This window comes from Podarcis liolepis (genome assembly GCF_965112155.1).
Source record: "Podarcis liolepis genome assembly, chromosome: 8".
In the NCBI taxonomy this organism is placed as follows: Eukaryota; Metazoa; Chordata; class Lepidosauria; order Squamata; family Lacertidae; genus Podarcis; species Podarcis liolepis.
The window spans coordinates 57,337,622-58,491,054 of record NC_139560.1 but is presented as its reverse complement, the minus strand read 5'-3'; the positions used below and the strand labels follow the sequence as shown (position 1 = coordinate 58,491,054).

Genomic DNA, 1,153,433 nt, shown 5'->3' with positions numbered 1-1,153,433 from the left:
AAGTGAAAGCCAGCAAAACAATTATTCCATCCAAAAATCTGTCAGAATGCTACTTTCTGAAGCCTTTTATTTAATCATTCTCCCCTTTTAAATCTGCATTATTAAACAGGCAGAGCACTAACCTTCACAACAGAAGCAGGGGAGGGGAAAAGTTGGAAGGAAAACGATTCTCTATAGTATTCACTTTGATAAGTCTTTTGTCCCTTTAAGCCCTGACCTTACATTTGTAAGATAAAAGTGTATTGGGTGCCATGTGTCTCACCGCATTATTAGAAGCCTACTCATTTGATCTTGTTTCCTCTCATTACTAGCCTTTTAAGATCTTTTCTGATGAGTAATGTGGATATGCCGAGCATGATTGGGGCGCCTTTAAATGGTGTGCACCATCATTTTTGCCTTTCCTGTATAATTTACAGTCATTCTCCAACTGCACATTTCGAATTCTAATATCCATTTATGATTTATCTTCCACTGCTCTGGTACAAAGAGGCACATCTTCTGTGGCTAGAGTAGAACAGAGATTTTCAGTTGCATTCCAAAAACAAAATTATTGCTAATGCAACTATTTCTCTCCCAATTTACTTTCAGCTGCCCCAAAGCCATTATGTTGGCACCATATTTTTGGCAGACACCTGCCACCCGCACTGTCAGTTATACAACCGTGGCAATTATGTTTCTGGGCTTTGCTTTGTGTAGCCTGACAGAAAGCCAGCGCTATGACTGAGGGTATGGACTGGTTGCCAAAAACTTTCCTTCTTCACTGTGCTTTCTGAAGTGGAACCAGACACAAAGCGCAATAGACAAAGAAGTCGTGGGTTTAGTCCGTGGAGCAGAATTCATACCAGAGACTCCAGGGCACTGCCGAGACAAAATAAATAAGTACATATGTAAATAAATAACATCTTCCTTAAAAAGAAGATAAAATTCCATGTGGAAAAAAATTACGAGTAGAATCCAGACAAGTTAAGCATAGTTAAGTCCCTTTGATTTCCTTAGGATAGCTGAGCTGGGCACATACTTAATTTTCTCCCATGGAAATCAGTGCATCTGAAGGGAGTCTAATTTTTCTGAATTGTGCCCACTCTTAAGAGTCTGCTTTTAGGAGGTCTGTATAAAAAGCGGTACACTATTTTCACCCATTACAACAAACAAAACATTGAATCTGGCAGATGAATGTATCTCAAATCCACAACTTATCGCCAAACTACTATTGGGGTGTGATATTGCTACATAGGGGGACGCGGGTGGCGCTGTGGGTTAAACCACAGAGCCTAGGACTTGCCGATCAGAAGGTCGGTGGTTCGAATCCCCGCGATGGGGTGAGCTCCCGTTGCTCAGTCCCAGCTCCTGCCAACCTAGCAGTTCAAAAGCACGTCAAAGTGCAAGTAGATAAATAGATACCGCTCCAGTGGGAAGGTAAACAGCATTTCCGTGCACTGCTCTGGTTCGCCAGAAGTGGCTTAGTCATGCTGGCCACATGACCTGGAAGCTGTACGCTGGCTCCCTCAGCCAATAAAGCGAGATGAGTGCCGCAACCCCAGAGTCAGCCACAACTGGACCTAATGGGCAGGGGTCCCTTTACCTTTACCTTTATTGCTACAGAAAGCAAGGATGGAGAATGTGCCACCCTCCAAATGTTGACTCCAACTTCCACCAGCCCTGATCAGTATGTCCAGGATGATGAACATTGTAGTCTAACAACGTCTAGTGAACCACAGGTTCCCCAACCCCAGGCATAAGGCACACAGAAATGTGCTGATGTGATATCCCTTCCTATATAGTTGCTGCAACATTCCCACAACACCTTATAGGTAGCAATTTGCTAGTTATAAATGGTACTCCCAGACACGTTTTCCCCAAGCAGTAAACCCTACAATATTGCTTGACCTTTCCTATTCTGAGTCAAGATCATCCTTACCTGAATAGTAACCTGTTATATATGGAGTATTCTGATAGGCTGTTTTCACACCTCAGCTAAAGAGGAAAACACTTGACACATCGGCTACCAGCTAGGGTGCTTTTTCTTTGGTGGCGCCCTAGTTGTGGGACTCCTCCCCAAGGCATATTCACTTGGAATCATCATTACTCTCTGTTAGGTGTCATGTTAAGTTGGCCTTGTTTGCCAGAGCTTTCAGCTGCAATTACAATTTCTGCTTTAACTGCTGTTTGTCTCTGCTTTTTAAAATATGTTGCTGGTGGTATTTTATTTTATTTTAAAAAGATGGTTCTATGCTTGGTTTGCTCCCACAAGAGGCAACGATGGCCATCAACTTGGAAGGCTTCATCAGAGGAATAGACAAATTCATGGAGGACAATGCCAGCTGATGGCTGTGTTCTACTTCCACTATCTGGGACAGTTTGCCTCTGAAAGCCAGTCACTAGAAACCACAGGAGGGGGAGTGCTGTTGCATCCATGTTATTCTTGCAGGCTTCCTGCAGGCATCTAGTTGGCCACTGTGAGAACAGGATACTGAATGGGCCCCTGGCCTGCTGCAGCAGGCTCTTCTTGCCCTCTTACATTTGCATTATGTATTGATTTTAACTGTGTTTTGTTATGCCACTTTGAAGGCCGGTGTGGTGAGGAAGATCGGGTAATGATCCCATCAATAAAAGTGAAACTGTTTCTCTGGTGCCTGCTGCCTTAGCTGCAGCATGAGTGTCGTAACGTTCGATAGGGATACACTAAACACAAACATGTGCAGCAGGAAGCCACAACTGGCCCAGCTTCCTGTCACATGGCTACAAATGCAATGGCTAGATCTGCATTTCCCAAACATGGGTCTCCAGCTGTTTTGGGACTACAACTCCCATCATCCTTAGCTAGCAGGAGTAGTTGGTAATGGATTATGGGAACTGTAGTCCAAAAACAGCCAGAGACCCGAGTTTGGGAAGCACTGGGCTAGAGAAGAACATCTTTAGATCCCACTGGGATGACTGGCACAAGGGGCTAAAGAGCCAGTGGTGCAGTTAGGTAATTTTAGACTTTGGACTTGCCTTATGGGAGCTGTCATTTTATGGTGTGTTTAGGGACTCTTTTTGCTCATTCTGCTGTGCAGGGCCCTGGACATCTGCCTCCAAGTCCTGTGCTGATAGCAATAGCATGCATACCTGCCAAGAGCCCCATTTTAAGCAGGATGGTAGTGCTTTTTTCTTTTTTTTAAGGCTCTGCTTTCATTCCAGGGTGCCCTAATTCCACATGAAAGGCAGGTGGTGATGTGGGGGGGGCAGTTTTCCAGATCTTGGTTAGAAAAAGTTGGAGGGTATGCAGCATGTAGAATGGAGGCAAAAGTCATGAGAACTCCAGGGTGTGGGGAATTATTCTTTCTTCTCTCTCTACCTCCTTGCATCAAGCTAAGGCCTTCTTTGGAGCTGAGGCTGCAGTCCTAATTCCATTTACCAGGGCAAAAGCTAAATGAATTCAATAGGACTTACTTCTGAGTAGTCCTGATTAGGATTGCACTGCTAGCCTATGATGCATCCCCCACAAACCATTAATGCATCATTATCACCAGCCATTTGACAAGTCAACCACCAGAGTGTCAATAAACTCCTGCCGGTGCTCTCTGCATGGTTGACAAATACCTGGTAAGCTGATGGGCTGTGTTCACTTTGGTTATTCACATTTCTGTGCAGACTTCCTGCATGCCAGTGTCTATCAGGAAAAAAGAGGGTTTAATTGTACGAATTCTAAACAGAATGACTTAATATTGTGTCTAATGTTGATGGTCGAAAGATCTGCCGTAGCTTATGAAGGTGAACTGTTGAGCAGGAAGCAGACTGATTTCTGAGAACCTGTTACAAAGAGAGGGGGGAAATTCCTTGTTTGCTCTATAAATTGAATCAACTCATTGAATTAAGTAGAAAACTAATTAAAGCTTTTCAAACCAAATGCAGTTTGAATATGCATTCCATATTCATCTAAAACCCAGAATATCTCCATGGCAGATCAAGAGATAACAAGAGATTGCTGATTAGACCACTAAAAATAATTTTAAAGGGGGGAAATAAAAATATTGAAAGCTCCCACTCAGCAGTAAGTGTTCTGTTTTAATCTCTGTGTATTGTTCCACTCCATTTTCTAAAAAAATGATTGTGTTAAGTCAAACTATTGTCAAGTCAATGAGCAACTCTCAAATGTCTTTGAGAAGAGCATATCTTCCCACTATTCAGTTGGGGGTTGATATTATTCCCAACTGGAGACACCACTGTTTACCTCTTTCGGGCTGATATATGCAACAAAAATGAGGTAGTAGAACCTTGAAGTGGTTATATGCAGACTGTGCTAAGTAGATCTGTGGCCAATCTACCCTGTGATGCCATAGGGATCATCTGCCCTGGATCCATTCCTGAAGAAACTTTGGGTTTTAAACCCCAATTTTAACATAGCCTGGATAGTTCAGTTGCTTGGAACATAGTGCTGATAACTCCAAGGTTGCAGGTTCAATCCCTGTATAGAACAGTTGCATGTTCCTGCATTGCAGAGGGCCGGACAAAATGGTCCCCAGGGTCCCTTCCAGGTCTACAAGTCTTTGATTCTATGATTCCATGTATATTGAACTGACAGAAAGCTTTCATTTTTTATGGTCTTAATATTTTTATCATATATATATATATATATATATATATATATATATATATATATATATGCTTTCGTAGATTTTCACGGGTACAGGAATGCAGGTTTTGGTGTCTTCGGGTGTCTTCCCGTGTAAGAGTTGGGGTGTCTAGGCGACGTTTCGACGAGGTCTCACTCGTCATCTTCAGGCTGGTACTTTCGGCTTCTTGTTACTGGAACAGAGCAGGATCTCAGTGTTTGAGTTCCTATAAATACTGTTGAGGGGGTGTGGTGTATAGCCTCCAACGTTCTGGGCAGAGAGGAAGTTCCCAGGTTAGTGTGCCTTTTGTTCTTTTGTTCATTAATTACTTGAGGGATATCTTGAGTGATTTCTTGAGTGATATTCTGAGTACCACTTAGGAGGGTCATTAGGTGTGGATTAGTTGCTAAAGCTTTCGTGTCTTGACCTCTTGAGCTTGTGAAGAGTTTTTCTGAGAAGATGGCTGTACTGCACTTAGTTGTGCTCTGGCTTGGCTTCGTGTATAGGGGCGAGCTGTGGTTTTGTGCCCTGTGCCAGCCAGATCTGTGTAGGGATTGCAGGGGGGTGCAGCATCCGGAGGTGCCACTATGGTTTGGCTACTGGATGGTGTCTGTAATTTATCTGTGGAGAGGGTCTGGGTTTGGGTCTGGTGTGGTTGATTGGAGATGGCGTTCTGTGTGCCTCTGGTTGATTGGAGATGGCGTTCTGTGTGCCTCTGGTTCTGGTGTCGGTTTTTGTGGGGAGGGCTAATTTCCAGATGTCTGGCAGGCGGGACGTGTCGTCACGCTTGTTCATGTTGTGAGGGTGTTTCTCTATCTCGATGGCTTCCATGATTATTCTCTTGTGGTGATGTTCCATGTTAAAGAGCAATTTGGAATCTGCAAAATTAATTTCGTGTCCTGTTTCTTTCATGTGTTGGTAAAGAGAGGAAGTTTTTTCTTCTTTTTTGACGGCATTCTTGTGTTCTGCGATACGTGCATTTATTCGTCTGTTTGTTTGTCTGTTTGTCACCTCTACAAAATCTCGCTAAATTTCTCGCTAAGCAACTTCAGCCCTATGCAGAATCTATCGCTTCACACGTTACAAACTCCTTCCAGTTCATAGAAACAATAAAGAAGCAAAACCTACATCCCGATGACCTACTTGTGAGCTTCGATGTTGTATCTCTCTTCACACAAGTGCCCATTAATGAAGCCTTGACAGCCATTCAAAACAAATACAATCCCCCCGAATACATCCTGGACCTGACCAACCACTGCCTAACCAACACGTACTTCATCCACAATGGACAAAGATACAAACAGATAGAAGGAGCACCTATGGGATCACCCCTCTCACCGGTCATCGCAAATCTGTACATGGAACACTTTGAAACCAATGCTTTAGACAAGTCAGAACACAAACCCAAACTTTGGCTCAGATATGTTGACGACACCTTTGTAATTTGGCCACACGGGAAGGAAAAACTAGATAGCTTCCTCACACATCTCAACAGCCTACACCCCAAAATACAATTCACTATGGAAATAGAAGCCAACAACCAACTTCCCTTCCTTGACGTCCTAATCTACAAAAAACCTGATGGCTCCCTAGGACACACTATCTACCGAAAAAAACACACACCAACCGCTACTTACATGCACAATCACACCACCACCCTGCACAAATAAACTCCGTAGCCAAGACTCTCATCTCCAGAACCAAACGCCTGGCTGACAAAGACCACTTGACAACTGAGTTACAGAATCTCTCAAATGTGTTAATCGCCAACGGATACCAGCAAAACAGGGTTACGAAGCTAATCCAAAAAGAAACACCCCCCAAAAACCAAGACACAGAAGAAAACAATGGCATGGCCCTCCTTCCTTATATCAAGGGCACTACAGATAAAATTAGCAAAATCCTCCATAAACACAATATCAAAACAGCCTTTTGCACCAACCAAAAAATAGCCAATATCCTCAGAAACCCCAAAGATAAAATCCAGTTAGAAAACCAAGGGGTCTATGAAATACCCTGCAAAGTCTGCCCAGCCACGTATATTGGACAAACAAACAGACGAATAAATGCACGTATCGCAGAACACAAGAATGCCGTCAAAAAAGAAGAAAAAACTTCCTCTCTTTACCAACACATGAAAGAAACAGGACACGAAATTAATTTTGCAGATTCCAAATTGCTCTTTAACATGGAACATCACCACAAGAGAATAATCATGGAAGCCATCGAGATAGAGAAACACCCTCACAACATGAACAAGCGTGACGACACGTCCCGCCTGCCAGACATCTGGAAATTAGCCCTCCCCACAAAAACCGACACCAGAACCAGAGGCACACAGAACGCCATCTCCAATCAACCACACCAGACCCAAACCCAGACCCTCTCCACAGATAAATTACAGACACCATCCAGTAGCCAAACCATAGTGGCACCTCCGGATGCTGCACCCCCCTGCAATCCCTACACAGATCTGGCTGACAAAGGGCACAAAACCACAGCTCGCCCCTATACACGAAGCCAAGCCAGAGCACAACTAAGTGCAGTACAGCCATCTTCTCAGAAAAACTCTTCACAAGCTCAAGAGGTCAAGACACGAAAGCTTTAGCAACTAATCCACACCTAATGACCCTCCTAAGTGGTACTCAGAATATCACTCAAGAAATCACTCAAGATATCCCTCAAGTAATTAATGAACAAAAGAACAAAAGGCACACTAACCTGGGAACTTCCTCTCTGCCCAGAACGTTGGAGGCTATACACCACACCCCCTCAACAGTATTTATAGGAACTCAAACACTGAGATCCTGCTCTGTTCCAGTAACAAGAAGCCGAAAGTACCAGCCTGAAGATGACGAGTGAGACCTCGTCGAAACGTCGCCTAGACACCCCAACTCTTACACGGGAAGACACCCGAAGACACCAAAACCTGCATATATATATATATATACACACATATCATTTTCGACAATCATTTAACACAATTTCATATTTTATACAATTTTTTTGACTTCCATCAATCACATCTGAAAAATTTCCAATCTTTTTCACTTAATTTACATTTCTTAATTTCACTATTGCTTTTAATTATCTTAACTAATAACTCTCTTTACAAACTTCCTTGCAATATTTCATATATTCCTCCTTACAAAACTTCTTGAAATCCTACTAGCATAATCTGTTGATTAGAATTGCTTTTCAAATAATTCACATATTTATTGCAGTCCTCTGAGAATATTTTTCATCTCACTCAGAGCCAGGAAGAGGTGTTTTTGTTTTAAGCTTTTGCATTTCAAATATTATTTCAAAGGTATTTTGAGTCTGCAAACACACACACACCCAAAACCCCACCAAATGAAATAGTTGGGCAAATCTACATACGCATTGAAGTTCCTAACTCTTTTAAGTATGTATGGCTTCCCCCAAAGAATCCTAGGAATTGTAGCTTGGTACCTCCTTCCCAGAACACCAACATTTCCAAAGGATTTCCCCAGGAAGTAGGAACGTGTTATAAGCATATTTAAATCTGCAATGTAGATAAATGCCCAGGATTCCGAAACACTTTGTTTTCCTGCCAGATTCCATGCTTTCTTTGTTTTCCAAGCATTTTTGGAAATATTTGCTTAATGGAGGAATTAAGCGCTTCTCTTTTCAACAAAACTTACAATGAACTAGGAGCATTTTACCTTTTAAAGAACTTGTGCAGGGAGAGTTTCCAGAGGATGTGGAAAATTGGTAGAGGTTGGAGGCTTTATTTCGGAGGGGAAAACAAAATCTTGTCAACACCTTCTTAAAAAAAAGGATCAAGAAACAATTAAAGCCTGTATGTGATGAAACAGGGAGAGAACCAGCCAAGGCTGTTTGCTAATGTACTCACTGGGGTTCTTCCTTTTGTGAGGCTTGAAAACGCTCCAGTCGATCCACTCTTCCTGCTAGTCTTACTCCTCTCCCCCTGCCAGAACTGTGTGCAATCTTTTATGTACTCGCCTTGCACTGGACTTGCAACTCAATGGGACATAACAGATTGTGTATTTATTATGTTTAAATGAACATTATGTCAGGCATGGGTGGGTAGAGGCACTTAACCCTTCCTCTGCTAGCCGATTCTCCCTTTCCTGGCTCAGTTTTGCCTGCTCACCTGCCAGAACTGGGTTCCCAGGTAAAGCCTGCGAGTATTAGCTAGGGTGAGTGAGATTCGCAGGACAAAACTGGTGGGTGTAGGAAGGGTTATTGTGTGGCTTCAATTTATTTTTGTTGGGTTCTGCATTGGGGAAGTACGGCAGAACAGCTAAGAAAGTGAGAAGATGTATGGACAGTCCGGACTAATGAACTATGAGCGCATCACTGACATGTTGCAGAATACACCTGAAGAAAAAGGCCCACAGTCAGTCTAGAGGGGCCTGAGGAAAAAAACAGGAGCACAGCTGCCCCTCACCCAAATACTGATAGCCCCTCAGGTATCAGCGGTTAGAAGCAGAATGCTCATTCCTCACCCACCCACCCCCAGAGAACCAAATTTCTCAGTTCAACGTTACCTGAGATCATCTTCTGAGGCCCTTCTTCGTGGGCTTCCTCCTCGAGAGCTCCAGAGGGTGGTAACATAATGGGCCTTCTCTGCAGTGGCTCCCTGTCTGTGGAATGCTCTCCCTAAGGAAGTTTGCCTGTCTTCATTATACACCTTTAGGTGCCAGGCAAAAACCTTCCTTTTTAACCAGGCCTGTGGTTGATCTGGTTGACATCCTATGCCCTTTTAAAATTCGGCTCATTTCAGGGGGGGGGGGGGTTGTGTGTGTGTTATTGGATTGTTGTTCTTATTTTGATTATATATACAGTGGTACTTCGGGTTAAGAACTTAATTCGTTCTGGAGGTCCGTTCTTAACCTTAAACTGTTTTTAACTTGAGGTACCACTTTAGCTAATGGAGCCTCCTGCTGCTGCTGCGCTGTCGCTGCATGATTTCTGTTCTCATCCTGAAGCAAAGTTCTTAACCTGATGTACTATTTCTGGGTTAGCAGAGTCTGTAACCTGAAGTATCTGTAACCCGAGGTACCATTGTATTGTGATTTTTATGTTGATCTTTTCTGTGAACTCGCTCCCATTCCAGAATATGCAGCTGTTCTTTCCTTACATAAGAGTTAACAGAGCTTCCTTCTGTTGACATGGCTGACCTGTCCTTGCATTGCAGTGGTCAAAGATTTGGGAGGCAACAATGCAATGAATGAACAAATACTCCATGCCCATAAATGCATGGTCTCCGCCATCTGTTTTGTAACTGTAGATCCTTTCTACAGGTGGGTCAATGTGATTCTGAGGTAAACATGTGAAGGGGGCTTGTATATAAATGACAGTATGATGGGCATCATGGGAATAAGGAAGAGCTATAGTGCACTTTCAGCTACAATCTGGGTCTTGAATGTTAAGTGAAAGTGAGACATACTGAGGAGGGGTCCAGTGGTGGGGTAGCCAGATAGTGTATTCCATTCCCCAAAGGGTTTGGAATACCTGCTTTGAGATCTTATATGCAATAAATTAGCTTGGGTACAGGTGTAGGCAACTATCTTTAAATGTCACCCTCCAATATCCCAAAGATTTCATCAGGACTTGTGGCCAGAAAGTATTCTTAAGATTTAACTGCACCTGTTTATTTGGCATTCAGGCAAAGCAGGTTACCAGCCTCTGGGCAAAGTCACCAGCTTCTGTCTGTTTTATTTTTTTACTTTTTACTTTTTATATAACCACTGGCAGAAACTTCTCCGCTGATCTTGCTTTTGTGGTACTCCTGAATGGAAAGACAAATTAAGTTGAGTTTTTCTTCATTCCTGCTTCTAATGTATTTTTCAGCCTTGTTATTTCTGGCTCGCCATCCTTCCCCTTTCCGCACTTTGGGAGAGTTCAAAGTTTGCAGTCCATTGTCCCTCCCACTCTTGATGTCACAAAGAATTAAACCCAACACATGTTCTTTAGAATGCAAGGAAATGCTCCAAAAGCGATTGTAGGCTGTTGTCTGTCTGACAATGCTGAGTCTCACATCAGTGCCACAGAGACTATGAAATGCCACAGGAAGACCTAAAACAGGAGCTCAATTCCCACTTTGTTATGTTATACAGTATATAAGTGTTAAAATCTATGCAGTCTTTTCTCCAAGGAGTTCAAAGACTAGAAACACATAAAGTAAACAATGAGCCCTCAAAGCAGAAAAGCATCACAACAGCATTTAGATCCTATTTGCTTGCCTTGCACTTGCCTTGTTACTCTCTCTCCCTCTTTTCGGCAATATCAGTTGAACATCTAATCAGCTACTATTTTCTCTTCAAAACTCACCTGGGAACTCTTACGAGATGGCTTTTGGCTATGAACCTGCAAAGTCTTTGCATTTGCCTGTTAAAATGATTAGTGCTTAAATGAATGTGATCATCTACTGAATTAAAGCACCACCAAACCCCGCTCTCATTACATGATCTCATGCAGGCCTGGCTTCCAAAACATCCCCGGAGAGTTTTATAAAAATTGTTCATCCCATTGTTTAAAAGCAACCTCTGTTCGAGGGAGGAAATGTGGCTGACATTATCACTTAAAGGGGACTACCAGTGCCAAGACAATAAAAGTAAAGAGTATACTTCAATCATAATATTTTTTAAAGCTGTTTTGTAGCAAACCATGCACTGCTCCTTAAGTTTATTTATTTATTACATTTTTATCCCACCCTTCCTCCAATGAGCTCAGGGCAGCCTATGCCGCACCATCAGCTATTTTATCCTCCTAACAACTCTTCTATGTGGTGTGTAGATATTACCATTATAAGTTTTAGTCACCAGATGGAGCTAGACTTAGTTGTGTCTGGATAGAATCAGGAATTTCCTGTGTCTGCCCTGTTCTTGTTGGGGACTCTGAGATAATAAAGTTCTTGTCTGACTTACTGACTGGCATGTTCTTTAAGTCTTCCGTGACAAGTGTTTAGGATGAGAGATTGTGCCTGTCACTGGATCAGCCAGTGAGCTTCATAGTTGAGGGCACACTTGAACTCAGATATCACCAGTGCTAGTCAAACTGATCCACTGGTTCTTACATGCATTCGTATAATGCAGGCTTGAACCTGGGGAGATTCTGCTGAAGTGCAAAAAGCCACAAAATGACTGTGAGCTTATAGTGATCTCAGTTTCTAGCTGCTATGGTATTCAAAAATATGCATGGAAACATGTGTGGAGTGCCTGGTGATGTCTCACATCTGCTGCATTAGACTTGCAGAGGTGAGGACAGAACTACAGATTATGAGAAGGGTTCCCAACTCTGTGTTTGTCTTGCAGTGCTAATATTGTCAGGAAGCAGGAAGGATGTTTAATCCATTTCCCACTAAGCATTCCTGCCTCTGCATTTTCTACCTAGAGGCTGTTTCTAAGTTGGTTTTACCTATAAAGAAGGAAGGCCAAAGAATATAAGCAATTTAGGAGATGGGACAGTCCACAAGCAAAAACCTGCAAGCTGAGGTGTTGCTGCTGCTAGTATGCAAAGTATTTTAATCTGTAATGGATTCGCAGCAAGCCCATTCAGAGCTCTTTCACTGCTGCAGCAGATCAGATCTATAAACTGCAATGTAAATGGGCCCTATGCAAACTGTGCAAACTTCAGTTCAACTGAAAGGAGCAAACGAATTTTGGTTTTTCACAATGGTCTCAACAGAATTACTTGAACCCACTACAAATTTATTTGTGATAGATTTTGAGGACAGGTACATTTTCTCAAAGTCTCTATCTATCATGCCCCTCACCTGCAGGTTAATCTTTTATTATATATTCCCCTGGAGTTCCAGTTTAAGATGAAGGACTTCCTGAGCATTTACACATTTTAAAAATTGATCTTCATGTTTAACTCCCATATTAATGGCTTACTTACCAGTTTTAGCTATTTCATCTACTACGGAAGTTAATGCTGTAATATTCTTCTCCAGATGTTTAAAAGCTTTATCAAACTTCTCTGTGAGCTCTGTTGTAAATGACTGAAAATGCTGCAACTCCATTTTCCTTATCAAGTGTTATAGGGGATTCTGCAAGAGACACAGATATGTTAGAACTACAAAACTGTCCCTTCTTGTTTGTGTCCAGTACCATTGTTATTAGCAGATTTTGCGGCTTGTGTGAATTAGATTGGAAAAAATCACTTCCAGTTTCTGGAGTTCAAAGGCATTATTCATGCAGGAACTATTTACAAGATGAGTAGAGTGGAGATGAGGGAGAGAGAGAGAGAGAGAGAGAGAGAGAGAGAGAGAGAGAGAGAGCGCAGACATCTTAGCATGTTGGGAGAGAACAACAAATGACTGAGCTTTTAAAAGTGGAGTTAACTTAGACAAAGAGGCTTATACACAAGTGATGGCTGTAATGCTAAACAAGCAGTGCCCTCAAGCGGTTTAAACACCTGCATTAACTAGAAGCTTAGGAAAAAGAAATGTATTTTCTTTCCTCCAACAGTTCTAACCTTGAAATAGCTCATTAGCTGCCATCTCTTGTTTGATACACATCCAGGAATCATTTCCCCTAACTCCTACCTTAAAAAACTTTGCCTCTCTCACCACTTTTTCTAGTTCCAGACTTCTTCTTTTCTGTCAGCATCGGAGCTCCCAGATCTCATAGCCATTTTGGATCCCAGCATAACCAGACACACACACATACACACCTATGACAGTGGCCACTAGCGTGAATGGGATTAGTCAGATTCATGGTAGACAAAGCTACCAGTGATTATTAGATTATTAACCACGATAGCTAAATGTTCCTTCCACTATTAGAGGCAGTATGCTTCTGAATACCAGTTGCTGGGGAAAATAAGTAGCAGTAGAAGGTTATTGTGTATGCATCTTCCTTGTGGATTTCCCATAGCTACCTAGTTGACCTTTGTGAGAAACAGGATGCTGGACTAGATAGGCATCCAGCAGAGAAAGTCTTAGAAGGTCAGGAAACTTTCTGCCTCCATTCCTACTTAACCATGGTCCTGGGTTGCACACATAGTGTTGTGCATATTTATATATGGATCAGGATCCAAAGGCCAATAATCAACAATACCAAAAACCAAGTGAAGGATGCCAGAGTGAGAACCAGATTGTGGTCTGAGAATCCTGAGGTGAGGTTTTGGGGTTGAACTCGAGTCTGCAAATTGATTTCACCTCCTCAGGTGTAACATTTAGCTCCTAATGAGTGATAAATAACCTCACTGCGCTCTTGGCGGGTTTCTTTTACTGTGCAATTGTACCACAGAGCCATCCTGTTACAGCGGATTCACACATTCACAGAACAGGTGGTGGAAGACAGAACCTGTAGTGATCCACAGAGGAAGGTGTGTTATCAACAGGACTGAACTGGGCTTTGATTATTTTCTTTCTATTCCAGATGGTAGGAGAAGAAATTTTAGGTTCTGTAGTTTGTGCAGAAACTTTGTGGGCGGGAGTTTATATTTATCTTTTTAAACAGACTTAAACCTGTGTTCAGTGTAATCCTTCCTTTTACTTTGTGCAGCGATAGTTGCTAAATAATTCCTCATAGTTTCATTTGCTTTAACATAGTCCCATCAAACCTGGAAAGAAAACTGAATAGGTTCCTCCCTTTTTATCACCACATAAATTACGCCGTTTCTCCCAGCAGTAGGTTCCTAGACATTTAACAGAGGATTATTTTTTTTAAAAAAATTAAAAATGGACAGTTGGCTCCCAAATGCTAGTGTAGGAAATATCACAGTATGTTGAGGTATTTCATTTGGTAAACATCCTTATTAAGAATGGCAGATGAGATCACAAATTTCCCCTGAATGGTCTGAATGGTTGCAATTTGAACACAGAGATTAAAAATCCCGGGAGATCCATAGACCTTTGCTAAGGCTGTATAGAAAGGGGCAGCACATACCCTATGTCCAAAGTCAACAGGCTGTACTTAAGAGTGGGGGAAAGATGAAATCCCCCAAACATGAATAGCAGAACCTGTTGTCAGTTAGAACAGTGGTGGCTGGTATCTATTGGGATGGACTGGTTAGGCAGAAAACAGGGAAGCCAATAGAGGATGGAGTCAGAGCCAATGAGAGGTAGAACCAATTCAATATAGGCCATCACCCCCAATCTTCCTCCTCCCTGCTGTGTTCTACAACAGCAACACTGAGGCTAAGGACAAGCCACCCAATCGACAGCTTGTAAGTAAGAAGACAGGCAGGTGGAGCTACCTGATGGGAGACTAAAGTCAACGGGGCAGGGCCCTCTTCTCCCTAATGGACCAGTCTATGCTAAGTTGGAGATATTTAAATATATCTTCTAACTAAAGGTTTTTTGTTTTTTTTTAAAAAAGCAGTTGCTTTTTTTTTACAAGACCTCTCATATCTTGCATATCTTGCAGGGAAAGGATTAAACACTTTTCTCTGGCCGCCAGCAGATTCCCTGCAAGTTGGCTGGCTCCTGTGCCACTTTGCTGCAGTGGAAGGGCAATGACTTTGGCTTAAAAGCCTCAGTTGGCTTTAAAAAAATAGGGCTAGTCCAAGACATCTTGCCTGAGGTGGATGAACAAATCCCCTCTCACAATGTCAACCCAAGGCCAGTCGCGTTATTTTGGCATCTGAGGCAGCAAATCCCGTAAACTCCTCTCCTCTTCCCCAGCAGTGAAAATGTGATGCTAAATAGTTAAAGTAACTGACCATTTACTGACCTGTCATGACACTCAAAATTAGCAGCCTGAGGTGACCCCTCTCTTTGGCAACTGATAGGGCTGGCTCTGCTAAACAGCATGTAGTTGTTGCCTGAGTTTACGCCTCTGGGCTTTGTTACCATGTATACAGAAAGAATGCACATTTTAAAATATGTAACGCCATGGTTAGCGGAAACATTTACTTCAGGGCAGTACAGAAATGGAAGCTAACACTGACAATGAGGATATTAGAAGAGCTCAAAGCCTTGTGAATGTAATTGCCAGCTCGGTTTCTGTACCATGTCAGTCTCTGTCATATCAGTTAACTGAATGCCAGTGCCATGCTTGTCTTTCTCAACTTACTTGCTTGCCTTCCTGCCAGGCCACCACTGTTGTCACCACTGTCACTAATACTCCTCTCCTCCGACTGTGAAATAAAACAGTCTTCAAGCAGGTGTCCTAAGGTGGTTACAGTGCAAGCTCCTCTTGTCTCAGGCACCCAGCTGCAGCATACTTTTAGTTCACAGCTGGAGGAGGAAGAGGAGAAGGTGGCAGAAGCAGCAGTTGAGATGGAACAGAGAGCCAACGGGAGGAGAGTAAGATGTAGGGTTGTGCATTTGCTCTGGACAAATCCCAAATTGGGCTGATCAGGACAGCCCTGGATCAAGTCAGGTCCACCTGTGGTGAACTAGGGCTGTCGTAAGGGGAGGCAGTTGGGGGGCAAGGAGCGGGGAGTAAGAAAGAGATGAAGAAGAAGAAGAAGAAGAAGAAGAGGAGGAGGAGGAGGAGGAGGAGGAGAAGAAGAAGAAGAAGAAGAAGAAGAAGAAGAAGAAGAAGAAGAAGAAGAATAGTAGTAGTAGTAGTAGTAGTAGTGGTAGTAGTTTGGATTAAATATCCCGCTTTATCACTACCCAAAGGAGTCTCAAAGCGGCTAACATTCTCCTTTCCCTTCCTCCCCCACAACAAACACTCTGTGAGGTGAGTGACGCTGAGAGACTTCAGAGAAGTGTGACTAGCCCAAGGTCACCCAGCAGCTGCATGTGGAGGAGCGGAGACGCGAACCCGGTTCCCCAGATTACGAGTCTACCGCTCTTAACCACTACACCACACTGCAAGTTATCCCCCCCACACACACCTTTTGCAGCATCCACACAACATTATTGGCATCTAAATGCCAGCCCATATTTTCTTCTCATTTAATCACAGTTTACCATTGGGGAAAGTGGCTTGAAAAAGTAATGCACACCTGTTGCCAATGCCTGGTTTGCAGTATCTCAACAACCCATTGCAAATTAAACCCCCCTCTGGAAGGACCCCCAAAGTCTTATTGAAATTAATGGAACAAGCTAACCCTATACCCACTTTCCTATGGAAATCAAGCCCTATGGAACTCGGTGGGTTTTCCTTCTGAGTAGATATGTAGAGAATTGCGCTGTTAATCCCATTGCTTTCCACTGCACTTAGTTGTGTGACTAACTTTAGATGAACTGGAGCCAACATATGTTTCTCACAGAGAAAGTTTAAGAGTCATACACATAGGCTAAAGACTCTAGACTGAATCAAACTTTTTTAAAAACACACAATTTCCTCCCCTATGTAATGCAGAGATTTTAATCTCCCTTTCCTTAAGTAATGCAGAAGTTTTCCTACAAATATCGTTGATTTTTTTCTCACCAACATTATGGGGTCCCAAAGTACATCTTTTAAAATAATGCCTAATGGGTCTCCAGATAAGTATCAACTTTTACCGGCTGTGGAAAGCTTTATGTAATTTTCTTAAAGATTACTGCATCTACGGATAGGCTGTCTGAGGGGGTGGAAAAGTCACCAAAGTCTGTTGTACATCCTGATGTGATGCGAGTTATCACACACCTCTTCCCTTTTTTATTTGGAGACTTAACTGGAGGTGTCAGAAATGCTGCAGGTTTGCTTGTGGCTTGTGTAAATTGGCCTCCAAGTTGCTGATGTGACTTGACTTGACTTGGCAACAAGGATACTGAAGGGGAAGTGAAGGCAGAGGCGAGGAAATGCCTCTCTCCTCAGCAAAGTCTTCTTTCTTCAAAAGGATACCAGACAGATTTTTTTTTTATGAAAGGTAAAACTAGACAGCCAGATTAATTCAGAAAGAAAGAGTTGGAGTTTTTTTGTGTTTTTGTTTTTAAAAAAGCAAGTTGTCATCATTCTGGGACATATTTTTCTACTACATATTATAATTGCATCTCATTAATACACATCCTGTTGTCGTGAACATGCCAGATGCCAGGCATATGGACGATAGGTTGCGTTTCTTCCAGAATACTTTTATTTAGAAATTGTTGTTATCCAATGAGAAAAACATGAGTCTGCTTCTGAGAAATCTTGATAAGTCGTAAGAATTGATGAGCACTATGGTTTGAGGGCTCTTGACCTCCTTTTCCTAATCTTTTTAAAGTACTTTTGCCATCCCATTTTCTGACTTTTCTCTGCATTTGTAGGGATTAGAAACATACACTAAACCACTAAAAGCTGTGCTGGTCAAGACTGTATAAGGGCAGCAGACTGTATATGATAGCACCAGACTCAGGAGTGTGCTCAATTTACCCTCTCAATACATACCTAACCTCAGCAGTGTGTCATCCTAAGGTCACTTTTCTTCTTGGCTGAGATCTAGTTCACTTAGGGAGGATCATTTCTAGAACAAGATCCAATGGGATCTCTGATTAAGGTTGATGAAGGTATATTTTTATTGGGAGAGGTGCTCCAACAGATAGAGGGTTTTATAGGTCAACACCAGCACTCTGGACTTGGAAATATATAGGCAGCCAGCACTTCTGTGCCAGGCAGGATCAGTGCTATATCATCATCTCACCTGTCAGTGATTAGGCAGCTGCAGTTTCCATTCTGCACTAGCTGCAGGTTCCAAACAGGCAGCCCTGCATAAAGGACATGCGGTAATGCAATCCTGGGGATACCAGACCATAGATTACTACAAACCAGGTTATCTTTGCCCATATAGGGTCATAGTTGGGCCACCAGCCAGGCACTCCACACCACCGAGACCACATGAACCTCAAGTGACAGCAGCTGATCCAGGATGACCCCCCAAACACTCTGGACCTGTTCTTCCAGAGGAAGTGTTACCCCATTTAAAGTAGGCTGCAAAGCCTGACAGGAGAGCCACCCACCAGCAGCATCTTAGGCTTGGTTTCTTCGCCCTCATGTAGTCCATTATCACGACCAGGTCCCAATTCAGCCCATCCACCACTTCACTTGCAGGAGATGAAACAGAGCAACAGAACTGTGTGAATTGAAGTGTAAGATGCCAGGCACATGAGATGGCTGCAAATGCTAATTCCATTTTAAGGGAAACATGTCCTTTTTTTGAAAGGTAAAAGGATGGGTCCCCTATCTCTCTTTTTAAAAAAAATATTTTTATTAGGTTTTTTAACATATCATTTTCAATAATTATTAAACATACTTTTATATCTTATACAATTTTTTTTTACTTCCATCAATCACATCTGAAAATTTCCCAATCTTTTCACTTAATATACATTTCTTACTTTCACTATTACATTTAAATCTCATAACTAATGTCTCTCTTCTTTCTCTTCTTTGCAATATTTCATATATTTCTCCTTACAAAACTTCTTGTAATCCTACTAGCGTAATTTGTTGATTACAGTTGCTCTTCAGATAGTTCGTATATTTCTTCCAGTCTTCTGTAAATCTCTGGTCCCGCAGGTTTCGAATCCTTCCTGTCATTTTATCCAGTTCTGCATAGTCTGTTAATTTTGTCTGCCATTCTTCTTTCGCCGGGATGGGTCCCCTCTCAATCAGAATCAGCAGCTGCAACCCTCTCAGACACTCCATGTTGTTGCTGTTTTTAAGAGAACACACAAACATTTCCACACTGATTTATTTAAATGTATAAAGACTTAGCTTTTAAACATTGCAGTCAACAGCTGTCAGGCACGTGGTAGGCATATTCCTCACCTGTCCATGCTTACATGGAAGTCCAGCCAAAGGTGACATAGTGCTTTCAGAATGCATTATAGTCTCCAGCAAAGGCTGCAAAATACAGACCACAAGAAAGATAAGAAAGATAACTGATGGAACCCCCTCAGTCATCTTAGCACAAGAAAGCCCCTGAAATCCACCCATGAGTTTGTCACTGAAAATTTCCCTTCCCTTTGAAAATTCTCTCTCTCTCTCTCTCTCTCTCTCTCTCTCTCTCTCTCTCTCTCTCACACACACACACACACACACACACACACACACACCAGGGACTGCAATACAATATAGCAAAGGGAAAAATCACTCCAAGGCTTGAGATAGCATATATATAATATGTGAACATAGTGCAATCTAAAGTGGCATTGCTTCATACATTGGACTTAACTTGCAGCACACTTGCCAAAAAACGGTTGGCAGTCACTGTAGGATAACCACAGGAAAATGACTGAACCTGCTTCAGAGTTTGCTCCTCATGACAAAGAGTTATAAAATTGCAGATTGTTAAAACAACATCATTCTGAGTAGAACAGAGAAGCCAGGTAGCAATCATCTTGTGAAAGAGTAGTAGAATGAAGATAAATAGGGAAGAAAGACTGCCACATTGTGATGTGATGCATTCTTTGATTTATTCCATCCCCCTTCTGCAAATGCAGAGTTCTAAATCAATTATAATGATTTGTGGGTTGTTTTGTTTTTTTAAAAAAAATCAAAAATAAAAGCATTGACTCCATTTTAACCACCTGCACCATGGATCTCTGCCCAACTAATTTCCTTTCTGAAATATCAACGTTTACTGCTTGTTCTTCTCAGCATGGTTAAGCTGCTGTTACAAAGGCAACATTTCCATGGCAGCAAAGAAAATGGCAATGCTCCTGGGGCAGAAAAGGAGAGTGAAGGGTCTTCTTTAGCCAGATGCATTTGAAAGTGACTGGCCAATATCCATCTAATATAATATTATAGGGGTGTGCAACTGCTCAGTGCTGGAGCCAGATAATGAGGCAAATCTGGTTGTTTTACGCTTCCCCAAGTCCAACCATGATGTCAACAAAGCATCCTAAGTCACATCAGGTCTCCTACCAAGCCTCATGTCACTCTATTTTTCCATGCAATATATCTCTGTAACAGAGAATATATTTCTGCACAATATGAAGGTAAAGGGACCCCTGACCATTAGGTCCAGTCATGGCCGACTCTGGGGTTGCAGCGTTCATCTCGCTTTATTGGCCAAGGGAGCCAGCGTACAGCTTCCGGGTCATGTGGCCAGCATGACTAAGCCGCTTCTGGCGAACCAGAGCAGCGCACGGAAATGCCGTTTACCTTCCTGCTGGAGTGGTACCTATTTATCTACTTGCACTTTGATGTCCTTTCAAACTGCTAGGTTGGCAGGAGCAGGGACCGAGCAACAGGAGCTCACCCCATCGCAGGGATTGAACCACCGACCTTCTGATCGGCAAGTCCTAGGCTCTGTTGTTTAACCCATAGTGCCACCCACGTCCCTCTGCACAATATACCTCTATGTTTTTCTATGTCCCCATGCTTGTCTCCTTCTAGGCCCATGGACTATGGAAGAAGTGAGGGTTGCTAAATGCTGCCTGCAGAGCACTAAAGAGCTCTGGGGAGCAGCAGAGAGTTTTTAACAAGATAAAAGCTTCATTTACTCCTTTTTTGAAAAATTGCTCACTGCTCTGCTTGGGGAAGAAGTAGGAACATAACCCTCCAGAGCTCCAGACTCCTCAGGCAGCATTCAGAAGAGGCTTATCTTGCAACACCAACTGCAAGATGCTGCCTCCCAACACAAGCAAGTCCGGGAAGAGCTAAGCCAGCTGAGCGAAGCTGCCGAAGTGTCGTTTTTTTAAAGAAAAAACATACAAGCCAGAATACACCCCACTTGACCACCTCTTAATAATTAAATTAAAAAGCAAGAGACATCACTACCAAATTAAACTGATGTGGATTTTGGAATTTTAGTTGGCCCAATAAAGTTGCTGCCCTAATATGGATTATGGGGGGGGATCTATTCCCTTTTAGTTCCCCCACAAAAGCCTCTGCACCTACAATTTGGCTGGCTAAATGCACCCTGGAGAAGTTCCTATGCCTACAAATTTCATCTGCTTCTGCCAAACAGTTATAGCTGTTTTAGATTCCCTATAGGAGTGAATGTGGAAAAGAGAGCTTTGTTTGTCCTCACCTTAGCATGACAGAGTATACAAACAACCATGAAACTGGCATTCTCAAAATGAGTACTATTTTGTGTATTCCATTGAAAAGGGGTTACACTCCACGATCAGTACTCCAGTGCCTTTCCAGAGCCCACTTTTGTTGAAATGAAATCACTGCCCCATTGACTTCAGTAGCTAGTGCAACCAATTCAAAAGGAATGTGTGCCTGGATCTGCTATCTTTCTTCATGTAAATCCTTGTGGATGATAGAGCTCCATATGAACTTTAGACCCCTTGTGACTTATTTCTGGCATAGGATGCAGAGTGCAGGAGCATCAGATTATATAACTGAGATATGTTAAAAACTTCCATCTGGTTGGAAAACCTGGGGATTTCACAAAATTTGGGCATTTTGTCAGGGATTGAATGGTTTCATAATTTAGGAAAGATAATGGGTGACTGTTTAAATTGGAATGCTCTTCCTCCGGAGTTGGAGATGAAGCATGAAGCTGTATGACTCATGAAAATGATTCAAGAGTTTTTGTCCAATAGTGCAAGAAAGGCTTCCAGGTGACTGAATATATTTCAAGTGTGAGAACAGCCTGAGCCACTCATCGATCCCCAATCCCAGCCACACATTGTAATAGGTAAAGGATGTGCAGGATAGATGATAGATAGATGATAGATAGATAGATAGATAGATAGATAGATAGATGATAGATAGATAGATAGATAGATAGATAGATAGATAGATAGATAGATAGATAGATAATAGGTAGATAGATAGATCTTAGAAATTGGATTTTTTATCAGGATGCCAACCAAGCCAGAGCACCATCGTTGCTGCCCGTTATTCTACTTGGTACCCGCAAATTAAGACCAATCGCTCAAGGCCCCATTACCTTGAGACTCCGGCATTCCTACAACTATGCAGGGCCTTTGTAGAACTAAGATTCAAACAATTGTCCTCTGCATACTTAGAGGGGAGATATCAGGGAATTCCCTGAGATATCAGGGAATGGATCTCAAATGGATTGGCTGCAATCAGGTAGAGGACACACTATCTGCTGATTTCCTCCCTGTATACCACATCCAGAAGAAAATTTATATTGCCAATTCTTCATTGGCTTCCAGGTCGATCCACACAGGCAGTGACAGTTGAACTCCTAGCAGATAAATATCTGTACATAAGATATCTGTACATAATGCCAGGTAGCCAAATTTGCACTGGCAGCCAAGAAGCTGCATTCCAGCTATGTAGATGCACTCCAATCTTAAATTTCAATGTTGTAAATTTCTTTTATGTTGCAAACCACAGCAGGTTGTGTTGTACGATTTTAGATGAAAGTTTTCCTTTTATTCTCTGCTATCCATTGTAAAGGCCTTTGGGTATATACATTAAAATTGACTGACTGACACATTATATAGATAGATGATAGAGAGAGAGAGAGAGATGATAGATAATAACATATATTAGCATCAAAGAAAAACACTGTAGTGTCCTCCATTCCTATGATTTCTGCTGAATTTATTGATGCTGATGCACATCATTATTTGATTATGTCTGACTAATGTGTCTACTCTGAGTATGACTTAGCTGGATATCACCCAACCTTTTTTCTTTTTTAAAAAAACTTTCCAGCCTTGTCAAATGTGCTTGTCCTCCTCGCAAGCTGATTGACTTGTACCCTGCATATTATTCATTCTCTTTCCGCTTTGTTCTGACTAATTATGGAGCTGCCAGTCTCAAAACATGCAAAAGAGGTAAATTTGAAAACATTCTCCGTTTTTATATTATACTATTGTGAGAATTGTTATTTCTCTCTCTCTCTCTCGAGTGTGTGAGAGAGACAGAGGCAGCTCCAAATTAACTTTTTGCAGACAGAAAAAAAAGGGCGGCTCTTTAGTAGGAAAGAAAAGAAGTGACAGGTATATAATTATTTGAGCATTCCTACTTTTGTTACTTTCCCCACCCTCCTGCCAGTCTTTCTACCCTCCCCAGCCTTATTTTAACAAAGTTCAGGACCCTTTTTACATGAGAACAGGCTGAGTAGCATTAACAGAGCTTTAGTGACATTTCTTGGCAAGCAGTTTCTACCAGGTAATGCAGATCCTATCCGCGTGTTACCTTTAAGGACCACCTCTATATGATTTGTACGCAGAACACAGGAAGTCAGACTATTGCCCCATTTAGCTCACTACTTTCAACACTGACTGGCAATGGCTCGCAAGGGTTCCAGGCAGGAGTCTTGCCCCAGCAAACCTGGTAATGCCAGGAACTGAACCTGGAAACACACACTTTGCCACTGCGCTACAGTCCTTCCGCCTATGCTGCTTTGGTAGTGTATGTACACAAGTAGCATGTGGGTAGGTAAGATGATAGACATAGAGAAAGGGAAAGTGTGGGTTAGAATTGACCGTACCCTCTCAGCCACATGGAGACCCCCCCTCCCTATTCCCCTCACAGAGCTACAATTCCAACAAGTGGTTTGACAATAAATCTCTCTTCCCAGAGAACTATGGGAATTGTAGCTCTGTGAGGGGGATGGATGTCTCCTAGCAGCTCGCAGCATGCTTACCAAACTACATTACCCAGGAGTCTTTGGGGGGAAGACATGACTGTTTACAATGGTATCATACTGCTTTAAATGTATAGTGAAGATGGGAGCTCGGTCTCAGTCTGGTCATTACCTGGATCAAAGTATTCTTTGGAGCCCTTTGTAAACTGCTTTTAGCAGGTGGGATATAACAAAATACAGTGGTACCTCGGGTTACATACGCTTCAGGTTACATATGCTTCAGGTTACAGACTCTGCTGACCCAGATATAGTACCTCAGGTTAAGAACTTTGCTTCAGGATGAGAACAGAAATCGTGCTCTGGTGGCGCGGTAGCAGCAGGAGGCCTCATTAGCTAAAGTGGAGCTTCAGGTTAAGAACAGTTTCTGGTTAAGAACGGACCTCCAGAACGAATTAAGTACTTAACCCGAGGTACCACTGTATAGAAATGTCCTTAAATCATAGGCTCCACTGAAGTCAGGGGAAGTTCTGCTGTCACCTAATGAAGCCATTTACTTTCTGGTTGTTTAGGATTGTGTTGCCTTTTGCCTACTCTGGATACAAATACAATGAACTCAGATGCTCTGGACTCTCCTTTGAGCTGCTTTTTTAAAAAATTGCTGAACATATCATTGGCTGTGCTGCTAAGGTTGCAGTCCTTTGAATACTTATTTGGGAGTAAGTCTCATTTCAGTCAGTGGGAGTTACTGTTGAGAATACAGGCATAGGTCTGTGTGCGCCTCACATGTGTGTGTGCAAACAAGGACAAATGCATTCTTCTGCAGAGGCTGTGAGGCATGACTATTAATCTGCATTTTGTTTTTGGGTTTTTTCCGATACATGCTTGACAATAGCTCGTATTGACTTTGTAAGGAAATTAATTGTTCTAAATCAATAAAATCCCAGATTAAATTGCATTCAGACTGTCAACTAAGGGCTTAAGCTTGATAACTTGGAATTCATACAACAGCCTAGCATGAATTATGCAAAAGGCAGAATTTGTAACAGAGAAGGTTACTTTGGCAATTAAAAACATTGCATAGAATTAGTTTGTCCATTACTACAGTGCTTTTACAGTAAGCTATGTTATCTTTCCCGTAGGTAGAATTAGGTCGTTCAAAGGATCTCATGGAATTTAATGTCAACCTTCTCAATTAAAGGTAAAGGTAAAGGGACCCCTGACCATTAGGTCCAGTCGTGACCGACTCTGGGGTTGCGGCGCTCATCTCACTTTGTTGGCCGAGGGAGCCGGCGTACAGTTTCCGGGTCATGTGGCCAGCATGACAAAGCCGCTTCTGGCAAACCAGAGCAGCACACAAAAACGCCGTTTACCTTCCTGCCCGAGCGGTACCTATTTATCTACTTGCACTTTGACGTGCTTTCGAACTGCTAGGTTGGCAGGAGCAGGGACCGAGCAATGGGAGCTCACCCCATCATGGGGATTCGAACTGCCAAGCTTCTGATCGGTAAGTCCTAGGCTCTGTGGTTTAACCCACAGCGCCACCCGCGTCCCATAACCTTCTCAGTTACTCTACTTTTATTTCAAAAGGTGTTCCTTAGACCATGGGGAAAGACTTTAAAATATGGAAACTGTATGGTGCAGAAAACAAGTAGAACCCAGGAGAGTCTTGAGGTAGTTACAAGCAGGTTTTTACCCAAGAAGGGTCTAACATATAGGTCACAGGCTTCATGGAGCTCTGAGTGATTTGAGTATGGCTCACATTGCTTTGTTAAAATCCAAAGAATGGCTCAACAAGGCTGTTGTAGAACATAAGCAGCTTGTCCATCAAATGCCATTTGACACTTGCCAGTTACATCAGCTACATTAGAGCTATTTTTCTAGAAAAAGAGGGGCCAGAATTGAGTTCCTGGGTTCCCCTGGGGGGAAAAAGCCCTGAGCTACATACTACACAATGTACTGATCTGCCAGCATTTTCCTCTGGATGGTAGATCTTTTTTGACCAGAGTCTTGGTGTCAGTGAAAATGCTTCTATAGCTAAAAAGTGAATTGTTGCTTTAGGCTGCAGTACAAAAGCTGTTGGAGTGGGAGCTGGGCTGTTGCTGGCAGGGCAGAAATGAGGGTGAAGAATTCTTGCGCTCTTCTGTTTTCTGTCCTCCTCCCTCTGTCTTCCTCATCCTCCCTAATTTCAGAGGGAAACTTCTTGTAGCCCTACAACTGCAATACCTGGGACTTAAAAACATAAACATGATCCAGAGCTTCTTACAGGAAAATGTTGCTTTGGGATTTCAGTGTTTGTCTCATAGCAATTCTTGGTCCCCTCAATTGTGTCTAAAATGAGGGATTCCGGGGCAGCAGATGGTTGTGGTCACCAGTGTGTTTCTGTAGAAGCCTGCTCACTACTCAAGCCTACCATTTACATTATCACTTATAGCAGGATGAGAGAGAGGTGGGACTCAGTATCACCTCTTCTCATTGATATTTTAGCTCAGTTCAATCTGTGATTTCCCCTTTTAACATGAAAACAAACCAGTGCTTGAAAGGAGTTCAGGTCTTATTATCGTCCCAGGAAAATGACTTTATGTAAAGAAGTCTTTACTTTCAATTCTCCCTCTCCCTCAATCTGTTCCCTGATGCAAATCTTGTGGCAAGAGACACTTTTTGTCCTTGCATTTTAGGTGTGTGTGCTGGCACCTCTTTCAAGCTCTCTGCAATTCAGTCATACCATACTGGTGCTTGCTTGTGATGCAGAGTGGCAAATGTTGCAACAACAACTATGCTGTGGACATGGAACTGTCATCACCTTTCTCATAAGAAAAACTTTACAAGCCCAGGCAGGGCAGAACTGTGGCAGTTTACCAAAGCCTAGCTTCAGTTATGAAGTTCTCCTTTTCTCTTTGTATGGACAGGCGGAGTCCCCCCAACCCCAGGTGACCCCCGAGCAGAATAATGACTCAAGACAACGTGCTATGGGTTTAAAATTGACCACAACTTTATTAAGTTTCAGATGCAGGGAGACCTTGGCTCAGGCATTGGGCATTTATACTTCCCAGTCCCCAGCCAGGGATCTGGGGGACATCAGGGTTATCCAGAATGTGAGGGGACTGGGCTGACTTTGGAGAACATATGTTCAAGCAGAGAGCCCGCCCCCCGATTCACCACCATTGCAGGGGAGAGCAATGACAACCTCTCAGCATACGGTCAATGCCTCCCCTCAACACCTTTTTCATAAGTAAAACTTTACAAGCCCAGGCAGGGCAGAGCTGTGGCAGTTTACCAAAGCCTAGCTTCAGTTATGAGGTTCTCCTTTTCTCTTTCCAAGAGGGTTTCTGTTTTAATACTTTCTTCCATATCTGATAGCTCAGTAGGTCTTGTAGCACAGAGACAACAGTGACTGATGAGGTGCAACTTCACTTTGCGATGATTCATAATCCATTCTATCCTTGCAATAACATTTGAATGCAAAGTAGAGCTAGTCAGCCCATGGCCCAAACTTCTGTGTGTCCCCCATTCTCACAAAACCATCCTGTACCTGGCATTGCAAGCTGGGACACATCACCCCAGTTTTTGCTGGAGAGTATGCTCCGTTTTGACTGTCTCTGGTGCCCCAAAGAAAATTCTAGAATTATTTCTGAGAGTAAAGGAAACCTTCCTAATTCCACAGATGAGATGTCCTGAATAAAAATAAAATCTTCCTCAATACTGAGCTCCTTCTGGTAATTGCTTTTGCTAATATAGCAGTGATTCTGTAACATCATGTACCAGTGTGGTTTCATACCACATGGAGAACAGGGTAATAACTTTGCAGTGACACAACAGCCATCGTAAACCCTCCTAAGCATTCATTTATGACCACCATGGAACACCCTGCCATATATTATAATGTGGGTTTTAGCTGATCAAGTCCACATTATGTGGATTTCCTTGGCCCATGGGCCTTACTACTTCATTTTTTACCCTAAAGCAATCGCTCCCTGCACCCCCACAAAATGGGAGAAGCCCCGACTCTTGATTATGTGAAATATCAAAAAACCTTCAATGGCAGTATCCTAAAAATGCCTCCTGGATTAATAAAAGGCTGTTTTTTTAAATTGCCATTTGAGTTTCCTATATATTTTTAGTCTATTTTTAGTTAGGGTAGTTGAGGGATAGACAGCTTAATGAGGAGTCTCATTAACGTCTGCAGGGGAGATCTCTGCTGATTGAGTATATGTAAAGAAAAAGGCACATTGCTATAATCCTTTGCACATTTATGTGGGAGTATGTGCCATTCAGCTCAGATTTACTTCCGACATACAGCACAATCCTACGCTTGTTTACTAAGTAAGGCCCACACAGTTCAATAGGGCTTACTCCCAGGACAGTGTGCATAGTATTGCAGCCTAAACATGAAAAGTAGGATCAGGCTGTACATTTGAGACAGCTTGTACCACTATTTTCATTTTCTGTTATAATCAATAGCATGGTGGGCCGTTAGCACTGCGGAGTTGCTGTTCGCCAAATCCCATCATTTCTCATCAGATAAGCCTGCAAATTAGTAAAAACTGACTGCTCGCTGACACTGTCTGAAGTCTTGCTTTTATCTTGGAAATGCAGATATTGCTGCCCTGAAGGCAACTCACCTTCCGCCAAATGGGGTTGAGCAGATCATGGCGGCTGCTCAATAACCAATCCCTTTTGCTACCGGTGTCTATCTGTTATCAGAAAGGAGGAAGTGAATGCTGGAAAGCATTTACTATGCCTTAATGGCAATTGTTATTTATGAGACTGTCACTGCTCTGCCAGCGCAGATTACATTGTGACAACAATACAAGAAGTGAGCAGAACTCTGCAATGGATGTTTTCCAAAAAGGAAAAACAAAACCCGTGCAACATGCAATCTATAAACTCTTTGGATTTCTCACTCGCTTTAAACCAACTGGAAACCACCAGCTGTCAGTTCCTATAAAGCTGCTTTCTATCTCTCAGTGCAAACAGTGTTGAATTTGCTGCCACAGCATGCAGGTAAAGCAGCATACCGAAGCTGACAAGTGCTCCCCAGCTCCCCAAGCTGACCCCACTTGCATTTGCCCTGAAAAACACGTTCCTAATCAAAAACAGAGGGGAAAAGGCTTTGGGCCATCTCTTTCTGGTTGTGTTTTCTCCCTCTCTCCATAGATGTCCAAAGATGGATGGTGTTTACAGTCTCACTGCCATCCCCTAAGGCCATGCTGCGAAATCTTTTTCAAGCTGAGGGCCATATTCTTCAATGGAGCACCTTCTGGACCACCACTGGCTACATGCCAGTGATGAAGCTAAAGCAGCAGAGCAGCAGATGTGACTCTCACCTTTATACAGCAGGCTATATTCCAAAAGTCACGTGTTGTCTCTCTCTCTCTCTCTTATATCTATATCTATATCTATATCTATATCTATATCTATATCTATATCTATATCTATATCTATATCTATATCTATATCTATATCTATATCTATCTATCTGTCTATCTGCACACACACACAAAGCGGACGCTCCAAGTGTCCCTATTTTCCAACGACAGTCCCAGATTTACTGAAGCCAGCATGGTTTCTGATTTGATTCCAGAATGTCCCGCTTTCCCTTAGGACATCCCTATTTTCATTGGAGAAATGTCAGAGGATATGGAGTTATGCAACCCCTGAGTCAAGGAGATAAGTAGCTATACAACCTTTAGAAGATATCTGTATAGGGAAGTTTTTTAAAATTTTCAATGTTTTGTCATGTTTTTATATATGTTGGAAGCTGACCAGAGTGGCTGGGACAACCCAGTCAGATGGGTGGGGTATAAATGATAAAATCATTGCCATCATCATCATCATTGACTAGGACGTCCCTATTTTCATTGGAGAAATGTTAGAGGGTATGAAAAAGGCATAGAGCAGGGCCAGAAAGGAGGAGGACCTGGTGGTATGTGGCTAAGGGAGAGGTCTGGATGGCTGCATTTGGCCACCAGGCCTAATGTTCCCCAGCCCTTCCCTAAGATAACAGGGGTTTTCTGAGCCACCTTGCTCACAATGCCTCCCTCTGAAGAAGGTCCCTTGCCCAGATCAAGTCACTAGTGGTCTTCTAGAGAGCCAGCCTTTATGGCAAATGTGTTCTCTGGATCACCTTGTCCACAATGCCTTGTTCTGAAGGACTTTGCCTCAGATTGAGGCATAGGCAGCATTCCAGAGAGATCTTTGGTAGCATCACCACCACATTGCTGCAAGGGCGAAGTGGTGGCAGTGGAGACCTCACCACAATAGACATTGGGGAGGGCAGTTGGACAGTCATGCCAGTCTACCACCTGCTAGCCCTTGTTGTATATCCAGCAGTTGCACCAGATCTTGAGGATTCTCACACCCCCGGCATTTTCAGAGTTTGTTTGATTATATTTCCAGCAGAAACTTGGCATATAATTTTCACATTTCTCTGAAGTTCAATGGAATTCACAACCACGGCTGTTTCCTACGTCATGTTCCACTTTTTGATACCTGCTAATTTGTGCAACTTAAAAGATGACAAATTTCCTTTGTGGTACATTACTCATTAGAGCACTGACAGATCCTGCCATCGTTAACAAAAGGTTTAATTTAAAGCAATATAAACAGCATTGTACGGCAGAAGTGGAAGAAGTGGCAATTAAAATGCATCTGCTATGATGGAATGAACTTTAACAAAGATCCTAATGATCATATTAGAAGTCATGCATGAAGTTCTATTTTTGATGAATGGCATAATCATAAAAAAGAAAAAAGAGGAAAAAACCCTCCACTTTAACATAAATATGAACCGTGGCATTTGTGAACCTGATAGAATCGTGACACTGCAGACATTTTGCCATAATGAGAAGGGAGAAAAAGAGAGGGGAAATATTCTCTCGCTGCCTATGCATCATTTGAATCAATTTAGCTTAAATTTGCTTGCTTTCTTCCATAGAAGGTCACTCTGTTGTAAAGTGATTTTTGTAATTGTTGTCATTCTATATCACTTATGTCACATTTAGGCTAGATTAATTTTGAGAGTATCATTCTAATAGATGATTAGCTAGCTGCTTTGTTCAATGCTGTAGACAAACACACACACACACACACAGAGAAGCCAAAATACTATCTATTGTAAAACAGACAAATTAAGGAGAAGCTCTGAGGTGGGTTTGCTTCACAACAAACAACAATATGCTGGTTCAGGGATCAAAGTCTAGGGATCAAAGTCTCTCTCTCTCTCTCTCTCTCTCTCACACACACACACACACAAACAAACAAACACACACACACACACACACTTTCTCTTTCTTTATCTGTTTAGCCATAACATAGTATGGGACAAAAGTCCCCTTCTCGCTTATGGTGAACTCCAAGCAATGCATGTTAAAAGTACTACCTTCCAGGAGCTCCTCTCAAGTGCTGGTGAAAAATGCATGACCACTGGGATTGCCTCACCTTGGGGTGACCAGGGCCCCTAGCTCCAATCTGAGGGAAGCCAGCAAGCCCTGCTTGGTCTCCAAAGAGTGGCACTGGCACCTTTCTCTGCCAACAACCCTAGTCTTTGGCACAATGGGAGCAGCCAACTTACTGCCAAGAAAGCCTGAGGGCACAAGGGCGCCACTGTAACTGTTTCTGACAGGCCCTTGCCACATGTGTTTGGGAGTAAATAGGAGTCTGCCCAGGGAGGGATGTGGGCTGGAAGGGATGTGTCTCTGCTGGCACCAATGAGCATCCTTGGAATGCCCCACCCAGTTTGCAGACCCTCCAGCAGCTGTACTATTGAGGCAGGAGATGAGGAGGCAGAATGTGGAGGTGAGGCTGGGCAGGTAATGAGGCAGCGTGCCTGCAGTAGAGAGGGTAGCCTTTGCCAGGATCTCACTGGCCTCTTTTATCCTCCTCCCCAGGATCCCTGGCCTGCCTTCCCTGTGGCTGTGGGGAGGGGTAAAATGGTCCCTGCAAAGCTCACCTGCTCACTTTACTTGAAGAGTGTGGAAGGGATGCCTCCCACCGTGTGTGTGTGTGTGTGTGTGTGTGTGTGTGTGTGTTTTAAAGATTTTCTTGGGTTGTGATAGAACATACAGAGTTTCTGCTTCCAAGTCATAGAGTCATTTGAACAAATCAGTCATATTCAGAGTGAGACATTCCTGTTACAGGCAATACTTTGAGGGGTATGGTGGGCCCACAAAGGGATTTCCTTCAAAGCAAGCAAGTAATTTTGACACACACACACACACACACACACACCCAACCTAACCGCCTCAGGTTACATACGCTTCAGGTTACAGACTCCGCTGACCCAGAAATATTACCTCAGGTTAAGTACTTTGCTTCAGGATGAGATCAGAAATCATGTTCCGGCGGCACGGTAGCAGCAGGAGGCCCCATTTGCTAAAGTGGTGCTTCAGGTTAAAAACAGTTTCAGGTTAAGAATGGACCTCCGGAACGAATTAAGTACTTAACCTGAAGTACCACTGTATGTCCATTAGCCATTCAGCTAGAATTTAATTGCGAATCTTCTTGGGTTGTAGAGATTGCACCCATTTCCCCCCTTTTGGGAAATGGGGCTCGACAACGTTAGAATGCTGCCACCTTCTGCCTGTCTCTCTGTCTCTCTGTCCGGCTCACAGACAGTAGCAGCTGGCTCTGCCTACATCCCAGAGACTTGTAAGCTGATTTATACTGATCCTGAACTGCCGTTCTGCAATATATAACATGACAAGTTAAACACAAAGCCTGCCAAAAATTCTTGATAGGCTCGGCTCTCATGCAGCAGCACTTGAAAAGACCATTACAACTGCCATCTAACTACAGTTTGCTCAATATTTTTGACAGTGAATTATCTGAACAGCAGTTTATCTCGGTGCTCACTGGTGTTAAAGCAGTGGTGTTAGAGCAATTTAAGGATTCGGAAGATGAAGATTTTGCAGGGAGGTGGGAGAGAAGCCTAAATACATAAAGTTGGTGTCAGTTTCAGTTTCGAATTGATTTGTACTATCTCATCTCCAAACTCCACAATGGAGCCAAGAAGCAATTTGTTACCTGCTTAGGTTTTTCCCCTTATGTAGATCACAAAAGAGCTCAATGAATTCTAGCTACTGCCATTGCCTGCAGCCTTGGGTGAATGTAATAAGCACATTCCAGCAGGGATAGACTAAGAACAGCACTAATTATGCTACAGATTAGGGGTCCAGCCACACAAGAGGTTCTTGATGCACCCGATGTTATTTCAGACCATCGAGCAGCATTTATATTCACAGTTGCAAAGTATTCTAAAGCATATGGGGGGGGGGACAGCAACATTTGCAGAAGACTAACATTGCCTTCTACACCGCAGGTCAGGAGTGCCCATTTTAGCTTTTAGGGTAGAAGGGTAGGGCATTGTGAATCCCTCTTCTGAAGCTTAATTACAAGTGGTCTGCCCTGTTTAAGTGGCACTGCTGTTGTAGGCTATTATTGCTGGGAGAAGCCTATAACTGCTTCATTGCACTTGTGTGAGGAAAGGAGAGACATTCTGTAGCGCATGGATGTAGTACAGCATAGTGCAGTGCATGGGAGCTGCAGGGCCTCATGAGCAGAGTGATGTGGTAGCTCACGAACGGGGATCTATGACCCTGCAGGAGTTACTGGACTATAACTCCTATCATTCTGCCCACGACTCCCAAGCCTACCCTGAGCTGTTGGGTTAAGGGTGGAGCTGTGCTGCTTTGCCAGCGGCACTGACAGCTTGGGTGAGGCTTGGAAGTTACAGGCGGGCGGCACGCCGAATGTCCACCATGGGTGGCTTGCTCCGCCCCCGTGAGCGGTTCGCTCCGCCCCTGGCTGCAGGGCGTGCACTCCTCTCCGTGCACCCAAGTATCCTGTGCCTGGGAGGGCACCCTCCACGCCACGCCCCCCTTGGGAGCGGGTCCATCCTGGTCAGCACAGGCATAGGATCCTCCGTTGGGTAGAGGGTGTGTGGTTGAGAAGGTGCGAGAAAGGAGAAACCCAGGGACCAAACAGAGAGGCATTTAGCCCCTGGACCTGGGTCTTGTGTTATGACTCTTGACTCCGAAAGGTAAAGGTAAAAGGACCCCTGACCATTAGGTCCAGTCGTGGCTGACTCTGGGGTTGCGGCGCTCATCTCGCTTTACTGGCTGAGGGAGCCGGCGTACAGCTTCCGGGTCATGTGGCCAGCATGACTAAGCCGCTTCTGGTGAACCAGAGCAGTGCACGGAAACACTGTTTACCTTCCCGCCGGAGCGGTACCTATTTATCTACTTGCACTGCATGCTTTTGAACTGCTAGGTGGGCAGGAGCAGGGACCGAGCAATGGGAGCTCACCCCATCACGGGGATTCGAACCGCCGACCTTCTGATCGGCAAGTCCTAGGCCCACAGCGCCACCCACGTCCCTTTCTTGACTCCTATTTTTCTTTGTTGCTCATGTGGGAGTGAACAAAGGCTAGAACTTCTGAAAATGTGAGATTGCACTGCGTGGCTTTAACCTGCCCAATGTGGGAGACTATAACTGCAAATGGAACCATGAATGTGCAGGCTGCAGGATCCATGCACACACTTGCTAGGCTCATTGAACACAACAAGCCTTATTCTTGGCACATATAGGACTCTTCTGGCAGTCATGTTGTTAAGCAGTGAAAGAAAAGTACCCATATGCTTGCATCTCACAGAGTACATCCATTTATTTTAGCAACTTTGTGATTTTTGAAAGGTGACAAAATATAAGTTGAAAGAGCTGCCTGTGCAGCCTCACCTTATGCTGGTATGCAAATGTACAGCACTGAAAAGATGTGCATGTTTTGCACAATGTAACAATCCTTTTCTTTAGGATCCTGTTTTTGAATCCAGCAACAGTAGCTTGGCTTCCATGCTAGGCTTAGGCATTTTTACATCTGCATATATTTAAACATATATAAAGGAGCAATGACTCAGTGCTGACAAATGTACAAGAATTTTCACTTATGTGTGGTTTTTTTTATAAGATTTGGGAACTTTCATACTCTCAGACAGAAGCATACAAGAATTTACGGTTATGCAGCAAAGTACTAACATGGATATCATAGTAGCAGTACAAAGGAAACAATGGAGGCTTAACCATCTCTAGGTCAACTGAGGTGACTTGCTGTCAGTCCATTTGCAGGGAAAGTTTGACATCAAACAGCATCTGCAAATGGACTTCAAAGGGGCACACTGTTGGTCAACTGATTCAGATCCTTTGAACTTTGGCAGGTAGGCAGCCCAGCTTAAACCTGGAAATGATGACTTGTGAATCTTGTGGATATTCTGAGACTTTGTGGGTCCAATTCCAGAGGCAACCTTCCAGTTTGTGGTTTAGAAGCAGCCACTGTAAAGCACTGTGGCCTGTGTACACTGTGAATATTGTATCCAGTGAGTAGGCTCAGTAAGTTCTGAGAGCCTCCACAAAAGCCAAACGTTGCAGATCTGTTACTCAATATTTGGTTTCTCTCTCATTTAACTTCTGACTGCTGGAAGCTACTGGTGTGCTTCTTCCCTGCTCACCCGTTTGTTCTAACGCAAGTCCCAAGGCAACCTTTGAGGTATCACAGGTTACAATAAATGGGTAGGAAGGATATGGGAATTTAAGAGCTGCAGAATTAAGCAGACTCACCACCAGCACCTCAAACATTCCTTGGTGCTCTCCTTCCCACACAAGGCTGTTCATACAATGGGGCAGCCCTCCGTAAGAAACCTTCTACAAATCTTCTGTAAAAACCGCAGTGACCAAGGAATCCCTGGATTTCTCCCTTTTTAAAAAACAACAACAACAAATTTTATTGGTTTTAAACAAATACAATAACCATTAAACACTTATCCAACAGTGCATCTAATGGTATTGGTTTTATCCATTGTCTCTTGACATGCACTTAGAAAATTCACCATTCAAACATATAACTTCTCCCACAGTTGAAGGCACTTTATGGGTTTAAATCACATCTAGTTTGTGGGGATGGGGCACAAAGCAAACTCAACAATCTTGAGACTGTGCCCATATTCTGCTTACCTCATCACCCATTCTCCCTCTCCATTGCAACCTCTGCACTGTGAAGTCAGGAAAACATCTCCAACCCACCCTACTTTGTTCTGCCCTGCCCCACCAGCCACAGCTGCCTGGATAGCTCTTCACATGGACTGTTCTTATGGTTGCCAGTGATGGCCTTTCTCCATCAGCGACTTCTCATTTCCTTGATGCACCATATCTCTGTCCAGACAATCCCGTCTCCAGTTAGCATTTTCTCCACAGTTTACAAATGTCATTTGGCCAGGGACTCTCTTTTGGAACTGTCCCCCTTCACCTCCGCAAATACTACTTATTGTTTGTAACTAAGTTCTCCAAACGCTGAGCCACCGTTGTTCCTTGCAAAGGCTGCAGAAGCTCTGGAGCTGGGAATTAAAAGCAGGCATCATTAAGGAAACATCCGCCACAGCTTCCACATTATGCACTTTTCATACAATGGTTTATCTGAGATGGCTTCTCCTTTCACCCAAAGGCTATGAAGCTCCAAGGGTAATCCATAGATAAATTGGCTTTTAATATGTGATTCTGTCATTGTTTGCCACTAGGCACAAGCCCCTCTCTGCACTGTCAGCTTGATATTTGGTCAAGCAGGTTCTGCCTCACTTAAATTATCAGTTGGCCAGGGAGGAGGATGGTAAGTTATTTTACACAGCCTTCTCAGACTGCATATGTAAGCATGCAGAGGTCTCCTCTCTTGTCTTTCCTTCCTGAGTTTCAAAAAGGCCAAGCATCCATCACAATGTCTTTAAGTGCTTTCAGAGATGCTTCTCAGGAACCACAATCTGCACTGGGAAGCTGGAGGATGGCATCACCCTCTGGAAACACTGTCAAGGGCTGTGCTGCTTTCTGATCAGTCCAGACATTCATGAAGGCCAAAAGATCAAGATTAGCCAGGCATTCACTGATTTTGGGTCCATCCAAGTGGCTAGAAAGATTCTTCTCTGGCATTAAGCCTTTTGCCACTTTGAAGCTGCTAACACCAGTTGTAAGACTGGTGTAGAATTTTTAAAAATTTGTTTAGTAATACACACACACACACCGCTTATTCAAACAGATCTATATAAGTGGTTTACATAAAATGGTATAAGAAAGTCATTAAAGGAGCAATAAAACATATTCTAAGAACAGTACTGTAGACATAATAAAAATATCCAAATGTAGATAAAATCAACTGTTTAAAAACTTCACAAATGTATATAATAATGTTACATGGCTAGGTAGGCTCTCCTATTTTTAAAAAAGTGTTTAGTAGGCAACAAAAACAGTACAACAAAGGCGGCAGCCTAATATGAGCAGGCAGGGTGTTATAGAGAATCCACATTGAAAAACTGGCATCTTGCAAATGTGGGACAAGCATGATGTGGTGCTTGTAAAAGTGCCAGTTCTGCAGATCGAAGCAGTTGCGTGGGCACATATGGAGCAAGGTCATCCTTCAAGAGAACTGGTCCCAAGCTGTTGAGGGCTTAATATATGTATTAGAGTCCTGGCAGTTAAACTGACAGCAAAGGCCTCCAACCCAGAACTGCTCTTTACAGGAAGGTTTCCAAGACAACGCAACAGCCGACAAGATGGAATAGCAGCAAAGCAAGATACAGAACCTTAGCTAAGTACTAAGGACATGGGACAGCACCACCTGGTGGCTGGAAGGGTTGTAGGCATGTATATTTCTCTCTCTCTCTCTCTCTCTCTGTGTGTGTGTGTGTGTGTGTGTGTGTGTGTGTTGCTAACTGTGTTTTACAGAAGGTGGCTATTTTACAGATGATTTGTAATCGCTGTACAGATTTGATAATTATTTTATATGGTTCGTGTTGCAGTTGCAATGTTCTACTTTCTTCTTATTTATCCTATGTGAGCCGCTTTGTGACTCGTGCGGTGAAAAGCGGCTTAGAAATATAAGAAATGAAATGAAAATGGGCATGTGGAGCCGACCCCCTCCTAACAACCTCTAGGAGAGGGAGAGGGGGGCGGCGGTGCCTTGGGGAGGGGGGAGGGCGAGGAGGGTGGGCATCAGAAGGGGGTGGCCTTCTCTTTCTGCGAGCAGCTGAAAGGGAGCTGCAGGCAGCCTTTGCACAAGAGGCTGTGCAGAGGAAGGGGAGGCGGGGAGAAGGTGAGCTCATCTTATTTGATTAGGGCTGTCACCATCAGACAGTGTTTGCAATTAGTCCATGCCAGCCTTATTCAGTCCTTGGATTCCTTTCAGCAGTGGGGCAGGGAGGGAAGGGAGCACTTGAGCTCCATTGAACTGGAGCGTGGCATCTGCTGCACACGGAGGGGAGAGGTTGGGGGGTCAGCGCTTGATTTTGATAAAGTGTGCCAGATTAATTGTCTCCAGTAATCCTGTTTGTCATGGTAGATGTGCAGAGAAGTCTTTGTGGCACAGCCTGACATATGGGCTGGCCTGCTGCTTTGCCTAGCACATGCTCTTCACAGTTGGCCTAGTTCCCAGAGCCTTGTTTTTCCAGGGGAGTGGAGCCTCCTGCTCCTATTCATCTGGCCCCCAGCTTCACAAACAGGCTCCCTAATCTTCAGGCCTGTCTGGGCTACTCAAAGCAACTGCATTATTCAAAAAGATGGGGGGGGGAGGGAGAGAGCTGGGGTGGGGGGGGGGGAGGAGGGAGAAAGAGAAAGGGCTGAAAGGGAAAGGGAGCCAGATATGAACTTCTCCCCCCTCCACCCCACATTTGGGGGAAATGAAAGCACCCATATAATACTTCAGGCAAACTTCAGGTGCCTGATTTTAGAAATCATTTCCAAACTCAAAACTAGCAGCCAGTTAGCTTTTATTTTTATCCAATGCTTCCTCACCAAAGCAAATTCTTGTAATGCTAAACGTTGTTTTTGCCTTGTGCCTGGGTGAAATCTATGTCGGTAATTGGCATTTGTAAACAAGTGTGTTGCCCAGGGATTTAAACTTTTAATACAGTCGGTCAGGAAAGACCCTCTCCCCCCCCCCCACACACACAGTGGGCGCATAGGGAAATGTAGGCTCGGTTTATTATTTTGTAAAGGGCCTAGGGTGAGGTTGCGGGATGGGGGTTGGGGAGAGAATGCTGTTTCTTACAAATAGTTCAGGATAGGAGCACTATGTTTTAAATTCATCTATGGAGATCTTGAAAGAAGACCTTTCTGAATTTGGCGAGAAGGCTGCAAAATGGCGGATGAGATTCAGTTTAAATAAGTGAAGTACGCTGTGACAGCAACAACAAATCCCAACTTCGCTTTATATGCTGATGGTGTCAGAAGAACTGGCTGTGGCTACCCAGGAAAGAGATCTCCCACTGGGACGGCAGCTCATCAGTGTGCTAATGCAATGAAAAGGAGAGAGGGAAAAATCTATGCTAGGAATGATTAGGAAAGGGACTGTAAACAGAAAATATCACAACATTATTATGTAACTCTATGGTGATGCAGCCCCGCTTAGAATACTGTATATAATTCTGGTCACCTTCAAAAGTAATATCTTAGCAGAATCATCTTCATAGGAGAGGCAAAAGAGGTGGGGGGCCTTTAGGTAACAACTGAAGGTACATGGTGAAGTTGTATAACAACTAGAGATACAGTATGTGGAGAGAGTAAACAAACATGTTTTCTAGAACTGAGGCTCCTTCTCATGATGGCTATGCTCTGCTTCCCTGGTTGAAGGCAGTAATGCTTCTAAGCAGGACAGGATCATGCTCTTGTGCTGAGATCCTGCTTGAAGGTTCTCTGCAGGCATCTGGTTGGTCATAGTCAAAGGAAATGTTGGTTGGCTCCAACTGTCTGTTGGAGCTGATCAAGGGTCTCTGCCTCCAACCCCAAGTAACACCTGCTGAAAGGAGCTTAAGCTATTTATCCAATTAAGCAGTGGTTCCCAGTGCTGCATCCATCCATTCAAAACCTTTACATTTGTAACACTGCTGTTCTCAATCTCAGCAGACATCAGCGTATCAATGTATTATGAGTTTCAGTAAGGCTTCAATCCTCATCACATTTACAAGAGAGAAAGTCCCATTGAGCAAAGCACCATCCATTCAAAACCTTCACATTTGTAACACTGCTGCTGTCAATCTCAGCAGACATCAGCACCATCTTCTTTCATCCAACTTAAAATTTAAGCTTTTTGTCCTGTATTATGAGTTGCAGTAAGGCTCCAAGCAAGGGTTACTTCTGAGGAAACAGGCATGAGGTTGCCTTTATGAAGACTCCTCTAAAACTGTAGGTTTCCCAAAAAATTAATTGACACTTTCAATATACCAATAATTATAAACTATAATGTGGCAATGTTTTGCCTTGTTGAGTCACAGCCACTTTAAGGAGTTGCAGCCAAAGATTACATTATAAATTCAGCAGTCTAGTGTTTAAGATGTTTGACTGACAGGCCAAGGTTTTGGGTATTGCTTATTCTCTCACTGAACAGATGCCTTTTGGCCACTGGTGTCTACAGAGGTCAGCTGGAAGACTTACCCCAATGCTTATTTGTGTACCATTGGTGCCATAATTGATGTGCATTAATCACCCTGGGTCAATAAGTCACAGCCTTTGGTGTGGACTATGTCTAAGTTGTCTGACTTAGCAATGAACTTCAATAAAGGCTTTAGTCATCATCAAACGTGTGTCCCTTAGCAGTATCTCTCTGACAAATGCCACATGCATTGTGGTACACTGGCCACCTGCTGCTATTTCTGCTGAATTCCCTTTCTTTTCTCCCCACAGGTGCACCAAACAGGGATGGGCCTATCCTTGAAATACTAATAGACACTTTAAGATAATCTCTGGTTCGTCTGAAAATGCATATACTATACAGTGGTACCTCGGGTTACATATGCTTCAGGTTACATACACTTCAGGTTACACACTCCGCTAACCCAGAAATATTGCTTCAGGTTAAGAACTTTGCTTCAGGATGAGAACAGAAATTGTGCTCCAGTGGCATGGCAGCAGCAGGAGGCCCCATTAGCTAAAGTGGTGCTTCAGGTTAAGAACAGTTTCAGGTTAAGTACGGACCTCCGGAACAAATTAAGTACTTAACCCGAGGTACCACTGTAGTATATAGTATAAACAGGGGTGAAGGAAGACGCCGTGACACCTGAGGCTGGTATCACGACGTAGGGCGCATGTGCGATGTCGCTACGTACACCACATGTGCCATATATAGCAACGCTGCACATGCACTATAGTGGTTTGCGCCGGTGCCAGGATCCCTCTGGCACCGCTGCAGCCGTGAACGTAAGATCCTCTGTTCATGGCTGCAGCTGCAAGCAGAGGATCCCAGCACTGTCCGTACGGCACTGGAGCATCGCTGGCAGCAATCCGCTAAGTACAGTGCATGTGTGGCGTCGCACACATGCACTGTACATAGCGACGCTGCACATACGCTGTATAGCGGTTTGCCGCTGGCGCCGGGATCCTCTGCTTGCAGCCGTGAATAGAGGATCCTTCAAAGGTGGCTGTGGCGGCGAGATGGCTGCTCGCACCGCCACGAGCCCCTGTGGGGTGACTTCTTGTCACCCCCGCAGACATGGAACCCGGGGCGTACTGCCCTCCATGCCCCCCCATTGCGACGCCACTGAGTATAAGAATATACCCTACCTACACAAACACTATGCCATAGAACAAAACAACATTACATTCCCACCTTTCTCCCTCCCTCTTCCTCTCCCCTCTGTTTCCCCCAACCAGAGCCGTAGCTAGGTGATCTTGCGCCCCTGGCAGAACCATCCAAATTGCAGACAAATTAGATCTTCTTTCTACCTCTCTTCCACCCCCATTCCACCCACTCAGTTCACTTTCTATTTAAAACTATTTCTTATGAGGCAATAATCAGTATTTATATTTATGGACATATTTTTAAGCTGATTTTGTGCCCCCCGCATTGCCTGCACCCCTGGTGGGGGCCCACGTCACCACCCCCTAACTATGACCCTGCACCCAACTGAATGATATCTAGAATGATAGTGTCTCACACAAAATGTAAACAAACTGTGGGAAAGACCCTATAAATAAAAAATGGAGATGATATGTGTACTTCTCCCTGTTTGTTTGTTTTGTAACACAAGAAAATCTCTAATAAAAACTAATTTTAAAAAAGAATATGCACACATACAGCCTATACAAAAATGTAGGTACCAAGGCTTCTCTTAGAAATAATTTCTCTTATTCTTTTAGAAGGAAATGGTGAATATGCATTGGGAGAGGGAAAGGGCACGTCCTTAGATTCAGAAAAGTAGCTAGTTAGGGAGCACTGATCTTATCATGCACCCATCCCTAAGCACTATGACAGCAGCTCTTATCTGAGAACAGGGATGGGAGAGTTATTCAAGCTAATAATGGCTCGGGCTCAGCAGCAAGAACTGGGTCCGGAAGTCAAGATTCCAAGGTACACAAACAAGGCAACAGATGCAGAATAGAATGGAAGTGACAAAGATATCCCTTCCGTCACCCTCTCCCTGCCCCGCCCCGGGAGGCCAAGCTCACTCTCTCACCTTAGGAGATTGCTGCATGAGTAAACATGCACTCCGTCTGAGCTAGCATGTCTGATCCCACCTACAGAGATAGTACTTGGTTGTTGGTGATAACTCTATGTACTCCAGCTCTACTGCCACCTCCTCCTGCCCAGCCCTTCCCACTGTGGTTCAGAGTCCCCCCCCCCCCTCAATGAAGCTCTAACCTCTACAAGAGAGGTGGTGGGCAGAGCTGGCAGAGAGCCAGTGTGGTGTAGTGGTTAAGAGCGGTAGACTCGTAATCTGGTGAACCGGGTTCGCGTCTCCGATCCTCCACATGCAGCTGCTGGGTGACTTTGGGCCAATCACACTTCTTTGAAGTCTCTCAGCCCCACTCACCTCACAAAGAGTTTGTTGTGGGGTAGGAAGGGAAAGGAGAATGTTAGCTCCTTTGAGACTCCTTTGGGTAGTGATAAAGCGGGGTATCAAATCCAAACTCCTCCTCCTCCTCCTCCTCCTCCTCCTCCTCTTCTTCTTCTTCTTCTTCTTCCCTTTCCATCTCTGACATCTAGAGTCACAAGTGTAGGACCTCCATCCTCCATCCCTAAGTAGCACCTTTAACCCCACCATTGCTGCTTCTCCTACCTCTTCCTTTTCTATCTGGGGCTGCCAAACAATGCCAAATCCTTATGAAACTGAGAGGTCTGTGGCAGGTTGGATTCTGACCTGTTTTGTGTGTAAGAAGTTTTTAACCTAGGGCTGCATTCAGATAGGCCACTCCACCTCATCTTTAGCACAGGAAGGCTCCACCTTGGGATCTATCTGTATGTGATGTCGTTGTAATATCAGGTGATTGACATGTGGGTAGCACCAACCACCAGGCAAATTTGGTCGGTGGGGTGGGTGTGGAGATAATTCCCTATGCCTGCTCTTAATTTTTTTTTTTTTTAATCAGTTGGCAAATTTTATTAGTCTGAATCAGGGAGTATTGTTCACTGCATCTTTCAATTACATATCTAGTCATTAACTTTAAGAAAAGCTGTAATGCCTTCATTTTCTTTCCAAGGGTGTGACTTGCATTTAAAAATGGCACACAAGGCAAACCAGAGTAATGAATTGGTAGGAAAAGGAATGATGGTGACTGGACACCTACATTTTTTTAAAAAAAACAACAACCCTCAATGAACTATTTCACATCACTATTAAAATTGAATTATATCCCTCATATCTTCATTGAAGAATAATGAGTATACACCTACAGTTACACATGTGTAAAGAAGGGTACACATTAGATTGGCCTGATGCCACCTCTCCTGTTTTCTGTTTTCATTATCATGAACCTATTTCAAATTCAGTACACCTAAGAGATATTCTAAATGGATGCCAATTTACCAAAAATTGTCACAAGACTAAAAAAGTATTGGCCAAACACACACGTGCAGCCTCCTCTCCGACTGTTGCTACTAGTCTGTACTTGAGAAAAATCAAAAGATGCACTGATTGCTGGGAACTGGGGAGAAAATGTAATGTGAAGGGCAAGTGAACAGGGAAAGGATAGATACTTTATACTTGCAGCAAAGGGGAAAATGAACCTTTTTGCCTTTAAAACCAAATTGCAGATCTTGAGATAAGAGCCTTCATTATGTCATTTTCCATTTTTGTCCCTACTTGAATTATATTATGAGAACAGAGTATTAGGCGCCCTAGTTTTTATTCCTAATTCAGTGGAAATAGCTTTTGCCTCTTCACTGAATGAAGAAGAGCAATGTTGTCATAGTTCTCTTCCGTGGCCCAGTGCAGCACCTTAGTCTTCATCCCATCCTTCGTGCATAGCCAGATTTGAGCAAGCAGCATTCCTGACACAGCCTGAGAGAAAGATACAAAAATAATTTACACAAAATGTATACAGCAGTCTGCTTCTGTTTTCCCCCACAGCTGTGTCATGTCTGCAGAGGTGCTGTTTGTGTGTGTAGAAATTCAGCAGGGACTCAGATTCACAGCAAACTTCAAAGATTTGACGTAGAGACAGTCAAGATGGCAAAAAGCAGTGTGTTTTAAGATCTTATGTTGCAGTTATTTCATATGCCTCCTAAAATAACAAGAGATATAGATGTGCTTGAGGAATAATTCATGTGGTCTGGAAAATTGGGAGGTAATGTCCCACTCCCCTCCTAAATGAAGCCCACAAGTGTTTGAAACAGCCCAGAGAAATGAAGACTGGTGTCAATGGCCATTTTGACTACATATCCCCTGTTGGAGAAGTGCATAGCAAAATTCAGATGAGTGCAAATTTTGAAGGATGACTGTGTTTCAGTTCTCATAAAGTTTTGGAAAGGGCCAATTTGATACATTCATCAGACTGAATCAAATTCTCCCCTCATCCCTCAATGTGAGTCTGGAGGGCCCTGTCATGCTCAGCAATGCAGTGTGCAGGGCTTTCAAGAGAAGTCAAAGAAAGTTCTGCAAAATTAGCAAAAGTTCTCAGACATGTGGGCTTTCTCAGTGATAAGTGGCCACCCAATTTTGCTTGAAGTGAAATTTGAGCTGAATCCTACTTAAGTAAAACATCTGTAAAAATGTCAGTGAAAGTTAAAAGACTGGTGAAATTTCTCAGGGGAGCTTCACACTTCTAAATAGAAAGGAGTCTTGATTAAAAACAGAAAAACAAAAAGGTCTATGTATTATCAAGTCATGCTAATTAAGAGACATGGGTTGTGTCTCTGTAAGTTTCTGCCTCCCCCTCTCCATATTTGAGAAGATGGTATTTACCATAAATCAACACAATAACAAATCCAAGTTTACACTGAATATATTCCCCCAAAATTGAGCCGCAACAAATCCTGGACCCTATTTTTCTTCAATGCATGCTTTTTGCCATATTTTAAAGTGTACATTTATGAGAAGGAGCCCTTATTTCAGGGATTTTAAATGAAAAAGGGAATTAGACCCTAATCTTTAAGTCCAATACTGCCATTTCCAAGAATTTGCTGCACTGCCTGCAGACCTTTTGGTTGCTCTGAAAATTACATGCAAGCCATTGAATATATAATACATCCCTCCTCTTCTTGTGGAAACTGTTTTCTCTAATTCTGGGTGCCTCATCCCCAAAGCAGTGGAGGTTTTTTGTAAAAAAAAATTTTAAAAAATCTTAAAATGTACTGTATGAAAATGAAAACTCTGGCTCTGAAAGCACTGAGGCAGACTGGTACAATGAGTCAGAACAAAAAGCATTCAGTGCACAGAAAGCCAAACCCAAATGGAAAGAGCTTCTGCCAGCATCAGCATCGGGATTCCTATTCCACAGATGGCCACTGATCTGCACTGAAAGTGATGTGTCTTTTAGCAGTGCCTGCCTGCCTGCCTGCCCACCCATTCCTTTCAACACACCCCAAAGCAAGGTTCACTGACCAGCCTTAAGTCATGAGACTCAGAATGTCACAGACATGATAGATGTCTGACATTCAAAGAATAGTAATGAGGGAGTTGTGGCTTTAAGTTCAGAGGGGGGAGCAAACTCCTCACTGTAGGAATGAAAAGGGAGCTGGGCTTTTTGCAATCTCCGTGTTTCCTGCAAAATGAAATCAGGTAGAATCCAAAAGTGATTTCTAAAGTCTCCTTCCTGGATTCCATTTGTCTCCTCTGCCTCCTGTATGATGATCCAAAATGGGTCTGGGAAGTAGGTCCCAAAATCTGGGACCTAAATCCTCATTAATGTAGTCCTGCCCAGCAGACTGAAAAGGCACACAAATCACCTGGCGTCTTCCGCTCTTCATATGCTCCTCTTGGTTTGTGACACAAATCTTTAGACAATTTTCCTTGCTGAAAGCAAGACATACTTAATACTACGGGAGAAACCTGCAGAGTGCATGTTTTGCCCACAAAAGATGTGAAGCAATCTCTGTATCATTCAATTTACTCTAGGCACTTAATATTCCATCATCATATAGAGGATGCTTCAGCTCAAGCTGATGCTGTATCACTGCTTATTTCTGTGTACTCAGTCTCAGATTGGCATCTTGGTCATCCACTTGAACAATATGGATTAACATTCCAGAAGGGCAACTTTGACTGTCCAAAGTCATATCACTAACTGGAGGTACCATAGTGTCTTTAATGACTGACCAGTGAACTTCCAAGAGAGGATCACACAATCACAACTTTGCCTTGTAACTATGTACCTTTTGACAATCAAAGCAAGGCCTGTAGATGTTTTCTGCTTTATGTTCATTTCTTGCCTTTCATGGTAACGGTGATGGTGATGTACTGTCTCTGTGAACTTCAGGTGCTAAAGCAAAGAAGGGGCAAAGGCTGCTGCCTTCTTGCTCTGACTGCAGACTTTCCAGAAGCATCAGATGGCTACTACTAACAAGAATCCTGGTCTAGATGGGCTTTGGATCCAATAGAACATCACTCTTCTTCTGTTATAAGCCAGATCCAAAGTGTTAAGTCCTCACCATGTTGGACACTGTATACAAAATGTTTATTTGTTCTTGTTTGTTTGTTTGAAAAAACAGCTTTCTCCCAACAGCTCAAATAATATTTGCTACATAAATCGAACCCTACAGAATCAGTGACTGACCCTACCATCACCCCAGATTTGAAACTTATCTGTGATGATGCAGTATTCATCATTCTAAAAACTCTTTTAGAACATGTATTCGCTAATGTTGTGCGACTTGAGAAGGGCTTGAAACCAGCATGTCAGAATTCGGCAAATATCACTTGTTTGGTAATTATGCAGCATGTTAATGAGATGCATGAATATGTTCCACTTTAACTATATTTGACATTTGCCAAGTGCCTGGGGGATACAGATGAGGAAAGGAGGCATAAGGAGAGGGTCACTGCTTGAGGGCAGCTCACATGTATATGTTATTACTTTGATCACATATTTATGAACTGGGAGAGCATTAAGGGAGATACTCACCACATGGTGCACACATGGAGGCTGGAAGGTCCAGCTCCACTTATTTTCATTCCAATTCTACTTTCTCTTATGATGATTAGCTCATAGGTTAAACCATGTTTACTGCTCATTCTGTGTTAAGATCCTGCCTTGTCTGCAACCTTTATAGGGAGGGAGACTGATGCTGCAATTGTAAGCCCACTTACCTGGGAGTAAGCCCCATTAACTCAGTAGGGCTTACTTCTGAGTAGACATGGCTAGGTTTGCAGCTTGTGTTTGTTTCTTGAGAGGATGCTCTGTAGTTCTTGTGGTATCTGGATGTTATCAGATTTTTAGACCCTGGTTCCTAACTAAGTTATGGGTTTGAACCTGCCATTTTTAGAAGTGATTGACAATGAGGAAATAGCAGACTGCTAGTCCTGTTTCATCTTTCAGTTGACTTGAGGACCTTGGCTCATCAAGATGCCTTCCCACTTCAGATTCTATCAAAAGAATCTCATTATACTTTATCTGCCTCCAGTGTTTACGCATTTCAGATATCAAATGCCTCAATGTTCTACTTGATTAAAATCTTCTGAATTCTCCCTCCAAGTAAAGGTTTGCTATTCTCATTTCCCCTCTTTTGAACTAATGGTGGGCAACAGAATGAAATGCATTTGTTCTAGTAACAGGCTTATGAGTGATCAGTTTGATACAATCAAACTTCAGTTTTCCTGCTAAGGAGTCCCCTGGTTAAGCAGGTAATAACTTCAATAGTCCTCATAAAGTATTTTCACATTACTTAAATTACACCCTGCATACTCATATGAAGGGAATGAAATTTTCTTACCCCCAAACTTAGAGTGAACTTCATTAGCCACTACACTGTCATCTTGTTATATGTCTATTGAATGTTTATGGTAGCGCATAAATGAAAAAGTTCACTTGGAGACTACCAAAGGTCTTTCAAACGATGTAAAATGATGTGCTGGTATTTTGAATGTCTCACCTGATAAAACTAGAACCTTCTCCATTTCCCATGGGCCAGTTCTGGTGACACCTTCCTGGTTTCATATGCAGATTAAGAACCTGCATAGAAGAGCCTTGCTGAATCAGGCTAAAAAGTCTGTTTAGTCCAACATCCTGATTTCTGCACTTGCCAATGCTTGCCTGCCCATGATGCAGAGTGAAGCGCACACCTCAGGGGCCTGAAGTGCAAGAGGGAGTGCTCTACCCACCCACTCCACTGCTTCCACCACCAAGAGGGAGGCGTTCTTGCCACTCATCTTCCCAACCCCCTGGATGGAGAAGCCAAGTCAGTGGCAACTCTTTGAGGACTGACCTGCCTCCTGCCACGTTTGGTGAGAGCGCAGCACAGCAATGACAAGACTGGGGTGCGGCGGAGGCCAGGAGGCATCAATTCCCATTTTGCCTCAGGTGGGGAAACAGAACAGGCCGCTCCTAACAATGGTCCACCTCCATAGCCCTTTTGACATCTATTGAAGACTTTCTTCTTCCAACAAGCCTTTTAAGTTGAGAATTTTCTCAGCTTGCATCTGTATTGGAATTGTTTTTAAGATCTTTTAAAAATTGTTTTAATACTTGTTGTTTGCTTGTGAGGAAGGACAGATTATAAATTTAACAACAACAACAACTTTATTCCCCTCCCATCTGGGTGGCTCCCAACATATTATTATTAATAATAATAATAATAATAATAATAAAGCAATAAAACATCAAACATCTAAAACTTCCCTAAACAGGGCTGCCTTCAGATGTCTTCTAAAAGTCAGATAGTTGTTTATTTCTTTGACTTCTGATGGGAGGGCATTCCACAGGGCGGTCATCACTACCGAGAAGGCCCTCTGCCTGGTTCCCTGTAACTTCACTTCTCACAGTGAAGGAACCACCAGAAGGCCCTCAGCGCTGGACCTGTGTCCGGGCTGAATGATGGGGGTGGAAATGCTCCTTCAGGTATACTGGGCTGAGACCATTAGGGCTTTAAACATCAGCACCAACACTTTGAATTGTGCTTGGAAACATAGTGGGATTCTATGATTTGGCAAGCTCCAGCAAATATACCCTGGGAACTACATTTCGGAGCAATGGAAGTATCTGATTCCTCTTCAAAGAAAGCCCCATTTAGCAATTATTGCAGAGGTCTGCCCCCCCCATGTATTGCCAGGGAATGGATGACTGTGGCCAGGTCCACTTCCTCCAGCAAAGGGCACAGCTGGCAAACGAGCTTCAGCTGGAAAACAAAAGACCCTGCTGCCTTGGCCACCACCACTTGGAGACCCAACAGAGACTGGGCAGGACAAGTCCTGCCTGCATCAATGTTTGCTTCTTATATGCTCAACCCATACATTTGTATAAATGGTTTATTTTTTTAAGACATCTGGTGCACACTCTTCACAAGTAAACTGTCCTACTTAAGTTTTTCCCTGGAACTTCCTATTCATCAGGGAAATTTCTAAAGTGGAAATAGAGAAATATATGCACGCCACAGTTGTAGGAGGCTCATCTTTTCCTGGTTTTTTTTTATTACTATTTCTTTTGACAAGCTTCAGCCCCATTTCCTTCTCCCTTGATCCCTCCCCTCTGTGCTGTTCCTGGGCTCTGCTCAATTAAGAGACAAATCCATTCCACAGTGTATCCTAAAGGCTATAATGAAGTCAACTGTCAAAATCCCATCATGCTGCTGCCCTGCAGCTGAATCTGAAGGCCACTTGTCAGCTGTTTCACCCAGTCAAATGGAGACAAAGGGCCCTTTGATGGCCTGCCTTTCCCCAATCAATCTACACTGAAGCAGATGTTGAAATCTAACAGGAAAAGGTGTAATTTGATTTTGCATCCAATGCAGACAGCCTCTGTGTAAAAAATTAAATCTATCAGAACCTGATACCCTCCTGTCAACATGTGGTAAATAAAACAACCAATTCTTAAATTAGGCATTTGCAAAAAAAGGAGGGGAAAGAATGCATTTTCCTTCCTGCTTTCCACACTTGGGCTCTGATAGTTTAGGAAATCCTGTTTGGCAACACACAAAAGCAGGTATCAGAAAAATGCTCAAAAGATATCTTCCATCAACAAATAGTAGGTATTTTGATTATCAGACTACTGTTATTAAAAAGAAAGAAAGACACCAGCTAGATCGGTTTTGCTCATGCTTACAGAGAGTAGAAAGACTTCATCAATAGTTCCTAAGGGAACATGTGAAACTCCTGTATGGAAAATTTGCTAGTCATAGCAAACTGTCTCTCAAAAGTCATTTGCCAAGCTTTAAGCAAAATTTGATGACAACTTTAGGCCTGTATTAAATGATACACCAAGAAAGGCCCTGTCACCATAAGTATTCCCGCTTGCACAATGGGACCCTCCCCGTCTTCTCTCCTACCATGTACCCCATAAATATGTTATGGGGTTTTTCCAAACCCTCTGGAGGAGATCTGAGGAGAACATGCACTGGGGGAGGAAAAGAAGAAGTCCCACTGTGCAAGTAGAACTTCTTGAATTGATAATATACTTACTTAGCACTGCACTAGGTACAAGCCTTAGCATTTAGCATGAGAAGAACTAGAGTGGACTTCAGGCCAGGGAAAATGTAAGCAATGAATAAGAATTACTTTTCTGGGTCTTTCCGTAATAACCTACCGAAACCAAGGCAGGAACTTCAACTATGGTTATGGATAGGGGAGAAACTTAGCTTGGTTCACATTTTAATATACACCTTCCTATTTGCACATTGCAAAATGACACATGGATTGAAACAGAACCATCATTCGAAATTTGCACTTCTCCGAATTTTGCAATGCAATTGTACAACCAAATAATATACACAAAAATGTTTACATTAGAGGAAAGAGTGCATTAAAGCGCATTTATTACTGAAAATAACTTACAAAAGTGCATTGTATTAGGGAAATTGCTTGAAAAATGTGTTTATTGAGAGAAATATACATGATAATGTTAATAAATTTTCATGATACATGTGGAAATTGAGAGAAATGAGAAGGCATCAGTATTTTACAGTCAGATCCAAATTTCATGTTACCTTTTGAAATTATGACATCACCTGTTATTATTTTCACCACATCAATTTCCATGGGTCTGAAGGTATCCTCACAGGGTTATTGACCATATCAGGACAAATAGCATTTCAGTTCACCCTGTAAAAACTAAAAATATTCTTCAAAACTAAATATTCTCCACATCTGAGTAATATAGTGAAGTCACCCTGTGGTTTCGGTCTTAAATGACTTATTTATAAAGAAAACTATCAGGAAGTATCTGAGGGCCAACTTTGACTTTATGTTCACATCAAATAAAAGTATTAAGCTTGAAAAAGACTTACCTATTTTTGTACATATATGTAACAAAGTACAAAAATTAAATGAAAATTAGCCCTTTGTTTCTGCTACAGAAAATATTGGATCATGGAGAAGGGGGAGAACAGGAGAGACTACTGACATTGTTAGAAAACAGCTAATATATACTATCTTTTGGGACCTTTCTGCTTAAAAGAAACAATGCTATTGAAAAGTAATGGAGTGTCAAAGATTGCTTAAGCAATGTGAGCCAAATTTAGCTCTTGTTTACAACAGAAGATAACCAGAGCAATCCCACTAAGCTTTGTGATATTACCTCAGACTACCTTCAAGCAAAACTTGACCGTATGTCTTTCCCAGTCCTGCCACTGTGGTCTCTGCTTATAACATTAACTTATGTGGTCTCTCAAGAGAGGCTTGTCATAGGATTGAAGCAAAGATCAGCATCAGGTTATAAACTAGCTAAATATATCACCAGCTGCGTTCAGATTTCATATATTGGTGTTTGCCTTCATGTTGATATAGTTGAGAATATACATTCTCCTTATGTTAATTAAAACAAAAAACAAACAAAAAACCCACAGAGCTTTCATAAGCAACCTTCACTTTTTGTATTTTTAACAGGCTGAAGAACATTTATTTACTTACAACATTTGTATCCTGCATTTCCAAGAGGGAGCTTGGGGTTGCTTATATGTGGCCATCTCATTTTATACGCACAATAAATAACCCTGGGAGGGAGATTGTGGCTTAGCTCAAAGCTGGTCGGTGAGTGTCACGACAGGTATGGGGCATGAACCCAGATCGTACTGATCAGGGGAAAATGCTCTACCACCTAAAGAAAATAAAGTGAATTCTGAAACTCTGAACTTTTATTTACACTAACTACACTAACATCACATTGTACTTCACTGGCAAGGCTAAAAGGAGGGGGAGGTTAAAAGTGCTTGTAACTGAGAGGTCCAGAGAGCTCTCCAAAGCACTTAGTATAACTACGAGACAGGCCCCCAGTGTTCTATTCTGCCCTAAGCGCTTTCATAGAAATCCAGTTGTACCATATCAAGGACAGATGTATGTGTGGATCAAAGGCACATTGTGCTCCTTAATATCAGAACATGTGATTTTACAATCCCAAGCATTTTACCTTTCTGCCCCTCTCCAGATGCATTTTTAAAGTTGTTCAAAAACAGAATAAAACACAGCAACAGCTGTGGTCTGATATAGAAGTACACAGCTTCTTTTTTCCCCCATTTGGGTAACTGATGGAAGATATCACTTCAGGAGAGTGCTAGCAAGTGTACCAGCAGTTCCTCTGAACTGTTTGCTTCTGTTCTTTTTCACACTAAGCAAGATTTCTCTTTTCCAAGTGAAAATGCACATTTAAGGAGGAATTACTGAATATCTTGTTACACCTATAGTCTCTATAAAACTGGTTGTCTGGCATACAGCAGAGTTATGTTCCTAGAGGTATGACAATATCACAGTTGCCCAGTATCTGCATATCGTAGTATAGGAATGGGGCTGTTTCTTTTCTCTGGTGACCCCATTTGAAGATCTACCAACTACAAAATGATCCAGAAGTGATCATAGAAATTCTAGTCCAGCACAAACCCAATTCGTGCACCAAAACAATTTGGTAAGGATTGAAGTTAAGAGCAAAAGCAGAGATATACAGAATATTTTAACTTGGCTTTCATCAAGAGAAATCCAGTTTCCCTCTATAGTTTCAATGAAGTTGGTTTAGGCTCTTAATCATTTGTTTGAATTTCAGAAACATGACTTTTGGCAGCAGCACAAGTTCTTAAATGAAACGATGGTCATTGTGAAACAATGATGGCAATATAATTTCATCTAATGTCAGCTTCTTAAAAGACAAGAAGAGATGGAAGAACTAAAAGTCCTCTCTTCACCGTAGTGAGAGATAAACAGTGGCTACTCCAAACACCTATGTAATATGCATTGAAACCTTTGGCATCTGTTGACCTGAAGTAAATCAGGATGTCTAACCAGGATGGCTATTTATGCCTCCTTATGCCTCCTAGGATTTAAGGAGAATTATTGCTGACTACTCTATGATTTGCCATCTTGTGCTCTAAATGAACACAGACATCTATATTTTTAGTGTGTCTAAGAAAAGCTAGTAAAAAGTCTATAGATTATTTTATTTTCTCACTTGGGCATACATTAGGATGTTTCTTCACAATGAACAAGTGCTGGAAGAGTAATTCACTCTATTTTCCCAATAAACAACTATGTTGGATCTCCTCCATCAACATTTTTTTTTCCCAGGGAGTAAAGTGTTTTTTATGGGTCTCCCCTGCCTCCCCCTAATTTACGTTTTCTATAGTCAAACCCAGGTTGGCACAGTAGAGGTTAATTAGATCAAGAAAAGCATGCAGAGCTGGAATTTATTGCGCTCTCATTTATCAATGGCATGCAAGGGGAAAGTGTTCAAGGCTGTTATAAAACATGCTGCAAACTGGTGATTAACTCCAGAGCTGTCAACATTCTGACAGATGCTTGTTGAGCACCTGATCCTTTGTTGCGCTGTTAATTGGTTGCCCCTTCTATTCCCTCCCCCAAGCCAGTAAAACTACCCAACAAAGACCTAATTTCTCAAGTACATACTGCATTATTATTTTGCTATTACAATCCCATAAATGTAAAGGTTACACGCTAGGTCACCAGCATTGTTTGTATGAAATATTTTGCAGGTCTTTGCAGTCTTCATTAAATGTTCTGAATAGATACCGTTATAAATCTGATTACTTGCATGGAAATGCTTAATGGATACACAGAAGTAATTTGCTATTGTGCCCTTTCCCCCTGGGAGACTCATATTCATTACACTTGGGAAATTTTGTGCACTCAAAGGGGAAAGGGTAGTATATAACGGTGGTGACTTATTAGGTGCCATGCCTATGGGGTCTTCTCGAGAGGAGAGACGCAAAATCTTGCTGAGTAAGAATGTAAGTTTTCCAAAAGAGTTACAGGCTTTGTTTAGTTACTTGGTTTTGCTTTCCTAGCTCTGGGATGACTTCTCAGAAATGGCTTCCAACTATTCATGCTGAATATGTATTCAGGAAAAGAAAAGAGCCCTTCAGAAAATAAATCATTATAGTATATAGACATGGGATCAGATAGCATAAAAGCAGGGCATTAAAAGTTTAAAGACAAAATAGCTGCCTAAAAATACCATGTAGTGTCTCCTTGTGATATCAGATCGTGAAGAAACCAGTTAAAAAAATTAAACACAGGGCAAATCCACACCATATTTTCAATGCACATTTGAAGTGCATGACTTCTGCTAAAGAACTCTGAGGCCTGTAGTTTTCACCTCACTTAGCTACAATTCCCAACACCTTTAAAAAAAAACTACAGTTCCTGTTATTCTTTGGGGAAAGTCATGCGTCCTGGCCACACCTGTGTCCTGGCCTATCTAGAAATGGAGGCATGCAAACAATTGTGGAATATGGATATAAGATTTACAGCATGCTATGGTAGAAGAAAAGATTATATGAAAATGTTTAATAGATGGTGCCTAACACTAGTAGAATGGTAAAAATGAATAAATCCAAATCAAATATGTGTTGGAAATGGAAAGAGAAAAAAAGTACCTTTTTCCATGTTTTGTGGTCTTGCAATAAGGTTAAAACTTACTGGGAAATTATATATAATGAACAGAAAAATATGTATAAGATAACATTTGTAAAAAACAAACAAACAACAACAACCAAAACAACAACAACAACTCCAGAAGCTTTTCTTTTGGGGATAATGGGATCAGAGCTGCCTGCATCCTGGCCAGGCATGAGTCCTGGGAGACAAAAGACGAACAAGTGAAATCTTCCATGATACACTGGGCAATAGATATTGGTCACAGTATAGAAATGGAGGCTTACGAACAATTGTGGAATATGGATATATGATTCATAGCGTGCTATGGTAGATGAGAAAATTATATGAAAATGTTGCATAGATGGTGCCTAACACCTACTAGAATGAAATCCCACCCAACAATAAACCCTATTGAATTCAATACTTTCAGATAAATGGGTATAGTATTGCAGCCTTAGGCTTACAAGCAAGGAAGAAACTCCATAGAACTTGTGGGATCTTAGATTGCAATCTAAAATCTTCTGACTTCAGAGAACACACATCAATATAAGGCTGCTTAGAATTACTGTGTTAAGTCATGCATGAGTTGACTTCTTAATAACCTTCATAATCCCTTTGAATATTTCCAGGACGCATCAGATTTGAAAGTTCTTAGCTGACATTATATGTTTCCACAGTGCGTCCAGGCAGATAGAACATCATGTGTGAGCTTTTCACATGTTGGTTTTTCATCATGGGCTGGTTCATGCATACATATGCATTGATCAATAAATGGGAGCTAAATGTGCACACTGTTTCATTGATAAACCTCACGGCACATTTGAGCGACCTAGTTTGGTTGTGACATATGAATTATCAAGGCCAGGTCTTGTTCTTTGGGAAAGGGCACAGCAGGCAGGGCTATTTTTCTAGAAAACTCTGGAACTCACCATGAGCACCTCCCTCTTTCTTTTAGAATGGCAATAGCACCCACCTGAGAAGTGCCGAAATTGGGTTCCGGTGAGTCCCCCCTGAACAAAAGCCCCGACAACAGGTAAATAATAATAATAATAATAATAATAATAATAATAATAATAATAATAAATTTTATTTATATCCTGCCCTCCCCAGCCAAAGCCGGGCTCAGAGCGGCTAACAACAGTAAAATAATACAGCGTTCTAAAATCAATTCATTATAAAATACCATGACTCCAGGATCTTGCTTCAGTGCTTAGATGGAACAACAGCTGCCATTTTGATTCCCATTCAGCCTGTTTGGAGAGATCCTTCTGGAACAACTCACAATCCCTTTTTGTTTTATCACCCTGGATAACTTTGAGCCATCATGTTCTATGCCAGTCCTCATTCCTGCTGTGTGCACTTATGGATCCAAAAAAACCACTTCAAAGCAGGTGTATTTTGGGAAGGTTTTCTAGAGTTGCAGGGCAATCACCAAGAATGCGATACTTTGCACAGCCCTGGGGAGCATCTAACCAGATGGCTTTTACTGTAGCACAATTCCCTACAGGGTCACAGTGTTCCTGAAAATTAGCACCCCAGCCAGCCACCTGAAATGACTTTGCCTGGCAGAAAAAGCTTAATTTGATTTGTTTTTTTTCCAGAACAGCTTGTAGAACAAATAGCTTTCAGAATATACAATTTGCTAGCTTGCCAGCTTATCGTGAATAAACCTGTTAGTAGTCTAGTCATATCATGCAATCTCCCAGGAAACACAAAGAAGCTGCTCACTTTTCACTTATGGCGGTTTTAAATTAATTTGAACGAAGCTCGCCTCATGAGTATGGTTTATGCTACTATGAAACAACTGATGATGATAAATTACAGCAGCTTCACTTGAGAGCAGCCTGGAACAACATACAGTAAACGGGTTGAGCTGGCTTAGAAGCTGTGCAGAGATTATATATCCTGAGTCTGGATTTGTTGACTTGAGGTGAAATAGCTTTCATGGGCAGGTCAAACAGTCCAGTTTTTTCAGCAGTCAGCTGAAAATCTATTATAAATTATAAGAAATAAATTAGCAAAAAACAAATCATGAGTATGAGAATTTCCTCCTCCACTCTCAGCCACATTGGTTGCCTGTTTGTTTCTGGGTTCAATTTACATTGTTGCTGTAGACCTTTAAAGACCCATATAGCTTGGGACCAGTTTTTTATTATTATTATTATTATTATTATTATTATTATTATTATTGGAATTTATATACCACACTATACTCAGAGGTCTCAGGGAGGTTCACAGAAAAGATCAACATAAAAACCACAATATATACCGTATTTTTCGGCCCATAGGGCGCACCAGCCCATAGGGCGCACCTAGTTTTTTTTGGGGGGGGGAAATAAAGGGTGGAAGCCCAAGCTTCCCCCGACCCCAGCCCCCAGAACAGGCAGCTCTCCACAAGCCGCGGGGGAGCTGCAAAGACCAGCACAGAGGGTGAGGTGACTTCTTTCTTTCTTTCTTTCTTTCTTTCTTTCTTTCTTTCTTCCTTCCTTCCTTCCTTCCTTCCTTCCTTCCTTCCTTTCTTCCTTTCTTCCTTTCTCCCGCTCTCTCTCTCTCCCTCCCTCCCTCCCTTCCTTCTTTCCTTCCCTCATCAGGCTACCTTTTTTAAATTTCCCAAACAACTATGCTGTAGTTTCACCACTGTTCTGAGGGCATGTCCCACAACCTGTCCCTGATACAACACCCAGAATGCCCCCTATTTGCCCTTACTGCCCTGGGAGGTGTCCAGCCACTGACCTCCACCCTCCCTGGACGCAGTCTACAATATCCAATGTCTCCCAGCTGTGCTTCCTGGAAACTTAGGACTGCTTAATAAGCAAACAATCTCTTTAAGCCATGCATATTAACTACATTTTAATCACCCATATCTATATTGTATTGCCTTATTTCACATTAGTCTGCCATGCATTCTTCAGTCATTCAGGAAGGGCATTATGAGCAAGGTGTCAAAAAATCACAGACCTATTATTTCTCCCTTTGCTTTTCCTGTCAAGTCGGAACGGATAATATGCAGCACAGTGGTAATTTTAGCACATTTTGAGATATAGCTTTGAAATTTTCCAGCATTTTCAAAGAATGAATTTGCAAATGGTGATGTGTTGGCTTATTATTTATATTGATTTTTGATTGACTGATAGGCTTTTCTTTTAAGCCAATGCAACATGTGCTTGTTTTAATTTCTTGGGGAACCATTTGCTCTCACAGCAAGCAAAGTTATTTTCTAAATATTCATCCCTCTGGCAAGAAATTTTCATATGCCAGTAATTAATCTGGGTGATTTGAATTGTTCCTGAAAATCTGTTCTGTATAAGATGATTCCATGCTCATACACATACATTTTTACAGGGGACAAAATTCTGCAATGGAATGCATTTTGAATTCTGATTTCAGCCTAGCTAGCTATGACCTAGGAATGGTGGTGTTCCCCATTACTTTTTAATGCTGACAAAATGCCTTGTTGTACAGCTGATTGTTAAATTAAATTATCTTTCAAAAGGGCTAGCCTTTTTGGCAGTTTATGGTTCAACTAGTTATGCTCCAAAGATGTGGTCAAGTCTGGGTCAGTTTGAACTCTCAATAAAGAGAGGCTTTTCACAAAGGGCAGGAAGATAATGTAGCCCACCTTTGAACTGAGCTGTCTTTCAGAGTGCCAAGAGATGTAACTTAATAACAGAATCCTGGAAAGCTGCAGTTATCAGTCCAACATATGAAGGAGGGAGGACTCACTCCATTATTTCTGGATTGTAAAGGATAGACAGCAGATAAGTTGCAAACTGTCCTGTTTCCAAGCAGAGAGATTCAGGATGAATTCCTGAAGATCGCTAACCTGGGATAGATGGTTTCTTGAGATTAATTTGGCAACATAAAAGGATGGGATAAAAGGTAGATGCTGGGATGTTCTCCCCATGCACAGGAGAGATTCACAGTACCCAGCACTGCGCTTTAGGAATGTGAGTTGAGAAGCCTATTGCTTTTAGGGTATAATAATTAATGTGACAGAATGCTTGGGGTGTTCTAAAGCGGGGGGTCATTAAGCTTTCTGAGCCAGTGGACACAGTTGCAAACCAGAGGCACTTTCCATGACACCACACACAGATCACAACCAAGCACACCCCACAACTTACTGTATTGGCTACAACAAAATACTTTTCTTATGCCTAATTAAGTGAGGAAGAGGAAGAGGATCCTGTGAGCACTATGGAAGATCTCTGCAGATACATATGCACCCACATGCACCACGGTGATGACCCCTGTTCTAAAGCAATATACAAGAAACACATAAAAGCAAATCTGAGTGTACAAGAAATTGCCAACTGGGGAAAGCAGTGGAGTTAAAAGCTCTGATTTCAAGGTGGTTTCCAACAGCAGGTGCCATGGCTGCCAATGAGCATCTGAACACTGACAGGATGGGGATGGAGCAGTAGGAAATTGTTGCTGCCTGGCATGTTTGATGCACCAAAACCTAGTAGGATATCAACCAACCAACCAACCAACCAATTATATGTAGCCTGCTCTTCATTAAAATAATATCTCCCCCAAACCATTATAGATGTACCATCATCACCCTCGTTTTATCCTCTCTTAAGAGTCCAGGGTGACTAACAATAAAAATACAACAGGTTTTCTACAAATTTCACAGAGTGGCGGTCCTCAATTTATGCTCCGAAGCCTTGCTGGAAGAAGTCTGAAGCTGACTCCATAATACAAATTTTGTGTTTGTGTGTGTGTGTTGTGGTGGGAAGTTCAATTCTGTTAGAAAATGTATAAACTACTTTATCAAAAAGTTCTCTAAGCAGTGTACAAATAACTTGGGTGCCACCACAGAAAAGGGCCTACTCAGTGAGATCACCCCATCATATTCTGTTTGCTAGGAGGCACCTGGGAAATAAATGAAGAAAGAAACAGAAGAACACTGTACAACTTAGATTTAAAAAGGTGCCTTAGATCCAGATTTGTAGGGCAAACAAGGATCAGCAGTAAGGAATCACCACACTTGGGGGGGGGGCAGGGTTCCTGAATTCTCTTACTGTAACATCAGACTGCAATATGGAGTTACATCTGAACTGCCCCTGTGTGCAAGGAGAGATTTGAACAGCTGTGACTAACTTGTGTGGAAGTGAGAAATTCCATTATTGAACAATTAGGCACTGGGGAGGGCATTCTAACAACTCCATCCTATGCATGTTCTTTTGGGAGTACACCCTGCTGTGTTCAATGAGGTTTGTAGGTAAACATATGATTGCAGCTTTAACATTATACAACAGCCTGGTGGGATTCAGACATCTTATTCTCCTGCTATTATCAAGAATGCAGTGCTAGTATATTTATAAGTACCTAGGGGTCCTTTACCTTTACTTTTTTTAATCACGGATGGGATATTTGAAGGCAGCATACAATGTTGCTTATCAATGGATCCATGCATGCTTTTGAAATGAATTTTCTTTCTAATTGGACACAAATCATTTGCACCATTATAGGTGGATTAAATGTCATTAAGTTATTTTATTGTAAGTGTTGGGTGCACCAGGAATTGTCTTCTAACCAAGATCCAATGTAGATGAATACTAAGTAATATTAATTTTAAATATTTATATTTATATTAACATGGCATTATAATATGGACGTTCTAAATTAATACAACAGCATTCTAAATTAATACAGCAACCCTGTTATCCCAAATGCAGTTCACATATTGAGAATCTGTCAGTTTCTACTATGCAATGTGATGAAGTAGGGCATTTTCTAAATATAATTAAACAGTCAGATTTATCAACTTCAAAATAAGTTTAAAAAATAGGCTGCTAATCTTCATGTGTGTAATATATTGTTGACAGCTCTGTGGGAAGGCATATGCTTTTTGGGGGTTAAACATTAATGTAAATATTTCCTATGGTTACCTTGCATACAGTTATAGACCACATCCATGCATATGTCAAACTGCCTGACTCACTTCCACTCCTAAGCAGATGGCAAACTAGGTTCATGGTGACTGAAACCATTTGAAGACTTAGGGCAGGTATGGGGAACCTGAAGCCTTCCAAAGCTCTTCATCTGGCCTTGGGACTCTTCTGTCATGGCGCTGTCAGGCCACAAATGTCCAGAGTGAGGAATTAGCAATTTATTGTCAAAGGTACACTTACAAGTTAGGAAAAGGCATGTCCACCAGTCTTACATCTCTCAGCTACTCCTAGGTGGACACCCAATGCAGCAACAGTAGCCTCCAACATCACTTTATGTTTCTCTGCCATCTTAGCTACATGCAAGCAGGCAAAGACTATGCCTGTGTGTAACCTGCTCCCTGCTCCTCTCGCTTCAATCCTCTCCTGGTCCTTTGAGAAAGTGGAGAAAGAGAGGTGGGAGGAGGAGGAGGAGGAGGAGGAGGAGGAGGAGGAGGAGGTGTGGAAGCCCTTGGCTCTGCACCAGCTTGACCTGTCACTCCTTCCTGCACCTGTTCATGACTCTCCAGTCCTGCAGCTTCTCCTGCCTCTGACTCTCTTCTCCTGGCTGTTACAGCCTCCCCCAGATCTCTGATTCCTTCTTCCAAGTCAGTCTGCACCCCCCCTTCTCCCAGTACCCACTCATCTGTATCCAGCCACCTCTCAGCCAGTCCCTGACATCTCCCCGCATCACACACTCTCTGCTTGCACCCTCTTTGGATGTTTTCCCCTCCCCTGGTTGGAATCCACCCTTGAACTCTTGATTCTGCTTCTTGGTTGGGAAGTGGGGACACAAAGGGAGCTGTTCCATTTTATTTAGTGCTGTGCTCTTACAGGAAATGTGGAACTGACAGCTGAGGAGAGAGTTTCTGTTCTCCTCTGTTCTTTTCTAGCCATTTCCTCTCTCACACACACACACCCAAAAAACCTATGTCCCCATTGTGAACAGTGGGCAGGGCATAAAAGGGATGGATTTATACCAGTTTCCAGATTCTGGGGGGCTGGCGGTGCTGAGGTTGTTTTGGGAAAGGAATAGATCCTATGGAGCCAATGCCCTCCCCTGCTTCTCCCTCAGTGTGTCCTCAGCATGTTAAGTGCAAAGAAATGATATATAAGAATTAAATTAAAAATTGCCCAAAGTTGTACTGGAAAAGGAATTTAATTAGCTGGTCTAAATTAGTTCATTCCAAGCGGTAGTGGTGACTTTGGCAGCAATATTTGCCAACACTGTCCTGGAAGCAAGAACTGGGGTTTTAATCTACTACTGCTCTTTCTTAAAGAACAGCAAAGCTAGCTTCCAACCAGATAACTGGTGCATAGGCAGAGTGACGAAGCCAGAATTCAAAGCAAGAGGGACAGAGTTCTAAAAATGTGTCCCGTGTCCTGAAATCAGGAGAGAGAGAGATGAAGAGCAGGTTTTTACAGGAATGTTTTGATCGTACACTGCAGCAAAGCGTTAAAAGCTTTGGTTTTTAATTATCAACTTGCTTGATCACCTCTCCACAAACGTTTTATCACCCTTCTTGCTCATTCTACATAAAAGCTCTTCTAGTCCTTGTAATTATATATAATTGCTCCCATGCATCAACCCTGTGTTGAGAATGTTTCCGTTTATGTACATGTTTATAGTGTAGGAAATAAATTATGTCTCAGGGAAAGAAAACTCATACACCCAGCCTGAACTTCAAAACAATATAGAATGAAGCATGCCTTTGGTTTTCTTTCTTATCTACAAGGTCAACATCAGCCTAGTGGTCCATGACGGAAAGGTAGATGGCAGGATGCATGCTAAACGATGCTGCTGCATTCGATACGAAAATAATTGACAACAACAGAGGCTTGCATTATATACCCCATAATTAACGCTGGAGACAGAATCATATAGTACAACTCTTTTACAATCATTAGTCCTGGTTATTTCACCCATTCGCTCTCATTCGTAATGTGAAACAATGCTTCGATCTACATGTTTATGCAAAGCAGGGGAGTTTGTGGAAGGTGTTGCCATATTGTAAACAGCACATCTAATAGGCTGAATACTTTCTAGCAAGAGAAAGAGTCTGTTGGCTCTCTCTTTTCCTGTTCTTCTTCAGTTTGCTATTCACCCCCACAGTTCTCCCCAACTTTTGTCTTCAGACCTATGTCCCTCTACAAACCACTGTTCCAAATCTATACTGCTCCACTGCTCCTGGGCAGCTTCAGGATCCTGGTCAGGAGCAGGCGGAGGTGGAGGCTCCCACCATTCCTTATCAGAGCAGTACCTCTCAGCCTGGTCTACATCATTTTATTTGTATGTTGCCTTTCTGTATTTAAAACCATTTTCAAGGTTGCTTACAACGGGCTATATGTGAGTTATGGGGTACCTTAATGAAAAGCACAAATAGCACCCTGAATGCCTTCCCACAGGACAGTAGCTATGGGGTTCCATCACAGAATGTAAGGCACCAGACCCACTTTCTCCCTCTGTTATTCAAGTAGGGGCTATGCTAGAGCCCACAGACCTCTCTAAGAGATATTATACAGTGGTACCTTGGGTTACATACGCTTCCGGTTACAGATGCTTCAGGATACAGACTCCACTAACCCAGAAATAGTACCTCGGGTTAAGAACTTTGCTTCAGGATGAGAACAGAAATCGCGTGGTGGCAGCGGGAGGCCCCATTAGCTAAAGTGGTGCTTCAGGTTAAGAACAGTTTCAGGTTAAGAAAGGACCTCCGGAACGAATTAAGTTCTTAACCCGAGGTACTACTGTATATTCATTCTATGTCGTTTGTTGGCAATTTTAGTTAAGAGGCTCTTGGGACACCAGACACTGCTTCAGACAGGAAAGGAAAAAAAGGTGGTGTGGCATACACCTGAATATCATTTGGCCTTGAAAGCTTTCTGCGAATGGTTTTTGGTCAGACTCTTAGTCTGATCTGTTGGAAGTTCTCCTAGCTGTCTGGGTAGTGCCTCTAGGGTCTTTCATTGTGTTTTGCCTTCAGCATGCGGTTTGAGACATCTGCCTTTGCTCCGCAGGCACCTCACTACAGAACTCTGACTCTGTGCTGGTGGCTCACTGTGGTTTTGATAGTGTGTGTTGATCTGTTCAGGGCTGCTGTGTCGGTGTGTGGTCTCCCTGCCCCCAGATGCATTGGTTGGGCTTGGGCTTGGGAGATGTGGAGGACCTTTCATACTTTGTCATGCCATGAGGAGGAGGTCTCAGATGGGAATGCAGCAAATATGTGGTTTAAATTAAATGCACATCAAATAAGGGCCATAAAATGGACAAAACAGGCAACTCGGTAAATGTTACTATGGGGATACATGTTTAAAAAAGTAATTGGACAGGGTCAAATGGTTGACAACCATTGAATATTGACTTGGAGTTAATAACTTTTGATAATAATTTTAAAAACTTGATCTGATTTCTTTTTTAAAAAAATAAAAATCCAGACATAGTCATTTTATATCTTTTCAGATGTCATTACAATACCCAAACAGACCAGCTGTAACATCTCTTCAGTACAGGAGATAGTATTGTACATTAATATGGCACTGTGATGAAATATTAACTCTGCCTGCATTCCAGTATGACTTCATTTGGTTTTCCTTCTCAACTGATTTTGATTTGAAACCAAAATCCAAAGGTTTGATTTAACTCAAGTCAAACTTCTCTCCCCCCCCCCCAATTCCTCCTGCTGCTTGCTCCATCTGTTCTCTCCCTATTCTTTTATAGTAAACCATTTGGTTATGTCTTTCCACTTCTTTCCAGTACTTTTTTAAAAAAAAAATTATGCTACAATATGCCAGAATAAACAAAGTCCCTTTATTTTAAAGAGGGCTTTGGGGAAAGTGACCATTCTTTCTAGCCCATTCAAATTCTAGCTGAAGAAGAGGCTGCTGGGTGGTCAGGGTCTCCAAAGCATGGGTCCACCCCAAATCATAATGCCCTCTGGTCATATGTGGGCAGGATAAGAAGAAGGCTTAGTGCAAATTAACACAACTGGTGTTTTGTTTTTTTAAATATGGAATAACTGCAGTTAGCTTGGATTTTGTGAAACAGCTACTGAATTACTTTAACTGTGTTCATGGATAGGCTTTATTATCCAGTTGAGACTAGGTGAGAATGGGGCACTGCCCCGCCAACCTCATTTGGCCTTCAGCCAACCTCCACCTCTTTGCCTTCTTACTTACAACTAGCCCAGGGGCTGGTTCTAGTTGTCAACTTCCTCCTCCTTAGTCTTAATTTTGTCCTCAACAGGGAAGAGGGTAAGAACAAAACAAAGCCTATCTCCACCTAATATAGTCCTCTTTTCCTTCCATCACAATGGACTACAACTGATCTTATGTGACCAAAGGAACCTTTTAATGGAGATGAGGGTGGGATGAGAAAGTTGATCAGCTAGCAAAACCATTGGTTGTGGACACCAGTTCATTAGAGCAGGCATAGGAAAACCCAGCCCTCCAGATGTTTTGGGACTACAACTCCCATCATCCCTAGCTAACAGGACCAGTGGTCAGGGATGATGGGAGTTGTAGTCACAAAACATCTGGAGGGCCGGGTTTGCCTATGCTTGCGTTAGGGCAAATACCTCTGACCATCATGGCTGTGTAATTCTGTTGTCTTGCTTACTGAATGCCAGATGTGCATATATATCTATATCTATATAGGATACCACGCAACTGTTCCACTTAAAGCAGGATATCCCAGATTTACAGAAGCTGCCCTGGCTTCTGATCCCAACCCAGGAGGGCCCGTTTTGGCTCCCATGCTCTGGCTGTGCCAGAGTGCAGGACCCAAAGACACGTGTTCTTTGTTCTCATGCTGTGACACGAGTCAAGTTAACTCACATCAAAGTGTGGGACCAAAAAATGGAACCAAAAGATGTGCCAACTTAACATGTTCCCACACATCGCCCACTCTTCTTCTGCCAATGCTTTTCAGCTGATGGACTTCTGGAAGCCAGTACTACACTTCCAGAAGCAATGGTGGCCACAGCAGAAGCAGTGGTGGTAGCGGAGGAGGTAGAGGTGGCAGGTGATAGTGGGAGGGAGCTGAGAGAAGGGGCAGGGTTGAAGTGAAAGGTGTGTAGCCTACGTTGAGGTCATGTTTTGATTATCCTCACTCTGGTATTGGAGGGTATACATACAGGCTCAGTCTTCAAAGTGGTGTGCAACGCATGTTCATTATTAAATCACAATACTGTTTTCATAGGTACCACAGAGCAAGGCCCTGTTTCATCATGTGACACCTTTGGGCATCTTCTTGTCCTGCAGTGTCCATTGCTGACATCTTTTGGAGGCTTTTGTTAAAAATGTTTTCCAGGCAACTGGGTCTGGGGAGCACCATTTTAATTCCCCTGTATTGTTTTGAGGCATTGTGGGAGATCTAAGTAATGCAGAGCCAGATTTAGGTTTGATGAGGCCCTAAGCTACTGAAAGTAGTGGGGCCCTTTATAGGTCCAGCTGTCCTTTGTCAACAAGAAGTTGCCACTGGTTGAATATATGCTGTATGGTAATTTATGGACCTAATAGGTCCATACACAACACAAAACACTGTTGCTGTATGTAGGTTTTATTTTATTTATTTTTTAGCTTATATTTTGGAAATGTACATCCAGGTGGTTTTTTCCTTTAAATTTTTTTGGGGGGCCCAAGAGAGTGGGGCCCTAAGCTATAGCTTGTTTAGCTTATATGTAAATCCGGCACTGAAGTAATGGCTCCCAGCCATTCAACCTTTGGCTGCTCTTTGCTGTTCCACCATTAGGCAAACCCAGAGGGGATCCCCCATACTGGCAGGACCCCACTCAAGGGCATTTTGCTGCAGACCCCTTTCATCCCTGGAGTGGGCCCTGCCCAAAGCAGTATTGACTATGGTAAGGATAAGAAAGGCTGCAGTGACTTCAGTAACTGAAGTAATCGTGTCTGGCATTCCATCACATCAGGGTCTCAAGGTGGCTTCCAAAAATAAAATAAAAATATATCGTATACGAAAACATTAAAACATCAGCGCATATGCTAATCATACCCTCAGTCAGTTACCAAAACAGTGGGAGAAGAATTGCGACTGATCATTCCTTGTGTTGCTGCTTCCACGACATTTTCCTAGGACATGGAACATGCATCTCCATGTGGAGAATATGCCAATTTCTCCACTTTGCACATCAATAACTGGACACCATAATATGGAAACACGGGTTGATGGTGTTTCTTCCCTTGCCACTTCAGTTGGAATAACAGAAGTCACTTTTAGGGCTTCCAAGTGAATGTGCTTCAAGATCAGTATGGACACTATAATCAAAAACGTATACGAATTAGTAAGACTCAAATCGGCTCCAGGAACGTCAAGATAACCGAGCAGAGGCACTTTGGGGAATGAGTCATTTTTCACCATAGTGCTGTCTGAGAGGAGAGAATCTGATCCATTACTCATAGAGAATTTGATAACCCCCATAGGGCTGCAATCTTTCTGACTGACTGTGGCATTAAGGAACAAAAAAATATTGCAGTGCAGTTAAGCAATCAAATCAGCAATTATGTTCAGCATCACAGGTAACATTTCCAGACTAAATTATATTTAGGGATATTTATACTAATAACAAGTATGTTTAATTTTCAATTTCACAGATTATTTTGCCTATCTCAATACTCCCCTTCATCCTGGCAATTTGCATGCAAATTAGAGCTCTTTAAGTGTATTTTAATTGCCATGCTATTTTCACAAATACAGAGAGAATGTAAAATATATATTTATTGCTGTGTATAGGGGGGAAATGTTAATATTCACCAAATAATTACCTAATTTGCATAGTGATTAGGCGCAATTGGAATAAAATCCCTTATAAACATAAGAAACTGAAAACTGAGATAGTTGACAAGCAAAATAATAGAGTAAAATGTCATAAAGAAAAGGTACACTTGCAGGTGAAAGACTTTCAGTACATTATTTTTAACCCCATCTACCAGGATTGCTAGAGTAATAAGTCAGGCCTATAAAATATTCAGTATGTGCCTTGTTTGCCAAGAAAGATGAAATAAAAGCATAGAGTCAAATACCTGCAAAACACACAAACCTGGTGATTTCCTCGGGGATCTTGTGCAATTACATAATTTAGAATAGTCTCTGAACCAATTTTTTTATATTCATCAAAACATTGCTTCTTGTATGTGACCTTGAATGTTAAGTTTCAGCCCAGGGGGAATATTTACAACTTGCAGGTATGGAAAGATAATGGAAAAGCTGACATGAATTTCACACTTGCAATGCCATTCCCTGTTATCTTGCTGCTCTGACTCTCCCCCCCCCCCCCAATGAAAGCTAAGGATCTGAATAGACTTAAAATTGACAGAATATCTGTAAACAATGGTGAACAGAATATTTCACTCCTATAACTATGCCCAAGATGTATAAAATGGCCTTAAAATTATTTCTTTCAGCTGCACATTTAAGCACATTTAAAGCACATCAAAGAATCCTGTGAGCCGTAGTTTACACCTCTCAGAGCTACAATTCCCAGAACCCTTTACAAACCAGAGTTCTCAGGATTCTTGGGGCAGAGAATGGGATTTAAAATTATGGTATGTACGCAACCTTAACACGAACATTCATCCATTCATTTGTTCAGCGAGAGAGAAGACTTTGAATTGCAACACATACAGTGGTACCTCTGTTTAAGAACAGTCCTGTTTATGAATGATTTGGTTTACGAATGCCACAAAACCAGAAGTAGTGTCCCTATTATGAACTTTACCTCAGTCTAAGAACAGAATCTGAATGGTGGAAGGGCACCGGCAGCGGGAGGCCTCATTAGGGAATGCGCGCCTCGGTTTAAGAACGGTTTTGGTTTAAGAACAGACTTCCAGAACGGACTAAGTTCGTAAACTGAGGTACCACTGTATTGTATTTTTGTATTGTAAGTTTGGCAAATTTGCCTGAGAATTCTCACCTAGCCCCACCTCAACTCTGGCTGAAGTGAACCTGAATTAAGAATGGGGGCGGGGGAGAGAAACTGAATTGCAATGAATAAATATATAAGTTGTGGGTCGGCCATTCATATAAAAATATATAGGATGTGGAAATGGAACAAGCTGCAGCCAGACTTATGGAACAGCACATAAGTTTTTCCATAGCCCTAAGGAAGAACTTGATGCAAAGGAAATTTCCAAAGGTGTCAGAGTAGCCATACAGACATTAAAAAGCAGATAATTAGAAGGGTTTATTTGGGTGACTTTTTTCTTTTGGTGGGGGGAAGGTTTACCAGATGGTTATACAGTTATAATTCAGCAACACTGTGTAAAGAGGGAGTGCATTTTGTGTGCAAAAGCAATTCAGCTGTGTTTTTGGATCATATTGTTAATTGCGCAGTTGTTAGTGACAGTGGCGTAGCGTAGGGGTGCAGGGGGGGCCGGCCGCACCGGGCGCAACATCTGGGGGTTAGGGTTAGGGGGCGCAAATCCACGGGTTAGGGGGCACAAATTACTTGCCTTGCCCCAGGTGCTGACAACCCACGCTACGCCACTGGTTAGTGACACTGTTGATCACAGTTACACCACTGTAAGTGCTTTAAGTATGGATAACATTCTCACTTACGCCAGGGGGGTAAGCAGTGTCCAGCAGTTATACTACATTTAGCCAGGGCCAACCCAAGACACTTTGGCACCTGAGACAAAATAGCGCCTCCTTCCTACCAGTGAAGAAGAGGTGAGTGAAGATCTGCATTGGGAACAAGGCGGGGAATCAAATCAATCTTACCCAATGGTTGAAGTGGGAATCAGTATGCGGAAGAGAGCCTAGGTCATTTGACCTTTCAATTAGTTCCCTTTCCCCTCCTTTAAAAACTGAGCAAGACATTCTCTTGTAAAGTTTAAATAGCAAATAACTTTCCCTCAGTTTTACTTGCACTTGCAGATTAGAATGTGCAATGCAGGTAGGTGTTACTTATGTTGCCAATACGTTTTATGTAGATTTGTATAAATACTGTTACAGACTGACTAACTCTGAGGCAGACAACAGCATAACAGAACAGACCTGCTGCTTTGTTAAGATGGTTCATAACTGCGATAACTGTACCAGCTGACATAACTGCCTTAGGCATATGACACAACAGAGTTCTATAGCCCTTGTGAGCATTAACCATTTATTTAGCATCAGTATATTATTATTATTATTAGTAGTAGTAGTAGTAGTAGTATTATCATTATTATTATTATTATTATAATTCCTACCTCGCCCATCTGACTGGTTTGCCCCAGTCACTCTGGGCGGCTTGCAACATATATAAAAACATAATAAAACATTACACGTTAAAATGCTTCCCTATAGAGGGCTGCCTTCAGATGTTGGATGCTTTCATTCCACATCAAGCACATACCTCCATCTACATTTCTGCTCTGTTCTCTGCCTCTCTCTCTCTCTCTCTCTCACACACACACACACACACACACCCATCTACCAACCTGTTAACTGATAAGGGCCAAACTAAAAGGGGCATTAAATGCATGATTGCTTTTTAACATGGCAAGTCCCCCCCATAAATAAGAGTGTGTGTGTGTGTGTGTGTGTGTGTGTGTGTGTGTAGGAGAGAGAAATCAGGATTGAAACCATAGTGTGTGGGAAGGGAAGTAAACTTTTCCCTACCACCTGTGGTCCTGATGAAAGCCGTCACCCCCGCCAAGCTGCTGTCAGCACCAGATTGGAAAATTCCCTTTAATGCAATGGAAATGTGCATGTGTAGGTCAGGCATAAGCAGGAGCCCCTTATATATACACAATGTTATTCCACTTAACAAAAAGAAGCCCGAGAGAAAGGTGGAAAAGCCCCAACCAAGGGCCAATCAAACTGAGAGAAGAAAATCGTTTCTGACTCCGTCAACTGGTGACTCCGATGCTCAGTGGAGGCTCTATACTGTGGGAAGCCTAGGAAGCAAAATTCTGTAGCATAGCTGTCAACGTTTTCCTTTTTTAAAGGGAGATTTCCTTATTCCGAATAGGATTCCTTGCAAGAAAAGGGAAAAGTTGACAGCTATGTTCTGGAGGGGGAAGCCTCCTAAAGGCTTCTCTCCCCTCCTTCTCCCATGAGGGCCCACAGGAGAATTCTGTCTTGTGGGTCCCCACAGAAACAACAAGGCAAGAGTAAAACTTGCTCCATTTGCTGCTTCACTGTGCTTGTGCAACCAGTCAAAGCTAATCCCCAATCTCCACCATCCTTAATTTATTCAGCGTAATTCCACACAGATCCACAGACACACTAATACGTACAAAGGCAATTGCAATATCTCTTCTCCTTGGCTTTTCCATAGCTGGTGTCAATCTTCATCCAGGATGATGATCACTATTCCAGAGGAGAGAAGTAAACATCTGCCCTCCTTCTCATCATGCTCATGTACCACATTCATTGCTAGATGATATATTTTAGCCTCATTCCATCTGCATGGCAATGCAGCAACCAGAATCTGTGCAAACATTTTGAGAACTGGTGCACTAAGAAAGGTCAGCTGTACAAAATTAAAAAGATTAATTGACCTACAGGAAGGAGATGGATTATCATTGATTATCAAGTGCATGTATTTCAGATGATGGATGAACGTGCACAGAATATTGATCTTTGCAAATTAGCTTGACTTTGGTCCTATACGATTTGCCTTTGGCCTTACTGCCACTAGGAAAATGATAAGAACTACATGGGCATGTTACAGGGAAGTTTATCGTGGTACAAGGTTGACTCCAACTGCAAAGCAGGAAAGAAAGGTTCTTCAGTTATCAGAAGCCCGAGAAACACAAATGTAAGGTCTCAAGGCAAACTAAAGATCCACTGGATATGGACAAGACCGTGAGTGTCTATATACCGTGCCTTTAGTGTTTATCAGATATTATTTGACTTGGGGAGGATGAAAGTCTCTGTGTGTTCATTATGAGGTCCAAAAGAGCCTGGGGAGGGGGGTGCCAGCCCAGCCCTCACCACCGACACAACCCCATCCCCACTGGAGCAAAACAGGTCTGCACTGAGCCACCTGCCAGCCATGCAGGGGGGAGCCTGGCTGGCCAACGCAACCCTTGGTGGGCCAGGCCATGCTGTAGTCACCTGCATGGGGGTGCACCCCTGGCACCCCCACACAACACCCCTGCACAAAAGTAGAGAGGGCATAGTCTCCCAATTTCAGGTTGCTTGTTGGATAGACTGGCACCTTACTGCAATTCCTTTCTACTGTAGCCCTGAAAATATACTAGGAAGATACGACTTTTTGTTGTATGGAGGGGTAGCTAGCCTGTGGCCCTCCAGATGCTGTTGGAATACAACCCCCATCGCCCCAAGCCATTGGTCAGGCTTGCTCAGGCTGATGGGAGAAGGAGTCCAGCAACAGATTAGTCAACCCCTGCTTTATAGAATGGAATGGAATTAAGGAGGATGCTTTTAAAGAGGAACCTTAGAGACAGCTAAAATGTGACAGCTAAAACACCTGAAAGTACAAGCCTTTTTTAAAAAAAAAAATAATGGTGAGTTTCTCTGGTCATTTTTAATATATGTTTTATAAGGAGCTAAATGGTTAAGACCAACTCTTTCTCCTTTCATTGCACCTGAAAAATCGCAAGCAGAGTAGAATGGAGCTTGATTGTACAAAGTGCTGTGCAATCACAAAAGAAAATACAGGTCCTCATTGAAGTCTAATGTGATTTCTTCTAATGTCAACATTAAAACACCTGGCTTTAAATTAATGTAGAGTTTCCTGTGCGGCTAAATGGCTTGCTAATGTTAGTTTTCTAGCAGTCACTAAGGGAATTTCCTTCCCATCAACCCCTGCAGTCAAGGCTGAATTTTAACAAATGTACAATCTATGACCCATGCACAGCATTTAAGAGCCTCTGAAGTGGCCATGGTTATAAGTTAATGAGACCTGAGTGGAGGAAATGCCACCATTTATAAATGGAGAATGGAACCACATGCGCCGGCACCCTGATCTTAGGCATCACTGCTAAGTGGCTTGTGATAATAGTTGCAGTGGCATCTTTTGCAAAGCGAAGGAGGAATAATTAAGGCTTCCGTGAAGCTTGTCGGTGGCAATTAAATTATATTCATCTGAACATGGAGCCTTGTATTGCACCCAAGTTGCTGCCTCAATGGCTTATTGGTTTTAAATGCCCTTAGGGGGAGGACTCTCTCAAGGCAGCTTACAAGAAAACACTGGCTGTGTACACATTCAGGTTTACTCTGCAACCAGTGTACATCCCCATCCTTGGTTTGCGAAGTGGTATACACATGTGGTATACACATCGTGAAGCTGAGGCTCCAATACTTTGGCCACCTCATGAGAAGAGAAGACTCCCTGGAAAAGACCCTGATGTTGGGAAAGATGGAGGGCACAAGGAGAAGGGGAAGACAGAGGACGAGATGGTTGGACAGTGTTGTTGAAGCTACCAGCATGAGTTTGACCAAACTGCGGGAGGCAGTGGAAGACAGAAGTGCCTGTCGTGCTCTGGTCCATGGGGTCACGAAGAGTTGGACGCGACTAAATGATTAAACAACAACAACATACACATGTTAGCCACAATCCATGGCTATCCTTTTTTTTATGAACTGCTGCCTTTTAATGCATTTCCCCCCGAAACCAGCTTCAGTCCAAAGTGAGAAAAAACACAACCAAACTGCATTTTGAGCTGGTAATGTGTACGCATTGGCATTTAAAGCTATAAAACAATGAAACAACAGTCAGTCCCCAAAATTAAAAAGCTAATAGCAAGATGCAAGTACAGGCATCCATCCAACAAGGACACCTCAAGAGAAAGTCCAGAAGAAGAGATGATGGCTGAGGTGCATTTTGGGCACCATAACAGCTCTAGCTCTATGCAGCAAAGCAGTGTCACCCAATGCCATTGCAGTTTTCTGCAGAGTTCTGTGCTTTGAAGAGTTTCCCTCCCCCTCTTTTGCTCTACCAGCATTACTAGCCAAAATACTTAATACACAAGATGAATGCACTGTCAAATGTACAGCTGAGACAGGAATGGCAGCAAGAAGACAAACATTTGTTTATGGAGAAATAAAAATAACATGGAAAGAGGTGGTGGCTAGCCATTGCCCTAACCTGCATTTGGAAGCATGAAATATTTATCCTTGTCCTATAGTCTCATGTGACCCTCTGCTGTGGTTAATTGGGAGCATTTAGTCCTTTGGCTGGCTGCTCATATGATGAATATTTAATCACAAAGGAAAGTTCTCCTTTGCAAGAGGAGACATCAGAGATGGGCTCCTGAAAATGAAACAAAGAGCTCCGTTACCTGGAAGGAGACTTTCACACACCGTTCCAGAAGTCAAGAAAGGTCCAGCTAATTATCTCTGTGGTAAAGCAGCAAGCAAGTTTACCCTCTTGGTGACTTTGACATTTATCCCTTCCTGTCGGAATAAAAAAAATAAACCGAACAACAAAAGGCATTAGATCCTTCTGCTCCAATTGGTCTGGATTAAGCTTAAGTGACCGGTGACATGGTAGCTCATGTAGAAGGTTGAACTCTCTTTGGTTCCCTCTGGCTTCCCCAGCAAGTCACAATGACAGTAAAGAAGCGGAGCTAATCACAAAAGCTGTATACCTTTCATGCTGTTTTAAAAACCCGTGCTAGGAGAATAATACAGGGTGAAGCAACATTTCCTGTAAATCCAAAAGTCGTAACAGCACAGGCCCATTCAGATCTACTTATATGGAAGTTCCATTGAGTTCAGTGGGCTTCATCCGTAAAGGTGGGTATAGGACACAACAGAAGTTTTCCAAATTCAGATTGGAATTTTGACAATTAAAAAAATAAATGCAGGAAATTGAGCACTGAAAAGAGGTTACCTTAAGGAAAGTGTGTCTTACTATTAAAGAGTTGTGTCATAATCAGTGTAGACTCACTGAAATCAAGTTAGTCCAGCTAATTAAGTGGGTCTATTTCAAATATGATTTAGGAGGCAATCCTATGCCAAGATCAGGTGAGATGAGCAGTTTAGGATGCAAGCAGATCTCTTGTTCAGCCGGCTGATTCCCAGCTCATCTGGCATTGCGTTCTCAACCAAGGCTCTGCTGAAGACACACTAGTATAACTTGCCCATCCTGTCTCAGCTGGGTCTCATTCAGCTGAACTGAAGCTGGCTGAGCCAAGGCTGGTGAAAGTCCGAACAAGAGGTTGTTCTGGGGGCATGGTAAATTGAAATTCGCCTTAAGGTTTCTTAACCTTCAACATGACGATAAAGATAAAGTGAAAAAGTTTTGAATGGAAATAAATTTTCTGCCTCTTGCATGCTGAGGGAAAGCACATTGACATGGATATGTTTGGTTTAGGAATGGGGGGGGGGTTGCCAATGCACAGAGCCCTCAGCATTTACTAATAGAAAGACACAACTAATACTTAGCGCGTCATGTGGTTCTGTGTATCCCAGGAACGCTGCTACAGTCTATGATTCAAACCTCCATCTGGCCACTCAAATTAGAGCCCAATGTGGCAACTGTTTCACTCACAAAGCACAAAGGATTCAATTGTGATGTCTCTCAACAAGCCGATTTGATTATGGTGAAATATCTTTCTCTCCCCCTTCCCGCTTTCCATTTTATGGCTTGTTTATTTTGTTGTTATCTAGTTTGCTACTAGAAGTATATGGATTGACAGTTGCTGCTGCCAAGAGGAAGCTGTGCCATGTTGGTCTCTGAAAGGCTGTTGTCTGTTTCGCTAATATTACTGCCAAGACCCAGCCATTTTACTCACTGCTCAGAAACTTGTTTTGCAGTCTCTCTGCTGCCTGCATTTCCAATTCTGCTTGAACATCAGCCCTCAAAACAGAAAGTTAACCTGGCACTCGGTCTTCTTTTCTGTCCATACCAAAGCGTTCTGTGGGCACTTCACACGTCACCAAAAATTAGGAGAAAAAAGGGAACACTTGGGGGGCACCATGTTTCGATTATTTATCTGGAATATTTCTAATCCAACTTTCAATGCAACTGATCCTATGGGATGGTGGTGACAACACAATGGAAACTTTTCCAAGTTAAGCTATCACAATTAAAAACCACTTATTCACAAAACAAGTGAGACAAATATGGTTAAAACCCAAAGCCTTAAAATACAAATCTTTAAAACACAGAGCAAACTACAACCTCTAGAAATAACAGACTAAAACTAATATCCTGCAAATGCCTGGGCAAGTAGGTTTTCACTTGGCACCTATATGGGAAAAGGAGGCAGCAAGCATAGCTCCTTAGGGAGGACTTCCTACAACCAGGGCAGCAACACCAAGAAAATCATTTCCTGTGTTGCCAGAAAGTATATAGCTCCCAATGGCAAGACAGCAAGAAGGTCCTCCTCTGAATGGTGGGGTGGGGAGCAGGAGTTCCTCAAGGTTGGTCAGATAAGCTCAATACATTGCACAGCTCTTTCGTTTCCAGATTTGGGATTTTCCTTGAGCAGGAACCCTAATCTGGGGCAGTGCCTAGTTTCTTGAAGTCTTAAAAGCCAACCTTTCCATTTGCACATTTCCTTATAGAATGCTATAATTTCCATGGATAAAAAGGAAAATGACAGAATTTTAAGGAAGCACAGTGAAAAGCACAGCGAATGACCACTCCCCACATCAAATGCCTTTTGTGTGGTCGTGCACAGACCCCCCAGATCCCATGCAGCTCCAAGCAGTATGGGCTGGCTTCGCCCTCCCCAGGCTGGATACCTGGAGGTCTCCGCCAACCTCAGTCAATTGCCCAATCCCACCTGGGGACACATTGCCAGGGGGAGGGACCACCCTGCCCACACAACAGAGGGTGGATCTTACCTGGGAATCATCAGTTGGCTCCAGAGCTTCTCCCACCCTACCCACCCACAGTTAAGCCTTCTTTTGCAGGTTAACTTCTTCTCCACAGGTACGCTGGCGCTGCTACATCATGGTCACTGCTGAAGGGCCGGAAATGAATTTTCCTGCATTGGCAGGTTTTGCCTTCCCCGTAGCAAAACGTCACAACTTTGACGGTTTCAGGCCTTGGGTGGAATACTTTAGTCTATCTTCCCTAAATGGGGGAGGGGCGTGAAGCGGTGATCCACACCCCCCTCATGGCGGCGATCCCAGAGTTCCCTGTTAAAGGGGTCTTGAGCAAAGGCATTGGCCATACTCCGAGAGGTTGTCATTGCTCTCGCCTGCGACAAAACGGGGGGCGGCTCTCTGCTTGAGCATATGTTCTCCAGAGCCAGCCCAATCCCCACACATTCTGGATAACCCTGATGTCCCCCAGATCTCCGGCTGGGGACTGGGAAGTATAAATGCCCAATGCCTGAGCCAAGGTCTCCGTACATCTGAAACTTAATAAAGTTGTGGCCAATTTTAATCTCATAGCATTATTCCACTCGGGAGTTACCTGGGGTTGGGGGGACTCCCCTGCCCATGCAATATGCTCCAGAAGTCCGTTTGACTTCCAAAACATTCAGAAACTAAGGTATGGCTTCCAATTGGCTGCAGGAGCGTCCTGCAGCCGATCAGAAGCCGTGCTGGACGTTCAGCTTCTGAGGCAAAATTCGCAAACCAGAACACCTACTTCCGGGTTTGCGATGTTCGAGTTCCAAGTTGTTCATGAACTAAGCTGTTCGAAAACCAAGGTACAACTGTATATAGATTGGATTTGGAGAGAAAAATAGCTTGGCTTTTCAAATGATGTTTGCAGGTTGTAAAAATGCTAGTATGGGATTAGAATAATCAGTTCTACAGGCCTCATATTGCATCCCTACAATAGATAGTATTCATTTGTACGTATGAAAAGTGTATTGTCCATTTTGAATTGTCTTTGATAGCTGAGAGTATGCAAGAGAGGATCCATAACTGGGAATGCAGAAACAAAAACAAGAAAACCACTATGCGAATGTTTGTCATCTAATTCAGGTGAGGACAAATTTCAGAAATGGGGAGCATGCTGACATTTGCCTATATGTGTTAAGATGTGAAAAAAGGCCAGAGAAAAATACCACCAGCAACTGAGTGCCTTTTGTAAATGTTCCAGTTGTTTCACATCACTTACAGGTAAAGGACATTTACTAGTCCACCAGTGTAAAGGGGGGGAAGCAGGTTCATGATGCAAACATAGCTGCTATTTCCCATGGGGGTCTCATAAATTTAAAACATTGATGTATTTGTCAGCCTTTATTAAGTTCCTGACACTTACGGTAACACATTTGTACACACTCTCATACGTTCACTATTCATCAACACAATTTTATACATATTTGACACAAAAGCAGGTACGTTCTTCTTGCACACATTTGCAATGCTATTGTTCAGATTTGGAGGCATTTTACCTGCTACTATGAGGTTCTGTTATAGTTTTAGCCATCTTTTAATTAGAGAATCAGTAGCTGGTGTTGCTTTATTGCAATTTTATTTTTAATTAGCTGTGGGGTTTTTTTGTTATTGATTGCTCTTTTGTAAGCCATCCCACTCGGCCATGTGGTGGGATTTAAATACAAAACATTTCTCCTTAATTTCAGCAATTTAATAAAGATGTACTTTTTGGCACTCACAGGAAAAATCCTTGAAGGAAAAAAACAATGCCTTCTTCTGTCTTGTTTCCTTTTATAGAAAGGCCATTCCCTGCCCACAGTGTATCACTTTCCTACCTCAGACTTGGCACTTCCATGGTTCTTGAAGAGATTTGGCCTACAGTTCAGGCTGCACTTGAACCTTAGTCTCTGCTGATAAGTCTAATGAATTTTTCAACTCGTCGTGTTTTGGCTCCAATACAAAACTGTAAAGCAAAATCCATATTTGGGTCACAGTTCATCATGAAAGCAGTACTTAGAAGCACTCTTGCTCTGTTCCAACTAGTTCATGTTTCTGTATTTTCCTCCCTTCGCTTTTATCTACTAAGAGCACAAATTTAATTACTCAGAATACTTCAGTTTTGCTCCCACGCACCAGCTCTACTGTGCTCATAGTGCTGTAACAAGCAGAGGTGGAAAATCTATGTCTATCTTCATTTCAACCAGATTAAGTCCCTCAGAATCAATCCTTCCTCCTCAGAATGTCGCGTAAACAACACCCTGTCAGCTTCCCCTCCTTTTTCTTTTCCTTGTTGTTTGTTTTGTTTTTCATGAGCAATTTTAGGGTGGGTGGTTTCTAAATTTCTTCCGAGAACTCATTGTATGTCTTGATGTTGGATTCACTTAAACATATACTAAATGTTTGTTTATTTTCTTGCACAATGTATTTCTCCTTAAATTGAGGGATTTAAATGTAAATGAGTTTCGAAGAACACAATTGAGCCTTATCAAAACATGGTTTAGTCTAATTTATTTTAGGTTCTTAATTCCCCCCCAAAACACACACACACACACACACACACAATGATATTCATGGAGTTGTAGCCCAAAACATCTGGAGGGTACCAGGTTGGCAAAGGGAATTGTAGGGTCTTTGAGTTAGCCTACGAGCCACAGGTCAGGGCCATTTTTAAGCCTTGAGAGCACCATAAGAATGCAAAAAGAGCCCTGCTGGATAAGGCCAGAATTTCAGTTAGCACAGCATCCTTTTTCCAATCTGATATCTGTGTGAAGTGCACAAGCAGGACATGGGAGCAATAGCTCTCTCCCATTGCTTCCAAGCAACTACTACATTGCATCTAAACATAAAAGGTAAAAGGTAAAGGTACCCCTGCCCGTACGGGCCAGTCTTGCCAGACTCTAGGGTTGTGCGCTCTATAGGCCGGGAGCCAGCGCTGTCCACAGACACTTCCGGGTCATGTGGCCAGCGTGACAAGCTGCATCTGGCGTGCCAGCGCAGCACACGGAACGGCGTTTGCCTTCCCGCTGGTAAGCGGTCCCTATTTATCTATTTGCACCCGGAGGTGCTTTCGAACTGCTAGGTTGGCAGGCGCTGGGACCGAACGATGGGAGCACACCCTGCCGCGGGGATTCGAACCGCTGACCATGCGATTGGCAAGTCCTAGGCGCTTGCAAGCAGTATTCAATGACACTCGGACTTGGTCTGTGTTTGGTTAGACAAGCTCAGAGATCTCTTGCAACCAAGACTTGGAATTCTCCCTAGACCCTGCAGGGGCTAGCCATAAGGGGCTCCACACTTTCTGTAAAAGTCAGAGACATTGGATTATTTCAATGTGTTCTATGTGGGGCTGTCCTTATGTTTGGTCTGGGAGCTGCATCTAGCATAGAATGGGGTGGCCCAGCTTGTGGCAGGGGTGGCCACAGGGGTGCTGAGGAAACTGCACTGGCTATCAGTATGCTGCCAGACTCAACTCCAAAATTCACCTGTTGGGATATATACAAAATTCACCTGTGGTATCACATACACTGGAGGGAGGTTCATTCCATGGTTTCAGGCTAGGCCCCTTAGCACTGGACTTGTAGAGCAATTGGCTTGTTGCGCTTAAATTAGCATTGGCCCCACTGCTTCATCAGATATTAAAATCCTCTCTCCCCCCCCACCCCTTTCTCTTGGCTTTCCTAGAAGAAAGAGCTTACTTGTGGGCACTGCTTGATGTTTTGCTGATAACTTTTCTATCCGTTTTTATCTTGCATTTTTGCTGTTGTATCCCCACTATGGTATTACTTTAAGGTTTACAAATAACTCAAATAAATAAATCAGCTTTGGGGGCTTTTGCCTAGTTCCCTGTGATTCTGAGCCAAAACGAAAGGTACTGTTCTGATGTGATTTTATTAGCTGTCCCATGAAAGATTTCCCCTTGGTGGAAAATCCAAATATACAGATATAAACATGAAGATTTGGCTGATCTGTAGACCCAATCTGTTCCACACTGCGACCCTACACATATTGACTCACCGAGTCTAGGATGTGTGTTTAGCATTAGGGCTGTGGCCTGAATTGCCTGTTTCATATGCCATATGTGCATGGGGAAATTAGCATGGGTCAACTCTTCAGTTCATGCAAAATTGACATTCCGAACACATGCAGCCCTTTTTGATACATGGGCAGTGGCTTGTTCTGGAGGAAGAAGTGATATAACCTCCAGTATCTATAAAAGGAATGTGTTATAGCAGCTGGCAACTGTTCGATTTGTTTAGCTCTGAGCTCAGAGAAGAGCAGACCTCAAGTTGTGTGACTGAAAGTGGTTATTACAAGATTATATATGACGGCAGTAAACACAAGCAGGGCTCTTTAATGAACAGCTTGGGCAGAATACTGCCTTCCTTAGTTCTTAGGATTTTACCAGGTGCTCATTTGAATAAAGTAGGAGAAAACAAATGGATTAATATGACATGTTTACTTCCTGGAGCAGATCTACTAATTGCAGCTGTGAACACTTAGAAAAACCTACCATCAGTTTGTATATATTCTTGTTACCAATTGGCATATATTAAAGAGGAGACTCAGATGAATATCTATGCATTTTATAAGTTGCACAGATGCTGCTTCCATGTTCCATTGTCACTCATAACATGCAGGAACATTTACCACACCATGGCACGACAATATCACGCTGAACTGCTGTAGTCTTATCACATGTGTCTTCAGGCATCTTGATATCAGCCAAGAACTCTAGTCAGCAAGTCCACCACTCGGAGACAAGTAAAAGATGATTGCTAAGTTAGTTGTTTATTGAGGCGATGTTTTTTCTCCTGCAGAGTTTTGCTGCTCCTGCTAGGTCAGTTTTACAGTTTTGGAGTGAATTTATTGTAGCGTGTTGTCTGTAGTAATCTATACATTGCCTCTTATCCCGCCCCCGCCCCAAGTCATCTAGATATTTTTCTTTTACATTAAAAGACTTACATGCAACAACAACAACAACTCCCTGCTACCAGGCCTTGCATGGAATTCCTCTTGTGGATTCTACTAAATCACGCTACCACATCTATTCCCCTCATATTCCACATTGTCTCTTTTCTCAAAGTGAAACTAATTGGTTGGAGAACAAGGGTGGAGAACCTCAGGGCAGGAGCCAAATGTGGCCCTCCAGGCCTTTCTATGTGGCCCTGGGACACTCTCATGTGACATCTCCTCAGCCACACACCCTTGGGAGGTTTCCCCCCTGGCTGGAATGTGATCCTAAGCTCTTGACTGGTTGCCTGGATAGAGAGGGGTGTCTGAGTGTGTAGAAACTGTTCAAAGGCAAATTTTACATCAATTGCTTCACCCACTTTTACATCTGGCCCCACCACCAGTGGCATGTAGCCTTTGAAAGGTCACCCAGAAAAAAACGTGGCCCGTGGACTAAGCAGGTTCCCCAACCCGTTGCAAAAGCTCTAACCAGTCCTACTTTCTTTTCTGCATTGTGTTTGCCTCTGTCTTGGCATCAGTAGCAGAGGATGTGCTGTGAACTGTGGGCAGCAGGAGAACACAGAGATTGAATCCCTGTGGGTGGCGTCCATTGCTCTTGCTAGAAAGAAGTGCCATTCATAATCATCCGTAGCCTGTATTCTCTGGCTCGGGCTGTTATATACCATAAAATTAAGCGTAATATTCCTTGTGTTGGTCTCATCTGGAGGTCTTTTTCAGACATCTAAAATACTCTTTTTGGTATCAGAGAGAATCCTTTAACTTGTTCTTTTGTCTAAGAAGAGACTGAGTCAATTTGACCACTCTTGCTTTTGTATCATGCTGGGGCAAGGCCCTGCGGAAACCAAACTTTCCTGACTGTTCAACTTCATACCATATTCTCTTTCACGGAAGATCTATCACCCTTCCTCTATTCTCTGAAACTTTCAGTTTTGTTTGGGAGCCTTTCAACGTCAGCCGACGCTGTCAAAGGGAAGAGAGAGCCACCTTTGATGAATCACGTGATTCCTTGATTCACATCAAATGAATTAATGCCTTCCCCTTCCGCTTCTTGCAAGTATGTTTGGTATTAACTGTTTAAGGAATTCATCGCAAAGAGCTATATTTAGCCTTCGCCATTTGGGAATCAGACAGTTCGTACTGTGGCACCAGCAAATGAATTAATAATCTCCTTATAATAAAGTAACCCATGCAGGCTCCATATATCACTGGTTGATCCCATCATTCCCTTCCACTTCACAACACACCCTCACCCATTGTGTGATAAATATTTTATACGGCCTCTATCCGACCAGATCTTTCCCCCGCCCTTCTAGACAGAGTGTATTAAACAACAAATAAAATCCCAGATGAAATATATGCTATGAAAACCCAGGGCAGAAACAGATTTATGTAGCGAGAATAAATCTTAAACAAACAAGAGATTGAGGATCACGGCAAACACCTACAACTCTTGCAAGAGGTTATTCTCCCTTGGTTGATTTCATCCAGTGCCTCTCCCATCTCCTCACTGCTGTGGGCAGACTCAAGTGAGCTGGCTTTGGAACCTCATAAACTAAAATGCAGCCTGTATTAAAGCACCCTTGGCAATCACATCTTGTGTGTTATGTGAACGCTCAGCAAAGTTGCATCTCACAGGCAGAAGATTTAGATGTCCCTGGAGAACAATGTGGGACCCTACACAAAGGAAAGTGTCAGCCACACATTGTTCCAAATATACATAAAGTTCTACTTTGTACATTAACTAGAGTTGCATTCAGATGTGAGGATTCTTGTTTTCCTGATTATAGGGGCTAGCACTTCTATCCCAGATTCCAGGGTTGTGTTTATACTGCATTTTCCTGTTTCCATTGCGGTGTTGTGGCTTTTTTGATCGACATGCCACCAGGTTGCACTAAATTTTAAATGGTGGGAAAGTTTGTTGTTGTTGTTTAGTCATTTAGTTGTGTCCGACAGGGTCTTTTCCCGGGAGTCTTCTCTTCTCATGAGGTGGCCAAAGTATTGGAGCCTCAGCTTCAGGATCTGTCCTTCCAGTGAGCACTCAGTGAGCACTATCCATTTCCTTCAGAATGGATAGGTTTGATCTTTTTGCAGTCCATGGGACTCTCAAGAGTCTCCTCCAGCACCATAAAGTACTGTATGCCAAAAAACAGTCCCAAGTTACAATGCACAATTCCTGGGATTTTTCAGGTTATTTGGAAGCAAATAACATGGAAATGAACACTAAACTTCCACTAAATTCTGCTACTTTTCCAGAAGTGGTTTTTATGATGTGAAAGATCACATAAAATGTGGAAATTATCAGGTAAGGAAACACTGGGGAAATTGGACAAAGTGCTGTCTGAATGCAGCCTCTCTGCATTTTAAATGTGAGCTTCTTTTCTAGCTCTCCTGGGACCTTTAAAGGCCCACAATCACATCGGCCTGGTCAATTGCATTGGAGGGGAATCAGCACACTGTCAAGAGAAGTGATGGGTGTCAATTCTATGAAAAGGGTTGATGCACAGAATTATGAGGAGAGATGTTAAGGTACGGGGGGGGGGGATAGAAAATGGATAAAGTGTTTGTGTGTGTGTCTTATTTTTGTGCTCTGCTGCCTAAAATGGAAAAACAAAAAAATTGGCAAAGACGGGAGAGAGAGAGAGAGCGCGCGTAATGGTGAAATATTTTCTCTTTCATAATGAGGAATGAAATGCTTTTTCATGTCATGCCTTAAAATAATATTGTTGCAGCCAAGTGACACAGTTGCAAATCTCTCAGATCAAAGCTTGAAATTTGGTGACGAGAGCATTGCTAATGCCTTTGAATGGATTGCAAAACAAGCATCTCCCTTTGGACTAGATATTGCAAGAAGTACTTTCAACAAACGTTGCCTGTCAACAATTTATTAACATGAGAAAGTATTGACAAACTTACTGTCATTTATAGCACATGCAGCGAAGGTTGCAATTCCATAGATCTTTAAATTTGCAATTATGTACCCACTATGCTCTGGTAGCTTTTTAATAGCTACATATGGGATTCCAACACTATTAGTCGCTGGAAGCACAATCCCAGGCATGGCTAGGATTCAGTGCAATCAGATTCAGTGTGACTTACTCCTAGGAAAGTTGATATAGGTTAGCAGCCTGATTCTGATTAGAAAAATGATATGATAGTATTCTGTAGGATATATTATACGTATACTAGTGTATAAATAATACAAATATGGCTTGAGGGAACTAGTTTTGTCTTTTATCTCCTCCCACGTGGTGGAATATAGTAGGGGTGGATGGATCAATATCTGTTTTGCATCTGGTTATTCATAAGTCTATTCCATCCAGTTGCTGCATTAATCTGCATATTTTTTGCAAAAAAGAAAAAGAAAGAAAAGTATTTAAATACAGAATTACATTTTCAAATGCATTTTTTATCACAAAACATGTATTTGAATTTATATTCCCAGCATATGCATTTTGAAATATGCTTTTTTCTGAAATATATCATTTTTTTACACATTTTGCCACATTATTTGAGCCAAGAATTTTGCTGAAAATTTAGGAAAGCATGAAATCTGATCAGATTCCAATCTATGCATTAGTCCTGGAGGCATGAATTAGATCACTTCACTTAAAAATGCAGAGCAAACTCAGTTCCCCTACATCTCTCAAATATGGTCACACTCATCTTTTGAATGAGCTCTGGAGAGTAGCCTCCAAATACTTGTTGCCCCAACGAAAGGATTCTTACAACACGCCTCATAATTGTGAATGTGATGTGCTACTGCGAGCCATTATCCCTCTATTGAACTGCATACCACACACTCTGGCTAAGGCAGGCATAGGCAAACTTGGCCCCCCAGATTTTTGGGACTACAACTCCCATCATCCTGAGCTAACAGGACCAGTGGTCAGGGATGATGGGAGTTGTAGTCCCAAAACATCTGGAGGGCTGAGTTTGCCTATGGCTGGGCTAAGGCCTCCTACAAATCAGTACTTGTTACTGTATCAGGATACCATGCCTCCCTGACTGTGGCCTTCATTTTCCACCCAGCTGCCTGACATTCTACACACACACACACACACACACACACACACACAGGGAGATGCCATTTCTTTTAACTCATAGCTGACCGCCTATCCTTCATTCTAGGTAGCTCTCCCGCTTTGCCCATGCTTGGCAGGAGAACAGGAAGACCAAAGTGGAAGGACAAAAGTCACCGTGCACTTAACCAGGCAAGACTAGTCTATTTGCTAAGTGTCACTTCAGATGAATGGCGTGTTGTCATACCTTACATAGCTGGGTGAGAGCCGCAGCCCAAGAAAATGATGGAAAGAAGCCATCAGCTCCCCAATGAAATATAACTTGTCCTCTTTTTTCCCCCTCACGGAAAATATTAAGTCTAGTAGCTCTGTTGCATTTGGTCTTAGAAGAGAATCATGCTTTAGATGATGCCTTAACTATGTTGTATTTTTACATAAGTATTAATGATCAGTTATCACCCAAACTACAGCTTGGGTTGTTTATGCAGCCAGGCCAGCAATGCAGTGCTTTTTTCTGGGGAGAAGCAGAGGTACACATACCCCTAAACATTTTGTGAATCTAAGTTTGGCCTCATTGAGGGACATTCTTTCAATTTGAGAAGGAAAATGAGAGTACTCCTAAACATTTTTTTAGAAAAAAGCACTGCAGCAATGTATGTAAGATGAAGGTAGTTGCAGTTTCCAACACAGGCAGTCATTCATGGCTCTTGGCAATTTAACTACATGCATCAGAATTTAAATAAAATGAAATATTTTGCTGTTCTGTAGACAATTGAGCAATGGACAGCCACTATGCGAAAATTGCAGTGCATGGAGCTTAGAATGGAAACAATACATTTTAATAAATGTATTTGTTTATTCTTGCACATTTTTTAAAGCATAGTTGCTTCTGTGTTGACAGCAGGTATCAATGCTATTTCTTTTCTTTTCTTTGCGGGTTAAAAGTCAATATGTTTACATGAAGGAGGTTTCCCAGCTCAGTCAATTTGATTGAAACCTAAAATGCTGACCTATTTGAGAATTTCAGGACTCAAAATCAGCCTGACAGCTAATCAGGAGAGCCACATTAGTAAAGACAATGATCATATGTTCTATGAACTGCCCTGATATCTTTTGATGAAGGGTAGTATATTAATTTAATAAATAATAGTAATAATAAATAATATGTTGGCTTTCCAGTTAAAGAAGTCAAACCAAAGTCCCATCTGCATTATACATTTAAAATGGTATCATACCACTGTAAGTAGTCCTGTGCTCCCCCAAAGAATCCTGGGAACTGCAGTTTGCTAAGGGTGCTGAAAGTTGTTAGGAGACCCCTATTTCATCTCACAGAGCTGCAATTCCCAGAATTCCCTCCTTCAGAATGAGTATGAGGAACATTTCCACACAGACCTTGGTTTTGCATGGATCCAGTATCATGTCTGAAATAATGAAAGGATGATCCGGTTTATTATTTATTTACTAAATTTATACCCAACCCTTCCTCCTAGAGGAGCCCAGTGTGGAAAACACATAAGCAACAGAACACTGAAATGTGTCACACACACACACACACACACAGAGAGAGAGAGAGAGAGAGAGAGAGAGAGAGAGAGAGAGAGAGATGGCATATATCTAATATTTAACAGGAGGGAATTCCAAAAGAAAGTGCCACCACACTATTCCAAGCATTGTGTGGAATAGACCTCCTGATAAGATGATATCTGCAGGAAGCCCTCTTCTCCAAAATGCAGTGTTCAATCAGCTATATAAGGGATGAAATTATCTTTTTGGCATCCTGGTCAAAGTTGTTCAGGACTGCATACACCAGAACCAGAACCTCGAACTTAGCCTCATAGCTAAAAGGTTTGTTTGGGTAAAGAGGCAAGGGATGGTTTAGGGCAACCAAGATGTTAATTTCTCACTGATATACTTGTTTTCTATGATTTAGTATTTGAAAAATCATTATTGGAGGTAGGTTAGGGGTGGAATGTATCATTGTGAGTCAAGTTTCTGTTCCTATTTTACTGGGCTCTAAAAACACAATCCTTATCCAAAGCGACAAACGAAATATATTACATATTGCATTTTATTGTTGAAAAGGCTGAAGTGGAAGCATTTTACAATATCTCATAGTGAATTTTGTCTGTCAGTACATTTCTCCATGTAGTATATAAATTATGTATAATATGACTGTGTTTTATAAATATTTATAATACATTCACTTAACCTCAATCCATCAAAGAAATTCGGTTATATGTGTAGAACTTGCAGAGGAAAGAAATGGCTTTGACACAATTGATAAAACTTCTAAATTCATTGAAACCATCATACATCTTTCTTTTTTTAAAAAAAAAAAAAGTTTATTCTCTTCATGAATACATTGTTACTCTCACCCTACTTTTCTGAGTGGTGAAAAGTTTCAGGGGCACAGAACTTACCCAGCTCTGGTTTCCTCTGGAAGGCCACTTCAGACTTATTTGCATGCCCCAGTATTTGTATTGGGAGTTTCTGGGGCAATCCAGACAGATGGGTGTTGTTGTTGTTGTTTAGTCGTTTAGTCGTGTCCGACTCCTCGTGAGCCTATGGACCAGAGCACGCCAGGCACTTCTGTCTTCCACTGCCTCCCGCACTTTGGTCAAACTCATGCTGGTAGCTTCGAGAACACTGTCCAACCATCTCGTCCTCGGTCGTCCCCTTCTCCTTGTGCCCTCCATCTTTCCCAAGATTAGGGTCTTTTCCAGGGAGTCTTCTCTTCTCGTGTGGTGGCCAAAGTATTGGAGCCTCAGCTTCACGATATGTCCTTCCAGTGAGCACTCAGGGCTGATTTCCTTCAGAATGGATAGGTTTGATCTTCTTGTAGTCCGTGGGACTCTCAAGAGTCTCCTCCAGCACCATAATTCAAAAGCATCAATTCTTCAGCAATCAGCCTTCTTTATGGTCCAGCTCTCACTTCCAGATGGGTAGGGTACAATTCTTACTTACTTACTTACTTAAGGTAAAGGGACCCCTGACCATTGGTCTAGTTGTGGACGACTGGGGTTGTGACGCTCATCTCGCTTTATTGGCCGAGGGAGCCGGCGTACAGCTTCCGGGTCATGTGGCCAGCATGACTAGGAGGAAGCATAGCTTAAACACTCTACAGCACCACCAGCATACAAATAACTCAGCAAGCCTGGCAGCCTTGTGGTTTAAGGACACCTTCCATGCTGCAGTACCAATGGTCAACTGACCGCATGGGCCAATCCTTGTTCACTAAGCCCTATACAGTTGTACCTCGGCTCCTGAATGCCTTGGGAGTCAAACATTCTGGCTCCCGAACGATCGAAAACCAGAAGTGAGTGTTCCGGTTTTTGAAATTTGTTTTCTTTTTTTGGAAGCTGAACGTCTGGCACAGCTTCTGCTATTGTTTCCAGCACGCCTGTGCAATTGGGAACCAATTGGAAGCCGCGCCTTGGTTTCCGAACTTTTCGGAAGTCAAATCGACTTATGGAACGGATTCTGTTTGACTTCTGATGTCCATCTGTACAGTATATCCTGGCTTCAGAGTAGGGGTGGGTGAATCTGTCAGTGTCCATCTCGGTTTCTTATTTTTTCCCCAGCCTTAATTTCAATTCTCCACATTTCCACAACAGCCTGTACAAGTTGCATGTCTGGAGAATGGCATTGCAAAATTTCAAGAAGTACACATTTTGAAGGATGGCTGGGTTCAGTGGCATAGCATGGGTTGCCAGTGCCTGGGGCTGCGCGGAAAGGGTAGGTGGAAGGGAAGGAAGCGGATGGAGTATGCATGTGCATTCAACTGCCTAACGGTGTCCATGTCACCCAGGAGACTGCAGGTGCAGAGATAAGAAAAGGTGAGTCATTCCATTGTCTGGAGAGGTCCCTTCCTTGTTCACATGGAGAAGCCATTTTCAACAGAGTCCAGTAATGGAAGCCTACAGCTGTATTGAGGTATACATCAGGTGTTGAAATTTTACACCCCCTAACAAATTTGCGCCCAGGGCAACCATCCCTGTGCCCCCCCCCAACTGGCTGTGTCTCAGATATGCATAGTTTTCGAAGGTGTGAATTAAGTAGGTTCACCTTTAAATGTGAACTGAACCAAATTCTCCTCCATCCATACCTCAGAGCTTTCTCCTTATGCTGAGGAATTTGCCTTGCAAATGGAGATTCTGTTTACACACCTGTTCCCTTTCTCCTGACTGCTGCCTGATACTGCTCCTGCCTCTGACCCCTGCTCAGAAATGAAACCTTCCCTCTGGTTCTGATCACATATGTCCCTGCGGCCTGTGAGATACTTTTTTGGAACGCAGCATTTCCTGATTAAAGCCAGGAACCCTTTTATGGACCCACACACCTAGAACAGACCCTTCTGGTATCTGGTAGTCCTTTTACCAGGTTCAGGTATTTTCTAATGACAATTGGGAAATTGTGGCAGGGCTCAGTGTTGTTTCAATCATGGCTTCATTTCAAAGTCATTCATTTCAAAGTGGGCAGGGTGGGAAATGAGAGCTGTCCAGACCAAACTGACAAATAATTAAAAGTTGAAAAACAAATTAGAGCCCAAACTGGAAGGTTATCAGGGATTGTTTTGTTAACAAGAAATACATTGTTTGTGTACCTGTATACAATTAGCTGCTCCTTCTGCTGAATCAGAGGCAGTGTAGTTTTAGCATAGTTTTCCAAGTGTGGCCATTCTCTCCCCTAGCTGACTTCTCTGCACCAATAATTCCTTAACTGGGATCCCTTTTCCTTGTTTTAATTCTGCCTTTAGTTCTATCCTTCTGGAGCCCAGATTTCCACGATGAAACCACTCCTAAACAATTCATTGCTGTTAGATTTTGGTTAAGAAGTACAACCCTGTTTATTCAATGAAAGTAATATGGAGGTTTGCTTTTCCAGCATTTAAGCAAGGGCTTAGGAGAAAGAAATCTGGGAGAGCTCCCTACATGCATTTCGAATCAATGCTGATTGAGAGATTAGGTTCACAACATTTATAGAAGAAATGTTCCCCAGCATTCTGCAACTTGACAATCTCTTGCGTGTGTGTGTATATATACTATATATATATATATATATATATATATATATATATATATATAGTAAACTGATGCTGTGTAATCCTGATCTCCGTGTTATTTTACAGTCTCTGAACAGCAGAATTGCATGACATTTTGAAAATGACACCTGGCAGGTGTCAGCTGCTGCTCAAGCCCGGTCAAGGGTGTTTTGTAATCCCAGGGGATTCATGGTAGCTGTTGCTTCAGAATTATGCAGAGGAGAAAGGAGAGCATCAGTGGCAAAGACAGCTTGAACAGATGGAGAGATGCTCTCTCACCAAGGTTGCATTAGAAGACACAGGCACCCATGTGCCGAACTCTATTCTCTCTGGGCTCCACTGTTCCAAGCCTTCAGGCATGGCTTTCTTATCTGCCACAACTCACAGGCAAAGGTAAACACAGAGGATTGCAAACAGGCATTTTCATCACACTCTCCTAATCTCAGGCTTCTCTCAGGAAATATGGTTGGCAACAGACCAGCAAAATGATTGGGCAGGCTCCTTTAACTAGGGCTGTGCATCAGATTTGGTGGAAACCAAAACTAAATTGGACTGATTCAGGAGACTCTGGGCATCAGTCCAGATGGGTTGAAATAGCCCTGGATGACTATGGGTTGAATTGCATGGTCCAGAGCAATTCAGGGGAAGTCAAGGGACTGGACAGAAGTGGATGAGATGGAGGAGGAATGGTGGAGATTCACCCCCTTCTCCTGACGCTTCCAGAAAAGAGGGAAGCAGTATTGATTTACAGCAGGGGTTTGAGGAAGGTCGCAGCGCAAGGACAAGCGAACAGAAGAGTTGGAAGGTGTTAGGAGAAGGGGGACAGGAGGCAGCGACAGAGGAGCAGAGACAGAGCAGCCAGCTGACATGTTGTCAGTGGAGAGTATTTCTGGCCCCCCTTCTCCCAGAACTCAGCATTCGTTAAGAGTGCAGGAACAGAGGACTCAGAGACAGTGGGCCACAGTAAGGAGAAATGCTGTTGCTAGGAAAGGAGGGAGGAGCTCAGTTGGAGCAACACCATTATTGGAGCAGACTGCATTCTTTTGTCTCTCGCTATTATGAATGAATAAACTCATTAGAAAGGACTCTACCTTGTTTTTCTCTGTTTCTCGCTGCCACCAGGGGAGGAATAGAATTCCCGAGCCTGGCAGGGATGGAGCATCAGAAGGAGAGACAGGCATGGATGGAAAGAAGGAGAAACTGCAAAAAGGAGGACTCTAACAGGTAGCTGCATCTTTGTGGGAGAAGTTAGGGGATGCCTTTGCTACCCAACTTCACCTTCTTCCTAACAGCCTCTCCTTTTTCTCAGCCCCCTGAAGCAACACTTCACAAGATTCAGTCCTCCCACTTACCAGCTGATAAGCAAAGGGTTTGATCCTGTGCGGTACTGGTTGCTGCTCCTTCACAAGCAGCCACAATCTTCACAATTCTTAACGCAGTACTAATCACTAATTATCCACCCACTAAAACATTACAAAATGTTTTCTGCTGAAACACCAGCATTGTGACTAGACTGATTCAGAGGCGAGACCGATACCTCTTCTCCAAAGAGGACATGCCATGGAGACTGCTGTATGAAAGGGAATTAAATTGGTATTAACCTTGACAGGAACAAATGTTGCTTTAGAAAAGTAAGTGTACTTTTCTGACATGTACAAAAATGAAATGATAAACTGAAGCTCAAAAGACTAGAATGCGGACGGGGCTTTCTAATGAGCAATTACCTGTGTGCAGCAATATTGATTAAGTTTTCAGACTGTCAAATGACCCAGGAGTGGATGGATTTAGTAAAATCAATCTTCTGACAAGCCAGATCTCACCCTACTGCTGAAACACACACTGGAAACAAACTGCACCAGGTCCACATCAATTCAAGAATGTATCTATAGACCTAAGTCAGAAAATGTTGCCTGCAGACATAAAGATTATACTCATCATTGGCTATGGAAGGAATAGGATGGAAGGAATTTCTATGGATGGAAATGGTTTGCATCGTTCTCTGTTCTGACTGTTACCCCAAGTCCAATAAGAAACTTTTTTGTATCATAGATCACCGTACCTCTTTATTATTTTCAGTGACATGTAATTATTTGTTTATGTACCGTATTTTTCGCTGTATAACATGCACCCGACCATAACACGCACGTAGTTTTTAGAGGAGGAAAATCCGTAGGCATGCCACCCGTAGGCATTCCCTCCATAACACGCACAGACATTTCCCCTTACTTTCTAGGAGGAAAAAAGTGAGTGTTATGGTGCAAAAAATACGGTAATTATTACACTGAAACTCCACCTTTCCTCCAAGGTACTCAAAATGGTGCACACAACTCTCCCCCTCCCTATTTTATCCTCACAACAACCCTGAAGGAGGCTAGGCTGGGAATGGCCCAAGGTCACCCTGTGAACTTCATAGCTGAATGGGGATTTGAACCCTGCTCTCTCAGGTCCTAGTCCAACACCCTAACTACTAAACTACAAGAATCTGCTTTGAAGGTGCTTTAAAGGTATATTGTGTATGCAGCCTAAGTATATGCATTGGGAGTGGGCAGGAAGTCAGGTTCAGAGCATGAACTGAACCTTACTGCAATAAACATGGTTTGAAAGGAATACAGTTCCAATGCTAGATAAGCTTTGGTACATGTCCTGAGGCTATCTGTGTGTGTGCGCACACGCAAAAACACACAGAAAGAATTGGATCTAGCTCTGTGAAGAAATCATGGCATGATGCTGCATTGGCCTCCTGCCTGAAGCTCTTGTATTTGTCTAATCTGACCTTTCTGTTCACTTTGACAACCAAATCTCCTTAAGGCCTCATCTGTGGTCTCCAAGTCCAGCAGCTAAAGTGGGTTGGGGAGAGAAAAACCTTACATTGCGCATACACTACAATCTCTTCCAGACAAATGACTGGGGTTTTTAGTCATTTTGACTAACCATTAACCGTGCTGGCAGTTTTTATTTTTGCAAACCATGAGCTTCAGAGAGCAGATGTTTGACACATCTGTGGCAATTGTCAGATAAGACTGAAAAGGAGAAGGAAGTGAAGAAGCACCAGACGTAATAGTAGGGCATCAAAGAGCTTTCCGTTTTAAAAACAGAAACAGAAACAGAATGGCCAGCAGCATTTTCAGGAATTTCATTTGGCTTCATCCAATGCATTCAGCAAGAAATGACTAGACATTCTCTCTCTCCCTCCATCCCCAATACTGATAGGAGTTGTCAAGACCCCTCACTGTGTTTCCTTTCCAGTACCTTTTTCAATCCAGTTGTTTTGTGACCAAGAAAATTTATACGTAATTTAAGCTCTAGCTATATTCACTGTGGGTATTTTTTATTCTCTTCACACCTGATACTCATTTCACCACCGACCTCTGGCCTCAGTGACCATTTGCAGAGATTTGCTGTTTTCAGAAGGTAATGAGTTCCCCTCCTTTTTCCTCCTCCTAAGCTCTCCTTCCTCCCAAACATTTCCCAGAAGCATCTTCAGTTCTTCAGAACAGACAACTACATAATTAAGAACCGTAAAACCAACAAGCAAATATAATTGAACCTTCTAGATGAAGAAAGGGGGAAGAAAGCTTGATAAGTATGGGACATATTCTTTCAAATAATGGAGCTGGGATTTCTCTCCCTCTATCTTTCACACTTAATTTTTGCTTATGAACAAAAGATTTTCTCAGCGCTGGAAAACGGTGATGAGCTCTATCAAATTTGCATTTTCTGTTCATTAATGGGTTGCGTTTTCTTGAATATAAAAAGATCGCCTGACTTTCAAATGGGGAAAAAAAAACTTGGGGGGAAATTCAAGCTTTTAAAAGTAAATTTAATTAATTTCCTGAAGCCTGACTGTGATATCCAGGGGTTAGTGGAAAAAATGCTAAGTCCTCATTTAAAGGTGTTCTTTCCGATCTATGAAGCCTACTTTTAAGCTATGGGCAAGAAAACACATTGAAGTATTTCCATTTGAAATAAAAACATTTTGGATCTGCCTCCCTTTTTTGTAGGTTACAGAAGCTTTCTAGCTGTCTCAGTGTGTCTCTTCATGTGACAATCTTACTTGTCTTGGGTATATCAATGTTTCCTGCAGTGCATAGATGTAAAGAAAAAGTGAATGAAAAGATATATACACCCTTAAATACTCAGGCACAGGTGTCAGGGAGCCACCAGGGGTGCACTTAGATAATTATAGATTTTGGGCTTTACTTTATTGAAACCTTTCTATCCCACCCTTCTTGTGCAAAAACACTGCCAAGGGTGGCTTACAACATACAACATTACAAGTTCATAAAACATTTACTGTGGGGAAGAAATGTGCTTTTCATTTTAATGAGGAACTACCTTATTCACACTTCTCAAATCAATTCTGCTGCTTCTGCTGCTGCTGCTACTACTACTACTACTATTATTATTATTATTATTATTATTATTATTATTATTATTATTATTATTATTATTATTATCTGCCCATCTGAGTTGCTCCAGCCACGTTGGGCAGCTTTTACATATATAAGAACTCATTATATAGCTTTGGGTGAATGCTGAAGACACACCTCTTCACCCTGGCTTCTGAAACCTGATATGCAGTGCTATTTTTTATTTTTTATTTTGAAAAATAGGTGCCAAGACTCACAATGAACACCTCCCTTGTTCTCTTATAATGGCAACGGCACCCACCTGAGAGGTGCCGGAACTGAGTTCTGGTGAGTTCCAGCTTCAAAAAAAAGCCCTGATGAGATGTTTATTTTTAATGGCATATCGTTCATTTTTCAAACTGCCCACTGCTTAGAGATTTTTGGAACTTTAAGTGCTTAAAAATAAAGAAAATGGGGGGGGGGTTATCCTGCTCTATACTATAATGAAGCACATCCAGGTGGCAGCAAGGGAAGGCAGGACAAGGGTTAGTCTGTGCTCCAGGACCACAGAACTCTGATGTTGTTCCAGTAAGAAACAGAGATGGGGAGGTGCAGAGCAACAGCAGGAGCAGCAACTGCATCCTAATCGTTAGCTCTGCCCATACTGGAAAGTGCTGCTTTAATTAAACGGGTCCAGCCCTCTCCAGTGGTCTAATACTGTGAAGAAGCAGAGGAGGAGTCTCTGATCTACCTCAGCCTTCTGCAGTGGAGTCCTCGAAGACCAAGGATGGCAGTGCCATATTCTTAGGCTGGAGGGGTTTTGACCCATAGGCTTGTCGGGTAGCAGCACTTCTGGGGTTGGTCTTTTGGTCCATCACCTGAAAAACGTGAGCCTATGACTCCTGGTCCCTGACATTTCCCTGTCTACATTCTGGTCCATCTGCAGCTTCTGGTGGGAGCAGGGAAAGGAAATTCAGAGTGTGGTGATGACATTGTGTCCTACATTTTAGAGCTCTGCTCACAGGGATTCTGGATCCAAGTCAGTGTGCTTCAACATGAGAAGGAATTTACCTTGGTAGCTTTAGTTCAAAATTGGTTTTTAAGTGGCCGTTCCAATTTCTCCTCTCCTCCCCGCTTTAATTACTAGAAGTGGTTTCTAAGTATCTGGAAGAACTTTTGATACAACCTGATTTTGAATGCATTCCAAGTCCCAGATAGACACCTATTTTAAAAGGCACAGCATGCTTGGTGCGGCATCTTGCCAGTCAAACAGTTGCCATTTACTAGACAGCTCTAAACTATGTCTGCTACCTTCCTTTTGCTGTCAGTTTGACTGATGGGACTAGCTGGGCTGTTTTTTCTTAATTCCACTGCCCAGCACCACCATGGCCAAAAAGACAAGAGAAAATTTAGCAATGGATGCTAAGACGATGCTAGAATAACAGGAATTGAATGAAGCTACTCAAGATGGATTAGAGTAGATTAGATAGCATAATACCTAGAATCATCTGCTTTACATTCCTAAAGACAGAGAAAGCCTCTTTTGTGTGCTCTGTTTTACTGCAAGCAGGTCGAAAGATGCACGCAATTGCCAAAATAGAAATATGGTTCGGATCTCTGCTACTGTGGAGTTTGTACAAAATAATGCAGTCTGCCAGGGCAGACTTGGGTAATATGGCACTCTGAGTGAGGACAAAATCTGCCCACTGCCACCAGTATTTCTTATTTGCTTAGTAATTCCATTTGGTATAGGACAACAAATAGCTGGTCCAGGCAGTCTGACTCAGATCAGAAGCATGGCCTAGGAGGAGGAGCATTTGTTGTTTTGCCTCCACCATAGTCCCAATCCAAATCCAGGTCTCCCCACACCTGCTCTCTGCAATAGGGGGAAGCACCCATTGGTCCTGGGTTCAGCTCTGGGTTGTGCTGGGGGCAGGGGGTTAAAATTCTGCCCTCAGCACCATGGCCCAGATCCAGTTCAGAAGACCAGTGCTAGTTAACTGCTTTTAAAAATTCACACAAGGCCAAACAATAAGAACCATGGGTTGTAGCCAATGGCAGTCTTACTCACAGTTGACCCATTAAAGCTAATAAACAGGACTACCCACTTCTATGCTGAGTAGGACTAGCACTGCATGCAAAACCTTATCTTTTCTGGTTTGGCCCTAAGCTGAAACAAGCACCGTGAACTAATAACCAAACCAAAAAACTTTCAGCTCAAATTTGGGAGGCAGGTAAAAATCACCAAACTGTGTGGTGGATTTTTAATAAGGAACCTGTTGGTCTCGCCATTAAAAGAAGCAGAGCTGATTGTTCCTTTATTTTGTAAAGCCTATTTTCCCCCTGAAGACGGCGGCAAAGCAGCACCTGCCATTAACCCTGTAGGCTTTTTCTCTCCTGGACATGGTGTTGTTCCAGAACATTATGAGGAATGAAAATGGCAGCCAACACAAAAAAGGCTCCCTCAAGTGAGGTGGCAAATGTGAGGTGGATTTCCCAGCAGCTCTAAATAACGTTATTTGGGGGAGCAAAAGTATTGTCATCCTGAGTCCTATCAAAGGTCTTTCAAGATCACCATTCCAGATAGGCAGGTAGTTCAGAGCTTAACATTTAACTAGTTTGGAACATTTCCCATTTAACTGAAATGCATGAGTGATGACTACTTTAGATGAATGAGAACATAATAACATTAATAAAGAAATAAAGAAAAGCTTTACTAAAGAGGCAGATGGCTTAATTACTTGCAGTTTTCAGTAATACTTCCTATTGGCATTCTTAAAAACCCAGCACAAGGGAATTGTATCTAAATTCTATCATCATAATGTTTCCCCTCTGAATAAAGCAAGAACGAACTACAGAGGAGAGGTCGGTGGTACATTGCTATGAAGTAAACTTGTTTCCCATTCAATTGCCTGGTCAACATCTCAATGGCTCAGTTCAGAGGAAACTGGAAACCATGGTTTTAACCTTACAAGAACATGCCACTGGCAGAGTCTCTTAATCCTACATGCATGCAGTGGCAGTAGCTGTTAGAAAAACTACAACTCCCAAGAGCCATTGGGAGAGCTTACTAGAGAGGAAGGGGACCAAGAGATCCAATCTGTTTTCATCTCTTATCATGGCTAGAATAGTTGCTGCTATTCCCACTACACTGCCCAGTAACAATGATTTAAAAAGAAGGCAAAGAGTTTTGAGGGGAATAGGGTGTTTCTGTTAGTATTCTTCTCCAGCACAATTTTAATCTGAATTTGAGAAGAATTTGAGGGTTTTATAAAGCTCATCTCTCATTTGAGAGGTTCATAAAGCTTTCCCCCTCCCTTATATCCCAGCTGAAGATCAGAGATCTTCACCAGGATCTGTAATTGAAAATGTTATTAACACCCTGTCTTTCACAACGCTTTTTGAGATATATGTGTATTTTCATAACTTCCATAACCACCCCTCCTTGAAATTCATTTCTTGGGGTTATTTACACATGTTTTTCCAAGGAACTTGGTTGTAGCAGAGCCAAAACATTTGCCTGTAGTTCTTTAAATCCCTCCTCACAAGTAAAGCACTTCAAAAACTCTTGATAATTCTTTGTCATTTCTCTGAACTCCCTCCAGCCATTCAATATCTTTCTGGTAATGAGGTGTTTAGAAAGAAATGAAATATACCAAGTCTGGACTTATCGCAGTCTTTGAAAAGAATTTTGAGCATTTCATATCGAGTAGTAATGTGTTTGCGCAGTGATAAGATACAATATGACTTGCCGCACAAAGTCGTTTTTGGAAGTGGGTGGTGGCGATGGTGGAATTGCTATTTCAAAGTAATCAAGAAGCTCATATAAAATTGTTATTTTCCAATTCCAGGATTAGTGGTGCTTTGGGATAAGACTAATCTCCTGACCCCTTGGTTTACATGGCAAAGCAAGTTAAAGTGGGAGGTAAGGGCCATGTCACCAACACACAGCAATGAGTCAAGATATCACTCTGGTTTGGCCATGTGAGATGGTGCACAGCAGCAGGGATCTCTTGAGCTTCTCATGAAGCAGGAAGCTAGGGCAGTTTCATTCATCCTTGGGTCCCCAGGTGTTGCTGAACTACAACTCCCATCCTCCCTGACCATCAGCTAGGCTGCTTGGGGCTGCTGGGCATTGTGGTCCAGCAACATCTGGGAACCCAAGGGTGAAAAACATCAGAGTACTAGAATCCCATTAATATGCTGATGACACCCAGATCTTTTTTCCCTTTAACACAGAATGAAGGTGAAAATGTGGACAGTCCAAACAGAAGTCTGGAGTCCATCACAGGCTGGAAACGGAGCAATAATCTCAGTCTCATTTCAAATAAGACAAAGGCACTATCCAACTGGTTATAGGATTGATTGGGACAGTGTTCTTCAACATTTGTTGCTCTGCTTCTTGTCCTGCCCACCATTGCCACCACCCAATAGAAGATTGCAAAGAAGGGAATGCGGCCCTTGGCATTCCCCACCTCAGTCTGAAGTGTCAGTGGCAATGGAATAGATTTTTATTAAAAGCTCGCTACAGCCCACAGAGCTACCATGGAGCACAGAGGCCATGTCGTGAGGAAGCAGCCCCCACATAGCAAACTGACTTAAGGAGATGCTGCCAGAAGCATGTCTATAAAAGGAAACAAATACAAGGACAGCAAATGGGTTGAAATGAAAGACTCACACAGCCAACATATGCTGCTCCTGATCAATGGCACCCTCAGCTTCTGCACACATTGCCACTGTGTTAGAGCACTAGCTCCCCTGAGTAAATGGTTTGCCCATTATAGGCATAACAGTTCTCACCCATGACATTTATGCACCTTTGAACCTAGTTATGCATACATGTGAATGTTGTAGAGTAGAATGCAAGAGGGGGCAACTACTACATCCCAAGCAGATTTCTGTTAGGGTTGATTTTACATTCCAATTTCATAAATGTGAAATGCAAAGCAAATTCAGTTTCATGTATGAAAACTGCACATCATATTTTGCGTATGGGAGAGGTTGCTCAGATCTCTCAAAGTCAACCTTAGTTCAGACAGTGGTGTGTTTTCCTTAATCCTGGTAAAGATTAAGCTTTCTGCCCTAGTTTGACTACCTGTACACAAACCTTCCTTTTGGATGACTGATCAGTGCCCAGTAATGACCAGACATATTCTAACCCCTATGCAGTGGTGGCACCAGAACAAAATTTCAAAAGGGAATGTGCAGAAAGAGCAAAGTATATTTCCAGGTGGGTGAGTTGTAAGATATTGAGGGGAGGGGGGAATAACAGTGTACGTTAATGGCAGGAGTCCAGCAATGGGGGACAGGCAACCAGAAATCCCTTGTGGAGGAGCAACAGTTAGTTGCCTCCTCTTTCACCCCCAAAATCTGAAGGTGCACAGAACAAGTCAACATCCAGAAAAGAAAGTGATGAATGCTCATGTGTTTATCTTGGTGGGGTTTTTTGTGTGTTTTCAGACCCTCCTTTTAGAAAAAAAAGCCACACAAAGCACAACACACAGGATCCAGAAGCCAGCATCAACTTGAACTGAGCAAGGAAGGGAAAGAAGCCAAACATTTACTACTAAACATTCTGGTGCCAGGAGCCATGGGCATCAAGATGTCTGTCTGCTTCAATCACAGTTTACAATTCACTGTCATCCACACCAGCCTAAGAAAAAGGAGCGGAGCTTTGGGAGTGTAAGTGCTGGAAAATATCACAGGAGGAGGGGTTGGTGGGGGCGACAAGTGGGGAGGAATCATGGCCTCAGGAAGAAAGAATGCCTGAGATTGCATGTGAAACGTCCATCACGCACATTGGCTTGGCTGAGTTGCAGGACTGATGCAGGGAGAAGGAGAGATAGGAGCTTACACCAACCCCAGCACTGCGGCTGGCCGTAATTAATGAGCTGCGATTGGGGTAGCAGACATGAGCAGATCCATGGCAAACAGATTTTCGTTGTTCATTAAAAGTTTGAAAAGGCTCTGCTTAGAAACCGGCTAGTTGTGTCCAAGAAACTGTCAGCTGGCCTTATCAGTATTGCCTCTCAAGTCTTGACCCGTTGCCCAGAAGTCCACAGGGTGACCTTGATCTCAGTGGCTTGCACTGGTGCAATAATATCTATAAATAATGCATTAAAAATGGCTTTAATATGCTGGCACAATCCCATTTGACAAACTGTTTCCAGTCTCCTAAATTATTTTATTTTATTTTGCAGTCTCCGCCTGGTTTGGTGCACTTTTTAAAATTCGAAACAACGTCTTTGACAAAGGTTCCTTTCTTCCACTAAACATATTCGATTTTTACTATTAGATGTTATTTCAGTCATTTAATTGGTAAAAACAGCTGAGGACTGAAATCCCAAATATGGTGAAGATTATTGCTCACCAACAGAAGCATCTTTAGCTACATTTGCTTTAAACGTTGTTTACTGCATATTGTGTCTTAATGGTACTTTTAATGTAACCCAGTGTTCAAAGTACTTTACAAAGCATTTAATTACATACACAAGAATACAGTTGTATACAATTATGTGCAAGGGGTGTGATGTCTAGCTGGTAAACCAAGCAACCATTATATTTTTAGATTGTTTTTCCTCATTCCACTTCAAGATTAATGTTACTTTAGGTGCATTCCTCATTTTGCTTTTATTCCAAAGTCTGAGTTGCCACTTCTGTACGCATTCCCTATATTAATCAGTCTAGTCAATGATAGCATTTTTTTCAACAATAGCACTCACTAATTTAAAGTGCCTCGACTTACGATATATTAGAGCTCAGCTGATTTGTGTGTGAGAGTATGTGAATTTTGATTTCCGTGTCAAAATTTACATGTTCAGTGAGGGAGAACATTTCATCCGACAGCTCAGCAAATCTCAAGAAATTGAATGTGTTGAAGCCCTGAACAGAAATCACATCTCAGACAGAACTGTGCAAACACTCCCAAAGGCTGCTTACAGGGCAGAACCCAGAAAAATCCCCAAACCTTGAAGAAAAGGGAGTTGTGAAAACTCAGCTTGTCTTGCCAAGCTTGCAGAAACATCCTGTTTCAAATGACCTAAAGCTTAGGAGATGCCCTTTATAAACTCTTTGAAAGCATACCTCAGTCCATGTGACTCTACTTAGGGGGTATAGCTAGTGTGGGGCTCTTACCAGTCAGATAGGGGGAGGCATACTAACAGTATATAAAAGGGACTCTGCGTAAGTTTTGGTTCAGATGTGGGGAACCTTCAGCCCTTTAGGTGTTAGAATCATAGAACTGGAAGTGTCCCTGAGGATCATCTAGCCCAACCCTCAGCAATGCAAGAATATGCAGCTGTCTCTTATGGGGATCGAACCTGCAACCTTGGCATTATCAGCACCACACTCTAATCAGCTGGACTATCCAGGTCTCTAACTCCCATAAGCCCCAACAAGAATGGCCAGTGGTCAGCAATGAACTGCTAGGTTGGCAGAAGCTGGGACCGAGCAATGGGAGTTCACCCTGCCGCAGGGATTCAAATCTCCGACCTTCTGATCAGCAAGCCCTAGGCTCTGTGGTTTAACCCACAGCGCCACCCGCGTCCGCGTCTATTAGTATACTATTAGTATGCTAGTCTACTAATGTGCTAATATGGTCACAAGCAATATGCTTTCAAATACCAGATGCTGGAGGCAGTGCTCTTGCACTTGGGTCATACTTGTGGACTTCCCACAAGCATCTAGTTGGCCACTGCGAGAACAGGATGGCAGACTGCATGGGCCATTGGCCTGTTCCAGCAGTGCTCTTGTTATGTTCCCTCCTCTAGAGAAAATGGACTTTGTAAAGGCTGCCAGGAAGTTCCTATCAGTTCAGTTCAAATTTATTTAAATTCCACAGACCTTCCACCATTCCTATCATTTAAAGAAGAGGAGCGCAAAACAAAATATAACAATTTAATTGTTTACCATTGTTTTATTCTCCTTTATTTGTCCTTATTCTGTTCGTTTGGGTATTAAAGTTGGCAAATTCAGATTATTATGTTCATGCTTTTACAAATGTCCAAAAGAGATTAAGCAGTCTGCCCAAGGTCAACCAGAACTACTCCTGCAGAGGTCGTAGATATCCAGAGGAGAGCCTGAATTGTACAGTAGAAAAATACCCCCTTCTGCCAATGTTTTTCAAAAGAAACTGCCAAACTCTGATGGCAGCTCTTCATGCCACAGTAAATTTGGCTGGGCAGTCCACAATCTCATTTATCCTAATGACCTGGGAGACCTGCAAAACAGTGCATCTATCAATTTGAATAAATTGACTAGCTATTTCCATCAGGTTGCATTGACCCAGCAACCCGTTTTGAAGTTGAACCGCAGAATTTGGGAAACTGACACTGGAGGCAGGCAATGGCTCTTAAGAGAGTAGAAAATAGTATGATAAGAGGCATTTTCTCCCCAAGGTTATTTCCCCACTTATTTCATTTCAAATGAATCCCTAAAGGCCAAGGAAGGCTTTTTGGACATTATTATTATTATTATTATTATTATTATTATTATTATTATTATTATTATCATTATCATTATTATCATTATTTAAATTTGTATACTACCCTTCATCTAAAGATCCCAGGGCAGTTCACAACAGAAAAAAACGCAACTTGTCTAAGCTGAAGTAAAATCTCTCTGAATCGTGCACTGGGTTATTTGAATGCTTAAAAAATTAAGCAGTGTTTCTGCAAAAAAGTAAAATACAGTATTTCCTAAAATTCAGGTGGAAAGAGCCACACACTTCTATGAGCAAATGTGGGACTTCTCTAACTTTTTAAGAAAATAAGATTCCCTCAAAGAAAAACCCTGCAATTGCCTCATTCAGCTAAAAAGGTAAATTGCTGAGCTAAATGGACAAATGTGACCCCCTTCAGCTGGTTCCTTTTAAATTGAATTTTCTAACTGAGAAATTTCGCCCACAACTTGCCCTTTCTGAGGAGATCTTCACTTCTCTCCAGCTCCATATGTCCAGCACTCCCTCAAATGGCTGAAAAAAAATGTTGTGCAAAAGTGTGGCACAGTGAGGGGTTTTTTGGGGGGAAGGGGTTAGCAAGTAGAAAGTGAGAAGAGGAGGTGTTATTCCTTTTACCAGATATAACTGCACAGCTCGACACTCACAGATGATCTATCAAACTGATATTTGCCATCAGGTAAGTTTTCAGAAGTCTTCTGAGCAATTTCATCATATGGGTGGGTTTCCCTTCCAATTCCTTGCCATTTGCCTCTTCTGCCAAACAAGAAGCTGGCAAGAGACATGTCACCCAGATGACGTCAACACAAAGTAGCATCAATAGGCCCCACTCCATTTCTGTCCTGAGCCTTCCCTTGACAGAGCAACCAACCAATTGGCTTCTTAGGGAAAATAAAAACCTAGTTGACATTGGTCAGTCAGAGAATCCCCACTTGTGCACACACCACATGAAGCCTGTAAAAATCTGCAATGGTGCATATAGGGGTTTGTGACTCAGTTTGCAGAGGAGGACATATGGAACTACATTGCTGACCTTCCATGGCACTGCATCTTAATTTTTTTAGATATATAAAAAAAATCCTTCATAAAAGGAAGAATATTTGGCTTTAAAAAAATATCATTTGCAAAATGAAGCAGCTTATTCAGCTTTTCTGAATAAGCCACATGCAGCAACATACAAAGCCATTTGTATTTCCTCCGTGTGTTTATAGCAAAGGAAATTGGGGGAAGGGAGGCCGCTGAACAAGCAGGCTCACAAGCTGAGCTGTTACTGCCATCTAGTGAAGCATCTATTGGCCAGAAGACATGGATCTCTACATGTGTTCCAGGAAATCAGATCCAGAGCTGGCGGGGGTGGGGGGAATATCCAGCTTCAGAATACCAGAGGGAAGCTAGGACTTTTGAGGAGCATGCATCTGCTGTCTGGGATGTAAATACTGTATTTAATGAACATGATTATCGAGCACACAATTCCAGGATAAAGAAGTACAGATGTAAGGGACCAATGTGAAGAAAATATTGCTGTGGTGGCCACTCCATAGTCTCAGGTTTGGGCCCAGAAATCTCAAGGAATGGCTGTTCCTAACCTGGCAACCTCCTTCTGAATTTCCTTCAGAGAAGAGCCTCAGGTGAAGACTGGATTAAGGTCTGGATAGGCTCGTCTGCACAGGACTGTGTGGCGAATGTGAGAATAGTGCATAATTCTATGCACATTTACCTGGCAGTCAATATGCCCATTTGATTTCATGGAACTTAACTTCTAAATAAATATGCAGAGGCTTCAGCTCCACAGTTATGTTGGTTGGAAAGAAAGAACAAAAGCAGAACGCTCTGTCCTTATCTCTCTCCCCTACACGTGTACACTGAATTCCTCCATGTCACCACTAAAAGTATAGCACAACATACAGAGCCAGTGTAGAAAACAGTATTTTCCACATATAGAGCTAATGTAGAATAGCAGCTAGACACCTTTTCAAATCTTGTCTGCCAATGAACTCAGTTTATAACCCTAACTGAGCAAATATCTATCATCCCACCTAATTCGACTTGCAGGGAATTCAAAAGGTTTACTGAGATAGAAATATATAGATATTTAGAAATGTGGCTACTCTGGTAAGGAATAATGGTTGGCAAATGAAATAAGTAGTCTTGGGACCAAGATTGTGTTGGCCTTTGGGGGTGCCTTCAGATGGTCACTGTTTTGCAGAAGGGATTCAAAGTGCATACCAAAGACTTAGGTTTGCACCATTAAAGTGCTCTGTTACTCTAGTGCAACAAATCTACTGTAAAAAAAAAACCCTGGACTATCTGCAGTTAGGAAAGTGACAGTGGAATGCACAGAAAAGTGTAGGATGAAAGAATGATTAATGAGAGAGAAATGTCTGCAAGCAAATCAGGATAAATGCTCATTATTCTATAACCACCCCACAAACAACTCCAAACAAACTTTCAGTAAAGACCAAACAAGTTTTCAATGTAAGTTTTGTTCATGTAAATCAGGATGAATGCTCAAGAAGTAGTACTTGGTTTGAAGAATGCAATCTTAACCTGTAAAAGTTTATAAGAAGTGGAGACATTCAAGTAGCAGGCTTAATATGTGAGGAGAATTTATTTATATTCCAGGAAAACTATCCTTGCAGCTTAGCTATTGCCGTCACCCCTGTGGGGATCCTTTGCAAGATCAATATTTTTTAGGTTTCTTTTGCTTCCTAGGAAGAAATATGAAAATCTATATCACAGAAAAGCACAAGGGCTAACTGTGGAAGGCAGGAAATTGAGAATAATAAACACTAGTAGAAGAAACGAAAGCTTCCTGCTGCTATTAAAAGACAATTTGTATCCTACCTATTTCAGTTTTCTTTTATGTGCAACTCTGAAACGTGTGTGTGTGTGTGTGTGTGTGTGTGTAGACCGGGGCTATTTATTACCTTGGGTGCTGTGAATATTGGATTCCTCAGACCTCAAATTATCATCCTGTGGAAAGTGGAAATATATCTGTTCCTCCAAATACAACAAAAAATCATCTCCATGTCCCACTCACTCCTGGGTTCTTTCTGAGGGAAATCTCTTTCTGGCCCAGAGTGACTGAGGAGAGCTGATCTTCCCCACATGGCTGCCAGTTTGATACTTTTTGACATTTCCAAACAACTCATCCCCTCTCTGCCAACTCCCTGCTGTTTCTTTAAAGCTTTTCAAATCTAGGAGTAGGCAAACCAATCTACAGAGAGCGGGTGGGTGGGGGACAAGGCATGGCCTGTCAGCCAAGCTGGAAATGTCACAGCAGTGGAAATGATAAATATATATGCTGCAGAGAAGGATGAGTTGAGGAAGAAGAAAGGGACACACACACACACACACACACACACACACACACACACACAAGCAAATATGCCTTCAACAGAAGGAGGCGCTGTGAAAAGAAAGCCAAGCACTGTCACTCATTAAGGTTATCTGTTGTACAGACAGATTCAGCATATCGGCCGGGAGCATTATGTAATGTCTACAGAGGGGAGGAGGGGCTTGATGGCAGTCACTGTGGAGATGGTTTCCTATGCAATGCAAAGCTTACAGTGTTTGGGGATTATATATACAGTGGTACCTCTGGTTACGTACTTAATCATTCCGGAGGTCCATTCTTAACCTGAAACTGTTCTTACCCTGAAGCACCACTTTAGCTAATGGGGCCTCCTGCTGCCGCCACCACGCAATATCTGTTCTCATCCTGAAGCAAAGTTCTTAACCCGAGGTACTATTTCTGGGTTAGCGGAGTCTGTAACCTGAAGCGTATGTAACCCGAGGTATCACTGTGTGTGTGTGTGTATTCTAATAGTTGTTTTGAGTAGCTTACCGAAGACTAGGTTGTACCCAAATAAGGCCCCATCTGCACTTTACATTCAAAGCAGTATCATACCACTTTCATTAGCCATGGTTTTTCAACAAAGAATCTTGGGAACCGTAGTTTGTTAAGAGTGCTGCAAGTTTTGAGGAGAGCACCAATTCCTCTCAGGGCAGCTACCGTTCTCAGAGAAGTTTAACAACTGATCCATTTTCCGAGGCAGTTCTGTGAGGGAAACAGGTGCACCTGCGTTACTGAGCAACAGGCAAGGGTTCAAATGTGTGTCTTTATTATTGCTCCTTCATCTGTACCACAGCTGAGCTGAAAAATTAAGTGCTGTGCCTATCCCAGTACTTAATATGTAAACATTCTTGATTAAGCAGAATTTTTTAACCCAATTCCTCATATTACGAATTGGATGAACTCTCGGGAAGGTCAAGCTATCAACCATTTATATAAGAGCCCAGTCGTGGTAGTTCTCATTCAGCTTCTCTTTCATTAGTCCTTGATGATGCTCATATACGTAAAAGGTAAAGGTAAAGGACACCTGGATGGCTAAGTCCAGTCAAAGGCAACTATGGGGTTACGGCGCTCATCTCGCTTTCAGGCTGAGGGAGCCAGCGTTTGTCCACAGACAGCTTTCCAGGTCATGTGGCCAGCAGGACTAAACTGCTTCTGGCACAATGGAACACTGTGACGGAAACCAGAGTGCACAGAAACACTGTTTACCTTCCCAGCGCAGTGGTACCTATTTATCTACTTGCACTGGCATGCTTTCAAACTGCTATGTTGGCAGGAGCAGGGACAGAGCAATGGGAGCTCACCCTGTCACGGGGATTTGAACCACAGACCTTCTGAGTGGCAGGCCCAAGAGGCTCAGTGGTTTAAACCACAGCGCCACCAGTGTCACATGCTTTGGGCTACTGAACTGCTGTCCCACTGTATCTTCTGTTAAATGCTTGAACAAATAGTTGTGTACCCCAATGTATGCCACATACTCTGAGGAAGTGAGCAAAAAGGAGCTGCAAAACCTGAGGACATGTATGAAATGGATTCATGCAAGATCAGAAACAGCCTCCCTCCAAACAAGAACATAACTCAGTTGGTTAGAGCATGGTGTGGATAACACCAAGGTCACAGGTTTGATCCCCATATGGGACAGCTGCATATTCCTGTGTCGCCAGTGGTTGGATAGATGATCCTCACAGTGATGTGAGTGTCAAACACCTGGCATCATTATGTCCCACCCACCTTAAACTTGGTCCATGGTGGTGGTGGGGAGATAAGGGTCTGGTCCACCAGGTAGACTCAGTTCCTCACCCTTCTGCTAAATGTTCATCATTCACATCTCTCCACCATTAACTCCATCACGGTATGGATGATCAATCTGAATTTTCCCACATCTTATTTGTTTAACAACCAGATGGCTGATAAATTGAAAAGCTGCCAAGAAATACAAATGTTATATTGTTAATTCGGTTGGATAACATCCTAGACTACACTCTTGAAAACTGTTTCATGCTTATCTTCGAGAACCAGACAGGACAATTTCTCGCAAAGCAAAAATTTCCTGGCTTGCATGGTCTCTATAAATGAGCAGGGATGTCTCCAAGCCTAGGAGAAAATTAATAAAGGAACAAGGAACAAGGAAATCATTACGAGCATCATGTTTTCCTTTCAAATAAAGCCCCTAACTTCCATTATGCTTTTCTATTGGAGGGAGGGGGTAAATCACAATTTTATTGCAAGCTTTGGGAATTCATATTGCAAGCTACTTTAAAGCTTGTAATAAAAGCTTTGCAGAAGCAGATTCCATGTTAAAGGCTGCTGTGATAAACCTTCTTGAATGTTATCCAAAGAAAAACTTGTGGCTTTGATCAAGATCCTTGCTTTGCAGCATTCCACCTTTTACCTGCTCCAAGCAGAAAGAGTCTGTAGATTTGACTCATTGCATAAACTGTTGTAGCAATCTCTGCAATCCAAGCAGACCAAGTGGTACGTGTATACACTGTATGTTCAGAATTGTACTAGTAATTTCTACTACTTCCACCCAAAAGATATATATAATAATGCTCCTTCCCATTGCCCATGTTTTTAAATGTGTTTCTTTTTATTTCCATAGTACTTACATGGCAGCACAATCATGACACTCAAATGACAGCCCGAGTCAACAGTGCCACAAGCTAGCCTGGTACCTAGGGATCCCATTCTTCCAGAGGTCTCTCTCTCCACGGCTACTGCTGCCCCATCATCATTGGCATCAGCTGGTCCACTTATTTACTATGATCAGAATTGAGAGGATGCGCAGGGGGGTGGGATCTCATGAACATAATAGGGACCCTGTTTGATCCTACCATCTAGTGCAGCAACCTGTTATCACAGTGGCCAACCAGACCCCCAGGCGTAAGCAGAACCCGAGTGCAAGAGGTGGTTTCCAGCAACGGGTGTGCAGAAGCACTACTGTCTCTGACAGTGGCGGGGGAACATAACCATCCATGTTAGTAGTCACTTATACTCAATGAATTTATCTAGTCCTCTTTCAAAGCCACCTGGGTTGGAGAATGCCATAGTTATAACTATGTGCTGTTTGAATGAGTACTTTCTTTTGCAGAGCAAAATTGTGAAGTATTTGTACCATGGTTCCTAGCAGACATGTTTCTGAATTGAAATACCCATTTATGACCCTGGTCTAGTCAGTGCAGATCAGATAATGATTTGTGACCCACGGGGATGTGGTGCTTTTTCGTTTATTAAATTATATGTTATTATGTGATTTTATCAATCTCTCAAAAACCATCCCTACTGAGGTTTTGTTAATATGCAAATCTATTTAAACAAAATTGGTAACAGGCAGATTATAAATCATCATCATAAAAATCCTTAATCAGTGACAGCCCAAAATACAATATGTAAATATGAAAATGTGTGTTGTGAGTTTTGGGGAAATGTATGTATTTTTTTAGAAATTCTAAAAGTACTTTTTGTGTGAACAGTACCATTAAATTCTATGTTAGAGGTCTTGGCTCCAATTTGGCCATGAATGCACTGATTCATTTTAAAATAGGGTACCTATTTTTCCTCTGATCAGTACATAATATTTATGTTTGCATACATACACACAATAGAAACTACCTAATGACTATGTATGATGCTGTAACATGTTGTAAGAATATCATCATCATCATTGTAAAGAAACTACCTACTGACACCATATGGGTGGAACTGTATATTATCCAGAACAATGGGGACATTGCGGAAAAATGTACATCACAATCATGTGGAGTCATGTGAGATCAGATTTATAGCAGAAGAGAATGTGTGGTTGCTGTTTTGGTGCATAATGCTTAATTCGCCCCTTGCAAAGGACATGCCAGGTCACGCTTTAAACTGTATCTCCTTCCCCAAGTGCCCAAAGTGTTTTGCCAAAGAAATAGAGCTACAGAGAAGACACGATCAAATTATTTGACAAAAGCTGAAACGTTTAGGTAGTTAATGCCTCTTTACAGATAACCGTCTTGAAAGACAGCCAAAATAGCACGGAACCATTATTTGAATTCCTGGATGTTATAATGCTACAAATACAATAATATAATCCAAACCAATTAGTCATTTCAGAAAGAGATAGATATTAACGCACCCCCTTATCTTAGAATGTGCCATTTTCATTATTCAGTTTAATGAAACACAAATTCATCAGGGCAGTAACATTCATGGGGGGGGGGGGGAATACATATTTACAAGGGGAAATGGAAATTGCTAATGTGATGATTAAGTTATTTGAGCAGTAATTATCTAGCTAAAGGGACCTGATTTCCATAATGTGCTTCCAATGCACCAATGGTCCCCACAGGTCTTTATATTGCACCCATTAAGGTAGTATTTAACACACACACACCCAAAGAGATGTGTGTGATGTTAAAGCTTATGGGATTTTCTTTGTCTCTTCCAGTATTGCTGACATTGCCCCCTCCCCAGCAAAAACAAAAACATTGGAAATATAGAATAAAAGCTATCTGTAAGGCACCATATTTGCAAAGGCTGGTCCAGTGTTTATGTGTCCTCATGGGCAATAGAAGTTGGCTTCTGGTCATGACTCCCCAAATGTCATGAGCTGGTTGGATACAGATGAATGATGGGAAGCAGTAGCTGGGGAACCACCACCAAGGGAAGAAGACTCTGAGCGGTGGTGGGACACTGATGAGTGGTCAGAGGGAGGAGGAGGAAGAAGACTGGGAAGAGAAGGTATCAGAAGTGGAAGAGCTAACAAGGCTTAGTGAGTTGGGAGAGTTGGTGGCAGAGATAAGTCCAGAATCAGAGGCTGAAGCAGGAGATTGGGAGGAGGAAGAGATGAGTCAGGCTGGTGAAGAGTCATGGGTGACTTCACCTCCTGCTGCAACAAGCTCTCTCCCCCCCCCCCCCCGCCTTTGTCTCCCAGAACCAGGAGAAGCAGGAATAGGGTGGAGGAGAGGTTGGCTGCACAGCAGGTATAATCTCTAGTTGCTTGTAAAAAGCCCTGGAGAGGAGGGGCTTAGACAGCTGTGGGAAATCAGAGACTTTCAGTCTTGGAAACTGATTTTCATGGAGTAAGGACACCGGGAATGAGTTGTTCTGCTCATTAGGCCTAACACTCAACCAAGTTTGTGGGGATCATGTCTTTATCAATAAATAGTTAACTGCAACTTGGTATTGTGTGATTGCTGACCAACCCGCTCCTGTGGCACCTGACTTTTGGTAGGTTGTGTCACTGATGCTTACCAGCAGGTAGAAGGAAAGGTGGTGGGAGTGCAAATATCATTTGCGCCAACCTCCCCAGCACCTCACTCCTCCCCTTCTACCTCCTGGCAAGCTGCAACCAACCAACTGGAGGTCAGGTGAGCGGTGGCACCCCACTGCACCTTCCACTGCTGTTGGCTGCTCAGGAGGAGGCGGATCTTGCAGTGCCAGCAACAACTAGAAAGGCAGAGAATGTGCACAGAGGGAGTGAGAAGATTAGAACCACACTTTTTGCTGCTCATTTCTTATATCTGTGCAAGAAACAAAAGAGAAGGGCTGCATCAATTTCCAGGAAACCAAAAGAAATTGCAACCTTCCTATAGTGAGAATTAATTTTTGTATTATTTCACTTCTAGAAAAAAATATCACCAGACAACATCCTTAAGAGAATCATATTTCTAAAGCACAGGAGTCACTTCCATGTGCATAGTGAGCCATCATCATAATTTGTTTGTAGAAAATGTGTGGGGAGATCAGACGATGCCCACTTTTCACTGAACATTAATTCTGATTTGTTTGCAGGGAGGTTATACACTGGTATGTCAGACAATTATTATCCCACTCTTTCCAGTGCACACTTTCTGTCTTCACTTTCCTTATTACAAAATGTTCAGTTGGAGTGGAGAGCGGATTTGTTGCACAAGAGCACCAGATCAGTTTTAATTGCTCAACCTGAATTTGTCAGTATATGACTGAATCCAATCCAAAAATAGCAATAATCTGGAAGCACCCAAGATCTAGAGAGAAATACTTTCTGAAAAAATTGCACACAACACATTATTTAGACCATTGGGAATAAATGATCTCTTTCATTTCTTCAAAGAAAACAGCTATATCCCACCTTTCTGCCTGATGCAACAGGCCCCCAAGATGGCTTATTATGAAAGGAAATGAACACACAGCAAGCATAAGACCATGGAATAAGTAAGCAGCACATCCTCTGAGGCAATTTAGCAGTTTGCAGTTCTGGCTCTTCCCAACAGCAGGAGTGAGAGAAGCATGTGAACAGGGGGAGCAAGGATACTATTAACTGTCTCAGCCTTTACTACCACCTTGCCCTTCATATTTTCTTCCTTCTTAATCACAAGTGCTATTTTTTCTAGAAAAAGAGGTACACCTCCCTCATTTTCTTAGAATGGCAATGGCGTCCACCTGAGAGGTGCCAGAACTGAGCTCTGGTAAGTTCCAGCTGGGCGGGGGGGTAAGTTCCGGCTGGGGTTAACCTCTATCGTCATCTCTGAGAATCATAGGAATCTCTATTTTTTCCAAAATGGAGGTCTCATTTGTTTAATTGTTGCTACAATATTTGCATATACAGTGGTACCTCAGTTTTCGAACGTCTCTGTTGATGAACAGTTTTCGAATGCCATAAACCCGGAAGGAAATGCTTCGGTTTTCGAACGTGTCTCAGAAGTTGAAAATGCCACGCACCTTCCGCTGAGTGCAAGATCCTGAGGCCTACCTGGCGGCTATTGAGTTTTCGGTTTTCAAATGTTTCAGAATTCGAACGGTCTTCCAGAATGGATTACATTTGAAAACCGAGGTACCACTGTATCTAGCAAGAGACCAAAGTACAAGAAGTTACTGGAGACATTTATCATTATTATTAATATGATGCATTATGCATGTACATTCTGTTTTACTGAATGATGGAAGCAAGTCTGTATAGCTCAGTTGGTTAGAGCATGGTGCTGATGATGGCAAGCTTACAGGTTTGATCTCTGTATGGGACAGCTGCATATTCCTGCATTAGATGGTCCTCAGGGTCCCTTACAATTCTACAATTGTGATCTATGAACCTCATAGATCTATGAACCTCAAATTCCTGGGACTCTACCCAGACTGCCTATGCAGTGCTGCAACCTCCTTCCCCTTCCAAATCTAGCTTCAAACCACATTGGCTTGGGCTTAACACCTCAGTCCTTGTCCCAACTGCAGGATGGAAAAGCTGGTGCAACATTTGTTCACACTGACCCACCGTGGAGTTTTCCTTCTCCAGACAAAATTGAAATTGTAATCTTCTAAGGTGAGCAGGGATGTCAGAGAATCTGGAGAGGGGGAAAACAGAATTGGAAGCAGAAAATGCTACACAGATAGAATCATAGAATCATAGAATCATAGAGTTGGAAGAGACCACAAGGGCCATCGAGTCCAACCCCCTGCCAAGCAGGAAACACCATCAGAGCACTCCTGACATATGGTTGTCAAGCCTCTGCTTAAAGACCTCCAAAGTAGGAGACTCCACCACATTCCTTGGCAGCAAATTCCACTGTCGAACAGCTCTTACTGTCAGGAAGTTCTTCCTAATGTTTAGGTGGAATCTTCTTTCTTGTAGTTTGGATCCATTGCTCCGTGTCCGCTTCTCTGGAGCAGCAGAAAACAACCTTTCTCCCTCCTCTATGTGACATCCTTTTATATATTTGAACATGGCTATCATATCACCCCTTAACCTCCTCTTCTCCAGGCTAAACATGCCCAGCTCCCTTAGCCGTTCCTCATAAGGCATCGTTTCCAGGCCTTTGACCATTTTGGTTGCCCTCCTCTGGACACGTTCCAGTTTGTCAGTGTCCTTCTTGAATTGTGGTGCCCAGAACTGGACACAGTACTCCAGGTGTGGTCTGACCAGAGCAGAATACAGTGGCACTATTACTTCCCTTGATCTAGATGCTATACTCCTATTGATGCAGCCCAGAATTGCATTGGCTTTTTTAGCTGCCGCGTCACACTGTTGGCTCATGTCAAGTTTGTGGTCAACCAAGACTCCTAGATCCTTTTCACATGTACTGCTCTCAAGCCAGGTGGTACTGTATAACCCATAACAATTGCAGCAGAAACAAAAGAGACGTCCCTGCCCCAAGGAATTTGCACACTACATTTGATAATCGGGGGGGGGGGGGGTTGATAATAAAAGGGGTGGAGCAATGGGGAGAAAGGAAGATGCAAGGATTTTAAGTGAGGACTTGCCTGTTGCTTTACTTATTGTATTGGATCTAACAGACTTGTCATCAAACAGAAAATATTTTGTTCGGCAAGATTTGTGAGGAAAGGCAGCAGTGGTGAAAGGCTGCTTCTAGCCTATAGCTGCTGCTATGATAGATTGTCTTTGGTTGGGAAAGGACGGAGGGGGATATGTGAAACAGAAGATACACTATCAGACACTGGAGGGTGTTAAGCATACAAGGCATGTCAACCGTATCTTGGAAACTGTCTAGAGTTATATATCAAATTCTATATAATCTTTAAGACTAACAGCAGTAAACTTTACTACACAGTGTTGAAGGAATGCTCAACTCATGAATTTTTAAGGTCCTGATTTAAATGCAAGTCGTTCAATAAAAATGCCACCATAAATAAACCTTTGCATTTTTATACTTCTGTCTGAAAAGCAGGGTGTTCCCCAGGCAGGCCCCGTGGTCTCTGAAGCCCTCAATGGTGCTTTCTCTCCTCATTCCGTTTTTGAATCCTGATAAAGAGGGAGAAGAAATTTTGCACCTTTAACAATTAAAAACAGCATAATCCATGACTTCGTTGGGTCAGGTAGGCCATGGTGGCTGATGGGAAGCATGAACCAGTGGCTTCTCCAGGGGATGGGGATGCAATGGCCGAGGTGGGAATGGGCACAGTGGTGGTGACGAGGTTGGGGGGTCTTTGGGGAGACCAGTGGTACTGCAAGTGCACTCACCTTGGGAGGTTTTGCCACAACCCCAGAGCTCTCTTCACCCCATACCTATCCCCATGAACTGTCACAGGGAAGACACCACTGCCTCTGCCCCCCACCACTGACTAATTTAATCCCATTGATTTCCTAGTCTAACTGCAAGCATCTCTAACAGACCCTCCAAGTGTCCCTATTTTCCAGGGACAGTCCTAGATTTACAGAAGCAGTCCTGGTTTCTGATTTGATCCTGGAATGTCACACTTTTCCTTAAGATGGCCCCATTTTTATTGGAAAATTTTGGAGGGTGTGGAGTTACCGTATTTTTCACTCTATAGGACGCATTTTCCCCCCTCCAAAAATTAAGGGGAAATGTGTGTGCGTCCTATGGAGCGAATGCAGGCTCCTTGGCTTCAGCAATAGCAACGCGAAGCTTCCGAAGCGCAGAGGGAGCGCTCCTTCCGCGCTCCTTCCACGCTCTGGAGGCTTTGCACTGCTTTTGCTGAAGCCTGGAGAGTGAAAGGAGTCGGTACGCACCGACCCCTCTTGCTCTCCAGGCTTCAGGGATAGCCACCTGAAGCCTTTGGAGTGCAGCAGGAACTCGCACTGCACTCCGAAGGATTTGGGTTCCTTTTGCTGAAGCCAGGAGAGCAAGACTCTCCTGGCTTCAGCAGAGAGGGAGAGCTGTGCAGCGCCCCTTCAGCTAAGCGGGAGGAGAAATGGAAGGGGCTCCGTTTCTCCTGCCGCTTCGCTGAAGGGGCACTGAGCAGAGAGGGGGAGAATTTCTTTTTCTTGTTCTCCCCTTCTAAAACAAGGTGTGCCCTATGGTCGGGTGCATCCTATAGAGCAAAAAATAAGGTATGCATCCCCCCAAGCCAAGGAGATATACGAAGACATCTGAAGGCATCCCTGTAACTTTTTTTAAACCTTAATGTTTTATTCTGTTTTTATATGCATTGGAAGCCACAGAGTGGCTGGGTAACCCAGACAGATGGGCAGGGTATAAAATAATAATAATTATTATTATTGAATAGGACATCCCTATTTTCATCGGAGAAATATTGCAAGGTATGGTCTAAGGTTGGATCCACCCCCAGATTGCTGCTAATCTGCAGCTTAACAGATGCATTGGCCAAAACCTTTCAGGTACCCTTTCGAATCCAGACCCAAACTTCAAATTGGTGTGCATAAGCATCTGACTTAGAGCAGGGATGGGGAACCTGTGACTGTCCAGTCATCTCTACCCTTGACCTTGCTAACTGGGGTTGACAGAGTTAAATGGCATCGGGAGGGCCACAGATTTTCCCAAACGAGTATCATGCAACTAAGTAACAGCCAGCTGTTAGAGTGGAGTTCAAATTCAGCACTAATGCGATCATTCCATCAGCACAAGCATTTCGGCTTGCCTGATGGAATGATCTCTCCTTTCCTTCCCACCCTGCTATATACTGTTCTGGGGGATCTCCCAACCCTCCAGAGTGGATTGGGGGCAGCATGGATTGAGGGAGGTGAGAGGGCAAAGTCCTGCTGTGCTAGCAGAAGTCCTTGCACTGGCTTCTGCTACTGAAACAGGGTATTTGAAGCCAGTCCTTAGTTTTCAAACTTAATCCTTCACATAAACCCACATACACTCTAATACACTGTATATAAAACAAACCCTGTCTCAGTAAGCACACTTTAAAAGGGGGTTTCTCCACGCAGATCTTAGAGGTGAAATGAAAGGGATGACAAATGAATAACACACACACAAAAATAATGAACAAATTCTTTTTTCTCAAAGTGACTTAAGTGCAAGCATCTTAAACATTACCATAATTACAAACTCAAGAATTATCATTTGTTTTTCACCATCATCTAACATGTTTGATTTTTCTACAATAGTGTCGCCAAGGACTTATATTCTGTTCATGCCAAGTTTTATCTAGTCAAGTTCCAAGTGCGATCTGTAAAATTAACCTGTTTTCAATGTAGGTTAATTATTTCTGTCCGTACATGATTAATTACAGAACTCACCCAAATATCTCACCCAAAATCAATTCACTGTGTATTATGTGAGTTCAGGTTAAAAAAAAAATTAAAAAATTCTATACTGTGAGGATACTAAGTCCAAATACATTTTTCCCGAGGAAGAAAATCAATAAGCTAAAGTCTGCTTTATGTAATTAAGAGGGTACTGCTACCCTCCAATAACTGCTACATGAATGGGGGGTGGGAAACATGCTTTAGACTGCAATCCTAACATCACTTACCTGGGAGTAAGCTGCACTGAACTTCACAGGACTTACTTCTGACTTGACATGGTTAGAATACACTGTAAATCTTCTTGTACTGGCACAACTGAAAGCATGGGGCACAAAAGTGGGAAGCAATGGAGATGTTTCCTTTCCACCATCCCAGCATCAGAAATGCTCTTGTATGTACAGTGGTACCTTGGTTCTCAAACTTAATCCATTCTGGAAGTTCGTTCCAAAACCAAAGCGTTCCAAAACCAAGGCACGCTTTCCCATAGAAAGTAATGCAAAATGGATTAATCCATTCCAGACTTTTAAAAACAACCCCTAAAACAGCCATTTAGCATGGATTTTACTATCTAACGAGACCATTGATCCATAAAATGAAAGCAATAATCAATGTACTGCAGTCACACAGTCAATCAATCAGTAGCTGAACTGCGTTCCACACAGTCACAAAAACAAAACAAAAAGAGCTGCAAAAACAAAAACGTAAAATAAATAGCAAAAACAGACAGACCTCAGTGTAACACTCAAAATGGAAGTGTGGCACTCAAATTGGAAATGCAACACTCAAAACAGAGCACATTCGGCTTCCGAAAAATATTCGCAAACCGGAACACTCACTTCCCGGTTTGCAGTGTTTGGGTTCCAAGTTGTTTGAGTACCAAGGCGTTTGAGAACCAAGGTACCACTGTACACAGTATCATGCATAGAAAACATGACTATTAAGCCAACAGTTATAACACCTCCACATTTGGAGGCATCGGGGCTTCTGAATACCAGCAGCTGGAAAGCACAAGAGAGGAGGTTGCTCCTGTTCTCACAGGTTTCCCACAAGCATCTGGTTGGCCACTGTGAGAAAAGAATGCTGGACTAATGAGCCATTTGGCTTTTCTTCTTAATTCAAGGCAAACTGGGTTTTAGAGCATCTCTCTCTCTCTCTCTCTCTCTCTCTCTCTCTCTCTCTCTCTCTCTCTCGCTTATGCTCACAAAGCTGTTCAGGTTGGGGAAATGGAATGGTGACTAACTCAGTAGCCAAATAAAACACAGCCACACCGGGCACATACAAATTGTAGCAAGGGAAGACATCTCACACTGGAGTATGGCTGAACTGCCAAGCAGATGGAAACACACAGTAATAATCCCAAAAGGAAAGCTTGGGAAACTTTCCTGACCCATTTAGCCCTGTTTCTTTAATGTATTGCACAGAAAAGGTTATGGTAAGAGTGTTTCATGATAGTTTGTTTGGCAGCTTCTCCGGAGAAACGTGTATGGTTGGATGCAACCCAAAATGGCTTTCTAAAAAAGAAGAAGTCACTTGCATTATATTATACTGTTATGAGTTTTCAGGGGGTTAGGCTGAATGCCTGGGCCTCCTTCTAATTCCTGGAACAGCCATGCTAGCTTCCTGGTGAGGTGATAGAACATTAAGGGGAACAAAGGAAGTGGATCTGTGCGAGGTGGAAAATAGGTGGGGGTCGCTCCCCAACTCTCTGATACTTGGAAGGACAAAGCCAGAACTGAGAGCAGAGAGTCTGGAGTGGTGTGAGCTAAAAGAAAAGTAGCAAACTGGGAACCGAAATAGGCAGAGCGATGCTTGGTTTCTGTTTTAATCCAAATCTGCAGCTATGGGGGAAGCAAGGCCCTCTTGGGGTGTTAATGCTGTGAACCCCTCCATCATAGGCTCAGGTTGTATATCTGTGTAAATAAACCATAAAAATACCATAGTCTCCGCTGTTCCTTATTCCAAAGGAAACACAAGCCCTTGGAATCTTTCAGTGTTTGGAGATTGGGTTGGTGTGCAACAATACATTTGGAAACTGATATTCCTTGCAGGCGTTCCAATTTGAATAAAATATGGGGGGTCCAGGTAGGCCCTGCCCCATATAATCAATCACACAACTTGATGTGCACCCACCATTTGAATGGCAATACCCTTCAACTTGGAGGGGGGAATCCCCCTCAAGTATTTTATGGGGGAGCCCAAAGCCCCCTCGGCCCCTAGGAGTTGGCTCCTATGATTCCTTGTTACACTTTCCCATATATTTAGTAGCAGAGAAGGGAAGGTGGACTCTGGGGGGTTGTTTTGTATATTAAAACTGTGTATAATCCATTGTGAAAGGATGTGTATTTATATGCTGACAGGGTTAGGGAGGGGAAGGTTCCTGATTTTTTTAAATAAAGGACAAGAGCATGAAGCTTTGACCAGATAATAATTTCTCCTATGTCCACTCTCATGCCATTAATACTGTTCCACATGGCTATTTTGTGCCAGGGGACTCTAGGAACTGTTATTTTTCCAAGACAACCAAGTCCTTTTTCTGGACATCAGTTGCCCTGGAAACCGCATGTTCCGGGACTCCTGGCACCAGTTCATGTTAGAGTTCCCAAGATCCCTGCTGTTTGGAACACTGCTGTGGCAGTATTTTAGAAGGTGCCAGGGAGAAAGGGAGTCTGGAACGCCTCTGCTCAGACCTCCCTGCTACCACTTTACTCATGCTGCCAGTGGCTCCATTCACCAAGCCAAGTAAGCGAGGAAAGGCTGGCAGGGCAGGATAGAGATTCAGATTTACTTCTAACTAGGACACGATTTTAGGGGACCATTGGCATGTGGGTTTTGTCAGCATCTGAACTTCAGATGCTCCACAGCGACAGTGCTGGTCTCTACACACAGGGATATGGGGAGGAGGGGAGAACTAGACTTGGTGCCTGTTTAAAGGCAAATCTACAGAATTCTCATTTCCTGATACAAAATGCAGTGTAATGCAGTTCTCCAACCAAGCAATGGGTACAAAAATGCATATACTAGGGATGCATATACAGCGATGAGGAAGCCCATCAGTTTTTCCCATTTGGCCCACAACACCGTTTCCCCCAAACCACAGCCTGGCCCATGGGGTGTGAAGTGGGGAGACTCATCAGGCCGAAAAAGGTTCCCTAACCTCTGAGATAAAATGTGCATTTAAAATGCACATACGAGTGAAAATAACATACAAAAATTCATTACATTGGGGGGAATGGAATATAGAAAGTATATTGTTAGGATAAATTTGCCTTGAAATTCTGACAGATTTTCAGGAGAACTTTTTTTTTAAAAAAAAAAAGGATTCACAAACTGATGTGGAAATGTGAAGAATTAAACTTAAGACTGGGAAAATGAGAAACTGGAGAGGAGCAAAATTAACAGATTTGCCCATCCCTATCTCCAATTCCTACTAGCCCATAACATAGACTGGGCTGTTGCATGTGTGATGCAGAAATGTTGCACAGTTAAGAACTGCAGGAGGAAATTTCACATAGGGCATTACTCAAGTATCTGTTTCCCCTGTTCCAAGGAAACAAAACAAAACAAAAAACAGGTACAGGTTTTTTGGGGGGGAGGCAAACTGCTGCTGACTGCGGTATTCCAGATATATATGGGAAATCCCGGACATATGGCAACCCTAGGTATGACCACATGCTTAGTTGAAGCCAGCATATAAAAGTTCATGCTTTTAAATCACTGCTCAAGTTCTATTTTGCCCTTAGCAAAGTCAATGGTGGTAATATAATCTTCAGCAACAGGGGGAAGGCTAATTCCTTGAATCAGAAGGCTTGTTCATCCATAACAGGAGTTGTTATTAAATGGACTGTATGCACCCAGCTGAAAAATCTCTGCATATATTGTTTAAACTCTTAATGCCCGAATTCTTTTTAAATCTAACTATGTTGCCCATCTCCTCCTCCCTGGACAGTTGCAGATTTGGTCAGACCCATCACTCGGCTAAGTACACGGAAAAGCTTTCTTTGCTTGGCAAGTCGGAAAGCTGGAAAGCTGGTTTTGAAGTGCAAAGCTTGTATACCTCCTTAAGTGTTGACGCCTGAAGGGGTGGGCTGGAGGAAACTGTGCAAGACATGATAATTAGAAAGTACTTAGCATAGTAAGCACAACAACATTGTAATCGTCCAAGGGTTTCAACAATTTGGACTGATTTTCTATAGTATATAATTTACAGCAAAGACTGAATGGGGGGAATGTGCTTTCCTTGCCTTGCGATCTCTTTTATCCTCGTAGCTGCGGATCACCAAGCTAAAAAGACAAGTATTCAGATTCTAATTTGATCTAATGGAAGGGCAGCATCTGCAAAAAAGAAAAAGAAAAAAATTTAGAGACATTTTCACATTGTTATCTGGATATGGTTTTGCTCTTTGGAATAGTTAATGCAGTATAAACACAACAGGAGCTTCATGGGATCAATCGGGTAAAGCAAAAGCATACAAGATATTTATGATGGGGAGAGTGGCAGTGGGATCTGCAGTCAGAGTGGCTCGCCACTGTTCAGTCTGCTCTATCTGGCAGGAGGGTGAGAGATGACCGAAAATGGGCATCATCTGCCATTGTCTCTCTCTTGTGGACCACCCACAAGGGAACACAAGAGATGCAACTGTGAAGGCAGGTCTTGTGCAACATCTGCCCTATATAAAGGGTGGGCCTTGGGAGATGGATACATAGTTAGCTCAGAGTGCTACATATCGCAGGTGAGCCAGAGAAAACTAAGAAAAGGTGAAGAATATTTGGGCACCAGGGAAAGGGGGGGAGGCAACAGATAACCGATTCTGAAATTTCACTGATGCAACCCAGACATTATACTTTCTCTCAACAGCTTCAAGGATTCCAAAAATGCTTTATTTTTTAAGTATAAGAGAAGGCGACATTCTCACATTACTGCCTGCCCAATTATGGTGCTCCATATATAGTCCCGGCCTGGAATCCTGGAGAGAGATGCTGCCATTCAGAATAGATGGACCAATGGCCTGTCCTGGTGCAAGGCGTGTCCCTATCATGTGATCAAATTCTTCTTCCCCTGTCCAACACTGTGATTGCCGGAACTAGTCTCTAGGCCAGTTCTGCTCTTCGAGTGCTACAAGAGAGTCCTGTTCAGAAGAAAAAACCCAAAACAAAAGAATTGGTAAGTGGCCGAATGTAGCGAGAACTCGAGAAATGCTCTGTGCAATTTTAACCAGAAAATAATAATAATTAAAATGCATTCTTTCTACAAACACATATGAGAAATCGCTCCGTGATGAAGGCTAAGTACAAAAGGTCTCGGCAGTTGCTGCTCCTAATAGGTTCTCATTTCCAATGGCCATTAAAAGCAACCATTACAGATACAAGTGCTCCTAGCTTAGTTAGGAAGGCTTTCATTTCAAAGATCTATTGTACATTGTATTATTCACTGGAGTGTTGGGAAAGAGGAAGGCCACAATGCAATGCAGTGTCAGCACAATTGACCTGAAAGCAATAAAAAGCTCAATCTTTCCTTTTAAGCTTTTGTTCCACTGCTACCACCTTGCTGTTGGAAATGATTGATCAAAAATAAATCAAAAGGCCAAGCAGGTTGGGCGCTGAAGCTAACAAACACCGGTTCGCAGCTTGGCGCCACACTAAATGGAGATCATGATTTGCATGCATATTTATATTTGTCACCGGGAGTTGTCGTGACTATAGATCAGCGGTGCCACAGCAAGCTCAGATTGCTCTGAAGCTCTAGAGTGAATAGCAGAGCAATGCATTTGCCTTGCATTGCTCACAGCGCACTCCGATTCATGTCTAGCAGCCAGCGGTAAGCCGCACTGAGTTCAATCAGACCTGCTCCCAGATAGTCTCAGTAGGAGTGGCAGAGAAAATGTGACTGCTCCACTGAAAACTCAAAAAAAAGGGGGGGTCATGACAACTGCCAAGGCATCATCTCCAGCAAGGTCTAAGGCATGGATTCAAGTCATGCATATTCAAAGCAAATACCCAATTCTAAATCAGGCAGGTAGCTCTCCCACAACAATGACAAAACCACCCAACAACATCACCAACTCCTACCCAAAACGTTTCCTTCTCCGTAAATGAAACACCTTGTGGGTTGTTCTATGATACATCTCATTTTCTAGGGCAAAGTTAGTGTCCCACAAGCCTCTATTTCTTTTTTAGCATTTTACTGTTGTAAATTGTAGCTACCTTTTTAAAGGGTTTCTATTATCTTGACAACTAGAGCCTCTGTTTTAAAACAACTTGATTGTTACATGTCAGCCTCAAAAGGGTAAAGCGGAGAACAATCCCTGTGCGAGGCAGATTGTGTGAAAAGAAATGTTTTATGGGATACACTTTTTCTGCATAATTTCCACAGACCCAGCTCTCTTGTTTAATACTTAATTTCAAGTCTTCTTGAGGCAGAGACTATTTTAAGCGTACTTTTATAACAAATACATAGCACACATCGGGGATCCTGAAAATAATTTATTTGAATGACACATTTGCAGCTCTTGGAGAGCTGGCAAAAATGCACTTCCGGTGGTAGATCTAGATCTAGTAGTATCGCTTGGAGATATAAATAATGCAGCTCTACCAGCTATTTTCAAGTTGAAAGCGGAGGTTCAAATAAATTATTTCTAAGCAGTGTATATTGATACATATCCCAGCCAGAGTTTTGGCTCTCTAATCTTCAGTTGCTGAACTAGGCATGGGAGGAGAAGGAAGGAGCAAGATGCTGGCTGGGGTTGATGAGTGCTTCGGCCCAAAATACTGGGAGTGGGCTACGTTGGAAGAAGCTTTGTTAGATATATAAACTGCTGAAGGAGAAGAACACATACCTAAGGAATTCAGCAAGATATTTCCTTGGTGAAGAACACATACCTAAGGAATTCACCAAGCCTAGTCTGGCTCCTGAAGTGGCCCGGTTGGACCAGTAGTGGTTGAACTGGGGCTCTGTGAGCTGTTAACCAACCAGGATGTTAGTCAGCAAGTCGGTCTGTTAACCAACCATAAACAGCCATCAATATGCATGGGGCACTTAGGAAGTCAGAACCAGCACAAGTTTCTCCTGCATTGCCCTAGCCTTTCCTATTACCTAGCACTAGCGCCAAGTGACCAGGGCCATGCAATGGATGGCGGAGAAATGATGGAGCCATGAGTCATGCACTTCACCCCATCTACCATGCACTGTCAGGCATCTCTTGCCCAAGGCGCTCTTTTCAACTGAAGAGCTGAATCTACACCTCCTTACTGAGACTGAGACTCAGAACCAGTCCTACCATTAGGCAAAGCAAAGTTGACACCTTAGGTAGCAAATGCTGGGTTGTGGCAATAGCAACATCCAATCCCTTGCGCCCAAGTAGAGCTATGCAAGTAATTCCTCATGCAGCAAAATAGTGAGCATGCATAAAATCATAGGTTGTACATTATTTATTTATTGCACTTATAGCCCACCCTTTTCTCCAAGAAGCTCAAGGTTCTTCCTCTCTTCCTTTAATCTGCACAACAACACAGTGTGAGGTAGGTTAGGCAAAGGAGCAGTGACTGGCCCAAGGCCACCCAGTGAGTTTCATGGCCAAGTGATTATTTGAATGTTGGTCTCCCATGTTATAGTTCAACACTCTAACCACTACACCAGATTGGCTTTATCGCTGGTCCTATGTCAGGTTTTGTTTTTGTTTAGTTTTGGGAGGCCAGGACGCGGGTGGCACTGTGGTCTAAACCACAGAGCCTAGGTCTTGCCGATCAGAAGGTTGGTGGTTCGAATCCCCGCAACAGGGTGAGTTCCTGTTGCTCAGTCCCAGCTCCTGCAAAACCTAGTAGTTCAAAAACATGTCACAGTGCAAGTAGATAAATAAGTACCGCTCCAGCAGGAAGGTAAATGGCGTTTCCATGCACTACTCTGGTTCGCCAGAAGCAGCTTAGTCATGCTGGCCACATGACCCAGAAGCTGTACACCGGCTCCTTCGGCCAATAAAGCGAGATGAGCGCCGCAACCCCAGAGTCATCCGCGACTGGACTAAATGGTCAGGGGTCCCTTTACCTTTACCTATCTTCAGCAATATAGAAAAAGTAGGCAAGCTGGTAACAGAGTAGTGTGGGTTATGGCTGCCCTATCTACTGATCTGAAATTAAATGCCCCTTTAAAATAAATTCCGTGCATGTTCAGAGGTACTATGCACCTTCGCTTCATGGCAGGGCATTTTCTCCTCAGGCAACAAAATAGCTTGTATTGACCTTGTTGCTGATGGATGGTGGGCTGTTGCTTTTAGGTAAAATCCATCCTTTGAATATGAGGTACATTAGCACGTTGGTTCAGTGCTAGTGTGCTCCTTTGGAAGTACTCTCGGAAACAGTAGGGCTTAGACTTTATCAGCAGAGCTGTGGCTTTAAATCCAATTCTGGAAATCTGGAAGTAAGGGTTAGGCCACACTTTGATGGTCAGAACATAAATACCTCTGGGATTCACAGAAACTATTTCTGAACGGCAAAACAGAAACGGTTGGCTAGAAAATCCCTCCTAATTGCAGCTTCTCCTATAATTCCCTTAATTGCTGCTAAGAATATAAGATTACTTCCCAGTGAGGAGAATGGAAAGGGGAGACTCCATGGCCTATAGGGGTTAATTTTATGATGAGAGATTCCAAGAGGTGGAGCACACAACAGACAGGCGTTACTGCTGGGCAAGAGCCCAGGGACATGACCCAGCAACAGGTACATGGGAACTGTAGAGTTGGAAGGGACTACGGGGGTCATCTATTCTAGTCCAACACCCTGCAATGCAATAATCTTTTGCCCAAAGTGGGGTTTGAACCCACAACCTTGAGATTAAGTGCCATGCTCTACCACCTGAGCCATCGCTAATGGTCAGAGCATTGATCCCTCTAGCTCAAAGTTGGCACCAGCTCTTCAGGATTTCAGACAGGAGTCTTTTCCAGCCCTTCCTGGATACACCAGGGACTGAACGTGAAAAGCAGGTGCTCTACCTCTGTATACTTTTTTGTAGCCAACTAAAGCACAGCCTCACTTGCATTTAACCTCACAGACATCTGAACCCCATCCCACCCTCAGTGCAGTGACTGTTTCTAGCAAGACTTTAAAGCAAGGTTAGGAGAAGGGAGGTGATCTGGTAGTTTAAGGTATGCTGCCCATGCTCTCTCCATCACAGTCACAGGCCAAAAACACTGCTCCAATCCCTGGAGCAAGAGCACCAATGGTTGCCATTGCCCCCTGCTCTCAACAGTAAACCACAGCTCTCAAAACCTGCCCTAGGGGCTTGCTGCATGCACCTGATTGGCCACTGGGCATGGGCATTTGGCCTGGTCCAGGAAGCTGCTTTATACCGGTTAGCTCATTGGTCCACCTAGCTCAGTATTGTCTAATTAATTAGCGGTGGTAATGTCTGCTTTATAAACTGCCTGATGCCAAAATGGGCTTCTGGGTTGCCTACAGAGCATAAAAACCAGTTACATAAACATATAAATATCCATAATCAAAACATACAATAAAACAATCCCATCGTAAGAGCATAAGAAGAATTTGCTGGATCAAGCCATTGGCCCATCTAGTGCAGAAACCTGTTCTCACAATGGCCACCCAGATGCTTGAGGGAAACCTGCTGTCATAGCTCCATCCAAGTCCCATTGTTGAGCAAGCAGGGGCCAGGAGTCTCTGGGGAACACTTGCCTGAAAGCAGAATCCACATAGAGTCAGACAGTCCAGAGGGAACCCAGATGAACCCAGAGCCAATGGTCCGGATAGAGAGCAGGAAGCAGCAGGGTAGCGCCAGGACCCACAGGTGTTGTTTTCAGCATCTGACTGCTGCTGAGAGCTCTGCTTAAGAAGGCCAGAGCCAGCTGGTTCTCTTCAGTGCCTTCTCCTCTGATGAGCTGCAGATGGAGTCACTCCCCCTTCAGGCTGCTGTTCATCTGGCAAAGCGGACTCCTGGCCCATGTCACCTGCCACTGGAGCCAACTCCAGGGGGGCGTGGGTGCTTTGGCACCCACAATGATATATTTGTGGGGGCTAGGCCCCCACAAAGTCAGTGGGCAAAGTTGAAGCCCTCCGTTGAAGGAAACCCACAATCTTGGGCATGAGATGGTACCTATGGCACCTGCAAGCAGAAGTTGAGTCCCTCCTGCAATTTCTGGCCAATGGTTTTCAGAAGTATGATCATGGAGGCTGAGCCTAATAACCATCATAGCTAAGATCAAATGGTGAAGTAGAAACATCCATAATTAAAACAATCCCATTAAAGCAGTGCAGCAATTAAAATAGGAGGCTCAGGTTGAGAGATCAAGGGAATGCCTGTGTGAACAGGTGCATCTTCAAAAGCCTACAGAACGCCAGTGTAGATGGGTCCTCTTGTATTTCAGCAGTGAGTGCATTTCATAACACCGGTGCTACCAGGGGAAAAGTATGTACAGTGGTACCTCGGGTTACAGACACTTCAGGTTACAGATGCTTCAGGTTACAGACTCTGCTAACCCAGAAATAGTACCTCGAGTTAAGAACTTTTGCTTCAGGATGAGAACAGAAATTGTGTTGCGGCGGCGCGGCGGCAGTGGGAGGCCCCATTAGCTAAAGTGGTACCTCAGGTTAAGAACAGTTTCAGGTTGAGAATGGACCTCCAGAACAAATTAAGTTCTTAACCCGAGGTACCACTGTATCCATGTCACCAGAGTGTCTACACTTACTGGAAGCAATTCTCCAGGGTTTGAAACCATAGTCCGTCCGTCCCCCAGGGTTGTTGGAGATGCCAGGAATTCAACCTAGGACCTTTTGCATGGAGACCACCAATGAGCCACAGCTCTGACAGACTTCTTGTTGACATTGGAGGCCCAGTAATTGCTACAATGCTGCTGCTGCTGCTGCTGTAAATCATCAGAACATATAAACGGCTGTTAGTTTAGCAAAGAGCAGACTTTTCCTCAAAGATCAGACTGGTCACCAGGCTAATTTCATTTCATTTCATTTATTGAATTTATATACCGCCCTATACCCAGAAGTCTCAGGGAGGTTCACCCCCCCCAAAAAATTGCAATATATAAAATAAAAACAAAAACAAAAATCTAATAACACCCCCCCCAAAAAAAGAGCCACATTTTAACGGCTGGTGAACCAGAAGGATCATTTTCCTGACAAGAAATGGAAAGGAAAACGAACTTCAAATTATGTCATGCTTTCTAGTCAATAATAGAGAGGTGTAGATTTTTCTTTCCTATTTTAAACCTGATTTTTCCTGTTTTGAAACGAGATTCTGGTATAATGAGTTGCATCAAGTGCATATCAGCACTGGGAATATAACAACTCAGTAGATAGTTCACATCTCTATTCAATACCTTTCAGCTCCTTATTTCTTTCTGAAGGTATATAAAGGCACCAGGTAATTTTGCTCATAACACTTGAAATGAATGAAAAGTATAGTTGGTGGGGAAAATGACTGTCTAGTCCCTATTACATCTACTGTCCTCTGATGCAAACCAATCTGAAGAGTTTTAAATTCTTCATTTATTTTATTTGTTACAGCACAAATCAGTTCCATCTGAATTGTCACAGAATCGCCCTCTCCCTATTGCAACAATATGGGTCCCTGAATCGGGTCCACGGTCTTGATGGTCTCTGTAAACTTTACAGTGTAAAGGGATATTTTGAAATTAAGAGCTTTTTATAGGGGAAAGAAAGAAAGAAAGAAAGAAAGAAAGAAAGAAAGAAAGAAAGAAAGAACTGTCTACTTCAAGCTGAACTGTTCTGAAATAATCTGGGCATTTGAAAATTTTCCTTACTGAATAAGGAAAGCAATTTCTGCTGCTGCTTCTTTTTTTACTTCCACTTCATAACTAATTTCCTGAAGGTGAAGGCTACATACCATATAGCTTTCATGATATGCTGAAGCATCAGCCTGACGGTTGCCACCTGAGATATAGATATTTTAGAACCCACCCTATTCTTTGTTTTAAACCATTTTTAACATTGGAACAGGAACGCAACATTCAGATGTACTGAACTGTGCAGGGATTTTTACATGTAGAATCTGATTGCTTCCTGGAGATCAACTTGCTGTGTTAACACACCCCTTTATCAAGAAAGGCTATCAGTGCCCTTGCACTTGATTCAGTTAACATGTTTTTAGCAATTCACCATATGTCAGGGTCCCTTCCAACTCTACAAGTCTATGTTTCTATGTCATGTGATGCAATGCAATGGATACACTAAGGTTTTAAGAAGAGATAGACCCTCTTGGTGGTTCCACTGCCCTTGGAAGCTTAGGGATAGCAGTTGAAAATGAGCTGTGGAAGCTCCTAGGTTGTGGAATTTCTTCCCCACCAAGGTGGGTCTGATACTTTTATATGACATGGCTTTTATCATATGCTCAAGACACACCTCTTTACTCCGGTCATTGACACCTGAGACACATATATTTTAGAATGCAGCCTACTCCTGTGACTATAATTTTAAAAAACAAAAAAACCCCTGTTTTTAAAGCTGTCTGTCTACATTTTTATAACCCACTCTGGGACCTTATAGTAGAGGCAAGGAGCAACCTCTCAGGCATCAGATGATGGGCAGACTGATACAGGAAAAGGCAGCTCAACATAAATCATGTTCCTAAGCTATGTAGGGCATTGAAAACCAGCACTCTGAATTGAGCCCTTCCATTCTGTGGGCTTCTGTACTAGTAAATGCAATATGATTTCTAATCCTGGAAACACCTTCCATGTTGAAAAGGCTCAAAGTAACAGAGGAAAGTCAAGAAAGTGATGGCTGAATATGGCATGAAGGACCAGTGTTATGTTTTAGGCAGGTGGAAGACATTATAAATTGCATGAATTCTGGAAGTAAGTAAATAGGATATTTCTTGCTCTCATACACAGACACAAGCTAGTATAAGCCTATACATGTCTACTCGGAAAGTAAGTCTTCCTGAATTCAATGGGTATTACTCCCAAGTCAGCAGGAAGAGGATGTCCTAAGTGCAGTGGCGTAGCGTGGGGGGTGCAGGGGGGGCCGGCCGCACCGGGCACAACATCTGGGGGGCGCGCACTCGCACTCGCAGCTCTCTGCCCCTACCTGGCTCACTCACTCTCTCTCACTGCAGTGCTGGCTGTGCGAATCCGATCCGAGCCGCTGGGTGGCCGCCCACTGTGGAGGGGGTGGGTGCCAGGCGTGCAGTGCGGAGAGAGAGCGAGGGACTATCTGGGGGAGGGACAGTGCAGCGGCTGCCCAGCGCAACGCAGCGCTGAGCGCGGGAGAGAACCACACCAGACCAGACCAGGCAGCAGCAAGAAGCTGGCAGCGGCGGCAGGTTAGGGGTTAGGGGGCGCAAATTACTTGCCTTGCCCTGAGTTAGGGGGCGTAAATTACTTGCCTTGCCCCGGGTTAGGGGGCGCAAATTACTTGCCTTGCCCCGGGTGCTGACAACCCACGCTACGCCGCTGCCTAAGTGTTAGACATGAAAGGGTTTTATAATTCTCTGTGTGTGGCCAAGGGTGTAAAGGAAGTACCAGATGTAGCAAATTAGAATAAAATTTCCCCCACCCCTTCTCCTTATGTGAATCCATGCTGCAGAAGCCAGCTGAAATGGTTGAAAATCTGTTTGCTAGCAATTACAACACCGTGGCAGCCTGCATCAAACTGGGGAAATGGATATATGTTCATTCTTCCATGTCAATCTGGCTTGACTATATTCTGCTGTGCAATTTGGTTGAAAACCGAGAAGAACATGTAGCACATTGTATTTGCTTGTCATTGTTGCATTTACTTGTATTATATGAGAAAACGTGTACCTCTGGTTTTCAGGCTTTGGATTGTGTGTGTGTTCCAAGTGACTTTTCAGGTGGCAGTTACAGTAATTCAGTCTGGCAAAGACATGTGTAATAACTACAGCAGCTACCAGAAGTAGGTCACGGAGCCAAAGAATGCTGCCGTTGGAGACCGTTGGGAATTGTTCTTGAGCATAGAGTCACGCTGTGTTTGGGGGCTTCAGGAGCTTCAAAAGTTCACCCATGCCATACTCCTGCATCACAGCATCTGCCAGAATCTATTTTTAACCACCCCAAGACCTTGCAAAACTAACTGGGATGAAAACTTGATGAATGGTAAGCACAAAAGCACCTGACATTAGTTTTAAAAAACTGTAGTTCTGGAGCTGGCAGTCCAGGCAAATATCAACAGTTGGGGCTGCTCTCACACCATGGGAAAATAAAGATTTTTTTCCCCACCCCAAAATATACCCCTTTGAGAAATGTTTTGACACTGGAAGTGGAGATAAATGTCCGCAAACATACATGTCCGCAAGCTGAAATTATCCACAGTTTATGGGTACGTGTTTTCCACATATTTGCATGCATGCATCTAACGTCACATTTTGGTGCAGGTGGCCACAGGCAATTGCCAAAGCTTGTGGGTTTGAAGGGCACCAGGCTTAGGGGATGCTTGTCATAGATGCTGTACTCAGTTATAACTTCATAGCTGAAACAAAAAGGTATACACTTCTATGCACATATAACAAGGATGGCACACAAGGACTACCAAGTTGTCCATTAAAAACAAATGGAGATGCCACGAATATTCATTTCTTGAGATGTCATTTATTTTATTTTATTCTTTTTATTATTATTAAAATATGTATAAAGCTCCCTTTCTTATATAAAAAACTATCAGACTACAGGATCCTGGACTCAACCCCAAAGTCTGCAGCTAATGGAGCCACTAGTTCCCTCCTCTATTAAAACAATTTATAATCTAGAGACCTCCCCTTAGTATTATGAATCTGGTAACTCAAGGAGCTAAAAATCACATGACCCAGGCAGCTCCAAATAGCTGAAGTATGACTTAGAGGCCCCAGAGAATAAAAGTATTTCAAGTCATTCCTCATTCTTCTAATCCGTTTGTGGGTCCAGACAAATGTCACTGCTCTGCCCAATGTATGGTGAGGAATGTCAAATCACCCACATTCTTCCAGAGCTGGCTCACAATAGTCTCAGAGCTATTGTACTCATAATTTCTGAGCCTGGCAGGTATAACTTCATTTGGCACTGATACGAAAACATGCAATTATTCCAGTGTTTCTCAAATGTCTACTACTATGTTTCAACACTTCTCACTGTTCATTTTTCCCTTGGAAAAAGAAACAGAATTTATTTCATATTTTAAATATCTGCCCATTGAAATCTTACACTTCTATCCGAGATACAAACCAATCAGACAAGGAGAACGAGTGAAACACTTGTGTGCTTCCTATTTGCCCATGCCATTTCCATAGAAATATTGATTTCTTCTGCTCTCCTCCTTGTCCCCATCCACCTTTGCTTGTCATTTCTGATGGACTATGGAACCTAACTGGAAGACGGAAAGGCGGTGGATCCTGTACAAAGAAGTCCATTGTATATTACAGCACATTGCACTACTTGCAAAAGAGAAAGAAAGAAAGCAGTTAATCTGCAAGGCTCAAGAGAAGCAAGTGTGCAGAAGATTCTGTTCCACATGTGTGAGATGTTTTAGCAGAATGATTGATCTCCCTGGTATAATGGGTGACCCTTTGCACCAGCAATTCTATATGTGTTGCTGAAGAAAGATTGCTTTTCTTCCCCCTAGCACACACATTATTCTGCGCTTGTCTCTAGAGTTTAACTGTTTCCTAATGTAGGACAAGCCATGAAGGACAAAAAAAAAAAAAGACTGAACCTCCCCCTCCGCTTTTGCAAACAGCCATCTCCAGAACTAATGACAGCAATGGTACCATCTACTTGGTAACAGTTTGGAGTATGAGATTTCCCACTGAATCAGCACCACAAGGTAACCATTTCTCCTTTTTCTGTCTACACCAACCAGCAGAAAACATGCCATTTCAATATGCATATTGTCACTGCCAGCTGGAGGAAAAGAGAGAAGAGAAATCTGCATTAATTTCAATGTAGCGGGACACAGAAAGGCCTGCACATAGAATTGCACATAAAGGCCTGAACATAGATTAGTGGAACTGAATGCATCTGTTTGCTTTTCATTCCTAAGCAGTGAAAATGCCCATCATTATGACAGGCAGGGGGTTATGGAGGAAATGACTCTCGACTGCAGAGGCTCTTGAGAGGGCTGTAATGAGTCTTCGTGTGTTGTTTGCAAAGACACTCATCCCACGCCTCCATCTCAGTGAAGTGAAGGTACCCAGTGTCACAGGCTGAGTGGCAGGTTTTGCCTCTAATGCAGTGTTTTCTCTAAATGCAGTGGCTGTCCTTTCCTGTATGAATTGAATAACGGATGCCATCCCCTTGTAAGGGAGAAAGTCAAAGGGCACTATCAATTGGACTAAACTTTGGTATGTGTGTGCTGTGAGCTGTGGGTAAGAGTTTATTTCCTCTTAATGGTGTTCCCAACTGCAACCTGTTAATGTTTTCTCATAGAAAACCGCCCCGCCCCCCCAGCATTGTCATGGAACAAGTTGGCTGACCTCAGATGTGGGACATGCATGCTGTACACACACCATACTGATAAAGCACGTTGCCCCCAAAGAATCCTGGGAACTGTAGTTTATTCCTTACTAAACTATAATTTCCAGCACCCTTAACAAACTATGGACCCCCAGGATGATTGGGGGTATGCCCTTTAAATGCATGGTGTGTACACAGTCCCACTGTCACTGGTGAACACCTGAAGACATTATGATGCTGAAATGGGGATTCCTTACATTTGCCTTGAGGGCTCTGGGGTTAATGGATGGGGAAATGAACCCCTTGGGGGCTTGAGAGGTTCACACATCCAGAATCCAAAAAGACCTTCTGTCATTCCTTCCACAAGGAACCGCTGACAAAGTGAAGATAAGGACTAGAGTTGCCACCAAATTTTCCCCTAAAGTGAAATTTCAAGGGGAATTTCAGAAAGACTTTTCAGAAAGATGACTAAAAAAATTCCCCTTGGGAGTTATGCGTATCTTTAACAGCTCTCCTATGTCAAAGATCTGACTGCACGACACTGCTTCACATACCCTGTAAGTACAAAACAGAAAACCTGTCTTCTCAAATGACAAGCAGAATGAATACAAAGCAAAGTATGCAACCCTGGAGACATGTTACAGCAGTGCAGAAGAACAAGACGTGTGCATGTCTAATTCCACAAAATCAGCATACCTGCCCTTAGGCTCTAGGTCAGTTCTGTTGTGGAAACCAAGAGGAAATCCCTGTTTTTAGCTGTAGTTTGGTAGCCAATGAAGCAACACTATATCTAGTCCTTTTAGGGTATGCCCTTGTGCTTTTCCTCCTTTTCCACAGAGCATATAATTGGTTAGATCCAGGGCTTTTTTCCAGTCGGAACTTGCTGGAACTCACTTCTGGCACCTCTCAGGAGGGTGCCACTGCCATTATAAGAGAACAAGGGAGGTGTTCATGAGGAGTTCGGGCATCTCTTTTTCTAGAAAAATAACACTGGTTGGATCAATAGATATAGAGAGGTATATGGACATAGATATGGTAGGCATCAATAAACTTGTAGATCTGTGCCAAATGATTTTATTACTTAGGTCAAGAGAAGAGGATTCATCAAACGGCAACCCTAATCAATCACATATCAGTCTTTGAGTGGGATGATATCACAGTGCTGGACACTCAGTCTAATTTAGTTATGTTGTGGTGTTCCAGCCAAGAAACCAAGTGTACTGAGTGGGAGAATGATACCTGAATGATGACACTGAGCTAGGGCCGCCAGTGAACAGGGTGGCTTAAAATTGCGATCTCTTCATTTCTTTCTTTTGAATTATTTTTAATTCTGTATGTCAACCTGACAACCTGAGCTAACTTTGGCTTGATCTGAACTGAGCCCAAATCAGCTCATTTTTAGAAGAGCACATCAAAGCAACGGTCCCTTGCCCAACATTCATCCTCGCTCTCAGGGCCACAGCCTGTGCAATCCTGCAACGAGGGAGAAGGCAACTCACCTGCCCTCTCTGACACAGGTGGGGTGGATTGGGCCAAAGGGAGAGGGAATTAGTGGTGACAAAGACTAAAAGGAACACAAGCAGCATCAGGAATGTTCTGAATGCAAGTGAAAACTCTGTCAAGTTCCTGACCAAACCAACCCCTGACCCTGGCCTGCCTGTCCTAATAATATGACAGGCATTATGTTTATAATGTCAGCATTCTGTTCTCTGGTCCAACAGAGAAAATCAAGAAGTATGGAAGGACACCTCACAGCTTTCTATAAATAGACAACATAGTATACATTTATTTCATTTCTTTCTAGTGGTAATAAACCCCACTTTTATCCTTCCCTCCACCACAGTAAAATTGCTACCTTTCGTCTCTAGCCTGAGGAGGATGTATTAAAAAGAGACCTGATGAGAATGGCAGCCGGAAGCAAGGGCATATATAAAAGATAATTGCTGCTTAGATTATGACTATCAGCTTTCTATTGACATGAACAACAACAACAACAACAACAACAACATCTCTTAGAGATATTATATAAGTATTGTCTTTCACAATGAAGCATGACAGGACCAAATTTAACTCTCAGTGGCTTGTGGAATCAAATTATATGGGCTGTTCTTTCAGCAGAGAAAATTGTGAATCTGGAAATTAGAAGATATGCAAATCTTATTCACATGAGGCAAATGAGGGCTGCATTATTTCCCTTTCTAGGGAGGATGGAACACAACCCTAAGGCTAAAAGCAAACGAACACAGCACAGCAGAGAGCAACGAGAGAGTGCCATCATTTGTCACAGATGCCCTTGTTGACGCAGAGCCACACGGACTACTTGCCTGTGATGATTCTGAGTGTTAACCCTTTCATGAAAAATTGGATGGGCACAATGGACTCACGCATCTTTTTCAGCACCTCTTCGGTGACATCCAAAATGGTGGCATGTGCATCTCCCCATGTTGGTCTCCCACTATGGGGCACCTTCCTAGGGAGAGAGGTTTGTGAGCCCTCGTTCCTAACAGTATCCACACAGGACATGTGCATCACATTCAAGAACACAATGGTAACCGCACTGCCCTATGGGAAACAAATTAACTCTTTAAAACCTTGGCTCAAACAGTAACTATACCACTCTAAACAGTAAGTGTCCCTAGCATAGACCAGACCAGTCTAATATACCAACACAGGCAAACTTTAAGTGACAGAATTATTAAAGTGAACAAATTTCATATTTGCCCACTTATTAAAAAGTAGATATTCTGTAAAGAGTCAGTTAAAGGCAGTATGTACATGCAAAGTTATAATTATTTTGTAACTTCAATACTTCTGAAATAAGGGCAAACTGTCCCATCTCTCTGGAGTTTTCTGGTTTCACAATTATTGCTGACTGTATTGAATGTCTGAGTTTAAGTCATAATTTTTCAAGAGCTCTCTCCTTCTGTATAGGTCTATTCACTCACCCGTCAGCATCAGCAGATACAATGGAACAAGTATGCCAATCAAATAGCATTCAGCAGCATTATCTGTTACCATGCCACGAGGAATGTAGCCCCAGACAAGGTACTTCAAATTGTTTGCTACATAATGCTTACCTGATTTTGAATTTTGATGGAGCGGATGTGGAAGCATTAAGTGACAGATACACAAGTACCCAATTACATTGTGTTTTATCACTACCAGGAGGGAAGATTAAAAAAATAATTTACCGTGCTCAACCATTTCAATAGAGGCTTGATTTCATAGCCCTTATATGGGTATAAACCCCTCTATAACAATACAGTTATTGCTTGAGAACGGAAGAGTAACTGTACCCACATCTAGGTATCCAAAAACACTTGATAATGACCTGTGAAATTACTGAATGGAACGTACATCTTGATTTTACTAACCTAAAAGGATGTTCCATTTGAATTCAAATGGAGCATACAAAGCATGCTTTTAAAAGAATGTATGTATTCTGTTCTTCAGTTAACAAAATGTGTTTGATATACGCGACTGAAGAAATATTAGATTAGGCACACGAGGGAAACAGACTGTAAAATTGACTATAATCACCTGTAATAAAATTAGAAATAAGAAGTCCAAATCATGAACTGATATTATACAGGGAACTTGGGTTTATTAATGAAGTTTAAGATTGATGATGTTTAAATCATTTGAAGGCACAATGTAAAGACTAGTATGGCCAGGGAGTCCTACTTGCCAAGAAACCATTGGGAGTCCTGGTTGCTCCTGTTATAAGCCACTTAGAGGTTTTACTACAATCAAGTGGTATAGCTATTATGCTACATAAATAAATGGGTGGCATTTGGAGGGGGAAGTGGTCATCGTTTGGAGCAAGCAGCCTCATGGGCCAAATTGCTGGGCCTTGTCCTTAATGTGTTTGGATGTCCTTTGAGAGGAACGGTGTGATAGAAATGATCTAATGTGGCCTACCAACCAGACCACTGTAAGCTTTACAGAGAGCAACTGAAATTTTCAGGTGTACCCTTTTGTTAACTGATCCAAAATGACCAATATTTTCACTTTTTTATAAATCAACCAGATTTTACAGTGCTAATGTTTTGTCTCCTTGTTATTGATTCTTAAAGTATTCACTGGTGAACAGCTGTGGGGAAATACAATTGTTTGGTCCATATGGATATATCCTGGAAATGCAACTTCTTCTGCTGTAACAAGAGAATCCTACACTTTAAAACACACACCCACACACACACCTTTCACATATGGGAGGTTAACTTTAGAACATAATTCATCATTCTTAAACACCAAACTGAATTTAGAGGTTATTAAGGGACTGAGCGCTCACTGGAAGGACAGATCCTGAAGCTGAGACTCCAATACTTTGGCCACCTCATGAGAAGAGAAGGCTCCCTGGAAATGAACCTGATGTTGGGAAAGATGGAGGGCACAAGGAGAAGGGGACGACAGGGGATGAGATGGTTGGACAGTGTTCTTGAAGCTACCAGCATGAGTTTGACCAAACTGCAGGAGGCAGTGGAAGACAGGAGTGCCTGGCGTGCTCTGCTCCATGGGGTCACGAAGAGTCGGACATGACTAAATGACTAAACAACAACAAAGGGACTGAGCATATCAGCCTCAATCACAATGGGACTTACTGTAACAGGGCTATTCATTCACTGTGCACCTCTAGCTTATTAAGAAGAGTCACTCAACCTAAAGAAAACAGCAGACCTGAAAGGGGGAAACATTGACAATAAAAGTATGGAAAATTAACTTGCTTGAGCTCAGTAGAAAGAAGCAAGATGCCACACAAAAAAGTCAAAGCTCCCTTAATGACTTGCCAATAGTGTGACAACAGAGACCTGACCTGAACAAAAATAACCAACAGAGGTGAGAAGATCAGAGGGTCTCCATGGTCATTCTTCCTTTGTCTCCTTTTATCAAGCTTAGGTGCCAATTATTGTCAAGTATGAAAGCATCATCTGCCAATCTGTTCCTGGGGAATGGTCTAGGGCCACTGCTCTCATTCAGTAGCCAGCAGATGATAATGGCCTTGGTTGTTCACTACCAACCTAGGCTAGATTTAGACAACTGACCTAAAGGTGAAGGGTTCCTTATCACATTCAGTCCTCCTCAAATTGTGCCATTGATTAGAGAAGTTCATGCTGGTCCTATCAGATAGATAGATAGATAGATAGATAGATAGATAGATAGACAGACAGATAGAGGCCTTCTGTGCTGGAGTCCTTTAAATTAATAAAGCTTAGTTGAGTCCTGTCAGGAAGAAATAAAAAAGTTGTCCAAGTTTTCACTTTATACTAATTGTACAGAGCAGTGCACTTAAGGGCTTTCCCTATTCATATGTCTCATATACTCTTTCATATACCCCACAGCAAAATATATAATGTGTGGAAATGAGATAGTATAAGTTCTCTCTTGACAAGTCAAATAAAGAGCCGTTCTCAAGGTCACCAGTCACTCAATCTAATGGCAGATAGGTAGCCGTGTTGGTCTGCCATGGTCAAAATAATAATAAAAAAATTTAAAAAATAAAAAAAAACACACCCACACCTTCCAGTGTATCTGAAGAAGTGTGCATGCACACGAAAGCTCATACCAAGAACTAACTTAGTTGGTCTTTAAGGTGCTACTGGAAGGAATTTTTTTATTTCAATCTAATGGGAAACACAGGTGGTGAGCGTCACAGATTACAGCCAAAACAGAGCCACTGGGAAATAAGAATTTGTCAGTTTTGGTTTCTCTCAGTTTCCCATTATTCCTGTCTTAAGTTCTCCACATTTCCACATCAGTTCGTTAATTATTATTTTTTTAAGTCCTTACAAAAAAAAAATTAGCATTTTAGTGTGAATTTCTCCTCATATATAAGTTTTGGCAATCAGTTTTTCCTAATAGTATGCATTTTCACCCACCAATATATGCATTTATATGCACCCTTCAGCCTAGTATATGCATCCTTGTACTTAGCTGGAGAACTATATCGCAAAATTCAGAGAACTGTGAATTTCCAATGGACAGATGTGTTTTGGTTCACAGATATTTTTTGGAAAGTGCAAAATAGGTATGTTCACTTTTAAATGTGGCCTGAACTTATTTTCTTCCCCATCTCTAGATGTATCCATGTGCTTGGGGGAATTCTGAGGTTTGCAGCAATACTTAAAAAAAAAACAAAACTATAGGGACAATGAGAACTGAGCATGCTTAGTCACTACTAAAAAGGGGGGGGGTGAAGCATGAGGTGGAGAAGGGAAGAAAATATCTGCCTGGACCCATAAACAGGAATACTATTTTTTTAGGAAGGAGGATACACTGCAACATTTAGATGCAGTTGCCACTTAATTATATTTTTCAGTCATAATAATTCTTCTCGTAAATAATAACTGCCTATTTCTCTCAGCCTTGTAGTGTGAAATGAAAACATACTGTGGTAAGGTATGTCCATTACTTGCCATGTTCTTTCCCCAGACCAAAATTAAACAAATGGAAACAGTGCTGATTTACGTTCATCGTAATGCATTTGTTTATTTTTTTGAAAAAATGTTCTTAAGAGGTGGACATAATGGGACGAATCCAGACTAAGGCTTCAGTCCTCTACACGTTTTGCCTTGAGGTAAGCCCCCTGCATTCAACATGATGTTTGGAAAAGTGAGCCCCCAGTTGCACAGGTGGATTTGCTTAGGCATTCCATGCAATCAAGACCCTTGCATGGTCAGGGTGTGAGACATACAGGTAAATGCAAGCGGGTGTCCTTCTGCAGTCATCATGCTGAATGTGCATTCAACAAGGTGGGGACAGTGGAACACTGGATGTATGGGTGGGTCTATTGTATTATTTTTATTTTTATTATTATTCATTTTCACTTTTAACAATTATCATCATACATAAATCATAATCATTTTACAAATAGGCTTCTCAGAATCCCAGAACTTCCCTCCATCCCTCCATAGTTTCCCTAGATATTCTTTTCAAACTGCATTGTATCATATTCTCCGTATTTTCTTAAAACTTACCATAGTTCTCGCTTCATTGCAGGTGTTGTTTTTTAAATCCTGCCAATGTTTTTAATTGTTTACAGTGTTCTTTCAAGTAACTTATAACATTTTCCCATTCTTTATTAAATTTATTGACTTCCTAATCTCTGATTTTTCCGGTCATTTTCACCATTTTGAAATAGTTCATCATCTTTATCAACCATTCTTCTTTTGTAGGTAGTTTGTCCTCCTTCCATCTTTGGGCAAGTAGCATCCGCACAGCTGTTGTAGGGATGGGACCATTGTAGCTGAGGAGAAGGTTGAAATACAGGTAACTATGTGTAACATTGCACCACTTCCAATTGGACTTAGGTATGCATAATCTTGCTCAACTGTGAGTCTTATTTTGTTGCCTCTATCTTCCCTTCCATATTACTATGTTTCTTAACCATTCATGAAGGGTCACGTCAGAGAATCCTTTTTCACAAGTTGAAGACAACATGACAAGTTTATTTCCGCTGTTGCCGCCCCACCCCAGTGTGCTACATTTTGGTGGTTATGAACACAGGTTTGTGAAAGCTCTAATCGAATGCCAGATTGCAACTTGCAACATCTTGGTTCAACCAACTTTGCATGCCTTGCTGTTTCATCTTTGTTTTCACATATAGGTTACACTGACTACTTTTACAAAGCAAAATGGATTTTCCTCATTAAAGTTTGCTTCAACGTGGCATTTAAAACAGACATAGCCAATTTAAAACACACAGTAGAATCTCACACATGCAGGACTATAAAAATTAATTTAATAGTGATAAGAGAAAAAGCAATCTCCATCCACAGGAATCAAAGGCAGGATTTGAGGCCAGATTAAAGGTATGGTTGCCATATGTCCTCTTTTTCCAGGGCACTTCCTCTTTTTCATGGGTATGTAAAATGAGAGTTGTCATAGCGAACCATAGTTAGATCCATAGATCCTATGCCAGGTAGAATTCGGCAAATGTGTCCTCTTTTTTTGCTCTTCAAAATATGGCAACCCTAGTTGCACACACACCTGGTAAACTTAAGCTATAAAGAAGTTGATACAATATGATACAGCACAATACAAGGGTTTCTATTTCTATGAAAGCCCTCCACAAACCTTTATTGATTTAGGTTAAACATTTTGGTTTCTAGCTTACTGTCAAATGTAATGCATTTTGACACACATTGATTTTTACAGTACAAAAGAAATGGACCAGGCCATTGTGAAAAGTAGAATTTCACTCAGTAGGGAAGAACAGTCTTTAGCAGTAGCACTACTGCAAAAGTATGGAAACAATCTTTAGGAGCTGAAGTAACTCATCTCTTTATAGGGATTTTAAAAAGAAATAACAAGACTGCATGACCTGCACTGATATACAGCCTACACATCTGTTATAGAAGCTGCCTCCTGCTCTGGGTCTCTGTCAATGAGACCAGGGTGTAGGATCATTTTAAGGGGGAGTAAAGAAGAAATAGCACAGTTCTCTCCCATGACTGTATCACTACCAATGATTTGGTGACAGCCAGTTGTGTCGTGGCAAATTGCGAAGTAGTGAAATTCATCATGGCAGACCCTTACCTGAATCCCCAAGAAGAATTCAAAAGGTCAGGCAGCAATCCTCAATTTACTAGGATTTGCCTGATTGCGCTCCTATGCACACTCAACTGCCAAGCATTCTAAGCAAACCTATGCACAAGAACCTGGGGTAAACTGAATGGGCTTAAGATCCAGGCTAAGTCTTCCTCCTCTAGTCCTGCCTTCACCAAGCCCCCAGAATGCCTCTATCTATCTATCTATCTATCTATCTATCTATCTATCTATCTATCATCTATCTATCTCTATCTATCCCCTTTAGAACTTGTGTTATGTAGAAAAAGATTAAACAGCCAATTTGGTAGCCATTTCCTTTACTAGTCCCGTCCCCCCCCCCCCCCCGCGCGCGAGAGTGAGCAAATTGGCTTATATATACAAACGCTGCTGGCATGGGGAGGGAAATTACTGCAAAACACCACTACTGTGCTGATTTGAGTACCAGTAAAAAATGTAAATGTTGCATGAGAAAATGACGACTGTTTTCCATAAAAATTATCGGCGCTATTCATAGCTTTAAGCCACATACCTCATCTACAGGAGACAATGGATAATACGGTCAATTTAGCAGATGGCATGCATTTTAATAAAGCAAATATATATCTAGTCCTCCTAATGCCACCCCAGCTGAGGATTTGCTAACTGTCAATAAAGCAAAAGTTAAAAGGGGGCATTCAATATTTAAATAAAAGCCTAACAACTGTAATATAACTTACTAACTTCTGCTACTTGCACTGTGATTACGTGATTTCTCGCTATTTGTGTCGGTGCAGCTGCTACAGCCTAGTGTGCACACACTCACACTTTTATTGTCTGCCAGATGTCTAGGTTTGTAATACTTGGTAGTATATTTTAAGGTCACTCAAAGTTCAGATGTATTTACAAAGCATTGGGGGGGGTAGTGCATCAGATAGGAATACTGTACAAGATGTTGGCATTGTACCGAAGTTTTGTTATGCCAAAGGTTTTTAATGATGACTTGGGAGTTTTTTGGGTGAGTGGGGGTCTAAATCATGAGGATAATTTCTTATTCAGTAGTCAGAAGGGGCAAAGAATTCCAAGCTCATATGACTTGAGAGTATTTGCTGTGGTTATTTTATGTATTTTAATAACTCATAATAACTCCAGCAAGAACCCAGTGAAGAAAGTAGTCAGGACTGGAGAGGAACACTGCAGGAAAAAAGTGGAGTTGCAGAAAAACATTGATCCCATATTCATTACTAAGCAAATTGGCCTCTGAATGGACCATCCGTCAGCCTGAGAAAACAGTTTGGGTAGAAGCACACACCTATCCAGACTTTCCTGTGGTTGTTTGAAGCCTATATGCCCAAAAAGAAGGCAGAAATGAATTAGAACATTCCCATTATTCTCTGAAGGTAACACCAACTGATCTGACAGAACTCTGTTTCTTCTAGTTTCCAACCATTTCTTTGTTTCAGTATTTTAAAATGGTAACATGTGCTGTATAGCTTGGAAGAAAGGAGGTGTCAGGGAGATGAGTAACTATATACCCTTTATTTTTATTTTTTTATAATATATTTTTATTAGTTTTCACATATATAACAAACTTATACACTCCATACATCTTAATAACATCTTATTTCTCTTTTTTGACTTCCCCCAATTTGCCTGAAAATCCTTCATATTTTAACCTTTTACACAATTCTTCCCATTATTTCTATTATTATTGTATTTCTCACTTCATTTTTACATAATTATTTTAACATTTTCCCTCACAGAGCTTCGTTAAAACTTACAAATGTAATTTGGTTATCACTCCAATTTTGAATATAATGAATAACTTTTTCCCAATCTTCTGTAAATCTTTGATCTCGTCGATTCTGGATCCTTCCTGTCATTCTATCCAATTCTGCATAGTCCAGCATTTTAGTTCTCCATTCTTCTATCATGGGTAGTTCCTCCTGTTTCCATTTCTGGGCCATCAATATTCTTGCTGCTGTCACTGCATATAAAAATAACTTTTTTTCTTTCTTGTTTATCTCATTAACTGTAATGCCTGGTAAGAATGCTTCTGGTTTTTTAACAAATGTATATTTCAACATCTTTTTCAGTTCATTGTAAATCATTTCCCAGAAGCACTTTACCTTTTTACATTCCCACCACATGTGAAAAAAGTACCTTCCTTTTCTTTACATTTCCAACATTTGTTACTTATTTTATACATTTTTGCTAATTTTACCGGAGTTACATACCATCGGTACATCATTTTCATAACATTTTCTTTTATAGTTGTGCATGCAGTGAATCTTAAACCCTCTTTCCAAAACTTTTCCCAATCCTCCAATTGTATATTATGTCCTATATCTTTGGCCCAATAACTATATACCCTTTAGAAGACATCTGAATCATTAATGTGTAATGCTTCATTATGTTTTTATATATGATGGAAGCCACCCAGACTGGCTGGGACAACCCAAAAACAGCAGCAGCAGCATTAGACTCTTAATCTCAGTCATGGGTTCAAGACCCAAAATAGGCAAAAAGATTCCTGCATTACAGGGGGTTAGTTTAGATGACCCTCGTCCTCCCTTCCAACTTTACAATTCTATGATTCTATGAATTTTGAAGATCAGGAAAATTGTGCCCTGGGAGAGGGCACTTAACCATTTTCTTCCACATCAGTTTGTGGATTTTTTATTTTGTTAGCTCTCAGGTGGGGAAGGGAGTGAAAAGTGCCAATATATGTTGTTCTGGTCCTTTTTTTTCCCCACCACAGAACTAAATGCAGCTTTGGGGGAGCAGGAGGTATATCCATCAATGAAATGCTCTCAAGTTATTGAGCAAAAACATGGGACAGCCTTGCCACAGGATCAAATTATTCCCTATCTGTTCCACTTTAGATTGGGTGATTGAACACCCCCATATATATATTTTTTTAAAAAACAGACACATGATGCCAGGGGGGATGTACTTTGTTTGAAAACACCAAGCACCACTACACAGAAATCCAGACTGCCCCTTATTTTTTTAGCTGGCTGGTTAATAAGAAATAAAAGTTAAAGGACGCAAACCAGATTGTGATTTACATCTCAGATTGTAAATTTCAGAGGAGTTACATGGGGTCAGAATATTGGCTAGATCCTGCAGATACTGTGCTTTATACTTTCAGGCACAGATATCTGTATCCTAAACAGGGAGTCAAACTGGACAGTGTACCCACACAGAGAATCAAACACCTGTCTGTAATACATCTACTCTTTCCTGTTTAATTAGTGAAGGCCTGTTGTATCTTTTGTTAGGTTTGTTTGTTTTTTCCATCCACACAGAAAGAGGTCTTTTCATTTCCCTTTATCAGTGTTTCCCAAAAGCCAAGACAGGTGCCTGGGGATTAAATCTCTCTCTCTCTCTCTCTCTCCCTCTCTCTCCCTCTCCCTCTCTCTCTCCCTCCCTCCCTCAAAGAAAGAAAGCTGGGGAAATATCAGTCCACAGCAAAGAAGCTAAAATCTGAGAGCTGAGAGCAGGTGCAGCGGCATTCCATGCATCAAGCTCATTGATCCCACCACATCCCAAAGAGGTCCAAATATTAGTCTTTGTACCTCACAGTTACATTGGCAGCACACCCAGCTCCCATTAAACACAAAGGCGAGCCCAATCTGTTTAATGCCGGGATGGCAGCCTTCAAGATTATGGCTACCGTGGTAACCGGCCTGCACTTCTGGATGGATGTCAACAACATGAAAGGAAGAGCCACTTTCTTGCCCTTCCAGTGATTCACACAAGAGGAAAATCCTGCCTGAGCTTATCTTAATGAATTAATCGTTGCTCCACTAGAGGAGAGAAAACTGCAGCTGACACAAGGTGCCAGCTTCCCCCTCAGTTTTCACTGTTCACTTCCTCCCTCGACATGCTACCCACTGCCTTAACAAAAAGCACCTCCCAGTTACGGATAGGGTTTCCAGCATTGTCAGAATGGGATTTGCAGATAATGTAGCCCAATAACAACAACAACAACAACAACAACAACAACAACAACAATTTATTTATACCCCGCACATCTGGCTGGGTTTCCCCAGACACTCTGGGCAGCTTCCAACAAAACACTAAAATACAATAACCTATTAAACATTAAAAGCTTCCCTAAACAGGGCTGCCTTCAGATCTCTTCTAAAAGTTTGGTAGTCATTTTTCTCTTTGATATCTGGTGGGAGGGCGTTCCACAGGGTGGGTGCCACTACCAGGAAGGCCCTCTGTCTGGTTCTAAGTGGATACAATCAGGGCTGCATTAATGGGCTGGACTTATTTTTCATTTCTTCATTTGTAATGTTTGCATGCCACATTTTCCCTCCAAAAGCTGAAGGCAATGCACATTTCACACACCCCTCCTGCCCTACCTCCAATAGTGAAAAAATGAACAGTGACTGCCCCGGTGCAACATTCAGACGCTGGGGCCATTAGAATACTTAAACCCTACAAAAATCTGCTTCAGGACACTACTGAAACAATTTGTGGTGCTGAAACCCACACCTACGTAGGTCCCTCTCCAAGGTACTGATCCTGCCTTGCCTTCCCATCTGTCTGTAACCCTGAGACTACTAGACTCCTCCTTGCTTTGGTCATCACATATCTGTGGGCATCCCTGTGGTTCAGGGAGGTGAGACTTAGCTTAGAGAGTTACTGGGGAGACCTCTTCAGAGACCTCTTCTTCCAACTACTATAGCTCCCAGATTAACTCCCAGACCTGTAGCCTCCAGATTAACACAGAGATTAACTCAGGACTCTGTTCTTTGATATTTGGGTATGGCCACCCATAGCTCCCATCTGGCCCTGGCATTCTTTATGTAAGAACAGGCACCGCATTCTGTCATGAATCTTCAAGGGAGTAGGGCGAATACGTGCTCTGTATTGAGAAGTTCTCAGAAAATGTCAATAGCGTAGAAGCCCCAGCACGACTAGGTCCCTACAGTATTGTATATAGACCATAATGGCTTTTACCAACTGTGGCTTTTTTAAAAACATCTGAGCCCACAAAATATTGTGTTGGTTGTACTGGAGCACTGTATATGTAATTCAATGCTTGCTCATTATAGTTTCACAGAGCATCCCCCATAAAACATCTTTATTTTCCCTTGTGTGCACTTAGAATACCGCAATTCCAAGGCTTTAATAGACTTTATGATTATTCCCTAATGCACCACTACGCTACCATCCACAATATACTAGAGCTGCTTCCCATCGTTACCCATGTAACAGGAGAGCAATACATTTTTCAAATGTCTCCATTGGTGAGATTATGGTCTTGCTAAAACCGGTATAATCAAAACTCAATGCAGACAAACTGATATGTACCCAAAATCAAGCAACCATCAGACCAGTCTTCATCAATAAATCATCTTAGATCCGCTGATTTTCATATATGAGGACCATTTTTCCCACTTAGGAGCTGGCCAGTTATAATTTAGGTGAGATCACCACAAGCCAAGTTCTTAACACTAATACATTAGTAAAGTAATGTATGGGGTGGCTATCAGCTGAACCATGATCCATCAGTCTTGGTGATGCATTTCTTGTAGGCCATCATATTTCAGGTGAATAGCAGTATAGTTTCCAGTAACTGCAGGTTTTGTGAAAAATATATGTTGCCATGGAACATATATTCACATTTTTCAACCTAGTTACTCAAGCTGGCTGAAGGTAACATTTTCTCCATTTCAACAAGCAATAAAATAGTTTCATGAAATTAAAATTCCCAGAAGGCAGAAGGTCTGATACAAAGTTGTCTTCCTTGTGAGTGCTTCTTCATGGATTCCAGTCAAGAGAAATAATGTTACATTCGAAATGGCCATTTGTGTGATAGATGGGAAAATCATCTTTCCAAAAGACTACATGATTCTACTATCTTATCCAGGAATTATTCCCTGCTAAATCCATAGGGATGACTATTTCCACTTCTGACACATATGGTTTTCATATTGTGGCTCTGTAGGAAAGGATCCTAAACTCATATCATGATAGCAAATGGCATGCCACAAGGCCTCCTTTGTCCTCACATCTTATTAGCATTTTGCTCACAGGACACATATTCAACCATGTTCAAGTTAGCATTCATATAGGAATCAGGAAGGGCACAATTGCTCATACACCTTTTTGCCTTTCAAAAATCAACTCTCAACATTTACTCCCAAACCCTTTTTAAAGCAACAGTGAATCACTCTGCAAAATTCAACTGACAAAATTCTCCTTTTTGGTGCTAATTCAGCAGCAGAGCCTCCAATGGAGAACACAATCAAGGTTTTGCAACCTGTTACACTTTAATCCCTGGACAGGTTCTACTTGTTTCGTGAACTTTGTTACTGCATTTTAATGTTTTGGTCTGACAGTTGTTTTATTGCATACTGCTGTCTTTATTATTATGCATCACCTGTATTTTGTTGTATGCTTTTATCTTGTAAGCTGCCTTCAGGGGGCTTCTGTTATTAAATGCAGCCTTAAAACATTTAAAATAAAAGCATAAGAATAACCTATTTCTGAGGAGGGGGAATCACAGGGTGCTCAGTCTCCTTCATTTGCAATACATAAAAACTACGCTGACACAGCAGTATCTCATTTTGCATTTCCCCAGAAGAGTTCATTTTTGTTTTTCCTTAGAGCCCAATTATAGGCCTTGTGGCCATGACCTTAGACCTACCAAGAGGTTTCTGTTCATAGAGCGATGACTGGTTGTGGACTTAGCCTTTGCTCATGCCTGCTTTTTCTTAGGGCATGTATTTGATTTGTGGGCTTTATATTTAGGGACTTTTTGCTACGGTCCTAGAGATTATTTCCTTTTGCTGCAGGGTTTGGAATGATGCTTGCATTGTTCAGTATCATTCTCCCTTTACTACATCCCCAAACACTGCAAATAGATGGGGAAATATTCATTCATTCATTCTGGACGGAAAGGATGAGAATGAATGAGAAGTGGCAAAGACCCTCAGAGATTCCCAGATCTTTGAATGGACCAAGCCAAGCCAGCCTGCTTCCCCCACCTCCTCCCACCTCTTGTTTTAAGATAGGAGCAGAAGGCTACTCACAGCTCTAATAATTTTCTTGACGTCTATGGGCAAACCAAAATTTTACTTTCATCTGTAATACATGCCCTAGCTGGACTAAATGCATTGCTAAAAGTCACCGGCCTTTAGCAACACACTTGTCTTTCAGCAGTACCAGGTGTCTGGGGTGATAATAGTGTGCTTGCTTATTTGATTTTCTAACTAGGAAAGTTTGAAGTCCTCGCCCACTTTGGTGCATTTTAGCTAGTCATGTGCTTGCTCATATATGCCTCTAAACACTTTCACTAAAAACGTTGTCTCTATTTCAGCCGCTGAGCGTGGCATCCACAATGGAGCAACACATTTTTCTGCTGCTGCTGCTGCTGCTGCTGCTGCTGCTACTGCTGCAGTCCAAGCACAGCTGGGCAGTTGAGACCAATCATTTCATAATTTTGATAGATGACTTCATAAAGCAGCTATCAGATATTGATGATTAGCTGAAAACACCTGCTTTACTGGCACCACAATAATCTCCTCAGCCCAGGACATCACTCACCACTCCTCATTAGCAAGTATTTAAACTTAGCTAATGGTTAACTTTTAACTCATCCTTCCATGTGCTTACTGAGTAGGGAAAGATGACAGGTGGTACTTTATTTAAACCACCTGCCTGCAAGCAAAAGCCAATATTTGCTCAAAGGAGGTATCACCTCCCCACAAGGCTCCCAAACAAGCCCTAAAAATGCATGGGAGCTATGCAGGAACAAAGTAGGACTCTTTGTTGCTGGTCTCATGCATTTCAATTAGGCTTGTGAGGGACAGCATGCAGATTTCTCTGGGTATTTACTGAACCTACCATGGCCATCTGCTGCTCCCATTCATTTCAATGGGGGTTGTGCAGGGATATACCTTTATACAGAGTCAGGCCATGAATCCATTAGCTCTGTCTTCTCTCCAGTGATGGGCAAGTAGATGGTGTTGAGGGTTTCAGACAGGGTTCTCTAGCCTTCGTTGAATATGCCAGGGATTGAATTGGGAATCTTTTGCATGCAAAGCTTGACTTAAGAACATACAAAGATCACTGCTAAATCAGCTCAAAGGCTCATCTAGTCCAACATCCTGTCCTCACCATGCCCAGCCTGGTGCCAATGGGAAGCTCAAAAGCAAGGCATGAGAGCCACAGTGCTTGCTCCTACTTGGGGTTCTCAGCAGTTGGCATGGAGAGGCCTACCACCTCCAACAATTACGGGGGTCACGTCTAACAAAAATGAAAATGAAAGCGGAAATTGTTCATGTTCGCTTATTTGTTCCATGTTTGGAAGGGAAATCAAATCCAGCAAATGGGTTCGGTGTTTGCTGCTGCTGCTGCTGCTTTTATTCCACAAACAATATGTAATTGATTGCATTCCCACCCCCGCAATATTTGCATTGAAATGAATGTGGTGAAATAACATAATGACAGTGTAATTTACACAACTTACCTAAGGAATGTAATTAATTATGTAAATTACATGATTACACCACAGTGGACAGGGAGACAATATAGTTTGGGGTAGAATATGAACTGCGGTGGGACAAAAACAGTGCTGCAAGCAACAAACATAGAACAGAATGGAAAACAACGTCTGCTTACATCCCTGTTGACAGTGGAACAAGAGCATAGTTTTATTGTTGATGATGTTTTTGTGTTTTATTTTTTCCAAATGTTTTCAGCAATTTTAAAACGCTTTTTTAAAATACATATTTATTTTAATAGTGTTTTTATGACAGAAGGGTTGCTGCCTTTGGCTCTTTTGGAAGGAAGGGTGTGATATAAATTTGATAAATAAATAAATTTGTCTGATGCTCAGCATTTTGTCACTGAGCTATAAGCCATCCTGATCAGATTGTACCAAGGGATACAGAAAGTCCCGTGAGATACAGAAAGTTCAATTGCAGGATTTTCAAGGGGTATCTATCATGCCATTTGATTGCTTGCTTGTTTGACTAATTGACTGTTGTTGTTTAGTTGTTTAGTTGTGTCCGACTCTTTGTGAGCCCAGGGACCACCAGGCACGCCTGTCTTCCACTGCCTCCCGCAGTTTGGTCAGACTCATGCTGGTCGCTTCGAGAACACTGTCCCACCATCTCGTCCTCTGCCATCCCCTCCTCCTTGAGCCCTCAATCTTTCCCAACATCAGGGTCTTTTCCAGGGAGTTGATTGCTTGATAGGATAGGTATTTACTTCTGCCATCTTCTGTTAGTAGACACAATCTCCAAGAAATCTCTATTTATTACCCAAGAGCACAGATGAGTAAAAAGGCTTCTCTGTGTGTGAAATGATTGTACTTGAGAGTAACAAAAGATGCCCTTGCCACGATCCCATGTGCTATCCATATGTTGCCTGGCAAAGGTTGAGAGGATAATTAAGGGTTTGGAAGGGGTTACTGGGCAGCAAGTTACAGTCAGCTAGGCACAAGCCATACTAAAAGAAGAAGAAGAAAAGATGCATTCCATTTGGCAACCATCAGAGTTTCTAATGACTAAATGGCTCAATGGAATACAGTTTGGGTTTTGTTTTTGATTTCTCTGTCGCAAATAACGGAATTACAGCCAGATTATATAAGCCATGACCTGGGTAGCTTCAAACAGAGCAGCAAGATTCAATAAATGTCTCTTCACAGATTGCTCTTTCCTAGAAATGCTAAATGAATTAAAGGGAGGGGGCAGGTGCTGGATGTCAAAAGTCTACCAGCATCAGACCACTTGCTTTTGTCTTTGACCCAGCAACTGGTCTTGCATAGATGACTGCTGTGATCTCTGGTAGTAGTTTTCCTCCCTGCTACTGGCTGTGCCTGCCAACCAGATATCATCATCAACATCTTGCATTGGGTAATTCATCACTGCTCCATGGATGGTTTTTAAAGTTGTGACAAGCAATATATTGATTGTGACTAGCTCCCCCCCATCCTTTTTTTGGAAACTGTCTCAACCTTCTTCTTTTTTTAAAGCTTTCAAGTGGGGGAAATTTAGTGAGAGCAGAGGAGCATGGAAAGCTGCCTCACAGCAAGTCAGACCATTGGTCAATCTAGCGCAGTGCTGTCTTCTCTGACCGACAACAGCTCTCTGGAGTTTCAGGAAAGAAGCCCTTCCCAGCTCTACCTAGAGATGTTGGGGATTGAACCTGAGCTACTGACTTTCTTGGACACGGGTGGCGCTGTGGGTTAAACCATAGAGCCTAGGACTTGCCGATCAGAAGGTCGGCGGTTTGAATCCCCGCAACGGGGTGAGCTCCCGTTTCTCAATCCCTGCTCCTGCCAACCTAGCAGTTCAAAAGCATGTCAAAGTACAAGTAGATAAATAGGTACCACTCCAGCGGGAAGGTAAACGGCGTTTCCGTGCGCTGCTCTGGTTCACCAGAAGCGGCTTAGTCATGCTGGCCACATGACCCGGAAGCTGTACGCCAGCTCCCTCGGCCAGTAAAGCGAGATGAGCGCCGCAACCCCAGAGTAGGCCACGACTGGACCTAATGGTCAGGGGTCCCCTTACCTTTACCTTTACTGACTTTCTTATAATGTTAGAAGACTGTTGTCTTTGCTGCTGCAGTTGATATTCACATCATGCTCAGAAAATGAGGAAATTGCTGCAAATCTTTTACTCATTAAGAGACCCCTGAGCTTCAGTAGTTCTGCTCTGAACCATTAAACCATCACTGCATTGACTGCAGCAAGGTTCATTTTTCCAATTCGAATCAATAAACAGCTATTTGGAGCACTCCCCCACTAGAAGCATGGGGGGAACTGGAAGAAGGAAATAAGGGGCTTTTATCCCATGGTACACCGGCTGCCAAAATGCTACTGGGCCATGTTTAAAATTCTGCTGTTAGCATATAAAATCATTTAACAACTTGCAGCCAGGTGCATCTTGTTGGACCATCTTATCTTATGTAATCTTGCTCGGTCATTCGAACTTTAGGAGAGAGATGTTCTAAAAAAGGGTTGCATGCTGCCAAGAGTCATCTCATGTCCACAAAAAAAGGCTTTTCCTGCTATTTAGGTAGAGACAGACCATTGCCAAGTGTCATGAAAGAGCAGCAAATTAATGAACCAACATTATTATTTAATAGTATGTATTTACTTCCAGGGAAGGGGCAAGCCACTTGTGGAATCTTCTGCCTCAGATACCAAAATAACTCCAGCAGCTTTGGGTACTATGAGTATCTTACTCAGAGTAGACCCACTGCAGTTAATAGCCATAACTTAGTCTTCTTAATTGATTTCAGTGTGTCTACTCTGAGCAAAACTTAGTTGAATACCACCTTATATGACCCTTTACTTGCTGGGAGAGTGAACATCACTGGCTGCTCTGCCTCAGGTAACAAAATGGCTTGGACTGGATTTGTGTATGGAATACACAAATTAAAAACCCGGTCCCACTTTTCAGTTTGAGTTAAAGGCAGGTCACAAATCCAGAAAGATTGAAGACTGAAGCTGCAGTCCAGGAATGGGAAGACCCTTCTAGGTGTCATTGGACGGCCGACTCCAGTCCATCCCAGGCAGCTTGGCCAATGACAGGGATTATGGGGGGGTGCTGTCTAGCAGTATCTAGAGGCCCACAAGCTCTCCATCCCTTAATCCACATACTCTGACTGACCTAGTTCTCTGTCATGAAGGAGCTGGAGTTTACGGCTCTCATTTTGCCCTACTAGCCTCAAAAGCATTCCCAGTGAGCCTTTCAGGCTGTGTCATCATGGGCCTGATAGACTTGGGTTGCTAGGAGACCATCCATTAGAGCCCAATAGCACACAAGTCTATAGCATCACCCAAGGTTTCATTTTGAAGAATGCATGGCTATGGCATCCAAACATTTATGTTTCAATGCTATATATAAAAACAACCTCTCCACAGGGTTCTCTCCACAGACCTAGTGCAGCCGTCCATTTCCTAATGAATTCTGCTTAGCTCTGTTGGATTGCGCTGAAATGCTTGGGGGACATTTGTTGCTGAGTTGAAAATCCGAAATGCTCCTTCCTTGTGTGTGATGTATCGGCTTGTTTGCACACATGCCAGTGTCTATCTTCCTAGAAAGAGTGTCAAACCTTTTCAATTATTTACACATTAAACCCCTCTAGGTTTTAACTGGCTGGAATTGTGCATCTGCTTCATCATATCATTTAGAAGAGGGTTGTTTTGTTTCGCTTTCTTTTGTTTTGTAGCCAAAGGTTATAAATTCTGTTTTTCCGACTAAGAAAGAGAGCGGGTGGCAATGGTATCTCTCTATATGTTATGTGTAGATTGCAAAAAACAAAACAAAACATAAAAATAATAAAAAATCTTCTCATCTGAGCTTCTGAGGTTTCCAGCTGAGCTTTCATTTTTGCTGATGAGGGAGGGAAACTGCATTAAAATTTATTTTTCCATTCCAACTTCACTATTGAAGAGCTCATGTTGCCTGTGCTAGTCAGCATAGATCTTAGGAGAGTGGACTAAAAGGTCACCTGGTTGAAAAGGCAGGCTCTTCCTTCCACATGCAAGTCAGGACATAACACAACAAAACAAAAAAACTCTGGAGCACAAGCCCCTTGTGTAAATGGAGAGCCCTGCGTCAGGCCAGCCATATTGCCAGGATGCAAGTACCTGAGGCCCTCAGCTCTTCCCATTATGATACACTTCTTAGAGTGGTAACAGAAATCTTGGAATCCAGTGCTACTGAGGTTCTTGGAACAGTTGGCACTCTGCATATGCCCTGGAGCTACTGTACATGGCTCCTTTAGCTTTGCTCTGTGGTGTGATACATTGAAATGGTACACAGGATGCAAATATGGATGTGGACCAGGGGTAGGCAACCTAAGGCCCGGGGACCAGATGCGGCCCAATCACCACCTCAATCAGGCCTGTGGATGGTCTGGGAATCAGCATGTTTTTACATGAGTAGAATGTGTGCTTTTATTTAAAATGCATCTCTGGGTTACTTGTGGGGCATAGGAATTTGTTCATTTATTTTATTTTTCAAAATATAGTCCCACCCACCATATGGTCTGATGGACGATAGACTGGACCACGGCTGAAAAAGGTTGCTGACCCCTGATGTAGACTAGCTGGTCTCATGGACAGCACACGACTTGTCCTCATTGGAACTGAGAGGGGCAAGAATGCTGGCTGTATGCCAATGGCTATTTATGCCCCTGAGCTATTTGCCAAGACAAGCTTCTGTTTGGTTTCTGTTAGCCCTGGTGAAAACAAAAGCATCCTTTCAACTGGCACTGCCCCACTGGTAGCCGTTTGGATCCCCTAAAACCAATCCCCTATTAACTCTTTTTCCCACGTGGCAACATACCTATCACCCAAGTCCAAATCTGATATAAACTTGAGACACTTCTAATTGGCTCTTGTCCCTCACCTTTGCCTGTTGGACAGCCCAAACAGTCTGTAGCAGGAAATGTGTATTTGGGGCCATATTCAAAACGGTGCAGTTGGAGCAACCGCATGCCCTTCCGACATCCTGCTGATCAAAATCGCAGTGCTCATTTTTGGGTCCCAAGTTTTCACAAGAGCCAGCTGATTCATGCAAGAGCATGAGACAAAAAGAAAAACAAAAGAAAAAAAGGTTCTTTTGGTCCGGCTCTCTGCCACGAACCAGTTGATTCATGCAAGAGCGCAATACCCCAAAACAGGATATTCTATGATACACTCCAGAAGGCCCAGACTCTGAACTTCATTTTTAAAAAAAACTCTTTAGCCCTTCTAGAAATAAAGCTATGAATGATAAATGTGCAGGCAACCTTCCTACCTTTCAGTGTTTTTAGCCAATGAGTGAAGTCATAGAAGAAGAAGAAGAAGAAGAAGAAGAAGAAGAAGAAGAAGAGGAGGAGGAGGAGGAGGAGGAGGAGGAGGAGGAGTTTGGATTAGATATCCCACTTTATCACTACCCGAAGGAGTCTCAAAGCGGCTAATAATCTCCTTTCCCTTCCTCTCCCACAACAAACACTCTATGAGGTGAGTGGGGCTGAGAGACTTCAAAGAAGTGTGACTAGCCCAAGGTCACCCAGCAGCTGCGTGTGAAGGAGCGGAGACGCGAACCCGGTTCCCCAGATTACGAGTCTACTGCTCTTAACCACTACACCACACTGGCACCACATAGCTGCGATTGAAGACTGAATTGTTTGGACACCAGGCTATAGGAATCCTTGGAGTCCTCAAGAGCTGTGGTTCTCTCAACCCCTTTGTGGACTTTTGTTTGCTGCTTCTGTATCAGGTCTCAGCTGCACTGTACATTTAAAGAAGTACCATGCTACTATCCCCCACAGAATCCAGGGAGCTACAGTTTGTTAAGGGTGCTGAGATTTGCTAGGAGACTCCTATTCCCTTCACAATCATTGGGAAGACGAGTTTAGTTGTCACACCATTCTGAGAATTGTAGCTTGTTGCTAGGCTTTTCACAACATCTTTTCACACAGTGCCATAACCTCAGATTTGAGTTAGCATCTTGGGTGACAGATGGGCTGGATTCCTGAAGGCCAAGAGCACCGTGGGAAGATCTAGTGGCCTCCATCAAAGATAGGTTGCCCAGATTGGAGAGTGATACTGGATTGGCTCCCTTGTACCACCTGACTTTCCAGGCCAGGAAGATTACAGGTTATTAGTGCAGGGAACCAGGACTGAAATTCTAGTTCAAACCCTTCAGAGTCTGATGCACAGAAACATTAGATATATCAGGTAGCCCAATGAACTGATATAATTAATATATATAGAGTAGGTTTTTGGGATGGTTTCCTGGCTTCCTGGGTGCATTTTCAAGCACACTATGGCCGGCGGCTGATTCCATTCCTCCTTAAAAAAAATTTAAAAACATATTATGCATTTGTTTGAGTTATTTCTCCACAGCTCTTCAAGCCAAAGCCTCTCAGAGCAGTTTACATAAATTAACATCGACTGCCGAAGGAGAAGAATTAGGTTAATGCCCATTATTACTCAAAATCCCAGCTGGCATCTCTAAAAAGGTTTCTTCCCACCCCTCTGCAATTTCCCCCCTGTATGGAATTAAAGAGAGTAAGCAGGCAAATATTCTTCTCCATACCAGCCACTTCAGCTATCTGAATTTCTAAGACAGGGAAGGGGGAAGAGGCAGGGCACAGGTTGCTCGAAGCAATACTTCTCAGTTCCATTGTGTTAAAATGTCAAAATAAGATTTTTGCCGCTGACATAAACATTCTCAGGAAGCTCCAGGGGACATGCATAGGGTGGTATGTGTCTTTGTTGTGCATGAGTGTATGTGTGTGCGCACGCACAGAGATTTTTTCATTGCAACATAGAGGGGTACTATCATAAATGATTATGAAGCTGAGTGGGCTGTCAAGCCTTCCAAGATTCTCAGCGTTATCTTTTCTCTTTCCCCTCCCCCCCCCCTCGCACCCATCCCCAATAAGAAGCAAAGCTCAAGCTCAGCACTCAGCTTTTATATCTGTGTGACTCACAAAGGGGCTGACGCCCGTCCCTTCCTCTTCCCCTCCTCCTCCTCCTCCTCTCCCCAGCCCCCATCCTCTATAGCATTTGTAATCTCGTGAACAGAGCTCCCGAGTGACAAAAGACAGTTGCACACAAAGAAACGTGATAGATCACAGCAATACTGGGAAGAATTCAAGGTCTGATCCATTTTAATAAAAAGATGTCATTGGGGACTTGTGTGTGCTGTGTGAACTTACATGAGTGAAATGGTGGCAATTACGTTATATAGGATATTAAATCAAGGAGACACCAAATGCCTGCAAGACTCTGAGGCTGCCCTCCTCTTGATCCTCACTTGTATCTTTACTAGTCTAGAAAATGCCTAGTGTTAAAGGACAATGATATATCCAGAGAGGAAGACTTAGAGGGGTGAAGAACACCAAGGGCATTTTCACTCAAATATCCTGCATTTGTGAGTTGTCTGGTAATGCACCACAGATCAGGCCATAAATTCAGGTTGCTTTAATTAAAAAAAAATCTATTCTCTGTGATGGTTTAAAAGCATACAGAAATTATGCAACCATTTTTACACTGTTTAAAATAAAATCAGACTACTTTTTTGTCTTCATACTTGGCTCTGTTCTCCGAGCTATACCTACTAAAGTGTCTTTTTACATTTGACTTCTTTGTCGCCAATTGCATATGAGGGTAAGATTTTGTGCATCTGATGTAGTAGGTTGCAGCCCATGAACTTGTTGGCCGATCTGATAAATCTGTTGGTATTTAAGGCTCCACTTCCACAGGACACTTGGCTGCTGTTGTTTTGCTGAAATGAACTTATGAAGCTAACCCTACGGAATGCGAAAGCAAGTTATTCTTTTTCATTCCTTCACTGAATGTCAGCCTTTTAGCTCAACATCAGATCCCACCAGGATCACGCCTAAACAAAATGCACAGAAGGAGCTATTTGGTAGGCAACTCCAGCTTCTTTACAGCAAGATGACATTTAAAGATATTGAAATCCAGCTCTCATGGACTAAATGGCTCATGTCATATTGTTTTGATGGAACTGAGCCTTTCCAATGGTCTATTGGCTCAGCATACATAGCAGAGCAATGTAAAAAAAACAAAAAAAAGCCTCAGGTCATACCATGAGATTCCACAATTTGCCTGTGGCATACTTTTGTGTGAGATGAGCCCTGAGCCACCTCCTGGCTAAAAATGGAAAAGCTCTGGCTAGATATTACAGTACTTCAAGTCAAGATCCTGGTATAAAGCTGGAGCAGCTATATAGGAATATGACAAGAACTATTCTAGAAAAGCATCTACAAGTTCAAGGGGGGGGGTGGGAATCACACAGAGGGCCAGTATTCAACTAACTCATCCCATCAGCGCAAATAATTTCAGCTTGTGCAAAAGAACTTTCTCCTTCTCTCCTCTCACACACATTGCACCTTCCCCAAATCTGCTCCAGAGGGAACCTCCAGAACAGATTTAGGTTGGCACATAAGAGTAGGAGAGGGGGATAATTTCAATGTACAAGTGGAAACACACTGAAGGATTGAGTTAGCCACCCCTCCCAGTTTGGTGTCATCTGCAAATTTGATCAGGATGCCCTTGAGTCCATCATCCAAGTCGTTGATAAAGATGTTGAATAAGACTGGGCCCAAGACAGAACCCTGTGGCACCCCACTAGTCACTCTTCTCCAGGATGAAGAGGAACCATTGATGAGCACCCTTTGGGTTCGGTCAGTCAGCCAGTTACAAATCCACTGAGTGGTAGCATAGTCAAGACCGCATTTTACCAGCTTCTTTACAAGAATATCATGGGGCACCTTGTTGAATGCCTTGCTGAAATCAAGGTAAGCTACATCCACTGCGTTCCCTTCATCTACCAGGCTTGTAATTCTGTCAAAAAACGAGATCAGGTTAGTCTGACATGACTTATTTTTCAGAAATCCATGCTGACTATTGGTGATCACAGCATTCCTTTCTAGGTGCTCACAGACTGCCTCCAGCTCCCTTCTAAACAAGGGCTTTGTTCCCTCACTTTTACCTCAATTCCATGACCACACCCATATTTCTGAGGGAAGCAGCACATCCAAGGGCCTAAGCCCTCAGCTGAGCCACCAGGCTCCGACGGACACCATGGCATGCTCCTTTATATTTACATTGTGTTTCTCTGTAGTTAACATACAGTAATTGATTTTGTTGTCGTTAAAAATGCAGCCCTTATCTAAACAACCTGAATGTTACATTTTTTTTCCATTTTGTTTATTATTATTATTATTGAAAAGAAAAGCATTTTCCCTCTCAGTGCAACAGTTTGGTGAGAGACCGTCGCAAGCTGAAAAGCAAATACAGCTATCTGATTAATTGACTCTGACCTCATAAATATTATACTTCAGGGGCTCTAATGGAAGTTCCTCAGGGTAAATTGCACAGCTCACCTCATTCATTTATATCTCTGGCTGACAGATGTACCTTATGAAATGTCACTGAATATGCTTGGTAATAAATGAGGTATAACATTAGCATCTTGATTCTGTTTTCCTGAAGGAACACTTTTTGCTAAATGACTCCAACACACTAAAAGCAGTATTCACCACCATATACTCTTGCTTTCTGTTTCAATCAGTCTCAAAGAAATGCACAGTAGCCTTCCCAAAGGAGGGGGGAACTTGGCAAATTAATAAAATAGGCTGCTCTTTTCTTATATGTGCTTCCATTGTAGAATGACCATATTGTTGCCAAATATTAGTCAATGCCAGGCATTTGATAGTGCGGCCGCTATGCTGCTGCTATGCTTATTATCTCTATGACCAGGCCATTAAATGAAGTTAATTAAATCAGAGTGGAAAAGCATTGCCCTACACCACAAAATAAAGAAGGAGAGAAGCTATAAATTGTTGGCTATAGTCAACACTCAGTATCTCTGTGACTCTTTGCCTTTCTTTAGATAGAAAATATATACATATTGCCTTCTTGAGAAAGATAGTATTTTTCATTCAGGCTCGGATAAGAGTCCCAAATAAATGCACATATTGTGTTTGAATGAACTATGCTGTTGTGTGCTGTACAAAGCCCTTGATTCTAATCGTGAACAGGGAAGACAGAATTGCAAACATGTTTTTCTTTCTTTCTAGTAGGTAACTCAGGTACTTACATGAAGACCTATGAGACTGCTCAGTGATAAGCCCCACCCTTCTTGTTTGTTGACCCTGGCACCATGAAGTTACGCTAAATGTAAAACTGAAAAGGCTCAAGATAAGGAGTGAATTGTCCCTAAATATTGACACAAGGTGTGTGGATGAGCACTTCAAAATTGTAAGGTTTTGGAAGCAGATGCAACCTTACCTACAAGCTGGGGCTAGCAAACATCTATATCAGCATCCCCAAACTCGGCCCTCCAGGTGTTTTGGGACTACAACTCCCATCATCCCTAGATAACAGGACCAGTAGTCTGGGATGGTGGGAGTTGTAGTCCCAAAGCATCTGGAGGTCCAAGTTTGGGGGTGCCTGATCTATATCTTAGGCAAACTCTGAAACGGGTTGTAGAAAAGTTTAGATGAAAACCTTAGCAGAGAATGTATTAATGTATTGAGCTGAAACACATCCACTATTCAGCAAACAGTAAATCCCTTTGCTTTTAATGTGATTTATTCAAATACAGCTTAGGACAGGGCTGCAGCCCAAGCTATTCGGCCTGTTTTAAGTTTAGAGTGATTCAGCTATAGGTTCACATTTCATCAAGATTCTGTACCCTCAGTCCACTTCCCACAAAGCACAAAAAAAGAAATGCAGAACGACTCTCGATCAAATTGATGCCCACCTACCTTATTCCTTCAGCTGTATCAAATTGCTACAACAACTGGTACGTCAAGAAGAGAGGAAGAACTATGACTGCATTGCAGAACTATGACTGCTTGAGGTGTCAGTCTTGCACATATCTGCTTGTACATGTGTGGTGTAGTTACTAGACTGTTGCACTTGAGCATGGAAGACACGACTGCAAGTCCTCATTCAGCCACAAAGCTTGCTGTGTTTCCTTTCACAATGTCTTCTCGGTCTAGCCAACCTCCCAGGGAGGTCGTAAAGGTAATATACCTCCCTGGACATTTTGGAGGAAGAGTAGGATACCAATAGAATTCATTATTTTCTTCACACCTTTAAAATACAATTCCATCCAAATAAAATGTATTCAGTGTCCATCAATGTATTTTCATGCAAAACAAATGAGAGGGAATTTCAAGCCCATCTTGTGTTGTAAAATACAGCAAATGTTTGTCAGGGATGTTAGAATACGCAGGCCAGCATATTACTGATTTTTCTGTGGCACATAATACAAGCCTAGTTTGGAAGGCGATGGATACTAACCAATGCATATTTGCACTTTATGCTTTAGGGCTTGTTTTGTTTTGTTGTTTTTTTAAAAAAAGTATTCCTAGTTTATTTTTATATAGCTTTTTTTAAAAAATAAAAGTATCTGTGTGGGTTTTATTTTAAAATGTAATGATTTGCTCACCCACTGTAGCATAGCTTGGGATAAGGCTGCCCTCCTGTGGAATTCTGAACTGCAACTGGATATTATTCATGCAATACTGGCATAATTATTCCTTCAGAACTAAACCACAGAGAGGCAGCAGAGAGGAAAATATATATTTCACTGCCTTCAGTGTCACCGTGCTATGTATTAACTGATCTCAAAATTTAATATGACGCCCAACATAGTAAAAATAATAATAATGTCCAAGCATACTAGCATTATTTAGGATGCTATCAAATGCATCAGCACGGGTCTTCCTAGGATGCTGTACTGTACCTCGTCAAACAGATATGATTGTGTGGACATGCAGTTGTATCAATGCAACATCACAGGCCACACCGCCATGCGCAGGATTCATCTTCCTTAGGATTAGTGTCCAGGCACATGTTCTGCATGCTGAAGGTGGCAGGTTCAATCCCTTACTTCTCCGGGTGGTGCTGGAAAGGGCACCTACTTGAAATCCTGCCAGTCAATATCAAACTAGATAGACCAATGGTCTGACTCAATATAAGGCAACTGTGGTCAGTTGGAAATGGAAGCAAATGCTTCTGATCTCTTTGTAGCTACACCCGAGGAGAGGAAGAGGCATAGCAGTTTCATGCATGAAACACCAAACACTGGTTTAATGTTACAGTGGTACCTTGGGTTACATATGCTTCAGGTTACATACGCTTCAGGTTACAGACTCCACTAACCCAGAAATAGTGCTTCAGGTTAAGAACTTTGCTTCAGGATAAGAACAGAAATTGTGCTCCAGCAGCGTGGCAGCAGCAGGAGGCTCCATTAGCTAAAGTGGTGCTTCAGGTTAAGAACAGTTTCAGGTTAAGAACGGACCTCTGGAACAAATTAAGAACTTAACCCGAGGTACCACTGTACATCACAACCAGACTGTTCTCATCACGATAAAGCATGGTCTCTTTTTTTTTTTTTTACATCTGACTGCAACATCTCTGGATGCTTTAGAAAAATACGCAACCTCTTCACGGAGCCTCTGGAGAACACAAACCCTCCACCTGCACAGTTTAGCCTACAACTGATAAAAAAATCAATCAATCAATCAATAGTAAAGTTTCTAAGTTTCAAAACACAAAGTTTTGTTTGTGGAATTAATGTGATAGATCTTAAGAGGTACATTTCACAGTTGACTAAAAGCCTGGAAAGAGAACATAAAAGGGCAAGATCATTGAAATGCCTCTGGCTAAGTATGTTAGCATCTTATGTCAGTGAGGCTTGTTTGTCAATATCTATGTCTAGACAGTAAAGACTGCAAGTGCAGGTCTCACCCTCAGACATAAGACACTTGGAATCATCAGTCAAAAGCCCCTGATTATATGGCACATCATGTCACGAACTCACAAAATAACTGCCACATACTTCTCAGCCTGCCAAAGATGATGTTTTGAGTACAGTGTGGCGCTAAAGCTCCAAAAACGAGAAGAATGATCAGTCATTCACATTGACCCTGAAAATGCTGTTAAGCTTACATACCTTTTAGTGCAAGTAATTACTACTACAGTTTCAAATACTTGATTGCTGGTTACCAAAGCAGTTATTATTGCTGCCGTTTTTACAGCAACTTTAATACCTGCCAGTGTCGTTGCTATATGCAGTGTGTGTGTGTGTGTGTGTGTGTGTGTGTGTGTTCCTTCCAAAAATGCAATTACATGTCAATCTGACTTGCTCACAGGACACGGGTTTGTGAACAGGATACATTTACCATCATTCGCAAATGCATATACCACAGAATATTCAGCTGCATAGAATTAACAAGGCAACCTGTATTTTCAGGAGTAACACTTTTTAAGGACTACCAATAAATGGGCAAGATGATTCGGTACTTTAAAAAAAAAAACAGGTATAGCTTTCTACATTTAAAAATAGATTTTTTAATAGTTTTTTTTTTTACTTTTTTAAATGTGTTCTGCTAATGTGGTATGGGAAGGGGCCACAGTTAGAGAACATCCTTTGCACACCAAAGGTTGCAGCCTTAATCTCAGGCATCTCTAGTTGAAAGGATTAGGCAGGCAATTGGAAAGACCTCTTTGTGCCTGAGATCCCAAGGAAGCTACTGGCATGACAGTGCAAACAACAGAGGGCAAGATGGGCAAATACGGTAATCTGACCTCATATAAGGCAGCACCTTATACAGTGGTACCTCAGGTTAAGTACTTAATTCGTTCCGGAGGTCTGTTCTTAACCTGAAACTGTTCTTAACATGAAGCACCACTTTAGCTAATGGGGCCTCCTGCTGCCGCTGTGCCACCGCTGCACAATTTCTGTTCTCATCCTGAAGCAAAGTTCTTAACCCAAGGTAATATTTCTGGGTTAGCGGAGTCTGTAACCTGGAGCGTATGTAACCTGAAGCGTATGTAACCTGAGGTACCACTGTATTCCAGTCCTGCAGACATTCACAAGTCATTCCTGGCACCTCAGATTCAGCTAATTCTTTTGTACTAAGCAATTGATTAACCTTATGATTCTCCAGATTTCCTCTGAGTTCATGTTAGGATACTAAAACTGAGAACAGAAGGCTTGTGTCTCCTGCCATGAAAAGCAGTCAATTTTGTGCTAAATACAATTGTGTGGGATTGTGTGTGCTCTGTGTTCGTCTGTCCGGTATTCCTGATGACTGATTTCATATGCTAGCGTGGATTCTAGCAACTAATGGATATATATATCCATATCCTTCAATGCCTGCTGCTTGGGGAAAATGTATGTGCATGCATGTACTTATAGCTGCTTATTTCCATTTAATAAAATAAAATGTTGCCTGATGAAACACCTCTCTGTTATTTTGAGGACACTTTTAGGAAATGTCTTTCTGCAGTAATGTCCTATCAACCATGTTTAATTAGTGTGAAAATAAGCACATAGTGTTGCTACAAAAATATGACTGCATCATATCCTATGAAAAGTTGGCCTTTTCTTTAGGCTTTTGCATTACTTGCTTACCCACTTCATAACTGGTGGCTACTGGAAGCATCTCTCTGCTTAAAGAGTAGTAAAGATAATACTGTATGTACCTGACTGAAAAAGAAGGAAGTTTGGGTTTTTGCAGTTTGCTATACCAATGGGTTGCTAGTGGGGAGCAGACATCTTCCAAAGCAATTAAAGCTATTGGCTTGCACTTAACGTCTTTAGGATGTTGGTCCTGACTTTATGGTACCAAAGGAATCCCAGTTCCCTTTGCTTTCCAACCCAGGGTGCAGCTCTATTAATTTCAGCAAGACAAGAGCAACTGTTTGAAGATTAGGATGCTCATGGTTATCACTAACGGACCACAATGCCAATTCATTGCCACTTTCTCCCTGCCCCAGACTGGCCAATGTTAGTTGTGCCACTTTATTTAATGGGCTGAAGTGTGTGCACAAGTAATTTCCGTTCTCCTCCAGGAGGTTATTTTAATGCACCACAAAAATCTCATTCCATGTAAAAAATAATAATATGGAGGCAGGATAGAATTGAATAGAATTCAGATCCCATTAGTTTTCCCTGGAGAACTAATTTGCAGAAAGTACCAAAGATAAATGTTAAAGGCCACTGCATCTCAGTTGCTGTCTAATTGCTGTCTAATGCAGGGCTCAGTAGCATTAGCAATGCAGTGTCCTTATTTTTCTTCGAGGGACACAAATAAACATGGATGTCTCTCCTAGATACAAAGACGTACGACATTCACCTTTGCTGCTACGATAGAAGGGTATATTGCAAACACGATGTTGGAACCAGACCTGGCCATTTTAATCCAGCCTAAAGAGTAGACAGTGTTGGTGTGGAGAAACTAAAAGTATGTATGACTAAATTTATTCAAAAAGAAGCCACAATAACCAGCAGTCTGAAGAGAGAGGGCCATGGCGGTGATACTTCATTAGGATTGTAATGGTTTTGTGGGAATAGGAGGACCCCCTAATCTTAATGGAGAAGGGCTGCCATAAGGTAAAGGTAATAGACCACTGGATGGTTAAGTCCAGTCGAATTTGACTATGGGGTATGGCACTCATCTCCGCTTTCAGGCAAAGGGAGCCTACGTTGTCCATTGACAGCTTTTCCAGGTCGTGTGGCCAGCATGACTAAACCACTTCTGGAACAGCAGGATACCATGACGAGTGCCAGAGCTCACAGAAACGCCGTTTACTTTCCTGCTGCAGCAGTACCTATTTATCTACCCATACTGGCATGCTTTTGGCTGTGCAGTGCATGTTCCATAGCTGGAGGATGGCTAACAGAGTCCAGTGTGAACCAACAATGTTATTAACTAGCAATGGATGCTGCTCGCTACTCTTACAGAGATTACACCATGCAATACTTGCCTGTCCTTTTCCTCTGCTGCTGGCAAGCAGCTTCCTCCAGTGATATCAGGGGGCCCATCATGATTCACCATACAGCTGATGAATAGTGCTTCTCTCAGCACGCGCACACGCGCGCGCGCACACACACACACACACACACACACACACGAGACTGTCTTCAGAGCAGCTCTCAGTTGCATTGGATTCCAATGTAGCTTTGCCCTTCATTGGGGAGGCAGGGAATCCTTGCACGTTTCATGGCACATACACCTTTTTCCTCTCACATTTGTATGTTAGGAGCATTGGAGTGTTGGGCAATGGCCCAGGAAAGCCAAGCTGACATCTCCAATCAGCCGCCATCTTACAGGGAGTCACTGATTCTCAAGCTAACTTCCTCACGGCAAGGATAAAATGGAGGGGAGAGGAAGCGTCTAAGAGCAGTCCTGAGCTTCATGAAGAAAGAATGAGAGAGAAACGTAAGAAATATAAACAAGTACTGAAATGCCTGGGAGGGAGTGAAAAACAAACTGCAAGAGATAGCAGGATGCTGTGCCATTTTATTTCACAAATAAAAAAATATGAGAGTCACCGGTTTTGGTTTTATTTGAGTTTCCACCATCTGGGAATCTGATTTGTAGTAGCATAGGCACCCTTTAGTTTTTTTAAACCTTTTATGAAATATTACCTAGTACTTGTTTATTTTGAATAACAAGGATAAGGAAACTGTAAGAAGAATACTGTTACACGCCACCCCAGAGGTTCTAGACGCACTTTACCCAGGGTCCCTGTTTCCTTTTGTAAAATGAGGCACAGCGGAAACTGTGGTGTATTTAGGAAATGTGGTTTATTTACACATATACACAACCTGAACCTACCATGGAGGGGTTCACAGCATTCACACCCTAAGAGGTTCTGGCTTCTCTCCTTGGACTTTAGCAGACCCCAATCATTGCTCTCAGACGTTGCTCTCTCCAACCTGCTGCATACTATCTCCATTGAACTCCTAAACCTAAAGCACTTTCCTTGTATTTTAAACTAACTCTCAGCAGAGGAAAGGAGGGAGCTCATTCATTTGCAAATGAGATTTGACCTTCATCCTTAATGGCTCATCCCCTGGCTATCCCCTCAAAAGAAAATTAGCCTGACTTAATTAGCTTTTAACGCATGTTGATTCCCAGGGATTAAAAAGCTGTTGGACACACAGTTTAATACACACGGGTCTTGATTAGATTCTAACACGTGAGGGTCTGATATACAGTTTTAACACACAAGCCTTAATTAGATTCTAACACTAGCTCGATCCGGAATATCGGGGGTCTTGTACCCACCAACTCAAAACAATACAAATAGTGGCAATCATCATCCAGAAATTTGGGCAGCCATGGAATTGTTTGGGGGGTGGGGAACTGCTGACACTCTAAATAGAGAGGCTGAAGGCTTGAGCAGTCAGATCAAGTGCAGAGCAGGAATGAGACTCTTTGTGGAGGTAAATCTCTCCATGATCCTATATAGAAATGCTGGTAACCATGAAATGGGGATATGCTCTTCTGCTGGGGGTCTGCTTGCAGGTTTCCTACAAGCATCTGAAAACAGGATGCTGGACTAGACGGGCCATTGGCCTGATCCAGCAAATTCTTCTTTTGTTTATTTGCTTATTTATTTCATAAAATTTATATGCCACTTGATTGTAAAAAACAAAACAAAGCCCCGGGGTCAGTACGGGAATAGTGACCATGCTGAGTGGATAAATGGACTTTGCACTTTTGGTAGGCTTGAGATTTAAGTACCAAGCCCAATTTACGAGCACACAGCCTTCAGTTTTAAGAGACCTGGCATGCTCCATACCGGGTATAAGATACCAGCCCCAAGAACTAAGCACCTTTCACTTCCCCCTGGTTCACCCCCATAAACCCACCTTTCCCCTATAAATCTATTTCCCCAAGTGTTGCTCTTGATTTCCTCCGTTGGCACAGGCTCTCCCTGGCAGTTAATCATACCTAATGCCTTTGTATATCTCTTTCCTTGCTAGTTCCAGGCATATTTATCACAGCCAATAATGTATTCTTGTCAGGCTACAGCCCAGCAGCAGATAGTTTGTCTCCTTGAAATGTTATTTTGCTTCCAAGGAACTGGCATCGTTCCCTGCCTAGTTTTAATCCTGACTCTGTTGAAGCCCTTATGTGAACCTTTCAATGCATCCTTGTTTGTGCCATTCTTCCCCCCCCCCAACCCAACCCCCCAAAAAGAAGCCAACTATGTACACATCAGCATATGCCCATAAACTAACTATTGTCTGTTCCCAAATTCTAAGAAAAAAGACTTAAGAGGTTCTGAGTGGCCAATTTGGTATGATAATTTCACAAGCTAAAAGGCACTGGAGGTAAATGGTTTCCTCATTATCAGGGTTTAGCAATCAGAATTGCTGAAAGCAGCTACCTCCAAAAGCTAAGAAACAGCTGACATTTCCATTGTTCGCTTTTCTTAATAAATACTAATCTGTGCCCCCTAGCTAGAGCCGGTCCCACCAGAAGGCAAAATGAAGCGGTCACCTCGGGCAGCTGATTTTCAGTGTCATACGAGGGCAGCAAAGTAAGCTATTAAACTTATTCTGATTGTATTTTACTGATATGGAGATGTGATTTTTCTGCTTCAAGCAGTGCCATGGGGTAGGGGAAGACAAAAGTCTGCATTGCCACCAGCCCAGTCCCTGATTGTGAACTCCAAACTGTAAACTGCACCCTCAAAGTAAATAGAGGAAGGAAGCCACACACCCTGAAAAATTCCTACAGAAAGCCTTTTACAATACTTTCCGATCAAATGCACCTTACAAGTTTCAAAGTACAATAAAGATCAGGTTGGATTTTTAAAATCAGATCCTTTCACTTTTGAAATTCAACTTTGAGGGATACTTATAAAAGAAAACATTTAAATAATAAAAAGAAATGTTTAAGACGTGTTAAGCGTCAAGTCTCTAAATCCAAGAGGGGGAAACTTGCAAATCCAATCATTGTCTGTGATGGATTGCATGCAGGGATGGGGCACTTTCTAACTCAAATAATGTGGTTTTTTAAATCACATTTGTATACCACCTATCAGCCGAAGAGCTCAGGGCGGTTTGAATATTTGTGAACAAGTCTTGAAGATTTTTGTCTGCAAATTCCAATTTGGATGAGCCCTGCACAGGGTGAGCACGGCACTGGAATATAGCTGACTGCAAGAGTGAAAAGTATTATTCAATTGCCTCCACTAAGTCAGGTACAGCAAGTGGATCTGAGGGACAGGTCCTTCTTAGAAGTGGCCCCCAATGACAGAATGCACTCCTGCCTGGGGGCACCTACTCTAATGCCAGGCAAGTTTTAGCTTTTATCTTTATTATATTGCTGCTGAGTTTGATTCCCAGCTCTCTTTTCTCCAGTTTGTTCCTTACTTTTATCAGGTGCCATATTTTAGTGCCGTGTTTAATCTTATACAACCAAATGTATTAAAATTGAAAATGACTAGGTTGTGGGTAATGTTGGTTCTATGCAGAGCACGTCTGTTGAGATTAATGGACATGACTTAACTTAAGCCCATAGTCTTTAATGGCTCCGCTTTGTGCAGAACTTTGTATGTTGTGAGCTACCCATGTTTATGTGGCAGCCTGTAAATCATGTAGGCAAAATAAATAAATAAATGGCAATTTGGAACAAAGGGGGGTGGGGAGATATACTTGAGTAACTATTATGTGTTTGCAAAACATTGCGGCAGCGTTTCCCAGACTTCTTCCTTCAGGAAACTTTTTTCATGTCAATTTCCGTGTCAATATATACTATAAACACAGACACGTTTATATCTATAAATCAGATATATTGCTAGGCCAAGAAGTATTTTGGGATTAGCTGCCTGTCCATGCAAACAAACTGCTTATTCCATTCCATTCCTTCATCTTTCTCCTGTGGGATTAATACACACGGCAAATTTAAAACCAAATGGGAAATGCAATAGCAGCACTTAACCTCCTTGTTACGAGTTCTCAAGTTTAACACAGGATTCTTTGAAAAACACTGGAACGAGCGACACTTTCCAAATGCTAAACTCAAATGTCTCAACAAGGGTGAGAAAAACAGGCCTAATGCAGCTTTTAAAAACAAAACAAAAGGCGGTGAAACACGCACGTTATAAGCAGAAAAGGAGCAAGCCAGAAACCATTCCAGATCTGGCTTTGTGATCCTTTAACCTCTTTTCCCTCCTCACAGCAGTATGTTTTAGTTTCAGGGGCAAATTCTCCCTGAACAGGAATAACATTTCAACAACATAATGATGTGTGAATGTCATTTATGTATCCGATATAGCGACATACATACACATAATTAGCCCCACAAGACATATGCGCCTATTCAAACCAGGCCAAACACCTCAGAGCCGCTGCTCAACAAAGCCATCTCTTACACATGATTTTTCCAGAAACCAAGTAAGAGTCTGTCAAGTTGTCACGAAGTTACCAGGGTGAATTATCTCTGCCTGAGCTTTATAGAATGGGTGATCTTCACAGTAATCAACTCCTAACACTTTTTCAGCCATGACTGAACAAATTGACTGTATCAATACACTTGAAATGGACTCTGTCTTTTTTTTTGTGCAACAGGTATTGCATTAATATTAGAGTCCACATAACATATATTATTGAGGATGTTTTTAACCCCAGGACACCTCTGGATCAGTATCCCTAAATTCTTCTTTAGATTCACTGAACTCTTGATTCTGGAAAGTGAGTGAGTTGAGCTGTATATCTCTTTCAGTGAGGTGCACAAAGATAAACAGGTACATACATCCCGCTGACTCAGAGAACAATCTGTTCAGCAGGTCGACTGAGCATTTTCCATTTATTTCAAAGAGGTTTGGATGTGTACTAAACACCAGTAGTGCTGATGTGAGCAGAGGTTCTGAAACACAGCAGGTATTGGTAGATTAGACTTTTTGTTGCAAATTTCACCTTATATTTATCTCCCCAGTTATGCCACAGGTTTTCTGTTTACAGGTCCCTGAGAATATGGATTTTTGAAAATAGATATGCTAAGAAAATTTAAAAAGGAACAATGGTTTCTATAAGAGGCTGTACACAGAGAGAATGTTTATATATTGTTGCAAACCACTGTGATGCGTTTTTATGAATCAGCAGTATATAAATATTTTAATTGATAAATAAGGGCCATCTAGTCCAGCATCCCGTGGCCAACTAGATGCCTGTAGGAAACCTGAGTGCAGCACATTTGCAAAACATACCCAGGTTATTCCTTGGCATTCCTTGGGGCGTGGCATTTACCATCACCACCTCTTTGGAACAGAGCCTAGAAGTAAAATTGGGATGGGGGAAAGATTCGATTCAATTTGCATTTAAAGGCAAACTTACATCCTTTGCACTTTCTGAAATAACATACAAATGGAAGTGTAGCCATTTTTCAAAATGTGCACATTTATTAATTTTGCAGTGCCGTTCTCCTGCCAAGCAATGTGCACACGCAAAATGCATACAATAAAGTCTGCGTATAAATGCACATACTAGTGTAAACAGCATACAAATATGAGTTGTATCAGGGAAACTGCTTTTCAAAAAAATTCATGTATTAGGCAAAAATGGCATATAGAGGCGGGTATATTAGGAGAAATTTGCCCCCAAATGCACATGAGCTTCCATGGTGATTGTGAGGGTTTGATTAGCTGCTTGTGCGTGAAAACGTGCTCCCTCAGAGTTTGTGCGGCTCCACAAACCTCTGTGTGTGACAGAGCTCCTCAAACATGTCTGCTCTAGTCACTCGTAGAGTCCGACAGTGGCTGTCTGCGGAAGCGTTTCCAGCAAAGAAGTTCCTTAACGGAAACGCGTCTCCTGGACTCACGGCGTGACAGTTTCCTGCGAGGTGTGGGTCTCCCTATGGGAGACTCCGATACCTCCCCACTGTTCTCGCTGGAAGCCTCCCTGAGCCCTCCCTCCTGCTCGCATTCCCTCAGAGACCCACTCCTCCCCCTGCTGGTTCCTGCTTCAGCAGTTGAGTCTCTTTCATCCTGCCTGAGTCCCTCCACCACCTGATGCTCTGATGGCAGTTCCCTGACATCCACCTCCCCTCCAGGGCCCCCCTCACCCCCTCCCAATTCCTCCCCCCTGGGAGGTGAAGGGCTAAAACCCCGAAACGAATCTTCCTCATCTTCTGACGTCTCGAACAATTCTCTCCATCGATCGTCGTCCTGGCCAGCTGAATCCTCCTCCTCTTCAGAATCTGGGAACCCCTCCAACTCCTCTTCCTCGTCGGTGGTGGCAAAGTATTCCCTTCGGAACCTCGCTACAGGCTGAGGTTTACGTGGGAACCTCTGATGAAAAGTCTCTATTAAAACCTCGTCATTGACATCCTCTGCCCTAACCCAGGTGTTTTCCGACTCCGGTTCCCCTTCCCACATTACCAAGTACTCTACTTGATCTCCCTTCCACCTGGAATCGAGGATCTCCGCTACATGGTAGCTGTGTTCCTTCTCCTCCATTGCTGGTCCCCTAGTGACCCTCCCCTCACTGTCTCCTCTATACGGTGACAGCAACGACCTGTGAAAAACTGGGTGCAGCTTCATGTGGTTCGGTAACCGGAGCCTGAAAGCCACTGGATTGACCTGCTGTATGACTTCAAACGGACCCAGCCTTTTGGGTCTTAATTTCTTACAACCTCCTTTGAATGGCAACCCTTGGGTTGACAGCCACACCTGGTCCCCCACCCTGATGCTTTCACCTTCCCTTCTGTTTTTGTCTGCCTGCCTCTTATATTCCTCCTTAGCCCTGTTTAAGTTGAGTTGAAGCTGGCGATGGATCGCTTCCATTTCTTCCACGAACTGTTCTGCAGCTGGAACGCTCCAGTTCTCCCCCTCCCCCCCTGGGAAGGCTCTGGGATGGCACCCGTGATTAGCCAAAAAGGGGCTCATCCCCGTGGACACGTTCTCTGCATTGTTGTAGGCAAATTCTGCCAACGCCAACTTCTCCACCCAATCATTCTCTCTGTCATTAACATAACACCTCAAATATTGTTGGAGAACCCCATTTGCTCTTTCCGCCTGCCCGTTGGTTTCAGGATGACGGGCCGTCGAGAAATTAACCTCTACATGCAGTAAGCTCATGAGCTTCCTCCAGAACCTGGAAGTAAATTGTTTCCCTCGGTCTGAAACCACCCTCAAGGGGGCGCCATGCAACCTAAACACATTCTCTACAAACAATTTGGCGGTTTCTTCTGCTGTAACCGCATGTGAGCAGGCTATGAAGTGGGCCATTTTAGTTAACAGGTCTACTACAACCATGATGGCTGTTTTCCCTCTAGACCTTGGCAGATCAGTCATGAAATCTATTGCCACTGCTTCCCACGGTCTCTCAGGTGTGGGCAGTGGTTCTAATAAACCAGCCGGCGCCTGCCTCTCCCCCTTGGCTCTTTGGCATTGTTCACACCCTCTCACATACTCCCGCACATCTTCCCTGACCTTGGGCCACCAAAATTCCCTGGTAACCAGCCACATGGTTTTGTGTTGCCCAAAGTGCCCTGCTGTGGGGCTATCGTGCAGCTGCTTGAGTACCTTCTCCCTCAATTCCCCTTCAGGTATATATAACGCTCCCTTATAATACAATGCCCCATTTCTCTCCTCAAAACCACCGGATTTGTCTTCCTCCCCTCTGAGATCCCTGAGTTTCCCCTGGGCGTATGCATCCTGCACCGTACCCTCTACCAATTCCCTTTGCCCCACCAAAGTCGCCCCACACACCCAGCGGTCCTCTGGAATGATATGGGTTTCTTCGGGTGCTCCCTCCCCCTCCAAATATTCAGGTTTGCGTGAGAGAGCGTCCGCCCTAACATTCTCTGGGCCTGGCACATAACAAATCTCAAAGTTAAATTTGGAGAACTCTTGGGCCCATCTCAACTGCCTTTGGTTGAGCACTCGCGCCGTTCTCCAGTACTCTAGATTTTTATGGTCCGTGCACACTTGCACTTTATGTTGTGCACCAACTAGCAGATGCCTCCATCTCCGGAACGCCTCATGAATAGCAAGCAGTTCTCGGTCGTACACCGTGTAGTTCCTCTCGGATTTGTTCAGCTTCCGTGAGAAGAAGGCACACGGACGCCACTCTGACTCCTCCTTCCCCGGCTGCAGAAGAAGCACCGCCCCTATGGCTCTGTCAGATGCGTCTGTTTCAACCCTTAGCTTCTTTCGTAAATCCACATGCAGAAGTTGTTCTTCAGAGGCGAAGGCCCTTTTCAGTTCCTCAAACGCTCGCTCCGCCTCCGCCGTCCATACAAACTTCTTTTTACTGCTGAGACAGTCAGTGATGGGCGCCGTCAGATGGGCGAAGTTGCGGATGAACTTACGATAAAAGTTTCCAAACCCTAGGAACCTCTGCACATCCTTCTTGGTTTTGGGTGTTTTCCATTCCAGCACTGCCTGTACCTTGCCGGGATCCATGGCCAATCCCTTGTCTGACAGGCGGTACCCCAGGAATTCCACCTCCTTGGTATGGAACCGACACTTCTCCAGTTTGACCCACAGCCTGTTGGCTTGCAGTCTGCTCAACACTTCTCTGACGTCTCTCACATGTTGCTCCTCATTCTCAGAATACACCAACACATCATCTAGAAATGCAACGCAATTCTTGTAGAGCAAAGGGCCCAGCACGTGGTTCATAAAAGATTGAAAACACGCGGAGCCTGCTTGTAATCCAAATGGCATAACGAGGTATTCAAACGCCCCCAAAGGGGTAAACATGGTGGTTTTCCATTCATCCCCTTTCCTTATGCGTATCAGGTTGTACGCCCCCCTTAGATCCAGCTTTGTGAAAATCTTTCCCTTCCTCACCCTGGTCAAAATATCATCAATTCTGGGCATAGGGAACGCCACCGGTTCAGTCACTGCATTCAGCCGCCTAAAATCACATACAAGTCTCGGCTTGTCCGCATTTTTTTTGTCCACAAAGAACACTGGGCTCCCCCCTGCTGCTTTGGACTCTCTGATGAAGCCTCTCTTCAGGTTCTTGTCAATGAACCCTCGCAACTCCTGCATTTCCCTGTCTGACATGGCATACAACTTGCCCACGGGAAGCTGTGCTCCTGGGAGTAAATTGATCTGACAATCAAAGGGTCTATGAGGTGGTAGTTGGTCAGCTTCCTTCTCGCTGAACACGTCGCTGAGATCTGCATACTGTGGTGGTACCTTCACCTTCCCCATTACTTCAGTCCCTGCTAGGGTGGCTTGGGCCCCTGCTGAACCCTTCTCCCCTTTGCAGTGTTCTAGGCAATGTGCTGAACCAAAGGACACCACTCTTTGATGCCAGCCAACCAGCGGATCATGTAGAGCTAGCCAGCTCATTCCCAAAATAATGGGAGCGCCTCCCAGGGTGGCCACATTAAACGCTATCAGTTCTGTGTGCCTTGCCACCCTCATTATCATTGGGACAGTCTGCAAGCGGACTCCTCCTCCCAACAACTCCCTGCCATCAATCGTGGTCACCTGCAGGGGGTTGCTTAAAGGGATGGTCTGTATCTGGTGTTCAGCAGCAAACTCCTTGCTCATAAAATTGCAGGAGCTGCCTGAGTCCAATAGCGCCTTTATTTTTAGGGGGTGCCCATTCTGCAGCTCTAGCGACACTTCAATCACTAGAGCAGGTCGAGGAGCTTCTGGCACGGGCACTTTCACTGCTCTTTGGCCTGGCTGCAGTGCCCCAATTGTGGCAACCAGGCGTTGGCTTTTACCTGCTCCGCTCCCCCTTCTTCTCCCCCCTCAACAGCTCCCACCATCCCTTGCCATTCCTTCCTCTGGGGGCAGACTCTGGCAAAGTGGCCTGGCTGTTGGCAGAGATAGCATTTCCGGGGGCCCTTTCCCTCCTTCTTAGCTCCCTCGCTGGTTTTTGAAAATGCGCGCGCGCGCGCTGTTCCGATTTCCATCGGCTCTGCCGGCGGGAAAGCTGGCTCAGGAATGTCTGGAATGCGGAATTCCTTCCAACGTTCCCCTCTCCCTTCCCGCCTCTCCAAGGCTCTTGCCTCCTGCCGCGCTCCTATGGTCAGCGCAGATTTGGTCAGCTGATCCATAGACTCCGCCCTGGGGCTCCGTGCCAGCTCGTCTTTCACCCCCGAAGAAAGACCTTCTTCAAATAGCATTTGAACGGGTGCCGCCGATAAATCCCAACTCAGTCTGTGAATCAGCATGGTAAACTCAGTCCAATATTCACGGACAGATCGACTTCCCTGCTTACAAGCCATTAGCTGTCTGCGCACCACCCCTTCCTCAATATCGCTGGAAAACATGAGATCCATTGCACGAAAGAACTTCATTGTGTCCTTTAGTATGTCATTGTGCGTTGCCATTAGGGGTCGAACCCAGTCTCTAGCCCCTTTCTCAAGATGCCCAATTACAAAAGCAACTCGCGATTCCTCATCAGGGAACTCATCGAACTGCACATTAAGGGCATATTGCATCTCTGTCCTAAAAGCATGGTAGTCCTTGGGGTCCCCCCCAAATTTCTGCACCAATCCTGGTACCTTTCTGGGGAATTGCGTGGCTCTCCCCTTCTTGTCTGCATCCTGAGCTCTTCTCTCCTCCAACCTCGCCGTCTGCAGGGCCAGTTGAACCTCCAACGCTCGGTATCTATCTTCCAAGCTTGGATCAGCTCCAGCCCCTGCTCCTCCGGTTCCGGTTGGTTCGCTCATGATGCCTTCTCTTGCACAGGCAGCGTACAAAGACTGTCGGACTGCTGTGAGGGTTTGATTAGCTGCTTGTGCGTGAAAACGTGCTCCCTCAGAGTTTGTGCGGCTCCACAAACCTCTGTGTGTGACAGAGCTCCTCAAACATGTCTGCTCTAGTCACTCGTAGAGTCCGACAGTGGCTGTCTGCGGAAGCGTTTCCAGCAAAGAAGTTCCTTAACGGAAACGCGTCTCCTGGACTCACGGCGTGACAGTTTCCTGCGAGGTGTGGGTCTCCCTATGGGAGACTCCGATACCTCCCCACTGTTCTCGCTGGAAGCCTCCCTGAGCCCTCCCTCCTGCTCGCATTCCCTCAGAGACCCACTCCTCCCCCTGCTGGTTCCTGCTTCAGCAGTTGAGTCTCTTTCATCCTGCCTGAGTCCCTCCACCACCTGATGCTCTGATGGCAGTTCCCTGACAGTGATGTTTTTTTCAATGAAACAAAAACATCAAAAACTGATGTGGAAAGTGGAGGTCTGAACTTAAGGTTTGAAGAATGAGAAACCAAGAGAATGCAAAACTGACGTATTTGTACATCCCCTAAGGCAAGGTATGCACAGGTACAGTCATACTCCAGAAGTCAAATGGAATCTGTTCCGGAAGTCCTTTTGACTTCCAAAACATTCGACTTCCAAAGCACGGCTTCTGATTGGCTGCAGGAAGCTCCTGCAACCAATCAGAAGTTGCAGAAGCCCCGTTGGAAGTTCAGCTTCCAAAAGAACATTCAAAAACTGGAACACTCACTTCCGGTTTTCGATCGTTTGGGAGCCAAAACGTATGAGTTCCAGGGCATTTGAGAACCAAGGTACGACTGTATATGCTTATGTTTGCATTATGCTAAGGCTTAGCAGTTGATGGTCATTCCACTAATATGTTGGGAGATGGATCTGGGTAAAGACACTTGAGGGAAAGCTGAAGGGAACTGCATCTACTCTTTCACTCCTCATTTCAAGCTGTCATCCTGATTGTCATACTAAGTACGGCACTTAGCACACGCGCTTCTGGGCTTTCCACTGAAGGCCACCCAAAAACAGCTGACCCAGATGCACGGAGACTCTGGCTCTCCTACTGATGTGGCAGTAAAACACAGGCATATATATATATATGAGGCAGATTACAAGAAGCCACCAAGATAGTTATCATTCTGTATAATGCAGGCCGTTCTTTAACCTTCCTACAGGAAGTTTCATCCTGGTGCTACTCTGCCTACAGAAGGAATTTCCTGAAGATGACCTTTTTATAGGCGGTAGTCATGGGAACCGGTTTCTCACTGCTAAGGGTGCGAGACAGCTTGTGCAGGGGGGGGGGGAATGTTACAGGGATGCTGAGTCTTGATGCTCGTTCACTAAACACAGCAGCAGCATGAATACTCAGCCATTCCAGAGCAGAGCAATCAAAACAGGGGTGCCCAAACTTTTTTCAAAGAGGGCCAGATTTGATGAAGTGAACATGTGTGAGGGCCGACCAAAGTTGTTCAGCTTTTTTTACGTTTGACGTTGCTGAGCTTTTTAAAGGATTTTACCCCAGGACGTATACTGCCACGAATTGGCCAGAATTGGACATGCCTGAATTAAAATATCCTCCTCCCACATTCCCATCCACAAATCTCCACTTCTCCATACATTGGCCATAACTATGAATATAATAATAATAATTTATTATTTGTACCCCGCCCATCTGGCTGGGTTTCCCCAGCCACTCTGGGCGGCTTCCACAGAGACCAAAAATACACTAAAATGTCACACGTTAAAAACTTCCCTGAACAGGGAAAAACCATCCCCTCCCAATAGCTAGCCCCAAAGACTGTATGGCCCAGTCACACATGTGAGCACTGCATCTCCCTCCCTAAGCCAGGAAGAAGCTTCCTGGGCATTGGGAAGGAAGCCCCCCCCCCTTATGTTCTTATTGGAGCTTGAACTCAGCATCAGGCAGGTGAAGGACAACCTGCCTAAGAACGCTGTGAGCCCACAAGGTAGGTCTGGCTGCAAGATTTAATAAAATGCTTTACCCTTTAGGAATAAAACACAAAAAGCCTGCTTTGATGCATAGGCAGCAACCCAACCAAAGCGATAGTGAGCTCCAAAAAGCGAATCCCCAAGGGAACTGTGGGAAAGAGAAAGAGTTCAGAAGAAAGAAAGCTTGAGAACTGGGCCAGCACGACCAAAGCTCTCCTGAGGAGATGGAGGAGGAGAAATGTGACGATGAAAATGATTAGATCACCACCTGTTGGGAGACTGGCTGTCCCTTGTTGCACATTTTCATTTCATTTTCTTCACAAATGGTGAGAGTTAGAAGAGCGGGGTAGGAGAGAGCGAAATAATGAGGAAGCTTTCTCCTATTGTGGTATGATTATGTCCGGAGGGAAAGCGTATGAATGTGCGAGGGAGCCTTGCGAGAAGAGAGAAGAAAACATGCAAAGGATGAGCAAGGAAAAAAATCCCCCTGGTTCCATTGCGGACCTCTCCAAAGCTCCCTTTCCCCTCCTCCCTCCGGCTCATACACAAGCTGCCATTGCCAACCCAGCAGGAGACCATAAAATGGAAAGCAGAAGCTACAGAATCAGGTTGATTGTATCCCCTGGCAGGAACGGCACACACACCCCAACACACACACCCAGGAATCCTGTCTTCTCTAGCCACAAGTGACAAAAAGCATGGGGAAGGCATCTTGACATCGAAATCCTCTACAATTCCTCACTTCTTATTCTCTCCCTGCCTTTTAAAGTCACTTCCAGTGTTGTAAGGAAACACTGTTAACAGCCACACAAAGATCGCCCCACTGAAAAACTCCTTTTCGTTATTATCGCCTGCTCACCGTTTCCATGATTTTGTTAGGCACAACTCAACCAGATACGTAGAATGTTGACAGGTGTTTTAATATGGTTGTTAGCTTATCATTGATTTCAATTTTTTCCTGAATGTTTCAAATAGTTGTTTTTACAGGTAATTTCATGGTTTTATTATTTTGCGAACCAACCCTAGGAATGCTTTCTCAGAAGGAAGCCCCACTGTGACCAGTGGAAAGTGTGCAGAACATGAATTTGCAGCCTGGAAATCAAGCCAATATAGACCCTGGAGGAGTCTTTTCAACCAGGCTATGCTGGGGGGTTCTTTCTCAGAAGGGCAAAGGTGGGGGTAATGGAATAATCCAAACCTTTCAATGCCAAATTCCACAGTGCCTGGTTATTCTCTATTACAGGTGTATGAGTCTGTGCCCTGAATCTTTCTGAGTACCTGGGAACATCCCTGACTTTGAAATTACCCAAGGCAAAACATTAGTGGGTTTTTTTGAAAGGCAGTGGTAATGCCATTTGAAAATGAATAGCCCATTTTAAAATGAACACTCAAGGTGCCACTATAAAAGAGAAATGTTTTGAAACCCTTTCCAACAATGATCCAAGCCCATAAAAGCCTGGACTAATAGCACCATTCCCCACACCGTATAATCTGCTCAATAGGTTTTAAGTTCCATTTCAACGAGTTGCATGGAGTCATATGAAATCTCTGAACTTTCGTCAAGGACACGGAGTCCTCTGCAAAACTCATCAGCTGTACTATTATGCAACCGTTCCTGGAATCAAAAGAGATGTCTTGAGTGCAATGCCAAATAAACAAGAGACTGCACTTGAATTAACAGTGTGAGTCTCCCTTTTGAGTTACATCTACCAGGCAACATAGGATTGTTACTAAACTCCCTTCTGCAAGTAGAGCATAATGCTATTGGGGGGGGGGGAGAGAGAAGGTCAGCATTGAATATGTTGGCATTACTTGCCGTGTAAGACTTTCACTGGCAGGATTCCACCAGCCCAAGAAAGAAAACTGGGCAGAGCTGCATGGAGGAGGGAGAGGAGAAAGCAATTGTTTAACCAGTGCTCACACAGGTCAGTCCTGGCCCAATAAGGGCATAACACGATACCTATAAAAGTAGTGCCCTATATTAAACCCCTTCTATTGAAGTCACGGGAGAACCCCAGAGAACCAGCAGTGCAGACTTCCAGGCAAAAGTCCAGGATCCAAGAGGACTGCTGGGCAGGTGGTTGTGGATGAGTGTCAGTGCTAAAATAGAATGTGCTGTGTCTAGTACCCAAAGCTGGCCACCCCATAATTTTACTTTACAGGGAACGCTCCAGAGGGAAAATAAAAAAGGAGCTCTGACAAGGAGCTTTAAAGAGTGGAGCAAAGTGTTGATAAGCCCTCAGGTGCCATATCTGGCACTGGGGAGCCAATGAGGCTGGCCACCCCACTGCTCTTGCACCCTCATTGATTCTTAAACACCAAAGGTGGCGTCTGATTGGCTGCGCTTCCTGCCACTCTGGGGCCTGGAAATGCAGCGGCAGTGGCAGGAGCGAGCCAGCAGTAAATCGCAGGAAGTAAGTGAAGTTAACTCTTTCTGAGCAAACACAGGACCTGCATTAGAAAGATGTAGCTCTTTACACATTGCAGTGTGGGCAAAGGTGAAGAAATTAGAGGAGACAAGAGAGAAGAAAAAGTCAGGAGAGGAAACAAAGGAGAAGGTAGGGGGAAAGCACAGACTACAATGGAAAGCAGGGTTGGAAGTGGGGGAAAGGGCAGAGAAGGAGAAAATGGGTTCTCAGGCCCCCTGAGGTTATGGATACAAGCAGACACTGGGGAGGAAGTAGCATGTGAAGCTAAACTGGCGAGAGATACTAAGTACAGTGGTACCTCGGATTACAGACGCTTCAGGTTATAGGCTCCGCTAACCCAGAAATAGTACCTCGGGTTAATAACTTTGCTTCAGTATGAGAACAGAAATCGTGTGGTGGCAGTGGGAGGCCCCATTAGCTAAAGTGGTACCTCAGGTTAAGAGCAGTTTCAGGTTAAGAACGGACCTCCGGAACGAATTAAGTTCTTAACCCGAGGTACCACTATAAAAACAAACAATTAAACCATGAGCCTTCATTCTTTTGCATACAGCAGAGTTGAGGAACTTGCATTCCTCTGGATATTGTTGGAATCCGAGTCCTGTCAACCCCAGCCAGCATGGCCAATGGTCAGAGCTGATGGGAGTTTTTAATCCTGACAACAACTGTACACCTGGCACAGAAACGGACCTCTCTGTCCTGCGTAGATGACAGAAAGCCAGTAGTGGCTGGTGATGCCATATCTCACCCTGGAGGGCAAGCAAATGAGTGAGAGACTGCTGGTAGGAATTTTTACAGGATGTACCTCTTGCTTTTTGTGGATGTTTGGCCCCGGTGTTTGCAACCCCGCCCCCCTTTTTAATAGCCATACAGATATTTCAAAAAGCTGCCAGCTGAGATTAAACACTTCATGCATTTGAGGAAGCTTATGCTCTGATAAATCCATTAAGCTTTATGACCACATGACTCCTGTTGGTTTTGTCGCAGTAGAGTAAACACAACTACCTTCCCAGACGGTATTCTGTGGTTTATAATGTCAACTGCTTCTTGGTCATGCTCCAGCATGACTCAGAGATGCACATGCACAGAAAGTAAGACAGGATACTTGATATATTATGCATGATACATGACTTATTATACCATAAGATAGGCAAACAATGGGTTTCTCCAGATTAGCTGTTTGGAAGCTAATTGAAAATGGGTCCTTTCCCAGGATAATCTCAACGGAAGTCTATAAGATCCTCTCAAAAGGGAAGACAAAGTGTCGATGTGCTCAGCTTTCCATCTGGCCAAAAAACTAATTACATACCGGCGTGCATGCGTGTGCGCGCACACACACATCCGAACAATGAATGATGAACTCATTCCTCCTGCTGTTACAAAGACAGAAACTGACATAAGGTGTTTACACCCTTGTATGCAGTGAATGCCAAGATCTAATCACCAGCTTTTGTGCTTGGCTGTGATCAAACTAGCCAGCTGCTACCAACTAGGGATGGACAGCTCTGTCTCTTTCCAGTCCGCATCTAGTTTGCACGTGCTTTTTCCAAAATCTGTACTGTCCCATTTGCACATAAATTTGTCATTTCTTATATGAAAGATCTGAATGAAAATTCATATTTAAATGCACAATATTCAATATATCAATGGACAATATCAATATTTTATATTATTTATTCTTAACATATGTATTTATTAATAATAATACTCTTACCGTATTTACACAAATCTAATGCTCCACTGAATCTAATGAGCACCCTAATTTTCATGATGTAATTTGGCCCAAAAAAGTGCACATTACCCTTGAGTAAATATGTAATATATAAATATAATTATTGAAATCTGTCTTTTATCTTAACATACATATTTCTAATTTTATTCTACCCCTTTTATCCTGCTTTCATGCATCTGGGTACTTCTTTTTAATCTGAGAACTGTATTGCAAAATACAGAAACGTGTAAAATCTGAAGAACAAAAATATATTCCAAATTATGTAGAAATACACAGGTCAGCAAGCCGATGCCCTCCGCCTCATGAGACACCCTGATGCAATTTACAATGTAACAAAAATACATAATTAACACCCCAGAACTGACCCTACTAAACATCTTCCAAGACAGCAATGCCTACTTACACCACAAAGAACTCATAACCCACCTACTTTCAGCAGCCAGAAACACCATAACCAGACACTGGAGAGACCTGTCAGGAGTAAGCATGGACCAATGGTACCAAATAGTATGGGAAACAGCCCTGCTAGAAAAATTAACCAATAAACTGAAACTGACACAGGGACAAACAGAAGAAGATGCCTTTACCCCGATATGGCTCCCCTTTATCACGTACACAGCCCAACAAGACAATGACAAGAATCCACCAACAGCTTACAAATCAATATGGCTAACCTGATCCAAAACACCCACCCACCCCACTCACACACGAAAACAAAGATCACCACAGCCAATCACAAACAAACAACCACACCCTAGGCCAACCCCAGCCTCTCTCACTCAAAATAACAGCAGCACATACATGAAATCAGTTCAAATCCAATACAAGGACCAACTGGGATAAAGATCTCCATTCAGAAGTTTTGTTGAAAAAGGAGCGTCTTCTGCTGGTATCGAAAAGAGAAAAGGCACCTGTCTGATATATAATGAATGGCATTCCAAAGGGCAGGTGCCGCCACACTAAAGGCCCAATTCCCACATGGATGGTATCTGCAGAATGTTCTCTCTTGCAAAACACAGTGATTGGTTGGGTATGTAGGCAATGAGATGGCCTTCTGAGATTAAAACCGATACAAAATAAATATATTCCTACTTTCCTGAGCCCAGTAAGCCAAGCTCTTATCTTAAGCACAGCAGGTCACACTGTTATCTTAATTTAAAGTTGATTCTCCCTTCTCAGCGTTCCCAACTCGCTACTCTATTACCCCGAGCCACTGAAATCCAAAATAAGTAATACTGTAATGGAGTTTGACAGATCCAGCTTTAAAAAAAGAAGAAGACTGCATCTCAACTCAGTGTGTCATAAACTACTTCTAACAAGCTCCTGTGTGCAATACTATTTCCATATAAATGTGGAATTTTACCTTCTACTGCAGTCGGTGGCAAAACCTTTCCATTAAAACTTCAAGAAAGGAGTAATCTTCTGCTGAATATCTGTCTACTTATCTATCTCTAAGTGAAGAGAGATTCTTCTGGATGCAATTAAACCTTAAATGTTTAGGGTTCTCTAGATACAGGTAACCATAAACATTTAGCATTCCCTGTCTTCATTTATTTAAAATTGCTGTGGGGGGAGAAGCAATTGCTTCATCTAACTTACAGTGGTGCCCCGCAAGACGAATGCCTCGCAAGACGGAAAACCCGCTAGACGAAAGGGTTTTCCGTTTTGGAGGTGCTTCGCAAAACGAATTTCCTATGGGCTTGCTTCGCAAGATGAAAATGTCTTGCGAGTTCCTGCGGGTTTTTTTCCCTCCCCCCCTTTTTCCCAAGCCGCTAAGCCGCCTATCAGCTGATCCTAAGCCGCTAAGCCGCTTAACAGCTGATCCGCTAAGCTGCTTATCAGCTGATCCGCTAAGCCGCTTATCAGCTGATCCGCTAAGCCGCTAAACCGCTTATCAGCTGATCCGCTAAGCCCGCTAAGCCGCTAATAGCGCTAATCCGCTAAGCCGCTAATGGGCTTGCTTCGCAAGACGAAAAAACCGCAAGACGAAGAGACTCGCGGAACGGATTCTTTTCGTCTTGCGAGGCACCACTGTACTCAGGATTCCCCCCTCGCCGTTTTGATACCTACACAAGGCCTTTGAGTCTTTGTGCAAATTCAGAGAACCCAAAAATGGATTAGGGTTCTTCCCCAATCTTATTTTCATGCATGCATGCATGAAAATACCCTTCGCTTTGAAATTGGGGGGGGGGGTCAGTGATGCCCTCTAATTAATGAAAGGCCCAGTAAGGCCTCTTCTGTCTCCCTATCCCTTTCATCAAGGATGGAGTTTTGTTTGTTAAGGTATTAAATGTTCGCTAACAGGAGAAATGAACGTTGTGTCAAACCCAGGTCTGATTTTTTTTAAAAAAAATGCCTTGAACTTTTCTGAAATCCAAACTCTCTTGATTTGAACTTTGCCCCCATCACTAGCTGCAGATTTTGATAGCCCAAAATGCTAGTGTTATGTATAATCATGTTGGCATACTCTAGCATGGTTTCTTATGCCTTGGCATTACATGGACACAGGCAGTTCATAAGGTCACATGGGGTCTTGGCTTGCAGTACAGAACACAGCTTTTGTACTCTGGCCTAAGAGAATTTCAGCAGATCAGTTCTGCATCCAGGACAGGACTTTGGGGCAGATGTCCAGAGCTCAAACTACAGAATGTGTTATGTACTGAAGTTCTCCCCCTGGGCCAGCAGGGGGATACTGTAGATAGTTATGCAAATAAGGGATCGAAAGTGACGTTCAGTGATTGGATAGTTTTAGAAAATTGTTACAGTTACATTGTACTGGAGCTCTATATAAGCAGGCTGACTGAACCCTTCAGTTCAGTTCAGTTCAGTTCTGTTTTGGCCTGTGAATAAACAAGAGCTGTTTGAAGAATCACTGTGTCGTCTGATATGTTCACCCACAACTTAACAGAATGTGCAGGGTACTCCCTAAACACTGCTGGATTTTGATGTTATGCATGTTTGAAGAGGCCCAACCCCCACCCCAGTAAGGCCATTTAAGGTAAGTGAAGGAATATTGCAATCTTTATAAGTAGGGGAGTGTAAGAACATGAAGTCCAGAGTCTAAGAGTACCTAAAGGCACTCACCGGGACAGAAAGTTAAATTTGAGGATCACTGTGACCTTTACCAATCCCGCTATTTTACAAGAATTTAATTTCTTTGTGCCAGACGATTGCTCCCATTTAGATGTCATCTATTATGTGCATCCAGAAACAAACAACTTGTCATTTTTTATAATTAAAAAACCACATTTGATTATATAATAATCTTTGCAATTTTATTTGAATTGAGTTATGGAAAAATGTGGCTTGCAATGTTATTCCTGGTTACTAGATGGCGCTAATACAGTGGCTAGAAAGTAAGGCCGCCTGCTGCTGCCTTTGCTGCCGAGATGAGAAAACTTCCATGAGAAAAGTGCACATTATAGTGCTATATATAGCAGCTGACCCTAATGCAGTTATAGAGACCTTGATTTGGTTTGACTGGCAGTATAGATGACTCTCCTTACAACAGTGTTATTGCATAGCAATATATATCATTAGTTCTGGGGTAGATGAGGGCAAACAAAGTAAAACTTATTCCAGACACCACAGAGGTGCTGTTAGTAGGTTTGCACTTCAACAGAAGAACTAGATATGCAGCCTGCAAGGCCTCCTGGATACTGTGCTATCTATTGATGTCTTGGAATGCCTTTTACCAGCTTAGACAGGGTGCCAATTGCAACCTTATCTGGAGAAAACAAAACACCTTCAGTTATGCATCTGGTTGCATCCAGATTAGACTACTGCAATGCTCTCTGCAAATGGCTTCCTTTAAAGTCACCATCAAGATGCTTGTGAGGACTGTGGAGAAATAAATCACCTTTAAAAAATGTGTTTACTGAGACAGGGTTTGTTGATACAAGTTTGCTCTATATGTGGGGTTATATGAAGGGTTAAGTTTAAAACACTAAGTAGTCATTCAGCTAAATCTTTTGTGCTGGTGTTAACCATTAAAAGCCTAAAGATCTGGGGCCAGATTATTTAAACAGCAATTTACAAACCTACCTCAGTCCTGAGCTTGGCCTCAGAGGGCCTGTTCTTGTCGTTGAGATCCATCAAATTGGCAGGTATCAGGGACAGGGTCTTTTTCAGTGGCACCCCCACATTTTTGGAATTCCCTCCACAGAGAAGTATGTATGACCTCTTCAGCAATTACTTTCAGCAATTAACAGCAGAGTTTAGACATTTTTGTCGTGACCCTGGAGTCAGGCTCCCATTTTACAGGAGGTCAACCCAAGATGTACAATACCAACCAGAAACATTTGTGTAAGAAGACTCCATTGTGGCAGTATCTCTTCAGCCCAAGGCTGTGGCATTACTCTCCTCTGACTCAGACAACTCCAGCTCAGATGTCCTAATACTGGAGCTGACCTGTGCTAAAGCAGGTCACCCTCCCCGCTTTTAATGAAGGGGCTCCACTCTGGAAATAACTGCTGCTGAGTCAACACCTGAGCTCTGCTCTTACAGATTCCATCCTGAGCCCTGTGTGGAGCTGTCCAGGGTACCACTGGAGTTTCATCTCAGTCCTGATGAGGCAACTGTTTAAAACTGAGCACATTTCTTTTTCAACATTTTATTGGCTTTGCAAGTTGCTATGCTGATGCAGAAGCTGAGCAAAATGAGGAGTTGGAAAATGAGAAACAAATAAATCCAAATTTACTGATTCATCCATCCCTAGCGTAGGCTATTTGACCTTCAGGCTAATATCCATAATCCACTCTTGAAATACTGTGAAACATGTATTTCACAAACCTCCAGAGAATCTACTTTGCATGTTTAAACCTGCGATCCTTCATAAGAGCTTCACTGGGTGGTCTGAAACAAAAAGCTGGAATCCTTATCAACTTTTGATATACATTTTATCAGCAGGTTAGAGAAACCTCTTGTGACTGGCAAAGTGAAAACAGAATCTACCGTCAATGTAACTTCAGCATAAGCACACAATATGCAGGGAGATACATGGCCAAAATTCAGAGATAACCACAAAGTGTTTTGATATGCCTCAGAAGTGTGCAACGTGACAGCAATGCCCTTCTGTTTGCTGAGCCAGGCCTTACCTTATTAACACTGGAGCCATGTGTTAAAAGCAGAGATAGGAAACATAATTGCGGCATAGCTTTCCATGAATACTTGTTGCTGAAGGACTGTGTTGTTTTTGGAAAGGCTTGTTTTTCACAGACATTCAGGGGAGCGGAGGAGTAAATGAACATTAAACAGTTCCAGGAATAAGAACAACATGTATACAGACTTTTCTCCCCAAATGCAGATAGTGCCAGATGAGTTGGGAAATGCTGAAAATTTGATTGAAACAGAAGTAGGGTGTAAGTGGCGCAATAAAAATGGGGGGTGGGAGTCTAAAGAGGAGAAAGGAAAGGAAAGGGTGCAAAATAGTCACCCCGGGCCAAGGTGTTACTTCATCTTCCACTTACACTAATAAAACTTTTTTTTCTTATAATAAATTGGGGGGAAATGTTGAAATATACATTTATTAAGAAACCAGAAGCCTTTCTACTTGGAATAATAGGTTTGGAATTGCCCAAGAAAGATGTCAGATTGCTTTTGTATGCCACAACTGCAGCTAGAATTTTGTTGGTCAAGAACTGGAAACTACAAGAAGTACCAACAGTAGAAGAATGGCAGATGAAGATGATGGACTTTTCGGAGCTACCCGACCTGACTGGAAGAGTCCGCGACCAGAAGGAGGAGAAGTATCAAGAGGAATGGAAGAAATTTAAAGATTTTAGGGACCCTGACCATTAGGTCCAGTCATGACCGACTCTGGGGTTGCAGTGCTCATCTCACTTTATTGGCCAAGGGAGCCGGCGTACAGCTTCCGGGTCATGTGGCCAGCATGACTAAGCCACTTCTGGCGAACCAAAGCAGTGCACGGAAATGCCATTTACCTTCCCGCCGGAGCGGTACCTATTTATCTACTTGCACTTTGACGTGCTTTCGAACTGCTGGGTTGACAGGAGCAGGGACTGAGCAACAGGAGCTCACCCCATTGCAGGGATTCAAACCACTGACCTTCTGACCAGCAAGTCCTAGGCTCTGTGGTTTAACCCACAGTGCCACCCCCATCCCTTAATTTAAATATTATTTAGTTAAATATGTTAAGATAACCTAAATAGAAATACTTGTGATTAACAGATTGGCCTAGGATTTAAATATGTGAAAGTGTATAATATTAAGGATAGAAGTCAATATGAAAAGAAAGATGTTAATTGACTAAGTAAATTTTATGTGAAAATGGTTTTGGAAAACTGCTGCAATGATTGATATGGAAACTCAGTCGGGGGGATTCAAGGAAGTAATTTAACAATGTTAACAAAAGTGGAATTATTATAGTTAAGATAAATGTATGTTTGTTTGTTTGTATTTGATGTTTTTGTTTTATTTGTCATAAATTTGGAAAACCAATAAAAAACATTGGGGGGAGCTTTTTTTTCTTTTGCAGGGAGATGTGTATAAACCAGAGAATGAGAATGCACAGAGAACCAGGGTATACATTAAAACTAGAGGGGGGCAGAGGCATAGGAAGGGGGAGGTGGGGTGGTTTGCCCCGGGTGTCATCCCAGAGGGGGTGACAAAATCCCCCCCTGGGTGGAACACCCCACCCCCAGGTGCATGGCATGTGCGCCACTCCAGGTGCCCACGCAGCTAGCTCTGCTGCTGGAGGGGGGCAAGTATCCAAAGCATTAACGTAAGGTTAAGGTAGCTCAGTGGTTTCAGCTAGGCATTGCCCATGTTGGCCGAGGCTGATGGGAGCTGGAGTCCAACAACATCTGGACCACAGGTTCCCCATCCCTGAGCTGGAGGTCAAACAGCCTCAGGTGGTTCGTGAGCAGGGCATGGTGGAGGTAGCAATCCTTGAGTGTGAGTATTGCCATAGACAACTTAATCATAATGATGATTCATCTTTTTTCCCTTTGGTTTGATCCACCTTTTTGTTAAGTTTAACTTTACCCAAGCAAATTCCTCTTCTCTTCACCTTTAGTTACTTTATCCCCTTTTGCTGTTGCTGATGCAACGGATTAAGGAACCTCTTTAACAGGATTAAGCTAAGCCAGTGCTTTGATAAAGATGGAGACAGATGGAAATGATCTTTTGAAAAGAAAGGAAGGAAAGGAAGGCTGTGAATGATTCGTTCCAAGGTGGATGCTCTCTACTCCAGGTGGCTTTCTGCCAAAGGTTAGGGCTGCACAACCTTTTTGATATTAATTGCCAGCAGCATAGTTCATTTTGGTTCAAATGGAGCCCATTCCTTTTGTAAAGGTTTGGTTTGTCCCCATGATGTTCTTCAGCGACTAACAAATCTCATCACATTTTATTGGACCCAATGCTGAGATGTGTGTTGAGAGAACAATAACATGGTCTGAAAGAACTTTCTTATGGCCAATTTAAAAAGATATAAGGGAATGAGATCAAGGATGTATGAAGAACTGGTAGAGACATTGGCAGGCTCATTGACGGGGCTTAAATGTATATGGGGAAATGATTTGTGTGGTGTTGGACAAAAGAATGGGGAAATGGTAAATCTGTTAAATTAACTTGTATGAATGGGAGGATGATTGAATCTTTGGGAAGGTGGCTCTGTAATGTCTGCCAAAGACAAAAACGGGTTGCTGTTGGCTAAGAGCAGGAAACCAACATTTCTTGGGAGATGAAACCAATATCAGCTGTAGCTTATTAAGGGCAAAGATTATGACCTTTGCATCTCATAGCCAGAAAAGGTGCTACTTACATTCAGATTTGGATTCATAAGATGAGAGGATCTTGCAATCCCCCCAAACTTTCCAACTTGATCTTGCAGTCCACAGAATATCTTCAGTCAAGACTGTGCCTCATAATCAAAAGAAAGACTGAGCAATCTTTGGGCAAAGATCTCTGCAGCGCCCCAAGGAGCTTCACCATCATCCCACTCCACCATCTCTGCCTCTGCTACTAGGCTGGCCACCTATTAGTCAGAGCAAAAATATCTGCTAAGTGCATCTCTACGGACCATGTGTGACTGTGTCGTTTGACTGAGAGCTCTTGAATAAATGAAAGGAATAAATCATTCTTGAAAGCCTTGGTCTCTGTGATACCTTAGTTTTTCTCCAGTCCCAAGTTGCAGGTTACGTTCATGAAAATGCAAGGTCAACTAAATTTACAAGAATGGTAACAATATATTGTTGGGAATGTTGTGGGCAGGAGGCAGAATTTTTATATAGCTGGTGATCCTAGTCTATGTATTGGAAAAGAATAAAATACACCTTGGATGTTAAACATGGAGTCTGTGCCCAGCATGACAGCCTCAGACACCCATTTGGTACCCACTGAGGCCCTCTGCCCTCTTCAAAAAAATTAATTAGGGAGGGGACTTTTGCATGGGGGGCAGAGCTGCTTAATTTTCCCACGTGCTTTATTTGCTTTCAGGCGTAGGTTTCCCCCCCCCCTCCCCATTGAAGGTAGTGGTTCCAAACGCTACCAGTTTTTCTTCTATGAAAACAATATTTTTGTGGGGTCCACGACATTTTCTTAGACTCTTAAATCTGCCCATGGGCCCAAAAAGATTGGGGATCCCTGGTATATACAGTCAAAAGAATAACACTAGCATTCCTTTCAATGCAATTAATATTCTGTCTGGATATATAGCTAGTAGTATATGACAATTGCATCGTACAATTGTTTGGAGTGTGATACCGGCAGCAAAAGATCTTAATTGCCTCTAAACGGTACAAGCGGCTGAACCATCTGCTAAGCTGTGGTTGCCTAAAAAAAGGGGGGGGGGAATTACTGAAATGGCAAAATGTACTGAGATTGTCCAATTAAGGGAAGGAATCAAAACACACACACACGTGTCTGAAGCAGCTTCGTTACCATTTATTAACTTTTGGGAACATCTATGTAAGCAAAGCAAAGCAGAATTCAATATTTTAGCTTATAATCGTCAACACTGCTTTCCTTGTAGACTGGAAACTAGAAGTTCTTTTTCTCGTCTTATTGTACTTGGTTGTAGTTGTTTATATGTTAAGGAGACAATTGCATTTTGTGCTAAGAATGATTATATATGAATAAGGAAAAGCTGAATAAACAAACAAACAAACAAAATGCTTCCAGTTAGAAGCCAGTCTTATTGAAATCCTGACTGTACGGTGGTACCTCGGGATGTGAACGGGATCCGTTCCAGAGCCCCGTTCGCATCTTGAATAGAACGTAAGACGCGTCTGCGCGTGCGTGGGTCATGTTTCGCCACTTCCGCGCATGCGCGTGATGTCATTTTAACCATCTGCACATGCGCAAGCAGCAAAACCCAGAAGTAACGCGCTCCATTACTTCTGGGTCGCCGAGGAGCGCAACCCGAAAATTCCTATCCTGAAGCATATTTATCCCGAGGTATGACTGTATTCTATTTTAAAACCATAGGACTCAGGCTATTGGTCATCTAGCTCAATATTGTCCACCCTGGCTAGAAACAGCTTTCCAGGGTTTCAGACAGGATACATTTCCAGCTCTCCCTGAAGATGGTTAGGATGGAAACTTTAACTTTCTACATGCAAAGCAGAAGTCCTACTTCTGAGCTACAGCTCTTCCCTTCACCCTTTCACGTAACAATAGATTTTCACTTCTGTGTGTACATACAAGTCTCATTCTGAACTTATAATGTACACAAGTTTTTCTTACACAGGAATGTTATCCATTGTTCCATGAAATTGGGCTGAAAAGTGAAGATCACATCCTGGGCTCCCTGGACCGCTGCATTTATGTAACTGAGCAAATTAACTTCTCGCCAACTTCTCACCAACATGCACAGTAGGTGTTTTGTGGGTCAACTGCCTTCTCCATACAGAAAAAGAACACACATCTACCTCGGTATCTATACCAGGTTTCCCAAACTTGGGTCTCCAGCTGTTTTGGGACTACAACTCCCATCATCCCCAGTTAGCAGGACCAGTGGCCAGGGATGATGGGGGTTGTAGTCCAAAGACAGCTGAAGACCCCCGTTTTGGGAAACCTTGATCTACACTAACTGTAAGCAACTCTCTGGGATTTCAGGCATACATGTCTCCCATCCCTACCTAGAGATCCCGGGCATTGACCCTGGGACCTTCTGCATGCAAAGCAGATGTTCTATCACGGAGTTGTGGCTTCTGCACTTGAGGAATGCCTGGTTAAAACTGTGCTAGGGTCAGTTGCTATAGTGTGGTCTTCAACCAAGATCTAACTCCCTCTCCAGGGTCTCTAGGTGCCAAGCTATATTTGACATTAATCAAGGGGTGGGCCCTTGTCTGATCAATCTCTCTCATCAGTTGCTGGAAACCACAGTGGAGCAGGGAGTGCCCCTGTGCTCAGATCCTGCTTACTGGATCTGGTTGGCAACTGTGAACAGGATGCAGGGCTAGAGGGAACAATGGTCTGATCCATCAGCTTCTTATGTTCTTAGGGACTGAGAGAAGTAGCTCACTTGTGTGCCAAGACCTTGTGACCCTGCAGTTCCCAGGGAGTAAAGAACCAGACAAGGCAACAGCATATAGTTTTGGGGGTCAAAGAGGCCACAACTTTTATCGGTTACAGTTGTGAACAGTTTGGTATAGGCATTGGGTGCAGCCACATTATCCTACCACAGTCCCGCTGCTGGGAGTACATCTAAGGGCAAACCCAACTTGGGAGGGAGGACTATGACCTACATCAAATAGGGGTACCCACCCCAAGGGGTCCCTGTTGGAGGAGTGCTATGGCCCTAGCCCCCACCTGGGTGTCTGACAGAAGCCACTCTTCCCAGATCCCTTTAATAGGATACCCTTAACCAAGGAGGGGCAGGCAGAGGCTACAACCTCGCAAATGTGAGAATAGGACACAGGGCTAGATCTATCAGGCTCTTGTATTCTTAAGAACCGAGAGAAGTAGTTCAATTACTCCACTGCAGAACAAGGAAACTGTAGAGTTAAATTATTGGGGAAAGTTCCAGGGTAGCAAATCATTAATTGAGAACTAGTCAGCAGCGTAAATGCTGCAATGATAGGGACAATTCTTTCTTTCTTTCTTTCTTTCTTTCTTTCTTTCTTTCTTTCTTTCTTTCTTTCTTTCTTGAATTTATATACCACCCTATACCCAGTTCACAAAATAAAATCAAAATATAAAACCACAAAATGCATAATCAAAATAAAAACAGCAACCTAATAACCCTCCCCCCAACCCCCCCCCCCACATTTTTAAAGGGCATAGGATTTAGGTCACAGTCCTAATTGCCTGGGAGTAAACCCCCTTAAATTCAATGCGGCTTCTGGGTAGATATGCATAAACCAGGCTGTTGAATAGTGATAGAAGTTTGGTGCAGGCACCATTCTGACCAAGGCTACCTGATGAGAAATAAGAGAGGATGATCAAAGGGCCTCATTTCATGTTTTTTCTGATGCTGAACGATGTCCAACAGCGCACGTCCGTGCGCGAAATGCTTCCTGCGACTGTCCTGTGCTGCCTGTGAGCAATCACTTCTTCTGTGACATTTCATGGCATTTGATGATTCATTTGAAGTACTTTATTATGCACATTTTTATGAGCTTAGTCATCCGGCATACTTTGGGACGAGGGGAAAGAAAAACTACCTGGTACAATAAATAACTCCACTCATTCTTCAATGTCAATATCATACCGATTCTTCAAAGAGGGTTTTATTCATTTGGGGAATATTAGTTTAGGTGAGTTATTCCTGACGCTTCCAGAGATTGAGTAGTCTTTACTTGAATATATATATATATATATATATATATATATATATATATATATATCCTGAGATGTTGAACAAGACAAAAGAATTTGCGGAGGCTGTTCCATGAGCATGTGGGCATGGAAAAAAAACAACCAGAACTTCCAGGAGGGTAAGATACAGCTATTTTGGGATTATTTATTACATTTCTATCCTACCATTCTTCCATCATGGAACCCTATTATTTATTGTTGTTGCAGTTGTTTAGATTTCTTACTTGCCCTTCACCATGGCAATGTTAAAAACTTATAAAACACAGCTGGCTTGTCACCCATCCAGGCACCAATTTGACCCAAGCCTGCTTAGCTTCAGCGAAGTGGTGACTTAGGGTGCGTTCAGACCAGACCCTATTCTTGGTGGAGGGCCATAATTCAGTGGTGGAGCTCATGCTTTGCAAGCAAAAGGTCAAAGATTCAGTTCCTGGGAGAGAGCTTGGAGAGTTTCTGCTGGTGAATGTTGGCAGTACTGAGCTAGATGGACCAGCCCGGGTAGGGGCAGTGCCATAGTTCTCTGGTTGCATGCAGAAAGTCCCAGATTCAATCTCCAACTTCTCCAGGTAAGATTGAGAAGGGCCCCTGCCAGTTAGGATAGACTGTACTGACCTAGAAGGACCAGTGCTATACAGCACCTTTCCATGTCTGATGGTATAAATAAGGCCATTTCCTATGTTCCTATGAGCCACAAACACCAGTCAAGGAGGAAATCTTAGTTTAAGCCAGAGTCCAGGGATAGTTCCCTGGCAGCTTATTGGTGGGATCCAGACCTTCAACGAACTTCCTATTGGTTGGTTCGTTTTATTATATATTTTGTGTTCTCATTGTGTTTTAATGTTGTGAACTGCCCTGTGATCTTTGAATGAAGGGCAGTATACAAATTTAATAACTAATAATTAATACTAATAATTTGCCGTCCGGTGGCCCTACCCAACGTGGAAATTCACATTTTCTGCTCTTGAGAGCCAGTGTGGTGTAGTGGTTAAGAGCGGTGGACTCGTAATCTGGTGAACCAGGTTCGCTTCCCTGCTCCTCCACATGCAGCTGCTGGGTGACCTTGGGCTAGTCACACTTCTCTGAAGTCTCTCAGCCTCACTCACCTCACAGGGTGTTTGTTGAGGGGGAGGAAGGGAAAGGAGATTGTTAGCCGCTTAGGGTAGTTAGGGTAGACTCCTTAGGGTAGTTATAAAGTGGGGTATCAAATCCAAACTCCTCCTCCTCCTCCTCCTCCTCCTCCTCCTCCTCCTCCTCCTTGTCTGCACTCTGAGCTATTAAAAGCAGGGTTTAGGATGTTGGCTGAAAAGGGGGCATCCTTGCAGTCCGATGCCCTTTCTTCCATACCACCTCACACTGCTGGTGCATGAGACAAAGAGAAGAAAAATCTTGAGCATTTGAAGGCAAGTGTGCCTAATCAGAGTGTGCCAAACAGAGAAATAAATCATCATTCAATTGTTAAATTTTCAGGCAGTGTGTAGGTGCCTTTTTAATTTACATGCTTTTTCCTTCTTTATAATGCACAACGGCAGTCATCCTCTCTCCAAAATGCTTTCCAACCACCTACCATTAATCATTTCTTTTGACAGACAACCCAGTCCCTGGAAATATGTATATCTTATTGATACCTTTGCCATCCGTGCTTGTGAGTCATGATAGCATTTTTTGCATAGACTATTAAACAACACAAACAGTGATCACAAACAGCTGAAAGTACTTAGATTGCACATAGCTGGAAGGGAGACGAATGGAATTACTCTGTTCATTGATGATGAAGCTCAAGGAACAACTTCCCTGCCTATATATATATATATATATATATATATATATATATATATATCAAAGCCATTGCTTTCTTTTGTCATATGTGCTTACTGCATCTCTCTGAATAAGCGCTTGTACATTTGTTTTCCAATACTTTGGCCACCTCATGAGAAGAGAAGACTCCCTGGAAAAGACCCTGATGTTGGGAAACATGGAGGGCACAAAGAGAAGGGGATGACAGAGGACGAGATGGTTGGATAGTGTTCTCGAAGCTACCAGCATGAGTTTGACCAAACAGTGGGAGGCAGTGGAAGACAGGAGTGCCTGGCGTGCTCTGGTCCATGGGGTCACAAAGAGTCGGACACAACTAAACGACTAAACAACAACAACCCATTTGTTTTAGGCAACCTTAAAAGCATAAGCTTCACAAACCAGTTTAAAGTTTATCACACTGAGTAAATCACAGAACACTGTCAAAACTCAATAAAACAATATAATATAAATGCAAACACACACAAAATTACGAAAACCAATACAAGAGAGCCAAAACATCCATGATTCTAGTTAAATCAGAGCAGAGGCTTGGAAGGAATATGTTGAAGAAGGTGCACAGGGCCTAGGCTGTTTAAAAACGGAAGATGAGCCTTCTGGATCAGGCCAATGGCCCTTCCAGCCCTGCATGCTGTTCTCACAGTGGCCACTCAGATGCCTGTGGGAAACCCAGAAGCAGGATTCGGGCACAGGAGCACTCCCCCTTCCTTTGGTTTCCACCAGGGCTTTTTTTCAGCCAGAACTCTGTTCTGGCACCTCTCAGGTGGGTGCCATTGTCATGAAAAGAGGACAAGGGACGTTTTCATGATGAGTTCCTGCACTGTTTCCCCCCAAGAAAAATAGCCCTTGTTTCCACCAAGTGGTATTCAGAAGCATTGTTGCTGCAACTGTAGAAGCAGTGATAGCCGTCTCATGTGCCTCAGACTTAATTCCCTTTCAAAACCAAGTTCTTCACAGTATTTGCCAAGACGTTAAACAACTGAAGATAGATTTCCAAGTATTAACTGACGTATTTTGGGAACCTGTAATTTCCTGGGGTGCCCATTTCTGAAAACACTAATTAAATGCAGCACACGTATCCAGTCGGCAGCAGCATTGCATGGCAAAGATGTATTCATCATAAATAACCGCAGCAGGTAATTTGCAAAGTCATTGCACGGATGTGAAATTATATTAGCCATGATTCTTATGATTATTGCTACTGCTGCAGCCTCACTGTTCAGCAAGCCCTTTCTAAATCGAAAAGCTGGCTAACATGAATGTTACTCATTTAATTGATCGTTTTCATTGGAACTTTTAAACCTATTGCTGCATAACTCCAGTATTTTGGGAATGGTTTGCGCTAGATATCTAAACAGATAAATAAAGCAATGACTGCCTCCTTAGAATGGCAGCAGAAATGCAGTGGGTTTAAAATAGAAATAAACTGTTTTTTTGGGCGGCATGCAACAGTACGCAGTACCACCACCTTTTTGAGGGGAAGGAGACGGGAAGTCTCTCAGACCCCATCAGAGCATCGTGCCTCTTTCCCAAAGCCAAGCAGATGAGGCCTCTGTCACACACTTTGGGGGAGCGGGGGAGGGGATTTAAGCACGTACAGTGGTACCTCTTAATTCGTTCCGGAAGTCTGTTCTTAAGCTGAAACCGTTCTTATCCTGAGGCGCGCTTTCACTAATGGGATCTCCCTCTGGCGCGCTATTCCCATCCGCATCCTGGGGCAAAGTTCGCAACCAGGAGTAACTACTTCCGGGTTACCAGAGCTCGAACCTGAAAAATTCATAACCAGAGGTACCACTGTACAACAGAGTTTCCAAAAAAATAGACCAGAGGCAATTGTACTTCATCCAGCAGAGTTTTTACTGATATTGAAGGCAAATGAGCATAATGGTCACTAATCCAGGACATTCAGGATTAGCACAGTCCATAAAAATCCAGTTGCAGCACTTAAAACTTGCAGTAACTTATAATAAGACTTAACCTTAACACTAAGCATACAGAACAGAACACCAGAACAAAGAGATAGAAAGAGAAAGTGGGTGAGTGAGACCCAGGCTCCTCTTGGCCTTACTATTATAGTCAGCATGACCTTGACAGAAACATAACAGAAACAGTTTAAACCAGCTGTACACAGCTTCCCAGCAGAAATATAACCCAAAGAAAAAACCTTCTTCCTGTTTCTCTCACATAGAAATAAACCTTTCTAGAACACTCCTGAACTAATCAGAATAGGAAAGATCTCTGCACATCAGATCAATACTTTCTGTGCTAAGAAATGAAAACTGGCATCTTCACCTGGACATCAGGGCCCTGGTAGGTGGGTTGGTGGGCAGGGGAGCAACAACTAACCCGCCCTCACTGCCCAGCCTTGGCATCAGGCCATGCCCCTCCCCCTGCACTGGCCCCTCCCCCTGCTGATGGTGAATACCAGCACTTCTTTTCATAGGAAAAAAGTGCTGGAAATAAATAACTGCAATGCTACAGTCACTGTTTCATCAGCTGAGGCACCTTAAGGTAAAGCAGAAGGCTCCCAGCACCACCAGAAATGTCTTCTGCCAAAAAGCAAGATGGCTTCACCAAGTAATTTCCATCGACAGAACCGCCCACAAAAGGGAATGGAATCATGAGTCAATCCAGGAAGGAATGCACCTCTTCTTACCTCAAAGCCCACTCAGTATAAAAACATGCTGATGTAGATAGCAGGGATCTACTAGGAACAGGACCTCATGTAAATAATTTCCCTCGTATCAACAGGTTAAAGTTTCCTCCAAACTTCCCCTCTATCTGCATCCTCCCCTTCCCCAAACTAGGGCCGGTTTGGTTTCTATGGACATTCCACAGTCATAAAGAAAGCTGATCCTAAGACACACTCAGAAATGTGCCTTTAGGATTGCTTGGCCCATTTGGGGAGCAACAGAAGACCTGAAAAATATCAATCGCAGCCCCCTCCTCTAGTACCTAGCAACAAAGCCATTTGTGGTGCAATTCTATGCACGTCTACATTCAGCAAGTCTTCTTTCTCCTGGGTCAGTGTTTTAGGATTGCAGCCAAAGTCTTGTACCCTAATACTTTTGTTTAAATAATGTTTGTAACAAGTAACCACAGTCAGAACACACAAGACAATCAGCATGCTTTGATACATCAGTGAAAACAACCCTGAGTTCCCCACCTGGCCATGAAGCTCACAGGGTGACCTGAGGCCTGTCACTGTCTCTCAGCCTAACCGACCTCACAGGGCTGTGAGGTGAAGGGGGTGAACCATGTACAGTGCACGCTCGGGTTGCAAACGTGATCTGTGTGGGAGGCACGCTCACAACCTGCAGCGCCGCGTCTGCGCACGCGCGGGTTGCAATTTGGCGCTTCTGCACATGCACAAAGTGTGATTTAGCGCGTCTGCTCATGTGCAAGCGCGAAACCCGGAAGTAACCCATTCCGGTACTTCTGGGTTCAGTGCGGTGCACAACCAAAAAATGCACAACCTGAACTGTCTGTAACCTGAAGTATGACTGTACACAAACACCCAAACTCCTTGGAGGAGAAGGTGCTACGTAAATGTTATAATTAAATCAATAAATATTTGTTATTTGATGTAGAATTGGTTGGCGGACTTACTCTATACTTAAATGTAATGGAGGGGAATGGGTTGGGTATCCCCCCCCCCCGAAATATACACAAGGCAATATTGTCATAAAACAAGAACAGGCTTCCACCAAGCAAAGCCCTGCAAAATACAGTACACAAGAATTGTCATGTTATGTCTATGCTGCATCAGGGCAGTATAATCTTGGCAGGTGTGCAGATTTAAAGCCATTTGCAGAATAAAATCCACTAACTCCATTCTACAAGGTACTGACTTTGAAAAAGGATAAAAGCTTCCCACTGCTACTCTTACCTTTCCTTCAAATTTTAGAGAGCAGCATGAGGAATTGCTTACAGGAAAGCTCTCTGCAAGATCATTGCTTTACTAATGGCTGCCTTTTCCCAGCAGGAAACATTTTTACACACACACACATACACACACACACGATGCTGGGAGGAATTGGAGAGAATTCTAAAGTTTTGAAATACATATAGAACTCAAGCTGCGTCTGGATTTGATTGCAAGAAGCTAAATTGCCTCCCAATCTCAGCTGCTCAATTCCAACAATCTCATTTGACAGTCCCGTTAATGGACTCTTCTCTACAAAATTTTATCACTCAAAACCACTTCAGGCAATATTGTCTTAACACAGCCACTATGGCATCCTCTGTTCAAACAGCATTTTACCACCCTGTTTGAAACTGAACACATTTCTTCAGAAGATAATGTTTTGCAAAGGTCAGGAAGGAAAAACAACAAGGCAAAGTGTTGTAGCCAAATCACAGGTTAGGCTAAATGTCTTTCTTTGAATTATGTGATTTTTTTAAATATAAAAAAGCATTACATAGCAGCTGGGAGTGGGGAAAATTGAAATTGTAATTGTGGCATGGGAAGTTAACCCTTTCCTTGCAAAAACGACACATACACATGCATATTTTTATAAGCTTTGGGCATTGTTGGTGTTTGAATTGCTGTGTGAGGCTGTGTTTAACATTGTTCAATTGTCATAAGGACCACACCATGAAAAGAAAAACATGTGCCGTGATCTGGGTTCTGACCCTTCCCACAGGTATTTAATGTCTGTGTCTTATTTAAATCATGCAGTGACACACAACACATTGGAAATGACACGTCATTTGGCCCCTAGAAGTGCAGCATAGCAGAACTGCTCTTGTAACTGCTAAGAAACCTGTTTATGCCTAAGTTGCTGTTCATATCGGAGGTGGTACGGAAGGTTCCAAAACTGGCCCACCTTTCCAGGCCTCTTTGGCAGCTTGGTGGAGCTACTGGCCATGTCAGGAGCAGGAGTCAGGAGCATGTCGGCAACAAATCACATGTCAGGAGGCCAGGCCTTGTGAGCACAGCAATTCACCCCAGTAAATCTATGAGGCAGCTGTGGGGAATGAAAGCCTTCCCACTGTTGCCTAAGTCTCCTCCTCCGGGTCCTTTCCAAGCAATCCGAGACTACACCGATGCACCTATCTCTACTCCTCCTCTTCCCTCATCTCTCTTCTGGTCCTGTGAGACCAGTGAGGAGAGGAGCTGGCCATAGCAGGAGGGGGAGAGGCCCCAACTTCAGCAGCCTGACTCATCTCTGCCTCTTGGCCTCCCTCTACCCGCTCGCCTGCTTCAGCTTCTGCCTCTGGTTCTGGACTTCTCTCTGTCACAGTCTCTTCCTGCTCACGAAGCCCTGTTACCTCTTCAGCTTCTAACACCTCCTCCTCCCTCTTCTCATGCCGCCACCACCAATCCCTTGGCTCTGAGCCTTCTTCCCTTGGGGAAGGCAGATGTCTTTTGGAGGAAATATTGGAAGGAACTAGGAGGAGAAAAGAATCCAACTACAGTGGTACCTCGGGTTAAGTACTTAATTCGTTCCAGAGGTCTGTACTTAACCTGAAACTGTTCTTAACCTAAAGCACCACTTTGGCTAATGGGGCCTCCTGCTGCCGTCGCACTGCCAGAGCCCGATTTCTGTTCTTATCCTGAAGCAATGTTCTTAACCTGAAGCACTATTTCTAGGTTAGTGGAGTGTGTAACCTGAAGCGAATGTAACCTGAGGTACCACTGTAGTAACAACACAAATAATTATAAATCAGCAACCTCAGAGTCTGACGGAGAAGTGAATAGTAACCAGGACAACAAAGACAATTAACTAGATTTGACTAAATAACCTCAAGGGGAAAGAAAGGAAGAACTAGATAATACAGAGCACTCCTACTTGGAACTGTATAATTAAAGTGTTTTAATCAATAAAAATGAAACTGAAAGCCATAACCTGGAATGTAAATGGCTTAAACGACAAAAAAGACACACAAAAAGAGAAACAATGTAGAACAGATACTTGTAAAACAAAAATGGGACTTGATATGTTTACAAGAAACTCATGTAAAGAAAAAGCACAGAAGGGTATTAGTAAACACCAGACTAGGATCAGAATTTATATCCATACACCAATGGTGATTCCATACACCATTACTTTAGAGTAAGTACCAATAAATTCCATGAAAATCTAAGCCAAGAATCTCTACAGTACCTTTTCCCGGGTGCTCTCAGCTTGCATAATGTTTTATTGCTTCAAAAGACCAGGTCACTGATTTGGTAGATTTGTTAACTAGAGCTCCACTTGCAAAGATGCCCTTTACATTTGCTGGGCCTCCCGCCCTCCCGCCCCCCCCCCCAGCCATCTTGCTACGGTATTGCAACAGCCAGACTGGAGTAGGGTGTTAAAACGAGCAAATAAAATTGAGCCAAGCCTGGCCAGAGAAAAGTTGAGGCAACTTAAAGAGAATTATCATATAGGAGTTTGCAGACAACACGGTCCTTTATGATTTGCATAAGATGAAGAGCGATGCTTTGTGTAAGAAACCATGTGGCTGGGCAGAGAATCAGAGCAGACACAACTTAAGCCCAGAGCAATGGGCTCTGGCTGCGAGTGCGTTTCAGCATCTTCAAACCTGTGACTGAACCAGCCGGCATGGGTTGCTATGGAAACCACAAGAAAGATTCTAATGGATGCTACTTAGGACACATGGTGAAAAGCTGCATAAAACCGGTTGACATGAAATCCATTGTGTCAGATGCAATGAAAACTGGTTAACAGCTACATTGAATCTTGATCCTGAAGTAGAAAATGGGAGTGTTTTTCCCCCTCTCTTCCTTCTCTGTCTCCCCTCCCCACCAATTCTTATGTAAGGTGTTTATTTCAGCCACTAACAACTTTGTATGCCAGGCACATATTTCAGTGGTTTTTTCTGGCCTCTGTGAGTTTTTGTTTTGACCCACAGCACTGGATCTTCCAACCTCTAAGAATAATTTTACATCTTTAATGTGCTGTCCAGAATTTCTGTGCAACACATGACATCTTTAGAGACCTATGAGCATTTTCCAGAGTCTTGGTATAATTGTGATGAAGGCACAATTGATCTTGGCTATCTTTCTCTGCTCCAACGTGACACAGAGATTGATAAGATTCAAATGACAACTTGACACAAAGTCCCTCCACTTACTGCTTCACAAGCGCTGGAAAGAGCAGAAGTGATCAAAAGAGGGAAATAATACGACTAAACTAAGTCTTGGCTTTTATGGGTGATGATGATGGTATATTTGGTCATATGGTGATGTAAGTGGGACCGGCAACAAATCTTTCAATCTAGAGTGCTCCTATCCCAGCCAGTCATGTCCAGGATACTCCATTTAATTCTCCTCCTTGGTTTCCCCATTCAATAACTTGGTCCCCTTACAGTTTTCCTTAAATATTTTTCATAATATGAAGCAATATGTTCCAAGAGAGGCAATTTATACAATAATCTGCAAATTAATTAATGTAGAATGACTGAGTGGAGAGATATGGATATTTTAGATCGATGGTTGTGCTCCTTTATAAATCTTTGTTTTCTCCATAATTCCTCCCAGGGCTTGATTGGAGCCACAGCATGGACCTGCTACCTGGCTGCATATCAGACGCACAACCCAGAGCACATAAACATGATAAAGCAATGATTATAGCAAGCATGCCACCAATGCACTAGGGCTTGCACACCCCAGGGAAGTAGCAATAAAGCAGTTTATTAAGCCTTTGGCTTGACAGGCCAGACATAAGGTACAGGACTAAGTTGGAGGCATGAATGACAGTATTTCTGCATATGTAGGTGGGTTATAAAATTGCTCCAAGCCCTGGTGTCCAGGCAGATTTTGTGTGGATAAACCACACCTTGGAGTGCCGAAGGACAGGTCCATGCAATCGTTGCTGGGTTTTTTGTTCACAAAATAGTAAACCTTTTTCAAATATGGCTCATACAATGGGGGACACACATATTCTTCCTTGTCCAACTGTGATTGTTCATACTAATTCAGGAATGGATGCACCAGAATATAGCTGAGGATGTGCATCTGAATTCAGATAAACTGGAAGTAATGGGATGTACAATAGATAGCTACATTTAGGTGCTCATCTCATTTATGTCCACTGTTCAGAGAATGAATTCTGTGCACAGAATATGCTTCCATATGCAGCTCTCATTCAGTGGATTGGGGCAAAAGTGGGAGAGCTGTGCTAGCCAAATCACAAGTCATTCCACTGAGTAATCAGGGCAGCTACCTCCAGATGGTATTGTTTAACCACAACTCACCATGGCCCTTGGCCATGCTGACCACAGCTGATGGGAGCTGGAGTCCAAAAAGATCCGGATGACACTAAGTTGGCTACTCCTGGATTTTAGCATGCGTTGCTTGTAGACAGGCACTGCTTTCAAATAATTAGCAATGTAAGATCAACAATATCATTTTAAAGGTACAATTTGATCCCCACCAACCCAAGCATAAAAAGAAAAATAGGCTTTTCAAATAAAAGACAATCCATAAAGGCACCACTCTAAACGATATCTATTTGTCCCGGTTACTTTTTGCAATTGCCAGAATTGGATATGGAGGGGGCGGGGCTTGGGCAATACAGTATCGGTAGGGGACCCCTCCCCAAGTCAATCTACCCTGTCCCTGTCATGGTTGTCACCTTCTGCTACTCCTGGACTTCATAACCGAGCCAGTGAAAAAGCAGGCAGTGGCAGCTGCTACTCCTCACCATAGCTGCTCACCCACTCTGGGCCAGAGCAAGAAGCAGGTGAACAAGTCAATTGTGATGGTGAAGAGAAGGAGCAGATCCAATCTCATCTTTCCATTTCTAGGCTGTAGAGGGAATCCATCAGAATGTAGGAAGAGCCTCGTTGATTCAGGCTGAAAGGCCCATCTAGTCCAACATTCTGTCCTCACAGTGGCCAAGCAGATGCCTATGGGAAGCCTTGAGGGTCTCAGGGTTCTCCCCATTTGCAGTCCTCAGCAACTGATATTCAGAGGCATCTAATGCACATATTATGAAACTGACTTTTTTATAGCCTGTGACTCTCCTCATATCCTTCCTCTCACTAAAAGTGCCCTTGGTCCAATTATGACTTCAGCTGAAATCATGTTTTCCCTTTGGGGAATACACTGACATTTAAAATTAAAAAACATTCCCGCTAAAGCCTATAAATCTTCCCAATTAACTGGGGAGGATTCTCACTGGGTTAAGAGTTTATATTTAATTTGGCAGTCCTTATCTTGGGAGGTGGGGGAAGAGGCAAGACTGATGTATTTGGAGTCTCACGCCTTATAGCAAGAATGCAAGTTTTGGGCATTAAGCAACACCTGCTCATTTTAGGCAAGTCTGGATGTCAGAGCTGCAACTGGGCAATTAAGAAGTGTAGTGATCCCTGCCTGTCATCCATGCCCCAGGAACAAAAGAAACCTATCCATTTTTTCAATATGAAGATAGAGGTTTGAAATAGTCCAAAAGAGAGGCTGCAATTGATTCCAGTCCAAGGCCAGTCAAATGACTTTTGTAAAGTATTTTGCACGAACTTCCAGAATGAGCACTAAAGACTATGTCCATGCTACCTTTGATTGAAACATTGGGATTGGGAGATAGGCAAGTCTCCCACTTGGATTTCTCCATGTGCCTGGTTTTTAGGCAGAAGGTCCAAGTCAAAAACACTTAATTGCTTAGTCTGAACCATTCATCCTTGGATAAAAATATCCCTGTACTCATTTAGAACAGCAGTGAAGTGTGATGTTTATAAAAGATAAGTTGTGCAACCCCAGGAGCAGGATTGACTAATGTTAGACCAGCTCGGGGAAGGGCTTTTGGTTGAATGCAAACAGAAAGAAACTGGAAGGACTGGTCCCTACCCTGTAAACTTTAGTTTACCTCTAAGAGAGCAGATATGCCGAATGCCAGGATTTTCAAACATGCATAAAAATATAGGGAATATGGGGGGGAAAGTTCAAGCACTGATTTGTATCCAATACACATCCTGCTCAGAGAAGACCCACTGAAATGGGTGGACATGACTAACTTAATTCCAATGGGTCTCCTCTAAATGGGATTTAGCTTACCATTGACTATGTGCAAGTCATTCAACTGTACCTACTGTGTCCTCAGGAATTATTTCTGTACTGGGATCCCAAAGGAGGCAAGTCAAAACATTCAGTCTGTGAAGATAACCCAAGATGCCCACACACTTATGTTCCAGTAGCATCTCTGCTCAAAGAGATTTCAAAGCATAATGGACAGAGATTTTCCAGCAGCTGCCACGTTTTAAGACAGTTTTCAGGTGACACCAACCACTCAACCGGTCTGAGCCCATGCAAATGGATCACCTTTCCTACGTGTCCTAAATGAGCATATGTTAGCCCCAAGGCATAACCTCAATGCACATAGTCAGGCTAAAGCTAAGCAGGTTCTGGCCAGCACCTGAATGAGACTGTCTGAGAACTTCTGTGTATGTTACATTGAGTTCCATCATGGAAGAAAGTCAGGGTATAAAATCACTACATATACCAGTGTGTGTGTATCAGGGGGAACTCACAGGAACTCAGTTCTGGCACCTCTCAGGTGGCCGCCATAGCCATTCTTAGAGGTGTTCATGGCGAGTTCTGGCACCTCTTTCTAGAAAAATAGCACTGATATATAAAATACCTAACTAATATCCAGGTGCTTATCTCTGACTGTTTCAAAACACCAAAAGAAAAGACTGTGATCTCCACAGAGTAATTCATCTGTTAGTGGACAGTTCCTAAAGTTCAAAATCACTTTCTAACGATTTGCCTGGTGTAAGGGCAGATGCACACCATACAATTAAAGCACATGACTTCCTCCAAAGAAACCTGGGAACTGTAGTTTTTATACCTCACAGGGTTACCATTCCCAGCACCCTTAAACTGTGGTTCTCATGATTCTTTGAGGAAAGCTGTGCGCTTTAAATGTACGGCTCTGCCCTGAGTCTGCTTCCCTGTCGTTGAAATCAGTTGGTTTTGATAATGAGTACACTGGGAGCAGAAGATGACTCCCAAGACATTTCATCACGAGAAGCACAGCATATCTAATGTTGATTTAATGCAGCCTTCCCTTCAGAAGCGCAGATTTGCTTATTGAGCTGTAGGAAGAAAAATTACTTGGCATACAAAGGTGCTGTTTTGAGTGTTTAACGGATTCAGTAGGGTTGATTTCAACATCGCTACCCTAAATAAGCCTCCTGAGATATAAACAAATGAACTAGATAGATATAATGAAGGGTGGGTAAGAGATCTTATAAGGCCCCAGGGCAGGTTACAACAATATAATCATACAATTATCAATCGATCATACAATAATAAAAGCAAGTAAAGCAAACATTTATAGGCTGCCTTTCAAGCCAGCTCCCAACAGGTTAAAAAACAAAATAGAACATTTCAAATAATGAAATAGTAATAGCATTATCTAACGCACAGCACCATATTCAAGAATTATCACAGCATTCAACAAAAAAAGTATCGATGGAGAAAAATACCATAAGGTTAAAAGACAACAGAAAAAGTACATTAGGAAGACAAAGGACCAGCATTAATATCAATTAAGAGCAATTTGGAATCTTAACAAAATAAAAAAAAATCCTTCCAGTAGCACCTTAGAGGCCAACTAAGTTAGTTATCGGTATGAGTTTTTGTGTGCACACAAAAGCTCATACCAATAACTAACTTAGTTGGTCTCTAAGGTGCTAGTGGAAGGAATTTTTAAATTTTGTTAATTTTAATTTTGTTTCAACTACAGCAGACCAACACGGCTACTTACCTGTAACCGGAATCTTAACATTCATCATGGTCTATGTTAAAGTCATCAGTGTTGGGGCCAAGCATGCCAGTCTTGGGGCCATCACTGAGAAGGCCCTGTGCCTCCAGCCTAATGATGGTGGGCTCACAAGGAGAGCCTCAAAGATACTCATACAGATTCACATGGTGCTTCAGACCGCCTGGTCCCCAATGGTCTAAAACAGGGGGGGGGAGCTTTTCCAGCCTGAAGGCCATACTCCCTTCCAGACAACATTCTGAGGTGCGCATGGCTACAGGAAAAATGGACAAAGTACTAGATTTACGTAGAGTAGGTTACTTTCTGCACACATTCACAGTCCCCTCTGTATCCTTCATCCAGACAAGCAAGAGGCATTGTCAGAGTTTAAGTTGGGCAAATTCCAGTCAGGATGTAAAGTAAAACCAGTGAGGTGTTGCCTTCATACCAAATGAAACTCATGGAGCTCAGTAGTATCCACACAGATTGGCAGTGGTTGTCAAGGGTCTAGGGCTTTCTCCCAAAAGATGCCACTTGGAGATGCCACATTTGAACCTCGTGGCCTTTCCATGTGCTCTACCACTAAGCTATAGCCTTTACACAAAGCCAAAGCAATTTCTATTGTGCTGGGAAATCGGGCCCTCAGTAATGCAAAACAAGCCCATATTTAAGCACCATAGTGTATGCTTCATCTTCTCTCCCCCCACCACCACCATCACAAAAGACAAATGCAGCGCCTCCCTTTAAATGGGCCACAGGAAGCATTATCAAGAGTATTTGTCTCCTATTTTCAGTGCTTTGATGTTCAGTGTTTCTTTCTCTCCATCAGTGCCCATGGCAACACCCAGACAGAAAGCAACAGGCGCTAGACGGTGACTCCGCAACCCTCTCCTGATGTGAAATCTTGCCAGCAGAGCTGTTGTCCTTTTGAAAATTAGAGTTAATGGCATGGCCCACACAAACAAGGCACGGTGATTTTCCGGTTTTCAATGAACCCCCAGCTGGATGCGCACATGTTCACTAACCACACCGCAGTTCTCCTCAAGAATGCTATCTCCCACCCGCAGGTGTGTGAGGAGGTCTTTGTTTTGAAGAACAAAAGAGGAACAGAGGGTGCAACTGAGATACCAGCCCACCCGTGAGCTAATTGGTGGGATTGCTTCCTTTTGCCAGAAATGATTCTGCTGTATATCTAGAGGAAAACGGCACACGAGAAATAACAAAAATGCAATCTCATTCAGCATTTCTATAGTGGCTGTTAGCATCCAAGGTGCCTTATAAGGTAAAGGTAAAGGGACCCCTGACCATTAGGTCCAGTCGTGGCCGACTCTGGGGTTGTGGCACTCATCTCGCTTTACTGGCCGAGGGAGCTGGCGTACAGCTTCCGGGTCATGTGGCCAGCATGACTAAGCCGCTTCTGGCGAACCAGAGCAGTGCACGGAAACGCCATTTACCTTCCCACTGGAGTGGTACCCATTTATCTACTTGCACTTTGACGTGCTTTCGAACTGCTAGGTAGGCAGGAGCAGGGACTGAGCAATGGGAGCTCACCCTGTTGCAGGGATTCGAACCGCCGACCTTCTGATCGGCAAGTCCTAGGCTCTATGGTTTAACCCACAGCGCCACCTGTGTCCCAAGGTGCCTTATAGTAGGTTTCAAATGTATCCTCCCAACTATCTTTTGCTGGAAGTCATTGATATTCGCCATTATAAAAGATAAGGAAAAAGTAACATCCACATTGTACATTTAAAGCACATTAAATGCACATTTTCTTCCAAAGAATCTTGGGAATGGTTGATTACCCACCACCACTTCCTATGATTCTTTGGGGGGAAGCCATGTGCTTTAAAGGTGCATTAAATGTGCTTTTAAATGTATGGGTGTGGATGCGATCCCAGATGGACAGCCTGGCCCCAATCATGTGCAATTGTAAACAAATCCCACAGAGTCCCAAATGAATATAGCCACAAGGCAGGGCAGGTTTCAGATCAGAATTTTCCTTCTCCTAGATGGGCTACCTTCCCAGACTGATAACCCCCATCTACCCCACAAAAATAAATAAATTAAGATACAGTTAAAGCACATGGCTCCCGCTAAAGAATATGGGGAATTGTAGTTTAAGGGCACTTGGAAATGTGGCCCTGTGCGAAGAAAACTACAGTTCCCATGGTTCTTTGAAGGAAGCTGTGTTTTCAATGCATTTTCCAGGTATGGTGTGGATGTGATTGGGTGGCATGAAGACAAAATAATGCTGATTCTCAGTATACAAGACCAAGCAAACCTGCAGCTACCATAAGAAGACCTAAAGTACAGACTCAGCCCTGCCACTGAAAGATCGCATGAGCAATAGAATGCATTTATGTCAATGGAATTTCAGGGGAGAGAACACCAGAGCTGCAGTTGAGCAGCTGCATGATTATTTTTTAATTCATTATCACTGCAGAATAAATAAGAGATGGTTAGTTGCACATTGCAAGTGCTTCCTTCCAGAAGTGGCAAAAAACTGGAGGACCACAAACTGAGCTGCAGTCCAACTAAATTAGATTAGGAGCAGGAGCAGGTTCACATTAGATGAGTGCAGCCAGCCAAACGTTAGAGGCATTTTCTAGTAGAAAATGTAAGAGCAGGTAGATAATGGAACAGCTAACAAATGTGGAGAGTTGTAGCTAGCTATGGGAGGAGTGTTGAGAAAAGCTAAGCTGCAAATGAGCACCACTATGGGACCAAAGAAAGCAAATTTCAGTTTGTTCCCATGGTTGTCTGAGTAAGTGCATAGGCCAAGAAACAAAACAGAAAGGTTAGGTTTGATACATGAGCAGAAACTGTCAGTATCTCAGCTCGCAGTCAGAGGTAAACTGGCCTCCCCCGGGCAAACTGAGTGAGATACTTGATGACCTTTCCGCTGCGTCTCCCGGCAGGCAAGGTCGTAAATCGGCGATTCTCCCCGTCAGAGAAGAACACACCCTCTGCTACTTCTCTCTCCCTGCTTTCCCCCCCAGGGAGGGGAAATGAGACAGACAGGAGTCCTATTTACATGTCTTTTATTCCTGTCATTCAGCAGTACATAGAAACGTGACTGCACCCTTCAGACTCCAGCAGAAGAGTCAAAGCTCCACCCCTGTACTTCCAGCACAGGTCAGATGACACTCTGAGCTAACATCCGGTGCTCAGTACAGAGACTAGACTCCTCCTTTTTCCCAACAGTACAGTTCGAGACAACAACATCCTGTTTTGCATTCCAGCCACTTGCAGCTGGCTTTTGCATTGGTGCTTTTTCCCAACAGAAACGCCCTGACATTAGGCTAAGAACAAGACAGAAAATCAAAGGAACCACTGAAGAGGTATGATCTGAACTGAAAGTGATTTCTTCCTTCTTAATGGAAGATGATTGTATTAGATACTAGTAGGGCTGATTCCCATACCTTCGTGCACCAGTAAACACGGCCGGCCCACCCATGAGGCCTCAGGTGGCGGGATTCACAGGGACAGCATAACCCAGTGTAGATGTTCACTCACCCCTTCTTCCCTGGCAGGGAGGGAAGCACCATTTTGTGGTTCACCTTAAGTGTCAAAATGTCTTGGACCAGCCCTACCCTGATATTGTGCTAAGCCCCCAAAGGGATCCCTGCATCTACCTGCTTTAAGTGCCCTCAGCTTCTCGTGTACCCAATCTTAAATTCAGCTTTCCACATAAGTTTGTGATTTCCCCCCTTAAGTCCTCATTCGATTTCAACAGCATTTCAGTGCAAATTTCTCCTCTCGTATACACATTCTCATGCACGTTTGCCTAACGTTTTTACAAAGCAATTTCTCTTAATCAAATACATTGCTGTGAGTTATTTTCTCCAACATACGCATTTTAATGCATGAGTTACCTTGGATATATGCTTTTTGGTACACATTGCTTGGCTGAAGAACTACCTTGCAACATTTGGAGAAGTGCAAATTTCAAAGGATAGCTGCATTTTGGTTCATGTAGTGGTTTCGAAGGTGTGAATTGAGTAGATTCACCTTTCGATGAGAAGCGAAATTCCTCTCTCATCCCTTAGGCAAGTGAACACAGTGGGATTTACATCCAGGTAGACATGCAAAGGATCGGACTATGGGAAAAGACTCTGAAACAATAACCAGAGTTTCCCGTGTCAAGCGCTGCATACAGTAAATCTACATCTCAGCTTAGAGTTACTTTAAGCATCCACAACACCTAGAACTTGTATCTTCTCTTCTTCCCCAAAGTCTCATAGGTTAAGACAAAAAGTGTTAAAATGAATTAAATTGAGGGACACAACTTAGGTAAATCAGCCCAGTTCTCTTTCCTGGTGGGAGCAATAATTTATTAGTAGACTGGCACCTTACAAAACTAATCTTTCTGTTGCTGACAAGCAGGAAATTATTCTCACCTTGTGCAGAGAGAAAGAAGTTGAAGGATTAGGTTGCTGAGGCAACCTTAGAGTTGGCCTTCAGCTAAAGCCCAAGGTCACCAAGGGGAAATTTGTACTTCTCTGAATGTTAAGGATGTGCTGAACCTGCTAAACTGGTGTTTAAAATACTGTTAAACCCTATAATTCTGACCTAAGAGCAAGGCCCATTAAACTCAGTGACTCTTACTTCTAAATAAGTTGAGATTCCTGCATTGCATGGAGTTGGGCTAGATGATCTGCGGGGTCCCTTCTAATTCTACAATTCTATGATTCTATGAATAGACAAGTATAGTGGTACCTTGGTTCTCAAACTTAATAGTTCTGGAAGTCTGTTCCAAAACCAAAGCGTTCCAAAACCAAGGCATACTTTCCCATAGAAAGTAATGCAAAATGGATCAATCCATTCCAGACTTTTGAAAATAACCCCTAAAACAGCAATTTAACATGAGTTTTACTATCTAACGATAGCATTGATCCATAAAATGAAAGCAATAATCAATGTTCTGTACTATAAAATAAGACAGTATTGTAGATGATAAAAATGAAAATGTTTTCTTACCTGCACTGATGATAGTCATTGTTTGGAGGGGGGACTTTTATCCATTTCTGCAGTCACACAATCATAAAACGAAAAACAAGCCACAAAAATGAAAAAGCCACACAAACAAAAACACAAAAAATAGCAAAAATACAAGCACCAAATATCACCTCAAAACACTGCAATCAGAAACGGAAGGCTTTAATTACGATAGGGGGAGGGGACTTAAATTAGCTGCTCAAGGGTACAAACGGGATGAAAAAAACCATAATTACGATGGGGGAACTTAAGGGTAAAATGAGAGGGGGAAAGCCTTAATTACTATGTGGGGGACTCAAATGAGCTGTACAACAGTGAAAACGGAAGCTCAGGAGAACGTTCGGCTTCTGGGGCAAAGTTAAAAAACCGGAACACCTACTTCTGGGTTTGCAGCATTCGTGTTCCGAGTTATTCAGGAACTAAGCTGTTCAAAAACTGAGGTACCACTCTATATGACTGAGCAATAAGTGTTTCATTGGGGTCATTGTATTAGTCATGGGCCCCTCCACACATCCTTTCTGTTATGCATTCACAACTATTTGTGCTTGTGATGCTATTGGGGAGGTCGCATGCAATCGCACTTTCAACACCATTTGCACCTGCAAACCTTTCATCTCTTGTAACTTCCTGCTGAAATCCCACCACTTTTTATATCGCAAGCATTCTGGTTTGGTATTTGACCTGCTTTCATTATACTATATCCCCAACGGGCTTAGATAATGTGGTAACATTGGGGAAGGATTAGCAATTAATAAAGCAGAATAAATCTACCACTAGTGCGTGCTCCTTGTGTCAATAACACGTCAATAACACGTTGTGGAATACACCCTCAATAAAACACCAGCCTGGAGGATTTTCTCCAGGGACCTTGAAAAAGACCACACAGTGTAAACAAAGTAAGATCAAATAATTGGAACTTTTTTTGGGGGGTGGGGTCAGGGATCAAACAATGGTGGAAAGCAGCACAAGTTGCATCTTCATCACAAATATGGACAAGGCATGGTAGATGAATATATATTTCAAAGTGATTAAGTCAGTGTTTCCCAAACGTTTTTGGGCAACGGCACACCTGTTTACCGGAAAAAAATCTCGCGGCACACCACCATTAAAGCCCCGCCCCGTGACGTCAGCGCGCAGCGTCACGCCGGGAGGGACGCACAAAAGTTAAAGTTTTTTCCCTCCCCGCGAAGCAACGAAAGAGGGCGCCTCAACACCGGGAGGTGGGCAGGGAGCGGGGGGAGCGGCCAGACGGGCTCCGCTGGGGGACTTTCGGCTGCCGGAGGCGGGGAAGGGGCGGCTGCAGCGGACCCGGAAGTGGTTGCGCCCATCGGGGGCGGTGGGAGCGCGCCGTGCGGGTTGGTGGGTGGGGGAAGGAGAGGAAGAGGAGGGGGCGGCGGCGGCGGCCGGAGGCTGGACGGATCCGCGCAGGGACGGCGCGCGAGCCGGGAGGAGGCGCGAAGAAGGAGGCAAGGCGAGAGCAGCGCGGCTCGGGATGCATTCGGACTGCCGGCTGCTGCGCCCGAGACGCGGGGTATGGTGAGCAGCCCGGAGCGCCCGCTCCCCCGGGGGACCCGGCCGGCGCTGGCCTCCCTCCTCCTCCTCCTGTTGCTGCTCAGGCGGGACGCGGCGGCGCAGAAAGGTGCGTGCGGGAGCCCCGCCGGGAGGGGAGGGACCAGAGCCTTCCCGCCTTTCTTGCTTGGCGCCCACCCAAAAGCCCGCCGGGTTTTCGCGCCTTCCTCCAGTAGGCCGGCCGAAGCGAGCGGCGATGGGATGTGGGAGCTCGCTCGCTCGCCGCCCCGCGTGTGCTCGCCGCCGCCGCCCCGCCTCTCGCCGCCCGACTCGCCCGTCTCCCTCCCACGGAACACAAGGCAATGTTCGGCGGCACACTAGTGTGCCGCGGAACACCGGTTGGGAAACACTGGATTAAGTGGTCCTTTGGGGGGGCAGGGATCTTGCTGCCTAACCACTGCATAAATTGACTGAGGCCATGGGCTACTTTCAGTGGGAACAACCTACAGCCAAGTACCAGTTAGGCAGTACAGATTGTTATTGACATTATGCTGAAATTAAATTATGTAATGCTTTCCTTTCAGTGACTACAGACAGGATAACTGCACGTGACTTCAAGATGGAAGCTGAAAAGCCCACCAGTACCACCAACTTGCCTGTTTATGCACTTAAAGGTGAAAGGGACCCCTAACCATTAGGTCCAGTCGTGACCGACTCTGGGGTTGCAGCGCTCATCTCGCTTTATTGGCCGAGGGAGCCAGCGTACAGCTTCTGGGTCATGTGGCCAGCATGACTAAACCGCTTCTGGCGAACCAGAGCAGCGCACGGAAACACCGTTTACCTTCCCGCTGGAATGGTACCTATTATCTACTTGCACTTTGACGTGCTTTCGAACTGCTAGGTTGGCAGGAGCTGGGACCGAGCAACGGGAGCTCACCCCGTCACAGGATTCGAACCGCCGACTTCTGATCGGCAAGTCCTAGGCTCTGTGGTTTGACCCACAGCACCACCCGCATCCCTTGTTTATCCACTTACTGCATTGATATTATACATACTGCCAAAGCCCTTCAGGTCATTTTGCAATGTCAAAAAAACAGGCAATAACCCCACTATGAAAAGGAAAGGACTGGGAAAAATAAGCAACTGCAAGGAAGACTTGTTTTTAAAAAGCAAATTTGTATTTCTTTGAGAAAACATTAATTAAAATTGAGCTTCATTCTCAACATTTTTTAATGTCTGGTTTAAGGCAGGGGTCAGCAACCTTATTCAGCCATGGGCCGGTCCACCGTCCCTCAGATCATGTGGTGGGCTGGACTATATTTTTTTTGGGGGGGGGAATGGGGGGAGAACGAATTCCTATGCCCCACAAATAACCCAGAGAGGCATTTTAAATAAAAGCACACATTCGACTCATGTAAAAACACGCTGATTCCTGGACCGTCCATGGGCCGGATTGAGAAGGCAATTGGGCCGCATCCGGCCCCTGGGCCTTAGGTTGCCTACCCCTGGTTTAAGGTGTGCTTTTGCAAATCTTCAGATTCCCTCAGGAAAACCCATCAGTTTCTGAGTTTTGCTCCCAGAGCAGCCTTTGGACACCTGATGAGGTTTTAAAAGCCTGCCAGATAATTACCTCCTGTAATCCAATTACCTTGAAGGACTTAATTATCAGATCACAGTAGAAGACTGAGTTCTATCATTAAAGAAATTCAAGGCTTCTTAGACAGTTCTGCCTTCCTCAAGCAGCACTGAAACCTAAATAGGAGGCGCATCAAATAAATATGAAAGGGTTCAACCAGAGGTCCTGGATCTGCACCACCCCATCCCCCATAGCCCATTTTGACAGGAGGTGGGACCACCCATCTGTCAATCACCCGTCTCAAAGCACTAATCTCCTGGTTCTTCCCTTGTAGACTTTACCTGTCCACATCTGATATCACATATGTTGTCAGATGTGGAGTAAATGACTGGTCTGCAGAAAACAGACTTGCAGGAAAATGAAGAAGCCTGCTAAGCCCAGTTAGAATGGGCCAGATGTTCCCCACCATTCACAATCTGCAAACAAGTCAAGGATGCCCTAAAATCTAAAATGTGAGGTGCTTTTTCTGTAAGCTTACATTTTTGGTGTATGAAGGAGGGATAGGACTGCATTATTAGTTTCTAACCATAAGAACATAGGAAGCATACCGAGTCAGACGAATGATTCATCTGTGTCCTGATCCCGTGGCCTACCTGGCTGGCAGGCAGACAGACAGGCTGACGGTGCCAAGACCAAGTCCAAAAGCCGAGGGTTGATCAGCATCCACAAAGTCCACAGTCCAACATCCAAAGCTGAAGGCCAAAAGTCAGGAAACGAGGTTCAGGGTCAAGCCAAGTCCAAAGTCAGGATGCAATCCAGTGTCACACCCAGAGTAGAAACCCGCAAAGGCCCAAGGAATATCCAAGGCAAGTTGAGCAGACACAGCACCTCAGCTCTGCTGCCTTCTTATACTTTGTCTTCTGATTGCAGCATCTGGGCTTGATGAGGCATGTGACCCTCACCTGCTCTCAGCTTGCCCAGCTGAGGAATCACATGCCTCCTTCCCCACCTGGCCAGCTAGTGAACTAGGCTGCAGGCCTGCCTCTGCTTCTTGGTGTGCCCCTCCCGCTGTTCCCTACATCTCAGGACCTGCCATGTTCATGGGGATGGGGGCCTCTCTGGCAAGGGGTCACGCTGCTCATCTTCCTGTGCACTGGCCCCTCATCTTCCCTGTCACCCCATGAATACTACCTATACCAAGCGCAACTTCCTTATCCCCAGCTAGCTCCTGTGTGACCCACTCCCAGCTGCACCCCTCGCCAGGATCCTCTTGCTCCTCTACCTCCTCCCCAAAGTCCTGCCAGTTCATGGCAATCTAGTTCAGTATTGTTGGTGCTGGCTTTGAGTTCCAGTTAGCTTATTGTGGTATTGTCTGTCCATCACTTCTGTGCACCTTATATGAAATGCTTCAAGCAGTTGTTGTTTTTAAATCAAGATCTGGAACAATCCTATGCAATCCTCCTTACACATAACCACCACAAAATTCAATGAAGTTTGTTCTGTTTAGGATTGCACCTTACCTGGAAGCAAGCCGCATTGAACTCAGTGCAACTTTTTTCCCAAATAAGCATATGCAGTATTACACTATAATTCTAGAGCAAGGGTGCTGAATTGCTAGCCCACAGGCTGGGTCCCCCACCACCCTCAAGCATTGTTTTCTTCTGGCTCCCAAGACACCCCCTATCTTTGTGTGGTAGCAGCCAGAAAAACCTTTAGGAAAATCACAACCTGCATCTCCTGGTTGCTGCCCTTTTGATGTGCTTGAAGTAGCACTCTTGCAGGAAGGGGGCAATTTTCTTCCCCATTACTGTGCTGGGCTTTTCTTTTCTATTTTAGCACTGTTTCAAGCAACTGCTCTCAAGCACATTAATGTCTGTAAGTGCCATTATGGGGAGAGAGCATTAATGCTTGATGGGGCTTCACAGCAGGATGTTATTGCTCGGCCTCAGCCGGCTGGTTTGGTGCAACAAGGAAGGAAACACTGGCTGGATCCAGAGAGGGGCTTGAGGACTCTAGAGACCATCCATAAAACAATCCATAGAACCTCTGGACATCCAGATGCTGATGAACTACAACTCCCATCAGCCCTGGCAAGATTGGCCAATGGCAAGGGCTGGTGGGAGTTGTAGTTCAGCAATAGCTGGAAAGCCTCACACCTGCCATAGAGTCTAAGATGGATATCTAAAAAAATAGCTCTCAGAGATCAAATATGGCTAGGAAGTCTTGTTCTCATTTATTTCATCCATTGTATGCTTTTTATGTACACCACTTAGAGACTTCAGCAATTAAGTCATATATAAATACAGTACCTTAAATAAAAATCTCAGTGTATGGATCTAGAAACTCAGTGTGATTTTAAAAAGAAGAGTGTTCCTCTACATATTGCTCAGATGAATTTATCTATTATTACTTAATATATTTCTGTTGCCAGACCAGTCACTGGGAGCAGGCCCTGGCTCAAATTCAATCCTATATGTAATTTATCATAAGGCTGGAGCCTTACCTTGGAGTAAGCCTTATTCAACTAAATAAGACTTACTTCTGAGGAAATGTGCCTAGGATCAGGTTGTAAAACATTAAAACCTAATTGCCAACCGATTCAGAGGATTATGGCTTCAAATGCTTGCTGTATGGATTAGTGTGTCATATTCATGGGTGACAAGACTAATTTAAGGGGTTGAAGGACTGCAGATTATGTGATGCTGTGGTTTGTGAAAACGTATTAATCCTGGTTCTATTTTGGGGGGGGAATCAACTTTTTCAAGGGAGAAAAGTGAGGGCTGATTTTCCATGGCCTAGAAAAAAATGCAACCTTTTATTTTGGACACAGATGAGTCAGCAAGTAGAAAATGGTCCCCAACGGTTCCCAATTATAGCCTCTGGGACGCAGGCAAAAGCCTCCGTCACAAAGGAGTCTGGTGTGTGCATTCCTCAGCACTTTTGAAGGATTAGGAAGAGTGGGAGGAGAGCCAGTTCCTATTAAGGTTCGACTGGCTAACAGGAAACTTTGCAGTTCCATTTATTCATCTGTTTGAATCCCATGGTGCTACAGGCATCACAACCACTTAAACAACGGGGGAAATGGGCTTGGGCTTTTCTTGTCATGCTGGAATTTGAACTGGTTGGTTCAAAGCATCTAATCCGTAAGGGTAAAATGGCAAGTACCTCAGGTGGCAGTACCCCTCACACGCCCGGTGCCATGCATTTTGAGCTGCTCTGCCCCCCTGCTGTCTGCCCATTCAACGCATATGACTTCAAGGAGGGAACCTTCATACATAACCAAAGGTTCCCCCTCCACAGACATTCACACTGAACATCTGGGTGCTAGGGGGCAAGGCTAGGATGTGTGAGCTATTTTTCAGAATGGGGCCTTAAAGAGAGATCTCCCTGTTTCTTCATACTGCACTGAAATGGAAATCCAGTATGACTTGCGATTCGAGGACCCTCCCGCCACGCTTGTGGATAAGAAAGACACAGTGACACAGATTTAAAGGTTAATGGGCTAGAAAAGGCCACAACTTTATTGATTACAGCATGTGAGAGGTATTGGCTTAGGCATTGGAAGAACACCAATGATCGACTCCGCCCCCAGGGAGGGGCAAGTCTAACAGGGGTTAATCACCAGTAGGGGAGCCTGTTGATGCAAATACAACTGTAAGCTCTCCCCTGATGTCACTGGGGGTCGTGCCATGGCCTCCAGCCACAGCAGGGCATCGAACAGGTTCCACGACCGTCGGATTCCTTTAACGGAATAACCATAAGGAAGGGGTAGACGATGGCCACACCTTGCCCTTCCATCCACCAAACACAGATTCCAATGCCTGACCGCCAAATACCGGAAAGTTGTTGTTTGGCAAGTAACGCTAATTAAAGATGCAGGAGTTATTTATTTTCGGTAAATGACACCGTTAAAACAATACTATTTTTAAGAAGTTGTCTCCTCCCTTGAAGTTTTCGCCTCTCTGAATGATTGCATAATGCCCCTTTAAACAGTGTAAACGGCTGCATTTTTAGAGAGCCCTTTGCTTGGCAACAAACTTCCTTTCATAATATTTGCCCTCCGTAGAATTGGCATTCCCTGAGCCATAAAACCCCACAAAGCCTCGGCCTGCTACCAAGGACTTCCTTAATCAATCAAAAACGAGAGGCTGGTATTTCAGGGTTTTCCTGTCTACAAGAACAAACAGTTCTGAAGTATGTCCACAGCCTTCCCATGCCAACTGTCGCAGGACAGCTTTAATTTGGGCTTGATTCCTCCACTGTATTCTCCCCTGGATCATTCGGTACGCCCTTCCTTACGAAGTTTCCTTGAGAAGTCACTGGCCAGGGAACACTGCTATTTATGCACACTCTTGCCATATTGCTTGTCATCCTCTATTGGAACATTTTCCTGAAATCCAGCCAGCTACCTCAAACACAAAGGGGAAAGAGGAGGCGAGGCCGATGAATCTTGGGATATTTAATGTTAAGGTATTTGATGTAAGGTGAATGTTAGGAAAAGGGGATTAGTTAATTTCCTGGTTGGTGATGCCATCAGTGGCCACTAGTCACCAAGACTCCTAGACTAGTTTCAGAAGCTGAGTCAACATGACTCTGGATGCCAGTTGTTGGGGTACAACAATCAGGAAAGACCTTTTGGCGTCTTGTTCTCCTTACATCTGGTTGGCCACTGGTGGAAAATTGGATGCTGGACTAGATAGGCCTTTGTTCTGATCCAGAAGGTTGAATGAGATCCCTTCTTTAAAATAAAATTAAAATTCCAAAAAAAATCTCATTTAGATTCCTAGATGTTGTCAGAGAGGTGGTAGTACTGCAGTACTGTCAAAAGGACTAACAGGGCTATCCTATAATGTTTATTCAGAAGTAAGTCCCCCTGAGGATTCAGCTACACTCAGTCAGTTATATTGTTGTAACTGTTGGAAAGATCCAACACTAGATGGCGCTGCAGAGCACAAAATTTGTCTATGCGATTTTACATAGGTTTTTTCCCCCTTTTTGTTATAATGATTTAATTTATGACTTGTTTTTAGCATTGTCCCCCCCCCCCGCCCTGTGTGTAGATGCAGCCTGAGTTCAAAGAGGCTTACATCCAGGTAAATGTGTCTAGTGGACTGCAGCCTATGAGTCAAGGGGCTGAGAGCATACTGTCTGATAGTCTACTACAGCAAGAATGAGACAGCACAGCACAGGCCTCCAGGGTTTCCAAAATTGCTTCTGAGAAGGTGTAACAAGGAAGAACCAGAAGAACAGGAACGGAACAGGATGTGCAAAATGTGCAGAAGATAATTCCTTAAGCTTCTGCTCTCTGTGGCTAAGAAACCAATATGAATGTAGGCTGAGGGTGCCACTTTTTTCTGGAGTTGCTTCTTAAACCAAAACACTTAGCAGAGTACTTCATTATCTGTAGTGAAATGCACCACAATGGTTTCTTTTTGCAAAATTTTCAAATGCTACTGTGAATGAAATTGGAAATGCAAATAACACACACACACACACACATATGAGGCATTGCAATGCTAAGCATATTTATTAAGAAGTCCAATCTCTCCCAGCTATCTGCCTATCTCCCATTCCCACCACCCTTCTGAGTAACACCCCTCCCCACCTTCTCACTATATAGAAGGATCTGGCAACTTCTGTTTCAGTGTATCTGAAGAAGTGTGCATGCACACGAAAGCTCATACCAAGAACTAACTTAGTTGGTCTTTAAGGTGCTACTGGAAGGAATTTTTTTTATTTTGACTATGGCAGACCAACACGGCTACCTATCTACTTCTAAAAGTTGTGTAATTCTTTATCTCTTTGACATCTGATGGAAGGGCATTCCACGGGGTGGGCACCATTAATGAGAAGGCCCGCTGCCTGGTTCCCTGTAGCTTTATTTCTCGCAGTGTGGGAACCACCAGAAGGCCCTCGGAACTGGATCTCAGTGTCTGGGCTGAACGATGAGGGTGGAGACACTCCTTCAGGCATACAGGACCAAGGCCATTTAGGGCTTTAAAGGTCAGCACCAACACTTTGAGTTATGCTCGAAAATGTACTGGGAGCCTCAAAGTGGCCTGAATTCCTTTTCAGCCTATGAACACTCTGCTACCATCTTACTTGTCACACCTGAGGCTGAAAAGAGGCCTCTGCTTAACCACAAGGTTCCTCTGCAACTCAACAGATTAAGGTAGCAAATGCCCATTAACCAAGTCAAAGCCTACCATCATGTTAATCACCCAACACGAAAAGGGCCTTCAAGCAGCGGGATTTAATTGCATTCTCCGCAGAGCCTACTTCTTTGTGTTCAACATACAGAAATGAGGCAATTAAGGCTTGTTTTTGAAATGCTAATTAATTATTTTGCAAAGGCTTAATTCCTTTGAAGTGGCAATTAGTACCATACATTAGAAAACAGCAACAACAAAATGAAAGTCTCTGGGAAAACCAAGAAAACAAAAGCAGCATTTACCTGTTAGATTGAAGACTGCCTCGGACCTTTGGTCTTCCAGCTGTTTCTGAACTCCAACTCCCATCATTCCAAGCAAGCATAACCATTGGCAGGAATGATGGGAGCTGTAGTTCAGCAACATCTGGAGGGCCAAAGGTTCCCTACACCTGCTCTATAAAAAAAGATCTAAATATTCAGAAAGCTTGGTATGATCAATGGAGACTCTTCTCTAGATATGTGCTAAGGATATGATTACGGTGGTACCTCGGGTTATGAACTTAATTCGTTCCGGAGGTCCATTCTTAACCTGAAACTGTTCTTAACCTGAGGTGTGCTTTCCCTAATGGGGCCTCCCACTGGCGCCACATCACCACCACGCGCTTTCCGTTCTCATCCTGGGGCAAAGTTCGTAACCCGAGGTACTACTACCGGGTTAGCGGAGTTTGTAACTCGAAGTGTTTGTAACCCGAGGTGTTTGTAACCCGAGGTATGACTGTACCAGGAAACCTCAGAGCAACTCCTTGCTCTCCAAATATTTTGGACTATAACTCCCATCAGCACCAGCCATCACAGACCACAGCTGATGGGACTTGTAGTCCAAAGCATCTGCAAGGCACAAGGCTGGGGAAGGTTGCCTTGGAGAATAACTGAAATGCCCTCTGTGCTATTCTGCTCTTCTTGGCATCTCATTGGCATTGCCTGTTTAGGGCCATTGTTTGTTATTCTCAGTGAGCTGCTTCCATACTAAAATGAATGATTCTCAAGCAGCAGGATCCAGATGTGTTCTATACTACAAGGATAAGGAACCTGTGACCCTCCAGATGTTGTCATCCTAACCATTAACCGTGCTGACTGGTGTTGATGGGGAGTCCAACAACATTGGTGGGGTGGCACAGGTTCCCCCCCTGCTCTACAAAGTCCATTTGTTCTGTGTGATGTCCTCTTTTATGATGTTTGTTTTTATCATTTTAATCTTTGATGTGATTTCTATTTCTAAAGTGTCCTGAGTTTATTATTAGCTTAAAGGCAGGATATCAACGCACAAACAAACAATGAGCCAGCCATTAAGAAACCTATTTCTGTATTGAAAGTAACACTGAAAGATACTATCTCTATATTCTCTGATGCTGCAGATCTGGGGCAAAGAAATAACCTTATGTGCTCATACATAACTTGACATTCTCTGCTTATAATGTATTGTATTATTTATTTCTCAGATGACTATATTACTTCCCAGCAGTGTGGGATTTATGTACAGTGGTACCTCGGGTTACATATGCTTCAGGTTACAGACTCCGCTAACCCAGAAATATTACCTCGGGTTAAGAACTTTGCTTCAGGATGAGAACAGAAATCGTGCTCCAGCGGCACAGCAACAGCGGGAGGCCCTATCAGCTAAAGTGGTGCTTCAGGTTAAGAACAGTTTCAGGTTAAGAACGAATTAAGGACTTAACCCGAGGTACCACTGTATAGGCTAAGTAGGCTGAAGCCTAGGGCCTCTAAATCTAGGGGGCCTCGCCAGCCCGTCTGCTCCCCAGCAGGCAACCTCCCCTCTCCCAAAATTGCAAACCCAAGACTTCATGCAAGGGCAGGGCAACTCAGACCCAGCAACTATGAGTCTCAGAGCTAGCCAGTGGGGCCCAATTTGAAGCGGGGCCCAATTTTAGGTTGTTGTTTTTTTGTAGGGCCCCAGTTCACAGCCAAAGTCTGCAAAATCTTACAGATATAAAGAAAATCTATCTAGATTGCCCTGGTGTGGGGGCCCCTTAGGAGCAGCCCGTGGGGCCCAATTGGCCCAATTTGGCCAAATTGCTCCAATTGCCTTCAGGTCAGCCCTGATGAGACTGTGCAGGGGTTGGACTGACAAGCGTTGTACCTCACCAGAGACAAAAGAGAGGCCCTTGCCTGGTGCAGCAATTGCAACATGCTGTGCTCAGTGGTGCATGATTTTAAATCGTATTTTAAAGGGATGTTGTGGGGATTAAACGAGAAGAAGTATACCTGAAGAAGCATCTCCTCCCCCATCGTTCAGCCCAGACACTGAGGTCCAGCTCTGAGGGCCTTCTGGCAGTTCCCTCACTGTGAGAAGTGAGGTTACAGGGAACCAGGCAGAGGGCCTTCTCGGTAGTGGCGCCTGCCCTGTGTTGAGGACCAGATGTCAAGGAAATAAACAACTATCTGACTTTTAGAAGACATCTGAAGGCAGCCCTGTGTAGGGAAGTTTTTAATGTTTGATGTTTTATTGTGTTTTTAATATTATGTTGGGAGCTGCCCAGAGTGGCTGGGGAAACCTAGTCAGATGGGTGGAGTACAAATAAATTATTATTATTATTATTATTATTATTATTATTATTATTATTATTATTATTATTAAGCATGCATGCCACCTTGGAGAAAAGGTGGGCTACTAACACAATTATTGATTAATAATAATAACAACAATAACAATAATAATAATAATGTCGAAGGGCCCCTATAACTCATGACGTCTGTGACTAATGGCTGGACGCCACAGCTGAACCTGTCCATCTGTCATGGCCATTTGTCATAGATGCTTTAGCTGAGATCCCTGCACTGCCGGGGGTTAGGCTAGATGATCCTTGAGGTCCCTCCAAACTACGATTCTATTATTCTTATGCACGCGAAACAGAAGAGCGAACAGCAGGCGGGTCTCCTCCCAGCGCCTTCCTAACCGTGTCTACTCAGAAGTAAGTCCTTTCGAATTCAACGGGGCTTCCTCCCTGCTAAATGGGGTTAGGACTGTCTAGCCGCAGTCCCGTCTTTCAAGCGAGGCCTGCAGACCGAAGGCAGCCGAGAGTCCTACTGAGCCGCTCGAGGAAGTGGCGGCGGCGGCGGCGGCTCCGCCTCCTGCGCAGCACCCGGAGGCTCTCAGTGCGCAGGCACGGGTCGCGCCGAGCTCGCCGGGTGTCCATAATACGTGGCGTCTGAGGCTGGAGCGACGCACAGGCGAGAGATGGGAGCCGCGCGAGAGATCTGCGGCTAACCCAGCTGCATTTGCTCGCCCGGCAAGGAAGGTGGAGGAGAAGGCGGATCAGGTAACCCGGAGCTTTCTTAGTTGCAGACTGCTCCCGCCGCTTTCTCTGGTTTGTTTGTTTTTTTTAACCCTGCGCGTTACTTTCAAATCAGAACACAGAAAAACCGAGCTTCTGGAGCAGATCTGGGTCCGCAAGGAAGGCAGGGAGCGAACCCGTTTTTGCAAAGTATGCGTGTGCGTTTGAGCGGGTGCTCGCTGCATGTTGCATACTCTCTCCTAGCAGTTTTACAGAAGGAGAGAGAAGGGCAGGGGCTCATCTCTGCGTTTAGGAGGAGCTATGTAGACACAGTGTTTGCAACTTGCGCGGCGAGTTTCCGTCCGGGAGAGAAAAGAACCCTCACCTTTCGCTAGAAGGCTTTTTTGTTGCTTTTTAAACTTGCAGACTGCCCTTCCCCTCCCAAGGATTTGCTGATCTGGAGGAAGGCGTTGCGTTATGGTTGGGGCGCGAGGGATAAAAGAGTCCCGAAATGGTTAGAAATGAAGGGTGCGCAGGGGGCATTGGAGGAAAGTGGGGTAAAGTGTCCTCTCCCGTTGTTGTTTACTTGGCAGGTAGAAAGGGGAAGGTTCTTAAAAACGTTTAATAAAAAAACCATAAGAAACGAATGCACGAGTTTGCAGGCTGGAGAGTGCCTGGGACGCTGAAACTGTTGCTTGGCTCGTTTATTGACGTTCAGCACCTTGGAGAGCTCCCGCGCGGAAGCAGCGGGACGGCAGTGAAGGACACGAGCCGGCAAATGCCCCTGCTGGCCGGGCCTAGAGGCAGCTTTTGATTTATCTTGTGCCTTGTCTAAGAAATGTTCTTCAGCGACCTGACTGCACATTTTTAAACATTGTTTTAACTGATTTTCATATTTACTTTTTACATCGTGTGACCCTCCTTGAAACCTTAAGGTGCTATATACATAAAAAATATTAGTATTGGTATTCATTTGATTTCTAATTATTATTAAACCTAACACCCCATGCCCCATTTCCTTCCTTCCTTCCTTCCTTCCTTCCTTCCTTCCTTTCTTCTTCATAGGCAATAGATCATTGGCTCTCATGTTCCATGTATTTTAAGCCTGTAACATTGCATCCCCAGCTCCCCCCCCCCCCATTTTTCAGTCCTGGTTCTGTGGGTCAGACCCCAAAGGAAACTGTTGCCTTCTATAATTAAAGTCTGCCAATCAAAGGTAAATCATTTTATTGACAATGAAGCTTACTGACTTTTTCTTTATTGCATGTGTCTCTCAAAAACATGGCTTGTGTTTATAATTTATTGGTAATCATCTTAGTAACTTGTCAAAGAAGTATTCAACAATGACCTGCCTACCCATGGGGGGGACTTTTAAAGAGGATTGATGGGGCAGAGGCAGAGGCAGAGAAGAGGATATGAAATCCTATAGAGGATTTCCCACCTCCCACAATGGTTTGTTGGGGTGCTACTGTAAACAACAGATTGTTGCATAAGCTGATGGCAAAATGTTTGTGGCAGGTGTTAAGATGCCTTCACACAAAGAGTTAAGCATATGGCTTCTAAAGACCTATGGCCCTCAGGCTAATTTCAGGTGGGCTTCCAGATGCTGCAGGCCCACAGTTGCTCTCTGCACCACCCCTCTGGGAATTGCTTGAGGAAATGGACAGAGCCAAAAAGATGGGGGGAGAATCCCTTTGCAAGTGATCTGCTCCAACATGTGTTAATGGCAAGGGGGGAATGGATAGATAAATGGAGGAAAGGTTAAGAACACAAACACATAGCTATGCAATGCTACAAATGGCATCTCTCAGGTCATGCCCACCACTGGCATACAACTCCCTACAAATTACCTTTGAGCTTAAAGAGAAAAGGGGAGCTTCCTCACCCTTGCCCTAAATGTCTCATTCAAGTGGGTGGGTGACTACTTGACATTCATCAGGTCTTATCCAGATCACTGTTTGGAGAGATGCATGTGGTTCCTCAAGTGTTTCAGGGGATCCAGATGTTCTTCCTTGAAGAAGTGTGGGAGAACTTGTAGGGCATTGCATTTTCCCAGTGTAAAACACAGCATGCTGAGGGAAATGTGATCAGCACTGTTAGCACTTCCTCTGTGATAGTGACTGCTGTAGAGGACGTGGCAGCACAAATAAACATGGGCATCAGAAGCAGTAGTCAGCCTTCAAGGCCTTTCCAAATTCACCTTACTTTGTTAGATGTTGTTCTCTCCCTGTAACAGCAGAGTGCATAAGCACTCAAACTTGTAGAGACCTGCAAGGTTAATGTCGCCGCTGAATCAGCAACAATAATTCCCTGCCATTTTTGAAACCATTTCCTGTGCTCTTAAGGCTGCATCCTCCCCCTCTCCAGTGCAAAAAAGGACAGCCTGCCAATGCTTTCTTTAAAAAAGAAAATCTCAGAAAAATATTCCCTCTCACTTGCTCTACTTGTATATTATCTTTGAAGGTAGCATTCTATGGATTATCTGTTTCATGTCAGTGAAGGTCATCTGAACACCTAGCCATTTGATAAGGGTGAAGGGTGAATATGCCCTGGATTGTGGCATTAGGGTGACTGCTGTCCTCACAGAAGGCATGTGGGTTAACATAATTAAAGTCAATCTTACTTTTTAGCTTAAAAAATGAGAAAGTAACAAGTTATTGCAATTTTCACATTATCTGTAAGTATAACAACAAACAAGAACTAGTATTTTTCTCAAGGACTGCTTGTATAAAATAGATTTTTCTAGTTTTATTATAGCAACAACGTATAGATGAATTGTAATCACTCTGTGTGAGATATATGCTGCATGCAAACTTCTGAACAGTAAAGAGTTCTCACAAAAAGACTCATTAAGTTCAAAAACTAGAAACTTTTAAACAGCTGACTGGTCCACAGTTATCAATTCCCTCTTCTATTTTGTGGGAGTAAAAATTACTATAACAGAATCTTCTGTTTAGAAAGTTGGTCATTGTACACAGATGTGCTCATCCAAAATCTGCTAAATTTTATGTAATTGTGGGCACAGCAATACTATACTTAGGAAGAAGGAGACTCTATGGGAGAGCAACTGCCTCATCCACTTGGTGCAATTTCCGTCTAATTTTGTGGGTGTGTTGTGGTTAATGAGTGGGCTTTGGATCCTGCAGATTCAAGGTCACTCCTGACATGCCCCCTTGGGAAACCACATTTGTGGCCCCTTACTGACCCCAGAACACCATTGGCAGGCAGCTGCACCAGCAGAACCTCTCATGGGCATATTGGGGAAGGTTCCATCAGCATAGACCCTCCACACTTACACAGTTTCCTAAAGCCTGCCAACCAGACCACATTTAGCTGTAGGATTGCAGTCAATATTTTATTTTGAATTGCAGCTCAAGCCACAGTTCCTTTGCATCTGCGTCTGTTCTGTTTGCGGGGCAGGGAGGTGGAAATCATTTTATGAAATACTGATGGGGACCAATAAATGATCTAAAAAGAGCTCTAATGTGTTCATGTTTCCCTGGACTGATTGAGACAAGCATCACTATTTTTCTTCTGTTATGTTACTGGTTCACATTATACTGGTACATACTCTCAAGTTACTCATGAAAATATAATGGAATAGATTAAAGATTCATTCAGTACTTTTTGCAGCCATGTTCTCAACATTTAATCTATCTATTCACAAATCTGATCACACCTGCAATGTGCTGCTGGAGTGTAATAACGCTCAAAATCCACGCAAGGCAGCCTTTGCCATGGCAACAGAAGTTGCTAAGGGATTACCTACCAGGCAGCTGCATGTTCCAAAGATCTGATTGTACATTTTCTTTGTTTCTCGATGATCTCACTCATTAGCTATTCTGCTGTGAAAAGTTTCAGTGTCAGCTACAACTTGCCGGATAAGTTAAATCTTATAACTAAAGGGCCAGTGTAACTTACCATCCTTAGACAACCTTAGAGATTTGTATTTTATCCAACAATCAATTAGATGCAAGCAACTAATACATCATATATCAACATTTATTTTGTAAAAATAGAAGTCTTCCAATGCCTTCTTTCTCCATCGTAAGTGTGGGTTATTTTTGCTCTGCTTCATCCTTTCAGCTAACATACTTTTGTGATGACAGTCTCTGCTGTTTTGTGCCCAGAGCATAAGAGAAACAAGTTTCATAAGTGATGCCATCCATGGGACTAGATGGTCGCTAAGATCCCACATAACTCGATTCTATGGGAAAGCTTGTATAGTTGACATTAAAACTTTGTGGGGGGGGGGCCTTGCTGAAAACAGCCCTCCCCCACTTGGTGCCCTCCTGGTGTTGAACTACAACTCTCATAATCCCTGAACATTGGCCATGCTGGCTGGGGCAGATGAGAATTAGAGTCTAACAACATCTGGAGGGCATCATGTTGGGGAAGGCTGACTTAAGGGATGAGAGAAACCATTCACAGGGATTTTGCTGGTAATTCTGTTTTCCCAGTCCCAGCCAAAGTGTTTTTGGAGAAAATCCTCTTGCAGTTCAAACTTCAGCCAGTCCCTTGGTCCATTGCTTGGTCCATTGCTTGGTCCATTCTACGTTGGCCTGGCCACAAACTGGAGCAGGCAGGTAGCATGTGCTGGAGTTGCAGTACCTCGGATAGCTCCAATTGGAGTTCACCACATCTGGAGTTCAACTGAAGCCTTCTGTCCTCCTTGGGACAGAATACACCTGCAAGGTTCAGTCCCTCCTTGGGACAGACTACACCTGCAAGGTTCAGACTACACCTGCAAGGTTCACCTGCTCACATTCCTGAAGAGCACCGAGTACTAGGGCAAAACTATATATCACAATAAATGCTTCACTGGCAATCAGGCATGTGGTTACAGTGGTTTTTAACAGTAAAGCCAGAGTGTGTGCACAATTCTTCTCAAGATCACAACACACAGGGAAGGAAGGTTTTACCGTTTTCTCCCCACCCATGAATCTGATTAAAAATGCTGTGGTTATTGACAGGTAAGGAAGGTTACCATTGGTGCCAGTGGGAGCCTTTTCCTTGTCATTAATTGTAGCGTGGGAGGTGATTTTCACTGGGATCACAGCTGGGGACAGAAGGCTTGCCTCTAACTTCCCTGTGTGCTGCAGTCCCGATTAATATTGAGATCCCACACACCTGCTATTAAATAAACAAAAACTGCTAATGTGATTGCCAGTGATGAATGTAGTATCACTTAAAGTGGTAGCTTTCTGGCTGGGAGCTCAGTTCTTTCTTGCCTGTCATTCAGCACCTGCCTTATGTGCTGCCTACCTTGGCAAGCAGTCACTTGTCAGCTGCAGTGCCTGATGTAAGTGGTGCTAGTCTTTCAGTGGGTTCTGTCTCTAGAAATCCCGGTTTGGGAGTCTGGGGCTCAAGGGACTCAGTGTAAGGGCCTGGGCCTTTGTTCAACACCTGTGGGGCTTGCGTTCTTGATCAAGCAGCATCCTCCTCAGTCTTGACTGCTGTATAAAGTCAGGATGGTGGCACTTTCTGTTTAATGATGCTGTGCATGTGCTTTTTCTTGAGGCTGCACTGCATCATGGAATTGCAGTGTTAAAGCCATAAACCCTTACAGCCTACAGTGTAGTAAGGGCAATATGTGCAAGCTTTTGGGCACATGACCTGCTGAACTAGGAAATGCACATGCAAAAAGATGTTGACACACATGGATTCCAGCAGTGGGTGCGGATCCCACAACTGGGGCAGCATGCAGTTTCTGACATGCAGTTGAGGCTGGTTAGGCGGAGGCCAGTAATGGACACTACTGCTGACCTAAAAACCAAGAGACTTTCCCACAATTTTTAGTGAGAAGCTATTGGAGGCAGTGAAGGCAAGGTATGGATCGCACAGCTGGCACACTACTGCATGAGCCCTACTGCTCTCCACCTATTCATCTACAGCTGGTGAATGTGTAGGAGTGCCCCATATAGATATGGGCTGATGATGTCATCTGCCTGTGGTTGGTTCTGCTTGTCATTCACAAGCAGAGGGTGTGAGTCACCCCAAGGCTTGGCTGCCTCTAACAAATGCCCACCAGTGAGGATGTGGGCAACTGTTCAGCAGTGATTTTCATCAACTGCTTTCTGACTCATGGCTGCCACTTCAAGCATTAGACTGGGAATACATGCAATGCCAAACAGATGTGTGTTGCTTCTTTCTTTGACAGCATCAGCATCTGTTTGGGAAGAGGGGGAACAGTAAATAGAATAAACTAGCCAAAACAAAACAGAAAGGCAACAAGTAAAGGAAGGACAAGAGAATGGATGGAAGAAAAAAGGAGGGCAATGTGACCTTCTGAATCAATTAGCTGATTGCAAGGATGTTCCAGTTGGCCTTCAGATTGATGAGACACTGGTGGATATCTTTACAATCAGAAGACTTATACAGTGGTACCTCGGGTTACATACGCTTCAGGTTACATACGCTTCAGGTTACAGACTCCGCTAACCCAGAAATATTACTTTGGGTTAAAAACTTTGCTTCAGGATAAGAACAGAAATCGTGCTCCGGTGGTGCAGCGGCAGCAGGAGGCCTCATTAGCTAAAGTGGTGCTTCAGGTTAAGAACAATTTCAGGTTAAGTACGGACCTCTGGAACAAATTAAGTACTTAACCCGAGGTACCACTGTAACTGGTGCAGCTGTGGTCGCATTCTGACTGGGTTGGTTTTTGTTACATTTCCTGTTAGTTGTCATTTACAATTACTATTGTAAATTAGAGCTGTGAGCCAAAGAAGTGATGTACACTTGGGTGAGGAGCATATTGAGCCATTAAGAGCTCCACCAACTGTTTCTGCTGCAGTAGGCCCCATGGTTGAAGAGACAAACGTTGGTTTGGATAACAAGTGGCTTATCTCTTCAGCAGGGAAGACTGCTGTGGCAGAAACCGCCAGCATAGCTGGCAAATTCTACTCACTACAGCTCAACACTTCTTCGGATTGTAGCTAGAGTCAGTTGACACTGACAAAAGTGGCTTCATGTTGCCTGAATAATTATAGTTGCTCATTGTTGTTGCTGTTTTCATCATCAGTTCTTATAGACTGAAACAAATTAAAAAGCCCAAGGAAACAAAGACTTCACCTGGCTACTAGCCATGATGGGGGGCTATGTTCTGCCTACATGAAACATGGAGTCAGTGCCCTGTCTCCACGGCCAGAGGCAGTAATACTTCTGAATAGCAGTTGCTGGAAACTGATGAGAGTTGGACTCCTGCAACATCTGGAAGCCACAGCTTCCCCACTCCTCTCTTAGATGATGCCTATTCCCCATGTTTGCACCTTCTAATGGGAACATCCACAGTGCATCTCCTCACAGTATTGGGCCACAAATGGTGCAACATTGCTACTCATGTCATCTTTAAGTCAGGCATGGAGAAACTTTAGATCCTCCCAAGTGATGCTGAACTGCTATCATACCTATCCATTGTGCACATGAAATTATCATGCTTAAAATAAAAAAATAGCTGTTTGTCTCCCTGGTATACCAACTGCTACATTCTTTTGGGGTTCCAAGGTATTGGAATCCCTTGAGTGCCCATGACAAAGAAATAGCAATGTGTGTTTTACAGCAGGAAAACAAACTTTCATAAAGAATTGACATTCCTCAACCAGTAGGAGAAATACCACATAGCAGGCAGCCAACAGAGTACGTAATGTACTTTAACCTGAAACCTTGAAAGAATTTAATCCGAGGGATTTGAGGATTGTTGTCATAGTGATGGAAATAGCAGCAGCAGTCGGTCTGTGCCCACTTCTGTGACTTCTGTCTGATTTCTATATCATTTAAATAGGAAGGTTGACACTCTTCTCCATCATAGGTAATATATGCAGAGCTGCTGTTCTGCAGCTGGCTGCTAGAATGAATGACTTGACAGGAAAAGGACATGAAACCTTATCCACTATAAGAAATTAAATTTAGAAACAGGAGTTGTGGAGAAGAAATCTTGCTTTAGATCGAAGTGTCTCAATGAGTTTCATAAAAGGAAATCACACGCTATTTTTAGGATGCCAGGTAAATTTATTCAGTGCTGATCTTACTCACACTTTCCGATTCATATAATCCTACTAAATGCATCACAGGGAGAAAAGTCATGCTCTGCAGCAGAAGCTTCTGGCTGGCACTCAGCCATTGCTAATGGTGTAGTATATTATAACAGCTGTATTGCGCTGCAACTACAATAATTTCCGCAGTGTTGCTTCTGAGTTCCGCATGGATTAACGTAAGTAGCTTTTTTAAAAAACAGAATATTTTATTTTAGTTACTGGTAGGCAAGTTAGTTCAACCTTTTAAGGACTATTCAGTGCTACTGATTATTGGCAACAGGTATGTGAAATTGTCTGTTAAGCAAATGCCTATTTCATAGGGCTGGTCATTCTCTTGGGACACCGCTGCTGTAGCATGTGTCCATGATCAAAGGCAGTAAGCTAGCCAACTCAAAATCTTTCTGGGCAGGGGCTGTGAGCACAGCCAGCGAGGGATGTCAAGCTCTTTACAAAGGTGAGAAATTATGAACATTGGTCTGACTCAGACCAAAGCTTAGTAATGTCTCCTCTGCTCACTTCCCAAGACATTAGGCAGAGATCCTTCCCAGTCTTACTATCCGATTAGCCAGAGACCTCCACAAATCATACACACTGCTTCTGAGCTACAGCCTTACCATTTAAGAGTACATTCAAGAAACAGGGTGCTCTTGGTGTTATGTGTAGAAACAAAGAGGGGAATCAACTAGGGTGGGGACTTGCAGACTGAGGGTCTAACAGACATGATGTGGACCTTGGCAAAAGGCGCTTAGCTATAAAAAAATACTCACTGTGTAACATTTAACTACACTTAAATCATGCATTGGCTCATCCATGTATGGCATTAGTGTCATTGGTGTGTCTGTTCGGATTACTGATCACTAGTAGGCTAACTTCACCTGAAAGCTGGCCAATGCACTTGCATGCTTTGAAGGCTTATACAGGCAAGTGTTTACTCATGTTCTACATCACATCCATGTTGAAAGAAAGGCAGGCTACAAATCCTGTCTTCAGATTACAGCTACTGTGGGAAGGGCAGTGTTACCACATGTCTGTTTTCGCATCCTGATTCACTATGGTCTCACTTAGATTTCTCCATACTACTACAAACCTTTTTTTAAAAAAAAATGTTTTGATAGGTGCCATGCTAAGTATCATGGCAACCTATCCCTGTTAAATAAAACCCTTTGTGGCTAGCCAAACTTCTTGGAGATTTACTTTTTTTCTGAGTTGTTGGAGGCAGCAGAATGGGTGGAAATATTAGGATGGTGTATGAACAGATTGCCACTGGTCCTGCTTCCTGTCTGGTCCTCCCAGCATTTCACACTGGCTTTGCAAAGGACTCTGCTGTGCCAGCCCATCATCCAGGTTGTGTCTGGCCCCCAACACAATGCCACCTCTTTTTGAAGTGGGAAGATCCAGTACTGAACATAAGGCCCACCTAATATTGAGTCAGATCATTGTTCTATCTAGCCCAGAATTGTTGCTTGACCCAAGAGTCTCCAGCAATAGCATTATCCAGCTTTCCCACCTGAAATCCTTTCAACTGTAGCTCACAGCAACTAAACCTGATATTTTCTATTGGAGATCTATCATTGATCTGTGAATCTTCTTTGCGGAAGCAATTGTATATATGGCGGACCCATTACCAAACTTTCCAGGGGGGGGGGTAACAGCACCCTTTCAGCCACCTGGCCATTCCTGCTTTCTCTTAATGCATTTCCATGGTATATGAGAGGACACCCCCCCCCTTATCCTTTGAGTCTCTGTGCAGCAATTGGTCAACCTAAACTAATCCCAGCCTTTTCTATGGTTGTGCTCTCCACTGTCAATGCATTTTGAGCATCTCTAAGGGGAGATGGATAGTTTTAACCCGAGGTGCTTGTTTTTGTACTGACGCTTTCATTGTGAAATGTTAAGGGGAAAACTACTATGATCAGGACCCCTGAAGGGTCTGATCGTACAATTGCCTGGAGGGTTTTCTTCGTGGGATATCTTCCCTATCAAAATGTCACCTCTATTTTTACTTTGCTTTCCTGTGAGCTGTACCATGCCTCTGTGGTACTCTATTGTCTGACCTTTTTCATTGCAGGGGAGAAGGATGAGTGCTTATGCTGACATCTGTGCATCCAAGCAGGCGCAGCAGGGTACCCCGGAAGGAGGTTACCAGCGCTATGGAGTTCGCTCTTACCTGCATCAGTTTTATGAGGACTGCACAGCATCCATTTGGGAGTATGATGAAGATTTTCAGATCCAGAGATCACCAAGCAGGTGGAGCTCTGCATTCTGGAAGGTAACAGCTATCCAGTATTTCTCCTGCAGCAGGTCTGCATCAACTATGACCTGAAAAGCCAGGCGGAGCCTCATCAAACATGCATTGTGGCCTTCCAGGTGCCAAATGTTTTTGCAGTTCCAGGCAGGCAGCAAACAAGAACATTTTCTGAGCCCCTGATTGGCTGCATTTGCCCTAGCGGCAGAGCTGCATTGTAGTGTCAGTATATTGTAAGGAGGGAGAGTCCTCTGGAGTGTTAAAATTGTGGAAACAAACAGACCATATTTTCACGGACCAAAAACAGGTCCAGATTTTCAGAATTAATTGATCCAAATTCAGCTTTTTATCTCTTCAGACTATTAAAATAATAATAATAATGAGTGTCATTCTTTTTAAAAAAGGAAGGATGTGCATAGTTAACATATTACTATTAAAGGCAATCAAACCATTCCATCAGGTTCCATTCCCTCCCATATTACATAGCTACATTCAGAATGAGTTCAATTCAGAATCACAGAGCTGGGAGGGACCATGGGGGTCATCTAATCCAGCCCCCTGCAATGCAGGAACCGTTTTGCCCAAGAAGGAGCTCGAACCCAAGACCTTGAGCTTAAGAGTCTCATGCTCTATTAAGACACCCTTTTCCAAGTTCATACACACATATGCCCCGCACCCCAAGAAACTTAATTTGAATTTATTGGCACTCTTCTATTTTAATTTTTAAAAGCTAAGATTATTCTGAGTGTGCCTTGTGCTCAGATACTGTTGATGTTGCCAGAGCTTAGGTATCTGTCACTATGCACTGGGTTGCGGCCTTCATGCATAAATAAATCTTGTATTATTCATCCATGTAACAAGTTATGGCATAGATTATTCCCCATTTTACAGAACTGAGTACTCAACAGATCCACATTTGGAGGAATTTGACTACTGGTGCTCCAAATTCAAAAATTCACTTAGGCTTGCTTCACACTTAAGATGATGAAAATATTAGAAAGATTTATGGGCCTCAGCAAGTCTCCCCTATAATATCTGGGTAGGGGGAAATTAATGCCACAAGAACAAAGATGAGTGGGTCAAATGTCTGCCATTTTGAAGCTTCCCTATTTGGTAAATTCTGGGGTCGCAGGAGACTGGTGACTGCCTTTTCCCTTGAAATGTCCATTTCCTCTCCCAAAATTGTGTTTCAGATCCCATTTCTCAGGAACCCACATATTTATAAGCCTACAGATTTATTTATGGACATGAACACTTCCTATTTCTGCCCACATCCCTGCTGAATTACCATTGTCTGTGTATCCATTGACTGCTTGCGGATGCAGTTAAGGTTGTGAAAATCATCTGTCGACTCAAATTCTACATGACAGAAGCCTCCAGGGGCTCACAGTGGCCCTGCACGTTTCATTGGTGTGATGGCAGATGTCAGTGACATGTCACGTTGATTTAATAGCTAAGACTGAAAACAATAAAGCAAAAAACTGCCGTCGCGGCTTTGCTGATTTCTGAATCTTCTTTGTCTTCTAGGTCGGACTCATCTCAGGGACGGTGTTTATGCTGACAGGGATCATCGTTCTCGTCGTAGGTTTTCTTGTGCCGCCCAAAATTGAAGCCCTGGGAGTAGAAGATTTTGTGGTGGTGGATACACGTGCAGTGCAGTTCAACAGAGCCCTTGACATATGCAAGTTGGCTGGAGCAATATTGTTCTGCATCGGAGGAACCACAATGGCGGCCTGCTTGCTGATGTCTGCGTTCGCTAAAAGCTACTCCAAAGAAGAAAGGTACCTGCAGCAGAAATTTAAAGAGAGAATTGCAGACATCAGAGCCCATGCACACCCCATCACCAAAGCCCCGGCGCATGGAGAATCCAAGATACCCGTCACGTTGTCCAAAGTTCAAAATGTCCAGCCGTTATCTGAAACCTGATGTTTGTTTTCTCTTTCCAAACAAACCCATCTTGTGAATTTGAGAAGGTCAACTTTGACCTGTGTATGAATCTGTGTTTCCCATGCAGTGTAACTGCACTGCAGCCAGTGGGGAAAGGAGCAGATTGGGAAGGAGGTGGAAATGGCTTGAAGGGGATGGTTCAGCCATCAGTGGCTTGAACAAAGCATTAATGTATGAGTTGTTCTCTTATTTTTAATAGTTGCATTGAACCCTTGCAAAGCACCATTTGATTGCCCTTCCCTTTAAATTTGTCACCCATTTTGTGCTGCTTCCAGTTAACTGACATGTTCATACCTGTTTTATTGTGGACGGCTTCAAGTTATGTTCTCTTGGCTCTATAGCCAAAGTCCAACAAAACGATATTCGTGCATGTTGGAGAGAACCATCATGCAGACCATGGGAGCAGCTTTCTCATTTCCACCACATGTGCTTGTACTACTGGGGAAGAAAGTTGTCTTGCAAACCAAAAGACAGCTTTTCTCTTCAGCACCATGAGTTGCTGTGGTGGGAACATAATGGGAACCTGTCAATGCCCTCACCTGATCATTCGTTTGTTTTTAAACAGAAATGACAGATCATTAATGAGATATTCCATATTTTCCCAGTCCTGTTATAGAAGAGTTATAATAAGCCCTTCTTTGTGAAGAGATCCATCCATTACTGTCATCTGAAGAGCAGCCTTTAGAGTCTACCAGTGAAATCCTATGCACGTTTACTAAGATGGAGGTTCCACTGAGTAGAACTTTTTTCCATGTAAGTGTCTACCAAATTGCAGTCACTAGAATTCCATGCATTCTTGTAGCAACCTGCATGGCGGAAGGTATGGTTCCCTAACCATCAGAAGAGGCACTTCTCAGTATTATGATTGAAAAATATCCTGTTGTGAGCTGAGCCCCAAATTTAATGCCTTCTGTTTCTGGGAAGTGCAATTTTGAAAGCTGTCATTTATAAAAAGAAGAAGAAAACTTTTGTGTGGAAGTGTATACCAAGTTAACCCACCTGCAGGTCTGGTCTCAAGTTTTCAGTAGGAAAAGAAATGTAACTGAGGCTGTTTTTCCGTACAGCGTGTGCATTTCACATTGGTACGAGATAAGAACAGTAAAAGCCCAGTTCTGTGCTTCATGCACTGTGCACTGTGTTGTGTACACAGAGCTCTTGAAGTGTACACAGAGCTCCTGGGCACATAAAGAAGGACCTTTTACATCAATGGTAGGAGCAAATGTACACACACAAAGGAATACGTGTGTAGATCTGCTCCCTTTGTTGAAAAGGGCATCAAAGCCCCTATGCCTGCAGCAAATTTCTGGACTGGGGAAGCCACGGGGCAAGTTCCTCCATGTTGTTGCCTAACTTCCATGAATTCCAATAGGATTTGTGCAGGAACATTTCCTGGTGAATCATGCATATTTTTTAAAGCTAAGAGATTCTTCATTCCTTAAATCTGATTGCCTGAAAGAAACTATTAAATGTGATGCTTCTATTTTTCTAGATAATAGAAAGAGCTTATCCTTAATCATAGTACAGTTGTGTTGACGCTTACCTACAGATTTGTCCTTTCCACTAAAGATATAAATCATCTTTGTCTCTCTCTGTCTGTCTCTCTTGCTATAAAATTCTCTTCCTTTTATTCTATGGATCCAAAACAAGACTATGTAAAGAGATGTGACCTTTATATTCTTTGACAATATGTGCCCACCTTATAGTTCTGTCTATTTTTTTCAATGGATTAAATAAAATTATGAAGAACTGGTGCTGTTGATGGAAAATGTTTCCTTTCAAAATATCAAGTGGGCATAAGGAGCTGGATGGCCCAGCACAGAGATGACCTCCCATCAGCCTTGGTCAGCATAGGCAATGGTCAGGGAGAGAGAACTCACAACATAGCACTGGCAGTGTAATCACATTCCTGGAACAAGGGTTCATGGCCCTTTTGCCAACCAGCCAAACAGAGGGGCCAGGAAATGCAACAAAGGCTGGTAGACACAGACACTTTCCTTTAACCCTACCATAGGCCTTACGTTTAAAAAATGTTTTCATTTACAAGTTGCATCTATGGCAAAGTTATGTGAAGTAGTTGTTTGGGCAGCAGATGATGTCAAGGGCATCATGTTCCTACATTCAGTGTAGGTATATATATATCTAAAATCAGCTCCTGTCGGGAGTGGTGTGTGCAATTTCACCCTCTTTCTTTTGCAACAGATGCATGAAGACATCTGGGATTAGAAAGGTTTCTACATCAAATGGAAGCACATCTCTTCCCTCTCTAGTTAGATGCAGCCCCAGAGATCATGGGCAACACCATCCCACGATATCTCCAAGGACTTACTTCTCTCTTCTCTCAGCCTCTTAAGTCATTTAGCAGTTTTACTCACCCTGCTATCATGTAATGTGTGAGGTCCAGAGGGTGGTTACATGAGAACAGGCCTTCTCTGTAGTGGCTCCCCATTAGTGGAATGCTCTCACCAAGGAGGTTTGCCTGGTGCCTTCATTATGTATTTTTTAAGTATCAGGCAAAAGCGTTCCTCTTCAACCAGGCCTTTGGCTCTTATGATGAAGGGAGATATATAAATCAAATCAAATCAATAAACAAAATAATGCAAGGATGAGGAACCTGTGGTCTGCCAAATGTTGACAAACTGCATCATTTATCATCTCTAATCTTGGCCATGGTTTCTGTGGCTGATGAGATGTGAAGCAAGTCCAACAACACGTGGAGGCGCAAAGGTCCCCATACCTGGTTTAAAACATGAACTAGAAGTTCCCTGCTAAAATTTCAATTGTACCATGAATTCCATGGGAGGCCTTGCATATGTCTCGCCATATTAATTCCCCATCCGCGTTAGCAGGCTAATTATGCTTGTCAATCCTTATAGGGCCGTTGCAAGAGTTACTGAAATAATATGAGTGAAGTGCTTAGAGAAAGCATTCTATAAATTCTTGTCATTCTTCTACAGATACAGGTGAAACTCAGAAAATTAGAATATTGTGGAAAAGTTCATTTATTTCAGTAATACAACTTAAAAGGTGAAACTTATATATGAGATAGACTCATGACATGCAAAGTGAGATATGTCAAGCCTTTATTTGTTATAATTGTGATGTTTATGGCGTACAGCTGATGAAAACGCCAAATTAACAATCTCAGAAAATTAGAATATTAAATGAAATCAGCAAAACAAGGACTGCAAATAGAGCAATATTGGACCTCTGAGAAGTAGAAGCATGCACATGTACTCAGTACTTGGTTTGGGCCTCTTTTGCATCAATTACTGCCTCAATGTGGCGTGGCATGGATGCTATCAGCTTGTGGCACTGCTGAGGTGTTATGGAAGACCAGGAAGCTTCAATAGCAGCCTTCAGCTCTTCTGCATTGCTCGGTCTCATGTCTCTCATCTTTCTCTTGGCAATACCCTATAGATTCTCTATGGGGTTCAGGTCAGGTGGGTTTGCTGGCCAATCAAGCACAGTAATCCCATGGGCATTGAACAGGTTTTGATACCTTTGGCAGTGTAGGCAGGTGACAAAGTCCTATTGGAAAATGAAATCAGCATCCCCATAAAGCTCGTCTGCGGAAGGAAGCATGAAGTGCTCCAAAATCTCCTGGTAGACGGCTACGTTGACCCTGGACTTAATGAAGCACAGTGGACCAACACCAGCTGATGACATGGCTCCCCAAATCTCTTTTCTGATGAGAGCAGCTTTTGCATCTCACTTGGAAACGAAAGACCCAGAGTCTGGAGGAAGAATGGGGAGGCACACAATGCCAGGTGCTTGAAGTCCAGTGCGAAGTTTCCAGTCTGTGTTGATTTGGGAAGCCAAGTCTTCCATAACACCTCAGCAGTGCCACAAGCTGATAGCATCCATGCCACGCCACATTGAGGCAGTAATTGATGCAAAAGGGGTCCAAACCAAGTACTGAGTACATGTGCATGCTTCTACTTCTCAGAGGTCCAATATTGCTCTATTTGCAGTCCTTGTTTTGCTGATTTCATTTAATATTCTAATTTTCTGAGATTGTTAATTTGGGGTTTTCATCAGCTGTACACCATAAACATCACAATTGTAACAAATAAAGGCTTGACATATCTCGCTTTGCATGTCTTGAGTCTATCTCATATATTAGTTTCACCTTTTAAGTTGAATTACTGAAATAAATGAACTTTTCCACAATATTCTAATTTTTCGAGTTTCACCTGTACATGCATTTATAGCCACAGTGTCAAATCTTAATGAAAGGACTTTGGTCTTGCTCTTTTCATGTCAGTAGAAACCTTGTTTACTGCAGTTTGCTTTCACTGCCATCAAGCTAGCAGTGTGTGGGCAGCAGCAAGGCAGAGCACAATGACCTTTTCCAATGTGATGTTTAATTAAAGATTGTGAGGAGCAGACTTGTGACATTTTGAGTATTACAGTGTGGCTTGCTGAAGGACATTTAAAATGATGGCTGCAATATCCACTAGTCTCCTTCCATCTTCCCCACTTCCCTTTTGATAACATCATTTCTGAAATCAGATTGAAAATCTAATTTACACCCCTTTCTAGAAAAATAAGGCAACATGATATATCTCAAAAATTATTGCTCAGAAAAAAGAGAGGCCCAGACGTTATCTTGCAGTGACCTTGTTCAGGATGAGAAACACTCTCAAGAATTGGAAACTTGCAGTCACTGGTTAATAGAAATACTAATGCTGAGGCAATATCTCTCTGAAGAGCAGTTGCTGAAAATCACAGGTGAGGAGAGGGTCGTTGCACTTGTGTCCTTTTCATGGGCTTCCCATGGGCATCTGGTCTGCCCCTGTGAGAGAAGGATGCAGGATTAAATGGGTCGTTGGCTTGATCCAGTAGCCTCTTGTTATGTTCTCATGAGGCACGATCAGCTCTTGACATTCAGTGGTATACACACTTGTGTGAAGGCCTGTAGCTCAGTTGTAGAGCAACTGGTTTGCATGCAGAATATCCCCATTTCAATCCCTGGCACCTGCTGGAAAGGATACCTGCCTCTAACCCTGGAGAGCTACTCCTGTAGGTAAGGTAAAGGCTAAAGGACCCCTGGACGGTTAAGTCCAGTCAAAGGCAACTATGGGGTTGCAGCATTCATCTTGTTTCAGGCTGAGGGAGCCGGCGTTTGTTCACAGACAGCTTTCCGGGTCAGGTGGCCAGCATGACTGAACCGCTACTGGCGCAACGGAACACCATGACTGAAGCCAGAGCGCATGGAAATGCCGTTTACCTTCCCGCCACAGCAGTACCTGTTTATCTACTTGCACTTTTTGGTGTGCTTTCGAACTGTGAGGTTGGCAGAAGTTGGGACAGAGCAACAGGAGCTCACCCTGTCACGCGGATTCGAACCGCCAACCTTCCAATCAGCAAGCCCAAGAGGCTCAGTGGTTTAGACCACAGCACTACCGCGTCCCTAGTTACCTTTTTGTTACTCCCATACAGTGTATTGAGTCCCCACAGCAGATGATACCAAGCAGGCTGGACCAATGGTCAGTAAAAGGTCGATTCCTGTGTTCCCCTGAAAGAACCCTGACTCTCTTTGGGAACAGATGGGAAACAGAGGCAACTTTTGATCAGTGGGGTTAACTGATTATGAAGAATGTCTTCAGTTTTTAATCTAAACTTATTTTAGTTTGTTTCAGAGGGATATTTTATATAAGTTTTAATCATATTGTTGCCTATCACATCAAAGCAAGGGAAGCATCTGGTCCTCATCTGACCTTTTGTCAAACATAACACAACTAAAATAGGGTTCATACTATTTTACTTTAAGTGTCACTTAACACTCTAGAATTATTCCCACCTTTCTAATGTCCTGAGCATGCAGACTGCAAGTGATCTCATCACCAGTCTCTAAAGCTGAAAGGTGGATAGAGGGCAAGAAGAAGAAGAAGAAGCTTGGGGGGAAGTAAATATGTTGAACCACAGAAGAGAAGGAAAATGGCCTTGAGAATGGATTGGGAAGTAAGGGGAGGCTGTTACCAAACACTGGTGTGGGAAATCTGATTTCTGTAATATATGTGCAGCATAAGCCATGTTTTTCCAGTAATGGTCTTCACGACCTCTTCTCTGCTTCTGTGTAGATATTAAACAAGTGACACATTTTTTAAAAAGAAGAAGAAGCTACAATTCTCTCTGCTCTTCACTAAACATCAGCCTCTTATGCAAATTCAGAATGCTATCCTTCTTTGCTTCTGGATTAAAAACCCCAAAAGCCATTTTAACAGAAGAGTAATCACTCGTGCAATTTGTGCTGAGATCAAATTTGGCATAGCTTGATTGGCAATCATTGCCTTTTATCTCGTTTGTGTTGATGAACACGCTCTCAGGATGTTTGCGTCTGCCGCTTCCATTCGGATTTGCACAGCCATTTCGCTCCAGCCATCTGGTTGTTCTCTATGGGCTGCCTTGACCCTTCTTTTTTGCTTTTTATTCCCACAGTGCAGTGAGTCACACATGAAAGGCTGGGGAGTACATATGCCCTCTCTTCCTCAGCTGCGTGCGACAGCAGATTCTCCCTTCTGGGTTTTGAGGTAAACCCAATATGACTCTTTTGCAGTACTGAATCCCTTTGCACAGTAAAAGAAGAAAAAGTCTGCATCATTCCTGAAAACAGACGATCAGTAGCTTAGAAGCATCATTAGTGCTGGTAGAGTTATGTTATGATGAACAACTTATTTATACAGTGCTACCAATGCACATGGAACACCACAGCATTTCATAAGCAAGGACATATCTCTGCATGAAGAATATATGTAAGCCTGCTGGATCAGGCCAATGGCCCATCTGGTCCAATATGCTCTTCTCACAGTGGTCAAGCAGATGCCTGTGGGAAGCATGCAAGCAGGACTTGGGTGCAACATCACAAGACACACCTGCGATTCCCAACAACTGGTATGAAAACTGGTATTTGCCTTGGTAGGGCCAAACGAGGCACATTAGCTTGTTCACTTGTCTGCTCCTTTCACACACTTATTATCTGTTGAACAGAATTTTCATCTTGCCTTTCCAAGCTTATTTGAAGCCAAGATGAACAGTTAATTTCTGTCAGGAGTGTGTGCAGGAGCCAGGCCCTGTGACCAGTAGGGCTTCGCAGGACTGCGGCCTTCCTAAGTTTGTTCTGGAGAGGCAAGGTGCGGCCACACAGGTGAGGCCGCTTGGTAACTCACTGCACCTGGTGGTAAGAGCCGGGAAGGGATATAAGGTCAGCATTTCCCTTCGGCTCTTTGCCACAGCAACTCGTTTCCTGCCTTGCTGCGTTGGGCTTCTTGCTTCCTGATCCTCGGACCTTGGCTTCTTGACTCCTTGCTTCTCAACCCTTGGACCCTTGACTTCGTGACTCCCTGCTTCCTGACCCTTGGACCCCTGGTTTCTGGACTCTTGTTCCTGCTCCCATCCCGCCATCTTGCCCCCGGTCCCGACGTCCTCAGCCGGGACTTTGATCGCCCATAGACCAGACCACGACAATTTCCCCCAGTAAAACCCAACACTTGCAGATTTTGGGAGCCCGATAAGGGAAAACAACCAGTACCTATTGCACCAATTAAGCATTGTTAAACCAGTACTGTTCCATCATGAAGTGGCATCTGGTGAAAACTCCATGCTGAAAGATTCAGCGGTGGTCTTGCTTCCAAAACACTCCTCCAAACTCACAAAAACCTTTTTGAGCATTAAGTTACGACGTTAGGCGATTGTTCTATTCCAAAGCAGCAAAAAAATAATATTGTCATCAATCTTTTTCAATTATATTTGAAATTTCTTTGAAAAGCAGAGCCTGCCACAGGACAACAAATAAACACTGATACGTTTAATGGAGTTGGGGGCACGGAATTGTATTAAGATTTTTTCAGCTAACAAATAGATTTGACAGCTTTGACAATAAGTTTTGAACATAGCCTTTTGTTTCCAAAGTTCCTTGAAGAACAACACGGTGAGATATGTTTCATATTGGGCCAGACACAAGTCGCAGCTCCCCCTCACCCATCTTTAGGTACAAAGGCAGTAGAGAAAGACAGCCGAGGCCTGAAAGAGGACGAGAAAGATTTTCAAAGGGCAGCCTGTCTTTGAAATGTCAGCATACAATGAATAAAAGTAGCAGAATATCTGGTGACCAGGAAAGTGGGCATCTGCTGCCTGACATCCTTTTTGTGCTTCTCACTGCTCATCCCCAGTCATGAAAGATGGTGGGTTGATGATGACAGTCATCTGCTTAATGTCACGGTAGTTTATCTCAAATTGTGTTTCTGGGAATTTGGACTGAACTAAACGGGCACATATTGGAGTCAGCTAGATTCCTCCTCCTAAGATAGCATCACCAAGCTACTCTATTTTCCAGAGGTAGAACAGCCTAATTGTGGATGCTATCACATAAGGAGAAGGCTGAATGCCGGGGCTGAAATTTAAAATGCAGGCCAGCCTAGGTATTCGGAGAATTAACACCTGCAAACAAATGCAGGGAAACTTCAAGAGATGGGTTACTCTCTGAACTTGAGGGTCAGATTCGATGGTGGTTGGTTGGTTGTTGGCGGCATTCTCACACAGCATATTCAGATGCACCCTCATGTGTTAACCCTCCCCTCCCGCTGTCCTCTCTGCTGCAATCCTGCTCCCTCTAAGCCTGTTAGACAACTGTTTGTTGAGCTGGATGGGAGGAAGGGCATAATTTCAAATTATTTAGATGGCCTGAACAATGTACCATTGCCACGTGACATTGTCCCATCCCCAGCCTTTCAAAAAACCTGCTTGAATTTACCTGCAAAATCCAGTAGCAGGAGGAATTTGACTTGAGGCAGTTTGACCTGTGGGGGCTGCCCAGATTGTTCTAGAAGATTACCAGTAGGAGGGGGCAAGCCCAGGCACCCATTGCCCACCAATCATTTCTTGGGGAAGGAAAGGGATCGCTAACGCATTCACAGATTTCGATAGCTGTGTATGTATTATGTTTCACCCTTTCTTTTCTTTTCTTTTGATAATTTCTTTTAATTAGTTTTCAATTACAACAATCTAATAGCCTCATTATAACAATGCCAATTTATAATACAATTAGTAATACCAATCATTGAGATGCCAAATTATATAATTTAGGTGCCCCCCCCGCATGCTATAATTGACAGCTTGATGATTTATTTTATTTCTGTGTTCCAAAATCTTATAAATTTCAGTTACGCTCTAGTCAAAATAACAATCCCTTATATCACAAATGCAGTTTTGATGACGTTTCACCCTTTAATTAACATGCACTGTTTTAAAAGTTTCTATAGGAATTTGCATAGAGGACTATGGTTTATATATGTCATCTGGTTTCATTCAAATGGCAGAAATGTACGGGTTCATCATCTCCCTTTGGACACAAGCAGGATACAGTACTGATTAAAAATAAAATTATTTGCATAGCTGGTTTCTTGTAACAATTCGGTCATGATCTGCATGTGTACATGGCTCTTTGTGTTAATGGCGACGGTAGGTCTTCATCCTAATCTCTGCACTATGCTTGCACTGAGGGGTCATCCTTCTTAAACACAGGTCAGTTTAGTGCAAGCGCATTGCAAGTCAAGTTCAAAGAGGAAAAAGAATGTGGAAGTCCCAAGTAGAGAAGTTGTGTGAACCACCATCTGTCACCGTATATATTTTTAGAATGAGACGGGTAGGTTAGTCTTAAAAACCCATAGAATTAGAGGTTACATCCTAGTGATGAAAACCAGAGAAAAGCACACTCCACACACATCATTGTGCTGTTGGTGAGAAGGTTGCCATAGCGTTAGAAATTTTCATCTTAGGAAACAAAAAACTGTTCTATAGGGTCACCCATTCCCTACATCTAAAACCATGTGGCACCTCAAAGACTTGCCAAATTTATCTGGGCATAAGCTTTCGTGCAGATGCATGATGTGTTTTCCTGAGTTACATGTACAAGGTGGGGTGATGGGAATGTTAAAAAAAAAAAGTGAGGTTAGAGGGAAACAAAATGCAGAAAGGAGCAAACAGTGATAATTACATATTTAACAGTGGTGATTCACAAAACGGTTTTTGATCTTTTGTGAATTATTAAGCATGTAATTATCACTGTTGTCGTTTTCTGTATTTCATTTCTCTCTGATCTCACGCTTTCCTTTCAGTTCCCAATGACTGTCTCCCACGCAACTACGCATAAATGTACCCCACCTGCATCTCAGGAAACTGCACCATGCATCTGACGAAGTAGGCTATACCAATGGAAGGCTGACGATGGAGTCTGACTAAATTCCATCTGATAGACTAAGTAAGATGGATGAAGAAAGATGGGGATCTATAGCTCAAGAATTGCAAGGGAACACTTGAGAGTTTAAATCTCAACAGGAAATATCAATTTAGCAATTCGTAGATTGCAGGACAGGGGACGCAGGTGGTGCTGTGGTTTAAACCACTGTGCCACTTGGACTTGCCAATTGGAAGGTCAGCGGTTTGAATCCCTGCAATGGGGTGAGCTCCCGTTGCTCGGTCCCAGCTCCTGCCAACCTAGCAGTTCGCAAGCAGGCCAAAAAGTGCAAGTAGATAAACAGGTACCACTCCAGCAGGAAGGTAAAAAACATTTCTGTGTGCTGCTCTGGCTTCGCCAGAAGCAGCTTAGTCATGCTGGCCACATGACCCAGAAAAACTGTCTATGGAAGTGGACAAACACCGGCTCCCTCAGCCTGTAAAGCAAGATGAGCACCACAACCCCAGAGTTGTTCACAACTGGACTTAACTGTCAGGGGTTCCTTTTCCTTTACCTTGCAGGACAAATGTTTTTAATAAGCCAATTTGTGCCTCACTATCATACCAGATTTTACAATAGGGCAGACCAAAGCTATGATACTATTATAGCGTTGATATAGCAGTCAACTAGTCTTGCACTTTTGAATGTTATCAGCAAATAAATAAATAAATACTTTTAAAGAAGGATTGTCCCTTTAAGATATAAATATCCCTGGTGGGTCGAACTGCCTCAACAACAATTCATATTTACACTTAAATCTTACTGAAGTCAAGTTGGCTTTTAGAATATAATTAAGAACACAGCTTGACCATAGCAAACTAGGGCTCCACTCAAACCTACAAAATCATTATGCATCTTATTACTCAGTGTCTCATTATTACACAGGTAAATTCATGGATCAACCTCCGTTGAAAATGTAGTGCATGAACTGGTTAGGTTGTATTAGAGATCCATCTCTGAAGTCTAGTGTATCATCGCTGTTTTCACATATGCAAGTCACTAAGTTGTAGCCATCAGATGATGAACATGCATGTATGAAGATACCCCTATTGCTAAAAGAGCCCCACACCCTGACTTGTCCAAAGGCCATAAAAGCTCATTTAATGCAAAGAATCAATGAGAATTTAATCAGATTACTTCTTTACAAAAGCTCAAAAATCTGTGGTTGTAGTCAGAGTTATTTTACCACTGATGAAGGGAGGAATGATGTCACAAGTGAGCTGATACTGTGATATATAGATAAAAATATTCTTGGGATGTTGTCACTTCCCTGTATGCTACTTACAAACTGCAACGGGAGGAATCTTCATGTAATGAAACTAGGTAATTTTAATAGCAATTTACTAGCTTTAATATATTCAAAGAAGAAACCCTATAATACACTAACATTTGTTTAATGTGTTAAAATACATTCAGGATAAAATATATAATTACAAAGAATTTGGTATCGCCAAGCCAAACAATGTTGAAGATTTTTTAAATTAATTGTACTATTTATCAACAGCTACAAACCAAACTAAAGATTCAGCCTATTACAAAAAGGAGCAAGAGAGCTACATCAAGGGATGTGGCAAAACTTACCGGTAAATGAACTGCACATGGATTTATAGGCCAAATGTTTTGCAAGAAACCACCAACCTAACTTATGAAACATCAGTTGAGCTATGTCTATTTACCATTAAGATATCTGACCCAATACCGGAACATGCCTGTTTTCTCATGACCTGCAAACTTAAGCCAATGAGATGAGAACACAATTTTCAAGTTGACGATTAATTTTAAGTAATTTTATTTTCTCCTATAAGTGTTATTAAACCGTAACATTGTGATTGGTTAAATGTTTAAAGCAATGCACTTTTAGAATCAAAGATAAATTATTTATAGAAATTTTGCCTGATTGATCCATCTATCCCTCATAGCTAGCCTACTGGAGAGATCTTTGACCGAAGTGAATCTGGCCCGCACATAGCAACAGAATTATGCTGGACACATTTTGAGTGGGATAATTAAGTACATTTACTTAGAAATAAGTGAAGTCAATGGGGTTTTCGGCCATATCAATGCACATTGGGTAGGGCTGTTAACGCATGCTAACACAGTGCAAGGTAACTATTTGTTATTATTGAAAGTATTAAAAGAAGTCCGTCATCTTGTGGTCACATTCTGTCACCCCATCCAGCTATCAGTTCCTGACATGGAAACTCTTGATCAGCACATGGTATTCACCCACCTGCAGTTGTGTTCAAAGAAAGAGAGGACATCTGCACATACATACCTTTGAAATGAGTGTAACTGCTCATACACACAAGAGCCCATCTGCATAGCAGAAATAAATTTCCATCCCGTTGTGATTCCTGCCGCCCCGCTCCCCCACTCTCCATATCACAAAGTGGGACTCCATCTTATACCCCTAAATTAGATCCTGGAAATACACCACAGCTCATGTGCATAAGAGATTTATTCAGCTATAAAAAAATATTACAGGCTCTCCCATTTTAAAGTTGCAAAAAATATTCTTCAACTCTTCTAAACAAACATGGGTACATTAGGCCTAGTTCAATATTCAACATTCTGCAATGGCAGTATTTATTCCATTAACACCTATGTTCCCCCTTAGAATTCACATTGGAGAAAGACCAAATCTGGGGACTATAATTCAATCTTCCTCTTAATTATTCATTTAATTATCTAAGTTCTGGTATACCACATTATCATGCCAGTGTTCAGTGGGTGGAACTCCACCATATTGTCACATTATAAATTAATAAAGCACACAGAGACACACAAAATTGCTTTGCACTCCAAATAGTAAATCCTTCATTTTCTGGTAACCTATGTCCTTCAAAATATGTCTATGCTACTGCCGCATAGTCATTGGTTTGTTCGTTTTTTTCATTCTCCTGTGGGCTGGTGATGGTGACTCTTGGAGCTGAGGTTTTCTCATAATTGGAATCATCCTAGACAGAGAGAAAGGGGGGGGGCGTATTTTAACTTGTCATATGGCAGAGATTATTATTATTTTTTGTACGTGTTGATGTGATCAAGCAGAGCTTGCATGACCAGGACCCATCAAGCCAAGTGCAGGTCCATAGCCATGTGAGATGGTTGGAAACTCTCCTTCTTTTGCTGTTCCAGAAGGCAGAAAAGCTCTGAAGGTTTATCAAACCCCTTGGAGGCCACCACAAAAGGGCTGGCTGGTGAACTATGTTTGGCTTGATGGGCCACAAGGTATTCAGTTGAGCGATAAGGCAACTAGCCTATAATGTGCTTGAATAAAAACAACAACAACAACAACTGAATTCTTCGTGCCATGTATGAAACAAGTAGTTTTAGAAACCATTAAATGATGGCAAATGAATAAGCCAGCATCCTAGAAAAAAAGTGAAGAGGACAACTGGGTAACAAAAAAATAGCAGTGTGATTGTACAAGCTAATTCATCCCAGCCTAACTTTTTATTTAACCAATGGAAGTGGCTTGAGTTTTGTCAGGGAACTGCCATCAGTGCCGGAGGGAGAGAGCAAGCTCCAGAGGGATCCCAGAGAGCGTCCCGGGATTGGGAGAGGCAGCCCATCTTCTGGGGAAGGGAATCAGCTTAGCTCCAGTGGAGAAGGGGGGCAGATGGGGGAATCTGAAAGGGGGTCACATGACTCCTTGCCGGGGACCAGCGGGGGGAGGAAGGGTCCTCTGCTGCCTACGCCCTCCTTGCGCAGAAGGCTTCCGCGCAGGGAAGGTAGGAGGAGACTGGGCGTGAAAGAACTTCTTTGTTGGAAGAAGTTTAAGAAACGCCCACTGACGGATTGCGCCAGCGATTGAGACAGCCACGGGCGAGTGGCTGTCCGGACAGAAAGGGTTCACTTAGGCAACCCAGCCAGGTGTGGGCACCGGCTTACGCACGAGCAACACCTAGAACCATTACAAGTTTTTTCTTGCTTTAGGTACAATTTTTAAAGAGCACAAGTTACTCTCCAATTCTAGGAAATTTCATGGTGGCAGCTTGTGGCGCCTGAAACCAGGTTTTCGAGTGTAGACAAAGCATGTGGTTTCCAGATGCGCAATTCACTGGCTCACATCATTCAAGTGATCGTGAACTTGGCTTGGCACATCAGCTATGATACTGCAAAAACACTGCAGTCAGTTTTCTAAGTAACCTCTGAAAACGAGGTCAGAGTGCACAGAAGACTGGTGACCGGCAAATGTAAGGGTTGCAACATGATCACAGTATTAGTGTCGATGCAACATGTGAACGCTTTACCACTGGGATCACCCAGTATGAGATTATATACCGTCCTCATATAGAAGGTTGCAAAAAGGCAAGAAGAGCTGCCCGAAAGCTGAAAATCCAGCTGTGGAGTATGCTGGCTGCAAACAAACCTATTGTTAGAGCAGAAAAAATGGAAGCAGTAGCACATCGAAAGAGCAAAGACATGTTACCTGTTTTTGATCATCAGTACCTTCTTTTGTTTCTTCTTCATGACGATTGTGATCCATCTGTTCACCATTTTCCTCATTTGTCCCCCCATGCGCATGACTGCTAGGCTCATCTTGGTCAAGGTTCTGCCCTTGCTGCTCATCATCATAATGGCCATTCAGATTCTCTTCTGTTCCATTGATGGCCTCCCCTGTGTCTCCACCCTGATCTGCCTCTCCATTCATAGCTGAATAGTCTTCCTGGTGCCGAGCCTGATGTTCCGGTGCCATGGTCTCTTCCTCATCCACAGTTTCCGCTGGCCGCTAGTAAACCCAAAAACCCAAATTGCGTTATGCTCAGCTCTTTTGATTCATATATAAAGAACACATATGAGGTTCACAGACAAGCCAGGGTAAAGCTACTTTAAAGAGAAGAACCGTGCTCTGAACTGTGATACAGCACAAACATCTCTACAATTACAGCACAATGCTGTTTCAACAATCTCATTCTGGTATAAGGGAGGTAGGCCTCTGAAGCAGATACTGGTGACAAACTACAGGGGAGTCTTGTGAGCTTCCCAGCTGCAACTAACTGTTGGGTCCAAAATGCTGGATTAGGTTGATCTTTGGTCCAATCCAGAAAGTATCTATCTTCTTATACCCTGAAACAACAAATCTGTTCCACAAACCACATGGGAAGCTCCTTTGAAATTAAAGAGAGGCTAAAAAGCATCATATGATAACAGCATGGATAATGCCATAAAAAGCAAGAAGGCCAAATATCCAGCTGAGCAAGCAATTCCTTGGATATTAAGTAGTTTCTTATATCCTGACCAAGATTATTCCAATTTAATAATTTCAGACAGCACAATCATGCCTTGACAAAACACACGGGACCTAGATGAACCTCTTTTATAACCACCCAGTAATTCAACCAAGCAGCCAGCCTGTTTTTGTATTTGTGCTGTTTTCTGGATTTTTGCCTCTACTCTCAATCAACCCAATTTTTCAGATTCCGAAATCAGCTCAGATGAGCCCATCTATAACAGAATTCAGGTAAAATCACAGTATGAAAGTAACTCCACTGCAAAACTTGGGAAGCACTGTTTGAATAAAAAGCACTTTTTAAAAGCATCTTTTCAAAAATAGCTAGGCATTGACTACGGATATTACCTATTGCCGTTCAGACAAAAGAGAAAAAAAAAGATCCTAACAGGCACACAGAGCAAGGCGTAAACACAACTTCAGAGAGCACTTAGGCTTGAAGAAATGAGCAATGCTTAAATAACGCTGCCATTTCCCAGTGAACAGTGATTTGTTATATATCCCAAATGCTTTACAAAGCAAAGCAAAACTCAAAACATTTTGTTCCCTAACCAGCTAGGGTTGCTAAGTGACAATGGAGCACCTGTTTACAAAATTTAAACATTTGAAAAAGGGAAAGAAATCGTTGCTTCTGGGCTGGATTCAGTCTGATTGGTTTTCACTGCAAAGAGACATGTGCATTTCTAATTGTGTACATTTTAACTTTGCCCAACTGTAAATTTGAAATTTTGATTTCAGGAGCTAAATATTATGGTTGTAAGTCACTTTGGGTTACCCTGGGCAACATAAGGCGGCTGGCAATTTTAATAAATAAATTATTTTGAAATGTGGTAATATCTGAGTGCAGGACATGGGTGGCACTGTGGGTTAAACCACAGAGCCTAGGACTTGCCAATCAGAAGGTCAGCGGTTCGAATCCCCACGATGGGTTGAGCTCCCATTGCTCGGTCCCTGCTCTTGCCAACCTAGCAGTTCGAAAGCACATCAAAATGCAAGTAGATTAATAGGTACCGCTCCGGCGGGAAGCGGCTTAGTCATGCTGGCCACATGACCCGGAAGCTGTACGCCGGCTCCCTCAGCCAATAAAGTGAGATGAGTGCCGCAACCCCAGTCGGCCACAACTGGACCTAATGGTCAGGGGTCCCTTTACCTTTTTAATATCTGAGTGCCAACATAAGCATGAATCTTTAAGATACAAGTCAGATTTCAAAGGTCTCAATGGGCTGAGTCCAAAGACATTGCGGCAAAGCAGAACAAATTCCACTAATGCAAGAGAACTTCCCCTCGCTCTCCTACCTTCCCATGTGCCCCCTGCATCCCTTCAATCCTCTGCAAGGAACTACCAGTTAGCAGTAGGGCCAGCTCTTTTGTTCTGCAATTTTGTACCTCTCCTTAAGTGGGCCCACTCTGAATCAGGCCAGCCAAGACCAGCATTATTGGGGTACCATCAGTTCCACTCATCCCTGGGCAGCATCCAGCCCACCTTTCATCTAGACAGTGTTATAAATGAACAGAAAACAAGTCTATTGGTTACTTTACTTTATACCATTTACAGTGGTGCCTTGGTTTTTGAACATCTCCGTTGACAATGCTTCGGTTTTCGAACATGCCTCGGAAATCGAACATGCCACGCGGCTTCCATATTGAATTTTCCGTATTGAGTTTTCGGTTTTCGAACGTTTCAGAACTCAAACGGTCTTACAGAATGGATTACATTCGAAAACCAGGGTACCACTGTAGTTACTATGGAGGACTTCCTAGCATCAGAAAGTACTTTATATGCTTGAGTACTTTCCATCAGAAAGTACTTTATATGCTTGAACAACAAGTGCCTTTCTTATCTGGTGTCACTTGAGAACAAACATTTCTTTCCTGATTGCGAAACTCAATTAGGATTTTGAACCAGAGACCTGCCAAACATGGGTAAGAAAGCCATTAAAAGGCATTAAACATGAATGCTTTACATCTGCACAAGGATCCAGAGGATAGGGTTCACTCGTGATACTGTGACTAAAAACAAAAGCACTTCCATCAAGGGGTATTTCTCAGATGCCAGTTTCAAAACTTGAATCAATGTGGACATCTGTTTTTCATCTAGAAGGAAGACTAGCCTGGTGTCCTTGGAGGCTTTAAGTAGAGGTTGAATGGCCAACTGTCATGTATGATCTAGTTGAGATTCCTGTACTGCAGGGAGATGGACTAGATGCCCCTTCCAGTTCTACAAGTCTATGATTCCTCTGGCCCTGTTGCTGCCACCACACCAATTTCCCTCTGATTTACTGCTACCATTGACACCACCACCACTTTTCCTAGCCTGACAAAGATGATACAGATTCACAGCAGCTGCATGTATTCACACACAAACAAACCAACACACAAACACCAGGTTTGAAACACGTTGATAAACCATAATGAAAAGCTGCCATGAAATTCAAAAGCTCCAAACCTATTAACATCTCCAAGATTCCCATGCTGTCCTCACTGGTCCAATGCAACATCAGTAAAGCAATCATAAAGAGGCCAACAATAATAGCTCTTCTTTTATTACATTCCACGCACTCTAGAGACCTATTCCACAAATGGTGTGGCTGCCCTAATCAAATGACCATGGGATTTAACTAATCATAGTTTCAGGCTCCTATGATTTTCATCATTATATTGCTTCATGCTTGTAATCTGGCCGAGGATTACATCATTCTCCATTACGAAGATTGAAAGATACCCATCCTGAACGTGACAGCATTTATCCTGTTATTCATTCTATTGACTTCACGCACATAGTTCAATTCCTTACAAAATTTGATATTTTGATAGAGGGTGGTTTATTTGAAACTTGAGTGCCATAATACTATTTGTATTCAGAACAGTTCAAATGCAAAACAGGAACATTTTGCATAAATCTAATGCTGGTTTGCACTTTGTGCAGTTTAATTTATACCCATCCATGTAGCCAGTATGAAAGTTCCAGTACTCAATAGCTAAGCTTTTGCTTTAATAGTACATTGCTGCAATATTCAATGACCATTATTGAATAAGGTTCTAAAAAGGTTACAGAAACCAGAAAATGGAACTTAGGTATTCCAATGCCAGCCATTTTCAAAGGTCTGTGTTCCTTCACTGATGGCAGTCTTAGTACATTGGCCAATGAAACAGTTTACCAATAACAGAAAAAGGATGGTTATGACAGCAGTGGAAAACCACAAGAGAAACGAGCCACAACTTTACTGCAAACTTATTTTCATTATGAGTCCCTTGTTCAAAGCTTGCAGCTTACCTGGTCAAGTGGGACCTCAGTTTGAGTGTCTTCATCTTCCTGGACTTCCACAGCCCCCCTCATTTCCGATCGCTTTTTGCCAGCCTTGTAAACTCCTTCCTCCTCTGAAATTGGAAAGAAGCAGAGTCCAACTGTGACACTGTGTGGCAAAATTAGTGAACTGCACTCAAGGACAGCCTGGAAAAGGTTTCCCATTCTTCACAGGTGTTTACTCTTACAGATTTAAGACATGCACCCATCGGTTTTGCTTTGGCTTTATAAGAGCACCAGCATTCTTACATGGAAAGTGAATGAAAATAACCACTGGAAGGAATTCAGTGTTGTGCTCTTCTAATTGTTCCATCAGCACAAGCATTATTGCTTGCTGGATGGAACAATTCTCCACTCTCCCCCCTCCCCCCCCCCGTGCACTGTTCTGAGAGTTCTCCTGACCCTCCGGAGAAGATTTGGGGGTGCCACAGGGGCACACAGAAGAGGAGGAGAGAAAGCCCTGTTGTGCTAGTGGGGGCCTTTACATGAGTTTTCCACGAGCTTTCCACTAGCACGCTGGGTTAGTCGAATCTGGGCTTTAGGCTAATGCTTTGTCAAAAGTTGCACTAGCTCAATTCTGAGCTTTAATAATAATAATAATAATAATAATAATAATAATAATAATAATAATTTATTATTTATACCCCACCCATCTGGCTGAGTTTCCCCAGCCACTCTGGGCGGCTCCCAATCAAGTGTTAAAAACAGTACAGCGTTAAATATTAAAAACTTCCCTGAACAGGGCTGCCTTCAAAGCAACTAAATATCAAACACGCTTATAAAGGAAAACATAGAACACACGTTTCACAAAATAGATGTTAACAAAACCCTCAAGTTGTTTTTTGTCAACAAAGCTTTACTCATTAGATTTCTTTCAGCACGGATAACAACTGGTACTTTGCTACGTCCACCGTGGTTTAAGACAGTTATAAGGAAAATCTGCCAAGAACTACTCAAAAATCAATTTCATTCATTTCAAGTGAAAAGAAATTGTATGTTATTATTACATATTTTTATAGATTCAAATAATTATTAAATCACAGAAATGGGATAACTATAATATATATGAAGGAAGTCTTCAGGCTAAGAAGACAAATATTACATAGCATGGTGGAGAAGAAGAAAGCAATAAGTGTGTCACCAATCCAAACTTGGCTAACCCAAGTATAGCAAGGAGATGTATTCACAAATAGGAAAACTGATACATTTTGTTTCTGGCTTTTGAACACAGTGGAAAAACATGAGAGGGCCTTCTCAGTGGCTGCACACAATCTGCAACTCCTTTCTCAGAGAGTCATACAGTACTAGCGGTTCATGCAACTTTCTGCATTTTTTCAGCTGGTATTTTAAATTGGCTTGCCATGCATTTCTGTCTTTTGAATTAAATATTTCTGAATGTAATGTTTTAAACATGCAGGGGAAGACAACATGCAAATAGAAGAATAACTTTATATACTGCCCCACTCTATCCTGTGGGGAGAAATCAGATGGCTGTATTAATCACCTGCTACAAAACACAAGGCAGTAGCCTAGACAAGGGATAGTCAATGCATAGAAGAGGAGAAAGGTTGGAACTTGGCTGCAGATGTGGAAGCAGCAGCTGGAATTCAGCAAACGGGACTGTCCAGCACCTTTCTGCTAGAGTTGTGTGAGTGTAGAAAGCATGGGAACATGGAAAGAACCATCTGGAAGCTGGAGTGTAGCACTATGCTAATGTCTAGGAGGGGAAATCGGGACTCCTGTGTCTCTGAAACTACTGAAAGACATTTCTCTGCTTTATCCAGCTCAGTATCTGCATTCCAGAACCTCGCTGATACACATTGATAAACACAAAAATTACATGACTAAAATAAATAGCAAATGAGTTATAAATTCCAACAACTAATAAGAAATCAATATACTTTAAATAATAAAACACAGAAAATTAATGTTTCCTGCATACATTCCCCTCCTAGGCAGCCCTAACAATAAAAAAAAATTATTGCAGCACAAATGGTAGTATTATACATAGCCATTTAATACATTTCCAATTTGAAACTGATTGAAGTTCAGCATTAGGGAAAAAATAATCATGGTAATAACAGTCTGCCCTGAATATTTTATGGAAATCAGGGGCATTTACAGAGCTGTAAGCTCTGTATCTAAGTTAATGTAACTACAAAAAAATATTTAATGTCATTTACCAGATGCTGCCTCATAAAACAAAAAAACAAAACAAACCCATAATAAACGCATTGTTCATTACATCCAACAAATACCCAAAAGGGATGAAGAGGATACAGGATTGTTTTCTAATCTTCACTCAAACAAAACACCAAAAAACTGGCATTGTTGCAGGAATCCATTTTAAAATGTCTCAAGAGAATTATAAAACTCTCAAGAGAAGGGAAAAATTTTGTGTACAAAACAGAGGCGTCTGCTATGTTCCCTCATAGAAAACAGGAGGAGACATATTTTAAGGGGCAACATAACAGAAATGAAATAAAAACTGATGACAAGGAAGCAGAACTATTTTCAAAATCCGTTTCCTGATAACAATGAGCTCATTCCGTTCTGCCATAGGCATGGCACTCACACACCGAATCAGTAGCAATCAAGCCCTATGTACATTTACTCAGAAATAAGTTCCATGGAGTTTCATGAGTCTTAACAGCCAAGAGCAGAGACAGGAAGTTATGTTGCTGTTGTTATATAAAAGTGTGAATTATTGCCGAACTGGTAATCTGGAACTTGAGCTGGTATAAAGAGACATGGCATAGCTTAGTTGGCATAGGCAAGCCTGGCATAAATGAGACATGGCCTCTCTGCATATATGTTATGAAGGATTAGAGAAATTGAGTAATCCTAAAGGGACAGGCTGCCCTGAGTGCTCACTGGAAGGACAGATTGTGAAGATGAGGCTCCGATACTTTGGCTACCTCGTGAGAAGAGAAGACTCCCTGGAAAAGAACCTGATGCTGGGAAAGATGGAGGGCACAAGGAGAAGGGGACGACAGAGGACGAGATGGTTGGATAGTGTTCTCGAAGCTACCAGCATGAGTTTGACCAAACTGCGGGAGGCAGTGGAAGACAGGAGTGCCTGGCGTGCTCTGGTCCATGGGGTCACGAAGAGTCAGACACAACTAAACGACTAAACAACAACAAAGGGACAGGCTAGAGGCAAGCCAGAACCGTACCACAGGTATTATTAATTCTTTAATATGCACACCAACAACCGTGGCAGAGTGTTAATTTTCAGTGATTCAATATGTCATGTTTATATGTTGAGTTCACTTTTATAAGAATAGCTGGGGAACACCGCCTTGTGATAATGTTTTCCTGGAAAATAAATTACTATGCACCATAAACCAGAGGGCCCAAAGGTATGGCTGTTTGACTGTGCTGTTACCCTATCGTCATTCTGCTTGTAGCAATGGTAATGATCCCAAACTATTAGGTTGCAAAGAATACATCTTATGAAGCAGAACTCCATTCTCTGTTTCAGAGAGATGGAACAGCGCAGCAAAAATTGTTGAAGACAACAGTAAGATAATGGAAACCAGAGACCGGTGAGATAATGGAAAAGGTCCTCATAACATGAGAAAATAGTTCCAGTAAGGGTCAAAGACTCTAAAACTGTAACATACAGAGGTGGTACCAGAATGTGGTTTTCATAATATACCATCTATGTTCCATAACATTATGGAACTTTATGTATTCACATAATGACTTGAATCAGCCTGTCTATTCTTTTGCTGCCGCCTTCTAGAAAAAGCAGGTCGTTCTGTTTAAAGGCTTCTCAAGCCTCCATTCAGAGGCTGTAATATATATTGCAAGACAGGACCAAATAGGTGGAGGCAATTTTTGTTCTTTCTTGTCACACCTAATGAGAATATCCATTTGCAAGTATTTCTCATTAATGCATGCATGCTCCACATAGATAGATGTCAACTCTTGAAAATTACTGCCAAAATTCCTCTAAATACTAATGCATTGCCATTCGTCTTTCAGAAGAATACCTATCAACTTCTCAGCATGAAGAATACATAGAGACATTAAAACCTCAATTTGTGTAGCAAACCAAGCCAAACTGATATTCCAGGTAACTATTACCTTGCAGGTAGTAAAACCCTCATTTCAAAGAACTTGTGGGAGAGGGGAATAGTTTCAGCCCCAAGCTAGTCACAAATTGTTACACATCCTTCTCAGAAAAATAAAAGGGACATTTTATCACCTGCTGAATAACCTCTCCAATTAAAGTTATTTAATTTTTCCTTTAAAAAAACAAAAGAGACTGCTAGCACACAATATTTAAAAACTGGATGCAGGGATTAACCTGCCCTGCCTAAAACAGTAAGACTCTTTGAAATACAAGAAAGGACTCTATCATATGAGAAATACAACAGTGGGGGTTTTTTCCTCTATAGAAAGTCACAATAACGTTTTAGAACTGCTTATTACAGAACCACAGATGGGCCATTTGGCAGAAAAGTCACAATAAGGCATAGGATGTTAGATAATATTTGATATATTGTCTCCACATTTGCAGAGATATATGAAAGAGAACTGTTTTTCAGTGGCTCTCAATCTTTCCAGAGGATACCTCCCAGAAGATGGTGCTGGGAAACTGCTGTTCCACTAGTGGCTACTGGGGAACAGGGTTCCACAAAGACCAAGCTTAGGTTATCTACCCATATGCATCTGCCTAAGCCTTAAGGTGAATACCGATCTTGATTGGTAGGCATATAGATAGGCAGATCTATATGTAAACACTATGAGAAATTATCTAGAGGCTTGGGATGCTGATGTGTCATTAGTTTGCTTATGATACTGAGATCTACCTTTTGTTTCTATCTTCTGATCTTAGGGAAGTACAGGCCCTCATGTCCTGAATCAATGTTTAGAATCAGTCATGGCTTGGTGAACAAACTGAAACTTAAATCCAGGCATGACTACAGTGCTCTGGTCCTCAGTGGGGTTGCACTGCTGGTGAAAAACAAAATACAGGTAGTGCTCCTGGAGCAGGCATTGTCCCTGGATGACCTGACCATGGCAATGGCCAGGAGTACATTTTACCAGGTATGTGTCACTCTACAACTGCACTGGTACCTAGAGAAATCAGACACACATCCAAACAGTGCTAGGGAAAGAATTAACTAACAGTCTAGTTGACTTCTGCATGTGAAATGTGGGAGGACATCTTGCCCTTGGCCTCAGCAGTAAAACATATGAGGGTTGTTATTTGGTTAATTTTGGCATTCTGGTTCAGTTTAAGCTGCTTAATCATTTGGTTGGTGTAGTCATTTGTTCTGCAATGCTTGAGTAGCAGTCATAACTCAATGGCAGGGCAAATTCCTTACATGAAGAAAACCCCAGGTATCAAACTCCTGGAAGAGGGGTATAATGTTTTCCTTGGAAGTCTACAAAGGAAATTTGGAGGCTCATTCTACCTGCTGATAGGGTTGAACAACAATGGGCCCACAATCCTGGACTGTTCTTGAGAACAAATCAGTACAGGCCTGGATTAGAGGACAAAGTTTGATTTAGTGATCACATTGAGGCATCCCTGGTAGAGGTGAGGGAATACCTTTGGCACAGCCAAGGAAAATTGAAACTGTACCGCTGGCTGGCTCCACATTTTATTCTGGGTCAGGGTTAAGGCAGATGACTTCAAGGAGTAGGGCAGAGATTGACACCTTTCCTTCCTGGAAATTGTGGTCTCACAGGAAGGTTAGGAATAGCTAAGGTTAGTGGATAGCTAAGGTTGACTGTTAATCACTTTTGCATATCTTCAAAAGTCATGGTCAAGCCTACTCCAGTATTTTGTCCCTTGTCTCCATTCTGGATAGCAGGACAAGGGACAAGTTACGTATTAAAAAGAAGTTTTATTTAAAAAGGCTCAGTGGTAAACCAGCGCACATATTTCAACTTCAGAAAAATGGTTCAAAGGAATGCAGGATTCAGTTAATTTAAAACTACTCCACAACATTATACTTAACACTTCCCAGCTAAATTCATCAGGTGCCTACATGATTAATTTTGAAGCACCAATTAATTTATGTTCACTCAAGTTGTTGCTGGCATTTAATTAGAGTTTAGCTTTCATGTTCTTTATCTCTGTTGTTGTTGGCTGATGAATTAGCTTTTGCTTTTTAGCTCAGGGGGTTGGGGGTCATTATTGTAGTAGATTATTTTATTGTTTCATGTGAGCTGCCTTGGAGGCTTAGATGCAGTATAAAGCCAGGGGATTAACATCTTACAATAATTTTTTATTCCTACCATGAAATTGCCAATCTCCCACATTGCTCCTCCCTAGTAATGTGTGGCAAAAACAAACCATGACCTCTGTTTTAGTATTACATCTAAACTAGGGGTTGAGATTTGTTTCACGCAAAAGAAAACACCATCTGTAAGACAAGAACAATCCTTACCTTACTGACCACAGTTTGCTTGAACCAAAACAAAACAATATCCCTGGTTCAGAAGTGACTGTGGTTTGTTTCTTAGTAAACAATTCTTTACTAAGAATTACTTAGTAGGAATTCTTTATGTGCACAGTAGGGATGGGGAATCTGTGGCCCTCCAGGTGTTGCTGGACTACAATTCCCATAATCCCTGAGGCATTGGCCATGCTGGCTGGGGCTGATGGGAGATGGAGTCCAACAACATCTAGATGACCACATGTTCCTCATCCCTGGTATTCAGGACTGCAGGGCCTGTGCTAACTTATGGAATGTTCAGAAGTAGCAGAAACACTCATGGCTCAAGAATATATATAAATGCCTATTAATTCAGCTTCAGGACAATGCTTGTAACATTTTGGCAAAAAACAGTCCCTCAACACTTCTGAACTGCTGCTCTGATGGAGGCCCAATGCACACCATAGTCTCTGCAGCAATTGACTGATTAGGATTCTTCATTGTTCTCTTTCCTCTGTTAAGTGTATAGTAACAGAACTAGGTGACTAGGAAAGTGGTATGTGGTCTTCACAGAAGACAGGATCTTGTCAGCACTAATTAATGTTGGATCCTATGATCTGCATAGAGTATGGATTCAATTTACTCAAGATATAATCCATCTTTCTTTCTTTTTCTGTTTTGGATAAAGTGAACCAAGGCTGGGGATATCCCCTACAGATTCTTAGGCTGTGATAGATAGATAGATGATAGATGATAGATAGATAGATAGATAGATAGATAGATAGATAGATAGATATAGATAGATAGATAGATGATAGATGATAGATGATAGATGATAGATGATAGATAGATAGATAGATAGATAGATAGATAGATAGATAGATAGACGATAGATAGATAGATAGATGATAGATAGATAGATAGATAGATAGATGATAGATAGATAGATAGATAGATAGATGATAGATAGATAGATAGATAGATAGATAGAGAGAGAGAGAGAGAGATAGATAGATAGATAGATAGATAGATAGATAGATAGATAGATGATAGTCTAACTCTATTATGTATTTTTTGCCCCTTAAAAGAGCTTATTGAGAAACTGGTTTCATTCCGAAGATAAAAGCTCACTGAGGATTGATTCTTTCTGCATTACCCTGCTGTATGTCCATTTGAAAACGGATGTAGGCAGCCCCAGGAATGGAGGTGGTACCCACACCTGCGCAATGACATTGCGGTGTGTATATACCAGGACTGCAATCACCGCTTCCTCCTTCATTTACCTGGGGCATGTGCAGGAAGCAAAAGACGTGAACAGCCTAATCAATGGAAGGGATTTAAAATGCAAAGCAACCCTGTCCTTGCCCAGCAGGGTTTATTTCATGGACAGGCTTTCCTAATAGTCTGGGGGGGGGGACATTTAAATATATACATATCTTTAAGTTAAGAGGGCCATGTCTGGAAACAGCAATCTTTAGCAAAATTCATACTCGCTCATGATAAAAGCACAAGAGTCACAAATAGTAAAGGCAGCCAAACTTTAAGATTTGGCCACTGTTCTTGTTACTTCTTAAAATAGTGTCTTCAGGTACTTACCATTATCTGGGGGAACATGAGATCTAGTCACTGCTTTTACGTTTTCTTTTGATTTCGCAGGTTTTTTAATATCTTGATTCTGTACGTGCTTTTCCTTTCTCTTTGGAGGTTGAGGAGAGGACACTGTCTCTGCTGTGTCAGTAGATTTGGACTGGTGGTTCCATCACAAAAAGGAGAAGACCATTTAATTTGTGAAAACTTAAAACAGAACTTTACATAGGCTGCAATCATATATACCAGGAATGTCCAACAGGTTGATCACGATCTACTGGTCCGTGGTCCCCCCCCCCAAAAAAAAAGCTCAACAACCTTAACAACTTTGGTAGATCACTGTCAGTTTTTTATAGAGGGAATAGAACAGAGTCTCTTGAAAGTTGGACATGCCTGATATATACACACCTATGGACCTGGCGCTGTGGGTTAAACCACTGAGCCTATGACTTGCTGATCAGAAGGTCGGCAGTTCGAATCTCCGCGATGGGGTGAGCTCCCGTGGCTCGGTCCCTGCTCCTGCCAACCTAGCAGTTCGAAAGCACGTCAAAGTGCAAGTAGATAAATAGGTACCACTCTGGTGGGAAGGTAAACGGCATTCCCGTGCACTGCTCTGGTTCGCCAGAAGCAGCTTAGTCATGCTGGCCACATGACCTGGAAGCTGTACGCCGGCTCCCTCGGAGATGCGCCGCAACCCCAGAGTCGGTCACGACTGGACCTAATAGTCAGGGGTCCCTTTACCTATAGACCTGAAAGTAAACCCCCATCAATTTCAATGGGGCTTACTTTTAACAAGACATTAACAGGATTGCACTGCAAGCATCCTTTTCAAGTGCACACATACAAAATCAGTTTTATTATCAATATTCCCAAACTGGAATCTTGCCAAGAGCATGCTTTGGATTTAAGGTTGGAAAGTAATATATTTGATGACAGAGGCATTATTTCATACAATTTTGCAGGTGACAAACATGCAAAGGAAATAAGAAGCTCAAGTCTCTTAAACTTCTTCTCTTTGTATCCCAAGAATGCTTGTGTAGACCCACAACAGAAAATAACATCTTATCTGATAGAGTTAAACAAGCTGTTTAACCATGAAACATATATTACTTCTGAATACTTACACTCCCCTTAGACTTTCCAGATCCACCAATAGGAGGTAGTGAAGATGATTTTGAGCTGCAGGAAACAATAATGGTATTTCAGGTTTAAAACACTTGGAATGTTCTCAACATCATGAATTATTATGGTGAAACAGCCTATCTATTGCCAACAAACATAATGTCTTTATAAGGTTGCTTCTAGACGGTCACTATTTCCAAGTGCGATTCAATCATGTGCTGGCAAATCCAGGTTGCACAATCAAAGTCAGTTTGGTGCTCTTGCTTAACAAACCCACTTCTTCCAAAATGGACTTTCTGCAGTAAGGAAAGTGAGTGGCAAATGCACTGCAAAGTGTGGGTAACAAATTGACTGAAGTAATGCTGGATAACATCCACCCAAACAAATCAGAATAGATACTAAATAAACAGAGGACACCATCTCACCGCCGCACAAACTTTCTGCAAATGAATCATGATGAATGCTCAAAAACAGGTCATCTGGAGCAACCCAAGGTATTTAGAAGCAAATGATTTTGTGGTATATTTTGCAATTGTCACACATAGGAAGGACCCTATATAATATAAGAAATTACTGAAAAGCTAGAAACCATTTCAGATATTCACAAGCCATGGTCGTCAACTCAAAGACCAACTGCAGAGGAAGCAGTTACATGCAGTTACATACAATGCCCTTTTATTTGTGGTCTAATAAAACACTTGTGAAGGACAGTAACTTTTGCAACTAGGCCAAAATAAATTTGCTCAAAAGGCTATGAAAAACTAGGAATGGAAAACTCCTCAAGTGAGAACCGTTGACTTTGCCAGTTTATTTAAACAGGAGCTCTGATCTATCACTTTGTGAAGAAGGTTAGAGTGAATTAAGCTAGCTTTAGGGTTTCTTCACTCTGTCAAACGAAGCAAACCCTTCTTTATCCTTCTAACCTGTTGCTTTGGGTCTAATTCACACCATATGTTTTTGTCTGTGCAAGTAATCATAACTTAGATGCTCACCTAAACAAGCAAAACATGTGAACTAGGCAATAAAAGAGACAGATATCAGCAGCAATTGCAGCTGCACTGTGTAACTTCTTTTCACCTATAGAACCCAAAAGTTACAAAAATCCCATCCATGTCAAAAAATGGGCTTAGCTGCAGTACACACCAGGATTCATGGCACTGTCTTATCATAATTCATGTTCATAAATATGGCTAGTACAAAAACCCATTAAACTTACCCATACGATCTCCTCATGGTGGACTTGGTGAACAGCAATTCACTATAGGGCAACTTCTTAAATTTGTCTCTGCCAACCGCTACGTAAAACTGCCCATTTTCCAAATCCATCCCACTCTCGACAGGTTTTCCATCTAAAGTGTAGAGCCTGTAAGATATATGAGCACTTTCCTTTAGCAACTGAAATAAATAATCCACACCCTTCAAAGAGTGAACTAATCACTGAGAAGTTTAGTGGTACAGTGTGAGCCCTCTTCCAGAAGAGAGAAGAATTTGCCCTTGGAGCCCACTTTGCCCCATCATTGGAACAATGTCAACTAAACTGGAAGGAATTGTCTGAAGAACCACTAGCAGGGCTCCCACAAGTTGTGTGTTATGATCACAGAGAGCTGCCTTATACTGCATCAGACCAATGAGTCTGTCGTGCCAACTGGCAGTGGTTTCTCCAGGGTTTCGGACAGGGCTCTTTCTGAGCCCTACCTGAGTTTGGTCCCACGTTGTAGAGGAAACAAGCCTAATACAATATGTCTTTTCCAATGCCTTTCCATGTAAGCTTTATCAGTACTCGCTTTGTCCTTTTTCTTAGAAACAGTGACAACGCTTCTTGTTTTTAACAACAGTTTTTGAAATTGGGGTGAGCTGTTTCTTTAAAAGCATTTCTCAGTTGCTTAATATTTAAATCTCTAAGCTCAGTTGGACTGTTGGCTTTGAGGGGTGCAGGATTGCTAAATGCATATATTGCTGATATAACAATAACAATAACAATAACAATAATAAATAATTTTATTTATATCCCGCCCTCCCCAGCCGAAGCCGGGCTCACCCTCTATAACTCTGAAATTTCAGGTTTCCTAGAATACTTTTTTGGGGAGGGGCATGTTCTATCACTTGCAGAAACCAAACTTAGCATTTTGTAACCACTTACGTTATACCAAACAAAAAGGCAAATCTACCAGCATCTCTTAAATATCCTGGGAAGCTCTGTTCCACACCTGCACCACTAATAAGAGCCACTAGATGGGATGGAAGGCCAGTTCATCTATAGTGTGCTTTAAAATGCTGATGGGAAATCAGTGTAGTTAATTATTCAGCAGTCTACTGGTCAAAACCTTAAAGAATTCAGCAAGTGTAAGGCCCCCTTAAAGGAAACGTCACACTTTTAAGTACTTGAGCTCAGAGTGCAGTAATTCTTCCACATAGCTCCATACTGACCATTGACTGTGTTGTCCACTTAAACTTTGCAATGTGCTCCTCAGATCAGAAAAGCTCTGAGGTTATTAAGAAAAAATACTGACACCAAGACAAATTGCCAACAAAACCCATTTAGAACTGGCCAGATTTTGAGACATTCTAACTGATTTGTTAAAATGTGCACGTCTACTTGAATTTCCCATAGCCTAACTGGGTTATTGTGCATGTAGCTAAACTACTGTTTGACATGCAGTTGCGGAGCATTCACTATGCTAGTAACCCGTATTGAAATGTTAGCTGATGGAAATGAACCCGAATGTCACTTATAAGATTAAAAAAAAACTGTGACATGAAGAAATTTATTTATTTATTTCACAAAATTTCAGGATGACCCTTCAGCACAGACAAGTGATTGCAAGGCACTTTCCAATTAGTATAAAACAACATTAAATAATTCAACAGTAAAATGCAATCATTAAACCCAATCATTGGCAAGACACAACAGTACAGGATAAACTTCTGAAGTTATTAGAAAACCTCACTAATTTCCTCCCTGAATTCGGTAGTGGACATTACTTCCTTCTTTCTTTTTAAGCAGAGAAAAAGGGAATTGACCTTCACCAATTTTGCTACAAGTTTAAAGTGAAGTTTTACACAAGGTAGGTTGTGATGGCAGCCAAATTTTCAGCGAGTCTGCATAGTATAGGAGCGAGTGTTGGACCAAATCGCCAGTTGGCCATGAAGCTTAATGGACAGCCTTAGAGACAGTCCCTAACTCTCAGCCTGATGTACACAGCCATGAGCTCCTTGAAGGAAGGCAGGAAATATACATGTGAATCATTGTGAATGAATGAATGAATGAATGAATGAATGAATGAATGAATGAAGTCTATAGCAAGTGAGACAGAAGACCTGCTTGTCCCAATGAGGTTAGACAAGTAGGTAAGATTTTAGACAAGTATATTGGTGCAGAGGTAATACACCATACACTGGTTATACTGCAAGCAGACGTTTCCATTTTTATTCAGCTTATGCAAAACAAAACAAAACTCTCTCACATGAGCAACCAGTTACCACTAATTCCCAATGTTGCCACAGTCAGGGACCACCCATCACTGGAGCAGTCACCATAAACAGGGCGATGCAGCGCACCAGCCATGACTCAAGCAAACATAAACACACATTTCCCATGCTGTGATTTTTATCACAGATGTGATTGATAGGCATTCTTCCATTAACTAGAATTATAACTGAGGGAACTGCCCTTAGACACTGGAGTTCACATGGTCAAATGGAGCTTGTGTGCATAGGAGGAAGGTTCCTTGAGAATTACAACTTCTGCAGCCCAATCTAAACAGGTCCTCTGCTTCAGGCGGAAGTGGCTGTAGGCATGTGCAAACTAGAGGGATGTGCTCAGAGCTGTCAGGCTGGAATGTCACATCCACTTGTCAAATTTGGCCTGCCAGGGAGCAGGGAAATAAGGATCTGACCCGCCAGCCAGATGCAGTTCACCACCCCTGCTCAGTGCTATTGTGATAGGAATTTTGAGGTCTTAGGTATATGTTAAATGTTCATAAGTGTACCAACCAAGCAAGCACGTACATAGTTTAGCACAGGAAGACCGACCTGAAACCATTTTGATTCCCAAACTGAGCAAATGTTTTCTCTGCAAGGTCAAATCCTGTCTTAAGGGCACATTTAAGATATGAATAGGGTGTGAGCCTGTGACCTGGCCCAGGAACTAAGAATTTATCTTTACAAAAGACTGGCCAGGCTCCCCATGTAATCCAATCAAGTAACCTGCCAGACAGGAGATAAACAAGGACAGGAGAAAAACAACATTCAAATTTCTGTTTTAGACCGCCTTTTCTGTGATGTAGGTATGATGTATCTGGGGGGTGGTCTTAGGTTACACCCCTTCTGTGATGTATTTATGATGTATGGACGGGTGGTCTTGAGCTCCAGGGAAGGGAATTTAAAATGTCTACATAAGGCCTTGCACGCCATTGTTCGGGGTTCCTCCTCCCTCCTGTGTGTGGTGAGTGCGGACCCTGTTGCAACAGATCAATAAAGATCAAGCTTACTAGCTGATTTGCTTCTCAATATTCTCTGGTTGGCCTCTGTTATTTTCTCCTACCAATAGGCAACCTACGTAGGACTCTATATGGGCTCTTGGATACCCCATATGGGTAGAAGGGCAGATTTTGTTTACAACACTATACAGGGTTTGATGTATGCATAATGTTTCTGGGGGTGGTCTTGATCTAGAGGATGGGAATTTCAAAAGTCTTTATAAGCCATTGCACAGCATTTTTGTGTGGTCTTCCTCTCCTGCGTGTGAGGGGAGTACCCTGTTGCAACAGATCAATAAAGATCAAGCTTACTAGCTGCTTTGCTTCTCAATATTCTCTGGTTGGCCTCTGTTATTTTCTCCTACCAATAGGGAACCTATGTAAGGACTCTATATGGGCTCTTGGATACCCCATAAGGGAAAAGGGCATATATTTTTATTTACAACAGTGGCTAACCTGACCGCCTGGCAGGGGAGTCATTGCTGCTTCCTGGAAGGGAAGTGGGAGAAGCAAGGCAAGGGAGGGTAGCAACGTGGGAACACACTAGCAGGGCCAATCCAGCACTCCTACTAGTACATTTGCAATGCCAACTTCCTACCACCTTACCCCTCTCAGTAAACAACAGCAACACAGCTGCCAAGTAAGTGCCCCCATTGTCCGCAACTGAAATGTAATGCACAAGCTGTGCCATTTGTATGGCTACTGATGTGTGTAATTGAGGAAAAAGCCCACACTAATGTTCAGATCGGTCTTGGCTGTACTGAACCCTCTAAACGTTGCATCCATTTCTTTAATGAAGAGTTTTTACGTTTTTCAGAATCAATGGCCTTTACTGGAAGCTAAGCTAATGATAGTTCAGCTACCACAAGTCACAATAGCTAATTTGTTAATTATTAAACAAGCAATGATAAATCGTACTAGCTAGCTCAATGTGTCCTCTAACGTTTTAAGAAATCAAATGCAAAAACTGGATTTACAGGAAACATGGAAAAAACAAAAGGGAAGAAACACAGTGTGCTGTACAAATGCCTCTCAAGGTAACATGCTTTACCTTTTGGGTTTTCCCAAACAAAAGCTCTCTTTTGGACCTGGACCAGTTTGCTTTCAAACCAGAACTGGAAACCCCCAATCCAGATGTTAACAGCAAACTATTGGGACATTCCAACAACATGCAGGGTCATGCAAACCATCCCTGTCTTTCAAGTGCTGCCCCAAGTTTTCCATATTGAGTGGGAAGATCTCTAAAAGGGGTTTCTAAGCATGTTCGTATGAACACAGGGTTCCTGGTCACTTGGAGACTTCTGTGTTCCCTTCAGACCTTCACACTGAATGTAGGAAGTCAAGGTGACCCACATGGGACAGAAATGTTGAGGACAGGACAGCGTGCCTCTGCTGCCCTCTTCACTCTGAATGTCTGAAGGTGGCTTTTGACTTACTGTGAACAACGGAATGAAGAAAGGTATTCAAGCAAAGATGAGAAGGCAGAAGCACAGAAGTCCTAGAATGGTTTGGCCACAGGGAAGATCTAAGCCAATGCAGTTTCCCCCCCAGCACTGTCCTATAGTTACCTGAGCCATTATCATAGTCGTGTACATGGGGTGACCCAGGTGTGCTCAGGCACACAGTAATGTTTATTTTAAAATAGTCTGGAGATTGTGGTGAGGAGAAATTACAGAGCGGAAACCTAAGGATTTCCCAGGCTGCCTATATGGCAAGACACTACCTGCCAGCTGCAGCCGATGCAAGGCAGCCAATACCACTTTCAGGTGCCACTGCAGAGCATCAACTGAGCAAATAGTTCATGCATTTGCTGGCAGCTTCTACCAAGTAGCAAACGGGCTGAAAACCCAGTTTATGATGTATATGTACAACATTAGAGCACTTTCGCCCCTAGAACTTGGTCCTGCTCAGCTGCACCTTGCTAGCAAAAACCTGAAACTGTGGTCACATTGACAACGTGCCATTTCATCTTACCTGTGCACAGCGCCACTTCTGAGTGTAACCTTTTCAGTAACCATTTCAAGAACATGATCCCATTGATTCAGTGCTCTTCTGGGGATGAAAAGACGCACGGCCGGGCTTATGAGGTCACCATTAGCAATCAGGCTAAGAAGAGGACAGGAAAAGTTGCAATCAGTTGGATGTTCTTCAAAATAATGATGCTCAAACTGCCTATCAGAAAACCCAACTTACAAAACAGTGCAAGGCTCCTGAAGAGGCTTTCTAAACCGGGCAGACACATTGATTCTGCTGTGGGAAACTGGCTTCACCTGAAAGATTTAAAAAAATAAATAAATCAGCAACTGATTCTGTCTCAACTTGTCATTATGTCAACTTTTAAAATCTTAACCTTATTCTTCCCAGGACCAATTTTCTAACAGAACCTTAAGCATAGTACATACCACTCTGGTTTGTAGTCATGTTTTATTTGTGCTTTTGTTGACATTGTGCTTTTCACTTTCTCATCAAAATCCTTCGTTTTTCTTCTTCGTCGTAGCTGTGTTATTTCTAGCCACGACTTCCCTGAACTTCAAAAGTTAATTAGTGCCTACCGATTTGCAAGTGGTGTTGCTGAGTCACAGGAAATTTGGCCTCCCAGTGTCAGATCTGCTAATTTCTTGGCTGTTTCTCATAGTCCATGTTCAGCGGCTTGGAAAGAAACCTATCTCCCATTTGATACCAGCCAGGAGGCTATCAAGCTATATCCACCTTAACAGCTCCTCATGTCTAAATGAGGCAAAGTATTGGTTTAGACATAATATTCTGTAAAAGCAGTCCAAACCCAGTTCAGCAGAACATATCTCAGCCTATTAATCCTATACATACATGAGGCTTGTGCCTGTGGGCATTGTCCTCATGCACCCCTTCCCTCCTTTCTGTGCCATGTTTAAAGATTCCCTGTGTTAGGGGACAGTCCAACCCCAAAATCCACAGGGACAAGAGAGTTGGGAAATGGTGGATCTCTGGCATAAGCATCAGATCCTGTCTGAGCTGTAGATACACTACCATAATCCCATCTTCCCGGCAGAGCCAGGCCTCAGCTGGCTGAACCAAAACCCTTACGCCAGCACAAGCCCCCCAAAAATGGCCATCTCAGGGGAGTGGCAGGCAGTGTTGGTAGCAGGCCAGAAGTGCCAACTTGGCCCTACGACCATGGATGCCTGGGGCCATGGGTGCCATGGAGTGTGTATGGCACTGGCACTGAAATTTGTGGGTGCCCAGCCTCCTCATGGGGAATTTTGTGGGTGCTGGGTCACCCAGATCCCCAGGGAGTTGCCACCTATGTAACAGGCTATTTTTGCACCCACCACAAAAAGTAAGCAACTTTAATTCTTGAATTAGAGAGGAACCATGAACTGGAAGCATGATGTCCCAGGGAGAGGGAGAGATTTCCTTAGAAAGTATTCTAAAAACTAGCAATATTTTTCAGCTCCCTAGCTTTTCAGGTACTGCTAGAGCTTTTGCTCTACATAGTGGGTCACAAGGACTAAGTGTAGAAGTATTTATCTAGACAGTAATGGATTCCAATGATGATTTATTAACTATTATTTCCATTTATATCCCACCCTTCAGAAAAGAAAATCACACAGCCCAGTGCTTCTACACATATATTCAAATGCACTTCTGAGCCCTTTCAAAACTTCCAGGATGACACATCCTTGCACTCAATTTTCATACTGACATCCAGTAAGCTACACCTGCAGTTAAAATACACTCAGAACTACCCACTTACGGTACCCCAGTAAAAGTTTCAGGCAAACTATTACAGAATTTGGACTGCTAATGGGGCAGCCTGGCACATCTAACCAGTGGGAAATCAAATCTTTTTCTAGATGGTGTTTTGTATGTGACTTCAGAGGATGTTTGCCTTCTAACATTGCAGAGCTAAAGAAAGACTCACTAATCATAAAGAACAAGCCATTGAAAAGATTCCCAGAAGTGTGCAATTAATTAGTTTCCTGAAGCTGATGAAACCTATCAAAGCTTCTCGACAGGAAACATAGAGTATGTTTCCTTCTTTGAGTCCTTGTGGAAATAATCCACCCTCGCAATGATGTGGGGAGGTCAAAAAATATATCTGAAGGGGTGTATATCTTCCAAATATAGATGTTGCAGGAATCTGATTTTTAAATGAGCCTCTAATCAAAGAGTCATTAGTATTTTTGCACTCCTTTGGTGCGTCTGGAAAACAAAACAGTTCCATTCTAAAATAAGCCAATCATTTGGGAGTGCATGGTGTGACCAAGGCATGTTATTTTCTTTTGAGAATAATTACAAAGTTATGCTGATTTGTTAAGTGTGTTTCAATGGAATGCACATCATTATACAGACAAAAAAAAATACCCCTGAAACACACAACTATCAAACAATAGGAAAAATGAGCACATTACCATTTCAGGACCTACTGAAATCAAGAGACACAAATAAGTCCACTGATTTCAGTTGGTCTACTCAGAGTAGAGCAGAGACATCACCTTGCCAACAAAGGTCCGTATAGTTAAAGCTATGGTTTTCCCAGTAGTGATGTATGGAAGTGAAAGCTGGACCATAAAGAGGGCTGATCGCTGAAGAATTGATGCTTTTGAATTATGGTGCTGGAGGAGACTCTTGAGAGTCCCATGGACTGCAAGAAGATCAAACCTCTCCGTTCTTAAGGAAATCAGCCCTGAGTGCGCACTGGAAGGACAGATCGTGAAGCTGAGGCTCCAATACTTTGGCCACCGCATGAGAAGAGAAGACTCCCTGGAAAAGACCCTGATGTAGAGAAAGATGGAGGGCACAAGGAGAAGGGGACAACAGAAGACGAGATGGTTGGACAGTGTTCTCGAAGCTACCAGCATGAGTTTGACCAAACTGCGGGAGGCAGTGGAAGACAGGAATGCCTGGCGTGCTCTGGTCCATGGGGTCACGAAGAGTTGGACACAACTAAATGACTAAACAACAACAACAACAACTCAGAGTAGGCATTAGTTGGATATGAGATCATTCCATGATTCTGGAGTTTACACTGCAATTAGGTAAAAAAATCCATTTTCTGAGAATTATAGAGATTAAGGGTGAAATATGCCCATACAGTGGTGCCTCGCAAGACGAAATTAATCCGTTCTGCGAGTCTCTTCGTCTAGCGGTTTTTTCGTCTTGCGAAGCAACCCTATTAGCGGCTTAGCGGATTAGCGCTATTAGCGGTTTAGCGACTATTAAAGGCTTAGCGGCTATTAAAGGATTAGCGGATTAGCGGCTAAAAGGCTATTAGCGGCTTAGAAAAAGGGGGGGAAGCGGAAAAAAATCGGAACACTTGCAAGTTGTTTTCGTCTTGCAAAGCAAGCCCATAGGGAAAATCGTCTTGCGAAGCAGCTCAAAAACGGAAAACCCTTTCGTCTAGCGGGTTTTCCGTCTTGCGAGGCATTCGTCTTGCGGGGCACCACTGTACATATTTTCAAGTGTAAGAGTAAAGCAACGAACTTCTCAGAAAAATCTATTTTCTTAAAAACAAAACTTTAAACAAAAGTTCATATACACTATGATTACCACGGGCCAGAACAAAACACGCACATAGTTTTTAGAGGAGGAAAACAAGAAAAAATATATTCTAAATGAAATAGTGGATATATGATTTTTGTGGTTCATGCTGTGGCCACAGACATGTGATCTGACAGTAAGTTTGGAGTAGCCCAATGCAAAAACCCTGAGGATCCATGTGGATCCATGCTTTGTAACCACGGAGGAGGGAAGGAAGGGGAACCATGGATCCTCTGCTCACGACTGCAGCAGATCCCCCCCGCCACCCGTAGGCATTCACTCCATAACACGCACAGACATTTCCCCTTACTTTTTAGGAGGAAAAAAGTGAGTGTTATGGTGCAAAAAATACGGTATCCCTTTTCATACAACCAGTGAACACGTTAGAGGGAAGGAAGAGCTCACAGCAACTGACCCCATTCCCAGTCTCAGTTCATTCATTGGATCTTTTTTATCAAAGCCATACAAGTTATACTCTCATAGGCTTTGTTTAGAAAATCAGATGGATAAATCGGTTCAGGAGCAAGGACAGCATTCATCGGTTTATCTGAAAAGAGCCACTGGTTAGCCCTAATAAAAACAATATTCAGCTAACTCTGCAGCTTTCCTGATTAACATTTGCTTTGACATTTGTCATTTTGGTTACAAATAGAGCTTTGTTTTCACAGATTTGATTACACCAAATACCAAATATATGTTTGCTTATAGCAGATACTGCAGTGAGTTCCCTAAGCCTGCATCTTGTATGCATTTTCTCGTAGAGACAGACAGATTCACATATTTAGGCCTCCTGCACTGTCCATAGTTACATACTGTTTGCATTTTATTGAGGCTGGGAGATCTGATGCCAACTCTGATAAGCACAAGGGGATTTCTCCTGTGCCATTTCAGAGGAGGAAAGGGAGTGCTTTGAGTTCAGTGTGGGGATGCAGAATGTGCTCTTCTGCCCCACTAATGGTGAAATTATTCACAGGCAAAACAATCAACTGAGGGACAGCCTGTAAAATACTTGTGGTTGGATTACTCTTTTCCTGAACATTTTTGTTTTGGGGAAAAGCACAAGCAAAAGACTGCAGACTTGAAGAAGAAGAATAATTTTATTATTTATACCCCTCCCATCTGGCTGGGTTTCCCCAGCAACTCTGGGCGGCTTACAGCACATAAAAAAATGGTAAAACATTAGCCCTTAAAATATCCCGGTACAGGGATGCCTTCAGATGTCTTCTAAAAGTCAAAATAAAAAAATTCCTTCCAGTAGCACCTTAAAGACCAACTAAGTTAGTTCTTGGTATGAGCTTTCGTGTGCATGCACACTTCTTCAGATACACTGAAACAGAAGTTGCCAGATCCTTCTATATAGTGAGAAGGTGGGGAGGGGTGTTACTCAGAAGGGTGGTGGGAATGGGAGATAGGCAGATAGCCGAGAGAGCCTCTTGACGACTCTTAACGACTGTAATAGGTCTTACAGGAAAAGGCAAGGGGTGGGAAGGTGAGAAATGGTTTAGTTATGTATAGTGAGATAAGAATCCAATGTCTTTGTTCAGCCCAGGTCTTTTCATGGTATTAAGTTTGGTAATGAGTTGTAATTCAGCCGCTTCTCTTTCCAGTCTATTTCTGAAATTCCTTTGTAGTAAAACAGCTACTTTGAGATCTTGTATAGAATGTCCTGGGAGATTGAAGTGTTCTCCTACTGGTTTCTCTGTTCTGTGATTCTTGATGTCAGATTTATGTCCGTTTATTCTTTGGCGTAAGGTTTGGCCTGTTTGTCCAATATAGAGAGCTGAAGGACACTGTTGGCATTTGATGGCATACACAATGTTAGACGATGAGCAATTAAATAGTCCCGAGATGGTATGTGTGATGTTGTTGGGGCCAGTAATGGTGTTGTCCGGGTGTATGTGGCAGCAAAGTTGGCATCTGGGTTTATTGCAGGCTCTGGTGCCAGTGTCTGTGTTAAGTCTGGTTGTAGTATTATTGTGGGTTAGGAGTTGTTTAAGATTGGGTGGTTGTCTGTAGGCAATGAAAGGTCTTCCTCCCAGAGCTTGAGAAAGAGAACTGTCATTGTCCAGGAGAGGTTGTAGATCTCTGATGATGCGTTGTACTGTTTTAACTTGGGAGCTGTATGTGATGACTAGAGGTGTTCTGTTATTTTCTTTTTTGGGTCTGTCTTGCAGCAAGTTCTCTCTGGGTATCAGTCTGGCTCTGTTGATCTGTTGTCTAACTTCATCTGCTGGGTATTTTAGTTCTGAGAAGGTTTGCTGTAGATCCCTTAGGTGAGAGTCTCTGTCTGTAGAATTGGAACAGATGCGGCTGTAACGTAGTGCCTGGCTATATACAATGGACTGTTTGGTATGTTTGGGATGGTAGCTAGAGGCATGTAGATATGTTTGTCGGTCAGTTGGTTTGCGGTATAAGGTGGTGTCTATGCGCCCATCCTGTATTTTTATAGTAGTGTCCAAAAAATGTATTTCTTGCATAGATTGATTCATTGTAAGGTTGATTGTGGGGTGAAAATCATTAAATTTCACCAGAAATTTAATGATTTTCACCCCACAATCAACCTTACAATGAATCAATCTATGCAAGAAATACATTTTTTGGACACTACTATAAAAATACAGGATGGGCGCATAGACACCACCTTATACCGCAAACCAACTGACCGACAAACATATCTACATGCCTCTAGCTACCATCCCAAACATACCAAACAGTCCATTGTATATAGCCAGGCACTACGTTACAGCCGCATCTGTTCCAATTCTACAGACAGAGACTCTCACCTAAGGGATCTACAGCAAACCTTCTCAGAACTAAAATACCCAGCAGATGAAGTTAGACAACAGATCAACAGAGCCAGACTGATACCCAGAGAGAACTTGCTGCAAGACAGACCCAAAAAAGAAAATAACAGAACACCTCTAGTCATCACATACAGCTCCCAAGTTAAAACAGTACAACGCATCATCAGAGATCTACAACCTCTCCTGGACAATGACAGTTCTCTTTCTCAAGCTCTGGGAGGAAGACCTTTCATTGCCTACAGACAACCACCCAATCTTAAACAACTCCTAACCCACAATAATACTACAACCAGACTTAACACAGACACTGGCACCAGAGCCTGCAATAAACCCAGATGCCAACTTTGCTGCCACATACACCCGGACAACACCATTACTGGCCCCAACAACATCACACATACCATCTCGGGACTATTTAATTGCTCATCGTCTAACATTGTGTATGCCATCAAATGCCAACAGTGTCCTTCAGCTCTCTATATTGGACAAACAGGCCAAACCTTACGCCAAAGAATAAACGGACATAAATCTGACATCAAGAATCACAGAACAGAGAAACCAGTAGGAGAACACTTCAATCTCCCAGGACATTCTATACAAGATCTCAAAGTAGCTGTTTTACTACAAAGGAATTTCAGAAATAGACTGGAAAGAGAAGCGGCTGAATTACAACTCATTACCAAACTTAATACCATGAAAAGACCTGGGCTGAACAAAGACATTGGATTCTTATCTCACTATACATAACTAAACCATTTCTCACCTTCCCACCCCTTGCCTTTTCCTGTAAGACCTATTACAGTCGTTAAGAGTCGTCAAGAGGCTCTCTCGGCTATCTGCCTATCTCCCATTCCCACCACCCTTCTGAGTAACACCCCTCCCCACCTTCTCACTATATAGAAGGATCTGGCAACTTCTGTTTCAGTGTATCTGAAGAAGTGTGCATGCACACGAAAGCTCATACCAAGAACTAACTTAGTTGGTCTTTAAGGTGCTACTGGAAGGAATTTTTTTATTTTGACTATGGCAGACCAACACGGCTACCTATCTACTTCTAAAAGTCAGATAGTTGTTTATTTTCTTGACATCTGATGGGATGGTGTTCCACAGGGCAGGCACCACTACCAAGAAGGCCCTCTGCCTGGTTCACAGTAACCTCACTTCTTGCAGTGAGGAAACTACCAGAAGCCATTGGAGCTGTACCTCAGTGTCCAGCCTGAACAATGGGGGTGGAGGCTTGGAGGATCAGTTGGGCAGAAGAATAAAGAGGCTTGACCCTGCTAGGATCTTTCCTGTTCCAAATTGCTCACTCTCTGCTCCTTTTTCCCACAGGGTTGGAAAACACTGGAACCAGTTTCTTCTCCCACCCATGAGTGGAATTGCAATGGAGGAGATTTTGAGCAGAAAAACGGATGGCAGGCAAATGGTCAAACAGCCTGTCTTCAAGATCCAGCTTCTTTTGATTGTTTTTCCTTTAAAAAAATGGTATGGGGGGAATGATATAACTGTGTAATGTGATATTTTGGCCATGAGCTATGATAGTTGATCAGTGAATGGTGTTTCTCAGATGAACTATGGCAGCACACTCGTCATATGACCTCCATGCTGATGTCCAATGATCTGCAAACTGCCATTGGTTCAGGTTGCACAGTAAATATAGATTTTTAAAAGGTTTAACACTTGAAGACCATGGTCCAGTGGCATTGCCTCCCACAATTCTACCTGTGTGGTAATATACTGAACTGGAGGCTCCATTGCACACATGCCCTAAGTTCCAGTTTCAGGTTTAGAGTTCAGCTGCTCATATATTTATTTACAAATCACCACAATACAGCATTGTCTGGAATACGATCCCCTCGGGAACCACAAAGTAATATATTAACCAACGTGGAATCTGTAATTATGTTAAGGATCTCACATCACCGCAGCCTTTAATCGCCTGCTTAGTAGACAGATCCTTAGCATGCTTCAAATGATATCAATAATCCAAAGTTACTCAGCTGGATAGACTCAGTTGCACAGGCTCTATTTACCTGAGCTGCACAGGCTCAAACTTCAACACAACAGCTTGCAAATCAATGGGATTTAAATGTATTAATTTAATTTAAGAAACAGGACTCTTGCTTCCTAGATTGCTTTAAGCGGACTGGCTGTGATTAGGAGATCCTCACAGCAGGTGACACACATGTTAAGGATCTGTCAGGAGATCTAAACCAGAAATTATGTAAGAAACGTTGAGTGCCCAACTCAGTATTTCCTTCATAATGCTAATATGGGCAGCATTTGCAGGGAGAAATCAGCAGAATGTTTGACCCCTACACCCTTTAGTCCTATCCATCAATTTTCTATTGCTAATTCCAGGGTCTGAATTTGAAAGCTAGGCCAAGAAGGAATTGTCTCCGGGAGGAAGGATTTTGCTATGGAAAGTTGGTTAGAAGGGGGGAGGGTGTTAAGTATGCTTCCTTCTCATCATTGATCCTCCCCTCTAGGTTGCCAGGTACCTTGATAAGCAAAGGCCTGGAGCCATGTAACTAATGTCAATTCTAATAGTCCAAATAATCTTCCATTGGGAGGAGAGCAGGGAAGTGATTGACTGGGAATCACATACTTATCCGCAAAAGATTATTAGTTGTAAACTGCTATGAGTGCATATATGCAAGAAAGGGGCAAACATTTGACTTGTATCCATTCTACTACAAAAGTATAAGTTAGGTCTAATAGCAAGGAAATTAATTTTAGAAAATAAAACTGTTTGCTTTCCCTACAGCACAAGAAGACTGCACCAGAAACAGTACAGAAACAGTAGCGACAATAAAGAGATGGGAAGCCTACGCTTTGAGTTGACCTTGGTTTGCTGCATTAAGTGCAGTGCAGGCCAAAAGTGATGAGTTACCACCGTCTCCTGAACTTGGTATGTTGGTGGAACAGGAGACGTCAGCAAAAATGGTAAGGGAGCCACTGAGCAAAAGACATAACTTTGCTTGACACGCCACTTTTAGAGCTGCCAACTACTTAAATAACTTTTAGAATTACCTGCCTTTTTACTGATCAGTAAATTAAACAATTAAAAATAAAACACATTTTCAAATTACCAAAGCTTCAGTAAAGGCAACCTTTTGAAATACTGAAGGGCATGCAAAATAATTTACAACTTAGGCGGCAATCGGGAGCAGGGAACCTTTATGCTCCCCCACCCCTTGAGCCAGCAGACAGGTGAGCAGAGTGACCACCTGTCAATCACCTGACCACATGATGACTCAAGGGGAATGCTAGGTGGGGGGGGGTCCTGCCCACCCCCTTCTCCCACCCACCTGTCCTGCGCCATGGGGTGGGAGGAGGGGTTCTGTTCTGCCCATGCATTTCCTATAGGTAATGTGCTGGCAAAGCAGCATGCCACAACTGATCTCTCTGCTCATCAGCTGATGAGAAAAGACTTCAGTCCTGCTCTCTTCAGGGAACCATTTCACCAGCATGTGAAGCAGATCCCAGCAGGATTGAGGAGAGGAAAAACACTGCCCATCAGCTGACATCACTCAGTGATGTTAGCTGACAAGTGGGCATGGTTTTGGAAAAATGGGCTTGTGGACCATACTGGACTCCCCCAACAGGCCAAGATTAACCTGTGAGCTGAAGCTTCTCTGTCTGTCATATCCCTTTACCTGGACAAGTCACAATGAATCAATAGGACTTATTTCTAAGTAGTCAGGATTGTGTTGTTAATGCAGACATTGTCAATACCAGTCAGTGTCTGTAGAGTCATCCTTACTTACTTCTTTTTCATTCTGTATTACAATTGACATGGAGGGTCAGTATATATGTGTGTGCTTTATTTTCAGTATCACAAATTAGAATTTGCCCTTGCCAGTTAAAACAAGTCTCTTCCTATTGGTCACTGAAACACTTGATTAGTATCATTAATATCATGATTAATATCATGATCCTATGCATGTTTTACAAAAGTATGTTCCAACCTAAACTTACTGAAGCTTGCAACTCTAACCATACTTACTAAGGATCACACCCCCACAGAATATTAGTACTGTAAAGTAAATTCCAAGTTCCTAGAGAATGGAGGAATATTTTCTTCAATGTTTTCTAACTAGTAAAAGTAGATTTTTCCTACATCACTCTGGACACTTGGGTATGTAGGAGGGTGGTTCATCACTCCTCCAAATAGCAAGTTCAGTTGGTGAGAATTGCAGCCAAAATGGACCCACTGAGGAACAAGAAGGAGTTATCACCATGCTCATGCTGAACCCTGAAGTTTATTGTAGAAAAAGAACACCCTTTTTAAATAGAAAAGAAAACCTAAGAGAGCAAACAAAACCCCAATGAGATCTAAGCACGCTCACTACCTATGAGAGGGGGAGAATAGGGGTGGAGGGTTTCATCTAGACATCATGTTCCACCTCAAAGTTTTGTTTTTATTTTAGCCTCTGAAGTGTAGGTGGGTTCCCGCATGGCAAGACACAGTGATAACAGCAAGAACCTTTATTGAACTATGGTACTGGACAACAGGGGCAAAGCAACTGCTTATATACATTTCTGGAGGCCTGGGCCACTCCCACTCTCAACATGATTAGCTGCCTAAACTTCCAAGCTGCGAATCATAAGTCATAGTTTAAGGGCCAATGGCAGAGGCCCAAATCCTGAAATGTTCTGTGATTGGATATCATGTATCAAATCAGAACACAGGGACTCAGAATCCTTAGTCCAGACTCAAACTCAGGCAAACACAGACCACTGAATATATAACAGCCTCCTTCTCAGGCTCATCGGAGAAAGAAGTTAGATCTTGAGTTGAGAACTCAGGGCCCACTGGGCAATCTAGTCCCCAGCCTTCCCCTCCAGTCTGATTTTAAACCACCCCTTTCCAATAATATTCTTCTTGCTCTAGTATTTCTCCCTCTATTTCTGTGGAATGGAGCAACTTAGAAACAAACACCATTGCATGTGTATTAAGTATGTTTTGAAAATATGTTGGGAAGATGACAATAAAAGTCCACTAGAGATCACACAAAGAATAAGGCTTGAGATACACCTAAAAGATGCATATAGGCTTCTGTTTTGTGCGCCAAGAGGTACTACTCTTGAGTGCCCAGGCTCCACTCTCTCTGTCTAAGGGTCTGAGCCTCAGAGGCCCTGGAAATCCTAAACAGGTAATCAGATCTACTGCTAAATTCACAACAAAGTGATAACCTACAACAAAATTGCTTCTATAACCATCTGCAGCTGATTAGCCACAATACCACCAGAGATCAATTTTTTCAGAGGATGGGAGGGGAGAAAGCGGGCTGAATTCAGTCCCTCCACCCTTGTCAAACCAGTAATCACTACTTTTACCAACAGCTTTACTGGGGTTGTACATGCAAGGTCTCTGTTGCTGCACAGGAGTAGGAAGTAGACTATAAATGTATACGTGGATCAAAGCTATGATATATTATGACAAGTGTCCTACTATGTAATATTCAGAGTATATGCGCTGAAATCAATGTGTCTGAAGTGAGATACCACCCAATGACATTGTATGTAACATTCATTCTTATACCATGATAAACCTTATTCAAAAACGTTTAGACAATTTAGCAATTTGTCAATAAAAATCCAACATGGGTACTTACATCTTCCAATGCTAACTGTTGGCAAAAAACAAAATAACACATTTAGCATGTTACACTCATTATCATTTGTTTATTTTCAACATATTTTTAAAGCAGGCTGTTTTAATATGAATGGATGCAGTGACCTATCTGATACAGTTAAAATAATATCTGTTTATCAGATATAAAACTGGCCACACTGTTCTTTTATATGCGTGGAAACTGGTCAGTTATCACTATTTATTAACCCAGTAAATATCTTTATTCTCCATCTCTCCTTACTTCCCTGTTCTATTTTGCCATACTTTTTCACAGAATTTATCTATGTTCCAGTCTAAACTAAAATTACAGTATGACTGTTGGGTTGAAAAATACATTCTAGCCCTACTAAAGCTTTTATGTTGACATGATGGAACAATATTGATTTTCATTTTCCAGAATTCCACTCTCCACCTCATGCCTAAAGCAGCGTAAATTCCCACAAGAATCAGCAGCATTCCACCTCAGCTTGGTCCGCTGATCAGATGCAAACTATTTCTAACCTTTTTTTGTATTTTCTCTTTTGCTCATTGTGCATATAAATACACACACACACTCCACTTCATTTCTCCCCCCACTCCACCCTAACAGGTAGCTTTGGCTTTCATTTCTGGTTCCAGAGGCATCAACAAGCTATTAATGCTACACCAAGGCCAATGGGGTAATCTCTTCACCTCAGAGGGCAAGATAATATGAAGCACAACGAGGTGATTTGGCTTATACTTACGTATATGGTTTAAAAAATAAACATGAGAAGGCTGCAAATACTGTGCACCACTACCATACCAATTAGCTTTTGCCACCCTGGGTTCCTTTGGGTGGAAAGATAAGATATGAAATTAACAAATAAACATGCAATCAATAAAATAGACTGAGGCAGATAATTGTCAGGCTTTGAAAAGGTAACAGCCTACTTCATCTGACGTGCTTAATGGTAAGGAGTACTTAAGATTCAAGCAAATTCTATTTTGGATTATCTACCATTACGGCATTTGAGCTCTGCACCCCTAAAATTGTTAGCTCACACTGTTTGTCGTATCATATTTCAGTTCAATCTCTTTACAAAAAGCAAGCTTGGATGTATAGTACGTCTAGAGGCAAATTTGTTCAACATCCTCTTTTTGTTGCAGGATTAAGGATGTATATATCTAAACGGAACCTCAATTTCCAAATCTGATTCTTCATAAACGCATTCTACCTGGACCTCCTTATATTTTGAAGATTTCGTTGCACAGCACATAGTAAGTTGATCAGCTCATGTAATGAACCATGGTTAGCTAGGGCAGTTCAGTACAATGGTCTATTATATTCAGTCCTCCCTGGTAAACTTAGTATAAATATTTGCATTCCCTTAGGACAGACTGAGGTCAAGGGAACCCAAAAGTCTGATTACATGCTCTTGCTATCAGGTTGAAAGGCTATCAGGCAAATGAAAAGAAACCAGAGAGTGTAAAAAAAAAATGTTTTAAAAAATATTTAGAACAAAGGAGAAGCTTATTCAGATTTATGAAATCACTGTTGTTTGCATATGATTAGATTGCCCCTCCCCAAAGCAATAACAGGTTACTCCAAGTATGTGGATGCTTTGCATCACTAACAGAAGAAATCTAGTCTCTCTTATCAAGATTTCACAGACTGATCTGTGAGTTAACCCCTCTTCTCACCCATTTGCATCTTGTTTTTACATATATGCATAAAGAGATGGAGAGAGAGAGCAAGATGTTGGCCTACTCTTTTGTTACAATGACAAGGACAAATTACAGAAAATGAGGAGGTCTAAGCAAGCATATTTCCAAACATAGGAATTAATGACAGATGTCTGCAAAACATGCATATAAACATTCAGTAGACTACACAGAAACACTCGTTCCTTTCCCCAAGCCGCTCACCGGCAGAGCTTCTTCTCCACACCTCCCCTGTCACAACCATAGCCTGTTTCCTTCTGAACATGCTTAGGGAGCTGTATTAGCACAAAGTGCAGGATCATTCTGTCTGCACATGTGTACCTCTGCAACCACTTTGCAGAAATCCTAGGGGTATGCTGGGTAAAAAGGGTTATCTGTGTACACAGACATCCTTGTACCAGCGTTGCCTCTTGCTGGGACTGGGCTGGACTGTATTCATTGGTATAACCACAGATTGGCATGAAGAAACATTTTCAACCCAAAGGCTTTGTTTCCTCATGCGTAGCCCACAGGTCAGTGTTGAGAGGAACGATGAGCAAAAAGTGGGTGGAGCTACATATTTACCTTTGTACAGTAGCCTACATTCCAACAACATAAGCCACATGTTTCTATACTTTCACCATCCGGGAAAGCTAGGGGCATTATTGCAGTTGACGGACATATTCTCACCAGGCAAAAACACCTGAGGCAGGTGTAGAGCAGTGCTATTGTGGGACATGGCCTGGGGAGAGTTCTAAGGGTGAGACAGAGATGCCTGGAGGGCCACATTTAGCCTCCAGGTCCAAGGCTCCCCACTCCTGCTATAAACAGAATTAGAATGTTTGGCCATTATCTTTCTGAAGGACACAGTTGCAATTAGCAAAACATGTGTAAAGCAGAAGCATCATCTTTGTTTTCACAGGCTTTCTGGTCAACGTTGCACTGAATCCTCAAGGTATTCATTTCAGAAGAATAACACTGTGTGGCGTGTTGTGCTAATTAGGTTACCAAGATACTAACTATCAAACAACTTGGAGAGCTAAGCTCTTCCAGAGTTTTAAGATGCTAAATCCAGTGCTTCAGGGGCTGGGTCACTCAACCAGCAAGAAATAAAGCTATTGGTTCTCCTTTTTAAGTATGAGTCGTTTTTATTCTACAACACTACAATCCCATAAAACATAATGGATTGCCCTTTTAATACAACGCAAATGATTCATTAATGCTGTTTTAAACAAATCTTATTTCTGAAATGTTTACTTATCCTAGATAGTAAAGTTGTCAGCACATAATTTACTTCACTATAAATATAGGAGATCCCTGTTCTGGATCTTTACACCAACCTCTTGAAGAAAATATGTTCCCAGGACAATCCTCTACACGCCTACTCTGAAGTCCCACTGAGTTCAACGTGGCTTAAAAGTGGGTTTTGAAATGCTGCCTAAATTAAGACGACTTAAGACACTACTGAAAATGTATTTCACGGAATGTGAACGTACAGTGTGCTTTGCAATGAAAGACGCTGTAAAACAAATAGAATTTTTTACATTTCGTTATCTAACAGCAATGACTGAAATTACTGCATGGGGAAATCTTGATTCAGTGAAGATTCATTTGATATGCTGTCCAGTCCTGTTTCCTCCTCTAGCTACCACTTAATGCAAGAAAAAGAGTTCCAGCTAAACAATTCTACTCCTCTTGCTTCCTCAAAAGGAACAAAACGGTATGGGGGTGAATAGAATTGTGAGTTCTGAGTTGCACAGGATTGCACTTCCATCTAACCACTTTAGTAAATATATGTGAGGCTTAGATAATGCTAGGGTTGTACATATTCAATACAGTTGTTTTGGTGAGCGAACGCCTTGCGAGTCGAACGTTTTGGCTCCCGAACACCGCAAGCTCGGAAGTGAGTGTTCCGGTTTGTGAACGTTCTTTGGAACCCGAATGTCCGACGCAGCTTCCACGGCTTCCGGTTGGCCGCAGGAACTTCCTGCAGCCAATCTGAAGCCACGCCTTGGTTTTTGAACGTTTTGGAAGTCAAACAGACTTCTGGAATGGATTCTGAGGTGCCACTGTACATTCGCCACACAAGTACAAAAACTATTGTACCATTTGGCACATCACATTCTTTTTCTTAAATCACTCCCTTTATACTTTCAGAGAAGACTTGGAAATTTATACCTGAATCCTACATATTTATCCTTGGGGGAGGGGGGTATCATTGATTTCAGTGGAACCTACTTGAAGGAATGTTGAAGACTGTAATGTAACATAAAGGAGAATAGATTGAGAAAAACGTTCAATGAATCAGACAGCTGAAAGTGATCAAAAAGACATTTGAAACAACCTGCTGCAGACAGATTAAGATAAAACAATCCTACCACAGATCAACCCACATTATTTGGATTTCATAAACTCACAAGGTGCCTGCAGGGCTGATACTTCCAGATTACAGTACTAAAAGAAGTCAGCCAAGTCACTCACTACAGAATATGGTTAGTTTTTAAAAACACAAGCCAAAGAGACGTCAATGAAAATTCCTCCCTGCCTTATTTAAAGCCAGTAGGGTTCCCAAATATAAGCAAAATGTAAGAGCTGAACTGCAAAGGCAATCAACTCTACAAATCAAAGACAATGTGCATGTTATTCACAAAAATAAAAATGGTAAGGAAAGAGCACTTAAACTATCCTCACTTTTAACTTGAGCCTCAAATTAGCCTCTTCTCTAAACAAATCTAAGTTAAGGGTGTGTTAACTTGGGCTCTGTGGTCTAAATTACTGAGCCTCTTGGGCTTGCTGATTGGAAGGTTGGCCGTTTGAATCCGCGCAACAAGGTGAGCTCCCGTTGCTCTGTCCCAGCTTCTGCCAACCTAGCAGTTCAAAAGAACACCAGTGCAAGTAGATAATAGGCACCGCTCCGGCGGGAAGGTAAACGGCATTTCCTTGCGCTCTGCCTTCCATCATGGTGTTCCATTGCACCAGGATTGGTTTAGTCATGCTGGCCACATGACCCGGAAAGCTGTCTGTGGACAAATGTCGGCTCCCTCGGCCAAAAGCGAGATGAGCACCACAGCCCATAGTTGCCTTTGACTGTACTTAATCTTCCAGGGTCCTATACCTATTATGGCACGTACAAATGAGTAGTTTAGGTGTTATTATTTCCATTTCTAAATATGCATCTTCATTCTACATTACACACTCCATCAAAAATTGTACTCTCTTTAGCAATGAAACCCATTCAAAGATTTCACTGACGTAAGTTTGGTTCATGTACTAAGCAGAACATGCTGGTGGAATTAGAATTACTGATACTATATAATTAGTCTGTCTCACTTGCAGGAAATAATCACTGTAAAATATTAATTTCCTATTTTATATCTGCGTTAAATGACCATGAACTATAGTAACAATTCTGTAAGAACAGTGCAGCCTGCCTTTCACTCTTCTTTACAGTCTTTTCTCCAGGGAAATTGGTTCCGCGAATAAGACAAGGGATCCACAGCAACAAAGAAAAAACAAATACAAAGAAATAATCCAGAAGACACTGGATTTTAACTTTAAAATAGATGCTGAGTTAGCATAAACTAACTAGAAAGTTCATATATCACACCAAAAAATGGTTGCCACTAATAACAGTTTTGAACTAAAATTATGGTCTGAGCTCCCAAATATTACAGGATTACAAGTTGCAGGGGTTTCCAGAGGCAAAATTCATTTGTTCTGTTTCCTGTAGTTGTGAAACATGATTAGGGTCTGTTAACAATGCTGAATGAAGACAGGTGGTGGGAGGCACCAGCTGGGAACCCCGAAGGGAAACCCCCGAGGAGGAAGGCTCAGAGCCAGGGGATTGGTGGTGGGACACTGAGGAGAGGTCAGAGGGAGAAGATTGAGAAGAGGGGCTGGATGCTGGTGGGGCAACAGGGTTTAGTGAGCAGGAAGAGCTCATGGCAGAGAGCAGTTCAGATTCCGAGACTAAAGTAGGGGGCAGGGAAAGAGGCTGCTGAAGAATCCAAGGAGTCTCCAACTCCTGCTGCAACAAGCTCTGCTCTCCCCAGTCTCCAATATCATGCAGGATAATGAGAGCAGAGGAAACACAGTTTGAGACTGCTTGGGAAACATCTAGGAGATGAGGAGCCTTAGAAAGGGTGGAAGGCAGGGACCTTCAGTCCTGGCAATACTCCTGGAAAGGGTTGCTGAGTTGTATGCCGTTTCCTTGAATAGTTAACTTCCCTGACAACAGAACCCTGAGTCTTTCATGCTGACCTGCGTCTGACTCCAACCCTGACAATCAGCTATCAATACATGCGAATGCAAAGAGTCTTGTGGCACACAACAAATTCATTGCCTGCAATCCACTTCATCAGATCATTAATAAGTTACTGCCTCTTTAAGAGAAACCACGTGGATGTCTGGGGCAAAGCAGATCTAGAGCAGTTGTGTTAAAAGTTTTAAGTGAGTGGAGCTGTCTGTCTAGATCTCTCTCAAGCTGTTAGGGTGGCTCTTACAGTGTCTACTCAAAAGCAAGCACCACTGCGTTTAATGATATACACACCCACCCACCTGGTAAGTGATTTCAGGATTGTAGCTGATTTAATAAAACTTTGCTTGGTTTTCATTTCCCTAGACTCAAGTATAATACAGATTGATCCTAGTTTGTTTTAATGTATAAATTACTTTACCTCATTACTTATTTCCATAGGCCTTTTCTTCAGTTCTCCAATGTCCAAGTAGCTGCAAATCAACAAAAGGAATATAGGTTATGTAGAAGAGCAACCTACAGTGGTGTAGAGCATGCCTTCATGTTCAGGGTTCCAGCCAGAGAGTCATACCCTTTTACAGGAAACTCGGTTCCGTCTCACCTCCCTCCACCCTACGCAGTTAGCATTTCACGTCCACCAAGCATGCACAGTCCTTGTTGGACTGTTTGGTGGTCTCCACCAAATATACAAATACATACAGAGAGAGACAGTGCATTTACAACTGCCAATCTTGGGAATGCCCCAGGCCTGCTGAATATCTCCCTTTTGTGCATGGGTGATGCTACTTCAAAAAGACCCACAATCTGATAGTGGTTAGATGAGTGCAATTTGGGGGGGGGGGGGGGAATGATTCATATGTGAGGCATATTTATTAAACAAAAACATTCAAAGTGCAACCATATACACATCTACTCCAAGTAAGCCCAACTGAGTTTAATGGTGAGATAGTAAGCAAGCTATAAGTTTGCAGCCCAGATAGCAAACACTGCCTTTAAATCCCAATAGTGTTCATCAGCAGACAGGGAGAAAACCCTTTACTTAGAATGCTTTGCTAATAGTAAAGAAAATGAGAAATCAAGAAGCAGAAGAGCCAAGAGACCCTAGCAGGCACTGCTCACAATAACTGAACCATGGTGCAAGTTATACATTATTTTAGCAAAGAGGAACAGGACACAGTAACACAGAGAGATGGGATTACCCATACCCTAAATCAGGCTTCCTCAACCTCGGCCCTCCAGATGTTTTGAGACTACAATTCCCATTATGCCTGACCACTGGTCCTGCTAGCTAGGGATCATGGGAGTTGTAGGCCAAAAACATCTGGAGGGCTGGGGTTGAGGAAGCCTGCCCAAAATTAAGGAAGTCTATAGTCTAAGGCTGCAATGATGGCACAGAATTGATTGGTTGGGATTCTTACGTTTTGATAGGCATGGTTTCATGATAAAAAGGTAAAGGACCCCTGAAAGTTAAGTCCAGTTGCGAACGACTCTGGGGTTGCGGCACTCATCTCGCTTTACTGGCCGAGGGAGCTGGCCATTTACCTTCCCGCAGGAGCGGTAACTATTTATCTACTTGCACTTTGACGTGCTTTCGAACTACTAGGTTGGCAGGAGCTGAGACAGAGCAATGGGAGCTCACCCCGTCGTGGGGATTCGAACTGCCAACCTTCTGATCGGCAAGCCCCAGGCTCAGTGGTTTAGACCACAGCGCCACCCACGTCCCTTTTTGGTTTCATGATAGGACTCTGTATTTAAAAATGGCATTGCCTAGTAACTAATTGATATGCCCTGCCAGCAGCTAAAGACAAATGGAAAATGGATACAATTTTATGCAAAGCTTTTTTTAAACTGTCTCACTGAATTCCTGGAATTTCAAAAGTTGCTAAGGGCTCAGCTACATTAGTAAAGCAACAACCATTTGAATGTGCTATAATCATGCAACACCAGATGGTGCCAGAGAGCAGGAAATTTTTAGACGCGTTTTTCCATAGGGGTTTTTTATTTTGCTATAACGATCTAATTTCTGACTTATTTATAATGTTTTTTCCCTGTGTGTAAATCCACCCAGTGTCTCCTATGACTTCTACTGTGCCTAATAATAATAATAATAATAATAATAATAATAATAATAATAATAATAAAAAATTTTATTTATATCCCGCCCTCCCCAGCCGAAGCCGGGCTCAGGGCAGCTAACAACAATCAAATAATCAAACAGTCAAATAGTCACACAATCTAAAAATATTTCATTATAAAAATTAATTAAATCAAATTGATGGCAACCAATTAAGCAAAATTCTGTTCAGGTTGCCAGAGGAGGGAGTCAGGCTGCGCCCTGACCAAAGGCCTGGCGGAACAACTCTGTCTTGCAGGCCCTGCGGAAAGATGTCAGGTCCCGCAGGGCCCTAGTCTCTTGTGACAGAGCATTCCACCAGATTGGAGCCGCAGCCGAGAAGGCCCTGGCTCTAGTTGAGGCCAGCCTAACCTCTCTGAGGCCTGGGACCTTGAGGATGTTATTATTTGCAGACCGTAGGTTTCTCTGTGGGGCATACCAGGAGAGGCGGTCCCGTAGGTACGAGGGTCCTAGGCCGTATAGGGCTTTAAAGGTTAAAACCAGCACCTTAAACCTGATCCTGTACTCCACCGGGAGCCAGTGCAGCTGGTATAGTACCGGATGAGTGTGATCTCGCAGCGAAGACCCCATAAGGAGTCTCGCCGCGGCATTCTGCACCCGCTGGAGTTTCTGGGTCAGTCTCAAGGGCAGCCCCACGTAGAGCGAGTTACAATAATCCAGTCTGGAGGTTACCGTCGCATGGATCACAGTGGCTAGGTCAGGGCGAGAGAGATAAGGGGCCAACTGCTTAGCTTGGCGGAGATGAAAAAATGCCGCCTTTGTTATAGCTGTAATCTGCACCTCCACAGAAAGGGAGGTATCGAAGATTACACCCAAACTCTTAACGGACGGTGCTGGCACTAATTGTATCCCCGCAAGAGATGGGAGTTGCCCCCTCGATCCCATATCGTCCCGCCCCAGCCAGAGGACCTCTGTCTTCGAAGGATTTAACTTCAACCGGCTCCCACGTTACCATCCAGCCACAGCTTCCAGACATCTGGTCAGTGTGTCTGGGGCCGAGTCAGGATGGCCATCCATCAACAGATAGAGTTGGGTGTCATCAGCATACTGATGGCAACCCAGCCCAAAACTCCGGACAAGCTGGGCGAGCGGGCGCATAAAGATGTTAAAAAGCATCGGGGAGAGAATCGCACCCTGAGGCACTCCACACACCAAGGAGTGGCGCGATGACAATTCCCCCCCAAGCGCCACCCTCTGTCCCCGACCAGAGAGAAACAAGCGCAGCCATTGAAGGACTGTGCCCTGGATCCCCATGTCGGCAAGGCGGTGGTCCAGGAGTTCATGATCGACCATGTCAAAGGCTGCTGACAGATCTAGAAGAATCAGCAGCCCCGACCCGCCTCGATCCAGCTGCCTGCGGAGATCATCTGTTAGGGCGAACAGAGCCGTCTCGGTCCCATGACCAGCGCGGAAGCCGGACTGGAATGGATCCAAAGCAGATGTTTCATCCAGAAACCTACCAAGCTGTTCAGCAACCGCTCTCTCAATCACCTTACCCAGGAATGGAAGATTCGAGACCGGGCGGTAATTGGATAGATCTGAGGGATCTAATGATGTTTTCTTTAAGAGCGGACGCACCACCGCCTCCTTCAGTTCCCCTGGGAATATCCCGGTGCCAAGGAACAAATTGATGATATCCCCCAGGGGGGCCCGCACCTCGTCTGGACACGCTCTAATCAGCCATGACGGGCACGGGTCAAGAGAACAGGTGGTGGGCTTTCCAGCTTGGAGGAATCTGTCCACATCGGCTGGAGATATCCGGTCAAAGTGGTCCAATACTGGACCCGAGGACAGAAAAGGAACAGCTCTGTACATCTGAGGGTGCAGCTCTTTGTACATCTACAAAGCACTGACACACACTCTGCATCCTACATATATTTATCTTCACATAAAAATGACCTTTAAAACAATTATATACAATGTCCTTAATTACAACTTTTAAGAAAGTCTAGTTGACAGATCCCACTTCAGTTTACACTGGCCAGCAAACTCATTCTTCTTTATTGCTGTGTCCCTTCCAACTCTACAATTCTATGATTCTATGGCTAAAATGCTTCATTCTGCCACACAAATTAGTTGTATATTTAGCCATTTGTTCTTAGCTTATGCAGCTGCAAGTGTGGGGCTGGAGGCTAAAAGGCAGAGCATTGTAAAATAATAAATAAATAAATAAATAAATAAATAGCACTGAGTGACAAAAATATCTTCAGTGATTCCTATACCATCATTTACCCAAGAATATCCCCAAGTTTTATTATTTTAATAGAGATTACCAGTGCTTCATTAACATAACCATTAAGGCTGCAATCCTATACACGCTTACCTGGGAGAAGGCCCTATAAAACAAAGCAGGACTTACATCTGAGTATGCCCAGGACTAGGTTATATTTCTCTGCATTCCACATTTACTGGAACAAAGCCAAAGCACACATAGAACCCGAGACACAGAAATGTCAGACACGATTACCAAATACCACAAAATAGCCTCATGTGTCCATTGATGAAGTTAATAATGTTTGAACAATTGAAGCTTTTTCTGTCAATTGTTTTTTTCTCCTCAGGGACAAAGATTTCATGTTGAAATGATAGAAGCACCTTGCAGGAAATGTGCACAGGGGATAAGGGCACTGGGCAGATGAAACAGAAACACCTTTCAAGCTGCAAAAGGTCTCAGTGCTTACGCTGATTCTAATTTTTGAGGCATCTGGATAGTGCCTTTAAAAAGAGCACATAAAGTTAAAGTTTCCAGGCCATTTTGGTTTGCATTTACAATGGTACCTCGGGTTAAGAACTTAATTCATTCCGGAGGTCCATTCTTAACCTGAAACTGTTCTTAAGGACAGGACTGTTCTTGAGGAACCACTTTAGCTAATGGGGCCTCCCGCTGCCGCCACGCCGCCACCGCATGATTTCTGTTCTCAACCTGAAGCAAAGTTCTTAACCCGAGGTACTATTTCTGGGTTAGTGGCGTCTGTAACCTGAAGCATCTGTAACCTGAAGTGTCTGTAACCTGAGGTACCACTGTACTCACTTGAGTTTCTTGAAGGCCTCCCTGCCACCGGCGACATAGTGCTCTCCGCTATGAATCTCATCTAGCTGTCGGACGCGGTGGCCACCGCGGGGAGTGTAGATATTCCGCACGGCCCCAAAGGGAGCATTCACCCCACCGGTCACTTCTTTTAGGAAGACATCGAAGCTGGACACCTTCTTCTCATGGATGATCACTCGGCGCCCTGGGAAGAACGGATCTCCGTTGCGATACACCATCACGCTCTTCACCACCGGCTGCGACAGGCATGTTGGCTTGGCACTGGGACTGCTCATGGCCCTGCGTCTTCCGATTCCTCCTTTGAATGGAGCCTTTGGCCCGCACACCTGTTGGTTCAGCAAGGAACAGGCTTTATTCTCCCTACCGCCTCTCTCTCCTGCAGACCTGTTAAAATCCCTGTTTGCAGTACGCGTACTGCATGTGTACACACACAGTCAGCCAAGACGGGCACACTGGGAGCACCACCAATGGTATCTCTCTGCCTAAAAGTACCAGAGATGCTCTTAGTGCCTCCCTAAGGTGTCAATTTCAATGCAGTTTAAAGAGCAGCTTGTGCTAGGCAACCAGTTCTCGCCACTCTCCGGAGAATGGTAATGCCATCAGGAGTTTCTTATCCTATATACTCAGTCTACAAGCGTAAAGCAGAAACAGTGACTGAGCAGAATAAAGAAAACACACACACACACCCCACTTTTCCCAACTTTGTAGTCCCAACATCCAGCTTCGTAGTCACTGGAACAAGGCAACATGTTGTTGTTTTTCTCCAGGAGTCTTCACTCCCCTCGCTTTTCTCCATTCTTCTATGCCATCTTCTTCCTCCTCAAAATCAGCCATGAGGTGGACCGCAAGTGTCCAAAACTCAGCAACAGGTGGCATGCAAAAATGGAGAGGAGGAGGATATTGTCATCAGGTATTGGGGGGGGGGGGGATAAAAGCTTTCAGCTGGCAGTATTTTATTGGGCCCAGAGATAGCGGGCAGGAACTTGGAATAGCGTGACTTTTCCTGGCTGAATTCCGATAACATCCTAACAGAAATATGTTCAGTAGAGCAAGAGATGGGGTGGCAGGGGGAGAGAGAACACAGAGCTGTGAGACACAAAAGAACTTTATTGCTGAATTGATCTTTTTGTAGTTGCCTGATTTCAGATCTCCCTTCTACCACAGATGCAGCAGAACAGAATGACAGAGCAGCAAGATGTTAGAGTGGACTGTACCATTTCAGACAGCAGGTAAAGCAACCCATGTTGAAAATCCTTGCAAGCAGAAAATAAGCACATCAGGGAAGAAAGGTTTTTGCTTAACTAGTTTTCTACTTGCAGGGAGGCATTTTCCTCTTCCTTTCTTTCTTTCTCTCTTTTACATAGTGAAGCGTTAAAAATTGTCATTCCTCCACATGCAGTCTGAAGAGAAAACAGTTCATTCTTCACTCCCCTCAGGATGCTGTCTCTCACTGCCACATCCTACTGCAGCCCCACCAGTGTCACATTTAATTGATCCACATGCTTACCCCCTAATTTACCAGACACACTCTTACTGCAACCTTGATAGGATATATCCCAGCGATTAATTTCAACAACAAGAGGTCTCAGGGCTCAACCTTGTCAAGAAGCCACATTAGAGGCATTGGGGCGGGGGGGGGGGGCGGTCTGACTGTGGTTGCTCTGTGATGAAGTGAAAGCACTCTGCATATCCTGAGGAGCATGTTGATCATATGACCACTTCATATGATCCTGGAACTTGGATGCTGGCAGGTGAGTTCTGGTTTAAATTCACCTTAAACCATGGGATCAAAGGGCAAGAGAGCCCATCCTCTGAATATTTCCTGATGTCTGTCTCAGCTGCTTTTAGAAGGCATGATTTGGCTCATGGCAGGGAGAGAGATAAGTGTATTAAACCCCTTTGAGGGCCCTTCGTATCAAACACCCCCATTTTCAGCTTCTGCTGAGGAAACAGCAAGCCTTCAAGATGCCTGGACCAGCACAGCACTCTTGCCAGGGTGGAAGTGGACAAGAAATGCCTGTGCTGCTTTTGCAAATGGCTTCGGGCAGATCCAACCCCCCCCCTCCCCGACTTTTTCTTTTTTTCTTGGCATTTCCCTTCAGGAAACCCGGGTGCCCAGTTCCAGCTTTTCTCCACAGAGCAAGAGAAAGTGTCCCCTGCCGCGCGACACTAAAAGCGCTAAAAAACAAAACAAACCTGTGGCTGCTCTTTGGCGTGCACGAGCGTCAGGCTTAACCCACGAAGGGAAAAGAGGCCGATTTAAACAAAAACACTTTAAAAACAAACAAAACAAAAGTAATTCACACGACCGTGTCGGGCGGGGGGGAGCCGCTGTTAGTATCACGTGTGAACACGCAAATCAGGGGGAAGCAGGACAAACGACGCAGCACAAACTAGGGAGCATTTTTGGTTTTGGTCCCCTGTAGAGAAGAACAGAGCAGGAGAAAGGGGAAGAGCACCTGTGCACACAGCAAAGTCCAAATTCTTCTTTTCACTCTGGATATAGGGCAGTCCGTCTCTTTCTTTCTCTCTCTCTCTCTCTCCAACCACCAGCGGTTCAGCTGCCAGCACCATGAGCTTTACCAAAGAACTGTAGGCTGGCGGTGGCGGCGGCTGTCGCTACCGCAGAATACCTGCCTCATTCTCTCTCCGGGCTGGGTCTCCCAAAGGTAAGAGAGAGGAGCAGGGAGGCTATTCTGGCGGTTTGCTGCTGCTGCTGCTGCTGCGGGAACTTCGGCTCCCAGGGGGGGAGGAGGAGGAGGAGGAGTTGGAGGAGAATGCTATTATTATTATTATTTCCCCAACCCTGCAGTTTCCGTAGCAACGCACATAGCTGCACTCAATGCAAGGAAAGGAAACTGCAGAGACTCCGCAGCCTTGAAGCTTTGAGGGGCGCCCGCAAGGGAGAAGGGCGCCTCAGGGACCCCCCCCCCACGTGGGTAGTAGGGAGAGAAACTATAATTCTTCCCCTTTTCAGTGCCGGATTTAAGTATAAGCTAAACAGGCTATAGCTTAGGGCCCCACTCTCTTGAGCCCCCCCCCAAAAAAATTCACTATTAATATACTTCTTAATTGTATTTCAGTTCAACAATTACTTTGATAAAATACATATTTTGTTATGTGCAAATAGCTTTAGATACCTATTAGATCCATAATCATCATCATCATGATCATCATCATCATAAATAAATAAATAAATAAATAAATTATTATTTGTACCCCACCCATCTGGGTTTCTCCAGCCTCTCTAGGTGGCTTCCAACAAAGATTAAAAATACATTAAAATGTCACACATTAAAAACTTCCCTGAACAGGGCTGCCTTCAGATGTCTTCTGAATGTCAGGTAGTTGTTTATCTCTTTGACATCTGATGGGAGGGCGTTCCACAGGGCGGGCGCCACTCCCGAGAAGGCCCTCTGCCTGGTTCCCTGTAGCTTTGCTTCTCGCTATATACCATATAGGATATATTCAACACACAAAAAACAGTGACAATTTGTTGTTGACAAAGGACAGCTGGACATATAAAGGGCCCCGTTACCTTCAGTAGCTTAGGGCCTCATCAAACCTAAATCCAGCCCTGCCCCTTTTCCTTTTACTACTCAAACCGTGGCAGGTGGGAAATGGCTTGAGCAGGACAGAGAGGGGCAAGAGGGCAGCCTGCCTGCCATCGGTGCAGAAATGGCAAGAGAGGGCACATGATGGATTGGCAGGCAAAGTTCCTCTTGGGTACCTGGTGGGCCTGCAGGGGAGATTCCTGAGGGCGTAAGATGGCAGTTGGAGGATCCCTCGCTGCTCTTGGGGTTCCAGAGGCGGCTTGGGTTCCTAACTGTTCACAACTGCCATCCGTGGAAGAACGGGCCTGTGAATTATGACTACTCTTACTCTTGTTACTAAACAGATAGAAACCTCTGAAGATTTCTAAGCACTGGCATGGCGCAGGTATTGAAAAATGTCCGTAGTGCCACCCGACAGCAGGTGTTCCATTAAGCGTTCATGTCTTGATGAGTCTTCAGCACCACCCCACATAAAGGTGCCATGTACCATTTGCTGCAGAATGAACACCAAAGAAGATGGCGAGATCATTGTTTTTTCACTGATCGGTTTGATGGATGATAGCCAATGCACAGGGCCAAGCTAGGCATTGCATGGGAGATACACACAATAGTTTTTTGATGGGTGTATTGTTAATTTCTATTTTATTCAGCGGACCACTCCTGATTACAGCTTTCCACAATTCCTCTTTAAAGAGAGAGAGAGAGAGAGAGAGAGAGAGAGAGAGAGAGAACAGAGACAGTTACATGTGTCTCCTGAGTATCTTTGGTTTAGTAAAAAAATTAATAGGCCACAAGGATAATAGGCTATCATATTCACACTTACCCAGGAATTCCATTCAGGGCTTATTTCCTAGAAGACATGTGTAGGATTGAACTGTAATTCTCATACAAACCTTGGAACAAGATGAATGACCTGCTAATGCTACTAAAAGAAGCAAGCATATTAAGGGGTCTCCCTCACTTCTCGCCTCTCCTTCCCTCTCCTCCTTTTTTCAGTTTATCACTTCTTTAGTTATATGATACTTCTAATCAGTGCTTTCCCCCCCTAAAATAATGTTTAGGGGTACACTCATTTTGACTCACGAAAATCAGCAGGAAAGGAAAGGAAGCCGCCATTGGAGGTGGTAACAACTATCACCGTGCTTGATTCCAGCTCCTACTTCACACATTAAACGCTCACTTCCATCTGAGACTCAGGAAACACTGTGACGGGAAATGAGGCTGCCATTGTGGGTAGCAACGGAACTAACAGTTCACCGTGCTGTTCAACAGAACTGACGATTCACTCTGCTAGAAAATAAAATTATTATTTTTTAGTTTCTTCTCCTGTTAGATTAACAAAATGTTTAGGGGTATGCGTACCCCCCTGCTTCTCCCCAGAAAAAAGCACTGCTTCTTCTAATCATCAATTTGTCCTTCAGGGATCTACAGCAATGATGGCCGGCCTTATTGTCAAGTATGCCACATATCAAATCCAAAAGACCATGGCTGTGCACATGCCATACATTTACAGCATGTGACTTCCCCCAAAAAATCATGGGAACTACAATTTGATAAGGGTGCTGGGAATTATAGTTCTGTGAGGACAGCTCCCAGGATTCTTTGAGTGAAGCAGCGTGCTCTAAATGTACACAGCCAAAAGTACTTCAGTGAACACTATATACATATGTATGCACACTACATATGTATGCCCAGAATATCATCTGAAGGCACATGAGGCCCCCAGCTCACTGAAGCTAAGCAGCTCTAGTTCTGATCAGTGCCTGGATGAGAAACCTCCTAGGAATCTTGTGTAAGCTGCTTCAGAAGAAAGGCCGTGATATAAACTTGAGAAAAGAAATAGTATGTACTTCACCAGGTAGCAAGCAGGAGCAAGGGAGGAATGAGTGCAAGGCATAACACTTTGCTCCTGTGCCACAGTTTGCTTGTCCCTGTATAATTTGTGCCATCAGACTCTTCTAGAGTCTGGAGCAATCAATAATCCAGATGTGAGTTTCACATCATTTGTAAAATTTGATTATTGTGAAAAAGTGCAAGCTTTTTATCCTATTCAGATTGTAATCTCCTGGTAGTTCTGCCATCTTAAAAAACTCAGGGGATGTAAGCACAAGAGAGGGCATTCTCTGTGGCAGCTCTTAAGTTGTGGAACTCTCTTGTCACAGAGGTGCATTCAGAGACTTCGTTATATGGTTTTCAACAAATGCTGAAGATACACCTCTACCCTGGCCTTTTGACACCTGAGATATATATTTTCAGGACCACCCTACTTTTTGTGGTTGCATTTAGTAGTAGTAGTAGTAGTAGTAATGGATTTTAAATTGTTGTAACCCACCCTTATTTGCCCAAGGAGGGCAAATAAGAATAAGAATAATATTAAACCATCATTCATTCATCAATGAAAGTCACAATACCACTCTATTCTGCCTTGATCAAACCACACTTGAAGAACAATGGTGCCTCTGGTTACGAACTTAACTCGTTCTGGAGGTACATTCTTAACCTGAAATCGTTCTTAACCTGAGGTACCACTTTAGCTAATAGGGCCTCCCGCTGCTGCTGCGCTGCCGCTGCACGATTTCTGTTCTCATCCTGAGGTAAAGTTCTTAACTCGAGGTACTACTTCCAGGTTGGCGGAGTCTGTAACCCCAAGTGTTTGTATCCCGAGGTGTTTGTGACCCGAGGTATCACTGTACTGTATCCACTTCTGGGTGCCATGGCTTAAGAAGGATGTTGACAGGCTAGAACATGTGCAGAAGAGGGCAACCAAGATGATCAAGGCTCTGGAAACCAAGCCTTGTGAGGAACGGTTGAGGGAACTGTGTATGCTAAGCCTGGAGAAAATGAGACTGAGAGGGGACAGGATAGTCAGTGCTTTCTTTAGCTGCCCAAATGATTTTTGTTGTATCTCAAAATGCTGTGTACACCAAGTCTTAAATATTAGGTTCCTAATATGGCCAGATTACATTTGCTTCAGTTTAGAGTCCCAAATATCCCTACTACCCTTACCTTAATTAAATTTACTTGAAAATTAAATCTCATTTACTTATATTGTACAAGTGAAGCACTGGACAGGAGCCTTAGAAAAACTTTATAATTGGGGAAGATTTTACAGGAGAAAGCTCAACACCACTCTCTTTATTTGCACTTGGCAACTTTACTAGTCCTCCTTTTCCAGAAGATTAGGTCCGACATATTTTTTTAACCAGACTTTTACAAGACAGCGGCCAAAAGGGCAAACCACAAGAAACCAATGAAAGGAGACCACAAATTGGATTAGATCAGGCTCCCCCCCCCCTTTTTTTTTTGGCAGGGGTGTCTTAACTGAGCCTTGTGTTATTCACAGTATAAACTATACTTGTCTACTCCAAACTTGCCCCAGCACCGGGCCGGGCCAACCATTAGGCAGGCTGAAGCAACCAGTTCAGGCTGCGTATGCTACAAGACAGGCAACGGTAGCTCCCACCTGTTCCTTCTGAGCCTGCCAGCTATTTTCCTCTATTGCCAAAGAGCCACTTCATATCCTCGAAACTGGGTTGTTATGTTTGGTGCAGTGGGAGATGCTATCCTGTTGCTAGTGCTAGAAGTCAGCTTGTGTGTGTGGAATGGGGAGTGGAAGCCATCTTGTCCTTTACTTCAGGCAGCAAAAGGCCTTGCTAAGCCCCACTGAACTCAGTTGGTCTTGCTTCAGAGAGAGAGAGAGATCCGTCTATCTGTCTGATTCCACTATGAAACACTCGGATTAATTCTTGTTTTTCGTTGAGAACTGATTAGTTCTCTTTACATGAACTGTGCCATGCATCTAACGGGAGTTTTATTTCATAGAATCGTAGAGTCGTAAGAGATTCCTAGTCCAACCCACTACAACGCAGGAATCTTTTTGCACAACTTGGGGCTTGAACCCAGAACTGTGAGATTAAGAGTTTCATGCTCTACCGACTGAGCTATCTCAAGCTGACAGTTTGTTTAACAAAATTTATATACCTGTTTGATTGTGGACAAAAAAAACACTCAACGGTTTACAATAATATAAAACAAACGTTACAATTCTCGATGAAAAAACAGTTTAAAGGGTTTAAAAATATTCAGGATTATTAAAATCAACAGAGGCTTTAAAAAGATTAAAACACAGCACCACCTGCGTGTCTCGATTGGCTTGCCTAAAGAAAAATATTTTAAGCGTGTGCCCAAAAAAGTACAGGTTTGCCGTTTCCACTGCAATATATGGAACTACATCTCACGCAAAAAGATGCATGTGTGTTATCAGAGTACATTCAGTTCCTTGATTCACCCAGGCAGGTAATCTTGCGAGCCTCTGTCACCAAGAAAGGTCTCCTGCAACCCCCCAAAAAGAACCCAATATTCAGAAGGCTACAAATCCGTGTAACACTTGACAGGAGAGGTAGCAGGTATACAAAATTGACTAAAGGAAGATGAAAATGTTTTTCCATCAAAGCAGAGAGGTTTGGCTGTGTGAAACTGGCTCACAAACAAGAAGAGGGTGGTATGATAGTGAGAAGACATTATAGCTTCCAGAATCTCTCACTGGCAGTGCTATAACCTGTGTACAAACAAGAGCTTCTCCCAGCTGAGTGTGAGAGAGTTTGTGGAATGTTATCTGCGGAGGGTCAGTAGTAGCCCCAATGAGATCTGATGGTTAAATTTTTACTCAGAGAAGGTCAGGTATGGTTACTTTAGGTGGTTTGTCAGTGAAGGGGGCTTCATAAAATGGAATTCCATTCAGAAATATCAAAAATGTGTTTCTTCATCTTTTGGCAGTCTTTTTGTACGAGTATAATTTGTACTTCACAAGTCCATACACATCATACATTTAGTCATTTTGATGCATGGCACCGACACACCGTGTGAGGAATAAGAGTGAAATTCCCATGAAAGCTCTAGAATGCACCCAATAGCTTTAATTCAAAGTATGAACATAGTAAATAAACTTTAACCAGAAATATCCTTGTTTAAAGATCTGCACTATAAAACACTGCTCATAATCAGCTTAAGACTTTTGCCTCCTTTCTCACACTCGTTTGTAGAAGGGGTAACACTGACCTGGCAGAACATTATTAGCATGTATCAGAATTAAAATCATTTCATTTATTGACTTGCAATGCTCAGTGCCGTTTTGCCAAGCCAAGCGACTATGTTGCTTACCTACCTTTAAAAACAACAACCCGTATTTCAACATACAGGATGATAAAAGCAGACAGGAATTTTCTCCTTTCTTTTTATCTCAGTTTTCAGGAAGGGGGAAAAATCCCCCCTGCTGTGAGCTACAAAGAAGGTGGTTAACCATTACAAAAAAAAGTAATTTAGAGGGGAGCAGTGTTTGATGTTCTACTGTTACTGGTTAACAGTTGGGTTTTTCAATTTTGCCTTAATTAATAAATGTGAAAGGGCAGTACTACCACTTTAGCATACACTCCTTTTTATATATTGCAGTCTTCAAATGCCAGTGTTTCTTAATTTTAAATGATTTATTACCATTAAAGACAGGCAGCCCAGTCACAGCTGCTTGTGCTGCCATACCTAACGACACATTCTAACCCAGACAGGTGGACAGAGATGTCTTTGTCTACTCCTTTCACCTTTCAGACCACATTGCGCAGCAGGGGCCATACTCCAACTCCATTCATGCTTTGCTGCTTCCCCATCTGAAGAAGTATATTGGGTATCGGAGCTCTCCCACGTAAAGACAACGGAAGACTATGAGTTGCCTCGAGCCAAAGGCTGCTACTGTGCTTGACCTTGGATTGGCCTTTACAATGGCACAAGGACCCTAAATGTCCAGGGCTGGAACCTAGGAGGAGCCCAGTCCATGAGCAGCTACTTCAACATAGCAGTTTATGGGATCGGGACAGTCCTCCAAGTTCCAGCAGTTCATATGGGCCTTCGACTGTTGCCCTTGTTGGTGTTTTGGTAGCCAGTCAGCACCTCACTCATATCTGTACAGAAAAATAAACAGTTCAATTACTGTTTCTTCCCTTCTGTATGGTCAGGTGCTATCTGAGCTACCAGATGCACTTAGAAATAATGTGTGGAGGTTGTTGGCTACCAGCCATGATGGGCACATTCTACTTCCACTCTCCAAGGCAGTACATGTCTGAGTGCCAGTAGCCAGAAACTGCAGGAGGAGAGAATGCTGTTGGGCTCAGGTCCTGCTTGCAGGTTTTTCATAGGCATCTAGCTGGCCTCTATGAGAACAGGATGCTAGACTAGATGGGGCACAGGCCTGAAAGGCTCAAACACCAGCCCAGTTTACCAAATGTTCTGTGGTAATAGTCAAAAGGTAAAGGTAAAGAACCCCTGGACGGTTAAGTCCAGTCAAAGGTGTCTATGGGGTTGTGGCACTCATTTCGCTTCCAGGCCGAGGGAGCTGGCATTTGTCCACAGACAGCTTTCCGGGTCATGTGGCCAGCATGACTAAACCACAGAAACCAGAGCACACGGAAATGCCATTTACCTTGCCGCCGCCGCGGTACCTATTTATCTACTTGCACTGGTGTGCTTTTGAACTGCTAGGTTGGCAGGAGCTGGGACAGAGCAACAGGAGCTCACCCTGTCGCGGGGAATCGAACTGCGACCTTCTGATCAGCAAGCCCAAGAGGCTCAGTGGTTTAGACCACAGCCCCACCCGCATCCTAGGTAATAGTCAACACACCTTTAAAGCCCTAAATGGCCTGAGACCAGATTACTTGAAAAAAATGCCCCCCCCCCCACAGGTACCCATTAGAACCTTAAGAATTTTTTTCAAAGGCCCTGCTTTGGAAGAAAGAATGAAAAACAATCCTAACCAGGCAGCAGTCTCCGTGCATTAAGTTACTACGGCACTTCAGTCCTGGCTGCAGCAGCACCTACTATTTAATAATAATAATAATAATAATAATAATAATAATAATAATAATAATAATAATTTATTATTTATACCATCTGGCTAGGTTTCCCCAGCCATCCTGGGCGGCTTCCAACAAAAATATTGTACATTAAATCATCAGTCATTAAAAACTTCCCTAAACGTGGACTCCTACAGAGTGAATTCAGTTGCACCCTCATTTGGGTTGTTGTGTTACACAAAATTCTTTACACGGGACCAGTATAATAAGGGAGTCAGGGTTCTGCATAATTTTGTTTATCCTTCTCCCTGAGCTGCCTTGTCCATTCCCCACCCCTTTTTGCCCTCTTCACTGGCTTAACTTCCGCCAGCAGGGCTGTGATAGATGCTCCTGGCTTAAAGACACCTCATCTGGGAGGGAGATAACACCTAACTCATCCCAGCTGACATATTTTGACATTAGGATTGCACTGTTACTTAGCTAGGCAGACATTCCAATAATGTTATTACAGTATCTCACGGTTCCTGCCAGTGGAATCTACCAAAGAAAAACAACTCTTCTCTGGCCTCATAGATGCACCGATGTGAGGCTTCATTTTGGTATGCATATGAGCATCACTGCCAAGGCTACACTAGCAGGCATAATATTCTCATGATAAGGTGAATTTAAATATCACCGCTCCTGCATGCAATGCCATCAGGAAGAGCTTCCAACCACTGGACCACGGTGACCGTTCTTCACAGGATTATGGAGGTCTAAACAGAAAATTGTCCCGATGCCACATGGACGGAGCTGGAATTTCAATGAACCTGTTTCAGTTTTTAAGTAAACTTTAGCAAAATAAAAAATTACATTTCACTGCACAGGAACAACCTCAATATATCGTTCTCTATTTCTGCCATATCTGGTGTTACACATAATAATGTAATTAAGGAAACGTCCCTGATAGTGTTAATTAAAAGATTCTAGCAGAAGGGTATTTAAATGCTTTCTGTGAAATAGCTTGTCCAGTCATGATTTAGAATTACAACAATCAACGCTGTGCATCTAAGAACAAACAAAACAATAGCATTTGGTTTATACACAGCAATAATTCTAGAATAATTGGACTGCCTTAATCAGCGGTTTGAATTACTCGTTACTGGGCGCTCCGACTCACTAGTGCTAATTGGAGCAAATGAAATACTGATGGCATTTGCACATTATTTTTAAAACCTGGGCCACCGTTATTTCAGGGGCTCATAAAATTCCCTGTCCAAACATTAAATTACAAGGCAACGAAAGCCATTAAAGCATGCCAGCTTCCTTTTCGTTGTAAATGCTGCACCCCTGTGCGAACTCTGTTAATTAGCCGCAGGCTGTTGTTTTATTTTTAAGTGAAGTTTGGTCTCCTGAGGTGTATTGGAGAAGAAGTCAGAAGATAGGTGAGAAGATCCTTATGAAATGCAAGTCTGCCACAGAAAGAAAGTGGCCCTTAAATAGAAAGAAGAAAAACTGAACACACAGAGACTGCTTCTCTCTGCTCAGTAATGTTGAAATAAGAATTCTTTGTTAGCATGCAAGCTACTCCAAGAAGATTTTTCATACAGTACTACCAAAGGGTGGGTCGAAGTGGGGCGGAGGTGAATGTCATCCATAACTAGCAAAGTTTATTCTTAACATTCCCCCTCTGCTCTATTAGCACTCTGTCACCCTCTAGTGTGACTTTACTACTACAACAAAAAATGAACATAGGCGATTGCCTGGGCTCTTAATGACTCCTACTGTATTCTGTAGAATGAAGTCTAGAGAGCAGCACATTCTACTTGACACCGTCTTCTAACATTTGGAAATGCAGGGCCCGGGCCAGGTTTCGAAGCAATGGCTTCAGGAAAAGATGGAACGGTGGGAAATGAGAGACACAAAGAGAATGTGTTTGAGGAAAAGGCTGCAACACACCTCTATCAACTCACGCCCATCAAAACTGACAGGCCTTTATCTAGAATAAATTAAAGGCATCTCCAAGATTCTCATTTCTACTATGGTTTAGAATTCCTTTCCTCAACCAGTACACTAACAAGACAATTTAGTTCCCAAACTAGAACATGAAAAGAATAGTTGTGACTAACCTCATTTTGACAATTAAATATGCTTTACTGTGTAAGGTTATGTAACTGTGCCATACCGCCATTATACCACACATCTGGATTCATTTTTATTACCATTCTGTAATGCCAAAATAATCGCTAAAGATATTATGACAGTTGACATTTCATTTTACCAGTGTAGCTTAATTTATAGGCCTTAATAGGCAACGATAAATATTACCTCTACCCTGCAAAAAGCTCCACCTGATCATTTTGGCACTTGAAGATGCTGTTAAAGGCACAAGTGGGTAACCCTATAACATTTACTGGCTCAATTTCTACTAGAATACAGCTGTACCTTGGTTCTTGAACTTAATCAATTCCGGAAGTCCGTTCGACTCCTGAAACCATTCAGAAACCAAGGGGCGGCTTCCAATTGACTGCAGGAGCTTCCTGCACTCAACCAGAAGCTGCGTTGAATGTTTGTCAATAAAGGGATGTGACTACAATACTCTTGGGAAATCTTCACAATAACAGGCTCTTGATTCTTTCATATTCTGAAATATACATGAGCTTGGTTAAATAAAATAAAATAAGCTCTGCCCACCCCGCAAAAAATCTGCACTTGCATTAACTATCATTCCAATACTTCCTTTTTTTTTTTTATAATAATTTTTATTGCGTCTTTTTTCACATTACAGATATAACAATAAAAGAAAATAAGAAAAAGCACGAAAAAACGAATAGAAAAGAAAGAAAAGAAAGAAGACATAGTAACAATAAAACCAGACCATTTCAACAACTTATTTCAAATTTCTATCGGACTTCCCCACATCTCCCCATAGTGCATTCTCGACAATAAATTTATCAGCAAGTTGTAACCTTGTTTCATGTGTTTTTGTACTTTCAATTACCGTTTAAGTTTAAATCTCTTATTTTCCAATAACTTTAAGAATCTTACATTATTTCCTTTTTACCCATTTAAACTTTGATTCTTTCATAAATAAATCAGTTTTCATAAATAATCCACTTATGTTGCTGGGGCTGACATTCCAAATCATACGACATCTTAAGTTTCATATAATTTATAATATTTTTGCAAATAGTCCTTAAATTTTTTCCAATCCTCCTCCATTGCTTCTTCTCCCAAGTCTCGGATCCTTGCAGTCATCTCGGCTAATTCCATGTAGTTCATCAGTTGCGTCTGCCAATCCTCCAATGTGGGCAAATCTTGAGTCTTCCAATGCTTGGCGATAAGGATTCTTGCTGCTGTTGTAGCATACATAAAAAAGGTTCTATCCTTCTTTAACACCTTCTGGCCGACAATGCCCAGAAGGAAGGCCTCTGGTTTCTTAGGAAAGGTGTATTTAAACACCTTTTTTAACTCATTGTAGATCATTTCCCAGTAGGCCTTCAATCTTGGGCAGGTCCACCAAAGGTGAAAGAATGTCCCTTCAGCTTCCTTACACTTCCAACATTTGTTATCGGACAAATGGTATATCTTAGCCAGCTTGACCGGGGTCATGTACCACCTGTATACCATTTTCATAATGTTTTCTTTCAATGCATTACATGCAGTAAACTTCATACCGGTGGTCCATAACCTCTCCCAGTCGTCAGACATGATATTGTAACCGATGTCCTGAGCCCATTTTATCATAGCTGATTTAACAGTCTCGTCCTGAGTGTTCCATTTAAGCAGCAAGTTATACATTCTCGATAATAACTTGGTCTTTGGTTCTAGCAACTCTGTCTCAAGTTTCGATTTTTCCACCTGGAATCCTATTTTTTTATCTAGCTTAAAAACCTCATTGATTTGGGCATAATGTAACCAACCTTGCACCATACTTTGTAATTTTTCAAGGCTCTGCAACCTCCAATTACCTCCAATATTTTCTATTATTTCCCAATACTTCGGCCAGTAGGCCTCCATATTGGGGTTTTTCCGAGCTTTGGCCTCGATTGGTGATAACCACCTTGGAGTTTTACTTTCCAATAAGTCTTTGTATTTTTTCCAGACCATAAATATTGCTTTTCTGACAATATGGTTTTTGAACATTCCAAATGTTTTTGCCTTGTCATACCACAGATACGCATGCCAACCTAATGAATTGTTAAAGCCTTCCAGATCTAGGACATCAGTATTTTCTAGCAAGAACCAATCTTTCATCCAGCAGAAGGCCGCAGCTTCATAGTATAACCTTAAGTCCGGCAGGGCAAACCCCCCTCTCTCCTTTGCGTCAGTTAGTATTTTAAACTTTATTCGGGGCTTTTTGCCCTGCCAGACAAATTTAGAAATGTCCTTCTGCCACTTTCCAAAACAATCCATTCTGTCCACAATCTGCAAGGCCTGGAACAAAAACAACATTTTTGGCAAAACATTCATTTTTATAGCTGCAATTCGGCCTAACAAGGATAGTTTCAGTCTTGACCAGATTTCTAGATCTTTTTTCACTTCTGTCCAACATTTCTCATAATTATCTTTAAATAAGTTCAAGTTCTTGGAAGAAAGGTTAACCCCCAGGTATTTCACTTTTTTAACAATGTTTAGTTCTGTTTCCTTCTGAAACCCTTCTGTTTCCTCAACTGTCAAGGTTTTCCCTAACACCTTGGTTTTTTGTTTATTCAACTTAAAGCCCGCCACCCGACCAAATTTCTGAATCAGTTCCAGAACTCTTTTGGTACTAGGTTCTGGCTCCTGTAATGTTAAAACCAAGTCATCTGCAAATGCTTTCAGTTTATATTGTTTCGCTCCGACCCTAATTCCTTGCACCTGCTGATCCCTCCTTATCATGTTCAGCAAAACCTCCAGGACCGAAATAAATAACAAAGGGGAGAGGGGGCACCCCTGGCGTGTTCCTTTTTCAATATGAAGTTCTTCTGTCACCACATTGTTCACTATCAACTTAGCTTTTTGTTCTGAATAGATTGCTTCTATTCCATTCTCAAACCCCTTTCCCACTCCCATCCCTTCCAAATTTTTCTTCATAAATTTCCAAGAAATATTGTCAAAGGCCTTCTCCGCATCAATAAAGATTAACACTGCTTTGGTGTTGATATTTGTTTGTAAAAGTTCCAGAATATCAATAATGTTCCTAGTATTATCAAACAAGTGTCTACCTGGGAGAAAGCCCGCTTGGTCCTTATGAATTACTTCGTTTAGCACTTTTTTAAATCTGTTAGCCAAAATGTCTGCAAATATTTTGTAATCCACGTTTAGGAGTGAGATGGGACGATAGTTCTTAAGTTGAGTCTTTTCAGTTTCCACTTTAGGTATCAGTGTGATGAATGCTTCTTTCCACGTATCTGGTGCTCTCCCCCCCTCCATAATCTGATTGCAAACCTCCATTAGTGGTTGTAACAAAAAATCTTTTAACGTCCTATAATATTTGGAGGTAAGTCCATCCGGGCCTGGAGATTTGCCTAGCTGCATATTCTGAATGGCATCCTCAATTTCCTGTTGTGTTATTTTACAATTCAAGATTGACCTCTTCTCTTGAGATAGTTCTGGTAGGCCATTGTCTTTCAGGAATTGTTCAATCTCAATAGCTTCCTCGGGTCCTTGTGTGTAGAGTTTTTTAAAATATTTCTGGAAGCACTTCCTAATTTCCCCCGGTTTCTGAATACTTTTCCCTTCAACTTCTAGATTGGTAACATAGTTTAATTTTTGTCTCTTTTTCAACTGCCAGGCTAGCAGTTTCCCACATTTGTTCGCCGATTCAAAGGATTTTTGTTTCATTTGTTTGATTTTCCATTCCACTTCTTGGTTTATCAATTTCGTATATTGTGATTGATGGAATTTGATTTCTCTTAAAGTCTCTTTTGATTTTGGATTCGATCTTAGTTTTTTCTCTCCTTCTCTTATCTTCTCTAGTATCTTGTCCTTTTTCCCATTCCAGAGTTTTTTCTTGATCGTATTCTGTTGTATCAGAAACCCTCTCATAACCGCTTTACTTGCATCCCAGATTATTCTTTTTTCCACCGAGGTATTCAAATTAATTTCAAAATAGTCCTTTAAAGCTTTTTGTGCCTTCTTTACAGTCTCTTGATCTCTTAATAGGTTGTCATTCATTTTCCATCTGAAGGAATCAGCAGTAGTAAATCTCATTTCCATTTTCAAAGCGTTATGGTCGGAGCAAGTCTTTGGGCAGATTTCTACTCTTGTAGTCTTAGGTGCCAGCCCTCTAGTTGTCCAAATTTGGTCGATTCTTGTCCATGACAGGTGGGCCTCAGAAAAGAAAGTTCCTTCTTTACCTAAGGGGTTTCTTGTCCTCCATAAATCAATCAAATCCATATTGTCAGTTAGTTCAAAAAAAGTTTTTGGTAGTCTTCCATCTTTAGTCAAATTCTGGTTCTGTGACTTGTCCATAAGAGTAGAGACGACCCCATTCATATCTCCCATCATAATGATATTAGAATAGTCCAGATAGTCCAGTAATGTCTCATGTAGCTTCTTATAAAATTCTGATTTCCCCTCATTCGGTGCATAAATCCCTAAAATCAAAACTTTTTCTCCTTGGGTTTGTATTTCAATTGCCAGGATTCTTCCTTGTTCATCTTTAAACAACAATTTTGGTGTTAAATTCTCCTTTGCGTAGATCACCACGCCTCTCTTTTTGACTCTGTCTGATGAAATAAATTCTTGGCCTAATCTTTTGTTTATTAACACCTTCCTGTGAAGCCTGGTCACATGTGTTTCTTGCAGACATATTATGTCCAAGTTTTCTTTCTTTAAAATGTGAAATATCCTTCTGCGTTTTTCCGGGGAATTTGCGCCATTAATATTCCAACTATACAGCTGTAGAGACATCCTGTATCAATCTGTTGTTGCTCTTATGAAGCGTCTTCTTTTTTATCCAAATCCAAGGGTGCTGATTTTTTCCCAGACTCTGGTGGAGGCCAAAGAGTTGCTGTTCCCTTCTGCAGGTCTTCTCCGTGGTCGTGTAGAAACTTCTGGCTGTCCTCTTTTGTTTTGATTTTGATCTTCTTTCCTTTGTAGTTGAATGATATGCCTTGTGGAAACTCCCACCTATACGGTATTCCGTTACCTCTCAAAAGTCCAGCTAGGTCAGTGTAGTTAGATCTGAGATCCAATAATTGTTTAGGGATATCCTTGTAGAATTGTGCTCTTCTGTCCTGGATCTCAAGTGCTTTATTAAAATGTAGATCCAGTAGCTTGTCTCTCTCCTGCTTGGCCCTTAAGATAATCAAACAGTCTCTAGGCCTGTCTTTCCTGGTAACTCTTCCCAGTCTAAATGCAGTTGTTATTTTAAAATCTGTATCTTCCTTTATACCCCAGAATTTAGAAAATTCTGCAGTCAAGAAGCCAATCAAATCCTCTTTCTCAATCTCTGGGATAGAACGTAATCTTAAATTATTTTCCCTGTTTCTCAGTTCCGCTAAAGCCAAGTAGGCCTGCTGGTCACTGATCTGTTTGTGTAGCGGCCTTACCTCTCCTTTCAATTCCTCCACTTTCTGAATTGCTTCACCTGCTTTTTCATTCGCAGCCTTGGCCAGTTTCCGATTTTCAGATGTAGCGTCCTTTAAATTTCCAATATCTTGTGTGTGCTTAGCCACCTGTTCAGAAAGTTTGGTAATTGAAGATATGGCTAAGTCTACTTTTGCCGATTGGTCATCAACCTTTTTATTCAAAATTGCAAATTGTTGTAACATTTCCTCTAGGAGGGTATTAGAACTCCCTGTTGCCATATCCTCAGCTGTTGGCTGTTCAGCTTCTTTAGATGGGGCTGCTGTTGTTAGTGCAGCTCCCTGTAAAACAGTAGGAACTGATGATCTACGAGCCTGAGAAATCAAAGTTGTTTGTACCAGTTGGCCTTTCCCTGCTTTCGATGAAGCTCTTGTTTTTGGTGGGCCACTCATTCCTGTCTTTAGATTCAAGGTCAAGCTGTAAATTCCATGGGAAAGGCAGGCTTCAAAGTAAACAACCAAGCCACAAAGAGTCAAAACAAAGTTGGTTCCCAGAAAGTTGTAAATCCCAAAGCCCACTAGAGGGGGTATTGTTGCAATTCAGGGAAGAAGAAACAAAGTTTCAGTCGCCATTAAAGTTCCTGCAGTTAAATAAGTAAACAGTGGTCCTTAGAGAAGACTTTTTCCCCTCTGGCAGAGCCTTTGTTGCCACAATGTATTATCTGGAGGTGCAAGATACAGTTGTTAAATTGTATCCACCAGTGCTGCCTCTATATATCCATTTCAACTTTATGTTTGTATCCGCAAAAAAGCCTTTTTCCCCCCTACAAGTCCGAGACTGGGGTTTTCAAAGTTTAAAAGTCCAGTAAAGAAGATGGTCCCCACATAAAATAAACGTTTACCAAGAGAATAAAAGTCACTTGCCTTTCCCTTCAAATTGCTAGCTCACCAGACGCATGTATTTCCCAATTTAAAGCCTTTTTCTATTGCTTCCAGCTTGACAGTTCCTTTGCCTTTGATCACTAAGCACCACCGGGAGACGGACTTCCTTTTTCTCGTCTCCCGCTTTCAGCCAAATTCATAAATTTATAATCCAATTTCGAGTAAATCTTACTCACGAGTAGTTGATTTGTAATCCAATATTGAGGAAGAAAGGACGGCGCTCATCAGTAACAGCCGCGCGGCTTCACTCCCGCAGAAAGAGCGATGAATCCACAGCACCGCTTCCCCTCCGCGCTTCCGGAGCCCCTTACGGGGTCCCTTCTTCGGTTTGGGGGTCGCTCTTGGTGCCCGCCGGATCCCACGGCCACGAGCTCGTTCTGCTCGTGGTTTTTCTTAATGGGTCGTCGCTTTGCCGCAGCGAACGACCCTTTCCTGCGGAGCCCCTCTTCGCAGCGCAAAGAGGACTGCCATTACTCGTTTCGCGCCGCCTCCGGAAGTCTATCATTCCAATACTTCCTAAGTAAGGCTGCAGTCCAAAGAACTCTTTTGTCCCAAGTACTGATGAAATGCCAGTTTTAAAATATGCTTAAAACATAACTACAAAGGCAGCTTTATGTGCTTCCTCTTTCAATAGGTTGTTTTATACAATTGTAAGTATTGGAAGGGACCCTGAGGACTATCTGGTCTAACCCCTTGCAATGCAGGAATATGCAGCTGTCCCATTCGGGGATCAAACTTGCAACCTTGCCATTAACAGCACCAGGCCTCTAACCAGCTGAGCTAGGCTAGTGGGGGGAATTTTGATCTGCATAGTCCTGCTGATCTCTATATGCTCCAGGATAGCTGTGTTTGTCTGTTGCAGCAAAAGCAGCTGAGGATTCTTATGGGCTGTGGTCCACGAATATTTTGCCAAGATAAAGTTATTCGTCTATATGGTACCACCAAAAAATATTGTTTTTATAGGCTGAAGAATAACTGCCAGGGTATTTACAGGATCAGGTCTTGGGGGGGAAACAGCCGCTAGTGCTCTCCTGCTCTTGTTTTCCACACGGTATTTTCTTAATGTCTTTTGTTTGGGTTGTATCCTTGACATCCAGCCATCTCAAACACTGTTTCACTATTTCATATACTGCCACCTGCTGCAGGCACACAAAACTCAAACTAATTCCCTAGATCTGAAAGTAATTTTTAATCACCCACTAAAATAGAGGGAGAAATCTGTCATTAAAGCTGCAATCCTAAACACACTTACTAGGGAGTAAGCACCGTTAAACATAGGACTTTCTTCTGAGTAAATCTGAAATTTCAGCAGGGTTTACTGGTTTTGCTACCATCATCATTCCTTCTAACAGCAAATTTGGGTGCTTGAGAGCTGACAGGATTGGAACCAAAGGGGGCACTGAGGAAACGAGAGGAAGACATTAGTATGCTCAGATGAATTTAAAGCTATGCAAGAGTACCCAAAAAAAATTAAGGTGGGAGGAATCTCCCCAGCTCAAAGTAGCCTAATGACTTGAGGGGTCACAGAATGTTGTGTCATTTGAGGGGGGAGGGGGAGGAGAGAATAGTAAATTGACTTGCTTGAGCATCTTGCAATCTACATTATCCTGTAAGAAAGCACAGCTGGCTGGCATCCTGAACAGGGACACTCCTGTTAGTGAGCAAAGACAGTGCAACAGCCAGCCATTTGAATTTACACAAGAAGTTCACAGCTAGCCTGTGAGACTGACCAAGTATAATGTGCTGTCTATGATCTTCCGGTCCTAACCCCAGTAAGATTTGGGCGACTGTGTTCTATACCAGCCGTATCTTCCAATGGATGAGTGTCGGAAGCCTCTTTGGACACAGCTCACTGTGGAAAGGTGATATGTAAATAAACTCAGTCCATCAAATCAAACTGTTTTCAAAGGCTAGAAATGCTGTCCCCACCCACCAGTCTTCCAGCCCCCTTCCCCCTCCCAGCTAGAAAGCTGCTGTGACAGGATGACTTTGATTGCAAAGAAATGAAAGGGGGGAAATAGCATGAGCATTCCAGTCAATCCAGAAAGCCGGGCAGTGTGTCAGGCGTCACAAGACAAAAATGTTGCCACATTAATTAAGATGTGCAAAACTCCTTGACCCCTGGATTTAAAACAAGTTAAAATTTAAATTTAAAAGAGCCCTGGCTTGAACCAGGATCATGAGAACATGGACCAAAGTTGATTACCCTGTTCAATGACATTTTTCTTGTCTTCATATTGCTGTCTTGTGGATGGAAGTGCAGAAAATATTGTAAACAGTTTAATCTTCTCTTTATGCTTTCATGTTGTAAATCTTTCAGAATTCTCCATCTAGAGACCATAGACATTCACATGGAAATCCTTTCCTGTTTGAATAGCAGCCACTTAGCCTACGAACGACCCTGAAATAAATACATTAACCCATGTCTCAGCTTCATGTACAAATCCTACAAATGATTGTTTTCTCCGTTGTTTATGTGTTAAGGAAAAGTACAGTCCAGCTCCTCTGTTAATCACCCTCTTTCTCCTTGAAGACAGAAGGCCTATTTAAAAAACAGCTAGTGAGTGCTCGGAGAAGGGACTTAAGCTCTGCAGGAAAGCAGACTTTGTATGCAAAAGGTCCCAAGGTCAGTCCTCAGCATCTCCAGGTACGGCAGCGAAAGACTCCCGCAGTCAGCGCAAGGACAAAATTTGAAGCCAGAGCGGCAATGATCTGACTCTGTGAAATGTAGAGCAGGCAGGGCTCAAGGTAGGCAGACCATAATGAAGGCAGCCAGGGCTGGATTTAGGTTTGATGAGGCCCTGAGCTACTGAAGATAATGGAGCCCTTTATATATCCAGCTGTCCTTTGTCAACAACAAATTGTTGCTGTTTTTCGTGTTGAATATATGCTATATGGTAATTTATGGACCTAATCGGTAAAGCCATTTGCAGCTGCATGCTACATGTTGCCATGCAACTAGTCCATGCAGAATGTAGGCACCCTATATATAGAAATGAGCAAACCAGTGATATTTTAGGGAGCAGGCTAGCAGATGGGGTCCATTACTTACATCATAGGAGCCTACACAACACAAAGCACTGTTGCTGTATATAGGTTTTATTTTGTTTTTTATCTTATATTTTGGAAATGTACATCATTTCCCCCCCTTTAAATTTCTTGGGGGGGGGGCGAGAGTGGGGCCCTAAGCTATAGCTTGTTTAGCTTATACGTAAATCCAGCACTGAATGTGGCCTGCTTTTCATGCACGTTTTTTCACCTGCATTGTACATTAAATGGAAAACGCCCCCAAGTGTTCAAGTGCGCTTACCGTAAACCCATTTGGAATAAAAGAAAAAACACTGGTAGTTGATCAAAATGAGATATCAGCCTATTTCCCTCCCTGTGGAACGCCCTCCCTTCAGATATCAAGGAAATAAAAAATGACACAACTTGTAGATGACATCTGAAGGCAGCCCCGCATCGGGAAGTTTTTAATGCTTGGATGTTTTTATTATGCTTTTTAGATGTGCTGTAAGCCGTCCAGTGTCTGGGGAAACACAGCCAGATGGGAGGAATATAAATATGATGCTGCTGCAGCATTTTGGGGGCCTGATCCGGAGGCTAGGGGCTTCCCCGCTCCCCCGATTCTGGTGCTCACAATCTCCGCATCACACACCACCCAAAGCCGCCTCCTCTTTGCGACGCAATGGCTCCCTCCCTTCGCCGTCAGTGCAGAAGCTCCGCCTCGGGAGCCCAAACGCGAAGGCCGCGCCTCCCTTCCCACGTGTGCCGCCGGCGGAAGGGAAGCAGCGCCTGCGCGCCCGAGGAACGTGGAAGCGCGGCCGGGGGCCCTTGTCCGAGCGGCGCCGCTTATGGAGTGCGCCCGTTTGTGGAGCCGTCGGCTGCGGCCCGTCGCGCTGCGCGTGTTCGCCTCGGGGATCTGCTGCTGCAGCAGCCGCCGCTTCTTGCAGAGAGGGCGCTCCGCCTGCTGCTTGCCGGATGTCGCGGCGTGGGCTGCCGGCAGGCCCGGGAAATGCCGGCTCGAGCCGGAGGGCAGGCGGACCTTGCTGCGCGCAAGTAAGTCACGCGCTGTCCCAGGCAGGTTCTCCGTCCTGCCCGGGGATGCTGGGGCTTTGCAGCCCGAGTTTGTTCGTGGTCCCGCAGGAGGAAGTTCCGGGGCGACTTGCTCACCGAATGAAGAAGCCCAGCCAGGGCTTTTCCTGTCCGAATGGCTCACGCAGCCTTACCAAGCTCAGCAAAAACCTTTTTACGCACGACTGTAGTAGATAGCGGAGCTGGCATTCAGCTACGTTTTGCTCAAGAGTAGGCCCACTGAAACAAATGGACCTACCTTAGTGAATGGTTATTCATTTCAGTGCAGCTACTGTGAATGAAACGGAGACCACTCTGCGTGAGGAAGCTCGCTTGGAGGAATTAGACCTAGAAATCCCTTTGCCCAGTGAAAACGGTCAGCATGGATGAACATGGGTGTTAACTGGTCTTCGTTTACATCTTTGCACCGTGACACTTGAGCCAGATACAAGTGACAGGAGTTGCAAGTATCCATACTTGAAGCAAGGCCCATTGTGTTTGTGGCGCTGAGCCCCAAGTGTGCTGCAATCCTGTACATGCTTACCTGGCCTTGTGCCCCATTGGAGTTGGTAAGGCTTAATTTCTAAGTAGGCATACAGAGGATTGCACTATAAAAGCACATTTTGCCCCTCCTTTAAAACACACAGTACAGTAAATGTGCGCAAAATGCGGTGCAATACATTACATGGGCCAGCACTCATGGGAAGTGCATTGAAATGTGTATGAAACACTTGTCCGTGCACCACAATTCCTGTATATTTGCCTCCATGTTGCATTAGTAAAAAAGTTTTTAGAAGTTGGGAACTTTGTTCTGGTTGACACTCCTAGCCCCAACTTTTTTAATTAGTTACCCAGTACAAAAATAAAATAACTTTCCTCGAACCTTGAAGTAATAGCCAACCTGGTTTGTTTATGGAGAACTAGTTTGGCATCAAGAACCGCAAACATGTTAATCGGTGGTGGTCTTGCAGTCTAAAGATGCAAACAATATGCAAATCGTTGACCTTGGCAAGAATGATGAGCTGTGACTTATGATCAATGTGGCACTTGTTGCTGAACATATATGAGATCAGCAAATATTTACAACTTTGAACTTCTTTTCACCCCCCCCTTCAGATGATCTGTCTCGACACTTTACTACAGATGTATCTCAAGCCACTTTAGCGAGTGTGGCTCCAGTGTTTTCAGTGGTAAGTACTTCCTCCAGTTGTTACTATGGGATGCAGGGCAGGTCTGAAGAAGGACGTGAAACATGCCCCCGAAGCGCCAGCTTTGGGGGTGCAGAGTTGGTTATTGGCATCCAGAAACTAAGGGGAAGTTAAAGGAGGAAGACCCTGAGGAGAGATCTGAGAGAGGAACAAGAAAGGAAGCATAATGGCGCTGTGGGTTAAACCACAGAGCCTAGGACTTGGTGATCAGAAGGTTGGCGGTTCAAATCCCCACGACAGGGTGAGCTCCCATTGCTCGGTCCCTGCTCCTGCCAACCTAGCAGTTCAAAAGGACGTCAAAGTGCAAGTAGATAAATAGGTACCACTCCAGTGGGAAGGTAAACGGCGTTTCCGTGCGCTGCTCTGGTTCACCAGATGTGGCTTAGTCATGCTGACCACATGACCCGGAAGCTGTACACCGGCTCCCTCGGCCAACAAAGTGAGATGAGCGCTGCAACCCCAGTGTCGGCCACGACTGGACCTAATGGTCAGGGGTCCCTTTACTTTTACCTTTTAAAGACATTGGAGAGAAAAGAAGTAGATGTATGGGTGGACTGGGGCTGTTGCCCCACACCCCAAACACTTACTGGGGACTAAACGTCAATGAACATAGCGCAGTTAGAGCATGGTGCTGATAATGCCAAGGTTGCAAGTTTGATCCCTGTATGGAATAGGCATCTGTCATGTATGATCCAGTTGAGATTCCCTCATCGCAGGGATTGGAGTAGATGGTCCTCAGGGTCCCTTCCAACTCTGCCATTCTATTATTCTGTTATAAGCATGTGTGGGATTGCCGTGTGGGGAAAAATCGTCACAGAAATGACTGTTCTACCAACAAAGTTAATTGATGCCATTGCCCAGGAGTGATTTGGGCCTGGCTCATTTGTGCATTTTGTTGCTGTTTCCAATTCACTCTTATACATTAATTTGTGAAGCATTTTTAACTTGTAAATATCGCCCATCTTCATTAGACTCCACTGTGGTCGCCAGTCTCCCCTCTTTGTTCAAAGTTGAGAAAAGTGTGCTGCCTTGGAGAAGCCCGTGCGCCTTGCAAAAGTGAAAGATGTATTATCATCATTTCTCACCTTAGAACTACTTCACGGATATTCAAAAGGTTGTGTCATGGGGTGGAAACACCACACCCAGGTCTGAGCCTGTGGCCCTGCAGCTGATGAAAGGCTGCAACTCCCATCCTTCCTGATAGTTGGCAATGCTGGCTGCTGAGGCTGATGGGAGCTGGAGCTCAGCAGCAGCTGCAAAGTCACAGTTCTGCATACCTAGACTGCATACATCTTGAGATATATGTAACCAAGGTATGAATTAAGCTGGATATTTAATTCTTTAGAGCAGAAATGCCTCTAGAAATAGCATGACCATCTAAATCATATGAATTCTGTACATTTTACCTAATGTTTTTTTTAAGAATGTGGCAATACTGATTTTTCTCTCTCTTTTTTCTTTCCAGATGAAATTCGATAAAGAAGGTGGTATAAGCTTTTACGGTAGGTGGGATTCTAGTCTTTACTTCTGAACTCAACAAAGCCTAGACGTTTTGAAGACATGCCGATGCAGCAATGTTGATTGTTTTCTATTTGGTTGCTGGATGCTAATCCACAAATACAGTCATACCTTGGGTTGAAGTTGCTTCAGGTTGAGCATTTTTGGGTTTCGCTCCGTGGCGACCCGGAAGTAACAGAGCACGTTACTTCCAGGTTTTGCCACTCGCGCATGTGCAGACGGTCAAAATGACGCCACACGTATGCGCAGAAGCAGTGAATTGCAACACATGCAGACGCGGGTTGCGTTCGCTTCAGGATGTGAATAGGGCTCCAGAACGGATCCCGTTCGTATCCAGAGGTACCACTGTAATTTCATCTATTTAGAGGGCAGTGCTGTGGCAGGATCTGCCAGGCTGAGCAGCTTAAGATGCAATGGATCTCTGGCTCAGCGCAACCCTGGCTCGGCCAAAGATTCACTGTGGTAACTTGCTCATTCTGGCTCAGCCAGCCGAGGCCAGTGTAAGTTCCCCAAAAGAGGTTGGGCCGGGGTGGTGGTGGAGCTAGTCTGGATCCTGATCCCATTCAGCTTACTCAAATGACCTGGCAACCAGGCATAGAACACTATTTTAAATAATTGATTTCCCTCTTCCAGGCTTAAGCAGAGCAACAGCAGCCCCACGGCTGAACATGGTTTGGATCTTACTGGAGTAACTTAACTTACCCCGGCTTGCTTTATGCCAGCTTCTTGTGCATAAGATTGTTCCCTTAACCTTTTTCAATATACTCAACATGGCTGACCTGGGGTTTGCAAGCAGGATCCCATCCTGCTTTATTTCAACAAGGTGTCTGTGTCATGTGGACTCAGCCCATACTCTGGATCCGTTAATTTCTCTGGGTCTTGTGCTTGCTGGAGTGATGCCTTCGAGAAGCTGCTGTGGTCTTTGTTCTCATTTCACATTGTTGTGTTGTTGTTTTTTTAATAAACTCCTCCTTGGCAGAAAGAAAGAAAACAGAGCTATACCAGGAACTAAGTCTCCAAGCGCGAGATCTACGGTTTCAGCATCAAGTCAGTGTATCCCCCAGGAACAACAGGATTATCATGAGAATGGAAGTAAGTGCACCTGAACAATTCAATTTTTTTTAAAGAAGAATTTTTATTAAAGGTTTTCACGAAATACAAAAGAACATGCAATGTCTCTTTTTTGTTGTTCAGATTACAGTGGTACCTCGGGTTACATACGCTTCAGGTTACATACGCTTCAGGTTACATACTCCGCTAATCCAGAAATAGTACCTCGGGTTAAGAACTTTCCTTCAGGATGAGAACAGAAATTGTGCTCCGGCAGCAGCGTGGCAGCAGCAGGAGGCCCCATTAGCTAAAGTGGTGCTTCAGGTTAAGAACAGTTTCAGGTTAAGAATGGACCTCCGGAACGAATTATGTACTTAACCCGAGGTACCACTGTAGAAAGTCTTTTGGTTATGTTCAGTGTAAGACAATATGGTAAACTTGCACACTATTTTTCCATTTTTCCAACCTGCTCTATGTGTGACGTTTTTATGTCAGCGTCATTTGGGCAGATTCTCTTTCTATACATTTGTCTGTTTACATGGGCAGTGAGAGAAGGTTGAGGGGGTGTGAGCAGTTCTGCTTTCAAAAATAGTTTTCATAATTTAACTTCCCAGCTGCAAAAAGTGGTACTATATGTACAGCAGACTACAATAGGAAATTCAGGGCTCATCTTTTTTTTTTTTTAAACAGCATCTAAAATAGAACCAGAAATTATTTAAAAACAAACAAAACAGGTAAAAGCAACAAGGGATAGAAAACCTATAAAATTTAAGCATGCAGAACAGCAGCAATAGGAGGAAACCAGACACTAACCAGATATTTAGCTCTGCATTTATCTGCTCCTATCAGGAAATCAGCAAAAAAACACACCAATCCAACACTATGTAAAGCCTGCACAAAAACCCAGGTTTTAATCCCCGCCCCTCCGGTTTTAACTTAATGATGGAACAAGCTTGCATATGGGTTTAGATTGGTTCCCTGGAGTTCCACAGACTTTGCACCAGTCTTGTGGGGGGCAGAGTGTAGAAAATGTCCTCCCGATGGTGGCGCTGCACTTGGGATGGGGCAGTGCAACAGCAGGGTTTGGGGAGCTCCAGGTTGACAGCAACACCTGTGGGGCTGTCACTTCCAACCTGGAGCACCTCAGTCCTCACTCTGCCCCCTTCTGATGAACTTGCCAGTGGTGGGAGGGTGCCGCTGCCCTCCGCACCAGCCCCTCTCACATGAGCCACTGCTGGTTGGCACCATGTAACCGGAAAGTCTGCAAATATACAAAAGCCCAACTGATTTTATCCTCTGCTTCTTTCAGTTTTTGAAGGCGGTGATTACACCGGAGTATCTCCTAATCCTAGACTATCGCAATTTGAACTTGGAAAAATGGCTCTTCCAGGAACTGGCACCTCAGCTAGCTGGCGACGGTCAACTTGTTACATATTCTTTGCCCTTTGAATTCAGAGCTATCGAAGCAATACTACAGTACTGGGTAAGCACCCGTGCGTTTACTGTACTGAGAGTAATAGCTTGCTGTGATATTGTGCTTGTCAGGAGTTCAGCCTACACTCTGGTAGAACCCTGGTAGAGACACATTCCCAGCTGGCATGTTCTCTTCCTCCTGGTCAGTCGTTCGGGAGCTTCAAAACTTTCTTCAGCCCGAACATCACAGCGACCGAAGCCAACTGACACCAACACACTTAGGGATCTGCAGAGTTTGTGCATCATGCGTAACAGACCTCAGCAACTCAGCATTTTGGCTAATCTACTTTATTTACATATAAACACACACTGCAACATGCCTCCCTCTCTAGCATCAGACAGCAAAGAGAAAAAGAACAAAGGACAACAGTCCCACTTCACAGAACACAGTAACACAAACATCCTGTCTCCGTCACTTCCCACTCGGTGGAGTCAAAACATATACTGTCATGTGAAAGACACCAATCCCATGACTGCAGTCATGGAGCAGGAATTCTAACAGTGCTAAGGAAGGCTGACTAGGAACATAGTCTGCCTCTAAGCTGGCCAGGTGCAGCCCTGATGGGCAGCTTTAAACTGGCAGAGTTTTAAACTGGCAGAAGTCTCCACTCTATACCATTACCCTTACGAGGAGGAGTTTTCACTTCCCTCCAGTTAGCTACTAGGGCTCCCAGGGCACCTATGAAATGGTAGACACAGCACCTTAGCCAGTGAGTGGCTGACACATTACCTGACCACATGCCTCATCTGCAGCCAAGGGATCGAACTGGCTTATTTTATTAAATAATGAAAACGGGTGCATGTGTTCAAGCTGACTTCCATCATACACCATTTAAATATGTTGATACTTTGCGCCAGTATGGTTGGTTTAAAAAATAAAATAAAATAAATTATTCAATTTTGAAAGCTTAAACACATTAACTTCAAATTCAATATATGTTTCTCTTACAAAACTTCCCACGCTTACCTCCATGGTGTTTTTGTTCCCACCCATATTCTGCGTTGTATGTCAAGACTATATCTAATACGTATTTCCTCTAGTTATATTTATTGTCATTCTGAACCGGCTGCTTTTAATTCAAGTCCTGCCCACAATTTCATTTGACTATAGTTCTTTCACAAGTATTTCAAAAAGGTTTTCCATTCTTCAATAAAAGGTTCGTCATTTTGGTCTTGCACTCTTGCTGCCAGCTTTGCCAGTTCTGCATAGTCCATTGGCTTTGCAATCCATTCCTCTTTGTTTGGGACTTTTTATTCCTTTCAGCGTTGCTCATATAGGATTCTGGCAGCTGTTGTTACATACATAAATAGTTTAATCATATTCTTTGGGGCACTTGTCCCCAATAGCCCTAGAAATACTTTGCTACAGTATTTGTGTTTCTGGATTGCTGATTCTGCTGGGAAATGCCTGTCAGCTTCAGGGATTTCAGGAGTGTCTGACTGTGTTGCCTGCTTTGCTGAGCAAGAGGCTTCAATGACCCAAGACATTCTAAAAGGATTGTTTTGATTCTTATGAAGGATCCTGTTGTTATCTAGATCAGCTACCTGCACGGGAGACTTAACAACCTGCAGCCTCAGATTCTTGAGACCCTGGATGCTTTAGTGGACCCTAAGCTTTTATCTGTTGATAGGAGCAAAGTCCATGTCCTATTGCAAAATGGAAAGAGGTAAGAGAGACTTCCTTTCCATTTTTGAATGACCTACTTGGAGATTTCTGTATAAAACCTGAGTTTTGAGCTTTGCAATAGTTGAATCTTGCACAGGCACACTACTGGTCTGGGGTGGAAGCGCTTTAGGGTCAAGTCCCAAATCTGAAATCCTCAGCAGTTGTAAAAGGGGAATCCTAAACTTGTTCTTGCTGCAACATACTAACTTGGCAACCTGTCTGGAAATTACTCCTTCACATGATGGTTGTGAAGATAAAAAAGACTGTATAATACGGATGGAGAAGAGAGCGTGTACTATGCCTAGCTGTAGAAGCAAAACTTAATCTGCATGTAAATCCTTTGTAGAATTGAGGTACCATTTTGTTTGTTTTTGTTTATAATTTGTTTTTATAAATGAAAATGCTTACAAAACCCTCTTCCCCCTAAGCAGGTCCGCAAAGTTACCCATGAAAATGCAAAAGAAATACAAAAAACCCACCCAAATTAACCCAATCCTAAAATATAGAAAATAAAAAAGCAGCAAGCTGGTGTTATTTTTTTTGTATATAAAAAACCCCACTAACAGTTACATTATGAAATGGTCCTTTATTAAAAGACCTGAGGAAGAAAACAGTTTGAACCTGGTGCATCACTGATGCTAATGTAGGTCTGCACCTCGGGAGCCACCACTGAAAAGACTATTCCTGGTCACCAACTGCTCCACCTCTGAAAGTAGGGTCTCTTAGAGAAGGGCCTTCTACAGACTTTAATGAACTTGCAGGGTTCATATGGGGAAAGGTGTTCTAGGTGTTCTTCAAAATACCCAGTTCCCAATCCATATAGGGCTTTAAAGCAGATATAAGGAACCTATAGCCTTCTGGACATAGTTGGACACCTATCAGCCCCAGACATCATAGTCCAAGATTGGGGGTGATGGAAGTTGTATCCCAGCAAGAGCTAAAGGTCCACAGGTGCATGCAGATCTCCTACAAAATGACACTTGACTCTAGTGTCATCTTGGCGGTAGCGGTTGGTTTTTAATTCTTCCTCCTTTGCTTCTAGCTTGTCAGAGTTAGAAACAGATCTTAAAGTTTTCAAAGAGACACTCCTGGAAATCTTAGATGAGGAAGAAGTGCTGGAAGAACTGTGCCTGTCTAAATGGACAGACCCCCAAGTATTGTAAGTATACATTGGGATGCTTACGTTGGGCAAGGCTTTTGGATTCGAGGACTATGTATGGGATTAGCCAAATAAACATTGTGAAAGTTTGGGTATAGGAAGCGGCATTTCCTGCATCTCTCTAAACCATTTAGATGTCTTTTTTCCTAGCCTTTCATTTCGGGAGAGGACTAGCCACACAGAATGCTGCTGCTCTTGTAAGAACAGACATGCCAACAAGTGCTATGGTGGCGCCAAGTTGCAAAAAAAAAGTTTTGTCAGCAGCCTAGGTGGTATGGCAACTATTGCAATTGTGGACTAAATATTTTATTTCTTAAAAGTAACTTTACAGCCAGTTATAGGCTATCAGCTGCTTCAGATTGTTGAACAGATCCTCTATATATTATGAGCTTTGCTTTAAATTGCTTTGTATGGTGCGCCGACACCAAAGGCTAGGAATTAGGGTGGGAGATGAATTTTGGTCTAGGCTTCCACTTCGGAGGGTATTAGCTTGCAGATTTTTGGTATACTGGCATTTTAATTAGATCTATTATTGTTATTGTTATTATTCACAGTGAGGAGAGTCTGTCTGGAATTGACCATGCAGAGGAGATGGAGCTGCTATTGGAGAATTATTACAGGCAGGCAGAAGATCTTCTCAATGATGCTCGTGAGCTTCGGGTATTGATTGATGATTCTGAAAGCATCATCTTTATCAACTTAGACAGGTTAGCTGCACGTAACATTCTGCTCACTACAATTTTAGGTGCACCTTCTGGAGGGCATTTGAAACTTGAGCTCGGTGGTGTTTATGTTTATGAAGCTTCCCTTCTTATCAAGCAGAACAGATGAGTTGAATTCTATGCCGATAAAATGTGTTTTGTTATTTCATTAAATCTGAAGTAACTCCATGTGTTCTAATCTGAATTCCCAGACCTGTCTGGGTTCTGGATGAAAAAGAGGTAGACTCTTCCGAGATCCTCGGATCTGCGAAATACTAACTAGCCTTTCGCTCCTCTTTAGCCACCGCAATGTGATGATGAGGCTGAACTTGCAGCTGACCATGGGTACTTTCTCCATCTCCCTCTTCGGATTGATAGGAGTAGCTTTCGGCATGAACTTGGAATCCTCATTCGAAGAGGTAAGGCACTGTTGAAATAAAAGTTTCATTTTTCTCTTATGAAACCACACACAGTTCCCAATTCTGATTGTATACGAATCGCATGAGATATACCATTCATTCTGGATGTGCAACTTCTCATCTACATCCATATCAAATAGGAAGGTGAAGCCTTGTGCCTAGTAATCAGTGTTTATCTGTAGACTACTCACATCTTTAGGAAACAGTTGGAGAGAGTTCTCTTCAATTGGGCTTAAAAATTGTATTGTTTTATGAGTGCGCAGTATCCTTATGCATTTCATAAAGTGTTTCAACTTTACAAGTGAGTGAACTAGATCAAATGCATAGCAGACTGAAAGGTTTGCCTGGGGTCTGAAAACACAGAAGTTCAGTACAATCTACTGTGACTTATTTTGGGGGCGCTTGTCTAAAGAAAGCAACTTCCCAGCTCCTTTTCGGCACTTGACCATCTCCCCCCCCCCCTTGTTGTTCAGCAAAATCTCTGGCTAGTTTGGGAGCTTCAGCCTAGGGGAGAGGAGAGGAACCCGCCATTGTGGGGGGGACCCCACTGTGAATCAGGGGACAGTACCCATAGCCCGGGATGCGGGTGGCGCTGTGGGTTAAACCACAGAGCCTAGGACTTGCCGATCAGAACGTCGGTGGTTCGAATCCCCGCGATGGGGTGAGCTCCCGTTGCTCGGTCCCAGCTTCTGCCAACCTAACAGTTCGAAAGCACGTCAAAGTGCAAGTAGATAAATAGGTACCACTCCGGCGGGAAGGTAAACGGCGTTTCCGTGTGCTGCTCTGGTTCACCAGAAGCGGCTTAGTCATGCTGGCCACATGACCCGGAAGCTGTACGCCAGCTCCGTCGGCCAAGAAAGTAAGATGAGTGCCGCAACCCCAGAGTCGGTCACAACTGGACCTAATGGTCAGGGATCCCTTTACCTTTACTTTTACCCATACCCCACATTAAGCCTTGAATGCAAATTTGCTTGTAAATCCAGTTGCCAGGCTGTGCATTAAGGTCTCTTCCCAACTGCCCTCAGCTGGAACAAGTGTAATCTTGGGGGATAGCTTGCTTTTTCAAAGTGGTGAAAATAAGATAACGTGATATTTGAAGAGTTGCGATTTCTCTGAAAGAATGATTTGCATCGTTAACTATACATTTCAACTTTACCTAGGACCGCAGAATGTTTTGGCTGGTGACAGGAATTATGTTTCTGGGCAGCGGCCTAATTTGGCGGCGTCTGCTTTCCTTTCTTGGGCGACATCTGGAAACTTCAATGCCTCCACCGGTGAGTAGGACCTTTCTGAAAGTTACACTGTGCCACTACCTTCGTCTCTCCCCAATTTGCCAGTTTCTCAGACTCTTCCCTGTGCATGTCTGCAAAGAAGCAGCCAGAGGCCGAAGTGTGAAACAGTGTTCACCTTGAAGTGACTAGAATAGAGTCTGCAGTAAATAAGGGGTAAAATTCCAAGTCTTGATGCCTGCTCTGCCTGGAGAGCCTTGGGAATTCCCTGTCACTTCACTTCTCGCAGTGAGGGAACTGCGCCAGAAGACCAGCGTCCAGACTGAATGACAGGGGTGGAGGCACTCCTTCAGGTATACAGGACCAAAGTCATTTAGGGCTTTAAAGGTCACTTTGAACTGTGCTCAGAAACATACTAGAAGCCAATGTAGGTGGTATTTTGGGACCGGTGTTATATGGTCCCAGCAGCCGCTCCCAGTCACCAGTCCAGCAGCCTCATTCTGAATTAGTTATAGTTTCCAAGTCACCTTTTAAGGTAACACCACTGAAGATTTCCTTTAGTGGATTTCAGAGTTCTTTTGTGCTGACTACTGGATTGTTTTCCTATCCTACCTCCTCCTCTTCTTCTCCCACAGATCCCAGCTCTGCTGAAAAGAACTCAGCCAGCAAATGGGAAGGTGGAATTCAAAAGCGATATTAAAACAGAACCCCTTGGGTCAAGTAGAAGCACACTGACTAACCACTGACCAGACCTCAGTACTGGTAGACCTGCAATAACTGAACTTTAGACTGTTCTCTTGTAATAATGTAGCAGGGATTTATCCTTTGACTCTTAATGACATGCCAAAGATGTGCAGCTGAGACCACCAAAACCTGAAGCTTTTCCAAGAGAAGAGTCCAGTTGACTTTTGTGCACCGCGGCAGCAAATCAGAATTCCACAAGTCAGCTGGATGAGCTGAAGGTGCTTTTCATCTGATGTCTCCTGCGGGAAATTCCGTTTGGTTTAATCTTTACGGAACACAAGAAAATGGGTAATAATAATTTCCTCCCTCCAAAGAATGCAAAATCCAATCCAGGAATCTTACTGTGTGTTCCGTAAATGGTGGTTTTCACACTTTATCACTTCATAGGTAAAGTTTATAGATTAGGGAAAATGTGGCCATCCATACCGTCCTTAAACAGCGTGCTCCCTGTATGTAGAAAGTTATGTTCTCATAAGAAGATTAGACGAATTCATGCGAGAGAGGGCTACCGGTGGCTGCTAGCCATGATGGCTATGTGAGAGCCAGTGTGGTGTAGTGGTTAAGAGCGGTAGTCTCGTAATCTGGGGAACCGGGTTCGCGTCTCTGCTCCTCCACATGCAGCTGCTGGGTGACCTTGGGCCAGTCACACTTCTTTGAAGTCTCTCAGCCCCACTCACCTCACAGAGTGTTTGTTGTGGGGGAGGAAGGGAAAGGAGATTGTTAGCCACTTTGAGACTCCTGAAGGGTAGTGAAAGGCAGGATATGAAATCCAAACTCCTCCTCCTCTTCTTCTTCTTCTTCTTCTTCTTCTTCTTCTTCTTCTTCTTCTTCTATGCTCTGCCTCCATGCTTCTGAATGCCAGTTGCTGGAAACTACAGGAAGGGAGAGTTGTTCCTGTGCTCACGTTCCGCTTGCTGGTTTCCCACAGGCACCTGATTGGCCACTGTGGGAATAGGACGCTGGACTAGATGGGCCATTGGCCTGATCCAGCAGGCTTTTCTTATACAGTGGTACCTCAGGTTACAGACGCTTCAGGTTACAGACTCCGCTAACCCAGAAATATTACCTCGGGTTAAGAACTTTGCTTCAGGATGAGAACAGAAATCGTGCAGCGGCAGCAGGAGGCCCCATTAGCTAAAGTGGTGCTTCAGGTTAAGAACAGTTTCAGGTTAAGAACAGACCTCCAGAACGAATTAAGTTCTTAACCTGAGGTACCACTGTATTCTTTTAAGAGATTGTGAGGAGAGCGGTAAGAAAACGCCTCTTGAAAAATCAAGCTTATCCTCTTGACTACAATGAAATACAGTGGACGCTTGGGTTGCGAATGTGATCCATGTGGGATGCACGTTTGCAACCCACAGTGTTCGCAACCCGTGTCTGCGCACGTGCGGGTTGCGATTCAGCGCTTATGCGCATGCACAAAGCGCAATTTTGCAATTCAGCGCATGCACAACTGCCGAAACCTAGAAGTAACCTGTTCCGGTTCTTCCGGGTTTCGGCAGTCCACAACCCGAAAAAACGCAACCTGAAGCGTCTGTAACCTGAGGTATGTCTGTACCTTATTTTGGCAAGGGCAATGAGACTTTAAAAACACTGGGTTTTTGTCTGCTTAGTTGTAACTTAAGTAGATGAAATTCTATTCCCTGGGTATCATAAACTATCACTACTTGTAGGCTTTTAAGTTGGTGCTTTAACTCAAAATGGTCCCATTGAAGATGATACAACTTGCTGTATTTTAATTTGTTCAGTTGGCCACCTGTAGAGGGGAAACACGCAGGGAAGCCAACAGGATTTATTGGGCTTGGTATACTGTATTCAGATTGGGCTTCCTGCATCTGCACAACCTGCAATCTATTGGCAAGAACTGCTGCGTTTTGTACTAATGTAGCCTAGCCTACCGCACAGGGCTGTTACTAATTATTTGATAATAAATTATGTCTTACCTACCTTTTACCATAAGGTCCAAGGGTAGGTTACAACTATGTAAAATTCATTTTTAGAACAGTTTAGAAAACAAATCACAGTGGAATAGGGTGGGTCCTATTGCAGAGATTAAAGGTGGGAAGGGGAGGATAATGCACAAAACCTTGAACTCTTGCGTGGGAAAGCAAGGTCCAAATATATAATGTTGTTCATAGCAGCCCTCTTTAATGCCAGCATTTCATAGTTCTGCTATTTTAATAATAATAATAATAATAATAATAATAATAATAATAATAATAATAATAATATATTTGTACTTCACCCTCCCTGGCCGGAGCAGGGCTCAGAGCGGCTAACATCATATAAATAATACAATATGCAAAACCAAAATAAAGCATTTGGCAACCCTGCTAAAAATGCAAATAATAATAATAATACTTCTTAAGTTATGCACAGTTTCACAACTTTGGTATCTGAACTACCAACTCTCAGCCTAGCCTGGAGATAAAAGGGGGAAGACAACAGGCAACAAATGTGTGTAATTTCACACCTCTCAGAAAAACATACACATAACCTTAATAAACAAAAAAGTGTTCCTATTAGAAGTACAGTCTATAGGAATTTTTTACTTGCTGCATGCTGTAAGGTATTTGCTGATTCATTTTGGTACTTTATATTTTTGGTTATGGTTGCTGTATATTAATAAATAACACTCCAGTTATGAAAAGCAAATCAATGGGTGGGGGAACATGGAAAACCAGGGTGGGGAGAGATTGCAATAGCACCATTTTTTTCTCAAAAAGAAGGAACTCTCATTTATTTAAAATGGGATTACTTTTCAGCAAGCCGGGACGCAGGTGGCGCTGTGGGTGAAACCTCAGTGCCTAGGACTTGCCGATCGTATGGTCGGCGGTTCGAATCCCCGCGGCGGGGTGAGCTCCCGTCTTCGGTCCCAGCTCCTGCCCACCTAGCAGTTCGAAAGCACCCCTAAGTGCAAGTAGATAAATAGGTACCGCTTTATAGCGGGAAGGTAAACAGCGTTACCATGCGCTGCGCTGGTGCAGGCTCGCCAGAGCAGCTTCGTCACGCTGGCCACGTGACCCGGAAGTGTCTTCGGACAGCGCTGGCTCCCGGCCTCTTAAGCGAGATGAGCACGCAACCCCAGAGTCGGTCACGACTGGCCCGTACGGGCAGGGGTACCTTTACCTTTACTTTTCAGCAAAATACACCCAAGCCAGCAGCTTGTGTTTTCATCTGTAAAGGCAGCACACTTGGGAAGTGAATGAAATCATGTGGATGGGGAGGGCACTTGAACAAACATACACCTGAGTCCTAGGTGAGAGTGATCAGCATTTCTTCTTCAGATTGCTTACTAACGGGGAATAAGTATTCTTGGCAGTGGTGCAGCCTGCGAAGTACAGAAGCCTTAGAACTGCCTCTGCACTTTGCCTTCTAACTTTCTTCAGACATGGCCAATTGCCCTATGTTTCTTTTTTTAATTAAAAAAAATGTAAGCGGCGGAGGCCTTGTTGGCTCAGGGCCTGTTATGTGTGTACCCGCTGAACCTCATCAGAAGCCCTGATCCTACAAAACCAGGGAGAAGAGCCATCAATCCCAAGACTTCTGTTGAAAGCAATGTAGCAAAACTGGAAGAAACTTCAGTCTGTAGCACAGTTAGTAGTTTACCTTCTAACTTTCTGCTAACATCTAGAATGATGGCAAAGTTCAGAATGAATGTAAAATACCACTCAAAGGGGAATATCTGTTTTTATTACGTTGCACATGGGATAAGGTGGGGGGGGCAATCAAGACAGCACATTCATTAATCATTAGCCTAAATAGCACAGAGAGAATCTGGAGAAATAGTTTGTCATTAGATTACATTTGATTAAATAGGAAGCAGCCTTTGCACCAACCAGCTTGCACTATTCGTTCATCTAGCCCAGTACTGTCTGTGTTCTAACAGGGTCCTACTACAAAATCCTTTTAATTGGAGTTACCAAGAATCACACTTGAGACCTTTTGAGCTACAGAAGCTATTTAAATAGGTGTAGAAGCTGAGTGAATCTCAAGTAGCTAATATTTCTTGTGGGTCAGCTTCTAAATCCTGAATTTATCATGCAATCATGTGCAATTCCATGCATTAAGGTTTTCTTAATACTATCAGGGGGGGAAAGTTTTACATGCTTGTTATTGGCTTTACTTAGGACTTGGAAGTACCATGGCCTGTAGTTTCAGTTGCAGTCCTGTGCACCTAAGAATTAAGTCCAATTGGACTTGACTAGAAGGAAGAGGCATCTTACTGGTTGGTGGACAGAATCCTAACAGGAGAGCACTTTAAATCACCCATTAGCCCATTAGACATCAGTGATATTCAAGGTTGAACAACTGCTCTTGCTGCCATGTAGATGTTAGTAACTCAGCATGGGCGATTTATGTTTTGGCAGAAGAGGAATAAAAATGCAATTCCACTACTTTTCAGACAGATGTATCTGAGTCCAGCCTAATTTGAGACGAAGAGGTCCCACTTCCAAGTACAGGTTAAAGAAGTGATTCATTTCAAATCAAGGTTGGAATCAATAGCGAGGCTTGGGGAAATGTGCTCTTGCCAAACTCTCTTCTGTGCAACTCCACATTTTCATTGGGGCTTTCTTCTTCAATCTACTCCATTGCAGTGTATATTGCAATAAATACTTTAAAAATAGGCCTCTGTGTATGCACAACACATGTAAACAGTTGAAAGCAGCTAATGGTCTGAAGCAATGACATTTTGTTTTTAGAAGGATTTCCATTCATTATTACGCTTAGCAAGGAAATTTAAACACAGTAATAAGTAATTTTAGATCTCTGCTTCCATTCCTTAAAATGTTAGTGCTGTTCAATTGCCAGTTAAATAGTACGCGAGTTATGCTTCTCCATTTTCAAAAGGGGCAGAATTTTACAAAAGTGAAGAGTGATTTGCTGAAAAGAGGCTTGGTGGGGAAGCATGGCAATTAAAAGGTGTAGAGAAAAAGTCTGCCGCTTAGCCGAGCTTCTAGGGAGCTTCTCTCAGCTGCTACTACAACTTCAGTCTGCAAAGACAGAAAGTATCCATTAATCCAGCAGAATTCAGTTCCTTGCTTTTTTCTTCCTTTTTTTAGCGGGTCATTTTGCCAGGGCAAAACAGATCACCCCTGTGTACAACTGGGCACCATGCATAAGGAAGTCAAGTGATGATGCTTCCCACCTTCACCATAGGTGGTCTCAAAGAAGTTGTGGAACCGTCTTGGTTCTAAGCTACTTCCCTATGGTTGTGTTGCAGGAAAAAAGCAGGCAAGGCGTGGCCTCTTACCCAGCTGGCATAGGAGAAACACTCAAGTTATCACAAGTAGCCCATGATTCACCCTGCAGATGGGCTTGTGAAAACCAGCCGTGCTCGTTTGCCTACCTTTTCTCCAGATTTCACTGTGATCACAGCACTCCCAAATCTTGATTTTTCCTGCAACAATAAAACTACGGTTATGCACTCTTTCACAGTGTTAATGCTTTCTTTCTTCACTATAGTTATTTTCATTAACGGATCATCTTTAACACAACTCAATTCCCATAAGCAGGGTCACCACCACCCGCTTCTCTGGCAACAGATCACCAGTGCAATAATCCCAGCTAGTATTTGCTACAACCAGAGAACAAGTGCAATGCTGTGAGCATGCTTGTTCGGGACGCAAAGATACCTACTGAACAAACTGCTCCATGTCATTTGTGTGAATGATGAAAACCATATGCTATATACAGCAAGAGGAAAAATAGCTTAGGTCTGCAGTCAATTGGAAACTTTACAGCTAACCTTATCATGCTCAACCTGATCCTAACCATGTTTGCTTAGCCGCAGATCCTTTGAAATGCAGTGAAATATAAATCTGCTTGGGAATGGACCCTAAGTTTTTTCAAGTGAAATTTGGGGTGATGGTTCAGTTTCCAAACCATTTAGCATCCTGTCCCTAATTGTGACATTGTAATCTTCAGGTGAAAATCCTTCCTGACCCCATTGAGTCAGAAATAGAAATTACAAGATATCCTTCATGAATCACTTCAACTGTGTTTTGAACCCAGCACGGAAGTTTTTTGTTCACATGGTTTCAGTTTTAATGGTTAAAACTGGTTAAAATGCATTAAGGACCCAATTGTTAGCCATTAATTCTACCCACAATTTATTTAGCCCAAGCAGCAATTTATCCTTTCAGAGTTTGGTTGCTCACCTCAGGAGAAATGATGACATACTGCGCCTGGAACAGAAAAAAGAGAGAGACTCACTTTTACATTGGTTTTTAAAGGTGGATAAATCAATTAAATGTATGGTATCTATCATTTGCTCCACTGAGAATTATTTCAATACAGAAACACAGAAGTCAACTACTATGATGCAGATGTTCATAAACTGCTGAGCAGGAGCAACATGAGAGTTTTCAAATGCAAACAGTTATTACAGTGGTACCTCTGGTTACGAATGCTTCAGGTTACGAGTTCCATTAACCCGGAAGTAGCTGCTCCTGGTTGCAAACTTTGCACCAGGATGTGAACGGAAATCGTGTGCCTCCAGCGCGCACGCAGCGGGAGGCCCATTAGCGAAAGCGTGCCTCAGGATAAGAACGGTTTTAGCTTAAGAACCGACATCCAGAACAAATTAAGTTCGTAACCAGAGGTACCTCTGTACTTTTGTTTATCTACCAAAGCAGACACCACCACAAAGACCTATAGCATTTGCTGTAGCATTACCCAGTCTTCAGGACAAGGTGAAGTCCATGATTTGCAGTTGCCTGTCACATGTCCAGAGGTGGTCTGGTTTCCACTAAATATGTAAACACGCGCAGCCTCTCCTCCAAACAGCCCAGATAAGATGTCTTTTGCTCGAAGAGGTGAGGTCACAATGATCTCATCTGCAAAAATTCGCAGCAGCGGGAAATATGTCACATTGTAAAATGATACAAAAACTAACTTGCACTGGATATCCCTGTGCAAAAGCTTTGGCCTTTAAAAACTTCGTTGGACGCAGGCATACACAAACTTGGGAACACAATTACCAGACATATACAAGCCTGCTTTGTGTCTTCTGCTTCCACTATGGCTCTGCCGGATCCAAACCCATGTTGCTCCATGACAAACACCATGGTGACACAAATAATATGCCTGGTTTAAAATAGGCATACCTAGCGCCAATGTGTTTTTGGATTTTCTCTATGTCCAGGCATTTGTAAGTGGTATGGTGTCTGCCACAGACAAATGCAATGAGCAATGGAAACTATCGCTCCATATTGCATGTGAAGCAGGCCTTAGCCTACAGACAATAATACAGCCAACAAGCCACAAGCAGGCGAATATGTGTTTATTTTCCTCTCTCTTAATCCCGCCCTCCTTTACTGTAGGAGTGACTAATGTTTTTTGGTCCATGAGTCATCTTAGTTTTTGGCCACTCCACATACATTTTTGTACACACGTAGAGATCACGGACACAGAACACAGCACCCACTCCCTGTCCCATTTGATCCAAACAGATCAACTGAGGATTGAGGTTGCCACTTTGCTCACACTCATCCGATAGGATGAATACAGAGGAGGCAATTTGCATCCCCATCAGGATGCTGGTCCTGGTAGAGAAATTCAAAGCTCTCAGTCCACCCCAGCATCATTCTAACTCCCCACCCCACCCCAGCCATTTTGCTGCCACCACCAAAATTTGTGGATTTGGGGGTAAAAAAAAATGCTTGGGGGACCTGGTCAGGCTCAAGGGCTGTGAGTTCACTACCCTTGCTAGACTTCTAATCTTCTTTAGAATTTCTGTCTGAGGTCACCCATTTAATGTCCCCCACTAGAGTGCATGGAGCATCTTTTGACCCTAAAATTCTTGGTGCTAGCCCAGGCTTGCAAGTACACTTGTATTTTGGCCTCTTTATTTGGATTTCTCTGCTTCTTTCCTTTTTTCTTTACTTTGTTCTAAATCAAGCTCATTTGTTCGATCTGGCCTTTCTTTCTATATATGCATAAGGCTGTTAAAATTCTTGGTTCAGAATTTATTGTTTCACGCTTCCTCTTTGTCCCCTTATTTCACCCTTCCTGTTCTTTTATATATTTGTGTATATATATATCACATCTCACAACATCTAGTAATTTTAGGTGCTTCACAAATGAAATATGATACTGATTATGAGGATTCCGTTTTTACCAAGTCCATCATTGTTTAGGTCATGCAGGTGCACATCTCCTCCGAAGCGTGAAAATCTCCTGTCCCCGCTGAAAGTGCTCAGCAGAAATGGCTTGGCAGGGTCCGTCAAATCATACATCAAAGCAGTTCCTGCTTGGTGCAGCACTGAGCTTATAAACGCAATCCTAGAGGTGCTGTCTGAAAGAAGCCAAGCAAGATGACGGGGGTCACATTGCTGTTCCTGGGAGATGGCAACAATAATTGGCATTAACAGATGGGCACTGTCTACGGCAGGTTATAACCAGAATTAACAGCAAGGAAACTTTGGCTCCGCCATCTCCATTTTGTGAAATTACACATTAACTTCGCAATGACAACAAAGGGTCCGCCTTCAAAATCATAATGTCAGCAACATTCTCAATCCAACGTAGATGATATTTCTTCATCTGGAAGCAGCAGTGGAGCTATAGCTCAGTGAGAAAGTGAATGTTCTGTATGCCTGAGGTCACCCACATTAAAGGAGTTCAGGAAGCAGGGCTGAACAAGACTCAGGAGAGTTTTAAAACTAAGTCATGGACAAAGTGAACCAATGGTCTGACTCGCTGCAGAGCAGTTTGATGCATACTAAACCCAACCCAATATAGTCTTCACTTTCACATGACATTGGGCATATGTGGCCCTCCCATAGCAATAGGGGATCCCTGTACACCAGGCATAGGCAAACTCTGGCCCGCCAGATATTTGGGACTACAATTCCCATCATCCCTGGCTAACAGAACCAGTGTTCAGGGATGATGGGAATTGTAGTCCCAAACATCTGGAGGGCCAGAGTTTGCCTATGCCTGCCATACACATTCTGAGGACAGTTGACTGGATCACCCTTCATGTTAAGTATGCGACACCACAGAATCCTATTTATCACCTGCTCTAGTGTAATTATCTGAAAACAAATGTGTATAGAAAATTGACTTTCCCTCATATAGGATTTTGTTGATCTAAAAAGAGAGACAGACAGACAGAATAACAGGTGTGGAAAACCTCAGGTTGCAGCTGCTGCAAGAACCCTTGGTTATAATAATAATAATTTATTATTTATACCCCGCCCATCTGGCTGGGTTTCCCCAGCCACTCTGGGCGGCTTCCAACAAAGTATTAAAATACAGTAGTCTGTTAAACATTAGAAGCTTCCCTAAAGAGCTTTTTCCTTTACAGGTTTTTCCTTTACAGGTAGAATTCTGGGTGCTTTTTGAATTTGGCACTTTTTTCTGTCACCCTGAACGACAACCAAATGTTGCCTTTGAAGCCCTGTCAAGTCTAGGCTGCAAGGGAAGATTCTTCCTCTGCAGCCCCAGCTTGAATTCAACACAAGTTCTATGCAACACTGTTGTCCCTCTACATTCTGAAACAGCTGGTGTGAGCAGAAGACTGCAGACTCAGCTGTGAGCTGCTGCTCTGTTAAACCATGATGTTCCTCGGTTTGGAGTTGGATGGTACATGCATGCTGTGTTTCAGAACTGCCAACATCCAGTCCTTAAAGCCTTGAAAACAGGAGAGCAACCAGGATCCCCCCCCCCCCCGTCAAGAGCAGGATTCTCTTAGAGTAATCTTTCAGCAGCAGACTGGCCCAGAAATGGCAGTGGGTAGAATCAGAGGTCTCTTTCTCTCCTAGTCCTCTTTTCCCTGCTGGTTAAAACTTCCCTCCTCTGCAATTCCCATGATGATTGGCTCCAAGCACCTATTTAACTTTTAAACAATTGATCAGTCTTGTTGGTGTATTGCAGAAGTAAAACCACTGCAAAGAAAAAACTGACTCAAGGACACTACTGCATACCTTGTGATGGTGCACCAACTACCAACACTTGCCTAGGGATTCCTTCTACAGAAAGGAAGCCGGTGGCCAAGGATGAACCAAGTCTCCCCATTTCCTGTGTGTCAAAGAAGAAGAAGAAGAGGAAGAGGAAGAGGAAGAGGAAGAGGAAGAAGAAGAAGAAGAAGAAGAAGAAGAAGAAGAAGAAGAAGAAGAAGAAGTTGGCACCATGGCTGGAGTCTTCCTTGTATGTTTTTATATTTGTCATTTCAAGGGGTACCAAAAAGACCTACCTTGTCTCCAGTTAAGGTAAACCAGCTCTGCGTGCTTGGTGGGATATAGCCGTATACCTTTCCAACAGTCATCTTGGTATCTCGTAAGACATAGCAGCTTAGACTACTGCACACGATGGTCAAAATATGCGGAACATTAAAAAAGAAGAAGAAGTAACTGCAAGTGATAGCACCACCACAGCAAAATATTCTTGGTTCAGAATCTAAAGTATCTGGAACATGACGTCTTAATTTAAATAACAAGTTTTAATTGCAAGAGTTTATGCAGGATGGCATTCCCCTTAAATAGCAAATTAATAGTGGACTCCATATTATCTATAGAGATTTAAGTGGCGTTGGGGGCAGTTTAGGCTGGTTTATGGTCTACCACTGTAGCTAAAGAAGGGGTGTTGCTTGAGTTACATATGCCTTAGTTCTATCCAGACTAGATCGCTGTAATTTTCTCTGCTTGGGGCTGCCTTTAAAAACCACTTTGGAAACACCAACTAGCAGACATTGCAGCTGCTAGAAGGCTTGTGGAGGCCAGGCATTCCTAGCATGGCTGTACCAGATGCATTGGCTGTCTATTTGTTTTGGGACCCAGTTTAGAATGCTGATATTGACCTTTAATGCATAAATTGGAAGGAATGCCTGCACCTATATGACCCTGATCAGGCCTTAAGACTGTCCTCTTCCCAAGATTTATCAGACAGGTGAGCATAAGATCAGGGCCTCTCCAGTAGTGGCCCCACATTTTTGGAACTCTCTCCCCAAAGTAGTTGTACATATGACCCAACTTTGTTAGTCTTTAAATGGACCATAAACAAATATCTATTTCTGTGTTTTATTAGATGACACACTTTTCCAAAGAGATACTGGAGAGTTTCCCAAACCAGCAGAATACACTGTATCCAGTCCCCAATTCTCTTTCTTCCCCCACCCCTCGAATATCCAGCTTGCAAACAAATCATAACAAGCCAACAAATGGAGGGCCGTGCAGACTGGGGGAAAGCTATGGCAAAGCAGACATAGCATGCAGGCTTTATGTTGATTATTACTGCTTTACATAGGTTGCATCCAACTAAGTTATACTCAGAGTAGACTCACTGAAATCAATGGACCAAACGTAGTCATTTCTATTAACTGAAATGGGTTTACTCTGAGTACAATTCTAACATTGGACACATAACCAATCATCTTTAATGGTTAGGATATATTGTTGTAAACTGCTGTGAAACCTGTGTTTGAAAAGTGGTTTATAACTCAGTGTCAGGGAGCATTAGGAAAAGAGAGGTATTTGGCTTGTTTGAAACGACCTCTAATAAGCAGAACAAGTATTAAAACAGTACACATTTAGAAATAATACTAACCTACTTAGTTTGCACTTAAAAGTTAAATAAGTAATTAAAAAAGTAATTAAAGTAATTACTTAAAAAGTTAAATAAGTAATTAAAGAAGTAAATAAAGAATTAAAAGAAATAATACTAACCTACTTAGTTTACACTTAAAAGTGCACAATTTTAGGCTGGGTATGATCACATACAAACTTTACAAACTGGGTATGATCACATACAAATCTAAAATTAAGTGCAATATACCTTTTACAGCTTTTCCAAGAAGGACTGCCAATAAGCAGCAAGGTTGTATTTTGAAGTTGGACACTGCTGAGTGATGATCCAAACCATGCATAATCCTTTTCTCCTTTTACTATCCAGTCAGCATCTGTTAGGAAAAGCTGGTCTGATAGACCAAAGAAGAAATAGAGGATAACAGAGGATATGTTTCTGGTACGTATCACATACTTTATGAAAGGATCAAGGTCTTCTGGTTTGTTCAGTCTTACTGCACTACCTGGATCATCATTCTTGCTACTTTTTAAATACATGAAAACTCATGTTGAAACTTCACTCAGATCAAATTGCCTCTGCAATGATGCCAACAGGGCAGGGTCAGTTCAGCTCATCAAGTGATGCAGCTGTCCTATACATGCTTACCAGGGGGTAAATATTCAGTAAGACATACTTCTGAGTTGGAATACATAGGGTTGCACTGTAAAACTCCTTCTAGTCTGTTTTGACTCAGAAGATTATGGAATGGTATACAAAGCCTTCTGCATGAATTCATACTGGATCTTAGGCTGAGAGCCCTTTAGCATTAAAAGCATTGTCCGGTGTTTATTACCAGCAATATAACTTGGAGAAGGATTTAGACTATTACTGTGGTTTTGTCTTACGATGGACTTGAAAGGGAGCTAATAGAAGACGCAAGAAAAAGTAGCATATGAAATAGCAGAAATAAATTCCAGCCAAAAAAATAAATGTCACCTTGGCTGCTTCTATTGAGAAACGAATAAAACGAAGCCACAAATCCTCTTTGTTTCCCACCACCAGCTGCATAAGGAGAACCAACTACGAGATCCTTGTTTCCATCGCCATCAAGGTCAGCTGCCAGCAGTGACCAGCCAAGGTTACAGTATATTTCCTGCAAAAGGAAACGGAGATTTCAGTAGGTCTGGCAATACTGGAGTAGGTGCAGGGCATTAAGTTGCATCTCACTATCCTTCAGTCTGTCTGGAAGCCTTGTATGCCTGAGCCCACCTACTACAGTCTGTCGAGCCTAGTAGTTGCTTGTCCAACTCAAATCAGTTTTCGGAGTCTCCCTGAGCTTGTGCTGCAGCAGCTATAAACTGAGAGGAGGAAGACTGGAGACAGAAGGACAAGGAACCTGCAGGCTCCAGATAAATAGTTTCTCTAAACTTGAGGCAAAACTAACAGTTAAACTATCACTTAGCAGAACCATGGCGGAGCAAGAAGACAACTCAAGGGCAGAGCTGATCTGTAGGAGATGGAGATAGTTTTGGGAGTTCCTTTCTGCCTAGGACAAGCACAAGTCAAGGCCTGTGTCTGACATTGTAAGGGTTTTTTTTTGTCAGGAACCAGGGGTAGAGAGTGGTTTTCTCTCTCTCTCTCTTTCTTTCTTTCTTTCTTTCTTTCTTTCTTGTGTGAACTAACAGCTGTCAATATTGAAAGTCGGTACTATAGACCCTATTGCCTGGAGTATAAAATGGGCCAATTGAGTTGTGTTTCGCCAAGGCAATCTTGGTGAAAATTGGAGAAGAAAGGACGACATCTTGTTTAGCTCCTGAATCAATACGAAATTTCACTAAACCGACCGGAAGTCAATACGAAATTTCACTAAAGCAGCCCTATTACAAATCCTCTCACACCACCCAGTCCATGATGTAAGTAACACAAGATGACTCAAGGAAATGAGATGAGCCACACAGGACAGTGTTTTTGCAACATTCTTTTGGATGTCTGAAAGAAAAAAGCTACACATAAGCCATGTTCGGATGGCAATACGATGGAAATACGAAATTTCACTAAAGCAGCCCTATTACAAATCCTCTCACACCACCCAGTCCATGATGTAAGTAACACAAGATGACTCAAGGAAATGAGACGAGCCACACAGGACAGTGTTTTTGCAACATTCTTTTGGATGTCTGAAAGAAAAAAGCTACACATAAGCCATGTTCGGATGGCAATATCTTAGCTTAAGACAAGATAGGAGCAAGTGTTATCATTGCATCAACAACCCCTTTGATTCTCCTTCCACATAAGCAAATGAGGAAGTCTTCCGTTAACTAAAGTTTCCTGTTTCATCTAAAGCAGGTAAATATGATTAACAGCTTCAGAAAAAGCCAGGATATTGAGCCATAGTTTGAAGTTGGCAATATATGGTGGCTTGTTCTGAAGCCATTAAGCATAATTTCAATTTGGATGAATCAGTAAACTATAATTCACCAAGGAATTCCTTGTTTGTTTACTCATACACCTGCACAAATTTCATTCATGCAAGATTCATTTGTATCATGGTTTATCAAGTTGAAATGTGGCCCTAGTACACACAGAGGAAATATAGAATCCTTTTTCTTCAATTTTACAACATTTTACTTAACAGTGCTTCATAAAAATACAGGAACAGTTATTGGCACACATTGGTACACACAATGACATTGATTTAACCTATTGTGTGCCAATGAAGCAATAATAAATCTATTATGATAATAGAATCCACGTGTATGTTTATTCTGGATAGATCTAGAGAAACCCTAGATTTAATTTCTTATATGTTTGTATTGCATTTCATCAGCAAACTTACTTGACAAGCTATGGTGACATTTGGTAGGCTGTGGAAACCTTGTCCTCTATTGCCAAAAAATACATATACAGAGCCCTGGATCAACAGAAAATAAAATTTTAATAGGGTATGAATCAAATCCAGAATTTTTATTTAAATTTTTTAAAAAATCAATTTCATCTCATCCTTTCATCTTCACATGAACATGTCTGTCCAGGTGTACTGTACAACTGCAATCTAGCCTAGTCTAATAATTCAATTTGTGATTCACTGATATTGGCATTCACAAAACAGGTTGGTCCTAAGATTGTCAGTCAGATGATGCATCTGATATTCTGTCTGCTTTATTTCACTTGGGCCATGCTAACGTCCCCTCTTATGAATCGCCCGTAATTACTAACCTGCACTAACATTTTACACTGTAAAAATGCCACACACACATATTCTTACCCTGTAACTGAGTTCCTGTGATCCTACAGACGGGGCTCCCACTGCTAGATCCAACACGCCATCTTCGTTGAAATCTAGAACTGCTACTGCAGAACCAAACCTTGCTGAAGGCTTAAAAAGAAAGAAGCCTACATCATTATGGCAATCCAACACCCATTTTAAAAGCTTATCTTTCTTTTTAAGGAATACCTGCTCACATAACGTTCAGCACAATTGCTTAACATTTTTGGATTTTTTGTTTGTTATTTAGCTTTTTATTTTAATTGTGACAAAAGACTGTATTTTAAATATGTACTTTAAACCCAGCTCCTAGTTCAACACTCCATTCCACCATGCAAATATAATACTCAGGAGAATGGCCAAACCCTACTACTTCCATTTAGCTCATATAGATCCCCAGTAAAGAGTCCTTAATAGTTTTAAGCAGCAACGCTCTTTATTCACAATGGACTTTTATCTTTAAGTGATTATTTTAGAAATGAAGTTAATAGCATTGCAAGTAGAAAAGAAGATGCCGCCAGTCTTTCAGATGACCGGAAACACAAGCAAAATGTTTTCAATGACCAATGTGTGACTTGTTTTCCTACCTTATTCCCCTCCAGAATGCAATCTGCTTCCTGGTCTAGGTCCAAGTTTGCATGAGTCAAACCTGATTCGTTACCATAAACAATATATACACGGCCTATCTGAATGTGTCCCAGCCGGCTGTATCCTGGCGCTCCTGCTACCAGGTCATCGTAGCCATCCTGGTTTAGGTCAGCAGAAATCAAAGCTCTGCATATTGAGTGAAATAATTCCAATTACTCTTTTGGTTTACATTTGTTTAAAGCTTCCACATTTTCATTTGCAGATTTTCAATTGTCTATATAAAAGAGTAATTGCCGTGGTGGCCCTGAAGAAAGGTGAGATCCAAAACGAAATCTGATTTAATTTTTTTATTATCCCAATCCTGTATCGACCAGGATTGTTGTTGTTGTTGTTTAGTCGTTTAGTCGTGTCCGACTCTTCGTGACCCCATGGACCAGAGCATGCCAGGCACTTCTGTCTTCCACTGCCTCCCGCAGTTTGGTCAGACTCATGTTTGTAGCTTCGAAGACACTATCCAACCATCTCGTCCTCTGTCGTCCCCTTCTCCTTGTGCCCTCCATCTTTCCCAGCATCAGGGTCTTTTCCAGGGAGTCTTCTCTTCTCATGAGGTGGCCAAAGTATTGGAGCCTCAGCTTTACGATCTGTCCTTCCAGTGAGCACTCAGGGCTGATTTCCTTAAGAATGGATAGGTTTGATCTTCTTGCAGTCCATGGGACTCTCAAGAGTCTCCTCCAGCACCATAATTCAAAAGCATCAATTCTTCAGCGATCAGCCTTCTTTATGGTCCAGCTCTCACTTCCATACATCACTACTGGGAAAACCATAGCTTTTACTATATGGACCTTTGTTGGCAAGGTGATGTCACTACTTTTTAAGATGCTGTCTAGGTTTGTCATTGCTTTCCTCCCAAGAAGCAGGCATCTCTTAATTTCGTGGCTGCTGTCACCAATCTGCAGTGATCATGGAGCCCAAGAAAGTAAAATCTCTCACTGCCTCCATTTCTTCCCCTTCTATTTGCCAGGAGGTGATGGGACCAATGGCCATGATCTTCGTTTTTTTGATGTTGAGCTTCAGACCATATTTTGCGCTCTCCTCTTTCACCCTCAATAAAAGGTTCTTTAATTCCTCCTCACTTTCTGCCATCAAGGTTGTGTCATCTGCATATCTGAGGTTGTTGATATTTCTTCCAGCAATCTTAATTCCGGCTTGGGATTCACCCAGCCCAGCCTTTCTGGCTTGGGTCCCCCCCCCAAAAAAAAACAAGATAATTTCCCTGCATAGTTATTACATGCAGGTAGGATAAGCATCCAGGCAATAGTATTGAGTCCATACAAGCTGATCTATCAGACAAAAACAGAATCGAGAAATCAGAACTCAGAACTCACCACCCAAGTCTAGCATATGGAGTTTTCAGAAAATATGAAGCACTGGGTTTGGTGACATGCTTCGGTGACCCTTGTGTCGTCACTGACAACACTCTCCTCAAACCTTTTGCAGTGGCACTATTGCTCAACTGAAGATAATTCTGCGGGGGAAATGCATAAAGGAATATTCAAGCACATTCATAATTATATTTTGGTTGTTGACCCAGCAAGGACCCAATTTATATTTAGTGCAATACACCAGACTCACTGCAATGAACGGGTGCCTCTACACTTGCAAACAGCTAGTGCTGTGCTGAGAATTTATCCTACTTTTTTGTTTTGTTTTTGCTTCATCATTGTCTGTGTCAATGAACGAAAAAGAAATTGCATTCAAAAATTATCAAAAAGGAGAGAACATTTTGGTGAAATTGTCACGGGGGGGTGCAGGGTTTTATTGTCATGCTTACCTCACCTTTGAAGTGGCCGAGGACATTTGTAATCATCCTGAGGATGAGGCAGATAAATGGAAGCCTCTTTCTCAGAGGAAGAAAACTTTTTTTTAAAATGGAGGCTAAATTTTGGCACATCACTACACAGCTACTTTCAATTTCATTAAAGCTTTTTTATTATATGTACTACTACTACTACTACTACTACTACTACTACTACTTACACACAGTGCTTTTTTCTAAAAGAAAATGTTTAGGGGTACTCTCATTTTCCTACTCATATTGAAATACTGCCCCTCAATGAGACCATACTTAGATTCACAAAATGTTCAGGGGTATGCGTCCCCCCAGGAAAAAAAGCACTGTATATATGTACTATGTTATCAGACCCTCCTCTAGCTGTATCTCATGACCTCTTGAAAGAAAGGAGATCGTCTGTTGTCCAGTAGGTTAATTAAACTCCAGTGCAGTGCTGCTAAAATATTGAGCCATTGTTACAATCTCTTGGCTGAGGCCAGTTTACATATTCTACTATACATTTTGACTTGAAGGTTTACTTGGAATCACATGACAGGCACCTACAGAGTTTCCCATAAGCTCCAGTGAACAGAAATATCTCACATATAGTAGCTTCACACTTTCCATGAAATGCACATAACAAAAAACTACTTCGTATTACCTGAACGTAATATATAGCTTTTTTTGGGGGGGAGGGGTGGCAAAGAATATGTAGAAGGCAACTTGCCAACAAACAAGGCACTGGGTGTCCAGTGTATCTCCATATATATTTCTATCCCTTACCATTAATATCTAAATGCCAGAAAGACTTACTGCTGTCCAAGGTGGCACTTCAAAATAAACTCCTCGCTCTGTGTAGCTGATATTTTTTTCAACTGATTTGGCCATTGAAGAAGTCGTTTGTCTGTAGTGTTCAGTTCTGGACTGTTTGATTCTGCTGAAATAAGGCAATAACGATTAGACATTTCTTTTTGGGAACATAAAAATGGAATAAATGTCACGGATAGTCCTTTACAAGAGATTACAATGTAATAAGTGTTTTAGTTAAGTACAAAACTGGAAAAGTCCAATATTTAAAACACAAAATGGACACAAAGGTTTTTTATGGACATTTTGTGGCAATACTCGATAGTTCTGTGCTTTAAGTATTTTAAAATTTTATTAAACATTTGAATGATCCAGTTTAGTATTTCACTCAAAACTTAGCCCATTGTGGTCTCTGGTGTATTTATGGTTGTAATTTTGGCAACACAAACTCTCCGTTTTGTGCTGACAAGTATATGCCAGCCTTTTAGTAAAAAACTAACAAACCATTTCCATTTATTCCATAAGAACAATCTTCTACAAGGCCAGAGGTAAACTTCTGTTTTAAATTTAGTCATTCTAACAATATTTTCAGGACAACCAGCCAAATGGGTGGAGCCCAACCAGGGATGCTATAACAGAGGATTTCCTGCATCAGTAGTGTGTTGAACCAGCTACTTTTGGAGGTTTCTTCCAACTATATAGTATTCATCAAAGGAAAATCATAAATGAAAAGCTTCAAGGATTTGAAAGTTTGGTGATACTGGCTGAGAATGTATCAGCGGGCAAGGTCCAAAGTTCTACAGTATGGCTTCCACTAATGCAGCGAGGCTGTTACATCTTGCTTTTTTCACTTCCTCTCCTACACCCCCCAAATCTGCTCTGGATTTCACTGGAGATGTCCTATAGGAAATGCAAGAATATGGGGTTTTTTTCTGATCTAGATGGTGGGTCAATTGCAACAGAAAGAGACATAGGATGTAGACGGCCTGAATTTTGTTTAATGGAATGAACATAAAAAAGACAAATATTGTTCAGACAACCAATCAAACTAGGCAGACATACGTTACGTCGTTACTTACATGACAGCATTTGTTTGTTCATCTTTACAGCGTATATACAAAGGATTCTCAGGAATAAAGCAGCCACTAAAGAAGAAATTTTCAAATAATTATACTAAATGCATAATTTTAAATGCTGACTACTACTTCATAAGTACCCAGGGCACACAGGGCAATTCTATACCTCCCTGCTGCTCTCAGATACCAATCCTGCTACAACGTAGAATGTTGCTAGATTCTGTACAGCAGCACTCAAAATTTGTTGGAGGATGACCTGTGCCACAAACTATATTTAATGAGCGTATCAGAGCGCTCTGTAAATTAATAGTTAAAGTCTTTTATATATCAACCTTTTATGCTCTTACACACCCGCCCAATGCTCCTATCCCTTCTTTTAGCTTCTTTTAAATTCTTATAGACTTATATATTCACCTTCTGCTTTAACACCTTTTAGCTTTCCAAAACACTTTTCAGATTTTAAATGACTGGATCCTACGCTTTTATGCTGGTTTATGACTGTAATAAAGATTTGTATTGTATTGTATTGACCAAACAGCACAACTATTCCTCTCTCAGAATTAACCAGATGTCCTTAAACTCGTTTTCTATAATTGCAAACATAATCAGCACTTCAAATGAAATGTTAGAAGGCTAATGAGTGGCTATTACATGTGAATTATTATAGCGTCCACAGCTCAATTCACAACTTATCTGAACCACAATTCTTACATGAAAATATTTGCATAATGTTATTATTGGTTTAGAGTAGTATACCCTGGTCTAGAGAGGTTAAACCAGCACCTCACCTTGTTCCATTCTCTAACATTTGACTTGTTTGCTCAAAAATGTTATTTGATGAGAATGCCATATCATCCACACCACCGAGAAAATATTCATGGAATTTGTTCACCAAAAATGAGGACTTCCTGGCATAAATGGGGTAAAGCTATGAAAATGGAAATGCTAATTAATTAGATAGATGAGAATTTCAAGAGTAGCATTCAACAAAGCTCTTTTCAACAAAAATACATTACCTTGGCGACAGTGATCATTTCGCCAAACCTGCAGGAGAAAGTACAGTATTCTCTGTTTACCATCCGTGTAAAACTTTTCAGTGCACAAAACACTTTTTATATACACCTACGTGCTTCCTTTGCTGTTGTTGTTTTTTATATTGCCTTGAGTACCTCTATATAAAGATAGCTGATAGTTTAAATACAGACATAACCCATACAGTTTTTAGCTGATTATTAAAATCACTGCTTAATAGTTCCACTGTTAATGGGAGGGGAATAATTAAAGCAATCCATATAAATAGTGCTTTTCTCGGGGGGGGGACGCATACCCCTAAACATTTTGTGAATCTAAGCTTGGTTAGAGGAGCAATATTTCAATATGAGTAGGAAAATGAGAGTACCCCTTAACATTTTTTTAGAAAAAAGCACTGCATATAAAAGTATTTAGCTGCAACAAACTATGGTTTATCATCACAGCAGCAAGTCAAAGCGAGTCTCAGGCTTGCATACTTCCCTCTAACTTCCAAGGTGATCAAAAGTTAATTTCCTTTTTTGATTAATTTCAGTTTAGCATTACGTCCAAAGCCTAAACTGTGGTTAAGTTTAACTACCTAACATTCGAAGGTGGCTTGTTTCAGTAAACCATGTTTAAGATTAACCTGTTTGCCGGAGTTCTGACATAACAAAACACTTCAGTTAATCAGAATTGAAAATGGAAACTTCTGATTTTTCTCTTCAGGGGCACACTGAGGAAGGAAAGGTTCCCTGCAGCTCATTCCCATGATGCTAAATCATAGTTTATTATTACACCAAACACAGACTTTGTGGGCCACTACAATGTGGAAGCAGTATTCACCATGTAGAAAGATAACAAGGGCATGTGTCAGCTAAACGCATTTATTTCAGTAAAATTCATTAACAAATTGGTTATTCCAGATTTGTTATTCAGCTGAAATCATGAACTGACCAAAACTATATTTATTAAACACACAGCTTGATATGAGTCTGCAGTGCAAAGAAATGTTTAGAATAGGGGCAACAATTGCTGGCCCATCAGCAAATGTTAAAATACACCCACATCCCTCTGGCATCTCCTTCAACTCCACATCATGATTTCCTTTAAAGTGTATATATTGAGACATCTCCTCCTTAATATTTATCTGTTTCCCATTTCAATATGTCAGTCCCTTCCAATCTTTCCTTTAGCACCAAAGCACAGTTTTTTAAAAAAAAAAAAAACAACCAATGGTCCTTCTATCTACTTCGGCCCATCCACTTATGGGAGATCCCTTCCACAAAAAATAAAACACACACCACAACTTTAAACTTTCTTCTTGCGCACCTTTTCTTCTCCAATTCTCATCATTTAACAGCACTTGCTCTCTCCTTATTTGCATGTCTAACCCATCAACAACAAATTTCCTCTGTTTGGGCCCAATGTCCTCCACACTGAGTTGTGCTTTCCCAAAATTATTTATTTTCTCATTCAATTACTATACTGAGAGGATTTTTAGTATGTACTTCATTAAAAAAAAGGATCAAACATATAATCAAATTATAAAACGTGCACTGCTGTAGGAATAAAAATGGAAACATTTAGCTTGACTTACACTTCAAGAAACTGCAGGTACGTGCAGTCAACAATTGTGTCTTCAGTTATTACCTTCAGCCCATAAAGTTCCTGGTAGATTGACAGTAAATCTTTGACTGGCACATACCTAAATATATTGAACAGCAGAGTTTCTTATTTAAACCAACAAAGTTCATTGGCATAAATCAAGTCCTCAACTAAAATTGTGGACCCATCCGCAGCGCCCCCCTCCCCAGCAGGTGAAGCCACAGGCAACAACAGGTGTGAACACACTAGACAAGATAATTTCAACCCCAGAGTCCCTGATGCAAGTAAAGGTAAAGGACCTCTGAACAGTTAAGTCCAGTAAAAGACGACTATGGGGTGTGGCGCTCATCTCGCTTTCAGGCTGAGGGAGCAGTGCTTGTCCACAGACAGCTTTCCAGGTCATGTGGCCAGCATGACTAAACTGCTTCTGGCACAATGAGATGCCGGGACGGAAGCCAGAGCGCACGGAAACGCTGTTTACCTTCCCACTGCAGCAATACCTATTTATCTACTTGCACTAGTGTGCTTTCGAACTGTTAGGTTGGCAGAAGCTGGGACAGAGCAACGGGAGCTCACCCCCTCACATGGATTCGAATTGCCGACCTTCCAATTGCTAAGCCCAAGAGGCTTGCTCAGTGGTTTAGACCACAGCGCCACCTGCTCCCTGATGCAAGGGTAGTGTTATAACATTGGTTGTAGTGGTTATAATGTTATAACATTGGTTCCTCAACACCACATTGGTGATGGTGGTTAAACCATGGATCTTTCGCCGCTGTCTCTGCTTCTGAACCCTCTGCTCCCTGCTCTCTCTCCCTCTCTCTCTGTTTTGAAAACAGCACACTTACCAGCTTGGTTCCAAATAACTAAAATCAAGCTCAAACTGGCTCAGCACATCTCCTCCTAAAATTAGAGGGCGAAAAGAGAGCAAGACATCAACTTACTGAAGCAAAAACCATACAAAGAATTTTGCCTGCCTTTTACTGAAGCAAAAACCATACAAAGAATTTTGCCTTCCTTTTAGATTATTGGAGCATTTGCATTTGAACAAAATCTGGAACACCTCCACAGGCCCAACTAGTTTCTTTCTGCATAGCTTGCTCATTTCCGTTAAGGGCATTTCTTCCTGTCTGCCACATACTTTTGGATTTGTCCTGTCCCTTATGCTCAGAACCTAAGCAAGTTTCACACTGTCTGCTTCAGGGCCTTGTCAAGCATCTCAGCCAGCTGAAATGTCCCATGTGAAACTGAGCAAGCTATGCAGAAAGAAACTAGTGCCATGGTTAAACAAATCACTTATTTCAGGGGTGAAGTCATTGAAACCTTAGTGATATCAGTCTTTTCTGTAAGAACCTTCAGGAATTTAATGGAAATCTAGGGAGAACATTCCAGGATCCATAAGGAAATAAATTACCAAAATCACCAGCAGCGTGAGCATCTGAATATGAGCCATAAAAATCAATCTAGGAAAAATAGAAACAAGTTATTTACATCAAAGAAGTAGGAACATGAACAGAATCAAAATTTCTCATTTCTCCTCTTTGATACAAGGCAACATAGATGATCCAGACCCCTGAAGCTTCTTTTTCACCCTCACCTTTGCATAAAGTTCCACATATAGGATTCTTCCAGCAGGAATTCCTAGCCAATCAGTTGCAAAAACTCAAGACTTTTGTCTCCTTCTCTGGCTACCTCCAAAACTGCCAAGGTGTTTCTTTCATATCTACCTAGCCATAATGGCTACTAGTCAACAACCATCCTTACTTATCAGAATCTTAAGAGTTTGTGCTCTCCCTGTTCTCTTGTACTACAGAGAACATCCAACCAATTAATTTTTTTAAAGGTGAACAGCAATAAGGATCTTTCCTTCCTTCCTTCTCCCTCCCACCCCAGATATTATGTGATTGTCACTTAAGGGGGACAACAAAACCAAATGATAAAATATGCTTCGGTCACAAGGAAAAAATGACCCGAGCCTAATAATAAAATAAGGCACCACTTACAGCTGCCATGGCATGTAAAAATCCTTGTTCAATCCCCAAGCTATGCCAACTCACGTCTGCCACCATATGAGAAGTGATTCCAAAGAGGAAAGCCACCAGTTTCTCTGTGGCCTAAACAAAACAAAACAAAACAAACAAGCAATTCTGCATTAAGTGCATTGAAACCAAACTCTCAAAAGGTATTTGGAGGCATTCAGTTGACATGTTTGCTGATGAAACCTTGCCTCTGCTTTCACCAACACAAGGGAGAAATCTATGTGGTATGTTATTTATTTATATAGCATCTTCAGTGGGCATGCATGCTGCCATTTTTACAGCTAGTCATTACGAAACGTCAAAATTAATTTGACATTTTCTCTTTCAAATGCTTTGGGTACAAATGAGAAAGGGAAAGAACAATAAGATTTATGAAAAGAATGATACCAGGGCCTTCGGCCTCAGCAATTTATGGGGGATTTATTACCTCTCCCCAGGGCTGAGGATAGTTCTTTCTGATGTAATGGACACTGGTACTGAGGAAAGGTGCCCAGTGAGTGTCTTCAGATACTTGACGGAACAGCCCTGAAACACCAGACAAGAACAACATTATTTCATGATAATTTTTTTAATTGATTTTTAATTTTAAGTAACAAAACATACCTATACAAGTAAAACAGAGCTTAGTAGATGTACAGAAAAGAAAGAAAAATAGCATTGGAGGATTGCAGTTTTAGACACTCCAAGAAAGCCAATCAAATGAACATGTCTCTCCATAAGGTTCCATGAGTCAATGGAGGGTGAAAACCAATTTCAATTGTCTTAACAAAGTCAATAAAAGCATACCATGTCATTTAGAAGGCGTGAGCTCCCTCAACTGATATTCCTTTCGAGAAACGGTTAATTTGTCCAAAAGCATAATGTCCCATACTTGCGAAATCCAGGCTTCAAAAAGATTTGCAATTAAAGTTTTCCAATTTTCCACAATCACTAATCTAACTGCAGTTAATAAATGAAAGTTGAGGTCTTTATTGGTTATGATCTTAATGTGAGGAGTAAAACACGACAGTAGGGCTAATTTGGGTCTGGTTTTCTGGTTGCAGCAATTGTCCCATCATTTAATTGTTTGAAAAAACCTTTTCCCAAAAAGGAATAAATTTTAGGTAAAACCACCCCATGTGGATTGGAGAGCCAGTACTTCATTGCATTTCCACTAGCAAAGGTTGAGTGTGTTGTGCTTAATTCTATACAGTCTGGCTGGGTACATATACCAGTGATGTGCTACATTTAAAGAATTTTCTAGGAGTTCTAATTGAGATGGATCCAAATAGTAGTTTATTCCAAATTGGTTGCCAGAGTTGTTCCTCTAATTCTTCTCCAAAATATTTTCCCCATTCACGAAAAGTTGGACCAGTAACCCTTAGTATAAATTATAAAGCGTATCAACCCAAGATGAACTCATACCAAAGGAACGTGGAATTGTAAAGAGAGATTGTCGGTTTAAATGATCAAATGCCTTGACTGATCTCCTCTGCCTGCATCTTTTAAAGTAGCCTTCTTTAACCTTGGGTCCCCAGAAGTTGTTGGCCTGCAACTATAATTATTCTCCTCATTCCTCCTGCAGTGTTCCTTGGCATTCGTTGTTTGAACAGTGGTTTCTTCTCTTCGGACTCTCCACTGGCATAGTTACAATTTATATACAGTAGTACCTCGGGTTACATACGCTTCAGGTTACAGACTCAGCTAACCCAGAAATAGTGCTTCAGGTTAAGAACTTTGCTTCAGGATGAGAACAGAAATCGTGCTCTGGCGGCACAGCAGCAGCAGGAGGCCCCATTAGCTAAAGTGGTGCTACAGGTTAAGAACAGTTTCAGGTTAAGTACAGACCTCCGGAACGAATTAAGTACTTAACCCAAGGTACCACTGTATATGGACCCCTAGCCAGCCAACTAGTAAATTAATCAGGCTACTTGTCAGTAGTATGGTTTTGGGGGGCAAGGGGAAAAAACCTAATTTCTCCAACCATTTATTACCATTCCTGCAGATACCAGAATAAAAGGCATCAGGATACAGGCTTCCAGCCTGATAGGCATCTTGGTGTGTTAGTATCAACTGGACAAGAGGATAGTGAAGAAACAGAAATAAAAGTAAGAGAGAAAAGGGGAGGGGGAAGAGAGAGAGAGAATATTATTAGTTGCATATTACCAATATTTCAAGTACTAAAACAATATAGCACTTAATACTCACATCTAGGTATTGTTAAAGTCACTCAAATACTGTCTCTTAAATACTCATAAAAAATATTAAAGGTAAATATAACAAGGTTTTACATAGTTTGGTAAAGATGAACAAATGTCAATTATTTTACAATGGGGTGGCCAACCCCTAGCCTATGGTCCGACAATTTTTGTAATAGTTACAAAAAGAAAAGGCATGGAAGGAGGCTCAGTGCTGGGGTGGGTGGAGAAGGTAGCAGAAAGAGGAAATATTTATTTAAATGCTTTTTAATGTTAGACTCATAAGCTTCCTACCTTGCGATAGTTAACATTTCCTCCTGGGCTGCTGAAAAATTCCAGAGCTCTGTGAGCTAGAAAAATAACATCACATTAGCTTCCTGGTGGCTTTTGAAAAACAGGGGGTCTGCAGTACTTAACTGGAGATCACTTACCATCCTCGGGGAAATATGCAATTCTCTACAGTGTCCAGATTTTGCTGCATGATCGTATCCCTTAATATCGGGAAATGTCAAACAACCTTCACCTACTGGTTTTCAAAGAATATCAAGAGATATCCTTAACTTACTTACCCACACACAATCTATTAATTTGCCATGACAAAATGTATGGAGAAACAGGTAATGGCAAATTTGTAAATAAACGTAATCCTGTCTGTATATTTTTATCATGGTTATCCTACCCATTCAAGCAGTCTTTCAATTTGACCATATTGCTTAACCCTAATTTCACTTGTTGAATTAACAATGTATTGTTTTAAGATGCCTTATGCAAAAGACTAGAACAAAAGCATGAATAAAAGAAGTTAAATGCCTGAATTGCCTCCTAGCCATAAACTTTGTAGCTGAAAATTCATTACAAAATGAATTGCAACTGAAGCCTCCGCAGTTAAGACACAAATTCCACAATGAAATATATTTCTAATTCTTAAGCTACCCTCTCCCCTTGATTTCTTAAAAATCAGGGAGATAATTTATAAGGTAAGCATATAATTTTTTTAAGGCTTCAAAGCTCAGAAAACATTTAGCATCTAATTTCTGCATATAAAAATCAGTCCTGAAGGCTAAGATACTCAGATTTTTAATATGTTTGATTGAAGATAGCACACATATATGCTGTTTTCTGTTAATAAAATATGCCAAGCTTGCATTATGCTGGTATCATTTCACCTTCTCTAGATACATGCAGCCCTAGCCTTTCTAGCAGTTTAAAACAACATGGTAATTGCAGTATTTTATTCAACAATTGCTGCATATTCCCCACCCCCCTTAAATAACACTTACCTGGTAACTAAAATGGTCAGATTACAGAAATTATCTGTTATGATGCTTCACAACACTCATACCTTTATTATCAAATCTTACCTATTTCAATATGTGTTGACAAGCCGCATGGTGTACCTTTACGGCAAAAACTGCAAAGTACAGCTAGAACAGACCAGATCTTGAAAGCTTCCATGCTGTGGATATTCTGGACTATAAACCATGGTTTTCAAGATGCTTTCAATAGGAGGATTGTGACCTTTGAAATATGGGCTACAGTGCATTTCGTAATCAAATATGTGACCGGCACATAAACTAAAGCCCTCACATGATTTGGAAATGTGTTGCCAGTTTCCCCTGTATCAGCCAACGGATCTGAGACAAGAATCGGTCCCAACGAAACTTAATACGATGTCTCTTTTCCATTGATAGCTGTGAAATGATGCCTAGAACAGAGAAAGGATATTATTGTATGATGTTTGGCAACTGCATCCGTCCTTCCTTCCTTCCTTCTCTCTCAACGCACCATTGTTCATTAAACCGTTCTCTGCTAATGCAGGTGATATCAGTAAAAATAACGTATTTCACTTAAAAACAACAACCTAAAATACTGATGGTTGTGTCTCGTTCCATTAATATCCATAATGCATTAATAGTTCATGAGAAGTTTGCAATACTTATGAATTCTAAAGGAATAAGAAATTTTAGTAGCAGTTAATCCACTGGGGGGAGTTTTACTACATTCACAAGTGTTGCTGCTGATTCACACATTATATGGGAACAAGTACCAAAGTACCAGGACCAAAGACTGTACTCATACAGTCTTTTTTTTTTAATCACCCATCAGGTCCTGTACAGTGGTACCTCAGGTTACATACGCTTCAGGTTACAGACTCCGCTAACCCAGAAATATTATCTCGGGTTAAGAACTTTGCTTCAGGATGAGAACAGAAATTGTGCAGTGGCGGCACAGCGGCAGCAGGAGTCCCCATTAGCCAAAGTGGTGCTTCAGGTTAAGAACAGTTTCAGGTTAAGAACAGACCTCCAGAACGAATTAAGTTCTTAACCTGAGGTACCACTGTACTAGGGGAAAATTCTCCCACTGCTGGAACAGCTGCCCCTGATGACAGCTGAGGGGAGAGGAGGCCTGATGGAGCTAGCCCATGGGTAGGCAAACTAAGGCCCGGGGGCCGAATCCGGCCCAATCGCCTTCTAAATCTGGCCCACGGACGGTCCGGGAACCAGCGTGTTTTTACATGAGTAGAATGTGTGCTTTTATTTAAAAGGCATCTCTGGGTTATTTGTGGGGCATAGGAATTCGTTCTTTCCCCCCAAAAAATATAGTCCTGCCCCCGACAAGGTCTGAGGGACAGGGGACCAGGCCCCTGCTGAAAAAGTTTGCTGACCCCTGAGCTAGCCCGTCCCATATGACGCTGGGGCTGATGGGAGATGTAGTCTGAAACATCTGGAGGGCACCTGGTTGGCAAAGGCTGCTGTATGCATCGCCGCATCTGTGTTTGACTGCACCTATTCCATCAACTGGAAAACCCAGCATGATTACTCTGGCAACCATATTATTATCTGTGAGGAGGCAGGGCAAAATGTTTTTTATTGGTCAGGTCACAAATTTGGGGGAAGAGAAGAGCCTCTTATGATACAGCTGTTGGCCAGCTCCAGGTTAAGAGACCCAAACTGAGGGCTGCCCCAAAGCAAAGGAGAAGGCAGTGCCTTCCCATGACTGGGCAGAAACCAGTTGGAAGGGCAGCTGAATCTGGCTTCCACACAGGTGAAGGGGCAACATCCTCCACTCTCCCTAAGGGGAGCAGGGCTGCAAGACACACACCGCTCTGCTCTCAAGCACTCCCAACTCTGGTTCAACACTGCTTACACTGACTGGCAGTGACTCTCCAGTTTCAGCCAGGGCATCTCCTAGCTATTGCCTACACTGGCTGGTGGCAGTGGCTCTGCAGTGCAAGGTTCCAGGCAGAGGGCATTATTTCCCAGCCCTACCTGGAGTCGCCAGGGGTTGATCCTAGGACTTGCTGCGTGCAAAGAGGATGCTCTGCCACCGAGCATCCTCCGAAGCAGCAGCAGCAGCACTCGCACGGAGACATGATAATGAAACAGACGACGCAAGCTAAAGGCGAATCTCTCCAGCAAGCAAACACGGGAGAGTGACTTAAAGACAGGGGTGCCAACCTGAACAATATATGCGCGGCACATGCTCACTATTTGAATGGCAATGCCGGGGGTAGCCCCCTCAAATATTTTAATGGAGGGGGGAGGCAAAGGCACCTTGGTCGCTAGGAGTTGGCGCCTATGCTTAAAGACCACTAAATCCTTGGATGAGAACGGCCCCAAGTGCATTTGCACGGAGTTGCAGCGCTGTGCAGTTCTCTGCTTGGAAGCAAGTCCCTCCGAGGCTTTGCTCCCGAGTAAGCGCGAGTGGCGCTGCAGCCTTCAGGGACTTCGCTCCCGGGAAACCCGCCTGCCGAGGAGCTCCACGCTCGGCGGGGCCTTCGCCCTCGCCCGCCCCCAGCTCCACCCTCTCCGCTCCCTTCCCCGGCGCCGAGGCCATGGCGACTCGCTGGGCTTCGCTGGGCCTCCGAGCCCCGCTCGCTCGCCCTCCTCCTCCTCCCCGCCGCTCTCGCTTCTGGCTAGCGGCGCCCGGCGGCGTCCGCCTGGGCAGCAGCAGCAGCGCCACCCCGGGCGCAGGGGCGCTGGCCAGTTCCCTGGTGCGCACCGGAGGCTTCGTGGGAGGCCGCTGGGTGCAAGCGGCGGCCGCCTTCCCCGTCCGGGACCCGGCCAGCGGCGCGGAGCTGAGCCGGGTGGCGGACTGCGGGGCGGCGGAGGCGCAGGCCGCGGTGAGGGCCGCCTACGAGGCCGGCGCTGCTTGGAGCGGGGCGTCTGCCAAGGTGAGGAAGGGGGACGGCTTGCGGGACGCGGGGAGAGTTTCCAGGGCAGGGGGAGCCGAGCATGCAAGAGCCCCACTCCAGGCTCCCTCCTGCGCCTGTGCGCAAGAGGGATGGACGCCCGCCGGCGCCTGGTGCACAGCTGTTAAAAGAGAGGAGCCCGGCCTTCCTTGGCATGTGGCCACCCACCGGCATCAGCTGTAGGTCATGGGCAGCCCCACATTGGCGAGGAACGCGCGCGCGCTTCCAGACGCGCCGTGGGGACATCGAGACAGGGTTACTCAGAAGGCGCCTGCCGGTTCTGGAGAAAGGGAATGCTCCTCCTTCAAAGAGACTCCCCCCCCCCCCCCCGGGTTTAAACGCAACCAGAGAAGAACTGGAGAAGCAGCAGATAAAGGAATGGGTCAATGCTGCTTGTTGTTATTTATATGAAGCAGTGCCAGATTTACGTACAGTATAAGCCAAGCAAGCTATAGTTTAGGGCCCAAAAAAAATTTAAAGGAAAAAAAACCTGGATGTACATTTCCAAAATATAAGATGAAAAACAAATATGATGTAAGTACGGTAATGGGCCCCGCCTGCTAGCCTGCTCCCTAAAATATAACTGGTATGCTCATTTCTATACAGTGGTACCTCGGGTTACATACGCTTCAGGTTACAGACTCTGCTAACCCAGAAATAGTACCTCGGGTTAAGAACTTTGCTTCAGGATGAGAACAGAAAGCGTGCTCTGGCGGCGCGGCGGCAGCAGGAGGCCCCATTAGCTAAAGTGGTGCTTCAGGTTAAGAACAGTTTCACGTTAAGAACAGGCCTCCAGAACGAATTAAGTTCTTAACCCGATGTACCACTGTATAGGGTACCTACATTATGCATGTGCAAGTGGCTTTAGATACCTATTAGGTTCATAAATTACCATATAGCATATATTCAACACAAAAAAACCAGCGACAATTTGTTGTTGACAAAGGACAGCTGGACATATAAAGGGCCCCATTACCTTCAGTAGCTTAGGGCCTCATCAAACCTAAATCCGGCCCTGATAGGAAGGGTGGGGGTTGTGTTTTTTTCCCCGTGTTATGTTAAGTGATCAATCAATTTCTTCCCTTTTGGTATTATGTATTTGCTGCAAGTTGCTTGTAGACCTTCTGGTGACAAGCAACTAATCAGTTTAATTTTTCTTTTTTAAAAAAGGAGTGTCAGAGCATAGGGACCTAATGAAATATTTGGGGTACAAAGTTGATGGGCATTGCCATTCAAAAGGTGTGTGGGTGCCAGGTCTTGTGATTGATTAGGTGGGGTGTGGCTTACCTGTCCCCATCCAGATATTTTATTCAAGTTGGCACCCCTGGTACAGAGTGTTTCCCCCTAACCACCAGGGCATCAATGACAGCTAATGATAGCTTTCCATAAAGTATCAATCATATTGGCACAGTACACGTGTATGTTTTTCTTGCAATATAAGTGGTCCAGAGACATATTGCTTGAAGTCGTATAAGGCTATGCATATAGTAAATTCCACTGCATTCAGAAGAGCTTTTTCTCTACTAAATGTGGTTTGCAGGGTGGCCTTAAATATATAGGCTTTATTTTGCCTTTCTAAGCTCCAAATACCTGTTTTTAGGGCAAATTTGAAAAAAAATATCTACTGGGGTAGATAACCAACTGTTGTATATACATTATTATGCCTTGGGGATGTCTCATGGAAAGCAGCTCATAAATGAAGTAAATAATAATAAAAAAAACTTGCACCTTCAGAGTAAAGGAAATCCTTTATTTGTTCATTTGTTTCCCCATTAACTACATTCCCTGGGGTACTTTACGTACAGTATCACTGCCAAGTGCAAAAATTATTGTTACTCCAATATTACTTGCATGCTTTACAGTATTTAAATTTGCTTGTCTCCCAATAATCCTGCAAGTAGATTCAGGTTCAATTCTAACAGGACTACTAACAAAAGTAGATAAAATTAAATTTTATTTAAAGAAGTGCCAAGGGCTTGATTTTGCATTCCGTGGCCCAAATATCAGAAGACACCTTACTTCCTACTTTTCTTACTTAGCAACTGAGCAAGAATCTGTTTGCACTTTTCTATACATTTCTCTATACAGTATAAATGGTTCAAAGCACAATCCTATGCATCTCCACTCAAAGATAGAACTTAAGTATTATAATTACCATATTTTTCGCTCTATAACATGCACCCGACCATAACACGCACGTAGTTTTTAGAGGAGGAAAATCCGTAAGCATGCCACCCGTAGGCATTCCCTCCATAACACGCACAGACATTTCCCCTTACTTTTTAGGAGGAAAAAAGTGAGTGTTATGGTGCAAAAAATACGGTAATACATGTATGATTTCCCCATGTTTCTTACATACTGCTAAAACACTATTTCTTTTTCAGGAAAGAGCTGCTTTACTTCGAAAATGGTTTGATTTGATGATAGAGAATAAAGATGACCTTGCAAGGATCATAACAGCAGAGAACGTAAGTATAAAAAGAAGTGGGGGGGGCATATTCCTCAGGGATTTGGGGCTGAATTTCAGGAAGCTAGTTACAAGAATCTCACCTCGAAGATGAAGCAGTCAATGGGTGCAGTTCAGACATCATTCCATGTTGCAATATGTCACGACAAATGCAGAAACTTTCATGTGTGACTTCTAATAAAGTTTGTGTAGAGTTGCAGCTGCAAGCTTGTTTATTTCTTTTAAAATGTTTTAACCTGCTTTTCCTGAGGTAAAAATGGCCGCAGGACATTTAAACAACCATCTAGTAATCTTAAATTATGGATGTTATGCTTCTAAACATCCCAGAAACTAACTTCACATCTTCTAAAATAATTAGGTTTTACGTACTTTATTGAAGGTTGATGAAGGAGAGCAGTTCCAAATCTCTACATGGATGTTATTCCATAGCCTCGGAGCACTCAGTTGTGAAGACCATGTTTATTGCTGCTGTTCTAACACTGTGAAGGCTCTTGGAAGAAGGCCTGAGTTACTGAACATAAATAGCATGGAAGGCTGAAATACAAAGTAGATGCTACAAGAGAAATATGGAGGTCCAACCTCATAAAAATAGTTCAGGGGTCAACAGGGAAACTTCTAATGAGACCGTGTGAGGGGACTTTACCCTTTCACGCCAGGTAGTTTCTCCCCGGAGGACTCCATCCATCCTCCCATCTTCTGCTTAGCAGTGCTTAACTTTTTTTCTCCAGACAGGTAATAAAAGTAGGCAAGCCCAGCTGAAAAGGAAATTGCCTAGTGGACAGGATTTTTTTGCAGAGGAGAACTAGCAGACGTAGGATGGGTTAAGTACTCTGCCCACTAATTCTTGGTTGTGTGCATCCTACGATGTACATTATCTTAGCAAATATGAGTCTAAATCCACATTTCTAAGACATCTCCTTTATATATGCAAAGACTATCTAAGCCTTTGACTCTTACGGTTTGTATCAGATGGAGGAGGACTTTAAAGGCAAGTGCCAGCACCTGGAAGGCAGTTTAGACATTTTAAAATCACACTTTAGAATGAAAAACAAACATGATCACACAAATCCTTCATTGTAATCATTTTGTTGGGGGAGAGACGTTTTGTAGTTCTCTGAATGTGAATGTCTGCATTTTGAATCATTCACAGGGGAAACCCCTAAAGGAAGCACAGGGTGAAATTCTTTATTCTGCTTCTTTCTTGGAATGGTTTGCTGAAGAAGCTCGGCGCATTTATGGTGACATCATCCCGTCTTCTGCAAAGGACAGAAGAGTTCTAGTTCTTAAGCAGCCTGTGGGAGTTGCTGCCATCATTACGCCTGTGAGTTCAGCTGACTGTTTAAGTCAGACTTTTAATATTCAAAAGAGGCAGGATTAGTGATGCCCCGAGGCCAATGAATTAAAATTCTTACAATGAAATCTCAAATTTTGCACAGAATATATACGTTGTAAATGCGTTGAAATATTTGTGCTATGCTAGGTCAAGGACCCCTGACAGTTAAGTCCAGTTGCAAACGACTCTGGGGTTGCGGCGCACATCTTGCTTTACTGGCCGAGGGAGCCGACGTTTGTCCACAGACAGTTTTTTCCGGGTCATGTGGCCAGCATGACTAAGCTGCTTCTGGTGAAATTAAAGCAGTGCACGGAAACACTGTTTACCTTCCCACTGGAGCTGTACCTATTTATCTACTTGCACTTTGACGTGCTTTTGAACTGCTAGGTAAGCAGGAGCTGGGACCGAGCAAAGGGAGCTCACCCCATCGCGGGGATTCGAACCACTGACCTTCTGATCAGCAAGCCCCAGAGGCTCAGTGGTTTAGACCACAGTGCCACCCGCGTCCCATACCTATGCTAGAACTTGGGGATAAACAACAAAGAAAACCACACTAGCTACAGAAGCATGGAAAACTCACCCAGTCCTCTTTTTGCTTTCTGAGCTTTCAGCAAGTACTGTAGCACTCTCAGGCTTACCTTGTCCCTTAGCATAAGTCTCTCGGGATAAGTATACATATATGTTAATTAAAACAGCCCACAACTGGAAACAATTGTGCAGGAACAACTAAAATTAATAACAGCATAAAATTAACAAAATTTAAAAGCTAGCTGAACAAAATAGAAGGCATTTTAAGGTCACTTTAAAAGTCACCAGCAAAGGAGCTATATCTGCAATTCTATGCACTTCCCAGGGCAGTGAATTTGAGATGTGGGGCTATTGGTAGGCTTGCTGAGTCTTCTTTCTGGTATCTGCTAATCTGATGGTTCTTAGTGGCAAGTCAGAGAGCAGGACCGTGGTGTCCCTACACGGTAACTACACGGTTTCCTGCAGAGACAATGGGATTCCAAACCATTCAATGGAAGTTAAGGTCCCATTTTGTTGGTGGAGAGGAGAGTGGCTTTTATACATGGTTTGATGGTATCTAGAAGTTGCCAGGGTCTCAGGAGCAGATGGATCAAACAACAGCCAAGGATCTTAAAAGCTTTCTATCTTGCTAATTTCCCTCTCAAATTTCAGAACTTGCCAGTTGTTTTATTGTACCAAAGTGCACACAGTATTTAAATGCACCTGTTTCTTCAATTTAGTGGAATTTTCCAAGTGCTATGATTACAAGGAAAGTCGGTGCTGCTTTGGCAGCTGGCTGCACAGTGGTGGTGAAGCCAGCAGAAGATACACCCTTATCTGCTTTAGCACTTGCTGAGGTGAGATTTTTATATTGATGAACAGTGGATTAATTATTACTATTTATTGCACTTACTAGTCATTATTTTCTAAGCCACTCTGAGTTATTTGTAGAATAGTACAAAGACTGAAACCAGTATAAAGCTAAAAATGGAATAAAAATCTAAAAGCATTCATATACACTATATAAAAGGCAGCTTAACTTTTTGGTTATTTTTAAAAATAAGATTATTGAAATTATGTGTGGTTTTTAAATGCTTGTGACACACTTGCAAGAAGACAAAGCTCAGCACCATCTTCAACCTGTTATTTATCACTATTATCTAATTCTAACCTTTTGTGCAAATGAACAGTTTCATGCCACTATTTTTTCGCTGCAGCTTGCAAATCGGGCTGGAATACCTGCAGGAGTGTATAATGTTGTTCCCTGTTCTAGACAACAGGCAGTAGCAGTTGGGGAAGTGATGTGCACTGATCCTTTGGTAGCCAAGATCTCTTTTACAGGCTCAACGGCTACAGGAAAGGTAAGCTTCTCAATGTTGGCTCGTAAACTGCTGCAAATTTGTGGCTAAAATACATTGCTAAAATGCAGTTGCTAATTGGTTAGGTGTTATCTTGTCTAGTTTATTTTGTTTTTTAATAATTTTTTTATTGATTTTCATTATAACAAAAATCACATTAAATAAAATATTTAAAATAAAATAAAAAAGAAATAAAAATTAAAAACTTCACAGTGCTGTTTATACATTCAATAAAACATCCAAATGTGGGATTTCTCAAATGCCTTGACTTCCCTCTACCCCCTCCCGTGGTTCCATTGCTTTATGATTAATTCATGCATTTCCATGTAATATTATTCATCTAATTGTATCCAGTTCTATCTTTTATCATAATAATGCAAATGTTTCTTAAAATCCTGCTAATGTATCAACTTGTATACAATGCTTTGATATATATGCAATAAAGACTTCCCAATCCCATTTTTAAATTTGTTATTGATTTGATTTCTAAGTTTCTCTGTTAATTTAGCCATTTCTGCATATTCCATTAACTTAATTTGCTAATCTTTTTTTGTTGGGATCTTTTCCTCTTTCCAACATTGGGCTATCAATATTCATGATAGCCCAATCTATCATGAATATTGATAGCCCGCTGTAGTCACATACATAAAAAGATATCTATATCTAGTCTTGTCTACTTTGACCCTTACTGCCATCCCTTGAAACTCAGTCTGAAACCAGTAGTCGTTTTCCATTCACTTACAGAATTGGATCTACTCATCTCAGACCAGTGTCTTAATGCATGCATAGTGGTATTAAAAAGAATGGGACTGTTTCAAAGATTCACATCTATTGCTTTAGAGAACATCCCATGTCCAAGGCTGGGCACTGTGTATAATTAGGTAAATTATACTGTGGTTTTAACATTTGTTGGAAGCTGCTCAGAGTGGCTGGGGCATACTACTACTGCTGCTACTACTACTACTACTATTTATTATTATCATCATCATCTAAAATAAGCACTAAAGACTTTGAGATCTACATTTACTCCTTAGATTAGAAAAATGAGTGGGTAATTTAGTAGGGAACTCATGATTTCAACTACAGAGTAATCTCTTGGCATTCAAAAAAAGCTAAGTTTGTATAATTCATCTTCGTAGGTGTACAGCTTTCTGTGTTTCCTGTGTACTTGCAGATATTGCTGCGCCATGCTGCCGGCACTGTGAAGAGGGTCTCCATGGAGCTCGGAGGACACGCTCCATTCATAGTGTTTGATAGTGCTGATGTAGACAAAGCAGTAGCAGGAGCTTTAGCTTCCAAATACAGAAATTCAGGCCAGGTGAGATTAATCTCCGCTCTTTGTTGAATCTGTTTTTCCCCCTACCGCACTTGCAGATAATTTGAGCACTGCTCTTTTACAAATTTGGTTATGCCTTGTACTGGGGGGGGGGGGGCACACACAAGCAAAGACGTTTCACCCCTCATTCTTGATCTATAAAAAGCAGATGTCATAATAATAAGTCTGAATAATAAGTTCAGAATACAACCCAGCTATAATTAAGCAGAGTTCAGTTACAGTGGGACCATTACATTCTGATTTACTTAGAAGTGTTTAGAAGTGTTATTGATTTCAAGGGGAGTTTATTCATGCTTGGGTGGAAGTCCAATTCTGGGACACTTTGAGTCTACACTAGCTGTACAGACTAAACCCTTGGCTTTAATTTGGAGGGCAATACTTAAAACTTTTGCCTTTTCCTTTACTTTTAACCTCTCTTGTGGTTAGCTAGTGTTGCCCTCTGAAGACTTCTGCCCTCAGCATTCTTCACACTGGAACCTAGTTTGAAACCTGACATTGTTGCTCATGAAACTCAGTTGTGTTGCTGATGAAGGTAGAAACCATAGCATTTGAGCGTAAAATGGAATGTTTCCATGCCTCCCATGATACACAGCCAAGTACAAACAGAGCTCAGTAGGATATGTCCACAAATATTAATTGCACATTTCGTAGTTTTATGTCAATCCTACTAATGATTTTAATAGTTTACAATAGATTTTTAAAATACATTATGTATTTTCACCATTCCTTATTAAAATTAGATTCTTCCTGATTCCTACTTCTTCCAGTCAGTTTTGCCATTTCAGCAAAGTCCGTCAATTTTATCTGCCAATCTTCCTTGGTAGGGACTGTATTTTCTTTCCATCTCTGAGCTAGCAGAGTCCAGACAGCTGTAGTTACATACATGAATAATGTCTTCTGGTCATTTGGAATCTCTGCACCTAAAATTCCTAAAAGAAAAGCTTCTGGTTTCTTAAGAGAAAGCTTTCTATAACATTTTTTTCAACTCATTATATATATCATCTCCCAGAATGCTTTTACCACTTTACACATCCGCCACATATGATAAAAGGTTCCCTCTTTCTCTTTACATTTCCAGCATACATTTGGTCTGGATTTATACATTTTGGCTTATTAAATTTCTACCCCACCCTTCCTCCCAAAGGAGCCCATGACATTAAACAACAAAGCACTAGTCTATGCCTAACTGAAAACAAACACAATTTCTTTTGACTTTAGACCTGTGTGTGTACAAACCGCTTCTTGGTGCAAAAAGGGATCCACGATGCATTCGTAGACAAGTTTGCACGAGCCATTAAGTCAGAGCTACGGATTGGCAATGGGTTTGATGAAGGGACAACTCAGGGACCGCTAATTAATGAAAAAGCTGTGGAAAAGGTAAGTGTTTTGTTTTTAATTTTTTGGTGGTACGAAGAGGTATTGCCAAGTTACATTTGTTGGCTATGCCAGTGGAATAATAACGAACTACAAAATTCTACTTGGGATATGAAAACCGCCCTTTTGTGGGAGAGCCTAACACTGCACTTGCTTTCTTTCTCTTAGGTTGAAAAACATATTCACGATGCTGTTTCCCAAGGAGCGTCCATAGTTACAGGAGGAAAAAGGCACAGTTACGGGAAGAATTTCTTTGAACCGACTCTTCTCAGCAATGTCACAACACGCATGTTGTGCACACAAGAGGAGACTTTTGGTCCTTTGGCCCCAGTTATGAAGTAAGAGTTTATTCTGCAGATCACACATTAACAAACTTTGATTATTACATCAAAAATGGCAATTTCTGCCAGGGATACTCTTCTGCATAATGACTCCTGTTAACCTTACCATATTACACACTTGGAGGCAAGATGGATTGTGATAAGCATAGAAGTAGTTCACAAAAGGAAACAGCTGACATTTCTCCTACTTATTACCGTATTTTTCGCTCTATAACACGCACCAGACCATAACACGCACGTAGTTTTTAGAGGAGGAAAACAAGAAAAAAAATATTCTAAATGAAACAGTGGATGTATGATTTTTGTGGTTCATGCTGTGGCCACAGACATGTGATCTGACAGTGAGTTTGGAGTAGCCCAATGCAAAAATCCTGAGGATCCATGTGGATCCATGCTTTGTAACCACGTTTTAAATGGGGAGGGAAGGAAAGCAAAAGTCCCCCCCACCCACCCAAGCCAGGCAGGATATACGAAGTATGATTTCTTTTTTATTTACGGTATTTCTTTTTTGGCCACCTCTGTCACTGCAACCTTTGCTCTGTGCTTGCACACTTTTGGGCAATAGGGCATGTAACACACTTTTTTTCATCTGCCAAGATGTAGAAAATCAATTTTAATGTCCCTATATAAAATGCCTAGTGAAGCAGAAGGGTATTACATCAGCCACTGTATTAAGGCTAAACGTTTGAAGAACAGCTCTCTATGGGGGGGGGGGGAGACTAAATTCCATTTTCAATCAATTGTTATTGTGGCAGCAATTATCAGTGTATAGCTCACAATGAGGAAAAGAACTTTTAAAAATATATATAAAAAACATTCTCACGTTATACTTCTTCAAAGAAGAGTATTAGGCTTTTAATGAAGGGGAGAGATGAGATGCTGTAATCCTCCTGGCTCAGGAGATTCTGATTTACCAGCCGCGTGTAGAAAGTACAGATTAAGATATTTGATATACAGCATATAAATCCAGAGATTTCCATGTCTCACTCTGCAATCCAGCCTGCTGTTACTTACGAGCAGGGAAGCAGGGTTTCTCTTCCAAACAAGCATACTGTCTCCCTCCAGCAGTACATTGCTTGGAGAAGCTGTAATTTGGAGGGGGCCTGGGGGCAGGGCTCTCTGCTTTTGGAAAAGAAATGAGAAACCTACCATTGTAAAGCAAAAGTTCCCCCCTCCCCACCCAAGCCAGCCCCCCCCCCTCTCTCTCTCTCTCCCACTTGCGTGTTTTTCCTGCGAGTCCCTAGAGAACAGAGAGGAGGAAGGGGTGGGCTGGAGCCTGCACGCAGTGTGACTAGGGAAGATTAGAAGGAAGGACGCGATCCTTTCCTTAACCCTCTGCTTGCCAGGAGGGCAGGGGATTCCCTGCTCTTTGTTGAGTTTGAGCAAACGCAGCAACAGAAGCGGGTGGGCAGTAAGACCCTGAGGCAGAATGCAGGAAAGCTTCTGCCTTCCCTCTTCCCTCCGCCCGCCCGCCCGATCTTATTTTTGGCTGATTTTTGCCTATTTTGCCCCTGCGCTCTGGCAAGTCAGCGCCAGGGACCACACATTCGCTCAATAACACGCACAGACATTTCACCTTACTTTTTAAGAGAAAAAATCTGCGTGTTATAGAGCGAAATTTACGGTACATGCGACCCTGCCAGACAATTCCTGGATTAAGGATCACGCTCCCAAGTATAATGTTTGAATTGGCAAGGAACTGTCCCTACACAAATATACTCTGCGATAGCCACAATTGCAGCTGTGTTTTTTGGAACCATCGCAGTCATGGAAGTGCAATACAGTTTACTCATATAGTGATGGCTTCACTGCTAATTCACATTTCTCAAAGTCGGCGACAGTCAGGAGGGATTATGTGGAGTGAAAGTATCTGGCTGGCAGTGGGGAACTTTCCCTTATTTTATATTGCCATGTATAAAGACAACAGCACCCCTTTCCCAACTTCGGGTAGAAAATTTGCACAGACTATGTCAGTCATTTTGTGTTTATATATATATATATGTATATATATATATATATATATATATATATGTGTGTGTGTGTATATATATATATATATATATATATATATATATATGTGTGTGTGTGTGTGTGTGTGTGTGTGTATGTATATAAAATATAAGCATATACATATATATATATATATGCATATACATATGCATATACATACATATATATATATGTATATATATATATATATGTGTGTGTGTATGTGTATATATATATATATATATATATATATATATATATATGTGTGTGTGTGTGTGTGTGTGTGTATGTATATAAAATATAAGCAGGTATCACCATAGATTTCTTTTGAAAACTTTAGTAGTATGCATCCCAGGCATAATCTTGTTACAATTATCTATGGAGAAAGGTACGTATTTCAAAACCATGTCAAAATACAATAAAATGCCTATGCCTTTAATTTCTGATCTGTTAGCGCTTTTCGCAGTCTTTTCATGATCATTTTTCATGTGTCCTGAAGTTTGCACAAGTGTGTAAGAATGAAGCCACTTGCCTCTTTCACAGTGATGCCCACATTCTAGCTTCTCTGGTGCCTCAATTTTATTTTTATTTCTTATATAGCTTGGGTAGGTAGTGCTTGAATAGACTTTTCCCAAGGGATTTCCTGAGGGAAACTGTTCTGGATGTGCTAAAATGTTGCAAATGTTGACTTACTGGGAAGGCTTGTCTCATGGTGTGGGAATATTGTTTGCATTATGTGTGGTGAGGCACACCACCAACCCTCTTCTAATATGTTTCAAACACTATGGAGTGACCTGGATGTCAAAATATATTTACATTAGGTCTCGCATTTGCTTAGCTATATTCCAGCAAATGCTCACTGAAGAAATTACGTGGTGGTTTTGGTAGCCATTCCCAACCTTTTTCTTAGGGCAAAATTTAATGTCACCAATGGACTTCACTTCCCCAGATTCTGGACTGCATGGGCAGAGACTGCATGCAGCAGAGAGGTGTAAAAGTCTCTATTGTGCAAGCAAATAGCCATTGTTGGGTGTCACCTTTAGAAAATTATTCCCCATTTCCCCACCATTTTATTTTAACCTGATGAAACTGCATAGGATTTACTTATCTTCCCAAAATCGGTGTCATTTTTAAACAAGCAAATGTATTGCTGATGTTGGAAAACATCGTGTAACTTTTATACTAGCTTAATTCATGAGAAGTTATGGAAATCTGTGTCAGTCAAGAGAGTGGGGATGCCATCATGAATTTCCCATGGAAGAGACCTCTAATTGCACACCACTTGCAATAAAGCAGCTCTTCCATTATTATTTACATCTCCTATTAATACTTTTGCAGGTTTGATACAGAGGAGGAAGCTCTTGCCATAGCAAATTCAGCCAATGTGGGCTTAGCAGGTATGTGAGTTCTTAATACTGCAAATCTACAATGCTTAAGGAGGCAAGATGGGGTATGGTTCAAGCTACCAGGCCACATCTTGACTTTACTATTTCAAGCTTAGAAAAATGACCTTTCTCCCGCAAAACAACAAATAAAAAACTCCAAACTGTTTTTTATTCAATGCTACAAATTGCAGGTTATTTCTACTCCCGAGACCCAGCCCAGATCTGGAGAGTTGCAGAGAAGCTTGAGGTTGGGATGGTGGGCGTTAATGAAGGCATCGTGTCTGCCGTGGAGTGCCCTTTCGGTGGCGTAAAACAATCTGGGCTGGGAAGAGAAGGTTCAAAATACGGTATTGATGAATATTTGGAAATAAAGTATGTCTGTTTTGGAGGTTTATAGTAGCCATTTGTTAGGAGTCTAACCTATTCAGAATGCCTAGAAAACAACCTTTTGGGGCATTCATAAGCTTTAGCAAGATCATTTGTGATTTTTCATTCCCTCTTAAAATGGAAGTAATAATGTTTTTGTAGAAACGTCATTACTTGTAAACATGACGATACATATAGAACAACTCTGGTATTCTGTGTACACAGGTTGTAGGAATATAGGTTTATTTATATTACCTGTCTTTACCATAACACAGGGACAAATAATGTTTCAATTCCCAATTGTGTTTCAGAGGAATTTGGAAAACTTTACTAATTAAGATGTATGATTTACCTTGAGTGTCTGTTAGGAGGGAAAAAAAGGATAGAAATAAATGTTTTTGGAGAGTAGCAAAGTAGGAAAAAGATACTCATTTACCCTTTCTCATGCACTGAGCCAGGTGTGAAATAACTGAATAATTGTGCCAAATGTTGACTGTTTCTTTTTCTAATGTTTATATTATTTTCTGGTTGCCTGTCTTAGGGCTTCTAGGAAATCTTTTCTAGGGAAAGATGTATCGCACTTTTTCATATCATTCTTCAGCTCTTGGCTGGAGCTGAAAAATGGCCTTGAAGGTATATGCACAGTTCTGACAGAATGCTCCCTATTACTTACAATAGGACTAGAGCATCTCTAAGGAGATACTTGTGATTTGCTCCTAGCAGCTGAGCCTTGTGACCAAATTAACATGCATTAGTACAACAGCACAGAGATACGAACATAAACTGTTTCGTATGGGCGGGGTAACATTGTGTCTTGCAAAAGCTGTAATGCACTGAGACCAACTTGGACCAATAGCTCCACAAGGAAGTAATATTTATTTGAAGCGCCACAGCACACAAGCTTACACCTCCATAGCCCATTACACTGCTCTAGAGTTCTGTTTCCTATGTCTATTCTTGCCAAATAAGATTTTTTCTCTGAAATAATTGTCTGATCCTCCATGGCCCTCCTGCTCATTCTAGAGATTACAGAAAGCAGTTAACTTGGTACAAGAGAAAAAGCTTAAGACCTGGGAAAAGAGGGGGGACTATGTGGGAGGACTTTAAAGCTTCCTCCATGAACCTATTTGAATAACAGTGGCATACAGCTAGAATCCCAAAAGTTGTTTATTTTACCACCACAAGTTAAGACTTTTGATGGCACAAGATAAAAGCACTTTTGTGCTCTTTCCGGTGAGCTTTAATGTTACCTGCACGCGCTCCATCAGGCCTTTTCTGTATGAGCTGCTGTTACGTTCGAAAGATAAAAAGATTTAACAGTTCTGCTTTGCTACTGCTGCATTCAATTGAACATGCACTTTATTTACATTGCAAAACTTCATTTGACATTTTGCAATATGTTTTTAAGTGGACTTAGCTGTGCAATCCCCTTCCCTGTCAACTCTGCTTGCGATCCAAAGGGCTGCTTCAGATGAACCAAAAGGGCTTGGAACAAACATTTGAGGTCTTCCTTAAGTGGGAAGCTTCTGCCATTTCACAGACAGTTCTAAGAGACACCACTTGGCTTGAGAAGTAGTTTTCAGTGTAGCCACAAGCATCTAGCATTCAGGAGAAACATAAATCCAGATCTCATTCGGACACACAGAACTAGTTGCTTGTTTCTCCCTATTTTCATATATGTTCATTAACCTCCAAAATTGATACAGGTCAGCTAAGCTTATTTTGGGTGACTTTGTAGTACAAAACATTGGTTCTGCTGTATTATATTAGGGATAGGTTAAACAGTGGCACTATAGCGACTCCTAAAAAGCACATTATGTAGCACTAATTGCTATTCCTAAAAAAAATATATACAACCAAGATGAACCTTGGTTGTAATGCCAACAAACTGAGTAGTTCCTGAAGAAATCACTGTCAAATGGGACTGAGGAAGAATAATCTATATAATCTTACATACTTTTTTAAAAAAACCCAGCAACAATAATTTTTACATTTGTGGGCATATAGGCTAGTACCACAGACTGATGTACGGTCTTACAGACAAGTCTAGAAATGCTTCCTGTTATATTATTTAAGGCAGTTGCTCTACATGTAACTCAAAATCCGAAAAAAACACACACAAATACAAAACTAAAACAATCTAGGGATTCAATACAGCCCAAGCTTGAGGAAAAAGAAGCAAAACATTTGAGAAGCACAAATTGTTCAAGTGTAACAAGATACTACTAGCCTTATTGGAGAAATTTTCTCTTGGGGCTGGATCAGCTAAGTGTTAATATGCATTTGTATGGTATGTTTACATAAAAAATAACAAGAGTTATTATTTGTTTGTATACAGTAATTACCTAACAGAAGGTGATACTTGAATTCTTACATTTCACTTTTGTGTGTAGATTTGCTTTGGGTGTTGGGAAAACAGCTGTGTGTAATAAATGATTAACTTTAAAATTGGTGGACATTCACATCTACTGTCAGATCTGTGACATTTTGTAAGCGTATTAAAAAAATAAAAAAATCCTACATTGGTATGAGTATTCTTCAACACAGGGCTGGAGAAGTTGTGACCCTTCAGATATTGTTAAGCTCCAGCTCCCAGTGAACACAGGCAAGTGTCAGGTATGATGTGAGTTTGTAGTACCATCACCTGGAGGACCAGGCAGGTGCACTAGTTCTGCCTTGGAGACAAAATGGGAAAGCCACTTATTTCATTGGACCAACTTCTGCTGGTGAAAGGATATGCAAGCCCTCAAGTTGCACAGACAACTTCTAGAAGACACAAAACCAAGGTTCCTAAAGCTGAACTGTATATTGAGAAAAATTGGTTACACAGGTGTAATATATGTTTGCTTTGTGTGACTTCAGGTAAAGAACAGTTGAATCGCTAATTTTTCAGTACTTGAGACACATGACACTTTACTCTCCAGGGGTAAAAATCATCACAGTGCCTTAAAACTTCTGTTTAGCCCATTCTTCTTTGTTTACAGCAACATTTGGGTTAAGCCCCTAGCATGAAATTTAAACCTTTTTTTAAGAAATTTGTGCTTATCTTCATGTTCATCATGAAGGGAGAGTGCTGATGCACACACAGAAACCCAGTGACAATTGGTTCTTGTTCAGTAAACATGTTTTATGAGCATTGTTAGATATTAAGACTAGGTGATTTCTGGCCCACACTTTCACTACACAGAATGCCACAGTCAATGGAGTTGAGCGCATCTGATTTACTCTCAGCACTTCACAAGGCAAATAAAGGGAAGGAGTTAAAACTTCCAGTACCGATTATTAAATCAATGTACCCCACAAAAGCTGCAGTTTTCAAAGAACGTGGAATGATTTTGCAAGCCTTTCTTCAGCAAAATAGATAGAAGAGGGTCAAATTGGTGGCATATGGCATGTGCCACCAATTTCTCCCAAGTATAGAACCTTCTCCCAAGTGTGGTATCCACTTACAAGAAGGAGGTAGCAACAGGCTTGAAATTTTACTCGGATCTTTCCTTTCTTCCAGCAACTTGGGCTTGCCAGACTCCTAGGAAGTCTGCCATCCAAATACGAATGTCCTTTACTGCAGTTAGGTTGCTTCAGACAATGCCTTGAGTCCTTTGAAAAAATGATTTCAACTCCATTGCCTTACCAAAGCAGGTATCACAAAACCCCTTTTCATCAACCCTCTTATTTGTTAAACTAAAAGTGACTGGAAGGAGGTGGACGCTATAGCCGCACACTGCTTTTCTTTTTAATAACTCAAGGTACATTTGCATACTGCTGTGTCTTTGTACAGATGCATAGCCACTGTTTTCTAAAGGAAACTTGGACCAATATAAGGTAGCTTTCATATGTGCTCCTTGTAATGTAACAGTCTTGAGCAATAACCTTTTACATGGAAACCATCTCCAACCATTTTTAGCCTTGAAAACCCTCTCACCTAACTCATGTGGTCAGTTAAAATACGTTATTGGTTAAAGAAATGAAGGGGAAAGTCCACCGCGTCCATTTCCTTTTCTACTATGCTGGAAGTTTATCATCCCATCTCCCACCAGTATAGTTTGGGAGGGGGGTGGTGAAGGAGGAGCAGCATAGCCTTAGCACGTGTCCTTCCACTGCAGCCTCTTCATTTATCTGTTCTTTGAGCTGTAGCTGAAGGAGACACCATTCTTCATGGAACCATTCATGGCATTCCTTGGGTTCTCTCTTTCAACCTTCTCTCTGCTGAAGATGGTGTCCTGGTCACTGTCAAACTCTGACTCTGAAACCATCAGGCTGGAATTGTGTTCTGTGCTTCTGTGCTTTATACCTGAGATAGGGAGGAGATGGGAAGCAGAAGATTCTTTGCAACGTCTGCTTACTATTTGATCTCCGTTATCTCATCCGCAATGTCAAATTGAGGAAGTAATGTTACGTCTTACTACCATAAACCATCACCCAGAGCCACACCACCACAAGCAATCCAACATGAACATGGAGTGCTAACTCTTTCTAAAGAAGAAGAGGAGTTTGGATTTGATATCCCGCTTTATCACTACCCGAAGGAGTCTCAAAGCGGCTAACATTCTCCTTTCCCTTCCTCCCCCACAACAAACACTCTGTGAGGTGAGTGAGAGAAGTGTGACTGGCCCAAGGTCACCCAGCAGCTGCATGTGGAGGAGCGGAGACGCAAACCCGGTTCACCAGATTACGAGTCTACCGCTCTTAACCACTACACCACACTGGCTCTCCTTTCCATGCAATGTTCCAGGTGACATGTAAATAAGCCTATTGACATCTCTGCTAGAGTCTGCTGCTCCTTCTGTTATGATCCAATAGAGGAGTGGCGATGCTACTCAACTAAATAATTGGACGAGCACAAGGGACTTCCTCCCACACGTGCCCTGTACCATTCCCAAATCTACTCCAGAGGGTTGAGGAAACTCTCAGAGCAGTTTTAAAGAGGGGAGTGTTCTGTTGCACAGATAAATCCTTGCACTGATTGAATCAGTGACTTAGTACTACCACACACATGCCCTGCGAGCCCGTCATCAAGGAACACAACTGCCTGTCTTTGGGACACAAGCAGTAGCTGCCATTCACTTCTGATGAGCATGTTGACGGTAATATTTATTGGCCTGAACCACAACCAGTTCAGGTTAACTTCAGTTGCAGCAGAATCCAAACAAAAGGAAACAGCATGCTTTTGTTGCAGAAAGGTGTGTCAGAAATAATTGAAAATAAATACATGGTGATTTTTTTGGTTCCTTGGCAGGGAAATGCAAGTGCTATTGCAACATGGGAGATTTAACATGGCCGGGACTTTTATTGGAGACAGCCTGCTCCATCAGATGTTATCCTGCCTTAAAATGTGAAAGCGCCAGATGCATGCGAAAGAAAAGTCTGTATTAATAGCACAAGAAACAGAAAGTCACATACGAATTGTAGCAAAGGTTGGAAGACATGGAGGGGGAAAGGGGAAAAGAAACATACCGTATTTAGGCCTGAGCTCCATTCTCTCCTGATCATCTATATTATCCAAAATTGTGTATTTTGTTTTCTTTCTTATTTTAGTCCTCTTTCTGCTAAAAGATGAAATATTCCACTTAAAGCTGGGAAACCAAGTGCCCATTCCCCCCCCCCCACAGGTGATATTTTCTTAGGAACCACCCCAACCACAAAGGATATACATTATGTAAACCAAGGATGAAATACTAGGCCTCATGATTCTTCCTAGGCCATACCCACTCCCCAGCCAAACCCCACTCCAGGACACACCCCTCACCATTTTATTTTATTTTTTGGTACCCTGCTTAAGTGTTTATGCCTGACTAGAATATTTCCTTGAACTCTGATCCTGCTTCTTGTTCATCTGGATGGAGAATAGAGAGGGATGAGTGAGTGTGTGGGAATAGAAAACATGGACTTTCGTTGCTCAACCCATTTCTGCCTCTTGCCTACCCGCCTCTGCCATGTTCCCACCTTCCATCAGAAGGTTGACTGGAAGGGAACGTGACTCTTAGTCTGAACGGGTTCCCCACCCCGATGCGTGCCTCCTCATTTCAGCATAATTAGTGCTGTCATACTTGGGGCCCCTTCAACAGTGTAGCCACCCACAGACTCCTTGGTGGAGCTCCCACGTGGAGAAGCCAGCTTACAAGCAACCAAAACCAAAGGCGTTATACAGGCATGGTTGAAAAACTGTTTTCGACCTGTACAGGTGGTTATTCACACAGATAGTTTATTACATGGGAGCTGCGTCTACACCATTGTGCTATGGGCAGCCACATATCTCTTATGGTTGCCTCACCTTAGATTAATTGGACACCCCTTAATTCCCATTAGCCACTTGCCAAACTCACAGGGTGGTTAAAGGGCAAATATTCTCCCAAACCTATCAGTAGATGCTTCTGAGTACAAACGAGGCTTCTAATCTATTTCAGTGACCATAGAACTAAGGGATGTTCATATTGAGCTTCATTAGAAATCATTTACCTTTTGCAACAGCAGATGCAGAGCCAAACGAACCCCGCCATCAGCACAATCAAAATGAAAGCTGATGCCGTTACATAAAGTATACTCCACTCTAGAAGGTGGAAGTAGAATGTTCAAAGTTATTAGAGGAACCATTAATGCACTTATGCATTCAATATGGCAACATCACAGATCTACTCTATTCAGCGTCCCTGCCTGAAACACTTCACCCGTTTCCTCTCAACTCACCGCAATTACTCTCTCCACTGTTAAGATACCTCTGTATCAAATTTTCCATCCACAGCTGATAGCAAATGCAGCGCTTCGTGATAGGGTCGCAATGTCCATGTCCGGAGCACTTTAAGAGGCAACCTATAGCAGCAAAAACCATCAAAATTATTATTATTATTATTATTATTATTATTATTATTATTATTATTGCATTGGGCTTTGGTATTGTTCTGCAGCATAACGTGAATACTACATACCAGCCGTGTCAACGCGAAGCACTTTAAAAAGCAAGAAGTCCGGCTTCTCCTTCAAGAGCTGCAAGCGTAGCATCTGTGCAACATCTGCTGCCTTCATCACTTTAAAAGGATGGCCATTCTGAACATAGAACACAACAGCTGTGCTGAAGAGAGGATGTATATATTGTAAATAACCAGACTATAGCATTCAAATGGGCTGGCTTTTCAATTTAAGAAATATTGTCACAATCAGACTGTTTGATTTGGCCTTTGCACAACCCCTATTCCGGGATTTGGTTCATTCATGCAATGGCAGTCACAAGGACAAATGGTGCTGCCAAGCCCTGCCCACTTCAACCCAGTGCCTTCCCCATTTTTACAGCCTTCTATGTGCTCAAGGGCAAACTTCTGAAGCAAAGAGTCTCCTGCGCGCGCACACACACACACACACACAGGCTCCCCATGCAAGTCAGACCCTGATTGTGCGACAGGGAGAGATGGTGATTTTAATTTTATTTCTCAATTGGAAACGCAGACATCGGCTGCCGACTTAGCTGTTTGAAATTACACGTGATTGAACAGGCCGTAACACAGCATGCATCTGCTACAAAATGGGCAACCTTCTCAAGTTTTAGCCACAGAACAATGGTGTTTACATATCCCAAAGCATTCACGCATGTTAATTTTTTTTAAAAAAATAATAACATAAAAACATCCCTGCTGGATGAGGCCAAAGGCCATCTAGTCCAGCATTCTGTTCTCACCATGACCTATCAACTTATTATCTTGACTTGGTAAACTTTAAGGGCAAATATGGTTTGCTCAGTGTTAGATTAAGGTCACTAGACGCGAGGGATGTCAGAGAATTGAAATGAAAAGAAGGACAAGAGTGGGAATTGCCAATGTTTGCTTAGTCCCATTTCTGGAATAGAAATCAATACAGCAAATCCAGTCAGTATTCACTGTTGTTGCTCTCAGTGTGCAAACAATACATAATTGAGACATCCCTCCACCCTTTGCATTGTGTTTCCTGTGCACGGAAATGAATGGCGAGCCTCGGGAGGAGAGGGTGTTGCGGGCTGGCCCCTCCCACAAGCGCGGGGCTGGAGTTTAGTCCCGCGAGAGCCAGGGAATCCCCGGGGGCGTGCCTCTCCGCCTACCCCCTGCCTGCCAATAGGCAGGCCGGGGGGGGGCGTGGCCTGGGCTATTTAAGGCCAGGCACGCCCCGGGATCTCCCTCTTCACTCCCCGGCAGCCGAGAAGTTTTCTCTCTTTTCCCCTTGCCTGGTTTTCTCCGTCGCCCAGCTGTTGAGCGGCTTTTCCAGCTGACGAGCGGCTTTTCTCCGTCGCGTGTACTTTCTCTCCGCCCAGCGGCTACCGACTCGGCTGACTGACGCTCTTCGTTACACCAGAAAACGAAGAAGGGTAACGTAACTCTGTAGCCGCCGCTTGGGACTTCGTCCCCCTATGCAGCGCTTGCTTGCCTCCTGACGGCGCTTTCGCCCACGTGCTTCGCCGGCGTCCCCCCCCTCTCGTGGCTCCCCCCTTTTCTTCTAGGTGCCAGTGTACCCAAACATCAAAATACTGTGGTCCTCGTTGCTTGAGAGGAGGACATGGAGGGACTGTGCGAGCCCAGTTGGTGTGAATAAAGCAAGGAAAGTTTTAGAGCGGGCAGTGGAACGTAGAGTGGTGGCCTTGGGCGGGTGCATCATCCGACACCCAAACATACAGTTCAGCAACGAGGCCCTCTACAGGCGGGATGGCGTGCATTTGTCCGATGCCGGGAATGATATATGGTTGGGAGATATCATAGTAGGGATTAGGGGTTGGTTACAGGCCTGAAGGTATTGGCGGCGAGCTTTGCTCGAGTGGCGGTTAGGCATTGGCAGGGGTCTATTGTTATGCAAATGGATGGGGGGGAAGGACACGCCATCACCTTCCCCCAAGAAAAGGGTAGTCCGGTACAGGACTCCGGGGGCGTTTGCCTTGTCCGAGACCTAGTAAGGTGAGGGCCGCTGGCACGCCCACGAGCGGTGACACCCGTGGGGGTCCTAGCTGGCGTACTTCAGCAGGACACCCCCACGGTTTGTGTTCAACCCTTCCCGGTTCCCATGCCGGGTAGTCATAGGAACCAATGCCTAAGGCCAATACCTTCAATTCTGTAATCAATAAAGTTGTGGCCATTTACGCCCATTAACCTTAACTAACGTGTCCTGTGTCTTCATTTCATTGGGGGAGGGAACTTGCCACGCAAATCCAGTCAGTATTCACTGTTGTTGCTCTCAGTGTGCAAACAATACATAATTGAGACATCCCTCCACCCTTTGCATTGTGTTTCCTATGCACGGAAATGAATGGGGTGGAATAATTTTATTTCGTAAAATTTATACACCACTTGACTGGGGGCAGGGAGCCCTCAAAGCAGTTTATGAAAAGATAAAACAATAAAATCGAGAGCAACTCGCAACCATACTTAAAAGCAAACAGAAGCTAAAATACTGAAAGAGATTAAAATTACCTTGACTTTCTGGACATCCGAGGAGCCTTGTCTAAACAAGAATGTTTTTAGCAAGTGCCGAAAACAGTTCAGTGAAGGTGCCTGCTTGGTCTCAGTAGGCAGGGAGATCCAAAGTGCAGGTGCTGCCACACTAAAACAATCAAGTTCTTGCAACTTGCTTGTTGCAAGTATTATGTACATCTGCAGTAGTGCATATTCCACCGATCGAAGTGGTCAAGTGGGCACATGTGGGGAAAGGCAGTCTTGTGGGCAAACTGGTCCTAAGTTGTTAAGGTTTTATATGCTAATAGTGGCACCTTGAACTTGGCCCATTAGCAAACCAGGAGCCAGTGCAGGTCTCCGAGCACGCCTGTTAGCAATTGTTCTGCAGCATTCCTATGAAGTTATTTTCATAACGTAACAACAATGTAACTTATGTAACTACAGTGAGTTGGATAGCGTTGTTTTTGGCAGAAGATGAACTGCAATGGGACAGTGCTGCATGTGAAAAATACACAGCGGAATGGAAAATTATACCTTCTCGCATCCCTGCTCATGTCAGCAAGTCAGCCCAAATTTTTTATACCTGCTCTACATATTGCTTGCCATTGAAAAGAAGCTTATTGGTCTGTAGTATTTTGGGTTATACTGTATCTATTTTTGGTATCTCTGTACCTGATATCAGAATAAGCATGTATCTTCTGAACTTTAATATCAGAATCCAAGACGTTCAGGAGCATTGCTAGCTGCCGCACAAGCGTGTCTTTCTGTTGTTCAGTCAGCTGGCCAACTCCAACTTGCAAGATCAGTTCCACAAGTCCATTTTTCTTAGGATCTGTGAATGCAAAAATAATGTTTTTCATTTGGAGCATGGCAAATATTGCCTTGACATGTGGGTGTGAGGTTTCAAAATTAATATTTACTACAAATTCCAGTCGGCAATAACAAACAGGGAACATGCAGGTTCCAAGCAGATATTTATCATGTGCTGAATGCAAAGTTATATTCTCAAATGCAGCACATGAATTTCAGAGGGAACTATGTTATTCCCCATTTCCCTCCGATTTGTCATCCATGCCATCAGAAAATGCAGGTGGATTAATTTATAAAGGTTAGCAAAATTTAGCAGCTAAGCAGAAGAGCAGAAAGGAAATGGAGTATAAAAAACCCAGAAAACAAGGGACCAGCAAGATAATAAAATGAAAGGCATCATGACTATCCAAATCAGTATTTGCAGGTATGTGAGAACACAACATGAGAAGTAATCCATGTAATTGCTTATGGAATCTGAGGCCACTTTTTCAAAGGTTTGCTGAGCAGGCAAAACAAGGAGGGTCTCCATGAGGCCAGGCTTACATTGACACTGTACTTCTCTTTTCTACTTGCACACTATTAGCATGTCAGGATGCAACTTCATTAAAAGCAGCTAACCAACAAATAGAAGCTTTCATCTAGCCACAACATAGGGTAGAATTTGGCTCAAAATGATGGCCACCTCATCAGGGTCCTTTATTGCATGTATGCTCTCATGAGGAAAACATGGTGGTAAGGATCAGAGAGACACCATGGAAGCACTGAGAAGTGTGCTAGCTATGGCAATGAGAGGAGGAAACAAAGTTTTGGCTGCAGAGTGGGACAGGTTTGAAGGCCTTGATTTGATCTATAAGCTGCCTATAGAGCTACCTCTTGCAAAGTGGGTTTCAAGCAATATCGTCACTCCACCCATGACTGGAGAATCCAGGAAATGAATCAAGACTTCTGAAAGGACTGTACTTCATAGAATCATAGAGTTGGAAGAGACCACAAGGGCCATCGAGTCCAACCCCCTGCCAAGCAGGAAACACCATCAGAGCACTCCTGACATATGGTTGTCAAGCCTCTGCTTAAAGACCTCCAAAGTAGGAGACTCCACCACACTCCTTGGCAGCAAATTCCACTGTCAAACAGCTCTTACTGTCAGGAAGTTCTTCCTAATGTTTAGGTGGAATCTTCTTTCTTGTAATTTGGATCCATTGCTCCGTGTCCGCTTCTCTGGAGCAGCAGAAAACAACCTTTCTCCCTCCTCTATGTGACATCCTTTTATATATTTGAACATGGCTATCATATGACCCCTTAACCTCCTCTTCTCCAGGCTAAACGTGCCCAGCTCCCTTAGCCGTTCCTCATAAGGCATCATTTCCAGGCCTTTGACCATTTTGGTTGCCCTCCTCTGGACACGTTCCAGTTTGTCAGTGTCCTTCTTGAACTGTGGTGCCCAGAACTGGATACAGTACTCCAGGTGAGGTCTGACCAGAGCAGAATACAGTGGCACTATTACTTCCCTTGATCTAGATGCTATACTCCTATTGATGCAGCCCAGAATTGCATTGGCTTTTTTAGCTGCCGCGTCACACTGTTGGCTCATGTCAAGTTTGTGGTCAACCAAGACTCCTAGATCCTTTTCACATGTACTGCTCTCAAGCCAGGTGTCCCCCATCTTGTATTTGTGCCTCTCTTTTTTTTTTGCCCAAGTGCAATACTTTACATTTCTCCCTGTTAAAATTCATCTTGTTTGTTTTGGCCCAGTTCTCTAATCTGTCAAGGTCGTTTTGAAGTGTGGTCCTGTCCTCTGGGGTGTTAGCCACCCCTCCCAGTTTGGTGTCAACTGCAAATTTGATCAGGATGCCCTTGAGTCCATCATCCAAGTCGTTGATAAAGATGTTGAATAAGACCGGGCCCAAGACAGAACCCTGTGGCACCCCACTAGTCACTCTTCTCCAGGATGAAGAGGAACCATTGATGAGCACCCTTTGGGTTCGGTCAGTCAGCCAGTTACAAATCCACTGAGTGGTAGCATAGTCAAGACCGCATTTTACCAGCTTCTTTACAAGAATATCATGGGGCACCTTGTCAAATGCCTTGCTGAAATCAAGGTAGGCTACATCCACTGCGTTCCCTTCATCTACTTCATATCTGCTTTAGGCCCCTGCCTTGAACTGCAATGGAATCAAGCCACAACAACTTTTTAGCATCAATGGGAAATCTGCCACTGAGCTACCGAGCCAAGGTTTCGCATGTGAGTGGGTCACCTGGCCTGTCAAGATCTTTGCTGTGTGCTGCTTATAGGAGAAGAGGACAGATCTGGGAGGGACAAGATGCTATAAACGTCCTCCTACCAGGCCGCACTTCTACAGTAGCCATGTCGATGTCTGACTCCCCTTTGCCATCGGTGACTTTCAAGTGAAAAGAATAACTCCCTTCTACGAGGTTGGTCAGCTGCAGGATGGCCTCATGATCTGAGCCGTGTATCACATCCTGCAAAAGGAGAAGTCAGCACTGCTTCAGATTAATATTCACTCAAAGGCAAGATAAAATTTGCCCGAGATTTTACAACTACCCACCACAAATTGGCCTAGAACAGCCATGTTAATAAAGTACAGTGGTACCTCAGGTTACAGATGCTTCAGGTTACAGACACTTCAGGTTACAGACTCCGCTAACCCAGAAATAGTACCTCAGGTTAAGAACTTTGCTTCAGGAAGAGAACAGAAATCGTGTGGCGGCAGCAGGAGGCCCCATTAGCTAAAGTGGTACCTCAGGTTAAGAACAGTTTCAGGTTAAGAATGGACCTACAGAACAAATTAAGTTCTTAACCCGAGGTACAACTGTAAGGTCAGGGGTTGGGAGCCTGTGGCTTTTCACGTGTTGTTAGACTGCAGCTCCTACCATTGACTGCAATGGCTGGGGATGATGGGCGGTGGAGGCTGCCAACATCTCTCCCACCCTTCCTACAGCCAAAGAGTGCATCTTCAAACCCGTGGGTTTGGTTTCTTCTACTCCTATTTTAAGACTGCAAAGCTGAGACTTGGATCAACTTGCCCAAGGCTGCTCCATGCAAGTCCAATTTGGATCCAGTGGACCATACTGTTACATGGCAGCAATGCAAGCAAAGAGTAGGGTGTTTGGATTTGGATTTTTTTCTTTTTTAATAATACATTCAATTTGGCTTCATTAAATTATTAAAATACTTACCCCAGCTGCTGGGCTCTGGCCATCCCGAATCCAGAGGTAAGACACAATCCCTTGGTCATCAGTAGATTGCGAACCATCCAAAGCAATGGAGTTATTGGGCAGAATGAGGATGTGCTTGCCCCCTGCATGAGCCTGGGGTGGGCGGTTGCTTTCTAAACAATAAAATTGTAAGAGAGGAAGAGCTTTGTTTTGAAGAGTTGAGCAGGAAATAAAAGAATAGGAATGGAAATAATAGTAATAATAATAATAATAATAATAATAATAATAATAATAATAATAATAATAATATATTTATACCCCGCTCATCCGACTGGGTTTCCTCAGACACTCTGGGCGGCTCCCAACAGATTAAAAACAGGCGGGGGGAATCAAACATTAAAAACTTCCCTAAGCAGGGCTGCCTTCAGATGTCTTCTAAGTCAGATACCTCAGGTTACAGACGCTACAGATGCTTCAGGTTACAGACTCCGCTAACCCAGAAATAGTACCTCAGGTTAAGAACTTTGCTTCAGGATGAGAACAGAAATCATGCTCCGGCGGCGCAGCGGCAGCCCCCATTAGCTAAAGTGGTACCTCAGGTTAAGAACAGTTTCAGGTTAAGAACGGACCTCTAGAACAAATTAAGTTCCTAACCCGAGGTACCACTGTAGTTGTTTATTTCCTTGACATCTGATGGGAGGGCGTTCCACAGGGCGGGCGCCACCACCGAGAAGGCCCTCTGCCTGGTATAGTATCCTAAATGCCTTGCTCAGATGAAGAAGACTCTCAGAACTTGGCAGGGCTCCACACTGAAATATTTTTCATAGGACTATATTGTGATATTCACGGAACTGCTCTATGTTGTTTTCAAATGCTCTGTTTCTTGTTGTGAGCTCAACTTCCTTGTTGGGAGAGGAGCCTATAAACCTCCAATCAAACGCGAATGGGGCAGTGAGCCTTACCCTCCTTGACAGTCACAGAGATTGTGGCTGTGCTGCTTAGTCCTTGGCTGTCTTTGACGGTCAGTCTGAAATGGTAGGTTCCAACGTGCAGGCCTGTGATGGTTGCGACTGCGCTATCAGTGTCTTCCATTTGCACAGAGGTTGGCCCACTGCAACGGAGCAAAAAGAAAAAGGAAGAGGAAGGCATAACCTAGGAACCAGAGTCAACTCAGTTTAAACAAAAAGTGCTATTTTAGTAAATGGAGCAAGTTCTGGGGGTGGTGGCATGAACATTTTTGAAGCTTCAAGAGAATACTTCTTCATGCTGAATAAGAGTGCCAATAGCAACTTTCCACACTAGCTATTGAAACTGGTGAGAAATGCAAATCATTTGGCTTCTTCAGGTTAGCTCGTCAGAGGGGTTTAAACAGTGTCAACATTCCATCTGTAGCAGGTAGAATTTGGCATTTTACCTCTTTAAACTGATATTCACTTGAGGGCCTGAAATTCACTTGCAAGCCTCCTTGCAAACTTACATAATGGATGGCGGTTTTAAAAAGGCCAAGGCTTGCAGGTTTTTCAGATTCAGCCAGAAACTTTACCTAAGAGGCCTCAAAAGTCAGTTCAGAAATCTGAGTGGCTTTGAGATATCTGTGATATGTACAGGGATGCCTCTGAGATCAAATGGCAATCCCTGAGAAAAGTACACTCATCTTCAACTGAATTATGAAAGTTCTCATTAATCTACCGCATTCTTCCTCTGGCTATGTGAATGCAGCAAAAATAGTGGACAATTATTAGCATTTTACAAAATAAACAAAACAGTATTTGGCATGAACAATATTGATGTATATAAACTTGGGACCTTGTTTGGTTCATGCAGAAACTAGCAGTAAGCCTAAATGGCTCCAGTCCACCCCAAGCTTTTCAAGTTCCTTCTGTGTAACGTGGTAGGAGACACTGTTTGGCCCCACCAGATACGTTCCTCCACTCTTACAAAATACCTGATATTCTCCCAGTGATAGTAAACAATGCCTAAGTCATCAGTGCTCATGCTTCCATCAAGAACGGTGCTCTGGACAGGGAACGTCAACTCCTTATCTGGCCCAGCCACGGCTGTTGGGGGGCTATTCTTTTCTGTAGTGAAACAAAGCAAAAAATGCTCAAAATACAGCCTGTGTTTTCTAGTCTGTAACTGACAAGGGTTATCCTCTCCTCCAAGCATTAAAGGGCTGTTGTATTAACGGTACCAGGAGTGACTTGGAATATCATTTAATCCACCTCTCGCCCTGTGTCCTGGATGAGAAAGCAATGCAAAGAGCATGCCTAAGTATCAAGTGTGCCCTCTCCTAGTAAACAGAGGAGTAAACACACACGGAGCACTGCAACATGGCTCCCTCTCTCTCTAGCATCAGACAGCAAAGAGAAAGAACAAAGGACAATAGTCCCACTTCACAGAACACAATAACACAAACATCCTGTCTCCGTCACTTCCCACTCTGGAGTCAAAACATATACTGTCATGTGATAGACAAAAATCCCATGACTGCAATCATGGAGCAGGAATTCTAACATCCTCACAGTAATCTGCTGTGAACAGTAGTAGAGGGTTCAAGTTCTATTTCACACCAAGGACAGAAATTGACCTGGCGGCCATGTGTTCCAGGAGGGACAAGCAACCTCCTCCTGGTGGCCCAGAAAAAAGTAGTGGCAAGGCTCAATCCTTTCATCTGCCATGCCACTACTTGATGGCAAAGCTGCAGTCTTATGGGTTTTCCATGGGTTACTCAATGAGATATGAATCAGCAACAGCAATACTCGGGCAACATATTGCAGATGTTGAATGCCAGTATGAACTAGGTTTAAGCTAAAAAAAATATCATGCTAACTGGCAAAAGCCCTATGGAGTGGGTGGGGCATTTGTGCGTTCAGCTCCTATTATTGCCTGGCCTCTGTGCTCAGCACATTCCTAAATAACGGAGGCTGCCTGGCAGGCAAGCGGTCTTTCCTCCTCCTCCTTCCACTTACTATGAAAGGTCAGATTTAGATTTGTTGGCTCATGTACATAGAGGTTCAACAGCCAGCCAGCTGAAGGATGTTCTGTTAAGTCAAATATACTATAAATCTGCCTACCGGGCCGGACAATCACCGTGACTTCAGCTGTAGACTGCTGTTCAGCAGAATCAGTAACAGTCAGCTGAAACGTGTATTCGCCTTCTTGCATTGACGATAACTGGAGGTAGGGACTCCTCACCCCCTGGGTAATGAGGTGCGGGAGGAAAATCGGGAAATAATGAGGCAAATGTTAACAGTACAAAGCTTTCTATTATCGTAACAAATCATTATACCAGTGGTTTTCAGCCAGTGTGCCGTGGCACCCTGGGGTGCCTGAATGATGGTCAGGGGTGCTGCAAGAACACTAGCCTCTGTCCCTCTTTCCAAGGAGAGGGGAGAGGAGAGGAGGCTGAGGGAAAACTCAAGGGAGGGTTCAAAAAGGGGTGAGGGGCTGCCAGCTCTGCAGGCAAGGGGTGACATAACTGGGCTCCTGAGCCCCACAGGGGTGACACAGAAAGAATGTAGTTGGTCAAGTGGACCCAAAAAGGGTGCAAACCTCTGCATTATACAGAAATATTTTACAAATATTTCACAACCACCTGAATAGGCTTACAATATTCTGCAGAACTTCGAACGCACTAGTTCAACATCTGTGACATTAAGTGTGGTCACCATGTCCAAAACTCACTATTGCTCCTTTGCAATGGTTTGCCTAAACACAGATGGTCGGATCCAGACTTGGTCGCAGTAGAACCACTGAAATGACTAATTTTTAAAGTCCCATGCAATATTTTACAGGGTCCACTCTAAGTATAGTGTCCAAGTGTCTTCCTAGCCAGGGCAAAAATAGAAGAGACTAAGTGTTTCAAGGTAATGTTCACCATTTCCTGCACAATACAAAGCGCAACCAGGCTTCTTTTGCCTGTTTTCACTAAGCACCACAAAACTCCTGATCTGAAAGCTACTGGATTCGGGGGGCGGGGTGGTGGTGGTGGATATTATTAAATGAGGCAAGACGATCTCCATTTACCTGCATTGCTACCACTTTGCCTCGACTTTTCGGGCTCAGGGACCACTCATAGCTGACTATCTCATAATCATCACTGCTCTGATTTCCATTCACTGTGACGGAGTTGCAAGGCAAACTGATTTCCTGATTTGGCCCTGCATTGGCAACAGGAGGGAAATCCACTTTTTTATGGACCCTCAGTGAGGCTTCTGTAGAGTTAGCTACTCCACTGGAGTCAATCACTGTTAACCTAAAAAGGAAGAGAAAAGATATGTGAATAATTAATGATATTGAATGTGTGCTTTCTCCCATTCTCAAAATTCAGATGCACTGATTCCTTCTACCTCAGGAGTGCAGAATCCAGAGACCATGGACCTAATTCGGTCCATCTAGGGTGGCCATAAGTCTGGAATTTCCCAGACATAGCTGGAATACATCAGTCAAAACCAGTGTCCGGGAGGAAATTGAGGAGATTTCACCCCTCCCATATCCAAGAATCTGCTAATGTTCTCTGCTGATTCTCCAGAGACTGAATTATCCGGGAAAATACAGACGTATGACAACCCATGTAGGAAGTCTAGATTTTGGTGAATTTCCTTAAAAATAGCTCAAGAACTTCTTCGTTTGAGGGGGGGGGGGCTCAACAACTTTGCCAAAAAAAGCCTAACAAGTATTGTGTTCAGATTTTCACTTTTTGAAATATGGCAACCCTAGGTCCATTAGGCCTTCAAGATTGGCCTGCCAGGCTGGAGGCAAACCACACCCACCTTTTCCATGTCTGAGGTAATATACGATGTCAGGCATAGGAAAGGTCCATTGGATCAGGCCAATAGCCCATCTAGTACAGCATCCTGTTCTCACAGTGGCTGAACAGTTGCCTGCAGGAAACCAACAAGCAGGATTCGAGCACAACAAGAACAAGACTCTCCCTTCCTGTGGTTTCCAGCAACTGGTATTCAGAACCAGTCATCATGGCTAGTAGCCATCAATAGCCCTCTCCTCCATGAATTTATCCAATCCTCTCGCTGCCTTCTGTGGAAGCAGGTTCCATAGTTTAAACATGGACTGTGCGATGAAGTACTTTCCTGAAATCTTCCAATATTCAGCTTTGTTGGGTGTCCACAAGTTTTAGGGTCATGAGAGGAGAAGTAACTTCTCTCTTTCTGTTAAGTTGTGGGTGAACATATCAGACGACACAGCGATTCTTCAAACAGCTCTTGTTTATTCACAGGCCAGGACAGAACTGAACTAAAGGGTTCAGTCAGCCTGCTTATATAGAGCTACAGTACCATGTAACTGTAACAATTTACTAAAACTATCCAATCACTGAACATCACTTTCGATCCCTTATTTGCATAACTATCTACAGTATCCCCCTGCTGGCCCAGGGTGAGAACTTCAGTACATAATACTTTCCACTTTCTCCGTATCATGTATAACCTTACCGACTTCTATCTTATTACCTTTTATGTTTTCTCTAAACTAAAAAGTCTCAAATGCTGCAACCTTTCCTCATGGGGGGAAGTCACACCACCCCCTTGATCATTATGGCTCAGGACTGCAATACCTCAAGGACCACCTCTCCCCATAGGAACCAACCCAGACCCTGTGATCATCCTCTGAGGCCCTTCCTCATGTGCCTCCTCCATGAGAGGTCCGGAGGGTGGAAACCCGAGAACAGGCCTTTACTGCGGTGGCTCTCCATTTGCGGAATGCTCTCCCCAGGGAGACCCGCCTGGCACCTTCATTACATATATTTATGGGCCAGACCAAAACTTTTCTCTGTAACCACGCCTTTGGCTGATTAACATTCTATGGCCTTTTAAATGTATTTGTGGGAGGGGGATTATTGGTTTGTTCTTTATTATTGCGTATTTTGTGTTTTTGTTTTCTATTTTTATGTTGTGAACCACCCTGTGATCTTCGGGTGAAGGCATTATACTAACTAACTAACTTAAAAAAAGAACTTTGGTTGCCTTTTCCTCTGACTTGTCCATCCCCGAGTTGTGGTCTGAGGAGCCAAACGCAAAAATGTAGGCCTCTCACCTGAAAGTGTAATTGCCAGGCACGAGGTCAGACAGATGTAAAACTGGTGTATCAGCCGATGCCTTCTTTTCTCTAGGGGGACCTTCAATTTCTTCCCAGTGGTAACTGGCTATTTCAGTATCATCAGTACTTTCTGTGTTGGAAGGGAAATGCCACGGAATCATAAATTAATAAGCTGGTATCCCTGTGAGCAATTCTAATTACACTGCAAACCCACAGTTGCTGCCTGGTACTTACGATTCCCATCAATGGAAGCAGAAGTTGTAGGGAAATAAATTTCCTGGGCTTTTGGAGATACGATAGCAACAGGCGGCTGATTTATTCTGACAGCTGCGGGAAGGGGAGAAACAGAACCCCGTGCTTAATTAAATAAGGCCATCCTGCACAACTCGATCAGCCTGAGATAGCTTTGTGCTTATTCCACAGCCAAAAAGCATTCACTAGTTGCTGAACAAGATTAAACAGTTAATATAAAAGCAGTAGGTTAAAAAAAAGAAAGATTTAAAGTGATAACCAATAGAAAATCCGATCCTTGTAAATTATGATTTAGAAAAGCCACCTTCTGGTACAATCCCAAACTTGATAAATTGTGCCTGGCTTGCGGTTACAGGGGACAACAACAACAAAAAACCCAAATCCCAGGCTTCTTAAGTTCTTAAGCTGGAAAAGACCGAAGTCCAATTCCCCCAATTCAGCCAGGAAGATGACTGGGTGGGCCTTGGGCCAGTCACAGTCCCCTAGCCTAATTCTAACTCGCAAGGTTGTTGTGACTAAAGATCAAATGAAGACATGGATAACCAGGTATGCCACCACAAACTCCTTAGAGGAAATGTCAGATAAACATGGAATAAGAAATATTTCAATATCCCATTCTGTTGGATATCTGAAGTACACCACAACAGAGGTTTACATACATCTGTACCTCACCATATTTTATAATAAATGGGTCCAAAATGAAGGGAGGGAGATGGGTGCATAAACCTAAAGGCCCATGCAAGCGGGCAAGTCATACCCAGCACTCAATACAAAACTATTTACATGGGCAACTTGAGTCCCATTTCCACCTTCTTGCCCCAAAATGCTGTACTGTAGATCCTGAACATGCGGCAAGAAGTGGGGAGGGGGAGACACTAACATGGAATGTGCAAATCAAGTGCTCATCTAGGGTAGCTGCCCCACAAATAAAATCAGAAGAGCAGGAAATTACAAGGCTGGATGCACTTGAATATTTACTATCCTGTGGTTCCCTCTAAAGGCAAAGCAGGAATGTTACATAAATGTGATATAAAAATGTAAAACTTTTACAGCTGTTCACTCTCTGATGAAATTCAGAACTGATTAAAAGTACCATTCATCAAACTGGCATGCAGGTATGGCGAGAGGAGGATATTAGTTTTAACTGTCTGAAAAACTGATTTACCTGGTTGGACAGTGACATTGACAAATCCTTCTCCAAATGCATTTTCAGCAGAAACAGTCACTTTGAAGACATAGGCACCTACTGGCAGCTGTAACAGAGGGTTTTTTAATGTCTCTCCCGTAACACATAGGACTTCACATGGCACAATATAACAAAAAATGCAAGAAGTCTGAGCGTGCATCAAACCCAGAGCTTAATTATCATCATGAAGAAGCATCTCTGCTGCCACCCAGAATGACTTAGGGGTGGTGGGGAGGAACTCAGAACATTGCAGCTGTGCCTCCCAGAAGGCTGAAATAAAGGAAAATGTAATATATATACAGGTAGCACCAGGTATGAGCTGAGTAGAAACAAGAAAATCTTGTAGAGACTGGAAGTGCATCCAGTAAGATAGTCTACCATATTCCTGAACTGCCTACGTATAAGAGTTGCTCAGGCGACAGGGTTTAGTGAGCAGGAAGAGGCTGGGGCAGAGAGCAATCTAGAATCAGAAGAAGGAGAGGAGGCAGGCCGGGAGACAGAGACGAAGCTGGCTGCTGAAGAAGCCAGAGAATCTCCCCCTTCTGCTGTGACCAGCTCCTCTCCCAGAACATGCAGAGAAATGAAGAGGGCAGAGAAAAGAGAGACAAGGGGAAGGAACCAGAGAAGGAGTATTAGCAGTGTGAAGACCTTTGGTGCTTGCAACTGCCACATTGGTGCAAGACCTACTGGGCAGCGTTGACGGGATCACTAGGCCTGCACTGTTTTGGTTTCTTTGAATAAAGAGCTAACTTCACAGTCACCAGGTGTTTTATTACAGACCTACTCCTAACTCTGGGACGCGGGTGGCGCTGTGGGTAAAAGCCTCAGCACCTAGGGCTTGCCGATCGAAAGGTCAGCGGTTCGAATCCCCGCGGCAGGGTGCGCTCCCATTGCTCGGTCCCAGCGCCTGCCAACCTAGCAGTTCGAAAGCACCCCTGGGTGCAAGTAGATAAATAGGGACCGCTTTCTAGCGGGAAGGTAAACGGCGTTTCCGTGTGCGGCTCTGGCTCGCCAGAGCAGCGATGTCACGCTGGCCACGTGACCCGGAAGTGTCTCCGGACAGCGCTGGCCCCCGGCCTCTTGAGTGAGATGGGCGCACAACCCCAGAGTCTGGCAAGACTGGCCCGTACGGGCAGGGGTACCTTTACCTTTACCTTTACTCCTAACTCTGGCTCCTGACACCAGGGCTAGAACAGCACCAAGTTCTTTAGGTGCCAACAGGTATATTTTCAGGAATCTCACTTGGTGCCAGCCACCAGGAACACCACCCTAATCTGGAGAGAAATAGGCCCATTGACAACGGCAACTTGTAACTGACGTGACTGCCTTACAGCAAAGCATCTCTAAAGCCATTACCCACTGTAGCTGAGTGTGCATTTTGCCACACCCTGCGGTAAACACGAGTCAAGTCTCCCTAAGGAGCAGCCCACTTACTTGAGAAAGTTTCAGCGTTGGCGTGTGCTTGCCCTCCATTTCACCACTGTAACCATCGGGGTGACTCATCGAGCTCCACTCATAACTATAGGCCGATTCTGAAAAGGAGGAAGCAGCACAGCAACTGGTTATGGTTCTTCTTTGGAAGAGAGACCTGATCCTGGCTCTGATGTTTGCCGAGCTTTCATGGGGTGGAGAAACGTAAGCCCCCACTGCCTTCCACCGCTTAAGGTATAAGTGGAACATTTTACAGTGGTTGTCTGCTCACATGATTTATTTTCCCTTCTACTAGGAAGGGTAGAAATTGCATGAGCAAGTCCTCCGTACAAATGAACATCAGCATGGGGTGCAGCGAAATGAATAAAACAAATGGGAATCCTACATCATGTGAAGATTGCATTAGTATCTGAACTGGGGCCCAGTTATGGGAGAATTGTGGTGCATGCATGATCACTGTCTACTGTCCCTATTTCCTAAAAATTGAACTAGCCAAATTGATTAACAAGCAAAGTTTTTATACATAATCAGTATGAATGGCCACACCACATAAGCCATCTAATATGTGTGAATTACTCGTAGAATTTCTGACTTTTATACTGTGCAATAATCTAACTGTTCCCATCAGTTTAAAATGACTTTGTCTCTGAAAAATCTTCTATCCTTACTTCCCTCATTTGTTCTCCCTGAGCTTACATGAAGCTATTAAACCTTATTCACCTTTTTCGCATTTAAAACTTGGTGCCAAACACAAAGTTGATACTCAGCATTAGCTGTGCCAGCCAACAACGTTCATGCAGATTTCCCTATTTTGCATACATTTACTGACTTTGCATATTTAATATCTGGATAATTTAGAATCTTACGAGAGAATAATTGGCCCAGATTAAACAAAGCAAGCGAACCATGCTCGAATTCACACGCATGTACCAGCCCTTCATTTGCAAGAGGAAGAAATAAGGGGTTTCACTTTGCAAGAAACTATAGTTTTCCATTTCAAATGAATGTGGAAGGAAACTGGTTTGGGCAAACAATAGTTTATTCAGATTTTTGTCGATAGTCTCTACATGGTTTCTAGCATAAGACAAGCAACTTAGTGCATTTCTCATCCATCCCACTTGCATCAAGAACTCACCTGAAAGGAATGGCGTGACTACAAACGCATGCAATTCAACATCGTTTTCTGGTAAAGTTACTTGTAGATTATCTCCAGCCGACACCAGGAGTTCCTTTACTGCGTATAAATTTTTTAAAAAGTTATTTTAAAACAATGTATTGAGGAAAGCATGAAACAGCTGGGATAGCTCAGTCGGTAAAGCATGCAACTGTAACTCTACAGTTCTATGATTCTAAGAATATTAATAATAATGGTTTGGGACAGTTGTTTTCTCAACAAGACTTGATGAATATTCCCTCTGAAGCTGAAACTTAATAATAAAAGAATAATAATAATAATAATAATAATAATAATAATAATAATGCATTTCATTTGATGAAGCGTTAAGCAGATAGTTTATTCAGCATGAGGATTTCTCCCTGCTTTAAAAGATTCTTCTCTTCCTCACCACATGCAAGCAGCTAAGTAGCTTTTTACAAGCCTGATTCAAGCAGCAGTTTGAGAAGTTAGCACTTCTAATTTCAGTGCAGTCCTAAATACATCCACTCAGAAGTACCGTATTTTTCCATGTATAAGACTATGTTTTTTTCTTGAAAAATTAAGCATAAAAAGTGGGGTCGTCTTATACATGGATAGTGATGAGGTTGGATGGGCGATTGGTGGCTGCCATGAGCCGCAGACTGTCAGTGGTGTTTTGGTGGGTGATTGATTGTTGTGTCAAGTTCTACAGGATATTGGCTGCTGTGACAATTGGGTGGGTGATTGGCGTTTGCTGTCGGTGAGCGATCAGACGATTGGTCGCTTCGTTGATGAGCGTGTGATCGGCTGTGTTGGGTCTGTGTTCTGTGGGTGAGTGATTTTCAGCACCCCCCCCAAAAAAGCTCAACAAGTCTGGGCAATTTCCCCCCATTTTCTCTATTTGGAGTCCTAAAAAGAGGGTGTGTATACATTGGGGCGTGTTATAACACAGAAAAGTACGGTAACTCCTATTGAATTCAGTGGGGTTTACTCCCAGATAAGCGCTGTTAGGATTGCAGCCTTATTCTCAGAAGAATTTACATTACCATCTTTGGAGGCAGAAGTGGGCAACGATACTTGATCTGTGGCAGTAGCTTGGGTGAAAACAGCACCGGTGGGAAGGGGTGTGGCATCATCCTGCATAAGATTTCGCAGGTCTGATGTCTGAGTTCGTGTTGCGGTGGTGGAGAGAAACCCCACGGTGTCTGATGAAGAAGGATTATGGGAAGTTGTTAGAACCTACAAGATGAATTGCAGGGATATATAATTATTGTGTATATTTCCCCTCTCACATTATGACACACATCGTAAACACTGTATTAGAAGTAAAAGTGCAAAATTATGTTACAGCTAAAATCAATCGCATTTACCGGTGACATATGGGATGAGAAACATTGTACATTCCCAAGTCCCAGCATCAAATATTTAAGTACCTGGGAAAGTAGATGACTGGGATTTTTCCAGCTCTGCTATGAAAACTGAACAAAAAAACAGGATGGGACCGCTGGAGATAAACACACACCCATGCAAATTCTGCAAAATAATTCCCTCTACAAGCAGTGAAAGCAGTACATCACCTGGCACCCTCATAGCTATATAGGAGACCAACAGTAATGTGAGATATGACAGCACACAAAGCAAAATGCTTATTAAATCCAGGCAACAGAAATTTCCTGTCCTTCTGTACAACTAGCACAATGAAATCTTATTTGTCTGAGTTGCCCATAAGATATGCAACGCAAGTGGGGGGGGGACGAAGTGTATTTAAATTAATCTAGGCTTTCCTAAATTAATCTAGGACTAATCAGCACTAATCTAGGCTTTTCAGCTTTCACAAACAACAAAAACTACTGCTAATTTTCCGCATTAACTAAGGGCTGTTTCTTAAAATCAACTCCCGGTTACATGAGCAAGAATTTAACTGCCCCAAACAAAGATTAGGCCAAAATTCCACCAGCAGCGCAAGCCTTTTATCAATTTTATTCCATCTTAACAGGCATGGGTTCTCACCAAAGAATCCAGAAAAAAATCTAGTTTGGTGGCAAACCAAACTGTATTTTATTTGCAGATTTCTATGTTGGGAAAGATTGAGGGCACAAGGAGAAGGGGACAACAGAGGACGAGATGGTTGGACAGTGTTCTCGAAGCTACCAGCATGAGTTTGACCAAACTGTGGGAGGCAGTGGAAGACAGGAGTGCCTGCCGTGCTCTGATCCATGGGGTCACGAAGAGTCGGTCACGACTAAATGACTAAACAACAACATGTTACTCCAATGCTATTTCAAAAAATGAAATACTGGTAACATACCTCTTCCTGCCAGGTGATGTTGGTTTCATCAGGCGGTTGAAAACCTAATTCATTTGCAGATTTCTCCATCATGCCCAACATGATCTCTGGCAACTCTCCAGGACGTTCGGTGACATGATTTCCCTTGGATTCATTTGCACCTGTAGGAGTCTCCAAAGGACCTCTCTCCTCTTCACTTCTGACCAGGTCAATATGTTTGTCTCCATCACCGAGCCCTGAAGAATTGAAGCCATTCTCAGTTGCCACCAACAAACTCCAGTCAGCATAGTTCACATCCTCCTTCTCTTCAGGCTTGAGGCTCAACCGAAAGGGGTTCTGCTCCGTATCTCCATATTCATCTGGATAGTCTGGGCTCTCCTCCCGACTGAGGAAGGACAGCTCCTTCAGGCTGCTGACTTCGTCTGAGGGGTCGCCCTGCAGCGCCATTGGGTGGAGGACCTTTGATGGCCCCTGCCCGTACCCCAGCGGTGCAGAGGGCCTCTGGGGAGGCCTTAGCACAAAAGTCAAAGAGGACTTCACCTTCTCCATCTTCTTGGGCTCGCAGTTCCCTTTACGTTGGCAACTGACGATGTAGCAGTGCCGTTCAAACATCCAGGACAAGTCACAGTCGGAAAGATCGCAACAGGCTGCCGTGCAGTCTGACACCGACACAGCATGGGGGACCCGCATAATCTTCATGGTTTCTAAATTAGGAGATATTATTGCGTCCGAATACTTGGCGCCTTCTCTGCACTGTTCGCAGAAACACCCTGAAAGGATAGGTACTCATATCACAGGAGAGCAGGAGCGCTGAAAAGTCCTTCCCCTTACAATGCATTCTCATAAAAATAAAAATAAAAGGCTTCATTAATTTATATTGATTTAATGTAGCCTAGAGAGTGGCACTGTGGGTTAAACCACAGAGCCTAGGACTTGCCAATCAGAAGGTCAGCGGTTCGAAACCCCGTGACAGGGTGAGCTCCCATTGCTCGGTCCCAGCTCCTGCCAACCTAGCAGTTCGAAAGCATGCCTGTGCAAGTAGATCAATAGGTACCGCTCGGGCGGGAAGGTAAACAGCGTTTCTGTGCACTGCTCTGGTTCGCCAGAAGCGGCTTAGTCATGCTGGCCACATGACCCGGAAGCTGTACGTCGGCTCCCTTGGCCAATAAAGCGAGATGAGCACCGCAACCCCAGAGTCGGCCATGACTGGACCTAATGGTGCGGACTTATAAAAAATATTGGGGGGGGGGGCGGGAAAGCTCATGAATAATAAATAAGCTCATGAATATGCAAATAAAGTGGCGCCGCCTCCTCGTGAGCAAATAGGGGAGAGCGTGCTGCGCCTATTAATCAGCTCCGAAGGAAATTGGGTGGAGCTTTTGCTCGGGAGGGAGGGCAGGAGGCATGCAGCCCGACCCTGTGCATTTTGGGCTGGGGGAGGGGCGGCGATGGCGCTATGCTGGAGGGGCGCTGGAGATTATTGGGGGGGCGGAGCCCCCCCAAACGAATTTTTGAGGGGGCTCGGGCCCCCTCAAGCCCCATGGAGTCAGCGCCTATGCCTTTACCCTTTACCTAGAGAGTAGTCACTTTATCAACAAGGGATCACTTGAATTGTCACTCGAATTAAAAACTCAATTAAAAGTAACAAGAATCAGATCCCTTCTTTGACTGCACCTTTCTTCCAAACTAGCCTAAGAAGGGGGGGGGGATAAATCACAGCTCTTGTCCAGCAGAGAGCAAAAGATGGTTTTCCAACTAGAGCCTGAAGACGGGGAATTCTGCTCCTCATATTTTTGACATATCACTGCATCCATCTCACTTATTTTGGAGAGAGGTAAAATGAAAGGTCTTTGGGGTTTTTTAAGCTGCCACTGAAATAGGGGTAGCACACTTACTTTGGCATTGCTTACTAGGCAACGCAGCCTGCTGAGTCACTAAAAAAGAGAGCATCTGGTTTGCAGGGAATCAGAGTTAGGCACTTCTACAAGGCAAAGAGCCATCCTCTGCTTTAAGCAAACTACTGTATTTCTGGGATCCAGATGAAGAACCAATTCAGACAGTACACAAATGACTAATTAATAGTAAATGATGCAACGGTTTTAAGACCTTGATTCCCCCCCCCAGTCTGTCCCCCCCCCCAATTATTCTTTGTCAGTTATTATTTTTGCTGCTGAGCTCTTCCTCAGAATCAAATCACATAAGGCATATCAAGCCCTGCCAATACAGTGGTGCCTCGCAAGACGAAAAGAATCCGTTCTGTGATTCTCTTCGTCTAGCGGTTTTTTCGTCTTGCGAAGCAAGCCCATTGACGGATTAGCGGATTAGCGCTATTAGCGGCTTTTAGCGGCTTATCTGCTTATCGGATCAGCTGATAAGCGTCTTAGCGGCTTAGAGAAAGGGGGGAGGGGAAAAAACCCGCAGGAACTCGCAATACATTTTCGTCTTGCGAAGCAAGCCCATAGGAGATTCGTTTTGCGAAGCACCTCCAAAACAGAAAACTCTTTCGTCCAGCGAGTTTTCCGTCTTGCGAGGCATTCGTCTTGCGGGGCACCACTGTATGCACCTACAGCATTTTATGTTGCAATCCCACGCCACATGGGCATGAAGGAACTCAATGAAAGAACCACACAGATGGGGCCCATTGGAAGGTCCTTTCCAGCCAATCACTGCTAACGTTCCCAGCCAGGTGAGGATTATGAGGGGACAGACTCTCACAGTTGGCCTTGCAGGTATGGCTTGAGATGTGGTTGTTTTCATTCACACACACACAAAAACCCACCGCTGTCACCAGCAAGGAGGTGGATTTCACTCTGTTCATCATGGGCATAGCCAAGGGGGTCAGCGAGGGGCAGCTGCCCCCCTTAGATCAAGTAAAACAACAGAAATACTTAACTAACTGACCAATCACAGAGTGTTTGTTGTGGGGGAGGAAGGGAAAGGAGAATGTTAGCCGCTTTGAGACTCCTTAAAGGGAGTGAAAGGCGGGATATCAAATCCAAACTCTTCTTCTTCTTCTTCTTCTGGCCCCCCTAACAAAAGTCCTGCCCCCTCCAATAAAAATCCTGGCTACGCCCATGCTGCTCATGCATGCATGTAGATGAGACAGTAGTTCAAACCGAAAACAGTGGAAGTCTGAAGTGAGTGGATGGATAATGCAAAGGCTAAAGATGCAAAACTGTATGAATAAGGACTATAAGGAAGCCGGGAGCTGAGCACTGCACAAGACACTTCAGCCTATCATCTCTGACTCCGCTATATTCTTGGGAGGGACAGCATAAGTTTAACTGTATGAACAACATGGTGTAAACTGGCTTGCAGAAGTGGTGGTGTAATCCATATACGACTTATATGTTTGCTGGTCATTTAGAAGCCAAAACTCATGCTGTCAAATTCACTTATCCTATCTATCTATCTATCTATTTATATTATTGTTATAATTTTTATGTATTTTTTTAAAAAAACATTCTACACCTCCTAGCTAAGTTCATCCCATTAGTTTCTTAACGGTGAATGTACAAGAGACCTGTCACATCAGACTAAAGATCCATCAAGCCCTTCATCCTGCCTCCAACAGTGGGTAGCCAAGCAAGGGGGGCATCTCTAATATCCCGGTCTTAAAATAAAAACATAACGGCAAAAGCCATGATTTTTACACAGTCACTTTAATTTCATTGTCAGTGAGTCAGCAGAACATCTGACACAGCCTTCGCCCTTTTCAATACGTGTGCAGATATCTATTAAAAAGTGAACAGATATCTATTAAAAAGTGTCTTCCACCGAATCTTTTTGAGCCACATACAAGTGGCCTCTCTATCCAAAATACGCATTGGGCTTGGCTCTGTTACTATGAACTTAAATGCATCTATCTAGGTCTGTAGCTGTAATTACCTTTAAATGGCAGCTTTCTAGGCCTTGTGGGTGGAGACAGCTGGATGAAAGCAAGATGTCGGAAACAGGACACATGCACCAGTCTATTCCCTTAACAACCATGTGAGTCAAATCGGCTTCAGCTTTACAGATGGTATGGAAAGCATGGACAATCTGTTCAGTATTATTTATCTAAGGTATTTATATCTTGCCCTATCACCAAATGGCCTCAAGGTGTCCTACACTAGAAAAAATAAAAGCCATTTTTAAAAAACAGGGGGGGAAACAGTATAGAAGACACATGACAAACAAAAGTAACAGGGCAAGCCAAACTATGTCTATTCAAAAAGTGAACCCTGAATTCAGTGAGGCTTACTCAGAGGTAAGCATGTAATAGGATTGAAGCTAAAGAGAAGGCGTCAGAAAAATTCTCACAGTGTAATGACAGCGTTCTGTAACTTTGCTGAAATTTTAAATCTATACCTTCCTGTGCCTTTACTTCAGTGGTCAAGGCTGAAATTCTATGCACACTTTATGGGGCAAGCCCCAATAAACTCAGCAGGGTTTACTTCTGACTAGGGGCATATAGAATTGCATTGTCAAGCTACATTATTTGGTCCGTGAAGCTGCAGCAACTATATAAATGCAAAATGACAGCCTTGCTAACACAAGTGTAAGAAACAATTTTCATGGAGCCCAGGGAATGGTCTAGGACTAACTGATGGTGGAAAATTGCTGATGATCACTGACGTAGATGACAGAGTATTAGGAATAAGACACATAAATTTAAAATAAAATAAATGGATTACTAAATGGAAGCAGAAAACTAAGGAACACTTTAACTGAGCATTCACGACATCAACATTGCAAGTCTAATTAACAGCTCCCAGAGTATGAGAGGTGCTGGGATGGTTCACAGGCCCACAATCACAAAGGAAAACGTCAGCAACACACTGAAGATTTCAGTGCACCTCCGGGGGTGAAGTTAAAAGCACCAAAGTGATCTCCTTGCGGGGGAGGGGGCAAGCCTAGGCAGTGTGTGGGGAGGCCCTGAGCTGCCCAGACGACAAGCCCTGCTAAAGTGGTACCTCATAAGAGGTGCTAAAAGGTAAAGGTAAAGGTATCCCTGACCGTTAGGTCTAGTCGCAGACGACTCTGGGGTTGCATGCTTATCTCACTCTATAGGCCAAGGGAGCCGGCATTTGTCCACAGATAGCTTCTGGCAAACCAGAGCAGCGCACGGAAACACCATTTACCTTCCCGCTGGAGTGGTACCTATTTATCTATTTGCACTTTGATGTACTTTTGAACTGCTAGGTGGGCAGGAGCTGGGACTGAACAATGAGAGCTCACCCCATTGCAGGGATTCGAACCGCCGACCTTCTGATCAGCAAGGCCTAGGCTCTGTGGTTTAGACCATTTATACTTCTGGTGTGGACGAGGGAAGAATTTTTTTAACCACATACTGAAAAAGGCTTAACTAACTCTGGCAACATTTGGCAGGGCTTATGAAAATCTTTCACCAAGCAAAAGTCAGAAATTCATCCAAGGCTCCAGTGTTAAGCTATATGTGGTTTTAAGCTCCTGTACATAATAAATAGGATTTAATTCTATCTCTGGGTTACTTTCATGTTACTGATGTGCCCAGCAGCCTCCTCTTCTCTGAAACACGGCAAGCCTTTGGAGGGGAGGGGGAAATCATTTGCTTCAGGAAGAGTAGAGCACTGTTTCTAGATGGAGATTTAGCAGTGGGGGGGGGGGGGCAAAACGAGAGCAAGGAAAATAAAGAGTCAAATAAAAATAAAACTCTGAAAAAAGGAAAACCTCAACAGCAATCTGCACAAATGGTCTGTAAAGGGTTTAAAAGAAATAGAAATTCAGGCAGCTTAGTGTTTACAATGATAGCATGCACACATCATGGTAAACCAAAGTTAATGGTTTCCTGTGAATGCTTCACTCCTCTGCACAAGTGAGAGAGAGCAGAAAACCACAACATTTGACTTAATGCTGTGTCTGAACCAAGAAGTCATGGGTTGTTTGGCCACAAACGAGTAATGATGTGAAGCAAATATTTGTTCATATTAATTTATTCATTTCATAAAATTTAAATAATGCTTGATTGTACAAAAAACCTCTTGGCTTACCAAATGTTTGTTGGGAGCAAAACAAGCAATGACCCTTGGTTCAGACCATGGTTTACTGTGCGGTATGGACTGAACTGCTCAAGCAACTGTGACCTGTCTATGCTGTACGGTGAACATCCATTTAGACTCTCCAGCTGGTGCTAAGACACTAAGATACTTTTATTACTGCTATCACAATCTTCATAAGCCATTTGGGAGTCTTTTGCAATCAGAAATTATTTTGAGGTTCCGTGCACAGTGGAGAACCTAGGTTGTGTGCAGACCTTTATTCTCTCTCCAGGCCTCAAAAGCAAAATAATGGTTTCTTATATTTATACAGCATGAGTGCGAAGAGTCTTGCCCTACCTGTTAGAATTCCCAAGAGTAAGCACAGGGTTCCTAGTTCTAGCGCAAGAGCCATTCTTCCTTAAACAGGCAATATCAACCTCAGTTTCAGGGAGCAATCTGAAGACTTTGCATTAAAAAAAAACCCTTCGTTTCTGCCAATTCTGTCCAATATCCAGCTGGGAGCCTGCAGGGGAGCAAAGGGGGGGGAGAATGTTGTGATGAACATTAATTAGCAAGCAAATAATTGTGTGCAAACATTACCTCATTGCAGTGACAAAAAACAGAAAAAGCGAGGAAAAAATGCTGCCTGACCATGGTTTACTGTGAAACTGACAACTCCCACTCTCTTCTTCCCCTGTTGGGAATGAGACAAAGAAACCAGGGAGCCACAATTAACTTGGCTTGATGTAGCATGCAAATCTGGGATCTTACTTAGTTGCTCCCTACCCAGGGGAAGATGGACAATTTGGGCAAATGGAGCACTGCCACACCAACCTCATTCTGTTCTCAGCCAAACCCCACCCTCCCCCTCACTTCCCTAGCTTCTTAACATTAGTTCAGGAGTAGAACTGTCTGCCATCTTCCTCCTACTCCTTAGTGACACCGTTGCCCTTGCAGAACCCAGCAGGGAGGAGGTTGTGTAGAAGCTGAGTATTAGCTGGCTGCAACTGTCATTTGCTCTGGCGCCACCTACTGCTGGGCTCCCTTCCTTCCGTCCTACCAGCCACCATGTTCCTATCAAGCCAAGATTTGTAAGACTAACAGCAACAACAACAACTCCCTACCATGATTAAGGCTGGCTGACAATGCTGGTTAGTTAAAGAGAAACCCCATGATTTGAGTCGGTGGAAGAAGATTGGAAGAAATTTAAAGACTATTTACAGAAATACTGCAAAATTAATGAATGTTAGAATGATGTCAGAATGAAGTTAAGTGGTTTTAGCAGCAATGTTACAAAGGAGTATGTAAAAATGGTTTGTTAACAGGTGAGAATCCAAAGCTACAATATATTAAGTTAAAGGATTAGGATAAAAACAAAGAGGGAAAGGATTTGCTGAATTAACTAATTGAACTGGAATACAAAAAAGGGAGCTGTGAGGAGGTCAGGGAAACAAGTAAATGAAAGACAAGACATGGAAAGATTGATTTGTTTTTAAGTGTTTTTATTTTTCTGTATTTTGTATTTTTCCCTTTTTTCCCTTTTCTTTCTCTTATTTTTGTAACCTTTTTTGAAACTTTAATAAATATCATTAAAAAAAAAAAAAGAAACCCCATGATTTCAGGTTCAGAACCATGGGAAGCCAACTTAGTTTGTTTCTTTTGAAGAAGCATGCCACTCTTTCAGAATAAATCATGATAAAGCCAGCAACTCTGGTTTATCGTGATGTGCAAGCATGACGACAGAAAGCACAGCTAGCAAATAATCCTGATAGCTTTTATTTTGGGTAGAGGGTAATAACAGCCATCAAGCCACTCAGCTAAATGTTGATAAGATATGCACCAAATTCTCAGTTGCTAAATAACTGGGGGTGGGGAGATGCTTCATTTAAAAGGTCATTTTGCGACTGAATAATTAAGCAGATATGACAGCTGCCTAGTCAAATGCCTGTGTTAACAATTACTGAAGTTGCCTTGAATAGCGAGGGAGCTCTAAAGACGAGAGGTTTTGAAAGGTTATACAGTTTCAAGAACCAATCATGCTAGCAGCCAATGAGCAGTGTAATTGCTGCAGCAAGATATTAAAATGCCATTATTAAAAGGAAATTTATGCTATATTGTGACACACGAGGCCAATAGAAATAGACCTGGTTTGAAATAACCTACGCTTCTGAAGCCATCCAGTTTTATTTTATTTTTTTATAAAATATTTTATTAAGTTTTCAAACATAAAACAGAAAAACACATATTAAACACACAAAATCCCTCCACCAAGAGAAATAACAAACAAAGAAGTACATACAAATACAAATACACCAACAAAATATATAAAAGAGAAAGAATGAGAAAAAACACAACTGTTCGTAACATTTTTTGTATAACTAATTGGACCTCCTCGCATCTCCCTTACCCTGCATTCTCTATAATAAAAATGTCAGCAAATTGTTACCTTGTTTCATTCCTTATTTTGTACTTTTCAGATGTTATATTTCTTAACTTAAAGTAGTTTTAATCAATTGATTTTAACTTAAGTTTAACATAAATATTGCTTTAAGCTTCATCCTTTTCTTACATATCACTTAATTTTCTACATCCCACAGTCAAATTACTGGAACCATACTTTTCTGGATCATGCAATTTCTTAACATTCATACAATTTGTACTGTTTTTGTAAATAGTCTTTAAACTTTTTCCAATCCTCTTCCATTGTTTCTTCTCCCAAATCTCGGATTCTGTCAGTCATTTCGGCCAGTTCCATATAGTCCATCAGTTGCGTCTGCCATTCTTCCAGTGTGGGCAAATCTTGTGTCTTCCAATGTTTTGCAATAAGTATTCTTGCTGCTGTAGTCGCATACATAAAGAAGGTTCTGTCCTTTTTTAACACTTTCTGGCCGACGATGCCCAAGAGGAATGCCTCTGGTTTCTTAGTGAAGGTATATTTAAATACCTTTTTTAACTCATTATAGATCATTTCCCAGAAAGCCTTCACTCTTGGACAGGTCCACCAGAGGTGAAAGAATGTTCCTTCAGCCTCCTTACATTTCCAACATTTATTATTAGACAGGTGATATATTTTTGCAAGCTTGACTGGAGTCATGTACCACCTATATATCATTTTCATAATATTTTCCTTCAAGGCATTACATGCCGTGAATTTCATTCCGGTGGTCCATAACCTTTCCCAGTCCTCAAACATGATGTTATACCCAATATCCTGAGCCCATTTTATCATGGCTGATTTAACTGTCTCATTCCATTTAAGCAGCAAGTTATACATTCTCGAAAGTACCTTAGTCTTTGGTTCCAACAGTTCTGTCTCTAGTTTCGATTTTTCCACCTGGAATCCTATCTTTTTATCCAAATTAAAAACCTCTTTAATTTGAGCGTAATGTAACCAATCTTGCACCTTATGAAGCCATCCAGTTTTAAATGCCTTTCCAAGGGTATCTTAATCTGTGTAGTAACAGACAGCTGATCAAAGGTCAGACACCATTAATAGGAACCCCAAGACACAAAAATTGCCAAAATCCATTGGTAGCACTTTTATTTATTTGAATGTTTATGTTATGCCTGTTTTGGAGGAGTTGACTCCAAATTTGATACACACTTAGCAAGAAGTTCCAAGTGAGGAGAAACAGTAAAATCCCATCTTAACTCATTGTTTCTGAGGACAACAGGAACCAGTCTTTTCCATATTTACAAAAACTACATTACAGTGAAAACCTACGCTGGTTGCTTATTTCCTGATAAAAGTCCATGTATTTTTCTTAAGGGTGTGTGTGTGTGTGTGTGTGTGAAAGCAACTTGAAATTGCCAAGCCATGAAGATAATTCTCTCTTAATGACCGCGCTACGCATGACTCTTCTTGAGAAAAGCACTTAACAGTTGTCGATATAAAATAGCCAGAGCTTATAAAGCTACTCCTGGGGTTTAAAGATCTCTGTATTCAGGGAAAGCTTAATTACCCCTTAACTCCATTGATCTAAAGGAGATTTATGCTTATTTCACCCTAAGCAATGCTGGACCACAACAAAATCTAGACCAAGGGTGTGGTTTGAAGGCACATTGATGCAACAATCTTTGCTGAAGCTAAGCAGGTTTGGGCCTAGTCAGTGCCTGGATGAGAAGGAGCCTCCAAACCACGTCAGGAAGAACATTTGCTGTTCAACAGTAAAACAGACTGCCAAGGAAGGCAACGAAGAACAACGAGGTGAAGAATGAAGGTCAGGTCAGCAGGACATCTTGCTTTTGCGTTCTGGCACACCTAGAAATAGTTCACCTCCAGCCTGGCCTGACACGGCTGCAGGGCCTGCACAGGTACCAGCAATTATGATCATGATCATTGTTAATATAGCCTTCATTAATACAAGTAAAACATTAATGTGTACATAAGAATAAGCTGCCCCCCTATTTTTTGGTATGCTCCTGCCAAATTTGTAGGCTGGCTATTGGGCCTAGATGGACCTAGTGATGTTGGAAGGATGGCACATTCCCCCTCTGTTACCAGATGTCTCGTAGACTGAAAAACATGCAATTTTACCTTTTTAATTTTTAAGTGAAGAAGGAACTGCGAGGCTTTCCATGGTTCCTGCCGGTGCTTAGGGGGCATTGGGAGGCTAACAAGAAGATGTTCCCTGCTTTATAAGCATGACCACCTATATGTACAGACGGCAGGGATAGGAACTCCTGCTTCAGGCAAAATAATGCTTTGTAGTTTCTGGGGGCAACACTTGCGAGAGCTGTTGGGTGTGTTATGGACACTGGAAAAGATCCATTTTAAAATTTAAAACACATTTTCGCCAGGCACGTCTATTTTGTCATTTCAATTTCAAACATGAGCAATGCAAAACAAAATAAAAAATTAAGTATTGCTCGTGGGAACCATTTAGTCCTAGCAATCCATTAAGTGTCACCGGCGCATGCAGCTGTCCCAAGTAAACATGCACATTATGTTTCGCTATATTTGTCTCCCAATCCTATTCCGTTTCATCTTTAAAAGGGATATTACCAGTACTTAATTCTTATCGCCCTGATCTGTGCTTCTCACAAACATTTTGAAGCATTCAGTTTATCCAGTGCAAAATTGGATGAGTACATCCCATACAAGCATACAAAAATCATTTGCCTCTGGTTTCTCTTAGCCAAAAGGTTGTAAGTAACTTGGAACATGCAAGTGATTGTTTTATAGAAGCCACTTTTATACCTTGCAGAAGATATTTTTATGAGATGTCCCCCATCACTTGATGCAACCAGCCATTGCTGCTCTTTCCATCAACTTCGTCTAGTTGCTCAGCAGCAGGCGGGGGAGAGGTTCCCACACGCAGCGATGTGAAAACATAGCCCGGCAGACATGCATCTGACTCCTTGTTGCAAGATGAATGCAAAAGGCAGACAATATCTACCTTCAGGGTTTTTTCCCCAGTGACGGATGCACAAGCGCTCTGTCACGGCGAGGAAGCTGCAGAGAAAGCCTCTTTGCAAAAATTGCTAGGCACTAAAAGGAATAAATGCATTTCCCCTGGAGACGAACATTGTTTTTTGTTTTTGTTGCAGCGGGGGAAAGCGGGGGGGGGGGGAGGAAAGAGAGAGAGAGAGATGAAACATATTTGACTTTCCCCTTTGCGTTTGCAAAATCCTTGCGGGGATCTCACCTTGCTGGGAGCAGAGGCTGGCTGTGTGCAAGACAAAAACCCAGGGCCAGAGCAAAACCGAGAAATCGAAGCAAATGCATCTTCCAGCGATTGCTGGACCTACCCCGCACCCCTTTTCCACCACACCCCACTTACTGGAAGCAGAAACGGCTTGCGAGGGCTTCCCTTTGCATGCGACACAAAGTCGCCAGCACCGACCTACGATGGAAGCGGGCGGGGAGCTCAGATTTTCTTACCTGGCGGTTAGAGACGAGGCGAGGAGGGGGTGGGGCTAGGAAAGAGAGAGAGATCGGGCGGCGCCAGGGACAGCCCCTGATGCTTCGGCAGGGAACGGCTGCATCCTTCAGTGCCCCATCTGCTCCTCCTCGTTGTCTTCCCGAAGATTTACAGGACGGAGCAGGAGCTGTTGGAGGATTTTTTATTATTATTATTTTGTAACCAAGGGCGATAAAAATTGGAAGTGGGTGTGCGTACTATTAGGCCAAGCTAGCAAAGCCTAGGCGATCGATGCCTGCAAGTCTTTTTCATGCTCTTGTCCAAAGCAAAACAAAAAAACAGACACAGCAGCGAACGCTCGGTCTCCCGTCCTCCTTCCCAGCCACTAAAGCGCATCCGCCATCCATGGTCTGGAGCTGGATCGCAACCCCGCCACCAGGGGGCGATGCTTGAGCTCCACCCAACTCGCCTCTCATGTATCCTTAAAAGGGGCTAAAATAATAATAATTTATGATTTACACCCCGCTTATCTGGCTGGGTTTTCCCAGTCACTCTGGGCGGCTCCCCATAGAATATTAAAAACACGATAAAACATCAAACATAAAAAACTTCCCTAAACAGGGCTGTGGCTGCCTTCAGATGTTTTCTAAAAGTCAGGTAGTTGTTCAGTTCCTTGACATCGGGCCAGCTGCAGAAGAGCAAGGTGTTGCTTTTTAAAAAAGCATACTTTAGAGAAAACACTGAAAAGTCTGACACAGCTTTGGAATTTCGTTTTAAGTCAGGAAAATCACCACAAACCATGCAAGGCCAAGCAGGAAGCACTGGAGCAGAGCACTCCCACTGCTGGTGTTTGATGTTAGCCACAAGTCCGATCTATCCTGTAGTTTATTGAGAAATGTTCCTGTTTTGTGCATTTTCCCTCAAGCAAGCTTGTGTCCAATTTGATATAAGCAGTGACTAAGCTGAAGTGTGTAAGACAGCGCCTGAACTATGGAAGTCACTCCCATGGGGGAGGGGGGCAGCAATGGCTACCATCTTGGGTGGGTGGCTTTGAAAGAGGAGAGAAGAAATTCATGGAGCAAATTCAATGACTACTTGCCACCATGGCTGTGCTCTGCCTTCATGGTTGGAGGCAGCAATGCTCCGAATACTAAAGGAGAGAGTGCTCATGTGCTTGGGTCCTGCCTATTGGTTTAACACAATCCACTGGGTGGCCACTGTGAGAACAGGATGCTGGACTCGATGGGCCATTGGCCTGATCCAGCAGGTTATATTATTATTATTATTATTATTATTATTATTATTATTATTATTATTATTATTGAATCATAGAATCATAGAGTTGGAAGAGACCACAAGGGCCATCGAGTCCAACCCCCTGCCAAGCAGGAAACACCATCAGAGCACTCCTGACATATGGTTGTCAAGCCTCTGCTTAAAGACCTCCAAAGTAGGAGACTCCACCACACTCCTTGGCAGCAAATTCCACTGTCGAACAGCTCTTACTGTCAGGAAGTTCTTCCTAATGTTTAGGTGGAATCTTCTTTCTTGTAGTTTGGATCCATTGCTCCGTGTCCGCTTCTCTGGAGCAGCAGGAAACAACCTTTCTCCCTCCTCTATATGACATCCTTTTATATATTTGAACATGGCTATCATATCACCCCTTAACCTCCTCTTCTCCAGGCTAAACATGCCCAGCTCCCTTAGCCGTTCCTCATAAGGCATCGTTTCCAGGCCTTTGACCATTTTGGTTGCCCTCCTCTGGACACGTTCCAGTTTGTCAGTGTCAATAATAATAATTATTATTATTACTACCATTTGAGACAGCCTTCACACTTGCACAGATGACAGCTTCAGGAATAGTTTGGGAAGGACTGCAGGCGTGGGGAAACCAAACAGGTAGCGCACATCAGGTAAAGACATCCCTGGCATGTACATCAGTGCTCAAATGCCACTTGAAGCACAGTGGAGAGTGGGAACAACCTCACTGCGTTTTAAGCTGCAAATGTGTACATGAAATGCAACATCTTGGCAGCAACACTGCCTGAATGTAATAACCAAGTGAATGAATTATGTCAGGCATAGGCAAACTCGGCCCTCCAGATGTTTTGGGACTACCAATTCCCATCATCCCTGACCACTGGTCCTCTTAGCTAGGGATGATTGGAGTTGTAGTCCCAAAACATCTGGAGTTTGCTTATGCCTGAATTATGCCATCTGTAAAGAACAGAGATATTGTGGAAGCAACCTTGGCTGCAGAGAACTCACAGCTAAAAGTAAAAATAAACACTGTATTTATTTAGCACATTAGTTGATGCCCAAAGTCCTCTGGGCAGTTCACACCACTGGCTTAGTTGTCAGATAAATAGAATCCTAGAATGGTGTGTTGGAACTTTGGAGGTTCAGTGCTTTGCTCAGTGCAGGAATCTGCAACTACATCATCCTCAATGGAGGGCTGGCCAGCCTCTGTTTATATACACCCATCAAAGGAGGCTCCACCACAACCTCCTGAGATGGCTAGCTCCACTATCAAACAGCTCCCATAATTAGGAAGTTTCTCCTAGCTCAGTAGCAGAGCATTTGCTTTGCATACAAATCCTAAACACCTTGGAGAAACACTGCCAGTCTGAACTTACAGCTCCCCATCAGCTCCAGCAAGCAAGGCTAATGGCCAGGAATTATGGGAGTTGTAGTTCAGCAATATCCAAAGGCCCAAAGGTTCTGGTGTAGATTATATTGAGCTAGACTGAACAATGGTCTGATTTAGTATAAGGTAGCTTCCGATGTAGTGTATAAGGTAGCTTCCCAGTAGTGATGTATGGAAGTGAGAGCTTCTTGCATGGACTGCAAGAAGATCAAACCTCTCCATTCTTAAGGAAATCAGCCCCGAGTGCTCACTGGAAGGACAGATCCTGAAGCTGAGGCTCCAATACTTTGGCCACCACACGAGAAGAGAAGACTCCCTGGAAAAGACCCTGATGTTGGGAAAGATGGAGGGCACAAGGAGAAGGGGACAGCAGTGGACGAGATGGTTGGACAGTGTTCTCGAAGCTACAAACATGACTTTGACCAAACTGCGGGAGGCAATGGAAGACAGGAGTGCCTGGCGTTCTCTGGTCCATGGGGTCACGAAGAGTCGGACACGACTAAACAACAAGCTTCCGATGTTCCTATGAAATTTGCCTCCTTACCAGGTCCTGCTTCTGCCTCTTGGACAAAGAGACAACAGTCTTCTACATGACAGCCCTGCGGAGAGACTCATCTCTCTTTCATGCTGAGATAAGCAACTCTGCAGTCATCAGATCCAGTAGCAGGACTATTTTCGACATGCAGAAGTGGGAGGAATTCAGAATTCCCTGCAGGCACACAGTGACGTAGGGAAACTGCAAGCGCGTAGAGGGAATACTGCAAATTACCTACCCATGGGCAATCATACCTTGCCGTTGGGGCTTCAAAACAACTGATGATCACTACCTTGTGATTTGTGGGCTCCAGGAGAAAATACGTTGGTAAGGAGGCAATTCCTTTGTTACCTGATTTGATTACATGATCGGATCTATTTTAGGACTGCTGACTTTTAAGAGTCATTACCATCAGTGCCGGTCCTAGCTTTTTTGCCAGTATGTTTCCATTGGACTCCACCTTGTCCTCTTCACCACTGCTGATTCAGTGGTCTCTCTCTTTGGGCCTAAACCATACTGTCTCCCAAAGGGAGAGGATGAGATATGTAGGGGAGATACCTCCTCTCATTGCCTGCTAATTTGGAAAGGTTGACGGGAATCAGCATCAGAAGGCTCTAAGGTTTGGGCACCCCAACTGGTGCATGGGAATTATCGAGTACCCATAATGCCGATCTCTAACTCAAGCCTTGCTCATCCTGAAAAAACATCCCCCTTCTTCACAGACAGGAAATGATATGACACTTCAGCAATGTAACAATTGTTTTAGGATTACCAGCCCATAGATAAAGTTGGTTGCTCCCCGCTCCCCCCCCCCTTAAAACAATTGGCTATTTTTCCAACTTAGCTACCTGAAAACAGTGGTTTAAATTTAAAAAACCCTTCAAGCCTACCTTTATTGAGTTCAATATAAGATTATGGAAAGGTGTGTTGAATTATTCTTTATTCAACTGAAGACTGAAACAGTATTATATGGCTAGCATTTTCATTTATCTAATTTGCACAGGAAATGAAACTTGGGAGGGAAATATATCCTGGAGTACCTATAAACTGGAATGAATTTAAGAGTACACATTTAAAAGTCTTCTCCCCGCCCTTTCACTGGGCAAGGATTCCAGTAACGCATGGATTAGTGTATTACCACTGAAGCGTATAAATTTGAACCAATCCCAGAATTGGTTTAAAATACAGCAGGATGTGGGGCGGACGGGACAGGAAAGGTTATAACAGTGTCTTTCATACACAGCATGGAAGTCATTTCCCCCCCCCCCATTATAGTACCACATCAAAATTGCAAAGCAGACCCCAGTGATCGCTAGGAAATCTGCCGCAGTCCAGTTTTTCCAGCCCAATTAAATCCAAACTCTTAGGAACAATTTGTCCGCCAGCAGAAGCAGCTCGGAGGAAGAGGCGATCAAACCGCAATCTGCACTTGTAACGTGCATCCAAGTTAGTGTTTTGGCTTGTATCCCACGTGTAGCGGCAATGTTCTGGCTTGCCCAAGAATTCCCAAACATCCAGAATGTTGTCAGGCAAACCACCAAGCTTAGCAACCTGATGGGGAGAAAAATAGAAAGCGTTAATAGTGCACTATAAATATACTGCCAATAATCAGCTTTCAAAAATGAGCTATTGATTGATTTTGTCACTTCTTATACGGTTCATTGGGAGAGCCACCAATTTTGTTGTGAAGCACCATCACTGCTCCTTAGCAACACTGTTCTAATTCAGAAATAGCTACCCTGGCTTTGTTTAATCACTTGGTACAAGGGAACTGTGATATCTTGTGTAGTTTTATGCTCCTTACTGCTAGTCAGGTCTACTTTGTTGTCAATATTTTGCAAGACAACTGCTGATTATTGCTGAATGATTTGTTTTCTTCTTTTCTCTATGCATGTTCTTGAAAATCCTTAATAAAACCTGTGTTTAAAAATATATATAGGCAAAGGGGAATTGTGTCACCAGCGGTGGGGAAAGCCCACGTAAGTGATATATGGGGAAAGCAACAGTTATTTTTAGGAGATGAGGAAAGGAGTTACAAATAAACACAACACAACTAAGGAGTTTTGCTCGAGTTCACCTCTTTGTCTCTGAGATTTGTATCTCCTCCAAAAATCACAGTAGTGGACTCTGGAACCTCTGTCATTTTGGCAAGCACCCGTTTCAACTGATTCAAGCGTTCTTCGCTATGCCCCTTAGTGCTCTCCAGATGCGAAGTCATAAGGCAGAGGTCATTGCCAGATATGGTTGCCTATGAGGAAGAGCGAGAGATAAAGCATAAAGCGACATTTTCTGCATGCGATGGTCTGCTACAGCAGTAGGATTTCACCACACTTTACAGCAGTTTCTCGTGAAAGAACAAGATGCATAAAACTACATTTTCTGCACGGGGCTAAGTGCAGCTAGACCTTTCTTTACAATAACAGTTAATTCTCCCGTATATTGTCCTCCATATTTGGACAACATAAAGGTGGAGCTTTTCCTAGATGACAGGGACCCTTGTGTAGATCTTGCCAATTCTGGTTTCTTCTGTACAGTGCCTAGCCTAGGCCACTGTTGTGACTAACGTGATAACAAACAGGTAGGGCTGCGGCTATAACTTCTTTAATCAACAGTTAACAATCAACTAACGTTTTAGTTAATAGCTTTGTCAGGGCCAAATTTTAATCCACAATAGAGGCATTTTAAGATGATGGGCTGAGCGAAGAGTGCACTTCTTTGTTGACTTTAGGCTACTTTGCTTCTGGTGCATTTATGCAGTTGATGGCATCCGTCTGTCTCAAAAGACAATGGACTGCACTTCCAGGAGTGAAGTCAAACCACTGGAGAATCACAGTGCCTGCTGTGGCTGCAGAGAACGGTAACTCGTAACTGCTGCCTCCCATGTTGTTTTTGCTGCATTAGCAGCACCAAAGTGACCTCTCCTGGGCAGTATGTATGGAGGTCCTTTAGAACAACAACAACAACAAAATGCCCATTAACTAGGTGTGCAAGAACTCACATGTACTGCCAATAAATTTCTCATCATGGAGGTGGTAGGGAAAGGTGTTATTTCTTCTTTTAAAACTCTGACTCTTGATTTTTTTAGCATTATGGCCGTAAAATAACCATCAGTATTACCTGAAGAGAGAAACACAGAAAAAGGAATGGTCAACAACGATGTCTCCTTCAGAAATTCCATATAATAAAAGACAGTGACCTTGTTTAGACTACTAAAGTATGGGTTGTATCCATCACGTCATCCTTAGTGCACAGATATCACCTGTGCAACTGGACACCCTCTCCCTGCCCACCTTATCTATTCTCAGGGTTCCCCCAACCCTTCAGAGTAGATTTGATGGGGCATTATGGGGGGGGGGGCGGACGAAATCCTGTTGCATAGGCAGACATCCTGGAAATGATGGAACAACTTTCAGATATACAACTCCGTGGTTTATGTTATGTTTATATTATGTAAATCTAAGGTTGCCATATATCTGGAATTTCCAGGACATATCCAGAATAGTGCAGTCAGAAGCAGTGTCCAGGGGGAAATAGTGGAAAATGTCTGGGAAATTTTGGATGTAGAAGAAGAAGAAGAAGAGTTTGGATTTGATATCCCGCCTTTCACTCCCCTTCAGGAGTCTCAAAGCGGCTAACATTCTCCTTTCCCTTCCTCCCCCACAACAAACACTCTGTGAGGTGAGTGGGGCTGAGAGACTTCACAGAAGTGTGACTGGCCCAAGGTCACCCAGCAGCTGCATGTGGAGGAGCGGAGACACGAACCCGGTTTCCCAGATTACGTGACTACCGCTCTTAACCACTACACCACACTGGCTCTCATGTTTAACAATCCATGTCAGCAATGTTGTTTAGGTGATTCCCTTAAAAATAGCTCAAAAACTACTTTCTTTCTTTTTTTTCAAATTGCCAAAAAAGCTCAACATCTTTGGGCAAAGCTAAAAAAAGCTGTCTGGATTTTCACTGTTTGAAATATGACAAAAAACCATCGAGGTTTTTGCAGTCAAGTGGTCCATGAAGGCTTATACCATAATAAATAGATCTTTAAGGTTCCACAAGACTCCTGATAGTTCTTGCTGCAGCAGACTAACACAGCTACCCCACTAAAAATGTATAGCAATTACTGTAACTTCATTTTACCTGGAATAATTGTGTAACTGACGGCTCTCTTCTGTAGATAGGATAAAACTGGAGGAATAACCTCCTGTAGAAATACAACATCTGGACTGTACCTAAATGAGAAAGCGGAATGTGTAATGGAACATAAAGCAACATACTTTAACAGATAAGCTGTTTACTATACAATGATCCTACAGTGGTCTTCTTAACTTATTTAATTACTGTAAAAAGCAACAACTGGCCTTACTTCATAACATTATGGCTGCAATGCAATGCAATGCAATCACGCATAGGGTTGTGCAAAAATATAGTTATGGAATCAAATGCACAAGCAACACAAGGAAGTGTAATGAACCTGAGATTTGTCTCTTGAGATTTAACTGTTTGTATGCAAAAGGAGTAGCCGTGAAGATTCAGATCCTACTGGGGTTAAAATCAATTATGTATTTCTAGGCTGGCGTACTTAAATCAGCCTTCTCCAACCTGGTGCCCCTAGATGCTTTGGCCTACATATCCCACCATGCTGGCTGCATCTGATGGGATATGTAGTCCAAAAAATCTAGAGGCACAAGACTGGGTAAGGCTGGCTTACATATTCTTGGCAGCTCTACAATTCAGATAAGTGTAAAAGAAAGAAAAAATGGCATAGTAGAAATATTCTGATTTTTTTTTAAGGTGTATCCCAATCTTGTTTACTTTGAAATAAATCCCAATGATTTTAATTAGGCTGACACTCTAATAAGGCACCACAGGACCGCTGTGATAGATACTTACAAAGCGAGATAGGAGCAAACTCCTCGTGCCCTATCTTGCAGGTTTTTTAAATCCAGGCCATCTATATTCCAGGTAATTAAAGAAAATGTGCTGTCATCCTCTTTGGGGCTAAGACCCGCCTCTTTAACAGCAGCAGAAACTTTACCGGCGGTCGAATCGTCTGTTAGGTCAATGCTAGAAAACACAGACACAAGTTACTTATTATATTGATAAGCCACCTTTAAAAGTAAAACTCTGAAGCTGGCTTCCATCATAAAATAATAAACACTGTATAATACAACTGTGTTATCCAAGCCCTAATGAAACCAGTAATAATAAGACAAACACCCAGCTCAAAACTAAGATATCATGCATAACTCTTAACCACTGCACTGCAGCAAGAGAATGCATGCAATAGAAATAACAGCAATGAGTTATTGGACAAAAGGTGAAGAATGGCAAAGGGTGTAATCCTAACCCTAGATCCACCAGAATGAGAGAGTTAGGATATGGCAGGTCCCCACTTCAGCCAGTAGATTCCCAGCTCAGCTGGGCTAAACTGGCATGTCATCAACCCCAGCTCAGTCGGAGATATGCTAGTGTAACTGTCTCATCCCAGCTCAGCTGACAACTAGCCAAAACCAGCAGAACTTACAGCAGCCCTGAAAAATAGGCGTTCTGGGGTGGGGTGGGGGGCAGGGCCTGGCAGGGGGCACATATGCTGGATCCTAACTTGGTTCAGCTCAGTCAAGCAACTTGGCAACCCAAAGGAATGACAAAGTGGCATAAATCAGACCTTATATTAAAGACTTATTTCCCTTCTTCCAGTCTTAAAGGTAAAGGTAAAGGGACCCCTGACCATTAGGTCCAGTCGTGACCGACTCTGGGGTTGCGGCGCTCATCTCGCTTTATTGGCCAAGGGAGCCGGTTTACAGCCATGTGGCCAGCATGACTAAGCCGCTTCAGGCGAACCAGAGCAGCACACGAAAACGCCATTTACCTTTCCGCCAGAGCGGTACCTATTTATCTACTTGCACTGGCATGCTTTCGAACTGCTAGGTTGGCAGGAGCAGGGACCGAGCAATGGGAGCTCACCCCGTCGCGGGGATTTGAACCACCGATGTTCTGATCGGCAAGTCCTAGGCTCTGTGGTTTAAACCACAGCACTACCCGCGTCTCTTTGCCAGTCTTAGGCTTGCTTAAAGTCCTGAGCGGACTTTGGATCTGGCATACTCTACGCCGGCTTCACTTGATTATGTAAATTACTCTGGCTTCCCATACTTGGGATTGCTTCCTCATTCATATTTTCAAGAAAGGTATTTGCAGAGGCTGGCCATCTGTGAAAATGGCTTTAGTTTCAGTCTAACATAGTGGAGCCGGTTTATGAAGGTACAAATCGATACCAGGTAGGTCAGATACAGGTTACTGCCATCTGGATTAGGATCTTAGCAGCAGAGGCCACTCCTGCAGCCTGCCTCTTTCTCCCACTCAGTTTCATTTTTTCCAAGTGCTCAGCAGATATGTAAACACAGCACTAATGTGCCCCAGGGCACCCTTGGTATGGCAGAACTCTGGGGCATGGGAGGGAATTTAAATGGCAGGTCTCAGTGGGAACCAACATGTAAGTTTTCCACAATGACCTGAAACAATGCTACTTTATGGGCATTGTGGAAGCCTTAAAAACTGGAGAATTGCTGGAGCCAGCCCTTATTTGGAGACTTGACTACACTACCGACCAATCCCCTGGGCAGGGCCAGGCAAGCCAAGTGCAAGAGATATTAATGATTATACCACTAGGATGTCTTACAGAGGCATATACAGGGTGAGTCTTTTAAAAGAGTCCCGGTGGAACATGTGTACAGTGGTACCTTGGGTTAAGTACTTAATTCATTCCGGAGGTCCGTTCTTAACCTGAAACTGTTCTTAACCTGAAGCACCACTTAAGCTAATGGGGCCTCCTGCTGCTGCTGTGCCGCCGGAGCACGATTTCCGTTCTCATCCTGAAGCAAAGTTCTTAACCTGAAGCACTATTTCTGGGTTAGCGGAGTCTGTAACCTGAAGCGTATGTAACCTGAAGCGTATATAACCTAAGGTACCACTGTACTCTGTATCCACTGGGCCTCTTTTAAAGGACTCACCCTGTACTATTGTAGAGTAAAGGCAGCAGGCAGGTGATGCTCTTCCAAAGAGAATGAGGTGGGCTAGGCTAGGAGAATAGAGATTAGCCCATGGTCATCCCGGTGAACTGGTGGCTGGGAAGGGATCTTAACCCCTCTGACTCCACTGCCCTGACAGCACCACTGTCCAATTGCACCAATATGGCCCCCATGCATCTGTACACAAGCAGGAATCGATTTTTTAACCCCGAGGTCTTCTTGAGAGGGGTGATTTACAGGCGCAGGAGACTTACAGGGTCCCCTCCACCGGGAGAGGTTCTGGCATCGCGTCCATAGGTTGCTCCTCAAGAGGCGGCTCAAAATAAGAATTCAGCGCTCTCTGCAAAAACAAACAAAAGGCCCAAGAGTGTGATTGTGTGCTAGGATCCTGCGCCGGGATCTATAAAGCACGTGCTTAAAACGAGAAGCGAGGGCATACCTGCATATCCCAGTCATTCTCTGCCAGGTAGCACTGAGCAACGGCTAGATCGCTGCCGCTGATGGAGGCAAATTCCAAACATAGGAGCTTCCTGTGCTTCTCTTCTTCCTTCTCTTCCTCCTCCTTGGAAGGCTGCAGCTCCGGCGTCCTCTGCTCCGGGGTCGCCTGCTCCACCCCCTGAGCAACGCTGCCCACATCCATCTGCCTGTTTGTAAGTTCTTGTTGTTGGGTTGTTGTTTTTTTCAAAGCTCGCGCTCCCTGTTTTCTTTCAGGACCACCACCGGTTTTTCAGCTTCTGCAAATCCACGCCCCTCAAAGCTCAAATGTCGCGCAGGCGCAGCACGGGCAAGACGCTTGAAGCTACTGCGCTCGCCCGCCCGCTTAGCAGCCCGACCCGATTGCTGGGAGGTGAAAGGGTAGGCGCCGTGGGCGGGGATTCGGCGAAGGCGGCGAACGTTCGGCGAATGGAACGCGGAGTAGCAAGTTTTAGAACGCTGGGAGCGAGCGAGGGAGGCGGGGCTTGTCAAGAGAGGTTCCTCCAGTTCTCCAGGGCCGGCGCTGAGCTCCGAAGGGCCAATTTGCTGCTCACGGATCCTGCAGCTTTGCAATTGCCTCGTGTTGTCCGCAACTCTGAGATCTCCCAACTACTTGACTGCATTAGTGAGAAGCCTGGCTATAGCGCCTTGCTCGAGAGAAGGTCGGAACTTTGAATCATGAGTCACCTTAAGATCCAGTCTCTCCGCGAGGTGGTGAAAATGCTTCTGGAGTCTCCCGGATTTGATCGGGTGCTGAATAAGGTAAGAGCAGGAGGGGATTTGCTGAGGTTCCCTACCCTGTGTGTGTAATGTGTTACTGACTTTCCAGGGTCACCTTGAATAGGGCAGCAAAGCTGTGCAGGGAGTGAACACTCTGGGCCTATTGGCGCTTGAAAAAACGTAGGTTTACAATTTTTGAATGTAAGAGTATTTATTTTATTTCTTGTTGTTACAAAAAAGCAATAAAAAGTATTTGGGAAAAAAAGAAAAAACGTAGGTTTACAGTGTTCCTGAGAGAGGTCCTCAGTAATACTTCTTTAGATTGCAAACTACCCTCTCTACCATTCACTTATATACTGGGGGGCGGGGGGGGGGGTTATGTGGTGGCTTCCCAATGATCTTACTTCACTCTGTTCAGAGAAGCTCTGTGACTATTGGGTGTGTCCTAACTAGATTGTTTACATAGAAATTGCCCTGGTTTAAAGGTCACCTGGTCCTAAACAGGGGCGTCTCAAGGGGGGTGCAGAGGGTGTGGTCCACCCCAGGTGTCATGCCTAGGGGGGCTGACAAAATCCCCCTGGGCGGATCGGCGTGATGGCACTTGCACGCCCGGTGGGCAGGCAGATTTCAGCGATTGATGTGATCGTCGCCATGAAAATCCGCCCACTGATTGCGCAAATACACCCGACAATCAGCCTGGCACCCCCCCCCCGGCGGGTGGCACTTGCATCCCCGGCAGTTTAATGCAAATGGCGGTTGGATTTTCACGGTGGTGCCAGTGCCGCCCACTGATCACGGAAATCTGACCACTGATTGCGCAAATACGCCCCGCGGCACTGACACGGTTTTATGTGATCATTGGTTGGATTTGCGCAACTCTGGGCAACCTTCCTAAAATTGCAATGTGGGGGGGGGGGTGACAAAAAAAATTCACACCAGGTACCACCTGACCTTCCTACGCCTCTGGTCCTAAATGCCCCAGCCGGTTTCAGCGTATCAAACTGCTTATTGCAGAAATTAAAAATAAACGCTATTTGTAACATATGCTTACTGAAACTTGAAACTTCCTTTTTGAAAAAGGAAAGAAATAATTGGAAGAGGTTTGAAAACACATTTAATGCATATGACCTCCCCACAGAATCCTGGGCAAAGTAATTTAAGGGAGTTGGGAAGCGTAGTGGTAAACTGCAGCTCCCATGATTCTTTGGGGCAGGTCATGTGCTTTAGGTTTCTGGTGTGTAGGAAGATTGAGCAAGTTCAGTGGGTCCAGAATGCTGGCTGACCTTTGGATTGGGTGAAAAACAGCAGAAAAACATTAAGGAGGGAAATAGAATGGAGTAGTGGCGCCCTCCCTGTGGAACGCCCTCCCACCAGATGTCAAAGAGAACAACAACTACCAGACTTTTAGAAGACATCTGAAGGCAGCCCTGTTTAGGGAAGCGTTTAATGTTTGATGTATCACAATATTTTAATATTCTTTTGGAAGCCGCCCAGAGGGGGAAACCCAGCCAGATGGGCGGGGTATAAATAATAAATTATTATTATTATTATTATTAGTAGTAGTAGTAGTAGTAGTATGCTTGAAAAGGGCACCACTGAATGGTTGGTACCCTGAGGGGGAAAACGGCACACTTCAACCTTATTTTGTTGCTGGTTTCACTTGTTTTCTCCTACTGTTCGCTGTTTTGGAGACCAAAAGGCAACATATGTGCATTTTAGATTTTAAAAAGCAAGCATTTAATTTCAGTTTAGTATCCTGTAGAAAACCTACTGAAGCTTAATGGAATGGGACTTTTCTTCTCTCACCCCCTGTGCTCCCAGATGACGGTTCTTTCTGCCAGTCCTGGAAAAGTTGTCTGTGAAATGAAAGTGGAAGAGGAGCACACAAACCGAGGTGGGATTCTTCATGGAGGATTGACAGCAACTCTGGTAGATTTTGTGTCAACCGCTGCTTTGCTGCACACCGAAAGAGCAGCACCTGGAGTCAGTGTGGATATGAATATTACGTACGTATGACAAAATCCAAGATTTATTTCAGTGCCCGCTTTCGTTTAATTGGGCCTTGACTCTGCAACTTACGTGGCTTGTATTACCGTATTTTTCGCTCCATAGGGCGCACTGGACCATAGGGCGCACCAAGTTTTTAGGGGGGAAATGAAGAAAAAAAAAATCCCCCCCCCAGCCCCAAAGAGCAAAGAAGCCAAGACAGCGAGCGGGATCCATCCCGCTGGCTGTCTTGGCTTCCTCTTTAGCCGCACGCAACCTCTCCTGCTGGGAGAGGCTGCACACGGCTTTGGCAGAAGCCAAGACAGCGAGCGGGATGGATCCCGCTCGCTGTCTTGGCTTCGTTTTTAGCCACGGGGCTAGGGCGGGGGAAGCCCAAGCTTCCCCCGACCCCAGCCCCCAAAGCAGGTCCGGGAGCGGCGGCAAGGTTGCGTGCAGAAGTTTTGAACCTCACAGGGTGGTTGTGAGGATAAAATGAGGGAAGGAAACCCTATATGCTGTCTTGAGCTCCTTGAAGGAGAGATGAACTATAAATGTAAGGATTCTTTTTCTCTCTCTCCCCCCACCCTTTTCCAAATTCAAGCTACATGTCAGCAGCTAAGATCGGAGATGAAATCCAGATCACTGCAGAGATTCTGAAGCAAGGAAGAAGACTGGCCTTTGCCAATGTGGACTTAAGAAGCAAGGCGACAGGGAAATTGATAGCCCAAGGAAGGCATACCAAATACCTGGGATAATCACAGAAGAAAGTAGCCACTTTATTTTAAAAGTTATGAGCCTAGAAGAAAAAGAACGGGGGTAGCATTACTTTATTGAAGTAAGTCAAACAAAGCAATACAGTAAAAACAATAGATGAGAATGGATTACCGTAACTTAACAAAACGCTTTCTTAGGTGCAGCCACTAGGGGTGAAATATCACTACCTGAATCCTCCTTAATGTTCATGTAAACTAAGGTGATGGTTCAAGTTCATGTTTATTATTCCATGTGTATTTTATTGTAAGCCATCTCTTGGGGATTGGAAGGAATGCCGTGTGTGCATGCGCCAGGAAGCAGGATACAAATGTAAATAGCAACAATTTGTCGTTGACAGGAAAAAAATGTGTTGCTGTGATTAATACTAGTTTGATTTCTGAAGCCCTGAAGAGAAAGATACAAAGAAAAGATGGATAAAACTGTCTGAACTCAAGAGTTCCAGCATCTGAAACCTGGGAACCATTTGTGGAAGAGGTTCTGATGCTGGTACCTTTGGGTTGGGATGGGTTCAGAGTCCCCAGGGGTAGGCCTCTGCCTCCAGGATGTTTTCATTGAAAGAAGGAGTGGTGATGGGGTGGATTCTGCTTTCAATGGCAGAGGAAGCCTCCAGAACAGCATGAGAGGTGGTGCCAAGGGCTGCAGGAGGAAAGGAGGAATTGGTGAAAATTGCCTCTTGTGTGCACATGTACACACATGGTTACTCCAGCAAGAAGTCTGTGAAATCTCAGTCCCTTCTGCAAATTGAAGGAGTCCTCCTCTTTGCAGATGGATGGCTATATGTCCAGCTGAGAATGTTTGCAGATGACTTCTGTGTTGCTCTTTTCAGCCAAAGCCTTTGGACTGACCAGTGCATACTTTGAATTCAGTGGTGAATGATTGCCAAACTAAGCATAAACTACTTTCTCCTCTGTTAATTTGTAGGTATTATTGAACAATGTATAAAGTGAATTGATCTTAAAAGGGTACTTTTCCTCCCAAAATAATGAATTTAAAGCATGAACCCTGTGCTAAAAGGAAGTTCAGTATGGTGACAACTCAACAGTTTTCAATAAACTTGGTTTTGTAAACTTGCTTGTGTGTATTCCGCCCCCCCCCCCAGTTGATTTAGAATACAGGATCCTGTGGTATAAACCACTGAGCCTCTTGGGCTTGCTGATCAGAAGGTCGGTGGTTCAAATCCCCGCAATGGGGTAAGCTCCCGTTGCTCTGTCCCAGCTCCTGCCAACCTAGCAGTTTGAAAGCACGCCAGTGCTAGTAGATAAATAGGTACTGCTGCAGATAAACGGTGTTTCCTTGCGCTCTGGCACTTGTCACGGTCCTCCATGCGCCAGTAGCAGTTTAGTCATGCTGGCCACATGACCCAGAAAACTAACTGTGGACAAACGCTGCTCCCTCAACCTGAAAGCAAATACCAGCTCCCTTGGCCTGAAAGCGAGATGAGCCCTGCAACCTCATAGTTGCCTTTGACTGGACTTAACTGTCATGGGGTCCTTTACCTTTACCTTACCTTTACAGTCCTATACTCACCTAGGATTTGGCCCCATTGAACTTGGTGGAACTCAAGCTTGTGTTGTAAGGAAATATACTCTAATTCTCAGAACATTTTCCCCTTTAAAATGGGTTGGGAATGGAAAAAAAATCCCTTTGGTACTTCGTAACATCAGCCTGGCTCCCAATAGCTATTTTAGGCGCACACCTCTGGCCTGGTGAAATGTGACATTCTCCATCCAAATTGTAATCCTTCATGCATTATTATAACCTTGTTATGAAGACTTCTCTCTTTAACTGGGTTTCAAAAGTGAATTGCCATGTTTTATATAGAAGTTTAATGTACTGGTTATAGAAACCTTATGAAAATCTACATTCATACAACGCCCGTGTTATAAGCCAGGCTTTCTGTGAGCATAGTGATAGACCTTGCTCAATATTCCACTTGTGCTATTGCTAGAGCTTTGCTTCCTGTTCTGTCCAAACCAGAGCACAGAGCTTGCTTGTCCCTAGCAAGCAACTACCCCATCCAACCTTATGCCATGGTTTTTTTCTTCCTGATAATCACTTGTTAAAGAGCAGGTAATCCTTGGTTCTAATGTAACAGAAAGGCACAGCTTCCTGGTGTATCCCACTCATGGGAGGAATGTGTACTGCCACTCATCCATAATAAACCAGGAAACTTAATTTATTGTTACATGTGAACACTGCCAACAGATTTTGAATTGGTATCTCCAGATTATTTTGCATATGATACTTTTTGATGTATCTAACTGTTGTCATATGCAAAGACTGTCTACCTAAAGTTAGCTATGACATGTCATAAGCTAGTGTCTACGTGTTTTTAAAATAAATGAACGTAGAAGTCTTTGGTCACCTAATTTGTTTATTTTTAATTTTTTTCCAATTCCAAACAAAAGCTAAATACAGATTTTTTTAAACAGATAAGCACTAGTTTTACCCAAAGGGAGTAGGCTTATACAGATTTACTTCAGTCAAATTACTCAACCCTTTAAGCAAAGCTTTCTTTGCCAAAGCTATACAGTAGTCTTCCTTATGTTCATTGCACAATCTTAAACAAAATATGTTCTGTCAAAACCAACTTTGACACTCCAAACAATATTTTACAATTAAATCCACAACTGCTTTATTTCTCCCCTCCCCCCAAAAAAGAACCTCAGAGGGTTTTCCATAAGAAATGTTTTGGAAACCAGTATTTCCTACAGTTCACAACTCAACTGTCAGGAAAAAAATAATAATCCTCTGCCAACGTGGTTTCTGCAGCTGCTATCTTAAATTTAGCTGCTTTAGGCTACTTCAGACTCCAGGTCTGTAAAAATGTATTCAACTCAACAGAACACTCTACATTTAGTTACACAGCAAACTGGGGAAAGAGATCCAAAAGTGAGAATGCCAGGAAACTCAAACAAGGCCAAGCAAAATAAAAGAGGCAATTAATGCCTACACCAAATGAGATGCTCTTTTTTCCTTAAAAGATTTCTTTCCCACATTTAGCCATCTACTGTAACAAGCCATAGACCTATTCATGAACCTGATACAATCGTGTTAACAGCAAAGCTTATGGCTTTCACACCATTACATTCATTCCTCACCCTATGAATACTGATATTAGGGGACATGACCAGCACAAATGGGAACACCACCATGTATGATCACTTTGTGCTCTCAGATACATTTCTTTCAGTGTATAACAGTCCCTTCGTTTCACATTTTGGTAGGATGCTCATACAATGCAGAAATATGCAGAGCATTCTCTTTCACAAGGTCCATGCAGAAAACATCTAAAAAAAATTTAAAAGTTCTGAGATACAAATGATAAAAGAAAATAATCCAGGATGATCAAGTTCCACGATGGATAGTGTTCTGAACATGTGTCCATATTCTTCTATTCCGAAAGAATAAATGGTGAGAAAAGTGAAAACTGCACTCCTGCATTCTGTGATCTTCCCCATTTTGCTGGCCAGTACCCTATTCTGGCATGTAAGGACGGAGGTGATCCTCTACGGTACCAACCGCCCAGTGGGTGAGCTGCTCTTGTGGCAGATATAGGCAGATGCTGCATAACTTGAAGATTGTAGCTTTGTTTTTTGGAGTCTGGAAAGAGATACACAAATTATTTCAGGAGAGAGTATATTTTATAAACAGCACTGTGTGGAAAAACAAACTTCACATATTGCCTCAACTCATCCTTGCAGAAGCAACAGAAAATGAAACTAATGGTGGTGCAACATAAAAGCATAACAAAGAATTTATGGTGCTTGCTGAATATGTAAATTGATCACCAGATTTCTAAAATTTGCCTTCTCCAGCAGGGGACCTGTACCATCTTTTCTCGCTTAAGGACATATACAAATCCTTATTGTGTTTCAAAAGCGGACGAGCAGAAACAATCTCAATTAATGACAAATGATACTGATGCACACTTGCAAATCCCCACCACCCCAGTTCCTAAATCTAATAGAAATACACCCAATCAGATGGCTTCACTGCACTCAAGGCAGAGTAACTCAATACTTATAAAGTATATCCCACAAACTTACTGTTTGGAACATATTGCACATTATGCCATAGAAAAGGAATGCTGATCATTTAGCATTCTGTCATGACAACTGGTTGTATCTGTACCTCTTGACTGTAGTGAAGCCAAGCAGACAGCTGCTAAATAATAGAAAAGAGGCAAACAAGAGCATAAGGAAAAACAGGTATGCACTGGGAGATGGTGGCTACCTGCAAGTGCTGTCGGTCAATGAAGAGAAACACTGACTGGTTAGGGTTGTTGATAACAATTCCAGTCTTGTCCTTTCGGCTCAGTACATGCAGAAACTGTTTTTCATAGTCACCATGATGAAATTCAAACCTGGCCTGTGGGGTGGGGAATATGTAACAAAAAAGTTTAAATAAAATATGTTCAAGGAGCACCAATCTAAAGTCAAGGTTCACGTATGCAATGCATCCAAGTGCAGAATAGAAAAATCTCAGGAACAACTTGAAATTATAGCTAATGGAGATATAGTTTAAATTAGACTGATTATTACATCAGTATCTCCCCCTTTTCTAATGGCAGTACATTTGAAGAACCCCATATTTAACTTTATGTAAACAAAAATGACGACTATCACAGATGCAGTACCCCATACTTACTGGTAAAAGCTTCTGGCAAGTTATCAATCAAGAGACAAAATAAACTAAGTAACTCAAAACATCTGCTTAGGTACATTCAGTGACAACATTCTGCCTTTGTAATCATGCAAACACCTTAATGATTACAAAAATATACCACAATTCACTATAACCACCATAAAGAAAAAGTGGTATTCATTAAAAGTGCTAATGGCTTATTTGGGTTTTAGTAGCACTCTGCCTGGGACCTGTATCATACCTGAACAGGCCTAAAGGGCTCATCATCCGATCCCTTCCACCTAGAAAACAGAAGACAGACTATCTTCTCAATATCATTCCGAGGCCAAAGTATGAAGTCCATCTCTTGCGTACAGCCAATCACATCCTGTTAAGGACATGAATAAAATTAATAGTGTCCAAACAATCTAGTGGGAGAACACACACACACACACACATACGTTTGAGAAGCAAATATAATTGTAATTCAAATGGTTTGTATACCTTTCATACATCTATAACAATAGGATTTTATTCTTAAGCACTACAACACAGCCTGCCTATCTGCTAACTTTACATTAACATTTATAATGTGGAAATCGGAACCCAGTCCCAGTAATTTAATTCTTATGGGAACAAACTTTATGGATTTGAAAAACTGCCCAAACTAAAATGATGTCCTCAGGATAGTTTTTTAGATGCCCATCGGCAAATACACCCACTTTTATCACATTTACATTTTTATGTTGTCTTGCTGTCTTCATCAAGAATATTTAAATTCAAAAACACAGCTTATAATAATTGTATTTTTAGCTTAAGAGTTTATTCCCTATTTTGTTGCAGTTCAACAGGTATGAATTGAATCCGGAGTTCCTTTCCCACTCATGGGATACTTCTGCCAGAAATGGGAGGAAGCTTTCTACAATCCTCACTTCCCTGTGCAATTCTTGTTCCCACCCTGCAAAAAAGGTTTGAGGGATAGGAAACCCTATAGAACAGTGGGGGAAGGGGCTTTGCAAAAGTTGCTTCCCCTTCCACCAGGATAAGCCTCTGCTGTATTGTGAACAGAAGCAGCCCCTACTCTCTCAGAATAGAATTTAAGACACTATGTTGAATTTCTGCAAGAGATATAAAGCAATCATTCATGTCAGATGTCTCTGCCAATATTCCATTTCCACAATTCTAAATTTCTTTCCATGCCTCTTTCTCACATCTACTTTTACCAAGAGACAAACTTGTTAAAATATTGAGGGCCAGGATAATGAAAACTCTTAGATAAATAATTTATATTCCACTTAATAACAAAGTTTCTAAGTGATGTATACAACACAAGAGGGATAGAACAAAACAGCAACAAAACTATTATTATTTAGCAGTAGTATTAATATTACCCACCTGTCCTAGGGTGGGTTACAATTAAAAATACAACATTAAAATAACTTAAACGACAGTCAAGAGAATAGGGTGGATGGTGTCAAAGGCCCAAGTAAATCAGTGTGTCTTCTAGACAAAGCATACTAAATATTCAAATACAGTGGACCCTCCGGATACGAATTAAATTCGTTCCGGGGGTCCGTACTTAACCTGAAAAGTCCTTAACTGGAGGCGCCGCTTCTGCGCACACGCACGGTCCGTTCCGCAAAGCACTTCTGTACATGTGCACATGACAAAACCCAGAAGTATACACTTCCGGGTTTGCCGCGTTCGCAACCTGAAAGTTACGTATCCAGAGCGGTACGTAACTCGAGGGTCCACTGTACAGATTTACCACCTGATAGGCAGCATCCAAAAAACCCTTATGCAGCGACACACTGAACTTCAAACCACATACCCACACTTCAACCCCCCCTATGCTGCAAAAGTTCCATCAGCAGTTTGGTGCGGAGTCTGTTCAAAGAGGGGGGGATCCCACTAAGACATGTAAGTCATTGGGTACATCTAAAGTAGTCCTTTTAATCCTGCTGATTCTATCTGGATCTTTGATATAGAAATACTACTAGCAGCATTAATAGCCTTTTAAAATGTTGATCTCTGAAACAAAATGACAGAACATTAAATATTTTACCCTGCGCATAGACTGATAGCGGGGTGCATGCAGCTGAACCACATCCTTTTGTAGAAGCTCTATGGAACTTTCCAAGGAATAGCTGGAATCCCGCACGCCTTTCAGGATATTTTCTTCATAATTATTGGTCATGACTGGTATCACTTCAGACACTTCAAAGAGCGCTGACTTTTTCCTCTAATGAGGGAAAACAAAGAACATGTTGCATTTCATTCATTTCGAAGCAGTCTGTCATTACAATGCTTTTAAAACTTAAGAAAAATAAACTTACTGCAAACCTAAGAACTGGGTAACACCCTAAACTTATTGCAAACCTAAATTTAGAGATAAATGGATGCTGAAGCACATGCTTAAGCAAAAATGCATTTCACATTAAAATCCAAAGTGCTGAGTCTCTAAAATTCAATTTTACGTATTCCCCAGATTTGTGTGCAACCATAGCCCATAACGCAGTATTAACTCTCACATGGCACATTTTGAAAGCTGTGCAAGGTTTTGTTAAGATACCCAGCGCATAAGGAATGAACATCATGACTCAAAATTAAACATCAAAGCTACAGCGTAGCCATGATGAAAACACAGTGTAACAGATTTTTACAATGCTCTCCACATTCATTCTCAGATTGCAATTTTGAGAGTGCTAACAGAGGTACGGAGTCACTCAATACAAAAGTCGAACAACCAAAAAGGAAATTACCTTGTCTTTGAATACAAAGGCAATATACATCTTGAAATCAAACTGGTCAGCTAGAGATTCTTTTTTCTTTTTAAGCTGAGCACGAAGTCTGTTCAGAGCTTGTTTCTTCCGGGAGTTTGGGTCCCCCATTTTGTAATACAGGTGGTACTAAAGCCTTTTGAAACCTTCACTAAACTATGGGCCCTTTTTCATAAGACTCGAGTACAACAGAAACAAGTCATTTTATTCCTGCTAATACCACTGAATCAATAGAACACAGGCGTAACCCAAAAATGCACCTTAGGCAAATGTTTTACAAGACTGTCTTATTAGAGGGGTCATAAAACAAAGTAACTATTAGTCCAACCATCATTGGACAAAAAGTTTGCGCAGTATTGTCAAAAGCCCAAAGAAATTTGAAGAAAATACACTGATATACACAGTTTAAACCACAGGAATAAGTGGGCAAGAATGGGAAAAAAATATTATCACAATTTGTGTGTAGAATAAAAAGCAATAACGGGCATGGACCCAATCCATTTGGGCGGGTTTCTTGCCCCACGCTGCCACCCCCCAAAAAAACAAAAAACTGAAATTAAAGACAGTGTTCTATCCCGCCCAGATTCATGACTGCTGATTATTTTCAAGATCTCTGCTATTGCTATGCTGCCTGGCTTTTTCTTTTTTCAAGAATTATTCGACTTGGTAGAAAGCAAAGGAGGGAGTGCAGAACAGGAGTGGATGTCCTGGGAGGTAAGACGTTTCCCTACCAACAACAAAATAATCAACCACAGACAACAGTGTGCTGGTTTGCAGAGGAGCAAGGAGTTTGGAAAACAGCAGAGTCATTTCTAACTTCATCCTGCTCATCATCAGGCACATGGTTGCCCTGAGGCTGCGGCTGTGGGAGAGAAGAGGGATCATGGTGGCCATTGATAAAAAGGTGGAGGGAAGATTTGGGAGATTATCTGGCCTTTTGAATCCCAAGTCGATCTCTCGATCTAGCACTCCCCTAGGAGGGAGAGGCCTCCAACCCACCCCACTAGCCTTCCTTCCCTCAGTCTAAGCCCCGGGCAGGACAAAAAAATCCTCCTCCCCTCTGCCGCTTTAATTGGGGCTGGGCATGGCTGATGCGATTGGCCTCCTTGCGGGGGTTGTTCTCTTCCTTGCTCAAGAGGAAGAGGCGGGCCTGTGCTCAGCGCAGCGGGGGCCACTCAAGTCTACGGCCCGGAATTCACTCTTGCATTCATGGTCAACAACCAACAACTCGGGTTCTTGGGAGGGGGGAAGAAAAAAGGGGGCGGGGGGAAAAGGGAGAGGAAGGGAATTATCACACCAAAAAAATTTCAATTGGAAAAAAAAATAGTTTGCAAAGAGGCTTTTGTCGCAGCGAACTTGAGTAAATTTGGAAAGGGAAAAACGCGTTTTCCCGGAAACAAATAAAAAAAATTTAAAGGAAAAAAGGATTATGAACCCGTCCTTCCCCCTTTTTTATTTGCTGTTTAGTTGTTGTGCTTTTTAAAAACAAAAAAAGCACACACAAGCACACCCTCTTCGTAAAAAATAATAGTAATTAAGCGGTTTCCCTCCCCCTCTCCTTGGAAGCCCCCGCGGCGGGAGGCTCAGGCGGCAAGAGACACCCAACCGGACCGGAGACTGTGGCGTGGCCTGGCTCGCTACCCGCAGCCGGCGGGCGCGGGTGGAGCAGTGGAGGCGGCGGCGGCGGCGCTGCTAGCAGCACGGGCAGGAGCCATGTCAAGAGAAGGCCACCAAGAAGCCGCCCAGCTCCGCCATCCCCGCTGCGCTGTTCACGGTGACCGGGCCGCCCGCTCTGCCGCTGCTCAGTCCCAGCAGCCTGGTCCCCATAGCCTAAGCTCGGCGCCCCGGAGCCGCCGGGGGGTGGCAAATGGTGGCGGCGGAGGCGGCGGGAGGGAGGAAGGAAGGACGAGAGGAGGAGGAGGAGGAAGAGGCGGCGGCGGAGCGAGGCCGGGCCGGGAAAAGTCCCTGCGCTACAGGCTCCTACGGCGGGAAAGAGGCAAAAGAGCGAGAGAAGCCCCCGCTCCTGTCCCCTCTGAGGCGAAGGATGGCGCAGGCGAGTCTCTCGGTCCGGGCGGCGCGGAAGGCGGCGAAGCAGCAGCGGCAGCAGCCCGAGCGGAGAAGCCCTCAAAATGGCAACCGCCGCGTCTCCTCCTCGCCTGACTCACACACACGGGAAGGCTCCGCCCCGCGACCCGCTGCGCAGGCGCCCTGCGGTGGACTGTACCATCTCCGTCTCGGGAGAGGGGTGGGAAGGGGTAAAGCGAACGGGGCAAGTGGGGTAGGGTGGGCAGCTGGTACTCAATGCAACCTGCGTGTTGAGTGTTACCCGCTGTCTCCAATGGGGGCGAAGTGTGTCTATGCCCCGGTCCTTAGCAGACTTCCGACGTGTCCCAGCCATTTGACATAAGTTAAAGTCGCAGTGGGCACGATGGGACTCGTCCCCGAGTAAACAAACGTGCACAGGACTGCGTGGTGTAAAAATCAAGGGGCTTAGGTCCGTCTGGCTCGGCAGAGGGTCGGGCTGATGGCCGCGTGGGGGCTGTTAGTCTGTGTCAGTGTCACCCGCAAGCGGGTACTCGAAAATGGAAGTCCGATTCATTCTACTGGAGTAACAAAGAGCGCACACTAGTAATGGGCTCTTAGGAGCAAACTCGCCGCACACGCAAGATCAAAATTAAAAGGCGTTTAGAGTAACTTTTACGTTCTTCCGATTGCTGACTACTTGTTTATTTTAATATGGAGTCGGAAATATTCGTGTACCCTCCCTTACAGTTTTGCTTTGGGAGGCTTTGAAATCATGTGTCTGTTGCAGCATGTCTATGCCGCACAGCTTGCTCACCAGGAGTGCGTTTCTCCCCATTGTATGCCTCTTAAATTGTGATGATGAAATGCAGAGCAAGATCCCGCTCTTCAGCCCTGTCAGATTCCGGTCCTACACCCATTAGCATGGTGGCTGGGCTTCCGAATTAACAAAAAGCCCCATCGGAGATTACAAAACGGGCGCCTGCCCTAACGGAAGGCCAAGTTCCAAAGAAGTCCCACTGAATTCGCTGGGACTGCATCTTAAACGATGCTATGCAACTGAAAAGGTTTCCGACCGTTCGTTGCCCCCAACCTGTACTGTAGCACGAATGCTACCCCTTGTTTTTCGCCTCCCCTTTTCCTGACAATAATAACAAAGAGTCCTGCGGCAACTTTAAAGCCTGAACAATTTATTTCTGCCGTTATGATGGGACCGCAGCCCATTCCCTTGTTCTTCCTCTAGAAGCTGCACGGCGACACACAGATGCACCTGTTGGATGCCTGCAGCGCAGCTGTTTAGATACACAAAGGGTGTCTGATCAGTGGACTTAGACGGCAGCGCGCTTTCTCCCTCGACGGTCATCATGCAGGCGGCGGCATGTCAAGTTGAGCCACTTCTTCAGCAAATGAAAAGCAGCTGCTAATAGTCTAGAGGCCACCAAAAGCCCCCCCCCCACCTGCGCCCCATCCCCTCCCTCTCCCCATCCAAGAGAACTGCTACGTTTTCCATGACGCACAACGCGCATCTAGTCTCCAGGGGCTGCTCCGCCGTCACCAGCTCCGCGGTCTCGGTCTGTCCCCACATAAAGAACCCACCATTGCAGAACCTGTTTTAAAGCGCGCTCGCGCTCGCGCTCCGCTATTGATTCGAGGGAGGTGGGGCGCGCATCCGCACCTTTTTAAAAAACTTAATGCGAGAACTAGTTTCTGCCCAGAGACAGGCTCCAAGTTCCTTCGCCCCGCCTTCTCCCTCTAGTGAAGTGAACGGCTCCCCCCCGCCCGTCTCAGACGTCACCGCGCCACCTCCCGGGGGCGAAGCACGCGGGTAAAGCGTGTCATGTGTGTATGATGATCACAACAACAGAGGACACGGGGCTTGCGCTTGGTTGTGTAACAGCGCTAGGGGGCTTCCAGACGGGGGCCGCTGTGTCGCCAGCGGGGTGTTTTTAACTCACCCGATTTTTCACGGAAAGGGTAAATCCCGGTTGGAGGCACTTGGCGTTTTAATGCTGACGACAGTGTGTGGACGCAGCAAAATAAGTACTTGCACGCGTGGCGGCACCGATCCCGCATCGAAAGCCCACGCAGAGGCACCTTCCGGGACATGGGCTTAGGCGGGGGGGGGGGGGAGCAACTCCCATCCCCAAATCGAAATAAATAATAATAATAAACTAACTGACCAGTCGCCTGACATATAGCTCAGTTCTGCCCCCCGCCGCCGCAATAAATCCTGGCTACGCCCGTGATCCAGGAAACCTGTTTATTGAGCACTTTTCCACTACTAACACGTTTGCACGAAGTTTGATGGGAGGTTGCATATGAAATTCTCTTCTGTTTTTAATATTCTCTCATAATTTTGCACGCATTTCCCCATCACTTTCTGATTTTCCTCCCAAAGTGGGTTTGTTGCACAATTTTAATTTGCCAATATGCAACTGAACCCGGTAGCAACAGTTTTGAAGTGGCCTTAGGCAGTGTAGCATAAGAAACTGCTTTCTATTGAGTTGGGCCAGTGGGCCATATTGTTCAATATTGTCTGCGCTGACTGGGAGCTGCTTTCCAGGGTTTCAGGCAGGAGTCTCTCCCAGCCGTACCTGAAGATGCCAGTGATTGAATTTCGGTTCTTCTGCCACTAGCGACAGCACTTTCCCCAACACATCCCCTTTGATCCCAAATAATTATGTGATTCAAGCATCCCCAAACTTGGTTCTCCAGATGTTTTGGGACTACAACTCCCATCATCCCTAGCTAATGGCTGCTTTAGCATCTTCATCCTTGACATCCATGAAGGCTTATGCCATAAAATCTGTTAACAATCTACAGTATTCTAAATGTTCTTTAAACAGTGTGAATAATAAAACTACTGTATTTTTCGCTCTATAAGACGCACCAGGAGGAAAACAAGAAAAAAAAAATTCTGAATCTCAGAAGCCAGAACAGCAAGAGGGATCGCTGCACACACATTTCCCCTTACTTTTTAGAAGGGAAAAAGTGAGTCTTATAGAGCAAAAAATACGGTAAATAAAGCCCATCTATAATAGACAATACGTTGAAACAAAACTCCAACATAATTATCATTGCAACATAAATGAAATCAAAAAAATATTTAAAACAAATATAGGGAACTAATATTATCTAATGCATACTCAGCCCAGGAGGGGATAAAAGCAGCTAGAAAATGTAAAATGACAGGAATACAACATACATACAACCTCAGTGTCTCTGGACATACTGCCACAACCCACCAATCAGGGACTATGCTGGTGACAATGCCCACATGACACAAAGACACAGAGGGACTGCCAATGAATTCATGATAAGGAGCTCTTCCAGAGTATTTGGGCAGTTGCACCATAATATCCCTCATGACAGAGGTATGTGGCATTCTGCCAGCATAGTGGGGCTTTAACCAATTCCTGTACAGTGGTACCTCAGTTTAAGAACTTAACTCGTTCTGGAGGTCCGTTCGTAACCTGAAACTGTTCTTAACCTGAGGTACCACTTTAGCTAATGGGGTCTCCCACTGCTGCCGCGCCACCGCTGTGCAATTTCTGTTCTCACCCTGAAGCAAAGTTCTTAACCCGAGGTACTATTTCAAGTCTGTAACTTGAAGCGTCTGTAACCTGAAGCGTCTGTAACCCGAGGTACCACTGTAGCGCCTTAGCTGATGGTTCTGTGCCTTTAATGTTCATGTTATACTGTATTGCCATCTAGTGGAAATTTAAAGGTTGCCAGTAGCTTGTGTGTCTGTTAAATACTGTACAACCTATTCAAGTTTGGGGACAAACTAAACATTTCCCCTTTACATTGCCTCTTGATTTGAGAGCCATGAACCAGAGTGCATAAACAGAGAAGGAACATTTGTATTTCTGTTTTAAGCCTATAAACTGCCGCATCCCAAAAGTTCAGGCTAGACATCGACTAATAAAAACAAACAATTGAAATATATTTGAAATCAAATTCCTCACAATGGACCGTGTGTTTTCTAGTAAGTCAAATATTGTTGGTGTCTTTTCTTATCATTTCTTCACCCTGTTCTTGGAGTTAATCTCCTGGTGGTATTCCATGGACAGACCGACATGCTATGTCATATATGCTTTTTAAAATGTGACTTTTGTTCTGATCATGCTCTGGATCTCAACTTGGACCCTCTACCAGTTTCCTGCTGAAATCCCTTTATTGCAAACAGCACCTTTGGAAACAAATAGCTATGGAAGGGGCAATTTTCAGGAGGTCCACCCAATTTCAAGCGGTTCCACCAGCCCTCTACATGTCACTCAGCATTGTTAAAAAGTATCCCCAGGCCCTCTAGATTGAGCAACTGTTGCACAGGGCAAGGTAGGGGAGACAAGAAACATTATTTCATTGAACTTCCTTCTGCTCCAAACCATTATACGACTGCAGTCACAGAAGCACATTTATTTGTAAGCGTTCCTTATTTGTTTTAATGGGACATCTCTTCCAAGTAAACTGATTAAGGTGCTCACAAGAAGAAGAAGAAGAAGAAGAAGAAGAAGAGGAGGAGGAGGAGGAGGAGGAGTTTGGATTTGATATGCCGCCTTTCACTCTCCTTCAGGAGTCTCAAAGCGGCTAAGATTCTCCTTTCCCTTCCTCCCCCACAACAAACACTCTGTGAGGTGAGTGGGGCTGAGAGACTTCAGAGAAGTGTGACTGGCCCAAGGTCACCCAGCAGCTGCATGTGGAGGAGCGGAGACGCGAACCCGGTTCCCCAGATTACGAGACTACCGCTCTTAACCACTACACCACACTGGCTTTTAAACTAGCGTTTAAAACTAATTGATTTAGGCCACAAATATCAGAAACCTCCATACCTAAAAATATCAGAAACCTCCATACCTAAAAACCTTATTGCATTGTAAGATCTGCAGAGGGGCTGTATGATGGTAGTTCTGTCACCCTCAGAAATGTGGAGAACAGCAGCATAAGATGTTGGAAGTGCAACAGCAGAGATCATTCAGCGTGTAACTTAAGGGTTAATTCTATTCTTCGTGTTCGTCAACTACCCAAGAGGGTAGGTGGCATTATCTTTACAGAAGTAAAGATGCTCAGTAAAGTATCACTTGCTTTGATAGGCTGTCTAGCCGTGAGGGAGTTTTCTTCTGGATATCTAGACAAATGTCTCCCTGCTCTCAAGAAGGCCTATAAAAAAGAAAGCTTAAATTGTATACCATTTTGCTCAGTGTGTTCAATAAACATTTACCAGGATTTTCTTCTTGGTCTCTGCATGTTTCAAGTGCCTCTGCTAACACAGGAGAGGGCTTTCTCTGTGGCAGCCTCTAAACTGGAATTTCCCACAGAGGTGTGTCTAGTATCTTCATTGTACAACTTTTGTCACATGCTGAAGACAGACCAATTCATCCTGGCCTTTGACAACTAAGGTATATTTTGTGGGACTTGCCTCTTTTGCTGAATGTGTACTGTTTTGTTCCATTTGGAACAGCTTCACTACTGTAGTTTTTTTATCATTACAATGGTTTTGTTTTTATAACTGTATATTATTATATACTTGTAACCTGTCCTGGGACATGGTGAAGGCTGGGTAAGAAATCTTACAAAGGGTTGGAGTACTAAGATGCTGAGGGCTAAATGTGCACCATGCTCTGCTTGTGATGGCATGCTGTCCTGTGGCAAGTGGGCACTTTGCCCTGCAACCTAAAGCTGACAACTTTCCATATTATCACACTCAGCTACAGGTTTTGGAGGGTCGGGGCAAGGTGCCCCCCTCAGCACTCAGTGGACCTGGTTTCCCTGATTTGGTTTCAGAGGGGCTACATGCCTGCCCACCCATGGTGGTAGCAATGGCAATGCTGAACAGAACTCCGGGCTGTATTTTTATTTACAGCTACATCAGAGTTGGCATTATGTTGACAGTTACCACCAAGTTCAGGCATGCAACCTGGAGAGCCACTCAGTGAGGCTGCTGTGTCCCTCCAATTTTTGCTGCAGACAGTTTGCCTGGCAGCAGCACTGATCTGGGCCATATGCCCAGATTCACCAGCAGCACTGCCTTATTAATGCTAGATCTTCCCCCTGACATACCCACATTGGGGGCAGGACCACCACAATTAGGAAGACAGCAACAGCGCTAGGGTGTTCAGGTGTGCTGCCCAAAGCGCCATTCAGGGCTTGCTGCCATACCACTCCTAGTCTTCGCTGGCTGCTCCTGCAGCAACAGCAGTTACACTTGAGCCTCAGCAGTTGGCTGCGTGCTGGTGCCAGGCCTGCATATCACCCAAAAAAAAAAAAAAAACACTTATTGCCAGAAACCCCACAGTCAATGGCATATAGTCCACTGCAGTCATGGTACTACTTGAACCAGGGCTTTTTTCAGCCGGAACTTGATGGAACTCAGTACTAGCACCTCTCAGGTGAGCACCATTGCCATTCTAAAAGAATGATGGAGATGTTCGTTGTGAGTTCCGGCACCTCTTTTTCTAGAAAAATAGCACTGACTTGCCTCCTAGGATCAAGCAATACTCTGCCCACTGGATAACATCAATTTTCAAACGATAAAGCCTGGTTGGAAATAGTTTATTTCAACACAACTTCCTATATTCAATTCTGAAACTTTGTCCTAGATATTGGCTATAATCCCAGGATGGGGGAACACTGTATGGTTATGGAAGTGTCACTACTATCTATTACTCTAATCAAGTGATTCTGTTCTTGTGTTCTGGTAAAAGAAAAGAGAGAAGAGGGCATTTTGTTTTCCATAACTCTGCATTTTTTTAAATGTTGCCTTCTCATGCAAAACAAATTGGCTGACCTCAGTGGGAAACCTCACTGTTTGTTCAAGAGCCTATTGAAGTGCAAACGGTCATAACATCAGAAGTATTAATTTGTTTTGAAACAGATAAACTGAACCCATTCTGATACGCAGCAGTAGAGAAAAGAAATATTGAGATTGGCAAAATGTTTAAATGAATGCAGATGTCACAACATGTTTTTATATGTGCCAGACCTTTGTGCTCAGCAGGCTGAAATAAAGTGATGTAACCTGAAACCTTTCTTTTGGATATCTAGGATTAATTATATATGGCAGTTCCCACAAATGAGCCTCTCGTCTAAAATGATTGAAGGGAAATTCTTTCAGTTCTGTAATGAGGGATTCTTTACAAATCCCTCCAAGCTGAGGAAATTAAGAACACTGATTGAATCATAATGGTGCACAATAGGAAACCTTTTCATCAGGTAAAGAAGGAGTGGTTCCATTATTAGGAACACCTGGCCAGCACACATCCACAGCCAGAGGCAAAGTAAAGGGAAAATAAAAAGAAATTCAGGCTTCTAACATTAAAGTTATCATATTGCTTATTTCCAATCTACAAATTTTAACTAAGTGATTGTGGAACTCACACAAGCAATACATCTGTGGTTTCCAAATATTTGTGAAAAGATGTCAGCTGACTTATTGATTGTTTGTCCTGTCCTGATTTGTTTGCAGGGAGGTTTCAGTCACATCGAAACAAGTGTAACCCCACACTTTCCAGTGCATTTCCCAGACACTTTCCTTACTGCTCTTTTTAACCCAAATTATCTACAATTTTTGTTTAACCCACAAGAAAGAAGGGCTTCTTCACTGGCTAGGTTCAATTCTAATCCTTCTAACCTCCTTTGGGGTAGGTTTGCGGGTGTGGCAAAAGGAGATAGGATCTGCCGATGTGATGCCCACCTGGTGTAAACTCTAGCTCACATGGCCCTTATATGTAAAATGTATGATGATCTCCGCCAACAATTTTTGGACCATCTATGTATCCCAATATGGAAACCAGGGAGAGAGGTCATACACTTCCTATTACAGGGGAGAGATCAGGAGCTCACGAAGACAATAGCTAAGTTCCTCTATTTGATTTTTTGCCGCCAAAATACGCTACAGGACCCTGCCCTTGCTGGAGACCCATAGAGGTGAAATAGAGTGCTTGCCACCTTTTCTTCCCTTTGGCAAATGACTTGTCTATCTGGCCATCAGGTCTTTCTCTAGGCTATGCCCTCTCTCCTCCTAAACTATTCTCCAATATTTAGTACATAACTGACTTCCCGTGGTGTGAGGTTGTCAGGGTGGTGGTGATGATTGTGCACTGATTTTGTGTTATGCCAGTCACCCCACAGCAGCCATGTGATGTTATGCCAAGATTCCCTATAACAGCCATTTTGTGAATGACGCCCACATGACTTTCTCAAATTCAAAATGGGCCCACTGGTCCAAAAAGGTTGGGCTTTTAGTTTGGTTTTCGTTTTTATTTTTTTACTCATCTTCCCTGATGAAATGCCTGCTCCCATAGAAAACAATTCAGGGATCCGGGATTTGTGTAGCTGTGATGGGGAAGCAGTGTGTCAACAAGAAAAGAAACGCAGCATAGATATAGGAGCTCATGCTCTTCCTCACTCGGTTCATACAAAAACGTGGTTTTCTTCTGAGTTTGTAAACATTTAAAACAAAAGCTCTATTATTCTGATGCAGGTACGGAACCCATTTACTTGGGAGTAAGCCCTGCTGAAATGACTGAGGACTAACTGCAATCCACTGCCACTTACTTCTGAGCAATTATGCACAGGGTTGCAGTAAGCTCAATGGGGCTTTCAGGTAAGCATGAAAACTCCTTTTACTCAGGAGTAAGCCCCACTGAACTCAGCACTCAGTTTAGGTTTGTGGCTATAAGCGACGCTCTCCTTTGCTCCGCCTTAGACAGCCTCCAACTGCCCCCCCTTTAAAAACAACAACTCCCAACCCCAAAGCTCCTCCCAACAGCTTGTTATGCTGCTAACGCGCGCGGGTGGTGGGGCGGCTCAAAGGAAACGCCGGAAGCAACCATTGGCTACGGCTTTCCCCAACCCCCCGAACGTGATTGGCTAGAAACTGTTCGCCGGAGGACAGGGTACAGGCGGAGAGCCCGCCTGACGCAACGACGCTCGCCCACCCACCCGACGCCGCGATATATTTTTACGGCTGCGCGCGCGCAAGAGAGAAAGGCTTTTCCTTGTTCAAGCGAGCGCGCGGGATTAACGTGCGAGGAAAAAAAAGGCGGGCAGCGGTGGCCGCCGGGAGTCTTGGTCTCGCGGGCAGCTGAGCGAGCATCGAGGCGGGTGAGTTCAGGGGGCGAGAGGGTCGTTATCCTGAGGGGCCACACACGCGCACCCCTCCACAGACGCTGGGCATTGTAGCTCGTGAAGGGTGGTGGGAGTTGTAGCTCGGGGGTTGAACTACAGTTCCCAGGTTGTGGTGACGATGGAGTGAAGGTGCTTTAAGTATATGGTGATGTCAGCCATTTCTAAAGCAGGGAAGGCTCCCCTCTTCTGGCTCCCCCCGCCCCGTTCTTCAAAGAGGGGCTAGTGCTCGTGGTGCTGTGGCTTGTGCTTGGTTATTATCGTTTGAGAACCTCGCCTGCATCTTTGACCCGACTCGACACGTGAAGGAGCTTCCCCACATACTTGTTTGAAAGGAGAAGGGACCCCAAGCTCAGCAATGCAACTTTGGGGGCAGTTTGGAAGTTTGCGCCCTTCCACGTGGAAGACCTTTTCCTTGCTTTTGGTGAGGGAGCACAGCCAGAGGCCCTCAGTATTCATTGACATACACAGAGTGAACATGCACATTTCCTTTTTTGGAGCTACCCTTCAGAACAGGCCGAGCTCCTGCTGAAAGGAATCTGGTGTGGCTGCGAGAGGCACACAGGTTATCTTTTCATGGGTTTGGCAAGGACTACTTGATAATTTTTTAAAAAGATCTACAGCTGCATATGATATTGCAGGCTTTCCATGTCTGAGGGGAAAGCTACAGATGCTTAACTGTATGTGGGCTGCTTTAACTCTTTCCTGAGTTATTTCCTATTATAAGAATAGTGGTCTTGGTACCAAATGCAGCACTTACCTAGCCCTCACTTAAAAAAACCATATTCCAGCTGTTCAAGTGCTCTGGATAGTTTCCACAAACTGACAGCCACATAAACTACTACTGATAAATGTTTAAGAACAGATTCGGTTTAAGAACGGACTTCAGGAATGGATTAAGTTGGTAAACAGAGGTACCACTATATTAGCTTCAGAAGGAAGCAATATGTGCTGTTTGGGTGTGATTAGAAATTGCCTTTATTCTTGCATATAATGCATATAATGCAAGAGGGGTACCTTTTACAGCCTTCAAGGCTCTTCAGGGATTTAACTGCAATATTAAAAGTTGAATTAGGTTGTGGTCAGGTCAGAATTGTCTATTGCCTTCTTTTAGAGGATAAAATAACATTTAAGGTGCACATTTGAGAGCATTTATTGAAGATAAACTATTACTTGCTATGTTTTAACCATCCTTTACTGTTAGTTTGCCTTCTTATTCCTGCAGGTGCAGTGGAGATTGTGCATATGAAACCAGTAGTGGTAAATAAAGTGGAAGAGGATAGCATAGGAATAAAACTCTGTAATCACAATTGCAATTTGTCTTTAGTGCTTTGGAACATTGAAATGCTAAACGAAATGGAGACACGTAAAATCACTGTAGTTAGAACATAAGATCTTTGAATAATGGACCAGCTTTGCTACTTATGGAATGTTTAGAGGTCCTTTCCATAGGACAGTTCTAGCACTTTGCCGATGTTTAACACATTACTTCCATATACAAGTTTGCTATTTTGACATTGTAAAAAAGATGGTCCCAGTTGGTGATAATACAGGCTCAGGGTTATGCTGTAACACAAAAGAGTCTTAATACTCATTGGCTTCCGACTCAGAAATGTGGTCGGCTAAACTGTGAGATTTATGTATGTGCATTTTTCAAAATATAACCAATAAAACCTTTGCCATGTAAAGCTGAGGCATCACAGGGCTATCATAAGGACACATTTCTTAGCTCAGATTAATCATTCTAGCATTATAACAATCAGCTGGAATGGAAATATGGTGTTCCTGCTTTCCTTTTCTCCCATGCCTCAGTTTAGTCATATGGAGTAGCTGCTTGTGATATTGAAATTGCTGGTCCTGCTATTATGACTGGAAGTTATAAGGTATTAAGGTGAACTTCAAAGTTAGGAAAAAATATCTCTTCTGAGATTCGCTTGGTAGATGAAAACTGCTGTTAGTGAACCATAACTCTGAGGGCTATGCAGATGATTGTAAGCTCAGTTTGCTTTATGGCTTTTAAACCCAGAGTTAAACGGAGGTTTGGAATTGCTTTCAGGAATTGGGAGAGAACCATCCAGGCCTAATGTATGAACTCTTTTGATTTGTGGCTGCACTGGACATCCCTGCTTACTTTAATGTGCTGCTTGTACATTTTATGCCCATATAGGACTACTTGAAAGCAGACAATGAATTCTAGGATGAAACAGAAACTGGATGTTGAGAAGCCCCTTGCTACAAAGGTAATATTGATACTTGCCAAGGTGTAATGACAAGAGGTGATGTGTATACAGCGCTATTTTCATAGAGTTCATAGATACGAAGCTTGTACTTCTTTTTATAAATAGACCAAGACTGAAGATCTGTTCAATAGGTTTAGTGCATAACTGGCTTCAAACTAATCACATGATTCCTACAGCATAGGGGCCCTTATCATATGTTACTTGCAATATGTATTCAGAATTGTCTTCAGAACTGTATAGATCAAATATTGCCGAGAACAGGCTTCCCCAACCTCAGCCCTCCAGATGTTTTGAGACTACAATTCCCATCATCCCTGACCATTGGTCCTGCTAGCTAGGGATCATGGGAATTGTAGGCCAAAAACATCTGGAGGGCTGAGGTTGAGGAAGCCTGGCCTAGAACCAACCACAGATACCTCTGCAGCACTACAGTCTATGCTACTGCCTTGCTTATTGTCACCAGGATTTGTGTTTTACATATGAGACTGAACCTAATTGAGTTATAACAAGGAAGTTTGATGTATAGTGTACCTCGGTTTATGAACTTAATCTGTTCCGGAAGTCCATTCTTAAACAGAGGCGTGCTTTCCCTAATGAGGCCTCCCGCCGGTGGTGCCCTTCCACCATTCGGATTCCGTTCTTAGACCGAGGTAAAGTTCTCAAACCGGGACACTATGTCCGGTTTTGCAGAGTTTGTAGACCGAATCATTCTTAAACCGGACTGTTCTTAAACCGATGTACCACTGTACAGTAATGGTGGTAGCCTTGCCAAGGGATTTGAAGGATTCTATGGCAGAAGCTATAAAATGTTGCAGTCATAATACTGTTTTTGTTTAATTGGAGAGTGAAAGGTATGAAAATACGGTAAGAGGAAGCACCTGTTAATAATAATTAGGTGCTATTCAGATGTTTTGGATAATATGTCTTGGCCAGTACTTAAACGTGTACAGACATTATGTGTGTCTTGCCCTAGAGCAGTGATTTTCAATCAATGTGCTGTGGCACCGTTGGTTGCCTTAAATGATGGTCAAGGGTGCCATGAGCAACACTGGCCTCTGTCCCTCTTCCCTTCCCCTCCTTCTCTGATGCCCTCACATCTCTGCCTCCTAAAGGCTTGCACAGCTGTTTGTTGCAGCAGCCCTGGCTACAAGCTCCCCAGGCTAATGGTGCCTCTGGGGCTGGCTAGGAGCAGCGGCAGAAGCTGCCCAGAGGACTCCCAATGTGTTTCCTGCTTGGCAGGGGGTTGGAGTCGATGGCCCTTGTGGTCTCTTCCAACTCTATGATTCTATGATTCTATTCTATGATTCTAAGAGAGGAGAGGAGGCTGAGGGAGCATTCCACAAGGGAGGGTGTTTGAGAAAGCATGAGAGGCTGCCAGTTCTGCAGGCAAGGGATGATGTAACTAGGCTCCTGAGCCCCACAAGGGTGCCGCAGAAAGAATGTATTTGGTCAAGGGAGAAAGAATGAGTTTGGTCAAGGGAGCCGTGGACTCAAAAAGCTTGAAAACCTCTGTCGTAGTGTCTTAAAATGTGATCTGCTCATAGTTGTGTGCAAAGATCCTATGCCCTTTGAGTGATGGATGTTCTGTGCTTTCAGTTCTACAAGGCATATTGCTTGGCAGCCAAGCCAACAAAGAGGACCCATTCCCAATAATAATAATAATAATAATTCTGGGCGGCTTCCCAAAAAATATTAAAATACTATAATATTATATACTATAACATTAAAAGCTTCCTTAAACAGGGCTGCCTTCAGATGTCTTCTAAAGGTCTGGTAGTTGTTGTTCTCTTTGACATCTGGTGGGAGGGCGTTCCACAGGGAAGGCACCACTACCGAGAAGGCCCTCTGCCTGGTTCTCTGTAACTTGGCTTCTCGCAGTGAGGGAACTGCCAGAAGGCCCTCGGTGCTGGACCTCAGTGTCTGGGTAGAACGATGGGGGTGGAGACGCTCCTATGTTCCTTGTAACTAGTACAAAGTTGCAATACACAGGTGGTTGATTTGCTCATCCCCTTCACATGCTTGGAGGGGCTATAGCTGTGTGGTAAATCGTAAGATTTGCATGCAGAAGGTCCCAGACTTGATTCCAGGTAGGGCTGGAAAAGCTTGCTGTTTGAAATGGTGTGGAGGTGCTGCTAGTCAGTCTAGACACGGGGTGTAGCTTGATACAAGACAGATTGGCATGTCAGAGATGAGACCTATTCTCTCATAGGAGGCCAAGGAGGTGCTTGTAGCATCTTTAAAGCACAATGTAGGTGTAAATCGCCTACCTTGCACCCATCTTCTAGCTTGTCCTTGTCACCCTTCACTATAAAGGTGTTTGGATCATATTTTGGCCCAGGGAGGCATGTTCTGCTGCACTTAAGGTCGTAATTGCTAAAGTGGGAGGAATACTCATCATGGTTTCCACAGCAAGCTAATTTGTGGATTCTTACCGAAGAGTGATGCTGCTCATTTTGGTAGAATAAAGGAAACTGAAGAGGGAATCTAAACTGTGTAGCGATAAAGGGGATTGTTGGGATGTTGGCTTCGCACCCATCTGTTCTTGACCCTGCTGCTCACTTCTCTCCCCCTCCCTCCACTTTGCCAACCTCCATAGTTAAATTTGTTTTTGCTGTCTGGTTTTGCTGTTCAGAAGGCACTACCTCGTTAAACATAAAATATTAAAAGTAATAGGTTAATCCAAGCAAGTGATAGGCTGCAGTTGTCAGAAATATTCATTGGCTACTTCAACAGCAGTAAGTATTATTTGAAGTGTAGCACAGTGCTGGTTCCCAGAGTACCTGGCACTTGTCCTTTTAGTTCAATAGTAAAGCTAATTGGCAGTAGAAACTTTACCGTGGGAAAGGTGAGCTCTTGCCATGTGAAGTACAGTGTGAATCGCTAACTTTCTCACGCTAGTATGACATTATGTTCCTGCTATCCTTGTTTGATTATCTACCATTGTTTGCTATCTCATGGTGGCAGTGTAACATATTTTTTTTTAAAAAGAACTAGCAGGAAATGGGTATTTACATATGACAAGGAAGGTGATAGACATTCTGTTCCTCCAAAACAATACCCTGGCTGGATCAGTGTGTTATGTCTCAGGCAAAGCAACTAGGCACCCAGCACAAATCAAAGGAAATGTGCACTCAAGTAATTTTTTTGTCATGTAAAAATGTGTGTGTGTCAGGTGCTCTCAATACTCCTTATTGGTTAAATGAGATTAAGCAGAAATTCAGGCCTGCAGTTAAGACAGAGTTCAAAAGCCAGTATTTAAGATGCAAAACTTGTGTTTAATATCATGTGAGATCCAGTTTCTGTATAAAGATGACCTGATTTACTGCATGTAACTGAAATGTATGTAACCCTTAAATGTCAATACAAGCTTTCTTGAAAATTTTGAATTGACAACCTTCAATCCTAGGTGAAGTAGATTAATTGAATGTGTTCTTTTCAAAGCAGGCTTCTACAAGCAATAGTTCTACAAGCAATAAAAGTTCCACATCACAAAGACAGACCCTTAAGATGATACAGCCATCTATTACAGGTTGTCTTGTTGGAAGGGCAAAGGAGGTATGTACTGCTGCTGGAATGCAATCTTAGCAATATATTTTTGGAAGCTAGAAAGCTTAAGTGAGCTGACAGTTAAGCTGAAATTTGCCTGTTCTGTTAATTTTCATTGATAATACAGTGGTGCCTCGCAAGACGAAAAGAATCCGTTCTGTGATTGATTCTCTTCGTCTAGCGGTTTTTTCGTCTTGCGAAGCAAGCCCATTGACGGATTAGCAGATTAGCGCTATTAGCGACTTTTAGCGGCTTATCGGATCAGCTGATAAGCGGCTTAGCGGCTTAGAAAAAGGGGGGGAAGGGAAAAAAAACCCGCAGGAACTTGCAAGACATTTTCGTCTTGCGAAGCAAGCCCATAGGAGATTCGTTTTGCGAAGCACCTTCAAAACGGAAAACTCTTTCGTCTAGCGAGTTTTCCGTCTTGCGAGGCATTCGTCTTGCGGGGCACCACTGTATACAATTAGATTGCTAGTCTACACAGTATATAGGCTTGCATGTACCAATGGGTTTGAATGCTATGTTGAATGCACCTGAAGATCCATCTTCAGTCATTGAATCCCTAAAACCTTGTTCCAGATGACAAGTGGGAATATAGTTTTACGGTTAACTGAGTAGGTGGGTAGAATGGCTTGTTAAGACATGCCTGCTTGGAATTCTCAACTAATAAAACTCTCAGCAGGCTAAATCTTCAATCAAGAGGAAACTCTGGAGTGATCAGCTTACCTCAAAGGCTTCCAAACCGGAAGTTGCTGTTGAAACAGAATATAGAACTGTAAGAGGAGTTCAGGCTTCCGATCTTACAGTAAAAGGTAAGTTGCTTCTTAAGAAAAAAAGCAGTGACAATCTTCTAATAAGTGCTGAGCTGGAAGGTATATGTAAACATGAATTGTCTTGGTGAAAGAGCTCTGCTGGATATGACTCAAGATCTATCTAGTCTTGCATGAAGGCAATGGCTTTTCCAACTGGTATTTAGAAGTATTCTGTCTCTGAATCTGGAGGGTAACATATATGCAACTTGACTAGTAGCCATTGACAGGTTTTATCCTTTATGAATTTGTCTGGTTTCCTTTTGCGTTGCTGTGCTGAAACTGTGTAACATATGGTAAATATGAACAAAATGGACTAGTTGGGTCAAATAGACTAAAAAGGGGATGAAAATAGGGCAAAACATTTTCTGCTTCTGTTCCTCTCCTCTGCTGCTTTCTTTCCCTCTCGATACTTTACCAGTGATAAGCAAGTGTGAACCTACAGAAAATAGTATGGTACACACTTCTCAGTGTGGTTGCTCAAATGCACATTCTTGCATGCATAGGTTTTTGTTTCTGCTTTGACAAACTTGGGCGAGTTTGGCAGAATATGGAAAGCACTTCACTGCTGCACTGTATTGAAATGAAGGTTCACTTAGTAATAGTGCCACACTGCTTTGCAGATGGCATTTGACTTGACATATCATGTACTGGGGCCCCCCAATACTCTTAGCTAGTTGAGCAGGCTTAGTCTAATCAAAAGGAAGCATGGAGATAAGCAGCTTGATCAGCAGCAATTCTTATGTTTAAGTCATGATTTGCTGTTCCTGTCTGCTTTAATGCTGTATTTTTTTGTGTGTGGATGGTTTTAGTAACTGTAAGCTGCTTGAGTGTTTCTGCAGTGGAAAAGTTGGCTATATATTTTCTTAATAGTAATAAGACTTGAGTCAAAAGTATGGGAAGGGAGTCCCAGAAATCAAATTTTGAATACCATAGTTTGCAGTCCTAGGAACATAGGAAGCTGCCTGAGTCAGGCCATTGGTCCATCATGTTCTATATTGTTCCATCAAGTTCCACTGACTGGCAGCCGTTTCCCTGTGCTTCAAGCCCTACCTGGAGATTCCAAGGATTGAACCTTCAACCATGTCATGCAAAGCATGATCCACCAGCTTTGTTGTTGCACTTGTATGCCACAGTAAGCTATAGCTAATGGCTTGTCATTAATGTACAGATGGCTCCTACTTTGCTCCTCACAGTGGGAGCAATCAGTGATGATCCTTGGCTTATAAGGCATTATGTCTGAACTGGGGGTTGCAATTTTTCATTCCAAACAAACTACATTGTAAAGCTAACATTTGCTCTGGCCATTTGTGGTTGATTTGAGCAAATAACGCATAAACTCTGGTTCAGACAGAATGCAAAAACCAAGGATCATGGCTTATTGCTCACACTAGGAGGAGCAAGCAGAACCTGCCTGCATGTTCACTGTAAACCATTAACAGTGGTTTTCTATGATGTGCACATGGGGACTTTAAAATCCTTAATTTCTTTGCAGGCAATCCTTCATCTCGGTATTGGAAGGAATTGGCTGAGGAGAGGAGGAAAGCTCTGTATGAGGTGTTGCAAGAAAATGAAAAGGTAATTTTATGTAGTATCAGCAAAAGTATCAGCTTTTCACTACCATTGATGCTTAAACTCTGTCTGCTTTCCCCCCTAGCTCCATAAGGAAATTGAATTAAGAGATGGTGAAATTGCTCGTCTAAAAGAAGAAAATGAAGAGCTTGCCGAGCTAGCCAGCCATGTACAATATATGGCAAATATGATTGAGGTAAGCTAGAAGCTACAGCAATAGCTGTATTCTGCATCTTGTCTAATCTTGCACAAGGGATTGTTACCATCTATTATCGGGGCTGCTTTGCAAAAACAGAGTAAATAGTGAACAAATGTGGGTGGTGGAACATATGCTCAAGTGCCCTGTTGATAAACCCAGACAAAATGTGTTATTTTGATCAATCTCACAAAGATCTTGTGCAGGGGTCAGCAACCTTTTTTAGCTGTAGGCCGGTCCACCATCCCTCAGACCATGTGGGGGGCCGGACTATATTTTTTGGGGGGGAAATGAACAAATTCCTATGCCCCACAAATAACCCAGAGATGCATTTTAAATAAAAACACACATTCTACTCATGTAAAAACACGCTGATTCCCAGACCATCTGTGGGTCAGATTAAGCAGGCAATTGGGCCACATCCGGCCCCCAGGCCTAATCTTGTGCATCCTGATCTAAAGTCTAAAAGCAGGATATCTTGGAACATGAATCCTTTTCTTGGCTTGTGCTTTTTTCACCGTTGTTATAACATTATGCTTATAAAATATCTCTTGGAGAATATGCTTCTGATAAACAGTGGTTCAAAGTGCTTTGCCATCTTGTGTAAGAAGTCTAATCTGGTGTTGATATAAAAGCAAAATGTCAAATGTGAATTGTATTGTGTTCTACTTAGCTTTCCCCTTTTTAAATGTAGGCACCAGTTTTTAGGTCATATATTTCAGCTGATAACCTAACAACTGATACTTGTAGCTTGTACACAAGTAACATCAGTGTTGGGGTCTGTGCTTTGCAGAATTCTTGTCTAATCTGAAGTTTGGAGGTCATGTGCTAGGACTCTCCCAGCCTTGCCTCAAAATTATTTTCTGAGGTAGTCTCTAGAGAAAGTGACTATAAAGTCAAAATTGAATATACTGTACACTTCTCTGCAGGTTAAAGTTGTATATCCCAAAAAATAATAATGCAGGATTCTATGACTCTTAGACCTGGTTGAGACAGTGTGAACTTTTTTTACTTCATCTCAACCAGGTCTTAACAGCACAGAATCCTGTATTTTATGTCAGTCATTCGGTGTAGTGGTTAAGAGCGGTAGTCACGTAATCTGGGAAACTGGGTTCGTGTCTCCGCTTCTCCACATGCAGCTGCTGGGTGACCTTGGGCCAGTCACACTTCTGTGAAGTCTCTCAGCCCCACTCACCTCACAGAGTGTTTGTTGTGGGGGAGGAAGGGAAAGGAGAATGTTAGCCGCTTTGAGACTCCTGAAGGGGAGTGAAAGGCGGGATATCAAATCCAAACTCTTCTTCTTCTTCTTCTTCTTCCTTCCCTCTCACCCCCCACGATTTGAAGTAAGATAATAATTCTTACTGCCATGTAAGATAATGTTATTAGGAGAATGTGCAAGGTGCTTTGCAAATTGTTGTATAAAGCATGTAGTTCTGGTGTAATATCTCTAAAAAAGTTAACTGCTGTATAATATATTACTTGGCTTCAAAAGCTAAATTCTACCACTGTTCTGACAGTATCACTAATGTCTCATCATACCTCTCTAGCGACTAACTGGACAGGCACCAGAAAGTCTAGAGACACTGAAAAATCTAGACCTGGAAGAAATTGCATATGAGGAAAGTGATTCTACTGAGGAGGATTTAGATGGAGAAACTGAAGGGGAACCTTCACAGCTCTCGAGGAATTCTACAGATCTGCTGACAAATGAAACAAGTAATCTCTGAAAGTATTGGGCCTCTGAAAGGGAAAATGAACTGCCCGTGTGTCATGTCTGGGGTGGGGAAGAGTAGAATCCTTTGAAATCTAAAGATTCACTTGAAATTTCAAAGGGTGGGTTTTGCAGTGGTGGAAGTGTAATGGAAGTGTTAGACTTCACCTGGTTACTTGATTAAATGGGAATACTATGTATTTCAATTTGTAAATAGCTTTTTATTCATGTATGTGGAACTGCCAAATAAATTTCTCTGCACAGATATTACACAGTTGTAAAATGCTGTACTTTAGAACATATATTGCAAGTCTAAGCCAGCTATTTAAGAGGTAATGGACACAGAATAATAGTTCCCACCCACCCCCTTTAAACCTTTGAGAACAGAAGTGTAGTACATATGTATGCTATATGTCAGCCCCAACCAATAATTTACTTAGTATTTCTGGATACTTCCCCAAACACCATTTATCACCTGGCACTTTTATTGTAAGCTGGATTTCTTAGGTCTACTTGTTAGTGATTCTTTTATCTGTTCTTGGTAGGCTAGAAGCGCTAGCATTAACTTGGCATAGTTTTGTGGCCAGCTAAACCATTCCAACTTAGACAGGGACTCCAGACTTTTACGTAGCTTTTGGCCACCCACTTCATTAAATAACCTGAGATAAGGGATGTTGTTACAGCAGACAATAGTCATAAGGTAGCAAACCCAGAGCTTCATAGTGATTATATCTAGAGGGTCGTCATCTTCAGGGTCTTCATCTTCATCCAGATAAGCAAGGAGAATTTCCATAAGATGTCTGTCTTTGGCTTCATTTTGGTTTAAGTAGCTTAGGTAGCAAATGCCACACAACCCTTTTAATACATAGGTCCTCACTTTCCCAGAAGTGTCTGGCATAAGCAAAATATTAATCATATCCTGAATGTATTCTGATGCAAGCAAAGCAGCATTGACACCACCTGTAAAGGAAGACATGTTACTGATTATTTCACTAATATGCTGGAACACTGCTATGCCTGAATATTTGTCCGTTTTTAATGGCTAATGTAAATTGAGAGATATCCTAGCCATGCGATGGAGTCCCTTGAATCCTGACACTTGAGCTATTAAACATACTTACAATCTTACTGCACATTTACTCAGTCATATCTAGTGTTGTTTCTACTTGGACTAGGACACAATTAACTTTGGTCTCTTCATTTTAGTGGGCCTAACCCAACTATAACTTAGTTGGACAATACACTTTTCTCAAACTGGCAGCTGTTGTCTATTTACATTCATACCTGTGTAAGTTAGAAGTCCAATATATAATGCAGCTGTGGCTCTGTCCTCCAGGGGCAGCTCTGGATCTCTCAGCTCAATGCCGTAGGTTTTGATTTTATGGTGGTGAAAGACAGGGTCTATGAGCTTGATTGCGGGTTCCCTCTCATGCTTGATATGCTTGTTATACCAGGCCGCTATTTTGCTAAACTTGCTTCCCATATTGCCTGAAGACTGGTTTCAGGAAAAATGTCTTTCTAAAGCTGTATTTCACTCTACCCACAGGGAAGTGTTGGGACACTGATGTATTGATTCACATTTGACTCGCAAGCCCACACAGCTGGTAACTAGGCAATGAGTGCAGTAAATAGAATGGAAAACGGAGATAGTATGATGTCATACTTGCGTAGATTCTTAGCTATCCTATCCTGTGGTTGGTGGTGGGTTAAGCCAATAAGTTATATTTTCACATTTTTTAAAAAGTGAGATTTATCCTTCTGCCCCATGGGTCTAAATTATCTCTGTAAAGAAACTTGTTTCCCTCCACAACCAATACTTTAGTGTTGATCATACCTTCTTACAGATAGAGCTATTTTCCCTTACCTGTCCAGCGGTGGAGGCTGGCAAATCCAAACACCACCTCTACTACCACCTTCCCAACAAACTTGCAGAAGGACTAGTTGCTCTCCAAAGTTTCCTGGAGGTAATTCAGCAACTGTCTGCAGGCAGCCCACTCAGACTTCCAGGTGTACTTGCAGATCTTTGCTGTAGCTTTAAAAACTCAAAAGAGAAGGGAGGCAGTTTTGCAGCGCTTTCTCCCTAGTGCTGAAACATGTTTTCTGCCAACTCTTCTGACATAATTATAGGCAAACAAAGCTGGGGTGGCAGTGTACGGGATACCTGGACATACTGTCATTTGAGGTTACTTGCTGTTTTTCTCTCAGAACTACCATCTTGATCAAGTTGGAAGTCCAGGTCTAGCACTGGTGGAAGAAATAAGTCAACCAAAGTAAAAACAATGCTATTTAGTATTTCAAAAATAATCTTTATTATAACTTAAACAGGAGCCGTATATATGAGAAGTACAAATACCACAAACCTAGAAGGCAAATGTAAGCCAAAAATCAATACAAAAGACGACAATGAAAGACTGTAGGCTTGTGGCAGCAATGTGCTGTAAAAACCAGAGCACAATTACTTATTTCACATTTCATAAAAGAGACTTTTCCCCTTCAGTAAAACCTTTGAGTGACTGTACAGTTTTTAATCAGAATATTTATAATTTATAATATACAGGTATATACAGTGTTACAACATTAACAATTAAGAATACTGGCTTGCCAATGCATTTTGGCAAAGAAGGGGGGAAAGACTTCTGTTAAATTTATTTTAAAAAAAACCAACAACCAGCACTTCACAATCTGTATGTCTCCAAGGAGTAGTGCCCAATGGTTGAAGAGCTATGAGCTCTTTATTGTCTGATGAGGGCTTCAATAAAATACCTTCAAGTTACAATCCATGCATACTAACTTGGGAGTAACCACCATTGCACACTGGGATTTACTTCTAAGAAAACTAGCATCATAGCATGCTTTCTGTCACCTTGATTGTTGCAGATACCGTATTTTTCGCTCTATAACACGCACCCGACCATAGCACGCACGTAGTTTTTAGAGGAAAATCCGTAGGCATGCCACCCGTAGGCATTTCCTCCATAACACGCACAGACATTTCCCCTTACTTTTTAGGAGGAAAAAAGTGAGTGTTATGGTGCAAAAAATACGGTTGTGTGTGTGTGTGTGTGTGAACGACTCAATTTGAAGTACCGTAGTCCCAGAGATCTCCACCACTTGTTCTCTTTTACATTGAAATCATTGTAGCTCCCAGCTATAAATGCACAAAACCTCATTCTTTTTTGAAATGTCAAGGAAGGGGAAAGGAAGATTAAATCTTGGTGTTTTCATGTAAAAGTATAATGTGGCCATATGCCCTTTCTGGAAAAAAGGAAAACACCTATTTGTTTTATACAACCTGCACGATTGCTTGAGAATGTTTGTTTGTTTTTATTTATTTAAAAAAATCATTTGGAATTTATTAGAGGTCATTACTGGAAGCCAGAAAAGAGCAAGAATGGAAATAAGAAATGAGTCAGAATTGCTGAAACCTGGAGTTTGCATCCTGCTGTTTCCAGAGTCAGGCCCGTCATCTGAAGATTGTTCATACTAAATGGTGCTACTGATAACAAAAACAAGGCAGGAGATACTTGAAGGCAACTGAGGCACAGCACATATGGGAGTCATAACTGCTGTTAAAAGTCCTACTCAGTTTGCTTTTTCCTTTCCACCGATTTAGAGGAAGCATCACAAAGTTTTAAACTGATGCAATTATATTCACAGAAAACCCACCATATACAATTTAAAATGCCTCATTTATGATTACAAAACATCTGTTGTATTTGCCGAGGCTGACTGTATGGCAGTGACCTAGTTTCACTCAAAAGCAAAGCAATGCAATCTTTGACAAATCACTGTTTTCATTATAAGTTACAGAGCGAAGCTAGTAAGAGCCCTCAAATTCATTCTTCTTCTTCTTCGAACACCTGTGAATCTTCTTGCAGTTCAGCTACAGCACCATTGTGGTTCAAGAAGACCAGCCTCTGAAGCTGTTGTGTTAATATGCAGATTAAACTCTTAAAAGGCTGTGGCTACCTCAGTCCCACGTCGTACACCAACCTTAACAAATTCACGAGGGAATTTATCTAGCTGCTCATATGCCAACCGTCCGTCTTCTCCTGAGCAGAGAAAAATGGGAAGCAAGGCAAATGTCACATGAACTCAGAGGTTCTCCAGGCTACACTTTCAGAATAAAAATATGCTTGTGCCACACCAACTTTTAAAAAAGTGACAAATACATTGGAAAACAAAAAGAAAGAACTAGCAGTGGTTGATTTATAACATAGAACAGAACTACTTTATAACATGATCATGGGACATCCAGAAAATATAACAATGCAGCTACGTAAGAACATGAATTATTCCCAAAACAGTATACTGATTGTCCTTGAATCTCCTACCAGAGCCTGCCACAATAAAGGCTCAATCCCTAATAAAGGCTGACCAAACCTCGGGTGTGGAAGAAGTGCCCCATCAAAGGATCTCGGTGATTAGATGGAGCATAAGGGATCTTAAGGGGGCTTTGAGAATTAGCAAAAGAAGCTAGCTCAGAAGCAAATTGGCAACCAGCAAATTGACATCTCAGCAGAGGAGTAAACACATTGCCAGTAACTTGCTCCTGTGAGCTGTTTGGCTGCTGTGTTCTGCACCAGCTACAACTCCTGAACCAGATACAAGAGTGGCCCCACATAAAGTGTGCTACAGTAATCAAGTCTTGATGTTACCAATGTGTGGGTCACTGCGGTTAAGCTACTGTGGTCCAGGAACAGTAACAGCTGGCATAGTAGCCAGAGCTTGTAGAAAGCACCCCTAGCCACAGAGGACTGCAGACTTGCTCCTTTAGAGGGAGTGCAACGGCAATTAGAACAGGTGACAGATCTATCTTCCGCACGTAGGAGCCACCCACCCACCCCTGTCTTCCTAGGGTCCAAGCTGAGTTCATTGACCACAGTCCAGCCCACCATTGCATCCAGCCACTGACTGAGGGCTTGCACTGCCTCTCCTGATTCAGATGTTATGGAGTTTGGGACTCACCAGTGCTGTGCTAGTGCTTCCTAGTTTCTCTTTGTCATTGCTCTTCTATTACCCACACCCCACTCTCTGCTTTTGTCCCATTTTTTCATCAGTTTGCTTTTACTGTCTTATTTATTTAATAGTGGAATGGCATAAAGTTAGTCAACCTACCAAGAGAAAGAAGGGTTTCAGAGGCTATCTTCCTGATCTCTTCATTGTCAGACTGGCAAAGCGTGACTAGCATTTTAATACTTTCAGTTGCCTATACCAAAAACATAAACAAGTTAATTATTTTCTATTCTTGTTCCAAATGGTTTATGATAATCACTGATTCTCTGTCCAGTTGTTCAAATCTGTGTGAAACATTTTATGAACTCATCTGGAGTTTGCTATTTCTCTGCAGAAGCCCAGAGCTCAAATCCAGAATCCCACATGTGTTGTCTGTGATGCACCCACAGAGTGCAACAGAGGAGGGCTTTTATCCACATATGACTTTCCTCACTACGTAATTTCAGTGGGGACAGCAGAGCCACATGCAAAATGAAATATCGTGTGGATCTGCTCCCTCCATTGGGAGACACCTGATACATTTTGGTAGCGCTTGTGGCATGAAACTGAAGATGCACAAAACAGTCAAGGAAAAGATAAACAGCTCACGTCAGCTGGATCCTTGCAGGAAATGCTGTTGCAGGTCCTAGGTTCCCTTTCACAAGCTTTGTTAACTTTTGTCTTACTGTCTTATGTACCTTATTGCATTATGAACAAAAGCTCTTAAAATGACTATTATTCACAACGATAGATTTATTACTACTAAACTACCACTATGCTACAAGAGCCACATTTGTCATAACTAAAAGGTTATTACTAAAAATCTTTAGTTAATTCTGTATTACAATGGCATTCTACAGCTGGTTTGGGTGTACACAGGCAAATTTCTATGGGTTTTTTTTGGTCATTTCATGACTTGCTCTTAATTCTGTCTTCCCTGAGATTAGGCAATGCACCCACAGGTTAAGCGAAGTTTAGGGTGCAATGCTATAGTCTTGGATATCCTGTAGGTAGTGCTCCAACACTAGTGAGGCCCAAAATGGGGAGTGTTTGGAGCATATTGGGGGGGGGGGAGCTGAGGAACCTCAGAACAGGGGTGTAGGAAGGGGTGTGTGGGGTCACCCTAGGTGTCATCCTGAAGGGGGGTGACATTTGGCACTACTCCCCCAAGCCCAGCAAGTGGCAAGCGGCAAAGCAGCTGCTGTGGCTCTCCCCCTTCTCCCGGCTCGCTGTAGGCTTGGGGGGCGCTGAATGTCACCCCCTTCAGCCTGAAGGAGTTAATGTTCAGCGCACCCCTGTGCCAAGATCAGCCCCCGGGGAGGATCGTGCAGCTGCACCAATCAGCCCCGTGGGCAGATCACCCTGCCCCTTGGGAGGATCGTCCTCGCCCCCGGGTGCATGGGATGTGTGCTGCTCTGGGTGCCGGAGCACTCAGCTCCGCCACTGCCTCAGGATACTCAGCTTTTTCATTCTTCCAACAACCCCTTCCCAAACAGAGCTGGAAGCTAGGCCAGCAGTTATGTAGGCAGTGGAAGAGGAGAAAAAACAACTGGTTTCCCACCACCGCCATCACTTTCTGCCCTGGCTGCCATGACCCAGCAGGGCTTGGGAAATAGCAGTGGATCTGCCCCCCCCCACCCCCACCCCCACCCCACTCACCATCACTGGTGCAATTGCTCTGCCCCAGTACTTCTTGTGAACTGAAATGGTGCTACAATCTATGTGGTGGTTTTGTTTGGAAGTACAAAAACCACAACATGATAGCGATTTAAACAGATCCTAGTCCAAATCTAGGTGCAGCGGCAGATCTTGGTGGTACTGCACTGGCAAAGCCTCCCTTCCCCATTTTCCAGTGTTCTCCATATATAGTTGTTGTTGTTGTTGTTGTTCTACTGCGTAAGCATTAGTTTTCTGATTATAAGTTAAGTCTGTGCACCTCCTAAAGGGGCAAGAGCTCTCATGCACAGTTTACACTTCTCATCCTGGAGATACTTCAAGATTCTAAATTACTTGTGCAAAAAAAATAAAAAAATCCTCACTTTTGCAAAGTAATATCAGGATGGCTAATGCAGAAGAACAAGACTCTGATTGTTACTGTTTGCTCAAGAGGGGCTATTGAAACCCTTGCTGTTGCTTGACCTTTTGTTGTGCCTGGGAAAGAAAAGAAGGCAAACTTTACCTGGAGGCATTTCAGAGCCAGACAAGCTGCCTTCTGCAGGTGGAGGCTGGGCTGTGCAAGGGTTTCGCAGTAATAAATTAAAGCCTGGGAGGGGGAGAAAGAGGGAGGCAATGAGGAGGAAGCTGTAACTGCATGTCACAGAAAGACTTAAGGCAGCACTTAAGGCAAAGATTGAGAACCAGCAGTCCTCCCTATGTTGTTGGACTCCAACTCTGCGCCACCCAGTATGGGCAATGATGAAGTATGAAGGGCATTGCAGTTCAGCAACATGTGGTTCCCCACCCAAAGGAGAAACTAAAGCAGATTATGTGCTCCAGGGGCCATTCCAAATTATTGGCATATGTGAAGTGCATGCAGCTTACTTATTCCAATTCAAAACTATGAAACCAAGATAAATTAGGATTAACAACAATTATAGCAAAACCACCACCTAACTAATGCAATCCAAAATCAAAAACAGAGGTAAAGAGTCTGAAAACCTTTACACCAGGGCCCTAATCGAAACTCACAATGAATCAATGCAATACCTGAAGCAGTGCTTCCCTGGGTGTAAAGGATCACAGAGTTGGAAGGGACCCTGCGGGACATCTAAGTCCAACTCCTTGCAATAAAGGTCTCTCTTGCCCAATGTGGGGCTTGACCCCACAACCCTGAGATTAAGAGTCTCATGCTCTACCAACTGAGCTATCCCAGCTGGGGTTATATAGGGAGAGATGCTGTTTCTCTACATGCTGCTGCTTGAACTGGGGCTAAACAGTCCTATAGTCCCAACCCCATTTCCTAACTTAGGGTGGTCCGGTCCTCAGCAACATTGGAGGCCCCTCCTCTAGCTGCCTTCTCAAAGCCAGTATACCTGAAGGAGCGTCTCCACCCCCATTGTTCTACCCGGACACTGAGGTCCAGCACTGAGGGCCTTCTGGTGGTTCCCTCACTGCGAGAAGCCAAGTTACAGGGAACCAGGCAGAGGGCCTTCTTGGTAGTGGCGCCCTCCCTGTGGAACGCCCTTTAGAAGACATCTGAAGGCAGCCCTGTTTAGGGAAGCTTTTAATGTTTGATGTATCATAGTATTTTAATATTCTTTTGGAAGCCGCCCAGAGTGGCTGGGGAAGCCCAGCCAGATGGGCGGGGTATAAATAATAAATTATTATTATTATTATTATTATTATTATTATTATTATTATTAAGCAAGGCATGGAGCTTTAGGAAGAAGGTGTGAGAGCTCAGACAGGGTCCTCGAGTCCTCCATCTTCCTTCCCCTTTGGGAAGGAGGTGGGAGCCTCTAGGACCTTGCCAGAGACTAACACCTCTTTTCCAGAGCCTGGTGCCTCACTTAGCTTTGGGAAGGCAGCATGAGGGCTGAGGGTGACGCATCAAATTTTGGCCTTGCTCCTCCCACAATACAAGGCAGCATAGGGACCATGGGTTCTGGGTCGAAGTACTCTTGCGGCCCACTTGATATGAAATGTTAGACCGCCCAGTCTAGCTAGAGAGTTCCTTCCTGCCATGAAGCCTTAATAGCCTCAGAGAAATGCCCTAGCTGAAATCTAACAGCTCTACCCCAGTACTCATAATTTTGTTACCGTTTTCCATCACACTTACCTTTTCCCTGAAGTCCTTGTCTTCTGCTGCAGCCAACAACAAGGATGCCACAGCCTCGTGGGTCTCCCTTTTGTTTTCAGTCAGGAGGAGGAGAGCCAAGGATTTCAGTACTTCTTGCTGAGGTGGGAGGCTGAAGGAGGTTAAAGTGGCTTTATTCTGCAAGAACTTTTCATCTCTTAAGGACTGCAGAGTCTGCACCATTAAGGCTGAAATGGAACAAGAATGTCCCTCTAAGTTAGGGCATGCTTAGGTTCACCACACAAAGACAGTGGCAACATACAAACGCAAGATCATGTCACAAGCCCACCTGGTTCAGCATCCTGGGCTCATAGTCATAGCCAACCAGGTGGGGTTATTGAACGCCTGCAAGCAGGACCTGAGTGCTTGTGATTCCCAGCAACAGGTGTCCAAGTTGTCGCATGTGTTTAAGCTACTCCATATGGTAAAGGCGAAGTCTAGAATCAGTTTGTGAATTGCCTTCATTGGAAGGCAGTGTCCACATCACTACCAGCTGCTACCAGGAAGTCTGGCAACTTCATCCACAAAATGAGGAGGAGGCACTCTAGGTGTCACTGCTACCACCTGGAGCGGCCAACATGTTGGGTCTTTAAAGCCCATAGCCAGAAATTCAGTGGTAAAAGGGACTGGCGGCAGAGGAGAATCAATACAGAGCATAAATATATCTTGCCAAATTTGTTTGCAACTGTTACCGTATTTTTCGCCCTATAGGACGCACTTTTTCCCCTCCAAAAATGAAGGGGAAATGTGTGTGCGTCCTATGGGGCGAATGCAGGCTTTCGCTGAAGCCTGGAGAGTGAGAGGGGTCGGTGCGCACCGACCCCTCACGCTCTCCAGGCTTCGCACACCTCTCTGCAAGCAGCGGGAGCCCAGCACTGGGCTCCCGCTGCTTGCGGAGAGTTGCCTGCATGCTGAAGCCTGCGCGCGCTGAGCTCAGCGCGTCCAGGCTTCGCGGACCTCTCCGCAAGCAGCGGGAGCCAGCGCTGGGCTCCCACGGCTTGCAGAGAGCTGCCTGTTTGGGGGCTGGGGTCGGGGGAAGCTCGAGCTTCCCCCACCCCAGCCCCGTGCCTGGGGGAAAAATAATTTTTTCCCCTTTATTTCCCCCCCCAAAAACTAGGTGATCCTTATGGGACGGTGCGTCCTATAGGGCGAAAAATACGGTAATTCTATTGCATGTAGATTATTTTAAAAATCCCCAAACTTTTTTTTTTAACTCAAGTGTCCAGTGCTTGTCCTTTAGCCCAATTCTTTTAGTAGATAGGTAGCCGTGTTGGTCTGCCATAGTCAAAATAAAAAAATTCCTTCCAGTAGCACCTTAAAGACCAACTAAGTTAGTTCTTGGTATGAGCTTTCGTGTGCATGCACACTCTGTGTATCTGAAGAAGTGTGCATGCACACGAAAGCTCATACCAAGAACTAACTTAGTTGGTCTTTAAGGTGCTACTGGAAGGAATTTTTTTATTTTGACTATGGCAGACCAACACGGCTACCTATCTACTACTGGAACCATGGAAGGCACCACATTGAGCCGCATGAAATGGAAGTCCATCAACCTCACTGTGTATCTGAAGAAGTGTGCATGCACACGAAAGCTCATACCAAGAACTAACTTAGTTGGTCTTTAAGGTGCTACTGGAAGGAACCCAATTCTTTTGCAGCTCATTGGACAGGGCACAGGAAACCTTGCTGCTTTTTACTGTGCTACTGGTTAGAAAGCCACTTTCATTCATCTCCAAAAGTGCTCTTCTTTAAAAAAAAACAAAAAACAAAAACAAAAAACAAAACCTGAACACAGAAAATTTTAAGGAATATGTGAGGAACCGGATCAACCGTGAGTTTTTCCAGCAGCCTCCATAAGTCAAAATTAGTTTAACCGTCACCTTACTTTCTTCAACCATCCAGGTTGTTTTGCTGGCATCTTTGATATGGGACACCTTGTGGCAAACTGCAGAGTTTTAGTTGTTTAGTTGTTTAGCAGAGTTTAGAGTTTACACAGGAAGCTTGCCTAACTATTGGTCCAACTCCCATCTAACTCAGTTTTGCATTGCACTCTTTCACTGACCTGTCTTGAAATGCTGAAATCAACCTTAGGACATTATGTGTTCTACCACCGAGCTATCACCCTTCAACTAAAACAGACTTTACATTACATCATTCGCAATGGCTTCAAGACTCTCGGCTAATAGGAGTTATGTGTTTGTGTGTAAATGTGTATGGTTTTTATGCGAATTAACGCGTAGCAGATCCTGCTATTCAGGGAGAGCCCATGATTTGATCTTCAGATTTCCCCCAGCCATAGGTGTCGTTTTTGCCTTAGTTCAAAGCACACCGTTCATGTGTGCATTGTGAACCTTAACTTGAAACATACTCCTGCATTCTTTGGAGCAGCAAATGGAATTATTTCATGCTGTGCTTTTTTTTAAAAAAAGATAACGTTCCCTAGGAAACAGTATGATCATCCTTACCTTCTCTTGCAAGCTGAAGCAAATAATTTGCCAGATCGTGGACATTTCTGTTGGCAAAATAGTTGTAATACTGGAAAACTGTTATGATTTCCAAGGGCAGACTGGAGGAGAGGACAGGCTCCGCTCGATCCAAGATATGTGATACCAAGGTTTTGAACACTGTGCGTGACAAGATAAAAAAAAAAAGCAGATTAAAATTCTAGGAGGCACTGTGCTGATTTAATAAGTTTGCAAGTTTGTAAGTCATGGTACGGTGAATGCGGATGTTGCTTTTGATTCACATTCCTTCCTTAGTGCAACAGAGCCTACCTTCAACCTGCTACTGGCACTCATGATAGGGCAGCCACATGTCCAGAATTTCCCAGACATGGCCGGGATTCAGTCATCAGAAGCAGTGTCTGGGCAGGAATCACTGAAATGCCTGGGAAAATCTGGATGTCAGGAGTATAGATTTTGGCAAATTTACTTAACTCAAAATTCATTATTATTTTTCAGGGTTTTTTGGTGGTGGTGGGGTGAAGCTTAACTACTTTTGTGTCCAGATTTTCACTTTTTGAAACATGGCAACCCTAACCTATGACCAGCAGAAACAAAGAGTGCTTTATGCTCGCCTCTTCTGTGGACACGCCCCCAGCTCAGAGCTGCTCTCTACCAGCAGAGAGGCACCTCTGTCCCATCTTATTTACCTGCAGCCAGTGGATCAGGGCTTAGGATTGCTTTCTAAGTCACAGTAGAGCACAAGGGCTAAGGAACTGAGGCAAACGTGTTACATAAAAGTTGGGTTTTTATGAGGGATTTGAAGCAAATAAAAAGGTGGTAGCACACAGGCGGTGTGGGCAACAGTTACAAGCATACAGAAAAAGGCCCAAGTGTTGTAAATGAGAGTAAAGCCTCATGGAATAAACTTCAACGTAGAAAAACAGTGGACATGGGGTAGGAAGCGGGTGGAAGGAGAAGGATTTGGAAAGGTAACCAACAGCACCACTTTGACCCTCAATTAAATCAACCTGTAGTAGTAGTAGTAGCAGTAGCAGTACTAGTAGTAGTTCTTCAGTATTAAGTACCACATTCAACAGCTCAGTTACAGTGGTGCCTCGCAAGACGAAATTAATCCGTTCCGCGAGTCTCTTCGTCTTGCGGTTTTTTCCGTCTTGCGAAGCACGGCTATTAGCGGCTTAGCGGCTAAGCGACTATTAACGGCTTAGCGGCTTTAAGAAAAAGGAAACAAACTCGCAAGAACTCGCAAGACGTTTCGTCTTGCGAAGCAAGCCCATAGGGAAATTCGTCTTGCGGAACGACTCAAAAAACGGAAAACTCTTTCGTCTTTCAAGGCATTCGTCTTGCGAGGTGCCACTGTATTGCTAAATGTGTGGCCATGCAATGAAGCCAGCCTGGTGGTATCTGTCTCTTGGGAGACAATGGAGGACTGTGAAATTAAACCATTGGAGAGTTACAGTGCCTTCTGTGGCTGTAGAGACTGATACGGGAGAGACATGTTTTGTTGCAGCTTGTCAACAGGCAATTCGAGAGGATCTAAGGCATTCTGGTAGGCCCAAACTCAGCTGTGAGCCAGCTAATGGGTTTTCGGGTTAATAGGAGCTGGCTACTTTTGTAAGGGAAACCTATATTTCTCCAGAATCTGCTGGAAAATGCACACAAAGCATATCTATCTGCAAGTATTATAAAACAAAAGATGAGTAACTGGAAGACTGGAGCAGAGTAGCAATTTTTGCCTGACTGGATATGCTAGTTTGTATAAATCATCAACTAAATCAATATTTGTGCTTCAAAAGCCCTTTGTTTGGGTTAAGTCATTTTGCATTTTGGAAAATATAACAAAATATTTCAGTGTGCTAATGTCAGCAAGCAACTTTGAAAGACTTAATATAGCTGTCAGTAGCCATGATTTCTGCTGCAGAGATTTCTTGCAGACATCATCAATGAGACCGATGCTCTTTGCTCCTACTATAGAAACACACTGGAAAACTGTACCTGTTTCTGCAAGTCCCGGGCACTCGTCATTCAGCGTTGTAGCGAACATGGCATCCAGTTGCTTGATCATCTTGTCAGCAGAGATGTGGTAGAACCCAGAAGGACTGCTACATTTACTCCAGAAGGAAAGCAGAGAGACCCTTTTCTGGAATTCCGGAATTGCTGAATGGAAAAAAGATCACAAAAGATCACTGTTTTCAGTATAAGGAAGATAAATATTCTAATCACAGCTGAATGTTTGCAAAGCTTAAGAGGCCCCACTGAAGGAACACGGACTTGAAATTATAAGGGGTTGCACTGGCTTTTCGGAGTGAAAAATCTAAAAGGCAAAAGCAGATTTGTTCTGATTTGAAAAGGATAACCATAATTCAATTGCTAATCACCCTTTGTATACTTTGGACATGGATCCAGATCAATGTAAGCACCTTTATCCCATTGATTCCATGGTTAACCATGTACATTTCTATTGAAAATCAACGGCTCACAAGCTTGACTGGATTGTATGTGCTTACAAAAGAAACTGACTTTAATTTAGGGCTATTGCTTTTCTGCACACCCAGGCACTATGGTAAAGGGTTTGGTTTCTTAAGAATTTCAGATCTCGTTGTTTTTAAAAAAGGAAGAAGCAAACTTCAATCTAGCCCACATGGTGGCAGAGATATGCATTGATAATACACTAGGAAATAAAAAATTCCTTCCAGTAGCACCTTAAAGACCAACTAAGTTAGTTCTTGGTATGAGCTTTCGTGTGCATGCACACTTCTTCAGATACCAAATACTGAAGTGTTCTTCAGACACTAGGAAATGTTTGTGAAAATGCATTTCACTTCTGAAATGAATAATTTCTTTCAGTTTTCAACATTTCTGTTTCCTAACCTATGACTAAAGCCTATGATGCATGTTGTAGGGGAAACAGAAACTGCTAATCTGTTTTATAGTCCTTAGAAATATGACTGTTTCAATGATCTGGTGGACATCAATAATCCAATTATCGTGAACACACTTTAAAAACAACACACCCTGAATAAATACTTGTGCATAAATGGATACAGGACTGTATTCCACGCCATGCTTAAGGAATATTTAAATAGGCACCCATCCTTTCAAAATGGAAACTGTCTATGCCAGGTCTTACCTTCGCTTACAGGTCTGATGTTCCCTGTATTCTCATTGCTGATCTCTGCAAGACTCTCAATCACTAGAACCTGCTGAGACAGCTTATCAAGGAGGTTTCTTGTCACAAAGGGAGTTTTACTGGAGAATACAATTTGCTAGTGAAACAACAAAAGAAGAGCAAAATTTTAGCACGTTATGTATAATAAATTCTCTGGATAGAACTTACATTAATTCTGCTGATGTGTGTAATGCGGAGGCATGTGTATTTTAGCAAGCAAAAATAGTATTTTATTCTGCAGATGGGATCTGCAACGAAGTGTTGCAGTGTGAGGTTGTCCTGCTCAGGATTCCATCCAGTCATGCCATCTTTCAAGATATTCCACCCCATCATTCCAAGTTTTCAATCTCCTCCCAACAAAACACACACACACACATGTTGTTACAGAAGTTGGGTGCCTCCCCCTCTCTGCCAAGCAGTGGCAAGAGCCCATGGGGTTCTAGGCACTCACAGAGGTTCTGTGGGCCTTTAGAGAATTGAGACACGATGGCATTGAGAAATATGGTTCATTTCTATTTCTATTTATACCTTCAGTCTGCATGGAGGGAGTCTAGATCTCATAGCATGGTCATTTCAAGAGGGGTTTGTCTCCCACAGCAGTGCAGCTGAGAAGATCAAGGCATTTCCCCCGGCCAGCCTGCAGCCAGCCTGCTCAAGATGGATCCCAGCAACCCTTGCTCAAGACTCTTTTCCTGTCACCTCACATCCAGTTACCCTGGCAACCTTACAAACCCCCAGTCTGCTTACATTGCCAATGGCCCTACAGTGGTACCTCGGGTTACATACGCTTCAGGTTACATACGCTTCAGGTTACAGACTCCGCTAACCCAGAAATATTGCTTCAGGTTAAGAACTTTGATTCAGGATGAGAACAGAAATCGTGCTCTGGCGGCGTGGCAGCAGCAGGAGGCTCAATTAGCTAAAGTGCTGCTTCAGGTTAAGAACAGTTTCAGGTTAAGAACGGACCTCCGGAATGAATTAAGTACTTAACCCGAGGTACCACTGTATATTGTTTCTTAATGGCTTTAGCTTGCCCAGGTCGTTTTTTGCAAGGCCTAGCCCAGGAATTCCTCTGCAGCTTGTATTTCCCCCTTCACATCCCAAATAATCAAAATCCTAACATTTTTTAATTTCTAGGGTTTAGGGGGTCCCCCCCAAAAAACACCCCACTGTAGGTACCTGAATAAGCTGTGTGCAGTACTGTAAGTGCTTGACTATGGTGATATCAAGGCTTTCGTTCCCCGTGGTCAATGGAAGAGGGCTTCCAGCGACACTGGTACCAACTCCTGTGTCTTCTGTCAACGCTTCGCTGAGATGCCCCCTGGCTTCTGGGTGTTCTGACCTGTAACTGTTCATGCTGGGAGGTAAGTGAGTGGTTTGGATTTCTTTTATGCAGGCTCAACATGACTAACACCATGCAAAAGAGGGATTGTTGAAAGCACCGACCTGTAACCAGAAAGCCCTCACAAGGCCAAAAGGCTTTTAATGAAAGCATCATACCTCAAAACTGGCAGTGGCACAAGGTAGCCGGTGCCAAGTAAGTGTCCACATTTAAAGGATATATGGCTTCCACAGTGGCCTACTTGTTTCTCTCAAACAATGCCCCTTTTGTAAAGAGCTCTCGCTGTGAAGTCTTTGAAATCGGCCTTCATTAGAACTTGCTTTCTTTAAAAAAAATAATTTAAATGCACCAGCCACCCTGATCTGTTGACAACATGGTTTGCCAAACTGTTTTGCAGATTTCACTGGGTTATAGATTAGTGGTTTTGAAAAGTTATACAATTAAGACTTAATCTGTCAGTGCTTTACTAGCACATGATTAATTGCCAGCCAAGAAATTAATAAACAACAACCCACAAGTCGTTGAAGCAGAAGACATGGTGATTTCATCAGGTGTTTCAGGCACAGAACTCAGGTTTCCCATTTATTTATTTATTTATTTATTTACAGAATAATGCAAATCTCAATGTTTAACTGATTGTTTCACTCTTTAAACAATTGTATTTCTCAGTGGAAGGTGGATTATAGAGCATTTAAGAAAAGCTAAAGGGTGTTACTAGTTGTGCTATTTCAAAGCAGCAGCAGGGAAGCTACCAGGCTTTTCAGCATCTTCATCCAAACAACATCAGGTTCCTTAACCACCTTAAACAAAGAGTTATGGGTTTTATCAAACGAACTCTTACTCAAAGTAGATCCATTGAAACCAATGGTCTTAAGTTATTCATGCCTATTGATTTCAGTGGATCTACACCAGGGGTCAGCAACCTTTTTCAGCCATGGGCCGGTCCACCGTCCCTCAGACCGTGTGGTGGGCCGGACTATATTTTGAGGGGGGGAAAAAATAATCGATGAATTCCTATGCCCCACAAATAATCCAGAGACACATTTTAAATAGAAGGACACATTCTACTCATGTAAAAACACCAGGCAGGACTCACAAATAACCCAGAGATGCATTTTAAATAAAAGGACACATTCTACTCATATAAAAACAAGCTGATTCCCAACCGTCTGTGGGCCGCATCCGGCCCATGGGCTTTAGGTTGCCTATCCCTGATCTACACTGAATAAGTGATAGTTGGAGACAAGCCAGGGCATTCTGCTAAGGTGCTGTTGTTAGGCTTGACCCTGCATTGATCAGAATAGATGGATTGCTGCAAGTTCACACTTATAATGGCCAACTCAGAAGCAACTATTTTCTGTTCAGGTACGAATTAGGAGAAGCTGGGGCATGGGTAGGCTTGTGATGGCATGACAAAATGGTGCTTTTTTTTGCATTTCATGATGTTTTGATGATTTTAAAAAGTATCATAGAATCTTAGTTTCATAAAACTGTAGAGCTGGAAGGAACCATCAGGGTCATCTAGTCCACCCCCCTGCAATGCAGGGATCTTCTTGCCCAACATGGGGCTCAAACCTATAACCCTAAGATTAAGAGTCTCATGTTCTACCAGCTGTTGTTTTAAGCTGGAGTTGGGGACATTTCAGCCAAACGGTAAATAAAATATGAGCAACACTGTAAGCAGTTCTTCTAAACTAAATTAGCTGCTGGGTGACCTTGGGCCAGTCACACTTCTGTGAAGTCTCTCAGCCCCACTCACCTCACAGAGTGTTTGTTGTGGGGGAGGAAGGGAAAGGAGAATGTTAGCCGCTTTGAGACTCCTGAAGGGGAGTGAAAGGCGGGATATCAAATCCAAACTCTTCTTCTTCTTCTTCTTCTATAATTGCTCTGTAGGAAAATCACTTATCTATAAACCCCAATATTTAGCTTAATCTTCCTTTAACAATGTGTGTGTGCCAGGACTGAAAGGACAAGTGCGAGAGTTTGGGCTTAAGTAAGAAAAGTACAAGATATTGGCTTCCGTACCTGTTTTTCTCAACTTCTGTATCTGAGAATACACAGTCAGTGCCTCGACCGCCATTGCAAAGCTCGTCAGTACCACCATCATCTTCAAAGTCAGAGGTGTTGAGGAAATCAAAACTTTCCAGTGCACTCTCAACTGTTAGGCTTAAGCTGGATGACCTGCTGTGACTGATTGCTGGTCTGCACTGCAACAGGAAAAGCAAAATGAATATGTGAGGATGAGGGAGCTGATGAACCCATACACTCTCACTCCCCCACCCGCAACAAAAAGGCATAGAAACATTTTTTTTTAATAACAAAGAAGAAATTCTCTGCATCTTCCTGAAACTACCAGATTCAACAATACAGTTTTTCACAATATGTGATGTAAATCTTCTCTTTCTAGATTCTTATACTGTCTGGAAGTTGTCTGCCAACCAATGAAATGACTTTTAGTTGACACTTGTTTTTAATTGTAACACCTTTTATAATATCTCAATATAGAAGATACAAATTTAGTATATTTGTGGGGTACTTTCTACCATTGGTGTAGTATACTTGTGTGAGCTGGGTGCTCGTTGATTTTAGTCACATAAATGTCTGGTATTCACTTTTAATTTATTTATTTATGAATAAAGCTACAGTGGTACCTCAGTTTTTGATCGTCTCCATTGACGAACATTTTGGAACGCCGAAAACCCGTAAGTAAATGCTTCCGATTTCAAACGCACCTCAGAAGTTGAATGGCTTATGCTGAGGTACCACTGTATTTTTCTCAATTTTGTCTGTAAATTTGCACACCGCCCTTTATGCATTGGTTTTCGAACGTTTCGGAATGGTCTTCCGGAACAGATTACGTTCGAAAACCGAGGTTCCACTGCATTTCTATACCGCCGTATAGTATACAAGGCAGTGTACACTATAAAACAGAAAACATCATTTAAAAGAAAAAAATACAGATAATCATTCAGGTGACTAACTAATCAAAAATTAAACAGCTGCAAAGGCCTGTCAGAACAATAACAACAACAAAAGTATTCAAGAGATACAAGAAAGTTAAAAGCGAGGATGCCTGACAACTTACTTTTAGGATTTCGTCTAGGTGTGTTACTTCTTGGTCCAAATCCTGAAATTCTTTAAATTGTTCTTTATGAGGTTCAAGTGCTAGAATAAGTCCCTGAAATGCTTCTTCTAGGCTTCCGTCAACACAAGATTTATAGCCTTCCGATTCACCACTTATTGACCCCTCACAGTGCAGCTTTTCAGGTGTCATTGGGCATTCTCCTGAAGTGAGTCTTTTAACCAGCTGCTTTGTGATGTTGCCTTCAAAAGTATCCAGTTCCACAGGCTTGAGCTCTGACAACTCATCTGTGTCCTGCAGAAGTGATACCTGGGCACTATTATCTAAGAACAGGTTGCTGCTTCTTGAACCTAGAGACTTTTGGCAAACTTCAGAATCTATGCACGAAATCTTGTTTTCCTCATTCACTAGCACATGCTCTTGTGGTTTTAAGTCTCTGGATTCAGGTGTAGAGTCTACAGATGAGCTTGTACTGATATTGTCCATGGTGCGAGTTTTTGATAACTTCTGCCCATTGTGTTCTGGGGGCGTGACAGTAATTTCAGGATTAGGGTTATCTATGGTGCAGGAACCCACTAAACTGGATGATTGAGTGCAATCTCCATTGGGAATATCACTGAAGCTGAACGACATTGGCCTTTTCTCATTTTCTGCCGTCCCATTTTCAAAGACGTCATCAGGTGAATTTGACTGCAAATGTAAACAAGAACAGTTAAAGATGGAAAGCGGAAAAACTTTCCACACAAAATTAATGCTAAGCCACTAGCAGAAAATGTAAAAGTATTAAAGGTCTGTTGACTTATTTGAAGCCTAGTTGTAAAAGAAACTTACCTTTTATTATACTGATTTTTTTTTAATGAAATGATATGAACAGGAAGATATCAGTAGGCCAGAAAAAACCACAGCAAACAGAAAAGATCAGAGTTGGTCTATAATGAGCATAGGAAGGTTCTAAACCAATCCTGAACTGATGTTCTGTGAGAGGTACTGCAAACTTACTTAACTTCATGCACAAAACAGAGGAATAACAAGATTTGTGTTTGCTGGCCATATGCAAAATATGTATATGGAATACTGTAATGCCATGTAGCATGACTTTGTTGATATTACTACGTGTTGACAGATAATAAGTTAAAGGGTTAGAGAATATCTTTCTCTTCTTGCTCAGCATTTTTCACACTAAACTGAGGCATACTTTTAAAGTTTGAGGTTGTTTCTCTTTGGTATTTTGTTTCAAAGGGAAACAGCCTCAAACCCCAATGGGGCATAAATATGAACAATTAATTTCTAGTCTGCATCAAATTTATTTTATTTTATTTTCATCCTGCCTTTCAGTAAAATTGGTCCCAATTTAAATTTTCTTTCTATCCTGCATATAGAATATTGCCGGAATATTGTTTACAAGATATGAGCCCCTTCAATGTACATAGAGTCATACCTTGGGTTACAGCCGCTTCAGGTTGCGTTTTTTCAGATTGCGGACTGCCAAAACCCAGAAGTACCGGAAAGGGTTTCAGCAGTTGCGCATGCGCAGAACGCTAAATCACGCTTTGCACATGCGCAGAAGCGTCGAATTGTAACCCGCGCATGCACAGACATGCAGATGCGGGTTGCGAATGCTGCAGGTTGCAAACGTGCATCCCGCACGGATCACGTTCGCAACCCGAGCGTCCACTGTACATATATACATACATGTATATATGTATATATATGTCTTCTTCCGATGTTCATGTGTTTTCTCTTGACCTCTTGTCTAAAAAGAGGTTACAAAACTAAGGTCAACCATGAACATCAGTTAATTCCAAGTGTGAGTGTACAATAAATTCTTCAACACATGGTCAGCAAACTAGACAGATCTCACTGAGAGTATCAGAATCTGGGCAAGCATGAAAATAAGAGTAATTGCTTGAGCAATGCAGGGAGATAACTTATAAAGAGAGCTGCCGCCATTCAAGACTCACATAATGTTCTAGCCCTGCTCTAGGTCTCAGCCTGAGAGACAGCAGATCACTAAAGGAACGACTGCGGCGAAGCTTGTCAAAGAAAGCATCCTGCAGAGGATCTAAAATGGAAAGCTGGAGCCTCTCTTGTGGAGGGTGCATCCATTTCTTCAACCATTAAGCAAAAAGGAAGCAATTAGTTCAACTAAATCACTTTTATATGAGACTGTACGTTATAGGAATCTTTGGCTAAAGCAACTCTTGGAAATTAGAACATGTCAAAGGCCTCTATAGGGAGCTACAACAGCAATAAATGATTCATATATATATATATATATATATATATATATATATATATATATATATATATATATATATATATTTCTGAGTTTGTGGGTGCCAGATGCCTCTAATCCCTGCATCCAACAAGTGTTAAAATCTGATCAAGCCTTCTGATCTCTGGATCCAATAAGAGTTAAAAGCTAATCAAGCCAGGCTAGATTCCTGAACCCCTGGATCCAGTACTTGTTAAAATATAAGCCAGGCTGGCTTCTGATGAGGTCATTGCCTGGGTGATCATCTATTTGGAAAGGGCAAATGAGGGTTCTCCCTCAACTTGCAGACAGTGGGAAGAACAAAATCCAGAGTTTAGAGTTGAGTTTGGCTATGATATGACCTAAAAGCAAAGCAACAAGCAGAGAGAGAGACAGCCATGCTGTACCTCTGCTTGAATCCAAGGCTGTGACTACTGTATGGGGGAAACAAGACCCGTTTGGGGTGTTCATGCTGCAAAGCCCTCCACTGCAGGCTCAGGTTGTATATAATGTGAGCAAATAAACCATATATCATAAAGACACCACAGTCTCTGCAGTACCTCACTTCCAAAAGGAAACACAAACCCTGTGTAAGCACGCCTGGAAACCCTGGAATCTTGGGGTGGTGTGCAACTAATATATATGTTTAAAGTAGTCTTGAAGTTTAAATGATCAAATGTATGTTTATGCTGCTACTGCCTTCAGCCCCCCCCCCCACTTTAAAGCAAATTTATGGCCATCCAATAAAAGGGACTTCTCAGTAGTGTGGAATGCCCTCCCATCAGATGTCAAAGAAATAAACAACTATCTGACGTTTAGAAGACATCTGAAGGCAGCCCTGTTTAGGGAAGTTTTTATTGACTGATGTTTTAATGTATTTTTATCTTTTGTTGGAAGTCGCCCACAGTGGCTGGGGAAACCCAGCCAGATGGGCAGGGTATGTATGTATGTATGTACGTATGTATGTATGTATGTATGTATAAATAAACACATAAATAAATAAATAACATCATCATCATCATCTCTGCAATGAAGCTTTTTTATGTGCAACGGTTTATGAATAAAACAGTAGATTGTTTACAAATAAAGAATACACATATTAAGGTAAAATGTTAAAAATATTACTGCAACTTGGGTAATAGCGAGGGATCTATTAACAGCCGCTATCATGGTTAAAGGGGACAGGTATTTTAATAGTGGTTATTAGGAGTTAGAAATAAATTTGTTGTGCTTTAAAAAAGCTTAGAAGAAGATTGAGGAGCATCAGCATTGAACTTATGTAATCACAAAGTGGTGTAAAACTATGCATTGACTATAACTGTTATTTATCCACTGAGTCCGTATTAGAGAGGCACACTGAACTTACAAAGAATGAGTGATCCTTGAAGGTCGGGGTTTCTGGAGTGCCTTGGCTATACATGGACACTCTCCTTTGGAGAGCAGATGCTTTGTTTGTGTTGCCTGCGGATGGGGTCAAGTCCTCAACATCAAATGGGCTGTAAAAAAAGAAGAAAGAAAAAGCCTCTCATTAGACTGAATTACTGTTACAAGGCGCACTTGTTTTCTGTTCATTTTTAGGTCATCAGAGCAGGGACCTCCATCATCTTCCCAGTGAGTCTCTGTAAACAACACATTCACAGGATAGCCCTCTGGTACTCTGTGTTAATTAATCTGGAATAACTATGACCTACTGGTTTACATTTTACAGTCATGGAGGGCCAAAGTACATATTGAAATATGAAACCTTATGGTTTTTGTCTTGTATTACTAATCTTAGTTTACACCAAGTCTTTTCTTCAGTCTCCTTATTAGAGAAGCAAAAGACTATGGGCAGGGAGGCAGGAACCCACTTGATCTGAAGCACCATTCGCACAACCACCAAGTCAGCTTCACTTACTGCCAGGTGATTTCCAGATTCAGCTTTATCGTGCCAAGGTCATTGATGTCCACAGCAACAACTTGAGGCTGAGCAGCAAACAACTCTTTTGTCTCACAGGTAACACTTCCCACCAGGATGTGAGTAGCAAGGCCTTTAACTTCTGTGACCTTCAAAAGCAACACACGTTGATAATTAGAAACAGAATAACTATGTATTATGAATGGCACAGTAAGTCGGTAGCAGTGCTTAGAGTCAACTACAGTGGAATCTTGGTTTTCAAGCTTCTCGGAAGCCAAACGTTTCGGAACCTGAACTCCGAAAACCTGGAAGTAATTGCTTCAGTTTTTGAACACGCCTCGGAAGTCAAACGGCTTCTGCTGCGTGGTTTTCTATTTTCTCAATGGAAATTGCTGACAACCCCTTGCGCCTCAGATGTTGAACGTTTCAGAAGTCAAATGGTCTTCCGGAACGGATTACGTTCAACAACTGAGGTTCTGCTGTATTCCACATTTTTCTACAGTGGCCTTGCTACATAATATTGCATATTTTCTGAACCAGAAGATGGAACAATCAGCATTTGACTGGTATGCCCATGAGCAATGATATGAAAATCTGCCTTTTAAGAGACATTTGTTTTATCCACGACAAGAAAGGTAGGCTGCCCTAGCACACTTTTGTTAACATATGTCATTTGTGGCTTTTTTTGGTGCACCAAACTGCGGCTTTCATATTATTACCTAGGATTCAATCGCCCTTCACCCTAAGGTCCCAGGATGGGTTACTGTATTGAAAACAATATTAAAAACACTTTAAGAAAAACGAGTATGGTTGAGAAGGGTAGTGATGCACTGACAACCGAGTTCCTTACCTGACTCAATATATAAAATCACTGCAGGATACCTGGAGTCTCTCACAAAAATTAAAGGCATCCAGGATATGGTCTGAGGGCACATGCACCTTGCTGAAGCTAAGCTCAGCAGGTCTGAGTTTGGTCAGTGACTGGGTGGGAGAACCACATGCACACTGCCTATTCAATAAACTTTATTTGCGTAGCCGACAGGCCATAGCATCAAAGGCCAAACACATATAAATATAACCTCGGAGGGATGGTCAGATGCAGATAAATTAATAATCTCAGTACTTAAAACTTGGCAGAGGTAATAAAATAATAATAATAAAGCATAATGATAATAATAATAAGATCCTAGGCGAGGAATCCGGGTGGCGACACTGATGTCATTCAGACAGCAGCTCTCAGTCTCACTGCTCTCTCGATAAATTTGGCAACCTTCTCTGTTGTCAAGCTGCTCTGGTCGGCTAGGAGTGAGAACAATTTGGCTTCACAAGAGCGACCCGGGATGGCAGATAGGAGCAGCGTGATGGTCTCGTCCCTGAGATCTTTATATAGGGAGCAAGACAAGAGAACGTGTGACACAGTCTCCACGTATCCAGCTCCACAGGGGCAGAGCCAGTTGCCTTTGATTCCAAGATGAAAAGAAGGTGGGATTATAAATGTATGAAGATAATACACATAAATTCAATTAATATCAGGAAGTCTGAATGGCATTGCTTACTACCTGTAGAGCAGCATTATAGTCCTACTTGGCTAACATGTGGCTAGTTAAATGAAAACCATGATACTTATACTGATACCTTAATGGAGATCAACCCAACGATAAGAGGGAGGAAGACCATTTCTTCTCCATCCCAGCTTTGCTTGCCATTGACTTCTATTTTGCCTTTCAGTTTCCATCTCTGACGGCCATACCTCATGAAAATCTGTGAAAAAAGGAAAAGTTGTAGTGTGTTCTCTCAACCCACATATTTGTACTATCTGTTTCTCTCACACTCTGTCTCTTTGAACAAATCATAGTGAGAAGGATAAGAGTTTTATCCAACCTAATACACTGTAGCTACAATGCATGCACAGTGACAGAATACCACTATGCATTTTACAGTTCGACCTCTTTTTTAAAAATGACAATGGCAAAGTAAACCATAGCTTTTCTAATCTTCCAGAGAGCATGCCGAATAGATTTGTACTTTGTAGTTCCAGAACATTAGGAAGAAGAGAAAGCTAAGGAATGGTCACTTTTGTTTAGGGGTGCTATGGAAGTTTGGAAACCTTGAATGTCAATGCAAACAATGTGTTTTCATGCAGCGTCACCAGCGCACCCCACTTGAGCACAGACTCACAAATTGTGGCCTGGCCAGAGACAAGTGATTACGTTGTAGGTCCTACTTGTTGATGAACTTACATCTCTGTACTTGAGGGGGAAAAGAAAAGCAATGAAAGGGAGAGAGAGGCTGGCTTGAACTTTTCTCATTGAGTCAGCGTGTCCTGGCTGGATATGGGAGCCACAAGAGGAAGAAAACCTATGCCAAGAACAAAATATGGAGAGGCATGCTGACACCCTTCCAAAACAAAGCTAAAGAAAGATCTGTTGTTATCTTGCTAGCCATCCATCAGCTCTCTGGGACCAATTTCATAGTCTTTACGTGGGAAAGGCTCAGAGTGCATTCATCCATAAATAGAGAATAGTGGGACCTTTCTTGCTGTGCAGGATATGAGAACAGGAAGAAATGCCATGTGGAAACCTTTGAACGTGATGGAAAATGCCATTTTTACAAAGTCACTCACCTCATACTGGTCTCCAGGGCAAAGTCGAGCAAAACCAGCCAGACCTAGGAGCCAACAACATTTGAGATCTGTTTCAGAAGAAATGCTTATGCCCTCTCTTTCTTACATCAGTGACTCTATACTTGGAACTTGATCACCAACACTCCACAATGCTGCCAAAGCTCTTATGCCATTGAGAGAGCAACTCTGAACTCTGAACTCCATCCTCCTCTCTCGCCAAAGGAGGAGGATCCAAGCTGCTCCATCCAACTCCTTCAACTACTGCTCCTCTGAAAATGGTAGTGATGGATGCCTGGGTTTATTGTTTCTGTTACTAGGGTTTATTATGGGATGCATGGGGAGATTGTTGGGGTAGTTGGTAGGTTCATTTATTTGGGAGCCCTGAATGCCTAATTTATTCTCTGTTCCCTGGCAGGATTTGTCTGCTGACTTCTGACAGGCTCTTTAAGTACAGCTCGCCAAGACAGATAAAGAAGCAAGCTCATCTTCAAATAAGCAATGCACTGGGCAGCACTCGGCTACTGCAAAATCTTCCATTTTACACTCTCCCTCCCCATATGCAAGGCTTTGCTAGATTATATTTCTTGAAATAGACAGAATTATGAGGACAATCAGTTACCTTCCTTTCCATGTAGTAACAGCAGCTGCTACTATTACTAAGAATAAAAAAAGGTAAAGGACCCCTGACAGTTAAGTCCAGTCACAGATGACTCTGGGGTTGCAGTGCTCATCTCGCTTTACAGGCTGAGGGAGCCAGTATTTGTCCGCAGACAGTTTTTCCGGGTCATGTGGCCAGCATGACTAAGATGCTTCTGGTGCAACAGAACACCGGAACCAGAGCAGCGAACGGAAACGTCATTTACCTTCCTGCTGGAGCGGTACCTATTTATCTACTTGCACTTTTTTGCCGTGCTTTCGAACTGCTGGGTTGGCAGGAGCAGGGACCGAGCAACGGGAGCTCACCCCGTCGCGGGGATTCGAACCGCCGACCTTCTGATTGGCAAGCCCAAGAGGCTCAGTAGTTTAGACCACAGCGCCACCATGCGAATAGTAATTAATTAATGAAATAGGGAGCATTTTCCTGTTAACTTTTAAAATCCTCACAATTCTGAACCAGAGAGGGCCACTCCAAATATGCCCCCCCCCCCGCACATTCCACATACAAAACACACATGGTGTTTGACTATCCAAAAATGTAAGATAAGGGGTCAGCTCCCTGTTGTGAAGGGTGAAAAACTGTTTACTAGGTGTGCTCTTTACTGGAGTGAAATGGTAACCCCACTCAGGAATATCAGAGCACACGTGGGCCTCTTGACTGGGGGCACAGATTTGGGACATTCATTCTACATGACAGGCAGAGCATGAAGAAAGTAAAGATGAAGGTTAAATGAGTGACAATCATTCTTATCATTAATCATAAGGCACTCATAAAGCTACATGATCACACTGGCACCAAAGACACACTGCTGCATTATGGACAGCTCACCTTAACTACTAGTTTTGATTATGGAATCAGATGGCAGTGGCCTAAATACATAGGAACAGCAAGGGGAGTGTAGCTGCATGGCATTCCTGTTTTCATCCCATTGGTGGCAGCAGCTCCTCACAAACAGTGCTGACTTTCCATGTATTTAAAAGGGGTTTTGGAGAAATTATTCATTTGCGGTCTACAAAATAATTATTCCGGAGCAACTTCACTTAAATAACATACTCAGGGAAAACCTCGTACTGGCACAACAGCCGGGAGGAGAAAAGGTGCTCTGTTTTAATCAATGAAAACCTGCCACAGAAATCCTGTGTCAAACTCGGAAATAGGACACAGGACTCTCCTGAGCCCCAGTATCCTTAATTCATGGGAACTGGTTTCCTTTCCGCTGTCACATAGCATTTATTAAAACAACATTATTTGGGGCAAATGTCACTCTTGCACTAATGGCTGGTCTAACATATATTGACGCGGCTATGCCCTGCAGCTTCATTCTTATAGCCAAGGGGATCTTTCCCTCTGCCTGTGAAAATAAAGACATTGTGTCTCCTGCCCTCCTCCCGCACTGCTCCAACTTCCAGAACAATGCAGCCCTCTTTCAGGTTCATATTACCTCCCACTTTCTAATTTATTTATTATTTATAAATAATTTAAATTTACTAGCACGCTGCCATTGGCTCCATCTCCCTTTTGATGCCTTAGTATAGGACAACTTGATCTCTGCAGCCCATCTCCCCTGTTAAACACATGGGGCAAACAGAAGCAGGTGAAAACAAATGAGAAATGAAAAACTCTTAAGGCATTCCCAAACTGCCTCTGCATCAGTTCGCTGTGCTCCTGCACACATTGGAACCTAATGAAAGTCTATTACATCCTGTCATATATGGTTAGGGTTTAAGCTCCAGCTTCCAGAAACATAGGCTCCAAAGTGTTTTTTCCTGGTTTAATCCCAGCACCTACATTCATTACTACTTTCTGGGGAAACCTTTATTGTACAGATTTATTCGGGTTCACAGGCAAAGCAGAACCAGGCTTTTGCAACATCAGTATGCAGAATGACAAAATCTCAATTGCCCAGTTTGTGAAGGACCATAGCTCAGCGGCAGAGCTTGTGCTTTTAAGAATCAAAAGCTTGATTCTGGGAAATATATTACACTCCCATTATAATCTAGATAGGTATTAAAAAATACTCTCATTCTTTGTCTCAGAATCCCCGAGAGTGACAGCATTTCTTAGCTCTCCCCCAAACTTCACCCCAACCATATCACTTTGAAGAAGAATGCATGCTGAAAATCTTAGAAAAATGTGCTGTAAATACTTGATATTTCACCATGTACAATTGCTGCCTGTTGCTTTGAATGTTGAGCAGAGTAGCGGGGTTCTTAAGCGTCCATAACCAATGTGATGGGAGGAAGAAAACAAACCTCTCATCTAAATCGGTTTGTGCTCTCAGTGTTTTCAGAAACACAAGCACAGAGAGAGGGAGAGAGACAGTGCTTTCCCTGTGCTATTTGTGCAGTGAAAGTAATGAAAAGTGAGCCAATTACCTTTCATCTTAATGCAGAACTCCCCCATTAGATTTTCCAACTCTCCTTCAATAGTACACATGTTCTGTGTGGGAAAAGAGGAGACTAGTATCAGTTCAACTATCCAAAATATAGAAGTGCCTTAAAATACACTATATAACTGGGTTGTTGTTTTTTTAAAAAAGTAACTATATGTAGAAAGTTCCAACGCAGTCCTGACTCTTGCTGAAGCCTGGAGAAGGCAGAAAGGAACAGGGAATTAAAGAATGAGAATATGCTCCCAGAAACAGATATTTTTTTCCTTATTGTCCATGGAGTCAGGAGCTTAGCAAGTCTTCCCCAATGTCTAGACTCTAGAGAGCCAGGCTGACATCTTTACAAGTCATGAAATGCTGGCGCAAGCAATCCTTTGACTTTTGGCAGGGCTTAGAAGTCATTTCAGGACTTCTAGAAAGCCATGGCCAACTGTAGCTCTTCCAGGGCATGTACACACACTGAATGCACACTTGTGCAATTTTCACATGTGACAATTTATAGAGAAGCTTTACACCAATTTCCATATGGGAATGCTTTCCAAGTAAGAATTTTGTAACAATAACTTTTTGTAACAGCCCACAACCCTCCAGCTCTTGGTCTCAGACAAGCACTTGGAAGTTTCTCTCAGTCCTTCTGCACCTGGGAATGAAGTCTAGCTCTGCCTTCAGTACTCCAGCTCCGCCCCCCTGCAATTCTCTCTAGCCTGCAAGCCTCATCTTCTGTCCCCCAAGTCCAGAACTCCCACACAAGTGTTTCTAAAGCTCATTCTCTTCCACGCAGAAATGGGCACTGGAAGAATTGAAGTGAAGCCCCTGGTAGACAATTTCACAGACAATTTCCCAGTCTGTTAAACCTCTGTTCCCCCAGATACCTTTCAAAAATTCTGGAATTGAAATTATGACACAAGTCAGGATTTTCTTGGTGAAAGAATACTTCCTTGCCAATTACTTCCATGGTAAAGGAAGAAATCAGTTCCAATATCTGTTGGGCAGTTAACACTGAACAAGTGTTGGTCTTCTTGTAACTCTTGAGTTAGCAAGATGAGGTCCACAGTATGAACCTCCACTCTGGGCGGTAGGATCCACAAGGCTGCACATGTATGAAGCTATTGGCAGCCGATTCAATGCTTTGATCAATCCATAATCTGTCTTCTCAGCACTATAACAACACAATCAATGCTCCCACCACAAATTAGTGGTAAATTTAACCTGCGGAAGATTACGTGCAATGGGCCATCATGTACCTCTGTGTATTCTTTGTAGCTTTTGTTGATTTCTGTCAAACTCTCCCGAGCTGCCCTACTGGCAGGGGACAACCCAAAAGCTTGTTTCATTTTGCTGGCACCATCGCGGAGCCGTCTTTGGATACAATAAGCTTCAAGCAGTTCGTCAACCTGAGTGGAAAAACCAAAGACCACTGAGTTTTGTTTTAAGGGAAAGAAAAAGGAAAGTTAACTGAAAGGAAGTTAAATGAAGCAATCCAGACTATTTTTCTATACACAGATTGGTGTGTAGACGACTTCATTGCTGATGCCACCCCTGCTTTCAAATTGAAAATAATTCCACTGTGGAAAAGGCACCTTCCTATTTACAATGTCACGATGACAACAATGAATTCATCAGCAGCCTCTTGTATCTCTGTCACTGCCTCATGCTTTTCTATAATTTGTTCAAACCTTCCCTTCTCTCATTAAGCTTTCTTTAAAAACTTACAAAAGATCCCTGCTTATCAGCTTTCGTTGCTTGGATTAATTCTCAGAATAAGAAAAATGCATCAGCAATATGCCACTGTATTGCACTGAAGTAGCTCCTCCACAGAAAGTTCAAGCTTCTACATTAGTTGTCCCCTTCATGGATCACTCCTTTGTCATGGCAAAGGGGCTTGAATAACTCCAAAAAGCCGAGCTATGTCGTGCAGGGCCACCCAAGACGGACAGGTCATAGCCGAGAGTTTGGACTAAATGTGATCCACCTGGAGAAGGAACTGGCAGACCACTCCAGTATTTTGCCAAGAAAACTCCATGGACATAAAAAAGGAGAAGCTTTGAGAAGGAAGTGAGTTTCCAAGGCATGCTCTGGTTCATGGAGTCACGGAAAGTCAAACACGACTAAGATGACTAAACAACAACACGTTAGTTGGAGAAAGCTCATCCATCATTGTCAAGTAACACTGACAATCCTTGCATTATAATACGCTTCACACATTGTCCATGCCTAAACTGGCCAGCTGGAGAAAAACCAGAAATTAAAGCCCAACCCTCTTCATTCCTAATGGATAAAATGTATTGCAGAATAATCCTATGTGTGTATGGGGTGTTAAGGGAGGTGTGTTAGGGTAGTACTTCTGGTGGGGAACACATTGTGCTCCTTCTGGGGTAGTCTCTCCACCTCTGATCCCCACCCTGCATGCAGCTCTCACCTGTGGCTCCTAGAAGCTGTCAGCATGCAACAGTGGCCACACCCCGGGAAATGTCTTTGACTGGCTGGCTAAACCAGGTGAGGATAACCAATGGGTCACAAATCTTTGGCGAGTTAGGGATCCTGTGTGTGAATACAGGCTCTGAGAGTTTGAGCCGGCAAGACCAGTAGTGGGTCCAACAGTCAAGAAGGTGGTTTCTGCACATGCTGTACAGGGAAGTGAGGGGCAGATGGGGCTCCTCAACCTGGGAGGGGAGCCCATGTAGGAGAAGGAAAATTCTGATCCTTAATCTCTGCTGTTTTGAGGAATATCTTCGGGAGAATAAAAGGCAAAGGAGTAAACCCTACAGAAATCCAGAGTGGAGTCTCTCAGATGGTTGGATAGTGCCTTGTGTTCCGGCAGCTCCTGCAGCCAAGCTGATGTCAAATGTATTGCTGTGCTTTTCTTTGGACCACATTAGCGAGACCAAGAGAGGGGTCTTGTCGTCTGGCAGCCCAGAACCTCCATACACACTGCCCAGGCTTGTGTCCCAGGGAGGTCACTTTGGTGCTGCTAATGCAGCTGTTTGACTTCACCCCCAGAAGTGCACTCCATTCCCTCTTGAGACAGTTGTTGCCAACAGCAACAACTAGTTAGCCAAACCTGCTTCATTAAAAAATAAGATATAGATGCCTACAACACACATTACAGCTAGTATTATGTTATGCGCCAATCCTCAAAGCTCAGTCCTAGTGGAGGCAGTTTAGAAAGGCTGTAAATGGTATAGAACTTGCGGGTCAGGCTACTGTCTCCATCCTAGAAAATGTTTACTTTGCTGTTTACATCTGTTAACAAGGGTGTGGTATGACATTTGCACTCTCTTTCTCTTTCTGAGTGGAGTTATCACAGACCCATCTGCTACGCTACAGAGCTACACATTAGTTACCACATTTCCTGTTTTCCTTGCTTTGTTTCCTGTTCAGAGTATAATTTCGAGTCACAGCTCTCACTGGAAGACCAGCATGCACTGGTCCTCAGACATTCAGCTTAAGTTTTGCTACTTTCCATTAAAAGGTTTCCATGAGTTAGTTGCTTACATTCTGGCCTCATAAAACCTTGCTTCACATGAAGTCCCTTTTATTTGTCACCATGGGCTACAGAACAGAAAGCTAATGTGCTGAACAATTTAGTGTGGAATTAGCTCTGTAGCAACTCACTCTTCGCTAAAAACACTGAAATCACTTGGCTCTGAGTGGGAGGGACTTGAACAAAAAGTACTCTGCTGCATGACATTTTGCTGGCAGGGAACATATTATTCTAGGAACTATTTTCTTGATGAATATTTGATCCGTGAGTATGGGAATAATGGCTGTGTTCTGGATGCCCTAGCACAGAAGATTTTAGCTGAAAGCAGGCAAACAATTCCTACTTGCTGCTATGCTCCTTGCTATAAGCAAGGGCTGCCCTTGGGGACACAACTGCAGTGTAACGTTGCAATGACACTGCTAGCACAAGGCCAAAGTAACTATACCTAAGTATCTTTAAGTTGTGTGAATCGTTGCAAAAATGCAAATAGCCACTGCAGGGGGCCTAATCAGGCTTTGCAAATCAGGGGAGGGAGAAGAGAATTTAATTTATCCAATTGTTTGGTCCAAAGGATAGCCTGGCATTTACTGACATAGCCATCAAGTATAAAGGTAAAAGGTAAAAAATGTAAAGGACCCCTGGACTTAAGTCCAGTCAAAGGTGACTATGGGGTTGCGGCGCTCATCTTGCTTTCAGGCCGAGGGAGCCTGCGTTTGTTCACAGAAAGCTTTCCGGGTCATGTGGCCAGCATGACTAAACCACTTCTGGTGCAACAGAACACTGTGACGGAAACCAGAGTGCACGGAAATGCCATTTACCTTCCCGCCGCAGTGGTTCCTATTTATCTACTTGCACAGGCATGCTTTCGAACTGCTAGGTTGGCAGGAGCTGGGACAGAGCAACAGGAGCTCACTCTGTAGCAGGGATTCGAACCACTGACCTTCTGATTGGCAGGCCCAAAAGGCTCCGTGGTTTAGACCACAGCCCCACCTGTGTCAATTATAGGAACTCTGTGGTCCATGCAAGGTGTCTCTTCAATTAGAGATGCAGTGCACCCTCGCCCTCAAGAATCAAAGCAATGCACAGGCACTCTCTCTAGGAACGCTCTCATTAAAATGGCAATAATTTACTAGTATTATATGAATTAGTCACCTAGTCAGAATGGAAAGGATTAGCTAAATAGCATGCACATATTTTAACCTGAAGTGGATATCTTTTGTTTAATATTTGCAGGTTCACTTGATGGCAGAGAAAAATGTCCCGTCTCCTACTGAAGTCCCCTTGGCAGGTTTTCTGCCTAGCAACTGGGCGGAAAACTGGACTGCCTGTATCAGGCCTTGGAGCATGCACAGAACAGTGGTGCCTGTGTTGTGTTTGCTGGGCCTACCTTCTCTTGCAACATGCCTCAGGGCAGTGCTATGCTGAATTGTTGGATGGTGGCAACAACTGGGGGCACATTGTGAACTCCCTTGAATCCCCACACCCCACTTGCAGCTGACATAAGCAATACCACCTAACCAAAACCTTCTTGAAGAGGTGCTTTGTGAGGAGCTCTCTGTGGAATAAAGGAGAATGCTAGACTGGCTTTTGATAAATAGGTTAAGAACAAAGTTAAAAGCAAGATGAAAGGACAGCTGATTACCTTGCTGATGTGGAACTCCAGCTTTCTCATATATCTTTCAATTGCTTTCATTTGCTGCAAAATAAATTAAAAATAATTAGAATGGGAAGAATGACAGGCAATTGAGATGAGCTGAACTGATTTGGCCTTTTTGCAGAACTGTCATATTCTCCTGTCAAACCAGTTTGGCATTCGGAAGGAACACTGCTTTTCCTTAAAGGTGAATACTTTTAATTTAATAGCAGCCTTTTTGTAATTAATAATAGAGTCATGTACTTGAAAGTACATTGTTTTCTAAAAGAAAATGTAGAAATCAGTGAGGGTTTGGACAAAGAGGGGCTTTTTCAGCCTTTTACTGGTTTCCACAAAAATATAGTAGTAGAACTATTACGAAGTCTGGGTCAAAAACTTGCTGAGAGCAATACTGAGTTCATAACACAATCCTCAAACCACTTTCTCTGAAGTAATTGTTCTGGATTAAAAGTTGCTGTTGCAAAATGAATGAATTAGGACTGATTATGCCCATCCTTCTACTGTCTCCTTGCATAACTGTAGCGCAATCAGAAAGGTTCCCTTGCACTTATAGTCTGCTGCCACATAGACTGGGTTTAACATTTATTTTTGCAGATAAGTTGCAGGTAGACATACCTTGTCTAGATCATACAGCACCCCCTGTAATGAATGAAATGAAAGGATTAATAGTTCAGTAGACATTCTCTAAAGTGTGATGCTGAATTGTTGTCTTGGGCTTTAAGTTAATTTAAGAAGGCAAGTTTTCCCTCCCCAAGATGAAGCAACTTTTGTAGCTGGCCCTGAATTGTGTGGATAGATTATGAAGACTTCTAAAAGTATTCAACAACTTTTGGATTTTTTTTTCATCGCCATATGCCCAGCAATGCAGGGTTTTCTGCAGCGCTGTTTGTGAGAGAACCACATGTGGCTTTGCACAAAACAGCAACTAGTAAAGAAAGAGTGAAACTGACCGAATGGCTCTGCCTTGAGTGATGATGTGGATGGCAACACGGAACAGTACCAAACAGTGTGGGTCAGGCACTACTTTGTGTCAGGGCCTTATTCAAATGTAGCACAGCTCCTAAAGTATAATGCATTCCAGCGGTGAGATCATCTGTCTGTGACAATTGCTACCGCATCATAAAATTACAATATCAGAGGGAAGGTTCTACCCAGATAGTACATTTTTAACATGTGGACACTTTAACACAAATGCCTCCTAGTCTGAAATCTTCGGTTGTGGAGACCTCATGGGGGGACTGTACCACTTGCATTATGACTACCTGAACCTCCTTACTGTTTTGGGTCCTACGACAAAGACATACCAGCCGTGAGTTTCTTTTCATGTCCTTTAGCTGAGCAGTCAATTTATCCAGCTCTGTTTGATGCACTTCCAGATACTCACTGCAAAGATAACAAAAAGCGAAACATCAGCCCTGTTACATTTCAGTAATGAAGTGCTGATTGCTGATTTCTGTGGAAAGAAAAGCTGTTTTGCTAAGTTTTACTCTTGCCACGAACTGCTCAACCAAGTAATTAACAGTGCAATCCTATCCACTCAGAAGCATGTCCTACTGAATTCAGTCAGACTTGCTCACAGGTAAATGTGTATAGGATTGCAGCCTTAGAGAGCAGTCTACTTCCCCCTTCAAGCCACTACACTGGCTGAACAGTTTTTGGATGCAGCTAAGGTTTCCCTCTGTACCAGATTTTCAGGGCTTCGCTGGTGGGGATGCGGACAGTGCCTTCACCACCATGGAAGTCCCTGCTGCATCTGCCAAAAATGTGGGCAAGTGAAAGCTAAAGTCAGCAGTATGTTCCCACCATGGTAGGCAGGGAAAGAGTGGAGCTGGTCTGGGTAAGGATCTGCACAATCTTAAATCAGAAGATGATGGGATGCTTTCATTCTTCTTACCTTTAAAAACATTTTAAAGTCAGGGGGCAGCTGCCCAGACACGCATATGGCTTCTGATGCTCATTTTATTATTATTTTAACATTAAATTTATACGCTCCTTTTCTATAACAAAAGTATGCTCAAGTATTATGCTTTTTAATCAGCATTGGCAAACTGTTTTGTGTTTGTTTCTCTCTCTTAATAATAAATAAAATGTAAAAGCAGTTGTAAAGCACATGGTGAGCGTGTGCGCAAAGAGAACTGTGAACTTCACAACTGAAGTAATACACACAGCTATCTAAAGTCACCCACCCCCTCGCCCCAAGTAAGCCCATTAAGTCCAGCGTCTAAAATCACCCAGCTGTACCACTGTGGCTGAACATCTAAAGATTCTGCAGATCTGCCCTGAGCTGCTAAGAGGAGAAGCAGGAACTCATTGCTTTGGGGGAGCTGATAAACCTATCTTTGACATCAGAAGTTAAAGTCTTATTCACTCCAGGGGGGCAACAAGTTATTCTTCCGCAGAGCAGTAAAGACAGTTTTAGTGCTGCTCCAGACTTATAAAAGCTCTTACTCCAGTCCATTCTTTAAGGCCTTGTAAACCTCCTCCATCCTTTCTGGCTGAGGCTCTTTAGCAGCGCTGTTACTCTTGTGTCCCAGGTTGTGCATCTTCTTCACTTTCGCCTGGGGTTTCTTGAGCACAGAGGAATTTTCAATAAAGGAGTTACACCTGCAAAATGAACATTAAAGGGGAGCAAGGGGTGGAAGAAAAGGTAGAAATCGTGATTATCTGGTTATCTCAAAGGAGCATTGCCTAAGGAGCTTTCCCTAACTTAATCTTTACCGACTCAAAGAAATCTGCTTACTGTGCTGCCTGCCAGAGGCCGAAAAGTTTATGGGTTAATAGGTCTGAGCAAACATGACATTCTATCAGCACCTGATAGTCCACTCATAGAAATGTGCAGTGCCGCTGAATTTGATTTAATTCTTTTGATTTATTTAGACCTACAGTGGGTCCCCTTGCGAAGGCTCAGTGTGAGTAACAATAGATTTAAAATGTACCATGCAATGAAACTAAATAGAAGAAGAGAAGGGCAGGTTATTGCACTGTGGATCTTTCAGGTCGTTAACCACTTTGATTCATATTTAGGCAGGATGTAATTAATATTAAACAAAGGCACAATCCAAACGAGCTAAGCAGCTTGCTCTCTATCATTTTAATGGAGCTCTTGCAGGAGACTGCTCTGGTGGCTTAGGGCCTTAACTCAAGTCAACCTGCAATGCGCTCTTTGCCTTTATGCTTTGTATGCATATGGAAAAAGTTAATATCAAGTAAAGACTATAAATAAAAAAGCAACCTGCAACAAGCTTAACCCTGGCCACAGAAGCCACCTTAAATGGGGGGAGGGGAGTTCTGCAACACTGCTGAAAAAGTTAATGTGTAATAGCCATCTGACCCTAAGCATCATTAATACCAGAACATTACTATATGTGACGTAAACTGCAGATGGTATTCAGCTATAGAGACAAAACGGGCACAGAAACACAGGAGGAGACAGGGACAATTTCAAGTTTGAGTGGGCCCTCAGCTAAGCACCCTCTGACGGGTTTCTGCCTCCATCAGTGGGGCCTGGTGGCCAGCATAGCTTTGGCAGCACCAGTGTTTTGTTTATGTCCTCCATTTTCAGGTCCCACAATTTCCTCCATATAGTGCTGCCTTTGGCAGTGGGGACATTGTGGTGTTGTGGTAACTAGATCCAGATGCTCAGCACTGCCCAACAATGCCAGGTTGCTGACTTTGATCCTAGGAAGAGGAGAAAAAAACGGGCTGCTGCCTACGCTTGACTTCTTGCTCCAACCCTGGCCTACACTGCTGTTTAAAAATATATATGTTAATTTCCATATTCTGGCCTTGTGGTGGTGAGTGCACACTGTCTTGAGAAATATTGCTACAAACAGCATGTCTGAACCTACTGTAGCAGCAAAGAGAATCCATGAAGCAGTTAAGATTAAACTGGATCTAAAGCAAATCGGACTGTTTGACACATCTGTAAGGGAAAGAAAGGGCTAGACCCTAACTGCATTCCCTGTGGAATGGTTTCCTTTGTTTTATTATGACTGCGTGCAACTGCTTCCCATCACCCACCCTCAATTGTGAAGCCAATGAAAAACCTTGCTGAAGTCTTAAAAGACATGATAGGTCAAGGAGATAACCTTTGGTAAAGCCAGAGCTGTTTTCTGTTTGCTTAGTTTAAATTTCACCACAGTCAGGTCTATAACAGAGGCATCCTTTGCAATAGATAACAAAGGGATAACAACAACAGACCCCAGCAAAGCTTCCCACCCCCTATTTACAAGCTGAAAGCCTGGCTTTGGAACTGCTACTTGCCTTGATCTTCTTTCCTGGAGACCGCTGAAGCCAGCAAAGGATTGACTTCTAATAATCCCATTAGGGCCTCCTGGGGAGAACGAATGTGATCCTACTGACATGATTTCTGGGAATCTGGAAGATATTCCTGCAAGGTAAGAGTAAGGAGGTCAGGTGCAATGGCAAGTTACAGGCAGGTTTAAGATACAGCTTCCCAAACTACAGCTTCAGGAAAATAAAAGGTAAATTAACTACACGACTCGTGAGATCATTAAAGATATTCAAGTCTCTATAAATACTAAAGTTGCGTTTTCTTTCAGCAACCAGAACTCCCATTTTAGGACCAGAGGTATCTCTGTAAATAGGAGTCTGAGAAATGTATCCCTTTACTTCCATGGATTTCCCCCCTCTTTGACTCCTTTGCTCTCAGACACCCACGGAAAGTCTGCTGTGTCTCGGAGATCTTTGTGTTCCAAACAAAGCTGTGTGCATGCAAAGAGAACTTTGCTTCTTGCTCCTGAAAAATGAATTGGGCAAATGAACATGGATTATAGTACAGTGGTACCTCGGGTTAAGAACTTAATCATGGAACTTTGAAGTGTCAGGCATAGCCCTATTGGCTTTAGCCCAAACGTAGCAGAGTTTTCCTGCACAGCGAAGAAGCTAGTCGCGGCGGTAATGACTAGTCAGCTAGACTCAGAATAACTATTTACAGGATTTATTAAAAGGAAAAAATAAAACCAGCAGAGTTTCTGCATACAAATAGAAGCAAAATAAATCCTCTCTTTCTCTCTCTCTCTCTCTCTCATAACCATACACAGCACTTCTAACTCCTAACACACCTCACACCAAACTGAGCTAACAATCCCTTGATAACAGAGTTGAGTGCTGCTCGTTAACCAATCAGAGTGAGTAGTTTCTAGGTCAAGCAGACCTGGGCTTTCTGCCAAGAGTAAATTGACACCAGCTTGAGTTAATTGGTGAAGCTAGAATCTGCAAGTTTCCCACGAGAACCAATTAACAGAAACTGAACACCCCCTCACAGATTCTGCTGAACAATTAACTCCAAATACACCTATGTAGGAGATTATTTTTCCAGCAAACCTAAACCCTTGCACATTCGCTTGTTCTTTATCTTTGCCAATGGTTTAGTTAATACATCTGCTACATTTTCTTCACTTGATACATAAGTACAGGTGATTACATTGTCTTGTACACAGCAACGTACATTTTGGTATTTTACAGAGATATGTTTGGAACGCGATTTGAAACCCTCTGTTTTACTTAAGGTTATACAAGCCTGATTATCAATGTAAACTTGTACTGGTTCTCCACAATTTACATTTAAATCTGCTAACAAATGCTTGAAATAAATCACCTCGTTGCACAATTCACTCAATGCGGCGTACTCTGATTCCGTTGATGACACACTTACAACGTCTTGCTTGCGTGACCGCCAGCTGATTAAAGCTCCACCGACCATTATGACTAGTCCTGTGACAGATTTTCTATCCGGCAAATTTCCCCAGTCACTATCACAGTAGCAACTCAACATTTCATCCTCTGAAGAATTTAATTGTAACATATAGCCAATTGTCTGTTTGAGATACCTCAGAACTTGTTTTACCCCTTTCCAGGCATTTAGTGTGGGTTTTGAGACCAATCTACTTAATATGCCTACTGCATAGCTAATATCAGGTCTGGACCACTGTGCTAGATACAATAAACTTCCAATTACAGAATGATATACATCAGGGTGTTCAAATTCAGGACTCTCATCTATGTGAAGTGTTTTATGAAACCTGGATCCATAGGCACCGCTGCCCCTTTGCAATCCTGCATCCTGTATGTAGTCAGTAGTTGTTTAACTTTGTTCTGCTGACTAATTAGGCAGCTGCCATCTTGGGCCCAGCACACTTCCAACCCTAGATATGTCCTAACCGGGCCTAAGTCTTTCACTTTGAACTTACTGGACAATTGCTTGGCAAACCTTTTAGTTTGTTTATCTGTTTTGCAGGCATACAATACATCATCTACATAAATCAGACAAAACTCTTGATCACTGCCTGTACCACGTACATAAACACAATTGTCAGCTGTACTCTGCTTGAAGCCAAATGACACTAAAGCCTCATGGAAACATTTGTTCCAAGATCTTGCAGCCTGTTTGAGACCATATAGAGCTTTGTTTAATTTTAACACTCTATTGGAACCTGTCTCATAACCAGGCGGTTCAGCTAGATACAGGTCTTCTGATATTGATGCATGTAAATATGCAGTCTGGATATCAAAATGGTTCAACAGGAGTTTTCTCTTTGCTCCAAGCGTTAAAATCAGCCTTACACTGTCCCCCTTAGCAGTAGGGGAAAAAGTCTCGTCATAATCTTTTCCAGGCCTCTGAGAATATCCTTGAGCCACTAAACGAGCTTTGTATTTGTACTCTCCTGTCACCAGAGGTTTAAGTTTGTACACCCACCTGCAGCCTACAATCTTTGCCCCCTCAGGCGCTGCTACTGGTGTAAAAACCTTGTGCTCATTCAGAGAGGACATCTCTTCCTCCATTGCCTGTTTCCAGCGCTCTGCCTCCTCTTTTGGTAACTTTAACACCTCCTGAAAACTCTTGGGTTCTGCACTTACACTAAACACATTTGCAGTATCTGGAGAAAAACGCACTGGAGGCACTCCTTTGTTTTGTCTTTTAGATCTTCTGGGAGAAAATTTTTCTTCTGACCCACTTTCCTCCTCAGAACTACGACCTCTCTTTTGTTGCTTAGCAACTGGTCTCTGGCTAACTCCACTTTCTTGAGAGCTCTTATCTGAACTTTCCTCCCCCTCAGACTCTGATTCTCTATGTCTACCTTCAGAGTCATGAAGTTCCTGGGAAGGTTCAAACCAAACCTCAGTATTGGCATGTAGTCTCTCCCAGCCACTATGTTCACAAAAACTGGCATTCCTGGAGATCACAATGCCATTTGTCCCTTCAGCAAAGCGGAAACCTTTTCCCAGCTCCTGGTAACCCACAAACACTAACTGTTTGGTCTTAGGATCTCCCTTCTTTCTCATTTGTTTCGGAATTAATACCCAGGCTTTTGATCCAAACACATGCAAATGGTCAATTTTAGGTTTTTTCTGAAACAATTTAAAGTACGGGGTTGTACCTATTGTTTGATGAAAGAGCCTATTTTGGAGATAACACGCGGTGAGCATGCTCTCCCCCCAATAAGACATGGGCAAATCAGCATCATCAAGCATGGCAAACATCATACCTTGTAAAGATCTATTTTTTCGCTCTGCAACGCCATTCTCCTCTGGGGAAAAAACGTTCGTTTTTCTATGCCCAATGCCACGCTTTTGTAACCAATCTCTAAAGGCATTTGACATAAATTCGCCACCTCTGTCTGTCTGAATCCTTTTGAGTTTAATGGACAGAAATCTTTCCACAGATGCCACCCAGCCTTTAAACTTAGTGAACACGTCACCCTTATTCTTCATGGGAAAAACCCAAGAATAACGCGTGGCGTCATCCACAATTGTTAGTGAAAAACGCGATCCACCCCTGCTTACAGCAAATGGACCAATTACGTCCATGTGAACCAACTGTAGCGGTGACTCACTAACTCTGTCACTTCTGGGGTAAGAGACTCTGTGAGTTTTAACCTTTTTACAAACATTACAATCAAGGTACTTGTTACAACTCTTTAAATTACCCCCATCAGCCAATTCAGACATTTTTAGTACACTTTTCCAGCAAGCATGCCCCAATTTCCTATGCAATAAGTGCACACAGTTGTCATGTATAGCTTTGTTGTTCACTGCAGGCTGAGATTTACTGACTACTGCTGCAACTTGAGATCCTGCTTTAAGCCAAAACAAGCCTCCCTCTGACTTAGCAGTGCCTAAAATCTCACCAGCCTTCTTAATAATGCAACTGTCTCCTTCAAAATACACTTTAAACCCAGCTTTTAGCAAACAATCTACAGACATCAGATTGCTCCTTAATGACGGCACACAAAGTACATTTTGCAGGCATTCACGAAGACAAGGAACAAAAACTGCACCCCCCGAAATCACTTCGGAAGTACTTCCGTCTGCTAGAGCCACCTGGCTGCGCTGTGCTGAGTTCTTGGAAACAAACAATTCATCTGAATTTACGATGTGGCGAGACGCTCCCGAATCGACCACCCAGACCGCTTGTTTCTCATCAGCAATCTTGACCTCGCCGGTCACCAGCTGAGCCGACTGTTTTCGTTTGAAAAATTTCTTTTTACGCTGCTGCTGCTGATCTCGTCTCTGCTCCTGCACCGGCAACTGAGACTTGACCAACTCCGGACATTGTCGTTTTAGATGCGCTGAAGACCCACATCGGAAACAACGCCTAACAGCAAATGCTGACTCCTCACCAGTACGCTGCTTTTGCTTCACCTCTGGCACGGCATGAGAACTCCTTCCAAACCGTCCACCTGTAGAAGCCTCTGCAGCCAACAACCTTTCTTGCCTCTTCTGCCATTCTTCAATCAAACGCCCAGTAACGTAACTGACTGATAAATCACGCTCCTGTATGCCTTCTAGAGACAAAACTAAATTATCCCAGCTTTCCGGGAGAGAACTCAAAATAATAGCCACCTTCTCCTGCTGGTCTAACGCACAGTCTCTTTCCTGTAGCGCAGCAAACTTTAACTGTAAACTGTGTAGGTGTTCCTGCATTGTAACCCCAGGCTGTAACATTGCCTTGTACAATGCCTTGCGAATGAACAGCTTGGAAACCGCTGTCTCACGTACATGGAGTTCTTTAAGTGCTTGCCACACACCTCTAGCTGTCTTGATTCCCCTCACATACGGCAACTGGGAATCTTCCAGCCCCAAGACAATTGTGGCCCTTGCTCTTTGGTCTTTATCGAGGTCTTCATCATCAGGCTTCGTAGGAAACTTACTCACCACTTGCCAGAGACGATCCCTCTGCAGCACTGCCTGCATGCGTTCCGACCACAGCAAGTAATTGGAGTCATTCAGACGCTCAAAAGCCATCTGACCTGGTTGTGAGGCCATCTTGAGAGCGATGTCCCTGGAACCCGGAACCAGCTACTCACGACCACCGAGAGAGAAAACAGGAACCACAGCACCCAGCACTCACACGCTGCAGCTGTTGTCCTTGAGTCCGCTGCGTCACCAGCTCACCACGGTCAGGAACCAGCCAGAGAACAACAACTTCTGGAACTACGGGAACCAACGCCGTTGCTGCTGACACCACCGCAACTCAGGCTGGCAGCACAATGCCCATAACCTCATGGAACTTTGAAGTGTCAGGCATAGCCCTATTGGCTTTAGCCCAAACGTAGCAGAGTTTTCCTGCACAGCGAAGAAGCTAGTCGCGGCGGTAATGACTAGTCAGCTAGACTCAGAATAACTATTTACAGGATTTATTAAAAGGAAAAAATAAAACCAGCAGAGTTTCTGCATACAAATAGAAGCAAAATAAATCCTCTCTTTCTCTCTCTCTCTCTCTCTCATAACCATACACAGCACTTCTAACTCCTAACACACCTCACACCAAACTGAGCTAACAATCCCTTGATAACAGAGTTGAGTGCTGCTCGTTAACCAATCAGAGTGAGTAGTTTCTAGGTCAAGCAGACCTGGGCTTTCTGCCAAGAGTAAATTGACACCAGCTTGAGTTAATTGGTGAAGCTAGAATCTGCAAGTTTCCCACGAGAACCAATTAACAGAAACTGAACACTTAATTCGTTCTGGAGGTCCGTTCTTAACCTGACACTGTTCTTAACCTGAGGTACCACTTTAGCTAATGGGGCCTCCCTCTGCCGCCGTGCTGCCACCGCACGTTTTCTGTTCTCATCCTAAAGCAAAGTGCTTAACCCGGGGTACTATTTCTGGGTTAGCAGAATCTGTAACCTGAAGCGTCTGTAACCTGAAGCGTCTGTAACCTGAAGCATCTGTAACCCGAGGTACCACTGTACTAGGCTAGCACATGTGTACTACTGACTTGATGTATGACTGGTCATGGGAATGTAAAGTCCAATGTGCTTTATTGTTCTAGCTTGTACAAAAGTCTACATCCATTTACTAATTATATTGCTTCCCCACCCCTGTCAAAAGTACAGTGGTACCTCGGGTTACATACGCTTCAGGTTACAGACTCCGCTAACCCAGAAATAGTACCTCGGGTTAAGAACTTTGCTTCAGGATGAGTAGAGAAATCGTGCTCCGGCGGTGCGGCGGCAGCGGGAGGCCCCATTAGCTAAAGTGGTATTTCATTTTAGGAACAGATTCAGGTTAAGAACGGACCTCCGGAACGAATTAAGTACTTAACCCGAGGTACCACTGTAAATGTGATCAAATCAAATATGAGGAATATTTGGGGCAACTGTCTGCATGAGTAGAAAAATGATTATCTGTATCAGAAATGAAACCTGGGAGATTACTGCCAGAGCCCTACAAGCATCTTCATTCAGAGGAGAAAGAAGCACAACAAATGAAGAGAAGTGTGGGTGCATTTAGAGGCTGGAAAGGTAGAATATTATCAGTGTGGTAATTCAGGAACCATAAGTAAAAGTATGCAAACTGATTAACAAAAACTCTTTTTTCCAGTAATTAGGAAAGCAGACAATTTTTGCTCTTTAGTCAGAAGCTCTGAATTATGGAATTAATACAAAATTGTGTCTTACATCCAAATACTAAAATTCCTTCCTGTAGCACCTTAAAGACCAACTAAGTTAGTTTTTGGTATAAGCTTTCGTGTGCATGCACACTTCTTCAGATACTATGCATGCTTATTCAGAAGTCTCATGTATTTCACCAAGTACTTATTTGTGCTGCTGAAGAGCAACATCTTGAGCTTAAATGTTTAAAGAACTAAAAAGCACATGAAGAAAATTCTATATCTGATTATTTTAAACATCAAGGTACCTGAGCCATACCAGGAGGAAATTTATAAACTTTGGAATAAAATCAAAACTCTTTCCATGCCTTAGTACCTCAGAACTTCTCTTATTATAATAATTCAACAAAACTGAATTATTGTGCCCTTGAGAAAAGTTTCCACTGAAACACAGCAGAGAACTTACTGACTGTTTTATTAAAGTTCCCTATTTTTATTTTTTTATTTTGAGGCTTTCCTCCTTCTCTCTCTCTCTCTCTCTGGTATGGGACTGTCCTCTTTCTCTCATTTATCTATATCAGCACAGCAGCAGAGTGTTGAACTTCTTCAGCTCCCATCTAAGTAAAACAAATGCTTAAAATCAGGACCAAATACAGGTTTCTGGGCCCTGCACAAAGTGAAACCATTGATTGCACCTGAGAGCAAAGGAATCTGAATTTCTCTCAGATCTAGGAAGCTAGAAATGAAACGACAGCTCTGTTATCTTAATGTGCACTGACATCATTTTGCAAAATGAGATATTCTACTTTTGTAATTGATTTTTTAAAAATAAATTAAAAAATAAAATACGATTTACGCAGTTATTAGCCACATACTCCAAATGGGTTCAAAAGGTGAAGCAATGGGAAGGTGGGAATTACAGACCGATAACTGTTGACTTTGCCTAGGTTATGTTAGAGGAGTTCCGAACCTTGAGGATGAACTTAAGAGATTGCTATTAAGGAAAGAGCTCAGAAACAGTGGCAGGCATATGGGGTTCAGTGGCAAAAACATTCTACAGCACATCAAACAGCAGAAGGATAGCAAAGACTAGTGTTAATTATGAGGAGTTCATTTGCATATGATGAGCTGCTTCTTAGTCAAAAGCCTCATCCTGTCAAAACAAAATAACACACTGCCAAGTTAATATATTCCATCAGGTCCTTGTTAATGCACACAGGAGTCAAAAACCCCCAAAACTCTGTTATTGTGGAATGCATATGTGTGCCAATCTCAAGCAAGATAAATCATGCTTCCAGCAAATTTAAAGAGATTTTTCACTAATCACAATTAGGAGAAGAAGGGAACTTAAAATTCTGGTGACCAGACTGATTAAACCATTAGGGTTACCCAAGAACAAACCTTGGCTACAGCTCATGCTCCCCCCCCCCCAAAGCGGGGAAATCCAATTTCTGCTGTGAGCACCTGCATGCATTGCTCACACAATCACACTTAGCCCCCCCCACCCCGCACCACCCCTCCGCTCTCCATCAGTAAGTGCCAACAACCCTTTACAAAACATTTAATCCAGGAGACAAAGAAAAATATAACACCACAAGTATTTTCAAGACTGCACTGTACATTTTACACACTGACACTTATGCACTGGGTTTTCTACTGAGACTAATTTTGAATGTGTGTTAGAAGACACTGCGTGCTAATAGAGGACTTGTTTAAGCTAGGGTAATACACCTGTGCTCTAGCACAAAGGTTGCACACTATTAAAAGCATCTGTAGCTCATGAAAAAAAATTTGCTCCCTGACTTCCTAATGCAAAAGCAACTGAAGCCAGTTACAAATTCCCATTGACCTTGGTGGATGTAAAGTATCACCAATACTATAAATGCCATTTCCTTTGGAACACTGCAACTCCTTATAAAGCTGAAATGATGATATGAAAGAGAACACATTCCAGAAGGCTGCAAAAGATGCTAAATGGTTTAAGGATGAATGATAGTTTTTAACATTGGGAAGAAATGCTGAATAATGTTGGGGTTTTTTTCATTCTGCATGATCCTCAAGATGGATTCACTATGAAGGGAAAGTAATTCTTCACCCAACACACAGCTGAATTATGCAATTTGCTACCACAAGATGTAGTAATGACTAACAGCCTGGATGGCTTTGCACAGGGGATTAGAAGAATTAATGGAAGATAAAGGTATCAAAGGCAAGTAGCCATGATGGTGGTATATCACCTTTAGCATGAGAGGCAGGGCACGTCTAAATGCAAGGTGTTGAGAATCAGAACTGGGGACGGTTCTGTTGCACTGTGGGTTAAACCACAGAGCCTAGGGCTTGCCGATCAGAAGGTCGGCGGTTTGAATCCCTGTGATGGGGTGAGCTCCCGTTGCTCGGTCCCTGCTCCTGCCAACCTAGCAGTTCGAAAGCACATCAAAGTGCAAATAGATAAATAGGGAAGGTAAACGGTGTTTCCGTGCGCTGCTCTGGTTTGCCTGAAGCGGCTTAGTCATGCTGGCCATATGACCCGGAAGCTGTACGCCGGCTCCCTCGACCAATAAAGCGAGATGAGTGCCACAACCCCAGAGTCGGCCCAACGGTCAGGGGTCCCTTTACCTGTTGCACGTGTGTCTCTTGGCAGGCTTCCACAGACATCTGGTCAGCCAAGGTGAGACAAGGATGCTGGAATAGATGGGCCTTTGAGCTCTCGTTATGTTCTGATGAATGACTTTCTATAAAATAAATCCCAAAACTGCTGCCCTCCTGATAGATTTAAGTATCATTTATGATGCATGGGAAACCCACAAAATAAAATTTAAAAAAATGTAGAGGGACAGCTTTCATTTGGATTAATTACATCAGGATAGAAATAGGCAGGCTTTTGACTTACACAGAACTATTCATTAGGCAAAAAGAAAGGGTTGTGGGTGACACAGCGTGACATGGAGAGCAAGGTCAGTCATGTATTCTTTTTTTATTTTGTCAGTAACTTCTGACAATAGTGGCCTAGTATCTTTTTCAGTTCAAATTGATGAGCAAGAAGTTGCATATTACTGTAACGGCTCGAGAACATGTTATCTGAGTTCAGCACATTGTACTTTATATTAAGAGTGATGCAACATTTGAACTGGGAACCATGACATTGTAAAAGAGGTAGCAACTAAGTGCATTCATTCAAAGAGTCAGCATACAGCCCTCCACCTAACTCCCAGGGTTTCTGCAAAGATTAAAATAGAAATTGGCATTTGGTTGCTCTTTGACGGGATGTAAGGGCAGAATGGACATTCAACCTTTACTTATATAAAGCAAATATATTTTTAGTATCAGGCAGATTTCAAAAATCCCTGTGTGTGTGGAGAAGGGCTTCCAAGTGGTTTTTAGGATATCTAAACTCACCATAAACAAAGGCACCAGGAACTAAGAGCACAAACAAGAATAAAAGAAAAAGACCAACGTTTACACTGCAAAGCTCATTCATAACAGAGGTCATGCTAGCAATGGGATAAAACCAACTATCCAATGAAGTAGTTCCATTTGTGCAGTGGGATTTTCTCTCCCACTGCATTATCTCTGCATTCAGCCCTTAACCTCCCCAAATCTGCTCTAGAGGGTTGAGGAAAGCCCCAGAACCCATTTAGGGGACATGTGGGTGCAAGTCACCCATAATTCTTGGATTCCGTAAAAATCAGAATTAATCCAGATTTGACTAAACTGTGCCAAACATGGGAATCTCTGGGCTCAGTTTATGCTAACAAGGAAGACTAGCTTGGCAGAGCTCACTGAGTGTGGGTGGTGAGGAGGACAAAAGAAGATGATGGCCAGCCATTAACCCATTGACAAAAGCTATCAACAGGACAAAAGATGCTGCTGGACACAGAGGGGGCAGACCCAGCCAGTTGGGAGGGAGTAGTTTCCAGGGATACAGTGGGTGATGAGGTAAGCAAACAGGAAAAAGTGTCCTTTTTGCAAGTTGGAGAGGTGGGAGGCCAGAGCACAAGGTGGGCAGTCTGTTTATGCTATTGCGAGAGCTAGACATGTTCTTTGGGGTCTCTTGGAATCCATGGCAGGAACCGGACTTTCTTGGGTTGTGAAAGCTCTGCACTCTCTCCATCTAGACAAGGGTTGTATGTATGTGTAAATAAACCACGTATCATAAACACCCCAGACTCCGTGGTGCCTCATTGTCCCCAAAGAGAACACAGACCCTGGTAAGTGCAACTGCAACCCCTGGAATCCCACACTGCTCATGGAGATTGGAGTGGAGTGTTAACACTATCTATTAAACCGCAATCCAAAACCAGAACAATTCATGTTCCAAACACCTGGACAAACCAAAACATCTTGAGCCTTTGTTAAAAGGTGTCCACCTTTGTTAAAAGGTGTCCACTGTGGTGGGAAGACTGAATGCTACCTGGGAAGGAGTTCCATAGATGGAACATAATGAAACTGAGTCGGCAATTGGGCTTAGTTAGATCAGCATTTTAGGAATTAGGAATGAATTAGTTTAGATTTTGCCCTATTCAGGTTACCCTTCAATGCAGTCATGGGGAAATTTGGGCCTGCCAAATGTTGCTGAACTACAACTCCCATCAGCTTCAGCAAGCATGGCCCATGATCAGGGATGATGGAAGCTGTAGTTCAGCACACCTGCTCCAATGAAAGGTGCATGCTAAGTCTTTGCCTCTGGGACTTCAATTTGACCATTTTCTGCTGAATAAAGTTTGTTTCAAATCCATAATATGCCTCTGCTTCCTGGGGAAAATATTTTAATGCTTCATTTATATATATTTATCTTAAAGTGCTTGTGCATAAATTCTTGTTCTACAAAATATTTATCTTGAGGCTGAATGAACCACCCATAATGGGCCTTCTATATAGCAAAGTGTTGAATGAAGAAACCATTTTGTTTTGACAACAGAAAATGCTACAAAATTGTTACTAATGAATGAGTGCAAATAGCAACTTGCCTAGTTGCCTATAATGAGTAAGGCAGCATCTTAGATAGGATAATTTAAAAGGTCTTGTGATGTGAACATGGGTCTTTTCTGCTAACCATAAACTCTGCAGTTCAATAACTCTATGTATCTATACCTAGTACAACTGCTTACACAGAAAAACCAAAGCAGACTGTTGAATGATGCTGAACATGTTTAGATAGGAACTAAGAAACATTATGGGGGAAGGAATGTGCAGAGTGATTGTTCATGGGGAAAAACACACATACTGAGAAGACACTATTCTATGCATGCCTTTCTGTCTTTTGGTTTCTATGGCTGTATTTGAACTTGTGCTTTACTGTGACTGTGTTCAGCTGGTGAAGCTCTCTAAACTAGTTAAATATATTAATTCTGAGTTCTTTTTCCATCTCCACACTTCTGCTTTTAGTTAGCAGAGAGCCTGAGGACAGGATTTGTTTCGTGAATGGATTTGTATCCCCCTGCCCAAATGCTTTAATGTGATAAATTGAAGGGGCTCCACTGGTTCCATCGCTTATGCAGATGTTTATGTTCTGTTGATTACAGACTAATTAGCAGAATTACAAATGTAAAACTCAGGGAAACAAAATCCTTCTGAGAGATTTGAAGAACTGAAAATGGTACACCCATTTACATTTACATACAATATAAACATCCTGAGCTGGTCAAATTCAGGTGTCTGCTACAGGTGAGGTATGTGCTCCTGGAGGTAATTCTAATAATAGTAATAATAACAGTAATAGTAATAAGTAATAGTAATAGTAGTAATAATAGTAATAGTAATAAGTCAGGGACGCGGGTGGCGCTGTGGGTAAAACCTCAGTGCCTAGGACTTGCCGATTGTATGGTCGGCAGTTCGAATCCCCGCGGCGGGGTGAGCTCCCGTCGTTCGGTCCCAGCTGCTGCCCACCTAGCAGTTCGAAAGCACCCCTAAGTGCAAGTAGATAAATAGGTACCGCTTAGTAGCGGGAAGGTAAACAGCGTTTCCGTGTGCTGCGCTGGTGCTGGCTCGCCAGAGCAGCTTCGTCACGCTGGCCACATGACTCGGAAGTGTCTCCGGACAGCGTTGGCCCCTGGCCTCTTAAGTGAGATGGGCGCACAACCCTAGAGTCGGACACGACTGGCCCGTATGGGCAGGGGTACCTTTACCTTTACCTTTAATAAGTAAATAAAAATTTAAAAAATGTCCAGTAGCACCTTAGAGACCAACTAAGTTTGTTCTGGGTATAAGCTTTCGTGTGCATGCATCAGACCAACACGGCTACCTTACTGAATCTAGTAACAGTAATAGTAATACCCTGCCCATCTGGCTGGGTTGTCCCAGCCACTCTGGGCAACTTCCAAACACATATAACTTTCTCATCTACATGAACAGATGGGCCAAAATTCCACATGTGCAAAGGGATATGTGTACATAGCTGCCTACTCTAGTGAAACAATGTGGAAATAATGCCTGTATAGGAGCTTCAAATGCACCCTGGTATAGCTTCAGGTTTCTGGTTTGAAGAGATCAGATCAAACTGATAATGTTGTTAAGGAGACAGATGTTGGACTAAGCTCTGAAGTGAGCACAGAAGACCTGAAGGTTACCCAAGGAACAAAATCACGACACAAAGAATAACAACTGAGTGACATTCATTCTGCTCTTCTTCAGCAACAGCACATTTGTTGTCCAAAATGGTAGATGACACGTTCCTTCAGGAAAGATTTATCATATCATATTTGAAGAGGAACAAAAGATACCTTACCATTAGCCAGAAACCGTACCATCGCCTTCAAGGATCCTCAGAGCAAACCTACTCCCTTGAAGGAAAGGCCACAGAGCTGAGACACACCGGCTTATGCAAGTTACCAGCATCTGTGTCCTTTTCAGTAAATCTTTAATAAGAAGTAGAACAGGTTTGAGAGAAGATCTTTCATTCTTTTGAACTTTTCCACTGCTGCCATTTGTGTGTCAGGAATGCTGTCACTGCGATTGTAGAGGGGCCCTAAGCTTATAGAATGATAAATCTAAGTTTGCAAACTTCAAGGCGCCTTAACAGCTGCTGGAAAAATTAGAAACAATTTTGCAAAATCAAATGTGATATGCTGCTATGGGAGTCATCCACAGCTTTAGGGCTATTCCAGTCATGTATACCTTGCATTGAATTGTGCCTGTTCCTTTCAGGATTCCCCTGATGGTTTTTTTCCTGCCCACAGCAACAAATACATTCCATGCAACAGATTTTGACTGCCAGGAGACATTTGCACATAGTGCAAAGCTGCAGTCCTTCACATCCTCATCTGAGAATAAGCCTCATTGAATATAATGAAACTTACTTCTGAGCAAACATGCATTGCAGGTTGTTTTACCTCTACTTTTTTACTTGGCCGAATTGAATAATCCATTTTGGGTGATTTTACAGCAGATGCTCCAGTCATGTGTTTCTGGCCAGCGTTAATTGGGAAGGGCCATGTCAATGGCAAAAATCAATAGTCCATGCAGGAGGACTCAGGTTCAGTTCTTGGGGTCTCCCATGTAGAACTGGAAAGGCTTATGTCTGAAATTCTGGAGGGCCACTGCCAGTCAGTGTAGGGAACAAACACGGGTCACCAACCTTTTTGAGCTGTGGGTACATTTGGGGACCTGTGGAAGAGTTGTGGGCACATTAAAACACACAAACAAACCAGTCACACACATACATGCACGCTCATTCTTTGCCATGGCCTTTGGTGTATGTGGGGTACTGCAAGACTCCATCTTGTCTCCCATGCTTTTTAATGTTTACATGAAGCTGATGGATGAGGCCATCTGGAGATCTGGGCTGAATGTCATCACTATGCCAGTATCACTCAGATTTATTTCTTGTTTCCATCCTTCAATCTCAAAACATGGTAGACACCCTGGACTTCCACCTGAAGCTTGTACTGGAGTGCATGGCAATGAACAAAATGGAAGTACACTTTGTGAGATATCCAGTGGTTTTGGTGTAAATGTATAACAAATAAATAATGAAGCAAGAGCTTACACTGGGGTGCATTAATCATCCTTCTCTATAAGTGTTTTGTCCATGGTTACTCATGTACTTCTGGTCATCATAGCATACTTTCTATGCAACTGTATCCACGATGAGGGCAAATGTCTGTGAGCCTGAGTCCAAAGGAGATTATGTGGAGACCACATTGAACCAGCGCTTGGTCTTGCTGTTTTAACTTCTACATACATAAACTAGAAATGCAAGTCAACCTAAATCTTACTGCAATAAATAAGAGCTCTAGACACTTCATGGCTCCTAGATGTCGCAAATGGCTTCAGAACTGGGTAATAATGAGTCCGGTCTCATTATTTAAATTTCTGCATTTACTTCAGGTTGACAGTTGGCCTTCAAATCTGTCCTTATTCATTGCATTATATGCGCTCGTGTGTGATGTACAGTCGTGGTTTAAAAAAATAAGATTGCATTAATGGTGCCACCCAGTGGGCTATATGCCAACTTAACTATAGCGGCATGTGGAGCTGTGTCTGAGGCAAGTGGCACTGTGATGACTGAAATGGGTTTAAGATAGTGCGTGTGAGATGTCTTCAGTCCTACTATGACCATGTGTGTTATCATCCATTATCATCCACTCAACAGCTTCCATAATACTTAAGCAACTTGAACAGCAATGACTGTTGTTCCCAGTTTGATATATGATTCAGCCAAAGCATTTTCTGAAACTTTACCACAGAAGCAAAGTACTGGATCTGGATATAGAAAACAGTGGGTGTAGTAGAGGCAATTCACACAATCAATTTTTCCGTATGAGAACAATTCCAACAAAATACGTTCATTTTGTGGAAGTACAATATTTGAAGTTACATATATGGCGAGTAGCTACTCCCACGACAGCTGCTTCTGGAACAGATGGTCCCAGAATCACAGGAGTTTCTGTCAAGAACATGTGTGACAGACTACAAAAAGGTGGCCAGTTTTCTCGCTGCTTGTTCTGCATCAGTATTATAATGCCACAACTGCTGGCGTTGCCAATATACAAGTGTCTGGGGCTCTGAAGATTATTTCCTGATCACAGCTCTCACTCAACAGGTACAGAAAAAAAGTAAAATATGGAAACAATAGAGGAATGTTAGCTGTGAAGACGGGGAAAGCAGGTGCAACCATGAAGGGAGCAAAATCTTTAGGCCATTTTTCCCAAGAGGAGAATTGCACTTTGGGTGTAAATGCTAATGCATGCGAATGTTAACAGATTTAGCAGCCAGTGCATGTGTAAAATACAGCTGATTTGCATACAGATTGAGGAGGAAAAACCAGGGTGTGACTGGATCAGCAGCTGACAAGAGAAACCAAGATAAGGCATTCCTTGAAAAAGTGACTATCTCCTAGTTTTTACTGTCCTAGAAACTAAACAGATCAAACGATCAAATCTTGGGCCATACCTGAGACGAATAAAAGGATGAATGGGAGATATATTATCCCTTTCTTATGCTTTTGCCACATTTGCATAATTTGCTTGCTAATCAAGCGTTTAAAAATTGAATTATGTGTGTGCTGGCTGCTTATTGTGTCACTGACATTTAGCCTGATTTAATGATATTGCTTCAGGTTGAAGATGATGAAGTTAGACTTCTTTGCTTGTGTCAGGAAAACGAAACCAACATTTTAAGCTCTGGCTTGCGCTGGCAAAGGAAGCATCAGTATTCCCAGGCTTACCAGTATACAACACACTCTCAAGCCCAAGATTTGTTAAAAATATGGGTGGGGTGTTTCTTTATCTCTTTTACTGTTCCTCATTTTGCAGGTCACAGTTCCTCTTTACAGAGTCTGGATCAGGGAGAAGCATAAAAAGAAACAATTAAAGATATTGCTGCTATTACTGAATACTGTGGTAACGGCCTATGAAAGAAGCAAGACAGGAACACCTAAGTTTCATTAAAAGCTAATGGGAATTAAGACACATAAACTGAATCACTATAGCCTTTTATAATGTAACTAGCTAGATTTTGGGTTTTAATTTTCAGTGGCAAGTGCCACTGAAGATAAGATTGGGTCCTTGATTCAGTAATTATGCTCAAGCCTGTTAATTTAAAAGCAACACACTCCATTTGAATTGCAGATTTACAAAAGCCTTCAAGTTTAAGAGGCTGGCACCATATTCTGCACATCACAGGATTAGTAATCACTTAAATCTTTTCAATATAGAGACATAAGGATAAACGAAGCTTGGATTAACCAGATCTGAAAGCATTCGTTATCACTGAAAGACAAAAGTAATTATCATTTATCTCCTTTCCTTGCTTACATTAAATCTGTATGAATTAGTAATAACCACTTCTCCCCCTTTCTCTCTCTGACCACATTCAAGCTTCGTTCTAAGCCATAAATCATATACCTAGCTCACTATGCATAAGCAAATTATGTCCATTTTGCTCCTCTCCCTGCCCCACCCCCAATAGTGCACAGAGGAAACAAACCACAACCCTTGGCTTAGTGTTACATCTAAACCAGAAATCATGGTTTGTATGGCTCCAACAAGACATTATCCATCAGCAAGAACAAGCACTAAGGAAGGGATAATGGTGTGTGCACTAACAGGGTGGAATGAAGAGAAGCAAAGTAGGCCCAGTTTGTTCATGCTTACAAGGTTGTGTGACTATGGCTACATATACACACCTAAAATGTATTTTTTGGATTATCAAAAGTAGGACAGATCTTGAAAGCTTCACCCAAAAAAAAATTATATGGAAAATATTGTTGGATTATCTTGGGAGAGGTTTGGGACCATTATATCACTGTTGTGGCCCCATAGCATGGTGGTCTGAAGGCACATTAGTGTTTGGATGAGAAAACATGAGGGAATCCTATGGATGTTTTCCTAAGTTCTGTAGAAGAAAGGTGGAGTATATACCGTATTTTTCGCCCTATAGGACGCACCGTCCCATAAGGCGCACCTAGTTTTTTGGGGGGGAAATAAAGGGAAAAAATTATTTTCCCCCCCCAGGCACGGGGCTGGGGCGGGCGAAGCCCGAGCTTCCCCCGACCCCAGCCCCCAAACAGGCAGCTCTCTGCAAGCCGTGGGAGCCTAGCGCTGGCTCCCGCTGCTTGCGGAGAGGTCCGCGAAGCCTGGACGCGCTGAGCTCAGCACGCGCAGGCTTCAGCTTGCAGGCAACTCTCCGCAAGCAGCGGGAGCCCAGCGCTGGGCTCCCGCTGCTTGCGGAGAGGTGCGCGAAGCCTGGAGAGCGAGAGGGGTCGGTGCGCACCAACCCCTCTCGCTCTCCAGGCTTCAGCGAAAGCCTCCATTCGCCCCATAGGACGCACACACATTTCCCCTTCATTTTTGGAGGGGGAAAAGTGCGTCCTATAGGGCGAAAAATACGGTAAATTTAATGATAAATGAAGTGATAATAATTTATTGCTCACTACCTATATCTAACAGAGATCTTTTGAGTGGTTTAAACCTTGACCTATTTAGATTCCTGAGAAAAATATGACAGCATGACATCCTGGTCAAACAAAACAGCAAAAATACACCTTGCTCATTCCTGCACCACTTAAGGCAACAAACAAGGTGGCATATTTCACCCAAAAGATATTTCAGTTCCCTGAATATAGAAGGCCTTCTGAACAAGTTGTTTAGATGAAAAAGCTTGATGCAAATCACAGGCTTGGTTGAGTGTGCTATATAATCTTCCAGGTACTTATTTTGCTATCTGGGACTAGTGTATCACACCAAGAGACAATTTTCTAGACAGAGGGTGGAGGGAGAGGCAACACTTAACTTTGCTGAAATTAAAATATCCTGTATTTGCTTCATTGCATCTCCCCCCTTGGGCTCACGATCTGCCTAAATCTAAGGTTATCATGCTCTAACATATTGTAATCAGTTGGGGTCAGGTTTCCCAATTTCTAATCTAGCCTACCTGAATAATTGGGAGCATATAGCTCCCCAGAGGGATGCGGGTGGCACTGTGGGTTAAACCACAGAGTCTAGACTTGCCGATCAGAAGGTCGGCGGTTTGAATCCCCGCAATGGGGTGAGCTCCTGTTGCTCGGTCCCAGCTCCTGCCAACCTAGCAGTTCGAAAGCACGTCAAAGTGCAAGTAGATAAATAGGTACCACTCTGGCGGGAAGGTAAATGGTGTTTCTGTGTGCTGCTCTGGTTTGCCAGAAGCAGCATAGTCATGCTGGCCACATGACTTGGAAGCTGTATGCAAGCTCCCTCGGCCAATAAAGCAAGATGAGCACCACAACTCCAGAGACGGTCACGACTGGACCTAACGGTCAGGGTCCCTTTACCTTTTTAGCTCCCCAGAGGTAGCAATGCCCGGGGGGGGGGGGACTCTTCAGGCACCCATCTCATCATGATAATGGATTTGTGCTATGAGACTTTCTATCACTGTGACTCCACTGATCTGTGAACCAGGATGCCAGAACAGAGTGTCTGGATCTTGAGCTGATCCCGGTTTACCATCTTTCATTGTCTGAGCCATCTGCTGGCCAATGAATAGAAATAGCTAGGTGCCAATCTAATCAAACCTTATTAAGTTAGGTATGAAAAACTGAGCAATTATTACAGCCCATCTATAACATAAATTCAAAGGGACATATAACATGCAGGGGCAGACTTTGATAATCTTTCATAACATGGCGCCCTGTGTAAGGCCAAAATTTGGTGCCCCCAAATGGATCTTCTCAATTATGGATGTTCTCAATATTGCACTCCCTCATCTTGTCGCCCTGTGCGGGGGAACAGCCCACACCATCCAAAATCTGGTGCTGATCACAAGGACTGTGTAGTTATTACTATATGGTTATTGAGTTGTAAGATGCTGATGATGCATAGTCTCATTATGCATAGTAACCACAAGTGAAAATGCATATGCATAATCTTAAGTTTAAATATTTTGATAAGCTATTGGATGATTTCTTCAGCAAAACAGAAGAGGGTGGAAGAAAATCATTCTGTGAGTTTTGCACAAGAGAAGCTTTGCATCTCTTCCTGAACTGATCTCACCTCTTCAGGCGGTCAGGATAACATTATACCTTTTAGATAATGGTGAAAATAAACTTTAAACCTTGGCTTCGTTCACACATAATAGCAAGTCGGTGTTCAGTCATTCATGCATGAGCCTCAGCTTGAATACACTCTTCCTCTTCTCCCTTCATGCACTGTGAAAAACTTCCTTACTTCCTTGCTTGTGCAAAACACAGTTACCATTAACTGAACTGTAGTTTGCACAAATCATACTTGGCTGCAAACCAGAATTGGACATGGTGCAGTGTGGCTCAATTATGAACCAGGAAGTACTGTATCTGGCTCCCTTATCACCTCTGCCATGACATCTCTGGTGTTGGACTTAAGCAACTCACTTTCTTATGGCCTAGCAACTTCCTCCCCCATCTGCAATATGGGATAATAATACTAATGCAACTTATAGAGGTTTCATAAGGATTGCAACAGGGTGATGTATGTGAAGCTCTTTTAACATTTGGAAGATCTTTATAAATGTTAAGAGTATGCATCATGCTAAGGCGAAACTATGTTTTTCTATTCTGATTTGCGCAAAACACAGTTTGGCTGTTAAGTGCAGACTTTGGTTTGCATAAACAAGGGAAGTTGAGCAAACATGATAGAAAAACCTAGAGTCGGTTGACCTTTCTTTTAATATGTATATATATAAAAGGCTGGGCACCCAAAACCCCCTACAGTTCACTAAGAGAACCATGCAGTGAACATACCTTGAGGCTGACATTATAACTGCTTCAGCAGAGCTACTGCACTTCCCATCTACTTTGAGGAATGCCTTGCCTGTGCACACTTGGAGAGCACTGCTGCATTCAGGTCCTTCATTGTCTATTTTCAGCTGGTATTTTTCGCTGGTTCAATGCCCACAAACACAAGGGGTCTATCTTGCAAACAGAACAGCTTAGCATGGCAAATGAAAAATAACCGCAACACACAAGCAGTTCACAAGTGAATGGTATTCTTTGCTTTGGCAGTTTGCAAAGTGTTCTCTCTGTGTCTGTCTCTCTCTGGTTCCATGAAATTTAATTTAATTTTAAAGTAAAGTTAGAAGTACAGGCAACAGAAGAGAATACACAGCAAGATCACTGAAGAAATAACTCACTGATTACAATCCTTAGTATACAATGGATATGCTTGTGGGATGACTACAGCAAAAACAGCCTGAGGAAGAGCCTCCTTTTGGAAAGATTGGATAGGCAAGTTGTATAACGTGTGTGTGTGATAAGAATAATTGTCAGGAAACATATAGACATCTGGAGTTGATTAGAAACTAATCAAGAGTTTTGAGTTTCCACATAGAAAATAAACAGAAACCATGATGCCAAAATATCTGTTTTTAAATTAGGATTCCTTGCTTGCTGTGTTTGCTGAGAAAGTCTGTACATAATCATAGCCTTCCAGATTTTCTCTAATCCACAATTTTGGAAGAAATGGCAGGCAAGTCCAATACCTATCTTCTTTTTCAATTATTACAACTTCTCAGCTGCAAGTAGTCACTTGTGACAGTCATCCATTCTCCTTAACTCCTGTGGAAATGACACTGCTTCTTATTTAGAGTTCAGTGCAACAAGAAGCAATGAAGAAAAGGCTGCTGGTATAGGTACATGATCACAGTGTTAGCAGTTCCATTCAGCTTGATATAATATGAAGAGCTGTCAACATGTCCAAGGCTGTGCTTCTGATCTGTCACTCTGAGTGTTTTGTCCCCTGGGGCAGCAGACAGTGGAGCAATTGCAAAACAGGAACCACAATTTATGTACCGGTAGATATAATAGCCAGGTTCAGGTTTACTTCAGGGCTTATTTTATTAATTATTATTATTATTGCCCACAGTCTCTTCAATGGGAGATCTTAAAGAGATCTTACTAGTATTACTGTTCCCAAGAATTATTGAGCAAGGACAGAAATGCCCAGGTTGGGACATCTGAATGCCAGTATAACGCTACAAGCTATTATTGCAATTTATGGTGTACTACTCTAGGTACTTAAATCCAGTGGTAGTAGAATAACCACCATTTCCCAGTGTTCAAAGTTATTAAGAGGAACACACGTGCCTTCTTCTCACAGCAAGGGTGCTTTTCTGCCACTCAGAACAAAGTTCAGATTCCTTCATAGCCTGGTTATATTGGGAGAGGTTTTTGGAAGGAGATACTCAGAAAACATGACCCTAGTTTTGCCATTAACTTTGTACGGATGCTGGTGCATGGTGCGCCAAACCTTCTCCAAAGTTACTACTCCCCTTATTGCCCTCCCCTCCATGCTACTGGGGGAATGTAGAGCAGGTGGTTCTTCAAGGAAGAAGAAGAAGAAGAAGAAGAAGAAGAAGAAGAAGAAGAAGAAGAAGAAGAAAAAGAAGAAGGAGGAGGAGGAGGAGGAGGAGGAGGAGGAGGAGGAGGAGGAGGTTCTTTCCTCTACCTGGCATGCACCCAGCTTTCTCTTGATCATGTTCATCAAGCTGTTTCAATTCAAGAGAAGGAAGAGGAGGAGGAGGATGCTTTTGTGTTCCTGTTCCTGTCTCGCCTTCCTGGTGATTCTGCCAAGCCAATGCTCAGAATTGGTAGGAGCAAAAGAGGGCTGGCAAGTTACTTTGTGCCCACTAAAGGGGTTGGATTTGGCCCGTCGACCAACAGTTGCCAACCTCGAGCTGCATATAAAACAATGTGTCTTAGCCAGGTCTGGCAGTCAGCACAGAACAGTTACCCTAAGTGGAAAGGAACTTTCTCTCTTCCCATGCCACCCTCACTGAACACATCCCTGCCTTTGTTAATTCAGAAAGGAAGGTCTGGTTCTGAATCCCAATTAGCTGTGGGCAAATACAAGTAATAATGTTTCTAATTGGGACTGTTCTTTGCTGAGGTCTCCTGGTGTGTGGCAGGCAGCAGCGAAATGATGTGAAAGCAATGCTTTTGAATATGTAGCTTGGGGGGGATGAAGACTGGCATTTTGAAGGACGCATGACAATGGAGGCTATAACCACCACTAACACTACAAGTATTTTCCCAAAGGCAGGAGAACACAAAAGTCATAGGAATCAAATGTTGCACAATCAATTCCTTTAAAAAGTACAGACTATTGCAACTCTGTTTCAATGCAATGCATTTGCTTCAACTTTGCTCAGATGCTATCTCCACACCGAATGGAGGGGGGGAGTGCAAAAAGCTTTTATCCACATTGTAATCAATAATATCCTAAAGGTTTTTTGGACAACACACATAAGGAAAGCCTGAAATGTTTCTGGAAGCATGATTTAAAAGTGCCACTCAGTGATAAAGCTATACGCATACATTTCTCTCTAGAAAAGCATCCTTGTTTTCAAAGAAAGCATAGTATATGGAAGGGACTTCTTCAAAGACAAGTCAGGGCACAATCCACGGAGATGCTCTGCTACTCAAACTGTGCTGAAATGAATGGGAGCTTGAGCAGGATCTTTTGGCAAACTGAGCTCAAGATGTGGAAAAGATTGCTTTAAGCTCCTTCAAACCCCATGAGAGTGCTCCTGAAAATGACAGGGTTGTCAAGGGGCACTGAAGTGCTATGATAAGTGCCAGCTCTACGGACTTGTAAAAAAACAAACAAACAAGCCAGGGTCTGTCAATAACATTTACAGGACTATAACACTCCAAAGCCAGGAAAAAGCCTTTCCACTCAGGAACCAAGGTACGTCTGGCAACATTACAGTGGGGTGAAACAACAACAACCGATTTTTATCAGTGTAGCCACAAACCTTACTGAAGCCACAAACTAAATTGAAAATACAATCTTGATTACTATACAACATAAAGATTTCAAATATTTGTTTTCCTTCTTATGATACCTGTGCTTCCAGAGGTAGGTTAGCACTCAGCGTGAAAAGGCAACTTTGCTAAACTCAGTAGAATCATTTCACATTACTAGCTTCAATGTTACACACCAGTTATATATCTCCATGTTTTACTCCCTTACTCAGAGTACTAATCAGGCTCAAGATTCTGCTGCATTTAAAAGAGAAGCATCGGACTAAGGATTCTGAGACACAATTAATTCAATAATATTTCACTCTATAGTACAGAGCCTAGCCCTATACCAACACAACTGCACTGAAATGCCATGCCTGGCGGATTTAATGGGGACAATACGATTTAACAGTTTAGCAACAATTTCCTTAAGCAACTGACATCCAAATGTTGCAAAGAATCAGTGTTAAGAACAAACCATCCTGTAATAACTTTATGACCGGGGACAGATGACACAAAAAGCACAGGGCAATATAAAACACTACAATATTTGAAAAGAACATGCAACAATATTAGTCCTCATGAGTCTGAAAATTAAAAGGGGGAAGGGGAAAGCACCCACCTAAATGCACAGACTCAGACGTATGGTAGGGTAGCTGAATACACTGGTTTGCAATCCCAAAGCTCCTCTTCCACAGTCAATCCTCATAACAGCAGCAATAGGATCTGAGAAGCAAACTGTACTGCTCTCTACTGTGCAGCCAGTAGTGGCTTAGTTAGTGTTTCTGATTTAAAGAAAGGGGGGGGGGGAGAGAGAAAGACTGAGAGGGGAGGTGGAGCAGGGAGAGAGAGCGAGAGCGCATCAGTTACCAGCTTGCTCTCAGTCATTAGCTGCTCTGACTCACTCTTCTGCCAGCAGAAGCATCTACAATTCTGTTACCCTGGTAAAGTTACAGTAGAGAAGAGAGGGAATGTGTGTGAGAGGGAGGGAGGGAGAGAAGTGGGGGGGGGGGTCGCAGCGTCTGACTCCAGCGTCATCCGTGCTGAGACTATAGGGATCAGTGAAACAGCTGCTTCTCCGAGACTTAACTAGCTGCTATAGGTGAGGAGAGCTTTCCCTTTTCCCTTCATTTGATCACTCTGGCATTCTTGTTTCCTCTGCAAATATTTATGTAATGCCGTCTCCCATGCCTCAGGGGAGACAGGAGTTTATTTTCTGCACCGTGGCGAGAGTGAATGCCGCAGCAGTTTGCCAGGTTCAGTTTCTGACGCGCTGTTGTTCCACCAGGGTGGGTAATTATCTAAAGCCTTCCTCATGCCCAGTTCTATCCAACCTTGGGTTTTTTTGGGGGGGGGGCGGGACTGGTAGGTGACTGCAAAACCAGGGGCTGTATATTTATCAAAATGTGTTTCTGTGCGTGGATGTTTATAAGCACAATGTCACTCTCAACAATGTAAGCAGAGAAGAGTTCTGTGGAACCTTAAAGACCAGCATAAGGATTTGCGGATGAGAAGCCCCTAAACCATATGATTCTGAAAGTTGCTGCTTTAGTTGTTTAGTGCATTCTGGTGCGCATGAGCAGCCCCGTTCATATCTAGTGCCACTAATCACACATAATTCACACTACTAAGGCTGCATATGAACTATACCTTGAACATACATTTGAAACACATCCCCACCCCAAAAAGGAATTCTGGGCACTGCAGTTTGTTGCTGGGAATTGCAACTCTGCCCAGAATACTCTGACGGAAAGAATGCGCTTCAGTTGTGCCTTATGGTGTACACACAGACATAATCTGGATCAGGGCATATATGGGTAGTATTAGCGCTTCTGTTTTGTCACTAGGTGTCATTATATCGTTGATTAATCACTACCATCAACAGCGTTAGTGGTACATCTCGTAGATGAACACAGCATTAACCTTCAGCTGTGCGTTGAGCAGTGTCTCTAATGCAGGGGTGCTTAACCTCAGGGTTGGGGAGCAAACATGCCTCTCTATGCCTTTCTAGCCCTCTAGCCTTCCCTGGTCACAACTGTCACTGCCTTTGCTTCACACCCTCCTTGACAGTTTTCGACTTTCGACTTTCGATGGCTGGAATGTATGTTTGAACTTGCCTGGCTGAAATCAAGAGAGGTGTGCTCATGTAGAAACCTCTGACTTCTTCATGCCTGGGATGTACAACTGACTCCCCTATTTGGATTTCCAGAGCACTTGGAATCTCCAGATTTAGGGGGCAGAAAGTGTAGACAACAGAAGTAGTTGGAGGAGACTTCTGTATGGACAAGGGGGAATTAAAGGAGGAACAAGGGGTTCACAATCCACATTAAGGCAAGCTATGGACAGGCCTTTAGAAGTTTTGCCCTGGTGTAATATTATATTCCTGTCATTTAGAAGCACCACTTCCATCCAGGGGCAAAAGTAGGCTTTATTTCACCTGGGACAAAGACCCAGTTTGGCACACACATTTGTGTACATACACACATAGGAAGGGGGGCTGAATGTGCCCCCCCAAGGCTTCATCTGGGGCAAAAAACCCAGCTAGCCCCTCTCCCCCAGTAGTTATGTCACTGCTTCCACCAACACAACAATTTCAGTTTGAGTTTGCTTTTGTAGACCTGCTGATAGCTGTGAAATGGGAATTCTGCTGATTTGACCTATAAAAGTATACTATATTTTTTATTGCTACTTGCACACCTGAAATGCCTCAGTTTGTTATTGGACTTTTAAAGTACAGTATGTATTCGACATGCACAAACTTTCCCTGGGCTATATATATTCCAGGAAGCTTTGGGGTGTTCACCTTCCTAATTTGTATCTATTCTACTGGTGCATATACAACTTACAAGCTATCTCTGGGGAAGTTTTCAATATAACTTTGCAATAGCAAATGCAGAAAACCAATAGGTCCAGTTTCATCCTGACTTCCTTTATTTCAGTCAAATCCCCCCAAAACCTCAATAGCTATATAACAAACATCTGAATACCACATAGGCTAGCCCTAACCTGCCTTTCCACATCATTCAGTGTCCCTGATGTTGCTGCATTTGAAAGAATCATTCATTTCACATGTATCTTGTTTTGCTAATTCAGTAGAAAATGCCAGAGAATGCTGCCTCTCTCCACAATTAGACAGGCATAAAAGCTTCTATTGTATTGCTACTGTGATAGTGCTACTATACCTATGAATTATTCACTCTATTGAAGTGTAATCTGCCATTGCATTAAAAATAGGTCACCCAGGATGCAGCCAAGTACAAAACACATAATAAGAACCACAAAAGCAAGGTTTGCCTTGGGCAACTGAAGGAACACCAATCTGTGTTAACTCTGGACTGTATTACATTTACATGAACACAAACGGATTCTTCTTCACCAACATCATAAAAATGTAATATTTCAATGCTTTGCATGTATTAACTCTTCAAATAACCACATGGGTGCTTACAAGCATCCTACCTTTGCAATCTGTGCTGCTAACGTTCAACTCTCTTGCAATTTTTGCACAGGGGTGAACATTTAGGACACGTTTGCAGATGCATTTCCCTTGGGGGCACAATATGTGATAATTCTTATGAAAATCTGGGAAATGTGCAATGGGAATAGTCATGGGAAAATATCTCCTAACATTAACAATACAATCTATTTTTATTACTACTGACAATTAACTCATTTCTTTATAACGTACCCTATATCCACTCCTAATGGCAATTCTCATAATATTAAAAAATGCATCTTGCATTCAAGCTACATAAATTACAGTGCAATAAAACACACACAAAGAAAGTGCAGACACACCGAACACACCAGGAGTGGAGAATCTTGTACCCTCCAGCTGTTCATCATCATCACCATTTTATTTGTATTCCGCCTTTCCATAGTTAAAACGAAGCTCAAGGCGGCTTATAACATGACAAGAATTACATAATTACCAACATAACAAAAGTCATAAACAATAAATAAAACACATCAAAAAGTACACAACCAAATAAAAAAGTTTCCACATAAATCATAAAATCTAAAACTAAGAATACAGAATTAATATCAATCACAATTTAAAATGACATAGATAAAAAATAAAAGCAATTCAAAAAGAAAAAGAAAACAAAAACAGAGCCCTCTCTGCCCAGCAGCAGCAACAACACTCCTCTATGGAGCCTGTCAGGCCCTGCCCCAAGCCAGCTAGAGAGAAGCAGGGCAGGGCCATTCAGGCTCCCAGCAGGTCAAACTGCACCCTTCTGCTCCAGCTAGCATGGACATGGGTCAGGGATGATAGAAATGGTCCAGCAACATTTGCAGGGCACCAGATTGGGGAAGGCTACTGTAGAACTGGGAGGTAGACTGAGGTGCGCTATCGTATCTGGGAGAAAAAAGTCCTGTCGTTTATTTGCTAGTTTTCTAGCTGCTGTAGGGAGTTCTGAACAACTTTCCACAAATATGCTTCCCACCTGTCCAGTGGCGTAGCAAGGGGGGGGCACAGTGGCGGCTGCCCCAGGCACAAAAATTGTTAGGGGTGCAAAATTTCAACAGTTGGTGCTGCCTCAGTACAGCTGTGTGCTTCCATTGCTGGGCTCTGTTGAAAATGGCTTCTCCATGCAAACCAGGAAGTGACCTCTCCAGACAGCGGAACACTGGCTGTACAGTGGAACCTCGTGTTACGTACCATCCTCCTTGCAAACGCTTCAGCTTATGAGCTCCGCTAACCCGGAAGTAGATGCTCCCAGTTGTGAACTTTGCCCCGGGATGTGAGCGGAAGTCACGCAGCAGCAGCGGGAGGCCCCATTAGCAAAAGTGCGCCTCGTGTTATGAGCAGTTTCGGCTTAAGAACGGACCTCTGGAACAAATTAAGTTTGTAACCGGAGGTACTACTGTACCTGTTACGCTACTGTACCTGTCCAGGGTTCTCCTTCTTTAGTCTATCCTTTTGCTCTTCTTAAAGGGCCTTGGCTCACCAATAGTAACAACTGTAAGAGGCAGGCATTGACCCATTTGGGAGGTTACAATCCCTGGCATGCAGATTTCTAGAAGCAGCTGCCAACTCTGCTTTGGGCACACTCCTGCCACGTTCGCCACCGAAATGTCACATTTGAAATACGTTTCCAGTTCTGACTTCTCTCACAAACTGTCAACCACACCAAGAGACATTTCTAGTCATTCTTGCATACTATTTCTCTCAACGCCACCCCCTTTTCTATGGCAGAAGTAAGGAGCTCACAAGTGGGCTTGATAGAACTGTACATTCCAATTTCTCAAAATGCTTAGCAACCAGAACTGGCTGTGCAGCTTTTCTACATGTTGTGTGTGTGAGAGAGAGAGTGCGTGAGAGAGTGAGTGAATTCTGTGTTCTCTAATTAATACGCCTAAAAAGCATCTGGAAACCTGTTATGTTTTATTGCAACAGTAAAAAGAGAGAACTGCAAAGATTAGCAATGCAAATGCAATAATGGGATCTAATGCTAGAGGTACTATAGGTGGCAAGTATATGACTCACTCAGCATAGCCACTGAAACTGATGGACTTATCATTCTTTCTTCTTTCTTTGTAAGAAGTAGAGAAAAGTAGAGACTTGTGGGCAGGACATAAATGTTTCTTATCTGAGTCAACCAGAGTTGTGTATATTACAACCACCTAGGTCAGTGGTGGCGAACCTTGGCACTCCAGATATTTTGGAACTACAAGTCCCATCATCCCTAGCTAGCAGGACCAGTGGTCAGGGATGATGGGAGTTGTAGTTCCAAAACATCTGGAGTGCCAAGGTTTGCCACCACTGACCTAGGTGAACATGATGCATAATATGTATAATATGTATATGAATTCAGACACAGAGATCTTGGTTTAAAATGAATTCTGGTTAGTTCAACAAGTGAGTTCCCTAACCCATAGTTTGAGGTTGTGTTGCTATGAAATTGACCATAGTTAGTTTAAAACCAGAGTGTCTGGTTAGGGCTGCATTTTTTCATGGCAAAATTCCAGGGACCACATCCACTGTTGAGAGGGGCTTGATACAATGGATGTGACTCATTGGCTACTGTACAAAGGGAAATTTCAACCAGGCAAGTCAGAGGTTTCTACATACACTAGCCCCCTTCTCCACCCAGGCAAGCAGGAGACGCATTACCACATTGAAGGACACACTCCAGCCAGTCAAAAGCTGTGGTCCTTCCCATATGTTTTACAGACGCTGCACAAAAAAGTTTTGAGGATCAAACTCTTAATGATTTTAAAGAGACAAATTGCAATGTATATAATTAACAGCGCTTTGCATACATTGGCATTCTTTAACCTACCTATCAGAAAACAGATTTTCCATTTATTATTTAAAAAATAGCCAATACAGAATGAGAAACAATCCATTTTATTTATCATCTTTGCATTGATGGCTATATCCAGTTTTCTAACTTATGACCCACAAATGCTATTATTGGCATTTGAAGCGATTAGGCATAGGTAGTTGCTATGCTAATCATCTTTTTTTATTAAGCTTGCCTCTCCTGCTTTGTGGTAAGTGTGAGGAATGGGAAGGGACAAAGAAAGAGAAGAGGGAAAGAAACACCATGGATACTGAAAAAAGAGGGAGAGAGCTACGCCACTGGATGCAAGCTCAAAATTCTCAGTAGTTTTAATTGGCCCAGACTGTGCCCATTACACTGACCATGTTCCACAAAAAGAGAGTTGTCTGTGTACAAATTAAGTGCATGTCCAATCTGCATAATTCAAGTCTATAATTCTGTACTAAAGTAGTGTGACCTTTGCAACTAGAAAAGCCAACACATGTCAAATAGCTTGTGCTGATTGGACAGGCACTAAATTTGTGTACAGTGGTACCTCAGGTTAAGTACTTAATTCGTTCCGGAGGTCCGTTCTTAACCTGAAACTGTTCTTAACCTGAAGCACCACTTTAGCTAATGGGGCCTCCTGCTGCCGCCGCGCCACTGCTGCACGATTTCTGTTCTCATCCTGAAGCAAAGTTCTTAACCTGAAGCACTATTTCTGGGTTAGCGGAGTCTGTAACCTGAAGCGTATGTAACCCGAGGTACCACTGTACCTTATTCAGCTCACTTTTTTTTTTAAAAAAAAAATAATATTGTGTGAAATATGGGTTTCTAATTTTTGGGTGGGAGGCCAGGATGAGATAATTGATGCTGGGCGTCTAGTAACAGGGACTGCACTAAGGATTCGTAAAGAGGTACATGGAGAAGAGCTTAGCAGTGCCACCCCATACTTTGTGGAAGCTATATGTTATATGTATATAAACGAGGCAATGCCATTTTCCCCTGGGTAAACTGGTATGGATGAAGGATATTTTTTCCTCTGCACATGTCTGGGAATGCTAGTGTGTGGGTGGATAAATCGGGGTTGGAGACAAATAACAGTTTTTGTAGGCTGTTAAATGTGATATGAAATACGCTCATGGTGTGCACACTCATTCCAATGTCATGTCTGTTTAACAGGCTTTGCAGGGTTTTGTAGTGCTTCAAATATTTGCGGAGACTGTTCAATCAGAGTGTGCAATGGGATAAGTATGCACAAAAAGAAAAAGGCAATGACTGCCTCAATCATACTGTCCTCAGCAGTCTTAAAAGCAACTCCAGCCTGGGTATCCCAAAGTCATAAATAAACTTGGCCTACCACTCAAAATAAATATATTAATAAATCTTTCGCAAGTAATGATGAAAGGGCGAGTTCTCTTGGCATTGCACGCATTGTCTTACCAATGCCAAGATGTCTGAGTTATCAGCAACTGTTCTGTGAAGAACCACTGTGAATTACATAATTATCAATGACTGGGCTTTTCTGAATTTCATTTTCTTCTGACCTCACAGTTTACAGTACCCCCTCCACGTGTAAACAGGAATGCCAACAGGATTTCCCTGGGCCTAGCATGCTATATATATGTGCCTCGGTGCCTGGGCGCACCCACCCCCAGCAATCTATTCACAGGAACTGCTACATATATTAAGGTAGCCTAGCCAGCCTCACAGGGCTGTTACAAAGATAGAAAGGGTTATGAAGACAACCCTGGTAGGAAAAGCAAGGTACTGTACAAACATATAGTTTCAATCATCTGAAGAAAAGTCAGCATTCACAAAAGCAGCACAGCTTTGCTTTAACTGCAACATTTCATAGTCCTGATATTTTAAAGCAAAATGCCAAAACATAACAAAAAGCTTGCAAAGCACCAGAGATCTAAAAAATACTACAATTCCCCCCCCCCCAATTCAAACCTTCTACCTGTGGTCTTGTGTGTGTAACTCAGAACAGCACTTTGTGGCTCTAATGAAGTGGATTGTAGTTTGCAACAGCTTATGCTGAAAGAAAGTGGTTAAGACTCTTTGTGTTTTGTGTTTTGCTGCAAGAGATCAACGTTGTTACACTTCTCAGTCTTTGCACAGTTTCCCTCAACTGAGTCAACATTATAACTTATTGAGGCTTCTCACCAACAACACAACAATTTTGTTCAAGGAGACAAAAGAAAAAAGAAAAATCATGCTATGCTTTTTCACCATGCCATCTCAACCAATAACATCTCTACAATTTAGATTCCCTTATGTGGCAGAAAGGAATCTAATTAATATAAGAAAGCTTTTTTAGTTGTTGAGCTAATGCAGATACATATAACCATTTGCTTGTTAGTATATCCAACAGATAATACAATTATAATGTAGGATGCTGGGTAAGATGATTATGGTAGGCTTTCTAGAAATTAAGTGCATCTTAATAAATAATGCAATTTCTTTAGATTTTCATTTTTGTAACTCCACTCAGGCCTGTTTTCATAGCCATGGGAAAAGGGGGAAGGGCGCGCGAAAGTGGCTAAAGAGTAAAATTGGATTTATTCTGTGGCCGACTTATGCTAAATCCACTCGCTTCTCGGGATTTTAAAGCAAATACTATTAAATAAAAATATTATGGGGGAATGCGGTACAAAGAATTGAGACAAGCGAGGATCTCGAAACACACTTTAGCTGAAACCCTCAAAAAGGTGTCAACATGTGACAATATGATGGGCACACATGATGGGCATATGGCATAATATGCAGGGTATTATAAGATGAGCAAGATTGGCATGCAATGATTTTGAAGCTGCCACAAGATCTGCATAAACCTAGAACCAATGAAAAGAAAATGGGTGTCCCCATTAAATATTTGGCAATCTTGTGGCAACCCCCTAATTGCTACATCCGTATCTTAGCTTAAACTACCAGTCTATGCAGTTCCCATAGCAGAAGGGTGAGGAAATGTTTCTGTACTCCTATTGCTATCACTAATCCCATGTAACAAGACATTTTGCACTGAATGTTCCTATTACGTGCTGTCATGGAATCTAATGTTGAAGGAGGAAGGGCTGTGGTGGAGGAGAGAGTTGCAAAAGGACTTCGCTAGAATTCAACACAGAACTGAACTAGTTGCACAAGCAAGCAATGGTGCAACTATATATTGCTACAGTTTAGGTAAGTGTATGTTGTATTTTAAGTTTTCTCCAAGAAGACTCCCCACTATGCGCAGATATTGGGAGATGATACTCCCTGGGTTCATTTTACCTTGTAAGTTACATGTGGTAGATGTTTTTTAATGAATGCACTTCCATTTCTGACATTTACAATGCCAGGCGGAAGGCGCCAAGACCAACAGCTTCTCTCATGCGGTAAATAGCAATTGTCAAACATATGGAGGAACAGTTATAAGAACTATTTGCCGTGTGAAATTGAAGAGGTATGATAAGCTAGCAATGACTTTACCACACTGAAAGTGAATACGTGGAATTTGGGACTCAGATACCCAGCAGGTGGTGGGCAAATGCTAGGAACAGAGAAATCAACTTTTTCATTTAGAGCATCCTCTTCTTCTTGTGCCTCTCCCTTTTCTCCTTTCCTCTCATGTTTCACTGGCACTGTCTCTTCCCTTTCCCTCCAACATTCATAATGTACCCAATAAACAACCCTGCAGAAATCCAATACCCTTTCTCATCCACAACAAATTCAGGCACTGAATAGTGTTGGGGGTGCAACATTATGTGTTGGGCGCTTCCTGTAAATGGCTTGGGTCCAGGACACCTCCAGGTGTGCTGCTCCTGCATGAGCCCATCTGTCCTTTTAAAGTATGCTCTAGAGCAGCGTTTCTCAGCCTGTGGGTCCCCAGATGTTGTTGGACTACAACTCCCATCATCCCTGAGCTCTGGCCTTGCTAGCTAGGGGTGATGGGAGTTGTAGTTCAACAACACCTGGGGACCCACAGGTTGAGAAAGGCTGCTCTAGAGGCTCTCCTTCAAACATCTCATCAGTGGCAGATACAAGATGGATTAGGATTCAAGAGATGGCTTCTTCTGTGGCCATGTTTGCAGATCTAGGATTAGATCTGAGGCTCCTCCAGGAAAAATGCCCCTTGCCTCCCTCCTGGCAGCTCCTGTGTGCTTTCCCTGTGGTACCACGTCCCAAAGCACCTCCTTAGTGGGGCCTCTAGATTGCAGGGTGGGGGGCAGGCAGTAGCAGGAACAAGCAGAAAGGACATGCTGCTGCATGCACTGTGCCTGACACTTCTCCTTTCAGTGTCAGTTGCTTTCACAGGAAAAATGTCATGCCGGGCTGTACAGGCACTCAGTAAGCTAGCTGGGAGAGCCCAGTATGGCTCCCCTCTGGGGAAATAGCTTCTAGGTTGTTGTTTTTGTTATGTCCCCATTATGTCCCCCTGCAATGCAGGAATCTGAGCTAGATCACACATGACAGATGGCCATCCAAGCTCTGCTTTGAAAACCTCCAAGGAAGGAGAGTCCAGCACCTATTGTGGACATCTGTTCCACTGTTGAACAGCTCTTAGAAAATTCTTCCTGACATTTAGTTGGAATCTATCATTAATTACTGGTATTGTTATAGATCTGGAACTAAAAAAACCAACAAATTTGTATCAGATGAGATGCTACTGATGAACGGTACCAAGGGCTGTGGCTTAAAGGATTAAACAAAATGAAAACACCCAAACAACCTTGGCATTATCAGCATCACACCGATAAATGCGGACTTGATGGCTGATCAATGAAGTAATCAAAAGGTAATAATTAGTGCCTAAGGTATGACTTGTTGGTGAATGGTTAGAACAGAATGTCCCAGCAATATCAGGCCAGTGCGAGCTGCTTGGAAGGAAAAAACCATTCCAAATGTGTGTGGTGCCAGCACATAAAAAGCCACTGACATTATATATACACTCCCTAGGGCCTTTGTGAGGCGAAGGAACAATGCGGTCTATCCCCTCTACCCAACCCAAATGTTTGAGTCAGGGTCTCCATGTGAAGGTCTGATCACATGGAGGCTCAGTCCCCCCCTCCCTTTTTGTGGGAAATAAATTATGTGAGAGGCATTCAGCCCAGACAATCCATTAATCTCCATGATGGAAGGGAGGAGGTTTATCATTCTCCCCACCCCAATGCAAAGACATCAAGTATAACAATGCATGAACCAGGGCAACATTTGTGAAGACATCTACTAAAGACTAAATAAAATTGTGATCGTGTAAGCCTTCTCTCAAGGGACAGTGCTGTTTTTCAGCAAGTGTTAAGCTAGGAGGCATAAAGGGCTTTGCACACTTCTTAACTCTGTGGGAAGGCTGTGGAAGAGGAGTTCTATCAAATCAATGGTGGGAGACACATATAAGAGAAACACCATCTTCCCCAGAGCTCCAGATTTCTCTCAAGGGGCTGATGTACAGCAGGAACTTAAAAAAAGCAACACTGCTATGAGAAGTAAATTCTATAGGAAATTTCAGTTGCCTTGGTGATGAACCAGAGAGAATTATCCTTTCTTTCCACCAGGGCTCAGGGAGTTCCATGTGCATTCATGTTCCCTTGGAGTGGGAGATAAACCAAAGGGGGTAGGCAAAATGAATGAGCTGTGAAAGCTTTCATGAGAAGTTGCTCTCAGTCTCCCAACAAGTAGAATACCTTACAGACTGGGCAGCTACAGAATCGTTACCAAATAATACATGGTAATATTCCAATGTTTTTTGGAGGAATGGGAGATGACTGACTTGCCTTTTTAAAATGAAAAAAATAAAAAATATATGAAGGCGTGTCTGTTAAAATAGAACAGCGCTTCCCATAAAATGCGTAGAATTTGCGATATTTATTGCATATGTTTATTTTGAAGCAGTATCGTTATTAAAGGAAATCATTATGAAAGGGAAATGCAAAATTTCAAAGAGGATATTTCCAAAAATTGCTTGTTGATGGCATTGTTGGGGTAGGGGAGAGATTTAGGATCCAAGTTTGAGGGTGGGTTGTACTGAAGAAGTGATCTATTAATAATCAGGTTTAAGTACAAAATCAGAATCCTTTCCATGCTCTGCAAAATCAGAATAAAGTCTCCATTGCATAGTCTGTTCTGTTCTTATAATACTAGCCAAGCTTAAATATATTTAAACTATGGAAAGTTTCAGTACAAAAACTATAGCTTAAGCTGAAATTCTGAATTCCCTTACTAGGGAGTAAATCCTACTGAACATAGTGGGACTTCCTTCTGAATATAGCAATCATAGGATTGTGTTTTAAGACAGAAAAAACATGGTCAAAGGCAGTGTGTTGCCAAAGGAAAACTTTTGAGAAAGGTTTGTGTGGTAATAAAGTTGGCATTACCCACCTACCGGCAACGGCCTCACAGGCATGAACATTTGGGTGGTATGAGGATGTGGCAAAAGCTGAGGTGCTCTCAAAAGGCAGTGTTCCTTGGCCTCCTTGCTTACCAGTATGGGTTTGAAAGGGACACGAAATGAAATGCGTATAACATACAAACACAATCCCATTGCATTTTCTCCTTTGCAAAGGAAATCGTTTGTACATTTCCCCCTCCTACTCCGCTTGCTTTAAAAATTGGTAGGGAAACTGGAGGCTAGATAAAGTTGCTCTGCGGGGAGAGAGCTGGCCTGTGAACTGCTAGCTGATCATTTCTGGTCTCGAGGATTAGAAGAGACAGGCAGCCATTACTGGGTCATGCAATGTGTCTGATGAACCCTTAAGGGGGAAAAGTTGTATATATACACACACATTCATAAATTATGTATGGCTTTGTGGTTACTTACGAGGGGGAAGCCCATTTAATTTTCTCTCTCTCCCTAATCTATTTGTGCATTTCAGTGTTTCTCTTTTAATCTACAAGTTTGGAATTTTAAAGAAGTGTTTTGTACACTTTAAAGAGGTCATCTCTGTTTTCTTAAAGCCTTATGGAATGTTAATGGCCTTCCTGAACAACACTATATGTTCATGTTTTATCCCTCCAGTGCTCACATTATGTATTCCATCTGTCTGTCCTTTCACTTATTCAAAGCAAAAGGTACCCTTTCAATGTACAGTACTGTCTTGATAGCAGTGCTACTTGCACCTTTTCTATCTAAGAAAGAGTATTAACCTATATATATAATGCTTCCTGAGCTTCAAAAATGGAGTTTATAACATGCATTGGCAGCAGCTGTGGGAGGGGGAGGCAGAATGCAGCTTATAAATTTTTAAACCATACCATCCAAATTCTATGCAATTACAATTCTAGAAGGAACATCTCAATAGAAGGCAAAGCAAGATTGTGGCTGCATGACCCAATAAGCAAATCAGCTCTAGGCAATGAATTACCTGTGGGGATTAGAAACAGGATCCCAAGGCCTCTGGAACACTGCCCCACAGGGACACACAGGTGCCCAACTTCTGACATTCAGAAGTTGTTGAAACATTCCCTGTTCAAAAGGCTTTTACAGCGCAATCCTAATCACGTCTATTCAGAAGAAAGCCACATTGAATTCAACGCGGCTTTCTCCCAGGTGAGTGGGACGCAATGGGTATTTTTACCTGGCTATGGATATTAACTGTTCACCAGAATTAAAGATTTAATTGCAGTAGTTATTCAAATCAATATGTGATTCTTGGCATTTCTCAGTTCTGTAGTTCCTAGCCACACGTAATTCTTCTCTCTGTTCATTTTGGCCTTTTGTCTCTTTGCCTCAGGTCTTCTTCTCTTCCTGTCATTGCCCTGAACCTTCTTCCCAGCATTCCTTTCCTCGCTTCTTATTTCTTTTACTGTCTGCCTCACCCTGGCTATCTCTCCCAAGCAGAAAAACCAAAGGCAAACAATGTCGCTCAGAATCAGAAGAGGTAAGCCCAATGCCACCAAAGGCTTTTCTATGGCAGGCAGGCCGTGCAGCAAGTTACCGTTGCTACCACAATGTCCACCTTCTGTATAACATTTTTAAAAAATAAATAAATAAAAGTGTTTAGGGGTTATATGCACGTACGTAGGGATTTGTATGTCTTTACTGCAAAGGGCAAATGGAAAGATGATCTGAATTAATTTAAAGGAGAATGATGCAATTAATATTCAATAAAGTAAACACATAAATAAATGAGAAGGATCTCAGAGATTCTTGGTGGCAAGTTTCAGGCTCACTATTTGCTCAAACATCTTTGAAGTGAGATATCTCTACTGCTGTGGAATGTTTGAGAAATTCTGTGTCATCTTAGCAGAAACAGCCGAAAAATGGGTCATGTAGCATAAGAGCATCCAAGCAAGTTACTCAGCTGGAAAATGGAAAGAATGGGAACAATTAAGGCCCTAAAGGCAAGCATAGGCATGGTGTTGGGTAGCTGTCTCATGGACATTGCAATAAATTAGGGGCTAATATTAATTCATCTCTTATGTCTTGAGAGAGATCTAATAACCCCTGTTTTACCTGGGTATAAGCCCTGTTGAATTCAATACAGCTTACTAGATATGATTAGTATGGCACTGTAAAGTATGTGCTTTGAAGAGCCATTCCATTTTTTAGGCTATGAGATTAACCCCACCCAATGGACCAGAATGTGGTCTAAACCTCCCTTTAAATCCATATCAGTGAAAATAAAAGAACGCACTCTTAAACTCACTTACAGGTGGTACCTAACACCATGGAAACTAACGCTAATTCACCCAGGAACCTCATCAAAATGCTGGAGAAGATGCACCTCCACAGGCACATGTGGTGGGAATGTCCTAAAATCCAATGCATCTGGACATCAATCATACAAAAAATATGCAAAAGAACTAAGCAAGTATTAGAAGTCATCCTAGAACTGGCCCTACTAAACATCTTCAAAGATAATCTATGGTGCTTTTTAATCATAATTTATTTTTCTTTGTAATTGGCCAATGACTCTCCAAGTCAGGCTCACTGGAGGTTTTTAAGAAAGAGGTTGGATGGCCATCTGTCATGATTCTTTAGCTGTAATTCCTGCATTGCAGGGGGTTGGAATAGACAACCTTTGTGATCCCTCTCAACTCTACAATTCTATGATTCATTGTGCCAGCACTGGTTCACATGACACAGTAAACCAAACTATGGCATACTGGGACTGCACAAATCTGCCAACTTCTGGGGAGGTCTTAACTGATTGTCTCCTCTCTGGTCCTTTTTAGTACCATATTGAGCTCAGCAAAGGTTTGGATTAGTGTGTCATCCAAACCTGGACTCATAGTTAAGTTCTCTCACCACCAACCATGAACAGTAGCAAAGAACAAACCTTGGCTACGGCTTGTGTTTAGTGAAGACAGACCTTAACCACAAATCCCAGTTCGGATGGCATACTAAGCCAAACCTTATCTCAGCATGGCAGCAAAGGGACTGGGAGGAGCAAAGCAGCTATGAATTCCTCTCCACTTGCTGTGCAAACCAAGCCAATGTGAAATCATGGAAAAATCTTAGCTGCAGCAGAACCTCCTATCAATATATAAAAAAAGGGTAACAGACTTACGCTTTCAAGAAATATACGGAAAGGTACATTGACTTTGCTAAATGCATTGGCACACATGTGGGTGTTTATCTGACCTGGAGATATTTAAATTGTCTTCTAAAGAATGACAGCAGGTGGAGAAGTACAGAAGTGTTCACCATGTTTTGCTATAGAAATCAAACAGCGCCTCTTTCAATAGATGCTCTTTCTCTCCAGTGACTTCACTCTGCCAGAATGCTATGGTGATAAAGGCAATACAAACAAAACAACCTTGGACCAGTTTACCACCTGCAGCTTATTCAGGGCCTGCCCCAAATCATTTGGCTTGTGTAGGTGTTTTCACTTCTGATCTTACAATTACTCTGTTTGAAACCAGAAGTGAGTGGACACTGCTGACAGGCAAAGCAATTCAGAGTAGGAAAGAAACCTGTCCTACCCAGCTAGGTAAGGGGATTGTTTTTGTCAGCTACTTGGAGTATCTTTAGCTGTCATACACACAGACTTAAAGGGGGGGGGGATGGGGACGTGTGAAATCACCAGCTGCTCAAAAGGAAGGAGAACCAAGTTGTTTGTATAAACTGAATTCTTACGGATTATGCATACATGATTAATCAGGATAAAGATGCACAGAGATCCTTGGCAAGAATAAAATACGTAAGAACCCAGTAACTAAAGGCATATGCTCCCTTCTGCTTCATTGCAAACAGATACACCTGTTGTGGTAGGGTAGCAGTAAGTGACTCAGTTTCACCACCTGTTGAGAGATGTTAATGTGCTGTTTTAAAGATTTGGTGCACTGCAGAGTTCTATTCAGCCTCCACTTTTTATTGTCATGAAACTGTTGTTGTATCCACAGCTATGCTTGCCCATCATCAACAGCCATTCCAGTTGCCTCCAAGCTCCATCAGCTCAAGACCAGCTAACTTTCAAATTAGAAAGCATCAAGCAATGAAAAAGAAATTGGATGGATTCTTGGATTCTCTGGTATGTACTGCCATGCTGAATGTACTGTCCACTAGTGAATGAATCAATACTCCTGTGCAAATCTACCACACCAAAGATGTCATACCAAACAATGAAATATTTCAGAGCAGCCAATGAGACCTTCAGTAAATTTGCTTCTAATGACCCTTCACTATCTCAGGCTCCAAAATGTATGACCTTTCAGCAAGTTGTACACACGCACACAGGCCTCTGAGCCCCAATGTGGCATTCTGGAAAAATTAAGATGGCATTGGCTGCGCTTTTCTTACAAGTCGCTGGCAGCCCACTGCCATTATTTATTTAGTTACTCAAAATATTTTTTACCCAAAGGTTCCAACAACAGAATGCACAATTATGAAAACAGATAAAACCATTGCAATTATAAAACAAGCAAAAATGTTCCAAATGTTCCAGACAGAAGAAAATACAAATTCAGCAAGAGAGATGGGTCCCACAAACATATACCCCACCCATCCTACCTCCCTACCATGCTGTTATCAGGATATCATGGGTGGTGGGCCCAGAGGGTCTCTTACATTTATGTAGCAAAATCCTGGTGTTCCAGGTACACTGTAAAATAGGTCAATTTTATTAGCTCCCTAATATAGACTGGAGACTGAATGCTGAGGAAAGGTTTGTGGCCAAGCTGAGATTTCAACTGGGAACTGCAGCTTGCAGCACATGAGCTAAACCACCCAAAAGTTCATTGAACTTCGTGCTATAGTTCTATGCAGATCCTAACATTATACAACACAAGAAAAGCTGTGACAGGATAGCAAAAACAATGATAGACAGATAAATCATTCCCTGTTGCTTTCACAGTTTTATAATCCAGCTGAAAATGGCTCTCAGGTGGTTGTAATACTCTTCGCTTCTGGAGATGTGGAGACATGATCTACAACTGCTTAAGCCAGCCAAGCCGCACTGAGGTTGATTTTTACTTGCATGCTAAAAATTACATCAGTAGGAGTTGCAAATGTTTATGCACATGTGTAAGGGCAACGACTTTAGTGACATGCGACCTGCAACTATAGATTTAGTGTTATAGTTTTCTATACCTTTTCTATGCATATTTGGTAGGGTGTAAACCCCTAACTCTACATGTGAGTAAGCGTGCATCAGACTAGGGCTGCAGGACTAGCTTAAAGCCTACTGCCCTCTTTTGCAGTAAGCTTTCTCTGTAACTAATATGAATCTCATTCGTTATATCACACCCACAATGCCTTTTTATTTAACAGGAGAAAGGCATCCCTTTGTGGTGTGTTTTCATCCCTGCAGCTTCCTGACTCTTCAAGAACACTTGATCCTTTAAGAAATATAATGTGGACACCCTATCTTCAACATGTGACGGCGAAAGCAGCAGCAGCTTTGTTAGAGATCATTTACCTTCACAGAAGATATCATCTGCTTCATCAGAGACAGCCAGATCCTCCTCTTCCATGTGCATCTTGGGCATGAGCTTGCCAAACAACTACTGAATTGAATGATAAAGCTGCTTTTAGTACTACAGCAGGGCTGTTTCTGTTCACCGGTGACAGCGGCTTCCGCATCTGCACAACTCGAAACAGCCTCATTTACATGAACATGATAGCCTGTTTTGCTTCTCTCCCTGCCCCACCTTGGGTGTAGCTTTTGGGATCTGAAGCGGGGTATTTCTTAATGGGTGCAGGAAGTTGAAAAATGAGAGGCAAAGTGTAAGAAAACGCATGGTGAATTCACTTCACCACATCAATCTACTCCTAAAAGGGCTCTGAAGAAAAGAGTTGACTTATGTGCATTGTTTAAAGGAAGGAAGTGTGGCGAGGTTAATTCTGTAAAGTTCTGTAATGTTAAGAAGTTTGCACATACAAAGAGAAAATGATCAAGTGTATTCAGCAGTGGAGCAAGCTGATCCGGCGCCTGGGGTGGTGCGCGTGCCCTGCTCCCAGGGGTGGGGCCAGCCACCTGCAGGGTGGGACAAGCTGGGGCAGGATGCTTCGTGGGGCCTCCGAGGAGTCTGCCTGCCTCCTCCCACTCAGCTACCCTAAAGCTGGGTGGGAGGCAATGGGCAGACCGTTTGTGGCAGTGCGGAGCCTGCGGGCGCCCAAGCCACCACATCACTCCCAGGCATGGCTCGGGTGCGCTGCAGGCCCCGCGGTGAGTAGTGCCTGGCCTTTTGTCACCCCTCTCAGTGGTGACACCTGGGGCAGCCGCCCCCACCACACACCCTTCATCCAGCCCCTGAGTGCATTACCTTATGTAAGGCCGCTTCCATGCTACGGATTTCCCACATGGAAGGCATCCCATTGTATGAAATGGCATGCAATGTGTACTTGCCCTTTTTGTGGCGTGTAATTATGCTGGGAAACTACATGGACTTTTCATGGACTTGCCATGAAAAAAACTAAGCATGCCATTGTCAAGTGACAATCTACATTTGACTTGCAACTTATTTACTACATTGTTACAGAGCCCAGTTCTTATCAAAGAAAATAAACGTGCAAGCTCCAGCAAACAGAATATTATTTAGCATAATTGTCTGCTCTATTAAGCAGGTTCTTTTGCAAGAACTACCTTGCAGAGTAAATCCAAATTCCAGCTTCTCCAACTAGATGCCTCTTGTTTTTCCAGAATAACCCAGAGAGCAAAATGTAAGCTACACCTCTGAGAGTCACAGTTACTTTCCATTTAGCTATCATAATCTGTTGCAATTTATTGCCTAGAGGCTGGATAGCAAAGTTGTCTGCAGCACAGTGCTGACAATGTCAAGGTTGCAGGTTTGATCCCTGTATGGGACAGCTGCATGGCCTAGACAATCTTCAGGGTCCCTTCCAACTCTACAGTTCTATATTGTATTATGATTTTTGTAAATTGCCCTGGAAGCGCTGCTGAACTGCAACCCTACTTCTGTTTCACCTACCAATTGTAAACCATGGCCTGTCCATCCAGACTTTACACTAAAGCACAGTTTAACTTCCATAACCCTGGTTTAGTGTGTAATCTGAATTGGGTCAGCGAGTCATAGCTGTGGCAAAATTTGAATCAAGGTTTTCCAATACACTGTCCACTGGCCTTAACTTATGCCTTTGCATTTCTGATTAGTGCTACAGAAACTGTACTTTAAAATTGCCATGGTGACACAGAAGAGCAATGAAAGCATATTCCTTCTTTGTTCAGCACTGTGCAATGCACAGACAGTGCACATCATTTACAAATGTAGTATCAGAGATATATTGCGCTTAGCCATATAACACTGTTTCTGAAACATGAAAGAATGGCTAAACAGTGTTCTTGTTGGCTCTTTCCTTCTTATGCCACTCAGTTTTCCCCTTGGATTTAAATTTGTTTCCTTGCACACTGCTTTCAAAGCACTACATCCGGATGCCTTGACAGTCCTTGTTTCTTTTATTTTCAGGAATTAAAAAGCATCAAGAGGCTGTTTTCTTTCGAGAAAACAACTGTCACCTAAATGAGCACACAAACTAGCCTGGTGATGAATAATAATGACTCAACCTTCACTTCAAAGGCCCCTAAGAGAAGTTTCTCTGATTGCCACCCTTTCACCACTTAAATGGCATCCTACGAAGTATATTCCAAAAATACACGGGGAGAATGCGGGATGTCTTTATTTGAGATGAAACATGGTTTCCCATTTGAAAATTATAAATAGATTGGTTAATGCTGGCCCCTTTTTTATCCTTGGTCTGCTCATTTCATTAGTGACTGTAATTTGAATCCTAGCAACTTTCTCTTTTGTCTGCAGCAACAAGTACTATGAGGTTGTAAAGTCAAAGTTGGGGGGGGGCGGTCCCAGATACAAGGCTCTTAGTGCTCTCTGACAGTGGCTTTTCCTCTTTTTTCTTGCATCAGGAATGGCAGCAGAACATTTTCACTTAGGTGTGTTTATGTATTCTGTTATAGCCTACCCATGCAACAGGCATGGGTCTCTTCTCCTTTCTCCCAACCTCTTGCAGGTGCTTAACCATTGCTACAAGGTGAGCCAGCAAAGTGGCTTACGCTCAGTGACTTTTCCTCTGGTTGCATGTTGTCCACGCTGCCCTAGGAAAGTTCAGTCCCCTCCTCTTGCAGCCTGATTAATTGAACACACACACAATGGGAAACGATATGACTCTAATTACAGGGGGAGGGGCAATTATATTAGCAGAAGTACAAAGAGGAAGTAATTAATCAGGCAGAAACCAGGGGGAGGAACCTTTTAAAAAGAAGAGAAAACAGTGAAAAGAAACTCCCAAACCTGTGGAGTATTTTCTAATGTTTCATACTTTTTAAAAAAAGAAAGAAAGAAAGAGAAGTTGAGTTTTCTGTAGCAGAGGAAAAATATAGAACCATCACTGGGAAAACAAAGCCTGATTATACAAAGATGGTGGTTTCTTAGGTGAAAAGTACTTGGGGAAAGTGATGGGAAGACACCCCCTTGGCTCCTGTATCCTGTGCAAGGCAACCAGTCATGCTGCCCTAAATCTACCTCTGAAAGTACCCTAAACAAAAAGAAGTCATCATAAGGCTCTTAAGAACTAGGTTGCACATTAGATTTACTAACAGTCATAAGAGCAACCCTGTTCTTCATGGATGCTCTTCAACCTATAAGCTGAGAAAGCTGGAGGAGAATCACAATCACATGTGCAGAGAAAGAAGAGCTGCTGGCATGCACCCCCCCCAGCACCTGTTCTTTAGCTCCTCTTATTTATTTTTAATTGCTATTTTGCCCCCTAAAAGTTGGAAAGGGAAAGTCAAGGAAATTGGCCTCTAAAGGGAAAGAGGGGGGAGGTGAAGAATGGACGTAGAAAGATCAGTGGGTCTTCCTTCCTTATGTATGTGGACATGGTCCCTTCTGGCTTTCTCTGCCTCTAGGGAAAATAGCTTCCAGAACAGGCAGAATGACATCACCACTTCATTCCTAACAGTAAGAAAATTCCCAAGACTCACGTCAATTTGCTTGGGTAGCTGGAACAAAATTTTCTATCTCAATGCACTCTGCATGTACACGCATGGTATACATTTAGAGAAATCTAAGGACAAATGCAATTATATTCCCAATGGCACATGACATAAATAAGCACGGTGCCTCGGGGGGGGGGACTGATTGGTCATTAAAAATATATATATGCTTAGATGCTTCAAAATATGCTTCCATTTAAACGTTTTAAGACAACATCACTCCATTTTATACATATTCTGAATATTTTGCCCCAGTGTCTCCAGGACCTATACTTTGTTACTATGTATTATTTCTTTAGAAAATGTATAGTTGCTATGTATTATTTATTTTAAAAATGTTTACTCAGCTTTTCCATTTGCAAGGGTTCTATGGGGGGGAGAGAGAATGATTAAAAACATCAAAGCAATAATCAAATATGACAGTTGCTGTATCTAAAGTTTATTCTCAAATCACAAAAAAACAGATGCAGCTCAGGTAAACTCCCAGCCTGTAAAAAAGGGACAAACAATGCAATCCTATACTGTACACACATACTCAGAAGTAGCTCCCCTTATTTTCAGTGTAGCTTACTCCTGGGTAAGAGGGTATACAATAGAAGTCTAAATATTTATAAAAACAATTTTTAAAAGTTTCAAAAGCACACTTCTGAGAAGACCACATTCTTACCCAGATGCTAAGAAACGTTATAGATGTGAGACCACAACTGAAAATTCTCTATCAGCCTTACAGACAATTCAACTTCTGTTGAAGAGACTTGTGACTGGGCCTCAATGGTTGGAGAGGTTCATATTGGGGCAACACATACACTGGAGCTGTAAACGACTTCAAAAGTAAGAACCAGCAACATGACAGTCTAGAAACCAATATAATTCTTACAGTATTGCAGTTATTCCCAGCAGCGAATATCTGCCTCATGAGTTCTGCATCAACTGAAGCTTCTGAACTGGCTGCAAGGGCAGACACACATAAAGTTCAACGCAGTATTTCAGGGTCTCACATTTTCAGGAAGGTGGAAAGCTGGGGCAAAAAGCTGACAGATCATGTCCCCAACCACTTCTTCCACCTAAAAATCTAGATGTTGACTTGGCTCAAGGAGATGAATCTTGCCCAGAACAGGTAATTCCATTAATTGTCTAGTTTTAAGACTATCCACCATGAACTACTCCATTTTGTCTGGATTAAGTTTCAAAGCTGCTAATTCCAGCCCTCATGCTGTCATTCAAGGATGACACCACCACATCTGGTACAAAAGAAAAGTAGAAATAGAGATCCCACTCAAAAACTGCAAGTGACCTCTCATGGTGGCTTATATAGATATGATGTCCCACAAGAAAGTTAATACAAGATCTTTACTACAAGTACCAATACATTCTGGAATCTTCAGGAAAGGTAGGAACCATAGAGCCACAGCAAAACACTGCCAACCAAGGATGTCATATGAGTAAGTATCAAAAGCTGGTAAGAAGTCCCAGATAGTCAACATAATCACTCTTCCTATCTATCTCCTAGTGAAAATAAACAAGGACAACAGCTCAGTGGCAGAGCAGATTTGCTGCATGCAGAAGTTTCCAGGTCCAGCCCTCAGCATCTACAAGTAAGGTTGGTGTCCTAACCCTCACTGCTGGACAAAAAACTAAAACTCCCAGCTTTGTTTCTGCCAATGGCTTTAATGCATATATCAGACTGGCACATGGGCAAGATATAAGACAAGGTGCAGGAAATACTCAAGAGGTTTAGACTCATGGCTGAGCACATGTTAAGACAACGATGCAACAAGTGCTGTTCCTCACCTTCCTTTTGAAAAACAGAGTTAGCACAACACTTAGTGCAAGCAGCTGGAGCAATAAATGGGCACTCATTTGAGAGGGTTGGGTCTGCAAGGTTTGTTCACACCCATGTCTCCATGTCCTTGGAAATGGAGGAGGTATCAGTGCAGGCTCAACACCTGATTTCCACTCATAGTCACCTCCTCAGAAGAAGGCTTCTCACTGACAAGAGGAGAGGTGGTCATTGTAGTCTTTGCTCCATTCCCACATTTGTACTTGACTTCCAGGTAGTTCTTAGGCAAAATGTTATTTCCCTATACTTGCCAATACTTGCTACACCCAATGTCAGCTTTGTACAGAAACTTCTGAACAATTTCAACAGCAAAGTTTCCTTCCTTTTTCTCAAACCACAAGATAAAGAGGGCACATGGGAACGGAACCCGCGGGGAGAAAAAGCTGACCACAAGCAATGCCCACCCAGCTCAACTTCCACTCTGATAATATGGCCACAGTGCATCACATATGCAGGAAATAGCTAACATCCAAGGTCACAGCAGAGTTACTAAAGCAGGATTGCTCCACTCTCAAGGGTATGAGCAGCAAAACCGCTTCTTAAATATATACTGCAAAATACTATTTTGAAATATTGTGAAGTAAAGGGAAATTCAGAAATGGCATGGTCATCCCCACAAATGAAAGTTGAAAACAGGAAAGTGTTCATATTGTGGTTCTTTTCACACCTAGCCCTTCTTTACCTCAAAGAGGTGAGAGGTTTTACCTTTGACTAAGTACCATGATGCAGGAATGTGTTGGTTTGGTGCCCACAAAAGAGACACTGGTACTGATTTATTGAAGGGAAATAAAGTTCATAGATTTCTGGACAATGAGCCCATTTCCCTTCACATTCTTTGATTTCCTTATTTGCAGTCTCCTCAACCTTGGCACTTTCAGCTCCACATTCCAACCAACTGAGTTACTGACATTTCTACAGCTTTAAGGGTGGTAATTCAAAAAACAACAACAAGAACACAGTGTCAGCTTGGAATTACACCTGTTTAAGTCCATCAGGTCTTTTCTACTGTTTCAACCTTAGCATTAGCCACAAAGCATTAGAAACAAATACTATAGCCTGTTCAAAGAATGGCTGCTCATGCAATCTTCCTTTGAAGTTGACTATAAAAACTCTCAAAATGGCTCTCAAGCTGCGGTTGGGGATAGGTGCAAGCTCTGCAAAGAAGGCAGGGGTCACAACTGCGGAGACTCTGACAGAGATCATTTGCTACAGAAGGGAAGCACCCACTGTTCCTCATCTCTCTCCCCAAGTACTTACATAGTGGGCGCAAGTCCAGATAGACACTACAGGGCTTATCACCATTTATCTCCGGAATACTCTTCCATTCAAACAAATTGCCACTGCCTGGTTTCTGCCTCTGGCACTACTGCTACCAATACTCCCTCAAGGCACAATGGAAGGAGGAAAAATATGCAGTAACACTCTTGGGGACACCTGTGTTGGACATTGTTAGGAGTCATGGACAGCATCTCATAATGGAACCCATGGGAAGAGCCATAGCTCAGTGACAGAGCATCTGCTTTGAACACAGAGAGTCCCAGGTTCATCCTGGGCATCTCCAGGTAAAGTTGGGAGAGTTCCCTGCCTGAAACCCTGGAGAGCCACTGCCAGTCCGTGTAGACAGTATTGAGCTAGATGGACCTATGGTCTGATTCCATACAGGGCAGCTTCCTATGTTCCCAGCTTTATAAAGTCATTAACATTCTGTCTGTGGTGGCCATGTTTCAATGACGTGATACTACTGTCTCATCCATTAGGACAGCTGCAAAAGAACCTGCAGTGGCCCAGTCTTCTCCTGGCTTTGCATGACTGATATAATGCAGTAGTAGTAATAGTAACAACAGCAACAATCCCAAACATACCAACAATTGCTTTCCCCTCCTCTAAACAATATTTACTTAAGTGCTATTATTTCATACTCTTGAAAATTCTCAACTCAGTTCCCTCCAAGGCCTATTAGCAAAGGGATTATTCTCATATTACATGCCTATCAACAACATGTACAGTAAGAAAAATGTGAGCCAGAGATCTTACAGCCTGTTACTTCACAAATAATTAACAAGTTGTTATAGCTGCAGCGCCACAGGATTTCTAAATCGACATGTAACCAGAGCCTGGCTACATTGCAAGGATTTCACAGTGACAGCTAAACTGATTGAGAACATTTTTTCTTAATCATCCTCTCCCCCCACTAAGAATCATGAATCGAACAGTTTGGGTAGCTTTCCAACATCAGCTGTCTGGTATAAGTTGTCAGTCTCATAATTAGGGATGGAGGGGATATACACACATACCAAACAAAATTTGGATGACCAGTCTTGAAGGCAGCTTACAAGGGTTTTCACTGGATTTTGAAAATATTTGAAATAAATTAAATCCACCATCAAATTGTTTTACGGTAATAACCCTAACTTAAAAAGGAAGCCTGCAGTGGAAGAAGTAGACACAGTGTAAGAAATATGGGACAGATACAGTGTGAAAACAGTTGAAAATTTGGTACCCAACACATGAAATACATAGCATTTTTAAACACTGGAAATGCAGATGTGATTGCAAAGAAGAAATGAAGAAACAAAAAAGCTGAAGCAGACTTTATGAACAGGAAGTTACACTTTTCCATTTCAAAACAGCTGTCATGATGAGAGCAGAAATGAATTCAATGAAATGTTTCACAACAGCATCTCACAACAGGAAAGAGATATTGGGGTTGAGGCAGATACAGTCAATGAAAATGTCAGCTTGGACCAGCCAGTGAAAAAGGCAAACTCCAAAATGGGGATTAGGTAAGAGTCAAAATGGAACCTTCAGCCCTGCAATGCCCTCATCTATGGTGCAACCACATTTGAATTTTCGCGTACCATTCTAGTTGCCCCATCTCAAAAAAGATATTGTAGAGGCATATGGTACAGAAAAGGGCAGGAAAAATGATCAGGGAGTTGGAGCACCTTCCCTATTAGAAGAGACTGTAGTTTATATCCTCAAAGAGGAACATAATAGTGGTTTATAAAAGTGGGCATCATGTGTGGAAATGGCAGACAAAAGAAAATACACATAATCAACTTAGGGAAATGAGTTTATAATCCTAGACACACTTACCTGGAGAACGTCCTGATGAACAATGGAACTTACTACTGAACAGACAAGCATAGGATTGTGTGGTCTCTGCTGCAAGTTGTGGCAATGACCACTAGCTTAGATGGTTTTAAAGGGGATTAGACACATTCATAAAGAGCAAGTCTATCAACAGCTATTAGCCATTTTCTTGGAGGCAGCTGGCTGGTCACAGGTGTGGGAAACAGAATGCTAGACTCGTTGGATCTCTGGGACTCTTATGTTCTTATGCTCATAATTAAATTTTGGAATAATATTGGTTCATGGCATATGGGTGAATTCAAACACACATTTTATCTCTTGATAGTTGCAACAATAAGGGATAACTTCCAGATGTAAAACAGCTGCCACAGACCAGAATACCCCAAACAAGTTTTTATATTATTTAAAGGAAAGAGTTTTGAATTAATGCAGTTTATATGTTCGTATGTGAGCCATTGAGAAGGCAAACCTATACTCAGTTACCCAAGAGTTAAGTCTCATTGTGTTCACTACAACTTACTTCTGAGCAGAAGGACTGAACTTCATGTAAATTAATATCAGGTAGCGCAAGTGAGGAACCTGTGGACCATCCTTGTCAGTGGTCAGGGACAACAAGGATTGCAGTCCAGCAACATCTGGAGAAAAGGGATGCGGGTGGCGCTGTGCGTTAAACCACAGAGCCTAGGACTTGCCGATCAGAAGGTCGGTGGTTCGAATCCCCGCGACGGGGTGAGCTCACATTGCTCAGTCCCTGCTCCTGCCAACCTAGCAGTTCGAAAGCACCTCAAAGTGCAAGTAGATAAATAGGTACTGCTCCAGCAGGAAGGTAAACAGCATTTCTGTGTGCTGCTCTGGTTCTCCAGAAGCGGCTTAGTCATGCTGGCCACATGACCCGGAAGCTGTACGCCGGCTCCCTCGGCCAATAAAGCGAGATGAGCGCCGCAACCCCAAAGTCGGTCACGACTGGACCTAATGGTCAGGGGTCCCTTTACCCTTTACCTAACATCTGGAGGGTCTGTTTCACCTACCAATTGTGAACCATGGTCTGTCCATCTAGACTTTACACTAAAGCACAGTTTAGCTGCTATAACCACGGTTTAGTGTGTAATCTGAATTGGATCAGAGAGTCAAAACTGTGGCAAAATTTAATCAAGGTTTTCCAACACACTATCCACTGGCCTAAACTTACCCTCTTAGGAAGCAGAGAATCATCAACAAATATACAAGCACATCTGAATCAATGTAACACTTTGTTCATTTTGATAGCTAATGGAAAGAGAGCACAGACACTTATTTTAATTCTGCATGACCTGGAAACACCAAATATGGCTACACCACCAGAATTCTAAGTTCCGTTATGAAAATAGAAAAGGACTGCTTGTAATCTTGCCGTAATGGATTTTTTTCAAAAAATACAGATCTTTAATTAGTCCTTTTAAACATTAAGCTCATTTAGAAACTTAAGAGCTACAATTCTCTATCAAACTTGACATGCATGCAATTATGTTCTCAGCGGATAAAAATGTACCAGCAGGAAGATCCGTTCTCCTAATGTAATGCATCCCTACCACCCAGGAATCTGAAGCTCTCATCAGAATTCATAATCCCCAAACATGAAGCCCATGTTTTCATAGTTTCAGATTTGGAGCTCTTGCGAGGATTTGAATAGAAAAACAGCTACTTCCGAAACATGACATCAAGCTCAGACCATGAATATGTGACATCTGCATTTTCTCTCAGTTGCTCATAGGTTTATATTTCTTATTAAGCCTTAGCTAAGATTAGAGAAAACTGGCTCATATTTCTAACCTGACTAAATAATGTCCTAGTTGCAATAAGAACCACAGTTCTACATTTCTTTATTATTGTTCCATTGCCATCTTTTTTGCTTTTTGAAGCCAGTGTGGCGTGCAAATCTATGGACTGCACCTTAAAAAATGCTTCTTTCATCATAATTCTACAGCTGTTTGTAATAGCAAAGGACCAAATTCTAAACATGCATGTAAGTGCCATCTATCTCAACACTATTCAGTGCAAACAACTGGTTGATGAAGTAACGGTTTATTAACTATTCAAATGATTTACTTCCATTCACCAGATTCAGATTGGTACAGTAAGGGTATGTGTGAAGCATAATCTAATTTGGGGAAGAAGACACTGTCTTATCCATATCCTTAATAGGTTTCAAACAAGAACTGGCATGCCTCTCACCCACGTTCTATATCCACAAATTATTCTGAAACTTGTTCAGAATTTATCTTGAACCCTTTTGTATTTGACTAATCTTCTTTTCAGTAAAAGTTAAGACCTTGGTGAGAGCTCATTCATTCATATTTTACATTTCCCCTTTCCTGTCTGATAAATGAATGATACAATGTTGACCCCATTATGTATTTGATTCTGTTGGGGGCTGAGTTTGAATTGCAGGGGATAGAACTGTCGGTAATGTTATATTTATTCTTTTACAGAGCAATAAATGCTACTTAATTAAGGATCAGAGAATTCTCATGTTGTGGAACAGTTGTAGTTTTTGAAATGTTAACCATTGAAAGACTCCACACACCAGAAGTTGTGCTGATCTTCATGGCACTACACCCCTAACACAGCTCCACCATCCTCCAAATATAGGATTTTATTATTGGACAGACTAAATATTTAAGTCAGATAACTTTTTTTTTAAAAAAAAAAATCTCATTCCAGAAATTTAAATTTTGCTATTTTTCAGAAATTGGAAAACTTCAGGCTAATGTGTACACATTAGCGGTTTAACACACAGTGTGGTTGTTTCCTTCCATTACGTTCCTAGTCACATTCGTACCTTGCTGTACACACCTGAGAGGGAGCAAGTGTGTCTTCAAGCAATGTGCACTACCTGATTTGTTTCATCACACCCACAACTTCCCCAACTCCTATTCAGTGAAGCTGTGGCCGGCACATTTTCTGCCATGCATGCCTGCACAATGGCTGTTTGAAGTGGCCCCCACCTCAGCTTAACTGCAGCTTATGTTTTCAAATTGCATGGAAGCTGGCTGGAGGGAAAATGCATCAAACAGGGGTATTGATCAAAAAATGGCAGGATCTGCACAGATTGTGCCTAACACCACATGAACTCAGCTTCAAACACCAGTAGTGGGAGCACACTGGAGATGTTGTAGACAGTAATGTGTACACAGCCTAAAACAATGTTGTCAGTGTAAGGTGTTATTCTTCCCACAAACTATTCTTGTCATTGCATGGCTAGCCATAACTCATTGGATACTGCTTATGATGTCACCAACAATCAGTAGGCCAACATCCACGTCCAGGGTCTGCTATTTTTTAAAGGGGGGGGAGAGATGAGCAGTATGTGGAATATCTGCCTGTCCAGTACGTTTTCTCTGCGCAAGCCTCTGTGGAAAACGTCTTCAAGCAGTAGCAGAGTTGAGCAACGGTTGCCTCCGTGTGAGAAGGAGGAAAGGAAAGTCCAGACACTGTTCTTGCTCTCTCGAACAGCGGCAACGTTGTGAGGGAGAACACACCTAGAGACTCCATTGAGCTCATCTCCTTCTGCATCGCCTCATGCCATTTGCTAGCTTCTTCCTGAGGCAGCTTCTGAACATCCTCAAAGGTTTCAGGTTCACACCTAGCCACAAGACTATCTCCATTGATTGTGTGTCTTGATTTCACTTCTGGATGCACCTCTAATTATCCCCATAACCGGAACCATTTTAAAGCTACCTCCACAGACCCTAATTCACCGGAAGCTTAAGAACTGGCCACCTGCCAGTCTTAGGCATCTAAGCTGCTGATGACAACTCCTGGTTTGAGTTGCAGCCAACTGACTTGGTTTAACCCTGACCAGCTATTTTTCCCACAGAGATCCATTTGTACTGAGACATTTCTTCATTCAAATGGTGGGCATTAGAACATTTGCTGTACAACTTTCATCTAACCACTCCTGGAGACAAAAAGTATACACATATGAGAAGAGAAGTCACCTTATGATGTTCCAATGAAGAAGAATAGAATAGAATGTATTCCATTTGTGTTCCAATACTCCTGAAATGCACTTTACTGTAGAATAAAGCAAGGCTCTTTCTTTGTCTTCTTTTATAGTAAAAACAACCTTTTTCTCCATGGTGTCAAGGCAATGTTTTGAGTGGGGCTGAGATTACTTTTAAAGGGATGATTGAGGGTGGAAAACTCTTTCCCACCCACTGCTTCCTTGCTCAGGTTGCCTCTTAGCTTTCAACTGCATGCTTATGTTTTTCTTCTAATGCTCCATTTTATTAGCTAAAAGTACCTAATAATATTTTTTATATTAAGGAGCAATAACATGCCCATCATATAAATGATAAAAATAACTTTGATTTCTTTTACATAGCCTTGTAAAACCTTTTTTAAAAAAAATAAATCTCATCGCCTCCAAAATAAGGCTTTTAGAGCTACAACAATACCCCCCCCCCCCGCAGATAGTTTGAATGGTGCCAGACCTGTATCTTGAACAAGCCTCCCTGGAATTTAGGTTTCAGTTCTACAAATGCAAAGTCATGACTTCATACTCCTGAAGGAGATAATCAGAATGTTGTGTTGCTCACTAGATGAAATGTTCCTAACCAATGCTACAGCTCTGTGGAAACTTTCCTGGAAGTTAAGGTCCACTAAAATTATGAGACTTGCTTCCGAGCAGCTATGCACTGCACTGTGAGATCTAAATGCCTGTGTACTCTGCACTTTCGAAGCCCAAATATTTTCTTTTAGCAGACTATCCAGTTGTTGCTATTCTTCATTCCTGAAGCAGCTACATTTCAGCACAGATATGTGTATATATACTCTGAAATGTTCAGTATGTATTCCTGTTACTATATTAGAAGTGGGGCTCCACAACAAATTGTTGCAGTGCATCCCTGGTGTGCATGTGTTACCTGAGCCTGTGGCCGAGGGGGCTGTTGCCTCAGGATTGCAGAGGAGGGTCTCCCTCTGAACAGGAGCAGTGACACCCAGCAGTTCCCTCCTGTATGTGATAAGAGTGTCTTCTCAATGGGTTGCTCAACATTAGGAGAACCACAAGTCCCTTCACTGTCCACTTCACCAGTTCTCTTCCCATCTTCTCTGACACTCATCCAATCTTCTTTCTCCACTCTGCTCCTTCCTCCCACTTTCTAGCATGTCATCTAAATCAGGGCTTGTGGGCAAGCTCTTTCTTTGCTAGGCATGAATGGAAACAAATGCTTGTTCTTGGTTTAGTTCATCATCACAAAGCAGTGCCACCCACCCATAACTAAGACGGCTGCTCCAGAAGGATACCATGGTTGATGGTATCCAAAGCCGCTGAGAGGCCAATGAGAATTAACAGGCATGCATTTTCCCTATCTCTCTCCCAGCAGAGGTCATCATACAGGGTGACCAAAAAGGCTCCATGAAGAGAGAAAGGGTGCTCAGGGGCGATTGTGTCAATGGCCCAAGCCATTTGGATGTTCCAGAGGTTGGCCAGGGCTTTGACAGGAGTGCCAGTCGAATTAGCTGGAAAATTCATGAAAGTCATCTGGAAACCCATTGGATCCCTCAGCCTCTGAGAGTAAGGTAAAGGTAAAGGGACCCCTGACCATTAGGTCCAGTCATGGCCGACTCTGGGGTTGTGGCGCTCATCTCCCTTTACTGGCCGAGGGAGCCAGCGTACAAATTCCGGGTCATGTGGCCAGCATGACTAAGCCGCTTCTGGCGAACCAGAGCAGCGCACAGAAATGCTGTTTACCTTCCCGCCAGAGCGGTACCTATTTATCTACTTGCACTTTGAGGTGCTTTCGAACTGCTAGGTTGGCAGGAGCAGGGACTGAGCAACGGGAGCTAACCCCATTGCAGGGATTCGAACCACCGACCTTCTGATGTGCAAGTCCTAGGCTCTCTGGTTTAATACACAGCGCCACCTGCGTCCCTTCCTCTGAGAGTAGACCATCCTAATAGATTCCTCACCTCTGCAGAGGGGGAATAGTGCTGAAAGCTTTGGCTTAGCTCAGTGTGGTGTGGCAGCAAAAAGGATCTGGTAGGAGCAAGCTCTTATCTGGGAGCCTGCACATGGTTCTGCTAAGCCATAGTTTGGCACAATGTGAACACGCAAACCAGGCTTCTGTAGCTACTTCCACTAAAAAGGATCTCCACACACCTTGTCCATGGAAGCAGATGTGTGTGGTCTTATTCTCCTCTAACACCACACTATTTACATTAGCTAAAACAATCACATCGAATGCATAAATTAGCTTCAATAGTTTATTTTCCTCTCTGGCTGAAAGTGCAAAGGCCCACCTTAAATGGATTAGTAAACTTATGGCCTTGCACTCTCCCCCACCCGCCCTATCTTAATAAAGCAGTACATTGGGTAAGCATGTTGTATTATATATGTGTATATGTGTTTTATTATATGTTTGATTTTATATTCTCTTTCATTTCCCTTCTTTCAGAATATTAATGAGATTTGCCTTAGGCTACTCAAAAGCAACAACCTAAATCCCCATCAGTGTAAAAATGTTGGGTTCTACACCTAAGAAAACTACTCACTAGGAAGGACAATGATAAGAGTTGGAAAGGCGTTTTGTCACATAAGAAAGAGGACTATATGCCAGACCAATTCTAGAAAAGCTTATCAATCTGGATACAGTATAAATAAATGAGATCCAAGAAGGTTGACAGCTATCCTAAGTGAAGTTTCACTGTGAAAGATAATTACTCAACTCCTTTTTTGTGTTAAAATTCATCTTTCAAATAACTGTGAGTGCAAGAAATAGAGAAATAAAACTTCTGGAAATTTTGAAACTATGGGAGGGAAACAAGATTTTTTTAAAATTAAAAAACAACCATAAATTTCAGGGGGAGGGATTGAAATATACATTATACCTTCTTTAAAAAAAATAAATGAAACCTAAACTTATTTTACACCTTTAACAACATAAAAGGGAGCATTTATAAATTAGGATATAAAATTGTCCTTTTGGTATATAAATGAAAACTATAGATGCCTAGTTTTGTATAAACAAAATTATGAATATATCCAGTTCAATACATCTTTCTTCTGTGGGTACAGTGGTACCTCGGGTTACGTACGCTTCAGGTTACAGACTCCGCTAACCCAGAAATAGTACCTCGGGTTAAGAACTTTACTTCAGGATGAGAACAGAAATCGTGCTCTGGTGGCACGGCAGCAGCAGGAGACCCCATTAGCTAAAGTGGTGCTTCAGGTTAAGAACAGTTTCAGGTTAAGAACGGACCTCCAGAACGAATTAAGTACTTAACCCGAGGTACCACTGTATTTGTTAGACCTCAATTCTCACCCAACATTTCAGATTGTTCCTCTTAAGCTTTGGCATACACAACAGTTCTTTTGCAGTTTCTGCTCTAACACCTTCTGATATTTTTATTCTCCAGCAAGACTGGGCAATAAGCTGCTTAAAAAAAAAACAACCCACAGAAAGGTATTTGTGCCAATGAGGAATAGGTGATAGGTTTGACCAGAAGGGAGGACCAAAGCCAGAATGACAGCAGAAGCAGAAAATTTGGCTTGACTGTCTCCAAATCAAACCAAAGGTCTTTGGAAGAAGACAAGCAGCAATTCATGCTCTTCTTACGAAGATGGCCATGTCCTCTAGGTGGAGAAATCAAATCTTCATTCTGATAGTTGCATATGTCACAATTACCATTCTCTATTGTTTTGATTGATAAATCTTTAACAGCATCTCAATCATTCTAAAAAAAGATTGCTTTTCATAGACACGTTTTCCAGTGTCCCCCAATATTTTCCCACTGGAAAACATGATATAAAGTAGTTAGAAATAAACAAGGAGGGGAAGTTTACCTGTTTATTTTTTTACCCTTCCCCTGTCCCGGCTACCACATCTCTACTGATAAGTATGCTGGCTCATCTATAACAATCTGTCAGGCTATGACCTATGTAATAGCCAGTAAACATAAATAAGAAGCCAGACCACAAAGAATATAAAATCTTCAAATTAAATAGCAGGCGCGTGCTAGCTTTTTCTCCTCTCCATAAAACCTTCTGGAGATGAAAGAAGATGACATGTCCTAAATTATATCAGTGAAGAACAAAGGCAGCAGACACAGATGCTACACCACAGCAACTTTTGTTTCCTTCAGGCATTTGAAGCTCCTAGGCTTCCAAGCAGATGCTGTTTATAGCACAGCTGAAAATTGCTGAAAGTTTATATGAATGGAAGCTGAGATGCCAAAGCACCAACTTGGAATGTGAAACATTTCCACCACTGGGGAAAACAGTCACCCTGTCAACCTCAGTTACTTATTGCACCATATATGTACTCCAGGGAAAGGCAAATGAATCCAAAATTCAACAGGTTTCTTCAGAAATTTAGAAGAGCTATAGCATACTCCCAATTGACTAGGCTAACTACATCCACGATCACAGGCACCACGTCTCCTAATACCATTTGCTGATGAGAAACAAAGGAAATGCCTATTGCCATCATGTACTGCCTGAGGGTTTCCCATAGGCAGCTGGTTGCCCACTGTGGGAAACAAGATGCTGGATGACTGATAGACCTCTGATCTGATCCATCACAACGTTCATGCAAGGCACTGAGCTGAAACTGTTCTTTCTGCATAGCCCAGCCACTTCACCAACATAACTTCACCCTGGGCTCTGTTTCTTGGTCACATTAAATTGTAACAGGACCTAGGAATTTTCATACAGTTGCCTCTGTTGCCATTTTGCTGTATATTTTTGGAACGAACACATAATGAGTGCAAATGAAACCTGACTCAACACTGGCCTTTCTCCCATTCACAAAGTTTTACTATCATTTCAAGAACAAAGCACTCTCTTCAGTGGCTTGTAAACCCTATATATCTACAGATTCTTCAAGGCATATAGATGTTCAGCAATGAAACAACTGCTTTAGTGATCTTCATTCACATCCATGGCTCATATTTTATTGGAATTCCTCTATTGCTTTCATCTATCACAGCAAAGAAGAGATCTTGCAGCAGAACCCAGGATTGCCTCAAACCAAGTGAGACGGCAGAGTAATTTTGCATAGCACTGTAGCCATTTTTTTCAAGACAAAAGTTTTGGAAAGTGTTCCGAAAACTATGGAAAGAGGTACATAAGTGAACAGGTAGAAATGGCAGCATATTATTCTTTATTCATTTTATTTATATACCACCCTTCCTATCAATGGAGCCAAGGGCAGTGAACAATGTAAATAACAGCACTTGTACACAATGATTAGAAAACTAAAATAACAAAATATTATACAGCAGCACAACAAAACTGTTAAGATCCAGAGGAAAAAATATGTCTCAAAACGAACAAAAATGTTTTCAGTTGACATCTAAAACATGACAACATAGGGGATGATCACACAGGAAATTCCACAGTTGAGGTGCTTGCTGCCACCAAGAAGCGCCCATCTCAAGTCATCACACATTGCCAGGATCTTAAGCAGGATCTCCTTGGCTGATCTCAAAGCATTGATTGATTGGTATTGGAGGAGGCTGTCCATTAAGCGCATGGGTTCTGTACCAATTATAGGGCATTGTACACTTGTACCAATGGTTCGAACTGGACCCAGTAGCTCACAGACAGAGAGTGAAGTGCTTTAAGGGGGTTATATGATCCCACCTAGCTGCCTGCAACAAGTAACCAATGGGGAAAGCTTGAGTCAAATCTTTCTCACCTAGGCCTAGGTCTCAGTAATACACACCAGTTTACAGGTAGCTCTTTCATCAGCAGTCATGCTGCAGCAGAGTGTTGTTTTGTTGTAGACTGACCTGGTGTTCACTAACAGCACCATCAGGTGGGAAGGTAGGTTGGCCTGACTACCCAAGGCTTGCTGGTTGGGGAAAGACAGAGTTTCCAGTGTCTTGTAGTGCTACTCCTGAGATGACTAAATAAATAATCCTTGGCCATTGGCCAAGCTGGCTAGGCCTGATGGAAATTGTACCCAAAACATCTGGAGGGCTACAGATTCCCTATCCCTGATCTAGAACTTCAGTGCTGCTTGAAGTGTGGTTACTGCTGGTGAAGTTCCTGTGTCATCCTTGACAAAGCAAGCAGGGAACATCTTGCAGTACCATCTCTTAAACGAAAGCACATTGCAGCCCGATGCTATTGAATTTCAGGAGTATAGAGTTGCATTTCTGTAGATCACTGGTGCAGTGGTGGCTGAAAGGCATTTACAACAACATGAAACTGAATCATTGCGAGTCCTGCCTTGGTCCAACTCTCCATGCATCTTCTCTGCCTACATTTCAAGGCTGTGTGTGGTACAAACATTGTAGGGAGCCAGCTCAGTGCCACTAGCACCTCCAGCAGCAATGGGAAAAGGTTTTTGGATGCTACTGCAGCAATCATTGTGTTGGGATTTTTGCTATGCACTGAAAATTCTACCTCAGGACACCCTCATGAAACTGGGAGCCCTGCTGTAGTGCAATCATAGTCATTCTCTGTGCCAGACAGACTTATTTTCTTTTTTTGCTGGACTCAGGGCATAGCAAATGTTTTATCGCTGCATGAAAGGAGAGCAGTGACTATGTTCCCACTATATTCCACTACATCAATCACCTTTTTCCTCCCATTGTGTAGCCCTTATTCCTTGATTCTCACTTTTGGCATGCCATGTCAGATACAAAAGAACTCATTTCTGGAGCCTAGTCACACTGCCACTTAGTGGACAATATAGATTAAAAAATATTAAAGCTTCCTTCTTCCTCTGCCCTAGTTTATTTTTCTTCAACACACACACACACACACACACACTTTGTTGTATCTAACAAATAGAACCAACGCATTATTACAAAAGCACCATCTAAATAGATGTCATCATCACAATAACACCCTGGTGTGCAAGTGCATTTGTAATGGGAAGGAACTCAGCCTCTATCTGCAGGGAGCTCTAAAGCATATCCACTGCCCGGCTCACGAACCACAGTAGTGCTAACAGCAGTTTTCTTTGTTCAGTTAGTTTTGTGAGTGTGCTGGTGCAGACACTTCATGGGGCCGTTCTGCTATCACCATGTGTTCCTTGGTTCCACGTATGCATGTCTAATGTACAAACACTGTTAGTGTGCACCACCATGAATGATACCACATATGTTGTAGGGGTGTCTGCTGGTGTTGGTATCTTTTTCCTGCTTAAAATGCTATCGTTTTACTGATCATTTTATTGCAGGAAGTACATAGGATCCTTACTACATTATGCTGCTTTTTGGCATAGCAGGGCCTCAGGAATGCCCCTTAAGCCTTTGGCATTAAACAGACCTCAATGGTTTGGGGTTTTAAATTGCCCTTGTTCTTTGCCTTCTGAAATATCTGAACTTAATACTTCGGAAGATTTGCTCCATGTATATATAGCCGTCCTTGAATATAGATGTTTTGGCATCTACTATATAGCGGAGGCACCACATCAAAGCTTGTGCCATCACTTTTTTCCTGTTCTGAATGTAATCTACTTAACTAGGTCAAATATATATGGCAGAAAAATATGTCACCCATTTTACAGAAGAGTGAGCTAGCCACTGGAGATTTCAGCAAAAGAGCAAATGTCACGCTATCCAGTTGACTGTGTGGAGAATGCACTGAGTCAATTTACATACTGCTGTTTTTGTTTGTTTCCAAAAGATATTAAAATAGATCAGCAATGGACTTTTTCACTGTGGGTGAACTAAATTAAAAGCACCAACCTAGAATTTAAGTGACAGCTGTGTAAACCCAGCAGTTCTCCATAATTAGATTCTTTAGTGATCTGAATTCTATATGATCTGAATATAGCACAGAGGCTGCCTGTGACATGCAAATGCTGTAAAAATATATCATAATATATTTCCTGTACCGTTTATAAAACTGAGCTTATGTGTAACATGATAAAACATAACAGAAGTGATTTAAAATGAAGAATGATTATCTGAATTTTAAATGCCAAAATTTATCACTACAGATGGTTCCTCTACAGTTTCACTCAACCTCATCTGCAGCTGAGCCATTCACTAATTTAAGCCCCCTAGACCCAACTTCAAACAATATTATATTTCTGGTTAATTTTCTTTTTGTTGGATACTGACATTTAATGTTCTATTTGGTTCTCTGGTACATTACCTTTGATTGTGTTAGAAGAGCATTTCAGTCATCATGTCTCTGCTGTGTACCACAATTTGTATAAAACCCTACAATTCTAATGAATTCATAAAAGAAAGAAAAAAGAAAAAACATTTTTTCTAGCATAGGAAGCTGCACGATGCCAACTTAGACTGTGGTCTGATTTTGCACATAATGCTAAGCTAAGCTATGGATTCTTCAGACTAACTATGGTTTGTTTGAAAGTGAAAATCCAGCCCACCAGAGTAACAATACCAACAAACTATGTGGTTTGTTGCTGGCTTAGGAAACATGACTTGCTTTAACAGTGGTTTGGCAGTATGTCTGAGCCCAACAGCTTTGCTTAACCATGGTTTGTTTGTCCACCCCACAACAGGCACCTATCAAGCTACAGAGACATACAGCAAGAGGATTGTGAAAACAAATCAAGCTTTGAATAAACAAGTCATGCTTGCTCATCTGTCAGATGACTCACGGTTTGTGAAGCAAACCATGGTTGCAACAAATCATGGATTAGCATAATATGTTAATATAAATTAACATATCTCTAACATTTATATGCAGTAAATAAATAAAGCATGGTGATCCAAGACCCATTCCAGCAGGATACCATGATCAGGGATACTGGAAGTCACAAAACATGTGGCAGAGCCAACAGAGACAAGCTCTTCCTGTCCACCTCCTGGTATAAGCATCTTTAACAGAGCAAACAATGCTATCTCTGTCCTGTTAAAAGACTTGTGCTGGCTCTGTACTAGCACATAAGTTCATTCAGGCACCTCCTCAGACTTGAAAGACCTGGGGAAAGCACAGCTCTTTTCCTAGTACAGTGGTACCTCGGGCTACATACACTTCAGGTTACATACACTTCAGGTTACAGACTCCGCTAACTCAAAAATATTACCTCGGGTTAAGAACTTTGCCTCAGGATAAGAACAGAAATCGTGCAGCGGTGGCGCAGCGGCAGCAGGAGGCCCCATTAGCTAAAGTGGTGCTTCAGGTTAAGAACAGTTTCAGGTTAAGAACGGACCTCCGGAATGAATTAAGCTCTTAACCCGAGGTACCACTGTACTTTAAGGCCATACAGTTGCAATAGATCTGCATTTGGACCCCATTACAGCTGGCTCTCCTTCCCCAGCCTATCAAGGCTGCAAGAGAGAGCAGAGATAATATGTTTCCTGAAAGAGACGGACAAGTATTCTAGCACAATCAAAGCCTTGCAGAGGGTTCTGGCCAATGTAGCACACAAGGATTTCTGCTTGTGCAATGAGCCCTCCTTTCTCTCTCCTTCCCCTAAACCTGATCTGGGGGTTCCCTCAACCCTCTAGTGAAGGTGTGCAGAAGGAGACCCAAAAAATGTTGTTGCACAAGAGGAAATCCCTGAACGGATGGAGCGTGGTAGTTGAATACTGCCCATACTTTCCAGTTTATTTTAAATAATGGAATCTCTCCCCACCACTACCCACCCTCCCTGCCTTACTGCTGCAACACTATAGCCTAAAAGCACAATGGGATGATTTGTTTGGAAGGTATTCGTATATCTTCATTCGCAACTGTAGCTGTGGAGTTGTGTGAGTTGAAACAAAGTAAAGGCAATTTGGAAGAGAAGAACAAGAAAGCAGGAAGGCTAGCTGGTTTTCCAGTCATTTAAATGCACCAGGGAACAAAATGCAAGTACTGTACATGAGGAAAGTGAAGCTTGTAGTAAGACTCAAAAAGGAGATGACAGATAATTTAGGTGTGTTGCAACATTTAGCTACACACCAAGTTCTCCCCATATTGCATACTAAATATCACTTCAGGGAAGCCAACACCATGTTGCAGGAATATATGAGAACCTCTTATTGAGCTGCTCTTCTTGTCAATGAGTTTCCCTTTAGCTACACGGCATATTCATCCTGTTAGCTATCCAAAGGGTGGTAAAAGCTGTTAGTCTGTGTTGTCATAGCAACCACCCTATGCACTACTGTGGGTTCAAGAGAATCTAAAGTAACAAAGCCTATTCAAGGGAGGCTGAATGCAATGTGAGCAGCCTTGTCAGAGGAAGGAATGCTTCTAGGGAAAAAGAGAGTGATAATGGCAGAATCTGCTGCAAAGTCAAATGGACACTTTAAAAGGAGCCCAACAGAAATTGTGACTCGCCAAACTCACCACAGTCCATCCAGCCATGCAATTTGGCCTGTCATTTCATAGTCCTAGGCAGAAAGTCCATTGTGACTTGCCATTCATTGCTAATGGGCTGCCTTTGGCTTGATGGGGCAAAGGAAGATTATATACAGGCCCATTTTAAAGTCTCCATTTTGTTTATTCGGAAATAGTCAAAAGGGGAGAGCCTGAACAACAATGAACAGTCAATGTGCATTATTTTAGAAGTTGATGACAACTCATATAGGCCTAAAGAATCTACTTCATCAACAAAAACTGTGCCTGTCTGGGCTCTCACTGCAATATGAAAGTTTGCAACTCCCAGCTCGAGTTCTGCTAAAGACGATAGTGCTCAAATCAGATTGGTGCATAAGGCATAGTACAGGTTACAAGGTTCAGCAGGTACACAACAGGCAAGAATACATGCCTCAGCACCAGCAAATACATTGATCCAACAAGCAACATTCCCCCTGCAGCTTCATTTTAAAGTAGGGGGCAGACACAGCTATTTGCGCAGCAAGCATCCTGGGACTGGGCAATCAAATGGGCACTCCTCTGAGCAGCTATGCAAGGCTTGTTCATGTTGCCACTGCTGGCATTGGAGATGGGGTGGATCAGACACCTCCCTGATGCCCAATTTCAGCTCCTCCATCATGCTAGGAACCTCCCCTGGGTCCTCTGGCTGCAATTCTCCAAGCTCCTCCATTTCCTCCTTGGCATCTGACCATCTCCACAGGGCTCATGAGAACGCAGATGAAATATGATGGTTGAAGAGTTCATCTGTGGGTTTGGTCCATCCTAAGTAGCTTCTATATTAAATTAAGTTTAAAAGAGCACATAGGGAGAGCTGCTTTATACCAGGCCAGGTTTTTACTGTCTGCTCTGCTTGGCATCAGATTCTTCAAACTTTCAGGCTTGGACCTTTCACCATCAACTGATACCTGACATTTTCAGCTGGAGGTACCAGGGACTGAACTTGCAACTTAACTGCATTCAAAGCATGTGCTGTGGTCCCTCCCCAGCCTACATTTGTCACAAGAACACAAGAAAAACAAGCAATTACAAGGAACCCAAAGCACATTTGCATTCTTCTTAGAAGTCTTCTATTACAGGTTTCTCTGACATTTCTGGGTTACATGTTTGGAAATCAATGAAATTGCAGCCAGCGCTGCGGTTCCAAACAATTGAGGCTTTCTTTATAAAGCAGCCAATCCACACCCATCCACCCACCTCGCTGCCCTTCCATCTCAAGGTTTGCAAGACCCCAAAGTCTTTTCAGCATCACATTTAACCATGGATAAGTAGGTTAATGCTGGCTCTTGCAATTATTGTATATTTCACAGTATCAACTCAAATGATTGCCTCAGGCTTAAGCCAGGCTGTCATGGCAAATAACCTGCTTTCGCCCATCAGCTACTGCCTCATTTACAGTTTTTCACTTGTTGTGTGCATTAACCAGCTTCTCAAATCAAAGGTGCTGATGTCCCTCTCCACAAATCTTGTTCCAATATTGAAGAAAACAACAACAAAACATTTGTCTTGTTCTCTTCATCAGGGTTTAAGACTGTCATGCAGCATACAAAGTGATCTAAAGTAGCCATCCTTTGATATAAAAAACATTACAGCCTAACTCACTGTCCCCTTGCCAGAGGGGCAGGAAGGACGACAGGTTATCCATTTATTAAACATGCACATAGCTGCCTGTCTAAAGAGTTTGAAGAACATGTGTATCTTCATCAAGTTAAGGCAAAAGGAGGGGGGGGGGAATTGTGCCTTGAATAAAAGTTTTGTGCTGAAGCACTGCTACTAACTTCACTGGGTCACTCATTTTCAGCTCATCCCTACCCAACTTGGTAATACATTTTACAGGGCTTTTGCCATGACTTGAGGCTTGATCCAGTCACCCTTCACAACCTCCCCATCACCTCTATGCATGCATGAGAATTTTATGCCACCAGCCCTTCTCTCAGCAGCCCTAAGAGAAGGATAGCTGGCTGCACATACATACATATTATCCATTTGGATAAGCAATGATCTGCACCAGACCAGCACAGGCCACCTGTGTATTGTGGGTACCCACTGATAAAAGTGGGCCTGATGCAGAATGCCCTTCTGTCTAAAATTGGGCTGTGGAACCTGTTACCCTGCAGGTGTTATTGGACTATAACTCCTATCACCTCCCCATACAGTTGTCCATAAGGGTTGGGGCTGATGGGATTTAGAGTCCAGCAACATCTGAAGGGCCACACTTTCCTCTTCTACTTCACAGCTTCCCATTTCCTATTTTGCAAGGAAATAAGAAATAATAAAATAAGGGAGCATGCATCTTCCAGCATCTTCTCATCTCTTGACAGCATCAACCATGATGTGGCATGTTTTACACTGCTGCTAAACTTGGTTAGCAAACTGAATTTGAAGCTAATTGTATTAGTTTTCCCCAGTGAAGGATGTGTGTGAGAGAGGAGAGGAGCCCTGGTTTAAGAGATCAGTAGTGTGATGTGACATTTGCACCAGGCCTGGAAATATATTCTGTTAGCAAAGATAAAAAAACTCCACTGAATTGAAGTATCAGCGCAGTGCTAAAAGCAGAGGGGTCTTCACCTTTTGGTGAAGTGTAGCAGCGCTGTTGCTACTGTTATTTTGCTTTCTGATGGAAACTTCAAGTGCCATCAGCAGGCTTTGGCAGTGGGTTTGGTGGGAAAAGGGCACTGCAAGCATTAGGAGTAAGCCAGAGGAACAACAAGAGGCTTACTTCTGAGTAAGCATGCATAGAATCAGCCTTGCTATGATCCAAGCAAGAACCACAGGTTTCCATTTCCTCCTACTTTCGATAGGAATATAGGAAACTGCCTTATATGGAGTGAGACCAATGGTCCATCTAGCTCAGTATTGATAACACTGACTCTCCGGGGTTTCAGGCAAGAGTATCTCCCAGCCCTATCTGCATGCAAAGCAGATGCTCTGTCAATGAGCTACAGTCTTCCTCAAACTTTTTTATCTGACCGCAAAAATCCAGGGGGGCTGTATTGTATGAGGGTTGCAATTAAGTTCTACGCAGAGTTAGCCAAACCTAATTCTCCATAGGACTAAGGTGGTGGCTTGTTTCCATTGGAATATAAATTATTGGACTCAGAGAGCCCGATCTGCAAAATGGGTTCATGTATCCACGCTTGATTGCTTAATAATATGTAGCATATATTTGTGTTTGTGCATGTGACTTAACCTGCACACTACAGCTGTAGTCAGCTAGTTGTCATATGCACCTTTCCTTGCGCTTGTGTCCCAATTGAAGTCTGAACTGTGTAAGGATTATCTGTGTTACCTAAGCGTTATAGATGGATGGATTTGGTGGCAGGGACTTTCTAAGCACATCAAATGCCATACACCTCAACATAGTTTTCTCTGTAAGCTCCACACACAGGCACATGGGCTCTACCCCTTTACTGCTCACCTCTGTTTTGGGTGCATGGCTTTTAAATGGGTTCCGTGCTGTGGAACCTCAACCTGGATAAGTTAATGACAAGCAGAAGAACACTTTGCTAGAGAATCCCAACTAGTCTTTAAAATATCACACAAGGCTTGCAAAAGCATGAATGCAGCAACTTATTTAGTAGAATTACAGCCTAGCAGTCCAGGCCTAATCATCAGGGGGCAGCTCGACCTGTTTCACTGCCTAAGGTGAAAGGGAAAGGTGTAGCTGGGGTCGTGTGGCTTAGGTTTTTTGCATGGCTTCCAGGTTCAGGTGGCACCCATGAGGAGAAGTGGTAGCAGCAGCAGCAAGATTTCACAAGAGCTTGCCAGAACCTGCCGCTGCCCCTTCTCCTTGCTTCTCTGGAGCCAGATGGGGTGGCAGCAGGTGGGGGCACCCATGGTGGCACTGCCCCAGTGAGGTTCTGCCACCTCCGGCAGCTGCTTCAATGTGCCTCATGGGTCGGCCAGCCCTGCTAATCATTCATCGGTTTAGACTACTTAAGCACAATGGAATCATCTGAAAATGTTTCCCTGATTTGATTATCTTCCTTGTAAAGTTAGTGAGGGGCAGGGCATGGGCATTTAATTAATAGATATCCAATTAATTGTGTGACTACTCAGCATGTTCTTCCATGCTGTAAAGAAGCTGAGCCACTTCATCAAGTTAGCTAATGGAATTAAATTCCATTGTGCAGACAAAAATGCAGTCAGTAATGGGGGTTGATCAGGGAGGATGTGCTATGAAACTAATGAAGTTGAAGTTTCGGGGCCCATAATCCCGGAAGGGGCCCAGTCACAAGTGACTTCAGCCCACATTGCTTTAAAAAAATTGCTTTAAAAAGTGCCTTGTGCATGTATATAACATTTCCCTAATTTTCATCCCCCCTTTCATGGAATCACACAATAGTTCGAAGGGACCACAAGGATCATCTGGCTCAAATATTTCACCCCACATGGGATTTGAACCCCTGATCATGATCTTGAGATTAAGAGTCTCATGCTCTACCAACCGAGCTATAACTCAAAAACTATAAGGCGTTGGAAATTTTCATTCACGCCAGTGACTTTGACATGTGAGATAATCCAGTACTGTATAGCAATTTAAAGATGTACAGTAGTAGCTATTTTAAATAAAATAAAATAAAATAAAAGTGGTGATCTTCCTGGAGCAAACCCACTGAAGAAGATAACAGTGGTTTACTGGTCTCTGGTAGAGAGGGAGGCAGAGGGAGGGAAGGCAGCAGAAGAGAAAGGAGCAAGCCAGGCCCAATCCAAAGCGCCCGCCTCGCAGGCGCACTTACTCCTGAAAGGCCCCCGCTTGGTCCTGCGCCTCCAAGGCCGGTTCCTCAGCAGGCAGCGGCAGTTCAGGCGCGGAGGGAGCTCCATGGTCACCAGAGGCTGCAGCTCGAAGCGGCGGCGGCGGCTTCCAAGGCGGCGCGCGAAGCGCTGCGTAAATCCACGCGCCCAGGGGCCGCGGGCCCAGCGGGAAGCGAGGACACCCAGTTTCCTCTCTGGCCGGTGGGGCGTGGGGCCCACCAGCAGCAGCGGCGGCTCTGGGGAAGCCCGGCGACGCGGGACAGGCGGCTCTACTGCTGGGCTCCGCGCGGTCGCCCGCCGCCTCCCCCTCCTCCCGAGCCATGTTTTATGCATGAGGGCGAGAGGCGCGTAATTTCATCCAGCCCGGAGGCTCGGCGTGTGGGCGCGAGGGCTGGTTCCAGGTTACCTGTCGTGGCGGGGAGAGGCGCGCGCGCGCCCCGCTCACCTGACGCGCGCCTCTCAGAAGCCAAGCTCCTGGGATGGGGGCTCTTTTTCCTCAGAAGGGTCTCTCGGTGAAGGGCGCGCAGCTCCACTGTGCATGCAGACTTTTTGCACCAGACAAGGGAAAGAAAGCCCCCCCCTCTCTCTCTCATATTTGTGCCTTGTTATAGTTACTGAGGGATGGACCGGGGCCAGATGGTTGTATTGCTGAAAACTTTCTTCAATAAATAAACATTTATTTTAAAACGAAGAAGAAATGGAAGCGCTGCTTCCACATGTGAAGCCAAATTGTTGTAGGATTGGTGCTTCTCGTGGATGCCACTTCGCGCTTGTAATGTTTCTGGGCCCGATAACAAGCACCAAGAAACCTTTCGCCAACACCCGATTTGCAGTATCTCAACAACCTTTTTTTGTAAATGATCCTCCTCCTCCCCTCTGCCTGGAAGCACCCTAAGTCTGTGGCAGCAAAAACAACCCAAGGTCCCTTGCAGACCCTTGGGTAGAATTCACATATAGCAAATGCAGGTTGTGCCATTAAAGTTGATTTAGCACTTCACCAAAATTAGAGCTTTTTGCAGTAAGGAAAGTGATTGGAAATTACACTGGGAAGTATCATTTTGCTTGACAAACAATTGCTAATGGCTGTGTACACAGGACATTTTATTAAAATCAATGGAGACGATGTACTTGTTTTTTTGTACCTAGCAAAAGCAGCATATTGCAGACTAGCACAAATGATTCCCTATTGAGAAGTACTATATTTTTGTACTATGATCAGGTTAATGTGTATTTAGCCAATGTTCTTTAACTTTCCTGCAAACCTTGTGAAAACAAATTTGGATGAATGCTCACCAAACAAATAATCTGGAAGTGACCTAACATGGCTAGCCCACTGGAAATTGAAAAAACAACAATCTCTAACCAATGTAGGGTTTATCATAGACTGATCTGAGCACAAATCTACTTAAGCCTCACATGTGAAAATGCTTTTAGCTGGTGTTGATTTTACATCCATTATACACCTAGTTAAATCTCACTGTTAAAATACTCCATGTGCATTAGCATCACCACTCACACCCATTAGCAGGCAAGTGCCGAAAGGAAGTGCCAAACAAGCAGACTGTGGTCTGGGAAGTTTCCATTTGGACATGTCTCAAGTAGTCTATTATTGCAGACTTAACTTTGGATGGACAGCAATACATGTCATCACAGGCATTAAGTGAACTGAAAGCATGTCAGGTATGCCTTGGATGTGAAGTGTAGTGAAGGGTGGACAAAAAAGAAATCCCACTCTTCCCTCTGTCCTCTCAGTGCCATCTGATTTGGAACTGTAAGCTCTTTGGGGCAAGGACCTTTTGCTTAGCTGATGTGAAGAGTGAAACTATAAAGCAATGAAAAGTGCTATATAAATTATTAGCTGTAAAGCAATGGGGCTATTTTAGGACTTTACTTACTGATGGTGATGATGATGATGATTATTAGATTTATTACCTATCCACTTGTCCATTGAAATGTCATCTTGAGAGTATTATTATCAAAGTCCAACCTGACACTTGCAGAATTTGGGGTGAGTTGTTTGTGCATAGTGAAAGAGCAATAATAAAACAACACGTTTCCAGTGGCACAAAATATACACCTATGAATAAAAGATCCCATCATGTCTATATCCAAGGCTCTTCCTTACCTATCTGCAATAAAATATTCTTTCCTGTCCACATCCAAGCCTCTCTCTAAAACCATGTGCTATAATTTTACTTGTATATTTATCTGGAAATGTAATTGTCAATCTCCTGCTCTAAAATGCAGCTAATTAAAAAAAAAGTTCTCTCCCTATTTGCAAAACCTGACTTCTGTGCATACCTAGGACAGAACTCAGACCATTTGCTATAAAATGCTTTCCAACATCCTGTTTCTCAGTTATTTAAAAATGCAGTATAAACTGTTGAGCTGAGCAGAATGTTCACAGTGAAACTTGAGAGCATCACAGACTTGATTGGCTTCACTTTTCAATACTAGAAACTCACACCAGGTTCATTAAAGGGTCCATTGTCCAATGGTTGTTTCTGTATTAAAGTCAGGTACATTTTGCATTTTCAGCATTAAGCTAGAAGCCATGCATTGATACACCTCCCAACAAGAACTGAGTGCAATCTTTAACATAGTAAGAACACACCAGCCTATTTAGTTATGTTGATTTAGACTTAAGCCAATAAATATCAATTACAGTGTATAAGACTAGGTTTCCCCCCTTAAAAATATTGTCAAAAATTAGGGGGCATCTTACACATGAGGCCATCTCCCTCCATTTTCTTAAATCTGAGCCCCCCAAAATAGGGGGCGTCTTATACATGGGGGCGTCTTATAGCCAGAAAATATGGTAATATCTGCAGTGGCTCCCTGTCTATGGAATGCTCTCCCCAAGGAAGTTTGTGTGGCACCTTCATTATACACCTTTAGGCACCAGGCAAAAACGTTCCTTTTTAACCAGGCCTTTGGTTGATCTTATTGACATCCAACACCCTTTTAGAATGTGGCTTTTGGGGGGAGGGTTATTGGATTACTGCTTTTGGTTTGATTTTGTATGTTGTGGTCTTATTGAGAACTGCCCTGAGACCTCTGGGTATAAGGCGGTGTATAAGTTGAAATAATAATAATAATAATAATAATAATAATAATAATAATAATAATATCATGATCCTATACCTGCTATATGGAAGCAGTTTAATATAAACAGTGGAATCTTCTTTGTCATTTCTGAATTTACCGTATGCATAAGATCACTTTAGATGTCTACCATTCTCAGATACCTCCAATTTGTCTGTTTTCTTAATCCGCCCTTGGAAATTGCTAGATTCATTGCTACAGCATTTTAGCTCAGCTTTCCTCAAGCTAAGTATAATATATTCCCTCCGGAGGTATTGTGCCTTCTCATTTTGGATAGAATTTACTGATCCAAAGCATCTCGGTGGAGATGACTTTGGCTTTTATATTTTGCCCTTCTCGCCCCCACATGCCTCTCAAAATATTTTTACCCATTTCCTGAATTCCCTGCTGCTCCCTTCACACCCAACTTGTACCTTATTCCTACCCCCCAAACACCAGTTTCTTTCCTCCCTCCTCCTAGTTCCTTTTACATTCACTTCTGCCTCCTGTAACAGCTTTCCTCTCCTTCGCCTTCTTAGTTTTTGCTGCTGCTGCTGCTGCTATGAAAGCCTGTGTTGTGTAGTGGTTAGAGTGTCAGACTAGGCCCAGGGAGACCAGGATTCATATTCCTACTCAGCCACGAAGCTCACTGGGTGACCTTGGGCCAGCCAAGCCTAACCTACCTCACGGAAAGTGTTGCTGTGGAGATTGAAAGAGGAGGGGGATAATAACCATGAACGCAACCTCGAGCTCTTTGGAGAAATGGTGTGATATATATGCAATAAATAAAAGGTAGGTTAAAATATTAACCCTTTATCTTACTTTTTAATTTCCTTCCACACTTTTTTCTGGTCCTCTCCCCTCAGAGGAAGTAAACTTTTCCTCTGTAGAGCATGGAACTCTTAATCTCAGGGTTGTGGGTTCGAGTCCCGCATTGGACAAAGGATTCCTGCATTGCAGGGGGTTGGACTAGATGACCCTCATGCTGCTTTCCAATTATATGATTCCTTCCTTCCCTGCACTGGTATAGTCAGTCCTGAGCTAGATGGACTAGTGGTCTGGCTCAATATAAGGCAACTTTCCACATTCCCATCCTCCCCTTTCCAATACATCTGTCAAAAGTTAGATTTTAAGTGTGTCACCACAGGGGCCTGCCTTTTTGCTTTTGTTGTTGTTTAGTCGTTTAGTCGTTCCCGACTCTTTGTGACCCCATGGACCAGAGCACGCCAGGCACTCCTGTTCTCCACTGCCTCCCGCAGTTTGGTCAGACTCATGCTGGTAGCTTCGAGAACACTGTCCAACCATCTCATCCTCTGTCGTCCCCTTCTCCTTGTGCCCTCCATCTTTCCCAACATCAGGGTCTTTTCCAGGGAGTCTTCTCTTCTCATGAGGTGGCCAAAGTATTGGAGCCTCAGCTTCACGATCTGTCCTTCCAGTGAGCACTCAGGGCTGATTTCCTTAAGAATGGATTGGTTTGATCTTCTTGCAGTCCATGGGACTCTCAAGAGTCTCCTCCAGCACCATAATTCAAAAGCATCAATTCTTCAGCAATTGGCCTTCTTTATGGTCCAGCTTAGTAAAAGCCATGGTTTTCCCAGTAAAAGCCATGGTTTTTCCAGTAGTGATGTATGGAAGTGAGAGCTGGACCATAAAGAAGGCTGATCGCCGAAGAAGACCCCCACTGAAAGGCAAAGAGGAACTTTGCATGAATGAAGCTCTGCTTCTTTAATTAGAACAGGGGGGAAGCCACTTTCTCTTTTCATAATTCGCTCACGGTTGCTTTGAAAAACGAAATTTACATGAATAAGTGAGACATAGCAGCAGGCGTGGGGCTTGGGGCTGGGAACAAAAAACAGATCTGTAATTAGGATGGTTGACAGGTATCGTCCCTTTCTTTTGTTCGTGTTATGAACATTGCCGGCAATATTTTTAATAGGGTTGTCACAGGGAAGGAGAACGATGCAGATTAAGACAATGCTCAGGTTTGGCTTGTGTGTTTGTGTTACATATTTATCTGAAGGCCTCAGGTGCTCTGTGCCATGAACTGGAGAGTTTTCTTGGTTTATTCTCATTTTCCCCCAGCCTAACTACTATAATTCTTCTCCTTCTAGTGTGTCTCTTCAGCAGCTCCAGTTGCTGAAGGAGTTACTGTTGAGTTCATGTCTTCCTCCTGGGCTCCCCAAAGGCCTCTGGTTGGCCACTGTGGGAGCCAAATTCTGGACAAGATAAACCACCCTGGAGGCTCTCCAAGGTTGTCACACAGAGTTCTTTGCCAGACGTACCAGGAGATGCAAGGATTGTAGAATTGTGGAGTTGGAAGGGATGCTGAGGATCATTCAAGTCCAACCCCCTGCAGTGCAGGAATATGCAGCTATTCCATAGGGGGATCAAACCTGCAACCTTGGTGTTAACGTGAACCTTTTGCGTGCAAAGCTCATGATCTACCATTGAGATGTGGGCCCTTGTGAACGCATGCACTGGGGGGAGGGGGAATACCTGCATCCTTAGGTAGGGTTGGGAAATATCCCTCTCTGAAAACCTCAGAGAGCTTGTTGTCAGTTAGTTTAAGTACACGGTACTGAACAAGATGGGCCAATTGGTTGTTTTGGTATGAGGCAGATTCCGACGTTCATATGAATGCATTCTTAGATTTAAAAGATAGTGGCTGGTTTTCTCAAAACTGACCCTCTGTAATTGGTGAGCATGTTAAACTTAATCACACTGATTTCAGTGCATTTACTCATGAGGGCGATGGCTGTGTATACACTATCCCTTTAAAGGATATTCAAAACACATTCTATGCCTCAAAGAATTCTGGGCACTGGAGTTTAGGCCTCACAGAGTTACAGTTCCCAGCAGCCCTTCACAAACTGCAGTGCCCAGAATTCTTTGAGGGAAATAATGCGTTTTGAATGTGCTTTAAAGGGATGGTGTGTGCACAGCGTTACTTGATACCACGCAAAATCCATAGTTACTCTGACAACCTTAAACAAACAACAGTATTCTGCTAAGCTTGGCAAAGGTTTTTTACAAGCAAGTGCGTGCCTATGAAGCTCTCTGTGATGGTCGTGAGCCAGTAACAACTCTCCTCTTAACAAAGAGAATTATTTTGAAGTTAGAGTGACATTCAAACCCTCAGCAGGGAACAATCTTCCATCTCAAGTTCCCTCTAACTGTTGAGAAATTTACATAAATCTCCAGTGTTGAGGCTTTCGCTAGAAAAATAAATTGCACATTAAAGCTGCAATCCTATGCTCACTTTCCTGAGGAAACAGGAATAAGATAACACTGTAAATAAACATGTTAACAGTTACCAAGCAGGCAGCCCCAGTTGCCACAAGGTTTATAGTTGATAACAGTGTTACAGTGCATATCTCCCGCTATGGATTCAAATGCCAAGAAAGGAGATTCTGATTAAACAATAGGAAAATCTTTTTATTTACTATTATTATTTAACTTTCTGACAGTAAGAGCTGTTTGACTGTGGTATGAACCACCTCAGAAGGTGGTGGACTCTCCTTCAGTGGAGATTTTTAAACAAAGGTCAGACAGCTACGTGTCAATGATTCTTTAGCTGTGATTCCTGCATTGCTGCTGGAGGAGACTCTTGAGAGTCCCATGGACTGCAAGAAGATCAAACCTATCCATTCTGAAGGAAATCAGCCCTGAGTGCTCACTGGAAGGACAGATCATGAAGCTGAGGCTCCAATACTTTGGCCACCTCATGAGAAGAGAAGATTCCCTGGAAAAGACCCTGATGTTGGGAAAGATTGAGGGCACAAGGAGAAGGGGACGACAGAGAACGAGATGGTTGGACAGTGTTCTCGAAGCTACAAACATGAGTCTGACCAAACTGCGGGAGACAGTGGAAGACAGGAGTGCCTGGCGTGCTCTGGTCCATGGGGTCATGAAGAGTCGGACACGACTAAACGACTAAACAACAACAACAACCTGCATTGCAGAAGATAGAATTACAGTAGATGGACTTTGGGGACGACCCTTTCAGCTCTATGAGTCTATGATTCTGTTACCTGTCTCCACTCTGAGCCAATGACAACCTTCACATAAATAGCTTTCCTATTTTGTATAGACTGCTTTTCCAATGCCCAGGCAAGAACCGAGGTTCGAAGAATCTGACCAAACCCATTCCCAGGTGAGGATTTTACAATCAGGGTGAGCAAAACTGATAGAGAAGGCAAGTATTTTCATCCAGACATGACACGATGTGTAGGTAATGGCAATTTTTTCTAGATATTTCTACCTGTTGGTGCCTTCGCTTTTTGTCTTCTTTAATACAAGCTCCTCAAGCTGCAAAATAAAGCACTTCCAACACATTTTACCTTTGTGTAGGCAGATGTCAGTGATTCTATGCTCAACTGACTCCAAGCTATATATTTTTAAACATGTAACACAAAGGATTTCGGTGGGCCATTTGCATTAAATAATCTGCATCCAGAGTGCGAAAGGAAATTTCAGAAAAGCTTAGCTGCGTGAGTCTACTTTCCCTTCCTATATTTCCACCAACTCATTTTTCCATAAAAGAATGCAAAGTGTCAGCATCAAAAGAAAGAATAGCAGCATGTCCTCTCGCCACAGTTTTACTTTGAAATATCACTGGGGTGAGCCAGTCTTTCAATTGCACAGTGAAGAATGCAAACTGCTGAGCCAAGTCACACCCAGCCACATTACTTTGAAACTCGAATCAGATACAGAAAACTTTGGATCATTAGGTAGCAAAGCTTTTAAAACCCCCGCAGGTGCTACTTCCCCTGCCCCTCTCCAGTTACTGTTAAAAATGTTTATTGAAATGTCCATCAGAATGCAACAGCAAGTGAAATAATCCTCTGTATAAAATAATCACTGATGGGCATAAAAGTGATACTTCAACCAGATGATAACATAGAAATTGCATTGATTGCCACGGTAATGGTTAATATCATTTCCCTTTGAACATCACTTTTAGCCCTTTTCCATCTTTCAAATACTCTGCTATTGAGCTGTCTACTATTCCCTCCCCCCCAAAAAATCTGTTTTCTTTTCCTTGAAATCTTATCTAATATTCCAGTCATTTCTTGAACATGACATGAGAGGGGAGTAAGTCTTGGCCCTTTCCAGATTATATCCATATAATCTGGTATAACGGTAGTCTTATCTGCATCTAGGACTCCTTGAATCAACTTTCCAGGCCCAAAGAGGAGTTTCTTGCAAGAGATGAAAGCAGCACGGGAAACCAACAGAGATGCTTTGTTGCTATAGAAACAGTTTTCCCAGCAGCTCCCTGCAATCTGAACTGCCAAGGCCTGGCCCTCTCTGCTGCCACATAGTGGCCCCTGCTGGTACACTCCTGAGTCTCCTCATGTATTCTCCTGCTTGTTGCTGAGTCTTAGAATTATAGAATTAGAGTTGGAAGGGACCACAAGGGTCATCTAGTCCAACCCCCTGCAATGTGGGAATCTTTCACCCAACGTGGGGCTTGAACCCACAACCCTGGAATTGAAAGTCTCATGCTGCACCGACTGAGTGGCAAAATGGTGCCACCAGAAGAGTCCCAGGGAAAGACAGGACTCGGAGATGAGGGAGTTGATGTGGTGTAGTGGTTAGAGTATTCGGCAAGCATCTGGGAGACCGGTTTCAGCCATGAAACACAAAGGGGGAACTTGGGCCAGTCACAGTTCCTCAGCCCATCCTACCTCACAGGGTTGTTGTGAGGGAGAAATGGGGAGGGGGAGAATCATGTACGCCACAAGTAGAGCAAAAACACATACAAAAAACATGTGATATTATTCAACTACAAATTGTGTTGGTATTATTAAGCAAATGGGGCCCACATATCTAGACTTAGGGCATGGTGCTGAGGGGACAGGGTTTAACTTATGGCTCCCAATCTGGATCCCCTCACAGCTGATATTTGCGGTGGTAATAACATCCGATCAACCGTGGCTCTTAAACAGGAAGATTCCAAGAGTTTTGGTTGCGTTGCTTCACATTTCTGTGCACAGACACAAGTTATGGGCATTGCAGGACAGAAGTCAATAAATCATTCCCTGACTACTAACAGCTGAGAAGCAATCTCATGGAATTGCTCCTAGAATGACAAGGAATGGGCAAGAGTTTTGCAGCTTCCCCCCACCTTTTCATCTGGAGCTCAGACAAAAGATGTTAAGGGTACGCGGTTCTATCATGTTCCCCATCCATCATGTTGAGTATCATCACCGAGAGTGCTTCCACACAAGGCTGCTTTCCCCAGCACTGACACCATTGTTCACTTATTTATTAAAATCCAGATGATGCTTTTCTCAAGCTATTCCCCTCCAGTGTTTTGTTTTCCCTGTTGTCATCTCAATGGTTTTGGAAAATGCTGCTCTGTGGCTGTTTCTAAGCTTTTGATCTAGTGCAATTGCAGCAAAATCTTTTCAGGCAACACTCCATAAATGCAGAATTTTCCATTCTTCCATTCTCCAAGTCTGCTGCTTTACAAACCTCTCAGAGGCCAGTGGGAGTCAGTTCTAGAAGAGCCCCAACGCTTCTCCTGGCTTGGGGAAAGAGTAGTGGGACTCTCTGACCTCCATGAGACGTCAGTCCCCATCCTCTCCCAGCTGGTAGGAGAGAGGAGGAGGTGGGGCCTTATTTCCACTGCACAACCTCCAAGTGTCCCTATTTTTCAGGGACAGTCCTCGATTTACAGAAGCCATCCCGGTTTCTGATTTGGTCCCCAAATGCTATGCTTTTCCTTAGGACGTCCCTATTTTCATCAGAGAAATGTTGGAGTTATGCGACCGCTGAGCCATCTGAAGGCAGCCCTGTAGAGGGGAGCTTTTTAAATGTTTAATGCTTTATCATGTTTTTATATATGTTGGAAGCCACCCAAAGTGGCTGGAGCAACCCAGTCAGATGGGCAGGGTATGAATAATAAAATTATGATGCTGGTGGAATACGACGTCCCTCTTTTCATCAGAGGAATATTGGAAGGTATGCCACTGTCATCATATTGGGTCTTGAGGGCAATGATGCTCAGTGTTTATTTATTTAACAAAATTTATATACAAGGTGGAGGGAGAGAGAGAGAGAGAACAGAAAAGAGTTTGGTTCAGAATCAAGATTTCCTCCCTTTGCTCCATCTTTTCATCCCCCCCCCCTTTCTCAGCCTTGGTTTGGAGAGAGCCCTTGAACTGTGCTAGCAGAATCTCTTTTCTTTTTCTGTCTCCTTTCTCCAACGCATATTGTGTGCAATTGGTAGCGGCTGTGATTTTTAGCACTAAAACTCGGAATTGGAGGTCAGAAGAGCCAGAGGCTATTTGGGCGGACAGCGGGGGGGGGGGGGGGCAGCTGTTCCCACATGTTGGATTTCTGGAAAAAATAATAATGTTATATTTCACATTTATGTTCCCATCCTAAATACATTTTCTTTGAAATGTTGAATTTGATGGAGCAACTTGCACACAAACATGCTTAGGAATTGGCAGCTTATTTCATTTTTCAACCAAGAGTCTTGTAACACCATCGTTCTCCGGTCTCCAATCACAATTTCTTGGAGCAGACAGAAGTGTGGTTTCCCCTGACAGAGCAACTGAATATATGTCTACTAAGAAGCAAGTCCCATTGAGTTCTGTTGGGTATAGAATTGTAGTCTATGTTTCACACGCCCCTCATTTCCTGAGGGTGCATTTAGCACCCAGAGCACCTTGAGAGGCATGCTTAAGCCACAAATTCCATGACTTCTTGGCAGGTTTGTAAGGCCAAAATTTGCACCTCATAACACACACTTTTATTTATTTATTTGAATATTTCAACTCCACTTCCTCCCCAAAGATGGTTCAAGGAAGCTGACAACAACAACAGAAATCTTACCAAGCCAACCATCCTCCTATCCACCCTTTCCAGCATCTCAAAATGTAGTGGATTTTTCCTAAATTAAACCCTGAAGGAAGCTTCCAATAAGTCTGAAATCAATAAAAATATGCCCCCTGTTCCCTTTGCCTGAATGTAAAAGATGCAAAAGAGGACATTGTTCCTGCACCTCTAATAGTTGTGTAGAAGAGGGAGTGTCGTGCAAGCTACACCTGCTGAAATCATCTCACTTCCCTCTTTTTCATTCAACCACCATGCCCTAATGCCTCTGTTTGCCATTGTCTGAATGACCCCCATCTCCCTCAGATGCTCATGCACAGATTAAGTACATAATACAGAAGTGTAGGCCTTGGTGAGAGGCCTTCCAAAAAGGAAGGGGAGGAGAGTTTGAGGAGGGAGTGCTACAGATCCTCACCCAAAAAACAGGGGGAGAAGGCTATGAGAGCTCACTGTCACAGGCTTGGAAGAGAGCTTAGGTTCTCTTCCCCATGCCAGGTCTATCAGCAGCTGAGCCCGTAGGGAACTGCTCTTCGTTGGTGACAATAAAGAAAGGCATTTTGAAAAATACCTTTCCTTCATGGGACCACAGGTGGGAGAGCTTGAGCTACCTGTAGGTTCTGGTGGCATCAACGGTTGTCAGGGGAACAGAAGATGGAGAACATGCGTTCCAGCAGAGCTTTGAACTCTTGAAGTATGCTTGGAGTGATTAGCACTCAAATGGGTGATTAGCAGTCAACAGAGCTAGTGCATTAGTACAGTGCAAAAGGTGGACATGCTTGTTTTGTTGCTGCTACCATCAGAAAGCAGCCCAGGGTAGGTACATAGTCAGGCCTAACAGAAGTCTCTTTTAGTCTCTTGTAGAATGGCAATAAATATTATAATCCAGGCTCCTGGAGCTCTGGACCTGTCCAAGTATGGCTGCACAGTGCAATACACTAATTATTGTTATATACCAGGCTTCAGGCACACATTATTGGGCGGGGGGGGGGGGGAGCTATTCCATCTTGGCATGCAGAAACCCAGTTTTTGACATGCTTTTCTTATGGAGCTTCATACAACGCTGTTCTTGTGCCACCTTCTGGCTAATATCTGCACTGCTGTTTAATATAATTTTTCTGTGTCAACCTTAAAAATAAGTAAGCTGTACCCTCTGAAGATAATGTGATGCCGCCTCTGTGTTATTTTTCAGTGATCAGCGAGCACCGTAAATGGAAATGGCAAAATTCTGCACTCGGTTAAACTTTGAGATTTTTGCTGCCATTGGAGCAAGCACCACCAGCGTGGGAAAGTTTAGCCTGCGCAAATCTAGCCCATTTCAGCCCCATAGGTAAATTAGAAATAGGTCACATGCTGAGTTTGTATATTGACATGTTGCAAGTAACCCCCTTGTAGGGTTTTGTGCTCTGATGTGTCTCAAAACTATATTCAGAATATGGAGACTGTTGCTCATGATTTGAAGCTGGTTCATCATGGACTTGAAGTCGGTATAGGATCCATTTTTCTTGGGGTTGCCCCATGCTGAAATTGTTGGGTGAACAAACCTTTATTTTTGCCCCTCGCATCATTTTTTTCACAGGATAACTTGGATCAACCATGGCATGCTCAGGGAATGTGGGTGGTAGTGAATACTTCTCATAAAGCAGAAGAATGGCCTGAAATCCCCTATGCCTTTTGAAATGACTATCCAGATGGCATCCTGGCATTTGCTTTCCAAAACAGCAATGTTGCTCTAGGATTGCTGTTAACTACTGTAACAGCCAACAAAGGCTGAATACACATTAACATTTAAAGCAAACAAAAACACAAACACCCCCCCCAAAAAATCGTGGGAACTGTAGTTTCACCCCCCCGGAGCTACAATTTCCAACACCTCTAACAAGGTACAGTTCCCAGGATTCTTTTTCTGTGAGGGGCGTGTGCTTTAAATGTGTGGTGAGTACACAGCTACAGTGTCCACTCATAACCAGTTCTCAAGAATGGGCCATTTAATCCACACCCACATTCAGCGGCCAATGCCAAATGCTCCCATTAAAGTTAATTACATAGTGTAGACTTCTCAGCTTAAAACAAGACCAATAATTAGTTATTTTGAAATGACTTCCATGTGGTTTAACATCAAACGAGGCAAGTAAACTTAGTGAAGAGTCAGGGTTTTGGGGAATGGCAAAAAGGCCAGAAAGAGTTTGAGTCATTGCTGCATTATGTACAACAATGCACAATGACTCAAGTATTCTTACAAAATCTGAGGGGTGCCCATTACATGAATCACGCTTAGCTTGACTTCATAAAGAATGTAATCACATGTACCCTATCAAGCTGCACTTCTATATGCCTATATATCTGGAAACTAATGAATGAGCAGTCACTCTCAGTGCTTTATTTCAATTATCCCAGCAGCTGAGCAGTGGTGAATGGCATGGTTGGATTCAGTCAGCCAGCTAGTGTGTGTGTGTGGTGGGAGGGAGAGATAAATCAAAAGCGACATGTAGGTGCTCTGTTATAATCTCCTGATTCATTGGAATGAAAACTATTATGATTTCAATGACTTTAGAGAACTCAGCAAACCCTGAGAACTTCCTTTTCAGAAGAATGCAATGTTTCTCCATTCCAACAAGTTTGGAAATAATGATTGCCTTCATTTGTTCAAATTTCCTCTCAACTTACCCTCTTACTGATTTTTCATAACCAATAATACAGAAAACATGAAGCATAACTCCTTCTCCTGCCAGAAAAATAACAGAAACAATTACCCCCCCATGACTGCTCACTTTGATTTTGTTCCACCCCCTCTCCCCTCCAAGGCCCTGGGCTTAAATAAACAACTAGACAAATAAATTATCAGAAAATGAGAGAAAAATGGGAAATTGTTTTTAAAACTAAAAGCTTGGCTTGATTTGGATATTTTAAAACATTGCTTTTATTAAAGATTTTAAAGTGAATCATGTCAATAAATTCTAACAAAAATCAAAATGGAAACAAGCGAATAAGATACCATGTATTAACACATAACACGAACACAGCATTTAGAATTATCATTTATAGAAAAGGTAAGATGGAATTCTCAACTCCTCAAGGAATGAAACACAGGGAAATGTTTTAATTGCTCACGCCTGGGATTCACCAAGCATTGAATAAATCTATGATTCTCAAGTTGGAGTACAGCTGGCTTGTGGAAAGCACATCAAAACACAGTATTGCAGAAGAAACTATGAGATACCTTTGGATTGTGGATAGCATCATCTGCTATGTAGTGTTGGAAGGAACCCTGAGGATCATCTAGTCCAGGCATAGGCAAACTCGGCCCACCAGATGTTTTGGGACTACAAATCCCATCATCCCTGACCACTGGTCCTGTTAGCTAGGGATGATGGGAGTTGTAGTCCCAAAACATCTGGCAGGCTGAGTTTGCCTATGCCTGACCTAGTCCAACACCCTGCAATGCAGGAATATGCAGCAGTCCCATGTGGGGATCGAACCTGCACCCTTGGTGTTATCAGCACCATGCTCTAACCAGCTGAAGTCCACTGGAGCTACAGTAAATGGTAAGGTGCACACAGCCTAGTTGATTTATTGCTTTTATTTCATCACCCCATAACCAAGGTTTTTCTAGGCAACAAGTAGTTAAAACAATTTTAGTATCCCAAAATTCCATACACCAACCAAATAGTTTCAGGTAGTACTTCTAGGTAGTACTCGCAAAGAAAATCAATGACAGAAGGGAGGGTGTGTGGATCTTCAATTGTTTTTAGAGGAAATTCACATAGTATAGGGACATGATTATTCAGTAACCATAGCAGAGTTTTTATCCATTTCACTTTTCCACAGAGGATGCAGAGAAGACTAAACGTTAGTAGGCAGGCACTTATCATCAACTTGGTTGGCTGCACAACAATTTTCTTTCAATTCAGATTTTGTTTGCATTGTGCCAAGAAAGACTGGTGGGGTCAGAGGAAGTTTTATTTGGAAATGATTCCAAAACCTTTAAAAATATAAGAAAACAAAAACAGTTACACACAGAAGGACAGTAGCTACCGGTACATTAAATTTGGATCAACTTGTTCACTATGTCCCAGTCCACAGGCTTGGGAACCCTTCATGGACTTGGGAAAAGGATTGTAACTCAGTGATAAAGCCCATGCATGCAAAACATCCTGGGTTCAATCCCCACCATCCATAGCAGGGCTGGGAAAGACTCCCGAGACCTTAGAGAACGGCCAGTTACTGTACACAGCAGGGTTGGCCAATGTGTTGGCCAATATGCTGGTCAATATGTTGTTGGACTACAACTCCCATAATCCATGCCCATTGTCCATGCTCTCTGGGTATTATGGGATTTGTAGTCCTACATCTGGATTCAACATGTTGGCCACTGTGCAGACAATACAGAGCTCAATGAACCAATGGCCTCTAATCTATATGGCAGCTTCACATGCCTGGTTCCAGGGTGAAATAGTAACATACGTGGTGATAAGACCACACAGCTTTTCAGTAACAATTTGTGAACACTTGTTTGTTTGTTTTGTTTTTGCTTAATATTATTATCTTTATTTATATCCTGCATTTTCCCCTGAAGGGAACTCAAAGTGGTTCACAGATAAAATAGAAACAGCTAAGAAGATTGTGTGTGTGTGGAATCATTAAAAAAACAATTAAACATTAACAGAATTTAAAGCTTCTATATGATCTATTAAAGCATCCAGATAATTACAGTCTTATCCTTGTGCATAGCACCACTAGGAAGCTGCATGGTTGTATCAGCTCATCTGCTGAAATCAGTTTTGTTTACAGTTGAAGATATTTTGGTAACTTTAGGCTGGCTGCTGTCAAGGTTGGGTTATGGATAGCAACCTCTGCCTGGCATGAGAGAAGACTCAAGGGTTGTAGGCCAAGCCAGTAGTCAGGACTGTAGAGCAAGTCAAAACCAAAGAATAAACTAGGATCAAGAAGACAGACAGGAGACAGGAGCAGAAGCCAAGCAGGACCAATGAATACAGAATCATGACAAAGCTCAGGAAGCCCTTGTTGCCGAAGCAGACTTGACTGGACCAGGAAGCCCTCTAAAACTTTTCTTCCTGTCCAGAAGGATCCTATAGCCCACCTAGGTGAGTGCAGTCAGTCCAATGTCTGAGCACACTGTACTGAACTATACAGTGTCTCACCAAAAAGGGGCAGCTGGACACAAACCCCAAGGCTCTAAGTTCAAGACCCAGCAGCAGTGTACAAAACGAAGTAACATTTGGTAGAAAATGAATGATACATTGACAAACGGGATGTACAAACTAGTGTCTAATGACACTGAGTCCTTTGTATTTATGAAGGAAAAAAGAATGGAATTTTCAAGACTCACTCTTAACTTTTGATTGCTATTAGGTATAGATCCAAGTGTGTTAATTAGAAGTAAATCCGATTAGATTGTTTTGTTATAGGGATTAAGTAATTATTGGTTTTGCAAAGAGACAGAATAGATAAATGCATGCTTAAGTAACATGCTTTCTGGACCACGTGATAATTGTTCAGCTGCAATTCTTTTTTAAAAAATGCTTTGAACATTTCTACCCCTCTCATTGCTTAAAAAACCCCCCACAAAAATCCATGGACTTTCAAACTTGTATAATAATAGATGCAGTCACAGCTGCTTCTGTATCTTTCCCCTTTGGAACTGTTATGAGGGATAAAGTGACTTGTTTCAAGACAGGCTTCTGTTCACAACAGAATCCATTTCTTACATTGTATTCTAGAGGCATAAGGAATGGGAAAACTATAATCAGTGAGGCAATGCCAGTTGACACCAGCTTAATGATTTACACCTACAGGTATGCTTTCAAGGAGCAATTTTGAAACAATTCTATATCAAATACTAGTGACTGGCATTAGCATGGCAAGAACAGAAACATATGGGCTTACTGGTGATGATATATGTCAGGGTCACGTTGTAGTCTGGTTTGGAATCCTATATACAGATCATCCCAGAGCAATCCATGTTTCACTGTGTGCCTCATTACACTAACTCGGGCTTTTATCTGCAGCAAAAGACAAAGTGCATATCAATTTTATTTGATACATTAATACAACCAATAGGCAGAATCCAAAGACCACCTTCAGTTCTTTCCGTCCTACTGAAAATTCTGAAAGTTCCGCTTCAATTTCAAAGGTAGCTTGCTGTGTGGTGGTGGTGTTGGGGACACAGCTGTTTGTGAAGCACAAGTCCAAAACTCCCTTTGGCACACAAAACTGGTTGTGTGGCTGTTTGGATGCTAGGCGCTGCTTCTGTTCTGGAAGATGCCCATGACATAACCACATTGTCCTAGTTCATACATATCACTAAGGCTTGCTTAGCTTAACTATGGTTTGTTTGAATGTGCAAATCCAGACCAGCAGACTTACCATTGTTTCTTTTCTGCCAACAAACCATGATGTGAAGCCATAGTTTGTTGTTGGCTTATGAACCATGGCTTGCTTTAACTATGGTTTCATGTTATGTCTGAACCCAACAATGTTGCTTGTGAAGATGCTTCTAAGACTGCTAAGCACAAGGTAACCACAGCCGGAAAACCAAGCTTTGAAAAAACAAGCCATGGTTTGTTTGCTTATCTATGAGACAACTGATGGTTTGTTGAACAAGCCATGATTAAAGAAATCATGGTTTAGTGTTAATGTGCGAGCATAATTAGTATCTAATTCTGCTGCTGTGTTCTGGTGTGAATACAAATAATATTTTCTCATATTAAAAATGATTAGGCATGACTGTTTTTTACTCTTAGTGGCATCCTGAAATAACACAACAAAGAGAGAATAAGCAGGTTTCTGTCCCTTTTCCTAACACGCCCCCTTGAAATACAGTTGTTGCTGCCCATACGTTTGGCCAGCTAACATTTCTAAGTGCTGGCTGTAACCAAACTGTAGTTCTTGTATGTTTCAAAATTACAAATACATTTCCTAAATTAAAATGAGAAGCTGCCTTGTGACTCTACTCATCAGCGGACGTTTTGTGTGGAGTCAGCTAGAGCTAGAAGCAGGACTCTTAATGGTCTGGGAGGACACTTTATAATTGCCATATTGTATTTTGAGAAGGCCTAGTCTCATGCCTTCTGTTTTCCTGCCTTTTCCCATATTCCCTTTCTGCATTTCACTCAAGTGCCCCCTTCTCCACCCTGCTTTTCATCTTAGCCTCTGCTCAGGCCTTTTCCAGCAGCTAATGCCATATAATTGGGGTGGTTCACATTAACCTTAAGATGACATTTCTCTGCTTGGGTCAAGAACTGAAGCCACAGCAAAACTGAAAGCAGATCCCAACACTGCTACAAAACTATTGAAAGAAGGCTGAGTGGTGGTATCATAAGCTGAACACTCTGAAACAACAAGGGCATGGAAGTGTTGCATAAATAAGCTCAAAGGGTTTCACTTCACACAATGAGAACCATGACAATATTTTAACAAACTATATATAAAAAGCATAAGAACTGTGCATTCTAAGTGCTAGTATACTGAATTAAACACACACAGCTTTATAGTCCCCCCCAAATCCCTGTCACCAGAAATAAGTGAAAGCAAATTGTTGTCCTTGAAGGAAATGTTATATATATATTTCTATATTTGAGAACATGAGAAGATATACATTTGTAATCCTTACTTCCTCAAATGGGCAGTCCCGGTTTGGTCTTTTCATTGGAAAAGATAAGTCCAAAAAATCCACTAAGTAGTTGTACCCTCCAGGCAAAGGACTGAAATCATCATCAGTTTCTATTACCTAGTTATGGGATATAAACAACAAGAGGAGGTTGTCATTTCAAATAGATGTTGTGCAATCCCCCAAACTATTTGGATTTTGCTTGATTCTCCCATTTACTCTTGGTGCTCAACCGTGAAGTTCTTCTGAATTCAGTTGTGCTTACTTAGTCACAGGTATGCAACTTTAGGATTGCTGCCTTATATTTAATATATTATGTTTCAATTTTCAAGATCTTTGTCCTCTCTGTGTAGTAGTTTATTTGTTTTGACTTTTTTAATTCAACTTTTTATGAGCTGAATTTGAGGTAGGAAGTCATAATTCTTTGAAGAGAAGGGCTCCTTTAAAATGAGAATAAAAGAAATTGTCTTCCTGTGTTAGAGAAAAATACACACAGAGAGAGATTTATAGTTCAAGAAGAAATATTGACTGTCACTTAAACATAATTGTCATATTAATTGGTATATGTCCGAAAAGTTGAAATTTTTAAATTTTTGTATATCCCAAAATTAAATTTTAAATTGTTAACAGCAACTGTATGTCCCAAACTGTCACCATCCATTTCATGTTGTTCTTTAAAAGGTGTTTGCGTTTCTTTGCTAAAGCAGTTGAAAACAGATATTCTTTTAGAATTTGTCCATGAAGTAAATAATATCTTGCATTTGATAAATGCTTGTATAGACCTACTCACCCTTATCACAAGGTTATAGCCTTTAAATCCAGCCCATAGATAATATTCTTTCACCCAGGAAGGATAGAGAAAAATATCATCATCAACTGCAGCTCCAAGAGAGTGTAAGTATGGCTTGAAATCCCATGAGTCCTTGAAAATTTTTGTCCATTCTGGAGGATCAACAATTCTTAAACTAAGAGAGAGAAAATAGACAATTAATAACTGCATTGACTAACTGTAGTCAAAATCCATGCAGAGCATATCTCTCTGATTCACAGAGTAAGTCTAATTGCAGATAAAATGAATAGCCCCACTTTCTATTTCTTATTTATCTACTGACCCCCAGCTTGCAATAATTCAGATGACTCATCCTTCAGTGTTGTTGCAAGGTAGCATTTTACACCCATTTACATTTCTCCAGGGCAACATTTAAGGGCAATCTGGATTCAACTCACAGAAAACTATCGTGGTAGATTTATTCAGCATGGATAGAAGAATGACACTTTGACTGTTTGGGGAAAATATTTTGCTAAACTAGCAAAGGGACCTAAGAAAAAGACTGGTCCACTACATGCTGGTGTCACAATGGCCCCTAACTTTGCCTTGCAAGAGCCCTTTCCTTACTGCTCTTCAAAGGCGAATGGGTCAGTTGGGTGCTTGTTAGCTGCATGAAATGGCACAGAGTTCTCAAATTCAATCTCAAGACTTCCTCTCCCTTCTCAACTTTATGAAGATGCTTCTCCTGCCCACACCAGTGAAGCACTTCAACAAAAACTGATTAACAGATTTATTGGCATTACAAATATTCAAAACCTAATTATAGAAATTCAATAAATACTTAATTTGAAGTACATTAGTATTACCTGTCTGTTGGATCTCTGAGCATCCTTGCCAGGTCCAAAGTGGCTCCAGGTTTTGGTGTCCATGTTGAAACTTCTCCAGATTTTTTTTTAATTAGTCTGTTCAACTCCTCTGGGTCATTTTTGACATTTGTTTCTTTAATGTAACTAGGTTAAGGAAAGACACACAATTGGATGTTTCCATAGCACTGGAGACACAAAGTCATGAGTGGAAGGAAAATAGCCACTAGCATTGTTCACTTGTACAAGAGAACAAGATTAAGTGGAAGATAGTTGAAGATAGATGGTGCAGATCTGCACCATACACTTAAAGCACATGACTTTCCCCAAAGAATCATGGGAAGTGTAGTTTCCCCCTTACAGAATCACAGTTTCCAGCATCCTTAACAAACTATTGCTTTATCTCCCACAGTACCTTACTGATGGTGTAGCGAGTTCAATAAGGCTATGGAACATATGAAGAGTCCCTCTGTTCAGGTCAGAATGCTTAAGAATCTGTAGTTATCCTCAACAAGAGGATGGAGTTAGGGAGAAGTAGTCTGGGATCCAAAACTTTAAAAGCTCAGCGTAATCTTAACCCTACTCAGAGCAAGTTGTTCATTCACTTGGAGCTGTCTGTGGTCCTGCCCTGCCTCACTGCTGTCAGACCAGGATAAGACAACCTTGGATTTACTGTAATTTCACTTTTACTGGCAAGCCTCTCCTGCAATAATAAAATAAGAAAACAGTTTTTCTACTAGTGGAAGATTTATTCCACATTTAGAAGGCCAATTAACAATCGATAATAAGTCAATACATTCTGTGCCATGGTGGAAATTATGGGACTAGGTTGGAAAGGCACACAGCACTGATTCCAGCATTATTTGATAGTCTACCTCTTAGGCTTAAATGCTAATCACATCATTATTAGGTAGGAAAAGGCTAACCACACATTACACAGAAATGCCTATACTAACCCCCACCCCCATTAAAAATTCAAAGCAGGTGGAATTTTAATTTATTTATTTGCAAAGGGGAGGCAATAAGAATGGAAGGATCTGTTAATTTCTATTCTCTCACTTTCTTATTTTTCCAGTCTGAAATTCAGTTCTCCACATTTTCCAGCAATTTGCAGTTCGTTTTTAAAATCACCCTGAAAAATCATCAGCATTTTAGTGCAAATTACTCCTAATAGACATATTTTAATATGCCGTTTTCACTAACATGCACATTTTTGTAAGCAATTTCCCTTACTGTAACACATTTTTGTATGTTATTTTCACTAATATCTTTATTTTTATGTACACCTTTCCCCAATATATGCACTTTTGCAAAACACCGTTTGGCTGGAGAAATGCTCTGCAAAATTTGGATGAGTGCAAATCTTACAGGCTAGCTCCCTTTCAGTTCACACATTGCTTCACACATCATCACTGATCACATTTGTGCAAACTTATTGTGATACAACTGGTGACTAAAGAGTGAACAGGAAGATAGTACCTGTCAGAAGGATGAGCTTCAACAAAATATCCCGCAAAAGGACAGTAGATTTTTGGCTTCAGATCAGTAACCAGCTGGGCCTTGTAATTCAACAGCTTCTTCCTTTCGATTTTAATAAACTGGGCTTTCTTCTCCTCTGAAAAACGAAAGCACTTATTGGACCTATGTTGTGCAATCGGGGGGGGGGGGTCTTAATTGTCCCACAAAGATTTTAAGTTATGTTCTTCATTACTAATTATTATTATTGATCACCTCCATCAGCATCACCTTCACACTTGAAGCAGAGCAAGAGAAATCTGGAAGGGCCATCTGTCAAGAGGAAAGAGATCTGGGGAAGAGACTGCACAGAAGATCTCTCTCACTGCTACAGGCATCCCCCCCCACTTGCGCATGATCCCCCCCCCCACTTGCATGCGGCTGCGTATATGCATGGCGCCAGGAAATAAATAAATAATTCAATTCTAACCTGAAATGTCAGGAGAGAGCTGGAAAGCCCTTGTGGTTCACAAGGAGACCCTCCCCAGAGGGACATCAGTGAACCCAAAGTCCAGAAAATAAGACTCCAAGGGTTCAAAAATAGCAACCGGAAGCTTTTGCTACTGCCACGCTACCCCACTCAACACAGCTGTTGGGCAGGAAGATGTATTTACTGCGGCAGGCCTCCCACTTATGTGCATTTCAGTTAAGTGTGCAGGGTCCCAGAACGCCTGTACATGACAACAGACAAGGGGGTATTCCAGGCTTAGGCAAACTCTGGCCCTCCAGATGTTTGCGACTACAGTTCCCATCATCCCTAACTAACAGGACGAGTGTTCAGGGGTGATGGGAATTGTAGTCCCAAACATCTGGAGGGCCAGAGTTTGCCTATGCCTGGTTTATGTTGTTGGGTTGGTATCTGACAACAAAGAACATGGGTAGGTAAACTAAGGCCCGGGGGCCGGATCTGGCCCAATCGCCTTCTAAATCCAGCCCGCGGACAGTCCGGGAATCAGCATGTTTTTACATGAGTACAGTGTGTCCTTTTATTTAAAATGCAACTCTGGGTTATTCGTGGGGCATAGGAATTTGTTCATTTATTTTTTCCCAAAGTATAGTCCAGCCCCCCACAAGGTCTGAGGGACAGTGGACCGGCCCCCTGCTGAAAAGGTTTGCTGACCCATGACATAGAAAGAGCTCTTGCTTCTTCTCATGTTTCCTCCATGTTTTTCTTTGGGGCAATTGCACACATTATGTTGCTGTGTGCACTTGCTAGTTTGTCTCTCAAGAGATAAGGGGGGTGTTTGGTTTGAAATAAAAGTGTTGGCCAATGGAGGCTTCAAAATATTCTGAAAAATGGACACCTTATCTAAAAGATGCCATTGGTTCATTACCAGTGAAATTTCCTCCGCTGTATACCATTGGGAATCCTGACGCTCCACCTGCAAAGTCACTCATCATGAGGTCCACCTTCTCAGGAAGTGTTCCACCATTGGGCCTGGTGCAGTCCACTGTATTCAGAATTTTGTGCCCTATGCAAAGATAAACTCTCAATTAAAACTGTGCCCCAACATCTTCCCAGCAAGACCAGGCCAGAACTGGCTGCTTTTTCAGAGCAAGGTGAAAGGACCATATTTTAGGCACTAGGAGCTTTTGATAGAAACCTGAAGTGTAAAGGAGCAAGAATGGTTTTTCTTTACTTTTGTACAATAATCCAAAGTTACGAATAACCTCAAAGTAGGTCAAAGCTGGAAAATAGAAAAATTGCACTAATCATGCAGAGTATCTGAATCATTCCACTTTTTTATTTGAAACACAGTATTAAAAAGTATCAAATGCAACATAGTAATTATTGTTACATTCAGGTACCTTTATATTCAACAATGATGCAAGTATCCATTTCAGGATGAACACCATCCATCAGTATCATAAACCTAAGATTCCTGTCCACCTTAAAAGAAATCAAAGCACATCTTACTATGAATTTTGACATGGACATTTTTATTTATAGAAAACAGGGTCTATGATTGGCTGTAATCCCTTTAAAAAGTTATTGGAATGCAATCTAGAATGGCATCTGTGTGCCGTGGCTCCCTAAGGTGTATATTAGGGGAAATTGCATAAAAACATGTGTATAATAGAATAAATTTGAATAAAATCCTAATCAACTTCCATGAACATGTTGTTGTTGTTGGTTGGTTGGTTGGTTGGTTTTTTAAATGCAAGGTTATGTAGAACTGTTGAGAACTGTGTTTAAGATCAGGAGGGATAGAAACCAATAGAAATTGACATTGACAGGTTTACCCATCCTTAATTGCAAGCAACAGTCTGCTGCATGGCTATTTATCCATAAGCATCTTGTTACTATTAAACTTATTGTTAGTAATGCACCCTCTGGTGTTATTGGTGTTAGTAATGCACCTCCTCCTCCTCATAATACATTTTAGTGGCAGCAAGGATAGGATATTTTTGAGGAACGCTGAGTAGTTCCTTGTGGATCAGATGATAGTGTGGTGATTAGGTCCCCCAGTTGTCTCTGAACTGGTTGGACATGTCCAAGTGGCATGAGGTGGTGAGCTAGTGGCTGATGCGGGAACCAGCAAATAACACTCATTCATGCCCCCAACAAGAGTCAACATGAAGCAGAGTCAACTTGAGTCAGGAGTCTTGCTTCATCAGCTCACCTTATATGTTTACATTCCATCTTAGGATATATATGTGGCAACCCAGAAACATATTTCAAACTGCTTTGGTTATTAAGTGATGAGTAGTGGGAGCATTGGGACCTCAATTCCCTAATTCTGTCAATATTGTTGGGGTGGGTGGGTATTAGGCTATATGTCTGAGTCCCTTCTAATTCCCGGATCCAGCAAGTATTCAATTGTTGGAATAGCCAGGCCAGTTTCTTGGTAATGGCCCTAACTGTGAGTTGTTAGGGTAACAAAGGAAGCAGCTACGCTCCAGAGGGCAAATGGGTGGGCTCCCCTCCCTCAACTAGCAAAAACAAGAGTTGAGATGTGAAAGAAAGGGAGGGAGGGAGGGAGAGACATTCTTGATTTCTGTTTGAATTCAAGGTTGTGGCTATGGGAGAAGCAAGACCTTCTGGGGTGTTAATGCCGTGAACCGCCCCATCGTAAACTCAGGTTGTATGCGTAAATAAACCCTATAGCCTAAAGATACCACAGTCTTCACTGTCTGTCATTCCAAGGAAACTGAACCCTGCATAAGCATTTGGAAGACCTGGAGTCTCAAGCCACTTGGAAATTTGGGTGGTGTGCAAGAATTGCGTATTAGGGGATTTTTATTTATTTATTTATTTAAAAATATTGTTGCTTACTCATGGTCTGGAAATGTTCTGATTAGAAACTTCTGGATTATTTCCATAGTTTAGAAAGAAAATATAAACTTCAGAAAATGTCAAGACATCAGACCTGTTGCCAAACTCCAAATGGGACAATGTTAATATTGGTCAGCTTTACACCACTCTGTTTGAGGTACCAGAATACAGGCCGTTCTGTCTTCCCAACATAAATGGGCACATCTGGCCTCCTCTCTGCAAGTTTCTTCAATGTAGGGTAACTGGAGAGTAAGAAAAGCAGGAGAGTAGGAAACAAACAAACAAATGGCAATAATATATTTATACCCTACCCATCTGGTTGGGTTTCCCCAGCCACTCTGGGTGGCTCCCAACAGAATATTAAAAACAGGATATAACATCAAACATTAAAAACTTCCCTAAACAGGGTTGCCTTCAGATATCTTCTAAAAGCCAGATAGTTGTTTATTTCCTTGACATCTGATAGGTGGGTGTCCACAGGGATGGCGCCACTACCAAGAAGGCCCCCTGCCTGATTCCCTGTACTTTATTTCTCTTTTAGTGTGCGAACTGCCAGAAGGCCCTCGGAACTGGACAATGGGGGTGGAGACACTCCTTCAGGTATACTGGGCAGAGGCCATTTAGGGCTTTAAAGGTCAGCACCAACACTTTGAATTGTGCTCGGAAACGTACTGGGAGCCTACGTAGGTCTTTCAGAACTGGTGTTATATGGTCTTGGTGGCCACTCTCAGTCAATCCTCAAGTCACTTTACTGGGGTGTGCGTCAGCTATATATAGTGAAAGGCACTAAAATAACGGGACCAGGATTCCAGAAGAGTGAGCAAGCCAAGTGAAGCTCACTTCAAGGCCACCCATAGGCATATTGGATTCTGCTTGAATCCAGTGCTGTGGCTATGGGAAAAGCAAGGCCTCTTGGGCCATTAATGTCCTCCATCACAGGCTCAGGTTGTATATATGTGAAAATAAACCATATATTCTACAGACACCACAGTCTCCACTGCCCCTCATTCCGAAGGAAACTGAACCCTGAGTAAGCGCCTGGAATCCCTGGAATCTCAACCCGCTTGGAGACTGGCATCAATAACTATGCACAAGAATGGCACAGCTAATGATGTTCTTCCTTCCCTCATAAATGCCATCCAGGAGGCAGAACTTTGGCTTGTCCTACTTATATGCTTCCTTATATGCCTGTGTCACCAGAGCAGCATAGGACAAAGCCATACAGCTTGCACACCACCAGCCCCAGGTAAGAATGCTTAAGATGACAGCATAAGTAATTTCCCCTCTCTTTTTTATCATATGCACAGATACCTGAGATGATCAGAATGCATGTGGCTGATGTAAATTAGATCTGCACGACACAGTCTTTCCAACCAGTCACCAGGAGGCTCATGAAGCAACCACCAGCCGCGTGCAAAAGCAGGGCCAATGAGCCACGGATCGAAGATCATTCTTCTGTCTCCAAGTTTGAGGTCCATACATGCATGAGTTATGTAAGTTACCTAAGAGCAGACAGAAACCCAAGACTGAGATGGATCAGTGTTGTCATGTTCCGTGTGCCTGAAAAGAAAAGAACTGTTTCCTAGTGTGGCTAGCTCAGTAGGTTAGAGCGTGGTGCTGACGATGCCAAGGTTGCAGGTTTGATCCCTGTATGGGGCAGCTGCATATTCCCGCATTGCAGGGAGTAGCACTAGGTGATCCTCAGGGCCCCTTCCTTCTCTACAGTTCTATGATTCTATTATGTCCCCATGGTGCTATTTTGAGAGCGGGTGTTAGAGAAGATTTCCGCTTCCTTTCTGCAGAAGAAAATACAGCTTTGCTCTTTGGCTGCTACACCCCAAAACATGCAGCTGGGCAGAGAGTGCCTCTTCCTTTGGCCACCCCCAGAGGGGAAAAAGAGACCAGGTGACCTTGCCTCACTGCCAAAAATATTTCCTCTGCTTTGTCAGCTTCCACTGTGCCCCCTCCCCAAAGGTCCACACATACTGCCACTTCTGTTTCACACATTCCGTACCTTTATGTTTACACAAGCACATCCGCTCCTGTTTCCCCACCTCCCTGCTTCTGGCTAACACTGAGTAGGGAGGGTGCCCAGTCAGATGGGTAGCTAGCATATCTAAACTTTGTGCAGAGGCCAGAGGCCAAATAGGAACTGCTAAGAGCATTCAGAATTGGTGTGGGTGGGAGACTTGCATTGGGTTGAGATCCTCTTGGAGACACATGAGAAGGCCATGATGAGAATATGTTCCCTTCTTGGGAGGCACACTAAACATAGAGAGACTTCCCCAACCTAGTAATAACAGTAATGATTTTATTATTTCTGATCAACCCATTTGTCTGGGTTTCCCCAGCTGCTCTGGGCGGCTTACAACACATAAAACATTGTAAAACATTAGACATAAATAATTTTCTGATACAGGGCTGCCGTCAGATGTCTTCTAAAAGTCAGATAGTTGTTTATTTCCTTGACATCTGATGGGAAGGTGTTCCACAGGGCAGGAGCCACTACCGAGAAGGCCCTCTGCCTGGTTCCCTGTAACCTTACTTCTTGCAGTGAGGGAACCGCCAGAAGGCCCTCGGAGCTGGACCTCAGTGTCCAGGCTGAAAGGAGGGGGTGGACATGCTCCTTCAGGTATACAGTGGTACCTCTGGTTGCGAACGGGATCCATTCCGGAGGCCCGTTCGCAACATGAAAAGAACACAACTCACAGCAGTGCGTCTGCGCGTGCACGGGTTGTGATTCGCCACTTCTGTGCATGCGCGAGCAGCGAAACCTGGAAGTAACCCTTTCCAGTACTTCCGGGTTGCCATGGGACATAACCTGAAAGAACATAACATGAAGCGGATGCAACATGAGGTATGACTGTACTGGGCCAAGGCCACTCCTATCATCCCTGATCATAAGAATGAATGCTTAGTAAAGGCTGGGCATTATCTAACAACATGTAAGATTTGTGCAAGCAAAACTGAAAGAATGCTGAGTAAACAGGCCACAAACTTAAGGTGTATCCAGAACTTCAGGATTGCTGGAGGAGGATAGGAAGATTACAGAGCGGCTGAATGAATTGTGACAATTTTTACTGTGAAAGATGTTGAGAATGTGAAACTGGGGGTCTCTGGGCTTGTCCTTGCTGAGCATTATTTAGCTGCTAATTCACTTTCCCCCCATTCAGATTAGACCAGACTAGTCTAAACCTGCATGTGTTTGTGTTTGAATTTGTCTCTAGGGAGGAACTTCAATCTTTCCCATTCATACCAGTGAGCATTTTCTTTTGTTTGTCCCTACATTCTGATTTCGATTATGCCAATTAGGTGCTGACAGGGCATGCACACAACTTGTTAAACAACAACAGCAAAAACTTCCCCACCCAAGAAATGTGCAAAAGTACACAATCTGGAAATAGTAAATTTGCTTGTGTAAATTTACTTGTGCAATTTTCTGATTTTATTGCAGTCTGAGGGATCAAAACACACACACACACACACACACACACACACACATTTTACTGCATTTTTAATTTAATTTTTTTAAAAGGTAAAAAAAGAAAAAATTCACAATGTAATAATAGCTTGGAAATGAACTAGACTTGGGAGAAAGAAGCTGTATTTTGTTGTAATTGTCTGTGGGAAAACTCATGAGTTACTCATAGTTTGTTAAACAAACAGTAGTTCAGCACCATGTGCACACTAGGCCATAGAGGCAAGCCCCAGTACATAAAATGTGATTTTTATTTACCTGCACCTCCCCAAAAGCCAGATCTTCAGGCCCTCTGGGTTCTGTATCCCATGGATTTGGAGGATTCAGTTCAACTAGCACCAATCCATTATCTGGACCTGTTTCAACAACTAGGAGGAGAGGAAATAAACCACTGCTTTGCTGTTGCTTCATTCATAACCCCTAAACCTAGCCAACACATAGGAACTGATTTTTTTTTTTCGTTGCCTGATTCTCAATGAACTGTCTGGTAGGAGGAAAGAGAGAACTCTCTTCCTGTTTACCTGTCTCCCAGATACAGTGGTGCCCTGCAAGACGAATGCCTCGCAAGACGGAAAACTCGCTAGACGAAAGGGTTTTCCATTTTTTGAGCTGCTTCGCAAGACGAATTTCCCTATGGGCTTGCTTTGCAAGACGAAAAATGAAAACGTCTTGAAAGTTTGTTTCCTTTTTCTTAACACCATTAATACAGTTGCGACTTGACTTCGAGGAGCAACTCATAGAACGCGGTGTGGTAGCCTTTTTTGAGGTTTTTGAAGACTTTGGTGATTTTTGAAGCTTTTCCAAAACTTCTTTTAAACTTTTAAAACTTTTTTTCGGGGGGGGGTTGGATTTTGGGTTGGGGTGTTTGGAATTCAAGGACTTGGTGTTGGGGAGGGGTTTGCAAGAATCTGGAAGCTTGTGTGTTTTTTTCTGCATTTTTATGATTTTCTGTGACCATTGGGCCACTCTGCTGTTTTTTAAAAAAAATTCTGGATTTGAATTTCTGTGTGGTGGGTGGCTGGGGGAACAGTTGAGGAGGGGTTTGCAAGAATCTGGAAGCTTGTGTGGTTTTTTTCTGCATTTTTATGATTTTCTGTGACCATTGGGCCACTCTGCTGTTTTTTTAAAAAAATATCTGGATTTGAATTTCTGTGTGGTGGGTGGCTGGGGGAACAGCTGGGGAGGGGGTTCTTCAGCAAGAAGCAAAGAGTGGTAGAGGAACCTTCTTCGAGTGGTCCCCCAGAGTCTTAGAAAACGTACTGTACACTTTGTTGATTTTTAAATGTTTTTCTGTCATGTTTAGAAACTTAATTTATTGTTCCTTCAGTTTTTGAAATGCTCTTTACAGTATGTGTGACTTTAAAGAGCACTTAATAAACTCTTGTTGTACCAAATTTGGCTTTGTTTGGACTTTTTTTGACCATAGGAACGCATTAATTGAATTTCAATGCATTCCTATGGGATTTCGTGCTTCGCAAGACGAAAAATTCGCTAGACGAAAAAACTCGCGGAACGAATTGATTTCGTCTTGCGAGGCACCACTGTATTCCCTTGGTCTGGTCAAGAGCAAAGCACCTGCCTACGTAACAAAATGAGCAAAGTTCCAATATCTTCTTTGATTGGAGGCTGAAGCTGTTGATCATCTACCCCTCTGAACATAAAATTCCATGATATATAGCTCTGTCTTTGCTGCACCAGAAGAACCCTGTTCTCTTCCGCTGATGGAACCTGGGCTCAGCCTGTGAGCCATTCTGGATATCATGCGATGGAAATTTTTAGCAGCTATCTGAGTTCTATTAATCAAGCACTAGTCAGTAAATGCTGGGTTTCATTGTCTTTTACAGCAACCGTCATTGCTTTATTTCTCTCTGTTGTACTGCTGAATATATAATTGGAATCATAGAATCATAGAATCATAGAGTTGGAAGAGACCACAAGGGCCATTGAGTCCAGCCCCCTGCCAAGCAGGAAACACCATCAGAGCACTCCTGACATATGGTTGTCAAGCCTCTGCTTAAAGACCTCCAAAGTAGGAGACTCCACCACACTCCTTGGCAGCAAATTCCACTGTCGAACAGCTCTTACTGTCAGGAAGTTCTTCCTAATGTTTAGGTGGAATCTTTTTTCTTGTAGTTTGGATCCATTGCTCTGTGTCCGCTTCTCTGGAGCAGCAGAAAACAACCTTTCTCCCTCCTCTATGTGACATCCTTTTATATATTTGAACATGGCTATCATATCACCCCTTAACCTCCTCTTCTCCAGGCTAAACATGCCCAGCTCCCTTAGCCGTTCCTCATAAGGCATCGTTTCCAGACCTTTGACCATTTTGGTTGCCCTCCTCTGGACACGTTCCAGTTATCAGTGTCCTTCTTGAACTGTGGTGCCCAGAACTGGACACAATACTCCAGGGTGAGGTCTGACCAGAGCAGAATACAGTGGCACTATTACTTCCCTTGATCTAGATGCTATACTCCTATTGCTGCAGCCCAGAATTGCATTGGCTATTTTAGCTGCCGCGTCACACTGTTGGCTCATGTCAAGTTTGTGGTCAACCAAGACTCCTAGATCCTTTTCACATGTACTGCTCTCAAGCCAGGTGTCACCCATCTTGTATTTGTGCCTCTCATTTTTTTTGCCCAAGTGCAATACTTTACATTTCTCCCTGTTAAAATTCATCTTGTTTGTTTTTGCCCAGTTCTCTAATCTGTCAAGGTCGTTTTGAAGTGTGATCCTGTCCTCTGGGGTGTTAGCCACCCCTCCCAGTTTGGTGTCATCTGCAAATTTGATCAGGATGCCCTTGAGTCCATCATCCAAGTCATTGATAAAGATGTTGAATAAGACCGGGCCCAAGACAGAACCCTGTGGCACCCCACTAGTCACTCTTCTCCAGGATGAAGAGGAACCATTGATGAGCACCCTTTGGGTTCGGTCAGTCAGCCAGTTACAAATCCACTGAGTGGTAGCATAGTCAAGACCGCATTTTACCAGCTTCTTTACAAGAATATCATGGGGCACCTTGTCAAATGCCTTGCTGAAATCAAGGTAGGCTACATGCACTGCGTTCCCTTCATCTACCAGGCTTGTAATTCTGTCAAAAAACGAGATCAGGTTAGTCTGACATGACTTATTTTTCAGAAATCCATGCTGACTATTGGTGATCACAGCATTCCTTTCTAGGTGCTCACAGACTGTTTGCTTAATGATCTGCTCCAGAATCTTCCCTGGTATTGATGTCAGACTGACTGGGCGGTAATTATTTGGGTCCTCTCTTTTCCCCTTTTTGAAAATAGGGACAACATTTGCCCTCCTCCAGTCTGCCGGGACTTCGCCTGTTCTTCAGGAATTCTCAAAGATGACTGCCAGTGGTTCTGAGATCACATCTGCCACTTCTTTTAATACTCTTGGATGCAGTTCATCTGGCCCTGGAGACTTGAATACATCTAAACTAGCCAAGTATTCTTGCACTATCTCCTTAGTTATTCTGGGCTGTGTTTCCTTTGCTGGATCATTTGCTCCAAATTCTTCAGGTCGGGCATTGTTTTCTTTATCGGAGAAGACTGAGGCAAGGAAGGCATTGAGGAGTTCAGCCCTTTCTGTGTCCCCTGTTTGCATTTCACCATCTTCTCCTTTGAGTGACCCCACTGTTTCTTTGTTCTTCCTTTTGCTACGAACATACCCATAAAAGCCTTTTTTGTTGCTTTTAACCTCTCTAGCAAGCCTGAGTTCATTCTGTGCTTTAGCTTTTCTGACTTTGTGTCTACACGTGCTGGCTATTTGTTTGAATTCCTCTTTGGTGGTTTCCACCCTTTTCCATTTTTTGTACACATCCTTTTTTAATCTTAACTCAGTTAAAAGTTCTTTAGATAGCCACCCTGGCTTCTTTAGGCACCTTCCATGTTTCCGCCTCATTGGTATTGCCTGAAGTTGTGCTTTTAGTATCTCCCTCTTAACAAACTCCCAGCCATCATGAACTCCCTTTCCTTTTAGTATTACTGTCCATGGGATCTCACCCCGCACTTCCCTAAGTTTTATGAAGTCAGCTTTCTTAAAGTCAAGAAATTGAGTCCTAGTATGCTTGGCTGCTCCTTTTCGCTGTATAGTAAACTTCAGAAGAGTATGATCACTTGCGCCTAATGATCCTTCCACTTCTACCCCACTAACCAGGTCATCAACATTGGTTAGGACCAGCTCTAAAATGGCTGTTCCTCTTGTTGCTTCTCCCACTTTCTGGACAATGAAGTTGTCTGCAAGGCCAGTGAGGAATCTGTTTGACCTTATGCTCTTGGCTGTGTTTGAAATCCAACAAATATCTGGGTAATTGAAGTCCCCCATTACTACTATCTCCCTTCCTTTTGCATGCTTGGCCATCTGTTCCAGGAAGGCATCATCTATGTCCTCCGTTTGGCTTGGGGATCTATAGTAAACTCCCACAATGAGGTCACTGTTATTCTTCTCTCCCTTTATTTTGACCCAAATGCTCTCACTTTGGCTTTGAGGTTCTAAATCTTGGATCTCTTCACAGGTATACACAGCCCTGACATATAACGCCACTCCTCCTCCTTTCTTGTCTGGTCTGTTTCTCTGAAATAGATTGTATCCCCCCATTATTACATTCCAGTCGTGGGACTTATCCCACCAGGTTTCAGTGATGCCTATTATGTCATATTTAGTTTGCTGTACCAAGAGCTCAAGCTCATCTTGTTTATTTCCCATGCTTTGCGCATTAGTGTACAGACATTGAAGTCCATTAATCATTCCCCCGTGTCTCTTATTTAAGGATTTTTTCCTCCCACCACTAGGTCTGCGTGCTGTTTGCTCCATTTGGTCTATGACATTTGGATGATCATCTTCATCAATTGATAGACTCCTACCTTCAGGAGCACTGTCTCCCTCCCCCACATTAGTCAGTTTAAAGCCCTCCTGATGAGGTTTCTGAGATTTTTGGCAAAAACATTTCTCCCAACTGTTGTGAGGTGCAGCCCATCGCTTGCCAGAAGTCCATCTTCAAGAAACTGCAGTCCGTGATCTAAGAATCCAAATCGTTCCTATTTACACCATTTGCAAAGCCAGCTGTTCGCTTCCACTATTTTTCCCTCTCTCCCTGGGCCACGTCGTTCAACTGGGAGGACAGATGAGATGACAATTTGTGCATTTAATTGCTTCAATTTCCTGCCCAGAGCCTCGTAGTCTCTTTTAATCTTCTGGAGGCTATTGCTTGCAGTGTCATTGGTTCCCACATGAACCAAGAGGAAGGGGTATTTGTCAGTGGGTTTTATGATTCCTTGCTGTCGTTCAGTTACATCTTGGATCTTAGCCCTGGGGAGACAGCACACTTCCCGAGACATCTTGTCAGGCCAACAGATCACTGCTTCTGTTCCCCTCAGTAGGGAATCCCCTATCACCACTACACGCCTCCTCTTAGGTTTGGTCGGGGTTCTTCCGTGAGCTGTCCGTTCCAAGGTCGCCTGCACATTCCCTGAGGACTGACTTTGCTGCTCGTCTTCATATACCTGATCGACTGTAATGAGGGAGAGATCCTCAAATGGAGTCTGCTCTTCGTCTTCCATGCTAGGGGAGAGGACCTCAAAGCGATTGTGTATAGAAATACACAATCAGAGCAAACCCTGGGCCTCCTACTTCTTTGAGTCATGTTTCTCCATATATCTGGCTCCTGTGCTGGTGAAATAGCCTCCTTCTCAGGGGAGTCCCCTGTCTCCTCCTTGGTGGAGACGGTGTGCTCTATTGCTTCCAAGAAGAGCTCCAGCTCTCTAATTCTTTGGAGCGTAGCTACACGTTCCTCCAGTTGCTGGACTTTGTCTTTTAAGAGGGCAATCAACATGCAATTGCTGCAGGTAAAGCTGCCTGCAACCTTTGGCAAGATGGCAAACATTGCGCAGGAACCGCAGGCGACTGCAGCTGTTCCCTCCCCCTCCATCTTGAGAACGTATCATTGGGGGTGGCTACAGCGGTCCTCCATCATAAAAAGCGTGAAGACAGGACAAATAACTCCCCCCACAAGAAACCTAGGTCTCCCCCAACAAACGTTTGAGACTAGCTCCCCTAAATCTAAAAGATGGATCAAACTGCCCTGCAAGCTCTGATAAGCTCCTCCCACAGCTAATCACCTGCCTCAACAGAAACCCTGCACAGAGAGAGCAGCTAATCAGCCACACAGAAACACACACACACACACACACACGAAAACCCTTTTTGCTCCTTCTTCAACTGCTGCCCTGCAAGCCCTGATAAGCTCCTCCCACAGCTAATCACCTGCCTCAACAGAAACCCTGCCCCCTCTGACCTTTGCACAGGGAGAGCAGCTAATCAGCCACAAAGAAACACACACACACGAAAACCCTTTTTGCTCCTTCTTCAACTGCTGCCCTGCAAGCTCTGATAAGCTCCTCCCACAGCTAATCACCTGCCTCAACAGAAACCCTGCCCCCTCTGACCTTTGCACAGGGAGAGCAGCTAATCAGCCACAAAGAAACACACACACACACACGAAAACCCTTTTTGCTCCTTCTTCAACTGCTGCCCTGCAAGCTCTGATAAGCTCCTCCCACAGCTAATCACCTGCCTCAACAGAAACCCTGCCCCCTCTGACCTTTGCACAGGGAGAGCAGCTAATCAGCCACAAAGAAACACACACACACAAGAAAACCCTTTTTGTTCCTTCTTCAACTGCTGCCCTGCTAGCTCTGATAAGCTCCTCCCACAGCTAATCACCTGCCTCAACAGAAACCCTGCCCCCTCTGACCTTTGCACAGGGAGAGCAGCTAATCAGCCACAAAGAAACACACACACACACACACACACGAAAACCCTTTTTGTTCCTTCTTCAACTGCTGCCCTGCTAGCTCTGATAAGCTCCTCCCACAGCTAATCACCTGCCTCAACAGAAACCCTGCCCCCTCTGACCTTTGCACAGGGAGAGCAGCTAATCAGCCACAAAGAAACACACACACACACACACACACACACACACACACACGAAAACCCTTTTTGCTCCTTCAACTGCTGCCCTGCAAGCTCATACACAGTTATATAATTGAGACTGTTGAAAGGCTTGTTTGCCTTCTTCTATACCGTTGGACTATATTGTCTAATTTTGTTCAATGCTATGCTTTGAGCATGATTGCAGGATTGGGACTACTGAAAGGCTTGTTTGCCTCAGTGATATTGATTACCTTCTCTCATTTTGTTCATACAATATTGACTTGTTTTATTAGTTGTATCTCTACCACATGTTCTCTATTCAAGAACTGTGAAATAATACAGGTTATGAAGATGTTGTTAGAACATTATTAGCCACGTGTTGCCTGTTACTACTTAAGTTTATTCAGGCTATAAAGGCAGGGAAAGGGTGGGGCAGCTCCAAGAAAAGGGTGTGACAATGGGGTTGGGGAGAGAAGCCAGCAAGGGCAGGTTAATATGACCGTTTTAGTCCTCTGGTGACAGGCAGAAGGGAAAGATAAGGTTATTGGAGGGGGACAGATGGAAGTATCTGGGAGCAAAGGGGGCATTTGCAGTAGTTATTAGTTGGCTGGGGTGGAAAGAAGGTCTAAGATGTTACCATGAGGGGAGTGATACGGAGTTGGCAAACTGGGGGCAGAATTAGTTAGAATTATCCAGAGTTAGGGTTAATAATATACCCTGCCCATCTGGCTGAGTTTCCCCAGCCACTCTGGGTGGCTCCCAATCGAGTGTTAAAAACAATACAGCATTAAATATTAAAAACTTCCCTAAACAGGGCTGCCTTCAGATGTCTTTTAAAGATAGGATAGCTGCTTATTTCCTTCACATCTGAAGGGAGGGCGTTCCACAGGGCGAGCGCCACTCTGTCTGGTTCCCTGTAACCTCACTTCTCGCAATGAGGGAACCGCCAGAATGCCAGCTGTTACCAGTTTTGTTCCATATTCCTGGTTCTTGTTGAACACTTATGAGCCTGTCTTGCTCTATATTTCCAAACCCAGTGGTTGAAATTGTGAATGCCTATGATGGCCTTTTCAGAGAAGTCCTGACAATATTGTGAAATTCCTTTCCCGTGGAAATCCTGCAGATCTCTTCTTTTCAACATATTAGATGTTTACTCAAAAATGTTTTACTGTAGGAAAAAAAGTTGTTGTTGTTGTTTTGTTTTTTAAAAAATAGCTTTTACCATTTGCCATGCTTGGCTTTTAAGAAACCAATCCAATATCTTACTGTTTTTGACTTGTATGCACGACAGCGAACAAAGTAAGCAATATAAATCAAATCAAACTCTTTAACTTGAGCAAATTGGATTTGTATTTCTATTAAGCCACAGAGCAAGAAAATAACAAAGGTGGCACTGCTATAAAAAGCTGCAGCAGATGTTACATTTTACCTAGTTCATCTTGGCAGAAGCTGTCTGGGGGGTTAACGTATTTCATTGTGCTCACATCCAGCTTCCAGTTATGCTTAGTGCAACGTACACATCTAGGTTAAAAAGTCAACAACAGAAATAACAATGATGGGGTTTTAAAAGTGTAAATTCTTAGAGCAATATTTAGCAACACGAAGCTAGCCAATGAACTCGAATACCATGTTGTTGGGAAAGATGCATTGCACGAAGAGAAGGAAGCAGTTTTAGGATAGAATAATAGTCAGAGTCTGGGTACACACTACCTTTAAAGCACATTTGAAACATGACCTTTCCCTTTGGAGGATTATGGGCTCAAACATTTACCCCCCACAAAAATTACGGTGCCCAGAACTCTTTGAGGGGAACAATGTGCTTTGAATGTGCTTTGAATATCTCACACAGCCAGAATGCTGGGCCAATTTTATTTATTTCATTCATTTAGGAAATGCTTCTCATGGAACATCTTCAAGTGATTTTTCAATACAGTAATAACATCTATTAAACTTAAAAAAAAAAAGGCAGAGCTGAGAATAAAGCACAATATTGGATTATCCTGGGTCAAATACAGTGGTGCCCCGCAAGACGAATGCCTCGCAAGACGGAAAACTCGCTAGACAAAAGAGTTTTCCGTTTTGGAGGTGCTTCGCAAAACAAATCTCCTATGGGCTTGCTTCACAAGACGAAAATGTCTTGCGAGTTCCTGCGGTTTTTTCCCCTCCCCCCTTTTTCTAAGCCGCTAAGCCGCTTATCAGCTGATCCGATAAGCTGATAAGCCGCTAAAAGCCGCTAAAAGCGCTAATAGCGCTAATCCGCTAATCCGTCAATGGGCTTGCTTCGCAAGACGAAGAAACCGCTAGACGAAGAGAATCACAGAACGGATTCTTTTCGTCTTGCGAGGCACCACTGTATGTGAGGTATCAGGCTAGAGAACTAGATAACTTTGTAGTGGAGGCATCAGTGATCAGTCACCATTTCATTCTGACCAAACTCTAGGAATTGCAGGGAAGATATAAAATATTGCACAAGACAAGATGATATGTACATATAAAGTATATGCTACATCTAATATATAATTACATTTTAAAAAAACTGTGGGGAAAGGACCAGCAAGGCAGGACAAGGTAGAAAAGGGGGAAGGGCCTAAGGAAGAAATGGCAGAAATACTGCAAAAACATTTTTATTAACTAGCCACAGAGGCAGATTTAGGAGAGTGCAACCAGTTCAGTCGCACCTTAAAAACCTCCTTAAAGCCATCTGAGCTCATGGCTGTCACCATACCTTGTAGCAATGAAACCCTTAAATTCATGAGAACATAGGGCCTCCACAGGGGACACAGCAATTATGCTTTAGAATGGAATGCCAGAGGTGGGAAGGGGAGGCGGTTGCCAATTTTTTGCATCACATAGGGTGCCACTGACATTTGAGACCCCCAGGTCCACTGCTTCCAGCCATATACATCTGAATATGATGGTCTCCTTGATAGAGCTTTTAAATGCTTTAATAAGCATGCCTCTCTCTTTGAGCCACCTCTGAACAGGCTCATTGGTGGTGCAGTTCTGTGGAGCTAGGGGGTGATCTTAGAGGACTTGAGGGGAAAGGGGGTGCCCTCTATGGCAACTTGCCTGCTCTGGAACTTCAGTCATCATCATGAAGATCCTTAGCTACACTATTTTTTGTTGTTGCTGCAGAAAATACATTGTTCTCATGGGAAACCCAACCAGATGGGTGGGGTATAAATAATATTTTATTATTATTATTATTATTATTATTATTATTATTATGGACTTGAGGGCAAGTGGCCGTCAATGTCTATCTTTAAGATGGACTCATTCCCACTGGGCCAAATCCTGAGACCCATCATCACGAAGGAATAGTGTTTCAAGTTTAACCCATCAGCTTTCCAAAAAATCCAACAACCCAGCATGCTACATAGTTGTCTATCTGAATTCTCAGCATTTCCCATGCTTATCAGTTTATGGGAGTATATTTATTGCAAACAGAAACAGAGAGCGCAAATGGGGCAAAGTCTGGCCTTACTTTTGTGTCAGATCTTCAATATCTTTAATAAACAATCCGCCTTGGTGCTTGCACAAGTTCTTGCATGCACGGAGTGTATCCTTGACCTTGTACAAGATGTAATTCTTCCCATCCATTTTGTTCTTTAGGAAATTTATCCCTTCCTTGAGTGCAGCCACCTCAGAAGGTGTAAGTGACAGCAGCGTCGTGCTGGTTTGCTCCACACTATTTCAAACCAAATAATGAGCAGTAAGAGATAACAAAACAAGCTTGGGTTTCTCATATCAGAAAACATCTTCAGAATTCATTTTGCTTAACAAATTGCATGCCAATATTTATTATTCTCTTTCAAAGACTTGTCCAAACCCCGGGCTGGGATGATTCAGCTGGACCAATGACAAGGAAACAAACAGCATTTTTCTTCTCCTGTTTATTTTCGGGTTTAAAGCGTGTGTCTCTTTAAAAGACATCAGGGGTGGGGTTTTTGCATATTTCAGGGGGCCGGATCCGGCCCAATCGCCTTCTAAATCCAGCCCACGGGCGGTCCGGGAATCAGCGTGTTTTTACATGAGTAGAATGTGTCCTTTTATTTAAAATGCATCTCTGGGTTATTTGTGGGGCATAGGAATTCCTTCTTTTTTTTCTTTTTCAAAATATAGTCCGGCCCCCAACAAGGTCTGAGGGACAGCAGACTAGCCCCCTGCTGAAAAAGTTTGCTGACCCCTGATCTAGAAGTAACGTACTCCTGCCCTTTCCATTTTATTTATTCATTTATTATTTGTGAAATTTATAACCAACCTTTCCACCAAATGTTCAAGGTGGCTGATAGTAACACATATACTAATCATATACAATAGGCATAACAAAATAACTGTTGTCCCCTCTCCAGATTTGGCACTTCTAAATTTATTCCCTGATGCCAATAAAGACCTTAAAAATATCGAGTTCATCTCTCATATTTTGATGGCCACAAGGATGTCTATAGCAAGGTCTTGGCAAATGCTTGAGCTAGTAAAGTTGGACTATTAGGTTTGGCAGGTAGCCTTGTTAGGAAAAAAAATCCCATAAACTGAAAGTTTACAAGAAGTCCAATAAAAAATACAGCTTTTTTGCAGTCTGGTTTGATTTCACATCTTTTAAGAATAAGGAAATGTATGGACCGATAGTTCCTCCAATTTACACTAATGTATGGATTACATGATAAAAAATCAAGAAGAATCAACACACTGATACTTGGTTTCTTCTTTTATTCATATTATTCATATTCGCTCTACGCTGGGCTGCCCTTGAAGCTGTCCCAGAAACTCCAGCGGGTGCAGAATGCTGCAGCGAGGCTCCTCATGGGGTCTCTGCCATGGGAGCATATTCACCCAGTGCAGGGGTCTGCAACCCGCAGCTCCGGAGCCGCATGTGGCTCTTTTACATCTTTGCTGCGGCTCCGGGGCGGATACTAGCGAGGGGAGGAGGTGCATTGTGCGCCCCAACACTCCTCACTGTGGCGGGCGCTGTACTGGCTGTGACATCGCATGGGGGCGGTGCGTGCGTTAGTCACGCACCGTCCCGACGTCACCTTCCCGCCCGCTGTCAGATCGTGGCTCCGGAGATATATTTGTTTTAAATGTCGCAATTGTTTTGCGGCTCCCAGTTGTTGTTTTTTCTTCGGAAACGGGTCCAAGTGGCTCTTTTTGTCTTAAAGGTTGCAGACACCTGACCCAGTGCTTTTCAAGCTGCACTGGCTCCCGGTGGAGTACAGGGTCAGATTTAAGGTGCTGCTTTTGACCTTTAAAGCCCTTCACGGCCTAGGACCCTCGTACCCACGGGACCACCTCTCCCGGTATGCCTCACGGAGAGTCTCAAGGTCCATAAATAGCAACACCCTAGTGGTCCCAGGCCCTAAGGAAGTTAGATTAGCTTCAACCAGAGCCAGGGCCTTTTCAACTCTGGCTCTGGTCTGGTGGAACGCTCTGCCTCATGAGACCAGGGCCCTGCAGGATCTGATTTCTTTCCGCAGGGCTTGTAAGACAGAGTTGTTCCGCCTGGCCTTTGGCTTGGAGCCAATTTGATTCCCTCCCTCTCTTTCTTTTTTCTTTTCCTTCTCCTCCTGCGATGAGGCTGCCTTTTAATATTTTAAAGTTTCAATATTTGAATGTTGTATTTTAATTTTGTTTTTAAGTTGTGCTCATTCAACTTGTTTTCATTATTGCTTGTTAGCCGCCCTGAGCCCGGCCTTGGCTGGCGAGGGCGGGGTATAAATAAAAAAATATTATTATTATTATTATTATTATTATTATTATTATTATTATTATTATATCACATGATAACAAAGCAAGGGAATTAAAACCAACATTTTTCCTGGATCTACCTCACATTCAACATATCAGCAATTATTGTGGTATTTTCCTTTCTATTTTTAAACTTCAAAAATACTCTGCTGTACTTGTGTTCCATGTCTGCATCGATGCTGCCTAATTTTCTGCCCCACCTCAGCTTCTTCTCTCTCTCTTTTTCTTTCTTATTTTCTTTCTGTAAATTTCCCCTGATTTTAGAATTTCCATAAAAATTACATGGGGGGGGGGAAGCAACACATTAACAATAAGAAATATAGCAATAAGAAATGCATTACAGGTAAAATGACAACAAATTCAACTATCGAAACCCATTTGTCACCTGAGAGATTTTTCCAGAAGCTTCCACTGTGACGCCCCAGTAAGTGAGACTTTGGTGAGGGCAACATCTTCCTGTTTCACCTCAAGTGGTGAAACAGAATGGGATTTCCCTCTGATGGCAAGAGATCTTTAATTTAAATATTTTTGTGTGTGATTTGTACAGAAGTAATAAGAGATAGTGGTAAGAGGGTGCAAAAAAGGAGGAGCCCTCTGCCATTAAAAATTCCCGCCTCAAACGGTGAAGGAGGGCTGGAGAACCATTGCAAGTTATTTTACCATCTGCAAAAAGATGTTCTATTCATACATTGGAAGGATAAAAATGTGCCCTCCTTCAATTAATGGATATATGACATGACAACTCTTGCAACCTATGAACAGATCACTTTCAGACAATGATTATGCGTGAACAAATTAAATGATTTTTGGAATGTATTTGTTGAAACCATAGTGACACATGAATCAATGTATACTTGAGGGAAACAATTCATTTATTCATCTACATATATATACTATATAGTTTTGTGACTTTAATTATAATTTATGGTTATTTTGTTATTGCTATTTTCCTCTGCTTTTAAAAATGTTTTTTTTTCTGTTTCAGCTTTCTTTTTCTTTTTTTCTTTTTTTTTCTTTTAAATGTATTTTAACTTACTATAATATCCTCAATTTTATATATAAAAACAGGATGACGTGTACATAAACCTGTATTTTTAGAAGGTATGCAGGTGGATTGAGGATAAAACAAAATGTGCTTTCATCTTATCTGACCATTCAACAGGCTGCCAGTTTGGGATTGTGCCTGTCTCCTAAATCATCAGTATCCAGGTCTACCTGTAATCCTCTTCCCATTAAGTAGGTTCAACACAACACTCCAACAAAGCGTTTACGGTAACTTACGGTAATTGTTGCAACTGTTGCAGGGTACCCAGGCAGCCAAGCCAAAATTAATGGACTCTGTTATGTGCAGTCAGCTGTGAATACACAGGCTGCAAAATGAGAGATTCCTGACTGGGGCCAGGTTTGTTCCCACCCCCCCACCCCCACTTGTGGGACTTTCCTTGTGCTTGATCAATTCAGTAAAGAATGAGGAAGATCATTAATTTTTGCCGCTGCTGCAACCAGACCTGCAATGTTCACATAGGAGTGATGTCCTTCAAGGACATTTTGTGGTCATCGATTAAAACTTCAAAGCTCGGGGGGCCACTAGGGGCGCATCAGAAGATGGCTGACAATAACATCTTTCCGACCCACACAAGGTAATTTGGAGGCTGTGATGGAAGTAAATAGCCTCCCTACCCCCCCAGGATTGGGGGGGGACTGCCCTTGCCTGCTGTGCCCTATACCACCCCCGAATTTGTGGGGATGGGGGCACTAGGCACAATGCCCTCCTGTGGGATTTCGGCGCTCCTGGACGCCGTCTCTGATCCGCGCCACTAGCTGCAAGAACTTCAAAAGAAACAATTAGGAAGAAGCGAATGCACATATTTCAAGGAAGGAGGGGGAGTAAAGACTGCTAACAGAAGAGATCTCTGATAAAACAAGACGAGTCGGAGGAACAAGTATAACTCATGAGAAGATACGCCAAGAATTGGTATGGCAAAGGGACTGATGGGGGAGGGGGGGAACTTTCCTTTCTTTCCTTTATGTGATTAAACAAGAATCCCCCCCCTCACAAGTCAGAAATGTCGTTTTAAGGACTTAAGCTGTGGATTTAAGGCTGTGTGGAGATAAACTTTCGAACCAAAGCATGTTTTGAGAAGAGCGTGGAATGTATAAGGGCTTTGGAATGACGCAGTTAAAATGCCGTTGCCATATTGGGAAGTTCTGTCGGAGGACTTAAGTCTGGGAGGATAAATAAAGCTGTTTTTATATTGTGGGTGAAACTCCTCAGAGGGACTTAAGAACGACAGCTCTGTAATTAAAGATGGAAAGAGCGATGTTATCTATGAAAGCAATGATATATGGAAACCATCTTGATTTGAGGATTGGAAGAACGGAAAAATTCACACAGGATTATTATTGGTGTTTATCGGCTTAAGGTGATTATCAGAAGAGATCATAAAGAAAAAAGAGGAAAATATATGAACAAGATGTGATGTGGAAACAACAAGATAAGACTGGATAGAATTATGAACTTTGTTTGGACTGATTTGGACATTAACGCAGTAGCAAGAAGATGATCAGAATCCCCCTTCGGATCTTGAAATATGGGTCCCCTCAACAAAATTTAAAATTCGGCTTTGTAATTCGGAATTTATGTGATGTGATTTGATTTGATTGGCCGGTTAATAAAAATTATTTTTAAAAACCAACAACTTCAAAGCTCAAAGGAAATGTCTTTCTCGAAAATTAATGTGGCTCAACTAATCATTGTATTTAGCATGTGTGGTTTAAAATATTTTAGGCACTGGGGGAGGGGATATGGGAAAGCTTTACTGCTGCCTAAAGAAGGTGTATTTCAGTATCCTATAGTCTAATGAAATGGAGATCTACTTCCATGTTGCTTTAAATATAGTAAATTGGATATATCAAGTCTATTCCGTTTGCAAACCGTGATTTTCTAAAAATGTTTCCTGACTGCTTCTACTCCATCTGGAGCCTACGTAGAAGTGTATCCATGGTAGAACATTTCAATACGTAGCTAAAATTCCACACACCATATGCTAAATACAAGAGCATTTATCATCTCTCTGCATGTGGAAATGCTGCAGGTGGTTTAGGTCAGCCTTGAAAAACAAGTTGTACAGTATCTAGATCCTTAACAAGTTAAACAGTCTATATATCTCAACACCCTACAAACTTAATCTAAATTGTTATTTGCTGGAATTATCAAATTACATTCTCCTCCGCGCAACACATGAATCTTAACACATTTCATGTTATGTGTTCAGCTTTCAGCTTTGAAAACATAACAATGTTTGCTCCACTTGTTATAGGGTGAAAACGAAAGCTCCAGCTATTTAAATTATTTTAACTTGTTCAATATATTTTCCTCAGCTGACCAGCTGTGAGAGATGAATTGTTGCTAAGAATTATTGGGAGATACCCAACTTCATTACTGCATATCTCTTGCATTATTTAAAAATAATACATGTTGAAGAATAATTAAGATAGAAATCTTACTTTTTCTCCATAATGGATCAACAGGTTAGAGGAGAGAAATGATGCTGAATCCCTGGCGGCAACAGCAACGAAGTCATAAATTTTTATTCCGCTTCACAAACATCATAGGCTGGTTCTGGAAGAAGGACCTGTAAACTCCAGTGGGCCTGACACCGTGGAAACTACAAGTTTTGAGAGTTTTACAGCAGCTATAGCAAGGTGGAAAAAAGTCTGAGAACTGATCACTAGAAAATCATTTACTTTTAATAAGGTCGCCAGCAGTTTATATACACAATGGTGTACATCTAGAAATGAAGGTTATGTACTGGCATATACTGAAAAAAAACCTTGCATATGCTTGTGAGGTTCACAGGTGTTGATGCCAGCTGAAAAGGGAATGGCTGAGATCCATGGTAATAGTGACGGTGGAGGTACGCCCAGTATGGAATAAAGAACTGAGAAGATAGTGTGTCACACAAAGTTCACATGGCAGCAGCAAGCTATGTTTTCTTATTTAAATCTAGTACTGTGAGAGTGTTGGAAACAGCAATGTTTCTTTGTATCCTTTTTCTTTGTATTTTTAGCGTGCTCTCGAAAGAGCAGTGAAAATAAACTCACATAATCCTGTCACCAAAATGGGGGAAGGAAGCAAAAAAACAGAAAGCCAGTGTGGGCAAAGGTTCTCCAAAGGGCATTGCCCCAACTCCAGACTAAGAGTCAAAAAGAGCAGCAGCTGAAGAAGCCACCTCAGGATGTCTGCTCTGACACCAGATGCACAGGTGGCCGAGTATTGACCCCAGAGGGAACCACTATGGCTGCCAGACCTGCCCACATGCAGCGAGCAGAGACGACTACTGCAGTTGAAGAACCCCATCCCCAGGCAAAGCACTGTTTCCATTGGGAAATGAAAACTGGATTGATCCTTGCCTGAGTGGCTAGTACAACCAGAGGGTTCCTGCTGGGTCCGGCCTCCAAGGCAGGCATCCCCAAACTCGGCCCTCCAGCTGTTTTTGGGACTACAATTCCCATCATCCCTGACCACTGGTCCTGTTAGCTAGGGATGATGGGGGTTGTAGTCCCAAAAGAGCTGGAGGGCCGAGTTTGGGGATGCCTGCTCCAAGGTATTCAAGTGAGCTAGGATTAAATTGACGATCCACTTGTTAGCCTCCTTTTGCTTGGGTGTACCTTCTTTCCTAGCACTGGTCTGCTGAGGGAGCAGAGCACGAAGCTGAGGGAGCCAGAGAAGATCTTTCAAGGGGGGCAGACAGGGGAGCTGAAATGGCCAATCCATGAGCCTTTTCTTCTTCATCTTAGGAAACAGAAAACAGGGTGTTTAGGATCAAGAGGAGACTTTACAATTTTTTGCCCTAGGGCCCCCTTTCATTTATAGGGAGCCATGACTAATCAAACCTAGAGCTGGACCTTATTATAGAGATACACTATACAGAAAGCCTGGGACTAAAATGGCCGATGAGGCCCGATAAGAAAGATAAACTATATAGCAAGGCTGGGTCTTGAGAGAGATGAAAGAAAAGGCCAAAACTATCATTTCTACCGTTAAGCAGTAGACCAATTTGTTCTTTTTAATTTATATTTTATTGATTTTATCTGCAGAAACAAAGAACATAACTTACAACCTAAATAAAAATCTGAACATAACTTGTAACTTATAACTTATGTGGAAATTGCTCGGTTTGGTTGTGTACTTTTTGATGTGTTTTATTTACTGTTTATGACTTTTGTTATGTTTCTAATTATGTAAATCTTTTTATGTGGTAAGCTGCCTTGAGCATACTTTCAACTATGGGAAGGCAGCATACAACTATGATGATGATGATGATGATGATGATGATGATGATGAAAACCAGCAGAGGCTGGCAGGACAGCATTTCACACTTGGCTTTCCAAAGCTAAGCATTGCTGCCGCTGAGGGAAAGAGAGGGAGCTATGGTTAAGGTATGGTTTAGGAGGTCAGAATGAGTGACGGCACCCGAACGCAGGAGCCGTCCGTCAATTGCCTCCACCTGTACCGGTTCTGGCTTGTTCTGAAGTGGCACCTGATAATTTCAATTCCAAGGTCCTTTGTTAATTGTTCCGTGTGTGGTGTAGTTAGGGGTAATAAAGTCCAAGGTCCTTTGTTAATTGTTCCGTGTGTGGTGTAGTTAGGGGTAATAATCCTAGGAACAATGACTGCCTGTACAATCACTGGTCAACAACAAATTTGTTGTCTGTCAGGAAAGCATTATATAATGTTTGGACTAGATATAAGGACTTGTTGGAGAATAAAACCCCAAGGTGGTTGTCGCCAATGGAGGCAAAAGCCGTGAAAAAGCTCAATATGGAGGCCAATTGGCCAAAATATTGGGAAATTTTGGAACAAGAGGGAGGAAAACTGAAACTACAGAGTTATGAGAAACTGAAGTCTAAAGTACGAGACTGGCTCCATTATTACCAAATAATGGAGATTTACAAACAAGATAGGAAAATTGGCTTCCAGGTGGAGAAATCAAAATTAGAAACAGAACTGTTAGAACCCAATACTAAGAATCTGTCAAGAATGTATAACTTGTTGCTGAAATGGAATACACAAGATGAAACAGTTAAATCAGCTATGATTAAGTGGGCACAAGACATTGGTCATAATATTATGTTTGCTGACTGGGAACAGTTGTGGACCACCGGTATAAAATTTACGGCATGTAATGCCTTAAGAGAGAATATTATGAAAATGATTTACAGGTATTTATGACCCCAGTCAAGCTAGCAAAAATCTACCATTTGCCTGATAATAAGTGTTGGAAATGTAAAGAAACTGAAGGTACCTTTTATCACCTTTGGTGGACGTGCCCAAAGATTAAGGCTTTCTGGGAAATGATATATAATGAAATGAAAAAGGTACTTAAATGTACTTTTCCCAAGAAACCAGAAGCCTTTCTTTTGGGTATGGTCGGCCAATTGGTGTTAAAGAAAGACAGGACTTTTTTATGTATGCTACTACAGCAGCAAGAATTCTCATCGCAAAGTATTGGAAGACGCAGGATCTACCCACTCTGGAAGAATGGCAGATGAAGGTGATAGACTATATGGGACTGGCCAAGATGACTGGCAGAATCTGAGACCAGGGGAAAGAGACGGAAGAAGAAGATTGGAAGAAATTTAAAATTTATCTTAAGAAATATTATAAAATTAATGAATGCTAAAATGTTGAGGTTTTAGAAAAAAGGGGATTACAGCTGTAAAAGATTAAGTAAAAGAAAAGAATAAGGGAAAATTTGATAAAATCAAGGGGCAGGATTTGCTGAAACAAAGTTGGAAATTGGGATGCAGAATGGGGATGTACGGGGAAGTCGGTGAAGTAAGGTTTAAGAAAAAAAGGATTTGAAATTATACATGTTTGTTTATGTGTTTGTTTGTTTATATTGTCTGTGTTTATAAAAATTGTGAAAAACCAATAATTTTTTTATAAAAAAACAACAAATTTGTTGTCTGCGTTTTTTCAGTTGATTTAGGACAAATCTGATGCGCTGAATCAAAACAATGTGGATGTACTGCAAACTAAGATACTGGCTTATCCGTTTCTTTGGCTTTCCCCCAGATTCTTAGAATGACAACGGAAATAGGACTTCGAAATGTAGAGGAGGGGATGAGATAAAAGCCAGCAGAGTGCTGCACTCCAGTGAAAACATCTCACAGTATTCTCAGATGTGTTTCAGCAGCATTTTTGTTTGAAAAGAAAATTCTAGCTGAAAAACTGGTTATTCATAAAGATGGGCTAAGATTTAAATATAAAAGGTTCTTAAGGCATTGATACATATCATGCATTGGTGTTCCAAGTCATAAATTTTTATTCCGCTTCACGAACATCATAGGCTGGTTCTGGAAGAAGGACCTGTAAACTCCAGTGGGGCTGACACCGTGGAAACTACAAGTTTTGAGAGTTTTACAGCAGCTATAGCAAGGTGGAAAGAAACCTGAGAATTGATTGCTAGAAAATCATTCACTTTTAATAAGGTCGCCAGCAGTTTAAAGACACAATGGTGTGCATCTAGAAATGAAAGTCATGTACTGGCATATACTGAGAAAAAACTTGCATATGCAGCCTAGGGGGCGGGGCCTGCACTCACCGCCACAGCTTAAGAGGCCTGAGAGAGGCTTCCGAGACACTGCTGCTGCTCCTCTCGTGAGTGCTGGGAAGACCGCTCCCTCTCCTGCCAACTCCATCGGGCCTAGGGGGCGGGACCTGCACTCACCACTACAGCTTAGAGGCCCGAGCAGCTACCTGCAGCAAGGGACAAAATGGTTTAAAATGTTTTAAGCGCTTTTAATCTGCAGCACCTTAAATGGTGGTGGTTGTTTTTTATAATATTATATTATTTTATTTTATTATTTTATTTTTGCTTGGGGTGGGATGAGCATTTAGTGAGTGTGGGGAGTAGTTTAATTTGGGCACTATTGTTTCTTGCTTTGTTTTTATTTTTATTATTCTGTTAAGTTATTATATAGTTTGTATTTTGCATTTAAGGGGAAGGGTCAGGGCTGCCTGGGAGTGGGCCTCAGCCAATAGAATGGCTGGGGCAGGTTCCACAGGGGGGAATGTATTGGGACACCCGATCTCAGTGATCACGGGCAGGAGGAAGAGTTATGCTAAGACCAGACCATGTCATTACCGAGGAGGCAGGGTTAGTCGTTTGAGGACTATCCCTGCCTCCAGGTCTGGTCCTGACCGGAAGGATACATGAATCAGCAAGGGAAACCCACATGACCTGAAGGTGTTGCTGTGTAATGCCAGGTCAATGATGAATAAAACCACTGCCATCCACGACCTGATTGTGGATGGAGGATTTGACCTGGCATGTGTGACAGAGACCTGGTTGGAGGAAGCAGATAGGCCTGTCCTTGCCGCTGCTTGCCCACCAGGTTTCTCTTACGCACAGCAACCCAGGTCATGTGGGTGGGGAGGGGGGGGGTTGCAGTGATTTTTAGGAAGTCATTAGTCTGCACCAGGCGTCCTATTGGGAAGACCCAGTTTTCTGAGTGCATGTTCTGGAAGTTGGGGAATAGGGGCTGTACAGGATTCCTACTGGTGTACCGACCTCCCCACTGCACCAAGGATTCCCTGCCTGAGCTGCTTCAGGTCGTGGCGGATATGCTCCTGGAGACACCTAGCTTTGTTGTCCTGAGGGATTTTAACATCCATGCCGACACGACCTTACAAGGGGCCGCTCGGGACTTCGTGGAAAGCACGGCCTCCATGGGGCTGTCCCTGAATAAGTTTGGCCCAACTCATAGCCGCGGACATGACTTAGACTTGGTGTTTACCTCTACGGATGTTGGTGATCTGACACTAACTAAAAGCGAAACAAAAGAAGTGCCATTGTGCTGGTCCCGGAGGGAAGGTTACCGTTGGCGTAGTCAAAGTCCGGTCCTGGGTCACTGGGCTGGAAACAGTTCACAAGGAGCGAGGTGAGGTCCGAAGCAGGGCGGGGACAGGAACACTGGGAGAAACAGGACTGGATGCTGGCCGAAACAGCTCATCAACGACGTTGCTCCCGCAACCTGGGACCGGGCTGACTGGCCTTTATCTTCTCTGAAGCCAGGGGCGGTCCCGGCCCCCAGGAGACCCGCCTCTCCTGGCCTTAAGGCAAGCACTCCTCCTGGGAGAAACCAGTTCCCTTCGCCTCTCTGCCCTGAGCCTCTGCAGTTCAGGAGAGGCTGAAGGGTTACTGGACCCAGGGGCACTGTAGGCACTGAGTCGTCAACCACCTCCGGAGCCAGAGTGGATTCACCTGGTGCCTGCTCCTGAGGATCCGGCACAGGTGCAGGCGCTTCAGAATCAAGGCCCTGCCCCAGTTCAGCCGGCCCTGGAGGCGGGGACTCCTGTGCAGGCTGGGATTCCTCCGGTTCAGCCTCTGAATCGGTTTCCCAGGCCATCACAGCCATGGTCAGATCACTTCCTGGTGCAACTGGACTTCTCCGCAACCTTTCCCCTCTGCAGGGAGGTGGGACCGATTCGGATGGTCCGCCCCCGCCACTTAATGGATCCAGTTGGCTTCCAGAGAGTGGTAGGGGATGTTTTATCCCAAGTTGATGACCTTTCAGCTGATTCCCTGGTGGCACACTGGAATGCGGATTTACCAGGGCTATTGACTGTCTGGCTCCGAAGTGCCCTCTCCGATTGCATGGAGCCCGGACAGCCCCATGGTTTTCCCCGGAACTGAGGGCGATGAAACAATCGTTGAGATGGTTAGAGCGCCGGTAGCAGAAAACTCATTCTGAATCAGACCGGACATGGGCTAGAGCTCAACGTCGAGCCTACCAAGTGGCAATGGCGACGGCAAAGAGGGCCTTCTTCGCCGCCTCCATTGCATCTGCAGAAAACATCAGCAGGAGACTTTTTCAGGTGGTTCACAATCTATCGGAACCACCTGTACCACCGGGGCCTGGTAGGGACCCCAAGATCTCCTGCAATGCTTTTGCAAAGTTTTTTGCAGATAAAGTCGCTCAGATTCAGAGGGAGGTAGACTCCACTGTGGGAGCACGGCCAGGGCAAGAGAGTGCTAGAGTTCTGTCTGCTCCTGTTACATGTGATCAATTCCAATCTGTTACCTCCGAGGATGTGGACAGGCTGCTTGGACAAGTGAAACCGACCACCTTGCCCATCCTGGCTGATAAAAGCGAGCCGGGAAGGGCTGGGCGATGGGCTCTGCGGGGTGGTGAATGCTTCCCCCTGTGAGGGAGCCTTTCCAGACCCGCTGAAGGAGGCGGTCATTAAACCGCTTCTTTAAAAAACATCTTTAGACCCGGCCAATTTGGCCAACTATCACCCAGTCTCAAATCTACCATTCTAGGGCAAGGTGATTGAGCGGGTGGTTGCCGAACAACTCCAAGCACGCCTGGAGGATGCGGACCATTTGGATCCCTTCCAATCGGGATTCAGGCTTCATCATGGGACTGAAACTGCTGTGGTCACACTGGTTGATGATCTCCGGCGGGCTAGGGACAAAGGTGAGAGCTGTTTCCTAGTTCTGCTGGATCTCTCAGCGGCCTTTGACACCATCGACCATAACATCCTTCTGGACCGTCTAGAGGGGCTGGGAGCTGGGGGCACTGTTATACAGTGGTTCCGCTCCTTTCTCCTGGGCCGTGTCCAGAAAGTGGGGGGGGGTGAGTGTTCAGACCCCTGGACTCTCACTTGTGGGGTGCCTCAGGGTTCCGTCCTCTCCCCCATGCTTTTTAATATCTATATGAAGCCGCTGGGAGAGATCATCAGGGGGTTTGGACTGAGTGTTCATCAGTATGCAGATGACACCCAGCTCTACCTCTCCTTTATATCAGAACCAGTGAAGGCGGTAAAGGTCCTGTGTGAGTGCCTGGAGGCGGTTGGAGGATGGATGGCGGCTAACAGATTGAGGTTAAATCCTAACAAGACAGAAGTACTGTTTTTGGGGGACAGGGAGCGGGTGTGTGGGGGGGATTCCCTGGTCCTGAATGGGGTAACTGTGCCCCTGAAGGACCAGGTGCACAGCCTGGGAGTCATTTTGGACTCACAGCTGTCCATGGAGGCGCAGGTTAACTCTGTGTCCAGGGCAGCTGTCTACCAGCTCCACCTGGTACGCAGGCTAAGACCCTACCTGCCCGCAGACTGTCTCGCCAGAGTGGTGCATGCTCTAGTTATCTCCCGCTTGGACTACTGCAAAGCGCTCTACGTGGGGCTACCTTTGAAGGTGACCCGGAAACTGCAATTAATCCAGAATACGGCAGCTAGACTGGTGACTGGGAGTGGCCGCTGGGACCACATAACACCGGTTCTGAGAGATCTGCATTGGCTCCCAGTACGTTTCCGAGCACGATTCAAAGTGCTGGTGCTAACCTTTAAAGCCCTAAACGGCCTTGGTCCTGTATACCTGAAGGAGCGTCTCCACCCCATCGTTCAGCCCGGACCCTGAGATCCAGCGCTGAGGGCCTTCTAGCGGTTCCCTCATTGTGAGAAGTGAGGCTACAGGGAACCAGACAGAGGGCCTTCTCGGTAGTGGCGCCCGCCCTGTGGAACGCCCTCCCATCAGATGTCAAAGAGATAAACAACTACCTGACATTCAGAAGATATCTTAAGACAGCCCTGTTCAGGGAAGTTTTTAATATGTAACACTGTACTGTTTTAAACACTTGTTTGGGAGCCGCCCAGAGTGGCTGGGGAAACTCAGCTAGATGGGCGGGGTATAAATAAATTATTATTATTATTATTATTATTATTATTATTATTATTATTATTAGCCAACCCCCTGAAATGCAGGAATCTTTCACCCAATGTGGGGCTCGAACCCACAACCCTGGAATCAGTTTTTTAAATAAATAAATAAATAAATAAATAAATAAATGAATAAATAAAACAGAAATTTATGTCCCTTTAGTGATCTTGAGTATACTCCAGGAGTGGGCGATCTTTAGCCTTCCTGATGTTGTTGGACAAAAAATTCCACCAGCTCCAGCCAGCATGCACAATAGTTAGGAATGATGGCAGTTCATCTGGAGGAAGACAATTTGGCATTCCAGGCACACATCTCTTTAGAGGTGCATAAGCACAAGGAAGTACTGTGTTAGTCAATGTTAAAAGGGAAAAGATTATGCTAGGCCAGATTATTTAATACTGAATAATCTATATGTGCACAAATATATTTTACGTCTACAACATGACCATACAGAAGTTCAGAATACTGGGGGAATCACATGTTCACTTTTTCTTTCTTTTGACAGCATTAGGCCACTAGGTGTCAATCCTCCCTCACATGAAGAACTGTTAGATGGTTACTGTAGTTTCATTTTTCTCATCAGAAAGAAGGGCGTGGTGAAAAATCAACTGTTCTTCCTTGCTATTAGGAAGAGAGGAACCCAGAATCTCAAGGGAAGAAGAATTTGTCCTGAGGTAACTGGGGACATAGTTTTTGGCTGTGTGTGTATTACTGTCTTAAAACACAGGTAAATTGTTCTTTGTCTCAATTTGGATTGAGGCTGGTTTGGGATGAAAGGCACCAAACCACAGGTTTTCATAAGAAATGACAGGATAGATATGGATTGTCGATAATGTTGCGTGTAAACTGCTTCCCAAACCGGAAGCTGGCAGCGCCTGGAGTAAACAGGAGTATGTACCACACCCTTTAGACTCCACAGGGCACCTTCTATAATACCAAATCTAAGTCAGCCTTTTGTGGAGTGGGAACAAGCTCAGTTCTAGGTCTGTGGGGTCCCCTTTTTCTCAACAGCTGAATTGTGGTGACCCATCTGTGGAATGGGGCTTTGAATTTCCAGTGTCACAGGAGGGACAGGGTAAAAAAGCCATGTGGTTACCAAGTGCCTCATATTTATTTATTTGATTCTGACTTTTCAGCGTCGGCAGCCATTTTTATCTTGTTACATCCCATTGAAGCCAAGGTGGCATTCCACAAATGCTCATTCATTTCAGCAATCCCACCCCCAAAGTAGGTGAATATGTTCACATGAATATATGGTGCTGCCTTACAATGAATCATGTGTTTCTCTCACCTAGCAAACCCTAATCTTACGATCTACACTTCTCTGACGCCTCAGCTGGGTCTTTTCCACCCCTACTGCTTAAAATCCTTCTAACTGGGGAGGCCGGGGAATGGTACCTTCTCCATTCAAAGCATATGTTGTACTAATGGTGTATGATCTTTCCAAGTATCCAGAGTGCTATGCCACACCTTTATAAATGAAACCTGAAATATCAATAGGGCAGCCCCATTTTTTTGCATAGACACCTATCCTTTTTTTTAAAAAAAATTAAAAACTGTACCTTCATCCAAAAATGGATTTCAAGGTGGTATACATAAGAATGAAAACAACACAAAGCCACAATATAAAAGTATTGAGAGGAATAAAACTATTCTGCCCTCCCCCAAAGCAATATTGATACAAAAAAACCCTGAACAACTTCGGTCCAAGGTTACTTAAGGACTACCTGAGCCCTTAAAGCCCTTATAACATTTCTGCTCCATGACTAAGGAATTCTTCTTCAAGAGTCTTCACCTGTAGTTACAAACACCTTTTTCCAAATTGTCATATCTTATTATTCTTCCATTGTCTCACAGCATTGCAGCCAAGGATGATTTTCAGGCAGTGCAAAATGCTTTCATATTCCCCGTCCTGTAACATATGATAACATTTTTAGCACCTTTGCTTTGTGAGAAAGAAAGTATCAGTTGAGACTCACCTGTCTAGAATTACTCTATCACGTTCAGTTATTTTAATGCATTTAGGACTAGGAGAGATGAAAAATAAACAGCAGTAATTGCTCCCTACCCCCATCCCTTCTCTCTCTCTCTCTTTCTCTCCTTTTGTAATCATAGCTAGGAAATTTGTGAGAACAACCTTCCCCCCATTGAATAATCCCACCAGTGCTGCAGATAAAATACTAATGAGCTTTGTCAAGAGTCTAATTGTATTCATGTTCATCCTGAGCTGCTGAGCTGACAGCCTATATTTTGCTGTTGGAGGGAGGGGGGAATCACATTTTCCCAATACAAAATTAATTATGGCAAAATCACACACCAGTACTAGCAAAGCAACATGCTACAAGTTCTTCCTTGGTCTCCAGGGAATGTCCCTGCCCACCTTCCTGTTATTTTAGGATGTCTCCGCAGGTTTTGCTTTCTCATTAGGTTTTCAGCCATTTCTGCATCATGTGAGGCCAAGTTCTGATTTTGAAACACATTCAGGTTGTGAATGGGTTTAAAAAAATAAATAAATTATCAATGATTTTTTTAAAAAATATCAAAGGAAATTCATGTTTTGGGGTTTTATTGAATCCTTTGTGAAACACAATGGAAAGACCACTAATTATTTTTAGCTGAGCAGGATTCATGGCTGACAAATCCAAAACATGTTTTCATACATTCATACGCTACCCAATATTCTGTGAAGTTACAACAAGGAGAGAGACAAGACAAACCTGTGTGACCCTTTTGTTTCTCAGCTACTTTGGATACCACTAGTCATGGTGTTTTTCTGGAATGGCTCAAGGAAGTAGGAGTTGGAAGTTCTGTATTACAGTGGTACCTTGGGTTAAGAAATCAATTCATTCTGAAGGTCCGTTCTTAACCTGAAACTGTTCTTAACCTGAGGTACCACTTTAGCTAATGGGGCCTCCCACTGCTGCCGTGTGATTTCTGTTCTCATCCTGAGCTAAAGTCCTTAATCAGAATAAAAAAATTCCTTCCAGTAGCACCTTAAAGACCAACTAAGTTAGTTCTTGGTATGAGCTTTCATGTGCATGCACACTTCTTCAGATTGGTATCTGAAGAAGTGTGCATGCACACGAAAGCTCATACCAAGAACTAACTTAGATGGTCTTTAAGGTGCTACTGGAAGGAATTTTTTTATTTTGACTATGGCAGACCAACACGGCTACCTATCTGTATCCTTAACCAGAGGTACTATTTCTGGGTTAGCAGAGTCTATAACCTGAAGCGTCTGTAACCTGAAGCGTATGTAACCCAAGGAACCACTGTACACACGTTCTGATGCTACCTGCAGAAGCTAGAAGATCATTACTCAGCTCCATGGCTTGGGGTCTGTGGAGTCCCACAAGAGTCCATTCAGTCCTGTGCTACTTTATATCTATATGAAACAATTGAGAGCTGTCATCTAGGCCCCTGTGTTATCTATATGTTTATGACACACAGATTCACCTCTCCATTCCATTGGAATCAGAAAGGTGTTGATAAACAGCTAACTCCAACTTTGAGCTGTGTGATTTACTAGCTGGCATGCCCTGTGAGATCGGCAGGTGGGGCCTTTTTAGTGTTGTTGCCACTGAAGGCTTTCTGACTGGGCCTTTTCAGTGGTGGTTCCCTTCTTGTCTGTCTCCTTCATCATGTAATCTTTGGATGAAGGGTGGTATACAAATCTAATAAATAATTACTATTATTGACTTTCATGACAATTCTCTTTTTAAAAAAAATAAAAATCCCTGTTTACCCAGGAATTTGACAATTGAAAAATACTGTTCCTTGCAACCCTAAAACTGAGACAATGTTCTTAGAATGCTTCCTTAGTTTATTTTATGCTTTTATTTGATGTGTTGGCCTCTTTGGGGAGAAAGGGCAGGAGATAAATGGGGGGGGGGGAAGAAGAAGACGCAGCTACATATCCTCCTAAATATATGTATGAGGCTTAAATTGGCTCTTGACAGAAATATAAAACTATATAAAATTGTTCAAGTGCACATTTATTTTTTCATCTCGGGTTCTCTTCCACATTGATAGCATTCATGCATGACACAGAAAGTACAACAGTGGCTCAAATACACTTTTTACAGCTCAAATATATGCATAGAATCATGTACCGGTAGTTAGTGACACTTATGCAAACACTTTGAGATAACAACAGGCTGTTGATAGCTTTCAAGTAGGCAAAGAAGGGTGATGTGCCTCTAGGTATATCTCCTTTTCAAAAGAGAAACCCACCTGAGTCTTTTCTGACATTGGTGTTATGACTGGAAGATGTGAGGTAAGTAGTACAACAACACAGACTTTGAATTTATTTCTTTTTAAACGTGTCCAACCCTGTAATGCTAAAACAATTTTGAAGGGGGGGGGAATTGGTTGACAGTTCCTAAGGAAAAAAGCTCATGAGAAAAGGTGAAGGTGTACCCTTCAATGTTCTAAATGTTCTTAAAATAATCCTGGCAGAGGTTTTTCATGGCAGCCCTAAAGATAATCCAAATAATTTTAGCTGTGTCACAAATGCCAGACCCTGTTATCTGGAGAAAAGGCTGATATGTTTATAAAAATGTGTATCTCACACTCTGTTAAAAGCATTTTTCTCCTATGCTAATTTTGCTGGCAGTCCAGATAGCTGAAACCAGGAACTAACAGAATTTCCCAGGGTAGAAAATTCAACAGGACATCACAGAATGCAAGCTCATTTTGACCTCCCGGGAAGAATGTGCAGGCAGTGAATGTCTCCTATCAATAAGCAAGTGATAATGCATTGAAAGCTTGATGAGGCTTTCCTGATGGCAGTGCAAATGAATTAGTGCCAGAGAAAGAGAATTATCATTGTGTGTTGAACACCCTATAATTTTTCCTGTCAGTGGAACAGTTAAGATTACTGCCAGCAGTGGTTTATGCATGGGGGAAGGATAAAGATTAATAATAAAGTTGCAAAGCAAAGGCAAGCTGTGACTGCAGTTAGCAAGAATAAAAGAATAGACAACTGACAGCCAGTTATGATCCAGTGAATAACCGCTCATTTACTGACCAGAATAGTGAAGAAGACGTGATTTGGGAAATCCTGGTCTAAGGCAAGCTGAGTCCCTTCCAGAACATTGGTAAAGGTAAAGGGGTAAAGGGACCCATGACCATTAGGTCCAGTCGTGACCAACTCTGGGGTTGCAACGCTCATCTCACTTTATTGGCCGAGGGAGCCGACGTTTGTCAGCAGACAGTTGTTCCAGGTCATGTGGCTAGCATGACAAAGCCGCTTCTGGTGAACCAGAGCAGCGCACGGAAACGCCGTTTACCTTCCCGCCAGAGTGGTACCTATTTATCTACTTGCACTTTGACGTGCTTTCGAACTGCCAGGTTGGCAGGAGCAGGGACCGAGCAACGGGAGCTCACCCCGTCACGGGGATTCAAACTGCCGACCTTCTGATAGGCAAGTCCTAGGCTCTGTGGTTTAACCCACAGTGCCACCCGCGTCCCTAGTACAGTGGTACCTTGGGTTAAGTACTTAATTCGTTCCGGAGGTCTGTTTTTAACCTGAAACTGTTCTTAACCTGAAGCACCACTTTAGCTAATGGGGCCTCCCGCTCATAGGCGCCGACCCCATGGGGCCTGAGGGGGCCCGAGCCCCCTCAAAAATTTTATTGGGGGGGCTCAGCCCCCCCAATAATTTAAAAAATTATTGCGCGCCTTGGCTCCTTCGTCGCGCGGCTTGGCTCCCGCGGCCGGCGAGGGGAGCCCGGGCCGCGCGCGGCTGCTGCTGCCACCTCTCCTGGGGGCGCCGCCTCCCCGGGCGGGAACGCTGCGGTTGCGCGAGGGAGGAGGGCGGCCCCCGGGGGCTGGGAGAGCCGGGCTGCCGTGGCCGAGAGGGCTGCTCTGCCGGGCGCCGCTGACATAATTTAAGCAAATTATCGCGCGCCTTGGCTCCCGCGGCCGGCGAGGGGAGCCCGGGCCGCGCGCGGCTGCTGCTGCTGCTGCCGCCGCCGTTTGTGGTCATGGCGGAGCTGCCGCCTAGGGAGGAGGGGAGAGGGGGCTGGCGGGGGGGGGGCAGGCGGTGAAGGGGGCTTGGCTGCGCTCTCTCTCTCTCTCTCTCTCTCGGGCTCTCTCTCTCTCTCGGTGTCTCTCTCTCTCTCTCTCTCTCGGTGTCTCTCTCTCTCTCTCTCTCTCGGGCTCTCTCTCTCTCTCGGTGTCTCTCTCTCTCTCTCTCTCTCTCTCGGGCTCTCTCTCTCTCTCTCGGGCTCTCTCTCTCTCTCTCTCTCTCTCTCTCTCTCTCTCGGGCTCTCTCTCTCTCTCGGTGTCTCTCTCTCTCGGTCTCTCTCTCTCGGTCTCTCTCTCTCTCTCTCTCGGTCTCTCTCTCTCTCTCTCTCTCGGGCTCTCTCTCTCTCTCGGTGTCTCTCTCTCTCTCTCGGTCTCTCTCTCTCTCTCTCGGGCTCTCTCTCTCTCTCTCTCTCGGTGTCTCTCTCTCTCTCTCTCTCGGGCTCTCTCTCTCTCTCTTTCTCTCGGTCTCTCTCTCTCTCTCTCTCTCTCTCTCTCGGGCTCTCTCTCTCTCTCTCGGTCTCTCTCTCTCTCTCTCGGTCTCTCTCTCTCTCTCTCTCTCGGGCTCTCTCTCTCTCTCGGTGTCTCTCTCTCTCTCTCTCTCTCTCTCTCGGTCTCTCTCTCTCTCTCGGCTCTCTCTCTCTCTCGGTCTCTCTCTCTCTCTCTCGGTCTCTCTCTCTCTCTCTCTCTCTCTCTCTCTCTCTCTCTCTCTCGGGCTCTCTCTCTCTCGGGCTCTTCCCGCCCAGGGCTTGTGGGCATCTGCTCTGAGACGAAGATGGAGGTGACTTCCCTTAAAGGTCATGGAATCATAGAGGTGGAAGGGACCCAAAGGTCATCCAGTCCAACCCCCAGCAATTCAGGACTCACAGCTAAAGCATCCCTGGCAGATGCCCCCCCCCCACCTCTCCCTAAAAGCCCCTTCCCCTGTCTGACTGCTCTCACCACCAGAAAGGCCTTCCTAATGTTTTGTGGGAATCTCATTAAGCCTACAGAGCTATATATGCAAATGGATCTACTTATTCTTTCCCTTGAAGATACATTGATTTGTTTGTTACTGTGGTTTCGATCAATACTTTCCAAAGATCTTTACATTTGTCCATGCATGATCTTTGTCTGAAAGCTCATGGGTTGCAGGAGTTGTCATAGGAGGTTATATTTTTGTCCTTCCAACTGTTATGGAAATTACAGGGGGGGGACATCTTTAAAGTTGTTAAATGTTGCAAATATTATGCCTGAATGTACCCTTTCAACTTGACAGCTCAGGGAAGTTACCTAGATAAAATCCTGTAACACAATGTATCAGCCTTAATCATTTTGCAGATGTTAAGGGGGGGGGGCAGAGCCTGCAGCCACCATCCCTTTCCGGTGGGGAGGGGGCAGAGGAAAGACAGGAAGCTTTTCCCTGCAGAGTTAGACCCCTTGGCTGCGTGGCCCTCGGGTCCCTTCAAACTCCTGGGTGTTTGGCTGTGTGGGGGCCTGGGCGATGTCAGAAGAGGAAGCTTGCAGGCCTGGTTGTCTGTTGGGGGCAGCAGGAAGAGGCGGAGGGCAGGCTGTGCAGCCCCTGCCTGGCTTTCCTGTGGGACCAAGGAAGCGGCTGGGGGGGGGGGGGACTTGGCCGCTGGCCTTTGTTGCGGAGGCGGCAGTGTGGGAACGCCAGTCCCAAGGGCAGCCTCTGGGGTCTGGGTGCTGCTGCCTGTCTCCTGCCATGGACTTGGCGGGGGGGGGGGCTGTGCTATTGGGCTGGCAGAGACTTAACGGGGGCTGCCTCTCCCAGCCAAAGCTGACCCACAAAATTGCAACCCAGTGTGTGTGTTTGTGTGTGGGGGGGAACCAGCCTGCACAGGGTAAGCCCCGATGGGGCTCCTGGGCTCCTTCTGATGCATGAAAATTGGAGGTTGTCCTTTACAGCTCAGCTCCCCAAGGGGCTCAAAGCCTCCCAAGTCCATTATCAGTTGGAGACGAATGAGTGGAAGCTGGAAGAAAGGGGGAATCTTTATTTTTCTGTTGAAACAGAGCCCTCCTTCCCACTGACATTTGCAAGGAGGGGAGGACCCCAAACAAAGGTGTGCAGCAGCTTTGAAAGACTTTTCCGGCTCAACATCAGGAAGAGCTTTCTGACAATAAGAGCTGTTCAGACGGTCTCTGCTCCCTGGGAGAGGCTAGGTGGCCATCTGTCAGGGATGCTTGAGCTAAGATTCCTGCATTGCAGGGGGCTGGACTAGATGACCTTGGGGTCCCTTCTGTCTCTATGATTCTATGATTAGCATAATACAAGCATCTCAGGAAGAGGCATCTGCCAACAGAAATCCAAGAGTGTGGCTTCTCTCCTGTCTGTCAAGGGACCTGCAGATGCTGATTGCCTTACTTGGCCAGTTCCTTAGGACTGGTACATACAGTCATACCTCGGGTTACAGATGCTTCAGCTTAAGCATTTTCAGGTTATGGATGCACTGAAACCCAGAAGTACCGGAATGGGTTACTTCCAGGTTTCGGCACTTGTGCATGAGCAGAAGCGCTAAATCACAACCTGTGTGTGCGCAGACGCAGCAATGTGAGTTGCGAACACTGCGGGTTGCGAACGTGCCTCCCACATGGATCACGTTCGCAACCCGAGCGTCCACTGTACCTTGGTTCTCGAACAGAATGCGTTCCGGGAGTCCATTGGACTCCTGGAACCATTTGAAAACCAGAGTGCGGCTTCTGCCAGAGGAGCCCCCTGCAGCCAATCGGAAGCCGCACCGGATGTTCGCCCTCCAAAAATCATTTGAAAACCAGAACACTCACTTCCGGGTTTCGATTGTTCAGAAGCCGATTTGTTTGGGAGCCAAGGTGCTCGGCTTCTCAGGTACAACCGAACCTGAGTCCTTGGGGGCGCCGCCTCCCCGGGCGGGAACGCTGCGGGTGCACGAGGGAGGAGGGCGGCCCCCGGGGGCTGGGAGAGCCAGGCTGCCGTGGCCGAGAGGGCTGCTCTGCCGGGCGCCGCTGACATTGGAACTTAGAAAACTTCCCGGGGCAGGACCCCGGTATGGGCCCCCCCAATATTTTTTATAAGTCGGCGCCCCTGCTCCCGCTGCTGCCACGCCACTGGAGCACAATTTCTGTTCTCATCCTGAAGCAAAGTTCTTAACCTGAAGCACTATTTCTGGATTAGCGGAGTCTGTAACTTAAAGCGTATGTAACCTGAAGTGTATGTAACCCGAGGTACCACTGTACTCAGCTTAGTCACATGAAAACAGCAGCAGCAATACAATTAAAATGGGCAGGAAAATCAGGGAAAAGACAGCAGTAAAGAGAGAAAAAATGCAAGAGCCTTGCTGCTGTTTCGGTTCTGCTGCAGCTTGTTTTTAATAGCATAAAAAGTAGTTATGTCTACAGATTTATAGATCAATAGATAATGTGGATACTTTTCCTCCCTTTCTCTGAGAGGGAGGGCAAGTGAGTTGCACAAAGGGGATGGAGGAGGGCAGTAGGGCAGGCTTTTGTCCCGGTGACAAAATCTGTTGATCCGGCACTGTGGCAAACTCAGAAATAAAAACTACAATTCCAAACTGTTCATACTTATACCAAAGCAGAGACCTAATGTTTACACAGAATGTGCTTTGTGGGTAACCCTAACTCTTTCTGTTTAAATGGATAACTCTACCACCTCAGTAAAAGCAGGGGGGTTACTGCCAGAAACTCCACCGTGTTGCAGTCAGTTTTGTGACTAGTTCACGATTAACAGAAGTGTTACATACATAGTCATTGTGACATGTTGTTAACAGAAACATTTATCTTTGAGATACAGACCAGTCCCTACTGCCTTTCATGAAAAACACTTTTTTCTGACCAGAGAAGGTTTTGGTGTTACTTCTGCCGGAAAACTGGAAGACCGGCCATAGCTGAAGGTGCATGTTTGATTGCCGTTGAGTAAGTCTCCCCCACTTTTTTGGCAATCATCTGCTGTTGTGGTTGGTAGCTTTTTGAGCATAATATTGTGATAGAGAGCTTCTGGGACAAATTTATTGAGCTTGTAGTATTGTTAAATAAAATGGGTTGTTTTATTTCCCTTATGTGATTTGGATTTCTGGTCCTAATTAACTGGTATCTTTAATCCTTACACTGACTTATGTTGGTGCCTTCACATTTAATGTGCATAGTCCACATGACGTTACCCACAGACATCAGCCTGTAATTTTTGGTTTACCCAGGAAGGGAATGATCCAATAAGTTGGGGAAAATCAGGTTCTGAACAGTGCCATTTGGGCCCTCTGATAATTTGTTTTAGTGTTTGAGGGGGATCAATGGTCACTTTCTGCTACCCCCACTATTTCCTCAGTGCTTCCATTTAATTTCTCTTCTGGCTGTGCTCCTATTTCCAGTGTGCTCCTGAATGGATTCTCTCTCTCTCTCTCTCTCTCTCTCTCTCTCTCTCTCTCTCTCCCTCCCTCCCTCCCTCCCTCCCTCCCTCAGATTTGTACAAAACTAGGAAACTGCACAAGCAGGCCACATATTTAAAAAAAATCTACACCAGAAATATTGAGCAGCCATCTGAAAAGTTTGTGCTGAGAATTTACCATTGTTTTCATTTCTTTTCCAGCCTGCTGGGAAGGGTGTGTGAGGAGCTTAGCCCCCCCCCTTTAATCCTTCATATTGGCACAAAAAAAGAGAAAACTGTGCAAACAAATTTTCAATTGCCTGTGTGCTTTTGCATACTTCCTGGGTGGGGTTTTTTTCATAAAACAAGGTGGGCACGGCTATCTGGGCGTATGTGCCCTGTCAATACATCATTGGGATAACAGAATCAACAAATTGGAAGGTAAGGACAAGCACAAAAGGGAATGGCTACTTGTATAAATGGAAAAGATTGAAGTTCTTCCTCCGATCCAGATTCAAATATATGCAATTGGTGATGACTCTTGTCTAATTCAAATGGGGTGGACAGCATTAATAGCTAAACAATGCTCAAATGTGGACAAGCCCTGAGTTTTAACTTACAGCGGTACCTCGGTTTATGAACTTAATCCGTTCCGGAAATCCGTTCTTAAACCGAAAATGTTCTTAAACTGAGGCACGCTTTAGGAACACTTTCCCTAATGAGGGCTCCCGCAGCTGGTGCTCTTCCACCATTTGGCTTTCATTCTTAGACCGAGGTAAAGTTCTCAAACCGGGACACTACTTCCAGTTTTGCCGAGTTCATAAACCGAATAGTTCGTAAACAGGACTGTTCTTAAACCGAGGTACCACTGTATTCAAGACTGATTGCGGATCTGGAATCAGGCGTACCAAGTTGAATAAAATACTGGTTAAGCCCCGCCCCATCACATGATGAGGCACATGCACACCATTTGAATGGCAATGCACATCAACTTTTGGGGGGCTGTCCCCCCCTCAAATATTTTATTGGGGAGGGGCAAAGGGACCTTGGCACCAAGGTGTTGGCTCCTATGTCTGGGATGTAACGCCCTTTGAAACTTTATCAACCACATACAACACAAGCACAAAAATTAGCAATTTTAACTGAGAAATAATCTCTGTTTTCAAGATTGGGGAAGAGAGTGCACTCTTCTTCCATTCTACATATGATTATTGTTTTCAGGCTGCGACATTTGTACTACGAACGCAACCCTGAGGGGGCAAGGACTGAGGGGAGAGAGTGTAAGGAGGCTGCAAGGTTTGGTAGGAAATAAGGAAGGGGCAGACAAATCCATTTAATGTTCCCAAAGTGGTAAGCAAGAAGTCATCTTCAGACTAGATATTAAGGAAATAGTGTGAGGGGTGGGAGAAAAAGATGCTCCTAGGCAAGGTAAAAAACACCCATTCTTCAGTTAATAAGGTGGAGCAGAGGAGGTATTGCACATCGATAATTGGGTTACAGTGTGACAATGGCTGCAGCTCTCCTTTGAAAATACAAACATCAGCAGTTATTCTTTTCTGCTTAGCTCTAATTAGAACACACAGGGCTCTTGCAAGAGAGTGGCAAGCAGATAAAAATGTAATGGTCCTTATAGTAACAAAGCTGGAGATTAATTTTAACGGTCCAGATTAGTAAGAAGTTAATAAAACGTTTGCAATAGATATTAGTGATGTAACTTGTGAAATTATTTTCTCTAACAGTCCGGCTTTATTGCCTTGTAGTAGCATAAGGCAGAACTATTTTGAGAGATTGTTATGAGATCTTGAGGAACTGCTGGAAGTCCAGTGAGTCTTAAGTTTGGAGGAGAGAGTTAGCCAATTCAAAACAGGTCAAACCTGCTGGACTGCTTTGCTTGCTGGAATGGTCAAGCTAGGCTCTTCTCCCTTCCCCTTAAGGCAGTGTTTCCCAACCGGTGTTCCGCGGCACACTAGTGTGCCGCGAGACGTTGCCTGGTGTGCCGTGGGAGGGAGGCGGGCGAGTCGGGCGGTGAGAGGCGGGGCGGCGGCGGCGAGGAGAGGCCGCCCAGCGCAGGGCTCTCGCCATCTGCCTGCCTGGCTGCCTGCGTGGCGCTGACGTCATGGGGCTGTAACGTGCCCCACATAGGCACACGTGGGGCGTCGAGCTCCCTCCCTCCCACATCCCATCACCGCTCGCTTCGGCCGGCCTACTGGGCTGTCGCAGGCGGAAGGCCTGCGCATGCGCGAGGTTTTCGCGCCTTCGGGATTCCCTTCACGCCTTCCTCCTCCCGGGTCCTTGCGAGCGCGGGAAGCGGCAGCGCGAGACCGGTGTTGAGCCTGGTAGGTATTGAGCTTGCCAAGGCAGTCATTTGGGAAATGAAAACTTGCAAAGCAAGCAACCAGTTCAATCTGAAGTATGTGTATGCTTAATATCCTGTATCTGAAACCTGTTCTGCCCCCTCCCCCACACTTGGTGCCATTTTCATCTACACATGCAACACAGTAAGTTGACCCAGAATAGTACCAATTCAGATGGCAGATGGGAGAATGACAGTGCTGAATGCTTTCCCATGTAGAACAGTCCCTGCAAATAAAAACCTAGCATATTTGGAAGAGGGATGCTAGCCTAACCATTACCTTCTATGCTGTTACTATTTTTTTTTATTTTTTTTTTACATAAGTAAAAAGTGACCTTTCCCCATCTGGCATGGTGGTGTGCCTCGAGACTTTTTTTCATGAAACAAGTGTGCCTTTGCCCAAAAAAGGTTGGGAAACACTGCCTTAAGGAATGCTGATCATGCAATGAAGCCTGCAGTTCTGCAGATGCGAAAGACAAGATTGAGGCTAAAATATACAAAGATGACTGAGCTGCTCTCTGCAAGGATCTAAAGGTGATGACTGCACCCCACCAACCCACAAACAAAATCTGATGGGCGGGCATGGCATGGAATATTCAGCTGTGAATCAACCTATATATCTGTAAATAAATTCAAATATTACAAAACATCATAAACTTCCTGCGACCTCCAAAGGAATTCAAGGCCAGGCATGCACAGGAGAACCCCGTAAAATTCTTACTGCCATGTACATGGCATCCTTATAAGTTGGTGTTTGATTTCTCTGTGTCTAGCAACCCCCACCTGTTAACAATTCTCTGCTCGGGGATCATGAAAGTGATAAAGGGTGGGGTATAAATCTAAATAATGAATGAATGAATGAATGAATGAATGAATGAATGAATGAATGAAACGTCTGCTGTTAATGTGTGGAAAGTGGAGCAAATTATATCCATACCTGCTGGAAATGTGAAAAAGTGGGTAAATTTGGGAACGATATCGTAAGTCGTAAAAGTGGCATGAATGGATATTCTATGAACTGAATCTCCTGTGCTTTCTGTTGGTTTTTTAAAAAACAAAAACAAACTGAGGGGGGGGGCTGGAATTTGAATTTAGTATGGAATTTACTGTAATTACATCAACAGAAAGAAAAAGAAAAAGCCACCAATGCTTTTCACACAACACAGCCACAGAAGAAGACTGGTTCAACTAGACTTGGTACCTGACCTTTGAGACTAAACTCAATAAATTGCCATAAGTGCATGAAGGAAGACAGAGAAAAGGAAGTTGTTAAAGACTTTAGACTCATTTAGATCATTATTTATATGAACCAGAAATGCCATATGGTCACTGATGCTTATGAAGGCTTTTTGCTGCCAGCATAAATTATCTTGTGTTGTATGAACTGGGTGCTGGGACAAGTATGTTCCCTACCTCCCCCTTTAAAATTATTTCTACTTAGCAAATACATACCCTAAGTGTCAATACATTTTTGATAAATTATTAAAGATTTGTGTGTTTATAGTGAACAGGTGGTATGCAACTAAGCCATACTCAAAGCAGGCCCATTGAAATCAATTGACTAATTTAAGTCCATATTGATTTCAATAGTAGCATGACTCCCATTGAAGTTACTAAACAGTTATAAACTCTGGTAAACTTTCACCTTAAAAATGTGGTGACGCCATTCCTCCTTTCCACTCCCGTTCCACTTCCCCTCCCCATAAGGTTGAAATTTCCTTATTTGACAGCAGGTGGCAAACCCATTGATTTCCTCAGAATGTCCTTCCCACAGTTAATAACATGGTTTTCATTGTTACACCTTCTTGTTACATTGTTACAACTTCTGCATTTCATTTCCCCAATGACACTTTTTACAACCACCACACCCTTTCCAATCATGTCTATCCAGAGGAGCATCTCTGGAACACAATGCGTTTGGCTAAGTGGACTCTGTCTACAAAAGCCTGTGGAAAAATATTTTGTGAAGTCTTTAAGGTGCCACAAGATTCTTTGTTGTTTTCCCCGGAGTAAATTTCTGAGAGCTGGTAATTTTTAAAACTATTTAAAGTAGCTTCCCATAGGAACTTTTTTTTTTTTTTTTGGCAGAAATGGGAGGGGGTGGAAGAGACTCAGGAATGCCAAAAGTTAACAGGAAACTAACCCCTGGCTCATATTTTTTTGAAAAAATGCTGCGACCATATATTTCATATGCTGCATAGCAGTGATGGTGCTCCTGGCAGGAACTTTCCCCACCTCAACCCCTGGAGGCAGCGGCGAAGCATATGCCCATGCTGCCCAGGGCGGGTGTGCTCCCAAAGGGGGGGAATGAAGGGTGCCCTCCCAGGCACGGTATAGCAGCTTGGGTGCACAGAGCGCCGCGTGCGCCCGCCACCCGTGGGGGCAGAGCAAGCTGCTGATGGCGGACATTCAGCGCGCCCCCCGCCCATGACTCCAAAGCCTCCCCCAGCTGTCAAAACGAAGGGAAAGGGAGGAATACCACCGGCAAAGCGATGCAGCTCTCTCCCTTCCCCCGATGGGTAGGCTTGGGAGTCGTGGGCGGGCGGCACGCCAAATGTCACCCCCCTCAGCGAAGACACCTGGGGCGGTCCACCCACACCACACACCCCTTCCCCTGCCCCTGCCAGGAGGCCCCAGGGCAGGAAAGGAAAAATGTGAAGCACAGTGAGAACACCCATTCCTACCCTCAATCCATTGGCCCATCCAGTTCAGTGTTGTTTTCTACACATGGAAGAGCAGCTGGGAGCAGTTGGCCAAGATTTCTGAGAGGGGACTTAACCTGGGATCTTCTACATGCAGAGCCTGTCCTCTACATATGTTTTTAATGTACACGAAAAAAGCAAATATTATATTTGAAATATGTATTAGGCTAGAACTGTCCTTTAATACATGGCAGGCTGAACAGATGCAGTCTCCCTATTACTGTGCTTCCATGCAAGAAAGAGGAGGTTCACCAGGAGAACCGATGCCAACCAGGCAGTTCTTGAAAAGCACAGAGTCTTTGCCAAGGGTTTTTTTAAAAAGGCAAGAGCCCTTTGATGCTGAATTAAAACCAAATCCTTAAATTGCTGTTACCCAATTCAAATGAGTGGTGATTATATGATAGTACAAGTTTTCATTTGGACATGCAATTTTGAGCAAAGCCTGACAAAACCAACTGAAGAAGAAAAGTTAATTAAAACATAATTGATGCAAAAATAATTTCATTTAATACAATCAAAATAAGATGAAACGTATATGCTAGGAACTCCCGTCTTGCAGTCAGGCCACAAAGTAGAAGGCACTGTTTGTGCATTGCATTCTTATATGACGGAAAGGAATTTCTTGCTTCAAAGGAATTGCAGAAAAGCTTATCTTGGGCAAAAGATAATAAAGGGATTGTTGAAGCAGGACAGAAGACGATAGGAGAGCAATAAAAAAAAAGTAAGTAATGATAATGTTGACTGTCCTGAATTTTTCTGGACAATGAAGATGTCTCTACTGCTTTTTGATATGAAAAAACCTTCTTTTGTAACAATAGTACATCCATAATTTTACATGTATCTCACCTACCATTTCAGCCCATAGCCCTGTTGCTGTCCATTTAAAAATTGTTACAGTATTTAATTTTGTGACTCCTAGAGATGCTGCTCTAGAACACCCTGTATGTGCCACTGGGTACGCAGAAAGCATTAATTAACAATCAATGTGACTTAACGAATTCATTTGTTCTTACTAGTTCAAACCACGTGGGACTAAAAAGAAACTCTAGGTACATGGCCAGCTGGCCAGTCTGTCTTCTTCTTAGACAAATGGCACAAGCCCTCAGGGGATCTTGAACCATCCATTAATATGTCCATGGCAGGCCTCCCTCCCAGGTAAAGCTCCTGAAGTTAAACATGCTTGTGGTAACAGCAGATTTTATCTACCAAGCAGATAACAGCACTTGTGGTGATGGTGTAGAGACAGAGTGACCACACTAAATGCATCCCTGGAAGTCTCCAGCCCCATCGTTCAGCCCGGACACTGAGGTCCAGATCCGAGAGCCTTCTGGCAGTTTCCTCACTGAGTGAAGTTACAGGGAACCAGGCAAAGTCTTGGCAGTCACGCCCTCCCTGTGGAATGCCCTCCCATCAGATGAAAAGGAGATAAAGAACTATCCAACTTTTAGAAGACCTCTGAAGGCAGCCCTGCATCGGGAACTTTTTAAAGTTTGATGTTTTGTTATGCTTTTATATTTGTTGGAAGCTGTGCAGAGTGGCTGGGGCAACCCCGTCAGATGGGCAGGGTACAAGTAATAAAAATTCTTATTCTTATTAGTAGTAGTAAAACAGGAATGTGGAACCAGCGCCCCTCCAGATGTAGTTCCAACTCACCTCACCTCCAGCTAGTATTAACAATGGGCTGTCTAGTCTAACAGTACCTGGAGAATTTTAGGTTCCACAAGCATTCATAAGGTGCATTTCCCCCTTGTTCCATATCCATTTTTACCCCTGCAGCAGAAGGCTGCAGGGGTAAAAGTCAAACCCTATTAAGTGCCTGAGGCTGGCACTACTTGATTACTGGTCCCCAATACCTCTTTTTAGACACGAACCCCTACACTGCCATGCCATGTAATCTTTTTGGGCTTCCCATAGGCATCTTGTGGGCCACTGTCAAAACAAAATGTAGGTCTAGACCGGCCTTTGGCCTTATTCAATGGTCCCATACATTCCAGTGTTGAACAGGAACATCAGCATTCATAAGAGAGTCCTTTATTTTCCCCAGAAGATCACACCTCCAGTACAGAACTGGGTAGGAGGGAGTAAACAGCTAAGCAAAGCTTCTCCACTATTTGTTTATTAAAAGGTGTCTCTCCCTTTTCACCACTGCAGGTCTCAAAGCAGCTTACAACAATAAAATATGCAATATACTTTTAAAAAACAAAACAAAACCCTTTTAAGATCTAAAAAAAATTGTAAAGCATCTGATGAGAATTCCGAGTGCAAAGGAGCTGGAATCTTTGGATGTTGCTCAGAGGAAGTTCAATAGGAGGCCTCACTGTCAGGTAAGTGTGCATTCCAGCCCAGTCCTACTCGGAATCAAAACCCATTTAGTTCGATGCGGCTCACTCCAAAGCAGCTTTTCAAAACAACCGCTTGCTTGGGGATTCATGGTGGGGTGGGGGTGGGGGCAGGAGCAGGAGCAGGAGTAGTGGGTGGGGCTGAGGGAAGGGATCCCTTTTTTTGCCCAGGTTTAGACCGCCTCAAACCAGCAGATGGCCCCCCTGATCTCTCTCCGGCGCTCTCTTTGCTGCTGGATCCTGTGATTTGAGAGGGGAGGGAGGAGGGACCAAGGGGATTGCTACAAATGTCCTTAATTCTTCTTCCAACCCCTTCCCTCCCTCCTCCCTCCCTCCCTGGCCGCGCGCATGGAATCTGTTGCAAATGTAGGGCTGGCAGGAAACGCGGCTGAGTAGAAAGTCTTTCTGCTGCTTTAGCGAGAGAGAGCGCGCAACGCTCTCCACGGCAGCGGCGGCGGCTCTCGCGAGGTGAAGAGGCCGCCTCTCGGCTGGAGCCGCCGGGCGCGCGTGTGGGCGCGTACGAAGCGAAGCCCTTCGCCGGGGCTGGGCTTTTCTCTGCGGGAGTAAGGAATGCCGCCACCGCCACTACGACGTCCTCCTCCGCCTCCGCCTCCTCCACCCACGCTTTCCGCTTGCACCTCAAGCCAGGAGGCGGCTGCGTGAGGCAGGAGGGGAAAGCGGGAAGGAGGAAGGAGGAAAGGCGAGCCTGACGAGCGCAGACGCGGCGGCGAAGAAGAAGGGGATTAGCGCCGCGGTCTCTGCCTCGGGGAGACCATTCCGCCCTTGGACCTCTCTCGCCCCCTTCCCCCTGCAGCCGAAATGGAGAGGCGTCATGTAGCAATAATCTCCTAAGTAGCCCTCCGGTTTTTGGTCTTTTTTATAAAACGTACTGATTTTTTTAAGGAGAGAAAAGAGGGGGAGAGAGACACCAGCAGCAGCAAGCTCGTTGCCCCTCCCTCTCCTGTTTTCCCTACCCCAAAATAATTGCGTTTTGGGCAGTTCTTTCGCGGCGAGCAGGCGCGAGTTGTCCCCGGCAACCAGCGCGCACCCGCGCACACACCTCGCTGGGGAGAGACGACGGGGGGCAACGATGACTGAAGAGAGCTCCGACGTTCCCAAAGAGTTGCTAGGTAAGCATGTCCCTCGCCTCCCCATTTCTCTTCCTGGGTTCATAATGGGCACTTAACTGGGAGAGGTGAGGAGGAGGGGGGGTCGCTTCCTGTCAGGGGTATTAAGGTGAGGGCTAAAGTCTATGCCTGCCTGCCTGCCCCCCCCCCCCGACGCCTTCCTCGCCCATATCCTGTTGTCTTCTGCATTAAATGCTCCTTTGGGAATGGGGAGGCGTGGTGGGAAGCTGCAGTTACTTGTTTTCTCTGGGAGACGGCTGGAAAGGTGCGGGGGGTGGGGGTGGGGGTCGTCTGTAAGCTGAAGCAGCCCTCGCTTCCTCCGCCCGCCCCCCCTCCCCTGTTTTTTGGCATCGATGTCGCTGGAGGAGATTTGCTTACGGGGCGGAGGGGAAGATTAGGCAGCCTTTTAACTAGGCAAACGGAGCGGAGCTTTCGGCATCTGCGAGCCAACTAAGTGAAAGCAATCTTTAACCCTCTCGAGGGGCGGCTTGTTTCTCAACGCCAGCATTTCCTCGCCACCCTTGCCCTGCTGGCTCTCCCCATCTGGCCCCATAGGAGCCTCCAACCCTAGCGATGATCTCTCCCCTCCTGTGCTCTTCCCCAGACGTATGTCGAGTCTCTTGCGCGCGAAGAATGGGAAAGGGTTCTTGGATTATTCTATCGCTTGGTGGTCTTGCAAGGTTGCGTGCGAAAAGTGATGCTTAAAAGCAGGCAGAACCTCCTAGCCTTTCCTTCTCCGGTGCAAATGCGCTCCAGAGTGTTTTGCTTATGGACCTTGCTTCGCTGTGCAAGCCAAGCTGCTAGGCGGATGGGCTTAAGATGCTCAGGTGCATAAGGAGAGGACTGCCAAAGCATCTGTTGCTGTTCAGACTGTGGATAGGGAGATTTCAAAAAGCCCCTTCCCTGTGTCTCGATTTGAAATGGACTGGGAGCCAATATGGCTGGCAGTTCAGCCCTTGTTAATTAAAAATATATCCCTGTGAAAATTATTATTTACTGGGGTAAGTAGTCTCTTTAGGCATTTATGGACTGCCCTATAGCCAAGTTCCCAGGACAGTTCACAACAAGATTTAGTTACCTATTATAATATTGAGTGTGTCATATCAGGAAGATTCATGGGGTGTGCAACAATATTTCCTTTGCCTGGTCCACTTCAAACATGCCATGAAATTCATGGGATTTCCATTTTACAGAGAAGGAACTGAAACTGATCCTTGGTATATTACTTGTGCCTATGTCTCGCTGAGTTCAGTGAAGCTTATTCCTACATTAAGTGCCCAGGATTGTAGCCTGAGGCATAGTGGTTTTCCAGCAAAAGGCAAGTCTTCTTATCCTTCCAGATGCAGCACATCTTTTTATCTTGACCATTCACCATTCACTGCTCCTCTTCCTCTAATCTCCTTACTGCTAATGCAAGTACATATATGATGGCTGCTTCTTGAAACAGCTGGGCATAAGTTGAGGGCAATCCTTTTAGGTTTACCTGCATATGTTATTTAGTCTTCTACAAATGCACTTGAAAAGAAACGGTTTGAAAAAAATTATACTGTGTGGAGGAGCACGAAAAGGAAATGAAGGTGCTATTGCACATAATCCTGATTAATAACTTTAGACCATCCACTAATATTACCCTGGTGAAATCAGATAGCCAGATCCTAGCAGCAGTATTTGGTGCCAAACATGTACCAGATTGCAACCCATTTGTTTTGTTGACCCATATTACTCAATGGAGTCTATTAAGAATCCTCACCTGTACAGCTCTGGTCTGGATTTTGTTTACTGTGCTAGAATGTGACACACAAATGGATCCCTCAAACTGTTTACCTATATATATAGCAGTTTCTCAACTGCTTTATCACCTTCTTTGAATAAACGACACTATTACTCGCTGTGCAAATAATGCATACTTCAACAATGTCTTGACACAATGTCTGGCAGTGCATAGATAGTTAAATTCGTCATGTATGTAATGATTCTGAATATTTGGATAGGAAAAGAGTTATAGTTGCATGGGTAAATAGTGCAGGAGCATCTTGGTTCGGTTACTGTAGGACGCCAGAAAAGAAATCTGCTTGTTTCTTTTTATGCACATAATGGGGGTAAAGAAACTTACCCATTGATAGAGGGGTGGGGAAGAGTTGGATATAAAAATAACAATATTTTGAACTATCAGATATATTTGAATCATTTGTTGCCAACTTCTAGATGGATATAATATCTAGAAAGGCAGACTCTTGCATGGATTCATATATAATGAGTTATTAGGCTGCATTGCTCATCCAGGAAAACAAAGGTGAGCTGTCTTCTATTGTAAACATAAATTAGATGTTACGGTTAATATAATATGACTTACCCTAACATCTGTCAGCTTTCAGAATTAAAGCTTGATCATACACATTTGTGTGTTCTTGAAGGTATTCCTATGTCTTCAGGGTGGATCAACATTTCCTCCAGTTTCAGTTAGTGCAGGTGCCTTAGTACTTTGGGTGGATCATCTTGCAGCAGTGATACCTTGCTGTTCTGCACTGTAGGTTAATGTGTTATAAGAGACATGATACCAAGATGCATTAGTTAAGTTGTTTGAAGATAGTCATGAAAACATAATAGCATATATTTAAATGTATAAAACCTAATGCGGACAGTCTCGCCAGAGTGGTGCATGCTCTAGTTATCTCTCGCTTGGACTACTGCAATGTGCTCTATGTGGGGCTACCTTTGAAGGTGACCCGGAAACCACAACTAATCCAGAATGCGGCAGCTAGACTGGTGACTGGGGGCGGCCGCTGAGACCACATACCACTGGTCTTGAAAGACCTACACTAGCTCCCAGTACATTTCCAAGCACAATTGAAAGTGTTGGTGCTGACCTTTAAAGCCCTAAACAGCCTCGGTCCAGTATACCTGAAGGAGCATCTCCACCCCCATCATTCAGCCTGGACACTGAGGTCCAGTGCCGAGGGCCTTCTCGGTAGTGGCACCCACCCTGTGGAACACCCTCCCACCAGATGTCAAAGAGAAAAACCTGCAGTATCTTTGGCAACATGTTACTGCATTTTAATGGGTATTGATGCAAAGTCTTTCCTAGGAGATGAATTTTTAGTTAACCACATTGAACTGTGGCTGCTGCTTTCTTGTTTACTGATGGGCGTGCAAAATGGTGGCATCTTTGTGTTCTAAAGGCGTTTTCATCTTGGATTGTGTGTTGAGCATGTGCAGCAACAATGATGGTGGTATCCATGTTGTCTGCAGGCCAGCTTCAGACCAAATGAGGACCTTTTGATGCCCCTCCTTCAATTTTTGAATATACCTAGCTTTATAGTCTATTCCATGACTTCAGTACTTGATTTGCATAAGTTACTTATCCCTGTTAATATTAAGACGATCGACTTGTACACATGGATCTGACCACAACTGCTTGCACATTGTTTGAATGGCCACAGATGCTAAAAATTATCCAATAATGGAAACAAAAGAACATTAACACAACACTAGCCATGCTGTGAGAGCTTTATAAGTGAAGTTGAACTGTTTGTAGTACTTCCTTTGGCTGTTGAGTAGATAGCTTGTGACAAATTCTTTCCCCTTCCCACCCCCAAATCTGGTGTCTCGAGGCAGTCTCATGCTCCTAAATCCAGCCCTGGATGACTGGTTCTGGTCTGGTCCTTGCAGAGAGTGATAAAAATGTGCGAAATTGAGAATGAGGTTGGTTGAGACCAGTGACAAATGGTATGAGAAGTGAGCTCAGCATAGTTTTTTAAGGGTGTATCAGCGTGGCAGCTTTCCTTGCATTTGGTTTTGTACTTCAGTGCTAAACCAGGAATGTTCCTCTAAGAGGATTCCATACTTGCACTTTAAGTACCAGTACTGTACTGTAGTACTGTAGTCTGCCTGCAACTTGCATACTTTCATGAGTACTTCAGGGGATGGAGATGCATCCTGTTTGTGAGACTACTTTTCAAGGTACTAAAAATTGACACAGGCCCTAGGAGACTGAACTCCTAGACTGAGATCCATTCTATGTTTTGGAGAGGCCATTCTACAGCTCTCAGATAAGAACACATAGAACTGTTTTGATGTTGCAATCTAGTGGGTGACACAGCTTGCATTTACAAGGCACTGGATCTTACCTGCATTATTCGACTTCCAAAACGTGAGAGCCTGTTGTGAATATGAATGAGATCAAACATTTGAGTGCCTCAGTATCTGATTACCTTAGTTAATAGATGTCTTTCTCTGGTAAGAGGAGGAAGTAAACCTATGCTTTCCGCTTTAGACTTTTCTTTGTTTACAATGTATTATTTACCTAGTGCTCAACGACAAAGGAGTGCAGATTTCCAAAGTGCAGTAGAGAATGTAGTATAGGCATGTGGTTTGACTGTTTACTAAGAACAGTGGAAACATTTAGTTTAGTCATTTAAGTTTATTTGGAAACAAGAGCATTGCTTGGCAGTATAATAGTAGCATAATTTCATATTTACCTTACTTCTTAACAGTGAAAGCAATTTTATATTCTTCACTATTTCAGAAAGTGTCAAGGATGTGATTGGGAGGAAGATAAAAATTTCAGTGAAGAAGAAAGTTAAGCTAGAAGTCAAGAGCGACAAAGTGGATAACAAAATATTGGTAAGTACGCTCCTTTGCCCTGATGACTATGTCCTTTATGTTGAACAAGTTATTCCAAGCCCTCAGAAATGATGTTCTCTTAATTTAAATGAAGGGGGCCACCAACTGAATTTGCTAGATTCTTGCTCCTCTTCTTGAAAAAGTTGCCTGGCTTTTAAAGTTTCTCATTTCCTCTGTATTGTAGTTGTAGGGGGAGGGGGGGCAGAAAGAAAAGAGCTTGGTTGTACAGCTCAGGTGAAGAAAAACTGGCATGTAACCTCCTCCCCCCCCCCCCCCGACTTCATGCCTGTTGCAGGTTCTCAAGTGTGTGTACCTGAGAAGTAGGGGAAAGGAAGAGCGTTCTGTAATCATGGTGGCAGGAAGGCAGAAACAATGGGTTTCCCTCCTTGCCTGTTTCAAAGCTCTGTCTTGTTAGAAACTTCTCCCACTTGGGAGAGGAGACAGTCATGTTGATCATGGGCTCTTGCTAGAAGATATTTGGAGGCCTGACAAATCTAGATTTGTGCCTAGTGTTATCAAGTTAAGAGTACAGCAGATAAAGACAGATATCTACAGTATGTTCAAATTAATGTTCATGGAGGCATGCTTGCGTGGGAAGTTGCCAATATGGTGCTTGAGCTGTGTAGCAAGAGTACAAAACAGAGGGAACGCTTCCCAAATATTTCCCATTCCTTTGCCAAAGTCTGCACAGAGGAACTCTCTAAATAATTCAAATAATTTAAAATTATGTGTTTTGGGGTTTTGGAGGCTTTGGGAGCAACATGTTCTGTTTGTGTAAAATGTTAGGGAGGGAACACTGAAGTTCTACCCGTTAACTACTGGAAATAATGCTTAACCTACTGCTTCAGAACTCTCACCAGGCTTTGTCCACATTTTGAAGTTCTTTTTTAAAACATTCTTTAAAAAAGAGAGCCCATATTGTTGGTTTAATTTTGTGTCCGGTGCTAATTTATGGGAACATGAATTAGCATTGTGAAATTTACATAACCCTACCTGTAGGTTTGTGCAGGAAAAAAATACTCTTTCATTTCTTCAGGTTAATTACTTTGATTATTTTTTTTTAAAAGGATCAAGCAGATGTACAGTTGATTTTGATATTCAGTTGTTCACAACAGCAAAATTGATTCCTCCAGAACAACAGTTTTGAAATTTTGTTCCACAATGTGTATATGTGTTTACATAGGTGTGAAGGAGAACAGGCTGTCAGCAGAAAGCAGTTTGTATTATGACTATCAGATTCATGGAATATTTTTGAGCCTGATGTATTGTAACACAACAGCTGTCATAGACTTGAAAGATTTCCTGCCAGCTTATGCATATCAGATGCAGGCAAGAAGCAGTAAGCTTCTGTTCAAAAAGTGTTAAATGCTCACTCCCCTATGAACAATTTGATTGCTTTCTTCATTTGACACATACTTACTGAGCATTAGTGATATTAATAAATGCCATACCTCTTTCTGGGATCAGCTACTTAAAGAATTTGAAGTATCTTATATGCAGTGTCTCTGCAAGGATCTCTCCCTCTCCCCCTCCATCTCCCTCTTTCCTTCCCTCCCCCTCTCCTAAAAAAAAAAATGGCCCTAAATTCTACACCTTGCATTCTCCCTACTTTAGGTCTGGAATATGCATGTTGACTGATGGAGAATTTTTTGTCTTAAAAAAAATTATTCATTTAACTGATCAGTTCATTCACATAATAGAATGTGAGCGATTTTTTGACTTCCACAAAATTATTGCTATTATTGGTGCTAGATGATATAGTTGATACATTGCATTTCTGTTGGACTTACTGGGAAACAAGCTAAAGTTTAGTGTTTTCACATTTCCTTATCACCCTTTTGCACTTCTCACTGCTAATTCTGCTATGGGTGTCCAAGTACAAAATATGGGCACTGTTCATTAGACCATAAACCATGTGTATAATTAAAGTGCTGCTTTCATTTGTCAAGAAGTGTCAACTAGGAAAGTTCTGTTTCTTTGTATTTTGCATAGAAAGGCAGCAGTTTAAAGGTATTGACTGAAGTGTACATATTTTGTGAATGAATATATTGGAGTATTCCTGACTTTCCATATGCAAGTTGATTTGTGTTAAACAAAATGGTATGTGATGTTAACCATAGTTCTTCAGTTTGCACAAAGTGTAGTTATGGTAAGTAGAAGCAAAAGCTTCTAAGCTCTTCCAGAGTGTGTGACCTTGAGGCTTACTTATACTCTTTTATGTCACACTAATCTGTGTTTTTAGCATGGCGCAGGCATCTTCCCTGTGGGCTAGCCCTCATAAAAGGGATCCTAAGTTACATTAAGGTTAATGTTGAGGGTTGAGTACAAGTGCCAGTTTAAGAGTGTTATCTTAGTGCCCCAGAATGTCTACATTCTGGCATTATGAGCAATGAGTAAACGAAACTCCGAGTAACATATGCTTTCAGGTCATTTCTGAGGTTTTTAAACATTTTTAAACATCTTGGACAAAAAAGTAAGGATCACCCTCATGCTAATGGCAATTCACTGCCTTCTGCTTGCTGTTTTCTTATTTTGAGGTCAAAAATAGCTTGGAGTTATTCATTAACTTGGACTGCTTCATTAAGAAATTCCAAACAGGAATCTACTTGGTTGAATGGCCCTAGGTGCCTCACATTGCAGGAGGAAAGGTGCTACAAAAATGTAACAAATAAATTATTTTCACTGATCTATTTACAAAATGGCAACTTCTGTGTAGCTTGAATATAGGACATGGTGATGGAGGCAAGTGTTTGTAGGATTGCAGCTTGAATTCTTAATAGTTGATTTTTAGGGTTACTTTTTGTAGATTTTGACTTTCTAAACATTCACATAAATTTGGGAGAAGAGGAAAATGAATATTGGGTTTCTAAGTTCTGTAGCTAATCTACTTCACAGTGTCCCCAATGAAAGATTTTATCCTCACGTACTATTTGCAATCATTTGGTTTATTTAGACATTCAGCACTACTTCTTCTTCTTCTTCTTCTTCTTCTTCTTCTTCTTCTTCTTCTTCTTCTTCTAGTTTTCATACTCTGCTAGGTCTTGCTTTCACTCCCAGTTTGTTTAATCTCAACAGTTAGCTTCTGACATGGCTTTGGTAAAGACCAGTGTGCTGTTTTTTTACTGCTTAGGGAAAGCACTCCTGGTAACTAATTTTCAAAGTCACGATTTATTTAACTCAGGGAAATAAAAACAACTTTAAGTAGAAGTGGGGATTTGGTTATGGAACAAAACCAACATGAATATATTATAAGACAGCTGTGTTGGAGTCAAGCCATGCAAAGGTTGCTAATGCTAAATGACTTAAATGTTACAGTGAGGACCCAAATGGAGATTGTGAAAAAGCACTTCCATGCAGCAGTGCTCAGTGTTGTTTGAAAGTGTCTTCTAGTAGGTATTATTAGTGCAATTGTATTCAGTGTTTCCGTGTCACCCCTGATGACTTGAATGACTATAATGTCACACGTGTGAATGCAGCATTTTCATGCTAGCACCAGCCACCAAGGACAGCAGATGTTACTAGACTTAGTTTGGCTAAATCGCATATGGAGGGACATTAACATCACAATTCTGATAGAAAGTACTTCTCTGTGGCACTGTTCAAGCTAATGGCCTCCACAACAAGAATGTACCATGTTTCAGTCAGCACTCTGATACATATCTTCATCAGAATCTGTAAATGCACCTGTCTTTAAATTAAGGGAAGGATAAGGGAAGGATAAGGATAAGGGACGCGGGTGGTGCTGTGGGTTAAAGAGACTAGGACTTGCCGATCAGAAGCTCGGCGGTTCGAATCCCCGCGACAGGGTGAGCTCCCTTTGCTCGGTCCCTGCTCCTGCCAACCTAGCAGTTTGAAAGCACGTCAAAGTGCAAGTAGATAAATAGGTACCCATCCGGCGGGAAGGTAAAGGGCGTTTCCGTATGCTGCTCTGATTCGCCAGAAGTGGCTTAGTCATGCTGGCCACATGACCCGGAAGCTGTACGCCAGCTCCCTTGGCCAATAAAGCGAGATGAGCGCCGCAACCCCAGAGTCGGTCACGACTGGACCTAATGGTCAGGGGTCCCTTTACCCCTTTTCCTTTTAACCTTAGAAATTAAAGCACAAGGATTCAGACCACTAGGTGTTTGTTGAAAGTTTAGTTGGCAGAGTGTTAGGTGACTAGTAAATTCATATGGAGCAAGATTCTTCAGGAAGAATTGTTAACCATTTGGGACATTTGGAAGAACTTTGAGCTGAAAAAAGGAGAAGCGCAAAGTGAGAAGAAAATCAACAGTGAAGGTTGTCAAAGTCCTTAAAATGCCTTATGAACTTACTGACAATTATGGTCTCTGGCTTAGTGTCTTGTGCATGCTGTCTAGGGAAGCATGTATCAGTTTGATAAATGTGCATTCTGATTTGATATACTCTGTGAGAGTGATGGATGAATTTAAATGTGGGTGCATAGGTGGGAAATACAGCTAAATACTGCCTTGAAGTGGTGAAGAATACTTTCTCTGTTATTCCACAGTACAGGACATTCTGTCCAAGTGTTTTAGCATTAGCAACTTGTTTTCTCCATTTCCTATTTCTGGAAGTTATTTTCAGTTCCTTGCTGTTTTTGTTTGGCCTTGGGTAAATTCTAGAAGTTGACATATCTGTTAGGATTGTGCTGGTCAGCTCAAACTTGAATTGTAACACCACAATCTAGCTTTTATTTTAATCATTTGGCTTACTTCTTTTTAATTTGAAGAATGTATATACTGCTTAATCAAAGAACTCATATATATATATATATATATATATATATATATATATATATATATATAAAATCACACAAATAAAATCAGCAAGATTTAAAGCAGATATACATAACTTCTTACATGTCCAGATAGGCTTGCTGAAACAAGTTTTTCGCAGGCTTATAAAACAACATAATGAAGGGGTCTGACTAAGGTTGATAGGCAGGGGATTCCCAGAGCATAGGTGATGTCACATTGAAAGCTCAACTTCCTGTAGATTTAGAGCAAACATTCTTATAAGAGTGCAAATTCAGCAGATTGAAGGGATTGAGTAGATACAGGGGGCAAGGCAGTCCGTCAGGTAAACTGGTCCCAAGCTGTTAAGGACTTTATACACTAATACTAAGACCTAGAACTTGGTTTGGGAGCGAATTCGCAGTCAGTGCAGAACTTGTGAAGGTGTAATACGCTGGTGCTTTCTTGGCTATTTGGCCTTAACTCAATGCTGCTATTCACTTCATAATTATAATGTGCTTACTTGCTGTTTATATAATAGCTTTTTAAGAATTGGAGTACTCACCCTGGGCTGCTTCCCTCACCGTCATCAGTTTCCACTCAGTGCCATGAGTAACTTCTTGCTCCGTGCTCGGCAGGGCTAAGGAAGACTGTCAGGATTCCTTCCTGGCATGATAACTAATTTTAACATGGTAAAAGGAAATAGATGCATGCAGATAAGTCAGGAGCAGGACAGAAAACTTCTACAATCTTTGTGTGTGTGGAAAATAGCACCCAACGTATCCATATTTTAAAAGATACTTCTTGTGTATAAAGTCCTGTGGCTTTGGCTTGTTTCAAAACAAACAAGATCTTGCAAAACTTGTTGGAAGTCACACATCATTCCTCTCTTTCGTCCTCTTCAATTCCATCTTTATCCCACTCACACTTAAAACCGCATCTCTTCTTAGTTATGATCTCCATCTATTCTATAAGTGAATGACAAGGGGAAAACATATTTGATTATAGAAGTGTAAGAAAATTAAAACAATGGATGCAAACAAAATTCTTCTGTGCCTCTGCCTGGCCACAAGTCCTACTTAAATAAATACTTAGGTGTGTTTCAGAAAGTGCCTAACCTTGACCTTTAGCAGACTGTCAGCATGGCAGTCTTCCAGAACTGGGGTGAAGCCATACTGTTATAACTTTGTCAGGAAACTACCCTGCATGACCTGTCATTATCATGATGAGATGCTGAGGAGGAGGCGGGCTTTTAGGTATGAGGGAGAACTGTGGACTGCTTTGTTTTACAAGTGCCTTTGAACTTTGCACTTCACTCTTGCTTCCCTCCGCCCACATTAAGAATGAGATGAGTTAGTAGTAGTTCTTCTCTAATTCCAGGAGAAGCATCTTTAACTTATAGCCTTTCCTTCTGTCCCCCCTCCCCAAGTTTGTGATTCCACGTTCTTTTGGATAGTTCCCTTCATTTTTTTCCTTTGGTTATTCAGAAATTGAGACAATTGTGGTTACTTGACATTCATCACTTACTACAGAGAAGTCTCTAAGTGACTTATAGGGTTAAGAGTAAAAAAAAAAAAAAGACATAGTAAGAAATGAAAAGTAATACATTCCAATAAAAACTCATTTCTTTCATCCACAAAAAGAACACACACACTAAAAAGAACAACAGGACTTTAGTAGAAAGAACATTCCAATTCAGTAGGCCATCAACCCTCTTATCATACTCCATCAAATGCCTGGGAGACCAATCTGTGAACATTCTTTGTGCCTAGTTGCATCACACCTGTCTTTTATGTAGCAGAAATGGCTAAGAGACTGAGCAATAAACCAAGTGTTTCAAATCCTTACTCTGCCATGAACTCATGGCCTTAGGCAAGTTGCTCACTCTTAGCTTTTAGGCGCCATCAGAAATAAAATAATAATATTAGTAGTGTTTGTGGAGTGTGTGTGTGTGTGTTTCTTAATTTCTACTTTTAGTAAAACTAGATTTGCCGCCATAAGATAGTGTTAACAGATAAAAGAAGGGATTGCCTTCTGTCCGTGGCAGTATGAAGCAAATTAATCGTTTTATTATTAAAATCTGTATCCTGCATTATCTTTCAACAAATGCAAAGCCGCAGACAGTACACAGAATCGCCATAGCAAGAGCGGAAACATCAAAAAGCAATTTGTTAAAAAGTGAAAACAAACCCTAGTGCACCAGGAGGAACCAAGCACAAAGGGCGACTAATCCCAAAAAGTCCTCTTGATGAGCCAGGGTTTTGTTTGTTTTTTAACCTGGCATTCGAAGCACACAGTATCTCGGGGAGGGGGGGATTCCATACAGTTGGCACAGTAATTGAGAAGGCCATGATCTCATCAGATGTTAGTTGAGGCACTTGGCCTAAGACCTCAGATGTTGAAAAAGGTGTGGAACAATGTACAGATGTTGAAAAAGGTGTGGAACAAATACTCTTTACGTATTTGGGTCCCAAGGCATTTGCAACTTTAATGCAAGAAAGAAAGAAAAACACAGTAAATTGAGTCCAGATAATCTGTGCAAATTAAACAGTACTTTCTAGTTTTTGGTAGTGACACTTTGTACCATTTGAAGTTTCCAGATAACATTGAAGGTCTTGCTTGATTTTCTAGTTCAGTACATGTGGGGCATTGATTTAAAAAGACATCTTGCAAAGTCTGTATCATTGCATGAAAGAGATTCATTTTGTAATTTTCCAGCGGATATAGGAGTCTGTGTTACATTGCAATTTGGGCAAAGTTATGTTTGTTTGAGGTGCGGTTTGGATTTAATTAATAGGTCTAGAGGGGGAAATCGTGCCTTTGTGAGATATTGCAACTGCTGCAACAACTATCTTCTACTTGTAATCCCAAGTCAGCAAGCGGATTTTAAACATGATGCTGGGGCATGCATCTGATGTTGTATCTAAACCGAATTGTCAGCCTGTGTGTGTTAGTATGCTTCAGCACTTGCTCTGGATCCTTGAAATGGTGTTTGCATTAGGTGACTCTCTTTAGACATGATGTCAGGCATATGTGACTTTGCATGGCTAGTTAGAGCTTTAATGTCCAGCATTTTCCAAGTAAAGAGCCCAGTTAAGGGAAAAACAAGATGATGCATTGTTTCAGCATCACTTCCCCAAAGCAGTAGAGAGAGCCTTGGTAAAATCATTATTCTGATTAGAAGCTAGATCAGTCATTTACAGAGAGTTCTCCCCCCACCCCTTTCTCCTCACCTTGCTAATTTCCTTAAATGGCAAGCTTTAACTTGAATAATCTCTGATTCAAAATGCAAATAGTTGAAGTATGATGGCTGACCAAGCTGTTTCGGATATATAGTAGTCCTCAAACCTGTTTCATTTCCTCCAGTGTAGTTGCCCCATAGAAATCTGTATGGCGAAAGCATATCAAACAAAGACCTTGTGAATATGACCTTGAGCTCCTTGGAGGAAGGGCAAGATATAAATGCAACAATAAATAAATACAGTAATTGCATATAGGGCATTTAATGACAATTCTAAAGACCTCACCCTAACATCCTCTTTCAGTATGCCTTCACTTTCTTTCTATTGAATATTCTGTCTCTCCCACAACTGTTCTGTATCATTCTGTATCAGTTTGGTGTAGCAACTTTTGAAGTTTGTAGATAAATATGGGGCATATTCCTCCCAACCTCCATTTCCCAGATTTTTTCAGCCCTTACATGATTGCATAACTTTCATTTTATAGATACCTCAGGTTTTTATGTTATAAAGGGAAGACTGAAAACTCGGGGGGTGGGGAAAGGAAGTGAGGGTTTTTGGTTTACAGTGGCAAGAGAATACTTTGTCAATACACATTTCAAAAATGTTATTGACCTCTTTGCATGTCAGAATTGATGGGCTTTTAAAAGCATGTGTGTTTTCTTTTTTTGCCATTTATGCTGGTGACTGCTTGGGCTCTGGTTAAAGCTTCATTGACAGTATTTTGTTTCTGGGTCATGCCCTTGATGTTTAAATTAACATAATAGGAATAGATCATCTAAGGGTGTGTATTTCCTCCAGACATCTGTTTTGAGTAACTGATGTTGAGGGATGGCTTCCCACTTGAAATATTTGCTCATAGTATATATGTATGTTGCCATGTATATGCTTCATTGGTTTTGTTGAGTGTTGTAGATTACTAAAAAGGTAAAGAACCCCTGACAGTTAAGTCTAGTCATGAATGACTCTGGGGTTGTGGCGCTCATCTCACTTTACTGGCCGAGGGAGCTGACGTTTGTCTGCAGAGTTTTTCTGGGTCATGTGGCCAGCCTGACTAGGCCACTTCTGGCAAAACCAGAGCAGTGCATGGAAATACTGTTTACCTTCCCGCCGGAGCGGTACCTATTTATCTACTTGCACTTTGACATGCTTTCGAACTGCTAGGTTGGCAGGAGCTGGGACAGAGCAATGGGAGCTCACCCCGTGGCAGGGATTCAAATCGCCGACCTTCTGATCGGCAAGCCCTAGGCCCAGTGGTTTAGACCACTGCGCCACCTGCGTCTGTGGATATATTACTAATATCCTCTGATATAATAATAATATATATATAATAGTAATATACAGTAATATATATGTATTACTAATATCCTCTTAATAGGAAGGAGATACTTGATGGTCTCTATAACCTTCTGATGTGTTCTTCCCTTTTTGTATGAACAACTGGGGAGATGACGACAGTCTGCTTACCTAATGTGGTATAGTAAAATAGGAGCTTGATTATCTTTTGATAGAAATATGTACTGGCTTTGAGGAAAAGAGGGGAGAAATGCTGTCCCTAAGTAAGAATTTCTGACATCTCAGTTTTCGTTCAGAAACTTGGCTCTTTTTCTAAAGTACACTTTTGCAGAAACTGATGAAATACAACATGGGCTTGCCAGAGGGATGAGTGTACACACACAGCATTCTGCACCTCCCTGCATTTCTGAAGGGCTACACTGTTAGAACTGACTTTTTCCTAGGGCATAAACAGGAAGGACTGGCTCATGTTTTGTCAGATGTTTGGCAGGAATGAAACAAATGGACTCAATAGTGGTGGTTGTTTTTTGGTTTTTTTTAATGGCCAAGCCAGAAAAGAGGAGCCTTTGAAAACTAGGTATCTCATAAGTGCCAAGTAGATGAACCCTATAAAAACCAATCAATGAGCTTTAAAGAAATAAAACTTGCTTTATCTTGATTACCTAGTGCTAACAGTGTGTGCCGAGCATTCGGCACAAATTCTGCTTCTGGAATGTTGGTTTGCAACATTAACATTTCAAATGGCAGGCAGTCGTAGAGGATTTATATCTGGATTATAAAAGTGCCAGCAAAAGGTATTAAGGAAGAAAGGATAAAAGGAGTTAAATGATAAATGACTTGGGTATCACTTGTACCAGCAGGTCTTGAATCACTATGAAATTAGATGTGAAAAAAGGCACTTGTTGGTTTTTAAGCTGTTCCACAAAACCAATTCAAACAAGTCAGTTTCCTGGGGTAAATGCAGTACCGGTTCCTGCTATATGTGGCAAGGAGAGCTTTACCCCACACAAAATGCAGATAGTGTGGCTGAATTTGTTGCCTGTATGTGGTCTGCCATGCTAGTTATCGCTTAATGCTGCAGTCACTTCATGTGTTTATTCACCTTTAATGACTTCAGCTTTAGTGCACATTAAGCTAACCTTGGTTGGTAGGAAATTGCCCCGAGGAACACAACAAGCATTGCAAGCAGAGCTGTTTATTTATTTCTCTATCTTTACCCTAACATCCCAGGGTGGGTTAAAGCATTAAAAACAATTTAAATCAACTTTAAAACTTTTATAATTGCCTTCTCTTTGCTCATCTGTTAGACAGGCTTTCCCAACCTGGTGCCTTAGCTCAGGGTGGTGTGGAAGTTTAGAAGACCAGAGAGAAGCTTGCCATAGTTGGTCTTACCATGCTGTGTAATCCAGGCCAATGTGCCTTTCAGAATTAGGTTGCTGTACTAATCTCAGGCTCTCCACACTTCCTTTTTCCTATAGAGTAAATTCCCCTGCTTCATCACTTCATACTGTCCAAACTACTGACAGCAGGATGTGCCTTAAATTAAATGTGGTTTCTTTTAAAATTCCTTTTGGCAACCTGACTTCACCTGAGGACTTCATTATGTGGTGATCTAAGCTGCTTATTTGCTGTGGCATGCTCCAGAGGAGCAGCTGACTCAGCTGTGAGTGGGGATGATCTAAGATCTGGAATAGAGTTCTTGAACTCTGTGTAGATTTCTTTTTGACATTGCTACTTTTTGAAAGAGAACGTTGACTTAAGAATAGGATAGAGATGGTGACATAAACCACAGAACTGACTTCCTTTGAGGGGTTCCTAGGCAGGTTGTCCTCAGACCTGGTTGTTCAGCTATCCTCCCAGTTTTGAGGCAACAGTGGGAAAGCCCAAATGGATCCCTTTTTCTTTTTTGAATTATGAAGACATGTGTTGTGCAGTGAAGGAATGACTGAGGAACTGAGGACACCTCTGATATTCATTTCCCCACTCTCACTGGAGTTTTGGCTTTGGCTGCTGATCTAAATGTTCAAAACAAAACAAACTGGTATCAGCCCTGATTGCTTCGCCATTCTGGGCTTCTGTCTTCAGCAGTTGTTTTGGACCTCCCTGTGTCTAGGCCTGTAAGTCAAATTCTACTGGCACCAATAATGGCAAAGTATATGTGTATAAATATGAACGAAAACATTGCAGGAAATACATTTCAGGGATATGGTGGTGTATTTCAGAAACACAGGCAGTATTTGCTATGAGTAGTGTTCATAAACATGTTTGAAATTGAGTAGGTAACATTCTTAAAAATAATCTAAAGCTACATTTTGATATGTTTTTAATGATTTGCAACCTTACTATTTTCTCAGTTGCTGTTGTTTGTAAAGAAAGGATAGGAAATTTTTGACTTCTGAGGTTAACAATAATAAATATGGCCCAGTAGATAGTTCAGGTTAAAATTTTCCTTGGCACCACCATTAAATTACCGTATTTTTCGCCCCATAGGACGCACCTAGGTTTTTTTTGGGGGGGGGGGAAATAAAGAAAAAAAATTATTCCCCCCCCCAGGTGCGGGGCTGGGGCGGGGGAAGCCCGAGCTTCCCCCGACCCCAGCCCCCAGAACAGGCTGCTATCTGCAAGCCGTGGGAGAGCTGCGCGAGACTTCGTGCGGCTCTCCCTCGGCTAGCGGAGCGCTGCGCGAAGCCTGGAGAGTGAGAGGGGTCGGTGCACACCAACCCCCCTTGCTCTCCAGGCTTCAGCGAAAGCCTGCATTCGCCCCATAGGACGCACACACATTTCCCCTTCATTTTTGGAGGGGGAAAAGTGCGTCCTAGAGGGCGAAAAATACGGTAACATACATGCGCAGCTTAACACAGGTTAAAAGCAGACCCTGGTTAGCAGCAGCTGTGATGAACTGGGGTGCCAGAATAACCCCGAACAGTGGGGGAATGTAGAACAGGTTTTCTACTGAGAGAGACAGCCATTGCCCTAACAATTAAACATTGTTAAGGAGCATGGAGTGTTGTGTCTGCATGGGCTCCTAATCTCTGTGTTTTGAAGAATTCTACTGACTTGGTGAAGGACAAGTTCGGAGATAAAGGACCTTTCTTTTTTGAACATACTGTGTGTTGTACCTGAAGAGAAACTGGAAGCAGTGTGTCAGTTGTGAGTATTTCCTTTAGTGAAAGGAACGTGGGCTATTGCTGCTGTTGCTTTTCCTTCTTCTTTGTGAAATTTACTGTTGCTGCGGATTATTGATACATTTCTGCGATATGTGCTTGAGATATCTTTTTTTAAATTTTCTTTTGATATTTACCTATAAATACATAAACTCCCAGCTCATAATAAAATATTGTGGTGATGCACCTCAAATTAAAAATTCATTAAAACATCATAAAATCATAAAATGGTTAAGTACAGGATCAAATTTATTTGTTTATTCCATTTATATACCACTGTTTAACAAATGTGCTGATATAGAGCTGGCCAAAAGTCGGGCTGCAGCAGCACCAGCTGCAATTTCTGAACCAACCTCAAGGGTTGAAGGATAGAGCACGTTGCAATATTCCGGTCTAGAGATTACCATTGCACCACTGTTGCCAAGATATTCCTATCCAGGAATAGCCGTCATTGGTGTACCAGCAGGAGCAGAAAAAGCACTCCAGGCTACTATGCCTCCAGTGACTACTGATGGGCACTCCCAACAGTAGATGTATCTGACAAGGCAGTTTCCCAATGCTACCCACCTCTGTGAACCTGTGATTCTACAGGACCATAGTACAGTGCCACCAATTCTTATCCCACAGAGTTGGTCCAAGAGGATGCCAGGACCAATGGTATGAAAAGTCCCTGAAAAATGGGAGTAAGAGCAACAGGATTGCTCTCCTGATAATGGACTTCTGTCAGGGCATCAAAGGCTGATTTGGTTCTGAAACCAGACCTGAAGCCATAATGAAATGTGTCAATGCAGTGGTACCTCTACTTACGGACTGATCCGTTCTGGGGTGCTGTTCGCACCCCAAAAAGTCAGTAAGTAGAGTGCCACTTCTGTGTGTGTGTGTGACACGATAGAATGCTCCTGCGCATGTGCGAAGCACGCAGATCACTCCTGCGCATGCGTGAAGTGGTGAACCCAGAAGTAAACACTTCCAGGTTTGCCATGTTCATAACATGAAAAAACGCAATGTGAAGCAAACACAACTCGAGGGATGACTGTATTGCCAGTATCTTCCAAGAATTTCTACACTCGTCTCTTGATCTTCTTGCCCAGAAAATCATAACTGTTTGTTTGTACTAATAAGCTCTGCATATTTAATCATTTGATGATCATGCTGTAAAATGTAGAAATAATGTACCACATAGTAAGTATGCTTGCAATATTTATTTAAATTCATAATCTACTTCTGTATATATTTGGGCATTAATGTCATCCATTTAGATTAATTTAAATTATTTACATTTTTAATGGTTGCTTCCCACAACAACTAGACATCATTAAAGGCTGACCTAATTGAATAACTAAAGCTACACGAAAACAAAATTTTTGCTAACCAGTCGGGAAAACGCTGAAGGCTTGGTAACAATGTTGCTGGTATTAAAGTGTCATTTCAAAGGCTATTACTTGGCCAGTCAGCACATTCCATTCTGTGGTTTTTGTTCTCTCAGGAACTTCTATTTACACTGCAGCTTCTTGCTTCTTGCAAATAGCCTTGAAAAGAGTGAAGAATTTCACTGTTGTTTTACTGCACTGACCCTTAGTTTAAAAACAGACTTTAAGATATGTATCTTTTTAAGGTCTCTTTGTAAGGAGTCCTTATCTGAGCTTATTATGGGATAATGCCCACTTGTTTTACCAGTTGTTGGGGCTTGTGTATGTTAGCCACTGAACGAGAGGGATAAATACACCAGACAAGCTTTTCCTGTTTTGTAGGTGCTGTCACAGGGAAAAGATCCACTGGCTGCATTTCGTCTTGCCATACTACTGTTCTTTGAGGTGCATGGTTGTACCCAGAAGAGGTTAATAACACTCTACTCTGTGCTCCCATATGCAAGTTCATTGGCCTTAGATGTTTACAGCAGAGTGGTCACAGAGAGAGAGAGGGAGAGAGAAATGGCCCCAGGCTACAAATTTAGGAAGTTATTGCACTTATGAATTGGCAAACTTGTTCACATGACTGCTCAGGATTCATGCAGTTAACTGATCTGGTAGATGTTTATTAGACAGTTTATGATGGCATTCATGGTGTACCAAGGTGCAGTGAAGTTCATGATGTGCCCAAATTTTCCATTTTGGTTCTGGGTTGAACAAGCAAAAAACCCATGATGAACGTTGTGCCAGTGTAGTAGTGGCTGCATATCTCTCTTCTGGAGTATAGGATTTGCTCTGCTAATGAAACTGATTTTTACTTGAAAACTGAGAAGGAAATAGAGAAAAGCAGCAGAATGTGTTGGTTCTCAGGTAACCAAAACTTGGTGCGTTACTTGTCCCTGCAGGGACAGTTAATATTTTTTTCTTTTTGTACTCCATATCTTGTAGGCTAGCCACCCAGACACATTAGTCATCCGTTCCTAGTTGTTTAATAATCCAGATCATCACTGAAACCCAAGGTGTAAATATTCATAAACACATTAGCTAGGGGGATTTTGTTACGTTTTCACAATGTTTGCCCACATACACCATTGTTGGAAGAATATGAACCTATTCCAAGTATAACCACTTGTAATATAAATTTATTTTGTAGCACATATTCTGTAATAATGTCTCTGGGTTCCTCCCCCCCCCTCAAACCTTAATAACCTTTCTGGCTCACAGACATGGCCATAAAAAAATATTTAAAAGCACTACTTTCCTTTCTCCTCCCTATTCCACCTCTATCCTCTGTTGAAACCTTCATCTTGCTCTGCTAGGCTTTTATTAGAGGGCTGAGCTGTCTTTGGGTGGATGCAAACCATCATTGAGCTGAAAGCAACTTGGGAGGCTTTGCTTTCTTTTCATTTATTTTCTCCAAATTTTTACCTCTTGACTGAGCACACACGCACACACACACACACACACACACACACACACATGTACCTTGGATCTTGAATGGCTTAGTTGCTGAACGTTTCGGCCCCCGAACTATCAAAACCTGGAAGTGAGCGTTCCGTTTTTCAAACTTTTTTTGGAACCCTAACGTCCGATGGGGCTTCTGCAGCTTCCGATGGGCTGCATGAGCTTCCTGCAGCCAATCAGAAGCTACGCTTTGGTTTCGGAACGTTTTGGAAGTTGAACGGACTTCCGGAACGGATTCCGTTCGACTTCCAGGGTACGACTGTACACACACACACACACACACACACACACAAAATAAAATTTAGCATTTGAAACATCAAAACCAATTATAAATAAAATAAACTGCAAAATAAACAAAGTAAAAACCAGCATAAGTATAGCTGCTAAAAAAAACCCTTAATCACCAGCAGAATAATTTGGGAATAAGAATCTGTACGATGACCTCTGTTGGGAACGTGTCCCTGCTAATTCGCCTTGGTCTCTCGGCAGCTTTTGATACCATCAACCATGACATCATTCTGGAGTAGCTGTTGGAGCTGGGTGGAGCTGCTTTGTGATGGTTCCAGTCCTACTTTGATGGTCATTTTCAGAGGGTGATGCTTTGGGAGTGTCCCTCGGCCCCATGGAACCTTCTGGATTCAATCGCTGTCCCTTGAGTCTCAGGTGGCTTCAGCGGCACAGAGTGCCTTCCATCGGCTTCTGCTGTTGGCCTTCCCTCCCATATCAGATCCACAAGCAGAACAGAACGTGCCAATATATGCCTAGTTTGCAGGCACAAGTTATAATGGACTTGCAGCTGAATCCAGGTTTACTGAGTTAGCACCTGGTCTCACTGCTGTCAGAGAGACTTATTTTCAAGTCAGGATGCCAAGGATAGCAGCCTCAAAATTATGTTTCTAAAATGTGCATTTCTACAACAGCTGAGATTCGGTAATATATTCCAGCAACAACAACATAACATAAAATAAGTGTTACAGTCCATATGTTGGTGGAATACAAACACTGAGTATTGCCTGCATATTTTAACAAAATATTTATCTGCCAGCTACTTGCCCACATTCTGTCACAGAACTTAAGATGGGGTTCTGCTGATAGGAGCATGTTTGATTCTCCTTGACTCAGGGGTTCTTAGCAGTAGGAAGTGGGTTTAGCTTCTAGCCCAATGGTGACATTGAGGGCATCTCTTTACTTTCTCCTCGGTAAAGAATGAATGCAACCATTCGTGTATGGGGAAAAGCAAAAGTGCTGCCATTGAAGCAATGTTTCCAGTGAGTAACCTGAGCCTGCTTAGATGTTCATGAGCAAACTGGATGTGATCTCAGGAAACGCATCAGATAAAGTAATAATAGTAGTGGCTGGGGAGCTTGTCAGGATTGTGGCTGGGGAGGGAGGGTTAAACCTGGTCTCCCTGTTTGTTGTGGTTTTGGGGGGAGAATCCTCCTGCTCTTTAATTAAAGGACCACGGTGGGCTTTCTGATTATGCATTTTTTGTCACATCTAGTTTGTCCTGTGCGGAAACCGAGTCATATTGTGGTCAGCGACATACCTCATTGGCACAGTCTATGCAATAAAATTTTTAAAAAGCTTTGGGTTGTAGCCAACAAAGTTTTACCCAAGTCAATTAATTTTAATGTATCTGTTATGTGTGCCAGCATGGTTGATCGAGAGCAAACAGGCAAGACTCCCCGTTGGTCTTTTCAAGGCTTTATTATCTGTCCAAAATGTTCACAATGCAGATCGACTCAGTTCCATGTCTGCTCACTCACTAGCAGAATCTGGAAGTGGGCGGTCCTTAAACTTTCCCCAGCAGAGTAGTTTTTTGACCCCCACCCTACGCCTCCCCTCTCTGCGCATAAACCGACTGCGCAAAGAGGGCGTGGGCAGAGGGGGACCTGCCTCCCCCCCCGCTTTGTTCATGCTCAGTGCTGTGTCTCTTCCTTGCATCCTCCGAGCCTCTTCCCCACTGGAGGTGTGGCTTCCCTCCTCCGCAGAGGAAGTGCTGCTTCTCACGATCTTTGGAGGCTCCCTGTAACCCAACTGCCCTTCCACCTCTCGCCCCTGAGCTGATGGCAGTTCCCTGACAGTATCTATTCTAAGTTGGCCATGGCCATTCATTTTAATGAGTCTACTCTGAGTAGGCCTAACATCGGGTGCATACTTGCTTCCTGCCACCTTGATGGATAGTTTTTCACTATATAAAATTTGAAAGACTAAAAAATAATAGAAACTCAAGGTACAGTAAACTTGAGTGCTTTGCTGTGGGATGTTGTGACTGGCAACTACTGCTTCTGCCCATTAGAAGCGGATTATAGGCCTGTTAATTGTAAGCCAGTTAAAAGAGTAATGAAATTCCCAGTCTAATTACTCTAAAGCAACTCCAGGGGCATTAGGAATAGGATTGCAGCCTGTATTTATGATGATTTAATCATTCCTAGTTATGCTGCTTGCTTTACATTTTTTTTAATTAGAATTTATTATTTTTCATTGTGCAGAGGTTCAAGTTATAATTTGTCATGAAAGCATGTAGCATGTATTCTCTCTCTCTCTCTCTGCAAGGTACATGTGCACATTACTTCAGAAAATAATATATTTGAAGTATATACTGTACTTTGAGCATGTTCACAAAGGCAATCAAGCAAAAGATGAGAGAATATTTGTCTTTTTACTCAAGTGGAAAGTAAACAAGTTTAAGAGTTATATCCAATTATTGCAATAAGTTTGCTCTGTGTATGGTTTAATTTAGGCATGGCCACATGCTATTGAGTTAAATTTTGTAAATAAAATTGATTTATCTAGGCTGATAGTAAAGGATTTTTAAAAAGGGAACAAACATCTATTTCATGTTTGTTCCTACTTTTACATTTCAAGACTTGTTATAATTTTCAACATTTCTACTGTCATCACACACACATTTTTGTGTGTGTGGGAATTCGTGGTGAGCTGTCATTTGCTTAACAAAGCTTGAAGGAATAATATATTTTGGGTAGCCATTTAATTTGGTGATTCCATGGGCATTGTATTTCCAATAATCCAAATGTCAGTTCCTCTGTGTGCAGGTTGTATTCTTCAGTCACCAACCCTGAGGTAACCCTATATGCTTAGATTGAGATACTCCAGATAAAATGGCTTAGGCCGGACTGGCGCTTATAAGAGCCTGTGAATGAAGGTATTAAGTTTGCAGGCCTGGCCACTGCTGGTCATTGGAGCTCTCATGCCACTTTTAAAAATGAGTAATGGTATACTTTTGCTCACTTAGTGACATTTTGTTTATAACTAGTTTCTTCAAGCAGCGGTAACTACATTTATTTCCACTCTGAAAGTGAACAAAGCAACTTTTTATGTAGATAGGTTGCATTCCTTTTATTTAATATTTGAAATTAAAAGGAGCACTTTTTCAGGGCAGTTTATTCTAAGCCTCCTTAGAAAACCTGTAAACCCTGACTCTTTTTCCTCTCTCTCTCTAACAAAAATGTATGGAACTTGACCTATCAGTCCAGGTAACACACTGGCATACACTCTGCGAGCAATAAAACATCCTGCATTGTAGGTTTCTTCCTAGCTCAGTCAGTAGAGCATGAGACTCTTTATACAAGGTTTTGGGTTCAGGCCCCACATTGGGCAAAAGATTCCTGCATTTCAGGGGGTTGGACTAGATGACCCTCGTGGTCCCTTCCAACTCTACAGTTCTATGATTCTATAATCTTAAGGGCTACCAGAGCCAAAATAAGGGCATTGACTAATTCTGTTTTACAGCAGATATACGGTATTTTTCGGTTATACTATAACTCTTCCTATAAACATTGCAGGTAACTTTAAAAGGACTCTTTTAGTTTTAAGAAAAGAGGTCCTTGGATTAGGCTTATGATAGTTAAACAAACTACAAAAGAGTTACAGATATATTTAGAAAATAATAGCATGAGCTGAGTACTGTTCATACATTAGCATGCAAAAGCTTTCTTGGAAGCCTGCATGTCTCAGCTGAGTGCCTGGGAAGCAGAACCAGGCAAGACGCTCTCTCATATTTTCTGTCAACCGTACTATTACAGTTGAGACTAAGCCATAAGGAGGAATCCTTTTCAAATGAGTAAGTGTGAGATGTAGTAATACAGATGCATTAACCATTATGAATACTTACAAAGTCATGTAGAAAACAAAGCCTGGTGCGTGCAACTCATAATCATGGAAAGTTATGCAAAAGAATAAAGGCTTTTATTATTTTTATCACTGTATCTCTTACTGAGACTGTGCCTGGCATAGCAGGAAACACATTTTCAGATTTTCCTACTAGTCACTCTTAAATTATATTAGGGTTCCTTCACATTTTTTAAAAAATGCTATTTTGGAATGGACACATTTTCAACTTCATTTTATTTGGAGACTTGATATAGAAAACAGATTTGCTTAATTCAGTGGTGTGTGTGCCCCCCCCAAAAACACCTATGATTATCAAAAACAAATGTTCACTTGCACCCCCTAACAATTAAAGAAAGTCCATAAACATTTATAAGGAAGACCCTAGTGTGCATGTGTAGGCACAGCCAGCCCACCCATGAGGTGGGGTGAAGTAGCTGCCTCAGGTGGTGGAAGACGAAGAGGTGGCTTTCCCAAAGGCACCCCTTCCAGGGAGATATCACATGTCATTCCTCTCCTGCCCCCATTATGGTGAGTATTCCAAAATCTTGTAAAAGCCTCATCATTTTATTCCAGGCTGTATGATTTTTAGCTGTTGGTTCAACAGTTGCTGGGCTGAGGGAGGGGGACAGAATATTGGTTTTATTTGGAAGAAATCCCCTGTGTCTGCAGGGAAAAATGTTTGAGAAAGTGACTTAATGTACCCTCTTAATTCAGAAACCAGATGGTCAGTTCTTAAAGAAGAATACAAATGTGAGTGCTGGAAAACACCATTTCTAAATGTGTGCATGAATCTGTGCTTGATGAACTGTTAACTAAGTTGTTGTAAATGTCAGGCTAAGACATGTTCATTATTACTGTCATAATTGCCTGGTGTAGCTCTATTAAGAACCGGGTCTTGCATTAAAGAGCAGTAGCTAACTGATTGGATAGTATTAAAAGAGGAGGTTTTAGGCCTAGTCTGGGTCTTTGTGAGAGGTTTTTGGCTCTTGAGAAGGTGACCTCTTATTCATTCCCAAGACCCTCATGACCAACTAATGTGAAAGGGAAGAAGGAGCGCTCTCTGGGCATGGGAGCTTAAGGTTTCTGCCATTACAAAGAAGAAGAAGAAAACAACAACCCAAAATTGCACAGAAACTTAGGGGTTGCCAACCTTTTTGGAGCAGGGGCACATTTTGAATTTTGAGAGAGTGCTGTGGGCGCCTGTCACAAAAGACTGCCATGTCAGGTGTGGTATAACACAACATGGCTACCAGGTATAGTAATTGCTGCCCCCCCCCCCCCCCGGTTCAGCGGTGTTCTTTTCATGGGAAGTAAGCTGTATCCTACTTGTACAGATCACACAAAATTGATTTCTCTCTCTCTCTCTCTCTCTCTCTCTCTCTCTCTCTCACACACACACACACACACACACACACAGCAAACAGGAACCTTACATTATGAATTGCCACTGCAGATATATGGGAGGTTATAACCATGCTTGGTTCTGATATAAGGCATAACTGAATCTTGTCCTGAATTGGTTACAGGGGCTGAATTGTTTTCTCTGCACACACACACACCCCAGAATTTGTTTGCTTGCTTTGCCAAAGTAGTTAGGTCTCTGGTGCAAATAAGAGAGTTATATTTCAAATGTCTGGTCCTTCTACAGATACCTTCCTGCCCAGAGTGGCTGAGGCAACCCAGTCATATGGGCGGGGTACAAATATAATTATTAATTCATTAAGCTTATAGCACCACAGCAGTGGAAAGCAGGTAGAATGGACCTCAGGGTAGGGGAGGGAGCAACCAGGTTCATATGCTGCTTAAATTTTGCAAGTTTAAGTTTTGAGGGGCAGCATGACTGCCTGATCTGTTTGCGGGGGGCAGCCCACTTTCCCAGCTTCTTTCAAACTGGCAACTTCAGGTTAAAGGAGGTGAAAGATGCTTGCCTGGGATCCTGGAGTCAGAGTAGACAATATGGGGTAAAGGCACAAATAATCTGATCTGGCATAAGACACCTTATTATCTTTGCTCTGCCTCCCAAGCTCTTTTTGAATTTGATGGGCATTCAGAGTCCAGGCCTGTGTGGCTAGTGTTGCAGCGGAATAGGATACAATATAGAGAAAAGGAGCAGGTCTCTTATTTTGTTTTTGAAATAAACCTTAGTAGTTTATTTTCAAATAGTTTATTTTCAAACAAGGTATTTCCCAAAGTGGTGTACAAAATGTACACAAATAAAACATAATACACTTTTAAAACTAGATTAAAAACAGATATTTTATCAGTGGCGTAGCGTGGGGGGTGCAGGGGGGGCCGGCCGCACCAGGCGCAACATCGGGGGCGCGCGCGCTCGCACTCGCAGCTCTCTGCCCCTACCTGGCTCATTCTCTCTCACTGCAGTGCTGGCTGTGTGAATCCGATCCGAGCCGCTGGGTCGCCGCCCACTGTGGAGGGGGTGGGTGCCAGGCGTGCGGAGAGAGAGCGAGGGACTATCTGGGGGAGGGACAGTGCAGCGGCCGCCCAGCGCAGCGCTGAGCGCGGGAGAGAACCACACCAGACCAGACCAGGCAGCAGCAAGAAGAAGCTGACAGTGGCGGCAGGTTAGGGGTTAGGGGGCGCACATTACTTGCCTTGCCCCGGGTGCTGACAACCCACGCTTCACCGCTGTATTTTATTACAAATATATCAAGTACAAATATTGTTAAAGCCAGTATAAACTAACAGGCCATGCTAAAAGCCTAGGCACACCCACAGACTATTAAAAGCAGCAATGAAAGGATGCATCTTAAGACCTATTTAAGGGTGTTGATGGTTGGGGCCTACTTAACCTTATAGAGAATCAAGTGTTACATCTGAAGGGCATCTGAAGCAGATGGGCAAATTGATATGAATACAAGCAGTTCTTTATCAAGTAACCTGGTCTCCAAAAATTAGGGGCTTAAAACGTCACCACAAGCACTTCAAATTCAGTACTGAAGTATACTGGTAATCGGTGGAACTGGTACAGTAAAGGTGTAATATGCTCAGACCAGCTGGCTCCAACCAGCAGCCAGGTGGCTGCATTTTGTTCCAGTTGAAGTTTCTGAGCTGTCTTTAAATGCAACCCTGGGCAAGAGCACATTCCAACTGGATGCCCCTAGTACAAAGTCCATTCTCTCCAGACAGGATTGCAGCTGGCAAGCTGGCAAACTAGCCAAATCTGGTAAGAAACACCCTAAACTAGCGCCACTGCCTGAGCATCTCCACTTAGCATTGAGAGGAACTGACAGTTTTTCCACCTACAACTTATCTGAATTAAGCTTGTTGCCTTATCCAGCCCAAACCTTCAGCCACAGGCTCTGGGCATTTTCTGTAGTTGCATTTTGGTTGAATAAAATCACAACGATCACTGCAGGGAACCCTGCATGTTTGTTACTGCTCTTGGTGCAGCCCATTTCGCAGGCCAGCATGCGGAGAGCATTTTGTGTAGAAACTCTGCAGACTGTTCTGTCACTGTCAGGCTGCTGATTTAGCATGTCCAATGATTTATTTTTCAGCAGTGAAAATTCCGCTGTAATTCTCTGGCAGGTTGGCAAGGGGTAATAGATCACTTTCTCATTCTTTTTATTGTTTTCATCCAAATGCAGAAAACATCACTGCTCTGTTCATGTCTTTCCTACTTGGACACTGCAGGCAAAAGAGGCAAGCCCGCCTTGCAGAATGAAGGACCATTCATAAGCAACCGTATGGTATTTTTCATACTGTGAGAAAGGTTTGAGGCATGCACAAATAAATGACGTTATTTGGTAGCATGGCTTTGTCATTTGTGCAAGTGAGTTTGTGGTTTCTCTTCTGAGTATGTTGTAGCTTTCAGTGCTTTTGAAAGCTAATGAGCTCCACCGCCCACTACAGTGCTGTGTGTTATGCATGGAATTTTGAGCTAGCCTGTGTTGGAGACAGGCCATGTCTAAGCAGCCTTTGCTGCAAGATCAAGCCCAGTTCTCATAATCAACAGTCACCAAAGGTGGTTCTGAACTCATTGCTAGAATTGGCACAGGCAGGCTGAGAAGACTTTCCCGTTGCATCAGGATATAGGAGCCAAGATTCAAAGGTCACATTTGGTAATCTGTTGGTAGGAAAGGCCAGTAGGTCAATTAGTGGCAGTGAAAGGGCTTAGGCCCAAGCCTGTAACTGCAGATTGTGCTTTTACTTCCCAGTCATGGGAAACAGCTACACTGAGGATGATCAGTACGATATTACAGTATAATCTGTAGTACTAGGTAATTTCTCAGTGGGTAAATTAAACATCTACTCAGATTTCTTCTGTTTGAAATTAATTTTAGAAGAGCTAAACAGTGGCAGCCCTACTTTACAAATGTTGCATTTGAGCTTACTTCTGCGTAAGCACATATAATGTCATCAAACTTTCACAGCACAATTCTAAGGAAGATATACAGCTCAGTCCTATACTTTAGCTACTTGGAAGTAAGTCCATTGACTTTGATGGGGTTATTATTGGTAAGTGTATAGGATTCAAGCCGTAGTTGATTAAAACACCAGGCACTGTTCAAGCAAGCTGAAATGTTTAATAAAATGTTTGGTGTCTTTTAATTTCCAGGCTTCAATCGTTATTGATTTATGTGCTATTTCAGAAATATTTCTCAATGGTAATAATAGTAGTTAACAAAATCGAGGATTTTCTGTGGGCTAACACACTGCCAGTACATTTTTAAGTCAGCTTGCAATCAGCAAGGTGGAAAGCGAGCCTTTTAGAAACAATGCAGAGCTGAACATTTTATGGTATTAATAATTATTTTTTCATAAGATGTTTTTGGAAAGTGTCTTGGCAAGTTCTTCCATGCTCTAATTAAATAGCAATGCTTTCATTTTAATCAGTCTGAATAGACAAATCCGCATCTGGTTTCATGGCAGATTTGTAGCAGCATGTCAGCTAGTTCATTTTGTAAGGTTTTGTCTCCATGAGCCTGTGGGATAGCTCAGTTGGTAGAGCATCTCCAGGGTTGTGGGTTCGAGCCCCACGTTGGGCAAAAAGATTCCTTCATTGCAGGGGGCTGGACTAGATGACCCTTGTTGTCCCTTCCAAATCTACAATTCTATGATTCAGCATTGATCTCCTGTTATTGATGAAGACTGTTTGCTGATGTTGTATTTGCATGAAAGAATTCAACAGTTGTACTCCCTTCTGCACACTGTAGCAAGCTCTGTATCCCACCATGTTCAAATAATATACAACTTTCCCCCAGTTCAAAAGCTGCTATCCTCTTTCGCTTCCCTAAATGCTTCAGAGGGGTTGTCTTATACCAGAAGTGCTATAACCTAGATATTGATTATCACCAAAGGGAGAACTAGGCCAGTGATTTTGTTTTCTTAGGAACGGGAGAGCTAGCATGTTCTTCGAAAGCAGGTGTGGCAGAAAAGCTGTTGCTCCATTATAAGAAACTGTAGATTGTTCTGTCTCCAGCATTATCTGTGTGGTGTATAATCGACATCATGTGATGCAGCAAGGCAGCAGGGCTTAATCTCATAAGTTTCTGATTAGTTAAGCCTTTTTGTGAGCCAGCCTGGATAAAATGTGTTTGGATCACTGAGTCTCATTGGACACAATAGAAGAACAAACATGTGTTTCCACACAGAGGCTGGATTTGAAAGCGTAATAAATTTGTGGGAGCTAAATTTTAGAAATATACATCCCCGCCCCCCGGATCTACATTTGTAGTGTACATACTGACTCATCTCTGGCAGTTAAGATCCTGGACTTTGGCCAGACAAAGGATATTGCAAAGGAGTGCCTATATCCCTGAATACATCACTCTAACTCTAGGAAGAATTTCCTGTTGTAGTTAATATTTTCCCCCTGAAACTGAAATGCAAATTGTTGAAAGATCTATTTACATGTACATTTGAATAGGGTTTCAGAATTCAGCAGTGAAAGCAGCACCTGAAAGTTGCATTTGGCAGTGTTCTTGTTTCAAGACTACATATAGCAAAGATTCCAGTTACAGATAGGTAGCCGTGTTGGTCTGCCATAGTCAAAATAAAAAAAAATTCCTTCCAGTAGCACCTTAAAGACCAACTAAGTTAGTTCTTGGTATGAGCTTTCGTGTGCATCTGAAGAAGTGTGCATGCACACGAAAGCTCATACCAAGAACTAACTTAGTTGGTCTTTAAGGTGCTACTGGAAGGAATTTTTTTTATTTTGAATATAGCAAAGAGAATACCTTGAATGGAATTCTCTGTGTTTTGCATTGCACACTCAGGACCCTGTAATTATCTTTGCCAAGAGAATTGAGTTCAATGTGCACCTTTAATTTTAATAAGAGATTTAATGAGAAGGGTTTTCTAATCATAGATGGTTACTTGCAACCAATTTGCTGTATATTTTGCAACATTTCACTGAAGGAACTCCATCTCCCATGTGTACCTCCCACTATTTATTGAGATCTTCGGTCAAATCCCTTCTGCAAAAAATCATCTTGTGGCAACCGGGGGCGGGGTGGGGGGCTTCTCTGTGGTACCCAGTTTATGGAATCACCCTTCCTCTGAAATGCAACAAGCATCTACTCCGAGTCCTTTGACACTTGCTGTAGACTACTAGATACATTCCATTTTGTTGTAGTTTAATGCATTTATTTTATTGGTAATACATTTATTTTGCTGTGAAGCACAATCTCCGATGAAAGGCAGTATAGAACTGTTTTGAATAAAACAAATGAGCATTAAAAGGTCATGTTTCTTAAAATGTACTATGGCTGGAATTCTGCTCTCAGAATATTTGAATGCAGCCTGTGGTCATTTGCTCTAGGAATCAGCATTTGGAACTGCTTCTGTCAGTTTTGTGATAAAACCCCAAAACTGAACTAAACATTTTGTGATTTGAAATACTGATGTTGCTCCCACAGCATTTAGAATTAAGATGAAGTTTGGCCATTGTACGCTTTAGGAATGGAAAAATTGTAGGTTGATTTGTAAAAGTAACTATTTCAAGTTTTCAACTGTAACTGACAGCTGCTGGTGGTAATATATTTTTAGCACCTGTCAAGTGCTGGCATCTTGATGCACTTCTTCCTAGGTAGTACCATTGACTGACTAGAGTCACTTGGCTCTGTTTATATCATATAGCTTGAAGCCCCATAGGCATCTTTGACATTATATTCTGATTTTTTTCCCCATTCTGCTTTTGATATTTTATTAAATAAATGCCCCTGCATAAAATAGCTTCAGTGACAGCACTGCCATTTCCTTTAAATGTATTTCTTCAACTGTTCAATAATCTCCTGGACAGGGCTATTTTTGAAACAAGTTGTTCAGTAATATTATATTTCTCTTATTTGAATAATTATGCAAGCCAAGTGAAGTGGCCTGTGAGAGAAGTGAAGTCAACCTAAAGGGTTTGAATGCCTTAGGGAGTCCATAGTTATACTTGTTCATGTAAATAAATAAAGCAATACTAGTTGGATGCAAGCGAGTCCTTTTAGTTTTGTTTGGAACACCAATGCATGATATGTATCAATGCCTTAAGAACCTTCTGCTTTTAAATCTTAGCCCATCTTTATGAATAACCAGTTTTTCACTTGGATTTTAGTTTCCAAAAAAAAAATGCTGATGAAACACATCTAGGAATACTGTGAGATGTTTTCACTGGAGTGCAGTACTCTGCTGGCTTTTATCTCATCCCCTCCTCTACATTTCGAAGTACTATTTCCGGTGTCATTCCAAGAATCCAAGGGAAAGCCAAAGAAACAGATAAGCCAGTATCTTAGTTTGCAGTACATCCACATTGTTTTGATATGCAGAAACTTGCTGAGTTCCACAAGAAGGAAATGGTTCATGCTACAGTTGTGGCTTGTTTAGTTTGTGGTGAGGTACTGAGGCTCTGCACATTAATTCTTTACCCCATAGGTTCCCCTTCTCTCTTCCACCTTAAATCTCCTCTTATGGCTTCATATATGATTCCTCTTTGCATTCTGACACTCATAACCAGTTTCTAGAAAAAGAGGTGCTGGAACTCACCATGAACACCTCCCTCATTCTCTTAGAATGGCAATGGCGTTCACCTGAAAGGAGCCAGAATTGAGTTCCGACAAGTACCAGTTGGAAAAAAAGCCCTGCTCATAACCTTTCCTGGAGCTTGATGTTCAACTCCTGCTTTCTCATCTCCCTGTGAAGAATTTCAGCAGGAAGGACACCAGCCCAAGAAATCTTTTTAATTATGATTCATAACTGAAAGAATGTGTTTTTTGGTTAGGTTTAAGAATCTCATGGGAACCTCATTAAATCTGATACTGCTTGTTTAAAATTTGTGTCATCCAGGCAGCCTTTGTGGCAGGGAATAAGAATGTAAATAACATTCTGACTTAGCCAAAACTGGGTGTAGACAAATGCTATTTTTTAGTTTCCTGTCCTTTAGGATAAATATTTTCATATTACTCACCAAATTAAGATAGCTAGAAATCACATCCAATCCATAATCCTGTGGGAAAACTTACTACCATTTTTTCCTCATAGCCAGAATATTTTAATGGTAAACTCCAGTACAGTCATACCTTGGATGTTGAACGGAATCCATTCCGGAAGTCTGTTTGACTTCCAAAATGTTTGAAAACCAAAGAGCGGCTTCTGATTGGTTGCAGGAGCTTCCTGCAGCCATTTGGAAGCTGCAGAAGCCCCGTCAGACATTCGGCTTCCAAAAGAACATTCAAAAACTGGAACACTCACTTCCAGGTTTCAATTGTTCAGGAGCCAAGGCGTTTTAGATCCAAGGTACGACTGTACTTAATTAAAAGAAATGGACAAGAATTATGCTGGTTTCTGATTTATATTCTAAGCATGTGTATGTGATGTATATTTGAGGGCAGCATAGGAAAACTAGCCACTCACAATAGGTGAAGAAACGGCTGTGCAATCACCTATAGGGGTCATCTGCTTTGTAAAATGATTTCTGCAATGTAAGTACTCACATGCATTCTTACTGCTACATCTGAAGATGGTCGAAGCTTCAGAAAAGCTGGCACTTTCTTATGGCCTTCAGTCTTCAGGTTGCTCAATTCTAGACTAATTCTCTTCTTAGGAGAAGGCCCAAACACGGGCAAGCATGCTGACAGATTTGTGGTGGTTCACTGAAAACTAGGGTGACCTTTTCATGGTGCTTCATTGTGAAGAAGTTTGGTTGATTTGTACATTTTCCACCAGGTTACATCAAAGTTTGGAACACTGAGAACCATGTATGGAAGTGCCATTTATTTGTTTATACTGTTGTAGGCCTGCAATATCTGGGATTTTGCAAAATGCCTAACCATTTTTTGCTGGAATAGTGAATTTGGGGGGAGGATGGAAGAGATTTCAGATGTTGCTTAGGCTACAACCAGTGCTCTTTTTTCCTCTCTAGTAAAATAGTTGCCGGTAGTCACAATGAAATTGTTACAGTAAGTGCCACACTTTTTAACAACAAAAAAGAGAGGTGCCGGTACTGCATACCCTTGAGTGTACCCCCTGGGAAAAAGCACTGACTACAACTATAACCATCCCTGATCATTGGCCAAGGGGGCTGGGGCTGATGGGAATTGGAGTTCAGCAACAACTGAAGGGGGCCACAAATTCTCCATCCCTGGCATTAACATAGCTCAACCAGAGGCACACAATTTTCCAGTGAAAACCCCAATTTTTTAAGTCCATTACTGAGAATGAATACTTGCAAATTGAAAAAACCCAGGTCATTTTTCCTCACTCAAAACATTTGCTGTATAATTTTGCTCACCTGTTTTCAAAAATTAGCCTGTAATTATTGCCACCTCTCAGTAAAGGTGTGCCTCCTATTGTGCAGATGGCAGAACTGGGTAAATCAAAGGTAAGACTAGCTAGCCTTTTAAACTCTGGCCAGTTTTCAGGATCTGCTTTTTTACTTTGTTTTTATAATTCAGAATGCAACTCTTTAAGCATGGACATGCACTGATAACCCTGAGAAAGATATCCATCTACATGAAGCCTCTGGGAGAGATCATCAGGGGGGTTGGGCTGGGTGTTCATCTACCTATCTTTTAAATCAGAACTAGTTAAGGCAGTGAAGGTCCTGTGTGAGTGTCTGGAGGCGGTTGGAGGATGGATGGTGGCTAACGGATTGAGGTTGAATCCTGACAAGACAGAAGTGTTGTCCTTGGGGGACAGGGAGCGGGCTGGTGTGGAGGACTCCCTGGTCCTGAATGGGGTAACTGTGCCCCTGAAGGACCAGGTGCGCAGCCTGGGAGTCATTTTGGACTCACAGCTGTCCATGGAGACGCAGGTCAATTCTGTGTCCAGGGCAGCTGTCTACCAGCTCCATCTGGTACGCAGGCTGAGACCCTACCTGCCTGCAGACTGTCGAGCCAGAGTGGTGCATGCTTTAGTTATCTCCCGCTTGGACTACTGCAATGCGCTCTACGTGGGGCTACATTTGAAGGTGACCCGGAAACTGCAATTAATCCAGAATGCGGCAGCTAGACTGGTGACTGGGAGTAGCCGCCGAGACCATATAACACCGATTCTGAGAGATCTGCATTGGCTCCCAGTACGTTTCCGAGCACGATTCAAAGTGTTGGTGCTGACGTTTAAAGCCCTAAAAGGCCTCGGTCCTGTATACTTGAAGGAGCGTCTCTACCCCCATTGTCCAGCCCTGACACTGAGGTCCAGCACCAAGGGGCTTCTGGCAGTTCCCTTGCTGTGAGAAGTGAGGTTACAGAAAACCAGGCATAGGGCCTTCTCAGTGGTGGCGCCTGCCCTGTGGAACACCCTCCCAGCAGATGTCAAAGCAATAAGCAACTATTTTATTTTTAGAAGACAACTGTTTAGAAAGTCTTTAATGTTTGATGCTGTACTGTTTTTAGTATTCTGTTGGAAGCCACCCAGAGTGGCTGGGGAAACCCAGCCAGATGGGTGGGGTATAAATAATAAATTATTATTATTATTATTATTATTATTATTATTATTATTATTATTATTATTATTATTATTCACACACTGCATAATGGGGAGAATGCCCTTAGTAAGGATCTCAAAAAGCAAAGCAAAATAAATACGTTGTTCCTCTTCCCCTTTCCCCAATGCATATTACCTAATTTGGCAGTTGTGCTGCTTTTACCTCATTCTAAATCTAGCCACGTTCTCTGTCCTTTGCCAGTGAACGGAATCTATGCTTTTGTAGTTATCTTAAAAACGTTGACCTGTCTCCAGAAACTTGTTTTTTGTGGGGGTTAGAAACTGTCAATTTTATTTAGATATCTTACAAACAAGTTAGATACTTTAAAGGGCCTCTTTTTGTTTAGCACTGTTTATGGTTAACGAACTTAAAATATTTTTATTACAAATGTACCGCTATGTAAGAGGAAATCAACAAAAATCATTTTGAAAACAACAACAGGGAAAAAAAGTGTCATTCTGCTTTCGGCAAAGTCTTTGAAACCTGTAGTTGCCTCAAGCTGTGGCTTCGCTATAGAAGAGTGTCTGATAGGAAAAGATGAAAGCTTTCCCTGGTTTTTGCTTTCTAAATGTGATTGATGTTCAGAGGGTCAGGCTGGTTGCTTTTATGCATTCCCATTAAAACATTTCCTGACAGTTTTAAAAGGTCTTTTAACTGAAATGGTAATTTTCTGCCATCAACCACTGGTTGTCTAAATCTCTTTAAAAGAACTTTTGTAGAGCAGAGCTAATGGTATTAGTTTGGATTCAGGCTAAGAGAGTTGAACTTGTCCCATTGATTTCAGTGGGACACCAGCTAATCATGGCTTGACTTAAATTCATCTGCCTGCTTCTGTGCATTCAGTTATGCCTCGTATTACTTGTTGGTGTCGAGGACAGACTTTCCATAATCTCCTCCCTTTCATGGGCATTTGTGATCAGCACAATCTCTGCTGACAGAGCCATACATTTGTATTGCCTGCAGTTGCATGGGGTAGTGGGTTAATAATGTTTGTTTTGGAGGGCTGTCCTGCAGCCCCTACAAAGACAACCTTTTCTATAAAAGCCTATGAAAACCTCAAGAAAACATATTTAACACTTATATAGGAGCAAATATTTTACACTTCACTGTTTGGCAGTGTAGTCAATTTTTTCAAACTTGTGCAATTGGGATTTGGTAAATCTTGTGGTTTTTTTAAAGGATAAGCTAGAATTTGATTGACACATTTTTAGCAATGGGTTTTATTTGACACAGAAGCTTTTGTACTCTGACACAGTCAACTTTCACAAGCTAAGAAGATGGTTTGAAATTTGGAACACTAAAGAGACAGTAGTTTTGATTGGGGTGATAGGTTGTTGGGAATTTTTGTAGTTTTGTTTTTATTTTGATGAAGCACATAACAATAATAATGATGATGATGATGATGATGGAAGATGATTCCCAAACAACCCATTGTACTATTTAAAGAAGCCTATAGATTTATCAGGGTTTTATTTTTACTTTATTTTTTGTTTCATGTTTCTTTGCATTTCAGTTTCTGTGCATCTGGTGAGCTCTAGTCCACAAAAGTTTATGCCAAGATACATTTATTAGCCTTTAAGGTGTTTCAGAAAACTCTTTTAAAAAAAGAACCGGCAATGGACTACCTCAGTTACCATTCTGGTAATTCATCCATGTTTATTAAGCTAGCTAGAAACATTAGCCGTCCTTTAGTCTCAGTGCTAATTTTCAGTTGTACGACTGGCGTTATCTACTTCCCAAGTTGAAATTAAATTAACAGATTTGCAAAAAGCAAGTCAGACCGGTAACAAAAATTGTAATATTGGGCAGCATTACCAAGATACAAACTTGTACCAGGTAAGTGGCTGCTTTTGTATTGTATCATCAGGTATGTTTCACTAGTCACTTCACCCTGTGTTTACAGGCCACAGAGAAATTGAACACTTCAATAACTAGATGGATTTTCCTTCACAAAGTGATTCCCAATAATGTAATGATGTAATCCTGATACCCGCCAAGTTCGTTTGTCCTTTTATTCTGCATCTGAGTTAATAGGATTTTTAGTGTATGCCAAGACAAGTTGGCACGTCTTCAGAAAGTGATACGACTGCTCTTCCAATTACCTTTTAAGCTCGTTAATTAAACTTTGGTTATGTCTTCCAAGTGTCATGAATGTGTGATTTGTCTTTTATTAAAAAGTCTTCCCAGTCTGTACCTTGAATGACGAAGCATGAATATAGTAAATGGTGAGCTCAAAGTTCACTCTTTAGATGTAGTGCATAGTTCAGAAATAGGAGTCATGTGAACAATTACCTGATAAAGTATAGTGAGCTAGTCGGTAGAACACACGATGCATTGTGGATGCCACCTGCTGTGTAGAAACTCAATATTTCTTACTGGAACTGTCTATAAAACAGTGCTTTCAAATAAGAGATTTCTTGGAGCATACCTGACATTGATTCACTCAGAAAAATAAAGAGCAAACAAAGAGCCACAACTCACAGCTACACTTAAAACCCTAGATTTCTCAATTATTATTTTTCTGGGCAACAATCACTTTTGTACCAAGGAAGGCTCCCTCATCCCTCAAAAAAGAGGGTCAGAGTAAACCTGACATTTTTCAATTGCCTGAATTAAGAGACACCAAAGAAGACACACAAAAGGCTTGCAAATAACCCCGGAAGTCCTTTCTTCATGTTCAGGCTATTTTGGGCTCTTCTGTCTGGTTTGTATGATTCTAATTTAGATCTGACTTCATTCATTGGCTTAAAACACTGAAAGGCAGAAGCAGCCTCATCTCTCAAAAAGCCTTCCTCTCCCCCCAAATAGTGCCTGTGCCTTTAGTTTCATATCTTTCATTCTAATGGGCTAGCAACTTTTTTAAAAAAAGAGAGAGCTCAGAATCTTGCACCTATGCTGGCTCTGGGCCCAGTACAGATATACCCACTAAACCTACCTTTCTGCAGCTATTACTGGAATCTAAAGTTATGGTAGTACTGTGGTAGCTGCATATTCTAGATCAGGCACCCCCAAACTCAGCCCTCCAGGTGTTTTGGGACTACAACTCCCATCATCCCTAGCTAACAGGACCAGTGGTCAGGGATGATGGGGATTGTAGTCCCAAAACATCTGGAGGGCTGAGTTTGGGGGTGCCTGTTCTAGATACTGACTCCCATTTTAATTAAAAGAACTACAACCCATCTTTAGTAGAAGTCCCGTACACTGCCAGCCCTGGCTCTCCCTGTTACTTTTGGAGGGCAAACAGAAGCATGTTAAACTTTTACATAACTCTTTTCAGCTTTAACTGGCTGGGAGAGACATCTGGAAAGCTGTGGTGGTGAGAGCATTTGCATACCCACAGAGACATTAGACCTTTGGTCTTCAACCAGTGAGTTGGGAGAAACAGGTGGGTTGTGAGGCTGTTGCAGGTAGGTCATGGCAAAGGTGTTGCTGCCATGTTGGACCCCAGTTAAAGGTAAAGGTAAAGGTACCCCTGCCCGTACGGGCTAGTTGTGTCCGACTCTAGGGTTGTGCGCCCATCTCACTTAAGAAGCCGGGGGCCAGCGCTGTCCGGAGACACTTCCGGGTCACGTGGCCAGCGTGACGAAGCTGCTCTGGCGAGCCAGCACCAGCGCAGCACACGGAAACGCCGTTTACCTTCCCGCTATAAAGCGGTACCTATTTATCTACTTGCACTTAAGGGTGCTTTCGAACTGCTAGGTGAGCAGGAGCTGGGACTGAAAGACGGGAGCTCACCCCGCCACGGGGATTCGAACCGCCAACCATGTGATCGGCAAGCCCTAGGTACTGAGGTTTTACCCACAGCGCCACTCTCGTCCCTCCAGTTAAGGCTGACCAAACCAAAGGAGTGCTATATGTGGCATCTGAGCTAGAACACATTATTCTGATGAGACACTCATTCTATCAATTTCCATGAGAGTTGCAAGAACCTTTTTCAATAAGAGATATTTCTGTCCAGCCATATGCCCCACCTTTCTATGCCTGTAGCAAGGAAGATCTCTGTGGAGTGTAAAGACTCTCTTCACTTTCTTGATACAGTGGTACCTCAGGTTACAGATGCTTCAGGTTACAGATTCCGCTAACCCAGAAATAGTACCTTGGGTTAAGAACTTTGCTTCAGGATGAGAACAGAAATCGTGTGGCGGTGGCTGCGGGAGGCCCCATTAGCTAAAGTGGTACCTCAGGTTAAGAACAGCTTCAGGTTAAGAACGGACCTCCAGAATGAATTAAGTTCTTAACCCGATATACCACTGTACTTTCTATGGCTTTCTAGATTTCTCCAAAAAATGGAATTATGCTGAGAACTAGAATTCAGAAGTGTCTACTGCAGTAGGTAGCTTGGTTGCTCTGTGGTTGCCGTCATAAGAGTATCTGGGGGCCTAGGAGGTGATGACAGAAGTCTGGCTGCAGGACGTGAGAATTATAAGGAGCAGGGGTGCTGCAACATCCTCATTCCCATGTGGCACAGACTGAATTGGCCTGATCCTGGGAGCCATAGATTGGGGCCACTGGTCAGATCCAGGAATCTGGGCAAGAGAGAACAGCAAATGACAGTGCAAGAAGGTAGGAAGGCAGAAAGGCACAGAAAGACAGGAAAGTGATGAAAGTAGAAGGATGTGGGAGAAGAGACAGAAGATGAGTGACAGTTGAATCCTTCTGGAAGTAATGGATACTTATTTTTTGGTAAGAAAACGCAAGCATAATGGTGTGATGATAACTTGTCCTCTTTCTCAACATCAAAGACAGTGAAAACAATGCTGAAACTCTGGTTTGAGCTGTGGTTCAGAAAATTCTATTCATGTTTCCAACTGTTGCCCAGTTTTCTGAAGAAAGATAAAACAGTAAAGCTTTGCTTTTATCAAAGCAGATATTCTGCAACATGTACAGCAGTTTATTGAAAGATTCGGTGCCCATCTTCTTCCGAATCTGTGTGAGGAAATACAGTGGATACAATCATCATTCACTATGGACGCAGAGTCACTGGAATTAAGATACAAATTGCAGTAACACTTCCTTGAGCTTTCTTGTAACACAACCTTAAAAGTGCAATTTCAGCAACTAACATTACCAAAGTTTTGGATTTCATTCAGTTAGTAAAGAATACCCAGAATTGGCAAGTGTAGCAATCATCCACCTGCTACCATTTGGTACCACCTATCATTGTTAGTTGCTATAGCGCACCAAGACATTGTTGTGTTTTACTTGTGAACAAGTAAAGTGGCAGTGCCCTGTTTGGCTGCAAAGTGAGTCATTTTATTTGTGGATGAATTGAGTGAAAAGAAAGGGAGCCTTTGTTGCTGTCATTGTTTTGTGGGAACTGGAGAAACCAAGCAAACCATAATTGGATATTTGCTTTTTCCTAATATCAGCCATCTTCTGCATGGTGCCTCCCAGATGTTTTAGACTAAAACTCTCCCGACTCCTAGCCATTGGCACTGCTGGCTGGGGCTGATTGGAATTGTAAGCTGATGGATGGCTGCCTTATGTTTTCTCTTGGAAGTCTGTCTTGAAAGGCATCAAATTTAAAACTTTGGTGCATTTGTACTAACTTACCGTAAATAGAAATTTCTTGACATGGAAAATGTGTAAACCTCATATTTACATCCTTTTCAGGCATGTATCCAGTGCAGCAGTGAAGAATGCGATGAGCATTATCTTTGCCTTGGCCATTTTTTTGTTCTGGGAAAGACCTTAACTGTGATCTTGCAGACTGTCTGAAAGTAAACCATTGATCTACTGTTAACCAGATATCTGGTTCATGTCACGTAAGGGCGGGAGAGTTTATTCTGGTCGAAACAAGTTGCAGTTGTGAAGGCAGCCAAAAATATTTTGTTGTGCCTCTTTGCCGTTGATCACACGATGTTCTAGTAAAAAAAAAAAGGTTGTTTACAGTCTAACTTTTGTGCTGTTTAATCACTAGATTTAAGTTTGCTTAATCAATACCAGCTGGTTTTCAAATCTGTACTCAGATTGTTGTGCGTAAACAGTGCTTGAGTCTATGATATGATGACTTCAAGAGCTGGAAGGAATTGTGCTACAGAAACTACTGTAAAACATATTTATGAAAGAAATGAAAAATCTTCACGAAAACTTTAAATGCTATGGGGATTCTAGCCTATAGAAAGATAATTGCCCTTTTCTTTACCCTTATTTATTTACTGCCGATCTATACTGCCTTTCTGCCAAGGTGGTATAAAATGAAGGTTGACCAGACTCCTCTCAGGCCAACTGGGTGCTGATGGCATGTGCCCTCCCTGGTCTGGGGTACCTTCCTGTAGGGCACACAGTGCCAAAATGTTAGCCACTGAAAACAGGAAAAGGACCAGGAATGCTAGAAGACTTTGATTAAGTTTCTTGCTGTTACTAGTGATCTTGTCCCTGGGAAAGACGCCTGATTATGAAATCAACATTCCCACAGACATCCCTGTATTTTAACAAGCTCTTGTGTTGAACCTGCATAAGCAGATGTCTTCTCTTCTATTTTTTAATGATTTCTAAATTTATTATGTAGAAGAGTGAATTGGTGGACTTTCTGTGGATTATTTCTAGGAAAATACCAAACTTCATTTGTTTTATTAGTCCTGTAACGCTGGAAAAATACGGTAGGTTCTTTGGCTCGAGTACTGACTATTTTATAGACTTAACAACAAAAGGGTGCTTGGAATAATTACTGCATTCTTCACTTACTGAACATTCAGTTTCCACTTAAATTCTCATATGCTGACTTCATGCCTCCTCCACAATATTTTAAGCTCAGCAAGTCTGTCATTCAGCAACCTGGTATGGTTTGTAAAATACTGACACTGACATCTACAATCGGAGAAAAATAAGGAATTGGGTGAGGAAAACTACTGAATAAGCAAAATATATTGCTGGACTCCTTTTTGTATAGAACCAAAACTGCATACTGTGTGCACAAGAGTATTTTTCAGTCTTATCTGCTAGTGAAACTGTCAGTTGTTTACAGATCTAGATAGAAAGTTAGCAAAGTAGGCAAGGAACTAAATATAAACCCATCATTAATATCTGCCTGGTCCTCAGTAAAATGTATACTTGGCTCTTCTTATGGAATACAATTGTGATTTTGGTTCTGTATGCACACACTTCAAATACATATTCACAACTACATACAATTCTTAAAACTCGTCAATAATAAAGCAACAATGCAGTTATTTATGGTGGTCTCCCATTTTAAAAAAGAGAAATTTGGGACCCGAAAAAGTACGAGTATGACATGTATGAGGCTACAGCCCATGTTGCTGCTTCACTTACTTGTTTTTACCTCTCTTTTTAGGTCAAGTGCTCACAAGGAAGTTTATATTTAAAATGTTGTAAGCAATGTCGTACTTGTTATAATTGTGTATTAGTTCTCTGGTTACCTTCAAGAACTGGAATACAACTTTTGGCCAGCATGATAATATTATGTGTGCCTGGAATAAGTTTTAAGAAATAGCAATCTGAATGTCTCATATCTATGTACAGAAAGAAACAGATGTATCCGAAAAGACGGAGGAAAAAGTTTTCTATTACTAGTTCTGTGATTTGTAGAGGGATCATGTTTTTGCATGCAAGAAGCTCCCATGTTCAGTTTCTGAAATATTCAATTAAAGGATCACATGGGGCTGGGAATAGCCTCTGTCTGAGAGTTGCTTCTTACACAATTCTATGCTGGGTAGACCAGAGATCTCACTTGATTTAACAAAATCAGGAAAAAAAATACATAAAGTTAAATATTCAGGTGATCTTAAGAACCAACTCCTAGCGACCAAGGTCCCTCCTCCCCCCAAAAAAAATTATTTGAGGGGCCTGGACATTGCCATTCAAATTGATCGACATTGTCATTTAAATGGTGTATGTTATCAGTAACTGTGATCGATTATGTGGGTTGGGGCTTACCTGAGGGCCCCCCCCATTTTATTCAACTTGGCACCCCTGCAGGTGATTACAGACGCTGGAAGGCCACCTTGGTCTAATCTTTCTTAAAGATGGATCTTCTCTCTAACAATCTCTTCACAGAATAATCTCGGCAATTCATGTGGAACATATATTCTAAAATGATGCTGGGGCTCAAACCTGTATTTTGTGATGCAGAACCTTTGCTTCAACCACAGATGTTGGGGCTTACTCAGAGTGGCTGGGATGCACGGTATAAGTCAAAAGCATAGTCATTTCCACATTTGCCTGGTGGAAATTTGCTGCGGCTGTATCCAGATTAACAGCCAGCGGAAGTTCCCCTTTGAATAAAAAGTACACCCAGCTGGATGTGGGAATGACTGCCCATTTGGCTGAAAGCATTGCTTCACAGTTGAGAGAGAAGCTTGCTATGTAAATACTCTAAAGCAGTATTCATTCTTACTGCTCCCATTCATGGGTTGAAGCCTGTGCACCAATTGCATTGGTACTTGTTCTACTTGCATGTCAAGTTATCTAGGCTGAAATCCTGATCTCAGAGACATTTGACAAAGTTCCACTCCATTTTAAATGGCATAGGATCACAGTCTCTTTTTAAATTTGCACAGGCAGCCTACATTAGATTGGCACCAATGCCAGCAGCAGCCAAGTGCTTTTGTACTAAAGGTGCAAACCGATACAATCACTCTGGTAAGCAGATAGGAAAGGCAAATCCTTAGTCTAGACAAAGCCTTAGTGTGTTTTCACCTTGGATTTGTGCCAAGGGGAAATGGGCAGGCATAAGCTAATTTATTTGAAAGATAGACATGGGTGATGAGAACTTTTTCTATCCCATTTAGGGGGATGTTGAATAGGAGCAGTAGAATGAAATGTGATGTCTTTGGGTGATAGAGGAGGGTTTGCACAGACGTTCTTGTCACCTTCTGGAATTTTTAAAACTAGAATGACAACATGGGGTGAGGAGACAGTTTTCCACAAGCTGTAAACATACTTGATTGAAATAGGTGGAGAAGCAGTCGTGTTGCTCCAAGGACAAATTGAGTTTCAGGCTGCCACTCCAATCTTGATGCATAGATAATAAGAAATCACTTAATTAGAAATTATCCAGTGCTAAGGACGCAAGTGAAAATGGCAAATGTGTCTCATCTAAAACAGACATGATGATAAAAACTAAAATAGTTCTGAAGCAAGTAAAATAAGATAGATATAGATTCAGGTGTTGGTCTGACGCAGTCAAAATAAATAAAAGAATTAAATTGTCCAGTAGCACCTTAGAGACCGGCTAAATTTGTTCTGGGTATAAGCTTTTGTGTGCAGGCAGAAGTGTGTTCTGAAGAAGTGTGCATGCACACGAAAGCTTATACCCAGAACAAATTTAGTTGGTCTCTAAGGTGCTACTGGACAATTTTTTAATTTATTAAGATAGATATAGGTAATACTCCAATGCAATTTCAGTGAACCTTGAGTTTCAATATTAGCAATGTAATCTAGGCATGTCCACTCAGAAGTAAAACTTATTATTGGGTAAGCATGTATAGAAGTCCTATTATAAGCCTCCAGTTGAAAACAGCACCTTTGTGACTTGCTCAGGAATAAAGAACCTCCTGGCACATAGCAAATGGTTCAAAGAGAACTTGCTGCAAGACAGACCCAAAAAAGAAAATAACAGAACACCACTAGTAATCACATACAGCTCCCAAGTTAAAACAGTTCAATGCATCATCAGAGATCTACAACCTCTCCTAGACAATGACAGTTCTCTTCCTCAAGCTCTGGGAGGAAGACCTTTCATTGCCTACAGACAGCCACCCAATCTTAAACAATTCCTCACCCACAATAATACAACAACCAGACTTAACATGGACAGTGATACCAGAGCCTACAATAAACCCAGATGCCAACTTTGCTGCCACATACACCCGGACAACACCATTCCTGGCCCCAACAACATCAAACATACCATCTCAGGACTATTTAATTGCTCATCTTCTAACATTGTGTGTGCCAACAGTGCCCTTCAGCTCTATATTGGGCAAACAGGCCAAACCCTACGCCAAACAATAAATGGACATAAATCTGACATCAGAAATCACAAGACAGAGAAACCAGTAGGAGAACACTTCAATCTTCCAGGACATTCTGTACAAGATCTCAAAGTAGCTGTCTTATTACAAAAGAATTTCAGAAATAGACTGGAAAGAGAAGTTGCTGAATTGCAACTTATTACCAAACTTAAAACCATGGAGAGACCTGTTCTGAATAGAGACATTGGATTCTTATCTCATTATACATGATAAAGCTATTTTTTGCCATCTCAGCACTTGCTTTTTCCTGTAAGACCAATTGCAGTCATTAATAGTCGTCAACAGGTTTACCACACCTATCAGCCAATCACCCATTCCCACCACCCTTCTGAGTAATACTCCTCCCCACCCTCTCACTATATATAAGGGTCTGATGATTTCTGTTTTAGTGTATCTGAAGAAGTGTGCATGCACACAGAAACTCATACCAATAACAAACTTGGTCTCTAAGGTGCTACTGGAAGGATTTTTAAAATTTTGGTTCAAAGATTGTACTGCTTCTGTGCAGGAGAAAAACATGTGATTAAGAAAAGCATGTAGTATTCAAAAGTAAAAAGGAAAGGTAGTAAATTGGGAATTGAGGGGGTTGCCGAGTAATGATGTAATGTAAGGAAGCTGTGGTGCTACAGTGAAATGTATTGTTCTGATCATTACAGTTTTTATAGCATTACCAAAAGTGATAAGCGCATCAATAAATTTTATATACATATGCTTTTTATTATGGCTTATTCAATGCATTGGGTTGTGTTGAAATGATATATGTATTGCCTTTAGTAAAACATTTGCAGGATTTCTTCACAACAGGAATGAAACTATTAATAAAATAATTAAGTTTTTTATTTTCTAGAAAATTGAAAAACGTAAGCATGCAATACATTTTTAAGATCTAAGCTGAGAGTTCATGAAATGCAGGGGGAAGGGGTGGTAGTGCAAAACACAGCACAAGCCCTTTTCCAATTTCCCAGTGATTTTACTGGTTCTGAATTGCACTATAAACTCCTATTCATGCTGCCTGTGATATCCCTATAGGCAATGAATTTTTAATTAATTAAACAATTTATATACTACGATTGTGAGCGGTGTATGGAGATTACAATACAGAAAAGGGAAAAAAATCAGTTATTGCTATAAAACCAGACCAGTTAAAATGCCTGCTAGAATAATAAAAAAAGTCTTCATTGAGTGTCAGGAGTTCAGCAGGGAGAAGGCCTGTCTGACCTCAACCGGAAGGGATTTCCATAAAATTGGGCCAACAGTACTGATCACTGGTAGATTGTGCACCTGAACCATGAAGGACCACTAACAGTGACTCCCCCACAAACTTCACTGATCGGGCAGGGATATGAGAGATTAGGCAGTGCTTGAGGAATCCTGGACTCTAGTTAAGAGCCTTGCAAATTAATACAAGGACCTTGAACTTGGACCAGTGCAAGTTTTAAAGCACTGGGGTTCTAGCAATTATCTGTTCCTATCAACAGTCAGTTGCCCATCCTCCAGATGTCTTCTGGAGGAGGCACACGAAGAAGGGCCTCAGATTATGATCACAGGGTCCAGTTCAGTTCATATGAGGAGAGGCAGTACTTGAGGTATTGAGATCCTGAGATGTTAAAGGCTTTATAGGTCAAAACCAGCACTATGCACTGGGTCCAGAAACTAATTGGCAGCCAGTGCATTCGGGCCAGGATTGGCGCTATATGCTCAAACTGTCTCTCCCCACTTCCTGTGTTTTCTCTCCATGCATGACAACTGTGTGAAGGAGGAAGATAAATTTGAAAGACTGTAAGTGGCCCAAGGTCAGCGATCAAGTTTCATGGTTGAGTAGAGATTTGAACCCTGGTCGCCCAAGTCCTACTCCAACACACTAACCACTGCACCATACTGGTTCTACATGCAACTGCACCCGAAAGCCATAATATATTTAAAAAATGAACAAGTAATGGCTCATGAATAAAGGAACAATACATTAAAATTATTAACACACACCAGTTTTTCAGAGGCTGGAAGAGAGACAGTTTAGAGTTGATGTTGTTTAGAAAAACACACATCTAATTCAATGCAATTTTTTAATGGTTACCATTGGTCTTGTACCTCAAGGGCAGTTTGAAGTTTCATTGTGTGATGTTAAGCAGCTGCCTGACTGACATTTGTTGCCTCATATAAGGTTGGCATCAATAAAATATGCCATTGTGCATGCAGGTCACAGCTCGTTGTTATGTGCTTGCTGGTACCTATCCAAGTCACCTTCCGAATACTCCTGGGAGCATCTAAGGACGTTACTGCATTAATTTCTCCCTATTCTGTTGTTTAAATACACACATGAACAAAATATTTAAAATTAGTTAAAAGACCTATCAATTCAAATTATTGCAGAACATTGTATACATTGATAGACACTTGGCCATGATGTATTTATACAGTAAACCGTTTTTGTTGCGTTTCAGTTAGGTTAATCTCAGGTGCTCAAATACTGCAGATCATGATAGAAGTCACATGTTATCCTTGTTAAGCAGTAGCAGATCCTTGTTTAGCTATGAAACAAAGTACAGCTGTGCGCAGAATAATGTTGATAACTTTTGTGATAAACAGTTACTGTAATAGTAAATTGCTTATCCTACATTGAAGGAGATACAAAGATGCTGCTGGGAATAAGATGGGGAATTTGGTGGTTTGCCTCTGCTAAAGTAGTTGACTAATTGATTCAGATGTGTCTGAAGCTAGGAGTCCTTGGTGGCTGTGGAGATCCTAATATTTAAACCACAGTTAAGGAATCACAAGCAAGAGCATATGCTTGCCCCCTTTCTTGCATGAAATCATACCTACGCCTACCCACTGTTAAAAGTTACATTGCTGCTTATCTTAATCATGGATGGATAAAGCTACAGTAGCTAGGGCATGCTTTTAATTTGGGGATTTGAGACAAGCTTCAAAACATTGGTGAATACAGACAACAAAAATCATAGCATCTGGGGAAAAGGTAGTGTGTGTAATACAAGAGATGAACAATCAATTATTTTTACGTTATGATCATAGATCGTAGAATTGCAGAGTTGGAAGAGGCCACAAGGGTCATCTACTCCCTGCAATTCAGGGATCTTTTGCCCAAGGTGGGGCTTGAACCCACAGCCCTGAGATTAAGAGTCTCGTGCTCCACCAACTGAGCTATTCCTGGCCTTTAATGATGAGTAGACTCTCTTTCTGTGCCTCTGTTGACATTATATCTAGATCTATCATCCATCTATCTATCTATCTATCTATCTATCTATCTATCCCCTCTTCTCTTAGTTGACCACAGGTGGTATGAATTTTATGTGAGTAGGTATGATTGATTACAAGAAATACTTGATAAGGTATGACTTATAAAGTGCAAGATAGGCCCCTTGATGCTGTTTCCTGTGTGATCCCTTAATAGTTGGCTAAAATTAACATATTTAAATGGCTCTGAAAGTGACCAAGCCAAATTTTGTAATAGAACAGAATGAAGATTCTTTAGCATTAAAGGTTCTACAATGGTTTTCCATGAATCAATAAAAAAAACATCACATACTGTCCATCCCTTCATGACAACCTAAAATGGTTGTTTTCATAGTTCTCTCAGGCTCACTTAATTCTGTGGAAGGCAGTGTGTTGCTGTTAATAGAGCCATCTGGGAACAGGTCCAGTGTCAGCAGTTTATGCAACCTTGTGACAATGGAATAATCCTGAGGCTCATCCCATGAATGTAAAGCATGTGTGTTAAATCACTCCATAATCAGTTTTCCAATAGCTTCTCTGCAGAACTATATTTTTCATTGAAAGTTAATTAAAGTAGTTTAGAGGTATAGTATAACAACCTTCTGTCACTGAGCTCCACATATGCACCTTGTGGATTTCATAGTGGATAAATTATCCATCCCTGCTTGAAAGGGGGATGGCCTGGGCCACTGTGATTCTTCCTTGTTTATGCCTGATGGGTTTGTTCCCCCTGCTGGAGAGAGCATGACATTGTCAGAGTGGAGCAGAATGTTCCCTCCTCAGTTTTAGCTATTGTAGCGTTGGATTCTTGCAGACTGGGAACTTTATAGCAGCTATTATTAAGGGGTTTATCTTGCAGCAAGAAGAGTTGGTGCTGGGACTGGGTCTAAATTGGGTAAGTCTTCTCATGTATGAGCACAGAGGATTGTGGGAGAGTTACTTTGCACAGCAGAGGATGCTGTGTCTAAAACTCATTTCAATTGTTACTCACCTGAAGGTGGAGACTGTGTTGGAGAGGCAAGGCTATGCAACTGACTACCCCCTGATATGTTTGGCACCCTAAGATGCATTCATGGCTGCCTTATTGCGGACATCAATGTGCACATGACTGAGGGCACGTTCAGTGGTCTTGCTCTGATCCCTTTCAATGCATGAAACTTTCCTTCTCATAAGTAACATGTTTCCAGTTACAGATAGGTAGCCGTGTTGGTCTGCCATAGTCAAAATAAAAAAATTCCTTCCAGTAGCACCTTAAAGACCAACTAAGTTAGTTCTTGGTATGAGCTTTCGTGTGCATGCACACTTCTTCAGATACACAGAATCTGTGTTGGTCTTTAAGGTGCTACTGGAAGGAATTTTTTTATAAGTAACATGTGACAGAGTCTTTGTACCATGCTCAGTTCCTTGTGGATGTCATGAATTCTTCTCTTTAAAAAAATAGTTAATCTATTTTTAATACATTACCATAATGAATAGCACTTACTTCTGGCATTGTAATTAATCTTTTCATCTTGGAAATGTTGATACTACAATCCTGTTGTTCACTTTGAAGATTCTGCAAATGTTTTGATAATCCTGGGGTCTCATGGAAACCTAATTCTCCTTAGAGATTAACAGAAAAAAAGTATTTCAAGTTGTTGGTAAATGTGGAGCGACAAATTATTTTTGCAGTTTGAAAACAAAATGCACTAATAGCTATCAACATGCTGTGGGAGCATGTCACTGTGACAAACTTTAATGTACCTGTTGAATATTCCCAGTAGCACCCAAGAAACTTGTCATATGACATCAACACTTTCATTGTTTCCCTGCATCATGAAAATGATGCCCAGAGCACAGTGAAGTCATATCTTTCAGGGAAGATGTGGGTCATTGGAAACCACTTGCTCCCAGTAATGTCCAGTTAGACTCAAATAAGGTCTGGTGGTGGGGTCTGTTATCATTCCAAGCATGTATAAGATTTAGTCAATTGAAAATATCAGTGATGGAAGTATATATTTTACAGTACTTACAAACCGTCAGATAAACGGCTGCTCACCTGTGCATGTTCATCTGGATGCCAATACCAATGAATTCACTGAGACTTGCATCCTGAGCAAAGATGGGTTTATAAAATTACCTGTTGGTAACAAAAGTTTATATCATGCTGTAGACGTTTATTTTAAAACAGCTAAACATTGACTTCAACTTTTGCTCTTTCCTTTGTAGGTGCTAACATCATGTCGGGCCTTTCTGTTAACTTCTCGTATTCCTACCAAGGTAAGGCATTTTTCAGTCCAGTAGCATGGTAAATTTCACTTTTTAAGTTAATGTTGTTCATGTGGGAGCTTCGCTGTTTATCAATTCAATGGTACACAACTGTCTGCACAACTTCAGACTTTTAAGGACTTGCTTCAAGGCTTTTTTGCAGAGTCCTTTTGCCTAGCAACAAAGCCAGGGCTACCTTTGTTTCAAAACTGCTAGATTTACTCTTTTCCTCCCACTTCTGAATCTCCAGTGGTGCTTCGCCAGCCCCCACAGACCCACTCTCAGGCTCTACCACTTTACCTACTTTTTCTCTTTCTCTCCCTGCTTCCCCTCCTTTCCCCAGAAACTCAGCCCTCCACCCTAGAGGTCAGAGAATACAGACAGAGTAGCAGTGGCTGTTGGGAAATGGAGTGCTAAGAGATCACAGCCCTATTACATTTCATTTAGCAGGAAAAGCTTTGTATTGCTGTGCTTTTTGATGGGTTCTTTCAATTTTACATAGGGCCTAGTTTACCAAACTTTTTTAAAATATGGATTTCGTTTCCTTTTCTTTTTTTTTGTCTGTCCTTGTTGAACTAGTGAAGTAGCTAGCTGTCTGAGTATCCTGGAAGCCAATTTAGCATGCCATTACAATATTTTTGAACTCTTTGTATTGGCACTCTAAACTATTGGCAAAGTAGATCTCTTAAAGGATCATCTGTAGTAGTAGTAGTAGTAGTAGTAGTAGTAGTAGTAGTAATAGTAATAGTTATTAAATTTTTATACAGTGGTACCTTGGTAGTTGAACACCTTAGTTGTTGAACAAATCGGCTCCCAAACCCAGAAGTGAGTGTTCCAGTTTGTGAACATTTTTTGGAAGCCAAACATCCTACTCACCTTCCGCGGCTTCTGATTGGATGCTGGAAGCTCTTGTAGCCAATTGGAAACCAAACTCCTGGAACAGATTAAATTCGAGAAGCAAAGTACGACTGTACTGCCCTTCATCCGAAGATCGCAGGATGGTTCACAGCGTAAAAGTACAAAATGAGAACACAAAAATGCATAAAAAAACAAAAGCAATCCAATAACCGCCTTTTCACAAACACATATTGTTATTTTAAATCCAGATACATGAAAAACTAGCCTCTATAATGGTTGTATATACAAGTTTTCTAAACTTGATTACCATGAATCGAAATGTGAATATTTGTATTAAATACACTTTGGATTCACATTTTTCGACTGGATGTGGCATGGAGTTGTGTCTCGAACAAGAGTTGAAGTTCCTCCACAGCTCATCTACATATATTTATGCAATTTATGAACAGGCCCATTGTCTAGTGCTGTGTCTGCAGGTGAATACTATAATGAATACCACTTATAGCTGGTTAAACTACTCTGCAAGTATTAAGATAATTCCATCAAACAATCCTCTTTTTGGGTACATTTTTCAATAAAATTTGTGAGGCGACAACTTCTGAAAACTTGATGCTTTTGAGACCTTGGTACACATGTCTGATGTCATTAGTAATGCCCGGGCTTGTTGCTGCTGCCATCTTCACCGTGAGTGCTGGGACTTCCCCATCCTGCACCATCTTGACACAACAGCGGAGAACTATATAGAGACTCAGCAAATAATTTGGTGGGTATCCCTTTCTCAACAGTACCATGGGTTTGATCTGTTTGGGCCAAAACCTGCTGCTGGGTTGAATTCCGCCCCCCAGAATTCATTGGCAATCTTAGTTGTATCTGCAGCTTCAAAACATGAATGTTATACAGCCTGCTGTGCCACATTATTTATTATCAGTGGAATTGTGTCTGCTGTTCTCTAGAGACCGAAATTGCATCTTATGACTTGTCTAACAGCATATTCCATGAAATGCTTTGATTCTCCTGACAATTGGAACTGATTGTCTTGGCAGAGGAAAGACTCCAGTGCTCTTTGCAGATGATGAATTTGTATCTGGAGATAATCGTTCATTCCATATGGACTCTGGCTAACATGATGTTGGCAGATGTCCTTGTTTCTGCTTTTATACAAAACAAATTCAGAAAGACTCACAAAATAAAACATGAGTGAAGCTTGATTTTCTCTTTCCTGAGAATGAATATATATATATATATATATATATATTTGTTTTCGTAGATTTTCACGGGTACAGGAATGCAGGTTTTGGTGTCCTCGGGTGTCTTCCCGTGTAAAAGTTGGGGTGTCTAGGCGACGTTTCGACGAGGTCTCACTCGTCATCTTCAGGCTGGTGCTTTCGGCTTCTTGTTACTGGAACAGAGCGGGATCTCAGTGTTTGAGTTCCTATAAATACTGTAGAGGGGTGTGGTGTATTGCCTCAAAAGTTCTGGGCAGAGGGGAAGTTCCCAGGCTAGTGTTCTTTTCTTCTTTTGTTCCTTAAGGAACAAAAGAAGGAACAAAAGAAGAAAAGAACACTAGCCTGGGAACTTCCCCTCTGCCCAGAACTTTTGAGGCAATACACCACACCCCTCTACAGTATTTATAGGAACTCAAACACTGAGATCCCGCTCTGTTCCAGTAACAAGAAGCCGAAAGCACCAGCCTGAAGATGACGAGTGAGACCTCGTCGAAACGTCGCCTAGACACCCCAACTTTTACACGGGAAGACACCCGAGGACACCAAAACCTGCATATATATATATATATATATATATATATGCATGCACATTTTAGTCACGGTTTAATTGTAGTATAGAAATATTAGTATAGTAATATTAATATTATAGTAATAGTATAGTAATTTTACCCAAATTTGAATTCTCGTAAACATGCCAAATAAAATGTGTTACATTAGGAAGTATAAGAATATAGTCAAATACATTTAGCACTGTTGAAAAAATACCAGATCTCTTTTCCCCAAAAAAGAAAAGCTGAGCCAGACAGAAACATATGATCATATGTGTTTTAAAATGTCCTCAAGCAGTCGGTGGCAATTTAAATTTGTATTTCTTTTTTCCTTTTTTCTCTTGCTGGGGGTGGGTGGGTGTAATGGATATTTGGTTGGGGATTAATTTTAGTGTAATTGTTCTGTTTTTGTTTTCTGTTGTTTTATTGGTTCTGTATAGTTTGTGTTTTGTTTTTAAGGGGTGGGATCAGGGCTGCCTGGGAGTGAGGCCCCAGCCAACACGATGGCTGGTACAAGTTCCACAGGGGGGGAAGCACTGGGACATCCGATCTCGGTGATCATGGGCAGGAGGCGGAGTTACGCTAAGACCAGACCATGTCATTACCGAGGAGGCAGGTTTAGTCGTTGTTTGAAGACTATCCCTGCCTCCGGGTCTGGCCTTGACCAGATGGATACTGGAATCAACAGGGGAAACCCACATAACCTGAAGGTGTTGCTGTGTAATGCCAGGTCAATGGTGAATAAAACCACTGCCATCCACGACTTGATTGTGGATGGAGGATTTGACCTGGCTTGTGTGACAGAGACCTGGTTGAATGAGACAGATGGGCCCGTCCTTGCTGCCGCTTGCCCACCAGGTTTCTCTTACGCACAGCAACCCAGGTCATGTGGGCGGGGAGGGGGGGTTGCAGTGATTTTTAGGAAGTCATTAGTCTGCACCAGGCGTCCTACTGGGAAGACCCAGTTTTCTGAGTGCATGTTCTGGAAGTTGGGCAATAGGGGCAGTACAGGATTCCTTTTGGTGTACCGACCTCCCCGCTGCACCAAGGATTCCCTGTCCGAGCTGCTTCAGGTCGTGGCGGATGTTCTCCTGGAGACACCTAGTTTGGTTGTCCTAGGGGATTTTAACATCCACGCCGACACGACCTTACAAGGGGCCGCTCGGGACTTCATGGAAAGCATGGCCTCCATGGGGCTGTCCCTGAATAAGTTGGGCCCAACTCATAGTCATGGACATGCCTTAGACCTGGTATTCACCTCTAGCGACGTGGGTGATCTGACACTAAGTAAAAATGAAACCAAAGAAGTGCCATGGTCAGATCACTTCCTGGTGCAACTGGACTTCTCCGCGACCCTTCCCCTCTGCAGGGAGGTGGGACCAATTCGGATGGTCCGCCCCCGCCACTTAATGGATCCAAATGGTTTCCAGAGAGTGGTAGGGGATGCTTTATCCCATGTTGATGGCCTTTCAGCTGATTCCCTGGTGGCCCGCTGGAATGCGGAGTTAACCAGGGCTATCGACTGTCTGGCTCCGAAGCGCCCTCTCCGATTGCATGGAGCCCGGACAGCCCCGTGGTTTTCTTCGGAGCTGAGGGCGATGAAACAATCGCTGAGACGGCTAGAGCGTTGGTGGCAGAAAACTCACTCCGAATCTGACCGGACACAGGTTAGAGCTCAACGTCGAGCCTACCAAGTGGCGATAGCGACGGCGAAGAAGACTTTCTTCACCGCCTCTATTGCATCTGCAGAAAATAGTAGCAGGAGACTCTTTCAGGTGGTCCGCAATTTAACGGAACCACCTTTACCATCGGGGCCTTGTAAAGACCCCAAGATCTCCTGCAACGATTTTGCAAAGTTTTTTGCAGATAAAATCACTCATATTCGGAAGGAGCTAGACACCACCGTGGGAGCAGGGCTGGGGCGGGAGAGTGCTAGAGCCCTGTCTGGTCAAGTTGCATGGAATCAATTTCAATCCGTTACCCCCGAGGATGTGGACAGGCTGCTTGGACGAGTGAAACCAACCACCTGTCTCCTTGATCCTTGCCCATCCTGGCTTATAAAAGCTAGCCGGGAAGGGCTGGGCGATGGGCTCTGCGGGGTGGTGAATGCTTCCCTCTGTGAGGGAACATTCCCAGATCCGCTGAAAGAGGCGGTCATTAAACCGCTTCTTAAAAAACCATCTTTAGACCCGGCCAGTATGGCCAACTATCGCCCAGTCTCAAATCTTCGATTCTTGGGCAAGGTGATTGAGCGTGTGGTTGCTGAACAACTCCAGGCACGCCTGGAGGATGCGGACCATTTGGATCCCTTCCAATCAGGGTTCAGGCCTCATCATGGGACTGAAACTGCCTTGGTCGCACTGGTTGATGATCTCCGGCGAGCTAGGGACAAAGGTGAGAGTTGTTTCCTAGTTCTGCTGGATCTCTCAGCGGCCTTTGATACAATCGACCATAACATCCTTCTGGACCGTCTAGAGGGGTTGGGAGCTGGGGGCACTGTTATACAGTGGTTCCGCTCCTTCCTCCCGGGCCGTGTTCAGAAAGTGGTGGTGAGGGATGAGTGTTCAGACCCTTGGGCCCTCACTTGTGGGGTGCCTCAGGGTTCCGTCCTCTCCCCCATGCTTTTTAACATCTATATGAAGCCGCTGGGAGAGATCATCAGGGGGTTTGGACTGGGTGTCCATCAATATGCAGATGATACCCAGCTCTACCTTTCTTTCAAATCAGAACCAGTGAAGGCGGTGAAGGTCCTGTGTGAGTGCCTGGAGGCGGTTGGAGGATGGATGGCAGCTAATGGATTGAAGTTGAATCCTGACAAGACAGAAGTACTGTTTTTGGGGGACAGGGGGCGGGCTGGTGTGGAGGACTCCCTGGTCCTGAATGGGGTAACTGTGCCCCTGAAGGACCAGGTGCGTAGCCTGGGAGTCATTTTGGACTCACAGCTGTCCATGGAGGCACAGGTCAATTCTGTATCCAGGGCAGCTGTCTACCAACTCCACCTGGTACGCAGGCTGAGACCCTACCTGCCCGCTGACTGTCTGGCCAGAGTGGTGCATGCTCTAGTTATCTCCCGCTTGGACTACTGCAATGCGCTCTACGTGGGGCTACCTTTGAAGGTGACTCGGAAACTACAACTAATCCAGAATGCGGCAGCTAGACTGGTGACTGGGGGCGGCCGCCGAGACCACATAACACCGGTCTTGAAAGACCTACATTGGCTCCCAGTACGTTTCCGAGCACAATTCAAAGTGTTGGTGTTGACCTTTAAAGCCCTAAACGGCTTCGGCCCAGTATACCTGAAGGAGCGTCTCCACCCCCATCGTTCTGCCCGGACACTGAGGTCCAGCGCCGAGGGCCTTCTGGCGGTTCCCCCATTGCGAGAAGCGAAGCTACAGGGAACCAGGCAGAGGGCCTTTTCGGTGGTGGCGCCCGCCCTGTGGAATGCCCTCCCATCGGATGTCAAGGTGATGGACAACTACCTGACATTCAGAAAACATCTTAAGGCGGCCCTATTCAGGGAAGCTTTTAATGTATGATATTTTAATGTTTCTGGTTTCTGTGGAAGCCGCCCAGAGTGGCTGGGGAAACCCAGCCAGATGGGCGGGGTACAAATAATAAATTATTATTATTATTATTATTATCAATGCAAATTTGTTCTTTCAATCTGCAAATTAATATACTTGCAGTAAGTTTTCTGCTGAGGCATGGAGGAGAGATGCTGTTTCCCCTCCCCTCTTTGCTGTACCCCTTTTTAAAGGAATAAACACTCAACGCTGTTCATAAATAAACTTAGAACTTGCTTAACCAGTGCTTGCAATGAACAAATCTGGTTTAACAAATTAGTTCAAAAATCTTAGAACTATGCATGAAAGTAGTTCCCATAATTTCAAAGTGAACTAATTGTGAATTAAATTCATTTGGGGTAGAACTCCTAATGATTCATTATCAAGTTCATCTTCAGGCTCATTATCTTGCATGTGTTTTGCTCCCTAGACTAGTGGTTCCCAACTGGGGGTTTGTGTAGCCCACCCAGGGGCTCCATGGAACCATTCACATAACAAAAACTACAACAGAGATCTCAAAAATTTTCAAAAGTAGGGGGTCCATGGCTTGGTTCTTGGAAAATAGAGGATCCACCATACTTAGCTAACTAGAAAGCTCCTTAGATGAGTTGAGCCTTTAAGCTTAAAGTTCATAACTACCCTATTACTGTGCTGGCTGGGGCTGATGGGCATTGTAGTCCAAAACAATGGGAGGGCACTAGCTAAGGACATGTGCTTTATTAATGGATACTTGGCTGGGCGCTCATTCTATGTAGAATAGTTTAATCTTTGCTTGTTGTGCTTTTACTGCTGTGTTTTGATATAAAGCGAAGTAATTTTCTGTTTGAATTACAGCTAGAACTAACTTTCAGCTACTTGGAAATCCAAGGAATCACCTGCAATAAACCAGGCCAGGTGAATATTTCAGTTATTAATGTATTTAACAATGCAGTAATTCTATATAGCAGATTAGAAATGTTCTAATTAGGCAGCTGTGCTCCCCCACCCCCACTTTCCAATGCTAATTTAGGTGAAACCAATGGAGAAAGAAATGTGCATGGAATACCAGCCTTGTCTGAATTATGTTGGTAATAGCTTATTACCGATTGGTGTTCCTCTGCTGACATAAGTGGAGGTTTCCAGCAGAGCCTTTTGCTGATGGAATAGGCATTGAAGCGATCTTGGGCTGTTCACTTCCCCTACCATATGTTCCAAAAATCTGCTCCAGAGGGTTCTGGGATCTTTTGGAGAACAGCATGAGGAAGGGAAGGGAAGATTATGGTGGGCAGGCAGGGGGTAGGGAATTGCAAAGATTGCCTTGATTGCTATTATACTAGAAGGACTCTTAGGACTAAAGCGTCTTCTGTCAGCAAAGGGACACCAATTGGATTCTTTATTTGCAAGCAGGTGTAGATACTGAATTGGGGGCAGGGGGTGAGTTTGTAACTTGGAGTACAATAAATCAGATTGACTTGGCTTTGTACTGAATGTATGCTTGCTTTCATACAATATTTTTTTTTGGGGGGGGGTCCAATGTCACTTCATTCCTTCTTGGTAAAAATAAAATATAAAAAAAATGTTGTTTGTGAAAGCAGAATCTGAAAGTATTCCAGAAGGAGGAGGCAGGAATTTATTTATTTAATTAATTGAAGATATATATATATACCACCCTATACACGGAGGTCTCAACTTAGTCTGCAACTTGCAAAGCTTTTGTGTAAAAATCCATGTGTTTGCATTCCCTTACATCCTTTTTCCGTATGTGTTACCCTCTCAAAGAAAAGCATTGAGTCAGTTCAGATGTAATATATCTAAATGTGGTTTGACTGATGAGCCTAAGCCTCAGACACCCACACTTCCTTCATCACACACACACACACACACACACACACACAATTCCCTCCCTGACTTCTTGCTTCATAGCAAATCATAGTTTGCTATGACATTTCTGGGCAAACCCAAGATTTTTACAAACCATAAACAGGATACCAAATTATGGTTTCTATTTATGGTGGTCTGCCATGTTCAGAGACGTAACAGCAGACTAGGTTTGTCTCAAACCAGGAAGTCGGGAGGGGATCCATAGTGTACAAAGGAAGCAGGGAATATTCAAGTTTCAGACCCTACACACAACTGTCACTTGTCAGTATGTTTAAGTGGGGCATAGGACTAATTAGTAGAGAAGATGGAGTGTATCACTCTTCGAATATGTCTCTTGAAAGTGCTAGGACCATATTTCACTTGCTATATTGGAGTGCCTACAGCCACACATACAAAAGTCAAAATTGGATTACATATGCACCAAACAGTTTGATTCTAGAGTGGCCTATATAAATCCAATTGTTTACTTTTTTTTAGTAGTCTCTTTTTAAAAGTAAAGGTTGTCACCAGTTTTTTCTGTGCCTGTACATCAGATTGGCATAGTTTAGCACTTTTGACCTGGAGGTTGAACAAACATACACACACATACACATGTTTCACATGTGATCCCATCACCACAAGTGGGAAGATATCAGTTGCGGTGATCTCTGCACATTCTTCTCTCCCAAGAGAATGGTGCAGTGATGTGCTGATACAGCCCCATTCCCAAATCCTCTGTGATGTGTTATCACTTAGAAAAAGATGTGGGAGACTGACAAAGTAGTTTGGTTGTGCTCAAGTCCTGCTTGTGGGTGTCCAATGGGCATCTGGTTGGCCACAGTGAGAACAGGATGCTAGACTGAATAGACTTGAATGGGCTTTGGTCTGATGTACCAGGGCCATTCTTGTGTTAGTTCCTTGCGAGGTTTGTAAGGAACTAACACAAGAATGGCCCTGGTACATCAAACCAAAGCCCATTCAAGTCTACTCAGTCTAGCATCCTGTGTTAGTTCCTTGCTAGGTTTGTAAGATGGGACACGGGTGGCGCTGTGGGTTAAACCACAGAGTCTAGGGCTTGCCCATCAGAAGGTCGGCGGTTCGAATCCCCGCAATGGGGTGAGCTCCCGTTGCTCAATCCCTGCTCCTGCCAATGCTCCTGCCAACCTAGCAGTTTGAAAGCACGCCGCAAAAAGTGCAAGTAGATTAATAGGTACCGCTCCGGTGGGAAGGTAAACGGCATTTCCATGCGCTGCTCTGGTTCGCCAGAAGCGGCTTAGTCATGCTGGCCACATGACCCGGAAGCTGTACGCTGGCTCCCTCGGCCAATAAAGCGAGATGAGCGCCGCAACCCCAGAGTCGGCCACGACTGGACCTAATGGTCAGGGGTCCCTTTACCTTTAGGTTTGTAAGATGGCCGGGTGGTAACCACCACAGTCAAGACTTTTTGATCTGATAACACCAACAGTATTGTTACAGTGCTGTTTTGGCATGAATATGCGGCTTTATTGGTTGATGAAGCAAACACATTTCTAGGAACATAGATTATTACTTGGACTGATTGTTTTTTACAGTAGTGTTATTAGATTTTCATCATAATATTTATTATTGAAATGATATACACAAGAAACATTATTTTTCCTACTTCATTATGCAGCTGATTGTAGAAACTGAAAAATGCAACATTTCTATGAAGTTGACTTCATCTGAAGATGTGCATGAAGTTTTGGCACATGTTGGAACATGCCTTAGGAGGATATTCCCTGGTCTGTCTCCTGTGTAGGTACTCATTGGGAAAACTGTAGCATATATTTTATATTCAATTAGTCAGCCAGATTCTCTTTATATTTGTATTTGTATATGTGTATGTATATGTGTATGTGTGACCCCATCAGGGTTCAGACATCCATGGCTTGAAGTGGGTTTCAGCTTATGATTTGGAGACAGAAAGTGCAGTTTTAGCAGTGACCATAGTTTGCCCTCTTTGGATATCACTCCAATCTATGGTTACTGTGGACAAGCCTGCAGCATATACCTGATCGATAAATCATCACCAACAGTTTTTGTGACTGTTACCTACTTTCCAAGTTGCTGTGATCACAGGAATTGCAGAGAATTACTTCTGTAATCACTTGGTTGACACAATATACTTGACTGAGGACACTTCTCACATGGTTCAGTGTGTGGGTTGAACCAGCCCTTTGACCTAGCAGAGAGGTGTTCAACAACCACTTCACTCCAGGAAAGCTCTGATTGTTGCAAGTGCCAATGTAATAAATCTGAAGTGTGATTAATTGGGGGGGGGGGGGAGAAACCAAAAGCTTAACTTCTTCAATTTACCCTTCTCTGCACTTATGTAGATAAGTATAATAAATAAAGTAGCTGAAGGAACACCACTTTCCATCCCTCCTGTGTTTTAACTTTCCCATGAGCCCATATTCCATATGCTTTCCTTATGTAATCACAATGGGGAAAGGCTTTCTCTGTGATGGTGCCCTGGCTGTGGAATGCCCTCCCATGAAGGAGTATGCCTGCTTTCTATTTTGCAATCTTTTCAGTACCGAGTTAAGATGTTTTTATGTACCCAAGTGTTTGAATTTGCATAATCCCTCAGTCTGCTTTGTCGTCTGTTGTATTTTATTATGGTTATTTGTTTTATTTACCCACCCTTCCTCCCAGAGGAGACTAGTGCATTTACACATCTCTCTCTCCCTGTGTGTGTGTGTGTGTGTGTGTGTGTGTGTGTGTCTCAGTGTGTGTGAGGTTTAAAAACTGTTAAAAAATATAAAAACAATGAAACACATTAAAACATGTAATCAATCATGTGCCTCAATAATTGTGGTTTATTGTATCAGGTTTTAATTAACTTATTATTTATATAGTTGTAATTGTTATGGAGGATGGCGTAGAAATGTTTTAAATTTATAAAGGGCTGAATTCAGCTACTTGGTTATGTTAGCAGAATCCAGAGCAACACATGGAAATGCTTGCACTGGCAGAACAATCTCCTTAGCACTACATACATTGAATTCCACCCAAATATGGGTAGGCTACATTTTCACCTGTGTTCTAATTCAGATGTGCATTTTCCCCTTGCATGCAGAAGGATAATGAAAAAAGTAATTATGGAGCCGCCAGAAAGACTGGCTAATCTCCAGACATTGTGGGACAGCCAAACCGTGGCAGAGTTAGGACCATGTGGTGAGTGTGCATGGTTTTTTTTTTAGACTGAAATGTACAAAAGTATAATCGCCAGTGCTGGGAAACAGTATTCTATTTATGGTAGGCTTAATTCTATTTCTAGGAGAGGCTTGGCTTTTTGGTAAAGGTATAATTAGCTCTAAGGTATAGTTAGAGTAGAGTGCCGTTGCGACTGGCTTGGGAAGGTGCTATTTTTGTACGTCATTGTGCCCTGCTGTACAGGCAACGTGGTCTAGACTCAGCTAGCTTCACATTGTGCCTGCAGCATGTTTGTGCTCAGAAGGGAGGAAAATATACTGAGTCTTTAAGATATGTGCATCAGCTTGAAGTACCAATTCCCAAAGGAGACAAATGGTTTGTGTTGCTTCTTTTGTTTCTAGGAGGTTTTTCTCAAATGTATGCGTGTGTTTGTGACTGGCTTGGTTTTCCGTATAGGGAAGAAGTTCAGTGGGTAAGTACAGAAATCTCATTGGCAGAGGTTTTTTTCACCTAGCTGTGCAAAGACAGAGGGGTTTTATTTATTTTATTCTATAAAAGCCCTAACCAAACCCAAACACCACCTTTCTACCATCCCAGCTGTAAAATATATTTTGTTGTGCTTTTTCCCCAACCAGGATGTTGATACAATTTATCTGACTCAAGATACCAGGGAGCTGAATTTACAAGATTTTAGTCATCTTGACCACAGGTAAGCACCTGAGACATTCCAAAAACTGTTCATGGTCGAAAGCAATATGCCATGCTACTTTCACAGCACTCAGTATTGCGTGCATCTGTAAACCTTACTTTTTCAGTATACCGTTGAAATGTAGAGCAATGCTTGGGTCTAGTGGTGTCATTGTGAGCTTGCTGTGATGCCTCTATAAGCTTACCAGACGTCCCCGTTTCCTGGGGACAGTCCCCGGATTTACAAATCAGTCCCCTGACCAAATCCATCTGTTTAGTAGGAAGTTGAAAAGTGTCCCCGGATTCACTGAAAAAAATCTGGTAACCTTACTATAATCATCTGCAGTGTTTGAGATGAAGCAACTGCTGGTATGCTTCCATCCAACACACTTATTTGGTTGCACTTAAAGGGTGCAATTCACTACCACAGAAAACACTCCCACATGGTGCTCCCTGTAGCTCAGTGGCTACACTCTGCCCCCCTGACTGGAGGCAGCACACTTCTGAATACCAAGTGATGGAAACCACAGAGGGAGAAAGTGCTCTTGTTGTCAAGTCTTGTGTGCCGGCTTCCCTTAGGCAGCGAGTTGGCTGCTGGTCTAAATGGCCATTGGCCTGCTCCAGAAAGCTGTTCTTATGTTCAGATGGCAGGCTACTGTTTATTTGTTCTTGGGACATTTAATATGTCTGTATCTGTGGCACAGTTAGGATACTGGCATTAGATAATGATAATAAAAATGTATATGGTGTTTGATGTTGTACGTCTGGTCAGAATTTCAGTGCCTAGGAGATAATTGCAGACTGGAAGAATATAATGCAATGCAGGACTGTGGTGCAGAAATCTTTTCACAAGTTAGCCATGCATGCAAATAGTAAGTTAGCTTTGTAGGGATTTAAAACTGTATGTCAGCCTGTTGTCAGCATTCGGCACACTCAAGGAAATCTCTCTGGGAAAATCTTCAGGCGTACCTAAGCTAGATCTTTGGGTTCTAATCATAGTGGCCATGATCAGACGCCAGTTCATACTGGCTGAGGGTGCTAATGACCCTTTGTCATCTCATTATGCACAAACCATAATTTGCCTGATTGGGGTGGCAGGAAACATAGCAAAGCTACAGTTTGTTCAAACCAGGGAGGGAGGTATTGAAGGCATGAGCCCAAATCCTGTTCACAATGGCCAGTCACTGGTTTGCCAGTCACATCTGAAGTGAGCTAATGTATACCTTTCTCATATGTTTCGTTTTAGCTTTTAGTGTAAGCTCGTACAAAATAAACCTTATTTCCTATTTGAAACTTATTAATTTATAAATAAGTTTATAGTTTGATATCCTGCCCTTCCTCCCGAGGGACCCAAGAACCATACACGTTCTGTATTTTATAGCACACAACGTTGTTAATAGGCGCAACACTGAACAGTCATTTTACGTGGGGCATAGACCAAAACAACGATGAAACCTCCTACATGTGTTCAATCTGAAGTAACCATAGGATTACAGCCAAAAACATATGCAGACTTACATGGGAGTAAGCAACACTGGACACACTGGACACTTACTTCTGAGTAGACATGTACTGGTTTGGGCTAGGCATTTAGAGGAGATGTTGTATACATAAAAACATCTGTATCAGATAAAAAAAATTGAGAATAAAATATCAGGAACAAAATAGATGAAAATTTACTTTTAAAACTCAGACCAATTTTAGTGCAAATCGTTTTCCTTCAGAGTAATTGCTTTATAGAGAACTAGAACTTTAAGGTCCCATTGTATGGATCAGGAATGTTAAAGATCTATTTTGAGCTATCTAGCATACTAAATGCTATGGTAACACTTAATACGATTTTGCTGTAGTTAGTATGGAAGCATCTAACAGTATGCCTTTGTTGGTATTAATTTAATGGAGAAGCTGACAGAGAGACAGCATATCAAATTAAGGAGTCTAGGATTAAAGGAATGAATTTCATCTTAGGGTTTTACTTTTAAAATCCTTTACAATTAAAGGAGAGGCTGTGTGGAAAGTTTTATTATCTTTTCACAAGACACCAGTATCTTTAGAGTAAAAGGTGACTGGAAGAGATGCTTGTTGGATTCATTCAGTCATAGGATTATGTTAAATCATCTAGCTGCCTAAAAGCCTTTAGCACTCAATTATGATTACTACACTGATTAAATGTGACACAAGCTGATAAAAAACCAAATGCAATTCAGTAGCTGAAACTGCATTCTAAACAGGTGCTCACTTTTTAATGAATATAAAATTCCCAATCTAATATGCCCAGTCTGAAAAACCAGACTAAACAGAATTGTTTGCATTCCCTCTTACCACCTACTTTTTATTACAGATCTACACATTTACAAAGCTCTCTAAAATTGTAATTATTACACGTTTCAGGTACTTTGGCTTGAAATACTAAAACATCACACACACACGGGGCTCACACACACACGAAAAACAAAAGATTAGGTATGATGCATATTCCAAAAACAAGCTTACATAATAAGTAAGTATTGCTAAAAAGAGAGAATATAATATTGCCTAAAATAGAATGTTTGCAATACATATTCTGGTACTGGACAAAGACTTCCAACCTTTTTACTAACCTATCAAGGGTCAATCCTTTCTGCATGTGAATGTAGCCTGTAAACCTGACAATTGCAGCTTCTCATAAAGATAAAACATTTTGCCAAGTTGATCGCTCTCATGCATTGCTTATAATTTTCATTTTTCTCAATATGTGATACTTTCCCCCCTAGGGATTTAATACCAATAGTTGCTGCCCTGGAATACAACCAGTGGTTTACAAAGCTTTCCTCCAAGGATCTAAAGTTAGTAAGTATTAGGTTGAAGGGTGACTATCTGGTTCATATAAAATAACTAGTGTTGTGGAATTTATGAAGGTGTGGTTATCCAAATGAAAAGAGGGATTTGCAGCTATAAATGTTTTTGCTTTAATTCTGCATGCAGTAGAATGTAGTGAAATTAAATATGAAATGTTCACTTTCAAACACTGATGAAAGGAGAAATCCTATACACAAGAAGGTGGCATAAAAGTAAGCAGTGTAAGGCAAACCAGTGTATAGTTATTCTGTTTAGCATCTGGCTGAGCAAAGGGAAAATGCCCTTTTCAGGGCTTAACATCCAACAGGCATAGATCAGCCAGCTGGGTCCTCACTGAGCCAAGGGATTGAGGGAGTTAAGCCACCATAACCTGGTTATGCCAGGAATCTCCTGGTTCATCCTGAAACATCTTAGATGCCTCAAGTTGTTTCAGGTGATGAAGAGGGACATGGGTTTCCCCCCTAAACAATCTATAAGTTAAGCAACCCTTTTGAGTGAAAGTTACCTTTATTATTTGAAATTTTCAAAGTCAATGCACTAAAAATATATATAATCTAATTTGAAATCATTTGTGAGAGCTTAGCAATGGACGAATCTGCCAATTTTGGTTTCTCATTTTTCCAGTTTTCACTTCACTTTCACATTAGTCTTAAAAGTCTGCATGACTTATCATGAAAGCAGTTCCAGTGTTGATGTGGCAGAATGGATAAAGGCCCACTGAATACACCAATCACACCCAACTCAGAAATTTCCTTTTAAATCTGTCACTTCTAGGGCTTAGCTAACACATATTTATGTTTTTAAGAGGAGGTTTCCTTGAACCTTGGAGACTCCTTTAGTATTTTCCTTGGAGGGACAAAAAAATCTAGTAAAGAACAGCTGGCAAAAAATATTGTCATATCTCTTAGAGTTGCAATGACAGTTAAGTTTCCAGCTTCCAGTTGTTAACCATAGGCTCAGTAGAACCAATTATTTTCTGTTTTCTACATGGTATGCATATTCACACCTGAAATGTCCACCAATCAATGCCTTTCTGTGGGCTTCTGGTTTTGATGTGGACATTTTGTATGTGGTGATTCACTTAAGAGAACATTAGAACCCCTCTGTGGAGCCCAACCACATTAAAATAGTTTCAGGCACTTGCTTTGGGTATGAAGGCAGGTTGTTATTTGCTGCATTCTCATACTGACTTGATTTCATTGATATATAATATTACACCATTGTTGTCTTTGACAGTCTGCTGATGTTTGTGAGCAGATCCTAAGAGTGGTGAGCAGATCTAACAGACTGGAAGAGCTAGTACTGGAGAATGCAGGTCTTAGAACGTAAGTCCATTTTTTCTTTAAATGGCATAAGTATTTAGCAAAACCCGATATTGCTAGAAAGAGCTTTGAGTTTGAAATTGCAGTCTGATACACACTTACCTGAGAATAAGTCCTACTGAACTCCGTGGGGCCTGCTTCTGAGCAGGCATACCTAGAATTGCTAAAATGTACAAAATTGCGCCTCTTACCTACCTAACACTGCAGTGCATGATAGGAGTGTAAATAAGATATGTGATGCTTCAAAATAAATATTTAGGGTTTGCAGGAGAAACCACCCAGACCTAGAAAATTGTTGCTTTGTGAGAACAGGTGTGACTTAGAGTAACTTTGCACAAATTCTCTTACTGTATTACGTAATTTTTCTCTCATAGAGGCAGATATGCAAAAAGAAAATACCACATCTTTTTTTTTTTAGTAAGCCCACTAATGTGTATTACATTGTCCAATAAATATGGCATCTTTCCTTCCCTTGCATGCTTGTGCCTTTGCATGGCTAGTTAAGCGCTACATGCAGAAGCTAAGCTTAATGCATAACCCAGTGTATAGGCAAAACCACCCTTAATGTAAAAGAGAATTGGTACATAGTGGCAGTGTTGTACACAGCTTCCCTTATTATATGCTCATTCTTTTTAAGTAGTCATTTCATATTAAGCTTTTAAATATGGTGTGATGCAACTTTGCAAGCCTTAATATAATCCTATGTTTTGTGGTTGTTGTTTTTCTTAAAGAGATTTTGCACAGAAACTGGCCAATGCCCTATCCCATAATCCCAACTCAGGACTTCATACAATTAACCTTGCTGGCAACCCCCTGGAGGACAGAGGTACTGTAGCACTTAAATTTTCTCCATTCCTAATACACACCCAATAAGAGGATTAGTGTGGTTTCATTCAGCTTTTGTCTGAACAATACAACATTTTGTCGGATGTCATTGCTTCGTAAATACCCTTTGTTCACAAATGTCTTAAGATCTAGTCACTGTCCCTTTAAACTGCAAGTCATGTTTAGTAGTTATAGCGGTCATAAATTTAATTAAGCCTAGCTTTGTTCTGATTTCACAAAAATTGCTGGCATTTAAGTAAAAAACAATAGCGGGTAATTAGTTTGGAACTGAGGTAGGAATTAATAGGCCACAAATGTTGTATTTTTCAAAGTCTTTAGAATTACCATAATATTCACCCTAGGGAGAAGTGTTACTGTTTTGAGTAAATAATACATTTGTATCTGGTAATATGAGCTTAAATATTAGCATTTCATACAATTTGGGCGAAAGAGGAGGTCCTTTCTGTCACTGGTATAGTAAGCATCTAGAGCAGCCAGTCAGGACAGAAATAATGAATGATAAGCTTATCGCTGTTCCGCATAACACTGAATCATGTTTCAATCCCAGGGATTCAGTTTCAGTTCTAGGAAGTGTCAGTTAAGTAATTTGGTGGGCTTGGATACTTGCCCATCATCTGGTTTCCTGTTCCTTCCTTAAATCTAAATATTTAAAACCTCGTTTGCACATTATCAAAGGGTAGGAATTCTCATTAACTTTCTCACACATTCCACATACATATTAGCGTGCACTCTTTTTGTTAAAAATACTCATTTCATATAGGAAATTGCTCTGATCTTCTCCTCTGGGATAAAAGAGACGCCGAAATGTATTTTATTTTTACCGTTAATGTTTAACTTTACTGGAATGTATTCCCAGTAAGTGCACTTAGGGTCATTTCTTGATGGCATATCTGCAGTACAAATCCATCATATTTGTATCAGTTTAACTTTTTTTAACGGTCAGAGGTACCTTTACCTTTACCTAACTTTTTATGGTTTCACCCCAAATAATTTTGAAGATTCTAGTCAGTGTGCAGAATGTTTTGTTGCAAACCTTTAGCCCATCCCAAACTACAGCTCCCAGGGTAGCCTTAGGGGAGGAAAGTGATTATTCCGATAATTACAGTGAAGCGTAGGTGTATCGTAATTAATGGCTAAGGCATCATTATATACCTTTTGTCTGTGGATGTGCAAGGCACTTCCCTTCTGTCTCCACTTAGCCTTATAGTAGCCATGCAAAATAGAAGTCTGTTCCATTTTGTAAAAACAACTTGCCAGAAGCCAAACGATGCATCACTGTATGTGCAGTGCTTTGAACCTAGCTTTTGAGGTCCAGACATACTGTTGTGTCAACTGGACCACACTGTACGTCAATATTGAAACATAAATATTTACGATGTAAGCACCTCCCCATTTCTAGTTCCTGAGTCTTTTTTGTCTTTCGTTCTTCTGCAGGTGTGTCCTCACTAAGTATTCAGTTTGCCAAACTACCAAAGGGGCTGACACAATTAAATCTATCAAAAACCTCATTATCGCCTAAAGGTATGTTCAATTACATGTACAAGTCATTATGACACATTAGCTTTTGTTTTCCCTTCTGTTATCTGAGTGCTTTCTCCAGTTCAGAACTTTTCTTTCATGATCAGGCAGGCAAAATAGAGCCAGAAATGTTTTGCAACGCACTATGAGCTGTTGCCCCATTGGATGTTGTAATCTAGACCATCAGGATTAATTGAGCTCCAGTTCAGTAGCAGTTGCCATCACAAGCACTGCAAAAATACACAGGTAGAGTTGCAGTGAGTTTGCTCAGCACAGTGCATGATTTGCATGGCAAGTAGAATAATAGAACTGTAGAGTTGGAAGGGACCTCAAGGGTCCGCTAGTCCAGCCCCATGCAATGCAGGAATCCCAGCTAAAGCGTCCATGGCAGATGGCCACCCAACCTCTGCTTTAAAAAGTGGTGGAGGTGGAGGATGTGTCTAAATGGCAGGTCAAGGCAGATGAAGGAGCAGCAGTTGCACAGGAAACCTAAGTCAATGTTGTGTTTGCCATTTTCAAGGATTTCTTTCTGCACGTTCTGTTTAGAATCAGGTACAGGAAGCTTCCAAGCACCACACCTTAAACTATAATCACTATACTAGGTCAGCCCTTCAGTGTTCTTACAAAGATGCAAGCAAACTCAAATAGCACTCCTAACAAAAACAAATTCTTTTGAGCTCTTATGTCTGTCTCTGTATGTGAGATCCTCTTCTTACAAAAACCTGTGATTTCCCTTCTCTCTGTGTGTGTGTCTCTCTAAAAAGCCCCTTCAATCTTGTCTCTTAAAGCTTTGTGGCTTTCTGCCTAGCTTATCTTCTAAAACATTCGCTTGGCTTAAGGACAACACTTCATTGCTTTAGCCATGGTTGGGAAATTTAATCGGAAGCCTAAAGGCTGAATTTTATTACAATTAAAGATTAGATGCAGAAACTGGTTGTGCTTATCACCTGTAAATTCATCCCAGGAGAATACAGAAGTGGGTTTCTTCTCCCTTAGCCTGGCCCTCCACACACTTTTCAAGCACATGCATGCTTGCTCTTGAGTTCCTTATTTGTGCCCCTTTTCATGGTTAATTGCAATGCATGTTTGGTTTAAACCTTGCAGCTTCATTGTTGGTTGTCCTAGATCTGCTTTTTGGAGCACAGCAATTAAGAGGGTTGTTGTTTTTTTAATGCTTTTCTTAATAAATTATAGCATTGCATGCTGTGATGTTTCATTTTTATTCCAATCTTCCTAATGCCCCCCCCCCCGGCTGCCTCTAACTTGAAGCAGCCTTCATCTCTTATCAGATTCTGAAAACTTAATTCTTCTGCAGAATCTTCCCTGGATCACTGAAGCTTGACTTCCTCTGTACTGCCAGTTCATTCCCATCTAACTCCTTCCCATGCTACCTTTTAAAAAAAATTCATCTAGCCTATAAGCCTGTTGAATACAGACTGGAGACCTTTGGTAGCCTGCACAGTACCTATTGCTCTTTTCTTTCTTTGTGAAATGGTTGATCCTATTTCAACAGGACTGTAACAATTCCATATAGCTGCCACATTTATGACCTTAAGAAAGGAAATGTTTATTTTCTGAGATCAGCCTCCCACAGACTTTTGCATGACTTGTTTCCCCCCCCCCCATCTTCTATATGTACCAAGCTTCCACTGAATATGATCAGCATGTGGGAAGCACAGTCTCTCCAGCAGTGCTGTTATCTTAAATATTCATTGCTGTTCATGTTCTTTTGATGAGGTGCAGAACAGGAAATCATTAAATGTTTCATAGAAACTGTATATTTGCAGAGTGTATGTTTATACTTTACGGAGCACGACAAAGGCAAATGTTGACCATTTTGTTGCAGGGGTAAACAGCCTTTCTCAATCACTGAGTGCCAACCAGCTCTTAGCTACCACGCTGACCCACCTTGATCTCTCAGGGAACATTCTTCGGGGTGATGATCTTTCAGTAGGTGCTACTTTTTTCTACTTCCTAAACAAATCTGTTGTGTTAAAGCAATCAGTGAAGTAAATACCAGTGAAGGCAGCATCGCAAGAGAATTGGAAATAGTAGAAAGCACATTCATTTTCCCAAGTTGCCTAATTTTAGACAGTTTGCCAATCAAATGTGTCATGTGAACCACCTGTTAGTTCCGATCCTAGATGTGCATAACAATCTATAGGGACTAAAGGAATAATCCCCTGAGGTTGTCAGCCATCTTCCATTATTTTCCTTAACCTGTGAAGAAAGCAACATAGCAAGCACCTAACCTATGGCTCAGGTTGTTGTGGAAGATAATATGGGCTGGTTCACCTATCATAGTAAACCATAGTAAATGGCTTACCATGAATGAGCAGATCGCTTTGGCTTTGTTCTTCCATGAGCAAGAGAACCCTTGGTTTAGCATCATGTCTGAACCAAATATCATGCTTTATTTCACCAGTGGTGGATCTTGCGTTCTCAAATTTTAGTGGCACCTCCAACGAAAGAAGAAGAATGGATACAAAAATTTATGTACTATGCAGAAATGGCTAAACTTGCCGGAAAAATAAGAAATCAAGATAATGAACTTTTTATAAAAGAATGGAAATTGTAAACAGATAAGGACATTGGCATGGTTATTGTAATAAACTGCAGTTTCGTAAGAGTATTTAATTAAAGTAATGAATAAAATAATAAGTTAGAATTTGCAGGAAATCATAAAAATAAATTTAAGGAACCGCAGAAAGAGGAGGAAGGAAGTCGAGTTTTGAAATGTTAAAATGACTGTAAAACTATTGAAATGTATGAAATCATTTAAAAAATAATCAGCGGCACCCTGTGCAGTTTCAAAATTCGGCACCCCCTTGCCTCTTGCCAAGGGAAAACACTAGTTTTGTTCAATACCCGCAATATCCCATATTTTTCCATCTATAAGATGCCCCCATGTATAAGACGTGTATATATTTTGGGGGACTGAGATTTAAGACGGCTCCATGTATAAGACACCCCCTAATTTTTTACTTTATTTTTTAGGAGGGGAAACCTAGTCTTATAAATGGAAAAATACGGTACTTCTCATTGTAAGATGGAGGGGAAGTGAGGTGTACTTGAATCCCTTTCAGCTGAGTGCAGATACTACTGTGTCAGAAGGGCTAGAAGTGGAAGGAAGGTTTTGGCTTCCTCGGCATGTCCTCTCTTTAACCCTGCCTCAAGAAACATCAGGAAAAGTGAATGAAACTGCATTTGAGGGCAGAGCTTGCTCTCTCCAAATTGTGGCGCAGATTGAATTTGGTTTGCTTTGGCCCTACTATAGAATCCAGTGGCTGCCCTGTGGGCCAAAAAGCAGGGTAGCCACACTAGTGGGTGGGGTGAATGCGATTTTGCTTTCTTCCACCCCAATCGTAGGTTCTATGCAGGGAGTAGCCAATGTCGTGTCCTTATAGGGATTTGCAGCCCTCAGCAAAAGAAGAAAGTGGCTCTTAATTTAGCTGCTTGTTTCTGTGAACTGCCACACCTTGACAAATAACATGGCCCATGTCAGCCCCCCCCCCTTTTTATGAGAATGTTTATTCATGTATACATGTATATATAAACCTCTCAGATTTTCAGTCTATGAAATTATTTCTGAAATGCCTTGTGGGAATTAATTCTGGGTGGAGGATGCAGCTGACTTACTAGATCCAGTTGCAATTTAATAGCTGTCTTTGTGTGAGAGTTTCACTAAAATTGTTTTGCATTATTTGGCTGAAAGGTGGCTGGTATTCTAATCTACTTTGTAATTAAAAATAATGGTTCCTTGAAACTGAGTAGTTAATTGATTATTTAAAACCGAGGCATGCACGTGTCAAGGCTACTATTTGATCTTATGTAGGCAGTATTTTTTTCTTAGTACTTATGAGGTATTTGGTATTTAAGGACACGAATATTATGGTATCATAAGGGTGAAATATGAATATTTGTCAGGGCAGCAGTTACCTTCAAGATCAGAGAAGTGGATATGAATGCCAGAAGAAAACTGAAGCTTATTTTTTAAAATTCCTCTTTCTGTCTCTCCCTTATAGTTCCTGTATAATTTTTTGGCCCAGCCAAACGCGATTGTTCATCTGGATTTATCCAACACAGAGTGTGCATTAGACATGGTAATAATTTACTAAAGAGAAGTCCAGTTTTTCCTGTTTCATATTGGCTTATGTGTAAAATTACTATCTTCTTATTCACGATTTAGATGTGTGGAGCACTTCTCCATGGCTGCCTTCAGCATCTTGCCATCCTCAACTTATCCAGAACAGTTTTTTCTCACAGGTCAGCATTTATCATTATTTGTGTAAATTAGATACTGTATCATGAAACTCCCCCCCCCCCAATCTTAGAGCTGTAAAAACACTATCTGGTGAAATGATACTACCAGCACTTGTAAACTAAAGCATTTAGGTTGCATGCACTGCGAAACTGGATTAAATGGCAGCGTAGGTAAATAAGGCTGGAAACTAGAGGATGAAAAAGGAATAAAAAAGGTGGGGAATCTTGCTGATGGTGTGACTCTGTGGTGATTTGGGGAGGTGTATACCACGTGCAATGATTTCTGTATATCATGTGATAACTGTGTATGAAAAGTCATTTGTAAAATACCTCTTGTACATGTTACGGTTGTCTCTTACCTCTGCCACGCTAACTATACTTGAAAAGGGATCATTTACTGTAAGTGTCATATGGTAGGGCTGGGCAAAGAAAAAGTGAAACAGCTGGGTGTTGGTTCTTTCCTACCCCTCTTATGAGATCCAAGACCAAAGCAGTTTTCTTACTTCATCTCTGTTTTGCTGCTAGCTTCTCTGTGTATTCAACTTCCCATTTATGTGGGGGTTACATTCTAAGCCACTGCATGTTTAAGTGAAGTTGCGTATTTTTGAAATGCCGTTGAAGAAGTCTGCAAATACTCTATTCCACCCTCCCTGTTCTGCCCCTTTCTGCAACATTCATGGGTCACTTCTGGGTTCAGCGTGATACATGTACGCACAGTTGCGCACATATTGAATGTGTGTAAATGGAGGGTGGTGCCTGTATCAATAAAACATGTGCACTACTATAAGTTTATTTTTAGATGGTCATATCCAAAGCTGCAGCTCTGCTTGTGCAAGGCAGTTATGTGAGCAGAGTTCTCTCTTCCTCTCCTGTCCGCTCCAGCTCCAACATGCACTCAAATTCATTTCCATAGGGTTGTGGGGACCCTTCAGAGCAGATATTGGTGGTAGAGGGGAGGAAACTGAAGTTCTGTAGCACCAGCCCACACTGGATACCACCCAGTGGCTCCTGTTTGTTTTCTGCTGGTTGATGCTTGTTGATCTAGACATTTGAGGCTGATGAATTAATGCTGCTATTGCATTCTGATAAGAGTTAGCAATTGTATCTCTTTGGATTGCAAACATGCATACCAATGATCACAAGCCTTATGTAGGAAACAGCAGATTTAGCAGCATATCTTAGAGGTTTGTGGATGTTGACTTCTATCTGCTTATTGCTTTACAGAAAGGGCAAGGAAGTACCCCCATCCTTCAAGCAATTTTTCAGCAGTTCCCTTGCTTTGATGCAAATCAACCTTTCAGGGACTAAACTTCCTCCTGAGCCGCTAAAGTAAGTGTGCTGTGAATTTTGTCATAAGATTTTAAATTGCATTGTGACGCTCCCTTGTGTAAATTTATGACTAGGCAGGAAAGTTGATAGTAGGGTGTGTTGATTTCATATGAATAAAATAGACCGAAAAAATGTTCTGCAGATTTTGGCTTATAAATAGTCATGATTTGATTCCCTGCAGTGTTATGTGTTTTCTTTACAGTTCCTGTTTTATGAATAGTAAAATTACTCAGTTCTTTCATGTTCAGTTTAATTTGCTTGATTTTTGATGTTTGAGTATTTAATTAATAAATGTTCTACTTTAATTCTGTTTAACTGAAAGGTGTTAGAACTTATTGACTTGGCATAGATCATTCAGGACACTGCAGACTCATTTTATAATAGGTCCTAGACAAACCTTATCCAGTAGGCACCATATTGTAACCATAGAGGAGCAACCTGTATACAGGAGGGAGCAAAAGAAGTGTGCCGGCCTACAGAGACACTTCCAAACCATGTTTTAATTATACGGTGTATACAGTGCATTTAGTTACATTGCCAATGCCTTTCAGTAAATATTTTGATTGTTTATTTTAAAACGTATCCCGCTTTCCACCATGTAGTTCTCAAAGAAGCACCCAACAATAACACATACACTATACAAAAATAATAATAAAAAATAACAAGAATTTCTCTTGTGACTTGATTGTTCCATAATAATAATTCTAATTCATTTTTCAGAGCACTCTTACTGGGTCTCGCTTGTAACCAAAATGTGAAGGAGGTGTTTTTAGATCTGAGCAGCTGTGAGGTAGGAAATGCTTACAATCTATAATGTCATGATTATATTATTCTCCTTAAACATAATGGTTTCTGTATATTTTGTGTTGGCCATGCTGAAGAAGCATTAAGCCAATTTTAAAACCTGTTGCACATTTACAGAACATGCCTGGCCTTGTGTACAATTGCACCTATTGTACAGACATGCATCTGTTATGCTATGATTTTCTGAACAGCAGCAGCAAAAATGACAATCTGTTTTGAAACTGAGGAAATTCAGATGAAGGTCTATTATTATTATTATTATTATTATGGCCTTGCTGTTGAAAGAAAGAGTCACTGTAAGCAAAACTGAAAAAGGTTATCTTAGTCCAGTGTTTCCCAAACTTGTTTCTCCATCTTCCTTTAGACTACAACTCCCATCATCCCTAACTAGCAGGACCCCAGTGGTTAGGCCCTCTGTGCATGACAGTAGTCCTGTTGATGCTGTTGAAAACTTGTGAATGTTTTGTTTTTATCAGTAGTACAATTAGTTTTCAGCTGCCCACTTTAAATACCCCAGTGCCAGCCCAGCTTCTAGCAAACAAGCAGCCAGAGAACCTTTCCTAGTTTTATCTGATTCTGAGAGGAATGTATTAATATCAAGCGGGATACCAGCTTTGCTTTTCCTTATAGGCTGCTTGCTCCTTTTAGTCTACACAACAGAGCCAAGGCTTCATCATGCCTAGAAAAAAAACAAGTATTTCCTTTCCTCACCGCTTCAGTTTTATCTTGTGACTAACTGCTGACTTACTAACTCTGATCCAAAACTTCGTTGCTATGTACTGCTGATTTTATTGCAGAAAATACTTCTATTTTAGTTGCTCAGCTCTGATGTATTTTAACTTTCCCCCCTCCTGCTTCCATTAGCTTGGTCACTGTGTAAGTACACATCATTTATTACTTGCAGCCTCTCAACTATTAACCCCAAAGCAGCTCACTTCCTGCCTATCCACTACACATGTTCCCTCTGCAGAGCATCTTTTTAATTGCTGATACTTGAGCGCAGGAGAGCTTTGGTTGTTTTAGAGCAGAACGTGTCATACTTTCATAGAATAGAGGTTAGGTAGATGTGAAGCTGATCATTGCCTAGATCAGGGAGAATTGGGAAGCTATTTTGAACTTAATGAAAGGAGCAGCAGGATATTGCATGTAGTTTGTATTTTCTTCATCATCATCATCCTTTATAGCATACACTTTGTCATGAGATATTATTCCTGTTCGATAGGGCAGGAAAAAACAAAATGCTAACAGCTACTTTCAGAAAAAATGAAGTACTGGTACTTCAGCTTTATTCGTACTATAGTTTGCATTATTTGCAAACCTCTGCTTTCCACATTCTCAGCACTCCCTCAGTGAAAAGTTATCTAATGCTTTCTTTTCCCCCTCTAGCTAAGATCAGGAGGTGCGCAGGTTTTAGAAGGATGCATAGCAGAAATACATAATATCGCCAGCCTTGATATTTCAGACAATGGTAAGGGCTCATATGTCTGCACAGAGGATTAAGGAATGTGGGTGATTTATGGTGTGATCCTATGCATATTTACTTGCAAGTAGACTGCATACCTGATGGGACTTGCTTTATTTGGACAAAACTCCAATTGAAAGCAATCTGACTTGCTGAGCAAACATAGTTAGCATTGAGCAGTAAGTCTACTTTCATTATATAATAGGCTATTGGGGGGGATTGAAGAACAGGATAATTAAGCATACAATCAACCTCATTTTTCCACAAAACCCTTAAAAGCCAAATTCTGAAATATACTTCCGTCAGATGTTCTTTTTTAGTCTAGACACAGAGCAAAACACTTGTTGCATCATTTTATTCTCATGCTATTAATCTTCTTGGGCAGCAGTTATTGAACCCATTCAAAATAGGATCAAATTGTTGGAGAATTATATTGCTTTTCAAAGCAACTAAAATTAGCTAAACAATATATTGTGGCCATAACTCTCAAAAGAATGAGAGAGTCTTCCTTTGCTGAAACACATAGCTGTCTGCATAGCAGCCATTATGCTGAGAGCCCAAGTACCTATTGTGCATGTAACCAATGCTCAATGTTCGCTTTCCTGGGGAAAGGCATCTTCAGGAAATTGGCAATTTGAAGTAAAGAAGCCACTTAACCCTTTCTCCACCTACTGGTTTCCTTTTTAAAATTGTCTTCTCAAAACTGCTTTTCCATAGGAAAATAAGGGACTAGATCACATTTTTCATCCACCAAAGCATGTGCTCTTGCTAATTAAGGAAATTGGTGTGAAAGTACTCTCTAACTATAGAGTGAAACCCCAGTGACAAAATGCATTTGTGGGGATCTGTTTTAACTGTGCATTTCATCTGGTTCCTCGCAGGCCTGGAATCTGACCTTTCAACCCTTATAGTCTGGCTTAGTAAAAACCGATCAATAAGGCATTTGGCATTAGGAAAAAACTTTAACAACATGAAATCCAAGTAAGATTTTTATTTATTTGTGGGAGGGGTTTTTAAAATGGAATAATCAATAAAAAAACTGCTGGTTTCACCTTTTCTCTTGCTTGTTGCCTCTTTTAGAAATCTGTCCCCTGTACTTGATAATTTAGTACAAATGATTCAAGATGAAGATTCGGTGAGTATCATTACCCTACTACTTTAATGTTGTCTTAAACACCACCATCTCTCACCTGCAGCTATTAGTCAACAATATATACTAGGCAAAAGCATTAGTCAGGTTTATTTTTTAACCAGTTCAAATTTATATAGCAAGAAATGAGCTATGCACTGAAAAAAACACAACCTTTTTTTTTTTGAAAGTGTTGAAACATTTTAAGATTCTATGCAGGGTCTGATTGATTTTGGGGCTACACTTGTGCTTTATAGATAGTAACAAATATTCAAAGATCCATTTCCCTGCCTTTTTAACAACAGTTTCCCTTACTCCTGAGATCCAAATCTCGTTCTACAATTGTCTGGGGTTGATGTTATGAGGTGATATGAAGTTTACCTGCTCACCATAAAAAGCTTGTTTTTCCTTTTTAGGTCCAAAGAATATAGAAATCAACAGTTTGAGTGCTTTGGAATTGAGTGCAGAATGAGTCTGTGTCTGTGTCTATCTATCTATCTATCTATCTATCTATCTATCTATCTATTTACTGGTTCTCCTCCTACATCGGCCAAGCAGATGGTTGGCATTGTTGTCTATAACAATGCCAGTCACCTGCTGGTGGGAAAGCAAAGCCTGGGTTGTCCTCCTTTGGTCTCTCCTACATTAACTACCAGCAGGACCAAACAGTTCCAGGTAGTACATAGCAACTAGCCGTTGGCATGGGAGTGTAGGTTCCACCCAGGGCTAAGTGAATAACTGCAAGGCTTCTTGCCAAAAATGAATTCTTTCTACTAACAGCAAGATCATATGTATTCCATTTAGGCCAGGTGACCAGTCATGTCCCCCGTCCCTCGTGGCTGAAGCTTCAAAAGATGTTGCTTCTGGGAAGGGGCAGTGGCACCAAAAGACAGTATCAAAAGACATCAAACTTTGGGGTGGCACTTTGGCAGAGTTAGAGTTTGCTTGGGTCTTTAAGGGGATTTATGCTTGTTACAGTTTGCTTTTATATTTTTTCATTATTGCATGCCACAAGATGTTTTATTATATTTTTAGAACTGTCATTGATAACACTGAGGTTATGTTAAGTATTAAGTATTCATGCAAATACAAGTATGAAAACCTGTGTGTTTAACCTCTGAGAGACTTTTTGGAACTCCTGGAAACTATTAGTGATTTAAATTTTGCAAGATTAAAAATTTCTCTGTTATATTGACTTCATCAGGGCTGTTTCCTGTTTTATTGTTTGTATATACATTTTTATTTCAATTTTATATTTTACAGGCTAATTTTAATACTAACTAGATATTGCCTTAGGTCCCCTAAGCTGCCTCAAAAATTTAATCTTCATGTGATCACTTGGACAGAATGAGCATTTAAAAAACTGAAAGATTCCTTGCAGTTCCCCCAAATGAGTACCGTATTTTTCGCTCTATAACACGCACCCGACCATAACACGCCCATAGTTTTTAGAGGAGGAAAATCTGTAGGCATGCCACCCGTTGGCATTCCCTCCATAACACGCACAGACATTTCCCCTTACTTTTTAGGAGGAAAAAAGTGAGTGTTATGGTGCAAAAAATACGGTAATTGGTTTTTATAGCCTATTGTTCTTATCCAGAAACTGGATTTGTAGATGTTTTCCAGGGGATTTCGAACAACCTGGCTAATGGTGCCAATGATACCTTATTTCTAGAAGTGAGATTTAATTTGATGCTGAAATCTTAACAGTATATTAATAAATCATTGGAGCATCCTAATCAGTAAATGCCAGTTCATGTCTCTCTTCCAGGGATAATTGATCTCCAGACCCTCATAGGATTTGGTTCAGGGTTCTATGATCTCTTGCTTTCAAAACTCAAGAGCAAAAAATTGCCCTCTAAATTATCATTATATTAAGCTTAATGTATCAAAGTATGACTCATCTCAAGCCAGTAATAATAAAAGTGCAGATTATTTGTCTTTGATTTTATTAGGCAACCAATGTCTCTGAACTGGACAACTGATAAGACCGACTATGTGGAGAAATATTCCAAACAAAATGACCACTAAACAGCTCTGAGCTATTTTTAACAACCATTTGTCCACTAATGCAGATTGATTTTTCTTTTATCCCTATCTCTCCTTCAAATTTCCCCCAGGGACATTATGATGATGAGGGCAATTGTGATCTATTAAGCTCTGAATAGAGCCGCATTCCCAATTTTAGAGGAGTGAGTCAAATTTTGGAGTCAGAAAGAAAGTTCTTTTGGGAACTGGAGAAGTCTCCTTCTAGGGATGAGTCAAATAGTAATTAGGAGGGTGCAATTTCACAGCCTTAAATAGGTTAAAAAATTCCAGAGTTTTGTAATCATTTATCTCTTAGGGATTTATTGGAATAGGGAAGGCAAAAAGGTCCCTCGAGTATCAGAGACGCACAGAAACAATCCTGAGCAAGAAAAGGGGAACAAATATCCACACCTGGACAATTGGAAAAGGGGAGGACAGTTATCTCCCCTCTATAGATAAACGACTTCAGCCTGCAGACAAACCTCTAATTTTCCTGGTGTTACATGATGGGAGCGTGAAGTGTTGGAATGGGTTCCCTAAGAATAAAATAACTCTAATTTTGGAATTACAGTACTTGATGATACTTGGCACAGCACCTGGTTTCAAGTGCAGGAGTCAATTCAGGGTATAATTATGATAACACAGAAACTCATGCCATTTTCACACACTACTCTGCATATTGGCATAGATGCTTTCATGCAGAGTAGTGTGTAAGAAAGTTGTCATATGAAATGGTATTTAAAGCCTTCATTTTTTTGGATTTGACAGACTAGTGCAATGTCTGCCTTAGGTTGACATAAGAATGTTTGGGAGTATTGGATCCATTCATTCTAAAATCTGATTTTTTGTATAATAATCATTAAATCTTGTGGTTTTTATTACATGGGTGTTTTTATACCAATGACTATCCAGTGTCAAAATACTAAAATATTAAAATAGTAGTGTGATCATTTGGCAGACCCTATTCAGGGTTTTTGAATTTACCTCACAGCCAGGCTACCAGCCTCTACCAGTCCCCTCATAGGGCCTAAGATTGATAAACACAGAGGCTTTCTTTTCAAGGATGTTTGGGGTGAATAGTTCTTAATTTTTCCATGGACCTAACTACCACTATGACCAGGATAATTAGCTAATAGAGAGTCAATTGGATGCAGGAATAAGTTGTGCTCTTCCTGAGACTGTGATTGAAGACCAGATGTCCCACTTTTAGTATGAAAGCAGAGAAAGCAAGTTTACAGAACAGGAAGGCCTTAGTGTGGAAGGAGGAATGCACCCACAAGAGAGATGTGGTGCTCTCAATGTTACTGGCCTACAGCATTCATCATCCTCAAGCATTAGCCATCCTGGCTGAGCTAGTAGGAGCTGTTGTCCAACAATATCTGGAGGGCCACAGATTTCCCATCCCTTATGGTACATATTATTGAAGAGATAAGCTTATCCCTTGCTCACTCTCAGTAATAATGGTGAACTCCTGCATTCTGTTCCGATTAACTTTTTTAAAAATTCCTCTGCTGTGCACGCTGTAAACAAGCATTGCTGAGCTGATTATTATTTCAGAAGGATGAGCTGTACTGTTACGGTTTTGTGCTAGAACCTACGACAGAAGCACGAAGCACCTCAATTAAACTTTTGCTACCATTCCCAAGCACCAGGCTAATGTGAAGCTAATGCTCTCTAAATTATGTGGCGAATAAAGTAAGGCCGCACTTGGAGATTAGGAGAATTAATACAGTAATTTGATAGCTGTCATTAAAACTAAAACGGTTACATTTCTTTGTCAAGGACAGGCTTTTCAATTATGTAGTCACAGCGCATTGCCTTCCTAGTTTGCATAATGGCAAGCTCCAACTTAGCGTCATTCCTCTGGGTTTTTAATCTTACTGTATAGCGGTGGCAAGAAAAAAAATAATCTTTTTCAAGCCATCTAGAGATCTCCTGCAGCATGTGTATTTGTGTATTTGTGTTTGTGTGTTGGACAGTGAGCTGCAGATTCAGATGCAGAGGGTATTTTATATTTCTAGATGCTGTCAAAAAAATAATAATAATAAGCATAGTTATAACAAGAGGCCTCCTGGATCAGGCCAGTAGCCCATCCAGTCCAGCATTGTTTTTTTAACAGTGGTCAACTGGATCCCCAAAAGAAGCCCACAAACAGGACTTCAGTGCAGCAGCACTCTTCTTGTCTATAATGTCTAGAAACTGATATATTGAGCATTAGGTTTTGTTAGTTGTGTGTTTTTCGTTTTAAAAGGTTAAAGCTTTTTACTCTATGTCTCATGTGCACAAAAGACGAGGAGAAGGGACGGGGACCTCCAGAACTTGTTGCAGCTCATTTGCAGCCATCTGCACCATGATCTGGACCCAGGGGTGGGGAATATGTGGCTTCCAGATGCTGCTGAACTAGACCTTTCATCTACCCCAGCCAACATGGCCAATGGTCAGGAATGATGGGAGTTGCAGTTCAGCCACATCTGAAGGGCCACAGGTTGTCCACCCCTGATTTAGATGATCATATGAACCAGGCCTGCGCCTCGCAGTAGCTCCAAATAATATGATGGAATGTATTACTCTTTTGTAGTGTAAAATTCTACATTTGTAGCAGTTCACTTAGAACTTTCTTTGTGACGGCATCTTGTGCAGAACTGTGCTGCCGGTTGATCTAATGATGCTCGAAAGGGGGTATTTGGGCTAGCATAAGGGGTAGTGCGTGGGACGCGGGTGGCGTTGTGGGTTAAACCATAGAGCCTAGGACTTGCCGATCAGAAGGTCGGTGGTTCGAATCCCCGTGATGGGGTGAGCTCCCATTGCTCAGTCCCTGTTCCTGCCAACCTAGCAGTTCGAAAGCACGTTAAAGTGCAAGTAGATAAATAGGTACTGCTCTGGCGGGAAGGTAAATGGCGTTTCCGTGCGCTGCTCTGGTTCTCCAGAAGCGGCTTAGTCATGCTGGCTCCCTCGGCCATTAAAGCGAGATGAGTGCCGCAGCTCCAGAGTCGGCCACGACTGGACCTAATGGTCAGGGGTCCCTTTACCCTTTACCTTTAAGGGGTAGTGCAGTGATATTGCCTGTTCTTTATTTACTCTGCAGCCCTTGCAGTCGCTGTCTCTAGCAGATTCCAAGCTGAAGACGGAGGTTACTATTATCATCAATGCTTTGGGAAGCAATACATCTCTTACAAAAGTGGATATTAGTGGAAACGGCATGGGAGACATGGGAGCAAAAATGCTAGCAAAGGCTCTTCAAATAAACACCAAACTCAGGTATTATGTGCATATTTAAACATAACATGTTCCTTAACTTGAACGATGTCTGTCTTGCATGCCTTAACCCATGCTTTGTTCATGAGTTTCTTGCATATTGTCTAATCTCCCAGACCAAACATACAGATCTACTCTGTTCTAAATACTGGAAATGCACTAGTACTGATAGTTTTTAATATGTGTTTGTTTGTTTGTTTGTTTGCTTGTTTTTAAAAAACAACTTCATCAGTGCACCTGTGTCATTTCTATTTTCTCAACAGAACTGTTATATGGGACAAGAATAATATCTCTGCTCAGGGTTTCCAAGATATAGCAGTGGCTCTAGAAAAGTAAGTTCCACCCAGTTGTGTATTATAATTGTCACAAAGATGGACCCAATTTTTGGTTGCTAATGTTACAATACTGCTTTGCAAAAATAGATAACGAATCATTTTTATCTGCATGGTCTGAATGGCAGAGGAATCCCTAATATTTGCATTCTCTCATCTGTACTGATGGATGTACTCTGTTACTAAAACATTTGTTGGCTGATTACCAATTTTCAAATTCATTATCACTTTCTATCCTAATGTGTGGAATTAAAAAATAGTTAAGTGGCCAGCTTAGGCACTTAATGCTTAAACGGTGCCATCTTGTTGAAGTTAGAGTTAATGAAAAGTTAACTGGCAGTACTGAGATCAATGGCAAACTTGGGGTGAGGAAATCCCTTCACAGACTGACAACATACATTCTGTTGACAGGAAAATACTCTCTGGCATCCTGTTTATAATATGTGCCTTCTCTTCCATCTGTCAAGATAAATGAAAAGGGGGGAGCTGCTCTTAAGATTGAGAATGAAATTATCTGACAGAAAGTGGAAATGTTGGTGCTAATACAACAGCTATGATTTTCTAAAGGTGACATCTTATTTACTGAGCATAGAAGTTCAGGTCACCTTCTGTCTCCTTCATGGGGCCGCAGATGTGATCAGCAAAGTTCTTAACAGGGAAGACAGCCTTTTATGTCAACATTGGTAAAGGGTGTGTGTGTGTGTGTGTGTGTGTCACATCTTTATTAGAAAACATTTTCTACCATATGCTTCTTAGCAGATCAAGTAATGTAACTAATTCTTCTGTTCTCAAGGTAGTTGTTTTTTGCATTATAAAATTAACCTTACTTTAGATAAACTATTTCTTTCTTCCAAAGTATCCATTTTTTGGCAACAACAGAGTAAAAGAAGTACAATGTTTTCCTTTTTAACAGCATCAAAATGATTGGTTTGGGAGTTTTTCAAACTGTAACAGTGAAGTTATATATTTGCTACAGAAATATGAAAACCATTACGAAGAACAACAAACAGTGTTGCATTCTCTCATCTTAATTACTTTGGTTCAATAGGGAGTGATTTATTGATGGTTGCACTGCAGGACTGAAAATGCAAAGTCTAGAATCGGGTTGAGATAATTATGAAAAAACCCACTTGTTGTGCATTATGATGATTGGAATTTTCAGGACAGTATCAGGGCTGCAGGGTGGGAAATAACTCTTTAGAAATGTGTTATAATCCAAGAGACAAAAACTCCAAACATAGATTAGGATCACAGCAGTGAAAAATAAGTCAATATATAACACAGGAAGAGGTCGAGACTCCCACAGTTACTGACATTTTGGTGGATAACGTCATGTATTCATTAAACAAAGGGCTATAGTTTTGCAAGCTAATTCTGCAGAAGCCTATGGATTATTTAGTCATATTTTTAAAGTAGGTTGTTATCCCTCATTCCAAATTTTTATACTGGAAAACTCAGCAGTTTATATTTGCATGGAAGATCTAGTTGCTACATCTGTTGTCAGAAAACTTAAATAGGTTAGCAGTACACCTGTTGGGCATGCAAGTAACATTGATAGACTGCTTAAATTTCTTTTTTCCTATTTGCTTGTTCTATTTAAATAACATATATCCTGCATTACTTTATAAAATACATATACAGTGGTACCTCGGCTTAAGTACTTAATTTGTTCCGGAGGTCCGTTCTTAACCTGAAACTATTCTTAACCTGAAGCACCACTTTAGCTAATGGGGCCTCCCGCTGCCGTTGCGCCGCCGGAGCACGATTTCTGTTCTCATCCTGAAGCAAAGTTCTTAACCCGAGGTACTATTTCTGGGTTAGCGGAGTCTGTAACCTGAAGCGTATGTAACCCGAGGTACCACTGTAATTTATTGTATTTTGCTCTTCCTCCAAGGAGCTCAGTTGCATTTTATCCATGTATTTTGCACTCAGTATGAAACAGTAAATATAGGGGTAAAAATACATGCTGGTTATTCTTTCAGATGTTGAATTTTAAATTTCCCGAATTGTCTTTAGAAATGAGAACTTTCCCCTTGGAAATATATTGTTAGGATTTGGGGGGTGGGTCAGACTCTGCTAGATCTCTGAATTCAGTAAAAGGTTAGAATTTAAGCAAACTCCTAAATTCCTGGATCTAGCAAGGGCTGGAAATAACACAAGGCAGTTTCCTAATGAGGCAGTTATTTAATAATGGCCAAGTCATTAACCAAGCAAAAGGCAGGAGGGTAGTCTGTTAAGTCAGACAGCTGTGGGAAGGGCCCCTGCCTCAACTAAGAGGGAGAAAGTTTGCAGAGACAAGGAGAGATTAGTTTTAGGGTTGCGGTTTGCCTGATGTGAGCTGCAGGATCTGTAAAATGGGGTCTTCTTTGCATTGGGGTCTGTAAAATGCAATAACCTGCTGAAGGGGATCACAGGACAATGTGGGCTGATCAAACATTGCAGACATGAGAAAGATGGAACCCACTTGGTGTGTAATGTTTTGAACCAGATTCAAGCTGTGCGCTAACCACTTGACCTTACTGGCTTGGCGCGGATGCTTGTTGAGCCACCTCTGCAGCTCACCTGGTCCCTGCTTGTGGTCTGAATAACTGTCAGGGATTGGTGAGGGATGGATTTGGCCGGAAAGGGCACATCAAATTTGGATTCTGTAGTGCTGCTGATTCTTAAGTAGCCATATTAGAACTTTAACTGTCATCCCCAACAATCCAAAAGAATGACTGAGAGATGCCAAGCATGAAGCAGTTTTGGTTACTTGAAATATGCTATTTATGTGGTAAGGGTGAAAGCAAGTCATATTTCACATTAGATATGGTTTTTAAAAAACTTGTCAACTAAGAATCCGAGATCATGGAGAAGAATTGGTGGAAGAAGACTGGAGGAAATTTAAAATGTATTTGCAGAAATATTGTAAAATCTCTGAATGTTGAGGACATTGAAATGAAATTGCAGGGGTTTTAGCAACAAGGTAAAATGCAAGATTGGATTAATAAATAGATAGACAAACAGGATATGAATTTGCTGAATTAACTTTTAAAAGGGATTCAAAAATGGGAGACGTGAGGGAGTCAGGAAAATAAGTTAATCAAAGAGGAGAAATTAAGAAAGAAGGAATTTTTGTCTTTTTATATGTGTTTTTTTTCTTTTCTTTTTTGTGTTTAATGTCTGTATTTCTGTATTTTGTAATTTTGTATTTTTTTCGTTTTTTGTATTTTCCTAAACTTCTTTATGGATAAAACTTAATAAAATATTATTTTAAAAAAATTAAACAAAAAAAACCTTGTCAACTAAGAAAACTGTGAAGCAGCTTTGTGTTTGTGCCAAATGTAAGATTATATAGGGCAGTCACATTTTATTTTGCAGGTGTTTGTTTGTTTGTTTGTTTGTTTGTTTGTTTGTTTAGTTAGTTAGTTAGTTATATGCCACCCATCTGGCTGGGTGGCATATAACTAACTAACTAACTATATGAAAGACTGAAATCTATTTTCTAGGAAGGGGTGTAAGAATCACCCCTTATTTGTGTCTACTTGCAAACTGATGCAGAACACCATATATGTCACTTTTTACATCTCAGCTATGTATCAAAGCCATTTTGAAATGTAGTCTTGGAAACTATATATTGACACAGCGTTTCAGCTTGTGTGTAACAAAATGTGTGCATTTGATAAAGGGACTAGGAAGTTTACAGAAACGTTAGAAATAATTGTTTTTTCTATGTGCCCGTCTAACCTGATTTTTTTCTACATCTTTTTTTAAAAAAGAAATTATACATTAAGATTCATGCCTATACCTGTGAATGATGCGTCTCAAGCACTTAAAACAAGCCCTGAAAAAACCGAAGAGGCACTTCAAAAGGTATTGCCTACAGTTACTTATAGATTGGGATGGACAGGGAGACGCAAAGAAACTAATATTATTAAATGCTTGTCATTTCATGGTTGAATGAACAAAATTCTTGAGGGGTGTGTGTGTGTGTGTGTGTGTTAACCCTGGGGGCCCATAGAAGTATGTTTGCAAAGGTTATGATATCCAAAAGTGCGTGAAAATAACTCTCCCTCCAAATGAAGTGTGGGAAGTGAAAACAACAGAAATAAATGCATAATAGTAAACAGTCCCATGTAGTGCTAATTAAGCGGATTTTTTTGGTACGTAACACAAATAAAATGGATGTGTATGTTTGCATGTGTATTCCTAGGCACCTAGGTAACGGACTAATTTTTGGAACAGTTACCGTATTTTCCATCCTATAGGGCGCACCGGCCCATAGGACGCACCTCGTTTTTTTGGGGGGGGGAAATGAATTTTAAAAAAAATATCCCCCCCCGCCCTGGCTGCCACCCCAAGCCTTGCGCTCACCTGCCCAAAGCACGGGGCACCCTCCGGAGGGCTCCCCGTGCTTCGGGCGACAGGCTGCCGCCCCAAGCCTCGCGCACCCGGCGGAACCTCCTGCCGGGCGCGCCAGGCTTGCAGACACTCGCCCGAAGCAGGGGGAGCCCTCCGGAGGGCTCCCCGTGCTTCGGGCGACAGGCTGCCGCCCCAAGCCTCGCGCGCTCGGCGGGACCTCCTGCCGGGCGCGCAAGGCTTGCGGACACTCACGGGGGCTGCAGGTTGCTGTCCGCAAGCCTTGTGAGCCCGCGGGAACTCCCACCGGGCTTGCAAGGCTTGCGGATAGCTTCCTGAAGCCTGGAGAGCGAGAGGGGTCGGTGCGCACCGATGCCTCTCGCTCTCCAGGCTTCAGCGAAAAATACGGTATTTTGCCTTAATCTAAGGAACAAAAGGGTCGTTGTCGTCCCCCCCCCCCCCATGATTTCACATATGTGAAAATCAATGAATTGAAAGTACCTTTGGACATGATGGTGATTGCCACTTTTATCCCATTTTATAAATACATTTAGTTACTTTTCTGTTTCCAGTACTCAAAACAATTTGTAATTACAATGTTGAAAATAATATTTGTTATTACAGTTAAAACACAAATTAAAAACAACGGAACAGAAATCCTTTTCCAGTTAGTAATTATTTTAAAAAAACAATTTCGCGTCTCCAGTGACTGGGTGGTTGGGGCCCCACCCAAAAGTTGCAAAGGAAGGCACCACCATGGAGGAAACTGAACCAATGACTTGTGCCTGTTACTATCTAAATCCACTGGATTAAGGAATTCCCAATTGCATTTTAATGCAAGGAAACCTGCTGAAGTTTTCCATAGGATTTCACTTGTCCCTCAATCTAAATACATGTATGTGTGATGCCATTTGTACATGTTCTGTTTACTGATCGCTAGTGACTGCAAATATAGAGAATATTAACAATATTATCAGAGAAATGTGGCTGTTGAGTTTTGTGCTTTAAATATTGGGATGTATCAGAACAGCTGGTGATGGCAAACACGTTTTGCTTTATTTTCTGTGAACTGCCCTGAGACCTTCAGGTGTAGGGTGGTATATAAATTCAATAAATTAATAATAATAATAATAATAATAATAATAATACTTTTCCTGCCTCAAATAGTACTCCCCTTTTCTTTTGACTCATTTTTGATCCAATCTCGTTTACTCATTTTGTTTCAGTTGTGTGAAATTGCATTTCTTTCATTGTTTTTCTCACTTGATTTTTAAAAACAAATGCGTTAACTGTTTGTGTGCATACTCATGCACATATATTCCTAACTTACTTTTTACTTCTGTTCTTAGATAGAAAATTATTTGCTTCGCAATCATGAGACCCGAAAATATCTACAGGAACAAGCATACAGACTGCAGCAGGGCATAGTTACTAGCACAACACAGCAGGTGAATGCATTTCACTTAAACAAACAAACAACTATGGTAATTTTCAGTGGGTTGGATTTAAATTGGTCTTCATAAAATTCCACTCACAGAAAAGGTTTTCAGAAATGGAAGTGGAGGAGAGATAACTTTCACCAATTTCTCCACAAAACCTCCTGACCCGCCTTCTATTCTTAAGGGTTCCCAACCTTGTGGAGCATATTTTCAGAGGTGCTTCAGTGGGGAGGGAGATTTTGAACCTAAGAGTATGATTTGAACTGACTATGTGTAGAACTCTGGATCCCAACACGTATTCCTGAGCATCAGATTCTTTCCATCCCCTGCTAAACCACCCTTCTAAGTCTGAAGTAAGATTTGACCCAGGCAGTGGCGTAGCGTGGGTTGTCAGCACCCGGGGCAAGGCAAGTAATTTGCGCCCCCTAACCCGTGGATTTTAGCACTTGAGTGCGAGCGCGCCCCCCCAAGATGTTGCGCCCGGCCCCCCCTGCACACCCACGCTACGCCGCTGCTTCAGGCCCCCCAATAAAACATTTGAGGGGGTCAGTCCCCCAGTTGATGGGCATTGCCAATGTGATCAACTATGCAGGGCGGGGTTCACTTGCCTCCCCCCCCCATATCATACTGTATTCACGTTGGCACCCCTGATGAACTCAGCGGGGCTTACTTCTGCCCCGCAAGCCTTTGCACCTCCGCGTCTCCTTTCCTCTCTATATGTAAGAGGGTGAAGGTCAGGCTGGCAGTGCAAATAAGGGCCCCGCTGCTGAAGGCCTCGCCCGCCACGACCTCCTGGTCCACGGGCAGGGCAAGAAAGTGCCTTTTCCTTGGGGGGGGGGGAGTCTTAAATTTCAAAGCATTATTATTATTATGAATATCTAATGTGCGTGGTTTCTCTACCTCCACCGACGACTCGCCACGTGCGGGCTCCCTTCACCTCCCCGTCCCCTCAAGGGAATGGAAGAACGACGTGAGGAAAAGCGACGCGGCGGGACAGCCAGCGAGGTTCTCCTCAGAGCCTTTTCCCGCCGCCCCCTCGCAAGACAGCCCTGAAGCTGAGCGCGGAGTGAGGGGCGGGGCCCGGCGGAGTCTCGCTGCCCCCCAACGCCTCTCGAGGTGGCATGAGGGGCGCCGCGGCGGCTCCTGTCAGGGCACGAGGCAGGCCCGGCGCCTCTCCCCCACCCACCCCGTCCACCCACCCATATCCCGCTCAGGAGGGGCCGGTGGGCTGGCAAGCAAGCGCCTCACAGCAGCAACACCAGAGAGGGAGAGAAGTCCGCCTCCCGCCGCCGCCGCCGCCGCCTCTTCATCCCCAGCAGCAACTTCCCTGCCCGGCTCCCCGCCGCCGCCGCCTCCTTGTCTCCCTGCTTTGGAGTAGCAGCAGCCGCCGCCGCCACCGCTCCTCCCGGGGACTATTCTCTGGCTCCTCAGCGGCAGCTCCCGAGCCGTGTCCCCGCGGCGCCTCCGCTCCCCCGGGCTCCCCTTGGCTCCCCTTCGCCGCCTGGCTCCTGCTGCACCACCTGGGGGCAGCGCCCATGGCCGGGGCTTCCTCCTTCCCGAGACATGGGGCTCTGCTATAGCCTGCGCCCGAGGCTCTTCGGCGACTCCGGAGGCGGCGAGCGCCCCCCCCAGATGTTGCGCCCGGTGCGGCCGGCACCCCTGGCACCCCCCACGCTACGCCACTGGACCCAGGAGCCAAATGTGACCTTCCTAGCATCACTGCCAGACCCATGGGGCTCTCCCAAGGCCACATCTCTCACTAGCTCTGCCTTACACCCTTCTTTACTGTTTTTGCATGGTTGGGTTGTGTCCTTGAATTCTGATAATGCCTCTTGCTTGCCTGGATGGAGAGTAGAGAAGGTTCCCCAGCCACTCTGGGAGGCTTCCAACAGAATATTAAAAACACAATAACACACCAAACATTAAAAACTTCCCTAAACAGAGCTGCCTTCAGATACCTTCTAAAAGTCAGATAGTTGTTTATTCCCTTGACATCTGATAGGAGGGCATTCCACCGAGAAGGCCCTCTGCCTGGTTCCCTGTAACCTCACTCCTCGCAGTGAGGGAACTGCCAGAAGGCCTTCAGCGCTGGACCTCAGGGTCCGGGCTGAACAATGGAGGTGGAGACACTCCTTCAGGTATACTGGACCGAGGCCGTTTAGGGCTTTAAAGGTCAGCACTAACACTTTGAATTGTGCTCAGAAACGTGTTGGGAGCCAATGTAGGTCTTTCAGGACTGGTGTTATGTTGTCTCGGCGGCCACTCCCAGTCACTAGTCTAGCTGCCACATTCTGGATTAATCTTGCTCTGCCCATTTTTGCCTCTAGCCATCATGTGGCTCCCATAAAGTTACTTAGAATACTGGGAATTAAAATGTTTACAGCTTTTCTGGCGGTTGCTAATATTATCTTTTCTTCCCGCTCTGTTTCTGTGTAGATGATCGACAGAATATGTGTCAAAGTGCAAGACCATATCAACTCTTTAAGAAACTGTGGTGTTGATACAATACAGGAAGATCTGAAATCGGCAGAAAGACTTATGAAAGATGCGAAGAACTCCAAAACTGTAAGTGGTGCCAGGCTTTTATGTTACTGGCATACTAATTCCAATAGAATAAATCACTATTAAAATATTAATGTAGATTAAGTATTTTTAAATATATATTATTTATGTTTACCTGCTTAACAGGATTCTGTAGATAATGATTAATTTGAGTTAATTTGTTGCAATAATTTTTACAGTTGCTGCCCAATCTGTATCATCTTGGTGGACCTTCATGGGCAGGAGCAAATGGGTCCTTATCCAACCCAATCCAGGAGACACTAGAATCGATGGCTGGGGAGGTTACCAGAGTCGTCGATGATCAACTCAAGGTATTATTATTATTTTTCAGTTCAGTTCTATACCGCTTTATATTTTAAAGGTGGGGGGGGGGGAGCAAAGTGGTTTACAACACGTTGAAGCTTTCAAATACAATAATCCAGAGTAAAACTTTACTGAAAGAAGTCAGATATAAAGTATACCTTCAAAGCAACATAATTAACCGGAAATGAAAATGTTACCTTAAAGAATTAAAATAAGAAATAAAATAAAACAGTACAAAGTATGTCAGCTAACAGAATGCACATATAACGTTAACAAAAAAAGTTTCAGAAGAAAACATTGCTGAAGGAAGTCAAATATAACAGCATAATTAACAAGGGAATAAAAAGTCATCTTAAGCATAGAACATATCTGCTGCTGTTGCTTCAAATGGTGGTTCATGGCAGGCTGAAAGCACCCACCTGTCAATCACCTGACGTCAGAGTGACATCAGGTGATGCTGCGCTTTGATGCCCTGATTTTCAGGATTTTTTAAATTTCAGCACAGGGCTGCTTGAAAGCCCTTTTGCAAACAGTCCTGTGTGGCTCCTTAAACTTCAGAAAACATGAAGTTTTAAGAGCAGTTCAAAACTGTTTTGGAAAAGGAACCCCTAGTTTTTGGAGGTTCAAAGAGAAGTGCAAGGAAGGGGAAGCAGTTTCCATTGTGAGTGGGAGTGTGCTGTGGAAAGGAACGATCAGGACTTCACTTCAAGTTCTCAGTTGTTTCTTTGAAGTCTTGCCCATACCTACCTGCCGTCTTGTATGTAGAGCAGGTTGCCGTGACTTTCCAAAAATGACCCGGCGTGCACATGGTCCAAAGTTTCCCCACCCCTGCTGTAATTTATTTCACTGCCTAAAAAAAAAAAATCCAACAAGAGTAGTAATACTTGGAGTAAAACTAAGTTAGGGAGAATGTATCATGCCATTTTAAAAGGGAATCATAATGCCCAGCGGCATTATGTTAGTTGTTGCAATCAGCCCTTGGAGGTATTAGTAGGAGAAGGTAAGCAGCATCTATTCCGTTGTGGAAAAAGCAATGCCTAAAATTCAGTGGAAATTTGTCACCGTCAGGGTTATCTGTGGGGAAGCTTAATCACCACACATAGAGTGTTAGAATTTCTCCTGCAATGGCTTCTGCTTCCTACTGCTTGTTGTGTTAGTGTATTTGATAACTTAGTAGCAGCTCTAAAGCTACAGATTGGACTTCTGCTCATAAGAAGCAAAAAAAGAAAATGCCTCAGTCAGTGGGAAGGTAATGAAGAACTATAGAAACACCACTTTGCTATTTTTAAAAAAATCTAAATTAGAGGAGTTAATGAGGAAGAAAATGTTACAATTTAAAGTACTGATTCAAATCCCCAGAGTGAGAAGTATTTGAAGGGACAAACTTAAATCTTCCCACAAGTTCCCAGGATTTAAGGCTTCCAGGCATGCAGCCCTTTCCTATGTTGTAGGGCTTGGAAATCCCATTTTATGTTTATCTCTTCAGAACAAGGCAGGGTAGCCACAGTTTGATGTCACCTTAATATTCTGGCTTTTTCCAAAGCAAGTAAACCACAGTTTCCCATTTTGCCCAAACCAGGAAACTGTAGCTAATTGGAAGTGTTCTGGTTTGATTGCTGGTGCCACGAACAAAGGAGCAAAGAGAAGGTGTTCATTGGCCAAAAAAACCCAACTTGTTCATTGTCTGAACATGGCCATAGAGTTGGAAAGACCTTCTTTTCCAGCCTCCCACCACCAAAGTAGACCATGTATAACTTGATGAAATCCTAGCCAATGCAGCACCGAAGAAATAACCCTTTGAGAGCAAGCCTTTATCCAAGCCTAGTATGTGGGATAATGCCAAAAGCTACAGTTGCAAAACTAGGATCTCCTAGTGGTTCTGCTAGGGTGTGTGAGTTCAGCTTTCTTCTGACTGCACAACTGAAATGACAGACATTTATCCCAGTGAATCAAATGCTGGCTCTGCTGTCAGTCTTGCTACTCAAACCACCCCATCACCCTGCTTCTTCGAGGTGGCTGCTTGACCCTTTTTAATTTTTAAAGTGCCACTATTATGTTTATCTATAAAGCTGTTTTATTAGAAAAACCTAACCACTTTTCTTTTTTTTGTAAATTGAGAATTACCGTATTTTTCGCCCCATAGGACGCACCGGCCCATAGGACGCACCTAGTTTTCAGGGGGGGAAATCAAGGGAAAAAATATGATTCCCCCCCCCCCCGCAGCTCTTTAAAGGGTGTGCGGCTCCTGCAGGCTTTTCTAGGAGGTGGGGGAATTCCCCCACCTCCTAGAAAAGCCGCGGAGCCCCTTTAAAGAGCGCACGGCTTTTGCGGGCTTTTGTGGGAGGTGGGGGAATTCCCCCATCTCCCCCAAAAGCCCGCAGGAGGGAGAAGGGACTGACTCGGCCAGTCAGTCCCTTCTCTCTCCTTGGGGAAAAGCCCCCAAGAGCCGCTTGCTCTTTAAAGGGTGCGCGGCTCCGGCGGGCTTTTCTAGGAGGTGGGGGAATCCCCCCCTCATAGAAAAGCTAGCAGAAGCCGCGGAGCCCCTTTAAAGAGCGCGTGGCTTTTGCCTGCTTTTGCGGGAGGTGGGGGAATTCCCCCATCTCCCGCAAAAGCCCAAAGGAGGGTTGGAGAGCAGCAGGAAGGCGTTGCACACCTTCCCGCTGCCCCCCATCCTCGGGGGCTGGCAATGGTGGAAGCACTGCTTTCCCCCACTGCCAGCCTCAAAGAGCAGACTCTCCTGGCTTCAGCGGAAGCAACGCGAAGCCTCCGGAGCGCAGGCTTTGGAGGCTTCGCATTGCTATCGCTGAAGCCAAGGAGTCTGCATTCGCCCCATAAGACGCACATACATTTCCCCTTCATTTTTGGAGGGGAAAAAGTGCGTCTTATAGGGCGAAAAATACGGTACTTTTGGCATCCAAAGTATTTCAGTTTCTCTTCCAACTTCCATTTTACCAAAGTCAGTTTCAAGTAATCTGATCTGCAAACTTCATAGACGTGCTCAATCCCACTGTACTGTCATTGCTCATTATTTGATGATGGGTTGTTTTTTGGGGGGGGTTAAGATCTTGGAATTATTAGAAACAAAGCCACTGTTCAGATTTTTATTGAGATCTTTCATGTAAGAGAGCAATGTCTGGCTGCTTAAGACTGCAGTGCATTCTGCTTAAACTCAAATTCCTTATTGTAGACAGCTGTTAAAAAAATTAAAACAGGTCACTATTTGCTATAGGTAATGGTATAGAGGTCTATACTTACGCTACTATCCCTTTAATACTGAAGCAACTGAATTAGCATTCATATGTCTAGTGGGTAGCAGATCAGTGTTGATTAAACATCATTTCCTCTTCTGTATTTTATATTCAATTAAAAACATTGCTGCCGCTCCTTTTTGTTCATTTTTGTAATCAATTCTTGCTAAGATTTGTGTAGATCTTATTCAGCTGCTGCCAACACACAAACTTGAAGTTATCTAGAGCTGGTATCACAATTCATGCTGGAAATATGTTGGGTAATTTCAAAAGATGTTCTCATATGAATCTGCCTAGGGATAAACTGCATGGTAGAAGAAAGTGTCTGTAGGAACTGGCACTTAATTTGATGACTCTTCATAATTTGCGAGTTGCACATCACCAGGCCCTAGCATTAAAGCAGCACATGCAGTATTTCAGATGGTTTCTTGAAAAAGTTTGCCTTCCTTCACTTTGTGCAACAGACACTGCTTGAGTCTATGGTTGATGCAGCAGAAAATCTCTGTCCAAGTGCAATGAAGAAAGCGCACATAAGGCAAGATCTGATTGAGTCAGGCACTGAAAAGATTTCCATTCCACGGACATTTGTTAAAAACGTTCTCTTGGAGCAGTCTGGCATTGACATTCGTAATAAAATTAGGTAAGTCGGTATGATTTATCGGTTCGTCTATGGATTCAGTGGCACATATTTAAATTGTACATTGTTAAAAACAGACATCTACCTGTCCCTGCAACAGCAAATGGGGAATACCAGCAGTTCTAGACTTAGTTTGTTTCTACCTCCCTTAAGTCAAACACTTATGCCCTGGATGTCCCAAGTGTTTGATGGCTCATCTCATGGTCCAGAAAGTTCTAACAGACATACTGGTTTCTTGCATGTCCAACTTTGTTTTCTGATTAGAATGTTTTGTTGACACAGAACTAAGGTCTTATAAAACATGTATAGAAATTGAAGTTCAGGCTATGGTACCACAGTTAATGTAGAATACAATTAATTTCATTATTTGATTTTTAAATATGATTCATTAGTTTGATCTCTTGAGAATTGTTGGCTATCACCATTGAGGCGGGGGCTTCCAGATTAGGGATGGGTAGAACCATCTATTTATGGTCTGTGTCAATTTTACACATGCTCTTTTATATGTCCCTTTCATTCTGAGTCCACATCAGTCTTGAAATTTGAAAAAAACACTGCAAAAAAATAATTCCACATTATTTTTGAAGGCATTTTTTTCTTTATTTTTTAGTTGAGAGCTATATCACAAACTTCAGAGAAGTGTGAAAACCAAAAGATAATGCATTCCAATCTGTATATTGGCAAATGCAACTCAGGCTGGTACCTTAAATGCAGACTGAATGAAATCCCCTAGAATCTCTATTCCAGATACACCTTTTCACAAATAAAAATGATGATGAACACAGTTTGGAAAGGAAATGTTTCCTATAAAACCTCTACAGAGTACAAATCAGCAAAAGAAATATTGATTTACTGTCCATGTACCCTATGTAACCTGGTTTATTTACTACATCAATTAGCCTCTGTTTTATATCTTGTTTAATACAAAAGCAAAAGCCCTGAGATAAGTTGTAACAAAATTTCAAATTCATCAGCTTTTTAAAAAAAGTTTATAATCTAATTCTATTGATACAATGGTCAGGACCACTGCAGATGTTATAGCAACCTTGCAAGGAAACCAGGGCAGCCTAACTGTGCTCCCCTAAATACTATAAGACTTGCACATAACTGTTAAGCATCCATGGCTCAGAAGTGCCATACAATGCTCTAGGGCATATGTTCCTACTCTGTTCTCACATTTTGCAGCTTGGTACAAACCAGTGGCACACATGCATCTGAACTGATGTCACATTCTGCAGTGACACAATTGCATGAACTATGTCATGTATCAACATTGGTTGTTGTGTGGTTTATTTAAGGCACTCCATCTGTATAGAGTGCCAGATCTTTAAAATGGACCCTGAGACAACATCAACATAACACTTCCAGAAGTTCCAGCCTTGTAGTACAAATACTTCTGTTGAAGTTGTTGTCACACTGCACTGTAATAAGTGCAATTTACAACCATATAATGGTCTGATTGGTATCGCAGAAGGAAGGAATAAATTATTCTCATTTTTATTTTTTTGCAAATGGAAGGATAGGAACAAGGTAGAAATACATCTGGTTCTTTGTGATAGAAATAATTCGTCATATTTGCTGAAAGAGTGTGTGGCATTTTGTGTATTTTCATAATATTAATAATATCCTCTGTTTCTACATACACATTCATACATTTCTCCTTGGAGAAATTTTGAGATCTTTGTAACTTTTACATCATACAGCCAGTAGTGTAAAGAATAACGGAAACTCTTGTGTGAATTAAGCTTTCATTTTCTTATTCTCAACTTTCCCACAGTGAAGTGAAGTTGACAGTGGCCTCATTTCTCTCAGACCGAATCGTAGATGAGATCCTTGACGCACTGTCACATTGCCATCATAAACTGGTGAGTGCTGACACAGATCTGAGTATTTCAAGATATTTATAACAGCTCAGCATGATTTGCCTGTTACATTGCACTCACCTGCACTGTAGCTTCCAAATATATACCCATCTGTTTTGTTTCAAACTGTTCTTTAATATCATATTTTTTTAATTATAATCCACCCAACAATGTTAGGGTGAAGGACAGGTAAGAAATCAATTTATAATTGCAATTAGGATTGTGTAACAATTAGGATTGTGTAATTAGGATTGTGTAATTGCAACTGGGATTGTGTAACACGTTGTAGTTACACAAATGAAGACCACAGTGTCCCTAACACCCATAATGGACAAAATATCTGTATAATACTGTGTACATTGATACTAGTAAGGTAGAAATGTGAATGAGGGATGAAGGGGACAAAGACTCAACTGGATATGCATTTAAAAACAGGCTTGTCATGTGGCATACATCCTCAACCCTCTGTAATCTCTGTTATATAGTCAGAGAATTGTTGCTCAAGAGTTCAGATCTTTGACTAGAATGTAGGAAAACCAGATACTTGAAGAATGTTGTTTGGAAGAGGACAAAGTCTTCTTCTCACCTGTTGCAGAGAGAGCGAGCAGGACTAAATATAATGGGCTTTAGTTGCAGGAGAGTAGATTCTGTTGAACATAAGGAGAAACATCCTGAGATTAAGAGCTGTTTGGCAAGGAACCAATTTCCTGGAGGGATAATGGGCTCTTCTAGCAGAGGCTAGACAATCATCTCTGGGAGATGCTCTAGTTCTGGATTTCCTGCATGGAGGTGGGTGTGAACTAGATTTCCTACAAGGCCCTGTCCAATTCTGGGAGGAGTTGCTCTGTGAAGGGCTCTTGAGTTGACTCTTGCTCTTTGGCACCATTTGCATCAAACTTTTTTTTTGGCCAGTGTTTCATTTTTACTAAGAGCACTTTCTCCTGTTTCAACCTTTCCTCTAGGCTGATCATTTGACCCGGCGAGGCAAGCCCCTTCCCAGTCAGGAATCATTAGATATTGAACTAGCAGAGGAAAAACCTGCAAAACGTTCCATCATCACAGTTGAGGAGCTAACTGAAATCGAACGTTTGGAAGACCTAGATACATGCATGGTAAGACACCTTTTGCCCTTGTCTAGATCTCAGCATTCTGGTTCGTTTAAACTTCTGCTTGTTGTTATTGAAAAAATTGAGCTAGTAAATATGGATGGTGTGTGAAACATTTGTCCAAGAAACATATTGCAGGCAAAAGGAAAGGTAGCACTTTCATTTCCTTTTCACTTTTATTTCTTGTAGTTATCTTTTTATGGTATCTTTTAGTGTGTGCTATGCTGCTACCTCTCTATAAGTGACTGGCAGTACACAGGGAATGATTACCTCAATAAATCAAGCCTTTCCGCAGCAGCAAACTGTTGCTTCTGTCAGCACAGAACTTTCCATCCAGGTAGCCATTGAGCTATCTTTATTTGTAGTTGCATTTTTTATTATTTAGTGGCGGATGTTTGGCAGGTTTTGGTTGCTGCTGCTGTCGTTCCAAGGCTTATTATGAATCTCATGAATGTATTGGAAATCTGTTCTTACAAATAGTATAGATCCTTTTTGCCCCTGGCTCAGACTTTTTTGTTTATATGGATTTCTTTTGTTCATGGCTTTAAGGAAACTGAAAATTGTGTGTGTGAATCTTTCTTCTGCTCAGCAGATAGCTCAAGTAAGGCGGCTGAGTCTTGACACTTAAGTGACCTTTCTCAAGGGAGTTGTGATGTACACATTTTTTCATTTCTGTCCAGTGTTGGTGCATATGCACACACATGCCTTTCAACTGAGAATAACATTTCGTTTGATGAAGTGGACTTTACTACATGAAAGCTTATGGCACAATAAATATCTCAGTCTTCAAGGTACCGCAAGACTCTTGATTATTTATTATGTACACTAGAGACTGATCTTTTATACAGAGCTAAACTGGGTCAAAATAATCAAATAACTCATTCAGCAAGCAGCATGAATTCTGCATGCTGCATTATTGATGGTACATGTTATCTAACTAGCTCTTGTAGGCGGTTTTGTAAATAAGGGGCATAACTGCCTGTCATTGCTTTATTTCATGGCTCTTATTTTTCCAAATGTCCTAACTATAGATGTCTTGGCAATTGTATCACAGTTCAGAATCAAGTAAGTGCAGCTGGCAGTGGTTTGTTGACCATAATTACAAATTTAAGAAAATGTTTTTTAAAATGCATTGGCTACAGAACAATATAGGCTATACTTTCTAAAACAGTCTTCTACTGACTCACACTGTCGGACCATTAAGCTTTGTTTGACAAAAGATTGCTCAAGTCATTAGGTTATTTGGGTCAAGGTACACTGATGATGCCCAACTCTACTCCTCTGTAACATCTGAATCAGGAGAGGCCATTCAAGCCCTGGACTCAGTGGTGGGCAGGTTGTGGGGAATAAACACTGAATTCTGACAAGACGGAGGTGCTGTGGGTGGGTGGTTCCTGAGCCCAGATTGCCTTCTGTGGATGGGGTTGTGCTCCCCTTGAAATAGCATGTTCATCGTCTAGAGGTGCTCCTGGATTCATCATCATTGCCAGCGGCTCAGCTGACCTCATTGGCTAGGAGTGCCTTCTACCAACTTTGGTTGGTCAGTCAGTTATGGCCATGTCTGGACCTGAATAGCCTGAGCAGCATTGTCCAAGTTCTGGTAACCTCCAGACTGTATTGTTGCAATTCTCTCCATGTGAGGCTGCCCTTTAGGCTGGTCTGGAAGCTGCAGCTAATGCAAAGTGCAGTAGTTCTACCACTTACAGGGACAGGATATCACTAACACATTACTTTACTGTTGAAATAATTGCAGTGGCTGCCAATTGGCTACTGGGCCAAGCTCAAGATGATGGTTTTAGTGTGTATAGCTCTGTATACCTCAGGATCAGGACACCTACAAGATCATTTCCCTCCTTGTATGCTCAATTGATCATTGGCTGGTACAGATGAGGACTGCCTGCACATTCCATCTTATCAGGAAGTCTGTTCAGCACATGTAGAAATCAGTCCTTTAGTGTTGCGGCACCTACCTTTTGGAATTCCCTCCCCTTGAATATTTAGACAGGCACCATCTCTGTTGTCTTTCCAGCACCTACTGAAGACTGTCCTCTTTCAACAAGTATTTTAAGTTAGTATGCTTCCCAGTTTGCATCTGTAACAGATTTGTTTTTATAATGATTTTTTGTTTTATCACTTGTTGTGTGGCACCCAGTGGTCCTTTGGGGGACAGGGTGGGATATAAATTAGATTGATAAATCCTTGGACAGAATTCCTCATCAACCCTGACACATGAAATATTTTCCGCTAAAGACCTCTGGAATTGGGACCATCTGCATGCAAACCAAATGCCTGTACCTCTGAGCAATAGCTCCTCCCCTTACATACACCTCAGCTACCATCAGAAGTTATAAAATACTTGAGGGCCAAAGTGATCACTACATCTGCAAAACTCTGAATGAGCTGTTTACTCAGGAATGCGTAGTTTTCATTGGCAGTGGAATCAAGCATCCCAACCAGCAGACTCTTATGTTCTTTTGTAAGACAAACTACAATTAAAGTGGTATGTCTGCATTAACTGATGGATCAATGTTTTTTAAAAAAAAATTGAGAAAAGAAAAGCATAATATTCCAAATTAGAATCTTTCTAGTGGAAGCTAATGAGAGTGGATGATTTGGCGCTGGGTTTTGCCAGAGAAGGGCTTCAAATCTGCTTCAGTTCTTGTTCCCTCTTAAAAGCTCAGTGATGCACATAAGAGAAAGATGGGGACATTTCCCTTCATATACTTCTCAGTATTATCTTTCCATAGCCAGGAGATCAAATCTCCCTCTCGAGGGTAGACATATCTCTCCCCAACATCAGAGAGGGGGATCTGAAAAACCCATAATCCCTGGAACACCTTCCTGGGGGACCATAGGATTGTACCCCAATAGTTTTTGATATAGTAGCCATAAGAGAACTATTGCAAATAACTATATGTTGTTTGGTCTGATCTATGGTTGTTGTGTCCTTAATGTTAATGCAGTAACAATATCAGCATTGTATTGTTACTTCAAAGATTTCTCTGTGTGACAGTGGGAGTGTTCAGATAGGTAGAAGTTATTCTGAGAAGCAAATAACAGTTCAAGCTTAAACAGATGATCTCCTACTTAAAAATTTCAAACCACTGCTTGTGTTTCCAGTAAGGAGCTTTTGCTTCTGGTGCAAGCTTGAGAGATCTGGCTCTTGTTTGAGTCCAAGAATTCAAGAAAAGCATTTGAAGTCATTTCCAGGAGAAGCTCCCACTCTGAGCACAGCAGCAAAAGGACTGAGAGAAAATCTAAAATTAGTCTGTGATGAAAGGCACCCAGCCTCATCCCATCAGTAGGGGAAAGAGTTACCTTCTGAAACATCTTATGAATCTAGCCATAATAAAATTTGTTCCTGGGATTTGCACTGCAGATCTTGGTATGTTCAAATATGCGTTAAAGGATATTTGACTTCTATCGTAAGAAGAATATACCACAGAGTTTCAAATGTTAATTAGGACTCTTTGATTGATCTAACGTTGAGCAAGCTTACTTACACTTTGTTCTGATGTTTTATGTACTGGGTTTTGGTTTTTTGTTTTTAGTATTACCCTCAACATGCTCTTTTTAATGTCTTTCATGATTAGTTTAGCCCTTGGTCAGGTTTCCTAGGCTGTTCAGACCACTCCAATTTGCCTGGAGACTTCACACTTATGTGCTAAATATAGATCGCTCTCCGTTATTCTTTCTCAGTATTTCATGGTTCATTCACTTCGATTTCAGCACTAAATCATAACCTGCCTGAAGAGAAGAGGCAAGTGTGCATTTTTTCATCTTCTTTATGACTGTGCAATCTTCACACGGCACTGGCACAGATTTAATGTGCAGACTTAAGGAAAGGAAGAAGATTCTCTCTAAAGGCTACTTTATAAATTAAGAGTTTGTCTTTTACTGTTGGATAAAGGCTTGGTGCTGTTAGTGTTGTAGTTGAAGTGGCCTTGTAAGGTTGAACAGGATATTTAAGTATTTTTGTTTTTGCTCTGTGGAGTTGACTTGCAGGTGAGCTCTTAAACCGACAATGGTCAAACTCAGTCGTGGATTATTGTATGGGAAGCTGAGCTATTGCGTGGTGCTCTGGCATAATTTAGTGCTTGTCATACTTCTCTTGCAGCTCATCCATACCTCCTTTTGCTTCCACACTTTTCAGACACAGGTCCCCCGCTGTAAAGCTCCGTGTTCGAGCAGGCTGCTGCTGTTTTTTGTCTCGGAACTTTCCCCAGAAAACCCTTGTTTTACTGCTGAATTGGAGTAAATGGCTATCCCGCAGAAAACCCAATTGCCATTTGCTGTGATTCAATACTAAAACGTGGGTTTTCCTGGGGAAAGCTCTGGGACCAAAAAAAACCTCAGCAACGCTCAGACACAGAGTTTTAAAGCCAGGACGTATGCCTAGGAACATTGTACAATCTGGATGCACCCCTTAGTTGTGTGATAGCTAAACCTGCCAAAAAACAACAACCAGGCTCTTCAGACATTACATTGTTAATGACAGCGTGGCAGCAACTTTCATAGTGGTAGACTTCAGATGTTCTGTGACTGGTATTGGAGCAACTGTTGGATCTAGCAGCAAGTAAGCTAGTAAAATGATACCTGAAGAGGAATGTTGCTCCATGCGTCTCGCTGCCATGGTGTTTAACACACAAGTATTTAGCTGTTCAGTCTAAAAAAAGTAAGGAAAGGTTTTGCCTTCCACTTCCCTTCTGGGCAGCCTTCTATGGCTCTTCCTGCCCAAGCAGGAACACATATTTCAGTGTGGGTGAGACAAGAATGACACATTCCATTTCCACCTAAAATTAAAGGGAAATCCTCTGCTTACAGCTACTAGCTGGAACAAAACTCGTGTCAGTTTAGAACCATAGGCATAGAATGGTGCAAGAGACAAATGGCAACCTTCTCTCCTCTTCTGAAGTATACAAAGTTTCTGTATATGTAATTAAGACTGTTCCACCTGCGCTAAGGCTTCAGCAAAGGCGCCAACCATACCTATGTTAGCTTGCCCAGCCTTAAGATTGACTTCAAAGATGAGATCTCTGGCTTACTGGAAAGTTCCACCAGTCCAGTGGATGATACCAGCAAGAGGAGTTTTTGGGTGGTGGCCCCCACACCTATGGCATTCTTTCATTACAGGGATATATACGATCCCATCTTTATTTACCTTTAAATGGATTCTGAAGAAATATTTGCTTCAATCTCTCTTTGGCTGAAGTGTTGTGCGCCAGGAGTTTTAACTGCTGCTGATTTTTGACTGGGGCGGATAAAGTATAATGTATTCAATTGTTTAAGTTGTTTTAATTTTGAGAGCCTCATTGGGAGGGCTATGGCATGAAGACCAGGATAAAAATCCATTCATAAATTTTAAAATAGTATGATGTCAGCTCCCAACACTTGCAGCAGCATTCAGAGCTGTGTATTGTGTCCTGCCTGCTCAGCAGAGGATAGAAATGGACTCAAAATGATTCTGTTTTAATCTAGATGTCAGGCGTGTGGCGAAACAAAATAGTGAAATATTATTTCCTAAACCATTTCACTTTGTCTTGGTTGTAGGAAGAGGGACTATATACAGTGAACCAGATGATAAATTATATGTGTATAGCATTCCATGAAATTGCAGGTGTTTGACACAAATATGGAGAGAATATAATTTTACAACTGTCTCAAGCTGGTTCTTGGAGGGTTTGTTTGTTTGAGAATAAGGTGTGTTTCAATTTTACGAACTTGTAAGCTTTTCAATCTCCCAAAGAGGAGTGTTTTACTCTGAAATGTTTTGAACTACAGTGAAGTATGTTGTACTACATACAGTGAACCAGATGCTATATTAGCATTCCATAAAATGGAATTATTTAGGATACTCCTTATGTGACTGAGACTGTTAAGGAAGTTACGTAAAACTCCTCTGCAAATGCTGAAGGAACTTGCTTTTCCTCTCTTCCCCTACTTGAATGCTCTGTTAGATAACTGTTTTAAAATAAATATCCTTGTGTTAAAACTAAAATGCAACATACGTGTAATTTGGTGGAAACACTAGTATTCATACCACATGCATTATTTACAAATAAGGAGGAACATGGTTTGTTTGTTTGTTTGTTTGTTTTCTATTACTGTGATTAAAACCATTGTATAGTTGTATTCATTTACCTGGGAATAATCTCCATTGAACTCTCTTCTGGATAACGCACATAGCTTTGGGAGGTTTGTTTGTTTGTTTGTTTGTTTGTTTGTTTGTTCATTTATGTTAACTCTGTTAATGGCATTTGGACATAGACCAGAAGAAGATGTCTTCTACCAAGCGTCTATTTCTCCCAGATGTTTGAAATATAACACTGAACTGTGCTGCAGTATAAAAAATAATAGTAATAATAACTTCAGGTTCAATGAGCTACTGGCCCTTCAGTCATCTGAGCCTGGAACTTACATTATTTCAATTAAAAATCATGATCCTCAAATGTTTTGAAAGTGCATGAGGTTCTACACTGGAGGTCTTCATGCTCCGCTGCCCCTTTTAGTCATCTTCACCTCTTCAGGGAATAGTAATAAAGCATAAATGAAAGCACAGAGAGAGCTTCCCTGCACCTGATATAAATCTGTTCCCATTTTGCCTTAATGTGAAAGGTTTGTATCTTCTGCTTATCTTTGCTTCAGTATTTCTGCTTCAATTTTTTTTTATTTGCCAAATTTCAGCACTGCTTGCTTCTCCCTACTCTTCTCCCTTGAAACTGCTCTTGCTTTATCTTCTGCCCATTCATATTCTTTTATCTTTCTCTTCTGGCTGCATGGAGACTCTCTGCTGTACAAGTGTAAGTATTTTTGTTTTAAGCTTTGCTGTTTCTTACCTACTTCGTTTTTCTTGCTCCATTTGCTTCTGTAGTGCCTTACTAATCTGTTGGGGAAAATGCCGTACCGTCAGTGTACAGCTATTAACAGAAACAGGCGACAATTTGGAAGCGAAGTTGGATTTTACAAGATGTTCCAGCCAGCATAATGTGTGGCGAATTTGAAATATCCCTCAGAAGACATGAGAACAATACCAAGCATAATCTTCACATAGCACTAGTTAATGGCTAAGAAAATCTCTGGATTCAGTTGCGCATTGATGCTAAGATCAGTTTATTGAAAACAAAGCTTTAAAGGAACAGAAGGTAGGGTTTTCCCAGGGGCAAAGCTAGGCTTTATTACACCTGAGTCGGAGATCCAGTTTGGCACACCCCCACCCCCACACATACAGGTGCCCCTCTGGAGACTTCAGCCAGGGCAAAAAAACCCTGGCTAGCCCCACTGTAGCTGTGGCACTGGTTTCCCTGTCATAGATTTTAAGATAAAAAAATTCCTTCCAGTAGCACCTTAAAGACCAACTAAGTTAGTTCTTGGTATGAGCTTTCGTGTGCATGCACACTTCTTCAGATACATGCACACGAAAGCTCATACCAAGAACTAACTTAGTTGGTCTTTAAGGTGCTACTGGAAGGAATTTTTTTATTTTGACTATGGCAGACCAACACGGCTACCTATCTGTAACTGGAACCATAGATTTTAAGGTGACATATTTTCTGTTGCACTGCATTGTCTCTGCTTGGCAAATGCCATTCAAGCATGCAATATTCGTACCTTTGACGGGGAGAGGGAGAAAAGGAAAAGAGACTGGATCTGATCTGAATGAAAATGCATTCAGCAAGTTTATGTAACAGGAATGGAGCAGAGGCAGCGGAAACAGGGAAACTTTTGTATATAACCTCTTCTGGAGTCATTTCAAGTCTAATTATGCTAAGCAATGGTGTGTAAAGTTTCCCCCTAATACCAAGATTGAAGCTCTTCGTATGTGTTAAAATGTAATTTCCACTTCCAGTTATAAGAGGATATAACAGGAATCCCTACTTTTCCCCTTGGGCAGTGGAAGAATCAATACACTAGGTTTCTTGCCAGTTTTTCCTCAGATGCCCACACCCTCTGGCAATTCTACACTTCCATTTCTGTTCTTGAGTGTTTGCCAGCCAGGCTATGGTTTCAGGAGGAGCAACAAACACAAGTACTGCAGGTGACATTTGCTATTATAGAGTGGGATACAACAGGTGATACTTTTTGTTGAAACAAAGCAACCAGAAATCTGGAGTGGCGTGCACCACCACTTTGCTTTAGAGTTGGAGTGTAAGTTGGGTACTTGGAAGAACATGTTTTCTCTCCTTCTGCGCTGTAGGACTTTTCCTTTTCAATTTGTGAAGGTTTGCTTTGCATCACCTTCAGCATACTGTTTCTGCTTTTCGTGGTCTCTATGAAAAGAGTTACGGTCACATCACAGATGCAAATATTTTATCAAAAGTGGTTATGCAGGTGTGGGTAAACCCATATGCATTGCCACCTGTAAAAATCATATATATGTTCTGCAATTCCTACATTTGATGGAATATTTGCTATTCATACTGCATCCCGAAAACTGAGCAGACACGTGCATTCTCATGCATCCTACATTACACTAGACTAATGTACAGTAGACTAATCATGAAAATATCTTTTAAAATCATACTAATTGGGTTGCCTTTAGGTACAGTGGTGCCTCGCAAGACGAAAAGAATCCGTTCTGTGATTCTCTTCGTCTAGCGGTTTTTTCGTCTTGTGAAGCAAGCCCATTGACGGATTAGCGGATTAGCGCTATTAGCGGCTTTTAGCGGCGTATCTGCTGATCGGATCAGCTGATAAGCAGCTTAGCGGCTTAGAAAAGGGGGGGGGGAAACCGCAGGAACTCGCAAGGCATTGTCGTCTTGCGAAGCAAGCCCATAGGAAATTCATTTTGTGAAGCACCTCCAAAACGGAAAACCCCTTCGTCTAGCGGGTTTTCCGTCTTGCGAGGCATTCGTCTTGCGGGGCACCACTGTATGTATGAATGGCATCTGCTTATCTGTCAATCTTTCTGCTGAACCAAATGCCACTCAAATTCAGCTGTATGGGCAGAACTTTTAAGAAGAATGTCTTAACACAGCTTTCCCCATCCTGGCAGCCTTCAGGTGTTTTGGGTTACAATTCTCAACATCCATGAACATTGGCTAGAGAATACAGGGGCAGATAGGAGTTGTAGTTCGAAACATTGGAGGGCATCAAGTTGGAGAAGGCTGTCCTAACATATGTAGGTAAAAATGGCTTGAACATGAGCTTCTGCAGGTACCAAAATGCTAATTAGGTAGAAAATAGATTATCTTGTATACACTTCCTTACCATATTCACTCAAAACGTAATAGTTGCCATAGATAGGTAAACACAAGATTCCTCCCTGCTCCATCCCATTTTGCTGAAAACGGAAGAGTTGCCGTTTTCAGCAATCTTCAATTAAGCTTTTAGTATGGCAGCACTGAGCATGTCTTAAAAGATTACTTGCATTCAATTTTACCAACTAAAACTGACCTATTGATTTAAAGTCACCAAGAAAATGCGTAGATGATCTTGTGCCAGAAATTATTAATGAAATAAGTTAGATAAACTGTGCTTTCTTTGTATGGCTGGGACAAATTGATCAGTGTATCAGTGTAACAGTTATTAATTGCTCCAGCCTGGTGGCTGTAGGACACAATCACTGTCTCTGCCTTGCCACTACTCTTGTTGTCGTTTAGTCGTGTCCGACTCCTCGTGACCCCATGGACCAGAGCACGCCAGGCACTTCTGTCCTCCACTGCCTCCCGCAGTTTGATCAAACTCATGCTGGTAGCTTCAAGAACACCATCCAACCATCTCATCCTCTCTCGTCCCCTTCTCCTTGTGCCCTCCATCTTTCCCAACATCAGGGTCTTTTCCAGGGAGTCAGCCCTGAGTGCTCACTGGAAGGACAGATCATGAAGCTGAGGCTTCAGTACTTTGGCCACCTCATGAGAAGAGAATTCTCATGAGGTGGCCAAAGTACTGAAGCCTCAGCTTCATGATCTGTCCTTCCAGTGAGCACTCAGGGCTGATTACCTTAAGAATGGATATGTTTGATCTTCTTGCAGTCCATGGGACTCTCAACAGTCTCCTCCAGCACCATAATTCAAAAGCATAAATTCTTCGGTGATCAGCCTTCTTTATGGTCCAGCTCTCACTTCCATACATCACTGCTGGGAAAACCCTAGCTTTTACTATACGGACCTTTGTTGGCAAGGTGATGTCTCTACTTTTTAAGATGCTGTCTAGGTTTGTCATTGCTTTTCTCCCAAGAAGCAGGCGTCTTTTAATTTCGTGACTGCTGTCACCATCTGCAGTGATCATGGAGCCCAAGAAAGTAAAATCTCTTACTGCCTCCATTTCTTCCCCTTCTATTTGCCAGGAGGTGATGGGACCAGTGGCGATGACCTTCGTTGTTGTTGTTTTTTTATGTTGAGCTTCAGACCATATTTTGCGCTCTCCTCTTTCACCCTCAATAAAAGGTTCTTTAATTCCTCCTCACTTTCTTCCATCAAGGTTGTGTCATCTGCATATCTGAGGTTGTTGATATTTCTTCTGGCAATCTTAATTCTGGCTTCGGATTCATCCAGCCCAGCCTTTCGCATGATGAATTCTGCATATAAGTTAAATAAGCAGGGAGACAATATACAGTCTTGTCATACTTCTTTCCCAATTTTGAACCAATCAGTTGTTCCATATCCAGTTCTAACTGTAGCTTCTTTTCCCACATAGAGATTTCTCAGGAGACAGATGAGGTGATCAGGCACTCCCATTTCTTTAAGAACTTGCCATAGTTTGCTGTGGTCGACACAGTCAAAGGCTTTTGCATAGTCAATGAAGCAGAAGTAGATGTCTTTCTGGAACTCTCTAGCTTTCTCCGTAATCCAGCGCATGATTGCAATTTGGTCTCTGGTTCCTCTGCCTCTTCTAAATCCAGCTTGCACTTCTGGGAGTTCTCGGTCCACATACTGCTTGAGCCTTCCTTGTAGAATTTTAAGCATAGCCTTGCTAGTGTGTGAAATGAGTGCAATTGTGCGGTAGTTGGAGCATTCTTTGGCACTGCACAAGAGTCGTCTCTTGTGTTGTTGGAAAAGCGTGTTTGTGATGACCAGCTTGTTCTCTTGACAGAACTCTATTAGCCTTTGCCCTGCTTCGTTTTGATCTCCAAGGCCAAACTTGCCAGTTGTTCCTTTTATCTCTTGATTCCCTACTCTAGCATTCCAATCCCCTATAATGAGAAGAACATCCTTCTTTGGTGTCACTTCTATAAGTCTTGTAAGTCTTCATAGAATTGGTCAATTTCAGTTTCTTCAGCACCAGTAGTTGGTGCATAAACTTGGATTCCTGTGATGTTAAAAGGTCTGCCTTGGATTCGTATCAAGATCATTCTATCATTTTTGAGATTGCATTCCAGTACAGCTTTCGCCACTCTTTTGTTGACTATGAGGGCCACTCCATTTCTTTTACGGGTTTCTTGCCCACAGTAGTAGATATGATAGTCATCTGAACTGAATTCGCCCATTCCTGTCCATTTTAGTTCACTGATGCCCAGGATGTCAATATTTATTCTTGCCATCTAATTTTTGACCACATCCAACTTACCAAGGTTCATGGTTCTTACATTCCAGGTTCCTATGCAATATTTTTCTTTACAGCATTGGACTTTCCTTTCGCTTCCATGCATATCCGCAACTGAGCGTCCTTTCGGCTTTGGCCCAGCCGCTTCATCAGCTCTGGATCTACCTGTACTTGTCCTCCGCTCTTCCCCAGTAGCATGTTGGACACCTTCCGACCTGAGGGGCTCATCTTCCAGCGTCACAACTTTTATATGCCTGTTGTCTTTGTCCATGGAGTTTTCTTGGCAGGGATACTGGAGTGGCTTGCTGGTTCCTCCTCCAGGTGGATCACGTTTGGTCAAAACTCTCCACTATGACCTGTTCATCTTGGGTGCCCTGCTCGGCATAGTTCATAGCTTCTCTGAGTTATTCAAGCCCCTTCGCCACGGCAAGGCAGTGATCCATGAAGGGGTGCCACTACTCTTAGGTTTAGTCAGTTAGAATAATAATATTGTTTCATGATCCCCCACTTCCATAAGCAGTAGAAAGTCTTTTACACTGTCTGGCTTATTGTTACAAGGCAGTACTGAAGACCTTCGGCATGCTTGGAATGTCTGCTTCTTTATAAATATGCACGCTGTGCACGAGGGAACATGCACCCAGATACAGTGCTAATATTTAAGGCAGCATTCAGTCCTGCAAAAGCAAACAGTGTGTTTATCAAGCCCTCCTTTCCTTTTTCCTTCACTGACTACAGTCCATCTATCTAACAACATTCTTCAATCCTACTCAAAGCAGGTGGAGCGTGTCCAATAGCCACCACCCACCTGCTATCAAAAGCTCAGTTAACTAAGCAGGAATGTTCCTCTCAGTGCCCATTAAAGAAATTGCTTCAATCTAGGCTTTTGTTTAATTATCTGTTTACTTTGCATGGCTTTAACAATATATTGGGCATTGTCGTAAATGTAGCGTAATAAGAGCAAGGAAGCTGTAGATCCTGATGACTAGCTGAGACCAGAAGGGGGAATAATCAGAGGCAGGATTCAAGGAGGGTGCATGGAGTGAGTGAGTGTGTTGGGGGTGGGGGTGACATGGGAAATATCAGGAAAACAACTGTAAACATAAAATAGCATGTTGTGTTGCATGAACGGAAGGCAGTACAAAAGAAACTCATGTGGAGCGAGGAGGAAAATTTGGGCAGGGGGACTCGGGGCTCTCTGTGTGCATTTAATCAGACCCTGTTCTCCTTTGTAATTGTTGTGCACCAAAGTACCTCAGATTCTAATTAACTGGTTAGCATCATTTAGTTTCTTTTCACTTGTACTTTTTGGTTCAGGAACTGGTTACCCAGACAACAACAAGATAATAGGAATAGGCTCATCAAGCTTACAGAAGAGGTACCCCCACCCTAAATCTGTATCCTTTCCTATTTTGATTCTGTGGCTTTTTTGTGTTTGCCACAGTAGTATGAAGTAAATTATTTTAGGGGTTTCACCTGAAGCTCTTCCCTGTTGAGTACTACTGTTGCTTATAATGAGATTATTCTGATGATGGTGCATACCTGAAGTTCTCAGCACGGTGCTGATGGGCACAACAATGCCCTTTGATACTCTACTTGTGGCCCTCCCCCTGCCCCTCCCTATTTTTCTTGTGTTTGCTCTTTCTTTGTTTTTTTTTTTACTTGAGGGAGTTGGATTCTTTCCTTTGGCTTTTGTTTGTTTAGGGTGTTTTGCCTTCTTTTTTTGTCTGTGCTTTATTTGTATTGGGGGGGGTTGGGGGGAGGGGTGTAGGTAGGCCAAGAACAAACTTAAATGCTTAAGTCCTAGCACTAAGCCAAACTAGGTCACACCACAACAGGAGGACCAGGGGAGGAACAAAGCAACCACAGTTCCTGTTGTGAGTACGCACACCCTCAGATGTTCATGCTTAGGTGTGAACTGGCCAGATAAACTTTGTATGAAGTGAAGTGAAGTTTAACAATTTTTTTCTGTGCTGGCTTTCTCCACTGTGACTTACATTTGATTAAAACAAATACAGTGGTGCCTCACAAGACGAAATTAATCCGTTCCGCGAGTCTCTTCGTCTAGCGGTTTTTTGTCTTGCGAAGCAACCCTATTAGCGGATTAGCGCTATTAGCGGTTTAGCGGTTTAGCGGCTATTAAAGGCTTAGCGGCTTAGCGGCTAAAAGGCTAATGCGAAGCAAGCCCATAGGGAAATTCGTCTTGCGAAGCACATCGAAAAACGGAAAACCCTTTCGTCTAGCGGGTTTTTCATCTTGCGAGGCATTCATCTTGCGGGGCACCACTGTAATGCATAATGCTACCTAGCAATACTTTCATAGTTGGGCAGTAGTAGCATTTATTTATTTATTCAGCCATTTGGAATTTCCGTTCATTATCCCTTCTAATGGCACTGACAGCTGAAAAGGCTCTAGCTAGACTTGAATTCACCCGTCTGATCCTGCAAGAAAAACTTGAGCAAGATAATCCCCTAGGGCTTCATTTCTCTTTTCAGCTGGTGTGAACAGGTAGATCAACCAAACTGGAGGCTAGATTGTCATATCAAAGAGGAAACTCCCATTCAGAGTTCATTGGGTTCTAGAATGAATAACAAGTATATTTGTAGGTCCATCGTTTCATTAATTTATTTTTGGTCTTTACATTCAGGCTTTGATTTATCACTGTGAACTCTACTCTTATTTTTAAAGTAAATAATGTATTCAAGTACAGTGATTCCAAAAGCGCAGGTTTTAAGCAAAAGTGTACACAGTGAACTACTAACCAGTTACAGTTGAAACCCTTTATGCTGAGGCTGCCTAATACAATGTGTATTTCATATATTGTTATAACTCATAAAAGATAGAAAGGAAAGTTGTGAATATTGTGGCAAAGGTCAGCTTTGAGTAGAAAACATTAGGTTTATTTTATTGTAGCATTTTAAAACTACAATAAGTCAATCCCCAAAGCATTGTATAAGGATATCACCAAAATTTGATAAATTCACAAAAACGACACTATGCACAATTTATAGTAAGGAATTTATCTGTTCTCTCTCTCTCTCTCTCTCTCTCTCTCTGTGTGTGTGTCTTCTTTCTTTCTTTCTTTCTTTGTCGGTATAATGCCTAAAAATAGAAAACACCATTCAAAGGTAGCTTGACTAAAAATAACGCTTAGGATAATGCTTCCATTGTTCAATAATAATACTTTTTTGTGAAATCTCAGTAACTTTTTAAAAATCAGATGGCACTATGTGACATTGCTCCTCTTCCAACCACATTTCATCAAATGTGATGAATTTGCACTCATTATAAAGTCTGAACACCAGGTTTGAATGCTTTCCAGCACAATAAATGATCATTATGAATGATTCTGAAGACAGAAAGCTTAATTAACCGTTACTTGATTAACAGATCACTTGATTTCTGATCCAGAATTAAATGAGCTTTGCTTTTGCTCCATCTTTCACAGCTGTGTTGACTTCATAATATGAAGAATATATTCCAGTCTTACTCAGAGCTAACAGCTGCACTGGTACAGCTAACTTTTCTGTCCGCACTTATGGCATTAAGTTCTGCCATCTTTTCATTCTGCAGATGACTCCTAAGTCTAAAAGGAAGAGTATCCACAGTAGAATGCTGAGGCCTGTATCCAGAGCTTTTGGTAAGTGGTTGTTTCTTTTCACAATTTATTAAGCTACTTCCTTAAGATTTATAAGATTTACATAAATTGACCTTTATAAGATTTACCTAAATAGACCAGGGAGGGGGAATCTGTGACTGTGGGGAATATGATGATGGACTACAATGAAGGACCCATCCCTGTTCTAGAATATAAGCATTATTTGGTCTGTTGCTCTCATCTAACCTTATACAAATTAACAATTCAAAATAGATACTGATGCTCAAGCTTCTTTAGGGGTGTTAGTTGTGCAGGAACCTGTGTCTACAAAAAAAAATACTTTGATAACTACAATTCTATATTTAAAGACATTATGAGTGAAGATAGTTTAGATGCTGTAGGCCTGGTCATTGTCAAGCCTCAGGTCCTCACATGCTTCTCCCTCCCTTCTTCCTTCCCTTATGGACTCTGATCCCCTCATACCCTTTCTGGTTTAAGACATCCTATAGTTCACCATTATATCCCAACCAGAATTGGAAACTATGTACAAACCATAATTTCCAGTTCTGGGTTGCCACAAACCAGGGAGTGCAGAAAGGGTGGGGTGAAAAAGTGATCCAGAGGCTCAGATCCAATCATCAAAGCATGATTTGTCATTATTCCAAACTATTTCATACTTGTCTGTTTACAAATGTCATTTCCCACTGCAGGGGCTTATTGACAGGGTTATGCCTATATTAACAAACCTGACCAGAAAAGGAGAGGTTCAAATATAATAAACTTCAAATATTTCTCTTAGAGATGGAGTTTGACTTGGACAAAGCATTGGAAGAAGTTCCCATCCACATAGAAGACCCCCCATTCCTTATCGGAAGAGTGGACAAACGGACTTCTGGGCTTATCTCAGAGCTGCCTTCCGAGGAAGGGAAAAAACTGGAGCACTTTACAAAACTAAGGCCTAAGAGGAATAAAAAACAACAGCCCACGCAAGCTGCGGTGAGTGAAAATCTTGGTTGTGATATTTTACTTCATAGGAGAGATAGCTGAGTCGGTGGAGCAAGAGACTCTTAATCTCAGGGTTGTGGGTTCAAGCCCCACATTGGGCAAAAGTGTCCTGCATTGCAGGGGTTGGGCTAGATGACCCTCATAGTCCCATCCAACTCTACAATTCTAGGATTCTTATTATTCCATTCTTTCAATAGTGTGCAAGCTTTAAGCCATGCTTTAAGATTTCACTGTTGCTTCTCAAACCCATACACAGTTATGGCTTTTGACAGCCATAACTGGCAATATAGAACCTCCAGAGGCTTCTATATTAAGTAAAACTATGTGGGTTAAACCACAGAGCTTAGGACTTGCCAATCAGAAGGTTGGTGGTTTGAATCCCTGCGACGGGGTGAGCTCCCGTTGTTCAGTCCCAGCTCCTGGCCACCTAGCAGTTCGAAAGCACGTCAAAGTGCAAATAGATAAATAGGTACCTCACCGGCAGGAAGGTAAACGGTGTTTCCGTGCGCTGCTCTGGTTCGCCAGAAGCGGCTTAGTCATGCTGGCCACATGACCTGGAAGCTCCCTCAGCCAATAAAGCGAGATGAGCGTCGCAACCCCAGAATCGGCCACGACTGGACCTAATGGTCAGGGGTCCCTTTACCTTTATGTGTCTTACCAGGTGAGTACGACAGCACCTCAAGATGGCGAACAGAATGGTCTTATGGGAAGAGTGGATGAAGGCGTTGACGAATTTTTCACTAAGAAGGTGACAAAAATGGATTCAAAGTAAGTCTTATTCTTCAGCAAGGTACAGTAGCTGAAGCTGCTGTAGATATTTGGGGGGTGTTTTCTGTCTTTAAAAATTCAAAATAGCAAGTACATGACACTGCTAGCACTAATGTAATGGACGTAATTATGCCAATAGTAAGTTAAAGTGATTTATATATGCTAAATACGTCTATATCCATATATTTGGGTTTAGGTCATCATAGTGCCACTTAAGTTCATTAGAATTCTTTATGATTGCAATTTAAGCAGAAGAGCCATTCTTTTAGGAAGCTGCCTTATACTGAGACCATTGATGCTCAGCATCTTCCATATTTACTGGCAATGGCTCTCCAGAGTTTGAGGCAAGGAGTCTATTCTAAGCCGCATCTGGAGACGCCAGGGATCGAACCTGGGAACGTCTGCATGCAAAACCTATGCTTCACCATATCTTGGTGACGTTCCAGTGCTACATGCCATGGCACGGCACTGCAGGGCATTGTGTAGGATTAAAGAGTGGCATAAGCAAGGGAGGCTGAGGAGGAAGGCAGTGGTGAGGAAAAGCAGACAGTGAAACAAGTGTGCCAAGCAGTACTTAAATGCTGCATTTCCTCTTCAAAGTGGTTTAGGGCAGGAGGGATGATTTTGTTCACCTGAAGCAATTGCAGTGGTACCTCAGGTTACCTACGCTTCAGGTTACAGACTCCGCTAACCCAGAAATAGTGCTTCAGGTTAAGAACTTTGCTTCAGGATGAGAACAGAAATTGTGCTCCGGCGGCGCGGCAGCAGCAGGAGGCCCCATTAGCTAAAGTGGTGCTTCAGGTTAAGAACAGTTTCAGTTTAAGTACGGACCTCCGGAATGAATTAAGTACTTAACCTGAGGTACCACTGTATTTTGAGGTTGGTATCGAAATTTGGTACCACACAAAACCCTCGTTTCCTTGACTAAACAGAATGTGTTCTAACTTGATTATGCTATTTTATTCATTTTCTTTTTATTTATTCATTACATTTTCATAACGCCCTTCGTCATAAGATCTCGGGGCGTTTCACAGAATAAAAATACAAGATAAAAACACAAGTATTAAAGCAAAACAACAAACCACCCCCTTCCCACAGACACATTTAAAAGGTTGTAGAATATTAACCAGCCAGAGGCCTGGTTGAAGAGGAATGTTTTTGCCTGGCACCTAAAAGTATATAATGAAGGCACCAGGTGAACTTCCCCAGGGAGAAGTATGATAATTCCACATAACTATGTCTCTGGTAGACATAATCTACCACAGAAGATTGACTTCACTGGTAATATAAAATGCATTCTTTATTTAGAGCGAGCATTACCATGGAATTTAAGCAAGGAGAATTTAATACAGTACCGCACCAGATTCCCTTAGGAGGTTGTGGACTCTCCTTCCTTGGAGGGCTTTAAGCAGAGTTTGGGTACCCATCTATCATGAATGCTTTATCTGAGATCCCTGCATTGCAGGGGGTGTTGGACTAGTAGACCCTTGAAGTCCCTTCCAACTCTACAGTTCTATGATGGCTCAAAACTGTGGTTAGTCAAAATACCACTGAAAGCTTCCAATCTCCTTGTGATCTCGCCAGATATGGAGAGCAGAAGCACAAGAGCCTATGTAACACTAAACCGTAGTTTAGCATTATGTCCAAATGAGGCCATTATGGCTTATGTGCCCTTTTCATCTATTAGGAGATCCTCAACAAAAGGCGCGGACACAAATGATTCCAGCGAAGCCACTGATGAAAAGAAGAAAAGAGATTCTCGGAAAAGCGGCTTTCTCAATTTAATCAAATCTAGATCAAAATCTGAACGTCCTCCAACTGTTCTGGTGTCGGAGGACCCCTCAGCACCCAAAGGTGCTGCCAAAGGCCCCACAGCAGACACTGCAAAGAAGGAGGTTAAATCGACTGAACAGAACGGCAACACTGAAAAAAACGAGGAACTGAAAACGCCAGACTCAGTAGAGGAGGGGTCCTCAGAGGATGCCTCAAAGCTTGAGAAGAGTGACAGCAAAGGCAGTCCTCAAGGAGGACGTCGGTATGGGGTGCAAGTGATGGGTAGTGGACTTTTAGCAGAAATGAAAGCTAAGCAGGAGCGCAGAGCAGCATCTGCACAAAAGGTGAGTGATATTTTCATTTTAATGGTCCGAGCAGTTCATTTGAGGGCTTACACAGAACAACATAGCTAAATAATGGCAGCCAGCTTGAGGCATTTGATTCTGACCAAAATGGTTATACTCAAAATTGCCATTAGCACTTACGGTTTCTATACTTTTGTATTTGTTATTAAAAAATTAGCACGTTTGTTTAAGTGTTGACGTGACAGCTGGCTGCTTAAACGTACCTGAGGTAGGAACAAAAACTATAAGGAATTTACTACTTGATGTGCGACCTAGTACAATCCTACTACAGTTGCTGGTAAGGAGCAGGTGTGTGCTAGGTGAAAAGATGGCAAATGTTGGGCGGGGTGGGGGTGTTTTTTGTGTGAATTCGCAGGAACAGTGAAAGATCAGTGAATAGGGGATTAGTCTTCTCTCCAAGCAAATATTCGGCAGTGGTCTTGCTCCACCTAGCGTTTGAAGAGATTTTAATATTAGCTCTAGGAACAAATGCAGTGCAAATAAGACCAAGTAGCATGGCTTAGTTAGCACTTGAGATGGTTTAAAACAGAACTCTCCAGCAAGCAACGGTAAGACTAATGAGATTTGGGAGATGGTATTGTTTGCAGTTGCTATGAAGTGCAGCTAGATATCAAATAGGTTAAAAAAATACATGCGACTTCCCACTTACGTGGGGATTACGTTCCCGAGTACCACACGTATATGTGAAATTGGAATAGATATTATTGGCCTAATCCAACAAGTTACAAAATCTAGTGTTGGCTAGAAAGAGTGAAGAAACTCCAACCAAAAAGCTTTTATGGTGGAGCCTTAACCTCCAGGATTTTTTGATGCAGTTGATAAAAGTTATTTAATGTTTTATTCCTGTGTGATGTATGTTCCTACTTTGTAATTTATGTGCATTACCTTATTTATGTATAGAAATGGTTTTAGCTATAAGATATGGGTACATGATAGTAAATCTATTTTATTTGTGGCCTAGTTTACTAAGATGAAATTCTATTATCTAGAAATTTCATCTCCAAAGATAAAAAGAGGATGCCAGGAAGTTGATTTACAGCAGAGACAGGTGTCCCTAATGGGTTTAATGGTGGGTGGGATTGAGGGGGGGACAAATTTCCCGGATGCTCGTCCCATTTTTATTTTTTTTTATTTTAATTTTGCCAAGCATGTAAAGCTAAACGTGCACACATTGAAGATGTGTTCAACTTTTAGAAAATACAGGGAGAAGAATGCTTTCAAAGCAGCAGTGGGGAATCTGTGGCTGCCCGGATGTTATTGGACTCCCAACTCCCATCAGCCTCAGCCAGCATGGCCAACAGTGAAGGATGCTGGGAGTTGTAGTTCAGCAACGTGTGGGTTGTCACAGGCTAGCCATCTTCCCAAAGCGTAGATTTTGCTTACGGTAAATGTCAACTCAGGGACCCAGGTGGCGCTGTGGGTTAAACCACAGAGCCTAGGGCTTGCCAATCAGAAGGTTAGCAGTTCGAATCCCTGCGACGGGGTGAGCTCCCGTTGCTCGGTCCGTGCTCCTGCCAACCTAGCAGTTTGAAAGCACGTCAAAGTGCAAGTAGATAAATAGGTACCGCTCCGGCGGGAAGGTAAACGACGTTTCTGTGCACTGCTCTGTTCGCCAGAAGTGGCTTAGTCATGTTGGCCACATGACCCGGAAGCTGTACGCCAGCTCCTTCGGCCAATAAAGCGAGATGAGTGCCGCAACGCCAGAGTCGGTCACGACTGGACCTAATGGTCAGGGGTCCCTTTACCTTTACCTAAATGTCAACTCAGGGTGTTCAATAACAGCTAATTTAGACTACACATCCTATAATGCAGAGATGTACTTGTAAACCAAGGACTGCTGAAATGTGATAGTTATTTACTGTTGTTCAGATGTGATGTAGCACAGTGTCAAGAAAAGCGTTCAATGCCATATAAAAACTAATCAAGTCTGGGCACACAGGTGGTAGTAAATCTAAAGTAGGACAAGGGAGTTCACGCGACTTCATAAAGGCATCCTGGTTGCCACCTGTTTGAGTACAGAAGTAGCAGAGCCATTGCTCAGGGGTAAGGCATCTGCTGTGTTTATGGAAAGTCTCAGATTCAGCCCTGGCCCCTCCAGGTAGGGTAGGGGGGTGCCCCCCCATATAGAACCCAGGAGAGCCACCACAATTCAGCGTAAATACTGAGCTGGATGTGCTACAACAGCCTGATTCCATATAAGGCAGCTTCTTATGTTCCTAAATGGGATTTAGACTGCTTGAATGGGATTACAATTAAGTTTGCGCACAATGCTACTTTGATATCATCATGGGGAAATGATGTTCTGTTAATAGATTCATTTTTTTAATGAAACCATAAGTACATGGAGGCCAAAAAAAAGGCTGTTCAGAATTTCCCCCCCCCTTGCAGAGTGAATAAAGTGCAAGAGAAATGCAGATATGCAACGAGATTGGAATAAATATTTATCCAGCCTTGTTGAATTAATTCCTAAGACCTTTATGAATAAAGTTAAAAACAAAAATGTGAACCTGCAGTGAAAATAATAAAGCTAGATGTAAAAAAGAAAGAAAGAAACACAGCTGATAGACCAGCAAAGAAAGGGCAGCTACAAGGATCTCAGGCCTTAATAAAGGCCACCAAAGGCAGAGGTGAACAGGATGGAGTTTACCAGGGACCAAAAAAGATTGTTGAGTATGTACCAGGTGCACATGTCTAGGAAGGGAGCTCCACCATTCGAATGAATTTTCCCCCCGGTGGTCCTTAAGATTCCTGGGCCCCAAGCCATTCAGGGCTTCAAAGGCTAAGGCACTCATCTCACCACTTTTAGCCCAGAAATATACTGGCAGCCAGTATAGGTATTTTTATACCACCGAAATATATTCTCTTTGACCAGTCCTTGTTAGCAGTCTGGTTGCCCTGTTTTGTACCAATTGGAGTTTCCAAACATTCTTCAAAGGCTGCCCAACATAAAATGGACAGAGAGATGTTTTAATTTCATGTTTGTTCCCCTGGAGTCCTTTGCAAAAAGAAGAACAGGATATAATTGAAATAAGAATATGAATAATGATTGATTTAATGATAATGGGGATGTTGATGATGCTAGTAATCATAGTCCAGAGCCTTGGAAAATGGTGGTCTATCAACCAAGTTCAGAGAATTCTGCTAATTTTCAAGGATTCCTTATCACACTTTTCTTTCTTTCTGTTTTAAAGAAACTAGGGAATGATTCAAGAGACTCAACAGATCTCTCAGTGAATTCAGAACGGCTGGATGGAGGTGCTACAGGTGCGCTGCTATTAGTAAAATGCTACTTCATTAACTAGTGTCCACAAGCTTGCTGTTGCTGATCAGTTAGTACAAATGAGTGATTAAAAGTAATATAGTTTTTGTGAATGTACTTGATTGTTAGAGTGATTACAGCCATGCAGACCGAGCCTTATCTGCACAATACCATGGAAATTAGTTTCCATTTCCCTCATATCCACACCTTGCTGTGCAAACTACACCTGCTCAAATTCCCTGCACAACTGCCCTCTTTTACATCTGGCCTCCTTGACACAACCCCCTTTTGAAATCTTGCTTTTTTTAAAAAAAGTGCAATTATATTACTCATATCCTGTCCAATTTTTGCATAGTAGAGACATGTTACGTATATTTGTGAAAGCTGACCTACTTTGCTATATTCCTTGACTCCCTCTGTAGGGCAGAATTCTGATCTGTCTTACGTGTAGCTGGTGTCAGTTGCTTAGCAGTTTGCTTCATTTTCATTCACTACACTGTGGGGAAGCTAACCTAGAACACTTCCAACAGGGAGTAATTAACTAGTAGCATCCTCTATGCCAGGCCTGGAAATCAAGTTCCAGTCAGCAGCGATGGGAACACAGAAGAAAGTGGTTCTAAGAGTGTGCTGTGGATTTGCCCTCCAGCCTTTATAGATCTGCCTTATGAATGCAAATGGAGACGGAAGAAACACATTTCAGTTTTTAAGGAATTTTAGAGTGGAAGACACCTGCTAAGAAATAGAATAGAACCTATTAGTGCCAGAAATAATGTTCATTTGTCTGTGGATGAAAAAAGGCATTTTCCCATGGTTCCTCACAAAATGTATGTAACTCATTTAAGGAACTTCAAGGATATAAAATGGCTGCCTGACTTTAACCAATATGTAAAATCTATCCACTGTCACTGCTACTTTGGCTTCTCATCTTCTCTTAACTTCTGAAACATCCTAACTGTGTATTTTCTCTTTTTATTAAATGCAAACAACTCCATCTGTGCGAAGCACAGCTGGGCAAAGTGTGGCCCTAGTGAACTTCATATCTGTGTCAAGAAGGGGGGAAATTGGGGAAAGCATTTAGCAGAAAGAGAAGAAGTGGTCTTGTTTGTTTTTGGCTGTGGCTGGTATACCTACTATATGATCCCTGACAGATTGGATTGTATCCAGCTAAAACAGGTTGGTCCAACATGTGGCCCCATTTGACACACCACTACCCTAGCTCGCATCGCCTTCCTAAAGCTGGGTAAGGGAGACACTGGGCTTTGAGAAGGAGCTATCAGGGGTCTGACAGGGTCCTAGTGTCCTCCCACCTCCTTCCCAAGCCTAGTTAGTGCCTTCCCAGCTTTGGGGAGGAGATGGGAGAGCTTTGGGACCCTGCCAGAGCCCTCACTCCTTCTTCCCAAAGCCAGCACCTCACTTACCCAGCTTTGGAAAGGCAGCACAAAGGCTAGGGTGTATCAAATTTTGAACGCCCCACACACAGCAAGGCAGTGTGTGGCCTGGGGGTTCCATGTTGAAGTACTCTTGTGGCCGACTTGGTATGGAAAGTTGGACCACCTAGAAACAGTTTTGCTAGTGTGGGTGCAGAGATTCTTTGACCCTCCAGATGTTGTTGAACTGCAGTCGCCATCATGGTCAATAGCTATGCTTGCTGGGGTTGATGGGAGTTCGGCAACATCTGAAGGGCCAAAAGTTCCACCTTTGCTAATGCAAGGAGTTTAAGCTGCGCAGTGGAACTAACATGGCTTGTCACCTCTGTGTGTGACCATAAAATCTGTTCTAAGGATTCCTCCAGAGCTGATTTATGCAATGCTCAGGGGGTAGGGAAGTTCTGTTTCATGCTTCCAGGGAGAAAATGGTGTCTAAATGACACATAACCAGCTGCACAAACATTTGCTTTGCTCCCTATATATACAATGTGCATGTGTTAAGATCCTTTTTGGTTTTGACCACATAAGCCTTCTCTTTGAAACGAGCTTAGCTGATGGATATGGGGAGAGGGTTTTGAAGGCAACAGAATATATATTGGAAAGAAAGATGTTACTGGTGGGAAAATGTGGTCCATATATTTAAATAATTCTGGGATAGAGAACATTTAGTTCTCACAGATCTATCTTACAAGAATGTTTGAACATATACCAGTATTTCTCAAACACTCTCCCAAAAATGTGAATTAAAAATTGGAAGAACATCTTGTTCGCATAGATAATACACTTTTAGCCACAGAATGCATGCACACATGTACAAGTCAAAGTACAAAAACATCTATGTAAGCTAGAAGAATGTCTTGGAAAGTGGCCTGCATCCTGAATCACCTAGCTCTGAATTTAGAAGTAAAATAGCAGGTAGCTGGGCCAAGTTATGAGTTTGGGATATAATGTACTGCATTAGTTGACTGGCCAAGTAGCTTCAGTAGGATAGCATTATGTTCAGTAAGTAGAAAAACTGCTTTCTCCATTTGACACAAAAAACCTACATGTTATACATGTGTGTGTATATAAGCCTAGCATATATAAGCTACCGTAGATTCTGACGTATAAAATGACTTTTTAACCCTGGAAAAGAGGTTTAAAAGTTGGGGGTCATCTTATACGCCGGGTACTACCTCCGAGGCAGCAGTGGGCACCGGGCGGCTTCCTCCCAGTGTGGAGACCACCACCCGCTGTTGCTTTGGAGGCTGCCGAAGCTGCCGCCACTGCAGCAGCTGGGGGGTCATCTTATATGCCGAGTCGCCTAATACGCTGGAATCTACGGTATATATATTTGAGAATAAAAAAAGAAAGCATCACCCAGGCAGACTTAAGCATCTTTATGTTCCTTAGAATTCAGTACGTGATTGAGGAATTCCAGGATGGTAATTCACAGGCCATTGTATTTTATAGAACTGTGAAATACATCCACCCCAAAACAACCTTCAAGATGTTTGTGTAATTAGCCATCCTAGGTTGAATGGTGGGTGAATCAAGATCCCTTGACTTTACTGAGGGATTTTGGCTCTTTCTCTGTTGACCTGTCTGGACACCAGTCTTCAGGGCAGCTCCTTAGCGATTTTCAGACTTTCACTGACATAAGGGCTGGATCTACATTGTTCTTCTGAGCGCTATTCAATATAACACTCTAGAAAGCTTAATGGCAGTTTTCCATTGCCGGTGGCTCGCTGCTCTGTTGGTCACATTTTCATAACACCTTTTTAATGTTATAAATGACGAGAGTAGATCTGCCCAAGGTCCATTGAGATATTTTGGGGCTTTCTAAGCCTCAGCCCAGTTTCTCTCTGCCTCATAAAGCTTTCTGTTGAAGCACACAGCTATTGCCAGACCTCAGAGAATAATAGGTTGGTGGTGGTATTTTCTGACAGTAAAGGAGTGAGTATTCTGCACTCACCCACTCTCCATATCATCAGGCTTGTGTCTAATGCTCAGGTGTTCCTCTATGGAAACTGACTATATCAGATTATCCCACTCATTCCCTCATGTGTCACAGTCATCAACCTTGGCCCCATTGAGGAGCCAATCATGTACCATAACTCTTGCTTAAAGTGCTAATGACCAGGGGAATCAAGCCAGTTTCTAAAGTCAGAGTAGTGATATATCGGCCCAAACCATTCCAGGAATCTGGGCACATTCTCCTTCTAAAGCTCCCACAGAGATGGAGAATCTATTGGATGTCTCACTGATATCGCTTGTCAATGACTATATTCACATTGGTCAGAAAAGAGGACACTTGGGGAAAGTAGCAGCTTTTATTTTTCCTGAGTAACTTTCAGTCCACACACATCCCTCTGTGTTTTTCTCTGCACCTACTAGAGGCTAGAAACTTTTTAATACGCTGCACCCCTGGTCTCAATGTTCGTTGGGTCCTTTTGTTTCAGTTACCAAGCTCCACCAGTCTTCTCCGGAGAACCGGTTTGCCCTGAGTAAAGGTGACTCTGTTGTAACCTCATCAGAGAAAATCACAAAGGCTGAACCAAAGACAGAAGTTGGGGCCAGGACACGAAGTTCTTCCAGCACACCTACCAGCCCAAAGCCTCCACTCCAAGCAGTAAAGCCCAGCCTAGCAGGACGGCCAACAGTTCCTCAGAAGCCACGATCTGCCTCTCGGACTGGTGAGAAGCCTCTGTACACTATGCTAGCATTAGCACAATGGCTTATGTGTGGAAAAATCAATAGTTAAATACCGAAGAGAAAATTCAGAAGATAAGATAATGGTTATTATTTTGTTTGGCAGCGTTTTTCAATTGTTCTCTGCTAATCCTGACTAATCTTTTAAATGCTAGAAATGGGATTGCAATGGTAAATTATAAGAGAGAATGAGATATTCCCCTAAACACTGAGGTACTAATTTGTAGCCTTTGCATTATAGTACTGCCCTAAAGGTCTCAAAGATTACTACATTCTTCTTGTGTCTGATTAGGCAAATTGTTTCCTCACATTTCTGAATATTGAAATACAGATTTTTAAAAACTTTTTTGAGGCTTTGTTGGAACATATTTAAACAACTTCTTAGGCCCTTCTATTGTGCTTTATTGCCACGTAGCCCTTCAGCACTTTCATTTCTTCCAGCTTACCCACTTTGGAGAGGAGACTCTTAGCTTTGAGGCTGTTCCTCCTCTATCATGCTTTCAAAAACTAAATCAGTACATTTGGGTGGGTGGGTTGGTTGGTTGGTTGGTTGGTTGGTTGTGTGAGGGTTTATGTGAACGAATTTCCTAGATGCTGTGCAGCTGGTGACTGAATTTTTCTGTGTGCACACTGTGTTTCCACAGAAGATATCCCAGAGTCTCCATCTGGTCCAGGTTCCCCTAAAACTGCTCTTCTTCCCCCCATTCTGAAGAGGGTTCCTTCTGATAAAGAAAAAGATGGACAGAGCAGCCCCCAACCAGCTGTCAGATCTCTTTCACACGAAGGTGAGAATGCTAGTATATTTCTCCAGCCCCCCCCCTTTTGTATAATATTCAGGAGTCAGCAAACTTTTTCAGCAGGGGGCTGGTCCACTGTCCCTCAGACCTTGTAGGGGGCCGGACTATTTTTTTTTGGGGGGGATGCATGAATTTCTATGCCCCACAAATAACCCAGAGATGCATTTTAAATAAAAGGGCACATTCTACTCATGTAAAAACACACTGATTCCTGGACCATCCGCAATCCAGATTTAGAAGGCGATTGGGCCAGATCCAGCCCCCGGGCCTTAGTTTGACTACCCATGGTATAATTGTTCGTGTCCTCAGCTATTGGACATCACTTTGCAAAGTTCCTGATTCTGAATATGACCTTAATGTCTGGTCATAATAATGTGTTAATTTACCTATATTATGTGTTCTAATTGCATGCACGCACACGCCTCGCCCTTCTGCAGGGGTTGTTTCCATTCTAGCCCATGGTGCTAATTATATCTCCCATTATCTTTTGTGTTATCTGCAGCCTCCATCATTTCTTTCTCGGTCATAGGGCCAAGCTAGGCAGGAGGCTAATGTTAAATGCATCTTTACATTTAACATGCAGGGTTTTCAAAACAATTCAGCTAGCATTCTCCAGAGGGGCTGGTAGTTACTGTGACAGCAGGAGGCATGAAGACAGAATTTAATCCTGCTGCAGCCCTGCAGAAAATGATGCCTCTGAAGCTGATATTTCCCTGGGCATCAAATGCAGATTTCCTCCCAGTGAAAATACCAATTTGTGGGGAAGGATTTTCCTCAAGACCTCAGCATGCAAGGGCAAGGTGAAATTGCCCCTCCTCATCTGTTGTTATCCCGATAAATATCACTCCCACTCCCTAAGCTGGTGCAGTATTCGCATTTCTAAAAACCTGCGCCTTAGATACAAAGAATCCTTCTGTGTACCATCTGCTTTGACCCAGAGAATTCCTGTCATTGGCTGGCAGAAGTCGAATCTCAATACAGATTGCACTTAGGTCCTGTTTCTGGTTGGCCATTGTGAGAAGAGGGAGGTGGACTTCATGGTCCATTCACCTGTTCTAGCAGACTCTTCACAAGTTCTTTCATTAAAAAAGCTCTACAGTGCTCCATCTGCTGAGTAAGGGAGGTATGGTGATGCTCACAGACATTTCACACATTACAAAGAGGCAAAATTGGATTTTTCATTCATTCATTCATTTTATTTGTATCCCGTTTACACACACACACACACACACACACACACACAACCACAACCATGCTCAAAGCAGCGTACAACAAAGAAAACAGGAGTGCATTTCAAACACTGCAAAACAACTCCAAAATAGCGTAGCAAAACAATAGCAAATATAAGAACATAAAAAACCTACATTTCAATACTATAAATGTAACAAGATTACTGAAACAAGGTGCAGCATCCAATAGCAAAAATAACGAGGGAGCTCCAGGGTTTCGCCTTAGTTCTAGAAACACACCTCCTATGATGTTGCTCATAGGCCGTCTCCTGCAGCAGCAGCTGCTTATAAGCATTTTATAAGGTTTCCAAAAGCAAGGGGTGGGGTAACTGAAAACACTCCTCCCATGAATTTTGACCACATGTTCAGCCCCTATAGAAACCTGCAGTCCATCCCAGCTCCCTGGCAAGTATGAAGTGTACGATTAGAACATTTTAGGTGTATTGCTATTGTTACCTCTTGGTATATGTTAGGACTGGTTAAAAGCTATATCCTCCTGCTCCCCTTTTTTAAGTTACAGTTCTGTTTGTGCAACCTATACTTCTGTGTTATGTCTGGCTCCCATTTCACGCTTGCCCCCATAACTTTATTATTATTCATTTTATTTATTCCCCACTCTTCACCGTAACACCCTCAGATTTTTAAAAAGCAGCATTGAAAACAGTTCAAAACAAATGTACGTGGGCCAACACACTCAGTTAATTGGTTCCTTTACCAGTAAATCATTGACACGATTTGCTTGGCAAAAATGATGAAATAATGCCATCTTATTTTCTCTCTCTCTTTTGTGTATTGTTGTGTTACTAAGCATGCAAAATATCAGGATATGTAAAGCATGACATTTTCATTATTAGGGCTGCTAAATTGTATAATATAAACAAATGATGCTAAGAATGCTGCTGATTGAGCTAATCAGGCTTCAAAATCTGAAATAATTTGCCTCGGTCATTTACTGCAGTGAGTGATACTCTGCAACGGATACAACAGTCACATCCTTTATATGGGTTCAGGTAGTAGTACATAGGTCTTTGTCCTATGCAGTTTGGCATCAGTTGTTGCCTGCTGTAGAAATCTCCAAGTGTAATATTAATCCAATTCATTTCTGACCCAGTAGCGTATCTCTAGAAAAGGAATGTCCTTATGAGAGGTTCTTGCTTCTGCAGGGAAGGCTGGTTCAGTAAGAAACATTGGGCTGGTTTGCATGTCACACTACAGTGGTACCTCGGGTTACAGATGCTTCAGGTTACATACGCTTCAGGTTACAGACTCCGCTAACCCAGAAATAGTACCTTGGGTTAAGAACTTTACCTCAGGATGAGAACAGAAATCGTGCAGCGGCAGCAGGACACCCAATTAGCTAAAGTGTTATCTCAGGTTAAGAACAGTTTCAGGTTAAGAATGGACCTCCAGAACGAATTCAGTTCTTAACCCAAGGTACCACTGTAAGCACGAACACATGAGTGTGTAGACTCCTGGGGAGGAGATAGCTGTCCCTTTGCTCTCCCCTTCTTTTGCTGCTGCACAACACTGAGCTAAGCCATGGTTTGGCTTAGCATGTAGTCCAAACTTCTGCTTATTGGTTTAGCTGGCCAGCTAGATCCAATTCTCCATCGCTGCACTAAGTCAAGCTGCTGCTTAGCTCAGCAAAACAACAAGGGAAGAACAAAGAGGCCACAATCTCCTCACCAGGAGCCCTGATACCTGTCCTAAGCCATGGTTTGGCTTAGTATGACATGCCAACCAGCCCATTGGCTTAACATTTGGTCACATTCTCAAGAATCAACAGCACTCTCAATTCTCCATACTCCATGCTCGGGTATAAGAGCTGATCTTAAGGGCATGTGATGTTTTTGTTAGAAGATCTGCAAATTCACATTTGAATTCCTTAAGAACTCTTCTGTGGATGGCATCCAGACCTAGTGATGTTTCAGTTTTTAATTTGGCCATTGTCACCACTATGTGCCTCAGTTCCTCAGACTTCTTCCTGAGAAAGTTTCTGAAAATGAACTCTAATGTGCAGTATCAATTTTGGAGACAGTTACATGTTCCTCACAGGGTAGCAGTCTTAATGAATAGCAAATATATATATATCTGACGTGAAAATATTTCTTTTCCAACTACATTATTCATTTTTGTATGTTAGGAAGTACTTCTCATCCCTGCAGGTTTTTAAATGCTGTGTTGAACAAAAGCACTGCAGCAAAAAAGTTCGATCTTTTACCTATTCAGTGCTGAAATAAATGGGCCTTATATCACCAAATTACCATGTTTTGCAGCTCAGCAATCAAACCTTTAAATCTGATTTTTAGTTTTTTTAAAAAACGGGGTTTCACCCATTCTCTTCTTTTCTCTCAGAATTCTTAGTCTTACATTTAGTTTTCCAGTGAGTATGTTTTCACATTGATAATGAATAGAGTGGAATTGTCTTTTTTGTGAATTCTGAATAATAGGAAACAAGCAGATGTGCTCACTTGCCAAACATGGAGGAATTTCTTCTGTGTTGAGAATATGCCTCATTCCATATGTGACTCATCAGAGCTTTAAAGAGAATGAGAGCAATTTCAGTTATTATCTTAGGGAAGGATTATTGGTATAATTGTTGACCTGTGCATAGTCAAGCACATTGTTCTTTATAATGCATTCCACATAACATGCATTCTGCTGTGGGCAAAAAAAGGAGGCAACAATTTGCTCTAATCTCCTGCATTATACTTACCCACTTTTTACCTATGATGAAATGAGTTTGACAATGTGTGCAATATAAGAAGATTGCATTGGAAGTCAAAAGCAAACCATTTCTCTCCTTGGGAGATAAAATTGTCTGTACAGCAACAACAACTTGGCTGCTTGGTAAGGCTAGTTGTAGATTTTATATATGATTAAAAACTACCAATATCTTGTCTTTTTAAACAGATGTTAAGTATTGCTGTGTTCATTTATTATAAAAGCTGCTGCTACATTTACAATGTAAACAAGTTCTCATAGGTTTTGGTTTGGTTTAAATTAATGTATTTCTGCCACCTTCTGTTGGTTTCAAGTTAGTGTTTCCACTTGCATAGTAATGAGGTAATTTCTGCTCTCCAATCATGGAAAAGTTACACATGGATCCCTTTCTGGTCAAGAAGTACCAAACTATTGAAAAGCACTACAGCCATGGCTTCTTTGGGTTTGATAGGGCCCCATGTGCAGGGCCTAACTTGATTCGTGCCGCTTTGAAAGTGCCTGTCCTCTGAGTGAGCTTTCCGCTCAGGAAAATGTGACAGTTCCTGTCAATGTTGATTGTGCCCTGCCATACATGATAACTGTGGAAATCCTGCCACTATCTGTGATATCCTTTGGATGTTGGCCGTATCTTACTATTTTAACCAGCTTCTATTTGGAACGTAGGATATGAGCTTTTGAGTTACACAGAACTCTAATCAATGAACGATTTGGAGCAACAGAGCAGATATTGGGGTCATAGTGAATAGCTCTGGGGTCATAGCAAATTAAGATGTCCACTCCTTAACTTGCCAACTCAACATTCTGTCTTCTGATACAGGTCCAAAGAGAAGCCCAGGACACCAGGAGCAGAAACAGAGGTCTTTAAGTAAAGATGGTCAGCAGGGAAGCAAGTCCAGTGACTCTGGTGAAGAAGCTGATAAAGATTTTATTTTTGTTTAGTTGGTTGGTTGTGTGTTTGGCAGTGCTCTTTTGTAACAGTAAGGGTACTGCTTATCCCTCTTTTTTGATCAGTTACTCTCCTTTTATAGAGGAGCATTTGGAAATGGGGGGGGGGGAGTGTCGGTGATTGCACTGGTAACTGAACTTCATGACTCTGATCCTTTGTTTTTTCCTGATCTGTACTATTCCAGACATTCCCTTTCACGCCTTTGCAAAAGCCAGCAACTTTTTCATGTCTTCTACTTGAATTTCTCTGAAGCAGCTATAAAAATAATGCCTTGCTTTGCGGGGCTTTGCGGGAGGAAACCCCAAGCAAAGGAACTGGACAATTTCTTACACTAACCCACACTGTACAGCATGAGAGGTGTTGTACTGCTGAATGTAAATGTGTCAAACTTGCACGCAACTTACTTTATAAATATATTCTTGCTGAATGCAATTGCACATTGTAATTATATCAACAGAGCACACTAATAAAATAATTTGTATAAATAATATATATTAGATGCTTGGATATGATTTTTACATTCTCCTTTGGGAGACCTTTTTTCTCGTTTGTTGTACTGTATATAAGAACACAATATCCTACATTTTGTGTACTGTTCTAAAGCACAAAACAACAACCCAGAATTACTAATAACTTGATATGCTTCCATATCCATAAGTAAATGTTTGTTGTTGATTGGAATGCGGGCAATGGACATTTTATTACTGTTGGTATTTTCTAGAGGGCACCTTGGGGGGTCAGTCTGCATTCGCTCTAGCTTCTAACATGTACTTTTGAAAGAAAAGTAGATTCTTGTCTGTAAAAGCAATCTTTCATTTTTTTTCTTTGCATATTTCACAGGCATCTGCTTATAATACACGCTGAAGGGAGTTTATTCATAATGTATATTTGTACCAATAAAAATGATTTTACAACTGGAATTTGAATTTCTAATTTTAAAGAAATACTCTCTCGAAGCCTTTGTATATTTATAAATTATAAATCTATAGTTCCATACTCCAGTACATTTTTTTCAAACCCTAAATATAGGCAAACTTAGCATTTAAATTATTTCAAATCATTTTTGTACATAATGTAGCAAGTAACTTCATGTGGACAAAAAAAAACCTTCGCTATTTTATTTTTAAAGTCAATCATTTCTTCTGAACGTAACATTGCAGAATATGAGGCATATTGCTGCAAAACAACACATCATCTTTACACAATTCTATTGTGATGCTTTCTGTATGTTTCTGCCAGTGACAGATTTTTTGCCAGACATATTTTTTTTCACGTCTACCTTTCTCTGTCACCAAGGGATCAAACACCGATGTGTATATGTTCATTAATTGGTTTGCTTAACCAACAGTAACAAAAAAAATTCTGTTACTGTTAACCAAATATCAAAACTAATGGAGGCTAAATTAAGAAAAGTTGGTCATATCAGGCATGCCTTGGTTTAAGAGGAGAGGGCTCTGTGTGCAGGGCTGCCCAGGCCTTAGTTGAAAGGCATGTTACATGCAAATGAGAGTAGTGAATCCACAGCATATTTTTTTTAAAAAATGAAAAATATTCCTGCCATTTTGAGTGGAAAAATGAGTGATGCTTAACCCTTTCCTGCTCAGCACTGCCCCTTTGCATTGCTTCCTCCATGCAAGGTCCCAGTATGTAATTTCCTTTTATAAATAGACATTTGCAATTGCATAAAGAGGGATAGCTTTGGCAAAGGATAGGGAGAGTTTTTAAGTATCATATCCTTCTCTGCTAAAAAATGTAGCATCCTAAAATTGCTTTAAAAAATAAAAATAAAGACTGTTCAGACAGTTACGTGTAACATGGTTTGCCCTCAAGACAAGCCCTTTACCTTAGAGGACTACTGCCAGTCTTCTCTTTCAACCTATAATATACAGCGGATGAAGTAATTCAACACGTAAGAAGGCAGAGGTCAACTCTACCATTATTTAATCTATTATGCCACAGCCATTATTATTAGTATAAGTGGGTTCTATGAAAATAAATGGGATCAAGTGAACCAGAAAGGTAAGGTTAAACATTTGAAACGTTAATCTTTTTCTCTACAATAATCATTTAGGTAATATTATTTCAGGAAGGTTGTTCGTAACCATATCTGGTGAGCAAAGCAAAGTGACCCTGGGTTTTTCCATCTTTCGAGTCATTTTTCTTTCTTTCTTCCAATGAGGAAGTGAACATGTAGAACCAGAGGAGGATATAAAAGCTCTCTTAGAAGAACTGTTGTTTTAATTAGATTGACCGTGTCCAGGAAAGGGATAGGGCTGCTATCTGCACAAATCCAATTTGCTTGAATTCAGCAAAGTTAACTCTCTAAATGACTGCTGAAAGGCACAGCAGATGGGGAAATGAAGTAAGTCTCTCCCCTCATTTCCCATAAGCTTTTTTCTCCAAAACCCTCTGGCAGAAAAAACCCTCCTGGAAGTTAATGCAGCTTGCAGTGTTGATTGGAGCATTATAGGTCGGCAAAGGGACAGTGGCATAGATGTTTGTTACATTACCAGTCAATGTAAAACCCAACAGGTTTGCCAATATGATTGTCCCATCAGTGTCCATAGAGTACTATGTTTCAGTGCCACCTTAATCTTGAAATTAAAAAGTTGGAGGGATGGTTGCTGATTCTTTTATGTGGTTCCAGAGCCAACAATGGAAGGGACCACGCTTGCTTATATTGTTGTGCTTTTTCCCTTCCAGAGCTATGGTGGGGGGGGGGGAATGGTTTAATTAATTAATTGCATTCCAAGCCACCCTTCATCTAAACAGATTCCAATGAAATTGACAACAATAACCAAATAAAATAAAAGTGAAACATAATCATTCAAAGAAAAAACCCAGCATACATCTAAACGACAACAGCTAAAAAAAATGCAGCAAAAACAAATGTAACCCTTTTAAACTTCATGAGCAAACAAAAATGGCTTAAGCAGGCATCAAAAAGATGATAATGCCAATTGAACCTCCCCAGGGAGGGTATTTCAAAGTCAGGCAATCACTACAGAAAAAGGCTTCTTTGTGTAAGCATAATTCAGATCAGCAAGCAACAGCAGTTGAAGGGCAGAGACTCCCTTTCTCTCCTAAGAAGTTTGCTGGCAAAGGCAGTTGTTTCCATCTGCAGTCGCACCTACTCTTGGCTACAGGTAGTGTTGAGATGCTATGGGGAGGGCCTGTCCAGCTCTCCAACTCATCCCTGCCTGCCTGGCTAGTAACAGAGTGATCTATCTAGTAGTTCTAGAATGGGGCATTCTTTCAATTCTGGAAAGTACCTCCTCTTGGTTGTCAGACAGGAGTCTTCTAGTAAGAACATCACTAGGGGGTGGAGCTAAAACAGACTGCCTGTAGACAGAGTGTGACTAAGATTTCTCTACCCAAAGCCACAACACAGAATGGAGTGAATGGACTAAGAGTATGAACAGAGGGAGATTGTGGGTTGCACCAATGTAGCTTCACTGAAACACACACACACACACACACACACACACACACACACACACACACACTGCAGTCATCTTCACTATCCCACATTACATGGTATTGCATCCTTGTGACCAGTCTTTTACTTCCTTTCAGCATAAAAGCATTGTAGACAAGTTTGTGGCACCCTAGCTAAAAGTCCATGGCATTCCACCAACAGTTAACCAGAGGGGGCTAACACATTTTCATCAGCAGCATCTAGCCATGAGTTCCACCCTCCATATTTCTTCAAGATAGGTGCCTTGGTGAATTGCTTTTCACAGTTGCTGGATATGCAGGAAATATGTTGGTGGAAATGTTGCAGGCTTTCATATCTTTCTGTTCTTCAGACCCTAGGTGTTCAGCATAAATATTACAAATAAAATAAGGTTAGGATTTGATCATTTTTTAAACAAAACAGAATCAAATTTTTATTTTAGCTGTTCTTGCATAGCAGGGTCTGACTGGAAAGTGATGTGTCAACTTTGTTCAGCTATCAGCATGTCTTTGATCAATTCCCCCACTTTGACTGTTTATTTCAACGTTCAAAGACCCCCTTAGTGGGCTGCTGCCTGTTTTCCTATCAAATATCTTCTCAGCTGCTTTGAAAAGGCTTGTTTGGCAGAACCATGTGTGTCAGGTTCAATTTAAATTGTATGCTGTGAAGCAGATAAGCGTGTTTTCTTTGTAGTCTTAAATCATCCATCAAACATGCAATTGTATATTATCATTGAACATTCCACATTTATAAAGTTAAAACTAAAATTCCACATAATTTTGCATTCAGTTGTATGTCTGAATTGTTTGAACTTTAGGAAGCTATTTGTGATACTTATCCTGGGCTATATTTATTCCCCTTAACAAGTATGTCTGTTGAAGAAAGTTAGTATTGGTATTCACAGCTATTGACCTGACCTTGTATTCACACCTTATGATATGCTGACCGAGGCCATGGACATAATCCATATTTAAGAGCTTTGTATGGTGGTGGAATAATTTAGACCACAGCTGCCTTTCAGCAAAAAATAATTACTTTTTCCTGCATGCTCAAAGGACTTCACATACGTTGACAGTAAACCTTACCCCAACTAAGGTAGACAGAATGCACTTTCCCTGTTTTCAGGTGGCATGTCTGAGGCTCAGAGATAACTGTTGCCCTAAGGCCAGCTATTAAGGTCAAACCCAAAACAAGATTGGAACCAGGGACTTCCTGGTTTCCGACTCTTTCTCGTAACTGCTGCTTCTAACTTGCTTTCAGGCTTATATCTGGGAGGTGATAGTGCTTATTTCAGGTGAGTGACATGGGCTAGCAGCTCCCATGTTGCACCAGTAACATATTATTACAGAGATTGCACACCACCCCTAATCTCTGCCAAGCAGCAACAAGATTTCAGGGGTCTCCAGGTACTCACCCAGGGTTGTGTTCCCATTGGGAAATCAAGGCACAGCAGAGACTAGTATCTTTAAGAAATATAGTTTGTACTACACATATTTACAAGCAAATAATGTTCCTCAGGGGTGGGAAAGGAATCTACCCTCTGCTCTCCTAACTTTGGGGTTCAAGTCCTAGCATTCCAGGCCTTCTGCAGTACTTCTTATCAAAAGCTTTTGTTCAACGGAAGGCAGATCTGAATGCTGAACAATTCAGTACTCCTATAAATGCTTCACTCTACTTCTAGCAGCATCTTACAGCTTGAAGAAAAGCTTGTTGAAACTTGTAACAGCTTTTGATAATTTCAGGGTTGGGAGGTTGGATAAGGCTTTACTTATCCATCTGTGAGACAGTCATTTTCTTTTGCAAAAAGAGAATTTGATTGCGAACATTCTTACAAAATAGCAAATAGAATGTCGTGTGGCAACCGCAGTCATTTTTGTCAATACTTATTGTTCAGTACTGTGTGAGAAGCTTAGCTTGTTTGCATTGTGTTACTATACAATCATGAAGACAAAATAAGCCAATAACTGAGACAACCAAACATAGACAATTTAGTTAGTGCCTTTTATTTTCTTTCATAATAGCCTATCCAGTTTTCAATGCACTTAAATGCATTTTGCAGGCTTTAACATAATGCTTGTTAAATTTAAAACTCAGAATACCTTTTCTATTTCAAATATTTCTTTTCAGATTGAGTTATAATAATTTTAACAATACATTTTATAGTAATAATGATAGTGATAATCTTCATTCTATTCATGTAATAATGATGTCCTTCTTTACAAGTACCTTGCTAAAGTGGGGTTAGGTGGGTGGTGTGGAGAAAAAGCCATACACAAGATGGGTATATTGAATCTGAGGCCACGTTTGGTTCTTCTAACACAGGAGTGGGGAACTTTTAGCTTTCCAGATGTTGCTGCACCACATCAGCCCCAGCAAGCATGGCCAATGGCCAGGGATGATGGGAGCTGCGGTTCAGCAACATCTGGGTAGTCAAAGGTTCCCAACAGCTGTTCTAATCTGTATGAAAATGTTCCAGGATCAGTGGTTCGTAGCATGATGCAATGGTTGTGGCAGAATAGAATCATAGAGTTGGAAGGAACCCTGAGGATCATCTAGTCCAACCCTCTGCAATGCAAGAATATGCAGCTGTCCCTTATGGGGATTGAACCTGCAACCTTGGCATTCTCAGCCCCACTTTCTAACCAGCTGAGCTATCCAGGTGCTGAAGAGTTATCAGAGCCCTTGCACTGAACTGGAGCACATGAACAGATATATTGGAATCTGGATGCTCAAGCCCACGTGGTAATTACTGTGGGGAAAGAGAAATGTGCAATAGGGGTGTGTGTGTGAACTTCCCATATTTGACATAAAGCAAACTTTGTAGATGCCCCAAATGGCCCCTTAAGCAAAACTACCTGATTCCGTGGCCCCCTCCCAAACCCTTCCTCTACCTTCCCCCATTGCTGCCATTCTCCCACTCTTGAAAACTGGGAGTGGAGAATTATGAAAAGGGTTTGCTCCAGCCCATTCATTAGATGTGGGGGAAATTCTTTTTCGAGACATCCCTTTTAATATTTCAGAAACCCTTTACCCCAGAGCACAATAATGATTCTAGTCAGTTTGGGACCTCATGGGGTTAATTGAATGCTTCGGTTCTTGTGGCAAGTTTCCTTTCTCTTTAATGGCCTTCAACAGCCACATGCTTTCTGCTCAATGAGCATAAAAGGTTTGGGTGGGTTTTATTGACTTAAGATTAGCTCTATTATTTCTATATATTTCTTTTATTAAAATGTTAATGCAGGGGAGCTGTCATAGCAGGCTGGTGTGAGAGAAAATGGGGCCTCTGTGTGAACTATTACTTCTGCCAAACTTGCTCCAAGATTTTCTTGAATGCAGGCTTCTGGCACAGCCTTTGAGCTGACAGCTATTTGCCACTGAATGCTAGTACAGTGTTACTGGAACCCAGAAGATCCAAACCTGCGTCTATTGCACTTGCCCTTATCTTTTTTTATATAGCAAGGGCAGGAAACCTGTGGCACTCCAGATGTTGTTGGACTGCAACTCCCATCAGCTCCAACCATAATTGCCTACATACATGGATGATGGGAATTGTAGTCTAGCAGCATCTGGAGGGATATAGGTTCTGAGTGTACTACGAAGCTCAGTACCAGTGAGACTCCAGCCATTTCCCAACTTAACCTGCCCAGAGGAAAATCTCTGTGATTGGACGCTTGGTACTAGTTCTTAAATACCTTTGGAACCTAACGGGTTACTCTCTGGTGTCAACAGTGTAAAAGTAATAACCGTAGGGTATTTTAGACATTCCAGCAAACAGTTGCCCAATTGCCAGCAGGGAGCATAAGGTTCTATTCGTATGGACATGGACAGGTGTGCACATGTCAATCATAATGTTTTGCATCATCATGCAGACCAGGGGTGGGTTGTTGTTGTTGTTGTTTTGCAAAATCTCCCCCCAAAATAAAATTCCAACACTTCCGATATGGGCTGCCATATGCCTGGATTTTTCAGGACATTTTAACTGATTTCTGAGAATTCTGCCCAAATGCTATTTTCGACGGATGAATCACGGATATGTCTGGGAAATTCCGGATGTATGGCTACTAGTTAGCTACCCCTGAGCCACACCAAATATAATAAAGCTGATATTAAAATTGCAAATGGAGCTTGCTCACTTATGCATGAAGCAACTGGATAAGCAGCTGGACAAACGTGGACTTGCGTTGTGTAAGTACTTTTGTTTTTCTGGAATTTTCATTTAGAAATCTTTTGTATTGCTATCTCAACACTTCCATTGTATTTCAATTAACTGTCAGCCTTTGAGAAAGGGTGCCTTTAAAAATTAAGCCTCACTGTCAAAATGAATATTGGAAGGGGAAAAGAGAGACAGGAAAAGCAAAAGGGTGGTGTTCTTTCTTTTTTTTCAAATAGACAGTTGCCATGCAAGAAGGGAGCAAGTCAAGCTTTTAACTGTAGCCATGCTGCTAAGAATCCCTCTCACAGACCTCAATATGCAACATTGACTTTGTGTCTGTTTTCAGAAGCTTCTATATCACACCAGTCATTATTTGTGTAATTTGATAGTGGGTGGATTTTTGTTTTGTTTTTATACCATTTGCTATCAATCGGGCCAAATTGACAAATTACTATATGTTGGGCAGATTTAATTCATCTGTTTGTGTGCTTGTGTGTGTTTAGACTTTCTAGAATAGTGATCCACTCAAGAGAAATTGAATGCTGCCACCCCTAATAACAACAATATTCTGCGCATTAGCTAATATTGCAGTAGAGCAAATGTGTTCACAAAGTACAGTTCTGCAGGATGCTTGCCTGAGATATCATAGAACTGTAGAGTTGGAAGAGACCCCAAGGGTCATCTAGTCCAACCCCCTGCAATGCATTACTCTTCTAACTTCTAACTTGGAAATGCCATTTCACATCCTAATCTTCAAAACTGCTAAGGTTTGCCAACACTAACAGATATGTAGAATGGAAAACTTACAGGGAATTGTTGTTGTTGTTTTCCTTTTCCTCTTTCACATACTAACGTAATTCTAAACACCAGTATGTGGGATAAGAGTTATATGGCATTAATAACTTATCTTCTGCATTCACAGACCAGTTGATAATCAAAGCGTAAGAACCAAGGTTTGCCATAATTTGCAGAAACCCATGGTCAATTTGTCCCCGAGCAATAGATAAGTCTATTTCAGTCTACCACCAGTGGTTCATAAAACCTGCAAGCTTTTCAAATGAGGAATACAGTGGCACCTCAGGTTACAGATGCTTCAGGTTATAGATTCCGCTAACCCAGAAATAGTACCTCGGGTTAAGAACTTTGCTTCAGGATGAGAACAGAAATCGTGTGGTGGTGGTGCAGCGGCAGCAGGAGGCCCCATTAGCTAAAGTAGTACCTCAGGTTAAGAATAGTTTCAGGTTAAGAACGGACCTCCAGAACAAATTATGTTCTTAACCCAAGGTACCACTGTACTGAAAAACAGACACAACAGCTATATCCTTCTCTGATGCCACTCTGAAAACTAACTAAAAACAGAGGTGGTGCTTCAGAGCAACTCATGAATAATTCACTGTGTGCATGAGCAACATTACAATTATGTAATATTTATTTACCCCTAATTCTGTGAGGGGTTTTTAAAAAACAAAAAAACAAAAACAACGCACACACCCTTGCCCATCACAAATTAACAATGTACTTTTCTGTGAAGTAGATAACTAATTTATATTCCTCATTTAAAATAAATAAATCTTGATTTAAAGTCACCCGTATGGGTTTCATTCTACTCATTTCAGGTGATTTTTGGATTGTTTCCAAAAGTAGCAACAGCTCCATAGGCTACCTTTGTGATGCACGTTTAGCTCCTCTACAGCTGCTGTACTTGCAACTCTGAAACTCTGGCAATATAAAAAGAAGAAAAAGTGAGAGAGCTCCATGCAAAGCGAGCTTTCAAACCGACCCTTCTGCCTGCCGCGAATGCAGTTCTGAATTAATCCTACTCATTAACCGCTTTTAATACTGCAGCTGTTTCGACTTTCTCTGAGGAAGCTTCTTCAAAGTCCCTTTAAGCTGGTGACTGCCTTCTAAATTCCATCTTGCACCTCCGTGCACCAATAAATCCCCTTATATTCTCGCCTTACTTACAAGGATATATCCTTACAAAAAACAACAAAAGTTGGTGGCAGCAGTCTCATTTCAAGGGCGAGCCCAGCAGCTCTTCCTCCAAGCAGGCGACAAGGGAAACTTTGGCACGAAAGGGGGCAGCAAGCAGCCGACTTTGCCTCGCTTGCTGGCTGGCTCCGACCTTCTCTCCAGGCAGCAGGTGGGATCTTGGGGGGAGCCTGGGCGTGTCCCCGGCTGGGCTGCCTTCTGAAAACCCGCCCTTCTCTTGGGCACTCGAGGCCAGCAGCCCCAGCGCCGCGCAGCCCACTTGGACTTGCCAACGCGACGCGCTGACCTTTGCCCATCGCGGTCTCTCCGGCGTCGGCACCATGGACAGCGACTTTCTGCCTTCCCTCGAGGCGGCTGCCTTTCTGCGACTCTGGCAGCGCTTCGACGCCGACGGTGAGTGCGGCCGGGAGAGGCTCTTTCCACCCCGGGAGTTAAATAGGGAAGGGACGGAGCGCGCCTAGAAAAGGCGGTAGGCATGGGCGCTAGCTGGGGTGTTTCTTTGTCCAAGTTTTCTCTTTCTGCTTTGCAAGGAAGTTATTGCTTTTCCAAGTTGCACGTCCCAATTCGATTTTCGACTAGACATATGCTTATATTCCCCTGATCTCAGAGTGTCTTGTGTTCATGGGTGTGCAGAGGACATTAGGGTGGTTGGTGGGTCTGATTAAAGCCATTTAATTGAGAAGCAAGGCTAATTACAGATCCTCGTGGACCTCGATCAGCTGACTTTTTTCACCTATTATTGATTTTAGTATGCTGTATTGTATTACTGTCGTTAGCCGCTCTGAGCCCGGCTTCGGCTGGGGAGGGCAGGATATAAATAAATTATTATTATTATTATTATTACTATTATTATTATTATTTTGCTGGTTAAAAGAAACACTGCTGTGTTTCAATACCGATGTTAACCCTGAGGAACTTACTGTTCTTGTTTTACACCATCAGTGTGCATGGTGTTGAGTAGCATAAGCAAAAGGACAGGTCCCTTCTCCAAGGAGCTTACGCTGTCAACCAGTCTTGTAAATTAGACCCCCAAAGTTACTAGCATGCGAAAAATAATCATAAAATACTCATAAAAGGAGGAATGCAGAATCCCACTCTGCTTCCAGCTGTCTGCTTGATTTCTATGCTGGAGACTGAGAAAGTGGGGAGACCTCTGCACTACTCCCCTCACTTGCCTGCCTGCAGTTGTTTGCCATTTATGCTTTCCAGGCTGATCCAAGTTTGATTTAAATGGTTCTTCTTCATTAAACATCACACTAAAACAACATATCCCAAAATGTCTTAATACATTATTGTAACCCTAGATTGTGTACAACCTGGAACATGATGGACTGGGTATAAATAAATTATTATTGTTGTTATTGTTGTTTTTATTTAGATGTATTTATTCTATTTTTAAATAAACATGTTAATTCTCTGATTAGTGCATTTAGACATGCATGAACACTTTATTCCTCTTTCGTGTACTTCAAAATGTATTGCAGTCTAAAGTTATAGGCCTGCTCTGGCATATGCAGCCTGGCACCTTGTACCTATGTTTTCCAACCTTTGTATCAATACAATTCTTGGCTATCTGATTAATTTCAAAGGAGGCTGAAACAAGAGAAGCTCTTGGTGGATTTTGGACAAAGTTTCATATCTCTTATTTATTTGAAGAAGAGGAATATTTAAACTTAGAAAGCTGGAATAAAGTAACTGCATGTTTAAGCAATCTATCAAAGTAAAAAACAAACATTCACATTTTCTTTATGTGTGTGTGTCAGTTTGGCTAAATGTTTGAGTTGTTACTAGATTTATGAAATGTTTATGTTGCATGTTATTTCTTCAGTTTAGATTCTGAACATTAATGGTACAATATTCAGTAATATGTTTTTAATCGGTTTTAGACAACGGTTACATAGAAGGGAAAGAGCTTGATAATTTTTTCCATCATCTGCTGAAGACACTGGGCAGTGAAGTAAGTACTGTGTCTTATATTCTGCATGTAAATATAACCATGAGCATATGCAGAAGTTTTCTGCAAATTGGTGTTGAACATAGATCCAAAAACTGGGGTTCCTTGTTGCAGGGCACTTTCAGGAAGATGAGAATTCTGCCACTCAGCTGTTTGGTAGGGGGAGGAGAAACATGGATTGTCCACAACATACATTTAAATCGCATGGCTTCTTCCAGCACCAAATCTAGGGCAGTGCAGGAGGTTTCCCTGCACAGGGTTTTGAGCTGAGGGGGCGCAAAACTGAGAAGATCTATAATTGAAAAGATCCATTTGGAGGTGCCAAATTTTAGCCTTGCTCACCGTATTACTAAAGATTACCAAAGTCTGCCCATGGTTCTCCCAAAGAATTGTGGGGGAACCCTCATAGAGTTACAACGCCCTTAACATACTACAGTTTCCAGGATTCTTTGAGGGAAGCCATACACTTTAAATGTATGGTGTGTGTGTGTGACCCACCTCTCTCCTTCCTGTCCAACACCTGATGAGACATATAAGACACATGCAATGTGGTATTGTGGCTAGAGCATTGGACTAGTACCTGGGAGTTGAAATATCGACTCAGCCCGAAGCTTGCTGGGTGACCCTGGGCCAGTCACCAACTCTCAACTTAACCTTCGTATTGTGAAGGCAATATGGAGAAAGGCTGTATGCCTTGAGCTCCTTGGGGAAAAGTTGAATATTTTGTATAAATGCAAGATGCAGTAATAAATAAATTCTACCCAGAGAGAGAGAGAGAGAACTCCCCATGCTTGGCACTGGCAATGCTGTCCATACTGTTTTAGACCAAGCCAAGAGTGTGTAACCATATTTCTCTCCCCATCTACTTTGTTTTTCTTAGTAACAACATTCTAAAGTAAATAACGTTCTCTGTGTGAGAGTTCTGCTCAGGTTCCTTTTGCAACAGGTGTGGCAACGTTCTTATCGCTGTTTGTGTTCTGAGTCCCTCTGCACTGGCCACCCACTCACTGGTCATAATTTTGGCATGAAGCAAATGCTAGGCTACTGACAAAAAAACACATTTAGATTAATGAAGGTGAGTCAAGAGGTTTGCATACACATTAATCTGGATGAAGGGAGTTAGGGCAGCAGGTGTCTTTTGCTTATTCAAAACATTGCTGATTAGTTTTGCAGATGCAAAATTCTGCTTTCCAAAATCAATTAACATGGGTCTTTCTCCAGAGGTAATTGACACTTGCTTAGGAAAATGGATCTGCTTGTAAACAGCTGTAAAATGAATGGTAGAATCAACAGCACAGTCAATTATTTGCATGTCCTGTTCTTTGCGGTTCTGTTTCATTTCCCCTGACATATTGCCCCTTTATTTTTGATTGCCACTAGCAAAAAGCCATGCTCTCAACTTGTGCTTACTTTCTTCTGTCTATTATATGACTATCTGCAGTTGCCATAAACCACCAAAAAGGGAAATGAGTTCTGATTACTGTGATCTTGTTTTTGTGATCAGATATCCTGCGTTCATAAAACCTTAACTCTTTGGATTCTCCTTTTACTATCCAAGGAAAAATCATGAGAGAGAAGTAAGTTAAAGGGAGATGGGAAAGACCCCTGGATGATTAGAAATTATTTCTGAACTGCAATTGTGTGACCTTAGAATGACTGGTAATAGGTTTAGTACCTCCAATGAGGGGAAGTGGCCTCAAATTACTCATAGCAAACACTGCAAGCTGCTTCAGACATTATTTCCCACTATGTTGAGTTGCTGGTATTCTTCTTAAAGGGGAGGATGCATTTCATAATATATGAACAACAGGTGATTCTCTACATCTTAATGGGTTTCTGCTGTTTCAGTAACAAAGCCCTGCTTTCTTAAACACTTCCCTACCAAACGCTTGGAAGAGGGAAAGGAAAGGAAGTCAGACTGCAAGGGCAGAGTACATCATTTGCTTCTCATCTCTTGGACTGAGTGGAAAGTGTGAAAGATTCCCTTCCCCTGGCTGCTAGCCATGAGGGATATGCCCTGCCTTCACAGTCAGGAACGCTTCTGAATACCAGTTGCTGGAAACCAAAGGAAGGGAGAATGCTCTGGTGGTTGGGTCCTGCTTGCAGCTTTCCGACCGGCCACTTTGAGAACAGGATGCTGGACTAAGATGGGCCATTGGTCGGATCCAGGTGCCTCTTCTTACATTGTTATGTTTGTGTTGTTCCCCTCCCCTCAAACATCAGGCACCATGAAGGTTAAAGGGCAGGGTGAATAGGGCAGGCTTGTGTTTGTGGGAAGTAAGATCCTTCAGGGGACAAGGTGGCCCCCCAGGGTAGGAGCAGGGAACTGTTTCAGCCTAAGGACTGCCTGTCCCCCTGGGCAAGCTTGCAGAGGTCACAGGTCAGTGGTGGAGCCAGGGGCAAGTGGGCAAAGCAAGATTGTAGGCTGTCCTCTTTGTACCGTCCGTGCAAAACTCAGAGGTTACCCTTACAAACACCTTTATCCAGCCAAACAAGAGGCATTGTCACAATCCAAGGACACATCCTGGCCCAGCAATTGCTCTTGAGAAGGACAGAGGGCAGGGCCAGTGAGGGGCATGGCCTGGGGAATGTCCTGTGAGTAGGTAGGCTGGCTAAAGAAGCCAGGGGACACATTCAGCCCCTGATCCTAAGGTTGCCTCTGCCTCTCCTAGGCCTCTTGAAAAGCCAATGCTGGCATTTGCAGGCGAGACATGACTGGCATCTGGGGGATAAAGCATCCCTCCTTCTTGCTTGCTCACTGATCTTCACCCAAGTGTCACCCTGTGACCCTGTTCTCCATTGTCTTGGTGCTTCTTCTGCCACACCTCTTGTGTGGACCATTTCTGCCTTTCCATGCCCTTGATGTCCTGCAGAGTTCTGTAGTGTAGACTCTAACAATGTTGTAATTCTGTAAGAGCAGCGAGTTGGAGGCTGGAAGAGCATCTCCCAGTGGGGATTGTTTTACAGTGACTTATTGAGTTATGAATTTGTCATACCGTGTTGGTGTGCGTCAGAATGAGACAATCCTGCTTACCAAGCAACCTAACTAAGTTGTTGTCAAGAATAACCATTTCTACTTATATGCTTTGAAGATTAAAATTGTCGGGCGAAATAAAATGAATAGTTATTATGCACTCCGAAAGTTGTCTCTGTTTGAATAGCAAACTGTTCCATAATTATTGTTTTTAACCTCTGCGCACCCTGTTGTTATTTCTCCCTAATGACCACTGTAGTCCCTAGCACTATGTTTCCCCTGCCTCTCTTTCATCTACTCTGAAGCATTCTCAACTAATGCTAAAGGCAAGAAAAGGAACCCCAGCTGGGAGAACAAAAGACTGACCGAATTCAGTGGGCATGCAAAATGGGAAAGGGGTGGAATGAGTGAGGAAATGGAGGAGTCTGTGTTTGTTTTCATTTCTGGCTGCCCTACAGTGGTGACCATTTTGTGTGTGTGTGTTCAAATGGAGATCTGTGGGGTTTGTGCATAGCTTCAGACTTTTTAAAGGAACAGCTATATTGGCTACTGGAAGTCTCCTCTTTAAAAATATTTGTTCAGCTGGAAGTTCAGCCAGCAAACTTCCATTATATCTCCTTCAGGGTGGCTGAGGGTGACAGTTTGAAATGGTGTGCTTGTGTCAAAATAGCTGCATTTCCCTCTAACAGACCTGGAAGTTAGGCTCAATCTTTTCCTGGTTACTGTTTCATGTATTTTAAATGGAAATGGCATTGAAATCCATCCTCTGAGCATAATGAAGAATGGCTTCACAAACTTAACTCACAATCCAGCAGGATTGCTGGTAAAGTTAGCAACTTAATTTCATATTTAATGGAGAAATAATTAAACAATCTCTTAATAATTAATCTCTTTGCTGATATCACATTAAAATGAGAGCCCATAAATAAGGACAGGACACTGAAACCCCAAGGAGAAGTTCTTGGTTGGCCATATATATGTTCTACTTAAAATACAGGAGCAAATCTTACATTTGTTACTAGCTGATGGAATATACGTGGCATTGCGGGAAGAAAGCTAAATTTAAAAGATCAAGATGACTATACAAAGGAAGGTCTATTTGAATATGTACTATTCTATTCTCACTTTTATTTTACTTTTTTGGTGGTTTTTAAATTGGTCTTAAACTTCTGTTACAGTCTCACATTGGAAATTTTTAAACTATAATAACATGCGGTATTCTTTTAAAAAGATACTAGGGAAACCAAGCTTGCCCTTTTTCTTTTTCTTTTTTAAAAAACCCCCTGGTATATTGTTCAGTTGTATGCAAGATTATTTTAATGATGTCTTCAAAGAATTTAAAGCAGACAATATCTTTTTATATGGGATTAAAATATCTTGGAAGTGTCATGAAGTTTAATTAACCTGGCTCCCATAGAATTAACTTTTGGAGCAGAGGCAGAGCTCAGGGATATTTAACACTTGAAGTCTGATATTCTTCTGACTGGCTTTAAAGGCTACTCATAATGTATAAAAGCTTGTAGAAATAAGGCCATCTTATTTCTACAAGCTGTCATCGGCTTCTTGGTACATAAGGAGTCCTCTTATGTACAGTGTGGAACACTGTGAAATTGTTGTTTTGGCTGCCTGGTGACATTTATTTGAGCAATTATATCCCGCCCTTCTGGTGCAAAAAGTTGTTCACTCTTTCAGGCAGAGATCCCTAGTTGTACCTGCAAGGTGAGTTGGTCGTCTTACATGCAGAGGCAGCTACATATACCTACAACATCTTACTGCTCTGGGTGGATGCATATGAGCAGCGAATCCTTTTCAGGAGCAGCAGCATTGCTTTGCCTTTAGGTGCCTCCCTTTGCAACTATCACCTGGAGTGCTGTTCTATGTTTTAGCCACAATGGCCCCCAGCCAGGAGTTCGATCTGCTCTTTGAAGATTTCAGAGGCCAGGTTGATATCTTCCTTTTTTTGTCTGGTCCTGAACCTTTCATATAAACGTGTGAGCTCTTGTTTCTATCTGTATGGATAGTGCGAGTGTCTAGTTTGGTCACAAAGTGGCACTGCACTTAATTTATATCTGGGTATGGTCAGGACATTTCCTGCCACTATTCTATTCTTGTCTAAATAAAGTTATTGTCTTGTTGTTCACCAGAGCCTTCCATGACACCAACTGCTCCCAATCTTAGCTAAGCTAACTGCAATATAGGTCAATGTATCTAGCTGCCATGACTTTGTCTTTTCTTCTGATAATCTTTTTCCTTTCTCACATTTATATTCTGCCTTTCTTCCATCATGGAACCCTAGATGGCATACATGTGGCCTCCAAGAAGTCTCTCATCCAGGCACTGATCAGACCCACTCCTGCTTAATGTTAGTTAGGTGGTGGCTTCATGTGCTCTTGGACTATTGTCATTTTGGTAAGGAACAAGTCGCTTCTGATAATGTATGTGTGTGCGTGCACATCACTTCCAAAGTTGACTTCAAGGCAGGGTGTTAGGAAACCAGAACAAAATGGCTCTTGCTGCAGGCTCCCCTCCTTTCAGCCTAAAGGAAACATTCGCTGCAGGTCATGCATGGCTGGTCTTAAAAGAGACAGGAGAGAACACATTGTACTCGGGGAAATTAGTTTTATCCTTAACCTGTTGCTTTTCATATCACAGAGCCCTGTAACAGAAGAAAAGGTGCAGAGGGTGAAAAAACGATTTATGTCAGCCTACGATGTGACTGCAGATGGACGCCTACAAATACAAGAGGTACCTAGCTGCCTTTTATTTTGCAGTGTTAGAAAATAGAAGACAGGCAACTGAGGAATAAGAATTGCACTCTTACAAAGAGTGGGTTCACTGGTTCGTTCAGATAATGTAGTATTGGAACTTTTTGTCCAAATGTCCTTTTGTCAAAAGCATCTGTCAGGATTTTGCTGCTAGATTTTGTAGTTTTGCTCTGCTCTGCCCTGCTTCTGTCCTTGTGGTATAGCAATTAATTCCGAATAACAATAACATTGATGATGATGATCATGATGATGATGATGAAAATAACTGCACAGAGAACAGTTTGAGAAATGTAACCTTTCCCCCCTGCCCCCCCCCAAAAAAAACTTTAGCTTGCAAGTATACTCTTGTCGGAGGATGAGAACTTCCTGCTTCTTTTCCGAAGAGAAACACCTTTGGACAACAGCGTGGAATTCATGCGGGTGGGTGTAATTTCCTGCTGTCTGTTTCCATTTTTCAAAGTATTTTGCATTGCATGCTTTTAGTTGGTATATTGGCCACACGCTGAGGCTCACATTTGTTTAACCTTGGGGTAGCTAACATGTAGCCCTCCAGAATTTATTGGACTCCAATTCCTAGCAGCCCCAGAAGCCAGCATAGCCAATGACCAGCGCTGATGAGAGTTGTAGTCCAGGGATTTGGGGAAGGCCATAGCTTCCCTACACTTGGTTTAAACCCAGGTCTTTCCCAATCAAGTACAAAGCATGAGATGGAGGATCAGATTCTGGGAGCCCAAGAAAAGGCTCCAGGAAGCGTAACCTGGTACTTTGCTCTTTGTACCTATCACTTCCTTGGCTCTGCATTCCACCCAACCAGTGCTTTCCCTAGTTACACTCACTTCCAATATTAGAATTTGGTCCAGGAAAGAGCTCTGGAGGTGATAGAGAGCAAGGAAGTAAGTGAGGGAGAGGTGATGGGCAGGTTCAGAATCCTCCCATACACCTACACCTTTGCTCTCAAAAGTAGACCCTTCTTCTCCTGCTTTATCTCTAGTTTGCCCCCTCCATCACATATATGTTGAGCCTCATCATCCTTCTCCGTTGTGAAGCACGATGGCCTAGTTTGCATGATGCAGAACTTATCAGCCATGGAAGAAGCAGTGTGCAGCTTTTGGCCACAGATGGTCTGTGGGGATCTTTTGCACAGCTGTTTATTAAATTCAAGAATAATATTATCAGCTTTCATTACATAACACAAGCTGTAAAGTGTTGTGTGCCTTTGAACTTTGGAACCTGAGAAATGAGATTATGAGGCTTGACGCTTAAAAGAATATACCTACTACGTTAATGTTTCAAGTCACCATATAAACATCTAGCTAACAACTCTCATTCTTCTTCCGAGATCACTCTCTGTCTTTTCAGTCCAATATAAAACATGGGATTGACACTGAAGGAGGGCCATTCTGGAGTCCTGGCAAGAATGGGTCCATTGTGAGCACTAGACCAAACTGTACATTACTCGTGAGATCTCTGAGGAATCTCCTGATTCTTTTTTAAGCAATACTTAAAAATGAGGTGGAAACTTCAACTGGTCCAAAATGCAGTGGCCAGATTACTGGGATTACATTTAGAATTCACACAAACCCTGTTTTGGCTGCCAGTTTGCTTCTGGGCCATATTCAAGGTGTTCAAATTAGTGTTTAAAATCCTAAATGGCCCAGGCCCCAAATATGACTCACAGCTTCCTTCCCTACAGATTTTCTCAGGTCTTACAATCAGCAGAGAGGGCCTTTTTGGGAGTTCCACTGCCCTCAGAAATTCACAGTGGTGGCCCAGGAGAGGACATTCCCTGTGGTAGCCTCTAAAGTGTGGAATTTCCGCCCCACAGAAGTGTGTTGAACACTTTCATTCTGTCACTTTCCTCAAATGCTGAAGATGCACCTTTTTCTATCCTGCCATTTGACATCTGAGATGTATACTTTAGGACCCAGCCTATTATCCTGACTGTACTTTGTTTTAACTGTTTTAATATTATATTTTTAATTGTTATAACCCACACTGGAGCTTCATAGTGAAGGGGCAGCAAAAAAATTAATAAATTGGAACAACACCACAGAGGAAATACTCAGCTTCTGTAATTTTGTAACTGAGGCATTGAGTTGTTTATATTGCCCTATCCAAGGTGTATACAATCAATCAGCTCCAGGTGGGTACCATCAAGTGCACTGGGAATTTTTTTTTACAAAATAAAATCTCTTCTAATCTGGGCCTAGTGTTTCAATCTAAAAATACCATCTAATGTCAACTACCACCTTAGGATGACTAAGAACAAGGGGATACAAATAGGAATACAAATAGCCACTTAGTCCCTTAATTGGCTGTGTTGTTTACATAACAAATAATGAATCTGAATATGCAGCCATGGTAACAACATGTCCAGGTTAAGGATGAAAATTGATTTAAGTCTGTTTACACACTTCTTTTAGATGGAACTTGTCAGTGACACATAAGGGTTTTTTCCAGGTTTCAAAATCCTTGTTTTCTAAATATTTTGGAAAGAAACAAAATGTTAGTTAATGATTCCACGATGTCAATGCTGAGATGAGCCATTTGAGGTCACCATATGTCCTCTTTTTCCAGGACACGTCCTCTTTTTCGTGGATAGAGTCATCATAGCGATCCATGGTTAAAAGTAGAAGTCGGCAAATGTGCCCTCTTTTTTTGCTCTTCAAAATATGGCAGCCCTAGATGTGCACGCATGCATGTGTACACGTCAAACAGTTTATTTTAGAGATGGTGGGGTAATAGCCAAGATCTAGAGAACAAGATAAATAAATGCTCAGTCTTAGAAAAGCAAATCAGTAATTCCACCTGCCTGCGTATTTTTTGAATCTGACCTGCTGTTGGATAGCTCCAAATGAGTCTGGCATGTTCATCTACTAGGAGACTCAGCACAGCCTGAAGGAACATGAGCACAGAAGAATCTCCTTCCCAAACTATCTGATTCATGAGCAATGGGCCTGGTGTGATGGTGGCTACTTTCCATCTGATACTGTAGAGCAGCCCTTTCTTTCTGCGGTGGCTCCCTGTGACTGAAGTACAAGGGAGAGCGGGCATACAATTGCCACCCAGTGAGCCCACTGAAGGGCTGCAACAGACTCCCTTCGTCTGAAATCCTTCCCATGTTGGTTGCAACCCTTATGAAAAATACAATCACTTATCCAAACTCCTGCTATCCAAACATTTGCTATGTTCTATAGTACTTCATAAATGAGACTGAGATATAGTTACGTATTGAACATCTATTTGAAGATGATAACTGTTCACTCATTTCCCCCCTTTAGATCTGGCGCCAATATGATGTTGATAGCAGTGGTTTTATTTCAGCTGCCGAACTCAGAGTAAGTTCTCTAGGAAATCTTTATCCAGATGCCTTCTTTACTCAATATGTATATTTTGATCGTATATAAAACGTATTAAGTGCATTCAAGCAACTGCCTTAGTTTTTGTGAAGTGTCTGATGAAACAGGCCTTGATTCCTTTATATTATTCCTAGTATGAATCTGAAACAGTAAAAACTAATTCTCTCCTTTCCTGACAAAGAACTTCCTGCAAGATCTTTTCCGGCAGCATGGAAAAACCATTTCTAAGGCAAAGCTGCAAGAATACACAGAAACCATGGTAAGCAGAGTACATATTATCAAATACTTATGTTATTATAGAAATTCTCAGAAATTCTAGATAACCAATATGGTAGTTGCACAAGATGGACCAACGTTGCAAAGGATGGTCAGGGGATATCTAAGGGGTGGTGGAAAGGAGGAGAGAGAACTTGTGGCGATCACACAAGGCCCCCAGACGTTTCACGGTCTATTGACCCTGTGCCACCACTGCAGTTGCTTTCTTCGCTGCCACCACCCCGCTTCTCACGGGGAGACACGGAGTCCAGACTGTTGTTAACATAAACAAATAATCAAGTTTATTTTTAAGTGCAGGAATAAGCGTATGGTTTCGGTTTATTTGACTCTTGTCAGTTTCTTAAATCTTAGTTCCTAACAACTTCAAACTGAATTATTCCCAACTATCTATCTAACTCCCTAACAATTCCTCTCACTCTCTCACAATACAACTCAACCAACCTACTGCCTATTCCACCCTCTTCCTTCTCCAACACCCAAGCCTCAACTCCCAACTGACAAACCTCAACTCCCAACTCCCAAACCTCAACTGTCAACTCCCAGACCTCAACTGTCTTTTCAAAACCTCCCACTCTATCTTTTACTCCCCCCTCGCATTCTCACTGGCCAATCGCATCACACCCATTTCTAACTCTTTCCTTGACGCATCCTAGGGGCAAACGCCACAGCACTGTTGCTTCATCCTGGGATGGGCCAGCTAGGGAGTCCAATTAGGCCAATGTGGCCATTGTCCCTGAAGCCTGTCATCCCAGCCTTGAGCTGCTGTCAATGGTGGTTGGAAGTTATCTCCTTTGTGCTCAGAAGTCATCTGGTACCAACTACCAGTATTTATTCCCTATTCTATTTTATGATGACTTGTGTTTTGCTTTTGAATAAGTAATTGGACTGTACCTCAGAATAACATCTTGCTCGGGGAAAAGGGATTCTGTCTTCCGGATTATGAGATGGGGAAAAGAAAAGCAGAAAAATAAGCAAAGAATAAATCATAGCAAAAGAACTGAGAGCAGTTATCATAAAACTATTGCGGTGTGTACTGCTCCCATATTTCACACCAACCCACAGGCCCAATCTGACTAAGATTTAGTGTGGCTTTTTTCTCTCATATGCATTGTTCTTGGCCTATGTAGTTGCTTTCAGCCTGGACTTAGCATGATCTCCATCACAAGCACAGACTACAATTTCATGGATCCCCCAAAAAACTATTAAAAAAAAATAAACTGCATTATGATCAAGATGGAACCTATTTAGGCTAGACTGAAAACTTATACTTTACAAGAATATTTGTGATATACACAAGAAGGATTTGAACAGGCATTAAATCTTTTCTATCCACTCCCAGACAACTGATTTGTAGATACCATCTGTTGAGTTACTGCATATGTTAACATTGTAATCTTGCAGCAACCTGGCTGATTTCAGTAGGCTTTGAATCAGGTATTTGTGAATTCCTTTTATTTCTTGTGTCTTTCAATAAGTTGTTCCAGTACCTATTGGTCCACAGGAGAGTTGGTTTCAGATAGGGCTCATTCCCCAGAGATGTACTGTTTTTAAGGAAGAGCCATTGAGGCACTTCATGCAAATGGGAAGCAGCTGTTACACAAGCTTGACCTTATATTGCAAAATTGACCTTGTCAAGTGGCCTCCTCAAGTATACATTGCACAAGAGGGATGACAAGGGAAGGAATCCTACCACAAAGGTCCCAAAGAGGGGACGAGCAATTATCCTTCAATACCTGTTGAAACTCTCTTACGAGAGGATGAATTCTAGAGGGCAAGTGTGTTTCTGAGCACATCGTTCAGTTTAAGTGGTATCAAAGGCTGAAGGAGAAGAGAAGACCATGTTGTTCCAGGAGTGATCATCAGCTAAGGAAAAGGTTTGGTAAATGAACAACAAGTGCCTTGCCATTAGCATTCATCTGTCATGTCCCCTTTAAGTTCTATCTTTAATCATGCAACTAGGGAAGAAGTAAACCTACTTTAAAATTATTCTTATTATTAAGTGTCCTGCCCTTCATCCATAGATCATCATAGATTTTGCAACATTAAAATACAACATAAAAAGACTATACTTTTAGGGATCATTTCTATAGTGCTTAAAATACAACATAAGAACACAAAAACTATAAAAAACCATAAACCAATAACACCACCCCATCCCATTCCCACTCCCACCCCCAACACATTTAAAAGGTTATAGGGTGTTATCACTCAAAACCACTCAGAAATGTATCCAGTTCACTTTGTGGAAACTTAGCTCTGTTGACTGTCTCTGTGTCCCTTATTGTATCCCAGTGTGCCCTGTATCAGTGTAACCCTTTTTAATTTCTAAGTTCAAATGCTACTTCCTTACATCTGACTTCCAGATTTTAGAAGTGTTTTTAATGTTCCCCAATCGCATTCGGATACATTAGAGTGTACAGTCGTTATTAAATCACCAGTATGTTTTTAAATTCTGCAGTTCACAAAGCTACATCTTGTCAATGCCATATGCAAGGCAAGCTCCTTACTGGTTTATTCATCAGCAAATCACATTACCTAGCCTGCCAAAATTATCACATCCTGGCTAAGGCTATTGTTATTCATTGGCTAGAGTAGGAGGTCATGATAATATCAGACAAGCTGTCAGTGCTGGGCTTTCATTTGCACCACACAATATGCTTCCACTGAATAAAACAGCATCTAGTTTGTCTACAGAATCACAGATAGTTTAAGGCATATGAAAAATCCATGTGCTATGTTTCCATGGAGGTTTTGTTTGGATTAACTCCGTGCTTCCTATTTCTTCCTTCCCTTGCTGTCTCCACATCTGTCCAAATGTTTGTTGATTACGCTTGTTATTGGATATATTGGGTTTCAGGCATGCAAAACAGGTTCTGGAGATGAGCCCTGATTCAAATTAAACCATCCCTTTGTTTTGTGTAGCCAAGCTCTCGCCACAGTTGTATGGGAAAATACTATGAGCAGTAAGTTCCCACGACACTAGCAAAAAAATGAAACTTGTGAAAAATTATGGAATGTGTCGGGAAGGGGTAGGGGAGAAAGCATCCTGCTCATATTAGGCTGGCTTGGAGGTGAATCTAAACCATAGTTTAGTGTTATGAGAATGAGTCTTGTTTCCCCTAGACTTGTACACTCCATCCTCTCCCTTGTCCTTCAGCATGACTTTTCCAGTGGGAAGTTCAGGATATTTTACCTCCATTGTAGCTTAACTACAGCTTTCTGTGTCCAGGGGTAGACTTTGGTCTTTCAAATTTCAGGGGTGGGGAAAAGGAGAGAGAGCTGTTGCTTGATCCTGGGATGGGGAACCTCTTGGCCAGATAGAGGGTCCAATCTGGGCAATGAGGCTTTGTAAACTATGGTTTGAAGGGAGCTTAGTGAAAGTTAACCACAGTTGACACAGCAGAGGCAGATTTAGGGCAGTTCAATCAGTTCTGTCACCCTGGACCCTGAACCTAGGGTCCACCACAACTATGATGCAGTGAATTGAGCAGAACAGATGGCAAGAGTTAGGAGGGACACCAAATTTTGGCCTCACACCCTGGGAGGGTGAGATATTTCCTTATGCATCTTGAGGTGTGTGTAGACAAACACATACACAATAACATTTCCTCCTGTAGGTTTTTCAGAGCATCATCATTCCGAAAGAGGTAGCATTCATAAAAGAGAAGTTAAACACTATCCCAGTGGTGAATATTTTACAGCTAATCTATGAGATACACAGTGTAGTCATCTCCGAACACCTTAAAAAAATAAATTCAGTTTCTCAACCCTCTTTTATCATGAATTATTCAGGCTACTTTTCTCCTTTCTGAAAGTGATTGCCATTTTATAGCAACAGGGCTATAGCTGGGAAAGGACCAGGGGGGAGGGGGGACTTTGAAGAGAAGTGATTCAGCCTGGAGGGGAGCAATCAAAATATAGTTCAGGGAAATCTGAATATACCGGGGAGAACCTCTTACAGTCATCAGCATGAGTGCTCTGACATTAAGAGCCCGAAATTTCCCAGCAGCAGCACGTGCTTATGGAGGGAAAGAGCATTTGTCAAACATACTCATAATGAAACTGAGTCGGATCAAACGCTCACTTATCTGTCTATCAGAAGGAAGATGGATGGTGCTCCACCATGTTTTCCAAGGACAGTTCCATAAAAATTGGGAAAGACAGAAGGAAGTTGGTATCATTCTCATGTATACATCCAACAGGCACACAATGCACTCTTTCAAAACTGTTTTGTGATCTGGCCAAATGTCCCATGATAAAATCTGAGAAGGAGAGAGGATTGCTTGTCCAGTCCTTGGCAAATCTGATATTATGCCCATCAGGGCTATGTGACTCCACAATGTGGGCAGCATCACTATGAATAGTAAAATGCCCCTGTATATTGACTCATTGTGTATGCCAGGTTTCCTATATTAATGACAGCTTCATAAAGGCTTTCTTATCTTGGTTTTTAGATGAAGCTCTTTGACAAAAATAAAGATGGACGTCTGGATCTCAATGACCTAGCAAGGTAACTTCTAATGATTCTTCAGCTTATTCAGAAAGGGAGTGTTGAATCTGTGGTAGCTTCAACAGGCAAAACTTTCCCCATTGCTGTGTCTTCCCTCTACCCTAAATGCTAAATCTGTTGAATTCCTGCCTGTCATGAAGAACCAGCACTTCTAGAATTTGTCTAGAGAGAGAAAACGACAACCCTACTCATAATGTTACAGGCTTGTTTCTCAGACTGTTCATCTTTCATCTTTGTGAGATCTATCAGGCAGAAATGCCTATCTCTGTATAACTGGTATCTGAGAAAATGACCATGTGCCTCTTTCCATTTAGAATTCTGGCTCTTCAGGAAAATTTTCTCCTTCAATTTAAACTGGATGTAAGTACAGTAATTTTTAGTGCATTTAGTTACCTTTCCCCCTTTTCCCTTAAAAAAAAATCCCCAAACATTTTAAAATATTTTTTCTCCTCCATTCAGGCTTGTAGTACAGAAGAAAGGAAGAGAGATTTTGAAAAAATATTTGCACACTATGATGTTGTAAGATGATTTTTTTGTTTCTTTCATGGGTTTGGGATTATTGCAAGCCCTGCAAGTGTCCCTGTTTTCCAGGGACAGTCCTAAGTTTACAGAATCCACCCTGGTTTCTGATTTGGTTCCAGAATGTCCCCCTTTTCTTTAGGGTTTCCCTGTTTCCATCAAAGAAATGTTGGGAGGGTATGGTAGGACACCCCTATTTTCATCAGAGAAATGTTGGAGGGATGGAGTTTTGCAAAAAAAAACAAAACAAAACAACAAAACAACCCAAGGAGATAAGTGACTATACAACCTTTAGAAGACATCTGAAGACAGACCTGTTGTTTTTTAAAATGTTTAATGTTTTATGATGTGTTTATATATATTGGAAGTCGCCTAGAGTGGGGGGGGGCAGTGCGGTCATATGGGTGGGGTATAATAATAATAATAATAATAATAATAATAATAATAATTAATATAGAATAGGAAGTCCCTATGTTCATCTGAGAACTGTTGGAGGGTATGTTAATGCTGATCAAGTGGCACATCAGACTTTACAAGACTGCATTAGAATAGCATGCAGGGAAATCAAGTGGATTCATTTATTTCATTAAAATATATATACAGCTTGATTGTTATTTTTTAAGAAAACCTTCAAAGCAGTTTACAATGAGAATAAACAACAAATCTATTAGTAAAAACCATTAAACAACTCTACAGCCATCGTGCTGGGCTCGCAGGGGCCAGGACACATGCCTGATCATGGCACCCTGTGAACCCAGCATAATTTTTGCAAAATTTGCAAAAACAACACAGGGCTCTTGGGGCACCGAAAGGCGTGCACCCCGCTTTTCAGCAGTGGGGAGGGGCTGCTGCAGTGGCGCGCTCCACCCACGGCCCCAACCCCATGGTGTGCCCTGGTGCATGCCCGGGGCACAGGTGGGGAATGATCTGCCGCTGGCAGATTATTTGTGAGATGCACAAGTAGACCCGTTATAGCAGAAGTCGGGACAACTAGGATTACAGCTGTCTTGCTCTCTTCTGAATCAGAGTGTCTGAATCAGCTCTGATGACCACCTTCCTTGTAGCGTCGTTGCCATGACAAAACCTTATCAAGACAACAAGGAGCATTCAGTGGATTTTCCATATGATTTGGAATGTCCATAGGCATATAGCTTGGGAGGTTGGAGATAATATTGCCAGAAAGAGAACAGGCACCCAAGTATTCATGGATGGATGTGTTTCTAGTCTGCAAAAATGTATGATTTTTACATGTATATATTCCAGAGTAAGACAGGAGCACTTGAAGGTCCAGAAGTGGACGGATTTGTAAAAGATATGATGGAACTTGTCAAGGTGACTACTTAGTGGTTTCCATGTTTTATTTCCCATAGGTTTTGTGACAAATGTGGCTTGGTTTCAGTAGCTTAAAATCATAAGGCACCAAAACAAATAACTGACTCCAGGTCTTTTGTGGAACAATAAAGAATGAGGAACGTCACTTTGTTAACTTGGGTGCCTGGGTAACCTAATGAAGTGATAAATTATGATCTGGACTTAGCTTTCCTTGTGACAGATTTATGAATGTAATAGACCCAATACAGCAGCTCTGAGGTGCACATGGTTTTCCAGATACAAAAAGCTTCCTCATACTTTCATTGAACCAGGAAGTGTTCCAAACACACACACACACACACACACACACAAACGCTTTGTGTCATGTGGAGCATTTTCCATTATAGAAGAGGATGGAAAGCATTGGACCATCTAGAGCTCTGTGTCCCATAGGGCTTTGGGCATGTTCTCTTGCTGTACATACCTTGCACCATCATCGCCTCTACCCCTTCTTCCAAATCCTCCAAACTGGGCACACAAGTGAAGGACTAGTAGTATAAACTTGGCCAGATTCATGTTTATACATTTAGAGAAGACACACACAGCATCATTCTATTTAGATAGCAGACAGTGGAGTGCGGTGTCAGTATTTACCTGACTTCCTGTCAGCTGAGCCGCTGCTGTTTACTGGGGCAGTGAGAAGGTCTGCGTGGTGCAAATGCACTGGCAGAGCCAGTCCGGTGCTGCTGTGTTTGCACTGTGCCAATCTCACTGCCACCTCTCTCCTCCACCTCATGTTAAGCAGAAGTGATTCAACTGTCAGGAGAGCAACTAAGTGCTGCCACTCCACCATCTGCTGCAGATCACAAATCCATTCTTTCTCCTTTTTGTTTTTCTTTCTTTCCTTCTTTCAAGCTGTACTGAGGCTTCCTATTTGCTGGCTCTTCTCTTCCTTTGTCCTCTTTGTTGTTCTTTGCTGTGGAATTCTCGTTCGTGCTTGATGTTAGAAAAATAACTCCTGAGAATGGATATTTTGTCTTCTGAAAGTAATTCTCTCTCTCTTTCCCCTCCTTCCCATTGTAGCCCAGCATTAGTGGAACTGACCTGGATAAGTTCCGCCAGATCCTGCTTCGCCATTGTGATGTGAACAAGGATGGGAAAATTCAAAAATCCGAACTCGCCTTGTGTTTGGGAATCAAAATTGCCCCATAGACCTGAATGTGCTTCTCCTGTGGCTTCCCAATTATTGTCTTTTGTGAGAGCCTGCTGGTCCTCGTAGAACATTTCCAGTGCTGTGCTAATAATCTCTGTTATGCCGAGCCTAGAAGATAGAGGCAACTCACAGTGCAGATGAGAATCTTCATTTGCAAGTCTTCAGCCCAGCAGAATACATGTAATGAACAGTAACGACACACATGCTGTTCCAAAGGAGATCTCGTCTGTGGGGTTTCTTACACATTTTTAAAACATGTTTCATATCTACAAACTACCCAGTCTGTCAGAAAGCTACCATACATGGCCATTATACCAGGACTACTGCTATATAGCATCACACTTTGTTGTACTCCGCTCCCTATGCTATATCCCTAAAACTATTGGTTCCTTCTTGGTAGTCCATGTCTGTGACAACTGTGTAGTGTGTGATACTCACAGTATCTCCCCCCCCTTTTTTTTAAGGCACAAAAGCTTGATGGTGTTGGAGGCAGTGTATTTGTAAAAGAATAAAAGCAACCGTTTAGAAATCAGAGTACAACTGGTGTGTGTATTACTTATAATATGTAACACCCTCCACCCTGTTTTTAAATGGCAGGGGAGGACAAAGCTGGAAAACAGCAAAGGTTTGGCTGGACAGAAATATCCCCCCAAGTGGTGCTAATCTTGGCACCAAAGCTGATCCTGATCAAGGGGTCTCATTTCAAGGGTCCCAAGTCTTTCTGGTTTAAGATCAAGTCTCTGTTCCATCTCCTGTCCTTCTAGTGTGAACTATCTCTTTTGTGTGCTTCAACCCATAGATTGATCATTGACAATGCTCCAACTTTTTCTTTTCAAAAAAAGAAAAAAACCCAGCTCTCTTTTGTGCAAGACTTTTGAGGTATATGCTTGAATCCATCCATCCTGCTTTTCCCTACTTTAAGGCACAATAGCATATTTTGCTCTATGGCTTTGTAAATGCTAGCCGAGTCACAAACAGGTACATTTGTATGAGGGGAGCGGGTGGTGCTGAGCCTCTTGGGCTTGCCGATTGGAAGGTCGGCAGTTCAAATCCCTGCAATGGGGTGAGCCCCTGTTGTTCTCTCCCACCTTCTGCCAACCTAGCAGTTCAAAAGCACACCAGTGCAAGTAGATAAATAGGTACCACTGCGACGGAAAGGTAAATGGCGTTTCTGTGCACTCTGGCACTCATCACGGTGTCCCATTGTGCCAGAAGCGGTTTAGTCATGCTGGCCACATGACACAGAAAGCTGTCTGTGAACAAATGCTGACTCCCTCAGCTTGAAGCAAGATGAGCACCACACCCCATAGTTGCCTTTGACTGGACTTAACTGTCCAGGGGTCCTTTACCTTTAACTTTTTTTAACCTTTGCATTTCTATACAATGTACCGGTAAGTCTAATATATTTTGGATAGCATCGAAGTTAGTCACATTCAGAGCAGAGCCCTTCAAATAAATCAGCTTGTTAGTTCAGTCCATTGATTCCAGTGGGTTCCAAAATAATTTGGAATTAAAGATAACTGCCTCTTCCTTTCCCCTTTTCACCACCGCTAATACTTTTTTTGCATTTTTATGTTCCCGACTCTGATGATGGCAGTTGAAGTCATGCTGCTATTTGAACTTGAAAGATGAGTTTGTGTCCTGAATGTGCATACCACACATGCCTCTATGATATTTCAATATACAAGGGAGTTGTTTTATTACAAACAAACCAGGCTTACAAGCAAATAGAATGCCAAACAGGAGACTTAAAGCAAAGGCCTCATTTGGCTCAACCAGCTATATAAGGTGCCAGTAGAGAGAATGGGAAAGATTTGGTTTTGTGGCTCTGTTCATGATGTTATTCACTGCTTCCCTCTCTATTTAACCAGCTGCAGCTTTTCTCCACCTTCCATGAGCCTTCACTGTGAGCCAAACAGATTGGCTGCAATCCAGGTAAAATTTAAGCATCGCTCACTTAAACATTGACTGGGGCTGAAATGTATTTCACCTTTTTTTGTAACCGGGCAGAATCTTTTCTCTTTTCAAAAAATTTAAAATCAGAAGAAGTGCCAGCAAAACTCCCCAGTATGGGGCACTGCCTAGAGCAGTAGCCACCAACCTGGTGGCTTCCAGATGTTGGCTGGGGCTGATAGGCGTTGGAAGCCAAGAACATCTGGAGAGAGCAGCAAGTGGGCTAAGGACCAGAGTGTTGGGCTGGATGTGCAAAACCCATGTCCAGTTCCCTCCCACCCTCCAACAGCTCTGAAGTTCATTTGGAGACCTGGAGAGCAAAGACACTAATTTTCCTAGATTGCTCTATGCTGCTGGCAGGAAGGACAGGAAACCAATGGACATAAGAAATATGATTGCTTTCATCTCCGGGAAAAACATCAGGGAGGTTTAAGTGATTTTCGCATATGGCCCCCAAGAGGGATTACTTTCAAAACCTGGTACATATTTGAAGTTCAGCTAAGTTTTTAAAACTTAGAAGTTTTTAAAATTCAAGAAAACTGCTTCTAGCTGTAAAATAATTGAGTGTTGGGAAACCTTGGTGGGCAGAAAAGGGACTACCATTTCAGGAAGAGGGGAAGACACATAACAAAGTTATTTCCTTCTTCGCCTTGTTTGAATGCCGCAGAATATGTTATGAACACAGATCGGTTGTCTTGCCCTTCCTTACACAGGCAAAGGACTTTGCCCTTCACATGCATTCCTAGTGCATAATTGTGGTTCCTCCAGATGTTTTTTTTACTCTGCATTCAATATGATTTGTGCTCATAATGGTATTGGGGCAGTTACATGTGATCCCCTTTCAATACTGCAAATGTTTCAAGGCAGACATACTTTTATGTTGTCAATCAGTGTATATCCCATAACTTCCTGCTAAGATCCTGCAACTTTTTACACCACAATTTTTTGGGAGCGGAATGGAGGGGCAAATGGGGGAGTTGTCACACTTTTGTTGTGTTATAGTTCAGGAGTGTGCAACTAATAAAGCAAACAGGCGTGTGGATGGTCCACTGGAAACCCACCACTAATGCTCTATTATTGTATCAATGACATGTTGCAAAATATATCATTAAAAAACAGTCTGGAGAGGCCCTTAGTAATCTGCTTATTTCAAAAATAATTGCTGCACATGCAAAACCAGTGAGTTTGCCATAGATATATGTGCCTTCTAGGAATTGCTGGACAGGATCGGAAAGCACAATGGGAGAATGCCTTCTTTCCTAAATGGCATACTTGTGGGAAATGGAAATCCAGTTTCAGTCCAACTGCTTATGGGTGTCTGGCTCCCAATGCCTTATCCCTAAATAATGGCACACAGATTAAAATTATACCTAAAAGAACCTTATTAACTCGAAGGGCTGGTCCTAGACATTTTGCCACCTGAGGCAAAGGACAAGATGGTGCCTCCTACCCCGTTCCATGTATTGAAGTTAAGTGGATCAGCAGCTGAATTTTAAACTTAGAACATGTCCATTTTCCAGTAGAGCCGCTGTGGCTAAGGGAAAAGAGTAGCTTTCACAAGCCATCTGGGGTGGATAAGATCCAAATGTCAATGGCTGTCTTGGCCACACTCAATTTGCTGCCTGCCTATCCATATCAACTTTTCGGTGTGATGGGATGAAAGTCTAACATCCATGAAAAATATTCCAAATTCATTTCTGAAACTGTTGGAAAAGCCTCCAATAGTTCCCGTCAAACAGAGTGTCAAGAATAATGTATTTTCTGAAGCAGAAGAAATAGATTGTTTAGCTAAATTGTCTAAAATATGAAGAAACTAAAATTATCTGGCCTTCCTGGTATTACAAATATGCAATGCACAAAGAAAACTTAGCAAAAAAACCCAACTGAGAACTATTAGCTGCTTTGTTGATAAGAGTCTTGTAGGGGGGAGGAGAGAAACTGGGGGGGACCTCCCCCCCCCTGCTTTGCAGTTTTTTTGTTTATAAGATTCTCCCTAGCGACACAGATGGTTATCCTGCTATGCTGAACAACTCAGAAACACAGAGAGGATTTTTGTTTACTGAACAGCATGTTCCAACTTTCCATTTCATTTTTTGCCTTCAAAGCTTCCAAGTAAGCCCTCGTGGCAACGTTGCTACCAGTTGTTGAACAAAGCCAAAGCAAGCTGGGATATTGTTCTGGCTTTTTCCCAGAAACATCACAGCAGCATTCATACCCTTCATAATCAGGAGCCAGAAATGCCATCAACTGCAAGTGTAAAAGCAGCTAGTCCAGAAGCTTGAATTGTGATGATTCTAGCGATGTTGGCACAGACCAGCGTGGTTTTCCCTTCCCCTGCTTCTGATTAATTGTGCCTCTAATTGCAGCAAGTCACAGAGCATCTGATCTGCCATGTGCTTTGAACTATGGGGTTGAATCAGACTTAGCATAGGCCCATGGTTTCCAGTGGGACTACTCTAAGTAAGTCTGAATTCAAACCTCTAAAATAAAAGGTCAACCAGAGTGATGCAGTAGACATAGGAAATGCCAAAATCTGCACTACATGTTACCTTCATGGGACCCAGGACTAGACAAGAATGAGCCTTCTCCTGCTGCTTCTGCTTCAAGGACGAGTTTGAAAGTTTTCACTCCCTTTGGAAAGGAACTACCACAGCTACAGTAGTTGTACTGTTGAAACCTAACAGATCTTAAATATGGTTTGTATGAAATAAGTCAGCTTCAAACCACCTAATTCATTTTGTAATTCATTAATGTAATTAAGGGTGTAAAATTCCATCGCAGCAGACAGCATGACAAGTAACCCTGTTTTTGTTGGAGGCCAAACTGCAGTGGAACTGAGACAGCACTGCATGCGAGCAACATAGGTCAGAACAGAAATCGGTGCCTTCTCACATCCTTCCCTTCACTTTATAAAAAGAAAAATTAAAGTCAAATTATTATTATTATTATTATTATCATCATCATCATCATCATATACCACCGTTCATCTGAAGATCTCAAGGCAGGTCACAAGATAAAAGTAGAGGCTAAAAGCTGTACTAGTTTTAGTTAAAACAAAACAATTCTCTCCCCTCCCCCCAACACATTTAAAAGGCCATAGAATATTAATCAGCCTAAGGCCTAGTTGAAGAGGACCGTTTTCGCATATCCCCTAAAGATGTATAATGAAGGCACCAGGTGAGCCTCCCTGAGGAGAGCATTCCACAAATCTTGGCCTAAAAAAATGAGCCATCCCCAAAACTGATCTCATGGCAAGCAAATATTTACCATATTGCGGAAAGTGCATATTCAACTCTCTAGAGAATATCTCTCATTATTCCCCCAGATACTTCAGTCATTGTTACTGCTAAAGCTACTCTGACAATTTTATCCCCACAAGCTGAGAGCACTTGTAAATGCTGAGAGGCGGCAGGCCCGTTTCTGTCTATTATGCAATTCAGTCAGCCATTATTACCATTTTCACGCTACTGGAAGACTCCAGAAACTTGGTCTCCCAGTATTTTAAAACATGGCTCTCCCTTAGAGGAGAATGCAAATACTGTTCCAGCAATAATAGCTGTAGATGGGGTATATTTGGATTTATTGTTTTTCGTCCATAGCATAGCTTTCTGGATAAGGCATCCTGACAGTTTTGATAAAGCAGTGCTTTATGGCTGTGTGAGAATGACTCCAGTTCAGAATGTGCCTGAAAACCCCACACACAAACCCCACTTCTCTGCTGGTGCGTCTGCTGTTCTAGTAAACTAATTGTTTGTTTTCTTTCTCTACCCACCCCCTCAACCCCCCCCCCCACTTGTATTATGTTTACTCCAGTAAAGGACCTGGTTGTAGTTGTTACAGAATAGCAGCACAGAATAAAACATTTTGGAAGGTGCAAGGGGACTTGGAAGGTCAAAGCATTGTATGATGTAGGATCTCCAAGCTAAACATACTCAGCTCTGTCAACTATTCTGCAAAGGACTTGATTTCCAGGCTCCTGGTCATCCTGGTCATCCTCCTTGGGCCTCTTCTCCTCCCCCCCCCCCCCCGGCATCTCTCTCTATTCCTTCAGACATTGATCTAGAGCAGTGGTGAAATACCCAAAGCCTCCGCCCTAAGTTCATGCAGCTCTCCAGATACTGCAAACCCACCTCCATCCTTTGGGGAATCGCTTCCTCTTCTTCTAAGGTGTGGGTGTGCATCCCAGGTATAGAAGGAGGCATGGCTGATGTGCAGTGATCCCAGAACAGAAAACCCCCTGCAGTGAGTCCCAGGAAACAGGGGCCTGGAGAGGAGAGTTGGGGGAATAGAAATGGATAGAGCCAAAATGGATGGAGTGATAGAAAGGGGCGAAAGCATGCAATCAGCTCTGGCCTCTTTTATTGGATTGGTGAAAGGGGAGTAAAGCCTAGTTGAATGGAGAGATGGAAGGGGGAAGCACAAAGAGAAAGAAAGGAAATGATGCACCCAGACAGTTCAATGAAGACAAGAATGCCATGCAATCCTAAAACCTGCCCCCCTTACTTTCCCCTGTGTGGCCCCTGAGAGAGAAAATTTCTTTCCCTGTTGTGAAAAACCAAGAATGGCATTTCCGCAGGAGAGATGTGGTAGATTCTCAGTGATCCTTCATAACCTCCCAAAGGCAAAATCAGGACAGTGATTTACCTGGGGCAATTGCTAGAAAATAAAAACTGCCTGTCCCTGGTTTTTATATATATTAAAAGGGGATGGTGGTTGGAGTACATGTAGGCATAAAGGGAGTATCTTCTGTATTCTATTATTTGACTCTTGAATATATAGTATTGGCCTGAACAGCATCCAGAAACACAATCAAGAACATAACAAAATGCTATAATATTTTGATTAGTCTGCATGGTTGGGTATATCTTTTTTTGTTTGTGTTGCAAGAAAATATTGTTGGCGTTAATGAAAATAATTGTCTAGGAAGCTGCCAACAGGAGTATCACTGAGCATCTGCCACCTATTAATAACAACCCATCATGAGGAACACCCTAATTACCGGTATTTATCTCCTTAAATGGACGGCTAATCGTAACAATAATCTGATTTAGAAGAGAACGTTGCTGTTACAAAGTGAAGCCTTTAATGGGGCATTGTTGTGTAATTACACCATAGAACACAGCCATGAAAGCCCCCTTGCCCCTTTTTTCTCGGAGACTCCAGGAGATAATGAGGTGCTATCAGTTTGCTCCCATTAGCTGCACCTGCATTTTCACTGCATCCTTTAAAAAATCACAACATGCCACAAGGAGCCGTTTGCAGAGGGGGCTCCAAAGGGACCCCCAACAATGAGAGTAGGACAGGAAAAGAAGAGAAACATTGTTTAGCGAGCAGCAGGACTAGCTCAAGCCACACTAGTATTTTTGTTTTTGAGATGTGGGCCATATGCTGTTGGGCTACAACTTCCATCATCTCTGACCATTGGGCATGCTGGCTGGGACTGATATGAGTCGGAGTCCAATGGTATCTGGAGGGGGCCACAGCTTCGCCAGCCCTGCTCTAGGCTGCCAGGTGCCTAAATATAAACAGTGAGTGGATTTTTTGTTTTTCTTTCTTTAAAAAAAATCTGTGATTGCGTAAAAAAGGACATGCATGAGAGAGAATAATTCTTGAGTGCAATAGTGGCTATAATCCTGCAACTTTCTTCTAGGAAGGGGTGGTCACGTGCAGACCTCCAGGCCTCTCTATCCAGCCCTGAGGACTTTCTCCAGGGCATCCAGCCTCCCCAGGGTACAGCACTCACAGGCTATGTAACCCTCAAGTGCTAGAATGTGTCATTGAATTGTGGCAACGCCTCTTGCTTGCTTGGAGAGATGGAGAGATGTGTTTGCATACGTGCAAAAACCTCTGGCTGCAATTTCTCAGCAATGTAGCCTATGAGGCAGAAGTGAGAGTCACATATTTGGTCCTTCTCACTTCTTCAGACTCTATCCACTTTTGCGTTTGGCTCCACGCGGGTGGCACTGTGGTCTAAACCACAGAGCCTAGGGCTTGCCTATCAGAAGATTGGCGATTCGAATCCCCGTGACGGGGTGAGCTCCTGTTGTTCGGTCCCTGCTCCTGCCAACCTAGCAGTTCAAAAGCATGTCAAAAGTGCAAGTAGATAAATATGTACTGCTCCGGCGGGAAGGTAAACGGCGTTTACGTGCGCTGCTCTGATTCACCAGAAGCGGCTTAGCCATGCTGGCCACATGACCCAGAAGCTGTCTGTGGACAAACACTGGCACCCTTGGGCTATAGGTAAAGGACCTAATGATCAGAGGTACCTTTACCTTTACCATGCATCACTGGCCTGCATCTGCTGTCTATGAGAGGCTGCAGTCATTAGGCTACACCTGAAGCAGAATCGCAAACCTGATTCCATGCTAAGGATTGCGGCAAGGAAGGGGACTCGCTGAGGTTTAAAGAATAGAGGAAGGGAAACCAATTTATGTGGTCAGCCTCTGTGGCAGGTTATCTAAAAAAGAGTGGCAGGGAGAACCTTCTGGGTGCACCTCAAAAAACTGAACAATCTAGGGATGCAATGGTCGCCCAGTTATAGGAAAAGCTGATCACGGAATATGAAAGGGCTTTTTCCCCCTTAACAAAGTGTGGACTTAGACTTATGAGCTATTATATGACAAAGGATACATGTGGGGAATTTCTTGGGGCATCCTGAGTCATGCCAATTAAGTGTTGTGTCCCAGGGCTTAAACCAAGCCAACCTTTCACCCCCCAAGTCTTATTCTTCAGCAGTCATCTTGCTCTTGCTGAAAGAGCTTAGACCTCTCCTAGCAATGCCCAAAGGACACTTGGTTTAAGTAAGGTAGGATAAGCTTGTTGACTGAAAACCACTCATGCGTAAGGGATGATGAATGGCTGAATTATAGGCTTTGTTTGCTTTGGCTATGGCGCTGGGCTCTGGAGGATCATCTGGGCAATTGCAACCTCCTGCTTGTGGGATGCAGATGCTGGGATCATCGTTGGTTCATACCATGATTTAATATTGTTTCAAATGGGAGGGCAAAACGCTAATTTAAAAACAAAGCAAAAAAGGAAACAGACAAAGGAATGCAATAGTGTTGCTCTGGCCCTGCTGATTCCAGTTTAGCAGGGCAAAGTGTAAGGCAGTGAAACCAACGTTTCTATTTCCCTCTATCCCAGCCACCACCAATATCTTAGGTGTGTCAGAACCGGGGGATGAAAAACAATCCCACATATCTGCAGCACGGGAGGAGTGTAATCCCAACAAGGTGAACACTCTGTGGATTCTTCTCATCATCATCATTTTAGTTGCATGCTACTTTCCATGGCAAATCATGCTCAAAATGGCTCACAGCAATCTAAAAAAAACCACCCCACAATATTAAAAAGGAGTTTAAAACAAAGGACAATTACAAAACACAACGAAATACTCTTCTAAACATTAGGCTAATGAAAACATCTCCAATGAATAAACCTGCAATATGTTGTATGACACTAAGTTCCACTCAGAGTAAACCCATCTAAATCAATGAACCAAAGTTAGTCATGTCTATTAGACTTTAATGGCTTTACTCTGAGTTGGACTCTCACTGGATACAACTCAATAAAATTAAACAATCCATTGACAATTCACAATAAAAATACAAGAAGACAATCTAGGCAGCAGCAAAAATAATGCTGACCCCAGTAGTTTTGAAACCAGAGATGGAGAATGTCTGGCCCTTCTTTGCCTTCAAGAACTGTTTATATACTGTAGTGCTGTGAACTAAACCTATAAGTAACAGAACAAGGTTTATTTAACAGGTTTCCAGAACACCAAACCAACTGACTAGAAATAATTATGCAAAATATATCCCTGAGCGTTGCTCAGTTGCAGCAACCATATCCAAACACACTGAATTGGATGCGCTCTGATGTGTACACATCTTCAGAACTTATCAGTATCGTATTTGCTTCACACCTTCCAACATTTTGATGAAAATAAGGACTTCCTAAGGAAAAGCGGGACATTCTGGGATAAAATCAGAAACTGGGACGGCTTCTGTAAATCCAAGACTGCCCCTGGAAATAGGGACACTTGGAGGGTCTGGAATGCCTACTTGGAAGTTAATTCCATCAAGATTAATAAGACTTCCTTCAAAGAAAATATGTTTAGGATGAGAGCATTCATGTGAAATATACAGCTATTTTCTGTCTCAGAAATTCGATGCATGAGATGAACCTTCCACTCTTCCCAGAACGTGATTTGCCCCCTCTATGCATTCCTATCCCACTATTTTGCCTGGTGCTACCACTGATGCCCTCTTTTAAATGAACCAGTCTGCAGAGGACATCAACAGTCTACGTTTATCAGTTTTTAAAATATTTATTTTGCCTGCCCACTTCCAGGTGGTGGGGGCAAGTGGTTAAGAGGTTTCTGAGTGGGAAAATGAAACATGACACTGTTAATGAGATGACCAGCCTCAGGAAGAAAACAACAATCTTGAAAACTGTCTGCGGTATGAAATAACTTGGAAGGAAGGCAATTCATACCCTTTGTCTGAACTAACAAACACAGCCATTTTTTGTGTGTTTTCACTTGCATTGTTATTCTATATTCTTTGGGTCTTTCTTTCTCTGGCTTCTTAAGAGCGTTTGTATATAAAAAAGGGTTCCTTTGTTTTTCAAGCTCATTGTATGGAGAATATATATACAGTATGGCTGGCTTTAAGAACAAATTTCTGGTATGCCCCTAGTCTATTCATTCTCCTTTGACACGATTTATTTTTTTCTAAAAGGATATTTTATTTACTGAAAACTCTAAGTGGATTATTTTTTCCATCTTGTCTACTTAGAATGCATTGCCTATTTTTCAGGCAGAACTGTGCAACATACTATTTTGCTTTTTTAGAAAATGTAAATGGCTTTCTTCTGAAAAGCTTTTAGAATATTTATTTGGTTTTCTTTTTTAATGAACTGCAAAACATTTCCTGCCAGACTTTTATGTCAGCTTTTGTTGTTGTTTTTTAGGGTTTTGCACTGCTCATTTGATCTGCTTGAGTCTTATTTCCCTCATATTGTTTTGACTGACAAAAGAACCCAACAAATTTCTTGGATTCCCTCCAGTATATGAAAGGAAACCTGAGGACATTATGTTATAATGAGAGATTTTAAAACATTCTAAATGACTTGGAGATTTCTTTACCACAGGGCCAAAACATAAAGTGGGTGAGGAAAAAGGGAAGAGTGAGAGGCAACAATCAAATAAACACTTTTCTCTTAATGCCCCTGACATATATATTATCTCTAAGATGGTTGGATAGTGCCTTGTATGCCTCCTTCCAGCAACTCCTGCAGCCAAGCTGGTGCCAAAAGTAGTGCTCTGCTTTCCTTTAGACAACAACAGCAAGGCTGAGGGGGGTGTTTGGACAGTTCAGGACCTCCATACACATGGCCCAGGCTTGCGCCCAAGAGAGGTCATTTCTGTGCTGGTAACGCAGCGATTTGACTTCACCGCTGGAGGTGCACTCCATGAGAAAGGCGGGTGCCAACAACAACAACATATGCTATCTTTCATTCTCAATGGCTAACAGTGCCAATAAGAATGAGTTTACAGCATGCTATAAATGTGTGTTGGATGTGCTTCAAATGCAGCCATCGTTCTTATTTCTTTTCTGTATACTGGCTTTCCTTGTACAGTGGTACCTCAGAAGTTGAACGGAATCCACTCCGGAAGTCCGTTCGACTTCCAAAACGTTCGGAAACCAAGGTGCAGCTTCCAATTGGTTGCAGGAAGCTCCTGCAGCCAATCAGAAGCCGTGGAAGCCGTGTCAGATGTTCGGGTTCCAAAGAACATTCGCAAACTGGAACATGCACTTGTATAGGTATGCTTTGTTAGTTGAAATTAAAAATCTTCTAAACAAAAAACAAAAAAAACTACACTAACCAGCATTCTTTGGGGGGCATTCATGTGCTTTAAACATGTTTGGATGTGATTTAGATGGACGGTATGCATCTGCCCCAAACTAGGACAAAAACAACCTTCCTTCAGTTTCCTTTTCACTCTCTGCTGCCTTAGTACATAGAGGAGACACCTTCCACCCTGCCTTAAAAAAAATCTGTAAGTGGCTTTGCCCATATACTCCCCATCTTATCTCCTACTTCAGTTCCTATGTTCCATGTTTTCTGGGAAGCCAGCAGGCTCCCTTCTGAATATGAATTAGTGCTTTTTTTTAAATCATGCATACTGAGTGTTTCCCCCCCTCTCACTGTAGCTTTTACAGCTCAAGTGCCATTTAGAAATTATTTTTAGTCTCCTTAATCCTGTTCCAGCATTGGAAAACAGGTAAAATAATAGCCTCCAATACAAACAGAGTGGGCAAGTTGAATGCAAAACTCCTCTTGTCCATAATTAGATGAAGCGGAGGGGTAGGAAAGAGTCTCTGCTGGGAGCAGGCTGTGCTGTTCCTGGGGCTCAAAACAAGTAGGCTCAACAACAACCTCCTCTCCCCTGAAACCTCAAAACTGAGCACAAAAGTTAAATGAATGGTGTTATAGGTCTGAGGGTGAGATGCCTCCAAACCTTAGAAATTAATAAACAATAGGATTTTAATTATTTGGAGTACTGAAGAGAAGATTGCAATGTGGGGCGGGGGAATACAGACTAAGCTTCCTTTCCAGGCCAAGGCCTAGACTTAGGATAGATAGAGGCGTTATCTTGACAAAAGGTATTGATGGCCCAACTGAGAGGAATTCTTGGGGCTGGGCAAACAGAAGGTTGCCAGGTAACTGGGTGTGAAGTGACAGGAAATGAGAGTTTTTAGCAAGGTGAAATATACTCGGAGTAGAGAGTGGATTTCATGCTCTTTATTCAGCTCATAGTGGTGAGGAGGAATGAATGTTCCCCCAAAGTATCTGCTTTATATACATTATTTACACAATGGGCTGCACGTGATTGGCTAATTCCGGAATTCTCCTGTAGGCCAATCAGGTTGTGGATTCACTTCCATCTGGAGCTGGATTGGGTGGCTCCTGCGGACCAATCATACTGCTGCATTGTTCTAGGACCAATCAGACTGCTGCATTATGAATCCTATTGCTCTAGGACCAATCAGACTGCTGCATTTTGGATCCTATTGTTCTAGGACCAATCAGACTGCTGCATTTTGGATCCTATTCAGCTCAGTACATAACACAAGGTGTGCTGGGAAGAAGAAGGGAGAGAACAGAGAGAGAAATCTATCTTAGGCAGGCTGCCTGGAGGCAGGCTGGAAGAGATGCCTTGGACTCCAGTGCTGCACTCTTGAGAGGACCATGCTGTAAGATCTGGACTCCTTCCTTCCAAACTCAGGTGTAAATATGGGAATAAGTCGTATTTCTTAAAGCTACGACAGTCTCCACCTGCCTTGATTCTCGCTGGAACACAAGACCCTGGGTGAGCACATGGAGCCCCTTGGAATCTTGCCATCGCTAGGCAAAGGAACGGGTGGTACCCAAATTTTGTAACAATATGATACTTTCCTGCTTCTGGTCTTTTTAATACACTGCTTTTGCTTTCTGCCTTTTCTTTTCTTTTCTTTTTTACATTTGCATTATTTTAGTCTGTTTTTATCTCCTGGGGTGATGATTTGTAGATGTGTCATTGTGCTTCAGAGCCTGTTTTATTGCTTTATGATTTGCAATGTTTTTAATATATACATCATTGTTTTTCACACGTAGACAGCTGCTTTGAGAGAAACCACTCTGAAGGGCAGCCTCTAAATAAATGCTGTATTTACTTGAGTCTAATGCGCCATTGAATCTAACGGCTTCTCACTCTGTCCAGCGATGGGCGAGGTTTCCCTGTCCTTTTGGAGCCACACTGTTTTGTCAACCATTGCTCCACCCCATTGGCCGTTGCAGAGTCTTCTGGGTTCCCACCAAACCCAGATTCAAATCCAGCCTATCCATGGTGGCCTGGGGGGCGGGGCCAAAAAATCACCTACAGCAGTTCAGTAATAAAACAATAATGCCTGACCCGCAACAGTTCAACAATACCGCCCGGTCTCGAATCTTCCATTCCTGGGTAAGGTGATTGAGAGAGCGGTTGCTGAACAGCTTGGTAGGTTTCTGGATGAAACATCTGCTTTGGATCCATTCCAGTCCGGCTTCCGTGCTGGTCATGGGACCGAGACGGCTCTGGTCGCCCTAACAGATGATCTCCGCAGGCAGCTGGATCGAGGCGGGTCGGGGCTGCTGATTCTTCTAGATCTGTCAGCAGCCTTTGACATGGTGGATCACGAACTCCTGGACCACCGCCTTGCCGACGTGGGGATCCAGGGCACAGTCCTTCAATGGCTGCGCTCGTTTCTCTCTGATCGGGGACAGAGGGTGGCGCTTGGGGGGGAATTGTCATCGCGTCACTCCTTGGTGTGTGGAGTGCCTCAGGGTGCGATTCTCTCCCCGATGCTTTTTAACATCTTTATGCGCCCCCTCGCCCAGCTTGTCCGGAGTTTTGGGCTGGGTTGCCATCAGTATGCTGATGACACCCAACTCTATCTGTTGATGGATGGCCACCCTAACTCGGCCCCAGACACACTGACCAGATGTCTGGAAGCTGTGGCTGGATGGTTACGTGGGAGCCGGTTGAAGTTAAATCCTCCGAAGACAGAGGTCCTCTGGCTGGGGCGGGACGATATGGGATCGAGGGGGCAACTCCCATCTCTTGCGGGGGTGCAATTAGTGCCAGCACCGTCCGTTAAGAGTTTGGGTGTAATCTTCGATACCTCCCTCTCTATGGAGGCGCAGATTACAGCTATAACAAAGGCGGCATTTTTCCATCTCCGCCAAGCTAAGCAGTTGGCCCCTTACCTCTCTCGCCCTGACCTAGCCACTGTGATCCATGCGACGGTCACCTCCAGACTGGATTATTGTAACTCGCTTTACGTGGGGCTGCCCTTGAGACTGACCCAGAAACTCCAGCGGGTGCAGAATGCCGCAGCGAGACTCCTTACGGGGTCTTCGCTGCGGGATCACATTCATCCGGTGCTATACCAGCTGCACTGGCTCCCGGTGGAGTACAGGATCAGGTTTAAGGTGCTGGTTTTAACCTTTAAAGCCCTATACGGCCTAGGACCCTCGTACTTACGGGACCGCCTCTCCTGGTATGCCCCACAGAGAAACCTACGGTCTACAAATAATAACACCCTCAAGGTCCCAGGCCTCAGAGAGGTTAGGCTGGCCTCAACTAGAGCCAGGGCCTTCTCGGCTGCAGCTCCAAACTGGTGGAATGCTCTGTCACAAGAGACTAGGGCCCTGCGGGATCTGACATCTTTCCGCAGGGCCTGCAAGACAGAGTTGTTCCGCCAAGCTTTTGGTCAGGGCGCAGCCTGACTCCCTCCTCTGGCAACCTGCACAGAATTTTGTTTAATCGGTTGCCATCAATTTGATTTTAACTAATTTTTATAATGAAATATTTTTAGAATGTGTTATTATTTGATTGTTATTTGACTGTTGTTAGCCGCCCTGAGCCCGGCTCGGCTGGGGAGGGCGGGATATAAATAAAAAATTTTATTATTATTATTATTATTATTATTATTATTATTATTATTAATATGAGCAAAACTAGGGTTGCCATATTCTGAAGAGCAAAAAAGAGGGCACATTTGCCGACTCCCACTTTTAACTATGGATCGCTATGACAACTCTCGTTTTACATACCCATGAAAAAGAGGATGTGTCCTGGAAAAAGAGGACAAAGACATAATTCAACTAGGCGGGAAAAAAGACACAAAATCAGCCATCAGCAAGACTCAGCCCCCCCTCAAAAGCTAAAAGCAACCCAATTGCGATCATTCTGCAGAAACTATAACAAAGGTCTAGGAGAAATGATCTGGGATGTGGGGGTGCTCATTTTCTGTGTCTTTAGGATTGCAGCATGGGGAAAGTGAGCTAAAATCGCAAGTGCCACATGGCACACACACCCCTCCAGACAAGTACTGTAGTGCAAGCGTTCTTCATGAGAACCCCATAGCCACACCATTTCTAAAACTGTACATCAAAAATGAACTTTTTTGGCCAGTAGCAGACACCATAGCTTTACTCCCACCTGCACAGCATAACGTTCAGTCTAATGAAGAGCTCTGGTTGACTCAAAAGCTTGCTCATTTCTGTAGGTTGTAATGAAAGGACTTCGGGATTAAAAAAAATTTAAATGCCTGTTTGACACTTACACATGCATGCCAATGCACTCTACCTATTCCAAAGCTTAGCTTAATTGGAAGGTTTCCTTTGAGAAAAGTATGCTGCCCTCAGTAAATGACATCATCATTATGTCATTATGAAATAGGGAGGGTTGCTTTGTCCCTGAGATCCTGACTCTTCTTTACCTTCCTCCTTCCCCCACTCCAAAAAGGATTCTTCAGGTAATGAAGGGGGCTGTCCTTTGGTTTCTTAAAGCGTCACAATATGAAGAGATCCTCTGAGTCCACCTCCCTCCCTGAAATTAGCCCATGAAATTTTCATGTGTTCCAACTTGCAATGATAATATTAATATTACAGTCTTGGCTGGGCTTCTGCTCATATTTTATGACTCTTCGTAATGAATTTTTCAACTGGCTTTAAAACGTGGCCTAATTTTTTTCTGCGAGTGTCTTTAAAATAAAAATCTCATGGATAAATAAAAGTCCCCAGGGAGGATCCTGGCTCCTTGACAGCCAGATGTTTTGGAGATCTGCATCCCAGATGTGATGCAGCTGGAAGTGGATGGGTTTTTATCCAACACTGTCCTACTGTCATTAAATAGAATAGATTGGATGAGCAGTGCATGGGCGTTACAAGGACAAAATGGAAATCTCTAAGTAAACGAATGAAATTCAAACGAAATGAAACAGAATGGTGGGTCTTCACAAAATGATCCCTGATGCATAGACGACACATTTGCATTAGCATGCCAAGTCTTCCCAGAGTGGATGCACCACAAACAAAGAGTCTCAGGCCAGGCATGATCAAGAAGCCATGAAGGAGACCGCTGTGCCAGTGTCCAGCATTCTCCTGACAGCACCTTGACACATACTGAGCTAGATGAATCCATGGTCTGTCTTGGTTTAATACAGTTCCCCATGTTATGCTCTGCCAGTGAGAGTTCCTTTACATGTTAATTCAGGCACTGATGACTAAAATAGTAAAAAAATCAGTCATGCGAACTTTAAGACCAGACCATGGTAAGATGTGCAGCTGGTGACAAGCGCAGGATTCAGCCCAAGTTTGTTCTTGGCACACCACTACAGAAGGAAGTGACACTGGATTCCTGCCTTGCAATAGGCCAGCACTGCTCTAGGCCATTATAGACAGACAGTCAGACAGACATTCTCTATTGTAGGTGCCAGCCAGGTTGATTAGGTTGTGAGACTCAGCCCTGGGGCTGCATTGGTTCATGCCTTTTGCATAGCGATTAACAAGGTTGCCACAAGTCTGGGCAGTTTTGTTAGTGAGAGGCAACTGGATGCACGTGATGGATTGGGCAGTGAGGAAAATACTTCATACCCCACTAATGAGAACAGATTGGCTGGCAGCATGTTGAATGCGCAACTTCTTAGCCTTCTGCAACAGATGTACAAGGTTGGGGGGATTGCAATTTAGCAATTAGATCTCATTATTAAGCAAATTATATATGATGCCAGTTTAATAAATCACCATGTAGGCCCCACACACAGGGATCCAAGAAAGAAGAACTGTCTATTTTTAATTCATTTTTTTAATTTAAAAAATGCTTTTGTTCTTTTTGCTGAGCACTTCCATGGGTCCTCTTCTGTGATTCCATAATGTTAAAAGGTTTCGGTGACCTCCCAAGGCACCCCATTTGTCATTATTTTTTTAAAAAGAAAATTGGCCATGCCCACTTTGGCGTCAGAGGGTTGAACACGGTTCAGTGTAGCCCTCAGCCAAAAAAAGGTTGGCCACCACAGATGTAAGAAATAATCCTAGTTTCCATATCTGGCATAGACCCCAATTAGAATGAATGACTTCACAAATGATTTAGCATTTTACATTTCCTCTTAGTTGAATGCAGGGCTGTAGCACCCAGCTGTTGAATACTACTACTATTACTTCATCCACATTTACATTTTTGGAAATAAATGCATCCCTGTTCTATAGAGGCATGGTGGTGGCATTCACTCTCCCCATCACGTGAACTACTTATGAATTCCTATATGCGCCTTTTTCCTTATTTGATTCTGGGTATCGCCTGTGCCTGTGCAACTGTCTGAGGTTTTAAGTCCATGGATCTCAATCAGCACCAGAGCAATCGCTTGAAAAGGGGGGAAGGGCGTTGTCTGCTATACACATCAAAACAAACAAAAGAATTCGCAAGCCACAAAACCAGGTTTTTAAAGTTTTTCCCTGAGCAGAATGATTAAAGCAAATTTAAAATGTGGGTCTCATCACATTAACTGCACTTTTAAATCAATCGGAGCTTATTTATGATGCACAAACTTTTCAGACAGTAAAAGTATAAAAAGTTGTAGCAGCTGCAGACAGCTTTGCAACGCAGTGGGGTGGTTTTATGGTGTGTACGCTCTTCTTTTTCTCATCCAAGTCAATTTAATTGTTTGGTTTCCTGGTTGCAAATGAGGCTGAAGGAAATCAAGGGGCTCTTGTATTTCTACGGCATCTGTCATTGTACCTGGGAGTAATCATGGTGTGGTAGCGTTATGCAGTTTTTAATAATTGCAAACAGAGCAGAACAGAGGCCCAGAGACCAATTTGGTGCATTGTAATGAATGGCTTCCATGAACTTCCTGGCTTAATCATTGCTGTGCCTTTTTCTGTTTATCCTGTAGTTACACAACATATATAGTAATCAATCTAGACTTTAATTGGCAAGAAGCCTTGAGAAAAATTAAAGCTGGATTCATAGATGGCTGCAATATGCTTCCCAGTGGCATAAAACCTCTCTCTGCATTTCTTCTTACTACCCACTACAAAAGGATATAGATCATTAAAAGATTGTGGATTGGCCACTAGGTATAATCTTATTGATTTATCATGTCTGTATTCTATCCTCTCTTTTTACAAGGAGCTAAAGTTGGTATGCATTGGGTTATCCAATTTCAAGCAAAACTCAAAAACTTTAAGAAGTTATGCAGAGGGATAGTGACTTGTCAAAGATAACTTTTCCAAGTGATTGGAATATGTTGCTATTGTTGTTATGGCTGGACTCAGACCCACTGAGTTCAATGGGACTTACTATTGAATAGGTATGCATGGGTTTTGCTGTGAGCATCAGGGCTGAGCTGAGATTTTGAACCCAGGGATATAAACCTTTAATCAAAGAAAAAGATAAATCAGCAAGCACAGAGAATTCACAGAAGCTACTACAGCCCTAGTGCCGTAGCACGAGCTGTCAAGAAGCTTACAGAACAGTCCTAGGCATGTCTACTCAGAAGAAAGCTGAGATTTACTCTCAGCTGTGTATAGGGTTGCAGCTTTCATTAAACTTCATTGGCACGTCCAATGTAGTGATAGGACAGTGTAATGCCGTCTCGGGTCTGCCTGAGGAGTTCACCACAACTGTGGTTTGTCCATTTCTCATAGATCCTTTCTCCCCAGTTTAGGATGACCAGGCTTTCGGGTTCAAGTCCAGCAATTCCTCTTGTAGTTATTTTGGTCCAAGACTGCCAGAAGCATGGACTAGGCCAAGTGGTCAGTCTGATGATGATTGGGATCCATACTGCCCCTCCACAGACATCTGGGCTTCTATACAAATGTTCTTGCTTCATCATTAGCCTCGCCCTGCTCTGCTGGTAGTCCTCATTTCCAGAGATAATGGTGATGATATGGGGTGGTATTCAATCAGATTTTATTCAGAGCAGACCCACTGAAATGAATGGACCTAACTTAGTTGGATGTTTCTATGAATACAATTCATAGTTTCAGGCAGTGTTGTCACAATAGACACATGCCTTCTCTCCCTAATACAGGCCTGGGTTCCAGAAAGACCTTCAAAACTCTTCCCTTTGGAACCTCAGAACTATTGTCAGTTGTTGTTGTTGTTGTTGTTGTGGTAGTAGTAGTAGTAGTAGTAGTCCTCAAAAAGTGGTTAGTCCTATATTTCTGCTGGTTTTCAGGAAACAATAAGAAACACAAATGTCTTGTTTTGGAGCCAGTTGTTGTTAGGATTTGCGTCATATTCTCCTCCATGCACACACCCCACTCCCCGCTGCCAAAAGAAAGAAAAAGACCCCTCTGTGGAACTGGGAGACTTTACAACTCTTAAGAACTCTTGACTCTATTTCTTGGTGCTCCTGTCCATTTAAAATGTGGCCAAATGACATAGCATCCTGGTTCTCCAAGGGCACGTGCTGCAGAAGTGGGCATTGTTCCCACACAAAAAATATCCTCCTTTTGTTTCCATGAAACAAGCATTATTCTCCAGAAGCAACAAATGCAGTGCCAGGACACCTGCCTTCAATGTACTTAGCAGTTATTAATATTCATAGACTAATTAAGGGGATAATTCGCTGATCAAAGGGAGAACTGCAATGCAGTAAAAGTCTCGGTGCGGCACTGTAAATTAAAAGTCCCTACAGAGAGAAGAGCAAGCATTGGATTAACCTAAGTGTGCTCAAGGGCAGAAAGAGATGCCATCAATGGACTGGGAAGATAGTGGACCCAGACCTGCATGAGTTACCTTGTAGTCCAGGGATGTGGAACCTGTAGTTCCCCAGATATTGTTGGACTTCAACTCCCATCAGCCCCGGCCTGTGTGGTTGAGGTTCAGAGATTATAGAAGTGGCAACACTTCTATCAACAACACCTGGAGAGCCACATGTTCTTAATCCCTACTGTAGCCAATGGTGTGACTTGGTAATATTAGACTCTGAATTTAACAGTCTTAAGGTGGGGACTCCTTATATGGCTGCTGTTGCATGTGGGGTGTCTTCCTGACTCTTGGGTCCCTAGACTGCTATCCCAAAGTCTGTAGTGACAGTGGCTCCCTCTCCCTCTGGCAGCACCATCAAAAGACCACTCTTGCAACTGCAGTTTTTCATTGTGTTTTCTTTTGTTTTTCATCCCCATCCTTCTTCTCACCACATGGAATTGAGAGAACCTCTTCTAACCATCACCACAAGCTCACAATGCAGTACAATCAGATGCCATGGTAAGTCCAGGGTTCCTGTGAGACTGTGAAGTTGAGCAACCAGGAGAGATGGTGCTATACTGCCAACCACCCTACCCTACAGTCTTTTGTGAGGAGGACGTACGCATGGGATGAGAACCCCACTGTGTACCAATGCCAGAAAAATCTTCAGCAATAACCAAGTATGGTATACATGAAAGTTCTGCAGGTGGACAACAGAAGAGCATTGATCTCTAAGAGGGAGTAGAGCACAGAGATTTATAAACAGAAAAAGCATAAGCACCAGGGACAAGAAGTCTTACAGGGGAGGAAAGGAAGAACATAACTGCTGGGGGCTGTCCCAGAGGTTTTAAGGTACAAAGAGAGATTTGGAAATATAAACCCAAGACTTCCACTCCAGTAGGAGTGATCAAATAGGAATGGTTGGCCTATGGCAGGGCTCCTCAAAAAGATGACCTCCTCAAGATCCTGGAAGCAACCTGATGGGACTGTCCAAGGTGGGTGTTTGCTAGCTACAAATTACCATGATCATAGAATCATAGAATTGTAGAGTTGGCAGGGACCCTGAGGATCATCTGGTCCAACCCCCCGCAGTGATGTAAAGATGAAGGCTTGAAAGGATGAATAATATGTGGATCTCATAATAAGATCTACACTAATAATGTGAGAAATATTCCTGGGTGCCCTAAGGAGCAGGGTTTGGATTCTAGTAACAAGGAAACATTTATGTCTGTCAGCAGATTTACACACAGGCTTCTTTATTACATAAATGTCCCTTCTTGTGGACTGGAGAGTTTGTTTCACATATTCTCCCAAGCTTTATGGATTTATTTCCTCCTCCTTTTTCAGCATATGTCTCCTATTGAAAGCCAAAGATCCACTTAGGCTATGGACTATATCACAACCCTGTAATGTTGCTGAGTGCCCCAAATGCTGGCACGGGCAACTTGAGAGCACCTTTCTTCCACCCTGGATCTCTTGCTCTAGCTTGAGTTTCCATCAGCTCACTCCCAGCAGTCACAGACAGACACTACATAAGAGCCAGTTAGACAATAAACAAACAACCTCGAGCTGGGTGTCACCAGCATATGGACAATACCAAAGTCCAACTTGCCGCCACCACAAGCTCCTATGATCAGAAGATATGAGGGCACTCTGGAAATCCAAGAGCAAAATCCATAGAAGGATCAAGAACCATTATCACTCCACCCTCATGCTGTTTATTTCTTTAAATGTTCATCTATAAATACATGAAAGGATAGTAAGTGGCAGGGCTTCTCCCTGTAATGAGTCCTCCTAGTATTTTATTTTCTTTTCCGGATGCTGGCTGGTAAAAATACATTTTGTTCTGAGTTTCAGTTTAACTTCAGCATAGGAAGCATTAGAGCAAGCTTTGATTACACGCCTTTGAGGGAATAAAAAGTGCATTAAACAGAACAATCTGGCAGGAAGGCCACTTAGCAGCTCTGTTGCTGGGCAGTAACTGAGTGCACTGCATCCGTAGCTGAACAGAGTGAACAAATGTCAAAAGCAAAACATCATGCATCAAATGAGGCCGCTGAGTGCAAAAAACTTTTCTTTACTTGAGCAAGCTGTTGCTTCTTATCGGCTACCTCATTAGAAGCAGATGGAATCCTGATGATGACAGAGCTGGCATAATGGGCAGGCCGCTTTGTTTTCCCATCCATCAAGCAGTTTTAGCTTCTGACCCCTTTTTTAAAAGGCTTTATGAGTGTTAAAAGGGCACAAAACACAGGCAGATAGCTTCTTTGTTTCTTTACATCAAGATACATTTGCACTAAGACTGATAACAAACAGCTTAGTGTCGGATGCATTGTGAAGTGTCCCTTGCATGCTCATAAAGACTGGCTCTATCATTAGGCAAAATGTAGATGCTGGCCTCGGGTGGCAGATGAGTGAGGGCGCTCTGCTACGCACATTCCATACCTTGTACCTATTTATTCTCGTGACTCAGTAGACTCCTAATCCATCAAATTGGGGTGGATGCTCATGGTCATATAAACTCCCCACAAACAAGTGAGAACAAATGCTCCATAAAGACCAGACATTGCCCAACTGCCATGTGAGCTTTGTGCAAGCAAATCAGAATGAACACTCAGTAAACAGGTCGCCTGGCAGAGCCCTTACAATAGCAGCCTGAGGGAGGGGGCAAAAGAAAGAGGGCAGCAAAGACAGAAAGGGGGTTGGAAAGAAGAGGAAGAAAAAAGAGCTAGTGGATTCACTGCTGATGTAGAATCCTTTAAAACTGATTCTGTGTGTTTTCAGAGGCACTATGCACCTTGAATAAGAGGAGGTGCCTTTTGCTGCTTCACTTCAAGCAGCAACATGTCTTAGTCTGGCCCTGTCCTTATAAAACTGCATGGCTATGTAAAATACACATAAACATGTCTAATTAGCTTCCCGCTGTACGGCAGATAGGTGTTTTATGTTATGGAAAAGGAGCAATGCGGCAGCGAGCTGCAGCTGGCTGGAAAGCAAAACAGGATGGGAATGTTGGGACTGTACCGTGGAAACAAAGGGACAGTCTAATCACTGTGCTGAGCACCGGAATTAGCTCAGAGTGTAATTTGACTTGTACAGGAAGTACAGGAGGTGGAGTTTGTGTCTCTCTGCTGTTGGAGTTTGAAGAGAGCAGACGCGTTTCTCTGTAATGCTGCAAGGACAGAAATAAAGGCATGTAAATACATTTCTGTCTATCTCTTTCCCCTCCCTGGGGGAAGCAGGGAGCAGGGAAGAGTGGTGTGTTCTTCTCGCGCATGAGGAGGATCGCTGATCGCAACCTTGCCTGGGTCCTGCCGGAGAATGCAGACAGGGAGGTCAACCGGGATTCAAGCCGGGTGCCTGGAGAGTGGCCAGTTTCTCCTGATAAGGCTTGAATTTCCCAACATTTTCATGGTAGTGGAACAGCAAACAGGAACAGCAAAGCTCGGGTAGAGCAATGCTACTGAATTTCTGGATTCAAACATAGCTACTGATCTTAAGCTTTGATATCAAGTTAACTTCCTTCTCTTTCTTAAACTTAAAAGTAAAGATATTATGGATGTTTCTCCAAAGTCATAAGCTCAAGACTTTGAGGCTGGTATTGACAAGCTTCAGATGTTTCCTCTATAGAATTCAACAACAACACACCAGACCAGGGACGGGGAATGTGTAGCCTCTTTCTCTAATTTTCAGGTTCCTATTCTATTGTTATTGTTCCACTGTGTACTGTGTTGAGAATACTGTATGTTTACTCTCTTCTCTTTAGGTCTGTTTTTGGCTTATGCCAATGGGAGAGGTTCTCATTTCACCTTTCTGTTTCAATTTTTAAAAAAAAATATTTAACAATGGACATGCCTTTTAAAATAAAAATAAATCTGATCTTTAAGAAAACTTTAGCATTTCATTGCCAAGTAAAACAATCCCAAGTTGATAGGCACAGGAGGAGTTTTAAAACCAGGAAGCCCAGAACGTTTTGTGTGATTGGTTCTTTAGTAACTGGCATTTTTAAATGTACAGGATAAATTATACTTCTTATGATATCAAGGCTTTAACATAACTAACTGAAGACAATCCTGGTGAGGTTTCACAAGAACGAGATAGCTGGGGATGGGGTATTTAAGCAAAATACAGATGGGTAACTTCTCAAAGTATACGCAGCATATCAATATTATGGTAGCCAGGAGTCATGCCTTTGACAAATCATTTAAGCATATTCTTCAAACAATCAGGAGTTTATTTGTTGAAGGCATTGTGATTTTTATTAGGTAACCTCTCAATACCAGCTGTGTTGAGGTACTCTAGGTGGAATTCAATTTTGCTCTAAAGAGATCATCAATGCAACCATTCCTATCTCCACCAACCCCCACACCACGTGCTGTTCTGGGAGGAGGAAGCCTGGAAGGAGGAATGGGGAGGAAAGTCCCATTGCATTAGCAGGACTCATGCTGGCTTCTGTTAGTGCAAGAACTTAGTTAAATCTGGCCCTATAAGATTTGTTTTCATATTTCCAGTTTCTACTCATCAGTTGTTAACCACCTGGTGATGTGGCTTGGATCTTCTGATCTCTACACATCCAGTACCCACAAAGCATATGTTAATTCTGCTGCCTGCTTCTAGCTAATATGGCAGATGAGGCTGAATCAACAACACTGAATTGGTAGCATATGTGCCAGGATTTGCTGAGCCTTTGTGGGAATGGCTAGGATACTTTGTACAACTTTGCGAAGGATGTCATGATGCCAAAGCAGCTTGCAAATATACTGGCAGAAATGTTTGGGGTTGGAATGTCATCTTAATAATCAGCAAGTCATATTAATCTGCAGCAGCATGTTCTAAAACAATAGAGCATTGTGCCCTGTGGTATTAATGGCTGATGGAACATTGCTGGCTATTTCCTGGCAAGGATCTTGTGGAGTAGATGCTGCCTCTCCTGGCCTGCAGATACAACAATGTGGAAAACTTGATCAATTGAATTTCTCATCATCATTTTACTACTTGTTCAAGGCACAGGAGCCCTGCCCAGAAAAAAGTTAGCAACGCTTGGGAGGAGGATGATCATTTGTTATTACTTGTGGCAACTTATCACTCACTAGTTACTATGCCGTAGGTCTTATATATTTTGCAAAGTTGGTTGTTTGGTTTTCATTTGGACACCTCTTAAGATGGCAGGTTGTATCCAACTCAGTTTTACTCTGAGTAGACCCATTGAAATTAATGGAGCTAAGTTGGCCATGTTCATTAATTTCAATGAGTATACTCAGAGTAGGACTAGCATTGGCTACAATCCATCATAACCTATTTTTGCATGATGGTCCCTAAGATCATGGGCCTGGTTTTTGTCTGTGTTTGGATACAACTGAACACGATTTGAATCAAGATGGCAGACTAAACTTCTGTTGTTGTTTTAAAGAACTAAAATATATATGTCAATGATCCTCCAAATAAGTTTTGATCTCTCATATATCATATATATCATATATCTGTGACAATTTTCTCCAATCAAAGCTGTTGTGTTTCCACAGCATGCATAAATTAAATTCCTTTTTTAAAGAGGACACTCCCCCTGCAGGTGCAGAGGTAAGATTTGAGATCGCCTAAAGCTCATCATTGTATGCACACACCCAGTTCCATATTTGTAGTTGTCCTCTGAGGTCGTCACATATTTACTGATTATAACAGTGTTTTGAAGTTTTGTGCGAATACGGAATTAGTAACCCACTTCAGTACTGTTTATATACACACATACACAAAGTTTGTGCCTTAAACGAAATTCAGCAGCAAAGGTTTTAATTGAAGGGTAAGGAATTGAATCCAGCTACAGGATCAGATCTGGAAGCAGCCAACTTTCCACAGACCACTTTGACAGGTGGACAAGGGAGCCTACCTGTCAATCATCTGAAGTCATGTGATTTAAACTTCAAGGAAGAACCAGGAGCGTACTCTGAAGTGTGTATCAGTTCATCCTTTGTAGCCACTACTCAAGTTTAAAAATAATTCAAGGGGGAGGAGAAAATGTAGGAATTGCTTTTTTAAAAAAAAATAAAGCCCCCTTCTTCTCCACTACCTGAAAAGCTCCCATAAACCCCTGAAAGTAAGAAACGTATACACTTTGCCTTCACACTTTCAGTTACATCCTTGATCCTTGGGCCCAGCACATACACATGCAATGCACAATTTCATGAAGGGAAGGACTGATGATAACCCTGATCATTTCCATTCCAGAAGTTAGCTTTTACTCCCTCTAGAGGCCAGAGCTAGCTAAGAAGTGATGGAGAGTTCCTCTCTGTAATATAGGCATAGTTGATCTGGGTATCTCGCCAATCTTTCTCCGGAGATATGACTACTGCTATCTCGCCACAAATGTTCAGATTAGTGGAAGCCGTCCAGTGCAAACTTCTAGTGAATCCCTTATAACATTAGCTAAGTTGTAGCCAACTGAGTTTTTAAAACCGGCAATAGCAAGTATCAGTGTTGTTTACCTCCAGGAGGACTGCCAGTCTCATCTCCCTTGGAAAGTGGCTTACTGGCAGACTGCTGTTCAAGCTAATCTCCTCAATCCCTTCTTCTGCTGATCATCCAAAATGTAATGCAGTAACACTTCCTCGTTTTCTCTCAGAGTTGTCCAAGGATGGCAGGGGGTGGGAGGTGGGAAAACCTCATAATTATAAGCAATCATAATTATAAGCAACCTGTGTGAAAAACAGATGAATTATCCAGTTCTCCTTTTTAGGAAACCAACATGGGTTTCATCCTAGTTGTGTTGCTCTCAGCAAAGCAAAGCAAAGCACTGAAAGCGTCATGAGGCTATTTGTTCATATAGCCAAGAAGTATCGCAATTTGAATGCTCCCCCACAGCGTTGAGGAACCTTACATTTCAAGCAGCTGGAGCCCCTGCGAGGCCAGTGCCCTGGCGCAACGAACCACTAACACCAATGGGAAAGACGCCTCTGCCGCCCACTGCTTCCTTTCATTAAGCACACTCTGAGTAATGTGTGTGCTGCACCTCTGAAGGGTGGGAGGACACAGTCAAGAATGACTGCCCCCCATGTTATCTCCTCCTGCACCTCTTTCACCCTTCATCAAAGGGAGCTTCCCTCGTCAGAGGGAGCTTCCTATGTGTCAGTTCCCCAGTGCATTGTTTCTTGAAAATGAAACATGGTCTTATGACAAAGAAATTCCAGGTCCTCAGGTCTGGGCTAGGACCACCATATGTTGTTCTCCCAAGATGATTTAAAGCTATTGGATGGGAGAATAGCTGTCTTAAGCATATCCGGCGCCATATTGAAACGATCCCTTTGGCACCCCCCCAGGAACTCCAAAACAAGGGAGGGGGCAGTGGAAAATGTCCTCTGCCTCCCCCACCGCCCAGATCCCCGGCATGGCGGCAGCATCAAGCAGGAAAACGTGCTGGCGGACATGCTCTCTGGCATTGGGGCACCTGGGGAGGCTGCACACCACCTTTTGCCGGAAGCAGGAGGAGGACAACAACCGGGAGCAGGGTCGTCTTTAGCAGATGCAGAGGCCTCCTCCTGCAGAGGCTTGGGAAGGAAGCTGCATGCCTGCCAGCCATATAGTTGGCAGGGTGCAGCTGGCAGGCGTGCAGGGAAAGGGGAGGCTGCCAGCAAAGCCACACAGCTCCCCCACTCGCTAGGGCGCCCCTGAGAGGCCAGTGCCCTGGCACAACGAACCACTAACACCAATGGGAAAGACGCCTCTGCCGCCCACTGCTTCCTTTCATTAAGCACACTCTGAGTAATGTGTGTGCTGCACCTCTGAAGGGTGGGAGGACACAGTCAAGAATGACTGCCCCCCCCATGTTATCTCCTCCTGCACCTCTTTCACCCTTCGTCAAACTCTGCCTCTGGTTACAGGAAAGGGGGAATGTCTAGTAATGGTACTAAGAATATACAAGATGGTGTTACCTAGTAGCAGACTACATGGTGGGGTAGAGGCACTTGCCTAACTTCTTTGCAGGTGAGTAGCAGCTGCTTATTGAGAGAGGGCAGCATGAGGCAGCGGGGAGGCTGCACAGTGCAAATGCACCAGCAGAGCCAAGATGGCTGCCAGCACCCTGCCCATCACTCCAATCTCATTCATGTCTACTCAGAAGCAAGTCCCACTGAATTGCTCCCAGGGAATGGGTATAGGATTGCGGCCTTATTTTCAGATTATTATTATTATTATTTCTATATCACCCCTCATCTGAGGATCCCAGGGCAGTTTACAATATAAAAACACAAAAATACATAACATAGTAACAAGCAAAAACAATACCATGGTGTAAAAGGCCATAGATTGCTTCATTAGCCAAAGACCTGGGAGAAGAGGAATGTTTTTGCCAGGTGCCTTACAACATGTAATGAGGGGGTCAGTATGAGCCAGTGTACAGTGGTACCTCAGGTTACAAACGCTTCAGGTTACAAACACTTTGGGTTACAAACTCCGCTAACCCAGAAGTAATTACCTCGGGTTGCAAACTTTGCCTCAGGATGAGAATGGAAATTGCGTGCTGGCAGCAGAAGGCCCCATTAGCGAAAACGCACCTCAGGTTAAGAACGGTTTTGGGTTAAGAACGGACCTCCGGAATGAATTAAGTTTGTAACCCGAGGTATCACGGTACGCTACTCTTAACAGATGAGTGGAAGCCCACTGCCTTCTGTGCAAATGGTTCGATAATCCGCTTCTTTGTATCTTTTCTTGTGTTCAACTGAAACTTCAGAAATTTGCAGACAACTCCAGTTGCCATGGCTGCATTCCTCTGTAATTGCCATGTCAATCTTTACCGCCTCACCTGCTTCTGGTGGAGAAGACCAAAGCAGTGACCCTATTGATCAAAATACAGAGTCAGATAGGCACCCAAAGTAATCTTAAAAAAAAAATCCCATCTTGAAAGCTTTTCTACTGCACTGATAATCTCACCTAGAAGATGATAGTGTCCTACTTTAATGAGGCTTCCAGGGGATTTGAGTGGTTGTTTCTGCAAATATTTGTAAGAGGCTGGAGACAATTACGGTTTCACTGGGCCATGGCTGTTTTGTGTATTTCAAATTCAATTTAATGGAGAATTTAAGAGCACAAATAATTCGTTGCTATGAAAACAATCACGTGCCTGAAATAGAATAGAACTTATTTTTCTTTTCTTTTTTTGCCTATCACTGGAAAAGTTGTTCAGCAGTGAATCTTATACATAGAATCATAGAATTATAAAGTTGGAGGATCATCTAGCCCAACCCCCTGCAAAGCAGAAATCTCCATGGCAGATGACCATCCAACCTGTGCTTAAAAACCTCCAAGTCCACAACCTTCCAAGGGAGTGAACTTAGCATGTGTTTAAAGGAGCAAAGAATGTACCACCACATCAGATTAAGGCAGGGGTGAGCAGCTCTTGGCCCTTCAGGTGTTGTTGAACTCCAGCTTCCAGCAACCCCCACCAGCATGGCTAATGGTGAGGGATGATGTAGTCCCCCCACCCTTCCAAAAAAATATCTGGAGGACCACAGGTTTCCTCATTCCTGGGTTAAGGGAAGGAACTATCCACATGAGTTTCTTCTGCTCTGTGCTAAAACTGTTCTGTCTTGATTAATTAAGGTAAAGGACCCTGGACGGTTAAGTCCAGTCAAAGGCGACTATGGGGTTGCGGCGCTCATCTCGCTTTCAGGCCAAGGGAGCCGGCGTTTGTCCACAGACAGTTTCCCGGGTCATGTGGCCAGCATGACTAAACCCCTACTGGCGCACAGAGGACCGTGACAGAAGCCAGAGTGCACGGAAACACTGTTTACCTTCCCACCGCAGTGGTACCTATTTATCTACTTGCACTGGCATGCTTTCAAATACTAGGTTGGCAGGAGCTGGGACAGAGCAATGGGAGCTCACTCCATTGCAGGGATTCGAACTGCCAACCTTCTGATCAGCAAGCCCAAGAGACTCGGTGGTTTAGACCACAACGCCACCCACATCCCCTTGATTAATTACTGGAGTGGGGAAAACCATAAGAAGTACCACATAGACTCTTCTGATTCTTGCAATGCTTTCACACACATACAATACTGCAATTTCCCCTTTAATGTTAAATGTACTATACATCTCCATCTTGAGTTGGCGTTGACGCTTTTAAAAAAATCTTTTCAAGTTTTGTTTTTCAAATGGAAAGCTTTGAATTGAAAGCTCCTGTGTTCAAGCTTATTTAAAATGTTTGTGGATGTGTCTGTTGCTTCCTGGTTGTTTTCCGAGGGGCCTCAGACACTCTCTTCCTGTGGAATGCTGAGGTACATCTGCTCCACATCAAAGCTGACTAGATCTTTCCCTGCCCTCTGTTGTTCTGCAATATTTCCAATCCGTTCTCCACTCCTTGTTTTCTTGCTGGCATAGATCAACCATGTCACCGAGGGCACTACTTTTTCATGTATTACTAAAACAAAAGGCAGCAAGCCTTTGTTATTGTACAAAGACCATCAGAATCCCTGATGAACTTCCAGCAACCCGGCATGAGGTATGGCCTCCTCGGGCTGTTACTGATATCATTTCCTGCATAACTGCTGTTTGTTTTATTAGCTTTGGGGACCGTTGCTGCAGATATCCAGATGGGTTGGAGTTTAGATTACAAAGGTAGCTTTAACACTGCCAACTGCAAATTTGGGCCTCCACAATGCCCTGTTTTATTATGAAGTATCCCAAGTGCCAAAGTCCACAAAAAGACGTGTGACAAGTCAGGAAAACACTTTTCGCTCCATAATACTGTCGACCTGTAAATCCCAATCAAAATATTGTTAAACTGTGCAATCAAAATATGCTAAAAATGTTCACATTATGAGGCTATCAGTGGGAAATGTTGGCAGGCTATATTGCTAAAATACAATTCTAGCCAGAGCTAAGGAAATTGGATTTCTTATTAATGGGGAGGATCAGACTATCACTTGCAAGGCTGCAGCATTTTCTAGCTAAGAGTAGAATGACTTTTATGGAAGCTAATACTGTTTTTTCCAACATGCATTCATTCCTTTGTTGTTTAGTCATTTAGTCGTGTCCGACTCTTCGTGACTCCATGGACCAGAGCACGCCAGGCACTCCTGTCTTCCACTGCCTCCCACAGTTTGGTCAAACTCATGTTGGTAGCTTCATTCCTTTAGCAATGAGATTATAAGATCACATTTAATGGCATGGCTACTCTTCATGTGTGTCCAAGAGGCCTTTTAAGGTCAGATTCATACTGGTGAAAGTTTGACAGCAAGATACAATCTCCAAATGGTTGGGGATATCTGCTAAAGGATGCAGCTTGGGGAGCGTTAATGGTCCCATAGCTCCCTAGCATTTGTCTGCATGACCTGAACAGTTAAAAACGGTGTTTTGACTTTTTTAACTTCTGCTGTTTTAATGGGATTTGTTTATTGCACTTCTTGGATGTGCTTTGGATGTGGGTGCTTGTTTTCATGTTTTGATTGAGTTGCTTTATTGCATATTTTAATTACGTGTGCTTATAATTTTTTAGTAATTGGTGTTATGCCTGTAAACTGCTTGGAAGCCAATTTGGCAATTAAGTGCTATGCAAATGAATAAGTAATAACAGTCGTTTGGGTGTGCTGCTTAATATATGAATAGGCCTGAATCCAAATCTATAGTGGGAAGTATGACTTGCTTCCCACTCTCCCAAGTAGTGAGAGATCCTAGAGGCTACTGTAGCACCCTGCTTGTGGTTAACGCTTAGCTGGAGTGAAATATTCAACGCAGCAATAGAGAAAATAAAATAATAATTTATTTGTCAGACAAATAAATGAGAGACACAGTGGTATATGGTTACCAAAGCTCTGCCCCCTCCAGCCCTGATGGCCAGCACTTATATTTCCTCAGCCCAGACCCCTTGCTCCTCCTTTGGCTGCCTCTGTCCAATCAGCCTGGTTGAAATTCCTATTGGCTGTTTGCTAGAACCAATCACAAAAGATACACCCATTTCCTATTACCTTTTATGGGAGACAAAGAGCTATATTTCCTTCTATCCATAAATGGCAGACAAGTAGCCATATATCTTACATTTGCCTCGACAAGGCACCTTAATTATCAGATCATCTTTGCCCTATTGCCCTATTGCCCTATTCACTCCAAAATGGATGGCTAAAACAGATGGCTCATGTTAACAGAGATCTTGGGTTCACCTTCTCACACACCATCAATGAAATAAGAATCTAACATAAGAATCTAACATTTCTTACTCTCTAAATCCTTTGCATAATTACATTTAAGCCAATATATTTCATACATTAACATATATAGCTTTTTAGAAGAAAAGGCATTTTCAAAGTAAAAAGGAAACAGCTTCAAAACCAACCTCTTCAATTTACAACCCCTCTTTCCCCAGCCAGCTGCTGTTCCTATTAGCTCTTGCCCTTTAACCTTATGAAAATATGGCTCGAGTCTTCTGTTAAACAATAAAACTTACTATTTACCAACTCTTAATTAGTGGTTTTTGCAGCTTGATTGTATTCTGTAATATGTAGGGTCACTGTAACCTTTGCTCCCAGCCTGTTATTTCCTTTTACAACATTGAGAAACGTGTCTCCTGCTAATGCTATAAATCAGAGGGGCCCTGTTTAGGAAGATAAACATCTGCCAAAGTACTTAGCCAGCTGGTTTCTGCCTGGCATGAAAGATACAAACATTTACAAATATATTTTTTAAGCTCATTTTAAAATACAGGTCTTGATCAGATGCCTCGCTACCTGGAATTGGTTTGGCTACCTTTGAAAGAGGATATTTATGGTTTATTCATAGCTGCTTTGTTTACAGACAGGTAGAGCTTAAGCAGAGCCAACCAGCGTGTACAGTCCTCCCAAAATCTTTTCACCCTGCACAGGATTCATCTAACTTTCAGATCCCTGCTTGAGGCTCTTTGTTTCCCCAAACTGCTCCCGCCCTTCATACATACATGATTTGCGCCAAGCCCTTTCTCTTACCTGCAGGGTGTGGGGTGGGGAAGAGGAGGGTCAGTGTCATCTTCTCCAAACTCTGATGGCTTTCCCATTCAAAACATGCTTGTATCAAGGATCTACTGTAACTTCTAACAGCTCCTATAAAACGAGAGTTATACCAGTCATCCTAGTCCACTAAGAAATATTATTTTAGCCTTCTTTGGGGCAAATTCCAAACTCTTATCAGCCTTGCTTTGAGGCAAAGCCATGGAGACAAGCCTATTCACAGCAAATTCAGAGCAGCAGGAATTTTGCATGGCTAGTTTTAAATTAGCTGGGGATTTGCCACGTAACAGGTGATGGACTAGGTAGCTGCTCCCTCCAAGCCAACAAACAGTTGAAAAATGGCATACATCTAAATTGCATATGTGTATTAAGTTAGATGTGTGGGTTTTGCTAACCTCAAGGGCCAGGCATTAATAGTTGTAACAACTACTGGTACGTAGTTTTTAATAGTGGATCAAGCCATTATAATTATTTAGTTTGTTATGTGAAATTTAAAGCTAAAGCCATCTTTAGAGCTGATTGGAGAACTGAAATGGACTATTCCCACATTTCTCATGAGCATGTGGCAACTGTAGTTTTTGTTCCTCCCTGAGAACATTCAGCCACACTACCCTGGGTTGAGCCAATGGCATATCTGCCAGCAACATGTTCTGAACTCATCACAGGTTTATTTATTTCACAGGATTTGCTTGCTGGTTTTCAGCCATTCACAACAATAAAATCAGATTTATAGGTGGAAGATATTGCTGTCACAATTGCGGATCCCATAAAATGTATTTGGGCACTGGGGAAGATGCTTTCTGAATACTGCTAGTCAGAGGATTTATGAGGCAATCGAAAGTAGCCTCTTTTTATGCTCCCTGTCTTCAGAATATTAGGTGCTGCCTCTAACAATGGTTTATTTGCAACTCAGAAGCAGCCACTTGAAAGGTGCAGCTGCAATCGACTGCCAAAAGCTGATCTGAACTGACTTCAGAGCATGTGTCACACAACCTGCTCAGCTCATGGCCATGTGGCTGCCAAGTCAGCATATATTAATCCAAAACTGCATCTGCCATGGGTTTAAGAGGGTAATGAGAATAGAATCCAGAATCTACAGGGACAGGTCCTTCTGTCTTTTTGTCCAGTCCAGGGAAACACCTGGGGTGGGGAAGGTGAAAACTGATTGTCAGATACAGTCATACCTGTGATACCATAAAACTTGGGGAGGCATGATTTTCAGATATTCTTGGACCCCCATCTCCCATGATCCCCATCCAGCATGGCCAAGGGTCAGAGATGATGGGGGTTGCTGTCCAACAACACCGGGAGGACACCACTTCACTACACCTGCCATGAGATGCTAATAGGCAGTTATAACATCATTCCGTTTCTGCTAGTTTCTTCCAGGAGAATCTTTTTATTTTCCTCTATTCAGAATCTCCATCTGTGTTGCATTTCATGTTTCATTTCCCAGAGTACTTATTTTCTTTTCCCCTATGAAGGCCAGAAAGGCTGCATTGTATGGGATTGTGTGCTTGTTTTCCTTCTACCTTTGGGACAGGCTGCAATTGATTGGATGCCATTGCTGGCATTCAGTGGAGCCCATCTGAAAGCTGTTATCATTCCCACCAGTTAACGTTCTGCCGTATGAGATTTGAGGATGAAGCTCGCATTCCTGAGTGAAAAAGAAGTTCAGTTACATCCTGTTTATTCCGTTCTCCTCATCTCTTCTTGCCATTTTTCCAATCTGGCTTTTGCAGAACACAGACAGTCGAACTATGCCACCTACGGGATAGAGGGAGAATCAGAATTTGCAATGTGATTTCCCACACAAATATCCTTTGATGCCTACAGGTTGTGCAACCTATGAACTCCAGCTGGGGTTAAGTATTTTTCATGTTAGCACTTATTCCCTGCTTGAATTAGAAAGAGCAGTTTGGCCACACGATAAGGACCAGGAGGCTGTGAAACATTCCTTGGAGATAATCAAGAAAAGGCTAGATGGTCATTTGTTGTGAATGCTTTAGGTTTAGAATGCTTGCTGTGTGTCACTATTTCATTGTGATTTATTCATACAGGGTCTGGAGTAAAGGGGGTTGATGGGCAGTAGCCTTTTTCTCAGAAGCACACACTTGCTGCTTTATGTTTGTATGTGTATGAGAAGAGACTGAATAGTGCATACAGTGGTACCTTGGGTTAAATACTTAATTCGTTCCGAAGGTCCGTTCTTAACCTGAAACTGTTCTTAACCTGAAGCACCACTTTAGCTAATGGGGCCTCCTGCTTGGGTTACATACACTTCAGGTTACATACGCTTCAGGTTACAGACTCCGCTAACCCAGAAATAGTGCTTCAGGTTAAGAACTTTGCTTCAGGATGAGAACAGAAATCGCGCAGCAGCAGCGTGGCGGCAACGGGACGCCCCATTACCTAAAGTGGTGCTTCAAGTTAAGAACAGTTTCAGGTTAAGAACAGACCTCTGGAATGAATTAAGTACTTAACCCGAGGTACCACTGTACAGCAATGGTTACCAATTAGCTAAGTTCTGCGGATGTTCTGTTTTTCAAAAGCCAAGCCATGGACCTCCTACTTTTTAAAACGTTGATATCTCTGCAGTCATTTTTGTTATGTGAATGGTGCCACCATACCCTCCAACATGTCTCAAGGCAAAACCAGGACATTTGGCTCCCAAGCCGCACTCCCGCAATGAGTCACATGAGACCCACCTGAGAGTATGGTGCCCCATTTTTGGGTGCTGCAACCTTGTGTGTTTTCAAGTACCAGGCTCTCATGTGATAGCACGACCCCCCAAAACAGGATGTCCCGGACAGTTGACGGGTATGTGCCATGGACCCCCCCGGGTGGGTTACGCGGACCCTCCTGAGGTCCACAGACTGCCAATTGTGAACCACTGAACTGCAGTATCCCTGGCAGGTGGCCATCCTGCCTCTTCTTAAGGTATGGGGAACCTCTGGACCTCCAAAGCTACTGAATGTCAACTCCCATAATCCCAGGCTACTGGCCATGTGCTGGCTGGAGCTGATGGTAGTTGTAGTTCAGAAACCTTCCTCCCAATATTTGGTTGAGATCTAAACATTCCTTTACATTTGCAGCCGCTTGTTCTCGTAACTAGATAAATTTGGCCACTACCTTTTCAGGGAGGCGGCGTCTTAAGAACCAGCTATGCCGGAAACTGTTCGAAATACCCAGCTTGTCTGTAGGTGGCAGACAGACTTTATTTTCCTCCCCAGTTGTTGCTGAACAGATAGGCTGCTGCCTGTGAAAAGTAAGCAAACAGGTTAGTCTTGGGTGAACAGAGAGGGGAGGGGAGGTGAAGATGTGAAATTCTAAAACAGGTTGATACTCGCTGTGGGGCAATCCTCTCTTCCTCTGAAGCAGCTTCTTCATTCCCGTAATCACAGTGAACAACTTGTGCTTTCACTGACCCTCTCCAAAGCAGGTTCACCAGTAAATCAAACATTTAATGAATTAGCCTTCCTTCTTTTTTTGGATCCTGATTTACAAAGCTGAAGATAATTTTTGAAAATGTTTTTCCCCCCCATGGAGGTTTCCTAGGCATAGGCGCCGACTCCATGGGGCTTGAGGGGGCCCGAGCCCCCTCAAAAATTCGTTTGGGGGGGCTCAGCCCCCCCAATAATCTCGGGCGGCGGTGGGCGTGTCCGCGGCTTTTATCGGGCGCCCGGCGCGCACCAGCTCAATAACGGGCACCGGGCCGGGGAAGGGGGGCGGCCGGCCTGTCTCCTTGGCAACCCCATTGAGCAGCGCCGGCTCCCCCGGGAGGGCCATCCCCCCGCGCCGCCGATCGCCAACACCGCCGACGCTGTGGCTGCCCGAGCCCGAGCCTGAGCCTGAGCCCTACCCGAAGCCCGAGCCTGAGCCCGACCCGGAGCCTGAGCCCGACCCGGAGCCCGAGCCCGTCAGTCAGTCAGGAAGGAAGGAAGGAAGGAAGGAAGGAAGGAGAAATGGGGAGGGAGACGAGGGAGGAAAATTGCGCGCAGGGTGAAGAAAGAAGGGCGAATGAGACGAGCTTCCAACCCAAAAAAGGGCTGGAAGACTGGGAGGATGCAGGATCGGGAAAGAAAGCGACGCCTTCCCCGCCCGCGACGTCGCCCGCTTGTCATTGGCAGCGCAGCGGGCGCCCAGAGGGGCTGGGCACCGGCGCAGGGCCGCTCCGCAGCCGCGGAGGACAGCTGCGCGGCTAGCAAGGTGCGCCGCGTAGAGCGCGGCCCTTGTGTGGCCCGGTGGCCAGGCAAGCTCGGGCGGGGACCCCCATGCGAATCTAAGACGGGAGAAGAGGGCAGAGCAAAGGGGGTCCCTTCCCCAACCTCCGGCTCTGAGACCTCCCTGCGCCCCAGAAAAGCGAAAGGATTTTCTCTTCTTCTTTTTTTATAAATATTTTATTAAGTTTTCAAATACAAAGTTAGAAACATACACTGAAGAAAAAAGTAAAAGAACAAGAAAAAGAAAAAAAGAAAAAGAAGAAAAGAAAACCAACCATTCAACACATTTTTTATATAACTAACTGGACTTCCTCGCATCTCCCTTACCCTGCATTCTTTATAATAAAGATATCAGCAAATTATTACCTTGTTTCGTACCTTATTTTGTAATTTTCAAATACTATACCTCTAAATTTAACATACTTTTCATCAGTTACTTATATCTTAAATTAAACATAGTATTACCTTAGATTTTGACCTTTTCTTACTTAAAATATAATTTCCTGTTTCCCAAATCTAATTGCTGAAGCTATAGTTTCCGAATCGTGTAAATTTTTAACATTCATACAACTTATATTGTTTTTGTAAATAGTCCTTAAATTTTTTCCAGTCCTCTTCCGTTGTTTCTTCTCCCAAATCTCGGATTCTGCCAGTCATTTCAGCCAGTTCCATGTAGTCCATCAATTGCGTCTGCCACTCTTCCAGTGTGGGCAAATCTTGTGTCTTCCAATATTTTGCGATAAGTATTCTTGCTGCTGTAGTTGCATACATAAAGAAAGTTCTATCCTTCTTTAACACTTTCTGGCCAACAATGCCCAAGAGGAAGGCCTCTGGTTTCTTGGGAAAGGTATACTTAAATACCTTTTTTAACTCATTATAGATCATTTCCCAGAAGGCCTTCACTTTTGGACAAGTCCACCAGAGGTGAAAGAATGTCCCTTCAGCCTCCTTACATTTCCAACATTTATTATCAGACAGGTGATATATTTTTGCAAGCTTGACTGGGGTCATGTACCACCTATAAATCATTTTCATAATATTTTCCTTCAAGGCATTACATGCCGTGAATTTCATTCCGGTGGTCCATAACCTTTCCCAGTCCTCAAACATGATGTTATACCCAATATCCTGAGCCCATTTTATCATGGCTGATTTGACTGTCTCATCCTGAGTGATTTTCTCTTCAACCTGCCCTCCATCCTCTTGCAGAAAACTCTTTGCCTGCCCTGCCCGTATCTCGTTTTTGCTTTTTAATTCCACACACGCACCCTTCGGACTTCGTGGCAATCGGGCGTGCGGGTGCGTTTCCTAAGAGAGTGAGGACCCCCGCCTCCTCCCCACCTGCTCCCTCGCCAGCCAGCCAGCCGCGCGCCCTAGCCGGAGAGCCCCGGCCGTCCCCGTCGCGCAATCGGCTGGATCTCCCTTCAGCAGGCCGTGCTCACAACTCGGCCCAGGGACCCCCAGCAGCGGATCTCCGGCTCAGCTGAAGAATCCGGCAACAAGCCCCCTCCTCCCCAATCGCTCCGCCAAAATACGCTCCAAAACCCCCCAGATAGGCCGCCGGCTGCCAAGTCTCGTGGCGCCCTGAGCGAGGGTCTCTCCCCAACACCGCCACCTCTAACTGCGTTCTCCCGGCTACCCGAGCGAACCAGTGGCAGGACCCCGGTATGGGCCCCCCCAATATTTTTTATAAGTCGGCGCCCCTGTTCCTAGGTGTTATGTGCAGCACTGGGAACATCGCATGGTTCAAAAGGCTATGGACCAGGGCTTTATTTTCAGCCAGAACTTGCCAGAACTCAGTTTCGGCACCTCTCAGATGGGCACCATTGCCATTATCAAAGAGAAGCTCGTGGTGAGCTCCAGCACCTCTTTTTCTAGCAAAAAAATAGCCCTGCCATAGACCATTATTTTTCAACTTTATGCAGAATATATCATTTGAATGAGCAGGGTAGATGCCAGACCTCAGTTGGTAGTAGATGCTGCACTCGCCCTGAGAAAATGTATGTTCTGGCATTGTTCCTTGTGGAATGATTGTGCAATTTCGTCACCAAGCACCTGGCTCCCAATTTATCTCCCTGCAATCATGTTATATCACACCACTGTTCAATCCATCTTTTTGTTTTGTAAAGTGCTGCAGTTAGGCAATAAACTGGGAACAACCAGGAACATGTGCTGGGACGAAGTAGCCTCCTGCAGGAGGAGAACAGGGCACTCAGGGATTTTAGTTTTGGCCCGTGTTAATTGTACAGTCGGCATTTCTGGACTGCTCCCTGGTGTTTACTTAAGGCTTGATGCAGAGCAGTGACCTGGAGATCTAACTAGCTATCCATTTTGCTTCCTCATAGCTGGTGTTCAAAGACCTCTTGGCAGCTTCAGCCCATCTGCCCTCTTGGCTGAATTCCCGATAGCACTGAAATAGGAGGTTTCCAGATGTGAGATTCCCTCTCCTTTTCAGCTTTGAAAGAAAGATTACATACACAGTCTCAAGAGTGATGAATGGCGTGCTACTATGTATTGAACTTGCATTCTGGCTAGGAGGCGAGCTTGTGCTCATCAAGAACCCGAAGGCGGAGCAGAGAAGAGGCAAAACTCTCCCAGTTGCCATGTAAACTGTTGCCTTTTAACAGCAGGCACCCTTTGTTTGACTGATAAATCAATTATCAGCTGCAACAGCTTCGTTGCAGCTGCATACAGCTTGGCTCGCAATCACCTAGTTGTTATTTATTCCTTCTCCGTTTCTTGGCTGAGTCCTGAATAGAGAAGGGGGGGTGAGGGAAATGCCTATGACTAGCTTTTGCGTGCTGGGGAGTAAGCTCATGCCCGCTCTGGGTCGAAGCCCAGACTTAGCTACAGTGCAGCGACTGCTGCATATGCGCTGGGCCTTAGTGTGACACAGCAACGACACACTTAGAGCTTGTATGGTCCCACAAAAGGGACTGGTGTGTGCAAGGTCACTGGCCACCCCTCACCTAGATCTGATTATCTATTGTATTTCATTTAACCCATATACATAACCTGTCTACAATCACGGCAAAAGAAAACGTATATAGTATTTGCTTCCTTGCAACATACATTTACAGTGGTACCTCGGGTTAAGAACTTAATTCGTTCTGGAGGTCTGTTCTTAACCTGAAACTGTTCTTAACCTGAGGTACCACTTTAGCTAATGGGGCCTCCTGCTGCCGCCATGCTGCCAGAGCATGATTTCTGTTTTCATCCTGAAGCAAAGTTCTTAACCCGAGGTACTATTTCTGGGTTAGCAGAGTCTGTAACCTGAAGTGTATGTAACCTGAAGCGTATGTAACCTGAGGTACCACTGTATTTCCTTATGGTATACAGCAGGTACCGGTAATTAATCTGCAACTTCTTGTGTCAGTTATTACAGGATGCTCTGGTGGAGAAGATGTGCTGTTTCTATAACATTAAGGCACATTTGAAAGGGGAACACGGCTGTTGTCAAACCGGCATCTGTTCAGGGCTGCCCAGTGACTTACTGTAACAACTTCATGGTGAGTTCTGGCACCTATTTTTCTTGGGGGAAAACACTGGTCATCATCATTGCATTCTGAATAGACTCATGTGGCTATGCTTGATCTTACCATCAGGAGAAGCAGCAGCCTAAATTAAAATGCATTTAAAGTGCAGATACATTAATAAAATAAGCTTTAATTTTAAATGAAATATCTTAAATGTCAGGTGCTTGGCAGTCATCCCAATACATTTCTTCTCGTTGGCCAGAACCCTGGAACCTGTCAGTACAATGACTGCAAAGCATTGTGGGTCCCAACCTGGGTCCTGGTCTAGCTACCTTAAATGGTCAACAGGGCTGGTGTGATCCAGCTGCTTAGCAAGTCATCTATAATAATACTGCAGTATCTGATGTTTCCAGATAATTCTATGGGACTCCAGGTTTATTTCCAACTGAATAATGAATTAGATAAAAAAACACAGAATACAGCCTACATGTGGAATGTTTCACATGTAACAGCTGCTTTTACTGTTCTAAAATTCAGTGTTCCTCTAGGAAGTAATAAGTACTTTTAAAAGATTGGACTTACAGTAGATAATAAAGAGAGCTACATTATCTCCAGATCCTAAGAGTACCTTCATGCACAGCATGCCAGGAGTTAATAAACCGAGCGTTTGAATGGCAGGAAGACATTGATTTCTAGAGTTTCTGTATTGTACTGAAGTCAGAGGTGAAAGAGTTCATGCACAATGGAGACGTTGCTTTCAAATAAAGGCAGCTCTGGAAAAGGAGGAATTTGGACAGGAAATCTTTGGGAAATTATACAGGAACCATTAGACGTTCTTTAAAAAACAACAACCCCACAAAAAAACCCCTGATATCTTTCCCATATGATCCTGAAAAAAGAAACTGTATTCTTAAAGAAATGCTTACGTTATGCAGTCTGCTGGAACTGGGGCTGATTTGTTTGTCCTTAATCCTTGTGTATATTGCAAAACGGATACTTCCAGCTGGAAATGTATCTTTAAATGTAAATGCTTCTAAATGGAACAACCCAAGGTCCCGAAACAATCTGTTGTTGTTGTTGTTGTTTAGTCGTTTAGTTGTGTCCGACTCTTCGTGACCCCATGGACCAGAGCATGCCAGGCACTCCTGTCTTCCACTGCCTCCCACAGTTTGGTCAAACTCATGCTGGTAGCTTCGAGAACACTGTTCAACCATCTCGTCCTCTGTCGTCCCCTTCTCCTTGTGCCCTCCATCTTTCCCAACATCAGGGTCTTTTCCAAGGAGTCTTCTCTTCTCATGAGGTGGCCAAAGTATTGGAGTCTCAGCTTCAGGATCTGTCCTTCCAGTGAGCACTCAGGGCTGATTTCCTTAAGAATGGATAGGTTTGATCTTCTTGCAGTCCATGGGACTCTCAAGAGCCTCCTCCAGCACCATAATTCAAAAGCATCAATTCTTCGGCAATCAGCCTTCTTTATGGTCCAGCTCTCACTTCCATACATCACTACTGTCTGACCTAGGGGCAAATACCTTGCTGCAGCCAAATATACAAAACTTTCCTCTCTTCCCAACTGCATGTTGAAGATAGCAGGCAGCAATGGCAGCCTGTTATAGTGCTTAGAGGCACTGCTATGCTTCAACTACCAAGCTGGGGTGTGTAATACTAAAAAGACATAAGTCAACTCACGGGAGGATTCCTCTAACATTACAGTAAGGCTTCAAAAGGCAATGCAGGACCAGAATGTGTAGCATCTTTGGTACCAAGCACTTAGTCCTCCCTCTCTGGATTTGGGCCTCAAGGATCAGGCAAAAAAAGCTTGGACGCATGAAGGGTAAGTTGTACGCAAGCACGATTTGTGACATTGCACCAACATAATTGCTGGTTGCAGGGCATGTCTGTTAATACAGCAAATCTTAAATAAGATATACAATGGCAAAATAACGACAACATGCACGACTCAGTATCTCAAAGCCAAACAGTCCTAATATTTCTGAAATAAGTCCATGAGAACAACTCTCCATGTGTATGCTTGTTCTAGCTGAATCCCAACAGAACTCAATTCAATGTTCCACCAAATAGGTCAACTCCAACCTTAGAAAGGCAATTTGCTCTTTTTAAGAGAGAGAGCACTGAATTGTATAGTTCCTTTTCAGGCCAACCAGAAGAAGATTCATGAAACAGAAACTGGAATCGGGATCGCACAAGTATACACATACAGAGTTGTTCTCATGGACTTATTTCAGGAATATTTAGACATTTTGTCTTTCAGATACTAAAATGTGTGTTATTATTTTATTGGCATTGTCTTTAAGCCTATACAGTGGTACCTCAGGTTAAGTACTTAATTTATTCCGGAGGTCCGTTCTTAACCTGAAACTGTTCTTAACCTGAAGCACCACTTTAGCTAATGGGGCTTCCCGCTGCCGCTGCGCCGCCGGAGCATGATTTCTGTTCTCATCCTGAAGCAAAGTTCTTAACCCGAGGTACTATTTCTGGGTTAGCGGAGTCTGTAACCTGAAGCGTATGCAACCTGAAGCGTATGTAACCACTGTACCACTGTATTATATAAGATTTCATTTATTAAGGTAAAAGTAAAGGTACCCCTGCCCGTACGGGCCAGTCGTGTCTGAATCTAGGGTTGTGCGCCCATCTTACTTAAGAGGCCGGGGACCGGCGCTGTCCAGAGACACTTCCGGGTCACGTGGCCAGTGTGATGAAGCTGCTCTGGTGAGCCAACACCAGCGCAGCACACGGAAACGCCGTTTACCTTCCCGCTATAAAGCAGTACCTATTTATCTACTTGCACTTAAGAGTGCTTTCGAACTGCTAGGTGGGCAGGAGCTGGGACCGAAAGACGGGAGCTCACACCGCCGCAGGGATTTGAACCGCCGACCATGCAATCGGCAAGCCCTAGGCGCTGAGGTTTTACCCACAGCGCCACTCGCGTCCCTTACATTTCATGTATTAGAAGGTGTCAAAATGTCGTACATTATTGTTAATGAATTTTTGTATACCACATACAGAGTTGTTTAGTTTGTGATTTATCTCTCTGTATTCCTTGGGTGTGGTATTGGGCATGTCTGTTAAGGCATCAATCTTAGCTTCCAAATTCCTGGCTTTGTGGGGTTTTAGACCTGACTCCTGACTTGTTGCACATTCCTGCCTCCTGGTTCGACCTGTGATCTTGGTCCCTGCCAGCCCTAGGCTCCTGGCTTCTGACATTCTCCTGACTGTTACCCATGGCCCAGTCCTGACTCTGTGGCAGGCTGCAATAGCAGATTATATCAGTTCATGCAAATGAAGTGCTCTGTTGAGTCATACTGTAGTTATGCCGACATTCTTCAACCAGACCTGCTCCTCAGTCGGTTCCCAGTGGTGGCTGGAAGTATATTTAGGGCAGGACAGCCAGTCACATCACTCTAGCATTTCCAACCTTACCTGACTTCGTCCCCCACTCCCCTTTATGCTTCACCATATAATAATGGTAGTAATATGATTCTTTTCTATATTGATTGATTTTAAGCATGTCACATTTCAGAATCAAAAATCATCCCAAAGCAGCTTATAAGAAAAAGTCAAAGCAATAAAATAAAACATTATTAACTATACCATTGAAACCAATAAAATACAATATTTATCTCATTAAAAACAAAGCATCAAATAGTAAAACCACATGTAAGCACAACATCCAAGCCTTTCATTCCTGGCACAGGATACCAACCACTCTAGCTTATCTTAACAAAAAGCAGATTTGGAAAAGCCTGAGAGCTCATCATAAGAAAAAATCAAGTTGACTAGCTTGAAAGTATTATTATTACTATTATTATTATTCACTACAGGGCCAAGCTTGACTTGCTACTAGAAATACGGTATATATATATATATATATATATATATATATATATATATATATATATTTCTTTCTAGGAATAATTCCATTTTCACCCAACTGCTTCTGTACCAACCTGCGTGGAAAGAATCCAGAAAAAGAAAACAAACCACCAAACACAAGACAGCATGTGCTTTAGTAATGTTGTGAGATAAAGTTTAGAATTGGAGTGGAAATAGAGGTCAATATTAGAATGACTCTAAAGAAGCTGCTACTTATTTGTTTATGTAAGTACAGTACTTCTTTCGTCAAAATGAGCATGTTTTCCCTTGGATTTCTGAACATGTGATGGAAGATTACAGTAACCAGAATAACCTTGTCTAATAGCCTGTCAACAATGCCTGACAATAATGATTCTGCCATCCCCCATTCTGCAGATTTCCCCCAATTACCATGTGGGCAGAACAAAGAACTTCCCAGAACTGAGTAACCACTGAAATCTGGAGCCCAAAAGCTTCTATCACTCCTCACAATACAACTGTGCTCAAGCTAGTCTCCAGCCTTCATTGTTATCTTGACATCTAGCGTCAGGAGTGACCTCAGATACCCATCAGTCATGTTCTGCCTGCACAAAAGAACACATCAGAAGTGTAGGTAAAAGAGGATGGAGAGGAGAGGTGGAGGGATTTTTCTGATGCACATTTAAGAAAATAAAGTTATTGTTTTTTTACGAGCATCAGTAAAAGTTATTTTATATATTAAACCCACCCAATGCCCACTGTCACAGGGTGGTCTGAGCATGAATACTGGGTGGATATAAGTTATTTTTCAGAAGTCTGTAGTAGTAGTACAATAATGATTATAACAATATGATTGTATCTATCAATAACATAAACTATAATAGCAGATCACAAGAATTTAAGAATGGGCCCTGCTGGATCACAACCCATAGTCCAGTATGCTTTTCTTACTCAAAAGCTCATAGCTCTGACCTCCCTGCTTCAGTATTCCTTTCATACTAGTGTTTTTTCCCCACTGGAGGGCCTTAACAGCAGCTCTGAGGGGTGATTTACGTTTGGGAAACAGTGTGTGGGAAAGTTAAACACCTCCCGCCCTCATTGACTGAGCAAGATCAGAGCTCTGCCACTGCGTTAAAGTTACAATCGCTTACAATTGCTCCGCCAATATATTTAGTATTATATTTGTTTGATCTTCTGTTGTATAAGGATATGCCTGGAGAGGTATTATTATTATTATTATTATTATTATTATTATTATTATTATTATTATTCAGTATGGGAATGTTTGCATTGAAATAAATAATAAAAGGCCAAAGAGAAAAACAAATTCAGAACAAGAAATAATGTTATATATAGGCGTCACTGTATTTTGTGGTTACGGTAAATGTTATTCTTCAATGAATTCTTCATGCAGCGAAAGTACGTACCAAAAGGCTTTCACTGGTAGGGCTGCCATACGTACAGAATTTCCCAGACATAGCCTGGATTCGGCAGTTGCAAGCAGTGTCTGGACGGAAATCGCTGAAATGTCTTACAGTATTTGTTTGTAGGTCCCATTTTCATTTCCAAGAGCTTTACTGCTGCACAATGTGGCTATACTGGTCTGAATTATTAAGCAGACAACATACAATATTCCTGGATGCTATAAAGAGTGTTAAAATCAATTGCTGGTAGTGTCTGCCTACTTCTGTGTAGAACTTCAATCCCAAATTGAATGAGGAATACAGTCTGCTAAATATTGGAATCTATATAACCCATACAATATCATGCAGCAGCAGCAAGCTAAACTGACTCCCTTGCTGCAGAGCAGCAGAGAAAACTGCCTGTAGGTTAGTGGTTTCAAATTATCCTTGAGATTTCTTGCTACCTGGCATATTCACAATTCCAAACTTATATCCTGAGCTCAGTTAGATAGTCAAATGGAATGTACATGCCAGCATTAACTGCTGCTGAACAGATGTTAACCCTGCCTTGCACACATGACTCTGGAATGCAATAAAATTAGGCCGTTCTGGGAAAATATTTTCTCTTCATTTACTTACAGTGCTGACTAGAACAATGGGTTTGATCTTCTTTAGCCTTGGCTCATGGAAATAATCCTTAAGCACAAGAAAGAAGTGATCTATAGGGTTATGACATAACTTTTAAGAGAAGCACCTTAAGGAAAATCTGAAAGAAATCAACGCCGCCTGAATCGTTAGCGCAAGGAGGAAAGAAACAGGATGATCATCCACATTTTTCCCTGTTAGTTAAACATTGCAAATAATAATTGGTTGCACACTGCAATGGTTAGTTAAGAACTTGTTAAGCTGGAAAATCAAATACAATCGAATACTCTTTTGGTTCTTGGGTCCAAATGGCTATGATGATGGGAGATCTGTGATGGGCTTTCCCACATTTTTTTCTACAATCCTAAAAGCAGCTAAGGGACATTGGATCAGGACCATGGAGGTGGGGGACAACCTCATCCCCTTTATCCCAATCAGAACTCCTCTTCCCACTGCAAATTGTTGCTTTCTACGTGGACAGAAAACATAGTGGCTCCATTACAGTATTGGTACCTGCTTATTTCCACCAGAGAACAAAAAACCAGCTTCACAGGAAAAATCATTTGGAAAATAGTACCATGGTTCCTCCATCCCTACCCCAGCACCCTAATCTGACTTATCCTTCCCTTCAAACTTCCTTAGCTTCAGCTGTACACATGTAACATATGTCTTCAGAATTCTCTGGGCCAGCAGAAGATATGGCAGCAGGTTAACAGGCTGCAAAAAAAAAAAGATATTGAACCTTCCATTCTATGTTGTGACCTATTTTGACCACATCAGATCAGTGGGTATGGACAATGCCAGCATGGACTTGTTAGAGTAGAAATGGAGCTAAAATGAGCTTCAGAAATTTTGCTCATTTAAGTGGGTCAGCACATCTACATATCCAAAAAGCAGCTTCAGGTGCCCTTGTGATTTATGTTTGCCATTATTTCTGCAGGTACCTACATAATTATGATTACTGCTTACAGTGAATAAATTTGTGCTGAGATATCATAATATTGTCTGAGTACGTGTCCTTCCCTGGCAGTTGGATAAGGCTGAGTCTATGTTTAGTTTCACACAACCCTAGGAATATGATATATTCAGAGAAACGTATTGCTCTCAAAGATTTGACAAATTAAGCTTTCTGAGACCAGTTGATAAGCCCGAGAGATTTACACTGTTAAAAATTTATTGGTACTTTATGGGAAATCAATGCATCATTTTATCTTAAAGTGTCCATTATTTGGTAGTAATATAAACTTAGCTTAAAACAATAACAGAAAGCAAAGTAATTTATCAGGCTTGCGGCTTACAAGCATAAATGTCAAAGAGCTCTACTTAATTTTTCATTTTCAAATTCAATTTGCTAACCAGTTTTGAGTCTTAGGGGATGAAAACTCTGGCTACTAGCTTTGAAGAACCTCCATTGGCTTTAGAAGAAAGCTCAGGTTTACACAGCCAAAGAGTTAAATTTTAAAGGATTTCAGCTTGGTAAGCAGTGATTTCTAGGAACATTTAGAAAAATATATTACCTGGTAAAATTAACTGAAGCTTCTACATGAACACGACTTGATATAAATACTAGATGAGATTTATGGTGAAACAATTGCATTTTACCAGCAATTGTAGCAGAGATCCAGCCAGATGCTTATAAAAGTACTGTAGATATCAACATAAGAAGAACTCTATCAAGAAGAAATGAAGTCCATTGAATCACTGTGCTATATTGAGGTTCTCATTTTATTTGTTTTTAATGATGAAAATAGATATAACTTCCTAAGCCAACTTGTCCATAAAAATCCACAGGCTCTAGACCAGAACTGCTAATGGAAACTGTTTATTGGTTCGCCAAATAATTTATAAGGTTTGGACACATTAAATGGAAACACATTAAGGAATGATGTCACAACTCTAAATGTATACTGCTGCCATTCTGTTGCATTCACCAAGAATGAACTGATTGTAGCAAGTGCATTCAGGAATGCTGTAATGGTTGTGCAGAAATAAGAATGTTTTTCAATTTTTACAAGCCATCAAAATACACAGGAGAGTTTTATAAGAAAGCAGGAAACAATAGCCTCCAGATGAGATGTGGTATCCTCAGTGATTGCTTGCAGTCCCGAGGATAACAAAGTCTAACAGTATATTTTCTCAAGGGGCCACTTGTGATTGCAAAGCCTGAAATGACAAAGAAGATTAAAGTACAAGGTGTGGCTTTATCTGAAGGTCTGCACAAGATCAATTAGCTTGGTAGAAGATTTGCCATTGCTTATTGCCATTGTCTTTAAGCCTATAGAGTGGTACCTCGGGTTAAGTACTTAATTCGTTCCGGAGGTCCATTCTTAACCTGAAACTGTTCTTAACCTGAAGCACCACTTTAGCTAATGGGGCCTCCTGCTGGCGGCACACAATTTCTGTTCTCATCCTGAAGCAAAATTCTTAACCTGAAGCACTATTTTTGGGTTAGCAGAGTCTGTAACCTGAAGCATATGAAACCTGAAGCATATGTAACCCGAGGTACCACTGTATAACATTAGAAACGGGTTGTTTCTGCACTAAGCTTCCTCTTAGTACCATATTGAAAGTGAACATGTATTAAATCCTGTTTCTTTTCAAATTTGCACTGAAGAAATATACAGTGGTACCTTGGTTCTTAAACACCTTGGTACTCAAACAGCTTGGAACCCAAACACTGCAAACCTGGAAGTAAGTGTTCTGGTTTGCAAACTTTTTTCGGAAGCCAAAAAAAGCCCTCTTCGGATATTTATTGCACATCTAAGGATTTTTTTATGTGATCATGTACCCAGACTATACCCACTCTACTCAGATATCCAAGCCAAGGAGCCAGTACAAACAGGATGTGGTCTAAACCACTGGGCCTCTTGGGCTTCCAATCAGAAGGTCAGCCGTTCGAATCCCTGCAACCGGGTGAGCTCCCATCGCTCTGTCCCAGCTCCTGCCAACCCAGCAGTTCAAAAGCACAGCAGTGCAAATAGATAAATTGGTACCACTGTGGTGGGAAGGTAAACGGCATTTCCATGTGCTCTGGCACTCATCATGGTATTCTGTTGCACCAGAAGCAGTTTAGTCCTGCTGGCACATGACCCAGAAAGCTGTCTGTGGAAAAACACTGGCTCCCTTGGCCTGAAAGCAAGATGAGCGCCGCAACCCCATACTGTAGTCATCTTTGACTGGACTTAACCATCCAGGGGTCCTTTACCTTTTACAAACAGGATTCTATTCTAAACTGGCTAAGGGGTTCTGTGAGACTTTAAGATTAGTAAACTTCTACTACCCACAAGTATAAGCAGCACCAAGGGGGAGGTAAGTGACAAACAGCTCACTCCCCCATTCCTGGACTCCTGTAGCTATATGAAGGAAATGCACTTTTTGCATTCAAATCTAAACTGAAAAATTTAATCAGGTTGCAGTCCTAAGCATGCTCACTCCTTCAGAACTAAACCATGGAGGAAATGTGTTTAGAATTGGAGCCTTAATATATAATATAATATAATATAACATTATTATTTCTCTTTCAGAAATCTAACCAATGAGGAAAAAAGCTCACCCACACTTTGTCCTTTTTTGAAGTTTCTCTTTTGGTGTCACCACTGTGACCACAAATTTATATTTTCTTCTCCACAGTCCAGTCAACTCAAGATCAAAGCGGTAATAACTTCTACCAAAAAAAGTTAACCATTACTGAGCTGTCTCTAAGATGTGGAAGGAATGCGAAATCTCTAACTGATTAAAATCACAACAAATAGCTAGGAAATGGCTGAATAAATAAACATAATGGGAGCTGAGGACATCACTGTTGAGGAAATGAATGATGGAAGCAATGACCTGGTGATAATTCCAGTTGCTGATGGAATTTAGGTTCAAGATATCAGACTACTATTGTTTACACTTGGCTTATGGCTTTGGGTGGGTGCCTAATGGCAGTAAAGAACCTTCGATATAGTATGGAGAGCAACAGAATCAACTTGTTTCTGAGAGAATAGATCAAAATACCAATTTAACTTTTAATTTTTTATGAAACACTAAGAAATATCAACAGATCATGCTTGAACAGACTGAACTGTGCTTTGGGAGACTCAATTCTAACTGCACTTCCATTGAAAAAAGTGGGACTTCTGAGTAAACATGCATAGGCATGAGCAGATAGCAATGATATTAGGCTAAAAAGAGGACCTAATGGGTTCTGTGGGTGATTTAAGAATGTTATTCTTCTGTTTGTAAGTGGTTTTACATGATTTTAATATTCTATTCTATTCTATTCTATTCTAATGACTGTGAACCACCCAGGGACCTTATAGTGAATGGTGGGTAAGAAATCTAAAATCCATTATTGTTGTTGTTATGTTATAGGTTGAATACCAGTGATGTCACCCTGCTCGTGGCACCATTTCTCAGACTAATAAAGTTGCAAAATCTTCCATTGGAGGTGGTGCTAAGGCTTGTCTTCTCACTTCCTTCTGGCTAATGATGGAATGTGAAAACAATAGCTTCACCCAGACAGCATCCCAGAACATGACATGAATGCAGGATGTCAGGATGTCAGACTGGTATGATTGCAGGACTGTTTTCCCTCCTTATGTGGCCTCGGATCTTTCAAAAATAAAGTAAGCATTTCAGGTGCCACAAAGTTGAGCTTCATAAAATGTCTTTTAGTTTAGCATCTGCTACTCAGGTGTTGGCTGAAGGTCAAACTAGAAACGAATGCAGGCATCCCCCCCCCCCAATATGTCCAACTCGCATGTCCAACTCGCACACGACCATGTATATGTGCCGCGCCAGGAAATAAATGAATAAATTGATTAGCTCCTTGAAACCATCGCATAAACACAGTTAACATCACGTTGAGAGTCGTGGTGGGATGGTGGCTTCTGCAGTATGGCTTGTCATGTGGTTAGCTGGCTTGTGTAATTGATCTCTAGCGGAGCTGGTGTAATGAAATCTATGTACAGTTACAGGGAGTCGATGGCCATTTTTTCTTCAGCTCCTTATGACTCTGCTGTTCCAAACCTTTTCAGTGGAGTCCTATGCATGTTTTACTCAGTTTCCTCAGTCCCACTGAATTGAGAGGGGCTAACTCTAAATTAAGTGGGCTACAACTACAATGCTATAAATAAAAAAGAAAGAAAATGTTTATTTAAATCACTGTGCATATTTGTCACTATTCCTCAACCTGCAACGCTCTGGGAATAAGCTGTAGTCACCATATACCCCACACTTCTGCTTGTCCTGTGCTTAGAAAGCCTTGGCCCGATCCTTTCAAAGGGGAAAACTGCTCTTTAGCTCTAAATTGGAACAAACATCAATCCAGAGAAAACCCGAATTGCCATATAAAGTTCCATGTCAGAGTGATTCCCCCTTCCTCCCTCCAGAAGTTTCCCAGCAAAAACACACTCTTTAAAGCTGAAGCAGAGCAAATAGCAATCTGTCGAAAACACCAATTGTGCTTAAGCTTTAAAGAACAGGTTTTTGCAGGGAAAGTTCTAGAGTGAAAAGTAGAAGAAAAAAGCACTCCAACACAAGAGTTTTAAAGTGCAGAACTGTGTCTCAAAAGAGTGGTACAAAAGTTAAGTGTGGATAAGTCCTGCGACTGAGTGGTAAAAAGCAGTTTTACTTGGGAGAAAGGAGCAGGACAAGTGCGGATATGCCCAGTTTAGTAAAAATGTGTTTGTGTAGTTGTGTGTGTGTTTTTAACATGCCCTACAGAGAATATCAGAACTTTCCTAATGCAGTGATTCACCTGAGGCAGGAACCAGAAAATTGGGGTTGTTCTGGGTAAATCTATCACAATGAAAAGATACATTTGGGCCAGTGTGCCTGGTATAGAACCACAACGCCTTCCATTGCAAAACAAAAAACAAACAAAAAGTCCGTTTATCTTTATTGGTTTATTACACCTAGTTGTGGTTGTTTCTGGAAAGATCTTGGTCCTGTGCATACTTGCATCAATATCTTCCAATGTTAATGGACTTGCACGCCCTCATATGCAAAAATGATCAAAAGAAAGTTTGGCGTATTCACTGGAAGAAGAAAAGGGGAATTTTGCATTCACCCATATTACAAAGAAAAAAGTTTTATGTGACTTTTTTTAAAAAAAGGAAGCGACTTTATACTCATTAACGCAGCAGAGTTTGTTGCTTTTTCAGACCTTGGTGCGACACTGGCCACTGTTCAGCAACCGGCCGGCCAGCTAGCTAGCTGAGCAAGTTAAGCAAATATTATCATTATTCTGTCATAATCCGCAAACGCGCGCCCTCTGGCGGCCAGGATGAGCGACGGCGATGACTGCTGCTCTGGGGTTTTTGAAACGGGCGAAGACTGAAAGTGGGCGGGTTTCTGATGGAGGCGGGGCCCAGTCCTTGCTGCTGCAGCCGCCTTCCTATTGAGTCAGAGGCGCGTTGCGAGCTGAAAGCGATTGTAACAAACAGAAGCCCGAAGAGCGAGCTAGGCGGGCGTTCTGATTAGCGCGCTGGGACAAAGTAAAAGAATCTCGGGAGGCTGAACGTTCCAAAGAAAGTTACATTCCAGGGTCGGAGCAGCAGCAACAAGCGGCCGCCCGGGGGGCACTTTCTCACGGAGGCGGTGGGTCTTCCCAGCCCTTGTTGAGCGAGGGCGAAGAGGAGGAGGCGAAGGACGAGGGGGGGTTTCAAACTGGGGGCCGAGAAAATGAATCGGAGCTTTAATAAATCTCAGAGTCTGCGGTATTTTGGCTACAGCGCGGTGGAAGTGAAAAGTAAGGTAAGGACAGAAGGAATAGCTACTTGCAGCCCGGATTAACCTTCTCCCCCCCCCCCCCACGCCTTCCAGTACCTTTCCCCCACCTCCTCTAACTTCTTTTTAAAATGAATGGAGACCCCCATCTCCTTGCATCCTCCCGCCCCCTCCCCTTATGATGCTTTGTCTTGCGTCTGAAAAAAACCGAGATTGCTCTAGTTTTCCACCGGAGGGAAGTAACTTACTCCGGCAGCAACTTCTTTTTTCCCTTTTAAACGTGTCTGCGTCAATTTAGGAAAGAATATAAGGGAATATTCTGCCCGCCAGCCCCCCCCCCCCTTGACTTGCTATGAAACACATGTTTTCCCTTCTCTCTCCACCATAGGGGACGTATCCCATAGCAACTTGTCCCGATATCTCTAGGGCGCTTGTCGTGAGGGGTGGGTTTACGTCTCCGCCTGGACATTTTCCACAGATTTTGTTTTTGTTTCAGTGTGGCTTTGGGGGCGCCTGGATATTTAATCTCTGGCTTCATCGGCTTGCTGGGATCAGGCGGCGATCGCGGCACGTTTCTTGCTGGTGGGCCGTTCACAAACAAAAGGGCTTTCCAACTAGGGCGGCGGGAGGTGGGGTGGGGGGAGCTCGGGTGGAAAGAGAAGCAGGTTAGGCTCGCTCCGATCTGGATTAGTGAACCTCAAAGGAGGAGGGCCGATTGGAGGGGGGATGCTGTTGCCGCAAAGCCCCACCCCCACCCACCCACCCCACTCCTCCCCCACGCGCTCGCGGTCGAGTTAAACTTGATCGCCACTCGCGTGGGAGTGAGTGAGTCCAGTCCCTGCAAAACGCTCGGCTGCCTCTGCTTAACGTTTCCCATTGTTCCTCCTTATGGAAGTACTTCGAAACCTTTGTGTTTTGGTTTGAAAATATTGCCGTGGACGCGGGAAGGGACGGCTGGACTGCAGACACAGGGGGTTGGGGAGAGAGCTTTATTTCTCTCCCCTGAATGCAACCCTCGGGACTTCTCCTCAAGAAACGCCAAGCAGCCTGCTGCTAAATCCCATACTGGCCCTCTTGAATCTGCTCCTGGCTCTGTCGCTGCCTTGCAGGTCTTGAGCTCTGCGAACTCGCTCTCTTTCATTCGTGTTTAAACTTGTTTGGAGAGTAGTAGACTCCCTTTCTCCCTCTCCCTTTTCCCGGTGCCACCTGATCTCTCAGCTATTCCTTCGTCGGGGGGGGGTGAGGGGAGGAGGGAAGTGCTTGCGTATTACCAAACGTAGTCTTCACGTTTTTGGTGTTTCCCGCTGAAAGGACACAACTCTTAAGTGCAGTCGCATCTATTTGCGCTACTACACCCTCTCAGTCTGTCCGCCCCGCCCCACCCTTGCTGTCTTTTGGAAGAGGCCTTTAAGTCAAGCCTGCCTTTCTTGCCCTAGGACGAAGGTGTAAGCTTGTAATGAGGGATATATCACAGGCATCTGAAGTCTATGCTTGGAATTCTGCTTCATAGTTCCAAGAGCTTCCGGTTTTCAGATAAATCAACCAAGGGATGGGAGGGGACCATAACATAAGAAGAGGCTTGTTGAATCTTCCCAAAGGTCCATCTAGCCCACAGATGATGTTTGCCTACCCTGCACCAACTGTTAGCCCCCATCAACATGGCCAATGATGAGCGATGATGGAAGATGCCGTCAAACAACATTTGGAGGACCACATGTTGTCTGTCCCTGATCAGTTCCATAAACCAGCCAATCAGGGGTTAGCGGTGAAGGCAACAACTTTTGCCCCATTTTATGCTCTTCACCTTTGGTATTCAGAGGCATATTGCCTCCCAACATGGATGTTGAATTTAGCTGTCATTGTCAATACAGTGGTACCTCGGGTTAAGTACTTAATTTGTTCCAGAGGTCCGTTCTTAACCTGAAACTGTTCTTAACCTGAAGCACCACTTTAGCTAATGGGGCCTCCTACTGCCGCCGTGCCGCCAGAGGACAATTTCTGTTCTCATCCTGAAGGAAAGTTCTTAACCCGAGGCACTATTTCTGGGTTAGTGGAGTCTGTAACCTGAAGCGTATGTAACGAGGTACCATTGTACCCATTGATGGAGATACCTGTCATGAATTGTCATTTTAGAAGCTATCTAATATAGTGGCCATCGCCACATCCTGTGGCAGTGAATTCTGTAAGTTAGCTAGGCGTGTGAAATAGCACTTCCTGTTTTCATGTGTACAGATAGATGATTTTGGCGAGGGGCTCAAAGTTCTAGTAGTATGGGGGGGGAGTAAGAATGCATTTTGGCTATCTTCTTCTTACTATTCATAATTATGTAAATTCCTGTTACCCCCCCCCCCTTGGACTAATAAGAGCACTTTAGTCTTTCATCATAGCGAAGGTACTTGAACCCTTTGAGCATAGTGAAGACTTGCCCTTTTGTGTGCTTGCATGGCATGCCTGCTATGACAAGTTTGCTAGAGTTGCCATATTTCAAAAAGTGAAAATCTGGATACAAAAGTTGTTGAACATTTTTTTGAAAAGTTGCTGTGTTTTTTGCAGGGGGGGGTTGTGGCAAAGTTTGAGTTTTTGAGCTGTTTTTTTATGCAAATCGTCAAACTCTACACTACTGACATGGGCTGCCATATGCCTGGACTTTCCTGGACATTGCAGTGATTTCTGCCCAGACGCTTTCAGGGGGCTGAATACCAGCTATGTCTGGAAAGGTCTGGACGTATGGCAACCCTAACTTAGCATCATTACATCCCAAAGCCCCTGTTCAGGCAGGGGAGGCAGCTATCCTTGAAACAACATGAGACCAGATTTGCCCTCTGCTTTTGTCAGGAGTTGTGCCATTCCAGGCAGCTTATCTATGACAAATGTATGTGTGGTTGTGAGATGTATGTTAATGAACTACACAAGCCAGGTGGAGTAGCCATGGCCCTCTCTAGGTGTTGCCGGACTCCAGCTCCCATCACCCCCAGGCATTGTGGCCAGTAATTGGGGAAGGATGATAGGAACTGTAGCCCACCAACATCTGGAAGGCCTTCTCTTTCCCAAATCACTCTAGCCTCACCTTATCTGTATTCCTACAGCTACCTTACTTTCCCGCCCACTTTTCTTTCTTTATTTCTCATTCTTTATTTTATTTATTTATTTATTCTTGGCTTTGCCTTCCAAACTTGCCTTGCGTGTGTAAGATCCACAGCAATACCTCTGGGTGGGGGTTGCATCGCCTCTGTGTTCTCAGCAGCTCATAGCAAAATGTTTAAATCAATGTTAGATGGTGGCAAGAGTCCTTCTGTGGACAATGCATGCTGAAAATAGAAAGAGCTGGATTTTAGTTCCTGATCTGCCATTGACTGAGCAAACTCCTCACTGGTTTGCCCACTTTATTTGGTCATTTAAGGGGGGGTGCACTAAGATATGCCCATGTTTGTTGGACTCTTTCACGCCCATCAGTGTTGGCCAACAAGGCCAGTGGACAGGGATGATGGGCGTTGTAACCCAACAACCTCTGGTCAGCCACAGGTTCCCCATCCCTGTTGTGAAACCAACAGAGGTCCCTGGGTATTGTATCTTTCTATGTTAGGGATGAGTTGCTTTTCTTTGTTTCAAAATTATGGGTGCTTGACTTTACTTTGGGTGAAATATAGGGGACTGGGGAGGCTGCCTTGCACCCAGCCAGACCATTGGTCCATCTGACAGAGGTACTTCCGTTCCATTCTTGGATGTGCTGGGGATTTGAACCTGGGACCGTCTGCATACAGAGCAGATGTTCTGCAACCGAGTTGCATGAAATAGCCAGCTAGCTGCCTTCCCCCTTCATATTCCAATAAAGCTTGTATTTCTCTCAATGGTCTTAGTATTGTACATTTAGAACACAGAGTTCTGAAACTTCATTGCAGTGCAAGCTCTGATAATAGGCACTAGAAAGGCCATGCTGTCTGAAGTGTGAGCTGTACTTAGCATCCTTTGAATGAACTGTTCTGAAGGAATGAATTGGTTGTGTATATGTAAATACTAGTCCTTAATCCCTGTCAGCCAGACTAGTTTGCTGGGATTCATACAGACAATCTGATATACAGTACACATAAAGTATATCTATAGGTAACAGACTCTTTTGGCTACTTTGTGTTGCTGCCTATTAAACGGAAGTGTTTCATAATGATATAGTAACATTTTTAGTGATACAGTGGTACCTCGGGTTACATACGCTTCAGGTTGCGTACGCTTCAGGTTACAGACTCCGCTAAGCCAGAAATAGTACCTCGGGTTAAGAACTTTGCTTCAGGATGAGAACAGAAATCGTGCCCTGGCGGCACGGCGGCAGCAAGAGGCCCCATTAGATGAAGTGGTGCTTCAGGTTAAGAACAGTTTCAGGTTAAGAACGGACCTCTGGATTGAATTAAGTACGTAACCTGAGGTACCACTGTACAGTATAGACCCTTAAGGGACGCGGGTCGCGCTGTGGTGTAAACCACTGAGCCTTGGGCTTGCTGATCGGAAGATTGGCGGTTCGAATCCTCGCACCAGGGTGAGCTCCTGTTGTTTCGTCCCAGCTCCTGCCAACCTAGCAGTTTGAAAGCACGTCAAAGTGCAAGTAGATAAATAGGTACCGCTCCGGCAGAAAGGTAAATGGCGTTTCCGTGCGCTGCTCTGGTTTCGCCAGAAGTGGCTTAGCCATGCTGGCCACATGACCTGGAAAAACTGTGGACAAACATTGGCTCCCTCGGCCTGTAAAGCTAGATGAGCACCACAACCCCAGAGTCGTTTGTGACTGGACTTAACTGTCAGGGGTCCTTTACCTTTACCTTATAGACCCTCAAAGGCAAGGTTTGACAGTTGCAACACTGATGGTGTACCATTCATGTTAACTCCTTTTCAAGAGTATTTGTTTGACCAAGTACCTGAAGTAGTTATTAACCAGCAGCATACCTCCTGTGATATGTGAGAATATTTGTTTTCCAGTCATACTCAGAAGTACATACAGGTTACTAGATGTAAGAGAGCAGCACACTCTACACAATCAGTTACTACTGGTGGTATTCTGTCACTTAACATTGATTCCTAGGACCGTTATTGCTACCATCAATTACACTCAAGTTGTATATTAGAGTAGCAATCATAATATATTGAGTGCCTTGGTGGTGGAATGCTTTCCTATTAGACATGACTACAGGACTAATGAAGAGAGAATGCTACGGATGTTTGTTTTTTAAAACCATCTATGGCATGAGGTTGTGACATAGGCTCTGTGAGATTTACCTGGAAGGCAGGGCAGAGGTTGTTAGACAGCTAAGGAAAAATGTTGTTTTGACCAAGAGTAACATACTTTTGGATGATTAACTCCACACAGCTACATTTCTAGAAAATTGATTGATTGTGACGATTAGCGTCCATGTTCTCAGGTCTTGCTCCAGGCAGAGGCAATGTTCCTTACTAGAGTCTTGAGAAATATTTAAGTAAAGAGGCTGCCGGACATAATAAACAAAGTATCTCCAAAGTGTGTGCCTCCTCTACTTTGATATGAGAAGGTACTTCAACATGTAGACACTTTCATTGACCACGATCCTTCTGGTAGTGATGCTTAGCCTTTACTCCAGGCAGTGTTAGAAACTCAGATATATAAGCTAGGCACCAAATGGCTCCTTAAACCAAGGTGTACAGTCACCTAAATGGAATGTCTAGTTGCCATTTTGGGGCAAGGTGGCGCAGAGGTTGTTATTTTTCAAACGATGGATCGACTGTGATGAATTCTCAGTGAAACATCTAGCTACTTCAGATGACAACCTTGAGCTAGGTGAAGAATGTTGGGAACTTAAAGAAGAAAAGCCACTTGATCCAGGGACAGTCCACATATATATTAGCCTAGTCCTACCTCTTTTTCCTAATGGTGATTCCTGCTCATGCTCAAGCTGCACAGAAAAAGCAATTTGGTTCCAGAAATTCATTATGATTGTGCATGTAAAATATAACTGATAGAATTCTACAGAATGGGCTATTAGTGTGTGAAAACAATCTAGATCCAATGATCCCCAGATGGTGGAGGTGTCAGGTGGCATCCTGGCTCCCAGGCATCTTCACTTGGTTGCAAGTGGTCGAAAGCCAGATGCAAAATGCGCCTGGCGCCTGGCTAATTTCAAACACAGACTCCAGGACCGTTCATGTCGACCAGAGATGGGGAACCTATGGCCCTCCAGATGTTGTTGGATTCCCAACTCCCATCGTCCCCAGCCAGCATGGTCAGGGATGATGGGAGTTACAAGCCTCCAGATGTTGTTGATCCACACAGCCTGCTACAGAAAAGTTGTGTTTAGGCTTCTTTGTACTGAATTGCTGTATGTCTTGATGACCTGCAGTTGAATGTCTGAAATGATTCTCTTGAATCAAAAGTAACCGCATTTGTGGTGATGTGATGAGATGTATCAGCACAGGGCCCATACGCACATGCAAGTCATCAAGTGACAAATATACAGTGCTTAAGTTTGTGCCTCTGAAATCCTTAATTGCAAAAACTGCTGTCCAGTAAAGAAGAAAATGGCTTCTTCAGCTCAGGAGGCATGTTATCATTAAAGTACATATGGTTTTAATCCACATAGTTGTGTGTTGGTGGTGTTTAATTCACTGGTTTGGAGTGGCATGTGAAACTTAAATATAGTGCTTATATTTAAAATATGTCAAGGTGGATATTCAGCAGTGATGAAAAGGCTTTTCACTGCTTGGTGCAGATGCCTTGAGAGTTGCGGAAATTTTGAACTTGTCTTTTTAAGTTCATGTTACTAATTTTGTCAGGTATATAACAGATGGCCTTCCATATGCCAAATGGCGGATTAGCACTGAAATTTACCTTACTTGTGGGAAAACTGTAACAGTTATTTCTTATTTAATTGAGAGACAAAGTCAGCATTTTTGTAGTAGGTGATGAGAAAGTCTCACGGTCTCACTTGGACTGGTTGGGTTGCAGCTTTATTCTGCGCATACTCACCTGGGAGTAGGTAGCACTTCCTGCTGAGTAATCTGACTGTGTCCAGACACGCATACGACTGGGCTGTTCCATCTCCAAAACAAAATGTTAAGTAGAGCATGGTAGTTCTGTAAAATACCAAATATGATAACTCTCTTGTGAGAAGAGGGCACCCCATCAAGTTTTCTTTCTTCTTGAGGTGTTCATGTTCTGGAACAATAAACCTATAGTAACTCAAAGGGTTTGTGTTGGAAACATTACTTCAGAATCCTGTTTGGAAGCAGCATTAAGTAGATATGATTGGCAGAAATGTGTTTCTTCTTAAGTGCTTGACCCCACATGCATTAAGTGTGTCTGTCTATCTTTAGGTCTTTATGCAGCAGTAAGCTGAGTATACAAGAGTGTTGAACCCTTCGCACCCCCCAATTTTCCTGGAGAGTGCAGTTGGGGAGGCAAGAGTTAATCTCCCCAATCCTGAATTTATTGGGGGCACCCCAAGGAAAACCTCTGGGTCTGTGTTGGTGACCTTTGAAGTCAGGTTCCCGTTCTTGTTTTATATGTAAATGGGATGAACAAATGAATGGTGTCTCCATTGCGTCTAGTTTGGCCTTCTATTTGTAGGGGGAGATGGTAAGAATGGATGTTTCCTTAAATTTAGAAAGGTTTGTTTAGGGCACTTTGTGACTTAGGGTAGGCACTGAGGGGAAACACTTTGGCTTCAGCTGTATTGTTTGAATATTTGCTTCTTGCTATTGAATTTCGACTTGTACACAGCACTTTTTAGCGCTTGGAAAAGCAGCTCATAATTTATGAACAAATAACATCCCATTAGGACTTGGCGATCCATCTGTAAGAATGCGTTGAGCTAGTAAGGTATCTGTTGCTCTACATTGCTTCCTGTCTGACTTAGGTGGACATGGGTGTCTTGCTAATGAAGTGGGCAGCTGTTTAACCACACAGAACAAGTGTGTCTCAGCTCCGTTTTGCAAATACCTCCACCTGCAATTATTCTTAGCCCAGATGGCCTGAAAGAGAAAATAGCCATCTTACAGGTGGCATGTACTTCCCTGCCTAGTGGCTATTCTTATCTGTCATAGGTGGGTAGCTGTTTGCAAGCATGATCTTGACCAACTTGGCTAGACTGCTCTAGATCAAATGCAGCTCAAAATGCCACTTGGGGTGTGCTGTTCTTTCCGGCCGATGCCTGTGCCGTCATCCTAAAAAAAATAAATGGATCAACTCATCTTTTATGTTGTAAGCACCAAGACTTGTGAAAACCTGTCTGGGAACAAGAAAGTTGAGAATGCGAACTCGTGTTTTCTTGTTTATCCTCCAATGCTTTAGCCTAGAAGAAATGGGTATGAGTGGGTGCAGTCCTGCATCCTGGGCCTCCAGATGTAATCAGGAACTTTGTTTATTTGAAAGGAGAAGAAATGACAAACCTGGTAGGGGTAGAATGTTTCTAGCACAAAAATGTCGTTTCTGCAGCGCACTCCTTGGAGACTAGATTTGTTGCCACCTCTATTGTGGCCTCTTGGCAAACAGGAGGCACTTTGGGTCTCCTCCCAACCTTGTTCCAGGTGTAGATATTTATTTCCCTCACCCCCCTTGTTCCTGATGTGGATATTCACTCGCCCCTTCTTCCCTAGCAGGGTGTGGCAGCACCATTTTGTGGTTCGCCTCAGCTACCAAAAGGTCTTGGTTCATCCCTAGCCTGCCTCCATCTGTTTTCAGATGGACACATTGCAGGGTAATGCAAAATCAATGAGCTTTTATTTTCAGAATGAAGCCAGTTTCTCAGGAAGCACTTCTTGGGATGCAAAATATAGGCGATAGATCTAGATGGAACATGGACTGTGTAGAAAACGACAAGTACTTGGTCTCCATTGGTTCTCGAATAAGATGTTGTGTGTATGCAGCCCGAGTCTTTTTATCAGGGAACTATGAAAGGTGGCAAAATCCATGTTGGTTTGAAGTGCTTCTTGATAGAGGTAATTAATAGTTCATAACTGCAATGCTTGGAGAGATATTTCAGTCACTAACTTCTAGATTCCTAAGTCATGGGATGAGCTTTGTGTTCTGGGGTAAGCGACTACAGATTCTTGCATTGTCCTCTGCAGATCTCTTGAGACTGTAAAGGTAAAGGGACCCCTGACCGTTAGGTCCAGTCTTGACCAACTCTGGGGTTGTGGCGCTCATCTCGCTTTATTGGCCGAGGGAGCCGGCGTACAGCTTCTGGGTCATGTGGCCAGCATGACAAAGCCGCTTCTGGCGAACCAGAGCAGCGCACGGAAATGCCGTTTACCTTCCCGCCAGAGCGGTATCTATTTATCTACTTGCACTTTGACATGCTTTCGAACTGCTAGGTTTGCAGGAGCAGGGACCAAGCAACAGGAGCTCACCCTGTCGCGGGGATTCGAACCGCTGACCTTCTTATCGGCAAGCCCTAGGCTCTGTGGCTTAGACCACAGCACAAGATTTCAATCAGTTGGGCTGGAATTTTGGAACTGTGAGTATGATGGGGAAACCTGCGGCTCTCCAGCTTTTGTTTTCCAATGTATTTCTTATCAAGTGTGGCATGAACACATTTTTATTATGAAACCACTGATTTAGATCAACATTGGAGGCACAAGAGTCTGGGTGTTTCAGTTGCCACATCAGTAGAATGTCCTCCTTACTTTAAGTTACAGATAGGTAGCCGTGTTAGTCTGCCATAGTCAAAATAAAAAAATTCCTTCCAGTAGCACCTTAAAGACCAACTAAGTTAGTTCTTGGTATGAGCTTTCGTGTGCATGCACACTTCTTCAGATACACATCTGAAGAAGTGTGTATCTGAAGAAGTGTGCATGCACACGAAAGCTCTTACCAAGAACTAACTTAGTTGGTCTTTAAGGTGCTACTGGAAGGAATTTTTTTATTTCTCCTTACTTTACTTCCTGTTTTTATCACTGTTAACTTTTTGTTGCCTGGTGAAAGTATAGCTTTTTTTTAAAGGATCCAGCTTGAGTATTCTTGACCTCTTGGACTTCTGTGGAAGACAGGCAGGGCACAAATCTTTTAAATATATATTTTTTCCTAAATAGGAAATCTAATTCAGCTAGGGCAATGAAAAGCATGCACTATAAGACTGAATCTTTCCTAGTCCATATGGCAGCTCCTATTTTTTTCCAGCAAGTTGTGTATCCTGTATTTGTATGCCTTCCTGTGATGATAAAAGTTTGGGTTGCTTAGTTATACCTGACTTTGGTTATCTGTTTCTACTGTGGCTAGAAGACTTGCTTAAATTCAGCCAATCAAGAACAGCTTGGGCTTTTACACTAACAAGTTCAATGAAAGATTATTATCTCGACTTGTTCTTCCACTCTTTTATTCTGTGGGGCCAGAACAGCGACAGCACCCTGAAAATCAGGAAGGTCTAGTTCTCTAGCAGTTTTGACTAGTCATGTCTTCCACTTTTTTTTAGCATGTACTACAACTCACAAAAAGCTAAATGTGTGTAGGGTTTTCTTGGGGTGGGTGGGTGTTCAACTCCCATACCAGCTACTGTTGGAACCAGCGGTTATTCATCATCACTCTGCTAAACTGGTAGCAAAAGTCCTTTTTGAGTGAGAAATTACATCTGGCTACATGTAACTTGTCGAAAAGGGATCTTCCATTCCTACATGTAAGCCATACAATGCACTCTTTAAATTGCTGTTAGATTTTAAAACCCTGCAGCTGGAGGTGGTTTTGTTTCGCATTAATTACTCAGACAAAGGGCTCATCCACACTTTTGCTTTGACCCATATTTTGAATTGTATTCTGTATCAATTAATTCCCCCGGGGTCTGAGAGCTTTTCTTGTTGTTCCACTGCTGTGCCTTGCCAAACTTACCGGCTGAATCAGATTTCATCAGATGCATGGGAAATCTGGAGAGATTTTGCATAACAGAGTTTGAATTCAGCAGGTATGCAGTAATAGCATTACATTTTTAACTATTTCTATCCCCACCCCCACCCACCCCAGTTCCATATCTTTTACTAGAATATCTTTTATTGAGAAAGAGAGATAGAATAGCAAAAAGAAAAAAAGTGCATATACCATTTACATGCTTCTTAAAAGTGATCTACCAGAAAAATATCTTAGTAGAATTCCTGTTCTAGTTCTTTTTGGATTTACAAGCATCATTCTCTTTTAAGATAAAATCATGTATTCTGAAATTTTCAAGGTTCACAAAGTAATAGATATTCCTAAAGGCTCAATAAGTACATACAAATTCATGCAACTGTAGTCTGATGGCCTCCTTTAAAAGGGGGGGGGCTATTTCTTGATCTGGAGTGGGAAGGGCCTATTTAACTCTTTGTGTGCCCTTTCCTTTCTCCATTTTGCTCCCTTCAGGTGTTTCATATGTGCACATCCTTGCACTTGACTGTCTGCAGTGGGAAAAGCTGCTTTACGGGAGGGACTTTGCCGCAGTAGGGAAAGCATTAAGCATCCTGCTGCTACTTCACACCATTCTCTCCAAAAGCCACTTTTCCTCTTTAAAAAGAGCCCCCAGTCTCCAGCTGGTGCATTATATTGCATGTAATGTACCACCTGGCCCTAAGGAAAACACTTAGCTGTGTCAGCCTTGTGAGCTGGGCTTCAGTTAAACTCTTGTTTGGAACATGCAATTTGGTTCCAAGGATGTTGAAACAATGTGTCTGGTAGGCATAACCTGTTCAATGTGAGTTGTTCTTCAAATGTTGATCCACACTTCAAGCTCCTATCACTTGTAGTTTTGGGACAGACGCATCAATGAGGTTTCTGTGAGAAGCACATGGGATACACAGCTGAATTAATATGCTGAACTGTCACACTTCTTGAGGCATTGGAATTTTGCTAGTATTTTAGATAATGTGTTGCATTAGTTGGACATTAGCTGATGCAGGAAGGGAATTGTGAAAATGGGCATGATTTAAGTATTGCCTGTAGAATTTTAAACTGTGAATACATGAATACATTCCCCCGCGCGCACACGCACACACCTCACACCTCTCTTTGTCATTGTATTTTTCTGCTGGAATTATTGTTTGAAATGGGCATAACCAGAGGGTCTCATAAGAATTAGCTTGTGTTTTTTTACCCAGGTAGGTTTCTATTTGGAGGAATCTCCTGCGGCAAAAAAATATCAAAGTCCTTTAAGAATGCCTTCAGAATAATTAATTTCTAGGTGTACCTGATAGAAGCTAGTCTTCTGAGGATAACTACTGTGTGACAGAATAGCCTCTAATCACGTTTAGGTGTAACGGGCTGTTGCCACATCCCTGCCTGTTTTGCTAGCGCGATGTTTTCCATTTGACAAGTTGTTTGCTGATTTGGGGATATGACTGATGATCTGAAATGCGAAGGAGATAATGTCTGAAATTAGGCCAACTCCCAGCGTGCAAAACCTGTCAACCCACAAGCTTTTGTTTTGTTTTTGTAAGGTATAGAAGGGAAGAAGAATTCTGAAGGTGCCTGTCCAGCCCCTCTTTTGTTCCACACCATTCTACTCTTCTATTCTGTTCTGTTCTTCATTTCTTTTTAAAGGGACTACGCTTTATAATAACCAGGGCCTCTTACCGTGTTGGTGTCAGGGATGAGCAAAACAGACTATTTCTGGTCTACGTCACTTCAGCATTTGTTATCCCATAAGTCAGGCATGTCCAAAGTCCATTTTTGGGGGTCGATTGATTTAATCCAGTTGGCCCTCACACATGTTCACTTCATCAAATCCGGCCCTCTTTGAAAAAAGTTTGGGCACCCCTGCCATAAGTCTTTTCTGTCCCATTCCTGCATTCATTTAATCTTCATATAATCTTAGTTTTAAGGGACGTGGGTGGCGCTGTGGGTTAAATCACAGAGCCTAGGGCTTGCCAATCAGAAGGTTGGTGGTTCGAATCCCCACGACGGGGTGAGCTCCCGTTGCTTGGTCCCTGCTCCTGCCAACCTAGCAGTTCAAAAGCACCTCAAAGTGCAAGTAGATAAATAGGTACCACTCCAGCGGGAAGGTAAACAGCGTTTTCTGTGCTGCTCTGGTTCACCAGAAGCGTCTTAGTCATGCGGCCACATGACCCGGAAGCTTTCTGCAGACAAACGCCGGCTCCCTCGGCCTATAGAGCGAGATGAGCGCGCAACCCCAGAGTCGGTCACGACTGGACCTAATGGTCAGGGGTACCTTTACCTTTACCTTTAATCTTAGTTTTATCTTTATGTATCTATCTCTTTGAGAGAATGGTACTGGAATATTTTTGCGAAGTGTGAAATTCTGTGGGTAACTAAGTTCTGATTTATACATTAGCCCATGAGGAGCAGATTAGGTCAGTTCAAACTGGAATTTGCAGAAACCCAGTTCCTCAAGCATCCCTATCAGTTTTGCCCCTGGATTACGCTATGGTGCCAATTCATGCAACATGTGAAGCTCTTCCCTGTGGTTGGAAGGTCTTCCATGCAACAATGTCTAGATTGTTCTGGTTTAAACTGTGGATATTGTTGGCTCTCTGCTGTAGTTTGGATTTCTGACACATGCTGAAGTCAGTCATTTGGCAGTTCTGTCCTGTGAACAACAATCACTAGAGTGGAGCAACACTGAGAAAGCTTGTGTCTTGTCTTGCTTGATAGTGTATTATGAATACGATAGTAGAGCCTGCTAATTTATACCCTAATTTTTGAACCATTACCATGAGGATGATACATTGTAAGTGTCTCCCATTACCTAGCCTACATGCCTTCTCTGCAGACAACTTTGGAAAGTGTGTATACTTTCTTGAACTTCTAGTAATTTAAACTTCTTCTTTTCTTGAAAAAGTGAAATAAAATGCATTCTCAACTACAATAGCTTTAGAATTCAAATCCCCAAAAAGGTATTTAGCCTGAGCTACTTAAAACATTTGAGAGATAGCCATTGCCTTTTAAAGTTTGTGTGGTGTCAGACTCAGGATTAAATAGATAGCAACAGTTTTGAGCAATCTTACCTCCCTCTATGTTTCATTCATGATGTGCTGCCAGAAATAGAAAACCTTTGGCTAGCTCAAAATCATAGAATTGTAGATTTGGAAGGGGCCACAAGGGCCACAAGGGCCCTCTAGTTCAACCCCCTGCAATGCAGTCATTTCACTGGCAACTGATAGAAATCCTTTTAAAAACACCATTGCATTTTAAAAACAGCAACAATAAGTTGATTATTCAAACCATAAGGAATGGGATCCAGCCATAAAAAAATAAACCACATTGTTTATATTGCTGCTGTTCATAAATGAAGACATGGTGCCAGATTTCAGTCAGTTCTGAATTTCTTGGGTTTCTGGATTGTTGTGGAATTGCCTAAACAATCATTGTGTGAGCAATTTTGGCCTGAATTTTTATGTTCCCCTCCAGCATGAGGAGCATATTTTAAACACATCCTCTTGCTTATAAGCCTCAAGTCTTTTAATAATGGCAACTAGGAAGTGTTAATAAGTGAAGACACTGTAACTAGTGTCATGGGGAAGACGGTTCTCTTGGATAGAAGGATCTCTGATTTTCCCAATTTGTGTTGTGCTGCTGCTGCTGCTAGGTTAAATGTATGAGGTGGCATTTGTGTACTGTAGGTTATGCCTCATACATTGGGCTTTACTTGTAGGGCTCTTTCCAGAAATGTTGGTTACTACGGTGGTACCTCAGGTTAAGTACTTAATTTGTTCTGGAGGTCCGTTCTTAACCTGAAACTGTTCTTAACCTGAAGCACCACTTTAGCTAATGGGCCTGCTGCTGCGCTGCCGGAGCACAATTTCTGTTCTCATCCTGAAGCAAAGTTCTTAACCTGAGGTAATATTTCTGGGTTAGTGGAGTCTGTAACCTGAAGCATATGTAACCCGAGGTACCACTGTACTGCTGTAGAAACTATGATGAGTTGATGTGTCGGGAGCAGTGTGGGGTTATTTCACCTCTCTGTTGTCAAGAGGTTTTTGTCAGACATCACACCTTGTTTGTGGAAATCTGTCCTCCATGTTCATCAGTTTAGCTAGCGTCCTGCTTCATTCTCAGTTTGTGTTTCTGCAAATCTTGCTACTCAGCCATTCTCACTTGATTTGGCAGCAAGTTTAGATAGATCTCTTAACAAATTCAAAACAAGCGTTGCCCTTGCTCCAGCATAAATCTTGTAGTACAATACATAATGTTGTAAAAAATTCTACTGCAATGCCTTCTAGATGTACCAACACTTCTCTGTTGGAATTCTGAGATGGCATATTTTACAGTCTTCTAATGCTAAAAAGGCCTTATGCAGGGAGCTTCATGTTGACGCATGGAAGTAATTTCTCCCAATATGTGTTATATAGTTAAAATTAAGCAAGTATTGACTGTAGTGAATCCTGGATCAGTCCCACTAACTTCTGGCAGGCTTCTCCCACAGTTAATTTTGGTGACTACTAATGCACCAACTCTTTGGGTTTTGTGGGTCCATGTCAAGCGAGTGCATTTTATTCTCATAAAAAATGCAGCACTTCTTTACATAACTTGAAATAATATTGAAAACAGCTGTGAGAATATGGGCTTTATTGACATAAACACGCAACTTCAGCGCTCATATATGGTGCCAGGGTTCTTGAAGGCAACTCCAGCAGGGATCTTCAGAACAAATGAAATTCAATTTTCACCTTTCAAAATCTATTTTTTTATTATTATAAAAAACCCACAATTGCTTATACAGTGGTACCTCGGGTTACATACACTTCAGGTTACATACGCTTCAGGTTACAGACTCCACTAACCCAGAAATAGTGCTTCAGGTTAAGAACATTTTTAGGTTAAGTACGGACCTCCGGAACGAATTAAGTACTTAACCTGAGGTACCACTGTAAAAGATTTGGAAATGTTCACCTTTTGCTGCAGTTAAGAGGAGTATTCAAAGTACCTTGTTTCTGAAAACCAGTTGCTAAGAAAATTGTAGCTTCTAACTTGCCCTCGCTCCTGACCATTGCACAACCATTTGTGGTACATAGCATGAGCTCCAGAAATAACTTGGTAGTTTAGTATAATTGGCATTTCACTGTTCCTCTTGGCAGGCCATGTAATAATTTCTGAGGAGTCATCATAAACCACCTTCTCTTCATGATGACAAAAGTATATCATCTGCCAGAGTAAATACGGGTGCTTCATTACAACATGTGTGCTGCTAGAAAATGTTCTGCATGTTGTATTTCTGAGTGTGCCACTAATATAATAGGAATAGGTCCATCAAATATCTGTGTTGCGCACACACTAACTGGAAATTTTTTTCTTGAAAGCTGGATTACACATTAAAACATCACAGAAAACAGTCAGAAATAAAACAATTCCAAGCTTCAAGGGAAATATTTCAGATCCTTCTCTAAGTGACATTTTGCTTTCCTCAGTCGCCAACTGGCATTCATATCACATGAAACAGAGAATTTGCCTTCGTACGTTCTCTACCCCTTGTATCGTCCCTAACGTTGATTTTATTATGGGAATAGATGAGATTTCCTGTTGTGCTAGGACAGGTTGGTTCCTTAGACATCTTTTGCTGTTTGTATCTGCAAATTGACCAGACGGTGACTAATACTGAGGGAGATTCTTCGAACGAGGGGTCATTGTTTGAAGAGCAAGCATGTGTAATACTATTTTGTTAGTCACCATTCTCGCAGCACTGTCAGCCTAAATTACCGTCAACCCCGTATTGCCCTTCCTTCCCTTGCTTTTAGCTTTGCGATGTCAGTCGAGATGTTTGCGTTAGGCAAGTAGGCCAAAGTAGATTACTGTACTTCATTGTTCAAAGACTGCTCTAATAAGTAGATTAGGTTCCCATAATGAAGGATTGTTCTGGCTGCTGTCTTACTGTAGCCTGGGTGATAGGCAAAAGAACACCCTTCTAAAAGCCATTTAGCACTCTAGTGATAGGAAGGTTCAATGCAGTTGAGGAGACTAGTCTGGAAAAGGCCTTTTGAGATCAATACCAACTATGAGGTATCCTGTTTCTTCTACTACCCAGTGCGCTGCTTAGTAATATATCATTGCTGCTCACCAGCCTTTAATTAGGGAAGAGGGGAATGGAAATAACCTTTTTAAAATAAAAAAATGAAAAATGAAACAGTTGGGATCCAAAAGTATGTAGCCTGAAGAGAACGGGTGGTTAACTTAACAGGCCACTGTGTTCTAGCATGCTTTTTATTTTTAGCTTTAGTTCTCTTCAGCCTTTATGAAAACCCTTCAAGCCCAATTGGTCATTTCTGCTATGCTTCTGCTAAGTCTCTGCATCAGACTTTGTAAAATGGGAGGGGGGCTTTGTGACCTTCACACAGGGCCATAGCTAGGGGGTGGTGAGGTGGGCACCCTGCCAGGGGCGCAGGCAATGGGGAGGGCGCAAAATAGGCTAAAAATATGTCTGTAAATATAAATATTGATTAATGCCTCATAGGAAATGGTTTTAAATAGAGGGTAAATTGAATGGGTGGAAGGGGGGGTTGGAGGAGAGGCAGAAAGAAGAGCTAATTTGTCCATGGCTGGGGGGGGGCGGAATCTGGACGGTTCTGCCAGGGGCGCAAGGTCACCTAGCTACAGCTCTGCCTCCGCATGTGTGTTTGGATGCAAACCTTTAAATATTTACTCCATCGGTTGACCTGACTTCTTAATTTCTAGGTTCTTATGAAGGGTTACAATTGTGTCTGCCCAAAAGAATGAGACTTGTATTGTTTTATTTATGTATTTAACCAAGTTTCATTGTAATGGTAAGCAAGCTTTCCAGGCTTCACTGAACTCTTTAAAAAAAACAAAAACATTTTCTTAAAACTCTTCAGATAGGAAGAGTTGTATTAAAAAAAAAAAAGCTTTCATTTCTCACATTTGGGTACGTGTTGTATGACTGTGATTTTATGTGAGATGAGTAGCTTCTAATGACGAGATGCAAAAGTCAAAGGACAAACTCTTAATTACTGTACTTAATATACAGTACTGTATAAACATTACAAAGGAGAATCGTTACAAAGGGGTTTTTGGGTTGTTGTTTTTATTTTGATTATATATTTTGTGGTTTAATATTTTGATTTTGTTCTGTGAACCGCCCTGAGACCTCTAGGCATAGGACAGTATATAAATTCAATAAATAAATAAATGCACAAGTCTGTTCACTGGGGTTCCGCCTCTAAACCCATTTTATTTGCTATTAATTTGTATACTTCATTTCTATATTACCATACACGGTTTACAAGAAAGCAACAACAAAATAGGCGTTCCTGGATTCCCCCCCCCCCCCCGCCCTTGACACTGCTGTTTGCACCATACACAACCCTTCTGCATGCATGGCTGTGGAAAGATTTATCTGCAGTGTTCGGATTGGCAATATTTCATCAAATCTTTTCCCTTTTGCTGACTAGTCTCTTAGTGGTTCGTAACTTAAAATCAGAGTCCTTGACAGCTAAAGACTAATATACCGTATTTTTCCATCTATAAGACGCCCCCATGTATAAGACACCCTCTATTTTTGCGGCAACAACCAATCACCAGTCCCTCCCTTGGCACTATCCGTGTATAAGATGTCCCCTAATTTTTGACATTATTTTTTATGAAAAAAATCTAGTCTTATACATGGAAAAATACGGTACTTCTCCAGCTCTGACTTGTTCACTTGAGTAACAGTTTGCTGATGCTTGACATCTCTTAATTTCCATGTAGAAGCTTCCTTTTGCAATGAGCTGAGGATGCTTATCCCAGTTAACAGTTTCAAATATAGCCAAGGCAATGAACATGGAAATTACCTTTGTAGACTTTCTTCCAAGTCTCTTAGGGCTACATGAATATTAAAATGCCTGAATTGAAATTAGTGTTTGTTAAGAACAATTTAATTCTACCCAATTTCCCCCTCATTAAATTAACCTAGTGTGTTCCACATCTGCATTGTTTGCATGACTCATTCAGGGAAAATGTCTCAAATGTCACCTAGTGACTTCAGTGGAACTGACTTCCAACATATTTGGAAGGATGTACGCCCACAGATGGGGAGCCTTTTGGGTCCATGAACCAGATACTTTTCAGGCCCTGGCCCCACAGTCCAAACCTGACAGGTGAGTGAAGCTGCCCATCCATCAATTATCTGGTGTCACAATGATATAAGATAGCTAGGTGCTTTGAAGTCCCAATGTCAGGACTTCAAAGCACTGCTCAGGGATTTCAAGCTCCTGAGGCTTTTTTCCAGGCATCGGTTATGTGAGCAAGTTCCATTGCAAGGAACTCTCTTGCACAGGCAATCTTCACAGAGGGGAATATGGTGTGGGCTTTGTAGGCCTGCAGAGTACTTTATGGTCATCAACAGTCTTGGGAGTCCAAGGCCTCTTCAACATCAGAAAGCTATGTCATTGGGGATTCTGTTTTCATCAGTAAATGGAGAACCAGTGTTCTTATGTCCCTCAAAAACCTGGCAGGAACTGATCTTTCAGAGTGGGCCTCTGGATTTCCCAATTGTTGGTCAAATTAGGGAAGTGAAAAAGAATCAATTTAAAATGAACTTCTGGGAAACCTTTCAAGAGCAATTTGCTGAAATCATGAGGTATAGTAAGTAGCAGGAGAAAACAGAAGCATTGCATTTTGGTTGACATGTTCAAAGCAACTGGAGGCAAAGGAACACTGGCAGGGTTGTCTGCTTTTGACAGGAGGAAGGAGAGAATAAGCAAATTTGTTCTAACTGGTTTGGTGTGATGTTTTGAATTGGCAAACCATAGTTACAGCCATCTGTCTGCCTTGAGAAATTTGCTGTCCCAAGGACATTATAAGTGCAGAAAGAATAGTGCTTTAGAAGTTCAAACCATGGTTTGGATTCTAAGCTATAGCTAGTGCAAAGCACGGTCTAGTACAGTGTTTGAATTAAATTTAAAAAAACAACTGACCTCTTCCATCATCTTAATATCCTGTACAATTATAAGGTTGCAGTTTGAAGAGCACGTAAGCTACTTAAGAATAAGAACAGCAGATGTGAAATTTGAAAGCTTCTGTCACCTTAAAAACCCTGACACCCATTCATCTCCTCTTTTCCCCTTGATTCCAGTTTGGTGCAGAATTTCGAAGGTTTTCCCTGGATCGTTTCAAACCAGGGAAATTTGAAGACTTCTACAAACTGATTCTTCACATCCACCACATATCCAACATGGAGGTGATGATTGGTTATGCCGATATACATGGAGATCTCCTTCCTATTAATAACGACGACAACTTCTTCAAGGCTGTTACAAGTGCAAACCCGCTGCTTAGGATTTTTATACAAAAGCAAGGTAAGATTAAATGATCACCCATCTGCTGAAAACATAAACTCCTCATTTTTTCCTACTGATTTCTAGATTTTGAAAACCCCTGTGGAGAGTAGAATCCTGTTTGTATTGGCTTCTCGACCTGGATATTTGAGTGGGGTGGGTAAGTTGTTGTTAGGGAAATAGCAGAAATATATCGCAACGAGGCACAAAAGACTGCAGTGCATCAGCATATTTTAATAGCATGCACTCAAAATAATTTGCATATTCCTTTCATTAATATGACAAGCAGCAAGCTGTTGTTAGAGATGCTGCTCGTGTATTACTGTTTGGAAATTCCTTCCTTTATATGTAGAAAATGTAAGTTGGCCCTTAAGAAATCTGAAATAATGGCTGAAGATCAAAGAAGGTTGGATGCCCAGCCAACGAGATTTGTTTTGCTTCTTTCACTGTGCATCAGCTCATGAGAGATGGGGGTGGGAATTCAAGCCTGCCAGTACTCCAACTTCTCCCTGCAGCCATAATATTTGGGAGCAAAATGTATGCTAGGACTCTTTTATTTTTAACAGGTGTCTCTTTTCTACCAGAGGAAAGAACCATATATGGAGGCTCTGTTTCGCCTTCTTCTGCATTAGCAGTCCCTACTAAGCATGGTTTGATTGCCTAATTTATCTGTTCTTAAAATTTATTAAGTAACAGGGCAATCCTATATATATATATATATATATATATTTACTGAGAAATAAAAGGCACCGAGTTCAATAGGCCATACTCCCAGCGGTGACATTAACATATGAGAGTGCTGGAGGTGAAATAGTTAAACAGGTTACCCAATCAGAACCCAGGGGGTGGAGTCAGAGGGACTATAAAACCAGCTCTGAGAGGGGCGAAGAGGGGGAGTTCGTTGGGAGTTGGGTGGTTGGTTGGAGTGGGACTGAATTGGAATAGAGTCTGTGGGTAAGTTGAGTTAGTGATGCGAAATAAGCTGAGTCAGGAACAGTTAAGAGCTAGGAAGACAAGTAAATATCTGAGAGGTGGTTTAGTGAGTGAGAGCAGGTAGCGGGAGTTATAGGTCTGGATAGGCACCCCATGATTGTAATTGACTGAGACTGTTTATGAAACCACACTCTTGTTAAACTGCAATAAATAAACAGAAGTTTATGTTCCGATTTAACCCTGACTGAACTCAGTATTTTACCAGGTAGGGCCTGGGTGCTGGCAGCGAGAAATAAAGTGGTGGCACAGGGATCAATAGACGGTGAAATGTCTGGGGACCTTGTGTGATCGCCACACCAGCCATATAGGATTGCAGCTTAAAGCATGTTAGCAGTTCAAAACAGGATTGCTGAAGCATATTTAAGCTGCTGTGTTCCAAAGCTTGCTTAAGAAGCAAGTGACTTTGAAACGGAGCCAAAGGCAGGCAGCCTTGAAATAACTAATGTAGTAAGAAAAATGAAGCAGCACAATGGAGAATAAACTCTTAAAACAGAATAGAGTAGAAATAGCAGGAATAACAAACAAGACAAATCACTCTGGGGAGCTTCTCACACATGCTCAGATGTTGCGAGACTGGCATCGTGCAGCGTGGGGCCTGACAGGCCTCATAAGGACTGCTGCTGCCCAGCAAGGACTGGGCTGTCTTGGGAGAAGTTTCATTGGAAGTTTTTGCTGTTGTTACTAATGTTAACTTTTTGCATCTTTATTTTTATGTGGAAATTGTTCAGTTTGGTTATATAGTTTTTAATGTGTTTTATTTATTTTTATGACTACTTTGCTTTATTTGTAATTATGTAAATCTTTTCATATTGTAAGCCGCCTTGAGCATTGTTTTAACTGTGGGGAGGCAGCAGCATACTGTACAAATAAAATGATGCTTATGATGATGATGTCAATCTTTACTCATACAGATTGATTTTGATGTTGGGTAGTCAGACTTTTTGCAACTGGAGTGTGCAAAAGTTTGTATTGGTCCAAAACCACCGCAGTTTTATTACATGATGATACATGGGGTACTGGATTGGGTACCATTTTCCTGGATTCTGTACCTTAGTCACAAATGACTAATACAGGTATGTGTCTGTGTTGGCAAATGGGCCCTTAGCTTTGAATTTAGAAGCAAACCTTGAATCAGAAGGAATTATATCTAATTTTCCTGTGCCAGCACCAGTTCAGATTTACCTGTGTTTATGTATCAATTCTCCTTTGTAAATAAAATAATATAAATAAAATAATAAAATAAAATAAGGGGTTGTTACATCTTAGATAGGGGACTGGCAAGTTCAGAACCAGATGACCTGAGATGGAATTGTTACAATGACCCCATTTTAAAAAAAAATGCAGAAAGGGAGTGGTTGGACAAAGTAACTTCATTGCTGTAGAGCCCAGAGTATAAACACTCCTGGGTTTGATAATCATGTTTTGGAAGAGGCGGAATGTTATACTTAAAAATAATCCATTGCCAATATCAAATCTGCTTAGTTGGAGGAAAATAAAATGTATCTTCCTCGGTTCCACTTTCCTATTCCCTTACAAGCCATTATAATATTACAGCTGCAGTGTCCCAACTTTACAGCTTCAAATACAGAACCTATTAAACTTTGGCGTTTGGGAGGTGTGTGTGTGTGTGTGTGTGTGTGTGTGTGTGTGTGTGTGTGTGTTGAAGGGCAGGTACTTTGCACAGGCCTGCAATAGGCAGTTTGCTCTTTGTGTCTGGGGCTAGAGGACTCCAGGACTGCACAGCAAGTGGGTGTTTCTCTGCAATGCACATCACCACCTTGTCGTTGTTGTTTTTGGCACTCTGGTTGAACAGGTTGTGGCTAGATTGCCATCTTGGACTAGTATCCCTCTCTCTTAAACATCAAGGGCACAGCTGTTCTGCTCTAGGCTTCTTTCTGCTAAGCATGCTGAGCCATCAGTGCTGCTAATCAAAAGGGAAGCATTTTTAGTTTAGTTTTGTTTTTCCCCCACAGGTGGAGAAGCAACTATAATGTGGCACTTGGGCCTGGGTTTAAATCCCTCTTGAGCTAGTTTGGGTGGCCTTGGACCCATCCTATACCCTTAAGTATAGGGAATGATGTTTTGCCTCACTGTGATAGTAAAGAATGAAATGTAAAAATCAGCCATGAGCCTTGGGAATAAGAGCAGGAGGCGTGCAAATAATACAGGGAATAAGTGAGCCATCCTCCTTTGGCCTCTGCTAAGGTAGAAAAAACCTGGGTCTCTGTACAGCTTTGCTTTGTTCGCTTCCACCTCGGCAGGCTGTGATGCAGGTCATTCCTCTTTTTCTAGATCATCACAAGGAGATTTTTCAGTCAGTGCATTGGTGACGATAGGGAGGCTCTGTCAGATCACTGGCTGGTAGGCAGACAAGTGCAAGCTAAGAAGTTTGGTCGCTGAAATGCGCAGCATCCATCATCTACTTCCAAGGCCAATGTACAAAAATCGCTCCACTTGTTTCAGATGCTTCTCCTTTCCTTCCTTTTTCCTTCTCTCCTCCATCCACCCTTTGTTGCCAGCTTGTTGTTGTTGTTTAGTCATTTAGTCGTGTCCGACTCTTCGTGACCCCAGGGACCAGAGCACACCAGGCACTCCTGTCTTCCACTGCCTCCCACGGTTTGGTCAAACTCATGTTGGCCAGCTAGTTTATCCCAAACACAATCGTCAGTCTTTCAGCGCAATGAGCACTTAAACAGTCATAAATCGAAGCAAATACTAGAATCTCTGCAGAAGCTGCTTAACGTAAGTTTTATACTACATTGGGTGCTACAAGCTGTTTTCACATCCCCTTTCTTATCCCATTTATGGATTTCTTGACCTGTCACAGCTTGGAATAGTTCCTAGGTGTATCCTGTCCCAGGTACCGGGCCAGGCCAAGATAACTTTGCTCTTTAGGCAAAGCCACAGCAGATGGCTTCAGGCTACTAATGGTAACTAACGATTACCCGCAAACAAAGAGCAATGTTTTAAGTGCAAACTGATACTTCTTGTGTTCCACCTGTGGTGTTATGGATGAGGGATGTTTTCTGGCAGTATCTTCTGCTGGTACCTTTTTTTAAAAAAAGAGAGAACTGCAGTACCACACTGAGCAAAGGAAGTAATTCTATGAAAATGTTTTCCCCAGGCCTTTCCATGCTCACTGTAGGATACAAGCTGGGTGTGTACTCTCTGGCTGTTCTCACACTTGTCAGCTCATCAGAGGAGAGCGTGGGGCGCTGCTGGGATTGGCAGTGTTGAAAGAATGTTTCCTGTTCCTGTTGTTCAGATCAGTCCGAAAGTGTCCTTAGATGTCCAATGGGAGCCAGTTTTGAACATGGAAGAAGTAAAGCCCTTGGTAGTGTGGGGACTGCATTATTGGCATGCCATACAAAGTGGATATCCACAGTGTGCTGGGAGAATCCAGAAGTACTGTATTGGTCAGGCAACCTGGGTGTGGGTATTTAAATATAGACACTCATATACATGCGCACACATACAGAGAGAGGGTGATTCAGTAATGTGTTCTGGCAACCAGCACACCAGTTTACAGTCGGTTTCATTAGCTTCTACTAGTTGTCTATTTCAAGCACTGATAATAGTGTACAGGTGCTTTGTTTTTCACAGTAGCCTGGAGGAGAAATCTGGATGACCAATTTTAAGGGAATGCTTGCATAATTGAACACCAAACAGTCAATAAAAGGCAAGCGCTAATTCTGTTGACTTAATTTTCCTCGGCTGAAATAGATATTTCCCAATTGCTTTTCGGATAAGTGGTTTTAAGGACTAGGCCATCAGCTATATCCTTGTTCTCTAGACAAGACTGTTTGGGATGTTTTGCTCTTGTAACTCTGTAATTTAGTATCAGTTGGATCAAAAACCTTTCCTATAAAGAGAGGTGTCTGCTGCATGAGAAATTTATGGCCTCATAATTGGGATAGCAATGTGGGAAACTTTTCTTCTTCTGAAGGCACATGTCTTTACTTCCTGATCTATGTTAAACTAAAAGAAGGATTGATAAAATAATTGAATGCACAAATCTTGCTTCTTATTCCTTCTAGCTGAGATCCCAAAAGTACATGCCCAGTAGAGACTTCAGGTACACTTTTCTTAATAGCAGTTGCTTGACAACCTCCCATCTCAAAAAAACCCCAAACAAACACAATTAGGATGGTATTGCAGAGGTCTTCCACAAAGGTCTTCTTTATGTTGCATAGGTCAAGAGAAGAAAGTGAGATGTCCCCTTGAACATGTGTGAGACCTTGTTCCTCTTCTTTGATCCTGGCTTCTCTGTGTTATGAAACCTGAGATTTCTATAATGTATAATTTTTCTGGTCACCTTGGTATGCTAATTACAAAGTAAGCTTGGATCTAGACTTGGCGGCTGTTAATAAAACACCTTCCCAGTGCAGGGAGGCAAGATCACTTGTTTGTGAGGTTATCCCCACCCCCTCGAGCTGTGTGCTGTGTAAAAAGGCAATTGAAAGGAAGCTGTCTGTAGTGAACTGTCCTATCATATGGAAGGGTTACCAAGCACCTCTTTGTGTACAGTTCTCACTCCAATGTCTAACACAGGGTTTTCCAAAAAAACAGCTGGAGACCCAAATGCAGGAAACCCTGCTCTAACAACACCTGACCCAGAAATTGTGCCGGTGAAAACTTTTTCTGGCATGGTGGTAAAGTTTTTGGGAAAGCTTTACCTGCTTAATCTTGTGTATTAGTTATAAAAAAGTAAGTGGTGGCAAGCCTAGTTCTACAGCAACCTTACAAGAAGATAATTATAAATCGCACAGCCACTTCTGGGCTGCCCTGTGTGCTCTTTGTTCTGCATGTTTGACTCCGAATTATGTAGTATTCATGGCCGACAAGATTATTCAGCATCATGAGATTTGTCAGAGCTGAACTGACCAAGATGGATGCCTTTTATGGGCAGCACAGTTAACGGTGATAAAAAGAGAAATTGTAAATCCAAACATTGTCCCTTTTAAGATCTGGCAACACAGAATATTGTACATGTTGTTGCTGTTTTTCTCTTTTAGCATATATACTTTGGGCTGTCACCTTAATGAAGGCAATAGTTTACAGTGGCGTAGCGTGGGTTGTCAGCACCCGGGGCAAGGCAAGTAATTTGCGCCCCCTAACCCGTGGATTTGCGCCCCCTAACTCGTGGATTTGCACCCCCTAACCTTAACCCCCAGATGTTGCGCCCGGTGTGGCCGGCCCCCCCTGCACCCCCCACGCTACGCCACTGATAGTTTAAACAATTGGTAAAGGTAAAGGGACCTCTGACAGTTAAGTCCAATCGCAAACAACTCTGGGGTTGTGGCGCTCATCTCGCTTTACTGGCCGAGGGAGCCGGAGTACAGCTTCCGGGTCATGTGGCCAGCATGACTAAGCCACTTCTGGCAAACCAGAGCAGCACACGGAAACGTCGTTTACCTTCCCGCCGGAACAGTCCCTATTTATCTACTTGCACTTTTTGGTGTGATTTCGAACTGCTAGGTTGGCAGGAGCTGGGACTGAGCAACAGGAGATCACCCCGTCGCAGGGATTCGAACCGCCAACCTTCTGATTGGCAAGCCCTATGCTCTGTGGTTTAGACCACAGCGCCACCCGCATCCCAGTTGAGCCACTCTTAATTGACCACCTCATTGAGCCCAGGAAGCTTCTGCTTAGGGGAGTGTATTTCTTTGAAGGTTATCAGTGTCTTACAGTGGCATAGTTGGGGGAAGCACAAGAGTGGTTGCCCCAGGTGCAGAATTGTTGGGGTGCAAAATCTCAACACTGAGTGCTGCCTCAATACAGCTTTCACTGGGCTCCATTGGAAACAGCTTCTCCATGCAAACCAGGAAGTGACACCTCCAGACTTTGGAACTTCTTTTCTTATCTCTGTGGCCATGAACTCCTGTGTGACATAGGACACAGATGCCATTAAGCAGTTTAATGTGCATGCATATTCCATTCGTTTCCCTCCCTCCCACCCACCAAGCCCTGCACGGCCCCGGGCACTGGCAAGCCACGCAATGCCACTGCCGTCATCCCCCAGCCACCAGTTTTGAAGGAATAAATCCTTCCATATGTTGAAATATAATGTGCCTCTGTAGTTTGCAAAGTAGCAATGGGAATTATTCAGCCAGCCAGCCTCATGAACAAAAGATCGAAGCTATAATTACTTATACTTAATTCATTGAAGTTGCTCACTCTCAGCTGCTCCTGTGAGATATGGGAACACATTTGATCAGCCTCCCCCCAGCCTAGTTCACGCCACATCCTTGGACTACCAGCTTGAGCCAGCACAACCCCAAACATCTGGCAAAGCACTAGGTTAGGAAAAGTTTTTTTGTGTTATGTGCTGCTGCTGCGGGAATTATCTGCAGAAGTAGACATGCAGTGCCTTTGGTGTTTTCTTTAAAACAAAAACAAAAAACCCCTCCCTGCTAAAATTAGAAACTTAACACAGGAAATGTAGTAAATACTTTTGAATTAACCACCCGCTATCCTTGGAATAAATGGTGCAGACAACATGTGGAGATAGTCTTTTCATCATGATGCTAGCAAATGCTTAATGACTGGAGTGCATGTAGGGTTCCTAGTTGAGGTTTTGCCACTGCTTTCATCTAGACCAGGCCTTGCCTCTTTCAATAGCTGCATATGGAGTAGGATGCAGTCCACCACCCCCATCCCCAAGTGTCTCTTCTGACATTGCCTTCCAGCATGCAAGCCCCTTCCTGTGCTGCTCAGTAGTGTTTGAAGTCTGAGGCTATGTGGGAGAAGCCCAGGACATGCCTCCTTCTTCTCATGCTGCTGTGGTGAGCAGCATGGTCTCTTCCCAGGTGACATGAGTTTCTGGCATAACCAAGTACTGCTAGAAAGATGCCGGAAAGTCTATAGATGCCAAGAAAAAAAGGGGGGAATGTGGAGGACTACTGTTTTAAAAATACATTTTTCTGTTGGTTTTTCCTTGGCTTTCACATCTGTGAGCAAGTCGTACACCTTCAAAGGTACAACAATCACTATTTCACCTTGTGGTAATGTATTGCATCACTTGCCACTAAGGATTTTCACGTGTTAAATTTTCAAAACAATTCAGAAACTCCCCACCCCACCCCGATAGCTGGACCTCTGAAGGACCAATGTTGCCACAGGGTTGTTTGCAAAAACACTTTCTTTAAAGGGCTTTCTAGGGTCTCACTCCTTTACAACCAAGAGTCTTGGTGGTGGTTTTTTTTTGTATATTGGCTCTCTGAGATTCTAAGGACACAAACTTCTATCAAAGCCAATGCACAAGTATAAATGGAATGCAAGAGCCTTGCTTGGCTTCAGCTGCACTTTCAAATGGCAGTCGTGAACTATTTTTCTGCCTCTGAATGACCAAGATTTATTATTCAGGAATTTCATTTTCCATGCTTAAAATACAGGACATTATTGACTGGAGAAATACAAAAAAGCCACCACACACTTCTTTAAAACCCCAGCGTTGAAAACATTTCTCTCTGTGTATGCCTGCGTTCCCCCCTCCTCTTTTCATGCTGATCTGTAAAGCTTTTTTCAAAACTTGCTTTGCAGATTCTTCAGTTCGATAACTAAGCGGAGTGAAACAACAACAGTTGTGTGTTAGAGAAATATGAGATTGCAGACACATGTTAAGAATTTTATAGAATTCCTATAAAATGGAGGGTGGGGAGTTTTCAAAATGCAGAATATGGTGGTGAACTCTCTCTTGCTTCTGAAGCCCCATCTTCTCCCCACACTTAACCCCACCAACATTGCTTTTCTCTCCTTGAACTTAGATTTAAAAGTAATCACTACTAAAGGAAAGGCTGGAGGGGGAAGGGTTTGACATCCCGTACCTAGGGCTGTGCCAAAATCCGTTTGCCTCTCAAAAACCTTCAATGCTGTTTTGTGTGTTGCGAAATGTTTTGCCAAATATTCTTATGGGGGTGAGGAGAAAGATATTAAATTTTCCAATTGTTTTTCCTCGGAAAGCTCTCTTCTGAGAAAGTTTGGCTGACTCAGCATTAAACAAAACGATAAGACTCTTATGAATTCAAATGGATGAAGGGAAGGGAGCAGTAGGCTATCAAAGAGGAAGAAGTAGGGGCCAAGCCCACTGCTTCCTTCAATGATGATAATAAAATAATATTAGAATGTGATTCACAGATGTAACCATAATGCATGGGTGGTGAAAGAGGGGTGGACATTTCACCAAAGATTCTTTAGGGAAGGATTGAAAATCTCCACAAAATTCTTGTTGTTTTGCAGGGGATGGGGGATTCTCAATTTAGTCAGAAAAGTCTTTCCTGAGAGATTTGGGCTCAGGCCTACCTTTTATTCATGTTGTGCTTCAAACTCCCGGCCCCCACCCAATAGGAATCTAGCATATTCTGTGTTCTAATAATTGACCATGCCATTGTAATATCTAGTTGCCTTTTTAAAAAGATTGTTTCTCCCAGCTCAGGTGATTTTGGCACGTTAGCAGCTGGTTCACAATGTAATTTAGGCATGTGGGATGGGAGCTGCTGCCTTTCTCAAAGCAGGCTTCAGTAAGTAGATGAAGAGGCCACAGCCGCCATATTTGGGACTTTCATAGGAGGGTCTACCACTCTGGAATGCTTAGAATCTATTTAGATTTCTAGTGCTTTAGTTAACAGGAAGCTTTTGCAATGCCAGGTGAGCGTCATGTGATGGTGGAAATAGGATCCATCCCTTCCCTTGACTTGTATATTTTCTTTGCCATAGAAGAAAATACACTATTTTAAGAACTGCTACTTTGCTTTGTTTCTAATAGAGGGAAAATGAACCATTGAACAAATCAAAGGGCTCAAGTTCATCTCTATTGGGTATGATAAGCCCACAATGTACACACGGATTACATTCCGGAATTGCACCTAAAGCCAAAATCGCATATAGTCAAAACACATTGGGCTCAATAGCAGGTAGGATTGCCCCAAGTTGTTTTTTTCCAGAGCCCGGTCCCTTTTAAATTTTTTGCCACGTACATAAAGCTGAATGCAAAAAAGTTAAATGTGCATAAGTTGTGGGCTTACTGTAGTGGATCCAAATTGCTAAATGCTGATCCATAGTGTTTCCAATCCTCCATCAACATGGGATGCAAACCCAGAAAAAAGTTCTTGGATTTCCTGGTTCTGGTGCATTTGACTCTCTTAATTTCCAGGGTAGGTGAAACTTTGCAGCCATGTGTGTTTGCTTCAGTCATTAGGCAACATGGTGTGCAGTGTGAGTGTGTTTGCACTTTTGTTGGCTAGGGAGCCCATGGTCCTGCAGATGTCCTTGGAATCCAAGCTCAAATCTGCTCCAACCAACATGGCCAATGGTTTCGGGTGATGGGATTTGCAACATCTGCAGGGGGACAGTTCCTCACCCCAGGCACACCGAAAATCGAGTGGAGACATCCTTCCCCCTCCACGGTTCACTTTGGCAGTGCTTAAGAAAAATGTTTTATCTGGAATATCTTATCAGTCTCTAAGTCTCACACTCTCCACAAAAGGATAGTTATTGCAAGGCTTAAGCCAGCATTTCATAATTGGCAGGCTGTTGTTGCTATTAGCCTGCTGACTCAGGCTAGCCACTCTAGCTGAATTATCTCATGGAGGGAACGGGATGTTTGGAAGGGCTGGGTCAGGGATGGAGCAACTTGTTGCATTGTCCTTTTGTTGCTGGTGGCGTGGGCTAAACAGGCCCATTGCTGTGATTTTTTTTGTTTTCTCTCAGATTTCTGTGCCGGCCTCCAATCTTCCCACCCCCTCACTGCGAGGGAGAAAGCAACCCTTGCTTTTGGTGTGTTGGCAAAACTGTCCCTTGAATTATGGCCATGGGAATTGCTGAAGGGGGCCTGCAGGAAATAACTAGTGCCTTTTTGCCAGTGGGTTATTTTTGGTGGCTTCAATTACAACCCTCTTTCCTCCTGCCTCCTCTGGCAACCACACGGGTGTCATGTAAATGGATGGCGCTCAGTTGCGACAGCAAAGCCACCAAGGAGCTCAAAGAGCTGAGTCTGGAGAGAAGAGGACACGTTTGCAGCAGTGTGCTTTCCATTCCTCCTCTTCCTCCTCCCGTCTTCTTTTCCTCAGCCCCTTGTAAGATCTTGAGTGCTTTCCTCATAATGTAAATATCCTTGGTTAGAGATATTTTGACTTCAGAGTTGCGGTGGGAAGTTTTGCTTGGAAGATGCTGCCTAGGAGGCGGGAGAGGGGTTAGGCTTTTAAATGCTGCCTCAGAGGGAAACTATGAACATGGTTAGTGCTGAATTTGCATTGTGTTGCACCCTTAATAGTCTCGTATCTTGGACTAACAACGGTAGTTAAAATTACAGCCATTTCTGAGCACCGTGAAGGCAGCGGGGAGAGCCTTTGCATCCTTTTTAACAGCGTGTGCTGTAAGAAACAACCTTCCCCCTTCTTGCCCAATAAGGCTCGGCATTTATATACATGAGTTTTGTGAATGGCAAAGTCTTCAGAAGTCAGGCACTGTTTGAGAAGCATCCAGGAGTGACTAATGCTCCTTAATCCAATTTATAACAGATTTTCTCTCTTTGAAAAGCAAGACGCTTTTTTCTGTTTTCATCTCTTCTCGGTAAGGAGAAGACATGGGGAGGTCTGTGACGACTGCTGCTACTTTTCAGATAACTTGTCAGTTTCTTCTAGTGCTCTATTCCTTATATTATGATTCTGTTTTATATATATCCAAGGGGGTGTGCGTTGCCCTGTTCTAGCTGAACAACAACCTTGTGAGGTACAGTAGACTGAGAGACGGTGACTGGGCCAAGGCCAGCCAGTGAGCTTCATGGCAGATCAGGGATTTGAACCCTGATCTTCCAACCAAGAGTCCAAGACTCCAACCACCACACTACACTGGGTCATAGCACAGTTTTAGACTATTGTTTTGCTCAGGTTCTTGTCCTACCATGAACTCCCCCTTACACAGACATGCCGCAGTCACTGTGTATTATGTAAATATGGCTCCTTTACTCTCTCTTTCTCCCTCACCCACTTTCCCCCTCTGCTGCTTTCCAAACTAGCTTTCTGTCGGATTAACGCTGTGCACGGAGTCATGGTTTCCCACCACTTTCTCGTTTCTCATTAGGTTCTTGCAGTAAGAAGTTTTATGTTATAATTTTGATGCATATATAAATAGAACCACCTAGGTTAAGGAGGCTCAGAACAAAAGCGTCTCATCCTTTTATTTTCATTACATCATCATCCTGTTTCTTGGCGTCTAACGGCTCCCATACCTGGGGTAACTAGCCTAAGCTTTTTAACCCAGGTACTTCCCAGGACATGTGAGCTAATTTGGCCATCTGTCAGTTGCATGACTTGGGTACTTTCTACAGTTCTCCCTATACTTCCCCCCTCTCCCCAGCAGTATCTAAGCAACAGTTACACACCTTCGATTTTTAAAATATTTGTTGAGGGCAGCTCACAAAATATAATATTTTACCTGAGAGGTACACAGGTCAGTCTCACACTGGAGAGAGGCTTTCTCTGTCCATATACCAATCATTTCTCTTTTACATTAGCCCATAATTTAATTTGCTGCCTTGTCACTCTTTCCCCCTGTATTGAAAGATCCCTCACTACATCCTTTAGTGTTCTAATACTCTGAATCTGAACCTTTTGTTCTCTTATTCCAGGCCCTTATCTGAGGGATAGAGTAGGATATGATGATAATTTACTACAGTGCACTGTAGAGCTTCCTATTAAGTTTTGAGTCTAAAGTAGGTGGTGATTACAAATGCAGTAGACCTTTTGTGAACCTACTTACCCCTCCACTCTCCATTTCTTTCATGATAATAAGTTACACTGGCAATGTGGACAACCAGTGTGATGTAGCAGATTGAAGTTAGACTGGGGAAAGAGGCAGGTTCAAATCCCTGTTCAGGAAACAAACCGGGACCCCATCTGCACTATACATTTAAAGCAGTATCATACCACTTCAAACAGTCTTGGCTTTTTCTCAAAAGAGCCCTGTGAACTGTAGTTTTTGTAAAGGTTCTGGTAGCTGTTAGGAAACCCTTGCTCCCCTCACAGAACAGCAGTTCCCAGAATTCCCTGGGAAAGAGGCATTGATTGTTAAATCAGTCTGGGAGCTAGTCAGCCTGCACAAGGACTTCTGCTTGTGCAACAGGGCTTTCGCTCCCTCTCCTTCCCCTACATGCACCCCAGATCTGCTCCAGAGGGTTGTGGGGGAAGCCCAGAGCAGATATTGCCAGGGTGGGGCAGCAGGGGGAGGAGAGGAAGGGGAAGATTTGTTATGTAAGTGCATAGACATGGTTGGATATCACCCTTCATTAATCCAAATTAAATGAGGATGTATTTGATACCCCACCCATCTGTCTGGGTTGCCCCGGCTATTCTGGACAGCTTCCAACACATATAAAAACATAATAAAACATCAAACATCAAAAGCTTCCCAATACAGATCTGTCTTCTAAAAGTTATGTAGTTCTTTATCTCCTTGACATCTGATGGGAGGGCGTTCTGCAGGTGGGGTGCCACTGCCGAGAAGGCCCTCTGCTCGGTTCCCTGTAACCTCACTTCTCACAGTGAGGGAGCTGCCAGAAGGCCCTTGGAGCTAGACCTCAGTGTCCGGGCTGAACGATGGAGGTGGAGATGCTCATCAGCTATACAGAGCTGAGGCCATTTAGGGCTTTAAAGCTCAGGACCAACACTTTGAATTGTGCCTGGAAGTGTACCATGAGCCAGTGTAGATCCTTTAGGACCAGTGTTATACAGTCCCTGCATCTGCCCCCAGTCACCAGTCTAGCTGCCGCAATCTGGATTAGTTGTAGTTTCCGAGTCATCTTCAAAGGTAGCCACACATAGCTACCAATCCTTAGTTCTGAACTCAACAAATCACTTTCCACAACCTGGAAAAATGCCCACTTTGCCTAGAAGCGTGTATTGAAAGAATGGGAAAATCCAGTTTTACTGCTCTGCAGGTATGCTGCTGCTAATGGCACAATTTTCTCTGCTACCTGGCAGATTGGGGAGTGAACCTACCTGGCTGGGAGTTCCCTGTGACACCAGACTCCACACCCTGCCTGCCTCTTCCTCTTGAGCCTATGCTAGCTGCGTCGACATAACTCCCCTTATTTGTGTATAGGCCTTTCTCAAGCAGAAGTCTGTCCAGAGGCCACTGCCAAAATCCAAACATAAAGCTTCGGGGGGGGGGATTTATTTTCCTGCCTGTACTGCATGCGGTGTGTCGGCAGCGTTCATCATACCAAGCTCTGAATTGCTGCGCAGGGAGGGAGGGTAACAAAACAACTGTCGTCAGCAGTCCCTGCACTAGTAAATTACACATTCCATTTCCCTCTTCCCACGCAATCCACACTGGCCTTTCAGAGCATGGCTACATGCACTTGACGCTGTCGGCTGGCTGGAATCTTCTGCCTGAAATCCTTGTGTCTTCTTCTGTAGACTGACAACTGCCATCAGTCAGTGGATCAACTACTGCTCACACCTCGCTTGCAAAACCATGGGCACTCATACACACACTGCAAACTTAATCTTGCTCCCCATTTTCTTTTGAGTGTGCCTCTCCTAGTGCTTTCTGGCAAGTTGCTGTGTGTTTTTACTATAGTTTTATTGGTGAGCCAGCCCTGAAGGGTTTTCTTAAAAAACTATGGCCCTGCTTATGATGATAAAACACGCCGCCCCTTTCCTCCTGAGCTGCAGTCACTTTTAAACAGCGCTCAAATGCCGTGATGACAATGTGAGTCCTCGTTAAAGTGCCTCTGGCTCTTATAACCGACAGATTGGCAGAGCAGGTTGAAGTTAAATCTTAGGCAACTTGCCTCTTCTGGGTAGATAATTTGTAGCTTTGTGTTGCCCCTTGTTAAAGGGAGTCCTGTGTAGGCCCCTGGGATAAAAAGTATTGGAGCTGAATGGTGGGAGAGGGATGGGGCATGCCTCTAGCTCTCAACCAGTGTTGGAAATTTGCCAGGCGCCATGTGCATTTTGCACCTGGCTATCGGCCACTTGTGACCATGTGAAGATGCCCACGCACAAGTATGGTGCCTGACATCTCCACCATTGGGAGGTGCATACCTGGGGATCCTTGATGACAACTAGGCATCTTATTTTGGTGACTGTAATCCTGGTTTAAGGAGCCATTTGGTGCCTAGTTTATGTATCTGAGTTTCTAGCACTGCTCTTGGCTTAACCTATACCGCAGAGTGAGTGTGAGGATAAAGTAGATCTGTAAAACACTGTAATTTGGCAGAACTCTTGCCTAAAAAGGGGGTGCTTGAATGGGCTTTCAGTGTACTGTTTGTGTGCATGCTTTTTTAAAAGGCTAGAATCTGATGAAGTATTTTGGAGTTCATTGTGTTTGTGATTGCTCTTTTATTTTCTTTTTCTGGCTGGTGCATGCGTTTATATGTGCCGTAGACCACATTTTGATCAGCCACACCTGTATCAGTAGGCCTGACACCTGAGGAGTGTACAGCAGACTTTCTTTTAATTTCCTGGACTGTTTAGCCAGCTTTGAATAAACCTGGAAGCTCTTCTACAAAATGGTGGGTCCCTTGGAACCAGCTCCAGTTAAAAGTTTGCGTTGGAGATGAATCCTTGGAGTTCTGGCTTAAGCAGACATCTCTTTTTTTTACTTCCTTTTTTCCTGAAAGACAACAATATATGTCATCTCTTCCTTTCAAAGCAGCCAAATGTGTTTGGCATGAGTTGTGTCTTTTTTTCTTCTCGTTTTGTGGGGAGTAACAGATAGGAACATGGCCTCTTCAGTTTTGAAGCAAATAATTTCATTTGATAAACCACCTACAATGGTTTAAAGTAAATGCATGCTTAAGCCAGCTGTGTAAGAGTGTTAGCAAGACTGGCAGCTAGCCACGAACTCCTCCACTCCCTTTTACCTATCAAAAGGCCCTGATTTGAAAAGAGTTCATTTGTCTCATCTCATATCTCTAGTTTAAGAGCAAATAATACGCTATTCAGCCTAAATTACCTTACTCCTTCCACATTCATGTTGTACATCATCATCAGTATGCAGGGCTGTATCACTAACATCCACTAGGTATTTAAGTTTGAACATGTTTCATATCTGACCTTTAGAAGAGTATATTCTGTGTTGTTTTAGATATTTATGACGGGGTAAACAAATGAAAATATGCAAGGGCCATATAACTGTAGCTATTGTGCTTAAATTATTGTTTCAAGATTGTGGATTTACAGTCGTTCCAAAACCAAATGACTAAAGAAACAACTAGAGCCAAATATATTTTGAAAACTCGAAAGGATTTTGAAAAGTTTCGCTAAGGAGCTTGATTCTGGGCCTTCATGCTTATATTTGGCAGTTACTTCATACAGGCTTGCTAGGAGCAATTTCAAATGCCCAGAAAAGACACTTGGTGCAGACCCCATTTTAAATGAATATAGGAAAGTGGGTCGTTGAATGAGTCCCCATGAATTCCTGCATTTGCACAATCACCACATCCTAACACCTTGTTGCAGTGAAGAACACGGGGTTCATTAAACATGCCATCTCTCCTGTGCAGCGTTAGAAATTGGCCAGGCACCGAGTGCATTTTGCGAGTGGCGTGGTTCCAGTTGTGACCACAGAGAGAGCTCTGTATGCCAGGTTGGCAGCTGGGGGAAGCAAAACGTCACTTAGAGAAGGATCCGGAATATTTTCCTTGAAGCTTGAATTTCTTCTGTTCTGGATTGTTTATTTGATGTCTTAATATGTTGCAAACCGCTTTGAGATGTGTTCTTTAAAATATAAAGTGGTATAGAAATGAAATAAACAACAACAAATTTCATTTAAAAATGGCACCTAGTTATACAATGGTACCTCTGGTTACATACTTAATTCGTTCCGGAGGTCCATTCTTAACCTGAAACTGTTCTTAACCTGAAGCACCACTTTAGCTAATGGGGCCTCCTGCTGCTGCTGCGCCGCCGGAGCACGATTTCTATTCTCGTCCTGAAGCAAAGATCTTAACCTGAGGTACTATTTCTGGGTTAGCGGAGTCTGTAACCTGAAGCGTATGTAACCTGAGGTACCACTGTATTCCACTGTGGTTTAACATAGGTTTAAGTTGCAATTTGGTGATTAGCTTATATATCTGAGTTTCTAACAGATGCTCCTATGGTCTCAAGTTAGTATAGCTCAAATTAAGGCTGTGCTTCTCTGAATGTGAGCATCAGTCTCATCTGCTGCAGACCTCATAAAGTGAATTTGTGTCCCCACCTCGCTGAATTTCTACCATGAATAGTAGATAGGGATTCCACCTTCCTTGTGCTTCAGTGTAATGTAAACAATATAATGCAGGGCTCCTGGTATCAGCCAGCAGGCAACAGAACCAACAGATCATTCTGCACAGGTTCCTTTGTCAAGATAAAGGATGAAAGGCTATCTCAAAAAGCAGACTTTATGGATGTCTTTCTAAATATACCATTACTGGCAACTTATCCCAGCTCCGCTGGGGTTACAACCCAGAACTGCATTCCACTAGCAATGTAAGTAATTCAACCCAGGTTTGAACAAAATTGTTTTGATTTTAGCCTTGGGTTCAGCTGTGCATGCATATTCCTTGTGGTGAAGGCACTGGTCTGTGTTTAAATAGGAATATAGTGATGGCAAATGGCTTGTATCAAGCTCCTCATTTTTGTAAAATGGTTAATAATAGTTCCTGAAACTTTTTCAAACTGTGCTAAATCTAGTTCTCTCAGCTGAAATGCTTTGGGTGAGGTTTCTCAAACTTTTTATCGTAGCAAGCATCGCTAAACGAAGAGAAACTGTGCAAGATTTTTATTTTTATAAAAATGAGGGCACTTTTTAAAAAAGGGGAACAAGCAATAAACTTCATTAAACTGAAATAACAAACTATGATATGAGTAAATAGATTCAAATCTGCTTCTTGCAATGTTCTAACTTTATGGGAACAAAAGGGGGGTATTGGTTTCAATTTTAAAGGATAGCCTTGTGCTGTAAAACTGTTCCTTCCTTCCTTGCATTCTCTTCTGCTCATTTTCTGGCTTTTATTTAGTCTTGTGGATTTGCTTCTCTCTCTCTCTCCTGCTTATCTTGCCTTTTCATGGCTGCGCTTTCTTGGACCAGAGTTCTCCTCAGCAAGAGGAGTTGTGAGCATCAGTACCTGGCAAAGGGTTTTGCTGGCTGGTTCTCTGAAGGATTACAAAGCCAGGAGTCAGTTACTTTTGTGACAGGCCTGGAGTCTTTATTTGTTCAAATCTGCCATCAAAATGCATGGCCTAATGAATGTCTGCTAGATTCTTTATCCCCCAGGTAAAGCACATTCCTTTAAGAACAACTACGGTGATCAAGAACAGGGAATGTGTGTCTGCTTGCTGTTTTTCTGTTAATAAAAAGCACATCTGTTTTTCAGATCTTGCTCACGGGGTTACATGGACCTCTTAAGAATCCCAAATCTTATCTCCAGCATTGCACAACTAAATCCATGCTAGTATTTTGTTTTTAAGGCTGTCTCTAGGTTTGATGTGTTTTCTGCTCATATGTGTGTTGCATTCAAGCAAAATCCCAAAAGTTAGCTCTGTACTAATCCCTAGAGAGACCTACAGCCAAACCCCCTTGACTTACATACTTCACCGCGTACTAGATCATGCCCCATTGGAGAAATTTTGCAGAAATGGAACCCTTTTAGTTGCTAATCTCCTAAATAATATATTTCTCTCTCTGATCAATACAGATCTCTTATTGGTTTAAGACTAGTGCAAAATCTAAACAAGACAAACCATCTTCAGAGGTGTCCTGTCACTTGCGCAAGCACGGTTAGAGGGAAACTTTATATACCGTATTGGCCCAAATATAAGCCACACTTATTTCCCAAATTCTGACAGTGAAAAGTTAAAGTGCGGCTTATATTTGGGCCAATACGGTACTGTGCTTGGCTTAAGGCTATCTGACAAAGCTCCTCCACCTGTATCAATCTAGTTGCCTCAGGGGCGCCATTTTAACTTGGGGTGCAAAGTGATTTCCCGTGGGCAGGAGAAATGTTTGCAGGCACGTTGTCCCGAAAGTCTGCTAGGGCTTAAATTGATGCCCTGTTTGAGGGAAAATATATATGTCGAACTTTTGACAACCTGCAGCAAACAATGTATTGTTCCATTCACATTCATATCAAAGTAGGGAGAACTCATTTTCGGAGCACTATGTGGTAGTGCAATTTCTACTCCGCAGCGACTTGAAATAACTTTGGTGTCTCAGAGAGACCCCCATTTTCTGGAATGAGGAAATCATAGAATTGTAGAGGTGAAAGGGACCCCATGCAGGGGCAAAACTAGGCTTTCTTTCACCAGAGTCAAAGACCCAGTTTGGCACACACATACCCCACTTGAATTTGCGTACTCTCTCACAGAGACTGGGAGCCTGAATGGTGCCCCTCTGGAGGCTTCACCCAGGGCAAAAAAAACCCCTGGCTGGCTAGCCCACCCCACCCCACCCCCCCGATACTGTACTGGCCCAGGTCTGGCTTTCTACATATTAATTTGGGATGAGTTGAATGCAGCCCTCCAAACCTCTCTGCCTGGCCCTTAAAACTCTCAACTCTCAAGCCCCCTTCCCTCTCTTAAAGCATTTCCTTGGCTGGAATATGTCTTTGAAATGTGTTAATGCCTCTATCTTACCAGGATGGAGAGATGTGCAAGGGGCAGAGGAAGGTTGGGTTGAAAACTTCTTTATAGCTGGAATATTGCCTGGATGAAACGTTTGCCTCTTGTTGTGCATACCACTGGCATGTGGTCCCTGGGAGTCTGTTTATGAGGGAATATGTGGCCCCTGGGCTGCAGAAAAATACCTGTTCAAGGCTTTCCACTAAGGTAGGCGTCATAAATGGTAAGATGCACAGTAGTGTGGTATAGTGGTTAGGGAGTTGGGCCAGCTCTGGGGGAGACCCTAGTTCAAATCTCTGCTTTGCAATGAACCTCCCTCTTGTGACTGAGCTGAGGTGGCTTTCTTTCCTATCTCAGAAGGTTGTTGTGAGGAGAAAATGAGGGGATGGGGAAACAGGCAGGATCGAAATAAAATAAACAGGAGAAGTGTGTTTGTTCTTTGGATGATTCTTCTCCATTAGTGAAAGACTGTTTTAGGAAAGCCTAATCTGGGGAAACTAAGCCATTCACTTATGTGCAAATTTTGCTTTGACCATCGGTGATACATGCAGATTAAAGGGCGTGTGCACTGTGCTTTCTCAGCCAGTTCATATCAAAGCTGGTGTATTCACTCTGTCTATCTTGAAAAAAACAATAGCCTCTGCAGTGACCCTGATAAAGGGAAGTAATAGTGCCACTGTATTCTGCTCTGGTCAGACCTCACCTGGAGTACTGTGTCCAGTTCTGGGCACCACAGTTCAAGAAGGACACTGACAAACTGGAACGTGTCCAGAGGAGGGCAACCAAAATGGTCAAAGGCCTGGAAACGATGCCTTATGAGGAACGGCTAAGGGAGCTGGGCATGTTTAGCCTGGAGAAGAGGAGGTTAAGGGGTGATATGATAGCCATGTTCAAATATATAAAAGGATGTCACATAGAGGAGGGAGAAAGGTTGTTTTCTGCTGCTCCAGAGAAGCGGACACAGAGCAATGGATCCAAACTACAAGAAAGAAGATTCCACCTAAACATTAGGAAGAACTTCCTGACAGTAAGAGCTGTTCGACAGTGGAATTTGCTGCCAAGGAGTGTGGTGGAGTCTCCTACTTTGGAGGTCTTTAAGCAGAGGCTTGACAACCATATGTCAGGAGTGCTCTGATGGTGTTTTCTGCTTGGCAGGGGGTTGGACTCAATGGCCCTTGTGGTCTCTTCCAACTCTATGATTCTATGGTTCTATGGTTCTATGGTATTCTGTTGTTGCTCACCCTGGTGCAAGTATCTGTTCCAGTGGCCTAGAGACCATTTAAGCAAAACTGTTCATGTAAATTCAGTACTTGAAGTGGATTGGGATACTGGGTGGTTTGGATAATATAAGGAAAGGAACATTCAAGAGCATGAAACAGTATTATAGGACAGCATGACAGCAACCTCCAGGGTTGAGTTTTAGCTGCTTGTGTGTACATGGGCTTACAAGGTTTCTGGGTAATTGTTAAACTTGTGTAACTAAATACATGAAAGCTTTAATCGTTTGCACAAAAGGATGACTCTTCAGCCTCCGGCAGCAAGGCTGGTGGATCCAGCCTGGTGGATCGGGGTAAATCAGCCAGCTGGCACTCATCTGACTATTATGAAGTGCACACTTTTTTAAAAGTAGGCTATGTCTAAGTGTCTGGGCTTGAACAGGCATGCTTTTAGCCAAGGGTGTGTAGCTGCACTAGATTCTTGCTGGTCTAAAGGGTGCAGGAGGAGATCTGTTGCCTTCGCTGCGCTTAAACAAGCTTAGACTGGAAGGTGTTTTTGCAAGGCTTTCTGTGATCTTTCAGAATGGAAGCTGCAGACCAGCCCAAAATACCTTGTTTTCTATCAGCAGAAAGCACAAAAAAGATAATAGGGCATTTGATTACAGGTAGCGATTCTGGACTGTTTCAATGTGCAGCATCGATTTATCTGTGGCCGTTCCTCGGATGCTGCTGCTTGGCTTTCAAAAGAACTGGCCTGTAATCCTCTTTGAGGCTATGGAGCTCTTAATCTTGAAGGGATGTTGAGTGGTGAGGCCTAGTGACTCGCTTTTGTTGGACATTGATTTAGTCATTCATTAACCACCAGAGGTGTGTGTGTGTGACTGCTGCAACCAGAGTGAACCTGGAAGGTCACCAGTAAGAGGAACTGGGAAGTTTCAAAAGGTGGAGCTTGGGGGGCAGGGACTTGGACATAATGGGAAGGCAGAAGGAAACAGGAGAGGGGCATGAGGCACTGAATATCCTCATAACCTGTCCACCCAGTTTCAGCTTTCCCCCCATATAATCATGAGGACTTGAAACTTGCCTTCTTTAAAAACAAAGCTATGTGAAGTAGCCACGTACACTGATGAATAGGAATGTAGATGACGTGGAAGGATTGGCAAAGCTGAGACTATAAAAACAACCTGGGTGGATAAGCAGCAAATAATAGTTTTACCCTGAAGTAAACATGTACATTTATTTGTACACCTCTTTATAGCTTTTTTTTCTTTTTTGCCATCACCTCAAATCAGCTGGAGTCTTTAGGAAAATAATGATAAATTGTGTTGAGCATTTTTAGCTGAGACATTTATGTTCTAGAACCTGAATGTGAATTGGAGCAGGCGAAAAAAGACATTAGGGGGAAAACATGCCTGTGTAAATCCAGGTATTCTGAAGAATTGTTTTAAAATTATGTCAAGGTAGCAATGCACTCGAATTACTTGCTTGTTGACACTGCACTGAAAAGGAAAGACAGGGTTTACCCTAATCTTGGATTAGGTTTTATAATTTGTAGAACAAATGTATCTAAACATTTTTTTCAGTGTTGGGGAGAAATGTTAAGAGTTTGTTTTTTTAAGCACTACTTTCTTAATACATAACAAAAGATTTACTTTCACAATCTGGAGAGTTTATGGTTGACTAGTATGTGCACCACACTTTTTATATGTCTTAAATTCTATACTCTTCATTAACATTGAACTGACTCGCCTTCCCACCGCAAGGCACAACTCAAAGTTGCCACCTTGATACTAGTTTTTGATTTCTGAATTGGGACTTCAGCAGACTGTTTTGGCTGTGTTCCAGTAACCATTTTGGAATGCTCTCTCTTCCTTTTAAAAGAAGCTGAATTCTCCAGTTGATTTGATTTGCAATTAAAACCGCATGTTTGGTGCTGGATACTTTCAAGCGCACTTGGGGTGGCGTGTGCCATATCCTAGGATCTGTTTAAGATGTGCTAAAGTGTGAAGAGACCATAATCTTGCATCCACTGCAGCTACAGCCAAAGGACATGAAATGGTTGAGCGGCATAGCATAGAATCCTAGAATTGTAGGATCAAAGGATCATCTATTAAAGTGTTTCCCAAACCTGGGTCTCTAGCTGTTTCTGAACTACAGTTCCCATCATGCCTTACCACTGGTCCTGCTAGCTAGGGATGGTGGGAGTTGTAGTCCAAAAACAGCTGGGAGACTCAAGTTTGGGAAACACTGATCTAGTCGAACCCCCTGCAATGCAGGGATACGCAGCTTTCCCATATGGAGATTGAACCTGCAACCTCCATGTTATCAGCGACATGGGCTAACGAACTGAGCTATCCAGTGGGAGCTTGTGGCAGTGTGATTGGGGGCTTGTGGTAGGTGAAGACTGGCTGGGTATCCTAGCAACGTGTGTGTGCGCGCATGTGGTGACAATGTGGCAGTGAGAGTACTGCTTGATAAACCACTGGTCCAAGCAGGGTGGACAGCTAGGCCTAGGACTTTTGCCAACATACCTAACTGGCCCCATTCTCCACCCCAGCTTTTGGCACTGCAAACTCCATTTTCCTTGGGAACTTGAAGCTCTCATCTCTTCTTAAGCCGACGACTCTGGCTTGCAAACCACAATGACAGTCTTGCAAGCTTTGGTGTTTTGCTTTACGTAAGTCTGGGAAGCTGAAATCTTATCCATTAGGGCAAAATGGATTTTAATTGCACTAACATATGTTCCTACTTTTCTCTTATGGTTTATGTGGCCTAGCAGGATGCTTGGAGCCTCGTTTTATGCATTAATCTTTGCCCTGCTTGCAGCTTTTGGGGGGCCTCTAGAGGTCAGCGAGTGACTTTGCTGTGCTGAGTTGGATGAAGTTACTGATTTATAATAGCTTGCTATGCCGTGCTCAATTCAGCTGCGAAACATATAAATTGTATCCCTTTGTCTGATTAGGGTGTTGTTGTTTTGCTGTTGTTGTCATTGTTCCCTGTTGCTCAGCATCTCCCACGCTGCCATTATATCCTGAACAAGGGTCTGTTCAGCTTCTGTAGGCAATGGCTGCACCAGGACATATAGTATAAAGACCACATTTCTCTGAAAATGACCTTGAACCTCCATTCAGCCCAAGGTATCTCTCTCTGCAGAGTAACAGGGTCTTATCTTAGATATTTGACAGTTGCAGATGTCATGGTCTGAACTCTCTGATCAACAACTAGTGTTTTTGGGGGGGTGCTCTGAGAAGGGTGAGTGTGGAGGGTGGATGGACTGCCTAAGATCCCCTTCCAAAGCAGATCCTATTACTGCAGCTGACACCCCCACTTTCATTCCTCTTTAAATCTCTGAATTGACCAAGCATCACTTCTCTCTATGGCTCAGTTTGGGGTTCAGGACCTCTGAGTGTTCATCCTTGGCCCTGTTCTACCTTACTAAGTGCCAAAATAATATTCTGCTACTTCAGTGGCTGTAACTGGAGCGATTTTTGCTTTCTCCGTGCTATAGACATAATTTAGGTAATTTACCAGGGTGGCGCTGTGGTCTAAAGCACTGAGCCTCTTGGGCTTGCCAGTTGGAAGGTCGGCGGTTCGATTCCCGTGACGAAGTGAACTCCTGTTCCTCTGTCCCAGCTTTTACCAACCTAGCAGTTCAAAAGCATACAGTGCAAGTAGATAAATAGCGGGGAGGTAAATGGCATTTCCGTGTGCTCTGGCACTCGGCACGGTCCTCCATGCGCCAGTATCGGTTTAGTCATGCTGACCACATGACCTGGAAAGCTGTCTGCGGACAAACGCCGGCTCCCTCAGCCTGAAAGTGAGATGAGGTCGGGGTCCTTTAGCTTTACCTTATAGACATACCATATTTTTTGCTCTATAAGACTCACCTTTTCCCTTCTAAAAAGTAAGGGGAAATGTGTGTGCGTCTTATGGAGTGAATGCAGGCTGCACAGCTATCCCAGAAGCCAGAACAGCAAGAGGGATCGCTGCTTTCACTGCATAGCGATCCCTCTTGCTGTTCTGGCTTCTGAGATTCAGAATATTGTTTTTCTTGTTTTCCTCCTCCAAAAACTAGGTGTGTCTTGTGGTCTGGTGCATCTTATAGAGCGAAAAATACGGTAATTTACTTGCTTCAGCTTCTTGAGTAATACTCAATCTTAATTCCTTCTCTCTAGATCTTTCAGGAACTAGGGCACTTCTTTTAAATAGATAAATAGACTAATTGTGCTTCATTGAACCATCTGTGGTTCTAATAACCCACAGCTCCGTAACCCTCTTTCAAAAACACTTTTTTGAATGTAGGTAATCACTGCATCCTGGGAGTAAGTGTACTTGGAGTGGCAGCTCCAGGGTGCTACTAATGGTAGAATGTTGCTGATCGGAGCAATTTCTCGGCTGCAGAGAAAAATGTGAGAAAATGTTTATAACGTGTGGAGCAGGAGTCTAGTGCCTTGCTGTCAGATCCGGTGCAAAATCCACATGGGTTTTGCATTACAACTAATTTTTAAGAGCATTCCTCCATGGAGGAAAATAGTTAAGCTGGAATCTGCCCACATGAGCGTTGGGACCTGACTGTATATCTATGTCTGCAGGATCCCCTGTGGCTACAGGCATTAGTTATATTTTGGCCTAGTTCTCGCTTTCCCAAAAGTTTTATTAGGTATTCAGCCCATTAGAAAGGGTAAGCTAGGACTGGGGTTTTCTCTCAACACTGGGCTGAATTTTGATAATAAAAGTTATCTCCGGACTCCTTGTGGCCATGAGTGTTATTTTCAGGGTTTTGTACGGTCAACTAAAGTTTTATGCATCCTCAGCTGGTTCTGTGGCAACAATGAGCTTTTCTTCTTTTCATATACCATATTTTCCCAGAGCTCTGGCTGGCACAGGTCAGCGTTGCTGGTGGGAAACATAAAAATGTTTTGGCATGACGTGGTGACTGTAGATTTTTTTAAAAACAAAAGAGCCATTTGTTAATGTTTGAACCTTCCCCAGAGAATGAAGCAGAAAATTCTCTGTATTAACCAAAAGACAACCGATCACATGCAAAGGAGGTAGCTCCCCCCCTCCCACAAGCCATTCAGGAAACTTGAATGGGTACTACTTCTTTTTTAAAGTACATTTTCAGTTTTTAAAGACCAACAATCAACCCAAATATTTTCACAGCTGCCTTTACATAACTAATTTATTTAACTGTGGTTATATTTATATATGGAACAAGCTGAGAGCCAGTGGAAGAGGACTGAGTCTCTTAGACTACTATACCAAACAGCCTGTACCTTATTTTTGTTTACAGTCATTGAATTTTTATCTAACACCACATTCTTTTATTTTTATTTTATTTTCCAAATGCTGCTGCAGTGAAGTAACTTGCTTTCTGCTTGAACTGATCTGTTGTGCCTTGAGTTCTGTTGAGATGAATTGCCCCCATAATTGCAAGAACTTCTACTTTACTCTAGCTGATTTTAGTTTGATATGTTTTAGGTGGTTGAGTAGTTTTATTCTTCTTAATTTTGTTGTATTTTATTGTCCTGCTGTAATGTTTTTGTAATTTTATCTTTCTTTGTGTTCTACTTTTAAAAGCTCTTTTTCGATGAAGAGTGATTTGAAATACACAGCAAGAATTCCTACTATTGTTTACTGAGTGCAAATGATAAGGAGACGGATCCAGTGTCAGCCTTACTTCAAGTACCTATTGAAACTAGTGGATAAGTTTGCTTCATTGAGTTTGTTTTGAGCAGGACTAACTGGATTATCAGCCAGGGGTTTTAAGTAGCTACACAATTCTAATATATATAGGTTTTGATTTATGCATCGATTTTAACCTTTTGTAGCGTGGGTTGTATTTTTAAATATTCTATGTGAGTTGCTCAAGTTGTTTTTCACGGGATTGTGATGATTCCAGCACGAGTATTAGCTAACATTAATAATATTACACAATAATGTTGACACGCTTCCATAGTTTCCACTCAAAAGCCTGTTTTTCTGCCCTAATGGGCTTTGCTGCACCAAGTGTTCCTCAAAATCACTTACTTCAGCTTCCCCTGTTTGTTTTGCATCATATCTCTTAACAACTTGGCTTCGGAAACTGTAGGCGTCCTATATGGTGAGCTCGCCAAGTTAGCCCGGGTTAGTGGCTGACTTGAGAGGAGTAAGCCTCCCTCCTTCCTAGTGCAGTTCTCAGGTGGGAGCTGCAAACTCCACACACCTTTGGGCATGCTCATCGCTCCACTATGAACTGTACTTCTCTTTATTTTCTGTGGTCTGCCATTAGCCCTGGTGGTCGTTCTTCTGTCTGGCAGAGAAGTGGCATGATTCCCCGCCCCCCTCACCAACACAGCCTTTTTCCAACAGGTTGACCTAGAGGGAGAAAAGAATATCATGGTGGGATGCCCCACTCAGCACACTTGTCAGGAAAACATGGCACAGAACTAGGTTTGGGAAGCACCTTGGCTAGATTACCAGCTTGGTTCAGGCAAACATGGCTAGGGCATGGCCACAATTCCTCACATTTGAGTTGCTCTGCTGCCAATTACCTTAGACGCAAACCCAGCTGGAAAATCCAGTGATGGAGGGGAAGGGATATGAAGTGTAATTGTATGTGTGTGTGTTTTGAGTTCCTGTTGTGGCGCAATAGTGCCTCCCAAAATGTGCTGTAAATACATTTCACACGCACGATTGCTTTTATCATTTGTCAATCCTTATTTCTGAAGTGACATAAGTGGAAAATTTAATCCAGGATAGAAAACAGGCCGGGCAACAGACAAAGATAAGAGGAGTCTGGTTGAATTATCAACACTTCTGAATAAGAAATTTCTTGATTTCCTTTGCCTGTCCTCCCAATTTAGTTTGGTGTTTGTCATCTTCGTTTTCCACGAAGTATTGCTACTTCTTTTGATCCAGTCTCCCTGTTACATAACCAGGGCAGATAAGAAGCTGATCTTTCTCTCTTACTCCTCCCTCTTTTGGTGGTTATAGTGTTGGACTTGGACTGGGGAGACCCCAGTTCAAATTCTCACTTAGCATTGCCTCTATAGAGTTGGGACTACAACACACAAATAAAGGACCCTGTGGCCTGAGTGGAGGCAAAAGAGAGCATGATGTCGTCAGCAGCCTTTTCCCTTTTTCTTTTTACAGAGCAGCTGTGGAGTCAAAAAAGTTCCAGACTGTAGCACCTACTATCTTCATTTCCCAGAATGCCGTGCCTCTGGGCCATGAAGGTGGCAGGACTACCTAACTGATGGGAACAGTGTCCCGTCTTCTCTCTCTCTCTTTAAAAAAACCCCCCAAGTCTCTGACATTGCAGCTACCTGGTAAGGCAAGAAGGAGGAAAGACTGAGCTGGTAACAGGAAGGGAACAAATAGGTCCCTTTTTCTTAATTTTGTTTTTGGTGGGGGAAAGACAATAAATCTCTTCATTCCCTTTGTGCCTCATAACAACCCAAGGCAGCGGGGATGAAAAGGAATGGTTCCATGTTTTCTTTCTTTTTCTTCCACTAAACAAAACAAAAAATGGACCTGCCCATCCTCTCTGCCCCATTACTAGGCAGAGAGAAGGGAGCAAGAAGATCTGCTTTCCTTGGCTTCCACCCTCCCTGAAAATCCCCCAAAAGGGAACCCATTTGTTCAATCTCCCCATCCCCACCCTGCTTGCAAGAGGAGGAGGTAGTTGCCATGGTAGCACAAGAGAGAAAGTGGTGCAGTGATAGGGAGGGGCTCAGAGGACACCTTTCTCCAGGTAGGGCCACTGTTCCCATGCAGCTTTGAAGCTTGCGTGGATGCCCTTTGGCCCAGTCATTAATTCTCTGGCCTACCTCACAGGGGTGTTGGGAGTTAAAAAGGAGGGATGGATCTTGTATGCCACCCTGCACTCCTTGGAGAAATGGGGAGTATATATGAAATATCCAATATTTTTTAGGCCAGTGCCTGCTGTACAGTATATGGGTAGGGTTCTCTAAAAGCTTTCCAGTTTTAAAGACCTGGAAGACAAAGATGGTTCATGTAAAAGTAGCACATTGTCCTTGTTTAGAAGTTCAGGGAATCATTGGCAGCTTTTTGTTTTGTTTTTCTTTGTTTTGCTTTCCTTTTTTAAAAAACGAAAACACAAACCAAAAGCACATATTTGCAAATAAATCTGTGCTGTATCCCGTGTGGTCCCTTCTGTTAATTGGAGGTTCTTAAATCTAGCAAAGACTTCTGTGAATGGAAGATGCAACATTTTGCATCGTCTCCCTGTGCAAAGTGGGGATCTCCTGTTCTGGGGATCCCCAGCCCTGCAGAATAGATTGGGGAGCTGCACAAGGAAAGGCGAATGAGAATATCGCCTCCCTGATTTCATTCTCAGAAGCCTCTGCTGGATGAACGAGACATCGGTGAACTCCTCTACCAGAAACAATTAAACTATATTCTCATGCTAGATACGTGGAGATTGTATGTGTTTATTTGGAGTATTGACTGCCTCCTCCAAAAAAAAAGTTCCTAAGGACACGCATGCAATAAATAATCCATGAACAGCCATTATCATTTCTTATGATTAGGAGCACAACTGATTGGAGTCCAGGGAGGGGAGGATACAGTCTAGTAGGTACGGCTATTGAAGCCTCAGTTGCAGTTCTGTCCACACAGCAGTCAGGCATGAATAAAGGTGGTGCCGTAGATGCCCTGAAAACCAACAGGAAATCCTATCAATGTGTTTGTGATTAGATGGTATTGCCATCCACGGTGGCTTCAACTGGGAAACTTACCCAGGATGAGAATTGGGCTGTGCCCTTGCTTGACATCTCCTTCCCACACCTGAGTGGGTTCTGCTGCTTGAGCTGGACTGTATCCCTACAATGAAATTCTTGAAATGCATCTCTGAGACTTTTCTCTATTCCATTTCCATTAAACAGCGGGGGATAAATGTGCTGCCACTCCCACCCAAAGTCTGATTGCTCCTGGCATCTCCCTAGTGGTGTTTGTTTGTTTTGGGGGAGACTCACTATACAGAAAAACATTTTCAAACTCCCATTTTGAAAGCATTTAAAGTCCTGATCTTCCAGATATTTTCTTCTGGCACTGGAATAGCATCCTTTCTAATGATGGCAGCTTCCTCTGTAAAAATTCCTACAAAACTAGACCACATTCCTTTTTCCAGAACCAGTTCCAGGTGACTCACATTTCCTTGCATCCCTAAATATACCTGCCTACCTTGGGTAATATTCTCTTTGTATAAGCAGTTCTGTTCTCGTTAATCTTTACTGGTATTCAGTAATGATACCTCACCTGTTTGGAAGTATGTCTATATTGTTGTTTGGCCAGTTATTTATCCTTTGAGTCTTCTTGTAGCCTCGTGCTGGTTCGAACGGGGAATCCCCACCCCATGAGTTTCCAGCTGTATTTCTCCATTATCGGCACAAAATTTTATTCAGATATTTCCTTTAGCACAGTTCAAGCAAAGTATATTGACAACAGAGGTAGCTAGGGGTTCATGCAAGTTATAATTCCCAGTTTATATGATAAGGCAAGAACTGAATTTCCTGGCTGTAGTCTTAAATATGATGATGATGATTATATTTATACCCCACCCATGTCGAGATGGGGGGTGGGGGTGGGAAGCAAACCGACTATTGCTATTTAGAGATACATTAGTTGCTTGGAAGATATATAGCCGTAACATCCCCTTTGTATTGGACTAATTCACACAGCCAGATCTTATTGGTGGTAGTGAATATGAATGTGCTTATTTTTGTCAGATTTATTACCAAGGATGTAACAATATTGCATGTGGTGTGATATCGGTGTTAACTTCCTACTTGCTGTAGAATATGGTTCCTGGAAAGTTTCGCGCACTATATAGTCTAGAACAACAGAAGTGATGTCTCCCACAGTTCAGATCTGTAACAGAATAACTTGCTGTGGCCTTGCTACGGGGTGGGAGCAATCCTTTGCCTCTGATTCCTAATCACAGCTGCTGCTTCTGCAGTGATGTAGTGGAGAGGGAACGCAGGCAAGCACAACTCTGGGGACTCTTTTTTCAATGATTTATCCTGCCAGAGGTGTAGTGTCCTTGCTGTGGCGAGTGAATGAGGTAATGAGGCTTTCAGCTTCATTTATGATAGATTAGCATAGAGGAAATTGGACTATGAGGAAACTAATCAGAGGATCAGCACAACTTTCCTTTCCTATTGATGGGCTCCCGCCTCACACTAGCCGTTTAAATGACAGTGTTTGTTTGCAATCTCATTTGCATTTCTAATTAAAAGCTAGGGAGTTTGCATTTCAGCTGCCTGAATATCTTTTGTTAAAGCTCAAGTGTTTACTACAACAACAACAACAACAACAACAACAACAACAACAACAACAATAATACTTTATCTATTTATTTATATGCCACCCATTTGACTGGGCTGCCCCACCCATTCTGGGCAGCTTGCAACAAAAAATAGTAAAAACACAATACAACACCACACACTAAAAACCTCCCTGAATAGGTGAGCTGCCTTCAGATGCCTTTTAAAAATCACATTGCTTTTTATCCCACAGGGAGGGTCCAAAGTCAGCACCACAGATTCAATTGAACTTATTCCCAGAAAAAACTAATTGCAGTTACTCTGAACCTTATAAATTAAGTATTTTGTTATGTACTGCTGCTCTTTGGCTGGTGTATAATATAATGGATCAACACAGCTATCTGCATTTTTGGATTCCTTTGGAGTGTGGCTCTGGGAGCAGACACGGTGCACTCTCGCACTTCAGAATTCACCATTTCACCATTCTACTGGTCCAGTGGTGCTGAAATCAATCAAACTATATAATAAGCACTGCCTGGTCAGTTATGCACCAAGGTTTTTGCCAGCTGAACTGCTAACCTTTTGCTTTTAACCGAGCCCACCAAGTTCTCCCCCCCCCCCAAAAAAAAAAACCCTAAGAGCTCTTTTGGATAAGACTACAGAGTTCCAGAGTTAGTTGATCCAAGTCTGCTGGGGGGCACTTGTGCATTTCCTGCTTCTTTGGGGGGATTTACGTAATTATTGAGGAATGGCGGTGGGCTCTGCAGAAATGTGACTAGTCTTCCTACTCTGTCAAAGTGGCAAAGTGCGGGAGGATGCTGCTGTGATTGCATTTTGCTCAGGGTGCTGGATCAGAATGGGGCATGGGCACGTTTTAATTAATGTAGCAATCAGAAGAGCATTGCTCAGCTTAAATTGTGTTGTGCTATCATTTGGGGAAGGGAGTAAATGGGAACTGCAGCATGTTTATGCTGCCCTGGCCTTTGACTGCAGAAGGGTAAAAGCAAACAAGTCCTGCATGTTTTCCCAAGCATACAATACCTCACTGGAAAAATAAACCGCATCATGCATGCTACCAAGAAATACTGTATAGCAGTGCTCTGTGCACCAGTCACTTGATTTCACCCTGTTTCCCGGACTATGTTTTGCTCAAGCAGGCATATTATTTAGTGCCTCAGCGCTATTGGGTTTTCTTTAAATAAGCTTATTATCTCCATGCAAGAAGCCTAGAAGCAAACCCTAACAGTCGGGGGTGCTAGTTACAGGTAGGTAGCCATGTTGGTCTGTCGTAGTCAAAACAAAATTAAAAAATTCCTTCTAGTAGCACCTTAGAGACCAACAAAGTTTGTTATTGGTATGAACACAAAAGCTCATACCAATAACAAATTTAGTTGGTCTCTAAGGTGCTAATGGAAGGATATTTTTTATTTTGTTTCTAGTCTGGGGTGCTGTTTTCCTTGCATTTGGATCAAATGTTGCATCTCCAAGTTCATGTTTTCAGCTATGAATAGCTACTTTCCAGACTCTGCAAGGGCAACACTTAACCGTGGTTCATTTTCCATTCATAGTCAGAGCAGCAAACAAGATGTGGAATGTGGCTTGGAATGGGTTGTCAAACTGTGGTTTGCATTAACCATGACAAAGTATTACACTGACACTGAGCAAACCATAGTTAAGTGGTTTCCCTACTTCTCTTGCCTCTCCAACATAGGGTGTACAGGGCTGTGGGGTGCACAAGGGCCTGTTGGCCATAGGGGGCCTACCACCCCCAGGAATCTTTGTAAATTATCACATATGATAAGTTACCATATACAATAATTTCAGAATGCTATTACTTTTTCTCTGACACACACCAAGTGTGAAGCTTGCCTGCCACTACAAATCATTATTGATTTTTTAAGTTGATGTTTTTTAAAAATTATTATTATTATTATTATTATTATTAATTGAATTTGTATACCACCCTATACCCGGAGGTCTCAGGGCGGTTCACAGAAAATATCAACATAAAAACCACAATATATATAAAGTTTGTAAAAAAATGAATTTGTTGCCAAATTTGTTGCCAAATTTGTTCTACAACAATTTTGTCATATAAAGTAACGTTACGTATGTTTAGTCTCACCATGAAATAGCTTCCTTTTACCTTCTTTTTGCCTTTTAATGCAACAAATAGGAGCAATTCTTGTCTAGATACCTGCAAGTAGTTTCACCCTGTGTGCGCATCCATTTTATATTTATATGCTAGTGTATGGTTTTGGCTTAGGAGGAAAATGGCTGAGGATTACATGCATATATCCTGGTCAAGATATACTATCTCAGGCTATTAAACCAATTTTATAGCCTGGTTAGTACTAGCAGGGCTCACCACTGAACCAGGAAACTGATTTAACACGACACCATGGTTTAAACAACCCACCAATTTATCATAGCTAAAGAACGGTTGGTTCCAGTTATTCTTTCTGCAGCACAATGAGTTCATGCACAGGATGGGAACAGCTGTAAAAGCCAGTGAGTTCCAAAAAGAATGTTTCTGATGAATCCTCTTCAGGTTTGTTTTTTTAAAAGTGGTCTTCAGTGACCAAAGATTATTCCTAAGCTGTTGCTGGCACAACCTTTTTCTGTTTCTTGAAACCCCCACAAAGGAGGAATTCTATGTAATCCCTATCTACCTGATTCCATTGTCTAGCTTCTCTTTACCTTAAGATGCTTCTTTAATTTTTAACCCCTGTCTTCTTCTTTGTAGCATAAGCATGTTGTTTCTTGACCTGCTCTCAGGGTCAGCTGAGAACAATGATTCTCTAGTCTCTTTTTATTGCAGCTTTAAAACAATATTTAAGTTTTCCTATTCTCCTTAGTCTCTCTCCCTTCCTTCCCACCTTGGGGGTGTTGTTTGAACTACCTTGCTCTGCTTTTGGTGGAGCAAAACACTATGGTAATTTCACAAAAAACCCTATTTTGAATCCCGCTGTTCCTGTTGTGATTGTTGCTTTACATAGGATTACAGTTCTAAAACTGGTTCTAAAATGATCCATTCCAGACTAGAATATATTTGAGTTGTCGTAATATATATAATAGATGTGTTGCCCTTGGAGAAGGGGATATTTCGGTTTAAACTGGTTATCTTGTACATTCCAGACATTTTTGCTACAAGGATAGTTGTGCATTTTCCTCCTGCAGTGAAACTAACCCTTTATAGTGTTTCTCACAAAGATCAGACCTTCCTCAGCCTGGTGCTATCATGATGGCAACAACTGCTATCAGCCTCAGACATGCTGGGGAAGGCTGTCACAGTATTAAATACTGAATAAATCCTTTGTTTTTCTGGTGCTTCCAGATGTAGGCTTTTCTATATCTGAATATATTTCAGTGGTTATGGCAAAATTCAAAACTTGGCTTAGCAATGGGCTCACTGTCTGCCATCTTTGGGCATTCCGCTATAAGCTGATTGGCACAATTTAAAGGGAAACTGACCTACTGCTGAGTTCTGTTCTGGGAATGATGTGGATTTTACAGCATTCTGTATAGTAGAACACAGACATTAATTGACATTGCAATTTTTTTAATCAGTAGCCAAAATCAAGTAGGTCTAAGAAGTATTTTGCTCTAGGGTGCTCTATCTCACTGATCTCACTGATGGATAGCCTTGGCTGCTGTTTCGTGGAACATTGGCTCATATCTCATTCCAGCTTGGCTGCTGTTTTAAGGCAGTGGTCACCACCATTTTTGGGTCTCGGGGCACCTTTGGCATTTTGAGAAAGTGCCAAGGGCACCAGTCAATAAATGACTGCTGCCAGGGGTGTGGCCTGACACAAAAGACTGCTGCCTCTAAAAGAGCAGAAAAAGATCAGTCAGGAACATAAAGTGGTTCAAATAATTGGGGGGGGGGGTCTATTGCATTATTTTCGTGAACAAAAACATTTTTCCTTGCCAGACGCTGTTGAGTCTTTGTTGTTACATGTTGTAGATTAGAGCTAGAAAATAAAAGATAACTGAATCCAGGAATAATTTTGAATCGCTACAGCCAGCCAGACACATGCATAGACACAAATGATCACTTTTAAATTGTTAGCCTCATCCTGTCTTTGTGCAATACTGTCCTGGCAGGTTGACAAGGATGGTACCATGTGGGAATAATGCTTTGTGGACTGGACACTGTTGCTGCCAAGGTCTTGGTTCAGAACTTACCCAATTTTTAAAAGAAGGGAACTCCACTTAGATCAAGGAGGTGCAGCACAAGCAAGGTGGATGTCCCTCCTTTGGTGTTGACTTTGTGGCCCTTGTTTCTTTAAATGCTGTTAATTTCCTGTTCTCTCATTCTCTACACACGCCCTGTCTTAAAGGCCCTAGGTTGCACCAGCCTTTTTTCCTAACAAGGCATGACTGTCTATGAGTCTCCTTTGGAACTCCTTGGTGCCACTCCTTGTTATGCCCTGCAGGGCTGCTCTGAAGTAATTCATGGCACTCCCACCAGCCGGCCTCTGGAGTAACTCTGTTGCATGTGAACTGAGTGGCTAGGATCCGAAGCTGAGGTACACAAGCCGATGGAATGAATTCCTGTTCCATCTTGACACAGGCGGTTAAATAAGAGCCTTGGCCCGTGTGTCAGTTAGGAGCAAAGTGCTGTTCTTCCTTCTGATGTATAGGTGGACATGTTGGCCTGCCAGTTAGGAAAAGATCGTGATATCCTGGATTGCAACTGTGCAGAACTGATTAAAGAGAGTATGCAGCTGTGTTCTGACCCCAATTGGTGTTTATCTTGTGACTAACTTTAAATCTTATCCAGCAATGCTCCCAAAGGTCAGAACATGAAAGTGTTGAGGTTTCTTGTATCATGCACTCTTATTCGGATGCCTTGTTGTTTGGATTCACAGATGTGGAGTACCTTTCCACTGGTGATATTTGCCAGCTTATTGTCTAGGCTAGAAAACTCTCGGTGGCTGATTATATTTTTCCTTTATGACCTGGAACAGCTACAGCACAGTATTCCAAAGCCGGTCAAAAAATTCCCAGGGAATCCTTGTTCTTCGGTGCACCTTATTTGTTGAACACGGGGCTTCCCAAACTGGGGTCTGTAGCTGTTTTTGGACTACAACTCCCATCATCCCTGGGTACCAGGACTAGTGGTCAGGGATGATGTGAGCTGTAGTCCAAAAAATAGTTTGGAGACCCAAGTTTGGGAAACTCTGGTTTAATATCAAGTATACATCCCAGAGCATAAGCTTTAGATTTTCTTGTAACCACATTCTAGTTAAGCTCAAAGTGAGAAGCTGATTTCTTCAGAGGTTTTTTGTTTGTTTTTTAATCTTGCTAATTTTAGCTTTTGCAGTGCAATTCTGTTCACCTTTAGATAGGCATTCCACTGTGTTCAGTGAGGCTTATTTCTAGGCAAGTGTGTTTAAGATTGCAGTTTTAAAGTATCTTTTAGGGGTGGGGGAGGAATTCCTTCTGCCATACACCCATCAGTTCACCACCTAAATTTAAAAACTGTAACAATCTGCCAGTTGCTGGGAATCACAAACGGGGAGAGCGCTTTTGCACTCAAGTTCTGCTTTCAGGTTTCCCACAGCCACCAAGAACAAGATGCTGGACCAGATAAGCCAATGGCCTGATCCAGCAAAGCTCTTCTTACGTGAAAGGTTATAGTTCCCTTTAACCGCCTAATGAATGTTGCATAGTAATGCTGGAATATGATAGGCTGGAATCTAGAAATCATGCCCCTCCTTTTGGGTGCTGGAGAGATACCTCATATTTTATTTCGGGCTGAAAGCCTATTACAGTCGTACCTTGGGTCCCAAACGCCCTAGTACTCGTCTGTTTTGGCTCCCAAACGCCACCAACCTGGAAGTGAGTGTTCCAGTTTGTGAACGTTCTTTGGAACCTGAATGTGTGACGGGGCTTCCAATTGGCTGCAGGAGCTTCCTGCAGCCAATCAGAAGCTGTGCTTTGGTTTCTGAACGTTTTTGAAGTCGAACGGACTTCCGGAACGGATTCCGTTCAACTTGCAAAGTACGACTGTACTTGTAAGCGCTGGAGATTCATGAGAATTACTTTCCCACATATCTAGGCCAAGCCTGAGTAACTATTCCCCCCCCCCCCCCGAGGTAATCTGAGTGTGAGGCTGCATAGTAGGTGAGACCAGAGCCAAAGGTAGATGGGACCATCCCATACACAACTCTTTCTTGAGCACCTGTTTTTATGCTCTTTTTACCGATAAGAAATTAGACCAGGAACCAATTGAAATATGTGGGAGATTGCAGTCAAACATAACAATTCACGACTGCTAGTTAGCACACGAAGGGTTAAGGACCACAGAGTTGTGCTGCTAGGTTCCGCTTTTTAATTTTGATTTTGCATCGTGTGTGTAAAATCCACAAAGCCCTGGAAATGCTTCTCTGCTTCAGTAGGAACAGGGCACACGATACTACACCAGTAACTCAGCCAGCTATTGGGGAGGCTTTGATACTTGGGTAATGCCAGGCTCTGGGAATTCAAGGAGAGCTGATTTGGAATGTCCTGTGTCAGGCTTAACAGACTTGCAGAAAACCACTTGCAGCTGTTTGTTTGGAAGCTGCCTGGTGTCAACTGAGTTTACTAAACTGGATGTTTTCCTTTAACAGAGCTGTGGGATTCCCCAGCACAGCAGCCTGCTTATTTTGGATGTACTTTCACTAGGGAGATAGTGACAAATCTTCCAGAGAAGTGGGGGGCCACTCTCAGTCCTTTTGTTTAACTGACAGGAAAAGGAAAGAGTCATGAATGCATTCTCTCTGCCCCCCTCAGAAAGACAAAAACTAGAACTGCCTGCATGGCAGCCTTCTGTGTCCCTGATAAGCACCTCCTGCTTATTCTTTCTAGGAGCCAAAACTTTGTACTGCAGAGGAAGATGTTAAGGGCTCCAGTCAAAGGAAGCGCTACCTGTCTTGAAGCCCAAAATATCAATGTGGCTATTCCCACCCACCCTTAAATAAATCACTTGTGATAGGCAGATAGGGAAGAAAGGCATTCAAAGAAGAAGTAGCTCCATGCAATGCAGCTGGACTGTACAGGTGAAACTTGAAAAATTAGAATATCGTGGAAAAGTTCATTTATTTCAGTAATTCAACTTAAAAGGTGAAACTAATATATGAGATAGACTCATGACATGCAAAGCGAGATATGTCAAGCCTTTATTTGTTATAATTGTGATTGCTGAAATAAATGAACTTTTCCACGATACTCTAATTTTTCGAGTTTCACCTGTATATACTGCAGTTGACAATGTTTTTATACATGGCAGTTCACTGTTGAGAGATGCTCATGGCACAGAATAGTTGCTATGCACTATCTGGTATCACTATCCACCATAATTGTGGACGAGTCTCTGAAATATCGTTTCCCTTCCACAAAATTCCAGGAAACTACAAATTAGGGACATGCTCCCCCTCCCGCCCATGAAAACCATAACTAGTGGATTATTCCCCTTGCATTGTTTCCATATATTGCTTTCCATCCCCAAAAACCTTTTATCTCTAGTTCTGTATAATCCAACGCCACAGATGTGAGACTGATGGCCCATGTGGATGAGCACTTTTGAGGAATCGAGTGAAGGCAGTGAAAGTGAGAAGGGAAGTGTTGGTGCCAAGTGCCCCTTTACTGAAGCCCTTGCATTGAACTCCTCGTCTGGTCGCCAGTGCCAACCCAGGAATTCTCTCCAGGCGACTGAGCAAGCTGGCAGGCGGAGGGCAAAGCACTCTGCCTCCGTTGCCAGCCTGTTCAGCTTCTCTTCCTCTGCACCCATTCTGGAAAGGCAACAGACTGGCAAAGGAGACATGAGGATCCCTTCTTCAGCAGCCTGATGTACTTTTAGCCTGCAAAAGAAAGTACCAGTCTGTTTTTCACTCATAAGAGCAGCAGTCTTATAAGTAAAACCAATCTACATCCGTATCTATATGCTAGGTTTGATTTTTCTCTAGTTTCCTCTCTGGCGCTTCCCCACCTCCCCTCAATCTTTATTTTTACACATTCTCAGCTTAGTTTTTTTTTAATTGCAAAAAAAAAAATGTCAGCAATTTACTGTGTATTTCTCCAAATACACACATTTTTGCAAGCAATTTTCTCAGATATGAGGCATTTTTGTTACTTTTTACTGATAAATTATTTTACCCCAACGCAATACACATTTTTGTGCAAAATACTTTCTCGAAGAACAGCACTGCAATTTGGAAAAGTGCACATTTTGAAAGATAGCTGTGCCTCAGTTCATTTGGATTAGGTAATGAGAACTAAATCTACATTCTCCCCATCCCTTCTCTTAACAATCCCCAATACTGCACTGGAAAATTATAGAAGCTGAGCAATGACCCCTGGTGGTCACCAAATGGAGCTACAGAGAGCACGACTGGAATATCAGCGAATACTGATTTTCTCAAATGTTTGAAAGTCTGAAATGCTGTCTGTGTATATAGAAATGGATTAGGTTCAGCTTTCCTAATGCAATTTAGTTTAGCTTTCCTGATGCAATTAAAATAGCTCAAGTAAAAGTAAAAAAAATTACTTAGCATTCCTCTGTTTAAAAAAACCACCTGCTGGTTCTAATAGACCAGATGAGAGCCTATACATATCAAGGCGAGCAGTTGCTTTATTTTAGGTTAACCCATTATCACTTTTTGAGCTGTGAATTTGTGTGCTGAGCTCAGGTTTTTGGCCTACTCTCATCAGCTGGATAATTCAGTTGCTGCTGACTTGATTTCATTGGGTGGGTGGGTGGGTGTTTCAGCTTATTTACATTTGGTTCTTAATGCTTAGCCATCTTGGAGGTCAAAAAGGTGGAACAGGAAAAAGTAAGTAAGTAACTTAAAGGAGCACCTCTTTCATTGGATGATCAGGGCAAAAGAGCCAAGAATTGGAATTCAAGATAGAATGAACAGAAGAGGGGACAGTTTCTGAGATAACCAGAACATCAGCGTCACTGTTTAACAACAACAAACAACAACAACAACAATAATACCCTTAGTACAGTGCATGTGAAGAAAAAACCACAATAATTTCTTGTGTATGAAATTTTATCTTCCAGGATTTTTTGTTTGAACTTGCGGCACAGATTCCCCTCCCCAGGGGTTAACTGGGTAGGATTGTAAAAACAGGTTACTTTAACCCAAAAAGCATAGCAGCCTTTCAAACAATAAACTCAGCCCAATTTACTTTAGCATTTGTTTGTTCAATGACTATGCTTGACTACAGCACAAGTAGGTTTTGGTTGGGCATTGCGTTGTGTTTTTCTTTCTTGCCTTATCCAGCTTGCTCACTTGTATCTGAGTTGGGTAAAGGAAGCAGCCTAAGTCAGAGTTCACGATATATCTGTTTCCTTTTTGAATCCTTCTGTATCTCTGCGTGTTCCATCATTTTATAACAAACGATGGAGTAAGTTCCCCGGCCAGGCTTTTATCACTTTCCGAAACCACTTGTGTATGTTTCTCTGTAGGAAAAGGCCACGTGGTGCAGATTTTTAACGCTTTAAAAATAAATAAATCCACTGAAAAGTTGTCTTGGGTGATGAAGTGAAGGCTTAAAGCCCTCCCCAGTTTTAAGTTATCCTTCTGTTTACTTCTGCATTCAGTAATTGCGATTTTTTGGGTTGAGGGGCACCCCAAATGCTCTTAATGAGTTGTTGGCTTCCTTCCCGAAGTTGCCTGAAGTGCTGTTCTCCTTAGTGGAAGTAATTCTGTCTTTGATGTAGTTTCCAGAGCTGTCGACTAAAGTTGCACAGTTCCCAGAAGAAATAATACCCTAGGAGCGTATGCAGACTAGAAATGCAAACTCCAAAATGAATTCTTCCTATAGGAGTCTGGCAGTCTGGTTCTCTGTGGAATCTTGCTTGTTTACATAATCTTATCTGGCTACGCTTTGGTATTTCATCTGGCAGGCAGTTCCTATAAAAAGCAGCTGTCCAAGCAATGGGAGTGGCGCTTCTGGTTATAGGGATTTTGTGTGGTGGTGATGGTTGTCTATAATAGCTTGCTCAAAGTATACCTGTTTTCCTCCTAATGCTCAATATTTAACATTCATATATATAGGTGTCCCTCACGACTTTTCTTAACATGAAAAGACTACTTAGACTTAGGGGACTTTTAAGTTTAATATTGAAGGTATGCTTTACCTCTGTACTGGATCTCCCCACCCTGAAATAGGGTTGGTTGGTTGGTTAATTAATTAATTAACAAACCAATTAATTAATAATGAAATGCACGCATGCATAATTGTGTGATGACCAGAATATGCGAAGCTTTTAAAAAGAGGTGGCAAGAGGAAAAGGAAATCCCAGTTTGCTAGAAGGTGTCATCCTATTTTTCTAACACTCTGTGCTCAGGAAATCTTGGAATGAACATTATCAGTCTTTGGGTTCCTCCAAACATTTGTTTGTGTGTGCTGTTTTAATTTGAAACTCTTAGAAAAATCGCTTTCAGAACAATGACTCAAAAGATAAGCAGAATGCAGCTGAGGAGGTTGAGTGAGTTAAAACAAATAGCTTTTTCTTTTCCAAACGCCGTGGAGATAAAACAGTAACTTGCAGTGGCCATTCCGACCACACGCAGGAGGCGGCACAGACGTGTCCCAACCTCATGGTTGCTTAACTGGAGCCATAAATCAAAGCAGCTTTGCAAGTAGTCATCAATTCATCAACTCCACCCACACAACCAGTTGCTATAACTTGTCCTGGCACTCATGGCTCATTTTTGGCATCAAGGAAACTAGGGAGCAGTAACAGGAAATGCCTGCCCATGCTCCCTTGTGCCTGACATACTTTTTGATGCCAGGCTTCTGGGGAGAGGGCACCAGATTTCTCAGCTTGTTGAAAGACCATGACTACTTTGATTACGTTTTGCCTGCACGTCTAATAACATGCTGTACCTTTTAGAAATTGAAAACACAAGTGGGTGTCTTCCTGCTTAGCCTCATATGAGCTTGCCCAATTTCCTGGGCTTTCCAGAACTGTATTTAAGACCGCTGAGTGTGTGAGCTATGCTGAAGAATTTTCACCACCACTTTCCATTTTTTATTAGCTCTGATAATTGTTTTAAGTCATGGTTTCCTAAACCATGCTTACATAGTCCACAAGTCTTCTCCTGTTTGCGTAACTCCCATTTTTCTTCTGAAGACCACCTTCCGATTAACGTGAGTGAAGGCAGAACTTGGTTCAGAGTGTCAGGGCTGGAGTCAGATGCAGGCCAGCATGAGAGACACAAGGCTCCGTTGTCAGTGAAGTTAACTCTGTATTCCAGGAAACGACATACAACACTTCCCAGCATGCCTTGCCCCTGTGGAGCAGTTGCCAGGACTGAGGGTCCCTGCCTTCCACTCTTTCTAAGGCTCCTCCTCTCCCAGATGTTTCCCAAGCAGTCTCAAACTTGCACCTGCACACTGGTCTCTGTTCAGCCTTCCTCATTATTCTGCATGTTCTTGGAGACCATGAGGAGGGGAGCTTGTCACAGCAGGAGAGGGAGGCTCCCTGGATTCTTCAGCAGCCTCTTGCCCCGCCCCTCCTCTGCCTTAGCTTCAGATTCTGAACTGCTCTCTGTCACTGGCTCTTCCTGGTCACCGACTGCTTCCTCTGACCTCTCCTCAGTGTCTCACTACCAATCCCCTGGCTCTGAGCCTTCTTCCTCTGGCATGTCACTTAGAGATTGCCCTGTTGGTGCCTCCCACCACTCCAAGTCCAGCCAGTCCCTGACACATAGTAGCCACACTGTTGCTTCTGATACCACCAACCTTGCCAATGAGCTGCTCTGGGGCATGATTGGTATAGTGTGGGCTCCACGTAGCCTGGGTTTATTGAGTCATTCTCCTACCCTGCACTAACAAACCGCTGGGCACAGAAAAGTAGCCATTGCCATGCCCTGCTCCTGGTTCTGTATACCTTTATCCCTTTCTGCAATTTCTGCCAATCCTCCTCCTAGGCGTCATAAGAAATAGGATACTTGCTTCCTTAAAGATGTGCTTGGCAAGATGCCCAGGTTGTCACTATTAGGTGTCTTTTCGAAGAGATATTTATGGGAGGAGAAATATCTCCCTTTGCCAGGAAAACCTGAGCTCCCACCAGTTCTTACTGATGGGATTTTATAATCTGCCCATCACCAAATGGTCCCAGGGTAGAACATAAACAAGATAATTAGAACAGTGCAATAAAAACAAGCTCGAATACACATGCTATTAAAATATTTATTAAAATAAACAAAATCAAGCAACATATCAGGCTGTGAATAATCACAGCTAAATAGCTCATCGCACTCTCCAGCCCCTCCCAAAGGCCTGGCAATTGGTTTGCTCAGCATATATACCCAACTTAAATAGCTTTGGCATATTATATGGATGTGACTTTCTTCCTTATTTTTTTTTCATATAATGTATATTTGTATACTGTTGTATGCTGCCTTGGGTCCACTTGAGAAAGAAGTCTGTAAAATATATTTAATAATAACAAATGTCCCTCCATGATGGGTCTGCAAAGTAATTGTTGTACAGTGGTACCTCAGGTTACAGACGATTCAGGTTACAGACTCCGCTAACCCAGAAACCTCGGGTTAAGAACTTTGCTTTAGGTTGTGAACAGAAATTGTGCAGCGGTGGCGTGGCAGCAACAGAAGGCCCTATTAGCTAAAGTGGTATCTCAGCTTAAGAACGGTTTCAGGTTAAGAACGGACCTCCAGAACGAATTAAGTTCTTAACCCGAGGTACCACTGTATTCATCTCTAATCTGAGAAATCCTATTTAACTTTTGGGAATTTCTGTCTGACAGACTTCTTCGTAGGTGTATTTGCAACATAACTTGATGTAAAAATTCATTAACTGTTCTTATCTACAGATAACACAACAAGGGCTGCTTCTGCATTGCACAGCAGCAGCCCACGTCCTCTTCCAATCTCACAAAAACTCTTATAAATTATGGTTTGTTGCTAGCAACAGTTTATGCTGGCAGGGACTGATGGAAGTTGAAATCCCTGAAATGTGGGGTGGGTAGGGGAAAGATGTTCAAAGCAAGAACAGTTTGCAGCATGGGCAAATGACTACATTTTATAAATGTTGGAGATGAAATTCCATTGTTTCCTGGAAAGAGTTTATGGCTCAGTGGCATGTGAAACTCAACTCTTCCTCTCCTCTCTTCTCTTCTCAGATGAAGCAGATTATGGTAACTTTGGTTCAAACACCTTGACCAGGAAAAAGAAAGCTCTGGTGACCCTCCGGAATGACAACCTTCGCAGACGCCCCCACGTTAATATCAGCATGCCTCAGGATTTTAGACCCGTGTCTTCCATCATTGATGTGGACATCCTACCTGAAACTCATAGGAGAGTGAGATTGTATCGACATGGGTGTGAGAAGCCACTAGGGTTCTACATTCGTGATGGGACCAGTGTCAGAGTAACTCCTCATGGGCTTGAAAAAGTACCTGGCATTTTCATCTCTCGGATGGTTCCTGGTGGTTTAGCTGAGAGTACAGGCTTATTGGCTGTCAACGATGAAGTCCTGGAAGTGAATGGCATAGAAGTGGCCGGGAAAACTCTTGATCAGGTAACGGACATGATGATCGCCAATAGCCATAATCTTATCATCACAGTCAAGCCAGCAAACCAAAGGAACAATATTATCAGAAGCAGTCGGATGTCTGGGAGTTCTGGCCAGTCTACAGACAGCACTGCAAGTCATCACAGTTTGCCTTCTTCTCATGTCCTGCAGAACTTCCACCCTGATGAAATGGAGAGTGACGAGGATGCTGACATTGTAATTGAGGGCTGCCTGGAGCCACAGCCCATTCCGAAATCGCACAGCCTTCCTTCTGGTAGCCTTTCCCGAATTAACGGCAGCAGTCTTAGCCAAAGACTACAGAGGGACCTGGTACTCAACAACAGCTTGGGACGAGAAAGCAACGGCAATATTCACAAAATTCTGAGTTCCTTAAAAACTGATCCTCGTCATAGCTTGGTTATTCCCAAAGGAGGCATTGAGGAGGACGGAACGGTGATCACACTTTAGTGGGTGCTTCCGTGTGTGTGTGTGTGTTTCTTGTCTGAAGTGCCAACTGGAACAAATCTATACACATCCCGAAGAGAGGGAATCTTAATTCTCTTAGACCTTCTGAGGTGTGACACACGTGTTACTTTCCGGACATGGTGGTGTTCAGGATTATACATAAAAGTGCTGCCTATTGCAACCCATGAAAAATTGTAAATATGGTTTCTGCTCCTAGGGTCACAATGAGGGAAAGTAAAGATTGCTGCATTTTTAAAAAAGAATCCCATCTATGAAAGTATGTCGGCTGCATGTATGGATATAAGCTGCAATATATACATGTAAATTGTATATATTTTGATGATTGATAACAACAGACACAGTAAACATGGAATAGGCATTCATAAATTAGTCTTTGAGGGGGAAACTACTATTAAGGATTGCATCCAACAGGATTGCTCAGTCAGGTTTCTGTCAGCCAAACAGGGAAATCCTTATTCTCTCTTCCTCTGCACACACACCCCCCAAAAAAAATCTGCTCTGGAGGGTTCCCGAGTTCTCTGGAGCAGATTTCGGAAGGGAAAATTGCTGACCACTCCAGTATACTGACCAAAGCCTTACCACCAACTGAGTAGCATGATTGGATACAATGCAATGTGTTTAAATTTTGAAATTTTACTTTCTGCCATTATATACTGCTTCCTAGTTTGTTTACACAGAAAATTTACTTGTCTTGCCCCTAAATCTGGAAAGGGCTAACTGAACAACTTTCTATCCTGGAAATAGCGTTGAGGGAATGCTGCATTTTTTTTAATTTTTTTTTTTGGAACAAAACTTTGACCAAATGATTTTGTGTTTTATATGTATATTTTTAAAGAGGGATAGTGTCACATTGCTGCCATAATTTCTTTTTGATCAGCACCACCTGCTGGTGACTTGTAGTACTGTTGGAATAAACTGTCTTCATATGATGTGAAAAAACAACAAGCAGCATGGAGGTTGGTTTAATTGATGCACCATCAGGATATGTGTTCTCTTTTTATTGCTAAAATATTTATTAGACAAATACTCAAATTTTAGTGACTGTTGGTTTCACTTTTTTACATTGATAACAGTACTGAATTTGCAAATAAATAATAAGATTGCTTTGGACTGCATTCTCTGTCACCACAAGAAACTCATCTAAGGCTGTAATCCACTTATCTGGGCGTAAGCCCCACTGAATTTAATGGGACTGGCTTCTGAAAAGATTTGGTTAGGATTGCAGCCTAAATTTGTCTTACTGTTTAGAATTAACTTGAATCCAGAGTCTTTAATAATGAAAGCTGGTTCCTCTTGGTACATACTGATTTCCTAAGCTAGAGTGTTATTTTATTTTATTGTCCCTGGAGTCTAAAATGCTACAATTCAACAGCATATCAAGTGTTCCAAGTAAAGACTATCTTAGATTGTTGGGATCATGATTAGTTATAAAGCAAATCAATAATAGGCTACTCCAAAAGAAACGGTTTTGCTCCCAGCTCTGTTTTTCTGTTCTATAAAATGCCACAAGCTGTTACAATGTTTAGTAGAAAAAAAGGTTGACTATATTATGAAGTGTCTAGGAAAAAAATATAATTGTGTTACAATGTATTTTTCTACTTTTAGCTTTGTCATTTTCTTTGTTTTTTACTGTGTAGTTGTGTGTATTAAAGCGTTTCTAAACAAATGAAAATTCTTTATATAAATTATATCCCACACCATCCACACCCTTATTTTGTACTATAAAGGGCTCAAAACACTTTGGGGTTGTTTAATAAAAAAGCCTTTTATTGTTCTGCTTGGAATAAAATTATGTACAAGCTTCAATATTTCTTAACTGGAAAATGCCACCATCACCCCAAACCCAGGTCCTGGGCACCAAAGCCATCTCAATAAAAATATGTTTGGTGCTTCAGAAGAAGCAGGAGGTGGGAATGTGTTGCTTTCTATGTTGTTGGGACTCCACGCCCATCATCCCTGGCCAATTGCTGTGCTGACTGGGGCTGATGGGAGATGGGAGTCCAGTAACATCAGGAGGGCTACAATTTCCTCACCTGTGCTACTGAAGAGTGCACCGGAGTGAGGATTTTAGGTAGCCATTGAATACCTTGCCATACAGAAAGAAATGGATTGTATGGAATAATTGGAAGAGTCTGAATATGTTAGGAAACTAGATGACAGGGTTATTTTACCTATACAGAGTTGCTGAAAGCTGGATGCGGCAAAAGCAATAATTGAACTTTGTGTTGGATAAATGGACATCATCAGAACCAAAACATAAAGCTATGAAACTAGAAAAGAGCAAAAATATCAATGTTTGGTCCAGAAGCTAGGTACTACACCTTCACTAAAGGAGATTGTATGAATGATTCAGTAAATGACGTATGTAACTATACTTATGGCCTCAAATTCTCTTTATCTTATATGCTGCTTTATTACAAAAATGATGACTAGACCAGTGGCGTAGCGTGGGGGGTGCAGGGGGGGCCGGCCGCACCGGGCACAACATCTGGGGGGGCACTCGCCGCTTCCGGAGTCGCCGAAGAGCCTCGGGCGCAGGCTGTAGCAGAGCCCCATGTCTCGCGGAACCGACGAGCTGGCAGCGGCTCTCAGCGCTCGCCGCAGTCCCCGCGCATCAGGGCCGCGGAGGGCGCGCCAGGCAGCCCCTCCTCACAGCCCCGCCGCCGCCGCTGCTGCAGCTGCTGGGCCATGTTGCATTTTCCTCGCCTCTCTGCCCTCCTCCTCCGGGCAAGCGGTGTTGTTTGGGCGGCAGCGCCAGCGGCAACTCGCCTCAGATCACCTGACACGGACCCGCCGCCACCGCTGTGGCTACCTTACCGTAAATACCCCAGCCCAGGCAGCAGCAAGAAGAAGCTGGCAGCGGTGGCAGGTTAGGGGTTAGGGGGCGCAAATTACTTGCCTTGCCCCGGGTGCTGACAACCCACGCTACGCCGCTGGACTAGACTACTGATCCTGAACTGAATAGTTAGTTGCCCAACCACCCCCTCCAGAACCCACTGCTCTCAACTGCCTCTCAACTGCCTCGCATTCAAACTCCCTTTCAAATCCTCATCCAGTCATCACTCACCACCAGAATCCTACACTCACTCTCTCCACCTCCCTCCCTCAACATTCCCATAATAATTCTGATACAATTACCTTAATAACTCTATTACATTCAATATTTTATACACGCTGCTCCTTATAACCATACAGTGGTACCTCGGTCTACAAACAGCCCTGTTAACGAATGATTCAGACAACGAACTCCACAAAACCGGAAGTAGGTGTTCCGGTTAGCAAACTTTGCCCTGGAAGCCAAACAGAAGTCGAACGGTGGAAGGGCACCGGCGGAGCAAGGCCTCGGTAGAGAAAGTGCACCTCTGTTTAAGAATGGATTAAGTTTGTAAACCGAGGTACCACTGTACTGTTGGAAGCACTTGAGCTTCCCATTCCTGGTTCCTAGGAAATGGGAGTGAGCAAACTGCAGGTTCTCCATCCCTGTTCTAAAAACCAGATGTCTTCCTCCAAACAATCCTGGGCATTGTAGCTTGTTAGGGGTTCTGGGGATTGTAGGTCTGTGAGAGGGAAGCCACAATGGCACGAATCATTTCGGGGGAAGTCATGTGCTTTAAAGGTGCATTGGGTGCTCTTTAAAACATAGTATCATAGAATTGTAGAGTTGGAAGGGACCCTGAGGGTCATCTAGTCCAACCCTCTGCATATGCAGGAATCTCAACTAGATGATCCATGGCCGATGGCCAAGTGCTGCTTAAAAACCTCCAAGGAAGGAGAGTCACTGCTTCAGGTCCTAAGGGCCTCTGGAGGAGGAGAAAACAAGCTTACTCCATCTTCCATGTGACAGCCCTTTAGACTTTAGTTATTGAAATGGCTGCATGGTGTGGATCTCATATCAGTGTTATGAGTGTGTAAGCAACACATTTCTCTCCCCTTTCTCCACACCATGCAGAATTGCAATGGTAACCAGAAGGCTGGAGTTTGGAGCCCAGCCAGGGCTGGCTGTGGGCAGGATCCTTGCATTGCCGGGAGTTGGACTAGATGATCCTTGGGATCCCTTCCAACTCTGCCATGCTATGATTATATCAAGCAGCTAAAGGAATGAAAAGATGCTTCTGAAACATTTGGGAATCATAGGAACACACTTCCCACCAGTGGCTTCCTGCAAGAGTTTGCATCTTCCTTAGGAGAGAGGCAGGCCAGAACAAGGGGGGAAGGCTTAGAGTTCATGTAGGTGGAAATGCCAATTGAGGGCCCTATACTATAGGAATGCTTCCTTCCTATGACCTCCACCCTCATGCACCAGACTGGTGCTAGCATGGCTGGGAGCCAGGCACCTGCTGATTCCTCCATTTTCTTTGCAGGGAAGGAGCCTTTCCCCAGCATATACTTTGTTCTGGCCAAATCCCTGGAGAGACGTGACGACCCTCAGGTACTGGGGCAGAGGGAAGGAAGGGGTCCTTGTGAAACATGTTTGGGGAGTCTGTGGCTTCCAGCAAGTGCTTTTCAGAAGCATTGCCCCCTCCAACAGGGGAGGCTGAGCACAGCAATCATGGCTAGTTGCCTTTGATAGGCCTCTCCTCCATGCAATTGTCTAGCCCTCTTTGAAAGCCATCCCGTCCAAGATGCTCTTGTGGCGCATCCGATTCTCTTATGCTTCCTTGCTCCTGCAAGGAGATGACTATTGTGAGATCCTTTGGTTAACAACTATCTGGGCTGGAAAATATTAAAGAATCAGAGGACTGGTGAGCTTCCCTTGAAGCACAACTGATGAAAGGCAGGCAGATCTGTTAGCATCTTGATAAAGATGCTCAAACAACAAAGGATGCTATCATACCCCGCAAACGTCTCAGAAAAAGCTCCCAAGCTGATGGGGAAGAGAGCAGTTAAGTGGTTGGTGGGGATCCAGGTTGCCGTTTCTGGATCCCACCACAGCCCTTCCAAGTTGCCAAAGAAATCAATGTCACAAGTTTTTTCCTCGCACCTCCTCCCCATGATCCCCCGTGGGGCCTTCTCCAAACATATGCCGTATCTGAAGCAGCAGATCCTGCCAAACCAAGTAATCAAGGACCAAGTCAGAAAAGGTGTGTGCACAGTCATACCAGAAATAAGCAAAATAACTAAACGGGTACTAGACGTCACCCCAGAACTGGCCCTACTGAACACCTTCCAAGATAACAATGCCCACTCACACTATAAAGAGCTCATAACCCACCGACAACATACAGTTCAATATGGCTAACTTAACCCGACAGCCCCCCTCACTGCAGCCAGCCAAAGACAATCAGCCACACCCTAGGCCACCCCAACTTCTCTCATCACCAAGGAAACCTAACAAGTGAATAGAAAGAAAACTTCCCCAAGTGTCGCTGACAGAAAAACCCCAAGCATACACTAAATAAAAGAACTTAAGCTTTGCCACCCCAGTCCCTCTCTCCCGTCTGTCAGTCCCCTACAGTGCCTACTATGGCTGTACAGTGGTACCTCTGATTACATACTTAATTTGTTCCAGAGATCCGTTCTTCACCTGAAGCTGTTCTTAACCTGAAGCACCACTTTAGCTAATGGGGCCTCCTGCTGCTGCCGCACCGCTGGAGCACAATTTCTGTTCTCATCCTGAAGCAAAGTTCTTAACCCGAGGTACTATTTCTGGGTTAGTGGAGTCTGTAACCTGAAGCGTATGTAACCCGAGGTACCACTGTACAGACAGAAACGAGGGAGACATGTTTTATTGCAGCTGGGGAAGATGAAGGCATAGAATTAGGTATTTCTACATCTTGTTGACAATGTTTCACAATGTAATCAATGCTTTAGAAGATTAGACAAATTCCTGAGAGGATAAGAGTAGTTAGGCTCTGCCTTCATGGTCAAGAGCTATTCTGGTTCTGAATACCAATTGCTGGAAACCGCAGGAAGGAAGAGTACTGTACTCTTGTGCTCAGGTCCTGCTTACCAGTTTCCCAAAGGCATCCAACTGGCCTCTTCGAGAATAGGACGCTGGACTAGATGAGATGAGGCACTGGCTTGATCCAGCGGGCTCTTATGTTCTTAATTTCAATCCCTGTCATATGCAGGTAGGGCTGGAACAGACTCCAATGTGAAACCCCGGAGAGCCACTGCCAACTGAGTGAAGACAATGCTGAGATAAATTGGCCAATGGTCTGAGTCCATATGAGGAAGTTTCCATGGAAATGCAGTAGCTCCCCAATCTACAGTCCTGGGAGTCCAAAATTTGTGGGCTGAATATTTATTTGAGGAAGGCAGGTGTAAGGGCAAGGAAGAAATGAGTCCTTATCCAGATGCATAGGTAAGTGCTACATTCCCCCCCCCACACACACACACATACAAAGGGAGGAGTGATTACTTACTACTTTGTTCCAGCAATCCAAGACAGAAGCTCAAAGCTACAAAGTGCTTAATCTAATTAAGTCTGCGTTAATGGGCGTAGTCAGGATTTTTGTTGGGGGCGTCAGAACCTGAGAATTGTATTTTTATTGATTTTTATTTATTTAGGGGCACCTGCCACCCCCATGTCTGCGTTTCTCGTCCCAAAATCTTTTTTATTTTTTAAAAAGACAGTGACTAAAGTCAAGCGTTTGTAACTTCACCATTAAAGCAGGTTTTCCTCTTTTGTGGTTGGGCGGTTGACATCTCAGCACAGCATGTTCCCTATTTCGTGGACATTTGGATCGGCCCTACTCTGCTGATAGACCAACGTGGCTCCGGCTGCAATTGTATACCTATTTACCTGTTAGCAAGTGCTATGGAACTCCATGGAGCTCCTTTCCGAAGTCTGCTTGGCGCATCCTAGCCTTCCTCTACCTTGCAGGTGCTGGACAAAACGAGAGGAGAGAGAAGCAGCACCTCGCTTTTAAAAGGAATATGCGGTCCTAAGTTCACAGGGCGGGGGAGAAAAGAAGGGAAAACGAAAGCGGAAGCACCTCCCTGGACGCTCTCCAGCCTAGACTGAGGAAAGGAGGGAGGCCGCTCTCGGGGCCTCTAGTCCCAAAACACCCAATCACGGGCTCCGCTCAAAAGAACGCCACGCCTCCGCCACGCCCCTCATTATTTAACAAACGAGCCTTCCCTTTGGCCGTGTCCCCGCTGGGTTTCCGTAGATGAGGAAAGGCACCCTCCCGCTACTCCGCCGGCAGTTGACGGGCCGACCGTTGAAAAGCGCTTCGTCAGGTGACAGGCGGTTGGCTTCCTGATGCGCGCGGGCGGAGAGTAGTAGCGCGAGGGAGGGGGCCGAATGGATGAGGCGGCAGCTGAGGAACCGCCGCTGCTGCCGCCGCCTCCGCAGCTGAGCGGCGACAGCGGCAACGTCTCTCAGAGCCACAGCAGCGCCTCCGGCATCGGGGAGGAGGAAGAAGACGCGGCCGAAGGAGATGCCTGCGGAGCGGAGCTGCTGCTGGCCGCGGCGGACTACGCCGGGTACCTGCTGCCCTCGCCGCTGGGAGGAGTCGCCCCAACCGGGCAGGTGAGCGCAATAACTCGCCCGCGTCTCCTCAGGAGGGGAAGCCGCCGCTTAACCGCAGCCTCGGAGCGGGGAGGGAGAGTTGGGTCGCGCCGCGGTGCTTACCTCGAAGCAAAGCCTCCCCCCAGTTCGGGGGGGGGGCTCCCAGGTAAGGGGGCGTAGTGGGCTCACCCCTTTAGGCTGGACTCCCCCACCCCATGGGCGTAGCGAGCCCCCCCCAAATCAATTAAATAAATAAATAACTAAGAGTAGAAACTGCAGAAAGATTTTGACAAGATTTTTCTGAGCACTTTGGGTCCAAAGAAAGTAATTTGAAACAACCGTTGAGACATTTCCTTCAGAATCCGCAGAATGACAGATGGGTGTCCTAGCCCCCCCCCCAATAAATTATGACTACGCCCATCCTCTCACCTCCGATTTTATGCAACGCAGCAGCTGTAGGACTTTAGTTTATGGTCTTACTGGCCTTGGACTTTGTGAGGAGTTTCTTTCTTGGAGGTTGATGGGTATTGCTTCCATTGTTCAACCAAATCCTGTGTCTGTTTACTCAGAAGCGAGCTCCACTTTGCCCTGAGTTTCTTCCAGTCCATGTGTTATCATTATTAATTTCTATAATGCCCTCATCCGAAAAGCACAAAAAAAGACACAACATAGTAGCAAACAAAAACTCCACCCCCGTTGCAGACACAAATTAAAAAGGTTATCGTTTAATTAGCCAAAGGCCTGGGAGAAGAGTGTTTCTGGTGCCCAAAGGTGGCACCAGGCGAGCCTCTCTAGGGAGAGAATTCCACATAAGAATGCCCTGTGACGTTTGCATTTTTATTTACTTTTTGCAGATTGAAACCTTAGACAAGAGTCTGGAAGATTTGCTGACAAGGGTAGATGAGTTTGTGGGGATGTTAGACATGGTAAGTCTAAGAACACAATAGATACGGTCAGCCACTGAAATCAAACTACCTTTAGGCATGCTTTCTCACCAACATGAAATTAATAATCTGAATCTAGCTTGTTTTAACATGTAGCATTCCAGTTTTTGTGGCATCCCAACATTACCCGCAGGCATGTGCAGATTTGCTCAGATCAACCAAACAAAAAATGAAATAGCCTTAACCAATTGTTCTGAGCCAAATAGTTTTGTTTAGATTATGATTGTTCTTTATATGAGCACTTAGACACAAATTCTTTACTTGTAGTGGCCTGTGGGTTTAAATAACATTTTATTCATTCACTTAGATGATGTTTGAGATCTCAAGTAATCTTAATGCTGTTTAGAATTTTTCTTGTCTGATATTTTTCTAGATTCGAAGTGATTCCTCTCAAGTAGTAAGTGAAAGTGTGCCTCATATTCATGCAAAGGCAATGGAAATGAAGCAACTGTATAGAAAGATTGACAAACTGGAGGTATGTGTTTCTAATGTCAGTACCACAGCCCTTTTTTACAGGACTACTTGGAAATAATCTTTGGGCTATTTTCTTTTTGATCCTGTAACATAAATATATTCACCCAATCCAAACAATTGAGCTCCAAAATTTGTGTAGAACTTCCCAGCTGGAAAGGAGAAGTTTCCATGTCCATTCCTTTTCCTGTGTGCAGATGATCTTGTAGATTGGGCACATGGCCCCTTGCTGTTCTTAAAACTTAGTTTAAACTGTCACTCCTGTAAATTTCAAATAAAAGAGGAGGAATGTGGCTTTGTAGCGTAAATCAGTGTATCCAGGCACACTAGGGGAAGAGCTTGCTATGCTGTCTTGGCATATACAGTGGTATCTCTGTTTTCAAACGTAATCAATTCCGGAAGACCGTTAAGAGCTCCAGAACGTTCGAAAATGGTAAACTCAATATGGAAGCCTCAAAATGGAAAACTCAATATGGAAAACTCAATACGGAAGCCACGTGACATGTTTGACTTCCGAGGCATGTTCGAAAACCGAAGCATTTGCTTCCAGGTTTGCTGCGTTTGAAAACTGAAATGTTCGTCAACGGAGACGTTCGAAAACCAAGGTATCACAGTATAATCAGTCATCTTACATTGTAAAAATTATGACTCACTCTTCAGATTTCAAAGGAGTTTAGAAGTTCAACATATAAGAAATCTTGGGATTCTTCATTTCTGTTCTGTTTCCCACCACCCAAAAAACCCCTACTGTGCTTCCAATACTTTTTGTAATTATGTAGTTAGAACTCTTGACGTAGGTAACACTGACTCTCAAGGTTCTGATTTTTTTAAAAAACAACAGATTATTCAACCACTGTGTAACATGTGTTAAACAGATTTTGTTGTTGTTTAGTCGTTTAGTCGTGTCCGACTCTTCGTGACCCCATGGACCAGAGCACGCCAGGCACTCCTGTCTTCGTTAAACAGATGCTTTCCCACAATCTAATGCAGTTAAATGTGCTTTGAAATGCATTGATTTTCATGTACTAAGTCTAAGCTGGAATTTGGAATGTGGCTGTAGATCAGATGCCAGTGGTTTCTGACATGTGTACAGAAAATTTGGTTTTTTATATGACCAATAGAACTATTTGAGCAAAGAAATGTCCCTTTAATATTCTCCCATATTGCACCTGTTCATTGCTATCGATCTGTTGTTGTCTTTCAGGTCTTTGTAAAAATGGTTGGAAATAGTGTGTCAGGGATGGAAGAACAGATCACAAAGGCAGAATCAGACCTTGGAACGTTCCCAAATACTTTCAAAAAATTTCTACACACAATCAATGTGCCATCTTTCCTTAATGTAAGTTTTGTTCCTCAACTATGGAAATGCTTGCTATAATAATGTTATTTGATATCAAATATCATAAGCTTTTGTTATGTTCAGATGTCAACTTACTAGATTAGTTTGTAAGCCCAGGAGAACAACTTTGGCAAATCTCCCCACTGTTGAGATGATTATGATGATGATTCATTAAGTAGAGGTGTGGTTGGTTGATCCCGACAGTCAACATATGGATGTGTGGATTTAGATACATAAAAGGGAATGAAACATAATGCAATCTAGATAACTTTCTTGGAGTGTTATATCCCTCACAGACATTTGCTTACAGCGTGCTTCTTCCCTTCAAGGGTTGCAGCCCACCCCCCACCCCACCCCTGCATTTATCTGAGATGGGAAATGGTTTGGGGGGGGGGACACAGGAGATTTGGAACATGCTATATGTGCCATGATTGCAAAATACTGTTTTATTAAATGTAACCCCTAAGTACTCAATTGTTAACAAAGGTATGCCCACAGTGGCCAACCTACCCACCAACCAACCAACCAACAGAAAGATTCATACATGATTCACCTTGCTATTTCATATAAGTCCTCCACAGGTGAATAGAAGTTACTTGCTTCCATGAGAAATGAATGACAGTCAGCTCCATTCTTTCTCAGTTCCTTTTTGGATCTTGCCTGTTTTGTTTTTCCGGGCACGGTGACTCATAAATCTTTTGCCTTACAAGTTGCTATAAATTACAAGTGGGGAAGAGTACTGTTGCACTTGGAACCTGCTTGTGGGCTTCTAATCTAGTTTGGCCACTGTGGGAACAGAATACTACTGTACTAGCAGGGCTCCTCTTAAGCTACCACTAAAATTGTGGGGAATTCATGATTTATTTCTGTTTGTTCTGTTGTGAGCAAGTATTTTAACATGCAGGTTTTAATTCCAGAAAACATCTTCCTCAAGGCAGAATCAAACAGTTTATGAACCTCCTGATCTCTTCAAGACAGAAGACTACTTTCCTTCCCTTGGTGAAGCACAGTATATGTGATTTAGCTTGACAATGACATTATTGACAAGAGAGTCTTATCTAAGTGAGTTCAGTGCTGATCTTAGGTAGTTGCAATTCTTTGGAAATTATGTCCTGCTGCTTCCCATGTGTCCCAGGCCCTCTTCAAACATATTTCAGCTTAGTTTTGTATAGAATATACTGTTTTTCCAGTCTTCCAACAAGGTGAACTATACACTCATGTTTGGCAGCTAACCTTCTAAGTAACCCACTTTGAAGGCAGGGAGAGGGAGATGGGGTTGGGTGGAGGTAAGCACACTCTCATGCCATATAGACATAAGCAGTCCTTCCCCCTCCCTGATTTTATGTGTAGGAAAGAGGGTAAGTGTGTGCAGAATGGGCTTCCTTATGATCAGCTACCTACCAAACACCTTTTTTACCTTTCCAGGCTAGAGAGTGTCAGGGAAGGCAAGTGGGGAAGTAACATGTAAGTTAATACCTTCTTTTCTTACACCTGCCCCCTAAGGATGCCATAAACACACACCTGCCTTTTTTACTTGTCAACATTGAAAGGCTAGGTAGAAGCAGGTATACTTTTCTATGTGTTCCTTAGATCTACAGCCCCTTCTTTGGACCTAAAATGAATTGTGGGGAAATGGAAGAGGCCAAGCAATAGAACTCATTTTTGTCTTCCTCTGCCCAGGAGTAGACTGGCATATGGGCAACCAGTTGCCATACTCTAGTAATATTTTCTTGGTTATTCTCATTTCAGAAATTGGAATAAAAAAATGTATAAATACCCAGCTGCAGTTAAGGGATTAAGAGGGGAGAAAACAGGAAATGTATGCTTTTGCATCTCACATTTTTTATTTCTGCTGCTAGTATTAACCCACATACCACAAGGATATTTTAAAAAAATATTCTGTGGTACTTTTAAGTGCAATAAGGACCAAAACTATACATTCATGCCCTTTTAATGAATGTATCTGGATTCAGTTCAATGTATTGGGTGGAAATGCACTGTTTAAACAAGGAGAGGCAAAAGCTGCAGTCAAGTCAAACAGCTATAGGTGCTGCCTACCGCAACAATTCTGGGGAACTGTTGTTGACAAAGCCCTTTTTGATGAATACCTTAAAACGTTTGTATGTAAAATGCCAAAAGCAGTGGCCAAAGCTCTTATAACTTAAAATCTAATTAAAGTTTAAATAAGATTCCTTAGCGTATGAAGTTTTTATTTTTAAACTATAAATATGTAAGGTTGCACTCATAAGCCCACTTGTTTGGGATTATGGCCAATGAATTCATCAAGATCATACTCTCTAATATAGTGTTATGGCATGCCATCCCCCCACCCCCATGGCAGCCTGTTAACTCTCAAAATTTAAACTGTGTGCACTGGTTAAAAAAGACTGGCAACCCCTCATCTATATAAGTCAACTCTCACATTGTTACAGAAACTAGGATGTATTTTTATTAAAAGAGGATTATGGAATTTGGACTTTTCCTCTAGCAGTGAAACTATTTTCAATGCTGCCATATTGAGAAACCTAGCCAAAGGCTTTTGCAAGCACAAGTACTTTCTGCACCCTCTTGATAATCAATTCTTCACTACTGTACAGGGGATACTGGTGGGGAGATAGAATGTGGTTCTTTTCGGGATAGTAGTTCTTAATTATGTATTATAATCTCACCCAAACATGAGATGACTAACATAACTCTACAGAATCAAAGGGTGCACAGAATGTATTCAGGAGAATGCAGTGGCAAACGAAGCTTTTTCTTAATTCTCTTTCAGTCTGAGTGGGCTGCTACATGATTAAATGGAACCATGTTTCATGTAAAACACTACCTGTCAGGAAAGAGGATCCAACCTAAGTGTCTCACTAATATACACAGCCTGCATAGGCAATGCCCCTCACCAGTGCATATCCAAACACCCAACACACCTGTGGCCTGAAGTAGTGCTGCCAGGGAGTTTTACAGCTCAAGCCTGCCTACAGGGTCTAAGACACAGTATACAGGAAACAAAGAGTTCTCAAAGGGCTGCTTGCTTGAATGCTGCTTCATTACATCACTTTAAAAACTTCTATACACATCTAAAATTGAAAACTTGGGTTTATTTGAAGTCAACAGATCAATAGCTCTAACATGTAACAGACCAGGCTCTCTCCTACTGTAAGGAGCAGCTCAAGCTTTATGTGCTCTTCTCACTCCTTCATAATCCTTGGCGTCTAGAAAAATTAAGAGGAGCTGTTCACGAAAGCACCGCTAATGCACCTCTATTCACTTCCATTCTTGGCAGATCATACATGCAGTATTCAGACATGTGCTGTAGTGAGAGCCAAGCATAATAATTAGCACTGTCATATAATTTATCCTGCAACTTAAAATAAGCTCACATATTAACTTTGGCCAAGTTGAAATTCAGCCTAGTTGGTCGGCACTGAACACAGATATTTGCACTTCAGTCAGTTTTGATTTATAGGTCGTCATTTCCCAAACCAAAGTTGATTTTTCCTTAACGTCTGCAGTGATTTTTGTTTTGTACTTACTGCCAGCATCTGGGTTTCAGGTAAAAGCAGGTTGCTTTTGCCACTACTTTTACCTCCTAGTTTTTTCCCCACAAAATGGCAGAGGGAGGCACTATTCCACATTCTCTGGGCATTCTCACATGAATGGATGAAGGTCAAAGTTAAAACAGTAGAAGTAGTAGTAATCACCACTACTTCAGCTCACCCCTGAATCCATTTCTTTCACCAAGTTCTGGCATATACATAAGAATCAATGCTGAAACAAAAGTAAATAATCTACCTGTGCCTACAGGACCCCCATTGCAGAATTTATTTATTTTTTGCACTGGCATTATTCACTGTCAGATGAGATTGTATTAAAGAATAGAACCAAACCAAAAAGCCCTCTGAACAATTTTCTGACATTTATAGAAACTGAACAGCCTATAATGCAACTGCTTAAATTGCACAGTTATTTACATGCAGTTTCACCTTAACAAAAATTCTCTTGCCATAAAAGACACGTTAGTAACTAGAAAACAATGTCAAGTCAGCACACCAAATATATCATTTTCTTTTCTTGATGCTAAAGTAATAAGGTGTCCTAGTCAAGCTGAACAGAATGTTAAATGTTGGTGGTTAAAACAATAGTATTCTGTAGAGATATCAGAACATACATTGCTGAAAAGAAAGAGACAAGAGAAGCAATAAAACCTGCCCCTGTTCTCAGGCCTATTTGTTTTTAAAGAGTACTCTGCATGTTCAATCTCTTGCCTAACTTTAGACAAGGTTGTCATCTGGGTGACGCAGGAAATAATTCAGCTACTGTAATGATAGCAAGAGCTTTCAATAAACATTGATTCAAATGCAGTGAGAAACTTGAATAAACTCAGGGCCTGCACTAGGCTAGTGTTGCTGAAGTCTTTGATCCCTTGCCCCAAACAAAAGTGGCTTGGGATTATTTGCTAACATAGAGCAGAGCAGCCAGTGAAAAGCCTTCATAAAGTGTACATAGCCAAGTGCTGCTTGGAACAGTATGCTATGTCATCAGAGCTCCCAGCAAGCAATAGAGCCATATGAAAAGATCCCTAGGTTGTCATTATAGCTCAATATCAAATGGACAGCTCCTCCCTCTTATTTATTCCAAAATGCAAATCAAGGATTATTAAACCAAAGTTTTAACTTCAGGGGAGAAAAGTTGCCATTTTTATGTAAGCCTTCATAGTTTCTTATTGTAAAACAAATAGTTTAGAAAACAGTGCTTGCAAATCCTTGGCTTACATGTTTCATAACTAAAGACAGCAACTGCTACTTTTCAATTAATCAAAGTTTCTGCATTTGTTATAGCTGTCACTGGTAAATCTGTTGTTAATTTGGAGAGCAATCTGAAGATTAGGTTACAAGTTAACCATATTAATTTTAAAGACAGGGGAGGTGGTTTTTTTTAAATTATGGCCCTCCTAATAGTTTTATTATTTTATCAAACATATACACTTTTAGAAACAATTTGTACTTTTAAAAAAAAGCCAGGAAAATTGTTACACAATTGTATAAAAACCATAGGCAGAGAAAACTACCCCATGAACAGCAAAAAAGAACAAAACAAAAACCCAGAGCCTCAGGTATACTATACTGTACCCTACTGCCACAAAGAACACACAGCCCAAATGAAAGAGGCACTGCGTACTAATCTTTTAATAATCACAAGAAACTAAATCAGTGAGACAATTCAAAGAATCATCGAGTTGGAAGGATGCCGAGGGTCGAGTCCAACCCCCTGCAAAGCAGGAATCTGAACTAAAGCATCCATATCAGATGCCTGAATATGCAATCTTGATTGCTTTATGAGTTGTTTTTTTTAAAAAAAAAAATTACACATCTTCTGATTCACATTTTAAATTCAAACTGTGCTTCACATTTTTAAGTTCAGACATATTGAATCCCAAAAGCACAGAAGGCTTAAGATTTTTTATTGCCCTTAGGCAGGTGTGTCTCTTTCTCCCAAAGAATGATGCAATGTCAACTTTCCAAGCACACAGGCTGGATGACAGTAACTCTAACTCCTTTTTAGAGGGATACGGCTTCTTGTGAAAATAATCTATAAGAAACAGTTTCTGAACTTCATTTGAGCACTGTTGGAATGGCTTTGGATTTAATGCTAAAATGTGAAGATTCTCAACGGAGGGCTGGCCCTTAGTTTCAGACTTATGATCAGTCTTTTGTCTCTTGGAAGGCACAAAAGTCATTTCCTTAGCTGGAACTTGGGCTGTGCCACTGTCTATAATCAGGAATGGCTGGTCATCATTCATTTGGTCCTCTGCAACAGGATAAAGGTGATCAGATAGTTTCCTCTTTGTTGAGAGAGAAGGATCATCATGATTTTCACCATTCACAAGTGCCAGATCTTTCTTCTCGTCGAGTTCAAGCTCCATCTTCACAGCTGGGGTGCTGTCTTTGGGAGCGCTCCGGCAGCGAAGCAGATGCACAGCAATAGCAGTCAGAGTCATGTTGCCAGTATATACACCACAGCAGTGGATACATTTGAAAGCTGGGGTCTTTAAAATGGTGTGCACAGTTGGCATGATATGGTGCCTGTCCTTCAAATGGAACTCGTAGGCTTCTAGGCTAGTGAAAACACCGTAACAAAAAGGGCAAGTTGATACTTTCTTATTGCCATTATTCATATCAGCAGTCTCATGTTGCAGCTTCATGTACAGAGGAATAAGTGTCCTTGAATTTACCCCAGCAAGTAATGCTAGGTATACTTCTTTTTCACAAAGTTCTTCTTTTACAGTTATGTTGAAGTCAAAGTGAGGAAACACCAGGTCACCTTCCGAATCACTCTCAAGTTGAAAACCTTTGTCATCATAATCTGCATGTAGTTTCTTCTTCCCCTTATGTACAGTTTTAGTATGATCCACAAGGCATTTTAGGTCGTGAAAAGTACTGGTGCAAAACAGGCAAGCTAATCCATGTATGAAAATATGTTCTATAAGCTCTGCCTGAGAGAGAAAACATTTACAAGAAAAACACCTGACTGTCTTATCTTTTAGCCATCTCAGAAAAGGTGCACAGGCTGCAACTTTGTCTGTATCAAGCTTGCCCGTCTTCCCTGAACTGCATTTGTGAGCCACTTGCATGTGCACCTGATAGACGTTTGATGGGAAAAGCTCACTGCAAACAGGGCAAGTCTTCCACTGCTTGGCCTGTTTAAGGGCTAGGCTCATTGCAGAGGCAGAGGCAGAAGTCTTGGCAAGGGTATTCGTGGAAGAAGTTACTACTTCAGAGGAAGGCACAGTAGCTGGAGCCTGAGACTGCTGAGTAACTGTACTAGATTGCATCAGCTGAACAGGCATCTGAGGAGGTGGAGCTGTTGTCACCCCTCCACCCGCTGGCACAGGCAAAGCTACTGAAACTGGGGCAAGGGTATACGTAGGTATCCCATTAACTTGTCTGCCAGTTGGAATTAACTGTCGAAGGATAGGTCCCGCAGTCAGTAAAGTAGCATTCTGAGAAACTCCAGGTCTGACAGACGGGTTTACAGGAAGTACTCCTGGTGCAACAGGCTGATTGAACTGGAGAATCCCAGGTCCAACTGACTGGTTTACAGGAAGAACTCCAGGTGCAACAGGATGATTAAACTGAAGAACCCCTGGTGGGATCGCCTGGGTGACTGGAAGGACCCCAGGACCACTGGGCTGGTTCAAGCTACCAACAGGTCGGTTTACAGCAAGGACGCCAGGTGAAGAAGGCCTGTTTACAGGAACAGAGCTAGCCGCAATGGGTCTGTTCAGAGAACCAGCAGGCTGAGTTACAGGGAGAGACCCCGGCAAAACTGGACTGCCAACGGCCCTAACAGATTGATTAACAGGAAGCAGGGTAGGCCGGACAGGCCGAGTGAATGAAAGGACTCCTGGAGGAACAGTTCGACTTATGCTCCCAGGAGGCTGGTTTAGGCAGAGCATGTCAGGTCTCACTGGCTGCTTCACAGGAAGTCGATGAGAAACAAAGACTGGATGAGGAACTGCAGGCCGAAGAGTCACATTGTTCGGACCTGCTTGGCTAGGCAGTAGTGTATGACATGACTGGGCAACTGAAGCTGACGATGATGGATGTGTCAGGCTACTGGAGGCACTTGGTCCAACTGTGTTTGGGACTGCTTTTGTTGGCACCACATTCTGATTCTGATTCATTGATGGAAGTGAAAGTTGGATACATGTAGGAGAAGGTGAACCCACTGAAGCAGTGGTAGGTATCAGCGATGGTGTGGCTCCAGCTGTGGAAGGCTTGGGTGCAATACTGACGATATGCTGTGACTTTGCTTGTCCTGATTTTTTAGGCTGCACTGAAATTATAGGTCTCAATATATTCTCCAGGTCTTTGTGTGCTTCAGATGTCAGGACATGGTATATTAAAGAATCCCGACTGTTTGCAAAAGCATTGCACTTTTTACAGTAGTGATCAGTAAAATTCTCTTCACTTTCATCAGGCCTCTCCTCAAAGTATGTGCTTATTAGGCTTTGGAAATGGGTTACCAATACATGTTTCTTCGTATTATAGTATAATGTGTCTGTAAACTGACATTTCTGGCATATGAAGTTTACTGCATCACTCCGGAATTGTCTCATGCCACCACTCACATTATAGTTTTGAATTTTTTTCTTAGAGTGAAATATACGAAGGTGTTTCCCCACTACTTTGGAATGAGAAGCAAATGCACATTCTGGGCAAGGAACAACTAATTCTTGGTCAACTTCATCTTCATGGTAACGGTTCAAGTGGTTTTTGAAAGAAGAAAGAAATTTTGATGAGAATTTGCAGAGGCTACAGCAGTACGGATTTGTTCTGTATCTCTGAAAAACAAGAAAAGGGGGCAGTTACTTCAACTGGCATCTACAAAAGGCATATTTATGTTGATTGCCCAATAAAAATACCAAAGTTCTGAAAGCCACTATACTAATTTCAGTCAACATAAAAGTTTCTTCAGGCAATCAAAACTTTCCACATCCAAGAGAGCATTAACAAAAAGCCAATATCTTATGCATTTATATGAACACAACTTTCTCATCACTAATATGCTTGCATAACAACACAAACTGTATGCAGAACAAGCAAAATGATGTAGATGTTTTATGTTGCTGTGCTGGCAACATAACCTCATCCCATAGCCCCATTCAAAAACTGGGTGAAAATTTGGATTCTAGCCAACACAGAAAACAATGTGGGAAAGCTACTGCTTGGTGATCAGTTAGTCACCAGGAAACAATAATACAGTTTCTTTACTCTTTGAGATCATCATTTTCAAGACCATCATTTTCTTTTCATCTTCTAATCAGTCATTATAATGGCATCCTAAAAAAATAAATAATACACCAAGTTCCATGTGAACTTAAGAAAAGCATGCACACCTCTTGCTATATTGCAATAATAATAATAATAATAATAATAATAATAATAATAATAATAATAATAATAATAATAATAATAATTTATTATTTATACCCTGCCCATCTGGCTGGGTTTCCCCAGCCACTCTGGGCGGCTTCCAAAAGAATATTAAAATACTGTGATACATCAAACATTAAAAGCTTCCCTAAACAGGGCTGCCTTCAGATGTCTTCTAAAAGTCTGGTAGTTGTTGTTCTCTTTGACATCTGGTGGGAGGGCGTTCCACAGGGAGGGCGCCACTACCGAGAAGGCCCTCTGCCTGGTTCCCTGTAACTTGGCTTCTCGCAGTGAGGGAACCACCAGAAGGCCCTCGGTGCTGGACCTCAGTGTCCGGGTAGAACGATGGAGGTGGAGACGCTCCTTCAGGTATACTGGCTTCTAAGATCGATAGCCATCTAAGAAACAGTTTGCATTGCACAGTTGATCCCATGCTGTATCACAAAGGCCAAAATAAATCCACTAGGTATTTACAAACCAGTGGGCTCAAACAGCATTCTGAAAACTGTAATGAATAAACATACCCTTCTTCTGCTCACAGACTCCCAAAGAGACACATCACTCCACGAAGTGTTGCAGAAATATTTTTCTCCTGGGTCAAAACTTTTCAGGGTCTACGAAAAAACAAAGATTTCTAAAAGAGCATGCAACTAAAAGAAAACCCTATTTTATACAATTCTAAGTCAGTAAGTTCATTATGTTGGATATAAACTGCAGGCTGTATCCAATGCTTCTGCTCCATTCACTCACAATACCTCCCTTGCACAACAGGACTCCCCCCTGCCCTGCAGTCCCAAAACACCAGCAAAAACTACTCCAGAGAGTTGGGGGACCCTCTGAAGCAGATTTTAGGGGCTAGTGAGTAGAGGCGGCACAAGCACAGCTCTACTCACACAATACTGGATACAACCTCAAAATTAAAATTGTAATTTGAAAAATATATATGCTATGTTGCCTTTTTCCAATAGTGGATTTCAAAGTGTGGTAAAGTTGGTGAGCTTATCAGATCTTAAGGCTTCCCCACACTACTTGCTTCTGTGTGGGTAATCTACAGATGACACTGAGCGTGGAAGGTATTAACCCAAGCTATAGAGTCTCACAGCTAGAGTTTTCTTTACAGCTTGTCTCCCCTGCCTTTCCAACTTTGTTCAGATTTCAAGTTTAATACTTCTATATCAAGTGTAGTTTATGGAATTTGAAAGTTTTAAATATTTGCAATTAATTGGGCTAGACTTTTAAAATGCACAATTTCTGGTGTATCTGAACAAGCTTTGCTTGTCAAGAAACTATAGTCATATCTCTGAAGTTAAAGTTCTGTGTGTTTGATGTAATGAAGTGCCCTGGTGGAATGTGTGTTTGTGACTGACCTTGATTTCATGTTTTTTTAAAAAAAAAAAATAACTTAAAAACCCCTATGCATAATCTTTAATAAACCAGTGAGCTTCAAAGGCAACCTAGCCAGATGGATGGGGTATAAATAATAGTAATATGAAAATGAAAAACAACTTGGGGGAACTTCAATTTTTCCTAAAAGAGCAAACAATATTTTGCTCATCTGCTTGGCGCAAACTTTTAAGACTATCAACTTCTGTAAACAAAAAAACAGGATATAGTGACAAATCATGGCAACAATGCATGGAAGGGTAGGTTTTCACTTCATAGTAATGAACTAGCCAGTAACTAGGGGTGGAGCAACAGCAATATGTGTGTGATACCACAACAAAGCCAGGCACAGCTATCTGAATTGCTATACACATTTACAATGTGGCCCCGTTAGCTACATGTTAACTTAGTCATCTGTATTCACACTGTGTGTATGTTGTTTCCAGACTCTACAACATCGCCACCAGCTTCTGCTGCTTTTACACAGCAAAAAATACAATTCTATTCTTGCTTTACTTTCCCCTCAGTCTTTCCAAAATTCAGAAAACCATTAAAATATTATTTACCATGCACAACAAATAGTCAAAGCAAAACAATGACTAATACTCCTGCACAAATTCACCAGAAACTCATGCCAACCTCCTGTTAAGGCGTTAGTTTTATTAGTGAGGAAAGAGCTTTCTCATTGCTGAGATGCACCTGGCTAAATCTGGTGACTTCCCTATTAGTGTTACTGGGTAGATTGAACTTTGTGTATGAAAGAGCTCAGATTACAGCACTGGTCATGGGTCGTTGGTTGTGGTCATTATCAGGAAGGAGTGGATCCTTGTGTAATTGTGGAGTTACCTGAACACTTTGAGAAGAGGTTGTCTGAGAAGACTTGGAGAATTGCCAGACTTCGGGATTTTAAGTTGTTGCAGGAATAACTGCAAGTTGGCTTGTGTGTGGACTTTGTTAAGCAAGGACTTTAAAGTACAGAAACCCCTCTGGTACCAGAAGGAGAGAAGCCTACATGTAACCTGTATATAGTGTGTAAATATGTAGTGTGTGTTTTGTGTGTGTCAAGTAAAACAACTGGTTCATGTTGGTGAGCTTAACAGCTTTACTGAAGCTTCCATAGCATGCACACCGATAGCAAAATATATAGGTGTTGAAGATAAACACACACTCCAACAGCTCCCCAGCAGCCACCAAGACAAAATTATCTGAGCAACTAGTCCTTTATCCAGAAGGAAGCCTAGTCAAATCTCTGCTACCAGTTCCACAAAGACACACTTCCTCTTTCCCATTCTTTTCTCACAATAAAGGAGGAAGCAGGAATGCCCAGTCTTTTTAACTGATGTGCATTCCCACTCCAAGTGAGAGTAGGTTGACTGTATTTGAAGTAATCCTGTTTTTAAAATCTTATGTTTTGAGCTTCACAGCCTCAGATTAATGTACCCAATGCCAATTTGCTTGAATCTGTAAGCTAAACAAAGATCTCTCATTCCATTCATATTTTTATGTGACCTATCATAGTTGGTCTTTTTTCTAGCTTTACAGGTGTTGAAGGAGTTGTGTATTCTGTAAATACTGTTTCTTGACAAGCGAAACTAGTATATTAGTACTTCCTACTTCTGTGCAAACAAAGCTTTCACTTACTTCTACGTTTATTTTAAGAAAAATAGACACATGAAATATATCAAGTCATGTTTCATAGGATGTAATCTAAGAGTCATTCTAAATGAAACACGAGGAAAATGTATTAAATAAATAAATAAATAACTGAAGAGTTCCAATCTGCAAACCTGTCTCTTAATAAAGAGTCAATATGCATGCTACAAGTAAATCGCCAAATTGAATCTTATAAAAAGATAGTTGAAGACCTATGATCACTCACACAGTGACTTACAGAGGATCTCATGATGTTTTACTCATGGACAATTGTACTGGAACTGGTTTTCCACTCCTCTTTTTCAAGCAATATTTCCACACTTATAAGACTCATGAGCTCACTTAAGAAGAATGACAATAGAGAACTATAAGGGTCTTACCTGAAGTAACTCCTGGCAGCTGTCAAGCCCAATATCCTTTAGAATACCCTTTACTTTCTTCCGAGCCTTCCTTATATTATCAAGATTTTGCACAGGAATTTGAAGCATGTTGAATTTTGCCTAGAAAACAAGGTGACACAACATATATACATCATTTTGTTAAATATAATATTTCAAATTATGCTTATGCAATTAGAAAATTCAAATTAATCTCACTTTCATTACTGAGTATTTTAACAAATGAGTATATCTGTAGATTTTACACTTTCTGTGGCAGACAACAAATAATACATATGCAGCTATATTTATCACAGGAAGGTTGCAATTCCTGTACACACTTCCCTGGGAGTAAGTGCCACTGAACACAATAAAAATACAGTAGCACTACCTGTACGCGGGGTGGATTTTACTAGTCAGTAAGGCTTGATTTAAATCTTTTTTTACAGAAAGACTCATTTTTGCTGGTATAATCTTAATATTTACAACCAGATGAAGGTTTCATTTTTGGAATAATAAATTTTCAGAGTAGTTTTTACAGATATCCAAAATTACTGATTTGGTTTATACTAACAGAAAAACAAAGACAGGCAATAAAATTATTGTTTATATTTGGACAGCTTTTCTGCTGTACTTTATTGGAAGGAGAGAAAAACATTTCCTTAATAACAATTCAAACAATTTATTTAACTAAAACAATAACATTATTGCATATGTATCCATGTTTGTTAACTGATGTGGTTAAACTATTTTTTTAACAAAAAACCAGACTGATGATGAAAAACTTAAAACAAATCCTGATTTCCTGATGAATAGCCTTGGAACTATAATGTAACTTAAATAGCAAACTATCTTTAGAAAGATTTTCCTCCAAAAGCATTTTATTTTAAAAATCCGATTTAAATCAAAGAAATCTGATTTAAATAAAAAAGCCCAATTTAAATAATAAAAAAATCCGTTTTTTAAAAAATCATTGATTTTTATCCACCCTGCCTGTACATGAATGCTACTGCTCAAGTTCTTTATTGCTGAAGAGGTGCAATTCTGCTGTTCAAACATTAGCAAGAGAAGCCAAATATAAAATTGCAAGTGGAGACCACCACAAAACTTCAGTATTTTCCTTCCAGCATCTATTTGTCTGAAGAAGTTGCTCAAAGTACTAAGTTACTGAAATGTAAGTAGTAATCTGTATTAAGAGTTTAGAAGCCAAACTCAAGGTGTGAATTTCAGATACACACTTCTTTAGTTTGATTGCTATACACTGCCAAGTGATATGTCACAATACTAGCTGACAAAAATAGCTACATCTTTCAAGACATATGATGTGCATGCTACGCAATACCACCACCAAACAATCCATAGGGCAAACACAGTTACAGCCAGAAAGCCATACTACCTCACTACCAACTGTGTTCCCTAATAGGTATATACAATCTTCCAAGCTAACTGCTACTTGCAAGAGCAAAATCATACCAGGTCCTCAGTAGGGACCCCCCCCCATTCACCCCCAGCTTTGAAAACATACTATGGTAAGTATCACATGCACTTCCAAGTTTCTACCTATTCAAGAGATATGTTAAGAGATGTTAAGATTTTGGGGGGTACCTAGTAATATGATCCCAAGATGCAGAACATTCAAAATGCTATGACAAGGTCATTCGTCTGTTTATAAGAGTACAGTGGAACCTTGGTTCTCAAACTTAATCCGTTCCAGAAGTCCATTCGACTCCCAAAACCGTTCAAAAACCAAGGTGTGGCCTCCAATTAGCTGCAGGAGCTTCCTGCACTCAAATGGAAGCCGTGTTGGACATTCAGCTTCCGAAAAACGTTCAAAACTCGGAACACTTATTTCTGGGTTTTCAGTGTTCAGGAGCCAAATTGAATGAGTACCAAGGTGTTCGAGAACCAAGGTATACCAGAATGTAATTACCTGATGCAAAACTGAAAGCAACAGATACTGCTATACCGCCGAGACTGTAAGCACGGGCTGAGACACTTTTCAGTTGGCAAGTAAAAAATAATACCATCAATTGACTACAATAAAGTATTCCATGAAAAATGTTCTTTTGTATGTGGTGACTTCTAAAAACTGATAAGGGTGTCATTTGAAAGCTTGGTATTAAGAGGTTTTTTTATATGGATGTTTCAAGGACTTCTTTTTCCAAAGAGCAGAGATTGTTCAAGGATGCATTTGTAGTAGCTGCATTAAAAATTCCAACCAGAATGACATCTAGTGTCTAACCATCTTCTCTAACTTAATGTGATGGGCATGGTAACTTACTTCCTGTATAATAAAGCCAGCCTATGATTCTTCTCCCATAACTGCTTGCCTTTAACCTTGTAACTTCCCATTTATTGTACACAAATAAGATATAACCATCTTGTATTGAATTACTCGTCATGGGTGACCAGGAATTCCATGCAAGCACATTCATGGAACTTCATCCAGGTGAGCGAGCAGGCTGGTGGAGTGGGGTACAAATCATTGTGTGCCTCTTCTGTCAGCTCATCCATCTTCAATGCCAGGAAACAAAGTACCTTCCTCCCAGGCTAGAATGGAAATGCAAGAGGATCAGAGAAATTGCTCTGTCCATGCTCCATCAACACACTCAGCTTCCACAATAGCTGTGGTGTGGAGGAAGCAAAGTCCCTTCCTTCCTGACCAGTACAGCAATGAAGATAAAATATCCACAGTCCAATGAGGAACCCATGAATTGCTCCAATCCTTTTAAAAAAGCCATTGCCACATCTTAATTTTAAAAACTTACATCCTATGCTTCCATCGCAGTCACAATAGTGTGGCAGTGAATTCTGTAAGATGTAACATGTTGCCTTAATTATTTACCGTTTTACCCTCAGCCTAGTACCAATCAATTTCATCAGGTGACTCCAAGTTCAATTTTCCCCACCATTTCTAATTTTATAAGCTATCAATGTTCAGGTTTTTCATATTTTTGTTCAGTGCTAGCCACAGGTTATTCATTATTCAGCTAACACATTTTTTGCAAAAGCCATATCGCGGCATAACCAGAGGATGAAATGCACATACAAACAGAAGACTGCAATGCTAAATAGCCAGTGTGGTAGGATTCCAGCAGGTGGAAGAAGCAGGCAAAGTTTCCAGTGCAACTGGATGCAACCAAAGCTTTCAAAACATATCCAGCACCATGCATGTACTTCTTCCCTTTCCATCCCCTGAGCATGCTGTGGCTACTTAGAACTGTTGTCTAAGAGAACAACACATTGCATTGGTACGCGAGTAACTGCCATGCATAAGCTTGTTAACTGTGCTATGCACAGCTGCTTACTTAGCCAGTGTGGTGTAGTGGTTAAGAGTGGTAGACTCGTAATCTGGTGAACCGCTCCTCCACATGCAGCTGCTGGGTGACCTTGGGCTAGTCACACTTCTTTGAAGTCTCTCAGCCCCACTCACCTCACAGAGTGTTTGTTGTGGAGGAGGAAGGGAAAGGAGAATGTTAGCCACTTTGAGATTCCTTTGGGTAGTGATAAAGCAGGATATTGAATCCAAACTCTTCTTAGCAGTATCAGACTGGAGCTGACAAAAGTCAAAGCAAGGAACCTTCCCACAGTGCAGCCCACCACATACATGCCTGCTCTCCATCTTGAACCATGTGCCAGGCTCCTCTTGAACTCTGTTCCTGGGATACACACTTGCTGCCTGAGCTTTCATAGGTAAGGAGACAAAAGTGTCTATGTTTGGCCTGGGAGCACTGAGATGGAAGGTAAGCTGTGCCTACTGGAACAAAGAACTTTCTCCTCCTTTGTTTCTCTTGTCTGCATTTATTTGGAAAGTGTGTGAGACAAAGTCATGAGACAAAGATCTCACCTTCTTCTGACTCAGGGTCTTGCCTCTGATGTAGCCCTCTAAAACTGTGGACCCCTGAGCACGTAGAGGGGAAAGCCCACCATAAATCTACATCTTCAGCTGCTTCAGGATCAGATCTCTATAGAACTTGTATGCAAGACCTGGACTGGAGCTGTTCCTGACCCTAGTGAACTGGAAAACATAATTCCTGGACTGGACTGCTCCACTTTATACATGATACATAATTTGGTTTGCTCACCACTTTCTCATGTGAGAATAATGTTTTGCATAACAACATAGTCAACATGAGACAGAAAATAGTGCTTTATTTTTCCATGAAAAATGTTCTGCTTCATAGGTTCAATGGTAACAGTTACCCCTTAAAATATGTTAGGCAAGCAAAGTTTTTAACCATTTTTTACTATATATATATATATATATATATATATATATATGCAGGTTTTGGTGTCCTCGGGTGTCTTCCCGTGTAAAAGTTGGGGTGTCTAGGCGACGTTTCGACGAGGTCTCACTCGTCATCTTCAGGCTGGTGCTTTCGGCTTCTTGTTACTGGAACAGAGCCTGGCTCTGTTACTGGCTCTGTTCCAGTAACAAGAAGCCGAAAGCACCAGCCTGAAGATGACGAGTGAGACCTCGTCGAAACGTCGCCTAGACACCCCAACTTTTACACGGGAAGACACCCGAGGACACCAAAACCTGCATTCCTGTACCCGTGAAAATCTACGAAAAAAAAAATATATATATATATATATATATGCTTTCGTAGATTTTCACGGGTACAGGAATGCAGGTTTTGGTGTCTTCGGGTGTCTTCCCGTGTAAGAGTTGGGGTGTCTAGGCGACGTTTCGACGAGGTCTCACTCGTCATCTTCAGGACACACTATCTACCGGAAAAAAACACACACCAACCGCTACTTACATGCACAATCACACCACCACCCTGCACAAATAAACTCCGTAGCCAAGACTCTCATCTCCAGAACCAAACGCCTGGCTGACAAAGACCACTTGACAACTGAGTTACAGAATCTCTCAAATGTGTTAATCGCCAATGGATACCAGCAAAACAGGGTTACGAAGCTAATCCAAAAAGAAACACCCCCCAAAAACCAAGACACAGAAGAAAACAATGGCATGGCCCTCCTTCCTTATATCAAGGGCACTACAGATAAAATTAGCAAAATCCTCCATAAACACAATATCAAAACAGCCTTTTGCACCAACCAAAAAATAGCCAATATCCTCAGAAACCCCAAAGATAAAATCCAGTTGGAAAACCAAGGGGTCTATGAAATACCCTGCAAAGTCTGCCCAGCCACGTACATTGGACAAACAAACAGACGAATAAATGCACGTATCGCAGAACACAAGAATGCCGTCAAAAAAGAAGAAAAAACTTCCTCTCTTTTCCAACACATGAAAGAAACAGGACACGAAATTAATTTTGCAGATTCCAAATTGCTCTTTAACATGGAACATCACCACAAGAGAATAATCATGGAAGCCATCGAGATAGAGAAACACCCTCACAACATGAACAAGCGTGACGACACGTCCCGCCTGCCAGACATCTGGAAATTAGCCCTCCCCACAAAAACCGACACCAGAACCAGAGGCACACAGAACGCCATCACCAATCAACCACACCAGACCCAAACCCAGACCCTCTCCACAGATAAATTACAGACACCATCCAGTAGCCAAACCATGGTGGCACCTCCGGATGCTGCACCCCCCTGCAATCCCTACACAGATCTGGCTGGCACAAGACACAAAACCACAGCTCGCCCCTATACACGAAGCCAAGCCAGAGCACAACTAAGTGCAGTACAGCCATCTTCTCAGAAAAACTCTTCACAAAGCTCAAGATGTCAAGACACGAAGGCTTTAGCAACTAATCCACACCTAATGACCCACCTAAGTGGTACTCAGAATATCACCCAAGAAATCACTCAAGATATCCCTCAAGTAATTAAGGAACAAAAGAAGAAAAGGCACATTAGCCTGGGAACTTCCTCTCTGCCCAGAACATTGGAGGCTATACACCACACCCCCTCAACAGTATTTATAGGAACTCAAACACTGAGATCCTGCTCTGTTCCAGTAACAAGAAGCCGAAAGCACCAGCCTGAAGATGACGAGTGAGACCTCGTCGAAACGTCGCCTAGACACCCCAACTTTTACACGGGAAGACACCCGAGGACACCAAAACCTGCATTCCTGTACCCGTGAAAATCTACGAAAGCAAATATATATATATATATATATATAATAAATAAGCATACTAAATTAGAACTCTCTAGGAAATCAGAAAAGAAATTCCATGGAAACTGAAAATAATCCAATACAAATTCCACTATGTTAATTAGCCTAATCACTGAATATTAAGGGCAAAAGAGCTGACAGAGATAAATGACATAAGTTTGAGCAGCAATGGAGTTACAAGACAAAGACCAAGACCAAAAGAACCATAAGGAAATTTTACATTTACATCAGTGCACAGGAGAGAACTTCACTTCACTCAAAGCCTTCCCTTGGCTACAATTCCAATTGCTGAAACAATAATCTGCCATAGAACATGGTGTTTTGACTCTTAAGCAGCAAAATTCCAGCCATGACAGATCTCTCCTGCTCTTCCTTGTTTCAAGATCATGATCTGAAGAACAATTCTGTGCACAACTACATTCGAAAGCCTCTCCAGTTTGATCTTAAAATGTGAAGATGCATTAAACAATTTTTTAAAAACTAATATAAGGCAATCAAGATTGCATATTCAAGTCATCTGTCAGGGATGCTTTAGCTGAGATTCCTGCATTGCAGGGGGCTGGACCATATGACCCTCAGTCTTTCCAACCCTACAATTCTATCATTAACCTGCCATCATTCAGCATGTCTACTCTGGACTAAACACTCAGGCCAAGACAGCCATGACAACACTGCTGACTAGGAGAAGCAACAAACACACTACGTTTTCTTTAAAAGACTACATTGATACACCTGCCTGCAGAAATACCAAGTTTCCACATAGAATTTATGAGCTCCTGAAGCGTTTACTACATCAGCTGAAGAGAAGGGCAGAGGCTGGAGAAATAACTTTTGAGTTGAATGGTGTCCTTTTCCCATCCTCAGCACCCCCTGGGAAATTCACCAAACCTACTGCACCTGGAGCCAGGTGCGGTAATAGGTAAAGGTAAAGGGACCCCTGACTATTAGGTCCAGTCGTGGCCGACTCTGGGGTTGCGGCGCTCATCTCGCTTTACTGACCGAGGGAGCCGGCGTACAGCTTCCGGGTCATGTGGCCAGCATGACTAAGCCGCTTCTGGCGAACCAGAACAGCGCACGGAAACGCCGTTTACCTTCCCGCTGGAGTGGTACCTATTTATCTACTTGCACTTTGACGTGCTTTCAAACTGCTAGGTTGACAGGAGCCCACCTTGGTACCTGCTTATAAATGCAAGCCCTGCCCAAGAGACAATAAAGAAGCTGCAGCAGAAAGGGCAGAGGCTGGAGAAGGAACTGTGAATGGAGGGGCGGGTTATTTGTATCAGCAATTATTTGTTAACTGTATTTCTGTAAACTGTTAATTGCATTAATGCAATTATTTGTTAAATGCATTTCTGTATTATTTATTGTTTGTTGCTGTTTCAGTTTACAGTACTTCATTTGAGAGATTTTTTAAATATATTAAGCTGCATATAAATGGAGTAAAGAAAAAAATAGTGCTTTAGTAAGAAGATAAAGAGGGCAAAATCACAGAAACAAAATGTGTCTGAGCTGCAAAGTGTTACCTCTCTCATTTTCCTTCTCACTTGTATGTGAGCACAGGACTTCTTCCCTCTTCTCTTGTACTGTCTCCTCTGCACCTTTGGTTATCCTGCCTTTCCTGATGATCTCCCTTTCTTAATCTAACTGTGGGCCAGGAACACATTTGCAAGGGAGTCAGGTTCAAGCCTTTACAAGCCTAAAATGTTAGATTTCTCCAGCTGCCATATGGTTAGCCACTATAACCAAAGAGAGGCATGCACTTCTAAGGCCATACAGGCACATGACTTTGTGAAAAAGGTTCTGGATTCCAGGTCTCAGTGGAATATGAGTTCTCTCACAGACTCTTCCATTTGTGCATGGAAATACAGATCACTTGCTGGAAACAGACCAATCACACATACAGTACCACAGTGACTATTAAATGCAAGATCCTAAAATGTGCAACGCTATCAACCAACCCTCAAGTGTTGGGACCAGAAAAGTACCACACTAGCCAGCCACCACTCTATAAACAGCCTGGACAGCTTGCTCCAGTCCATCTCTGTAACTCAAACCCCGTTAATGCACTTCCTTAAAAAATCACAACCTTAAGCAACCGGTTTAGTATTCAAAAATGATTTTTTAAAAAAAAAAATGGGTCTAGCTTTCGCCACCCCCCAACGAAGCAGTCGAGAGTTTACAGGCTTCCTGAAATCATTCATGTTTCACATGAAGGAGAGCGGCAGAGCTGGTGCTGTTAAACGCATAATAATAATAATAATAATAATAATAATAATAATAATGCTGCAAACACGAATGCCTCACGACATTCCATCCTCCCTAGCCGCCGAGGAACCCCCGGACTTTATTAGAGCTGGTGGCAGCGCGGGGGAGAGGCGAGCAGGCTGAGGGAAGAAGCCCTTTCTTCCCTTCGCGGCTTTCCCCCCCTCCGCTCCCGCGGAAGGGAAGGCGGACTTCCCCACGAGGCTGGGGTTGCCCTCTGGCTGTGGCTTGGCTGGCAGCGCACCGAGGCGGCTCCTGCCAAGGCGGCCTGAGGAGGGCGGAGGCCGCCCTGGGCACCAGAGAGCCCGGGCTCAGCGAAGCGCCGCAATGTTGCACTTACCTGCCCGGGCGGCAGGGGGAGCCCGCTGCCCGCCCGCCGGTTCTTGCGCTCGTGCCTCTCCGAGGCGCTTGGACGCGTTGCAGCCTCCGGCGCCACCTCCTCCTTCCGCGGCCGCTTGCTTGGTCGCCCGGCTGCTCGGTCACTCCTTCCGCGGCCGCCCCGCCCTGCCCCGCCTCCCGGTCCCGACCTGCAGCCCGCGCTCAGTGGCCCAGCAGGACGGGCAGCGGCGGCAGCAGCAGTACCAGGAGCAGCCGCAGCATCCTCGCCCCGACCGCTCGCCCTGCAGCGTCCGACCGGGCGCCCCGCTCAGCCCCACTGAGCCCGCGCTCCCATCCACCCACCTCCGGCTGCTACTCCTCCCTCCTTCCCAAGCCAGAAAGAGAAAATGGCGCTCGATTTGTCCAAGGAAGTGACGTCGGCCCTCATTTGCATGTCAATCGGTGGACCAATAGGGAGGCGCGTGGTCCAGGGCTCCCATTGGTTCCCTCCATCAGCACCAACTCTCCAGGAAGGATGGTGGGGCTTCTTGGGAGCGCTCTGGGAGTGCTATAGAGGTGCCCCCCACCCTTAAACTACTCACCTGTGCCCTCCACTTCCCTTCCCTTGCTCTGGCACAACTCCTGGAACAACTCCGAAGTGGAAACTCCCGCGTGATTTCGTGCTATGACGTCATTTTCAAGGGGGCGTGGCGCTGTGACGTCATATCATGTGATGCCATCACGTGGCCATGCAGTATTTCCCTTGCATATTTGCACAGAATGTTGTGGAAGCCTTGTTTGCAATCAGTATGTTGGTGAAATCCCACCTTACAGCCAGCAGCCAATGAAATGCTGCCATGTCAAAAAGCTTTGCATCTCATTGAATGAGGGAACCACTGAAGCCTCTGAGGGAAAGTGTTTCACAAGGTTCACACTTTTCAACAGCATATACACCTTGACATACAAAAAAATGAGGAATACTCTTTCCTCAAAGAGTATTCCTCAAAGAGCAGGAAGGATAAACTAGATTGTCTATCATAACTTCATAATAAGATTGTTCATGAGCCTTAGGAACCATTGTGAAATGTTAATGAGGACCACTATATGATAGATGGAACCACCAACCAATAAATGCAACTAGAGCAGAACACAGACCAATCCTTGTGGAGCATCTCAGCCTAGTTCTTACTAGGCAATTTAATATTTTATATCTTTCTTGGTCTTGGGTCTTTTAAGGTCTTGGGTTTTCCCAATGTAGAGCTCCAACTTTCCTTCTTAGTCTAATGTGCTGATCTGTTGAAAAATTGCTAATCTAAGTGACAGCAACAAAATAGGACTTTCATGATTCTGTCTACCCAATGTGCAGGAAAAAATTTTTGGGGGTGACTATATAATATATATTTGAAATATGGTGTCAGTATTGTGATAATACAATGGCAAGAGGTAAGCAAGTTCCATTATAAGTAAACATATTATAGGCAACAGAAGAGGTAGCCAACATGGGGCTCTCCATGTGGTGTTGGGCTCCCATCAATCTCAGTAAAGGATGGTCATGGATGATGGTCAACAATATCACTTTGACTATACCTTGGCAATAGTACACTTGGTGATGTTTGGAACATGGAACACTGAAGTACCTGTATAGGTTACTTCCCATGAAACTCCTGTTATTTCCCATTCATGTGCTATTGTTTACACATGATGTTAAAGAGATGCAGGATCAGCCTATGCAGAAACAGCTTCCACGCTTCAAAGAGATCATTTGGAACAGACTGAGACCCTACCTGCCTGTGCAGTGTCTCGCCAGGGTGGTACATGCTCTGGTTATCTCCCACTTGACTTCTGCAATGCACTCAACGTGGGGCTACCTTTGAAAGTGACTTGGAAACTACAACTAATCCAGAATGTGGCAGCTAGACTGGTGACTGGGAGTGGCCGCCAAGACCATATAGCACTGGTCCTAAAGGATCTACACTGACTCCCAGCACATTTCCAAACACAATTCAAAGTGTTGGTGCTGACATTTAAAGCCCTAAAAAGCCTCGACCCAGTATACCTGAAGGAGCGTCTCCACCCCCATCATACAGCCTAGACACTGAGGTCCAGCTCCAATGGCTTTTTGACAGTTCCATTGCTGCAAGAAGTGAAGTTACTGGGAACCAAGGAAGGCCTTTTGAGTAGTGGTGCCTACCCTGTGGAATGCCCTCCCATCAGATGTCAAAGAGCTAAATAACTACAGTATACAACTTTTAGGAGACATATGAAGGCAGCCCTGTATAGGGACGTTTTTAATGTTTGATGTTTTATTATGCTTTTATATTTGTTGGAAGCCACACAGAGTGGCTGGGGCAACCCAGTCAGATGGGCAGGGTATTACTATTACTACTACTACTACTACTACTACTAGTCATACCTCAGGTTACAGATGCTTCAGGTTGTGCGTTTTTGGGATACGGACGTGCTGAAACCCAGAAGTACCAGAACAGGTTACTTCCTGGTTTCGGCGCTTGTGCAGAAGCACTAAATCACGCTTTGTGCATGCGCAGAAGCGTCAAATCGCAAGCCGCGCATGTGCAGACGGGTTGTGAACGTGCCTCCCGCACGGATCACATTCGCAACCCGAGGATCCACTGTACTGCTACAATAATAATAGACTGTAGTTGGGGATGAGAACTGGGCAGCTTTAAATAAGGACTAAACACCTGAGCTTGATTCAGAGAGTGGCAAATAACTTTTCAAACACTTGAAAACAAAACATGATGACAGTAGGAAAGGGTTGTATTTAAGACTGAGACTGCCTTGCTTGTCTGGGTTGATGACCTTTGTCAGCAGAAAAACAGGAATATGACACTACTATTTCTCCTGAACCTCTTAGATGGTTTTGATACCACTGATGATGGTATTCTTCTGTCTGACATGTATTGGGCATTGGAGGGCACTATTTTGCAGTCATGCAGCTCCTACCTGATCAGAAGATTCCAGAAAACAATGATGGGAAGACATTATTTCCCAATGAGCCTTGTTCACAGTGTCCCGCAGGGATCTATTCTGTCTCCCATGCTTATATGTTCATGAAACTACTAGCAGAGGCAATCTGGAGTGGGTTGTCCTTGTAACGCTAACAACACCAAGCTCTCTTTCTCCTTTCCATCTGAACCAGATGTCTTCCTTGAACATCTGGTTGGTGTCAGAAGCAGACTAGACCAAAGTAAACACAGTGAAATGTACTCCAGAGAAGTTGCAGATACTAACAATGGATGGTTCTAAAATCAAAGAAGTGGTAGAATGGTCTGTCCTGTATGGAATCACACTCCCACTGAAAGAACAAGTTCACAGGTTGGAAGGAAGCCTTGAATACAGGGTTCCTGCTTTCTCAGGTGAAGGCTGTGGCTAAGCTTGCATCTATCAGGTCTATGCTTTTCTGGAAAAGAGAGACCTTGCAACTGCATGCCCTGGTGACCTCTTGATTGGACTATGCTACTGTGCCCCATGGAGGACACCCCATGAAAGCACTTCTAAAAGTTCAGTTCGGCAAAAATGTGTCAACAAGTCTGGTGAAGAGTGGTAGCCACCAGGAGCATTAATACTACACGTGTTCCACTGGTTTCCAATCTGTTTGGGGCTACTTTCACAGCACCAGCAGTTCTTACATTTGAAGCCCTATAGAGTGTAATTTCTGTTTGCTTGATGGCATGCCTACTTCCATATGTATCTCCATGATCAAGGTCCAGTAATTAATCTCTGCTGAAGGTGCTGCTGCTTTGAGAAACTAGGTTGTCCTTGACAACTAAAAGAATGTTCTCTCTTGCTGCCCCATGTTTATGGAATTTGTTACGACTGAAGATTCATCAGATATGAGAACTTAGCCCATTCATATGGACAATTAAGTATAATTGAGCTGTAGTTCATTGTATTATTCTCCTTGCTGGTAACATAATAATGCTGATTTATTTTTGTATTTTTCTTTGGATGTTGTACTGTATCTATTTTGTTTTTGCTGTTGTTAATGTTTTTTGCTTTGAGAATTCATTGGCATGAAAAGTGCATTTTAAATACTTAACATAAATCATAAGGTAAAGGGACCCCTGACCATTAGATCTAGTCGTGGCCGACTCTGGGTTTGCGGCGCTCATATCGCTTTATTGGCCGAGGGAGCCGGCGTACAGCTTCCGGGTCATGTGGCCAGCATGACTAAGCCACTTCTGGCGAACCAGAGCAGCGCACGGAAATGCTGTTTACTTTCCTGCCGGAGCAGAACCTATTCATCTACTTGCACTTTTGACGTGCTTTCAAACTGCTAGGTTGGCAAGAGCAGGGACCGAGCAACGGGAGCTCACCCCGTCGCGGGGATTCGAACCGCTGACCTTCTGATCTGGAAGTCCTAGGCTCTGTGGTTTAACCCACAGCGCCACCCGCGTCCCAAACATAAATCATAGTATCATAGAACTGTAGTTAGAAGAGACCCCAAGGGTCATCTAGTCCAATCCCCTGCAATGCAGAGATCTCAACTAGATCATACAAGACAGATAGCCATCCAACCTCTGCTTAAAATCTCCAAGGAAGGAGTCTGCCACCTCTCATGGGAGTCTGTTCCACTGTCAAACAGCTCTTACTCTCAGAAAGTTCTTGATGTTTAATCGGAATCTCCTTTCTTGTAACTTGAATCCATTGGTTCAGGTCCTACCCTCCAGAGCAGAAGAAAACAAGCTTGCTTCATCTTACATGGAAGCCCTTTAGATATCTGAAGATGGCTATCATCTCTCCTCTCAATCTCCTCTTTACCAGGCGAAACATACCCAGTTCCTTCAACTGATCCTCATATGGCTTGGTTTCCAGACCCTTGATCTTGGTCACCCTCCTCTGCACACATTGCAGCTTGTCAGTATCTTTAAATTGTGGCACCCAGAACTGGACACAGTACTCCAGGTGCGGTAGGACTCTAGACATATGTTGATGCTGCCTAGAATAGCATTCAATTTTTTTGCTCCTGCATCACACTGTTGACGCATGCTAAACATGTGGTCTACTAAGACCTCTCAATCAATCCTTTTCACATACAGTATAGTGGACACTCGTTGCGAACGTGATCTGTGCGGGAGGCATGTTCACAACCTGCAGCGTCCGCAACCCACAGCACCGCATCTGCGCACACACGGGTTGCGATTCAGCACTTCTGCACATGTGTGAGCACCGAAACCCGGAAGTAACTCGTTCCGGTACTTCTGGATTTCGGCACGTCCATATCCTGAAAACGTGCAACCTGAAGCGTCTGTAACCCGAGGTATGCCTATACTTGCAACAGGTGGCACTTAATAGTCTCCCTTATACCGAGTCGGTCATCTAGCTACTTCTGTTGACTCGAAATACCTCTTCAGGGTTTCAGACAGGAGTCTGTCCATCCCTTCACAGAGATGCCAGGACTGGACCTTTGGTGTGCATTAAGCTTGTAAGAACATAAGAATAAACTATTGGGCCAGGCCAAAGACCCATATAGTCCAGCCCTCTGTTAGCTAGGTGCTAAAGGAAAGCTTGCAAGCAGAACCTGGGCACAGCAGAGCTCTCCTGCGATTCTCAACAGCTAGTATTCAGAGACCTACTGCATCCTGACAACAAAGACAGGACATAAACATCAGAGCTAGCAGCCCTTGATAGCTTTATGACTCTAGTAAATGAAGAGTTCACTATCTAAACTTGATATTGTAAAACGTTATAGGCAACCTGCTGGCCTTGGCCCAATGTTGTGTGGATGGAAGGAAAAAATGGGAGACAGCCGACTTTGGCATTTGGGTCTGTCTGCTGCCGGCACACAGTCAGCGACAGTGTGATCCCCATTCCCTGGGTCAGGCAGCCCTTGACAGAAGGTTCCTCCTCCCCCCCCCCCCTTGGTAGAAGCACATCACACTGACTTTCACCACATCAAACGTGAAACCTGATGAGTCTGTCTTTGCACATTACAAGCAACAGACAGCATAAAAATTCAACACCGAAATATCCATCACTGATAAAGCTCCCATCTCAGAGCGGTGGCTAGATTAGGAATTACCTTTTTGGAAAAGAAAAGTATGGGCTGCTCCTCCTTTAATTGCACTCTGTGTCTCCCAGGAACAATGTTGCAGCAAGACCAGCCTGGCTTTATCCGTTAGCCAGGGATACAGCTGTTGCAGGGAGCTTGTATCCCCAGTCCCTGCCAGAAAGAATCTTTACCCCTGCCAGTTGTCCTGGGGCTTCAGAGCTGAAGGGAAACATCCTCTGGCCTCCTCCCTTAGCCAAGGCAGGGATCAGGGACCTGATCTGGCTGGTGGGGCCAGTTGCTCCTTAGCTCCCCTACCCCGTGTGGACCAAGTGTGACATGTGGGCATTGCAGCCAACCTGCCAATCACCTGAGATCACCAACCTGCCAATCACCACAGAGATGCTGGGACTTCAAAGCACCACTGAAGGATTACAAGCAGTCCTGCATGGTGCTTTGAAGCGCTGCTGATCCGTAGGCTTGGTCACTGCCCATCATCTGATAGGGGGGTGGCTTCAACCCTGCTTTTCTCAGGCAGGAATTGGCAGCACAAGCAATCAAGTTCCTCATGGGGGAACCAGCTCATCAAGTGACATCTCTACCTGCCTCATATTTATCGTATTATATAGTTTATTTATTAGATTTCCTCCCTTCATCTGAGGATCACAGGACAGTTCACAATATAAAAACACAAAAATACTTTCCACAGTAACAAACAAAAATAATAACCCCCCATCTCAGTTTAAAAGGTAATAGACTGTTTAATTAGCCAAAGGCCTAGGAGAAGAGGAATCTTTTTGCCTGCTGCCTAAAGATAGGCAATGAGTGTGCCAAGGAGCCTCCCTGGGGAGCCACCACAGAAAAGGCCCGTTCTCGAGTTGCTGCCCTTTGGAACTCTCATGATGATCACCTCATATGATGATCCAAGGGCCCAGTTTTGTTGGTATGGCAGTCACATATACCATCAGGAGTGGGGCAAGTGGGTGTGGTTTCAGGAAAACAGCTTCACGAGTGATACTGGGACCCATGCCAGGTCAAATTTAGCCTGCAGACTGGAGGTTCCCTAACCACGAACTATTGGACCGAGTGTATATGTGTGTCTACTATTACTGCCTTGATCATGTGATTGAAAAGTGGGGTATAAATTTTATACAACAATCAAAACGAAAATAGGCAAAACCGATTTTCTTCCCCCAGCACACTTTGCAGCATTCTATTGCTTTTAAGCTGTATCTGCACATGCTGGTTCCAATGCCACAAATAAACTGGACAGGGAACCAACTGCTTAAGTTTATGGAGTTGTGGTAAATAAGAGCAAAGTGTTGTCCTGAACATCTAGACTGGCCTGAAGAATTAGTGCAGGTATGTTTCTGCCAAGCTGAGAATTATGCCAGTGTTCCCAAGCAACTGGTATTCAACTGGTATGATCCACCTCCCTGTGATGGGGAGGTGGATCATAGCTATGCTGGCTTATTAGCCACTGACAGCCTTAAAGACTTGGGTGCTTAACATTTTTTGTGTCCAGCCAGGTCTATCCAAATTGTGCCAGGCCTACAAAGGAAAGAAAGGTGGCAATGAGAATACCTATAAGGGCTGTTCTCTGGTTCTGGTTAACAGAAGTTCTCTGGATGATCCATTTGATGTGCTCCATGTTATTCACACCAAGTCAGGGTAAGCTGTCAGGACAGCAGAGCTCCTAAACTGGTGGAGCTTCTTTGCCAGCTCTTCCTCCCACAGCACCCCTATTCAGACCATTAAGAATGCCTCTGCTGAAGACGACTGTCTAGAGGTTTTTTTCCAGCCAGAATTCAGTGCCGTCACCTCTCAGGTAGGTGCCGTTGCCATTATAAGAGAACAAGGGAAGTGTTTGTGGTGAGCTCAATATATTCAACATAAACAAAATATTCAATACAGCTCAATTATACTTGAGATGTTAAAACCCTGCTTGAAAAGAAAAGCTTTAATTGTCCATATGAATGGGCAAATTCTCATATCTGATAAATCTCTAGCCGTAACAAATTCCATAAACACGGGGCAGCACAATGGTACATACATGGGGCTTGTCTTGCCATGAAAATGAATGGCTCCAGCCACCTCAGGCTTCATGCAAACAATATATTCAAAATGCAAACTTAGCACTGCAAATTCACCCAGAGTTCATGCCATCATATCAACAAATAACATGAGGATACGAAATATGTAGTCATGTAGAAGAAATGCATTTAAGAAAAATGGTTGTTCCCTCATGTCCACTAACAGGACTTCTTGTGGTTATTTCAGAGCTAAATTTCAGAGCAATTTTAAAAGCGATCCTTTATGCAAGTTTCAACATGTTTAATGCAATTAAAATAGACAAGCAGAGCATTCTTACAATACTTTATATACACAATGTTTTATGTGACAGATGTGCAGGAGCGAAATGCAGGTATATTAGAGGAAGTGATCATCCTAATGAGATTGCTTAACATTTAAAACAGAATATACATGTTCTTTCAATCACCAAGCAAAAGAATGAAGAAGAATACAAGCAATTTTAAAACCAATTTTTGTTTGCAATTTTTTTTTTAGATGAACGATCTCAAAGGCATGCTTGAGAACAGAGATTTCAAGCAAAGTTGTACAGAGCCAACCTAAATATGTCATTGGAACAGATCCATTTGTCGTTAATGTTCTTGAGAACAAACAACTGGTGAAATCCCATCACTGGATCATCATCCACCTACATTAAGAGAAGATGACATTTTAGATTCTTTATAAATATGGCCATCATGTAAACAGAAGCCCCATAGTAGTCTTAAACATAACAAAGCAAAATCCAACCAGATTTAAGCCCTTTTATGCCTTGCTGATTTTGGTGAAAAGATAAATCAGTGAAATCTTACAGTATGTCATTTTGATTACATTGTACCTTCTGTTTCATTTTATGTGGCAGATGTATTGTATAGCATCTAACACACACACTTTCCATTTTTATTGCTCGGTTTATGATATTTTAAATAAAGAAAATTCTGTTCGGACGCTTTAATGTTTCAGCTTTAACACTGAGGTAGCCAAAGATTTAAATGCTTTGCACATGCCAAAGATGATATTAATTTTCAAACTTACCTTCAGCTGACCAACAACCATACTAAGGATACAGTTGTCAGGAGCTGGTTGGTGATCTTGGGATGTTATGTTGTGCTGAATTTTTTGGAAAGGGAGTCTCTAGTACCATAAAGAGAACAAGTGTTAGACCTGCCTAGTTTACTAGATATAGAATACTAGCAACATGCAAACACATGAGAAACAGACCAAGTCAATCAGTGCTCTCCTTTCAGTTCCTCGGTTAAACTATTGGATTTAATTATTTTAAAACACTTACACAACAGGCAGCAAGCTAGCCTTGCAGGGGGTTGGACTAGATGACCCTTGGATCCCTCCCAACTCTACAATTCTATGAACTACTGATTTCAAGTAGGAACATACCAGCAATTTTTCCATGATTGATGCTTTCCCTTGGTATTGCTGCCCTTCCCATGATAAACAAGAAGCATCTGTCTGCAAAAAGGTATACATTACTAAAACCTATACATTAAAAAGACCAAAGAAAAGCAAAGTACACAGGTTCAACCCCTAGGTATGCCTTCAGGGAGCTCCACTCCTCATCCTACTCAGCTTCCCACAATTGTCTGCACCCATCCCCAAAGTTTGGCAAAACCTATGGTAGTATTTTCTGGGTCCTTGGCTCAAACTGCAAGCACTTCACATTGGAAGGGGGGAACACTGTGACTGATAAGAAAACACACTATTACGCCTAAAGTATTTGGAAAACTTCAATCACAAGAATCTACCTTCAACTACCGATAGGAATAAAAGGAAGCTGCCTGGGATCTAAAATTTACAATATTTTGTTATTAACAAACACAAACAACAACAACAGACCCAAGTTTTGGTTAGGCACATCAACCACATCTTAACTTTTGCTGCTTTGGCAAAGATGCCAAGTCAATAACCCAGGACCAATGAGAAAACAAAGGTCTAAACAAAGGTAAATTGGTACATACATAAAGTGAAGCTAGTTGTTCCCTGTTGGTATCAAACTGCTGGTAATAAAGTTGTATAAAACTTGTTCCAATTTGCTCCCAAATGGGTCTTTCTGCCATTTTGCACGCCTACAAAGGGAAAACTAACATTAGGAATGTTTAATTAATAAAACCTAGACAGTCACAAGCCCACCCACAATGGAACTATGTCTGGAGGTATAAATGTACAACGTAAGCCGGTTATTCACATTTAAGCTTGGTAGGAGTGAAAGAGTGAACATTAAAGTTGCACAAGAACTCAGATATGAAATTTTCAATTTATTGTTTACCTTTTGCTTATCATTTGGGTAAGACAGGACAGCGGGACCTACTGCTGATAAACATGTTTAGGCTTGCCCTTGATCTTCTGGACAAACTCAGAATTTACTTGGAAACTGGTTGAACTTCTAAGTAAACACATATAGGATTTGGCTACATAATCCAATGAAACTTTTCTTGGAGTAAGCTCAGCTGAATTCAGTGGGACGCCCACGTAAACATGCCTAGGATCAAGAAGTAAAACTGCAGTCCATTGTGGTACGCAGGTAAAAGTAAATCCCGTGGGATGCAGTGGGAACAGGCATGCATAGAACTGCACTCTGAGGCTGCAGCCTAAACATGCTTACTTGGAGAATATCACTGAACTGAAGGGGACTTCTGCATAAACATGCATAGGGTCATCAGAAACGGGTCCAGTCCGGCATGTGCTTACTTCGGCGTAAGCCCCACGGTGCAGGGCGGATCTCCGATCCCATTAAACATTCGTGAGATCAGGCTGCGCGATCCACAAACGCCTTTAATGTGGTTCCTCTAGCTTGGACACCTCACGTGCTGACTTGGGAGTAAGTAGATAGATGCCCCTTCCGTTTAGGCGTAAAGAAGCACAGCACCCATTTTCATCCGGAGGTCGTTAGCGGGGAAAGTAACTGTCGGCTCCACGCTCTCGATCTCTCACGAACTTGTGAAAACGCAACGAGGTCGCTTCTCTTCACTCACCGACCCCCAGCGCCGCCACGCCCCTCCCAGTTTTGGAAAGGCCACGTGCTACTACTACCGCCCCTGCGTCTTGCTCGAGCCCGGGGGTAGGCGGGGGTCAACTGCTCCGGCAAACGCTGGAAGAGCACTGGGGAAAGCGAGGATAAGGGAGCAAAAGCGAGAAACTCGTGCACATCTAGGGAAAGGATCGGTGCAGGAAGCAAGCTCCTAACGTGCAATGCCAGATCAGACCGCTCTCTTTTAAAAGCAGTTATGCGTTCAAAAGCTGCACCCACTTCCAAACTATGCAGCGCCCGGCGATTCCAAACCCCGCTCCCCATCCCCGGGGCGTTGCACGCCTAACAAAGCCCGCCGTTTGCTCCCCAGGCGTGGATCTTGGCGCCCAAGCGGCCGACTCACCCGGCAGCTTGTCCGCCCGTTGTGGTCGCCTGCGCGCTACCTCCTTCCCAGCTCGACTCCAACCCTCGGCTTATCTCCAACCTATCGCCAGCAGCCTACAAAAGAATTGTTTGGAAACCGATTCGGATTTTAAGCTAAAGGATTCAGCCACCGCGCAGGATGCACGGGAACAACCTGGAGGGGGGCTTCTGGAATCCGACCACCTAGGGCTTGAAACGCACGTGGGGATGGCTCCCCCCACCGCGTCCCGATGGGGGGAATGAATATATGGAATCCACCCGCATTTTGGGAATCTCAACACACACAGTAACTCTCTGGAAATTTGGCGCCATTATAGAAGTCTTCCCGCCCCCAGAAAATAAAAAAAACTTTCCCGTATCCCCACCTCCTTAGCAGCCGCTTCTGTCCAACAAGCACGTGGGTCACCGATGCAAACTCGTTAGAACCATCAGATGGCGCGCCGACCCCGGCGATTTAGAATACGTCACACCCTCTTCAGCCAATGGCAGCCTGAGCGCCGCCACCTCAAAGGGATTTGGAATAGTGGGCTGGCTTTGATGTTCGCTCCTAAAGCGGCATGTTAAGAGACACTTCCTTGTTCTACTCGTCGCAGTGCTATTCGGTTAGTGGATACAAAATTAGCCATGCAGAATCTTTGGCATGAGATAAAACTGGGAGAGCATGCATTAAAATCCGTAGGCGAAAACACGAATTTCTGGCTCAACTTCTGCTTTATACGCGTTCACTCTTTCAGAGCTTTTGAGGGAGAAAGGTTATTGGGTGAGAATTCACAGCACAATGAAAAGCATTCGCCTATAAGGTGCCAAGGACTCCTGACAAGAGGTCAGCAGAGCTAAAGCACAATCCTGTGGATGCCTATTCAGAAATATGTCGATTTAGTTCATTGAGACTTTATCCCAAGTAAGTGGTTGTAAGATATCTCTGCTGTTCCTCTGGAACGGGTGCCGGAAATGGTTGCTGGCAACCAATGTTAATGCTAATGTTCTTAAGTGGGTTTTAAAAAAACCCCCTAAAAACCATATAACTGAACCACATATTCCCCTCAAAAGAAGCCTAGGAACTGTATAGTTTGTCAAGAAAACTGGGAATTGTAGCTCTGATGGGGGAAGCTACATTTCCCAGGATTCTTGGGGGCAGCGCGGTGCTTTAAATGTACAATGTGTGCAGTGCCTACGAAATAAGAAAAGCTGAGCTAGATCAGACTAGTCCCATTCTAACTGTAGTTTCCTAGTGGCCAGCCACCAAGAAGCCTATGGGAAGCTTGCAGGCAGGGCATGAGCCCAAATACCGTATTTTTCGCCCTATAGGACGCACTTTTTCCCCTCCAAAAATGAAGGGGAAATGTGTGTGCGTCCTATGGGGTGAATGCAGGCTTTCGCTGAAGCCTGGAGAGTGAGAGGGGTCGGTGCGCACCGACCCCTCTCACTCCAAGCTTCGCGCAGCTCTCCGCAAGCCGTGGGAGCCCGCGCCGGGCTCCCGCAGCTTGCGGAGAGTTGCCTGCATGCTGAAGCCTGGGCGCACTGAGAGTTGCCTGTTCTGAGAGCCAGTGTGGTGTAGTGGTTAAGAGCGGTAGTCACGTAATCTGGGTAACCGGGTTCGCGTCTCCACTCCTCCACATGCAGCTGCTGGGTGACCTTGGGCTAGTCACACTTCTTTGAAGTCTCTCAGCCCCACTCACCTCACAGAGTGTTTGTTGTGGGGGAGGAAGGGAAAGGAGATTGTTAGCCACTTTGAGACTCCTTAAAGGGAGTGAAAGGCGGGATATCAAATCCAAACTCTTCTCCTTCTTCTTCTTCTGGGGGCTGGGGTCGGGGGAAGCTCAGGCTTCCCCGCCCCAGCCCTGCGCCTGGGGGGGAAATAAAATTTTCCCCCTTTATTTCCCCCCCAAAAAACTAGGTGCGCCTTATGGGACGGTGCGTCCTATAGGGCGAAAAATAAATATCCTCTCCCTACCCACCAATAACTGGCATTCAATCCATTACAGCCTCTGATACCTGAAGTGCTACACAGCGATCATGAACAGTAGTCATTGATAGCCTTATTATCCATGATTTTTTCTAGTCCTCTTTTAAAGCCATTTAAGGAGGCAGCCATCACATCAATGCAAGATAGGTTTAACTATGGAAAACAGCAGGCCATTATTCAGAGCCAGTGTGGGATGATTAGAGCAGGTGTTGCCAATGGACACACGTGTGCCCAGAGACCTTACCTGATGTTCATAGGTTCCTTTCCCCCTTCTAAAATGAGGCTTGGGAGATGCATTCTGCTTTAGTCGACATGTTATGATGTGTGTGGTACCCATGAGTTTCTCTGGTTTACAAATGGGCCCTGGGGCCTCAAGGGGGCTGGCAATCTTTGTTGAGACTAGGGTCTGGGAGACCAGTGTTCAAACCTTCACTTAAGCCATGAAACTCGGTGGGTGACCATGGGCCATTCACCATCTCTCTCCCTCCCCTCACAAGGCCATTAGAAGGATAAAATGGGGAGAAAAAGAAGCTAGTATACCACCTTGAAGTCTTTGATGGCAAGCTGGAAAAGAAGTAATAGTAGTATTACTACTAGTAGTAACTTTGCCAGATCTATCCCTTCTCCTCCAGCCTACACACAGCTGCATGGCTTACCTGCCAACTTGCTGAATAACAAGGTTACTGTCTTTATCTTGGGACCACTTCTGATATGGCTGCTTTGGGGAAGAGAATTATGGAAGGAGCCACAGTCATATAACCCATCAATCCATTGCCACAGTTATCACCCACAGACCACTTTCTTAGTAAAATTATTGGAGCCACTGTTCTGTCTCTCATTGGAGATACTGCCAGCATTGCAGAATCTCATGTCTCATGTCTACCGGTTGTAGTATTTGGACTTAGTATAGTAAAACAGTTAAGAGCATTAGCCAGGTATTTCTTTCTAATCTCAACACATCTCAGTGGGTGACTGTAAGAAAACTACTAACATTAAGTGTCATATTGTCTTATAATGTGGGGGTACTCTTACTAGCTGACCTCATAGTGCTGTTGTAAAGATTGCTGGAAGAAATGTGATAGAAGACTGACCCTGTCAAAGGTAAATATGGTTATTACTCGGATACCAATTAGGTTCCAGTGATACAAGTTATAATGAAGATAGTTTGGTACTGTCAAAGTTGTTCAAATGTAAGTTAGTGTGTAAATGAAATTGAACAGCTGAGAAGAATTGTTCAATTGTTTAATAAAAACAGTTTGAAACAAGGTTTTTTAAAAATAAACTATTCTATGAAAACTTATGGTTTTCCTCCGCTATACAGTATGCTGTTTTAATGGTGAAAAGCAAAATCCTTATTTTAAACACCTCGTGTATATAACTACTTAGAAATAAATTTGACTGAGGTTTATGGGGTTTGCTCTCAGGTAAGCCAGTTTTGTTTTACAAGTTTACTTGTGCTCGGTGGTACTGTTTTCTACTTCCAGTCTATCTTCCATTTCCTGCAATTCATCCTCCAGTTCATTTTCCAGTTCATGTGAGGACGCAGTGTCACTGTCCCAGTCATCTTCACTGTATTTGTCCATTAGGTATTTCTGAGGTGTAATTCCATCATCAAAAGGTTTCTTGGGTTTCTTCCATCTCACTTTCTTGCGCTTTTGTATCTCAGCCAGCTGTTGCTTCTGCTGCTCCGACAATCCAACTCCTTCTATTTCCTTGTCCTTAGTCATTTTTTTGTATTCAATTATTTGTTTATTTAATGCATCATGATCAATTCCAAACAGATTATCATGCATGCAGGAAAGGGACGAGTCCAGGTATGTGGTGGCTTTGGTGTATCGTTGTTCACTGCAAGAAAGGGATAAAAAAGTAAGAACTGTAGACCTAACTGTATGTGATACTTGTCCCTTTGCCTAATTTTTGCCAATTTCCCCCCTCCCACTGCAGCCCACAATGTTCTGGAGGGTCCCTCGATTAGAGAGACAGATACTGCACTGTAAGGAAGGGAACACTGAGACTACAGTAGGAAGGAAGGAGGTGGTCTTTCACCCACCACAGGCACACAACTCTTAACCAAACCAACAGTAGCCTGAAAACGCATCTTAAAATATTTTAACTAGTTTTTCCAAAGCGTTACATTTGTGTTTATGATTTTATACCTGAAATCATTTTGAACCGATTCCTTTCCTTCTTCTTCTTCAGGCCCAAAATCAGCAGTTGCCAATAACTTCTCAATCTGCAAGAAAAGAAATTCACATGCATTTAAGATATCCAGAAATAGGGCCGTTTCTTTGCACAATCAAGAAGTTAAATAAGTTGTAAGCCCTCGTTACCGTGCAAGTGGTCCGGTACACATGACATCATGGTAAGTCAATCTAGGGTTTACTGTGTGGATCAGGCTTCCTCAGCCTCAGCCTGTTTTGAGACTACAATTCCCATCATCCCTGACCACTGGTCCTGCTAGCTAGGGATCATGAGAGCTGTAGGCCAAAAACATCTGGAGGGCTGAGGCTGAGGAAGCCTGGTGTGGATTCTGAAAAAGGAGCAAACCTTGCCTACAGCTAGTGGTTAGTGAGACAGTTTAATCACAGGCCTGGGTCTGAACGACAAACTAAGTCAAATCCTTGACTTAGCTTGGTGTGGTATGGGAGCAAAAAAGGACCGAGGAGGAGCAAAATGGCTGCAAGCTCATCTCCAGGAGCTTGCATGTTTGTGCACTTCCAGTAAGCCATAGTTTGGCTTATTGTGTTGTGCAAACGATATGCTCCTGAAATGTGATAACGCCTTTCAGTTGCTTGGATGGATGGATGGATGGATGGATGGATGGATGGATGGATGGATGCATGTGTAGAAAATTCTGACATACACAATGGGAATGTAGCATATTGTACACAGATAAGTGTTGTACCCATTGATTTTACCATTTTTGCCACTGGCCACAACCCTTCGCTCTGCTCCCTGCTGGCATGTGACTCCTGTCCACCCAGCAAGTTGCTCATGAGAGAATGTGGCCTTTGGACTGAAAAATGGACCCCACCCTGGATCAGCCTAGTGCAATAGTATATTTCTGTTAACAAGTTGCTACGAATGCATCCCAAAATGGCTTTTCCTGGTTTTTGTGGCAGTGGGATGGGGGAGGGATGGGAGCAGCATCCCATCTCCATGATGCAATTACCCTGACAATGCATATTAACAATACAGTTATGCAATTTCTTCCTTACCTCTCTTATAGCAGCATCTTCTTTGTCTCTGACAAACACTAATGAAGGAACAGTTCCTAGGACCTGATGTGAAATCAGAAGGTGTCTGTAAAAAAAAGAAGGAAGGAAGGAAGGAGAAACCTCTAATATTAAAATCAGCTACAATTTTGTTAAGTGTTTGGAGAAAATGAAAATCAAAAAACAAAGATAGAATGAAAAAAGAAGCACTGTAACATCTTCTAATTACTCTATTGGAAAATTATCCAGTTTTCAAGTGGAAAGTAGGCCCACCCAACTTTTGTGGCAAACCCCATTCCACAGGGCCATGTCAGCTAACTGTACCCTTGCGGGGATTTCCTGCAAAGTGAGAGTGATGCACAGGAAACAAGCCACTCTTTCCTGTTTATTCAGCAGAACAGCTTCCTCTTCTAGAGCAGATTCTTGCAGATCCCAGTCAAGTAGGTACCAATGAAGGGAAGCAGAAACGTATTTTGTATGTGTGTATTTGAAAAGTAACATGGACTGCTCTGTGTATACACAAAAATGTTATTTTGAACACTTGCATGGAAGTGTATTTGTTTGTGTGCACATGAGCAAGCATGCATATCTGTCTGTGCATGTTGCATAAGAATGTAACTGAAGGAAAACAGTACATACATGTTTCCGCATGTGCTGAAGGTGCTTGCAAGCCTAACGGTGTAACATAAGCAAGCTAAAGTTGGGCATTTGAGTAACAAAAACACCGTTAGACCAGGAATGGCCAAACTTGGCTCTCCAGCTGTTTTGGGACTACCAACTCCCATCATCCCTAGCTAACAGGACTAGCGGTCAGGGATGATGGGAATTGTGGAATTGTAGTCCCAAAACAGCTGGAGGGCCAAGTTTGGCCATGCCTGAGTTAGACAATCATAGATTGGCAAACTATTTTTAACGTGTTAGTTAAAGAGATGCTTGAATTGTGAACAGGTTTAATATTTATGCTAATCACAGAAGCACTTTTTAAAGATGAATCACCATCTTTACAGTGTTAGACAAAGTTTTTATACCACCTACATAGTGGCATTTTAGATTTTGGAAATTTGACCACAGCCAAATAATAAACCAGTCAACTGACCACATATTCTTAAGTCCAACACTCAATGTACCTTTTAAAGTTGCCAATATGGCCTCCAGACAAGGACATTCGCCCTCCTCTGGATACAACACTGTAGTACCTTATACGTGGACCACTCTTCTGTAGAACCTTCTCAATGTAGTCATCATGTTCCACACTGCCAGTAGTCTTCCAGTAGATACGACATACTGAAAAATCTGATGTGAGGGACGCCTGTGGAGTTCAAAATGCCAGTTGTAAGGGCACATTTTACATGGTGAAGAACTCTAAGCTTGGAAGAGGGCAGCGACAATAATCCCATTACATTCAAGAGGTTCAAGAAGAGGATTACTATTACCTAAGCAAAGCAGTTCCTGACAACAATACTCGTGTATCTAGCTGTTCACTTCCCATATCCAACTTTTTCTACTTATGCCCGACTTTCGACAGGGAGTGATGAATATCCTGCATTAACCAAGGGTTGGACTACAGGCCCTTTTCCAATTCTGTTATAGTTCTTTGGTCAGACTGCAACAAACCATTATGAAATCCGTAGAACAGGTTTCATGACTGGGCTTTGACGGTCCTATTACATTTCTGATCCCACAACTTTATATTAGGGACTTTGCTGGATTGACGCCTTTTGTACTTGCCTTAGACAGTTCCACGTTGAGGTCATAAACTTCTTGGCCAGCCTCAAAGGTACTCAGGACATCTCTCACGGCTTTAAGCAGCAGAACATTTAGGGCTCTTTTACGTATGCTATCTTCTGTCTTCACTTTTGGTGGACGAAGCTTTAATATACTTGCCAAGTTGGATGGCTTGTGTGCCTTTAAAACAAAAAAAGATTGCTGAGAGGAATATCTTGTGCATCAAGCATGATCTACTTTTCCATCGTAGTTGTCTTTCCAATTTAAAAATCTGTCTGTGCTTACCAGGGAAGAGCCCAGTGCAGGACTATCATACCAAAACTTCTTCCTTTCAAAAAAAAGAGAGACTATATGAGTTTTATGGATATAACATGAGCAATAATGTATCAAACATATGTCAAAATACAGCAGCACTATTCTAGGAGAGGCAGATGCAGAGGCGTCTTTCCCATAGGGCTTAGTGGTTCGTTGCGCCAGGGCGCTGGCCCCTCAGGGGTGCCCCAGCAAGTGGGGGAGCTGCGCGGCTTTGCTGGCGGCCTCCCCTTTCCCTGCACACCCGCCAGCTGCGCCTCACCAACTATATGGCTGGCGCATGCGCAGCTTGCCTCCCTAGCCTCTGCGGGGATTGCTCTCCTGCAGCGGCATGGGGGACAGTTGCACACACACACCCCATGGCTGGCAGGGCGCAGCTTCGCCCCCCCCCCCAATCTGTGGTAATATGGGAGCACTGAGCGGATATTTGCACCCCAGCGCTGCATCTGCTAAAGATGGCCCTGGGCAGATGCACTTGTCATCTGAGGCCCTTCTCTATGTCCCGCTTCCAGACAGGTTCAGAGAGTGGTAACAAGAGAAAGGGCCTTTTCTGTGGCGGCTCCCCATTTGTGAAATGCTCTCCCCAGAGAGGCTCAATTGCCGACCTCATTTCATGTCTTTAGGATGCCAGGCAGAAACATCCTCTTTACCCAAGCCTATGGCTTTTAAATAATCGAGGGCCTGTGAAAGTGTGGGGGAGAGGACTGTTATTATGATGATGATTTTACTATCAGGCTGTCTGTCAGCATGCTTTTTACTATGTTTTTGATATTTCGTAATGTATTTCTAATGCTGTACACCACTCTGAGACCTTTTGATAAAGGGCACTATATAAATTGAAACAGGAACAACAACAACAATAGCCTGGTTTATAATCTTAACACTTACTGGATCCAGGGGTTAGAAGGATTTCACATACATTCTACTTCCCTGCCACCCCCCACCAACTTATAACAATACAGTGGTGCCTCGCAAGACGAAATTAATTCGTTCCGCAAGTCTCTTCGTCTTGCGAGTTTTTCGTCTTGCGATGCACGGTTTCCCATAAGAATGCATTGAAAATCAATTAATGCGTTCCTAGGGAAACTGCCTTCAGACCAGGTCCGGGGACAGTCTGTCCCCGGACCTCTTCTGAAGGCTGGGGGGGGGGGACAAGGGCTTTTCTTCCCACCCCCAGCATTTTAAAAAACCCCGGGACAGCGGAGGACTTCTCCGCTGTCCGGGGCAATTTAAAAGCCCCTGGGAAGGCAGGCAGGGGGGACAAAGACTTTTGCCCCCCGCCAGCCTTCAGAAGAGGTCCTGGACCTCTTCTGAAGGCGGGCGGGGGGCGAAAGTCTTTGCTCCCCCCCGCCTGCCTTCAAAAGCCCTCCGGGACAGGCAGGCAGGGGGGAGCAAAGACTTTTGCCCCCCGCCAGCCTTCAGAAGAGGTCCTGGACCTCTTCTGAAGGCGGGCGGGGGGGAGCAAAGACTTTCGCCCCCCGCCCGCCTTCAGAAGGTGTTCCCGCCCTGCCGCCCGGCTTCGGAGCATCGTTCCGAAGCCGGGCGGCGGGGGCAGGCTTCTCCCCGCCGCCCCTTGCTTCAAAAGAGGTCCGGGCACAGCGGGAAGCGCTTCCCGCTGTCCCCGGACCTGGGGCTGCGGGGATAAGATCGCTTCTTCCCCGCTGTCCCCAGACCTCTTTTGAAGCAAGGGGCTGCGGGGAGATCGCTTCTCCACGCCGCCCCTTGCTTCAAAAGAGGTCCGGGGACAGCGGGAAGACCCGCTGTCCCTGGAGCTTGCGGGGCAAGCTTCATTTTGCGAAGCAAGCCCATAGGGAAATTCGTCTTGCGAGGCAACTCGAAAACGAAAAAACCTTTCGTTTTGCGAGTTTTTCGTCTTGCGAGGCGTTCGTCTTGCGGGGTACCACTGTATTAATCAGTGGAAAGTGCTAAAGGAGTGCCCCAATCCCCTCCTTAAGGGGGGTGGGTGGGATCAGAAAAACAATTAATTGCAGTTTATGAGCTTCCTGGGCAGCAAGTGTCATTGATACTCTGCACAGGACCTAGTGAATAGCAGTGAGAGCTCAGCTGGTACAGCACCCGGCTCTTAATCTCAGGGTCGTGGGTTCGAGCCCCTGTTGAGCAAAAGATTCCTGCATTGGGAATACTTGCGGGTGGCGCTGTGGGTTAAACCACAGAGCCTAGGACTTGCCAATCAGAAGGTCGGCGGTTCGAATCCCCGTGACGGGGTGAGCTCCCGTTGCTCGGTCCCTGCTCCAGCCAACCTAGCAGTTTGAAAGCACGTCAAAGTGCAAGTAGATGAATAGGTACCACTCCGGTGGGAAGGTAAACGGCGTTTCTGTGCGCTGCTCTGGTTCGCCAGAAGCGGCTTAGTCATGCTGGCCAGATGACCCGGAAGCTGTACGCCGGCTCCCTCGGCCAATAAAGCGAGATGAGCACCGCAACCCCAGTGTCGGCCATGACTGGACCTAATGGTCAGGGGTCCCTTTACCTTATTCCTGCATTGCAGGGGGTTGCACCCTCACGGTCCCTTCTAACTCTACAATTCTATGACTTTATCCTTTCCCAAAAGAAGTCTGCCTTACTCAGAAATATAAGGAAAGTACTGCAAATCTATGGCTGTCCATTATTATTGTTGTTGTTATTATTCGGGGGTGGGGGGTGCGTTACTCACTTCTTTTTAGAGAGGAACTTCTTGAGCTGGTTCCTGGAGCCGCAGAGGGCGGCGGAGCAGCGCAGAGCCCGGCAGCCGGGGCAGCCCAGCGGAGGCAGGCCGAGGCCGCCGTCCTGAGGCCGCCGCCACCAGGCTGCAGTCCCGGCAGGCGGGGTCGCTCGGCTGCTGGCAAAGGCTGCAGCGGCCGCGCTTCGAACGCCCCACATAGCGAGCTCGGGACTCTTCGCCGCGCAGGAGTTCCAAGACCTCCCCGTCGGCTGGAAGCAGCTCCGCGGCCGCGGCTGCTCCTCGTTGCACCGCAAGGCCCCAGCAAGGTCTGTCGCGGGAAGCCGCCGCAGCGCCCCCAGCGGCCATGAAGCGCTCTTTTCGCCGCAAAGCATCCGCACTCGCAACCCCTGAACACCTGGCGGCGCCCGGCGCATCTGAGTCGGTAAGCGCAGCCCTTCGGCAGTCATGCTTCGCTTGCTGATGAATGCGCGCGCGGGTTTGCTTTGCGATCGCTCCTGTCGCGAGGTGGCCGTGCACATGCAGTGAATATTGCTGCTTTGTTATTACTACAATAAATTATATGCCGATGGTGACAATACAAATTATTTTTTTGTGGGGGGGGGACCATGTATGGTGTAGACTTGACCTTATGACTGATCTCTCTTTTTTGGTGATATTTTTAATTTTATTTACATTATTACATTCAATTACACATTTTAACATATGTAAATATGTATATATATTTTCCTTATTCCTACCTTTGTGACTTCCCTCCATCACTTTACAGCTTCTTTTGTTTTTGTTTCTTATTCTATTCTGTTGTGTATTTTGTTTGTATTTTCTCCATAAAATGTATGTCAATATCTTAGCTTTACGAAATTTAGTCAATGCATATCAATAAATTTGTTTTAGGACGATGTTTTGTCATATATTCTTCCATGCATTCCCATTCTTTCCTTAGTTTCTATTTGGATTGATATCTGATAAGCTGTTTTTATTCTATCGGTAGGTTATTTTGCCAACCCATTATTGATGGGACAATGTCCCCTTTCCAATTTTTGGCTATTAGTATTCTGGCAGAAGCTGTAGCATATAAAAACACTTTTTTCTTGTTGTTTTGGATGTCTGTTGATACAATGCCTAACAGGAACGTGTCTGGTTTTTTCTCAAATGATGTTTTAAACATCTTTTTCAGTTCCTCGTGAATACTACTCCAGAATTTTTTGATTTTTCCACATCCTACCATATGTGGTACATCGTTCCTTCTACCATATTGCATCTCCAACAAATGTTTGTTTTTAATTTGTAGATCTTAGCCAGTTTAGAGGGAGTCATATACCACCCATACATCATCTTCATAAGATTTTCTCCTATTGTATAACAAGCAATAAATCTTTTATCTTGCTTCCACAATTTTTCCCATTGCTCCATCTGGATGGTATGTCCGATATCGTGGGTGACAATACAAATTATTATTATTACAGTGGTACCTCTAGATATGAACAGGATCCGTTCCGGAGCCCCGTTCGCATCTAGAGGTAAACGTATCTAGCGATGGCACATCTGCGCACGCGCGCATCGCTTTTCGTCGCTTCTGCGCATGTGCGTGATGTCATGCGCGCTCCGTTATTTCCGGGTTGCCGCGGAGCGCAACTCGAATGTGCTCAACTTGAAGGAAATTTAACCCGAGGTATGACTGTACCGTAATAATAATAATCGTGTGCATTCCACCAAATTCCATGCAATTCATTGCCAATTAAGGTTGAAATGTGTACACATTCATTATACATTTGAGTGCCTTCTTTTTTTCTCAGTAAGGCTGCATATTTCAAACCCCAAATAGTGCAAGAGTGGGACTGTTTACAGCTGCTCCAGAATATGTATTTTTGAAGACGAGATGAGCTGGTGATCAGTATCCTCTGTATCAATCTCATTTTAATGCTGGAGTGTGCTGTTCAGTGCTGATGTGTTTGGTGTGTGGGGACAGATAACCGTTGTGGAGGTATGCTGTGCATGTGTGGCTGTATGTTTTGTGCTTTGAAGATGTATGTGACCTCTATTGACTATTTTTATTTGGCTTTTAATGGTTGAGTATTTACTGAGGCTGAATCCTGTGCTCCTTTGCTAGGGAATAACAAAGCATATCTACGCAGCAGAAAATTCTGTTGAATTTATTCCCAGGCAAGTAGGATTAAATTTCATTAAATTTGGTGGTACTTACCGCTGAATTTATGTAGGATCATCAGGCAACATACCATTTTTTCTTCTGAACTTTTGTTTACTGTGCTCTTGTGATTCTCGTTCTTAAACCTGAACACCATTATTATAACCTTTCCTGCTTCCAAACCCTTGATGAGATGGAAATGTCAACTCTTGTTTTACAGACGTACAACTATGGCTATCATATTTACAAAGAAAATATAGGCACCTAAATGTAATCCAGTAAAATAAATCACCATCAATTGCTTCTCTTATGAGTGTATCTCATTTCATAATTCTCAAAACAGAAATTTTAATATATGAGAAACCACAGCATGTCACACAGATTGTACGCTGGACAATATAGTAGTGAACTGTAAGGGAAACGCAGAGATCTAAACAGAGACCATTATTTGTGGTGCAACACCCCTCTCGCTTGTATTTATTTTTGATTCAGATTTGTCATGGCCAATGGCTAGTACAATAAAGTTATTTGGATTGGACTGATTGTAGCTATACAAATGTCATGGACATTTTCAGAATAATTATTGTGATGTTTTACAGCACACTCATTTAATATCCCAGTGCTAAAGATCTCATTCAGCAATATTTTTTAAAAAACAGAAAAAAGGACATAATTATTTGTGTTTCCATTCCATTTAGCAAAGCCCTGTGAAACAAATTGAACAATACAATAAAGGGAACACATCAAATAGAATATTCATTCATTTTTCTTCTTCATATCTGAATATTACAAACTTTTTTCCGTACTGAAAATAAAAACTGAATACATAATTTTCATACGAAAACCTTGAGACAGATACAGCAAAATGTATACAGAATTAACATTTCATCTGTATCATATGGAGAATGTTACACATGCACTTCGTTAGGGACTGGGAGACCACTGACACCAGCCAAGATACTTTCAACCATGTTTCTCATCATCAGATGGCGAGCTTTTGAAGTTGCACTTCCAAGGTGAGGAGTTATAATGACATTCTTTAAATGTAATAAAGCATGATCTCTGAAGGAAGAAAGAAAATAAATAAGAAATTTAATTAAAATCTTAGTAAACTATGCCACTATTTTTACCACAAAAAGTCTGTGAAAATGAACAGAGTATTAATTTAGGCTTGGTTCCTAACAAGGCAGTTGCTGGCAGAAACATTCCTACAGAGTTCTGTTCACAGGATACTTCTGCCAGGAGAAGGGGAAGACGTAGCTGACTGATTCCTTGTTCTCCCTAAAATGTCTCATGACCATGAAAATCTGCTCCAAAGGGTTGCAGGACCCTTCAGAACAGCATGAAGGACAGAGAGGGTGAAAATTACCTTCCTTCATGTGCCAACAGAACCATCCACTGCTCTCAGTCCTTTCTATAATTGGAAGGAAACTAACTAAAACATGCCATCACAGGCACAATCAAATCCCAGTCTTAAAATCAGTTCAGGGTCACAAAGGCAGTGCTTTTTTCTTTAAAAAATGTTTAGGGCTACTGTCATTTTGACTTAAGAAAATCACCATTTTATAGTTCAAATCGGTGGAAATAAATACAGTAAATGGACAAAAGTACAAAGATTCATAAAACGTTTAGGGGTATGCGTCGCCCCAGAAAAAAGCACTGCAAAAAGGTATCTAAATGACAGGTATGTTCTGTGTGTCCGCTAGTCACACATCACATTTTAATCTATTTGTAAACATTTGTATCCTCTCCTTCATTTGAGGAGTCCCAGATAGTGTACATAGAGATGGAACTGAATAAGGAACCTTCAGATTGTTTTCTGCATACACAAAATACAAGTAAGATTCACATCTGCATTATACAATGAAATAGTGAAAAAAGGTTGCTTGCGTCCATTAATTTGCCTGCTAACATGTTCAAGGCTTAAGGGGTCTGAATGACTGATCTACTTTTATGCTGCAATGGCAGCCATTTGCATAGGTACTGTGATTTCACAGTTCACTTAAGGCAGGGGTCAGCAAACTTTTTCAGCAGGGGGCCAGTCCACTGTCCCTCAGACTTTGTGGGGGATCGGACTATATTCTGGGGGGGGGGGGGAAATATGAACAAATTCCTATGCCCCACAAATAACCCAGAGATGCATTTTAAATAAAAGGACACATTCTACTCATGTAAAAACACGCTGATTCCCGTGCCTTCCGCAGGCCAGATTTAGAAGGCGATTGGGCCGGATCCGGCCCCTGGGCCTTAGTTTGCGTACCCATGACTTAAGGAGATTTGCACATATGAGGTCAAAGGAGGCCTTGGAATCTGAATTCCAAGGTCCATGAGCAACTGTTATTAAACTGATTGCATAAGTATTGTCTGTGCATCATGAGGTTTAAAATTATACCGCCTTGCCTATGCAAACCAGTTAACATTTCAGAGCCATTACAATGTAAAGTTTGCATTAACACACTACGAGTGATACCCAACTAAGTCATATTCCAACTAAGTCATATTCCAACTTAGATTCATTGAATTTAATGGATCCACCCTGACTAATACTAGATAACATCCCTATATCACACCTACAGTAACCTGAAGAATTAACAATTGCCATGGTTTGGAGTAAATATCCAGCTGCTTCATCTTAAATTGCCCTTGGTGATGGAGCCCTCCAGATGTTTATATTTATTTTTTTAATGTATTAGATTTCTAACTGGCCCTTTAATGTGAAGTGCTACAACAATGAAATATACAATTACAAAATACACATAAAAACAAACAGAAGACTTGCAGCCATAAAAGGGGGGAAATGTAAAAAACAATTACAAACATTTTTAAATATAAAAATGTGGTTTTAAGGAGAAATTTGTACAAAAATGCTGGTGAATTTCCATGAAGATTTTTTTCTTTAAATCAGCACATTTGCTGTGGAAATGTGGAGAAATGAATTTAAGATTAGAAAAGTAAGAAACTTAGAAGACCAAAACTGATTCATCTGTCCTTAGACAAATCAGAAATGAGTCAGAATACATTTTGGGACATAGATTATGCCAAAGATGGGGCAATCGATGGCAAACCAAATAGTTAATGGACAAACATTGGTTCTGATTTCTGCTTAAACATTTTCATGTGGAACCATCCTTACCTTGGCAATGGCTCAGGATATGTCACATCCAAAGCTGCGGCCTTAATAACTCCATTTTTCAGTGCGTTCACCAATGCATCTTGATCAACCACTTGACCTAAATGAAAAATTGTACTGTTTTATTTGAACCAAAACATAGACTGCAATATAGACAGCAATATAGAAATACCATCAGCCGAGATTTCTGCAGAACGATAGTGTGTGTCCAATATCTGTTCCAATCTAGCTCAGTCTTTCCCAATCTGGTGCCCTCCAGGTTTGGGCTTGAACTCCCATAATCTCATACCATGGACCACTCTATGCTGCCTGCTGGAATGGATGAGATTTGTGCTCCAAAACATTTTAAGGACACCAGGTTGGGAGAGGCTTATCTAGTTCTACAGTGCCTAAAAGTAGAAGACTAATCTCCTGAAACAAGTGCAGTGGACAGTTGCTGGAGATGACATGATTTCCCCCAACATCTCTCATTCTTGTGTGTTGACTCCACAAAGTAATGGAGCGTCGTCAGTCTAGGTTCTGTCTCCAGGAAAATGTGGTTTACTGCCCAAAAATGATTCGGTATCCTACCTCTAGAGATGTTGATAAGAGTAGCAGTGGGTTTCATGAGCTCCAGCTCCTTTTTTCCAATCAGTTTTTGTGTTTGAGGTGTCAGGTTCACAGACAGTATGACAAAGTCAGAACGCTGGAGTAAGTCTTCCAACTTTGGGCAATAAACAGCACCAACAGCCTGTTCATCAACCTCATTCCTGCAGGAAACAAACATTTAGCTCTAGTTAAGCATTTAACAAAAATAGCATATACGGTAGATTGTCGTTAAACATTTTCATGAAACCACCAGATGTCATCTGGGGATGTGAGTTTTAGTGTCAGCAATTTACAGTTGATACCTACTTCTTTCTTTCCTTTCCCAACAAAATCCTGGACCTTTTGTCAAGGATCGGTGAAGGACTAATAATAAACTGAAGCTTTTTTTAAAAAAAATGAAGATACAAACTAGGAGTGGAACTACTAATCCAGGAACAAACTTTCAGGTTCTTCTGGATGGAACTGTACATTTTTGGGCGTTCTCCTGGAACCAGCATTACCTCTGGATATACAGGTCACAAGAGTTGCCATACATCCGGAATTTCCCAGACATAGCTGGGATTCAGCTATAGGAAACAGGTCCGGGAACATCTGGACATATGGCAACCCATGTCGGAAGTGTAGATTTTGGTTAATTTCCTTTATAATACCTCAAAACATCTTCTTCTTTGAGACTTTTGGGGGGGGGGGAAGCTAGCCAAAGAAAATCCCAAAACCATCTCAACAACTTTGCAAAAAAAAAAAAAAAAAAAAAAGCTGTCCGGATTTTCACTTTTTGAAATATGGCAACCCTACCTAGAAGTGCTTTTGCCAAATTAAAGCTAGTGTACCAGCTATATACATCCTTTTTTGGAGAAGGACGGTCGCAAGACTGTCTCCGAGTCACAACTAGCATTCAGGGCTACAAAACAGAAATTTATGAGGAATGTGAAATCCATCAGAGCCGGGGGGGGGGGGGGGAGAGAGATAAGTAGTATTTCTTCCTCCTCCCAGCTAAGGTATGTGTTAAAGGCAGGATTTTGGAGGCGGGGGGGGGGGGGGCGACAGTAAAACAGCCGAGCTGGAAGTAAAAAAAGCATTTGGGAATACTTCTTCCCTATGGAGGTTGGATGGGGCAGCAGTGGCTTTTCTGCTTGTAGGAGTCCTGTGCTATCTGCTTCCACCTACGATCACATTTTATATTTGTAAACAAACCCAGATATTACCAAAACACCTTAAGTCCCCAAGTGACCTCTCCTTCCAAAAGAAATCAAACCTAAGTAAGACCAGCCCAGTGACTAGACATGGAGATGATATTAGAAAGGATTGGTGAAATGAAAATACAGCTATCCTTGGGAATTTGTACTTGTTTGAATTGTGCAATGCACAAACAATGTCAGCAAAACTGAATATATTAGGAGAAAGTGTGCATAAAACTGAATATATTAGTTAAACTAACATTAAAAATGCATTGTGTTAGGAAAAATTGCTTGCAGAAATGTGTACTTGAATCCAAAATGTCTTCACCCGGGAAAATTTGCATTATAATGTAGCCTTTTTAGGCCCTTTAAACCATGGGTAGGAAAAATGTTGCACCCGAGCAGGGACGATAAAGGAGCCAAACGACACCAAGGGGTTAAATCCAGAGAAAGAGCTTTATTCTGCCATCCCGGGTGGGCAGAGGAGCAAGTGTGATAAGTCACAAACAAGCACATAGTTTTTATATCCCCTTCCAGTTCCCTCCCCCTTCTTCAAGAGTCCTGCCCATGAGTTCCGCTGAGCATGAACAGAAAGCTGTCTTGGGACCATTTTTGGACTTTTCCCAGGAAGGGGGTGAGAGGGTTTTCAGAGTGTTCCTGTTGTTTCATTCTTGTGCTTTGGCATGGTTCCCGGACAGAAAGCAAGTTGCAATGTGGTTCTTTAGCAAGGCCAAAGGCTCTGAGAAAGGCCTGAGAAGACAATGGGCTCTGTTCTCTACCTTGTTGCAATCTTTTTTAGTTACAGCAAGCGCGGAATGCTTAGCTAATGCTTTTTGTCTTAGAGGAAAATGCAGTTTTTAAAATGAGGCGAGGCTTTTGAGGCCTGGCTGGGGGGGGGGGGAATTCACAGACAGTTTTAGGGCTTTTGGGGGGTAACCCTAACTGTTCCCCTTCAATAATACTGATGAATTCTCATGAGGATTAAATAATAATAATTCCCCAATTGTTGCAGAGATATAGAGAACCAAATGTAAGACTGAAAAACTGAAAGAACGGAAATTGACAGATCTTTCTATTCCTACTCATGACCTTGTCACTTCTCAGAGAAGTAGGCCTTGTTTAATAGGTACTCTATTAACATTCACAGTAACGGTGAATTTAGGCAGTCCAGGGAACTCAGTTAAAGCACAGTGGATTTATGTATGCTGTGACAAAATAAATGCTGAAGTTAACAGGTGGGTAAATTCAGATTAAAACACCGAGAACAGACAGAGGTTTACCTCCGGTTCCTATTATGATAAAGAATGTTCATTTCAAAAGCTCTGGCTCTCTGGGCCACTTTGTACCCAATAGCGCCCATTCCAATGATCCCCAGCGTTGCACCGTTAATTTCTTCTCCTAACCAGTCAGCCATAAAACATTTAGTGTCAGGAGAAACTGCAATCTGATGACCTAGAAATTCAGACAGACAAAAGAAAATGAGGGTTTGCAGTGCTTTAGGAGATCAGCTAACAAACATACGGTGTGATACCCATCCCAACTTGGAAAATTGCTCTGGTTTTAAGAGCTCTGAGCTGTATTTGAACAACAACAGCTTTGATTTCTAAAATACTACATACCAGGTCCCAAATCTTCCTTGAAGGCACACACCTTTATAGCCCAAATGTACAGTTATACTCATCCGAGGAGTGATTGGTGGGGACGTTTGGGGTAGGGCCTTTTCATTGACAGAACCCCAATTATGGAAATCTCTCCCTAGGGCTGTTTATCTGTCCCCTCCTCTTTTTGACAATTAATACATTTTTATTATGTCATGATACCAGTGTGTTTTAATCTTGCTAGCTATTATTTTTGTTCTAAACATTTTACTTTGTCTTTCACTGCTCTCTGATTTTGCGAACTAAGACATGGACTGTTGTGAACTTGCCTGTGGGAGTTCTTAATCTGAGCTGGAACGTAGTATAAATATATAAAATTAACAGATATGAAGATATAGTTCTACCAACAGCAGGATGTCATCACATCCTTCAAAGGATACCTGTGCGAGTGGATCAAAATCAAACATCTGTGGGAGTGCAATTATCTGTGACCCACTTTCAGTATTCAGCAGCTAGGCTGTATATTTTATGTATATTGGAAACGATGTAGAACAGGTTTATCCATGTGTTTGCTAGTTCAACAAGGCATTCTCCAACCTATACAGACATTCTGCTGACTATGTTGACATTTTACAGATAGACCTCTCTGCACATGCCTAATTCTGATTATAGGCCTATATAATCAAGCGCTTGTAGACCATGAGGAAAAAACTTCCTTGTCCAAGAAACTGCTTGTAGACTGTAATTACAGGGCAGGTGTTTTGTAAGACCAAATATGTTTTCTAGGGTGGATTTGTTTGGAAATGTTTTTTATCAACAAACGACATTTAATAATTTCCTTTATCTGATCACTCTATGACTTTTAAGCACAGCAACCCATACACAATCAGTTGCATTCACACCATGTTTTAAAGCAAGTTAATTGGAAAGCTAAAATGTACCTTCCACAATCCTCCTGGCAGAAGCCAGCATCAAAGCCATCCCCAAGTCTGCTGTAGGATTGGCAACTGCAAATGGGGTGTTTGCTACTTTCACGCCAAAGCTGGAGATCAGTTTTAGGTCCAAGTGATCCACGCCTACGCCACAGTTTGCAATCACCTTTAAATTAGGCAAGCTTTGCAGGAGATCCCTGTCAACCACTGGTTTGTGAAACCACATAAAAATTGCTTTGATTTTATGACTAAGATCTTGCTTGTTTTCAGTAAATTCCTTCATGGTAATGAGCTTAAAATGTTTCTCCAGAAACTCCACATGGTCTTCATATACTCCATTTGTGCCTCCTATAACATTTATCAGTGTATATGGATGCTCGTTCTCTTCCATGGTCTGTATACAGTATAGAAAAAAGAATTTATATATCAAAACTCATTTTTTAAACTAATGTGAAGACAGCAGTGTTTCTCTTCAGATTACTGTTTTTATCTAGTTCATTGTGATTAACAGGGTAGTTCCTTTATACAATAAGGGCGGGGATATCCAAGACTGCTAATTAGCATTCCAAAGCGTTCAGTCCAAAATTGTGTAATCTATGCAGATTTCATTTGGGAGTAAACCCAACTGAATTTAGCAGGGTTTAATTCTGAGTAAACACGAATAAGATCAAGGTGGAAGTGCCCAACAAGGTTCAAGGCTTTCATTATTATTATTATTATTATTATTATTATTATTATTATTATTCCCTTCATCCCAAGGGAGTCCAGGTAATCTATACAAGAATGGAGTGTTCTTAGTATAAATTCTGTTGAGAAACAAATTAGTGACTTACATAAAGGAGAAAAACTAAATAGCATCATGAAACATACTAGACGTTTTGTAATCTAATCCTGGCCATATCAAAAGATGAACATTTGGACCCTGCTGTAAATATTACTGCACACAGTGCTTCTGAATGCTGTATTTCTCCTCCTCCGCCACTGCAGTGCACACAACTCTTTCCCCTAATTTAATAGATATCTGGATTTTAAGAAGAAATTCAACGAACTAAATACAAAACCAACTTCATAAACAAGTGTTACAGGACGTGAGTCACTATCACCTCGTGAAATGACGCCTCCAGTTGCTATTCAGGGATAACAAATGCAAACGAAGGGACAAAAGGATTCACTTCGCCCAAGTGTATTTTTTTCCGAAAAAGTGCGCCCCAATTTAAAACAAAATCTGACTATTACAACTCCTTCCCTCCCCCGGTGAGAATGGAATTGCCTACTGTCACAAAGCTTGAGCTGCAGAGACAACGTGATCAGCGCCCCCTCCTCGGAAAAAGCTCAGATAACGACACCCCCCTATAAATTTCCATATACCTCTCTTATTGGCTGGAATTAAACACCCACCCAAGCAAATGACAATTAGGTATGGGACATTTCTGGAGAGCCATAAGCCCCATGGAATTTAGGAACTTCCGCTTAGGGCAGGGGCTGGTTTGCTTGCTAGTTTTGTGAGAATGTTTGCCTTTAGGAAATTCCTACACAGACAAGCAGCCCCTTAGAAGATGCAAAAGGGGAAAAGGCGTCAAATAAAAGGATAATAAAGATTAGCAACCTTAAAAGAGAGAGAGAGAGAGAGATGAAATACAAATTACCCTGTGGAAAGAAACGTCTTTCAGCTCCTTCAGGAAGGTTGCTCTTGAATTGGTACCTGCTGATTCGGAGCAGAGCTGAGGGACGTGGAAATCACCCGGGAATAAACTCCGGACTCTTTTGACTCCCCAGCTAAGGAGTCGGCAAGGAGGACTTTGTTCCCTGGGTTGGGAAACCGCGAAGCTGCAGTGAAGCCTCTTTCAGCTAGGAGGACCTGCAGGAGGAAATCTGCTGTACAGATAAAAGAGTAACTAGAGGTAATCACAGCCCTCTTGCTGTCGGTTATTTCACCCAAAGGGGGAAATACTGGCAGCCAGCAGCAATGGAAGGGAAATAAGTTTATCAGTTGAAGAAAAAGAGATCAGAATAACAATTATTTTACAATTTGGCATTATCTGGATACACTCTCATTTATTTACATTTACTTCTCAAGATGCTCAGGATGGTAAACGGCAGTTCTCCCCTTCCATTTTATCCTCACGTCAACCCTTTGATGTAGGTTGGGCTGAGGCTACCCAATGAGCTTGATAGGTATTGGAAATCTTAAATACAGGCTTCTCTACTCCTAGTCCAGCTACTAGCCTACGCCAGCTCTTCCAAGTTCAGTACCTGCCTCCACACATAAACAGAACTTGCCACCTGTTCACTTTGAATGAATTGTTTGTAATTTTGTATTTTGGGAGCCCAGTCCTTAATGAACAGTATCTGTGAGCAGTGCTGGATTTATGTATAACCTAAACAAGCTATAGCTTAGGGCCCCACTCTCTTGCCCCCCCATACTTCTTTTTAATTGCATTTCACTATGAATATACCGTACTTCTTGTTGTCTTTCCGTTCAACAATTACTTTGATAAAATACATATTTTGTTATGTGCAAATGGCTTTAGATGCCTATTAGGTCCATAAATTACCATATAGCATATATTCAACACAAAAAAACTGACAATTTGTTGTTGACAAAGGACAGCTGGACATATAAAGGGCCCCATTACCTTCAGTAGCTTAGGGCCTCATCAAACCTAAATCTGGCCCTGTCTGTGAGGGTGTGCAAAGATTAAAGAGGGTGTGCAAATATCAAACTGCTCCTTCCAGTTTTGAAATTGTGTGTTTGAAGATGGGCATGTGAAAAAGGTTCAGGAGCAACATAGAGCAACACCAAACAATTCTTCCTACAGTTCTGAAACCACAACTGGGTCATTTGAAGACTTACTCATTTGTCCTCCACTGAAAAAATGAACATGGGACTAACCATAGTGTAACAAACTACGGAATAACATGAGCAGAGCCCTGCTCGATGCCTAGGGGAAACAAACAGCAGAGCATGAATGTGTTGGTCTTCTCCTGCTGATGCACCCCAACCGTAATTCCATGAAAATATCAACCTACAAACCCATTTTTTAATTTTCATGTATCATTTTAAAGATAATTTCCCAAAGTTTCAGGTTCTGCCAACAGTTTTTCAAAATGCTATTTCACATGTGAGTAAAACAACCAGAAGCATGACATGCAACGCAACTCAGAATATCTCTCTTTCTCTCTCTCTAAAGTTCATGGTTTCTTGGATAAGACTCATACAATAAAACAGACAATAGGTTGATTAGCCTTTATTGTATTGATAGTTTTAGTTTCTCATTGGTGAACTGGCAATAAATTTTATGTTAGGAACGAAATCACATGAGCTTAAGGCAATAAAACTTAGGTTGCTTGAGCATGTTGACGTTGGTCACAAAAATACCTACTCTTCCCTGCCCCCCAACAAATGAAAAGAAAAATCTATGTTTCAACTTTATTAATTTTTTTGAGGTTCTTAGCATTAAAAAAATGTTACCTGAAATGTGCTTTACATGCAGGGACTGAAGGCTGTCTATAGCCATCGTAACTAGCAGCCATTGATGAACCTATTCCAGGGGTCTGCAACCTTTAAGACAAAAAGAGCCACTTGGACCCGTTTCCGAAGAAAAAAACAACTGGGAGCCGCAAAACCGGGAAGGTGACGTCGGGACGGTGCATGACTAACGCACGCACTGCCCCCATGCGACGTCACAGCCAGTACAGCACCCACTACAGTGGGGAGTGTCGGGGCACACAATGCGCCTCCTCCCCTCACTAGTATCCGCCCCGGAGCCGCGGCAAAGGTGTAAAAGAGCCACATGCGGCTCCGGAGCCACGGGTTGCAGACCCCTGACCTATTCTCAACAGAGGTCACATGTTCAGTCTTTCAAATATTCCCTGTTTTGCATGGTTTGCTGCTCCCACTGGCTAGGGTAGAGAAATGAAGTGTGAACATTTCCAATTACAGTGTAGGAGGCTTAGTTAGGGTAGCATGGAACAAGCGAGTTGTGCCAAAGCCCTCACAGAAAACTTAGTTTTTGAGGGGCGATTTGACAAAATAAAAGGGCTGGAAGAACTGTCATCAAGATATTAAATTATCCAATTTATAACTTTTAAAGCCGTGGTGGTGGTACTTTATTTTAAACCTTTTAGAAGAAGTTTACTTTGAGATGGCAATCAGGCAGAGTTTCCAATTTTTTAATTGATTACCAGGTAGCAAAGCTCGGTTTGGCTACAAATTATTGTGAAAGAAGTAACTCACTTGCAAATTTCAAAGCACATTTATTATTTTTATTTATTTGTTATAAATATTGTATATAATATTTAAAATGCAAGCATAGAAATTTTCACAACAGTTTTTCATATTAACGAGCAAGCACTGTTTGAAATTTAATTGTGTGGAATGGTAACAAAGGACATTATCTGCTATAACTATGATGAGGAGTTAACAAAATATGAAATCTCCTCTTGGCTTGTTTTGTGTCTTCAAGTCCAGAACAAACACTGCTGCATGAGGCATGAGATTCAGGTTGAATTTATACATCTGTCAATATGTTTCTTGCACTAGAGAAAAATGTAGAATAGTTCCATGTTGCTCTGTTAGATGACAGCCCACAAGTTTAGTCAGGAAACACTTCACTGGGCATTGGGAGACCATTAAGAGCTGCCAATACATTGCTTACTGCTTCCTCTGTCATCATAAAAGTAGTTTTGTGTGTTTTAATACCAACATGTGGTGTTATGATAACATTTTTTAATTTTAGTAACGGATGATCTCTGAAAAGAAGAAGATAAAAAAGACAGGTTATGAATATAGGAAGTGGCATTCATTCAAACAAATGAAGGAAAAGTACTTAGAGCTATCCACCATCTGAAGGATTTTAGTTATCTGACTTGGCAAGCATCCATATTCTAGCAATGTACCAAAGTCAAATGACTTGAAAATAGGCAAGTGTACCCTTCAGTTTCAGCCCCTTTGGTTAATATTTACTTCCTCTGATTATACAGGTGCTTTAGTAGAGTATAATAGTTAATGTGTAGTTATATATAAAGAAATCACTATAGATGTATGTAACTTATATTTCTAAAGTAGAAGATTAACAGAGCAATCCTACCCACGACTTACACTCGCAGTTAGAGACTGGGTCACCCCTGAGCCCACCTGCATGTTAGAAGCTCAAAAACATGAAAGTGTTGTAGATTACATTGGTGTTGGATCACTGTTGCGTTGGTGCTGCTTAATGCATGTTTAACTGATTCACCAACATGAACGAAGGAAGTTTGGGCATTAGTTAGGAGGAGAGAGACCTCAGGTGCTGGTAGCATCCATGGCACCAGCACACCATTATAACTTCAGAACAGGTAATGCAAAATGAATACACTCACACTGGAGTCAATGGGGAGCCCCAGACAACTCAAAACCCCACCCTCTGTCTCCCATTGTGTTGCTCATTCTCACTAAACTTCTGGATAGCTCCTTGTACATTATGAACTCATGGCTGAAGTGCCTCCTCTTCTTGGACTATATGGCCCACTCTTTCGCAAAATGTTTGCTCCAATCACACAGATGCCATACATTCATGTGTGGAGTACTCTGTCAGCTATCTATGCAGTCACACAACTGACCATAAGCCCATGTCTTTGGAAGGAAGAGGGTGTAGGTGAGCAATTTATGTTGCACTGAGAAATAGGGTTGGCTGTTTGTTATGAATGGAATAACGCTCCTCCTTTCCTGTCTTATCTGTGTGATAAAAGGTGCATGGGATCTCAACTATAATGCACTGGCATAATGCTTGTATAACTGTGATGCAGGGATAATCACTACAATTATAGGACTGCCTTTTGAACTGCAGGGTCCCCAACTATTTTTGGTCTGGAGGAACATACGGAAATCTACAAACTCTCGGGAACAGCATAAAATTCCCATTTTATAGGCAAAAAAACTGGCCATGCTCAGAACTGCACATCTGAAAATAAGCTCCACCCCAATCCCCAAATAAAACAAAGATTAAAAGCAGACCATACTCCCCTCCACACACAAAAATCAAGCAATCCTCCCAAACGAACTGTAACAAAAAAGCCAAAGACACTTTTTAAACAAATTGGGAGGGACAGGGGCCTTGGTGGGCGGCAAGGGATGTTTTAAGATGCAGTTAGGAATCCCAGCTGCAGATGAAAGCTTTCAGCACTAACTCAAACATTTACTTAACACCTGCTCACACTGTCCTTCCATGGAGTCATGGCTTCAATTTGGAAAGGAAGCATGATGTGTATTATATAGGTTCTCCTACTATACAGTGGAAGAAGGCAGAGATGTCAGTCTGAACTTTAGCACTGGTTACTCCTATGCTTCCCTGCAGTCTTTACAATGCGCTTATAGTCATTCATTTTTTAAAATAGATAAATACATAGTTGTTTACCTGGGCAGTGGTTCAGGATAAGTGACATCCATAGCAGCACTTTTAATAACACCAGTCTGAAGAGCTTCTACAAGCATATCTTGGTCTACAACTTGCCCTGTGTGGAAATCATGTTCTTATGATAACCGCTGGGTAACGGTGCATTGCATGGTTTCATCAAATCATAAAGTTGGAAGGCATCCACAGGGTCCTCTAGTCTAATTCCCTGCAATGCAGGAATCTCAACTAAAGCATCCATGACAGACGGCCATCCAGCCTCTGCTAAAAAAGCTCCAATGAAGGAGAGACCACCACCTTCCGAGTTAAGGAGAACATAAGTACATGCTGCTGAACCGATCTCATTACACACCTCCATTCATCAAGCTGGGAGCAACAGACCACGAGCCTTGGTATAACACAAGTTGTGAGCCAACACTTGTAGTTTGTTTCTCTCAAAACAAACTACAATGTTAAGCTGAGCACAGATTCACATGTTGTGATAAAGAATGCAGGGCTTCTTCAAAAAGCAACTGCTCAAAAGGGGAATACTGGGCTGTTTGAAAGCCTTTTTGCAAAGCGACTTTCAGACAGTGCTGTGCTTTGAAGTCCTAACACTCAATATTTTTCTTCAAGCAGCTCTTTATGACCTACCTCTAGAGATATTTATAAGACTAGCTGTGGGTTTCATCAGCTGCAACTCTTTTTTCCCAATCAGTTTGTACGTCCGAGGTGTCAGATTTACAACCAGCATCACAAAATCTGACTGCTGGAGCAAGTCTTCCATTGCCCCACAATAGCAGGCACCCACAGCCTGTTCTTCATCTTCTTTCCTGACAGAAAAAAACAACAAGGATGATCTGTTTAACAAGTGCTAGTTCTTGGGGTGGTGGTGGTTAGCATTCACAAATGTGCAGATCCCTTGTACAACAAGGGGTGCACTGTACCACTAAGTTCAAGGCTACACAGTAGATCAGAATAATGTTCCAATCTCCCCTGTATATTATATTGATATTTATCTTTCTAGCAAAGAAATTAAGAAGGTTTAAATACTTTTTTTCAAAGCTGAAAAACTTAAATATTGCAATCAAGCCACTGAGATTTAATAAAACCATCTAAATTAGCATAAAAATGAGCTGAGCTGCGTACTTTTTCCTAGCAAACTCTGACATTATTAAAACACACACCCAAAATGGCAACCACATGTAGTAGATGTTCTCCCTCCCTCCATCACTATGAGGTTAAGTTCTTTTAATATCCTGATTTGAAGTACATTAGGTAAGTTCCACAATGTGTTACTGAAGGCAAGAAGAGAGCTTTGCTCATGGCTCTTTTCAGCAGTCCTTGTGGTTTTTGTAATATCTAGTTTCCTCCCTAGCAAAGCAACAGCTTAGAAAACCAGAGTGAGGATGAAACGGAACACAGCAAAAGCCAAATTCAGACATCACTCAGGATGAATATCAACCTTAAATCATGGCTCTCTTGTAGAAAAAGGTGGGAGGGTTGGAAGACTGGCAGGAAGACTTCACATACTCTCATAGGATTTGGGTGAATGCTGGAACAAGCTACTTAGCCAGTTTCCTCATTTACTAAGAATTGAAATTTGTTTGTGTGAAATGGCCCTTATTTATCCTTATCTTTTTCTCACCAGATGGATCACCTTTTCTAAACATGATAGGCTAGCCTCTCTTCATCACATGAAGCAGAAATATGAGTTGAAAAGTACAGCTGTGTTTGTTCACTTCTGAAGACCAGCTGATCTTTCTCTATACCCATGCACAAAGATTTGGCGGATAAAACAGCTTTAGAGGTGAAGATACACTCTATTTTGTATGGTATCAAACTGTGTATTTTTACCTTCTGTTCCTGTTATGATAAAGAATTTTCATCTCAAAAGCTCTGGCTCTCTGAGCAATTTTATACCCAATGCTTCCCATTCCAATGATACCCAGACTTGCCCCAGTGACTTCCTCTCCTAACCAGTTATTAGAGAAATAGCCTGTGTCAGGGGAAACAGCAATCTGGCAACCTGCAAAATGACAAAATAAGGGGTGGCGGGTGGAGAAGAGGTGTTCATTAAAAACAGAATTTTTGTAAGAAATCTGAGTTATTCAGCTGAGGCTGTAAATAGGTGATTGTTCATTATATATCAGTGTTAAATTATTTGTTTAGATCGCAACAAAAGTCATATTGCATACAAAATTTCATATTCACAAACAGGGTAGAAATATGCAAGTAATTGCTCTACCGGGAGCTGGCTTCAGGCACTAGGCCTGTTAGCAGACCAGCTCAGCATTACAAAAATGTCTGCAAACTGCAGGGTGAGGTTCAGGCAGGATACAGGGCAACCTGATGCAATATTAGGTAGAAAAGGGTTCAGGTTGAAGGCAGAGGCTCTTTGAACAGAAAGCTCCTACTGTATGTTGTTTCAGCAAAGAACAAAGCGAGCTTCTCTCCTGTATATCAGTGGTGTTGATACCTCCCCATTGTGAGCCTCACCCATACTGGAAGGTGCTGCTTTGCTTAAAGGGGCCTAGCTCTCAGCATTAATCTCTTCCTGCAACAGAACGTGGGAGACTCTGGTTGCACGTCACTTTCCATGGAGTCTTCCAAGTCAGAGGATGACAGGGCCACTTCCTCTGGCCAGGCTTATGTTGACTCCATGAGCTCACTGGGTAGCAGCACTTCTGGGTCTGGCCATACATGTCCTCTGTTTTGGAGTCCTCCGCTCCATCACCTGAATAATAATCTGACTCCTCATCCCTGACACCAGCCTCAATTTACCTCCTTCCAAAGGGAATCAAATCTGGATAAGTGCTCCGCCCTGGAACCTCTCACTGCTTGGGAAATTGAGACAAGGGTAACTGTAAAGAAATGTGTACAGTATTGTCAGTGTTACCTTCTACGATTCTTCGGGCAGCTGCCAGCAGCAGGGCCATGCCAATGTCTGCTGTAGTGCTGTGGACAGCATGAGGAGTTTTGGCGATTCTAACTCCAAACCCAGAGATCAGCTTCAAATCCAGGTGATCGGTACCCACTCCTGCACTTGAAATCACTTTTAAGTTAGGCAGACTTTTCAACAGCTCCCTGTCGATGACTGGCTTATGCCACCACGAGTAAATAGCTTGGACTTGAGCACGATAGTATTCTTTGCTTTCGAGGAATTCCTTCATGGTGATAAGTTGAAAGTGTTTCTTCAGAAACGGCACGTGCGCTTCTAAGACTCCCTGGGTGCCACCTACTTCATTGATCAGTATGAGAGGCAACTTGGAATCTTGCATGATCTTCGAAAGGATGGGAAACAACTAGTTTTCTGAAAAGCATAGAGAACAATCGAACCACGCCACAAAATACTGGATTATTTTCCTTCATTGTGATGCAATATGCAAGACATACAATATACAAAGAATTGGTGGGAGACCAACATGGTCAGAAAGATGTAAACCTGTCTCTTCTGAATCTCTTAAAATCAAACTTCACAAAGCCTGATCCTTAAACTGTCAAGACTTGTACAATAGCACTCATAAACTCATTCCTGTTTATTTTATTTATTTAACAAATGTATATACCGCTTGATTGCAAGAAAACCTCTGTGTGGTTGATTATCTGTGAAGCAATTATTTCAAGAGAAAAGGAAACTTCAAAAATTAACACAATACCAGTTGTGAAGCTGTGCTCATCGAAAGGATGTCTTGAAATAGTAGCATGCAAATCTCAGCACTGCTGAACTTTGAACACTGGAATTTATCAAGTTACTTTGTAAGCCATTTTGCTTGCCAAGTATGGGTATAATCCAAACTAATTTAAACATATTTAATTATCCAACAAAGTTCAATCCATGAGCGTTAAAGATATGCATAATTCTCTACTAGTAAATCAACAGAGAGAACTTTGGCATATTGTTTCTTTAAAAAAACGCCACTCCATTGTTTGCTAAATCTGACTCAACCACAATGCACTTCTTTATTTGATTATAACCTCAACATTGTCTTAATAATATAAAGAAATGTTTTCAAATGCAAACAACAGGTTGCATCCAGCACCGCCATTCTACTTGCACAGCAGACTTCCACTTGCACAAAACTTCCCACTCCTCTCCCCTGCAGCACCCCTAACTCAAAATCTGCTCCATAGCATTGAAGGACCCCCCCCCCCCAGAGCAGAGTCTGGGGACACATGAGGGGGCTGCAAGGGAGAGGTAGGGAATGTGGTGTTGCTCAAGTTGAACTCCTCTTATATAGTGTTGGGTACAATCCAATCACTTTGCTTTAGTATGTAAAAAAACCCCAACAACCACTTTTTTTGCACTCTTCTCAGTTATGCCATGAATGGATTCCACTTTTGCTTGACGTGAGACATTCAAAAGCTGGGGTAGCCAACAGTGGTCAGTAGTTCTCTTGGGAAACAAAAAATGCAAGGGGAAACAAGATGGCTACTGCAGCATATTGGGGAGTGTCATCTTCCTCATGCAAATGGCACGTGTAGGACAAGATATAACAGTGCTGTTTGGGACAGTTCACATTTTTAAGGGTACAGAAGCTGAACCTGTACATGGTATGTCCAACAGAACACCAAGCAGCCTCTTAATCAGTTGCGGTTGAATTTGGTATTGCAACTCCACTGGGTATTATGTATTATTTTACTTTTGAAAGTGACTGAGGCTGCATGCACATCCCTATTTTCTATGGCTCCAGGATGCTCCCCACTGTTGGTTTTTGGAATACAGTACCCATGACAGTCACAATTCATATCTATTTTTGTAGGATTGGGAGGTTGGTTTGGATTACACCTTTGGGTCTCCACCAGGCCTGTAGTTTTGTATCTATAAGATGGGGCATGTAGTAGACGAAACTGCTGGATTGTTCAAACCAGTTTCTTTGTTAAGCTGATGACCTAGCTGGCCCTCTTAAGCACCCTCCTTCTGCATGATGGAAGTTTGTCATGTTGCCAGAGACAACTGGGTGTGGATACTCTTCCTAATGGGGAAGCAAGACGTGCGGGAGTGTGAGCCCCTCCTTCCTATACTCAAGTTTTATATATGTGTAACTAAAACCTTATATCCTAAAGACACCAGTCTCCATTGGGTGAGCAAATGGCACCCGTGAAATCTCTCACGTGACAGAGATGTTTTCAACACTATCCTAAAGCTACTTGAAGAATCCTAGTGCTTTCCCTCAAACCAGTTTCCATTTGATTTGAAAATGTAGGCTGCAGTGAATATCTGTTTGTACAGATAAAGGGCTGGAAGAATCAGAAAGCCAGCTGTTGTGCTCGAAAGCCTTGGAGCAACATTTATTAGTTATTTTACTTAAGAATATAATTACAGAAAATAGTTGCAGTATGGGAAGCCATAAATGAAAACTACGTAGGATAAGTTTTGATTTTCATTCTCCATTGTTACTTAGCGGTTAATGTCCTTTTGCTGACCAGCCATTGATTATTAATGTTCTCCATCAAACTATTGGGGGATCACTTCACTAGGAATGGGGAGGTCATTGAGAACAGCCTGTATATTTTCCACTGCTTCTTCTGTCATCATAAGCAGGGCTTGCACAGTTGCAGTTCCAATGTGAGGAGTTATAATAACATTCTTCAGTTGCAATAATGGGTGATCCCTGCAAGGAAGCCATAACAGAAAAATCAGAAGTCATCTGGCACGGGCAGATCAAAGTAACTATATTGCTATATGACTGCACTGAAAAAGACTCCAAATTCGGGGGGGGGGGGGGTTAATGGTAAGTTAGCTTCCACTGAGATGTCTTCTATACACTGTGTAGGTCACAATCATTAAGTGTGATATGATCTACTAAATCATTTTAGGAGCTAGCCCTATGAAGATCTGCTTTTGAGTGACTGGTGCTCTGAATCAAAGTTCTCATCACCTATAAACTTGTTTGTATGGCAGTACTGTTAGATAGAAAGCTTAGAACAATGCAGTCTATGTTCTAGGCTTAGAACAAGAACTCCCCCTTACAATTCTGCTCTATTTTTGCATTTCAAATGCACAGTATAGGTTTGAGTGAAAATGAATTAAAGCAACAAAACAAATATTGCCATCTACTATACAATCTGAAGGTTGTTTTGTTTCAAAGCGTTAGATGGCAAAGGAAAAGCATTTGGGACCTCGGGACAAGGGACAGATTGCTATCTCAGCCCTGAACACAAATGCTATTGTGTTGCTGTACTACAGAGCTTGTAATGGGTTATATTTAATACCTCTACCATCATGATTTCTTGTGTTACTTCAGTTTGTTTAAATCCAAATACTCTGAGACTCTGGTCAGTCAGAAGAAATGGCCAAATGAATTCAGAAGAAGGCATATTTATGACTATCCATGCACACAGGTTTCTGAACACATCAAGCATTAAGGAGGCGGCAACAGAGGCAAATCATGATCATCTATGCCTTAATGTTGAAGTTTTGGACCAATGAATAATAATTATTCCATGTCAGGACTAAAACAACAACAGCAAAGGTGTGGTTTTTTTGGTAATATTTTACCTTGGCAATGGTTCAGGGTGAGTCACATCTAAAGCTGCAGCCTTAATAACTCCATTTTTGAGCGCTTCTACCAAAGCATCTTGATCAACTACTGCACCTGATACAGACAGAAAATCATAAAGTAGTTCATGATAAAGACTGAAAGCTGGCTTCTTGCATTGTTCACTTGAAAAGCACAACATTGTGTCCAGTGGAGCTAATGCCTAGGTAGGTGTGCTTAGGATTGCAGCCAAAGAACACATTTTAAGGAGCTAAGGGACTCTCCACATTATCTCCCCAAACACGTTTTGATTGACCCAAAATAGTAAAAAGTCCTTATGAATCCAGTCCTTAATCCATTTCCTTTGCAGCAAACCTGTTAAAGTTCACCAATAAAGCCACTTCATGTGATATTGCTCTTCCATCCTTCCTTCCTTCTACATCTGGATTAGGGTGTAATGAAACCCACAGCTGTGCCAAATCCACTGTACCCAATGTATGTTTCTTTACCACTGAATTTCCCCCTTCTTTTTCTTGTGTACCATACTCCTGATTGCCCCCCCCCCACCAATACTACTGGTTTCAAAATAATCCATATTGATTCTTGACACTGAAAACTGGTTGTTGGCCTCACCCTTTGTTAGTGCTGATGAAATGTATCACCTTTCACACAAAAGAATACAGAGAAAAGGATGGAATATAGTCAAAAATAGGTATTTGAAAAATGTATATAGCTGAAGTTTACATTTAGGTAGTCACACATCCCCTACCTCTGCAGATGTTGATGAGAGTAGCCGTGGGTTTCATCAGCTGCAGCTCTCTTTTCCCAATGAGCTTGTGTGTCTCAGGTGTCAGATTAACAACCAGCATCACAAAGTCAGACCCTTGGAGCAAGTCTTCTATGTTTCTGCAATAAGTGGCACCAACTGCCTGTTCTTCTTCCTCTTTCCTGGAAGGAAATAAATGTGACAATTGTCACTTATACAGTGGTACCTCAGGTTAAGTACTTAATTCATCCTGGAGGTCCGTACTTAACCTGAAACTGTTCTTAACCTGAAGCACCACTTCAGCTAATGGGGCCTCCCGCTGCTGCCACGCCGCCGGAGCATGATTCCTGTTCTCATTCTGAAGCAAAGTTCTTAACCTGAAGCACTATTTCTGGGTTAGCGGAGCCTGTAACTTGAAGCGTATGTAACCTGAAGCGTATGTAACCTGAGGTACCACTGTATTAGTAACTCTCATCCCTGGAGCTGCCCGGGAGGAACAAATACTTGACAGGGGCTGGGAGCTCATTGTGGATTCTTTCCTATGGGTAGCCAAATTTTAGGTCAAAAGGCAACATTTAAAGTCCACTGCATCCCTCCCAATTCAATGCAGCATCCATGTGAACATCAGGGTTACTCCTTGCATGGTGCCTTTCAAGGCAGCCAAAGGGCATTGCTAAAGGATGCTGGCTGATCATGAGAATCTGAAAACTTGAGGAACATGGGAGCCTGCATGTCTTTCTGGCTAGCAGTGGTTTTTTTAAAAAAATGATTACTATCTTTGAAAAGATCTTCTAGTCTTCTAGTGCACCTTCTTGTGTGCCCTGCTTTAGGTGTTGATTGCCAATACTGGAGATAAGCAGAATTACTCTTATTTTGTTACGTGTCGCGCCGTGCATGTTGCAAAAAGAGATTCAAGACAAAAATCTAATAAACCCTGATTTATATATTAAGTCTGAACAGGCAGGTGTGTGTGTGTGTGTGTGTGTGTGTGTGTGGTTGTTTTACCATATTGTAAGCCTGAAAATCACCATGTCTTTAAAAATCACTTGTTTCCACTTCAGTGTTCAAATATTAGCAAGAAGAATCACCATACACGTAGGTTTACCATATGTCCAGGAATATCCGGACACGTCCTCTTTTGGGGGTCCTACATGCCCATCGGTGGCGGGGGTGATTTTACATTTTAAAGCAAATGTCCTGGATTTTTGGTGGAGGTTATTTTGTGTGTGGGGGTGGCTCTGGTTCAGGCTCTGGTGACCCGGGCTCTGGTGTGGCCAGCTCAGGCTCAGCAGTGGCGGAGGGGCTGTTGGGCGATTGCCCTAAGGAAGCCCAACAACTTTTTGTGTCCAGACTTTTACCTCTTGAAATATGGCGACCCTACCACACAGTGACTTTTTCACTTTAATGGTAGAGATGAAAATAGTCTCAACTGAAGGAGGAATTGCTTTTGTCTCAGCCCCTTAGCCTCCATGACTACACACAGACTGACACTGTAACATGGTGCAGAGATTGATAGTTTCGAACAACTGCTTCCAACAGACATTGAAACCTAGATTACCAATACATTGGAAGTTAAATAACTAAGGCTGAGGTCCTGTACCTGTCTATTCAGGAGTAAGCCCCACTGAGATCCATGAGACTTACTCCCATGTTAATTTTGCATGGGCTGCACCGTACAACACCTTCATCAAAGATATACCTACGGTTCCTGTTGTGATAAAGGATGTTCATGTCAAAAGCTTTTGCTCTCTTGGCTACTTTATACCCAATGCTGCCCATTCCAATGATACCAAGTGTGGCCCGGGTAACTTCTACTCCCAGCCAGTCAACCGCAAAATGTGTGGTACAGTGGTGCCCCGCAAGACGAAATTAATTCGTTCCGCAATTTTTGTTGTTTAGCGAATTTTTCGTCTTGCGAAGCACGAAATCCCATAGGAATGCATTGAAAATCAATTAATGCGTTCCTATGGTCAAAAAAAGTCCAAACAAAGCCAAATTTGGTACAACAACAGTTTATTAACTGCTCTTTAAAGTCACACATACTGTAAAGAGCAGTTCAAAAATTTAAGGGAAAATAAATTAACTTTATAAACAAAACATGTCTTTGTTTTTAGTCAAAGAAAAAAAAGTCGCGAGACGTTTTCGTCTTGCGAAGCAAGCCCATAGGGGAAATTCGTCTTGCGAGGCAAATCGCGAACGGAAAAACCTTTCGTCTAGCGAGTTTTTTGTCTTGCGAGGCATTCTTCTTGCGGGGCACCACTGTATCTGGAGATGTTGCAATACGACAACCTAAAAAACAAAAGCAGAAGCCACGCAGCAGCGAATGAGAAACAAGAGTTAGTACTTACAACAGCTTTATTTCAGAAATTAGAAAACATGCCTGCACTATTTACAATAGTTATTGAAAATCAGAAGACAGCTCTAAATGGGAGTCCCTGGAAGGCATATTTCTACTTAGAATTTGTACAATAAGCAGCACATAAAAATATAGGTGGGAATAAATTTAAGGAAGAAGGTAGCAGAATCCATCACTGTTAAATCTAGTTAAGGGATCTTGTATGGAAGGACTAGAGAAACATCTGTTCAAGAGTTTGAAGATCTTCAACCCATAAAATGTTGAGCTAAATGGATATTGGCTCTGACTCAATTTCAGTTACAAACCAGAAGCAAGCCAAAATTTGGAGTACAGTACTCCATAATTTTCAGTTTAAAAGTTAATTTCTACTTGGTACCTGAATAGCTGGAAAAGGGAGCAAATACCTGTATTATTATTTATCACTATATCATGGGCATTATCATATAACTATTGATCAGCTGATCTAAGGACTGATTGATACTGGGAGTGGTAAACTCAAAATCTTAACATATTAGTGCAAGTTATGTCCCACAAAATCTGAAATGTGTCCACAGCAACTTACATAAACTGCAAAAGAAAATGACTTTACCTTCCACTAGTCTTCTTGCAGATGCCAGCATTAAGGCCATGCCTATGTCTGCTGTGGAGTCAGAAACAGCATGTGGGGTGTTGGTGACTTTTACTCCAAAGCTCGAAATCAGTTTCAAGTCCAAATGATTCACTCCTACCCCTGAGTTTGCTACCACCTTTAGGCTGGGCAAGCTTTCAAGAAGTTCCCGGTCAATGAGAGGTCTGCACTCAAATACAAAAATGGACTTGATCTTTTCACAAAGTTCGTCCTTGTTTCTGTGAAACTCTTTCAGGGTGATGAGATTGAAGTGTTTCTTAAGGAACTCCACATGGCTCTCCAGTACACCAAATGCACCTCCTATTTCACAGATCAAAACGCCTGGCAGTTCTTTTTCTCCCATACCCTGAAAAAAAGGGGATGATGAGAAATGTTAAACAGAAAACTAGGCTTTCATAAAGCCACTGGGAAATATCCAAGAATGTAAACTGGAGTCTCGGTATTCTGCGTTATTCTATATTAACAGATAGTCTCTGGCAATAATTACATTTTGTTGGGTGCCTAAAACATCTAAAAGTGTTCCCAGGAGGATGAGCTGACTCACAGGCATTATCGGATTTCTCTTTAGAGATCTACTTTATTTGTTTCTATTTCCTTTGTTTTAATGTTGTTGTAGTACACTACTATGGCATTTTGTGGTGTTTAGACATTTATAAAGATTTTATACATAAATACATAAGAAAAAGAATATACCCAGGAGGATTTAATTTACAACAGGATTTAATTGCAACAGATGATGACTTTCTACATGCGTATTTTCTTGCCCGGTTGTGGCAATAAGACACTACAATGTAATGATAAAGCTGTATTCATCATGTAAGATGCAGAAAAATGCTTAGTTGCTGGAGTGGAATGGGATCCTCTCTAACAATGTCTGAGAATGCTTCATGCCGATCAAATTAGCCTTTTATCAGTTTTGATTCTGACTGTCAGCTTCTGTACAAAGAAATGAGCTGCAGCCAGTTATAGGACAAAAAACTTCACAAGATTTAGCTGCTTATCTTTTAATAGAAACACCAACATCAACTAATTTTGATCATCGTAAGAGGACAGCATACACTACTTTTGATGATTTATCAGGAAAAAAACCTAGCAAATTATTGTTTCCTATACAGTATTTAAATATTGCTTAAATATTAAGGCAGTAACCTTGTGGTCTTGAAAATAACAAATACAATATGTATATACAAGAAACAATGAATATGAAAAACTACGAAACAATGTAATATAATCTAACATAAAACAATAAAATCCTAAAGACCTCAAAACATAGCAGCACATTTAAAAAACTTCTTAAAGAGTCAAGGAACCCTTCCATCTTCAGCCTCCCTCTCGGCAAGGCATATCTTGGGTCACAATATACAACTCTCATACACACCACACCCAAATTCTGCCTTATCTGTACGCTCCAACCCACATAAGAGGGATTCCATTAGTTACTGCCTTCTATGATATGCTTACTGGACTTCTGTCTAATACAGTATTAGACAGTATTAGGAATTCATTTAAGTGAAAAGCCATAATGTAACACTATGGACCCTTCCATATAATTATCAGCTGTGGTGTGTGAAGCAATGTGTTCAAATGGAAGGCTGTGGGCAGTGCTATTTTTCTAGAAAAAGAGGTGCCATAACTCACCATGAAGACTTCCCTCATTCTCTTAGAATGGCAATGGAGCCCACATGAGAGGTGGTGGAACAGCTGTCTTGCAGCACTGGAATAGTTTACATCTCTCTGTCCCCATATTTCACCACAGATTTTGTCAGCAATGAGTTTTGCCAAAGGGCCACTTTGATTGGCAGCAACCCCATTCCATTCCCAGGATGCAATTAAATATAGGTGGCTATAATTTGGTCCAGGGGCTACTAATGGCCGCCTAGTACAAGTACCCTCAGCTGATTCCTGCTAAGGAATAAACTCTGTTTTTCAGCAAGCTAGAGATAAGAATAGTAATTCCCTCACTCAAAGCCTTAACATGCAATATAGGCACATGGGTTTATATATACAATGATACCTCGGGTTAGAAGAAGAAGAAGAGTTTGGATTTGATATCCCGCCTTTCACTCCCCTTCAGGAGTCTCAAAGCGGCTAACATTCTTCTTTCCCTTCCTCCCCCACAACAAACACTCTGTGAGGTGAGTGGGGCTGAGAGCAGCTGCATGTGGAGGAGCGGAGACGCGAACCCGGTTCCCCAGATTACGAGACTACCGCTCTTAACCACTACACCACACTGGCTCTCTGCTTAATTAAGTACTTAATTAGTTCCGGAGGTCCGTACTTAACCTGAAACTGTTCTTAACCTGAAGCACCACTTTAGCTAATGGGGCCTCCTGCTGCTGCTGCGCTGCTGGAGCCCGATTTCTGTTCTTATCCTGAAGCACTATTTCTAGCTTAGTGGAGTGTGTAACCTGAAGCGTATGTAACCTGAAGCGTATGTAACCCGAGGTACCACTGTATATTATGTGATTAGCATAAATAATCACAATAATCACTTCAATCATTAACAGGAATATTTCTACAAGGCAATTTGCTTCCTCCTGGTACTAACCTTGGCCTGGTAAGCTGCTCCCCCAGTGCTGTTTTGCTCAGTTCTGTAGCTTTGCACACAGGTAATGTTTGTCTTTGCCCACTGAGACCAGTGCTTGCTGGAGACTTTCACCCAGGCAGCAGCCAGCTGAACAGACTGTGCCAAGCAGAAGGCTTTAACTCTGAGCATAATCCTACATTAAACACAGCGTTTTGGGAACACCTGTCCAAGAAACAACAATTTAAATCTAAGCTAGTGTTGTGAAAGTTTAGCAGATACTAAAGCAGACATTTCTGAATAAAAAGGAAGTAACAGTGCAATTATATTCTAAAAACCTTTTGTGGAGCCAGCGAAATAAATCACTCAAAATAAATCGTGTTTAAAACTTTTAACAAAGATTACACCAAGATTAACAACAGCTTCTGCTGTAACTAACTTACCCGTTTTGGTAGGGGAGTGGATTAAACAATGTGCGTATTTCTTGATTCCTACAGCACACACTGAGTACAGTCAGTTCTTTTAACTGTTTGCTTTTAAGGCCCCTTAGCTGGCTTGGCTCTGCCTGAATGTGAGCTATGCACACAGCACATCTGTTCCTTAGTACGTACACACATTTCTAACAAGGCTGTATCCCAGTCTTATACCTGGTTTCCAGATATTTATTAACAGCATTTACAAGCTTCTCAATTAAAAATAAATGCTCAATGTATTATCCGTTAGGAGCAAAGGAAAAAGTCATTACAGTAGCAAACCTGGATAAAATACATATGTGGTAGCTATGTTTATTTTGCCCTGTCTATAGTGCAAAAATATGGCATTATCAGCCCATGTTTTTATGGTTTACACATGGTGCTAAAATACTGTATCTATGTAAAAAACAATATGTATTACTGCTGTCTAGACTCTAGGAGAAATACAGTTCCAAAGGGATCACGTGGTCTGAAGCTGGCAAGAGCCTTAATTGCAAGTCTCTGCCCGCAGGAGGGGGCAATGGCAAGAACTGCGGCCAGACCCGAGCAATCAATCCTAGCTCTCGATTCGCTTTTCCTTACGGGTTGGAAGAAACCATCAAAACCAAGAATTCCGCTCGACAAGCTTTCGGCGGGAAACCTTTCCCAAACAGTCGACGTCATACCAAGGTCTATGGTTGCCGCCTATGCGGGCTTCATAGCCGTCAGAACCACTCTCTTCTACGCAACAGGTACCCTTTTTACCAGAACGGTTCCCCCTTACCTCTATTTCTTTTTGCAATGGACTCGTCCTATCGCTTAAGCGTCAACTGAAGAGCAGCCGTTCCACTTCCGTCGCAAAAATGAACCTTTCCGGAAGTGGCGAAACAAAAGGCGGGCAAACGGCTTCATTTGCCCTTGCGGGGTTAAGCGTAGCGCTGCATTAGGTGGCGCTTACCCGCCTCCCCACCCCACCCCGCCCGGCCTCTAAGTTCGGCGGCCGCCGGTCGTCGCGAGCGCGCACGTGTCCTACGAGGCGCCTGTGGGGAGCCGTTACAGCCGTTATACCTTTGCGTTCGGTGAGTGGCTGTTATCTGGCGGGCTGGAGTCCGCGGGCGGGTGAACGGTCGAGAGACGGAGGAGTTCAGCAGCGTTAGGAGGGCCGCAAGCTCCCCATCCCTTGGGGTTTGCAGAATCCCACGGAACCTTAAACCGGCCTCGGCTTTCCTTACCCCACTCTTATCTCACAGCCCGTGCCATAGCCCTGGTCAAGACGACGCTACCCTATTTGGCCGCGTTTATATGTTGCTCTGCGGCTTGAAAACGTGCAGAACGGCTCTTGGAAGTGTCAGAACAATCATTGTATATATAACAAAACCTGAACAGACAGGAGAGCAGCTGGAACATGAGGGAAGAGGACTTGACTAAGAGGATGTAAGATAAAATGGTTTCAAAAGGCCTGGGCATATGATATTCACTTCACCTAGAAGGAGATCAGGCTCGATGTCAGGGGAAGGTGTTACAGATCCAGGGCACAAAACACGAAAATGCCCTTATCCTAGGGTAACTGAAGGTTTAAGGGACTCTTAAAAATGATATTGATAATTGGGGTGTATCATACGGCCCTGTCTATCCTTTTGGTTCCAGGTCATTTAAAGCAGGCATGTCCAACTCCCAAGAGACTGTGATCTACTGACAGTATTAAAAAAAACCACAACTGGCAGTGATCTACCCTTTTTTTAAAAAATAGAGATCGCTAGGGGTCCAAAGATCGACTAGGATCACGATTGACCAGGAACACCCAGTGATCAACCAGTAGATTGCATTCAACCTGTTGGACATGCCTGATTTAGAACTTCACATTAACCTTTAATCATGCCCTTTTCTTTTGGCTGATCCCAGCCAGACCCCAAAGACACCTGTAAGTTCTTCTGTTCCTTTCTTTTGGAGAGAACAATCTGAACTTATTACCAACTGTCATGGACCAGAAGAATTCACCTCCCCCATCAACACATCCCTAATTATGTCGCACCACTGACTATGCAGTCTGCTGTGGTAGCTTAACCTTGGCTGGAATAACAAGGTAAACTAAATATATAACAATTTGCTTGCCTTACACAAGGATTCACTTCATGAATTTACCAGTCAAAATCTAACAAATTGCTTTGTCTTGAATCAAACCTTTTCCTGTAACATTGAGCACAGTGAACCTGAACTGTAAATTATTGTCTTGTTCTGTTTTCTCCCACAGGTCTTACACATATTTTGAAAATGTCGTATATGCTTCCACATTTACACAATGGCTGGCAAGTAGACCAGGCCATTCTTTCAGAAGAAGACCGTGTGGTGGTCATTCGTTTTGGGCATGACTGGGATCCAACATGTATGAAAATGGATGAAGTTTTATATAGTATTGCTGAGAAGGTATTTTATTTTTATTAATATTGTATTGTATCCATTTAATCCATATTTATATATTAAACCAAGAGCATAAGCTTATGAGAAAACATGCCAATTATTTCGTTTACATTTTTATCTCAGAAGGAACAACTGAACTGCGTGGTTTTTATGTAAAATATTTTTTTCAGTAAAGGTCGCAAACATCCAGAGTCATGTGAGTAGACTCTTGTATCACAAGACTTCCTCTCTGCCCTCTGTAGCACTCCTGAAACCTGCCTGAGGGTCTTCCAACCCCCTGGAGCACAATTTTGTGGGAGCGGCACAAGGGAGGGGAGCAAAGGAAAGTTTATATTATGCTATAATAAAAAATTATATTGGTTCTTGCAATATAAAAAAGTTACTGACTTATACAAAAATATACAAAAATATACAAAAGTTACTGACTTTCCTAAACTTGTAATCTTTCTGGTTGCAATGAATGAAATTGAATTGGAATCACAAAAGGAGGCAGAACAAGGCAAAGTTCTTGTATTTCTTCAATGTTATATTGCCATTCATTTGATTGTTTTATGCAGCTGTGGTCCTTTAATTTTGTTTGTTAACTGTTTCTTACTGTAGAGTAATTGTTTCTAAATCAGCTTTTCTACTGAAAAACTCTTTACCAGGCTTCCTCAACCTCAGCCCTTCAGATGTTTTTTGAGACTACAATTCCCATCATCCCTGACCACTGGACCTGCTAACTAGGGATCATGGGAGTTGTAGGCCTAAAAAACATCTGGAGGGCCGAGTTTGAGGAAGCTTGCTCTTTACCTATCTGCTGCAGCACTCCTGCATTATTGAAGAAAGTTCTAAGCCTTTCAGATCTGATTATTGCATCATGTTAATTGAAATTATATCATAGAATGGAACCCTAATTTTCCCACAGCTTTATATCAGAGAGGAAGATTGATAGGGATTTGCAAGCCATAGTTTAGGGTAGACCTAATGCTGATCTTAATATTCATCTAACCTGTTTATCATTAAAAATGAATCCAGAATGGTTTACAGTATACTAATAAATTCACCACTCACAATGAAATCATTTTCATAAAACAAATAAAATGCTAAAAATTCTTAATCACAACAGATTGATAAGTCACTGAGAGCAGGCTACACAACTGTATACCAGTTTAGCAAAAAACCTGGGCGAATAGGTATGTTTTTAACTGATGATGAAAACTATCAGTTTCAGCACCAGTTGGATCTGGGAAAGAAGGGCATTCCACAGTTTGGGTGCTGATATTAAGAATGCCTTCAAGCCCCCAATAAGCTTCCAGGAACCTCTGCATTATTGGAACATAGTTTGAAAAACAGTGTTCTATACCATTGTAAAGAATTTACTGGTACTTGGATAGGTGGTAGATGAGGGAGGTTTGGCATATATTTTAAAGCAGCAAATATGCTAAAGGTAGTTGCAGAGGGCTGAAATAAAATAGGACTCTTTCTGTCACATGAAGGGCACCTTTGGATCTAACCTTATATAAAATTGCATTGCAGAAGTTTTTGTGAAAATGAAAATAATAAAATTCATACATATGCTATTAATAACAGCATAGAATTCAAACTGTTATGAAAACAACCCTAAAGGCAATCCAGTTGCTTGTATTACTGCTTCTGAGCAATAAAAGACAAATTGACTTTAAACTTCAGGGCAAATATAGTAAGTTCATATACCAAAATTGAGACATAACTATTTAGTATTTTGACATTTTAGAGGAAAATATAGCTAGAAATATTAATAGGCGGGAGAAACATTGTCAAGGAAATGTCAAGGAAAAGGACATAATATTCTTTGGAATACTTTTATAGTTAGTAATATAGTCCTACCTCGGGTTACAGACACTTCAGGTTGCATTTTTTTTCAGTTTGTGGACCACTGAAACCCGGAAGTACTGGAACGGGTTACTTCCGGGTTTCGGCAGTCGCGCATGCGCAGAAGTGCTAAATCACGCTTTGCGCATGCACAGAAGTGCTGAATTGAAACCCACGCGTGCGCAGACACGCTGCTGCGGGTTGCAAATGTGCATCCCGCATGGATCACATTCGCAACCCGAGCGTCCACTGTAGTTGAAAAACTAGTAACTTGGCAAGCATATTGGCACTTAAATTTTACATGGGGGGAAAAGAACAATGTAACTTTGTATTTGAACATCTCCCTCTGCAGAAATAGCAGATTAAAGAGGGTGATCCTTCCTCATCTTCTTGCTTACAAGTCCTGTTCGGATATCACTGCTGTACAAAGAGTGAGTAATCAGTTGTACTGCATATTTACACTAGAACCATCATGCAAACCTATTGTTATGCTACAGTTATATTCTGCACTGGGAGAAAATTTAGTTGACAGTGAGCACTGAAGTTTCCAGTTTCCATGCTGGTCACTATCTTAGATAGAATTTCCAGTAAGTGCAGCTTGTTCTTCCACTGTTTATGCTCCTTCTCTGATACACTATGCATAATTTCCAATATAACCAAGCAGTTCTGGGGTGTAAAAGTTAACATACGTGTTTTGGACAACAATGACTTCCTGTCAGGTCCAGCAAAACAAAAAGTTTGCCAATATGTGCCGCTAAAGAAAAAGGCTTTTAAGAATATTTGTCTACTTCTGTTCTTATGAGCTGCATATCTGACCCCATCATCACTAAACATTTAAAGCAGCGTCATACCATTTTAAACAGTCATAGATTCCCCCAAAGGACCATTAGAACTAGTTTGTCAAAGGAGCTGAGAGCTGCTAGACCCCTATTCCCTTACAAAGCTACAATTCCCATAGTCCCTGGGAGATGGATTGATTGTAAAACCATTTTGGAAATTACTGTTTTGTAAGCGGAATGGGGTCTCTCGGTCTCTAGCATTCAAAATCAAAAATGAACTCCTTGGCATAATGAGACTTTTTATTTCCTGGTCTTTGAGCATTGAGGGTTTGGCATCATGTTTTAGGGTTTTAATACTAACACAAGGGTCAAATATTTTTAAATTTTCAGAATTCTCTAAGTCTTGCAGTAGGGTTATAAGTGCCTTAAGAAACATATATTCCACTGTATTAAAAATAGATACTTATGCATAGGTTCTTACAGGTTTATGTGTATATTAGTGTGTTGCAAAGGTTGTCAACCTTTTTAGGTCCACGGCTCCCTTTACCAACTACATTCTTTCTGTGGCCCCCCGTGAGGCTCAGGAGCCCAGTTATGTCACCCTTTTCCTGCAGAGCTGGCAGCCCCTCACCCCTTTTTGTATCCAGTCCTGGCATCCAATGAAATATGGATGTGTTTACAGGTATGTGTCTAATATAGGAGAGGTAAACAGGAACTGAGCAGAAACAGCAAAGTTTCTTGTATTGTGAATTTTTGAAGGGATATTTACTGAGACTTTTTGTGGGTCTTATAGGAGATACTGGTGGGTACCCACTGTGGCCCACAGACACCACACTGGCAACCCTGACCTTCTTGTTTTTCTTCCTTCCCAAATCTCCTATATGTTAGTAAAATATGTCTGAAGTGTTAAACTCATTGGCAATTGCAGAACAGTGTATTTTTTAAAATTAAACTGTTTCAATCATCACTGCCACAGTATCAGTATGACCTACTGCATTGGGTGGGAGCTGTAAACTAATGAAGATTATGTGCAAATTAATACTGAACAACTTTAGATTTCCTAAAGCTTGCAGAAGAACAAACGTTGAATTCTGGCTGCTACTGGGCATAGTGCAAATGGATCGGACCTGAACATATCTAAAATATAAATATATTCTGTGTTTCAGTTCTTGTTATGTGTGTCTTTCGTTTTGAAACAAAATGGGAAAGACTTGTATCCTTTGGGAAGCAAATCCCAGTGAGCATGTTTCTCTGTAAAGTTCAATACAATGGAACCTTGGGTTGCAAACATGATCCGTGCGGAAGGCATGTTCGCAACCCGCAGCGCCACGTCTGCGCACGCGTGGGTTGTGATTTGGTCTTCTGCACATGCACAAAGCGCGATTTAGTGCTTCGCATGCGCGACTGCCAAAACCCAGAAGTAACCTGTTCCAGTACTTCCGGGTCCGGCACGGTGTGCAACCCGAAATCGTGTAACCTAAAGCGTCTGTAACCCGAGGTAACACTGTATTGTGAAGCTATTTTGCTTACAATTAATGTGTTAGAACGTAGTATGTTCTAAACACACATTCCTCTCCCATAGGTGAAAAATTTTGCTGTTATTTATCTTGTGGATATCACCGAAGTGCCAGACTTCAACAAGATGTATGAACTGTACGATCCCTGTACGGTCATGTTTTTCTTCAGGTATACTATAACTTGTATATTTTAAGCTGATAAGTGGTTTCCAGGCTTTCTCTAATTTTTGACTGAATCTGTTTATTTGTGTCATGTAGTGCAACTAAATAAGCTGCAGAATAGAGTAACTTTATTGATGTCTGTAATCCTACAAATTTCTGTTGAATACCACTGGTACAGCACTGGATACAACCCCATTAATCTAATCTAGTTTTAGTATAAAGGAAATATACATTAAAGTAAATCACTCCATCTTGCCCAAATGTAGATGGAGATAGGGAGGAGTATATATTGCAGAACATGGGGGCTACATGAAATACTATGTAACTATAATATATTAATAATATCCTTCCCCATTTTTCTTTCCTTTCTTAAAGAAACAAGCACATAATGATTGATTTAGGCACTGGTAACAACAACAAAATTAACTGGGCAATGGAGGACAAACAAGAGATGATTGACATCATAGAAACAGTTTATAGAGGAGCACGTAAAGGTAGAGGTCTTGTTGTATCACCCAAGGACTACTCAACCAAATACAGATATTGATCATTTGATCATTTTACTACAAGTCTACTTCTGGAGCTTCGTAAACTCAAACTTTGTATAAAGTGTTCTTTCTTGCTTTCGTCTCCATTGTGAATATATTTTTGAATTTATGTAAATATGTTATCTTATTTTTTATGCAAAAAAACTTGCTTGATTTTAGAAATAAAGTATGTCTTTTACACATAGTGTTTTGAATCTTACATTTTTCAGAATATTATTTTTATAAAACTATTATTTTTTATAGGAATGGATTGAGCTATGTCCAGTTGAAACATAACAAATGCCTCTAGACAACATAAACCATATTTCATCAGAATATAAAAATACAGTACAGTGGTACCTTGGTACTTGAAGGGCTTGGCTCCCAAACACCGCAAACCCAGAAGTAAGTGTTCCGGTTTGTGAACATTTTTTGGAAGCTGAACGTCCAACACGGCTTCTGATTGAGTGCAGGAAGCTCCTGCAGTTAATCGGAAGCCATGCCTTGGTTTTTGAACTATTCTGGCAGTCAAATAGACTCCCAGAACAGATTAAGTTCGAGAACCAAGGTACCACTGTATAAGGCACATTTTTGTGATTGGCTTGGATCCAAATACTGTTCTCCTATCACCAGATGGCTGGGTTGGTGGATGTGGGATGTGAAGGTCTGTAGATAGGAGGGATTGGAATGATCCCTCTCGTGTGAGCAAGTAGAAAGTGCCTTACAGAGCAGGAATTTTGGATTCAAGCAATTGTTTAAGGCTCACCTTTAGAATCTGGGAATCTAAAGTGTCATGGATACCAGAAAACATGCATAGCACCAACTGATACAAATCACTGTAATATTAAGTAATCATTGTAATAAGGGAATTCAGTCAGTGTTTTATGTGTTCCACTTTCAGAGCCTAAAGCTGTTCCAGTATAGATTTTTCAAGAAAGTTGGAAGGCAGACAGTATCCATTGCTGGCCAAAAAGAAATACATGTCCCAGGATGTCTTTGAAGAAAAAAGGCAACTTTCCTCCCTTCTTTTATTTCCTCCCCTTAGCATAATTATGCTATGTTTTTAAAAAGGTAAAGGGACGCGGGTGGTGCTGTGGTCTAAACCACTGAGCCTCTTCGGCTTGATTATTATGAAGTCAGCAGTTCGAATCTGTGTGATGGGGTGAGCTCCCGTTGCTCTGTCCCAGCTTTGCCAAACTAGCAGTTCGAAAGCATACCAGTGGAAATAAATAGGTACCGCTGTGACAGGAAACTAAACGACATTTTCATGCACTCTGGCTTCCGTCAGTGTTCCGTTGCACCAGAGGTGGTTTAGTCATACTGGCCACATGACCCAGAAAGCTGTCTGGACAAACACCGGCTCCCTCGGTCTGAAGCGAGATGAGCGCCACACCCCATAGTCAAGTTTGACTGGACTTAACTGTCCAGGAATCCATTACCTTTACTTACTACAGTTTTTACTGAAAGGAGATATATAGGAATTTCCTTCAAAAAGAAATATTTTGTTTGGCCTCTACACACAAATATTTTGTAGAAACAAAACTAAAACACTATAATTCAGCAGTGGCAATTCCTTATTTGTTTCAAAAGTATCCTCTCAGTTAAAAATTTATATTAATAATTTTGGGGCTGCTCAGCCTCAGGGGGCCCTAATTCTGTGCGTATCTATAAACCTGCCACTGGTTCCTAGGTTTATTTGTGTAATTCACATAATTAATGGTGTTACAAGTTGACATGGGCTTGTGTGCTTCTGGGTTACGGTTCTTACATAATTAAGACACCTAATATCTTGAATTTATCCTGAGAATTAAAATCAATTTAGTTCTGGCTGGTCTGTGCTCCAGTGGCATGCAGTGGTCAGAGTTCAAAACATGCAACTCATACAGGTACTAGTCAGCCAATGAGGTGGGGGGAGGGAACATAGGAGAATGCAAACTTCTGAACTTTTTCCCAGTTGTGTTAGTCTTAGTTTGGTCTCTTCTCATCTGGTGCTCATAACATTTATCCTTGTATGATCTACCAAGAGGAAAAGTAGGGTTGTTGAGCTTTATTTAGTTTTGCCCAAAGTTGTTGAGCAACAAAACTGGACAACCCTAGGGAAAGATAAGAACCCGTGGGCAAAAATACAATGGAAACTTACATGAACATAATCTGTGTTTGTTTATATTATGCTGATAAAAATATGAATCACCATGGTCTTCACTGTTACAGTAAACTAGGTTTCAGTGTTCGTTGGGGTGATTCCAATGTTAGACACACAGGTAAACTTAAGTAGTCCACCGATCTCAAGGATGAATAATGACTTTGACTCATGCGAAAGTGTTTAAAAGCAAATGATACCTTCATTAGAGAAATAATGAATGCAAGTGACTTTACATGTTCTGCTTGATTTTTCTTCCGCTATAGCCATACAGTTATTCAGTTCCAAGCGTAGGTTTTTTGTCGTTTTCATGTCTCCCTCTTCAGTGCTGCACAAAATTAATATTAGCACAAGGCTTGAGTTAAAATTAGGAAAATGAAACCATCAGGCCTGAATTTGGCCTCTAAATAGACTTTCATTATCACATTACACATTTACATATTCTTCTAATTTATAATGAAAAGAATGCCATTGAATGAGTAGACACATTTTTCTGGTGAATTTTTTTGTACTAGAACAATATAATGTCAGAATATTCTTATGACAGAATATTTAGCTATGCTAAACAGGCATCAGGTCCGTATAGTAAAAGCTATGGTTTTCCCAGTAGTGATGTATGGAAGTGAGAGCTGGACCATAAAGAAGGCTGATCGCCGAAGAATTGATGCTTTTGAATTATGGTGCTGGAGGAGACTCTTGAGAGTCCTATGGACTGCAAGAAGATCAAACCTATCCATTCTTAAGGAAATCAGCCCTGAGTGCTCACTGGAAGGACAGATCCTGAAGCTGAGGCTCCAATACTTTGGCCACCTCATGAGAAGAGAAGACTCCCTGGAAAAGACCCTGATGTTGGGAAAGATGGAGGGCACAAGGAGAAGGGGACGACAGAGGACGAGATGGTTGGATAGTGTTCTCGAAGATACCAGCATGAGTTTGACCAAACTGCGGGAGGCAGTGAAAGACAGGAGTGCCTGGCGTGCTCTGGTCCATGGGGTCACGAAGAGTCAGACACGACTAAACGACTAAACAACAACAACAACAACAAACAGGCATCTGCTATGCCATTCTTCTGCAACATGCTGCATCTACTTAATTTTAGTTTCCCTGAACTATCTGTAACTGCATGTCTTCCCTACACTCAGTTGAGTGTTATCTGTCTTGCAGAAACTCACCTACATTTGCATTGTAATTAAACTACTATGCATTCATACCTTCTTTTCCACACCCAAGCACTTTTGAGTACTTAGTTGTTGAATACACTCTTAAAATAACTGCTTCTCTCATTGGCTTGAGTTAACTTTTACCTCTATTAGCCTGTCCATGCTTTAATATTAGCAGAGGGGGATTTCCCTCACTTTCCATTGTTAGGAGATGCTAATTTGGTAATGACATGGAAGAGCCTTCTCTGTGAAGCGCAGTCCTACACTCAGGATTTTTGACATGTACGAGCTAAATAAAATGTACTAGTTTGCTCAGGTACTTTAAATTTTGTTTGTAAAAAATGTATTCATGACTTTAACATTTTTTAATGAATCATTGATTTAGCCTTCTCTGTTGAGCTATTTGCTGGTCTTTTTAAGAAAGAAAAAGGTTTTGTTTTGAAAAGGATTTTATCAATAAATCTGTATCATTGAAGGGTGGCTATTAATCTTCAACCAATCAATCAACCAATCAACCAATCAATCAACCAACCAACCAACCAATCAATCAATCAATCAATCAATCAATCAATGTAATGTAATGTATTACTGCAGCCCAAACAAAAAGAACACTGAGAGTGTTTTCGTCTGAACTGCTGTTTCAAAAATATACTCACAGACAGATGACTATCAATACCACATTATTTAACATAACCAGAATCTTACCGTTAGTTCTTCACTGGTGTTTTCTATCCCAGCTTGTGCCATTAGTCCAGTAACATGCTTCTCTAAATCATCTATGCGCTCGCCCATTTCATCTGGTGATAAAAGGTTAAAGAGCATTGTGGTTGTTTTCTTTGTCTTTAGTAATCAAGCAGTGGAAAGACAGATTGCCCTTTCACCAGGTATAGTCTAATGCTCAAAGTGACATGAAACTGAAGGACATGCCAGTCAAGAGTGGTTTTGACTGAGAAAACAGGCTGCAATCCTATATGCATGCTCAGTGAATTCAATGGAACTTACTTCTGTGTGGGCATAAGATTTTTGTTTTAAAGGCATTGGTCAGTATAAATGACGGGTATAGCTTCTCTATGGCCCTTTAATGGCCCTTGGTGGACTGAAGTAATAAATGAGAGCTACTGGACTCCCTTATGTATTTCCATAAGATTTATTGGATTCTCATCACTGATTACTGTTCCAGGCAATTTGTACAATTTCTTTTTAGCAATTCTTATTACAATATATTTGAATGTATTTTTCTCCAACTTTTAGAATCATAAGCAGCATTTTGAAAAAAAAATGGTAATTATAAATCAAGCAGGTTACATAAATGGCTTCAAAAGTGTGATCAATCGGAGGAATTTGTGATTAGTTTTAGAAAATAAACTGAAAAGGATATTTCTTAGAAGTAATTTGTCTGTCAGTGCTTGAAAGTTTTCCTGTAACTGTTGTAGTAGATTTTCTGCCTGGAAAAAAAGATACGGTTAGCAAAATGTGTTTATGCTGTTGGAAAATGAGTCCATCAATTTGCTGTAATAAAATGGCATAAAAATAATCGGCTTGCATTTGTACACTGGGATAGAAAATGCTAGCTACATATTAAGGCTGACTAAAGGAAGGTATTGTAAAATGCATGGAAGAAACAAAGGAGAACAGCAATTTTGAACATTGGCAGAGGTTTGCGTAAAGTACCTTCATACAATGGAATATTTTAGGGCTCCACATCCTTTATCTCTCTCACATGAGTCAGATGAGGAATGGAAGAGGGAAAAGGTTGAGTACAGTGAGAAGGAAAGAATCCTGAAAGAAAAAAGTGGGTGTTTTAAACAAGTGCAGATATCTAATAAAGTAGGAATGGAGGGACCCATGGGTGTAGCCAGGGGGAGCAGCTGCCCCCCTAAATCAAGTAAATAAATAAAAATACTTAACTGACCAATTGCATCGCAGATAACTTGGTTCTGCCCCCCAACACAATGTCTGCCCCCCTAAATTAACCCTGGCTATGCCCATGGCTCAGGGACCAAGGAAAATTGTGGTTTAAAACAACAGTACAGTAGATGTCTAGATAAAGTAAGGATAGAGGGACCCAGAGGAAAAGTAAGATTATGAATGGAAGAGCACAGTCCTATGGTCACTGAGAAGCTTTCTTAAGGGCAAAGGATATTGTAGATGCCTCACTATGAATGTGGAGAGAGAATGTCATTCTTGGAGACCTCTTTGTTGTGGCCACAGGTTTCAGCTCTGCAGCACCAGTGCTCTGATGCAAGATGGTTCATTCTCTGGGGGAGGGCAGATTGAATGAGGCATTGGATCCAAAGTTTCCATTTCCTGGATAGACCATCCAAATTAGAAGAAAACTACACCAGCCCTGGAGCTGGTGTAGGGAATTTGTCCCATGGGACTCAATAGGAGCAAAACTGAAAACCAAATGAAACAAAAAACAAGAACACTGGAATTGTTGGGAAAGAAAACTGAATGACAAGCCCAGTGCTTCTTCCACCATTAAATCTGCCCACCAATCACAATGAGATTGCTCTGCCAATCTGTTTCAACAACATATTTTTTCTGTGTAACATTTCTGTTTATGTGTGAATGTTACTAATATGCTCAGGGGTGGGGGCAGAAATGATTTCATAAGTGCTTGGCACACCAAGAATTTATATTTGACATGGAAGCTATGATTATCAATGTGTGATTATAAAAGAACAAAGAAGCTCAAGCATGAATCCATTATGTAACATGCTATTGGGAAATGAGAATCTTGTAAGCAGAGTGTGCAACAACCGTGTATTGTAAAGTTAGTATCTCTGTACCTGTCAGCATCCTAAAAATAGAAAACAGGCCCATATCCAGCTGAGAGAGGATGATTGTATTGTATATACGGTACTTTAAAAGTTACATTTACTCTACCAATTGTGATTAAGATATATAGAATTCAAGTAGGAACACTTCCCCTTGTGGCTTTTGTTACTTATAACAAATATGAATTTCCGGTTGGTGGCTTTTAGTACAGCAACCTTTTGTTGATTAATTAGTTAATGCAATATAGCAGTCTCATCAACTAAAAAGCTACAGTGATATTATTGCACTGTTAATAGTTTTTTGAAATGCAATACAAGACCTCATTGCCTCTGCAGCTCATGTGTACATCAGCTAAGTCTAAGATGAGAACAAACTGTTTCTCCCTTTAAAGCCGCTTTGTCTTGTATGCTGATTTGGGCAGACAGACGGGAACCGATTTGACTAAAACTCATTATTAATCGGCTAAGATTTCTTTGTGTGGCACAACCTATATGACACGCCTGTGAAGTACGAAAATGAAACGGGCAAGGATTAATTACTAAAATGAAAGTATCGTTTTAAGACTCCTGCACTTATCTGAATACTTCACGTTTATTATCTCCTGGTTAGGACTGTGATACGAATTAAAAGTATATAGTCTCATTTCCTGGAGTAAAGGCAAAGTTGAAAGTGGTATTAACTACCAGAGTGGCAACATAGGACGTGACACTTTCAGTTAAGAGGAATAACCATGTCGTCGTCGTCCCTTCTATTTCCGTATTTCTGCCCTTTCTGCCTTCAGCTACTTTTTTCTGAGAGGCAAGAACACCCCCCCCCCCATATGGACCGCCTTCCCTGCGGCTCCAAGTTGGCGAAATCTTCGACGGCTGGATTTCTCCCTGACCCGCTAGAAGTTAGCACCCCATTTCCCGCGCCCTGTTTATTGCCAAAACAGCGACGAGACCCGTCCCCTCACTCCACGCAGCGACACATTTCGTGAGGGAGGCGCAGCCTTTGGGCTAAAACCCACGCAGCCCCGAGAGGCGCCGCCAAGTGCGAGGCAGCGTCCAGCACTCACGAACTGAGAGAGCTCCCTGGCGCACTGAGGGTCGTTGTCCGCCATCCTGTCCTCCTCCTCCCTCGCTGTGGTGGCGCCGCCGCCGCCTCGTCCCTCGCCTTCCCGCTCTTCACCTCCTCAAACGGCCGCTGGTTGGCAGGACAGTGGGAGAAGCGGGAGCCGGCGGCGCGCGCCTTCAACCCCGCGCCTGCGCGGCGACGGGGTAGTGGTGGCCGTTGAGCCTGCCCGCCCCCGCCCCCGTAGCGACCAGCTCGCGTGCTTTGTCGCCAGGCGGCAGCCGTTGATGGAAGGCCGCGCTTAGTTCCCCGCCAACTGCCAACTTCCAACATTCAAGGCACAGCTTGGATGTTTCAATGAATAGTACAAGTTGAGGGATGTATTCATGCAGTGTTTTTTTTCCCCTCTCTTTAAAAATGTTTAGGGGTACTCTCATTTTTCTGCTCATATTGAAATACTGCCCCTCAATGAGGCCAAACTTAGATTCACACAATGTTTAGGGGCATGCGTCCCCCCAGAAAAAAAATCACTGTATATAGTATATATACAGGAATATATACTATATTCCCTCTCTCATGTGGCTCTGAACATAAACCCCTCCCCCCATCAAATATAGTAAAAACAACAAGAAGAGAGAACTTTTCTATAAAAAAAGAAAATACTTTTTAATTAATAAGAAAGTGCATAACATCAAGAAAACAGGAGAGGAGACATAATCCTGGTAAGTATGGTCATTTCATCATTATTTAAGTGTATGTCCCACTGTGGATGTGCACTACACATATCCCAGGCGAAACAAGGCTTTATTTCACCTTGGTCAAAGACCCAGTTGGCACCCATTTGCGTGGGCACACACACACACACACACACACACACAGGCTGGGAGCCTCAATGGCGCCCCTCAGTTTCAATAGCTAGCTGTCATCTGGCAGGAAAAGGAGACTATGGTGCTAGAGAAAACAAGTCAAAAGCCCTGCTGGACTGGCAGAACTGGTTTCACAGTTCTTGAGATCCTGACCATAATATTTGGAAGGAAACCCAGGCCACATATCTCCGTGTTGTCAATGAGGAATTCTTTAAAGAAGGAGTGTCTGGCAACCATAATTAAGGTTGAAACATACTCTCAAATGTTCCTGCTCACTCTTGAGTACACAGATGGCTTGCATTTGCTGAGAAAATATGTGTGAGAAACTGGCAGAACAAGTTATACTAGTACTGTAGATTGTGACTGCTTCTCTTTGAGCTTTATGGGAGTCATCCAAAAAAACTGGATAAACGGATACCTGACTGAATATATCCGTATTTACAAAAACGACAAAGATTATTATTACAAAGCTTATTATTGATGGTTACATGCATATGTGTTGTTTAAACTTTATCATATTAATCTCAACTGCATTTCTAGTTTCATTATGAACTGTAAATGTTTCCATGTCATAAATGGCAACTGTGGGGAGGAAAAATTACTTGTCCAGTGCCACACAGAACACCATAGCTCAGCTAGGGAGTCCCATACGTTGCTGAGCCGCAGATCAAATACTGCCATTTTGTTCTTAATATGATTTGTGTTTTATTTTGGTCAGGAGTATGCTGGGCAGTATAATTATAAAGTCCCCTGTCCATGTTGGTTAGACGTGACAAAAGGGGAAAAGTTGAGGATTGGCAACTGAGATGTGAGAACTGAAGATGGCATCCAATAGTAATGGAAGGATAGGTGAGATGGGAATGTGATTGAAGATGGAATGGTATTTCTCTTCCCACAGTTTCTTCCTGGTGGGGCAGGGACTGCAGCTTTCCAAAAGCCTTTGGCCCCTTGGCTAGTGTCAGAGGCCACCGTGTGCTTCCTCCAGCTCTACAGATTGTATCAATCTGCAAAAATAATTGTAGGTGAAAGGCTGGCAGGAATACTTGTAGTTAAATTAGGCTTGATGGGAAATGCTGGATGTGTGCCATTTGATAATGAAGAGGGTGGGATATCTTAGTAAAAAAGAAAAGAAAAGAAATTGAGGGATGAAGCCTGCTTGTTAGGCTGCTGCATTGCCAAAGGTTAATTTCTTCATAATAATAATAATAATAATAATAATTTATTATTTATACCCCGCCCATCTGGCTGAGTTTCCTCAGCCACTCTGGGCAGCTCCCAATCGAGTGTTAAAAACAATACAACATTAAATATTAAAAACTACCCTAAACAAGGCTGCCTTCAGGTGTCTTTTAAAAATAGGATAGCTGCTTATTTCCTTGATATCTGATGGGAGGGTGTTCCACAGGGCGGGTGCCACTACTGAGAAGGCCCTCTGCCTGGTTCCCTGTAACCTCACTTCTCACAATGAGGGAACCGCCAGAAGGCCCTCGGTGCTGGATCTCAGTGTCTGGGCTGAACGATGGGGGCTCATCTCCTGCCTTCCTCTCCTGCAGATAATCAGTTCCAGCAGGACATTGTTTCCTTGTTCATGCACGGTTTGATAAAAGAAAATAAAGGGAGGTAGACTGTTTTGTGTGACTGGTTGAAGCTAGCTTCCATCATAGCCATTAAAAAGAACTGCATGGGATTCATTATAGTCAGGCTGTGATATGAGCAAGTGTGTGCTAGAACAAGATGCATGATGACTGCCACATGAGATGTGTGACCTCTAGCAACTGTGAAGTATATGCTGTTACTTAAGCTGACATAGAAAAGCTATTTATGGAACAAAGGTTTCTCTGACCCCTTGACAGTAATTTAGCTTATAACTGAGATGCATGAAATATCACAGATCACTTTAAAATAAAATACAAGGCACATTCTAGATCATTTTCAGGTGTCTGGTATTACTTTGCTATCAATATATCAGTAACATATTTCTTAAATATATTTACTGAGTTGCATGGTCTGTTCCAACTCTACAATCCAATGATTTTATGTTTTGCTGCCCCAGCTCAAGGCTGATGTAGCAGAGGAGCCTGTCTCAAGCCTCCAATCTTTAAATGGAGCAGTTTAGGATTCAGCTGATCCATGGCTGGTCCTGCTCCACTATCTGCAACACTCCAGTTTTGTGGTCTTACACTGACTATCATTAGCAGAACTTCCACCACCAGTTGCTTCCTAGCCATCCATACTTTTACTAAGTGCTTCAGGAGCCCCCACAGTAGCAGAGGTTTTTGGAGGGGTGTCTCTGTACAGCCATATCACTACTATTAACATAAAGGTTGTTATCCCATTGAACCGTGTTCTTCTTGGGATTGTACTGTAGCCTGAATTTTCTTTGGGAGCTGGAACCTCCTTTTTAGATATGACCATTTCAGCAACCATGTGAGAATAGAGTATACATGCACACAAAACAGTAACTGTGAAGTAATCTCTGAGGAATATCAGTAGCACTCCAGAGCTTTACATTTCCTACAAGGACTTAGAACAACACCTGGGGGACCACTAGTTCCCCAATCCCCAGCCCTGTTTTAGAGAGCTGGTTTTATTGACGTTTTGGCATTTATAACTCTGAATTCTGCTTTGGTTAAAAGCAACCTTGAATATAAAAAAGGGAATAAATACTACTACTAATAACGGAAGTCAATTATCCATCGGTTCACTGCTTCAAAGGTCATCACAAGTCCTGTTCGAGGCAAGAATTTACATACAGTGCATTAAAAAATTGATAATTGATTGGGGGAACGGACCAGCAAATACTTTTTACCAATAGTTAAAAATAGCAAGTTCTCTGCTGTTGCTTTGGCGAGGATGACGTCATTTGAAAAGCCTTTTAGAAACACCTTCCTTGATGCTTCTCTGCGAAAAAACACTTTTTTCCTCTCCCCATATCTTGGGGAAAGCAATCCCACCAAGCACACTCCAGTACTCGCATGGCAGAGAGACTGGCGCAAAAAAAAAGTACCCGTTCTTAAAAAGACAAATAAACTGGGACGTCGCTTCCTCTTGCCCACTTCTCCAAATCGTCACGGATGCGTCTCGCGCTAGGACCCGGGAGTCGCGGGGCCGGGTGCGGGGCGGTTCCTTCCATTGACGGAGGCGCTGCTGGCTGTCGTGACGTCACATAGGCAGGGCCGATTCCCTCGCTGCCGAGCGCTCCTGCTTATTGTCGCCAACCGCTCAGAAAGAGCAGCGGCAAAAAAGAAGCTGCACGGCGGCGGAGGCGCGAGCTGCTGCATCTGGGGAGGCGTCGCGGGCCGGGGGCCGGAAGAGGGGCGCGGGGCGGGGGGAAGGAGGAAGGTCGGTCGCCGGCGGCGCTGCTCCCTCAGGCACCCGCAGGAAGAGGAGGAGATGCGCGGGTTTCGGTGCGAGGGGCCCTCGGCGGCGTAACTGTTCCTGATAGGGCGAGGTGAGATGGAGGCTGCGAGAGGTCACGTCCCAGAGCACTTTCTGGCTGTTGGGGAGCTCGCGCAGATCTCCTTTTTGCTTTTTGAGGCGGGGGCGGGGAGTGTTTGGGAGAGTTGCTAGGATGAGTATGAGGGAAGTCGAGGGTGGAACGGTTGCTTTGTGCTAGAGCAGGAGGCTTCCATTCAAAAGGCAGGCATCAGTCACTTCGGGATAAGCGAATTATGTCTCTCTCCAAAAAGTTCCCCTTCCTTTCCCGAACTGTTATAAGGCTCTTCCTGTGAAGGCTGCGGCCAATTCCCCCAAACCCTGCCTGTCCTCTGGAGGCTGAGATGGCTCAGCTGTGCGGGAGTCTCGGTCATTTCATTTCCCAGCAGTTCACAGTTGAGCATGTAGGCTCAGTAGGATGCGTTTATGGGAAGTCTGCAAAGTTTTCTCAAAAATAGAATGTAGAAGAGCTGTCCCAGCCATTCCTGTGCACTTTAGTCAAGCCATACTCGGTAGCACTTGACATGTCTTTTTCAATTTCTTCATCTGGTTTCTCTTTTTACTATAACATCTTGGGATTCTCTCTTCTCTATCTCTTTTTGGGTTTTTTGTTAGAGTCATCAATTCCCTTTCCTTTCTCTATGGTCTTTACACCATACAAGCAGTTAGTGGGGTAATCAGATTTCAAAGAGATATATTTCACTGATTAATTGGTTAGATAATTGATTCCATGCGACTTTTCAGAAAGTGCTCCCAGTTGATTGGGCAGCAGATATTAATTGATTTAAAATAAAAAAATCAACTAGTTATAAAAGTGCAGCTGGCAAGTGTTGTCTTCTAACAGAAATACCCTCTTCTCTCACACACATTTAATTAGGTGTCATCTCTAAACCTCATTCATGTGCTCCTTCATCCCTATGTTGTCATGTAGATGTTGGTCTGAATCACATAACTATCTATTCCTGGTGAGATTTGTTCCAATTGAGCTGATTTTACTCTTGGTTCAATGGTGCAGGTCACATAATTTATGGCAAAAATCCAGTGAAATGACCTGACAAGCATTCTCTCACAACCTGAAAATGTATTGAGCCATTCAAAAGATGCTTTCCACATAGGTTGTGTCATGTTATCTTTAGTTGGGGTGGGGAAAACATGTGCAGATGTGTCTTTGGTAATGCCAAAAGAGATGGAACTTGAAGGCACAGTCATTCTTAATCAGAGAGAAGCAACTCATTGAAGAACTCTCTGCTTTGAGTATGGTTTCTGCAGTACAGTGGTACCTCGGGCTACATACGCTTCAGGTTACAGACTCCGCTAACCCATAAATAGTACCTCGGGTTAAGAACTTTGCTTCAGGATGAGAACAGAAATTGTGCAGTGGCGGCAGCGGGAGGCCCCATTAGCTAAAGTACCTCAGGTTAAGAACAGTTTCAGGTTAAGAACGGACCTCCAGAATGAATTAAGTTCTTAACCCAAGGTACCACTGTAGTTATCTTAAACGGTTATCCTAGCCCCTGAAAGTGGCTACGTGTTATTCCTGTAAATAATAATGGAGTATGCTAAGTAACTTGCACAGTCATCTTGCCTGCTGTATTGTTGTGGAGTAACCTGAAGACCCCATAACTAGGTACATTACTTTGCTACATTTTGAGAGAGACTAATGTGTTGAAACCAGTACCATAATGAATGAGTGGTCTTTATTTTCTGAAAAGCCTATAGTGACTGTGTGTGCATCTTTATATACGTTCTTTCTGAGAGGATTTTATTTCTAGGGATGCTAGACTTCCACAGTCTTGGCACTCAACCAATCCATTATTGAACATGGTAGAAAAGGCACTGGTTGAGACTGGATTCAAGAAGAGTGACTTTCTGTGGTGCTTTGTGATTTGCCCAACTTGCTGTAAGGAGATCATTTTCTACACAAGTACAAGTTTGAGATTTTATCTTTGATTTTTTTTGTTTGCTTGTTTGTTAGGGCTGCCTAAAGAAGGACACATGGAATGACAGATTGCTTAGATATGAATAAAAGCCAACAAAGCCTGAGGAAGAAGTAAAAGGGGGATCCCTTTGCAGCAGCTGCCCTGATGTTAAGGGACTTCATATTGCCCATCATGGAGGCGGATGGCTGGGAGTGGCTAGTGGCTCCGATTCAGCAGCTGATATCCTGGGGTGCATCTGCAGCCATGGTGTTTGGAGGTGTGGTGCCATACATCCCACAATACCGAGATATTAAAAGGACACAGAATGCAGAGGGCTTTTCAACCTATGTGTGTTTAATGTTATTAGTTGCAAACATTTTAAGGATACTCTTCTGGTAAGTTGACTCTTATACCACTTTGAATGTTTTCTCTATTCTTGAGTTTCTGCATGTTGATGTGAGAGGTGCTGTGAGATTAAGTGCCTTTTGGACATCACAAAAAAAATCTTCACAGAAGGAACATAAAATCTGCTTGAAAATCACAATTCCTTTACTCGGTGGTTGATTGTGAACAGCTTTGTGAATTATCATTCATAAATTCTACATTGGTCATACAAAACTGAAGTAGAAGAAGGATTCATCCTAGATTTGATTCTAGGTCCCAATCCCAATCCACTCTGAGCTGCAACACATTGGCTATCAGTAATACAACAGCAGAGAGAGTAAAATATTATGGAAAAGTCTATTTTGATTCCGAATCTGAAAACTTTAATTTCACACACACACACACACACAATATTTTTAAGAAAAACTTAAAATGGGAGAATAAAATAAACAGAATATTGAGTTAAAAATAGTTTCACAGATTTCTTGCTATCCATGTGAGTCACAGCATGCTTTGTTGCCCAGGTATACCCTCTTTTTGTTTTGTTATCCATTTGGCTGCAAACACATAGGGTTAGATCCAGACTTAATCATGCTTACTGATTTCAGTGGATTTACTGTAGGCATGGCTAAAGCTAAAAGCCCAACTATGTCTTATTAGAGTGAGTCCTATGAATTAAATAGGGCTTACTCCTATTTACTCTAAGTGTGGTTTAGATTACAGCCCTGGTATGGATCTAACCCATAGGATTCTTTATGTAAGTGGTTGAGGGTGTGGAGCTGAAGAGATTTGTCTTCCTAATTTTTAGTTTTGTGTTGCTTTGCACTTTTCCCCAAAATAGTCTCTTGCTTTGCTTTCTACTGTTCCAGTTATGGCTGGAGTCCACAGAATGTGAATTTTTTGGCACATCTATTAGAAGGTTATGCTTATAAGTAACTCAGTAAATCTTGAGGCTGTCCTCTAACAGTTGATCTGTGTAGTCATTTATTGTAGAAATCTTCTGGGCTACAATATTTCTGTGTGCAATCTGTGGCCCTTCTACTGTTCTTAAAATATTTCCCACTTTTCTGCTCTTATTATACAGGTGTCAAAATGGGCTCCAGCATTAAAGCTAGCATAACCAATCCTTTATATGGTGAACTTTGCTTCATAATAAAATATAATTAACTTTGGGCATTATCCCTAACCAACAACTCATTTTATTTGAAGTTTAGTCTGAGGAAGAGACAAAGGGTAGTGAACTGATGCCCCACCCACCAACCTCAAAGAAGATTGTTCCACATAGCTTTCTTGCATCAAGATCCTAAAATTTCCTAATTTCTAAATAATAGATGTCAGTTGTGGAAGTCAGCCTTTCCCATCCCGATACCCTCCAGATTTTTAGATTACGACTCCCATAAGCCCCAGCCAGCTCGACCCAGGAGTGAGGGTTGATGGGAGTTGTAGTCCAACAACACCTGGAGGGCAGCAAGTTGAAGAAAGTTGGTATAGTTAATTGGAGCAATGAGTGCAACTGGCAAATTGGTGTTGTTGCTGCCTTTCCCCCCAATGGCTATAGTCCACTAACTGAAGTGAAAAGTGCATAGGGTAGCTTGATTATCATCATTCAGCTTCATGGTTTTGTAACAGTATCTTATTATTTGTTTATATAAAATGTTTATCCTGCCCATGCACCACTTGGGATTAGGCACTTGAGATATTTACAGTAACTTGTTGAATAGAAATAGAGATACACAAACAAACCCACCGTGTTTGATTGACTCTTTGCAAGACTCTTGGATTATTTCCTATGTCTGCAAACTTTTGCTTGAAATCCATAGCTAGCTAGCTGTGTAGTGCATGTCACCCTGATATGTCTCAAACAGCTATTACGAGTTAACATATTTTACAATATAGTGAAAGAGTATTTTGTCATTGGGTCCAACCATTGCTTTGACATGCTGCTTGGTTCTATTGTACCTTGTAGGGTAACACTATAACACATGACATTTTTTCTTCTAGCCTTATGTTTCTTTACTGCTTTGGTCTATTTGTATAGTTACATTTTTATTTGGAACATTGATTCCTTTCCCTGCATAAAATGTAAACATCATAAACCAGGAAAGTTCCTACCACAAAGGAAACATAAGAAGAAGAATCTGATTATGTGGACTTTAGTTCACAAAAGCTTGTGTCATTATTTTGTAATCTTTAAGGCTTCACAAAATGTTTTTGTTTTTGCTACAGCAGATTAACACAGCCACCTCTCTGGGAAAATAATGTTATAATGTAATAGTTCTGTCACAAGTCTAATATTTACAAATTATTTCTAACTCCTGTTTTTCTGGGATAGTAGTATGTGGTTCTGCTGTCTGCAAGAGATTAAAAAACAAGTAGTTTTAACTTCCTGTCCTCTAAACATTTTTTCACAAACATCTGAATTCCCATCATTATTTTTCTAGGAATGTGATTTCTAGCAGGTATTGTTAGAGATAGGTGCTTCAAGGTGACAGTCAGCAGTGTATTAAATAAATACTGTACAAGAAGCACATTGTGGGGACCTTTTTTTGAGCCCTTATACTGCTCTTGTCGCCCTCACACAAGGTCAGACAACTAATCATACTCTTCTGATGCAGTGTTGGAAAATGCACCTGTATTTTTTAAATGTCCCCGCTGCTCCCTGCCCTTGCCTCCTATCAAAGGACAGCCATGGTGTTTGTTCTAAGTTCTGGGAAACATGAGAAAAGACACAGGAAATAAACAGGCCCATTTCATTTTGATAAGCCATACTTGTCTGTGGCAAACACAGTGGATAGGCAAAGTGGATAGGCAAAGTGTGTAGAGTGGTAACAATTTAGTGTTGGGTTTGGTAACTGGGTTTGCCCTAGGATTATTGTAATGTACAATTTCAATACTTGATCTTAATGTCAAATGAACACTGGGCTTAGGGAGTTTGGGACTTTAAGTCAGTGAACGAGTAACTCAGTTTTACCTCTATGCCAATATTTCTCTACCATCACTCTGGTCCTGTTCAGTGCACTCTCATCATCTTATTATTGAACTTAAGGGGTGTTTTCCCCATGTCAACGTCTTATTTTTATCACTGCAACCAAGCTATTTATTTATTGATCCATGAATCTTGGGGAAATACCCATCCCCCGATTTTAATTTGTTTATGGATGGCCATTTAGGTCAGATTGCTATAGCTCTCATGCATGTAATGTGAAACCAGGAATTTGGACACAAGCCAAATGTTACTGAAGAGTATTCTTCTCTGTTGATTTCATTGGATTGCACTGTAAATCCAGCATCCGACCTTCAGAGGATTGGCCACTGTCCAAATTCATCTTGTGTAGCCTGAAGGAGAATATAATGGGTGCTGTTAGCTTTTTAGTGGTGTGTGTTGTAGGTAAAAAATGTTAACTCATTTGTCACTTTTTAAACATGCGGAATTGTAACTGGATTTTCATTTATACCTTTCCCTGTTTAAAAGTTGTTGAGAGTTTAGTGATGACAGAGAAAGCTTTGCTACTTGAATCAGCATAAACTGGCTTTTAATCAGCACAATGGTTAGTTGTAATCCGTTGTGTGGTTATGCTTCTGCTATGCTTCTACTAATGGTCAAAATTTCATAGATATTTATTTCTGTTTCATAGAATCATAGAGTTGGAAGGGACCACAAGGGTCATCTAGTCCAACCTCCTGCAACGCAGGAATCTTTTGCCCGATGTGGGGCTTGAATCCACAAACCTGAGATTAAAAGTCTTGCACTCTGCTCTGTCTGAGCCAAGTCTATGATGTTCATGCTTAAATTATAGAACTTCTGATGCTGATGGAAATTGCATCTTAATTTATTATCAGTAATGCTATGAATCAGACTCTGTAAACTCAATCTAAAAACTGTTTCACGAAGTTTGTTTGAAAGACTTGCATCTCAGCTAAAAATTTGTCATACAGTATTGACCTAACTTTCTCTCCACAAATTAACTGGTTTGGCATAATGGTGGTAAGGGGAAGCTTGGGGGAAGTCTAAAAAAGTCTCAAGCTGTAGAGAGGACAATGCAAACTTTGCTCCCCAGGAACTTGTTGGAGAGGCAAAAAAAGAGAAAAAGGTCTGGGATGCTTGCTGTAAAAAGAGCAGCATTTATTACCACAGGACCTGAGGTGGATTAAGTTTTGGTTGCAGAGATTTAATGAAACTAGGGCAGATAGGCTGGAAGGAAACAAACAGGACTGGGAAGAAATCTAGGGTGGAATTTAGTCAGGAAAAGGCTTACAGGAAAGAGAAGGCAAAGAGCCATAATGAATTAAAAACACACCCACTCACCCAAGTTTGGGGAAGTGAGGTTTGGTAAGACATGGAGGCAGACTTCAGGCAAGAGGTATTGTCTGGCCTGTCAGAAGCATCTTCCAGCATCCCTCTACAGCAGTGACCGGGAGACAGGCAGTGCAATATGAGCAGCCAAACTACACCCAGTTATACTTATTTTAAAAGTCAGTGGGGCAAGGTTATAGTAAGTCGATTCACTCTCAGCGTCTCTGAAGGTATATTATGGAAACATGACCAAATAAATTCTGGGAAATGTGTTATGTGGTGTAGTAGTGGGTGGGACAACTGTGTGAGGAGAATTGCTTCCACTCAGTTATGGATATCATTAAATCCAGTTCAACTAGCACTGAGGTTCCTAAACAGCTATAAATTACAACAGGTTTGTCATGTAATGTCATTTGCTCATTTGCAAAGATAAAGAAGCACATATTAAAACTTAACAAACAAATGGGTCCAGTTTTCACAAAGCATGGCAGAATAGTAAGCCTCCCTTTAAGAAACAGCAAGCGATATTGCTGTGGACCCCAGCGGCTGTTTGAAGTATCAATTTTTTAAAATAGCAAACCTGAACGACTTCATACTCCATGGATGGGATTCATTCAAATAAGAAGCATGGCCACACACAAAGACTTCGACTAGCATAGAGGCTTGCCCCCAGCTCCCCTCACTCTCCCCAAATTGGCTTGGAGAACCCTCAGAACAGCACATGGGGAAGAAGAGGGCAGACCATTCTATCAGAAAAGCAGAAGTGTTTGCAGCAATGAAGCAATCTGCTTAGCATTACACTGAATTCTTCCACATCTCTCCAACAGTTCTGGGATCAGTTTTCCCACAGTATTTCAGCTTCCCCCCTCCTTAATTAAAAAAAGAAGAAGTTTAAATCCATTTTAACTTATTACGCTACTGGGGGCCTGATTTATCTCTACTGAAATGGAAGGGAAAGCGACACTACTTTGGCCCTATGGATAGTGGACTAAAAGTATCATCAGCCCAAGTCTGCATGGCCGACAGTGATTGGATCTAGAGTCCCAAATCATCTAGAAAGCCATCAGTTCTGATCCCTGGTGGCTTTCAGAGTGTAACTGGAGTCCACTCTTATCTCCACCAATTTTCTCAAAATTATACCACTTAGAAGTCTAGTAAATACAATTTTTTTTTATTTAACAAAGTTTATATACTGCTTGATTATAAAACCACTAAGCAGTTTACAAGTGTATAAACTTAGTAAATAAATAAATAAATAAATAAATAAATAAATAAACGAACGAAAGGTGGAAAAACCTTAGAATTTTATCTCCATTATAAATTCAATTTTTATGCTGCTACAAAACTTGAGAAACACTCTAGTAGTAGTTTATTGAGCTAGGTGCTCTCTTCAACACAAGAGTTTTAACACTTTCCCAGTTAAAATTATGGTGTCAAATGTATCTCAACAGTTTTGCTGTTAAACAATATTTTTCTGTTTAAAAAAACCCTGAAGCCAATTGTGGTCTTTCTTTCCAGCTATAATTTAGAGGGTCCAGTGAACCCCAGAGCAGATGGATACTGTTAAAATAAAAAAAGTGGCAGAGAGTTAACCTTGGATCTCTGCTGTTTCTCCAAACCCTTCCTTGTGTCCCTTCCATCCCACTCAATATTCCTGAGATGTCTTTAAAGATTGCAAGCTTCTATTTCTATGCTTTGTTCTTTTAAGCCTAATTTACACTGTGGCACCTAATGCTGAGACATTTCACTATTAATAAAAAAATATTATTTATATTAATAAAAAATATTATTTTTAGCTTTGACCCAGAAATTCTTAATAAGCAAGACATTTCAATACCCTTGGGTGGCCTCAGTCATTTTTTTGCAATTTCCCAGATGTCAGTATGTGACCTAGATCTTTCTCTCCCCCCACCCCACCTCTCTCACACACATAATGCTGAGAAGCAACATGAGTTTTCCATCCTTTGACAAATCTGTCCTGCCCACCCATGAATAAGTTATAAATATGGAATGTGAAACCGAGAAGTTTCATTCCCCAAGAAAAATGGGATATACAGTATAAGTAATACAGGCAAAGGCAAACTCGGCCCTCCAGATGTTTTGGGACTACAACTCCCATCATCCCTAGCTAACAGGACCGGTGGTCAGTGATGGTGGGAACTGTAGTCTCAAAACATCTGTAGGACCGAGTTTGCCTATGCCTGGAGTAATATCTGCTCCCTACCACTACCAAACTGACTCTACTTGGCTTCTTCTTTGCTCACTCATATTATTTTTTCCTGAAGACCTGTCATAAATCTCAAGCTGCTGTCAAAATTGAAATGAGGGAATAAAATTTGGTTTACGTCTCAAGTCCAGATTTTCAGCAAACCTAATTAAACGGCAACACATTTTCTTACTGTTAGCATCTTACCTGCTTACAGTAGATAAGATAAAGGCAAGTGTTTGCATTAGATTTCAGTGTGTGGAAGCTGCATACTACTTCCAGACTTCCTGGTGACTAAAGGATAACAAGACTTCCCCCCACTCAAAGTTATGTAAAAGATTGACTGACCAATGTGACAGTAGTACTTCCTGGTTTTAAACAGTTCAGAAAATGACAAACCAACTTAGCAAGCACCAAATCAACATCTGTTGCCTAGCTTGATAAGAGCAATATATCTGGCAGTTTCTCTCCAGAATTTATATAGATTGGTGTTGGAAGTGAAAACAGGAAATGGAGTACTAGATTAGTGTTCATTGTTTTTGCACCCTTCCTTTGAACACCAGTATTGTCTACTCAGAGAGAGGGGATACTGGTCTAGATGGACCATGGATCTACTCAGGGAGTTTGTACTATGCTAGTGGAGGAGTGGGGAATTGGCTTTAATCAGCCAGCTAGATTGTAGGTTCCTCTACCTTCAGGCCAGTTTGAGAGGTCAGAAGTACCTGCCCACCAGTCAAATCAGCTGACATCACTAGGATGTCAGTTGACCCATTTTCCCTTTGTATTGCAACAAGCTGCACTATAGAAATGAGCATCCGAACCCAGCCAAGCAGGGCTTGAAGTGACTGCCGATTAGCTGTTTGATGCTGACTTCAGGCTCTACTTTTCTGTTGGGATCTGCTCACCACAGAGTTCCCCATAGAGAGTTCAGGTAGCTTATCCAACTTCAGCAGGCTTGAAGTCTGCATCTATCAGCTGATTTGCGATGGCAGCAAAGCTGCCTTGCTAGTTCACAATCAGGAGCAAGTGTGGTGTGGAAAACTGTCGGGTCAAATGGGGACCTGTGCTGTCTCTAATTAGGCCTGTGAACTGGAGGTTTCTCACCCCTGTGCTAGTGCCTACTACATGTCTACATAATGGAGGGTGTGATAATGACAGAAAGTAAATGGAATTAGCATAGGATAACAGAGGGTTTTTGTGGAGAAGGGTGATTGTTATGATTTAAGACTCCTTAAAATAATTAAGTTGAAAGTGGGAGCCTCCAATTTTCAGGCATATGTTTCCTACAGTTCATTTGCCTTTTGGCCATAGGCCATAACTGAATTTAGGATGATGACATACATTAAACTGGCACTAACTGCAATATACGTAGAACTGCAAATATTGCAGATCCAATAGTCTTCGGAATAGTCAGCGAATGATACAGCTTTCTTTCTTTTATAACCCTTCAATTTTGCTTGTGCTTACCCATGAGATTTATTAGGGGATTATGGAGGCTTCTATGCAATTCAGGAAGAAGAATTTGGATAGCAGCCAGTTCTTATTGAAGGTCATGCCCAGGTTTTATGATTAGGATTTAATGCAGTCATAAAAGGTAGACTATCCTGTAACATTTGGCTGATATCCAAATCCTGATCCACAGGAAACATAGCTAAAAGACAGTAGCAAATTAATTTCTTTTGGATGGCTTGTTTCTTAATTTCACTCTTAGTTGATTTCCTATGCTTCCTAAATTAATTTTTGCTTGGCTCTCAGTAATACTTATTGAAGATACGCGGCTGCCTATTTTTAGCGTACTGTTGCTATGGTTCTTTTATCAGCTACCCTAACTCTGGACCCCTGTCCTTTACCTTTTTTTTTTTTACATCCTAGGCCTTCTTACCAGTCTTCAGCCTCCTCATCTGCCACACACCCAGTTGCTCTTCCTACCATCTTCTAAACTTGCTTACAGAAGCAACACTGTTCACAAACATATCATTTCTAGCAAGTCCTCTCAAAGTACTAGAAGATTTGTGAACATCATGTGCTATAACTGTGGGAAGCTTGTTTGAGTTTGGAAAGGAGGAGGACAGAACTAAAAGAATCTGCTATTTATGGTGTAGTGTTTTCAGTGAAGTTTCTTGGTTAGTTTTCTCTCCCTCCCCACCCCACTTGGGACCTAACTTAGAATTGGATTAAACTACAGCTCAGCTTTGGAATATGAGAATAATAAAGAGTGATAAGCATCATGCAGAAACCTTTCCTTCACCACTGTAGGCTTGCTGAAACTCTCCCCTAATACACATGTTGTACATCAGAAAACAGCCCCTCCCCATTTCCAGTATGGTGCATAGCATGTGACACAGGTTGTATGTGCATATAGCATTATCTCTGTAACCATTTTTAAGGTGAGAAGTTTGTGGAGATTAAGTGCAGCATATATGTGATTTTCGGCATGTTGGGTGTGATTTGTCCCTTGGTAACTGCAGCAAATCCCCATTTGTCTGAAATCAGGGAAAGGATTGGACATATTGCACACATTCACATGGTTGGGTTGCTAGAGAGTTTATGTGTGCATGTGCAATATATATTTAAGATAATCTTTTGGAAGTTAGTTGTTCCTGTGAGTGTGTCTTTCAATTATTATTTTTAAAGCTTAGGAAGTGAAGAGATCTCCCTCTAGTGGTTTTCACGAGAGAGACTCAGAATTCTATACATCAGTTTAAACTTAGGGGAAAGCATTCTTCTTGTTAAAAGCAGTTCTTGAGAAGATGAAGTACTATCCCTACATAGCTTCATTTGTATCACGTGACCCCAAGAAGCACAGAAGAAAGGCAGTCATGTCCACATAATCTCAATCATTTCACTGTAAATATCCTCAAAAATCCTCCGATTTCCCCATTACTCCAAAGAATCAGTGTTAGAAAGCTAGAAGCTAAATAGACCTTAAACCTAGGTTATGGGCGAAACAATGGAATGTCCAGGCGCACTTTTTTATAACAAGAATGCAAAGCCAAAAATGAATGAACTGCAGCTAAAATATTATGTTTATTTTTCACATGGTCTCTAGTCCTTCACTTGCCCACCTCCCCCTAATATTCTTAAGAGGGTCTCTTCTTCAGTCTTCAGAAAGTAGCTGGAAGTGAGTAGGTGGGAAAAAGGTCCTCCTTTCCTTCCACTCTGCAGTTTTAATCTGAAATCAAATGGACACTACAGTGCCCAGAGCGGAGAAACTGCTTGCGCTAATGAAATTCCTGGTCGCAAAATGCACCTAGAACAATGGGAGTTTCAAACACTGCAGTGAATCCTTTAGTTAACGCAAAGGATCACCACCCAGCTAAGCAACTTCTGTGGGATTGTTTCCTGGGATTGTTTCTATGGGGTTGTTTTTTTAAAAAAATTATATCCTCAAAATCCTTTTCTACTTTTACTCACTGTATTTTGCAAATTGCTTGTAAAAGTAAACGTTGTCTGATGCCTGGTCAGAAAGAGCCACGTAGGGTAGACCTGAAAAAAAACCTTTACATCTCCCCTGGGGGGAACCTATGCCCCTAGAAAGAAGTGCACATCCACATTTGAAAAGGCCTGCTTTGAGGGATTTTTAATTTTTAAAAAAGTTGGCCATTGCTGCAATCCAGCCTGCATTTACCAGGAAGTGACCCCATAAACTCAGTAGGGCTGACTTCTGGTTAGCATTGTGCTGCAATGTTTTGCTCTTGTCTGGTGCTGCAATAGCCCTGTCTTGGCTGCAGGGACATAGGAAGCTGTCTTGTCCTGGGTCAGACTCTTGTTTACATTGAGTAGCATTGGCTCTCCAGGGTTCAGAGAGGTGTTTCTCCAGCCCTACCCAGATATGCTGGGAATTGAACCTGGGACCTTCTGCATGCAAAACAGTTGTTCTACCACTGAGCTTTGGCCAGCAGCTTGCCAGATGCATCCTAGGCTTAGGGCTGTTGAATAACACTTGGGCTAGTATGGAGTATAAATGTATTAACATAGTCCAAGTGGAATTCTTTGATCCACATTTGTGTGTGTGTGTGTGTGTGTGTGTGTGACTATTTCTGTTGAAGTTGGTAGAATGAATGTTCATGATTTGATTTGACTTGTCATCTTTTCTTCCAGGTTTGGGAGGCACTTTGAATCCCCTCTACTGTTGCAGAGCATCATTATGATAATTACAATGTTACTGATGCTGAAACTGTGCACTGAAGTACGTGTGACAAATGAGCTGAACATAAAAAGGCGCTCCTTTTCAGGTTAGTTGAAGCCCTTGGCCAGTGATCCTATGTACTGTCCTTCCCTTCTGCATTTGCAGTTGGGGTTTTTTTTTTGTTACTGAACTGTAATTTGGCACATGTTATATAAAACTGTCTTTAAAATAATAATAATAATCCTGTACTAAAAGAACATTCAGCCTGACTTGTGGTAAGGGGCTGTTTTTTTGGAAATTTGTTATTTGTTTTTAAAATGCTTTGTTATGAATATGTCAAATCCTATTCAGTAGCTGGCATCATGTTTTGTTGCAAAAGTTAATTCAATTGAGCTCTGGGTTAATTGCAGAACAAAATGGTATTTTGCCTGTAGGAGAAGGGTGGTCTCACTTTTTGATTTCCAATCCTAAGAGCAACCTGATACTTTCCAGGTTGTAGTTTTAATTTGTTTTGATTACGTCTTTGTTGGTTGTCAGTTTGTTTTGATTCTTCAATATATGCTTACTTAAAAAAGAAAATGCTGCAATCCTAAAATGCAAGATAGCTGCCTTAATTTATGAATTGCTTGGCCTAGGGCATTTACATTTTCTAATGAAATATGCTATGAGATAATGTGAGAGAATGAAGCATATTGTAGCACAAAACTCACTCTGTGTGCTTGTATTTGGGTCAGATGGGGGGGATCCTTTGGAGCTTTTCTTCTGAATGCTAGCACCATGGAAATGATCAGCACAAGGTATTCCTTGATTGTATTCATTCATTTGCATATAATGGAGAAATACCCTTTTCCCCAGGAGGAATAAGGAAAGGTGGTAGGAAGAGATGCTTTTCTGTTAATTCCAATTTAAGTATCTTTTAAGAAGATAACTTTGGGAAGCTGGAAATAAATGTTGAAATTGCGAGCAACTTCTGCTCTGCTTTTGTATGGACTTTTGGGGGTCATGGCTGAAATTCGATAAATAAAAGTTTCACATTTTCTCCATCACATTGATATAGTTATCAGGCCAACAGACTAGAAGAGCCATTCCTCCTGCTGGGTTCCTTTTTGCTCTGGAAATAATTCTCTTTACAAGTCCAGCCTAACCCCCAAAAATATCATAGGGCTCATACAAGTGCAACTTCCAGCTGCTTTAGAGCTAAATTAGAAGTGGTGTTAATTGTGTGAATGCAAATAATGTGCATGCATTTTGTTATGTAAATAGGAGCCACAGGAAAGCCTGAGTAGGTTTGGGATCATGAAGGGTGAGGAGGGGTAGTTTAACTCTTTATTTCCCAGCCACAGTCCTAGTAAAAAGGCCTCTGTTTAATGCTGTTTGCAATTAAAGGAAAGCTTCCATTGGATTCTCACACTTTACTGTGATTGCTGTTTACACAACAAGAACCCGCACATTTAATTGTGTTTGCACAATTAATATCATGTCCTGTTTCACCTTTGTGGTAATACTTTACTTTCTGGAGCAATGTGTACAGAGAGCTCCCATTTCAAAACCCTGTTGGCATCGGTTTCCTCAAAATTCAAGACTTTGAATCTTGGAATGTATCACAGTTGATCTGTGAGTTTCTGATATGCCTGCTATGTTGCTGCTGCTGAAGAAGAAGAAGAAGGAGAAGAATAAGAAGGAGAAGAAGAAAGAAAATGAACACCTGAAACACCCCTGTAGCAAACACTAAGGCTACAGTGCTGTATATGATTACCTTGGTATAAGTCCCACAACTCAATGAGGCTTGCTTCTGAGTAGACATATATGTAATTGTGGTCTGTCTGTTTTTGCACTCAATTGACTAGCCTGTACTGTGTTCCAGTGTCGAAAAGCTGTACATTTGTTCAGATTTGGTATCCTGAGTATATATATATATGTATATTTAAGTGTGTTTGTAGCCCAGGTATTAGAATGCAAAGTTAGGCTAGCCAGTGTGCAGGTAGAATCAAGGTTAATTTAGCCATGGAGCTAACTAGAACATTGATTTTGTTGTTGCCTTAAAGCAAAATAAAGTAACAGAAACTCTGCAAGCATATTAAATTCCTTGATTTGCAAAACGTATACAGAATTCATAATTTACAGAACGCAGAATTGAGGTAGCTGCCCAGAATTTAATTGTGTTAAGCACAGAATATACACAATCATGGCTTTAGAGTTTGAATTAAGTAATTGTTGGTTTCGTAGCACTCTGAGGAAGTGTGTGCAACTGTTTATCTCAAGTGGAGTGAAATAACAAAGAATCCAGTATTCTGTAACTCACTGAAGTTTGAACATGGAACATGCAATGTATATGGTGATTTACAATCAAGCCATCTATCCCTAAGTAATGTTTATCAAAATGCTGAGGGTAAACTATTTCATGCTGTTTTAACTTCCGTAAGCCTTATAGTGAAACACACTGTTAGATTTTCTTTAAGAGTAGTGTAAAAAGACAACATAATCCATGTTTGGTATTGCTGTATATACTGCATTAAATACTTGCTCAAGCTGTGGATTCTCTGTTTTTATGTAAATACATATTTCAGATTATTTCTCAGATGTTTTTTAAGCAGTGCGTTGTGACTCAATTATTACTGTATCTAGCTTCAAAATCCAGGGGAGAATGTCTTGTAGACAGCACAGGAACTAAAATAACCAAATCCTTCCAGCATGACTACCAGCAAGATATACTAACCCTGAACTAATTTAGAGCAAATTAAGAGGCTGGCTATTATATGGAGTCAACTAGTCTGTTTTGTCTTTGCTTTCTCTTCAATGTTTTAATGTAGCTGCAGATAGTAAGGATGAAGAAATCAAAACACCTCCCAAGAGATCCTTTCTGGGTATGTATTTTACAAACCCAAGCTGCATGAGGTTGCCATCTGAACACCATCTGTTCTTCACTGCTTTTTATTTTTACTTTTTGCCCTTTTAATATTTTTGTCATGTTAGAAATGAATGCATGATTATCATTTCTACGAAGACGATGCCTGTGCTACATTTTTCATAATAATAAAATCCCACTTCAGTTTTAACACTGACTGAGGAAAAAGATGCATTCAGGTTTGCTCCTCAAGCAAGTTTTTACTCCTTCCACACATTTTTTTAAAAAAATATTATTCTATGTTAGTTTCCTGGCCAATTTTTAGGTCCCGTGATGTGCACATTCTTAATTGATCTTTATTTCCCCTTTTTATGCACTCAGTAATAATGTTGTATTCTTCTCATGCCTGAAGTTCAAGAGTAAGAGTTCCATAGCCAGGTTGTTTCAACTTCGCTTGCCAGCATCTGGTAAATTGTAGGAGATGGAAAATAAAATCCAGGTGATTTATGAGATATGGCACCTGCAGATGTTGCTATTGCATTTTAGAGCTGAACAGATGGGTTTCTGTGTGACAACTCTGCCACAGAGATTAAATATAATCCAAGCCTATAATAGGTTTGAATCTGTTGCAAGACTTGAAGCAGCCAGAAGAGAATGGATTGCAATAGGAGGCACTTTTTTAAGAGGCTGCAAAGTATTTTACATTCCTTACATTTTGTAATTGGAGGAAATAACAGTTTCTCAGTGTGCAAGTTTAATTATTCTATTGTTCAGAACATTTTCTGCTGCATCTTTTTCCAAAAAAGGGTTTTTCTTTTTTGCAAAACCTTTGCTGCATCTTTTTTTGTTCTTTGATTTCCATCATTAGCTTGTAGTGATCTTTACCAGTGTGCTGTGCAAAGATCTACTAACTCACAGGATGTAAACTTGCTTGAAACTCCCTGTTTACATTTCTGCTTCCTGTCTTATTTGTGGTGCATGGTTGAAAACAATAATATGTTGAAGTTTAGAAGGTTAGAAATATTATTCATTTGTCTTTTTTCCTGTAACACAGAAAAAGGTTACTAAAGTTGTTTTATTAGCAAGTGTTTCAAGTTAAAAATATAAATAATACAGCCTGAGAAAGTTAAGTGTTGCATTAATGCATATTTATTTATCAATATTGAACTAGCAGACTTGCCAGCTAATTTCAGTATCAATCAGGGCATGTGCTGGGAGTCATTCAAACCTGGTTCAAGGTTTAAATGAAAATGTGCACTCTGTGAATGTGTGGAAAAGTAAGTGCTTTAGCAAAACTTGCAGATTGTGGGGGCAAAAAGCCAAATATTTTTCCTTAGCGGCTCAAGTGTGCTTACAGGCCTGGCTCCAGCTCATTAAAATGGGTGTGCGAGTTCTCAACATGCCTACTTGAAATGGATATGTAGCCTTCAAAGGTGAAGAAGAGCTTTGCCAGTTATGCTTTCATGCCAGAATCTGTGACTAAGCACACTCTGTATAGTCGCTTGCAGTAGCGGACAACTGATAAAGAAGTGAGTTGAAGGAGATGGGTACTTGCATCCTATAAAAATGAGAATGATGCAGCCTGTGCACCAGAGGGTAGGGAAGGGACTCTTACCTTTAATCAATAGGTGACATTTCAGTTGCACAAAAATCAGAGGGTGATGTATGTGTGCATATTAATATGTGGCATTTTATATATGTGTGATATCTGTGTTTGTGTGTGTTGAGGAGGCCATGGAGCAGGGCCAGTGAGGGGTGTGACCTGGGATGGGGCATGATCTGGGCAGAGTTCTGAGGGTCAGGTGGTACTTGGGGCTCAACCTCATGGACCAGTCCCTTAGAATGCCACTGGTGGGCATGGTGTTGTGATGTTGCCTACTGATGATATTGCCTGGGGTGGATGCAAAGGGAAGGAACCAAGTAATGGCCAGTGAGGCGAATGAATTGCATATTGCTGCCATGCCATTCAGATCAGTGTTATACATTCTCCCACACTGTGCATGTTGCCAACCAGTTGGGAAGGATCATGTGACATTCCTCACTTTGCTAGCTGAGAAGCTGCTGTGCAAAGATCTTCCTGAGACAAAAAGGTTTCTATAATGGGATTCCTGAATACAAGGAAGGACAATTAAGTTAAAGAGAACTATTAATCATATTCTGGGGTAGTTTGTTTCCTCTTTCTGTGAGCAACAATTTGTTTTTTCTCATATTTATAGCATTTTTTTATATCTAAATTGTGTGTGCGTCGATTGAATTATGAGAGTTGTTTATGCCTGCATATTGCAGAATGCACTTTAAAATGTATGTGTTGCTAAAATAAATACTTTCCATTTTTTATTCTTGAAATTGGTTAAACCAGAGTTTTTAGGTGATAAAACAGTTTTGTAAAGTGCTGTTAGCTCAAAGAAGGATGTGTTCCACTTTATCCGAGTATCTGTTGTCCTTGGAAACTGTCACTACTATTTCATGCTATAGTATATTAGAGTGACAATGTTACCTAGGGGGTGTAGATGAATAGAAGTTCAGTAAACCTGATATATGATATTGGAGCTGTCATTTGCTATTACCTCCCAGTCACAAACTGAGCTACTTCCTTATGCTCTCTGAGGTCCCTCTTGAGCATATTTGTCAGCAGTCTAGCAAACCACTTAGTGTCATTGATTCTTCTATACCCAAAAAGAAAAATTAGGAGAACGATTTTAACTAGTACTTTATTCTGAAAGTGGACTCTTTATTTTCTTAAGCATATGGATAGCTTTCTGTTTTCGAATAGAAACAACTTAGGAAACAAATGAGGAGCAAAGATAATGAATAAAACATTTCAAGCAAATTTTAATATTCAAATTAAGCCTTTGGTCCTCTTAATAAAGTATTTTTATTTAAAAAAAACTTGATTTTTTTACATTACATTGTTTAACTCATCAGTGCTAGTGATATTTTGAAGGTGATTAATGTTTTCCTTTGAACAAGAAGTTATACACTTGTAACATGTTTGGATTATCATCTTAGAAGAATCATTCTCTGAATCAAGAGAATGGTAGATGTTTACAACAATGCTCTGAACAAATTAGTCATTTGTTAATGCTGTTGTGGTTTCAGTGTCACAGGTGAGATTTGCTTGACCGCTAACATTATAGTTCTCGTAGGACTCCTGCCATCCCCAGCCAGCTGATTTGGTAATTACCAAGGAAATTGGAGAACTAGAGTCTCTAGATTATGAGAAGCTAAGTTCCTTTTATTATATGGATCTAGTAATGATATATCATGGCAGTTCATGGATACCCTGCTGCAGTATCTAGCCATTCTTGGTTGCCATCAAAATTCCTCAGTTGTATTTGCGATCTGCACATAGAGGATAATGGTGGACCTCTTCTACTGTTCCACTAGTCATAAAGTGTGTTCAAATTACCATGCTCAAGATTATCGGCATCGCTGTGGCGCAATGGTCAGTGCGTCTGGCTGTTAATCAGAAGGTCAGTGGTTCAAGCCCACCCAGGGATGGCTGCAGGCAAGATTCCTGCATTGCAGGGGGTTGGACTAGATCACCCTTGGGGTCCCTCCCAACTCAATAGTCCATGTTTCAATGATTCTGTCTACACTTCCATGAATATATGATACTAGTGTGCTAATACTGCATGCATTTGGTTTTGGGGGGCGGGTTCAAACACTATTGTCTGCATAAGGATCAATAGTGTCAGGAAGGGCAACCAAACCAACTATCTCCAAAACCAGTCCTCATGCTTTTATCATCAGTGAACCTTCCACTCCCTCGAGGAAATACCTGTCATGTGTAATTTTATTGCTGGGGTAGCCAATGTGGTGCATTCTAGATGTTGTGGGTTTAAGTTTCTATCACCCCCAGCCACTATGGTCAATAGTCAATAATGATGGGAATTGTAGTCCACAATATCTGGAATGCCCCACATTGGCTATTCCTGTTTTTAAAGTGTGATGTAATTATGAACATTTGTAATGGGACCATTTTCCATCTCCAGGACTGGAGTATTAGGGTGCTTGTTCATACTGGCTGCTGCCCACTCAGCATGGGAGTGCTATATCTTTTAGTCATAAAATTTCATTTATATAGTGCTTTAAAATAGTGCCATTATTTTAATTTTGGTGTTGGTATTTCCTCCCTTTTTTGCCTTAATCCGTCTTCCTTGGTTGTTGTTTTTAAACGATTGCTATGTGGAGAGAAAATGACTGCTGCATTTATATGTTCCAAGTTATATACATGTACAAATTTAAAATGATAGGATGTACTGAGGAGCTGGGGGGGGGGGGAAGCTGTGCTGATTTAAAAACAACCAGGTGGCACCACTCACCTCTTCCTGTGTTTTTAAAATGATCTGTCCTCACTTCCTCCACCAATTTCCTTTCCTTTCTCGTCTCCATCTGCTGAAATGATCAGCCAGCTTCCAGTTATGAATGTTAATTTAGCTACCATTTCATAGAGATTAATGAGGGTCAAAGCGTTTGTGTTGTTTGAGAGCCACTGCTTCAGGCTCCCTCAAGAAGATGATCCTCACTTAGATATATGGAATTAAATATGTGACTGCCTTAATTGGTTGATACCAGAACACATGAATATTTCAACAATGGATTATCTTGCTTCTGCCGTGTATTGCAAGGTCCTACTTTAAGCAGTTACAGTTTTGGAGCTCAGCCTGTTGTTCCGGACTGCTTTCTTCTGTTACTAGAAGCCAAAATAGCGAACCAATTAACATTATCCATCAAAGCAAACAAGAGAGAGAGAGTCTAAGTCCACTATTTGAGTTCAGCTGAGGTGCTTCTCTTGCTAGCATTCCTTTCCATTTTCCATAGCCAATGATGAGACTAAGCTGAGCATCCAGTTGTTTTGGAACTCAGTCTGATTCTTAATTTCAGGAATCTTCCATCCTGAAACTGGTCAAAATAAGGAGATGGAAAAGGAAGATGACTATGATTAATTCCAGACACAGGTCATATAAGTGCTGATGATGTAAAGTCTTGCACTTTGAAAGAGCACTTGGTTTTGATTTCAAAAAAGAGCATTTGTGGGTAACAGGAAACATCCCCCCCCCCCCGCAAGAGTGAAATGAGGTCTTATTAGAAAATAAAATAAAATCTCAATTAAACTTCTAAAAAAGATGCAACTGCTGTATCTAACCACATGAGGGTGCTCTTAGATCTTGAAACTACTGTTTTCAGTTTGTATAAGTTAAACTAAAAGAAGCAATTTCAGCTCTTAAGGGAAAACAAGAACCAATATTCTTTGGTACTCAGGGTTCTGATAGTGGATGTAATTGGTAGATGTAGCTCGCCTGCAGCATTCAAATGTTGGGATTTACAGAATAGGGGAGGGACGATGGAAGAAGGGAATTGATTTGATTTTTTATATTTGGAAAAAATGTACAAATGCAGCCATTAAATATTGAAAGCATTTATGTAAGCATGATGAGTATACATTTAGGATAAAATTTATTGGAGCCAAAATGCTGTGATTTTGGGAGTAAAAAACCCCCACCACGAATGGCTAGAGATTAAACCTAGAGATTAAACCCTGAATTTTCTTCACTTTGCATTGCTTCAGTTGGCACAATAGGAAGAACAAGCTGTACAGTGGTTGTATTTCCATGCCTTGGAGAAATTCTCCTTGGCCCTGCCACCGCTACCCCTTCCTACTTTCCAAGATAAAATATTCTCTGGAGACTCAGCTTTGTCAAATAGCAGGTACAGTGGTACCTGTTTCAGGTTACAGATGCTTCAGGTTACAGACTCTGCTAACCCAGAAATAGTACCTCAGGTTAAGAACTTTGCTTCAGGATGAGAACAGAAATCGCGCTGCAGCAGCTGGAGGCCCCATTAGCTAAAGAGGTACCTCAGGTTAAGAACAGTTTCAGGTTAAGAACAGACCTCCGGAACGAATTAAGTTCTTAACCCGAGGTACCACTGTATTTTAGATGGCAAACAGCTTTCTGTTTATAAGAACATACAACCTAATTCAGCTGGTGGCATTGCAAGATTAGTCACATTTCAAAATCATAGGCATATGTAGCTTGTATGTTATTACATATATGTTAAATATGCTAATGCTTTTGAAATATATCACCTCCTGCAAGTACTGTCACTGCTACCACCTGCAATATTGTCACATGCAAAAAAAGCACCCAGAAAAGATGGGGACCAGGATATGACCAATTCCCAAAGGGTGTGCCCCTATAGTACTCTGCAGCTATTTTGCTGTATTGTTAGTATTATGCTACCACAGTGCTGGCTCATACATTATAGCCCTAATATTCGAAAACCATTGCAAGGAAACAATTTGCTCATGAAATCCCTTGGAAGTGGAGCATGTTATAGGACATGTATTGTAGGCCAAGTATAGAACAGGGAGAAATTATTTGAACATTGACTTATTTGGATCTATCCTAAGAAAAGATCAAAACAACCTGGTAGAAAGCAAAAACTGGTCTTGCCGAGACCTAGAATGCAGAAGAAACTGCTGACGTTTTCAAATGTCTAGTCTCAATGTGGCATATTAGAGATGTGGTGCATCTTACTACAGCATCTGGGCCTTATGTAATCTTCCCAGCAGAGCAGAAAAAGCTCTCTTGCATGTGAAATGCTTCAGTGGCTGTATTTTAGAGGGTTTGCTCATTCTTTGGGTATTCGAAACACCCCACATTACATGATAGACAATAAATGACTTAGCCTGTAATTCTAAAAGCACTAGCAAGGTTGTAAGCTCCATTTCGTATTGTGGGATATACCTCTGAGTAAACGTGCCAGTGTGGTGTAGTGGTTAAGAGCGGTAGTCTCGTAATCTGGGGAACCGGGTTCGTGTCTCCGCTCCTCCACATGCAGCTGCTGGGTGACCTTGGGCCAGTCACACTTCTCTGAAGTCTCTCAGCCGCACTCACCTCACAGAGTGTTTGTTGTGGGGGAGGAAGGGAAAGGAGAATGTTAGCCGCTTTGAGACACCTTAAAAAGGGAGTGAAAGGCGGGATATCAAATCCAAACTCTTCTTCTTCTTCATCTTGCTTTCTGTCCTCCCTCGCTTTTCATAGTTGTTTTGGCTGGACAAGATTCATGTATTTTCACAATTGTTCCTATTTATGCCTATCTCTAAAGGATCGTGCAATGATGCTGCATGTTGCTCAGTATGCAGTGAATTGAGCAAATGATACTTAACATTGAAATTAAATAGTATTTGCCTGCAACGATTAAATTAAATAGCTGTGCCATATGTATGCATCTTCCCATTGGTGGTGATTCCTTCTCTCTACTAGGAAGCAAAGGCAAAGTACAGTGGTACCTCAGGTTACATACGCGTCAGGTTACAGACTCCGCTAACCCAGAAATAGTGCTTCAGGTTAAGAACTTTGCTTCAGGATGAGAACAGAAATCGTGCTCCGGCGGCGCGGCAGCAGCAGCAGGAGGCCCCATTAGCTAAAGTGGTGCTTCAGGTTAAGAACAGTTTCAGGTTAAGAACGGACCTCCGGAACGAATTAAGTACTTAATCCGAGGTACCGCTGTATAGAAGACACATAACAAATTAGAGCATTCATTAAAAAGGCAAGTTCTTGTTGAGTATATTTCTTTTTCCTTTATCTTTAGCAGATAAAGCATCAAACAGCACTTCAGACAAGTTTTTTTCTGGATCCTGGTAGGATCCAGTTCTGAGAACCACAGCCTGTTGAATTGCTAAAGAGATGCCAACAGATCCAGCAATGTTAGCAAAAAGGGATGTACACAACTGGGTGCACACGCTGGACCCATTAGCATCACGTGACCTCAATCTAGATGATAGTACTAGCATCACGTGGCTTCAGCAAATGAGGGTCTTTCTAGTAGCCCACCTTCAAAGCTCCAGAACTGCCACCTTGGAAACAGCATCATTTTAATCAGAGCAAGGGATGAAGCATAAGCTGAAATGGTTTGCTGTTAGGATTTAAAATTTGTTTTGTTAGTCACTGTAATATGTGTGCGGGTGTATGTATTTATTTTCCATTTGCACTTTTTACACTTAGCTTCTCAGAATTTCACTGGATTTCATTTCCGTAGGCTTTGTCCCAACAAAGCCTCTGGGTGTTCAGGTGGTTGTTAAAATGGACTCAGTATACACTAGGTCATGGGTAGGCAAACTAAGACCCGGGGGCCGGATCCAGCCCAATCGCCTTCTAAATCCGGCCCAGGAATCAGCATGTTTTTACATGAGTAGAATGTGTGCTTTTATTTAAAATGCATCTCTGGGTTATTTGTGGGGCATAGGAATTGGTTCATTTCCCCCCCAAAATATAGTCTGGCCCCCCACAAGGTCTGAGAGACAGTGGACCGGCCCCCTGCTGAAAAAGTTTGCTGAAGCCTGCACGAGGTTGTTTTACTCCACTCTCTTCCCCATTCTTCCTTTCTCAGCAGTAATCTTCTTGACTCATATTCCAGGATGCTAACAGAGTAAGCATCTTCAAGGTGGGCTCAGAGTTAGCATCTTGAACAGGGGTCCTATGCCCCACAAATAACTCTGAGATGCATTTTAAATAAAAGGACACATTCTACTCATGTGAAAACATGCTGATTCCCGGACCGTCCGCGGGCCGGATTGAGAAGGCAATTGGACCGCATCTGACCCCCAGGCCTGAGGTTGCCTACCCCTGATCTTGAAGGTATGTTCAAGGCACAATCTTGGATTTATCCATTTATTTATTTTTTGGCAGTATATACTAAGACTCATCTCTGGTTAGTATAAAATAGATGTTGAAAGCTAACTGGAGGATCTGGGAGCAATTCAGGATCTAGGAGGCAAGTCTTAAGGAAATGGCTTAGGATCCAATGGATATCTGCTGAGCTGGGACATTCCCAGCACAACCAGGCTATGCTGGTGTAAACTCCGCCCCCCGCCCCCTTGGCTCAGCTTGGGATACATTGGCATATTCCCCCCCCTCCATTCGACTGAGCCAAGCCCAGTGAATTTAAAGCCTTTACCTCCACATCTACTGGATTTCTGCTCTGGGTACCTCTGAATCTGTCTCAGTGCCTTTACTTGGTCCCACAACCAGCTCCCACAGAGTTTGGGAACAGGGGTCAGAATTTCTAGTACAGTGGTACCTCGGTTTGTGAACTTAAGCTGTTCTGGAAGTCCGTTCTTAAACTGAAACCATTCTTAAACCGAGGCAAGCTTTCCCTAATGAGGCCTCCCGCCGCCAGTGCCCTTCCACTGTTTGGATTCCGTTCTTAGACGGAGGTAAAGTTTGCAAACAGGGACACTACTTCCGGTTTTGCGGAGTTTGTAAACAGAATCGTTCGTAAACAGGAGCGTTCTTAAACCGAGGTACCACTGTATAGGAAACAGTAGGTCCAGCCATCTCTGCTTTTCAGAGTCAAACACTGCCTGCTAATATTTAAAAATATTATGACCATAGAACTTTTATCTGTTTCTGTGTCAAGTGAATGGATGAAACAGTTGATAAGCTGAAGAAAAGTCCTTTTTAAACCTGCCTGGCTTCTCTTCTAATCCCCCCTCCCGCCCCGTTTCAGGCAAGCAAATAGATCAATAAAAGGGATCCGACAAATCTCTCCTGAATAAAAATTCTTATTCATTATGAGAAGGCACTTGAAAACACATTAGTTGAGAATGCTATCCATACAATTTCGGAGCTTAACTCTACTGTGTATGGAAGTTTGTGGGGTATTTATTTCTATTTAAAATTTACTGAGAAACATTAACTTTTTCTTTTGACAGTTTTAATTGAGCTCTCAAAGGTCTTCTGCCCTCTCCTGCTGCCGAATCCTGTATTTTTAACACACTCTTTCTGCTACCCAATTATTTTTCTGCTGACAGTGATGAGTATGCATCTTTCTTATTTTGCCAGGACTTCTTAACCTTGAAATCTCTTTTGATAGCACAAACCTTCTCCCTCTCCGCCAACTGTTAGAGAAATGGGATAAACACAAGTTCAATCCTGCTGTGAAGGCTTTCTGAGCTTGCTGACTCGCTGAGGCTTAACCTCCTTATGTTTGCACAGGGTTTTTCCAACTTTCAACTTCCTTCCTTTTGTCTAACCCATTACTGTTCAGGCGTCAATATTTTATTTTCTATGTAGGTTTTGCATCTGGATTTAATAACAGATTACAATAAAGTATTTTACTAAGCACCTGGTACCACGTCTCCTAAAAGAAAACTCAGGTGGTAAGTGCTAACAGGACTGTAGCTAAAACTGGACTAATCAGAAAAGGAGGTTCTAGTATGTTTGAGAAAACCCAAAGTGATACTTAGCAAAAAAAACTTAAGGGAGGGTAGCTCTTCCCCTGACAGTCCAATGGAGATGGTACATACTTAGTGTTCGCAGAATGCAGTGTGTTTTGGAAATAAAATCAGAAAACTGCATTTGGAACAGGAGAGTCCATTTAGGCCCCCCCCCGCTCAATTTTTGGTACAGCGGTACCTCTGGTTGTGAACGCCTCTGGTTGTGCACGCTCTGGGTTACGAGCTCCGCTAACCCGGAAGTAGCTGCTCCTGGTTGCCAACTTTGCCCCAGGATGCGAGCGGAAATCGCACACCAGAGGCGCCATTAGCGAAAGCGTGCCTCATGTTACGAGTGGTTTCCGGCTATGAACGGACCTCTGGAATGGATTCCGTTCGTAACCAGAGGTACCACTGTATTTGAAACAATAGCATAGGAAGCAAAGTGTCATATCCCTCAGCTGGGATTTAGAATCTTTGTTGGTGGGCTTACCGTGGCTACAGGATCTAGCAAACAGTTTATTCTTGCATGTCTCTACAAGGCCATGAAAACATTTTGCAGGTAGTTGACCTTGGGAAGTAAGATCAGTTTCGCATTTGAGGTCATATAACTTAGTCCTGCAGGCTGAAGCCTCACTGCATTTCTGTACGGGCTGGACAGTTCACATCTGTGCTGTCGCCCATATGACGTTCTATATTCAATGTAGTAATTTATAACAGATAATGCTATCAATAAACAAGCAGTCATATTTGTGCAGTATCAATCAACTGAAGTAAAGTGCTAACTGACAGGCTAGTTTGTAAGATTGTCTTCTGCTTAAAGATATAGTAACACATGTCATCACAACATTGATGAATCCTGCCCCAATGTCCTCAGCTACAGTAAAGCCTGAATCTTGGGGATCATCTGCTCTTGATTTGATTTAATTGCCAGCATAATCGTTTACAGATCAGATTTAGTGACACTCTGGTCTAAGTTTGTTTGAGATGCAACAGCCATTTTGTTCTCAAGTCCCCTTGCTGGGATAGAGGGAGATTATTATTATTTTTACATGGACTGAGATAAAGTTTTAGTTTTTTCTTTTTTTCCAGATTTGACTCCTTTTCCTATTTTTGACTGCTTTTCTTACTGCCTGATCTACCAATAAAAGTATCCCAATGAAGTGCAAAAGCAAAGTTAGATGGCAAATTACAGCACCCACAGGGAAGAGCTCAAGTCTCAGACAACCAGCACAAGAGCTGACATCATTTTATAATTAAATGGTTTTAGTATGTTGTATTATTTTACTGTTGTTAGCTGCTCTGATCCCGGCTTTGGCTGGGGAGGGCGGGATATAAATAAATAATAATAATAATAATAATAATTATTATTATTATTATTATCATCATCATCATCATCATCATCATCATCATCCCCCATTTATTGATTTATATTTGGCTGTTGGTGCTGCTGTGCCTTGTTGATGTGCTACAAATGTTAAATGATGGTAGGTTCAGAATACAAATACATCATTTTGTTTCTAACATTTTTTTGCTGGTGCTTTAGAAACTTGGGTGTAAGTGCCTTTACAAAAATACCCATTAAGCCATTTTGTGAGTGTAACTGGCTTTCAACGCCATACTGCTTGTGAATTCATATTTTGTTGTTTCATGCATGCCTGAATTACAAAGATTGGATTATACAATAATCCATTGAAGCTGTAAAGAGTTTCCATACAGACATGTAGAAAAAAGGTTTTAAAACAGAGCTTTACCAGGTACTCTCTATACATTTTTGGTTTTAGCATTAAAAAAATAATAATACAGCTATGTACAGAGTGATTCCTAAGAAGGTAATGCTGTTGCCTCAGAATTTGAAGTCTCTATAGCCCTGGTTTTAATTATTTGTATTCACTATTCCTATCTTCATAACTCTCCACCTTTAAGGCTTTCTAAGGCATGAGAGCTGACACTAAGTGGAGCTCTCCATTAAAATTTAGGGAGCAATACTAAGCATTGGAAGCCAGTGTAATTTACAGCGCCTTACATTAAGCTGGCATAAAAGTACACCAGAGCCAAAATCTGTTCGGTAGTGGGGCTACTGCTGGCTGAGACAACCGAAGCCTAGCAGGGAGGAAACAAGCCTTTAAAATAGAGTTTGACCTACACCATCCTTTTTGCTAGTGCACCTTCCTCAGGATTACCAGGTCATGTGACCAAGCTGATCAATGTTAAGATCTAGAGTCAGTTTGCCCTTCCTTGTCCCTGTCCCTCGCCTTGAACACCCAATTTTCAGGGCTCACAGTCCTATAAATTCTGCTGGTTTTGCCCTGGTTAAATAAGGATGGAGTTATGCTGGCATATTTAAAATAAGTATTTTGAAATTCAAATTTTGGGGTAGATTAAAACATTTGCAGATTGACATAGAAATAGAACGAAATGCACTTATGAGTGGAAACATGCAAAGTAGAATGACATAGAAATTCCTTTTTATCCATCTATACTTAGAAAATAATCAAGGTAAAAAAAAAAAGCTGTTGAGCATTGTTCTTGTATTTTTGCTTGTGTGCCGTTGTATTTTCCGGCCATATTTGCCCCATTACTATAGACTTGAGCTCTACAATCACCGAGAGGAATAGCATGTTCTTTCGAGGTATCAGTTATCAACTGAGCAATTTCTTCTCCTCTTTTGTTGCTACAATTTACAGACTTGAGAAATCTTACTGGAATCTCATGCTGCGTTTCTTTTAAACGTACATACCTCAAAAGAAATGTTGTTCAATGTGGGAAGAATCTGGTGTGGAATCTACTATTACTGCAAAGTACTTTGCAGATTGCCTCTCAAGCAAAATGTGTTGTTTCTCAAGATTCAAACTTGATTGCCGCTGTCTTTTGGGAATGTTTTAGGCAGAGGAATGTGTCTGTTTGTAATATACTCTTTTAATTTCCTTGTGATGAGATGGAATCTCAGTGGTGATACATCCAATGTCAAGGCCTATATTGTGATCACTCCTCTAATCTTCCAAATTTACTTCCATATGTGTCTGTATGTCTGTTTCTGTCTTCCATTTCCGTTTCCTGCATCTGCCCCTTCATCAAAATACTGTATATGATTAACCAAATCAGCTGCTCCTCATATGGTGACGAGGTTTCCAACAGTTTCATCTTGCTTCAATTCTATAGGTGAGTTCATTGAAAAAATGTTTTGATGCCACACTTAATCCACATGGAAAGAGTGTTGACCCCCCTCCCCCTTTTCATTTTTCTTGTATTTTCTTTGCTGGCCTCCTAATTCATGAGAATACATTTTGGAGAGATGATTTATAAATTAATATTTTATATCTTTAAAAAAGAGGGAAAGATAAAAAGACAAATATACTAATAATTTAGTAGTAGTAGAAGTAGTGGTAGCAGATTAGTAGTAATATTTCTGTACTTTAGTATTCAAAATTCTACCATACCTGGTACATTAGTACCAAATGTGGCAATGCTACGTTAGACTGTCATAAAATAGTACTGAAGCGGTTGCCATGGTGATATAGAATCGGAAAGTAGTGGGGTAAATATGACCCCACTTATCCATTTAAGGGTTAAATCACATTGATAAAGTGATGCTATGTTGAAAGTAAGTGATATTATTCATCATACCACTACATTTCTCAACACTACATAATATTATGGATCATAATTTTTAAGAACGATGACATATAAAGCTCACACAAAACTAGCATCTAAGACCTTAAGGCAAAAATGCAGATGTGGAGTGTTGTAGGGATACAGTAGTGAGGGATTTCCTATGTAAATTCAAATACATTTAATACTTTGATTTTCAGAGGAGCCAACTACCTACCTAACGATTTGCTCCTAAGCAGGAGTAGAAAATTCTGAGAGTTGTTTTGCCCACTGTTTCCAGTTAATTTATACAAGACAAAATTAAGGGGGACACTGCTGGGATGTGACTAAAGCTGCCGCCTTCCTCTGTAGTAAAATATTACATGCTATAACCGATCTCCCTTTAATAAAAAATTAAAGACCAACTAAGTCTGTTCTGGGTATAAGTTTTCATGTGCATGCACACGAAAGCTTATACCCAAAACAAATTTAGTTGGTCCCTAAGGTACTACTGGGCAATTTTTAAATTTTATTTATTTATTTTGATTGCATCAGACCAACACGGCTACCTACCTGAATCCAATCTCCCTTTGTTCAACTTTAAAACTGTTCTCTGGGCTTCACCATTCTTTCTGTCAGTCTCAGCTTTATTTGTAAGCAAAATTTTAAATATAAGTAAAAACTGCAGCACCTAGCTGTGCTCACTTGACGAAAACATCAACAATGCTGCAAGAGCTCCTCTGCAAACTTTGCAGCTTGTTGCAAGTTAGCCAAAATAACTTGAGTTGTGCACACTGTTTCTCAAGTTAACCAATAGTTCCAATTTAACAACACTTTTTTGTCAGAAAATGTCCAAATCAAAATACAGTGGTACCTCAGGTTAAGTACTTAATTCGTTCTGGAGGTCTGTTCTTAACCTGAAACTGTTCTTAACCTGAAGCACCACTTTAGCTAATGGGGCCTCCTGCTGCCGCCGCACCGCCGCTGCGTGATTTCTGTTCTCATCCTGAAGCAAAGTTCTTAACCCAAGGTACTATTTCTGGGTTAGCAGAGTCTGTAACCTGAAGCGTATGTAACCCGAGGTGCCACTGTACACAAAGATGAATAATGATCCAGTAAGTATAAATATCTTTGGTGGGGTTTTCTTTTGGTATAGTGGGGGTTTTTTTGTTTTTGCTTTTATCAAGACCTTTACAAATATAATTTGTAAATATAATCCTGATTCTTAGGAGAGTTGTTTGGAAAAAATAATTTTGCCAGATGTAGTCAGCTCTTCATCTGTTCATGATACTGGGGGCAATGAGTTGCTTTGCCCTCCTTTGCTTGAAGGTGGGCTAATGTCAGTGCTGACACCCGCTGCCCTTCGCCAGTCCCCTCAGTAGGTGGAGCACGTCACCTGCAGGAGAGGCTAGGCAAGCCCGCCTTCTCAAATCATTCACTGGAACTTTAGTTAATCCCCTCTCCGGATTGGCTGAAAGAAGTGGGGCACTTGGCAGAAGAGAAAACGGGGGGGGGGGGCGGACGGACGAAATGTAAATGCTAGTCTTCACACTATATGCAAACGTTTTCTGAGGTCCGAGGGAATTTTGTGCTATTGGGCCCCCTTTTTGACCCCGTGCAAGGGTACGATGTACCCGTTGTACCTCCCTCTCCTGGGCCCTGGGCACTCTGCTCCTCTGCCACTCATGCTTCCACACTGTTAGGAACTAACCCATAGCCTGGTTTCGTGTGATGTCTAAATCTGGGTTGATGGTTTCCTTCTCTGCAATCAAGCCCGGAGCTTGTAACCAATATTTATTCTTGTCATGCCACTCATGTTTTATTTGTGGGGAGCAAACCATGAGTCCAGGATTAGACGTAAGGTTAGGCCAGACCAGCAGCAGGAGTGGGGAGGAATACCCACGATTTCAGTAGCTTGCAGCACCACGTTTAGTTTAAGGTGGCATAGGAACCAGGCCAATACGTGTGCTTTCAGTTGCTCCTTTTTGCAAGGAGGATAGAGTGCTGTGGCAATTCTGTTCACGTGACAGTGCAAAAAACATCCTGAATACACATTGCGGGGCTTATTTTACTTCACTGCAAACCAATGTCATCTTGACTTCACTTCAGTCTGTGTGTGGTTCTTGGAAGGGCTTGTTGCCAGGTCATTTTGCACCACTCCACTCCCCCCTTCCTGCTGTGTTGGAGATGTGACCCTGGATGGAACAGACAGAGCAGTTTGCAGCTTTCTCATTTTATAAAGCTCTGTGTTTGAGTGTGTGCGTGTAGTTTTCGGTTGAAGTGCCTAAAGCTCAAGAGCTTGCGTGCTCTTAGCAACTAAAATTGGTGCAAAGTCTCTTCTGCCTTTTTCATTGCACTTTTGAAAGGCCAGCTCACTGGTGAATTATATCAAACCTTCAGTAATATCAAACCATTTTACCAATATGGGTTGTTGTGGTGGTGGTGGTGTGTGTGTTGGGGGGAGAAATCAGGTGTTCATTTTCATATCAGTGGGGGAAAATACTATGTTTTAGATTATTAATTCACCACACCTATATTACAAGGTCTAATGTGGCCTGGAAAAGCAGCTCTTGCCGGTTCATATTGTGAATTAGCCCATAGACTCTACTTCACACCACAAGGTGTTGGAGTAGAAGTGGCCCATAGAGGCAGGAGTGGGGTAACTGAGGAAGATTGAAGCAGGAAAAGTTAATGGTATTATGACTAACCTCACAGAGGATGTTTGGTATTCAATATACATTAATTTAGCCCTGGCAATTGTCTATTTATTGATAGAGGAACTCAAGCCAAAAGTCAAGGTACATAGAAGATTTGTGACTGAATCTCTTGACACTTTTCCAATGAAACACAGCCAAGGGAGGCTGCCAAGTGGACTGGAGCCAATATACAGCTCAGACGATGAGGTTGGGCAAACTTCATGGTGCTTAGAAGCTGTGAATAACGAGGAAGCAAGCTTGTGCTTTTTCACTTTACTCATTGGATGTGCTTGTCCCGTGCTCTTGTCCTCACCTCCATTTGGGGCTGACTTTGGGCTTGAGGGGGTCTAGGGCAGTGGCTTTCCCTGTCAATGGTCCTAGCAGCCTTGTTTGGCTGGAATGGCAGTGCTCCAAGCTGGGGCGGGGCAATACAGTGGTACCTCAGGTTAAGTACTTAATTCGTTCCGGAGGTCCGTTCTTAACCTGAAGACCACTTTAGCTATTGGGGCCTCCTGCTGCCGCCGTGCCGCTGGAGCACGATTTCTGTTCTCATCCTGAAGCAAAGTTCTTAACCCGAGGTACTATTTCTGGGTTAGCGGAGTCTGTAACCTGAAGCATATGTAACCTGAAGCATATGTAACCTGAGGTACCACTGTATATCAATATATTGTCCAAAACTGTTTTGAAGTCCATATTATGATATCGGTTTCATAATTCTTTACCTGGTGATATATCGTGACTCATGATTTGTGTGTGTGTGTGTGTGTGCGCGCACACACACTATGCAAAAATCACAGTGCAGGAAAAGCTGTGAAGCTAGCCAATGCCTCTACATTAGGCTTCTTCAACCTTGGCCCTCCAGATTTTTTTGAGACTACAATTCCCATCATCCCTGACCACTGGTCCTGCTAGCTAGGGATCATGGGAGTTGTAGGCCAAAAACATCTGGAGGGCCAAGGTTGAGGAAGCCTGTTCTACATAGTTCCATCCTTATTTCAGACATCGCGATATATTGGTATAATCGTTATGTTTAGTTGGTGATATATCACAATGTTGAAAAACAGATATCGCCCAGCCCTACTCCAAGCAGGAGTTGTTGGTTTCTCACAGTGTCCCAGAATAATGCAAAGCTACAGGTATTGCTGGGAGTTAAAACAGAGCTTAGATCCAGCTGCCTCATGCTGTTCAGTGTTAGGAGGGCCGAGAGCAGCCATAGAAGTAGGCTTTGACAGGTGCTGTGGCCCTGGCACCTGCTCAAGAGTGCCAGGTGCTGGCCCTGCTGCCCCCCCCCCCGAAAAATCAGTGTACATGCTTTGAAGGCTCCCAAGCCAATCTTCTTCTCAACCTGCAGATGCCAGGAGATGTTGCAGCGTGTAGATTAGGAGTAGAGTTGGCAAACACGATTCTGCTGCTCCCTGCCACACATTGGCTAATATATGGCAGAGGCTTTTGCTCAAGCTCCCCTTTGTGTAGAAGGAGTGAAGTTTTAATCGGCTTTTAAACTATTGATCACACGCACTAACCCATGGGATAGGATTTCAGTGCCACTCTGCCTTTTATTCCTTTTTTAAAATGTAAAGCGGATTGCCTCCCTTGCTTCTTTCGTTAGCGCAGCTTCCCTTTTTGGAAGCCGAAGTGCATGGCTTGCCTCCGTGTTTGATGAGCCCTGCTATCACAGACCGCTTGGCAACAATTAAACTGGTACTCACCAGACCCCTCAAGCCTGCTTTTCTGTTACAAGCACATGGAATCTGGCACACTGCTTTCTGAAATATTGTTAGAGCAGATAGCCAGCTGGTAACTGGACTGTAATAGGGTAGGGAGTTTCATTATAGCTACCCTCCGAAAGTTAATGCTCATCTGTGTAGAACTTGGAGGGAGGAGGAAGAAACTCCTTCCATTTTTAATGTTCCGAGCAAATACTCCTTTCAGTATTGTCCTGTTGTCTTTTATTTCCTCTTGTTTGCCTGTTCTTCTTAGGAGATAGTGTACATCCAGACCTGCTTTGGGTTGTTCTTTTTGGTAGTGTGTACACAACTGCTGCTTTTAACCTGGTTTCTATAGAAGACAAGATCCTTTTTGTTCTTTTTTTATCTGTTTATTTTTACAGTATGCTTCAACACTCTTAAAATATTATCCATCAAAATTGGTGAAATTAAATGTTTGGAGAACATCAAGTTATGTGTTAAAAGTTGTAACTGTGCAATTTATGGTCTTTGTCTACGTTTTCTGTGGACATCTATATCATTAAAAAGTTGTTAGCCATCATAGATGTAGAACGGAAGGGTTAAATAAACTGCTGCTAAACAATTATCCCAAATCTAGACTGATGCAGTCATTTAAAATATATTTTAAAGCCACAAAGGTATTGGGTGAATTTTGGAAGCAATGTTTCACAGGAGTGTCATTTGCTATATCATTTATATTTATATTTCCCCAAGGCATTTAGAAGTAATTATTTCACCATGTAACGTGACTTATTTAGAACAGCTTTGCAGAATATTCAAACCCTATTGTTCGTGATGATTTAAAATACTAGTTTAGTTATCTGAGGAAAGATTAGCAACATTAGGGAGTGGTGAAGGAAATTCTGGAAAGCAACATGACATTATTTACTTCTTCTTGGAAGAAAGGGCTGGTGATATCCGAAACGGAGCAAAAAAATTATTATGCACCAAAATAGACTTGCATTTTTTTAAAAAATACATCTGTTTAATTGCACCCTTAAGAATGCATTTGGCTGCTTTTAGCATAACTTTGATAACTGATTTCTCTCCAGTAAAGCACCTACTAATATCTCCCTCTCATTCCAGTGTAACATGTGCACAAGCCCATCAGTGTGCACTAACTTTAGATACAATTCTGGACCAAAGAAAATGAGGGAATGATTAGCATCCGCTTTCCATGTCTTTGTAGCATGCAAATGTAAAACTTGCTCATATTCCCCCATACAGCAGGGCTAGGAGGATCATTTCTGACCGTTGGGTATTTGGAGTGGGAGTGATGAGAGCTGGAGTCCAGAAACACCTGGAGGGCCACAGGTTCCCCATTCCTGATAAAGAGAGTTGTATGAGCTGTATCTTCAAAGGGGACATATACTTGTGAGCTGTACCACCACTGGGAGTGCATGCATCTCTTTGTAAAGGGTGTTTGTACAATCCCCCAAACCATGGCTCTGGAGATATTCTAAACAAGTGAATTTGTGAGACAATGTATGTGTGAATCAGCCTTGAGATTCTCAGACTTCTCTGTTGGTGGCCATTCGTTCTGTGGCGTGATCGTGGTACTCTGTGGTAATATCTCAGTGCTTTATCAACATGGCTTTTGTTTCAGTCTCTTGTTGTTTTTCTTAAATCAGGGATGGCTAACTTTTCCTCCAGAACTTTTCCTTCCAGGTCTGCATACCAGTGGTGGGTGGAGCTAGAGGGGGAAAAACTGGCTGTAGCAAGGGATGCAGTAGGTTACATTCCAGGTATGCAAAAATCAGAGGTTTCTATACTTAAACCTCTCCATCCACCCATCCATACAAGTGATCAAGTCAGTAAATAAATAAATAAATAAATAAGCAAGCAAGCTTTATTATCGCCATACAAAAAACAGACAATAGCACTTGAAGAGGGCATGGAGCAGGGCTATTCATGGATGTGGCCTGGAAATAGAAGGGAAGGGTCCCAAGGACAAGGTAGAGAGGCCTGGAGGGCTGCATTCTATGTAGATTTTGGAGTCGGGCTGAAAGACTTTTCAGGAATAACGCAAAGTGTGTTTTGGCACTATGATCACCCTTTCCTGTTCTCTCATGTATACAGATGCAACCTTCTCATGGTTAGTGGCAAATCATAGCAGCATGTGTCTGAACCCTGTGTCATCTAAATATCCCTCATTCTGCTGCCCTGCAGTGTACCATAAACATATTCTAAGTTTTATCCATCACCACATGCTTGGTTTTTACCGCCTTCACCCTTCTTATCACTGCTCGTTACTAATGATTTTTTGTTAGTGTGTGTGTCAAATTCTCAAGTTTATCTCCCAGCTTAGTGTTTGTGCTGGTTTCTTTACATTGCTTGAGTATTCTAATATTACTTCCCCACCCCCTTATGTCCAAAGACTATTGATTGAATTGGTTATTTTGGTGCTTTTGTTTATTATTTATAAATATGAACATTGTCTTTCAGATTTTGACTTGAACTATTTCTGGCACTGGAACAAGTTTACAGATTATGTGCAATGTGTTCTGGCTTTCACGGGAGTCACAGGATACATCACTTACCTTTCTCTTGACTCAACTATCTTTGTTGAAACTCTGGGCTTCCTTGCCGTGTTCACTGAAGCCATGCTGGGCATCCCTCAGCTCTATCGTAACTATCAGAATAGGTCAACGGAAGGAATGAGGTAAGATGGTATGCATGTCTCTTAAAATACTTCAGTCACGTTTCTGGCTCTGTTCACACACGTAATTATTTCTCATTGCTTCGGCAGCCTTCCCAGAACTACTCTGATTAAAATAGGAAAATAACACAACAACTCTCTGGGGAGGCGAGGGGGGAAAGCTGCTTGGAAAGGTGATTTCAAGCTGGAAATGGCAAACAGGGAAAAGGGCTGCAGAACTCTTCTGCCTCCACTTTTCTTTCTCTTATTGCCCCCTTTCTCTGAAGCAGCTTTTTCCTTTTCTAAAAGGGCCGTTGGGTTATGGTAATTTAATATACCTATACTTTCACCCTTCTCCCCACCCTGGGGTTTCACATGTGTATATACCCATGCAGGACATCCATTTGAAAATCTGTGAGTCCATCAGTGTCCAATCAACATTGCAATCAAACTTGCATTTGATGGCCCCTTCAGAAAAGGAAAAAAGCTGCCTCCAGGAGGGGAGGATTGATAAGGAGAAGCAAAGTGGAAGCACAGGATATGTGTAGCTTTTCTCTTGCTAGCCATTTCCAGCTTGAAATTGTTTTCCCAAGCAGTTTTAACCCCACCACCACCCTGGGGTTTCAAGTGTGTATATGTACCCATGCAAACACACACCTGAAAATCTGAGTGCACCAGGGTCCAGTCCACCTAGCTGTTTTCTTCTCTACAGCTTCTGGAGTTTCTCTGAAATTCATGAGAAGGACAGGAAGGGAAATAAGCCAAAAGTTAAAAATGTGTGAAGTGTATGAGGAATAGTAATTGTCCTGGCCACCGATACTTGTACTGTAGGCCTGAGAAGCTTGCCAAGGGAGCTCAGATGGAGTATCTTCCAGTAATTTAATATACTTTTGGAATATATGCTAAGGAAAGCCTGCATCACTTATAAACCAATTCCCCCGCCCCCCACTTAGATCTGCATTGCAGTTGCTATTTAATAAGACTTTGGACCTCATTTTGGGTTTAGAGTGTGTTGCAGAGCGGAGAATTTAGGCAGAGAAGTTATAATTCTATTAATGACCATTCTAATCTTGACATCCAAGTACTAGAGCTCCCAGAATAGCACATTAGTAACATCTATCAAGTAAAGAATTGCTTAATTTCTATTCATCTCAGGACTTCAGTAAGTCTCCAGTCGTTTCTTGTTATAAATGAGTATTTTAATGGAAGTTAATTGTTTTATAAGAGAGGATTCAATTTATCACTGGTGGTTAGATTATGTTTAATTTCTTTGACATCATCTGATTAAAAGAACTAGGAAATAAATGCATCATTTCAGAGTTCCCGGATGTTAACATATTGCAAGAATGTGACGTCTGAGAAAAGGAAAGATGATAGCTCATAAAATGGTATTGGTGTCCGAAACTGGGTATCTACCTCTAAAACTTCCTTTTCTTACCAAGTCTTCTTCATCTTTAACTTCTACCCCTTTAACCGTTCCTTACTCTTCCTTCATAACCATCATATCCTCACCTGCTGCCTTAGCCGCTACTCTTCACCATACTCTTTGCCAGCTCTTCAGTTTTTCCTCTGCTGCAGAGATGGGAAATCTGTGGCCCTCCCAGATGTTGTTGGGCTTCCCATCAGCCCCAGCCAGCATGGCCAGTGGTCAGAGATGCTGGGAGCTGGAGTCCAACAGCATATGGACGGCAATAGGTTCCCCATCCTTGTCTAACCATTCTACTCTATCTTCCAAAGTTATTTCGTTTTGTGCGTATGCTAATCAGCTCACTCGTGGCCATGTAGACTATTTTCCGAAACTCTGGAGATCTTATTTACACTTTGGGCAACTCTCTTGTGGCCATTTGTCTGGTGGTTTTTGTTTTGTTTTGCTTTGTCTTTTAAAAAAGCTGATTAAGATTTGAGCTCTACAAAGGTTAATGCAAGGCGAGGGCCTTTTCTTTCTTTTTTAATCACTTCAGGAATGTTCTTTCAAAGAAAAATTGCAAAGAACCAGCCTCATTTAATCACTAAATGCCACATTGGTGTTGATGAATGGATTGCAGTTATGAATGAGGTGCACCAGCAGAAGCCGATGAGTCATGGGTCTGAGAGGTTTTTTAATGGTTGTTGGCAGCGCATGCAGGGAAATCTGGTGGCTGAAACGGTCTGCTTTTGTCTTTTGTTGCTTTTTTATTTCGTTTTGTTACATCAGCATGAAACAGGAGAGCAATTTGAAATATGAACAGTTTTCAGTTTTCAGAGTTAGGATGGTTTCTTTCAAGTAGCTGTTTATGTTCAAAGGAGCGGTGAATGCAGTAAGCAGAAACCCCTTTTTTGTTTCCCATTTTTTGGAAGGAGATGGTGTTACTTTGTATTTCAGTGGAAGAGCAATGGCTTTGCCTGCAGAAGGTCCCATCCTCAACATTTTCAGTTAGGAAAGGGTAGTGGGTGATGGTAAAGCCCTCTGCCTGAGAATTGGAGAGCCACAGTCAGCCAGAACAGATAATATTTGACTAGAGAGGTCAATGGTTTGACTTTGTTCAATGTTAGCAGGAAATGTTGCTTGCTGTGTGAAATTTGAAGAGCAATGTAGCTAATGTGCTGTCCACCAGATGTTGGACACTAACAACTTCCATCAGCACCAGCCAGCATGGCCAGTGGTCAAGGATGATGGGAATTGTACTCCTGTAACATCTGTATGATAGCATGTTGGTCATTCCTGCTCTAGACAGTGACTCATTTCCCAGTTTTATTCATTAGAATATCTTTGGTTTTTTGATACCACCTCCCCATTTAGGGTTCCATGATTGGGAGAAAGGTGAGATATAAACGTAAGAAAATAAATATTATTGCTTATATTTATTTGTTTGACCACACATACTTGCAGAATGCCCACCAATTTGAGGGGGGCAGTATGTGTGATGAGGCAGGGCATGTCAACCCCTTTTCCCCCTGCCACATCTTCACCACCCCTCTCTAGCTCTCCTCAGAGGCCAGGTCTGGCCCTGCTCTTGCATTTTCTCAGTAGCTCCAATTTCACTAGTTGTTAGATGGTCTCACCAGATGAAAGACTGGGCAGTGCGGGACAAGGGAGGAAGGAGAGGTTGCTGTGCAACTTCACAGGTTTTGAGCTTCCCTTTCCCCACAGTTTCATTTGATGCTTTGGAGCAGTGCACTTGGAAGAGAGCTTGTATATGTGCCTGCATGCTCCATCCAGGAGATGTCCCTGTGATTGTCCCTCTGTGTGTGGGAAGGCCAGACCAGAACCAAGAAGCTGGAGCTGGTGCTGCTTGGATAAATAATCCAGGCTGTGTTTTCACTTGCTGGTCCTCTAGCTCTTCAGACAGGCAGCAGCAGCAGCTTCAGGGACTGGTCCTTTGGAGTTTCGCCACCCCATGGCAACTCAAAAAAACTCTTGGAAGTGGCCCTGTTGTTCCTCTACCCTTCAGTCATGTTGAACAGTTTTGGTGTCAGTCAGCACACATTACAATCTCTAAACAAATTACTTCTTGCAGCTTATTACCTTGTTGGTAACATTAAGCGGGATTGAGCACTACAAGGAGATTGATGAATTCAAGTGCATTGTGGGAAGCTCCTTATGTCTGATGATGGCCATGGGAGAAGAGATAAACCGTAGAGGAGAACACCATTTATGGAGTTTATATGTCCCTGGTGTTAAATGTACCAAAGCTTTCTCTTGCTGAAGGGTGTGATTAAGACACAAAAATTAACTAAGGATATTTTCACTAGCTCTCGTGTGGAACACTTGTATTTTAAGACCATTGATTCAGGCTATGGGGAGTATTAAAGTTATATTAGGAAAACTTTAATATATATTTATATTTACAAGAGAGAGAGAGACTTCATATTCTACTGTAATTGAAAACCTCCTAATATTTAAATAGCATGGACAGACCGTGGAGAGAATATAATAAGACAAAGTTATGAATCATTGGCATGGTACCAGCTAAATTGAACTTGGGGTTTAAATATTTTATTACCACTATAAATTCATATCTTCTTGAGGGGATTGCAAGAAGAAGGATTAAATAAATTTATATTTAATAATAGTGGGTTCTGCTGTGACCCTCAGCCTGCAAGAATTGTTCCCCAAAGCAATAATAATCTCTCATTAAATTGTTTGTAGAATTCATATTAGAAATAAGTAGAACACTATTGCACTTGGTGTTCTCAATTGTCTCTATGAATAAAAAGGTAAATAACCGGCGCTTGTTTATGTGCACCGTGGCCTGGATTTTAGGGTGCACAACTCATCCATTTTCATAGCCCCTGTTTCCCAATGGTGTTGCTCTCCTGCAGTCATAGGGAGATATGACTTAAGTGACTGCATATAGATGTTAAATAGCATTGGATGCAGTGTAGCGCCTTGCAGCACCCCACGGTTTGCCAGGGGGCTGTGGCACAGTCACACAGTGCTGCTCTCTGGAACTGTCCTGCAAGTGGTACTCAAACCACTGAAATCCTGTGCTTCTGACCCCAGTGTGTAGAGATGATTCAGAAGAATGCCTTTGGCCAACAATGCATGGAGACGATCCAGGAGAATACTGTGAACAGTAGCATCAAAAGAGATCTGCAAGATTAACAGGGTCACATTCCCCCTGCCTCTTTCACAGAGGTGGCCATCCATTAGGGCACTTCTGTCTCCAAACCAGGCCTCAGACCTGATTGAAATGGCTCCAGATAATCAGTTCCCTCCAACAGTTTCTGCAACTTAATACACACCCTCTTATGCACCTTGCACAGAAAGGAACAATAGTTGGAATAAACCTCTGGTTCCTTGGAATAAACTGCCAGGTCCATTCTGTGGGGTGGGGGGTAGCTTTAAGAAGTCACAATAGGAAAGAAAGCCATCCTGCTACAATTGTCCACATTCTCAGGCCTTGAAGATTGAAACTGATGCCATAAAATAGGACGAGACAGTGCATTGGATGCCTCATCAGATACTGTTTCAGCAGTGATGAACAGATTGCCATGGAGGGGAGCAATTTTGTCTTCAGAATGCTTTGCAGAGTTGTTACAGCGAGCTGCTGATGGCTCTTACATGGGGGTAGACATAAGTAAACCCCAAACCACTCAAAAAAGCTCAGCTGGATAGATATCTGAAGATGTGATGGACGTAGCAATGTAAGCTTTTATTTTTCTGCCCTCACCACCACTTAGTAGGCACAATTAGTGTGTTTCCGGATGTCTTCATGACAGGTCTTGTGCCTGTGGCATTGTTCGGAGGTCTCTGTATCAGGAAGCTTCACAGCATTGGAAATGGGAACTTGGGTGCAATTGTGTTGATGGCTTCACGTCTTGTGCTATTCCATGAGCAAGACTGCTGACTCTGCTTATCAGATAACCCCCCTCCAAAAAAAAAGAAGAGCATTTAGGGATCCATTTGATTCAACATGTATCTGCTTGGGAGAACTGGTTGCATGAGATCAAAATTCACAATATATTGTTCTGATCATAACAAGAGGGTAATATATATGGGTGTACGCGCACACACAGAGAGAAAATCTAGAAGCCATCTGTGTTCATGAAGCAGCTGTTGCCTGTAGGTCTGCTTTATGCACTATCCTTGGAATAAGGCTGCTTCTGGACTATAACCCTGTGGGGTGAGCTGCTAATGTGAATCTAGCAACGCCAAGGAAACACACTGCAAATGAGAAAATACCCTGGAAGCCTTAGAATCTGTGTGCCGCACATGTGCTGCTTGATGCCAGTGTTTAACCACCCAGAGAGATGTTGACGTGGGTAGGTTCTTGCTGACTTCTGCTTCTCTGTGATTGGTAGAGGAATTTGACCTTAATTCCCACCCACTCTGAGGCAAGTCCATCAATGGTAAACACATTCCAAGTTGATGTAGTTGTTTCATGAGCGTGACACAGATTTCACTCCGGATCATCTTTCTCTGCTGCGAAACTTCTATCATATGTTCTTACTGAAGGGCTGCGTATACCCCCCCCAAAAAAAAGTATGCTGTAACAAACCACTGATATTATGTTATCCACTCACTCAGGGATATGGTTTCTGCTTCATGCCAATGTTCTAAAAATAACCGCAAGAGCTCTTCCTTCCCAATTCCGGTCAACTGGTTTTTGTGATAGACGAGGGCTGGACATACTGCTTCCTCTTGAGATTGTCAGTGTTGCTGTAATGCCAGAGAGATTGCTGCAAAGTGACATAAGAAATTCCTTCCTGAGGTTGTGCACATTGGCATGCCGGAATGAGTTTCAAATTTAGAACTCCTAATGGTTGACCAACTTTTGCATCCCGTCAGCCTTTAAAGAGGGACAATTACCTGCTCATTCAGGAATTCCATATTTTTAGGGTGCAATCTGATGTGAAATTGTCATAAGCTGCCAGTTCTTTTAAAAATGTCCCCATTAATAAAAGCACACTGTTTGGAAGCTTGGGACATGGATTGCATTATTATTACCAATCTGGAATTTTGATTGCCATTAAATTCCCAACAGCTTCTTTTATTTCATGGCTTGCATTTTCCTTTAACTAGCTTCCTTGCTGTCTGTTTTTAATTCATGTTGTGAGCCACCTTGGGGCCCTGCATTGGGAGAAAGCTGGGAGATAAATAAATCAAACAAGCAGGCAAGCAAATAAATAAATAAATAAATAAATTTATGATGACACATGTCATAGACTTACTGCAATAAAGCCATACTAAGAATGCAATCATGTGCAAAATTTACTTACAAAAACAGCGAAGTGTCTTTCAGCACTTTGAAAACTAACACATTTATTATAGCATATTTGGGGGGGGGGTTTGCTGCAAGAGCCTTTTAAGATTCTGGGCATCTTAATTGTCCAATGAATAACACTTGCACTGATGTTCGTGGCATATATATATAGTTAGGGTGTCATTACATTGAGGAAGAGACATATAGCATTTTAAAATTTGTGTACTGACTTGTTCGGTGAAAGCACTCTAGGATTTTAGAGAGGAAACTTTATCATTCTTGACCCTCTTTGTTTCTATTTTAAGAAGAATAAGAATAAGAATAAGAATATCTTTACTGTCATTGCCCCCTTCGAGGACAACGAAATTACTTGACTGCTCCATAAAAACACTAATTAAACAATACAATATAATACACCAAGGGAGATTCGATGACTTTCAAAGTCTGGACTTCCCATTCAGGGCCGAGATCGCTCTGGAGTATTTGGCAGTATTTGCATATGTGAAGAAACGGTTGCATCATGAGCAAAAATGTCAATGTACCTTGTTATGTAAAGGGTCAGCTGTGTAGGGAAAAACTGACAGTTCACTTCTGACTGAAGCCAGACAAGATACTAAGGCCTAGTTCACACTAAGTGATAATCCTTGGTTAAGCATGAACAAATTGAGCTTGTGAGTACTTACTGCAAAATTTGCAGCTGCTTTGCTCCTTCCTGACAAAGCACTAACCAGAACTAAGCCATGATTTGTCTTCTTATATCCACACCCAAGCCCATGGTTTTTGTCTCCCAGACAGACCATGGGCAGTAAGCAAAGAGCAAGCTTTAGCTACAGCTTAAGTTTTGTCTGTAGTGAGACAAACCTTGCACGTGGGTTCTTGTGTATCACTAAAGCAAACCACAGCAGGGCTGTGGGTAGCATGGTAGCGGTGTGATGGTAGCAGGAGCAAACCAGACATGTTTTTTTTGTACCTACATGTAGACTTGTTCATGCTTAGACATAATTCAGTTTAGTTTTAACATGCAAACCAGGCCTATGTACAATTGGCAGTCTGCCGAGAAACTACTCAGGCTGGAACATTTTACAAATAGGTGTTTTGTCAACATGAAAGGTTTTCTGTTATAGCAGTTAATAGCAGAATCTAGCTTTTCTGTGGGTCAAGAGAATTGACAAGGGTTAAATTGTGATTGGCCCTTTAGTGGCTATTCTGTTCAGAATTTGTCCTTAGGTGTACACCAGTGAGGAGTCAGAATTCCAGAAAGGACCTGATGATTGGTAAAATTGGTTCTGGCTGGAGGCAGTATAAGGGTGGGCAAAATACTGTTTGAAGTCTGTCAGTCATTAAAGCAGCAGTTGGTTGGTCAGAGGGTGAAGATACTGAAAAGACTAAAGATGCAGAAAGTGAGCTCAGAATCCCTGATGGCAGAAGCTTAGGGAAGCCACCCAGGAAAGTGAAACCCCGGAGTCAGTTCTCCAGTTTAACTTCTGACTAGTCAGTAGCTGGCCACAGGAAGACACCTGTTAAGACCTTTGTGGCTAAGTCCTTCAGCAGAAAGAAGACTTCAGAGTAAAACTGATGTATGTCTGTCAGGTGGACAGCAGCAGTCTCAAGAGTCAAAGAATCATAGAAGTTTAGAGTTGGAAGGAACCACAAGGCTCATCTAGTCAAAGCCCAAGTGACAGTAGCAGATTTAAAACAACAGCAACTTATTTTTAACAGTTATTATACCACATACTATTAAATAACCAATCTGCAAGCAAACCATTTATTATTATTTTATATTATCTTTAATAAACTTGGCATATTTTCCAGTTCTGTTTGTCTCATATCTATACTCCGCTACTATGTGTAGTAAAAGGCGGTTGAAGAAACAAGTTAGAATTAAAATGCTGCATTGATAACACTGGTCAACAACAAATTTGTTGTCTGCGTTTTTTCAGTTGGTTTAGGATGAATCTGATGCGCTGAATCCAAAAATCACACTGGTTTTGCTCAATCAGGTCAAGTTTTTGAGCTATGGCCACATGTTGGTTTTTTTACGTTTTTGTTCACATGTACTCTTGTGTGGAGCATTTTAGAAGAAGTTGGTGGGGGTAAAATGCCATGTCGAATCATTGTTTTGATTGGAAATGATTATTTTAATGACAAGAAGTATTCAGGTCCGATAGTTCTGGGTGATTATGTAGAAAAGGGATCAGTTTGAAGTCATAAAACCTCGAAATCTTCCATAAATTGGTGCGGCAAAGCATAAAGTTGGGGGATCAAAACTAAGTTAATGGGGCAGCCGCCCCACGAAGTATCCTGATCTTCAATCAGCACGTCGTCCTGTAGCTCATTGTGATGAAATTCCAGTGCCTATCTTCGGAGAACTTCCTGACATTAGTGACGAAGATGCCTCCAGTGTTAAAGGACATGAAGAAGAAGAAGTGGTTCTTGAAGATGATGCTCCACATCCATTTTCCCAAAAGGAGTTGAATCTCTCTGACAGTGGTCGCATCAGCTTCCTCCACAACAGGCATCAAGAGTACCTCCATTTTTTCTCGGAAGAGAAGGACTTGGTGTACTGTGCAGATATTGCGCAGCTTCTGCTCAAGCTTGGAGTGCCACAGTATGAACCCAAAGATTGGAGACTGTTCATTGACAGCAGCAAGCAATCACTGAAATGTGTTCTGCTACACAACGGCAACCAGTTTGCCTCTATACCCCGGCTCACTCGAGTACACTGAAGGAGAACTATGAAGCGGTGAAGTATGTGCTGAAGAAAATTGGTTATGATCAGCATAAGTGGTTTATTTGTGTTGACCTGAAGATAGTGAACTTTTTGTTGGGACAACAGTCTGGCTTCACCAAGTACCCATGTTTTCTGTGCCTTGTAGGGACTGTGCTCAGCATTACATGAAGAAGGATTGGCCTGTGCGGGAGGAATTGGTGCCTTGCAAAGAAAGGGACGTCATCAACGACCCTCTGGTGGACAGAGACAGAATACTCTTTCCACCGCTGCACATCAAGCTCGGCTTAATCAAGCATTTCACCAAGGCTCTGGACAAGGATGGTGACTGCTTCACTTACTTGTGCCAGGCTTTTCCAGGATTGACCATGGAGAAGTTGAACGCTGGCATCTTTGACGGTCCTCAGATCCGTCAGCTCATCAGAGATCCAGAGTTCGGAAACTCTATGAACGAAGTGGAACTGGAAGCGTGGAAGGCATTTGTTCTGGTAGTGAAGAACTTTCTTGGCAACAATAAGGCCAGAAACTATGCAGAACTTGTCAACAACATGCTGACTGTTTTCAGAAACCTGGGCTGCAACATGAGCGTCAAGATGCACTACCTATTTTCACATATGGACCAGTTTCCTGAGAACCTGGGTTCAATGAGTGACGAGCAGGAGGAGAGATTCCATCAGGACATGAAAGAGATGGAGACCAGGTATCAGGGTCCCTGGGTCAGTCATGATGGCTGACTACTGTTGGACTCTGAAGAGAGACCTCCCTGCCGCTGAGCATTCCAGGAGTTCCAAGAAACGGAACTTCAAGCCCTGAAGTTTGAAAAATGGTGAAGCAACATGCAATTTACGTGTACTTACCTTTATCAATGCCCACCATTCAGTTTACAGTAAATCTGACCTGATGGAGAGAAACGGATGCCATTTCCTGATTCAGCAGTGCAAAAATACCCTAAATCAGTTGTAGAAATCTAGACAACATTCAAAAAGTAAAAAAATTGTTGCCCAGTGTAATCTAAGAGGTTTTATTTAAATTGTGTGAGGTAGGGATCTTAAAAGAGTATATAAATAGAAAACGGGATATTGTACCTACAGATATTAAACACCTAGCAACTAGAAATTGCTAAGCACCCAGAGATATGCAAACCAAATTCCTCCCTATCCCTAGTTAACAGTAGGATTCCTCTACATAATAGGGGCTAGAGGTGGTGGTTCTCCACAAAGTGGTGGCAGCTGATGGGAAGACAAAACCCCTAGACCCAATCTTTCATAATGCATTTCAAGTAGCAAGCAGAAAAGTGTAAGTAATGGTTAAGTGAAAGTTCAAAGAATTGACAGTAAAAATACTTGCTCAGGGCAGATGCAAGCTAGCATAAGCAGTCAGACCAGATAGATGACACTAATAATGGTGAGATTTCTACTGGGAGTCTTATAACTGAGACTAGTAAAACAAACATTTTGTACAGTGAGATGTACCACAGTGTAGTAATGACCCACCTGAGGTCTTTACCCACTAAGAGAGAAAGAGAGAGAAGTGCTGGAAAGTCATGTGTATTTTAGAAATCTAATTCTGTGGCTTGGATTTAAGAAACAATTTGCCATTATCCTGGCAGCAAGCATGTAACTGAAGCAAGACCATTTGTCTGTGTTCTCAAACTTGATCCAGAATAACTCCTTTGCCATTTTAGTAGCTGTATGCAGATTCAGTTTCTCTTGCAGCACAGAGTCACAAAAATCCCCACTTGCAAGATTTCTCTTTGTTATTGAGCTACCCAAGGTACATGTACTTAAGAGCTACCAAGTTGCTTAAATGAAAATTGTCTTTGGCAAATTGGTTGAGTGTAAGTCTGGCTTTCCTGAATATAGTCATCATACGTTACAAGATGGCCTCTATGCCTTGGGGGGGGGGAGACTGTGGAAATGTCTGAATTGGTAATCCATAGGGAGTTTCACATGGTCTCCAGTAAAAGAGGTTTTCTTCCATCTAACATAGAATAACAATAAACCATGCCCTGTGCTAGTTTTCATTTGGCTAAGTGTCATCCAGGCCTAAGCCAGGATGACCCCTCAGATGAAAACCCCAGTGACATGAAGACTGAAGACCTTATAGTATCTCCTGACTCCAGTGCTACCCCAGACACCCCCAACATCTCTGGAGAAGGGTCGCCAGGCCCATCAGCAGTAGAGGACCCAGAAAGACCCATGAAAGATGTTCCCAATTGACCTGCTGCTGCTCTTTCGGCTGTTGAATACTGGCATCAGAAGATGCAGGCACTGACATCCACTGTTCAACTGAGTGTACAGCTCAAGTCCAAAAGAACTAGACTTCTCAAGAGAAAAGGACCTACTTAGAAGCAGACAACCTTGAAGGCTGGGCTAACAGATGTCGGTGGGGACTGGGTGACCAGTCTACATAACTCCCCAATGAAGACTGTCGGTTGCTGGTCGTTGGCTCTGTGCACCCAACTTCCTGTTCCTACTTCCTGCTACCCTCACTGACCCTGGGCCTTGGACCTTTGCTAATACAGTGGTACCTCGGGTTAAGAACTTAATTTGTTCTGGAGGTCCGTTCTTAACCTGAAACTGTTCTTAACCTGAGGTACCACTTTAGCTAATGGGGCCTCCCACTGCCGCTGCGTGATTTCTGTTCTCAACCTGAAGCAAAGTTCTTAACCCAAGGTACTATGTCTGGGTTAGCAGAGTCTGTAACCTGAAGCGTCTGTAACCCGAGGTACCACTGTACTTTGCTCTTGGAAACGTGCCCACTTTTGTGTTTGATTTCTGCTTTACCTCTAAACCATGCTATCTGATGGCATCCACTTTGGAACTGCGTCATTGTGATTGACCTCTGCTTCTCCTTAATAATTTGTGTTTCTGGATTGCCCTGAAATCCAGCTGCTATCTTAATGTTTCAGAGTTTAGCCAGCCCTGTCTTCTGGGGTTCCAGCTTCTACTTCTGCTTTGGCTCAGGATCAGAACCCGAACACTTAGAGGCCACTGCAAAGGAGAGAAGCTACAATGGTTTCCCATTCTCGTTAGTAGAAAGACACAGACAAGGGATTAAATAGAAATGGTTTAGGACACATCTTCATCTATTTTTGAAAGACACTTGATGCTTTTCCAGAGCAATGAATATACATGCACCACCTTGGCAGTCCACATTACAGAAGACCTTCACTGTGGTCCGATTTGGGCAGTCTGCATAACTGGCTCTTCAATGCTTGAAGCTCAAAAATGGGTTAATTCTGTATTCAGAGATTGTTTCATAAGTGCTTCCCAAGTTTCAGGTTAAGTGCTAACCTGACAGTGTGCAAAGTGGAATGTAGGGAAATATACATTAAAATCTCAAGGAAAGAGTAGCAGGGCAATGGACTGCATTGCCTGGGGTAGCTTATAGAATAACCTTTTCTTAAATATTTCAATATGAACCCTGAATCCATGATGTCTTGCTTAGGTCTAGAAAAAGCCGGAGATGACTAGGTTTGAGCATGCTTTTTTAAACATTGCAGGTGTAAATATCAATCATACTAGGTTTGACCCAAAGCAGTGCTGTCAAAGGAGATTTAAAAAAAATTTATTAGATGACTTGCAGAACTTTATAATAATGTTTAACGTTTGACTTTTTGCATTTCTGAATATTTTCTATGTTTAACTTTCTCTTGGACTGTCTTGTTTGTTTTTGTGTACGTTAATTTTGTAATGGCCACTTGCTACATACAGTAGAAATCTGACCGGCTGAAGTTTTTACTTTTAATGTGGCACGTGGTATGCAAAATATAAAATAAAATGTATCTTTCCCATGGATAGCAGGGTGCTCCTTGCCAGTGCACAAAAAGTAGTATCTTGACTAAGAAAGTGAGAGGGGGTGCTGGGTGTTTTTTTCTGAGAATAAATTGCAGTCGCATAAATATCAATTCTGTCATATTTTAAATTACATGCCTGTACTGCTGGAAAAACGCCGGTGTGTGGTAAATGCAGTTTTATGCATTGCATAACTGGATTGTTGCATTTGCATACCGTTCTTTAAAGTAGTAATTTTGAAGAGCTCAGCTATAAGAAAAGCGCTTGTACTGGGGAGGTGTGTTGTCACTGGATACCATTGGAGTGCATTACATCGCTGGGAAGTGCTATTTTTGTTGCTTGAGCCTCTGGCAATAACATCTCTTTCAGAGCAGCTCCTGCTTCCTTCGCTCCCTCTGGCATATGTGTTGTTGCAAGACCCGATGTTACTCTTGCACCTCTTGCTAGTTAACCAGCCATGTTGCAGCTCGGTTCACCACATGCTTGATTCCTGCCTAGCCCTGGTACTTTGTTTTTCTGACAGCCATGGAGCCGTTAACATTTCCCTAACTGATGGGTCCTTTGGTGACAAATCACAGTAACTTGGAAGAGCAGCCCACTGGAGATCTGCAACAAAGTGGGTTTAATTCTGCAGTTGGAAAAACTAAATTCTGCGAGGAGAGCCTCCTGTGATCAATACACACTAACGAAGCTGAAGCTGTAAATGTACAGTGGTACCTTGGGTTACACACGCTTCAGGTTACAGACTCCACTAACCCAGAAATAGTACCTCAGGTTAAGAACTTTGCTTCAGGATGAGAACAGAAATTGCGCAGTAGGGCACGGTGGCAGCGGGAGGCCCTATTAGCTAAAGTGGTGCTTCAGGTTAAGAACAGTTTCAGCTTAAGAATGGACCTCCAGAAAGAATCAAGTTCTTAACCTGAGATACCACTGTATTAGCTTTGTATTAGCTGTAGAGTGTGAACCGTTGGTGTAGGGCCATTGACCAATTGAACTTGGTGGCAACTCCAGGAGTTGGGGATTGTCCTTGAGTTGACCATGCAGTAATATAGTGGAGGCATTCATTTTCTGTCTTAAATCTTACACTTCTGAGGCTGCCAAATTCTGCAACACGTTTTCTTGTTTGTTTGTTTTTTGCTGTTTGTTTGAAGCTTCAGAATCCTGGGTCTATATTGTATTTTATAGTCCAATATGGAAATGTTAATGTTAGTAAAAGCAGCATTTGGGTCAGACTAAATTCTCCCCTGTTGGAATTTTACCGTTAACACAGTCTTGTTACACGTTAGATAGATAGATCTGCACACTACATGGTTGCTAGACAGTTGGTAAATAAAATTTGAGTTCTACACATTCTGGACCTTTTATTTTGAAGTCGGCGGGGTTTCAAAGGCTCCTTAGCTTATTCCCAGCTTGTTAAAATGCCTTCTGTATCTTTCATTAAATGATTGCATTGTTGCATATCTCTCCCCCCTTCTACTAATGGAGAGGAAAATTGTTCCGTAGAACAGCCGCTCAAAATGGGGGAAATAACCTTTGTGAAATGAAATCCTCCTTATCTGTCCATGCACTTGGCTTCTTTCTTGCTTCCAGGCAGATTGTGTGCTACTTCTAGCTTCCTGCCTAACTGGGGTTTCTTTCTCCCCCCACCCCATCCTAAAAAAAAGAAAAAAAGAATTCTGAGCGGCTGTTGGACTTCACAGAAGGCAACGCTTTATTCAGCTTACAAAAGTCTCTTTCTCCCATATGAAATTCTGAAATGACTGAATAGGAAAAAGTGGTGTGTCTGCAAAGCTAGCCTGGCTTTCTTAGATATATGCAAAAAAAAAAGTCATTCCCTTATTCATCTGGGAAGCTGAGTTTGTGCAGTGAAGAGACAATAATATCATAAATGGGGGCACACATGAAGCAGAAATTTCCAGTGTCACTAATTGTACCAGATGAGTTCCTGAGTGGGCATGGAGTGGGGGCAACTTTCCCTTTTTTTCTCCCTGGCCCTCTGGCCAAACACACTTTTACTAAACTGGAGGGGGTTGTAACTGTGCTGCTTTCTTTTCTTCCCTTTTAAGTGGGCATTGATAGATGAGTGACTGCGGCATATTGAAAAAATATGTGGCATTAACTAAAACATCTGAAAATGTTTTTCTTTTGTATTTATGTGCAAAAACTCAGGGCTGTAGGGTTGGGTGCACAATATTTTTTAAAGCAGCATTTAAAAAGCACAGTCAAATAAGACGGTGTATGTTTGTTATAAATTGCTTAGGTTTATTATTGTGCAGGGTTAAAAAGAAGTTTAGGATGTCCATATATCCATTTCTACGTCTTGTCTTGCCTCCACAGTGCTTCCCATGGGTTGGGATTGAAGATGCGTAGTGAATATTACTGAAACACTGTGTAGAATCAGTCCTGTTCTTAGACTGCACACAACACAGCATCAAAGGCTACCATAAACACTGTTGTCTCAATACTTTAATGAGAATGTCAAAGCATACATAGGGTTTAATGTTGGAGCTTATGGGTTACTAAAATGTTGAGAAATGCTCTGTGCAAGTACAATGGCAGTCTTCCTTATGGCAGAAAGCTGTGCAACCCTCCGCTGCACTTTTGATTGCTGTCCTTGGTATCGATTCATGCAAGAGAGCTGTATTTGCATCCAGGGCTTTCAACCGTTTCCCAGTGTATGCCCCATGTGGTTTGTGAGCATGTAGCTTGTTTTCTGCTAGTCCTAGCATGAGCAGAACGGACTGCAGTTACATTTGCAACAGTCACCACCAATGACAGTAGCTCAGGATCCTATGATAAGTTGCCTCTTCTTCTTGCCCCTTCCTGTTTTGCTTCTGGGTTTTCAGTAACCATCCCCGGGAAACTGAGATCTCAGGGCAGCTTAAGTAGCGTGTGACAGGATTGCAACTCTCGTAGCATGAAGACCCTTCCTTCAGGATTGATCATTTTAAAGCATTAATTTATCTCTTGCATAAGCTTATTTTGTGATCTCTATAACTGGGTTTGTATGAAGTGTATGCATGGCTGTGATAGTTTTGTTCTCTTCAAAACACAAGTTGACTTGTTTTTAGGCTGTAATCCTGAGCCCTTTTAATACAGATTAAATACCATTGATTGCAGTGGAGCTTATTTCTTAGTTGCCACGTTGGGGACTGTGCTACACATCTCATATTTTATTTTACTTATGACTTGTATTGAACCATAAACAAATAACCATATCCCTAACATGGATCTTCCCTTCTTTTTGTGGACTGCTGTCAGCTAGAGTATAAACTTGTCTCATTTCACTTTTCTCTTTGCTTCCATTTTCTCTCTCACTGGTTAGAGAAAGACTGGACGTTTTCCCTATTTTGTCACACACATGGTTGCGTCTGATTACTTGTAAATAAGATCTGAAGTGCTCATCGCTTTCAATTATATTTCATACACGTTGCATAATATATTTTAGGTTATTATAACAATGAACTCCAAAGCTTTTACTGGGTGCTGCTTATAATTCCATTAAAAATATGTCCATTTATAATGCATTAAGACTGTTACAGGCACTTAAAAACTGGCAGTGGTTTTGACTTTCACTACTGAAAGTGTGTTAATGAAAATTTATTTTTTAAATTATAAAAGCTATCTCCGACTTCCTTCACTTCAATATTATACCTGAATAGAAAGAAAAGTTTCAATAATATTGTGCTTTAGGACTCACAAGGGTAGTTTATATGAAGTAATGAGTGATGATTAAGGTACTCCTTCTTTTAATTATTTATATACTTGGAGACACTGTCTTATTTCTTGGTATGTGTGCATAATCTGATTGTCTAGTGAGTTGGAATAAGCTATAAACCAATATAAATAAATGGAAGGGGGAGTGAACCTGGAAAGCTCGAGTTAAAATTCTATCTTATGCTCATCCAAAGCAAGCCTTTATGACTATCTTGGTGCTAAAAGTAGAAAGATGACTTCTCTCTTCACACAAGCCTCACTTAAATCAGGGAGGCTCTATTTAACCAAAGTTTTCCATTCCACCCAAGCTAGGAAACTGTGTTTGCCAGTTTTGGAGCCAGACACAATCTTTAAAACCATGGTTTGAAGTTGGGTTAAGAGTCTGGCTTTTTTGAAAATGGTAACCATAGTTACCTGCTTTGGGTCAAACAGGAAACTGTGGTTAATTGGATACTTTCTAGCTTAATTATGATTTGAGCTGCTTGTGTGGGTAAAAAGTTCATACATTAAGCCAAAATATGATGATCCAAACCAGCTCATTCTCAATAGCCTTGGGTTAGTCATAACTGGTTTCAAAAGCTAAATATCACGGCTTCTAATATAGGAACCTGTTTATACATTTGAAAAATTAATAAAAGTGTGTGTGTGTTTGAAAGAGACATTTTGCTTTCTCTATTTTATGTACTGTGACATTCTTTTGATTTTTAGTATGAACTATATGGCTTATGACTGGCTACTCTGCAGAAGAGCAGACAAAAGCTCTCTCCACATTAATGTTAGATTTGCCATGCATTATAGCAGAAGATAATAAAGTTTGCTGATGATTGTGCTTTGCTTATCCTAACTGTCACTCATATTTAATCAGTTACAGTTACTGTAGCTGTGCTACGGTTGTAAACCTTTGTTTCTGCTTTCCATTTTCCCTCTTCTTAAAAGTGCTTTCCCTTTCTCTCCCTGTTAAGTGTCAAGATGGTGCTGATGTGGACCAGTGGTGACACCTTCAAGACCATGTACTTCCTTGTGAACCAGGCTCCCTTCCAGTTCTCTATCTGCGGACTTCTACAGGTCTTTGTGGATATGGCCATCCTGTTGCAGGTTTACTTCTACAGCTGCTACCCACAAAAGCCAGCTTCACACACAACACACCCAGCCAGTACGAAGGCACTTTAAAGCACAAAGTGGAGGCAGCTATCAGTCAAAATATTTGGAGCCAGCCTTGCAGCTTCACTTTCAGTTGTAAATACTGTGTTTCTGATGGGCTGCAAATAGAAGCGTCCAACATGGAAACCTAGCCAGGTATCAGACCTGGCATTGTTTTTAATTATTTGCTTTCCTTGTGTTCCAAATCCATTGGAATGGATTTTTCTTTTGGGGGCTCACATGAGGGTGCTTTTTAATATATATATATATATATAAATGGACATATCTATAAGTCTTATTCACTCATCACGCTTCGTATATATGTGCTTGTGTGAGTGTGTGTATGTGTACCTACTCAAGGGCTGGATGTTTTTCAGTGCTATTTAAAAAAAAATTCAATCACAAGAATCAGAGTATTTTGTCTGAAGCTTTTACCTATTTATATAAAATGTATAAGGGTCATACTTTTGGAATGTCTGTTATATTTCAGTTAGGACTCATGAAGGCAATGCAATTATCAGCAGAAATGTTAAAATAGTTTTTTCCAAATGGTGACGGAGGCTGCAGCTAGGAAGAAAGGGGTAAATGAATGATGTAAAGAAAATGTATTTTATTCAGTGTAAATGTGTTAAGCACACACTGCTGGACCAGTGTGTCCAATTAATAGATCAACGTGTGAGGTGTGGTTGTGGAGTGGGTGATGGTATGCCAAGATGAAAAAAATAATGAATTGGCATTCAACTTGTTGCTGTGAAGAAAGAAGGGAAGGAAGGCGTCTAATACAACTCAGCCTTCTTTCTGAAGTGGCTACAGTCATAAGAGACCGAGGGAAAATGCCAAAAGACCCAATGAAGGATTTATGACAGTAGCCGTTTGGAAGCCAGAAAGAACCCAAATGTGTAGCCTAGGCCTTAATCTGAACTCTCAGTGCCCATATATGTTTGGCGGTGAAGCCAGCAGTGTTACATAGCTGAGACTTTCCAGCATGGGCACAGTGAAATGCCTTCCGACGTACAGTCTTAAGCTGCACTGACAATGGGAGCACTGTCTATATAACTGCATCTTAAACTAAAATAAACTACCTGGGTGTGTGGTCTGCTCCAATAAATGAAAGGTAGACCAGGCTAAGCAAGAGCCACTCGGAGGTAGAAGAGCAATTGCCTAGTGATGAATAACACAGCAAGCCTCTTTTTCAAAAAGAAAGCTGAAACTTGACACTTTCCTTAGTATTATTTAATGCCAAATGTCTTCTTTGCATTAGCCAAATATTGAAGAGGAAGAATCCTAACAGTATTTCCAGCCCTTTAGGATCATGAAGATTGCTTCCTTTTTGCAAGTTCCATGGCCAGTAATTGAGATAGTATATGAAATACAGGTGGGAATTTGTGTTATCCACATGCAACGTAGATGAAGATTGGGGAAAATCTGTACCTAAAGTCTGTTTGCCAGTTTCAGACTTCCATATTTCCTTTACTGAAGACTTGATCTAGAATTCAGCAACTGCACAGCTTGAACTGTTCCTTTTCAAACCACTCCTCTTTGGCCGCTTGCCAGGAGGAACCTGCTTTGACCCGGTAAGGAATATGCAGTCATGCTGTGCTCCAGGAACTGTTTTATTCTCTCCACAAGCCATGGTTGTCCAGAAACATATATTCTCCAGTGCTAGATGAAACTGCTACGTGGGTGATATTTTGGGTCAGCAATAGACACCTGTTAAAATGGTTGCTTTCCTCCACTAAAACATTTTCCAAAAATGGATGAACTTGATGCACCTGCACGTCTGATCTACGAAAGCTGTTTTAAGCTGGGCATCTTCCTCGTTTGATACATTTGGCTGTGCCAAATCTTCTCTGTACTGAAAAGACAGAGAAGTTTCATAATTGTTATCAGGTTTTTTTTTTTAAAAGGAAAGGAATTATTTGCCTTCTGCACTTGCACATTTGCTTCTAATTTCTTCGTCTGTTGAGTACGGAACAACCTCAAAACTGGCTGGACTTCCTCTTCTATCCAGTTAGACACTCCATGTCTGAGGAGCAAATTGTCCTGGAGATCAGACTGTTCTTTTTTAAAAGAAGAAAGAGGAGAGGCTACTACCACTCCACAGTAGCTGTATGGATCTCTCCCTCCCTGGCTGGCATATAAACAGAACCTCAGGAAAACTGTTTTATTGAGAGCTTAGTGTGAAGCGCTATGGTTGACCTCAGACTTTGTGCTATTGATTGGCTGCCATGCTTGTTCCCTAATGCCTGAAGTGACCTTACCTAGCTGATGTTATGTGGCATGGCAGAATATGAATGTTTAATTGCTCTCCTTTTCACAAATGTTCTGGCTGTGTTAGAACTTCTGGGCATTTGTCTTTTAAATTATAAATTTCCACCACAGTTCTATTTCCCTTGTATGCTGCTGTAATGAGGATTGTATTTCTACTTGTACAACAGGATTTCATAACAGTAACTTGCAACGCTGTGCTTTATTTTTGTATGGGGCAGTCTCTCCTCCCACCCAATTGTTCTTCGAAAAGGGGCTTAAGACTCGGCTAGTGTGTGTTAGCTTAGTCTGTGCATATCCCCCATGCCTCTTTGTTTAACAAGTATTATTGATGGTAAAATTGGTAATATTTCCCAGGACGCTGTGCACAGATTCACAGTTAGATCTGTTAAACTGATAACCATTTGTTGTCAATATCCAAACAATTTCCTTCATGCCAGGATTGCCGATGCCAGAAGAAAAGCCAATAGAGTTGTGTCTAAAAATGCTACATTCACCTGTGGCATCTAAACAGGAGCTAGGGAACCCATGAATCCCAGATTTCAAGGTATTTAGGGAAAGGCACAAGGGCTGTTTTCAGGCATGCCAGTTAACAACAATTCTAGTGGGACCACAGCTATCTCAGGTGTCTTTTAGACATTCTCCCAGGTGTGTAGGAATGCTAGTCTGTGATCAGCTTCTATGTACCTGGGAGAATGTTTAAATGACCCAGTGCAAGTTCTGCAGAAAAGACCCCGTCACTCTTGCTCCATGGTTGGATCATTGAAACATTTTCCCAGCCACAGGTGAGCTAACTGCTTGCATACAAACAGATCCCACATATTCAGGAGACCATCTAAAGGGCACCTCAGTGGTCAATGAATCACTGGCTTTAAAAAAATGCAGTTCTTTTTACAGGTAAAGAAATCTGTGTAACTACGATTGCATCAGGGTTCAGCAATTAAGTAAATCTTAAATCCATCTTTCTGCTGAATGTATGGAATATCTCAATGGCACTAATGTTGATATATCAGTTGCATTTTTTAAAAATAAACCAATCAGTTGTGCACAGAATTTGTCGTTGTTCCTTTCAAGTGTAAGATAGAGAAGTGCCTTTTGGCGGGGGTTCAGCATGTCAGTAGAAATCAGTTTGTCTCACCATCCTACAAATTGATGGGGTGTGAATGAGCGCCAGACACCATAAATTGGTTTCCTAAAATAACAGATCAGAATTATTATTTTATCATTTGTATAGCCCTTTTTGGTGTACATTATGCTGATGAAGTGGAGTGTCTTGTCTAGTGCTTCAGCTATCTAGTGGAACGTAGCTGAGCAAGGCTCTCCCCCAAGATTGAAAATCCAATACATTATTCACACAGGCTCGTACTAGGCACTGATTCACTCTCTTGGCGAGTGTATTAGATGGATATGGTTTACCAGGTCTTATGTTTATTCCTTAAGTTCTCGCATATCAGCCGCAGCAAATTATTTTGCAATTAAGTTTATGGAGTAAACAGGGTTACACATTCGTACAATTAAATATAGGGTTGTATTCAACTTCTAAGAGTAGTACCATTGAAATCAATGGTCATTGCTAACTTGGGTCAATTAATGTCAGTGGCTCTACCCTGTATAGAAGTTAGTTGAATACAGCCCATACTTTATAACTGTGTTCAACAGTACATAACCATTTTGATCCAGAAAAAGTAATGGGGCCAGATGTAATCAGTGAGTATTAGGTATGAGTAACTTTCTTGAGACTGGGGCACATAGAAAAGAAATAGTTGTCAAATTATTTCCACCAGTCAGTTCTGCAGGGAAAGTCAGAAAATGTTTTAATTTTATTTCTTACAAAATCTCCACCAGCTTCTCAGAACAAATGTGTGAAAATACAGCTCAATAAAAACAAGGCAAACAGCTTCTGCGACACTGCATGGGGCATATCTCCAGTAGTTCTAAGCCTGGTTTAATCTGTTTAATCTTTCTTTGCAGCCCAGAACACTAGAATCCCTTTATAGCCCCTGGCATATTCACTTGATCCTAGGGTCTGAAGTACGGGCCAAACCTGCATCCTATGGTATGCTCTCCAAAAAAGTTTGCAGACTGAGAAGCCAAGTGGCTCAGCACAACATCTTGAAAAGCGACGTGGCCTGCTGTTTATTTTTCCTCTACATTCAACAAACAAGTGTGTAGCTTTTAATTCGGCCAACATTTTTTTGGATATAAAACAGGGAAATGACATTTCTTTTATCAAGAGCACTGAATGGAATGGAGACAGTGCTGTTTTGTGCCACTTGCTATTATCAAAGGCTCCCTTTGGCGTAGTACTGTGTGGATTAAAGCGGCAGCTGCTGCTATTATGCAGGAAAAAATAAGTATTTTATTAAATTCCTGCAACAGTGAGAGCCTTGTGGAAGCAAGAAAACACGATGCCCAACATTACCAGAACAAAGGAAAATGGGAAGTTACTCCCTCAGTGTCTAAAAGCAAGGAAAACATAATGATCTGAGCCATTAATTGTAGCCTAACTGAATTTCAAGAAGGGGTTTCATGTTTGCAAATTAAGAAAAGCGACAAGGAACAGTTAGGACTGGAATGGGGAAAGATGTTAAGGTTGGAGGCTGAATTCTTAGTGGTAATCTCATGGATGTCATGTGCCAGGGGTAAAAAGGGCTGGAATTGCCGCTTCCACCTTCTTTCTCCCTCCCACAAAAAATTGTTCAGTGTGGCAATCAAATAGGGTTTAGAGAAGGCTCCCATTGGTGTCTATTTGCTCTGTATAGGAGAGGCTGAGGGGCGCTAATAGAAACGTCAATCTTTTTTTTTGGCACCCTTCAGACAGGCCTTCCTCAGTGACCAGATGAGCCACCAGAGTGCCCAAAATGGAGGTTGGGGCTGGGACTTACTATTAGCATTGAGTTTAACACCAAGTGCAGTGACACTGTTCCCTTTTGCCTATACTGCCAGACTCTGTGTAGGCTGCTGATCACTTAGTACTCTGATTCAGACCCACAGAAAACATCATGTCTGGAGGTATCCTTACTGTTGAACAAGGAGATGAAACCAGCTGGAGCAAGACTCTCATCTTTTATTATTATAGACACCATGGTATTTAGTAGAGCCCAATTGCATGGAACAACTTAGGCTGCATATAGGTGCATTTCACAAGATGTTTTCTGTTACAGGGTGAAGTCTGTACCTCTATTGTTTGCCTTTCTGCTACATATACCTGGTTCCAGCTCCAGCACTGATTCTTGTCCCTCCTATACCCTCCATGCTTTGTGCAGGCTTTTGGCTAATTTCCTCCCAACCCAGCTTAAACATCTTTGGTTTGTTTAGAATTAACATATAGCTTTGAACATTGTGAAGTGGCCCTTAAAGAAAATATACAGGACAAGGGTTGTGCCAAGGACTAAATTGGCCAGAAACTGGTTGCCTCCTTCACAGACAGTTGCAACCTTATGGATGCTGTTTCTCACAACTACAGGATGTATGTAAATACAGCAGCCACACGGGATGAGCTGCTCGCTTGTCTACCTATGTTAGCATTCTGGTTTAGTGGGATTTAAAAAAAACACACCCACCCAAAATTGTGCTAATCTCAAAACTGCAAAAGAAGCACCATATTATTTATAAAACCATACAACAAAGAGAATTCCCTAAAGATTGGCTTTCACCCAGTACTTAGGATATGCAGAACTGTCTTACACATTAAATAAAAGCATCTATAGTTCAGGACAAGAAATTGGGAGTTTGGTTTATGCACGATATAGATTGGCTTTCCTAAGTAAAAACGAAAGCACAATTAGATGGGGGTGCTTCAAGAGAATTTTATTTTCAAATATCTTGGAACAAGTGGTAATGAGAAACAGGAAATATTAATTCAAAGCTAAGTTTAAAATGATTGATTATTATTTACTAAGGACAGAAGCATTTTGAAAAACAGTAGCTATTTTGTTAGTAAAAAAACCCTGAAATCAATAGACTTCCATGGTCCTGAATATGATCTGGAATGTCATTTTTCTCACAACCTTGCTGACCACAAATTAACTCATCTGAAGAGAAGCTGAACATCTGCCTTACTAGTTACTACTTTTCTCCACTAGAAACTTAAAAAAAACAAAACCCCAAGGCTGATGATGTTCTTATTTTTTTGCTCAGATCTGAAGCACTTGCTTTTGTAGGGTGATGGGGAGAGGCTCATGGCAACTAAGAAGTGTGCCAAACTGCTGCTTGACTGTAGTAGGAAAATAGCAGAGTGCCGACTCCTGTCGCTACTGCTCACTCTGTGTAGGACAGCCATGAAGAAATGGTTTGCATGCTCCACATGTAACCAAGTCTGTGGTGAGAAAGGAGTGTTCTGTTGATTTTGGGTTGGGGTATTTTGTGTGTGTGTGTGTGTGTGTGTGTGTGTGAGAGAGAGAGAGAGAGAGAGAGAGAGAGAGAGAGAGAGAGAGAGATTTCTCAATCCTACTAGAGCATAACTTCTTTCAGAGTCTTTCTTCTACATCATAACAGCAGCTGTTGCATATTGCTGATACAGGAAGCAAAAAGCCTTGTGCTTCTTCTCTGTGCATCTTCACAATGTCGAAAGTTCAGCTTTTTCATATGCTGTCCTCTGCACCATGAGAACTGTGTGTCCTTTTCAGTAGCGGCTCCTCGCTTGTGGAATGCTCTCCCCAGGAAGGCTCACCTGGGACCATCATTACATGTCTTCAGGCACCAGGAAAAAACAATCCTTTATCATTACACCTTTGGCTTTTAATTACCTACAGCTTTTATCTACTTTTAAAAAAAAAACAACCAGAAAGGTTTTTAAGATTACTTTTATTAATTTAATGTAGGCATGTGTTCATTTTTTGCTGAAAATTGTTGCTTTGAGTTGCATGGCAAGAAAGCTACTAATAAATTTAATAAATAATAGTGATACTGCATCACTTGTCTACACTGACAAACTGGAACGTGTCCAGAGGAGGGCAACCAAAATGGTCAAAGGCCTGGAAACGATGCCTTATGAGGAACGGCTAAGGGAGCTGGGCATGTTTAGCCTGGAGAAGAGGAGGTTAAGGGGTGATATGATAGCCATGTTCAAATATATAAAAGGATGTCACATAGAGGAGGGAGAAAGGTTGTTTTCTGCTGCTCCAGAGAAGCGGACACAGAGCAATGGATCCAAACTACAAGAAAGAAGATTCCACCTAAACATTAGGAAGAACTTCCTGACAGTAAGAGCTGTTTGACAGTGGAATTTGCTGCCAAGGAGTGTGGTGAAATCTCCTACTTTGGAGGTCTTTAAGCAGAGGCTTGACAACCATATGTCAGGAGTGCTCTGATGGTGTTTCCTGCTTGGCAGGGGGTTGGACTCGATGGCCCTTGTGGTCTCTTCCAACTCTATGATTCTATGATTCTACTGTTCCTATTACATCGGGGATGGGGAACCTTTATTTCCCCGAGGGCTGAGCAGGCAACACCAGGGGTTGGAGCCAAAAATGGGGAGAGCCAGCCCATCTGCTTTCCCTCTTGCATCCCTTGCCCTATCCCTATATTCACATCCACATACCGTATTTTTTGCACCATAACACTCACTTTTTTCCTCCTAGAAAGTAAGGGGAAATGTCTGTGCGTGTTATGGAGCGAATGCCTGCGGGTGGCGGGGGGGGGGGGTGTCTGCTGCAGTCGTGAGCAGAGGATCCATGGTTCCCCTTCCTTCCCTCCTCCGTAGTTACAAAGCATGGATCCACATGGATCCTCAGGATTTTTGCATTGGGCTACTCCAAACTCACTGTCAGATCACATGTCTGTGGCCACAGCATGAACCACAAAAATCATATATCCACTATTTCGTTTAGAATATTTTTTTTCTTGTTTTCCTCCTCTAAAAACTACGTGCGTGTTATGGTCTGGTGCGTGTTATAGAGCGAAAAATACGGTACCTAATCTCTCTCCCCTCCTGCCTCATCCTTCTCTCTTTCTCCCACCAGGTACCCCCCATCCTGGTGGGGCAATTAGGCATTGGAAAAACAGCTCTCATACACACAAATGGGAGTTTTTGGCATGCCCACTTACCCGGGGGGGGGGGTTATGGGCTGCATCCAAATGCACTACAAACTGCCCCTGCTTTACAATTTGTAGTATCACCTCCCTGTTCTTTTTCCTACCTCCTCCCCTATGTTCACTAACTGTATGTACTGGGGGGGGACCCCACCCTGCCTTTTAGTTATTCATGGATGATGGGAGGGAACTAAATGTCCTCCAACCAGACACTGACCTTTCTTAGATATGTTTTCTTCAGTTTTGAAAATCTTGGCACCAACGGGCGCCACATCCTGAGAAGTGCAATAAGATACCAAACGCTGGAAGTAAACAGCATCATTTTAAAACAATATACATTCAAATCTGAGCAAAAAGGAACATATTGTATACGTCTGCCATCCAAGCTAGGATGCAAAAGCTTACTGTGGTAAATCTGCATGTTTTATTAAATAATGCATAAAGAGCTAAAGCACACGTCAGACCTGTCAGCAGGCAGCCAGAATTGTGGTTATTGATTTTCGTTCTATTGAAGAAAAAATTAAACAGAGAGGTAAACTAGGGGTAGCTTTTGTCAGAAATGGCCCTTTGTCCCCATACTTTCAAATTCACCTTTAACCCTTTCTGTGCAATACTCCATGACTTTTTACAAAACCATGAAACCACCTGTGGTACAGGGTTTAGGGGAAAAAAAATGTTCTTGTGCAATCTCTTGCTCCCAGTCCTATGGCACATGTACTTTACCCTGAATTTGGGGCGCTTATTTAAAAACATACACACAACTGTTTTAGCAGTGTTATTCCCCCCTATGTGCACAGTGGAAACCTGTCTTTTAAACTGTTGTTCCTTCAAGATCACTCTTGAGTGCTGAAAAGTATCTTGTGTTCTAAGGATGCTGCAGATGAATTGTCTTCAGTATTATTTTAAGAAACAGGATTGGTCACTTAAGCCAATGCTTAAAAGGGCAGTCTTTCTCCAACACTGTGTTTGGCTGAGTACCCTGATATGGGCAGTTCAGGGGCTGTTTCAGATATGAGAAATATCTACTCGCCCTCGTTCCCATGGAGTTCCTACAATACTTCAGTTTCACTAGAGTCAGCAACTCTTAGTTCCCTGTTCAGTCTCTGCATGAACCACCTCTGCATCAACCTCTTGTGAACATGTGGCATCTCCTTCATGGGAACTGTCCTCATTCAGAGTTCTGGTGCTTTCTTCCACATGATGGTACTGTCTGCTAGCAGCTCTCTGCTGTTGCTCTTTAAGCTCGATGTACGAGCGGGAAAAAGTGTGGAATATGGACGTGACAGGGAAAGCCATTAGCAAAATGCCACTCAAGATGCTGCTCAGGGCGACCACCTGCCCAGGAATGCTACGAGGTACCATGTCGCCATAGCCAACAGTTGTCATGGATATGACAGCCCACCAGTAACTGCTGGGGACACTGGTGAATTCATGCTTGGCTCCCAGTTCACTCTCCGCCAGGTAAACCAGTGGGGAGAAGAGTGCCATAGCGACACAAAGGAAGAGGACCAGGAGCCCGAATTCCCGCGTGCAACGGCGTACAGTAAGCCCCAGGGTCTGCAGCCCCAGTGAATGCCTGGCCAAGCGCATGACATACAGGATACGGAGGGCTCGCAAGGTGCGGAGGACAAGGCCCACTCTCTCCAAGTACTTGTTTCCACCACCGCTGCCACCGCCACTACCCCCAGGTTTGTCACTGTTTTTGGTAGAGGCTGTATCTATAATCAAAGAGATGTAGAAAGGCAAGATGGCCAAGATGTCTATAATGTTGAGCGGAGTCTTCAAGAAGGCGCATTTGCTCTCTGCCTGGATGGAGCGCAAGACAAACTCAAAGGAAAACCAAGCCACGCAGATCGTCTCCAGAACAAAGATGTCATGGCACTTCTGGGAACATTCACCCTGTGGAGAAGACAGAAAATTAAAGAGTCACGTAGCACAGCAGCAACATTTCCAATTCTATTTTATTGAGTTTCAACGTTTTTAACATATACAATCAAAACATGATGTCATCATTTTTGTCGACGTCCCACCCCTATTTCCCATGGAGTTATTGTTTCTCCCTTCTGCTGCAGCCTATCTTCTATCAAATCATAACCACAATAATATACCGTATTTTTCGCACCATAGGACGCACCGGACAATAGGATGCACCTTGTTTTAGAGGGGGGAGAACAAGAAAAAAAAATTCTCCCCCTCTCTGCCCAGCGCCCCTTCAGCAAAGCGGCAGGAGGCGCTGCGCAGAGAGGGGGAGAATTTTCCCCCTCTTGTTTTCCCGCTCTAAAACAAGGTGCCGTTTAAGGTGCGTTCAGGCGGCTACCTTGGAAGCCTGGAGAGCGAGAGGGGTCGGTGTGCACTGACCCCTCTCGCTCTCCAGGCTTCAGGTTCCTTTCGACCTGCTCTTTGGGGCTGGCGGGGGGAAGCCCACCACCAGCCCGAAAGAGCAGGTCAGGGAGCAGTGGAAAGGCGCAGCGGAGAGGCTGCTGCCATAGTCGCGCGTCACCTCTCCAGCTGGGAGAGGGTCGCGGGGCTATGGCTTCTTTAGCCCCGCACGGGCTCTCCCATCTGGAGACGTGGCACGCGGCTGAAGAGGATCCTGCCATAGCCACGCGTCACCTCTCCAGCCGGGAGAGGGTCACGGGGGGCTTCTTTTGCCCCGCGCGCGCTCTCCCAGCTGGAGAGGTGACGCACGGCTATAGAGGCTCCTGCCATAGCCGCGCGTCACCTCTCCAGCCGGGAGAGGGTCGCGGGGGGCTTCTTTAGCCCTGCACGCGCTCTCCTGGCTGGAGAGGTGACGCGGGCCTATGGAGGCTCCTGCCATAGCCGCGCGTCACCTCTCCAGCCGGGAGAGGGTCGCGGGGCTATGGCGTCTTCGCTCCATAGGACGCACACACATTTCCCCTTCATTTTTGAAGGGGGAAAAGTGCGTCCTATAGAGCGAAAAATACGGTAATGAAATTACTTCTGTTACTCATAGCTCAAATCCTGCTCACAAGTACATCGTACTATAGTATTTCTTTAAACAGTCCAATAAAGGCATCCATTCTTCCATAAAACACTCATCATTAGTCTGTTAATTTTGCCAGTTCTGCATAGTCCATTATTATTATTATTTATCCATTCTTATTTGGTTGGAACAACTTTTTCCTTCCATTTCTGCGCATATAGAATCCTAGCTAGCAACATTATTTGTTGTCAGTTGCTACATTCACAGAGAAGCCCATGCTATGCCAGTGCATATGCATGTTTTTTGAATGTCATACAAAAGTAATTTCCTGTAGAATTAAAACTGTAATTATCTTGAATATGCAATGACCTTGTCACTAAAGAGATGCTCCACCTTCTTTATTGCAAGCCCTTATTGCAAGCCCTACATTTTCAGGATTTAGTCTTGGTGGCAATGCTTTATTTTCAGAAAAGTTCTACCTGCCTCCATTGGGGGGGGGCAGGTGACGTTCTAACCCTTAGTGTTGATAAGACCCCCTGCTGAATCTTTACATATCTTTATAGCAGCTATTTCCCCAGATCAAAATCCCACAGATTAGTGTTAAAGCACTGTCAAAATAGCACACAGAAATAGTGTGTTTCATGTTCAGGCAAGAGACTGAGCGCAGTTCATGCATGAGTCCTGACCCTCTGCAAAAAAGCTGAGAACAACTATCCTGTACTAAAAAGTGCTGCTGTACTAAAGAGTGCTTCTCTAGGAGAACAGAACTCTATTAGTTCTGTTTTACGGAACAATTTCTCCTCCAATATATAAATTAAAACTAATCACTGCTATTTTATTTTATCTCTGGGGCAAAACCTTGCTTGAATGAGTGATTATCAGTTCCTTACTAGAAGACGAACAATGCCTTCGTTTGAAACGCAACAAACAAACTCACCTTCACAGCACTTAAGCACCAATGAAGAATAATAACGATGATTTTTTTCTGTGATTGCTCTTCCACTTCCAAATATACCTGCAATTCACTGTGAGCTTTTTTGCTATTAACTTCCCTAGGAGTGTTAATCACCTCCAGAAAGTAAATAGATTGTATGACAGATACAGTTTATTAGGATGATATAAGCATGAGTTGTTTTCACTTACAAATTTCACATAATATATTGTTATTCTGCCTCAGGTGAAGAGAGATGCATGTATTTTAAGAATATAAAATGAGCCCTTCTGGATTGGATGAAATACCTACTTTCATCCTACTTTCACTGCAGCTGATCATGGGAAGCACATCAGCAGGGCATAAGGCCAATAGCAGTTTCAACTCTTGGTACCCAGCAATTGGTGTTCAGAGGCATACTACCTTGGATGCTGGAGGTTGTACAACCATCATGAGTAGAAGCCACTAATAGTCTTATCCTCCACAAACAGGGATATCAGACTGAACTGCAGAGTTAATACTTTCTTGTATCCCTACACTAAAGCTCTCTACCCTGTGGGTGAGCTAAGATGCTGGGGGAGGGCCTTACTGGGTGTGCCCAGGGTATGGTGTCTTTGTATGAAGCTGTGGTGTGACCACTCCTGAAAAACATGCTCTGAACTTGATAGGTATTTAACAACTACAGCCAGGTCACAAGCAAGGACAAGGTAGTTGGGAGGGTCATGGAGCCACAGCGGCAGGCATTCCTGGAGGAAACTGATTTGTCTCCAAGATGGTCCAATGCATGTGGCTTTTGAGGCCTTTTTTGATGGCCCTTGGCAACATCTGATGCCCCCTCAGCCCTCATGCTGCCTTTGCAAAGCAGGGGTGAGGTGCTGGGCTTTGTGAAGGAGGCATGAGGGCTCTGACAGGTCCTACAGTCCTTCCTTCCCAAAGCCTATTTAGCACATTCCCAGTTTTGGGAAGGACACAGGATCACTCTAGGACCCTGCCAGAGCCTTGCACCTCCTTCCCAAAGCCCAGCACCTCACTAACCAGCTTTGTAAGTGTGAGGGCTGGAGAAGGTGTCACATTTTCGCCTCCCTCCTGCTGCACAACAAAGCAGTGTGCAGCCCATGAGTTCCCGTGGTGAAGTATTGTTGCGGCCCACTTAGAGGTTGGACCACCCTGATCTAGACCCATCCCAATCTGGGTTCAGACTTAGGTTTGGGACTGAATTGGTCTTGGTTGCCCTGATGAAAGGCCTTTATCAGGAGAGGCCCAGGAGGAGGAGTACAGCTCTGTTGCTCTTAGTTCTCTCATCAGCTGTTGATATCATTGACCACAGTGTCCTCCTGTGGGAGATGGGTCATGTTCCTACAGTGGTTCTGGACTTATTTCCAAGGATGGTTCCAGAAGACAGTATTTAGTGTCAGGTGGTTGAAGTCTTTGCCCCCAAAACTCACCACGTGGGGCCAATGGCACCACATATGAATGTACAGATAACACTGTATACAAATAATAATATTAAGGTGCCCACACCATAGAAGACCTGATACCAAAGGAAATAGTAGCCAGTGTATGTTTTGTTTAGCAAGATACTAAAGCCATTTCAATTACCACATGGCCAGGTATCTCTGAATTAACTTGATGTGCTTAGTAGTTGCCAGCAATGTTATAATGCCAGTTTTGGGAGCACAGAAGAGCAAACTTGACACATATTGCACATAGCTATGTCACAAATATGTCAGCAGAAAGGTTGATAACATGCAGCTGTGCCTGCATCATGGTTATGTGCCAAATATCAAGCTCCAAATAAAGTATTAGATTTTACTGACAGAAAAGGTGTTTGAATAACCAAAGTTTATTTCTATCAGTATAAGAGCTGAAAGTTCTCTATTACCATCCATTTCTCCCAAAATCTTTTACTTACAGAGAAGAGGAAAGAATTTGTTCAACTACTGAAAAATATATGGACCCGCAACCACCTGTATCGTATCCTAATTTCAGTTTCATTTCAGGTCAGGTCAGTTGAGGACATATAATAAAATTTCAAAGAAGGGTGGAATTCTCCCCTGCTGAATTAAAGTAGAGTGGTACCTCCAGTTATGAATTTATTTCGTTCCGGAGGTCCGTTCTTAAGCTGAAACCACTTGTAACTTGAGGCGCGCTTTCACTAATGGTGCCTCCCACTGCTGCCGGTGCGTGGCTTCAGCTCGCATCCCGGGGCAAAGTTCGCAACCGGGAGCATCTACTTCTGGGTTAGTGGAGCTTGTAACCCAAAGCGTTTGCAAGGAGGACAGTACGTAACATGAGGTTCCACTGTATATTTTGTGGAGCTTGGATTTGGAAACCAAATATCCACTTGCCTTACATTCATACTACATTTTATACAAAAGAATTGTGACCTCCTGACTTGGTCGGCCTGAATCTATTCTAAAGCCAGAACTTTCCAAGTGCTTACTCTGAACATTTTACAGGATGCTGGAGTTTGTGTTAATACACAATATTTGTTATCTGATATAACAAACATTTGCTTTAAATTGGAGAATCCTAAACTAGACTCTTGCTGCAGAGGGTTCTGCAAAGGTTAGTGATATTCAGACATCCCCGGAGGCTAACAAAATATATAACAGGAGAGGGATGAAGGGCTAATTACCCGAGGGAGCCCTTACAAATTATAATAAATAGGCAGCTCCAAGCTGAGTTCCAGCTCCTCACTGCCTCAATATAGTATAGCTCTAGTACTCTTGAAATGTCAAACTCATGGACAATGAATGCACCTGGGAGGGTTTTGAGGAGATCCCCTAACCTGTATATGTTCAGAAGAAAGCATGAATGGAGGTGCCTGGTGGTGTTTTTTTAATCATTCTTCCTTATGAGAAGATCTGTGGCAGGCATAGCACTTTCTCCATAACGGTGAGATATGTGTACAAATACCACAGAAGTGAATGGGCGCATGCACATGAAAATGGGCAAAATATAGTGAGCAGGGGAAATCTACTCAGATTTCACAAGTCAACACTTGTGTGTGCATAGTCATAACATCTGAAAAATATGCCAGAGCTCTACTGTATATAGGCGTTCTTATATAATGAAAGGACTTGTCAGAGAACACCTCCACGTTTTTTTTTGCCTTTGCTTTCTCCCAACAACTATGTTTAATCCTACTCAGAATGTTTTAAGCCACTTGATATTTTTTCCATTTAAACAGCAACACAAGAGCCAATAATATAATGACTGGATACAGCAGTAAAAAAAAAAATCCCCTTAATCCGTTCAGAGTAAAACGCCTGGTCCTCAATAAAGGTGATACTGAGAGCTGAACAGAGCTCATATACATACTAAAAGTCACCAGTTAAATCCCGAAATATGAAGTTTTCTGATTTCTTTCACAGTAAGTAGAACTGCAGCTGATATAGGAACAAAGAAGATTTTGCTGTGGAGTCTTGTCACCACTCCTTTCTCCCTCAAACTAATTGCAGCAATTCTATGATTCTGTGGTCAGTCTGCATAGGTCTCCGCATCAGAAGATGAAAATCTGCTCCTGATAACAGACACAAGGAGGGACAGAATCACTGTGATTTGCCACTATTTGTGCTCCACTTTTTTTTGGGGGGGGGGGGGTATGAAACCAGGCACCTTACCAAGAAGTACTAGCCTTTTGTGAGATTCAGGTCGCTCAATAGCACTATGCAGGCATTCCTGATGGTAAGGAGAGCAAGGGCGCATGGGCCATCCCATCCCCAACATCCCCACACATGGCGGCAGCACCCGCTCCAGCACACACGCACGGGGAATTGAGAAAAGGACCAGCCCACATGACCCTGCTCCTCCTACACAGTTGCTCTTTTTGTAACCATTGTCCCTTCCACTGTCCCTTCTTCATTATATGGTGTGTTTTTTTTAATTGGCAGGCTTGTACAACTGCACAGGAATTCTAGGCAACTGCAATATTTGTCTGCTAGCGTAAGTTCAGAACATGGCAGCCCCACGATCCCGAAATCTTTCCGTCTCTTCTCAAGCCATAATGACCCGTCTCCAACTCCATTTTTCCCCCAGTCAAAGAAAGATGTATAGGTATATACATCATTTTCACAATTCATGTTTAAAAATTATACTGTGCCATTTTGTATATATGATGAGAAGCATGCAAAAGGAGGAATTCATCGCCACACTAAGGTGACCCTTCTGTCAGGGCAAATGTTTTGGCTTGCCTGTCAAAACAATCTCCCACCTCCTCTCCGTGTGTGTTGTTCTGACGGTTCTCCCAACACTCCTAGGGTTGATTTTGGGAAGCACATGGGGGAGGAGAGGTGGGGAAAGCCCTGTTGAGCAAGCAGGAGTCCTTGGGCGTGGGTTCTGCCCGACAGGACTCATTAGTTGAATCCTGCTCAAAGATTATATCTGGCCCTGTGAAACTGTGACAAGTGTTGAAGTGGGCACATAATTATGTTCATATTTAAAGGCTTGGACTGAGAAGGAGAATTAGAAAATTGAAGTGAATGCAAGATAGAACTACTGTGAGCATGGTCAACAAACCCATATCAGAAAAACATTTGCTCTCATGGACTTTAGTTCTGTACAGTAAAACCAGTGAAGTGTCCATTTTGCTTTACGCTGATTACCTAGTCCTGCTCTCTTTCCACAAAACTGGACTCAGAAGGATGCTGGTCAAATTTGGCCAACTGTGTAAAAAAGAACACCTAAAAGTTAAATATGCCAAAATTAAGGTTGCCCTATTCGGTAGGAGGGTTACCGAGTCCAAGTGGACATTAGATGGTCATACACTCAAGCAAGTACATAGATTTAAATACCTAGGATTACTTATTGATGAAAAGATTTCAAGGAAACCCTATCTGGATGCAAATAAGCTATTATCTGTCCCCTCCACTGGACAGCTATACAGGTTCTTCCACTTGAAGGCAGAGAATTTACGGTAATCAATCCAGCCATCAAGACCTACGTGTCAAAGATCATCGCACAAATGCTTTGTGGGACTGAGATGTGGGGAAGCGGTATCAATCAGTAAAACCACACTCCTGCAATATCTCTCCTGTTAAAATCAAGTTTCCAGTTTCAAGATGGCAAAGTGTCCTGGATATTTGTGGTACCCTCTGTAGTTTAATTTGTATCCAGGAGTGTTTGCTGAAGCCAGAAGGATGAGGCTCTAAGCCATGCTTCCTGCCAATGAACTAGAAGCCTAACACTTCCTCTTAGATACAGTCTGTTTCAAGTGAGTCATCTGGCTCATGAGTGACCTACTGCATGAAACTAAGCAGCAACCAATCATTTTGACTGAAAACATAGAACTGGAGCGAGCTTTGGCTTTGGTTCGCTCTTCTGTGCCAATACTGGCAAAGGCATTCCCTCCACCCAGCTCTTCTGTTAGTCCCAGCACTACCATTGAAAGGACACAAATTGACAGGAGCTTTCTCAACAAAGGTTATGAAGCAACCACTTGCCTAAAATGTTAGGCTGTCATCTTCTTTGCAAGGCTGGTTTGACAGAGCTGCTTCCACACTGTGGCAACTGCTTAAATCCATATTAGCCTGGGTGCAGTATTCTCACAAGTCTTCTATGTCCCAGCTATTAGTTGTGGTAAAGGGTACTTTAGCACTTCCTATTATTTTTGTAGGTATGGTCTACCAAAGCAGATGAAGATGGTAGGGATGCACAAATATGCCAACTTCAGTTTCTCATTTTTTGAACCCTAGATTCAATTCTTCACATTTCCACATCAGTCTGAGATCTTTTTAAAGTCCTCATGAAACTTAACCAATATTTGCATGAGAATTTATCCCAACATACACTTTTGTATGCAATTTCCCCTAAAATAATGCCTTTTTGCATGTTATTTTCACTAATATACACATTCTTATGGACACTTCACCCCAGTATATGCAGTTCTGTATACATTGCGTGGCTAGAGAACTGCATTAGAGAGCCAAGTCCAGGTTTACTTAGTTAAAGGCAGTTCCACATATTCTTATGACTTACCAGGGCACAGATTTCTGACTTCTTGGATCCTCAAATTATAGCCTAAACTGATTCACTTAGTTACAGTAGATTATACATCAAAATGATATATAAACAACAGAAACCATTTTAGTAAAATTGCCAGTTGGATGTGAAACAAGGTCTGTGCTTGTTTTATGAAGCAAAGCTTCTAGTTCCCAATTCTTAAAACAGAGGACTTGTTTTCATATGCATCGCCTACCATGGCTGCTGCACAAAACAGGAAAACAAGAAGTGTAATAAAGTATGTGTAGTATAATGCAAAAAATAATTTTAAAAAATCCGACAGTATCAAGTTCTCTGTATGAGTTATAATGGTTAATACCTAAAAATCTGCCTCCTCTAACACAGTGTCCAATTCAAGACTACTGAACCACATATTCCTATTAAAATTTCATTAATTGCAACAGTTTTTCACTTGTAAGTTGAGAAAAGAATCTAGCAGCGAGGCTCCTTTGAACAGATGTTACTTAAACAGCATTGTTCCCATTATAATAAACGTTGATATGGGCACACAGTACCTTTCTCTGCATAAGTAATAGGCCAGATAGGCAGCTTCTTCTTTCTTTCCTTTTTGGCCTTAGTTTGGGGGAGGAATTGGTGAACATTAAATGCAAAGTTTCTTTTGTTAACCAAATTTCTTCTTTCTCCCCGCTATTCAGAACCATATGCAGAGGTCGGTATTTCTTGAAAAGCAACGGGTAATCAAAGCCAAATCATTTTGGTAAAAAAAGATATCAGAACTTGCATATTGAAAAGATGTACTAAACTAGTAAAAAACAAAACAAAACAAAACAAAACAGCAGACAGACAAATAAATAAATATATTTATTTGCTTGTCAGCTGTGTAAAACAGTGGTCAGAAGACAGTTAAAAGCAAGCCATTATTATTAATCAAGTGAAGCAGGCAGGAGGTTGCTTAGTTGGTTAAAAGTATTAAGAAGTGCCTATCTCTTCTATTAGTTTCCCAATACCACCTTAAGTATTAGATGGCTGCCACGGGTCTGAAAAAGCAAAGGAGTCTTGCCCCCACTTTCACAGGACAACACGTCAATGGTTGCTGCTGAATCAGCAGTTACATGAGATTCTGCCACCAGCTGCCCCTTTACAGCAGAATCAGACCCCTGAAAATCAAACCTTTGTAGTATGGCAGCAACAGGTTAGGATTTTGATATATGTGGTAAAACGATGCTCCATTTTATGCTTTGCCCTGGCATATCAATAAGCAGTTTATCACTGCTCTAATTAATTAACTATTTGCCTTTTGTTGCTTGTCACCATCAGTTACAATAATATGCTGCTTCAAGGATATTACATTTTTATACCAGCTTATTATCATAGACAATTTGTTTTATCCTGAAATTACTTTTTGAAACTTTGTCAGCAGTCACTGCCCGAGGACATAATCACCTCTGGAGTGCTTCAGGCTGTATGTGTGGGATAAATCAGCCTCATATAACCAACATGCTTAACACTGATTAATGAATGAAGGGGTTAAGCACCATAGAGCAAGCTGTCCTGCTAGGCTTAGCCAGGTCACATCCGCTCACATTGAGAGGAAGGGCTACCAAACTCTTTGTTCTCCCACTTTCCACCATCCTTCTGCCCTGTGAACCTTACCAGTAAGGAGGTCTAAGCAGAATGCTCCAAGCTTAGACCACTTGGAGCAAGCCATCTTTGTGTTTCTATACAAATAATTTAGAAACTCCTACCATTCTGGAACCTAAGTTATACTGCCTGTCTTTTCTTGCTGCTGTATAGGAAAGCCTATGAATTCTGAACTTTGAAGAGTTTGTAAGTAAACCGTTTTAAACTTACCAAATGTGTGGTCTTTTTTGTGCTGGGGGAAGCGGCAAACTTTGTAAGCAATTTAGAAGGGGATATTTTAAAGGTCTAACAGCATATTAAATTTTGTAAGGTTTTAAGTAAGAATTCTGAAAACTTGTCAGAATTTTGTACACATGCAAGTACTCAGTCTCCACTGATTCTAGAATGAACTGTTGTGTGTATGCAGCCTGAGTAGACACACGTTGGATCAAGGAGCAAGTCTCGGTCAACTCTGCTTACATAGACGGCATTTCAATTTCTCAAAGCTCTTTCTGTCACTAGAAGAGAACCTTTTGATCCAACCAAAGGTTGCAATACAACAGCAGCAGCTAGGCAACAGAACTTTGGGAGACATCTGCTCAAACTAATTTTTGAAATTTAGTATCTACATAATAATGTACAGTGGTACCCCGCAAGACGAATGCCTCGCAAGACGGAAAACCTGCAAGACGAAAGGGTTTTCTGTTTTGGAGGCGCTTCGCAAGACAAATTTCCCTATGGGCTTGCTTCGCAAGACGAAAGCCCATAGGGAAATCTCCGGGGACCTGTTTTAAATGCTGGTGGTGGGGAGCAAAGCCTTTCCCCCCCTCCGGCCTTCAGAAGAGGTCCAGGAAGGCCGACGGGGGCCGAAAGGCTTTGCTCCCCACCGCCAGCATTTTAAAAGCAGTCCGGCATAGCAGGGAAGCGCTTCCCGCTATCGCGGACGGCTTTTGAAGGCAGGCGGGGGGAGCAAAGACTTTCACCCCCCGCCGGCCTTCAGAAGAGGTCCTGGACCTCTTCTGAAGGCCGGCGGGGGGCGAAAGTCTTTGCTCCCCCTGCCTGCCTTCCCAGGAGAGCGGAGAAAGGCAGCGCCTTTCTCCGCTGTCGCCGACGGCTTTTGAAGGCAGGCGGGGGGGAAGACTTTCGCCCCCCGCCCGCCTTCAGAAGAGGTCCTGGACCTCTTCTGAAGGCTGGCAGGGGGCAAAAGTCTTTGTCCCCCCTGCCTGCCTTCCCAGGGGCTTTTAAATCGCCCCGGACAGCGGAGAAGTCCTCCGCTGTCCCAGGGTTTTTTAAAATGCTGGGGGTGGGAAGAAAAGCCCTTGTCCCCCCCCCCAGCCTTCAGAAGAGGTCGGGGACAGACTGTCCCCGGACCTGGTCTGAAGGCGGTTTCCCTAGGAACGCATTAATTGATTTTCAATGCATTCCTATGGGAAACTGTGCATCGCAAGACGAAAAACTCGCAAGACGAAGAGACTTGCGGAACAAATTAATTTCGTCTTGCGAGGCACCACTGTACTAGGTTTCATCTACAGAAAACAGAAACTGATGCACCAAACATGGACTTATCGGGATGTATGCTGGGGATGAGGTGGAAACTTCACCAGCACTTTATGTTATTTTCAGCATCATTACTTTTTATAAAATGCATTTCTCTTCACTTACCCGGTCTTCTTCTTCTCTGAGATCTGGCATGGTGCTAATACAGAGGCTAACTGCAGTGATGGCAACAAAGGAAACGGATATGCAAGCAAAGATCTTTCCAGGGATCCCCGAGTGAGGATTTTCCACCATATCCCTGAGCTTTCTCATGCAGAACTGCAAACGGCTACTGTCCTCGAAGGCACATTGTGGCTCTTCACTAGCTAGCATTTCCTCTTCAAACAGGGCAGCCTCCGCCATCTCTTCCTCTTTTTGTCGCAGCCTTTTTTTACAGCACCACTCCAGGTGTTCCTCTTCTATCCCCCAGTAAACCAGCTCATCTTGGAAAGAGAGGGCACACATTTCTCTCAGGAGCCTGAGCTTCCCAGCCGTCACAAAAGTCATGATGGTCCTGAAGGCACACGGGTTGCGGTCAAAGAAATACTCGTTGCAATTGACATCATAGTCATCACAGATATCCATGATCTCTTCGTAGTTGTTACACGATTTTAACTTCCCAAGCCTGGTCAAGGGGCAATTCTCTAATGTGGTCCATGGGATTCTGTATTTGATGCCACCTACATTGATGATCACATACGCAGTTCGGTCCTCTCGGTGGGCAAAGCAACACAAGTCTTCCCCAGGACGCAGAAGTGTGGCCTTTTTGTAGAAGAATCCTTTCTTTGCCTGCACTTCGCAAAGTGTCTCCAAGTTGTTGTAAGAATATGAGGTGAATTCGGGATCTGTGGGCCCAGGGAGCAATGCCATTTCCTGATACATTTGTTACGTTCATGGGGGTGCCTAGCCTATTCAAAGAAATGATAGTTTCTTGACTGGTGGGGACACAAAAGGCCAGTCTAAAAATAAAGCAAGAGTGGCAGAGTTAGCATTTTTATATGACAAAACAAATCTCATCTGCATTTCTTAAAACTTTGAGCACCTCTGCTGGGATCATTCTAACTTCCTATTGCCCTTAGAGAAAAGGAAAACAGGATACAATAGACACACTGGACAAACATCTTGGGTTCAAATAGACCACAACTTTATTGATTACAAATGTAAGTAGGCTTTGACATAGGCCGTGGGTATGTACAGTGGGACCTCGGGTTACAACACCTCGGGTTACAAATACTTTGGGTTACAGACTCCACTAACCCAGAAGTAGTACCTCAGGTTAAGAACTTTACCTCAGAATAAGAACAGAAATCTCACGCTGGCAGCGGGAGGCCCCATGAGATAAAATGGTACCTAAGGTTAAGATTTATTATATAGTGGTACCTCGGGTTACATATGCTTCAGGTTACAGACTCCGCTAACCCGGAAATAGTACCTCGGGTTAAGAACTTTGCTTCAGGATGAGAACAGAAATCGTGCTCCGGCGGCGCGGCAGCAGCAGCAGGAGGCCCCATTAGCTAAAGTGGTGCTTCAGGTTAAGAACAGTTTCAGGTTAAGAACAGACCTCCGGAACGAATTAAGTACTTAACCTGAGGTACCACTGTATTGTGTATTCTTTACTTTAAAAGTATTATTTGTACATGTACTAAAAATATTTTAAGCATTTAAAGTAATTTAATCAAACCATCTAAACAATAATGTTTACCTAAACTTGTTTAAACTACACAAGACGAAATAATGTTTAGTCACTGTGACAACATAAATGTATTAATGAAGAGACAAAAAGCTGCCCTAGACCAATTAAGCCACACAATGCAGAGCACAAGTGGAGTGGAAACAGCAAGTGTCATAACTGCAAAGTGCATGAAGAACAAACAAGTCCAGACAACTTACATTAGGAAAGGGCACTGTCAACACAATTGCATGCTTCGTCTAAGATAAAATATTCAGAGCTAAATATGTGGGTGCCATCTTTCCAATGTATTCCTTGCACTGTATCTCAAGAGTTGAGAAGACCAGAACATGATTTCTTTTTTCCATTTCAGCATACTTAGAACAAGTGTTCATGTATCTAAACACCTAAAAGAATATGGTAAACAATCTTGTTTTGGCATGAAAACTGATGTGTGTATATTTTACTTTACAGGTATGTCTGGCTTGCTACTTCCATTCCACAAACAGTGACAATTATAGTCTTTCATTTGTGTATATAAACTTAATGACAAAAATGCATTAGATCTACAGCTGTTTTACATCTTCACTCGATAACCTCAGGCACTTGATAATTTAATTCCCAATATTTTAAAAACACAGGCATGGAGGAAACGCTAAAAAGTTGCTGAAGCACTTGTTGCTGTTATGAATGGAATGTTTCCTGCTGCCAAATATGACTCAAAATATAAAGGTGGGAAGCAAAATTACATCCACTGACCTATGGCCCCAACCTATATTCTCAAGGCAGGGGTAGCCAAGGTAAAGTCCTCCAGATGTTAGCTTACAACTCCCATAATCTCTGACTAATGTAGCCAGTGGTCAGGGAAGATGGAAGTTGCAGTTCAAATCCATCTGGAGGGTACCACATTGGTTCTAAAATGCAGGCACTGCTATTTGCCTTTAGCCAGGGATAGCCAGAGAAGATGGGGACTCTCATGGAACTCTGGCCCTTTTTCTTCCTACCAAACAAGTTTCAGTCTTGGAGTACCTATATCTGAAAATAATAATAATAATAATCCATTGCATTGCTAACAGATAATTGACCAGTTAAACCACAGAGCCTAGGACTTCCTGATCAGAAGGTCGGCGGTTCGAATCCCCACGACGGGGTGAGCTCCCGTTGCTTGGTCCCTGCTCCTGCCAACCTAGCAGTTCGAAAGCACGTCAAAGTACAAGTAGATAAATAGGTACTGCTCCGGCGGGAAGGTAAATGGCGTTTCTGTGCGCTGCTCTAGTTTGCCAGAAGTGGCTTAGTCATGCTGGCCACATGACCTGGAAGTTGTACGCCGGCTCCCTCGACCAATAAAGCGAGATGAGCGCCGCAAGCCCAGAGTCGGTCACGACTGGACCTAATGGTCAGGGGTCCCTTTACCTTTACCTAACATGTTGATTGTACCTTGAAGTTAACTTCTTCATGTTACTTCCCCTTAATCTAGATCAAAAGGAGCATCCAAACAGTTCAGTTGGGCTCAGAGGAACTTTGCAATATGAATACTAATGCAGCGCTATATTTATCAGCCACATACATGGAAGCCTGCATCCACATACAAATCTCTTTTGGTAGTGTTGGCTTTTTGCAGTATGGTAGCGCTGCAGAGAGCTTGCTGGGGAGATCATGCATTAAAAAGAAAGGACTCAAAAATAACTTAAAGGTTTTAATAAGAAAAACAAAAACTCCATTAACACTAAATATATTAACAAACAAACATGACCCAACCACCAACCCATCCCCCAGGGTAATGGGAGAGCTAGATGCTGCTCCTTATATACTCTACCCAAATGCTGACACACCTTAATCAAATACAACTCAGCAGCACCTGCTATGTTACACAGCTGTAAAGCCGGGTCTCGTTATCTTGCTCTGGCCCTTGCTCTGGCCCCTTAAAGACATACACATGGAGTGGAACAATGATGAACCTTTACATTTAAAGAAACCATTCAACATTTCCCCTGCAGTTCATCATTGTGGAACAAAAACATAAAGCATACTTTGTACATGTTTTTCATGTGTAACCTTTGGAAGTGCTTTAGTAAAAATGTCCGCAATTTGATTGTCACCTGGAACATATTTAAATACAACCATTTCATCAGCAATTAGTTTCTTTACAAATTCTAAACGTAATCTTAAGACTCTAGTGCGCTGCGTATTAGTCTCTGAACACAGGATAGCAAGTCCACTCTGGGAATCAAGGTAAACTTTTACTGGTAGTGTTACTTGCATCTGTAGGTCTGCAAATACTTGCAGATACCATTCTACATCACGAGTGGCCTGAACGCATGCACATAATTCACTCTCTGTTGTGGAGAGACAAATAATGGTTTGTGTCTGGGACTTCCATTCAAATGGACAACCGTTGTAACAAAACACCATACCAGACACACCCCTGCAATTATTTTGTTCCACTGCATGAGATGCATCGCAGAAAATTTCAAAACCTTTATCAATACTGTTGTAAACTGCAACCTATAATGTTTGGTATGTTTAAGGTACATCACCACCTTCTTAAGAGCAGAGAAACATTGCGTAGTGGGCTTTTCCACATTGTGATGCATCTTTTAACAAAAGTTTAACTGTTTCATATTTTACACTTGGTGTAATATTCGCCTGGAATTTGTTGAAAACTCCTAGCAACTAGTCTGGCCTTGTACCTTACAACTTCATTTTTGTCATTCATTTTAACTCTATAAACCCATTTTGAATCAATAAGTCTCATATCTGGGGTTTGTGGTACAAGAGACCAAGTGTTATGCTCTTTTAAAGAAGCTATCTCAGAGTTCATAGCTTTATAACAATTTACAGCTTGGTGCTTAGGTAAATTCTGAACATCACTGTAGCTTTTTGGCTCAAAAACCGCCTTATTGGCATACACAGTATTAAAATGTTCATCTGCAAAATGTTGTGGCTTCTGCCTCTTTCTATCTGAACGTCTCAGTCCGGAAGGAGAGTCAGATTCCTCAGACTTAATGGGACTCAGTGAACTACTAGTTTCAGGTTGTAAATTATCATTGTCAGACTGAAGAGGTGCCTGTAGGCTAAGCTCACGGTCAGAAAACTCAAGAGAATCTAACCTCCCCTCAGGTGTCTGTGACTTTAAGTCAAACAAATTATCAGATTCAACAGGCTTTTTGTCTTTCCCCATTAATTCAGAAGCACCATTTTCTCCTGCTGCTGCTGCTGCTTCTTCCTCTTCTTCCTCAGTATCATTTATACCATCAGTATCTTGGAAAACAGCAACCCCATTCCAATTTACAGTTTGTATCATGCTTCTGGTAATATGAAATTTGCCAGTTGCTGGTATGTAAATTCTGTACGCCCCCTGCTGGTAGCCCATTAATTTTCCCTGGACACTACGCTCACCCAATTTCTGCTTAGCGGGATAATGCATAATTACATCTGAACCCCAAATACGTAGGTATTTCAGATTAGGGCGTTTTTTAAACAGCTTCTCATAGGGGGTGACATCTAAACCAGAATGATAACTGCGATTTCTAACATAACAAAAAGCATGGAGTGCTTCAGCCCAAAACGCTTTGGGCAGATTAGCATCGTGCAGATAAGTTTTAACCCCTGCCTGCAAGTCACGCTGCACAACTTCAACAAGCCCATTTTGCCAGGGACTTCGGGGGCAAGATAACTCATGAGTAGTCCCCTGCGCTTCCAGGAATTTCTCAAAATCCTCAGAAACAAATTCCCCACCCCGGTCAGAAAACAGGTTCTTAATTGGTTTGTTAAAGTGCGTTTTTACCCAGTTGCAAAAAACCTTGTACTTCTCAAATGCTTGGGACTTCTCAGCTATTGCATAAGTCCAACAATATCTACTATATTGGTCTATCAGGGTAAGCCAGTACTTAGAACCTCCTAATGATGGTGGGAGTGGCCCAACTAAATCACAATGTACACGCTCAAATGGCTCAGTTACTTCCCTATCTGAGCACCTACCCTTGCGTGCAACCTTAATCTTATTCTTGCAACAGGATAGACACTGCATAAAGAATTTACATGGTTTTAAGTTGAGGCCATTGACAATATTCTTTGTCTTAATTACATCAGCAAAATTCAGGTGTCCCAGAATTCTGTGTGCCATGTGGACACACCCAGAATGTGGCCTTACATTCCTCAACCCCTGGCTTGACTGTGCTGCTCTGCAATTTATGGACGATTGTGAGTAGGTGCGAAAATACAGTCTATATAAACCATCAGATTCCCGGGCATACAATAGACGTTTGTTCCCCTCGAAAAACTCACACATAGACTTTAAGAAACGCACAGTTATGCCTTGACGAGCAAAACACCTTACTGATAATAAATTGTCCACTGAAGGGCAGTAAATGCAGTTCGCTATTGTAATGTTTAAAGAGTCAAGTTTAACAGTACCCCTGCCAAGCGACTGCAAGACTTGTGAATTGGCTAAATGTACATTACCAATTTCCTCTTCGAAAGAAATAAACAAGCTTCGATCATTGCAGACGTGCTGGGATGCACCTGAGTCGACAATAAAAGAATTCCACTTGGCACCTTTAATTCTTTTACGATCTGTAGTCCGAGCGTGAAAAGCTCGCGGCTCGTTTCTGTCCCTACTATACGATGCCGGCTGCTGGGCTGACGACCGTGATTGACGAACAGAAACAGGCTTGGGAGTACTTTGCTTTCTTTTGGATCTGCAGTCCCTTGCAAAATGTCCTTGCTTATTGCAGAACCAACAACGCTTTGCAGCTTTAAATGCAGTTGTATCACCACAGGTTTGCATATGGTGTTCCTCATTCTTTCTGGAAACAGGAGTGCTTATGGCACAAGCCTCCCTTCTATCCAACTCGCCCATTAATCTTGCCGTTACCCCTTCCACAGTTAATTGTGCTGGTGGAACAGCAGATATCTGGCTAGCTATACCATCAAAGTCCTCATTAAGGGAACAAAGGATGATAAAAACATACTGAATATCAGGTATCTCCATGTCCCTTCGAATTAACTCGCCGCGTATTGCCTCCAGACGTCTCAAGTGTGCTGCCAAATCACCACCAGGCTGCAACTTCGTCTGGTACAACTGCTTGAAAAACGTCAATGCAGACGCTGACTCTTTTCTAACATGCACCGCTGCAAGACTGTCCCACATTTCTTTGGCAGTTTTCTTATTTCTTATATAGACTACTTGCTGGTCGCTGACTGCCAAATTAATTATCGCCCTGGCTTTTGCATCTCCTTTCGACCAAGCATTAGTTACAGGGTCAGGAGGGTCATCAGTTACATAGGTCCATACTTCTCTAGAGGTCAAAAGCGCCTCCACCCGAAAAGACCATAAACTATAGTTCTCATCTGTTAGCTGTGGGAAGACCAGAGCCTTCTCAGCTTCTGGAACCCGGTCAACCATTCTGGAACTCTTCCAGACCCACAAAAACTACGCTAACAGGAGAAGGAGTTTTCAAACCTTTCTCAGAGTCCAAAAATATGCAGTCATCCACTCAGCAGCTGGGCCCATAACCAAAGATGTTGGCTTTTTGCAGTATGGTAGCGCTGCAGAGAGCTTGCTGGGGAGATCATGCATTAAAAAGAAAGGACTCAAAAATAACTTAAAGGTTTTAATAAGAAAAACAAAAACTCCATTAACACTAAATATATTAACAAACAAACATGACCCAACCACCAACCCATCCCCCAGGGTAATGGGAGAGCTAGATGCTGCTCCTTATATACTCTACCCAAATGCTGACACACCTTAATCAAATACAACTCAGCAGCACCTGCTATGTTACACAGCTGTAAAGCCGGGTCTCGTTATCTTGCTCTGGCCCTTGCTCTGGCCCCTTAAAGACATACACATGGAGTGGAACAATGATGAACCTTTACATTCAAAGAAACCATTCAACAGGTAGATCAAGGCAAGTGTCTGTGAATAAGAGCCATTCTACTCTTAATATGACACTAACCTAAAACAAACTTGAAAGTAGATACATAAATTGCAGGTTAACATACAAATACAATTCTTTCTCAATCAGAATACATTATACCGTAAGCCTGTTCAAGCTTATGAGCAAGAGCCCCATGGAAGAGAATGCATTTCAAAACACAGTTTATTTTGTTGTGATTTAAAGCCACAAACATGAAACATTCATAAAAACCAGAATGTGAGGAGTTCTCTCCAGAGAAATAGGAGAGTTCATTCGGAGTATATGGTAGCCTGCAGTGATTAGTGTCATATAACAGCATCAGCTAGGAAACATTATTACTCACAATAAGCAATTTCTATATCACACTGTCATAACATTGATTGATTCATGCCCTAGCACTAGCGAAACATCACAGAAGCTACCGTACTTTTCCATCTATAAGACAATGTTTTTTTACCTTAAAACAACACTTAAAAATTGGGGTAGTCTTAAACATGGGTAGTGCAGAGGGAAATGATTTCTGTCTTGAGTAGTAGATTGTCACTGGTGTTATTGCTGCGACAATGCTTGTTTGTGATTGGGCGCTGCTGCGACAATGTCCGCTTGTGATTAGGTGTTGCTGCGACAATGTCTGCTTGTGATTGGGTGCTGCTGTGACAATGGCTGCTGGTGATTGGGCTCTGCTGCGGCAATTGGGCGTGGGACTGGTGGCTGCTGGTGTCGATCGGAAATATGATAGGAGGTTTCTACGTTGCGTTCGATCGCAAGCGTTTGGAATTTGGGTGAGCTTTTTTCCGGCATTTCTCCCATTCTGGATAATCTCCCCCCATTTTCTTAATATTGAGTCCCAAAAATTAGGGGGTGTCTTATCCATGGGGATGTCCTATAGACAGAAAAGTACGGTGATTTGAGGACAAACCTTGGGTAGTACTGAAGTTGCATCACTAACCTAAAATGCAAAAGCTTCCAGGTGTATCATATAGGATGCTGCAAATGAAATGGATTACAAGTAGAGATACCTGTACTAATAACATGCCCAGATCTATGCTAGGAGGACTTATTTTATTTTCTGGCACTGCTCCCCAAGATACAGTTGCATCATGGCACCAAATACTACCATACAATAATTCTATCACGCACCACATACAAGAAAAATAACTTTAGAGGTATTCCTACAGCAAACCTCAATCTAGTAATCTGAGCATTAGGGCATTAAATTATTTTATTATGGGTTAGAGCAAGTCTCCGCTTTTTGACTTCTCTCAGGGAAAACCTTACTGCTTAGTGAGTTGGTCATCTGTACTGGGCCAATACAATTGGGCCATATTAACAACATGGAAACCCCAGGACTGGTTGACACTTGACGACTGACAGCTGTGATCTCAGTGTGTCTGAGATACAGACTAGGGTTGCCATCTTTTTAACAACCATCTTCCACCTTTTACTGTATAGTGTGGCATACACAAATTAAGCAGGTGAAGCTTTTCCATTAAGTTTATCAATATGCCCCACGAAAAGCCTCACTTGCTTCATTTGTTAGAAGCGCAATGTCACGGCCTCTGAGAAGTCACCAACCATAGTAAACATCTCCACATGCTCACCCACTAAACAACTGCCTACAACTGTCTTGTAGGCATAAACTACTTCGAAGAAGATGCCACATTAGAAAAATGTGAAGAAGAGGAGGAGGAGGAGGAAAGGAAAGTCTGTGAATGTGAGTTTGTAGAGTGGTTTTACAGCAGTCATTCAAAGAGCTTTGTGCCACTGCTATGCCCAGTATAATCCCTTTACAAAAGGCCACATTTCAACTGCCCTGCAACAGTTGCTGGAGTTGGAACCAGAGGCTAATTAGTAATTTGTGGTTGTAACAAGTGAGAAGAGGTCATGGCTGTGTTTCTGCAGACCTCCACAGGCCAAAGGCCAAAACAACATGCTTCAGGCAGACATAGCTAGGCAAATACCTCATTGTTGCAAATGGCGGTAGAACTTCATTCTAGCAACATCAGGGCATAAGTCAGAAGCATGTCATATTCTCCAGGGACCCTTGAAATAGGAAGGTTACCTTGTAACTGATGAGTTTAGAAACAAATCTTCTGGTTCAAGGAATAATCAGGGTCTTTCACAAAACACAAGCTGATTATTCACATTTCACCTATAATTTTCAAGGCTTCATTACTAAAGGGGCATGCCCTCTATTCAAAGAGCATTCATCTGTTTGGAAATATTGCCTTCCACTTCCAACTTGGAATGCAATAGGATGGAAGAAAACATCATAATTTCTTCTTTAGAAATAACAAACTGAACCTGTTATAGAGGCCTTTTTTTTGTAAAAATCTCTGTGAGTGACAGGGTTTTGTTTCTGTGCATTTATTTTCAGCTGCAAAGAATATGTTGTTTCTCAAAAAGCATATATTGTTCTGCTACACATATTGAAATCACTCTGCGTCAGTTCAAAATGCCCCACTTCATGCTTGCCAAGGTTTTTATTCCTCTCACCCCATCAATGGTGTCATGTTTGAAAATCCTATTACAATTGGGGGAAAATAATCTGTGCTTTCAATTCCTTCAAACAAAAAAACCAGCCAAGCACCTTCTTTTGAACAGATGTTACTAAGAGATATGCTGTACCATAATGTGAGACCTAGTTCATGATATAAAGAAGAGATGCATTCAGAGGAATCTGTACCAAAGGCACACACACATCCATTCAGCAACCATGACCTGGAAAATCTTTAACTACACAAACTCAAAAACTGTCATCTGATCTTAGAGACAGTTCTTCTCCTTCCATGCATGCACATATATCTAGTGTGTTGTCTGAATCAAATGTCTGTAGATGGGAGAAATATAGATTGCCCCATCCAATCAATTTTTTGAGAAAGGTTTTAAATCACAACATAAATGTGTTCAGCTGACCCTAGCAGCAAGAAAGGCTCTCATGAACCTGAAACAGCTTGCATGCAGATTAGGCTGCATGCACAATCCTATTTACAGTGGACCACCAATTATGCAAGGGTTCTCTGTCTCTTGAGAAGAAGCAGTGATGCTACTGGCTAGAAGTAAAGTGAGTGGCAGTGCCCCACCATGCTTTTACTGGCTACCTCACCACTTTCCCCTTTTTGGAAAGGAAAACTTGGAAAGCTCCTACTTCACACCCCTGATAAGCATCAGTTAAGCAGGGAAATGAGCTCTTGAGTTGGAACTAGGGGTGGATAAATTGGTCAATTCTTGTTTCTCATTTTTCCAATCTGAAGATCAGTTCTTCCAAATGTGCACATCAGTATGCATTTTGTGGTTTTTTTAAAAAAAAGTTCTCATGAAAATTCATCAGCACTTTAGGGTGGATTTCTCCTACTGTATCCTTTCTGTGTTCAATTTTACCTAATGCACATATTTTTTCCAAAGCAATTTCCCTTAATATAATGCATTTTTAATGCTATCTTCACTGTGCATTTTTATGCACACTTTAGCATAGTATGTACATTTTTGTACACGTTCTTGCCCCTCCTTTCCTTTATCTAAAGAAAACCTAGGCTGTCCGTCACATATACAGCTATCTCCTTGGTGGGCAGAAGTTCATTGATGTGTCCAAGGTGTAAAGAGATCCTGGCCCCCTTGGTAACAAATTCGCATGGCATGGAGAAAGCAGATAGAGAAAATTCTCTCTCCCACTCTCATAATACCAGAACTTGTGGACATCCAAAGGAAGTACTCATTCATGCAGGGCATAGCTAAACTATTTGCTTTGTAATTGAGACTGCCAGTGTGGTGCAGCGGTTAGGAACGGTGGACTCGTAATCTGGTGAACCGGGTTCGCTTCCCCGCTCCTCCACATGCAGCTGCTGGGTGACCTTGGGCTAGTCACACTGAAGTCTCTCAGCCTCACTCACCTCACAGAGTGTTTGTTGTGGGGGAGGAAGGGAAAGGAGATTGTTAGCCGCTTTGAGACTCCTTTGGGTAGTGATAAAGCAGGATATCAAATCCAAACTCTTCTTCTTCTATGGAACTCGCTCTCACAAAAAGGCAGTGATGGCTACCAACCTGGATGGTTTTAAAAGAGGAATGGGCAAATTCATGGAGGACAAGGCTATCAACACTTGCTAGCCACAGTGGCCATGTTCGACCTCCACTGTCAGAAGCAGTATGCCTCTGAATATCAGTTTCTGGGAACTGCAAGTGTTCAGGGTACTGTTGTGCTCATGTCCTGCTTGTAGGCTTCCAAGCAGGCATCTGATTGGCCACTGTCAAAACAGGATGCTGGACTAGATGGGCCATTGGCTTAACGCAGCAGGTTCATTCTGTGGCAGGAGAAGTGCTTTGCAAAATTCAGAGAAGCATGAATGTTGAAGGATGGCTATGTTTTAGAAAGTGTGAATTAGGTAAGTTCACCTTTATATGTGAACTGAATCAAAAAATTTCCCCAACCCTAGTTAGGACAAATATCTAAAAACCTAAACAGCACCTGCAGAAAACTTGCGGCTTTTGCCTAAGGAATGTAAATTATGACACACTTTAAATCCCATTTTTAATAATGAATAATTTTAATTGTAAATTCTATCTTACTGTTGTATAGGCTGATTTTTTTAGATTCTGCTTGCCTCACATGTGTCAGCTCTATTAGCTTAACCTAAAATCTAAGTTACCGATATGGTGTTAATGAACTTTCCATATGCAAGGACCGAAGGAACAAAAGCAGTTAAATGTTGGGCACCCTAATCTTTCACTAAAAACAGCAGAAAAGTACTTAGAGCCCTGTGTGCTGATTCTATATAGTTAGCAGTGCACATTATGACGCTAGCTGACATTGTAAAAGCTGAAATGACTTCCTTTTCAAAAAAAACAACAACAGGGAGAGATGTGAATGCCTTCCCGTATTTTATGATTCACGAAACTCCTACAGTAAATTGCTAGCTCTGTGTAGTGCTTATGGGGGCATTTTTGTGGTGGTAAATGATAGCTGCAAGATCTACGAGGGAACCAAAGTGCGAAGAAAATAGTGGATAAAAGTGGATAAGCTTACAATTATTTCAAAAGGGAGTGGGCAGAAAGAGCATTCTGCTAAACCTCTGGTGGTCAACTAAAGAATGCAATCTGGAAGTCTGACATATTATAATAAGCCAAGATCCTTTAGTGGTTAGCAGTGTACTTACAGAAGCTGTCACTATTAGTGGGAAGGGAAACAACAGGCAAGTAATCTCATGAAAAAGTCTAGGAAGCATGCATCAGTGAGGAAAGATGATATACATGAAGAATATGATGTTTGATGGGAAATCAGCAGAGCTTATTTCCTAGTAAAATATATTCATGATTGAGCCATAACAATTAAAGCCTACATCCTATATTGAAGTCAATTGTGAAACTCCAGGGACTGAACCATAACTCTACTAAGATATTTTACAAATTATAACCAACCAGCATTCTTGTGGTTGCCATTTCTCTAATAGGTGATATACTCTCCTTCCCAAGCCCACCTCTCAAAGATGGCTGCCGCAGAGGAAGAGATAAGAAGCAGGACAATTCCACTGGCTCTGCTGAGACACTAACAACCTTTGACTCTACCTCTCGCTAAACCGTCACCTAGCAGCAGCCATTCCACCAGGTTACAGAAGAGGTGGACGGTAGGGTTATTTCCCCCTGGAAATGCACAAATCTTACGAATCCGCATTTCATAATGCACAAAGCCATATTTAATAAAGCACAACAGCTTGAATTAAAACCCATTTAACCATTCTAAATAAATCTGAGTAGCTAGACATAAATGCTACACAGGACTGGCTATAAGAATGTTGGTCTTAATCTTAACAGTCCTATGTACTTTTTACATAGTTTAAGAGGCACACACAACCTCTTAAAACGAGGACTGCACTAGGCATGAGAAATGCATTAAATTTTATCTTTTCCATTCCTGTTTTCTAAACCAAGCTGCAGGCTTGTAAATATCATTATTTATTCAGTAAATGTAAAACAGAGAAGCAAATAAGCAAGCAGCTCACATTATGTCCAATAGAATATCAGTTGCCAACCTTTGGGCCCATTTCCAAACTGGATAAACTCCCATGAACACTACATTCACCACAACCTATTCTGTTGGCCACAATCAAATGCTTCTTACAAGCCTTCTTTTTTGGACCATAAAGAAGACTGATCGTCGAAGAATTGATGCTTTTGAATTATGGTGTTGGAGGAGACTCTTGAGAGTCCCATGGAGTGCAAGAAGATCAAACCTCTCCATTCTTAAGGAAATCAGCCCTGAGTGCTCACTGGAAGGACAGATCCTGAAGCTGAGGCTCCAATACTTTGGCCACCTCATGAGAAGACTCCCTGGAAAAGACCCTGATGTTGGGAAAGATGGAGGGCACAAGAAGAAGGGGACGATAGAGGACGAGATGGTTGGACAGTGTTCTTGAAGCTACCAGCATGAGTTTGACCAAACTGCAGGAGGCAGTGAAAGACAGGAGTGCCTGGCATGCTCTGGTCCAGGGGATCACGAAGAGTCAGACACGACTAAACAACTAAACAAGAACAACAACAAGCCTTCTTTCCATTTTCAGCAGGGAGAGGGGGCACAGGGTGTAAGAGAAAGCCTCTACAGGCATCCATAGGTACCACGTTGGCAATCCCTAGAGAAGAACATGAATTTGAGACACTTTGGATATCTGACACAAATACCTTTTAAATGCATGAAAATTGCACAGCACCAGACCTTGCAGGACGGAGACCTTTATCTATATATTTTTGGAGAAATTTAAAAGGGGTTCCTAGGCTGGATATAGACATGTTGAAGAAGTGATTCAGTTAAACGCATTGTAAACTCATACAGGGAAATCTGGTAGGGAAAGACGGGACTCCACAGCGCCATCTGGTACACAGTGTTATATCACATATACAATGCATATAAAACACTTTTTCTTTACCAATCTAGCTGAGTCCCTAGATTGGAAGTATCCCTCACTGGAACCCTAAATAAAGGGATGCATGTTCCAACTGAAAATATGCTTCCATTCCAATCCTAAATTGGCACTGAAAATACCAAGGATCTTATCTCAAGTGTGAGAGATGAAGGCAAAGATGGTGTGTCTACCATCCAGCTCCTAGCTTTCTGCATAGCAGATGCCTCCCATTGGGACACAGGAAGATCTAAAATGTTTTAGGAGGATAGATCTTTTTAAGAAAATCAACTGAAGCAGCAGCTGCACCACAATATGACATACTAGAAGAATCGAAGTCTTTCAGGCAAAAACTCCAGAAATTAAATCCTAGATAAAGAAGGACAAAACCCCAGACTATACACTATTGATTTTTTAAAAGCAATGTAGTAGATAAAAAATAATATCAAAAGAATGCTTAACAAAGACGTGCTTATACCTCTAGTGTATGATGCTTGGTTAAGAAGAGTAACATTGGCAAACATGCACCATGTTCTGTCAAATCACTACTCACCCATTTAACACCGTGCTCATTCACTTCTACATAAACGGTAATAGAAAGCGTATTTTGCTGCAGGGTGTGAATCCAAGGGACTGATACTTTCTCTGTATCCTGAGTAAGTTGCAGATGTTTTCTTGTTGGAAGGACCATGAATAGAAAAAAAGTGTGTGTTTTGCTGGCATTCACTTAGGCCTCATTCTACTTTTACACATGGCTGTTGCTCAGATACAGCAGAAATATGTTCTATTCAGGCATGCAGTTATTATTAAATCTAATGAAATGCAGTTTATTTGAGAAATTCAGATAGGAATGGACACCATGAAACAACAGTAGCTGAAATTGTTATTTTAGTCGTGTTCGACTCTTTGTGACCCCATGGACCAGAGCACGCCAGGCATTCCTGTCTTCCACTGCCTCCCGCAGTTTGGCCAAACTCATGCTGGTAGCTTCAAGAACACTGTCCAACCATCTCGTCCTCTGTCGTCCCCTTCTCCTTGTGCCCTCCATCTTTCCCAACATCAGGGTCTTTTCCAGGGAGTCTTCTCTTCTCATGAGGTGGCCAAAGTATTGGAGCCTCAGCTTCACGATCTGTCCTTCCAGTGAGCACTCAGGGCTGATTTCCTTAAGAATGGATAGGTCTGATCTTGCAGTCCATGGGACTCTCAAGAGTCTCCTCCAGCACCATAATTCAAAAGCATCAATTCTTCGACGATCAGCCTTTATACAGCTTAGGTCTAAAATAGCATAAAATTTATCCCCAATTTTCTGATACTACTATCTCTTTGTTGTTACAAATAAAAAATGGAGATTAAAAGAAAATCTGGTGCTTTCTCTGCACTGCCATTCTTATCGTTTTAAACAGCCCTGCTTATCATTTTGTGAAATTTCCTCTGCTAAGATCCAGTGCTCCTATTTCCCCTTTTCTAACATCAAAGTCTTACTAATTCTCGTATTTGTGCCCCTGAGAACAAAAAATATATAAACTGAATGTGGGCCCAGCGTGCATTCTTATTTACCATCTTAACTTGCCATTAAATATATTTATCTCACATATATATTAGCTGTACAAGTGAAAATGCAACCATTTACAATGAATTAATCCTTACAACAATGAGATGGGCAAGGAAGCTACTGTCATATTCAAAGGATAAAGGACAATTGTTACCTACTTAATATTATTAATTTCATGCTGTGTAAGCACTATAGTTAAAAATGTCCAAAACCATAAGTTCACTGCTATTCATAAACTACTTCATTACATTTCTCATTTCCTAGCCTTGCTTTTTATTTCTATCAAATATCTGCAAAGCTGCCCCTATCATCATCTTCAGATTTGCTGATGAAGTAATGAGTTATGCTAAATCTGTGGCCCTCCAGATATCAATGAATTCCAGTTTCCATCAGCCCTATCCCAGCATGGCTGATAGGAATAATGCAAGTTGTAGTGCCACAGGTTCTCCAACATTGCCATAAAGCTATATCCTACACATGCACATAACATTTTTATTATTATTGTGGAATAGTAAACAAATGTTTTCAAAAATACTGACACCCCCCCCCCACCCTTTTGGAGCTAAGAGGCAGCTTATTTACTTGAGTTATTTATTGAAGATATTTAGGGCAAAAGCCCTCTCAAAGCAGCTTACCAGATAAAAGCAAACAATAAAACACAACTAATAGATAAAACCAGCAGTAAACCACGAAACAACAGCAGCTCAACAAGAGCATTTCAAGGCCAAGGAGAACAGTGTATCTTCAGAGGTTTCCTAACACTAGCATTAAATACCAAACATGTATTAAAGCAACAACTAAAACATAATAAAATACAAAACACTATGTCAAGAGAATTGATCGACAGCAGCGAGAACTCTGTACTCTGAACTCAAGTCACACCAAACATCCTCAAAAAACTAAAAAATTGGAGACAGTCTAATATCCCTCACCCCACAAGAGGAATTCCTAAAGCATTGGTTGAGAAGGTCCAGTTCTGATAACTCCACAACCGGGGGTAGGGGTGGGCGACCCAAATAAGAGCTTCTCAAGGGATCTTAAAATTGAGTATATTCATGTGGGAGAAGACAGTCCTGGACGCAGAACACAGATGGCTACAAAAATCAATGCACAGAGTGGAGCTTTCAGGACAGAACTCTTGGAAAGAAATTAAGGGCCCATTCTGAGCAGAATGAGAAGGGGTGCCCCCCAATTTAGCAAGGATGTGAGGAGGCCCTACCAGACATGGTGGCCAGAGATGTGTCATGCAGAGGTACAGTGGGAAGGGAAACAATCCCAAAATATTGCACCCCGTTATGGAAGATTCCCAATTTCATACTGCTGACTCCCTCTCACTGCAGCCAAGTTTGGTAGGGATTTTCAAAGGAGCATGGGGGCTACAAAGGGGAGGGGGGAAATCAGTAAAGCCAGCTACTTAGGAAGGGCAGACCCATTAAATCTAGTCCTTGCTGCCTCTCTTCTGCCCCCATTTTTTCCTCTAAAACTTTTGAAAATAGCTGCTCATACCCTGAGCAGCTAGCACAGAGGATTCCTTGCTGCCATTAACCTTGAATGAACACAGTGTAAGTCCGCCTAGAGCATCCCATCTCTCCCAAGGCCAGACTGTATGGGGGGGGAATAGCTTTCCCTATGTAAGCATAGGGGGTAGCCGTGCTTTTTTCTGCATAATTCTCTCCGGTAGTGACAGGATGACATCAAGCCTTCTTATTCCCAGGACGACTTGCTCCATGTTCATTCAAAGCAGCTGGCAGTCTTGTAGGCTAGCTGCTCAGGCTGTTGATGGCTGGTAACGCGATTTTCAGAATTTTTAAAGGAAAAAAATCAGGGGCGGGTGGGGATGCGTGCAGCTTTATTTGAGAGATCGCCATAACAGTTTTGGAAAGTAGCTTCATATAAATAACATCCTGTTTTTGTTTGTATGTCTTGGAGATCGCTAGCTCAAAGGCAATCATTTTGTAAAGAAGAGAAGCTTGTTTTTCTTTCCAGCTTTAATCTCTTGCAAATTCCCTGAAGGATCTTAAGGTCAAACTGGAATCATCATCAGCAATAACCATCTGCAGGTCAAAAGCTGCCTCACTATTCTCCATATACATCCTTCACGAGGCTTGTACAATCATTTTTCGAGTGGGGTTGCAAAGATATACCTAGGGGCATAATTTCACAAAATTGAACCACACAGCTGGCCTTCCCATAATATACAAGCCATATAGTACCTCACTGCTCAGTGATAAAAGTTTTCTAAGTTTAAAACTTCTGTTTAAGAAACTTTATATACAGCAAATTAGTATATCATGTCTATCTTTGATTTGGAGCCCTCTCAAAGAAGCATCTGAGTCCATCAGTCGTATCAACAAATAATTTTTAACAAGATAATTAAGCCAGCATGGATAACTGATAGGAAACTGAGATCTAACTATGATTGCTAAACAATATAAACCAAGGAAATACCGAATTGATATAACAATCCAGATCTTCTTGTTCACCTTGCAGTAGGTTCACAGGTACTTTGGTTGATTTCCAGGGCTTTTTTTCAGCCAGAACTCACCAGAATGCAGGTGGGCGCCATTATAAGAGAACTATAGCACTCTCTATATATATTCCAACAAACTATTGAGTACAAGATCTATAAGGACTTATAAGCTACGCTATCAGCAGAACAAGGTAACAAAGGTGTGATATCAGAGTGGACAGCAGGAGGCTGGGCATTTTTTATTGCTTCCTTATGTTAACAAAACAAAAAAACCCGCCCAAATTCCTTCCTATATGAATTACATATAAAACTAACACAGAAGAGTTAAATGTTCACCAGCTCCCTTTCTCCTGTTTTATAGCTGCAGGCGCTTCTTATTAACCCAAACCTTTACCAGCACAGTGTGTGTGTGTGTGTGTGTGTGTGTGTGTGTGAACAAGGCCTAGACAAAAACTCCTGTCTGAGAGCCATCTTTGAGTGTGTGCCTTCCACACCATACATCACTCTGTTATTGTACAGTAATCTAGGAAAGCCATACTACTAATGGACGGTAGACTCAATAAGGCATTTTAAACTACACTTTAAAAATGCCTTATTGAGCCCATTTTGTAAAAAAGGCTTTATTAGCCATTGCTCCAAGGGACACTAGACGGCACACATAGATGGATCCCTGCCCATCCTCGTTGCCTTCACAAGAAAGATAAGATAAAGCTAAGAGAGAGTTAACTTGGCCCAGTTTGTTCTTGCTCACTGGGGAAATATCTAGAAACTTCTAGCATTCTCATGATTTTGCCAAAATGACAATGGAAACCTATTAACTATTCATGATTATGTTAACAGTAGACCATTTTATGAAGATAATATAATATAAACACAAGCTTCAGCACATTGCAAGAAATCTGACATAGAACAAGTCTGAAAAGAAACATAATAGTCACTCTTCTATTTGGTACTGTAGTTACTATTTAAGAACCTCCACACTGGCCCAATCTTTCATTTTTTCCATGATTTATTCACAAATTATGGCTTTTCCTCGGGGTTTATCCCTGAAGCCTTTCTCATGCATGAGTATAGGCAGCAAAGGTTTAGGATCAGAGTTTTACTTCTCCTAGATGCGTTACCTTCCCAGGTTGACATCTGTCCCTCATTTCCCTCTGCAGTCTTCTTGACCGTTAGACCCACTACTGGTCTCATCTGCTCAATCCAGCATTAGAGGAGAGTACACAATACTTCAGCATCTGTCAGGAATTGATTTACTTTAGAATTCTTTGTAATACAGCAGTCCTTATAAAAGGTTTGTGGCAGATTAATGCATAGCAACAGTCCAACAGGGCCCAGGTTTTATAAAGAATTTTATAAATACAGTATTAGCAGTTTTAAATTTATATCCCTTGTTACACAGATGCAAACTTGCAAAGTTTGCCATCTATACAGTTTATTTATAAACAACCAAAAGCAACTAGCCATGTTTAAAAAAGAAAGGAGCTCATTATACTCTTTCCTTTATTGTTTAAAGAATATTGCAACATGCTGTTTATTGGTAAAGCATACCTTAAGAGTTTGAAAACTGACATACATGCTACTGTTAAGTAAAGAAGCTGTTGACGCTTTCTTAAAACCTTTTATTCTGAATTTCAGTTCACAGGCTGGGGCTGAATGTGTCCCTTCTTAGTCCCATTGCTCAGATGTTATGGTTTTGCACATCAGTGAAAGAACTAGGCCAAAACTCAGCTCCATATCAAGCCTGCTTGCTCTTCTGAGACAAGAAACTTTTGACATATGGAGGAAATCAAGACTACAGCTCTCCCACTTCTGTCCTGAAGAAATGTTCAGTGGACTGAATGGCCTTTATATACAAAATGGGAGCATTACCCACATTGCTGTCACATTCAAACAGTACATTTAAAGCAATCTTATACCACTTATGCTACAGTTTCCCCAATACAAACATGGGAACTGTAGTTTGTTAAGTGTCTCCTAACAGCGCTCAGCACCCTTAACAAACTACAGTTCCCAAGAGTCTTTGGGAGAAGCCAGGATTCTTCAAGTAGTATAAGAGTGCTTTGAATGTATATTGTGGTCTGTGTATGTATGTAGCTCACTTCTAAACCAAGTACAGTATAAAGGACAATGTAAGAACATCAGACACCACGATGCAAAGGAAGGTATATCCACTGAAATTAATAAATATGACTAAGTTAGTCTTCTTAATTTCAACAGATCTACTCTGAGTTGAATGCCATTCAGTCAGTCACAGAATAATCGTAGAGAGCAAGGGAGCTAAAAGTTTACACAAATAAGTATATCTGCATACACAATATTTGCAACTGCATCATTTATTCTAAGATTAGCCCTCTTTAGGGAAGTTTTTAATGTCCGACATTTTCTTGTATTTTTAATGTTTCGTTGGAAGCTGCCCAGAGTGGCTGGGGAAACCCAGCCAGATGGGCGGGGTATAAATAATAAATTATTCTTATTTATTTCTTATTCTTATTATTTTCTTGTGGCAAAGAATTTAGACTTCCTATTTTGCAGAACATAGTAATGAAGGAGGAGGAACAGCAACAGCTGAGCCTTGTGTTTTTATATTGTAAACGGCCCTGTGATGATCCTCTGATGAAGGACAGTATAGAAATGTTTTTTTAAAAAAAAATAATCAAAAAAATCTTTACCATCCTTTTTATAGCGCTTCTTGCCAAGGCACAGTATGATAACCTGAACTTCCGAAGGACTGTTAGTTGCATACAGGCCAGGCATTCAACAAAATGAAAAATCTATGTGAATACCAATTTCTGTCTGTCACTGTGAAGTCATCTTTGTGGCTTCGCCTGGGCCTGCTGTCTCCTCTAAGCAGATTTGGTTTAGATTGATGTGGCTTAGCCAAGGAAGGCAGACAAGCAATAACCAGGTTACTGACAAAGGAAAGGAACAAATAGGAAGACTGTTATTAGTTTATTGTAGCTTTTATGGTGAAGTTAACTATAGTGACTAATGTGCAATGGCAGCTACTTTCAGAGACGACTAACAATATGACTGTGAGCTATCTGGAATGTCTTAGAAACAGATATTAAGTTCACACTTGCCAAGCTATTAGCACATGAAAACAATCTATTATGGGTCACCACACTTCTGTGTTCTCCAGAGAGAACAGTGGGTGAACTTGAAAAGAAAAAAAATCTGCAAAACTAACCAGGTTTAATGCTTTAATTTCATTTCAGGGTTTTATCAGCTGCTCTTCAATTTCCCTCTTGAGTAGTATTTGTTCCAAAAGCAATTATATTTTCAGAGTTAAATGTTAATATATATGGGGATGGAAAATGTGTAAATCCTGCCTCCAGCAGCAGCAGCAGTGAATGGCTGCCACTTGCTAACCAGCCAGTACAAAATGGGCTTGGAGCAAAGAATTCTGGACCAAAAAAGGCCGGTGAGGATTTACAGTATCACAAGGGGGCCGCTTGTTCTTGTGCAAGTAATTTTATATGCTTAAATGAAGGGCACACGTAACATTTTTAAATAACTGTAAACCACAGAGTCGTTCACATTTTATCATTATTCTAATTTATTTCTTGCAAATGACTTACAAGAAGGCAATGTGAATTCCTTGTAAATTTGCATCCGGCTGCAGGCCAATTAACACCATCTGTGTATAGATGACTACACAAATTAATCATTCCAATCTATCCATAATTATTTTTCCTGGACATCTTGTATGATTAACCAGAAGAGAGGAATCTGCACAGGTGCCACAGACTGATGTGGGAAGAAAGGGAGGGCACAATAATCTCCAACGTTTGGTCTTGCCTGGGAAAAGTCCTTCGGACTATTCTGTTGAAGACCAAGAATGAATGATGGTAAAAGTTCAGCCAAGCCAATCTCTCTCACCAAAGAATGTTCAGGGGTTAAGCAACTGTTGTTAACCGGTCCCTGCCAATCCCCCATAACGAATGATTTAAAGCAAGCAATATGATAATTCTATATTTTCTCCCAGATCTTCTGTTTCCATGAGGTCTGTCTGTGCCCTAAGATCCTAAACCAAGTTGTATGTTCCGGCTCACGTTCTTTTTTACGTCTTTACATTATTGCTAAATTTGTTAAAATTTATACGTGGGAGCACAAAACATTCTGTCATTTGTTAACGGAGTCCAATGTTATTATTAACAATATTTTATCTACAAAGTTCCAATCAGCAAATATGAAGACACAACCAATTTCCCTTGCAGATGGAAACACTGAGGCAATATATACCCTGCAGCCAGTTTTTGGCATTCACTTTTGTTGTACCTTTAGGAAACAGCTTTTAAATGACTTCTCTTGAAATCTCTGTACATTTTCTATTAAAATATATAACAGTTTTTGATCCAACTTGTGATTTTATTATATTCAGGTAACAGGAAAAAAATGGTCTTTGTGAGAGAAGAAGATGAAGATCTAGTTACGTAATAGACTTTATTTATATTGTATTGACAGTTTGTATCAAATATGCATGTTGTGGGATTTAAAGAAGCATTCTACAGCAAACACTGGATAAATACACTGCTTATTAAAATTATTGGATGGACTTATTGGGATAGGAAAGCTCAGGGGGTTTGAATAATTTACAGCTATGAGACTACAGTAGATAACTATTTTATTATTTCCAAAAATTCTTATTGGAGCTAAAAAACACACCATACCATTATGATTTGGTAGAGAATGTTGTGGATGTGCTGACTGCAGAGAATTAGAGAAATAAAATGGGTAAAACAATGTATCTGCTGGTGCTCTATATAACTTAGGGTGCAACCCTCCCCTTCCAAGGGCAGAGAGGGTGTTCTGCTGCTGGTATTTTCCCTTAACTGGAAGTGGAAAGCTCTGCCACCATGGCTGCTCCATTGGCGATGCTCCATAGAGAGGCGAGTTTCAGGAGCATGTCTGGAGCAGATTCAGGGATCCCCAGCACAGGGAAGGAGCACTGCCCTGAAGCTGGTGTGGTTATTTCTCTGCCCTTTGGAACCAATATTCTTTGCTATTGCATCTACAAAAATTATTAGATTTGAAGTCTGCATCATATAATAGCAGCATTAAAGGTAAACACCCTGAACTTTAAAATGCACATTTATATAAATTAGAGAGAAACTTTTAAAGTTTTCAATATGACTGCAATGAGGCCTTCCTAAGTCCTGCTTGTCAACAAACCTGGTTTTGAGGTTCATATGAGGATATGTCAATACCACAAAAGAAAAGCCAGTGTAGCAGGTGGGGAATGGAAGAGAGGGCAGATCAAGGTCGTCTATTGCAGAGGGTAAAGGGTATATCAGCAATAACACAGAAATATAACCAGGTGTGTAGGTCTTCCTACATTTCACTGATAAAGTTATTATTATTAATGTTCTTGTTAAACACTGGAAGCTGGAAGCCTTTGGCAACTCTAAAAGAAAGCATATTAGATATCAAAATTAAAAGCTAAACAGACTTTAAAGTATTCCTCTAAGGACATCCTATCTACTTCCCAAGAGTTAACGTTTATAATATCATCAAAGGCATTTTGTGAAAAGAGACTAACCACTCTTGGGCGAAAGCCAAGTTTTCAGTGTACCTAATATGAAGCAAGACAACAGAATCCAAGGCCAAAAAAATTAAGGTTGCATTCCTATTCACAATTAACTGAAATGAAGTTAATTTCAGTTATCCACTGTTGAACATAGTGGATACTCTTTTAAGTAAATATACATAGGTTTGTGCACTTAATCTTAAAATACACCCCCCCTCCCGGAAAGAAGACAAGAGACTTAATTCTATATTTGGATCCCCTCCCCTATTCTCATTTGCACAATTAACTTTCCCATTTTCACAAGAAATAGTCTCTCTCTCTCTCTCTCCCCCCCTCTCTCTCTCTCTCTCTCTCTCTCTCACACACACACACACCATATACTCGTTCCACAGGGATACTCTTACTATCACTTGTAGACTGAATTGGAGAAAAGCTAATTATGTTAATTAGCCTACCAGTGTCAAGATGCCTGGTTACAAACAATTATTTGTTTGTTTTAATGAATTATCACTGTGAATAACTTAATAATTTAATTATCACAATTCCATATACTGTCTGACCTGTGCTTTTTTTAATAAAAGAAACCACCCTCAATTATGTGACTATATTCCTGTAAATCTGGCTGATGATGGGCTGTATTTCACCAATGTTTATTGCTGAAGCTTCTTAAGGTGCCGTCACTCTCTTTCAGCAACTGATGCTATCCTATGATCTAATGTAAGACATTACAAAGACTTGATAAAGCTCCAGTGCTCTTTACCCGTGGAACTTCTAACTGCGGAAGATGCAGAAAGCATGGGACAATACAAACTCTGAATCAATCAAGCATTTCTACTTTAGAATCTCATAGAATTACTGAAGGAACTCTTTGAAGTCCAACTAGACATTGTTTAGCTTTCCTGTACTCATGCTGCCAAACCCAAAGGATGCAATCCTACACCCAGCACATATGAAGGGTGAAACTCAACTATTGCCTCTTTATTTCTGTCTCTAGAGCTATTCAGGTCATGCTGCTATACAACCAGGTCATTAAGCCTCTGCCCTGCAATGGTTTTTTAACAGATGTCAGCAACTTGTGACCAAGCAAAATCCAATTCGCAGGCCATTTATGGCAAGTTACTGGGGTGGGGGGTGGGGGAGGTCTGCCTGTTATGGATAACAGAAGAGCTGTGGAGCCCCCCAGGAAGCCACAATCCATTGTTAGTTGGCTATGCTTTGCTTTGTGGACCCCAAAGTTGCAGTTTTTCTTGACAATCAAGTGGAGTATAAATCTTATTTGGGGGGGGGGAGTGCAGGCTTCATGTAGTTGGAACTCAAAAAGGTTGAAAACCTCTATGTTAAACTATTACCTTTATCACAAAGTAAAACTGGAAAGGCAACACTGCAAAAGTGATGGCTAATACTCTACTTTTCAGAGAGCATGTAACGGAGAAAGAGGGAAACTGAAAAGACAAAGCTGAGCCTTAAAAACTAGCTTTACAGGCAACCTTATGAAACACTCAAAGAACCTCTGCTCATCCACATGACTTGCCAACTAGAGACATTTGATGACTCAGAAGATGGTAAAAGTTATATAGATTTGGAATGGCAGTTTTCAGAAAACACACACATTATCTGTTCCTCTCACAAGGTCCCAAAGGAACACGCTCAAGTCTAGGCTGTGCTGAGTAGAGCCAATACTTTTTGATATGCTGTTCGGGGTGTGTGTGTGTAATAAAACATACTTCAGTGGCAGAAGGAAGATACCATTATTATTCAAGACAGGATCTGCACTCTGTGTGTGGTTTATGGCTTGTCACAGAAGTAGGCAGAAGGTACAAGAGCAATATGCTCCCTGTGGGCTGTGAGCCAGTTAAGATAAGTCCCAGGGCAGCTTGTTAAGTATTACTGGGTTATCAGAGCACAAACAATAGATCAGATGTCCTGTATTTGATTAAATATGATACTCTGATTGATTTGTGGAGACGAATGTGATACAGGTTGGAATACAAGAGTTCATGCCATAGTAAATGTGTTAAGTGTGTAAGGTGCCACAAAAGTGTTGATTTTGCTACTGTAAACTAACTTGAACCCTCTTCTGCTAGGATTCTGGAATTCAAAAAAGGTTCTCCATCAAGGCAATAACAGGTATCTCAGTGTCATAACCAGACTACTAAATTAAACTGGTATGCTTCTAGAAACCTGATGAAATACAAAAGCGTCTGCTTGTTCCAATAGCCTGCTTCAAAAAGGAAAGGCTGGAGACAGGACCACAGTTGGCAAGAGTAGTTTTTTGATCCAGAGCTGAATTGCAAACCTGACCTTCTCCTTTCTCTTAATGAGGCATTAACAACCCCAGACAGCAAAGACCCCAGTCTCCATTAAGTTGCACATGTTGTTGTTTAGTCGTTTAGTCGTGTCCGACTCTTCGTGACCCCATGCACCAGAGCACGCCAGACACTCCTGTCCTCCACTGCCTCCTGCAGTTTAGTCAAATGCATGCTGGTTGCTTCGAGAACACTATCCATCTCATCCTCTGTTGTCCCCTTCTCCTTGTGCCCTCCATCTTTCCCAACATCAGGGTCTTTTCCAGGGAGTCTTCTCTTCTCATGAGGTGGCCAAAGTATTGGAGTCTCAGCTTCACGATCTGTCCCTCCAGTGAGCACTCAGGGCACATACTACCTCACAATCAAGTCTGCTTCAGGAAGAGAGAGGCAGACTGGAAATGATCCAAAAGAACAGGACAAAACTGAGGTGAAGAACATTCAAACTCTGCATCCTAACTTGGGACTCCCAAGCTGAAATGAATTCAAAAAATTTTGCCTGCACCATCAACAGCAAATTCATTCCAGCAAACAGATGATGACTCAACGTTCAGATGAAGAGTGCTGGGTCTTACCAGGTCATGCACCAACTGGAAAAAGCAAACACAATGACAAAGCTTCAAGGTGGTACTGAAAAAATATATATAAAAATTTAGTGAAACAGCAAGATGTCCAATGTTAAACATCCTATTTTTCCATATTATTCTGAGGTATTGTCTTTTGCTGCTGTTGTCTGCTCTGCTCTGTTTACATTTGGTCTGCTCTCTCTCTTTCATTTACCAACTAAAACAGCTCTACTGTACAAGACTTTGCAGACACATTGGCAGCCAAGAAGGGAAGTTACTTTGCAGCCACGACTGCCACAGCATAGTCTTTCGAAAATGATATATTTAGCAATTGGCCAGCTTCAGAGAAAGATGAGAACTACTTGTGCTCTAGTTGTCTTTCTTCCTGCTTCAGCTGTCTCCGTCAAGGGAGACATGTTCTGACAAAGTGTGAAAGGGCATCTCAAAATGATTGTGCCAGTGAACTAAGACAGCCTTTCCCAACCTGGTGCCCTCTAGATGTTTTGAAATACAGCTCCCACCAGGCCCAGCCGCCACAGCTGATGGGCACAACATCAAGGAAGGCTGATCTATTTTACCAGTAAACTAATCTGTCAAGAAGTACTATCAAGGTTAATAGGGGTCTCTACCAGAGAGTCCTGCAGATGTTGGATTCATGGGTTATTCTAAGTCAGCTGCCGCCCCAACATAAAAAGATACTCATCTGTAACCTTCTGAATATGATATGGCAACAGTGTTCGATTACAACGGGAGAGGATTGCTCTTAATAACAACATTAACAAAATAGAAGAGGAAAAACAGGTGTTAGAAAAGTTTTCAAAACCAAACAGAAAAAGAATGAAACTCTTGAAAACAAACCCCCCCCCCAGTGTATTGCGTCATTTTAAAAAGAAACCATCCTGTAGTACAACATAAAACATTTTCTTAAGGAACTAAAAACCAAAAATGCAAGAATACCGGTATCTATAGTAGAGTAATTCTCAAGCTGGGTCTAGAAACCTCAAGAATTATAAGGAACGGTTGATAGCCTGGTAAAGAGAAGACTGAGAGGTGATATGATAACCATCTTCAAATATCTAAAGGGCTGTCACACGGAGGATGGAGCAAGCTTGTTTTCAAGTCACAAGAAAGGAGATTCTGAGTAAACATCAGGAAGAACCTTCTGACAGTAAGAGCTCTTAAAACGCGCAACAGTCTCCCTCAGGAGGTTGTGGACTTGCCTTCATTGGAGGTTTTAAAGCCAAGGTTAGATGGCCACCTGTCATGGGTGCTTTAGCTGAGATTCTTGCATTTCAGGGGGTTGGACTAGATGACCCTTGAGGTCCCTTCCAATTCTACAATTCCATGATTCAGCAATACTGATTACACTTTTGGTAAGAAATTATCAGATTACTTATTCTGGAACAGCCTCGCAAAAGCCTCACAGTACTGTTAATAAGGTGGGGGGGGGGGGAGGTAAAGGACTCCTAGACGGTTTAGTCCAGTCAAAGGCAACTGGACTATGGGGTTGCGGCGCTCATCTCACTTTCAGGCCGAGGGAGCCTGAGTTTGTCCACAGTTTTCTGGGTCATGTGGCCAGCATGACTAAACCACTACTGGCGCACGGAAACGCCATTTACATTGCTGCCGCAGCGGTCCCTATTTATTCACTTGCACGGGCATGCTTTTGAACTGCTAAGAAGTAGTAGTATTTGTCAGGGGAGGGGGGATCATACTCTAAAATCTCTGGCTGATGCCAAGAATTGTAATGTCCATCAAATTCAAGAAGGGTCAACTTTGGGTATTCTTAACTTTTTGAGGAAATTGGTTGGTAATGATTGAAATGCTAGATAGTTTTGCAAACTATACTGGAAACATACTGCAATTTTTGGTCATCCTAAACAAAAGGCTGAACCCTTACAACATAGTGACATGAATTTGTGATACATATGCCCCGTCTCAACATTTATTTTCTGGAGCTCTGTGTTTTAGTATTATTTTCCAATTGCTGATTAGCATCTTTCCTCAAAAGGTCAGCCTAGGACAAAGTAACATTTAAAGTCATCAGAGGCAATCATCTTGATTGCTATACTTTAAATAAAAATGTTCAACTAAGAAATGTCCATTGAATATCACTTCAGTTTATGACCTCATTAAGTAAATAATCTTCTCAGTTCAAAGCCATGCTTTAGTCTGCAACATTGGCATTAGGCCTAAAAGGTCATGAGGGTTGTTTCAGTTGCAGGACCTTGATGATGAAGAATTGAGCAATATATATAGGAAATGACATCTACAGCAGGGATTGGGAAACTCTGACCCTCAAGATGTTGGTAGATTACAAATCTCTGATCAGTAGCCATGTTGGCTTGGGCCAATGAAATATGGAGTCTACCAACATCTCGAGGGTCACAGGTTCCCCTTCTCCAGTCCAGCGGTTCTCAAGCTTTTTTTCCTAGGCCACACTTTCAGAATAAAAATTTGCTCATGTCACACCTTTTTTATTGATAAGAAAGAAATACATTGGAAAACAAACAACTCCTATAACTTTATAACATAGAACACAACTACTTTATAATATGATCACGAGACACCCAGAAAGTATAAACCCAAACAGCTACAAAAGAACATGTATCATTCCCCAAATATAATTATAAACAAACCTCTTACCTACGTACCTTATGTATATAAATCCCATGAGAGGTGTGAGCTTACTTTTGCCAGGTAATCTTATTTATATTAGGTCTAATTTGAGACAAAGAAACTCTCATCTCATCAATATAAAGAAGGCTTTCTCTTTTCTCATCTTTCATATTTGTCAGAGTTTAAAAACCCTGTTCACAACAATATTTCATGGAGAACTGTAGACTAGCTCATGCTCTTGAAGAGAGGCATGGATACCGTTTCTGGTTGTATAGCCAAAAAATATGAGTTTCTTTGATTGTCGTTGAATCTCCCTGCCACACTTGGCATCCTCTCCTGCCACACTTGGCAAATTGCTTAAGAATAGTCATTGTGGCTAGTGCTTTACAGGGTCCTGCAATCCCAGTGTAGGCAACACCCTCATGAGATAGGTCCTACTCTAAATTGTCTCCCTGGGGCCATCTGTTCGGCCTCAATGTGTTGCCTTTTATGTGTATTTTTTGTTCTCTTCTCTTTGCATAACAAGGGATTGGTAGCAGCCTGTGCATGGCCGTATAGTGTATCAGCACTTCTCTGAAGCAACTGCCTTGTTCTCCACCATCTGAGCTTTCCTCGGAAATAATTAAGTCTCTAGATGCTACGATGGTGGAGAAAACTTCAGAAATGTAAACCAAACATAACTATATGCAGCAATTTATGTGTAAAACTTTATATAGCCTTAAACTATTAATACACTCAGTGTACCCCAGAGATATGTTATACCGTTTATACTGGAGAGAGGTTAACTTAAAAGCTGGAAGTATTTCTTAAAAAAAGAAGAAAGAAACACACAAATAGAATACATGCAGAACTTTTTTTTAGGTGGAATTTGGGAGATCATCTGTTCTCTTTCTCTCTGATGTAGATTCAAGTACTGTAGATACTACTGGACAGGAAGAACATAAAAGATTCATACCTGCACCATAGTGGTTCACAGATTACTGGGGCAACTCTTGAGATACAAACGACAAAAATTAATATATAAAGACATCCTTTATAGGAACAGATCCACTGCTTATACTGATTTACAGCAAGCTGTGTCTTCCTCCTCCACTAGCCAGGGTGAACAAAAATAAATCTTCAATGATAAATAAACAACAATTTAAAAACAAATAAATCTTTTTAAAACACGCTAGATCAGATTTTTTTTTTACTTTTAAAGTTCTATCAAGTTGCCACAGGATGCAGATATAAATTCTGCAGTGCAAATACATAAATTCTGCAGATATAAATATTCTGTAGTGGATAATATAACATCTCTATTTAGTTGCAAGCAGATATGTTTTACTTGTTATGGCAAGCAATATGTATACATTAGGATACCCTACTCAGTACAAAAATATAAATCAGAAATCTGGAAACTTGATTTCAATCAGAACTTTAAACTGTCCCATTTTCTTTGGGATTTAAGTCAATAACTTAAACTCCCCTGATTTAAATCAATATAACCTGATACTAGTTTCCCATAAATCAACACTGAGAATGGCCATGATGACAGGGCAAGGACAGGCTCAATAACAAGAATAATACAGGAAATAAAACAAAAGCAAAAAAAAATGTTTTTCAAAGCACCCGATTGTCCTCCCATTTAGCAAACAGTAAACTGAGAGCAGATCAAGCCTACCATCTGGATATTACTCTTATTATTTCCATCAGGCAGCTCTCATTAATTTTCTAAACCCATTCTGTCATACTCAAACATTAAAAAGTGGATTCCTTTCTCTTTGGGGCTTTCACCTTTTTAACCTGCCCTTAATTTTCCAGTAAGAAGCAGCACACTCTAGATGCAGCAGAATCCTGTGATGTTCTACTCAGAAGTAAGCCCCACTTAAGTTCAATGGGACTTGCTGCTAGGTAAAGATGCACAGGACTATATTCTTAAGACTCCAGTCCTACACACACATATCTGGAACTCACCAATGAATAGACCATGCCTAAAACTGCATTGGCAATGGCAAGCAACGATCTATTTCAAGACTGCATATATTTAAGCTAATTAATATTTAAGTTAATTAATGTGTGCAAAAAAGCAGCAGGCTGAGACTCTTGAAGAGATTGCAGTTGGCTTCCTGAGTTCAACACCCTTCTGGAGGAGCCAGAAGGACAGAGCTACCACCTGACTGTTCAATCATTTCTATTCTATCTTGGTTAGGTTTGCAAATAACACTAATGTTAACAAATGCTAATGTTAATTAATGCAAGAATAGTATTTTTCTCCTTTTTCATAGAATCATAGAGTTGGAAGAGACCACAAGGGCCATCAAGTCCAGCCCCCTGCCAAGCAGGAAACACCATCAGAGCACTCCTGACATATGGTTGTCAAGCCTCTGCTTAAAGACCTCCAAAGTAGGAGACTCCACCACACTCCTTGGCAGCAAATTCCACTGTTGAACAGCTCTTACTGTCAGGAAGTTCTTCCTAATGTTTAGGTGGAATCTTCTTTCTTGTAGTTTGGATCCATTGCTCCGTGTCCGCTGGAGCAGCAGAAAACAACCTTTCTCCCTCCTCTATGTGACATCCTTTTATATATTTGAACATGGCTATCATATCACCCCTTAACCTCCTCTTCTCCAGGCTAAACATGCCCAGCTCCCTTAGCCGTTCCTCATAAGGCATCGTTTCCAGGCCTTTGACCATTTTGGTTGCCCTCCTCTGGACACGTTCCAGTTTGTCAGTGTCCTTCTTGAACTGTGGTGCCCAGAACTGGACACAGTACTCCAGGTGAGGTCTGACCAGAGCAGAATACAGTGGCACTGTTACTTCCCTTGATCTAGATGCTATACACTCCTATTGATGCAGCCCAGAATTGCATTGGCTTTTTTAGCTGCCGCGTCACACTGTTGGCTCATGTCAAGTTTGTGGTCAACCAAGACTCCTAGATCCTTTTCACATGTACTGCTCTCAAGCCAGGTGTCACCCATCTTGTACTTGTGCCTCTCATTTTTTTTGCCCAAGTGCAATACTTTACATTTCTCCCTGTTAAAGTTCATCTTGTTTGTTTTTGCCCAGTTCTCTAATCTGTCAAGGTCGTTTTGAAGTGTGATCCTGTCCTCTGGGGTGTTAGCCACCCCTCCCAGTTTGGTGTCATCTGCAAATTTGATCAGGATGCCCTTGAGTCCATCATCCAAGTCGTTGATAAAGATGTTGAATAAGACCGGGCCCAAGACAGAACCCTGTGGCACCCCACTAGTCACTCTTCTCCAGGAAGAAGAGGAACCATTGATGAGCACCCTTTGGGTTCGGTCAGTCAGCCAGTTACAAATCCACTGAGTGGTAGCATAGTCAAGACCGCATTTTACCAGCTTCTTTACAAGAATATCATGGGGCACCTTGTCAAATGCCTTGCTGAAATCAAGGTAGGCTACATCCACTGCATTCCCCTTTTTAATTTGCTGTTGTAGCTGAAAAGCAACTAACCTCAACTGATGCTATAGGCACTAACCAATAATGTCCCCAATACTCCTACAATGCTCACTGAGGCAATGGATGAGCCAACAAACAAAACTGCACCTTTTCAGGAGTTCAATACTGTGGGCTGGATGCTATGAAACTACAGACCTGCTACAGGACTATGCTATCTGGAATGCACCACAAAAACTGTCAATTATTACATCTACCCCCACTCCAGGGGCCTCAAGAAACCAGACAATATAAGAAGACCCTGAGACATCAATCAAGGATGAACTGGGATTTTATGTCACAACACTCCTACATCATCTAGTCAGAAGCAATCCTCGTTTTCAGTGAGCTTACTCCAAGATTATAGAATTACAGTCTAAATGGCCATCTTCAAAGGTTATATGAAACACAAGGAAAAACTAATTTCCTGATCTTGCATGAAAGTAATTCTTTCCCTCTCATCATTCCACTTACCTTGTAAACAGGGGCAGGGAACCTGTGGCCCTCCAGATGTTATTGGACAACAACTCCCATCATCACTGACCATTGGCCATGTTGGCTGGGACTGATGGAAATGGGAGTCTTGAGGACAATAAGTTATCCACCCCCATTCTAAAGTATTGCTAACTTTTTTGGGGAGGGGAACAATACCACTGTGTTCCCGTTGCTGTTATATTTTAAATTATATTACATGCTTATTTGATGCAGTCTTTCAATCTTATATTTTACTGCATTCAGATTTTTAAGCCACATTCAGATCTGAAAAATGAAAGGTTTACCTTTTAAAAAAAAAGTAATGAAAAGCTCATTCTTGATACAAAACATATCAAGTGAGAATATTCTGTCTCAAGGTGTTGTGAGCTCCATGTTTTCTCATCTGAAATGTACTGGTATGAAAAAGAAAACTAATTGAAAAAAACTGCAAAAACACCTGAATAAAATTGTTTTTCCATTCCACATGATTAGGCACAGTGTGTGTAAACTCTGGTGCATGTTCTCTCATTTCTGCTGTCATTCGCTGGCATTTCCACCCAAAACAATGCATTAACAGTGCAAGGGGAGACTACCAACGGTAGTTGAACCACTGCAATCCAATGAACTTATCATCCTTGCAGGATGGAAGTGAGGTCAGGGGACCATCCTTTTCTGTTTATTGTGTGGATGCTGGTGGTGGGACTGTGAACAATTTTCCTCCCACTGGGAACAAGAGGAAAATAAAATATGCCAGTTCCTGGGCTGGCATAGTTTCATCTCTTGTTTGGTTCTGTGTTTTTTGATCCAAGCCTTCTCCTGGTGTGTCCTTAGAATACCCCAATGTAGGTAGAGAACATCTAATATCAGGTCTCTCTCTCCAAACTTGGAGGAGGAGAAGCTTTCTATGGATGCTGGATCATCATATCAGGGGCTACAGGACTGCAGGATCTGGCTAAAATCCTGTATCCACATTCTGGGAGGAAGGCTCATTGAACTTAACAGGGTTTCTTTTTGAGTAGACATGTACAAGATTGCTCTGTGAATCATACTCAGGACTTTGCAGAATAATAATAAAATACATAAATGGAGAGCTAGTGTGGTGTCACCAGAAGTCTGAATGATCGCACACAGAGTGTTGGATCAGGCTGGGATCTGCTCAGCCACGAAGATTGCAATGACACTTTGAGCAAGGCACCATGTTTCATCCTAACCTACAGTGGGAAAAGAAACATAAAATAAAATTATGCCCACTGGCCTGGGCTTCTTGGGAGAAAGAGGGAGATAACTGGGAATAAAAAAATGAATAAATAAATTTTGAATAATTTTCCATAAAAGGAAAATGCCATTTGCCAATAGATCGACAACTGTGAAAATACATTGGCTGAGGTAATAAACAGATATTACCAAATGAAAGATGTTTTGTATCATAACATGGAAAACATTTCCCCCCATATACTACAGAAGGGGATATATCTCTTTGTGAGATCCAACATACTCTACAAGCAAAGTCTGTGGAAACATCAAGGAGCGTGAAAATGGAGATGCAGGTACAAAGTCAAGATTGCTTGCTATAAAAGAATCCTTTTATAGCAGGGGGTCTTGGGGGAGGGGGATATGCATTAAAAACACTTGGAGAAACTCTTAGCGTAAAATGGCACGTGAAGTCAGATGGAAGTCAATTGCTTTCTCGCAGCTAATTTTAATCTCATCTCTGAAACTGAGTCTAGACTCATTTGCGTGGACAGGCGGAGTCCCCAGATCCTGCACGGTCCCCCCGTCATGTGAATAACGACTCAAGACAACGTGCTATGGGATTAAATTGGCCACAACTTTATTAAATTTCAAATGTGGGTAGACCTTGGCTCAGGCATTGGGCGTTCTCCCTCCCCGGTCCCAAGCCGGGGACCTAGGGAGCATCAGGGTTATCCAGTGTGTGTGGGGGGGGATGGGCCGGCTCTGGAGAACATATGTTCAAGCAGAGATGGCCACCCCCGTAACGCCAACGCCGCAGGAGGGAGCAATGACGACCTTTCGGTGTACGGCCAAAGCCTCCCTTCAGAAAAACCCCTTTAACGGGGAACCCTGGTATCGCCGCCGCAAGAGGAAGATGGACAAAAGGATTCCGCCCAAGGCCTGATACCGCCAAAGTTGTGACGTTTTGCTACAGGAAAGGCGAAACCTGCCAATGCAGGGAAATTCCTTTCCGGCCCTTTAACAGCGACCTTAACGTAGCAGCGCCCGCATACCTGTGAAGAAAAGTTAACCTGCACAACCTGTGAAGAAAAGTTAACCTGCAAAATAAGACCTTAACTGAGGGTGGGTAGGGTGGGAGAAGCTCTGGAGCCAAGTGAGGATTTCTAGGTAAGATCCTCCCTCTATTGTGTGGGCAGGTAATCCCTCCCCTACCTGGCCTGGTCTCCTTGGCAACGCTTCCCCCAGGTGGGATTGGACAACTGACTGAGGTAGGTGGAGACCTCCAGGTATCCCACCTGAGGGAAGGCAAAGCCAAGCCTATGCTGTTGGAGCCGCTCCAGATCTAGGGGCTGCACGCGTCCACGCAAAGGGCGCCCCCCATTTTAAGCGGGGAGCGGTCATTCCAGTTACACCATTGTCAAATCAGAATGTGTCATAAATGATTAAACAGGCAAACTTATGCCACAGTCCTTTACACTCTTACCTAGCCCTATGCACGTTACTTCTGAGTAGACCTGTACAAGCCTGAGCAGCCAGGATCCTTTTTTTATGATAGTGGTATAAGTTTGGGATGAGGGGAGTAGGCTGTATGCTGGCAACCCTTCTACTCTCTGGATCCAGCAAGAGTTACAAGTGTTAAAATATAAGAAAGGATTCAAATTCCTGGTGAGGGTATATAGCCTAGGAAAGGAAGTGGTTTAGCACCAGAGGGCAAATGGGTAGGCCCCCTCCCTCCCTCAACTTGTTGGTAGTTAGGTCAAGGTAAAGGGACCCCTGACCATTAGGTCCAGTCGTGACCAACTCTGGGGTTGCGGCGCTCATCTCATTTTATTGGCCAAGGGAGCAAGCGTACAGATTCCGGGTCATGTGGCCAGCATGACTAAGCCGCTTCTGGCGAACCAGAGCAGCACACAGAAATGCTGTTTACCGCCGGAGCGGTACCTATTTATCTACTTGCACTTTGATGTGCTTTCGAACTACTAGGTGGGCAGGAGCTGGGACCGAGCAATGGGAGCTCACCCCGTCGTGGGGATTTGAACCACCGACCTTCTGATCGGCAAGTCCTAGGCTCTGTGGTTTGACCCACAGTGCCACCTGCTTCCCTTGTTGGGAAGCCAGAGTGGAGAGTTAAGTGATAGGAGCTAGAAAGGAGTGGGGACAACAAGCTGGGAAGCCAGAGAGATGTTTGATTTCTGTTTGAATCCAAAGCTGTGACTATGGGGGCAGCAAGGCCCTCTTGGGGTGTTAATGCTGTGATCCCCTCCATCACAGGTTGGATATACAGTGATACCGCACATTAAGAACTTAATTCGTTCTGGAGGTCCGTTCTTAACCTGAAACTGTTCTTAACCTGAGGTACCACTTTAGCTAATGGGGCCTCCCACTGCCACTGCACGATTTCTGTTCTCATCCTGAAGTAAAGTTCTTAAACCGAGGTACTATTTCTGGGTTAGTGGAGTCTGTGACCTGAAGCATCTGCAACCTGAAGTGTCTGCAATCCGAGGTACCACTGTATGTGTAAATAAACCATGTATCATAAAGAGACCATCTCCACTGACCCTCATTCTGAAGGAAACATAATCCCTGTGTAAGCAACTAGAACCTGGAATATTGCACCACTCAAGAGTTTGGGGTGGCGTGCAAGTATATATATGTCATAATGACACTGCTTGCCTCTGCAGGTGGCAACCTCATGCAGGGAACAAATTCTAAGAAGCTGCTCTAAAACATAAACCAAGTTTAGGTCTCCCTTAACTTTACATGGGCTTGACCAAGACAAAAAAAGGACTGTGTCTCATGTACACATACACCAATGTACAGAATAACTGAAACAAGTTTATCCTGAATATAAATAAGCAGCTGACTTTATGCTTTCAGCTCTTGAAAGATTAGCTCTTACCATTTACAAGGATCTCTCAAACAAAACAAGTCCAAGTCCTCTTTGTCACTTAAATTTCAAATGAGACCTTAAACAAGGGACACAAGGGAGCTAAACTACAAGCATTAGATTCCCCACAGAGATGAAATCTTAAATTATATTGTTACACACAGTACAGTGAACACAGTGCATGCAACCAGAAAGTATATTCTATAAACACTAAGCATAATATGCACAGTATTTTGGCATCTAGTTTTTAAGTGAAAACACCATAACCCCTTGTTGAAAAACATACTGAGCTCTTCAGTTCTAAGGACTACTGATTTCTTCTAAATTTGATAAAAGTTAAACTTTACTCTTAAGGGTCACTTGGTTCATCCATGCTCATCCATACATTATAAAATGCAGAAGCAGATTCACTTTAGAAAAACAAAAAGGCACTCTGATGACAACCAAGCCCAGTTATCTGAAAGCCAAAACAGTGATGATCAATTATAGCTTACACACATAGCGTTCTCCTTCTAAAAATAAAATCCACTAATTTTTCATCATGCAACCTTTTTAAAAAAACTAATCTTTGATGCATATCACACTTATAAATTATATTTAAATTTATTTACCTATCACAGTTCCAGGAAAACCTACTTTCATATGGGGGTAAAGTGGGTGCCATTTCCCATGCGGGCAGTTACTAGTACCAATAATTTATCTTATGGATGGAGGAGGTGATGAGAACCTGACAGCAACTTGGCTCTGGGTCCCAGAAACTACAAGTCACCACCCATCCCATACGAATTCAAGACCACACTAAACATACCATGCAAGACACGATTATCTATTCTAAACCACGCACACCTTGGTCCTGCCACTGAGCAGATTTTGAGTAAAGTGAGGTCTGGACTTCGGAGGAAAAAAAGAGAAAGTAAGCAATCTCGCTTTTTGGTTCTCTTTTGTTTTATGCCCTTGTTTATTAAGCCAGAATGCAAAATATCAACTATAGCAGCGCCTGAAGTTTGTTTTCTTCCTGCCTAACGAGGAACGGAGGCCAGGGATTGAGAAGAAAGAAAGGAGACTCACTCGACTTATTACATGTGATGACCCATTAGGCTGATAACAGGCGATGCACCACAGCGTTCCATTTCAGCAGGAATCTCAGGAGTTCAAGAGAGGAAAAATAGCAGAGAAAGTCCCTGCCAACGCCTTTACAGACAATCTACGCCACCCAGTTCCTTGCACCCGGCAAGAAGGAAGGGAGCACTTGGGGTTTTTCTTAGAATCTTGGTAACCTAAAAAAAGCAGGAGGCGTTTAGATGCTGCAACTGGTTCTCTCTCTGAAATCAAGTTGGACCGGATCTCATGCACATAGCTAGCCTGTTTAGCTAAGCTACGGCGCTATCCTCGCGCTTTAAGGCTGCAATGCTACGAGGTCTTCGCCGGGAACAAGCGGGACTTGCACCCGAGGAATCACGCCGCAAGGCTCGGGCTGCGCGCGGAGCCCTTTTTTACCGGATCTGACCAATTCGCAGCTCCTACCCAAACTTCCCGCACGCCTCGGCGCCGGCTCCTTGGCTCGCTCACCTCCACTTTCCAGCAACTCTCCTGCTTAGCTCCTTCCCTCGCGCTGCGAAGCCGCTCGCCAAGCTCCGGCAGCAACCAAAAGCGGACTTTCCCCTCTCTCTCCTTTTGCCCCGCGGATGGATAGGAAGGAAGGGACGAGGCTGCGCGCTCCCCAGCCCAGGCTCCCTGCGACGCTTCAAGCCCCGGCAAGCTGCACCCTCTCGGCGGCGCGCTGCAGGTGCTTCCCCAATCCCGTCCGGGCACTAATAGGAGGAAGCCGCCCTGCCGGCTCGGAGGAGGCAGCCCAGAAACGGGGCGGGGGAGCCGGACGCCGCCCCGCGCCACCTCGCCTCAGGCGCCGCCTTCTGCGCGCACACTCGCTTGCCGCTAGAAGCCCCGCAGAAAAGGCCGTCGGGTGCAGGAGCGGCGCCTCGCCCGGCATTGCCGCGCGTTTGGGCGGGCTGCGGAGGGCGCGAGCGCTGCGTGCGCCCCAGGAGGCCGGCGAGGGCGGGAAAGCGGGCGGCTCTCTCCTCCCGCGCCCCCTGAAGGGGCTTTTGTGGCGCTTCCCCAGCTGCTACGAAGTCCTAAGCAACGAGGAGGAAAGCGCCTCGTGAGCCTAGCACTGGAGGGTCTGAACTTTTCTGGACGAGCACTCAACGTGTTGCAGATATTGAGCATAAGAAACGGCTCCTCATTGTCCACACCCATAAAAATATTCAAACTTTTACTGGCAGGACTCATTGAAATAAAGCAGAAACATCAAATGAAACGGGTCCCAAATACAATGTCCAGCATAGGCTTAGCATCTTACAAAATAGGAAAATGATCCAAGCTGATCTAAAAGCAAAGGTCTCTCTTTTCCCACAGCCTGCATACCAGCCTCCAGACTGTTTACTCTCCCTTCAGGAGAGCTTCTTTTACACATTCATTGAGTTTGGGAGAAAAGACTCAAAAGGCAATTCTCTGCAAAATGGAGATTTTGCAACCCTGTACCTCTCACATGATCTCGGGTTACAACACTCACATGTTAGTTACCAGAGAAACAACCATCAGTTAGTTTATCATTAACCTAATGAGATTTCAAAGTGCTCTCCTCGCTTTCAATATAGCCCCATGGGGAAAAAAAACCTATGCTAAACCTTTTCCCCAAAATACATTTAGCCATTTTTCATTTCTGTGTCAATTAAACCATTATACAGTACTCAACACGTGCCCAAATAAAGAAAAGCAGCCACAACATGACCATATACCTTCGCCCTGCCACATTGAACACGAAGCCATGACCAATTTCCTTCAACCTCTTATTTCAACCTGACCACGATCCTGTAGCTTTTTGTTTTAACCCCTGAGCCTGACAGGCCCCACCCCATCCCCAATGTAGCAAGTAGTTCTACAGATCTCCTGCAGATTTTAAATAGACTTTTCTTTCATAAGAGACTGAATAAAACAATTAGTCTCACTTGATGCTGTTATGTTCTCGCCTTCGTGTCACAAACGCAGTGGCCCCAGGCTCCGCAGCTCTCTCAACTGCTTTCCCACCACTCTCAAAGTCAGCTTATACAACATACCTGGAGAGTTCGTGCTGCTGTGAGACACATTCCTCTGAGAGTTCAAGCGGTTGCAGGGCATTATCTAACAAGCAAGAGACTGGGTCTGCGTGTTTTTCAATCGTTTATGAAATGCTAAGTAGGTGCCTATGACCTTTCGAGGTATTACAATTGGCATTCCAGTTCTAGCTAAAAGGAGTCAGCTTTTTGTACCATTCAACAGGAACAACTCCCCCCGTTGCTCTGGTGAACCATATCCATTAGCTCGTCCATTTGTGCGATTTCTAAAACCTTGAAAAGCCTTTCTATAATGTAGGGATGAATCACATTTCCTGCCAACACAATTTTTGCAGCCACGTTAGTAATAACTTGCAAAATTACTTACAAGTTATTACCTTCAACATACAGTAATTAAAATCAGTACGGAAACATCAAATTTCAGCAGTATTTATTCCCACTGTCTGGCTTTTAAAAATCTTCTCTTTCTCCTGTATCTCAGTCTGTTCTTGATGATACCATAAGGGCTGCTTATTGTTCTCAGGTTTGGAATCTTACCTCCTTTTGCCCATAGTTTTGTCAAGCAAGCCTTGCTGTTTTCAGTTGGTAAATATATTGAGAATTTCCTCTCTTTATTCTAGAGCCACTATTGCAAGTTTAGTTCAATTTCTTGTTATTTCCTTCACTGCTTATTAGAACATTCTACATTTGGGTCTTCCTGTTTCTACTCTTAAGCCACTGTCTTAAAATGCTCTTGGTTGGTTGATATTTTCTGCTGCTCATTCAAATATTTATACTCTCCTCTCCTCTGAACTCCCTTGGTAATTCATCTCCAGTTTAAGCTGCTTCTACCTACTGCCTACCATACTGCTCTATATCACAGGTGGGGAAGTTTCATTTTATGTGGCCTTATTCTTCCATCTCATCAAAGTTGATGAGAGTTTACTTTATCCCCAGTGTTATGGTTTGGGGAAAATAAGTTTCCTCTCCACACATACACCATCTGACTGAGAACAAATGGATAGTCTTGTCTCTGTCTCTCCAGATGCATTGTGTATGTGCTGTCTGTTCTAAAGAAAGGAATTACTTTTACTGTGTGCTTTCTAGATTAGTTGTTGTAATAAACTCATGTACAGTGGTACCTCGAGTTAAGTACTTAATTAGTTCCTAAGGTCTGTTCTTAACCTGAAACTGTTCTTAACCTGAAGCACCACTTTAGCTAATGGGTCCTCCTGCCGCCGCCGTGCCACCACCACACAATTACTGTTCTCATCCTGAAGCAAAGTTCTTAACCCGAGGTAATATTTCTGGGTTAGCAGAGTCTAACCTGAAGCGTATGCAACCTGAAGCGTCTGTAACCCAAAGTACCACTCTACTTCCAAACCCCTTCTGTGTATATATTTGAGAGTAACCATCAAACTCATTAGGACTTACTTCTCAGTAGACTGCAAAACCTGAGGTAGCCATGGTGAAATTTGAATCCTGTTGGTCTTTATTTTGAATTAGGTAAATCCAAGTAGTCTCTGTCTGCCAGCATGCAAACCCTTGGCAGCAAAAATGTTGCCCACTCCTGCTCTTTATCTTTAACCCCAGACTCTTTATATGTAACAATCTTCTAGCTAAGTCTAAGATTACTGTATTTCCTCTCCTTTTATCCCTTTCCCCTTGCTACTTTCTAGCCCTGGAATGTCCTTGTAGCCCTGAGAGGCATCAGATTCTATTCTTCTTTTTTATTTTTTTACCTCTGAGTACCTCAGGAAACAGGGACGTGGGTGGCGCTGTGAGTTAAACCACAGAGCCTAGGACTTGCCGATCAGAAGGTCGGCGGTTCGAATCCCTGCGACGGGGTGAGCTCCCGTTGCTCGGTCCCTGCTCCTGCCCACCTAGCAGTTCGAAAGCACGTCAAAGTGCAAGTAGATAAATAGGTACCGCTCCTGCGGGAAGCTAAACGGTGTTTCCGTGCGCTGCTCTGGTTCACCAGAAGCGGCTTGGTCATGCTGGCCACATGACTCGGAAGCTGTACGCCAGCTCCCTCAGCCAATAAAGCGAGATGAGCGCTGCAACCCCAGAGTCGGTCACGACCGGACCTAATGGTCAGGGGTCCCTTTACCTTTACCTCAGGAAACATCTGTTCATCCTGCCTTTCCCCAATTGACCTTTCCTTTTACACCTCTTCCTTTCCTCCTTAAAGTGTCTTACTTTTACTTTTAGACTGTAACCCTGCAGGTGGGGGCTTCTTTTTTTTTAAAAAAAATGCAGCACAATTTTAGGTAATAAATACATAAATAGCAGTCACATTAACCACTTGAAACCATCATATTTGTATCAAAGAACACCTACACAAAACAGAATAAAAGCCTGCCTGTCAAGCATTACATTTCTAGCACATAAAAGTGTCTAATCCAAATATTTGATTTAACTTTGCAGGTGTCATATATCATCTATAAGGTAATCTGAACTAAGTCGCCTTCAAAGAAGAGCGAAATGAGAAAGTTTAACTGATAGGACTTAAGTGAATATTCTCTCAGATCTTATCCAGAATAGTGGCACCTTAGTTGAGAAACTTGTGTATCACTGTAATAAAGAACATACAGAAAGTTAAATATGAGTGGCTTTTTGGTCCCATCTCCAAGATTATTTATTTCATTTATACCCCACTTTTCCTCCAACGAACCCAAGAAAGCATTCATGGTTCTCCTACCCCATTGTATGCTGAAAACAATCCTGTAAAGCAGATTCTCACCAGGCTGAGAACTGGTGAATGCTGAGCATTGCGGTTAGATGGAGATCTGAACTCAGGTCTTTCTGATTCTAGACTGACAACAACTACACCACACTGACACCTTCTGATCAAGTGCCAATAAAAAAATAAAATAATGCAACCAGTGACAGCACCAAAAAAGCTGCAAAATAAGCAGCGGATAAAGATAGATAGATAGATAGATAGATAGATAGATAGATAGATAAGATAGAACTCAAACCATGGCTTGAAATCTTTTTAAAAAGTGGGAGAATAATAGACTCTCTGCCTGGCATTGAAATGACAGCAATGTAGTTACCAGGAAAACCCTGCTGGGAAGAGGATTACAAAGTATGTGTGCCACCTCTGAAAATGCTCTTTTTCAGGTCAACAATCACCTTACTTCAGAGGGTAAGGGGATCTGGAAGAAGGCCAGCACAAGCCATTTCGCTGTCTTAGGCAAAGGTCAAGCTGTCGCCAGCCAGTGAGCAAACAGCAGCCACATGCAACACCACCAGCAGGCACAGACACTCATAGGCGCCACAACTCGGCTCCTACTGCAGACAAGGGAGCATAGAATCACAGAACAACAGAATCGTACAGGTGGAAGGGACTCCTAAGGGTCATCTAGTCCAACTCCCTGCGATGCAGGAATCTCAACTTGTGGTTCCCCATCCAATTTAAAACCCAAGCTGGACTCTGCTTAACATTGCAAATGCGCTGGTTGTTTTATTGCTGTGCCCGTCAATGAGTCTGAGCAGCTTGCTACGCAAGCATATACTGGTTTGGATTTTCAAGGTAAAACGTTTGGCTAGCAATTTACCCATATCACAGCTGAACTACTTTTGCACTTGGAGGCATACATTTTTAACATATCTTCAGTTACTTACATTCCATTACACTTTATGAAGTAGTAGGCATACAAGCACTTAAATCCAATGAACAAGTGAATCTTTTCCAAATGTTTATTGTGACAGGTTTTTATTATTATTTAAGATCTATGCAATCATAAACCCTATCTATACAGCCCTTTCTGCATTTACACACTTTCTCATATTTGCATTTGGCCTTGTGGAGGAAACTACATTCCAAGTTGGAACTGTACATTATGTAATTGCAGTTCCCACTGCTAAGGAAAGAAGCCACCATTTGGTTTTTTAAACACCTTGACTTTTAAGCCATGGGAACCACTGGAGAGATCTTACTTATTGGAGATTAATAAAACTACAGCAAACATTATTCCATTTCACCAGACATCAGAACTGAGTCCTTCTGTTGCTACTGTGGTCATAAATGCAACCACAGGAGAGAGAGAGACTTGTCTTGAATCTTCCCATTTCTTTGCAACTGTGAAAGATATAGAAATCCAGGCTATTTTTACTCCAATCATAGTGGCATATTTTTTCTTACTGTCATACACAGTAGATTTATATTTTCAGGAATCATTAAGAGATGGGGTGCCACACAGCAAATAACATATTCAAGTATGTTATAGCTATCACAATCATTTGTCCTTATCCGATAAACACAAGAATCAAATACTCAGCAACCCTGAAATAAGAAGATGAATGTTCAGTTTGGTAAACTAAAACCATACCAAATATATTTTAGCCTCTGCTTCACTTAAAGTATTCAGTCATGACAACATTCTGAGGCTTCTTGGTGCATTTGGTGTAGTTGAATTTTCATGCTGAATTGCTAGGGGAGGAAAATAACTATTGCTCAAAACTAAAAGTGCTGTTTAAACTCAGGTATTACATATTAATAAAAAAACCCTTTGTCATAATTTAGAGACTAGCAGATGGCTCTTAACCAATTCTCCTCCTCTTAGGTTGTCCCACGCAGACTAAATCTACCATTCAAGACAGATTAATTTTTCTGGTATGTGGCTGCAACTCTTAGACTGAGTTTACTAATAATACAGAGAGGTGTGAGAACCTTGCTTCAGATCCAAAACATGGAACAACAATTTGGCTGGTTTAGGATCTGACCTTTAGCAATTTTTAAGTGAACAGTATTAGGATAGAGAACACAAGCGTGTTCAGGTAGATCAAACGTATTTTCCTACCTCACAGAGTTCTTGCATATTTGCTTCTGTAATGTTCATCCCCTATAATGTTCATACACATGCACTTTCTCTGTAATTCTTACTCACAGTTCAAGCAGTATATGAGGAAAAGTGAAATCGTTTATTTATTTTATTTTATTTATGCATTTTCCAGTTTATTTTTCACATACATTCATCATCTTATCATAGTCTTGTATGGACTTCCCAACCTATCCGTCATTGACATCCTATTTCACATTCTTTGTTTTGCTGAGGAAAACTGAATTTGGTAAGGGCTCTAGCCAACTCTGTATTTGAGGGGACAGAAGTAGTGCCTCAACCAAATCTTTCCATATTTTCTCTTTCATGTCACTTCCCCAATACAGTATGTTTAAACTACTGCTGGACTATCTGGTAGTATAAACATTGGCATCAGCAAAAAAATATTATGAGAGAAATCATACACTCTGGAGTGGCAAGAATACTTCCATGGACATTTCTAGAATGTAAAGTCTTTAAAGTTTAATATGAAAGTGACCAGAGGGAGGCATCATCTTGAATCTTGCTTCCAGTGTCTTAACTAATTTATAACTTAGAATGTAATGTTTAGGACCTCCTGTCAGCATTATTCTGTTGCACACATCATTACTAAGACTAGGGATTTTTAAGGGACTCCTTTAAGATCAGAATACTCAAGGTCATCCTGTATTTCATGAAGCCTCACTCTGCTTCCAAAATTCCACGTGTTATTTATAATGAAGAGCTATTTCTTGACTTTAAGCACATTTCACAGTACACAACAGACATCCAGAGACAGCAAAATTTTTGACTACATTATTTGCTGCAAGCAAGGCAACTGACTTATTTATATTATTAATACACTACAGGACACCAAAGAAGACAACATCTTTCCTGCATTTGATCTTCATTTCAACATCAGATGTGATCACTCAGTTTATACTTATCTGAATAAACCTGGAATTTTTTATTTTTCTCCTTTGCATTGTCTGCTTCTGATTTCCACACATAAATACCTGTAGAGCAGCAGGTTGCCTTTATAATGATCATAACAGAACATTCCAAAACTACCTTCAGAGCAGTGGCAACAGATTAGAGAAGGAGACATTTAAATCAGTAAATCAGAGAGAGATGAAATACAAGCCTTATGCATAACTCAGTTTGCTCAAAATAATTGTCCTGTTGGAAGACTCTCATTTCAGAGGTCTCTGAGAATATGTCACTAGATGGCTGTGAGAGCACTACAAAAACTATGTTTAACATTATCTTCAACCTACTTGCAAAATCTTTCTCAGTTAAGGTCTAATAACATTAATTAAAATCAAAACCACAGATGAAATAAAGGTCTGCAAGCCCTTGGCAATGCATATAATATAAATACTGTACAGATGTTCATTATAATAACAAGGTTTACTTCTCTACTCTCCAAGCATAGCTAGTGATTGAACAAAATAGTCAGTTTCAGCACTTCTACTTTCAAAGAACACCTAGACCATTTTTTTTACATTACTTGGAAATTAATATATTTCAATGAATGCCTAGGAAATACCTGATCATGCAGCTACCTTGCTGAGAGTCACTGCATGATATCATATTATGTACCCTGTTGTGCTAGCACAAGCTATAATAACAAACATAACTAAATCCTCATCCAATTAAATCCGAACTCATTTTTAAAGCACTAAGAGTTGATTTCAGAATAAAAGATTACTTAGCAAATCCCATTCTCCATACTCACTTTGACTCTTTAACATGGAAAAAGTGCTTCTGGGCAAAACAAATTGGATAAATGAAAACAAAAGTTATTATTAAACCCATGTGAGTATTTTTGATCAAAATGGCAAAATAGGACACACAAAAATGTGTGTAGTACCAAGCTTCACATTTTCACTCAGAATAGCAACTGCTCAGGTTTTGAAGGAGCTCTGATTTTCTGGAAGCCCCACTTTATCTGTGAATATATTCAAAAGCACATTCAGAAGTTGGAGATCTGTGTAGCAAGCAATCAATCATTGTATGCCAGAGTCTCTGTGACTTGTATCAAATGCCAGTCAGCGCTATGCAGTCCACTTGGAAATGCTATGTTTGCTAGTGCCAGAAGTGTCCCTTATGGAATAAACAGATTAAAAGCAGCATGTGACTATAGAAAAGAATGAACACTGGAAACAATCACACTCAAAATTAAGTTTAATCTTTCAGTGCAATGGAAGCACCTAAGGTTCTTAAACTCATCTGTACATTTAGTGGGAAAGAATGTGTTTTCTAAAACTTGAGAATGAATAGCCCTTACCTGGACAAATGGAATAAAATAGGTGGGATTCCAGCTTGCTTCTGGCAATTTTTAAAATCTCAAGCATCAGTGCCCTTTAAGTACAATTCATTGCATAAATTCAACATCTGCTCTAAAAATATTGCATTTGCTTTTTTCTTCAAACCTCAAAGAAAACATTGAGCTATAAGGCTGAAAATAATAGCAATAAGAAGTATTGGGGACAGGTTGAACTCTTGTTTCCTAATAAATGCTAATGATGGAACTTGCCAACGGCTATAACTGCACCATGTTGTTATATTGGCTTTACAGAGATATTGTTGCAGCATATCAGGCAGATAATCTAGTACAAATGTTTAGAGATCAGGGAGTTTGATTTCATTAACCAGACATAAAAGGGCCACCTGGTGAAACAGATATAGAGCAGACACTCTGTATGGTGTAGACTAGGCCCACCATCCCTTCTATAGCCCCATAGCTTCTCAAAGCATGTGAAATTTTGTCCTCTCCAAAGACTGACTGGGATTTTTGCCTCTACAGCTCAACTTAGAAGCCACAATGAACATACGTGACAATCTTCTATGCATCATTTGCACTTCTCACCCTACAAATTCTCTCTCTCCACCCCTCTATTTGTCTTATTAGTTGTTCACAGTAAAAGAATCTCTAAGTGGCTTTCAAAAAATTAAGAGCCAAAGAAATAGCATGAAAATTAAAAGGCTACATCCAGTGGCGTAGCGTGGGGGGTGCCAGGGGTGCCGGCCGCAGCGGGCGCAACATCTGGGGGGGCGCGCTCGCTGCCTCCGGAGTCGCCGAAGAGCCTCGGGCGCAGGCTGTAGCGGAGCCGCATGTCTCGCGGAACCGACGAGCTGTGCGCGCGTCCAGGCTGAAGGCGCCCGGTAGGCAGCGGCTCTCAGCGCTCGACGCGGAGGACGCGCCAGGCAGCCCCTCCTCACAGCCCCGCCTCCGCCGCTGCTGCTGTAGCTGCTGGGCCGTTGCATTTTCCTCGCCTCTCTGCCCCCCTCCTCCTCCGGGCAAGCAGCGTCATTTGGGCGGCAGCGCCAGCGGCAACTCGCAGGTTAGGGGTTGGGGGGGCGCAAATTACTTGCGTTGCCCCGGGTGCTGACAACTCACGCTACGCCGCTGGCTACATCACAATAAAACGAGTGCAATAAACATAAACAGAACCAGCAAAACAACAAAACTTCAGAAGTAGAAAATAGGTATCAATAAACAGCGGAAACAACACAACTTGGTGACAAAAGGCTGTTAATGATAGCGCCAGGCAGACTTCACTGAAATGAGCATTCCACAAAGAGAGAGAGAGATACAACAGAAAGAGATTTCTCCTTTGTTATCATCCTCTGAACCTCCCTCAGAGTGAACATTCTATCTGCATGCTTGTCTGGCCTGGTGTTACACTGAGTAAATGGGTGGGCACAGCTGAGCTAGACCAAACCCACCTAGACCTCAATGACACACGTCTCCTTCAGTGGTCAGATTATTGGTGGGCATGGTCTTATTATTGACCCATCTGGCATTAAGCAATAGCACCACCAAATCAGAGAGCTCAGCAGATACTTCTGGGGAAATTGGTGAGGGGGCCTAAGAAAGAGATGATGCTAAGTATACAGACCTTCAGCTTTTCAGTGGTGGAAATAAGCATGGAGATACTATGCTCAGATAAGAATGATCAGACCCATCTGTAAGACTAAATAACAGTCTTATTGTTTCTCATCATTTTTCTGAATACCATTTAAATAGTGTAAGTCATTTAATATTCATTAGCAGCTGAAAATGTGGCTAAAATGTTAGCGAGCTGAAATATCAATTATTGTCCACTTTGTTCCTCTTCCTTGTATTTAATCTAGGTGAGGCTAACACTATTAGGAAAAAGATGACCAGAAAGGCTAGAGCTAGATTAAGTGCTGCATTAGGTACAAAGCAGACTGCATAGAGTATCTGCCTCCATTAATCTCTGCTCAAGCTCAGGTTCTCATAACGCTTCTGCCATGGTGTTTGGACTCAGCTGAGCCTGGACACCAAACCTAAGGAGGCCTCATCTGAAGAGAAAGAGCAGGGCCTTACTGCATCCCCCACCCAGACTTGAATTGTGTGGAATCAATACCCTTTGAGGGTGACTTCCCAGGTAACACCTTGCAAGAGAGGGGTGCAATATGGAGGGACCAAACATTCCATGACAGGACTTCTCATCTTCAGTGCCAGGAACCCCCAAAGCAGAAGCAGCAATGGATTTGTGCCAAATATCAGCATCAGAGACGTTTGGCAGCCTGAGGCTTCTCCATCCTTAGTCCTACCTGGGGGGAAGTGACAAGCACTAGTCTATGGCGCTGTGGTCTAAACCACGGAGCCTCTTGAGCTTGCTGATCGGAAGGTTGGCGGTTCGAATCCCCACAATGGAGTGAGGTCCCATTGCTCTGTCCCAGCTCATGCCAACCTAGCAGTTTGAAAGCACGCCAGTGCAAGTAGATAAATAGGTACCGCTGCAGCGGGAAGGTAAACGGTGTTCCCGTGCAATCTGGCTTCAGTCATGGTGTTCCATTGCACCAGAAGCAGTTTGGTCATGTTGGTCACATGACCCGGAAAGCTGTCTGTGGACAAACACCGCCTCCCTAGGCCTGAAAGCGAGATGAGGACCACAACCCCATAGTCGCCTTTGATTGGACTTAACCATCCAGGGGTCCTTTACCTTTTACCTATGTTCTGGATCAGGACTGGTTGAGCTCTAGGAAGAGATCAGGCAGCTGGTCCATTCTTCAGTTTATGCTTGTTGGTTGCTAGTGCAACAACTCCATGAGAACAGCTGCCTTGTCCAGCCCAGCAAACCCAGGTCCTGATGAACAGCTCCTCAGCAGGTCTAGTGTACACTGTACCTGTTTTTGTTGCTCAGTTCATGCTGGACAGCTCCCTGGCTAGTCCAGGTCTTCTTGCTTGATAAATACCTGACCTGTGTGCTTTTGTTTTCCTTCAGCACTGGGAAAAGGCGGGTGTCTGACACAAGGCCTCTTCTCCATGCAAAGCCTGCACCAGAACACCTCAAACTACAAGGGGAACCTCATGTGATTAACGTTGCTCCATATAAAAATGTTCTGTGCACACAGGTCTGAAAAATGATGGGTCCCCTTGTTAACAGTCCTGTGCGGCACCTTTAGCAATAACCAACTCAGGCCGCAATCCTGTACATACTTATCAGGGAGAAATCTCTATATAATTCAGCAGGGCTTACTTCTGAATAATATACAGCTTCTTTAGCATAAACCCACCCTAGGTTCACCAGGGACAACTTCTGAACGAAAGTAAGACACTCAGCTGTTAAGTTAGGTGCTATTTGTAAAATTGCAGTGCTCAAATGTATACAAGTAGCTTTGCAGGGGAAGATGATAGGGAGAAAACCAGAACAACTTGGCCATACCCCATAACTTGTTAGCAGCCTCACCAGGCCCAGTGGGCACCAAAAACCACTGAGTGTGGCCAATAATGATCAGCAGCACCTGCAAATTAGTGGGGGTGTGGGGGTGTATTCCAGTTCATATAAGTACCCACCCAAAAATCATCCTGCTTAGAATAGCAAAAACGTTTTGCACCAGTCCAAACATAAGGACATCAGGCTCAACCGTACTATCATCAGGTTTGGTGTGTAACACTTAAAAAAATAAAAAATTAAGCCTGACACTGAACATGCTGTTTGAAATTCACACCGGTTATTGTAATGATTAATTTTGAGTCGTTAAAGGTATCACTTCGCTTGCTCTGTTTTTCAAAGGAAAAAACCCCCACTGTGACAGTTTTGAGGGGCTTAATGATAACATTGACCTTGAATGCCAGATTGCTATATACAGTAGTCTGCAATCTGAGGAAAAAAGATGCAGCAGCTTGTTGAGTCTAAAGACAAGCTTTGTACTTATTTTATGCAGTGAACAACAGAATGTGGAACTGACTTCATCAGGAGCCCAATTAATGTTGCAGCATTCATTTTTTTTCAACAAAAGACAGCCATTAATAACAAGTTCTGCTTACATGCACAAGTGCGGATGTGACTGGACTGTACAAACCAAATTCCTCAACTTATATGTGTGTCCTGTGCCTTGCTTCTACAGAAATGTATCAACCTTTGCTTTAATGACTCTTGAGAGTCCCATGGACTGCAAGAAGATCAAACGGATTCATTCTTAAGGAAATCAGCCCTGAGTGCTCACTGGAAGGACAGATTCTGAAGCTGAGGCTCCAATACCTTGGCCACCTCATGAGAAGAGAAGACTCCCTGGAAAAGACCCTGATGTTGGGAAAGATGGAGGGCACAAGGAGAAGGGGACGACAGAGGATGAGATGGTTGGACAGTGTTCTCGAAGCTATCAACATGAGTTTGACCAAACTGCAGGAGGCAGTGGAAGACAGGAGTGCCTGGCGTGCTCTGGTTCATGGGGTCACGAAGAGTCGGACACGACTAAACGACTAAACAACAACAACAAATGCTATATATTTGTTGTTAGAATTGTAAAGCCATATCTTCACAGAGTACTTGTCAGACATGACCTATCTTCACCCCAGAGGATCAGTAAATGGTGCAAATGGAAAGATTATGTATGAAGAGCTGTTGCTGTAGGGAAAATGTGCCATGAACAATCATCTCATCATTTAATCTTTGGCCTTATCAAGCGAAGTATACAAACAAATGTATACGAAGAACACTCAGATTCACAGCAAGAATGGGGGAAATGGAAAAGAAATTGGCTAATGCTCTGTTCCTTACGTATTCCTAAAGCTGCAGTGACACTAAAGGGGTAGAAAGGGTGCAAAATCCTGGCTCTTTCACCCTGTCTTTTGAGAGAACCTCAATAACAGCAGTAACTACTGTATAGAATAAACAAATAAGTGTTCTGCACCCAACCCCCTCATACACACAGTGTGTATGTATGTATGTATGTATGTATGTATGTATGTATGTATATGTGTACACACACACACACACACACACAAAACAAAGTGGCCACTTTAGGATTCAGACCCTATTTTGCCTTTCATTTTCTTTTGTCACCCCACATTTTTGTTCTTGGGCTGCTTCTGGCCATTTCCATTTTCTGGAAATGATCCAGAGGTCTTCCTACAGAAGAGGAATTAAGTGCAAATAATTAATTTAGGTCAAGACAATATGCATTGTTACCCACTGGCACTTTTGAAGTTAGTTTGCATAGGATGTGAGACTAAAGGAGACATTAATAATAATAATAATAATAATAATAATAATAATAATAATAATAAATTTTATTTATATCCCGCCCTCCCCAGCCGAAGCCGGGCTCAGGGCGGCTAAGAACACTAAAATAGTGCAACATTATAAAACATCATAAGAATTAATTAAAATCAAAATTGATGGCAACCATAAACTAAAGTATTGTAAAGATTGCCAAAGGAGGGAGTCAGGCTGTGCCCTAACCAAAGGCCTGGTGGAACAGCTCTGTCTTGCAGGCCCTGCGGAAAGATGTCAAGTCCTGCAGGGCCCTTGTCTCTTGTGACAGAGCGTTCCACCAGGTTGGAGCCGCAGCCGAAAAAGCCCTGGCTCTAGTTGAGGCCAGCCTAACCTCTCTGTGGCCTGGGACCTTCAAGATGTTTTTATTTGAGGACCGTAAGTTCCTCTGTGGGGCATACCAGGAGAGGCGGTCCCGTAGATACGAGGGTCCTAGGCCGTGTAGGGCTTTGAAGGTTAAAACCAGCACCTTAAACCTGATCCTGTACTCCACCGGGAGCCAGTGCAGCTGGTATAGCACCGGATGAATGTGATCCCGCAGCGAAGACCCCGTAAGGAGTCTCGCTGTGGCATTCTGCACCCGCTGGAGTTTCTGGGTCAGTCTCAAGGGCAGCCCCACGTAGAGCGAGTTACAATAATCCAGTCTGGAGGTGACCGTCGCGTGGATCACAGTGGCTAGGTCAGGGCGAGAGAGGTAAGGAGCCAACTGCTTAGCTTGGCGGAGATGAAAGAATGCCGCCTTTGTTATAGCTGCAATCTGCGCCTCCATGGAGAGGGAGGTATCGAAGATTACACCCAAACTCTTAACGGACGGTGCTGGCAGTAATTGCACCCCCGCAAGAGATGGGAGTTGGCCCCTCAATCCCATATTGTCCCGTCCCAGCCAGAGGACCTCTGTCTTCGAAGGATTTAACTTCAACCGGCTCCCACGTAACCATCCAGCCACAGCTTCCAAGCATCTGATCAGTGTGTCTGGGGCCGAGTCAGGATGGCCATCCATCAACAGATAGAGTTGGGTGTCATCAGCATACTGATGGCAGCCCAGCCCAAAACTCCGGACAAGCTGGGCGAGGGGGCGCATAAAGATGTTAAAAAGCATCAGGGAGAGAATCGCACCCTGAGGCACTCCACACACCAAGGAGTGGCGGGATGACAGTTCCCCCCCAAGCGCCAAGTGTCTTTTGCTAGCCTTGTTAGCCTAGCGGGTGATTGGAGTCCTTTCAGTAGTGTGTGTGAGGATCAGTTTCCCTTCCAGCACACTGAAGACTCACCATCACTTGGGTTATGTCTGCACTGAATTGCAAAACTTTATTTGGTATCATTTTGGCTCATGTTACTCACAACACAGTTGCCTTCAGATCTGTTCTTCCCAATGCCAGCTAAGCTTTATGTGAAAACAAGGCTTTTAAGACATCCTTGCCAAACTTCCTAGTTCATTCTGCTTAAACCATCAGTTTTTGATGTTGATAAATTCTTATTGGGTCTGAGATGTTCTGGAATTCAACTACTGACCTCATGATAAAAGGCACTTGCCCCTTCCAATTTCTACTGAGCTGTATCAGATGCAGACATAGCATTAATCTAGCTAAGCAGTTCTGTTGAGACAAGTTTTATATTCTTTTTTGCTTCTTAAAAACCGCATCCTTATATTCCACCAGGGGTTTATTTTTTGCCTACTGCTGCAACATTGAGCAGACATCTTCACTGAACTGTTCACAGTTACAATTGAGAGCTTATGCTGAGAGGCACCAGCTAATTGAGAAACCAACCGTGTGTATGAAAAATGTAAATGAATTCTGCCAATGTGCTTTGACAAAGTTCTACACTGGTGCCTCACCACAACCATAGGGTAGACATAGGATAATGAGTTAAACCAGGAAATAACACTGTTAATGTTGGCATGTCTATCTGATTTCCTCCTGTTTCCCCTTATAACACCTCCTCCCCCAGTAAATAATTGTGTGAGACAAATTAGCTTTCATGAGGAATGTTTTGTTGTTGCATTTAATGACAACTACGATGAAAATAAGACTCCTGTGCTCTGCATGGCTCCATGCTAGGCAGGGACTTGGTGAGCGGATCTTCTCTTGGTACAATATTGCAGAAGGAATCTTTCTCTGCCAAAATTCTCCCTGCCATGTGCTTCTGGGATAGGCTGCACAGCTTTTGACATTCACATTAATTTGTAGAATGATCAGTTTTACTGAAAGCACAATGTTCTTATATTTTTCTACCTGAAAATGATGAACAGTAAGCATAATTAAAAAACAAAAACAGGGCAAAAGACAGATGCTGCTTAAAATCCAGCGCTACCACTGAAAAATAAATAAGTATTCTAAAAATACATTTGACAGTAAGTCTGTTCCAAATGGAATTATTAACTTCAACTTTAGTCCTTACCAATTCCAACCCAGCATGTAGAAATTCTTGTTGCAAGTTTGGATACTTCTGCTTTACTGGATTCTGCTCTGGATTTCCTGGTTACACTTCCCCAGGAATGTCTTCCAGATTAGATCTCTCCCACTTGGCATCAATTTCTTATCTAGAATCCAGTTTTGGGGACACAGTCTCTTTGAATCTTCTTAGGCAATCTGATGGCAACATTATAATCTCCATTTGCTCTATAAGGAGATTGAAAGTCTGCAAGACCAAACCAGTGGCCATGGGGCAAAGACAACCCAGCCACTTCTGAAGACCCCTGGAGTGAAGGTGCCCCTACCAACTGTCTTCAGGACTTCACCCTCTTAAAACAACACCACCGCTTTGTAATTCAATGGCAATGCAATACTGAAGAACACTCTCTTGCCCCAAAGATCTTTCCTGGACACTTGGTATACTGTACTGGGAGTTTATTTGCAATCTGAGGTTATGGGTGCTTGCTAGCTCTCATTTTCCTGGTCTGCAAAGCAGTCCTGCCCTCGCACATCACAGAAGAGTTCCATCACCCTGCCATAGGTGGTGGTGGGTTCTGGCACTACCCTTCCCCTTTATGGTGTTGCTGCTACAGTCCATTTGCTTAATCTCCTTCTGCAACATTTTGGCTGTGCGCTAAAGCATTGGTGAGGAAGGAGAGAGGGCAGCTAGATTGCAACAACTGCACAGCTGTGAAAGAAACAGAAGAATATCAGAGTGCTTGGGAAAGTACAGAAAAGGTCAGCCAAAGCAGTCTGGTACTTGGCACTCCCCCCCTTCCCCTGCTAACACAGGTATAGTGTTTGGATATATTTTTTCAGTTCAGAAGAAAGACATGATGGACCGAGGTTTGTAAAAGAACTAGCTGGAGGGAATGAATATAGAGAAAAGTTGCTCCCCAGACCTAGAATTCAGGGCCATCCAGTGTTAACTGCTCAGCAGGACAGGCAGAAGGAAGAAGTTATTCATATAGCACATGAATAACTTATGGAGTTCATTACTTCACGTTGTATGTTGACGGCCATTAGCTTAGCAGGCTTCAGGAAAGATTAGGGCAATATTAATGGACCAATCAATCATCGTTATTAGCCACGATAGCTAAGCAGAACCTTGATGTTCAACATAATATCATCCCCACTATTTCTAATGCTCATGTCTGAGTACTGCTGCTGTGGTCAAAATCCACCATCCACACCTAATACAAAGGTGGGGGAAAGCTAAATGAGGTGGACTGCTAAAATAGTCCAGTAAGCGGGAGGAGTAAGTATGCTCATTGGCCGCAAAATTCTGATTGACGGACTGGGGGAAGGAATGGAAAGCCAGGGGGCTGGAGTAGAGTATCCTGGAAAAGGGACTGTCTGGTTGGTATTTTGAAAGGGAACATATTCCACACTGCAAATTTTGGTTGTACCTCAGATTATCTAATGTCGTGGGCAAAAAAAACCAGGAAGGCTATCACCATTAATTCCTTGTGAGCTTTCTGGAAGAATACGGGTGGTCACTGCTGAAATGTTGGACTACATAATTCATATGTTCTTAGCAGACCCTTCAACTTGCTGCATGGTGCTTTGTCAACCTTAAAGCTCTGGCAATATGAAATTCTGAACAGGTAGACAACACTTGGGTTTAAAAAAAAGCTTAGCAAGAATTTGGCAGGGAGAAGTAGAGGAGTTAGTTACACTGGCAAGGTTAAGCTACGCCACGAAAAGTCTTGTTGTAATTTTTATTATAAAACTATTTGGGTTCCAGTCCAGTCTCTTTCTTACAGTGCCATTAGGGAGAAGCAGCTCACTTGCAAATGTTGCTCTCCATGCGTGAGAGAGAAGGTCCTGTACTTGGCAGTAAAGTATTCATACGTATGGGAGTTACAGGCATGGGGAGAGGATAAACTCTCGGATGTTTAAATTAAAAATGCATTATTTTTCAAGTTATATTTTGAAATGGTCCTTGGAGAGGGAAACTAGGAAACAAAAGTAGATTCGTTTTATGTAATGTGTATTTTTCTCAAACTACTTATGATTGCCCCAGGAGAGGAAAATTGTTGGCTATAATAATAATAATAAATTAATTACCTGCTCATATCCTATCTATCTATATCTATCTATCTACAGTGGTACCTCGAGTTAAGAACCTAATTCATTCCAGAGGTCCATTCTTAACCTGAAACTGTTCTTAACCCGAGGTACCACTTTAGCTAATGGAGCCTCCTGCTGCCGCAGCGCTGCCACCACAAGATTTCTGTTCTCATCCTGAAGCAAAATTCTTAACCCAAGGTAATATTTTTGGGTTAGAGGAGTCTGTAACCTGAAGCGTATGTAACCTGAGGTACCACTCTATCTATCTATCTATCTATCTATCTATCTATCTATCTATCTATCTATCTATCTATCTATCTATCTTTGTCAGCTTTCAGTTGTTAGTTTAGCTAACTGCGTAAGCCTCCTATACATGTCTAGTCACAAGTAAATCCCATGGACTTCAAAGGGCTTCACTTCCAGGTAAGTAAATATAGGGTTTACAGTCTTAGACTTGACAGCCACTAATATAAACGAGAACATGGTTCCTAAACACAGCCAGCTCCGAATTAGGCGTTCTTGTTAAACGCTGACAAATTATTTATAGAGAGAATTTTCTCATTATACATTCAGATGAAAGGCTTTGCAGTGCCCATTGAAATGTTTTCCTAGGAATAATGGCTGATCAGGTACTCATTAGTATCATGGAGAAAAAGGAAATGTTGAAAGGTGAGGGGGGGGAGTGAGCAAATTGATGCTTCTTAAAAATGCTTTTCCCTCAGTTTAGAAACACTCATTGACTAAAAGCCTTTCTCTTTGTCCTTTGTATGGTATAATCAAAGCTATTTAAAACCGGAGCTTTACAATAAGAGCCATTTAACACAAGCAAACCATTTTAAATCTAATATTAGGACTGCATGGAAACATGTAAGAACATAATCATGTGGCGTTTGTGATACCTTTTTTGTGTGTGCAAAACTTTTCTGTAGCATTCAAATACCCATTTCCTGGTTTGAGCTGTGTGGCGGATGATCCTTGCTCTGAAAAGTGTGGTCAAAATTAAAGGGTTCAGGAACTTGGACGGGACCAAATTTCATAAAATCATATGCAGACTTTACTAAAACAAAACTCTACAAGAGAGAAAAACTCCAAATAATTACACAGATTAAAATAGCTCAGGAGGTTAGGAAACAATGAATGCTAACTTATCCAGCTAATTAACATAAACACTTACACTTAAATCTCAGTAGGCTGAGCAACGGAACATGATGCTGCCCAAAGCTCAAATAGACATGGACCTCAGCTTGGTTGGCTGCCAAGAGCTCCCACCAATCCAGGTTTTATGGGAGCTTAGACCATGGCCGTTTACCTCTTCTACCCAGTTACCTTGTGACACCGACCTTGATGCCTAACAGGAGACAGGTATAAGCTCATTATTTCTGAGGTTCTAACTCATTCCCATAAACCACTTAAAGGGGTGATATCACCACCACCTGTCAGATCACTGAGCTCATTGTTGTTGGAATTAATCTGAGCCAGAAAATTTGCTTCTTATGCCAAAGCATAGCTCTTTGCAACCATGAACATGTGCAGAGTGCTTCCCTCTTCCCTACTAACTAGCCACAGTCAGGCATTTGAGGGACATTTATCTAGGTCAGAAGGCAGAGATGGCCGAAACCATTTAGCGCCTGGGATGGAAAGCTGATTGGAGTCCTCATAACAGTAAAAGCCTGTCACCTGAGGCAACCCGCCTCATCTTGCTACCCTTCTCAGAAGATGTGGCTTCAGATATAGTTCTGCCCTGGTGCCCAGGCTAGGGCATGCAGATGGAAAGAGTTCCTGACCTTTTTTCTTTTTTCAAAAGCAAAAATTAAAATCATTACAAAAGAAAGAAAATATTTTCTTTCTTTCTATACCATGCTATCAAGCATCCATATACCAAAGTCAAATATGCTTTAAGAAACATTATATAACTTATTATTGGGTGCCCTTAGTTACTGTTACATTTTAACAAGAATGTAAAATTATATGAGTGAAAACAACATACAAGGTTGAACATTGCCTAAGAATCTTACATTCCAATACTTAACAAACTCAATTTTTCAGTACCTTTGATGCAACTTTAATAGTAATGTGGAAGGCAGAATTGCAAAGCTAGCCACCATCAGGAATCGTTCCTGGTTGATCCTACCAAAGGAGAGGCACACTGGGCAGAGTCAAAATTGCTCCAGGTTTGAGCTCCCACATCCATGTAAACAAGAGACCTCTGCAAACCAACCTGAGCTTGTTCCAAGAGGGTATCTGGCCTCAGTGCCAAGTTCATTTGCTCAGTGCTCTGTGGAGATTTCCCTTGGTCTTTCAGGCCTGAGATTAGCAGGCTCATCACAAGCAGCACTGACAAAAAGGGCGACTTGCACAAAATAGATCCTCTTCTCCAGGGAGAGGGCAAGGTGTTGTTACCTCTTTATTGTAGCTGCTCCCACACGCTTACAACTTCTGGTTTGTGCACATAACGCTACAAGCAGCTGTGAGGAAGGTGTTGCACTCTGGGTATAGGAAGAGGTTTGGTATATGACACAAATGCACCAAGCGATAGCTGTTGCTACTGAAAAAATAATAATCATGAAAGAACTGCATAAATATAATTGGATTGAATTGATGGTGCTCACAGAGCATCCCTTCAGGCTAAAAGGGAGGGGGGCCTGGGCTGAGCCGCTGCACAGCATGGCAAGTTCATTAATATTGCAAAGCTACAGGCATACGAAGGATGCTAGTTTGAAGAGTCTCAATAGTAACATAATTAAAAGCACAAGCTTTTTTATGCTGTTTCAATGTATTACTAACTATGATAGTTTTCACTTTGTTGTAGATTTAACATGGCCGTTCCACTAAGCACATGGCAGCGGTTTTGCACGCCACTGAAAACATTATCATACCAGGTTAACCAGTGGCACAGGAAACCATGGTTTGTGCTCGTATTGAAGTGAGCACATTTTGGGTCCTATATTTAGACATAAAATGGCAGTGACAGGGATGAATGCTTTTGAAGTTTCCCCTCACAATAAAATGTTGTTCAGCCTTGTGGAATAAATTCTCGTGGATGTGTTTTTTTAATCATTATTTATTAACTCGTGTTTTAAAAAGAATCGTTTTAAACATCCCAAAGTACTTTACACATTAAAATAACTGCAGAAACCAACTAAAAGCTAAAGCAAACGTATCACAGGTACACAATGAAAAACAATTTAACAAATTAGCTACTGAAAACAGAATTGGATAGGGGCAGGGAGTGTTGACCTGCCTTTAAAAGGTTAGCTCAGCCATAAAGACCAGTGAGACTTGATTGAAATGTTTCTGATTTTAAACAACATCTAAATAAACAAAAATAATAAAATACTATATACTCTGAGGTTATGACTATATGTTTATACGGGATCAAATAGAAAGAGTATGTGAGGAATAAGAAGATGTATTTACACTATGTCTTCCTCCTTAAAAAGTTGGCTTTTAAATGTAAAGACTGTCGGATGTAATCCACTGAGAGCAGTCAAGTACAACATTCCTTTCCCCCCTAGAGTGGACATGCAAGGGAATGTTTGGTCCAACCAGTCGAAACTTCCTTTTCCTCCTGGCCTGGAGCATCCTTCCTTGCATGTGACTAGTGGGTGGGCATGACCAGGAAGACCTGGTAGAAGGCCAAGGCATGCTGCCACCATCTCTCCTTTCCATCTTCCTTTTGTCCTGCGAACTTCCTGGAATGAACTGCTGGCTGCCAGCCAAGCAGTCCCCCAGGTCATCTCCCTTATGGGATAAACCTGTTAGTATAAGTTTGTAACTTTAAGCATTAAACCTGCCTTCAGGGATCACACCGTACTCCGCCTGATCATGAGTAAACTTTCTTTTTGTTACTTATGAATAAGACTGTGGTGTATTTATTCTTTTAGGAGGGATTCAAAGGGTCTTACCAGGAAAATATTAGAACACATTTCAATCTGGACAAGCCAGATTGAATTGCGTATTGTTTTAAGAAACTCACACGAGTTTGCAACAAGTTTTCTTCTGTGTAAAGGGGAATGCACTCTGCTAAGTAAAGGAGCGCAAGTTAGGAAGGCTATTAATAAATATATCCTCTCCTGCCACCCTGAACATTCCCACAAAGACTGAAGGCAGAAAGTGTCAAGATAGTGTTTAATTGATTTTCACATTTTTGAAGAAGAAAAAAATATACTGTTTAATTGGGATTTAACCAAGGGTTCACTTCCTCCCATTAAAATAATCTCTCTCAGATGTAAGGAGGGAAGCTTGGGATCCAACCCACAACCCTTCAGAGACACAGAAGATGTTATTTTAACAGAGACATTCTGAATTGACTGATAAGGAGAGAAATGACAGGAGTCCAAGCAAGGAAGGAGAAAATTGCAGCAAAGCAAGAGATGGCCATGACATGACTAAGGTTTTATATTATGCCTGCCTCATGTGAGGAACAGAGTCCTTGAAGGGTACTTTTAATTCACTTCAGTGAGGGATAGAGTCAGGTGAACAATGAATTGCTGTGCAAATTCTGCACTGACAAGATAATAGAATTGGAAGCGAGAAGCACAGAGACTGAACTGGAAGTTAAGCCAGGAGAAGGCTCTCCTCAGAGCTTTTCCTGAGGTAAAAAAATCATGTATGGGAATGTCTCTGTGCTAAAATCTTTCCATTTTTCAAGTCAGGATGGCTGAGAAGAACATATAATCTCCATACTTTCAAACTGCATTGTACATTTAGTCCTCCAGAACACCATTTGATTTCACGGCTCATTTTTAATGCAGTCAAAGGTGGCAGGTTGCTGGTTTAGCTCCAAAACACCTTGAAGTTGAAGTGCGATTACAGCACCAGACTCAGGTTAACAACTTCCATTCACCCGCTTTAGAAGCCAAAGAATGCTAGGATAATTGTGCCGTGCGGCAATTACAACTAATTATTGTTGTTGTAGTTTTAACAAAGAAAATCTCCAACTTCATTTTAACTGTAGGCAGAAATAATACGTTTGAGTGGAATTAACTGAAGGTTGCTCTTTAAAAAGCTGAATGAGGCTTTATTTTAATGCAGTCAGACAGAGTACATTATGAACTGACAAAAGGAAGAAACTATATGAGAAAGTTGAGTAAGAAAAACAAAGTTCTTTAAAACAGCATCATCGTTGCTGTAAGCCACCCTGAAAACTCAGCTACAGGAAGGCCAGTAAATAATATTAACAAATAAATATTACTGGTTATGGCTGCCGGCTGCCCATTCTTTTGTTAGGCAGGTTCCTGGTTACCAGCGGGAGCTAATGGTTAGGAACTGTTCTTCTGCTCCTTGGGAATGTCTCTCAATTTTTGAATGAGATACAGTACTCATCAGAACTAGAGGAAGGGGAGAGGGCAACATTGTTGGCTCTAGTGAAATGGGGGCCTTGCACGGCCCTAATGTTTAATAAGCGCTTTAAAGCATAATTTGGTCAGCGGTGAGACAGAGGGCTGGAGGAGGAGCCATCAGACAGAAACTCTTGTATGCATTGTCTACTTCATCCCCCTCACAACCACATGTTTAATTAGGGTTTTAAACTATAATTAAACTTACAATTGGCAATGGTGGAAGGAAACTGCTCCCTCTTTTGACAGCACCAGATCGTTCTGTGTAGACCTAACCTGGGGGTCCAGGCCTGCCTATGCAAATCTGGGATCAGCCCAACTTGACTCAGTTTGGTTCAGGATCTGGGATTTGTTTGGACCAGATGCAGAGCCATACATTTCATCTCTTGTGGATATGAGAAATGTATAGAAATACTGTATGGCTCCAGTCTTACTTGGCAGTAAGTCTCATTGAAGTGGCGAACATGTTTTAATCCTTTTTTTTACTGTAATTTTGAAGAGATTTTTAATTGCTTTTTATTGATAATTTTAATATTCCATGTAAACCACTTAGAGGTTTCACTACCATCAAGCAGTATACAAATTTTGCTAAATAAAAATAAAATTGGAGTCAGCTGCACTTACTTCTGAGTAGCCACGTTCAGGATTGCGCTGGATAAATAATAACAATAGACATCAACAGGGATTAGAGAGCTTCCAGTGATTTGGCTTCCAAGGGTGGTTGAAATCCCTCCTCAAAGATGAACACAATGGACATGATCCAGCCAAAGTTAAGCAGTTTTAAAATACTGTTGATTTCAGTGGCAGAGAATTAAACTTAAAACACATGCATACCTCTCCCATTAAAACCAGTAGAACGAAATTGTGCTTCCCTTTAGCTGGTTTGTGCCCTTCACTGAAACATTCACATATGGCACAAATGCTGCCTAAGAGGCACATTTAAGCTTCTCACACTTATTTCAAGCCATAATAATCTAGCTTTCATATATCACTAATAATATCCATACATAATATTATTTTAAAGCTGGCTCTTCTCTGGTTGGCTTTCTTTATGAACAAGGAGCCTTTAACTAGGAAAGTGTTGGGGGGTGGGAATTTTTTCAGAGAACCATCCTTGATCATTCTCCTGCTGATCACATTTGCAGGTGTCAGAAAGATTGATGAGATCATAAATAATAAGGGTGGACTTGCTTATAAAAGAGATCTGAACTGTCTTTCAAAATGGCCGCAGCCAAATATAGCCAAGGTCATACGGGCAGAGAAAGTAACTCCGTCCAGAGTTCTTCCCTCTAACTTACCTGTGTAGTCGATGTCGCTGCTTTGCCAGCATTCTGAAGGCTTTTGAGGTTAAGGAAGGAGATGTCAGAATCAGGCCACCTTTATAGGGCCAAAAGAACTTCCCATAGGTAGAATACATTGGAGTGTCTGGCAATGGTGGAGACCATTGTTCTGCTCCATTTTGCTTCTGTTCACCTGAATATGGTTGTGGCTTGAGTTACTTTCTGCTTGGGCACTTCTACACTATCACATTATTATTATTTTTGCAGGGGGTGTTCAAATCCCATACTACATACCCTCCAATGTTTCTCTGATAGAAATAGGGACGTCCTATACCATAATAATAATTTTATGATTTATACCCCGCTCATCTGACTGGGTTGCCCCAGCCGCTCTGGGTGGCTTCCAACGTATATAAAAACATAATAAAACGTTAAACTTTTTTTTAAAAAAAAATCTTCCCTATACAGGGCTGTCTTCTAAAGGTTGTATAGTTACTTATCTCACATAACTCCATACCCTCCAACATTTCTTCAATCAAAATCAAAATTGAAATTGAATTGAAATACTTTATTGTCACTTGTACAACTTGTATACAGTGAGATTGCACAAGCACCCCCCACTCAGCTCTCTTAGTCTTAATTCCCCTCGTTCACTGATGCACACCAAACCCAAAAGTCAGTTGCCCTGTTGTTATCTTTTCATTCAGCGGCCTAACAGCCCACGGATAGAAGCTGTTCTTTACCCTGTTGGTGTGACTAATCATGCTTCTATATCTTCTACCCAAGGGCAGGAGATCAAGAAAGTGCCAGCCAGGGTGTGAATCATCCCTGAGAATTTTCCTCACTCTCCTGAGGCAATGTTCTTCCGCTATTTTATCCAGTGGATTCACGGGACAGCCCATAATATCTTGTGCTGTATTCACCACCCTCTGTAGGCACTTCCTATCAGATGATGTCAAACCAGCATTGCACACCATGGTATTAAATAAGGGTATTCTACAGAAAACCAGGATCAAATCAGAAACCAGGATGGCTTCTGTAAATCTGGGACTGCCCCTGGAAAATAGAGACACTTGGGGGGTCTGGTATTAACAAATCCAGGTTGCACAATTATAGCTGACTGGGAGCAACAAACCCTCTTCACCAAAAGATTGGACTTTTTACAATAAGGAAAGTGATGGCGAAATGGAAAGGGTAGGCTAACACTTGCTTTGACACAACCTCATCTAAACTTCCCACCAACAAGTCAAGATGCACGCTCAAGAAACAGGTCTTCTGGAAGCACCACTTGTGTGCCATTGCAGCAGCAAAGGATCAGGCTACCTGGCCTGCTCACTTAAAAACAAAAACAGCAAAGTCAGGCACATGAATATGGAGGAAAGGGGCACAAGGATGTGGACTCAGGCCTTTGTCTGTTGTCCAAAGAACTAGACTGACCACAGTATTAGAAGTAAATGACCTTCATTAATTGACGAGAGTCACTTCCCAAACCTAAACAAGCAGGATGACAATCAAAACCTCACCTTAATATCCTGGCTCACAATAGCTTGAGGCAAAAGTCTTTTGCTCATTTTCATCGAATGTTAAGAACTTTCCCCTAAGCAGTCTCTCCCTGCTCTAATTGCTGTGAGGTGGATATCAATTTAGTTCCACACAAATGAATTCATCGAGGTGGGGTCTGAAAAACAGGGCTTTCAACCTCCTGCCTGTCAAATGTTTAAAAGAACCTGTTCCCTCTGTGATAACTTTTTATTAGCACCACACGCTTCACTCTGCATAGAGCTTTTAAAGAGTGGAATATTCTAGAAGTCCAGCTGACCAAAGGTATAATGAGATCTCTAAATGCACGGTGCTACAGGAACTCTAGTTAAATCCCGAATGAGAAACCATCATAATTAAGCCGTGATGCAGAAATGGCCCTGTTTGCTGTGTGCAGAACATAAGATTGCTACTTTGTTTAGGGGCTGAAAAAGAAAATTAAGGTAGTAAAAGTCATGGCACAGTGAGTGATTGGTATCGC

At 42.5% G+C, this 1,153,433-nt stretch overlaps 27 protein-coding genes and 4 long non-coding RNA genes across 75 annotated transcripts; 13 read left to right on the top strand and 18 right to left on the bottom strand.

Annotated features, from left to right (window-relative positions):
* Window positions 1–10,238: 10,238 nt before the first annotated feature.
* On the bottom strand, window positions 10,239–11,427 carry LOC310714044. Its single transcript, XR_014529550.1, has 3 exons — window positions 11,389–11,427; window positions 10,917–10,973; window positions 10,239–10,374 (listed from the first exon to the last, which is right to left on the bottom strand). It is a non-coding gene; the product is annotated as an uncharacterized lncRNA (long non-coding RNA).
* A 215,300-nt stretch (window positions 11,428–226,727) lies between these two features.
* Window positions 226,728–240,857, top strand: NRSN1 (neurensin 1). The gene is made up of 3 exons (XM_083518116.1): window positions 226,728–226,927; window positions 236,984–237,184; window positions 238,688–240,857. Exons 2-3 carry the CDS (start codon window positions 236,993–236,995, stop codon window positions 239,084–239,086), a joined length of 591 nt encoding a protein of 196 aa, XP_083374242.1. The 5' UTR covers window positions 226,728–226,927; window positions 236,984–236,992; the 3' UTR covers window positions 239,087–240,857.
* Window positions 240,858–251,781: 10,924 nt separating this feature from the next.
* Window positions 251,782–303,649, bottom strand: DCDC2 (doublecortin domain containing 2). 9 transcript variants are annotated; one of them, XM_083518722.1, is made up of 12 exons: window positions 303,546–303,649; window positions 301,166–301,372; window positions 296,511–296,854; window positions 291,767–291,818; window positions 273,657–273,733; window positions 273,438–273,569; window positions 268,202–268,348; window positions 266,988–267,042; window positions 265,873–266,023; window positions 257,849–257,952; window positions 253,774–254,073; window positions 251,782–252,298 (listed from the first exon to the last, which is right to left on the bottom strand). In XM_083518722.1, exons 2-12 carry the CDS (start codon window positions 301,196–301,198, stop codon window positions 252,194–252,196), a joined length of 1,500 nt encoding a protein of 499 aa, XP_083374848.1. In that variant the 5' UTR covers window positions 301,199–301,372; window positions 303,546–303,649; the 3' UTR covers window positions 251,782–252,193. The 9 variants fall into 9 exon arrangements, with proteins under 9 accessions (XP_083374848.1, XP_083374849.1, XP_083374847.1 ...); XM_083518723.1 differs by lacking the exon at window positions 303,546–303,649 and having other exon boundaries at window positions 301,166–303,102; XM_083518721.1 differs by lacking the exons at window positions 301,166–301,372; window positions 303,546–303,649 and adding an exon at window positions 300,570–301,083.
* A 15,478-nt stretch (window positions 303,650–319,127) lies between these two features.
* On the top strand, window positions 319,128–331,008 carry MRS2 (magnesium transporter MRS2). The gene is made up of 11 exons (XM_083518761.1): window positions 319,128–319,415; window positions 320,547–320,620; window positions 322,104–322,140; window positions 323,136–323,248; window positions 324,516–324,689; window positions 326,216–326,346; window positions 327,388–327,504; window positions 328,059–328,211; window positions 328,507–328,624; window positions 329,785–329,898; window positions 330,489–331,008. The coding sequence occupies exons 1-11, from the start codon at window positions 319,211–319,213 to the stop codon at window positions 330,597–330,599; spliced, it is 1,347 nt and encodes a 448-aa protein (XP_083374887.1). The 5' UTR covers window positions 319,128–319,210; the 3' UTR covers window positions 330,600–331,008.
* A 3,260-nt stretch (window positions 331,009–334,268) lies between these two features.
* On the bottom strand, window positions 334,269–360,985 carry GPLD1 (glycosylphosphatidylinositol specific phospholipase D1). Its single transcript, XM_083518644.1, is given in 26 exon segments — window positions 334,269–335,591; window positions 335,948–335,998; window positions 336,759–336,785; window positions 337,276–337,436; window positions 338,720–338,896; window positions 340,530–340,623; window positions 340,799–340,904; window positions 342,376–342,517; window positions 343,102–343,258; window positions 344,942–345,016; window positions 345,371–345,481; window positions 345,958–346,143; window positions 347,346–347,483; window positions 348,603–348,726; window positions 349,676–349,741; window positions 350,461–350,600; window positions 350,689–350,716; window positions 352,281–352,388; window positions 353,134–353,188; window positions 353,700–353,748; window positions 354,289–354,399; window positions 354,752–354,849; window positions 356,298–356,376; window positions 356,796–356,851; window positions 357,863–358,206; window positions 360,862–360,985. Coding segments are annotated over 25 exon segments (2,511 nt in total). The 5' UTR covers window positions 357,957–358,206; window positions 360,862–360,985; the 3' UTR covers window positions 334,269–335,513.
* Window positions 360,091–375,109, top strand: ALDH5A1 (aldehyde dehydrogenase 5 family member A1). The gene is made up of 10 exons (XM_083518681.1): window positions 360,091–360,675; window positions 363,078–363,161; window positions 364,311–364,481; window positions 365,741–365,857; window positions 366,218–366,361; window positions 367,533–367,676; window positions 368,913–369,071; window positions 369,237–369,406; window positions 372,737–372,795; window positions 372,975–375,109. The coding sequence occupies exons 1-10, from the start codon at window positions 360,106–360,108 to the stop codon at window positions 373,178–373,180; spliced, it is 1,824 nt and encodes a 607-aa protein (XP_083374807.1). The 5' UTR covers window positions 360,091–360,105; the 3' UTR covers window positions 373,181–375,109.
* Window positions 375,110–376,858: 1,749 nt separating this feature from the next.
* Window positions 376,859–411,170, bottom strand: KIAA0319. Of its 3 annotated transcripts, XM_083518601.1 has the most exons (22): window positions 411,004–411,170; window positions 410,766–410,932; window positions 405,239–405,404; window positions 398,904–399,652; window positions 397,642–397,834; window positions 396,596–396,694; window positions 395,464–395,561; window positions 394,009–394,096; window positions 392,826–392,918; window positions 392,589–392,721; window positions 390,564–390,792; window positions 389,612–389,735; window positions 388,483–388,615; window positions 387,500–387,648; window positions 386,559–386,710; window positions 385,703–385,841; window positions 383,223–383,382; window positions 380,073–380,215; window positions 379,834–379,956; window positions 379,606–379,696; window positions 378,604–378,695; window positions 376,859–377,440 (listed from the first exon to the last, which is right to left on the bottom strand). In XM_083518601.1, exons 3-22 carry the CDS (start codon window positions 405,291–405,293, stop codon window positions 377,262–377,264), a joined length of 3,222 nt encoding a protein of 1,073 aa, XP_083374727.1. In that variant the 5' UTR covers window positions 405,294–405,404; window positions 410,766–410,932; window positions 411,004–411,170; the 3' UTR covers window positions 376,859–377,261. The 3 variants fall into 3 exon arrangements, with proteins under 3 accessions (XP_083374727.1, XP_083374726.1, XP_083374728.1); XM_083518600.1 differs by lacking the exon at window positions 411,004–411,170 and having other exon boundaries at window positions 410,665–410,780; XM_083518602.1 differs by lacking the exons at window positions 410,766–410,932; window positions 411,004–411,170 and adding an exon at window positions 410,082–410,404.
* Window positions 411,171–414,850: 3,680 nt separating this feature from the next.
* TDP2 (tyrosyl-DNA phosphodiesterase 2) lies at window positions 414,851–421,592 on the bottom strand (the record flags this gene model as incomplete). Its single annotated transcript, XM_083518788.1, has 7 exons — window positions 414,851–415,478; window positions 416,005–416,175; window positions 416,926–417,044; window positions 418,065–418,156; window positions 418,818–418,991; window positions 421,207–421,292; window positions 421,392–421,592. The coding sequence occupies 7 exons, from the start codon at window positions 421,590–421,592 to the stop codon at window positions 415,197–415,199; spliced, it is 1,125 nt and encodes a 374-aa protein (XP_083374914.1). The 3' UTR covers window positions 414,851–415,196.
* A 453-nt stretch (window positions 421,593–422,045) lies between these two features.
* ACOT13 (acyl-CoA thioesterase 13) lies at window positions 422,046–424,897 on the top strand. Its single transcript, XM_083518866.1, has 3 exons — window positions 422,046–422,188; window positions 423,968–424,152; window positions 424,734–424,897. Exons 1-3 carry the CDS (start codon window positions 422,105–422,107, stop codon window positions 424,885–424,887), a joined length of 423 nt encoding a protein of 140 aa, XP_083374992.1. The 5' UTR covers window positions 422,046–422,104; the 3' UTR covers window positions 424,888–424,897.
* Window positions 424,898–427,262: 2,365 nt separating this feature from the next.
* Window positions 427,263–434,529, bottom strand: LOC310713986 (uncharacterized protein C6orf62 homolog). The gene is made up of 5 exons (XM_083518838.1): window positions 432,295–434,529; window positions 431,598–431,774; window positions 429,795–429,920; window positions 429,143–429,277; window positions 427,263–428,509 (listed from the first exon to the last, which is right to left on the bottom strand). Exons 1-5 carry the CDS (start codon window positions 432,421–432,423, stop codon window positions 428,384–428,386), a joined length of 693 nt encoding a protein of 230 aa, XP_083374964.1. The 5' UTR covers window positions 432,424–434,529; the 3' UTR covers window positions 427,263–428,383.
* Window positions 434,530–443,275: 8,746 nt separating this feature from the next.
* GMNN (geminin DNA replication inhibitor) lies at window positions 443,276–453,801 on the top strand. 6 transcript variants are annotated; one of them, XM_083518844.1, is made up of 7 exons: window positions 443,276–443,439; window positions 445,628–445,700; window positions 449,145–449,255; window positions 449,929–450,058; window positions 451,551–451,633; window positions 451,713–451,823; window positions 453,371–453,801. In XM_083518844.1, exons 2-7 carry the CDS (start codon window positions 445,647–445,649, stop codon window positions 453,548–453,550), a joined length of 669 nt encoding a protein of 222 aa, XP_083374970.1. In that variant the 5' UTR covers window positions 443,276–443,439; window positions 445,628–445,646; the 3' UTR covers window positions 453,551–453,801. The 6 variants fall into 6 exon arrangements, with proteins under 6 accessions (XP_083374970.1, XP_083374969.1, XP_083374965.1 ...); XM_083518843.1 differs by having other exon boundaries at window positions 449,142–449,255; XM_083518839.1 differs by having other exon boundaries at window positions 449,142–449,255; window positions 449,926–450,058.
* ARMH2 (armadillo like helical domain containing 2) lies at window positions 453,735–455,138 on the bottom strand. Its single transcript, XM_083518846.1, has 2 exons — window positions 454,819–455,138; window positions 453,735–454,494 (listed from the first exon to the last, which is right to left on the bottom strand). Exons 1-2 carry the CDS (start codon window positions 455,015–455,017, stop codon window positions 454,019–454,021), a joined length of 675 nt encoding a protein of 224 aa, XP_083374972.1. The 5' UTR covers window positions 455,018–455,138; the 3' UTR covers window positions 453,735–454,018.
* Window positions 455,139–456,225: 1,087 nt separating this feature from the next.
* On the bottom strand, window positions 456,226–560,589 carry RIPOR2 (RHO family interacting cell polarization regulator 2). 2 transcript variants are annotated; one of them, XM_083518574.1, is made up of 24 exons: window positions 560,490–560,589; window positions 491,603–491,729; window positions 489,788–489,943; window positions 488,644–488,722; window positions 487,955–487,978; window positions 487,328–487,381; window positions 483,446–483,595; window positions 482,188–482,251; window positions 479,155–479,198; window positions 478,167–478,292; window positions 476,532–476,680; window positions 476,001–476,130; window positions 474,342–474,488; window positions 472,384–473,070; window positions 471,324–471,505; window positions 469,136–469,304; window positions 467,918–468,053; window positions 466,783–466,944; window positions 464,791–464,949; window positions 462,308–462,513; window positions 460,709–460,792; window positions 458,653–458,743; window positions 456,608–457,586; window positions 456,226–456,428 (listed from the first exon to the last, which is right to left on the bottom strand). In XM_083518574.1, the coding sequence occupies exons 1-23, from the start codon at window positions 560,572–560,574 to the stop codon at window positions 457,486–457,488; spliced, it is 3,312 nt and encodes a 1,103-aa protein (XP_083374700.1). In that variant the 5' UTR covers window positions 560,575–560,589; the 3' UTR covers window positions 456,226–456,428; window positions 456,608–457,485. The 2 variants fall into 2 exon arrangements, with proteins under 2 accessions (XP_083374700.1, XP_083374699.1); XM_083518573.1 differs by lacking the exons at window positions 474,342–474,488; window positions 560,490–560,589 and adding an exon at window positions 532,991–533,075.
* LOC310714018 lies at window positions 515,897–532,981 on the top strand. Of its 3 annotated transcripts, XR_014529520.1 has the most exons (6): window positions 515,897–515,986; window positions 524,222–524,336; window positions 525,756–525,930; window positions 528,863–529,009; window positions 531,477–531,604; window positions 532,843–532,981. It is a non-coding gene; the product is annotated as an uncharacterized lncRNA (long non-coding RNA). The 3 variants fall into 3 exon arrangements; XR_014529522.1 differs by lacking the exon at window positions 532,843–532,981 and having other exon boundaries at window positions 531,477–531,819; XR_014529521.1 differs by lacking the exons at window positions 524,222–524,336; window positions 525,756–525,930; window positions 532,843–532,981 and having other exon boundaries at window positions 531,477–531,819.
* A 14,409-nt stretch (window positions 560,590–574,998) lies between the features above and the next one.
* On the bottom strand, window positions 574,999–605,590 carry LOC310713919 (cytidine monophosphate-N-acetylneuraminic acid hydroxylase-like). Of its 3 annotated transcripts, none has more exons than XM_083518680.1 (14): window positions 605,158–605,590; window positions 599,390–599,593; window positions 597,335–597,426; window positions 589,225–589,334; window positions 586,800–586,990; window positions 585,583–585,730; window positions 584,021–584,102; window positions 583,546–583,683; window positions 582,176–582,311; window positions 580,700–580,843; window positions 579,855–580,029; window positions 579,068–579,184; window positions 577,342–577,457; window positions 574,999–575,416 (listed from the first exon to the last, which is right to left on the bottom strand). In XM_083518680.1, the coding sequence occupies exons 1-14, from the start codon at window positions 605,166–605,168 to the stop codon at window positions 575,278–575,280; spliced, it is 1,803 nt and encodes a 600-aa protein (XP_083374806.1). In that variant the 5' UTR covers window positions 605,169–605,590; the 3' UTR covers window positions 574,999–575,277. The 3 variants fall into 3 exon arrangements, with proteins under 3 accessions (XP_083374806.1, XP_083374804.1, XP_083374805.1); XM_083518678.1 differs by lacking the exon at window positions 605,158–605,590 and adding an exon at window positions 601,731–601,831; XM_083518679.1 differs by lacking the exons at window positions 579,068–579,184; window positions 605,158–605,590 and adding an exon at window positions 601,731–601,759.
* A 25,812-nt stretch (window positions 605,591–631,402) lies between these two features.
* CARMIL1 (capping protein regulator and myosin 1 linker 1) lies at window positions 631,403–967,841 on the top strand. 3 transcript variants are annotated; one of them, XM_083518563.1, is made up of 37 exons: window positions 631,403–632,290; window positions 636,813–636,910; window positions 682,711–682,761; window positions 689,779–689,838; window positions 692,438–692,559; window positions 693,884–693,981; window positions 694,362–694,432; window positions 694,596–694,669; window positions 697,401–697,476; window positions 698,722–698,810; window positions 699,539–699,633; window positions 701,088–701,174; window positions 703,018–703,121; window positions 705,197–705,274; window positions 705,361–705,437; window positions 706,659–706,763; window positions 707,484–707,553; window positions 708,954–709,035; window positions 709,911–710,010; window positions 710,110–710,164; window positions 715,272–715,444; window positions 715,705–715,773; window positions 719,532–719,625; window positions 721,461–721,559; window positions 723,987–724,115; window positions 724,292–724,423; window positions 728,128–728,303; window positions 730,078–730,165; window positions 731,125–731,274; window positions 746,320–746,386; window positions 747,144–747,340; window positions 748,011–748,117; window positions 749,805–750,234; window positions 753,447–753,519; window positions 757,383–757,616; window positions 758,277–758,417; window positions 763,200–764,248. In XM_083518563.1, exons 1-37 carry the CDS (start codon window positions 632,251–632,253, stop codon window positions 763,319–763,321), a joined length of 4,113 nt encoding a protein of 1,370 aa, XP_083374689.1. In that variant the 5' UTR covers window positions 631,403–632,250; the 3' UTR covers window positions 763,322–764,248. The 3 variants fall into 3 exon arrangements, with proteins under 3 accessions (XP_083374689.1, XP_083374690.1, XP_083374688.1); XM_083518564.1 differs by having other exon boundaries at window positions 631,439–632,290; window positions 692,438–692,563; XM_083518562.1 differs by lacking the exon at window positions 763,200–764,248 and adding an exon at window positions 967,672–967,841 and having other exon boundaries at window positions 631,483–632,290; window positions 758,277–758,456.
* On the top strand, window positions 651,505–657,459 carry LOC310714050. Its single transcript, XR_014529556.1, has 2 exons — window positions 651,505–653,847; window positions 654,300–657,459. It is a non-coding gene; the product is annotated as an uncharacterized lncRNA (long non-coding RNA).
* Window positions 672,205–682,075, bottom strand: LOC310714040. The gene is made up of 3 exons (XR_014529546.1): window positions 681,986–682,075; window positions 673,964–674,086; window positions 672,205–673,140 (listed from the first exon to the last, which is right to left on the bottom strand). It is a non-coding gene; the product is annotated as an uncharacterized lncRNA (long non-coding RNA).
* SCGN (secretagogin, EF-hand calcium binding protein) lies at window positions 772,638–792,345 on the top strand. Its single transcript, XM_083518830.1, has 11 exons — window positions 772,638–773,323; window positions 774,817–774,887; window positions 780,511–780,603; window positions 780,954–781,043; window positions 783,905–783,961; window positions 784,164–784,241; window positions 788,713–788,768; window positions 789,083–789,128; window positions 789,228–789,287; window positions 790,551–790,619; window positions 791,682–792,345. The coding sequence occupies exons 1-11, from the start codon at window positions 773,251–773,253 to the stop codon at window positions 791,808–791,810; spliced, it is 822 nt and encodes a 273-aa protein (XP_083374956.1). The 5' UTR covers window positions 772,638–773,250; the 3' UTR covers window positions 791,811–792,345.
* PARD6G (par-6 family cell polarity regulator gamma) lies at window positions 845,155–912,708 on the top strand. The gene is made up of 3 exons (XM_083518787.1): window positions 845,155–845,628; window positions 865,593–865,815; window positions 910,025–912,708. The coding sequence occupies exons 1-3, from the start codon at window positions 845,557–845,559 to the stop codon at window positions 910,882–910,884; spliced, it is 1,155 nt and encodes a 384-aa protein (XP_083374913.1). The 5' UTR covers window positions 845,155–845,556; the 3' UTR covers window positions 910,885–912,708.
* Window positions 917,994–923,301, top strand: BLOC1S4 (biogenesis of lysosomal organelles complex 1 subunit 4). The gene is made up of 5 exons (XM_083518847.1): window positions 917,994–918,379; window positions 919,213–919,284; window positions 919,676–919,777; window positions 920,978–921,112; window positions 922,030–923,301. Exons 1-5 carry the CDS (start codon window positions 918,152–918,154, stop codon window positions 922,129–922,131), a joined length of 639 nt encoding a protein of 212 aa, XP_083374973.1. The 5' UTR covers window positions 917,994–918,151; the 3' UTR covers window positions 922,132–923,301.
* ADNP2 (ADNP homeobox 2) lies at window positions 924,188–942,812 on the bottom strand. 5 transcript variants are annotated; one of them, XM_083518604.1, is made up of 5 exons: window positions 942,170–942,563; window positions 936,767–936,891; window positions 933,462–933,581; window positions 930,570–930,659; window positions 924,188–929,453 (listed from the first exon to the last, which is right to left on the bottom strand). In XM_083518604.1, the coding sequence occupies exons 3-5, from the start codon at window positions 933,567–933,569 to the stop codon at window positions 926,472–926,474; spliced, it is 3,180 nt and encodes a 1,059-aa protein (XP_083374730.1). In that variant the 5' UTR covers window positions 933,570–933,581; window positions 936,767–936,891; window positions 942,170–942,563; the 3' UTR covers window positions 924,188–926,471. The 5 variants fall into 5 exon arrangements, with proteins under 5 accessions (XP_083374730.1, XP_083374733.1, XP_083374732.1 ...); XM_083518607.1 differs by lacking the exons at window positions 936,767–936,891; window positions 942,170–942,563 and adding an exon at window positions 942,750–942,812; XM_083518606.1 differs by lacking the exon at window positions 936,767–936,891 and having other exon boundaries at window positions 942,511–942,687.
* On the bottom strand, window positions 950,098–954,148 carry LOC310714000 (nuclear transport factor 2-like). Of its 4 annotated transcripts, XM_083518868.1 has the most exons (6): window positions 953,999–954,111; window positions 953,614–953,708; window positions 952,201–952,308; window positions 951,623–951,694; window positions 951,263–951,361; window positions 950,098–950,876 (listed from the first exon to the last, which is right to left on the bottom strand). In XM_083518868.1, the coding sequence occupies exons 3-6, from the start codon at window positions 952,297–952,299 to the stop codon at window positions 950,763–950,765; spliced, it is 384 nt and encodes a 127-aa protein (XP_083374994.1). In that variant the 5' UTR covers window positions 952,300–952,308; window positions 953,614–953,708; window positions 953,999–954,111; the 3' UTR covers window positions 950,098–950,762. The 4 variants fall into 4 exon arrangements, with proteins under 4 accessions (XP_083374994.1, XP_083374995.1, XP_083374996.1 ...); XM_083518869.1 differs by lacking the exon at window positions 953,614–953,708 and having other exon boundaries at window positions 953,999–954,148; XM_083518870.1 differs by lacking the exons at window positions 953,614–953,708; window positions 953,999–954,111 and adding an exon at window positions 952,931–953,529.
* Window positions 956,828–963,992, bottom strand: RBFA (ribosome binding factor A). Its single transcript, XM_083518759.1, has 7 exons — window positions 963,523–963,992; window positions 960,825–960,867; window positions 960,543–960,719; window positions 960,011–960,123; window positions 958,818–958,902; window positions 957,756–957,832; window positions 956,828–957,444 (listed from the first exon to the last, which is right to left on the bottom strand). The coding sequence occupies exons 1-7, from the start codon at window positions 963,975–963,977 to the stop codon at window positions 957,048–957,050; spliced, it is 1,347 nt and encodes a 448-aa protein (XP_083374885.1). The 5' UTR covers window positions 963,978–963,992; the 3' UTR covers window positions 956,828–957,047.
* LOC310713967 (putative 2-ketogluconate reductase) lies at window positions 966,350–974,974 on the bottom strand. Of its 4 annotated transcripts, none has more exons than XM_083518807.1 (6): window positions 974,747–974,974; window positions 973,110–973,494; window positions 971,851–972,022; window positions 969,375–969,553; window positions 968,808–968,904; window positions 966,350–966,736 (listed from the first exon to the last, which is right to left on the bottom strand). In XM_083518807.1, exons 2-6 carry the CDS (start codon window positions 973,489–973,491, stop codon window positions 966,583–966,585), a joined length of 984 nt encoding a protein of 327 aa, XP_083374933.1. In that variant the 5' UTR covers window positions 973,492–973,494; window positions 974,747–974,974; the 3' UTR covers window positions 966,350–966,582. The 4 variants fall into 4 exon arrangements, with proteins under 4 accessions (XP_083374933.1, XP_083374935.1, XP_083374932.1 ...); XM_083518809.1 differs by lacking the exon at window positions 974,747–974,974 and adding an exon at window positions 974,375–974,456; XM_083518806.1 differs by lacking the exon at window positions 974,747–974,974 and adding an exon at window positions 974,204–974,431.
* Window positions 974,975–977,341: 2,367 nt separating this feature from the next.
* LOC310713966 (putative 2-ketogluconate reductase) lies at window positions 977,342–984,604 on the bottom strand. Of its 2 annotated transcripts, XM_083518805.1 has the most exons (6): window positions 983,131–984,604; window positions 982,371–982,784; window positions 981,329–981,500; window positions 980,126–980,304; window positions 979,496–979,592; window positions 977,342–977,852 (listed from the first exon to the last, which is right to left on the bottom strand). In XM_083518805.1, the coding sequence occupies exons 2-6, from the start codon at window positions 982,750–982,752 to the stop codon at window positions 977,696–977,698; spliced, it is 987 nt and encodes a 328-aa protein (XP_083374931.1). In that variant the 5' UTR covers window positions 982,753–982,784; window positions 983,131–984,604; the 3' UTR covers window positions 977,342–977,695. The 2 variants fall into 2 exon arrangements, with proteins under 2 accessions (XP_083374931.1, XP_083374930.1); XM_083518804.1 differs by having other exon boundaries at window positions 982,371–984,604.
* Window positions 984,605–984,736: 132 nt separating this feature from the next.
* On the bottom strand, window positions 984,737–993,599 carry LOC310713957 (putative 2-ketogluconate reductase). Of its 4 annotated transcripts, none has more exons than XM_083518784.1 (8): window positions 993,464–993,599; window positions 992,252–992,452; window positions 989,665–990,049; window positions 988,984–989,008; window positions 988,419–988,565; window positions 986,723–986,901; window positions 985,974–986,070; window positions 984,737–985,086 (listed from the first exon to the last, which is right to left on the bottom strand). In XM_083518784.1, exons 2-8 carry the CDS (start codon window positions 992,417–992,419, stop codon window positions 984,930–984,932), a joined length of 1,158 nt encoding a protein of 385 aa, XP_083374910.1. In that variant the 5' UTR covers window positions 992,420–992,452; window positions 993,464–993,599; the 3' UTR covers window positions 984,737–984,929. The 4 variants fall into 4 exon arrangements, with proteins under 4 accessions (XP_083374910.1, XP_083374909.1, XP_083374912.1 ...); XM_083518783.1 differs by lacking the exon at window positions 993,464–993,599 and adding an exon at window positions 992,671–993,142; XM_083518786.1 differs by lacking the exon at window positions 992,252–992,452 and having other exon boundaries at window positions 993,464–993,540.
* Window positions 993,600–993,649: 50 nt separating this feature from the next.
* Window positions 993,650–1,000,116, top strand: TXNL4A (thioredoxin like 4A). Of its 3 annotated transcripts, XM_083518865.1 has the most exons (5): window positions 993,766–994,113; window positions 994,931–995,103; window positions 997,283–997,361; window positions 999,292–999,395; window positions 999,764–1,000,116. In XM_083518865.1, exons 2-5 carry the CDS (start codon window positions 995,075–995,077, stop codon window positions 999,933–999,935), a joined length of 384 nt encoding a protein of 127 aa, XP_083374991.1. In that variant the 5' UTR covers window positions 993,766–994,113; window positions 994,931–995,074; the 3' UTR covers window positions 999,936–1,000,116. The 3 variants fall into 3 exon arrangements, with proteins under 3 accessions (XP_083374989.1, XP_083374991.1, XP_083374990.1); XM_083518863.1 differs by lacking the exons at window positions 993,766–994,113; window positions 997,283–997,361 and adding an exon at window positions 993,650–993,758; XM_083518864.1 differs by lacking the exon at window positions 997,283–997,361 and having other exon boundaries at window positions 993,770–994,113.
* Window positions 1,000,117–1,002,237: 2,121 nt separating this feature from the next.
* Window positions 1,002,238–1,007,397, bottom strand: HSBP1L1 (heat shock factor binding protein 1 like 1). Its single transcript, XM_083518867.1, has 4 exons — window positions 1,007,167–1,007,397; window positions 1,004,594–1,004,660; window positions 1,003,921–1,004,015; window positions 1,002,238–1,002,383 (listed from the first exon to the last, which is right to left on the bottom strand). The coding sequence occupies exons 1-4, from the start codon at window positions 1,007,380–1,007,382 to the stop codon at window positions 1,002,378–1,002,380; spliced, it is 384 nt and encodes a 127-aa protein (XP_083374993.1). The 5' UTR covers window positions 1,007,383–1,007,397; the 3' UTR covers window positions 1,002,238–1,002,377.
* A 3,677-nt stretch (window positions 1,007,398–1,011,074) lies between these two features.
* SLC66A2 (solute carrier family 66 member 2) lies at window positions 1,011,075–1,068,134 on the top strand. Of its 3 annotated transcripts, XM_083518831.1 has the most exons (6): window positions 1,011,081–1,011,366; window positions 1,013,326–1,013,664; window positions 1,024,255–1,024,388; window positions 1,027,093–1,027,146; window positions 1,047,809–1,048,025; window positions 1,065,892–1,068,134. In XM_083518831.1, the coding sequence occupies exons 2-6, from the start codon at window positions 1,013,435–1,013,437 to the stop codon at window positions 1,066,097–1,066,099; spliced, it is 843 nt and encodes a 280-aa protein (XP_083374957.1). In that variant the 5' UTR covers window positions 1,011,081–1,011,366; window positions 1,013,326–1,013,434; the 3' UTR covers window positions 1,066,100–1,068,134. The 3 variants fall into 3 exon arrangements, with proteins under 3 accessions (XP_083374959.1, XP_083374957.1, XP_083374958.1); XM_083518832.1 differs by lacking the exon at window positions 1,027,093–1,027,146; XM_083518833.1 differs by lacking the exons at window positions 1,027,093–1,027,146; window positions 1,047,809–1,048,025 and having other exon boundaries at window positions 1,011,075–1,011,366; window positions 1,065,892–1,066,052.
* Window positions 1,068,135–1,074,608: 6,474 nt separating this feature from the next.
* On the bottom strand, window positions 1,074,609–1,126,851 carry KCNG2 (potassium voltage-gated channel modifier subfamily G member 2). Of its 5 annotated transcripts, none has more exons than XM_083518712.1 (4): window positions 1,126,445–1,126,849; window positions 1,125,944–1,126,152; window positions 1,087,489–1,088,321; window positions 1,074,609–1,076,266 (listed from the first exon to the last, which is right to left on the bottom strand). In XM_083518712.1, exons 3-4 carry the CDS (start codon window positions 1,088,242–1,088,244, stop codon window positions 1,075,442–1,075,444), a joined length of 1,581 nt encoding a protein of 526 aa, XP_083374838.1. In that variant the 5' UTR covers window positions 1,088,245–1,088,321; window positions 1,125,944–1,126,152; window positions 1,126,445–1,126,849; the 3' UTR covers window positions 1,074,609–1,075,441. The 5 variants fall into 5 exon arrangements, with proteins under 5 accessions (XP_083374838.1, XP_083374837.1, XP_083374841.1 ...); XM_083518711.1 differs by lacking the exon at window positions 1,125,944–1,126,152 and adding an exon at window positions 1,125,722–1,125,766; XM_083518715.1 differs by lacking the exon at window positions 1,125,944–1,126,152 and having other exon boundaries at window positions 1,126,445–1,126,851.
* Window positions 1,126,852–1,153,433: the final 26,582 nt, after the last annotated feature.

What these genes read in the sequence shown, in the direction of transcription:
- NRSN1 (XM_083518116.1), top strand. Translation starts at nt 236,993, where the DNA reads ATGAGTGCTTATGCTGACATCTGTGCATCCAAGCAGGCGCAGCAGGGT. An exon ending in GGAGCTCTGCATTCTGGAAG is followed by an intron (nt 237,185 to 238,687) that starts GTAACAGCTATC and finishes TTTGTCTTCTAG; the next exon opens with GTCGGACTCATCTCAGGGAC.
- DCDC2 (XM_083518721.1), bottom strand. Translation starts at nt 300,611, where the DNA reads ATGATCTCGCCATCTTCTTTGGTGTTCATTCTGCAGCAAATG. An exon ending in ACCATGAGGAGATCGTATGG is followed by an intron (nt 267,043 to 268,201) that starts GTAAGTTTAATG and finishes TGTTTCCTGCAG; the next exon opens with CTCAAAATCATCTTCACTAC. An exon ending in TCATGTTCCCCCAGATAATG is followed by an intron (nt 257,953 to 265,872) that starts GTAAGTACCTGA and finishes TTCCAATTTCAG; the next exon opens with AGGAGGAAGGAGTTTACAAG.
- MRS2 (XM_083518761.1), top strand. Translation starts at nt 319,211, where the DNA reads ATGGAGTGCGCCCGTTTGTGGAGCCGTCGGCTGCGGCCCGTCGCGCTG. An exon ending in TGGCTCCAGTGTTTTCAGTG is followed by an intron (nt 320,621 to 322,103) that starts GTAAGTACTTCC and finishes TTTTCTTTCCAG; the next exon opens with ATGAAATTCGATAAAGAAGG. An exon ending in TGGACAGACCCCCAAGTATT is followed by an intron (nt 327,505 to 328,058) that starts GTAAGTATACAT and finishes TATTATTCACAG; the next exon opens with TGAGGAGAGTCTGTCTGGAA.
- ALDH5A1 (XM_083518681.1), top strand. Translation starts at nt 360,106, where the DNA reads ATGAGAACGGCCCCAAGTGCATTTGCACGGAGTTGCAGCGCTGTGCAG. An exon ending in GCTCAACGGCTACAGGAAAG is followed by an intron (nt 366,362 to 367,532) that starts GTAAGCTTCTCA and finishes GTGTACTTGCAG; the next exon opens with ATATTGCTGCGCCATGCTGC. An exon ending in AATACAGAAATTCAGGCCAG is followed by an intron (nt 367,677 to 368,912) that starts GTGAGATTAATC and finishes TTTTGACTTTAG; the next exon opens with ACCTGTGTGTGTACAAACCG.
- KIAA0319 (XM_083518601.1), bottom strand. Translation starts at nt 405,293, where the DNA reads ATGGCTCTTGCGCTAGAACTAGGAACCCTGTGCTTACTCTTGGGAATT. An exon ending in AGTCACGCCATTCCTTTCAG is followed by an intron (nt 395,562 to 396,595) that starts GTGAGTTCTTGA and finishes CCTCCTTTTCAG; the next exon opens with AATCGGCCTATAGTTATGAG. An exon ending in CAGTGGAGAGAGTAATTGCG is followed by an intron (nt 379,697 to 379,833) that starts GTGAGTTGAGAG and finishes TCCACCTTCTAG; the next exon opens with AGTGGAGTATACTTTATGTA.
- ACOT13 (XM_083518866.1), top strand. Translation starts at nt 422,105, where the DNA reads ATGAGTCACCTTAAGATCCAGTCTCTCCGCGAGGTGGTGAAAATGCTT. An exon ending in TTGATCGGGTGCTGAATAAG is followed by an intron (nt 422,189 to 423,967) that starts GTAAGAGCAGGA and finishes CTGTGCTCCCAG; the next exon opens with ATGACGGTTCTTTCTGCCAG. An exon ending in AGTGTGGATATGAATATTAC is followed by an intron (nt 424,153 to 424,733) that starts GTACGTATGACA and finishes TCCAAATTCAAG; the next exon opens with CTACATGTCAGCAGCTAAGA.
- LOC310713986 (XM_083518838.1), bottom strand. Translation starts at nt 432,423, where the DNA reads ATGGGGGACCCAAACTCCCGGAAGAAACAAGCTCTGAACAGACTTCGT. An exon ending in GCTATCAGTCTATGCGCAGG is followed by an intron (nt 429,921 to 431,597) that starts GTAAAATATTTA and finishes TGTCCTTAACAG; the next exon opens with GATGTGATTGGCTGTACGCA. An exon ending in TTGACCGACAGCACTTGCAG is followed by an intron (nt 428,510 to 429,142) that starts GTAGCCACCATC and finishes ATCTCTTTCCAG; the next exon opens with ACTCCAAAAAACAAAGCTAC.
- GMNN (XM_083518839.1), top strand. Translation starts at nt 445,647, where the DNA reads ATGAATTCTAGGATGAAACAGAAACTGGATGTTGAGAAGCCCCTTGCT. An exon ending in TTCCGATCTTACAGTAAAAG is followed by an intron (nt 450,059 to 451,550) that starts GTAAGTTGCTTC and finishes ATTTCTTTGCAG; the next exon opens with GCAATCCTTCATCTCGGTAT. An exon ending in ATATGGCAAATATGATTGAG is followed by an intron (nt 451,824 to 453,370) that starts GTAAGCTAGAAG and finishes ATACCTCTCTAG; the next exon opens with CGACTAACTGGACAGGCACC.
- ARMH2 (XM_083518846.1), bottom strand. Translation starts at nt 455,017, where the DNA reads ATGGGAAGCAAGTTTAGCAAAATAGCGGCCTGGTATAACAAGCATATC. An exon ending in TGGACTTCTAACTTACACAG is followed by an intron (nt 454,495 to 454,818) that starts GTATGAATGTAA and finishes CTTCCTTTACAG; the next exon opens with GTGGTGTCAATGCTGCTTTG.
- RIPOR2 (XM_083518574.1), bottom strand. Translation starts at nt 560,574, where the DNA reads ATGGAGCTCCCTCCGCGCCTGAACTGCCGCTGCCTGCTGAGGAACCGG. An exon ending in TTGGGTTGATCTCCATTAAG is followed by an intron (nt 476,681 to 478,166) that starts GTATCAGTATAA and finishes TTGCTTTTGAAG; the next exon opens with GTCACAGAAGTTAAAGGCCT. An exon ending in ACAAGGACTTCAGGGAAAAG is followed by an intron (nt 460,793 to 462,307) that starts GTAAGTGTGATG and finishes TCCCCCTCCCAG; the next exon opens with GCTTTAATTTATTACTGCGA.
- LOC310713919 (XM_083518678.1), bottom strand. Translation starts at nt 601,816, where the DNA reads ATGGAACACAAGTACAGCAGAGTATTTTTGAAGTTTAAAAATAGAAAG. An exon ending in ATGCATTCTGATCATCTCAG is followed by an intron (nt 585,731 to 586,799) that starts GTATCTGTGCAT and finishes CTTACTCTCCAG; the next exon opens with TTACCCTACATTGAAGAAAC. An exon ending in GGGACTGCCCATTTGAGGAA is followed by an intron (nt 577,458 to 579,067) that starts GTAAGGATTACA and finishes CTTTTGCTGCAG; the next exon opens with ATAAAAGCCCGAGTTAGTGT.
- CARMIL1 (XM_083518562.1), top strand. Translation starts at nt 632,251, where the DNA reads ATGACTGAAGAGAGCTCCGACGTTCCCAAAGAGTTGCTAG. An exon ending in GGCAGAGTTAGGACCATGTG is followed by an intron (nt 693,982 to 694,361) that starts GTGAGTGTGCAT and finishes TTTTGTTTCTAG; the next exon opens with GAGGTTTTTCTCAAATGTAT. An exon ending in ATAGCAGTGGCTCTAGAAAA is followed by an intron (nt 715,774 to 719,531) that starts GTAAGTTCCACC and finishes TTTTTAAAAAAG; the next exon opens with AAATTATACATTAAGATTCA.
- SCGN (XM_083518830.1), top strand. Translation starts at nt 773,251, where the DNA reads ATGGACAGCGACTTTCTGCCTTCCCTCGAGGCGGCTGCCTTTCTGCGA. An exon ending in GCAGCGCTTCGACGCCGACG is followed by an intron (nt 773,324 to 774,816) that starts GTGAGTGCGGCC and finishes AATCGGTTTTAG; the next exon opens with ACAACGGTTACATAGAAGGG. An exon ending in ATATGATGGAACTTGTCAAG is followed by an intron (nt 790,620 to 791,681) that starts GTGACTACTTAG and finishes TTCCCATTGTAG; the next exon opens with CCCAGCATTAGTGGAACTGA.
- PARD6G (XM_083518787.1), top strand. Translation starts at nt 845,557, where the DNA reads ATGAATCGGAGCTTTAATAAATCTCAGAGTCTGCGGTATTTTGGCTAC. An exon ending in CGGTGGAAGTGAAAAGTAAG is followed by an intron (nt 845,629 to 865,592) that starts GTAAGGACAGAA and finishes CCTTGATTCCAG; the next exon opens with TTTGGTGCAGAATTTCGAAG. An exon ending in GATTTTTATACAAAAGCAAG is followed by an intron (nt 865,816 to 910,024) that starts GTAAGATTAAAT and finishes TTCTCTTCTCAG; the next exon opens with ATGAAGCAGATTATGGTAAC.
- BLOC1S4 (XM_083518847.1), top strand. Translation starts at nt 918,152, where the DNA reads ATGGATGAGGCGGCAGCTGAGGAACCGCCGCTGCTGCCGCCGCCTCCG. An exon ending in TTGTGGGGATGTTAGACATG is followed by an intron (nt 919,285 to 919,675) that starts GTAAGTCTAAGA and finishes ATATTTTTCTAG; the next exon opens with ATTCGAAGTGATTCCTCTCA. An exon ending in ATGTGCCATCTTTCCTTAAT is followed by an intron (nt 921,113 to 922,029) that starts GTAAGTTTTGTT and finishes TTTTAATTCCAG; the next exon opens with AAAACATCTTCCTCAAGGCA.
- ADNP2 (XM_083518607.1), bottom strand. Translation starts at nt 933,569, where the DNA reads ATGCTTCAAATTCCTGTGCAAAATCTTGATAATATAAGGAAGGCTCGG. An exon ending in GCTGCCAGGAGTTACTTCAG is followed by an intron (nt 930,660 to 933,461) that starts GTAAGACCCTTA and finishes GTTTTTTCGTAG; the next exon opens with ACCCTGAAAAGTTTTGACCC. An exon ending in AGTCTGTGAGCAGAAGAAGG is followed by an intron (nt 929,454 to 930,569) that starts GTATGTTTATTC and finishes CTTGTTTTTCAG; the next exon opens with AGATACAGAACAAATCCGTA.
- LOC310714000 (XM_083518869.1), bottom strand. Translation starts at nt 952,299, where the DNA reads ATGGCAGAAAGACCCATTTGGGAGCAAATTGGAACAAGTTTTATACAA. An exon ending in AACAACTAGCTTCACTTTAT is followed by an intron (nt 951,695 to 952,200) that starts GTATGTACCAAT and finishes ACCTTTTTGCAG; the next exon opens with ACAGATGCTTCTTGTTTATC. An exon ending in CAATCATGGAAAAATTGCTG is followed by an intron (nt 951,362 to 951,622) that starts GTATGTTCCTAC and finishes TTATGGTACTAG; the next exon opens with AGACTCCCTTTCCAAAAAAT.
- RBFA (XM_083518759.1), bottom strand. Translation starts at nt 963,977, where the DNA reads ATGACTGCCGAAGGGCTGCGCTTACCGACTCAGATGCGCCGGGCGCCG. An exon ending in AAGTTCCTCTCTAAAAAGAA is followed by an intron (nt 960,868 to 963,522) that starts GTGAGTAACGCA and finishes TTTTTTTGAAAG; the next exon opens with GAAGAAGTTTTGGTATGATA. An exon ending in CTGCACTGGGCTCTTCCCTG is followed by an intron (nt 960,720 to 960,824) that starts GTAAGCACAGAC and finishes TTTGTTTTAAAG; the next exon opens with GCACACAAGCCATCCAACTT.
- LOC310713967 (XM_083518807.1), bottom strand. Translation starts at nt 973,491, where the DNA reads ATGGAAGAGAACGAGCATCCATATACACTGATAAATGTTATAGGAGGC. An exon ending in TATCATAATAGGAACCGGAG is followed by an intron (nt 969,554 to 971,850) that starts GTAAACCTCTGT and finishes TGTTTCCTGCAG; the next exon opens with GAATGAGGTTGATGAACAGG. An exon ending in TATCCTGAGCCATTGCCAAG is followed by an intron (nt 966,737 to 968,807) that starts GTAAGGATGGTT and finishes TTCTTCCTTCAG; the next exon opens with AGATCATGCTTTATTACATT.
- LOC310713966 (XM_083518804.1), bottom strand. Translation starts at nt 982,752, where the DNA reads ATGCAAGATTCCAAGTTGCCTCTCATACTGATCAATGAAGTAGGTGGC. An exon ending in TGCCCGAAGAATCGTAGAAG is followed by an intron (nt 981,501 to 982,370) that starts GTAACACTGACA and finishes GTCATTTTGCAG; the next exon opens with GTTGCCAGATTGCTGTTTCC. An exon ending in TCTTATAAATATCTCTAGAG is followed by an intron (nt 979,593 to 980,125) that starts GTAGGTCATAAA and finishes ATTTCCACACAG; the next exon opens with GGCAAGTTGTAGACCAAGAT.
- LOC310713957 (XM_083518784.1), bottom strand. Translation starts at nt 992,419, where the DNA reads ATGCTCAGAGTTAAAGCCTTCTGCTTGGCACAGTCTGTTCAGCTGGCT. An exon ending in TGCAAGAAGACTAGTGGAAG is followed by an intron (nt 989,009 to 989,664) that starts GTAAAGTCATTT and finishes TTTGTTTTTTAG; the next exon opens with GTTGTCGTATTGCAACATCT. An exon ending in TCTCATCAACATCTGCAGAG is followed by an intron (nt 986,071 to 986,722) that starts GTAGGGGATGTG and finishes TGTCTGTATCAG; the next exon opens with GTGCAGTAGTTGATCAAGAT.
- TXNL4A (XM_083518863.1), top strand. Translation starts at nt 994,951, where the DNA reads ATGTCGTATATGCTTCCACATTTACACAATGGCTGGCAAGTAGACCAG. An exon ending in TATATAGTATTGCTGAGAAG is followed by an intron (nt 995,104 to 999,291) that starts GTATTTTATTTT and finishes CCTCTCCCATAG; the next exon opens with GTGAAAAATTTTGCTGTTAT. An exon ending in ACGGTCATGTTTTTCTTCAG is followed by an intron (nt 999,396 to 999,763) that starts GTATACTATAAC and finishes CCTTTCTTAAAG; the next exon opens with AAACAAGCACATAATGATTG.
- HSBP1L1 (XM_083518867.1), bottom strand. Translation starts at nt 1,007,382, where the DNA reads ATGTTGGAAGTTGGCAGTTGGCGGGGAACTAAGCGCGGCCTTCCATCA. An exon ending in ACCAGCGGCCGTTTGAGGAG is followed by an intron (nt 1,004,661 to 1,007,166) that starts GTGAAGAGCGGG and finishes CTTTTTTTCCAG; the next exon opens with GCAGAAAATCTACTACAACA. An exon ending in AGACAAATTACTTCTAAGAA is followed by an intron (nt 1,004,016 to 1,004,593) that starts ATATCCTTTTCA and finishes ACCTTTTATCAC; the next exon opens with CAGATGAAATGGGCGAGCGC.
- SLC66A2 (XM_083518831.1), top strand. Translation starts at nt 1,013,435, where the DNA reads ATGTTAAGGGACTTCATATTGCCCATCATGGAGGCGGATGGCTGGGAG. An exon ending in ATTTTAAGGATACTCTTCTG is followed by an intron (nt 1,013,665 to 1,024,254) that starts GTAAGTTGACTC and finishes CTTTTCTTCCAG; the next exon opens with GTTTGGGAGGCACTTTGAAT. An exon ending in AGGTCAACGGAAGGAATGAG is followed by an intron (nt 1,048,026 to 1,065,891) that starts GTAAGATGGTAT and finishes CTCCCTGTTAAG; the next exon opens with TGTCAAGATGGTGCTGATGT.
- KCNG2 (XM_083518715.1), bottom strand. Translation starts at nt 1,088,244, where the DNA reads ATGTATCAGGAAATGGCATTGCTCCCTGGGCCCACAGATCCCGAATTC. An exon ending in TCAGAGAAGAAGAAGACCGG is followed by an intron (nt 1,076,267 to 1,087,488) that starts GTAAGTGAAGAG and finishes TCTTCTCCACAG; the next exon opens with GGTGAATGTTCCCAGAAGTG.